A 1110099-nucleotide genomic window follows, 5' to 3' on the forward strand; every position below is an offset into this window, starting at 1 on the left:
TGATGCCATTGTCTCTCTCTCCAGGCCGATTTGGACTGACAATGAACGGTAGGGCACCCTCTCCCGCTCAAGGATACCTGGTGACATGTCTGTATTGTTGGTTTCAGCTGCCTGATAGCACTGGGGACTCCCTGTTTTGCCACCGGGCCATGGGCAGTTCGGGTTTTGGCTTCTTGGTCCGGGTGTTGTGGGCCGGTCTCCTGCATAGTCCTCCACGAAGGGGGGGTGCGGTGACTTTCGGTGTGGTCAGATGGGTGGTTCTTCATCCAGATCGCTCACATACATTGTGAAGGTGGCTCCTTCTAGGGGTGCAAGGTGGCCCCAGGCACCGCGAGTGGGCGACTCCAGTGTTTCTGGGTCTAGCTCCTCCGGCTCAGTCACGACTGGTAGGGTGGGCGGCATGCCATCAGCTTCGGGCTCAGATTCCTCTGCTGAGACATCTGTGATGCTGAATTGCCCCAGGTTTTCTTGTTGAGGCTGCGGTCGGCACGGGGTTTGTACGTCGGGTAGTTCGCTATTCCTCCCAGCGGAGGGTGTTTGCGGTTCATCCGGTTCCCCCTGTGACCTCGTGTCGATGGATGGGCAGTTGGGAGTCGGTGTCCCCGGGAGCCTGTCTCCTGGGAGTGGGGCGAGTCGTAGGTCATCCCGGTGTATTTTCTTCACTCGGCGCCCGCCTAGGCATACCTGGTATGTCGTCTGGCCGAGCCGTTTCTGAACGGTGTAGGGCCCGCCCCATCGCGGGGCTAACCCCGCGCAGTAATTGCGAGGGGCAGCTGACAACGGGTGGACCCGGACATAGACTTGATCCCCGGCCCGCACCCCAGGAGGGGGTTGATTTGCTATAGGTGTGATCTCCTGCGCGTATGCCCATTGCCTCTGGCGTGCGCCCTCGTGTGCGAGGTTGCGACGCTGGGCCCGTTCCTCCAAATCTTCCGCTGTGTGCGGAACCCCATGAGTGGTCCACTCCCCGGGTAGTGGCAGGTTGCGCCCCTGGACCATCTCGGCGGGTGTCATACCAGTGGCGGCATTCGTCCGGCGCCGGATACAAAAGAGTGCGTCTGTGAGGTGTTGGTCCCACTGGGCATGGTCCTGGCCCAACCGGATGCGGAGTTGCACTTTCAGCTCCTGGTTCCTGCGTTCTGTGGGGTTGGCCCACGGGTGGTAGGCAGGTGTAGTGTGGTGCCGGATTTGTTGCTCTCCACACCAGGCTTTCCAACACCGGCCCAGGAACTGACTGGCATTGTCCGTGAGAACCGACTGTGGGTAGCCCCAGCGTGGCAGGAACTCTGTGCTCAAGATCTTGGTGATCGTGGCCGCCCGCACGTTCCGACATGGGTAGGCCTCCGTCCAGCGTGTAAAGAGGTCGGTTACTACGAGGATGAAGCGGTGTCCTCTAGGAGTTCGTGGGTAGGGGCCCATCACGTCGAGCGCTAGTGTTTGGAAAGCCGTGGTGGGCTCACGGGGCTGCTGTTGTTCCTCCCCATCTCGTCTTCGAGCCTTCCGCGACTGGCATATCTCACACTCACGCACGTAATCTCGTACATCGCGGGTGACTCCGGGCCAGTGGTAGAACTGACCCACTGCCCGTCGTGTTTGGTCAGTACCTGGGTGGCCGGCCAAGTCATGGTCATGGTGGAAACGTAGCACAGCCTCCCGTGCCTCGGGTGGTACATATGTTTTCCACTCGACATGTTCCCCGGGTGCTCAGTTCATCAATGTCCCGTCCTGGGTACTCCAGGTCTCCTGATCTCCTTCGATCACCTGCTGGCGTCAACGGGCAGCTTCTGGTGAGAATTCTTGTGCCTCTAGTACCCGTCGGTGGACGTCGTTCGAGGTACACGGAGGATCGCCCTCTTCCAGTGTGTCGGCTGTGATCCGAGTGCAAGTCGCATCTGGGTGAGGTAGCCTGTCTCGGCTTTTGGGGGGCAACATGTCTTCCCACTCTTCTGGGTCGATCAGCTCATTGCGCTCGTCCGGCTCACGGGACAAAAGGTCGGGCAGCTGGTTGTCTGCTCCGGGGACGTGTTCGACGTTGAAGTCGAAGGATTGTAAGAACAACGCCCACCGAATCAGTTTGCCCTTCCTTCCCTGCATTGTATGCAACCAGGTTAGGCACTGGTTGTCTGTGCGAAGTGTGAAAGACTTCCCTTCCAAGTGTGGGCGGTACTTCTTCATCGCCCACACAACAGCCAGACACTCCTGCTCGTTACTATGATAACGACGTTCTGCCGAGCCGAACTTCGCGCTGGCATAATCTATAACTTGCCGACCCCCATGCTGGTCCAGGTGGAACAGCACGGCCCCTACCCCCAGGGTACTGGCGTCGGTCTGCAAGTACAAATGACGCTCTGGGTCGACCCGTGCCAGAGTATGGCATTGTGTGAACACCATTTTGACCTGGCTGAATGCTTTCTGAGCAATTGCATCCCACCGGTAGCGGTGTTGTGGGGACAGGAGGTCAGTCAGGGGGGCAATGACGTGAGAGAAGTTCGGTACATAACTCCTCAGCCAGTTGATGAGGCCAATGAACCGCTGCAATTGCTTGCGGGTCCGGGGAACCTCGGCCTCTGCGATTTTCTGCAGGTGGCTGGGCTGTGGGCGGTTACCCGCTGCGTCCACGACGTGTCCCAGGAACTCGACTTCTGAAGCGCCGATGTGGCATTTGAGCGGAGCTACCGTTAAGTGGTGAGTGGCCAGCCGCTCCAGGACGAGTGCTAGGTGTTGGACATGGTCTTCCCATGTCTCAGAAAACACAATGACATCGTCCAGGTAGGCCATGGCAAACTGCCCCAAATAGCCCTCCAGCACTCGTGTCATCATTTCCTGGAATGTTGCAGGCGCGCACTTAAGGCCGAAAGGCATGGCTCTAAACTGGAAGCACCGCCCATCCGGGATGGTGAAGGCTGTCTTTTCCCTGTCCCCGTGCTGTATGGGCACCTGCCAGTAGCCGGCCTTCAGGTCAAGGGTGCTGAACACCTGGGCCCGTCCTAGCCCAGCTAAGGCGGCCTCGACACTGATCTGAGGGGGGGGGAGCACTGACGGTGATGGCGTTCAGGGGCCGGAAGTCGACGCAAAACCGTAATGAGCCATCCTTCTTGGGGGCCAACACCACACAGGAATTGTAGTGACTACTGGATGGCTCGATGACGCCATCTTGCAGCATCTCTGACACCTGCTCCCGGATGGCACGCTGCTCCCTGAAGCCATACCCCCTAGGTGGCTGGTGAATAGGTCGATCATGGGTGGTGGGGATCTGGTGTTCCGCTACTGTGGTGCGTCGGAGTGGGCTGGCCGTGGCGAACACACCCTGCCTCTCGCAGAGTACTTGTTGGATGGCAGCTTGATACTGTAGGGGGACATCGTGGTGTAACTGTCTCAGAGTCAGTGGCTCACTAGGTGGTTCAGGTGTGAAGCCTATGCCATACACTGTGAACCGTTTCTGTATTCCCACGTGGACGCGGGCTGACTTTAGCTCCACTACAGCATCATGTGCTGCTAGCCATGGTTGTCCCAGGACAAGGGCCTCGTGTAAATCCTCCACAACAAGGGCAGTCACTGTGGTAGTAAGGTCCCGAAGGCTTACCTCAATCTCCGCCTGGCCCACCGTCACTCCTGGTCGTGTGGTGGTCGCTAGACGCAGCTCCGCATGGTGAGGCCGGAGTGCCCCTGGTGGTACGAGGCTTGGGGTGATGAACACATGGCTGGCGCCTGTGTCCACCAGCGCTGCGGCCGGCCGGCCATTCACCTCCACCGGTATGCGCAGCAGGTGGTCTTGCAGTTGGAACAGCTGGCCCAGGGTTGGCCTGGGGCCAGTTGTGCTCCCAGTAGCCAGTGGTTTACCCAGTGGTGGGGCAGTTGGTGCCCGGGAGAGTGTTGTGGCAGGTGGTGCCGATGATGTTAATGGTGCTGGGTCTGTGGTAGGTGGTGCCGGCATGGCTGGTGGTGCGGATGGTGGTCTTGTGGGGGGCGGGCTTCTTAGTTCCGCGCCCCCAGTGGCCCGTTTCCCGATGATGTTGTCGTCGGGTGCTGGCGTTGTGATGGAGGGAGGGGGCACTCATGATGCCAGTGGTATGTTACGCTGGGACAGCCTCGTTGGCACTGTGGTGGCCGGTCATATTCACGTGGCTGTGAGTGTTAACGGTAGCCCTGTGGGTTGAGTGCCATTGGTGGTGCTGTCGCACCCTCGATGGCCCACTGTCGTCTGGGCGGGGTTTGCCACTCGGTTGACCTGACTGATTGGTTTGTCGGCCGGCTGCACTGTGTTGTGAAGTGGCTGCTGTTTGCCCGCTCTGGGGCTGGTGCACCTCGCCGCCAGATTTTCTGCAAGTTCTTCTCCGTGGCCACTGCCTGCTGCACGTAGTCTTCTACTGAGAGGTGTTGGCTGTTGTGGAGAAAAGGCTGGAGCTCGTCACGTAGCAGTGTGGTGATGGTCGGGAGCGCAGATGTCAGATCCGTGTTTGGGGTGATCCGCCAAAACAACTGTACTTTGTGGGCGATGAACAGCTCCACTTGCTCCCCGTCCCGCTGCTGTTCCCCATAGAATTGGGACGTGCAGAGTACTATCGCTTGGCCGGTGTTAAACCGCCGTGTGAGCCGGTCCACGAACTCGGGCCATGGCATGTCGAACTGGCCCCAAAGGCTCCACCACTGCTGTGCAGCGCCTCATAGCTGTTCGCTCGTCCGTTGCGCCCACTCGTCAACCGGTACCCTCGCTCGCGCCAAGCGTACGTTGCACTGTCGCAGGAAGGCCCTTGTGTCTTCGTGTGATAGTCCGCTGAACTCCGGTAGCGTGGTCCTTCCGGCACTCATCTCCACATGTGGTGCGGCTACCCATGGTGGGCTCAGGTCGACCAGTGGTGAGTACTGTTGCACGGGCGTCTGTTTGGAGCCGCACTGAGCACAGTTTTTACATAGGGTTGGTTTTGTGTCGACGGGTGGTGTCTCGGTGGAGGGGTTACCAGTGTTTGGGTTTCCTTGGGTTGGTTGCCAAGCAAGTGGTGGCTTCACCTCTGTCTCCCCTCTCCAGATGGGGTTCCCTGGTATGTCCCATGCGTTGGCCACGGTCTCACATTTGGTTGGGACTTTTCCCATGTCCGGTGCACACAGGCACGTGTTGTGCCATGGTAATGTTCCCGTCAGTAGATCCATGTTTTTTGGCAAGGAGCATTTCGCACAGAAAATGGTCATTGTGTGGGGTAACATTGTGTTGGTGTTACTATCAGATCTGAGGTGATGGTCAGTCGAAAATGTTTAATAAAATGTTTAAATTACTTTTAACATTGGAATATTTAAGAATCAAAACTAATGGAGTGGTGTCTGGTGTTTGTTTTGATCGTAGTTGTTTGTTACATGGTCGTGCGCGCGCACTCTGAGACGAGGGGAGGCGTGGTGGCCCCTTGCCCGGACGACCGCACAAAGAGAAGAGTGATAACTCTTGGGGTGGGGGGGAGAAGTGGGAGGTTGGGTCGTGAAGTAGTTGTCTGCGCGCGCAGCGTCGAGGAAGGAGTGCGGGATGCTGCCCGGACAATCGCACAAAAGGGAGGGCGATAGCTGCCCGGACGACCGCACAAAAGGGAGGGCGATAGCTGCCCGGACGATCGCACAAAGAGAAGGGCGATAGCTCCGACAGGTGTTGGGTCGTGACGCAGGCCAGCTGCGTCGCTCGCTCCGCTGGAAAGATGCGAGGGTGGGGAGGGATGCTCTTTGTTCGCTGCGCTGGTCGCGCCGGCCTGTCTGACCTTAATCACGTCGCGCGCACGAAATGGCCGTTTCCCGCATACAACTCAGCTTGGATAATGAAAAGTTGCTGTAGAACACTGAAATTTTCTTGATTTTTGCCACACGCAGGGGCGCCAAATGCCGTCGTCCCGGTAACGGAGGCTGCGTTAGCGGGTGAGCCTAGTAGGGAAGTTGGCTGGTATACTGTTCGGTCCGGATGGGCGCCAGGCTAGCTTGCAGCTAGGCCACGATGGGTGTGGGTCGTCAGCCCCTGTGCAGCTCACTAGGCTCGCCGGCGGTGCGGAGTTCGCGTCCGGAAAACACTCACATATCTCACTATTCGCGTCTCACGTCTCGCGGTCTCGCGTCTCGCGGTCTCACGTCTCGCGGAGTCTCACAGGGTTACACTTCCGTCCTTGGTCGCGCGCGGGCGAAGACTGACTAGTGATGGTGACTGCGCGGAGGAGGGGTGTGAGGGTGCATTTCGCCAGCGGGGGCTGGTGCTGGCGGGGTGGGGACCGGTCTTTACTGCCCACGGAGGTACGATGTCATTACATACTTTCCTTTTTCAATACTTATAACAAATTACAGTCACAAATTAAAATTAAAGAATAAAATTTCCCATATTATAGATATATCAAAAGGCCTGTGTTTCATAATACACTTGGGGATATGGGCTTAGTCAAATTAATATAAGTATGCATATTTACAATATATACATAAATTCCTTTTTCAACACTCAATACAAATTACAATCACAGATTAAAATCAATGAATAAAGTTTCCTATATTATAAATATATCAAAAGGCCTGTATTACATAATAATAACATGTTAAAAATCATTGATATCTGATATTGAATAAAAAAAAATTTTAATTATAAAATTTCTAAGTTCTTTCTTAAATTCATTATGATTGTTTAGAAGTAATAATTTTTTAGGCAACTTATTAAAAAGCGTAATACCTTTATGTTGAACTCCCTTTGCATATAACGTAGTTTTAAAACACTTAGGTTTGAGTTTATATTGATACCTAGTTTCATAATAATCGATAAAATGAGTTTCTTTAAAATTTTCCACATTTTCTTTTGTAAATAACAGTAAACGATAAACATATTCGGAGTAATATGGTAAAATATTTAGTTCTCGAAAATATGGTTTACAGGAGGAATTTGGTTTCTTATTACAAATAATTCGAATAGCTCTTTTTTGTAATCTAAAAATGTTCACACTGAAACTACTATTTCCCCATATTTCAATTCCGTAAGTCATGTAAGAGTGAAATAAAGCAAAATAAGCAGTACGTAAGGATTCCTTATCTAATGTATCGCTTAAAATTCTGAGTGCATAACATGATTTGCTTAATTTTTTAACTGTTTGTTCAATATGTTCTTTCCATTTAAGACTTTTGTCTACTATTAAACCTAGAAATTTGGTTGTATCAGTCATATTTGTTTTTTGATTCAATATTTGTTCTAGAATACTTTTCTGATCAATGTCATAATTAGGCCTAATCCTATTTTGAAAATACATAAATCCGGTTTTATTAATGTTAATTTTCAAGTTATTAGCAATTATCCAGTCACACATGATTTTAAATTGTTGTTCTGTTTTAGTCTTAAGTTCAAATAATGTATCAGTTGATACAATTAAATTAGTATCATCAGCAAATGATATGAGGTTTCCATTTGTAATTTGATTGGGTAAATCATTAACATATAATAAGAACAATAGAGGACCCAAAACACTTCCCTGGGGTACACCTTTTTTTATATAACCCCAGTCGGAATAATTTATATCATTATTACTTTTTAAAAATACTCTTTGTTTTCGCATATGTAAATATGACTGAAACAACTTCAATTCTTTTTCTCTTATACCGTAAAAATCTAATTTATTTAGAAGTATTTCATGATTAACTAGATCAAAAGCCTTAGAAAGGTCACAGAAAACTCCAAGTACATGGCGGCCAGAATCCAAGCTATTCAGAATAGTTTTAACAAAGTGGTACATAGCCAAAGTAGTAGATTTGCCTTTTTGAAATCCAAATTGCTCAGGTCTAAGAATGTTATTATTTTCTAGAAAATTAATTAATTTAACATGAATGATTTTTTCATAAATTTTTGAGAAGATAGGAAGTAAACTTATAGGCCTATAGTTATCAGCAGATGTAAAAGTACCTTTCTTGTGTACAGGAATTAGTTTTGTAATTTTCATCCTATCAGGGAAAATACCTTCCCTAATAGAAGTATTAATAATATGAGTCAGTGGTTTAGAGATTTGTTTTGCACATTTTTTTATCAAAAAAGAAGAAAGATTGAAAAAGTCAGTTGACTTTTTATTACTAAGGGATGAAATAGTTTTAATAACTTCTCTTTCAGTAACTGGACACATATGGAAACAATTTACATTTCTAGTAAGTTTAGAAAGAAAATGTTGATAAGAATTTATATTAATTTTTTTTAATTCGTCCGATATATTCAAAAAGTAGTTATTAAAATAATTTGCGATATTAACCTGTGAAGTAATTAATCCTGATTCACTGTTTAATTCATTAATCATATTATTTTGAGATTTGAATTTAGTTTCATTGTTTATTATTTTCCATAGCATTTTAGTTTTATTATCGCTTTTACTTAATAACCTTTTTGCATGTAATTTTTTAGCTTCTTTTAATACTTTTTTATATATCAATTTATAACTTTTGTAATATTCCAATATTTCATCACTTGATTCATTTCTTTGTACTAAGGAGTAAAGCTCCTTTAGTCTTACACTCGAAGTTCTTATACCTTTTGTAACCAGGTGCTTATTATTTCCTGTATGCATCTTATAATTGTTTACTTTAAGTGGGAATACATTTTCAAAAAGTTTCAGAAAACTATCTAAGAATTTATTATACATAGTATTTATATCATCAGATTCATATACCTCTTCCCAAGTGTTATTAGTCAATTTTCCAATAAAATCTTTTATCTGGAAATCATACATAGGTCTATAAATTTTTTTATTTATTGTATTAGTTGAACTTGATATATGTACAGGAAAATTTATTAGTTGAGCACAATGATCAGACAATCCAAAATCAATATTATCTACATTGATAGATGAGATATTAGATATCACATAATCTAATGCGGTGCTGTTTTTATTTGTTAGACGAGTATAACCACTAATCTTGTTTTTTAAATTGTATGAATTCATTATTTCCATAAGTCTTTCCCTCTCCCTAGACTCTACCATAAAATCAATATTTATATCTCCACAAATTATAACATTTTTATTAAAATTATTTTGTTTAAATAATAGATACACTAGTATCTCAAACCTTTCAAAAAATATTTGTAATTTACTATTTGGAGGTCTATATATACAGACAAATGTAACAATTTTCCCACTACATTCTACTGTTATTGCTACACATTCAAATTCACTAGTGACACTGAGATCTTTTATATAATTCAATTCATTGCACATTGGTAAGTAATTATCACGAACCAATATGCAGCTACCTCCATACCCTTTTTCTCTACAATATATGGACTTGATGGAATAGTTATATAAACCTATTTTATTGGAGCCTGCTTCTTGTGGATTGAGCCAATGTTCAGTGAGACAAATTAAGTCAATTTCTGTCTCTAAAGATTCTAAATAAGCTGTTAATGCTAAGTATTTATTTCTGATTGATTGAATATTAATATGTAGTTCATTTAAAGGACCAACACATTATCTGATATTCCTACAAAATTGTTACACATACTAGTATTTTCTTTACCAACATTACATACATTTTTTCCACATTTCCCAGAAATTTCATTAAGATCAAATACCTTTCCAACAGGCCTACTTTCTAGTTTTTTTGATGGCTAAATGAGGGTAATTCAATTATTGGATGGTTTACAAGACCAGTACATACCACACCTGCAGCAATCATCTGTTTACCTCTCCCATTGAAATGAAGACCATGCCTTGTATAATATTCCCTTTCAAGACTGTGCACATTGATCATTCTTACGTGGTAATAACGTTTACAAAATTCCTCGATTCTAGTGTTGATTCTCCTAATCTCAACATTGACGCAAGAATTTTCAATGAGATCATATCTATGTGGTATGTTGCAGACTGCAACTTTAGTATGATTTAGACGAGGTACCACAGATTTTAAAGTGAAAATTACATTATTTGCTTCATTTTTTGAAACATCATTTCCACCCGCAAAAATCACCACTTCATCATTCCTATTAAGTGAGTTGCAATCGTCCTTTATATTCCTTGCCACTTCTGCAATCTTTGCTCCGGGCTTGACAAACCCTGACACATTTACATTATTGTCTTAACTACTAATTTTTCCGGCAAGACCCTTTCCTTGACTATCTGCATAAATCCTAACCACTTTATGTCTTCCCATCTTGCTACCATTGTCTTCAGCACCATCCTCTTGGTTAGTGTTTAGCTCCTGTCCAGTATTACACAATACCGTGTATCTATTACCAGTGGAGATTGTAACATTTCGTTTTTGAAGAACACCACCATTATCGACTTGCCGCCTACCTATTACTCGAGACCATGTCAACTCATTTGATTGAGAGTTTTGAATTTGTTCCCGTGCTTTCCTTTCGTTTTGTAGATCATCCCTAAGTATGTTTATGATTTCCTTAAGAGAATCAATTTCTTCATGCAGAACCTTCAATAAGTCCCGATGACCTGTGACTGTATAGGATTCTTGGTTTTCCTCATTATCTTCGTTATTAACACTATCATGAGGCAGAATGCCGTCTTTTTTATTAGAGCAGTGTTTACAATACCAGTCACCTTTCACTTGGTCGATTTCACCTTGATTTATTACGCTACACTTCCCAAAATGATACCATAAATCACAACCATCACATATTATCCCATTTTTAACTACTTTTTTACATACTCCACACTTAATATTTTGCAGAAATCGTTTTCTCTCGCGAGAATTTTCACGTAGCGCACCACTCGGCGCCATATCCACGTCTTGGATTCCATCACTTTTTTTTTTTTTGTTCCTAGAGAGCATCAGCATAACTCTGTCTTATGCACGTAAGATCGATGTTCCATTACTTGCCAATGTTATTGTAGTCCTTCTCGACATATTAAATTTAATTTTTACATGCTTTATATTAGCTTCACCTGTATGTTTGTCTGTCCGTCTGTAACTCTTTCGACTAAGTTTTCTTTTCTTGCAAAGCACATACTTTTACCAGTTTCAATTGTTCCTTCCTCTGTGCTAGCCTTTCAGCTTGCTTAACTATTTTTTTTAATTTTTTTTACATGCTTTATATTAGCTTCACCTGTATGTTTATTTGTCTGTCCGTCTGTAACTCTTTCGACTAAGAGTGAGTGGCTCATCACTGTAAAATGTCCCACCAATTTTATTACGTTCGTTAGCCGAGCGGTCTAAGGCGCGCGACTTCTGTGACGTCAGCTTTCGGATTCAGCGATCGTGGGTTCTACTCCCAGCCACGCCGGAAAAATAAATATGTTTTTTTTTCCGGTAAATTCTAAGATTATATCCATACATCTAACTGTAAATGATTCGGAGAGACTTTACCATTTCTTTGTGACGTTGCAACTCCAAATAGTTATCTCAGATGGTAATAGGTAGTGTCGGTAACTCATTTCCCTATGATAATTATACATAAATATAGTTTAAAAAACTAAAAAAAAACCATGCTTTTAAAGAATATCAAACTAAAAAGTTAAAAATAAATATAGTGTTAAAAACTAAAAAAACATGCTTTTAAAGAATATCAAACTAAAAAGTTAAAAATAAATATAGTTTAAAAAACTAAAGAAACATGCTTTTAAAGATTATCAAACTAAAAAGTAAAAAATAATTTTTAAATTTAATTTATGACAATAGTATATAAGCAATACTAGTATAAATGAGAAAAAAGCATGGGGCGCTTAATATACAAAAAATATGGCACAAAGCGCCTCAAGCTTTTTTCTCATTTATACTAGTATTGCTTATATACTATTGTCATAAATTAAATTTTAAAATTATTTTTTACTTTTTAGTTTGATAATCTTTAAAAGCATGTTTCTTTAGTTTTTTAAACTATATTTATTTAATACAAAATTCATTGGAAGTGCTGTGATTCCAACCATCACCTCTCTGACTTCCAGGTTGGAAAACGACTTTAACAGCACGGCCAACGATACATTTACCAGACTGAAAATTAAATAAATTAAATAAAAATATAACACACATATTAGGAATTGTATATATTTTTTTTAATTTGAAGAAATAATAAATATCACCACATGTTCGAGACAGAATCGCCATATTTATGTTTTCAATACGTGTTACCAGGAACATGAGTTAACACACATCCCCTGCTAGAGAGCGTCACAGCCATCTTGTTTTCAGTAATCTATACCAAGAGCTCTAGCGTACACGTCTGCCAGAGTGAGTTGCTGCCATATTAATTCAATTGTTCCCGATAGAGTGCAGTGTGCCATTGCAGCATTCAGCTGGGCGTACACTCGTTTTTGCTTAACTATTTGTGTGTTGTTTTTTTTTGTTTCGGCAAACTGAACGCTGGTTTATTTTTTTTTAAGAATTTCTGTTATGGGGGTAATTTATTTGTAATTTTGTCTTTAAGTGAAGGTATGTTTTGTTCTAACTATTTGTATTGTATTTTATTATCACATAATTATTATCCAATTTAAGTGCATCAAGAATCAAAGAAAAGAACTCTGAACAAATTTAACTATTTTAAAGTTTAATTAATTATATTTTCGTCAAGGCAGTGTGCTATTCAGTTTTCGGAACTATTCTTTAAATTGTGCATTTGTAACTATGTTTGGCTAACTGTGTTATGCCATCTATGGTCACTTCCTTCTTCTTGGTGACCATCATGTGAAAAACTGTATTAATTTCTGCTCTTTATTTATCCACCGCATCCATGCGGTAGTTTCAAGTTTGGGTAGCCGCCTATTGGATGAGTTTTCGCAGATTTCTCTGGAAATCATGCTGGACATTTATTTTTAAATATTTCACCATGTAATTAGTCTTTTGAAATGTTTTTATAGCGGCCCACGAGTCATGGATCTGGAGTCCTTCCCTATGCCGGCCATGCTATGAACTACTTGTAACCCTTTGTTTGGAGTAGAGGATGTTCTCCTCTCTTTTCTGACGGCTACGGGATTCACTCACTCATGAATTCAGGAAAGTGATTCTTCGTTTTCATACTTCGCATGAAGCATGTGTTAGGCAATAAATGTGGACAACCTACCTAAATTCATTTTATAAATTTTCATCGTTTGTTTTTATTTTGTTTTGCTAACATAAATTTATGAATTAAAGTAACGTTAATATTTATTTAATATTCTGGGGCCCCATATTTTTTCTTTTTTTCTTTTTTTAATTTAAGTAACAAATGTAACAAGTAACAAATGTAACAAGTGATATTCTATTTATTGTTTATGAAGATTTATAATTAACTAAGTAATACTGTAATACTCATAAAGTTTTTTTTAATATCAAATATAACTGATGGTCTGAAAATGAGTTAGTTTCTATTTTAAAATATTACCCCCAAGTTAACCTAACAGAAAAATTCTCTTATAATTTTGTGAGCTGGTTGTTCAGTCGGCCTACCTTTGTGCTTAACTACTTTTTCAACCTTGAGGTAAGACACCATTGAGCCTAAGGTTCAGGGCAACTTCCACTGCTAGCCTTTCTCAAAATGGTCAAACCTAACCAGGCTGGGAAAGGTTGGTAGAAAGTTTGGTAGCAGAGCATGGTTCTGGTGTTTTATCCTTGGGTGTTGTGTTGTGCATGCGTAGATTTTTTTTTAGCTTGCATGTGTTGCTCCCTTGGAACCTTGCATGGCTTGGGGGTGACAGCAGTTTGGTAGTTCTTTTGGTGTATTTTTGTATTAATTTTTTTTGTTTGTTCGTTATGGCTACTTTGATTCCCGAGTTTCTCCTTAAAGATGAATTTTATTGGCATTTGAATGTCAATTGCGTGGTGTTCCCTGTGAGGACACTACTGCTACCATTTTGCGCAAACGATTGCGCACGGCACTTCAGAGTAATTTGACTTGATTGTGACAAGTTGGTCAATTTGAATCCCAATGATGAATTTAATCTGTGTGCCAGTAAAATTTTGGTACTGCAGGAATTAGTGTTAAACTTGGATGATGAAAATTTCGTAAGCACCTTACCTCATGTCAAAAACCGTTTGGCCCACTTAAACAGACGTGTCCAGTGCCTTTTGGACATTCATTCCCCTAAGTTGTCAGAGGTGCAGATTGCATCATTAGAAACTATACTGATTGAGATTCAAAAGTTAGGTGATATCCTCAATAAATCTGAAACTGAGTTTTCGCTTTTGTGTGACCTAACCCCTGTGTCATCTATTGCACAAGTGTGTGACCAACTTGGTAGGTTGGCACTACCTACTTCCTTGCCTCAAATTCCAGATATTCCTCCTGTTCCAGGTCCTTCCAAACAGGATGTTGAACCTGTTTGTAGTATGACAGGTAACCTTGTCACGTTACCTAACCTAACCTATGTTTCTGCAAAACAGCCCGCTAGTGCTAACACACACGTTGTTTTCAGTGGTGTACCAAGTACACATCAAGCAACAGCGCTGAGTAATAAAGTTTCATTTTCCAATGTGTTTGGAAAGTTAACCCACCCTTTAGAAAAAATGTTAAAGGATTTCCCAGCTACCGATGGTCTGCATATACCTAAGTTTCTCCATTTTCTTCAGCTCATTGTGAAGCTACGTCAAAGCAACTCCTTACATGAAGCTCAGTTGCTAGAGATTATTTACCCTTTTACCTTAGGTCCTTTGGCAGAGCGAACAAATTTGGCCATTTCTCAAAATCTTACCTTTGACAAGTACCATGAAGATATCCTGAGTTTTTTTATTCCCTCTAGGTTATTAACTCAGCTTCAGCTGAGCCATTTCAGTCGATTACAAAAACCAGGTGAACCTCTTGCAGTTTATGTAAACGAAGTGAAGGAGGCAGCTGCCATTTTTCGTTTACAAGTCTCAGAGCAGGAAGTGATAAATACCATTTTAGATGGTTTGTCTCCTGAAGAGCGATCTAGACTTGTCTTTCTGTCTAAACCCTCTTCCTTTTCTGAACTTGATAGGATGTGCATCCATTCCCAGAATGTCAGATTTGCGGACTACCATCGCAATACACATTTTCCTCAGTCATCAAGTTTCAAGCAATCCAAGAACCTTGCTGGTTCATTTAGTCCTACACAATCTGATCGTGTTTATGTCAACAGTACTGCTAGTGGACAAAAGCAGTATAAAATGCCTGCAAATCAGGTGAACTCAGACCAGAAGCCGGTCTGTTATTTTTGCAAAAACCCTGGACATAAAATTAAAGAATGTAGGAAGTTGCAACAAAAAAAACGCTCAGAGCAGGGACGCGAGGTGAGCCGCTTACCCTGCAAACCTAGCCTAAATAATGCGCAATATAACGCTCACCTGTTTCGACAAACCAAATCAGCTCTTTCTTTTCAAAAATACTTTGGAAGTAAAAATAAGCCTTACCCTGTCTCTAACATAAATTCTCCTAATTTGGTGGGGATAAATCCAGTTCCAGTCCCTCGGATTGTAGTCACCTTTGGCACTTTTGAAGTGCAGGCTCTTGTAGATTCAGGTTCCACACGTTCTATTATTTCATATGGTTTGTTTTTAAGGTTGAAAGAGGCAAAACTAGTTAAATCTGTTGAGAAAGGTCACTTTAAATGTTATACCGCCTCAAATGATGTGTTACCGATAGTTTGTTGTGCTATCATTAAGCTGAAAATTGCAAATTTTACATGGAAGTTCCCTTGTTTAGTCTCTAAAGATATTGGTTTAGATTTTATCCTTGGAGCAGACTTCATGTCTAAGTCTGGGCTTATTCTCGACATGCAAGAAAAAAATATTTCCTTTAAATTTCAAAAAAAATCTCAAGATATGTTTTACAGATAGTAATCAGAGTCAGGATAATCTTGCCGAAATCAGTGTTGACCAAAACGGTAGTAATACTTGTGATCCTTTGAGCCATTTAAATGATGAACAGCGTCAAGCACTTAAAAGTTTATGTGAACAGTTTCCCAAAGTTTTAACTTCATATTTAGGCCTTACTAAACTTCTGGAATATGAAATAAAACTCCATGATAAAAGCTATGTTAAAAGTCATCCTTATCGTCTGGCACCTCCACAAATGGATATCTTAAGAAATGAGGTACAACAACTTTTAGACAAAGGTGTCATTGAGCAATCTACCTCACAATATGCTAGTCCTGCTTTCTTGGTCCCGAAACCCAATGGTAAACAAAGAATGGTTGTTGATTTTCGTCGTGTTAATCAGAATATTGAGATTGAGTCAGTGCCTTTGCCAGATTTACATTCAGCATTTCATTGGTTTTCTAAAGCAAAATATTTTACTACCATTGACTTAAATTCAGCGTATCATCAAATTCCTCTAAAAAATGAGTCTAAGCCAATCACAAGTTTCTGTGTACCATGGAACCTTTATCAGTTTACACGTGTACCTTTTGGTCTCGCCACGGGTGCACAAGTTCTCACACGTTTATTAGATCAAATTTTCCATGATGTAAAATTTAAGTTTGTGTACAACTATTTGGACGACCTGGTTGTGTATTCAGAAAATTTCGAAGAGCATCTTCAGCATCTCAAAGAAGTCTTGTCTCGCCTGGAAAAGGCTGGTTTAACAGTGAATCCGCAAAAGGTTAAATTTGCCGTTCATGAAATCTCATTTCTTGGCCACAATATTTCATCTAAAGGCATATCTATTGATCCAGAGCGCACTAGAGCTATCAGAGAATTTCCTCCACCACAGGATGTTAAGGGCATAGCCCGATTTATTGGCATGATTCAGTTTTTTGGCAAGTTCATTCCAAATTTAGCTGAAAAGGCAGTTCCCCTTAACAGTTTACGAAAGAAAAATGTTAAGTTCGAATGGGGAAAGGAACAGCAAAAGGCTTTTGAATCTTTAAAAAATGACATTATAAGTCCACCAATTCTTCGTATGGCAGATTTCTCAAAACCTTTCATCTTACAAACCGACGCTTCAGGTTCAGCAGTAGGAGCAGTCTTGGCGCAAGAATTTGATGGTTGTCGCCAACCTATTGCATTTGCATCCCGGACTCTCACTCAACAGGAAAAGAAGTCTACGATTTATGAACTTGAATGTTTAGCTGTTGTTTTTGGTATCGACAAATTTAGGCCTTATTTAGAGCATGCAGAGTTTTTGTTGGAAACTGATAATCAGGCTTTGTCTTGGCTTTTGGCTCATCCCCGACAGTTAGGAAAAATTGGTCGTTGGGTCATGAGAATATCATCTTTAAAATTCAAGGTGCAGCATATCCGAGGAACGCAAAATGTTGTGGCGGATGCCCTTTCACGTATGTTTGATACAAACCAATCTAACAAACCTTCAAGCGAAAACTTTTGTAAAGTCCTCGTGACTGATTTTCCATTGGCATTCAAAAACATTCAGTCTTACCAGGAAGAAGATGAGGAATTGAGTAATATTGTTAAAAAAATTAAATCTGGAATTCCACAGAAACCTTATTTTTTATCTAAAGACATCCTTTATTCTAAAATTCGCCATAATCAGAAATGTATTGTGCTACCTAAAGTCTTGAAACCTGTGGTGTTTGAATACTTTCATTCTTCACCTATTGGAGCCCACCTTGGTATTTACAAAACTATCGAATCTATAAGAAAGCATTTTGTCTGGAAAGGTATGCATGGTGAAATTTCCAACAGAGTTAAGCAATGTCGTCTTTGTGCCCTCAGCAAACCTGCTCAAAACACACAATTGGGATTCTTGTCGTCTGAAGTATCTGAGAAACCTATGGAAAAATTATTCATTGACTTTGTAGGTCCATTGCCCAGAAGTAAAAATGGAAACAATATGTTATTGGTCTGTGTTGATGCTTTTTCAAAATTTGTTTGGCTCATTCCCTTAAGAAAGGCAGATGCACCATCTACAATTCGAGCTCTTCAGACTCGTATTTTCCAAAACTTTGGCGTTCCGACATCTATCGTCTCTGATAATGGTAGCCAATTCACTTCTAAATTATTTAAGAGCATGTGTTTCACCCATGGCATACGCCATATTACCTTGTCACCCTACTACCCTCCACCTTCGCATGCGGAAAGGTTCAATCGTAACCTCCGATCAGCGTTAATCGCTTTCCATGCGCAAGATCAGTGTAGTTGGGACAAAAATTTAGTTTGGCTTCAAATGCCATTCAATTACTCCCGCCATGAATCTCACAAAACTACACCGTTCAATTTAATGTTCACTTTTGCTCCAAACAACCCATTATCTAATATTTGGTGTCTGAAAGAGTTATTGCCAGAAAACCCTAAAAATATTAAGGAAGTTTGGGCCTCTGCCCTTAAAAATCTCAAACGGTCTCACGAAAGGAGCCGCTTAAAATATAATAAGAATAGAATAGACAATCCTTTTCGACGAGGTGATCTAGTTCTTTGCAAGGCTCATCCCACAAGCAAAGCAGTGGATAAAAAAATGGCAAAATTGTCATTTCGTTGGTCAGGTCCTTTTCAAATCCAACTCTTTCTCACGCCAGTCACAGTAAGCCTAGTTAACCCTGACTCAGGAGCATATGTGACTAGAGCACACATTTCACATTTAAAGAGATGTTATTCTCCACCTCCAGTTTGAGTAGACATTGTTTAGGTGCTGCAGAACCTAACCTTGTGCTCACTGTTGGTTTGCATTTCATTCGGGTCTGTGACTCAGTTGATCGTGGTCTGATCACCCACCGATCCTAGTCTTGACAACCCAGGAAACTTTAATTTACATGTATAGGCCTATAATATTCACTTTGTTAGTTAATAAAGTAACAAGAAGAGATAAGTAAAAAAAAAACCATGGTACTAATTTTAAGTCGGTTGCAACCTTTGATATATTTGTTATGTAGTTTAAGGGAATAAAGTTTTTTTTGTTAGTTTTTTTTATGGTATAAGGGTAATGAATTTGGTTTGATAGTAGATGTTATGTTAAGTAATTTTTTGTGTCATCTATTTACCACCTTGGTCCCTTTTGGTTTCATGTTCCAGTGTCCCTGTGTTTCTTTCCCGTCTGACTCACAACGTTGTGCTTCTGCGCCATGATTGGGCGGTTGTGCATTCTCACATGCATCCACGCCTTGGTTGCCAACATCACGGTAAAACAATTACAATCTGGTGTTCTGTTTGAGAAAGGTCAAGAGCTACATTTTTCGGATAGTTACTATTCTGTTGTGCTGAGTTTTGATCTACTTAATTTACACGATGAAAGTGCACAGTTGGAAACAACATTGAATCAAGTTCTTCTACTTAATAACATACAGTCTTCCAAAAAATCTTCTATGAATCAAGATTTTGCTTTTGTCATTCCGCAGCTCAGGGAGAACTTTTTAGCATACAAAACAGAAATTTTAGCATTAACTTCACTTTTGCCCCGAAGGGACACACACGAAAGACGTGGTTTATTTAATTTTGGAGGTACAGTGCTCAAAACAGTTTTTGGAACTCTAGATAATGATGACCTAGTGAGGTTAGAAAAACGTTTAAAATCAGTAACAGCAAATCAAGAAGATATTGCTACCAGTGTTTTCCACCATATGATTGTTGTCAAGGATTTGGAAGATAGAGTGCTTAATAATACTAAACTCATTAAAAATTTAGCAGTGCATTATTTGGACAGCTACAATGAATTTTTTAAGTTGTTTAACAGCACCGTTCATGAAGTTTGGGATAAGATGATGATGATAAGTCTCAGAATTGATTTAAATACCCTTCTGTTTAGAGTCAGTGAAACCCTCTCGAGCGCACGACTTGAACTGTGTGACTTACGTCTAGCCATTGAAAATAGTGTGCATGGAAAGTTAAGCTCAACCTTAGTAGTACCCAATGTTTTCCTTCAGCTATTAAATAAGATTCAGCACTTGATTTCTTTGCCATTGTATATGTTGGCCCCAGTTTCTATTGAAAATCTTCACTTATTTTATGGTCTTTGTCATGTTCAAGCGGTGATCTATAATCATTCTTTGGAAGTTATTGTTAATGTACCCTTGGCTACTAAAGACAGCAGCTTTGAATTCTATAATGTTTTTAGTTTTCCCTTTTTCTTTTCTAAATTACATCATTATATACTTCTTAATGTTCATGATATTTTACTGGTTAGTCCTGATAGGAAACTTTTCGCACCAATTAACTCTAAGTTACTTGCTGACTGTAAGGAACATGGTATCATCCTGTGCCCTCCTACTTTTCCGTTTTTTGATTCCCACATGGATAACTGTGAATTTAATCTTTTCCTCGGCAGATCGTTTATGGAATTTTGTGATAAGTCCATTGTCCCGTTGGACCTTCCCTTTTTTCAAAAAACTAACTCCTTATGGATCTTCACTACCAACCACTCTATTGATGTTACGTTTCTGTGTAGAACTTCTACCATGTCTTTTGAGCCTTTCACCATGTCCATAATGGGCAGTGGTTATATTAGCAATGCTTCACACTGTGATATAGTAAGTCCGTTCTTTCGAACCTTTGGATCTGTTAGCTCATCCCTACAGTTGAATTTATCACTACCTTCTGTACACGTTCCAAAATTTAACTTTAATTTAAGTCACTTAAGTTTTCCCATTTTGCCTAACCTAACATTAAATACCTCCTTGGTTAAGGACATAAATAATTTGCTAATTTCTCAACCCAGTGGTGTTTCTTTTAAAGATGTTGCTAACCTATTGCGTCCTCACACGGTTGTTGAGTCATCGTCCTATATAAGTTCTATTGCTATAGCCTTTTCTTGCCTAGTTTTGGTAGGTTTTTTTATTCTCAGTTTGTTTATTTGGTGGAAATCGCGGACCAATGCGACTACCCCCCCTAATACTACTCCAACCATTCCTTCAGGTACTATCCTCATTCCCTCCTCGGTGGAATAAGTTTTTGCTGTGTGTATGTAATTTTGTTTTGTTTTAATTGTCAGGTACTTAGTAATGTTTTGGGGATTTTAGTGATTGTTGTCACCCACCTGCTATGTTGTGGTTTGAGGGAGGGAGTGTGTGCCATTGCAGCATTCAGCTGGGCGTACACTCGTTTTTGCTTAACTATTTGTGTGTTGTTTTTTTTTTGTTTCGGCAAACTGAACGCTGGTTTATTTTTTTTTTAAGAATTTCTGTTATGGGGGTAATTTATTTGTAATTTTGTCTTTAAGTGAAGGTATGTTTTGTTCTAACTATTTGTATTGTATTTTATTATCACATAATTATTATCCAATTTAAGTGCATCAAGAATCAAAGAAAAGAACTCTGAACAAATTTAATTATTTTAAAGTTTAATTAATTATATTTTCGTCAAGGCAGTGTGCTATTCAGTTTTCGGAACTATTCTTTAAATTGTGCATTTGTAACTATGTTTGGCTAACTGTGTTATGCCATCTATGGTCACTTCCTTCTTCTTGGTGACCATCATGTGAAAAACTGTATTAATTTCTGCTCTTTATTTATCCACCGCATCCATGCGGTAGTTTCAAGTTTGGGTAGCCGCCTATTGGGTGAGTTTTCGCAGATTTCTCTGGAAATCATGCTGGACATTTATTTTTAAATATTTCACCATGTAATTAGTCTTTTGAAATGTTTTTATAGCGGCCCACGAGTCATGGATCTGGAGTCCTTCCCTATGCCGGCCATGCTATGAACTACTTGTAACCCTTTGTTTGGAGTAGAGGATGTTCTCCTCTCTTTTCTGACGGCTACGGGATTCACTCACTCATGAATTCAGGAAAGTGATTCTTCGTTTTCATACTTCGCATGAAGCATGTGTTAGGCAATAAATGTGGACAACCTACCTAAATTCATTTTATAAATTTTCATCGTTTGTTTTTATTTTGTTTTGCTAACATAAATTTATGAATTAAAGTAACGTTAATATTTATTTAATATTCTGGGGCCCCATATTTTTTCTTTTTTTTCTTTTTTTAATTTAAGTAACAAATGTTACAAGTAACAAATGTAACAAGTGATATTCTATTTATTGTTTATGAAGATTTATAATTAACTAAGTAATACTGTAATACTCATAAAGTTTTTTTTAATATCAAATATAACTGATGGTCTGAAAATGAGTTAGTTTCTATTTTAAAATATTACCCCCAAGTTAACCTAACAGAAAAATTCTCTTATAATTTTGTGAGCTGGTTGTTCAGTCGGCCTACCTTTGTGCTTAACTACTTTTTCAACCTTGAGGTAAGACATCATTGAGCCTAAGGTTCAGGGCAACTTCCACTGCTAGCCTTTCTCAAAATGGTCAAACCTAACCAGGCTGGGAAAGGTTGGTAGAGCAGGAATCATTTATTACTGTGGTGTCCACCATCTTGACAGTCATTATAGCCACTATCTTGTAAATTCGTAACTATTAAGCTAGAAATTCAATAAAAATTAAAAAATTATCAAAAAGTTCAGCAATTAATTTACTGAGCGATTCGATCGCTTCCTGTACTTGGTTCGTTACCTGGATGTTGCAAAAAAGGTATTTTTTAAAAATAATATTTATTCATTAAAAGATGGCGAAAAACTCGAAAAGAAACTTAGTTTCCTAGTCTACCGGCCTCCAGTGGGCCAATTATGACATATTTGCCACCATCATGGAAATTCGTAAATCGTAATAATAAACCTAGAAATTTGGTATATATCTAAAAATCATTTAAATAAATCGCATATTAAATAATGATTTATTCGATCGACTTAGTTCTATTCTCGACCAGTGATAAGAGTAACTAAAGCATAAAAAAAAATTGGTTATCTGTAAAGTCGGTTTACAGATGATAGTTTAACATGACGTCATAATAAAACATTGATGAAATGATTGCATACTTTTATGAATAAAATTGAATAATTTTTATTGAATTATCACTAATTTGTATAGATACAAAGAAGGAGTGAAATGAAATCTTCAATTTAATTGATAAATTTACTTTTATTTGCACTCATTAATTCAAATATGTTTATTACTTTAACGAAGAGATTATTTTAACTATAACTTTTATACATGTTTGCTATTTAACTTTTTCCAATCTGTGTTATTCTGTTAAGGATAGGACGATGATAGGAAAAGTATAAAACGAATGGGAGTGTTTCAAGTTTAATGTGCCTCGAAGAAGTCAAATCGATTTGTTGTTCCAATCGAGTGGAAGAGAGATAGATGCGGCGCAAGCGTACAATGAGCGTAACGGGAGACAGCGTAACGGAACAATGTGCGTAACGGGACACTTTTTCGTGCGTGCAGCCGGCGATCATCGATTTATTAGACGTCACGTCACAAATTAATTTCTGTTTCTCATTACTCTTCGTGGAGTTTATTAATTATTGTCTCTACTAAAATCGACTCTATAAAGGATATCTATACGACGAAATAAATGTGCTGTCACTGTGTCTACCATGGAATACTAAATTTTCGATGCATGAAATACCATTCAACCAGGACTTTTACAACGTTAGGCGTATAGGCCAAGCGTCTCCGAACAAAGTGGTATTTTAGACGATACTCAGCGAACATTTTAACAGGTCATGTGTAATGTCGGACGTTTAGATCAGTCGTCTCCGAACCACAAGATCAATCATGGTAATAAAAATAAAGCGCATTCGTCGAAAAAGAAACACATTAAAAAAAAGGTAGCACATTAAAAAAGGAAGCACATTTAACAAAAATGACACACATTTATTCGGAAATTCAACTCAGTAGGATAAGATCTCATTGGAGGGATACGATAGATATCATCGCTGGGAAAAGATTTCGCCACAGGAATACGATCTCGTCACAATACTACGATCTCGCCACAGGGATAATATTTTATCAGTGGGTAGATATAATACGATAATACAGGCTTGACTAAATACATTTAACGAAAAGAACGTACATTTCTACAAACATGCCGTCGTTCGGGGTCTCGGGCTCGAGTCCCGGTGCGGTTCCTAGCGGGAGTGGCTGTTGTCCGGGTGGGCGCCAGACTAGCTCTGGTGCTAGTCGGTAGTTGGGTCGTGGGGTCGATTGCCCTGCGTGTCCCACTAGGACCGTCGGCGGTGTTGCGTGGGTTTAAGGAATTCCCTACTCGGCGGTGGTTGGGAGTCGTAGGGTTAAGTAATCATACGCTGAAGTGAGGCAATAAATGACGTGCGTCATTTATTCAGGCGACTGTGGTTTAGGTGTAACGCCGTTGGTTACACGCCACGTCGTACAACAGGTGACGTCACCAAATACAAAAACTACACAATTACACAAAAATGAGTCTGAAAGTTACTTAATAAAACGTTGCACAAGTTTACAAAAGAAATGTTACACGAGGGTGCGTGACACAAGTTTATGAATGTTACGTGGAGATGCGTTGCACAAGTTTACAAAAGAAAAACGCTCAGTTCCAAGGCGTCGTACAAAGTCACTAAATATTCCGTATTAGCGTGGCACTAGGCGTTTCTGAGCCTGATTACTCAAACGAGGGGTGAGGGTGATTGGAGGCGGCCAATCCCGTAAATCTACGTATCGAGGCAGTGCTCGCGTCCACGGTCGTGGAGCGCGGACCGCGGCTAAATTCGCTCTAAGTTCCCTTACGGGGTGGTGTCAGTGCCGGAGCGACTGATTTTAACTAAAGTTCTGTTCCTCGGGAGACGGCCCGTGCCGTATGCTGAACCTACCCCGCGGACCAAGTGTGGTGCAGGGGTTTTTAAAGTTATGCGGCCGGATTAAGTCCTGGACCGATAAATTGGACCGGGTACGCACGGAGAGATTATTAAAAAATAGGTTTTAAGAAGTGACTATATTTACCAGAAATGAACCCGGTGTGGACAAAGGATGATGTCTCTCCGTGGGACGTGCGTCCGCCCCGGTCCACGAGTCGCGCTGTACTGGCGTCATGTCATGGCGCCCGGCCGAGGCTCGGTGGCCCTCGCGCCAGGGTTGACCTCATTACGTTAGTTTATGATGTGACATGTTAATAATAGAATTTAAGGGCGTTAAATTCTTACGTTAATTATTAAAGCTGAATCAAGATCACTCGTCCCTTCTACAAATTGCAGTTAGTATGTTTAAGAATTATTATATTTAAATTTTACATCACACCAGCGACTGTTTGTCTCTTGCCGGATTGCTCTGGTGGGGGTAATAACGTAACACAAGGGGTGCATAATTATGTCACATGGTCTAATTGACTAATTCAGGCAGAAGGCCGCCAGGGGAACACTCACACACGTATCGCCGTATTACACACGTGAGTGCCCGGGCACTCCTACGTCGCACTTTCGTTAACCAACTTCAAATTAATACGCAATACTGTTCAATAATCTGTGTTTGTTTTTAAACGTGGTTGGTTGAAATGACGGTCTGTTTATTTGGGAGGGGGGGGGGGGGGCCGGGTTCTACCTTGTCTGCTGGTGGCTCGCCTGACTCGGGTGGGCCGTGGCTAGGGGTGCGTTTCGTTAGCGGGGTTGAGTACTGGCGGTTGCAGGTCGGGCTTTGGGGTGGCCTTCTGTCGGACGACGTCAAACATTCAATTCAATAATCGTCAACTTACGGTAGACTCCAAATGTGCTTCATTTTTAGTTGATTGTGCTACCAATTGTGCTTCCTTTTTGTTGAATGTGATTCCTTTTCGTTGATTGTGCTTCCAATTGTGCTTCTTTTTTCGTTAATTGTGCTACCAATTGTGCTTCATTTTCGTTTATTGTGCTTCCAAAAGTGTGCCCTTTTCGTTTAATGCTTAGCCTGCGTATACATTACATTTTCAGTGTGTAAATTGCGTGTTCATTGCGTGTTTGGTGTATACATTGCGTGTGCATTGCGTGCCCATTTATTTTCTCGAATTGCTTCCGATTGTACTTCCTTTTTTGACTCTTATATTATAGTAATTGGTTCTTGTTCTGACTAGCATATTATTCCATCCGGTGCATGTATATAAGCGAGTCCTAGACAGGCTGCTATGTGTCGTGCTGCGCCGCCCCCAGCTACTTGGCGCCCTAGGCGGTTACCTAGTTCGCCTATATGGACGCGCCAGCCCTGTGGAGACAACAATTACAATTAATAGGTTTTTATCCGCAACCCGGAATTTTATCGCAAATACAAAATGCCTATTTCAATCCTGGCGCACAGGCCGCCCTAGCTGCTCTGTGATTGGCCGTCCCGCTGGCCAATCACGTCGTGCACAGGTTCACGCGTGCGGAACCCAGCCCTGTCTACACGGAAAATTTCCTACGCGAGTAATACTTTCAACAATAATTATTTAACTTATATATACTAAATAAACAAGTAGGCTGTAATTATTCAGCAATGAAGAGCCTCATACGGCGGCGGGCCTGCTTTGCAGACGGCTTTAGTATACACCGGCTCCGTAGGGTGGCAAGCTGTCTGCATGAATGGGCATGGCCATGCCAAAGTGCGAGGTGAAGACCTAAATTCACAACTAACTGTAGATTGCGTGCCATGACTGGAGGCGCCTGCCTGGGCATTCAGTGCAAATAAACACCGATCGAGTTGGGGATACCGATACGAGTGGAATGCTGTATGCTAATGGGCGACGTCCTTCGAAAGTGGCACGCACATAAAACCTCACTTAATAAAAATAAAATACGAATGCTCTTTCACCATTCGCCTTAAACCCATACGCCGACAGTTCTTCCACTATAACTAGTGAATAGACGTTAGTATAATAATATTAGCACAGGGGCGGATACAGAGGGGGGGGGGGGGTCACAGGGGTCATGACCCCCCCCCCCCCCCCCGGCAGTGAACTGAAAATGAATTAAATGCTTAAGACCAAAAACTATCGCCGATTCAATGATCACTGATTATCAAGATGTATGAAAGCTACTTTCTGTTTGATACATGCTGGCGACTAGCATTGCCATTCTCTTGTTTATTTTCTCGTTATTTTCAGAAAGTCATTCAATATATATTATTCTTACAATTATTTAATACAACATACATTCAATCATGTTCAAAATTGCTTTTCGCTAGTTTTTTTTTCCCTTGTTCGCATATTTAAAAAAATTCTTTCACTCTACTTAGCAAGAAATGAGAAATGTTTCACTCTCATGCCGCTAGATAGTGCGCACATCTCGATAGCATGGAAAAATCAAGAAGCATTGTGCAGGCTCACACATGAAACATTATATCTTCTTTGTTTTGTGTACGTCAATCCAGTCAATATTACAACATTCAACATCGCAGTGTGAAGTGTGATGTGTTTTACAAGTAAACAAGTGCAAAACATATAATGGTAAGTTAGTTAGACTTTAATTGTGTAGCTAGCTTAATTAGTACCAATTATAGAAATAGAATACCTACTAACTGCTCAAAAATGTTTTGGTATGACAATCAATATTTTTTTTAGTGCTACATTTATTCCTTAAGCCAGTAAAAGTAAGAGAAAGTCGGATTCACAACCACATTTAACGTACGCATGAACACACGCAAGTATGTTAAGTTTTTGAGATTGAATTCGCAACCTTTTGCCTTTACAAGATGTCGGCAATACATAATTTTACATTACTCTTTTTAGTAGAAGTGATAAAAAAGATTACAACATAGAGCGAAATTATTTCGCAACAATAATTAATATTATCTTAAGTGTTAAGTCTTACGTTTGTACTTGCTGGATTCACAACCACCACTTAGCGCACGTAGGTACGAAGTAGAAAGTTGAGTTGATCAACTCTGTTATGTACGTACGAAAGCTATGCGACATTGTGAATGCTTGCATGCATTTTAAAATAAGTACTTAATTTTAGCAACCAAATAAATAAGTTAATGATTTATTGCTATTAATATTCTTATATGTTATTTTTGCCAACCATACAAGATTAAACTATTGTTTTAAAAAATCCATACAGACACAAAAATTTCAATTAATATTTTATCTCTCCTTGGTTTATTTTAGGGTGATTCCTTGAAGAATGTGACTGGAGCAAAACGTCGTGCATCTGGTAGAACTATTGACAAGTTTTTCAGTAAGAAGTCAAAATCTGAGACTGAGACAAGAGGTGCATCGTCGTCATTACTACCATCTACATCTGTGGATCAAATTTGCCATATCGTTCCAGCTCCTGAACCTGTTGCCTTAGTTGTTAATGAGCTCATATTGCCAGATAGAAACAAGCCACAGGCACAACTTCAGTTTTCGTCTGACTAGGCCAGACCAATTTAAATGATTTCACCAAGGCTATGCTATTAGAGCGACACTGGACACCACCATCAGATTATGTTTTCCCTCACTGTATTGTTACCAAGAAGGGGAAAGAGACAAAGAAGTATGCCCAGAGATCGCACTTGGAAAAATTTCTCTGGCTCGTGCTTTCGCACAAAGATCAGGGACTTTATTGCAAGTACTGTGTCCTTTTTGCTGCAGGCTCAGGGGGTGGCCTTCAAACCAATACCCCTCTTAGAAGGATGGTCAAGGAATCTCTGAAGTCCTTCGATGATCTGCTTGGAGGAAAAGGATCTCTTATGACGCACCAGTGGAACCAGTATCACCAGTGGGCTGTTGAAGCTGGAAAAAACTTTATTTTAACATATCACCAACCATCACTCGAAGTTGCAAATCAGGTTTGCTCACAAAGAGAAGCACAAGTTAAAGAAAATCGAGAACGTTTATGACCAATTGTCAGCACCATCATCTTTTGTGGTCGTCAAAATATTTCATTGCGTGGCCACAGGGACGATGGAGTCTTACATGAATACGGTGATGTTCCCAGTACTAATGTAAAGCTAAATGCGAATAATGAAGAGGCCAGTTCTGTGGTGAAAGATGATGGGAACTTTAGGGCTCTCTTGCGCTTCAGAGTTGACTCTGGTGACTCAAACCTACGCCGCCACTTGGAAACTACTTCAGCTAATGCCACATACATAAGAAAAACGACACAGAATCAACTTATTGATATATGCAAAGAAGAAATACAAGAGTCGATTTAGGCCAGAGTGAAAGAAGCGAAATTCTTTTCTGTTTTATTTGACGAAACAACTGATGAGTCACACATTGAACAGCTAAGTATCTCCTTTCGTTACCTTCACAATGGATCAGTTAGAGAGGACTTCATCATATTCTGTAATGCATATGATATGTCGCTCCGAAGATGGTGATGGGGAGACTCGTCTAACTGGCATCGCCCTAGCACACATAGTTCTTGATCTCTGCAAAAAGTTTAATGTAGATATGACAAACTGTGTTGGAATAGGCACCGATAGTTGCTCAGTTATGGTTTCTGGAATGAAGGGTGCAGTTCATGAACTTGCCAAGACAGCCATTCATGCCAAAAATTGTCCTTGTAATAACCATTTGTTGAACAATTCACTTGCACGATCGTCTAATGACGTACCTTGCCGCAACACATCAGCGACAATGAAGAAAATTGTGTTATTTGCTAATGCCTCAGCAAAGAGACATAAACTCTTTAAGAAAGTTCTAGGTGGGACCTCACTGCAGGGTATTTGCGAGACACGTTGGGTGGAGAGGCACGACGGCCACTTGCAGTTCCAGGGTGACACACTGGTAAAAATTTGTGATGCTCTGTACGAGATATCACAGTGGACAGACAGCAAAACTGAATCTGATGCCCAGTGCCTTCGACATGCTATAATCAGTCAAGAGTTCATTGTTTCTTCCATATGCCTGAGTGATGTATTAGGTAAGTTAAGAAACACTTCATTCCCCTCTTTCTGGTGCCATATTTTATTCGGGTGTGATTTCAATTTTGCGATATTTTTTCTTTGTCTTTGTACAGGAACAACTGTGTCACTAAGCCGTTTATTTCAAACACACACCTTGGATTTGAAGAGGGCTATGGATGCTGTAACATACACCATTAGTGTCCTGGAGAAGAAGAGACAGGAAGCCGATTTAGTTTTTCGGCAACTATTTGCTAAAGCAGAAGATCTTGCACGAGAGTTGGATATGGAACTGAAAACACCACGTATTGTTTCATGGCAGATATATCGTGAGAATTATTTTTCTCAACCAAATGTAGCTCAATGCCCTGAGGAATACTATCGAAGAGTAGTTTATATTCCCTTGTTGGATAATATCATAAGTGATTTGAAGAAGAGGCTCAGTCCTGATGTCATGGATATATTCAGTCTGAGAATACTCTTGCCTCGCACAACCTACACTGAAGAAGATCTGGAAGTTGTGCGGAAAGTAGCAGAGATTTATAAGCAGCTCCTAAATGTGCCGGTCTCCACAGTCCTGGAAGAGTTCAAACTTTGGGTCGCCAAATGGAAGCGCGAATCTGGGGGTGTTATTGAAATACCAAGTGCTCTGCTTCATATCATTGATTTGTGCGACACAGTAATGTACCCTTCTATCAACAAACTTCTTAAAATCCTAGCTACGCTACCTGTTTCTGTAGCAACAGCAGAGCGTTCATTCTCAACCCTTCGTCGCCTCAAAACATGGCTCAGATCAACAATGGGGGAAGAAAGACTTACTGGTCTCGCATTGCTGCACATCCACAAAGACATTCAGCTAGACATTGAAGCAATAATTACAAAATTTGCAAAGACCAGCAAAAGGCATCTTGAGTTTATCCTGCAAATATATGCATAACAAACCAACATGGCAATCATGGCATAATTATTTATGTAACCAAATGTTCCAAACTAATTCAGATTGACATCACAACACAACTGTAGTGCAGTGTGCTGTGTCCTATGTAGTTGGTTGAATTATGCATGCTGGGCAATTCGTTCTTTGGACATAATAAACCTTGATAGATATCATTGGTAGTGAATATTAACTTAAAGAATGTTAATATTTCTGCCAGCAGTTTATTCAATGTTAAGATACGAAAGCTTCTTAAATTGCACCATTTTGCTCCTTCAAATCCACATTTTTCCGGGGAAGGACCCCCGGACGTGCGATTCAGTTTTGGGGTTTCGTGATAAATTAGACGGTGGTGACCCCCCCCAAAACAAAAGTTTAGATCCGCCCCTGGATTGTGTCCGTAACGAAACGTGCAACGATTATGTCATACATGTCCAAGATGGTGGGCGTAACAAAATGTGCAACTATTCTAAAATCCCATATGGCGGCTGTAACAAAATGCGCAAAACTTTTTTTTAAATATTTTTAATTAAAATTTAATTAACTATTTTTATATATTTTCAATTTATTTCCATTAAAATATGATAATAATTACGGATTTTCAAGATGGCAGCCGTAAAGAAAAATGCAACAGTAACGTCTTAATACAATATGGCGGCCAAGGTATCCTAATGTACAAGGTGTGGCTTAGAGTGGCATGACGCTAAGGAATTTAAGCCGTTTTGAGGAATTTTCAAGCCGTTGTTGGCATTGTTAAGGATTAAACGAGAAATTTTCCTTCAAAACGAAAATGTTCTCTCGAAAATCGGACATTTTTAGAAATTTTGAGGAATTTTAAGGAAATTTGATAACAAAAAAAGGCCGCCTTGACGTCAAAATGTAAAACAATCTTTCAAACCACAGCCTGTAGCCTGTCCTCGGAGGACCATTTACATACTACTGCTCGTCTTATCAAAAATAGTTTCTGACAAAATTTTAGATAAAAATTATAATGGTTCAAAAAATTTTAACGGATTTGATCGCTTGATTACTAAGGTAGTAATTAATTTGTATATTTTAACACCTCTTTATCTACCCTTTGCAATTAAAAATTGTTTCCACAAAAGTTTTAGATAAAAATTACAAAATTAACTAACAATTTAAACGAATACAATGTTGTGCTTATGAAGGGAAGTGATATTTTTTTGTCCTCCATCCCTTGTTTTTTTGACGCCTTGCAGTTATGGTTGGTCATATCAAAAATTTATTCAGACAAAAGATTTTAAATTTGACCTACGAGTTCTAATACCATTAAACGAATGTGATAGTTTCTACATTATGAGAGTTACAGCGATTGTTCTGGTTTTTTTTTTTAAACCTTCCCTAATTCTTCTCCTTTGGTCGGATATTGCTTAAAAACGAACTCGACCACCGAGATTTTCCACTACTAGATTGTATGACTGTATGTATCTGTTTGGAAGTATTTAGACATGCGGCAGTTATCATGTCCACAAAATTGTGATATATATACACACACACATACACACACACACACATATATAAGTATATATATTTGAGGATTTGGGGTCTATGGAATATGAAATGAAAAAAATATATAAAATTTTTCGGAAGTCTTACGGATACAATAGGTAACGTCAACAATATGTAGCATTTCTTTGAAATCGACCTAAAAGTTTACGTTTTATCCATCTCACCTATTAATTTGGTACTATGTAAAAAAAAAATTCTCATATAAAAGTAAATAAATGTATAGTTGCAGATCAACTGGAAGGCTGTTTCCGCGATATGCAAATTGTTCTGGCCTCGCGCAGGCCAACGTTTATTATAACTGCTTCCAGTCTGTAGACATATTGAAGTTTGAAATGGCCACGTACTGGAATATGTCCCGCGAGTTAAGGTACAGCTAGGTCATAACGTGACAGTGGTTATTTGCTACTTTACTTGAAAGTATTAAAATACCACACAAGGTTACATTCACATATCAGAGCACTCTATAATCAAAATTTTTTGTCTCATTCAAAAATTTAAGTAACAATGCTTTTTTTGAATCATAAAATTAAACATTTAATATCATAGTTAGATTGACCCTAACTAAATTCCCAGAAAATACCAATCTCTCACTAACATGCGCAGTAAACACTGATAGGCCAGACAGTAAGAACTTGTTAGCAACATGCTCAGTCAAGTCGCTAACTGCTCTCAATGTCACCGCGCCTGGTCTGGCGAGCTAGTTCACACTTGAAGACGCCACTAACAGTCGCGCGCAGACGGACAGCTGGCGGCCGACAGATGAGGCTGATAAGTGGGGCGCAGAGGACGGGTCAGACACGATAACGGCGCGGCAGTGCGCGGCGTGACCGCGGCCTGGACGGATCAGCGACCATAAAGGACACTGCCTGCCACTCCGTCAGAGCTCAGCTAACACCGTGCTCTCTGCTACACTGTGCCTGCCACTCCGTCAGCGCTCAGGTAACACCGTGCTCTTTGCAGCACTGTGTCTGCCTCTCCGTCAGCGCTCAGGTGACACCGTGCTCTCTGCTACACTGTGCCTGCCTCTCCGTCAGCGCTCAGGTAACACCGTGCTCTCTGCGACACTGTGTCTGCCTCTCCGTCAGCGCTCAGGTAACACCGTGCTCTCTGCTACACTGTGCCTGCCACTCCGTCAGCGCTCAGGTGACACCGTGCTCTCTGCTACACTGTGCCTGCCACTCCGTCAGCGCTCAGGTGACACTGTGCTCTCTGCTACACTGTGCCTGCCACTCCGTCAGCGCTCAGGTAACACCGTGCTCTCTGCGACACTGTGTCTGCCTCTCCGTCAGCGCTCAGGTAACACCGTGCTCTCTGCTACACTGTGCCTGCCACTCTGTCAGCGCTCAGGTGACACCGTGCTCTCTGCTACACTGTGCCTGCCACTCCGTCAGCGCTCAGGTAACACCGTGCTCTCTGCGACACTGTGTCTGCCTCTCCGTCAGCGCTCAGGTAACACCGTGCTCTCTGCTACACTGTGTCTGCCTGTCCGTCAGCGCTCAGGTAATACCGTGCTCTCTGCTACACTGTGCCTGCCTCTCCGTCAGCGCTCAGGTGACACTGTGCTCTCTGCTACACTGTGCCTGCCACTCCGTCAGCGCTCAGGTAACACCGTGCTCTCTGCGACACTGTGTCTGCCTCTCCGTCAGCGCTCAGGTAACACCGTGCTCTCTGCTACACTGTGCCTGCCACTCCGTCAGCGCTCAGGTGACACTGTGCTCTCTGCTACACTGTGCCTGCCACTCCGTCAGCGCTCAGGTAACACCGTGCTCTCTGCGACACTGTGCCTGCCACTCCGTCAGCGCTCAGGTAACACCGTGCTCTCTGCTACACTGTGCCTGCCACTCTGTCAGCGCTCAGGTAACACCGTGCTCTCTGCTACACTGTGCCTGCCACTCCGTCAGCGCTCAGGTGACACTGTGCTCTCTGCTACACTGTGCCTGCCACTCCGTCAGCGCTCAGGTGACACTGTGCTCTCTGCTACACTGTGCCTGCCACTCCGTCAGCGCTCAGGTAACACCGTGCTCTCTGCTACACTGTGTCTGCCTCTCCGTCAGCGCTCAGGTAACACCGTGCTCTCTGCTACACTGTGCCTGCCACTCTGTCAGCGCTCAGGTGACACCGTGCTCTCTGCTACACTGTGCCTGCCACTCCGTCAGCGCTCAGGTAACACCGTGCTCTCTGCGACACTGTGTCTGCCTCTCCGTCAGCGCTCAGGTAACACCGTGCCCTCTGCTACACTGTGTCTGCCACTCCGTCAGCGCTCAGGTAACACCGTGCCCTCTGCTACACTGTGCCTGCCACTCTGTCAGCGCTCAGGTAACACCGTGCTCTCTGCTACACTGTGCCTGCCACTCCGTCAGCGCTCAGGTAACACCGTGCTCTCTGCGACACTGTGTCTGCCTCTCCGTCAGCGCTCAGGTAACACCGTGCTCTCTGCTACACTGTGCCTGCCACTCTGTCAGCGCTCAGGTGACACCGTGCTCTCTGCGACACTGTGTCTGCCTCTCCGTCAGCGCTCAGGTAACACCGTGCCCTCTGCTACACTGTGTCTGCCACTCCGTCAGCGCTCAGGTAACACCGTTCCCTCTGCTACACTGTGCCTGCCACTCTGTCAGCGCTCAGGTAACACCGTGCTCTCTGCGACACTGTGTCTGCCACTCCGTCAGCGCTCAGGTAACACCGTGCTCTCTGCTACACTGTGCCTGCCACTCTGTCAGCGCTCAGGTGACACCGTGCTCTCTGCTACACTGTGCCTGCCACTCCGTCAGCGCTCAGGTAACACCGTGCTCTCTGCGACACTGTGTCTGCCTCTCCGTCAGCGCTCAGGTAACACCGTGCTCTCTGCGACACTGTGTCTGCCTCTCCGTCAGCGCTCAGGTAACACCGTGCTCTCTGCTACACTGTGCCTGCCACTCTGTCAGCGCTCAGGTGACACCGTGCTCTCTGCTACACTGTGCCTGCCACTCCGTCAGCGCTCAGGTAACACCGTGCTCTCTGCGACACTGTGTCTGCCTCTCCGTCAGCGCTCAGGTAACACCGTGCCCTCTGCTACACTGTGCCTGCCTCTCCATCAGCGCTCAGGTAACACCGTGCTCTTTGCAGCACTGTGCCTGCCACTCCGTCAGCGCTGTGCCTGCCACTCCGTCAGCGCTCAGGTAACACCGTGCTCTCTGCAGCACTGTGCCTGCCACTCCGTCAGCGCTCAGGTGACACCGTGCTCTCTGCTACACTGTGCCTGCCACTCCGTCAGCGCTGTGCCTGCCACTCCATCAGCGCTCAGGTAACACCGTGCTCTCTGTAGCACTGTGCCTGCCACTCCGTCAGCGCTCAGGTAACACCGTGCTCTCTGCTACACTGTGCCTGCCACTCCGTCAGCGCTCAGGTAACACCGTGCTCTCTGTAGCACTGTGCCTGCCACTCCGTCAGCGCTCAGGTAACACCGTGCTCTCTGCTACACTGTGCCTGCCACTCCGTCAGCGCTGTGCCTGCCACTCCGTCAGCGCTCAGGTAACACCGTGCTCTCTGCTACACTGTGCCTGCCACTCCGTCAGCGCTCAGGTAACACCGTGCTCTCTGCAGCACTGTGCCTGCCACTCCGTCAGCGCTCAGGTGACACCGTGCTCTCTGCTACACTGTGCCTGCCACTCCGTCAGCGCTGTGCCTGCCACTCCGTCAGCGCTCAGGTAACACCGTGCTCTCTGTAGCACTGTGCCTGCCACTCCGTCAGCGCTCAGGTAACACCGTGCTTTCTGCGACACTGTGCCTGCCACTCCGTCAGCGCTGAGGTAAAACAATGCTCTCTGCTGCACTGTGCCTGCCACTCCGTCAGCGGTCAGGTAACATCCTGATTTCTACAGCCTGGGTTACGCTAGACATTCCAATCCGTCTGCAGCCAGGTAAAAAAATGTTTTTACAGTGTGGATTGCACTAGGCCTGTTAATCCATCTGCTTTATGTAACATATTGCTCTTAACAGCTTGCGTTATGGAGTGCCTGCCACTCATTCAACGCAAAGTCTATTCCTATTCTCTACAGCTTTATAAATTAACGACTCCGATAAAGGCGAAAAATATTTGAAAAATTCTGAACCCTGGCTTTTGACCTGGTTTTCGACAAGATTTTTATCTAAGTACTACTTATTTGGTTAAGAATCATTAAATAGTTAATAATCTAAAGATTTTTTTTTCTCCATGCGTACTTCTATTCTATAGCCATATACCATAGATAGCAGCACCATTAGTTACACATTTTCGTTCCGTTACTTATTTTTTCTTTTACGTAATTACTCCGACCAAATGACGTATACGGAGAGCGAACATGTTTCACATTAAAAGTTAACATAATTTATATTTTTAAATATATTATTTCCTAAATTTAATGTATATCTCATAATTTAATTTTTTATAAACATTCCCTATCCTTATCTATGCGTTCAGGTGATAATGTTACATCTTTATACTACTTTCTATACCCACGACCTTATCTCAGTTATACTCACTACACACTTAGGTTAAGAAGGTGCAAAATGTACGGAATACATGAACAAATTTTTCATATGTCGTTCACGTCAGTTGCTTTGTTGTTAATTCAACGACAGAACTGCAACCTAAAAATTCTTAACATAGGCACTACATCTGGTATAACTGCTCGGGAGTTGGGAGGAAATAACCTATGTGAACTTGGGCTTTCACATTGTAGAAATTAGCCTAATACAAAGCTAAATAAAAATTTGTGTTTGAAACGAATTACCTTATACTTTTATAATTGGGATAATAATATCTTACTGTAACAGACTGAAAAAAAATAGCATTGTTAAAATGAAGTTTCAACAGGGTGATTATGTGTTATGATTGGATTATTTCGTATACAAAAAAAAAGATTGTGTTTAGTTACACAAGAAACAATCTTATTGACTTTACTCAACATTTAAGATTAAAATATTTAAAAGTAAAAATTTCAATAAAAAATTATATTTGGTTCTTAAACCGCAGCTACAGATTTGGAATATTGTAAAATCACACGATGGGTTGGTTAGGTCAGAATAGCTACATCTTAAATTGGTAATTCCTAAGCAACTATAAGATATATTTTATAGTTTTTTATGATAGCTATAATAAACCAACCAACCGTCCACGATGTTATTTTTAGCGCAACTTCTGCTGCGGTTGCGTTAATACGTAATTACATTTTTTTTCTTCATGGCATCGGATATATGCAGGTTAACAATTTGTTGTGTATCTGCAGTATGATTAACGCTGCGCTGTCTCTTTATTTCAAAGTTAAGTAAGAATTGACACAATTGTAATGCCGGCATCATTGGGATTTTTTTAAGTTTTCATTATTTATTTGTAGGCCTATAAAATATAACATAAAATATTAAAGAATGGTGGTACTATTTGAAAGTTTTATTTTTTAAAACCTATGCGCATTGATAATTCTGAAATATTAACGAAATATATTTATACGGATGATACACGTGGTTCCGCCATATTTTCGACATTGCTGAATAAAAATAAAACTTGAAAAAATATGATGGGATATTTGACAGTGGATTCTACTAAAACACTACATATCTTGAAAAAACTTCAACAAACAGTTCATTATATAACGTTTTTCCTTGGCGTTGTGAACTTTGATTAGCACTATCCAATCACAGATAATTAAATACTTCTGTTTCATTCACGAAATACCTCCTATCAAATGCTGTATACCGAGAGCGAAGATTTTACACGACAAATTATCTAATGCTTTGTATATGTAATTATATGAATATTTTTAACAATAGTTAACACTGCGCCTGCTACTTCGCCTGCTGTAAGGTATCCTCCTGAACTCTACAGCTTAACTTGCAACTTAACCTGGCTTGTATAGCATTCTGGTTTAAGCCGGGACCACTGTAACTGCTACTAAACTTGTGCTTAAGAGTGAGCGCTAGTCAAAAAAAATTGGCGGAAGTTTATAAAAAATTTTTGCGGGGATTTATCAAGTCATTTTAGTTGTCTTTATGAAATTTTGTAATTTTTTGACGTGACAACGTCAAATAAATCGATGAACGCCGGCTGCACGCACGAAAAAGTGTCCTGTTACGCACACTGTCCCGTTTCGTTGTGTCCCGTTACGCTCATTTTATATTGCTCTTTGCTAACCTGAACCTCCTAGAATTGCGACCGAGTCCGTGGCGTAATTCTGTTTTCATGCATTTCAATGTAACATTTTCATTGCTCTTTGCTAACCCGTTCCTCCTAGCATTGCTGCAGAGTCCGTGGCGCAAATATATTATTTTTGACTGTATTTAGGTGTTGGGTAAGCCATTTTCCTTCACATCATCCTTGAAACACTCACATTCGTTTCTTCTTTTCCTATCATCGTCCTATCCTTAACAGAATAACACAGATTGGAAGAAGTTAAATAGCAAACATGTATAAAAGTTATAGTTAAAATAATCTCTTCGTTAAAGTAATAAACATATTTGAATTAATGAGTGCAAATAAACGTAAATTTATCAATTAAATTGTAGATTTCTTTCACTCCTTCATTGAATCCATACAAAATAGTGATAATTCAATAAAAATGATTCAATTTTATTCATAAAAGTATGCAATCATTTCATCAATGTTTTGTTTTGACGTCACTTTAAACTATCGTCCGTAAACCGACTTTACAGACAACCAATTTTTTATCCATTTAATTGATAATTTTTATTTGTAATAATAATAATAATGTAAGGCTTTATAATAAAAAAACTACAATAGACAAGTAATAATAATAATAATAAATATTATTTATTTCCTCCCTTTTTAAAACTGTATTCACTTAATTAACCAGGAAATTTAGCACCCACGAAAGCAAGCATGTATGTGAGTGCATCTAGTCACTTCAAATTACATGCGGTATTTTGACAAATATAAACATTTATAAATGTATAATAACTGAGAAATAAATGTATAAAATATAACATAAGAAAACCTTTACATTAGTTTTATTAGGATGAAAGTTAAAAAGGGCAATGTATTAAAATTCAATATAATGTATAAACAAAGACGTCTAAATTTTAACATTGTTACATGTGTCTGGGCTCAATCGACATAATGGCTGTATAATTACTAATAATCACAAACTTCTACTGCCGCGCACGGCCGACCTACCGAAGCGAAAACAAACGAGAACGAACTGGTCACAAGATGGCGTGGGAGCAGCAGCGTCACGATTCCAACACTGCGGGCGGGAAATTCAAATTCAACATTTACACCCGGCCTGAACATCCCGCCCACCTTGAAGTGTCCACAGTTCAAAACAAAGTTATTAATAACAAACACTAGTCACACTATGTACAGACCACCAACTCCATCCTCAAGAGTTACTGAATGGGGAGGGGACACAATTTCACTACCGGTCGAGTGAATGTGCCGTGAGGAGTGCGAACTTCTGCGACATGCACAACTCCATCCTTGCCAGGATACACCTTAACAATTCTGGCTACCCGCCAATGCGGTGGGGGCAGGTTTGAGTCCTTGATGAGCACTAGCTGTCCTTCGGTCACATTCTTATCTCCACTGATCCATTTTTTCTTCTGTTGGAGGTGATGCAGGTATTCCTGGTGCCATCGCTTCCAAAAGGATTGATGGATTTGCTGGACCAGGGGCCATCGCTGTAACCTGTTCACAGGAGTCGAAGTAGTGTCGTTATCTGGGAGCACTTGTGGAGGCCCAAAGGTTCGGAAATGATTTGCGGTCAATGCAGATGTGTCATTGGGATCAGTTGACAGTGTGCACAGAGGTCGGGAATTTAGGGATACTTCCACTTGAGCCAACATGGTGCATAGTTCTTCATAGGTGAGCAGTTGCAGTCCTACAGACTTCAGTAGTGTAACGAGTCCCACTGTAACGAGTAATTTGTTGAGAGTTGTTTATCTACATAACTATTTGAAAATTTTAAACTCAGTCGGTAAAATATTCCTCTAGATATAATTATATCTGCCATCGGCTAGTTAAAGAGCAGGGTATTCGTGGGCAAATTTTAGAAGCTAGGTTCTTTACTTTCACAAATTCTTAAATTATTAAAGTTCGAGAAGTTAGGCTAATTTATAATTTGAACTCAATATTAACAAGACTCTAGAATTAAAATTAATTACTTACGCAGTTCATATTTTTTCAATATTACTTCCGGATTACAAAAAAAAATCTCTTGTTCAAGGATGTCCAACGTTCGCACAATCGTTGACGTTATAGTCTCTGTATCGGTCGTAGTTACCTCTTGATATTCCCGGGGATAGAACCTCGAACCTGTTCCGTCTTCTGGTAGTTACATGTTGCAACAAGGTCATTAGATACCAGGTCATCTCATCCCGCTATTTTACTGTTATTGGTCAATCGCGTCTGACGTACATGCTAGACCATATTGCCGCGGGAATTCAAATTAATCACGTGTCTAAATGGCACTTTCTTAAATTTTCCGATTCACATAGACTGATGTAATTTATGTACAGGTTAAATGTATCACGTGTTTCCGCTAGTAATATATTTAATCTTTGTTATGTTGTCAGTTATTTAATCGTAAATTAGTCTCAAATGTGTATTTTAAAATCTAAACTGGTGTTGTTGGTAAACATTGTGATGCATGCTGTTCTTGCAATATTCACAACATTGTGTTATTTAATGCTAGTTTGTTTATGCTTGTTACCATTGATAAGTAATTATATTCAATATTACATTTAGCTTCCTTGCTAGATGTTTAACGTGTTACGTTCATTTGCAGTAGTAAACAAACTTTGTAAGTGTATTAAATATCATACAATATAACAAGTTTTATGGTAATGACTATCCTCCAAAAAATATTCTAAGAATATTTAATGGCCCTTTAACTACCAAATTTTATATTTGTGTGCAGTAATATGATTTTGTCTAATCCATTGCATTCTAACCTGTGGATCTTCCACATGTGATCCCTCTGCCCTTTACCTATCTCTGAGCTTTCCAAAATCCCCTCCCTTTAATTACCTTTACCTATTTCACCATTCTTTCTTTCTCCTCCTTTACAGTGTGTCCCACACAAGCTCCATCATCATCACTGATGGTCTATGCATCTTCCTTCTTCCGTCATCGTTTCTCCTCCGATATTTGTCACTTATCTCACTACATTGCATTGTACCTTTATAACTCTTAAATGTCCATCGCTAGGTACGAGTCCCAAATTCCTGTGGCGTATTCCATATCTGGTTATCACCAGCATGGAAGATGCCTTTTCATTGACTTTTATTTCTCTCCTTTAGTGTCATAGCAGTTAACCCCAGACCCCTACTCCCTTCTTCACCGTCCGCTATTTTTTTTTTTTTTTTTTTAATCTACTCATCATGCTTTCCCAGACATCTTTCATTATGAACAGCAAGGGCCCCATGGCACTCCCCTGTGGTACGTACTCCATGTCACCACTCCCTCTTCCTACAATTAATTTAATATTAAGTGAGCTAGTAATTTTGCATAGAAAATTTTATTACAGACCTGTCATTTATAATTATTAATTTAAGTAAAAAAAATTAAACTGCACTCTAAAGCTGTCTGGCCTACTATTAACCATGTCCCTTTCCATCAGCTGTAATTCTTAAGAATGGTAACTCCTGAGTAACATGGTAAATGATCACTATGTGAAAGGTTTGCTAGGTTAACTAGGATTTTTAATTCTGAAAATGGTAGCTCTAAGTGAAAGATTTATTAGTGTACAATAATAACACAATTATTTTTTTAAAGTAATTAATTCTTTAAAAGATATGTATTTCCCTGCTTAAATTCTTTCATTTTAATCCTTACTCAACTTATTTACCAAAAACTAATAGTCTCCAAAATTACCACATATACTATTAAATTTTGATATAAAATCTCAAATTAAAATTCCAAAACAAACTCCCAGATCATTTGCCATGATAAAAATATTTTGGTATTTTGGCATTCTTGGCAGGTACATGTTTCCAAGCTGGTATTCCTAAATATGCTCCTTTCCCACTACGGCCACTACTTACGCACCATAGTGCAGGCAGTAAGGCATACTCAGTTTCTGATTTACCTGAACACTTCTTCTGGAAGAAAACATGCCTAAAACACTGAAACACTTTATTCCTACCTTGTGATACTTTCCAACAAGTGGTCCGCAAATATGTGGCTTAAAACACAAATATCACAGACCATTGTTCAAAGTCTTTATTACATGATACATCGCTGGGTAATTTTATTTCATCTCTTAACATTGGAACGTAAAATTGTACTAAGCCGTCAATGAGAAACAGTATCACATAAACATCATTTGCAGTTAAGACAAACATAATTTTTTTTTGAACGAGAGTAACTAGAATAAAAAAATATATTTTTTTTTAATTTGTCAGAAAATTAAACTACTGGTAGAAGATGGAGCATGAGAATAGTTTTTTTTTATTTTGTGATCAGATGTTCACAGTAGTAATCATATTTTGAACTGTTAGTTACAAAAAATTTCACCACAAAATGCCAAACTTCTGCTGTAAGAGGTAGAAAAAGAGGCAGGTTTTTTAAATGTTTACAGTGACATTCCTCTAGTTTCAAAGGTTAAAAGTGCAAAACTTTATTCGTGTAGAATAAAATTGTACATTTGTATATAAAAAAAACAGCATGCAAACAAACATATACACTTAATTTGTATCAATATAAATGTTTATTTACATGTTCGTAATTAATCTCCTTGATTGTGTTTGTAAGATTAATTTTTTGTTACAAGTAAAAAATATATAAATGTGTAAGACCACCTAGTGAAAAATGACCAAGCTAATAGTAATTACAACAATTATGTGAACAAATAACCATCAATAATATAATCCACTATAACTCTAGTGTGTTAAAATGTAGTAAAAATGTATGTACCTACTTAAAATAATTCTTAAGTGACAGGATTTAAACCTGGAAACTTGTAATCCATAACTACGTACAAACCATTGAGCCAAATAAACATAATAATTTACTGTGAAAAATATTTCATTGTAGGTAAGTGTTTGTATCCTAGGAGTGTAACATCTTTTAAAACTTGCAATATTTATTTTTGTGACTATTAAATTTATTACTAAATGTACTCGTGATTATATTGATGATTTGCATTTCAAAGTCACCATTAATTTAACAGATTTTCATTATTTTTCATGCACATAACACATTTCTCCATATCTTAAATTGTTTTAATTTTATTAGATGCAGTCTGTATACTCTCATCATAATTATTTACTGCTAGAAACAGTAACAAGGTAATTTTTCTCAAATAATTCATCAGAAATATTTCAACACTCCAAATCTGATCCCAGAACATAATTCATTACATCAAAATTCAGTATTTAACAAAATATATTGGTAATCCATAATAATCTACATTTACTTATGCCTATTATAAATTGTGGTGAGTAAGAAGCTATAAAAGAAATACAATTAGTCACTATGTTCTGTCATACAAACTACATCAATTGACATGATTTTTCTTTCTAAATATTTCATCAACATAAATAGGCACTTTAAGTATGTTTTATAATGAACACATATTTGAAAGATAAATAAAAAGCTGACAAAAATACACAAAACTTTATTTTTTACTACAGGCATTATCTCATTACTATTTTGCTTTAATTGCTTTTTTCAATGCAAATGTGTAGGAATTGTTTTCCCAACTTGTAGCTGATCATTTATTACATTAATTTACATAAAAAGTAATTTAATATTTTTTCTGTAATTTTACATATTTGCGAAGTTTCAAATGGTTTAGCGTTAAGTCTCCTTAATGAAATATGTACATAAATAAATTTTGTTACCAAGATATTTATGTAAATGATATAACATTATTTACATGTTGGTTAATACCACCTCTATTAAATGTTAAATTTATTTATTATACTGTTGCCATTAGTTTTTTTTTTATAAAAGTCATTTCGCACAAAATCCTGGATAAAAAGAATTAGTGTGGCAGCTAGCCATGAAAATTAATACCATATTTTCTTTATCTCTGAAATTTATATGGCGTATGTATGTGTGTGTATATATATACATACACACACATACATTACTATATAATTGTACGAATAAAATATAAACTGCAAGGCTTTCAATATCATCACACTTTAATTTGATTGTTAAATGGACAAAGTCACAAGACCCACTTGGCTGACCCAGCCACAGGCTGGAAACAGTGGATGATGATGCTTAGTATAAATTTTGGTGTGTGGTAGACAAATACAGGTTATAAATTGAGGTAAAACTAAGCATGACTCCCTAAATACTTCATTTGGAGCTAACAAGACATATTTTACATCACTAGATTATTACTTGTTACCATGGGCACCCATACCTGCCCCCCCCCCCCCCCTTAATAGAGAAAGACAAAAATGTAGTTACGTATAAGTCATCCAACACTGAAATATTTTCACGTAGAAGATTTTAAATATATGTACTGACGACAGTCGTCGTACCCTCCCAGATACAGAGGCCGTACCTGGCCACCGACGCGGGCCTGAGGGGGCCTGTTTTCCCCCCCAGTGAACCCCAGTGTGTGCGACGGCCAGGGACGCACCCGCGTGCGCCCTAGCATGCCAACGAGTGTTTTTTCTATGTGACTTTATCTTTTATTTCAGTGTGTATATATTTGTAAACGATTAAGGGATTTGAATGTGTGTAATTAACTTATTTTATTTATTATTCATTGTGCAAGTTCGCTGTGTAATTAATGTCTCGTGTATGTCTTTGTAAATAATTCAATAACTTTTTCTGAAGTGTTTCGCCGTAGTATGTAATTGCAGCCTGGCGCGCCGCGGGACGGAGCTCTCTCCCACGCCGGCCGATTTTCCCCTCCCTCCCCGCCACCCGCGGGCGCCGGCCCGCGGGCGAGCGGGGAGAGGCAGTCGCGTCCTGGTCTCGAGCGGAGACAGACGTGTTCGTTGCTCCGCGAGCCGCGCACGTTGCGCTCGGGATTGAACGTTCGCTCAGTCCGCAGTCGGTCACGGCAGCTGAGCTGCCACCGCGAATCAGCTTAGCATTGTTAACTTACGAGTCATCGGGAGACGTGTCTAGCGGGCAGTTCCTACAACGCGAACGTGGTGCTACGAGTCTCTGAACTTTTCGCTGTCCACGGAACATTACGTAACGGGCCGCGTATGTACAGCGTTCCGTCTTCGGGCCCTTTCTCACTGGGTCAGCCTAGCATTAATAAACTTTACGATTCGCGCCGAAACGTATTTGAGAACCGCCCCGTCATCAGGGAGTCCGTGTCGCCGTGGTAGGGCACTTGTTCCGCGACGGTTCCGCCAGGCTGCGGCAGGACTTTATAAGCGTTAATAAAAGACGGCTCGTGAAATTCGTTAATGCCGTGTTCTGCTTGCGACAACCTACCAACATTCCTCGCAATCACTTCACTCTCCCTCCAGGTCCCGCCTTTCCCGGTCCCGGCCACGTTGGCCTGGACCCACACCTCTCCGACGAGGGCAGTACGGGCATAACAGGACATTTATTTCAACGGGAAAACGGGGACCTGAAGCCGAGGGACGTCATTTGGCGCCCAACTAGTGTGGCCGTAAGCATACGCAAGCGCACGCAAGCGCACGCAAGCGCACGCAAGCGCGCAGGTGCAGGACAGAACGGAAGCAGGTGCGGCTGCGCGGCGTGGGAGTGGCTCGAATTCGAGACGTCGCGCCGGCGCGCCGGCGGGAGATAACGCAGCGCGGGAACGGCGCGAACACGAGACGTTTCGGCGAGAGATAGCGCGTCGTGGGGGACAGAAATACAAGACGGCGGTGCAGCGGTATCCCGGACTGAAGATAACGCGCTGGGGAGGATCGTATTGTATTACTGGGGGAGATTGTGTTCACGATCCGCGGATCAGTAGCACAGGAGGACAGGATGGCGTGGAAACAGGCGGGACAAGAAAGATACGATCTAATCAGTTTCGAAACGGACTTGTGTGAGGAGGGAGACTCCGCGAAAATGGACGTAAAAAACGAGGTGTGCGGGTCCGGCGGCGCGGCCGAGAGCGCGAACAGCACGGACAGCACAGTTGAGGACAGTAATCGGGAACAGGGGGACAGGCACGCGGACGCAGATGGGCCGGTAGTGCGGTACGTGAGCGCGCAGTTTGAGTTGCCAGAGTTTGCGGGGAGAGACAACGAGGACCCGCGGGAGTTTTTGCGGGAGTGTGAACACCTCCTAAAACTGTACGAAGTGCGACGGGCGGAGTGGACGCCGCGAGTGGCGGGACAGCTCCGCGGTGAGGCAAGGAACTGGTGGTCAATGGCCGGGAGTTTTGATACCGAGTGGGGACATTTTGTACGCCAAGTCAAAACTAGGTTTGATAACGATCAGGCGCGGGCAATGTGTTTGCGGACATTTTATTGCCGAAACCAGGAGGAGGACGAGAGTGCAGAGCAGTTCATTTACGAGAAGTTACGCATGTTCCGCCGATTGGGGACAAGTGGGGACGTGAGTGCGGCGTTGCCAACCATTGTCGAACAATTGCTGCCAGAGTTTCGCCCCTTCATGAGGACGGCTGCTGGTCGTGACACGAAGGAGTTCGTGGCCCTCGCCCGCGTGATCGAACGTGACATGTCGCAGTGGAGGACGGCACTCAGGGGCGCGAGAGCTCCCCGTGCTCGCTCGGGGCCGCGGGGGGTCACCGTCACAGAGGTCACGGACAGTGACTTGGCCGTGGTGAGCTACGCCGGCGGCGCGGGACCGCGCAGGACAACAGACCGCGGTGGCACCAGGGAACGCCCGGAACCAGCTGCGACAGGAGGAGGACGTCACGAGCGGACAGATACGAGAGAGAGGGACGAACGTCCGCCGCGATGCCGTTTTTGCCCGGACGCGTACCATTGGCATCGCCTCTGCCCCACCAGAGCCGCGTGGGAGGAGGCGCGCGAAGGCAACACGTCGCAGGCGGGAAACGCAGGACCGGGGGCGGAGGGACAACTGGGTGCCGCTCCCCGGCCCGCCAGCCACCGGCAGTCCCAGTAACTGACAGAACACGTCGACCACCACCGGCGCCTACCGCACTAACGTCCTGTATGCCGCCGGGAAGCAGGGGACAACGGGACTACTCCTCATCAGCTGTCCCCACGCCGAGGCAACTGCGGGGACAGCTGACTGCCGGCGCCACCACCGCGGCCCTGAGGCCGGGTATACCAGGGCCGGACCAGCCGCCTCGTCGACACGCCGTCGACGGGGTGGACAACCAGAGCGTCAGCGCAGGCATCCCGCCGGCCATCTCCGTGCAGGGACAGCTGACTGCCGGCGCCACCACCGCGGCCCTGAGGCCGGTTATACCAGGGCCGGACCAGCCGCCTCGTCGACACGCCGTCGACGGGGTGGACAATCAGAGCATCAGCGCAGGCGTCCCGCCGGCCATCTCCGGGCAGGGACAGCTGACTGCCGGCGCCACCACCGCGGCCCTGAGGCCGGGTGTACCAGGGCCGGACCAGCCGCCTCGTCGACACGCCGTCGACGGGGTGGACAATCAGAGCATCAGCGCAGGCATCGTGCCGGCCATCTCCGGGCAGGGACAGCTGACTGCCGGCGCCACCACCGCGGCCCTGAGGCCGGGTATACCAGGGTCGGACCAGCTGCCTCGTCGACACGCCGTCGACGGGGTGGACAACCAGAGCATCAGCGCAGGCATCGTGCCGGCCATCTCCGGGCAGGGACAGCTGACTGCCGGCGCCACCACCGCGGCCCTGAGGCCGGTTATACCAGGGCCGGACCAGCCGCCTCGTCGACCTGTCGTCGACGAGGTGGACCACCGGAACGTCAACACGTCGGCGCCGGAGCGAGCCGCGGACCTCGCCGCGAGTTCCCCACGCCCGGACGGCCAGGTGGCCGGGGGCGGTGGGGGACAGACGACTGCACAGCTGGGGCAGGTCGGCCCCGAGGAGCCGGAGCTGCTGCGAATTCCTGTCCGCGCTAACGGGCGGGAGATGCTGGCCCTGGTGGACACCGCCGCCAGCCGAACCTACATCGCGGCCCACCTGGTGGGAGCGGAGGCAGTGACACCGCGGAGGGAGCTGGTGCAGCTGGCCACCAGGGACGCCGTCGTTGCAGCAGGGGGCATCACTCAGGTAACAATGAGCATCGTTGGTCACGTTAGCCACGTCGAGGCCTGGGTGGTCCCCGAGCTCCGCGAGGGGCTGATTCTGGGGGTCCCATGGCTGCACGAGGTCGACGCCACCGTGGAAGTACGAGCTGGCCGGATGCACTTCGGCACCCAGGGGCGCTGGACGGTGTACGGCGTGCACCAGGTTCCCCCCAGTCCCCCTCAGTCAGTCATTCGCCTAGAAGACCTTCAGCACGGTGTTCCAGAGGAGTACGTCGATGTCATCAACCATGTCCTCACCTCTCAGGCACAGGTATTTGCGGCCGCGGACCGGCTACGACGGACAAACGTGACGGAGCACCGGATACCGATGGTACCGCACCGCCCTCCCTTTGAGAAGGTATACGGATTTGGCATCCGGGAACGGGAGGCCATACAGACTCAAATTGACGAGATGTTACGTGACGGGGTAGTGGAACCCAGCACCTCCCCGTATAACTCACGGGTGGTGCTGGCCACCAAGAAAGACGGAAGTCTACGCTTTTGCGTAAACTTCAAGGCGATAAACAAACTGACCATTCCCGCCCCGCCCCCGCAGATCAATATCACAGACGCACTGGCAGGACTGGGGGACGCCACTATTTTCACGACACTAGACTTAAAATCAGGCTACTGGCAGGTGCCGGTATGTCTGGAGGACCGCCCTAAGACGGCATTTACGGCACCAGACGGTCGACGTTACCAGTTCTGCGCCATGCCGTTTGGTCTCATGGACGCCCCTGCCACGTTCCAGGCCCTGATGGTACGTGTTCTGGATGGGTACATTGGTGAGTTCGGCAGTGCCTATCTGGACGACGTTATCATCTGGTCCAGGACGTGGGAGGAACACGCGCACCATCTGGCATTGGTGCTAGAACGTATGGCCAGACACGGACTGACGTGCGCCCCAAAGAAATGCCACATTGGGGCCATGGAAATAGAGTTCCTAGGACACATAGTGACGGCGGAGGGGTGCCGCCCCCGACCTGAGCAGTTGGAGCTAATAGAGGGAAAGGGGGCACCGAAGACCAGGAAGCAGCTCCAGAAGCTGCTGGGGCTGCTCAACTGGCTGCGGTCCTTCGTCCCCGACTTCGCCACGGTGACGGCCCCGATGACGGACCTACTGTCGCCGAAGACTAAGTTCCGGTGGACCCCCGCCGCGGACGAGGCCTTGCGACAGGTGAAGCGCCGGTTCAGGAACTGTCACACGCTCTCACGCCTGGTGCCCAGCCGCCCCATCTTCATCCAGACGGATGCGAGTCAGGAGGGGATGGGGGCGGTGTTGTACCAGATGGATGACCGGGGCGAGAGGCGCGTGATCGAGTACGCCAGCGCCAAGTTTGGGCAGGCTGAGCGGAAGTATCACGTGAATGAGCAAGAGTGCCTTGCGGTGGTCTGGGCCCTACAGAGGTACCGTCACCACGTCGAGGGCCGCTCATTCACGCTGAGAACCGACAGCCAATGCCTCCGCTGGTTGGACTCCGCTCAGGGCCGGAAGTCTAAGTTCACTCGGTGGGCCATGCTGATCCAGGAATTCTCGTTCACGGTCGAGCACATTCCTGGACGTGAAAATCAGTTGGCCGACGAGTTGTCCCGGAATCCGGACCCTGAGAATGAGTTCCACGACGACCAGGGCTGGGAGGAAGTGCTCCTCCCTGAGCGTGAGCGCGGGGTAGAGGACTCGGTGCCGCGACCGTGCGCGTTGTACGCGCTGACAAGCCCCACTGCTCCTGCACCTGACGCGCGACCCGAGACTATGACTGACCTGCTGGCGTGGGTCCACGCGGCGCAACTCCGGGACCCCGACACCCGGACCCGACTGACAGAGTGTGGGGAGGGGGTGATACCGGGCTGCCGGAGCCTGAACGGGGTGCTCCAGACCAGGGGGGCTCACAGGTCGAGCGGGTGGCGGACCCACGTGCCGCCCGAGGCCAGGCGCTGGGTCCTGAGCTACCTGCATGACCACCCCCTGGCGGGACACCCGGGCGCGGAGCAGACGCTGCGTGAGGTCAGACGGACGTTCCGCTGGCCTGGCGACGCGGCAGAAGTAAGACGCTACGTGCGGGCCTGCCTGCATTGCCAGGAGCGGAAGTCCAGGCGACCCGACGGCAAGGAGCAGCAGGTCCCACGACGGCCCCGGAATCCCTTCCACACTGTGGCGGTGGATATTATGGGGCCGTATCCTCGCACGTCCCGTGGTCGGCGATTCATTGTTGTGGTCACGGATGTCTTCACCCGCTGGGCGGAGGCGTTCGCAGTACCAAACGTGAAGGCCGGCACCGTGATTGCCCTGCTCGAGCGCGAGTTCTTCCCGCGATACGGGTACCCCGCGGTCCTGCTGACGGACAACGGGGTGCAGTTCACGGGGAGAAGCTGGCGAGTGTCCTGCGCGGGTTGGGGGGTGGAGCATCACACGACGCCCACCTACCATCCGCGCGCGAATCCGACCGAAAGGCGGAATCAGGACATTAAAACTCAGCTGCGCATCCGGTTGGACGAGGACCACACCAAGTGGGACCTGCACCTGCCGACGCTGCTGTTTTGCCTGCGCCGTCGGACGAACGCGGTCACGGGCCATTCCCCCGCTGAACTGGTGCAGGGCCGGAACCTCGCCCTGCCCGGGGAAGCGCGCGCAACCCCCGACTTGCACAACATGACCACGGACGATCTGCGCGAAGACGCCCGACGTCGCCAAGCTGACTACCTGACTAGACGTACGCCGCAGACGCACCAGCCCCCAGCACGACTAGAGCCTGGCCAGCAGGTGTTTGTTAAGTGTCATCACCTGTCGGCTGGCGAGCGGGGCTTTTGCGCCAGTCTGGCTCCTAAGTGGGCGGGGCCACAGGAGATCGTAGACAGACTGGGCACCACCTCGTACCTCGTGCGTCGCGCCGACGGACGGACAACTAAGGTGCACAGGGACGACATTCGACTGATAGGCGACCCGCACGACGAGTACGACCACGACGACAGCGGACCAGTGGACGGTGACGAGGCCGAGGATGACGTCACCGAAGGTGTACTGGCCGACCTCGGCGCCCCTGTGGTGGTACCGCCGGAGCCGGACCTGGGACGTCGACGGGGACACGCCCACCCCAGGTCACTGCGGGGGGTTGGCAGGAACGTTGACAGGGACGACGACACACGGGACGGGACCGATGACAACGTCGCAGTAGGAGTCCTGGTCGACCTCGATGACCCCGTGGTGACGCCACCGGAGCCGGATCAGGGACGTCGACGGGGACACGCCCACCCCAGGTCACTGCGGGGGGTGGGCAGGAACGTTGACAGGGACGACGACACACGGGACAGGACCAATGACAACGTCGCAGTAGGGGTCCTGGTCGACCTCGGTGACCCCGTGGTGACGCCACCGGAGCCGGATCAGGGACGTCGACGGGGACACGCCCACCCCAGGTCACTGCGGGGGGTGGGCAGGAACGTTGACAGGGACGACGACACACGGGACAGGACCGATGACAACGTCGCAGTAGGAGTCCTGGTCGACCTCGGTGACCCCGTGGTGACGCCACCGGAGCCGGATCAGGGACGTCGACGAGGACACGCCCACCCCAGGTCACTGCGGGGGGTGGGCAGGAACGTTGACAGGGACGACGACACACGGGACAGGACCGATGACAACGTCGCAGTAGGAGTCCTGGTCGACCTCGGTGACCCCGTGGTGACGCCACCGGAGCCGGATCAGGGACGTCGACGAGGACACGCCCACCCCAAGTCACTGCGGGGGGTTGGCAGGAACGTTGACAGGGACGACGACACCTGGGGCACGACACATGGACGGGCCCCCACGACGACACCGACTCAGCCTCCTACGGGGGGACAGCAAAAGGGGAACGGTGGTTGGCAACTGGCAAGAGGGGGCGGGGAACGGACGCCCGTCAGAAGGGGCGGAAGGGGTCCGCGTGGCGCAAGCATGGCAGAGCTGGAGCGCTTTGTGGACCGGGTGCTCCCGCCTGATGACGTCAGCGCCTACGCCAACGACACTGATGGACCGCTCATCGAGGACGTAACACATGACAACACTGCTCAGGGCGACCTGGTCGACCTGAGTGAACCAGTGGTGACGTTGCCGGAGCCTACCCAGAGACGTGGACGGAGGTACGTCCACTCCTGGGAACGGCGGGTGACGGGGACGGACGTGAGCAAGGACGTGACAAACGGGGTAACGGTCCGGCTCCTCAGTGGGGAGGGCGATGTCGACAGGGCCCAGCAGGTGGTCCTGGACTTGCCTTCCGGGGAGCCGAGGATGACCGCTCACGCGGGGAGGGGACCGGCGTTGCGCCGGTCCACGCGTGAGAAGACGGCCCCCCACTACCTCCGGGACTACGAGTGGGGGAGTCAGCGCAAACCCCGCGACGTAAGACAAACGACCGACGGGGGGTTACGCTGCAGCGTGATGCAGCTCCTGCCCCAGTTTGCCCGACCCGGACGGAATGACGTGACGAGCTCCGACGACCAGACAAGTGGCCGGACGCGGACGCGGCTGCCGGTCTAGGTCGGCGTCGGGGGCCAGGACGGCCTCGGGAGAGGGGGGGCATATGACGACAGTCGTCGTACCCTCCCAGATACAGAGGCCGTACCTGGCCACCGACGCGGGCCTGAGGGGGCCTGTTTTCCCCCCCAGTGAACCCCAGTGTGTGCGACGGCCAGGGACGCACCCGCGTGCGCCCTAGCATGCCAACGAGTGTTTTTTCTATGTGACTTTATCTTTTATTTCAGTGTGTATATATTTGTAAACGATTAAGGGATTTGAATGTGTGTAATTAACTTATTTTATTTATTATTCATTGTGCAAGTTCGCTGTGTAATTAATGTCTCGTGTATGTCTTTGTAAATAATTCAATAACTTTTTCTGAAGTGTTTCGCCGTAGTATGTAATTGCAGCCTGGCGCGCCGCGGGACGGAGCTCTTTCCCACGCCGGCCGATTTTCCCCTCCCTCCCCGCCACCCGCGGGCGCCGGCCCGCGGGCGAGCGGGGAGAGGCAGTCGCGTCCTGGTCTCGAGCGGAGACAGACGTGTTCGTTGCTCCGCGAGCCGCGCACGTTGCGCTCGGGATTGAACGTTCGCTCAGTCCGCAGTCGGTCACGGCAGCTGAGCTGCCACCGCGAATCAGCTTAGCATTGTTAACTTACGAGTCATCGGGAGACGTGTCTAGCGGGCAGTTCCTACAACGCGAACGTGGTGCTACGAGTCTCTGAACTTTTCGCTGTCCACGGAACATTACGTAACGGGCCGCGTATGTACAGCGTTCCGTCTTCGGGCCCTTTCTCACTGGGTCAGCCTAGCATTAATAAACTTTACGATTCGCGCCGAAACGTATTTGAGAACCGCCCCGTCATCAGGGAGTCCGTGTCGCCGTGGTAGGGCACTTGTTCCGCGACGGTTCCGCCAGGCTGCGGCAGGACTTTATAAGCGTTAATAAAAGACGGCTCGTGAAATTCGTTAATGCCGTGTTCTGCTTGCGACAACCTACCAACATTCCTCGCAATCACTTCACTCTCCCTCCAGGTCCCGCCTTTCCCGGTCCCGGCCACGTTGGCCTGGACCCACACCTCTCCGACGAGGGCAGTACGGGCATAACAGGACATTTATTTCAACGGGAAAACGGGGACCTGAAGCCGAGGGACGTCAGTACCTACTTACAAATCACCATTTGTCTTCCAAAATATTTAAAACACCATATACCTCCAGATCTCACTTCCTCCCCCCCCCCCCCTCAAAATATCACATTGGTGCACTTGCTTGTTACTTAAGTATACAAACACATTTGTAACTTTTCCATGCATCCGAATTACTTAGTTTGATATGCTACATATTTTCTATTCATGTTGCAAACAACTGTGGTTAGGTTCAGGTTTTTTTTTTGTTAAACTGCATTAAATCATTGTGGCCCAATTATGACCACAAAACATATTAAAAATTATAAAATGCACAAATATGTAAATATAATAAGAACATAGACAATTACTTGTGAATGTAACAAGGGACAACTCTTTGCAATATGACCAGAGATATTTATTTAGTTTCAATTTAGTGAAAAACCAGAGAAAGAAAACAATACAATGAAAGAATGAGTGATCTGACAAGCTATGGAATGTTTGCTATTTAAAGATAAACAAAGCAATGACAAATTAATTAAACCAGAAAATGAAGTTCATTAGGTGTTGTTCACATCAAACATGCTTTTATTCAATGAACGCTGAGCAATATCAGGAGCCTTATTGTTTTCCTACAAACATAATACATCCAATAACATTTAGTCCTGTCAAACAGTTTTAGAAGTTCTATCTTGCGAAGTCATAAGTTTTTGTTAAACAATTCTGTAGCAAACACACATTCTGAAATTATCCATGACTGCAATTTACATGTAAATTATTTCATATGAAATACAAAAGATTACTATCACTCCAAACACACCCCACAATTTTTTTTGCTAAATCTAAATTAAATGACACTTCCTTCAAAAAATCTATAAGCCTACTATTTATGTTACAATTTTTTTCATTTTCTTGCACACTTTGTTGCTGCTTCTTCCAACACGTTTTTTACTTAGCTGTCGATTGAAATGATTCAATCTTAAAAAAGTCCTTATTCTTACAAATGAAGCAACCAATTTCTTCTCAACAGCAGGCATTTTTACATTACTAAACCACAGCACGAAAACAAAATCAAAACATGCACGCAATTTCACAGTTTTGTTTACTTTGAAGGTCTAGCGGATACGTCATTTCACGGAAACACCCGAACGACCAAACTCGTTTTTCTTCTGTTGAGACGACCTGGTATCTAATGACCTTGATGTTGCACTTACCGCCTATCCATACCGAAGTCTGTATATTCGTTTCGGACAATTCAATCGCCGACGTCACCAAAAGTCAACGAAATTCGCGTCGTCTATCACAGTTTGATGATCTTTAACACGGATGATGCTCGAATTCTGCTTCTATAGGTTGGTGGTCGTAGTTTTCGAAGGACTGGTGCTGGTTTCGGAGACTCTTCCTTTGACTCATAGAATGGTAAAGGTGCGGCTCTTGAAGTGATAACACGCACACCATCAGTTCTCAAAGATTCTCATGTTAAGGTAGATCAAATATTAATAGTGCGTCTCTTGGTATGTATAATCGCACGATTAATTCACTTGTAAAGTCGGTAGTTTCTTCTTTAGCGCGACAAATCAATCGTACCGACATGGATGAATCCATCCACGACAATAGTATATAGCAATCTTGAGAGTTCACTCAAAATACTGAAGTAATTTTATAGTATATTTCTATAATTCTAGTAAAATAATTTTATGATGTAACTTCAGTAACTTACGAACATTTAATATTGCTGATCTCAGACTTGACATTTATTCATGAAATACAATTCACAAGCTAATGGCTCTGCCAAAACATTCTTATTCGTTCTCCATTCTTTCTACAAAGATCAAATATCGTACTAGACAACAACATTGATTATAAATTTTAAACAACCATAGAGATCGATGATAATACACAAATTATAACTAACACATCAATGATATTAAACAATATTAAAATAAACATGACATACATATTCAATTAAGGTTGCCCTTTATAGAATTGCCCCACTTAAAATGTCCAATGGCTTCTTCAATGGGCATTTTACCGAAGAAATTTCTTTCCTTTAATGACATTCACAAATAATACAAAATACATGATATCCATAAACATATAACTTATTATACTTAAACAATACGAAAACAAAAAAAAAAAAACATGTGCTTAGAGTCTATCCAACATAAAATACAGACGAATATAGACATACCTATAAGTCAAAGAAAACCAACACAATTACCTATGTAATCACCTCTCAACAAATTATTCTTAAGATCAGAATATCTACTTTAACACTAATATTCACACAAAACAATAAACAAAAAATATAATCCTGCATCAAAACTAATTTTATACCAACATTCGATATTTGCGTAGTTGAGTTATATTAAAATTTCCTATAATTTTTCCATCGTCAATATTAGATAATTCATAACAATGTTCTCTAATAATTTTAGTTACTCTGTAAGGACCGTCGTATAATAAAAATATTTTTTTTGTGACTCGTCCCCAAAATTGGCTGATTGGATAAGTCCGTTTTAAAACCAAATCACCGCAATCAAACTTATCGGTAGCGCGTTTCTGTTGTTTGTTTCTTATTCGAGCTGATACAATCAATCTATTCCTAACCATGTTTTCTACCTCTTTTAAAATAGTGGATAACTCTTGTTGTTCTGCCTTGCTTATTTCCTCATTAGATTTTGGCACTAACGAGTCCGGTATTACCTTAGATCGATTACCCGTTAATATCTCATACGGTGTGAATCCTGATGAACTGTGGACAGTATGATTACATAAACACTCTATGAACGGAATTTTGTTGCGCCAACTTTGTTGTGAATTATGACACATAATACGTAAAGTACTCCCTAAAGTCCTCATTAACCGTTCTACCGGATTGCTTTGAGGGTGTTTTACTGCAGCGGTAGTAGGAATAATTTTAAGTTTTCGTAACCCTTCTTGCCAACTAATACACGTAAATTGTGTACCTTTGTCTGAAAGAATTTTTTTAATTTGACCTATTTCTTTAATAAATTCCCCTACCTTTCGAAGGACACATTTACCAGTCGCATTAACTATTGGGTATAGTTTTACAAATTTGGAAAATACATCCATCATAACGAAAATATACTTAACTCCTGCAGCAGAATTAGGTAGAGGCCCAAATAGATCAACTGATACTAATTGCAAAGGTCCATCCGGTATAATCGATTGAAATTCTCCTACTAAATGACGTTGTGCTGGCTTAGATTTTTGACATAAATCACAAGATGAAGTTATTCGAACGACCATTTTAGGTAGGTTTGGACAAAAAATTTGTCGACAAAGAGATTCTGACAGTTTCTTTGATCCTATATGACCCCAAATAGAATGTGCTTGAGATACTAATTCAATTGCAATGGATTTTGGTATCACAGGTTTCCATCTATCTTCAAACCTAGAACTTTTATTACCTTGAGCGAAAATTATACCATCCGATGATATACTATACTTCTGGTGTATTTCATGTGTCAATTGTGTACTGTTTAACTTATTCACAATTTTACGACATGATTCATCTTCTGATTGTATTTTGGCTAAATTTTTAAAAATTTTTTTGAGTACAACATTATTTCCAAATTGTTCTGACATCATGCTGGATAATAGGAATTCTTTAGTTCGTGACTCGTAAGCTAACATATCCGAAGACGAATCTGGAACTCGACTTAGAAAATCAGCTACTTTATTATACTTGCCCTTGATGTGACATATCTGTAAGTCGTATTCTTGCATTAATAAGCTCCAGCGGGTTAATCTACTTCCGAAAAATTTTCCAACTTTCAAACAAGTCAAAGCTTGATGATCCGTCATAAGTTCAACCTTTTCTTCTAGTAGTAAATCTCTAAATTTCTGCAACGACCATATAATAGCTAAAGTTTCCTTTTCTGTAACGGTATAATTTTTTTCTGCACTATTCAAGGTACGACTCGACATGGCTACAATTTTCTCGACTCCTGAGTCGTCTACCTATGATAACTTAGCTCCCAAGGCATAAGCCGATGCGTCAGTATATAATAAATATTCTCTGCCTTGAATAGGGTGGTGTATCACTTTCTCCTGGAAAAATAATTCTTTCAGTTTATCGAACGCCAGTTGTTCCTCATCGTCCCATTTCCAAACATGATCCTTTTTCAATAAACTAAACAAAGGTATAGCGAAGTGAGCGATTTCATTACTATAGTTTCGGTAATACCCGATAACTCCAAGAAAAGTTCTTAACTGCTTTACGTTCTTAGGCTTAGGAAAATTCGTAATAACCTGTAATTTATCCGGTGAAGTTTTTATACCTGTCGGTGTTAATATATGTCCTAGAAATGGCAACTCTTGTCTACAAAATACAGATTTCTTTAACTTCGCTGTCATGCCTGCTTGTCGTAGTTTATCTAAGTAGTACCGTATGTATGTGCTCGAGATGTTCTTCGAAGCTAGTAGACGTGATTAGTATGTCGTCTACATATGACCGAGCAAAACCTTTACATTCCGGACCCAATGTTTTATCTAAGCACCTAGTGAACTCGGCTACGGCATTGCAAAGGCCGAATGGCATAACCAGGAAAACGTATTGATAGTTTCGAAAAAGAAATGAAGTATACTGTCTCGATTGTTCATGCAAAGGAATTTGCCAATACCCAGCAGTTAGATCTAATGTTGACAAGAATTTAACACCTTGATATAAGCGAAGTGTGTCACTAGTGGTGTGAGGGCTTTCACGATCTTTTACAGTAATTTTATTCACTTCTCTCGCGTCCAAACATAACCTAACGGACCCGTCTTTCTTTTTTACGCATATAATCGGATTGGAATAAGGGCTAGGAGCTCGCTTAACCACTTTCCAATCTATCATCAGTTGTAAATAATCTTCAGCTTCTTTCAAATACTTATTTGGTACAGGATACGATTTTCGATGAAACGGCTCACCTTCCTTAGTTTTAATCGTTGCCTGGTATAAGTTACTTAGACCGGGTTTCTCTGAGAATGTTTCTCGATGAATTAGTAAAACATCTAACAGCCTAATTTTCGAAACTTCATCAAGAGTAGTAATTTCTGACACAATTTGTTTCAGATCTTCTACAGTGGCAAACATATCTTGTACATTACTATTATGTACATACACACTTAAATTCTCCTTTCGAATAAGTGCTACGGATTTATCGGAAAATCTCCAATTTTCTGCAGTAGTAGCTAAGTCATAATTATCCTTGGTGGTTACCATCCAACCACCGAAATCTAATACTACTTTAAAATTTGTTAAAAAATCCGTACCTAAAATTATCGGTTTAGATAATCCTTTAACTATCAAAACGGCCACATGTTTTGTCTCACCTAAGCCATTTATTTCCAATAACGTTTGTCGATTTATAATAGGACTAGTTCTAGACGTAGCACCTAATATTTTTATGCCTGGCACGGGCAATACGGGTAATTGTACACCAGTACTTTCGATCATCTCAATACAATCGGTACTGATACAGGAGACTTCCGCCCCACTGTCTAACAATACAGGAACCCTAACTCAATTTACGATTAAAGTTATTTCTGGGCATAATATTTCCTTCGCATTTATTATATAGTCACTATCTTCTTCAGCTAAAAATTCTCTTTCATTATCACCAATCGATAAAGTCCTCACATATTTGTTAACTGGTCTGTCTTCAGTCTTTTCTTCTTCCGCAGCAATAACTATAGCCCCACCAGACTGAGCTTGGGTTGAGAGTAGGAGCTTTTTCTCCTCAACCCTACCTAGTTTCCCTGGTTCTGAATATTACTGGATGTATCCGCTCCAAAACAAACTTTAGACACCTGGTTATCATGTAATGTCATTCCTAATGGTTGTTTATAGTTTTTAGTACTGTTACTCGTATTTTCGAAAATCCTATTATTACCAGGATTCCATACAGGCGCAGTAGCAACATTATACTCGAATTGACTAGGTTTGTTATTGGTAACATCATTTGCCAAATTAGCTGATTTGTTTATTGTCTGCTCACAAACTGCTAAATTCGGATTTACTATATGTTGATTTGCAGGTAAAGTTACAATAGGTAAAACATTCCTAGCTTCGTTAGACATAACCTGGCTTTCAAAATTCCTGCGATTTCGAGAATCGTTGCCATTTTTTGAATAGTTGTTATTATGTCTATGGAATTGTTGGTTTTGTCCATTACAAAAATTATTATTCCACCTAGTATTATTATTATTCCGGTAACTTTTGTTATAATTTACCCTCACATGGTCCTGTTGTGTTGACCTAACCCCGTTTTCCTGCGCTGGTTTCTGGTTTCGCCAGTTCTGATACATGGGTAGATTTTGATGATGGTTCTTGCGCTCATTGTTATCTCGGTTATGATAAGATGGCCTTTCTAATCTTTCCAACCTTTCGAAAGCTAACAAATGCTCTCGGAATTCAGCAATATTTGAGAACGTTCTTCCTGTCATTTGCATTTGATACCTTATCGGAAGTTGCGATAATAATAAGGCAATGAATTCCTGATCCTCCATACAATGACTTAAATATCTAGTTCTCTCGTACATTTCGCTAATGTGTGCCTCTAAACTTTTAAATTTATTATTTTCAAATTTCTCCGAATGTAATTGGACTCTTAGATTACTCTGAACACGTACATTCCAAAATTGACTAATAAACAGTTTTCTGAGCTCATCATAATCCTTTACACTATCCTGCAACAACTCCCACCAATAATATGCTGTGCTCTTCAAACTATAAGTTACACATTTTAATTTTTCTGATTCTGTTAATTTAAAATGTTTAAAGTAATCTTCCAACTGTCGTAAAAAAATCATGGGGTTTTCAGATGTTTTTCCCGCATAATTAGGCGCATTATCTAACAATTTCTTTACTGGATGATTGAGTGATAGCATCGTGTCGACTGTCATTAACGGAATGGTACTAGAACTTACCATTTGTGTCGGTTCATGAATAACTTCAACGCTATCAGTCTGTGCAGCTTTCTGAATGTTATTGCCCGAACTATTTGCATTAACATTTTCTGGCTCTACCTGTAACTGACTCGGAATTTCATGATTTCTCAGTGTGCACAAGTCTACGTGATGTCTAATTTCCTTTTCTACTTCTTCTATTCGAATTCATAAACTCGTACGTGTTTCTCGCTGTGGTTGTCTAACTTTAGGTACTATTTCCTCTAGATTATTGATTCTATCATTCATGAACACCAAAGTTTGCTCTGTTTCTCTTTGAGTTTTATCTAGAGCTTCGCGTATTTGTCCTGTTTCGTTCGAGAACTTTTGCAACGCTTTGTGTACTATCTCAGTGAATTTTTTAAAATTTCTCACTTTCCCTACGTTCACGTTCCTCACGCTCGCATTTTTCTTCCCTCTCGCGCTTTTCGCGTTCCTTACACTCGCGTTCCTTACGTTCGTGATTTTCTTCTTTCTCGCGCTTTTCGCGTTCCTCACGCTCGCGTTTTTCCTCTAAAAAAAAAAAATTCAGTATTGATCCTATATCATGTTCTCGTGCCGCAGTATTTTCATGTTCAACTAAATTTGACTCAGTTCTTGTCTTCTCCTGAGGAGCTAATCCTAGGTCATCTTCCCTCTCTGGATTACCTTCCTCTGACGCAGTTCTAGAACTAGGCCTACTCTTATTTCCCCTAAGGTAGTACGATACTCTGTTGTCGTCCTCCATAGCGATAAATAAACTATCTCAAACTTTACCACTGAATTAGAATGAATTAGTACTAATTCCTAGCTTAGCTATGCTTCGGGCCCCACGTTGGGCGCCACTGTAACGAGTCCCACTGTAACGAGTAATTTGTTGAGAGTTGTTTATTTACATAACTATTTGAAAATTTTAAACTCAGTCGGTAAAATATTCCTCTAGATATAATTCTATCTGCCATCGGCTAGGTAAAGAGCAGGGTATTCGTGGGCAAATTTTAGAAGCTAGGTTCTTTACTTTCACAAATTCTTAAAATATTAAAGTTCGAGAAGTTAGGCTAATTTATAATTTGAACTCAATATTAACAAGACTCTAGAATTAAAATTAATTACTTACTCAGTTCATATTTTTTCAATATTACTTCCGGATTACAAAAAAAAATAATCTCTTGTTCAAGGATGTCCAACGTTCGCACAATCGTTGACGTTATAGTCTCTGTATCGGTCGTAGTTTCCTCTTGATATTCCCGGGGATAGAACCTCGAACCTGTTCCGTCTTCTGGTAGTTACATGTTGCACTTACCGCCTATCCATACCGAAGTCTGTATATTCGTTTCGGACAATTCAATCGCCGACGTCACCAAAAGTCAACGAAATTCGCGTCGTCTATCACAGTTTGATGATCTTTAACACGGATAATGCTCGAATTCTGCTTCTATAGGTTGGTGTTCGTAGTTTTCGAAGGACTGGTGCTGGTTTCGGAGAATCTTCCTTTGACTTATAGAATGGTAAAAGTGCGGCTCTTGAAGTGATAACACGCACACCATCAGTTCTCAAAGATTCTCATATTAAGGTAGATCAAATATTAATAGTGCGTCTCTTGGTATGTATAATCGCACGATTAATTCACTTGTAAAGTAGGTAGTTTCTTCTTTAGCGCGACAAATCAATCGTACCGACATGGATGAATCCATCCACGACAATAGTATATAGCAATCTTGAGAGTTCACTCAAAATACTGAAGTAATTTTATAGTATATTTCTATAATTCTAGTAAAATAATTTTATGATGTAACTTCAGTAACTTACGAACATTTAATATTGCTGATCTCAGACTTGACATTTATTCATGAAATCCAATTCACAAGCTAATGGCTCTGCCAAACATTCTTATTCGTTTTCCATTCTTTCTACAAAGATCAAATATCGTACTAGACAACAACATTGATTATAAATTTTAAACAACCATAGAGATCGATGATAATACACAAATTATAACTAACACATCAATGATATTAAACAATATTAAAATAAACATGACATACATATTCAATTAAGGTTGCCCTTTATAGTAGAAGGGATTTCACACTCTTAATCCCTGCCTCCCATAATCCGCCAAAGTGTGGAGCAGCGGGTGGATTGAAATGCCAGGTTGTCCTTTTGGGAGGTGCAGTCTCAACAAAGAGTTTCTTCGTGGTGGCATCAGCCATAAATCTTCCAAGATCAATCAATTTACGATTTGCACCAAAAAAATTAGTGCCACAGTTAATATATGTGGGCACAGTGTCCTCGTCGCGCAATGAAGCGTCGAAAAGCAGCGAGGAAGGCATCTGTAGATAGGTCAGATGCAAGCTCAATATGTATGGCCTTAGTAGTAAAGCACACAAACAGGCAGATATATGCTGAGAGAATTCGAGGTTTTCTTACCTTGGCCATGGTAATGGACAAGGGGCCACCATAATTAACACCGGTGTGGAGAAAGGGTTTAGCCTGAGACACTCTAGATGCTGGCAAACTAGCCATGACAGGTGAAACACTCTTTGGACGAGTTATGAAGCATTTTAGGCACGCTTTCAAGTGCCGGCGAATTAAATTCCTGGCACCTATTATCCAAAATTCTTGCTGGAGCAGTGACTGTACTGTAAGGGCGCCTGGATGCAGGAATTCCTGATGGAGCTTGTCAATGAGGAGAACAGCTAGGCGACTGTTCTTAGGAAGTAGTATGGGATGTTTCTGATCCGACGGTAAGGCAGAATTCTGAAGCCGTCGCCCACTAATAGAATACCATCACCATCCACAAATGGTGTCAAACTCTGAATGGCGGGAGTGCATAACTGGTTGCGTGAGAGTCTGGCAAATTCCTCAGCGAAGTCAGTTTGTGTTTCCTTGAACAAGGTCTTAAATGCAGATTGCACTTCCTTAGCTTGTAGTGGACCTAGAATTCTTGTACGGTTCGGACGTGCATTATAGCTAAATCGAAGACACCAAGTCACTATTCTTTCTACTTTACGCAGGCAGGAGTATTTGTCCATTAACATAGCTAACGGAGATGACTCTATGACAGTGTGAAGAACCACAGACGAATGTTTATAAGAGTGGGCTTCCTCAGATGTCGTGATTGGGGAGACAGGCCAGTTTTCTTTGGGCTGACGAAGCCAAAGAGGGCCGGACCACCAAAGTGGATGCTGTACTAATTGTGCAGGAGTAAGGCCACGCAATGCACAGTCAGCAGGATTGTCTGCGCTAGAAACATGACGCCAGCAGTTTGAGGATGTATAATCCTGAATTTTGCTTACCCTATTGGCCACAAAGGTTTTCCATTGATGTGGGGATGCTTGGATCCAGGCCAAAACAACTGATGAGTCAGTCCAAGCGTATACTTCTTTCATTGGCAACTCAGGGGAGTACGCTTCGATCAGAGTATGTAGGCAACGAGCCAAGAGGAGAGCTGCACATAATTCAAGACGAGGGAGAGTCACTCGTTTCATAGGGGCAACCTTGGATTTTGCAAGTAACAACTGGGTTGAAATTACACCTGAGGTGGACACCAGGCGCAGGTACACAACTGCAGCATATCCCTTCTCAGAGCTATCAGCAAAGCCATGTAGCTCGATAAAGGACTGAGGATGATGCTTGTTGATGCAGCGAGGAATGGCAATGGCAGAACACGAAGACAGCTCACTTCTTATAATTTCCCATTTTGCTGCTATGTCGGATGGAACAGGAGTATCCCATCCAATGTTTACTGACCACAGGCATTGCATCAGGTGCTTGGCTAGAAGCATCAAAGGCGACAACCACCCCAACGGGTCGAAAATGCGAGCTATTTCGGACGAAATCCCCCGCTTCGTGAGTACAAGTGATCGAAATTGGAAGTCATATGAAAAGGTATCCTGAATCGGATTCCAGTGTAACCCCAAGACCTTTACAGAGGAGCTATCATCAAATGAATAAGTCTCAGAAGGGTGTAGTACAGCTTCTTGAGGTAGGTCATTGAGGAGTTCAGTGGAGTTGCTGGCGAACTTCCGCAGTTGAAAACCACCAAGCGAAAGTAACTGTTGGAGGTCTTTCCTCAGCCTTCGAGCTGACTGAAAATCATTGGTCCCTGTGACAATGTCATCAACGTAAGTGTTTTGTAACAGAGCTTTAGCAGCTAATGGGAGATCTTCCCCTTCATCCTCAGCCAGCTGATGTAGTGTGCGTAGAGCCAGGTAGGGAGCCGAACAAATGCCATAGGTAACAGTATTCAATTTGTATGTCTGTACTGGTTGATCCTCACTTGCTCGCGACAGGATACAATGATAATTTCTGTGGTCGGGATGTACCAAAATTTGACGGTACATCTGTTTTATGTCAGCGGTAAATACAATTGTGGGAATCCGAAACTGCAGCAATACATTCACAATGTCACATTGTAGCTTAGGTCCGGTTAACAATGTGTCTTTGAGCGAATATCCTGAGTTGGTCTTAGCAGACGCATCAAAGACTACCCTTAATTTAGTGGTAGGTTTCTGAACACAATGATGAGGGATGAAGTATGACTTGGCGGAACCTCATGAGAACCAATAGGACTCATGTGTCCACTGGCTAGGTAATCATCCATGAAATCCACATATTGTTTCTTCACTTCCGGTTGTCGATTCAAACGGCGCTCTAAGGACTGAAAGCGACGACGCGCTGAACTGTGCGTATCCCCTAGGTCTGGATCGGCGGTTTTGAAGGGCAATGTGACAACATATCTACCGGTTTCAAGTCGGGTGCATGTTTGGCTAAAAATGCTTTCACACTCCTTTTCGTCTGGCGTGGGAGTGAGCTTGACATCTGGCAGATCCTTCAGCTGCCACAAGTGTTCTACAGCAGCATCTAGGGTCGCATTACAAGAAGAAACAAACAGGGATGTAATTTCAGCAGTGGGCAAGAGAGTTTCAGTGGTGTTTGTTACTCTACCCATGAGTAACCATCCAAAGCTTGATTCTTAGGCAACAGGTGTGCCAGGAGGGCCCTCTAGTTTCTTCCATGTCAAGATATTTGGAAACAGTTCTGCGCCTATCAGCAAGTCAACAGAATCGGGAAAGGCATATGAAGGGTCTGCTAACCTCAAATGGTTTAGATGATGCCAATTGTTTGTTTTCAATGGTGATGATGGGATAAGAGCTGTTAATAGAGGAAGGACTAGCATTTCTGTTGAGAAGTTAGGCCCTTCCTGTCAATTAGGTCTGATCAAACATAAAACAACTCCACGTGCTATCGTGAGTGGTGTTTGGGAAATACCCTGAAGAGGCTGCGATGTCCTTCGTCGACGAAGCCCCAATTGATTAACGGCACTCTCAGAGATGAAGTTGGCTTGGCTTCCAGAGTCCAACAGTACTCTGAGTTGCTGAAATGCTCCCGACATGTCTTGAGCTTCCACCAATGCTGTGGAGAGCAACACTGTGGTGTAAGTAGATCCTCCGGAGAATGAGGACAGGACCGATGTAGGTGTGCCACTCATCAGGTGGCTCGTTGCTGACCTCTTTCTGCCGATGTTCAGTGCTTTCAAAATGCAGCAAGGAATGATGGCGATAAGGACAATGAATTCATGAAAGTGATGACGGGCATCTTTTCACAGTATGATGGGGCCTTAAACAGTTTATACACAATTTTTGATCCTTGACGAATGCGAATCCGTCCCTTGCGTTTCGTTTAGTGAAAACCGAACATTGGTACAGAGGGTGTTTTCCATTACACATACAGCAAGCTGAAGATGATGCAACAAAGTATGTGCCAGATTCATTGTGCCATTGACCTTGGGTTGTGCGGTTGGTGACTACCTTTGAAGGCCCGGGTTTGAGATCCTGGCCACGCCCACTGACACCCACTGCTTCTACTGATCTGCACTGTTTTCCCAGGAATACCACAATGTCTTGAAGTGATGGTGTTTCCAACTCTTGAACATGCAACTCCCACAACCTTCGTAAATCTCCACTAAGACGCTTCTCAAGCAGATGAAGCAATAATAGGTCCCACTGATCTATCGGTAGTCCTAGTGCTTGCAAAGCTGCCACATTCTCACCAATTTTAGATAGAAAACTACGCAGGGTAACCATTGAGGTCAAGGTGGCAACAGGAACCTGCAATATGGCATCTAGGTGATGTGATATTATCAACCGCCGGTTATCGTATCTTCTCCCCAATAATGTCCATGCCACCTCAAAATTGTCACCTGTCAATGGCAGTGAATGCACTAATGACATGGCCTCGCCCTCCAAGGATAGCCTTAAGTATGCGAACCGTTCCACATTTGACAGGTCACGATTATCGAGAATAAGTGTTTGAAACAAGTTAGCGAAGTTGGTCCAAGAGGCTATTTTACCTGCAAAACATGGTAGCTTAATTGAAGGTAGTGACACTCGCGGTGCAGGTGAAGAACCTTTGGAGACCTGAGTCTGTTTTGAATCACATACTGCAGTGTCAAGGATTGACATTATGACTTAGTAGCGGTCATAAAATTCATCTAACCTATTTGTGTGCTTGGCGAGGTCAAAATGTGGTTTGTCCTTGCACGTAAATTCGAGTGTCAGGTGATCCTGTTCAAAACCAAGTTTTAGGTCTGGTATATCTCGGCAGGTGTATATAAACAGTCCCCACTGTGTGTTGTCAGTCTTAAACTTGTTGGCTAAGGCTGCGGCTCGTTGAAATCTATTCTCAGCTCGCTCCAGTCGGCTAATGAGAACTTCTGCCTTTTCAGACATGACGTGCACGAGATAAGAACAAGTGCAAAAACGTAAACAAATGGACGTGAACGACCACACAATTACGATCGATTGGTCGCCATCTCGAACAATCGATATAACTCGTACTGCAAGTGTTGACGTCACAGCTTCATCACCACGTCAATACATGTACATATATTTTATTATAATAAAACAAAACACGTTTTCTTCTCCAAATCTATATATATATGTTTCGATGTCGATGTGCCTCCTTAAGTTATCCAGGTAATACAACCACAATTCCACGGCGTACAAAGCCGGCACAACGCACGCGACCGAAAGACGACACAAGACGAGACGAAAACACGTAAACGACTAAAAATTAATGTTGTAGGATCTTGGATCCAGCCCGGAGGACCAAATGTCTGGGCTCAATCGACATAATGGACTGTATAATTACTAATAATCACAAACTTCTACTGTCGCGCACGGCCGACCTACCGAAGCGAAAAACAAACGAGAACGAACTGGTCACAAGATGGCGTGGGAGCAGCAGCGTCACGATTCCAACGCTGCTGGCGGGAAATTCAAATTCAACATTTACACCCGGCTTGAACAACATGAATAAATGAAAATATGATTAAATAAAAATTAGTATTTAAAATAAAGTGAAGGTACAAAGTTATAACAATATATATATAACTTACTTAAATACTAAAGCCATTTATTCATCAGTTAAATTATATAGCCAAATATTAACATATTTATTGTTTTGAAAACAATTTTTAGTTTTTAGTTTTCCAAGAAGAATAACAATTTTAGAAGCAAAAATTCTAAATATCTCTGAGATATTGTTTTATGAAATAGAGGGATTGGTAAATTTATGTTCTGTATATGCTATGTAGGATAGATAATGATCTACATATGTAATTTAACTGATTTTCCCTTTGATACATATTGATTATTGCAGCTCTAATAAACAATATTCTAATATCAAATACATTTAATAGTTTAAAAAGTTATTTGAATGGGTACATGTGGTTTTTTTTGTAAATAACTGGTAAAATAAGTTTTTTGATTGTTATAAGTGGCTTAATTGACTTTTGTTCATCCCTCCCCAAGCCAGAATGCCATACTGCATAACAGACTGAAAAATAGCAAAGTAAACCATATTAATACCTTCAATAGATAATATTGATCTTAGTTCAACGAATTTATACAAATTTTTCGAATCTTGTTTGTAAGATAAGAAACATGTTTATCCCACTTTAGAAAAGAGTCGAGCACTAGGTATATATTTTATATCCTGTACTCTTCCTATGACACTACAATTTTCCCTGTTAACGTTTATTTCGTTACATACATTAATTTTTAGTTCATGTTCGATAGGTTGACCCAAAATGTTGGCAGAGAAAGTATTTATTTATTTTATTTGCACCCAATAGTTTCAATTTTTGAACAGTATGTTCACAGAATATAGGGCTTGTCAGTTTGATATACATTACAATAAGTAAATTACACTTAAAACATATACAATATATACATGACTTAGAGACAATATCATAAACATAGGTAGAAATACATATATAATGATATAAAAAATGAGATAAAATTACACAATTCAATATACATATTAAAAATCGATAAGTTAATCTTAAAAGCTCTGATTTACCATAAAGGATACATTGTTTCAGGCTTTACTTGGAACACACAAGACTATAATTCAAAATTATTTTTATAAAAAAAAGTTAATATATTTGGTTTTATTTATGTTTAGAGAAAGAAAACTAGCATCTAATATTTCTTTGATTTTTTTTAAGTTCGTTAATTACCGTTTAAAAAACCGAATTCCAATTGTCGTATGAATATAAAATTGCAGTATAATTTGCAAAAGAAACGATTCGCCCCGTTATGTCTAAGTTACACAAATCATTTATATATATTAGAAAAAAAAATTGCCGAACAACACTGCCTTGTGGGACTCCTATATTTATATATAGGGGGTATCCTAATTTATTATTTTCTTTGACTCTCTGAGATCTACCCCCAAATAACTTTTAAACCAAGACAAGTATTTGTCAGACCTCTTATTCCTACTTTATCCAATTTATCTAAAATTATTTTATGTAAGACTGTATAAAAAGCCTTAGCAAGATCCAACATTACACAAATACATTTTTTTCTTGTTCTGTGGCTTTGTGCACAAAGTTTGTTACTTTAATTAGAGCATCATTTGTACTTAAGCCTTTTCTAAACCCAAATTGGTTTACAGACAGTATTTTGTTGCTATCCAAAAATGACATTAATTTTTTTAACACATTTTTCTATAATTTTTGAAATGTTGCTTAATGTAGAGATTGGTCTAAAATTTGAGGATGCAAAGCTGCCCCCTTTATGCAATGGTATGACAATCGCTTCCTTGAGCCATCTAGGAAATTTCTCTAAACTTAAGCTTGAATTTGCTATATGAGCTAGAGGTTTGCACAATTTATATATGTGTTATTTTAATATGTTTACACTTATCTTATTAGAACCCAACGCATTGGAGTTTTTTATTAAAGAAATAATTTATTGTATATCATATTATGACACAGGAACTAAAAATAAAGACCCTTGAACAATTTTTGTAACAACTGAATAATTTCTGGACTTATTACTAGAATTACTTTTAATGATTTCTGAAGCCATAGCACTTCCAACATTTGTAAAAATATTTATTTAGTGTGTTTGCAGCTTGCTCAGGATTTGACATGCCATTTATTATGTTATTATCATTTAATACAGTTTTAATATCTACTATTTCATTTTTTGAGCCAGTAACCTCTTTAATAATATTCCAATTTTTTTTAGAATCATTGTGTGCTTCAGCAATTTTTCTTTAATAATAATTGTCTTTAGTTATTCGTATAAGAGACGTAAGCCTATTTCTGTAGTTACAAAATGTTTGTCTTAGCTGCGTATTAAATAGTTGTTTGTTTTATTGTTGTTTAATTTTGTTTCGTGTTCTAATAGATTTAATCAACCAGATTGTAATACATGAGTAGTATATAATAGCCGGAGCTGGCACAGGCTTTCGCAGGAGGTGCCAGAGGTACCGACCGCCATATTGGATTGTGACGTCACGGCGGCCATCTTGGATGGTTGTGACCTTGACCTTTGACCGTGACCTGGAATTTGACCTTCAAAATGTGCCAAGATTGTCCAAAATTGGGCTAAATTTTCCCAAAAATCCTCAAAAATCGCCATAATTTCCATTTTTTGGAAAATAATTCCGCCAAAAATCTCAAAAAATTCCACAATTCAAAAATTAGGATCTCGAAAATTCTCAAAAGTATTTTGCCTTAGAAAGAACACCTGTTCCATTTATAGGCTTAAGCATACATGTCTACAGCCTCCGATAAGCCTCTGACGTCATCATGGATTATGACCGCCATCTTGGATTATAAAGTCACCGTGGCAATTTTCGTTACGGCCGCCATTTTTGAAATCTTTATTTAATATCAGATTTTAATTTTTAAAAAATTAAAATTTATAAAAAAATTAACTAATAAAATTTTAATAAAAACTATTTTAAAAACATAAATTTACGACATGGAGCGTGGAGTCCTCGGTTCGAACCCGGTGTGGGCAAAAAAAAATGGCGACCGATCTTTCCCTCACAGTGGCTTCAGGCAGACTGACCCCCACCACTTTTTACCATGCATATATATCATCAGGTAGTATGACGTCATGTCCGCCATTTGCTGGAAGCCATCATCATTGTATCGATGACTAGAATGTGCTGACACCATGTTAGTTTAATTCTTACCCGCTAGAGTGCAGTAAGCATTTATTATTACTGTGACACCCGCCATCTTGAAATGTGGGCGCCATCTTGGAAATTCGTAATTTTAATGCTATAGATTCGGGAAAAAATTCCAAAATTCATTAAATAAATTTGTAATCTATATAATGATTGATTTGATCGACTTAGATCCTTGGTTTGATCCCCAGCCGATACAAAACAACTTTAATTTTAAAAAAGTACCACTTAAGTGGCAATTTTGAGAAAATAAAAACACCGCAAGTTCTTTTAAAAAAATTATTACATAAATTCTACACTACTACAAAGTACAAAAAAACACATGGCAAATTACTAAAGTCTTGTGGATTTCTCTATTTCTGCATCTGCCAGAATTAAAATGAGGTGAAAAGCCCCACCACTTGACGTAGGACAGTCCATTTCTTCGTTTTATAATCTTCTCCACCAAGTACATATCGGGATACAACATAGGCTGAATCTCTTCGGCATAGAAGCCGCCATGGATAGGCTTGTGGTCCAAATCTTCAAGGTAGTAGGTCCTAGGCTCTGATTCACGAACATGTGTCACACGGAAAAGTTCAGGACTCCAGTTCGCAGTGAAACCTTTCTCGAAGATACCTTTCTGCTTGGAGATTCGCACGATGTCACCGACGTTAGCTTTACGCTTTCGTGGATCTTTCATCTTCGTGTTGGAAAACACTGTTTGAAGCAGGCGATTGTCCGTTACGTCCTTTGGCTTCATTTTCGTGGTAGAATGCATCGTGGAATTATACTCGCTTATTAGTTTCGGCAAGATGTCAAGCCACTTGTAATTTCCATTAGCCGTGAACTGCCGCCACATCTTGGAATGCAAAGTTCTGTTAAACCTTTCGACAACGGAGGCTTTGACGTAACTAAATGTAGAGTATTGTTTGATGACATACTTCATCAAAGCCTTGAAGGTGGCATTATAGAATTCTTTCCCGAGGTCCGTTTGCAAGTGCGACGGTATACGTTCATCCCGAAAAATATTGTTCATGGCCTTGGCTACTTCAGTTGCAGTCTTTGATTTTACAGGCCTAGCACAAGCGATCTTGCTATAAACATCGATGACTGTCAACATGTACTTGAAACTTTTATTCAATCGGGAATACGGTATCATCTCAACAAGGTCAGCCTGGAATAAATCATCAATTCCACGAACTATGACTGTGACGAAGGTATTTCCGTCTAGCAGGAGCATGAAGTTCGCGAGCGATTCCGGTTCGACTCATTGTATGTAGCCGGCTTCCCTCAGTTCTTCAAGTATGGAGACTATTTCGTTGATGTGCGAATAGTTTCCTACACTAAGCGAAGCATGTAGAATTCTAAGACGATAAACTAATTCATTGGGGTCGCCCCAATATACATAGTCAAATATCTAATCAGTAGTATAGGATAGCATTTCCTGAAACAGGCTTCAGGCTGTGGTTGTGGTGTCGGTGTCCGCCATTTTGGATTGTGACGTCACGGCGGCCATCTTGGACTCAAATATTCCTCAAAATTCCTCAAAATTGACTCAGAATTACTCAAAATTTCCTGTTTTAAGAAAAAAGTTCCCGTTTTCGAGGTAAAAATTCCCGATCCGAGGGAAAATTTCCCGTTTTAGTCCTCAAAAATTCCAGCAGTTAGAAATGTCCATATGTAGGCTTAAGCATCCATGTCTACAGACTCAGATAAGCCTCTGACGTCATCTTGGATTATGACGTCACCGTTGCAGTTTCCGTTACGCCCGCCATCTTTAAATTTAGTATCCGATTTTAATGAAAAAATTTAAAATTAATAAAAAAATTCATTTAATAAAATTTTAATAAAAAAATTAAATAAAACATACATTTACGACACGGAGCTTGGAGTCCTCGGTTCGAACCCGACGAGGTCAAAAAAAAAATAAAAATGGCGACCGATCCTTCCTTTCTTGATGATATCAGAGAGGACATAATCAATCAGCTTACTGATGATGTAGCAACAAACGGTCCATCAAAATATAACTTGTGGCTGGACTGTATATATGGAAAGCCGTATCCATTTGAAGACGAAGTGAGGAAGTGTGTATTCAAGACATCGGCTGCAGTAATTTACAGTTCTGACGATGTGAAGCAAACTGTTAAAAACGGTATCCAGAAACTCTGTCAAGAAGAGGAGGACTATGTCTGTAAAGGTTCTGGTTGGTCTCTGTCTAGTATAAACCGATTGGAGCTTAGAATTAGTCATTTCACGCCTATGCAGGGCTTTCGCAAGTGATCCTGTAGTAAAATAATGATTTTGTAAGAAAATTTATTTTGTGAAAGAATTTGCGATGTTTTATTTACGAACCTGTCACTATTATGTTAAATTGTTGTTATATTTATTTTTTCTTCAGCATCCAGAATCGTACCAAGGACCTAAGTCGATCTAATTAATCATTTTATTGGTTGCAAAATTTATTTAATGAGTTTTGAACTTTTTCCTGAATTTCTAGCATTGAAATAACGAATTTCCAAGATGGCGGACATGATGGCTTATAAGATGATGGTAGTAGAGGATTTTAAGCCTCTTTAAGAATTTTGAACATGGTTTATTGAAATTATTATTTTTTTACATAAAATTAAACATTATTGCATCGATCAAGTATCGAACCAAGGACAGGAACTGATCGAATCAATATGTAAATTAATGAGTGATTATTTAATGAATTTTGGATTTTTTCCCGAATTTCTAGCTAAATAATTACACGATTCCAAGATGGCTGCTATAACGAAACATGCAACATTAATAGGATCCAATATGGTGGTCATAATGTAAAGTGTAACGATAACATCGTATTCAACCGAGATGGCGGGCATAACGAAACATGCAACAATTAAATATAATCCAAGATGGCGACCATAACGATATGTTCAACAGTTGTTTTAAGTAATAATTTATTTAATTTTTATTATTTTATTCGATTAGTTATTTTTTTTAATGGTTTTTAATTTTTTTCCCGTTTTTATAACATAAAAATTATTGATTTTCAAGATGGCGGACATGACATCATACTACCTGACGATAAATATACTATGAACAAAGTGTTGGAATTCTCTCTGCCAGCAGACACCAAGAGGGAAGGATCGGACGCCATTTTTATTTTTGCAGTCGTCGGGTTCTAACCGAGGACTCATATTTTTATTAAAATTTTATTAATTCAGTGGCTAGCTCTAAGGTTTATTAAGCCGCTGTTAGGATTTTGGGTTTTTTCTAAGGCAAAACGACTTTTGAGGTTTTTCGAAATCCTAATTTTCCCTCGAAACGGGAATTTTTCCCTCGAAAACGGGAAATTTTTCCTCAAAACGGGAATTTTTGAGTCATTTTTAATCATTTTGAAGGAATTTTAGGGAATTTTTGAGTCCAAGATGGCCGCCGATGACGTCATCCAAGATGGCCGCCGGATCCTGGATCTGCGCCTGTCCCAGAATCGGCTATATCCATCTACTTGCAAGGATGCCTAGTTGAAGACAAACCCGAACCAGATGACGTTGTAACTGTGGTTGTAACATTTCCAGGCATGCTCTTATGCACATCGATGCATCGTTGTTGCACCGATACCTTTACTTTCTGCCGCTCTGCAGGGCCTTTACATGTCTCCAAGTGATGCTTCAAATTAGCATTTCTTGTAAATTGCTTGCGACACTTAACACAGCCAAACATTTAACGATAAGGGTTCTTAGCACATTCTCTCTTCTCATGTCAACGAGCATTGCTGATTTTTGAGAAAATTTTGTCACAGTAACGACATCGATGCTCGTTAGCTGTTGAGGATTCGTCATCCATTGAAGTCTCCATCGAGGACGAAACAGCGTCCGTTGAGGCTTCCTGTACAGCCAACACTACCGACATTAAAGTCTCTTCTGCTGGTGGTATCATGTCTGTCGAAGTCTCCTCCAGTGTTGTCGTCGTTGCCAATGGGATCTCCTTCTCCGTCGTAGCTGTCGTCAAGGTTCCCGTAGTCGATGGTACGACCTCCATCGAGTTCGACGTTAAAGTCGGTAAAGATGCCATCGAGTTCGCAAGAACAGGTAATTACGCAACTTATGCACCAGAAGAAACAAATTAGGTGATCCATACACCGTCGACATCAGTAACAAACTGAGCGTCCTGCTGTCTAGTACTCGCTTATATACATGCACCGTATGGAATAATACGCTAGTCAAATCAAGAATCATTTAATATAATACTAGAGTCAAAACAACATTAAAAATAGAAGGACCATCAACGAAAAGGCAGCACATTTGGAATAACCGCCAACGAAAAGGCAGCACATTTGGAAGCACAAACAACGAAAAGGCAGCACATTTGGAAGCACCGACAACGAAAAGGCAGCACATTTGGAAGCACCGACAACGAAAAGACAGAACATTTGGAAGCACCGCCAACGAAAAAGCAGCACATTTTTGATGCACCATCATAAAGGAAGTACTTTTGGAAGCACCATAATCAAAAAGGAAGCACATTTTGGAAGCACCATCAACAAAAAGGCAAAAAGGAAGCACAAGTTACGAGAACTAAGTCTTAGTTAGAAATCAGAATACAAGAAATAAAAACATTAAATTATTTTATAATTAAAATTATTTATTTTATTTTTTTATATTATACAAATGCAAGTAAAACAAGCCATTATCGTATGTAGCCAGCTTCTCTGAGTTCTTTGAGTAAGAAGGATATTTCTTTGATGCACGTATAGTTTCCTGCACAAAGCGAACTATGTAGAAGTCTTAGCCGGTCAACCAATATGTTTGGATCTTTCCACGATGTGTAATCATTCTCTTTTACCACCATCTTCCTTGCACGTTTATAATAAATATTATGATCTCTGGTGTCTTCCGTTTTACCACCAACCTCAGGGTAACTTTCATTTTTGAGACAGTGATCATCACAAGCTTGATCAGATTTATTTAATATATCACTTCGTTTCCATCGTTTCGGTCTCAGGACACCGCCACATTCTTCGATCTTGTCAGCGTTAGGTGCTTCATCACAGTCTATGTCTTTGTCAACAGCCTCAGAGTCACTGTAACAATCAGCGTAGAAGGCATCGTCTTCACCCAGATTACTGTAAGAATTCGATGTTGATGATGTCGAAGTGACTTCATCGTCTTCATGCTTCCTTTTTAGGAGTCCATAATTTTTACAAATTAGGAAAGATCTACTTGAAATCGGCTGGAATATATTCTCACTTTTCACGTTAAGGATTCTTCCATTGTCTTCATTCTTCCGTAAATCACCAACCTCCTTCAATTTAAGTTCTTTGTCGAGATCGGAAGAGCCAGGAAAATTATTGACGTTATTCAGATCACTCTTCCTTAGTCTAGTAGATTCATCGTTGTCCTCTAGCTTGTACGCAGGCTTGGCGTTACAAGTTCTGCCATGTCTTTTTAAGCTCTCTCTCCGCGTAAACGACTTGCTACATCGAACACAACTTATCATATTTCGTAGTGGATTTTTAACAAAGTCATTCTTCTCGTGTTGTCTTTTATTCTTTCTCAAGATAAACTCTTTGCTGCAAAACTTACACCTATGTTCTTTCGATACAGCGTCAGATCCCAAATCGGAATTAATATTAGTTACTGAGACTAATGCCAGATACCAATTGAGTGTTTTGAATTAGATACATTACTTAAATAGAATTTTTTTTCATATTTCATCAGCGAGAATTAATATATCTCATGCAAAAGTTCTTGATGCATGTAGTTCTGCTTTCAACAACAGATGTCGCCACATGTTGCTTGCAGGTAAATAATAATATTTAGTTATTTTATGCGGGATGCGGGATGCTCACTAACGATCGCAAAAGAAGGATGGCTTCGCTAGACTCCAAGGAGAAGGAAGTCCGTCCTTCCTGTTAGTGCTTCTTAGATTTCTCAGAGATTATTATTATTTGACTGAGAAATGATTTTTGTTTTAATTTCCACCTGATAAAAATATTACAAGTGTTGTTAAGTAGCAGAAATTCACTAATTAAATGTAACCTTAAATAAATTAACATGACTCATTAAGTAAAAAAATCCTTCATGCAGATATCAATTGCTCATCTGTAACCAGAAGCACACGGAGAAAACCATCAAAATATTGACAAGAATATTCAGGAGCACACGGAGAATACCTCCATAATATTGTCAAGAATAATCGGAAGCACACGGAGAAAACCGCCACAAGTTTTCTTTAATATCATAAAATTACAGAAAAAAAATTTATAAAAAATTAATAAAAAAACAAAAAAAATAATTCAAAAACTGATTCTGCTAGCTTGTGAACCTCTCATTGTTAAGCAAAGATAGAGTTCTAGTCCAAGCCTTAATCAGTTTTTTAATTATTTTTATTTTTGTTTTTTTATTAATTTTTTATAAATTTTTTTTCTGTAATTTTATGATATTAAAGAACACTTGTGGCGGTTTTCTCCGTGTGCTTCCGATTATTCTTGACAATATTATGGAGGTTTTCTCCGTGTGCTCCTGAATATTCTTGTCAATATTTTGATGGTTTTCTCCGTGTGCATCTGGTTACAGATGAGCAATTGATATCTGCATGAAGGATTTTTTTACTTAATGAGTCATGTTAATTTATTTAAGGTTACATTTAATTAGTGAATTTCTGCTACTTAACAACACTTGTAATATTTTTATCAGGTGGAAATTAAAACAAAAATCATTTCTCAGTCAAATAATAATAATCTCTGAGAAATCTAAGAAGCACTAACAGGAAGGACGGACTTCCTTCTCCTTGGAGTCTAGCGAAGCCCTCCTTCTTTTGCGATCGTTAGTGAGCATCCCGCATCCCGCATAAAAGAACTAAATATTATTTACCTGCAAGCAACATGTGGCGACATCTGTTGTTGAAAAGCAGAACTACATGCATAAAGTACTTTTGCATGAGATATATTAATTCTCGCTGATGAAATATGAAAAGAATTCTATTTAAGTATTGGATCTAATTTAAAACACTCAATTGGTATCTGGCATTAGTCTTAGTAACTAATATAAATTCCGATTTGGGATCTGACGCTGTATCGAAAGAACATAGGTGTAAGTTTTGCAGCAAAGAGTTTATCTTGAGAAAGAATAAAAGACAACACGAGAAGAATGACTGTGTTAAAAATCCACTACGAAATATGATAAGTTGTGTTCGATGTAGCAAGTCATTTATGCTGAGAGAGAGCTTAAAAAGACATGGCAGAACTTGTAACGCCAAGCCTGCGTACAAGCTAGAGGACAACGATGAATCTACTTGACTAAGGAAGAGTGATCTGCATTACGTCAATAATTTTCCTGGCTCTTCCGATCTCGACAAAGAACTTAAATTGAAGGAGGTTGATGATTTACGGAAGAATGAAGACAATGGAAGAATCCTTAACATGAAAAGTGAGAATATATTCCAGCCGATTTCAAGTAGATCTTTCCTAATTTGTAAAAATGATGGACTCCTAAAAAGGAAGCATGAAGACGATGAAGTCACTTCGACATCATCAACATCGAATTCTTACAGTAATCTGGGTGAAGACGATGCCTTCTATGCTGATTGTTACAGTGACCTTTGAGGCTGTTGACAAAGACATAGACTGTGATGAAGCACCTAACGCTGACAAGATCGAAGAATGTGGCGGTGTCCTGAGACCGAAACGATGGAAACGAAGTGATATATTAAATAAATCTGATCAAGCTTGTGATGATCACTGTCTCAAAAATGAAAGTTACCCTGAGGTTGGTGGTAAAACGGAAGACACCAGAGATCATAATATTTATTATAAACGTGCAAAGAAGATGGTGGTAAAAGAGAATGATTACACATCGAGGAAAGATCCAAACATATTGGTTGACCGGCTAAGACTTCTACATGGTTCGCTTTGTGCAGGAAACTATACGTGCATCAAAGAAATATCCTTCTTACTCAAAGAACTCAGAGAAGCTGGCTACATACGATAATGGCTTGTTTTACTTGCATTTGTATAATGTAAAGTAATAAAATAAATAATTTTAATTATAAAAAAATTTAATGTTTTTATTTCTTGTATTCTGATTTCTAACTAAGACTTAGTTCTCGTAACTTGTGCTTGCTTATTGCCTTTTTGTTGATGGTGCTTCCAAAATGTGCTTCCTTTTTGATTATGGTGCTTCTAAAACTGCTTCCTTTATTATGGTGCATCCAAAATGTGCTGCTTTTTCGTTAGCGGTGCTTTCAAATGTGCTGCCTTTTCGTTGTCGGTGCTTCCAAATGTGCTGCCTTTTCGTTGTCGTTGCTTCCAAATGTGCTGCCTTTTCGTTGTTTGTGCTTCCAAATGTGCTGCCTTTTCGTTGTCGGTGCTTCCAAATGTGCTGCCTTTTCGTTGTCGGTGCTTCCAAATGTGCTGCCTTTTCGTTGTCGGTGCTCCCAAATGTGCTGCCTTTTCGTTGTCGGTGCTTCCAAATGTGCTGCCTTTTCGTTGTCGCTGCTTCCAAATGTGCTGCCTTTTCGTTGTCGGTGCTTCCAAATTTTCTGCCTTTTCGTTGTCGGTGCTTCCAAATGTGCTGCCTTTTTGTTGGCGGTTATTCCAAATGTGCTGCCTTTTCGTTGATGGTACTTCTATTTTTAATGTTGTTTTGACTCTAGTATTATAGTAAATGATTCTTGATTTGACTAGCGTATTATTCCATACGGTGCATTTATAAGCGAGTACTAGACAGCAGGACGCTCAGTTTGTTACTGACGTCGACGGTGTATGGATCACCTAGTTAGTTTCTTCTGGTGCATAAGTTGCGTAATTACCTGTTCTTGCGAACCCGATGGCATCTTTACCGACTTTAACGTCGAAAGCGATGGAGGTTGTACCATCGACTACGGGAACCTTGACGACAGCTACGACGGAGAAGGAGGAGATCCCGTTGGCAACGACGACGACAACACTGGAGGAGACTTCGACAGACATGATACCACTAGCAGAAGAGACTTTAATGCCGGTAGTGCTGGCTGTACAGGAAACTTCAACGGACGCTGTTTCGCCGTCGATGGAGACTTCAATGGATGACAAATCCTCAACAGCTAACGAACATCGATGTCGTTACTGTGACAAGATTTTCTCAAACATCAGCAATGCTCGTCGTTGTGAGAAGAGAGAATGTGCTAAAAACCCTTATCGGTAAATGTTTGGCTGTATTAAGTGTCGCAAGCAATTTACAAGAAATGCTAATTTGAAGCATCACTTGGAGACATGTAAAGGCCCTGCAGAGCGGCAGAAAGTAAAGGTATCGGTGCAACAACGATGCATCGATGTGCATAAGAGCATGCCTGGAAATGTTACAACCACAGTTACAACGTCATCTGGTTCGGGGTTGTCTTCAACTAGGCATCCTTGCAGCTACTGTGATACGTCGTTCGCATTTTTCCATGATTCACGAAGACATGAGCGGAGCAAATGCATGAAGAATCCTTCTCGCATGAAGTTTCGCTGTGATGAGTGCCTTAAATGGTTTACTCGAATCGATAATTTGCGCCTACATGCGATAAACTGTAAAGGTGAAGTCCGTGCGCCAACTGCTGAACTACCTGCAGCAATTACGACTCCTCGCTTTAGATTGGAGACTCGTGAGCGTACAAGCAAAAAAAAAACAGATGTGCAGAAACCGATTGCTATGACGTCTGAACATGAAATTATACCTAAGACTGTGTTCGGTGCATTACAAGTAAACGTTAATGGCTTCTACTTGGCGCAGTCTGCATTTCGTGGAACGTTGAAAGACTACTATTATCTAAATACGTTCGGTGAGTCGAAGGACATTTGTACTTTTCTTGATGATAAGACAGGACATAATCAATCAGCTTACTGATGACGTAGCAACAAACAGTCCATTAAAATATAACTTGTGGTTGGACTGTCTATATGGAAAGCCATATCCGTTAGATGACAAAGTGAAGAAGTGTGCATTCAAGACATCGGCTGCAGTAATTTACAGTTCTGACTATGTGAAGCAAACTGTTAAAAACGGTATCCAGAAACTTTGTCAAGAAGAGGAGAACTATGTCAGTTAAGGTTCTGGTTTGACTCTGTCTAGTATAAACCGATTGGAGCTAAGAATTAGTCATTTCACACCGATGCGGAACTAAATGATTGATTATAAATTTGATAGCTTTCGTAAGTGATTCTGTAGTAGAATAGAAATTATGTAATAAATATTATGTTTGTAAAAGAACTTGCGGTGTTTAATTCCTCGAACGTGTTACTATTATGTTAAATTGATGTTATATTTAATTTTTTTTGCATCATCCTAGATCGTACCAAGGACCTTATTCGATCTAATTAATCAGTATATTGATTGGAAATTTATTTAATGATTTCTGAATTTTTTCCCGAATCTCTAGCAATATAATTACGAATTTTCTAAGATGGTGGAGTTGATGGCTTATAGTATGACGGTAGTAGAGGTTTTAAAGTCTCTTTAAGAATGTTGAACATGGTATATTGAAATTAATTTTTTTTTACATAAAATTAAACATTATTGCATCGATCGGGTATCGAACCAAGGACTGAAACTGATCGAATCAATCCGTAAAATGATGAGTGATTTATTTAATGAATTTTGGAATTTTTCCCGAATTCCTAGCTAAATAATTACACGATTCCAAGATGGCGGCCAAATGACAATATGGCGGTTGACACATCAATAATAAATGATTACTGCACTCTAGCGGGTGAGAATTCAACTAACATGGCGTCAGCGTACTCTAGCAGACGATAACAAGATGATGGCTTCCAGCAGACGAAGACAAGATGGCGGACATGACATCATACTAGTTGACCTTGTAATTGGTGGTGGTAGGTTAGTCTGTAGGTGACTTCCGTGGAGGAAGGATTGGTCGCCATTTTTAATTTTTTTGACCTCGTCGCGTTCGAACCGAGGACTCCAAGCTCCGTGTCGTAAATGTATGTTTTATTTAATTTATTTTATTAAAATTTTATTAAATGAATTTTTTATAAATTTTAAATTTTTTCATTAAAATCGGATAATAAATTTAAAGATGGCGGGTGTAACGGAAACTGCAACGGTGACGTCATAATCCATGATGACGTCAGAGGCTTATCTGAGTCTGTAGACATGGATGCAACGCTACATATGGACATTTCTAACTGCTGGAATTTTTGAGGACTAAAACGGGAAATTTTTCCTCGGATCGGGAATTTTCCCCTCGAAAACGGGAATTTTTTTCTTAAAACGGGAAATTTTGAGTAATTTTGAGTCAATTTTGAGGATTTTGAGGAATTTTTGAGTCCATGATGTCACAATCCAAGACGGCGGACACCGACACAACAACCACAGCCTGAAACCTGTTTCAGGAAATACTATCCTATACTACTCTGTTCACTTTCTAGCTTTTTTAAACCTTCACCATGTATTGTTAGTTCACTGAAGAGATTAGCTAGAATGTCGATTTTTTCATGATCTTCGTCTTTATATACACCACTATCTGGATCGTTATCGCGAAAATGTGCATTGGTTAGCTCTAGCAGTTTTTTGTACTCTTGTAAGTCTTTATGAGAATATCCTTTAGGCTCCCTGCGAAACAGCAATTCGTACAGACCCGGAGTCCCGCGTGTTTTGAACTCTTCTACGCGCACGATATTTCCTGGTAGAAAGTCTATTTCTTTAGCACCGAGGAACCACTTATTATGTTTCCTGTACACTTCGTAGGTCGTGTCATTATTCCGACTCGTAAACGATATCAGGTATGGCCGGACCATTGCATTAACTTGGTGCCCCTTTTTCGGTATTTTTTTCTTGTGCATGGACTCTGTACTTGTTAAGTCCTCTTCTTCTCGTTCTGGTTCATACTTTCTTTTCTTTACAGTTGGCATTGCATCTTCAACCTCTGTCTTCACAATGATGGCTGGTTCTTCCTTGTTTTTAAGTTCGTCGAGGTGACTAGTGATTGGCTTAAATATCTCCTCATTTTCCATCTCACATGCAAGTCTGGTTCGTCTAGCAAGTAGATATTTTTCACGAACAGACTGTATAGCTCGATGAAGGTCACTGGCCAGGTCTGATATTGTACTGGCTGAGAACATATTGCAAGACCTCCTTTTATACTTTTTTATTCGTTCGCAGAAACTTCTTTCTTGTGTTTGGCTAAATCTGAATTTGTTGACAAGTGAGATAGTGATGCTTTCAGACTACTTTGAAAAGTCCTCAAATCGTCACGTCTTTGTGCATTCGATACTTCGATCATGTCGCGAATTCGAGAATCCGAAGCTTCCACGCGCTGGTCTATGGCAACGAGATACTCTAGTAATTAGTTTTTCACACTTTCTACTTATTGAGCCAGTAGCGAAATGTATTTTCGGATATTTTCGTCATGAGACTTGAGAGCAGTACGTAAGTCTTGACTGCTACGACCGAATTTCGAAATGCTATGACTCATGTTTGACGATAAATTGATCGAAACCTCGTTTGTACCTGCCCTTATATAGAGGCCAGTCTTTGACTATAACTAGGAATCCGTGTTCTTCTTTCCAACACAAGTAGCACATATCTTTGAATTCTTGGAATTTCATGTCGGTGTTTACGTGATCGTTATAAGCAAGTCGTAAATTAAGTTCGTCCATGCGAAAAAGCACTATGACATTCGCGTTTTCTTGTAGGAGATGTTTGGAATACGACTGTACGTCTGACACAGGTAAACGCAATCTACTTTAGCGTGTCTGCCCATGGAAAAGTACTCTTGTATTATGCCTTGCTTCTCGAACATTACATCGTCGAAAACAAACACGGAATTGGCTTTTGTTTCGCTAGGAGGTACCACATCCGCATTATCATTAAACGGGAAATACTGCAGACCATCCACCGATTGTAGAACCGTAGCTAGTCGCTGGTATTTTGGCTGTTGAAATGATTTGGAATAGAGGTACACGTTTTCGAACGTAAGACCGTTTGGTTCCTCTATTAAACTCAGTAGAACGCACGTTTTACCGCAATTGGACGGACCCACTATTATGCATCGTACGGTAGAAGGCAACAGTAAGCCATGTCGTGATTCACGCGCACTAAATACATCGTCTTGCGTAATGCGCACAGGCAAACACACTTCTTGCTTGACGACTTGCATTGTACTGAAGAAATTGTATAAAATCAAACACATTTATACTTTCTGGTCAGTTGTGTGCAATGACTCGAAGAGGTAAGAACGAAAAACACATAGGTGCAGGACTCGTAAACTCGCTGATAAACAATCTGCCATTCGAGCTACACATTCCCGGCTACAGATTCTGCGGCCCCGGCACCAAACTAGCGAAAAGGTTAGCTCGCGGTGACGTGGGCATTAATTCTCTCGACGAAAAGTGCAAGCAGCACGATATCGCCTACTCGCTCAGCAAGGACCTGGAATCCAGACACCGGGCAGACGAGATATTGGCACAGGAAGCCGAAGATATAAGTAAATCTCCGGACGCAGGACTAGGAGAGAAAATCGCGGCCTGGGGTGTTTCCAAAATCATGAAGGCAATAACCAAATTAGGACTGGGTGCTCGTCGAGCCAGCTCCATCAAGTCAAAGACTAACTCACGCAAGACCAAACGCAAGACTGGAGCAGGCGTACAAAAAGCCAAGCAAAAATTACAGATTCTCGACAAGAAGATTATAGGAGGATTTCTTCCTTTGCTTTTGCATGCATTGGGTGCTCTCGGCGGTCTCATCGGTGCAACGAGCGGTATAGTACGGGCAGTCAACACTTCGAAGAATGAGCGCAAGCAGTTAAAAGAAGCAAAGCGACACAATGCAAGCATGGAAGCCATTGCCATGGGTAAAAAAACGGCGCAGGACTGTACTTGGAACCTCAAAAAGCAGGTTGAGGCATGAGAAAGAAACAAATGAAAAAATCCTAAGTTCTTTGCCGAAACGTCCGCTCACCAATATAGATTTGATCAGGTACGCTCGAAAACTTAAAATACCAAATTTCCGAGGCGTGTTTATGCGAGACACTTTACCCAGCAAGCCAAAGACACGTGAGCGCGCCATAATTAATTTAGATGCATCGTCGGGTCGTGGCACGCACTGGGTGGTGTACATAAAGTCTGGAAAAATGGCCGAGTGCTACGATAGTTATGGAAATTTACGGCCTCCGCCAGAACTTAGGCGGTACCTGGGTCGAACCACTACATTGTTCTACAATTACGAAACGGAGCAGAAGCCTAATCAAACAAACTGCGGCACTTGTGTCTTCGCTTTTTAACAAACAAAAATTAGCTGACAAATAAAATCTGATACTTAAAGGCTGTGCAATGATGATAATTTATTAGTCATGTCGACAAAACTTTCCTTGACAGGTCACGCATCTAAGCTGCGGGCGGTTCATTTTCCGCCTCTGGATTTAGACGGAGAATGGTGTATCGGACTAGTAGATTTTCAAACGTATAATGCCATACCGAATATCGACGAAGAAAATTGCAAGATCTGCTTCCTGAAAAGCGATGGGACTGCTCATGAAATACAGTTACCTGTTGCCTCTTACGAAATTGACGACATTGCAAATTACATTATGGATATGTTACCACAGGATGTAGACTTTCAACTGCGTGGAAATCCAAACACTCAAAATATCATTCTAACATGCAGTGAAAATGTCGACTTTACGAAACCTGGGACCATGGGTACGATGCTCGGATTCGAATCAAAGGTGTATGATACAGGAAGAACGTACGAATCTACGCGCGCAGTAAACATTTTAGTAGTATAGGAATGGGGTTGCGAGATCTGGCGCTGGCGCGTGGAGCCGAGAGCCGGCTCCGCCATCTTGGATTTGTGACGTCACGGCGGCAAAAATTCCTCAAAATTCCTCAAAATTGACTCAAAATGACTCAAAATTTCCCGTTTTAAGAAAAAAATTCCCGTTTTCGAGGGAAAAATTCCCGTTTCGAGGGAAAATTTCCCGTTTTATTCCTAAAAAATCCCACCGGCTAGAAATGTCCTGATAGAGGCTTAAGCATCCTTAACTCAAGCCTCAGTTAAGCCTCTATCAGGATGTGACCTTGACCTTGGACCTTGACCCAGACGGCCATCTTGAATCCACCATCTTGGATGACATCATTTCGTTTTCTCGAACATTCCGGCATTGTGTTATCCGCCATTTTGAATTATGACGTCATCGTTGCAATTTCCATTACGGCCGCCATCTTTAAATTTATTATCCGATTTTAATGAAAAAAATTTAAAAATTATAAAAAAATTAAATAATAAAATTTTTAATAAAATATTTAAAAAACAAACATTTACGACACGGAGCTCGAAGTCCTCGGTTCAAACCCGACGAGTGCAAAAAAAAATAAAAATGGCGACCGATCCTTCCCCCCCCCCCCGCGGTGGCTGCAAGCATACTGACTCCCTCCACTTTTTTTTTCAAAGCATATATATATATCGTCAGGTAGTATGACGTCATGTCCGCCATCTTGTCCTCGTCTGCTGGAAGCCATCATCAGTGTATCGTCGGCGAGAGTGCGCTGACGCCATGTTAGTTTAATTCTTATCCGCTAGAGTGCAGTAATCATTTATTATTGCTGTGACACCCGACATATTGTCATTTGGCCGCCATCTTGAAAATCCGTAATTATTTAGCTAGAAATTCGGGAAAAATTCCAAAATTCATTAAATAAATTTGTAATCTATATACTGATTGATTAGGTCGACTAAGGTCCTTGGTACGATCTAGGACGATGCAAAAAAAAGGAAATATAACATCAATTTAACATAATAGTAACAGGTTGGAGGAATTAAACACCACAAGTTCTTTTACAAACATAATATTTATTACATAATTTCTATTCTACTACAGGATCATTTGCGAAAGCCAGCAATCTTATAATCATTTAGTTCCGCAGCGGTGTGAAATGACTAATTCTTAGCTCCAATCGGTTTATACTAGACAGAGTCCAGCCAGAACCTTTACAGACATAGTCCACCTCTTCTTGACAGAGTTTCTGGATACCGTTTTTAACAGTTTGCTTCACATCGTTAGAACTGTAAATTACTGCAGCCGATGTCTTGAATGCACACTTCTTCACTTTGTCATCGAACGGATATGGCTTTCCATATATACAGTCCAACCACAAGTTATATTTCAAAGGTCCGTTTGTTGCTACATCATCAGTAAGCTGATTGATTATCTTCTCTCTGATATCGTCAAGAAAATTACAAATGTCTTTCGACTCACCTAACGTATTTAAATAATAGTAGTCCTTCAATGTTCCACGAAATGCAGACTGCGCCAAGTAGAAACCATTATCGTTCACTTGTAATGCGCCGAACACAGTCTTAGGTTTATTTTCCTATTCAGACGTTATACCAATCGGTTGCTGCACATCGGTTTTCTTGCTTGTACGCTCACGAGCCTTCAACCTAAACCGAGGAGTCGAAATTTCTGCAGGTAGTTCAGCAGTAGGCACACGGACTTCACCTTTACAGTTTTTCGCATGTCGTCGCAAATTATCAATTCTAGTAAACCATTCATGACACTCATCACATCGAAACTTCATGCAAGATGGATTCTTCGTGCATTTGCTCCGCTCATGTCTTCGTGCATCATGAGCAAATGCGAACGACGTATCACAGTAGCTGCAAGGATACCGTGGTGATGAAGACGAACCTTTCAGACCCGATCCAGATACTGACGTTGCCGCAGTAGTACTATTTCCAGGCATTCTCTTATGCACATCGATGCATCGTTGTTGCGACGAAACCTTTACTTTCTGCCGCACAGCAGGACCTTTGCATGCCTTCATGTGCGTTTTCATATTATCTTTTCTGGCAAACTGCTTATGACATTTCTTACAAACAAACATTTTACGATATAGGTTCTTGACACATTCGCTCCTCTCGTGTCGCCGAGCATTGCTATTGTTTGAGAAAATCTTGTCGCAGTAACAGCACCGATGTTCGTTAGTTGTTGTCGATTCGGCATCCATTGAAGTCTCCATTGATGGCGAACCAGCGTTCGCCGAGTTTCCCTGTGCAGCCAGCACTAGAAGCATTAAAGTCTCTTCTGCTGGCGGTACCACGTCTGTTGAAGTCTCCTCCAGTGTTGACATCGACGTTGCCAACGGGATCTGCTCCACCATCGTCGACGCTGACGTCAAGGTTCCCGCAGTCGATGGTACAACCTCCATCGAGTTCGTCGTTAAAGTCGGTAAAGATGCCATCGAGTTCGCAAGAACAGGTAATTACGTGATTAATGCACCAGAAGAAACAAACTAGGTGATCCTTACACCGACGACGTCAGTAACAAACTGAGCGACCTGCTGTCTAGGACTCACTTATATACATGCACCGTATGGAATAATACGCTAGTCAAATCGAGAACCATTTACAATAATACTAGAGTCAAAACAACATTAAAAATAGAAGGACCATCAACGAAAAGGCAGCACATTTGGAAGCACCGACAACGAAAAGGCAGCACATTTGGAAGCACCGCCAACGAAAAGGCAGCACATTTTGGATGCACCATCGAATAAGGAAGCACCGACAACGAAAAGGCAGCACATTTGGAAGCACCGCCAACGAAAAGGCAGCACATTTTGGATGCACCATCGAATAAGGAAGCACCGACAACGTAAAGGCAGCACATTTGGAAGCACCGACAACGTAAAGGCAGCACATTTGGAAGCACCGACAACGAAAAGGCAGCACATTTTGAAGCACCGACAACGTAAAGGCAGCACATTTGGAAGCACCGACAACGAAAAGGCAGCACATTTGGAAGCACCGACAACGAAAAGGCAGCACATTTGGAAGCACCGACAACGAAAAGGCAGCACATTTGGAAGCACCGACAACGTAAAGGCAACACATTTGGAAGCACCGACAACGAAAAGGCAGCACATTTGGAAGCACCGACAACGAAAAGGCAGCACATTTGGAAACACCGACAACGAAAAGGCAGCACATTTGGAAGCACCGACAACGTAAAGGCAGCACATTTGGAAGCACCGACAACGTAAAGGCAGCACATTTGGAAGCACCGACAACGAAAAGGCAGCACATTTGGAAGCACCGACAACGAAAAGGCAGCACATTTGGAAGCACCGCCAACGAAAAGGCAGCACATTTTGGATGCATCATCGAATAAGGAAGCACATTTGGAAGCTCCATCAACTAAAAAAGGCAAAAAGGAAGCACAAGTTACGAGATCTAAGTCTTAGTAAGAAATCATAATACAAGAAATAAAAACATTACATTCTTATAATTTAAATTATTTATTTTATTGCTTTACATTATACAAATGCAAGTAAAACAAGTCATTATTGTATGTAGCCAGCATTCCTCAGTTCCTTGAGTATGAAGGATATTTCTTTGATGCACGAATAGTTTCCTGCACAAAGCGAACCATGTAGAAGTCTTAGCCGCTCAACCAATATGTTTGGATCTTTCCATGATGTGTAATCATTCTCTTCTACCACCATCTTCCTTGCACCTTTATAATAAATATTATGATCTCTGGTGTCTTCCGTTTTACCACCAACCTCAGGGTAACTTTCATGTTTGAGACGGTGATCATCACAAGCTTGATCAGATTTATTTAATATATCACGTCGTTTCCATCGTTTCGGTCTCAGGACACCGCTACATTCTTCGATCTTGGCAGCTTTAGGTGCTTCATCATAGTCTATGTCTTTGTCAACAGCCTCAGAGTCACTGTAACAATCACCGTAGAAGGAATCGTCTTCACCCAATTTACCGTAATAATTCGATGTTGATGATGTTGAAGTGTCTTCATCGTCTTCATGCTTCCTTTTTAGGAGTCCATCATTTTTACAAAGTAGGAAAGATCTACTTGAATTCGGCTGGAATATATTCTCACTTTTCACGTTAAGGATTCTTCCATTGTCTTCATTCTTCCGTAAATCATCAACCTTCTTCAATTTAAGTTCTTTGTCGAGATCGGAAGAGCCAAGAAAATTATTGTCGTAATGCAGATCACTCTTCCTTAGGCTAGTAGATTCATCGTTGTCCTCTAGCTTGTACACAGGCTTGGCGCTACAAGTTCTGCCATGTCTTTTTAGGCTCTCTCTCCGCGTAAACGACTTGCTACATCGAACACAACTTATCATATTGCGCAGTGGATTTTTAACACAGTCATTCTTCTCGTGTTGTCTTTTATTCTTTCTCAAGATAAACTCTTTACTGCAAAACTTACACCTATGTTCTTTCGATACAGCGTCAGATCCCAAATCGGAAAGCATATTAGTTACTGAGACTAATGCCAGATACCAATTGAGTGTTTTAAATTAGATTCAATACTTAAATAGAAATTTTTTAATATTTCATCAGCGAGAATTAATATATCTCATGCAAAAGTACTTTACGCATGTAGTTCTGCTTTTCAACAACAGATGTCGCCACATGTTGCTTGCAGGTAAATAATATTTAGTTCTTGTATGCGGGATGCGGGATGCTCACTAACGATCGCAAAAGAAGGATGGCTTCGCTAGACTCCAAGGAAAAGGAAGTTCGTCTTGCATGTTGGTGCTCCACAGATGTCTCATGGCGTAATATTAATTTGACTGAGTAATGATATTTGTTAACTCCACCTGATAAAAATATTGCAAGTTTTGATTTAGTAGCAGAAATTATCGAATTAAATGTAACTCCAAATAAAATGACATGTCTCATTAGACCAAAAAAATCCATGCAGAGAGCGGTTTCTCAGAATAGTCAGAAACACTTGAAGAAACCACAGGAATGATTGCAAGAACACGGGAAAAACCATCAAAATATTGTCAAGAATAATCAGGAGCACACAGAGAAAACCACCATAATTATAACAATAATAATCGGAAGCACACGGAGAAAACCATCATAATATTGACCAGATTAATCGGAAGCACACAGAGAAAACCACCACATGTTTTCTTTGATATCATAAAATTACAAGAAAAAATATTTAAAAATAAAAAACTAAAAAAAATAAAAAAATGCATAAACAGTTTCTGCTAGCTTGTAAACTTATCATTGTTGAGCAAAGATAGAGTTCTTGTACAAGCCAGAAATTTATGCATTTTTTTATTTTTTTAATTTTTTTATTAATTTATTTTTATTTTTAAATATTTTTTCTTGTAGTTTTATGATATCAAAGAAAACATGTGGTGGTTTTCTCTGTGTGCTTCCGATTAATCTGGTCAATATTATGATGGTTTTCTCCGTGTGCTTCCGATTATTATTGTTAATATTATGGTGGTTTTCTCTGTGTGCTCCTGATAATCCTTGACAATATTTTGATGGTTTTTCCCGTGTTCTTGCAATCATTCCTGTGTTTTCTTCAAGTGTTTCTGACTATTCTGAGAAACCGCTCTCTGCATGGATTTTTTTGGTCTAATGAGACATGTCATTTTATTTGGAGTTACATTTAATTCGATAATTTCTGCTACTAAATCAAAACTTGCAATATTTTTATCAGGTGGAATTAACAAATATCACTACTCAGTCAAATTAATATTACGCCATGAGACATCTGTGGAGCACCAACATGCAAGACGAACTTCCTTTTCCTTGGAGTCTAGCGAAGCCATCCTTCTTTTGCGATCGTTAGTGAGCATCCCGCATCCCGCATAAAAGAACTAAATATTATTTACCTGCAAGCAACATGTGGCGACATCTGTTGTTGAAAAGCAGAACTACATGCGTAAAGTACTTTTGCATGAGATATATTAATTCTCGCTGATGAAATATTAAAAAAATTCTATTTAAGTATTGAATCTAATTTAAAACACTCAATTGGTATCTGGCATTAGTCTCAGTAACTAATATGCTTTCCGATTTGGGATCTGACGCTGTATCGAAAGAACATAGGTGTAAGTTTTGCAGTAAAGAGTTTATCTTGAGAAAGAATAAAAGACAACACGAGAAGAATGACTGTGTTAAAAATCCACTGCGCAATATGATAAGTTGTGTTCGATGTAGCAAGTCGTTTACGCGGAGAGAGAGCCTAAAAAGACATGGCAGAACTTGTAGCGCCAAGCCTGTGTACAAGCTAGAGGACAACGATGAATCTACTAGCCTAAGGAAGAGTGATCTGCATTACGACAATAATTTTCTTGGCTCTTCCGATCTCGACAAAGAACTTAAATTGAAGAAGGTTGATGATTTACGGAAGAATGAAGACAATGGAAGAATCCTTAACGTGAAAAGTGAGAATATATTCCAGCCGAATTCAAGTAGATCTTTCCTACTTTGTAAAAATGATGGACTCCTAAAAAGGAAGCATGAAGACGATGAAGACACTTCAACATCATCAACATCGAATTATTACGGTAAATTGGGTGAAGACGATTCCTTCTACGGTGATTGTTACAGTGACTCTGAGGCTGTTGACAAAGACATAGACTATGATGAAGCACCTAAAGCTGCCAAGATCGAAGAATGTGGCGGTGTCCTGAGACCGAAACGATGGAAACGACGTGATATATTAAATAAATCTGATCAAGCTTGTGATGATCACCGTCTCAAACATGAAAGTTACCCTGAGGTTGGTGGTAAAACGGAAGACACCAGAGATCATAATATTTATTATAAAGGTGCAAGGAAGATGGTGGTAGAAGAGAATGATTACACATCATGGAAAGATCCAAACATATTGGTTGAGCGGCTAAGACTTCTACATGGTTCGCTTTGTGCAGGAAACTATACGTGCATCAAAGAAATATCCTTCATACTCAAGGAACTGAGGAATGCTGGCTACATACAATAATGACTTGTTTTACTTGCATTTGTATAATGTAAAGCAATAAAATAAATAATTTAAATTATAAGAATGTAATGTTTTTATTTCTTGTATTATGATTTCTTACTAAGACTTAGATCTCGTAACTTGTGCTTCCTTTTTGCCTTTTTTAGTTGATAGAGCTTCCAAATGTGCTTCCTTATTCGATGATGCATCCAAAATATGCTGCCTTTTCGTTGGCGGTGCTTCCAAATGTGCTGCCTTTTCGTTGTCGGTGCTTCCAAATGTGCTGCCTTTTCGTTGTCGGTGCTTCCAAATGTGCTGCCTTTTCGTTGTCGGTGCTTCCAAATGTGTTGCCTTTACGTTGTCAGTGCTTCCAAATGTGCTGCCTTTTCGTTGTCGGTGTTTCCAAATGTGCTGCCTTTTCGTTGTCGGTGCTTCCAAATGTGCTGCCTTTTCGTTGTCGGTGCTTCCAAATGTGCTGCCTTTACGTTGTCGGTGCTTCCAAATGTGCTGCCTTTACGTTGTCGGTGCTTCCAAATGTGCTGCCTTTTCGTTGTCGGTGCTTCCAAATGTGCTGCCTTTTCGTTGTCGGTGCTTCCAAATGTGCTGCCTTTTCGTTGTCGGTGCTTCCAAATGTGTTGCCTTTACGTTGTCGGTGCTTCCAAATGTGCTGCCTTTTCGTTGTCGGCCCTTCCAAATGTGCTGCCTTTTCGTTGTCGGTGCTTCCAAATGTGCTGCCTTTTCGTTGTCGGTGCTTCCAAATGTGCTGCCTTTACGTTGTCGGTGCTTCCAAATGTGCTGCCTTTTCGTTGTCGGTGCTTCCAAATGTGCTGCCTTTACGTTGTCGGTGCTTCCAAATGTGCTGCCTTTACGTTGTCGGTGCTTCCTTATTCGATGGTGCATCCAAAATGTGCTGCCTTTTCGTTGGCGGTGCTTCCAAATGTGCTGCCTTTTCGTTGTCGGTGCTTCCTTATTCGATGGTGCATCCAAAATGTGCTGCCTTTTCGTTGGCGGTGCTTCCAAATGTGCTGCCTTTTCGTTGTCGGTGCTTCCAAATGTGCTGCCTTTTCGTTGATGGTCCTTCTATTTTTAATGTTGTTTTGACTCTAGTATTATTGTAAATGGTTCTCGATTTGACTAGCGTATTATTCCATACGGTGCATGTATATAAGTGAGTCCTAGACAGCAGGTCGCTCAGTTTGTTACTGACGTCGTCGGTGTAAGGATCACCTAGTTTGTTTCTTCTGGTGCATTAATCACGTAATTACCTGTTCTTGCGAACCGATGGCATCTTTACCGACTTTAACGACGAACTCGATGGAGGTTGTACCATCGACTGCGGGAACCTTGACGTCAGCGTCGACGATGGTGGAGCAGATCCCGTTGGCAACGTCGATGTCAACACTGGAGGAGACTTCAACAGACGTGGTACCGCCAGCAGAAGAGACTTTAATGCTTCTAGTGCTGGCTGCACAGGGAAACTCGGCGAACGCTGGTTCGCCATCAATGGAGACTTCAATGGATGCCGAATCGACAACAACTAACGAACATCGGTGCTGTTACTGCGACAAGATTTTCTCAAACAATAGCAATGCTCGGCGACACGAGAGGAGCGAATGTGTCAAGAACCTATATCGTAAAATGTTTGTTTGTAAGAAATGTCATAAGCAGTTTGCCAGAAAAGATAATATGAAAACGCACATGAAGGCATGCAAAGGTCCTGCTGTGCGGCAGAAAGTAAAGGTTTCGTCGCAACAACGATGCATCGATGTGCATAAGAGATCGCCTGGAAATAGTACTACTGCGGCAACGTCAGTATCTGGATCGGGTCTGAAAGGTTCGTCTTCATCACCACGGTATCCTTGCAGCTACTGTGATACGTCGTTCGCATTTGCTCATGATGCACGAAGACATGAGCGGAGCAAATGCACGAAGAATCCATCTCGCATGAAGTTTCGATGTGATGAGTGTCATGAATGGTTTACTAGAATTGATAATTTGCGACGACATGCGAAAAACTGTAAAGGTGAAGTCCGTGTGCCTACTGCTGAACTACCTGCAGAAATTTCGACTCCTCGGTTTAGGTTGAAGGCTCGTGAGCGTACAAGCAAGAAAACCGATGTGCAGCAACCGATTGGTATAACGTCTGAATAGGAAAATAAACCTAAGACTGTGTTCGGCGCATTACAAGTGAACGATAATGGTTTCTACTTGGCGCAGTCTGCATTTCGTGGAACATTGAAGGACTACTATTATTTAAATACGTTAGGTGAGTCGAAAGACATTTGTAATTTTCTTGACGATATCAGACAGAAGATAATCAATCAGCTTACTGATGATGTAGCAACAAACGGACCTTTGAAATATAACTTGTGGTTGGACTGTATATATGGAAAGCCATATCCGTTCGATGACAAAGTGAAGAAGTGTGCATTCAAGACATCGGCTGCAGTAATTTACAGTTCTAACGATGTGAAGCAAACTGTTAAAAACGGTATCCAGAAACTCTGTCAAGAAGAGGTGGACTATGTCTGTAAAGGTTCTGGCTGGACTCTGTCTAGTATAAACCGATTGGAGCTAAGAATTAGTCATTTCACACCGCTGCGGAACTAAATGATTATAAGATTGCTGGCTTTCGCAAATGATCCTGTAGTAGAATAGAAATTATGTAATAAATATTATGTTTGTAAAAGAACTTGTGGTGTTTAATTCCTCCAACCTGTTACTATTATGTTAAATTGATGTTATATTTCCTTTTTTTTGCATCGTCCTAGATCGTACCAAGGACCTTAGTCGACCTAATCAATCAGTATATAGATTACAAATTTATTTAATGAATTTTGGAATTTTTCCCGAATTTCTAGCTAAATAATTACGGATTTTCAAGATGGCGGCCAAATGACAATATGTCGGGTGTCACAGCAATAATAAATGATTACTGCTTTCTAGCGGATAAGAATTAAACTAACATGGCGTCAGCGCACTCTCGCCGACGATACACTGATGATGGCTTCCAGCAGACGAGGACAAGATGGCGGACATGACGTCATACTACCTGACGATATATATATATGCTTTGAAAAAAAAAGTGGAGGGAGTCAGTATGCCTCAGCCACCGCGGGGGGGGGGGGGGGGGGAAGGATCGGTCGCCATTTTTTTTTTTTTGCACTCGTCGGGTTTGAACCGAGGACTTCGAGCTCCGTGTCGTAAATGTTTGTTTTTTAAAAATTTTATTAAAAATTTTATTATTTAATTTTTTTATAATTTTTAAATTTTTTTCATTAAAATCGGATAATAAATTTAAAGATGGCGGCCGTAATGTAAATTGCAACGATGACGCCATAATTCAAAATGGCGGATAACACAATGCCGGAATGTTCGAGAAAACGAAATGACGTCATCCAAGATGGTGGATTCAAGATGGCCGTCGGGGTCAAGGTCCAAGGTCCAGGTCACATCCTGATAGAGGCTTAACTGAGGCTTGAGTTAAGGATGCTTAAGCCTCTATCAGGACATTTCTAGCCGGTGGGATTTTTTAGGAATAAAACGGGAAATTTTCCCTCGAAACAGGAATTTTTCCCTCGAAAACGGGAATTTTTTTCTTAAAACGGGAAATTTTGAGTCATTTTGAGTCAATTTTGAGGAATTTTGAGGAATTTTTGCCGCCGTGACGTAACAAATCCAAGATGGCGGAGCCGGCTCTCGGCTCCACGCGCCAGCGCCAGATCTCGGAACCCCATTCCTATACTACTCATTTTGCCTGTGAATGTCATAAGAATAAACTGTAATTTAGCAATTAGAATGTATCTTAATGGAAGACTAAGAAACATGCTGCACGAGATTTCGCCGATGGTCCCGCCAGGATATAAACTGATCGAAGTACCGCAAAGTATCATTTACGTTCCAGTCGTCGTGAAGTCCGCACACGAAGTCGTCGTCAGAATCGTTGACCAGCGAGGACGATTGGTGAATTTTCAAGTCGAAGAAATTACATTACGTCTGCACTCTAAGCGATGGGCATAAAGTTCGTAACACCGAACAGTTATAAAAGAAACCGTATTGGTGCATTAACACCTGACAGCATAAAGTATCTTCTTAGTATTGGACAAGTGCCGGTTAAATATGGAAAACGAAATCCTCAACGTGGAAGATCCGGTCATTTTTGATGACAGCATTACGAAAATGGAATTGCACGAGTACCAGCCTTTCCTGCTCGGACCGTACGCACTACCATCATAAGTATGCATTGCTGTACAGCACCAAGATATCTGTACTCTACCTTCGCATTCATTACTGCGTATAAGAGGCACTCTGACAAAAGCGGATGGTACGCATCCGACAACGACATCAATATCCTGCAATGGTATACTTCACCTAATCGAACGCATTACATATGTACTCAATGGCGTTGAGGTAGACCAGACGAGAGATGTAGGCATAACATCTGCTATGAAAAATTACCTTTCGCTCACGCCAAATGAACTGTCTGCTGCAAAGTTGGCCGGTTGGGCTCTCGAGGATGAATATAAGCTTCCGGTTTATGCCGAAAGGAAGTTCGAAGTTTGTGTTTCTCTGTCCATGCTTCTTGGATTCGCTGAGGACTACAAGCATATAATCATTAATTCGAAACAAGAGCTCGTACTGCTTCTAGCCAACACGCACATTAATGCAATTGTCGCCACTGTAGAAAACCCTCAAGATGTCTCGCTAACACTACAGTCGATCGAGTGGATGCTGCCCCACATCCAAGTGAGCACCGTTGAACGAGTCAAGATGTTGAAGAACATAGAAAATTGCAAGAACTTCGATGTGCCATTCCGATCCTGGAGCCTGGAAACTTATCCTGGCTTGTCTCATAGTCAGCATATAAATTGGATAGTAAAGTCCAGCTTCGCTACGGAAAAACCGAGATACATCATCTTCGGGCTTCAGACCGGAAGACAGCTCAATGCAGGAGTAAGTCGCTCTGTATTCGAAAACTGTCAAATACGTAATGTAAAAATATTTTTAAACAGCGAAAGTTATCCGTACGTTGACATGAACATGGACTTTGAAAGTGGAAGATTTCTTCTCGCATATCAAATTTACGCCAAGTTTCAGCAAGCTTACTATGGGCGGGGACAGTCACCGATACTGAGTCCCGACAGCTTCAAGAACAAGGCTCCGTTAATGGTGTTTGACGTTTCCAAACAGAATGATCGAATAAATTCAAACATCATCGACTGTAGGATCGAGATAACGACTAGCGGAAATATTCCACCAAACCCCTATGCTTTTTGTCTGATACTTCATGATCGGCTTGCATCGTACAATTGTCGAGACAAACTTGTGAAAATTCTGACATAAATACTGTTTCGTTTTCGATGATAATTAAATTATTTAGTTACGACCGTGCATTTCTAACGACAAGATGTACTGCAACCTGCAAGGTTTCCAGAGTCAAAATGGATTCGTGCTCAAGAAAATTAGCGTCATCTCCGGAGACAAGACTCGAACTCGCACTTTCCGACCTCCGTATCCTTGGAAACTACTAGACGAAAAAAGTGAACGGTCGAATGAATGGCTATGTAAATACTACCATGGCCTGGATTGGGACCAAGGAAAAATTCCGTACCACCAAGTTAAAAACACTATTGAAGATTTATTAGTTCAAAACGAAATAATCTACGTTGCCGGACCTGAACAGAAGAAATGGCTGAGCAAGTTGTGTGATGCACCTGTTGAAATTGTAGACCTACAGACCGACTATGGCTGTCCTTCCCTGCGCAAGCTTAGTACAATATACGACGTGCAGCCACGTGATAAGTTTGAACGTGTCTGTGCCTGTAAAAACTCGCAGTTAATGCAGAAATAGCACACACAGTGTTAGTAGGAGCCTGCATATATAAATGGCGTACATCCGTACGTGCCTTCAGTTGTCGTTCGGCCTGCAAGAAGATGTTTGCGTTTCATCCTGCTAACGTGTACGTGAGCATAAGACCCAGCTTCAGCAGTGCCAAGTACAGCTACTGGGATTCCGGGTATCTACGTACATATACAGAAACCTGTGATGGAGGCGCTCAGCATTGGCGGTTTGCGCACTTTCCTGTGTCCTACGAACCGACTCAGCAGCTGTTAGATTGTTGCGAACCTGGAAACTGTGCCGTCTATCACATGAGACCACACACAATCCTTCCTGCTAGCATCGCTGAGGTAGTCGCCTCATCTGCACGTGCAACACCAAACATGAGCGTGTTGAAACCTGTATCTACCTGTGATGCTTTTATGCAGACGTCCAAACGGCGTGCGTCTCGTCGTCGCAGTTCAGGCAGTGAATCTGTCCCAACTAGCACTGAGCCAAAGCCCAGGTGCAGACGTGGTCACAGACGTCATCGACCATGTCTAGCCGGAGTTGTCGACGTCGCAGAAGATGACCAGCAGGAAACCTGTGTTCCTGATCCCGTGACCTGTGAACCAGTTGGAACCGTAGTCGACGAGGTAGTGCGTGCGACATTAAAGACTTTGCTTGCGAAAATGCTTAATTCCTTAACCTAATGTGTATTTGTGGAAATTTTTATAAATAAATGTGTAAAGTTGAACTTTGTGTTTTTATTGTTATAGTTTTAAGGTACCTAATAAAAATTAATTTTAAATACAGACAATATTTTGACTCATGTAGTACTTATTCCAGTAGGCCGCGGGTATATAAGCGAGGTTTAGACGAGTGGACCCTCCGTTCACCTCTGGCCGCGGTGCAGTATGGACTTGCTCCCTTCAGTAAGTTTCGCGAGATTTTGTTACTGCTTCAATGTCGACCGGGATAGACTGTTTACCGTCAGCAGCGGGGACCTCGATGGTAGAAACGATTATGAGGTCGGAGATCTCGATACCGACTGCAGAGGAGACCACGACAGTGGAGAGCTCAGTGGCTGCAGTGTCGACAGCTGTGGAGATCCCGATACCGACTGCAGAGGAGACGACGATACATGCTGTTCCATCATCAGCTGAAGTTTCATCATCTGCATTCCAGACTTCAATTAATGAAGAGCGTACATCGCATCAGTGCAAATACTGTGGCGCATCATTTACTAAACCTACAAATGCGCGCAGACATGAAAGAAGTTGTTGTCCGTATAATTTACTGAAAACAACAGAGTTTCAATGTAACAAGTGTGGCAAACAATTTGTACGACATGATAACCTGAAAAGCCATCTAATAACCTGCAGTAGTTCTCTGACAATCTCTCGAGAGACATATAAGTGCGACAAATGCGATAAGGTTTTTTCGCATTGTAACAGTCTGGATAGTCACAAGATTATGTGCATAGGAATAGAATCAAGTGCTAGTACGCTTCCATACCATCAGACATCCTCATTTATTGCTTTACCTGAGACAATAGTCAACAAAAGAGCAGTAGTCAATTGCCAAAACTTGAAGGATCAGTTTTGTTTTAAATGGAGTATTTTTGCAAAAGTTTTGTCGAGGGAAGTCATCAAAACAGTGTTGATAAGAGGTATTATGCTTTGGAGAATAAGTACAACTTTTATGGTCTGTACTATCCGCCACCATTAAATCAGATAAAAAATTTTGAGAAAAATAACCCTGAAGTTTCAGTTAATGTGTAAGGTAAAGGCACCTATTATGGGACCCCTTTTAAATAAAATTCATATATTTTTATTAAGTGAACATAAATTAACATTTCACGCATAATAAATCACTTGATATGTTTAACTATAAAATGCAATACATACATATTGTTTTAAAATAATAAATTTATGTCCTCTGCAAAAAACGGAAGACACTGCACTTTTCCAAAGGAAAAAAAAGGTTCCCTAATGTGGGACACATTATTTCTTTATCCTCTTTTGGCAATGAGGACACACAAAGTGACTGTCAGTGGCACCACAATGTTCATGAGCCCAACGACAGCAGACAGTACACTGTATCCACTGTTCGCCATGTATTTCATCTGAAAATATGCATCCACAGAAGAGGCATTCAGCATCGCTGTCTTCTTCACCAGAGCTATCTGATAAGATGTCGAAATCATCATCCGACTCGTCGTTGCTGGATTGTTCCATTAATTTTCTTGTACAACATCGTGATCTTGACTTTTGTGTGTTGGCAGAAGGTTTTTGTCAGGGTTTTATGACATTTCCCTGCAGCTTCTTTTTTTATTTTTTGCTGTTGTAGCTCTTTCCAAACTCTTCAGGAGATCGGATTTGTAAGGCGATGAGGTTATTACAGATGCTTTGCCACATCTTCGGCTTTATAAATTTGCTGAAAGACTAGGAAGTGGCTTAATGTCTTTAGGAGAGATAGGTGTGATGTACATAGTTTAAGCAGGACTAGCATCAGAAGGCCCTGTGCCAGAAAAATGTGGGCAATCCATAGGCAGAACAGGCTGAGAATTAGATGGTCCTGCACCAGTTGATGTGTCATTCGAAGTGGCGATGATAGTTGCACTGGTATGGACATCTCTATCAGGAATTTCGTGACAACTGTGAATTACAAAGTCACAATCACGAATCGCATCACTGTTGAATGGGTAAAATCCTGTTTAGCGGAATGCATTGACTGCTATTTCCATTGTTGCAGCTCGTTGATATGCTGAACTGAACAACTTTGCAACCAAGAGTGGTGTTACAATACGGTTAGGGTTGTTTCTTAAAGAAGCCTGTATTTCTGAGGCATAATAGGTTTTCAGTGGTTTCATGAAGCCTACATCCAGTGGCTGCATTTTGTGTGAACTGTGAGGAGGGATAAAAATGAATGATACGTGAGTAGGTGTATTTGGTTCATATGGGGACAGGGGAGGGGGGAGGGGGATTCGGGGATTCGAGGCGGCCATCTTGGGTTACATCACTTCCGGCCGCCATCTTGGATTTGACTTTAACCTTTGACCCCGACGACCATTTTGTTTTCTAGAACATTCCACCTTATTATGACGTCATGTCCGCCATCTTGAAAATCCTTATTTATTATCCGATTTTAATTAGAAAAAATAAAAATTAATAATTTAATTTTAATTAAATGTTACAATTATCTAGCACCACACTCCTATACATTACGTTTACATCATCGAGCGCCCCACTCTTCTACATTACGATTACATCATCGAACACCCCACTCATCCTTGTCGCAATTTTTCGTAACACCACCATCTTTAAAATAAATTTATTATAAAAACAATAATCTAAACCATTATCGTCTGCCGGAGGCAGCCATCTTATTTAGTGGAGACCGCCATCTTGATTTCATCTGATGGATGTTATCATCGGGTGTAGGTTTCTAAAGTACGTTAGTGTATGTAAGGTCGAGTTCCTATCCCTTACCAGCATTATTATGATCCTTATAGACAAAAAACCACAAAAATCCACAAAATCCACAAAAATCCACAAAATCCACAAGACCATAAAATCCAGTCATTTCGTTGTTTTAACCACCATTTTTCCTTAAAGTCCTACCATTTATAGGTTTTAACTAAAATATATGTTATCAATACTATCGTTGTGGATGTGATAGTTAAAGTAATGATAATTTAAAAAAAACATTTATTACTCCATCTTAGCGGACCAGAAATTTTCAGAGTCTTAACCCACAAGTAGATAAGTATCTCTTCTAAGTAGGAACATGTTTGCGTACACGTGTTTAAAGAGCTGCACGGAAGCAAATATTTTAAATGTTTGGGTATACATCCATCCCCCTCCCATAAAATTTTTAATGACAGAAAAAACACAAGCAGCTTTAATCGTTCACGAGAATATTATGCTACAAACAAAAATACCGAATCAAATTTGTACAGTATTAGATGTTCCCCTATCTTCACGAGAGAGGCCACATCCGACACATAACATTTTACGTTTCAACTTAATGTCTGATCGCTATAGTGTATATGATGCAGTTACAACACTCACCTCAGCCATTACCTACTGCTGCACGAGATGCACTTCATATCAAATGAAAATAGTATTTTTTTAAGTCGTGGCAAGAAGTCGAAGTAAATAAAATATTAAAAAAAATATTTAACATATTTAATAAAAAACACACAATCCTTCGCACCATCTTCTCCCCCTGTTAACAGAAGGCGTTACCGACCCTCTTCACAACACCCCGCTCCGCAGTACTTTCCATGCTAGCATCAAATACTTTGCCCACACAACTATACAAGCACCACACAGCTCCAAAGTCGATAAATGAGGAATAAGCGCCTAATATCCCCCCTTCACAGCAACAATATCCTCCACAGTCAGAGTGGAGGTGTTCACAGGTACATCTGAGATGTCTTCCCTGGACTCTTCGTCTTCATCCATCGCAAGAACTTCTTCCTGGCCGCTAGCCTCCTGACAGCACGCATAGAACTCATCCTCAACAATCTTCTCATAGGTGGCCCGACACATCTTACTAGCTCTGTTGATAACTACGAATGATACATCCTAAGGCTGCAATTGTTCAACTGTCCCCACCCCTCTACCCTTTCTATTGCAGTCCTGTTCGTGCGTGCCAAGCACACACGTCACTGACGCACGGCCTTTGACGTCAGCAGACCTACCCCCTCCCCCCTCACCCTGAACCATCCACACCCCAAATAGCTGCGTCATTTAGACCTGTCGCCACGCGTCCCCAGCCTCCTAATACCATTTTAAGCACCTTCGACGAACATCCCGACCTCTGGTAACTAGTGAAAAGTTTCAAACAGCACATGAATAAATACATTTTTTATTTATTTTAGACCTGCATTTATTAATATAAAAATTTACAACATTTCAAAACATTATAATTTATATGGCATCAGTAGATTTTATCCAACTGATTTTCACATTTATCGAATCCTAGCCACTTCACAAACAAGGCATCATCTTTCTAATCTATCAATTTTTCTACTTAATAATCGCTTGGGTACTTGGTAGGCTGAATTTGTTCCCCATAGAATCCGCCACGTATCACCAAACCTCGTAAATCTTCCAAGTAGTAACATCTCGGATGGTAATTATGTGTTTTAACAACACGGAATATTTATGTTAACCATTTATAAATACATACAAAATATTCAATTTTAGCTCTAAGTTTTATTACGCCTAGTTTATTTGCATCAAAATAAACAGTTTCCAGGAGTGAGTTATCTTTTACATTAACAGGCACCATGCCAGTTTTTCTGTATTTTCTGTAACATGTAAATCCACATAATATAATTCCCTTTTGCTGCGAACTCCCTTCACATGACTTCCTTTAGAGCAGGAATAAATCATTCATCCACCCATCCTTTATCTCGGTGAACATATAGTTTAATTATTTATTTCGAACAAGGCTACAAGACTTCTTGGCTACAAAGCTACAAGCTACAAGGTTCCAATCGGCTACGTGTCTACAATACTACCAGGCTACAAGACCACGAGGCTACAAGAATACATCAAACACATAGAAAAAATCTGGGTATAAAAATACCAACTCAGCAAATTTAAAGCTTACTGTAGAGCCGAAACATCCCTGAAATATGTATTTTATGCTTCCTACAAGACCAAGGGGTTTTGAACCATTAAATATTCAGCCCTGGCTACAGACTTGACAACAAACATTCAATGAAACGGACACACATTTGGGTAAAACATTGAACTCAGTAGGATATGATATCTAGGATACAGTAGTTAAAATACTAAAGGAAACGATAGAATCCAGCTCAAGCCGGCTACAATGCCTCCATCCACATTTGGCTCCAAATGATTTCAGTTACAATGTAGCACGTACCCGCCACAATTGCCAGAAATACGTTATTATGACTCTCCATTTTGTTAGTCATTTATTACGAATTTTACATCTTTAAGTCAGAAGTTGTACTACGAGAACCCAACCTCAGCTAGAAATTAGATTACAATAAATAAAACAAACTATTTATCCAAAGTATAATTTGGTTTTTAACTTTTATACACATGCAGACAAAACAAGTTGTTATTGTATGTAGCATACATTTCTTATTTCACGAAGTATAGAGCATAATTGTTTGGTATTGGGTAAATTTTCTTCATTTTTGCGAGACAAGTAGAAGTCTTAACCTATCTACCAATATGTTAGAATATTTCCATGTGGCATAATAAATATCTTCGGCTTCTAACATCTTACGCAAATTTTCATTACTAATACTTTTAAGACCTCTAAAGTTCCGTTTTTAATACCAGCCTTAAAGTCATTAAAATTGTAATCGCCCCACCGACCATCATAAGCCTAATCTGAATAATTTAGTTTAATAAGTCGTTTCCATCATTTTGGACTCAACACTTTATCACAGTATTCGATCTTGTGAGCTTCAAGTTCTTAATCATAGTCTTAGTTCTTGTAAGCTTCAGGTGAATAATCGCAGTCTTCGACATGTTCAGCCTTAGGCTGTTCTAATGTGCTCTCAATTTCATGGAGGCGACTAGAACTTGGTGTAAAAATTTTTTTAATTACCCATGAAAATGCTACTTTCTTCGTTAACTTTTAATTCCAAATAATTAACAAGACCTGGGATAGTACTATTAGAATCATCATCTTCACATTTCTCGTGATCATTATAGTCGTCTAATATTTCACTTCCTTGCTTTTATAGACACACAATTCTTAACATTAATCAGCCTTGTTTAACCAGACCTCAAGGGGGGAGAGAATCATGTTACAAACGAGTATTTCTCGGCTGTACTTAGCATATTTAACGAATGAGTAATGGATATTTTTATTCAAGTACCACCTGATTAAAATGCGGAAATTTCTTATTCGGTGTCAGGAATTCACAATACAAACGGATATCTCTCAATATATTCCAAGACCAATACAAAAAATAAAACTCAATAAAAGATATATGACTCAAGAAAATCTGGAAGCACATTCCTCTAAAAGAATACAGACGTGTCTATTACTAATGTGAACACACATTTAAACACTAATACTCCTATTTCAAACACAATTCATCATATTTCAAACACATCTCAGCATATTTCAAACAATTATCCACACAATTCACAAAAACTGCATATTTCAAGACCAAGAACAGAAGTTTGAAAGATGTTCTTTTCTCTTCTAGAGCGACTCATGATGTTACAATCATCTGGTTTTCGTCGATGCTATAGATGTTTATGCAGGCACGAGGATTCTGTTTCTCTAACAGAGGTATCTGGCGAAGTTAATTTGGAAACTCGTTGTTAGTGAAGTTGAACTTCCCCTCCAAGTCATTGTAGCACTGACTAACATGCTCAGATGCTCACCCGCATTTAACTTGACCAGAATTGCACACTAAAACATATGTGCTCATCTAAGTATTTACAGATTGACCACCGCATATTTTTCTTTGATGCAGGTAGGTATTTCGATGTAGGAGCTAGCTCGAAGTGGATCAAGCTTGTTAATGTGTAGTTGTAGTCGCCAGACAAAGACCATCCGGACCCCTTTCATAATTAGTATTCTTCCTCTTTACATATCTTAAATATGTATTCAGTAATGACATCCTCCACTTCACGAACTGCAAAGAGTGGAACATTCGTGGTTTTGAAGGCCTTCTTGTCTTCACACGTACCCATTGGCTTTTCACAATTGCACTCAAGCACGATGTAATACTTGAGTGGACCATCCTCTTCAATTTCCTCTAGAAGTTGGCTTATTAGTTTAACCTTGATAGAGTCCAGGTATGTACATGTGTCCTTGACAGAACTGGTATTATTTTCTACCACACAAGTCTTCAAGTTACCCCAGATTCCCACTTCTGCAATGATGAAGTCGTGGATGTTGGCCAAAACCCGCCTCTGTCACCAGCAATGTTCGGCTGGTGCTTGGCTTAGGTATGACTACAGGCTTAAGCGCGGCCATTCTCTGCTTCTTAGTTGATAGTGGATCAGGACCCTTGCACACTTTGGTATGTGCTTTCAACTTACCAGCCCTGGCGAACACTTTAGCATAGTTCCCACACAAATACATTTTATGGCTAGGTTTGAGACCGCAAGCCGTCTTCTCATGATGTGTGACATGGCTGGAGTTTTCGAAGGTTTTGAAGCAGAAGCTACACCAGGTGACTGAAGTCGTGAGGGCAGCACCAGTACATGTTGTAAGATATTACCGCAATTTATCACTGCGAGCAACCATCTTTCCACACAGATGACACTGCTTGAGGTCATGCTGCTGGTTGTCAGCACACTGACGTTCATAACGGTAGCAGTTATTAGCTGCCGTATAGGTAGTAGGGAATAAACGTCATTTCTGCATGGTTGATGTCATCACAACAATCGGTAGTCTGTGCTCAATGCACGGAACACACGAAGGAAGCCCGACGTACGGAGAACTATAACAGAAGTCTTAAGAAAACAATGTAGCTACCCATTACATGAAAATGTTTGCATTAATAACTTCAAACCTACAAACTACAGCTTCAACAAACCAATCCTTAAGTTAGCAATACCTGACCCCGAAAAAATCTAAAAATCACTAAAATGTTAAAGTACTGTAACTGACAAGTTACACAGAAGTAGTCAAAAAATATTCAAAGTCCTGGTAACTGGTAACATTTACAAATTTTTAAGTACAGAGAAGCATTTAGCTGAAAAATATTCAAAGTCCACACAACCCCCTCTCCACACAAATGTTTAAGTACAGTGAAGCATTACCTGAAAATATTCAAAGCCCTATATAGTTACATTTTCAAACAAAATATTAAGTACACAGCAGCATTTAGCTCGAAAATATTCAAAGTCCACACAACTCCCTCTCCACACAAATGTTTAAGTACAGAGAAGCATTAAACTGAAAAATATTCAAAAGCCCGCACAGCCACCCTTTCACACAATAGTTTTAAGTACACAGAAGAAGCTAGCAGAAAAAAAATTTCAAAGTTCTGATAGCTAACAAAATTATTTAAAAGATCATATAGATAGCTATCTAAAAAAGGAAATAAAATGAATACACATTCTCAAATACACTCATTTACACGAAATCCAAAAAATTAACCCACAAACTACAACTAATCATACTACCCCTCAATATAACAAAGAAGCCCCTTGCTTGAAACCAATCAAACATAAAAATTGTTACAATTTTAGCACAAAACGTAGCTCATGTGCAGGTTTTCATAACTCCTGAGTTTTGGTAGGTATGTGATGTGTGCAGGGGTATGGGGTAAAAACATGTAGCAACCATGCAACAAGTATGATTAACCTCTATAGCTTGGACCAAGTACAACCACTTTTGGCTTTGCCAATTAGAGATGAGGTCGCTAGGTACTTTCGCAATCATGTCTCATCTCTCAAAAATGTCTGAGAGCCTGAGCTATCCACAACAGTCTCAAGCAATTCACGGTATCGTGGACCCATGAATCCGTCAACACACAACCATTATCTACACACACAGTTAAACTTCTACATGGCAATACTTGACATGGTAAATGTTATAGTTGTGAAAGGAAATAGTTAGAAACATTGAAATCCAATACTTTTTTTTTGGATTCAGAACACACACATACATGTGTGAAACTAAGCATGGGACTTGAGCGAAAACACTAGTTGCTCACGAAACATTTTGTGTAAATAACTTCATACCTACAAACCCACATTAAATCCATAATTCATAGTGATAAATTATCAAACCAACCCACAACACCATCAAATTAATCCGCACATTAGCATATTGCAGCTACCCCCACCACCCTTTGAATTCAATCTAACATAAAAATCACTCAAATACCACCAATGTAAAAATTACAAGTCGAAAAATTATGCATGAGTTCAAGTATGGAGGTGATCTCATCCATATCAGTACAGGCTCCTACACAAAAAGAAACAATTAAATGTATCACCCCGGCCACCAAATCATTTAGACCATCCCAAGACACATATAATATCTCTTATGCTGCCATTATTCTGAAAATCACAAGATTCTTTGTTTTTAACACCAGCTACATGGTCATTATCCTCATCATCTTCTCTGATATCATCGACACAGTCATCATCATGATCAACATAATCATCCAGATTACTGTCATATTTCGTAATCTTAGGCGTCGAAGCTTCTTCTTTGTATTGAAACATTCTTTATAAGTGTCCATCAATTCTCCAAGTTCGAAGGCTCCGGAGAAATGGGCTGAAACATATTCTCACTATTCACAATAATGATACTTCCACCATCTTCGGTCTTCCTTAAACCTGCAACATCCTTAATTTCAAGTTCTTTGTCGAGATCAGAAGAGCTACAAACATTCATCCCAAGGAATAACATTCATCAGTGAGCATAACTTTACAAGTCTTACAATGTCTTTTTAAGCTCTCTTAGAACAAAATACCTGTCACACCGATCAAAACTTAACATTTTATATAGTTGGTTTTTGACATCATTCCTTCTCAGTGTAAAACCCCTGTCACAATAACAACACCAGTGACCTTTTCATGACGTTAATAGCACCGATCCAGAATCCATATTAGTTTCTACGACAAATGTCAGAAGCAACCTGAAAGTTAAACGCAAACACAAAACTTAAATAGAACATTAAAATAAACTATCAGCGAGAGTTAATTCCGAATTTTAAATAATACATGGTTAAGTAGTTCCGCTTGTCACCATCATATTTTGCAACATGCCGATTTAAAGTAACTAATTATTTATTTCTAATGAAGTAAACCTTATACAAAGTACATAATATAAGTTAAGTAAACATAAATGTTACCCACATATGACTACAAATGTAGTAATTCGGCAGAAAATGTAACCAATTTTCTCCATCTGTCTACAAATGTAACTCTGTAGCCTATGTATTCCGATCTTCAACCCACTTCGTTTCAGAGTATAATGGGTGCATTCATACTGTTTATAAAGCTATGTTATTATGTAGCATGCAGGATGTATACTTGGTGTTCTCAAGAGAAGTAAGGATTCGATAGGTCTCAAGGGAAAGAAAATCAAATTTGTGTTGTCCTCGTAACAAGCTACCTTTTGCTTATATGTAACAAAATAGTGAATTTTAATCAAGTGTCATCGTTATTTTCATTTGTTTAAACTAACTGAAATTCTCAGCACATAACCAGTCACATGTAGAAATAATCTGACTATGGTGGATTATTACCACAGAATTCGCTGAAAAATGCTATGTGAGAATCAATTTTATTTCTAAATAAGGTCACATTCGCCAGTTCTAAGAGTGAACATTATGGAGGATGTATACTTGGTGTTCGCAAGAGAAGTAAGGATTCGATAGGTATCAAGAGAAAATCATCAAATTCTTGTCAGGTAAAAAAGCATAAGCACACGAAAAAAAAATTCTGACACAGTAAAGTTGAAGCAAACTTATAAATCCATCGAAATTTCACGTGAAAAAATAGGAGCACTCAGAGAAAACCATCAGGGAGAAGATTTAATCCTGCTTAAGCAAAGAGTTCACAAGTTGACTTGTGAACTCTTTGCTTAAACAAAGAGTTCACAAGATGACTTGTGCCAGAACTCTCATGTTGCTTAAGCAAAGAGTTCACAAGTTGACTTGTGCTAGAACTCTCATGTTGCTTAAGCAAAGAGTTCACAAGTTGACTTGTGCTAGAACTCTCATGTTGCTTAAGCAAAGAGTTCACAAGTCAACTTGTGAACTCTTTGCTTAAGCAGGATTAAATCTTCTCCCTGATGGTTTTCTCTGAGTGCTCCTATTTTTTCACGTGAAATTTCGATGGATTTATAAGTTTGCTTCAACTTTACTGTGTCAGAATTTTTTTTTCGTGTGCTTATGCTTTTTTACCTGACAAGAATTTGATGATTTTCTCTTGATACCTATCGAATCCTTACTTCTCTTGCGAACACCAAGTATACATCCTCCATAATGTTCACTCTTAGAACTGGCGAATGTGACCTTATTTAGAAATAAAATTGATTCTCACATAGCATTTTTCAGCGAATTCTGTGGTAATAATCCACCATAGTCAGATTATTTCTACATGTGACTGGTTATGTGCTGAGAATTTCAGTTAGTTTAAACAAATGAAAATAACGATGACACTTGATTAAAATTCACTATTTTGTTACATATAAGCAAAAGGTAGCTTGTTACGAGGACAACACAAATTTGATTTTCTTTCCCTTGAGACCTATCGAATCCTTACTTCTCTTGAGAACACCAAGTATACATCCTGCATGCTACATAATAACATAGCTTTATAAACAGTATGAATGCACCCATTATACTCTGAAACGAAGTGGGTTGAAGATCGGAATACATAGGCTACAGAGTTACATTTGTAGACAGATGGAGAAAATTGGTTACATTTTCTGCCGAATTACTACATTTGTAGTCATATGTGGGTAACATTTATGTTTACTTAACTTATATTATGTACTTTGTATAAGGTTTACTTCATTAGAAATAAATAATTAGTTACTTTAAATCGGCATGTTGCAAAATATGATGGTGACAAGCGGAACTACTTAACCATGTATTATTTAAAATTCGGAATTAACTCTCGCTGATAGTTTATTTTAATGTTCTATTTAAGTTTTGTGTTTGCGTTTAACTTTCAGGTTGCTTCTGACATTTGTCGTAGAAACTAATATGGATTCTGGATCGGTGCTATTAACGTCATGAAAAGGTCACTGGTGTTGTTATTGTGACAGGGGTTTTACACTGAGAAGGAATGATGTCAAAAACCAACTATATAAAATGTTAAGTTTTGATCGGTGTGACAGGTATTTTGTTCTAAGAGAGCTTAAAAAGACATTGTAAGACTTGTAAAGTTATGCTCACTGATGAATGTTATTCCTTGGGATGAATGTTTGTAGCTCTTCTGATCTCGACAAAGAACTTGAAATTAAGGATGTTGCAGGTTTAAGGAAGACCGAAGATGGTGGAAGTATCATTATTGTGAATAGTGAGAATATGTTTCAGCCCATTTCTCCGGAGCCTTCGAACTTGGAGAATTGATGGACACTTATAAAGAATGTTTCAATACAAAGAAGAAGCTTCGACGCCTAAGATTACGAAATATGACAGTAATCTGGATGATTATGTTGATCATGATGATGACTGTGTCGATGATATCAGAGAAGATGATGAGGATAATGACCATGTAGCTGGTGTTAAAAACAAAGAATCTTGTGATTTTCAGAATAATGGCAGCATAAGAGATATTATATGTGTCTTGGGATGGTCTAAATGATTTGGTGGCCGGGGTGATACATTTAATTGTTTCTTTTTGTGTAGGAGCCTGTACTGATATGGATGAGATCACCTCCATACTTGAACTCATGCATAATTTTTCGACTTGTAATTTTTACATTGGTGGTATTTGAGTGATTTTTATGTTAGATTGAATTCAAAGGGTGGTGGGGGTAGCTGCAATATGCTAATGTGCGGATTAATTTGATGGTGTTGTGGGTTGGTTTGATAATTTATCACTATGAATTATGGATTTAATGTGGGTTTGTAGGTATGAAGTTATTTACACAAAATGTTTCGTGAGCAACTAGTGTTTTCGCTCAAGTCCCATGCTTAGTTTCACACATGTATGTGTGTGTTCTGAATCCAAAAAAAAAGTATTGGATTTCAATGTTTCTAACTATTTCCTTTCACAACTATAACATTTACCATGTCAAGTATTGCCATGTAGAAGTTTAACTGTGTGTGTAGATAATGGTTGTGTGTTGACGGATTCATGGGTCCACGATACCGTGAATTGCTTGAGACTGTTGTGGATAGCTCAGGCTCTCAGACATTTTTGAGAGATGAGACATGATTGCGAAAGTACCTAGCGACCTCATCTCTAATTGGCAAAGCCAAAAGTGGTTGTACTTGGTCCAAGCTATAGAGGTTAATCATACTTGTTGCATGGTTGCTACATGTTTTTACCCCATACCCCTGCACACATCACATACCTACCAAAACTCAGGAGTTATGAAAACCTGCACATGAGCTACGTTTTGTGCTAAAATTGTAACAATTTTTATGTTTGATTGGTTTCAAGCAAGGGGCTTCTTTGTTATATTGAGGGGTAGTATGATTAGTTGTAGTTTGTGGGTTAATTTTTTGGATTTCGTGTAAATGAGTGTATTTGAGAATGTGTATTCATTTTATTTCCTTTTTTAGATAGCTATCTATATGATCTTTTAAATAATTTTGTTAGCTATCAGAACTTTGAAATTTTTTTTCTGCTAGCTTCTTCTGTGTACTTAAAACTATTGTGTGAAAGGGTGGCTGTGCGGGCTTTTGAATATTTTTCAGTTTAATGCTTCTCTGTACTTAAACATTTGTGTGGAGAGGGAGTTGTGTGGACTTTGAATATTTTCGAGCTAAATGCTGCTGTGTACTTAATATTTTGTTTGAAAATGTAACTATATAGGGCTTTGAATATTTTCAGGTAATGCTTCACTGTACTTAAACATTTGTGTGGAGAGGGGGTTGTGTGGACTTTGAATATTTTTCAGCTAAATGCTTCTCTGTACTTAAAAATTTGTAAATGTTACCAGTTACCAGGACTTTGAATATTTTTTGACTACTTCTGTGTAACTTGTCAGTTACAGTACTTTAACATTTTAGTGATTTTTAGATTTTTTAGGGGTCAGGTATTGCTAACTTAAGGATTGGTTTGTTGAAGCTGTAGTTTGTAGGTTTGAAGTTATTAATGCAAACATTTTCATGTAATGGGTAGCTACATTGTTTTCTTAAGACTTCTGTTATAGTTCTCCGTACGTCGGGCTTCCTTCGTGTGTTCCGTGCATTGAGCACAGACTACCGATTGTTGTGATGACATCAACCATGCAGAAATGACGTTTATTCCCTACTACCTATACGGCAGCTAATAACTGCTACCGTTATGAACGTCAGTGTGCTGACAACCAGCAGCATGACCTCAAGCAGTGTCATCTGTGTGGAAAGATGGTTGCTCGCAGTGATAAATTGCGGTAATATCTTACAACATGTACTGGTGCTGCCCTCACGACTTCAGTCACCTGGTGTAGCTTCTGCTTCAAAACCTTCGAAAACTCCAGCCATGTCACACATCATGAGAAGACGGCTTGCGGTCTCAAACCTAGCCATAAAATGTATTTGTGTGGGAACTATGCTAAAGTGTTCGCCAGGGCTGGTAAGTTGAAAGCACATACCAAAGTGTGCAAGGGTCCTGATCCACTATCAACTAAGAAGCAGAGAATGGCCGCGCTTAAGCCTGTAGTCATACCTAAGCCAAGCACCAGCCGAACATTGCTGGTGACAGAGGCGGGTTTTGGCCAACATCCACGACTTCATCATTGCAGAAGTGGGAATCTGGGGTAACTTGAAGACTTGTGTGGTAGAAAATAATACCAGTTCTGTCAAGGACACATGTACATACCTGGACTCTATCAAGGTTAAACTAATAAGCCAACTTCTAGAGGAAATTGAAGAGGATGGTCCACTCAAGTATTACATCGTGCTTGAGTGCAATTGTGAAAAGCCAATGGGTACGTGTGAAGACAAGAAGGCCTTCAAAACCACGAATGTTCCACTCTTTGCAGTTCGTGAAGTGGAGGATGTCATTACTGAATACATATTTAAGATATGTAAAGAGGAAGAATACTAATTATGAAAGGGGTCCGGATGGTCTTTGTCTGGCGACTACAACTACACATTAACAAGCTTGATCCACTTCGAGCTAGCTCCTACATCGAAATACCTACCTGCATCAAAGAAAAATATGCGGTGGTCAATCTGTAAATACTTAGATGAGCACATATGTTTTAGTGTGCAATTCTGGTCAAGTTAAATGCGGGTGAGCATCTGAGCTACAATGACTTGGAGGGGAAGTTCAACTTCACTAACAACGAGTTTCCAAATTAACTTCGCCAGATACCTCTGTTAGAGAAACAGAATCCTCGTGCCTGCATAAACATCTATAGCATCGACGAAAACCAGATGATTGTAACATCATGAGTCGCTCTAGAAGAGAAAAGAACATCTTTCAAACTTCTGTTCTTGGTCTTGAAATATGCAGTTTTTGTGAATTGTGTGGATAATTGTTTGAAATATGCTGAGATGTGTTTGAAATATGATGAATTGTGTTTGAAATAGGAGTATTAGTGTTTAAATGTGTGTTCACATTAGTAATAGACACGTCTGTATTCTTTTAGAGGAATGTGCTTCCAGATTTTCTTGAGTCATATATCTTTTATTGAGTTTTATTTTTTGTATTGGTCTTGGAATATATTGAGAGATATCCGTTTGTATTGTGAATTCCTGACACCGAATAAGAAATTTCCGCATTTTAATCAGGTGGTACTTGAATAAAAATATCCATTACTCATTCGTTAAATATGCTAAGTACAGCCGAGAAATACTCGTTTGTAACATGATTCTCTCCCCCCTTGAGGTCTGGTTAAACAAGGCTGATTAATGTTAAGAATTGTGTGTCTATAAAAGCAAGGAAGTGAAATATTAGACGACTATAATGATCACGAGAAATGTGAAGATGATGATTCTAATAGTACTATCCCAGGTCTTGTTAATTATTTGGAATTAAAAGTTAACGAAGAAAGTAGCATTTTCATGGGTAATTAAAAAAATTTTTACACCAAGTTCTAGTCGCCTCCATGAAATTGAGAGCACATTAGAACAGCCTAAGGCTGAACATGTCGAAGACTGCGATTATTCACCTGAAGCTTACAAGAACTAAGACTATGATTAAGAACTTGAAGCTCACAAGATCGAATACTGTGATAAAGTGTTGAGTCCAAAATGATGGAAACGACTTATTAAACTAAATTATTCAGATTAGGCTTATGATGGTCGGTGGGGCGATTACAATTTTAATGACTTTAAGGCTGGTATTAAAAACGGAACTTTAGAGGTCTTAAAAGTATTAGTAATGAAAATTTGCGTAAGATGTTAGAAGCCGAAGATATTTATTATGCCACATGGAAATATTCTAACATATTGGTAGATAGGTTAAGACTTCTACTTGTCTCGCAAAAATGAAGAAAATTTACCCAATACCAAACAATTATGCTCTATACTTCGTGAAATAAGAAATGTATGCTACATACAATAACAACTTGTTTTGTCTGCATGTGTATAAAAGTTAAAAACCAAGTTATACTTTGGATAAATAGTTTGTTTTATTTATTGTAATCTAATTTCTAGCTGAGGTTGGGTTCTCGTAGTACAACTTCTGACTTAAAGATGTAAAATTCGTAATAAATGACTAACAAAATGGAGAGTCATAATAACGTATTTCTGGCAATTGTGGCGGGTACGTGCTACATTGTAACTGAAATCATTTGGAGCCAAATGTGGATGGAGGCATTGTAGCCGGCTTGAGCTGGATTCTATCGTTTCCTTTAGTATTTTAACTACTGTATCCTAGATATCATATCCTACTGAGTTCAATGTTTTACCCAAATGTGTGTCCGTTTCATTGAATGTTTGTTGTCAAGTCTGTAGCCAGGGCTGAATATTTAATGGTTCAAAACCCCTTGGTCTTGTAGGAAGCATAAAATACATATTTCAGGGATGTTTCGGCTCTACAGTAAGCTTTAAATTTGCTGAGTTGGTATTTTTATACCCAGATTTTTTCTATGTGTTTGATGTATTCTTGTAGCCTCGTGGTCTTGTAGCCTGGTAGTATTGTAGACACGTAGCCGATTGGAACCTTGTAGCTTGTAGCTTTGTAGCCAAGAAGTCTTGTAGCCTTGTTCGAAATAAATAATTAAACTATATGTTCACCGAGATAAAGGATGGGTGGATGAATGATTTATTCCTGCTCTAAAGGAAGTCATGTGAAGGGAGTTCGCAGCAAAAGGGAATTATATTATGTGGATTTACATGTTACAGAAAATACAGAAAAACTGGCATGGTGCCTGTTAATGTAAAAGATAACTCACTCCTGGAAACTGTTTATTTTGATGCAAATAAACTAGGCGTAATAAAACTTAGAGCTAAAATTGAATATTTTGTATGTATTTATAAATGGTTAACATAAATATTCCGTGTTGTTAAAACACATAATTACCATCCGAGATGTTACTACTTGGAAGATTTACGAGGTTTGGTGATACGTGGCGGATTCTATGGGGAACAAATTCAGCCTACCAAGTACCCAAGCGATTATTAAGTAGAAAAATTGATAGATTAGAAAGATGATGCCTTGTTTGTGAAGTGGCTAGGATTCGATAAATGTGAAAATCAGTTGGATAAAATCTACTGATGCCATATAAATTATAATGTTTTGAAATGTTGTAAATTTTTATATTAATAAATGCAGGTCTAAAATAAATAAAAAATGTATTTATTCATGTGCTGTTTGAAACTTTTCACTAGTTACCAGAGGTCGGGATGTTCGTCGAAGGTGCTTAAAATGGTATTAGGAGGCTGGGGACGCGTGGCGACAGGTCTAAATGACGCAGCTATTTGGGGTGTGGATGGTTCAGGGTGAGGGGGGAGGGGGTAGGTCTGCTGACGTCAAAGGCCGTGCGTCAGTGACGTGTGTGCTTGGCACGCACGAACAGGACTGCAATAGAAAGGGTAGAGGGGTGGGGACAGTTGAACAATTGCAGCCTTAGGATGTATCATTCGTAGTTATCAACAGAGCTAGTAAGATGTGTCGGGCCACCTATGAGAAGATTGTTGAGGATGAGTTCTATGCGTGCTGTCAGGAGGCTAGCGGCCAGGAAGAAGTTCTTGCGATGGATGAAGACGAAGAGTCCAGGGAAGACATCTCAGATGTACCTGTGAACACCTCCACTCTGACTGTGGAGGATATTGTTGCTGTGAAGGGGGGATATTAGGCGCTTATTCCTCATTTATCGACTTTGGAGCTGTGTGGTGCTTGTATAGTTGTGTGGGCAAAGTATTTGATGCTAGCATGGAAAGTACTGCGGAGCGGGGTGTTGTGAAGAGGGTCGGTAACGCCTTCTGTTAACAGGGGGAGAAGATGGTGCGAAGGATTGTGTGTTTTTTATTAAATATGTTAAATATTTTTTTTAATATTTTATTTACTTCGACTTCTTGCCACGACTTAAAAAAATACTATTTTCATTTGATATGAAGTGCATCTCGTGCAGCAGTAGGTAATGGCTGAGGTGAGTGTTGTAACTGCATCATATACACTATAGCGATCAGACATTAAGTTGAAACGTAAAATGTTATGTGTCGGATGTGGCCTCTCTCGTGAAGATAGGGGAACATCTAATACTGTACAAATTTGATTCGGTATTTTTGTTTGTAGCATAATATTCTCGTGAACGATTAAAGCTGCTTGTGTTTTTTCTGTCATTAAAAATTTTATGGGAGGGGGATGGATGTATACCCAAACATTTAAAATATTTGCTTCCGTGCAGCTCTTTAAACACGTGTACGCAAACATGTTCCTACTTAGAAGAGATACTTATCTACTTGTGGGTTAAGACTCTGAAAATTTCTGGTCCGCTAAGATGGAGTAATAAATGTTTTTTTTAAATTATCATTACTTTAACTATCACATCCACAACGATAGTATTGATAACATATATTTTAGTTAAAACCTATAAATGGTAGGACTTTAAGGAAAAATGGTGGTTAAAACAACGAAATGACTGGATTTTATGGTCTTGTGGATTTTGTGGATTTTTGTGGATTTTGTGGATTTTTGTGGTTTTTTGTCTATAAGGATCATAATAATGCTGGTAAGGGATAGGAACTCGACCTTACATACACTAACGTACTTTAGAAACCTACACCCGATGATAACATCCATCAGATGAAATCAAGATGGCGGTCTCCACTAAATAAGATGGCTGCCTCCGGCAGACGATAATGGTTTAGATTATTGTTTTTATAATAAATTTATTTTAAAGATGGTGGTGTTACGAAAAATTGCGACAAGGATGAGTGGGGTGTTCGATGATGTAATCGTAATGTAGAAGAGTGGGGCGCTCGATGATGTAAACGTAATGTATAGGAGTGTGGTGCTAGATAATTGTAACATTTAATTAAAATTAAATTATTAATTTTTATTTTTTCTAATTAAAATCGGATAATAAATAAGGATTTTCAAGATGGCGGACATGACGTCATAATAAGGTGGAATGTTCTAGAAAACAAAATGGTCGTCGGGGTCAAAGGTTAAAGTCAAATCCAAGATGGCGGCCGGAAGTGATGTAACCCAAGATGGCCGCCTCGAATCCCCGAATCCCCCTCCCCCCTCCCCTGTCCCCATATGAACCAAATACACCTACTTACGTGGTTCTCTCTAGCCAATCGTATCACATCAACATTTCTGGTGTGTGAGTAGTGGCCATCGAGAACAAGAAGAACAGGGTCTTCAAGTGATGGCTATGTATATTCAAAAAATGATCAAACCACTTTGTGAACAAATCCCCCTGAATCCATCCAGAAGGGTGGCACCCCCAAATAGAACCTGGTGCCCCATCCATGAGTTCTATTTTCATATTTTTCCTTGGCCACACTATCAATGGAGGGACAAAAGAACCAACTGCATTCATGCAAGTAACGACTGTTATGAGTGACCCTCTCTCAGCTGATGTCAGTGCAGCTACTTCTCGTTTTACTTTCAGGGATATTACCTTCTCAGCTCTGTGCTGTACCACAGTTACCCCAGTCGCGTCAACATTGTACAACCTGTGAGGACGGCCTTTAATTTTGTCAAATTCAGTTACATAGAGCCCAAAAAATGTTTTCACATTTTCAGAACTGAAACCTTTTACTCTGGCGTGAGAAATGCCTTGGGGAACTCTTAATGACAACTGTGGATGACGCTTTAAGAAAGACCCCATTCACTTCTTACCAGCTGATTTATTTTTTCTGAGAATGGGTGTTTGATACCATTAGCAATGGCTAGTTGGAAGGCCATCCTTTTAATATCACATTTCCTCAACCCATAAAACCTTTTATCCATCTCAATGAAGTACGGTACGAGTTCATTTTCTAGTTTACAGCTTAATGAAGGCCTTCTTCCTAATGGCACATTTACCAAATCATCAGTACGCAATTCAGTATTTTTCATATAACTTTCCACTGTGCTTTTTGATACACCAAAATGTTTCGCTGCTGACTTGTAACCCATAGTACCTGTTTGTACAGCTTTGACAGCTAGGATCATCTGCTCCTTGTCCATTTCTTCCTTTTCGGATTTCGGCTAGGATCCCTCTAAAAGCAAAACATTAATATGAAAGGTAAAAATAAAGTTCAAATCAATGTCATTTTAGGCAAAGAAAACTGTTAATCTATGCCTATGAATTAATATCCTAAGTCCAGCATTACTTATGAAATATGTCATTACAGTTTGTTAATAACGAGAATTATATTGCTATACATTAGATATGAAGCAATTTAAGTACATTATAACATAATAAATCATCATTGTGTTGTAACAAGGCGATAGTTAATTGATACTCTCATGTTTAAATGCATAAAACTTTATTTAGCAGGAAGCTCTTAATATGAGACCCGGTTCCTAATATGAGATAGTATCCCATAAAAGGGTACTCTGTAGGTCTCATAATAGGAGCCATCAATACGGAACAAAAGTGATTGTGTTGCAGATACAAAAAGTGCACGAAACACAATCTAACTAGCATGCACATAACCACTCATCTATATAGCAATCAGCATGTATGAATGTTATAACAAGTAACCTTACCTTGATTTATATGTAAGCCGTTTCTGTTATCTCGGTGGAAAACTCGATAGCTCGTAAAACACAAAATCGGTAACCACGCTTGTCTGCACATTCGCTCGCTAATGAAAACAATACACACGTAAGAAAACGTTCCCTACACCGAGTTAGTGTATTGTCCGCTAGAGTTGAGGAGCTCCCGGCTGAGAAAGTCTAGGGTCCCATATTAGGAAAGGTCTCATAATAGGTGCTTTTACCTTATGCGCTTAAGGGGCCCGCCTACCTGGGCACACGTACGGTGTGCAGAGCTTCAGGAAAAACAACGCGATTTCAAAACTACTCAAGATATCCGAGTGGGGCCTATTTACGAATAGCATTTAAGAGTTCGCTGAGGACCGAAAAGTACTTTTAATTTCGGATTAAGTTTTTAAACTGTATTTTTAGAAGCGTTAAAATGCCTAAAACACGTGTTTTCAGAGTAATTTTTAGGCATAACACAATCAGTACAGATTCTTGAAAGCACTTAAGGGGCTTGCGTAACACCTTTATCTTCATTTCTCCGCCATATAATGTTACGGTCACCGCTCAAATTTCACAGTTATCCTGTGACGACGAGACGAATGCGCGCCAGTTCAGAGACTTGCGCTTAGAGGCTATACCGCGCTGGAAGCACCAGCGAGCGTCGCGCTTATCATCCCGCCTCACTAACACACATACACCACTGACGAGGCGGGCCCCTTAATGCGGATAATTGGGTGTGTCCGATTCGGGTAACCAAACAAGAAAGAAAAAAATCATTTCGATTTGTTGCTTGTGACAAATGAAAGCGGTGCTGCACACTACTGCTACATCAAAAACTTCTCCCGACTTGTGAGACCCCAGATTACGAAACATCAACATAAGATTTATATGTGTAAGATGTGCTTTAAGTATTTCGCTAATCAACCTCACAAATCAGGGCTCACAGCTATACAGCATCTTGAACAGCACAAGATTAAATGCGGAAATAAATCTTGTACAGAGTTTATTTAGGTTGAACAAGACTTTAGTAATTTCCCATGTGTTTTTTTGTACTTGTAGTAGAGTAGAATTTATGTAATAAATTTTTTAAAAGTACTTGCGGTGTTTTTATTTTCTCAAAATTGCCACTTTAGTGGTACTTTTTTTAAATTAAAGTTGTTTTGTATCGGCTAGGGATCGAACCAAGGACCTTAGTCGATCAAATAAATCATTATATAGATTACAAATTTATTTAATGAATTTTGGAATTTTTTCCCGAATCTCTAGCATTAAAATTACGAATTTCCAAGATGGCGCCCACATTTCAAGATGGCGGGTGTCACAGTAATAATAAATGCTTACTGCACTCTAGCGGGTAAGAATTAAACTAACATGGTGTCAGCACACACTAGCCATCGATACAATGATGATGGCTTCCAGCAAACGAAGACAAGATGGTGTCATACTACCTGATGATATATATGCATGGTAAAAAGTGGTGGGGGTCAGTCTGCTTGAAGCCACTGTGAGGGAAGGATCGGTCGCCATTTTTTTTTGCCCTCACCGGGTTCGAACCGAGGACTCCACGCTCCGTGTCGTAAATTTATGTTTTTAAAATAGTTTTTATTAACATTTTATTAGTTAATTTTTTTATAAATTTTAATTTTTTTTAAATTAAAATCTGATATTAAATAAAGATTTTAAAGATGGCGGCCGTAACGAAAATTGCAACGGTGACGTTATAATCCAAGATGGCGGTCATAATCCATGATGACGTCAGAGGCTTATCGGAGGCTGTAGACATGTATACTTAAGCCTATATATGGAACAGGTGTTCTTTCTAAGGCAAAATGACTTTTGAGGATTTTCGAGATCCTAATTTTTGAATTGTGGAATTTTTGAGATTTTTTGGCGGAAGTCTTTTCCAAAAAAATGGAAATTATGGCGATTTTTGAGGATTTTTGGGAAAATTTAGCCCAATTTTGGACAATCTTGGCACATTTTGAAGGTCAAATTCAAGGTCACGGTCAAAGGTCAAGGTTACAACCATCCAAGATGGCCGCTGTGACGTCACAATCCAATATGGCGGTCGGCACCTCTGGCACCTCCTGCGAAAGCCTGTGCCAGCTCCGGCTATTATATACTACGTCCATGGTTTTTATCATTTTAAATGACACGTGTATTAACAGTAAGTGAACTAGCTTTATCTAATTTTCTATCAAATTTACAAAATTATCTGTTGCAATATCAACATTTTGTTAATTTTATACACAATTCCAAGACTCCGATTCAAGAAAATCGCAGATAAACTTTTTCCATAAAGATTTTTTACGTATATTGTTTTTCCTAAGAGACCTTTGACACACAATATTGTAGCTAATAACAGTAGCAAAATGGTCTGTAATATTAGTGTGTAACACAGCAGCATAAACATCATTTTTATTTTTTATTTTTGCGAACGCATGGCCTATACAAGTTTGTGTGAAAAGTGTTTTGCGTGTAAATTTGTTAATACAAGATGTCAAGCCATGTTTAGCAAGAATGTTTAAATATTTTTCTGCGTATTTATCATAAATAGTGGTTCATATATTTATATTAAAGTCACAAACAAGCATTATTTTTGTGGTATTATGAACAGTAAACGCATTGTCTAATGAATAAAGGAAGTCGTCAAGACACCCAGTAAACTGCTAAAAGCGAGGCATGACTTGAAACAGCGGTGCCGCTGTGACTGAGCGCGACAGTGACACGCGAGCAGACTGCTCCCGCGAGGACAATCTCCTCTACGTAATCAGCCAGCTCACTTCTGACAAACACTGCTACTCCATCACTTTTATGAAGCGTTGTGTTGCTAAAGTAAGCGCTGTAGTTTGCAATGGAGTACAACGAACTCTGCCCGCTTAGCCAGGTTTCAGTTAGAACTATAATATCAAATTTTACTCTAATATCTGATAACACCAATAACTGTTCAAAGTTTTTGCTTATACTTCTAATATTTAAATTCAGGACACTAAAACCATTACCTATAAAAGTTTTATCTAATTCAGAACAGTCAAGACAGTCCCATGTGAAAATATCTGCATCTAATGATTGTAAAAATTTATTCATAAAAAGATTTTTGGAAACTTACAGATTAACTATAAATTCTTGTAGGCACTTAGTTTTCAAGATCTGACGGACGTCTGATTCTTGTGGCAGGTTTCCCTTCCTCGTTTCTTACGAATAATTTGGCGTCGCGTACCCACACAAACTTGAAATTGTTCTCTCTTGCTAATTTATTTGTTTCCCAGAGAAGAGATTTATTGTAGTGCGTGAGATGTTCATTTATAAAAATCCTACTTGCAGGAAATCTAGCATTCACTTCTGAGGCCAACAGCATCTGGTTTTCTTTGTAACCATTGATCTCTAGTTTGTCGGGAGAGCAATTGAGCAAGTATTGGCCTAGGCTGGTCTCTTCTGCTGCTGGGTAATCTGTGAGCAACTTGGACATCCTAATCACCCACGTCAATGCCAACAGCCTTAGCGATTTCGCCTACTACAGCAATACAGTTTTTGCCTCTTGTCTCAGTCATTCCAACAATTTCATTGTTCATGTTTCTACCGTACTGTTACAAGTTCTTTAATTCTTTATTCTAACTCGTTGACCGAATTTTTAAAACCCCATTTTCTTTCTCTAGTTTATAATTTTTTTCTTGAATTATTTTTGTAGTAGCACGAAATTCCTCGAACTGTTCAGATATAAATTTGACACTGTTTTCCAAGGATTCTTTTTTTGGACAACTTTTTGGAGAGCCGGTAACTGGCGGTGAATTTCAGCCACTTGTTCCATTAAAAGCTTTATATCAACAACCGGATCAATATTACTCACCTTAAGAGCTTTGCACTTCTCACATTTCCAGGTGTCTTTCTTCAATCGAAGTTTTCTTAAGTTTTATGTCGTTTTCAAAGATGTGCACTGAACATGAAAGTAATTTTCACAAATCCCTGAGTTTTTAATAATGTCTATCACATTCGCCACCTTCAGGCACATGAGACATTAACCACATACTTCTTAATCATTTGGCATTGTTAAGTAATTATTTAACTGACGAAAATTTAAGAATAAACAGTTTAAATATTTTTTTTAACACTTTCACTAGGCACGATACTTCGCGTTTGAACGAAGCACGGGCCGACACGCCTGCTCTCTACCACGGTCTGTAATTCTAACCACAAATGTATACAAGTTGATTTTGTACAAAGGTAAAGTTTCATTGTTACAAGTAAAATAATTCTAATATAAAATTATTAAAATATAACTCCGTTTGTAATAACAATTCTAGGGAAACGCATCTCCATAAGTAGTGTTACGAGCGCACGGGAAGCAAGGCCGAGTGGCATGCCGTGTACCTCAGTGAGCCTTGCAGCGGTAGTCTGGCCACTGACGTCACGCGCGCATACCTTCGGGGATTATGGCGGCCTTAGTTCCCCCGTTCACTCTTCCCGCTATCCCTTAGCGGCCTGGGAATACTGCGGCTAACAGAGGCCGCCGCTCTTGGAGTGACGTGGCCCTTAAGTGTTTCTGGATGCTTCGAACACCGGGTCGGCCCCGGATGACGCGACACATCACAACCACTCCAGTCGGTTCCAGAAAGACGGCCATCTGGTATAAAAGCAGCGACGCCGACCTACGTGGAGTTCCGAAAGTGGAGAGAAGTGAAGTGCGAATTCAGCGAAGAGGGCGCGATACACCCCCCCTCCCCACCATCCACCGGCTGGCGAGCGGCGTGGACACGGAGCGACGGGATCGTGCGTGTGTGAGCGAGTGATGCGAGACTGTGTGTGGACAGGTGCGGGGTAAGGGGCGAACCACTGTTGAGCCTAGCTCCAGTGAGGAGTGTGAACTGTGGACGGAACAGATATGTAGTGATTTGTTAACAGATTTTAAGTGTGGTGATTTAATTAGTAATGCAAATATTATTGGCAAATAAAAATGTAGCCAAGTCATCTTGTAGCCAAATGTTTTATCAGTTAGGTCTAAGACAGCTGGAGCCGATGACTTTTGGAGACAAAGATAGTTGGATCAAATTTCATTTGGAGACAAAGACCGTTTGAGCCAAAGGTTTTTCGAGCCAGTGACGTTTGGACCCTGTTGGAGTCAATAACTTTTGGAGCCAAAGACAATTGGAAACAAAGACTGCTGGATCGAAAGACTGTTGTAGCCGATGAATTTTGGAGCCAGTGGCTGTTGAAACCAAAGACTTTTGGAGCCAAAAACTGTTGGAATGAAAGACAATTGGAGGTATTGTAGTCTACTTTAAATAAACGATTGCATTCTACTGAGTTGAATATTCTTGAAAATGTACATCGTTTTCGTTAAATTTACGTAGTCAAGCCTGTTTTATCGTATCCTACTGATGAGATCGTGTCCTGTGGCGATATGGTATCCCTGCAATGAGATTGTATCCCTGTGAAGAGATCGTATTCCTGTGACTAGTTCGTACCACACCAAGTTGAATTTTCGTCCAAATATGCTTCCTGTTTGTCAAATGTGTGTCTAGTGTGTATTGTGTGTTCATTGTGTGTCCTGTGTCTGTATTTCATTTTTGTTGCATGTTCATTGCATGTCCAGTGTGTACTGCATGTCCAGTGTGTGTACTGTGTGTCCAATGTGTACTCTGTGCCCATTCCATTTCCTATGTGTACTGTGTGTCTGGTGTGTACTGTGTATCCTGTGTGTTCATTTCATGTCCTGTGTGTGTACTGGATGTCCATTGCATGTACATTTGTGTACTGTGTGTCCAGTGTGTACTATGTGTACATTGGGTGTCCTATGTGTTCTGGGTGTCAATTTTGTGTGCTGTGTGTAAATTGTGTGCTGTGTTTCCTTCTCTTTTTCGATTATACTTTCATTTGTGCTTCCTTTTCGTTGAAGGTGCTTCCGATTTTGCTACCTTTTTGTTGATTGTGCTTACTTTTTTTGAATGTGCATCGATAAAACTGTAGTCGGGCCATTATTGACCTCTTGGTTCGGAGATGCCTTGACTATACGCCTGACTTTTAACATGACCAATTAAAAATGATGATCGAGTTTCGACAAACATTTTCTCTTGGCTACTTACTGGATGTGTTTGACCACTAATGGATACGCCTGGCTACCAGCTGGATGAGGCTGGCTACCTACTGAACATTTGTTCCTGTATACTACATAGATGTTACTGGCCACCGACTTGAGCTCCTTGCCACCAACTGGACGTGTTCATCTGACCAACACACTGAGTACGTGCCTGGCCAACCGACTGACAAGCATAGCTCACACCAAGACTTGACTGGGCACCGATTACGTGTCTGGCTACTGAATAAATGTGCCTGATCATCAACTGGATGTTCGTTCCTGGCCACTGAATAGACGTGCCTAATAAAACCTGGATAGGCCTGGCCATAAAGTTGTTGATTTGTTTCACATAGTATACCAGCAACCATAGGTATATAAGTTGAAGTCCGGACGGGATGACCCTTAGTCCACCTTCGGCCATGGTGCAGTACGAAAAAAGCTAGTTTGACTAGTCTGGTGCACAAGTAACCTAATGTCTGGAGTCGATTGTACCATTGCCATCATTAACATCGGCTTGGATAGAAGGCCAACCATCAGCATGGCAGACCCTGATGGCAGCGACGCCGGCAGACACAGAGATCCCAACTGCAGTGTTCCCGGTGGCAGCTGTGATACAGGCTACAGAGGAGACATCGACGGGCTCTGCTCCATCAGTTCAAGGTTTACTAGCAACCTTGGAGACTGCAATGAAGGAAGAACGTTGATCGCACCGGTGGAAATACTGTGGTACATTATTCACTACCCAAGCAAACGCTCGCAGCCACGGAAAAAGAGTATGTCCAAATAATGTACTGCAAGAATACTGTTCCAGTGCGACAAGTGTAACAAACAAATTTCACATCTATATATCCTATCACGGCATTACGAAACCTGCACTGGGTCAGTTTAGCGCAAGCCAGAACCTGTTTGCAAATTCTATGGTAAAACCTTCATGCTAGCTCAGCTTGCTAGATGTCAAAAACTGGAACTCCTACTAAACATATTGTTACGTTCGTCACAGTGCGAAAAGCCTGGTGTTTTATACGGATGCCCTGACTGTTTGACGGTCCGTATGAAATACTGTGAAGATAGAAACTGATTTTGTTCTTGTAGTAGAGTAGTAATTATGTAATAACTTTTTTATTTGTAATTTTGTTGTTTTATTTCTCGAACCTGGCACTTTTCTGGTAATTTTAAATAAATAAACTTTTTTTCGTATTTATCTAGGATATAATCTAGCACTGTATGTGATCGTACCAATCATTATTTTAGAAAGTAAATATTTCGACGAGTTTTTGTAATTTTTATAGAATTTCAGGATGGTGGTCAAATGTTAAGATGGTGGCAGTCCTGACAATAAATGGTTCCAGCACTCTAGTGGCTAAAAATGAGACCTGAAACTAATATGGTGACAATACCCTCTGGCAGATGTTTATCCTTTGTGACACTGGCATTCTGGTATCGATTACTGAAAACAAGATGTCAGCAGCACTCTCTAGTAAGTAATTGTGTGTTAACTAGCACTCCTGGTAAAATTTATTGAAAAAGATAATAATGGCGGTTCTGTCTCGAACAGGTGAAGGTATTTACTATACCTTCAAATTAAAAATATTACATGTCAGTTTATGTGTTATTTTTTATACCTTATTTAATCCTCGGATGGTATTTGTCTCGATGGCCATGCGGTTAAAGGTGTATGATTCCAACCCAGAGGTCAGAGCTGTGATGTTTCGAATCACAGTGCTGCCAGAGTATTTTGTATAAAACATTCAATTTAATATGTCGGTAAGGACCACAATAACATTGGCCAGTAATGGAACATTGACGTTATATGCATAAGACCGAGGGAAGTTGGCACTCTCTAGGATAAAACACCAAAAACAAAGATGACAGAATCCAAGATGTCGGCCTCCAGCAGACAAAAACAAGATGGCGGAATGTTATTAGAATTTAAGATGGCGACCATGACAAAAATTGAAATTTTCAGGGGTTGGGGAACTCGATGACAATATGGCGGAATCGTATATGGTGTCTGATGTTTAAGGCAATGGCAAGGCCTAATTTCAAGGCTAAGTTCATATGCCATGGTCAAGGTCAAGGTGTAAGTTTATGGTCTTTGTGAAAGGTCAAGTTCTCAGTTAAAGGTCAAGGTCAAAATTTAAGGTCAAGATCAAATGTCAATTTCAAAGTTCAAGGCCAAACATCAAGCTATAAGTTCAAGGTCAACATCAAAGTTAAATGTCAAGGTCCATGTTTAAGTTCATCCAAGATTGCTGCCATGATGGTCATTGACCGGCGCCAGAGCTTGTACCGGAACCATCGCCAGAACCTACCAAACTATACTACTACTAAATGAAATTTTATTTTCCTGTAAGGCTTTTTTGAAAATCTAATTACATAAAAAAAAGAATAAAAAGGGATTTGGGTTTTTCATTTAATTTATGTTTTTTGTTATAACCATAAAATTACATGCAATTGGTCACTAAATGGAAATATTTACAATAATTATTGTGCTCATTCATCATTAAGATTCCAAATGCTACAAAATTTAATATTTTTAAATTTTTTATTACTTATTTTTTATCGGGAGTTCTACCACCCGTTAATTGTACGCCGCGGGGCACGAGAAGAAGTTACGTCACATGCTTGGGCTGAGCTCACCATCTGGACCCGAACAACTCGCCGTCCTCAGGCGCTGCTCGTCGTTCCGTGACTCGCACAGCGCCGAGTTGTCTCGCGAACACCCGTCACCTGCACTTCCTCGGCTGCTCTTAATCATCAGTTGCTAGCCGAGAGAGTGTTACTAGCTGTTGCCGGACTGTAGCATGCAACCTCTGTCGTCCGGTCGCTCGAAATTCCTGTCCAAGTTGTCGAGTCATTCTAATCTGCCTTGTTTCACTTGTCCGATTACTCGCTGAGCGAGTGTTACTTGCTTGTTCGTGACTTGAACAAGCTATGTGTGTTGTGACATCTCCCGCCCACCTTCTCAGTGTTACTTGTGAGTAAAACTTTTCACAATCCTACTCGTCAGAAGAGTATTAACACACTGACACTGGACTCAAACCCATGCATGCTACGGAAGGCCGCGGGTTGCCAGCGTGGCAACACAACTGTTTTCCGACTCAAGGCCAGCACCTCCACCACTCCTCCCAAATATGCGCCCTTAAGGGCAGATTGGGAGTCGGCTTGCAGAACAGTTTAGAAAACTTACACAGCAAGTAAAATTGAGACTCATGGGTTTACTCCCCCTTTATCGGGAAGGTGTAAGAGCTTCAGCTATGACTAGTGGCTGAGGCTACCCATCCCAGCATAGTCATCACCTCAGCCCATGTTTCACTCAGCTAATCAGACAGTTGGCTGTGTCCTTAGCCCTTAGACCTTATCAGCATTACTGGCACCTACTCCGTTCTCCCACATCATGCTGGGACCCCTCAATCACCCAGTGAACCCATGGTCCGGTGGAGGCCTATCCAACCTCTGCTAGGTGTCCAGACTAGTACCGGAGCTGTGTCGTCGCTCACCACGTCGACTCCGCATCGGGCTAGAGAACCCTTGGAGTCTGCTTCAAGCGATAAGAGCACCACTACCAAGTACGAGTCCTACCCAATCAGAATCCAGGGCCTAGAGGATACCTCAACGGGGAACCTTTCACTTTCATGAATTTTTCCCGTACTACTACTAACTTGGTGTCTATACGGCATAAGACCGTTCGCCACCAAGCTAGCCCACCGCAACTCTTCAGAGTCACTCCACTGGATGACCTCGTCTCCTCGGACTACCCTCCGACCTGCCGTACCTGGGCCCGGAGGGCTTACAGCCGGTTAAGGCCCGGACGTGCCTGGACTCCTCCGGCGGTGACCGCAGAAGCCCTGGCTAGACATGACAGTCCAGTCGTGCGTGTGCTGGAGGGCCTCGGGGTTACCTCGGTACCTCCCCCGACCCTGGACTAGGGGAACCTATCACACCTAGGCGAGCAGGTTACAGGTCTTTGTTAAGCCCGGATGCTGCCGAACACGCCGGCGCCATTCTTGGTCCTTAGCATTACCATAGTCCTGATCCATTCACTATGGAGCCCTTGGGACCAGACACCGAGGGTCGGCAGTCGAACCCCCCGGAAAGGTTTCAAACGCATCTGCTGTTGCCCGCAGATTCAGCCAATCCACCATTTCTGGTCCCATACACGCAATTGAGAATGCACTGCGGCAGGGTTACGCGCGGCATTGTCTTCTTCAGTTAAGGCGATGCTATGACCAGAGGTTGAGGCTACCCATCCCAACATGGCCACCACGATTCGCCCCCAACAGCGGTGCCCACGTGGAGGCAGAGGATTGCCACTTGGTGCGGAGAGGCTATGTGTTGGATCATGTCTCGGATACTAGAGCCGGCAACAGCTCCGACTCCTCAGACGACAATCACCTTCCCCGCAGGATTCCGCCTTGGCCTTGAAATTATACCTTGACCTTAGACCTCAGTAATCATCTTGGATTCTGCCATATTGACATTGAGCGTCCCAATCCTCGAACATTGCACTTTTAGTTAGGTCGCCATCTTTAATCCTAATATCATGTTCGCAATTTTTATCTGACATTGCGACCACTTTTTTCCATTCTTATGTCATGTCAACCATCTTGTTCTCGTCACCTGGAGGCCGCTATCTGGTATTAGGTCACACTCACCATCTTGGTTTTTTCCTGTTTTGCTAATGGCAGCCATTTTGGATACCGACATCTTTGTTTCTGCTGTTTGTTCCTAGAGAGCATCAGCATCGCTATGTCTCATGCACATAAGGCCGATGTTCCTTCACCTACAGGCCCACTCCCGCCAGTTACGCCCCTGACAGGCGGGCCGCTTGAGGCCTCCGACCAGTGAGTCACCGGAGGTGCTGGCGCCCGCCTCATTGTTGCTGATGACCGGTCAGGGGTCAACTGCCGCTCAGTTGCCTGAGGCTGCGGGTTGCCAGCCACCAGCCTGTTCTTCTTCGGCGCTCTTTCACAATACTTGAATCTTATTTCATAACCGTAATGCTTTAAAGCTTTGCTCATAATTTTATTTTGATGCAGCTTTTTCGTGTCATATCTAAACTATTATTCCTACTGCAAAACGTTATTGAATGGACTCAGGATATTATAAAGATACAAAATATTTAACCAAAATACAAAATAAAACCTTGCAAATCAATTGCATCTGAAATGCTAAAACAAAAATTTGTACTATTATTGTCATAAACTAAAGTATTTAAAAGCCTTAATAAGTAAAGGAGATATTAAATAAAAGAAACGATAAGTGTCCAAACAAGCAATGACACCACTCCTCGAAGCATCTGGCGAGCTCTGCGGTACTCTGGGTCGAGCTGCTATAGTCGGGTCCGTGTACGAGCCACCGCGCTGCCTGTCGAGCTGGCGAGAATTGAGATAGTTTTGTTTTATGGTTTGTCTAAGAATAGGAAAAATTACATATTCAATTTTTTTTATTTCTTAACTGTTCGGTAAAGCTAACCTTTATTAGATATAAAAAATTGGTTGTCTGTAAAGTCGGTTTACGGACGATAGTTTAACGTGACGTCATAACAAAACATTGATGAAATGATTGCATACTTTTATGAATAAAATTGAATCATTTTTATTTTAATAATAAAAGAATAAATACTTGAAATTATACTAGTAATCAGATCTTTAAAATGCAAGAATAGTTAACCTTTATTGCCGAAGTTGTTGTTGTAATAAGCAATGAAACCACATTAACTTTTCACTTCACTTTATAAACAGTCGACGAAACAGTTCACGTGTAGATGACTTGTAATTAATTTTAAAAACTGGCGTTTAGCTATAAAGTTTAAATATAATTATGAACAAGTTTTCATATAAATAAACTGTAATCAAATATCTATAATCAATTATATGAATCACCATAATTTTTTAGTCAATTGTAACATAACCTATTATTACTGCACTCGCCGACAGCGTAACGGAATACAGCGTAACGGAACAATGAGCGCAACGGGACACAGCATAACGGAAAAATGCGCCGATCCCGTGCAAGCGTCGCTTCTCTGCCCGGCAACATCGCTCACACCTAGCCTGTGCTGTCTCGAGCTGACAGCTGTTCCGGCCAGGCATTCTTGCAGTCAGTACAATCATTGAGTTTTCATATAGAATACATTTGTATATAAAATTCCAGAGACATAATATTTATGATGGCAAAAGCTAAGAAAAACTACATGAGAATAAAAAGAAAAAAATTTCAATGATTGTATAATTGTTACAAACACACGTAGAGTTGGTGAATATATGTTTCTCCCAGTAACTACAGCTTATCCATACGAAGAACGTTTGAGGCAAACTAATAAACCTCAACCATGGGCGCAGCAAGAACTAATTTTTTGGGGGACGAGCATAAAATTATTTTTTCTCAATATTTGAGCTTTGTAACTATCCATAGATATTTTTGTCAAAGTATGACATATAGTCCATATATAGAGTTACTTTTAACATAATAAGATAGCACAATATTTTGGAAGTCGTTATGCTTCTGCTATATATTTAAGTGAGTAGGACATACAATAATTTACTGTAAATCTAAAAAAAAATTGAGCTTTTGCTTAAACAAATAAAAAGTAGAGTCAAATTTATAACTTTAATATAAAAAATTACAAAAGTTTTAAACTAGGTCATATAGCAAGCAATTTTACTCATACAAGTAAAAATTTTAAAATAATTATCTACACTTAATAGTTTTATTCACTAAAAGTATACTTACTTAAATGCACACGTTTTATAATATTTGGTGACTTGAGATGCACATCCTGCTCATTTCGCACTTATTTTATTTACCAGGATAAAAATTTTGTTTTGTGTTGTGGGAGTTTTAAAAACGTATGTAGTCCGCCATATTTATTTCTTATAGTGGTAGGCGGGAAATTAAAAATATATTGTCGGCTGCAAATCGGTGGACGATCGTTAAATTACATAATATTAATAATTCAAACGACGTAAATATGATTGAAAAGTCAAATCGATTGTTGTTCCAATCGAGTGGAAGAGAGATGCCACGCATGCGTACAATGAGCAAAACAGGACACATCCGTAGTGGGACATCCGTAGTGGGACAATTTTTCGTGCGTGCAACCAGCGTTCATCGATTTATTAGACGTTGTCACGTCAAAAATTATTATAGAATTTCTACAAGAACAAAAAAAAGCTAATTACTGCCGTTTCTCGATTTCTGCATTTTTCTTAGAGTAGGTACGAAGCAAGTCCTGTGCATGGCTTGGCATGTGATTATAGGGCAGATCTACATGATAGTCGATTAACCAGGCATGTCCAATCAGTGGCCAGGAACATCCAGTCGGTGGTCAGCCACATCCAGACATGTCCGGGCCCTGGGTTCGGGGTGTGAACGACCGCCATCTGACGTCACGGCGGCCATTTTGGACTCAAAAATGACTCAAAATTCCAAAACATTTCCTGTTTTAGTCCTCAAACATGCCAACGTCTTGAAAAGTCCATATTGAGGCTTAAGAATCATATCTACAGCCTCCTATAAGTCTCTGACAACATTTCGATTATGACGTCACCGTTGCTATTTTCGTTACGGCCGCCATCTTGAAAATACGTAATTTTTATGCTAGAAATTTGGATTTTTTTTTAAATTATAAAACAAATTTAATTAATCAAGTTTTAATAAAATATGATTTAAAATCACGCACATACGTCCTTGGTTCGAACCTGGTGAGGTCAAATATAAAAAATGAAGATAGATCCTTCCTCCACAGAAGCCACTGACAGACTGATCTCCCACCACTAATGCCAAGGTATATATCGCCAGCTAGTATGATTTCATGTCCAACATCTTGAAAATCTGTAATTATTATCTAATTTTAATGAAAAAATTCCAGAATTTATAAAAATAATTAATTAATCAAAATTTAATTAAATATTATTTAAAAACACTGTTGCATGTTTCGTTACAGTCGCTATCTTGTATTCTAGAAATCATGCAAATTTCGTTATGCCCACCATCTTGTACATGTATGACATAATCGTTACGCTTTCGTTACGAACATCTTGGATTCTAGATTGTTGTATCTGTCGTTACGCTCCGCCATCTTGAAAATCCGTAAGTTTTATGCTAAAAAATCGGGGGAAAAATTTATTTAAATTTAATTAATCAAGATTTAATTAAATATTATTTAAAACATGCACTTACGTCCTGGGTCTAACTCATTGAGGGCAAAAAATAAAAACTACATCAGATCCTACCTCCACAGAAGCCGCAGGCAGACTGACCTCCCACCACTAATGCCAGAGTATATATACATCGCCAGCTAGTATGAGGCCATGTCCGCCATCTTGATTTCGTCTGCTGGAGTCCACCATCTTGTTTTCGTATGATAGAGTATGCTGCCGACATGTTGATTTAATTTTTACCCGCTAGAGTGCAGTAATCATTTATTATTACTGTGGCGCCCCGCCATCTGGAAATTTGAACGCCATCTTGGAAATTCGTAATTATTTAGCTATAAATTCAGGAAAAATTCAAAAATTCACAAAAAACACTTATTAAAATAATGATTGATTTTATCGGTTCCTATCCTTGGTTCGATCCTTGACCAAGCAAATATTTTAATTTTATGTAAAAAAAAAATAATATCAATAAATCATATTCAAAATCCTAATAGCTGCATAGGCTCCTAGTCTACCAGTCTTCAGTAAGTCGTTATTTCCGCCATATTTAAAATTCATAATAATAAACCTAATATTTCTGGAAAAAGTTCAAAATTCATCAACAAATCACTCATTAATTCTGATTGAATTGATGGATTCCTGTCCTTGCTTCGATCCCTGACCGATGCAAATATTTTAATTGTATGTAAAAAAAAGTGACAGGTTTGAGAAATAAAACACAAGTTATTTTACAAACAGAAAATTTATTACATAACATCTAAAAATACAAACAAGCAAATTACTAGCATTTCTCGATTTCTACAGTCATTTCAGAAGGCGAAGCGAGTCCTTAGATTGCATTGACATGTGTTTACGAGTCAGTTATACATATTAGTTTATTAACCGGACATGTCTATTCAGTAGACAGGCACGCAATAGGTGGCCAGGCATGTCTATTCAGTGGCCAGAAAAGCACATCCAGTAGGTGACAAGAAGTATCCAGCTGCTAGTTAAGGCTTTCTATACAGTAGCCAGGCACGTAATCAACGTTCAGGGGCATTCAGTTTGTGACCGACATGTCCAGTCAGCATCATAACACTTTCAGTCCAGGAGGTGCCAAGGGCGTACAGTCGGCTCCCACAGCCGGCAACATTCTGGCTGTCGACCGGGTCTCGCGACGTAGCTCAGAATACAAAACTCATTAAATAATACAAAAATCTTTGTTTCCCGACCGTAAATCCTTTCCAAGTATCTTAGAATAAAAACGCAGATGAGTGATATTTAGCTATAGGTACTATTTTCTTGCTAAGATCTAAGACTACGTTTTTGTTAACCCTCTCTATAAATATAATATATAATACGTAATATCAGTAGTATACGAATGTATGTTCTGCGTCCGGCTTCTGGCTGTGGATTGATGATTGTCGGTCCGCCATCTTGGATTGTGACGTCACGGCGGCCATCTTTGACTCAAAATTCCTCAAAATTCCTAAAAAATGACTCAAAATGACTCAAAATTTCCCGTTTTCGAGGGAAAATTTCCCGTTTTCGAGGGAAAAATTCCCGATCCGAGGGAAAAATTCCCATTTTATTCCTCAAAAATCCCAGCGGCTGAAAATTCCTAAAACTGGCTTAAGCATCCTTAACTCAAGCCAGCGTTAAGCCAGTTTTAGGATTATGACGTCACCGTTGCAATTTCCGTTACGACCGCCATCTTGAAAATCCGCAATTTTTATGTTAGAAAATCGGGAAAAATTTTAAAAATCATTTAAAAAATTAAATAATCGTATTAAATAAAAATCTTAAAAACCACTGTTGCAGTTATCGTTACGGTCGCCATCTTGGATTATATAAATGTTGCATATTTCGTTACACACGCCATCTTGGTTGAGTACCATGTCATTCTTACACTTTACTTTACGACCACCATATTGGAACCTATAAATGTTGCAATTATCGTTATGGTCGCCATCTTGAAATTTAGACGCCATCTTGGAAATCAGTATTTTTTATGTTAGAAAATCGGGAAAAATTCCTAAATTCATCAAAAAAAACTTAATAGAATTCTGATTGATTATATCGATTCCCGTCCTTGGTTCGAAACCGGTGAGGGCAAAAAAAAAAAAACATCAGATCCTTCCTCCACAAAAGCCAAAACAGACTGACCTACAACCACCAATAACAAGGTATTTACCATCAGCTGGTATGACGTCATGTCAGCCATCTTGTCTTTGTCCGCTGGAGGCCACCATCTTGTTTTCGTCTGCTAGAGTGTGCTGGCGACATGTTAGTATAATGTTCTGTTCTTCATACCTTTACCCTCTACTGTTGGCATTAAACTTTGACCTTGACCTTGAACTTTGACCTTGACCTTGAACTTTGACCTTGACCTTGAAATTTGACCTTGACCTTAAAATTTGGCCTTGAACTTTGACCTTGAACTTGAACTTTGACCATGGCCTTGAAATTTGACCATGACCTTGATCTTTGACTTTGACCTTGACGTCATCATGGATCCGTCATTGCATGTTCAGTACATGCTACCAGGAGCTACCACATGCTAGCGGTCATTGCCACCATCATGTTTTCGTTTGCCGGAGGACAACATCTTGTGTGTACTTGTCTTTCCATTATGCTAGTTTTATTAGAACCTGCTACAGTGCAATAATCATTTATTATTACTGAGGTGCCCGCCATCTTAAAATTCGGTCGCCATCTTGTAATCTTGTAATTATTTAGCTATAAATGCGGGGTAAATTCCAAAAGTCTCCGAAAAAATCAATTATTAATTTACAAATTGAATCGATAGATTCCTGTCCACGGATCGATTCCTGACCAGTGAAAGTTTTAACTAATTATTAAATAAATTTTATATTCTGTTTTCCATTACCTTTCGTGGTGTTTATTAATCATTCATTCTACGAAAAACAACTCAAGTCAATATACCTGACCAACGAATTAATACAGTGCCGATTAGTCTATTATGAAAGTCTAATTTTTCAATAATCTGAATAACCTATAAGCCGTTCATGTACAAAGCCACACATATAGTCCATGAGACCGAGTCATGTCATTATCAGACGTATAGGCTAGTCATTTCAGGACCGCATGTCCTTCGTCGTTAGCTAATTATAGGCATTTAATCCATCGTGACATTTTTATACATTCTAAAGGACCAAGTATCCTTGAAAAATATTTTAGTAACACCAAGAGGTTTTAAACTAGTAAATATTTAATCACTACATTTTGTACTACGCGAAATCAACAAAAAGGAAGCACCGACAAAGAAAAGGCAGCACCATCAACGAAAAGGAAGCATCGTCAACGAAAAGGCAGCACATTAGGAAGCACCGACAAAGAAAAGGCAGCACCACCAACGAAAAGGAAGCACATTTGGAAGCACCGACAAAGAAAAGGCAGCACCTCCAACGAAAAGGAAGCACATTTGGAAGCACCGACAACGAAAAGGCAGCACCGGCATCGAATAGAAAGCACATTTGGAAGCACCGACAACGAAAAGGCAGCACCGCCAACGAAAAGGCAACACATTTGGAAGCACCGACAACGAAAAGGCAGCACCGCCAACGAAAAGGCAAGACATTTGGAAGCACCGACAACGAAAAGGCAGCACCGGCATCGAAAAAGGCACCACATTTGGAAGCACCGTCAACGAAAAGGCAGCACATTTGGAAGCACCGACAAAGAAAAGGCAGCACCGTCAACAAAAAGGCAGCACATTTGAAAGCACCGTCAACGAAAAGGCAGCACATTTGAAAGCACCGTCAACGAAAAGCAGCACATTTGGAAGCACCGACAACGAAAAGGTAGCACATTTTGGAAGCACCGTCATCGAAAAGGCAGCACCATCAATGAAAAGCCAGCACATTTGGTAGCACCGACAACGATAAGTCAGCACCGCCAAAGAAAAGGCAGCTCATTTGGAAGCACCGACAACGAAAAGGCAGCACCACCAACGAAAAGACAGCACATTTGGAAGCACCGACAATGAAAAGGAAGCACCATGAACGAAAAGGCCGCACCATCAACGAAAAGGAAGCACATTTGGAAGCACAAGTTACGAGAACTTAGTCTTAGTAAGAAATCTGAATACAAGAAAAATAAAACATTAAATTTTTATAATTGCAATTATTTATTTCTTTACATTATACAAATACAAGTAAAACAAGCCATTATTGTATGAAGCCAGCTTTCCTCAGTTCTTTGAGTATGAATGATATTTCTTTGATGCACGAAAAGTTTCCTGCACAAAGCGAGTCATGTAGAAGTCTTAGCCGGTCAACCAATATGTTTGGATCGTTCCATGAAGTGTAATCAGTCTCTTCTACCACCATCTTACTTGTTTGATTATTATAAATATTATTTTCTCTGGTGTCTTCCGTTTTAACTCCATCCTCAGGGTAACTATCATTATCGAGACAATGATCATCACAAGCTTGATACGATTTATTTAATATATCACGATGTTTCCATCGTTTCGGTCTCAGGACACCACCACAGTCTTCGATCTTGCCTGCTTTAGTTGCTTCATCACAGTCTATACTTTTGTCAACAGCCGCAGAGTCGCCGTAGCAATCACCGTAGAAGGCATCATCTTCACCAAGATTACCGTAAGAATTCGATGTCAATGATGTCGAAGCGTCTTCATCGTCTTCATGCTTCCTTTTTAGGAGTCCATCATTTTTACAAAGTAGGAAAGATCTACTTGAATACGGCTGGAATGTATTCTCACTTTTCACGTTAAAGATTCTTCCATTGTCTTCATTCTTCCATAAATCATAATCGTCCTTCAATTTAAGTTCTTTGTCGAGATCGGAAGAGCCACGATCATAATCTCTCCCAAGAAAAGGAAAATTATTGTCGTAATGCAGATCACTCTTCCTTAGTCTAGTAGAGCCATCGTTGTCCTCTAGCTTGTACACAGGCTTGGCGTTACAAGTTCTGTCATGTCTTTTTAAGCTCTCTCTCCGCGTAAACGACTTGCTACATCGAACACAACTTATCATATTACGTAGTGGATTTTTATCACAGTCATTCTTCTCGTGTTGTCTTCCATTCTTTCTCAAGATAAATTCTTAGTAGTTGGAAATAGGTGGTTCAAGAACATGCGGACGAGCCAGGAGCCGGCCGCCATCTTGGATGACGTCATTTTTGACCTAAAATTCCTCAAAATTCCTAAAAAATGACTCAAAATGACTCAAAATTTCCCGTTTTCGAGGGAAAAATTCCCGTTTCGAGGGAAAATTTCCCGTTTCGAGGGAAAATTTCCCGTTTTATTCCGTAAAAATTCCAGCGGATAGAAAAGTCCTAAAAGTGGCTTAAGCATCCTTAACTCAAGCCACTGTTAAGCCGCTATCAGGACTTGACCTTGAAACCGACCGCCATATTGGATCCGCCATCTTGGATCCACCATTTTGGATGACGTCATTGTGTTCTAGAAAATTCCGGCGATGTTTTTTCCGCCATTTTGTATGATGACGTCACCGTTGCACTTTTCGTCACGGCCGCCATCTTGGATTCGAATTTTTTTTTTTCGAACTTCAACTTTTCGAAATTCGATGTAATCATCAGCCGCCATCTTGTTTCGTCTGCTGGTGGCCGCCATCTTGTTTTCGTCTGCTGGAGACCACCATCTTGTTATCGTTGGCTAGAGTGCGCTCACGCCATGTTAGTTTAATTCTTACCCGCTAGAGTGCAGTAATCATTAATATTACTGTGACACCCACCATCTTGTCATTTGGCCACCATCTTGAAAATCCATAATTATTTAGCTAGGAATTCGGGAAAGATTCCAAAATTCATTAAATAAATCACCCATTAATTTATTTATTGAATCGCTGGATTCCCGTCCTTTGTTCGATACCTGATCGATGCAATAATGTTTAATTTTATGTAAAATAATAATAATTTCAATAAATCATCTTCAACATTCTTAAAGAGACTGTAAAACCTCTACTACCATCATCCTATAAGCCATCAACACCACCATCTTGGAAAATTCGTAATTATATTGCTAGAGATTCGGGAAAAAGTTACAAATTCATTAAATAAATTTGCAAACAATAAAATGATTAATTAGGTCGACTCAGGCCCTTGACACGATTCGGAATGAAGATGGAAAAAAATAAACATAATATAATAGTGGCAGGTTCGAGAAAGAAAACAACACAAGTTCTTTCACAAAATAAACTTTATTACATAATTTCTACTTTACTACACGAACACTTGCGAAAGCCAGCAATCTTATAATCATTTAGGTCCGCAGCGGCGTGAAATGACTAATTCTTAGCTCCAATCGGCTTATACTAGAAAGAGTCCAGCCAGAACCTTTACAGACATAGTCCTCCTCTTCTTGACAGAGTTTCTGGATACCGTTTTTAACAGTATGCTTCTCATCGTTAGAACTGTAAATTACTGCAGCCGATGTCTTGAATGCACACTTCTTCACTTCGTCTTCGAATGGATACGGCTTTCCATATATACAGTCCAACCACAAGTTGTATTTTAATGAACCGTTTGTTGCTACATCATCAGTAAGCTGATTGATTATGTTCTCTTTGATATCATCAAGAAAATTACAAATGTCTTTCGACTCACCTAACGTATTTGGATAATAGTAGTCTTTCAATGTCCCACGAAATGCAGACTGCGCCAAGTAGAACCCATTATCATTCACTTGTAATGCGCCGAACACAGTCTTAGGTTTATTTTCATGTTCAGACGTCATACCAATCGGTTGCTGCACATCGGTTTTCTTGCTTGTTCTCTTACGAGTCTCCAATCTAAAGCGAGGAGTCGACGTTTCTACAGGTAGTTCTTCAGTAGACACACGGACTTTACCGTTGCATTTTTTCACATGTCGTCGCAAACTGTCAATACGTGTAAACCATTCATGACACCCATCACAGCGAAACTTTATACGAGATGGATTCTTCTTGCATTTACTCCGCTCATGTCTTCGTGCATCATGAGAAAATGCGAACGACATATTACAGTAGCTGCAAGGATACCGTGGTGATGAAGACGATCCTTTCAGACCCGAACCAGATGATGTTGTTGCAGCAGTTACACCATCTCCAGGCATACTCTTATGAACATCAATACATCGTTGCTGCACCGAAACCTTTACTTTCTGCCGCACAGCAGGTCCTTTGCATGTCTTCATGTGCGTTTTCATATTATCTTGTCTTGCAAATTGCTTGTGACATTTCTCACAAACAAACATTTTACGATAAGGGTTCTTAGCGCATTCTCTCCTCTCGTGTCGTCGAGTATTGCTGCTGTTTGTGAAAATCTTGTCACAGTAACAGCACCGATGTTAGTTAGTCGGTGTTGAATCACCAGTCATTGAAGTTTCCATCGAGGGCGAAACGAAGTTCGACGAGTTTTCCTGCGTAGTCAGCACCACCGGCATTAATGTCTCTCCTGCTGACGGTATCGCGACTGTTGAAATCTCCTCTTTTGATGACGTCGTCTTTGCCGACGGGATCTGCACCTTCTCCACCGTAGCTGACGTCAGGGTTCCCGTAGACGATGGTGCGTCGTCCATCAAGTTCGGCGTTTTAGATGGTAAAGATGCCATCGAAGTCTCAAGAACAGGCAATTACACGACGTATGCACCAGTAGAATAAACTAGGTGATCCTTACACCGACGACGTCAGTAACAAACTGAGCGACCTGCTGTCCAGGACTCGCTTATATACACGCACCGGTTGGAATAATACTCTAGTCAAATCAAGAACCAATTACTATAATACTCGAGTCAAAACACCATTGAAAGAAGAAGCGCACCAAAATAAGGTAACGCATTTGGAAACAAATTCATCAAATGAAATGAACACGCAATGCACGCACTTGCAGCTTTCATCTCAAGGTATCATTTAAATTTCATTCAAGCGAAGTATCAAGCCAATGTCACATCATATTATCATCCTATTGGTCATACTATCCTCAAAATATAACAGTCTTATAAATCACACCAGTTATAGAAGGACTTATAGTTTATAACACACATCATTTCAGCCATTGTTCTTTAACAAATTCGAATTTAAAAATGTAAAATGTATGTACTTGTTAAGTTGAAGAACCAGGTACGTAAATATATTATATACTTTATGGACACTGTAGGCACAAAAACCCTGAAAGTACATATGTAAGAATGATATTTAATAAAACTAATATTAGCTCTATACCCACATGACTATGTGTTGACTGCTGTGTCTAGGGTGTTGACCTCAATTTATACCGCTAGGACCTCCCTTAAGTCCAGTCACGTGTACCATTGCTTCCGTTGTTGTCCCCCGCCTTGCTGGCGGCCTCCAACATTCGAACGAGGTGATCAACCATCCAAGCCCTAAGCATGTTCGCATTGTGTCTTGAGATCGGACCTGGACATCCAAGTTACATAGAGTATAATATACTCTGAAATACATAATAAAGAGAAAATTGATATAAATAACATTATACTTTGCTTAATAGTTCCAGAAGTAATGAACGCACTGCTTGACCAGTGACAGGTGTAACTAAATATTAAATATATTTTATTTTCCATTACCTTTCGTGGAATTTATTAATCATTCACTCTACGAAAAACAACTCAAGACAATATACCTGACCATCGAATTAAAATACAGTACCGCTATGCCTTACATGAAAGTCTAATTATTCGATAATCTGAATAACCTATAAATCGTTCATGTACAAAGCCACACATACAGGCCAATTGTCTATGGACCATCAGACCGAGTCATGACAATATCAGACGTATAGGTTAGAATTTTCAGAACCGCAGGACCTTCTTCGTCTTTAGATAATTACAGTCATTTAGACCATCATGAAATCTTAATACATACTAAAGGACCAAGCGACCTTGAAAAATATTTTAGTAACACCAAGAGGTTTTGAACTAGTAAATATTCAGTCACTACATATTTTACTATGCGCAATCAACAAAAAGGAAGCACCATCAACGAAAAGGCAGCACATTTGTAAACACCATCAACAAAAAGGAAGCACAATCGGAAGCACATTCATAGAAAAGGAAGCACAATCGGAAGCACAATCACAAAAAGGAAGCACATTTGGAAGCACAATCACAAAAAGGAAGCACATTTGGAAGCACAATCCACAAAAAGGAAGCACATTTGGAAGCACATTCAACGAAAAAGGAAGCACAATCATAGAAACAACGCACAATCGGAAGCACAATCAACAAAAAGGAAGCACATTTTGGAAGCACCATCAACAAAAAGGAAGCACATTTTGGAAGCACCATCAAAAAGGCAGCACATTTTGGAAGCACAATCAAAAAAGGCAGCACATTTGGAAGCACCATCAACAAAAGAAGGAAGCACATTTTGGAAGCACAATCAAAAAAGGCAGCACATTTGGAAGCACCATCAACAAAAAGAAGGAAGCACATTTTGGAAGCACCATCAAAAGGCAGCACATTTGGTAACACAAGTTACGAGAACTAAGTCTTAGTTAGAAATTAGAATGCAAGAAAAAAAAACATTAAATTTTTACTTTTAATATTTAATTTATTTCTTAAGATTATACAAATAGAAGTAAAATAATCTATTATTGTATGTAGCCAGCTTTCCTCAGTTCTTCGAGTATGAAGGATATTTCTTTTATGCACGAATAGTTTCCTGCACAAAGCGAGCCATGTAGAAGTCTTAGCCGGTCAACCAATAAGTTTGGATCTTTCCACGATGTGTAATCAATCTTTTCTACCACCATCTCACTTGCTTGTTTATTATAAATACTTTTAATATCACAATCATCCCAGTGATCATAATAAGCGTTATCAGATTTATTTATTATAACACATCGTTTCCATCGTTTCGGTCTCAGGACACCGTTACATTCTTCGATCTTGTCAGCTTTAGGTGCTTCATCACAGTCTATGCTTTTGTCAACAGCCTCAGAGTCACTGTTACAATCACTGTAGAAGACATCCTCTTCACCCAGATTACCATATGAATTCGATATCGATGATGTCGAAGTGCCATTATCGTCTTCATGCTTCCTTTTTAGGAGTCCATCATTTTTACAAAGTAAGAAAGATCTACTTGAATTCGGCTGGAATGTATTCTCACTTTTCACGTTAAGGATTCTTCCATTGTCTTCATTCTTCCATAAATCATCATCGTCCTTCAATTTAAGTTCTTCGTCGAGATCGGAAGAGCCACGAACATAATCTCTCTCAAGACAAGGAAAATTATTGTCGTAATGCAGGTCACTATTCCTTAGTCTAGTAGATCCATCGTTGTACTCTGGCTTGTACGCAGGCTTAACGTTACAAGTTCTGTCATGTCTTTTTAAGCTCTCTCTCCGCGTAAACGACTTGTTACATCGAACGCAACTTATCATATTGCGTAGTGGATTTTTAACACAGTCATTCTTCTGGTGTTGTCTTCCATTCTTTCTCAAGATAAATTCTTTGCTGCAAAACTTACACCTGTGTCCTTTCGATACAGCGACAGACACCGAATCAGGATTCATATTAGTTACTGTGACTAATGTTAGATACAAACAGACAGTTTTCCAATTGGAACCATTACTTAAATATAATTTTTTAAATATTTCTTAAGCGAGAGTTATCTCATGCAAAGGTACTTGTTGTAAGTAGTTCTGCTTTTCAACAACAGATGACACCACGTATTGCTTGCAGGTAAATATTATTTCTTTCTTTCATGCGGGATGCAGGATTCTCACTAACGATCACAATACAGGGATGGCATCGCTAGACTCCAAGGAGAAGGTAGTTTGTTCATCCAGTTAGTGTTTCTCAGATTTCTCAGGGCATATATTATTATTATTTGACTGAATAATGATTTTTTTTTAAATTCCACTAAATAAAAATAAAATAGAAGCACTCAGAGAAAACCATCAGGGATGATGTCGTTTATAAACATCATAAAATACCAATTTTTTTTAAAAAAGTCCAAACTTAATCTTGATTAAGCAAAGAGTTCTTACACAAGCCCGCTTGTGAACTCTTTGCTTAAGCAACATGAGAGTTCTAGCACAAGCGGGCTTGTGAACTCTTTGCTTAAGCAACATGAGAGTTCTAGCACAAGCCCGCTTGTGAACTCTTTGCTTAAGCAACATGAGAGTTCTAGCACAAGCAGAACTACTTACAACAAGTACCTTTGCATGAGATAACTCTCGCTTAAGAAATATTTAAAAAATTATATTTAAGTAATGGTTCCAATTGGAAAACTGTCTGTTTGTATCTAACATTAGTCACAGTAACTAATATGAATCCTGATTCGGTGTCTGTCGCTGTATCGAAAGGACACAGGTGTAAGTTTTGCAGCAAAGAATTTATCTTGAGAAAGAATGGAAGACAACACCAGAAGAATGACTGTGTTAAAAATCCACTACGCAATATGATAAGTTGCGTTCGATGTAACAAGTCGTTTACGCGGAGAGAGAGCTTAAAAAGACATGACAGAACTTGTAACGTTAAGCCTGCGTACAAGCCAGAGTACAACGATGGATCTACTAGACTAAGGAATAGTGACCTGCATTACGACAATAATTTTCCTTGTATTGAGAGAGATTATCTTCGTGGCTCTTCCGATCTCGACGAAGAACTTAAATTGAAGGACGATGATGATTTATGGAAGAATGAAGACAATGGAAGAATCCTTAACGTGAAAAGTGAGAATACATTCCAGCCGAATTCAAGTAGATCTTTCTTACTTTGTAAAAATGATGGACTCCTAAAAAGGAAGCATGAAGACGATAATGGCACTTCGACATCATCGATATCGAATTCATATGGTAATCTGGGTGAAGAGGATGTCTTCTACAGTGATTGTAACAGTGACTCTGAGGCTGTTGACAAAAGCATAGACTGTGATGAAGCACCTAAAGCTGACAAGATCGAAGAATGTAACGGTGTCCTGAGACCGGAACGATGGAAACGATGTGTTATAATAAATAAATCTGATAACGCTTTTTATGATCACTGGGATGATTGTGATATTAAAAGTATTTATAATAAACAAGCAAGTGAGATGGTGGTAGAAGAGATTGATTACACATCGTGGAAAGATCCAAACTTATTGGTTGACCGGCTAAGACTTCTACATGGCTCGCTTTGTGCAGGAAACTATTCGTGCATAAAAGAAATATCCTTCATACTCGAAGAACTGAGGAAAGCTGGCTACATACAATAATGGCTTATTTTACTTCTATTTGTATAATCTTAAGAAATAAATTAAATATTAAAAGTAAAAATTTAATGTTTTTATTTCTTGCATTCTGATTTCTAACTAAGACTTAGTTCTCGTAACTTGTGTTACCAAATGTGCTGCCTTTTGATGGTGCTTCCAAAATGTGCTTCCTTCTTTTTGTTGATGGTGCTTCCAAATGTGCTGCCTTTTTTGATTGTGCTTCCAAAATGTGCTTCCTTCTTTTGTTGATGGTGCTTCCAAATGTGCTGCCTTTTTTGATTGTGCTTCCAAAATGTGCTGTCTTTTTGATGGTGCTTCCAAAATGTGCTTCCTTTTTGTTGATGGTGCTTCCAAAATGTGCTTCCTTTATGTTGATTGTGCTTCCGATTGTGCGTTGTTTCTATGATTGTGCTTCCTTTTTCGTTGAATGTGCTTCCAAATGTGCTTCCTTTTTGTGGATTGTGCTTCCAAATGTGCTTCCTTTTTGTGATTGTGCTTCCAAATGTGCTTCCTTTTTGTGATTGTGCTTCCGATTGTGCTTCCTTTTCTATGAATGTGCTTCCGATTGTGCTTCCTTTTTGTTGATGGTGTTTACAAATGTGCTGCCTTTTCGTTGATGGTGCTTCCTTTTTGTTGATTGCGCATAGTAAAATATGTAGTGACTGAATATTTACTAGTTCAAAACCTCTTGGTGTTACTAAAATATTTTTCAAGGTCGCTTGGTCCTTTAGTATGTATTAAGATTTCATGATGGTCTAAATGACTGTAATTATCTAAAGACGAAGAAGGTCCTGCGGTTCTGAAAATTCTAACCTATACGTCTGATATTGTCATGACTCGGTCTGATGGTCCATAGACAATTGGCCTGTATGTGTGGCTTTGTACATGAACGATTTATAGGTTATTCAGATTATCGAATAATTAGACTTTCATGTAAGGCATAGCGGTACTGTATTTTAATTCGATGGTCAGGTATATTGTCTTGAGTTGTTTTTCGTAGAGTGAATGATTAATAAATTCCACGAAAGGTAATGGAAAATAAAATATATTTAATATTTAGTTACACCTGTCACTGGTCAAGCAGTGCGTTCATTACTTCTGGAACTATTAAGCAAAGTATAATGTTATTTATATCAATTTTCTCTTTATTATGTATTTCAGAGTATATTATACTCTATGTAACTTGGATGTCCAGGTCCGATCTCAAGACACAATGCGAACATGCTTAGGGCTTGGATGGTTGATCACCTCGTTTGAATGTTGGAGGCCGCCAGCAAGGCGGGGGACAACAACGGAAGCAACGGTACACGTGACTGGACTGGAGGGAGGTCCTAGCGGTATAAATTGAGGTCAACACCCTAGACACAGCAGTCAACACATAGTCGTGTGGGTATAGAGCTAATATTAGTTTTATTAAATATCATTCTTACATATGTACTTTCAGGGTTTTTGTGCCTACAGTGTCCATAAAGTATATAATATATTTACGTACCTGGTTCTTCAACTTAACAAGTACTTACATTTTACATTTTTAAATTCGAATTTGTTAAAGAACAATGGCTGAAATGATGTGTGTTATAAACTATAAGTCCTTCTATAACTGGTGTGATTTATAAGACTGTTATATTTTGAGGATAGTATGACCAATAGGATGATAATATGATGTGACATTGGCTTGATACTTCGCTTGAATGAAATTTAAATGATACCTTGAGATGAAAGCTGCAAGTGCGTGCATTGCGTGTTCATTTCATTTGATGAATTTGTTTCCAAATGCGTTACCTTATTTTGGTGCGCTTCTTCTTTCAATGGTGTTTTGACTCGAGTATTATAGTAATTGGTTCTTGATTTGACTAGAGTATTATTCCAACCGGTGCGTGTATATAAGCGAGTCCTGGACAGCAGGTCGCTCAGTTTGTTACTGACGTCGTCGGTGTAAGGATCACCTAGTTTATTCTACTGGTGCATACGTCGTGTAATTGCCTGTTCTTGAGACTTCGATGGCATCTTTACCATCTAAAACGCCGAACTTGATGGACGACGCACCATCGTCTACGGGAACCCTGACGTCAGCTACGGTGGAGAAGGTGCAGATCCCGTCGGCAAAGACGACGTCATCAAAAGAGGAGATTTCAACAGTCGCGATACCGTCAGCAGGAGAGACATTAATGCCGGTGGTGCTGACTACGCAGGAAAACTCGTCGAACTTCGTTTCGCCCTCGATGGAAACTTCAATGACTGGTGATTCAACACCGACTAACGAACATCGGTGCTGTTACTGTGACAAGATTTTCACAAACAGCAGCAATACTCGACGACACGAGAGGAGAGAATGCGCTAAGAACCCTTATCGTAAAATGTTTGTTTGTGAGAAATGTCACAAGCAATTTGCAAGACAAGATAATATGAAAACGCACATGAAGACATGCAAAGGACCTGCTGTGCGGCAGAAAGTAAAGGTTTCGGTGCAGCAACGATGTATTGATGTTCATAAGAGTATGCCTGGAGATGGTGTAACTGCTGCAACAACATCATCTGGTTCGGGTCTGAAAGGATCGTCTTCATCACCACGGTATCCTTGCAGCTACTGTAATATGTCGTTCGCATTTTCTCATGATGCACGAAGACATGAGCGGAGTAAATGCAAGAAGAATCCATCTCGTATAAAGTTTCGCTGTGATGGGTGTCATGAATGGTTTACACGTATTGACAGTTTGCGACGACATGTGAAAAAATGCAACGGTAAAGTCCGTGTGTCTACTGAAGAACTACCTGTAGAAACGTCGACTCCTCGCTTTAGATTGGAGACTCGTAAGAGAACAAGCAAGAAAACCGATGTGCAGCAACCGATTGGTATGACGTCTGAACATGAAAATAAACCTAAGACTGTGTTCGGCGCATTACAAGTGAATGATAATGGGTTCTACTTGGCGCAGTCTGCATTTCGTGGGACATTGAAAGACTACTATTATCCAAATACGTTAGGTGAGTCGAAAGACATTTGTAATTTTCTTGATGATATCAAAGAGAACATAATCAATCAGCTTACTGATGATGTAGCAACAAACGGTTCATTAAAATACAACTTGTGGTTGGACTGTATATATGGAAAGCCGTATCCATTCGAAGACGAAGTGAAGAAGTGTGCATTCAAGACATCGGCTGCAGTAATTTACAGTTCTAACGATGTGAAGCATACTGTTAAAAACGGTATCCAGAAACTCTGTCAAGAAGAGGAGGACTATGTCTGTAAAGGTTCTGGCTGGACTCTTTCTAGTATAAGCCGATTGGAGCTAAGAATTAGTCATTTCACGCCGCTGCGGACCTAAATGATTATAAGATTGCTGGCTTTCGCAAGTGTTCGTGTAGTAAAGTAGAAATTATGTAATAAAGTTTATTTTGTGAAAGAACTTGTGTTGTTTTCTTTCTCGAACCTGCCACTATTATATTATGTTTATTTTTTTCCATCTTCATTCCGAATCGTGTCAAGGGCCTGAGTCGACCTAATTAATCATTTTATTGTTTGCAAATTTATTTAATGAATTTGTAACTTTTTCCCGAATCTCTAGCAATATAATTACGAATTTTCCAAGATGGTGGTGTTGATGGCTTATAGGATGATGGTAGTAGAGGTTTTACAGTCTCTTTAAGAATGTTGAAGATGGTTTATTGAAATTATTATTATTTTACATAAAATTAAACATTATTGCATCGATCAGGTATCGAACAAAGGACGGGAATCCAGCGATTCAATAAATAAATTAATGGGTGATTTATTTAATGAATTTTGGAATCTTTCCCGAATTCCTAGCTAAATAATTATGGATTTTCAAGATGGTGGCCAAATGACAAGATGGTGGGTGTCACAGTAATATTAATGATTACTGCACTCTAGCGGGTAAGAATTAAACTAACATGGCGTGAGCGCACTCTAGCCAACGATAACAAGATGGTGGTCTCCAGCAGACGAAAACAATATGGCGGCCACCAGCAGACGAAACAAGATGGCGGCTGATGATTACATCGAATTTCAAAAAGTTGAAGTTCGAAAAAAAAAAATTCGAATCCAAGATGGCGGCCGTGACGAAAAGTGCAACGGTGACGTCATCATACAAAATGGCGGAAAAAACATCGCCGGAATTTTCTAGAACACAATGACGTCATCCAAAATGGTGGATCCAAGATGGCGGATCCAATATGGCGGTCGGTTTCAAGGTCAAGTCCTGATAGCGGCTTAACAGTGGCTTGAGTTAAGGATGCTTAAGCCACTTTTAGGACTTTTCTATCCGCTGGAATTTTTACGGAATAAAACGGGAAATTTTCCCTCGAAACGGGAAATTTTCCCTCGAAACGGGAATTTTTCCCTCGAAAACGGGAAATTTTGAGTCATTTTGAGTCATTTTTTAGGAATTTTGAGGAATTTTGGGTCAAAAATGACGTCATCCAAGATGGCGGCCGGCTCCTGGCTCCTCCGCCTGTTCTTGAACCCCCTATTTCCAACTACTAAGAATTTATCTTGAGAAAGAATGGAAGACAACACGAGAAGAATGACTGTGATAAAAATCCACTACGTAATATGATAAGTTGTGTTCGATGTAGCAAGTCGTTAACGCGGAGAGAGAGCTTAAAAAGACATGACAGAACTTGTAACGCCAAGCCTGTGTACAAGCTAGAGGACAACGATGGCTCTACTAGACTAAGGAAGAGTGATCTGCATTACGACAATAATTTTCCTTGTCTTGGGAGAGATTATGATCGTGGCTCTTCCGATCTCGACAAAGAACTTAAATTGAAGGACGATTATGATTTATGGAAGAATGAAGACAATGGAAGAATCTTTAACGTGAAAAGTGAGAATACATTCCAGCCGTATTCAAGTAGATCTTTCCTACTTTGTAAAAATGATGGACTCCTAAAAAGGAAGCATGAAGACGATGAAGACGCTTCGACATCATTGACATCGAATTCTTACGGTAATCTGGGTGAAGATGATGCCTTCTACGGTGATTGCTACAGCGACTCTGCGGCTGTTGACAAAGGTATAGACTGTGATGAAGCAACTAAAGCAGGCAAGATCGAAGACTGTGGTGGTGTCCTGAGACCGAAACGATGGAAACATCGTGATATATTAAATAAATCGTATCAAGCTTGTGATGATCATTGTCTCGATAATGATAGTTACCCTGAGGATGGAGTTAAAACGGAAGACACCAGAGAAAATAATATTTATAATAATCAAACATGACTCGCTTTGTGCAGGAAACTATTCGTGCATCAAAGAAATATCATTCATACTCAAAGAACTGAGGAAAGCTGGCTACATACAATAATGGCTTGTTTTACTTGTATTTGTATAATGTAAAGAAATAAATAATTGCAATTATAAAAATTTAATGATTTATTTTTCTTGTATTCAGATTTCTTACTAAGACTAAGTTCTCGTAACTTGTGCTTCCAAATGTGCTTCCTTTTCGTTGATGGTGCGGCCTTTTCGTTGATGGTGCTTCCTTTTCATTGTCGGTGCTTCCAAATGTGCTGTCTTTTCGTTGGTGGTGCTGCCTTTTCGTTGTCGGTGCTTCCAAATGAGCTGCCTTTTCTTTGGCGGTGCTGACTTATCGTTGTCGGTGCTACCAAATGTGCTGGCTTTTCATTGATGGTGCTGCCTTTTCGATGACGGTGCTTCCAAAATGTGCTACCTTTTCGTTGTCGGTGCTTCCAAATGTGCTGCTTTTCGTTGACGGTGCTTTCAAATGTGCTGCCTTTTCGTTGACGGTGCTTTCAAATGTGCTGCCTTTTTGTTGACGGTGCTGCCTTTTCTTTGTCGGTGCTTCCAAATGTGCTGCCTTTTCGTTGACGGTGCTTCCAAATGTGGTGCCTTTTTCGATGCCGGTGCTGCCTTTTCGTTGTCGGTGCTTCCAAATGTCTTGCCTTTTCGTTGGCGGTGCTGCCTTTTCGTTGTCGGTGCTTCCAAATGTGTTGCCTTTTCGTTGGCGGTGCTGCCTTTTCGTTGTCGGTGCTTCCAAATGTGCTTTCTATTCGATGCCGGTGCTGCCTTTTCGTTGTCGGTGCTTCCAAATGTGCTTCCTTTTCGTTGGAGGTGCTGCCTTTTCTTTGTCGGTGCTTCCAAATGTGCTTCCTTTTCGTTGGTGGTGCTGCCTTTTCTTTGTCGGTGCTTCCTAATGTGCTGCCTTTTCGTTGACGATGCTTCCTTTTCGTTGATGGTGCTGCCTTTTCTTTGTCGGTGCTTCCTTTTTGTTGATTTCGCGTAGTACAAAATGTAGTGATTAAATATTTACTAGTTTAAAACCTCTTGGTGTTACTAAAATATTTTTCAAGGATACTTGGTCCTTTAGAATGTATAAAAATGTCACGATGGATTAAATGCCTATAATTAGCTAACGACGAAGGACATGCGGTCCTGAAATGACTAGCCTATACGTCTGATAATGACATGACTCGGTCTCATGGACTATATGTGTGGCTTTGTACATGAACGGCTTATAGGTTATTCAGATTATTGAAAAATTAGACTTTCATAATAGACTAATCGGCACTGTATTAATTCGTTGGTCAGGTATATTGACTTGAGTTGTTTTTCGTAGAATGAATGATTAATAAACACCACGAAAGGTAATGGAAAACAGAATATAAAATTTATTTAATAATTAGTTAAAACTTTCACTGGTCAGGAATCGATCCGTGGACAGGAATCTATCGATTCAATTTGTAAATTAATAATTGATTTTTTCGGAGACTTTTGGAATTTACCCCGCATTTATAGCTAAATAATTACAAGATTACAAGATGGCGACCAAATTTCAAGATGGCGGGCACCTCAGTAATAATAAATGATTATTGCACTGTAGCAGGTTCTAATAAAACTAGCATGATGGAAAGACAAGTACACACAAGATGTTGTCCTCCGGCAAACGAAAACATGATGGTGGCAATGACCGCTAGCATGTGGTAGCTCCTGGTAGCATGTACTGAACATTCAATGACGGATCCATGATGATGTCAAGGTCAAAGTCAAAGATCAAGGTCATGGTCAAATTTCAAGGCCATGGTCAAAGTTCAAGTTCAAATTCAAAGTTCAAGGCCAAATTTTAAGGTCAAGGTCAAATTTCAAGGTCAAGGTCAAAGTTCAAGGTCAAGGTCAAAGTTCAAGGTCAAGGTCAAAGTTTAATGCCAACAGTAGAGGGTAAAGGTATGAAGAACAGAACATTATACTAACATGCCGCCAGCACACTCTAGCAGACGAAAACAAGATGGTGGCCTCCAGCGGACAAAGACAAGATGGCTGACATGACGTCATACCAGCTGATGGTAAATACCTTGTTATTGGTGGTTGTAGGTCAGTCTGTTTTGGCTTCTGTGGAGGAAGGATCTGATGTTTTTTTTTTTTTTTTTTGCCCTCACCGGTTTCGAACCAAGGACGGGAATCGATATAATCAATCAGAATTCTATTAAGTTTTTTTTGATGAATTTAGGAATTTTTCCCGATTTTCTAACATAAAAAATACTTATTTCCAAGATGGCGTCTAAATTTCAAGATGGCGACCATAACGATAATTGCAACATTTATAGGTTCCAATATGGTGGTCGTAAAGTAAAGTGTAAGAATGACATGGTACTCAACCAAGATGGCGTGTGTAACGAATATGCAACATTTATATAATCCAAGATGGCGACCGTAACGATAACTGCAACAGTGTTTTTTAAGATTTTTATTTAATACGATTATTTAATTTTTTAAATGATTTTTAAAATTTTTCCCGATTTTCTAACATAAAAATTGCGGATTTTCAAGATGGCGGTCGTAACGGAAATTGCAACGGTGACGTCATAATCCTAAAACTGGCTTAACGCTGGCTTGAGTTAAGGATGCTTAAGCCAGTTTTAGGAATTTTCAGCCGCTGGGATTTTTGAGGAATAAAATGGGAATTTTTCCTTCGGATCGGGAATTTTTCCCTCGAAATCGGGAAATTTTCCCTCGAAAACGGGAAATTTTGAGTCATTTTGAGTCATTTTTTAGGAATTTTGAGGAATTTTGAGTCAAAGATGGCCGCCGTGACGTCACAATCCAAGATGGCGGACCGACAATCATCAATCCACAGCCAGAAGCCGGACGCAGAACATACATTCGTATACTACTAATATCACCTTCAAATTTCTATGTTTATTTCGGTGAGCAATGTGTTTCATTGTACAAGTATAACTCACTCACATGAAACTGTCACGTGATGCCATGTTGCACTTGGCAGTCAGCACACCACATCGGAGACTTGCAGTACCTACTAAATAGGCACTATGAAGCCGCGTCGCATGGCCTGAGAATATATTACATCGGACAATGATACAGTTAATAAATTTGTAACTGTGGACAGGAATCGGTTATTAAATGCTCATTAATAACGAGCTTTACACCAAACAAAGGCAAATTGAGACTCGCCATGTGCCCATATGACAGACTGATTGCGAGGAAATGTCGAGAGACACGCACTTGTGTTGACACAGTAATGCACTGGGACTCCAGCAAAGAGCTACTAGGGGGCAAGGTCCAGAGACACTGGCCAGCTGGCCAGCAGCGGCGAGCTGTGATTGGCGGACAAAGCACGGCGGACGTGCTTGTGGTGACGAGGCCTCGGACGGCGCAGTGGCCACGGGCTGGTTGCTGCTTGTGCTTGCGAGATCGAGACTGCAAAACGGGCTTGGTAAACATTTAAATCAATACCATGCTTTATGGAAAACTTTCGGTATATTTTACATGTATTGTGCTTATTTCACGCAAAGATCACTATTGTGGCCATGCGGCATTGCTGGTTTTCACTGTATGTTAAAGAAAATTCAAAAGAACTGACAAGAAATAAATGAATATATAATCACAAAACAGACAAGCTACAAATAGTTGATGTCAAATGTATTAATGATTGAACAACAATGAAAATTATGTGGAAAAAATTAGTCATAAAAAAATCACACCACTCAAACCAATGGGCTGATAACGACGAGATACTTGTAACAATAACAGAAAATGCAGACAGACAAAACCATTTGGCAACACACTGGCAAAATAGATGGACCCAAGAGTTATTAAAAAACCAGACATTCTAGACAACATAACGGCAACACAGTCACGCACAAGCGAACGCAGCGATGAAACTAAACGGATATTCTGGACAGCCATCCAATATTTGAATTTTGAAAAATAATTTTGGCAGCTAAAACTTACTTTTTCCACCTCCTGTACACTCTCATTTAATCTTTGTCAGGCCAGTCTCCCCAATTCTGTTCACAGCGGTAAATCTGATTTTTGCCGAGCCAGTGCGAGTCAGACTGTGCGCTCATTTTATCCCCGCATTGAGGCACGGTCGTCGCCTCTAATTCTTCTCTGAGCCATGACTAGAACTGCTATGCCCTGCAAGCTATCAGAGCAGCTGAGTTCTCAGAGCCAGCCTTACGCTGGCGATTTCAGACATGATCACGAGTCGTTTGGCTCAACCGCCCGGCACATCTCCGGCCTCTGCCGAGAGAGCTTCACCCCCCCCCCCCCTCTCTATTGCCTTTCCAGGGAGCCATGCCCAGTTCACTGACCGGCCGCCCATCGGTCTTCGAATGTACCGTCTCTGCCCTCTCGTGGCGGATTTGCGAGTTATTTCCCCTGGGCGTTTGAACGCCCACAAAATGCCTGCCCCCTGGTACCTCACACAACAAGCAGTGCCCAATAATTCTTTTCCGAGCCACCAGAGTGCTGCACTAGTCCCCTCCATAAGCCCCCATGCTTCTGAAGTCGCCTCGTGCTAGTTGATCTCTCCTTGTTTCGGACACCCCTCAGTAGGTCGCGCTGACATCGGCCAGTACCACCAACTTCGAGATATCGAAGTCAGTATTTCTCGACCACCCCCTCAAAAATCTTCGCAACCATTCAGTCCGGAAGCCGAAGTCACCCCACTTTCTTTCGAAAGCCATTGGCTGTTTTTAATTACGAGTCGCTACCGCCACAAAAACATTCCGCGCCGCGAGAGCCGACTGACAATATCGTATCGTCGGCGAGCCGCACCACAAGACTTCAGTCTGGTCGTCGTTTCAAATACTTAGTCAGCTGGGCAAGGGATGTTGTCCCTGAAACCCATTTCTTAATCAGTAATTAGTCAGTCTGCGTGCCTCGTATAAATAGTCATACTTCGCTAATAATACTGTACTAATGATTATAAATTATGGAAACGTCAGCGACAACCACACGTGTTCGCGAACTTCGCACCCTGGCGGGCTACCTCGCTGAGAGCCAGAAGCCATCTCGCTGTCTGGTGAGTTTTGGTCAAACTTTTATTCCCCAGCCATCGCCGTTTTTAGTGGGCATTTTCTGCCATTTTACTGTCTGTCTGTGAACCACTTCTGACCATGTTCGATTTGGGGCTTGTTCGCATACAGGGTCCAAGGGCTGGATGTGGACATGACTATTCCACCCTCGACTCCTTCCATGTAACAGCTCACCTTCAGCCAGCGAACGTCAAATCTCCAGTCCTCCAGATTTTTTGGGTTGTTTACAGCATCCGAAAATATTTATTGGGGAACTTAAATAACTCTAAACACTGAAAATACTAAATACTAAACATGGGATTGTTAATTTTAACCGATTGTTTCTGATTCTGTTTTAATTATGTCCAATTAAACTTAATAGTAATTTTCTAATTAGGGACGGCCCATACTTTGAGTCTTGTAGTTTTGATATATATTTACCAACCCATTCATTAAATAACACAATTCTAATATATTTGTCAACCAATTCATTGAATGTTATAATTTTAATATTTTTGCCAATACGTATACATAAATTAAGTTACTTTTTTACCTGTTTGTGGAATCCATGTTTTGTTGACTGATGTTAAAGTAATTAAGAGTTAAATAAACATAGAGGCACTTATATCTAGACGAAATCACTTGGGTGATTATTTTGCCTTTGAAACTAGAAGACCCGCCAGTCTCCCAAAAGTCATTTAAAGGGACATTTAAGTTACAAAAGTGAAGAAAAGAGAGTAATGTGTAACAACTGCTCAATTTTGGTGCAGTGGGTCCCATTCTAGTCACCCAGTTGGCTACCTCCAGCACTACTGTGCTTCAGGTGTCCAATCAGTCCAGAGCTGTTCCTGCTGCCAGGAGATCACATACTTCAGCTGTCAGTGAAGCGATTCCCTCTTCACGGCATATAATATATGGCAGATGAGTCAATAAGGGAAGTAAGCCATCCCATATTGCCTTCCTTACAAGTTGATTTCAGCGCTATAACAACCAATTTCGGACCTACGAACCCACAAACATGTGAAAACAAAACTGTAATTGTAAGAACTATCAACGGAAAAAATATATATATTCAAAGTTTTTGGTACCATTGTTAACGAACTCAATATATAATATTCATGATTATTACATGTAAGTTGACAAATGTTTTCCAGTTGCATTGTTCGAATTAAATATCTTCGAATGTTCTCTATTTCTCTAATAATAAAAACAAAAAACCTAAGAAAAAATAAATCATCATTAAAGGTAATATTATTCTCTTTTATTTTATTACCTGATAGAAACAATATTATCCAATCTATACTGGCATTATTTTCAAGCCTGTGTACATAACTTAATGTCTGTCACAGTGGATTTGCTGACCCGGTCACAAGCTGGAAGCAGTTAATGATGATGATGATGATGATGATGATGATATAGATATAAATATAGATATAGATATAGATATAGATATAGATATAGTGGTTCCACGTCTGGTGATTTCTGGCGCCCTAGTTTATTACAAAACAATCCGCTTTCCTGAATAGTTACAAATAATTGTTTATTAATAATAATTGGGAACCATCTGGACAACAACGGCAGCAGTGCTTGGTTGTTACTAGTTCAGATGTTTTTAATAGTTTCAGAAATTAATGACTGTTAGCTCGGACACTCATGTGATATAGCTTGTCAGCACTTAATTATTGTTTGTGTTGTGTGTATGGATATATTATTTAATAGGCAGTTTGTATTTGTTTGTAAGCCGCGTGCCCACCAACTAACCGACTCATTCCCACGAATAGAAGTTATTTTCTCCTTTGTAATTGCCTCACGAAATTATTGAATTGGTGTTCTTCCTGACACATGATGTTCACAATCATAACAAGTATTTCCCTGAACAACAAAATTAATAAATAAAAGGTCTAGGTCCGTGACAAAGCACGTAGTATTTTCCCCTGATGTATAACGTCCTTTCAGCTGTAATCTCATTTCAAGGTGTACTTTTTGCCCGTGCATGACTGCGCGATATCTTCCTTCATCAGCCCCTCCCCCTCTGCCCGACAGTGTTACGTCACACAGCTTTGCTCTCCGGAAGGATTTCCCGTACGGCCAACCATACAACTATACCTTTCCCTGATCCTACATCATACTCACGGCTGTGGATAACAACAGGTTCTTCTCACTTGCGGACAGTGTACAGGATTCTTTCGGCATCATACTTCATTATAATGATGACGATGTGATGACAGTGCTGATGACAGAGATGATATATTTTTTTTTGAAATTATGAATAAAATATAAAATTGTGGTAATTGTTTTGTTCTATTATTTCAGTTGTTTTACAGCTATGATTTTTTTACGTTATGTAATAATCATAATAATAAAGAAATACTTAAAAATCATTTTGTTAAATTTTTTATTGGCCTACGATAGAATATTAAAAGATATGTTTTTTTTGAGAAACAGATCGAAATAATTTTTGAATTGATACTAGTATAGGAATGACGGTCCGGGCACTGGGTCCGGGGCGAGGAGCGAGGCGCCGGGTCAATGACCAGTTGCTCTGACGTCACGGCGGCCATCTTGGATGGTAGTGACGACCTTAAAATTTGACCCTCAAAAATTGCCAAAAGTTGTCAAAATTGGGCAAAAATTGCCCAAAATTCCTCAAAAATCGCCAAAATTTACATTTCTGTGGAAAAAAAATCCGCCAAAAAATCTCAAAAATATTGATAAATTGAAAATTTCTCTTTCCGAGGGAAAAATTCCCGTTTCGAGGGAAAATTTCCCGTTTTTAGTCCTTAGAAATCCCAGCAGCTAGAAATGTCCATATGTAGGTTAAGCATCCATGTCTACAGCCTACTATAAGCCTCTGACGTCATCATGGATTATGACGTCACCGTCGCAATTAACGTTACGGAGGCCATCTTTAAAATATTTATTTATTATCCGATTTTAATGAAATTTTTTTTGAAAATTATAAAAAAATTAAATAAAATTTTAATAAAAATATTGAACAAAATACTTTTATGACACGGAGCTCGGAGTCCTCGGTTCGAACCCGACGAGTGTAAAAAAATAAAAATGACGACCGATCGTTCCCCGTGGTGGGTGCAGTCAGACTGGCCCCCACCACTTTGTTAATAGCATATATATCGCCAGTGAGCATGACATAATGTCAGCCATCTTGAAAATCCGTAATTTTAATGCTACAGATTCGAGAAAAATTCCAAGATTCATCACAAAATATACTTATTAGAATACTGATTGATTAGTTCGATTCCTGTCCTTGGTTAGAAACCGCTAATAGCAAAAAAAAAAAAAATCAGATCCTTCCTCCACAGAAGCCACCTACAGATGAACCTACCACCACCAATAACAAGGTATATATCGTCAACTAGTATGACATCATGTCCGCCATCTTGTCTTCGTGTGCTGGAGACCACCATCTTGTTTACATCTGCTAGAGTGTGCTGATGACATGTTAGTATAATTGTCTGATCACCATACCTTTAACCTCGACTGTTGGCATTGACCTTTGACCTAGAACCTGGACTTTGACCTTGACATTGAAATTTGACCTTGACATTGAAATTTGACCTTGACCTTGAAAGTTGACCTTGACCTTGAAACTTGACCTTGAAATTTGACATTGACCTGACCTTGACGACCATCATGGATCCGACATTTTGCATTCAGTACATGCTACCAGGAGCTACCACATGCTAGTGGTCATTGCCACCATCTTGTTTTCGTCTGCTGGAGGACACCATCTTGTGTGTGTACACATCTTACCATCATGCTAGTTTTATTCTAACCCGCTAGAGTGCAGTAATCATTTATAATTTTTGCTGTGACACCCGCCATCTTGAAATTTGGACGCCATCTTGAAATCATGTAATTATTTAGCTAGAAATTCGGGAAAAATTCCAAAATTAGTTAAATAAATCACTCATTAATTTACATATTGATTCGATCAGCTTCTGTTCTTGGTTAGATACTCGATAGATGCAATATTGATTAATTTTATGTAAAAATAATAATAATTTCAATACACCATGTTCAACATTCTTAAAGAGACTTTAAATCCTCTACTACCATCATCCTATCAGACATCAAGAACAACATCTTGGAAAATTCGTAATAATGAACCTAGATATTCAGGAAAAGATCAAAATTCATTAAATAAATTTGCAAACAATATACTGATTAATTAGGTTGACTAAGGTCCTTGGCACGATCCTGGACGAAGCTAAAAGAAATTTAATTTAAATACCAGAAAAGTGAAAGATTCGAGAAATAAAACACCAAAGTTTTTAAAAAAAATAATATTTATTACACATTTTCTATCCTACTACAGGATCACTTGCGAAAGCCAGCAATCTTATAAACATTTAGCCCTGCATAGACGTGCAACGACTACTTCTTAGCTCCAAATGCTCCAAATGCTCCAAATACTCCAAATCCTCCAAATTCTCCAACAGCTCCAAATGCTCCAACTGCCTTTTCTTTCAACAGCTCCAATGATATTGGGCTACAATGCTACGATTCTAAGAGACTACGAGGCTACAAGGCTACGAGTCTAAAAGGATCTAGCTGGTTACGAGTTATACATGGCTGCGAGACTGCATGACTAAAAGACCGCATGGCTACTAAACTACATGTCTATGAAGCTACAAGGATACAAGTCTTCTCGGCTCCAAAAGCTCCAACAGCTCCAACACGCAATGTACGCAATGTACGCGCAATACATGCAATTTACACGCAATAAATGTAATGATTACACAGTACACACAGGAAATGGAACGTACACACACAGTACACACAGAAAACGGAATGTACACACAGAAAACGGAACGTACACACAGTACACACAGGAAACGGAACGTACACACAGGCAACGGAACGCACACGCAGGAAACGGAACGTACACACAGTACACACAGGAAACGGAACGTACATACACAGTACACACAGGAAACGGAAAATACACACAGAAAACGGAACGTACACACAGTACACACAGGAAACGGAACGTACACACAGTACACACAGGAAACGGAACGTATACACATACAGTAGCGGAAACACAGGCTTAGTTGGAAATAAAAACGAAAAAATACATAGAATTCTGGCTTGTACTAGAACTCTAACTTTGCACAACAATGAGAAGTTCACAAGCTAGCAGAATCCTTTATATTTTTTCGCTTTTCGTTTTTATTTTTTATTAATTTTTTCTGTATTTTCATGTAATTAAAGAAAACTTGAGGCGGTTTTCTCCGTGTGCTTCCGATTACTCTTGTCAATATTATGGTGGTTTTCTCCGTTTGCTCCTGATTTTTCTTGTCAATATTATGGTGGTTTTCTCCGAGTGCTTCTGGTTACAGATGAGAAATTGATCTCCGCATGAAGGACTTTTTGCCTAATGAGTTATGTCATTATATCCTGTGATGCAAATAAATTGTTAATATCTGGTACTAAATCAGAACTGATATTTTTTTTATATGGTTGATTTCAAAAAATAAAAAATAAAAACATTACTCAGTCCAACAATATCTGATTGGACGGAAGAGAAACACTATCACGAAGGACGAACTTCCTTCTCCTTGATGTCTATCGAAGCCTTCCTTCTTTTGCGATCATTATTGAGCATCCCGCATACCACATAAAATAAATAATATTTACCTGCAAGCAAAAATGTGTCGACATCTGTTGTTGACAAGCAGAACTACTTGCATCAATTTGCTTTGCATTAGATAACTTAACTCTCGCTAATGAAATGTTTAAAAAATTCTATTTAAAGAAATGGTTCCAATTGGAAAACTGTCAGTTTGTATCTAACATTAGTCACAGAAGCTACCATGGATCATGGTTTGTTATCTGCAGCTGAATCGGAAGGAATCCGCTGTAGATACTGTGGCAAGGATTTTGTCATGAGAAGGAATGCTAGACGTCATGAGAGGAATGATTGTGCTAAAAACCTACTACGCAAAATGTTAAGCTGTAATCGGTGTAGCAGGTTGTTAACACGAATTGACAGCTTAAACAAACATGATATAACATGTAAAGCCAAGCCTACTTACGGCATAGAGGACATCGATGGATCCACTAGACTAAAGAAGAGTGATCTGCATTACGACAATAATTTTCCTTGTCCTGAGCGTGATGGTATTAGCTCACCCGATCGTGACGAAGAACATAAATTGAAGGATGCTAATGGCTTCGGGAAGACTGAAACTAATGGAAGTATCAACACCGTGAAAAGTGAGAATACATTCAAGCCTATATTCAGTAGATCCTCCAATCTTTGTAAAAATTATGGACTCCTAAAAAGTAAGCAAGAAGACGATGAAGACACTTCGACATCATCGATATCGAATTCATACGGTAATCTGGGCGAAGAGGATGTCTTCTACAGTGATTGTTACAGTGACTCTGAGTCTGTTGACAAAGGTGATGAAGCACCTAAAGCTGACAAGATCGAAGAATGTGGCGATGTCCTAAGACCGAAACGATGGAAACGTCGTGTTATAATAAATAAATCTGATAATGCTTATTATGATCACTGGGACGATTTTGATATTAAAAGTATGTATAATAAACAAGCAAGTAAGATGGTGGTAGAAGAGATTGATTACATCATGGAAAGATCCAAACATATTGGTTGACCGGCTAAGACTTCTACATGGCTCGCTTTGTGCAGGAAACTATTCGTGCATCAAAGAAATATCCTTCATACTCAAAAAAATGAGGAAAGCTGGCTACATACAATAATGGCTTCTTTTACTTGTATTTGTGTAATGTTGAGAAATAAATTAAATATTGAAAGTAAAAATTTAATGTTTTTATTTCTTGTATTCTGATTTCCAACTAAGCCTGTGTTTCCGCTACTGTATGTGTATACGTTCCGTTTCCTGTGTGTACTGTGTGTACGTTCCGTTTTCTGTGTGTACGTTCCGTTTCCTGTGTGTACTGTGTGTACGTTCCGTTTTCTGTGTGTACGTTCCGTTTCCTGTGTGTACTGTGTGTTCGTTCTGTTTCCTGTGTGTGTGTACTGTGTGTACGTTGCGTTTCCTGTGTGTACTGTGTGTACGTTCCGTTTCCTGTGTGTATTGTGTGTACGTTCTGCTTCCTGTGTGTACTGTGTAATCATTACATTTATTGTGTGTAAATTGCATGTATTGCGCGTACATAGCGTGTTGGAGCTGTTGGAGCTTTTGGAGCCGAGTAGACTCGTATCCTTGTAGCTTCATAGACATGTGGTTTAGTAGCCATGCGGTCTTTTAGTCATGCAGTCTCGCAGCCATGTATAACTCGTAACCAGCTAGATCCTTTTAGACTCGTAGCCTTGTAGCCTCGTAGTCTCTTAGACTCGTAGCATTGTAGCCCAATATCATCGGAGCTGTTGAAAGAAAAGGCAGTTGCAGCATTTGGAGCGTTTGGAGCCTTTGGAGCATTTGGAGCTGTTGGAGAATTTGGATTATTTGGAGCATTTGGAGCTAAGAAGTAGTCGTTGCACGTCTATTCAGGGCTAAATGTTTATAAGATTGCTGGCATTCGTAAGTGATCCTGTAGTAGGATAGAAATTGTGTAATAAATATTATGTCTGTAAAAGACTTTGGTATTTTATTTCTCAAACCTTACACTTTTCTGGTATTTAAATTAAATTTATTTTAGCTTCTTCCAGGATCGTGCCAGTCAACCTAATTAATCAGTATATTGTTTGCAAATTTATTTAATGAATTTTGAACTTTTTCCTGAATTTCTGGGTTAATTATTACGAAATTTCCATGATGTTGGTCTTGATGTCTGATAGGATGATGGTAGTAGAGGATTTAAAGTCTCTTTAAGAATGTTGAACATGGGTATTGAAATTATTATTATTTTTACATAAAATTAAACATTATTGCATCGATCGAATATCGAACCAACGACAGGAACGTATCGAATCAATATGTAAATTAGTGAGTGATTTATTTAACTAATTTTGGAATTCTTCCCGAATTTCTAGCTAAACAATTACAGGATTTCAAGATGGCGTCCAAATTTTAAGATGGCGGGTGTCACAGCAAAAATAATAAATGATTACTGCACTCTAGCGGGTTAGAATAAAACTAGCATGATGGTACGACGTGTACACACACAAGATGGTTTCCTCCAGCAGACGAAAACAAGATGGTGGCAATGACCACTAGCATGTGGTAGCTCCTGGTAGCATGTACTGAATGCAAAATGTCGGATCCATGATGGTCGTCAAGGTCAAGGTCAATGTCAAATGTCAAGGTCAAAGTTCAAGGTCAAGGTCGAATTTCAAGTTCAAGGTCAACTTTTAAGGTGAAGGTCAAATTACAATGTCAAGGTCAATTTTCAATGTCAAGGTCAATTTTCAAGGTCAAGGTCAAAGGTCAATGACAACAGTCGAGGTTAAAGGTATGGTGACCAGAAAATTATACTATCATGTTATCAGCACACTCTAGCAGATGTAAACAAGATGGTGGTCTGCAGCACACGAGGACAAGATGGCGGACATGATGTCATACTAGTTGACGATATATACCTTGTTATTGGTGGTGGTAGGTTCGTCTGTAGGTGGCTTCTGTGGAGGAAGGATCTGATGTATTTTTTTGTTTTTTTTTTGCTATTAGCGGTTTCGAACCAAGGACAGGAATCGAACTAATCAATCAGTATTCTAATAAGTACATTTTTTGATACATTTTGGAATTTTTCTCAAATCTGTAGCATTAAAATTACGGATTTTCAAGATGGCGGACATTACGACATGCCCACTGGCGATATATATGCTATTAACAAAGTGGTGGGGGCCAGTCTGCCTGCACCCACCACGGGGAACAATCGGTCGTCATTTTTATTTTTTGCACTTGTCGGGTTCGAACCGAGGACTCCGAGCTCCGTGTTATAAAAGTAATTTCGTTTAATATATTTTATTAAAATCTTATTATTTAATTTTTTTATAATTTTTTTAAATTTTTTCATTTAAATAGGATAATATATAAAGATTTTAAAGATGGCCACCGTAACGTAAATTGCGACGGTGACGACATAATCCATGATGACGTCAGAGGCTTATAGTAGGCTGTAGACATGGATGCTTAACCTACATATGGACATTTCTAGCTGCTGGTTTTTTAAGGACTAAAAACGGGAAATTTTCCCTCGAAACGGGAATTTTTCCATCGGAAAGAGAAATTTTCAATTTATCAATATTTTTGAGATTTTTTGGCGGATTTTTTTCCACAGAAATGTAGATTTTGGCGATTTTTGAGGAATTTTGGGCAATTTTTGCCCAATTTTGACAACTTTTGGCAATTTTTGAGGGTCAAATTTTAAGGTCAAGGTCAATACCATCCAAGATGGCCGCCGTGACGTCAGAGCAACTGGTCATTGACCCGGCGCCTAGCTCCTCGCCCCGGACCCAGTGCCCGGACCGTCATTCTTATACTACTATTGATGCTTATCTTGAAGTTTTCTTGCTTCACTATGCTGTGCAATTAAACAAAATATATCAATTGCATACATTTAGTTTTCTCTACTCGCTCGAGTAAAAGCTACATATACGAAAAAAGCTGTAAAACAAATCTTAAAATAGTATTTTAGTTTCAATAGTATCGTGCAGTGTTTTTTGTTGGAACATTTAAATCATCTTTGAACAAATTTTTATCTCTGTGTAAACAATCATTTGTTATGTAATTATGTAAGACAGCATTTTATGAATTACTCTTCCGAATATTTGATTGAATAACAAACTGCAAAATTAACTTACCGGAATTGATCCCATTTAATGATTAAATTTGAAAGTATAAAAATTTTGCTGATGATTTTTAAGGCGAGGTTAAACTCCGCTACAGCTTTCTCTAGCAGTAGCTTTCTCTTATTGGATCAACTACTTTTTGCTGAGCGGCAGCCTTCGTAAGCCATTCCAGATGTAGTCCAGTATCGCTCCGTTAATCCGCCAGACAGTGCGACAGCTGCCAATCTGCCGGCAATAGCCTTATCAGCGAGGCGGAGCGGCTGTGATAACAGGCGCAGTGCCTTGCGCCAGGCTGCAGGCTTCAGGCTGTGTCGCCGCCTGGATATACAGTCCGACGACACGTGAGTCTCCAACACAGTGTTTCAGACTTGGCTCAGCCGACTCAGTACTAGCTTTGAATATATACAGGGTGTCCGTGAAAGACCGCACGTGTTTTTGGATCAGATAGAGAATACGTTTCTGAGACAGGAAGTCTTTGCCGATTTTTGATCTGACCCATAGGTAATTATTAATTAATTAAAATAGTTAACCAATGATGAGCGCGCTCTAAGAGAGATAGATAGACAGAGAGAGAGAGAGAGAGAGAGGTACTACTGCTTACAGTCTCTCACGGCGCGCCAAGAGTATAAGGGGGCAAGCAGCAGTAAGCGAGCATGTGCGCGCTCATTATTGGTTAACTAGTTTAATTTATTACTAATTACCTATGGGTCAGATCAAAAATCGGCAAAGACTTCCTGTCTCAGAAATTTATTCTCTATCTGATCCAAAAACAAGGTGCGGTCTTTCACAGACATCCTGTATACTGTATACTGTATACAAGTCGCGAGCCCAGGTTACATTATCTGGCCTGTTTCTCTGAAGAATTGCCGTCGCAGCGATCGCTTCAATCGCCGGGTATCGACAGTGTACGCCCCTGGTGGTCTTTGGCCGAACTAGGTTAACCAACCCAGTCATGCCACCCCCCTTCTCTTTCCCTCCCACCCCTCACTGGCCCAAATATCCCAACAGCGCTTATCAGCACCGTTAGGCGACCTTGAAGAGCAGCTTACCTTACCACTCACTGCCTTCAGAACGAAGCCAGCCACCGGGATCTTTGAGTGGAGGGATTTTGTACCCGATTAATGTGAAAATTAGCTCCTAAATTTTATGTATAGGGCCTACAGTCATTATTTCTAAAAGTTATGGTTTCACTATTAAAAGTTAAATGCCTACTTATTCAAACTTTATTTCGATTGATAATTTTATACATTATATAAGATAAGAAATGTGCATAAACGGGTTGTCCGAATGTGAGGAACAGTTTGAGAGTCACACATGAATGTTCAAGTTTTTTTGTAAGTTTTTTTTTTTTTTTTTTTTTTTTTTTTGCGAAAGACGAGGACAGTTAGATCGTGGATTATTAAATTCATATTTTCGTTTCACATTATTTATCGATTAGATGCCGTGTAACAAAAATTGACGCGAGCATGCGATGTAAGTCCTGAACTATTTAAATGTAAATATGAAAGTATGTATTAAAATATCCACATTTAAATTACATATAATTTAATGTATATTACAACAATATTATTATTTTCATTTCTACGTTTTGACTATAACCAAGTCAAAACCGAACCACTTTACTGCACGAACGCTAATTATTTTCAATGTAAATTTTAATAAAACGAAAGTATTCCCCACTTCGTCTGTTTCACATATGTTACATTTGTTTGGTGTTTCAACAAAAATCTAGAGTTTAACCACTAAATGTGCTTAAAAAATCAACTAAATAATGAATTATCTGTGATAAGCTAGAATGGAGCTACATGAGTATTTTTAAAATATTAAGATGTAAATAGCTTAATGGTCGCTGTCAAAAAACCTCATTTTGTGAAATTTTGCGTTTATTTACCAAAAAGATAAAATACTTTTAAAGTGGATCAGTGTACGAAAAACAAGTTCGAATTTTTGTCTTGTACAAATGTAAAAAATTAAAACCTAGTGGAAAAACTAGCCTAAACAACCTTCTAAGTAAGTAATAATTTAAAAAAAATTAAAGTAGATAAAACTGTTTAAAATACAATGAATACTGCCTTTATTTATATGCGTTCATAAAAATTTTTTCTTTATATTCAAAAATATTAATCTATGTTTCTAAAAAAAATTAAAATAGAAGAGACATGTTGAGATTCTAAAAAGCAGGTACTCATTTAAACACGAGGTATTAATGACTTCCTTCATTAAAATTATTGTAAGTTTGAAAGTTTTCTACAAATGTTTCTGGGAAATTAATTTAGTCCTAACATTTGACGGTTGATAATTCCTCTGCGTTTTACACGATCATATTCTTACATATTTCACACGTGTTAAAACAACACATTTTCGAACGAGTCACTGATTGTGAACCTCTCTCTACACGTGTAGGTGAGTGTGTGTGTGTGTGTATCAGTCGTTTAGTTGGTGATGGAATATTTTATAATTGTTAATGTTCAAACAAGAGTTTATAATAACGAAATGATTTTACTTTATGTATAAAATACCCCCGAATAAACAATTATGTTTGCAATGCAGAATTTTAAAATTGTTGGTAATAAAGTTTATATTTATTTATTATCAAAACATGTTACAAGGCAATAGAGTCCTTTGTGTTTAAAAGTGAAAATGGAAAATTTTATGTGGCACAAATAGAGTAAATTTTAAGGAAAATGTTATTAGATCTGAAATGTTTAAAATAGATTTTGTGTAGTGGAAGCTTTATGAACTTCAAAATAGTTCATTAATACATTATGTAATATGTGCTGACCATTTTGTACCAAACATTCTAACATGTACTGAAGAACTCTTTGAATTATTTTGCAGTTCCGAATATGAACAATCATAGTATAGTTCAAAGGAAAACTTTGAATATAGAGAAACAGCCAAGATTACTGAATGTGATGACGCCACACACAAACTTAGCTCTTCCAAAGATCATAAATCCGAAACTGTCTGAATGAATCCGAAATACGTCATACTTTTTTCAGTGACACGGAAGTAGCAAGATCACTTAGTAGTAATGGTAGGACTAATGTGCATACCACACTGCCAAATACTAATGATTCACTAAGGAAAATACGACTTAATCCAAAGCTTCGAAATAAAGTAATGTTCAAAAGTCGTATATAAATTTTCATCCGGAAACAGGGTCCAGGTTGCGGATGATGTGGATGGGTTCAATAACCGACCCCCCTGAAGTCACGGCGGCCATCTTGGATTAACTTTACCTTTACCTTTGATCTTAACCTTAGATATTGACCTCAGTCGCCTACTTGAAACCGAACATCCCACTTCCCGAACGTTGTAATTTTTGGTACGGCCGCCATATTGACATCGATTTCCCTAAGCCCCTAACGTTGCACTTTACGTTACGGCCAGCATATTTAATTCTAAAATCACGCCTGCCATCTTGGATATGATATTACAGCCGTTTTTTTTTCGATTCTGACGACACAGCCGCCATCTGTTGTCGGCTGGAGACAGCCATCTTGGATTTCACGACCACCATCTTTGTTTTTCTGTTCTGCTGGAAGCCGCCATCTTGGATACCGACATCTTTGTATCTGTATTTTTATATAATATCCCCCACATTTTTAAAATGTGAAAACTTATGATGCAATTTAATGCATTGTGTTGTATAATGCTCCTGATGAGAAAAATTTACAAGCCTCACAACCGCAAAGTACATGTAGAAAATATGTTTGAAATTTTCTATAAACATTTTATGGATCTAGCTGTGGTAGTAAAATATCAATTTATTACTGCAAAATAATATTCTCTGCAGGTATGCAAACTCAAATCATATGTAGGCTACATACATGTTTCCTGCTTTATTGTTTGTTTAACACACAAATTTTTCCCTCGGATGAAAACGAGTTTTTCTTAAGTTATAATTGTTTTGCTAAAATTATTTTGATTGTATTGCTTATCAAGATTGTGCACAGATATACACAGAACAGCAATATGTGTATCCATAGTTTGTATTTTATAGTTTCTTGCTTCGAATAACGTACATGTTGTTGAATACATTATAAAGTTAATTCTTTCAGAAACTTAAATTTACTGTATAAAAAATATTAATTTTCATTTTGTATTAGAAATATACAAATTTTTATTAAAATACTTAATATTATCTATCATACCAGCTGTAATCATGTACAAATGAATTACTTACTAATGTTGGCTATTTTTAAAGAATTTTGTAGTATTTCAATGAAGTAATTTTTACCTTTCGGTTCTTTATAAAAAAATCTGTTTGTTTTTTGAATGTTAGCGCATTGTTTTGACGAGAATATCTTGTGAACTAGCCGCCCGCCTATCAAGGAACTCTGCAATGGAAACAAAATCCAAACGAATGTTTTAGAGAAAGGAGGGGAGAGAGAATACAGAGTGTGACCTTGAGACAAGCGATGCTATAGCGCTCTTGCGTGGGAGCTTGGAACGACAAGTAAGGTACCTTTTTTTTGTAAGAAGAGCCGTCTAGCGGGGGAGCATGCAACTATCTCAGTTTTGGAGCCGATAATTGGCAGAATAAATCGTTTCCCCTCGCGACTTCTATACATTAGGTAGGTGGGCCGGAACTAGGAGATTTGTTAGGGGGGGCAAAGCTTAATTTGCCGCCCCCTCCTTACCAACATTATAAAATACATTTTTTCGTTAGAAGCGGTGGTTGAAATGATACCATTCACTTATAGATAATTGAGAACTTTTATTTATCAAGTACACTAATTGGAAAACGAATACAATTACATTTTTATTATAATGAAATAGACTGTTATCAAACTATTGTTTATTGTTTGCATAACAGTGAAAATTAATGTCTTACCAATAATGTTATAAGTACTAAAATTACATAAGGAACATGTGATTCTGAATTAAGTATAATATTGTATTGATAAACATACAAAGAAATTAAATTCAAAATTTAATTTTTCGAGCATGATTAGCTGCAAAAGTGTTAATAATATCATCAAAATTGATCAAAGCAGCTCGTTTGTGTTCAATAGATATAATACTTAGATTTGTTAATCTCTGCTGGCCCATCGTGCTTCTCAAATAGCTTTTAATAAGTTTAAGTTTACTAAAACTTCTTTCACCTGACGCAATTGTAACTGGAAGGGTGAGAAACATTCTCAGAGCAGTAATGTTAGGATATGCCTCCTCCAGTTTATTTTTGTAGATAAGGCTCAACATTGTTGATGTTGTAGCATCTTTTAATTCATAGTCTACTATTAATGCATGGTGCTTAAAACTTTCAATTTCAAATACGAATTCTTCTTTGTTAAGATCGGCACTGTAAGTGTTTCCTTTTACTTTTAAATCTTCTACTTCCATTTTATGAATTTGAACACCACTTAAAAATCCAAACTTATTGTTAATGTTCTCCAAAGCCTTAAACCTGTTACTCAGTTCCATAATTAATCTGTCAATGACTTCCAACATTGCTGCTTTATACAAATCTTCAGCACATTCAGAAACTTCATCTTCACATAACTCACCGGGTAAAGCTTTATTTTTTCTTTTCCTTTTTTCTGAGAACTCATTCTAGGAATTTAGCTTCAGTGATAGCTTCAGATGGAGTAAAGTCTCTACAAGATTTCAGGGATTTTAGAAGACCCTGAAGGTTTCAGGCAGCCAAATATACTGTAAGGTCTTCTATTTGCAAGAACTCATTGACATGATTGATCTTTTTCAAAATAGCATGCCAAAAACACAACATAGTTATGAATTCCAGTTTCTTAATAATTAGTAAAAGAGAGCTGGCCTCGCATTTAGTTTCAGGTGCCGACAGATTATAATTTTTATGCTCCTCTAGGGCCTGTAAAATGTTTCTGTAATGTTTGTAGACAGCTTCGACCGCTTCTAATCTTGCAGACCATATAGTCTTGCTCTCAGATTTTAATGTTAGTGGCACATGTTTCTTTAAAACTTCCCAACGTGAAGTTGAAGTCACAAAGAAAGAATAAGTACTATTTAGAGTTCCAAAAACGTTTTGTGCCTCAGTAGTAGCACTAGCCGCATTAGCTCCTACTAAATTGAGGGAGTGAGCAGCACATGGAACAAAATATGCTAGAAGATTGTTCTCTTGAAGAAATTTGAACTGGACACCTTTATACTTCCCTGCCATGTTTGCCCCGTTGTCGTAGGATTGCCCTCTACAGTTTTGTATGCTAAGTCCATCTTTTTCTATTTTTTTAAGAATATCTTGGCTGAGACCTTGACCTGTTTTGTCACTAACTACAAAAAAATCAATAAAACTTTATTCTACTTCTGATGAGTTTACTTTGACATAGCGAACTACTTGAGTCATTTGCTTATTGTGGCTGAATTCAGGGGTGCAGTCAAATATCAAGGAATAATATCTGGCATCAAAAATGTCTTGAATTATGTTTTGCCTTATGTTATTAGCAATAATTTCAAGGAACTCTTCTTGTATTTTATGTGAGAAATATGATATTTGCCCCTTTTTATGCCACTCAATATGCTGTTGGAGAGGGACACTATAATGTGATATTAGTTCAATTGTATTCAAGAACTTTCCACTGGCTGGGTCACTAAAGTCACAAACTTCTTTAGTGCCTCGGAATGGACTCCCTTGTTTTGCTAAGAATAGAACAGCATCAATAATGCAATGCAATACTGCATTCCAGTGAGATTGCTCTTGTTGAATCTGATTCTGAAGCTTTGCATCAATACCTCCCTTTCCTAAACAAGACTCCAAATTTTTCCACGAGCAAAAACATAGTTTGTGATTGGATGAATTTTCATGTTCAGGCAATTTTTCATTAAGTTTTTTCCAATTGACGAATCCCATTTCTTTGGCCAAGGAAGACATTTTATACTCAGAACCAGATACTAAGTGTGAAAACAACCTGCAAGGTACACAGTATAGAGCATTTTTGCTTTCACTATAACCTAGCCATGATCTCTTTACTTTTGTTCAATTTTTAAGAACCTTAAAAACCAATCTTTGGTTAAGTTGCGGCCATCTCTGCTGCTATTACTTATATTAAGTTCAATTTGATTTTCACACCTCATTCTTGTTATATAGCACCTTTCTGAATCAGAAACATTCTGTGGCCATGAACCAGGATCTCTAAAGTCAAAGGAAAACTCACATATTTTGGATGTTTGTTGAAGACCAGTTGAAGTTCCTGGAAGAGGTACAAATTCATCCTCATTCACTTTACCAGTAGCACTCATTTTCTTGTGAAGTGTGTCATGCTGGTTTTCTTCCTCTCCAACTTCAGTGACATCTGTAAATATTAAAAGATGCAATTTAAAATGTTCACTATTACATTTTAATAGGCCTATACAAACATTAATTTGAACCCTTTGAGTCACCTTGTCCTATATATAGGACGATACAAATTATATTTTTTTTGTTTGCATATTTTATTAGGTGATTTTTACATTGTTAGACTTATTTTATGAAACAATGGCCGGTTTCGAAACAGAAAAACGAAACGAAACGAAAAGATAATTGTCTATTTTATATAATTAAAGGTCTAAGTTAGGTTTTGAGTTTTAAATTATTACCTTTAACAATATTTTTTTAAAAACACATAGGCGATAGGCCTACAAACAGACGGAAACATGTGTTAATAGGGCTTTGTATCTTATCTAAATTCAAGCAGCATTTCCTCTGTTTCATTATTGTTGTAAGAAAAAATAGAGGCACAAGTGACTCTATACTATAATTGAGACAAGTATCAGTATTAGCTAACCTGATATTTCTCTTGATTGTTCATCTTCACTGATGTTAGTTTTTCTAAAAAAGGATTCTAATTTCGGTGTCGCCGACAGCACATCGCTTTCTTTTTTCCTTTTCTCTTTGGCAGATTTCCTGTACTCGGCTCCACTCAGCCGTTTTCTGCCGTCCATAATTTAGAGACTGATAAAAAAAATCGTAACCCAGCTTATAATGGACAAATGACTCAAAATAAATATATACCTATTTTCCTAATACCTATAAATGGTAAATACTGAAACAACTTAATGTCGCACTCGCAGGCACACACGCAAACAACATAATTGTAGCACTCGGCGAATTACGATGTCTGTTTAGTGGCAGCAGGAGCAGACAGCCCAAAAAGCCGCTAAACTGCGACAACAAACAAAATAGCCTGCTCCGACGTCCCTCTGCGCATCAACAGCCTTCCCCCCCAGCGCCGGGCAAGGAGGGGTGGTAAGCCATACCGTCGCGCGATAGTCCGTCTTACGCAAGAACCAACGGCGTAACTAATGCATTTTATTTCATCATTTCACCACACTCTCAGCCATTTAATGATGTCCCAGAATTTTTTAAAAAAAATTTCAACATCCATTTGTCCACAGAATAGCTCATCAGGGCGTATTTGTGTTAGTGAGGCGAGATGATAAGCAAGACTCTCACTGGTGTTACTAGCACGGTATCGACTCTAAGCGCAAGGCTCTGAACTGGCACGCAGACTTCTCGTCGTACACAGGATAATAATGAAAATTGAGCGGAAACCATTACATTAAAGGGCGGCTACATGTAGATAAAGGTGGAATGAAATATTTACCGGGCGTTTCATGTCTAAAAACTATACCGAAAACACGCGTTTTAGCTGTCATCCTTCTTATAAAAACACAGTTTTAAAATGAAATACAGAAACAGAACTACAGGAGAATCCTAAATCCTTCAAAAAGTTTCGCAAGTATTCCCTGCTACAGTAAAAACATCGTCTTCTTGCAAAGCCTTTTTCAACTTCTTTAACTTCAGAACGAATTTTCTTACACTATAAAACTCGTAAATTTTTCTCTGCACAGCACCACATGTGAAATCGTCTACTTAGATCATTTTCATGTGCTCTGTTTTCATACCCATTGGTGTCGAAAAGGTAAATCTTGTTTAGCTCTTTGCCTTACCATCTGCTAGAATTCGTTTTACAGTTAAAATTGAGACACCTGTTGCAGCACTTGCTGTATACAATTTTAACAACTTTTTGGTTCGCTGAAATGTTTTGCATTATTGTATTGTAGACTATCTCTCGAGCTTGTTCCTGCAGTGGCGAGCCAGATTTAATACACGATTTAAATCCTGATGGTTCGTGGTTCGTGTAACTAGGATTGCCAGACAGCCGAGCGCGATCGGTGTTATCAGCCAGGAAGCGATTAAGTTACTAACCCCCTCCACTACTCAACGCTCTCGTCAAGTGATCAGCCGCGCGACGGGTCCTTGAGATGCCAGCTCTCATCGCAGTGGTTTTACTCACTCCAGACCACGAATTATGGTAATACTTGTTTCTTAGAGTGAAGTAACGCATTTGAAGTACGTTTATATTTACAAATTATGCATAATCAAGTTAAATAGAATTTCTTAATTTCTTGGCTAACTTATTGGTTGCGATATGTACACTTTCAAAACTTTTTTAAATGACTAGTTTCATTTTGTTTTAGTGAACCACTTTTCATATTTTGCCGCCCCCTGATATTTGCCGCCCGGGGCACATGCCCCCCATGCCCCCCCTTAGTTCCGGCCCTGCGCATCCCCCTCTTGTTCCCTTAGGTACCCTAGAATTGTACTTTACAAAAAAAAACAGGAAACGGGCGAGGCAAGAAATGAGTAAGTTAAACGAGAGTAAGCACATAAAATTTTATTACTAACACACACACACAGCAGGGAAGGTGTGTTTATGTGGGCAATAAGTAAAACCAACCATTATAAATACTAAGTGAGCTGGTTACTGAGTTGCTATTTTGTTCTAGATATAATTTACGTGATATCTTTACATATTCCAATATTTTAATAATAATAGAAAAAAATTGTTAGGATTTAACGATGATTAGTGAAGCACAAATAAATGTGAGATTAATAAATAACAAACATTAATTAATAAAAAGTTAATAAATAACAAATGTTTACATATCCGGCTTTGATTATAATATTAGATAAATTAGAATAACATAGAATAACATTTAAAAATATTACATGTAGGGTTTCAGACAGTAAATTACACGGTGTCCATTGCATAGAGCTCATCTCTGGACAAGTGTTCGGCGTGGATCAAGTGCAGAACTGCCGACTGAATAACTGCGCACTGCAGTAGTCACCGCTCTGGGGACGTGGTCTGGGCCATGCCGCCGACATGGCACCCACGCGGCAACAGAGTAGTTCAGATGGCTAAGAAGAGGTAGTCGGTAGCTGACGACTGAATCCCAACTTGACAGAAGAGAGGAAGGACTTGACCGATGTAAAGTGGGACCCCACACACAGCGGGGAAGGCCCGCATATCAGCACATGGAGTTGTGCAATCGTGGTCGCAGAAGAAACACGTGTCTCGCAACCCGAACTGAAGTTTCTACCACACCACATGATTTCTGATAGCACTCCTCACGAAAAAAAGTAAAAAACTGGAATCGTGTCATGATGGTTTTGATTCGCGGCACATCACAAAATGAACTCTATAGCAGCATTATCTCATCTACACTTACGTATAACAATCCTATCGAGTTAACAAGTCTGTTATTTGTAAGAAAAAATAATAATGGCTTTTAACACTATCTAGAACTCAATATTACAATGTGTAAAATTTTTGTCTGTCCATTAATTTTTTTTTTTTAGTCCGATCATATTTTTGCCTGTTTGTTCCGCCATCAATCGAAAACCTTTTTTTTTTTTTTTTTTACGAATTTTGATGAAACTACTTTGTTAGTAAGGTCTTTGGCTTTCTTAAACACTAGACTATAAATAATTACTGAATTCCTTTCCTAAGGGTAAAAAAAAATTATGTTTTTAAAATAATTAATAATAAAACCAAACTAATAAATGATAGGAACATTTATTTGGTATCACTTATCAACATACAAATATTATTAAACTCTTTTACCATTTTGTGAAATTAAATGAGTAAGTTTAGTTTTGATTACGAGATGCATTCCTCTGAATGTACCAAGTCCCGTGTTCGACCAGCACCCACACCTCCCGGGCGAGCGGCTGGGCCGAGGGAGATGATGCTGTGGTCCAGCATCTGCTAGCGCTGCCCAGCCAACACGCGACCAGGGAGGGTCCTGTGTGCACTCATGTGGCCAGGGACAGTACAAGCAAGCATTCTGACTGACGATACAGCGACCAATTATATACCTACTTTTATACATCTATATTCTTTCCGCACTCTTCAAATATTATCATATCTAAATCGCACAAATAATTTATGTTCCCCTACATTTACTACCATTTTTACCAACTAGTGTACTTAATGTTCACTTACTAATAATATTTTGAAAGTCATTAAACCACGGTTATCAAAACAAAGAATAACAACTTCAGCCTCTTCATGGACATATGATACGCTTACAGACGACGTGTTCAGCTGATGTGAGTGGTGGTTGTTGCAGCGTGGCGATGGCAGAGCAGCAAGTGTCGCCGGAGGGAGTGCGGCTCAAGAGGGAGTTGGGGCTCTTCAGCGCAGTGAACCTCATCTTCGGCGTCATGATAGGTCAGTGCCCGCCTGCCGACCATCAGCCCTGCACGCAGTGCCTTCTTTCCTTAGTCCTCAAGTGCATGCACATTGAAAATAGCTTTTTGAAAGTGGTTTAGCCCATTAACCATTTAGTGATGAAAACCGTAGTGTGCTTTGAGATGCGCATTGTCAGTCGCACTAGTATAGCACGGCACGTGAATCGCATAATGTGCCAGTGAGAGGTGTGCAGTAGTGCGCCTCTCTACTAGAACATTCCAAGATCATTCCAGTTGACATCTGCCGGTGTACATCTTCGGTGTCAGTAGGGGGAGCACGCCGGTTCTGGGACACTGTAAACAAAGCGACAGGTGCACCTGCACCTGTCGTGCACCTGTCATGAACAGGTGCAGGTGTGACAGGTGTTTTTTCGACAGGTGTTTTTTCGACAGGTGTTTTTTGACAGGTGCATGTGTGACAGGTGTTTTTCTGACAGGTGTTTTTCCTGACAGGTGCTTGTCTGGGTTGGTGACATCACGTGGAGGGTGGTTGGATGTATTGATCGTGAGCCAACTTCGGTAGGATCGATATATCTCGTCGGGTAACTTCGGGTGTGTTCGTTGCGGAGGGGGAGGTGGAGGGTGAGGGGATGTGTGTGTGTATGTTTTTAAATGAGGAAGCTAGGTAGCGCTAGTGTCGCGTGCCGGAATTATTTTTTACAAGTATAAAAATGTGAGGGGTGGCGACGGTTGGATTCGAACCTTCGTTTCTGGATCGTTAGTCCGTCATGCTAACCACAGGACCACGAGACCATATTGGCGAAAATAATTTCAGATGTTGTATATATATGCTTATAAAATATTTATTTTTTTAAAGAGAAGGTATATATATTTTTTTATAGTGCTAGTTCTGCAAATTTAAAAACGGGCGGCCACCATGTTTATTTTTTTATAGTGTTAAGCGGTAAATTTAAACGAGGCGCATCGGCTGCTATGCGGCCCCCATGTTTATTTTTTTTATAGTGATAGTCGGCCAATTTAAATGGCAGGAAATTTAAAAAAAAAATGTATAGTGTCGGCTGCTAGTCGGCCGCCATGTTTTATTTTTTTATAGTGCTAAGCGGCAAATTTAAAAAAAAACGGTCCGGCCGCCATGTTTATTTCAACATTGGAAAAAAAAAATAATTTCGACTGCTAGGAAGTAACCAGAACAGACAACTTTGGAAAAAAAAAATTAAATAATATTATATATATGTATGACAATCGATTGCTGAAAGTCGCCATCTTGTAGTACAGCATACCAGGCCGCCGTCTTGTAGCATAGCACACCAGGCCGCCATCTTGTAGCACAGCATACCAGGCCGCCATCTTTTTTTTCTTCCCCATTTATAGTCATTGGTTTTTTGCATTTCTCTCAAGTTTGAAAATAAAAGAAAGTATTATTTCGTCAGCCACTACTCTATGACTATAGTAGTAGTAGTAGATGTCAAATTTTGAAGAAAAAAAACACACACTGAAGTGTAGCCATGTTTTCTTATAGTACTAGACCAGTATAGTTATAGTATGCTTAATTTGGTGTGTAGCATGTCTGTCTATAATAATAAATAAAAAAGCTATAGGCATTACTTTTGCTTATAGCGTGATGATAAAAAAAAATTATACTTTACGTATTTCAGCGAATTCAAACACATTTGTTGTGTTAAAGACATAATGTTCTCTCGTAGTGTGTGTATTGTGGAAATGAAACATATATACAGTAGTATTAATTACTTAAAAAAATAATATTATTTATAATATATATACATCACCAAATTTTATTTTAAAAAAAAGTATGCTTATTACGTCACTTGTCATTTAAAAGAAAAGGTATTGTGCATTTATAGGCATTATATATATATATAAAAATTAAAATATATGTTTTCCCAAGGGGTGTTGGAGCCGCGCAGACGACGATGGCGCGTACTCCCAACGGCCCTTTCGTTCGTCCCCCCCAGTGTAAATTAAATAATGACTCAGACAGCCAGGTGTCCGCATAGGGGACGCCGCTCGCAGAGGGGTGCCGGCTGCAACCGAAGACCGCTTCGAACCCTTCGTACCCCATTGTCAATTTTTTTATTTAAATAATGACTCATACACTGGCAGCTGTCCCCTCGCAGAGGGGTGGCGACCGCCGCAGCCGAAGAGAGTTTCAATGTAATTTCTTCCAAAGTTAAAATATATATATTTTTTTCCCCAACACTTAAAAAAAATATTACGTCTATCTGGTGTTGTAGTTACCTGTACCTGCCATTTGATTAATACCAGGTAAAAGTAACTTGTAATAATAATATTTTGCCATAGTCTCAGAAAATATTATGTCTGCCTGGTGTGTTAGTTACCTGTACCTGCCATTTGATTAATACCAGGTAAAAGTAACTTGTAATAATATTATTATTTTTGCCATAGTCTCGTTTACGTAAATGTTTCTGTTCAACTATAATGTATGTATGTATGTATGTAATATTTTTTCACACAGCAGTTTTTTTTTTACGAGTAGCGCATTGCTACAAAAATTATATTAAATAGTTACGTTTATTTTTCCAAACAAAAACAGAGTTTTAAAAATTAACAGCAGTCTACCATGACCGCATAGTTCTTTACACGTATTACCAATTTTCTGCATACTAAGTTCACTCTATCAGTCTTCCAGATCGCTTCTAGAAATCCATGTTTTTACTGATTCTGGGAATCCCTTCCAGCTGACTAGAAGACGTGTAGGAAGTCGCTTGTGGATTTTATTAATTAAATAAGTGTCTATATACTTCGTCACTTGAATTTCTTGAGAATAAAAACCGCCCTTGATTTCATTTCCATCTAGATCAGACAAGTAGTATGTTCTAGGATAACTGTTGCGTATTTTTATCACCTTAAAAATCTCGTGGGACCAATTTACGGAATAACCTTTTGCAAATAAATCCTTATTTCGTGAGATACGTACATGATCTCCGACACTAGCTTTAAGTCGCCTGTGATCTATTTTTTTCACAACATTGTAAACCGTTTTAAGAAGAGAATTATCTTTCACCTCGTTGGGGCTCATACCGATAGTCCTATGAAATCTGCCGTATATTTCCATAACTTTTGGTAAGAGCGGTAGCCATTTATAGTTTCCCTGAGCGCTCATTTCCATAAACAAACGCGATTTTAAACTTCTAATGAAGCGTTCAACTACCGAGGCCTTCAGCTTGCTGTTGGTTGAATAATGGTTGATTCCGTGTTCTTTCATCAATGTCTGAAATCTTCTGTTATAAAATTCGGTACCGCGGTCTGAGTGCACATGAGTGAAAACTTCAGAATCCTTTAGAATATGTTTCATAGCTAAAGCCACAAGCTCCGCAGTTTTTTTCAGTACCGGAACCGCGTAAGCCCGCTTGGAGTAAACATCAATCGCAACCAATATATATCTGAATCCTTTATTCGCACGGTGATAAAGTTGCATTTCCACCAAATCGATCTGTAAAAGATCGCCGAGACCATTAGTGATTACACGTCTCCGAGGAAAGACTTTGCGTGCACTTTTGTGAAGTTCAAACGCAATACCGCGTCTGGCAGTCATTTTTTTTTTTTACTTAATTTTTTTTAATGTAGCCTGATTCAATGAGTTCTTCTAGTATGGCCAACACTTCATTGGAATGGCTCGTGTTCCCGGATTGTTGCGATGCAAGTAATAATCTAAGCCGATCACATAATTCATTTACCGAGTTCCAGTAAACATATTCCTTTCGACGATTTAAATCTAGTTTTTCAACTAAACCACTGCCTTCATGGGAAGCAATGACAGGACAAAGATCCTTAATGAGCCCGAACTTTTCATGATCGGTGTTTTTATAACGTTTAGATGACGCATCATTCCTCTTATAACACGCACTAGTAGACCGCAGCAAGCGTGTGTATTGACGCAATGCAGCTTCTGAATACACCTTAGGTTCTTTCGAAAACAATAGCTCATATAATCCCGGCGAAGGTTGTATTATTTCATCATCTATGCGAAGTAAATTATTAGGTAGGAAAAAAACTTCCGTATTTCCCAAGAACCAGCGATTCTTGCGTTTGTAAATTCCGTAGGTCGTATCGTTTATTTTAGAATTGAATGCGGTTAGGTAGGACCGGGCTTCCTCACCCAACGGCTCACGTAACGCAGCCGAGCGTTTACCTGAATGAACAATCAGTGGTAAATCATCATCATCATCTTCTTCTTCACCTTCGCTGGAGAAAGTCCTAATCTCAGGTTTAGCGATAGGTGTAGCGGATTCTTTTTTAACCTCCGCCGATAAATTATCCGCGGCAGCAGAAGAACTCTCGAGACGCGAAGTGATCGGTTTGAATACCTGTTCATTAACTGCATCCCGCGCCAGGCGCGCGCGTTTGGCCAGCAAATATTTTTCACGAACGTTTTGTATGACGTGATGGAGCTTTCTTGCTTCTGAAGCCATGACTGACTCATGTCAGCGTAAATAGAGGCTTTTATACATTAATTATGCCTTTGAAGCTCAGTAGCTGTAGTGGGTATAATGGGAAGCTTAACCGGTAGGGTAATATGCGGAAGCGGATTTGAAGATGGTCTTAAACCAGACAAATTCACCGACGAACCTCTTAAAACCGGAAGCGATACAGATGGTACACCAGACAAATTCGGTGACTGACCTCTTAAAACCGGAAGCGATACAAATGGTGACTGTGCCGGCTGGTTTTCAGGTCTGTCCGCTAGCTTCCTTCCCAATAGTTTATACAATAGGTCTAGACGATTTCTCATTGCATTCAAGCTTTGATTAACGATATGTGGAAACTGAGAACATGAATTAGCTCCACTAACGAGACTATCAACTTTAGCCTCAAGACTCGATAGAGACTCCTTAATAAATTTAGCAGTACCTTCGCGTAGAGAACTCATCAAAGTATTAATTTGAAATTCCATACCGGACACTATTTCCTTACTTACAAGCTTCGGTTGCTCGCCCACGAGTGTTAAAATCTCTGTAAACGTCGCGCGATCCGTGGCATCAACCTGCCTTAGGTACGCAGTCGTATCAGATTGTTTTTCGTTTGTAGACACCAAAGCATTTTTGATTGCTTCAAAGTGTTGTTTGTGTATATATAAATCCTCGTTGTGTTTAGTCAGAAAAAGATTCTTTAGCTCGCTAAAGTTCCTATTGCAACCACCACTTGACAGAGCCTTCAACAGCTCTAGAATCTTGGCAAATGACTCGCGCGTATCGCTATCTGCCTGATGCAAGTAACTTCCCATTCCCCTCTGCAAGTCACATGACGAGCTAACGAGATACTTCACATCCGTAAAAATAACTTTCAGCTCATCACTACTTACAGATACCAGATTTTTCAACTCGTTTAAAACTTCCTTCTCGGGTAAATTTCCTCGAATTTTTTCTAAAACATCTGTACTCTTCTTTTCAAACTGATGTAGATACATTAGCAAATTGTTATTAAGATCCTGTGCGTATGAGAGACTGTTTTTTAGTAGACCAAAGTCTTTTTCTAAATTATTCGCCATCGTACTAATTGCATGTGCGGTGGCACCGGAAGCTACATCTACGTAATTCTTTGTGGCAGCATCTGCCACGTCACGTGGATCGCCTACACCGCGCAAACGTTTCCCGCCAACCTGACAGTGCCCATCTTCCGTAAGAGTCAGACATGACTGTCGCCGACGTTTATTCCCGCCGCTCCCAAATTTGGAGATGCCCAAGTTCATTCTTCACGAAGGTAACACTATGAAGTGATCGAAGCCACAGCAATAACGACCTTTTTGTAGAGGAAAATCCTTACCTATTACTAGGAAACCATAACCATCATTGCTATTCCAACAGCGAGCACAAACATCTTTAAATTTATCGAATGACATGTCGGTTGTGACGTGCTCGTGGTAAACATGTTGAAGATTTAGAAGATCCATTTTAAATAAAATTATCAAATTAGCATTATCCCGAACCAACTGTTTTCGGGTTTGGCTATACGTTTGAATTAAATAAAAACAATCGCACAATAAATGTTCCCCCCATGGAAAAATACTTTTGAACTATTGCCTGTTTTTCGCATCCGATGTCATCGAAAATTATAATCGAATTGGGTAGCACTTTGCTTGGCGGCACTACCTCTTCATTTTCACGAAATAGAAAAAATTTAATACCTTGAACATGAGACAATACCTGCGCCAAACGTTTATATTTTGGTTGTTCTATGCTCTTGCTATACAAATAAATATTCTCGAAACGCACTCCGTTAGGATGTTGTATAAGCGAAAGTAAAATACATGTTTTCCCGCTGTTTGAAGGTCCGGCAATTATACATCTTATGGTATTCGGCAACAGCGGTCCGTGGCGTTGTTCCCGTTTGCTTATAAAATCATCGTGAATAATTTCGATCGGAAGACTGTCATGTTGAGGGATTACTTCCATCGTTACAACTGAAGCGTAAAAAGTATAAAACCGTCTTATTTATACCCCCCAAAGTCATTAAGCTGATATGCGTCGTGCTGGAAGGAGGGTGAAGGGTAAAGGTCTTATTAACTCTGCCATAAATAAATTACCTTTCGAGCTACATTTGCCAACTTATCAGTACTGTGGGCCCGGTACAAAACTTGAAAAACGTTTAGCACGCGGAGACCCAGGCAAAAATAAATTAGAAAGAGCGTGCAAAGAACACGATATTTCATACGCAAATAGTAACGATTTGGAGAGCAGACATCAAGCGGACCGTATTTTAGCACTTAAAGCTAAACAAATTGCACAGAACCCTCAAACTAAGCTAGGTGAAAAGATCGCGGCTTGGAGCGTAAGTAAAATAATGAGTGTTAAGCGTAAACTAGGAGCCGGCATAAGAATCGCAAAGAAAAAAAATAAGAAAAATAAACGTGATAAAAAGGGCGGTGTTCTACCATTTCTATTTCCAGCTCTGGCAGAGCTCGGTTCTTTGATCGGAGGCGCAGCCGGAATCGCAAAGAGCGTGACAACCGCTAATAATCAGACTAAATTGTTGCAACAAAATGCACAACATCACAGACGTATTCAGGCCTTAACAAATCGAAGCAAAAATGGTGCGGGGCTTTTTTTACGACCATTCAAAGCCCGTGGGGGAGGCGTGGGAGGACGCAGCTGCCGCAACCGCCGCAGCCGCCGGAAGCGAAAAGGGGGAAAGGGAAGGGTGGGACGCTATTAACCCTCCTGCCACACGACCCCACGCGGGGAAGGGTCGCTCTCGCCGCAGCGACTAAAAAGCAGTAAAAAAAATGAGGAAAGGGTGATTTTAGCCTTGCCTCACAGACCGCTAACTACGACTGATTTAGAAAATGCGGTATTCAAGTTGAAAATCAAAAATTTCCGAGGTGTTTTCATGAGAGATAACTTACCTTTAAAACCAAAACAGTACGAGTGCGGGATAATTAATCTAGACATATCGACAGGAAAAGGAACTCACTGGGTTGCATATAAAAAGTCTGGCAGCACTGCGCTGTATTATGACAGCTATGGCGACCTCAGACCGCCTCTGGAAGTAAGAAAGTATCTGAAAGGCACGATGTTAAGTTACAATTACGATAGACAACAGACGATCAAATCGTGGAATTGCGGTCATTTATGTTTAAGATTTCTCGTGTCCGCGTATAAGAAGCAAAATAAATAATTTCAAACAGCATAGATACACCAGCCATTGACGCGTACAGTCTATACCAGAGTGCAACCTATCCTGGTGATCCATACTGTAGTGCAAGCTAACCTGAAATGTCAATTTCACTTATATTAACGGGAAAAAATTCTGAATTACGGTCCGTATATTTTCCACCCCTTGACCTTACGAATGGAGAGTGGCAGATTGGGCTAATCGACTTTCAAACATACCATTCCATTCCGAACGTTGACGAAAAAAACAACAAATTCCGTTTTTCGAAAAACAATGGTCATGTGTCTCAAATTATTCTTCCCGTCAGAAGTTATGAAATTTCAGATTTGGAAAGTTACATCGGAGATCTGTTACCACACAATGCGACATTTATTTTGAGAGGCAACCCTAATACAATGCAATGTAATATGCATAGTAATTACGATATCAATTTTACAGGAAGCGATACGATCGGAAAAATGCTCGGTTTTGAACCTAAAATTTACGTGGCAGGTCGAATGCATGAGTCAACACAACCAGTCAATATTTTCCCTGTATCGGTCATACGTATAGATACAAATACAGTGGGCTCCAGCTATTTAAACGGACAACCTAGCTTGAGCATACACAAGTTTTACCCCAGCGTCCCGCCTGGTTATAACGTCATCGAAGTACCTAAATCTGTCATATACGTTCCGGTGATCGTTAAACGAATACACGAGTTGTCTGTGAGGATAGTCGACTAAAACGGGAAGCTCATCGATTTTAGAGGCGAAGAAATAACGTTACGTCTGCATTTAAAAAAAATATGGGAGTGAATTACTTTGGCATTCATAAAGGCTCCGGCGGTTTCGAAGGCAGACCCAGTAGTCAGCGAGAGGCCAAGCGGTTAACACGTAAAAATATACGCTTTCTCAAGAAACTAGGATTCAAAGTATTCCAAAATGGATTCCAGCATTCTCCAAGTCGACCAGCCCATTCAATTTGAAAATGATATCACGAAAACGGAAATACATAGCTACCGGCCATTCATTTCGGGTCCTTATGATTTAAATTCCGAGATACGTATCGCAATCCAGAATTCTGATATTTATTGTCTGCCTTGCAAAAGCCTGTTAAGAATCCGCGGAAAATTCGTCAAACCGGATGGCCAGGCCGCTACATACGGAAAAATTGTCAGAAATTGAATTTTACACATGTTTAAGAGAATTGCGTACGAGGTAAATAATTTACAGATAGATGAATGTCGTGACGTTGGATTAGTCACTACGATTAAAAACTATCTTTCGCTAACGCCCAGTGAAAAAGCCGTTTCCAAGATGGCCGGCTGGGGCTTGACTGAAGACTATAGTGTACCCATTAATGCAAACGGCGATTTTGAAATATGCGTGCCTTTGAGTAGTCTCATGGGATTTTTCGAAGATTATAAACACGTTTTAGTTAACGTTCGACAAGAATTAGTGTTACTTGTTTCAAACTCTCAGAACAACGCGGTGTTAGACACGGCAGCGCAACCGTTGCCTGTGACACTTACACTCACGAGCATCGATTGGCTAATGCCTCATGTAACCGTTTCTACCGCACAGAGGATTCGTTTGCTTAAAATGGTTGAAAAAGGAAAAAACATAGACATTGCTTTCCGATCCTGGAGCCTCGAAACGTATCCGGCCCTGCCGCAATCTCAATCGGTACATTGGTCCGTGAAAACATCATTTAATACGGAAAAGCCTAGATATATAATAGTCGCATTTCAAACGGGTAGGCAAAACAACGTCGCCAGTGATAAATCAAAGTTTGATCATGTTGACATTAAGAATGTGAAAGTTTTTTTGAATTCGGAATCCTATCTGTACACAAACCTGGATAGTAATTTTCCTAATGATAGCTATCTGCTGATGTATAACATGTACGCGGAATTTCAAGACTCATATTACGGTCGTCAATCATCACCACTTCTCGATCCGGAGTAATTTAAAGATATGGCTCCTCTCTTTGTGTTTGATGTGTCTAAACAGAACGATAAGATGATTGGAGGAGTCGTGGATTGTAGAATAGAAATTACCACAACGAGAAATATTCCCGTCGGCACTCAAGCATTCGCACTAATTCTGCACGATCGATTGGTTTCGTATAACCCGAGAGACAAATCTATTAAAATTTTAATGTAATGTAAGTGATAACGCAGTCTTCCCTGGGACGTCATGCTGTATGCCAACCTCCAGGGATGCTACTCTCAGCACGGTTTCGTCTTAAAAGAGATAAGCCTGGCTAATGACGAAGGGGAGATAATTACGAGAACATTTCAGCCGCCATACTCGTGGAAATACCTCCACAGAAATTACCAGATAACAAATTCTTGGTTAACTAGACATTTCCACGGCATCCATTGGGATGACGGTCTGTTTCCGTATACTTCGTTGCAAAACATCCTGTCAGGACACATCAGCGGAACCGTAATGGTGGCAGGCGTAGAGCAAAAAAGGTGGCTTGCAAAGTTGTGTAAAAAACATGTTAATATTCAGGATGCTCAGACCGAGCTCGGATGTCCGTCACTGAAAGAACTGAATAAAATGTATACGCAAGATAATAGCCGTGCACGGCCCGTTACGTCACGACATAACGCCGCGCTGCTTAGGGCTTGGGCGTTGGGGAATTGCCAAGCGACGCCAGACCCTGCTTGCTTCCCCCCCGATACAATAAATTGAAAGCGTCGCTCGTGGGGAGGGGGAGCCCGGTGGGGTGGGCACCCTCGGTGTTATAGCGTCGCACGTAGGGATGGGGGAGCCCGGTGGGGTGACCACCCTCGGTGCTATAAATGTAACGCGTCGTTCGTAGGGGAGCCTAGTCACCCTCCAAGCCACTCTTCGTACTAATGCAGTTTAATCCGGAAACACTGTATCGGGATGTGTTGCTCGGCTGCGGTCGCGTGAACTTCGAGACGCCGGACGGTCGCCAGTGGTTGCACGTGTGCACAGCGTTGGGACACCTGGTTCGCGAGGACGCAGACAAGGAAGTGATAGAGCTGCCTTGCACTCAGCAAAACTGCAGCGTAAGACTCCTACGGCCGGACACACACCTCCCATGCTCTCCGGAAACTCTGCTCGTCGAGGCCGCAGATGAGGTGGTGCAGGTGTGGCCCGGCCAGGAGCAAGGTTTTGTTGAGTTCGAGGTGCTTCGTCCCAACGGCACGGTGGTTGCCTGGAGTTAATCGTGTGATTCGTTCACACACGCAACATTCCTCGACGGGGGCAACCACTCGTGGAGTGTGCCGTGCAACCCGGACATCTGCGACCTGCACACCGCGGACGGCTCCGACGACGAGGAGGACGGCCGCCGTCGCGGCTAGACATCTGCCGCCAGCCGCCAGCCGCCACCCGCCCGCCAGCTGCCACCCGCACGCCCGCCAGCTGCCACCCGCCCGTCTTCGCCAGTAACAGCTCCGGTGAGTGACGTCCACCATGTTCCCACCCATCTGGGGTCGAGACCCCATCAAGACCAAGAGGGAAAAGTCTAGACACATCCGCGGGCCGTATCCCGCAGGCTTAAGACTAGCTTCCGGTGAACATCTGGACGTTCCCATGCCGCTGTTCGAGGATGTTCGTTATTTAGATACGAACCCAGAACAATTGTCAGATGATTGTTTTAGTGATAATCAAAGTGACCGAAACTTCTATGACATTCCTATTTCTTTGGCTTCGAGCCGATGGCGAGAAAAAGCGAAGAAACACAGAATAGCGGATCCTAGGTTAACTGACACTTTACCTCAGCTAATGTACGACTGTCAAGAAACTAGATATATTTACGTGCATTCTAGCCTGCACTGTGTCGAATACCGTGTTAGATATTACGACATTGAGAAGGATTGTGAACGTCTGCCTGTATACTTTGAATCGTGTCGCGATAATATCCATTATCGCATGTGTTGGGATAAATCATTCCCATATACTACCATGAGACTGTTAACATCGTTTCACTGTGCAGATAAGAACTGTTACGTGCACTTATGCCATCCGCTGGCTAAACATCCAACAACCGTTGATGAACTCAGGACATCTAGAGTTAAAAATGATGAAACTTTCATAGAGCGCTGTACCGGAACCGATCATTGTCGGAAGAAAACGTACGATGTTTTGTTGGGAGACGATGACGACCTGAACACACCGTGTGTAGGACACCTATGTCCTATTTACCGTGCAAAAGTAATAAAAGAGTCAAACTTTTCAGTGTCTAAATCATTACCTCTTGCGCCATATGTCGGATTCAAGCTATCGACGAAACGTAAACTTTTTTAAAAAATAAAATAAATAAACCATGAACTGTTGTGAGTCAGCGTGTTGTAACACCCTCTGTGAATACATTGCAAGTTTATTTATGGAAGCCATACGTATAATTGCTAAAAGACAAACAGAGTCTCAGCTCAGTGTGGAGTGAGCCTCGGTCGAGTAAACATGTCGTTTAATCTGGGTAACCATTATGAAAACCTGTCTCGTGGTTTATCAGTGGTGGAGTACTCAATCTGGAATAATGGCATCCTGAAGAACTATGTGGAGAGTTGTGACGGTCACTTTCACACTGTTCAGATTATAAACCCGGACACTAACGATTTACCCCTGGAAGTTAATCAGTGCAATTCGTACGGATGTTGTGCAGTTAATTACATGTGAAAAGACACGCCATTGCCTTGCAGTGTCGACGAAGTCTACAATCACGCCTTGCAAATGCCAGAACTGCATTCACCCGACTGTGGATCAGCTATCATCGAGCCTGCGAAACCAGCGCGCAAGAAATGTCAGCGGAGAGCGCCCGCAACGTATGCACCGCGCAAGACTCGAACCCGAGACCTCAGCCATCTGGGACCCGTCAGTCAAGATGGTAATCACAACGTACAGCAGAACCAGCACGAAAGAGACCTAAGCAATGCCAAAATAGCCCTACGTACTGTACTCATAGAAATGTATAACAAACTGTAAGTTTTATGACTTGTGCTTTATTAATTTAATACGTGGTTTTTGTGTAAAAAACCTCTTCATATCAATTATTTGTTGTAATTTAAAACACACATAAGTGTGGTCTAATATGAACAGTATAATCTACGTGTGTTTGGACTCTGATTAAAGAGTCATAATATATTTTTTTAAATTTAATACATCGTTTTGTGAAAAAAAATGTTTCAATGTAATTTTATTGTTGTAATTTAAAACACACATAAGTGTGGTCTATTATGAACAGTTTTATAAGTAATTTTGGACTCTGATTAAAGAGTCATAAATTATTTTTTTAAATTTAATATGTCGTTTTGTGAAAAAACTCTTCATGTAATTTGTTATGTGTATAATTTATTTATTGTATGAGGAGTGGTTTGAAGAGTGACTTTTGAATAAAAACTGTAAATGTTATTATTTGTTATATTATTTGAATACTAGCCTGTTCATTGTGTTACTGGGGTGAGATCCGTCTGGAGGGAGGGGTAGTAAGTTGTAAAAAAAAATTACCAGACGCAACGCGCTGCGGCGAGAGGGGTTCCCAGAGTAAAAAAAAACGCTGGCAGCCATCTTGCCACATTAGTTAAATATATAAACGCCACAGACTGTGAGGGGCCACAGTCTCTGATCAGTCGCCGCACTGCTGCTGCCGCCGCACTGCTGCTACCTCGACGAGCAGAGCTGCGCCTCCTGTTTTTTCCAGCAAAGGTAAGATAGATAGATACAATTTACTGTAAATGTATTTACTAAGCTGTTTGAAATGTTAGGATGATATTATTATCATCTTGAATGGAAATATTCTTTTTTTCATTTAACATGAAAATAATATCTTACTAAGCTGTTTGAAATGTTAGGATGTTATTGTTATCATTTTGAATGGAAATATACTTTTTTTCATTTAACATGAAAATAATATATTACTAAGCTGTTTGTAATGTTAGGATGATATTATTATCATTTTGAATGTAAATATTCTTTTTTTTCATTTAACATGAAAATAATATTAAACTTCAACTTTCTTCACCTTTTACTACCACACAATGTTTTCGCATTTACCATCTATAATTTATTAACGTTTCCTACTTCATTAATACGTAAATGTTTTTTTTTTTTAGAAAATATTTCCATCTAGAGATATTCTCTAAAAAAAAATTTATTTTAAAATCTTGCAAACGGATTGGAGATTTCGTGTACAATCTATCATAGTTTTCTGAAGAAATAAAATTAATTTAAAATTATTATGTCAAACCCATACTCCATAACTACGTCTACTAAATTTTATTCTTTTCTTTTTGTTTTAGCTTTGTGCTCACTGTTGAACGTAATTTCCCTTCTCTCTCTCTCTTTCTTTATTTTCTATCTCTTTTCTCTTAATATGTCTTCCCTTTCTTCTTCCCCCGAGGCAAAGCGACTCCGTCTTAATGAAGCTGGGCCTTCTATCCCTGACTCTCGCGATGGTGGGCAGGGGTCAGGGGTGGAGTTGGCGCAGGGGCCCGACGTCTTGCCTCGCCTGGAGGGTGTTACCTTGAACACTGCATTTGCTAACAAGATAGTGGACTTTCGAATTGGAAATGATATTGAAAATGTCGATCCGGACTTGGACCGGTTTCTACAGAGATGTAGGGTTCCCTTTCTGGACTTAACTAACGAATTAATTCGCCCCTTTAAAGTTTACGTTTCACTCTCGGCTTCATTTGTTAAGGAATCTGCGGAGGGAAACGAGAGTGAAACTTTTCATTTCACAACTCACTCAACCGCGATACTGCACTCTGACGAGGCAGGGGAAATCTACGATTCAACATTCATTCCAGAAATCAATAAACACGTTAGTGATTTCGGTGCGCGTGGCAGTGGCTGGGCTCTAAAAAGATTGATTAACATGGATGTACATGTTTCAAACTATAGAGTTTTCACGGTTGGCGCAGCGCACACGAAATTGTCGGCGTTTTTGTACAATAGGAAAGCTTGTGTTAACATTGAGTCTCCCGAGCAGCACTGTTTCCTGTATGCCGTCATGGCAGGTGTGTCGACGGTGGAAGGCAATGTTTCTCGAGCCACTTCGTATCCAAATCCACTCGTGTATTTTAATACGAATGGCTTGACGTTTCCCTCCACTCTGCATCAGATTAAAACATTTGAGAGGAACAATGATATTTCCATTAATGTTTACGCTTGCGTAGATTCTAAGGGGAATATCGTTGACGAATGTTTTAGTGGCAAATCTGAATCCTCGATCCAGCCTCTTCGCGTATCCTCTGAGCGAAGAGAGAGACATGTAAATATATTGGCGATTCGTTCGAGTGGCGCGACAGAGCACCTACATTTTGTTTACATAAAATCAATGTCCAGATTATTGCATACACAATTGTCCAAGACACAACATAAGAAATGGATTTGCGAGCGCTGTCTTCAGTATTTTACAAGCGAAGACAGATTAAATTCACACAATGTTCTCTGCAGCCAGCATCAAGCAGTGCGGACCTGTTTCCCTACAGAAGAGAACAAGTATTTGCAATTTACAAACTTTGCAAAACAGGACCGCCTAGGCTTTATTGCGTACTGTGACACTGAGTGTTACCTGAAGCCTTTCTCCACCTGTTTGCCCGGTGACGAGTCTTCTAGCACTATGCGGGTAAACGAACACGTGCCTTATGCATGTAGCATTTTGTTAGTATGTGGGTACGATAGCTCTTTGACCAAGTATGTGCAATTCGAGGGTGATAATTGTATTGCTGAAATGATCGCAGAATTAGTTTCAATGACACAGTGGGTTTGCGATATTTATTCAAAGACCATTACTATTAAGACACCGACCCCGGCCGTCTCTGCAAGGCTTGCGAGTCAAACACATTGCCATATCTGTCAGAAGGTATTGGCTGGGCAGACGGTGCTCGATCACTGCCATTTTACTGGTGAAATACGTGGTTATGCCCATTCTAAATGCAACCTGGCTTTCAGGATGCAAAAGAATCAACTCGTCGCGGTTTTTCATAATTTGCAAAATTACGATGCCCACTTTTTAATGCAACATTTAGTTTCGCGGCGGATTGCACAGCCGGACGGTTCCTTCGTTGTGGAGAACCCCGGCAGTGTCAAAGTCCTTGGAGTTACAATGGAGAGCTACAAGTGCATTACAAAATACATACCCATTTCAGATAATGCGCAAGGAGGCATGCGCACTGTGCGTCTTAGATTCATAGATTCACTTAACTTTTTTAATTCATCTCTGGAAACTCTCGCTGGCAATCTCACGCCAGATAAATTGAAAGTCACCCGTTCAATGTTTCCAGATGACGCACAGTTTCAGTTAGCTACTCGTAAAGGTGTGTTTCCCTATGATTTTGTTAAATCTAGTGAACATTTGCAGACTGCCTCGCTACCATCAAAGGAAACGTTCCATAACGTAAAGAGTGGCACGGACGTGAGTGATCTGGACTATACTCACGCTCAAAATGCTTGGGACGTCTTCCATTGTGCCACATTGAAAGAGTACGCACTTAGTTATCTTAAGGTGGATACTTGTTTGCTGGCCGACATATTCGAGTCGTTTCGTTTAGTTTGCTTACAATATTATTCATTAGATCCTGCCCATTACATTACCGCTCCCTCGCTCGCATGGGATGCACTTTTATTTAAAACCGGTGCGCGTCTTGAGCTGATAACCGACCCAGATATATACCTCTTCCTAGAGTCAGCCGTTCGTGGAGGTATAACAAACGTTAGTCGACGTCACGCGAAAGCCAATAATGTTCACATGTCCACTCACGACCCGAGCCTTCCGTCTTCGTACATCTGCTATTTCGATGTAAACGCTTTGTATACTCACACAATGTTAGATAAACTTCCCGTGGGCAAATTTGAGTGGGTTCCCAGGGATGAGTATGCAAGTTGGGATTTCAACGCCATTGACATAGATGGCGATACGTCATATTTCGCGGAAGTGGATTTGACCTTTCCCGATGATTGTCACGACCGCCTATCAGATCTGCCTCTGGCCCCTGTGAATGGCGTACCGCCAAACGGGCGAATGAGTAAATTATTGTTAACTCTCGCGCCGCGTAATAATTATGTTGTTCATGCTAAAACACTGCGGCACTACGTTCGGTATGGGGCGGTCATCGGCCAGGTTCACCGCGTGCTGCGGTTTGAACAGGCGGCCTGGATGAAAGATTACATAACCTTTAATGCTGAGCATCGTGCCCAGGCTGCGAATCCCTTCGAAAAATCGTTTTTTAAGTTACTATCGAATGCTGTTTACGGGAAAAGTTTAGAGGATTCTAGAAAACACAGAGAAATTCGCATCGCTTCATGTTACGAAAGTATTTATGGGGCAGCCGAGCTGATTGGTCGTCCGACATTCAAGGGTCGGCAAATCGTCGATGAAAATCTAGTTCTCATAGAGTTGCAAAAAGGTTCGATACCCTTCGATAAACCTTTTTACACGGGTGTCGCCATTTTAGATTTGTCAAAATTGATTTTATACGACTTTCATTATAACTACATGCAAAAAAAATTCCCTCCACAGTCTCTGCATCTCTTGTACTCGGACACTGATTCGTTAATTTACCACGTTCAGTGTGATAACGTTTACAATTCCATTCGACCCGACTTAGCTTCACGTTTCGACACGTCAAATTATGCGCCAGGTAATGATCAACGCTTCCCCTTAGTCAACAAGGGTGTAACAGGGGTGATGAAAGATGAATCCGCTGGCAAGATCATTACGGAATACGTGGGTCTTCGCCCGAAACTCTACGCATACAAGATGGAGGATGGTTCTTGTATGCGTAAAGCAAAAGGAGTTAAGGCCAACGTAATCCGATCACTTCTGTTCCCTCATTACCTGGATTGCTTGCTTAAAAATTCACGGATTCTAGGCAGTCAATACCATTTCCGTTCGCGAGGCCACGCCGTGTTTACGGAGCGAGTGAACAAGGTAGCACTGTCTTCAGGAGACGATAAGCGTTGGCTTTCTGAAGACGGTGTCAGCACATTACCTTGGGGACATAAAAATCTGTGTCCTTTTAAAACTCGTGCCTCGCCCGATCCCTCCTAATCATTGTACATATTTACATTTTTTTTCCCTCTGATTACGTTCACCAGTGAGACGAACACTGCTGACGTAACCTCCGAACAGTGGTTGCAGGAACACAACAGCGCTCACCACTCCTCCCCTGCTCGGAGGGTTTTCAAGCGTGTATATATATATATGTGTGTGTGTGTGGGGGTTGAAGGCAAACAACAGTGCTTCTTCCGCCTCCCCCCACACACAAAAGAAAAAAAACTTATCCCGAGAGGGGTGTGTTCACCTCCCCCCACCGCGTCACGCCATGATCCTTTCCATTATGCGTGTGGAGAGAAAAACCGTCGGTATGTTAAAGAAAATGTGTAGAGATGTTTTTGAAAAAAAAATATATTCCCTATTACCATGTTAGCTTGCATATTATTCAATCTATCATGATTTAACGTAAAAATAAAAGTTTGTTTCAAGTTGCCTCTCAAAGTATATTCAATCTATCCTGATTTAACGTAAAAATAAAAGTTTGGTTCAAGTTGCCTCTCAAAGTATATTCAATCTATCATGATTTAACGTAAAAATAAAAGTTTGTTTCAAGTTGCCTCTCAAAGTATATGCAATCTATCCTGATTTAACGTAAAAATAAAAGTTTGTTTCAAGTTGCCTCTCAAAGTATATTCAATCTATCCTGATTTAACGTAAAAATAAAATATTCCCCTGTTTTTTTTTTTTAATTTATATAAATCATCCTCTTGATAGGATGCCTGAAATTTGTGTGACGTTCTACAGATCTCCCCAACCCCAAGACAAATGGAAAGGATACCATCAGCGTTGGCGGCCTCTTTCTTCGAGGAAGAGGTGGAGGAGGGTGTGGGGACCAGTATACCAGCCGACATTGCGGCGGCCTTCTTCGCAGAAGACCTGCTGGAAGGGCCGTCGTCTCCCCCTCCTCCTCCAACACCGCCGGCCAAGACTTCGCCGCTGCTGTTGGTGGCGGGCCCCTCTGGGACATGTCCCTGGGGTCGGCCGCTAACAGCCGACGAAAAAAGAGGGGTCCGGCTACCTGCTACGAAGCAGAAGGTGCCGGCTCTGCCTAGCGGCGAAGTCGTGGCCAAGCTGATGGCAATGGACGCCCAGCGGGGTAGGGGAGGGGTTAAAAAATAATTTTTTTTTTAAACTAAGTAATATCGTTGTGTTGACTACATTATTTCAATACCCATTATGTGTTACTTGTGGCTGGTAACTTAGTATGCAGAAAATTGGTAATACGTGTAAAGAACTATGCGGTCATGGTAGACTGCTGTTAATGTTTAAAACTCTGTTTTTGTTTGGAAAAATAAACGTACTATTTAATATAATTTTTGTAGGAATGCGCTACTCGTAAAAAAAAAAACTGCTGTGTGAAAAAATATTACATACATACATACATACATTATAGTTGAACAGAAACATTTACGTAAACGAGACTATGGCAAAAATAATAATATTATTACAAGTTACTTTTACCTGGTATTAATCAAATGGCAGGTACAGGTAACTAACACACCAGGCTGACGTAATATTTTCCGAGACTATGGCAAAATATTATTATTACAAGTTACTTTTACCTGGTATTAATCAAATGGCAGGTACAGGTAACTACAACACCAGATAGACGTAATCTTTTTTTTTAAGTGTTGGGGAAAAAATATATATATATTTTAACTTTGGAAGAAATTACATTTAAACTCTCTTCGGCTGCGGCGGTCGCCACCCCTCTGCGAGCGGACAGCTGCCAGTGTATGAGTCATTATTTAAATAAAAAAAATTGACAATGGGGTACGAAGGGTTCGAAGCGGTCTTCGGTTGCAGCCGGCACCCCTCTGCGAGCGGCGTCCCCTATGCGGACACCTGGCTGTCTGAGTCATTATTTAATTTACACTGGGGGGGACGAACGAAAGGGCCGTTGGGAGTACGCGCCATCGTCGTCTCCGCGGCTCCAACACCCCTTGGGAAAACATATATTTTAATTTTTATATATATATATATATATAATGCCTATAAATGCACAATACCTTTTCTTTTAAATGACAAGTGACGTAATAAGCATACTTTTTTTTTAAATGAAAATTTGGTGATATATATATATATATTATAAATAATATTATTTTTTTAAGTAATTAATACTACTGTATATATGTTTCATTTCCACAATACACACACTACGAGAGAACATTATGTCTTTAACACAACAAATGTGTTTGAATTCGCTGAAATACGTAAAGTATAATTTTTTTTTATCATCATGCTATAAGCATAAGTAATGCCTATAGCTTTTTTTATTTATTATTATAGACAGACATGCTACACACCAAATTAAGCATACTATAACTATACTGGTCTAGTACTATAAGAAAACATGGCTACACTTCAGTGTGTGTTTTTTTTCTTCAAAATTTGACATCTACTACTACTACTATAGTCATAGAGTAGTGGCTGACGAAATAATACTTTCTTTTATTTTCAAACTTGAGAGAAATGCAAAAAACCAATGACTATAAATGGGGAAGAAAAAAAAGATGGCGGCCTGGTATGCTGTGCTACAAGATGGCGGCCTGGTGTGCTATGCTACAAGACGGCGGCCTGGTATGCTGTACTACAAGATGGCGACTTTCAGCAATCGATTGTCATACATATATATAATATTATTTAATTTTTTTTTTCCAAAGTTGGCTGTTCTGGTTACTTCCTATTAGTCGAAATTATTATTTTTTTTTCCAATGTTGAAATAAACATGGCGGCCGGACCGTTTTTTTTTAAATTTGCCGCTTAGCACTATAAAAAAATAAAACATGGCGGCCGACTAGCAGCCGACACTATACATTTTTTTTTTAAATTTCCCGCCGTTTAAATTGGCCGACTAGCACTATAAAAAAAATAAACATGGCGGCCGCATAGCAGCCGATGCGCCTCGTTTAAATTTACCGCTTAACACTATAAATAAATAAACATGGCGGCCGCCCGTTTTTAAATTTGCAGAACTAGCACTATAAAAAAATATATATACCTTCTCTTTAAAAAAATAAATATTTTATAAGCATATATATACAACATCTGAAATTATTTTCTCCAATATGGTCTCGTGGTCCTGTGGTTAGCATGACGGACTAACGATCCAGAAACGAAGGTTCGAATCCAACCGTCGCCACCCCTCACATTTTTATACTTGTAAAAAATAATTCCGGCGCGCGACACTAGCGCTACCTAGCTCCCTCATTTAGAAACATACACACACACACACCCTCACCCTCCACCTCCCCCTCCGCAACGAACACGCCCGAAGTTACCCGACGAGATATATCGATCCTACCGAAGTTGGCTCACGATCAATACATCCAACCACCCTCCACGTGACGTCACCAACCCAGACAAGCACCTGTCAGGAAAAACACCTGTCAGAAAAACACCTGTCACACATGCACCTGTCAATAAACACCTGTCAAAAAACACCTGTCGAAAAAACACCTGTCGAAAAAACACCTGTCACACCTGCACCTGTTCATGACAGGTGCACGACAGGTGCAGGTGCACCTGTCGCTTTGTTTACAGTGTCCCAGAACCGGCGTGCTCCCTCTACTGGTGTCCACATCCTCATCTACCAGATGAGAACAACCAAAGAGGAAACCGCCGAAGCATGTAACTCGTGGATTGCTCAGGTGTGTTATTTATGGTTGTGAGTAGTAATAATCTGCAATCAGAATTTGTTTAACCGACCGACAAAACTAAAATTGCGAAGAGCCAGCATTTTTTTGGATGGTTCAGGTTGTGATGGTAAATAAAAAGTAGCGAACCTCAGGGTCCACAGACTCTGATCACTGGAGTCCGCTGGAGCACATGTCTCGTGGATCACTGAGATGTATGATTGAGAAGTGTGAAATACCGAGCATTCGGGGCCATGGGAAATTCTCGCTGAAGGCGTCGGCTTGAGCACATGTCTCGTGGTTCAATAAGGTGTTTTATTGAGAGGTATGCAGTAGCGATTTTTTGTGCCCACTGTGTTGCCACCTAGCCTAAGAATATTCTTCCATTTATCCGCCAAAGCACTTGTATGTGGATTGATTAGGTGTTCAAAGGTAATGGCCATGTGATGTCGCAATCCAAGTTTGTGGACTCCATTAATTTTTACCACAACCAGTACCCAGGAATAATAATGACTTAAAAGTGTTATTCTATTTTCCGTTGGTTATTTTTACTTGGGCAGAATTGTAAAGTTTTTATGAATTTTTCACAACTCCATATTTTTCTACCAACAGTAACTGGAACCTCTGGTTTAAGTGGGCGGTCACTAGTCTCCTATTAAGACAATCCGGTTTTCATTTATATTCGGATGTAAACAGTGTTTTTAGTAAGTGAAAAATTATGGCGATATTGCTGTGAGGTGGTGTGGTCTATTGGGACACTCCCGTTCTTCCAACGTATTCATTTCAGTTTCTACTCTTTCCCTATCACTTCTCACCCTATCATATCGAATGTCTTTGATTTCAACTAAAATTTAGCATTATTTTAATTATTTATATTTTCAGTAACAGTATTTTAATTATTATGCATGTCTGTCACCTCAGCCAGTACAAGGAGCGAAGAGCTGGTGAATAACTGATAGTCTGGTGACCTTGAAAAAAGTGATATCTGCTTTGTTAACTGTCCGTTGCATTTTACCTTTAGATAAGACCTTAATCCCGGCCGTTACCTTTGATCCGACATCCGAAGAGTGAAAAATTATTTATTTAAAAGTTTTGACAGATTTCATTTATACTATGTTAATGAAAAGTCTACTTCATGGAGTTAAAGGTCCTGAGTACGATTCCCTCCGAGAACACGTATAAAGGGAATTTACACAGGTATTTTGTTACCAGACAGCAAGTCAAATTCAAGCGTTCGGTAAGCTTGCAGAAAACAAGGCTCAGTGTAAATGGTCCACTCAAAGATTAGCTTAGTCTCGAATAAAGATTGATGTGTCAGACCCCCCATGGCATTCCTAGATAAAGAAAATGATTGACAAGCATGCTACAAGATTACATTATAAGTGGACGGGGATAAAAGTTCACTGTAGGTGCTTTAGAAATATTGATCTTTACACTCAAAATTACTTGTCTCGGGCTTCATAACATTTTAATTTACTTTAAACATTGACTTATTAAATTAACAGGGCCTTATCCTTCTTCAAAATGGATTAATCCTAGTCCATGAAATATATTGTTTCTCTTGAGTCACAAGAAAGGTATTGTAAACACTGAAGAGGTACAGGTATCCATTCCAGCATTGGAATACGAAGTCAGTATCTCTCGATTTTTAACCTAGCACGCAACCAGCAATGGCATTTTAATGCATTCGTAAGTAAACAGTAGTACTCCGAGAAAAATTATCAACTTATGGTAACGTGTACCAGTTTCCCACCTGTCAAAATCTCAGTTTTGAATCTGTAGTGTTGAGGTGTGAGTAAACTAGTCACCCAACTACCATGAATAACTGTACAACCAATGGACATAAAGTATTTTGCCTGAAAATAATATTTTCACCGATTGGATTAAATTCGAGTTCCAATAAATATAAATGAAAAAAAAAAAATTCCACGCAGTCCTGATAAATTACTAGCCAATGTAAAATTTAATTAATTTTTCCAAAATTATTTTATTTTTATATTGCGGAAAGTATTATTAATTTATAAACCGTCTTATTACATAAACTTTAAGTAGGTACGTTATGGACAATATTTAATCAGTTGAAATGGTATGTTCAATAAGATTTCTTTATAAAACATTTAGACAACGAGGTTAAGTATACCTCTGAATGTTACAGTGATGTAGGTCCATCCGCCTGATTTAAGAACAAATAAAATTTTGTTTTGGATTTAAGCACACATCAGATATATTATTACGATTTATCTGGGGAGATATACTGGGTTCGTAAGGTATAGTCCAATTAATTAGTACAGTTTTTATCACTAAAGTCTATACTATAAATTTAACAAATGCACACAATATTTATGTCCACAACAATTAGTCTTACGTTGCTCATTGACCCATTAACACATTCACTGGAGCTTGACTGGATAATGGCTGGCTCTTCTGTCCGCTTCCTTCGCACACTCACCCACACCGCGCCGCAGTACAGTCCAACTATCGCTCGACAGGCCTTCACTAGCAGGTATCGCCTCCTGATAGGTCCGGATCGCTCAGCAAGGGCCACTTGCCTCCTCACCCCTCGCTGGTCGCACGGGTAGGTATCGCCAGTATCACTCCCCGAGGGGGAGACTCTCTCCGCTGCTCCGCTCTTCGCTCGGAACACTCCGAACCCTCGCAACTCCAGAGGAGGCCGACATCGTCGCTTATATACCCGTGGCATCCTTATCGAAGGAACAAGAGCGGCTGTGACATGTCGCGTCATTCCGGGCCAACCCGACTCCCGAAACATCCAAAACAGTGACGCTTATTCACGCCACTCCTCACGGCGACCTCTGTAATCCTAGAATTCCCAGTCCGCTAAAAGTGACAATAGCTCGAGGCGGGATGGTGTTGTTGGTATTGGAGGGAGAGGGTAACGAGGACCTTTGTAATCTGGCCAGGCACACTTGGCATGCCTTAGGTAAATGGATGGCACGTGACGTCAGTGGCCGTGCGTGGCCGCCAGCCAGCTCCGGACCTGGCGCACATCGTGTAACACTGCCCCATCCTTAAACCTGTTCGTCTCGAACAGAAAACATTGTGCTGTTGTGGACCATGATGCGAAGCCATCCTACGCATCGGACAAGTGTACTGGATATGGCCCACTTCTTGGCAGATGTAACACCGCGGCCGTCCTCCGACTCTTCGGGACTATAGGTCCACTTTGCGATTACTATGGGTCTCCCTCTTCTGCACCTGCTGCTGTGGCGTTTCACTTTCCACCGGGCAACCCTGCTGAGCACATTCCCTTTCCGGGCGACTCCATTGAACATGCCATTGTCGGTACGCAGAACACCGTAGGCGACTTTCTGCTCCTTTAACCTGCGAGTTGTCACCCTCTTTTATTCCATCGTCGCATCGATGTCCTTCCTCCTTCGGTTTCCTCACACAATTCAGTTAGTCATGCTGGACATACCCTCTTTCTCGACATGCGAAACACTGTGGGCGACCTCTTCTACGTCGGACCAGTAGATTCTTCTCCGGTTCGATCGCTGTCTCATAGCATTATCCTTCTCTCTTGGGTTTCCTACCACGACTCGGGTACTCGCGCCGGATGTGTCCCAGTTCTTTGCAGATGGAGCACCGCTGTCTTCCCCTTGTTCACCGAAACTGGGATCCATTCAACAACTTCCTTAGTGTCCCGAGTATAATCTCTTCGTTAGTACTCGAGCGGCCATTCGCTTGGTGGTGAGGTTCTATCACGGCCTGTCTCACTCTGATACTCGTGTTTCTTGAGGCAATGAAGGCACCTTAAATTTCCAGGGCGTGAACAAGAGCATCGCGGATATTTTTGTGTCGGGCCAGACGACGAGTTTGCTGCACCTCCGCATCTCTGAGCCCGTCTATAAACACACTAGTGGCTAGCAGCTGGCGGAACACTGTTGGTGCTTCTGGGTAGGCGAGGTGCACGAGTCGCTTGATGTCGACTTCGAACTCTTGGAGGGTTTCCGAAGATCTCTGTTGACGTGTCTTCAGGGCTGTTCTGTACACCTCGCCCATGTGTCGGTCACCATACCTCAGCTCAAGGGTCTCTACTAATACCCCATATTCTTTCTGATCTGTAACTAATACGGTCTGCAGCAGCTCTAGTGGAGATCCTCGCAGGGCCAGGACAAGTGCCGTAGTATTTCCTTCCTTGCCCCAACCATTTACTTCTGTAGCTCTACACAGGGCCGCAACTAGTCTCTCTGGCACCCGGGGCATGAATGGATTCATGCGCCACCCCCCCCCCGCCCCACCCTCTTTTTTTGCACATACCACACCAATAAAGCGGGGGGTCCGGGGCCATCCCACGGAAAAATGGTGCTAATTAAGCATTTTTCATACCTACATGTAACAGTTTCTGTGCTACTGTAACTTCCATCCATGAACCCACTATGTCCATAAAGTAGTTCGTATAATCACTAGACTTGTTCATTAAATTGTCGTCATAAATGTATTGTAAAGATTCAAATTCAACTTGCGAGACCTTTTTGCAGCAAAGATTTTGATGATATCATCATAGCAAATAGAGGATGTCTCTTGTGTTCAATGGAAATAATGCTCAAATTCGACAGTCAGTATTGCCTCATACTATTTCTTACATAATTTTTTACATTTTTCAATTTGCTGAAACTTCTTTCGCCTGAAGAAACTGTTACATGAAGAGTAAGAAATATCTTAAGGGCTGCGGTCAGGTTTGGACATCCTTCTTCGATTCTGTGATCGTGAATGAGCTTCATAAGGGTCGCTGCAGATGCTGTTTTCATAGTGTCATCAACTGCCAAGGCGTGATGTTTAAAACTTTCCATTTATTGAACTATTTCTTCTCCATTGATGTCATCTTTGTATGTTTCAGACAACCAATTGGCTGCAGTCTTCAAATCTTTAACTTCCATTTTGTAGATGTTATTCCCATTTAAAAAGCTAAACTTGTCATTAATTGCTTGAAGGGCCTGAAACCGGGATTTTAAGGCATGCAAGTTAAAAATCTTTTTACCAGTTACCAGTTGTAGTAGAAATTACAATACAAGCGATTTCGGCGCACCCACAGCTTTGCGCCCGGGGCGTATGCCCCGCTTGCCCCCTCTTATTGCGGCCCTGGCTCTACAAATATGAATCGATGTAATATTTGTTTGTAGCATAATATCATCGTGCATGATTAAGGCTGCATGTGTTTTGAACGTTCATTAAAAATACATTACTGAAACGGATATTGTGGCCAACCCCCCTTATACCGGGGTAGTTGAACACGCCCGCACCCGCCACGCCAGTCCCGTATACGCGTCTCTACCGACATATTGATAATGAAAGTGTAGTAAAATTAACTTAAATAGACGCGCATGGACTGGCTTAAAATTTGACCAGTGCGCAAAAGCAATCATTAACGTACTAAATTGACCGACAGCCCTGCTAAACTTATTGTGATAGTTAACATATATATAATGAATTACCAGAAATAAAATGACCAGCATTAAGTACGGTAAAAAAGGAAAGCAACCTATAAATCCAATTCGTGATACCATTTCAATTGCTATAATTAAATTTAATGTACGTTGGTGACATTCGCATACAAACACTCTTACACTATACTTAAAATAAACCAAAGTCCCATAAAGTCTATTACGGAGGAGGGGAGGGTGGAAAAACAAAATAGTGACGTCTAGATAGTTCTGCCAGCAATTTCCATCGCCGCACTCTGTTTTTAAACACGTCGCCCGCAAGTCAAACCAGCCGAACCAAAAGTACAAATCCAGTTCTCGCACTTACTGGTTCTAGAGGCATACCTCTGTAGTCGGTGTGCGCCGGGGTCGGATGTAAACCCCGCTCACCTTGTAGCGCCTGTAGCATCGCGCTACATTGATGACCAGTGCACTAGGCCCACGATATCGCATTCTCATACACCACGACTGGTGTTACTTCGCCGAGGGTGTTGTGGCATTACCGTCATCTTCAATATTAATCACGTAATGTCACACTCGTAGCTCATCGCTGAAAAGCCAATTCTCGTCTCTGCCGGATAGTTCCGCGGCCCGCGGTCAACACACACTACACGTCCAAACAGCTGGCAGCCGCCTCCCCTCTCACGTCAGCTGACGTGACCCCCCTCCTCTACTGCCACCCCTCACTCCGCTCGATCGTTCTCGTTATTTCTAGCAGTTGCCACTACCGAATAAGAATAATAAGCATACAACAAAACAGCAAATAAATAATTTACATACACCATTAACTAGTATAATACTATAAATAATATTATAAAACAATTTACTCATCTTAAAACACACTTTACGCACCATAAAAGTTATAATAAAAATCAAGACGACTGAGGCCGCCACAAATGGCCTCAATATATATGCAAACATTTTAAATATAGATTGGTGCCATGCAGCTTTTCAGACACGAATATGCAAACATTGACTTGGAGAAGAGTAAAAAGTGAATATATACACAAACATTTAACATATCCTTTTCCATGCAGCTTTTGAATACGAATACGCAAACACGTTCATGCTTAGAAGAGATTCTTACTTGTGAGTGAGGACTCTTAAAAATTTCTGGTCCTGAACAGTGTAACATGGAGTAAATAATTAAATTAAATTTGATGGAAGAAAAGTTATTACTTTACTTTAACCTTTGAATCCGCAATGATGAGACGATTAATTAGATATATAATAACATATATCTCAGGCTACGCATATAAACATTCCATATTATGTCTTTAAGAAAAAATAGTGGTCACAAACACAATCATAAACAAAATTACTGTGGTTTATGTGTTTTTTTAGGTCTATGAGGTTCATAACATCACTGGTAGGAAATAGAGACTGGACCTAACTTACATTGGTGTACTTTAGGAACCGACATTCAATGGTGGTATCCATCAGATGAAATCAAGATGGTGGACTCTACTAAACAAGATGGCTGCTTCCAGTAGACGATTCCTGTATAATTGCATTATTTTTTGAATTATTTATTATGATAAAAAATATAATTTTAAGATGGAGGACATAACGAAATGTGTAATGTATAAGAGTTGGGTGTTCGATGATAACGCCATAACGAAAAATCCAATGCACAGGAGTACGGCACTCGATTGAAAGCTGTGTAATGTTATAGAAAAAAAATGATGGATGTACATCTTAACTCAAAAATGGTGGAAATTTATAGAAAACAAAATGGTGTATGTGATGTCATAATTCAAAAAGGTGGAAAGTTATAGAAAACAAAAAAACGAATCCAAGATGGCCACCAGTAGTAACCTAATACAAGATGACCATCTCCAGCAGAAGAAAACTGGATGGCTGCCTCCAGCAGACGGCACCTGTATATTTTTTTTACTATTATTTATTTTGGTAACAAATTTGTTTTAAGCTGATGGAAATAACGAAAAGTAAATGCTTATGAGTGAGGTGTTCGATGATGTCGTAAAGAAAAGTGAAACGCACACGAGTGGGGTGTTCGATTAAAATTTGCGGAAATATCTAGAAAAAAATGGCATACATGACATCATAATTCAAAAAGGACAATTTTAGTGCATAATGAGGTTTTTTGAGTTGTTTTTGCTGCCGGAATAAACATAATCCACAATGGTCGCCGGAAGTGATTTAATCCAAGATGGCTGCCGTGGCTACCCGGCTTCACCATCACCCACCGGTGTTCGGGACATAGTATATTAACCTACTTTACACAACTAAACCTGGAGTCAGTATCAACACTACAATGGTAGCGCCCCAGAAGAGATAGCGTAGGCGCTGGTTGCGCAGAGAGCAAGTGTGGTGACAGGCGTGTTTGTTGCAGGTTCCGGGATATTCGTGTCCCCGTCTGGTGCCCTGGCGCGCGCTGGCTCCGTGGCACTGTGTCTCATCGTGTGGCTCGTGTGTGGTCTCATCTCGCTGCTCGGTGAGTCATTCTTCCCTCTCCCCTTTAGGGCTGTATCTCCCTTCCCCCTTACATATCCGAGGTGGACGTGTCAGATTCTCTCGTGTCTGGCGCGCGCTGGCTCCGTGGCACTGTGTCTCATCGTGTGGCTCGTGTGTGGTCTCATCTCGCTGCTCGGTGAGTCATTCTGCCCTCTCCCCTTTAGGGCTGTATCTCCCATCCCCCTTACATACCCGGGGTGGTCGTGTCAGATTCTCTCGTGTCTGGCGCGCGCTGGCTCCGTGGCACTGTGTCTCATCGTGTGGCTCGTGTGTGGTCTCATCTCGCTGCTCGGTGAGTCATTCTGCCCTCTCCCCTTTAGGGCTGTATCTCCCTTCCCCCTTACATATCCGAGGTGGTCGTGTCAGATTCTCTCGTGTCTGGTGCGCGCTGGCTCCGTGGCACTGTGTCTCATCGTGTGGCTCGTGTGTGGTCTCATCTCGCTGCTCGGTGAGTCACTCTGCCCTCTCCCCTTTAGGGCTGTATATCCCTTCCCCCTTACATACCCGGGGTGGTCGTGTCAGATTCTCTCGTGTCTGGCGCGCGCTGGCTCCGTGGCACTGTGTCTCATCGTGTGGCTCGTGTGTGGTCTCATCTCGCTGCTCGGTGAGTCATTCTGCCCTCTCCCCTTTAGGGCTGTATCTCCCTTCCCCCTTACATATCCGAGGTGGTCGTGTCAGACTCTCTTTTGTCTGGCGCGCGCTGGCTCCGTGGCACTGTGTCTCATCGTGTGGCTCGTGTGTGGTCTCATCTCGCTGCTCGGTGAGTCACTCTGCCCTCTCCCCTTTAGGGCTGTATATCCCTTCCCCCTTACATACCCGGGGTGGTCGTGTCAGATTCTCTCGTGTCTGGCGCGCGCTGGCTCCGTGGCACTGTGTCTCATCGTGTAGCTCGTGTGTGGTCTCATCTCGCTGCTCGGTGAGTCCTTCTGCCCTCTCCCCTTTAGGGCTGTATCTCCCTTCCCCCTTACATATCCGAGGTGGTCGTGTCAGACTCTCTTTTGTCTGGCGCGCGCTGGCTCCGTGGCACTGTGTCTCATCGTGTGGCTCTTGTGTGGTCTCATCTCGCTGCTCGGTGAGTCACTCTGCCCTCTCCCCTTTAGGGCTGTATATCCCTTCCCCCTTACATACCCGGGGTGGTCGTGTCAGATTCTCTCGTGTCTGGCGCGCGCTGGCTCCGTGGCACTGTGTCTCATCGTGTGGCTCGTGTGTGGTCTCATCTCGCTGCTCGGTGAGTCACTCTGCCCTCTCCCCTTTAGGGCTGTATATCCCTTCCCCCTTACATACCCGGGGTGGTCGTGTCAGATTCTCTCGTGTCTGGCGCGCGCTGGCTCCGTGGCACTGTGTCTCATCGTGTGGCTCGTGTGTGGTCTCATCTCGCTGCTCGGTGAGTCATTCTTCCCTCTCCCCTTTAGGGCTGTATCTCCCTTCCCCCTTACATATCCGAGGTGGTCGTGTCAGATTCTCTCGTGTCTGGCGCGCGCTGGCTCCGTGGCACTGTGTCTCATCGTGTGGCTCTTGTGTGGTCTCATCTCGCTGCTCGGTGAGTCACTCTGCCCTCTCCCATTTAGGCCTGTATATCCCTTCCCCCTTACATACCCGGGGTGGTCATGTCAGATTCTCTCGTGTCTTGCGCGCGCTGGCTCCGTGGCACTGTGTCTCATCGTGTGGCTCGTGTGTGGTCTCATCTCGCTGCTCGGTGAGTCATTCTGCCCTCTCCCCTTTAGGGCTGTATCTCCCTTCCCCCTTACATATCCGAGGTGGTCGTGTCAGATTCTCTCGTGTCTGGCGCGCGCTGGCTCCGTGGCACTGTGTCTCATCGTGTGGCTCTTGTGTGGTCTCATCTCGCTGCTCGGTGAGACACTCTGCCCTCTCCCCTTTAGGGCTATATCTCCCTTACCCCTTACATACCCGGGGTGGTCGTGTCAGATTCTCTCGTGTCTGGCGCGCGCTGGTTCCGTGGCACTGTGTCTCATCGTGTGGCTCGTGTGCACACCTGTTCGCCTGGAGAGGTGTGGAAGAATCCCGAATTCCCATTCCTCTCTTCTTGCCCAGTCGCGTCGAGTGATGACCTGGCGTGACTGGTTCGATACAATTGAATGATCTCTTTGATTGAAGTGTGTTGTATTAAGCATTGGAAGTCAGTTTTGAGGACCACAAACATTCATTATCTCTGGATGGTGCGTTATGTGGCCAGCACACAGGTTTGACCTCAGTTAGTAAATAAGTGTGAATGTTTTGCATGGTGATGTGAGACATTTTTTTTTGACGTTATAACGTCTTATAAATCGATGAACACCGGCTGCACGCACGAAAAATTGTCACGTTCCGCCTGAGCCGAGCGTGCAAGAACCGGCCAACCACCGTGCGAGAAAATCTTCTATAATATCAAACAGGTTAAGGCGGGCTTTTTAAATAATTGTTCGTGGTTATATTTAAACACATTATTTAAATTAAATTTGCAAAAACTGTAAATAATATTTGAAAATTAAAAAGTATGCAATTGTTGATCGATGTTTTCTTATAACGTTATCACATAAAATTATCGTCCGTAAACTGACTTTACAGACAACCCTTTTTTTTTTTTTTTTTAACATTTCTGCCAAGAATTTTGTGAGTTCACGCGTATGCTATGTTTTATTTTCATTTTTTTTTTGAGAGAGACAAACGTTTAAAAAAAATTTAGGTGCTCCCTCACTGTAACATTATTTAAATTAAGCAGTCACTGACAAACAGTATCGTCCTAGGGGTCGGTATTTGGTTCATGGGGAGGGGGGGAGGAAAGGACAGAAATATGAAGATCAGAACTTTTTAAGTGGAAATTCTTGGCAGCCGGTAGGGTAAGTCGAGGCGATGACTCATAATGGAGTAATTAAAAGTTCAAAGCTCGATAGTGGGGAGGGGTGTTAACGCATAAAGTAGAGAGATTGACAGATTCTAAGATTGTAAGTAGTTGGTGTTCTGGTAGACAAAGTGCATGTCAGCAGGGGATATGTCTGTCGACAGGGGCCCTAGCATATGCCGAGCTGGGCACGGTGGTGCCGCGCTCTGGCGCCGAGTACGCCTACTTCCTGGAGGCCTTCAGCAGTCTCCATCGCTTCTGGGGCCCGCTCGTCAGCTTCACGTGCGTGTGGGTGTACGTGGTGATCCTGAGGCCGGCGGAGGTGGCCGTGATCATCCTCACCTTCAGCGAGTACGTCTGCCAGCCCTTCGCGCCGCTGACCAGTCACGTGCCGCCCGAGCGCTTGGCCGAGGTCAAGAAGATCATCGCCATCTTGGCTCTAGGTGAACCTCCACAGTAGTATATAATAGTTCCTCCTGGCACTGGCTTCTGGCTGTGGTTGGTGTGTCGGAGCCGCCATCTTGGATTGTGATGTCACGGTGGCCATCTTGGATGAGCGTAACAGGACACAGCGTAACGGGACAAGTAGATCACGGCAGCCATCTTGAATGACCTTGACCTTGACCCCGGCGGTCATTTTGAATCCAACATTTAGGATCCGCCATTTTGGATGACGTAATTTTCTTTTCTCGAACTTTCCGCCATTTTGTTTTCCGCCATCTTGTAAAATGACGTCACCGTTGCAATTTACCTTATGCACGCCATCTTGAAAATCTGTAATTTTTATGTTAAAAAATCGGGAAAAATTTAAAAAATCATAAAAAAAAATATTTAATAGAATTAAATAATAAAAATATTAAAAACCACTGTTGCACTTATCATTACGGTCGCCATCTTGGATAATATAAATGTTGCATATTTCGTTACTCCTGCCATCATGGTTGAGTACTATGTCATCGTTACACTTTATGTTACGACCGTAATATTGGATCCTATTAATGTTGCAATTACCATTATGGTCGCCATCTTGAAATTTAGATGCCATCTTGGAAATCCGTAATTTTTATGTTATAAAATCGGAAAAAATTCCAAAATTCATCAAAAAATTAACTTAATATAATTCTGATTGATTATATCGATTCCCGTCCTTAATTCGAAACCCTGGAAAGCAAAAAAATAAAAAAAACATCAGATCCTTCCTCCACAGAAGCCACCTACAGACTGACCTACCACCAATATCAAGGTATATATCGTCAGCTGGTATGACGTCATTTCCGCCATCTTGTCTTCGTCCGCTGGAGACCGTCAACGTGTTTTCGTCTGCTAGAGTGTGCTGGCGTCATGTTAATATAATGTTCTGTTCACCATACCTTTAACCTCGTCTATTGGCATTGGACCTTGCCCTTGACCTTGACCTAGAACTTTGACCTTGACCTTGAACTTTGACCTTGATATTTAACTTTGACCTTGACCTTGAACTTTGACCTTGACCTTTGATCTTGACCTTGAAATTTGTCCTTGAACTTAAGCCTTGTCCTTGACCTTGAAATTTGACCTTGAATTTTACCTTGACCTTTACCTTGAAATTTGAACTTGAATTTTGACCTTGACTTTGAAATATGACCTTGTCCTTGATCTTTGACTTTACCTTGACGTCCATCATGGATCCGTCATTTTATGTTCAGTACATGCTACCAGGAGCTAAAACATGCTAGTGATCATTGCCACCTTCATGTTTTCGTCTGCTGGAGGACACCATATTGTATGTTCTCGTCTTACCATCATGCTAGTTTTATTCTAACATGCTACAGTGCAGTAATCATTTATTACTGAGGTGCCTGCCATCTTGAAATCTGGGTGCCATCTTGAAAACATTTAATATTTAGCTAGAAATGCGGGAAAAATTCCAAAAGTCTCCGAAAAAATAATTATTAATTTACAAATTGAATCGATGGATTCATGTCCACGGTTCGATTCTTGACCAGTGACAGTTGTAATTAATTATTAAATAAATTTTAGGTTCTGTTTTGCATTAACTTTCGAGGAGTTGATTAATCATTCACTCTACGTAAAACAACCGAAGACAAAATACCTAAACAACGAATTAAATACAGTGCCGATTAGCCTAACATGAAAGTCTAATTTTTCAATAATCTAAATAACATATAAGCCGTTCATGTACAACCGAGTCATGAAATTATCAGTCGTATAGGCTAGTCATTGCAGGACCGCATGACCTTCGTCGTTAGCTAATTATATTCAATTAATCCATCGTGACATTTTTTATACATACTAAAGGACCAAGTGACCTTGAAAAATATTTTAATAACACCAAGAGGTTTTAAATTAGTAAATATTCAATAACTACATTTTGTACTACGTGCAATCAACAAAAAGGAAGCACTGACAACGAAAAGACAGCACCACCAACGAAAAGGCAGCTCATTTGGAAACGCCGACAACGAAAAGGCAGCACCGACAACGAAAAGACAGCACATTTGGAAGCACCGACAACGAAAAGGCAGCACATTTGGAAGCACCGACAACGAAAAGGCAGCACATTTGGAAGCACCGTCAACGAAAAGGCACAAACCGCAAGACCGGGTCATGTCAATATCAGACATATAGACCATGAACTCAGTACACACAGGAAAAAGGAATGTACACGCAGGAAAACGGAACGTACACGCAGGAAAACGGAATGTATATGCAGGAAAACGGAACGTACATACAGTAAAACGGAATGTACATAAAGGAAAACGGAATTTACAAGCAGGAAAACGGAATTTACACTCAATAAAAGAAATGTACACGCAGGAAAACGGAACGTATACTCAGGAATACGGAATGTATACGCAGGAAAACGGAACATACACGCAGGAAAACGGAACGTACACGATGTAAAACGAAACGTACATGCAGGAAAAACGTAATGTACACGCAGGAAAAACGTAATATACACGCAGGAAAATGGAACGTACACGCAGGAAAACGGAATGTACGCACAGGAAAACGGAACGTACACGCAGGAAAACGGAATGTTCACGCAGGAAAACGGAATTTCAAATAGGAAAACGGTATGTACACGCAGGAAAACGGAACGTAAACGCAGGAAAACGGAACGTACACACAGGAAATGGATAGTACACACAGGAAAGGGAACGTACACACAGGAAACGGAATGTACACACAGGAAACGGAACGTACACACAGGAAACGGAATGATCACAGGCTCCAATATTCATTGGCTCCAATATTCATTGGCTCCATTATTCATTAGCTTCAATATTCATTGGCTCCATGAGTCATTGACACCAACAATCTTTTGGTACCAAAAGTCTTTTGGCTCCAAATATATTTGGATAGAATTCTTCGAGTCTAAGAGACTATGAGGCCACATGGCTACGAGTCTAAAATGATCTAGCTGATTACGAGTTATACATGGCTTGCGAGGCTAGAGCTACGAAGCTTCTAGTACAAAAGTTTACGTTGACTGTGAGGATACAGGACTACAAGTCTGCATGAGTACATGACTACGAAGCTACTCGTCTACAAGGCTCCAGTTGCCGTATCTGTCTTCGACGGAATTTTCTCTTTTGTTCCAACTGCTTCATCAACATTATGTTATAAGATTACAAGTCTACTTGCTTACGTAGCTTCAAGTCTACGAGGCTCCAATACATCATGTCTACGAGACTACGAGCCATGAGGTTACGAGTCTATGCGATTGCGAGTCTTCAAGGTTACGTTATCGCGACGCTATAGGACTACGAAGCTTCCAGAACGCATGGTTACGAGACTGCGAGGCTACAATTCTACGAGGTCCCAAGATATCATGTCTACGCGACTACGAGCCATGAGATTACGAGACTACGTGACTACGAATCTTCAAGTTTTCGAGACTGCGAGGCTACAGAGCTACGAAGCCTATAGAAAAAGAGTTTACGTGACTGCGAGGATAAAGGTCATCAAGTCTACATGAGTACTTGTCTACGAAGCTACTCGTCTACAAGGCTACAATTGCAGCATCTGTCTTCGTCGGAATTTTCTCTTTTGCTCCAACTGCACCAACAGCATTATGTTATAAGATTACATGGCTACTTGCTTACGTAGCTTCAAGTCTACGAGGCTCCAATGCATCATGACTACACGACTTCGAGCAATGAGGTTACGAGATTACGTGACTACAAGGCTACAGAGCTACGAAGCCTATAGAAAACGAGTTTATGTGTCTGCATGGATACAGTAATACAAGTCTGCATGTGTTCTTGACTACGAAGCTACTCGTCTACAAGGCTCCAAATTGCCACATCTGTCTTCGACGGAATTTTCTCTTTTGCTACATCTGCACCATCAGCATTATGTTATAAGATTACAAGGCTACTTGCTTACGTAGCTTCAAGTCTACGAGGCTCCAATGCATCATGACTACGAGACTACGTGCCATGAGGTTACGAGTCTATGCGATTGCAAGTCTTCAAGGTTATGTGATCGCGAGGCTATAGGACTACGAAGCTTACAGAACGCATGGTTACGAGACTGCATGACTAATTGGTAGCGAGGCTACGAAACTTCATGTCTCTAACTGACTGCAATAGCACTATTCAGTGGTGACAGTTAATTTATCTCATGCAAAGATACTTGCTGCAAGTAGTTCCGCTTTTCAACATCAGATGACGTTACGTGTTGCTTGGAGTTAAATAATATTTATTTCTTTTATGCGGGATGCTCACTATCGATCCCATAAGAAGGATGGCTTCGTTAGTCTCCAAGGAGAAGGAAGTTCATCCTTTCTGCTAGTGCTTCTCAGATTTCTCACGGTCCGCCATCTTGGATTGCAACGTTACGGCAGCCATCTTTGATGGGTGTGACCTTAACCTCTGTCTGAAACCGCAGGAATGATCGCAAGCACAAGGATTAACCATGAAAATATTGATAAGAATAATCAGGAGCACACGGAGAAAACCATCATAATATTGGCAAGAATAATCAGGAGCACATGGAAAAAACTAATATAATATTGATAAGAATAATCAGAAGCACACGGAGAAAAACGACACATGTTTTCTTTGATATCATAAAATTACAGGGAAAAAAAATATTTAAAAAAAATAAATAAATTAATAAAAATTTTAAAAAAAGTTCAAAAAAAATAAAATTCTGGCTTGTACTAGAACTCTATCTTTGCACAGCAATGATAAGTTTACAAGCTAGCACAATCTGTTTATGTATTTTTTTAATTTTTTTTTTATTAATCTTTTTTTATTTTTAAATATTTTTTTCCCTGTAATTTTATGATATCAAAGAAAACATGTGTCGTTTTTCTCCGTGTGCTTCTGATTATTCTTATCAATATTATATTGGTTTTATCCGTGTGCTCCTGATTATTCTTGCCAATATTATGATGGTTTTCTCAGTGTGCTCCTGATTATTCTTATCAATATTTTGATGGTTAATCCGTGTGCTTGCGATCATTCCTGCGGTTTCGGTCAGAGATCAAGGTCACACCCATCAAAGATGGCTGCCGTAACGTCGCAATCCAAGATGGCGGACCGTGAGAAATCTGAGAAGCACTAGCAGGAAGGAGGAACTTTTTTCTCCTTGGAGACTATCGAAGCCATTCTTCTTATGCGTTCGATAGTGAGCATCCCGCATCCCGCATAAAAGAAATAAATATTATTTACCTGCAAGCAACACGTGACGTCATCTGATGTTGTAAAGCAGAACTACTTGCAGCAAGTACCTTTGCATGAGATAAATTAACTCTCACCACTGAATAGTGCTATTGTAGTCAGTTAGAGACATGAAGTTTCGTAGCCGCGCCGCCAATTAGTTATGCAGTCTCGTAACCATGCATTCTGGAAGCATCGTAGTCCTATAGCCTCGCGATCACATAACCTTGAAGACTTGCAATCGCATAGACTCGTAACCTCATGGCTCGTAGTCTCGTAGTCATGATGCATTGGAGCCTCGTAGACTTGAAGCTACGTAAGCAAGTAGCCTTGTAATCTTATACCATAATGCTGATGGTGCAGATGCAGCAAAAGAGAAAATTCCGTCGAAGACAGATGTGGCAATTGGAGCCTTGTAGACGAGTAGCTTCGTAGTCAAGAACTCATGCAGACTTGTATTCGTGTATCCATGCAGACACATAAACTCTTTTTCTATAGGCTTCGTAGCTCTGTAGCCTCGTAGTCACGTAATCTCGTAACCTCATCGCTCGTAGTCTCGTAGTCATGATGCATTCGAGCCTCGTAGACTTGAAGCTACGTAAGCAAGTAGCCTTGTAATCTTATAACATAATGCTGATGGTGCAGATGTAGCAAAAGAGAAAATTCCGTCGAAGACAGATGTTACAATTGGAGCCTTGTAGACGAGTAGCTTCGTAGTCAAAAACTCATGCAGACTCATATTCGTGTATCCATGCAGACACATAAACTCTTTTTCTATAGGCTTCGTAGCTCTGTAGCCTCGTAGTCACGTAATCTCGTAACCTGATTGGTCGAAGTCGCGTAGTCATGATGCATTGGAGCCTCGTAGACTTGAAGCTAAGTAAGCAAGTAGCCATGTAATCTTATAACATAATGCTGTTGGTGCAGTTGGAGCAAAAGAGAAAATTCCGTCGAAGACAGATGCTGCAATTGTAGCCTTGTAGACGAGTAGCTTCGTAGACAAGTACTCATGTAGACTTGATGACCTTTATCCTCGCAGTCACGTAAACTCGTTTTCTAGATGCTTCGTAGCTCTGTAGCCACGCAGTCTCGAAAACTTGAAGATTCGTAGTCACGTAGTCTCGAAACCTCTTGGCTCGTAGTCGCGTAGACATGATATCTTGGGACCTCGTAGAATTGTAGCCTAGCAGTCTCGTAACCATGCGTTCTGGAAGCTTCGTAGTCCTATAGCGTCGCGATAACGTAACCTTGAAGACTCGCAATCGCATAGACTCGTAACCTCATGGCTCGTAGTCTCGTAGACATGATGTATTGGAGCCTCGTAGACTTGAAGCTACGTAAGCAAGTAGACTTGTAATCTTATAACATAATGTTGATGAAGCAGTTGGAACAAAAGAGAAAATTCCGTCGAAGACAGATACGGCAACTGGAGCCTTGTAAACGCGTATCTTCGTAGTCAAGTACTCATGCAGACTTGTAGTTATGTATCCTCGCAGTCACGTAAACTTGTGTACTAGAAGCTTCGTAGCTCTAGCCTCACAAGCCATGTAGCCTATAACTCGTAATTTAGCTAGATCATTTTAGACTCGTAGCCATGTGGCCTCATAGTCTCTTAGACTCGAAGAATTCTATCCAAGTATATTTGGAGCCAAAAGACTTTTGGAACCAAAAGACTGTTGGTGTCAATGACTCGTGGAACCAATGAATATTGAAGCTAATGAATATTGGAGCCAATGAATATTGGAGCCAATGAATATTGGAGTCAATGAATATTGGAGCCTGTGATCATTCCGTTTCTTGCGTGTACGTTCCGTTTCCTGTGTGTACGTTCCGTTTCCTGTGTGTATGTTCCTTTTCCTGTGTGTACGTTCCGTTTTACTGCGTGTACGTTCCGTTTTCCTGCGTGTACATTCCGTTTTCCTATGTGTAAATTCCGTTTTCCTGCTTGTAAATTCCGTTTTCCTGCCTATATATTCCGTTTTCCTGCGTGTACGTTCCGTTTTTCTGCGTGTACATTCATTTTTCCTGAGTTTAAATTCCGTTTTCCTGTGTGTATATTCCGTTTTCCTGCGTGTACATTCCATTTTCCTTTATTTACATTCCGTTTTACTGTATGTACGTTCCGTTTTCCTGCGTGTACATTCCGTTTTCCTGCGTGTACATTGCGTTTTTCCTGCGTGTACGTTTCGTTTTACATCTTGTACTGAGTTCATGGTCTATATGTCTGATATTGACATGACCCAGTCTTGCGGTCCGTGCCTTTTCGTTGACGGTGCTTCCAAATGTGCTGCCTTTTCGATGGCGGTGATTCCAAATGAGCTGCCTTTTCGTTGGCGGTGTTGCCTTTTCTTTGTCGGTGCTTCCAAATGTGCTGCCTTTTCGTTGTCGGTGCTTCCAAATGTGCTGTCTTTTCGTTGTCGGCGTTTCCAAATGAGCTGCCTTTTAGTTGGTGGTGCTGTCTTTTCGTTGTCAGTGCTTCCTTTTTGTTGATTGCACGTAGTACAACATGTAGTTATTGAATATTTACTAATTTAAAACCTCTTGGTGTTATTAAAATATTTTTCAAGGTCACTTGGTCCTTTAGTATGTATAAAAAATGTCACGATGGATTAACTGAATATAATTAGCTAACGGCGAAGGTCATGCGGTCCTGCAATTACTAGCCTATACGACTGATAATTTCATGACTCGGTCTCATGGACTGAAGACAATTGATCTATATGTGTAGCTTTGTACAGGAACGGCTTATATGTTATTCAGATTATTGAAAAATTAGACTTTCATGTTAGGCTAATCGGCACTGTATTTAATTCGTTGTTTAGGTATTTTGTCTTGAGTTGTTTTACGTAGAGTGAATGATTAATCAACTCCTCGAAAGGTAATGGAAAACAGAACCTAAAATTTATTTAATAATTAATTACAACTGTCACTGGTCAAAAATCGAACCGTGGACATGATTCCATCGATTCAATTTGTAAATTAATAATTATTTTTTCGGAGACTTTTGGAATTTTTCCCGCATTTCTAGCTAAATAATTAAATGTTTTCAAGATGGCGCCCAGATTTCAAGATGGCAGGCACCTCAGTAATAAATGATTAATGCACTGTAGCATGTTAGAATAAAACTAGCATGATGGTAAGACGAGAACATACAATATGGTGTCCTCCAGCAGACGAAAACATGAAGGTGGCAATGATCACTAGCATGTTTTAGCTCCTGGTAGCATGTACTGAACATAAAATGACGGATCCATGATGGACGTCAAGGTAAAGTCAAAGATCAAGGACAAGGTCATATTTCAAAGTCAAGGTCAAAATTCAAGGTCAAATTTCAAGGTCAAGGTCAAAATTCAAGGTAAAATTTCAAGGTCAAGGCAAGGCCAAAGTTAAAGGACAAATTACAAGGTCAAGATAAAAGGTCAAGGTCAAGATAAAAGGTCATGGTCAAAGTTCTAGGTCAAGGTCAAGGGCAAGGTTCAATGCTAATAGACGAGGTTAAAGGAATGGTGAACAGAAAATTATATTAACACGACGCCAGCCCACTCTAGCAGACGAAAACACGATGACGGTCTCCAGCGGATGAAGACAAGATGGCGGACATGACGTTATACCAGCTGACGATATATACCTTGATATTGGTGGTAGGTCAGTCTGTAGGTGGCTTCTGTGGAGGAAGGATCTGATGTTTTTTTTATTTTTTTGCCTTCCAGGGTTTCGAATTAAGGACGGGAATCGATATAATCAATCAGAATTCTATTAAGTTAATTTTTGGATGAATTTTGGAATTTTTCCCGATTTTCTAACATAAAAACTACGGATTTCCAAGATGGCATCTAAATTTCAAGATGGCGACCATAACGGTAATTGCAACATTAATAGGATCCAATATTACGGTCGTAACATAAAGTGTAACGATGACATAGTACTCAACCAAGATGGCGGTTGTAACGAAATATGCAACATTTATATTATCCAAGATGGCGACCGTAACGATAAGTGCAACAGTGGGTTTTAATATTTTTATTATTTAATTCTATTAAATAATTTTTTTTATGATTTTTAAAATTTTTCCCGATTTTCTAACATAAAAATTACAGATTTTCAAGATGGCGTGCGTAACGTAAATTGCAACGGTGACGTCATTTTACAAGATGGCGGAAAACAAAATGGCGGAAAGTTCGAGAAAAGATAATGATGTCATCCAAAATGGCGGATCCAAGAGGTCGGATTCAAAATGACGGCCGGGGTCATGGTCAAGGGTCAAGGTCATTGAAGATGGCCGCCGTGATCTACTTGTCCCGTTACGCTGTGTCCCGTTACGCTGTGTCCCGTTACGCCGTGTCCCGTTACGCCCATCAGAGTTGGCCGCCGTTACGTCACAATCCAAGATGGCGGCTCCGATACACCATCCACAGCCAGAAGCCAGTGCCAGGAGGAACTATTATATACTACTCTCCACCTTTCACAGCAGGAGCAGTTTCTTTAACATGCATGAATATTACAAGTAATATAATTACTATTTCTTTTTTTGATGTGGCAACGTCTAATAAATCGATGAACGCCGGCTGCACGCACGAAAAACTGTTCCGTTACGCACATTGTCCCACTACGTTGTGTCCCGTTACGCTCATTGTCTTCCGCAGAAACCAGGCACTCGTTAATACATATTTTCCTTTGTTTATCGCGAGGGGCGTTAAAATTCGTGCCCGGGGACACAATTGCATATTATTTTGAGCACTGGAAGACATAAAAACGTAAAATATTCTCGACGTATTTTAATCTCGGCCTCAGCGCACCACGAGCGTCTGGGTTGGAGATTAAAGGCGAAATTCTTTCTTAAACTTACTAATACTTTTTTATTAACTGCAAGGGCATTTTTATTAAATTCTACGTTTAAATACACGTCGAACAAACTTCGTCGTTAAATGGGTAATTGCGAAAAAGCGTAAAACATTCTCGACGATCTTGAAGTTAGTAGGTATAAACATGGTGGCCGACTAGCAGCTGACAATATATTTTAAATTTCCCGCCACCACTATAAGAAATAAACATGGCGGACTACATACGTTTTTAAAACTTCCACAACACAAAACAATTTTTTTATAAATATACATACAACATCTGAAACTATCATTTTCAATATGGCCTCGTGCCCGTGCGATTAGCATCGCTGACTACCAATCCAAAGTTTGACGGATCGAATTCCCGCCGCCGCTATACTTTCATTTTTATACTTGTAAAAATAAATACGGCGCGCACGACACTACAAAAGTAATAAACATATTTGAATTAATGAGTGCAAATAAAAGTAAATTTATCAATAAAATTGTATATTTAATTTGACTCCTTCTTTGTATCCATACAAAATAGTGATGATTCAATAAAAATTATTCAATTTTATCCATAAAAGTATGCAGAGGTAGATTTTATCATACAAAAGATAGAAAAATTAAAAAAAAAAAATACTTTCTCAAAGAATAACATATTTTTAATGCTAAATGGTTTGGTTGCAAAAACCTATTACGGCTCAGTCTCAGGCCGAATTGGATATTTCATTTTCTTCTAGATAAATCATTTCATCAATGTTTTGTTATGACGTTGTCACGTTAAACTATCGTCCGTTAACTGACTTTACAGACAACCAATTTTTTTTTTATTTTCTGTAACAAATGAAATGGAGAAACTTTAAGGTTGAAGATTTTTTTTATCACAATTAAAATATATATAAATATATAAAGCCCCTTTTGCATCATGTCAGATTGTGTATTGTTGGCCGCTGTCTTAAATTTCGATAACTTTAGTATTGATATTCTTCAATTTTTGCGCTTAAGGACACACAATTATCGAATGTCCAAAAAACGTTTGCTCGAAATGTTTTTTTTTTTCTGCAAAACTATCAAAACTCGTAAGACATTCCAGGGGCCTATTCCACCAATAAACTTTGCAATTTTTCACTTTGCACTTTGCACTTTGCACTTTTCTTTCTTACTTGTGTTCCACGAAAATTATAATTCGCAAAGCAAAAATTGAAAAGTGCAAAGCGAAAAGTGCAAAGACTTTGCACTTTTGAACGTGTTTCTGTTCCACAATAATCTCTCTCTGCATAACTCATCTATAAATATTTGCAAAGTTTTCAGAGGTTATGCAAATATTATTTTGCTTTTGCAGTTTAACTTTTTATTGTGTGATCTTATTTAAATAATTTGTTTGAGGTGGTTAAAAGTGTTGTTTGTTATAAATTTAGCATCTAAGTAATTATTTTATTTAATTTAATGTGGTTGAGAGACATGAAAACATAGTAACATAAACACATAACCTACAAAAGTAAAAGAAGGAAAATGATGAGACGTATTTTATTGCATTCAAGTGATGAATCTGATGAAGATGACTGAGTTCCAGTAAGGAAAGTGTACAGATTAAGAATAAATTTCATGATTGACAATGATATTCATTCTGCTTTTAAAAGAATGTCAGTCAATTCCTTCTCCTTTTGTTTCTGTGTTACTGTACTCGAGAAACTTGCAAATAATATATCTTTTTTTCTTTTATAAGTTCTAATACTGCTAATTTTTAATGCACAACTTCTATGTTCTTACTCATCATGCACTCTATAACCTACAAACTAGGCAACAGTAATGTAAACAATGAATAAAATAATGCAAAGACTTTGCAGACTGGCTGTAGGAATGCAAAGAGGTTAAAAATTTTGGTGGAACACATTTACTTTGCACTTTTCAGTTATATGCAAAGTGCAAAGTGCAAATTGAAAAGTTGCAAAGTTTATTAGTGGAATAGGCCCCAGGATATGCGAAAGGCTACTTTCTATTTGTTCCCCTCTTTATAACCTCAATATAATTAGATTTAAATTGATGGTAGGTACTATTGATTTTTCGGGTCTGGATGAACTACTGAATTAAGTACCTAACGCGTCGCAAGTAAATGCCTCAACTCGGAACCTGACAATTATCATTGTCAATCACTGTCATCAATAAACGGAAATTTAACAAGTTGAAGATCCACGAGCCGAAATCTTCACTATGGCGGTCCCACGTGTGGTAACATGCACTCGCGCATTGGAGGATGAACATAGCGTATTGTTGTGCCAAAGTAAACTTTATTGAAGTTAAATTATCCCGGAATACATTTTACAAACTTGAATAATTATAACAAGATATAATTGCAAATATATAAATTCCTATATTTTTTCAACCTTAAAGTTGCAAACCTATTAAAACATTAAAACATAATAATTAACTTGAAACATTTTTAAACACACATTATTACACTAAGTCCTAAGTGTATGTATGTATATTTGTATTATCTTGAACGACAGAAATTAGTTTTTAAATAATTCACAAACAAACCTTAATCTTATTGAGCTGATTCAACATTTAAGTCTTAACAGTAAAAAATTTCATCTCGAAAGTATTTTATTCAAAATGGCGTCGAATATTTGTAGGCTAGCAATTTCTTGAATCTCCACAGTATGACAACGCTGCGCCATCTCTACAATTCAATGTTAACTAAGGGTTGTAAAATATTTCATACGTATTTTAAAGTGGCCTTTTTTTCTTTTTAAGACTATAATAATAATTATTATAAATAATTATTTTAGTGTTATAAAGTTATATTTCTTAATTACGTACGTGCGATGTAAAATCTGCGATGTTCACGAAAGCAATTTATACATGAATCACGCAGATCCGCCATCTTTTCGATACTTCTGGGACTTCCGCAGATGGCAGCACCATGTTTATACTTTAAGGTTCTATTCAACTTCCGTTCCATTAAAGAAATTACTCCTACCAAATGTCGTATACCGAGAGCTAAGATGTTTACACATTGACATCGTTTGTTATTGTTTTGTTTATAATTCGTTCTGAAACTAAAATTGCAATTTTTTACTCCTTAAATTATGTACTTTAAAAAAAGTTTCTAATTTGATCATGTTTAAATTCTTATCTCTTGCTTTAGTAAATGAATGGTGATTTTTCTTTATAAAACTAAACAAAGAAAATTGACAAAATGAAATACATGCATCAAACTTGCCGGATGTTCTGACACCGCCGATGTTACACTGGACCACAGGGGAGTTTCGATAATTGAGGCTGTTGTAACTGTCCCCGGGTGGGACAACATACAGTGATAGTCCCCACGTATTACCAGGAACAGTCTTATTTATCCGCGGAGGTTCAAACATCGTAAAAGAAATTCATTAAAAAATATTTTCAACTTAACTCCGCAAATACCTGGATCGTTACCCATATCTGAAGATCGTGAGCCTTAAACAACAGCAGCAGCAAATTTAAGAAGGACCTAGCAATAGTAATCGCTGAATTAACACAAATAAAAAGGGTTAAGAGTGTGGAACCGGAGCCGAACCGCCATCTTGAACTCAAAATTCCTAAAACTTTCCCGTTTTCGCGAGAAAAATTCCCGTTTTGAGAGAAATTTTCCTGTTTAGTCCTTAAAAATGCCAACGGTTTGAAATGACCATATTGAGGGTAATGAATCCTTATCTACAGACTCCGATAAGCCCCTGACGACATCATGGATTATGACATCACAGTTGCAATTTTCGTTACAGCTGACATCTTGAAAATAATTATTTATTATCCAATTTTGATGAAAAAATTTTTAAAATTTATAAAAAATTTAAGTAATCAAATTAATAAAAAATATTTTTAAAAGCGCACTTGCATCATGGAATCATCAGTTCGAACACAGTGAGGAAAAAAATTTAAAAAATGGCGACCGATCCTTCCTCCACGAAAGCCGCAGGGCAGACTGACCTCACACCACTTATGCCAAGGTATATATCACCAGTTGGTATGAAATCATGTCCGCCATCTTGAAAATCCGTAATTTTTATGCTAGAAATTTGGAAAATTTAATTAATCAAAATTTAATCAAATATTTAAAAAAAAAAACACTGTTGCCCTTTAGTAGTGTGTAATAGCCGGTCCTGCGCCTGGCTTCTGGCTGTGGTGTATGTGACGAAGCCGCCATCTTGGATTGTGACGGCATGGCGGCCCTCTTCGATGAGCGTAACGGAACACAGCGTAACGGGACATATCGTAACGGGACATATCGTAACGGGGCAAGTAGATCACGGCGGCCATCTTGGATGACCGTGACCTTGACCTTTTAACTGGTCCTTGACCCTGGCAGACATATTGGATCCTCCATATTGGATCAGACATCTTGGATACCATCGACTTTGTTTCTGTTGTTTGTTCCTAGATAGCGTCAGCGTCGCTCTTGATTTTTTTCTGTTCCACTGGAGGCTGCTATCTTGGATACTGTCGACTTTGTTTCTGTTGTTTGTTCCTAGATAGCGCCAGCGTCGCTCTGTCTCATCACATAAGGTCGATGTTCCATTACCTACCAGAGCTATTATGGTCCTTATCCACAAATTAAATTTATTTGTTTATGCAAAATACATTGGAAGCGCTGTGATTCGAACCAGCGCAGCTCTGATCTCTAGGTTGGAAAACATACGCCTTTAACTGCTCGGCTATCGAGTCATTTACCACACTGAGAATTAAATAAGTTATATAAAAAAATATCATGCATATCGGGACTTGAATTTTTTTTTTAATTTTAAGTAATAATAGCACTTCCTGTTCGAGACAGAACCACCATCTTGTATTAAGTCGTAACTGTTGGATTATCGTTACGCCCGCAATCATTCAAATCCGCAAATTTTATGTTAGCAAATCGGAACAAATTTTAAAAATCATAAAAAATTAATTAATCGAAATAAATAATAAAAATCTTAAAAACCACTGTTGTAGTTATCGTTACGGTTGCCATCTTGGATTATATAAATGTTGCATATTTCGTTACGCCCGCCATCTTGGTTGAGTACTATGCCATCGTTACACTTTATGTTACGACCGTCATATTGGATCCTATTAATGTTGCAATTACCGTTATAGTCACCATCTTAAAATTTAGACGCCATCTTGGAAATCGTAATTTTAATGCTAGAGATTCGGGAAAAATTCCAAAATTCATCAAAAAATTAACTCATTAAGGAAATTATTGATTCCTGTCCATGGTTCGATCCCTGGACGATACAAAACAACTTTAGTTTTAAAAAATACCACAAAAGTGACAGGTTGGAGAAAATAAAAAACACATCAAGTACTTTTATAAATCTTTATTACATAAATTATACACTACTACAAGTACAAAATAAAACACAAAGTACTAAAGTCTTGTGGATTTCTCGATTCAAACAGCCTTCTTATCGTACGAACAAAGTCCTTTACATGTTCGTAAATTTCTATTCAGTTTATCAGGTCGACATAATGGTACACCACAATTTTCCCACAAAGACGAATTATCGATTTCATTAAAAGGACAGTGATATATTTCATGTCGTTTAGCACTTTGAATATTTGTTAATGTTTTGTTACAAAATATACAGCTTGATTCTGAGGAATGTGCAGCCAGTCTATCGCAATTCCTGAGGTGTCGTTTTAATCTTCCATAGTGTATAAACTTGCTTAAACACCTGTCGCACTGATATTTGATGCGTTCAGAGTTATTACTACAATTGTGTATTACATAATCCCGTAATTTCCAGTTTTTGATCTTCTCACAGTACATACAGTTGGGCGACGGAACACCGTTGGTTGCTCCTTCCTTCATCAATGACACTGGACCTGTTGACAACCATTGTAACACTGCTGTCATGTTAACTTCTGAAGCCTTTGATGTCTGCTCTGCGGAAGATGTTGCACGCGTCGAAATCTCCTGCGGTGCTGAGAGAGTAGGTGCAGCTGTAGACGACGTTGTCATCGTGCTCTGCACGTATGATGGTAGACCTTCGATCCAGGTCGGTGTTGATACTGGTAATGATGCCATCGAGCTCTCAAGAATAGCTAGGTACTGGTCTATTACGTTAATCAAGTCTGACTATCCGATCCGTTCATCACCGCAGCCAGAGACAGACTGAAGTTCATATCACGAGGGTCTCACTTATATTTTTGTTATTTTTTTTCCTAACCTAAATTAAAACTAAGTGTGTTTGGGAGGGGTCTGGATTAGGGACAGACTCTAAGTGCGTCTCAGGCCGAAGCCTATACGCTCTAATCATGCAGGGGGAGCCATGCGGGAGAGGGTGCATGCATCGTGTGCTAGGAGGGGATTGGCCAGCCATGGCAGCGATTGGCGCCATGACTAACTCCCCTCACTGACTATTCTAGACTAAAACTAGATAAGTTGGGCCCAGGTAAAACCTGCATAGACACAGGGAAAACCCTGGGCACTTACATGCGGGATGCAAAAATTCATGCATTAATTACATGCGGGTTGGCTACGGGAGTAGAAGGATGGCTCAGGAAGAAGAGTTGGAAGAGTAGAAAATATTTACTAAGCAAGGGCGGGCGCTTGGACATTTCTGTCCGCATTTTGGTTTGGGCATGACTGGTTTTTAGGGGGCGACTTTCATCGTTTTCCGCCGGGCTGCCAGCCAGCCAGGTTAGCTGAAAGAGAGAAATGCAAATTACAACTATAATTATAATTATATGGCCGCAGCACCCAGGTTGCCCCAGCTACCACGGCCCTGTATGCCCGACACATTGTGCTGCCAGCCTGGGCATGTCAATCATTGGCTAGTCCAATGTTGCTTATTTGCGCCGCAGGACGTGGTCAGACACATGGTCCAACACCTATAAACCATTGGTGAGTCTGCTCACTTATAAAATTAAAAAATACGCATTTCTAAAAAATAATGGGTAAATTTGTAGCCGAAGCTACGCGGATACGCACTCCAATGTACTCGGCACAAAGCTGAAGGCATTATTGGCTTACCGTGTCGTGCGTCTGTGTCTGTCGGGCCTCGCTGCTGGGTTACAGCTCAGCTAGTGTACTGGGAGTGGTGGGATCCGACACATTATGCTGCCAGCCTGGGCATGTCAATCATTGGCTGGTCCAATGTTGCATATTTGCACCGCAGGACGTGGTCAGGCACATGGTCAGAATCCTATTAATTAATTCTTAATATTATACTTAAAAATAGTGTCGATCTGCGCGGAATTTTCTCGCCAGTCCGCAACCGCGGTGTTGGGGTCTGGCCTCGGCTGCGCGCAGATGCGCTGTGATTGGCCGGAGCTACCAGCCAATCACAGGCCGTTATGGGGGTCGGTGCGCCAGGATGGATTTCGGGCGTTTGTATTTTTGCGCAACGTCTGGATCGTAGTTTCCAAGTGAGGAAACATGTGGGTTTAAATTGTTTGCACATTTATCATAGAAAGTTTGTGTCGTGCGAATGTAAAAGTCTTGCAGAGTTTCCGACTCGGTTTCCCTATGCAATGCTTCTACTGGACAGTACCTCGGGGCATCGGTAGCAATTCGAATACACCTGTTCTGAATTCGCTGTAATTTAATTAAGTGTGTAGGGGCAGCTGTTGCCCAGACAGGGGCTGCATAAGTGATTATTGGGCGAATTAGAGCTTTGTACAGCAGTAGGCCGGTTTTGACCTTGCTGCCACATCGTCTGCTCATGACTGGATATAGTGCACTAATCCTAGCCTGTGCTTGCGCTCGCTTAGTGTCAATGTGGTGGCGCCAGAGTAGCTTCATATCCATGTATACGCCTACATATTTCACTACGTCCTTATGTGGTGTTAGTTCGTCAAACAAACGTATTTGCGGCCTATGTTGTGCTGGCGGGAGATTTATGCGGGTAAACACAATAGTCTCTGACTTGGTTGTGTTTACTTTGATGCGCCAAGTCGTGCACCATCGTTCAAACTCAGTGAGCGCGACTTGTAGTCTGTTTGTAGCTAGCTGGAGGTTGTGGGACCTGCTATACAGCACTGTGTCATCTGCATAGCAGCCCAGCTGTACTAGTCGGTGTGCGGGGCGTGGCATGTCACTGACATATACATTAAATAACACAGGGCCTAAGATGCTTCCCTGTGGAACACCTGCTCTTATTTGTTTTAGGTCAGATAGAGCTCCTTTGGTAAATACTCTAAAGGTTCTGCCTGCTAAGTATGACGCGACTAGCTTGATATAGCAGTCCGGGAATCCTGTTTGGTAAAGTTTGTAGATTAGCCCCGCATGGAATACTCTGTCGAAGGCTTTTTCTACATATATGAACGTAGCAACTACGTAGTCTTGTACGTTAAATGCGCTTGTGATTTCCTCAGTCAGGCGCACTAGCTGATGCACTGTCGAACGTGTACTGCGAAAGCCGAACTGTTCATTCGGCAGTATGTCATTCTCGTGAATGTGTACATTCAGTCTGTGTAGTATAATACTCTCCACGACTTTAGACACAGTGCTTAGCAGACTGATAGGTCTGTAATTCTGTGGCAGTGTTTTGTTTTTGCCTGGCTTGTGGAAGACTATAACTCTAGCCTCTTTCCACTGCGAGGGGAAAATATTTAACCTAAACATCGCATTTATGCATTCGGCTAGATATTCTAGTGTTTCGTTCGGGAGTTGTTTGAGAACAACAGCCTGAATGCCGTCATTCCCGGGAGCTTTTCGCGGCTTCATTTTCTTGATAGCACGCTTTATTTCTTGCGCCTGTGTGAGCAGAGGCGCAGAGATTGTGGTTTGTCGCAATTTAACACGGATTTCGCGGTAAATTTGCGCTGTGAATAGCCTGTCGCAAGGCTGCATGTTGGGCTGGAATGCTGTTTCCAGTGTGTCAGCGAAAGCTTGTGCCTTGTCACGTGGCTGGAAGACTACGCCATTGTTTGTTTGTAGGGGCGGGATTTTATACGATTTTTTTAAAATTCGCTTTGTCATTGTCCAGGCGCTTCCGTCCTGGGTGTCGAGTCTTGTGATTTTAGTTTCCCACTGGCTGCTTCGCCAGAGTGAAATTTCATCGGAAATGACTGTTTGTAATTCATTTATTCGGCGTTTCGTCTGCTGTGTGCGACGCCGTGTGTATTCACGCCGCAGTCGATTTTTTTTGTGAAATCAAGCTGCTGATGTATTCTGGCAGCTCATCGTGTGCTAACCTAACCTCCTTTTCCGGGATGCACTGGCTTATACCATCCTGGATTTTGTTTGTTAACTCTAGGATCGCGGAATTTAAATTATCGCCATTTTCAATGTTTATTTCGGTCGCATCAGGGAGATTTATTGTAAGGTAGTTTTTAAATCCTTGCCAGTCCGCATTTCTGTAATCCCTGATTTTTCGTGGTGGGTTGGAATTTACGTTGGCGCCATCGAATATCAAATGAACTGGAAAATGATCCGATGACATGTCGTGTACAACCTCGAGTTCGAATCCCGTGTTGACACGTTTGTTCAGGGCAATATCTAAAATATCAAGCATGCTATTCAGTCTGCCGGTGTCATGCGTGGGCTCGGAGGGAGCATGTACATGGTAATTTCTATTAAGTTGGTGGGTGTAGAGTAGTCTGCCGTTCGCTGTAGTGCTCCTGCAGTTCCACTCTATGTGTTTTGCGTTGATGTCACCTACAGCGAGGAGGCTCGGGGCCGCCCCATACAGAGCGTCCAGATCCGCCTCGCTGAGGGACCTACCTGGTGGAGCATACATGGAGATTAGTTTAATCGATTGTCTATTTATGTTTAGATTGATTCCTACTGCCTCGAGGTGTTGGAAGTCGGGGAGCTGGCAAACAGAGTGTTGTACACTTGTGTGGACAGCAAGAGCCACTCCGCCGCCTTATGCATCGCGGTCACGCCTGTATATTACATAGTTCAGTATAGTCAGCCTATCTGTCGGCGTTAGGTGCGTTTCATTTATCGCAGCTATTTTAATTTTATATTTATCCAGATGGTTTATTAGTTCCGGTATTTTATTTTTAATGCCGCGTGCATTCCAGAATAGGAGGGAATGTAACTTAAGACTATTGGCCAGAGTTGTGTGACAGCTCGGGTCCAGATTAGTTACTGCCATTGAGCTTGGCAGCAAGGGTTTGGACGAAGCCCATTGTGGCTTGTATTTTGTCTGCCAGAGGGACAGATTGGTCGCACCAGATCACCATGAGCTGACACATGGGTATTATGGTCGCTGCAAGGCTTGAGTCGGTGGTGAAAGTCTTGGATTGCTCCAGGACTTTCATGAAGTCCGCAAGACCTAATTGCGGGGCCAGCTGTTCGCGGCGCGCGGGCGGGGCAGTTGGCTGCACTGGGGCCTCTTCAACCGCCATGGTTTCCACAGGCGCAGGAGCTGCCTGTGGCTGTGCGGGCGCGGGCGTGTGCCTTGTCGGGGCTGCTGGGGCAGTCTTGGCTGCCAGCAGTTTGTCCTGGGCAGGCTGGTGGGGCCTGTCCTCCGCGGGCTGGGGGTATTTGCCCTTGCCATTCTTGTGGCCAGTGGCATTCTTTTTGAACGTCCTGGTCTGGGGCTGTCTCTTCCCGCGCTGCCACGGGTTGTTTGCGAGGACTGGGTAGTCCAGCTCATTGTAGCTGGGCTCCCAGTGGAGCTGCAGGGGTTCGAACCTGCTCCCACTGGCCTGAGCCAGATACTGGCCAAAGGTCGGGGGCTGAGGGCCCCAGGGGTTGGGTCTCGGGGGGCCACGGTGGCCCTGTGGTGCTCGCTGCTGAGGGGGGGGGGGCTGTTCGGTAGCCCTCTGGTTCTGTCGCAAGTCGCGGCGGGATTGTTTTTCTCGCTGCTGGCGGACCTTGGGCGGGAGGTGCCTACGACTCTCAGTTTTGTAGGCCCTGCAGCCCTTGTAGTTGCTGCAGTGTGGCTCCTTGCAGTTGGCGCACTTCTTGTGCTCCTGCTGCCCGCCAGTAGGGCAGTTGGTTGCGCTGTGTGGGCCACTGCACCACCTGCACACAACCTCTGCGCAGCAGCCTTTCCCCACATGGTTGAAGCGCTGGCACCTACTGCATTGGGCTGGTCCCTTTGGGCGGCGGTAGTCATCTACGCGGATTTGCATACTGGCAAATTCGCGCAGAGACTGAATCCTTTCGCTGTCGCACGATTGTGGCACCTCGATAACGAGTGCGTCGCACTTCTCACGTCTCTGCCTGTTTTCCAGGAACCAGTGGTTCTGGACTGGAAGGTTGAGGGCGGCGAACTCCTCTTGGAGGAAGTCCGAGGGCGTGTGGCGGTGCACGCCTCGCAACACGAATTTTTTCGGTACTTCGTGGTGCTGGAGAAGTACCGAGTGCTGCGCGCCTATGGCCTGAAGGGCCTTGATCGCTAGCGAGTACTCCGCGATGGTGGCTGTGTGGACCAGTATTTGGTCCTTCCCGCGGTTTGAGCAGGTGAAATGCTCAGTGAGGGCGTTCTTCAACGTGTGGTAGACTCGCGGGTATTGGTGTCCCTGGTCCAGGAACACGAACAGCGGTTTCACGCGTGGGGCCTTGGGTGCTGCCGTGGGTGGCTGTTGAGTGTTGGGGGGGGGGGGGGGGGCGCCTGCTCGGTCGCGGGAGAGGTCGCCATCTCGTGGTGCGACCTCTTCACCTTTTTTGTGGCGACTGTCTGCCAGTCGCCTTGTGTCTCGTCCTCCTGAGGGGAGGGCATTGCCGCTTCCATGTCCGTCATGTTGTTTTCGTTCGCGTCAGTTCCTCACACTCGTGAGCACCCACTGACCGTCCCCCGGGACTAAGTTAGCCGGGTTCAGGCTAGGCTGAAGGGGATCTAACTCCCCGGGTGTCTAAGAGCTCGTCGGTCGTAAATATTACCGTTACCTGGTACCGTTACACTCTGTACCTGCCTGCGCACTCTGGGTGCACAGACTACCTTTCAGGAAAAACACTGGGTAGCATTGAGAAGTGCTACACACAGCTTTAGGCGCGGAGCTCCTCTTCGCACGTCCGTCCTCGGCCAAGGCTCAAGGCAACCTCCTCTCAAGGCAAACTCCTCGGTCTCACTTATATATTCTCATTAGCTGGTACAACACATGAGTCAAAACAATAACCATTTTAATTATACTTGCACTTAACTTTCTCGAAGCATTTTTTATAATGAAGATGTAAGCTATCAAGACGTGAAATTAGTTTATTACACTTATTGCACTGAAATTGTATTCTTTTAACATTAATAGAACAACTGCTTCTTTCATGTCTGCGATCAATTGAGGTGATAGTAAATGATGCGTCACAATATTTGCACTGACGCAATGCATGCTCTTCATTAGTTGAAGTATCAATTGCTGATGATGAAACTTCGGCTGATGGTGGTATCATATCTGTTGAAATCTCATCCAATGTTGACGTCGTCATTTCCAACGGGATCTGCACCTTCTTCATCGTAGCTGTCGTCAAGGTTCCCGTAGACGATGGTACAACCTCAGAGTTCGACGTTAAAGTCGGTAAAGATGCCATCGAGTTCGCAAGAACAGGTAATTACGCGATTTATGCACCAGATTAAACAAACTAGATGATCCTTACTCCGTCGACGTCAGTAACAAAATGAGCGTCCTGCTGTTTAGGACTCGCTTATAAACATGCACTGGATGGAATAATACGCTAGTCAAATCAAGAACAATTTGCTATAATACTAGAGTCAAAACATCATTAAAAATAGAAGCACCATCAACAAAAAGGTAGCACAATTGGAAGCACCGACAACGAAAAGGCAGCACATTTGGAAGCACCGACAACGAAAAGGCAGCACATTTGGAAGCACCGACAACGAAAAGGCAGCACATTTGGAAGCACCGACAACAAAAAGGCAGCACATTTGGAAGCACCGACAACAAAAAGGCAGCACATTTGGAAGCACCGACAACGAAAAGGCAACACATTTGGAAGCACCGCCAACGAAAAGGCAGCACATTTGGAAGCACTGACATCGAAAAGGCAGCACATTTGGAAGCACCGACATCGAAAAGGCAGGACATTTGGAAACACCAACAACGAAAAGGCAGCACATTTGGAAGCACCGACAACGAAAAGGCAACACATTTGGAAGCACCGACAACGAAAAGGCAGCACATTTGGAAGCACCGACAACGAAAAGGCAACACATTTGGAAGCACCGCCAACGAAAAGGCAGCACATTTGGAAGCACTGACATCGAAAAGGCAGCACATTTGGAAGCACCGACATCGAAAAGGCAGGACATTTGGAAACACCAACAACGAAAAGGCAGCACATTTGGAAGCACCGACAATGAAAAGGCAGCACATTTGGAAGCACCGACAACGAAAAGACAGCACATTTGGAAGCACCGACAACGAAAAGGCAGCTCATTTGGAAAAACATACAACGAAAAGGCAGCACATTTGGAAGCACCGAAAACGAAAAGGCAGCACCATCATCGAAAAGGCAGCACATTTGGAAGCACCGACATCGAAAAGGCAGCACATTTGGAAGCACAAACATCGAAAAGGCAGCACATTTGGAAGCACCGACAACGAAAAGGTAGCACATTTGGAAGCACCGACAACGAAAACGCAGCACATTTGGAAGCACCGACAACAAAAAAGGCAGCACATTTGGAAGCACCGACAACGAAAAGGCAGCACATTTGGAAGCACCGACAACGAAAAGGCAGCACATTTGGAAGCACCGACAACGAAAAGGCAGCACCATCAACGAAAATGCAGGACATTTGTCATTGACTCCAATATTTATTGGCTCCAATATTCATTGACTCCATAAATTCGCCCACTACAATATTCATTGGCTCCAATATTCATCGGCTCCAATATTCATGTGCTACAATATTCATTGGCTCCATCATCCATTGGACCAACAGTCTTTTGGCTCAAAATATATTTGGCTAGAATTCTTCCAGTCTAAGAGACTATGAGGCCAAATGGCTACGAGTCTAAAATGATCTTGCTGGTTACGAGTTATACATGGCTTGCGACACCACAGAGCTACGAAGCTTCAAGTACACAAGTTTACGTGACTGCGAGGATACAGGAGTACAAGTCTGCATGAGTACTTGACTACGAAGCTACTCGTCTATAAGGCGCCAATTGCCGCATCTGTCTTCATCGGATTTTTCTCTTTTGCTCCAACTGCACCAACAGCATTATGTTATAAGATTACATGGCTACTTGCTTACGTAGCTTCAAGTCTACGAGGCTACTTGGATACGTAGCTACAATTCTACGAGGTCCCAAGACTTCATGACTACGCGACTTCGAGCCATGAGGTTACGAGCTTACATGACTACGAATCTTCAAGTTTACCAGACTGCGAGGCTACAGAGCTACGAAGCTTCTAGAACACAAGTTTACATGTCTGCGTGGATACAAGAATACAAGTCTGCATGAGTTCTTGACTACGAAGCTACTCGTCTACAAGGCGCCAATTGCCACATCTGCCTTCGACTTTTTTTTCTCTTTTGCTACATCTGCACCATCAGCATTATGTTATAAGATTACAAGACTACTTGCTTACGTAGCTTCAAGTCTACGAGGCTCCAATGCATCATGACTACAAGACTACGAGCCATGAGGTTACGATACTATGCGATTGCAAGTCTTCAAGGTTACGTGATCGCGAGGCTATAGGACTACGAAGCTTCCAGAACACATGGTTACGAGACTGCATGAATAATTGGCCGCATGGCTATGAATCTTCATGTCTCTAACTGACTACAATAGCATTATTCAGTAGTGAGAGTTAATTTATCTCATGCAAAGGTACTTGCTGCAAGTAGTTCCGCTTTTCAACATCAGATGACGTCACATGTTGCTTGCAGGTAAATAATATTCATTTCTTTTATGCGGGATGCGGGATGCTCACTATCGAACGCATAAGGATGGCTTCGATAGTCTCCAAGGAGAAAAAAGTTCCTCCTTCCTGCTAGTGCTTCTTCGATTTCTCACGGTCCGCCATCTTGGATTGTGACATCACGGCGGCCATCCTGGATAACCTTGACCTTGATCTTTGACCAAAACCGCAGGAATGATCGCAAGCACACGGATTTACCATCAAAATATTGATAAGAAATATCAGGAGCAAATGGAGAAAACCATCATAATATTGGCAAGAATAATCAGGAGCACACGGAGAAAACCACCATAATATTGACAAAAATAATCAGAAGCACACGGAGAAAAACGACTAACGTTTTCTTTGAAATAAAATTACAGGGAAAAAAATATTTAAAAATAAAAAAGATTAAAAAAAATTTAAAAAAAAATACATAAAATTCTGGCTTGTACTAAAATTCTATCTTTGCTCAACAATGATAAGTTTACAAGCTAGCAGAATCTGTTTATGTATTTTTTTATATATTTTTTAATTTTTTTATTATTTATTATTTTTTAATTTTTTAACCCTGTAATTTTATGATATCAAAGAAAACGTTAGTCCTTTTTCTCCGTGTGCTTCCGATTATTTATGTCAATATTATGGTGGTTTTCTCCGTGTGCTCCTGATTATTCTTGCCAATTTTATGATGGGTTTCTACGTGTGCTCCTGATTATTCTTATCAATATTTTGATGGTTAATCCGTGTGCTTGCGATCATTCCTGCGGTTTCGGTCAGAGATCAAGGTCACACCCATCAAAGATGGCTGCCGTAACGTCGCAATCCAAGATGGCGGACCGTGAGAAATCTGAGAAGCACTAGCAGGAAGGAGGAACTTTTTTCTCCTTGGAGACTATCGAAGCCATCCTTCTTATGCGTTCGATAGTGAGCATCCCGCATCCCGCATAAAAGAAATAAATATTATTTACCTGCAAGCAACACGTGACGTCATCTGATGTTGTAAAGCAGAACTACTTGCAGCAAGTACCTTTGCATGAGATAAATTAACTCTCACCACTGAATAGTGCTATTGTAGTCAGTTAGAGACATGAAGTTTCGTAGCCGCGCCGCCAATTAGTTATGCAGTCTCGTAACCATGCATTCTGGAAGCATCGTAGTCCTATAGCCTCGCGATCACATAACCTTGAAGACTTGCAATCGCATAGTCTCGTAACCTCATGTCTCGTAGTCTCGTAGTCAAGATGCATTGGAGCCTCGTAGACTTGAAGCTACGTAAGCAAGTAGTCTTGTAATCTTATAACATAATGCTGATGGTGCAGATGTAGCAAAAGAGAAAATTTGTCGAAAACAGATGTGGCAATTGGCGCCTTGTAGACGAGTAGGTTCGGTGTCTAGAACTCATGCAGACTTATATTCCTGTATCCATGCAGACAAGTAAACTTGTGTTCTAGAAGCGTCGTAGCTCTGTAGCCTCGCAGTCTGGCAAACTTGAAGATTCGTAGTCACGTAAGCTCGTAACCTCATGGCTCGAAGTCGCGTAGTCATGAAGTCTTGGGACCTCGTAGAATTGTAGCTACGTATCCAAGTAGCCTCGTAGACTTGAAGCTACGTAAGCAAGTAGCCATGTAATCATATAACATAATGCTGTTGGTGCATTTGGAGCAAAAAGAAAATTCCGATGAAGACAGATGCGGCAATTGGCGCCTTATAGACGAGTAGCTTCGTAGTCAAGTACTCATGCAGACTTGTAGTCCTGTATCCTCGCAGTCACGTAAACTTGTGTACTTGAAGCTTCGTAGCTCTAGCCTCACAAGCCATGTAGCCTATAACTCGTAATCAGCTAGATAATTTTAGACTCGTAGCCATGTGGCCTCATAGTCTCTTAACCTCGAAGAATTCTATCCAAATATATTTGGAGCCAAAAGACTGTTGGTGTCAATGGCTGATGGAGCCAATGAATATTGTAGCCCATGAATATTGGAGCCGATGAATATTGGAGCCAATGAATATTAGAGCAGGCGAATTAATGGAGCCAATGATTATTGGAGCCAATGAATATTGGAGTCAATGACAAATGTCCTGCTTTTTCGTTGATAGCGCTGCCTTTTCGTTGTCGGTGCTTCTAAATGTGCTGCCCTTTCGTTGTCGGTGCTTCCAAATGTGCTGACTTTCCGTTGTCGGTGCTTCCAAATGTGCTGCCTTTTCGATGTCGGTGTTTCCAAATGTGCTGCCTTTTCGTTGTCGGTGCTTCCAAATGTGCTACCTTTTCGTTGTCGGTGCTTCCAAATGTGCTGCCTTTTCGATGTCGGTGCTTCCAAATGTGCTGCCTTTTCGTGGTCGGTGCTTCCAAATGTGCTGCCTTTTCGATGATGGTGCTGCCTTTTCGTTGTCGGTGGTTCCAAATGTGCTGCCTTTTCGTTGTCGGTTTTTCCAAATGAGCTGCCTTTTCGTTGTCGATGCTTCCAAATGTGCTGTCTTTTCGTTGTCGGTGCTTCCAAATGTGCTGCCTTTTCGTTGTTGGTGCTTCCAAATATGCTGCATTTTCGTTGTCGGTGCTTCCAAATGTGCTGCCTTTTCGATGTCGGTGCTTCCAAATGTGCTGCCTTTTCGTTGGCGGTGCTTCCAAATATATTGCCTTTTTGTTGTCAGTGCTTCCGAATGTGCTGCCTTTTCGTTGTCGGTGCTTCCAAATGTGCTGCCTTTTCGATGTCGGTGCTTCCAAATGTGCTGACTTTTCGTTGTCGGTGCTTCCAATTGTGTTGCCTTTTTGTTGATGGTTCTTCTATTTTTAATGATGTTTTGACTCTAGTATTATAGGAAATTGTTCTTGATTTGACTAGCGTATTATTCCATCCAATGCATGTATATAAGCGAGTCCTAAACAGCAGGACGCTCAGTTTGTTACTGACGTCGACGGAGTAAGGATCATCTAGTTTGTTTGATCTGGTGCATAAATCGCTTGATTACCTGTTCTTGCGAACTCGATGGCATCTTTACCGACTTTAACGTCGAACTCGGAGGTTGTACCATCGTCTACGGGAACCTTGACTAAAGCTACGATGGAGAAGGTGCAGATCCCGTTGGAAACTACGACGTCAACATTGGAGGAGATTTCAACAGATGTGATACCACCATCAGCCGAAGTTTCATCATCAGCAATGGATACTTCAACTAATGAAGAGCATACATTGCGTCAGTGCAAATATTGTGACGCATTATTTACTATCACCTCAAATGCTCGCAGGCATGAAAGAAGCCGTTGTTCTAATAATGTTAAAAGAATACAATTTCAGTGCAATAAGTGTAATAAACTAATTTTCACGTCTTGATAGCTTACATCTTCATTATAAAAAATGCTCCGAGAAAGTTAAGTTTAAGTATAATTTAAATGGTTATTGTTTTGACTCATGTGTTGTCCCAGCTAATGAGAATATATAAGTGAGACCCTCGTGATATGAACTTCAGTCCGTCTCTGGCTGCGGTGATGAACGGATCGGATAGTCAGACTTGACTAACGTAATAGACCAGTACCTAGCTATTCTTGAGAGCTCGATGGCATCATTACCAGTATCAACACCGACCTGGATCGAAGGTCTACCATCATACGTGCAGAGCACGATGACAACGTCGTCTACAGCTGCACCTACTCTCTCAGCACCGCAGGAGATTTCGACGCGTGCAACATCTTCCGCAGAGCAGACATCAAAGGCTTCAGAAGTTAACATGACAGCAGTGTTACAATGGTTGTCAACAGTTCCAGTGTCATTGATGAAGGAAGGAGCAACCAACGGTGTTCCGTCGCCCAACTGTATGTACTGTGAGAAGATCAAAAACTGGAAATTACGGGATTATGTAATACACAATTGTAGTAATAACTCTGAACGCATCAAATATCAGTGCAACAGGTGTTTAAGCAAGTTTATACACTATGGAAGATTAAAACGACACCTCAGGAATTGCGATAGACTGGCTGCACATTCCTCAGAATCAAGCTGTATATTTTGTAACAAAACATTAACAAATATTCAAAGTGCTAAACGACATGAAATATATCACTGTCCTTTTAATGAAATCGATAATTCGTCTTTGTGGGAAAATTGTGGTGTACCATTATGTCTACCTAATAAACTGAATAGAAATTTACGAACATGTAAAGGACTTTGTCCGTACGATAAGAAGGCTGTTTGAATCGAGAAATCCACAAGACTTTAGTACTTTGTGTTTTTTTTTTTTTTGTATTTGTAGTAGTGTATAATTTATGTAATAAAGATTTATAAAAGTACTTGATGTGTTTTTTATTTTCTCCAACCTGTCACTTATGTGGTATTTTTTTAAATTAAATTTGGTTTGTATCGTCCAGGGATCGAACCAAGGACAGGAATCAATAATTTCCTTAATGAGTTAATTTTTTGATGAATTTTGGAATTTTTCCCGAATCTATCGCATTAAAATTACGATTTCCAAGATGGCGTCTAAATTTTAAGATGGTGACTATAATGGTAATTGCAACATTAATAGGATCCAATATGATGGTCGTAACATAAAGTGTAACGATGGCATAGTACTCAACCAAGATGGCGGGCGTAACGAAATATGCAACATTGATATAATCCAAGATGGCTATCGTAACGAAAACTACACCAGTGGTTTTTAAGATTTTTATTATTTTATTCGATTAATTAATTTTTTTATGATTTTTAAAATTTGTCCCGATTTTCTAACATAAAAATTGCGGATTTGAATGATTGCGGGCGTTACGATAATTGCAACAGTTACGACTTAATACAAGATGGTGGTTCTGTCTCGACTCGATAGCCGAGCGGTTAAAGGCGTATGTTTTCCAACCTAGAGATCAGAGCTGCGCTGGTTCGAATCACAGCGCTTCCAATGTATTTTGCATAAACAAATAAATTTAATATGTGGATAAGGACCATAATATCTCTGGTAGGTAATGGAACATCGACCTTATGTGATGAGACAGAGCGACGCTGGCACTATATAGGAACAAACAACAGAAACAAAGTCGACGGTATCCAAGATGGCGGCCTCCAGTGGAACAGAAAAAAATCAAGAGCGATGCTGGCGCAATCTAGGAACAAACAACAGAAACAAAGTCGACTGTATCCAAGATGTCTGATCCAATATGGCGGATCCCATATGTCTGCCAGGGTCAAGGACCAGTTAAAAGATCAAGGTCAAAGGTCAAAGTCACGGTCATCCAAGATGGCCGCCGTGATCTACTTGCCCCGTTACGATATGTCCCGTTATGCTGTGTCCCGTTACACTCATCTAAGATGGCCGCCGTGCCGTCACAATCCAAGATGGCGGCTTCGACACATACACCACAGCCAGAAGCCAGGCGCAGGACCGGCTATTACACACTACTTCCTTTCATTATGGTTGCCATCTTTGATTCTAGAAATGTTGCACATTTCGTTTTACGCCTGCCATCTTGGACATGTATGACATAATCGTAGCGCGCTTCGTTACGGACACCATCTTGGATTCTAGATCGTTGCACTTTTCGCTATGACAACCATCTTGAAAATCCATAAAATTCATAAAAAATTAGTTATTAAAATTAAAAAAAAAGACATCAAGGAGAAAGAAATTCGTCTTGCATGATAGCTATTCTTAGCTTTCCTAAGGCATATAATTTGACTGAGTAATGATTTTTTTGTTTGAATTCTACCTGATAAAAGTATTGTAAGTGCTTATTTATTAACTCTAAATAAAAGTGCATTTCTCATTAAGTAAAAAAAAATGGTCAAATTGATTTCTCAGAAATATCCGGTAGCACTAGGCGATCATCAGCAGAAGTCTCGCCAGGATTAACCAGGAGCTCACGGAGATAACCAACAGATGCGTAGCAATGAATGATCAGAAGAACTCGGAGAAACCAACACAGCATTGGCAGAAATAATTAGAAGCACACGGAGGAAACTAACGCACGATTTCATAAATCAAATCAGTGATAACACAAAATTAATAAAAACATAAATAAATAAAATAAGACAATGAAAAAAATTCCAAAAAATTCTGGCTTATGCTAGAACTCTATCCTTGCTGAACAAAGGAGAAATTCTTAAACTGGCAGAAGCAGTTTCAATAAATTTTTTAATATTTTAAATTTTTTTTTGTTATTCACTGATCTTGATGTTAGAAAAGTGCGTTAGTTTGTGCTCCTGATTATTCCTGCAAATATTTTGATGGTTTCTCCGTGGGGTCCTTATTATCTCTGCCAAAATTTTGTTGGTTTTTCCAAGTTATTCTGTTCATTCATGGCGATACTTCTGTTGACTTTCTCAATGTGCTCTTGGTTATTCCTGGTGATACTTCGGCTGATGTTCTCCGAATTCTTCTGTTAATTTATGAGGAATTAATCTCTGCATGAAAACATTTTTTTACCTAATGAGACATGAAATTTTATTCAGAGTTACTTTTAATTACTGAATTTTGTTACTAAATCAGCGCTTAGAATAATTTTGTCAGATGAAATTCAAAAAAAAAAAATAATTACTCATTCAAATAAAATGCTTTGAGATGGTTGAGAATTACTATCATGCAAGAAAATTCATTCTCCTTGGTGTCTACTGAAGCCCTCCTCTTGCGATCGTGAGTGAACATCCCGCATCCAAAATGAAAGACAGTTTGTCTGTACAACATGCCAAACAAAGAGATTCATTACTTACACGATTAGTTTGACTTGAGACAGCTGAGAAACATTGATATGCGAGACGAATTTCCTTCTCCTTGATTTCTTGCGAAACCCTCCTCATGCGATTGTGAATGAGAATCCCGCAAACCACATGAAAAAGCGACTGCCTGTAAATCACAACATGTGGTGCCAACTGTTGCAAGAACGGAGACTACTTGCAGCAAGTTATTTACATGAGATAAATTAACTCTCGCAGCTGAATGGAGCTGCTGTAGCAAGTTGCAGCCTGGTGGACTTGTAGCCTAGTAGTCTTGTAACCTCGTAGTCTTGTAACCTCGTAGCCATGTAGCCTCGCAGCCCGGTGGAGACTTGTAACTCTTAGTACTGTAGCTCCGTAGTCATAAAGCCTTATAGCCTCGTAACCTTGTAACCTCGTAGCTAGTTGGAACATTGTAGAAACATAGCCTTGTAGCCACGTAGCCTTTCAGCGTTGTAGTCTTGTTGCCTCGTAGTCTCGTAATTTCATAGACTAGTAGTCTTTTAGCTATTTGCAGCATCGTAGAATTGAAGTCTCATAGTCCTGTTGACTGGTATTCTTGTGGTCATGTATTCTCATAGCCTCGTAGTCTTGTAGTCTTGAAGTCCTGTAGTCTAGTAGCCTTTGTTGTCATGTAGCCTCTTAGCCTTGCAGCCTTTTAGTCTCATAGACTTGTAGCTTCATAGTCTTGTAGTTCTGTGCTCTAGTAGCCTCGAAGTATTGTAGTCTTGTTGTCCTGTAGCCTCGTAGTTTTGAGCCTCGTAGTCTTGTAGCTTTGTAGTCAAGTCGCCTTGGAGCCAAATGTTGCTGGAAGAGTTAGACCTTAGACTGTTGTAGTCAGGGGCGTAGCCAGGGGGTGTTTTAGGGGTTCAAACTCCCCCCCCCCTTTAGCACCAAATCTTTAATTAATTTCTTATTCATCACTCAAACAAATTTCATATTAAAATTAATAAAATTTTTACCATTACAATATTTAAATTTAAGTGCCGAAAACTGCTAAAAAAGCACTATTTTACACCTTAAAATCCAAATTTTCCCGGGGGAGGACCCCCGGACCCCCCCCCCCCCCACTTTTCTATTGGGGGGGGGGGCGAATGCTTCTTAACACCCCCTATACACAAATCCTGGCTACGCCACTGGTTGTAGTCAATGACTTTTGGAGCCAAATACTGTTGGAGACAAAGACCTATGGAAAGCCAATAACATTTAGAACCAAAGACTGTTGGAGCCAATGACATTTGGAGCTGATGACTTTTGGAGCCGGTGACTTTTGGAGTCAATGACTTTCATTAAATGCAAACAGTCAAGTCAGTAGTATCATATTCTACTGTTGAGATCGTATCCATCCAATGAGATCATACCCCTTTTCCCTATCCGTGCGACGAGAACATATCCCTGCGATGAGATCTTATCCCTGCAACGATGATATCCTGGTGACCAGTTCGTATTCCTCCGATCAGATCGTATCTCTGCGACGAGATCGTATCCATGTGCTGTATCTCTGTGACGAGAACATATCCTTGTGGTGAGATGGTATCCCTGCGATGAGATTGTATCCTACTGAGTTGAATTTTCGTCCAAAGCTGCATACTTTTCGTTAAAAAGAGCTTCCTTTTTGTCGAAGGTACTTCCAAATGTGATTCCTTTATGATGTATGTACTTTTTTTATTAAATGTGCTTCCGTTTTGACGAATGTGCTTCCATTTTAGAATGTGCTTCCTATTTGACGAAGAATGAGCATCGATAAGTCTGTACTCAGGGCATGATTGGTCTCGTGGTTTTGGAGACGTCTGGTCTATACGGATGGTATTGAACATGACCTGTTTAAAAATGTTAGTCGAGTATCGACGGAAAAATATATTTTGGTTACTGACTTGATGCGCCTGAACATCTACTGGATGCGCCTGGTTACCAGCTGGATGTGTCTGGCCACCGACTCGATCAAAAACCGGAGGAGTTGGTCTGATCAACCGACTGCATGTGCATTCCTGGCCCGCGGACATACTTGCATGGTCACCAGCTTGACATGAGTCGCTCACATCACGTGCCTGTCTGCAGACCTGACCCCAGACTGTAAGTGCCTAACCACCAACTGGCCGTGTCTGGTTGATCGACTATCATTTTGAAATGCCCTAAAACACATTTCAATACATGTAAAGGACTCGCTTTGCCTTCTAAACAGACTTAAGAAATTGAGATGCACTAGTAATTTCCTTGTTTTTGTTCTTGTGGTAGAGTAGAATTTACAAATTTTTTATTTGTAAAATTGTGATTTTTCTTTAACCTGTCATTTTTTGTAATTTTTAATTAAATTATATATTTACATTAGTCAAGGATCGAACGAAGGATGAAAATCGACCGAGCCATTCATTGTTTTAAGAAGTAATTTTTTTGTAAAATTTTGGATTTTTTCAGATTTTCTAAGTCAATAAATACTAATTTTGAAGATGGCGGCCAAACTGCAGACAAGATGGCGCATACTATGACAGTTGACTGTCTCTTAGTAAATAATTCTCCCTCTATCGGTTAAGAACTATAAACTAATGTGGGTGCAACAAACTTTAGCGGATGGACTGTGTACTAAGTGACACTAATTTGCCTTGTGTCGTTTACTGAAAAAAGATGGCTTCAGCGCTCTATAGAATGTGTTAACTAACGCTCCTGGTAGCATGTATTTAAAAAAAGTAATATGATGGCTTTGTCTCGAAAAGGTGATGATATTTACTATCCCTTTAATTAAAATAATTATATCATGTCTGAATATGTGTGTTATTTTTATATACCTTATTTAATTCTCAATCTATTAATTGACTGGATGGCCGTGTGGTTAAAGGTGTATGTTTTTCAACCCAAAGGCCATAGCTGTGATGGTTAGAATCATAGTGCTTCCAATGTGTTTTATATAAAACATATTTAATATGTCGATAAAGACTATAGCAGCTGTGGTAGGTCATTTAACATCGACCTCGTGTTCATGATACAGGGCGATACTGGCGCTCTCTAGGAACAAACACCAAAAACAAAGATAACAAAATCCAAGATGGCGGTCTCTTGCAGAACATAAAAAAACAAAATGGTGGCTGTGACATCAGGTCCAAAATGGCGGACATATTATTAGAATTCAAGGTGGCGACCATAACAAAAATTGCAAAATTCGGGATTGGGGCTCTCGAAGTCAAGATGGTGGAATCCACGATGGCGACTGAGGTCGTAGTTCAAGGTCAACGGTGAAGGGAAGGTCAAGGTAATATAAGATGGCTGCCATGGCATCATTTTTTAAGATTGCGGATTTCGGCTCAAGCTCCTGACTTTGGACCCTGTCCTAGTAGCCACCAAACTATACTACTGATGTTCAATTCAAGAGAAAATTAACTGTCTACATTCAATTAAAAATTTACCCACATTAATCTATCGATATAAGATTTCGAAAAACCATCCCCGCCTACCTTTCCCACCATTTAAAGTATAGTAATGGTACAAACTTGGTGATATCTTGTGCATCTGAATTTCAAAAGAGATGGAAATTCCTGTCTACATTTGATTAATATTAAAAAAAAGCTTATTTAAAAATGATATTTAACGAAAACTACCCCATCCCAAGTTCTACCCTTTCAAGAAAAATTTTTCAATCCTTCATTAAATTTTTCACACTTGATGTTCAATTAAAAATACCCTTCATTCTGTGCTTAGCCCGGGCAACGTAGGACACATCAGCTAGTCTTTTATAAACTAGTAACACTTTTACTTCAGCCATGTTATAGGTATTGCTTTGTCTTTAAGTTATTTTCTTGTTTGTCTGAAACTGGCAAATTGATATATGCAAAATTGGTTTTGAATATTTCTGTAAATGTAGCCAAATATTTAAAATTTTGCACATTAGAAAATGTTATAAAAATATTACAACTTAAATATTTTTTGTCACAAGAATACTTACTTTACATTTAAAAATAAACTTCAGAATTTACCGGATAAATTTTTACATAAGATTTAAAAATACACTTTCAAATAGCCATGGTTGATTATCCGTTTATTTTCTACCACATTTTCAAACAGAAACCATACTAGGACACTAATATTTATAACTTTATGTCCAAACCATTATAATTTTTTTGTAGCATAAAAAACACTATTTTTCTTTTATTACATTCTTGAGTAATTACTTTAATGCCTGTGCTCTCAACTAACTCCCAATTACTTTGTTTACTTAACTCACATTAAAAAATATTTATTATTATTCTGGTCATTTTTTCTTAGAGAGTGCTGTCACGACACGGGTTGTGGAACATCCCGCGCCAGATGCAATGTGCAGTAACTAGGCGAGCGAGGGAGTGGAAGTGTAGTCACCATGCTCTCTCGCAGGTCTCATCACCTACATCAACTTCGTGAGCGTGAAGCTGTACGTGCGCGTGCAGAATGTGTTCTCGGCCTGCAAGGTGCTGGCGTGCATCATCGTGATCCTGGGAGGCGTCTACGAGCTGTGCGTCGGTGAGTGCCTGCGAGGGTTTCTGGTGGCATGAGGCCTCTGCTGGTTGTTGCCTCCTCAGTCTCTCCTGGTGACTGGGGGCCACCAGTGGATCTGTTGGTTTCGTCCAGACATTAGTTGCTCCGTTTTTATTTTACTTTTGGTTATTTTCCATTATATAACATGAATATATAACATAAATTAATTAACATAAAACATATACAACATGGATTTAAGACCACATTAATAAAAGAATGGGCCGGCCCTTATTATACAATTAACACAATATAAATAAAGTTCTTGGCAATAAATATGTTAAAGAGTCTTATGAAGCTTCTGGATGTCTGATCTGAGAAAAGTCGTGGTTGGATGTTAGTCCGAAAAGGTTTTAAAAAATGAAAGGCTGGCGGTTTGAAGGATGCTGGGCGAAGTGGAAAGCTGACGGGACGTCAGGGGGCCTTAGTCATCCGGCCCGTGAAGACTGGTCTGGTCCTTGTCAAGTACCCAGTACTTGTACCTTGGTACTTGGTCCCTGTCTGTGAACAGATCCGAAACACATAGGTTCAGGACTGACTCACAGACAGTTGGTGAAATAGGCAGAAAATGCCTTCTAGTCAGGATGTTGGTCGGGGAGTGATGGTAGTAGAGACTCACCAAACAGGGTGATGTCTTCCAGGATCTGCCCGGTTGTTGAGAACATGAACGCGCCGCGGATGTTTCATGATTAAAAAAAAAATTAATTATTTACGATGACTTATACATGACTACTTGAGCTAGATTTACGTGGACTGACTAACGCCTAAACACTACCGTTGTGGAAATCATCCCTTCTCTAGTTGATCGCATCTTAAAGAAAAACGGAGAGTCGTCCTGATGATGAAGATCCCAAGCAGTCAGTCCCGAATCGCGGCGCGCAGCAAGTTAGGGGCGGCCGAGACTCGTAATTAAAAAGGCGATATTAAAGAAAGGGGGGAGGCTTCGGCTTTCGGACCGAAAGGTTCCGAAGATTACCGAGGTGCTTGTCGAGAAAGGCAGACTTCGATATCTCGAAGTTGGTGGTAATGCCCGATGTCAGCGCGATCTACTGAGGTGTGGCTGAACCGAGTAGAGGTCGACTCACACGAGGCCACTGCTAGCAGCATGTGGCTTATGGAGCGGACTAGGCCAGCGCTCTGGTGGCCTGGGAAGGAACTACTGGGTACTGGTTTCTGCGGCAGACGCCAGAGGGCAGGCGTTCCGCGGGCGTTCAAACTCCCAGGAAAAGTGATTCGCAAAAATACCGCTAGGTTGCATAAGCATGTACATTTGGGACTAGTGTGGTGGCCTTGGGGACAGGCCGACCCTGGCCGGGGTTAGTGGCTGGTCAAAGCCCTGGGCCAGTGTTCCCAGGAAAACTTTGAGGGGGGGGGGGCGAGGTATCTGCTGATGACAGTGGTTAAAGGTGGTCTACAGGACCCGGAGGCGTGACTGAAAGTTGGCGAAGATGATTCGCGATCATGTCAAGGAGTGCTCGCATCAGGCGAAGTCTTGGAAGTAGTCTGCTCTGAGAGCTTGCAGGACCTAGCAGTTCTCGTCACAGATCGGAGGCGAATTACAGGCGATGTCTGTGTGCCAAGGCGAAGATGAAACGATACTGAGTCTGACTGGCAAACGAATCGGCAAAAATCGGATCTAGCGCTGTGAAAAATTGGGAAGCCAAATCTGACAAAGTTTTAATGGGAGTGTACAGGAGGAGGAACAAGTTTAAGTTCATGCAGCAAAGGAATGACTGGTGGCATTATTTAATTTTAAAAAATTCAAATTTAAAATTGTGCCAAAAATAATAGTTGGTGGCACAATATAAAATAAATGTTATTCGGCATTTAAGTAACATCATACAATTGGTCCAAGTGCTTGCTTCAGGCAAGGGTAGTTATATTAGCCTCTATCTTGATTTTGTGATGTCAGTATCATACTGATATGTTGTTTTATTTATCTCCTCTCGCATGCTAATCAATATCAGACTGGAATGGTACAACAGATTGAAACAAAGTGGCGAAGACTTGTCATATTAAATTAGTCATTAAGGAGGCAGCAAAAGTCATACATTTAGGTGTCTCAGAAATTGAAAAAGGAACTAACATTCCGGAGGTCATAAACCCTGACAAGTGCTCTCTCTCTCTCTGTGTTCTAAATTTGCCCCAGAATTTTGCTGAATCGGATCGTTTTTGTATTCGTGCAACACATGTTGAGTTTGCCGATCACAAAGGAATATGCCATTATTTTGTACACCACAGTATGAAACAATATTAAAATATTACTGCCTCTCCCCTTTTATTCCTAAATTAAAATTCGAGTAATTATCAATCTAGGCATAATGAATAACATTATCAGACACATTTGTGTAGGTATTGTAAGAAATACAGCCATGTCATTGACGCATACTGTTAGTAGTATGTAAATGGGGCTCCGAGCACAGGGTTCCGGGTGTGGAGCCGAGAGCGGGTCAATGACCGACCTCTCTGACGTCACGGCGGCCATCTTGGATGACCTTGACCATGATATAGACCTTCAAAATTTGCCAAAATTTGCCCAAAATTCGCCAAAATCCGCCAAAATCCGCCAAAATTTCCATTTTTTTTTAGAAACAAATCAGCCAAAAAATATCAAAAAATTTAACAAATAAAAAATTCCCATCTTCGCGGGAAAAATTCTCGTTTTGAGGAAAAATTTCCCGTTTTTTTTGTTCTTAAAAATGCCAGCGGCTTGAAATGTCCACATTGAGGCTAAAGCATCCATATATAAAGCCTCCGATAAGCCTTCTGACGACATCTTGGATTATGACATCACCGTTGCAATTTCCGTTATGGCCGCCATCTTGAAAATCTTTATATATTATCCGATTTTAATGAATTTTTTTAAAATTAATTTAAAAATAATCAAATTTTTCAACAAAATATTATTTTAAAAAACGTACTTACATCATTGAGTCCTCGGTTCGAACACGGCGAGAGCCGTCTCGCGTCTATCGATATATCGTTGCGGCGCGGGCCGGTCGGCGCGCTGCACTGCACACGTCGACACCACGGCAATGGGCAGTAATGGCCTAAAGGACCGGAGGGAGCCCCAACAGGTGTCATCAGTATATTCTTAAATCTTCTGTAGAAGTTTCGTATCATGTAACCAAGTTTATCCATTGATGCTTATGGTATGATCCTGTTTATGTTGATCATGTAGTACTTGATGCTTGCTGTTTTAATTTATTAATGTTGAAAGATCCTGGACATGGCGAAAACTCATTACATAGCAATGTATTATGGTTGTAAGTAGAATACAAAATAAAATATTCCACAAGACTTGACATAATTAGTTTTTATTATGATAGTTAAGTCTTTGCTTGGTCAAGAACGTTTACTTTACTAAATTATGGTGTCCACACAAATCTGTAATAAAATTTTCCAGACTTTCCCTGACTAATTCCAGCTCCCCTCTCTTTCCAGAATGTGGACGTAGTGTAAATTAAAACAGCAAGAATAATGTACCGGAGGATCAATATTTACAATATCATGCCAGCAGGATCAAGGGATTAACTTGGATATGTGATACGAAACGTTTACATCACGCAGTTGCTAAAGAGAGGAACATAACAGATTATCAACTTAATCCACCTACCTTTCAACATTTTATGGTTCTTGTGTCCTTTTAGTTGGCGACTTTCTCTTTTCCTTGTTCGGAAGTAGATGCACAGGAAAATGTAAGACTGATGGTACAGGATCTGGAATCAGCTTCCTTCCCAAGCCAAATGCTTCATTGTCAAAGCAATTTGGAGAATAATGCTTTGAACACAGTTTAGAATATTTGTTGAGGACAAAATCAACCCTTTTCAGGGCCAATCTCCAAGTTTTTCTTCTCTCATTAGTTGGAAACCTAAAAGAATGGAAATTTTAAAAAATTATGTAGGTATGGTAACACAAAGTTTATTTCACACAAAACTTATACAGAAGTACATTAAAAATTAAAAGAGGGGCTCATCGCTGAAAAAAAATATAATTCCGAAAATGTATTTTGATTAGTTCTTGACATCTACTGTAAAGATTATTTAAAACTGCATTTCGATAATTCAAATAGTTTACCGTGATTTACCATTTTAATTATTGATCATGTGTGTGGTCGTTTAGGTTAGGTTTGTGACATTTAAATAACCTTGTACGGAACCACGCAGAAACATCAGCTCAAAATTAAAAAATTAAAAATAATATTTCACAAACTTACCTGTGAAACGAAACACTGCTTCCTTTTTCAAACTTTTGATTACATCCATACGCAACACAAGACGTCACCATACTTATTCAAATACATACGCTGACGTCGCTCAGCTGATAACTCGCTGAGTCGCGGCCTTGAGAGTGGGGAACTCGATGGGAAGGAGGGCGATGCGTGAAGGAGTGACCTTTAAATGGAGTAAGGGGTGTTCCGAAGCGGAGGAGAGAAAACGTGAGCAACCACAAGTGTAGAGGGGGGTTTCTTTGTCACCTCACTCCGTCGCCGCTTCGTCTGGCCTTGATTTCCTAGTGCGTCCAAAATGGCAATTTTTTTTTTAATTTTCTTGATATTGTTCTTGCATTTTTGCCACACGCAGGGCCGCCATTTGCCATTACCCGAGGTATCGGGTTAGGAACCCGGTATGAGCCCAGTAATTGATGGCGGGATTATTTAGTGCATTAAATTACGAGAGGGCGCCAGGCTAGCCGTTATGGTTGCGTGGGTCGTCAGCCCCAGAGTGGATCACTGGACTCGCGGCGATTATTATTTCTTATTAACTTCGGGCAGCGAAACAATTTTACGGGCTTACCAGAGATTCCAAATAAGCCTGTTCATGTGCACTGTTCTTACCCAGTAAGCATCATTCTTCTTTCTGAGAATTATCTGTTGCTTGTATTATTAGCTGAAACCTTGGGTTTATGCCACCACACACTTCACATAGTTATTCTCCACCCACACTATTGACGTCTGTCGCCATTAACATATGCCGTGGAGCACAACCGCAAATGTAGTTGTCATCCAAGTTACGACACACCATATTGTTTTTTTTTCCTCGTGGGACGAAGCGTCCGCCCTTGGCTACAGTCTGTTGTCTACTGCCTAGCGGAGGCATCGCAACTTCCTCTGTGCGGAACGCGCGAGGGGTGAGTACCACCAGCAGTATCCGGTGCTGACGGGTGGGGACCGGGCTTTACTGCCGCAGGAGGTGCGACGTCAACATTAATTGACTCAATTTTGTTTTGTGTGTGTGTGTAGCATTTAAGTAAACTTAACTGTGTCTTGATACTGTTTCCAGGGAGGACAGAGGTGCTGAGCACAGGCTTCCAGGGCTCGTCCACCTCTGCGTCTTCCATCGCGCTCGCCTTCTTCAGCGGTCTGTGGGCGTACGACGGCTGGTAAGCTCGGCGCTTGAGATCGCGCTTACCATCTTATGGTATGACATACCATCTAATAATATGTCATACCACTCTCTTTCTCCACTCTGTCACTCTCTCTATCTCTTATTTTTCTTAGCAGGTAAATAAAATCTGCTCTCCGCCTCATGTACAACAGGCCCGTCAAGATGTGACTTCAATATCTCATCTTGATGTGCCTTTGACTCTATTATCAGCGATGGCTCAATACAGTTTTACTCTCCCCCGAAACCTGCCCAACTCCCTCTCAGAGCTGTCACCTTGGCGACTGATTTTCAGGGATAGCTTGTTGAATACCACATAGAAAATGATAATTTGGGTTCTGACCCAAATGTTACCCTGTTTATTGCCAGGTACAGCGATCCGTTGTTTTATTTTAGTCGAAGGGTTTGCTCGCCCAGTCAAAATTCATGTCATGCTTACAGCCTCGTTTGATAAGGACACTGGCGCTGACGTGCCCACCAGTACCACCTTTCACTTTTGTTCAAAGGCCACTTCTCTGCTGCTCACGGATCTTCCGGCTCAGATGTACGACTTCATTGGTGACCTTACTTCACACGATCCTGGCTTAGTAGATACTGTACCAAGTATCGCAGCTTGATGTTCACATCTTACATCACTGCCCTTTTACCACGGGGCTATGCACACAAAGTTGTCCAAATTCCTAGCCAATTGCAAAGCTTGCATCAACATTTACAATGCAAAGATTAAGAGTATTTTCATGCTGTTAAGGTGAGAGTGGTGCCGGCTGATAAACATAGTGTATGTGCTAGTTCCTATCCAAACTTCACATTAGATTTTAATTTAATTGGATTGGCCTTTCCAATTTCTCTACGCCAAATTCTGGTATTTGAGGGGCATAATGGTATCACCGTAAACATGAAAGCTTGCGTCAGCAAAAACGGCGAGATCGTTGACGAACATTTCAACTGTCCTGATAAAGTGACTATGCAGCCTCTTCACATTTCCCCTCAGTAAAGTTGGTGGCATGCTAATGTTTTGTCCATTCACCCGAGAAATTGACACATCTCATTAGCATTTTGTGACGATTAAGAGTTTGTTTCGTCTCTTGTACACTCAACATTCTCGTCGTTCTAAGAAGTAGAAGTTTGAGCATTGCCTCCCGTATTTCCTTATGGGGGAAAAACTGAATGCCCAACTCACTGGCAATCTGAACCTGGTGCAACTGAGCTAAACCTGGTTATCTTTGCAGATGATGCGCAGTTAGATTTGGTTAGGAAGAGTGGAATTTTTCCTCACAATTTTGTAACATTGATGCTTTGCAATAGAACGCTCTGACACCTAGGGTGGCATTCCACAATGTCATGACTGGCAAACATGTGGGGGAAGAGGATGACCAACATTTACTGCATGTGAGACACTCCTTCCACTGTGCTACATTACATGATTACGCCCTGCAGTACCTTAAGGTAGACAGACACATGCTTCTTGCTGTGTTTTCCCAGTATTTTCGCGGCTTGTTAGGCGGCACACGAACTCGCTCCCCTACACTGCTACTTAAAGTTTGGCTTCTACCATGTGTTACATACAGTGTTCTGAAATGTTCTGTCCTGTGTGTTCCAGGTCGGCTTGCACCGTGGTTACTGAGGAACTAAAGAAACCGGAAGTGTAAGTCCAAGCATCAACGTGTTCTGTAGGTTTGTTCTTTACTACTTTTTTTTACCTAATCATGTCCCTTTTTTTGAATTTATTCTTTATATTATGTGTATATATTGTTCGGAAATTCCGGGATTTTAATTGAATGGCTGTCTGCCAACAAGCTATTTTTGTTCAGGAAAATATTTCCGGGAACACAACACAACCTTGTGTCGCAAAAAGGGGATACATTAGCGCAGATATGAGCACTACTTGACTGGCTGAGAAGGCACGCAGTCACGGAGCAGGTGGTGTAGTTGGCCACCCTGCAGACTGGTGTGCAGCGCAGTGGATGTTTGCTTGTGGTCAAATGTCAAACCAATTGCACATATTTACACGTTTGGTGTTTGTTGGTGTATTTTACAAATTTTCTCGCATGATTCGGAAACAAACCTACAGTTTGTAAAATTTCACAAATTCCTTCTTAATAAAAAAATTGGTTGTCTGTAAAGTCGGTTTACGGACGATAGTTTAACGTGACGTCATAACAAAAATTGATGAAATGATTGCATACTTTTATGAATAAAATTAAATCATTTTTATTTTAATAATAAAAGAATAAATACTTGAAATTATACTAGTAATCAGAACCACATTAACTTTTCACTTCACTTTATAAACAGTTGACGAAACAGTTCACGTGTAGATGACTTGTAATTAATTTTAAAAACTGGCGTTTAGCTATAAAGTTTAAATATAATTATGAACAAGTTTTCATATAAATAAACTGTATTCAAATATCTATCATCAATTATATGAATCACCATAATTTTTTAGTCAATTGTAACATAACCTTTTATTACTGCAATCGTCGACAGTTAATAAAAGAATAAATACTTGAAATTATACTAGAAATCATATTATTAAAATGCAAGAATAATTAACATTTATTGCCGAAATTGTTGTTGTAATAAGCAATGAAAACCACATTAACTTTTCGTTTGAATATAATTATGAACAAGTTTTCATATAAATAAACTGTAATCAAATATCTAACATAACCAATTATTACTGCACTCGCCGACAGATGCTAGTTTTGTAATAATAAAAGAATAAATACTTGAAATTATACTAGTAATAGGATTTTTCAAATCCTACTAATATTATAAACGCGAAAGTTTGTAAGTATGGATGGATGGATGGATGGATGTTTGTTACTCTTTCACGTAAAAACTACTGAATGTATATGAATGAAATTTGGCCTACAGCTAGCTTATAACCATATTAATATGAAATTCCATCCCTAAGGGAGTGAAAAAGTGATAATTTCATTTTATAACAGAAAAAATCATAGGTCATAGACATACAAATAGTGAGTGAGAGTCATTTCTCTATATCTGACACACGATAATACACATAGTAAGGTCTGGCAAATTAATATTTTTCTCCTTGGTGAGACCAGTCCGCTTAGTGGAGCTCGCAGCGGCTAGCAAAATAAAGGCGCCAATTAACAGTTTTGTTCTTAACTTCGTCAATAGATAGAGTTGCCTAGAATTTTAAACGCACCATCGTGTGATGCTTTTGTCATGTCTTTAATTTTCGTTTGTTTGTGCCGTATGCGTTCCTATACCACTCATCCGATTGCGATGAAATTTTGGTGATTTTTTATGCACATGACCATGAAGGTTACTGAGACGGTATAACTATTTTTCAATAGTTGGAGCACGAATCGTGTCAAAAAATGTGTTTATTTCATTTTATATAGCGGCACTTCGTCTGTTTTTGTTGTATAAGTGCGCCCGCATGACACAATTTATTCAAATATAAAAGAGAGACAGGGATAGAGTGATATATATATATAGAGTGAGATAGAGACGGAGATAGAGCGAGGTATAGAGAGTTGAGGTGTAGAGTTAGATAAAGAGATATACCTATAGATGTATAGAGCTATATAGAGACTTATATATAGAAGATATATAGTGGGAAGTATATATGTAGGTAGATATAAAGAGATAAATAGAGATAGAAAGATACATAGATGTAAATAGATGTAGATAGAGATAAATATGTATAGAGAGATGGATAGATGATTTGTATATGTGGAACTACTTCAAACATATTACAAAACAAAACTGAATGTGGCATTGCAAAGCAGGCTGAGCATTAGCTAGATAATGGAATCTTTTCAATATTAGTAATCTCTTATTTTTCAGCTTTTTTCTATATTGCTTATAAAGTCTAAATTACATACAGACCAGGTAGATAACTATAAACTGGCAGAACAACGTCTGTCGGGATCTGAAAGTGATATAAATTAATTTTTACACTTGACATTCAAATTAAGAAGACAATTACTAACTACATCTGATTTAGAAAAAGGTCCCCTTCATCCTGTGTTCAGCCCGGGCAACGCCGGGTATTACAGCTAGTGCAAGAATAATTAACCTTTATGGCCGAAATTGTTGTAATAAGCAGTCGAAATCACAGATTAAATTCGTCGAGAATATTGTGGCCCTGGGCACGAAATTTTATTTATAATTCATTAATAATAACGCCCATCGCGATAAACAAAGGAAAATATGTATTAACGAGTGTCTGGTTCCCGCGGCATCTGATAGAGAGCACGATTCGTTCGGTTCGCGTCCGTCACCGTAGAAAGCAGCACCGTAGGGGAATAATATTATTTCGTTTTTATAATACATTTTTATAACAAATAACGCATCCCAAATACACCAAACTTATATATAATGTGTTACAATATTTTTTAAAACCTAGTGCAAAACGATCCCGGGTGTAATTTGAATTATTATGTGTAACTGTAAAACACCATTGTTCGTTAAAAATGTATTTGAAAATTCAACATTACTTTTAAATAACCATACCGATTGTGTTGAAAATCGGCGGACGATCGTTAAATTATATAATATTAATAATTCAAACGACGAAAACATGATTGAAAAGTCAAATCGATTGTTGTTCCAATCGAGTGGAAGAGTGATACGGCGCATGCGTACATTGAGCGTAACGGGACACATCCGTAGTGGGACAATGTGCGTTACGGGACATTTTTCGTGCGTGCAGCCGGCGTTCATCGATTTATTAGAGGTTGTCACGTCAAAAATTACTATTCAATCGTAAAATTTAACACCAAATGTAGGTTGATATTCTAAAATGTTACTATTGATGTGTGTGTGTGCGTATGTGTATATATATATATATATATTTATTTATTATATATATAGTTGTACACCTTCAGCATCGTTGTAAAATTCCATTAACCTAAAGTAAAATAACATGTTATGTTTTGATAATAATGCACCAACTGAGTTCGTGAAACATTAACCAAATAGTAATAAATTTAAAAAACTCTTAGCAAGTGTAGATTTACTCACTTTTATCCTTTTGATCATATTTGGAAACATTAATTCTGCAAAATCACCAGAGCATCGTTTAGTTTTACTCAACATTGGTTTAGAAATAAGTTTCCATCTAAATAAATATTGTTTAGAAATTTTACACCCATGCTGTAAAAATATTTTGTCCAATCATACACAATACAAACCTTTAGTAGGTAATATTAAATTTTTGTATTGTAATTAAAAAAGTCAACTATATTTCACAGGCTATATATATTTTACAGGTTTATGTAAAAATACACAATGTAATTTTTTTTAAGTTAACTTATGTGTCAATTGCTACATTCGGATGTATCTGTGAAACTAAACTTACCACAGATGTGAAAATCAGGGGCGTAACAACTAAATTTCCAAAAGGGGGGGGGGGACAATATACCTTTTCATAAAGAATCATCGATCCCCCCTATTGAAGTGGGGGGGTCCGGGGGTCCTCCCCCGGTAAAAATTGTATTTCAAGGTGGAAGATGGTGCTATTTAAGCAGTTTTATTATCTAAAAACTGATTACACAGCACTTTCTTTGCCCCCGTTTGCCCCCACTTCAAGGTTTCAGAAGGGAGGGGGGCAAAATATCCTTCCCCCCCCCCTTTGTTGTTGCGGCCCTGGTGAAAATAATTAGTGTCCAATTATTTAGTCAGTACTATGTAGTTGTAAAAGTGCATAAAATTCATTTACAGTAAATTTACAACGACCAAAGAATTGCAAGAATAAATTTATTTTACTATTCATACTTACAAGAGTTACATTTAATGTAAATAAGGTTATGAAATTCGTATTGTTATTTGTTCAAAATAGTTATTGTGGGCGATGTTTGTGAGGTTATGACGCAAGTTTAATAAAAAGAAAGGTGTGGGTTCGACCCCACGCTAGGTTATTCAGCTTACAGGAAGTGTTTGTTCAGTAACAGGCATAAGATAGAAACAATAAAATATTTGTTGTAAGTTGTAGAATTGACCATCGTCATTGTTCTATGAATTTATTAAATGATGAAGTAAAATTAAATGGAAGTTTGTGGTAAAATTACAAATTAATGCAAATTTAAATATATATAACAAGTATAAAAATATATCAACAGCTATTGCATTTTGAACAAACCATACGTATTGTAGTTTTTTTCACTAAATGTATGTGGCAGCAGGGTCTGCACAGATGTTAGTGTAATTTGACACTCACATTCTTGTGTTTAAGTAGAAATACACCAACACACATAGGTGTAAGATTATCTTAATATCGGTGGAAACTCTGCTGCCACATACATTTTGTGTAAAATAACAAAACGTTTTCACAGTGTAGGTACATTGACATGTTTGGCTTTGGGCGATTAACACATTGTTAACTTTTAATGAGGAAAATAGGTACGGTTCTGTTATTACAGTTTTGACAAGCAGCAATAGCATAGCAGATTTTACATCAGCAGAAATGGTTAAAATGTCAATAGTGTTAAATGAAAGGGGAAGGAAATGTAACAGAATCGGTGTGCACCAGAAAACACCAACTTGTGTGTCAATTGACTATGTAACACCAAAAGAAATAATAATATTTATAGTTTTAGAAATAAAATTAATTCAAATAAATTTTTAATCAATCCATTAAATGATTAATTTTTTTAAATATTATGGATATTATTATTTTACTGCATATTTAGGAACAAATATTTAGATTATTGGACAATAATATTAATTATGTTCTACCATTTTGAATGCAATTCTTCTTCCCTCATTTTTACCAACAGTTTCTTATATCTATACCTACTTGGAACACAATTGGGCAATGCGAACACGATTAGACCTACTTATTTAAAGAAAACATCATCTAATCTCCCAGAATAGTATTAACACACAAATGTGGATGGAGTGGTCGATAGGGCCGCGCTACTTGCAGTTCTTAGCCTTACATTGCTGACAAGTAAGTGTACTCTTGTGTATTTCCCTAGTCATATCTGGTCAATTAAAATTGTTTTGTGTGCTATTCATGTTTGTTTTTTCCTGACCATAATGAAAGCTGAAATATGACCAATGGTAATATTAAAAATATCACGTCCTTTAATTTTTCGGGGGAAAAGGCCGCAAGTTTCCCTTTTCCGTTTATCTCACCTACCAGGTGGAAGACATGTCCACACATGTATCAGATCAACGTATCTATAGCAAAATTGTTTACGTTATCATGATACTGAAGTGTGTCGGGTTCAGTCCCGACCCAGCAACCTCCAACTGTGCGTTGTAGCAACGCAAACACAAAAAGGAATTATAAATAAAAAAGGCTCTATGCAGGAATAGAAACCAGAGAATGTGAGGTGTGTGTGTAACTGTCAGTTAAAAAAAAAACACTGATGGCAGAGTAAATTAACAGAACAAATGAGTAACAAATTAACCGAGTAAATGAACAGACTAAGAATTTAAACAAAGTACAGAACCGAAATGAGAAGGAGGCGATTTTTTTTCCTAATCTAAATTAAAACTAAGTGTATTTGGGAGGGGTCTGGCTTAGGGAAAGACTCTAAGTGCGTCTCAGGCCGATGCCTATACGCTCTAATCATGCAGGGTTTAAGCCATGCGGGAGAGGCAGCATGCATCATGTGCCAGGAGGGGGATTGGCCATTTAAATAACCACCGCCAAACAATGCAGTTGCAGCTGACGTCTACAGTAGCTGTGTCCTCTGTAGCACGGACTCAGGTCTGGTCACCTGTCACCGCACCTGGTCCTCATAGTCCACATTCTGTTTGAACTCCATTTGGAAGGAACAGGATGGGGAAGGAGTGGGTATTATATACGGTAGTGATATCATTCGTTGGTATTCTGAATTTTTGCAATTGTCGATTAGATATGGCCTTATTCCGGGAATCCACGAGGTGCACTTAAATACTACTCGATGTTTTTTCGGTTCATTAACCGCTCAATTTATTCCTTTTAACAAAGATCTGCACTTTACATATTTGGTCGCTGGGGGCTATGAACCGAAGAACACAACATTCCTGACCCCAGTGCAGTACATCCTCCTATTGCGTATGCAACCCATCCTACTCATTAATCTCTGCCAAAGTACTTTTCAAGTCTGTCTTAATCACATCTCTTTCCAACCATCTCCTAATGCCGATATAATTACTCTGATCTCGCTCTCACTAATGTTCTCTTTTTCCACTGCTGTAAATAACCTCCTAACTTCGCCGCCCCCTGTCCTGCCAGTCAGCATCCCCTGGACAATGGCCACAGACTGATACAATGACAAAACCCGCAGAGCGCAGCAATGGTCGGTCTTCGAAGCGGCAAACTCAGAGATGATAATGCTGATATGCAACCGCATATGAATATTTTATAATAAGTCAGATATTAAAGTACCCTACAGTACCTTACATAATGAATTTGGGAACAGCTAGCCATTAGACAGCCCAAGTGATAGGCAGCATATTTCTAAACAAATAAATTTATTTCTAAATTTTGCATTTCATTAAGTAAAACATTTCTTAATAATATATATTTTTAAAAACACAATGCTTATTTAAGCAAATTAAAAAATTACATTATGGTCTAATGAATAGGTATGTGTATATATTACTATGGTATATGCATGTAAACAGCTGTTGGCACAGGTTGAGCCTTCCAGTATGGACGATGTATGTTGCAGAAACATACCTCGCAGCATCCTCATAGCAGTGCCAGCAGTCACGGCGCTCTACTTCATGATGAATGTGGCATACCTCACTGTGCTCACTGTCCCCGAGATGGTCGGGGCGCAAGCTGTCGCGGTGGTTAGTATGTGCCGATAGGCACTTCGCACGGAGGGGCATGACAGCTGTCTGGGTCTCGTGGAGCGGCATCCCGCAAAAAGGTTAAAGTGAAATTTAGCTTTGGGATATTAAACTAGAAAAGTTACTTATAATCGAGTTGCCAAAACATATAGTGCCAGGTTAAATATTTGTATCAAAAAATATATATATCAAAAAAAAATTTTTGTTAGTTATTTTACTGGGATTGCTTATAGACGAAACCACATTCAACAAACACAATTGAAACCATGCTCTGCTACCACTTATCACACACTCTCCTCTTCACTGGTGTAACATAAATGACCCCTTAAAACAACTTAGGTAAACTGGTGGATCTTTTAGTTTCCAATACAAAAAAAAATGCTGTTTCATCGAAATCTGTGCCTCTATATTTATTTTACCAAAAAAACACGATATCAGCCAAAAGGTTAAAAAGTAACTTAACTTACATATATTCTTTGCCAAATATATTAAAATTATATTATTAGTTATTTGGATTGACAAATATATTAAAACTATAACATTTGAAGCATAGGCCAGCCCTAATTAGAATATTACTTTTAGGTTTCCTTTGACATAGTTAAACTGAATCAGAAACAATCAAAGATTAAAATAAACAATCCCAGAGTGTTAATTCTTAGTGCTTAGAGTTGTTAAAGTTCTGTAAGTAATAGTTTCGGATGTTCTATTCTCTTCAATGCAGTAATATAATTGTCACACTGTAGACACCACTGATAATTAGGAAGTATAGAGATTTGAAGTTAGCTGGCGGAAGGTGACGTATTACAGGATACCATGGTGCCTTAGCCGTCCTGGGTCCCCAAGGAAGGAAACGAGGTGCGGTCATCATGCCCGCTCTAGGCTCTTGAACCCTGTCTGTGAACAAGCCCGAATCTAACATGGCCAGAACTGGTTCACAGACAGTCAGTAAGTTGGCAAAAATGCCCACCAAAAAACAGTGATGGTCGGGGAATAAAATGTTGGCAAAAACTCACCAGACAGGGTGTGGCTCCTAGCACTCTGGAAGGTATCCTGCCAGGATGCGAGGCGAAGACAAGCGCCAAACACGCGCAGTTGCCACGGACACTTACATAAATAAAGATAATTAGGAAGTTAGCAAAGTATAACAAAATTCTACTAGGCACACAGACTGACTAATTACTGGTTAAGAAAGAGATAAGGGAAAACATCCCTTGACTAGCTGACTACATTTTCGTACGGCTGAAGTCTTGCTGTTTGCTGGCCGATGATCCGAGGTGGTCAGTCTGCTAGCGCGGCGCGGAGTCCCTGTGTGGCGGTAGCGACTCGTAATTAAAAAGGTGCTTTCGTTCGAAATGAAGAGGGGGACTTCGGCTTCTGGACCGAAAGGTTCCGAAGATTTCCGAGGGGTGGTCAAGAAATACAGACTTCGATATCTCGATGTTGGTGTTAGTGGCGTATCGCAGCGCGACCTACTGAGGAGAGTCCGAACCAAGAATGAATCATCTAGAGCATATCTTGCACGAGGCGAATTCGAAAGCAAAGGGCTAATGGAGGAGACTGGTGCAGCGCTCTGGTGGCTTGCAGGAGAATTACAGGGCACTGCTTGTGGTGTGAGTCGCCAGGGGGCAGGCGTTTAGTGGGTGTTCAAACACTCAGGGGAAATAACTCGCGAATCCTCCACGAGAGGGCAGAGGCAGTACTTTCTAAGACCGATGGCTGTTCCTTGGCTGAGGCCGGGGTTAGTGGCCGGTCATTGACCTGGGCAGGGATCCCTGGAAATGCTTAGAAGAGGTGGGGGGTGGAAACTGCACGACGCACAGTGGAGTATTTGTACCAAAATCCTGGCCAAAAAAGAAAAAAAAATATTTCGTTTAGTCACAGCAGAAATGGTATTTTCTTGTTGCCTAATCACATGCGCGTCGAGCAGGGTCTATTTTGGTACCATAAGTCATATCCGGTGACTGCTACTCTTAGTTGAAGAGTTGATGTCTATGTGTGCGGACGTGCTTGTGCTAGAGAGTTCACCGTTCGTGTTCTTCAACATACGTGTTTCTACTAGCTGTTAGGATTGACATATTGTCATGAAATTTCGTACAGCTGTTAAATAAGGTAACTGTTTCATTTCAATGTATATTTTATTGTGATTAATTATTTAAGTGCCGTAATAAAAAATAACAAACTTAGGACAAAATGTGTGTTCGAAAGGTTAGAAAAAATTTATGATTTCAAGAGACTTTTTGAATGTGTGTCGGGCCTTGTCGGGCTGTCGTTTTAACATATTCTTAATACGTTGCCCACTAAGTTTCAATACCAGAAGAGAAATTTCCTGCATGTAGTTGCCATTTTTATTTAACATTAATTTTAAACATTGGTGTGGATGTTTACAATAGTTTTCAGATTAACAAATTTGACTATTGCCTATCAAAGGATACCGGAAAAACTAATTTTACTTTGGTTTATTATAGCTCTTGTATTTGTAATACATTGCCAGCATTATTAAATAAGAAATAATAACATTACAGTCCCTACCAAACGTTTTGCACCGCTAGTAAATTCAAATAAAACTATTACAGAACTAGGTACAAGTTGCTATTCAATATTTGTGCTTAAATTAATATTATGAGCCAGTTGATTCATCAGTGCTGAGATATGCACGTGTTGGAGACTGGGAATTAGAAAATAAATTGAGGAAAATACCCTATGTGATGCTCCTCTCTTAATTTCGGAGTGGACATATTCCCATCAACATTCACTTTCAAAGTTCTGTGCGTTTACTATTTTCTTTGTCCCAATCATGCTTCTTATCCAGATATTAATGTGATAGGAAATGTGGTTTTGTTAACACAGATTTATTAAAAATCTTATACATTTATATTTATCGTGATATAGATAAGATTTAAGATATCGGTTTTTAAGTGATTGCCTACGTTATACTAATATAAACCATAAATAAGATTTAGAGATAACTTTTTAAAATAATATGTAAGTATAAACTTTATTTCATAATTAATTAGTCATAAAGATTAGTTTATTTTGTTTTAGGTTCCGAACATGGAAAAGGAATTTACAAGAATGTCATTATATGAACTACTCCGGGAATCTCCAAACAGGTCCATTGTTGAAAAGCTTCATTTTATGGAACACAGAGTAGCTGACATAACAAAGTGCCCAGAAGATGAGAGAAAGTCATTAAGTCGATTACTCAGGTATTTTAAAGCTGATTTTAAGAAAAATGGGTCTTTAGCTAATAACAAAGAGGAACGGTTTCTCCAGATCAATGTTACATGGATATCGCATACCATTAAGGTGCCCAACTTTTCATCAACTACCTCAGGTCGCGGTCGTCCTACGAAGGACTTCATTGAGTCAAGTGAGAGGACAAAACGCAGGAAAACAGAAGAACTCCAGACAACAGTTCACCCCTGAAGAACTAACATATGCTGCATCAATGAATCACAGAGTTTCAGGAAATTCTGATGCTGCTGATTTAATGAAAAAAATCACTGAGACTCCAACAAGGGCTAGTAAAATTAAAACAAATATATTGTCAAACAGAAATTCAGTAAAAAAACACAACCCTTCAGAAGCATTGTCTATTTTTGTTCAAGCGGAATTAACAAAACAGCAATATCAAGTAATTTATAGTGCAAACAAAAATGTTTACCCTCGCTATTCACTGCTCACAAAAGCAAAAAAAGAATGTTACCCAAGCGAAGACTCCATTGTCGTTTCTGAAACAAAAGCAGAAGTTAAGTTACAGTCTTTATTGGATCACACCTCTTCAAGGTTATGCAAATACTTAGAAGAAGTGTTACAGGTACTGTCGTCAGAAGAAAAACAAAATTTGGAATTAATCTCAATCTGGGGGTGCGATGGTTCTCAGCAAACACAGTTCAAACAAAAATTTGAAAACATAGCTGATAGTGATGCCAATATTTTTCAAAGCTCATGTGTGCCCATAAAATTAATTGCTAATAACCATACAGAGAAAAAAAATTATATGGCAGAACCCAACACCTTCCTCCACAAGATTATGTAGTAGGCCAATTCGCATCCGTTTTGTACATGAAACTGCAGATGTTACTCTTGATGAAATTAAGTACATTCAGGAACAAATAAAAACATTGAAAGAAACAGAAGTGCCAAGTTTTCATGGAGCTGTGAAAATTCTACACACTTTACTGTTAACAATGGTTGACGGAAAAGTCTGCAATGCTGCAACTGGTACGACATCGACAATGAGGTGTTACATCAGTGGATCTACATAAAAAGATTTTAATAAATTATGTAAGGATTTCACAGAAAACCCCAATACTTTAACGTTTGGACTGTCCCCTTTGCACACACGGATCAGGTTTTTGGAATCAATTTTGCGTTTGTCATACAGAATACCAATTAGCATTTGGCAAGCAAGAAGTAAAGAACAGAAGAGAATTGTTGCGGATACTAAAAAGAACATTCAAAAGATGCTTAAAGACGAACTTGGATTATTGGTTGATGTTCCAAAGCAAGGATTTGGAACTACGAATGATGGGAACACATCAAGATGCTTCTTTGCAGAACCAGTAACTGCATCACGAATTACTGGCGTGAATGTTGAACTTATTAAAAGATTAAAAGTAATATTGGAAGCTATTTCAAGTGGGCACCATATTGATGAGACGAAATTTCATAAGTATGCTTATGAAACAGCCAAGCTATATGTGAGCCTCTATAGTTGGCATCCCATGAGTCCAACAATGCACAAAGTATTGATGCACGGAGCTGCAGTTATTAAAGAAGCTATTCTGCCTATAGGCCAGCTATCAGAAGAAGCTGCTGAGGCTAGGAACAAACATTTCCGGATGTACAGGACGAAGTATTCCCGAAAATTTAACAGAGAAGTGTGCAACAGAGATGTCCTCAATAGGCTGCTGTTAACCAGTGATCCTTTTTTGAGCTGCTCTACACAGAGGCGAAGGAAAACAACTAAGCCATATAGCAGCGAGACTCTGGAGCTTCTTCTGCCAGAGATGGCTGAAATTCGTTCTACCAAAATAAGCGAAGATGGGTGCGATGAAGAAGCTGAATATAATTACGAGGAAGCAGAGGAGAACCGTAGCTGTAGCTCTGAAGACTCGGATTAACACAGTGCGCGTTCATCATAAAGACACAAGAAATTACAATGAAGGCTGAGAATAAACTGAACTCATTTTTGTAAATAACTTATCATCTATAAAGACTGGTATGAATACAGAAGTAAATGTAAAATGAATCAGCAATGTGAATAGCTTTCCACTTAATAGGCTTTGCTTTTATTTTATTGTTGAATTCAGTTGTTCTTTGGTGCACAAGAGCTTCATTTAAGTGTTTTATTGCAAAAATAGTTCACAAAAAGTCGTCTATACTGTTTGACTTCAAATAATCAAAAAAATATTTTTGGCCAGGATTTCGGTACAAATACTCCACTGTGCGACGGTGGGAAATTAAGCTCTACAAAGGCCAGAGACGTGCCGATACGTTGGGTTAAACGACTCGCGAGTGTGCCTCTAGGTGCTCGCTTCAGGACAGCTCCGAGAAAAACAGGCCCCTGGAAAAACGCAGGTATAAGCCGTCTTGATCATGGCTCGGATGATAATTACAGACGACGGGCGTTCCTCCAATCTGGGATAAGCCGAGATACAGGCTGACTCGCAAAGACTCGGCAAAATCAGAATTATTTATTCTGAACATGAGTAGTATACAAATGGGGCTCCGGGCTCACGGGTCCTGGGTGTGGTGCCGAGTGCCGAGCCACATCTCTGACGTCACGTCCATGTGTGACGTCACGGCGGCCATCTTGAATGAGCGTAACGGGACACAGCGTAACGGGACAAGTAGGAAATTGACCTTTGACCCTCAAAATCCGCCAAAATTGGGCAAAAATTGCCCAAAATTCCTCAAAACACGCCAAAATTTTCATTTTTTTGAAAAACAATTCCGCCAAAAAATCTCAAAACATTCCACAAACCAAAAATTAGAATTTCGAAAATCCTCAAAAGTCGTTTCGCCCTAGAAAGAACCCAAATTCCTAAAAATGCCTTTTAGCATCCATGTCTAAAGCCTCCGGTCAGCCATTTCTAGGAATAAGGATACCATGACCGCCATCTTGGATTATCACGTCACCGTTGCAATTTCCGTTACGGCCGCCATCTTAAAAAATCTTTATTTATTATCCGATTTTAATGAAAAAAATTTGAAAATTTATAAAAAAATTTAATAAATTTCTCATAAAAAACAAACATTTACGACACGGAGTTCGGAGTCCTCGGTTCGAAACCGGCGAAGGCAAAAAAATTAAAAATGGCGACCGATCCAACCCTCACAGTGGCTGCTGGCATACTGACTCCCACCACTTTTTTCAAAGCATATATATCGCTAGTGAGCATGACGTCATGTCCGTCATCTTGAAAATCCGTAATTCTAATGCTAGAGATTCGGGAAAAAATTTAAAAATCATTAAAAAAGTTAATCAACCTAATTAAATAATAAAAAATTCCTTAAAACCACCGTTGCACTTTTCGTGACGGCCGCCATCTTGAAATCACCCGCTGGAGGTCACCATCTTGTTTTCGTCCGCTAGAGTGTGCTGATACCATGTTAGTATAATTGTCTGGTCACCACACCTTCGACCTTGAACTTTGACCTTGGCCTTGAAATTAAACCTTGACATTGAGATTTTACCTTGGCCTTGAAATTTTACCTTGACCTTGAAATTTGACCTTGACCTTGAAATTTGACTTTGTCCTTGTCGACCATCATGGATCCAACATTTTATGTTCAGTTCATGCTACCAGGAGCTACCACCTGCTGGAGTACACCATATTGTGTGTGTACTCGTATTATAGAGTACATTTCCATCTGGATAAATTTATTCTAACCCGCTACAGTGCAGTAATCATTAATTACCGAGGTGCCCCCGCCATCTGGAAATTTGGGCGCCATCTTGAAATCGTGTAATAATGTAGCTAGAAAAGCGGGAAAAAATCCAAAATTCATCAAAAAAATCACTCTATAACTTACATATTGATTCGATCCACTCCAGTCCTAGGTTCGATATTTGATCGATGCAATAATGTTTAATTTTATGAAAAAAATAATAATTTCACTAAACCACGTTCAACATTCTTAAAGAGGCTTTAAAACCTCTGCTACCATCATCCTATCAGACATCATGACCAACACCTTGGAATATTCGTAATAATTAAACTAGAAATTCAGGAAAAAGTTAAAAATTCATTAAATAAATTTGCAAACAATATACTGATTAATTAGGTCGACTAAGGTGCTTGGCACGATCCTGGACGAAGCTAAAATAAATTTAATTTAAATACCAGAAAAGTGTATGGTTCAAGAAATAAAACACCACAAAGTCTTTTACAAACATAATATTTATTACACAATTTCTATCCTACTACTGGATCTCTTGCGAAAGCCAGCAATCTTATAAACATTTAGCCCTGCATAGACGTGCAACGACTACTTCTTAGCTCCAACAGCCTCCAAATGCTTAAGACAGCTCCAAATGCTCCAAATGCTACAACAGCTCCAAATGCTCCAACTTCCTTTTCTTTCAACAGCTCCAATGATATTGGGCTACAATGCTACGAGTCTAAGAGACTACGAGGCTACAAGGCTACGAGTCTAAAAGGATCTAGCTGGTTCCGAGTTATACATGGCTGCGAGACTGCATGACTAAAAGACCGCATGGCTACGAAACTACATGTCTATGAAGCTACAAGGATACAAGTCTACTCGGCTCCAACACGCAATGTACGCAATGTACGCGCAATACATATAATTTACACGCAATAAAGGTAATGATTACACAGTACACACAGGAAACGGAACGTACACACAGTACACACAGGAAACGGAACGTATACACACAGTACACACGGGAAACGAATCGTACACACAGTACACACAGGAAACGGAACGTACACACAGTACACACAGGAAACGGAACGTACACACAGTACACACAGGAAACGGAACGTACATACAGTACACACAGGAAACGGAACGTACACACAGTACACACAGGAAACGGAACGTACACACAGTACACACAGAAAACGGAACGTACACACAATACACACAGGAAACTGAATGTACACACAGTACACACAGGAAACGGAACGTACACACAGTACACACAGGAAACGGAACGTACACACAGTACACACAGGAAACGGAACGTACACACAGTACACACAGGAAACGGAACGTACACACAGTACACACAGGAAACGGAACGTACACACAGTACACACAGAAAACGGAACGTACACACAATACACACAGGAAACTGAACGTACACACAGTACACACAGGAAACGGAACGTACACACAGTACACACAGGAAACGGAATGATCACACATACAGTAGCGGAAACACACAGGCTTAGTTGGAAATCAGAATACAAGAAATAAAAACATTAAATTTTTACTTTCAATATTTAATTACTTCTCAACATTACACAAATACAAGTAAAAGAAGCCATTATTGTATGTAGCCAGCTTTCCTCAGTTCTTTGAGTATGAAGGATATTTCCTTGATGCTCAAATAGTTTCCTGCACAAAACGAGCCATGTAGAAGTCTTAGCCGGTCAACCAATATGTTTGGATCTTTCCATGATGTGTAATCAATCTCTTCTACCACCATCTTGATTGCTTGTTTATTATAAATACTTTTAATATCACAATAGTCCCAGTGATCATAATAAGCATTATCTGATTTATTTATTATAACACGACGTTTCCATCGTTTCGGTCTTAGGACATCGCCACATTCTTCGATCTTGTCACCTCTAGGTGCTTCATCACAGTCTATGCCTTTGTCAACAGCCTCAGAGTCACTGTAACAATCACTGTAGAAGACATCCTCTTCACCCAGATTACCGTATGAATTCGCTATCGATGATGTCGTAGTGTCTTCATCGTCTTCATGCTTACTTTTTAGGAGTCCATCATTTTTTTTTTAACAAAGAATGGAGGATCTACTGAATATAGGCTTGAATGTATTCTCACTTTTCACGGTGTTGATACTTCTATTAGTTTCAGTCTTCCCGAAGCCATTAGCATCCTTCAATTTATGTTCTTCCTCACGTACGGGTGAGCTAATACCATCACGCTCAGGACAAGGAAAATTATTGTCGTAATGCAGATCACTCTTCTTTAGTCTAGTGGATCCATCGGTGTCCTCTATGCCGTAAGTAGTCTTGACTTTACATGTTCTATCATGTCTTTTTAAGCTGTCAATTCGTGTTAACAACCTGCTACAACGATTACAGCTTAACATGTTGCGTAGTGGGTTTCTAGCACAATCATTCTTCTCATGACGTCTAGCATTCCTTCTCATGACAAAATCCTTGCCACAGTATCTACAGCGGCTTCCTTCCGATTCAGCTGCAGATAACAAACCATGATCCATGGTAGCTTCTGTGACTAATGTTAGATACAAACTGTCAGTTTTCTCCAATTGGAACCATTTCTTAAATAGAATTTTTTAAATATTTCATCAGCGAGAGTTTAGTTATCTAATGCAAAGAAAATTGATGCAAGTAGTTCTGGCTGTCATCAACAGATGTCGCCACGTGTTGCTTGCAGGTAAATAATATCTATTTCATTAATGCGGGATGCGGAATGCTCACTATCGATCGCAAAGGAAGGTTGGCTTCGCTAGACTCCAAGGAGAAGGAAGTTCGTCCTTCCTGTTAGTGCTTCTTAGATTTCTCAAAGATTATTATTATTAGACTGAGTAATGATTTTTTTTTTTTTAATTTCCACCTTATTAAAATATTACAAGTGATGATTAAGTAGCAGAAGTTCACTAATTAAATGCAACCTTAAATAAAAATGACATGCCTCATTAAGTAAAAATATCCTTCATGCAGAAATCAATTCCTCATCAGTAACCAGAAGCACTCGGAGAAAACCATCAGATGTCTAGTCAGGAATAATCAGAAGCACCCAGAGAAAACATCAAAATATTGTCAAAAATAATCAGGAGCACACGAAGAAAACCACCATAATATTGACAAGAATGATCAGGAGCACCGGGAGAAAACTACCATAATATTGACAAGAATAATCAGGAGCACACGGAGAAATCCGCCATAATATTGTCAAGAATAAACGGGAGCACACGGAGAAAACCACCATTATATTGACAAGAATAATCGGAAGCACACGGAGAAAACCGCCACAAGTTTTCTTTGATATCATAAAATTACAAAAAAATAATAATAAAAAATTAAAAATAAATAAGAAAAAAATACAAACATTCTGCTAGCTTGTGAACTTCTCTTTCATGTGCAAAGTTAGAGTTCTAGTCCAAGCCAGAATCAGTTCGTGAGGAAGAACATAAATTATAGGATGCTAATGGCTTCGGGAAGACTGAAACTAATGGAAGTATCAACACCGTGAAAAGTGAGAATACATTCAAGCCTATATTCAGTAGATCCTCCATTCTTTGTAAAAAAAAAAAAAAAAAAAAAAAAAAGATGGACTCCTAAAAAGGAAGCATGAAGACGATGAAGACACTTCGACATCATCGATAGCGAATTCTTACGGTAATCTGGGTGAAGAGGATGTCTTCTACAGTGATTGTTACAGTGACTCTGAGGCTGTTGACAAAGGCATAGACTGTGATGAAGCACCTAGAGCTGACAAGATCGAAGAATGTGGCGATGTCCTGAGACCGAAATGATGGAAACGTCGTGTTATAATAAATAAATCTGATAATGCTTATTATGATCACTGGGACTATTGTGATATTAAAATTATTTATAATAAACAAGCAATCAAGATGGTGTTAGAAGAGATTGATTACACATCATGGAAAGATCCAAACATATTGGTTGACCGGCTAAGACTTCTACATGGCTCGCTTTGTGCAGGAAACTATTCGTGCATCAAAGAAATATCCTTCATACTCAAAGAACTGAGGAAAGCTGACTACATACAATAATGGCTTCTTTTACTTGTATGTGTAATAGTAGTATATAATAGGGGCTACTGGATCAGGCGCCAGGCGGCGGTGCCTGTGGTGCCGACCCCCATATTGGATTGTGATGTCACGGCGGCCATTTTTGACCCAAAATTCCTCAAAATTCCTCAAAAATGACTCAAAATGACTCAAAATTTCCTGTTTTCGAGGGAAAAATACCCGTTTCGAGGGGAAATTTCCCGTTTTTAGTCCTTAAAAATCCCGGTGGCTAGAAATGTCCATATAGCGGCTTAAGCATCCATGTCTACAGCCGCAGATAAGCCTCTGACGCCATCATGGATGATGACGTCACCGTTGCAATTTCCGTTACACCAGCCATCTTTATCCGGGCCCAGGGTCCAGGGTGTGGAGCCGGGAGCCGGTCCGCCATCTTAGATTGTGTCGTCACGGCGGCTATCTTAGATGAGCGTAACTGGACACAGCGTAACGGGACAATTAGATCACGGCGGCCATTTTGGATCCGCCATTTTGGATGACGTCATTGTGTTCACGAACATTCCGGCGATGTGTTTTCCGCCATTTTGAATGATGACGTCACCGTAGCAATTTCCGTTACGGTCGCAATATTTAACGTTTATTTATTATCCGATTTTAATAAAAAAAAATTTCAAATTATAAAAAAAATCACTTAGTAACATTTAAATAAATTATTAATAAAAAAATTACTTTTTCGACACGGAGCTCAGAGTCCTCGGTTCGAACCCGACAAAGGCAAAAAATTAATAAAAAATGACGACCGATCCTTCCTCAATGGTGGATGCAGGCAGAATTACCCCCACCACTTATGTCAATGAACATATACCATCAGGTAGTATGACGTCATGTCCGCCATCTTGAAATTTGGACGCCATCTTGAAAACCTTTATTTATTATCCGATTTTAATGAAAAAAATTCCAAAATTCATCAAAAAATTAACGTATTTGAATTCTGTTTGATTATATCGATACCCGTCCTTGGTTCGATTCCCGGCGAGAGTAAACATCAGATCCTTCCTCCATGAAAGCTACCTAGACTGATCTACCACCACCAGTACCAAGGAATATATCATCAACTGGTATGACACCATGTCCGCCATCTTGTCTTCATCTGCTGGAGACCACCATCTTGTTTTCGTCTGCTAGAGTGTGCCGATAAAATGTAGTATAATTATCTGGTCACAATACTTTTGTCCTCAACTGTTGACATTGAACATTGACCTTGGCATTTGACCTTGACCTTGGCCTTTGACCTTGGCCTTGAAATTTGACATTGACCTTGAAATTTGACCTTGACCTTGAACTTTGACCTTGACATTGAAATTTGACCTTGACCTTGAAATTCGACCATGACCTTGAAATTTGACCTTGACCTTGAAAAGTGACCTTGACCTTGAAATTTGACCTTGACCTTTAACTTTGACCTTGACCTTGAAATTTGACTTTGTCCTTGAAATTTTACTTTGTCCTTGTCGACCATCATGGATCCGACATTTTATGTTCAGTACATGCTACCAGGAGCGACCACCTGCTGGAGTACACCATCTTGTGCGTGTACTCGTATTATAGAGTACATTTCCATCTGGTTAATTTTATTCTAACCCGCTACAGTGCAACAATCATTTATTACCGAGGTGCCCCCGCCATCTTGAAATTCGGACGCCATCTTGAAATCATGTAATAATGTAGCTAGAAAAGCGGAAAAAAATCCAAAATTCAAAAAAAAAATCACTCATTAACTTACATATCGATTTGATCCACTCCAGTCCTTAGTTCGACCCTCGAACGTTACAATAATGTTTAATTTTATGAAAAAAAATAATAACTTCAATAAACCATGTTCAACATTCTTAAAGAGACTTTAAATCCTCTACTACCATCATCCTATAAGCCATCAAGACCACCATATTGGAAATTCGTAATTGTAATGCTAGAGATTCGGGAAAAAGTTCAAAATTCATTAAATAAATTTGTAATCTATATACTGATTGATTAGATCTACTAAGGTCCTTGGTTCGATCCCTGGCCGATACAAAACAACTATAATTTAAAAAAGTACAAGAAAAGTGTAAGGTTCGAGAAATAAAACACCACAAAGTCTTTTACAAACATAATATTTATTACACAATTTCTATCCTACTACAGAATCACTTGCGAAAGCCAGCAATCTTATAAACATTTAGTCCTGCATAGACATGCAACGACTACTTCTTAGCTCCAACAGCTCCAAATGCTCCAAACGGCCTCAAAATGGCTCCAACAGCTCTAACAGCTCCCACTGCTCCAACTGCCTTTTTTTTCAACAGCTCCAATGATATTGGGCTACAATGATACGAGTCTAAGAGACTACGAGGCTACAAGGCTACGAATTTAAAAGGAACTAGCTGGTTCCGAGTTATACATGGCTGCGAGACTGCATGACTAAAAGACCGCATGGCTACGAAACTACATGTCTATGAAGCTACAAGGATACACATCTACTCGGCTCCAACACGCAATGTACACACAGTACACACAGGAAACGGAACGTACATACAGTACACACACAGGAAACAAAACGTAAACACAGGAAACGGAACGTACACACAGTATACACAGGAAACGTGACGTACACACAGGAAAACGGAATGTACACACAGTACACACAGGAAAACGGAATGTACACACAGGAAAACGGAATGTACACACAGGAAAACGGAATGTACACACAGTACACACAGGAAACGGAATGATCACACATACAGTGTGACGCCTGTGACGGCGTCACAAATAAATTTTTTTTTGTTTTGATCGTGTCCGCGCGTTGTCGGAAGGTGTGACTTATCGCGCCACCTATTAGTGTTTTGGGTCGAGAGTTTACGCTAGCTACAGGCTAATCCGTGTAGCGCTGCGGGCGGTGACTGTTGGAATTAGCTACTGCGCATGCGCGGTAAGCGAGGAGTCGAGCTCTGTGCTGGACAGAGGTGACTAGTGAGTTAGCTGTGGAAGCAGAAGGTCAGAGTGGGTCTATGATAGGTATCTCCGGTGAAAAATGCACTTCACGGCTTCAAGAAATGATTGTGACTTAACTTGATTTACGTGTCAATCGTGGACGACGGGAGAAGAGAGATTGCGGCGCTGTTATGCTGGACAACACGACGCGAGGCTCGTGCGGGGAAATGGAATGGAGTTAAACCCCAGTTGAGGCCTCGATCGCCGAGGAAAATATCACTATAGACCCGGGCTAGTTACGAGGAGAAGAAAAGAAGCTACGAATGAGCTGTGGTTAAATTTTTGTAACAAGATAATTGTGGTATTTTCTTTTCTAAAGACGAGTAAGCATCGGTGCGTGCGAGAAATTTATTATTTTAAGAAATTATGAAATTTTTTATGTAATTTTTTTTTTTTGGAGTTCGACACGACATAGTGGGTTGTGGAATGAGCGAGAAGGTGTGAGACTAGTTTTCCGAGTCAACTTGAGCAGCTGGCACAGGAGGAGGAAAACATGTTATGAACTTAAATTTGGTCTACGATTTGATTTTTCCTGTTTATTGCGGAGGAAAAGAACAGATCGTCTCGACGAATTAAATTTTTTTGGGATTGAAATTTGGGAAGAAATGAAGTTTCGTCAGTAGCTGAGCGAAGGAAATTCCACGAAGTTTAATGGTTCGTCGTATGGAATGCAGCTGGTTCGAGAGTCGGTGGTTGCAGTCGGCGTCCCAGCTGTCCAGTTAATGGTGGTGTAGTGATCTTTTCTTTTAAATGGCCTTTTTAAATTATTTATGCTGTGCGTCGTTCTGTTCCCGATGGCAACTGAAGGGGTGAGTCTTGGAAATTTTTTTTTGAGTTCCTGTGGTTGGTGAAGAGCCAGAAAGTATTTTCGAGATATTGAAAAGGGTTATGACTAAGGGTTGTGAAAAAGGGGAAACCGCGTGACTTTGTGATATAAATCGTGCATAATTCCTTAACTATTTTCTAGACCTTTTTTTGGTGATTTAAGTTTTGTGGGAAATATTTTAGGCATTTTATTGTTTGCATGCAGCCCGCCACCGTAGGTTGGAGAAAAACCTGCCATGCTTAATCAGTGATATTATATATAAATTTTTCATAGAACTATACATTAATTTTGTTGATATTTTGAGTGGTATGAAGCTTTATGAGTTGTAAGTGTAGATAAATTTTTGTGAAATATAAATTATTATTTAGATGTTTTAGTGAATTTTTATAATTTTTTTATTTAACTATATATTTATATTGTTGGTTCTGTTTTATATTAAATTTTATAGAACTATATAGGCATACTGTGGGTACATTTCTATATTTAAATTATATATTTTTTTTTGAATGTCGGGATTTGCTATAGGAGAGCTCTCGGGGTGGGATAAATGGAAATGAACAGTATTTTAAAATAAATTGTGATTGTATATAGGGTATGAAATAGGAGTAAGAGTTCACGCATTTGTGGTGAACTTGTGGTGAAGCCTGTGAACCCACACTATAAAAGAAAACTTTACCCCCCTCTACTAATGTCTTTGTCTTGTACCTGAATTTTGAGATTTTAAGTTCACTTTGATTGTTGTAGTAAAGTTTGTTTGTATTTGAGCGTTGTTGAGATGCGCATATTAGTAGTTGTTTGCAAAGAATTAAAATATATTTATACCACTGAGCTCTGCTCTTTGTTTTGTTTAACGTAACCTTTTCTTTCTCTTTGATTTAGTACCCTTGGGCCATCTGTTAGGCCAAGTTCTCCCTGCTGTAAGGGTAATAGGTAGAGAAGGGTTACAGGCTGCGCCACTCTGCTTAAGAGCAGTAGTCTTAGTGGTGAACGTTTTGCGTATTTCTGTGACCTACGGTTGTGGGTATTCATAGCTCTCGCCATGCCTACTGCGTGGATTCAGAAGTTAAGCAAGGCTGAGCTTAAGGTAAATTTGACAGCTGCGGGTTTTGATGTAGATGAGTCAGAAGATATGGATTCACTGAGGAAAAATTTTGTTAATTATTTAAAGGGAAATAAGGGGGAGCAGGATGAAGGAGACAGGGGTGGTAGGTCCATGAGGGGGGACGCAAATTTGGCGTTAGCATTATCATCCATGAAAAATATTCCTTCCTTGCATAGTTACGAGCCAACCACCATTTTGCAGTTCATCATAGAGGTCGATAAGGTGAAGCGCAGTCTATTATGGGAGTCGGACGTAGATCTGCTTCAAGGTCTATTATCCAAATGTTCCGGTTTAGTACTGGAGTTGATGCTAGAAGGGGTTGAGAAGAAAGAGTCTTGGAATGAGGTGAAGAGTAGGTTATGGAGGGTGATGTGTCCTGTAAGAGAAAAAGAAGATCTCATCAACCGTTGCATCCGTCGCTTTCAACGCAAGGGGGAGCGCATGGTTGAGTACATCCAATCTCTTAAAGAAAATGCTACAGCCTTGGGGGTGAGTAGGAGTACTGCGGATCTCATCGCGTGGGTTATAGATAATATGGATCCAGGGGTGCGGCCACAGTGTGCTTTCCTCAATCGCCCAAGAAATGATGAGGAATTGGGATCCTGGGCCATACAAGTCGACAATCTGGTGTATACGTGTAGGGTCTATGGTGAGCAAACTGGTGGAATGAATGAGGGAAGGGTTCCATCCACAAGAGATGTTAGGAGTGCTCAGGAAAGTGTTGCTGGGTATCCAAAAAGGGAAATTTGTAGTAATTGCTATAAACTGGGGCATTCTTCGAGGGACTGTTGGAATCGTAAATGTGAAACTAAGAGCTGTTTTCATTGTGGAAAAATGGGGCATCTGGTTAGGGATTGTCGGATTAAGTCTGCTGATGAGAGGATGAGAAGGGACGGAGAGGTGAAGAGAGACTTTCGGGGTGGACAAGAGGGGCAAGTAGTAAAGGGGTGGCAAAATCGAATTGTAAGGGAGCCAAGTAAAGCAGAGAAAACTTTGGAGAAGGAAAATGGAGGACAAGTCGCCGTAATTAAAGCCAAGTCTGGGGGGAAAAGGTATAGAAGTTTTTGGGTAGATATTCAAGTGGGTGAGAATAAGTTCCAAGCTATGGTAGACACAGGGGCTAGTGCCAGCTTTGTCAGCCAACATTTTGTCAGCAAACTTGTGGGGATGATGCCGGAATTGAAGACACGGGTGCAAGTGGGAAAGGGGTTCGAGTTGCAGGTTGCAAATGGGGAAAGTTATCAAGTCAAAGTTTTCTTTTTAATGCATTTTAAAATCGCGAAATTCTCTTGGACACGGAGGTTTTGGATTCTCCCTGAACTGATTAGTGAGGTGATCTTGGGACTAGATTTTCTTGAAGAGACTCGAGCGATTCTCAACTGCGGCAACCACCAGCTCACATTTGATTTTGATAAGGATTTCGTTATAGAGGTCGTGGAGAAGAGGTCCAAGAAAGAAAATTGTTCTCGAATACAGGTCGAGGAGGGAAGGTTGAGCCAGAAACAAGAACAGCAAATCCAGAGAGTTATTGAGGCTTTCCCTGATGTTCTAACTTCAAGGTTAGGAAAGTGTGAATTGCTACCATACCAAATTAAAGTCAGCGACGAAGAACCCGTGAAATGCAAACCATACCAGTGTTCTCCTCCAAAGTTGTTGGCTTTTAAAGAAATAATCCGTGATTTGGAAGAACAGAAAATCATCAAACGAACTTTATCTCCGTATGCATCGCTTGCCTTCTTGGTCAAGAAGAAAGAGCCTGGAAAGTACAGACTCGTCCTCGACTACCGGCTCCTGAATCGAAAGATTAAGGTAGACCCGTTCCCATTGCCCAACATCGAAGTTCTATTCCAGTATCTCAGTAAAGGGAGACACTTTACGGTTTTCGATTTAAACTCTGCCTTCCATCAATGTGTTTTGGATAAAGCAAGCTGTAAGTATACAGGATTCGTCACTCCATGGGGACTCTATGAATGGGAAAGGGTGCCTTTTGGCGTAAATTTCGGGGGACAGTGCCTCTCGAGAATTCTGCATTCCTTGCTAGAGGAGTACCAGTTTGACTTTCTTGTATCTTTTCTAGACGATATTTTGGTATTTTCGGAGACCTTTGAACAGCATTTGGTCCATGTAGAGAAGGTATTGAAGAAGTTACGGTTTGCCGGATTTACAGTCAACCCCGAGAAGGTGGTTTGGGCCAAACAACAGGTGAGGTTCCTGGGCTTTCTCGTGACAGGTGGTAACCTGGTGATGGATCCGGAAAAGATAGGGCCGATCATAAATTTTCCTGTTCCCAAGAATGTGAAAGGGGTGATGCATTTTGTGGGAATGCTAGGATATTTTTCGAAATTTATTTCAAACTATGCGGAACGATGTGCTCCCTTAAACTCATTAAAAAAAAAAGATGTTGATTTCATGTGGGTTAGTGAACAGCAAAAGGCTTTTGAGGATTTGAAGTACGCTATTTCGCATCCTCCTGTTCTCAGACTGCCTGATTTCGAGCAGACGTTCACGCTTCAAGTAGACGCTAGTAGCTTAGCATTAGGGGTGGTATTGTTGCAAGGAGAGAATGGAAATTTAAGACCAGTTGCCTATGCTGGAAGAGCGTTGAACAGGTGCGAACAGATGTATAGTAGCTATGAAAAAGAAGCTCTCGCGTGCATTTTCGGAATGGAACGTTTTTCAAACTATCTCGAACATACAGAGTTTCACTTGCTTACAGATAATCAAGCGCTTACCTGGTTATTCTCACACCCCAGACAGCTGGGTAAAGTTGGGCGCTGGATTATGCGGTTATCCAGGTTCCGGTTTAAGATCGCACACGTCAAGGGTAGTAACAACGGGGTAGCCGATGCAATTTCACGGATGTATGATCCAGGGGAGTTCAAAGTTGAGACAAAGGGGGAAGAGGAAGGAGAAGTAGAGAAAGCCTGTGCAGTCTGGGAAAAGGAACAGCAGAAGCAAGAAGAGGGTAGGTGCTTGGCAATTCATACTATTCCCCAGTCCTTTGTGGATATAGCTAGATGGCAACAGGAGGATGATGAAGGCCGAGAGTTGAGATCAAAAATAGAGAAGGGAGAAACAAATGATTACATTTTACAGAGAGACATCATCCACCATGTGAATAGGAAGGGGAAGAAGAGTGTATGGGCACCTAGGGCTATTAGGGAAATGCTTCTTCGTTATTTTCATGATTCCGTGGTGGGAGCGCACATGGGAATTAAAAAGACTGAGAGCAAGATTAGGCAAGAGTTTTTCTGGGACGATATGCACGAGGAGGTGAGGAAGTATGTGAAGGAATGTAAACACTGCCAGTTAGCTAAACAACCGCTAAATAGCAAGGTAGGGCAGTACTCCGTGCAAACCCCTCGAAGAGTTTGGGAACGGGTGTTTATCGACATATTTGGTCCCCTTCCTAGGTCTAGCAAAGGGATGAACTGCATACTTATTCTGGTGGATGCTTTTTCTCGGTTCGTGATCCTGTTAGCATTAAGAGACATGAAGGCCATTTCGGTCAGTACTAAGTTGGAAAATGAGGTATGGAAAATTTTTGGGAGTCCGGAGATCCTCGTTTCAGATAATGCTACATACTTCACCTCTTCAACTATGAGAAATATGTGTTTCCGATGGGGGATAAAGCAGGTGCACACAAGCCCCTACTATCCTTGTCCAAATCTGGTAGAGAGGGTGAACAATACGGTGAAAGTGGCGCTGACCATTTTCCACCATAGAAATCAAAGAGCCTGGGATTCAGAGTTGTCTTCTCTTAATGTTGCCCTGAACTCTGTAATACATGGTGCTACGAGTAAATCACCCAGTTTGGTGATGTTTGGGCGGCAGTTGCCACACCCCTTGTTGAGTATCTGGGGAATTCCCCCAGAGTGTTTGGAAAGTTCGGGAAAGGAGTTGGAAGAGATCTGGATGGAAACGGATCAGGCTCTAGAGAAGGCGCGCGCTGTGATGGCGAAGAAGTATAACAAAGAAAGGATAGAGTCAGAAATCAAGAAAGGCGATTTAGTGGTATGCAGGAAGGTCGTGTTAAGTAAAAAGGTTGATTTTATTAGCAGTAAGTTGAGCCCTGCATATGATGGTCCTTACCGCGTGCTTTCTTTCCTTACGCCAGTCACTGTGAGCTTGGGAGATCCTGATAAGGGGTTCGTTATTAAGAAGGCACATGTTTCTGCAGTGAAGAAGTTTGTCTCTTCTCAGTAACTGGTGTTTGTCAATGTTTTGGATTCTTGCTTTTGTGTTTGTTGTTAGGGTAGGGTTTTCCTTCTGATGTCCCAGCAGTTGTTCTCTCCTGGTGTTTGAGTTTTCTTCTGGTTGTTGAAGGTGATCATATGTTGTGTTTTCCTCCTCTTTTTGTCCCGCCGGGGGGGACGGTTTAGAAGGGGTGGCTGTGACGCCTGTGACGGCGTTACAAATAAATTTTTTTTTTGTTTTGATCGTGTCCGCGCGTTGTCGGAAGGTGTGACTTATCGCGCCACCTATTAGTGTTTTGGGTCGAGAGTTTACGCTAGCTACGGGCTAATCCGTGTAGCGCTGCGGGCGGTGACTGTTGGAATTAGCTACTGCGCATGCGCGGTAAGCGAGGAGTCAAGCTCTGTGCTGGACAGAGGTGACTAGTGAGTTAGCTGTGGAAGCAGAAGGTCAGAGTGGGTCTATGATAGGTATCTCCGGTGAAAAATGCACTTCACGGCTTCAAGAAATGATTGTGACTTAACTTGATTTACGTGTCAATCGTGGACGACGGGAGAAGAGAGATTGCGGCGCTGTTATGCTGGACAACACGACGCGAGGCTCGTGCGGGGAAATGGAATGGAGTTAACCCCCAGTTGAGGCCTTGATCGCCGAGGAAAATATCACTATAGACCCGGGCTAGTTACGAGGAGAAGAAAAGAAGCTACGAATGAGCTGTGGTTAAATTTTTGTAACAAGATAATTGTGGTATTTTCTTTTCTAAAGACGAGTAAGCATCGGTGCGTGCGAGAAATTTATTATTTTAAGAAATTATGAAATTTTTTATGTAATTTTTTTTTTGGAGTTCGACACGACATAGTGGGTTGTGGAATGAGCGAGAAAGTGTGAGACTAGTTTTCCGAGTCAACTTGAGCAGCTGGCACAGGAGGAGGACAACATGTTATGAACTTAAATTTGGTCTACGATTTGATTTTTCCTGTTTATTGCGGAGGAAAAGAACAGATCGTCTCGACGAATTAAATTTTTTTGGGATTGAAATTTGGGAAGAAATGAAGTTTCGTCAGTAGCTGAGCGAAGGAAATTCCACGAAGTTTAATGGTTCGTCGTATGGAATGCAGCTGGTTCGAGAGTCGGTGGTTGCAGTCGGCGTCCCAGCTGTCCAGTTAATGGTGGTGTAGTGATCTTTTCTTTTAAATGGCCTTTTTAAATTATTTATGCTGTGCGTCGTTCTGTTCCCGATGGCAACTGAAGGGGTGAGTCTTGGAAATTTTTTTTTTGAGTTCCTGTGGTTGGTGAAGAGCCAGAAAGTATTTTCGAGATATTGAAAAGGGTTATGACTAAGGGTTGTGAAAAAGGGGAAACCGCGTGACTTTGTGATATAAATCGTGCATAATTCCTTAACTATTTTCTAGACCTTTTTTTGGTGATTTAAGTTTTGTGGGAAATATTTTAGGCATTTTATTGTTTGCATGCAGCCCGCCACCGTAGGTTGGAGAAAAACCTGCCATGCTTAATCAGTGATATTATATATAAATTTTTCATAGAACTATACATTAATTTTGTTGATATTGTGAGTGGTATGAAGCTTTATGAGTTGTAAGTGTAGATAAATTTTTGTGAAATATAAATTATTATTTAGATGTTTTAGTGAATTTTTATAATTTTTTTATTTAACTATATATTTATATTGTTGGTTCTGTTTTATATTAAATTTTATAGAACTATATAGGCATACTGTGGGTACATTTCTATATTTAAATTATATATTTTTTTTTGAATGTCGGGATTTGCTATAGGAGAGCTCTCGGGGTGGGATAAATGGAAATGAACAGTATTTTAAAATAAATTGTGATTGTATATAGGGTATGAAATAGGAGTAAGAGTTCACGCATTTGTGGTGAACTTGTGGTGAAGCCTGTGAACCCACACTATAAAAGAAAACTTTACCCCCCTCTACTAATGTCTTTGTCTTGTACCTGAATTTTGAGATTTTAAGTTCACTTTGATTGTTGTAGTAAAGTTTGTTTGTATTTAAGCGTTGTTGAGATGCGCATATTAGTAGTTGTTTGCAAAGAATTAAAATATATTTATACCACTGAGCTCTGCTCTTTGTTTTGTTTAACGTAAGCTTTTCTTTCCCTTTGATTTAGTACCCTTGGGCCATCTGTTAGGCCAAGTTCTCCCTGCTGTAAGGGTAATAGGTAGAGAAGGGTTACAACAGTAGCGGAAACACAGGCCTATTTGGAAATCAGGATACAAGAAATAAATCATACTTTTTTAAAATATAAATAGTTCATTTATTTTTCAATAGTACACGCATGACAGTTAAACAAATGATTATTGTATGTAGCCAGCTTTCCGAAGTTCTTACAGTATGGACGATACATCCTCGATATGCGAGTAGTTTCCTCTACGAACAGATGCCACCATCAGTCTTAGCCGGTCAACCAATATGTTTGGATCTTTCCATGATGTGGAATCAATCTCTTCTGCCACCATCTTCCTTGCACGTTTATTATAAATATTATGATCTCTGCTGTCCTCCGTTTTAACACCAACCTCAGGGTAACTTTCATCATTGAGCCAGTGATCATCACAAGCTTGATCAGATTTATTTATTATATCACGACGTTTCCATCGCTTCGGTCTCAGGACACCACCACATTCTTCGGTCTTGTCAGCTTTAGGTTCTGCATCACAGTCTTCGATCACGTCGCCAGCTTCAGAGTCACTGTAGCAATCACCGTAGAAGGCATCGTCTTAACCCAGATTACCGTATAAGAACTCGTTATCGTCGATGTCGAAGTGTCTGCATCACCTTCATGCTTCCTTTTTAGGAGTCCATTATTTTTACAAAGTATGTAGGATCTGCTAAATATAGGCTTGAGTGTATTTTCACTTTTCAAGGTGTTGATACTCCCATTAGTTTCAGTCTTACCGAAACCATCAGCATCCTTCAATATTTGTTTCACGTCACGATTGGCGTGCTACGGCTTCCATCAGTAGTATAGGAATGTATTTCCTGGGACACGACTTCTGGCTGAGGATTGGGGATTGTCGGTCCGCCATCTTGGATTGTGACGTCACGGTGGCCATCTTGGATGGTTGTGACCTTGACCTTTGACCTTGACCTTGAATTTGATCCTCAAAACAGGTCAAAATTGCCAAAATTGGGCAAAAATTGCCCAAAATTCCTCAAAATTTCCATTTCTGTGAAAAAAAATTCCTCCAAAATTTTTTAAAAAATTCCAAAAATTAAAAATTTCTCTTTTCGAGGGAAAAATTCCCGTTTCGAGGGAAAATTTCCCGTTTTTTGTCCTTAAAAAACCCGGTGGCTAGAAATGTCCATATAGCGGCTTAAGCATCCATGTCTACAGCCGCAGATAAGCCTCTGACGTCATATTGGATGATGACACCACCGTTGCAGTTTCCGTTACGACCGCTATCTTTAACTTTTTTATATATTATCCGATTTTAATGAAAAAAAATTTTAAATTTATAAAAAAATTCACTTAATAAAAATTTTAATAAATTATTAATAAAAAATATACTTTTACGACATGGAGCTCGGAGTCCTCGGTTCGAACCCGACGAGTGCAAAAAAATAAAAATGGCAACCGTCCTTCCTCAATGGTGACTGCAGGCAGACTGACTCCCACCACTTTTTTTAAAGCATATATATCGTCACCTAGTATGATGTCATGTCCACCATCTTGAAATTTGGACGCCATCTTGAAAATCTTTATTTATTATCCGATTTTAATGAAAAAAATTCCAAAATTCATCAAAAAATTAACGTATTTGAATTCTGTTTGATTATATCGATACCCGACCTTGGTTCGATTCCCGGCGAGAGTAAACATCAGATCCTTCCTCCATGAAAGCTACCTAGACTGATCTACCACCACCAGTACCAAGGAATATATCATCAACTGGTATGACACCATGTCCGCCATCTTGTCTTCATCTGCTGGAGACCACCATCTTGTTTTCGTCTGCTAGAGTGTGCCGATACCATGTAGTATAATTATCTGGTCACAATACTTTTGTCCTCAACTGTTGACATTGAACATTGACCTTGGCATTTGACCTTGACCTTGGCCTTTGACCTTGGCCTTGAAATTTGACATTGACCTTGAAGTTTGACCTTGACCTTGAACTTTGACCTTGACATTGAAATTTGACCTTGACATTTGACCTTGACCTTGAAATTCGACCATGACCTTGAATTTGACCTTGACCTTGAAATTTGACCTTGACCTTGAAAAGTGACCTTGAACTTGAAATTTGACCTTGACCTTTAACTTTGACCTTGACTTTGAAATTTGACTTTGTCCTTGAAATTTGACTTTGTCCTTGTCGACCATCATGGATCCGACATTTTATGTTCAGTACATGCTACCAGGAGCGACCACCTGCTGGAGTACACCATCTTGTGCGTGTACTCGTATTATAGAGTACATTTCCATCTGGTTAATTTTATTCTAACCCGCTACAGTGCAACAATCATTTATTACCGAGGTGCCCCCGCCATCTTGAAATTCGAACGCCATCTTGAAATCATGTAATAATGTAGCTAGAAAAGCGGAAAAAAATCCAAAATTCATCAAAAAAATCACTCATTAACTTACATATCGATTTGATCCACTTCAGTCCTTGGTTCGACCCTCGAACGTTACAATAATGTTTAATTTTATGAAAAAAAATAATAACTTCAATAAACCATGTTCAACATTCTTAAAGAGACTTTAAATCCTCTACTACCATCATCCTATAAGCCATCAAGACCACCATATTGGAAATTCGTAATTGTAATGCTAGAGATTCGGGAAAAAGTTCAAAATTCATTAAATAAATTTGTAATCTATATACTGATTGATTAGATCGACTAAGGTCCTTGGTTCGATCCCTGGCCGATACAAAACAACTATAATTTTAAAAAGTACCAGAAAAGTGTAAGGTTCGAGAAATAAAACACCACAAAGTCTTTTACAAACATAATATTTATTACACAATTTCTATCCTACTACAGAATCACTTGCGAAAGCCAGAAATCTTATAAACATTTAGTCCTGCATAGACATGCAACGACTACTTCTTAGCTCCAACAGCTCCAAATGCTCCAAATGGCTCCAAATGCTCCAAACGGCCTCAAAATGGCTCCAACAGCTCTAACAGCTCCCACTGCTCCAACTGCCTTATTTTTCAACAGCTCCAATGATATTGGGCTACAATGATACGAGTCTAAGAGACTACGAGGCTACAAGGCTACGAATTTAAAAGGAACTAGCTGGTTCCGAGTTATACATAGCTGCGAGACTGCATGACTAAAAGACCGCATGGCTACGAAACTACATGTCTATGAAGCTACAAGGATACACATCTACTCGGCTCCAACACGCAATGTACACACAGTACACACAGGAAACGGAACGTACATACAGTACACACACAGGAAACAAAACGTAAACACAGGAAACGGAACGTACACACAGTATACACAGGAAACGTGACGTACACACAGGAAAACGGAATGTACACACAGGAAAACGGAATGTACACACAGTACACACAGGAAACGGAATGATCACACATACAGTAGCGGAAACACAGGCCTATTTGGAAATCAGGATACAAGAAATAAATCATACTTTTTTAAAATATAAATAGTTCATTTATTTTTCAATAGTACACGCATGACAGTTAAACAAATGATTATTGTATGTAGCCAGCTTTCCGAAGTTCTTACAGTATGGACGATACATCCTCGATATGCGAGTAGTTTCCTCTACGAACAGATGCCACCATCAGTCTTAGCCGGTCAACCAATATGTTTGGATCTTTCCATGATGTGGAATCAATCTCTTCTGCCACCATCTTCCTTGCACGTTTATTATAAATATTATGATCTCTGCTGTCCTCCGTTTTAACACCAACCTCATGGTTACTTTCATCATCGAGCCAGTGATCATCACAAGCTTGATCAGATTTATTTATTATATCACGACGTTTCCATCGCTTCGGTCTCAGGACACCACCACATTCTTCGGTCTTGTCAGCTTTAGGTTCTGCATCACAGTCTTCGATCACGTCGCCAGCTTCAGAGTCACTGTAGCAATCACCGTAGAAGGCATCGTCTTCACCCAGATTACCGTATAAGAACTCGTTATCGTCGATGTCGAAGTGTCTGCATCACCTTCATGCTTCCTTTTTAGGAGTCCATTATTTTTACAAAGTATGGTGGATCTGCTAAATATAGGCTTGAGTGTATTTTCACTTTTCAAGGTGTTGATACTCCCATTAGTTTCAGTCTTACCGAAACCATTAGCATCCTTCAATGTTTGTTTCTCGTCACGATTGGCGTGCTACGGCTTCCATCAGTAGTATAGGAATGTATTTCCTGGGACACGGCTTCTGGCTGATGATTGGGGATTGTCGGTCCGCCATCTTGGATTGTGACGTCACGGTGGCCATCTTGGATGGTTGTGACCTTGACCTTTGACCTTGACCTTGAATTTGATCCTCAAAACAGGTCAAAATTGCCAAAATTGGGCAAAAATTGCCCAAAATTCCTCAAAATTTCCATTTCTGTGAAAAAAAATTCCGCCAAAAATTTTTAAAAAATTCCTCAAATTAAAGATTTCTCTTTTCGAGGGAAAAATTCCCGTTTCGAGGGAAAATTTCCCGTTTTTAGTCCTTAAAAAACCCGGTGGCTAGAAATGTCCATATAGCGGCTTAAGCATCCATGTCTACAGCCGCAGATAAGCCTCTGACGACATATTGGATGATGACATCACAGTTGCAGTTTCCGTTACGACCGCTATCTTTAACTTTTTTATATATTATCCGATTTTAATGAAAAAAATTTTTAAATTTATAAAAAAATTCACTTAATAAAAATTTTAATAAATTATTAATAAAAAATATACTTTTACGAATTGGAGCTCGGAGTCCTCGGTTCGAACCCGACGAGTGCAAAAAAATAAAAATGGCGACCGATCCTTCCTCAATGGTGACTGCAGGCAGACTGACTCCCACCACTTTTTTTAAAGCATATATATCGTCACCTAGTATGACGTCATGACCACCATCTTGAAATTTGGACGCCATCTTGAAAATCTTTATTTATTATCCGATTTTAATGAAAAAAATTACAAATTACATCAAAAAATTAATGTATTTGAGTTCTTTTTGATTATATCGATGTGTGTCCTTGGTTCGATTCCCGGCGAGAGAAAACCTTCGATCCTTCCTCCACGAAAGCTACCTAGACTGATCTACCACCAACAATTCCAAGGTATATATCGTCAACTGGTATGACATCATGTCTGCCATTTAGTCTTCATCCGCTGGAGACCACCATCTTGTTTTCGTCTGCTAGAGTGTGCCGATACCATGTAGTATAATTATCTGGTCACAATACTTTTGTCCTCAACTGTTGACCTTGAACCTTGACCTTGAACTTTGACCTTGACCTTGAAATTTGACCTTGACCTTGAACTTTGACCTTGACCTTGAAATTTGACCTACACCTTGAAATTTGACCTTGACCTTGAAATTTGACTTTGTCCTTGAAATTTGACTTTGTCCTTGTCGTCCATCATGGATCCGACATTTTATGTTCAGTACATGCTACCAGGAGCTACCACCTGCTGGAGTACACCATATTGTGTGTGTACTTGTATTATAGAGTACATTTCCATCTTGATAATTTTATTCTAACCCGCTACAGTGCAGTAATCATTTATTATGGAGGTGCCCCCCGTCATCTTGAAATTCGGCCGCCATCTTGAAATGATGTAATAATGTAGCTAGAAAAGCGGGAAAAAAATCCAAAATTCATTAAATAAAATAGTAATCCATATAATGATTGATTGGATTGACTAAGGTCCTTGGTTCGATCCCCGGTCGATACAAAACAACTTTAATTTAAAAAAATACTAAAAAAGTGTTAGGTTTGAGAAAATAAAAACACCAAAAGTTCTTTTAAAAAAATTTTATTACATAAATTCAATACACTACTACAAGTACAAAAAAAACACTGACTAACTACCAAAGCTTTTGGATTCCTCGATTCAAACAGTCTTCTTATTGTACGGACTAAGCCTTTTACATGACTTTAAATGTCTATCCGATCTGTTCATCACCACAGCCAGAGACGGACTGAAGTTCATAGCACTTATATATAGTCTCATTAGCCGGGACAACACATGAGTCAAATAAATAACCATGTTCATTATACGTCTCGGAGCATTTTTTATAATGACGATGTAAGCTATCGAGACGTGAAATTAGTTTATTGCACATATTGCACTGAAATTGTATTCTTTGAACATTATTAGAACAACCGCTTCTTTCATGTCTGCGAGCATTTGAGGTGATAGTAAATGATGCACCACAGTATTTGCACTGATGCGAAGTACGCTCTTCATTAATTGAAGTATTCAATGCTGATGAAACTTCAGCTGATGGTGGAACAGCACATATCGAAGTCTCCTCCAGTGTTGTCAGAGGCGTTGCCAACGGGATCTGCTCCAACATCGTCGGCGCCGACGTCATGGTTCCCGTAGTCGATAGTACATCCTCCATCGAGTACGACGTTAAAGTCGGTAAAGATGCCATCGAAGTCTCAAGAACAGGCAATTACGTGACTTATGCACCAGAAGAAACAAACTAGGTGATCCGTACACCGTCGACGGCAGTAACAAACTGAGCGTCCTGCTGTCTAGGACTCGTTTATATACATTAACCGGTTTGAATAATACGCTAGTCAAATCAAGAACAATGTACTAAAATACTAGAGTCAAAACAACATTAAAAAAATAGAAGCACCATCAACAAAAAAGTAAGCACATTTGGAAGCACCGACTACGAAAAGGCAGCACATTTGGAAGCACCGACTACGAAAAGGCAGCACATTTGGCAGCACCGACAACGAAAAGGCAGCACATTTGGAAGCACCGACTACGAAAAGGGCAGCACATTTGACAGCACCGACAACGAAAAGGCAGCACATTTGGAAGCACCGACTACGAAAAGGCAGCACATTTGGAAGCACTGACAACGAAAAGGCAGCACATTTGTAAGCACCGGCAACGAAAAGGCAGCACATTTAGAAGCACCGACTACGAAAAGGCAGCACATTTGGAAGCACCGACAACGAAAAGGCAGCACATTTGGAAGCACCGACTACGAAAATGCAGCACATTTGGAAGCACCGAAAACGAAAAGGCAGCACATTTGGAAGCACCACCATCGAAAAGGCAGCACATTTAGAAGCACCGACAACGAAAAGGCAGCACATTTGACAGCACCGACAACGAAGAGGCAGCACATTTGGAAGCACCGACTACGAAAAGGCAGCACATTTGACAGCACCGACAACGAAGAGGCAGCACATTTGGAAGCACCGACTATGAAAAAGCAGCACATTTGGAAGCACTGACAACGAAAAGGCAGCACATTTGGAAGCACCGACAACGAAAAGGCAGCACCGCCATCGAAAAGGCAGCACATTTGGAAGCACCGGCAACGAAAAGGCAGCACATTTGGAAGCACCGACTACGAAAAGGCAGCACATTCGGAAGCACCGACAACGAAAAGGCAGCACATTTGGAAGCACCGACTACGATAAGGCAGCACATTTGGAAGCACTGACAACCAAAAGGCAGCACATTTGGAAGCACCGACAACGAAAAGGCAGCACCACCATCGAAAAGGCAGCACATTCGGAAGCACCGACAACGATAAGGCAGCACATTTGGAAGCACCGTCAACGAAAAGGCAGCACATTTGGAAGCACCGACAACGAAAAGGCAGCACATTTGGAAGCACCGACAACGAAAAGGCAGCACATTTGGAAGCACCATCATCGAAAAGGCAGCACATTTGGAAGCTCCATCAACAACAAAAAAAGGCAAAAAGGAAGCACAAGTTACGAGATCTAAGTCTTAGTTAGAAATCAGAATACAAGAAATAATAACATTAAATTCTTATAATTTAAATTATTTATTTTATTGCTTTACATTATACAAATGCAAGTAAAACAATCCATTATTGTATGTAGCCAGCATTCCTCAGTTCCTTGAGTAGGAAGGATATTTCTTTGATGCACGAATAGTTTCCTGCACAAAGCGAACCATGTAGAAGTCTTAGCCGGTCAACCAATATGTTTGGATCTTTCCATGATGTGTAATCATTCTCTTCTACCACCATCTTCATTGCACCTTTATAATAAATATTATGATCTCTGGTGTCTTCCGTTTTACCAACAACCTCATGGCAACTTTCATGTTTTAGACGGTGATCATCACAAGCTTGAACAGATCTATTTAATATATCACATCGTTTCCACCGTTTCGGTCTCAGGAACAGCCACATTCTTTGATCTTGGCAGCTTTAGGTGCTTCATCATAGTCTATGTCTTTGTCAACAGCCTCAGAGTCACTGTAACAATCACCGTAGAAGGAATCTTCTTCACCCAATTTACCGTAATAATTCGATGTTGATGATGTTGAAGTGTCTTCATCGTCTTCATGCTTCCTTTTTAGGAGTCCATCATTTTTACAAAGTAGGAAAGATCTACTTGAATTCGGCTGGAATATATTCTCACTTTTCACGTTAAGGATTCTTCCATTGTCTTCATTCTTCAGTAAATCATCAACCTCCTTCAATTTAAGTTCTTTGTCGAGATCGGAAGAGCCAAGAAAATTATTGTCGTAATGCAGATCACTCTTCCTTAGGCTAGTAGATTCATCGTTGTCCTCTAGCTTGTACGCAGGCTTGGCGCTACAAGTTCTGCCATGTCTTTTTAGGCTCTCTCTCCGCGTAAACGACTTGCTACATCGAACACAACTTATCATATTGCGCAGTGGATTTTTAACACAGTCATTCTTCTCGTGTTGTCTTTTATTCTTTCTCAAGATAAACTCTTTACTGCAAAACTTACATCTATGTTCTTTCGATACAGCGTCAGATCCCAAATCGGAATTCATATTAGTTACTGAGACTAATGCCAGATACCAATTGAGTGTTTTAAATTAGATCCAATACTTAAATAGAAATTTTTTCATATTTCATCAGCGAGAATTAATATATCTCATGCAAAAGTACTTTATGCATGTAGTTCTGCTTTTTAACAACAGATGTCGCCACATGTTGCTTGCAGATAAATAATATTTAGTTCCTTTATGAGGGATGCGGAATGCTCACTAACGATCGCAAAAGAAGGATGGCTTCGCTATACTCCAAGGAAAAGGAAGTTCGTCTGGCATGTTGGTGCTCCACAGATGTCTCATGGCGTAATATTAATTAGACTGAGTAATGATATTTGTTAATTCCACCTGATAAAAATATTGCAAGTTTTGATTTAGTAGCAGAAATTATCGAATTAAATGTAACTCCAAATAAAATTACATGTCTCAATAGACCAAAAAAAAATCCATGCAGAGAGCGGTTTCTCAGAATAGTCAGAAACACTTGAAGAAACCACAGGAATGATTGCAAGCACACGGAAAAAACCACCAAAATATTGACAAGATAATCAGGAGCACACGGAGAAAACCACCAAAATATTGACAAGAATAATCAGGAGCACACGGAGAGAACCATCATAATATTGACCAGATTAATCAGAAGTACTCGGAGAAAACCACCACATGTTTTCTTTGATATCATAAAATTACAGGTAAAATATTTTAAAATAAAAATAAATTAATAAAAAACTAAAAATAAATAAAAATAATTAATAAAAAAATTAAAAAAATTAAAAAAATGCATAAACAGTTTCTGCTAGCTTGTAAACTTATCATTGTTGAGCAAAGATAAGTTTACAAGCTAGCAGAAACTGTTTATGCATTTTTTTAATTTTTTAAATTTTTTTATTTATTTTTTTTATTTTTTTTATTTTTTTTTAATTTATTTTTATTTTAAAATATTTTTCCTGTAATTTTATGATATCAAAAAAAACATGTGGTGGTTTTCTCCGAGTACTTCTGATTAATCTGGTCAATATTATGATGGTTCTCTCCGTGTGCTCCTGATTATTCTTGTCAATATTTTGGTGGTTTTCTCCGTGTGCTCCTGATTATCTTGTCAATATTTTGGTGGTTTTTTCCGTGTGCTTGCAATCATTCCTGTGGTTTCTTCAAGTGTTTCTGACTATTCTGAGAAACCGCTCTCTGCATGGATTTTTTTTTTTTTGTCTATTGAGACATGTCATTTTATTTGGAGTTACATTTAATTCGATAATTTCTGCTACTAAATCAAAACTTGCAATATTTTTATCAGGTGGAATTAACAAATATCATTACTCAGTCAAATTAATATTACGCCATGAGACATCTGTGGAGCACCAACATGCAAGACGAACTTCCTTTTCCTTGGAGTCTAGCGAAGCCATCCTTCTTTTGCGATTGTTAGTGAGCATCCCGCATCCCGCATAAAAGAACTAAATATCATTTATCTGCAAGCAACATGTGGCTACATCTGTTGTTAAAAAGCAGAACTACATGCATAAAGTACTTTTGCATGAGATATATTAATTCTCGCTGATGAAATATGAAAAAATTTCTATTTAAGTATTGGATCTAATTTAAAACACTCAATTGGTATCTGGCATTAGTCTCACTAACTAATATGAATTCCGTTTTGGGCTCTGACGCTGTATCGTAGGAACATAGGTGTAAGTTTTGCAGTAAAGAGTTTATCTTGAGAAAGAATAAAAGACAACACGAGAAGAATGACTGTGTTAAAAATCCACTGCGCAATATGATAAGTTGTGTTCGATGTAGCAAGTCGTTTACGCGGAGAGAGAGCCTAAAAAGACATGGCAGAACTTGTAGCGCCAAGCCTGCGTACAAGCTAGAGGACAACGTTGAATCTACTAGCCTAAGGAAGAGTGATCTGCATTACGACAATAATTTTCTTGGCTCTTCCGATCTCGACAAAGAACTTAAATTGAAGGAGGTTGATGATTTACGGAAGAATGAAGACAATGGAAGAATCCTTAACGTGAAAAGTGAGAATATATTCCAGCCGAATTCAAGTAGATCTTTCCTACTTTGTAAAAATGATGGACTCCTAAAAAGGAAGCATGAAGACGATGAAGACACTTCAACATCATCAACATCGACTTATTACGGTAAATTGGGTGAAGACGATTCCTTCTACGGTGATTGTTACAGTGACTCTAAGGCTGTTGACAAAGACATAGACTATGATGAAGCACCTAAAGCTGCCAAGATCGAATAATGTGGAGGTGTTCTGAGACCGAAACGATGGAAACGATGAGATATATTAAATAGATCTGTTCAAGTTTGTGATGATCACCGTCTCAAACATGAAAGTTACCCTGAGGTTGGTGGTAAAACGGAAGACACCAGAGATCATAATATTTATTATAAAGGTGCAAGAAAGATGGTGGTAGAAGAGAATGATTACACATCATGGAAAGATCCAAACATATTGGTTGACCGGCTAAGACTTCTACATGGTTCGCTTTGTGCAGGAAACTATTCGTGCATCAAAGAAATATCCTTCCTACTCAAGGAACTGAGGAATGCTGGCTACATACAATAATGGATTGTTTTACTTGCATTTGTATAATGTAAAGCATTAAAATAAATAATTTAAATTATAAGAATTTAATGTTATTATTTCTTGTATTCTGATTTCTAACTAAGACTTAGATCTCGTAACTTGTGCTTCCTTTTTGCCTTTTTTTGTTGTTCATGGAGCTTCCAAATGTGCTGCCTTTTCGATGATGGTGCTACCAAATATGCTGCCTTTTCGTTGTCGGTGCTTTCAAATGTGCTGCCTTTTCGTTGTCGGTGCTTCCAAATGTGCTGCCTTTTCGTTGACGGTGCTTCCAAATGTGCTGCCTTATCGTTGTCGGTGCTTCCGAATGTGCTGCCTTTTCGATGGCGGTGCTGCCTTTTCGTTGTCGGTGCTTCCAAATGTGCTGCCTTTTCGTTGTCAGTGCTTCCAAATGTGCTGCCTTTTCGTAGTCTGTGCTTCCAAATGTGCTGCCTTTTCGTAGTCGGTGCTTCCAAATGTGCTGCCTTTTCGTTGTCGGTGCTTCCAAATGTGCTGCCTTTTCGATGGCGGTGCTGCCTTTTCGTTGTCGGTGCTTCCAAATGTGCTGCCTTTTCGTTGTCAGTGCTTCCAAATGTGCTGCCTTTTCGTAGTCGGTGCTTCCAAATGTGCTGCCTCTTCGTTGTCGGTGCTGTCAAATGTGCTGCCTTTTCGTAGTCGGTGCTTCTAAATGTGCTGCCTTTTCGATGGTGGTGCTTCCAAATGTGCTGCCTTTTCGTTGTCGGTGCTTCCAAATGTGCTGCCTTTTCGTAGTTGGTGCTTCCAAATGTGCTGCCTTTTCGTTGCCGGTGCTTCCAAATGTGCTGCCTTTTCGTTGTCGGTGCTTCCAATTGTGCTGCCTTTTCGTAGTCGGTGCTTCCAAATGTGCTGCCTTTTCGTTGTCGGTGCTGTCAAATGTGCTGCTTTTTCGTAGTCGGTGCTTCCAAATGTGCTGCCTTTTCGTTGTCGGTTCTGTCAAATGTGCTGCCTTTTCGTAGTCGGTGCTTCCAAATGTGCTGCCTTTTCGTTGTCGGTGCTTCCAAATGTGCTGCCTTTTCGTTGTCGGTGCTGCCAAATGTGCTGCCTTTTCGTAGTCGGTGCTTCCAAATGTGCTGCCTTTTCGTAGTCGGTGCTTCCAATTGTGCTTACTTTTTTGTTGATGGTGTTTCTATTTTTTTAATGTTGTTTTGACTCTAGTATTTTAGTACATTGTTCTTGATTTGACTAGCGTATTATTCAAACCGGTTAATGTATATAAACGAGTCCTAGACAGCAGGACGCTCAGTTTGTTACTGCCGTCGACGGTGTACGGATCACCTAGTTTGTTTCTTTTGGTGCATAAGTTACGTAATTGCCTGTTCTTGAGACTTCGATGGCATCTTTACCGACTTTAACGTCGTACTCGATGGAGGATGTACCATCGACTACGGGAACCATGACGTCGGCGCCGACGATGTTGGAGCAGATCCCGTTGGCAACGCCTCTGACAACACTGGAGGAGACTTCGATATGTGCTGTTCCACCATCAGCTGAAGTTTCATCAGCATTGAATACTTCAATTAATGAAGAGCGTACTTCGCATCAGTGCAAATACTGTGGTGCATCATTTACTATCACCTCAAATGCTTGCAGACATGAAAGAAGCGGTTGTTCTAATAATGTTCAAAGAATACAATTTCAGTGCAATAGGTGCAATAAACTAATTTCACGTCTCGATAGCTTACATCGTCATTATAAAAAATGCTCCGAGACGTATAATGAACATGGTTATTTATTTGACTCATGTGTTGTACCGGCTAATGAGACTATATATAAGTGCTATGAACTTCAGTCCGTCTCTGGCTGTGGTGATGAACGGATCGGATAGACATTTAAAGTCATGTAAAAGGCTTAGTCCGTACAATAAGAAGACTGTTTGAATCGAGGAATCCAAAAGGCTTAGGTAATTAGTCAGTGTTTTTTTTGTACTTGTAGTAGTGTATTGAATTTATGTAATAAAATTTTTTTAAAAGAACTTGTGGTGTTTTTATTTTTTCAAACCTAACACTTTTTTAGTATTTTTTTAAATTAAAGTTGTTTTGTATCGACCGGGGATCGAACCAAGGACCTTAGTTGATCGAATCAATCAATATATGGATTACTATTTTATTTAATGAATTTTGGATTTTTTCCCACTTTTCTAGCTACATTATTACATCATTTCAAGATGGCGGCCGAATTTCAAGATGGTGGGAGGCACCTCCATAATAAATGATTACTGCACTGTAGCGGGTTAGAATAAAATTATCAAGATGGAAATGTACTCTATAATACAAGTACACACACAATATGGCGTACTCCAGCAGGTGGTAGCTCCTGGTAGCATGTACTGAACATAAAATGTCGGATCCATGATGGACGACAAGGACAAAGTCAAATTTCAAGGACAAAATCAAATTTCAAGGTCAAGGTTAAATTTCAGGGTCAAGGTCAAATTTCAAGGTGTAAGTCAAATTTCAAGGTCAAGGTCAAAGTTCAAGGTCAAGGTCAAAGTTCATGGTCAAGGTCAAAGTTCAAGGTCAAGGTCAAAGTTCAAGGTCAACGTCAAATTTCAAGGTCAAGGTCAAAGTTCAAGGTCAAGGTCAAAGTTCAAGGTCAAGGTTCAAGGTCAAGGTCAATGTTCAATGTCAACAGTTGAGGACAAAAGTATGGTGACCAGATAATTATACTACATGGTATCGGCACACTCTAGCAGACGAAAACTAGATGGTGGTCTCCAGCGGATGAAGACACGATGGCGGACATGATGTCATACCAGTTGACGATATATACCTTGGTATTGTTGGTGGTAGATCAGTCTAGGTAGCTTTCGTGGAGGAAGGATCGAGTGTTTACTCTCGCCGGGAATCGAACCAAGGACGTACATCGATATAATCAAACAGAATTCAAATACGTTAATTTTTTGATGTGATTAGTAATTTTTTCATTAAAATCGGATAATAAATAAAGATTTTCAAGATGGCGTCCAAATTTCAAGATGGTGGACATGACGTCATACTAGGTGACGATATATATGCTTTAAATAAGTGGTGGGAGTCAGTCTGCCTGCAGTCACCATTGAGGAAGGATCGGACGCCATTTTTATTTTTTTGCACTCGTCGGGTTCGAACCGAGGACTCCGAGCTCCATGTCGTAAAAGTAAATTTTTTTTAATAATTTATTAAAATTTTTATTAAGGGAATTTTTTTATAAATTTAAAATTTTTTTTCATTAAAATCGGATAATATATAAAAAAGTTAAAGATGGCGGTCGTAAAGGAAACTGCAACGGTGACGTCATCATCCAATATGACGTCAGAGGCTTATCTGCGGCTGTAGACATGGATGCTTAAGCCGCTATATGGACATTTCTAGCCACCGGGATTTTTAAGGACTAAAAACGGGAAATTTTCCCTCGAAACGGGAATTTTTCCCTCGAAAAGAGAAATTTTTAATTTGTGGAATTTTTTAAAAATTTTTGGCGGAATTTTTTTTCACAGAAATGGAAATTTTGAGGAATTTTGGGCAATTTTTGCCCAATTTTGGCAAATTTTGACCTGTTTTGAGGATCAAATTCAAGGTCAAAGTCAAAGGTCAAGGTCACAACCATCCAAGATGGCCGCCGTGACGTCACAATCCAAGATGGCGGACCGACAATCTCCAATCCTCAGCCAGAAGCCATGTCCCAGGAAATACATTCCTATAATACTTCCATCTTTTCTATATTAATAATATTATTTGTCTTAATATCTTCGCGTCCGTGTCACTATCACAGACGTAAAGACATCAATACCGTAGCTACCAGTTATAATACCAGGAGCTGCATCAATATCACTCATTTTATGATATCGTTTCCACATTTCTGTTGTAAGAGACGTACCACAATCTATGATCTTGTGAGCTTTACAATAGTCTCTATTGTTTTCTAGACATGGTTAGCTCCATTCTCATTTTCTTTAAAAGCCTATGTGTCCAGTTTTATTATTTAATCCTTCAACCCATCATCCCAAACCCAATTAAATCATCTTAGTATATAGAAAAAAAATCATCAAAGTTCCTTTCATTTAATCATAGGAACCGCTTCATCCTTTCCACCTATAGTTTAGTTTCTTGAGCCCAAGAGTCTTTCATTATATATACCATGCAGTGTTCTTCAAGAGATGTGGTAAACTGCCAGTTCTACATACAAATCCATCCAATCAATGATTTGTTTACACATTAGAAAAACCTTCATGTTAATTTTTACATGTTTTATTAAATTATCACTTCGACTAAAATAATTACCACACATAGTAATTTCTACAAAGGACACTTTGCCTAAGACATTTTAACCATCATCTCTCTGAAAACAACCATGTTCCATCTATATCACAAAGTAAACGAGGGTTAGTGGAGATAGGTCAAACAAGTGCTAGTCACTCATAGGGTAAGAACCATGTGTTCGATACCTATCTCAGTCATTGTAGCATCTATGTATTTTTATTACCTCATGTAGAAAAATATGTTCCAATGCATACGAATTTAAACTTATTCACGTGCGACTAGTCAAAAGTACATAAATTCAAGCACGTCAACCGCAAAAAAAATTCTCAAGGATAGAGGCAGAGACTACACGATCGAGACACGCCTACCATCACCTGAAAATGAACATTGACCCCTCGCGCGGGAATTGCAAGCTTGCAGAATGCTGCGACACTCATATGTTTTGCTCAAGACATGCATACATCACATCGCTAGCCTTCCAACTCAGTACACGTAAAACTCCAGTGAAATCGTAATCCAGCATACGTAAAGTACTTGACGGAACCACTTCAAAGTATACATCACTGAACCAGAGCAGAAAATCAGCTTAAGAATGTATATCTTGCTACCTACAAAAATAAATGTATAGCACATATACGAGAGGAGTCGATTCCTACATACCATACTCAATACTCTGATAATAATTAGCGTCAAAATATTTTAAATCAACACCTTAGCCAGTATACATTTTTTTTTTTCATGTTGTAAAAATTCATGTTAGTAATCAGCAACGAAGGAGTGAGTAACTTGGACGAAGAACCGCTTTCCAAGTATCCGGAATCTTACTGATACAGCCCATCCAGTGCACCAGCATACCCCGAAGTGTGGTCAATTGATAAACATTCTTTAATTTTTTAATATCACCTCCGTAGTGTACGCCAATATATGACAGGTTACGATTTAAGACCAGAAATTTCCCACAAGTCTGTTAGTTTTATTTCGGGAAGTAATAAATTATTTCTCAAAAATAATAAATCAAGTTCCTATCAGATTTGCTCTAATGCTACGGCATTACCTGTACCTCCACTTTACCAAAACATCTCCCATAAAAATCTTAAGAATGCAGATGGCATACTCAGACAAAAATAATTTTAGCAAAAAAAAAAAAACAGTCTTCAGCATTATTGGTAAAAAAAAATTATACACACAAACAAAACAAAACGGACATTACAAACCCGACCTAAATACGTGTCACATGTAGTTTATTACATTAAGATGAATGAAGTAGGTTAGGGAAAAATAAATAAAAAATTCTTTAATTCTATAATTTATTTAAAATTGTACATTTATACACAATAAAATCTGACATGGTATAAATATCGTATACATTTCTCAGTTCATGCGACATTCATTTTTATTAAAATAAATTATTATAGTTCGTTTTAAGAGTGACAAAATACAAATAATTCATACAGATCACGATACATCAGATCAGGAGTGTAACACCTTAGAGGGCCATAAATTATGCTAGACACCTTCCTTTACAAAATTTATAATGTTTTTTCAAGTAAAATTTTCGAGTAACCTGTATTCCGCACTTCTCACAGAGAAATTTTACACGGTCAAGATTTCTTCTGCAGCCATGCTTTTCATGGATGCGTGTACTTCGTAGTCGTTCAAATCGTTTACCACAGTAGCAGCACTGATACAGATATTCATTGCAATTACCATCGCTTCCCCGCTGTACAACTTGCAAATGAACTTTGCTTTTACAAAGACTAATCAAATTACTTTTGTTTGTGAAATGTACACCACACGAGTCACACGGAAATGTCACACGATTAGCGTTTCTTCTACAGACATGATTTTCATGTCTTCTTGCATGTTGACGGTATTTAAAACTTTTGTCAGAGTACGTACACAGATGTCTCGTCGTTAGACCTTGAGTCACCGACGGCTCGGAAAGTATCTTACTTTCAATGTGCACTGCTGTTGTAGGCGACGAAGTCCCGTATGTTGCATGAGCTGGAGATTTCCCAGTCGACATTGACAGATCATCTGTACTGGATGCCAAAGAATCTTATGTATACACGACTGATGCAGAAGCTGGGAATTGCTCACAAAATGTTGTATTTACCAAATGCGATGTAGTTGCAGGTATCGGAGTCTCCTCTGCGTTCGATAATGCACACATTAAAGTCTCTTGGAGCGACGAGACAGTAGATACAGCCATCATCGAGATCTCTGGAGATGGTAGCCTCGTTACCATCAGAATTTCTGGAGCTGCTCTCATCGTTGTCATCGAGATCTGCTTCGTCATCATCACCTCCGTCGTCAGGGACCCCGGTGAAGACGCGAGACCCTCCGTCAAGATCTATGCAGTCGTTGACCCCGCCACCATTGGGATTTGTACCGATGTCGACGTTGCTACCATTGAGTTCGGATACACATCAATATTCATATACAAGACTTATATGCAGACAAGCCAAATCATCAGATCTGCACTGCACCACTACAAGAGGTGGACTGAGGGACCTGCTGTCTAAGTCTCGCTTAAATAACCATGTTCGCTTGTATAATACGCAAGTCAATACATCTTCCATTGTTATTACTTAAAAAAATTAGGAATTTCAAGGAATGTGAATTTAAATTATATATAGAATCAACTAATCACACATCCTACATACACGGTTAATTAAGACTTAATAGAGGAGCATGAGTCTGTAATCAATGGAACTTTCACAACCCAAACAAAATTTAAAGTAGGTACCCAAATTTAAATATTATGTAGAGCTACACATAACATCCAACTGACTCCAAATGACTACAACACATGACTAAAATAATTTATACGATACCAGGCTAAGTCCAAAGTCAATTTTTTTTGTACCTCTCATCTACAGTTCAGAGGACCTTCAGTGTTGATATAGCTACAGCCAAGACATGTCCAGTACCATACATCTTCAAAGCCTTCAAAGTCGATCCTTGTTAAGCCTTACGACAAAAGTCTCCGAAACAAGAGACCTATTCTACAAGTTTCCTGGACATTTTAAGCTTGTCATAGCACACATCGATAAAAATCTTCGTAAATAACCCAAAATATTATCAGACCACTAGCATTCGATTTATGCACATACAGTAGGTCACCAACATATTCGTCAACACATGACCATTCTACATTAAGCTCCTCACTTACTTATATCAGCCTAATCGACTACACTCAGCACACATAAACTAAAAGAAGTCAAATAACATCCTATTATTTATTTACATTCGATTATTTAACAGCATGCCGTCTGCTAATTAAATAAGCCTGACAGTGAACATGTTAGCAAAGTTTACTTTTATATAGGACCAGGAATCCATTGAACCTTCAGAACCTAGCTACACATACACAGTGCTGGATGCAAGGAATTCTACACTCATTAGCCATCACTGACACTCACATTCCATAATCTAATCTCAATTCGGCACTCATTTTCCATCATCGACACTCAATTCAACACTCACTTTCCATCATCGACACTCAATTCAACACTCACTTTCCATAATCGACACTCAATTCGTCACTCATTTTCCATAATCGACACTCAATTCGACACTCAATTTCCATCACCGACACCCAATTCGACACTCAATTTCCATCATCGACACTCATTTTCCATCGATAACACTCAATTCAACACTCATTTTCCGTCATCGATACTTAATTCTACATACTCCTTCCTTCTTCGACAGTCATTTTCCATCATCTACATACAGTAAAATGGAAACTTTCCACACACACACACACACAGATACATATATAAATATATTCATACTCAACTCAAGTCTTTAAAGTAGCAAACACATGAACTTTATTAGGGCATGAATAACGGCACATTTTAGAACAATTTTAAAAATTATATTTATATCAAAAATACTAAAGTATAAAATTTCATCAGTCAATACACATTACTAACTTATTATATATACCCTGAAATTCTAAGTTCATCAAGAAAAGTCCACGTTTCTTTGATAACTGATACAATTTCGTCATCTTGCGAAACAAGTAAAAGTCGCAACCTGTTCGTTAACACGTTCGGGTCTTTCCACGATATATAATCAATTTCACTTGATGCCACCATCTTCTTCGAATGTTTGCTGAACATATTCTGAAAATCGTTGTAATAATGCTTATGATAATTTGTATCATCATCATCGGTGCTGTCCACATATTTATCAAACACACTGACATCTTCATCTGGCATATCCCAGTATTTCGAATTTTTTTGACATTAGAGTACCATCATTGGCATCAAGCTTACTTGCTAATTTTCCAAAAAAATATTCCAAAGTCCGTAGAAGTCCACTATAAGACGACTTGTCACTTTTTCTGGAGATGTTACTTTCATTATCTTCTACCTTACTTATATCTTCAACACCAGTTAAGCTATTTCCTTCCTCAAGACCTGGAGATATTTTAACACAATCGCTTTTAAGGCTAGGTAGATCAATTTCATTGTAAGACATACTGTCCTCGAGCATAGCGTCTCCATCTACGTACTTTATCTCCTGCGCGAGCTTTTCTTTACAAGTTTAATCGTGTCTTTTTAAATTATCTCTTCGTGTCAACCGTCTACCACACTTGTCACAAATTAGTATTTGACGGAATGGGCTTTTAACACAATCGGTCTTTTCATGTCTACGAGCATTATAGCTGTTATCAAAGTATTTGCTACAGTATGTACAATGTCCACCAGATCGAGATCGATATTTGTGTATCATACCTTCACTAGACTGTACGTACTCCATAATGGTTGAATAGCAACTAAAAGTATTTTTTAGGTACTTCGTATTTTTATGTATGAACATTCATCAATTATTTACGAAAAAATATTTTTTTTCTCATTTTGAAAAAAAAAAATCATGTTCCACGTAGTTTTACTACCCTCCTTCATATTTCCTCATATGTTATGTTGTAAAAGCAACCAAAGTTGGTTGTAGGTAATGGAATGCTCACTCACGATCTCTTGAAAAAGGTGTGCCTCCCTAGATCTCAAAAGGAAGAACATTAACCTTATTTAAAAATTAGTGAATAATATCATGGCCTAGCAAGAATCACAAGATAATCTATTCTCATATTAGCAACCATCATGTATCAGTTGTCTGTATAAGCAGTCAATGTTCTGTGTGGGATGCAGGATGCTCCCTAACGATCGCAAAAGAAGGAGGGCTTCGCTAGAACTCAAGGGGAAGGGAAATCTTTGTGTGTGATAGCGTTTCTCAGTTGTTTCATGACGCATTAATCGTCTGATTAATGAACTTTCATTTTTGCCTGATTTCCACCTGTTAAAATTCTTTTTTAAGTGTTGATTTGATAATATGACTTCGGAAATTTATACGAAACTCTGAATAAAATTACCTGTCTTAGACACCAAGGACAATGCAGTTTGTCCTTCATGTTAATGCTTCTCAGCTGTCTCAAAGCATATTATTTGTCTGAGTAAGGTTATTATTTTTTAAATCCACCTGATAAATATATTGTAAGTGCTGATTTATTGACAGAATTTCACTAATTAAATGTAACTCTGAATAGAAATGACATGACTCATTAAGTAAAAAATTCTTCATGCAGAGCTAGATTTCTCACAAATAATCAGGAGCACACGGAGAAAACCACCATAATATTGTCAAGAATAATCAGAAGCACACGGAGAAAACCACCATAATATTAAAAATATTAATGGGAAGCACACGGAGAAAACCACCATAATATTGACAAGAATAATCAGAAGCACACGGAGAAAACCACCACAAGTTTTCTTTGATATAAAAATACAGAAAAAATATTTAATAAATAACAAATAAATTAATAAAATAATTTAAATGACAAAATAATATACAAAAAATACATAAACAGATTCTGCTAGCTTGTGAACTTCTCATTGTGAGCAAAGATATAGTTCTAGTACAAGCCAGAATTTTATGTATTTTTGTATTTAATTTTGTCATTTAAATTATTTTATTAATTTATTTGTTATTTAATAAATATTTTTTCTGTATTTTTATATCAAAGAAAACTTGTGGTGGTTTTCTCCGTGTGCTTCTGATTATTCTTGTCAATATTATGGTGGTTTTCTCCGTGTGCTTCCCATTAATATTTTTAATATTATGGTGGTTTTCTCCGTGTGCTTCTGATTATTCTTGACAATATTATGGTGGTTTTCTCCGTGTGCTCCTGATTATTTGTGAGAAATCTAGCTCTGCATGAAGAATTTTTTACTTAATGAGTCATGTCATTTCTATTCAGAGTTACATTTAATTAGTGAAATTCTGTCAATAAATCAGCACTTACAATATATTTATCAGGTGGATTTAAAAAATAATAACCTTACTCAGACAAATAATATGCTTTGAGACAGCTGAGAAGCATTAACATGAAGGACAAACTGCATTGTCCTTGGTGTCTAAGACAGGTAATTTTATTCAGAGTTTCGTATAAATTTCCGAAGTCATATTATCAAATCAACACTTAAAAAAGAATTTTAACAGGTGGAAATTAGGCAAAAACGAAAGTTCATTAATCAGACGATTACTGCGTCATGAAACAACTGAGAAACGCTATCACACACAAAGATTTCCCTTCCCCTTGAGTTCTAGCGAAGCCCTCCTTCTTTTGCGATCGTTAGGGAGCATCCTGCATCCCACACAGAACATTGACTGCTTATACAGACAACTGATACATGATGGTTGCTAATATGAGAATAGATTATCTTGTGATTCTTGCTAGGCCATGATATTATTCACTAATTTTTAAATAAGGTTAATGTTCTTCCTTTTGAGATCTAGGGAGGCACACCTTTTTCAAGAGATCGTGAGTGAGCATTCCATTACCTACAACCAACTTTGGTTGCTTTTACAACATAACATATGAGGAAATATGAAGGAGGGTAGTAAAACTACGTGGAACATGATTTTTTTTTTTTCAAAATGAGAAAAAAAATATTTTTTCGTAAATAATTGATGAATGTTCATACATAAAAATACGAAGTACCTAAAAAATACTTTTAGTTGCTATTCAACCATTATGGAGTACGTACAGTCTAGTAAAGGTATGATACACAAATATCGATCTCGATCTGGTGGACATTGTACATACTGTAGCAAATACTTTGATAACAGCTATAATGCTCGTAGACATGAAAAGACCGATTGTGTTAAAAGCCCATTCCGTCAAATACTAATTTGTGACAAGTGTGGTAGACGGTTGACACGAAGAGATAATTTAAAAAGACACGATTAAACTTGTAAAGCCAAGCTCGCGCAGGAGATAAAGTACGTAGATGGAGACGCTATGCTCGAGAATGTATGTCTTACAATGAAATTGATCTACCTAGCCTTAAAAGCGATTGTGTTAAAATATCTCCAGGTCTTGAGGAAGGAAATAGCTTAACTGGTGTTGAAGATATAAGTAAGGTAGAAGATAATGAAAGTAACATCTCCAGAAAAAGTGACAAGTCGTCTTATAGTGGACTTCTACGGACTTTGGAATATTTTTTTGGAAAATTAGCAAGTAAGCTTGATGCCAATGATGGTACTCTAATGTCAAAAAAATTCGAAATACTGGGATATGCCAGATGAAGATGTCAGTGTGTTTGATAAATATGTGGACAGCACCGATGATGATGATACAAATTATCATAAGCATTATTACAACGATTTTCAGAATATGTTCAGCAAACATTCGAAGAAGATGGTGGCATCAAGTTAAATTGATTATATATCGTGGAAAGACCCGAACGTGTTAACGAACAGGTTGCGACTTTTACATGTTTCGCAAGATGACGAAATTGTATCAGTTATCAAAGAAACGTGGACTTTTCTTGATGAACTTAGAATTTCAGGGTATATATAATAAGTTAGTAATGTGTATTGACTGATGAAATTTTATACTTTAGTATTTTTGATATAAATATAATTTTTAAAATTGTTCTAAAATGTGCCGTTATTCATGCCCTAATAAAATTCATGTGTTTGCTACTTTAAAGACTTGAGTTGAGTATGAATATATTTATATATGTATCTGTGTGTGTGTGTGTGTGGAAAGTTTCCATTTTACTGTATGTAGATGATGGAAAATGACTGTCGAAGAAGGAAGGAGTATGTAGAATTAAGTATCGATGACGGAAAATGAGTGTTGAATTGAGTGTTATCGATGGAAAATGAGTGTCGATGATGGAAATTGAGTGTCGAATTGGGTGTCGGTGATGGAAATTGAGTGTCGAATTGAGTGTCGATTATGGAAAATGAGTGACGAATTGAGTGTCGATTATGGAAAGTGAGTGTTGAATTGAGTGTCGATGATGGAAAGTGAGTGTTGAATTGAGTGTCGATGATGGAAAATGAGTGCCGAATTGAGATTAGATTATGGAATGTGAGTGTCAGTGATGGCTAATGAGTGTAGAATTCCTTGCATCCAGCACTGTGTATGTGTAGCTAGGTTCTGAAGGTTCAATGGATTCCTGGTCCTATATAAAAGTAAACTTTGCTAACATGTTCACTGTCAGGCTTATTTAATTAGCAGACGGCATGCTGTTAAATAATCGAATGTAAATAAATAATAGGATGTTATTTGACTTCTTTTAGTTTATGTGTGCTGAGTGTAGTCGATTAGGCTGATATAAGTAAGTGAGGAGCTTAATGTAGAATGGTCATGTGTTGACGAATATGTTGGTGACCTACTGTATGTGCATAAATCGAATGCTAGTGGTCTGATAATATTTTGGGTTATTTACGAAGATTTTTATCGATGTGTGCTATGACAAGCTTAAAATGTCCAGGAAACTTGTAGAATAGGTCTCTTGTTTCGGAGACTTTTGTCGTAAGGCTTAACAAGGATCGACTTTGAAGGCTTTGAAGATGTATGGTACTGGACATGTCTTGGCTGTAGCTATATCAACACTGAAGGTCCTCTGAACTGTAGATGAGAGGTACAAAAAAAATTGACTTTGGACTTAGCCTGGTATCGTATAAATTATTTTAGTCATGTGTTGTAGTCATTTGGAGTCAGTTGGATGTTATGTGTAGCTCTACATAATATTTAAATTTGGGTACCTACTTTAAATTTTGTTTGGGTTGTGAAAGTTCCATTGATTACAGACTCATGCTCCTCTATTAAGTCTTAATTAACCGTGTATGTAGGATGTGTGATTAGTTGATTCTATATATAATTTAAATTCACATTCCTTGAAATTCCTAATTTTTTTAAGTAATAACAATGGAAGATGTATTGACTTGCGTATTATACAAGCGAACATGGTTATTTAAGCGAGACTTAGACAGCAGGTCCCTCAGTCCACCTCTTGTAGTGGTGCAGTGCAGATCTGATGATTTGGCTTGTCTGCATATAAGTCTTGTATATGAATATTTATGTGTATCCGAACTCAATGGTAGCAACGTCGACATCGGTACAAATCCCAATGGTGGCGGGGTCAACGACTGCAGAGAATTTGACGGAGTGTCTCACGTCTTCACCGGGGTCCCTGACGACGGAGGTGATGATGACGAAGCAGATCTCGATGACAACGATGAGAGCAGCTCCAGAGATTCCGATGATGGCTGTATCTACTGTCTCTTCGCTCGAAGAGACTTTAATGTGTGCATTATCGAACGCAGAGGAGACTCCGATACCTGCAACTACATCGCATTTGGTAAATACAACATTTTGTGAGCAATTCCCAGCTTCTGCATCAGTCGTGTACACATCAGATTCTTTGGCATCCAGTACAGATGATCTGTCAATGTCGACTGGGAAATCTCAAGTTCATGCAACATACGGGACTTCGTCGCCTACAACAGCAGTGCACATTGAAAGTAAGATACTTTCCGAGCCGTCGGTGACTCAAGGTCTAACGACGAGACATCTGTGTACGTACTCTGACAAAAGTTTTAAATACCGTCAACATGCAAGAAGACATGAAAATCATGTCTGTAGAAGAAACGCTAATCGTGTGACATTTCCGTGTGACTCGTGTGGTGTACATTTCACAAACAAAAGTAATTTGATTAGGCATTGTAAAAGCAAAGTTCATTTGCAAGTTGTACAGCGGGGAAGCGATGGTAATTGCGATGAATATCTGTATCAGTGCTGCTACTGTGGTAAACGATTTGAACGACTACGAAGTACACGCATCCATGAAAAGCATGGCTGCAGAAGAAATCTTGACCGTGTAAAATTTCTCTGTGAGAAGTGCGGAATACAGGTTACACGAAAATTTTACTTGAAAAAAAATTATAAATTTTGTAAAGGAAGGTGTCTAGCATAATTTTTGGCCCACTAAGGTGTTACACTCCTGATCTTATGTATCGTGATCTGTATGAATTATTTGTATTTTGTCACTCTTAAAACGAACTATAATAATTTATTTTAATAAAAATGAATGTCGCACGAACTGAGAAATGTATACGATATTTATACCATGTCAGATTTTATTGTGTATAAATGTACAATTTTAAATAAATTATAGAATTAAAGAATTTTTTATTTATTTTTCCCTTACCTACTTCATTCATCTTAATGTAATAAACTACATGTGACACGTATTTAGGTCGGGTTTGTAATGTCCGTTTTGTTTTGTTTGTGTGTATAATTTTTTTTTACCAATAATGCTGAAGACTGTTTTTTTTTTTTGCTAAAATTATTTTTGTCTGAGTATGCCATCTGCATTCTTAAGATTTTTATGGGAGATGTTTTGGTAAAGTGGAGGTACAGGTAATGCCGTAGCATTAGAGCAAATCTGATAGGAACTTGATTTATTATTTTTGAGAAATAATTTATTACTTCCCGAAATAAAACTAACAGACTTGTGGGAAATTTCTGGTCTTAAATCGTAACCTGTCATATATTGGCGTACACTACGGAGGTGATATTAAAAAATTAAAGAATGTTTATCAATTGACCACTCTTCGGGGTATGCTGGTGCACTGGATGGGCTGTATCAGTAAGATTCCGGATACTTGGAAAGCGGTTCTTCGTCCAAGTTACTCACTCCTTCGTTGCTGATTACTAACATGAATTTTTACAACATGAAAAAAAAAATGTATACTGGCTAAGGTGTTGATTTAAAATATTTTGACGCTAATGATTATCAGAGTATTGAGTATGGTATGTAGGAATCGACTCCTCTCGTATATGTGCTATACATTTATTTTTGTAGGTAGCAAGATATACATTCTTAAGCTGATTTTCTGCTCTGGTTCAGTGATGTATACTTTGAAGTGGTTCCGTCAAGTACTTTACGTATGCTGGATTACGATTTCACTGGAGTTTTACGTGTACTGAGTTGGAAGGCTAGCGATGTGATGTATGCATGTCTTGAGCAAAACATATGAGTGTCGCAGCATTCTGCAAGCTTGCAATTCCCGCGCGAGGGGTCAATGTTCATTTTCAGGTGATGGTAGGCGTGTCTCGATCGTGTAGTCTCTGCCTCTATCCTTGAGAATTTTTTTTGCGGTTGACGTGCTTGAATTTATGTACTTTTGACTAGTCGCACGTGAATAAGTTTAAATTCGTATGCATTGGAACATATTTTTCTACATGAGGTAATAAAAATACATAGATGCTACAATGACTGAGATAGGTATCGAACACATGGTTCTTACCCTATGAGTGACTAGCACTTGTTTGACCTATCTCCACTAACCCTCGTTTACTTTGTGATATAGATGGAACATGGTTGTTTTCAGAGAGATGATGGTTAAAATGTCTTAGGCAAAGTGTCCTTTGTAGAAATTACTATGTGTGGTAATTATTTTAGTCGAAGTGATAATTTAATAAAACATGTAAAAATTAACATGAAGGTTTTTCTAATGTGTAAACAAATCATTGATTGGATGGATTTGTATGTAGAACTGGCAGTTTACCACATCTCTTGAAGAACACTGCATGGTATATATAATGAAAGACTCTTGGGCTCAAGAAACTAAACTATAGGTGGAAATGATGAAGCGGTTCCTATGATTAAATGAAAGGAACTTTGATGATTTTTTTTCTATATACTAAGATGATTTAATTGGGTTTGGGATGATGGGTTGAAGGATTAAATAATAAAACTGGACACATAGGCTTTTAAAGAAAATGAGAATGGAGCTAACCATGTCTAGAAAACAATAGAGACTATTGTAAAGCTCACAAGATCATAGATTGTGGTACGTCTCTTACAACAGAAATGTGGAAACGATATCATAAAATGAGTGATATTGATGCAGCTCCTGGTATTATAACTGGTAGCTACGGTGATGATGTCTTTACGTCTGTGATAGTGACACGGACGCGAAGATATTAAGACAATAATATTATTAATATAGAAAAGATGGAAGCCGTAGCACGCCGATCGTGACGAGAAACAAATATTGAAGGATGCTGATGGTTTCGGGAAGACTGAAACTAATGGGAGTATCAACACCTTGAAAAGTGAAAATACACTCAAGCCTATATTTAGCAGATCCTCCATACTTTGTAAAATTATGGGCTCTTAAAAAGGAAGCATGAAGGTGATGCAGACACTTCGACATCGACGATAACGAGTTTTTATACGGTAATCTGGGTGAAGACGATGCCTTCTACGGTGATTGCTACAGTGACTCTGAAGCTGGCGACGTGATCGAAGACTGTGATGCAGAACCTAAAGCTGACAAGACCTAAGAATGTGGTGGTGTCCTGAGACCGAAGCGATGGAAACGTCGTGATATAATAAATAAATCTGATCAAGCTTGTGATGATCACTGGCTCGATGATGAAAGTAACCCTGAGGTTGGTGTTAAAACGGACAGCAGAGATCATAATATTTATAATAAACGTGCAAGGAAGATGGTGGCAGAAGAGATTGATTCCACATCATGGAAAGATCCAAACATATTGGTTGACCGGCTAAGACTGATGGTGGCATCTGTTCGTAGAGGAAACTACTCGCATATCGAGGATGTATCGTCCATACTGTAAGAACTTCGGAAAGCTGGCTACATACAATAATCATTTGTTTAACTGTCATGCGTGTACTATTGAAAAATAAATGAACTATTTATATTTTAAAAAAGTATGATTTATTTCTTGTATCCTGATTTCCAAATAGGACTGTGTTTTCGCTACTGTATATGTGATCATTCCGTTTCCTGTGTGTACTGTGTGTACATTCCGTTTTCCTGTGTGTACATTCCGTTTTCCTGTGTGTACATTTCGTTTTCCTGTGTGTACATTCCGTTTTCCTGTGTGTACGTTCCGTTTCCTGTGTGTAAATTCCGTTTTCCTGTGTGTACTGTGTGTACATTCCGTTTTCCTGTGTGTACGTCACGTTTCCTGTGTATACTGTGTGTACGTTCCGTTTCCTGTGTGTACGTTTTGTTTCCTGTGTGTGTACTGTATGTACGTTCCGTTTCCTGTGTGTACTGTGTGTACATTGCGTGTTGGAGCCGAGTAGATGTGTATCCTTGTAGCTTCATAGACATGTAGTTTCGTAGCCATGCAGTCTTTTAGTCATGCAGTCTCGCAGCCATGTATAACTCGGAACCAGCTAGTTCCTTTTAAATTCGTAGCCTTGTAGCCTCGTAGTCTCTTAGACTCGTATCATTGTAGCCCAATATCATTGGAGCTGTTGAAAGAAAAGGCAGTTGCAGCAGTGGGAGCTGTTAGAGCTGTTGGAGCCATTTTGAGGCCGTTTGGAGCATTTGGAGCCATTTGGAGCTTTTGGAGCTGTTGGAGCTAAGAAGTAGTCGTTGCATGTCTATGCAGGACTAAATGTTTATAAGATTGCTGGCTTTCGCAAGTGATTCTGTAGTAGGATAGAAATTGTGTAATAAATATTATGTTTGTAAAAGACTTTGTGGTGATTTATTTCTCGAACCTTACACTTTTCTGGTACTTTTTTTAATTTAAAGTTGTTTTGTATCGGCCAGGGATCGAACCAAGGACCTTAGTCGATCTAATCAATCAGAGTATAGATTACAAATTTATTTAATGAATTTTGAACTTTTTCCCGAATCTCTAGCATTACAATTACGAATTTCCAATATGGTGGTCTTGATGGCTTATAGGATGATGGTAGTAGAGGATTTAAAGTCTCTTTAAGAATGTTGAACATGGTTTATTGAAGTTATTATTTTTTTTCATAAAATTAAACATTATTGTAACGATCGAGGGTCGAACCAAGGACTGGAGTGGATCAAATCGATATGTAAGTTAATGAGTGATTTGTTTTATGAATTTCGGATTTTTTTCCACTTTTCTAGCTACATTATTACATGATTTCAAGATGGCGTCCGAATTTCAAGATGGCGGGGGCACCTCGGTAATAAATGATTGTTGCACTGTAGCGGGTTAGAATAAAATTAACCAGATGGAAATGTACTCTATAATACGAGTACACGCACAAGATGGTGTACTCCAGCAGGTGGTCGCTCCTGGTAGCATGTACTGAACATAAAATGTCGGATCCATGATGGTCGACAAGGACAAAGTCAAATTTCAAGGACAAAGTCAAATTTCAAGGTCAAGGTCAAATTTCAAGGTCAAGGTCAAATTTCAAGGTCAGGATAAAATTTCAAGGCCAAGGTCAAAGTTCAAGGTCAAAGGTGTGGTGACCAGATAATTATACTAACATGGTATCAGCACACTCTAGCGGACGAAAACAAGATGGTGACCTCCAGCGGGTGATTTCAAGATGGCGTTGTCACTTAAAGTGCAACGGTGGTTTTAAGGATTTTTTTATTATTTAACTAGGTTGATTAATTTTTTTAATGATGTTTAAATTTTTTCCCGAATCTCTAGCATTAAAATTACGGACTTTCAAGATGACGGACATGACGTCATGCTCATTAGCGATATATATGCTTTGAAAAAAGTGGTGGGAGTCAGTATGCCAGCAGCCACTGTAAGGGTTAGATCGGTCGCCATTTTTAATTTTTTTGCCTTCGCCGGTTTCGAACCGAGGACTCCGAACTCCGTGTCGTAAATGTTTGTTTTTTATGAGAAATTTATTAAATTTTTTTATAAATTTTAAAAATTTTTTCATTAAAATCGGATAATAAATAAAGATTTTAAAGATAGCGGCCGTAACGGAAATTGCAACGGTGACGTCATAATCCAAGATGGCGGTCATGGTATCCTTATTCCTAGAAATGGCTTACCGGAGGCTTTAGACATGGATGCTAAAAGGCGTTTTTAGGAATTTGGGTTCTTTCTAGGGCAAACCGACTTTTGAGGATTTTCGAAATTCTAATTTTTGGTTTGTGGAATGTTTTGAGATTTTTTGGCGGAATTGTTTTTCAAAAAAATGAAAATTTTGGCGTGTTTTGAGGAATTTTGGCCAATTTTTGCCCAATTTTGGCGGATTTTGAGGGTCAAAGGTCAATGTCCTACTTTTCCCGTTACGCTGTGTCCCGTTACGCTCATCCAAAATGGCCGCCGTGACGTCAGAGATGTGGCTCGGCACTCGGCACCACACCCAGGACCCGTGCGCCCGGAGCCCCATTTGTATACTACTAACATGGCTACAAGGATACATAAACCACTTATAAAAAATCTCTTTATATAAAAATACCAACTAGAACTTTTTGTAAATATATTTTTTTTTAATTTCCAATGAAGATACTACTTTCTTCGTTGGCTTTCAATTCCAATTCGTTAACAAGACCTGGGATAGTACTGTTAGAATCAGCATTTTCACATTTCTCATGATCATTATAGTCATCTAATATTTTGCTATCATTTAACTTCCTTGTTGTTATTGACTCGCTCTTTTTATAATTAATCAGCCTGATTTTATATATATAGAAAGCTTTGCTAAATCTTGAGGGGGAGGAGAATCATTTTACAAGTACTAAGTGTTTCTCAGCTGTACTTAAATTTAGTTATCGAATGAGTAACGGATATTTTTATTAGAGTGTAACCTGATTAAAGTGTTGAAATTTCTGATTTGGTATCAGGAATTTAATATATATATATATATATATATATATATATATACACACACATACACATATATCACAAGTCCGACATAAGAAAACCAGGAGAATTAATGACTCAAGAATAACTGGAAGCAAATTACATTTTTTTTAAACTCAGAAACATACCACTATACAAATATCGATGATGATTTTACTAATGATCACACACTTTTCAAACATGAATCTACATAATCCACATATTTCAAACACTGACACACATTTCAAACACCAATCCACGCAATCGTCAAAATCCTCATATTTCAAACACTGTTACACATATTTCAGACAATAATCTACATGTTTCGAGACGAAGAGCAGTAGTTTGAAGTGAGTGATCTTCTAGAGCGACTCGTGCTGGAACAATCCTCTGGTTCTCGTCGATGCTCTAGATGATGGCAGACACACCAGGATTCTTTTTCTCGAATAGAGGGATCTGATGAAGTGGAGTAGGAAAATCGATGTTGGTGAATTTGAACTTCCCCTCCAAAGCACGGTAGTGTTAATTAACATGCTAACTTGACCAGGATAGCACACTTAAAACGTGTGTGCTCATTTAATTTTATACAGACTGATTATCGCATGTTTAGACACGATGCAGGCAGGTAATTCGATGTAAAAGCTAGCACAATGTGGATCAAGCTTGTTAATGTGTAGTTGTAGTCGCTTAATGGCAGACGAAGTCCACCCAGGCCCCTTTTCACATGTTGTCCTCCTCTTCCTTACAGATCTTAGAGATGGACTCTGTAACAGCATCCTTCACCCCGTGAACTACATAGAGGGAAACATTGAGGGATTAGAAGGCCCTCTTGTACTCACTTGCATCCATAAGCTTTTCGTAGTCACACTCAAGCACTATATTGTACTTGAGCGGACCATTCTCTTCAATTTCCTCCACAAGTTGGCTTATTAGATTAGCCTTTATCTAACCAACGTATGAGCATATATCTTTGGCATCTGGAGTTGTTTTCTGCGACATACATCTTCAGATTGCCTGGGAATCCCACTTCGGCAATGATGAAGTTGTGGGTGTTGACCAACACACCCTGGTCACTGCCTTAGTTCAGGTAGTTGAAGTGCCGGGCTTAGGGTTAGCTGCAGGTTTGAGCGCAGCTATCCTCTGCTTCATGATCGGTGGTGGAGCAGGTCTCTTGCACACTTTGGGATATTCTCTCAAATAGTCAGCTCTGGAGAACTCCTTGACACAGTTCTCACATGAGTGCAAGCAACCACTCTGCTACATAAGTGACACTGTTGGAGGTCGCGCCTCAAGTTGTCAGCACACAGATGCTCATGATGGTACATTAAATACTATCTAACGGCTTAAGGCGCAACTTCCCAAGTCTACTGACTATGGTATGCCCGCTTAAGGAATTTTTTATTTGATTGCATTAATGCTTTACCATCCGTATTTATAATATCACTTCACTCCTTATATTATTTTATTTCTATTAAATATTTGCATGCAAAATTATATTTTGTTTTTTAATACGCCAAGTAAGTATAACATATAACGAACGTACATACATACATGCACCCATTTAATTCGCCTTGAAGCTTCCTAAGAGAGGGATGCATGTCATGGCTGCAGAAGCATGCAAGGGCAGATAGTTGAGAGCGTTGAGAAGTATTGCGAGGAGAGTTGTGCAATGAAGGAAGGGGGGGGGGGTTGTTTCCCCGCGGCGAAGGCACTATGGTGGCCTGGTTAAGAATTTAAATTATTTTAATGCGTGAATTTACCCTAATTGTATTTTTTTAAAATACTCGTTTATTGCAAAAAGACAATTAATTCAATACACTTAGTTCAATTTTGCAGTTATTGCCATAATTTAAATTAATCTTTTTTTTAATTGTGGGACGTGCAAAGATGTGCACAAAGTGGTGGGGAAGCTACCTAACCACCTGCACAGACGGGCCTAGTGATGAGGCACATGTGAGATGAGTCCTGTCCGAGACAGCATGTCAGGCTCACGGAGCTCTGAGGGTGACAGGTGTGTGACGGGTTCCTTCAGGTGTTCTGTGTCAGAGACAGCATGTCAGGCTCACGGAGCTCTGAGGGTGACAGCTGTGTGACGGATTCCTTGCAGGTGTTCTGTGTCAGAGACAGCATGTCAGACTCACGGAGCTCTGAGGGTGACAGCTGTGTGACGGGTTCCTTGCAGGTGTTCTGTGTCAGAGACAGCATGTCAGACTCACGGAGCTCTGAGGGTGACAGCTGTGTGACGGGTTCCTTGCAGGTGTTCTGTGTCAGAGACAGCATGTCAGGCTCACGGAGCTCTGAGGGTGACAGCTGTGTGACGGGTTCCTTGCAGGTGTTCTGTGTCAGAGACAGCATGTCAGACTCACGGAGCTCTGAGGGTGACAGCTGTGTGACGGGTTCCTTGCAGGTGTTCTGTGTCAGAGACAGCATGTCAGGCTCACGGAGCTCTGAGGGTGACAGGCTGTGTGACGGGTTCCTTGCAGGTGTTCTGTGTCAGAGACAGCATGTCAGGCTCACGGAGCTCTGAGGGTGACAGGTGTCCGACGGGTTCCTTGCAGGTGTTCTGTGTCAGAGACAGCATGTCAGGCTCACGGAGCTCTGAGGGTGACAGCTGTGTGACGGGTTCCTTGCAGGTGTTCTGTGTCAGAGACAGCATGTCAGGCTCACGGAGCTCTGAGGGTGACAGCTGTGTGACGGGTTCCTTGCAGGTGTTCTGTGTCAGAGACAGCATGTCAGGCTCATGGAGCTCTGAGGGTGACAGGCTGTGTGACGGGTTCCTTGCAGGTGTTCTGTGTCAGAGACAGCATGTCAGGCTCACGGAGCTCTGAGGGTGACAGCTGTGTGACGGGTTTCTTGCAGGTGTTCTGTGTCAGAGACAGCATGTCAGGCTCACGGAGCTCTGAGGGTGACAGGCTGTGTGACGGGTTCCTTGCAGGTGTTCTGTGTCAGAGACAGCATGTCAGGCTCACGGAGCTCTGAGGGTGACAGGCTGTGTGACGGGTTCCTTGCAGGTGTTCTGTGTCAGAGACTGCATGTCAGGCTTACGGAGCTCTGAGGGTGACAGGCTGTGTGACGGGTTCCTTGCAGGTGTTCTGTGTCAGAGACAGCATGTCAGGCTCACGGAGCTCTGAGGGTGACAGGCTGTGTGACGGGTTCCTTGAAGGTGTTCTGTGTCAGAGACAGCATGTCAGGCTCACGGAGCTCTGAGGGTGACAGGCTGTGTGACGGGTTCCTTGCAGGTGTTCTGTGTCAGAGACAGCATGTCAGGCTCACGGAGCTCTGAGGGTGACAGGCTGTGTGACGGGTTCCTTGCAGGTGTTCTGTGTCAGAGACAGCATGTCAGGCTCACGGAGCTCTGAGGGTGACAGGCTGTGTGACGGGTTCCTTGCAGGTGTTCTGTGTCAGAGACAGCATGTCAGGCTCACGGAGCTCTGAGGGTGACAGGCTGTGTGACGGGTTCCTTGCAGGTGTTCTGTGTCAGAGACAGCATGTCAGGCTCACGGAGCTCTGAGGGTGACAGGCTGTGTGACGCGTTTCTTGCAGGTGTTCTGTGTCAGAGACAGCATGTCAGGCTCACGGAGCTCTGAGGGTGACAGCTGTGTGACGGGTTCCTTGCAGGTGTTCTGTGTCAGAGACAGCATGTCAGGCTCACGGAGCTCTGAGGGTGACAGGCTGTGTGACGGGTTCCTTGCAGGTGTTCTGTGTCAGAGACAGCATGTCAGGCTCAAGGAGCTCTGAGGGTGACAGGCTGTGTGACAGGTTCCTTGCAGGTGTTCTGTGTCAGAGACAGCATGTCAGGCTCACGGAGCTCTGAGGGTGACAGGCTGTGTGACGGGTTTCTTGCAGGTGTTCTGTGTCAGAGACAGCATGTCAGGCTCGCGGAGCTCTGAGGGTGACAGCTGTGTGACGGGTTCCTTGCAGGTGTTCTGTGTCAGAGACAGCATGTGAGGCTCGCGGAGCTCTGAGGGTGACAGGCTGTTGGACGGGTTCCTTGCAGGTGTTCTGTGTCATAGACAGCATGTCAGGCTCACGGAGCTCTGAGGGTGACAGCTGTGTGACGGGTTCCTTGCAGGTGTTCGGGGACAGAGTGCTGGGTGTGATGAGCTTCGTCATCCCTGTGGGCGTGGCTCTGTCAACCTTCGGCTGCGCGCTCAGCGTTCAGTTCGGCGTCACCAGGTGCTTTGTTCGTGTTCCTACCTCAACCTGCTGGGGAACAGGGCTGGTTTCTGCATTAATAACACTGTATACTTTGGCTTAATACAAAAACAATTACAATAGTTACAGTAAACAAGATAAAAATTATAAAATTAGTTTGATATTGAATATTATATATTAATGGTTATCGTGGTTTTATCTCATTATTTTTAATTTCTTTAAAAGTTCCTTTGTTATTTTTGGATTTGGAAATGTTCCAATTAATGACATTCAAAGTTACGTTCCAACATTTCCATATATGATATGGTTCGCATTTCTATCACAAAAATTCATTTCATGTTTCTTGGCTGTTAAAATCGTTACAAATTTGAGAATTTTGAAATGCCAGGTAAAATGAATTACCTAATACTTTCTGAAAGAAATTCAAACCATTTCTTGAAGTAACCAGTGGCATTGCAGTTGAACCTAAAAAGGTTCAGTTCTGCAATAAATTAAATTCTCCTTATTTGTAAAACCCAAAAACGTTAAAAATGTAACTTTGGCAACTAATTATGCAAAAAGTATGCGCATTATATATTTTTCATTTGGTATAAGTTAAACAATTGAAAAAATCTACAAGTTGATCTGTGATGAGTGTGGATATAAAGTGGGAGGCACCCTGTGGCAGCCTGTGCACGGGGCCATGTGAATGTGAGCGCGGTGCTTGCAGACTCTGCTTCGTGGCGGGCCGGGAGGGCCACATGCTGGAGATGTTCTCCTACATCCACGTGAGGCGCCTCACGCCAGCGCCGGCCGTCGCCACTCAGGTAGTGTCTCACATTATGGCTACCTGGATACTGCATAGTAGTACTTCAAGCTTAAAAACCTATTTGTAACAGTATAAATAACTTTATTTTTTGACGTGATAACGTATTATAAATCGATGAACGCTCGCTGCACGCACGAATAATGGTCACGTTCAGCCTGAGCCGAGCGTGCAAGAACCGGCCAACCACCGTGCGAGAAAATCTTATATAATATCAAACAGGTTAAGGCGGGCTTTTTAAGTAATTGTTCGTGATTATATTTAACCAAATTATTTAAATTAAATTTGCAAAAACTGTAAATTATATTTGAAAATTAAAAAGTATGCTATTTATCATCAATGTTTTCTTTAGTGATTCAGGAAGAAATAGTTTGTCTTACAGTATAACATAGAAAAATGTTTGCAAGAAGTATGTAGGTAATAGCCGGTCCGGCGTCTTGCCTTCTGGCTGTGGAGCCTGTGGAGCTTACCGCCATCTTGGATTGTGACGTCACGGCGGCCATCTTGTATTACCTTGCTCTTGAATTTTGACCTTGACCTTCAAAAATTTCCAAAAAAATTCATAAAAATCCACCCAAATTTCCAGGTTTTTTTGTAAGAACATTCCGCCAATAATTCTACAAAAATATATAAAATTAAAAAATTCCTTTTTCGAGGGAAAAAAAACCCTGCCTAACATTCAAAAATTTGAAATTCGAAAAACCTCAAAAGACTTTTGTCTTAGAAAAAAAAATAGATGTTCCCATTGAGGCTTAAATTCCCCATTTACAAGCTTCCAATAAACCTCTGGTGGGAAGCTTTGACATTGACCTTGACCTCAACAGCAATTTTAAATTATGACGAAACCGTTGCAATTATCGTTACGGCAGCTATCTTGAAATCCGTAAATATTAAGCTATAAATCCAGAAAATTTTTAAAATAATAAAAAAATTATTTAATAAAAATTTTTATAAAAACATTTGCCATGATAAAAACCGTCCGCCATATTAGTAGATGGATATAGCCGATTCTGGGACAGGCGCAGGATCCAGGATCCGGCGGCCATCTTGGGTGACGTCATCGGCGGCCATCTTGGACTCAAAAATTCCCTAAAATTCCTTAAAAATGACTCAAAATGACTCAAAAATTCCCGTTTTGAGGAGAAATTTCCTGTTTTCGAGGGAAAAATTCCTGTTTCGAGGGAAAATTAGGACTTCGAAAAACCTAAAAAGTCGTTTTGCCTTAGAAAAAACCCAAAATCCTAAAAGCGGCTTAATAATCCTTAGAGCTAGCCACTCAATTAATAAAATTTTAATAAAAATATGAGTCCTAGGTTCGAACCCGACGAGTGCAAAAATAAAAATGGCGTCCGATCCTTCCCTCTCGGTGGCTGCTGGCAGACTGACTCCCACCACTTTGTTCATAGTATATTTATCGTCAGGTAGTATGATGTCATGTCCGCCATCTTGAAAATCAATAATTTTTATGTTAGAAAAAAGGGAAAAAAATAAAAAATCATTAAAAAAATAACAAATCGAATTAAATAATAAAAATAAATAAATTATTACTTAAAACCACTATTGAACATATCGTTATGGTCGCCATCTTGGATTATTTTTAATTGTTGCATGTTTCGTTATGCCCGCCATCTCGGTTGAGTACGATGTTATCGTTACACTTTACATTATGACAGCCATATTGGATCCTATTAATGTTACATGTTTCGTTATGGCAGCCATCTTGGAATCGTGTAATTATTTAGCTAGAAATTCGGGAAAAAATTCATAATTCATTAAATAAATCACTCATTAATTTACATATTGATTCGATCAGTTCCTGTCCTTGGTTCGATACTCGATCGATGCAATAATGTTTAATTTTATTTAAAAAAATAATAATTTCAATAAACCATGTTCAAAATTCTTAAAGAGGTTTAAAATCCTCTACTACCATCATCTTATAAGCCATCATGTCCGCCATCTTGGAAATTCGTAATTTCAATGCTAGAAATTCAGGAAAAAGTTCAAAACTCATTAAATAAATTTTTCAACCAAAAAAATGATTAATTAGATCGACTTAGGTCCTTGGTACGATTCTGGATGCTGAAGAAAAAATAAATACAACAAAAATTTAACACAATAGTGACAGGTTCGTAAATAAAACATCGCAAATTCTTTCACAAAATAAATTTTATTACAAAATCTATATTTTACTACAGGATCACTTGCGAAAGCCTTGCATAGGCGTGAAATGACGAATTCTTAGCTCCAATCGGTTTATACTAGACAGAGACCAACCAGAACCTTTACAGACATAGTCCTCCTCTTCTTGACAGAGTTTCTGGATACCGTTTTTAACAGTTTGCTTCACATCGTCAGAACTGTAAATTACTGCAGCCGATGTCTTGAATGCACACTTCCTCACTTCGTCTTCGAATGGATACGGCTTTCCATATATACAGTCCAACCACAAGTTATATTTTGATGGACCGTTTGTTGCTACATCATCAGTAAGCTGATTGATTATGTCCTCTCTGATATCATCAAGAAAATTACAAATGTCTTTTGACTCACCTAACGTATTTAGATAATAGTAATATTTCAATTTTCCACGAAATGCAGACTGCGCAAGTAGAACCCATTATCATTCACTTGTAATGCACCAAACACAGTATTAGGTTTATTTTCATGTCCAGACGTTATAGCAATCGGTTGCTGCACATTGGTTTTCTTGCTTGTACGCTTACGAGTCTCCAATCTAAAGCGAGGAGTCGAAATTTCTACAGGTAGTTCTTCAGTAGACACACGGACTTTACCGTTGCATTTTGTCACATGCCGTCGCAAACTATCAATACGTGTAAACCATTCATGACACTCATCACAGCGGAACTTCATGCGAGATGGATTCTTCTTGCATTTACTCCTCTCATGTCTTCGTGCTACATGAGAAAAAGTGAACGACATATCGCAGTAGCTGCAAGGATACCTTGCTGATGAAGACGAGCCTTTCAGACCCGATCCAGATACTGACGTTGCCACAGTTGCGACATCTCCAGGCATACTCTTATGAACATCAATGCATCGTTGTTGAATAGAAACCTTTACTTTCTGCCGAACAGCAGGACCTTTGCATGTCTTCATGTGCGTTTTCATATTATCTTTTCTGGCAAACTGCTTATGGCATTTCTCACAAACAATCATTTTACGATAAAGGTTCTTGACACATTCTCTCTTTTCGTGTCGTCGAGCATTGTTGTTGTTTGTGAAAATCTTGTCACAGTAACAACACCGATGTCCGTTAGTTGTTGAATCACCAGCCATTGAAGTCTCCATTGAGGCTGAAACGAAGTTCGTCGTGTTTTCCTGTGTAGCCAGCACCACCGGCATTAAATTCTCTTCTGCTGGTGGTACCACGACTGTTGAAGTCTCCTCCAGTGTTGTCAGAGGCGTTGCCGTCGAGATCTGCTCCTTCCTCGTCGCCGTTGACGTTAGGGTTCCTGTAGACGATGGTACATCCTCCATCAAGTTCTATGTTAAAGTCGGTAAAGATGCCATCGAGTTCACAAGAACAAGTAATTACGCGACTTATGCACCAGAAGAAACAAACTAGGCGATCCTTACACCGATAACGTCAGTAACAAACTGAGCATCCTGCTGTCTAGGACTCGCTTATATACATGCACAGGATGGAATAATACGCTAGTCAAATCAAGAACCATCAACAATAATACTCGAGTCAAAACTACATTAAAAATAGAAGCCCACTCAACGAAAAAGGCAGCACATTTGGAAGCAAATTCGACATATGAAATGGACACGCAATGCACGCACTTGCAGATTTCATCTCAAAGTTAACATTTAAATTTCATTCAAGCGAAGTAGCAAGCCAATGTCACATTATCATATTAACATCCTATTGGTCATACTATCCTCAAAATTTCACAGTATTATAAATCACACCAGTTATAGACGGACTTATGGTTTCTAACACACAACATTTCAGTCATTTTTCTTTAATAAATTCATATTTTAAAATGCAAAATATACATGGTAAACGAAGAACCAGGTACGTAAATATTTTATATACTTTATGTACACTGTAGACGTCAAGAGCTTGAAAGTACATATGAAAGAAAGATTATTAATAAAACTCATATTAAATTGTATATTTATTCCCATTAATACACATCAGATCAAAAAAAGTAGGTTTTATTATATAAACCACGAATTTCTTAGTTCATGTTTCTTTGAGGACGTATAAATTTTCAGCATTTCGCGAACCAAGTAGAAGTTTTAGTCTATTCTTCAATCATTTGGATTGTCTCTCGATGAACAATTGGTCTCATGTGCTACGGCTTCCATCTTCTTTACATATTTGTTATTATTAGTCTTAAAATCCACGCATCCGTGTCACTATCACAGACGCAAAGTTATCATCATCATCATCGTAGCTGTCATCAATATTATCATGAGCTACATCAATATCACTCATTTTATGATATCGTTTCCGCATTTCAGTTGTCAGAGATTTACCACAATCTATGATCTTGTGAGCTTCACATTATTCTCTATTGTGTTGTAGACATGGTTAGTTCCATTCTCGTTTTCTTTAAAAGCCTGTGTGTCCAGTTTTATTATTTAATCCTTCAACCCATCATCCCACACACAATTAAATCATCGTAGTATACATAAAAAAATCAACTAAGTTCCTTTCATTTAATCTTAGGAACTGCATCATCCTTTCCACCTATAGTATAGTTTCTTGAGCCCAAGAGTCTTTCATTATATACCATGCAGTGTTCTTCAAGAGATGTGGTATACTTCTAGTTCTACATACAAATCCATCCTATCATTAATTTGTTGACACATTAGAAAAAAAAACCTTAAAGTTAATTTTTACGTGTTTTATTAAATTATCACTTCGGCTAAAAATAATTACCACACATAGTGTGTTATTACATTTCCTTCTTCATCTGCAATGCTAAGTTCCTTGATAATAAATCCATACTGACTAGAGAAGCCTTGGAGGTTTACACATTTCGTCATGGTGGTCGAGACGAGACTAAGCCGGTAATGTACTGTCAGGTCTTAGATAATAGACGACACAATCTACCATGTTGCAGGATGTCTCGATGATGTCCGGAGCCTCCTCGTCACAATCACTGGTGCAGTGATGACCGAAGTTGCAGACCTCTAGTTGGAAGTAACCATCCTCGGTGACGTAGTGCACACGGCGGAATCCGGGCGTTACTTCCGCGTTCTTTGCAGTTGGAACGAACAGCATTTGCTTGAATTTGTAGCAGCAGCTCTATACCCACACGACTATGTGTTGACTGCTGTGTCTAGGGTGTTGACCTCAATTTATTCCGCTAGGACCACCCTCCAGTCCAGTCACATGTACCGTTGCTTCCGTTGTTGTCCCCCGCCTTGCTGGCGACCTCCAACATTGCAACACGGTGATCAACCATCCAAGCCCTAAGCATGCTAGCATTGTGTCTTGAGATCGGACCTGGACATCCAAGTTACATAGAGTATAATATATATACTCTGAAATACATAATAACGAAAAAATTGATATAAATAACATTATACTTTGCTTAATAGTTCCAGAAGTAGTTAACGCATTGCTTGTTTAGTGACAGGTGTAACTAAATATTAAATATATTTAATATATTATTTTCCATTATCTTTTGTGGTATTTATTTATCATTCACTCTACGAAAAACAACTCAAGACAATAAACCTGCCCAACGAATTAAATACAGTACCGCTATGCCTTACATGAAAGTATAATTTTTCGATAATCTGAATAACCTATAAATCGTTCATGTACAAAGCCACACATAGAGGCCAATTGTCTATGGACCATGAGACCGAGTCATGACAATATCAGACGTATAGGCTAGTCATTTCAGGACCGCAGGACCTTCTTCGTCTTTAGATAATAATAGTAATTTATACCATCATGAAATTTTTATACATACTAAAGGTCCAAGTGACCTTGAAAAATATTTTAGTAACACCAAGATGTTTTGAACTAGTAAATATTCAGTCACTACGTATTTTACTACGCGCAATCAACAAAAAGGAAGCACCATCAACGAAAAGGCAGCACAATCAAAAAAGGCAGCACATTTGGAAACACCATCAACAAAATGGAAGCACATTTTGGAAGCACCATCAACGTAAAAGGCAGCACATTTTGGAAGCACAATAAATAAAGGCAGCACATTTGGAAGCACCATCAACAAAAAGGAAGCACATTTGGAAACACCATCAACAAAAAGGAAGCACATTTTGGAAGCACCATCAACATAAAGGCAGCACATTTTGGAAGCACAATCAATAAAGGCAGCACATTTGGAAGCACCATCAACAAAAAGGAAGCACATTTTGGAAGCACCATCAAACATGCAGCACATTTGGAAACACAAGTTACGAGAACTAAGTCTTAGTTAGAAATCAGAATGCAAGAAATAAAAAAAAATTAAATTTTTACTTTTAATATTTAATTTATTTCTTAATATTATACAAATAGAAGTAAAATAAGTCATTATTGTATGTAGCTAGCTTTCCTCAGTTCTTCGAGTATGAAGGATATTTCTTTTATGCACGAATAGTTTCCTGCACAAAGCGAGCCATGTAGAAGTCTTAGCCGGTCAACCAAAAGTTTGGATCTTTCCACGATGTGTAATCAATCTCTTCTACCACCATCTCACTTGCTTGTTTATTATAAATACTTTTAATATCACAATCGTCCCAGTGATCATAATAAGCGTTACCAGATTTATTTATTATAACACGTCGTTTCCATCGTTTCGGTCTCAGGACACCGTAACATTTTTAGATCTTGTCAGCTTTAGGTGCTTCATCACAGTCTATGCTTTTGTCAACAGCCTCAGAGTCACTATAACAATCACTGTAGAAGACATCCTCTTCACCCAGATTACCATATGAATTCGATATCGATGATGTCGAAGTGCCATTATCGTCTTCATGCTTCCTATTTAGGAATCCATCATTTTTACAAAGTAAGAAAGATCTACTTGAATTCGGCTGGAATGTATTCTCACTTTTCACGTTAAGGATTCTTCCATTGTCTTCATTCTCCCATAAATCATCATCGTCCTTCAATTTAAGTTCTTCGTCGAGATCGGAAGAGCCACGAACATAATCTCTCTCAAGACAAGGAAAATTATTGTCGTAATGCAGATCACTATTCCTTAGTCTAGTAGATCCATCGTTGTCCTCTGGCTTGTACGCAGGCTTAACGTTACAAGTTCTGGCATGTCTTTTTAAGCTCTCTCTCCGCGTAAACGTCTTGCTACATCGAACGCAACTTATCATATTGCGTAGTGGATTTTTAACACAGTCATTCTTCTGGTGTTGTCTTCCATTCTTTCTCAAGATAAATTCTTTGCTGCAAAACTTACACCTGTGTCCTTTCGATACAGCGACAGACACCGAATCAGGATTCATATTAGTTACTGTGACTTATGTTAGATACAAACAGACAGTTTTCCAATTGGAACCTTTAATTAAATATAATTTTTTAAATATTTCTTAAGCGAAAGTTAAGTTATCTCATGCAATGGTACTTGTTGTAAGTAGTTCTGCTTTTCAACAAGAGATGACACCACGTATTGCTTGCAGGTAAGTATTATTTCTTTCTTTCATGCGGGATGCAGGATTCTCACTAACGATCGCAATAGAGCGATGACATCGCTAGACTCCAAGGAGAAGGTAGTTTGTTCTTCCAGTTAGTGTTTCTCAGATTTCTCAGGGTATATATTATTATTTGACTGAATAATGCTTTTTTTTTAAATTCCACCTAATAAAAATAAAATAGAAGCACTCAGAGAAAACCATCAGGGATGATGTCGTTTATAAACTTCATAAATTACCAATTTTTTTAAAAAAAAGTCCAAATTTAATCCTGCTTAAGCAAAGAGTTCACAAGCCCGCTTGTGCTAGAACTCTCATGTTGCTTAAGCAAAGAGTTCACAAGCGGGCTTGTGCTAGAACTCGCATGTTGCTTAAGCAAAGAGTTCACAAGCGGGCTTGTGCTAGAATTCTCATGTTGCTTAAGCAAAAAGTTCACAAGCGGGCTTGTGCTAGAACTCTCATGTTGCTTAAGTATGATTAAATTTGAACTTTTTTAAAAAAAATTGGTAATTTATGATGTTTATAAGCGACATCATACCTGATGGTTTTCTCTGAGTGCTTCTATTTTATTTTTTTTAGGTGGAATTTAAAAAAAATCATTATTCAGTCAAATAATAATATATACCCTGAGAAACACTAACTGGAAGAACAAACTACCTTCTCCTTGGAGTCTAGCGATGCCATCCCTCTATTGCGATCGTTAGTGAGAATCCTGCATCCCGCATGAAAAAAAGAAATAATATTTAACTGCAAGCAATATGTGGTGTCATCTGTTGTTGAAAAGCAGAACTACTTACCTTTGCATGAGATAACTCTCGTTTAAGAACTATTTAAAAAAATTATATTTAAGTAATGGTTCCAATTGGAAAACTGTCTATTTGTATCTAACATTAGTCACAGTAACTAATATGAATCCTGATTCGGTGTCAGTTGCTGTATCGAAAGGACACAGGTGTAAGTTTTGCAGCAAAGAATTAATCTTGAGAAAGAATGGGAGACAACACCAGAAGAATGACTGTGTTAAAAATCCACTACGCAATATGATAATTTGCGTTCGATGTAGCAAGTCGTTTACGCGGAGAGAGAGCTTAAAAAGACATGACTGAACTTGTAACGTTAAGCCTGCGTACAAGCCAGAGGACAACGATGGATCTACTAGACTAAGGAATAGTGATCTGTATTACGACAATAATTTTCCTTGTCTTGAGAGAGGTTATGTTCGTGGCTCTTCCGATCTCGACGAAGAACTTAAATTGAAGGATGATGATTATTTATGGAAGAATGAAGACAATGGAAGAATCCTTAACGTGAAAAGTGAGAATACATTCCAGCCGAATTCAAGTAGATCTTTCTTACTTTGTAAAAATGATGGACTCCTAAATAGGAAGCATTAAGACGATAATGGCACTTCGACATCATCGATATCGAATTCATATGGTAATCTGAGTGAAGAGGATGTCTTCTACAGTGATTGTTACAGTGACTCTGAGGCTGTTGACAAAAAGACTGTGATGAAGCACCTAAAGCTGACAAGATCTAAGAATGTTACGGTGTCCTGAGACCGAAATGATGGAAACGACGTGTTATAATAAATAAATCTGGTAACGCTTATTATGATCACTGGGACGATTGTGATATTAAAAGTATTTATAATAAACAAGCAAGTGAGATGGTGGTAGAAGAGATTGATTACACATCGTGGAAAGATCCAAACTTTTGGTTGACCGGCTAAGACTTCTACATGGCTCGCTTTGTGCAGGAAACTATTCGTGCATAAAAGAAATATCCTTCATACTCGAAGAACTGAGGAAAGCTAGCTACATACAATAATGACTTATTTTACTTCTATTTGTATAATGTTAAGAAATAATTAAATATTAAAAGTAAAAATTTAATGTTTTTATTCCTTGCATTCTGATTTCTAACTAAGACTTAGTTCTCGTAACTTGTGTTTCCAAATGTGCTGCATGTTTGATGGTGCTTCCAAAATGTGCTTCCTTTTTGTTGATGGTGCTTCCAAATATGTTGCCTTTATTGATTGTGCTTCCAAAATGTGCTGCCTTTATGTTGATGGTGCTTCCAAAATGTGCTTCCTTTTTGTTGATGGTTTTCCAAATGTGCTTCCTTTTTGTTGATGGTGCTTCCAAATGTGCTGCCTTTATTGATTGTGCTTCCAAAATGTGCTGCCTTTTTGATGGTGCTTCCAAAATGTGCTTCCATTTTGTTGATGGTGTTTCCAAATGTGCTGCCTTTTTTTATTGTGCTGCCTTTTCGTTGATGGTGCTTCCTTTTTGTTGAATGCGCGTAGTAAAATATGTAGTGAATGAATATTTACTAGTTCAATACCTCTTGGTGTTTCTAATATTTTTCAAGGTCACTTGGTCCTTTAGTATGTATAAAAATTTCATGATGGTCTAAATGACTGTTATTATCTAAAGACGAAGAAGGTCCTGCGGTTCTGAAATGACTAGCCTATACGTCTGATATTGTCATGACTCGGTCTCATGGTCCATAGACAATTGGCCTCTATGTGTGGCTTTGTACATGAACGATTTATAGGTTATTCAGATTATCGAAAAATTATACTTTCATGTAAGGCATAGCGGTACTGTATTTAATTCGTTGGTCAGGTTTATTGTCTTGAGTTGTTTTTCGTAGAGTGAATGATAAATAAATACCACGAAAGGTAATGGAAAATAAAATATTAAATATATTTAATATTTAGTTACACCTGTCACTGGTCAAGCAGTGCGTTCATTACTTCTGGAACTATTAAGCAAAGTATAATGTTATTTATATCAATTTTCTCTTTATTATGTATTTCAGAGTATATATATTATACTCTATGTAACTTGGATGTCCAGGTCCGATCTCAAGACACAATGCTAGCATGCTTAGGACTTGGATGGTTGATCACCGTGTTAGAATGTTGGAGGTCGCCAGCAAGGCGGGGGACAACAACGGAAGCAACGGTACATGTGACTGGACTGGAGGGTGGTCCTAGCGGAATAAATTGTGGTCAACACCCTAGACACAGCAGTCAACACATAGTCGTGTGGGTGTAGAGCTGCTGCTACAAATTCAAGCAAATGCTGTTCGTTCCTACTGCAAAGTACGCGGAAGTAACGCCCGGATTCCGCCGTGTGCACTACGTCACCGAGGATGGTTACTTCCAACTAGAGGTCTGCAACTTCGGTCATCACTGCACCAGTGATTGTGACGAGGAGGCTCCGGACATCATCGAGACATCCTGCAACAAGGTAGATTGTGTCGTCTATTATCTAAGACCTGACAGTACATTACCGGCTTAGTCTCGTCTCGACCACCATGACGAAATGTGTAAACCTCCAAGGCTTCTCTAGTCAGTATGGATTTATTATCAAGGAACTTAGCATTGCAGATGCAGAAGGAAATGTAATAACACACTATGTGTGGTAATTATTTTTAGCCGAAGTGATAATTTAATAAAACACGTAAAAATTAACTTTAAGGTTTTTTTTCTAATGTGTCAACAAATCAATGATAGGATGGATTTGTATGTAGAACTAGAAGTATACCACATCTCTTGAAGAACACTGCATGGTATATAATGAAAGACTCTTGGGCTCAAGAAACTATACTATAGGTGGAAAGGATGATGCAGTTCCTAAGATTAAATGAAAGGAACTTTGTTGATTTTTTTTATGTATACTACGATGATTTAATTGTGTGTGGGATGATGGGTTGAAGGATTAAATAATAAAACTGGACACACAGGCTTTTAAAGAAAACGAGAATGGAACTAACCATGTCTACAAAACAATAGAGAATAATGTGAAGCTCACAAGATCATAGATTGTGGTAAATCTCTGACAACTGAAATGCGGAAACGATATCATAAAATGAGTGATATTGATGCAGCTCATGATAATATTGATGACAGCTACGATGATGATGATGATGATAACTTTGCGTCTGTGATAGTGACACGGATGCGTGGATTTTAAGACTAATAATAACAAATATGTAAAGAAGATGGAAGCCGTAGCAAATGAGACCAATTGTTCATCGAGAGACAATCCAAATGATTGAAGAATAGACTAAAACTTCTACTTGGTTCGCGAAATGCTGAAAATTTATACGTCCTCAAAGAAACATGAACTAAGAAATTCGAGGTTTATATAATAAAACCTACTTTTTTTGATCTGATGTGTATTAATGGGAATAAATATACAATTTAATATGAGTTTTATTAAATATCTTTCTTACATATGTTTTTTCAAGCTCTTGACGTCTACAGTGTACATAAAGTATATAAAATATTTACGTACCTGGTTCTTCGTTTACCATGTATATTTTGCATTTTAAAATATGAATTTATTAAAGAAAAATGACTGAAATGTTGTGTGTTATAAACCATAAGTCCGTCTATAACTGGTGTGATTTATAATACTGTGAAATTTTGAGGATAGTATGACCAATAGGATGTTAATATGATAATGTGACATTGGCTTGCTACTTCGCTTGAATGAAATTTAAATGTTAACTTTGAGATGAAATCTGCAAGTGCGTGCATTGCGTGTCCATTTCATATGTCGAATTTGCTTCCAAATGTGCTGCCTTTTTCGTTGAGTGGGTTCTATTTTTAATGTAGTTTTGGCTCGAGTATTATTGTTGATGGTTCTTGATTTGACTAGCGTATTATTCCATCCTGTTCATGTATATAAGCGAGTCCTAGACAGCAGGATGCTCAGTTTGTTACTGACGTTATCGGTGTAAGGATCGCCTAGTTTGTTTCTTCTGGTGCATAAGTCGCGTAATTACTTGTTCTTGTGAACTCGATGGCATCTTTACCGACTTTAACATAGAACTTGATGGAGGATGTACCATCGTCTACAGGAACCCTAACGTCAACGGCGACGAGGAAGGAGCAGATCTCGACGGCAACGCCTCTGACAACACTGGAGGAGACTTCAACAGTCGTGGTACCACCAGCAGAAGAGAATTTAATGCCGGTGGTGCTGGCTACACAGGAAAACACGACGAACTTCGTTTCAGCCTCAATGGAGACTTCAATGGCTGGTGATTCAACAACTAACGGACATCGGTGTTGTTACTGTGACAAGATTTTCACAAACAACAACAATGCTCGACGACACGAAAAGAGAGAATGTGTCAAGAACCTTTATCGTAAAATGATTGTTTGTGAGAAATGCCATAAGCAGTTTGCCAGAAAAGATAATATGAAAACGCACATGAAGACATGCAAAGGTCCTGCTGTTCGGCAGAAAGTAAAGGTTTCTATTCAACAACGATGCATTGATGTTCATAAGAGTATGCCTGGAGATGTCGCAACTGTGGCAACGTCAGTATCTGGATCGGGTCTGAAAGGCTCGTCTTCATCAGCAAGGTATCCTTGCAGCTACTGCGATATGTCGTTCACTTTTTCTCATGTAGCACGAAGACATGAGAGGAGTAAATGCAAGAAGAATCCATCTCGCATGAAGTTCCGCTGTGATGAGTGTCATGAATGGTTTACACGTATTGATAGTTTGCGACGGCATGTGACAAAATGCAACGGTAAAGTCCGTGTGTCTACTGAAGAACTACCTGTAGAAATTTCGACTCCTCGCTTTAGATTGGAGACTCGTAAGCGTACAAGCAAGAAAACCAATGTGCAGCAACCGATTGCTATAACGTCTGGACATGAAAATAAACCTAATACTGTGTTCGGTGCATTACAAGTGAATGATAATGGGTTCTACTTGTGCAGTCTGCATTTCGTGGAAAATTGAAATATTACTATTATCTAAATACGTTAGGTGAGTCAAAAGACATTTGTAATTTTCTTGATGATATCAGAGAGGACATAATCAATCAGCTTACTGATGATGTAGCAACAAACGGTCCATCAAAATATAACTTGTATTTGGACTGTATATATGGAAAGCCGTATCCATTCGAAGACGAAGTGAGGAAGTGTGCATTCAAGACATCGGCTGCAGTAATTTACAGTTCTGACGATGTGAAGCAAACTGTTAAAAACGGTATCCAGAAACTCTGTCAAGAAGAGGAGGACTATGTCTGTAAAGGTTCTGGTTGGTCTCTGTCTAGTATAAACCGATTGGAGCTAAGAATTAGTCATTTCACGCCTATGCAGGGCTTTCGCAAGTGATCCTGTAGTAAAATATAGATTTTGTAATAAAATTTATTTTGTGAATGGAATTTGCGATGTTTTATTTACGAACCTGTCACTATTATGTTAAATTTTTGTTATATTTATTTTTTCTTCAGCATCCAGAATCGTACCAAGGACCTAAGTCGATCTAATTAATCATTTTATTGGTTGAAAAATTTATTTAATGAGTTTTGAACTTTTTCCTGAATTTCTAGCATTGAAATTACGAATTTCCAAGATGGCGGACATGATGGCTTATAAGATGATGGTAGCAGAGGATTTTAAGCCTCTTTAAGAATTTTGAACATGGTTTATTGAAATTATTATTTTTTTACATAAAATTAAACATTATTGCATCGATCGAGTATCGAACCAAGGACAGGAACTGATCGAATCAATATGTAAATTAATGAGTGATTTATTTAATGAATTATGGATTTTTTCCCGAATTTCTAGCTAAATAATTACACGATTCCAAGATGGCTGCCATAACGAAAAATGTAACATTCATAGGATCCAATATGGCGGTCATAATGTAAAGTGTAACGATAACATCGTACTCAACCGAGATGGCGGGCATAACGAAACATGCAACAATTAAATATAATCCAAGATGGCGACCATAACGATATGTTCAACAGTGGTTTTAAGTAATAATTTATTTAATTTTTATTATTTAATTCGATTAGTTATATTTTTTAATGATTTTTAATTTTTTTCCCGTTTTTCTAACATAAAAATTATTGATTTTCAAGATGGTGGACATGACATCATACTACCTGACGATAAATATACTATGAACAAAGTGGTGGGAGTCAGTCTGCCAGCAGCCACCAAGAGGGAAGGATCGGACGCCATTTTTATTTTTGCACTCGTCGGGTTCGAACCTAGGACTCATATTTTTATTAAAATTTTATTAATTGAGTGGCTATCTCTGAGGATTATTAAGCCGCTTTTAGGATTTTGGGTTTTTTCTAAGGCAAAACGACTTTTTAGGTTTTTCGAAGTCCTAATTTTCCCTCGAAACGGGAATTTTTCCCTCGAAAACGGGAAATTTTTCCTCAAAACGGGTATTTTTGAGTCATTTTGAGTCATTTTTAAGGAATTTTAGGGAATTTTTGAGTCCAAGATGGCCGCCGATGACGTCACCCAAGATGGCCGCCGGATCCTGGATCCTGCGCCTATCCCAGAATCGGCTATATCCATCTACTCATATTGAAAATAGCCGTATCTTTTATGCTATAATGGTAAACATTTAAAATTAATAAAATAATTTATATGGTTTAAATTCCCCATTTACAAGCATCCAATAAACCTCTGGTGGGAAGCTTTGACATTGACCTTGACCTCAACCGCCATTTTAAATTATGACGAAACGGTTGCAATTATCGTTACGGCAGCTATCTTGAAATCCGTAAATATTAAGCTATAAATTCAGAATTTTTTTAAAATAATAAAATAATTATTTAATAAAAATTGTGATAAAAACATTTGCCATGTTGGAAACCGTCCGCCATATTGAAAATAGCCGTATGTTTTATGCTAGAATGGGAAACATTTAAAATTAATAAAATAATTTATACAATATAATTTTAATAACAAAAGTACCGCCATTGCGAAATTATGACGTCACATCCGTAATCTTGGAAATTCGTAATTATTGAGCTAGAAATTCGGGGGAAATTTCGAATTTAATAAATAATTTTAATTAATCAATTTTTAATTAAAAACTCACAGGTTCGAAGACTGTAATGAAGTGCCGAGATCAAAACGTTGGAAACGTGGTGTTAAAATAAATTATATTGACCAAACTTGTGATGATCACTGGGTTGTTGATGAAAGTGACCAAGTAGTCCAGTCAATGAAAAGTTGTAGAGGGAAATGGAAGGAACACAATTTTCGACTTTGGGACTTTGTTTGGAATAGTAAGGAGGTAAACATACTAAAAGTCCCCACTTCTAGGTGGTGAGCGGGAGGGAGGGGGGCATGTAGAAGGTCCCTTTTTTCGGTTTTTCTCTTATAAATCGGAAACTATACGCTCTAGTGAAAAGACCAATCTATACTTAAATAAAGCTGATAAAATTTTCCACAAAATTTATTCGTTTTAATTTTTCGCTATCTTGCATAGTTTATGAGATATTTGCGTTCAAATTCGCTAATTTTTAGGGGGGAAAGGTTTTTTCGTACGTTTTTTGCCCCATTTGACAAGATAACTTTTTATATGTTCGTCGTACGTAAAGGTCACGCGGAAAGAAAGCTGTAGAGAATAAAATTGTCTTTAATAAAAACCAAACATTTTAATTTTATCTTCAATCACTAAGAAGTTAGAGCAATTTTACCTTTTTGTGTAAATCGCGAGAATTTACAGCATAGTTTAAATTCCGTCTTTTTTGTTATTCCACTGATCTAACTCTAAATGTAAGCCAATAGATACGTTTTAATATGTGTAAACAGTATCAAGTATCAACTACATATAGGCTAAGTGGCGTATAAAGAAATAATATGAACATACATTATATATTTGCCTTAACTTATGTACCTAGTTCTTTAACAGTATAATTAATTTGGTGTCGTATAAAACTATTTTCGGCACCCTGAATGTAATGGAGCAACTTTGACAGCTCCATATCTTACCCCTTAAGAAATGCAGTTACTATATATGATGAAAACTTCCTAATAATACTCATAATTGGCACTTTATCAAGGATCACTGCATTTTTAATTAGGAGCAATAATAACCCTCTACACAAGCAATAACACTTGTATACAGTTAAATTTATAAAATATATAATGCACTTTTAATAATGTATAATATATGTATCTATTAACTGTACATTCATTCCGTAAAGGAATTGTGTTAGGGTGAGTATAGAGGCAACAACATTTGTACTTAACTATTTTACTGACACATGAACTTGTAAATGTTTTTGTAGAACTATGTTACTTTTCAGTTAATAATATATTATTACCTTATAGTACAATTGTGCAGTAATAGTTGTTATCAATTCCTGGCTCTTTTGGGGTGAGATGGTCCGGGCTCGTCATGGGAACTTAGCCATGGGGTGGGTTCTGCTTCGTTTTCCTCTTCATCTGTTGAGAAAGGAGATAGATCTTGGAGGATGACTGGCAGAGTATAGATGTCGAGTTCTTCATCTTCATTGTCCAAGAGGGGGCCCCCATTAAGACAGTTACCCTGGCAACTTTGGCAGGCAGGGGAACATTTGAGAGATGCCTTTCTGCATCCACATTTGGTGGTGGCACAATCCTTCGTGCACCGACAAAATATCATTTTTAATATTTCATCTGGTGCAGCCTGTTGCTCACTGTGCACCGGTGTTAGAAATTTATTGGTGGTTAGCTTCCACCCATACATCTGAGGAGGCAGCTCATGTCCCAACCACGTCTGGACTTGGTGATATGTCCTCAGTGAATGTTGTTTCGCTGCCCCCTCAGTGGGTGGAAGGCTTGAGATGTCCGGTTTTATATTGGCTACCGATTTAACAAAAGATTGGTAACGGTAAGCGTTTAAAGACCTCTCTTTAGGTTGGGCTCCATACCACCTCAAAATACACTTTTTTCCAGCTTCCTCTATATCATCCTTTGTTGAGGAAAGGTCTGAGAAAACTGCAGCAGCTCCCTGGACATCTGGAGACTTCAAATACATTTTGATAAATCCAAGCTTACTCTTTCGGAAGGCTGCTGAGGTGGTATCGCACCCAGTGAAGGCATGTAGAAAAAGTATATCCCGCAGCCCCTGGGTCTGAAGCTCCTGGGTAGAAAACAATGAACGATTTATGTTTCCACGTCCAGGCTTTACGAAAATTATATCCTGGTCACCAGGTGTTTTGGCCATCAACAGGACTATTAGGTCGACATCCTCACCTATAACAGCAACAGCAGTGGTATGTGATAACTCTACAGCTGTGTCTACAATGAGGACATCGGCATCGTTCTGTGCTTGAAGGGTACTGATTCCATGTGCCTGTAGTATGACCTTTAGTATGTTAATCAGTCGACTTTTGTTGTAGACATTTGAAAGGAAGTCTTCCTGCTTCACAGTTATGACTGTCTCCTGATTAAAATGTATGTCGGCTGACTTTCTGAGATGGTACCGCCTTTGCTGCTCAGCGACCTTGGTACTTGATGATGATCTCGTGTACCCATCAAACACTACAGTACAACTCCTTCCACGATAGTGGCTGTTCACGAAATTGGCATACCCATCACAAATTACAGATATCGTGGAACCTCTTGGCCATATAACTTTGTGGAGGAGAAGTCCTCCGTCCATAACAATGTCAAAGTGTGTCACATGTACTTCTTTGGTTGTTGCTTTGAGCTCTTTGTAGAGAACCGACTTCCTCGATTTCCTCATCCCACCCTCATTGAAGAAAGCCAAAGAGAAAGGAGCTAATTCATATTGCAAATAAGTTTTTAAATCTTGGTCAGTTTTCTTGCTTATGGCTATGCGTTGGAATAGCAAAAAAGGATCCACCGACTCTTTTTCGTCATTGATCTTGATTGACGAGCTTACAGTCGAAAGGGGGAGTGCTAGATTTTTTCGAGACAGTTTAATATCAGAAAATGGGCAACTCACCATTTTAGCTATTGCTTGTTTACCAACTGTAACAGCATTGTAGCATGTGATTGTTTTGTCACCAACCTCCCCAGTCGCAATGGATATTATGTCGCAGGTGGCCGGAGAGGGAAAATATTTCCCAAACCACTGAATTAGTTTGGTAACATCAGCTGCATCCCTAATTTGGCGGGCTTGTCCAAAATCTTTGTGCTGCTCACTTGATGTGAATAGAACCCCACAAAACTCTTCTATGGAGGTACAAATATCATGTGTCGCACTCATTCCAACTACCCATTTGCTGAGTGTACTATTTGTCACACCTCTACCACGAGTCATGCCACCTTGGCTAGAAAATGCTCGCATAAGGGTGGTCTCAATGGTCATATCGGACCACACCCCTGACCAAAAGCGATCAGATTGGCGCATTGTAAAGTAACTGCTATTTACAAATTTGTTGTACTGTTCGGCTGTCAGTTTTGAAGACAGAGTTTCCATATCTTGGATGTATAAATGGCATGACTTGGCATAGGGAAAGTGCCCTGAAGCATGAAAGTACGGGATCATTCGCTTCACACAAACAATGTGTCCTTTCCAATCCCCAGACCTCTCAGCATGAATGTACTCTTTCATCAGGCATACCATTTTGAAGTACTGCACCCAAAGTTTTGCTGTTGGTCCCTTATCACTGAGTTGATCCAGTGCAGCTCTGAATTTCATGGACACTTCTTTAAGGTGAGAGTTTTTATTTATTGAAAGCACAGAGGGAGGCTCGTTAAGAAAATTTGATGTAACTTCTTCAATACATGTCTGCTCTTCTTCTGTCAACAGAATGTTTTCTAATATTATGTTTGACAAAGCTGTGGTTGCGAGCAAATGTCCTCTCACTGCCCTGGCAAAAGCACGGCCTTGCAGCATTTTGTCTACTGACAGAGGAGCATAGACAACACTCAGAAGTTCCCTCAGACCACTTCCAGACATCAAATAGCCAATGGCTCCCAAAAAGGACATCAGGATGTGGAATCCCCCAAGACGCACCACACATGTTGAAAGTTTTGAGTCAGGTGGAGCAGCTGCCACAATCTCTCTGGCCTTCCAATAAAGAGGCTGGTCAAACGTAACGATCAAGCACTGTTGCTTAATAAGTTTTCCACATAAATTAGCTGCATATTGTAATGCTGTATAGATGGTATCGTAGCTGGAGGGAGGTGAATTTATGAAGGGAAGAGGTACAACTCTTGTCTTCTCGCTGAAGTGTCCTGTTGTAATGTACTGCATGTATCATTTCCACTCTGGTATTGAAATACCTTGATGTTTAGCAACAAACCACAAGGTTTCATGAGGATAAGGATGTTCTTGTTCATCTGGGATCACCAATTCTTGTACCATGATTTTTCGCAACCCCACTTCCTTGCCGTGAAATGTTTCGAGTGGAATAATCCCGAGTTTTCCTGTCTCCCGCGATGTTGGCATGTTGATCAGTCTAGGAATGTCGGATCCTTTCTCCACAGAACTGGACGGTGTAAAACATCTGATACCACCCATAGCATGAAAAGAATTGAGCCCGTCGATAGAGCACACATTAAAGTCAGCATTGTCAAATACGAATTGGCTGAATGAGTCTGACTTGAAAGTTGGTTGAGCATGCATGAGAGCAGAAAATTCCAATGTTTGGGCTTCATAATACGATGAACAAAAACCCAAATTCGCTAGAACATCAATTAGTCTTTTAGAGGCATATTTCCTGTGGAGAAAGAGGGAAAGACTGCTCATTACTGTGACGTCGTCTGGCCGACGACCACCCCAGAGCCCGACCTGCACCCGCCAGTATACGCTCCCGCTAACGGAACACACCCCTGGCCATGGCCCACCCGAGTCAGGCGACCCGAACAGCAATTAAAGACAAAGCCGCGGAAACCTGAGTAGACAAGAGAAGAACCGTACCCATTCCTCCTAAAACATTAAATTAGGATTTTAGCGACAATAAAATCTCTTCCAGACACACCCGTTTGGAGTCTAGCGTAATGAGGTCACGCCTGGCGCGAGAGAGGCCGAGCCTCCCTCGGACGCCATGCCAGTTCGGCAGTTCAGCGCAGCTCACGGGCCGGGGCGGACCTACGTCCCACGGAGAGGCAACATCCTTTGTCTACATCGAAAGTAACGTCCGGTAAATATAGTCACTAACTAACCAAACCCCTTTTATTGCTTAACCTCTCCGTGAGTACCCGGCCCCTTTTTTCGGTCCAGGACCTAATCCGGCCGCATCAACTTAAGGACACCCCGCACCACACTTGGTCAACGGGGCTGCTCTTCAGCATACGGCACGGGCCGTCTCCCGCAACGTACAGAACTTTATTTAAGGTCACGCGCACGGCGCTGACCACAAACCCGCAAGGGAACTTGGACAAACTTAATTGCGGTGCGTGTTTCACCACAGTGGGCACAACACCCGCGCCGAGACATTTGCATACGGGATTGGCCGTCCCCAATCGCGCACCCCCTTAATTCAGTGTATTTTTGTATCCCATATTGTGTATTTCTAACTTGCGTTACCCGAGTAACGAGTGCCACGGAACTTGTGCGCACCCCCTTAATTCAGTGTATTTTTGTATCCCGTATTGTGTATTTCTAACTTACGTTACCCGAGTAACGAGTGCCACGGAACTTGTGCGCACCCCCTTAATTCAGTGTATTTTTGTATCCCGTATTGTGTATTTCTAACTTACGTTACCCGAGTAACAAGTGCCACGTAACCTGCACGCACCCCTTAATTCAGTGTATTTTGTGTCCCGCCTTTGTGTTACGAACTTACGTTACCTGCGTACCCAGTGAGACGTCTGAGACATAACAGCATCCGAGGCCACGTAACGCGGAACACAGACAATACGGCGCCACGAAATAACAAGTAAAAACCCCCCCGGGGACCTCTGTAGAGTGTTGTATTGTGTACGACCCTCTGAATAAAAGGTACGACACCGCCACCTCAACTCCACGTCTCTTATTTAAAATCATCTCACGCAACACCGCCGCCGGCCCTAGTGGGCCACGCAGGGGCACATACATCCACGACCCCAAATTCACGACTAGAAACGAGCTAGTCTGGCGCCCACCCGGACAACACAGATCAAGAACCGCCTTTTCCCACTAGGAGCCACACCGGGACTCGAGCCCGAGACCCCGGACGACGGCAACTGAAGACGTGAATGTGCGTGGTCTGACAATCGAGACGATAGCATGCCCAATAGCAATACACTTTGTCTTTGTTTCTTTGACTCTTTTTGTTTTTTTCATCATCACATCCTCTAGAAAGGTTAGTAAGGTTCGAGGGAGAGCTTCTGCATCCTTAAGGAAATCATCACTAGGGGGATATTTTTCATAAGTGTACAATTCACACTGAATATCTTGCCGAATGATTTCAGCAGCTTTTTTGACAATCCTGAGTCGTTCATCACATGCATTGTCCTCCTTGTGTTCGTACCAAGCATCACGTATCAGTTGTTGCCCAGCATCTCTAAAACATAGCACTGGAACTTTGAATCTGTTCGAGCCTTCAGTCACTAGTATACGATCCCCATACTTTGCTTCAAGTTGTGCTTTTATTGTTTTCCATACAGGTTTGACACCAGTGACGACACCAAGTATTTCGGTCTGTGAAAATTGGCAGTCAGTTGTCTCTTCAATGTAGGCACAAATTTCATCCATTGCTCTTGTAACATTGGCAGACTGGGGCAAACGACTGTCTAATTGCGGTTGAGCATAATAATGCTTAACAAATTTCAAACGACAATCATTGTGATAAACACCCTCCTCAGCGACGAGGTCGTTAATACAGGATAAGCGACCTAATACTTCATTGCCCCAACTATCTTTTCTTAACGAGGCGGCTTCCAGACATGTTTTTTGTAACTCAATAGTGCGAACATTAAACACTTTCCTCCTTTTATTCAGAGGCTTCTTGTCTTCACTTTTTATAGGCTGTCCACAGAAGAAACAATTCTTCTTAAAATCGAATATTGGAATTTTAGATCTCACAACCGCCGGTTGTGAAGATGTTGATGCTTCATATTTTTTCAAAGCTACAATCGTATTGTTCCTTGTGTAATTTTTTCGACACAAAGTGTGGACAAGAAATGACTCCAAACCATCTAGTTGTCGTATTTTGCCATCACCCCTCTCTTTGCTGGCTTTTTTAAGGGAATGTATTCCCTTTTGACTCACCTTTGAAACACCGTCACTTGATTCACTTATCTCTTCATCATACACAAAACACCTACTACTCATTGTGACGCTAAAACACTCTTGATATTGAACAACTACTGTAATATGTGGCACATATAAAACGTTTCTCAACCGAACGCAACATTTCACAAGCGCAGTTGAGATACAACTGAATGGTAAGGAATCTGGTGTTGGGCCCCCAGCTTGCGAGCCCTTCGGAATTCCTGAGGGGGGTGAGGGGTGGGGATAACGGTCCCCATTGTATGCGAGGTTCGAGTGGACGGCCTTGGGGCGGACCCTGAGAATATCACGCTGTCTGAACTTACAAGGTCGAACAAAAATGACCTGAGATACAGTGAGTCACTGTATCTCTACAAAGGAGCCCTGAAAGATCTTCCATTCGATTCCCGGTGCCAAAAATAGTATGAAACGATACCAAACAATATTACAATTGGAGAACTATATATGTACCTGAAAAAACATTATATATACATGTATACAAATAATTTATTTATGTGCCATTTATATATACTATACATATAATACTATTTATACGCATAAATACGTATATATTAACTTATATATAGTTAGAGCAGTAGAATAGCGAAAAATACGGAAGTTAAACTATTCTGAAAAATCTCGCGATTTACACAAATAGGTAAAATTGCTCTAACTTTACAATGATTGAAGATAAAACTAAAATGTTTGGTTTTTCTTAAAGAAAATTTAATTCTCTACAACTTTCTTTCTGCATGACCATCACGTAACACGAACGGATAAAGAGTTATCTAGTCAAATAGGGAAAAAAAGTAAGAAAAAAACATTTCCCCCCTAAAAATTAGTGAATTTGAACGCCAATATCTCATAAACTATGCGAGATAGAGAAAAATTGAAACGAATACATTTTGTGGAAAATTTTATCAGCTTTATTTTAGTGCAGATTGGTCTTTTCACTAGAGCGTATAGTTTCCAAGATATAAGAGAAAAACCGAAAAAAGGGACCTTCAACATGCCCCCCTCCCTCCCGCTCACCACATAGAAGTGGGGACTTTTAGTATGTTTACCTCCTTACTAGTCCAAACAAAGTCCCAAAGTCAAAAATTGTGTTCCTTCCATTTCCCTCTACACCCCCCTTTTGAGCATTCATTGACTGGACTAAAGGGGATGGTGTTAAAACGGAAGACTCCAGAGATCTTAATAATTATTATTATAAAAATGCAAGGAAGATGACAGCAGAAGAGATTAATTATGCATCATGGGAAGATCCGATCATATTGGTTGACAAGTTAAGACTTCTACTTGCTTCGCTTTGTGCAGGAAACTATTCGAACATCAAAGAAGTTAGTATCCTTCATACTCAGAGAACTGAGGGAAGCTGGCTACATACAATAATGACTTGTGTTACCTGCAGTTGTATAAAATTTAAAAAATAATTTTTTGGGATTTCGAAAGCGGTTGTTTATTTTCTCGAAATCTGATTTCTATCTAATGCCGAATTATCGTATTACAATTTCTAACTTAAAGATGTTAAAATCGTCACCATTGACAGCCAAAAAGGAGAGAAATAATAGTCATACCAGCAATCAGGCCATGTTCGATCAAAAATTGCAATTGAAATTATTTGGAGCTCAATGTAGATGGAGTATTTGCAGCACTTTGAGCATTGGAGCTCTTGAAGAAATTGTAGATTTGGAGCTGATGGAACAATCGGAGCATTGGAGCTTTGGAGCTCTTGAAGAAATTGAAGCATTGTCTTTTGGAGCCAATGGCTGTTGGAGCCAAAGACATTTGAACTTTTCTTGAAGACATCAGGCAGAACATTATCAATAAGCTTTCTGATGAAGTAGCTACATACGGACCTTTGAAATATAACTTGTGGTTGGACTGTGTATAGGGAAATCCATATTTGTTTAAAGACGAAGTGAAGATGTGTGCATTAAGACAGCGAATAGTCCCATTTATAATTCCAACGATGTGAAGCAGTCTGTTAAACATAGTATCGAGAAACTCTGTCGGGAAGAAAAAGACTATGTAGGCAAAGATCTGGTTGGTCTCTGTCTTCTATAAACCGATTGGAGCTAAGAATTAGTTATTTCAAGCCAATGCAGAACTAAATGTTTAAAATATTGCTAACTTTTACAAGTTTTCCAGTAAAAGAATAGAAATTATGTAATCAAATTAATTTTTGTAAAAGAACTTGCGGTGTTTTATTTTCGAACCTCTCACTTTTGTGGTATTTTAAATTAAATTGCCTTTTTGCTTTGACGAACGATCTAATCATGGACAGGAATCCATCGATTCAATTTTTATATTAATGAGTGATTTTCTTTTGATGAATTTTGTTTTTTCCTGTATTTATAGGTTAATTATTATGAATTTCCAAGATGGCGGTCTTGTCGGCTTATAGGAGGCTGGTCTATGAGAAACTTAAGCTACTTTTAGAACTTTCCACCATATTTATTGAAATTATTATATTTTACATAAAATTCAAAATTATTGCATTGATCAAGTATTGAACCGAAGACAGGAACTGATCGAAACAATCAGTATATTAACTGCAGATTTTGGTAATGATTTTTGGAATTTTTCCCGAATTTCTAGATAAATAATTACAAATTTCCAAGATGGCACCCAAATTTCAAGATGATGGGCACCACAGTACTCTAGTGGTTAAAATTTTTACTACCATGGTGGTAGCACACTCTAGCAGATGGCATGTGTAATATATTTCAATAATGCTCCTTGTATCGATTACGGAAACAAGATAGCGACAGCACTCTCTAGCAAACAGTGGCGTCTCGTCAGGGCAAGCAAGGCAAGCAGTGCTTGCCCAGGCAGTTTCCAGACATTGTATTTTTTAAATAAATATTTTATTCAGAATAGTATTTTACTTTGGCTCGTGCAGTTAGGTGTATGTATTTTTTACACTATCTTCTTGGGACCCAATACTGTGCGCTGTGCGCTATAAAAAAAGAACTCGTTGACACAAAAACATGCTTTTTTAGAAGCGTTGCTAGGTTTAGAAGCGCTGGCAGGACCGCTTTCAGCAGGAAGGCTGCCGCAGTAGTTTCCTTTCGGGAGGGGGGGTGGCATGGTACAAAGGTTCAGGGAGGGGATTGGCTGGAAAAATACGCGGTAGAAGCTACGAAGGTAACGCTTTCTTGCCGAACTGGAGCGAACATGGCCGAAGCAGACTGTGGAATTTTTCCGCCGACTGCTTCGGCTATGTCCGCCACAGTTCGGCAGGGCAGGTGGCGATGTCGCGTTTCAGTCGGCGGTCGTCTCTCGGGGCGCGCGCATCTCTCCCGCGGGCTGTTGGCTGGCAGTGCGTGGGGGATTTGTGGGCGTACGATGATACTCCACTCCCACTTAGTATATAAGTAATGTAGAGTAGGTATTTTACTATCAGAATAATGTAAGTCAATCATTATTTTTCAAAAATAATGTATTTAAAAAAAATGTCAATTTTTCTACATGTGGAATAGTCAATGTTCAGTTAAGAAAACTACTTAAATAGCACCATTTTGTACCTTGAAATCCATATTTTCCCGGCGGAGGGCCCCCAGACCCCCCCCCCCCCCAACCTCATCATGTTTTGGTGTGAACGGAGTTATTGCTTCCCCTCATGTAAACCTCACGCCTCGCCACTGCTAGCAAAGTATTGAAAAATGAAAAATAGTGGTTCGGTCTCGAACAGGCGATTCTATTATTCCTTCAAATTAAAAATATTACAAATTTTAATATGTGTGTTATCTTTGTATAACCTTTTAATTATCTGCCTGGTAAATGTCGCAATGGCCGAGCGGTTAAAAGCAAATGTTTTCCAACCTGGGGGTAAGAGGTGCGATGGTTCGAATCACTGCACTTCCAATGTATTTTTCAATAAAAATTAAATTTATTATTTCGATAATGACCATAATAGCTCTTACAGGTAATGTACATTGACCTTATGTGATGAGAAAAAGAGACGCTGGTGCTCTCTAGGAGCAAACAGAGAAAACAAAGATGTCGGTATCCAAGATGGTGGCCTCCATCGGAAGAGAAAAACCAAGATGGTGGACATGTCATCCAAGATGGCGGCCTCCATCAGACGAAAACAAAATGGCGGACATGATATCAGAATAGAAAAAAATACTGTGAAATCAGATCCAAGATGGCGGACATGTTATTAGAATTCAATATGGCGACCATAACGAAAATTTCAACATTATATAAGCCAAGATGGCAGCCGTAACATAAAGTGCAACGGTGACATCATACACATCCAAGAAGGCATGTGTAACGAAAAGTGCAGCATTAGTGAGTAGGGCGCTCAATTTAAAGATTGCGGATCCAAAATGGCCGCTGATGTCAAGGTCAAGGTTAAAGGTCAGGTCATCCAATATGGCCACCGTGACGTCACAATTCAATATGGCGGTCGGCACTACCCCCACACCCAGAAACCAGGGCGAGGAGCCCCATTTATACACTACTTATAATGACTTTTTCCTTAGTTAAATTTTATTATATTTTACTCGATGGGTTCGAACTGGGGACTCCTAGTCAATTGACGTAAATCAGCCCGATGGCTGTAGGGGGATTGAAGCAGATTTGGGGGCATTTCAAACCACTATCATTTTTTCGAGGAAGATACTGTAAATTTCCCCATAAAACGGGAATCTTTCCCTTAAAAATGGGAAATTTTTAGTCATTTTGGGAATTTTAATTAAATTTTGGGGACTCTTGAAGGTCAGAGGTCACCAAGATGGCTGCTCCCAGACGGCTGACTCCAACGCCGACAACCCATGATTCCCCCAGCGAATACATACTGGAGACAAGTAATGGTATTTATTTATATATTCTCTACCAAAGAAGGTGGGATGGGAAGGGGGGTTCCTTGTTATTCCTCATCTCTTACGACCATCGAGAATAATTTGTTTTATAACTTCTGAAAACCTACATGATGTTTCTTATCAATATTGGAAGTTACTTCGGCCAATCAATTAGCCTAACCAAATATAAAGACCTGTTACAGAATATATTTATTTATATATATATATATATATATATATATATATATATATATATATACACACACCTATAACACAAGACAAATCTTAAAAAAAAATCTACTTTTAATTTTAATAAATATACAATTTTTCTCATTCTTTTATATTATAAACGATTAATTATTGTGGTGGAAACGATCAGAGAGTATAATTAACTAAGAATAACATCTCTATAACGTTAAGAACCATGCGAAATAAAGCCGCTTTCAATATGGAAACAAGAGCAATACGGAGTTGAGTGTATCAACGATACACACGTCTAACCTGCCATCCATGGATAATACAGCGAGTAAGATATTTTAAATATTGCAATATATAAACGATATAAATAATATTTAACATATGAATAGGTTGTAAGTATGTGTATGCAGCCCTATTTTTGTATACTGTACGTTTGGAGACCTTTGTTGATATTACAATGGTTAGACTTATACTTTAATGCTTCAATTTCTTAATAGTGTTTGACCAAACCATGATTATAGCCAATAACTGTTACAATTGAAGTAGCAGCAGCGTCCTTGGCGAATAATTCAGGTGAATTATTCCCCAAGGACGCGGCTACAACCCAGAAGCCAAGCTACTTTCGACAGTGGCCGTGAAAGCCTGCGGACTATATTAACTGTTACAATTGTTGTCAGTGGGCTACAATTCAAAGTGAAGCCGTAATTTTATGGTTGTTTCCTACTAGACTAAACTTTACTACACATGATATTTAAGCGATTAGCACAATTTGCAAGTACATAGTGGCCTACACGAGTTGAGAGAGATATGCTGTTTTCTCAGGGGCTGCTGACGCTGCTGTTTATTGTAGCTGGGGACATAACATCGCTGATTGACTTCGCCAGTTTCCTCGTGTGGATCTTCTACGGCCTGGCGATGGTCGCGCTCTTGATCTTGAGGAGGACCAAGAGGGATGTTCCCCGGCCATACAAGGTACAAGCCTCCACGGGCGGTCAGCAGTGTTGGAGCTGGCGAAGCCTGACTGGTGACAAACACTACACTGCTTGCGTTGTTCCGAGTATGCATCTTCCATTATTTTTAACTTATCACTTATTTTAGGAGTTTAATTAGTCATATTTTGAATTTAATTCATTTTACTAGCAAAATTATGTTCAATGTTTCTCTGGCAAAATGTTCCTTTAATTACTTTGATGTTTTAAAGTTTTTAAATGGCTTTTTCCTCTATTATTTTCAGTTCAGTTAAATTTTCATTGATTTTTTTCTCTTTTAATGCAACCAAATTAACTTATTGGAACTTAATGATATTAAGTTATTTACTACTGATCAGCATTTATAATGTTACTCTGAAGTATATGTAATATTATCAAAGTATTGCATGAAGGTGTTATTTAAAAATATATATGAACAAAACTTCCAGTACTTTCCAGTGATGTGTGAACATCTAACCTCGGTAACGAGCAGACTCGTGTGTTCTCGTGTTGTTCGTGCTGAGAATAAACTTTTAATGCGAAATTTAAAATATAATTCTTGAAAATAATGCTGAGCGTGATAAAAATATTGATCAACAAAATACTCGCTTTAAAAATAAATACCAACATTTCCAGACGCGAATCACACACGCCGCTGTAATTCACTGCCTGGATGGTCGTTGCTTGCTGCCTCATGCACAGATAGCAGCAAGACTCCAATAAAAAAAAAACTGAAAATATACTTAACCCCGACTTTGGGCCTGAATTCCGACAAGAAATTTTATTAAAATACAGGCCATCTTGTTAAAATTCACTAAACAGTTAACACCATAAAGTTTCTGCACACCTGAAACATTTTAAAACACATATCATAACACTAAGTATAAGTTTGTATATATTTTTTTAGCTTAAATGACTGAAAACTAGTCTATAAAAACTTCCTACAAACAAACCTTAACCCTCTTGAGCTGATTCAATATCATTAAATAATATTATTATATAAAATTTTTATTAAAAAGTAAAATACTACCAATGAGAATTGAACCACGTCTATTGATGTTTACAAGCGCGCGCTCTAACACTGCGTTAATTAGACTGTTGCATGTTATCAAAATTGCAATGACAGTTTACTTAGGTATTTTAAAACATCGGGATTATGTTTTACTGTGATTATTTAAGTTTACCAAAAATATTTCAGGACTGTTTCACCATCTTAAGTTTCATTTGGCTCACTTATATGTTTGGTATGTCCCATAATGTTTACGAAAGTGAATATATGCGGGTTTATGTTGCTACAAGTGGGTTGCCCATTTTTTCGACACCATTCCGTTCATGGACTTTCGTTCCTATTCACGGAACTGCTACCAACTGCCGTGTACCGAGAGCTTCTATGTTTACTCAGCAAACATTTATTTGTGTGCCTTTCATTCGAAATATATAAATAGTACAAAAAGCTTTATAGTTCATTGTATTCGCAAGGAGGATGCCCTACAGCTATTCTTGCAATAAGTAACAGAGGACTAAAAAAAAAATTATATCGGAAGAAGCCCTTAATCTCAGGAGCGTGTGCAGGATTTCATTTGGATGGGAACTAGAACCCCTTTGCCTGCTGTTTGCTTTCAAATAACTTCCTGTTGTAAGTGGGCATGCTCCACCCTCACTCCCCCTTCACCGTACATGCCATCTTCATCTCAATGGTTACCGGCTTCTCTATACAGTGCTACCTGTTCATGTGCTGTGACATAAAGTTATTTATTAATGAGTACAAAAACAATAAAACAAATTAAGTATTTGGTATCCAATGTCATTGACAATGTAATTTTATAACTCATGTCATAATACTGTATTCTACTACGCCTAATTTATTTACGTAGATTTAAAATAAATACTACCTATTATAACAGTTAACACGGTGGAACTCACAGAAAATTTTTTTATAGTTTTTCGTTTCAGGGTACATAGACCACAAAACCATCGTCAACTCAATATTTATGTGTTTATTTGTGTGTAAATGTGTATATACCTATATCACAATTTTGGGGAAACGATAACAGTAGATGTATTTGGTTCGTTCTGGGGCACCGGAGGACAGACGGGGATCCGGGGATCCGATCCAGCTACCTTAAGGCTTCGCTTCATCAGCCATGTTGGATTACGTCACTTCCGCCGGCCATGCACTCACGAAAAAGTGTCCCGTTACGTTCATTAGCCATGTACGCACGAAAAAGTGTCACGTTACGTTCATCAGCCATGTACACACGAAAAAATGTCCCGTTACAGTAGTAGGATATAGCCATTTCTGGGACTGGCGCAGGATCCAGGATCCGACCTTGACCTTTGACTTTGACCTAGAACCCTGAACTTTGACCTAGACCATGAACTGAGTCCTTGACCTTTGACCTTGACCTTTGACCTTGACCTTTGACCTTGAAACGTGACCTTTAACTTTGACCTTGACCTTAAAATTTGACCTTGACCTTGAAAGTTGACCCTGACATTGAAATTCCACCCTGACCTTTAGCCTTGCGACCATCAATGTTGCCAACCTGATGACGTCATCTAATTCGTATGCTAAACCATATGCTAACCTAACCTAACCTAACCTAATCCATATGCTAAACTATGCTAATCTATGCTAACCTAACCTAACCTAACCTAACCTAATCCATATGCTAATCTATGCTAACCTAACCTAACCTAACCTAACCTAATCCATATGCTAATCTATGCTAACCTAACCTAACCTAACCTAATCCATATGCTAATCTATGCTAACCTAACCGAACCTAACCTTACCTAACCTAACCTAACCTAACCTAATCCATATGCTAAACTATGCTAACCTAACCTAACCTAACCTAACCTAACGTAATCCATATGCTAATCTATTCTAATCTAACCTAACCTAACCTAACCTAACCTAACCTAATCCATATGCTAATCTATGCTAACCTAACCTAACCTAACCTAATCCATTTGCTAATCTATGCTAACCTAACCAAACCAAACCTAACCTAACCTAATCCATATGCTAATCTATGCTAACCTAACCTAACCTAACCTTACCTAACCTAACCTAACCTAATCCATATGCTAAACTATGCTAACCTAACCTAACCTAACCTAACCTAATCCATATGCTAATCTATGATAACCTAACCTAACCTAACCTAACATAACCTAATCCATATGCTAATCTATGCTAACCTAACCTAACCTAACGTAACCTAACCTAATCCATATGCTAATCTATGCTAACCTAACCTAACCTAACCTAACCTAACCTAATCCATATGCTAATCTATGCTAACCTAACCTAACCTAACCTAACCTAACCTAACCTAACCTAACCTAACCTAACCTAATCCATATGCTAATCTATGCTAACCTAACCTAACCTAACCTAACCCATATGCTAATCTATGCTAACCTAACCTAACCTAACCTAATCCATATGCTAATCTATGCTAACCTAACCTAACCTAACCTAACCTAGCCTAATCCATATGCTAATCTATGCTAACCTAACCTAACCTAACCTAATCCATATGCTAATCTATGCTAACTTAACCTAACCTAACCTAACCTAATCCATATGCTAACCTATGCTAACCTAACCTAACCCATGCCAATCTATGCTAATCCATGCCAATCTATGCTAATCAGTATGCCAATCTATGCTAATCTGTATGCTAATCTATGCTAATCTATGCTAATCCATGCCAATCAATGCTAATCTTTGCTAATCCAATTGTAATCCATGCTAATCCATCCGCCATTTTGTATTTCTAGAAATTTCCACCAACTTCGAATCGTGATGTCACCGTTGCACTTTTAGTCACGGCCGCCATCTTGGATTCGAATATTTTTTCGAACTTCAACTTTTCGAAATTTGATGTAAACATCAGCCGCCATCTTGTTTCGTCTGCCGGTGGCCACCATCTTGTTTTCGTCTGCTGGTGGCCGCCATCTTGTTTTCGTCTGCTGGAGGCAGCCATCTTGGTTCTCAAGTTGGCTGCTAGATGTCGCTAGTATCGCGCACCAAAATCAAAAAATTGTTGCCAGAGGCGCCGCCATCTTGGTTCTCAAGTTGGCTGGTAGATGGCACCACCGCCGCCATATTTTAGTTCATATAATCGATACCAGATGACGCCACCGTCGCCATCTTTAGTTCCTAGTGTGGCTACCAGAGTGTGCCACCGCCGCCATCTTTAATTCTTAAAGTTACCGCCGGAGTGCACCACCGACACCATCTTTAATTCTTAAAGTTACTGCCGGATGGCACCAAATGTTATGTAGTCAGTCGAGACAAGTCGGGAACGAGTCGAGACAAGTCTAGACAGTCGAGACAAGTCGAGATAAGTTTGGAACATGAAGCCATATTCTAAACTATGTTTATAATATATATGTATGCCTTTATATGTTTAGGTTTGATGATAGAGTAATGCAAGGGAATGGCTTTTCATTTATATTTGCGACAAACAAACCATCCATCCGATTACATTATTCCAAGTGACCATATTGGATGATGACATCACCGTTGCAATTTCCGTTACGACCGCCATCTTTAAATATATTATCAGAGTTTAATGAAAAAAATTTTAAAATTTATAAAAAAACAAACTTTTACGACACGGAGCTCGGAGTCCTCGTTTCGAACCTGGTGAGGGCAAAAAAAATGGCGACCGATCCTTCCCTCGTGGTGGCTGCAGGCAGACTGACTCCCACCACTTTTTTTTTTCAAAGTATATATAACATCATCTAGTATGACGCCATGTCCGCCATCTTGTCTTCGATGCTGGAAGCCATCATCATTGTATCGTCAGCGAGAGTACGCTGACGCCATGTAAGTTTAGTTCTTATCTGCTAGAGTGCAGTAATCATTTATTACTGTGACACCAACCATCTTGAAATTTGACCGCCATCTTGAAAATCCGTAATTATTTAGCTAGGAATTCAGGAAAAAGGTCAAAATTCATTAAATAAATCACTCATGAATTTACATATTGATTCGATCCGCTCCTGTCCTCGGTTCGATACCCGATCGATTTAATAATAATGTTTAATTTTATGTAAAAAATAATAATTTCAATAAACCATGTTCAACATTCGTAAAGAGACTCTAAATCCTCTACGACCATCATCCTATCAGACATTAAGACCACCATATTGGAAATGCGTAATTTTAATGCTAGAGATCCGGGAAAAAGTTCAAAATTCATTAAATAATTTTGTAATCTATATACTGATTGATTAGATCGACTTAGGTCCTTGGTTCGATCCCTGACCGATACAAAACAACTTTAATATTTTAATAAAGTACCACTAAAGTGTCAGGTTTGAGAAAATAAAAAAAACCACAAGTTCATTTAAAAAAACTTTTATTACATAAATTATACACTACCACAAGTACAAAAAACACAGACAAATTACCAAAGTTTCGTGGATCTCTCGATTCAAACAGTCTTCTTACTATACGGACTATGTCCTTTACATGACTTTAAATATCTATTCAGTTTATCAGCTCGACATATTGGTACACCACAATTTGCACACAAAGTCGAATTATCGACTTCATTAAAAGGACAGTGATATATTTCGTGTCGTTGTGCACTTCGAATATTTGCCAATGTTTTGTTACAAAATATACAGCTTGATTCCGATGAATGTACAGCCAGTCTATCTCAATTCCTGAGGTGCCGTTCTAATCTTCCATATTGAACAAACTTGCTTAAACACCTGTTGCACTGATATTTAATGCGTTCAGAGTTATTACTACAATTGTGTATTACATAATCCCATAATTCTAAGTTTTTGATCTTCTCACAGTACGTGCAGTCGGGTGATGGAACACCGCTGGTTGCTCCTTCCTTCATCAATGCCACTGGAACTGTTGACAACCATTGTAACACTGCTGACATGTTAACTTCTGAAGACGTTAAGGTCTGCTCTGCGGAAGATGTTGCACGCGTCGAAATCTCCTGCTGTGCTGAGAGAGCAGGTGTAGCTGTAGACGTCGTTGTCATCGTGCTCTGCACTGATGATGGTAGACCTTCGATCCAGGTTGGTGTAGATAGTGGTAATGATGCCATCGAGTTCTCAAGAATAGCTAGATACAGGTCTATTATGTTATACAAGTCTAACTATCCGATCAGTTCATCACAGCAGCTAGAGACGGACTTAAGTCCTTATCACCAGGGTCTCACTTATATAGTCTCATCAGCCGGTACAACACACGAGTCAAAACAATAACCAGGTTCATTATACTCGCAATTTACTTTCTCGGAGCATTTTTTATAATGAAGATGTAAGCTATCAAGACGTGAAATTAGTTTTTTGCACTTATTACACTGAAATTGTATTCTTTTAACATTATTAGAACAACTGCTTCTTTCATGTCTGCGAGCATTAAAGGTGATAGTAAATGATGCGTCACAGTATTTTCACTGACGCAATGTACGCTCTTCATTAGTTGAAGAATCCATTGCTGATGATGAAACTTTAGCTGATGGTGGAAAAGCACATATCGAAGTGTCCTCCAGCGTTGTCAGAGGCGTTGGCAACGGGATCTGCTCCAACAACGTCCGCGCTGAGGTCATGGTTCCCGTAGTCGATGGTACATCCTCCATCGAGTTCGACGTTAAAGTCGGTAAAGATGCCATCGAAATCTCAAGAACAGCTAATTGACACGACTCATGCACTAGAAAAAACAAACTAGGCGATCCTTACACCGCCGACGTCAGTAACAAACTGAACATCCTGCTGTCTAGGACTCGCTTATATACATGCACCGTATGGAATAATACGCTAGTCAAATCAAGAACCATCAACAATAATACTAGAGTCAAAACAACATTAAAAATAGAAGGACCATCAACGAAAAGGCAGCACAATAAAAAAAAGCGGCACATTTGTAAACACCATCAACAAAAAGGAAGCACATTTTGAAAGCACAATCAAAAAAGGCAGCACATTATGGAAGCACAATCAAAAAAGAGAGCACATTTGGAAGCACCATCAACAAAAAGGAAGCACTTTTGGAAACACCATCAACAAAAAGGAAGCACATTTTGGAAGCACCATCAACGTAAAGACAGCACATTTTGGAAGCACAATCAATAAAGAGAGCACATTTGGAAGCACCATCAACAAAAAGGAAAAACATTTTGGAAGCACCATCAACATAAAGGCAGCACATTTTGAAAGCACAATCAATAAAGAGAGCACATTCGGAAGCACCATCAACAAAAAGGAAGCACATTTTGGAAGCACCATCAACATAAAGGCAGCACATTTTGGAAGCACAATCAATAAAGGAAGCACATTTTGGAAGCACCATCAACATAAAGGCAGCACATTTTGGAAGCACAATCAATAAAGGCAGAACATTTGGAAGCACCATCAACAAAAAGGAAGCACATTTTGGAAACACAATCAAAAAAGGCAGCACATTTTGGAAGCACAATCAATAAAGAGAGCACATTTGGAAGCACCATCAACAAAAAGGAATCACATTTTGGAAGCACCATCAACATAAAGGCAGCACATTTTAGAAGTACAATCAATAAAGGCAGCACATTCGGAAGCACCATCAACAAAAAGGAAGCACATTTTGGAAGCACCTTCAAAAAGGCAGCACATTTTGGAATCACCATCAAAAAGGCAGCACATTTTGGAAGCACAATCAAAAAAGGCAGCACATTTGGAAGCACCATCAACAAAACAAGGAAGCACATTTTGGAAGCACCATCAAAAGGCAACACATTTGGTAACACAAGTTACGAGAACTAAGTCTTAGTTAGAAATCAGAATGCAAGAAATAAAAACATTAAATTTTTACTTTTAATATTTAATTTATTTCTTAACATTATACAAATAGAAGTAAAATAAGCCATTATTGTATGTAGCCAGCATTCCTCAGTTATTCGAGTATGAAGGATATTTCTTTTATGCACGAATAGTTTCCTGCACAAAGCGAGTCATGTAGAAGTCTTAGCCGGTCAACCAATAAGTTTGGATCTTTCCACGATGTGTAATCAATCTCTTCTACCAACATCTCACTTGCTTGTTTATTATAAATACTTTTAATATCACAATCGTCCCAGTGGTCATAATAAGCGTTATCAGATTTATTTATTAAAACACACCGTTTCCATCGTTTCGGTCTCAGGACACCGTTATATTCTTCGATCTTGTCAGCTTTAGGTGCTTCATCACAGTCAATGCTTTTGTCAACAGCCTCAGAGTCACTGTAACAATCACTGTAGAAGACATCCTCTTCACCCAGATTACCATATGAATCCGATATCGATGATGTCGAAGTGCCATTATCGTCTTCATGCTTCCTTTTTAGGAGTCCATCATTTTTACAAAGTAAGAAAGATCTACTTGAATTCGGCTGGAATGTATTCTCACTTTTCACGTTAAGGATTCTTCCATTGTCTTCATTCTCCCATAAAACATCATCATCCTTCAATTTAAGTTCTTCGTCGAGATCGGAAGAGCCACGAACATAATCTCTCTCAAGACAAGGAAAATTATTGGCGTAATGCAGATCACTATTCCTTAGTCTAGTAGATCCATCGTTGTACTCTGGCTTGTACGCAGGCTTAATGTTACAAGTTCTGTCATGTCTTTTTAAGCTCTCTCTCCGCGTAAACGACTTGTTACATCGAACGCAACTAATCATATTGCGTAGTGAATTTTTAACACAGTCATTCTTCTGGTGTTGTCTTCCATTCTTTCTCAAGATAAATTCTTTGCTGCAAAACTTACACCTGTGTCCTTTCGATACAGCGACAGACACCGAATCAAGAATCATATTAGTTACTGTGACCAATGTTAGATACAAACAGACAGTTTTCCAATTGGAACCATTACTTAAATATATATTTTTTTTTAAAATATTTCTTAAGCGAGAGTTAAGTTATCTCATGCAAAGGTACTTGTTGTAAGTAGTTCTGCTTTTCAACAAGAGATGACACCACGTATTGCTTGCAGGTAAATAATATTTCTTTCTTTCATGCGGGGATGCAGGATTCTCACTAACGATCGCAATAGAGGGATGGCATCGCTAGACTCCAAGGAGAAGGTAGTTTGTTCTTCCAGTTAGTGTTTCTCAGATTTCTCAGGGTATATATTATTATTTGTCTGAATAATGATTTTTTGAATTCCACCTAATAAAAATAAAATAGAAGCACTCAGAGAAAACCATCAGGGATGATGTCGTTTATAAACATCATAAATTACCATTTTTTTTTTAAAAAGTCCAAATTTAATCCTGATTAAGCAAAGAGTTCACAAGCGGGCTTGTGCTAGAACTCTCATGTTGCTTAAGCAAAGAGTTCACAAGCAAGTGAGATGTTGGTAGAAGAGATTGATTACACATCGTGGAAAGATCCAAACTTATTGGTTGACCGGCTAAGACTTCTACATGACTCGCTTTGTGCAGGAAACTATTCGTGCATAAAAGAAATATCCTTCATACTCGAATAACTGAGGAAAGCTGGCTACATACAATAATGGCTTATTTTACTTCTATTTGTATATTCTTAAGAAATAAATTAAATATTAAAAGTAAAAATTTATTGTTTTTATTTCTTGCATTCTGATTTCTAACTAAGCTTTAGGTCTCGTAACTTGTGTTACCAAATGTGTTGCCTTTTTGATGGTGCTTCCAAAATGTGCTTCCTTCTTTTGTTGATGGTGCTTCCAAATGTGCTGCCTTTTTTGATTGTGCTTCCAAAATGTGCTGCCTTTTTGATGGTGCTTCCAAAATGTGCTGCCTTTTTGAAGGTGCTTCCAAAAAGTGCTTCCTTTTTGTTGATGGTGCTTCCGAATGTGCTGCCTTTTTTGATTGTGCTTCCAAAATGTGCTGCCTTTTTAATGGTGCTTCCAAAATGTGCTTCCTTTTTGTTGATGGTGCTTCCAAATGTGTTAACTTTATTGATTGTGCTTCCAAAATGTGCTGTCTTTACGTTGATGGTGCTTCCAAAATGTGCTTCCTTTTTGTTGATGGTGTTTCCAAAAGTGCTTCCTTTTTGTTGATGGTGTTTCCAAATGTGCTCTCTTTTTTGATTGTGCTTCCATAATGTGCTGCCTTTTTTGATTGTGCTTCCAAAATGTGCTTCCTTTTTGTTGATGGTGTTTACAAATGTGCCGCTTTTTTTTTTTTGTGCTGCCTTTTCGTTGATGGTCCTTCTATTTTTAATGTTGTTTTGACTCTAGTATTATTGTTGATGGTTCTTGATTTGACTAGCGTATTATTCCATACGGTGCATGTATATAAGCGAGTCCTAGACAGCAGGATGTTCAGTTTGTTACTGACGTCGGCGGTGTAAGGATCGCCTAGTTTGTTTCTTCTGGTGCATGAGTCGTGTCAATTAGCTGTTCTTGAGATTTCGATGGCATCTTTACCGACTTTAACGTCGAACTCGATGGAGGATGTACCATCGACTACGGGAACCATGACCTCAGCGCGGACGATGTTGGAGCAGATCCCGTTGCCAACGCCTCTGACAACACTGGAGGAGACTTCGATATGTGCTGTTCCACCATCAGCTGAAGTTTCATCATCAGCAATGGATTTTTCAACTAATGAAGAGCGTACATTGCGTCAGTGCAAATACTGTGACGTTTCATTTACTATCACCTCAAATGCTCGCAGACATGAAAGAAGCAGTTGTTCTAATAATGTTAAAAGAATACAATTTCAGTGTAATAAGTGCAAAAAACTAATTTCACGTCTTGATAGCTTACATCTTCATTATAAGAAATGCTCCGAGAAAGTAAAGTGCGAGTATAATGAACCTGGTTATTGTTTTGACTCGTGTGTTGTACCGGCTGATGAGACTATATAAGTGAGACCCTGGTGATAAGGACTTAAGTCCGTCTCTGGCTGCTGTGATGAACTGATCGGATAGTTAGACTTGTATAACATAATAGACCTGTATCTAGCTATTCTTGAGAACTCGATGGCATCATTACCACTATCTACACCAACCTGGATCGAAGGTCTACCATCATCAGTGCAGAGCACGATGACAACGACGTCTACAGCTACACCTGCTCTCTCAGCACAGCAGGAGATTTCGACGCGTGCAACATCTTCCGCAGAGCAGACCTCAACGGCTTCAGAAGTTAACATGTCAGCAGTGTTACAATGGTTGTCAACAGTTCCAGTGGCATTGATGAAGGAAGGAGCAACCCGCGGTGTTCCATCACCCGACTGCACGTACTGTGAGAAGATCAAAAACTTGGAATTATGGGATTATGTAATACACAATTGTAGTAATAACTCTGAACGCATTAAATATCAGTGCAACAGGTGTTTAAGCAAGTTTGTTCAATATGGAAGATTAAAACGGCACCTCAAGGAATTGTGATAGACTGGCTGTACATTCATTAGAATCAAGCTGTATATTTTGAAACAAAACATTGGCAAATATTTGAAGTGCACAACGACACGAAATATATCACTTTCCTTTTAATGAAGTCGATAATTCGACTTTGTGTGCAAATTGTGGTGTACCAATATGTCGAGCTGATAAACTGAATAGACATTTAAAGTCATGTAATGGACATAGTCCGTATAGTAAGAAGACTGTTTGAATCGAGAGATCCACGAAACTTTGGTAATTTGTCTGTGTGTTTTTTGTACTTGTGGTAGTGTATAATTTATGTAATAAAAGTTTTTTTAAAAGAACTTGTGGTGTTTTTTATTTTCTCAAACCTGACACTTTAGTGGTACTTTATTAAAATATTAAAGTTGTTTTGTATCGGTCAGGGATCGAACCAAGGACCTAAGTCGATCTAATCAATCAGTATATAGATTACAAAATTATTTAATGAATTTTGAACTTTTTCCCGGATCTCTAGCATTAAAATTACGCCTTTCCAATATGGTGGTCTTAATGTCTGATAGGATGATGGTCGTAGAGGATTTAGAGTCTCTTTACGAATGTTGAACATGGTTTATTGAAATTATTATTTTTTACATAAAATTAAACATTATTATTAAATCGATCGGGTATCGAACCGAGGACAGGAGCGGATCGAATCAATATGTAAATTCATGCGTGATTTATTTAATGAATTTTGAACTTTTTCCTGGATTCCTAGCTAAATAATTATGGATTTTCAAGATGGCGGTCAAATTTCAAGATGGTTGGTGTCATAGTAATAAATGATTACTGCACTCTAGCAGATAAGAACTAAACTAACATGGCGTCAGCATACTCTCGCTGACGATACAAAGATGATGGCTTCCAGCATCGAAGACAAGATGGCGGACATTACGTCATACTAGATGACGTTATATATACTTTGAAAAAAAAAGCGGTGGGAGTCAGTCTGCCTGCAGCCACCACGAGGGAAGGATCGGTCGCCATTTTTTTGCCCTCACCAGGTTCGAACCGAGGACTCCGAGCTCTGTGTCGTAAAAGTTTGTTTTTTTATAAATTTTAAAATTTTTTTCATTAAATTCTGATAATATATTTAAAGATGGCGGTCGTAACGGAAATTGCAACGGTGATGTCATCATCCAATATGGTCACTTGGAATAATGTAATCGGATGGATGGTTTGTTTGTTGCAAATATAAATGAAAAGCCATTCCCTTGCATTACTCTATCATCAAACCTAAACATATAAAGGCATACATATATATAATAAACATAGTTTAAAATATGGCTTCATGTTCCAAACTTATCTCGACTTGTCTCGACTGTCTAGACTTGTCTCGACTCGTTCCCGACTTGTCTCGACTGACTACATAACACTTGGTGCCATCCGGCAGTAACTTTAAGAATTAAAGATGGTGTCGGTGGTGCACTCCGGCGGTAACTTTAAGAATTAAAGATGGCGGCGGTGGCACACTCTGGTAGCAACACTAGGAACTAAAGATGGCGACGGTGGCGTCATCTGGTATCGATTATAAGAACTAAAATATGGCGACAGTGGTGCCATCTACCAGCCAACTTGAGAACCAAGATGGCGGCGCCTCTGAAAACAATTTTTTGAATTTGGTGCGCGATACTAGCGACATCTAGCAGCCAACTTGAGAACCAAGATGGCTGCCTCCAGCAGACGAAAACAAGATGGCGGCCAATTGCAGACGAAAACAAGATGGCGGCCACCGGCAGACGAAACAAGATGGCGGCTGATGTTTACATCAAATTTCGAAAAGTTGAAGTTCGAAAAAAAAATTCGAATCCAAGATGGCGGCCGTGACGAAAAGTGCAACGGTGATATCACGATTCGAAGTTGGTGGAAATTTCTAGAAATACAAAATGGCGGATGGATAAGCATGGATTAACATATGGATTAGCAAAGATTAGCATATGGATTAGCATTGATTGGCATGGATTAGCATAGATTAGCATAGTTTATCATACAGATTAGCATAGATTGGCATACTGATTAGCATAGATTGGCATGGATTAGCATAGATTGGCATGGGTTAGGTTAGGTTAGGTTAGCATAGGTTAGCATATGGATTAGGTTAGGTTAGGTTAGGTTAGGTTAGCATAGATTAGCATATGGATTAGGTTAGGTTAGGTTAGGTTAGGTTAGGTTAGCATAGATTAGCATATGGATTAGGTTAGGTTAGGTTAGGTTAGCATAGATTAGCATATGGATTAGGCTAGGTTAGGTTAGGTTAGCATAGATTAGCATATGGATTAGGTTAGGTTAGGTTAGGTTAGCATAGATTAGCATATGGGTTAGGTTAGGTTAGGTTAGGTAAGGTTAGCATAGATTAGCATATTGATTAGGTTAGGTTAGGTTAGGTTAGGTTAGGTTAGCATAGATTAGCATATGGATTAGGTTAGGTTAGGTTAGGTTAGCATAGATTAGCTAATGGATTAGGTTAGGTTAGGTTAGGTTAGGGTAGCATAGATTAGCATATGGTTTAGGTTAGGTTAGGTTAGGTTAGGTTAGCATAGATTAGCATATGGATTAGGTTAGGTTAGGTTAGGTTAGGTTAGGTTAGCATAGTTTAGCATATGGATTAGGTTAGGTTAGGTAAGGTTAGGTTAGGTTAGGTTAGCATAGATTAGCATATGGATTAGGTTAGGTTAGGTTAGGTTATGTTAGGTTAGCATAGATTAGCATATGGATTAGGTTAGGTTAGGTTAGGTTAGGTTAGGTTAGCATAGATTAGCATATGGATTAGGTTAGGTTAGGTTAGGTTAGGTTATGTTTAGGTTAGCATAGATTAGCATATGGATTAGGTTATGTTAGGTTAGGTTAGGTTAGGTTAGCATAGGTTAGCATATGGATATGGTTAGGTTAGGTTAGGTTAGCATAGATTAGCATAGTTTAGCATATGGATTAGGTTAGGTTAGGTTAGGTTAGTATATGGATTAGCATACGAATTAGATGACGTCATCAGGTTGGCAACATCGATGGTCGCAAGGCTAAAGGTCAGGGTGGAATTTCAATGTCAGGGTCAAATTTCAAGGTCAAGGTCAAATTTTAAGGTCAAGGCCAAAGTTAAAGGTCAAGGTTCAAGGTCAAAGGTCAAGGTCAAAGGTCAAGGACTCGGTTCAAGGTCTAGGTCAATGTTCAGGGTGTAAGGTCAAAGTCAAAGGTCAAGGTCGGATCCTGGATCCTGCGCCTGTCCTAGAAACGGCTATATCCTACTACTGTAACGAGACATTTTTTCGTACGTACATGGCTTATGAACGTAACTTCTCACTTTTTCGTGCGTACATGGCTAATGAACGTAACGGGACACTTTTTCGTGAGTGCATGGCCGGCGGAAGTGACGTAATCCAACATGGCTTTTGAAACGAAGCCTTAAGGTAGCTGGATCGGATCCCCGGATCCCCCTCCGTCCTCCGGTTTCCCCATACGAACCAAATACATCTACTGATAACTGCCTCATATTTTTAAAAATAAATTTTAAACTCATACATAAAATCAAGTAGTGGAAAATCTCGGTCGTGTTTGTTAATGGGTAATATCTGACCAAAGGGATAGATATGGGGAAGATTTTTGAAAAACAGAAAAATCGCTATAACTCCCATTACATGGAAAATACCACGTCCGTTTGAAAGTATTATAACTCGTAGGAGTAATAATACCAAAATATTTTGTCTGAATAAGTTTTTGATATGACGAACCATAACTGCAAGAGGTTGAAAAAAGGATTGGAGGACAAAAAAAATCGTAACTCCCTTCGTAGGCACAACATCGAATCCGTACAAATTGTGTGTTAACTTTATAATTTTTATCTAAAACATTTGTTTGGAAAAATATTCTTATTAGACGAACCATTGCTGTAAGGGGTTGAAAAATGAGGTGTAGAATTTTAAAAAAAATCCTATCTCCCTTAGTATGCACACTATCAAAACAGTTTGAATTGTTTGTAAATCTTATCATTTTTACCTAAAACCTTTGTCTGAAACACTTTCTGATAAAACAAACATTTACTACAAGGGATCGAAAAAAACCTGGGGTTGAAATAAGAATATATAACTTCTCATAGGAAAGTATTTCCGAGCCCAGGCTTCCGGCTGTGGTGCGTGGTGCCGACAGATCTCTGACGTCACGGCGGCCATATTGTAAGACCTTGACCTTTTACAGACCTTTTGACCTTGACCCCGGCGGCCATCTTGGATCCATCATCTTTTGATTTCTATAACTTTCCACCAATTTGAATAACACTAATTTGTTTCCTACAACTTTCCTCCATCTAGAAATCTAATGCCACATTCCCCAATGTTACGAATTTCGTTACGGACTCCATTTAAAAAATAAGTTATTTTTATAATATAAATTCTGGATTTTTTTTAATTTATAAAAAGATTATGTTAGCACATTTTAATAAAATGTTATTTTAAAAACACCTTTCGAATTTTCGTTATGGTAGCCATCTTGAAAATCTGTCATTATTGTTAAATAAATGCGGAAAATGTTTTAACAACTATACAAAAATTATTTAATCAAATTTTAATAAAATATTATTCAAAAACGCACATCATGGAGTCCTCGGTTCGAACCCGGTGAGGGAAAAATAAAAAATGGTAACTGATACTTCTTCCAAGGAAGCCGCCGGCAAACTGACCTCCCACGACTAATGTCAAGGTATATATATCGCAAGATAGTATTATGTCACGCCCGCCATCTTGTTTTCATCTGCTGGAGACTGTCATCTTGTTTTTGTCTACTAGAGTGCACTGCCACCATGTTAGTTTAATTTTACCAGCTAGAGAGCAGTATTAATTTATTAGTATTGTAGAACCCGCCATCATGGGAATTCGTATAAATTCTGGAAATATTCCTAAATTCATCCAAAAATCACTTATTAATATACTGATTGATTCGATTGATTCCTGTCCTTTGTTCGATACTTGATCGATGCAAAAAATGTATTTTTATGTAAAAAAAAAAATTTAAATCTATCTACTACCAGCTTCTATTATGCTGAGGATGACATATTGACTGCCCTCTTGAAAATTCGTAATAATTAACCAAGAAATTCTGAAAAAAATTCATAATACCATAAAAAATCACTCATTGTTATTTGATTGAATTTATGGTTTCCTGTTTTTGCTTCGATCCTTGGTCAATACAAAAAAAAAATATATTTTATGTAAAAAATATTAATTTCAATAAATATGGTGGCAAGTCCTAAAAAGAAGCATACATTCTTCTACCACCAGCCTCTAATAAGTCGATGATGACATATTGACCGCCATCTTGGAAATTCGTCATTTTTTAACTAGAAATTTGGGAATAACTCCAAATATTCATAAAAAAATTACTAATAAATATAATTATTGATTCGATCGATATCCATCCTTGGTTCGATACTTGATCCATGCAAAAATTTATTTTAAAAAAAATACTTCTTTAATATGTAAATGATGTTTAGAATTGTAAAAGAGTGTAAGTTCCTCGTATACCTGCCTCCATTAGGCCGATATGACCTCCATCAGGCAGATATGACCTCCATCTTGGACATTTGTATTTATTAACCTAGAAATTCGGAAAAATTCCACAATTCATTTTATAAAATCCTTATTAAAGTAATGATTGGCGCGATAGATTTCCGTCATTCGGTTTGATTCTCGGCCAGTGATAAGGGCAACTAAAGCTTAAAATAAATTTTAAATTCTGTTTTCCATTCTCTTTCGTGGAGTTTTTTAATAATTCACTCTACAAAAAACAGCTCTGGATAAAATACTTGCCTGACGAATTAAATATGATGACGCGATACCTAACACAGAAGTTTAATTTTTCTATACTTTAATATGTTCCAACCAGTTGTTAATTATATTTTAATTTAATTTTAAGTGTATAGTTCAAGCATCTTCGAACCAAGAAATATTTTTCAATGTTACTAGAAAAACATTTCCAAACAAACAATGTCCATTAACAGGCGTTCAGACCAGACATCTCCGAACCAAGAAATAAATCATGTATTGAGTATAGATTTAGCAACCCACAATCAACAAAAATGGAGCACAATTGGAAGTATAATCAAAGAAAAGGAAAAGAAACACAATTATTGTAACTACAATAAACGAAAAGGAAGCACAATTTTAACAACAATAAACGAAACGGAAGCACGTTAAACGTAAAGGAATAACAATCAACGAAAAGGAAGCTTAGTCAGAAGCACATTCGACAAAGAGGAAGCACAATCAACGAAAAGGAAGCACAATTGAATGCATTCGAAAAAGTGTATGCACAGTCAACGAAAAGGAAGCAGAATCAACGAAAAGGAAGCACAATCAACCAAAGGAAGCTGAATCAACGAAAATGAAGCACAATCGGAAGCGCATTCGACAAAGTGGAAGCACAGTCAACGAAAAGTAAGCACAATTAGAAATACAGTCAACGAAAAGGAAGCACAATCGGAAGCGCATTCGACAAAGTGGAAACACAATCAACGAAAAGGAAGCACAATCAAAAAAAGGAAGTTGTATTACGAGAACTCAGTCTTAGTTATAAATCAGATTACAAGAAATAAAACATTAAATTATTGAAATCTAAATATATGATTTATTTTTCAAAATTACACACATGCAAGTTAGACTAGTGATTATTGTATGTAGTCAAATTCCCTCAGTTCTTTAAGTATAGAAGATACTTCAACAATGTGTGAGTAGTTTCCTTGTGCTGGGATCATCCCATGACATATAATCAATATCATCTGCTATTGTCACCTTCCTGGAATGCCTGTTATTAATATTTTTAAGATCACTATCGTCCCAGTGTTCATCTTAATCTTGATCAGAATATATTATTTTATCATGCTGTTTCCATCATTTCGGTCTCAGGGCTTCATCACAGCTTTCGATCTTGCCAGCTTTAGGTGCTTCATCACAGACTTCGGTTTTGTCACCAGCCTCAGAGTCACTGTTGCCATCATCGTAGAAGTCAGCATCTTCACCAAGATTACTTTAAGAATCCGAAATCGTTGACGTCGAAGCTTTTTCATTTTCTTCAAGCTTCCTTTTTAAGAGTCCATAATTATTTCCAAGTATGGAGTATCTTCATGAATTAGGCTTGAATGTATTCTCACTTTTCATGTTAAAGATACTTCCATAGTAGGTATATAAAGTATGTACGAGGACACCGGAGGACGGAGGGGGATCCGGGGATCCGATACAGCCACCTTAAGGCTTCGCTTCATCAGCCATGTTGGATTATGTCACTTCCTTCGACCATGCACACACGAAAAAGTGTCCCGTTACGTTCATAAGCCGTGTACGTACGAAAAAATGTCCCGTTACAGTAGTAGGATATAGCCGTTTCTGGGACAGGCGCAGGATCCATGATCCGACCTTGACCTTTGACTTTGACCTTGAACCCTGAACTTTGACCTAGACCTTGAACCGAGTCCTTGACCTTTGACCTTGACCTTTGACCTTGAACCTTTGACCTTTAACTTTGACCTTGACCTTAAAATTTGACCCTGACATTGAAATTCCACCCTGACCTTTAGCCTTGCGACCATCGATGTTGCCAACCTGATGACGTCATCTAATTCGTATGCTAATCCATATGCTAACCTAACCTAACCTAACCTAATCCATATGCTAATCTATGCTAACCTAACCTAACCTAAACTAACCTAATCCATATGCTAATCTATGCTAACCTAACCTAACCTAACCTAACCTAATCCATATGCTAATCTATGCTAACCTAACCTAACCTAACCTAACCTAACCTAATCCATATGCTAAACTATGCTAACCTAACCTAACCTAACCTAATCCCTATGCTAAACTATGCTAACCTAACCTAACCTAACCTAATCCATATGCTAATCTATGCTAACCTAACCTAACCTAAACTAACCTAATCCATATGCTAATCTATGCTAACCTAACCTAACCTAACCTAATCCATATGCTAATCTATGCTAACCTAACCTAACCTAACCTAACCTAACCTAACCTAATCCATATGCTTATCTATGCTAACCTAACCTAACCTAACCTAACCTTACCTAACCTAACCTAATCCATATGCTAAACTATGCTAACCTAACCTAACTTTACCTAACCTAACCTAATCCATATGCTAATCTATGCTAACCTAAACTAACCTAACCTAACCTAATCCATATGCTAATCTATGCTAACCTAACCTAACCTAACCTAACCTAATCCATATGCTAATCTATGCTAACCTAACCTAACCTAACCTAACATAAACCATATGCTAATCTATGCTAACCTAACCTAACCTAACCCATATGCTAATCTATGCTAACCTAACCTAACCTAACCTAACCTAACCTAGCCTAATCCATATGCTAATCTATGCTAACCTAACCTAACCTAACCTAACCTAATCCATATGCTAATCTATGCTAACCTAACCTAACCTAACCTAACCTAACCTAACCTAATCCATATGCTAATCTATGCTAACCTAACCTAACCTAACCTAATCCATATGCTAAACTATGCTAACCTAACCTTACCTAACCTAACCCATGCCAATCTATGCTAATCCATGCCAATATATGCTATTCAGTATGCCAATCTATGCTAATCTGTATGCCAATCTATGCTAATTCGTATGCCAATCTATGCTAATCTGTATGCCAATCAATGCTAATCCATATGCTAATCTTTGCTAATCCATATGTTAATCCATGCTAATAAATCCGCCATTTTGTATTTCTGGAAATTTCCACCAACTTCGAATCGTGATGTCACCGTTGCACTTTTCGTCACGGCCGCCATCTTGGATTCGAATTTTTTTTTCGAATTTCAACTTTTCGAAATTTGATGTAAACATCAGCCGCCATCTTGTTTCGTCTGCCGGTGGCCGCCATCTTGTTTTCGTCTGCTGGTGGCCGCCATCTTGTTTTTGTCTGCTGGAGGCAGCCATCTTGGTTCTCAAGTTGGCTGCTAGATGTCGCTAGTATCGCGCACCAAATTCAAAAAATTGTTGTCAGAGGCGCCGCCATCTTGGTTCTCAAGTTGGCTGGTAGATGGCACCACCGTCGCCATATTTTAGTTCATATAATCGATACCAGATGACGCCACCGTCGCCATCTTTAGTTCCTAGTGTTGCTACCAGAGTGTGCCACCGCCGCCATCTTTAATTCTTAAAGTTACCGCCGGAGTGCACCACCGACACCATCTTTAATTCTTAAAGTTACTGCCGGATGGCACCAAGTGTTATGTAGTCAGTCGAGACAAGTCGGGGACGAGTCGAGACAAGTCTAGACAGTCGAGACAAGTCGAGATAAGTTTGGAACATGAAGCCATATTCTAAACTACGTTTATTATATATATGTATGCCTTTATATGTTTAGGTTTGATGATAGAGTAATGCAAGGGAATGGCTTTTCATTTATATTTGCGACAAACAAACCATCCATCCGATTACATTATTCCAAGTGACCATATTGGATGATGACATCACCGTTGCAATTTCCGTTACGACCGCCATATTTAAATATATTATCCGAGTTTAATGAAAAAAATTTTAAAATTTATAAAAAAACAAACTTTTACGACACGGAGCTCGGAGTCCTCGTTTCGAACCTGGTGAGGGCAAAAAAAATGGCGACCGATCCTTCCCTCGTGGTGGCTGCAGGCAGACTGACTCCCACCAATTTTTTTTTTCAAAGTATATATAACATCATCTAGTATGACGCCATGTCCGCCATCTTGTCTTCGATGCTGGAAGCCATCATCATTGTATCGTCAGCGAGAGTACGCTGACGCCATGTTAGTTTAGTTCTTATCTGCTAGAGTGCAGTAATCATTTATTACTGTGACACCAACCATCTTGAAATTTGACCGCCATCTTGAAAATCCGTAATTATTTAGCTAGGAATTCAGGAAAAAGTTCAAAATTCATTAAATAAATCACTCATGAATTTACATATTGATTCGATGCGCTCCTGTCCTCGGTTCGATACACGATCGATGTAATAATGTTTAATTTTATGTAAAAAATAATAATTTCAATAAACCATGTTCAACATTCGTAAAGAGACTCTAAATCCTCTACGACCATCATCCTATCAGACATTAAGACCACCATATTGGAAATGCGTAATTTTAATGCTAGAGATCCGGGAAAAAGTTCAAAATTCATTAAATAATTTTGTAATCTATATACTGATTGATTAGATCGACTTAGGTCCTTGGTTCGATCCCTGACCGATACAAAACAACTTTAATATTTTAATAAAGTACCACTAAAGTGTCAGGTTTGAGAAAATAAAAAACACCACAAGTTCTTTTAAAAAAACTTTTATTACATAAATTATACACTACCACAAGTACAAAAAACACAGACAAATTACCAAAGTTTCGTGGATCTCTCGATTCAAACAGTCTTCTTACTATACGGACTATGTCCTTTACATGACTTTAAATGTCTATTCAGTTTATCAGCTCGACATATTGGTACACCACAATTTGCACACAAAGTCGAATTATCGACTTCATTAAAAGGACAGTGATATATTTCGTGTCGTTGTGCACTTCGAATATTTGCCAATGTTTTGTTACAAAATATACAGCTTGATTCCGATGAATGTACAGCCAGTCTATCACAATTCCTGAGGTGCCGTTTTAATCATCCATTTTGAACAAACTTGCTTAAACACCTGTTGCACTGATATTTAATGCGTTCAGAGTTATTACTACAATTGTGTATTACATAATCCCATAATTCCAAGTTTTTGATCTTCTCACAGTACGTGCAGTCGGGTGATGGAACACCACTGGTTGCTCCTTCCTTCATCAATGCCACTGGAACTGTTGACAACCATTGTAACACTGCTGACATGTTAACTTCTGAAGCCGTTGAGGTCTGCTCTGCGGAAGATGTTGCACGCGTCGAAATCTCCTGCTGTGCTGAGAGAGCAGGTGTAGCTGTAGACGTCGTTGTCATCGTGCTCTGCACTGATGATGGTAGACCTTCGATCCAGGTTGGTGTAGATAGTGGTAATGATGCCATCGAGTTCTCAAGAATAGCTAGATACAGGTCTATTATGTTATACAAGTCTAACTATCCGATCCGTTCATCACAGCAGCCAGAGACGGACTGAAGTCCTTATCACCAGGGTCTCACTTATATAGTCTCATCAGCCGGTACAACACACGAGTCAAAACAATAACCAGGTTCATTATACTCGCACTTTACTTTCTCGGAGCATTTTTTATAATGAACATGTAAGCTATCAAGACGTGAAATTAGTTTTTTGCACTTATTACACTGAAATTGTATTCTTTTAACATTATTAGAACAACTGCTTCTTTCATGTCTGCGAGCATTTGAGGTGATAGTAAATGATACGTCACAGTATTTGCACTGACGCAATGTACGCTCTTCATTAGTTGAAGAATCCATAGCTGATGATGAAACTTCAGCTGATGGTGGAACAGCACATATCGAAGTCTCCTCCAGTGTTGTCAGAGGCGTTGCCAACGGGATCTGCTCCAACATCGTCCGCGCTGAGGTCATGGTTCCCGTAGTCGATGGTACATCCTCCATCGAGTTCGACGTTAAAGTCGGTAAAGATGCCATCGAAATCTCAAGAACAGCTAATTGACACGACTCATGCACCAGAAGAAACAAACTAGGCGATTCTTACACCGCCGATGTCAGTAACAAACTGAGCATCCTGCTGTCTAGGACTTGCTTATATACATGCACCGTATGGAATAATACGCTAGTCAAATCAAGAACCATCAACAATAATACTAGAGTCAAAACAACATTAAAAATAGAAGGACCATCAACGAAAAGGCAGCACAATAAAAAAAGCGGCACATTTGTAAACACCATCAACAAAAAGGAAGCACATTTTGGAAGCACAATCAAAAAAGGCAGCACATTATGGAAGCACAATCAAAAAAGAAACCACATTTGGAAGCACCATCAACAAAAAGGAAGCACTTCTGGAAACACCATCAACAAAAAGGAAGCACATTTTGGAAGCACCATCAACGTAAAGACAGCACATTTTGGAAGCACAATCAATAAAGAGAGCACATTTGGAAGCACCATCAACAAAAAGGAAGCACATTTTAAAAGCACCATCAACATAAAGGCAGCACATTTTGGAAGCACAATCAATAAAGAGAGCACATTCAGAAGCACCATCAACAAAAAGGAAGCACATTTTGGAAGCACCATCAACATAAAGGAAAAACATTTTGGAAGCACAATCAATAAAGGAAGCACATTTTGGAAGCACCATCAACATAAAGGCAGCACATTTTGGAAGCACAATCAATAAAGGCAGAACATTTGGAAGCACCATCAACAAAAAGGAAGCACATTTTGGAAACACAATGAAAAAAGGCAGCACATTTTGGAAGTACAATCAATAAAGAGAGCACATTTGGAAGCACCATCAACAAAAAGGAAGCACATTTTGGAAGCACCATCAACATAAAGGCAGCTCATTTTGGAAGCACAATCAATAAAGGCAACACATTTGGAAGCACCATCAACAAAAAGGAAGCACATTTTGGAAGCACCTTCAAAAAGGCAGCACATTTTGGAAGCACAATCAATAAAGGCAACACATTTGGAAGCACCATCAACAAAAAGGAAGCACATTTTGGAAGCACCATCAAAAAGGCAGCACATTTTGGAAGCACAATCAAAAAAGGCAGCACATTTGGAAGCACCATCAACAAAAGAAGGAAGCACATTTTGGAAGCACCATCAAAAAGGCAACACATTTGGTAACAGAAGTTACGAGAACTAAGTCTTAGTAGGAATCAGAATGCAAGAAATAAAATATTAAATTTTTACTTTTAATATTTAATATATTTCTTAAGAATATACAAATAGAAGTAAAATAAGCCATAATTGTATGTAGCCAGCTTTCCTCAGTTATTCGAGTATGAAGGATATTTCTTTTATGCACGAATAGTTTCCTGCACAAAGCGAGCCATGTAGAAGTCTTAGCCGGTCAACCAATAAGTTTGTATCTTTCCACGATGTGTAATCAATCTCTTCTACCAACATCTCACTTGCTTGTTTATTATAAATACTTTAAATATCACAATCGTCCCAGTGGTCATAATAAGCGTTATCAGATTTATTAATTAAAACACACCGTTTCCATCGTTTCGGTCTCAGGACACCGTTACATTCTTCGATCTTGTCAGCTTTAGGTGCTTCATCACAGTCAATGCTTTTGTCAACAGCCTCAGAGTCACTGTAACAATCACCGTAGAAGACATCCTCTTCACCCAGATTACCATATGAATTCGATATCGATGATGTCGAAGTGCCATTATCGTCTTCATGCTTCCTTTTTAGGAGTCCATCATTTTTACAAAGTAAGAAAGATCTACTTGAATTCGGCTGGAATGTATTCTAACTTTTCACGTTAAGGATTCTTCCATTGTCTTCATTCTCCCATAAAACATCATCATCCTTCAATTTAAGTTCTTCGTCGAGATCGGAAGAGCCACGAACATAATCTCTCTCAAGACAAGGAAAATTATTGTCGTAATGCAGATCACTATTCCTTAGTCTAGTAGATCCATCGTTGTACTCTGGCTTGTACGCAGGCTTAATGTTACAAGTTCTGTCATGACTTTTTAAGCTCTCTCTCCGCGTAAACGACTTGTTACATCGAACGCAACTAATCATATTGCGTAGTGAATTTTTAACACAGTCATTCTTCTGGTGTTGTCTTCCATTCTTTCTCAAGATAAATTCTTTGCTGCAAATCTTACACCTGTGTCCTTTCGATACAGCGACAAACACCGAATCAAGATTCATATTAGTTACTGTGACCAATGTTAGATACAAACAGACAGTTTTCCAATTGTAACCATTACTTAAATATATATATATTTTTTTTAATTATTTCTTAAGTTAGAGTTAAGTTATCTCTAGCAAAGGTACTTGTTGTAAGTAGTTCTGCTTTTCAACAAGAGATGACACCACGTATTGCTTGCAGGTAAATAATATTTCTTTCTTTCATGCGGGGATGCAGGATTCTCACTAACGATCGCAATAGAGGGATGGCATCGCTAGACTCCAAGGAGAAGGTAGTTTGTTCTTCCAGTTAGTGTTTCTCAGATTTCTCAGGGTATATATTATTATTTGACTGAATAATGATTTTTTTGAATTCCACCTAATAAAAATAAAATAGAAGCACTCGGAGAAAACCATCAGGGATGATGTCGTTTATAAACATCATAAATTATCAATTTTTTTTTAAAAAGTCCAAATTTAATCCTGATTAAGCAAAGAGTTCAAGCAGAAGCCCGCTTGTGAACTCTTTGCTTAAGCAACATGAGAGTTCTAGCACAAGTCCGCTTGTGAACTCTTTGCTTAAGCAACATGAGAGTTCTAGCACAAGCCCGCTTGTGAACTCTTTGCTTAAGCAACATGAGAGTTCTAGCACAAGCCCGCTTGTGAACTCTTTGCTTAAGCAACATGAGAGTTCTAGCATAAGCGGGCTTGTGAACTCTTTGCTTAAGCAACATGAGAGTTCTAGCACAAGCGGGCTTGTGAACTCTTTGCTTAAGCAACATGAGAGTTCTAGCACAAGCCCGCCTGTGAACTCTTTGCTTAAGCAACATGAGAGTTCTAGCACAAGCCCGCTTGTGCTTGAACTCTTTGCTTAATCAGGTTTAAATTTGGACTTTTTAAAAAAAAATTGATAATTTATGATGTTTATAAACGACATCATCCCTGATGGTTTTCTCCGAGTGCTTCTATTTTATTTTTATTAGGTGGAATTCAAAAAAATCATTATTCAGTCAAATAATAATATATACCCTGAGAAATCTGAGAAACACTAACTGGAAGAACAAACTACCTTCTCCTTGGAGTCTGACGATGCCATCCCTCTATTGCGATCGTTAGTGAGAATCCTGCATCCCCGCATGAAAGAAAGAAATATTATTTACCTGCAAGCAATACGTGGTGTCATCTCTTTTTGAAAAGCAGAACTAATTACAACAAGTACCTTTGCATAAGATAACTTAACTCTCGCTTAAGAAATATTTAATAAATATATATATATTTAAGTAATGGTTCCAATTGGAAAACTGTCTGTTTGTATCTAACATTGGTCACAGTAACTAATTGAATCTTGATTCGGTGTCTGTCGCTGTATCGAAAGGACACAGGTGTAAGTTTTGCAGCAAAGAATTTATCTTGAGAAAGAATGGAAGACAACACCAGAAGAATAACTGTGTTAAAAATTCACTACGCAATATGATTAGTTGCGTTCGATGTAACAAGTCGTTTACGCGGAGAGAGAGCTTAAAAAGACATGACAGAACTTACAATTAAGCCTGCGTACAAGCCAGAGTACAACGATGGATCTACTAGACTAAGGAATAGTGATCTGCATTACGACAATAATTTTCCTTGTCTTGAGAGAGATTATGTTCGTGGCTCTTCCGATCTCGACGAAGAACTTAAATTGAAGGATGATGATGTTTTATGGGAGAATGAAGACAATGGAAGAATCCTTAACGTGAAAAGTGAGAATACATTCCAGCCGAATTCAAGTAGATCTTTCTTACTTTGTAAAAATGATGGACTCCTAAAAAGGAAGCATGAAGACGATAATGGCACTTCGACATCATCGATATCGAATTCATATGGTAATCTGGGTGAAGAGGATGTCTTCTACGGTGATTGTTACAGTGACTCTGAGGCTGTTGACAAAAGCATTGACTGTGATGAAGCACCTAATGCTGACAAGATCGAAGAATGTAACGGTGTCCTGAGACCGAAACGATGGAAACGGTGTGTTTTAATAAATAAATCTGATAACGCTTATTATGACCACTGGGACGATTGTGATATTAAAAGTATTTATAATAAACAAGCAAGTGAGATGTTGGTAGAAGAGATTGATTACACATCGTGGAAAGATCCAAACTTATTGGTTGACCGGCTAAGACTTCTACATGACTCGCTTTGTGCAGGAAACTATTCGTGCATAAAAGAAATATCCTTCATACTCGAATAACTGAGGAAAGCTGGCTACATACAATAATGGCTTATTTTACTTCTATTTGTATATTCTTAAGAAATAAATTAAATATTAAATGTAAAAATTTAATGTTTTTATTTCTTGCATTCTGATTTCTAACTAGGACTTAGTTCTCGTAACTTGTGTTACCAAATGTGTTGCCTTTTTGATGGTGCTTCCAAAATGTGCTGCCTTTTTGAAGGTGCTTCCAAAATGTGCTTCCTTTTTGTTGATGGTGCTTCCGAATGTGCTGCCTTTTTTGATTGTGCTTCCAAAATGTGCTGCCTTTTTGATGGTGCTTCCAAAATGTGCTTCCTTTTTGTTGATGGTGCTTCCAAATGTGTTGCCTTTATTGATTGTGCTTCCAAAATGTGCTGCCTTTTTGATGGTGCTTCCAAAATGTGCTGCCTTTTTGAAGGTGCTTCCAAAATGTGCTTCCTTTTTGTTGATGGTGCTTCCGAATGTGCTTCCTTTTTTGATTGTGCTTCCAAAATGTGCTGCCTTTTTGATGGTGCTTCCAAAATGTGCTTCCTTTTTGTTGATGGTGCTTCCAAATGTGTTGTCTTTATTGATAGTGCTTCCAAAATGTGCTGCCTTTATGTTGATGGTGCTTCCAAAATTTGCTTCCTTTTTGTTGATGGTGCTTCCAAATGTGCTCTCTTTATTGATTGTGCTTCCAAAATGTGCTGCCTTTTTTGATTGTGTTTCCAAAATGTGCTTCCTTTTTGTTGATGGTGCTTCCAAATGTTCTGCCTTTATTGATTGTTCTTCCAAAATGTGCTGCCTTTATGTTGATGGTGCTTCCAAAATGTGCGTGCTTTATTGATTGTGGTTCCTTTAAAATGTGCTGCCTTTATGTTGATGGTGCTTCCAAAATGTGCTTCCTTTTTGTTGATGGTGCTTCCGAATGTGCTCTCTTTATTAAATGTGCTTCCAAAATGTGATGCCTTTATGTTGATGGTGCTTTTAAAATGTGCTTCCTTTTTGTTGATGGTGCTTCCAAATGTGCTCTCTTTATTGATTGTGCTTCCAAAATGTGCTGTCTTTACGTTGATGGTGCTTCCAAAATGTGCTTCCTTTTTGTTGATGGTGTTTCCAAAAGTGCTTCCTTTTTGTTGATGGTGCTTCCAAATGTGCTTTCTTTTTTGATTGTGTTTCCATAATGTGCTGCCTTTTTTGATTGTGCTTCCAAAATGTACTTCCTTTTTGTTGATGGTGTTTACAAATGTGCCGCTTTTTTTATTGTGCTGCCTTTTCGTTGATGGTCCTCTATTTTTAATGTTGTTTTGACTCTAGTATTATTGTTGATGGTTCTTGATTTGACTAGCGTATTATTCCATATGGTGCATGTATATAAGCGAGTCCTAGACAGCAGGATGCTCAGTTTGTTACTGACGTCGGAGGTGTAAGGATCGCCTAGTTTGTTTCTTCTGGTGCATGAGTCGTGTCAATTAGCTGTTCTTGAGATTTCGATGGCATCTTTACCGACTTTAACGTCGAACTCGATGGAGGATGTACCATCGACTACGGGAACCATGACCTTAGCGCGGACGATGTTGGAGCAGATCCCGTTGGCAACGCCTCTGACAACACTGGAGGAGACTTCGATATGTGCTGTTCCACCATCAGCTGAAGTTTCATCATCATCAATGGATTCTTCAACTAATGAAGAGCGTACATTGCGTCAGTGCAAATACTGTGATGCATCATTTACTATCACCTTAAATGCTCGCAGACATGAAAGAAGCAGTTGTTCTAATAATGTTAAAAGAATACAATTTCAGTGTAATAAGTGCAAAAAACTAATTTCACGTCCTGATAGCTTACATCTTCATTATAAAAAATGCTCCGAGAAAGTAAAGTGCGAGTATAATGAACCTGGTTATTGTTTTGACTCGTGTTTTGTACCGGCTGATGAGACTATATAAGTGAGACCCTGGTGATAAGGACTTCAGTCCGTTTCTGGCTGCTGTGATGAACGGATCGGATAGTTTGACTTGTATAACATAATAGACCTGTATCTAGCTATTCTTGAGAACTCGATGGCATCATTACCACTATCTACACCAACCTGGATCGAAGGTCTACCATCATCAGTGCAGAGCACGATGACAACGACGTCTACAGCTACACCTGCTCTCTCAGCACAGCAGGAGATTTCGACGCGTGCAACATCTTCCGCAGAGCAGACCTTAACGTCTTCAGAAGTTAACATGTCAGCAGTGTTACAATGGTTGTCAACAGTTCCAGTGGCATTGATGAAGGAAGGAGCAACCAGCGGTGTTCCATCACCCGACTGCACGTACTGTGAGAAGATCAAAAACTTGGAATTATGGGATTATGTAAAACACAATTGTAGTAATAACTCTGAACGCATTAAATATCAGTGCAACAGGTGTTTAAGCAAGTTTGTTCAATATGGAAGATTAAAACGGCACTTCAGGAATTGTGATAGACTGGCTGTACATTCATCGGAATCAAGCTGTATATTTTGTAACAAAACATTGGCAAATATTCGAAGTGCACAACGACACGAAATATATCACTGTCCTTTTAATGAAGTCGATAATTCGACTTTGTGTGCAAATTGTGGTGTACCAATATGTCGAGCTGATAAACTGAATAGACATTTAAAGTCATGTAAAGGACATAGTCCGTATAGTAAGAAGACTGTTTGAATCGAGAGATCCACGAAACTTTGGTAATTTGTCTGTGTTTTTTGTACTTGTGGTAGTGTATAATTTATGTAATAAAAGTTTTTTTAAAAGAACTTGTGGTGTTTTTTATTTTCTCAAACCTGACACTTTAGTGGTACTTTATTAAAATATTAAAGTTGTTTTGTATCGGTCAGGGATCGAACCAAGGACCTAAGTCGATCTAATCAATCAGTATATAGATTACAAAATTATTTAATGAATTTTAAACTTTTTCCCGGATCTCTAGCATTAAAATTACGCATTTCCAATATGGTGGTCTTAATGTCTGATAGGATGATGGTCGTAGAGGATTTAGAAACTCTTTACGAATGTTGAACATGGTTTATTGAAATTATTATTTTTTACATAAAATTAAACATTATTACATCGATCGTGTATCGAACCGAGGACAGGAGCGCATCGAATCAATATGTAAATTCATGAGTGATTTATTTAATGACTTTTGAACTTTTTCCTGAATTCCTAGCTAAATAATTACGGATTTTCAAGATGGCGGTCAAATTTCAAGATGGTTGGTGTCACAGTAATAAATGATTACTGCACTCTAGCAGATAAGAACTAAACTAACATGGCGTCAGCGTACTCTCGCTGACGATACAATGATGATGGCTTCCAGCATCGAAGACAAAATAGCGGACATGGCGTCATACTAGATGATGTTATATATACTTTGAAAAAAAAAAATTGGTGGGAGTCAGTCTGCCTGCAGCCACCACGAGGGAAGTATCGGTCGCCATTTTTTTTGCCCTCACCAGGTTCGAAACGAGGACTCCGAGCTCCGTGTCGTAAAAGTTTGTTTTTTTATAAATTTTAAAATTTTTTTCATTTAACTCGGATAATATATTTAAAGATGGCGGTCGTAACGGAAATTGCAACGGTGATGTCATCATCCAATATGGTCACTTGGAATAATGTATCGGATGGATGGTTTGTTTGTCGCAAATATAAATGAAAAGCCATTCCCTTGCATTACTCTATCATCAAACCTAAACATATAAAGGCATACATATATATAATAAACATAGTTTAGAATATGGCTTCATGTTCCAAACTTATCTCGACTTGTCTCGACTGTCTAGACTTGTCTCGACTCGTTCCCGACTTGTCTCGACTGACTACATAACACTTGGTGCCATCCGGCAGTAACTTTAAGAATTAAAGATGGTGTCGGTGGTGCACTCCGGCGGTAACTTTAAGAATTAAAGATGGCGGCGGTGGCACACTCTGGTAGCAACACTAGGAACTAAAGATGGCGACGGTGGCGTCATCTGGTATCGATTATATGAACTAAAATATGGCGGCGGTGGTGCCATCTACCAGCCAACTTGAGAATCAAGATGGCGGCGCCTCTGACAACAATTTTTTGATTTTGGTGCGCGATACTAGCGACATCTAGCAGCCAACTTGAGAACCAAGATGGCTGCCTCCAGCAGACGAAAACAAGATGGCGGCCACCAGCAGACGAAAACAAGATCGTGGCCACCGGCAGACGAAACAAGATGGCGGCTGATGTTTACATCAAATTTCGAAAAGATGAAGTTAGAAAAAAAATTCGAATCCAAGATGGCGGCCGTGACTAAAAGTGCAACGGTGACATCACGATTCGAAGTTGGTGGAAATTTCTAGAAATACAAAATGGTGGATGTATTAGCATGGATTAACATATGGATTAGCAAAGATTAGCATATGGATTAGCATTGATTGGCATACAGATTAGCATAGATTGGCATACGAATTAGCATAGATTGGCATACAGATTAGCATAGATTGGCATACTGATTAGCATAGATTGGCATGGATTAGCATAGATTTTCATTGGTTAGGTTAGGTTAGCATAGTTTAGCATATGGATTAGGTTAGGTTAGGTTAGGTTAGGTTAGCATAGATTAGCATATGGATTAGGTTAGGTTAGGTTAGGTTAGGTTAGGTTAGCATAGATTAGCATATGGATTAGGCTAGGTTAGGTTAGGTTAGCATAGATTAGCATATGGGTTAGGTTAGGTTAGGTTAGGTTAGCATAGATTAGCATATGGATTAGGTTAGGTTAGGTTAGGTTAGGTTAGGTTAGCATAGATTAGCATATGGATTAGGTTAGGTTAGGTTAGGTTAGCATAGATTAGCATATGGATTAGGTTAGGTTAGGTTAGGTTAGGTTAGCATAGATTAGCATATGGATTAGGTTAGGTTAGGTTAGGTTAGGTTAGGTTAGCATAGATTAGCATATGGATTAGGTTAGGTTAGGTTAGGTTAGGTTAGCATAGTTTAGCATATGGATTAGGTTAGGTTAGGTTAGGTTAGGTTAGGTTAGGTTAGCATAGTTTAGCATATGGATTAGGTTAGGTTAGGTTAGGTTAGGTTAGCATAGATTAGCATATGGATTAGGTTAGGTTAGGTTAGGTTAGGTTAGCATAGATTAGCATATGGATTAGGTTAGTTTAGGTTAGGTTAGGTTAGCATAGATTAGCATATGGATTAGGTTAGGTTAGGTTAGGTTAGCATATGGATTAGCATACGAATTAGATGACGTCATCAGGTTGGCAACATTGATGGTCGCAAGGCTAAAGGTCAGGGTGGAATTTCAATGTCAGGGTCAAATTTTAAGGTCAAGGTCAAAGTTAAAGGTCAAAGGTTCAAGGTCAAAGGTCAAGGTCAAAGGTCAAGGACTCGGTTCAAGGTTTAGGTCAAAGTTCAGGGTTCAAGGTCAAAGTCAAAGTTCAAGGTCGGATCCTGGATCCTCCACCTGTCCCAGAAACGGTTATATCCTACTACTGTAACGGGACATTTTTTCGTACGTACATGGCTTATGAACGTAACGGGACACTTTTTCGTGTGTGCATGGTCGAAGGAAGTGACATAATCCAACATGGCTGATGAAGCGAAGCCTTAAGGTGGCTGGATCGGATCCCCGGATCCCCCTCCGTCCTCCGGTGTCCTCATACATACTTTATATACCTACTTTCCATTGTTTCATTCTTTCATAAATCATCAACAATCTGTGCCACCAATAGTGATATTTTGGCACAGTTTTTAAATTTATTTTAAATTATCATCTTAACAGTAATTTTATAGCTTAAATTTAAACTTGTCTTGCTCACTCTACCCTCCCACTTAATCTTTGTTCGGCTAGTTCCTCAAGTCGTTCCCAGTGCAGTATCTGAGACTTTGCCGATCCTTTGCGAGACCAGCATCCTGCCTCATCTTCTCCCCGCCTCTGTGCGTGACCGGCGCCTGAAACTCTCCCTGTCGTCGTGACCAGGACCACTTTTCCCTGCGGCTTCCCAGAGCACCTCGTTTCTCAGAGCTCGTCTGAGGTGAGCACTTACAGTCTTGCCCCATGCTCATGTTCCAAGGCTGTCGAGCACGTGTCGGCGCCCCGGGTAAGACATTTCTCATTAACTGGCAGACCCTCTATTCCACAGAGCATTGACTGGTGCTTAACCCCGGCGAGCGACGGCCTTTCTCAAGAACTGGCCACTGGTGTTCAAATTTACCGCCTTCAAACTCTAGTGGCGGAGTTGTCAACTACTTCCCCTGGATGTTCGAATTTTTGCTATACTCTACTGCCCTCTAGCAACCCACGCAACAAACGTTCTCCTGTCGTTCTCTTCAGAGCCACCAAGGCACTCCACCAGTCTCCTCCATAAGCCCCCTTGCCGGAGTAGGTAATCTTGTTCGAGATGCGCGAGTCGACTCCCTATTTGCTTCAGCCACTCCACAGTAGATCGCGCTGCGATCGGGTGCCGACAGCAGTGTCGAGCTCTTGAAGCATGTATTTCTTAAACTTCTCCCTCGAACATCTTCGGAACTTTTCGGCCCTGAAGCTGAAGTATCCCCTCCTTCTTTCAAGGCGAAGTGCCGAATTCAATTAAGCATCACAGGTGCCATACCGGGGACTTCTTGGCGTGACTTCCAACTGACTGCATCTTTCTCGGCCAGTGCTTAGCGAGATTTAACTTAACCACTTGAACTAAGATGTAGCCGCCTCGTCAAGGGATGTTTTCCTAAATATAGTTTTAAAAGTTACCTTTGTAATCAGTCAGTTTTTCTCCCAATCCTGGTTTTTTCAACCCCTTGCAGTTGTGGTTCGTCATATCAAAAACTTATTCAGACAAAAGATTTTGGTATAACTTCTAAGAGTTATAATACGTTCAAATGGATGTGATATTTCCCAATTTAGGGAAGCTCCAGCGGTTTTTCTGTTTTTCAAAAAACCTTTTCGTTTCTATGGACCATGAAATGAAAAACTATATAAAAATTAACTATATAAAAAATTACGGTATTTATGTTTCACCATGGTAACGGCGACAATAGGTAGTATTTCTTTGAAATGTACTTAGAAAGCTAGATCATAAAGAGCATAATCTCTTCATCATGTAAAGATATTGATATTGTCCGCTTTGTTGAAACTGATATGTAGAAGAAGAGGTTTGCATTTTTTGGTATGGAATTTTTAAAGAGGATGCATCAGATGAAAAATGGATTCGATGCACATCGTGAAAAAAATGTGCAAATGAACAAAGCTGATACAGGTAACTTTTGTTGGAAAATCTACCTTTTTTTTGAAAGAAAAATTAATTATTTTATTAATGAAAAAATTCTGTAGTACACATAATTTTAAAATCCAAACTAGATGTATGTAGCTTATTTATGCTATGAATGTATTGCAAAAACTATTTTAATCGTAATATTAGGTTTATAACTGATACCTGTATTTTTCATTTACTTCTGTAAGTTGTTTCACGGGTGTTCCAATGTACAAGAAGACGTGTTCCAAAATACAAGACCATGCTGTACGATTGAACATTTTTTTATAACATCATTAAGTATTGTTTTGTTTGTTTGCAGAGCTCTAAAACAAATAAATGCAAACATACATTCGTAAAAGGATCTTCGTTAATTTTAATTAAATTTTTCCTATTAAAAACATATAATAAAATTTTAAAAAATTCTCAATACCTACTGTTCCATAATGCAGTAGTCACCCTCATGAAGGTCACCACGAGTCTGTCCAAGGACAACAGGACAACCCCTGCCGGGCGACCACATGAGGCCGGCACGCAGTTGCCTCTTTGCGCTTCAAACAGGATATGAGGATATGCACAGATTTACAATTAAATACTATTGGAATTTTTTTTAATAATTTAATTAAAACAGCAATGTAAAGCCTTATTTTTCTGCCATTTTTAAAACCTTTAATTCATTGTTATCTTCAAAGAATTTCCTCAGTGATTCCATCTTAATAAATGTGTAAAATTTTGAAAACTAACATGAATTTAAACACATTGTGAGTTCTTCTGGATTATTCTAAGCACATAACTTTGCTGTGTGTTTAATTTTAAGTGGTATATGACTTAGTATCAATATTAATATAAATTAATCTTTGATACTTTTCTTCAGGCTGTTTTGTGGTGTCCGTAGGAACACAGCCGACCGAGAATTAAGTCAGACCACCATGATGCCAATTTCCGCACATCCATACACTTCATGCATTACTTTACTAGCTTTCAAGAGAGTGTTTTCAAGTGAAACTTCTTCGGGCGTGATGAGGGTCGAGTCATTGATGTGAAACGTTTTTGACGCGAGAAAGGACATAGAGCACTTTGCTATATATGTTGCTGGACTCGTTTTCGTTCTCCTCTTTGTGCGATGATTCGTCCCCCACCCAAAAAAAAAAAATGAACCGAGAGAGAAATAGTGGAATGAGAAAAAGTAAGACAGGGAGTGTGCGCGTGCGCTTGTTTCAGAAAATAGATATAGGTATCCTGTACAGTCAGCTGTGAATTCCTTGAATTTAGTTTTTGCTACCAGTAAGCTCGCATAGAGCACTGTTGAGACAGTTCCTACATTTCCCGCATAGATAGTGCAACCTGTTACGAATTTCATATTTCGTTCAGAGATTTGGCGTGTTCCAAATGGCAGAATTGTTTAAAGAAACAGTATCACGCACAATTTTTCTTTATGGTGTGAGTATTTCAACAGTGAGTAATGTTTATTGTTAAATTATCACTATTGGAAAATTTATCTTAAATTGTGTTTCTTTTCTCTTTCTGCCATTTTACCCCCTATGATGTATGTTTGAATTGCCAAAGAGGTTCCGCTCCTATCACATGTACTGAGTTACACGCAAGCAAGCGAGCAAGGGGGGGCATCAGCAGCTGGCCTCGTGTGCCCAGGTGCCCACATGGATCCCTGTGTTCATCATCTTCGTGGCGGGCTTCCTGGCCGTGGTCCCCATCGCCACGGACCCCAACCCCGGCTACTTCCTGGCCATCGTGTTCATCCTGGCGGGCGTGGCGGTCTACACCCCGCTCGTCTACTACAAGAAGAGGCCTGGCTGGATGCGTGCGTGTCTGCTCCCGTGCCCTGCCGACTGTTAACTAAAGGCGCCAGCAGTGCTGATAAAGTCTTGCCAACTGTCTGGTCAGCTGAGTGCGGTGGCTATGCTGGGTCGGTGGCCCCAGCCGCTGGTCGGTGCCGAAGCTCTAATGCCCTCCCGATCAACAACAGGGAGCGATCCCTACCAGTTCTGTATATAAAAAGCTCTGGAATGTTTTAAAATAGAACTGGAAGATACTCCCACACTACCCTTCAAGGGCGCATATTGGGAGGGGAACGTTGAGAAATGTATCTGCCAACTGCTAGCTGAAGTTGACACCCACCGGCCCGCGCTGAGGGGGGACAGTATCCGGAAAACCCACCAGTTCTCCTTTCCCGTTCTTTCAACCTCGAAGACAGCAACTCCAACACGATCGCAGTAAAAAGGCAACTGCGAACACTCGCAGAGTACACCATCCGCTGAGGGGTTTCAATCGGAGCAATAGTGAGCCCATTGGGAGATCCCCACAGAAATATAAAGGAATTATGGCCTTAAACCGAAATAAAATAAAATAGTTAAGAGAATGTAGTGACTAATAATGTTATGCAGAATCAAATTTAGAAAAGAAATTCATTCTTGCATACCCCTCGGGGTTTATATCAAGAAGATAAAAGTTTAATAAATGCCTATTAAGAATAGGATTAGTGTGTGTGTTAACTGAAGTATTCTTTCCACGGCAGTGGAATAACAGTACAGGTTTGTTTCAGTTACACTTGTGTTTACATTTTTTAAACTTAAGTATAACACATGCATTGTAAAAACCTTGGTAAATTGAAAGTACACAATACAATGTGGTAATGAGATTTGCCAAGTGTGCATAGTTCCAATGAAGTAGTGTGTGCATATGTGCAATTCATAGATATGCATGCTACAGCATGTAACGATTGGAGTTTTCATAATAACTAATTAACTTGTTTGGGGAGATTATTTTTTTTCTTTTTTTTTTTCTTTTATGAGCCTTGGTTAATGTTTTCTTATTTTAAAAATAGTTGCTCGTACATGTACCTATTTCAAACTAATAATTCTGTTTTGTTCACAGATAATGTTATTATTAAGTGGCAATGTAATATTTATCGAGAAAAAATTTAAAATATGATATTTAATTTTATAATAATATTTTTTAATTTTGTTGGTTGAAAATTCAAGTCAATCACGAGAGGGTAATATTTTTAAGACTTGATATATGATTGGGGTTATTCTTTAATGGTTTTAAAATAATAGTTTGTTCTAAAAGCTTTTGTACGCAATTTTGTATTCTGGATATATTGATGATTGTGTGATTATGTATGTCTCACTCAAAATGCTGTTAGAAATAATAGTTTTGACACTCAAACTTGTTTGTGTTGAAAGATTTATCTAATTTTTTGTAAGTATAAAATATAATTAAATATTTATAGGTACAAATACATAGTTTTATATTTTATAATGTGTGCAGTAAATGATTGATTGTGATAGTTAAGTCCAGAGATACTTGATAGTTTAATTATGTTTTTTTTTTAAAAGAGAGCAGACCTAAAAATATTAATTAATGTTTTGATGCAATTAATATTTTTGTAGCTATTTTGAAGCACAAGATTTTATTAAGAACAATATTTAAAGTTAACAATATATAAATTAAAATTAATCTGTTAATAATTAGTGATGAATATTATCATTAGTTTAATATAGACAAACAAACCTAAACATAAATTAAAATTTCATAAAATTCGAAAATACAAGAAGAATACACGGAATTTTTTTGTTGCAAAACTTTTTCTTTTGTGATGCATAGTTGGCTAATTATTTTTGATTTTGTAGTTTTGAAGTTAGATAAAGGAATATAGTTTGCAATACAATTTTGACTGAATAAGATCAAATCTAGTAGCTGATAAACGTAAAGTTTTGAATATTTTTCAAAATCGTTTAGATGGAGAAAGGTAAAAATGACACAAACACATACATAAACACAGACAGAAATGTAAACATTTAAGTCTGTATATTTTTGGGAAAATTTCTTGTTTATTGAAACCATTCAATTATAAAGAGTATTGTGGACATCATTCTGATATCTCTGCTATTTATTTTTAGGTGCTAGAATCATTTAAATATGGCCCATTAACATGTTTTCTATTTGCACCTAATTTGTGATGCGCTGCTACATGGTGACTGACCGCTGCTCCTGTCTGCAGGCTCTGTGTCCCGCTTCGTGCAGCTACTGATGCAGGTGGTGCCGGAGGACCAGCGACTGGACTGACTCGCTCACTCATGCCAACTCCGCAAACCGTCGCTTCCAACATGCACCAACTAAACTATTGTTATTGTGCATTTACTTTTTATACCAAAACTTCCAAAGATGATTTTGTTGAAAATAAACCTGTTAAAAATTATCTGCGTGTACAGTAATTACAAAACCATTTTTGATAACCATAACTCTTGTATTTATGTTTTCATGTACAGGTAAGCCTCTGTAATCCACATCAGAAGATTCCCCTTGCCCACCCCTCCCCGTGCGACTAGCACGCTAGTAGAGCCCGGGGCTCCACTCCGCCGGCTACAATCCAAGCCCTCGCACTCCTTTCTTCCCCTCGGAGGGGTCGGTAAACATGGGATTCAAGAGCTCGACGCTGCAGTTGGCGCCTGATCGCAGCGCTATCTACTGGGGAGTGGCCGAAACAGAGGCGAAGTCAACTTGCACATCTCGAACGAGACTACTTCAAAAGCAAGGGGCTTACGGAGGGGATTGGTGTAGCGCTCTGGTGGCTCGGAAGAGAAAGACAGGAGAACGTTTGTTGCGTGGGTCGCTAGAGGGCAGTAGCTTATAGCAAGAACATGGAACCCCCAGGGGAAGTATTAGACGACTCCGCCACTAGAGGTCAGTGGCGGTACGTTAAAACCAGTGGCCAGTCCTTGAGACAGTCCATAGCTCGCCGGGGTTAAGCACCAGTCCTGGTCACGACAGCAGGGGGGAATCTCAGGAGCCGGTCGTGCACCAAAGCAGGAAGAACATGAGGCAAGATGCTGGCCTCGCAAAGGGTCGGCAAAAACTCAGATACTGCGCTGGGAACGACTCGAGGAACTAGCCGAACAAAAATTGTGAGATTACAATGAGCTGAACAAGTTTAAATTCAAGCTGTAAAATTACTTTCAAGATGATAATTTAAAATTCGAATTTAAAAATTGTGCCGAAAATCACTATTGGCGACACAAACTGAAAAGCTGCTGACGTTGGCGCTGGAGTAATGAAAAGGGGAAGGGGGACTGCACATGTCGAAGCTAAAAAATAATTTATTCAAACCTTGCCACGTGGACTTCTCTCGGCGGCCTTGCCTCGCACGGGCGTCTCGGTGGGGTGGCTGCCTCGGCTCTTGTGTTTCTTCCCCCACGCGCCATGCTATCCGCACTTTCCTGCATACCACACTAGTCTCCACAAGTCACAGTGATGTCGCTGCCGTGCCACCTGGCCTGGTTGGTCAGGGGAGGGGAGGGGAGGGGAAACATTCTTTTGACACGAATGTCCCGTAGGTCTCTTTTGAATGTTGTTTCCAGAACACGCTATCTACCCCCTACTCATGAGTATTAATTGTCGCTATATTATAAATTTTAGAATGGCACACTAATAAGTTTAGTAGATCCCCAGAATTTCAAGGAATTTAATTGATAATGATTCACACAAGTTCGATATATGTATTTTCTGGGACTGGCTTCTGGCTGTGGATTGATGATTGTCGGTCCGCCATCTTGGATTGTGTCGTCACGGCGGCCATCTTGGATGACCTTGACCTTGACCTTGAATTTGATCCTCAAAAATCGCCAAAATCCGCCAAAATTGGGCAAAATTTGCCCAAAATTCCTCAAAATTCGCCAAAATTTCCATTTCTGTGGAAAAAAATTCCGCCAAAAAATCTCAAAAAATTCCACAATTCAAAAATTAGGATTTCGAAAATCCTCTAAAGTCGTTTTGCCCTAGAAAGAACCCAAATTCCTAAAAACGGCTTAAGCATCCTTAACTCAAGCTTCAGTTAAGCCATTTCTAGGAATAAGGATACCATGTCCGCCATATTGGATTGTGACGTCACGGCGGCGGCCATCTCGGACGGTTGTGACCTCGACCTTTGACCTTGACCTTGACCCCGACGCCCATTTTGGATCCGCCATCTTGGATGACGACATTTCGTTTTCTCGATCATTCCGGCATTGTGTTAAACCACCATTTTGAATTATGACGTCACCGTTCCAATTTTCGTTACGCCCGCCATCTTGAAAATCCGCAATTTTTATGTTAGAAAATCGGGAAAAATTTTAAAAATCATTAAAAAATTTAAATAATCGAATTAAAAAAAACACTGTTGCAGTTATCGTTACGGTCGCCATCTTGGATTATATAAATGTTGCATATTTCGTTACACCCACCATCTTGGTTGAGTACCATGTCATTCTTACACTTTTCGTTACGACCACCATATTGGATCCTATTAATGTTGCAATTATCGTTATGGTCGCCATCTTGAAATTTAGTCACCATCTTGAAATTTAGACGCCATCTTGGAAATCCGTAATTTGTATTTTAGAAAATCGGGAAAAATTCCAAAATTCATCAAAAAATTAACTTAATAGAATTCTGATTGATTATATCGATTCCCGTCCTTGGTTCGAAACCGGTGAGGGCAAAAAATAAAAAAATCAGATCCTTCTGCCACAGAAGCCACCTACAGACTGACCTACCTCCACCAATAACAAGGTATTTACCATCAGCTGGTATGACGTTATGTCCACCATCTTATCTTTGTCTGCTGGAGGCAACCATCTTGTTTTCGTCTGCTAGAGTGCGCTGACGTCATGTTAGTATAATGTTCTGTTCTCCATACCTTTAACCTTGTATATTAACATTAAACTTTGACCTTGACCTTGAACTTTAACCTTGAACTTTGACCTTGACCTTGAACTTTGACCTTTGACCTTGACCTTGAAATTTGACCTAGACCTTGAAATTTGACCTTGACCTTGAAATTTCCCTCGACCTTGAAATTTGACTTTGTCCTTGTCGGCCATCATAGATCCGACATTTTATGTTCAGTACATGCTACCAGGAGCCACCACCTGCCGGAGTACGCCATCTTGTGTGTGTACTTGTATTATAGAGGACATTCCCATCTGGATAATTTTATTCTAACCCGCTACAGTGCAGTAATCATTTATTATGGAGGTGCCCCCCGCCATCTTGAAATTCGACCACCATCTTAAAATCATGTAATAATGTAGCTAGAAAAGCGGGAAAAAATCCAAAATTAATTAATTAAATTTGTAATCCATATAATGATTGATTGGATCGACTAAGGTCCTAGGTTCGATCCCTGGCTGATACAAAACATCTTTAATTTAAAAAAAATACAAAAAAAGTGTTGGTTTAAGAAAATAAAAAAAAAATTCTTTTAAAAAAATTTCATTACATAAATTCAATAGGAAACGAAACGTATACACACATTACACACAGGAAACGGAACGTACACACAGTACACACAGGAAACGAAACGTACACACAGTACACACAGGAAACGAATCGTATACACACATTACACACAGGAAACGGAACGTACACACAGTACACACAGGAAACGGAACGTACACACATTACACACAGGAAACGGAACGTACACACAGTACACACAGGAAACGGAACGTACACACAGTACACACAGGAAACGGAACGTACACACAGTACACATAGGAAACGAAACGTATACACACAGGAAACGGAACGTACACACAGTACACACAGGAAACGAAACGTACACACAGTACACACAGGAAACGAAACGTACACACAGTACACACAGGAAACGAAACGTATACACGCAGTACACACAGGAAACGAAACGTATACACGCAGTACACACAGGAAACGGAATGATCACACATACAGTAGCGGAAACACACAGGCTTAGTTGGAAATCAGAATACAAGAAATAAAAACATAAAATTTTTACTTTCAATATTTAATTACTTCTCAACATTACACAAATACAAGTAAAAGAAGCCATTATTGTATGTAGCCAGCTTTCCTCAGTTCCTTGAGTATGAAGGATATTTCTTTGATGCACGAATAGTTTCCTGCACAAAGCGAGTAATGTAGAAGTCTTAGCCGGTCAACCAATATGTTTGGATCTTTCCATGATGTGTAATCAATCTCTTCTACCACCATCTTACTTGCTCGTTTATTATAAATACTGTTAATATCACAATCGTCCCAGTGATCATAATAAGCATTATCGGATTTATTTATTATAACACGACGTTTCCATCGTTTCGGTCTCAGGACATCGCCACATTCTTCGATCTTGTCAGCTCTAGGTGCTTCATCACAGTCTATGCCTTTGTCAACAGCCACAGAGTCACTATAACAATCACTGTAGAAGACATCCTCTTCACCCAGATTACCGTATGAATTCGCTATCGATGATGTCGAAGTGTCTTCATCGTCTTCATGCTTCCTTTTTAGGAGTCCATCATTTTTACAAAGAATGGAGGATCTACCGAATATAGGCTTGAATGTATTCTCACCTTTCACGGTGTTGATACTTCCATTAGTTTCAGTCTTCCCGAAGCCATTAGCAGCCTTCAATTTATGTTCTTCCTCACGATCGGGTGAGCTAATACATCACGTTCAGGACAAGGAAAATTATTGTCGTAATGCAGATCATTCTTCTTTAGTCTAGTGGATCCATCGGTGTCCTCTATGCCGTAAGTAGTCTTGACTTTACATGTTCTATCATGTCTTTTTAAGCTGTCAATTCGTGTTAACAACCTGCTACAACGATTACAGCTTAACATGTTGCGTAGTGGGTTTCTAGCACAATCATTCTTCTCATGACGTCTAGCATTCCTTCTCATGACAAAATCCTTACCACAGTATATACAGCGGCTTCCTTCCGATTCAGCTGCAGATAACAAACCACGATCCATTGTAGCTTCTGTGACTAATGCCAGATGCAAACTAAAAGTTTTAAATTAGATCCAATACTTAAATAGAAATTTTTTTCATATTTCATCAGCGAGAGTTAATTTATCTCATACAAAAGTACTTACTGCAACTAGTTCTGCTTTTCAACAACAGATGACGTCACGTATTGCTTGCAGGTAAATAATATTTAGTTCTTTAATGCAGGATGCGGGATGCTCACTAACGATCGTAAAAGAAAGATGGCTTCGCTAGACTCCAAGGAAAAGGAAGTTCGTCTTGCATGTTGGTGCTCCACAGATATCTCATGACGTAATATTAATTTGACTGAGTAATGATATTTTTTAATTCCACATGATAAAAATATTACAAGTTTTGATTTAGTAGCAGAAATTATCGAATTAAATGTAACTCCAAATAAAATGATATGTCTCATTAAGAGTAAAACTCCTTCATGGAGAGATCGGTTTCTCAGAATAGTCAGATACACTTAAAGAAACCACAGGAATGATTGCAAGAACACGGGAAAAACCATCAAAATATTGACAAAAATAATCAGGAGCACAGGAGAAAACCATCATTATTTTGATAAGAATAATCAGGAGCACACGGAGAAAAAACATCATAATATTGACAAGAATTATCGGGAGCACACGGAGAAAAACCATCATAATATTGACAAGTATAATTAGGAGCACACGGAGAAAACCGACATAAAATTGACAAGAATTATCGGGAGCACACGGAGAAAACCACCACACATTTTCTATGATATCATAAAAATTAAAAATAAAAATTGAAAATAAAAATAAATTAATAAAAAATTTAAAACAAAAAAAATCTACAAAAAATACATAAATAGATTCTGCTAGCTTGAAAAACTTATCATCGTTGAGCAAAGATACAGTTTTAGTACAAGCCAGAATTTTATGTGTTTGTTTTGTAGATTTTTTTTTGTTTTAAATTTTTTATTAATTTATTTTTATTTTCAATTTTATTTTTATTTTTATGATATCATAGAAAATGTGTGGTGGTTTTCTCCGTGTGCTCCCGATAATTCTTGTCAATTTTATGTCGGTTTTCTCCGTGTGCTCCTAATTATACTTGTCAATATTATGATGGTTTTTCTCCGTGTGCTCCCGATAATTCTTGTCAATATTATGATGTTTTTTCTCCGTGTGCTCCTGATTATTCTTATCAAAATAATGATGGTTTTCTCCTGTGCACCTGATTATTTTTGTCAATATTTTGATGGTTTTTCCCGTGTTCTTGCAATCATTCCTGTGGTTTCTTTAAGTGTATCTGACTATTCTGAGAAACCGATCTCTCCATGAAGGAGTTTTACTCTTAATGAGACATGTCATTTTATTTGGAGTTACATTTAATTCGATAATTTCTGCTACTAAATCAAAACTTGTAATATTTTTATCATGTGGAATTAAAAAATATCATTACTCAGTCAAATTAATATTACGTCATGAGATATCTGTGGAGCACCAACATGCAAGACGAACTTACTTTTCCTTGGAGTCTAGCGAAGCCATCTTTCTTTTACGATCGTTAGTGAGCATCCCGCATCCTGCATTAAAGAACTAAATATTATTTACCTGCAAGCAATACGTGACGTCATCTGTTGTTGAAAAGCAGAACTAGTTGCAGTAAGTACTTTTGTATGAGATAAATTAACTCTCGCTGATGAAATATGAAAAAAATTTCTATTTAAGTATTGGATCTAATTTAAAACTTTTAGTTTGCATCTGGCATTAGTCACAGAAGCTACAATGGATCGTGGTTTGTTATCTGCAGCTGAATCGGAAGGAAGCCGCTGTATATACTGTGGTAAGGATTTTGTCATGAGAAGGAATGCTAGACGTCATGAGAAGAATGATTGTGCTAGAAACCCACTACGCAACATGTTAAGCTGTAATCGTTGTAGCAGGTTGTTAACACGAATTGACAGCTTAAAAAGACATGATAGAACATGTAAAGTCAAGACTACTTACGGCATAGAGGACACCGATGGATCCACTAGACTAAAGAAGAGTGATCTGCATTACGACAATAATTTTCCTTGTCCTGAATGTGATGGTATTAGCTCACCCGATCGTGAGGAAGAACATAAATTGAAGGCTGCTAATGGCTTCGGGAAGACTGAAACTAATGGAAGTATCAACACCGTGAAAGGTGAGAATACATTCAAGCCTATATTCGGTAGATCCTCCATTCTTTGTAAAAATGATGGACTCCTAAAAAGGAAGCATGAAGACGATGAAGACACTTCGACATCATCGATAGCGAATTCATACGGTAATCTGGGTGAAGAGGATGTCTTCTACAGTGATTGTTATAGTGACTCTGTGGCTGTTGACAAAGGCATTGACTGTGATGAAGCACCTAGAGCTGACAAGATCGAAGAATGTGGCGATGTCCTGAGACCGAAACGATGGAAACGTCGTGTTATAATAAATAAATCCGATAATGCTTATTATGATCACTGGGACGATTGTGATATTAACAGTATTTATAATAAACAAGCAAGTAAGATGGTGGTAGAAGAGATTGATTACACATCATGGAAAGATCCAAACATATTGGTTGACCGGCTAAGACTTCTACATTACTCGCTTTGTGCAGGAAACTATTCGTGCATCAAAGAAATATCCTTCATACTCAAGGAACTGAGGAAAGCTGGCTACATACAATAATGGCTTCTTTTACTTGTATTTGTGTAATGTTGAGAAGTAATTAAAAATTGAAAGTAAAAATTTTATGTTTTTATTTCTTGTATTCTGATTTCCAACTAAGCCTGTGTGTTTCCGCTACTGTATGTGATCATTCCGTTTCCTGTGTGTACTGCGTGTATACGTTTCGTTTCCTGTGTGTACTGCGTGTATACATTTCGTTTCCTGTGTGTACTGTGTGTACGTTTCGTTTCCTGTGTGTACTGTGTGTACGTTTCGTTTCCTGTGTGTACTGTGTGTACATTCCGTTTCCTGTGTGTATACGTTTCGTTTCCTATGTGTACTGTGTGTACGTTCCGTTTCCTGTGTGTACTGTGTGTACGTTCCGTTTCCTGTGTGTACTGTGTGTATACGTTTCGTTTCCTGTGTGTACTGTGTGTACGTTCCGTTTCCTGTGTGTACTGTGTGTACGTTCCGTTTCCTGTGTGTAATGTGTGTATACGATTCGTTTCCTGTGTGTACTGTGTGTACGTTTCGTTTCCTGTGTGTACGTTCCGTTTCCTGTGTGTAATGTGTGTATACGTTTCGTTTCCTATTGAATTTATGTAATGAAATTTTTTTAAAAGAACTTGTGGTGTTTTTATTTTCTTAAACCAAGTCTTTTTTTGTATTTTTTTTAAATTAAAGATGTTTTGTATCAGCCAGGGATCGAACCAAGGACCTTAGTCGATCCAATCAATCATTATATGGATTACAAATTTAATTAATTAATTTTGGATTTTTTCCCGCTTTTCTAGCTACATTATTACATGATTTTAAGATGGTGGTCGAATTTCAAGATGGCGGGGGGCACCTCCATAATAAATGATTACTGCACTGTAGCGGGTTAGAATAAAATTATCCAGATGGGAATGTCCTCTATAATACAAGTACACACACAAGATGGCGTACTCCGGCAGGTGGTGGCTCCTGGTAGCATGTACTGAACATAAAATGTCGGATCCATGATGGCCGACAAGGACAAAGTCAAATTTCAAGGTCGAGGGAAATTTCAAGGTCAAGGTCAAATTTCAAGGTCAAGGGTCAAAGTTCAAGGTCAAAGTTCAAGGTCAAAGTTTAATGTTAATATACAAGGTTAAAGGTATGGAGAACAGAACATTATACTAACATGACGTCAGCGCACTCTAGCAGACGAAAACAAGATGGTTGCCTCCAGCAGACAAAGATAAGATGGTGGACATAACGTCATACCAGCTGATGGTAAATACCTTGTTATTGGTGGAGGTAGGTCAGTCTGTAGGTGGCTTCTGTGGCAGAAGGATCTGATTTTTTTATTTTTTGCCCTCACCGGTTTCGAACCAAGGACGGGAATCGATATAATCAATCAGAATTCTATTAAGTTAATTTTTTGATGAATTTTGGAATTTTTCCCGATTTTCTAAAATACAAATTACGGATTTCCAAGATGGCGTCTAAATTTCAAGATGGTGACTAAATTTCAAGATGGCGACCATAACGATAATTGCAACATTAATAGGATCCAATATGGTGGTCGTAACGAAAAGTGTAAGAATGACATGGTACTCAACCAAGATGGTGGGTGTAACGAAATATGCAACATTTATATAATCCAAGATGGCGACCGTAACGATAACTGCAACAGTGTTTTTTTTTAATTCGATTATTTAAATTTTTTAATGATTTTTAAAATTTTTCCCGATTTTCTAACATAAAAATTGCGGATTTTCAAGATGGCGGGCGTAACGAAAATTGGAACGGTGACGTCATAATTCAAAATGGTGGTTTAACACAATGCCGGAATGATCGAGAAAACGAAATGTCGTCATCCAAGATGGCGGATCCAAAATGGGCGTCGGGGTCAAGGTCAAGGTCAAAGGTCGAGGTCACAACCGTCCGAGATGGCCGCCGCCGTGACGTCACAATCCAATATGGCGGACATGGTATCCTTATTCCTAGAAATGGCTTAACTGAAGCTTGAGTTAAGGATGCTTAAGCCGTTTTTAGGAATTTGGGTTCTTTCTAGGGCAAAACGACTTTAGAGGATTTTCGAAATCCTAATTTTTGAATTGTGGAATTTTTTGAGATTTTTTGGCGGAATTTTTTTCCACAGAAATGGAAATTTTGGCGAATTTTGAGGAATTTTGGGCAAATTTTGCCCAATTTTGGCGGATTTTGAGGATCAAATTCAAGGTCAAAGTCAAGGTCATCCAAGATGGCCGCCGTGACGACACAATCCAAGATGGCGGACCGACAATCATCAATCCACAGCCAGAAGCCAGTCCCAGAAAATACTATCCTATACTACTATATATATATATATATATATATATATATATATATTGTAACCAGTACAACTGTTTACAGTTATATATTATTATTTTTATTATTCTTGTAACATTAATTGTATATTCCATGAGTGAATATTATGTATTTAATTGTTTTATTGTAAAGAGGACAACCAAGGTATAACAGGTATAACACATCTTATTGCCATAGACAACTCACTTTTAACTTCAGGGTCTTCTAAGAATTATTCTTTGGAAACTTTATTCATTTGGTCTTAGTTCGATTCTCTTACACTCTAACATCCAAGTTTTTATTTCACTATGCAGCTTATTCTGTTTGCTGATATCTATAGCTCCTTGGTTGCTAGGGACCGAAAGTAAAGAGTTATAAGGAGGAAGGGAGACGCCATCGCCATCTTGCAGCGGGAAGACGTTTCTCGGGCTGGGGCGAACCAAAGCCTTGGTTGCCGCCCGAGAAATAGAAGATTCGCGTCATCCGCGATCGTGTACTAACTTACTTAGAATTCTCCGCTCTACGAGTTGAGAGAATTGTATCTGGATTAAATAAGTCCTAGATAGGGAGTATCGGCGACATCGAGTGCCAACTTTCGCGTCGGTCCCGTTTTCGTCCCGTAGTGGTTCCAGACATCTGAGGGCAGCGCCAGCTGCGATCGGCCACGACGATTGGTGAGACCGATCCAGATTTGAACCAGACTTTCTAGGACGAGAGGGAAGTCGAGTCTTCAGCCAGATACCCGGCTACCTCAGACCTTCTGTAGTTCGCCAATTACAGCTTACAGCATCCAGTGTTCCAGTGTAGCAGCAGACCACCTGGAGGTCCTGTGAAGAGAGCCTCAAGCCTCCGACAACGTATAGCTAGACCCGGCATGGTATTCAATGTGTTCCAGTGACGTCATTTGCATCTAATTACCGACACCTAGGTTTGACACCTTGGTTGTTCTCGCTTAATCACATGTTAAACGTAACTTCACACCCATATTCAATAACCCATTAAAACCATATGTTTTTCAGTTATTATTATTTCATTTATATGCAAATTTCCACTATTCACGCAACACTACTAAATTTCCTTTTTATAATTACTCTCTGGACAGTAACACAGGGCAGTGACGTGCTAGCTGGACTATCAGTCTGGGCAGACTATCCAGTAGCAGCGTTCCTGGTATTTACTGCAAAGAGGGTAGGCGCCAAGAACCCCATGAGAACACATAATATTAATTAGAGAGTGGCCAACGTATAATACAATAGCAAGGAGATTTACTACAGTGGGTACCACAACTAGGGGCCAGCACAACGTTTTATTTCAATATATATATATATATATATATATATATATATATATATATACACACACAGTATTTACTCGTGTATAGCGCACCCTCGTGTATAGCACGCACCACGATTTTTGCAACAAATTCCAAAGAAAAAAAAATTAAAATTTTTTTTTACTCCATAAGTAAATTTTACTAACATTTTGTGGTACCTGTTAAGTAATTACTTATGAAACAAATGATTATTTAAATTGATGTGTGGTGATGTTTCAGGAAAATACTTAAATTAAATACTCTTCCACCTGAAAGTGAAACTTTTGTGGCATGCTGTACCATCTGAAACGACTGAGCAAGCTAAACTCTGCTGTGTAGACGGAAGATAATGAAGCGCTGTATCGTCACAACTGGTACAAGGACGGGAGGGAGGGAGGGAGGGAGGGAGGGAGGGAGTGAGGGAGGGAGGGAGGGAGGCAGGCAGGCAGGAATGGGACTATGAACATCAAGTAACTTGATAGTTGACAGGACTAAACACCACCACTCCCGTTGCTAAGCTGGCGCGGAGGACTGGATGACTCACAGGTAGCTGCTGGGACGATGGAGCGAAGTGGGCGGGGGACTGGTGACAACATGCTCTCTCTCTCTCTCTCTCTTTTTACTAGCTGCTGCGCTGGCTTTCCGTAGAGGGGGGAGGTCTAAAAATAAACAAGAGACCATGATGTGCGAGCTTGCCCGTGCGCGCGTCTGCCTGTGCGTGTGTGTGTGTGTGCGCGTGTGTGCGTGTGAAAGAGAGGCGTTGCTTGTGCGTATGTGTGGAGGCTGGCCAGAAACGTCAACAATCACCCGGCAGTTAACGACTACCACTCCTCCTTCCCCAAAATCCCCCCCCCCACTCGAACTTTTTTTTCCCCGTGTATAGCGCGCATCCTTGATTTTTATCCTTTCCTTGAGGGGAAAAAAGGGTGCACTATACACGAGTATATACGGTGTGTGTGTGTGTGTGTGTGTGTGTGTGTGTGTGTGTGTGTGTGTGTGTGTGTGTATATATATATAGAGAGAGAGAGAGAGGAAGGATTTGTAGCTAGAATAAAACCAAATTAAATCAAAATATTTTAATCCAATTTGATAAGAGAAAAATAAAAATTATTAACAATATAAGGGGCTGGCAACCAGCGTTTGCGATCAATGAGTGGCCCAATTGGAGGAGGGCAGACGCCCTGCACTGCCGCCTTGTGACGTGCTACAGGATCTGCAACAAACACACCACAGAACAATTACTACAGCACAGATATCTTTAACACATTTGGATAGTGGCACATTCACGTGGAAATGTTTTGGCTAGGAGTGGGATAGTATCTGTTCAGGAAAAGGTGGCACTTTCTGACAGCCGCTGCCTCTGCGACTTGTAGTGAGGCTTCGTTGTAGAGGACAGAACTAAAAAGTAAAATCCAAAATGTGTGGTTGGCTACAAAATAGAAAATAGTGCCAAGCAACCTACACATTTTTTTCTGAGGGAAAAACTTAAGTAATGTTAATATTACAGAAAAATTTTTAAAAAAATGTAAAAACTAGTGATACACCTTACTTCAAATATATTATGTGCATCAGATGAGCTAATGGGCGATATTGCCCAGTACAGCAATTTGCTTTCCTCATCTACCAGCTAAAATCAAAAATAAAATGTACATCACGCAGCAAACAATACTCCTGTTACATAGCAACTTAACATGAAATTTCCAAAGTGGAAAATGTTAAGCGATTAGGAGTTATTCTTTTTTTGGTAACAAGAATAACTTCTAACCATTTTCCACTGACAAACATCTTAGCAAAATGTATACCTGTTTTTTGCATCATTTGTATATTCCGTAAATAGGCCTATTATATTAACAAGTTTTTACAAACACAATTATATTGGTTTTCAGTTCATTACCTTTGTTCTTAACTTTTTAATTTATAATTTTACACCTTAAAACTTTCTATTCCCCAAGCTAATGCTTGCCGAATTCACTTGAACCCCGGAATAAATCTCGCAAGGAAGAGAGTAAACTAAATTATATTTATTATAGTAGCAGTAAATAGTAGCCAGGTTTTTTAAAGTAGTATTTAGTTCATTTGCACATGTAATGAGTTGCTAACGACCTTAAGTTACTACTTTACAGGTCAACAGTTCTAAGAAAAACAGGAATATGATACTACTAAATAAATGACATAAAAGAATAATACACAAGAGTTTCAAAAATTTCTGTTCCATATATTTAGGGCTTGTAGGGTGGACTGAGTAGAGAATATTTTGTAGAGCCCATGTCTGGAAATGTAATATGTCCCCACTACCCGCCAAACAGAACCATATACGAACATGTCCTGTATGTGTTGCGTCAAAAGATGCAGAATAATGCCATTCGCCGATATCACCTGATGTCACATGTGTGCCACTGTTTGCGTTGAAATGCCAGTCACATGGTAGGACCTTGGTGCTGCGTGGTTGTCTGCATGTTCTACGGCGAAGTGAATCTTAGAGTGATGTTTCAGGAGGATACTGGACACCGTCTGTGCTGGAGTCGACCGGTAGCTCTCACTGCCAGCAGAGGGATGTGCGCTCCACACGGATGAGAGGATCAGAGCAACAGCGTGTGTGAGCAGCAGCTACAGAAGGTCCAGACAGCATCACGACACTGGTTCTGCACATGGTTCCACAACTGTTGTAAGGCTCCGTTCCTGACACTGTTTCGCTTCACGGATTGAGCCAATTCCCTGAACAAGATGTGTTCAATTAGTGCAAAGCCACATGTTGGGCAAAGGAAACCTACTGGCTGTCAGGGAAAATTCAGCATCAATACGTGAGCATGGCCTGTAGTAGTTTGGAAATGCACTTTGCCCTCTGTGCTAACTGAGGTCATCTCGACGAATAATTCGGAAGATGGTGGACCGACCACGGTGGCCCAATTGCTTGGTTGGTAAACCCGCCACATTTAACACCACTGTGTGGTTTCCCGTGAAGCTGGTGTACGAGACACATGTGAGCTGCAGGAGGGTCTGCCAGCGTGTTGGCAGCGACGGACACTCCACTGCCCGGTGACTGTGGGCCAGTGTACCAGGATGTTGACACGGGCCTCCTTCTTTATCAGCACTCAGTCCGCCGCCCATCTGCTCCTGTGACGACAGCTTCCGAGTGTCGTGTGTTAGTTCAGGGTATATGTGTTACATTGAATTAGAGTAAGTTGTTACCCATATCCATATGTTACTAATCAATAACAGGAATTAAGTGCATTGCTGTGCTCTGTATTAATTTAAGTAGTACTGATGATAAATGTTCATAGATAATGGTAATTTAGCCGAGGGACAGAGCGGTCCAAGGATGATTGTAATGATAGTTGCCGGAAATTTTGAATTTCAAATGTATTACAATAAGTTAAATAAAGAGACATTAAGTCCTAATTTTAAATATTTTAAAAAATTTAAAAAGAGTAACATTGTTTGCATGTATTAACCATGTAAGAACTATTTAAATGTGAGTAGAGATGCTTCACTTCGAGAGGAGGGGATAACAGACAGTAGAGACAGGCGGAGACAAGCAGCTTACTCGACAGGGAGGATGCTTTCTATGCAACGGGAGACATTCATTATAGATATTTTTTGCTCTGGCTAGCTAAATAGCTAAAGTGTCTGTCTGTCTGTCTGTCTGTCTGTCTGTCTGTCTGTCTCTCTCTCTCTCTCTCTCTCTTATACACACACACACACACCTATACGTACTTAGGCCCCTATTCGAGGACCCCATTTGTTACCCCTAAATAGAGGACGGGAATACACAAACACTAACATAGCTTCCGAGGACTATTACTTTAGCAAGCATATCAGAGGACCTGTCAGACTGAGGACCTTCACACAAGGTGTGTCTGGTGCTTTATCCGAGGACTGTAAAGTTTTACAGTTAACTGCAGGACTAGCAAAATCAGTATAAATGTTTCAACAAGACAGGGTTCCTGGTAGTCGTGTAGTTGAACCAGTGGTCCTTGCTAAGGTGATACGGAGTCGATTCTCGGGGTTCTTCCGTTTTCTTCCCTCTATAATCCCGCTGCTGCTCCATTTACATTTGACTTCGCTTCATCGTTACTAAATAACTTACCTATATTTTATAATTTCCGTAAAAGTTTTTTTGTTGACAAAACCACTCATCCGAATTTGTGTAAACATACAACAACACATATATATTATAACTGAATTACAACATATATTTCGTTCCAAAAACTTCATTTATTTAAATGATATTCACGAAAAAGTTCTTATGGTAATTAATTTTTCTATTAATTGATTTTTTTAACTATGAATAAGAGAACCCGTAGAACACAGTTTTTCAGTTCTATATGTTCCAATTCCGATATAAAAAAAATTAATGTTTTATTGGAAGACATAAATTCTGCTGGTATTTAACGAAGGTTTCAATCAACCTAAATAATAAAACTAGATAAAACTAGTGATTTAAGAATAAAAAGTAAGAACTATATCCTACTTATCGTATTAAAAAAAAAATTTAATTTTCATACATATTAACATAGAAATCTCAACATATAAACTAATTTCAAAAAAAACAAATGAATTCTCAACAAAATGTTTAAACAACAGTGCTATCAATAATAAGAGTGATACAATTAGAAAAATGTATTCAGTTACATTTTATTACAATTTATAAAATTAAGATATAATAAGTTTTTGGTAAGAGAATAAATACTTTCCGAAATTCTTGTCCATTACGATTGTTACATCACGAAGAAACTGAATTACGAAATTAAATAAGAACTATATTCTACGAAAAACAATGGGCATTAAATTAATTAGAATGATGTTTCATGTTTAGTATGAGGACCGCATGGTTATATTTACACACCAGTTTAAAATCAATACCTAACCGAGGACTGTGTATTGTACCACTCAATCTAAGGACCTTTACACAGTTTTATATGTTTTCCATGTTAAATAAGAGGACATCATGGTTTTATTTACACACCAGTTTAAACTAAATACTTAACTGAGGACTGTGTATTGTACCACTCAATCTAAGGACCTTTACACTGTTTCCAGGGTGGATAATATACCACCCTGTTGTTGTTTTTGTGTTTCTGGCGCCACTTCCCCCCACCACCATCCACACCGCTCTGCCCGCTCCCCAACATGCTCCATCGCAACTTGCAATTCGTGGAAACGTGCGACTCTACACAAAAACAGCTCAACACGTGTGTCTTCTCCAGTGCTGACAACTTCTTCGTCGCTCAGTGGCGGATCCAGCTTCAAGTTTAGGGAGGGACCGATGACCCAATACCTCCTACTTTAATTGTGCATCCGAAAATTTCGAAAACTAACAGCTTCTCAAGAGGCTATTTGAACACATGTATGACGTCACGTAAACAAAACAAGTATCACAAAAAATTAAAAAGTATTAAATTAAAATATTGAACCAAATTCTAAAGGTCAGATGCGGCCTTTTATATTTTTTCACACTTCAGTTTTTCCACTGTTTTTTTTTTTTCTTTCAATGTGAAGTAGAGGAAAATCATAAAACGTTACCTGGTCCTAATCATCACAGTGAACCTATATTTATTTCCAAACCTGGCCTTCCAACGTGCGCCAACGTACCACAAAAACTCATACAGTCCCCTAACCTTTGTATTTTGAAATACCTAGATTCCTAATCTACCAATTTCTAAGAATACCAAATAAATATTGGAATAAAATGTACTTATAAACAAAGTCTTCATCATCAGCTTACATAAATTAATTTTTTACATGTGAGATTTTTATAATAATCACATACCAAATTGTATTTTTGTCGCCATAATTTTATTAGTTTAGAAATTTCTCTTGCTTCAAAAGGTTGAACCTTTTTTTTTTTTTAATTGAGAATGTTATGTTTTTTTGTGCATTTTCCATTTGCATCTCCTAAATGAAAAAAAAATATAGTTTCCTTTTTTTAAATTTACTCCATTGTATAATCTATTCTCCTACAAAATACTAACAAATCACAGACAATACTTTAAAGGTTCTGTCATCATGTAGATGAAAAGAGACATAGATAGATACGTCAATTTCTTCAATACCAACTGGAGACTGTTCAGTCTTGAAAAGAAAGACGTATGCTCATATGTTTAAAGACAGAGAACACTTATGAAACTGATTATACGGTAGAAAATTTTTGTATTTATACATATTTAATGCACGTATGTATATCTGTACAGTAAGTTTAGGCTAAGGTTATTCTTCGAATAACTTTTGTTTCTGCTTTGATCGAAAACTTTTGAGGATGAGATACATTCCGGTAAAGGTATTTATGTTTTTATAGTACTTCATGAAAGTTGTTTAATTCTATGTGAGTGAAATGTACAAATGAAATATACGAAACATATAAAGAATATCAACTTGAAAGTGTTAAAAATAATAATAAAGTTTTATAAAAAACTATGTGATTATCACCATTTGTGCCCTTATGTGTTCTTATTTTATTAGCATGCCACTGTTTTAAATAAGTAATGAAGATGGGGTCGGAGAACGTTAGTTTAAATGTTTTGCGTAGCATAGCAGGATATATGCAAGGAGGTTGGGCAAAGGGGCATTAGTTCAGGTGGCTTGTCAAATTGTGTGGGTTGGGGAGAAGTGGGTGGAACTTTGTGTATAAATGTTGTTTATTTATTTACACACAAATAAAAAAATATATTTTATCATATTGCATTACAACAAAAGGTAGGGTACAAATCGGGTAAACTTTCGGCACCGGAATAGTGAAATAAAAAACACATGCTGATCCTAAATACCGAAATATGATGTAAATATTGTTAAATTACGTATTTTGTGATGTCATTTCTGTAATAATATTTACATGAAGCGCTCAGTTTATCAGTGAAAACCACCTACCACAAACAAATTTTAAGTTCTTACTTCCAAGAACCGTTAATGAAAGTAGCATTTTTCGTGGCTAGTCAGGAAAAATGTATATCAGGTGAGACATAATATACCTAGTTTCCTTGAAACGTGTTTATGTCTACTCGAAGTGTTGAAACCGTAAACATTTCAAGCGTTGGAGTTGGACGAGGGAAGGGGGAAGGGGGAAGGGGGATGGGGGAAGGGGGAAGGTGGGGGGGGAAGGGGGAAGGTGGGGGGGAGGGAGGGAGGGTGGGAGGGAGGGAGGAAGGCAGGCAGGCAGGCAGGGAGGTAATTAGGTAATCTCAACCCATTCTTAACCAAGTGCAACGTTGCCAAATTAGCGCAGTAGCTGTGTGTGGGATAGCTCACTTGAATTTTTCCAACGTTGCCTGAAACTGGTATCAATATACACACCAACAAAAATAAGAGATATCTTGTATGTGAGCTTGGAAAGTAAGAGAAATTAGAAAGGGAAAAAAGATTAACTGTTACTAAAATACTGTGTACTCGCAATGATAATGAACTTTTTTTCCCCCTTGTTTTAATACATCTATAATGATGAGGTGGAAATAACATGACATACGACGTGTGAAAACATGATAGCGATAAATAAATAATATGTTTGTTCGTATTTATTTATTCATAAAGAAACACAAATCTACGCATTAAAATCAAAAATGTTTTTTTTTTCAAACACTTTTGTATTTATTTACTTACCCAGGTACCGAAATGGATGACTCTGAGTTAAGCTCAACAAATATAAAATAAACTACCTTGAAAACCCCAACTTGTAAAAGTGTTAATTCACAACTCAAATAGTTAGGGTTTCTATTTTCGCGACAGAATGGTCAGTTCTTAAAACCAGCATTTATTTATATTCACAGAAAAAAGCATCGAATAAAGAAAAACTGAAAGTAGAACTGTAATAGGATATTTTTCATAGTACAGGTAACTAGAGATGATATTTTATTATATTTTTGATATATGTTTACAGAAATGACTTAACAGCTGTCTGTAAAAGTGCATAAAATTTAATTGCGATACCCACCTTTTGTAATTATCGTTTTTTAAACAGCATGTTAAAGACTTAAGTAGATAATATAATGTACCAATGTAAGAACGCAATGAGAAATAGGTCACACAAAATTTATACCTACACGTGAGATAAAAATGTATAAGGCCGTAGTTTCATTTTTGACTGAAGTCAATCAATAGTTAACTTAACAAAACTAGCTTTCCGTCTGCTTTAAAATAAATGCGTTGTTTTCTTATTATGAGCTTATCTCATTCCTATTTTTTATGACCTGAAGATTGTACATGAAAAACATTTGTTTAGATAAAAGTCAACTTGTTACTGGTTGTAAGGTTCACACGCTGTGAAAAATTCTGTTTGACGTTTTGACCAAGTCATGAATAAAAATAATTTACTAATATACGTATCCAAAAATTTTCCAGTAACAATAACATAATAAGTCTAAATAATAAATAAATTCTGATCAGATAGTTTACTTAGATTTGAAACTAGGACTAAATTATCATATAATAATAAAAATATTTTAGTGACAGCTGCGGAATAACACTACCATTGTAGCATGAAAAAAATATGCTAAGCAATGGAGCCTTTTCATAGAATACATATTTCATAATTTTGTTAAGTATATTCTTAAACTTCAAATACTACGAAAGGTCTATTGCATGACTAATCATTTAGCTTTTTCCAACCGTGTGTACATACATAACACACTACATAACACACATACGCACACTTCGTCCACAGTAACATGAATGATATTGGAATTATTTCAATTTATTGTAACAGATTTTGAAAGTAATTTATAACACCAATAATATTTTGTTCATTTTAGTTCAACCATTTTAAACTGCACAGTATGAATAGTTTATAATTTTCATTTGTTTATTTATTTTATATTGTTACGTAAAATAAATCATAAATAATATTAATTTTATTTACAAATTTAACTAAATAGCTACATATAACGCGTGTGCTACGTAGTTTTGGTGACGGTTACTTACGAAGTTCATAAAAATCAGAGTCGCTAAAATTTTTAAATAGTTAAAAGTTCTTAAAATGTAACTTATATAATATTTTTTATTTCAAAGACTTTTTAGATGACTTGCAAACTTTCACATATATTACACTAAGATAAGAGCGTTTTCATGTGACACTGTAACAGCCTGGAGGGGAACCAAACGTGGAAAGGAAAATGTGATTTGTCGCCTGCTGTCAGACATGGCGTGAGTAAATTTGCGAATTATGGTTAGCTGGTAAAATGTGCTCTATACAAAACACTGACTGGCGAATGCGATTAAAATTGAGTACATGCACAAAAACCTATGCGAATACTTGCGCGTTTCACAGTCTTAGTGTTTAACGTCGTGAAATTTATGTGAAAAAATTGAAAAAGAAAGTTTTATTTTTGTGCTTCAAAGATTACACACAATCCCTTACAAATTAATAGCTATAATTCATCCCAACCTATTTAAACATAGGCATAATACAAAACCTCACTCTATTGACGAGAAATCCAACCCATGCCCAGGACGGATCTAGGGCCTGTCGCTCTCATCCCCACCCTGCTTTTCCTCCCGCGGATCAAAACAACTGCATTCCATGGTGAACACACCACAGATTGCACAAGTCACTGGTGATGTTCTGGCTTGCGATGCTCGAGCCGATCCCCCAAGAGAGACTTCACTCCTCACAGCACCGAGTCGGCACATAAGTCACACAAGTGATTCAAAGCCCACTATCGCCAGGTTCAGGCTTACACGCTATATTAATTCTTCTCCCCCCCCCCCCCTCCCCCGTAGCATTTTTCATTTTCTCTCAATAAGTATTGGTCAATAGGTAGTACTGCTAATTGAATATTATATTTATTTTGCGTGTGTTGTTCTGTCACAGATATGTCCAACTGATATTTATAAAGTGTAATATAACGGGCGTAAAATGTTGCGTAAGTGTTAATTATTAGCAGTTTCGCAACTGTCTACACTCATTTTGTTGTAGCAGAACTACAAATGCAAAAGAGTTCTAAAGATAAAATCTACAGAAATAGCCCTTATAGTAGAGAAATGTCGTAAAAATGAAGTCATCAACATATGCAGGCCGTGCTCGGCTTGGCTTCAAGGTCACAGGTTGTGGAGTTAAGACGGGTCCTGTTGTTTTTCTGTAATATAAGTTTATTGTGTTGGTTGGGGGAGGGGAGTGGAGAGGTTTGTAAGCTGTCACCAGCTTCCTACCGAGTAGCAAGATAGGCACACATAGTCTAGCCGTGGTTTTACTTCGCTCCTGACTGTGTGACCGGCCGAACCAACAGCAATTAGATACGGCACGCGGCAGAATCGCCACGAACTCTTCGGCTGTGCACTTGATTTGCGCTGTAGGACGCAGCAAGCCTTGATCTTTACATTTAATGACCAATCCCCAGGTGCTTAGTCGGAGGAATTAGATTAGTTTTTCTGCGAGTCCGCCGGGATTCTACTCTAAATTAAAAATGACAAAAATCTCTACAGAAATTTGTAACATAAATTAACCTGCCATCTGTAATAAGAGACCAGCATTTAGTTATGAAGAAACCTTTATGAATACGTCCTGTTGACAGCGATGAGTTTTGTTATGACTGCAGAATTTTTTAAATTAAACTTTATGCAGACAATAAACGCATTTATCCTTAATACTTGATCTATTATTTGCAATAAACGATTTGTTCATCTCCAACTTAAAGGCGTATATAATACTTGGAAAGCACTAATAACCATCAGTTGTATATTTTTGGGTTATATTTTCGTGATAAACCTTCAGCCGAAGTTTGTTGTTTGAATTCTTACTCATACTGGATAGCGTCAGTATTTCTTCATTGCACTAACGGCACAGATATCCATGAACTTAAATCCTCTCTCTATTAATAGACGTAATTTTGTCAATGAAGCAAAATTTCCTTGAATACACCAGCAATAGTCTCCAAAAATAAAACACTTACATAGGTTGGTTACTAAATGAGATTTTCTCCATGGTATCTCGGCTTCCTACATATAAAGAAGAATATTATAACAAAGTCATAAATTACAAATAAATAATAAAAGTAACTAATATGGCTTAGGAAAATATTACCTATTATAGATAATATCAACACATGTAATAAATATTTTCTTTCGTTTCACAATCATAATCCTTGATTTATCTTCTCTTTGAAAATTTTATTTTTTACTTCCAAAATTTTCCTTGGCCCTGTATATGATTTTACTTATCTTCGTAAATGATCAAATCTATAGGGAACAGTCGGTTAAATTACTCGTTTCCTTCGTTTATGCGAAGTGGAAATGAGCAGAAATACCGGCCTTCCTAATTAAAATCACTGTGGTTAAGTAACAAACTGTACATTGTGTGCACCTATTTTAGTTAGAATCTGCTTTTTTAACAGTTTAACTATAAAATGCGAGTAATTAAAAACACGTTTTTAAATATTACTATTAAAGTAAATCATTTTATGATAAGCGGGGATGAATATGTCAACAGCACTTAACAGATCAATATAGTTGCTAAGTTATTTAAATGCACTGTATTTATTTCAGTAACATACTTATTTTCTAGTACACGTTTTAGTCCAATTACTTATAGCGTGAGTGTAATAAATACTGTTCATTATTAAATTATTTGTTAGGGGCTAGTGTTAGAAACCAAAAGGTTATGCAAGTTTTGTTTCCAACAGTTAACCGTATTAACACGTCCGTGTACCACAACATTCTCTAGTGAGAAGTTAAAAACATAAATTTCAACAACAAATATGTTTATTGGTTTAAATTTTTTAATGGTTTTCAAGTAGATAAGTTTATTACATTCTTTACGATTGGTATATTTCGTGTCCATTTGCTGGCTATAAACAAGAGCGATTATAATAACAAATAAGTAATTTATAGACAATATTCCATTATGATTTTATAAATTATAATTTTTTTCTAAACAATTAGTATTTATAAATTAACTTAAAGAGAGGTAAATAATAATTTTAAAATACATTCCTAAGAACTACAGCAGAAAATTTAAATGTGTAAGTGAAACACATTTCTCAAACATGCATGTTATTCGGAAAGTCTTAAGTAGTATATGATAGCCGGTCCTGCGACCGGCTTCTGGCTGTGGTGCTTGGTGCCGAGCCACATCTCTGACGTCACGTCTATCTGTGACGTCACGGCGGCCATCTTGGATGAGTGTAACGGGACACAGCGTAACGGGACACAGCGTAACGGGACATAACGTAACGGGACAATTAGATCACAGCAGCCATCTTGGATCCGCCATCTTGGATGACATCATTTTGTTTTCTAGAAAATTCCGGCATTGTGTTGTCCGCCATATTGGATGATGACGTCACCGTTGCAATTTCCGTTACGGCCGCCATCTTTAACTTTTTTATTTATTATCCGGTTTTAATGAAATTTTTTTTTAAAAAATTATAAAAAAAGTTAAATAATATAAATTTAATAAAATATTTATAAAAAACATACTTTTTAGACACGGAGTTCGGAGTCCTCGGTTCGAACCCGACGAGTGCAAAAAAAAATTAAAAATGGCTACCGATCCTTCCCTCTCAGTGGACGCAGGCAGACTGACCCCCCACCACTTATGTCAAAGTATACATATCTTCACCTAGTATGACGTCATGTCCGCCATCTTGAAATTTGGACGCCATCTTGAAAATCTTTATTTATTATCCGATTTTAATGAAAAAAATTCCAAAATTCATCAAAAAATTAACGTATTTGAATTCTGTTTGATTATATCGATGTACGTCCTTGGTTCGATTCCCGGCGAGAGTAAACGGTTGATCCTTCCTCCATGAAAGCTACCTAGACTGATCTACCACCTCCAGTACCAAGGTATATATCATCAACTGGTATGACATCATGTCCGCCATCTTGTATTCATCCGCTGGAGACCGTCATCTTGTTTTCATCTGCTAGAGTGTGCCGATACCATGTAGTATAATTTTATGTTCACCATACCTTTGTCCTCAACTGTTGACATTGAACTTTGACCTTGACCTTGAACTTTGACCTTGAACTTTGACCTTGACCTTGAAATTTGACCTTGACCTTGAAATTTGACCTTGACCTTGAAATTTGACCTTGACCTTGAAATTTGACCTTGACCTTGAAATTTGACCTTGACCTTGAAATTTGACCGTGACATTGAAATTTGACTTTGTCCTTGAAATTTGACTTTGTCCTTGTCGACCATCATGGATCCGACATTTTATGTTCAGTACATGCTACCAGGAGCTACCATCTGCCAGAGTACTCCATCTTGTGTGTGTACTTGTATTATGGAGTACATTTCCATCTGGATAATTTTATTCTAACCCGCTACAGTGCAGTAATCATTTATTACCGAGGTGCCCCCGCCATCTTGAAATTCGACCGCCATCTTGAAATCATGTAATAATGTAGCTAGAAAAGCGGGAAAAAATCCAAAATTCATTAAATAAATCACTCATTAACTTACATATTGATTCGATTCGCTCCAGTCCTTGGTTCGATCCCTGAATGATGCAAAACATTTAATTTTATATAAAAAATAATAATTTCAATAAACCATGTTCAAAATTCTTAAAGAGACTTTAAATCCTCTACTACCATCATCCTATCAGACATCAAGACCACCATATTGGAAATTCATAATTGTAATGCTAGAGATTCGTGAAAAAGTTCAAAATTCATTAAATAAATTTGTAATCTATATACTGATTGATTAAATCGACTAAGGTCCTTGGTTCGATCCCTGGCCGATACAAATCAACTTTAATTTTAAAAAAGTACCAGAAAAGTGTAAGGTTCGAGAAATAAAACACCTCAAAGTCTTTTACAAACATAATATTTATTACACAATTTCTATCCTACTACAGAATCACTTGCGAAAGCCAGCAGCAATCTTATAAACATTTAGCCCTGCATAGACGTGCATCGACTACTTCTTAGCTCCAAATGGCTCCAAATGCTCCAAACGGCCTTCAAATGGCTCCAACAGCTCCAACAACCTACAAATGCTTGACAGCTCCAAATGGCTCCAAATGCTTCAAAAGGCTCCAAATGCTCCAACAGCTCCAACAAAAGGCTCCAAATGCTCCAATAACCACCAAATGCTTAACACAGCTCCAAATGGCTCCAAATGCTCCAAACGGCCTCCAAATGCTTGACAGCCTCCAAATGCTTGACAGCTCCAAATGGCTCCAAATGCTCCAAACGGCTCCAAATGCTCCTAATGTCTCCAAATTGCTCCAAATGCTCCAAACGGCTCCAAATGCTTCAAAAGGCTCCAATTTCTCCAAACGGCCTCCAAATGCTTGACAGCACCAAATGCTCCAAATGGCTCCAAATGCTCCAAATGGCTCCAACAGCTCCAAAAGGCTCCAAATGCTTCAAAAGGCTTCAATTGTTCCAAGAGCTCCATCTTCAATTGATTCCAACTGATTCCAATTGCTTTTCTTATCGAACTTGACATGGTTACTAACATGTCTTTATTAGTATACATTTTGACTGGCAGTGGTAACGTATTTTGCACCTTTAAGTTATAAGTTTTATTTAGAAATCATATTTCGATAAATGGTAGATACCATTTGGAAAGAAAATATATTAATTTATCTTCAAGTTTATACACATACATTTAATTTAAACCATTATTGTATGTAGCCAGCTTCCCTCAGTTCTTTGAGTATGAAGGATATTTCTTTAATGTTCGAATAGTTTCCTGCACAAAGCGATCCATGTAGTAGTCGTAGCCTGTCAACCAATATGTTAGGATCTTCCCATGAGGTATAATCAAACTCTTCTGCTGCGTTCATCATCCTTGCATGTTTATAATAAATATTATTATCTCTGGTGTCTATCGTTTTAACACCAACCTCAAGGCCATTTTCGTCATCGTGCCAGTGATTATCACAAGCTTGATCAGGATAATTTATTTTATTACGACGTTTCCATCGTTTTCGTCTCAAACCACCATCACAGTCTTCGCTCTTGCATGCTTTTGGTGCTTCAGCACAGTACTCAATCATGTCAGCCTTAGATGTGTCAGCACAGTCTTCGTTCACGCCAGCTTCTGATGTGTCACCACAGTCTTCAATGATGTCAGCACCACAAACTTGATCAGGAAAATTTATTTTATTACGTCGTTTCCATCGTTTTGGTCTCAGACCGCCATCACAGTCTTCGTTCTTGCCTGCTTTAGGTGCTTCAGTACAGTACTCAATCATGTCAGCCTTAGATGTGTCAGCACAGTCTTCGTTCACGCCAGCTTCTGATGTGTCACCACAGTCTTCAATCATGTCAGCACCACAAACTTTATCAGGATAATTTATTTTATTACGTCGTTTCCATCGTTTTGGTCTCAGACCGCCATCACAGTCTTCGATCTTGCCTGCTTTAGGTGCTTCAGTACAGTACTCAATCATGTCAGCCTCAGATGTGTCACCACAATCTTCAATCATGCACGCTTCAGATGATTCATCAAAGTCTTCGACCTTGTAAGCTTCAGATGGTTCTCCATCTTTCTCATTTTCATGGAGACGACTAGATATTGGAGTAAATATATTTTCATTTCTAATGTGGTTACAACTTCCTTCGTTTGTTTTAAATTTTAAATTATTATCTTGATCTAGATCAGTAATTTTAGCATTAGCTTTTTCGCCTTCGTTCCTCTTCCGCGATGTTGTAGCCCAGTCTTCGTTATCTTTATTCATCTTAATTGTACAGGTCTTGTAATGTCTATCCAAGTAATATCTTCTACCAAAGGATTTCTGACACTGACTGCAATGAAATGGTTTTTGACATGGACCCAAATTACACTCGCTTCTCTCATGTCGTTTAGCATTCTTTCTCAAGGTAAACACCTTGCTACAGTATCTACAGTGATGACGTTTCGATACAGCGTCAGATCCTAAATCGGAATTCATATTAGTTACCGAGACTAATGCCAGATGCAAACTAAGAGTTTTAAATTAGATATATTACTTAAATAGAATTTTTTAATTATTTCATCAGCGAGAATTAATTTATCTCATTCAAAGGTACTTTTTGCAAGTAGTTCTGCTTTTCAACAACAGATGTCGCCACATGTTACTTGCAGGTAAATAATATTTAGTTCTTTTATGCGGGATGCGGGATGCTCAATAACGATCGAAATAGAACGATGGCTTCGCTAGACTCCAAGGAGAAGGAAGTTCGTCCATCCTGTTAGTGCTTCTTAGATTTCTCAGAAATTATTTGACTGAGTAATGATTTTTTTTTTTGAATTTCCGGCTGATAAAAATATTACAAGTAATGATTGAGTAGCAGAAGTTCACTAATTATATGCAACCTTGAATAAAAAATGACATGCTTCATTAAGTAAAAAAATCCTTCATGCAGAGATAAATTCCTCATCAGTAACCAGAAGCACTCGGAGAAAACCATCAGATGTCTAGTCAGGAATAATCAGAAGCACCCAGTGAAAACCATCAAAATATTGTCAAGAATAATCAGGAGCACACGGAGAAATCCATCAAAATATTGTCAAGAATAATCAGGAGCACACGGAGAAATCCACCATAATACTGTCAAGAATAAACGGTAGCACACGGAGAAAACCGCCATAATATTGACAAGAATAATCGGAAGCACACGGAGAAAACCGCCACATGTTTTCTTTGATATCATAAAATTTCAGGAAAAATAATAATAAAAAATAAAAAAAATTAAAAAAATTAAAAAAATAAAATAAAAAATACATCAAATTCTGGCTTAAACTAGAACTATATCTTTGCTCAACAATGAGAAGTTCACAAGCTAGCAAAATCTGTTTATGTATTTTTTATTTTATTTTTTTAAATTTTTTATTAATTTTTTTTATTATTATTTTTTCCTGAAATTTTATGATATCAAAGAAAACTTGTGGCGGTTTTCTCCGTGTGCTTCCGATTATTCTTGTCAATATTATGGCGGTTTTCTCCGTGTGCTCCCGTTTATTCTTGACAGTATTATGGTGGATTTCTCCGTGTGCTCCTGATTATTCTTGACAATATTTTGATGGATTTCTCCGTGTGCTCCTGATTATTCTTGATAATATTTTGATGGTTTTCACTGGGTGCTTCTGATTATTCCTGACTAGACATCTGATGGTTTTCTCCGAGTGCTTCTGGTTACTGATGAGGAATTTATCTCTGCATGAAGGATTTTTTTACTTAATGAAGCATGTCATTTTTTATTCAAGGTTGCATATAATTAGTGAACTTCTGCTACTCAATCATTACTTGTAATATTTTTATCAGCCGGAAATTCAAAAAAAAATATCATTACTCAGTCAAATAATTTCTGAGAAATCTAAGAAGCACTAACAGGATGGACGAACTTCCTTCTCCTTGGAGTCTAGCGAAGCCATCGTTCTATTTCGATCGTTATTGAGCATCCCGCATCCCGCATAAAAGAACTAAATATTATTTACCTGCAAGTAACATGTGGCGACATCTGTTGTTGAAAAGCAGAACTACTTGCAAAAAGTACCTTTGAATGAGATAAATTAATTCTCGCTGATGAAATAATTAAAAAATTCTATTTAAGTAATATATCTAATTTAAAACTCTTAGTTTGCATCTGGCATTAGTCTCGGTAACTAATATGAATTCCGATTTAGGATCTGACGCTGTATCGAAACGTCATCACTGTAGATACTGTAGCAAGGTGTTTACCTTGAGAAAGAATGCTAAACGACATGAGAGAAGCGAGTGTAATTTGGGTCCTTGTCAAAAACCATTTCATTGCAGTCAGTGTCAGAAATCCTTTGGTAGAAGATATTACTTGGATAGACATTACAAGACCTGTACAATTAAGATGAATAAAGATAACGAAGACTGGGCTACAACATCGCGGAAGAGGAACGAAGGCGAAAAAGCTAATGCTAAAATTACTGATCTAGATCAAGATAATAATTTAAAATTTAAAACAAACGAAGGAAGTTGTAACCACATTAGAAATGAAAATATATTTACTCCAATATCTAGTCGTCTCCATGAAAATGAGAAAGATGGAGAACCATCTGAAGCTTACAAGGTCGAAGACTTTGATGAATCATCTGAAGCGTGCATGATTGAAGATTGTGGTGACACATCTGAGGCTGACATGATTGAGTACTGTACTGAAGCACCTAAAGCAGGCAAGATCGAAGACTGTGATGGCGGTCTGAGACCAAAACGATGGAAACGACGTAATAAAATAAATTATCCTGATAAAGTTTGTGGTGCTGACATGATTGAAGACTGTGGTGACACATCAGAAGCTGGCGTGAACGAAGACTGTGCTGACACATCTAAGGCTGACATGATTGAGTACTGTACTGAAGCACCTAAAGCAGGCAAGATCGAAGACTGTGATGGCGGTCTGAGACCAAAACGATGGAAACGACGTAATAAAATAAATTTTCCTGATCAAGTTTGTGGTGCTGACATGATTGAAGACTGTGGTGACACATCAGAAGCTGGCGTGAACGAAGACTGTGCTGACACATCTAAGGCTGACATGATTGAGTACTGTGCTGAAGCACCAAAAGCATGCAAGAGCAAAGACTGTGATGGTGGTTTGAGACGAAAACGATGGAAACGTCGTAATAAAATAAATTATCCTGATCAAGCTTGTGATAATCACTGGCACGATGACGAAAATGGCCTTGAGGTTGGTGTTAAAACGATAGACACCAGAGATAATAATATTTATTATAAACATGCAAGGATGATGAACGCAGCAGAAGAGTTTGATTATACCTCATGGGAAGATCCTAACATATTGGTTGACAGGCTACGACTACTACATGGATCGCTTTGTGCAGGAAACTATTCGAACATTAAAGAAATATCCTTCATACTCAAAGAACTGAGGGAAGCTGGCTACATACAATAATGGCTTAAATTAAATGTATGTGTATAAACTTGAAGATAAATTAATATATTTTCTTTCCAAATGGTATCTACCATTTATCGAAATATGATTTCTAAATAAAACTTATAACTTAAAGGTGCAAAATACGTTACCACTGCCAGTCAAAATGTATACTAATAAAGACATGTTAGTAACCATGACAATTTCGATAAGAAAAGTAATTGGAATCAGTTGGAATCAATTGAAGATGGAGCTCTTGGAACAATTGGAGCCTTTTGAAGCATTTGGAGCCTTTTGGAGCTGTTGGAGCCATTTGGAGCATTTGGAGCCATTTGGAGCATTTGGTGCTGTCAAGCATTTGGAGGCCGTTTGGAGCAATTGGAGCCTTTTGAAGCATTTGGAGCCGTTTGGAGCATTTGGAGCCATTTGGAGCTGTCAAGCATTTGGAGGCTGTCAAGCATTTGGAGGCCGTTTGGAGCATTTGGAGCCATTTGGAGCTGTGTTAAGCATTTGGTGGTTATTGGAGCATTTGGAGCCTTTTTTTGGAGCTGTTGGAGCATTTGGAGCCTTTTGAAGCATTTGGAGCCATTTGGAGCTGTCAAGCATTTGTAGGTTGTTGGAGCTGTTGGAGCCATTTGAAGGCCGTTTGGAGCATTTGGAGCCATTTGGAGCTAAGAAGTAGTCGATGCACGTCTATGCAGGGCTAAATGTTTATAAGATTGCTGCTGGCTTTCGCAAGTGATTCTGTAGTAGGATAGAAATTGTGTAATAAATATTATGTTTGTAAAAGACTTTGAGGTGTTTTATTTCTCGAACCTTACACTTTTCTGGTACTTTTTTAAAATTAAAGTTGATTTGTATCGGCCAGGGATCGAACCAAGGACCTTAGTCGATTTAATCAATCAGTATATAGATTACAAATTTATTTAATGAATTTTGAACTTTTTCACGAATCTCTAGCATTACAATTATGAATTTCCAATATGGTGGTCTTGATGTCTGATAGGATGATGGTAGTAGAGGATTTAAAGTCTCTTTAAGAATTTTGAACATGGTTTATTGAAATTATTATTTTTTATATAAAATTAAATGTTTTGCATCATTCAGGGATCGAACCAAGGACTGGAGCGAATCGAATCAATATGTAAGTTAATGAGTGATTTATTTAATGAATTTTGGATTTTTTCCCGCTTTTCTAGCTACATTATTACATGATTTCAAGATGGCGGTCGAATTTCAAGATGGCGGGGGCACCTCGGTAATAAATGATTACTGCACTGTAGCGGGTTAGAATAAAATTATCCAGATGGAAATGTACTCCATAATACAAGTACACACACAAGATGGAGTACTCTGGCAGATGGTAGCTCCTGGTAGCATGTACTGAACATAAAATGTCGGATCCATGATGGTCGACAAGGACAAAGTCAAATTTCAAGGACAAAGTCAAATTTCAATGTCACGGTCAAATTTCAAGGTCAAGGTCAAATTTCAAGGTCAAGGTCAAATTTCAAGGTCAAGGTCAAATTTCAAGGTCAAGGTCAAATTTCAAGGTCAAGGTCAAATTTCAAGGTCAAGGTCAAAGTTCAAGGTCAAAGTTCAAGGTCAAGGTCAAAGTTCAATGTCAACAGTTGAGGACAAAGGTATGGTGAACATAAAATTATACTACATGGTATCGGCACACTCTAGCAGATGAAAACAAGATGACGGTCTCCAGCGGATGAATACAAGATGGCGGACATGATGTCATACCAGTTGATGATATATACCTTGGTACTGGAGGTGGTAGATCAGTCTAGGTAGCTTTCATGGAGGAAGGATCAACCGTTTACTCTCGCCGGGAATCGAACCAAGGACGTACATCGATATAATCAAACAGAATTCAAATACGTTAATTTTTTGATGAATTTTGGAATTTTTTTCATTAAAATCGGATAATAAATAAAGATTTTCAAGATGGCGTCCAAATTTCAAGATGGCGGACATGACGTCATACTAGGTGAAGATATGTATACTTTGACATAAGTGGTGGGGGGTCAGTCTGCCTGCGTCCACTGAGAGGGAAGGATCGGTAGCCATTTTTAATTTTTTTTTGCACTCGTCGGGTTCGAACCGAGGACTCCGAACTCCGTGTCTAAAAAGTATGTTTTTTATAAATATTTTATTAAATTTATATTATTTAACTTTTTTTATAATTTTTTAAAAAAAAATTTCATTAAAACCGGATAATAAATAAAAAAGTTAAAGATGGCGGCCGTAACGGAAATTGCAACGGTGACGTCATCATCCAATATGGCGGACAACACAATGCCGGAATTTTCTAGAAAACAAAATGACGTCATCCAAGAAGGCGGATCCAAGATGGCTGCCGTGATCTAATTGTCCCGTTACGTTATGTCCCGTTACGCTGTGTCCCGTTACACTCATCCAAGATTGCCGCCGTGACGTCACAGATAGACGTGACGTCAGAGATGTGGCTCGGCACCAAGCACCACAGCCAGAAGCCGGTCGCAGGACCGGCTGTCATATACTACTGTCTTAGGTTTGCACCACGCGCGCAACGCGTTAGAAGACGACGTGAGAGGATGACCTTGCGAAAGGGTTGGTAACCTTCCAGGAAGGAGTTAGCAACGCAGCCTGCCTACGCCTCCTCTCCTCCTGCTGAGACTGCGCCCAGACGCGTGCTGGAGCCTCGGGCCCTCGCTGTGTTTATTCTGTGTTTTGAATGACTAGTCTGGAACCTATACTATTTTGAAATTCTTCATTTTTAAATATAAAATAAATATTTACGCCATTCCTCTACAAAGCTCTTGAAACTCTCAGTTTTTTTAATCACAATGGTGATAACGGTGCGAAGATTTATTTTGCATATGGATACCTGTCCGGCTGCCGGTCTGGATTCGAATGATTCAACCATGCGACTTCGAAATCTTCTTAAGAGGATAGGAAAAGTAGCAACGTGCATTACTGACGAAAATATAAATACAAAAATAGAATTTGAGCGACCTCAAAGAATACAACGGGGTTTGTTATGTCGTCTAAATATTTTCATTATGGTGACCTGAAGTACAGAAAAAGTAAAAAAAGACAATATTTACTTTTAAAATTTTTAACTTTCTTCATAAAAAATGGGCTTTAAAATAAAATTATATGGAAAGAAAAAATTCATTGTAAAGTTATAAAAATCACTTAAGTTAAACCTCTACAATAACCAAATAAAAGAAAGAAATTCATAACTATTTTCGTTTTCAATTTTTAAATTAATGTGAAAATAATTTAAAATTATTATTTTGTTAAAATATTTAGTAATTATATTGCTTTTTCTTTTATGATTTCAATAATTTTACAGTTATGTTTATTTCATAGATTGTATTTTTTGTAGGGTTTCACAAGCAATTGTTTTATTTTAAAAAAATTCGACTAAAAATAACAATACACTCTATTATTTCAGGAAATCCAGGTCTCCATAATGAAAAGATCTAGTCGCCCAGATTATATATATAGATAGATAAGTAGATATATAAGATGGATAGATAGATAGATAGATAGATAGATAGATAGATAGATAGATAGATAGATAGATAGATAGATAGTTTCTCAAAGATGTTTTTGGTCAGTTCGCCATATCTTCCTTACAACTTCAAAATTAATGATTTAATAACGTAAATAGACAATTTACATAAATTAATGTTTTGAATTAAATTATTATAAAAACATGTTTATAAAAGCCTTATTTCGGTCACAAGTCTACGCCATTTTTGAGATTGCCATAGCTATATAAATAATCTTACATGCATGACAGCTGTTGAAGCGAATTAACCGAAGTAAGTTCCACATACTTTTATAACTTAATTTGCAACATAACTTATTTAATTTTTTCATTACTTATTTATATAGAGTTTGCAATGTTACTTTATATTTATCTAAACCCCAATAACACTGATATTCTGTCTGCTGTTAGGCTATATATTATTTCTCTTAGGTGTTTCTTTGCCGTTACGCTAAATCTCCCATTGTACTTCATCAAAATGTATGATTTGCATTTACACAGCAACTTTGCTCATAGACTCCGCATTATATTCACAATTTATTATACAACTTTGTATTTCCAAATGATGAGGAAATAATTCCCAAGAAAAGTAGGCATAACAATGACCATTAATAAAGCACAAGGTCAGACGCTTTAAAGGGCAGGTTTATATTTCCCAGAACCTCTTTACCACATGGTTTTTTCACGAGTTCGTATATACAATGGTAGGCCTATTTATGTTTGTATCAGGCACATACAGCCAAAAAGTAAACGATTATCACATTATAACTTCTAACATTGTTATTGAAGAAGATTTTAACTGTAAGAAGTGTAAAAATAAATTTTCAATACGGCCAAAATCTGTTGGTACTATATTTTCAATACTTTGCATTAATAAATACTTGCATTTACATACTACCCCATTATTATATTACCATTCGATGTCTGATCAAGATAAAATGTTTTATTCGCACGGGTAAGTTATTTGTTTTTATATTCTCGTCATTCATCCTTACAGCTCCCGCACACTAGGCGACTAATCACACAAATGACATGGTCTGCATCCACCTTATAGTCGTAGCGACACGCCTGAGCCTGGCCGCCGCGGACAAGTGTGTGCTCTCTGAGTAGTTGCCACGCACTCTCAGGTCGCGGCGAACTGGCCACGGCAACTTGGCCGTCTAGTGCGGGAGCTGTTAAACTTTATATTTTAGGATTGGCATCCATGTTTTCTGGACCCGGCCACAGGCTGAAAGCAGTGATGTTGTTATCCATGCGGTGTCATTATTGACAGTTGAAATAACCATAAAGCCATTAATTATTATCTCCTTTAAACAGTTACTTTATGTGATTAAATACTACATATCTCAAAATAAATAAGCTACTTTAATACACGTGCTGTTCTGTTAAAACCAAAGTTAATACAATTGTTGATATCAATCACTTCACCACTTGATGCCGGGAACATAAAATGGGAACGTTTTAAAAACTGATCTCATCTAACTTACGTCAAGTACGTCACAAACCATCTCCCGAATGGTCTTTTGCTATAAAATACGTAAAGAAGCCGGCAAAAATGTGTTTAGTTCAAGTCCTACAAACGTTCATGGAAGTTACTTAGTTATATATTTGAGTTCATATTATTATGATACGCAAACACAAGTATCTATAGGTGTAATTTTGCAGAACTACACAGCGTTGTCTATGTCATTAACATTAAACTAGGTCAAAGTTATTCTGTTTATTTTACCAAGGCGTGAAAGTGAGAATTTCTCAAGAATATCTGAATAACTGTTTATTTATCCTTACATATACATTTATTATCTCAAAGGCGGCCATATTGTGTTTTCGCTACGTATGGCCACATGTGACACAACGCTAAGGCGGAAGAATACTTTGTGATCCTTACGGTGTTCCCGAGCCGTGATAAAACAGTCTGCGTTTGAACTTCACTGTGAGAAACGATAGCAACAATATTCACTGAAATACCATTTGCAAGTTTCATAAAAATTATAATTTGTCATCATTATAAAACTATTGCAAATATAGTGTTGTACGTTTTCTCGTAAAAATACATATTTATAATCAAATTCCCATGAACGTAATGAAACACGCAATAAAATATTTTCGGGGCGGTAAATTAATCTTAAGAAATATTTTGTTCAATAATAAACTTTTTCCCAAAAAATATATTTGTTTAATGAAACAACGTAGGTTACGTAAATTATTTTTATTTATGATCTAGGGATGAGCAGTATGATGGAGGAGGGGGGGGGGGGGAGGAAGCAAATTCCCAGAAGTATTAAAAAACATTGGTTAAGTCAAAGCGTTCAGAAGCATAAAAATTACTTTATTTGATGCCCCTGACTTTTTACTTACTGACATCGGCGATAAAGTAAACGTGTATAGACGGTTGCAGTGAATGTCCGAAAATATTCGTGTATGGACTGCACTACACGAATCTGAAATAACTAAGAAGGCAAAATTCGTTTGTTAAACAGCGTTTTATACATTCCAGGAAAACGCAGATTTCAGCTCTTGTATTCAAATGGTTGCAACTTTTATGTTTAACCGCATCCAGTAGGCTAAATTGAACAAGCTTAAAACGTCCACACACCATTTGGGTGTATATATACATATATATACATATGTATATATACATATGTATATATATATACATACATATGTATAACATATAAAACCACTGTTCGTACAACGTACAAGTCCTCGTTTACCACCAGAAAATGCAAGGCCCTCTGATAGCAGTGTAAATACCAACGTGTGTGTGAAGCTATAGGTCCGCACTTCACATGGGTATATTTATATCATATTAACACACTGTGCCTACAAATCCTCGTTTAACACCAGAATATTCAAGGTCCTCCGATTGCAGTGTAAATACCAACGTGTGTTTGAAGCCATAGGTCCGCACTTCATATGGGTATATTTATATCATATTAACACACTGTGCCTACAAGTCCTCGTTTAACACCAGAATATGCAAGGTCTTCTGATTGCAGTTTAAATACCAACGTGTGTTTGAAGCCATAGGTCCTCTTTTCATATGGGTATATTTATATCATCTAACACACTATACTTACAAGTTCTTCGTTTAACACCAGAAAATGCAATGTCTTCTGATTACAGTGTAAATGCCTTTGTGTGTTTGAAGCTATAGGTCCGCATTTCACATGGGTGTATATATATATATATATATATATATATATATATATGTATATATATATGTATATATATATATGTATGTGTGTATATATATATATATATATATATATATATATATATATATATATATATATATATATATATATATATGTATACATATTTGGTTTGGCACTGACTTTAAACCGATTAGTAGGTAGCACCTACCAATTATAATATTTTATTAAAATTATGGGTAATAATTATGTTTGGACAAGAACCGTCACATCGAAATTTATTGTATTGTTTATACAATTTTATTGTTTATACAATTACAATGTGAAAATTCATGTCAAAACATATTACCTATAATTTTAATAAAATATTATAATTGTAATTATTTATTTTTCTATTTCTAGTACCTATAGTATTTTGTTGTGTTTTTTTAGGTCCGTTTGGTTTTTTAAAAATATTATTTTTATGTTTTAATCTTCATGTTCGAAGGCTTAGGGTAATTATGACTTCCAAATAAAATTAAAAATACATATTTCTAATAATACATATTCCTACATATTCCTACTAAGAAGTTTATGAATTGAATGTAAGATAAAGGCTGTAAAGTAACGCGTAATAAAGAATTAATTGTTCATGTAGCACAGCTTACATGTATACGCCTGAAATGGCACCCAGTTAAGGTCCTCGGATCATGCGTCTGTGGCTTCGTAATGTGTGAAATGAGAGACGTCCACCACGTCCTCGCAACCAGCGTTAGACACTACGGAGATGTGTATTAGATGTGTGTAAACTCGAGCGAAATGTCCTCGTTTGGAGCGTTGAGAAACATGGGATACACACAGTGTGTAAAGGAGTGTAAGTGACAACGATACTAGCGCGACGTGGTGGTAACACACACACACTACATACTTCATTCTCTACGGTCTATCCGAGGACCTCAAAAAAAATTTAAAAATCATGTTTTCACACACTAGGTTGACAGAACAGCGTGAATCCGAGGTCTTTTAATCCGAGGACCTGGGGGAGGTCCTCGGATTGCCAAAGGTCCTCGGATCCACGCTGAAATATCATGCGCAAGTCCTCGGATGATATCCTAAGTCCACACACACACACACACACACACCCACACACACACCCACACACACACCCACCCCCCCCCCCCCACACACACACACACACACACACACACACACACACACACATATATGAAGGTAAGCATTACAACTGCATAGAAGTATAAATAACAAAAGCTAAATTCTTATTTTTTTTTCTTTTTGCTCTTTACAACTTGGCTAATTTAAATATGTTTACTCTCTGTGTGTGTTGTCTTAACATCCATATGAAATTTTGCTTGTTATTTTACCTGCGTTTAGTTTTTAAGATACATAAGTTTTAGACACCCAAAAAAAAATAACTTTTTAAACTTTATATCACATTATTGTGAAAGAGGACAAACTTGTAAGAAAAGTTAGGATTGGTTAATAGGCCGTGGATCTATAGATGGCTAGTTCATTTGGATTCAGTTTTGATTTGCCCATTACGACGGTAATTGCCGGCGGGACCATACTGGTCTCTCATAATTCTGTACTGCGTTAAAAAAAAGTTAACTGAAGGATTTAATTATATTTGTAATAAATATTTTGGAGGGACGAGCAACAGTGACGTAATGTAATAAATAATAAACAACTGGTCCTGGTATGTAAGTTGTGATCAACCATGTTTTGCTACGATCAATAAATCACAATTATGCTCAAAAATATTTTTTGTTTCAAAAACAAGTTACGGAAAAACTTTTAATAAATAATTATTCTTACTTCGAGTGAATAACCTCAAAAATTGTCTTCAGACTAATTGCAAAAAACATAAAATTTCTTCAAGTGTACCATGAACTGTAATCATTCTGGGCTGCCTAGATAGCCCGACTTGGAATGTAACAACCACTACTACATAAAAGTTACAGAAAACAATTTAAAACATTAGAAAATGAAACAGAAACCAACAAAATAAAACAAAAATCAATAGTAAACATTAGAAAACAATAGACCAAACAAAGAGCATTATAACAGATTCCAGCAAAAACTAACTAAATACAACTGATGACACTAGAAAACAACAAAAAAAAACCATATGCCTTACAACAATAACAAAAAAAATCAAAATCACTAGAACACTTAGAACCTAAAAAAACCTTGCAAAAAAAATACCATAAACCAATTGAAAAAATTAGAATACACAGTAACCAATAGAATGCCTTACAACAGAAACCAACATATAAAATAGAAAAAAAGAAAAAACCAGATCCTAACAGAGTGACTTACAACAGAAACCGACAAAAACTAACAGAATACATAGGAAAATACTACAAAACAACAAACCCCAAAAGAGTATTTTACAACAGAAGCCACAAAAAAACAACAGAATAGAAAAGATAACACTAGAAAACTACAGACCCCAACATGGCCCTAAAAACATAAACCTATAAAAAAAAAGAATACAATGAAAAACACTACAAAAAAACCAACCCCAAATGAACCAAAACAGTGAAAAACAAAAAAATTAAACAGTATACTGTGAAAACCATTAGAAAACTATATACCCCAAAAGAAAGCCTTTAAACAGAAAAAAATACAGAAAACAACAGAAAAACCCTGAAATATAACTTCAATAGAAGGCCTTGCAACATAAAAAAAATTGTGAAGTAATAGAAAATAGAAACATAAAAAATTGCCAGAATATAATGGAAAACACTAAATACAACATACCGCAACATAAGCAACAGAGGCAAACACACTGAACATGGCCGAATCCTCACCACTGGTAAGCCACCAAGCCACAGTCCCATAAGACACAACATTGTGCCATAACATACCAAGTAACACTACTAGAGTGTGACCTACCTTAGTCACCAGCCCCGCAGCAACAGTTACGCCCGCCACGCGCAGCATGAAGCGCCCCAGCTCCTTGATGTCACGGTACAGCTCCATGCAGATGGGACGTGACGTGGTCAGCTGCACAACCGCACTCGAGTTCCTGGTGAGACAGCGCGGGCGTCGCTTCACCACCTCCCCGCTGCTGCGGTGCAGCTGGGCCACCAGCTTCACTATCACCGCCGGCTCCACCAGAGACTGGTGGTGCAGCACAACCTGACAACAGACAACCCACCAGCTTCACTAACACCGCCGGCTACACCAGAGACTGGTGGTGCAGCACAACCTGACAACAGACAACCCACCAGCTTCACTATCACCGCCGGCTACACCAGAGAATGGTGGTGCAGCACAACCTGACAACAGACTACCCACCAGCTTCACTATCACCGCCGGCTACACCAGAGACTGGTGGTGCAGCACAACCTGACAACAGACAACCCACCAGCTTCACTATCACCGCCGGCTCCACCAGAGACTGGTGGTGCAGCACAACCTGACAACAGACAACCCACCAGCTTCACTATCACCGCCGGCTACACCAGAGACTGGTGGTGCAGCACAACCTGACAACAGACAACCCACCAGCTTCACTATCACCGCCGGCTACACCAGAGACTGGTGGTGCAGCACAACCTGACAACAGACAACCCACCAGCTTCACTATCACCGCCGGCTACACCAGAGACTGGTGGTGCAGCACAACCTGACAACAGACAACCCACCAGCTTCACTATCACCGCCGGCTCCACCAGAGACTGGTGGTGCAGCACAACCTGACAACAGACAACCCACCAGCTTCACTATCACCGCCGGCTACACCAGAGACTGGTGGTGCAGCACAACCTGACAACAGACAACCCACCAGCTTCACTATCACCGCCGGCTACACCAGAGACTGGTGGTGCAGCACAACCTGACAACAGACAACCCACCAGCTTCACTATCACCGCCGGCTACACCAGAGACTGGTGGTGCAGCACAACCTGACAACAGACAACCCACCAGATTCACTATCACCGCCGGCTACACCAGAGACTGGTGGTGCAGCACAACCTGACAACAGACAACCCACCAGCTTCACTATCACCGCCGGCTACACCAGAGAATGGTGGTGCAGCACAACCTGACAACAGACTACCCACCAGCTTCACTATCACCGCCGGCTACACCAGAGACTGGTGGTGCAGCACAACCTGACAACAGACAACCCACCAGCTTCACTATCACCGCCGGCTACACCAGAGACTGGTGGTGCAGCACAACCTGACAACAGACAACCCACCAGCTTCACTATCACCGCCGGCTCCACCAGAGACTGGTGGTGCAGCACAACCTGACAACAGACAACCCACCAGCTTCACTATCACCGCCGGCTACACCAGAGACTGGTGGTGCAGCACAACCTGACAACAGACTACCCACCAGCTTCACTATACCCGCCGGCTCCACCAGAGACTGGTGGTGCAGCACAACCTGACAACAGACAACCCACCAGCTTCACTATCACCGCCGGCTCCACCAGAGACTGGTGGTGCAGCACAACCTGACAACAGACAACCCACCAGCTTCACTATCACCGCCGGCTACACCAGAGACTGGTGGTGCAGCACAACCTGACAACAGACAACCCACCAGCTTCACTATCACCGCCGGCTACACCAGAGACTGGTGGTGCAGCACAACCTGACAACAGACAACCCACCAGCTTCACTATCACCGCCGGCTACACCAGAGACTGGTGGTCCAGCACAACCTGACAACAGACAACCCACCAGCTTCACTATCACCGCCGGCTACACCAGAGACTGGTGGTGCAGCACAACCTGACAACAGACAACCCACCAGCTTCACTATCACCGCCGGCTACACCAGAGACTGGTGGTGCAGCACAACCTGACAACAGACAACCCACCAGCTTCACTATCACCGCCGGCTACACCAGAGACTGGTGGTGCAGCACAACCTGACAACAGACAACCCACCAGCTTCACTATCACCGCCGGCTCCACCAGAGACTGGTGGTGCAGCACAACCTGACAACAGACTACCCACCAGGCTCTAGTTACTGGTAAGACAGTGAAGACTTAAACTGGCAGTTATAAACTAGCCCGCTTTAACTCTTTAAAAAAGCCTGATCTTGTTCTTCACCCCACACTAACTCTACTCCTTTTATTTTTTTAACATGTTAGGGGTGCATACAGATTCGTATAGTCTGGGATAAATCTACTAAAGTAGCCTAGCATGTCTAGTAAAAGCATTCTCCCTTTATATTTATGGGCTGGGGGAATTTATTTACTACAGGGTCTAATTTCTGCGGATCCATTTACATTTTTTCCTCCCCTATAGTGGAGCCTAAGAAATTTATTTGTCTACAGGCCGAGCACACTTTCTCCGGGTTAACGGTAAAACCTGCCTCCCTTAATGTTTGCAAAACCAAACGCAAATGTTGAAGATGCTCATCTAACAAGTCTGACACACGCTGGTGTCGCCTAGAAAACTTTAAACAAACTAGTACTGATACTCCCACAAAATGTTTCCCACAATTCTCCACGAACATTAGGCCTCAAAGTTTACCCCAAAGGGTACCCTTTGCCATTCATAACACTCCCAGGGGTGACAAAACCAGAGTAGTGTTGGGTATGCCTTTCCAAGGCACCATGATGAAATGCTGCATTCTAACCCAGCTACACTTAAATATGAAATGGAAATCCGATTTTTGGTAAAAATTAATCTATCCAAATATTATCTTTCAGCAAGTGATAATCCAATACGATTCTGTCTGAATTTACCTGGCTCATCATTTTTACCCAAATATACTAGAAAAGTATATACTGAATTGTAATGTCAAATAATTCCCTCTTCAACTAAACCCAGGTTAATATCTTTAAATGCCTGGATATTAAGGGAAGCACTCTGATATGGCACACATTTATCACGCCTATCGTCAAGAAGCTCAATCCTATAAGGAGCCAAGTCACACTTATCTACTCTAGTCATGATCACATCGTACTCATTAATTAATTCCTGAATTCTTTCGATTTCCAAATTGCTTAACCTTTTCCTACTACCCTCAATACCTCAATACCTGCACATATAACCTTCTTTTTCCATTTTTAGTTTTTCAGCCCCAACCAAACTTTCAGTTCAAATAAAATATTCAATCTCCTCTGTTTACAATTAATTACAGATTTCATATCGCCCAAAAAAATCAATTTCCAGGATAACTTTGCTGATTCAGTTAGGAACCATCCACAAAACTTTACCCCACAATAATTTATCAACTTTAAGATGTAACCGGATGGTCAAAATGGTTTATCTTATTTTACCACCAGAAAATTCTACTATTATCGGTTCCCCAATTTTTAAAACTTTTTTTATTAATCACTTATTTTTCTTGACTAATCCACACAAAAATTTTTACTTACAAATATTTTAGCTACACCAGTGTCAACTAATGCCTTAACCTACTCACTATACATATTCACGTTCATGTGTAAGTTGTTTACCTTATGCTAACTGATGCCGATGCATCCCTCATCCGTACACTAAATTGAGATTTCTAGGATGCAACACTTGCATCCACTGATGCGTCCCTACATCCATTAACTTCGGAATCGTGTTCTATTTTGTTTGTATGTAAGTTAATTTTTTTTTGGCATAAGATTTGTTTAAAATGTTATAGGCATGATAACTCAAATAGAGACAAATGAAAACGTTACTAAAAATTACCGAAAGGCGAGATTTAACCTATAGATGTATTTAATGCTCATTTTAAGTATTTTTAATATTTTGTAATTTGTAACAAACTTTTTATTTTGATTGCTCACATATATAACCACTATGCTACATTATTTTTTTTATTAATTTGTCATTTTTATTTACATTTGGCTGAATATTCGTAGATATCACTACTGAAAATGGCTACGTACACATGAGTATGACCAATTGTCAACAGGTGGTGCTAGCAGTACATAAAAGTATTTGGATACTGTTATATCTTTATTATATGACGTTGTAGTCACTGTTACAAAATACATCAATATGACACCATCTTACATCATGCACTTTCTAACTGTCATGGGTGCCAACTACCACACCCATAACACCTCCCCCTTTTTCATCACCTCAGGTTTCCTTATACATGTTACATGTTACCCTTCATACATTTGTTTCACTTTGACCCTCCTACCACTCCTGGTCACGTAATGGTCTTTGCTTCTGCTGTCTGGCAAGTCCCTACCGTTGTTTATTCCTGGATCATCACTTGTTACCCTCTCACTGTCATTATTAAATCCCTTAAAACCTTCTATGTCTGTATCAGTACTTCTTCTTCCACCCTGCACTGTAGGACTTGTTTGACCTCCTTCATCAATTTCTTGGTATGGCACCCAATCTATCTGTCTGTTTCCTCTGAACCGTGAAGGGCGCAAATGACACGTGTTTCTTCGGACCACTCTGCCACTCCTGTCTTTCCTGATGAGGTATGACCGTGGTTCACGGCTTCGTGAGATAACTACAGCTGGCTCCCAGACACTGTCACTTTCTATCTTCGTGACTACCCGCTCGCCTTCCTGAAATTTGACGTCTTTCTTCTGAGCTGACCTGTTGTAGTACTGCTTGAACTTAGCCTGCCTGGCTTGCAAGGCTTCATAGATCCCCTCTTGAACAACTGGTTGCAACATGGCTGTGGTTATGGGCATGGTGGTTCTAACACATCTACTGAATAAGATTTGTGCTGGAGATGCCTGCAGCCCAGTGATAGGGGTGTTATTATACTCACGCAGGAGGTCCCTGTGGTCAGTACCTTCTGATTTGCTCTTGCGTAGGATCTGTTTACTGATTCCCACAGCTTTTTCTGCCATCCCATTGCTTCGATGGTAGTGTGGACTACAAGTAGTTAGTGTGATGCCATATTTTTTGTAATACTGCTGGCACTCATAAGATTTGAAGGGTACATTATCTGAAATGAGGACTCTGGGAAACCCATGAACATTAAAGACATCTTGCATTGCATTTATGGTGCATGCAGAAGATTTTGCAGCCAATGGTCGAATATCAATCCAGTGGGAATAGTAATCAATCAGTATCAGGAAAGCCTTCCCGGCTACTTCAAGGATATCTGTACCGACTTGGAAATATGGCAGTTTAGGAACTTCATGTGGTATAAGAGGTTCCCTGCACTTAGCCCTCTTAAATTTTTCACATATCCCGCACCTTGACACATGTTCCTCTATATCTTTCGCCATTCGGGGCCAATAGAATAATTGCCGTGCTCTAGCCTTAGTTTTCTCAACTGCCGAATGCCCTTCATGCACCAGGTGCAGGACATATTGCCGCAATGTATGGGGTACCACAATTTTGTGTCCAAGGAATATTATTCCATCTTCTACGTGTAGGTTATCTTGAACCTTGTAGTATTCACCATATTTCCCTAGCATCTTACTGGTATGGGGCCAGCCCTCCTGGTGCATTTTGGCCACCTTACAAAGGATGGAATCCTGCTTAGTTTCTCTTTGAAACGTCACTTTCCTACTGTCACTCATTGGTAAATGTGCACTCAACGAATGTACCACCTCCAACATTTCAGGATCATGTTCAGTCTCCAGGAGTGGCATTCTCGACATTGTATCAGCCAAGTGCAGATCTTTTCCCGGTACATAGTACACCTTCAGTGAGTACTTAAGGAGTTTGAGCCTGAGGCGCTGTAGTCTAGGGGAACCTATCTTCCCTATGTTTTTGTTCATAACTGCCACCAATGGCTTGTGGTCTGTTTGAACATTTACCGTCCGACCATAAACAAAGTCATGAAACTTTGTTGCTGCAAAGTATATGGCTAGAAGTTCCTTTTCTGATTGAGAGTAGTTCTTTTCACTGTCTGATAGGCTTCTTGAAGCAGTTGTGACAAGCTGAAGGTTACCGGAACTGGATTGTTGCAACAAACAGCACCCTAGCCCATACTGTGATGCATCACACTGTAAGGTGATTTCTTTCTCTGGGTCAAATAATGCAAGGACAGGTGCATCAGCGACTTTCTGCTTTAGCTCATCAAATACTTTCTGATGTAAGGGTAGCCACTGCCAATCGACTCCCCCTTTCAGTAGTTCGTATAGGGGTGCTGTAAGTGTTGCCATTTGCGGTAAGAAACTACGAACGTAATTGAACATCCCCAGTATTTGTTGCAATTCCTTTTTGTTTGAGGGTGTTCTTAAATTAATTAGTGTCCTCGCTCTCTCTGGATCTACTTTCATACCTGCTGCAGAGAAAACATGGCCAATGTACTTAACTTCCATAGCTTTGTACTAAAGTTTATCCACATTAAATTTTATATTTCGAGCCCTAGCCCTTTCCACCACTCGTTGAACAGCTTCATCATGTTCTACCTCGGTGTTTCCCATACAGAGTAGATCATCAAAGTATATTACTGTGTTAGGTATGTCTGCAAAATTACTTTCAACCAGATGTTGAAAAAGTTCTGGTGCACTGGCTATTCCATAAGGTAGTCGCAGATATCGGTAGATCCCAAATGGGCTGGAAAAGCAACATTTCAGTGATGCCTCCTCCCCTAATTCAATTTGATGAAAACCTTCCCTTAGATCAAATACGGAGAAGTATTTTTTCCCTGCCAGCTGCTCACTGATGTCACTGAGTTTGGGAACCATGTGATAATGTCGTTTGATTTGTTTATTTAGGTCCGTTGGATCAAGGCACACTCTAAGCTTACCATTGGGTTTTTCAGTGACAACTAGGTTGCTTACCCATGCCCTGGCATCAACCTCATCAACCTTTTGAATAACCCCCTTTGTCTCTAGTCTATCAAGTTCAGCTTTGAGTGCCCCTCTCAAGGCCTGAGGTACTCGTCTAGGAGGGCAACATACAGGATCAGCTCCTACTTTAGTAATGATTTTACCTTCTTGAGGAAAGCAACCCAGGCCATGAAACACATCTTCATTTTGTCGCACAAAACTGTCTTTCGCCGTCCTGTTGTCAACAGAGTGCACCCGCTGCACTAAGTTCAGTTGTATGCATCCTGGTAACCCGAGCAATGGCACAACATCCAAGTCCACTACCATAAAGTCTATATAAGCTTCAGCTCTCGTAGCTTGGCAGTTCAAGGTTACTTTACCCACAGGTGTGATAACACCATCCAAAGTCTTTAATTTCACGTTCGTAGGCTCAACCCTAAACTGCTTGTCCACTTTTTTAAAAACCTGAAGTGGAAGTACACTAACCTGTGCGCCGGTGTCTAGCTTCACCATCATTTTTACGCCTTCAATGCTTACTTTTTCTTGCCACTCATTGGGGTAGGAAGCACTACTGCTGTCTCTGTGGCTTTTTATGCGACCCCTAATATCAACAGGACATACACTGACACTATCACAATAAAGACTCTCTTGCGAGCTGGATAATTCAATTCGCTCCACAACTTGTACCTTACGAACTCTACATGACCTTGCAAAGTGATTCAGGACTCCGCATTTAGCACATTTCTTTCCATATGCTGGGCATGCTTTGGGTCCGTGCACTGACTGGCATCGCCTGCACTGAAATTCTCCCTTTGTTTCCCCATCTTTCACCGGCCTCTGACGCTGTTCACTTGAGCTTTTACTAACCGCACTAATTAAAACAGTGTCAGACTCACTATCACCATTCTTGCTGTGTATTAGATGTGCTTGTTGCTTGCTCTGCTCACACGCTCTGCAATGTGCTGCCACTTTTTCCAATGTGAGGTTATCAACTCGTAGTAAAGCTTCTTGGACGGCCTTGTCTAGTACACCATGAACTATACGATCCCGCAGCATCTTGTTTTCCGCACTCTCACCGGTGGTGTTATTATAATTACAGTTCTTCACGAGATGTCGTAGGGCAGTGAACAAATGCTCAAAGCTTTCCCCTTCTTCTTGGCACCTCTGAGCAAACACATATCGTTCAAAGACCTCATTGATCCTGGGTCGGACGTACCTTTCTATGGCCTGCTTCCACTTAACATAACTTTTCTTATCCTCTTCCACCATGTCAACAGTTTGCAAAATGCGAGAGGAATCACTGCCCATGATGTTTCGCAAAAGTGAAATTTTAACCTTGTCTGGGGCATTGTCTTGTCCAGTACTCACAAGGTAGTCTTCAAATTCTGACTCCCAAAACTTCCAGTCCGCGTATGCATTTTTGCTATGTAAGTCCAAATCAGGTGGCAACTTAACTCCGCCACCCACGGCCATTGTTTACATACGAATATTTTACTTAGCACCTACTTTCACTGTGGTTACTGGCCCGGTCTTGTTACTTAGTATAATCATTTAAGGTAAACACAAAATCCTACCGACTGCGCCATGTTATATCTTTATTATATGACGTTGTAGTCACTGTTACAAAATACATCAATATGACACCATCTTACATCATGCACTTTCTAACTGTCATGGGTGCCAACTACCACACCCATAACAGATACCATCCATCCATTAGAAATGCGTTCTTTACATTGTAGATGCATTTGCTAAGGGATGTACCGATGTGTGTGCAATGGAGGCATCCCTACGCACTATTCGGATACAGCCCTTGTAAAATTGTTCTGAAAAATGGGAGATTGTTATTTAATATCTGATATACATGGAAATGATTATATGTTACGATGAACATAAAATTTATTTATAGAATAAATTGAGTTATGGTATTGAATGAGTCTGAATTTAAAGGTTTTTAGTCATTCTTTTTAAAAAAATGTTATTTATTTAAGCTAAAATGCTCTTCTAACCCACAACTATTATGTCAATTGATTTACATAGTTATTTATTTATATGAAGATCGGTTGTAAGTGTGATCAAATACTTTTTTGCTGTTAACACTAAGTTATAAATAAACTGTGTTCTGTGTGTTAAAGTGTTTTTATTTACGATAGTTGAAATAATGCTTCATGTATAGGATGCTGACTTCTTTACAGATTCCGAGTTACCAGCTCTAGCTAACCAACATGAACAGTTAAGCTTTAGATGATTTTTAATTGTGTAGTGTGATTTACCCATTACTTTTCAGCCTGTGTCAATGTACCTGGTTACAATAACATTAACAAAAACATTAAAGAGAAGTGGTGACAGTGTTTCTGCCTTGTGCAACACCAGAAAAACACTATATTTATTAGAAAACAGTTGCCAATTCTTACCTTGATAAATTTGCCAGAAAAGTAATTTGAAAACCATTTAATATAATTGTGGTCAAGACCAAAAGCTGAGAGCTTTTGTCGTTATCAATGAGTGTGGTCATGTGAATTCGAAATATATAATATTAGATTGTTTTCTGTTTGTAACAACATGATGAATTTTATTCATTAAATTGAACAGCCTTGTGCTAGTATTTCTGCTCATTAAAAACAAAGTTGCAGAGGTGTAAGAAGATTTTTAAAATAAAATAAGACAGCTTACATATAATTTTTCTCAAAAATGTTTTCTAAAGGAGCATAAGAGTGATATTGGTTTAAAATTGGAGGTGACAGACGTCTCTCCTTTTTTACGAATTGTGATGACAACAGCTGTTTTCCAAAGAACAAAATGTAATCCTGTAGAAAGGCTAGTGTTAAAAATAAGTAATAGCACAGGTGTCAATACATTAGCACGTCCTTTAGTAATAAAATTAGGCATATCCTCACAACCAGTTTATTTTAAAGATATGAATTTTATTATTGCCCACAGAACCAAACTACTTGTCTTTGTGGAAATAGATAAAAAAATGAGAGGTTCTTACTAACTTCAGGCTTAACAAACACATTTGAAAAGAAATTTACAAAATGATTAGCCAGTATTATAGGATAAGTAACCAATGCAATAGTGAATGAATGTGAGAGGATGACAGTATCATAATAAAAAATGTAATTATATTTTATATTTTAATATTTTAAACAATACTTAATATGCTTTAGGATATTTTTAATATATTTACATTTTAAAAATTATTTTATAAAGTTTATGTTAGTAGGTACTAAACTTGTTCAATATTCATCAGTAATTGCTGTAATTTATAATTTTTCAGTACCGTGTTTTCTCGCATAATCGTCGCACATTTTATACCAAAATTAAGTTTGAAAAGTAGGGGTGCGAAAATTATTCGGAAAGAAAATTTTTTTGTTACGTAAAGTTATACATAAAAACAAAACCCGTTCATGGAAAGTACATTTATTTAAAAAAAAAAAAAGAAAAGTAGACTATACAAGAGCACGCCAAACAATTTATATTAATAATTCATGCTAGGGGTGAGCCGATCACCACATTTGCCGATCATGCTGATGCCAGAAATGTGGTACCGATCATGCCGATTTTTTTTGACCGATTAGTGGTTTTTTAAGTTGGTTGTAAAATATGCTCCAAATTACTTGAAAAGTATTGCATAAAGATACAAACGTGATCACTGTTGGTAAAAAAAATATATGCACTGTGTGTATATATATATGCACAATATATTTCACGGCCATGAAATGACATTAAATGTCTCGACAAATTTGTGGTGTTGAAGCCATGGGCGTCGCAACCGGGGGGGACACGTCCCCCCCAATAATAAGTCTTCAATTTCTTCCACTCCATTAATATATTAGTTTTGTAGTTATATTAAAAAATATGATTTCTGTGATATAACCTATATATCGTGCATGGTGCATTTAGTCCAATCGTGGTAATGTGAGCACTGTGTTTTTACAAATTTGTTCTCTGGGAATTTGTTTTATAAAAAATAAATTAAATATTGCAACCAACTATAATTAGAATATCTAGGAAAGAAAAATGCCTAAAAACCACCTTTTTGCACCTTCAAACCCCAAATTTTCCCGGGGGAGGACACCCGGACCCCCCGCTATTTTCCAGGGGATGGATATTCCTCAATAACTAAATCAATTGCAGTCCCCCTCAAAAAATATATCCTTGCGACACCCATGTTGAAGCCACGTGTCAAATTTCCACCACGTGAAATTTTGGCTTTGCAAAGGTTGCATCTTGCTTTCCCCTCATCACCTACAAACAACGTAAAATGTTTCCAAACAAAGCTGCTATTCTTTGACATTTACAATCAAAATGCAATATTTAACTGGAAAATATAAACTCAATTTTTAACTCTGACTTTCAAAACATTAACAAAATGACTAAACGAAAAACGTGATGAAAATACTGTTGTAAACACGCCAGACAGTCGAGGTCAACTATCGTGAAAGTGGTAAATAACATTTTCAGATTTCGTCATTAAAAATTAGCAAAAGCGGTGTTAAAATTCACTTAAAAACACAAAAATGGTGCTAAAAACTTGAGGGGGAAAAAGTGTGTGTGTGTTACTGTAAATATATCTGAAATTATTTAAGTTAAATAATTTTACTTGAACCTACTCATTACTGAATACCCTAAACAAATAGGTTACATATATTTATATGATAAACTTTTGATTTAGACACTGATTATTAGTTTGTTCCCATAAACTAATCTGGAAAACTATTAATCCCTTTAACAAAATCGGGGACGCAACACAACGCCAAAATACCACAACGCCCAAATGCCAAATTGACTACAACACCGACAGCTATAAGACTGCTGTGTACGCCGAAAAATGTTATTGCAGGACTGCCACAAAGGTTAGGTTAGGTTAGACTAGGTTAGGTTAGACTAGGTTAGGTTAGACTAGGTTAGGTTAGGTTAGGTTAGGTTAGGCTAGGTTAAGTAAGGTTAGGTTATATTACGCTAGTTTAGGTTAGGTAAGGTTAGGTTTGATTCTGGTATTTCGGCGTTAAGGTACATTTAAGAAACACACACAAATTCATTCAGTTGTTATTTCGGCGTTGTGGTCAATTATGACAATCGGCGTTACGGCATTTCGGCGTTGTGGTAACGACCCAACAAAATCTATAAAACACTGTTGACCAACTAATCATCATCGTCACACCATTCGAAAATAAATGTTTGTTTACATTTTTCTGCTTTTTGGCGCGATTTAAAATGCTTGTGCTGCAGGGCCTGGTTCGCCCGATAATCTGCTTGATATTACGACGCTGTTCCAACTATATGCCAGCGCCCCTGGCTGACGTGGTATGGCCACTCACATAAGGCTGTTCACCGTTCGCCACCATTCGGCCAGTCATCTGCTTGCTTTTGTATTTATCCGGTGTTGCTGTTCCAAGCTGTCAGTGCCCCGAGCGGTGTGCGTAGGCTTTAAAACTTCGCCTGTTTGTCTTTTCCATCCAAACATTATGCCGGAAAGGCAAATAAACGCCGTAGTTTTTCGTATTTTTACAGTATATTTTTGGGTTTAACATTATAACGTGAGCGTGTGTAAGCTTTTGTTTGCTTTAGTGCATTTAAGACTAATGTTCAGTGGCGGCCATGTTGCGGTGTTTGTTTACCAGTGACGAGACAAGTCTTTTTTTTACCCAGTATTTAAATTTCGCGTAAAAACTGTATTTTACTGTGATTTCGCGTTTATCGTCGTTTAATCGCAATCGCGAAAATAACAGGCCCCTATAGCATGACTTATTAAATGGTTTGGTGTGCTTTTGTTTACTCTTTTTTAACAAACGTACTTTTCATGAATATGTTTATTTTTTAAGAATAACTTTACTTAATTTTTTCTGCAGATAAGATTAAAACACGTATGTAACGTAAATGTTACTTAAAAACGTCAAGCAACAGTTCTGAAGCAAAAATATGACGGCGCTTTTGTGTTACCTACGTAAAGAGATTTTTTTTTGTCTTCAGAAAGCGGTAATCGGCAAAAAGGATCGGCATGCATGAAGCCGATCATGCAAATGACAAAATGACCAAAATCGGCAGATCTTAATAATCTGCAATCGGCATCGGCATCGGCTCACCCCTAATTCATGCAACAAAAACCTTAATTAAACTTTAAATAGAAAAACAAAATCTGTGACCCGAACGCAAGCCACTTGAATATGTGACGTGAACTAACGCGTAACTATCGTCATAGTACCACGAAAGAGTGCAGGCCATCAAATGTAGTTAACTCAGCACTCAACAAAGAGCGCGCGTTGCATCCAATCGGCGAGATATCGATATTCGACTGCGTGTGTGCGCTCTATTGGGGAAGCAACATAACCAAACATGAATGAAGCCAACTAGCTATGGCTACAGTTTTATAAGCGGTCCACCGCGGCGACGCAGACGAACAGATAAAGGTTATTACGTTTAAAAACGTCTTTTAAAATAAAATTTACACATCAGACAGCTTCGTATTTCTGTTAATAATAAGTAAAATAGTTAATTTCCGAATAAATATTAAATTTCTACTTTAAAATACATTGTTTTATATGGAAAAGATACCTACACAAAGTGCTCTGAATCTAATAGCGGCACCAAAAACATCATGCGACGTTTACGCGAGAAATTTTTTTATCCCAATTTTGACGCCCTAAAATATGGGTGCGACGATTATGGGAGTGCGACGATTATGCTATAAAAGAGGGTATGTCTTTTTATGTTTGATTCATAGATATAACTTATTACACATTGTTCATGTCTTATGGATCAGTACATGCCTTAACTGCATCAAAACAAAATTTGAATAAATGAGGGATAAAAATTTTGATGTACGAAAATAATTCATTTCAATCTATTTTTTTTTATGTTACCATGGTTAACACATTTTATACTGTTGTATTTTGGTGGATTTAAGTAATATTTAATGATATTATTTTTATTAAATAATATTAAAAAAATCTTATTTATGGATTGATGGAGATCATGCTAATATTACTATGCTAACTGACAAAACCTATTAATCCATTATTAATAAATAACATTAACAAAAGTTTAAAACACAACCTTAGCATGTAAATAAAATTATCTACAAGTCACGATAATTGCAGCACTATTATTTAATTTGTAAATTTGTATGTGTCTTACATGGCTTCTATTGAAGATTAATTAAAGCTTTAGATATGAGCAGAACATCAGCTTGCAGCTGGGCAGTGGGTACTATGAAAAGGCAGCCGGACCCACCGAGTAGCCCCGGGTGATGGGGACGGTGATGTTGAAGATGACGATGCGGGCCTCGAAGTGGGCGGTGACCGGCACGGGGTGGGCCGGATCGCACAGCACGTCGCCCACCGAAGCAGTCTGCATGTCCACTCCCGCCAGCGTGGCGGTCACTTGGTCCCCCGCGAAGGCCACCTGTGTGGGCGTCTCGTCCAGCGTCAGCGCTGCAACACACCGTGCACACGCCAACACTACACTCTCATCACAAACCATAGTCATTTCAACCACGTAGTGTTGTTATATCTCCTCAGCACTGTTGCATATAGGTCCATCATTTTGTCACTGTAAGTAAAATCAATTACCACACTTAACTACTGCTTAGTTTTCTAATTGCTATCAAAAAGGAATTTTAAAAAAATTCCCTACAATGTGCATGATTTTTAGATGAATAAAATCAATATTTAAACAAAAAAAATGCTAAAAAAATTATGTCCTAGTTTCCTAATTTAAATCATAACAAAAATGTGAATAGCAGTGCCGTGCTTAGTGGGGGGGTTGGGGGGTGTTTTCTCCCCCCACACAAATCGACAGAGGGGGCAAAATTTTCTACAGGAGGCGAAAAATTAAGGAGGTATGTACATACGGCTATCATTTTTATTTCTTTTCATAATAAATTTGATAATTAATTAGTTTTGTAAAACTGTTTCATTTAATGTAATAACTGATAAAGTAATCATTGTAAGCACTAAAAGTCAACAACCACCTCATCTCAACAGAACAAATACTAATATTAATTACGTCTCTCTATGTCGTCACATACATAATTCACCATACTGACAACTCTCACTTCCAACAACAGAGCGCAAGTCTGCACCACACGTTGGGAAGGCCGACTTGCTCCAATTCGCAATCTCCGAAAATCCCTGCCGAAAATCATTGATGTTCTCAAGTGCATCAAGTCAGAAAGTAATGATGGTAGTAAGAAATGTGACTGTGGTCTTTTGAGTCATATATCAAAATTTGATTTCATTGTGATGCTTGTTATATGGGAAAATATCCTAACGTTGCTGAATATAACAAGCAAATACTTGCAAAAGGCAGATTGTGATATTTTGACTGCAGCTGATCCTGATCTTCTCCAGTCTTCGACCAAGAAATACAGAATATGAGAGCAAATGAGTTCAGCAGTTTCATGGCTAAAGCCATACAACTTGCAAGTAAATTGGGAGTATCCGTGCAACTCTCCGAAAAACGACAAAGTAGAAAGGTATCATTTTCGGATGAGTTAACTAAAGATGAGCCAATTACAGACAAGAATAAAGCTTTCGAAGTTAATATCTACAACAGAATGTTGGACAGGATCATTGCAAGCCTTTCCAAAAGATTTGAAGGCCTTAGAGACGTAGCAAACATGTTTTCATTCATGTATCCCTGCCGACTCATGAAACTAAACAACATGGTCAAATTACTGAAGTATTGATATTAAAAATAAAACTTTTTGTCTATTATTGATTTTTTTTCTTCAATCGCCTAATAATGACGTTGTTGAGGGGGGGGGGGGGCGAAATTTTATAACCTCACCCCCCACTTTTTAAGGCTGTGCACGGCACTGGTGAATAGTTACAAAACCAATTTTTATTTAATTTACGTAAAACTACCATAGGTACATTTCGCACATAGCAACTGTTTCTTGATGCTGCCAGCAAATATACATTTCACAACACCTCACTGAAAGTGTAACTTAATCATGAATATAATATTAAACATATGGTCTGCAATACCAATAAGATCATTAAATAAGAAGAGTACCTTGGGAAAACCCACTGCAACCCTTAGCAATGTCCACCAAGTTCAACTAACTACAACACTCCATGTATAATCTAAGGACAATATAGCCTGTGTTGGAGGAAATATATATTTACACTTGTTTACTTGTGGTTATGTAGTTTGTCTAGGGAGATAATAAATAGTGTTTAGAGGCGGCCATCTTGCTCTGAGAGTATGGATATTATCACGTACATATTACGTACAAATGTATCTGTAAGAATGCAGTGGTTGAAATGACCTATAGCCTATGTGGGAGGAGATATATACCTATTTACACTTGTTTACTGTGGGTTGTTTAGTTTTTCTAGGGAGATGATAAATTGGGATTATTGGAATCGTTTGGCTTGTGAGCCACCAGTAGATCGTGTCGGATTTGATGGCATTTACTCACCTTGCAGGCTGGAACTCACCGACACGAGCTCACAAGAGCCACAGGAAAATGGATACGCCAGTTCATCGCAGACTGCAGGTGTTTAGAGAGGTGCGGCGGTGAGAGGCTAAGGCTACCCATTGCAGCATCATCGCCAACTACTCCCCCCTTGACCTAATTCAGCAGATCTGTGGATGACTCGGAGTAATCCCCATCTCAAGTGTCACAAGCCGTGTAACCACATCCATCACATCTCTGGGACTCCTCAGAATACCAAGTGTGCCACAAATTTAAGATATTTGGCACCAATTTATTTTTTCACCTAAATTCCCTAATATAAACTTTGTAAGCCCATTGTTAGGGACAGGTACTTTTCGGTGAGTAAAATTAGTGAAAAGCGGTGAGCAAAAAAGATAAAAGTGGTGAGGAAAAATGCCAAAAGCGGTGAAGTGTATTAAAGCATACCGTTTTTTAAATAAAAAGTTTATTAACTCAATTATGAATGATCAAAATGTTTAAAACTAACATTTAGAAGTGAAAAACGCTTCAAACTCAAAAGCTTTAAAGTTTAAAATACAAACATTGCACTATCAATACCAAAATCACAAAAATTCTGCACTCAAGACTACGTAGTTGCCCAAGGAATGATAAAATGTTTAGTTTATTCACATTCTTCAAATGCGAAAGTGGTCATTATTTCCACATTTTCGTCCAACAAATTATGCCGTCTGTCCAAGACAACTGTATTATGGGAAGAGAAAAATCTCTCGCTGTCTACATTACAGCAAGGGATCCAAACACATTTCAGGGAAAGACACGCAAAGTCAGGAAATTCATTTTTCATGGAAAAAAGAATTTCTACTATTTCTGCCTTTGAGCATTGTGTTATCTCCTTGACGATTTCCTTCATTCGCGTATAGCCATGAGCAATGTCTGCAGAGGAGAGGTTGCCATTTTTCATGCCTGGTAGAGTCATAAACAACTTGATGAGTTCATTGTTTACTTAATTGAGTAGTACCTTTGAAGGGTCAAAAAATTTTCCCACAGTCTGAAAAAATGTTTTGGATGGATCAGTGGCCATGAGCAGCTGCAATTTGTCCATGGACAATGATGCAGCACTTTGAAGTGAGTTTTTTACTTCAGCTTGACAAATTTGGTTGTCAATGGACTTGAGTGCAGCATCTGTCTCACAGTTAAAGATTCCAGAAGCAGCCACAGACAAATCTTCCTTAACAATGGACAGCTTATTGACAAGTGTGTGGCTGGTTGCATATTTTGATGCCTCCAAGTGCTCTGTTCATTTCATCAGACTGTTAAGATGTTCTTTCACAAACGTGGCTTGTACTTCAATTTTTTTGGCATCCAGGTGCGACAAGGAATTGAAATATTCGATTCCTGCATTCGCCACATCTTGCATGTCTTCAGAAGCAAAAAACTCAAACAAACCTGAAATATACTGAGATATGTAGATCACAGACTGAAACCAATTATTCCAACGAGTCAGGACAGGGAGGGGAAATTGGCAAATGCTCTTCTCTCCACGTGGATATTTATCCGTCAAAAACTGGGTGTACAGATGTTTCCGCTTACGAGTGTTGAGTAATGCTGATTTGATCTTGCTTACTGCAGTGTTCAGTTCTTTGAGTTTTTTGGGACAGATGCTGCCAACAAGATTTAATTTATGTGGATATGAACATCTGGTCACCTAACACTACCTGTAAAGAAGCACTACACTTTGTCATATAGCGAGCGCTGTCACTAACAAATGCCACTACAGAATCATAATTGACATCATATTCCTTCATGGAGTTCAACACTGCCCTAGCACAAGTTGTCGCACTCGCTTGCTCCAGAAAATGCACTCCTGCAACAAAGATCTTCTGCGAGTCACTTGCCTCCAAGAGACGAAACAGCACAACAAACACACACTTGCCTCTTCGGTCTGTTGTTTCATCAGCTAGTATACAAACAGGTTTCCCACAAACTTCTTCTTTGATACTAGTAGCTCTGTCTTTTTTTAACAACGGAACATATTTGTCCCTCAAAACTTTCACTGTAGGTAGATCTCCAGAACCTAAGCCAAAGGAGAAAGTATTAAGACAACATAAAATTATTGCAGCAGAAACACTTATCAAAATACTTGGACAAGGAGATTAGCTACTCTGCCACAATTTCAACAATTTTGGGTTTAGAGGGAAGGTTTGTCAATAAAATATATTCCTAACTCAGGTGGTATGCTAGGCCAAAAAAGTTAGGTTTGTTTAGTTTTAGGTTTGGTTGGTTCAGGTAAGCTTATTTAATATTTGGTAAGTTTAGCTTAGGTTAGTTTTAAAATGCCCATTTCCAACTAGCTTAAGTTAGGTTTGGTTTTAAGTGCTTCTAAATTTAAGCCACTCCACGATTACAGATATTGATGTAGGCCTAAATACAAACCTTCAACGTATTTCTTCATCCAGCTTAAAATACTGGGGTCCTGAAGTTTATGAAGTGGGATGTTCGCTTTGAGGAACGCCTCAGTGGTCTCCATAGCAAAAAGATCCGCTTCAGTTTTCCTTTTTTTTGCTTGCTGCGCACAAGTACCAATAGTCTGCTGCAGTGCTACAGTAGCAGTGGAAGAAATGCGTGACTTTTTGTGCTTTTCACTGCTTATGTGCTTAACAATTGAGTCTCTACGGTCCAAACTGACTCTGCAATTACAGTATTTACAAAATAAAATTGCCTTATCTGTCGAATAGAGACCATCAGAAGAAAATTCCTTGGCTCTATCTAGTGCGTTTATGTAATGCTTCGGCATCGCGAAGCAGCGAGAAAACTGTCACGAGTCAACACAATATTCGTTCAGTTACCGCAACGAATAGCCACCGAACAATAATAAATGCACACATGTGCAGTAACCTAACACAACCGAAGAAAAAAATTACATACTTCCATCAATTTGTTCGTTGCAGTTTAACATTGCCTGAAGTATTTTATGGCTGAGTAAATTATGAAGATAAAACACAATTGTAATTTTTGTTGATATCAAAATTTACGCGTTCCGAACGCGGCATCGTTTTTATCTACCGAACACGATTGATGATTGAACAACAATCGATTGTTCGTAAGCGTTCGTGTTTTCTAGCATTCTCGTACTGCTACGTTGGTAAAACGTTTGTTGAGTAACGCGTTTTGTTTTGGTAAGTTCATGGCTCGAGAAACCAATGTTGAAGCTTGTAATGTTAAACTGCAAAATATAAACGGTCCTGGATTACCGTCTTCTCTGTGGTCGTTGACCTCGCCGTGATGATATTGCCACAGAATGTGGTTTTTGTGGTTATGGCTGGATAAAATAAATTGTTTACCTTGTTTTGCCTAGTAATGCTGTTGGTACGGTGAAATGTATTTTTATGTAGTGTTTTATTGTTTTCTTTTTTCCTGGTGAGCTGGTGTTACGAACGGAAGATGAATTATACAGAAATTATGTGTGTTTGTGGCAATTTAAGCTTCAAGTAACGAAATTGTGACCAAATTCGTGATGAAACAGTGGAAAATCGCAAAATTCACATTTTCGTAAAAAAAGGGCCAAATTCGCGAAATAACTACAGTGATTCGCGATCACGAAAAGTACCTGTCCTTACCCATTGTTAATACTGATCAAATTTTTCCTACTAGAGTCTCGCAACGTTTTCCGAGCGCCGCAACTGATAGCTTGATGTGATTTTGCCAGGCCTCATTTCTCTTCCTGCCTCGGGCCACGAACGCGACCAGTAACAGTGTCCGGCTTCGTGACCAGAGTGCTTTTCTCAGCATTCTCCCAGGGCAGCCCACTTCCCAGAGCTCGGCTGAGGTTGGCAGCTCCAGAGTTAGAGCAGTGGAGTAACAAAAATTACAGAAATTAAGTTTTTCTGCAAAATCTCAGAATTAACACAAAAAGTTAAATATTCCTCTAACATTTGAACTGTTAAAGATAGGATAGTAAAATGATATATTCTTAAAGGAAATTTTATGCTCTACAACTTCTTTTTTTTAATGACTTATTCATAGGGCAAAGGACAAAAAGGTTGGGTAGTCAAATACGGCAAAAAAAAGAGACAAAATAATTTTTATTTTATTTTTATAAATAAGTGACTTTTGAGTGCATATATCTTTAAACTACGGAGATAGCAATAAAATGAATAGAAAAAAATGTTGCGGAACTTTTTGTCAGCTTTAATTTTGAATAGAGTGGTCTTTTCACTAGGACTCATACATTTGAAAGTGAAAAAACAGAAAAAAAGGATCTTCTATATGCCCCCCCCCCCCCCCAACCCCCCTTCTCCACGGCCGGGCTCGCTACCTAGGAGTAGGGTATTTAGTATGTTTGGACTTGTTAGGAGGTAAACAAAGTCCCAAAGTCAAAAATCGTGTTCCTTCCATTTGCCTCATCACCCCCTTTTTGAGCATTCATTGACATGACTATTACATGTCATATTTTCTAACGGAAAAAGCAATTCACGTTTCACATATCACACTGGCTGCTGGCAAAGGCAACCCATGTGTCACATTTCACATCGGCTACCGAGATTCCCCACAGTGTTCAAAAATAGTGTAGGTGATGCAGTAATAAGCATTCAAAAATGTATAAATTAAGCAGTTAATAGCAGAGACAGTTTTCCTCATGCTATAAAAATTCCAGATTATTTTTAAAAAATTCCCGTGTATATGCCAGATATCCAGGCACTAAAAATATTCACAGCTGATTCAAGTTTTCCCTATATTCCCATTCAGGAGGCCACTCTGGCAAGAACGGCGCCTGTCTCCAGCCGCCCTGACACGCTGACATGAGGGTTGATCTGCCAGAAGAGTGGCTGAGTAGCTGAGTGGCTCGCAGGGGGAACAGAGAGGCACGCACCTTTGATGGTAGCAGTCTCGCCCTGGGGCTGCAGCAACACCCTCTCTCCGGCCTGCACGGCGCCTGTCTCCAGCCGCCCTGACACGCAGAACCCTTGCCCTTGGCCCTTGAAGATGTCGTGGACGGTCAGGCGTAGAGGCTTCTTGATTGGTCGCTCCGGGCTGCGGAACTGGTCTGCACAGCAACCACACACCACCACTGACCCTGCAACTCTGACCCTTACTCGTGCGTTCACAGCTGTTACATTATCACTTGCGGCCGGAAATGTTGGACTTGAGTACTACCACTAAGGTTTATGAAGCAGTTTAGGTGGTGCTTGTTTCAAATGTGTTCAAGTATAACAGTAGCATAGTTTGTACACTCAAAGGTTGCAAGCTGATCAAGTAACACAAACAAAATTTACAGCTCTCTGCTTTACACTACATACAGAAAATATAAATTGACCTGCACCAGGCAATGATAAGGAGTGTAGCTGGAAGAAAGAGCACACGAGGTCATCCCGCTCACCTATGACCTCCACCAGGCAGGGGCCCTGGTACCAGCGCAGCAGCCGGCTCTCGGAGGGGGCGGAGCCCAGATTCTCTCCGCTCAGGCCGCTGCACGGCACGAAGCTCACGTCGCACTCGCGGAACCCGGCCTGTCGAAGGAAGCTGCCCAGCTTCTGCACTATCTCCTGGAACCTCTCTTCAGCCCAGTCCACGGTGTCCAGCTTGTTGACCGCGACACACAGCTGGCTGACCCCTGAGGCACAGAGCAGCTCTCTCAACCTCACATCACACAGTTCACCCATGCTTATTCACAACACACACAGCTGGCTGACCCCTGAGGCACAGAGCAGCTCTCTCAACCTCACATCACACAGTTCACCCATGCTTATTCACAACACACACAGCTGGCTGACCCCTGAGGCACAGAGCAGCTCTCTCAACCTCACATCACACAGTTCACCCATGCTTATTCACAACACACACAGCTGGCTGACCCCTGAGGCACAGAGCAGCTCTCTCAACCTCACATCACACAGTTCACCCATGCTTATTCACAACACACACAGCTGGCTGACCCCTGAGGCACAGAGCAGCTCTCTCAACCTCACATCACACAGTTCACCCATGCTTATTCACAACACACACAGCTGGCTGACCCCTGAGGCACAGAGCAGCTCTCTCAACCTCACATCACACAGTTCACCCATGCTTATTCACAACACACACAGCTGGCTGACCCCTGAGGCACAGAGCAGCTCTCTCAACCTCACATCACACAGTTCACCCATGCTTATTCACAACACACACAGCTGGCTGACCCCTGAGGCACAGAGCAGCTCTCTCAACCTCACATCACACAGTTCACCCATGCTTATTCACAACACACACAGCTGGCTGACCCCTGAGGCACAGAGCAGCTCTCTCAACCTCACATCACACAGTTCACCCATGCTTATTCACAACACACACAGCTGGCTGACCCCTGAGGCACAGAGCAGCTCTCTCAACCTCACATCACACAGTTCACCCATGCTTATTCACAACACACACAGCTGGCTGACCCCTGAGGCACAGAGCAGCTCTCTCAACCTCACATCACACAGTTCACCCATGCTTATTCACAACACACACAGCTGGCTGACCCCTGAGGCACAGAGCAGCTCTCTCAACCTCACATCACACAGTTCACCCATGCTTATTCACAACACACACAGCTGGCTGACCCCTGAGGCACAGAGCAGCTCTCTCAACCTCACATCACACAGTTCACCCATGCTTATTCACAACACACACAGCTGGCTGACCCCTGAGGCACAGAGCAGCTCTCTCAACCTCACATCACACAGTTCACCCATGCTTATTCACAACACACACAGCTGGCTGACCCCTGAGGCACAGAGCAGCTCTCTCAACCTCACATCACACAGTTCACGCATGCTTATTCACAACACACACAGCTGGCTGACCCCTGAGGCACAGAGCAGCTCTCTCAACCTCACATCACACAGTTCACCCATGCTTATTCACAACACACACAGCTGGCTGACCCCTGAGGCACAGAGCAGCTCTCTCAACCTCACATCACACAGTTCACCCATGCTTATTCACAACACACACAGCTGGCTGACCCCTGAGGCACAGAGCAGCTCTCTCAACCTCACATCACACAGTTCACCCATGCTTATTCACAACACACACAGCTGGCTGACCCCTGAGGCACAGAGCAGCTCTCTCAACCTCACATCACACAGTTCACCCATGCTTATTCACAACACACACAGCTGGCTGACCCCTGAGGCACAGAGCAGCTCTCTCAACCTCACATCACACAGTTCACCCATGCTTATTCACAACACACACAGCTGGCTGACCCCTGAGGCACAGAGCAGCTCTCTCAACCTCACATCACACAGTTCACCCATGCTTATTCACAACACACACAGCTGGCTGACCCCTGAGGCACAGAGCAGCTCTCTCAACCTCACATCACACAGTTCACGCATGCTTATTCACAACACACACAGCTGGCTGACCCCTGAGGCACAGAGCAGCTCTCTCAACCTCACATCACACAGTTCACCCATGCTTATTCACAACACACACAGCTGGCTGACCCCTGAGGCACAGAGCAGCTCTCTCAACCTCACATCACACAGTTCACCCATGCTTATTCACAACACACACAGCTGGCTGACCCCTGAGGCACAGAGCAGCTCTCTCAACCTCACATCACACAGTTCACGCATGCTTATTCACAACACACACAGCTGGCTGACCCCTGAGGCACAGAGCAGCTCTCTCAACCTCACATCACACAGTTCACGCATGCTTATTCACAACACACACAGCTGGCTGACCCCTGAGGCACAGAGCAGCTCTCTCAACCTCACATCACACAGTTCACCCATGCTTATTCACAACACACACAGCTGGCTGACCCCTGAGGCACAGAGCAGCTCTCTCAACCTCACATCACACAGTTCACCCATGCTTATTCACAACACACACAGCTGGCTGACCCCTGAGGCACAGAGCAGCTCTCTCAACCTCACATCACACAGTTCACCCATGCTTATTCACAACACACACAGCTGGCTGACCCCTGAGGCACAGAGCAGCTCTCTCAACCTCACATCACACAGTTCACGCATGCTTATTCACAACACACACAGAAGATTGAAGAAATTGTTTGAAGTGTGACGTCTCGTAGACAAGGACTGAATGTGGATGGAGCAGGGACAGTGTGCAAGAGTGGGGGTAAACCTACTGGCTCGTGGCTACGTCCGTCACATTTACCACTTGCAGATAACAGCATTCGAACCCATCATTTCAAAAACGTATCCATTTTTTTTACAGTAAAAAGGCAAAGAATAATTATTTGATCGTTCATTAAAACATGCAAAAGGGGCAATGTTAAGCTCCGTTTGGCGACAAGAAATAGTTGTACATCAACTTGTACATAATTTTTCTTGCAAGACATCTACCTATTAAATAAAAATTTTTATTTGAAATAAAAATATAAATTATTATGCTAGAGAAGGTATAACAAGCATTCATACTAAAAATTTGGTTCCGGTTTGGGGATTCAGGTCTAAATACTAGCTCCAAATAGTCAACATGTCTCCTTACAAATAAAAACCCTCTTTCTGGGTTGCATGGAAAATCGTAAGATTGACAGATTAATTGAAACAGTGAATAAACTTCCTGTGGAGGAAGGAAAGGAGCAGCTAGGTGGCTGACGGAGCCTCACCCAGGGAGCGGACCAACAGAGCGTGCTCCCGCGTCTGGCCGCCGCTCTCGAAGCCGGTCTCGAACTCCCCGCGAGTGGCGTCCACCACCAGCAGCGCCACGTCGGCCTGCGTCGCGCCGGTGATCATGTTCGGGATGAAGTCCTTGTGTCCCGGAGCGTCCAGCAGCGTCACCAGCTTGGTCGCCGTCTCGAACCTGGATCGGCCCACGTCCATGGTGATGCCTCGGGACCTGCGACCAGCAGCAACCACTCTGCTCCTCTGTTCTCTCGGCATGCAAACCACACTTCAAATAGTACAGCTCTATTTGGGCTGTACAAAGAACGTTTTTTTGACGTGATAACGTCTTATAAATCGATGAACGCCGGCTGCACGCATGAAAAATTGTCCCGTTCCGCCTGAGCCGAGCGCGCAAGTACCGGCCAACCACCATGCGAGAAAATCTTCTATACTATAATATCAAACAGGTTAAGGCGGGCTTTTTAACTAATTGGTTGTGATTATATTTAAACAAATTATTTAAATTAAATATGGAAAAAATGTAAATTATATATGATAATTAAAAAGTATGCAATTTTTCATCAATGTTTTCTTATGACGTTATCACGTAAAATTATCGTTCGCAAACCGACTTTACAGACAACCCCCTTATTTTAAATTTGAACAGAACTAGAAGACAAAGATTTAAGTCTTCAACGAGTACGAATTCAAGGTTGAAGATCACTAAATATTTTGCTAAATGTAGAAAAATCCACAGATACAACTTGGAGTGCTTGTGTAAAGTATTTAATCAGCACATCCTGCATACCACACTCTGAATCAGAACAATGAAGTAAACATTTATCAAATTCAACTGCTGCCTCTGCTTGTAAATAAAAAGATAAATTGTAAAAGCAAAATTTTACATAAGCAATAGCAAGATTAAAACATGAACAACATTTGAAACGTGAACAAATTACAAATATTGCATGTAACTATAAATATTTTCAAATATTTTTAAAAAATAAAACTGTTGAGAAATTCTGAAATTAACCTGCTATACATTTAAATGAGAGAAGAAACAAAGGTGGAGAAGGAGAGAGATTTCTTTGTATGCCATCTTCAGCAAGGATTTTTAATGCAGCAACTTTGATTATTTTTTACTGTACAAAAAATGTACTTTGCTAGCTTGGCAAGTTATTTTAAAAGATGGCTTGGTTATGTAAGATTTCCAAAAACTGCAAACTACTACTTTTTTTAAAATAAATAATGATTTTTTTTTGCACAATGACCACAATTCAAAATAATTTCCTTACTGTAATTATAATATGTACATGGAATACTATTCACAACTTGAATTTAATTAGCCTGTTGAGACTGACAGTTCAGGAATATGATGTTAGTTGGCCAGATAGTGAAATTTGATATAAATCTAAGCATTTATTGAAATTATTTTATCCAATTTAAGTAAATGGCCTGTTATCCTCACTCCCTGTTTCACAAACATAAACTAAATTCCATCTCTAGACTTTTAAATATAAATTAGGTAATTATTTCAGTACAGAAATTAATATGAAATTAGGTAAGTATGTTAAAATATACAAATATTTCTTTTTAAAAGAAGGAGTCAATTTTGCACTATTTTTATTCTTGCAAAAAGAACCATCTTTTAAAAAATAATGCCAAGTTATAAAAGAAGTTTAATTTTTTTATTTTTTTGCAATATGAATAGTTGCAGTTACCCTATTAATTTTTTTTCAGCATACATTATGCAAAATATATATAGCGTTATTCAGGATTACATAAGAAAAATTAATAGAGTAATGAAGAAGTTTTAAGTCTAATAATTAGGTGCAGTGTGGGGATTTTATAAATGTTGAAAAAATTATTCCTGTAACTCAAAAAATTGACACTTTTTTAAATTCAGAGTCATCATTAATTAGCCAAACAATTGTTCACAGATTAATGCCAAAAACCACCGATCACAACACACAACACGAACTCTTCTCTGGAACGGCCCTTGAAAGAAATGAAAGTGATAGTTGCGACAGGATACACCTCGACAGTCACAATCGCTCCTACACCAATGACACAGTAGCAGCTTCAGTTGAGGTATCCGGCCCGCCTGGACTAACAATGCACTTCTCTGGTCGCCCGGCGCCAACTAGCGGCTGATACATGCGCCAGTACACAGTCTCTCAGGAGGGATCCTGGCCACGGGGTAAACAGGCCGAGTTGTCAGCCACCCAGGACACTTCTTAGGGAATACGAAAATAATTCCATGAATTAGGTTCAGTATGTGTCGGCTCTCTTGCAATCCTACTAATATTATAAACGTGAAAGTTTGTAAGTATGGATGGATGGATGTTTGTTACTCTTTCATGTAAAAACTACTGAATGGATTTGAATGAACTTTGGCCTACAGCTAGCTTATAACCTGGATTAACACATAGACCCCATAGTAATATGAAATTCCATCCCTAAGGGAGTGAAAAAGTGATAATTTCATTTTATAACAGAAAAAATCATCGGTCATAGACATACAAATAGTGAGTGTCATTTCTCTATGTCTGACACATGATCATACACATAGTAAGGTCTGGCAAATTAATAATTTTCTCCTTGGTGAGACCAGTCCGCTTAGTGGAGCTCGCAGCGGCTAGCAAAATAAAGGCGCTAATAACAGTTTTGTTCTTAACTTCGTCAATAGATAGAGTTGCCTTGAATTTTGTCATGTATTTAATTTTTGTTTGTTTGTGCCGTATGCGTTCCTATACCACTCATCTGATTGCGATGAAATTTTGGTGATTTGTTATGCGCATGCCCATGAAGGTTACTGAGATGGTATAAATATTTTTCAATAGTTTGAGCACGAATCGTGTCAAAAAACGTGTTTATTTCATTTTATATAACGGCAATTCGTAATTTTTTGTTGTATAAGTGCGCACGCATGACATAATTTATTTAAATATAAAAGAGAGACAGAGTTAGAGTGATAAATATAGAGTGAGATAGAGACGGAGAGATAAGTTGAGATAGAGCGAGGTATAGAGAATGAAATGGGTTAGATAAAGAGATATACCTATAGATGTATAGAGCTATATAGACTTATATGTATATAGAAGATATAGAGATAGTGGGAAGTATATATGTAGATATAAAGAGATAAATAGAGATAGAGAGATACATAGATTTTTTATAGATGTAAATAGAGATAAATATATATAGAGAGATGGATAGATGATTTGTATATGTAGAACTACTTCAAACATATTACAAAACAAAACTGAATGAGGCATTGCAATGCAGGCTGAGCATTAGCTAGATAATGGAATCTTTTCAATATTAGTAATCTCTTATTTTTCAGCTTTTTTCTATATTGCTTTAAAAAGTCTAAATTACATACAGACCAGGTAAATAATTATAAACTGGCAGAACAACGTCTGTCGGGATCTGAAAGTGATATGAATGAATTTTCACACTTGACATTCAAATTAAGAAGATAATTACTAACTACACCCTGTAATCAGCCCGGGCAACGCCGGGTATTGCAGCTAGTATGTAATAAATCTTATATCTTTAAACGAACAATTCTTGTATATATAAAATCTGAATCTCGGAAACGGCTCCAACGATTTTCATGAAATTTAGTATGCAGGGGGTTTCGGGGGCGATAAATCGATCTAGCTATGATTCTTTTTCAGAAAATGTTGTTTTATCCGTGTTTTAAATTTTATATATATATATATATAATCTGAATCTCGGAAACGGCTCCAACGATTTTCATGAAATTTAGTATGCAGGGGGTTTCGGGGGCAATAAATCGATCTAGCTAGGATTCATTTTTAGAAAGTGAGGACTCATTTCGAGTAAACCTTCATGAAAATAATCAGGTTACCGCTCGTCCCACACGTGCTGCTAAAGTATGATGCTTGCACAACTTGACTAACATTATACGAGCAGAAAGGTCTTGATTTAGATGTTTCACGAGAGCGTGCGTCACAACATGTGGCCCCTGAAAAAAATATCATCAGTATGTAATTGGTATTGAAAACACAAAGCTGGGTCATGCAGGTAGTGAACAGTGTAGAGAGGCACCTCTCCTCGCCGGTCTCGTCCAGGATCCAGGCGTAGAGGAAGGACTGCTTGCCCAGCTTGCGGCTCTCCTGCTCGTACTTGTGCAGGGTGCGGGAGTGCACCTGGCCCAGCGAGAACAGCAGGTGGCCCATGAGCGTGCTCTTGCCGGCGTCCACGTGGCCCACCACCACCATGTGCAGCTGCTGCTTGCTGCGGCCGCGCTCTTCCTGGTAGCGGGCCGCCACGTCCCGGCCGCCGCTCCAACCCCCTCTGCGCACACACGCTCGTCCCTCGGCAACTCTGCACAACACTGCACAACACTGCACAACACTGCCACGCAAATATCATCATTTTAAAACAAACAAAAAAAAATATACAGAATTAAATAAGAACACAAATAAAAACTAACTTATACTTTATAAAAAGTTAAACTAAAATAAGATTTAGTATCATGATTTTTTTAACACGATAAAAAATTACAACCTTTAATATTCTTAAAATAAAAATTATAAAAATTGTGAAAAGATTATTGTCATTTAATGTTTAAATTTTATACACAATATTAAGACTTCTGCACAAAATTCTAAAGATATATTTTATCAAATAAATAAATGTACCCCCTTTTATCTCCAAAAATACAAGGAAATTTTGTAAAGATGACAATTAATTTTATGGAAAATCAGAACAACCCACAAATTTAAATGTAAAGTCAAAATTCATATAGTTCCAGTAAAAAAAAAAAATTCAGAACCAGATAATTATAAAAGAAAATTAAAAACCAAACAAATAAAAATATTTCAAAAATAATATCAAAACTTTATCTTCAATAACATGTGTATTTCACATATTTGTTACCCTTAACTATTTAAATAAATAAACTAAATAGTAACAACAAGAAAGTGTAAAAAATGACAATATGAATGGCATACTTGAGAAAGAGCTAACTGTTACATAACATGCACCGATGCCACCACTCTAGAAAAATGAGCATTTAATTAAATAATGTCCAGCCCTTCTACCTACTCCAAAATTCTTTCTCCACTGGCTCTGTCTCTCTGTGCAACACAGAGCAGCACTCACCTGGGTGTGGACTTGCCCTCCTCTCTGGGAGCTGGGCTCTTCTTGCCCGGAGCCTCGCCCACTGGCTCTGTCTCCCTGTGCGACACAGAGAAGCACTCACCTGGGTGTGGACTTGCCCTCCTCTCTGGGAGCTGGGCTCTTCTTGCCCGGAGCCTCGCCCACTGGCTCTGTCTCCCTGTGCGACACAGAGCAGCACTCACCTGGGTGTGGACTTGCCCTCCTCTCTGGGAGCTGGGCTCTTCTTGCCCGGAGCCTCACCCACTGGCTCTGTCTCCCTGTGCGACACAGAGAAGCACTCACCTGGGTGTGGACTTGCCCTCCTCTCTGGGAGCTGGGCTCTTCTTGCCCGGAGCCTCGCCCACTGGCTCTGTCTCCCTGTGCGACACAGAGCAGCACTCACCTGGGTGTGGACTTGCCCTCCTCTCTGGGCGCTGGGCTCTTCTTGCCCGGAGCCTCGCCCACTGGCTCTGTCTGTCTGTGCGACACAGAGCAGCACTCACCTGGGTGTGGACTTGCCCTCCTCTCTGGGAGCTGGGCTCTTCTTGCCCGGAGCCTCGCCCACTGGATCTGTCTCCCTGTGCGACACAGAGAAGCACTCACCTGGGTGTGGACTTGCCCTCCTCTCTGGGAGCTGGGCTCTTCTTGCCCGGAGCCTCGCCCACTGGCTCTGTCTCCCTGTGCGACACAGAGAAGCACTCACCTGGGTGTGGACTTGCCCTCCTCTCTGGGAGCTGGGCTCTTCTTGCCCGGAGACTCGCTCACTGGCTCTGTATCTCTGTGCGACACAGAGCAGCACTCAACTGGGTGTGGACTTGCCCTCCTCTCTGGGAGATCGGCTCTTCTTGCCTGGAGCCTCGCCCACTGGCTCTGTCTGTCTGTGCGACACAGAGCAGCACTCACCTGGGTGTGGACTTGCCCTCCTCTCTGGGAGATGGGCTCTTCTTGCCTGGAGCCTCGCCCACTGGCTCTGTCTCTCTGTGCGACACAGAGCAGCACTCACCTGGGTGTGGACATGCCCTCCTCTCTGGGAGCTGGGCTCTTCTTGCCCGGAGCCTCGCCCACTGGCTCTGTCTCTCTGTGCGACACAGAGCAGCACTCACCTGGGTATGGACTTGCCCTCCTCTCTGGGAGCTGGGCTCTTCTTGCCCGGAGCCTCGCCCACTGGCTCTGTCTCCCTGTGCGACACAGAGCAGCACTCACCTGGGTGTGGACATGCCCTCCTCTCTGGGAGCTGGGCTCTTCTTGCCCGGAGCCTCGCCCACTGGCTCTGTCTCCCTGTGCGACACAGAGCAGCACTCACCTGGGTGTGGACTTGCCCTCCTCTCTGGGAGCTGGGCTCTTCTTGCCCGGAGCCTCGCCCACTGGCTCTGTCACCCTGTGCGACACAGAGCAGCACTCACCTGGGTGTGGACTTGCCCTCCTCTCTGGGAGCTGGGCTCTTCTTGCCCGGAGCCTCGCCCACTGGCTCTGTCTCCCTGTGCGACACAGAGCAGCACTCACCTGGGTGTGGACTTGCCCTCCTCTCTGGGAGCTGGGCTCTTCTTGCCCGGAGCCTCGCCCACTGGCTCTGTCTCCCTGTGCGACACAGAGCAGCACTCACCTGGGTGTGGACTTGCCCTCCTCTCTGGGAGCTGGGCTCTTCTTGCCCGGAGCCTCGCCCACTGGCTCTGTCTCCCTGTGCGACACAGAGCAGCACTCACCTGGGTGTGGACATGCCCTCCTCTCTGGGAGCTGGGCTCTTCTTGCCCGGAGCCTCGCCCACTGGCTCTGTCTCCCTGTGCGACACAGAGCAGCACTCACCTGGGTGTGGACTTGCCCTCCTCTCTGGGAGCTGGGCTCTTCTTGCCCGGAGCCTCGCCCACTGGCTCTGTCTCCCTGTGCGACACAGAGCAGCACTCACCTGGGTGTGGACATGCCCTCCTCTCTGGGAGCTGGGCTCTTCTTGCCCGGAGCCTCGCCCACTGGCTCTGTCTCCCTGTGCGACACAGAGCAGCACTCACCTGGGTGTGGACTTGCCCTCCTCTCTGGGAGCTGGGCTCTTCTTGCCCGGAGCCTCGCCCACTGGCTCTGTCTCCCTGTGCGACACAGAGCAGCACTCACCTGGGTGTGGACTTGCCCTCCTCTCTGGGAGCTGGGCTCTTCTTGCCCGGAGCCTCGCCCACTGGCTGTGTCTCCCTGTGCGACACATAGCAGCACTCACCTGGGTGTGGACATGCCCTCCTCTCTGGGAGCTGGGCTCTTCTTGCCCGGAGCCTCGCCCACTGGCTCTGTCTCCCTGTGCGACACAGAGCAGCACTCACCTGGGTGTGGACTTGCCCTCCTCTCTGGGAGCTGGGCTCTTCTTGCCCGGAGACTCGCTCACTGGCTCTGTATCTCTGTGCGACACAGAGCAGCACTCACCTGGGTGTGGACTTGCCCTCCTCTCTGGGTGCTGGGCTCTTCTTGCCCGGAGACTCGCTCACTGGCTCTGTATCTCTGTGCGACACAGAGCAGCACTCAACTGGGTGTGGACTTGCCCTCCTCTCTGGGAGATGGGCTCTTCTTGCCTGGAGCCTCGCCCACTGGCTCTGTCTGTCTGTGCGACACAGAGCAGCACTCACCTGGGTGTGGACTTGCCCTCCTCTCTGGGAGCTGGGCTCTTCTTGCCCGGAGCCTCGCCCACTGGCTCTGTCTCTCTGTGCGACACAGAGCAGCACTCACCTGGGTGTGGACTTGCCCTCCTCTCTGGGTGCTGTGCTCTTCTTGCCAGGAGACTCGCTCACTGGCTCTGTATCTCTGTGCGACACAGAGCAGCACTCAACTGGGTGTGGACTTGCCCTCCTCTCTGGGAGATGGGCTCTTCTTGCCTGGAGCCTCGCCCACTGGCTCTGTCTGTCTGTGCGACACAGAGCAGCACTCACCTGGGTGTGGACTTGCCCTCCTCTCTGGGAGATGGGCTCTTCTTGCCTGGAGCCTCGCCCACTGGCTCTGTCTCTCTGTGCGACACAGAGCAGCACTCACCTGGGTGTGGACTTGCCCTCCTCTCTGGGAGCTGGGCTCTTCTTGCCCGGAGCCTCGCCCACTGGCTCTGTCTGTCTGTGCGACACAGAGCAGCACTCACCTGGGTGTGGACTTGCCCTCCTCTCTGGGAGCTGGGCTCTTCTTGCCCGGAGCCTCGCCCACTGGCTCTGTCTCCCTGTGCGACACAGAGCAGCACTCACCTGGGTGTGGACTTGCCCTCCTCTCTGGGAGCTGGGCTCTTCTTGCCCGGAGCCTCGCCCACTGGCTCTGTCTCCCTGTGCGACACAGAGCAGCACTCACCTGGGTATGGACTTGCCCTCCTCTCTGGGAGCTGGGCTCTTCTTGCCCGGAGACTCGCTCACTGGCTCTGTATCTCTGTGCGACACAGAGCAGCACTCACCTGGGTGTGGACTTGCCCTCCTCTCTGGGAGCTGGGCTCTTCTTGCCCGGAGACTCGCTCACTGGCTCTGTATCTCTGTGCGACACAGAGCAGCACTCAACTGGGTGTGGACTTGCCCTCCTCTCTGGGAGATGGGCTCTTCTTGCTTGGAGCCTCGCCCACTGGCTCTGTCTGTCTGTGCGACACAGAGCAGCACTCACCTGGGTGTGGACTTGCCCTCCTCTCTGGGAGATGGGCTCTTCTTGCCTGGAGCCTCGCCCACTGGCTCTGTCTCTCTGTGCGACACAGAGCAGCACTCACCTGGGTGTGGACATGCCCTCCTCTCTGGGAGCTGGGCTCTTCTTGCCCGGAGCCTCGCCCACTGGCTCTGTCTCCCTGTGCGACACAGAGCAGCACTCACCTGGGTGTGGACTTGCCCTCCTCTCTGGAAGCTGGGCTCTTCTTGCCCGGAGACTCGCTCACTGGCTCTGTATCTCTGTGCGACACAGAGCAGCACTCAACTGGGTGTGGACTTGCCCTCCTCTCTGGGAGATGGGCTCTTCTTGCCTGGAGCCTCGCCCACTGGCTCTGTCTGTCTGTGCGACACAGAGCAGCACTCACCTGGGTGTGGACTTGCCCTCCTCTCTGGGAGATGGGCTCTTCTTGCCTGGAGCCTCGCCCAATGGCTCTGTCTCTCTGTGCGACACAGAGCAGCACTCACCTGGGTGTGGACATGCCCTCCTCTCTGGGAGCTGGGCTCTTCTTGCCCGGAGCCTCGCCCACTGGCTCTGTCTCCCTGTGCGACACAGAGCAGCACTCACCTGGGTGTGGACTTGCCCTCCTCTCTGGGAGCTGGGCTCTTCTTGCCCGGAGACTCGCTCACTGGCTCTGTATCTCTGTGCGACACAGAGCAGCACTCAACTGGGTGTGGACTTGCCCTCCTCTCTGGGAGATGGGCTCTTCTTGCCCGGAGACTCGCTCACTGGCTCTGTATCTCTGTGCGACACAGAGCAGCACTCACCTGGGTGTGGACTTGCCCTCCTCTCTGGGAGCTGGGCTCTTCTTGCCCGGAGCCTCGCTCACGTGTTCTGTCTGTCAGTCTGTGCGACACAGAGCAGCACTCACCTGGGTGTGGACTTGCCCTCCTCTCTGGGAGCTGGGCTCTTCTTGCCCGGAGATTCGCTCACTGGCTCTGTATCTCTGTGCGACACAGAGCAGCACTCAACTGGGTGTGGACTTGCCCTCCTCTCTGGGAGATGGGCTCTTCTTGCCTGGAGCCTCGCCCACTGGCTCTGTCTGTCTGTGCGACACAGAGCAGCACTCACCTGGGTGTGGACTTGCCCTCCTCTCTGGGAGATGGGCTCTTCTTGCCCGGAGCCTCGCCCACTGGCTCTGTCTCCCTGTGCGACACAGAGCAGCACTCACCTGGGTGTGGACTTGCCCTCCTCTCTGGGAGCTGGGCTCTTCTTGCCCGGAGCCTCGCCCACTGGCTCTGTCTCCCTGTGCGACACAAAGCAGCACTCACCTGGGTGTGGACTTGCCCTCCTCTCTGGGAGCTGGGCTCTTCTTGCCCGGAGCCTCGCCCACTGGCTCTGTCTCCCTGTGCAACACAGAGCAGCACTCACCTGGGTGTGGACTTGCCCTCCTCTCTGGGAGCTGGGCTCTTCTTGCCCGGAGACTCGCTCACTGGCTCTGTATCTCTGTGCGACACAGAGCAGCACTCAACTGGGTGTGGACTTGCCCTCCTCTCTGGGAGATGGGCTCTTGCCCGGAGCCTCGCCCACTGGCTCTGTCTCCCTGTGCGACACAGAGCAGCACTCACCTGGGTGTGGACTTGCCCTCCTCTCTGGGAGCTGGGCTCTTCTTGCCCGGAGACTCGCTCACTGGCTCTGTATCTCTGTGCGACACAGAGCAGCACTCAACTGGGTGTGGACTTGCCCTCCTCTCTGGGAGATGGGCTCTTCTTGCCTGGAGCCTCGCCCACTGGCTCTGTCTCTCTGTGCGACACAGAGCAGCACTCACCTGGGTGTGGACATGAACTCCTCTCTGGGAGCTGGGCTCTTCTTGCCCGGAGCCTCGCCCACTGGCTCTGTCATTCTGTGCGACACAGAGCAGCACTCAACTGGGTGTGGACTTGCCCTCCTCTCTAGGAGATGGGCTCTTTTTGCCTGGAGCCTCGCCCACTGGCTCTGTACGTCTGTGAGACACAGAGCAGCACTCACCTGGGTGTGGACTTGCCCTCCTCTCTGGGAGCTGGGCTCTTCTTGCCCGGAGCCTCGCTCACTGGCTCTGTCTGTCAGTCTGTGCGACACAGATAGCACTCACCTGGGTGTGGACTTGCCCTCCTCTCTGGGAGCTGGGCTATTCTTGCCCGGAGCCTCGCCCACTGACTCTGTCAGTCTATGGGACACAGAGCAGCACTCACCTGGGTGTGGACTTGCCCTCCTCTCTGGGAGATGGGCTCTTCTTGCCTGGAGCCTCGCCCACTGGCTCTGTCTCTCTGTGCGACACAGAGCAGCACTCACCTGGGTGTGGACATGCCCTCCTCTCTGGGAGCTGGGCTCTTCTTGCCCGGAGCCTCGCCCACTGGCTCTGTCTCTCTGTGCGACACAGAGCAGCACTCACCTGGGTGTGGACTTGCCCTCCTCTCTGGGAGCTGGGCTCTTCTTGCCCGGAGCCTCGCCCACTGGCTCTGTCTCCCTGTGCGACACAGAGCAGCACTCACCTGGTGTGGACATGCCCTCCTCTCTGGGAGCTGGGCTCTTCTTGCCCGGAGCCTCGCCCACTGGCTCTGTCTCCCTGTGCGACACAGAGCAGCACTCACCTGGGTGTGGACTTGCCCTCCTCTCTGGGAGCTGGGCTCTTCTTGCCCGGAGCCTCGCCCACTGGCTCTGTCTCCCTGTGCGACACAGAGCAGCACTCACCTGGGTGTGGACTTGCCCTCCTCTCTGGGAGCTGGGCTCTTCTTGCCCGGAGCCTCGCCCACTGGCTCTGTCTCCCTGTGCGACACAGAGCAGCACTCACCTGGGTGTGGACTTGCCCTCCTCTCTGGGAGCTGGGCTCTTCTTGCCCGGAGCCTCGCCCACTGGCTCTGTCTCCCTGTGCGACACAGAGCAGCACTCACCTGGGTGTGGACTTGCCCTCCTCTCTGGGAGCTGGGCTCTTCTTGCCCGGAGCCTCGCCCACTGGCTCTGTCTCCCTGTGCGACACAGAGCAGCACTCACCTGGGTGTGGACATGCCCTCCTCTCTGGGAGCTGGGCTCTTCTTGCCCGGAGCCTCGCCCACTGGCTCTGTCTCCCTGTGCGACACAGAGCAGCACTCACCTGGGTGTGGACTTGCCCTCCTCTCTGGGAGCTGGACTCTTCTTGCCCGGAGCCTCGCCCACTGGCTCTGTCTGTCTGTGCGACACAGAGCAGCACTCACCTGGGTGTGGACTTGCCCTCCTCTCTGGGAGATGGGCTCTTCTTGCCTGGAGCCTCGCCCACTGGCTCTGTCTCTCTGTGCGACACAGAGCAGCACTCACCTGGGTGTGGACTTGCCCTCCTCTCTGGGAGCTGGGCTCTTCTTGCCCGGAGCCTCGCCCACTGGCTCTGTCTCTCTGTGCGACAAAGAGCAGCACTCACCTGTGTGTGGACTTGCCCTCCTCTCTGGGAGCTGGGTTCTTCTTGCCCGGAGCCTCGCCCACTGGCTCTGTCAGTCTGTGGGACACAGAGCAGCACTCACCTGGGTGTGGACTTGCCCTCCTCTCTGGGAGCTGGGCTCTTCTTGCCCGGAGCCTCGCCCACTGGCTCTGTCTCCCTGTGCGACACAGAGCAGCACTCACCTGGGTATGGACTTGCCCTCCTCTCTGGGAGCTGGGCTCTTCTTGCCCGGAGACTCGCTCACTGGCTCTGTATCTCTGTGCGACACAGAGCAGCACTCACCTGGGTGTGGACATGCCCTCCTCTCTGGGAGCTGGGCTCTTCTTGCCCGGAGCCTCGCCCACTGGCTCTGTCTCTCTGTGCGACACAGAGCAGCACTCACCTGGGTATGGACTTGCCCTCCTCTCTGGGAGCTGGGCTCTTCTTGCCCGGAGCCTCGCCCACTGGCTCTGTCTCCCTGTGCGACACAGAGCAGCACTCACCTGGGTGTGGACTTGCCCTCCTCTCTGGGAGCTGGGCTCTTCTTGCCCGGAGATTCGCTCACTGGCTCTGTATCTCTGTGCGACACAGAGCAGCACTCAACTGGGTGTGGACTTGCCCTCCTCTCTGGGAGATGGGCTCTTCTTGCCTGGAGCCTCGCCCACTGGCTCTGTCTGTCTGTGCGACACAGAGCAGCACTCACCTGGGTGTGGACTTGCCCTCCTCTCTGGGAGATGGGCTCTTCTTGCCCGGAGCCTCGCTCACTGGCTCTGTATCTCTGTGCGACACAGAGCAGCACTCAACTGGGTGTGGACTTGCCCTCCTCTCTGGGAGATGGGCTCTTCTTGCCTGGAGCCTCGCCCACTGGCTCTGTCTGTCTGTGCGACACAGAGCAGCACTCACCTGGGTGTGGACTTGCCCTCCTCTCTGGGAGATGGGCTCTTCTTGCCTGGAGCCACGCCCAATGGCTCTGTCTCTCTGTGCGACACAGAGCAGCACTCACCTGGGTGTGGACATGCCCTCCTCTCTGGGAGCTGGGCTCTTCTTGCCAGGAGCCTCGCCCACTGGCTCTGTCTCCCTGTGCGACACAGAGCAGCACTCACCTGGGTGTGGACTTGCCCTCCTCTCTGGGAGCTGGGCTCTTCTTGCCCGGAGACTCGCTCACTGGCTCTGTATCTCTGTGCGACACAGAGCAGTACTCAACTGGGTGTGGACTTGCCCTCCTCTCTGGGAGATGGGCTCTTCTTGCCCGGAGACTCGCTCACTGGCTCTGTATCTCTGTGCGACACAGAGCAGCACTCACCTGGGTGTGGACTTGCCCTCCTCTCTGGGAGCTGGGCTCTTCTTGCCCGGAGCCTCGCTCACGTGTTCTGTCTGTCAGTCTGTGCGACACAGAGCAGCACTCACCTGGGTGTGGACTTGCCCTCCTCTCTGGGAGCTGGGCTCTTCTTGCCCGGAGATTCGCTCACTGGCTCTGTATCTCTGTGCGACACAGAGCAGCACTCAACTGGGTGTGGACTTGCCCTCCTCTCTGGGAGATGGGCTCTTCTTGCCTGGAGCCTCGCCCACTGGCTCTGTCTGTCTGTGCGACACAGAGCAGCACTCACCTGGGTGTGGACTTGCCCTCCTCTCTGGGAGATGGGCTCTTCTTGCCCGGAGCCTCGCCCACTGGCTCTGTCTCCCTGTGCGACACAGAGCAGCACTCACCTGGGTGTGGACTTGCCCTCCTCTCTGGGAGCTGGGCTCTTCTTGCCTGGAGCCTCGCCCACTGGCTCTGTCTCCCTGTGCGACACAAAGCAGCACTCACCTGGGTGTGGACATTAACTCCTCTCTGGGAGCTGGGCTCTTCTTGCCCGGAGCCTCGCCCACTGGCTCTGTCTCTCTGTGCGACACAGAGCAGCACTCAACTGGGTGTGGACTTGCCCTCCTCTCTAGGAGATGGGCTCTTTTTGCCTGGAGCCTCGCCCACTGGCTCTGTCTCTCTGTGCGACACAGAGCAGCACTCACCTGGGTGTGGACATGCCCTCCTCTCTGCGAGCTGGGCTCTTATTGCCTGGAGACTCGCTCACTGGCTCTGTATCTCTGTGCGACACAGAGCAGCACTCACCTGGGTTAGCACTTGCCCTCCTCTCTGGGAGCTGGGCTCTTCTTGCCTGGAGCCTCGCCCACTGGCTCTGTCTCTCTGTGCGACACAGAGCAGCACTCACCTGGGTGTGGACATGAACTCCTCTCTGGGAGCTGGGCTCTTCTTGCCCGGAGCCTCGCCCACTGGCTCTGTCTCTCTGTGCGACACAGAGCAGCACTCAACTGGGTGTGGACTTGCCCTCCTCTCTAGGAGATGGGCTCTTTTTGCCTGGAGCCTCGCCCACTGGCTCTGTCTCTCTGTGCGACACAGAGCAGCACTCACCTGGGTGTGGACATGCCCTCCTCTCTGGGAGCTGGGCTCTTCTTGCCCGGAGACTCGCTCACTGGCTCTGTATCTCTGTGCGACACAGAGCAGCACTCACCTGGGTTAGCACTTGCCCTCCTCTCTGGGAGCTGGGCTCTTCTTGCCCGGAGTCTCGCCCACTGGCTCTGTACGTCTGTGAGACACAGAGCAGCACTCACCTGGGTTAGCACTTGCCCTCCTCTCTGGGAGCTGGGCTCTTCTTGCCCAGAGCCTCGCCCACTGGCTCTGTCTGTCTGTGCGACACAGAGCAGCACTCACCTGGGTGTGGACTTGCCCTCCTCTCTGGGAGCTGGGCTCTTCTTGCCCGGAGCCTCGCCAACTGGCTCTGTCTGTCTGTGCGACACAAAGGAGCACTCACCTGGGTGTGGACTAACCTCCTCTCTGGGAGCTGGGCTCTTCTTGCCCGGAGCCTCGCCCACTGGCTCTGTCTGTCTGTGCGACACAGAGGAGCACTCACCTGGGTGTGGACTTGCCCTCCTCTCTGGGAGCTGGGCTCTTCTTGCCCGGAGCCTCGCTCACTGGCTCTGTCTGTCAGTCTGTGCGACACAGATAGCACTCACCTGGGTGTGGACTTGCCCTCCTCTCTGGGAGATGGGCTCTTCTTGCCTGGAGCCTCGCCCACTGGCTCTGTCTGTCTGTGCGACACAGAGCAGCACTCACCTGGGTGTGGACTTGCCCTCCTCTCTGGGAGCTGGGCTCTTCTTGCCCGGAGCCTCGCTCACAGGCTCTGACTCTCTGTGCGACACAAAGCAGCACTCACATGGGTGTGGACTTGCCCTCCTCTCTGGGAGCTGGGCTCTTCTTGCCCGGAGACTCGCTCACTGGCTCTGTATCTCTGTGCGACACAGAGCAGCACTCACCTGGGTGTGGACTTGCCCTCCTCTCTGGGTGCTGGGCTCTTCTTGCCCGGAGACTCGCTCACTGGCTCTGTATCTCTGTGCGACACAGAGCAGCACTCAACTGGGTGTGGACTTGCCCTCCTCTCTGGGAGATGGGCTCTTCTTGCCTGGAGCCTCGCCCACTGGCTCTGTCTGTCTGTGCGACACAGAGCAGCACTCACCTGGGTGTGGACTTGCCCTCCTCTCTGGGAGCTGGGCTCTTCTTGCCCGGAGCCTCGCCCACTGGCTCTGTCTCTCTGTGCGACACAGAGCAGCACTCACCTGGGTGTGGACTTGCCCTCCTCTCTGGGTGCTGTGCTCTTCTTGCCAGGAGACTCGCTCACTGGCTCTGTATCTCTGTGCGACACAGAGCAGCACTCAACTGGGTGTGGACTTGCCCTCCTCTCTGGGAGATGGGCTCTTCTTGCCTGGAGCCTCGCCCACTGGCTCTGTCTGTCTGTGCGACACAGAGCAGCACTCACCTGGGTGTGGACTTGCCCTCCTCTCTGGGAGATGGGCTCTTCTTGCCTGGAGCCTCGCCCACTGGCTCTGTCTCTCTGTGCGACACAGAGCAGCACTCACCTGGGTGTGGACTTGCCCTCCTCTCTGGGAGCTGGGCTCTTCTTGCCCGGAGCCTCGCCCACTGGCTCTGTCTGTCTGTGCGACACAGAGCAGCACTCACCTGGGTGTGGACTTGCCCTCCTCTCTGGGAGCTGGGCTCTTCTTGCCCGGAGCCTCGCCCACTGGCTCTGTCTCCCTGTGCGACACAGAGCAGCACTCACCTGGGTGTGGACTTGCCCTCCTCTCTGGGAGCTGGGCTCTTCTTGCCCGGAGCCTCGCCCACTGGCTCTGTCTCCCTGTGCGACACAGAGCAGCACTCACCTGGGTATGGACTTGCCCTCCTCTCTGGGAGCTGGGCTCTTCTTGCCCGGAGACTCGCTCACTGGCTCTGTATCTCTGTGCGACACAGAGCAGCACTCACCTGGGTGTGGACTTGCCCTCCTCTCTGGGAGCTGGGCTCTTCTTGCCCGGAGACTCGCTCACTGGCTCTGTATCTCTGTGCGACACAGAGCAGCACTCAACTGGGTGTGGACTTGCCCTCCTCTCTGGGAGATGGGCTCTTCTTGCTTGGAGCCTTGCCCACTGGCTCTGTCTGTCTGTGCGACACAGAGCAGCACTCACCTGGGTGTGGACTTGCCCTCCTCTCTGGGAGATGGGCTCTTCTTGCCTGGAGCCTCGCCCACTGGCTCTGTCTCTCTGTGCGACACAGAGCAGCACTCACCTGGGTGTGGACATGCCCTCCTCTCTGGGAGCTGGGCTCTTCTTGCCCGGAGCCTCGCCCACTGGCTCTGTCTCCCTGTGCGACACAGAGCAGCACTCACCTGGGTGTGGACTTGCCCTCCTCTCTGGAAGCTGGGCTCTTCTTGCCCGGAGACTCGCTCACTGGCTCTGTATCTCTGTGCGACACAGAGCAGCACTCAACTGGGTGTGGACTTGCCCTCCTCTCTGGGAGATGGGCTCTTCTTGCCTGGAGCCTCGCCCACTGGCTCTGTCTGTCTGTGCGACACAGAGCAGCACTCACCTGGGTGTGGACTTGCCCTCCTCTCTGGGAGATGGGCTCTTCTTGCCTGGAGCCTCGCCCAATGGCTCTGTCTCTCTGTGCGACACAGAGCAGCACTCACCTGGGTGTGGACATGCCCTCCTCTCTGGGAGCTGGGCTCTTCTTGCCCGGAGCCTCGCCCACTGGCTCTGTCTCCCTGTGCGACACAGAGCAGCACTCACCTGGGTGTGGACTTGCCCTCCTCTCTGGGAGCTGGGCTCTTCTTGCCCGGAGACTCGCTCACTGGCTCTGTATCTCTGTGCGACACAGAGCAGCACTCAACTGGGTGTGGACTTGCCCTCCTCTCTGGGAGATGGGCTCTTCTTGCCCGGAGACTCGCTCACTGGCTCTGTATCTCTGTGCGACACAGAGCAGCACTCACCTGGGTGTGGACTTGCCCTCCTCTCTGGGAGCTGGGCTCTTCTTGCCCGGAGCCTCGCTCACGTGTTCTGTCTGTCAGTCTGTGCGACACAGAGCAGCACTCACCTGGGTGTGGACTTGCCCTCCTCTCTGGGAGCTGGGCTCTTCTTGCCCGGAGATTCGCTCACTGGCTCTGTATCTCTGTGCGACACAGAGCAGCACTCAACTGGGTGTGGACTTGCCCTCCTCTCTGGGAGATGGGCTCTTCTTGCCTGGAGCCTCGCCCACTGGCTCTGTCTGTCTGTGCGACACAGAGCAGCACTCACCTGGGTGTGGACTTGCCCTCCTCTCTGGGAGATGGGCTCTTCTTGCCCGGAGCCTCGCCCACTGGCTCTGTCTCCCTGTGCGACACAGAGCAGCACTCACCTGGGTGTGGACTTGCCCTCCTCTCTGGGAGCTGGGCTCTTCTTGCCCGGAGCCTCGCCCACTGGCTCTGTCTCCCTGTGCGACACAAAGCAGCACTCACCTGGGTGTGGACTTGCCCTCCTCTCTGGGAGCTGGGCTCTTCTTGCCCGGAGCCTCGCCCACTGGCTCTGTCTCCCTGTGCAACACAGAGCAGCACTCACCTGGGTGTGGACTTGCCCTCCTCTCTGGGAGCTGGGCTCTTCTTGCCCGGAGACTCGCTCACTGGCTCTGTATCTCTGTGCGACACAGAGCAGCACTCAACTGGGTGTGGACTTGCCCTCCTCTCTGGGAGATGGGCTCTTGCCCGGAGCCTCGCCCACTGGCTCTGTCTCCCTGTGCGACACAGAGCAGCACTCACCTGGGTGTGGACTTGCCCTCCTCTCTGGGAGCTGGGCTCTTCTTGCCCGGAGACTCGCTCACTGGCTCTGTATCTCTGTGCGACACAGAGCAGCACTCAACTGGGTGTGGACTTGCCCTCCTCTCTGGGAGATGGGCTCTTCTTGCCTGGAGCCTCGCCCACTGGCTCTGTCTCTCTGTGCGACACAGAGCAGCACTCACCTGGGTGTGGACATGAACTCCTCTCTGGGAGCTGGGCTCTTCTTGCCCGGAGCCTCGCCCACTGGCTCTGTCATTCTGTGCGACACAGAGCAGCACTCAACTGGGTGTGGACTTGCCCTCCTCTCTAGGAGATGGGCTCTTTTTGCCTGGAGCCTCGCCCACTGGCTCTGTACGTCTGTGAGACACAGAGCAGCACTCACCTGGGTGTGGACTTGCCCTCCTCTCTGGGAGCTGGGCTCTTCTTGCCCGGAGCCTCGCTCACTGGCTCTGTCTGTCAGTCTGTGCGACACAGATAGCACTCACCTGGGTGTGGACTTGCCCTCCTCTCTGGGAGCTGGGCTATTCTTGCCCGGAGCCTCGCCCACTGACTCTGTCAGTCTATGGGACACAGAGCAGCACTCACCTGGGTGTGGACTTGCCCTCCTCTCTGGGAGATGGGCTCTTCTTGCCTGGAGCCTCGCCCACTGGCTCTGTCTCTCTGTGCGACACAGAGCAGCACTCACCTGGGTGTGGACATGCCCTCCTCTCTGGGAGCTGGGCTCTTCTTGCCCGGAGCCTCGCCCACTGGCTCTGTCTCTCTGTGCGACACAGAGCAGCACTCACCTGGGTGTGGACTTGCCCTCCTCTCTGGGAGCTGGGCTCTTCTTGCCCGGAGCCTCGCCCACTGGCTCTGTCTCCCTGTGCGACACAGAGCAGCACTCACCTGGTGTGGACATGCCCTCCTCTCTGGGAGCTGGGCTCTTCTTGCCCGGAGCCTCGCCCACTGGCTCTGTCTCCCTGTGCGACACAGAGCAGCACTCACCTGGGTGTGGACTTGCCCTCCTCTCTGGGAGCTGGGCTCTTCTTGCCCGGAGCCTCGCCCACTGGCTCTGTCTCCCTGTGCGACACAGAGCAGCACTCACCTGGGTGTGGACTTGCCCTCCTCTCTGGGAGCTGGGCTCTTCTTGCCCGGAGCCTCGCCCACTGGCTCTGTCTCCCTGTGCGACACAGAGCAGCACTCACCTGGGTGTGGACTTGCCCTCCTCTCTGGGAGCTGGGCTCTTCTTGCCCGGAGCCTCGCCCACTGGCTCTGTCTCCCTGTGCGACACAGAGCAGCACTCACCTGGGTGTGGACTTGCCCTCCTCTCTGGGAGCTGGGCTCTTCTTGCCCGGAGCCTCGCCCACTGGCTCTGTCTCCCTGTGCGACACAGAGCAGCACTCACCTGGGTGTGGACATGCCCTCCTCTCTGGGAGCTGGGCTCTTCTTGCCCGGAGCCTCGCCCACTGGCTCTGTCTCCCTGTGCGACACAGAGCAGCACTCACCTGGGTGTGGACTTGCCCTCCTCTCTGGGAGCTGGACTCTTCTTGCCCGGAGCCTCGCCCACTGGCTCTGTCTGTCTGTGCGACACAGAGCAGCACTCACCTGGGTGTGGACTTGCCCTCCTCTCTGGGAGATGGGCTCTTCTTGCCTGGAGCCTCGCCCACTGGCTCTGTCTCTCTGTGCGACACAGAGCAGCACTCACCTGGGTGTGGACTTGCCCTCCTCTCTGGGAGCTGGGCTCTTCTTGCCCGGAGCCTCGCCCACTGGCTCTGTCTCTCTGTGCGACAAAGAGCAGCACTCACCTGTGTGTGGACTTGCCCTCCTCTCTGGGAGCTGGGTTCTTCTTGCCCGGAGCCTCGCCCACTGGCTCTGTCAGTCTGTGGGACACAGAGCAGCACTCACCTGGGTGTGGACTTGCCCTCCTCTCTGGGAGCTGGGCTCTTCTTGCCCGGAGCCTCGCCCACTGGCTCTGTCTCCCTGTGCGACACAGAGCAGCACTCACCTGGGTATGGACTTGCCCTCCTCTCTGGGAGCTGGGCTCTTCTTGCCCGGAGACTCGCTCACTGGCTCTGTATCTCTGTGCGACACAGAGCAGCACTCACCTGGGTGTGGACATGCCCTCCTCTCTGGGAGCTGGGCTCTTCTTGCCCGGAGCCTCGCCCACTGGCTCTGTCTCTCTGTGCGACACAGAGCAGCACTCACCTGGGTATGGACTTGCCCTCCTCTCTGGGAGCTGGGCTCTTCTTGCCCGGAGCCTCGCCCACTGGCTCTGTCTCCCTGTGCGACACAGAGCAGCACTCACCTGGGTGTGGACTTGCCCTCCTCTCTGGGAGCTGGGCTCTTCTTGCCCGGAGATTCGCTCACTGGCTCTGTATCTCTGTGCGACACAGAGCAGCACTCAACTGGGTGTGGACTTGCCCTCCTCTCTGGGAGATGGGCTCTTCTTGCCTGGAGCCTCGCCCACTGGCTCTGTCTGTCTGTGCGACACAGAGCAGCACTCACCTGGGTGTGGACTTGCCCTCCTCTCTGGGAGATGGGCTCTTCTTGCCCGGAGCCTCGCTCACTGGCTCCGTATCTCTGTGCGACACAGAGCAGCACTCAACTGGGTGTGGACTTGCCCTCCTCTCTGGGAGATGGGCTCTTCTTGCCTGGAGCCTCGCCCACTGGCTCTGTCTGTCTGTGCGACACAGAGCAGCACTCACCTGGGTGTGGACTTGCCCTCCTCTCTGGGAGATGGGCTCTTCTTGCCTGGAGCCTCGCCCAATGGCTCTGTCTCTCTGTGCGACACAGAGCAGCACTCACCTGGGTGTGGACATGCCCTCCTCTCTGGGAGCTGGGCTCTTCTTGCCAGGAGCCTCGCCCACTGGCTCTGTCTCCCTGTGCGACACAGAGCAGCACTCACCTGGGTGTGGACTTGCCCTCCTCTCTGGGAGCTGGGCTCTTCTTGCCCGGAGACTCGCTCACTGGCTCTGTATCTCTGTGCGACACAGAGCAGCACTCAACTGGGTGTGGACTTGCCCTCCTCTCTGGGAGATGGGCTCTTCTTGCCCGGAGACTCGCTCACTGGCTCTGTATCTCTGTGCGACACAGAGCAGCACTCACCTGGGTGTGGACTTGCCCTCCTCTCTGGGAGCTGGGCTCTTCTTGCCCGGAGCCTCGCTCACGTGTTCTGTCTGTCAGTCTGTGCGACACAGAGCAGCACTCACCTGGGTGTGGACTTGCCCTCCTCTCTGGGAGCTGGGCTCTTCTTGCCCGGAGATTCGCTCACTGGCTCTGTATCTCTGTGCGACACAGAGCAGCACTCAACTGGGTGTGGACTTGCCCTCCTCTCTGGGAGATGGGCTCTTCTTGCCTGGAGCCTCGCCCACTGGCTCTGTCTGTCTGTGCGACACAGAGCAGCACTCACCTGGGTGTGGACTTGCCCTCCTCTCTGGGAGATGGGCTCTTCTTGCCCGGAGCCTCGCCCACTGGCTCTGTCTCCCTGTGCGACACAGAGCAGCACTCACCTGGGTGTGGACTTGCCCTCCTCTCTGGGAGCTGGGCTCTTCTTGCCTGGAGCCTCGCCCACTGGCTCTGTCTCCCTGTGCGACACAAAGCAGCACTCACCTGGGTGTGGACATGAACTCCTCTCTGGGAGCTGGGCTCTTCTTGCCCGGAGCCTCGCCCACTGGCTCTGTCTCTCTGTGCGACACAGAGCAGCACTCAACTGGGTGTGGACTTGCCCTCCTCTCTAGGAGATGGGCTCTTTTTGCCTGGAGCCTCGCCCACTGGCTCTGTCTCTCTGTGCGACACAGAGCAGCACTCACCTGGGTGTGGACATGCCCTCCTCTCTGCGAGCTGGGCTCTTATTGCCTGGAGACTCGCTCACTGGCTCTGTATCTCTGTGCGACACAGAGCAGCACTCACCTGGGTTAGCACTTGCCCTCCTCTCTGGGAGCTGGGCTCTTCTTGCCTGGAGCCTCGCCCACTGGCTCTGTCTCTCTGTGCGACACAGAGCAGCACTCACCTGGGTGTGGACATGAACTCCTCTCTGGGAGCTGGGCTCTTCTTGCCCGGAGCCTCGCCCACTGGCTCTGTCTCTCTGTGCGACACAGAGCAGCACTCAACTGGGTGTGGACTTGCCCTCCTCTCTAGGAGATGGGCTCTTTTTGCCTGGAGCCTCGCCCACTGGCTCTGTCTCTCTGTGCGACACAGAGCAGCACTCACCTGGGTGTGGACATGCCCTCCTCTCTGGGAGCTGGGCTCTTCTTGCCCGGAGACTCGCTCACTGGCTCTGTATCTCTGTGCGACACAGAGCAGCACTCACCTGGGTTAGCACTTGCCCTCCTCTCTGGGAGCTGGGCTCTTCTTGCCCGGAGTCTCGCCCACTGGCTCTGTACGTCTGTGAGACACAGAGCAGCACTCACCTGGGTTAGCACTTGCCCTCCTCTCTGGGAGCTGGGCTCTTCTTGCCCGGAGCCTCGCCCACTGGCTCTGTCTGTCTGTGCGACACAGAGCAGCACTCACCTGGGTGTGGACTTGCCCTCCTCTCTGGGAGCTGGGCTCTTCTTGCCCGGAGCCTCGCCAACTGGCTCTGTCTGTCTGTGCGACACAAAGGAGCACTCACCTGGGTGTGGACTAACCTCCTCTCTGGGAGCTGGGCTCTTCTTGCCCGGAGCCTCGCCCACTGGCTCTGTCTGTCTGTGCGACACAGAGGAGCACTCACCTGGGTGTGGACTTGCCCTCCTCTCTGGGAGCTGGGCTCTTCTTGCCCGGAGCCTCGCTCACTGGCTCTGTCTGTCAGTCTGTGCGACACAGATAGCACTCACCTGGGTGTGGACTTGCCCTCCTCTCTGGGAGATGGGCTCTTCTTGCCTGGAGCCTCGCCCACTGGCTCTGGCTCTTTGTGCGACACAGAGCAGCACTCACCTGGGTGTGGACATGCCCTCCTCTCTGGGAGCTGGGCTCTTCTTGCCCGGAGCCTCGCCCACTGGCTCTGTCTCTCTGTGCGACACAGAGCAGCACTCACCTGGGTGTGGACTTGCCCTCCTCTCTGGGAGCTGGGCTCTTCTTGCCCGGAGCCTCGCCCACTGGCTCTGTCTCCCTGTGCGACACAGAGCAGCACTCACCTGGGTGTGGACATGCCCTCCTCTCTGGGAGCTGGGCTCTTCTTGCCCGGAGCCTCGCCCACTGGCTCTGTCTCCCTGTGCGACACAGAGCAGCACTCACCTGGGTGTGGACTTGCCCTCCTCTCTGGGAGCTGGGCTCTTCTTGCCCGGAGCCTCGCCCACTGGCTCTGTCTCCCTGTGCGACACAGAGCAGCACTCACCTGGGTGTGGACTTGCCCTCCTCTCTGGGAGCTGGGCTCTTCTTGCCCGGAGCCTCGCCCACTGGCTCTGTCTCCCTGTGCGACACAGAGCAGCACTCACCTGGGTGTGGACTTGCCCTCCTCTCTGGGAGCTGGGCTCTTCTTGCCCGGAGCCTCGCCCAATGGCTCTGTCTGTCTGTCCGACACAGAGAAGCACTCACGGTGTGGACTTGCCCTCCTCTCTGGGAGCTGGGCTCATCTTGCCCGGAGCCTCGCCCACTGGCTCTGTCTGTCTGTGCGACACAGAGCAGCACTCACCTGGGTGTGGACTTGCCCTCCTCTCTGGGAGCTGGGCTCTTCTTGCCCGGAACCTCGCCCACTGGCTCTGTCTGTCTGTGCGACACAGAGCAGCACTCACCTGGGTGTGGACTTGCCCTCCTCTCTGGGAGCTGGGCTCTTCTTGCCCGGAGCCTCGCTCACAGGCTCTGACTCTCTGTGCGACACAAAGCAGCACTCACATGGGTGTGGACTTGCCCTCCTCTCTGGGAGCTGGGCTCTTCTTGCCCGGAGCCTCACCAACTGGCTCTGTCTGTCTGTGCGACACAGAGCAGCACTCACCTGGGTGTGGACTTGCCCTCCTCTCTGGGAGCTGGGCTCTTCTTGCCCGGAGCCTCGCCCACTGGCTCTGTCTGACTGTGCGACACAGAGCAGCACTCACCTGGGTGTGGACTTGCCCTCCTCTCTGGGAGCTGGGCTCTTCTTGCCCGGAGCCTCGCCCAATGGCTCTGTCTGACTGTGCGACACAGAGCAGCACTCACCTGGGTGTGGATTTGCCCTCCTCTCTGGGAGTTGGGCTCTTCTTGCCCGGAGCCTCGCTCAATGGCTCTGTCTGACTGTGCGACACAGAGCAGCACTCACCTGGGTGTGGATTTGCCCTCCTCTCTGGGAGCTGGGCTCTTCTTGCCCGGAGCCTCGCCCAATGGCTCTGTCTGACTGTGCGACACAGAGCAGCACTCACCTGGGTGTGGATTTGCCCTCCTCTCTGGGAGCTGGGCTCTTCTTGCCCGGAGACTCGCTCACTGGCTCTGTATCTCTGTGCGACACAGAGCAGCACTCACCTGGGTGTGGATTTGCCCTCCTCTCTGGGAGCTGGGTTTTCTTGCTCGGAGCCTCGCTCACTGGCTCTGTCTGTCTGTGCGACACAGAGCAGCACTCACCTGGGTGTGGTCTTGCCCTCTTCTCTGGGAGCTGGGCTCTTCTTGCCCGGAGCCTCGCCCACTGGCTCTGTCTGTCTGTGCGACAAAGAGCAGCACTCACCTGGGTGTGGACTTGCCCTCCTCTCTGGGAGCTGGGTTCTTCTTGCCCGGAGCCTCGCCCACTGGCTCTGTCAGTCTGTGGGACACAGAGCAGCACTCACCTGGGTGTGGACTTGCCCTCCTCTCTGGGAGCTGGGTTCTTCTTGCCCGGAGCCTCGCTCACTGGCTCTGTCTGTCTGTGGGACACAGAGCAGCTCTCACCTGGGTGTAGATTTGCTCTCCTCTCTGGGAGCTGGGCTCTTCTTGCCCGGAGACTCGCCCACTGGCTCTGTCTCTCTGTGCGACACAGAGCAACACTCACCTGAGTGTGGATTTGCCCTCCTCTCTGGGAGCTGGGTTCTTCTTGCCCGGAGCCTCGCCCACTAGCTCTGTCTGTCTGTGCGACACAGAGCAGCACTCACCTGGGTGTGGTCTTGCCCTCTTCTCTGGGAGCTGGGCTCTTCTTGCCCGGAGCCTCGCCCACTGGCTCTGTCTGTCTGTGCGACACAGAGCAGCACTCACCTGGGTGTGGATTTGCCCTCCTCTCTGGGAGCTGGGTTCTTCTTGACCGGAGCCTCGCCCACTGGTTATGTCTCTCTGTGCGACAAAGAGCAGCACTCACCTGGGTGTGGACTTGCCCTCCTCTCTGGGAGCTGGGCTCTTCTTGCCCGGAGCCTCGCCCAATGGCTCTGTCTCTCTGTGCGACACAGAGCAACACTCATCTGAGTGTGGATTTTCCCTCCTCTCTGGGAATTGGGTTCTTCTTGCCCGGAGCCTCGCCCACTAGCTCTGTCTGTCTGTGCGACACAGAGCAGCACTCACCTGGGTGTTTTCTTGCCCTCTTCTCTGGGAGCTGGGCTCTTCTTGCCCGGAGCCTCGCCCACTGGCTCTGTCTGTCTGTGCGACACAGAGCAGCACTCACCTGGGTGTGGTCTTGCCCTCTTCTCTGGGAGCTGGGCTCTTCTTGCCCGGAGCCTCGCCCACTGGCTCTGTCTGACTGTGCGACACAGAGCAGCACTCACCTGGGTGTGGATTTGCCCTCCTCTCTGGGAGCTGGGTTCTTCTTGCCCGGAGCCTTGCCCACTGGCTCTGTCAGTCTGTGGGACACAGAGCAGCACTCATTTGGGTGTGGACTTGCCCTCCTCTCTGGGAGCTGGGTTCTTCTTACCCGGAGCCTCGCTCACTGGCTCTGTCTGTCTGTGCGACACAGAGCAGCACTTACCTGGGTGTGGTCTTGCCCTCTTCTCTGGGAGCTGGGCTCTTCTTGCCCGGAGCCTCGCCCACTGGCTCTGTCTCTCTGTGCGACAAAGAGCAGCACTCACCTGTGTGTGGACTTGCCCTCCTCTCTGGGAGCTGGGTTCTTCTTGCCCGGAGCCTCGCCCACTGGCTCTGTCAGTCTGTGGGACACAGAGCAGCACTCACCTGGGTGTGGACTTGCCCTCCTCTCTGGGAGCTGGGTTCTTCTTGCCCGGAGCCTCGCTCACTGGCTCTGTCTGTCTGTGGGACACAGAGCAGCTCTCACCTGGGTGTGGACTTGCCCTCCTCTCTGGGAGCTGGGCTCTTCTTGCCCGGAGACTCGCCCACTGGCTCTGTCTCTCTGTGCGACACAGAGCAGCACTCACCTGGGTGTGGATTTGCCCTCCTCTCTGGGAGCTGGGTTCTTCTTGACCGGAGCCTCGCTCACTGGCTCTGTCTGTCTGTGCGACACAGAGCAGCACTCACCTGGGTGTGGTCTTGCCCTCTTCTCTGGGAGCTGGGCTCTTCTTGCCCGGAACCTCGCCCACTGGCTCTGTCTGTCTGTGCGACACAGAGCAGCACTCACCTGGGTGTGAACTTGCCCTCCTCTCTGGGAGCTGGGCACTTCTTGCCCGGAGCCTCGCCCACTGGCTCTGTCTGTCTGTGGGACACAAAGCAGCACTCACCTGGGTGTGGATTTGCCCTCCTCTCTGGGAGCTGGGTTCTTCTTGCCCGGAGCCTCGCCCACTGGCTCTGTCTGTCTGTGCGACACAGAGCAGCACTCACCTGGGTGTGGTCTTGCCCTCTTCTCTGGGAGCTGGGCTCTTCTTGCCCGGAACCTCGCCCACTGGCTCTGTCTGTCTGTGCGACACAAAGCAGCACTCACCTGGGTGTGGATTTGCCCTCCTCTCTGGGAGCTGGGTTCTTCTTGCCCGGAGCCTCGCTCACTGGCTCTGTCTGTCTGTGCGACACAGAGCAGCTCTCACCTGGGTGTGGACTTGCCCTCCTCTCTGGGAGCTGGGCTCTTCTTGCCCGGAGACTCGCCCACTGGCTCTGTCTCTCTGTGCGACACAGAGCAGCATTCACCTGGGTGTGGTCTTGCCCTCTTCTCTGGGAGCTGGGCTCTTCTTGCCCGGAACCTCGCCAATGGCTCTGTCTGTCTGTGCGACACAGAGCAGCACTCACCTGGGTGTGGTCTTGCCCTCTTCTCTGGGAGCTGGGCTCTTCCTGCCCGGAACCTCGCCCACTGGCTCTGTCTGTCTGTGCGACACAGAGCAGCACTCACCTGGGTGTGAACTTGCCCTCCTCTCTGGGAGCTGGGCACTTCTTGCCCGGAGACTCGCCCACTGGCTCTGTCTGTCTGTGGGACACAAAGCAGCACTCACCTGGGTGTGGATTTGCCCTCCTCTCTGGGAGCTGGGTTCTTCTTGCCCGGAGCCTCGCTCACTGGCTCTGTCTGTCTGTGCGACACAGAGCAGCACTCACCTGGGTGTGAATTTGCCCTCCTCTCTGGGAGCTGGGTTCTTCTTGACCGGAGCCTCGCCCACTGGCTCTGTCTCTCTGTGCGACAAAGAGCAGCACTCACCTGGGTGTGGACTTTCCCTCCTCTCTGGGAGCTGGGCTCTTCTTGCCCGGAGCCTCGCCCACTGGTTCTGTCTGTCTGTGCGACACAGAGCACCACTCACCTGGGTGTGGACTTGCCCTCCTCTCTGGGAGCTGGGCTCTTCTTGCCCGGAGCCTCGCCCAATGGCTCTGTTTGTCTGTGCGACACAAAGCAGCACTCACCTGGGTGTGGATTTGCCCTCCTCTCTGGGAGCTGGGTTCTTCTTGCCCGGAGCCTCGCTCACTGGCTCTGTCTGTCTGTGCGACACAGAGCAGCAATCACCTGGGTGTGGTCTTGCCCTCTTCTCTGGGAGCTGGGCTCTTCTTGCCCGGAGCCTCGCCCACTGGCTCTGTCTGTCTGTGCGACACAGAGCAGCACTCACCTGGGTGTGGACTTGCCCTCGTCTCTGGGAGCTGGGCACTTCTTGCACGGAGCGTCGCCCACTGGCTCTGTCTGTCTGTGGGACACAAAGCAGCACTCACCTGCGTGTCGACTGGCCTTCTCTCTGGGAGCTGGGTTCTTGCCCGGAGCCTCGCCCACTGGCTCTGTCAGTCTGTGGGACACAGAGCAGCTCTCACCTGGGTGTGGACTTGCCCTCCTCTCTGGGAGCTGGGCTCTTCTTGCCCGGAGACTCGCCCACTGGCTCTGTCTCTCTGTGCGAAACAGAGCAGCACTCACCTGGGTGTGGATTTGCCCTCCTCATCTCTGGGAGCTGGGTTCTTTTTGCCCGGAGCCTCGCTCACTGGCTCTGTCTGTCTGTGCGACACAGAGCAGCACTCACCTGGGTGTGGTCTTGCCCTCTTCTCTGGGAGCTGGGCTCTTCTTGCCCGGAGCCTCGCCCCGTGGCTCTGTCTGTCTGTGCGACACAGAGCAGCACTTACCTGGGTGTGGACTTGACCTCCTCTCTGGGAGCTGGGCACTTCTTGCCCGGAGACTCGCCCACTGGCTCTGTCTGTCTGTGGGACACAAAGCAGCACTCACCTGGGTGTGAATTTGCCCTCCTCTCTGGGAGCTGGGCTCTTGCCCGGAGCCTCGCCCACTGGCTCTGTCAGTCTGTGGGACACAGAGCAGCTCTCACCTGGGTGTGGACTTGCCCTCCTCTCTGGGAGCTGGGCTCTTGCCCGGAGCCTCGCCCACTAGCTCTGTCAGTCTGTGGGACACAGAGCAGCTCTCACCTGGGTGTGGACTTGCCCTCCTCTCTGGGAGCTGGGCTCTTGCCCGGAGCCTCGCCCACTGGCTCTGTAGGTCTGTGGGACACAGAGCAGCACTCACCTGGGTGTGGACTTGCCCTCCTCTCTGGGAGCTGGGTTCTTCTTGCCCGGAGCCTCGCTCACTGGCTCTGTCTGTCTGTGGGACACAAAGCAGCACTCACCTGGGTGTGGATTTGCCCTCCTCTCTGGGAGCTGGGCTCTTGCCCGGAGCCTCGCCCACTGGCTCTGTCAGTCTGTGGGACACAGAGCAGCTCTCACCTGGGTGTGGACTTGCCCTCCTCTCTGGGAGCTGGGCTCTTCTTGCCCGGAGCCTCGCCCACTGGCTCTGTCTGTCTGTGGGACACAAAGCAGCACTTACCTGGGTGTGGATTTGCCCTCCTCTCTGGGAGCTGGGCTCTTGCCCGGAGCCTCGCCCATTGGCTCTGTCAGTCTGTAGTACAAAGAGCAGCTCTCATCTGGGTGTGGACTTGCCCTCCTCTCTGGGAGCTGGGCTCTTCTTGCCCGGAGACTAGCTTACTGGCTCTGTCTCCCTGTGCGACACAGAGCAGCACTCACCTGGGTGTGGACTTGCCCTCCTCTCTGGGAGCTGGGCTCTTCTTGCCCGGAGCCTCGCCCACTGGCTCTGTCTGTCTGTGCGACACAGAGCAGCACTCACCTGGGTGTGGATTTGCCCTCCTCTCTGGGAGCTGGGCTCTTCTTGCCCGGAGTCTCGCCCACTGGCTTTGTCTCTCTGTGCGACACAGAGCAGCACTCACCTGGGTGTGGACTTGCCCTCCTCTCTGGGAGCTGGGCTCATCTTGCCCGGAGCCTCGCCCACTGGCTCTGTCTCTCTGTGCGACACAGAGCAGCACTCACCTGGGTGTGGACTTGCCCTCCTCTCTGGGAGCTGGGCACTTCTTGCCCGGAGCCTCGCCCACTGGCTCTGGATATCTGTGCGACACTGAGCAGCACTAACCTGGGTGTGGACTTGCCCTCCTCTCTGGGAGCTGGGCTCTTCTTGCCCGGAGGCTCGCCCACTGGCTCTGTCTCTCTGTGCGACACAGAGCAGCACTCACCTGGGTGTGGACTTGCCCTCCTCTCTGGAAGCTGGGCTCTTCTTGCCCGGAGCCTCGCCCACTGGCTCTTGATATCTGTGCGACACAGAGCAGCACTCACCTGGGTGTGGACATGCCCTCCTCTCTGGGAGCTGGGCTCTTCTTGCCCGGAGTTCGCCCACTGGCTCTGTCTGTCTGTGAGACACAGAGCAGCACTCACCTGGGTTTGGACTTGCCCTCCTCTCTGGGAGCTGGGCTCTTCTTGCCCGGAGCCTCGCCCACTGGCTCTGTCTGTCTGTGCGACACAGAGCAGCACTCACCTGGGTGTGGACTTGCCCTCCTCTCTGGGAGCTGGGCTCTTCTTGCCCGGAGCCTCGCCCACTGGCTCTGTCTGTCTGTGCGAAACAGAGCAGCACTCACCTGGGTGTGGACTTGCTCTCCTCTCTGGAAGCTGGGCTCTTCTTGCCCGGAGCCTCGCTCACTGGCTCTGTCTGTCTGTGCGACACAGAGCAGCACTCACCTGGGTGTAGACTTGCCCTCCTCTCTGGGAGCTGGGCTCTTCTTGCCCGGAGACTCGCTCACTGGCTCTGTCTCCCTGTGCAACACAGAGCAGCACTCACCTGGGTGTGGATTTGCCCTCCTCTCTGGGAGCTGGGCTCTTCTTGCCCGGAGACTCGCTCACTGGCTCTGTCTCCCTGTGCGACACAGAGCAGCACTCACCTGGGTGTGGATTTGCCCTCCTCTCTGGGAGCTGGGCTCTTCTTGCCCGGAGCCTCGCCCACTGGCTCTGTCTGTCTGTGCGACACAGAGCAGCACTCACCTGGGTGTGGACTTGCCCTCCTCTCTGGGAGCTGGGCTCTTCTTGCCCGCAGCCTCACCCACTGGCTCTGTCTGTCTGTGCGACACAGAGCAGCACTCACCTGGGTGTGGACTTGCCCTCCTCTCTGGGAGCTGGGCACTTCTTGCCCGGAGCCTCGCCCAATGGCTCTGTCTGTCTGTGCGAAACAGAGCAGCACTCACCTGGGTGTGGACTTGCTCTCCTCTCTGGGAGCTGGGCTCTTCTTGCCCGGAGCCTCGCTCACTGGCTCTGTCTGTCTGTGCGACACAGAGCAGCACTCACCTGGGTGTGGACTTGCCCTCCTCTCTGGGAGCTAGGCTCTTCTTGCCCGGAGCCTCGCTCACTGGCTCTGTCTGTCAGTCTGTGCGACACAGATAGCACTCACCTGGGTTTGGACTTGCCTTCCTCTCTGGGAGCTGGGCTCTTCTTGCCCGGAGCCTCGCTCACAGGCTCTGACTTTCTGTGCGACACAGAGCAGCACTCACCTGGGTGTAGACTTGCCCTCCTCTCAGGGAGCTGGGCTCTTCTTGCCCGGAGCCTCGCTCACTGGTTCTGTCTGTCAGTCTGTGCGACACAGAGCAACACTTACCTGGGTGTGGACTTGCCCTCCTCTCTGGGAGCTGGGCTCTTCTTGCCCGGAGCCTCGCCCACTGGCTCTGTCTGTCTGTGCGACACAGAGCAGCACTCACCTGGGTGTGGACTTGCCCTCCTCTCTGGGAGCTGGGTTTTTTTGCCCGGAGCCTCGCCTACAGGCTCTGACTCTCTGTGCGACACAGAGCAGCACTCACCTGGGTGTGGACTAACCTCCTCTCTGGGAGCTGGGCTCTTCTTGCCCGGAGCCTCGCCCACTGGCTCTGTCTGTCTGTGCGACACAGAGGAGCACTCACCTGGGTGTGGACTTGCCCTCCTCTCTGGGAGCTAGGCTCTTCTTGCCCGGAGCATCGCTCACTGGCTCTGTCTGTCAGTCTGTGCGACACAGATAGCACTCACCTGGGTGTGGACTTGCCCTCCTCTCTGGGAGCTGGGCTATTCTTGCCCGGAGCCTCGCCCACTGGCTCTGACTTTCTGTGCGACACAGAGCAGCACTCACCTGGGTGTAGACTTGCCCTCCTCTCAGGGAGCTGGGCTCTTCTTGCCCGGAGCCTCGCTCACTGGTTCTGTCTGTCAGTCTGTGCGACACAGAGCAGCACTTACCTGGGTGTGGACTTGCCCTCCTCTCTGGGAGCTGGGCTCTTCTTGCCCGGAGCCTCGCCCACTGGCTCTGTCTGTCTGTGCGACACAGAGCAGCACTCACCTGGGTGTGGACTTGCCCTCCTCTCTGGGAGCTGGGCTCTTCTTGCCCGGAGCCTCGCCCACTGGCTCTGTCTGTCTGTGGACACAGAGCAGCACTCACCTGGGTGTGGATTTGCCCACCTCTCTGGGAGCTGGGTTCTTCTTGCCCGGAGCCTCGCTCACTGGCTCTGTCCGTCCGTGAGACACAGAGCAGCACTCACCTGAGTTTGGACTTGCCCTCCTCTCTGGGAGCTGGGCACTTCTTGCCCGGAGCCTCGCCCACTGGCTCTGTCTGTCTGTGGGACACAAAGCAGCACTCACCTGGGTGTGGATTTGCCCTCCTCTCTGGAAGCTGGGTTCTTCTTGCCCGGAGCCTCGCTCAATGGCTCTGTCTGTCTGTGCGACACAGAGCAGCACTCACCTGGGTGTGGATTTGCCCTCCTCTCTGGGAGGTGGGTTCTTCTTGCCCGGAGCCTCGCCCACTGGCTCTGTCTCTCTGTGCGACAAAGAGCAGCACTCACCTGGGTGTGGACTTGCCCTCCTCTCTGGGAGCTGGGCTCTTCTTGCCTGGAGCCTCGCCCAATGGCTCTGTCTGTCTGTGCGACACAGAGCACCACTCACCTGGGTGTGGACTTGCCCTCCTCTCTGGGAGCTGGGCTCTTCTTGCCCGGAGCCTCGCCCACTGGCTCTGTCTGTCTGTGCGACACAAAGCAGCAATCACCTGGGTGTGGACTTGCCCTCCTCTCTGGGAGCTGGGCTCTTCTTGCCCGGAGCCTCGCTCACGTGTTCTGTCTGTCAGTCTGTGCGACACAGAGCAGCACTCACCTGGGTGTGGACTTGCCCTCCTCTCTGGGAGCTGGGCTCTTCTTGCCCGGAGCCTCGCCCACTGGCTCTGTCTCTCTGTGGGACACAGAGCAGCACTCACCTGGGTGTGGACTTGCCCTCCTCTCTAGGAGCTGGGTTCTTCTTGCCCGGAGCCTCGCCCACTGGCTCTGTCTGTCTGTGCGACACAGAGCAGCACTCACCTGGGTGTGGACTTGCCCTCCTCTCTAGGAGCTGGGTTCTTCTTGCCCGGAGCCTCGCCCACTGGCTCTGTCTGTCTGTGCGACACAAAGCAGCAATCACCTGGGTGTGGACTTGCCCTCCTCTCTGGGAGCTGGGCTCTTCTTGCCCGGAGCCTCGCTCACTGGTTCTGTCTGTCAGTCTGTGCGACACAGAGCAGCACTCACCTGGGTGTGGACTTGCCCTCCTCTCTGGGAGCTGGGCTCTTCTTGCTCGGACCCTCGCCCACTGGCTCTGTCTCTCTGTGGGACACAGAGCAGCACTCACCTGGGTGTGGACTTGCCCTCCTCTCTGGGAGCTGGGCTCTTCTTGCCCGGATCCTCGCTCACTGGCTCTGGATGTCTGTGCGACACAGAGCAGCACTCACCTGGGTGTGGACTTGCCCTCCTCTCTGGGAGCTGGGCACTTCTTGCCCGGAGTCTCGCCCACTGGCTCTGTCTGGCTGTGCGACACAGAGCAGCACTCACCTGGGTGTGGACTTGCCCTCCTCTCTGGGAGCTGGGCTCTTCTTGCCCGGATCCTCGCCCACTGGCTCTGTCTGTCTGTGCGACACAGAGCAGCACTCACCTGGGTGTGGACTTGCCCTCCTCTCTGGGAGCTGGGCTCTTCTTGCCCGGAGCCTCGCCCACTGGCTCTGTCTGGCTGTGCGACACAGAGCAGCACTCACCTGGGTGTGGACTTGCCCTCCTCTCTGGGAGCTGGGCTCGTCTTGCCCGGAGCCTCGCCCACTGGCTCTGTCTGGCTGTGCGACACAGAGCAGCACTCACCTGGGTGTGGACTTGCCCTCCTCTCTGGGAGCTGGGCTCTTCTTGCCCGGAGCCTCGCCCACTGGCTCTGTCTGGCTGTGCGACACAGAGCAGCACTCACCTGGGTGTGGACTTGCCCTCCTCTCTGGGAGCTGGGCTCTTCTTGCCCGGAGCCTCGCTAGCAGGCTCTGACTCTCTGTGCGACAGAGAGCAGCACTCTCCTGGGTGTGGACTTGCTCTCCTCTGTGGGAGCTGGGCTCTTCTTGCCCGGAGCCTCGCCCACTGGCTCTGTCTGGCTGTGCGACACAGAGCAGCACTCACCTGGGTGTGGACTTGCCCTCCTCTCAGGGAGCTGGGCTCTTCTTGCCCGGAGCCTCGCTCACTGGTTCTGTCTGTCAGTCTGTGCGACACAGAGCAGCACTCACCTGGGTGTGGACTTGCCCTCCTCTCTGGGAGCTGGGCTCTTCTTGCCCGGAGCCTCGCCCACTGGCTCTGTCTGGCTGTGCGACACAGAGCAGCACTCACCTGGGTGTGGACTTGCCCTCCTCTCTGGGAGCTGGGCTCTTCTTGCCCGGAGCCTCGCCCACTGGCTCTGTCTGGCTGTGCGACACAGAGCAGCACTCACCTGGGTGTGGACTTGCCCTCCTCTCAGGGAGCTGGGCTCTTCTTGCCCGGAGCCTCGCTCACTGGTTCTGTCTGTCAGTCTGTGCGACACAGAGCAGCACTCACCTGGGTGTAAACTTGCCCTCCTCTCTGGGAGCTGGGCTCTTCTGGCCCGGAGCCTCGCCAACTGGCTCTGTCTCTCTGTGCGACACAGAGCAGCACTCACCTGGGTGTGGACTTGCCCTCCTCTCTGGGAGCTGGGCTCTTCTTGCCCGGAGCCTCGCCCACTGGCTCTGTCAGTCTGTGCGACACAGAGCAGCACTCACCTGGGTGTGGACTTGCCCTCCTCTCTGGGAGCTGGGCTCTTCTTGCCCGGGGCCTCGCCCACTGTCTCTGTCTGTCTGTGCGACACAGAGCAGCACTCACCTGGGTGTGGACTTGCCCTCCTCTCTGGGAGCTGGGCTCTTCTTGCCCGGAGCCTCGCCCACTGGCTCTGTCAGTCTGTGCGACACAGAGCAGCACTCACCTGGGTGTGGATTTGCCCTCCTCTCTGGGAGCTGGGCTCTTCTTGCCCGGAGCCTCGCTCACTGGCTCCGTCTGTCAGTCTGTGCGACACAGAGCAGGACTCACCTGGGTGTGGACTTGCCCTCCTCTCTGGGAGCTGGGCTCTTCTTGCCCGGAGCCTCGCCCACTGGCTCTGTCAGTCTGTACGACACAGAGCAGCACTCACCTGGGTGTGGACTTGCCCTCCTCTCTGGGAGCTGGGCTCTTCTTGCCCGGAGCCTCGCCCACTGGCTCTGTCAGTCTGTGCGACACAGAGCAGCACTCACCTGGGTGTGGATTTGCCCTCCTCCCTGGGAGCTGGGCTCTTCTTGCCCGGAGCCTCGGCCACTGGCTCTGTCTGTCAGTCTGTGCGACACAGAGCAGCACTTACCTGGGTGTGGACTTGCCCTCCTCTCTGGGAGATGGGCTCTTCATTGCCTGTAGCCTCGCCCACTGGCTCTGTCAGTCTGTGCGACACAGAGCAGCACTCACCTGGGTGTGGATTTGCCCTCCTCTCTGGGAGCTGGGCTCTTCTTGCCCGGAGCCTCGCTCACTGGCTCCGTCTGTCAGTCTGTGCGACATAGAGCAGCACTCACCTGGGTGTGGATTTGCCCTCCTCTCTAGGAGCTGGGCTCTTCTTGCCCGGAGCCTCGCTCACTGACTCCGTCTGTCAGTCTGTGCGACACAGAGCAGCACTCACCTGGGTGTGGATTTGCCCTCCTCTCTGGGAGCTGGGCTCTTCTTGCCCGGAGCCTCGCCCACTGGCTCTGTCAGTCTGTGCGACACAGAGCAGCACTCACCTGGGTGTGGACTTGCCCTCCTCAAAGGGAGCTGGGCTCTTCCTGCCCGGAGCGTCGCCCACTGGCTCTGTCTCTCTGTGCGACACAGAGCAGCACTCACCTGGGTGTGGACTTGCCCTCCTCTCTGGGAGCTGGGCTCTTCTTGCCCGGAGCTTCGCTCACTGGCTCTGTCTGTCGGTCTGTGCGACACAGAGCAGCACTCACCTGGGTGTGGACTTGCCCTCCTCTCTGGGAGCTGGGCTCTTCTTGCCCGGAGCCTCGCCCACTAGCTCTGTCTGTCTGTGCGACACAGAACAGCACTCACCTGGGTGTGGACTTGCCCTCCTCTCTGGGAGCTGGGCTCTTCTTGCCCGGAGCCTCGCCCACTGGCTCTGTCTCTCTGTGCGACACAGAGCAGCACTCACCTGGGTGTGGACTTGCCCTCCTCTCTGGGAGCTGGGCTCTTCTTGCCCGGAGCCTCGGCCACTGGCTCTGTCTGTCAGTCTGTGCGACACAGAGCAGCACTTACCTGGGTGTGGAGTTGCCCACCTCTCTGGGAGCAGGGGCTCTTCTTGCCCGGAGCCTCGCCCGCTTGCTCTGTCAGTCTGTGCGACACAGAGCAGCACTCACCTGGGTGTGGACTTGCCCTCCTCTCTGGGAGCTGGGCTCTTCTTGCCCGGAGCCTCACCCACTGGCTCTGTCTGTCTGTGCGACACAGAGCAGCACTCACCTGGGTGTGGATTTGCCCTCCTCTCTGGGAGCTGGGCTCTTCTTGCCCGGAGCCTCGCTCACTGGCTCCGTCTGTCAGTCTGTGCGACACAGAGCAGTACTCACCTGGGTGTGGACTTCTTGCCCGGAGCCTCGCCCACTGGCTCTGTCTGTCTGTGCGACACAGAGCAGCACTCACCTGGGTGTGGACTTGCCCTCCTCTCTGGGAGCTGGGCTCTTCTTGCCCGGAGCCTCGCTCACTGGCTCTGTCTGTCAGTCTGTGCGACACAGAGCAGCACTCACCTGAGTGTGGACTTGCCCTCCTCTCTGGGAACTGGGCTCTTCTTGCCCGGAGCCTCGCCCACTGGCTCTGTCTGTCTGTGCGACACAGAGCAGCACTCATCTGGGTGTGGACTTGCCCTCCTCTCTAGGAGCTGGGCTCTTCTTGCCCGGAGCCTCGCTCACTGACTCTGTCTGTCAGTCTGTGCGACACAGAGCAGCACTCACCTGGGTGTGGACTTGCCCTCCTCTCTGGGAGCTGGGCTCTTCTTGTCCGGAGTCTCGCCCACTGGCTCTGTCTCTCTGTGCGACACAGAGCAGCACTCACCTGGGTGTGGACTTGCCCTCCTCTCTGGGAGCTGGGCTCTTCTTGCCCGGAGCCTCGCCCACTGGCTCTGTCTCTCTGTGCGACACAGAGCAGCACTCACCTGGGTGTGGACTTGCCCTCCTCTCTGGGAGCTGGGCTCTTCTTGCCCGGAGCCTCGCCCACTGGCTCTGTCTCTCTGTGCGACACAGAGCAGCACTCACCTGGGTGTGGACTTGCCCTCCTCTCTGGGAGCTGGGTTCTTCTTGCCCGGAGCCTCGCCCACTGGCTCTGTCTCTCTGTGCGACACAGAGCAGCACTCACCTGGGTGTGGACTTGCCCTCCTCTCTGGGAGCTGGGCTCTTCTTGCCCGGAGCCTCGCCCACTGGCTCTGTCTCTCTGTGCGACACAGAGCAGCACTCACCTGGGTGTGGACTTGCCCTCCTCTCTGGGAGCTGGGCTCTTCTTGCCCGGAGCCTCGCCCACTGGCTCTGTCTGTCTGTGCGACACAGAGCAGCACTCACCTGGGTGTGGACTTGCCCTCCTCTCTGGGAGCTGGGCTCTTCTTGCCCGGAGCCTCGCTCACTGGCTCTGTCTGTCAGTCTGTGCGACACAGAGCAGCACTCACCTGAGTGTGGACTTGCCCTCCTCTCTGGGAACTGGGCTCTTCTTGCCCGGAGCCTCACTCACTGGCTCTGTCTTTCTGTGCGACACAGAGCAGCACTCATCTGGGTGTGGACTTGCCCTCCTCTCTAGGAGCTGGGCTCTTCTTGCCCGGAGCCTCGCTCACTGACTCTGTCAGTCTGTGCGACACAGAGCAGCACTCACCTGGGTGTGGACTTGCCCTCCTCTCTGGGAGCTGGGCTCTTCTTGCCCGGAGCCTCGCCCACTGGCTCTGTCTCTCTGTGCGACACAGAGCAGCACTCACCTGGGTGTGGACTTGCCCTCCTCTCTGGGAGCTGGGCTCTTCTTGCCCGGAGCCTCGCCCACTGGCTCTGTCTCTCTGTGCGACACAGAGCAGCACTCACCTGGGTGTGGACTTGCCCTCCTCTCTGGGAGCTGGGCTCTTCTTGCCCGGAGCCTCGCCCACTGGCTCTGTCTCTCTGTGCGACACAGAGCAGCACTCACCTGGGTGTGGACTTGCCCTCCTCTCTGGGAGCTGGGCTCTTCTTGCCCGGAGCCTCGCCCACTGGCTCTGTCTCTCTGTGCGACACAGAGCAGCACTCACCTGGGTGTGGACTTGCCCTCCTCTCTGGGAGCTGGGCTCTTCTTGCCCGGAGCCTCGCCCACTGGCTCTGTCTCTCTGTGCGACACAGAGCAGCACTCACCTGGGTGTGGACTTGCCCTCCTCTCTGGGAGCTGGGCTCTTCTTGCCCGGAGCCTCGCCCACTGGCTCTGTCTATCTGTGCGACACAGAGCAGCACTCACCTGGGTGTGGACTTGCCCTCCTCTCTGGGAGCTGGGCTCTTCTTGCCCGGAGCCTCGCCCACTGGCTCTGTCTCTCTGTGCGACACAGAGCAGCACTTACCTGGGTGTGGACTTGCCCTCCTCTCTGGGAGCTGGGCTCTTCTTGCCCGGAGCCTCGCCCACTGGCTCTGTCTCTCTGTGCGACACAGAGCAGCACTCACCTGGGTGTGGACTTGCCCTCCTCTCTGGGAGCTGGGCTCTTCTTGCCCGGAGCCTCGCCCACAGACTCTGTCTCTCTGTCGGAGACTGGAGACTGGGAGCGGGGTGAGGGGGTGGTGGATATTTGCTGATGCTCATCTTGTACCTCTGTGAACCAATCATGTTAGTGTCATCTGAACTGTCCCTTTTCACTGCATTTGTGATGTCAGGCACTATATTGTTTATGACTGTGGTCACATCTACTTCACTTGTAATAACGTACGCTGGCTAAAAGTTTATCTCTTGCCATATTAACAAATGTATCGAAATAATATTTAATGATAACTCTTAAAATTTAATTTATTTTGTAGTTATTTCCTTTTTGATGAAGGTCTTTATTTACTGTAATTTCTATCACAAGATTGCAATACACCAAACAGCTGTGACATAATAATCTGGTTGTCTGCGCATAGCCATTGTGTGGGTGGATGTGCCTTTTCCCCCAGGATCACGGAGTATGGATGGTTTCCAGCCACCTCCTGATCCTGAGGACAAGGGCGTCGTGCACGCTACCTTCGTGCCTCGCACTCGCATTACGGGCCCGCAAACAATCATACACCTAGGCGAATGATTTCATCCTCTGTCTACAACGTATCGTTCATTTTCATGAGGTGAATCAATATTTATCAGCAATCAATCCATGACATCACACACATGAGGGAATCCAGCAACTTCAAGAATTTCTGTATTACTTTTATAATGATTTCTTGCCAATTTGTTTCCTGGTATAAGACTTTATTTACAGAATTACCAAAATTGCATATGCTGCAGCAGACAGATGCTTCGGAAATTCCATGCATGTCACTTACTACACTTCCCATCCAGTGTAATGCTGCACACAACTATAGTTTAGGTGTTAGAGCGCCACCTGTCTTATGATTCAATTTCTGGCCTATTCAGGTTCACTATACTGCTGCTGACCATGATTCATTCAACTACTGCGTTAGAACACAAAATTAGTAATTTTACAAATTTACCAAGGCACAGAGATTGGTAGAGATTGTATTTACTTTACATGCAAACATTATTATATTGAAAACATTAATTTTTATTTTGGAAAAAAAAAAAAAAAAACTTCTTCTAAACCCTTTAAAACTTACTTGCAAACTGTGATGTTTATGGAAATTTTAAGAATTGTAAAGTTATTGTGGAATGGATATTCACAAGTTATTATTAAAACTTTACAATTTATAAGTCTCGTAAACATTGTGAAACCGGCCCCGGAAGAAGTCCTCGTAGCTGGTCGTAGATGTAGCTTGCAGCCTCGGCATGTAAAATGGCCCTTGATGTTACACATTTTTATGCTGCACCAAATACAGCTTACAGATGTATTCATTTGTAGAAATAATATCCCATAAAATTAAGGACTGACGCGGCACACATGACAAAGCAAACATCTCCATGCATTCACTGATATGAAAATGTGCCACTGTTCCGCCAATAGTAATTTATCGGCACATTTTTTATATTTGAATTTTGAATTATCATTTTAACAGTAATTTTATAGCTAAAATTTAAACTTGTTTTACTCACTGTACCCTCCAACTTAATCTTTGTTCGGCTGTTCCCTCGAGTCATTCCCAGTACAGTATCTGGGATTTTGCTGATCCTTTGCGAGACCAGCATCCTGCCTCATCTTCTCCCCGCCTCTGTGCGTGACCGGCTCCTGTTGCCGTGACCAGGACCGCTTTTCTCTATAGTTTCCCAGGCCAGCTCGTTTCTCATGCCCTGGCATGTCTCCAGGCTTCGTAGAGCTCATTTCCCACTGCCCCTGCAAGTATACACCTCCCACCTTCTCCTTAAGACTTCAGTGCAATGACCAGCCTTTAACCTCAATCTTTCTCAAGGACTGGCCACTGGTTTTATAACGTACCGCCACTGACCTCTAGCGGCGGAGTTGTCACTTACTTCCCCTGGGGGTTCGAGTTCTTGCTCAACACGCCTGCCCTCTAGTGACCCACACAAAAAATGTTCTGTTTTTCTCTTCACTCCACCAGTCTCCTCCATAAGCCCCATGCTTTTGAAGTAGTCTCGTTCGAGATGTGCGAGTCGACTTCTCTCTGTTTCGGCCACTCCCCAGTAGATAGCGCTGCGATCAGGCGCCAACTGCAGCGTCGAGCTCTCGAAGGTCTTTCTCGACCCCTCCCTCGGATGTTTTCGGAACCTTTCGGCCCTGAAGCCGAAGTATCCCCCCCCCCCTTCTTTCAAGGCCTAATGCCTGATTTAATTAAACGTCACAGGTGCATGCCGGGGACTTCTTGGCGCGACTTCCGACTGACTGCATCGTTCTCGGCCGTTTCCTTCTTGATAGGCCAGCGCTCAGAGAGATTCATCTCCGACATTGGCATTAAGATGTAGTCGCCTCGAAAAGGGATGTTTTTCCAAGTATCGAATTAAGTTATTTTTTTAATCAGTCAGCCGGTGTTAATAGTTCATAGTTTTTTTTTTTAATTATGAATGCTTCCACGTCTACCGCGCTAGTTTCGCACCGAGTTTCGTGGGCACCTCGGTGAGACACCTCCTGATTCCAGAATTAACACTGATACGCCCCTCGTGCCCTAAAATTATATTATTTCAATTTAATAAAAAGCCTAGGAAACAGCTGAGCAAAATTATAGAGAAAAATACAAGCATTACCAGAGGGGGCACGAGGTGGTGAACAAGACAATTTTATACTCCCTGCACACAGGCAACTTGGGAGCTGGTTTATTTAAATAGGTTTTGTTTTGGCTTCCCAATAAAAGATATTAGCAAGTAATAAAAGGAGGGCCGGCCCGAAATTATTAAAACATGTTAAACTATACATTTAACAATAAAAAAATACATGTTATATTGGTTATGTTCGTTTACTCATTACTATTACAATTTCACATATTTGTATTTGATAAGTTCGCTATGGCACTGCTCGCTGGTCTTCGTTTAAATAATTTGTTTTGTTGCCGGTAGGGGGAAGTTATATCACCCGGGGCTTCAAGTTGTACATCTGGCCGGGAGGAAGCTCTTCTTAGAGAGAAATGAAGCAGGAGGTCCTGGACAACAGATGGGTGCAATTTCGGCGCCCAAATGTTGGACCCTGTCTGAAACACATGCCGAATTCCAAACGAATTAAACCTGCTTCCAGACAGTCAAACACAGTCGGCGCGAAAAGGCCAACAAACACGAATTCGGGGAGGAATAATAGACCGAAGTGACTCACCAAACAGGGTGTAGCTCCAGGGCTCAGGAGATGTCTCGCGCCGACATCAGAAAGGCGCGGAACGAGAAATGCGCGGATGACGCGGCAGAAATCAACATTTAGTAAAATAATAAAAAGTTAATAAAAATTGAACTAAGACATGACTTGTTTTCTAATCACTACTACTGACTGGCTACTACTGAAATTTTAAGCTGGGATCACATCCCTTAACACAGCTGACTACATTCCTTATTCCCACGAGTTCGCCGTTGCCGCGAAAAGCCTCTTAACCGAGGTGACGCCGAGAAGACGCGGTAAGTAGCCGAAGTCAGAGTACTAAGTGCCGCCGTGGCGGACAAAGCTCCTAATTAAAACGGGCAGTAGGCCCTAGGGAAAAGGAGGGGGAAGGTTCGGCTCTGGGCCGAAAACGTCCGAAGGTGACCGAGTGGTCGTAAGCACGACTTCAGTTGTTCACGCCGAAAGGCGACTGCTGCGGTCTCTACCGGCAAGCACAGAAAGCAACAAACAATCGACTTCTACAGGCCGCGAGGAGGAAGCATAGTCAGCCATGGTCAGACAGTGCTGTACTCTGGCGGCCTAAAGGGAAAGATGGAGAGGGGGGGGGGGGCTAGCAAGCTCGCCAATAGGTGTCATAAACTTAACTCTTTGTGATTATTATTATGAAGTTAAATGATGATTAATATTTTTACTTAGCTAACCACATCATTCAATTATTAAATTATCAAAATTATGTTTGTTTCCTTTTGTAACAATTCAGACCTATGTAGTAAAATTAATCGAAGCACGCCTATAGACGAAACTGCATTTTTATTTATTAATATAAAGTTACCGATCCACAGTCTCCACAGTGTTTTCAGGGAGGCGTTACCATTCTTTGCCTGGCCTTTAGTGTCGCCTCTGAGGTTCCATGTTTTATTAGTCTGTTTCTTTTTTAAATCCCAGTCATTTCCAAAGTAAATTATTATTTTATTTACTATATACATTACAGACACCAAAGGCCATAACACCACCGAGTGAGTTAGTATTGCAAGTGAAAGGGAAAGATAGAAGAGAAAGATAGAGGAAGAGATGAGAGAGAGAGAGAAAGAGACAGCGAAGACAGAGAGTGAGTGTGAGAGAGAGTAAGAGAGGCAGAGTAGAAGTGAATGTGAGAGAGTAAGAGAAAGATAAAAAATGAGAGTGAGTGTGAGAGAGTATGAGTTTGGGGCTGGGGGTTTACACACGTGTGTGTGTGTTTCTCTCTTGAGACAAGGAACTAATGTGGATGTCTGATTATTACGCAGCTCTTCAGCAATAGCGTGATGATCGATCGAGCGAGTTGCTTACACACAGGTTCACTAGATGCTGGGACATTTAGTTCTGTCCAGTCTCTTCCTAAGCATGTTCGCCGTTAGACCTCCAAGATCTCTTAGGGCTCTCAGCCACTGGGTGCTGCCCAGTGTTATAATCAATCCCTTGACCCTCGCCACACAAGCACGACACGTAAGAGAACATGGCCACTGACTGAGGCCCTCCTCCATAGAGATATAAATATGTAGCTACACTGTCATTGCGTAATAATACTTACATGTAAGCAACCCTGCCTATTCAACACAAAGGACATCTTCACATCTACAAAAGTGGAATTATGTACCTACAAGATAACGATAACCAAATTATAAAGCTGACATACCAAAACTAGCATTATATATTTTTTCCCAAGCTTATTTATTTATTTGTAAACAGAACCTGCCAAACTCGGGAATACTCGACTGTGTAGATTCTACAAACAGCCAATGGTTTGTTAGACATAGCTGTCCAGCCAAGGATGGGAACCTGCCTGCGTGGATGTGGAAGCCCTTGACGGTGGCGTCGGGGCCGGCAGCCACCACCTTGACCGGGGCAGGCCTCCTCTCGCCCGGGTCCAGTGTCTCCGCGGCTCCGGCCTGGCTCACACCTGCGGCACACAGTCGCCCACACTCCAGTGGCTGCGCCGCTGTCACACACCGACTCACCTGGCGCCAAGCAGCCGCGGTTACTGCACAAAGACACACATGAGGAAAGGTTTCCCATTAGTAGTGTACAAATGGGGTTCCGGGCACTGACGCTGGCGCGTGTGCCTGGTGCCGACCGCCATCTTGGATTGTGACGTCACGGCCGCCATTTTGCATGACCTTGACCTAGACCTTTGACCATAAACATTAGCCCAAATTTAACCCAAAAAATCGCTAAAATTTCCATATTTGTGGGGAAAAAATCCCGCCAAAAATTCTCAAAAAATTCCGGATTTCGAAAAACCTCAAAAGTCATTTTGCCTTAGAAAGAACACGTATTCCATATATAGGCCATTCCAGGTCTACAGCCTCCGATAAGCCTCTGACATCATGGATTATGACGTCACCGTTGCAATATCCGTTGAAGCTGCAATCTTAAAAATCTATATTTATTATCCAATTTTAATGAGAAAAAATTTCTAAAATTATAAAAAAAATTAACTAATAAAATTTTAATAAAAATATTTTAAAAACATACTTATGCCATGGAGCTCGGAGTCCTCGGTTCAAACCCAGCGAGGGCAAAAATAAAAATAAAATGTCGTCAGGTCCTTCCTCCATGTAAACCACCGGCAGACTGACCTCCCACCACTTATGCCAAGGTATATATATCGTCAACTAGTATGATGTCATGTCCGCCATCTATAATAATCAGTAATTATTTCTGATTTTAATAAAAAAGGTCTAAAATTTATTTTCAAAATAATTAAAATTTAATAAAACATTACTTAAAAACGGTTGTTCCACATGTCGTTACGCTCGCCATCTTGAATTATATAAATGTTGCATGTTTCGTTACGCCCACCATATTGGATTCTAGACCGTTGCATGTTTCGTTACGGCCGCCATCTTGAAAATCTGTAATTTTAATGCTATAAATTCCAAAAAAATTCTAAAATATAGTTTAAAAATTGCCTACTTCAAATGTTTGGTTACTTAAACCATTTGGTCCTCGGTTCGATTCCTGACGAGAGTAAACCAGTAATTTATTAATATATTAAAAAATTATCAATAAAAAGTAATAAAAATTTCTTATACCACACAATTTTGAATTACGTCACCACTGTATCAATTATCATTAGGGGCGCCATATTGAAAATATTTATTTATTATACAATTTTAATGAAATAAGTTCAAAATTCATTAAAAAATAACTTATTAATAAACTGATTGATTAGATCGATTCCCGTCCTTGGTTCGAAACTGGTAAGAGCAAAAAATATAAAACGACAGATCCTTCCTCCACAGAAGCCACCTACCGACTGACCTCCCACCACCAATACCAAGATATATATCATCAGCTAATATGACATCATGTCCTCCATCTTGTCTTCGTCCGCTGAAGGCCACCATCTTGTTTTCGTCTGCTAGAGAGAGAGCCATGTTAGTGTAATTTTCGGTTCACCATACCTTTGACCTCGACTGTTGGCATTGAACTTTGACCTTGACCTTTGACATTGACCTTGAACTTTGACCTTGACTTTGAACATTGACCTTAACCTTGAAATTTGACTTTGACCTTGCCGAACATCTTAGATCCGCCATTTTGTGTTCTGTACTCGCTACTAGGAGCGATAGTTAACATATATCACCTGCTAGAGGACATTGCCACCATCATGTTTACGTCTGCTGGAGGATGCCATATTGTGTGTGTGTATACTTGTCTGATAGAGTGCATTACCATCATATTTGTTTAAGTTTTACCCGCTAAAGTGCAGTAATCATTTATTATTACCGAGGTGCCACACCATCTTGAAATTTGGGCACCATCTTGGAATTGTGTAATTATTTAGCTAGAGATTCGGGGGAAAAAAAAAACAAAATTTATAAAAAAATCCACTCATTAAAGTAATTATTGATTCGATCGATTCCTGTCCTTGGTTCGATCCCTGGCCGATGCAGAAAAAAATATTTTATGTAAAAAATAGTTACTTCAATAAATCATGTTCAAAATCCTAACAGAGACTTAAAATCCTTTACTAAAAGCCTCCAGTAAGCAATTATGACCACCATCTTGGAAAATTGTATTTATTGACTTATAAATTCGGGAAAAATTCCAAAAGTCACCGAAAAAATCGCAAATTAATTTACATGTTGAATCGATGGATTTCTGTCCTCAGTTCGATTCTTGACCAGTGACAGGTGTAACTAAATATTAAATAAATTTAATATTCTGTTTTCCATTACCTTTTATAGATTTTATTAATCATTCACTCTACGAAAAACTTAAGACAATATACCTGTCCGATGAATTAAAAATGTCGCATTACCTATCATGTAAGTCTAGTTTATTGATACTTAGAATAACCTCTAAACCGTTCATGTACAAAGCCATCCATACATATAGACCAAGCATCTTCGGACCGCGAGACCAGGTCATAAACAATATCAGACATATAGACCAGTCTTATTCGAACCTCATGACCTTCCTCGATGTCAGCTAATTATATTCAATTAAACCAATGTAACATGTTTTATGCTTACAAGAAGACCAAGAATCCCTGAAAAATGATTTATCAAGACAAATAGGTTATGGACTAGTAAACATTCAGAGATACAACAGATTTGAATACGTGCATTTAACTAAACGTCACACATTCAACAAAAAGACACACTGAACATACAGTACACACAGTACACACAGGAAACGAAATGAACACAAAGTACACAAAGTACACACAGTACACACAGACAGCGGAATGAACACACAGTACACACAGGAAACGGAATGAACACAAAGTACACACAGTAAACGGAACGAACACGCAATGTTCACGCAATTGACGCGCAATACACGCAATGTACACGCAATGTGCACAATGAATACACAACGTTCACGCAGTTCAAGCATTTAATGAAAAGTGTTGGAAAGTGTACTTATATGAACAACCTCTTTGGATATATCGATTGTTGTCAATAACTTAATTCGCTCCAATAATTTTTCTCTCTTGTGTTTACGTATGTCGGCCAATGTTTGTGTTCTCATATTTCAGATTACATGCGTTTATCATTAGTATATTATGGCCTTTTTCTTTTTTTTTTCCACTGTTGCCCTAAATTCCCATCGAAAAGGAAGCACAATCGGAAGCACAATCATCGAAAAAGGAAGCACATTTAACGAAAAGAATGCTACATTTTCACAAACATTCAACTCAGCAGGATGCAATCACCAATTTTACGTAGAATATAATGTCTCCAAAGATGGCAGACATGACGTCATACTAGTTGACGATATATATCTTGGCATAAGTGGTGGGAGGTCAGTCTGCCGGTGGTTTACGTGGAGGAAGGACCTGGCGTCAATTTTTTTTCCTCGCTGGGTTTGAACCGAGGACTCCAAGCTCCATAGCGTAAGTATATGATTTTTTTAATATTTTTATCAAAATTATATTAATTAAATTTTTTTATAAATTTTAGAAATTTTTCATTAAAATCGGATAATACAATTCAAGATGGCGGCCATAATGGAAATTGCAACGGTGACGTCATAATAGAAGATGACGGTCGTAACGGAAATTGTAACGGTGATGTCATAATACATGATGATATCAGAGGCTTATCGGAGGCTGTAGATATGGATGCTTAAGCCTATATATGGAATAGGTGTTCTTTCTAAGGAAAAATGACTTTTGAGGTTTTTCGAAATCCTTATTTTCGAATTGTGAAATTTTTTGACGATTTTTGGCGGGATTTTTTCCAAAAAAAAGGGGGGGGGAATTTTGGCGAATTTTGGGTACATTTTGGTATATTTTGAAGGTCAAAGGTCAAGATGGCCGCTATGACGTTAAAATCCAATTTGGCGGTCGGCACCAGGCACCACGCGCCAGCACCAGTGCCCGGAACCCCATTTGTACACTACTCCCATTTTATGGCCAGACGCTGCCTTAACTGTCGTGTCTGATAATCTACTCTTCATCGATCTCTAGGCACAGCTATGGCGCCCGGTTTCACAGGCGCGGTTAGATAGCCGTCACCGTCTATGTCCATTTTGATACGATCATAGCACTTGGTTGCCCCGTGCGCAGCCTACCATTACTCTGTTTCCTCACTTAGTCCCCCCCCCCCCTTCGGTCCTTCCGTGGAGATGCCCTGCGTCCGGACCGTGATTCATCCGTGCGACCACCGTACATCCTCTATTGACCAAAGTTGGAACAACTTAGTTTTACCCTGCACCTACTTTCAAAGTCTGTATGTCCTATCTCGGCCCCTTTTGGCAAAAACTTCAGGTGCCCAATGTTTTTTTTCCTAACCTAAGTTAAAACTAAGTGTGTAAGGGAGGGGTCTAGGTAGGGAAGACTTTAAGTGCGTCTCAGGGCAAGCCCTATACGCTCTAAACATGCGGGTTTTTAACCATGCAGAAAAGGTCACGTGCATCATGTGCTAGGAGGGGATTGGCCAGCCATGGCAGACGTTTTCGCCATGACTAACTCCCCTCACTCTTAATTCTAGACTAAAACTAGATAAGTTGGGCCCAGGTAAAACCTCCATAGACAGAGGGAAAACCCTGGGCACATACATGCGGGATGCAAAGGTCATGCATTATTACAAGCAGGTGGATTACAGGAATAGAAGGATGGTCCTGGAAGAAGAGTGGGGCGTGGTAGAAGTTCTACTATGCAAGGGGTGGGGCACTTGGACTTTAAGTCCGCATTGGTTTGGTCAGGTCTGGTCTTTTGGGGGCGGCTTATGCCGTTTCCCGTCGTGCTTGCGGTGCTTGGCACACGCAAGACCGCGGTGAATTAAGGGAGGGGGAGGGGGGATTGTGGAGGGGAAGATGTTTAAAGGGGTGGTGTGTGAAGGGGAAAGGAGGGTGTGAAGGGGGGAGGAGGGGGTGAAGGGGTTGTGTGTGGATGTAATACCCCAAGTGTCTTAAAGAATAATTAAATAAGTAGGTAAAAAGATTTGGAAACTCTGAAAACTGGGGCCCTCAATTAATAACTATAAAAGTCAACAACAGAGGCGACACTAGGAGTAAACAAAGAAAATTTAGAGACTCCCTACGAACACTTGGGAGAAAAGGGATCGTTATTATAGATTAATTAAATAAAAACAACAGTTACGTCTATAGACTTCCTTATTTTATTAATCATTGTTCTTTCTTTTTTTATAGATTAAATTTTCCTTTGTAACATCTGTTTTTCATTGATAACTGATCTTACAAAAATTCCTCACAATTACACTTAGTATATTATATTCTTTAACTTTATTTACGAGAGGGCCGGCCCTAAATGTTTTACAAAAATTACAATATTTAAAGAAATGAATGAAATTAACATCGCTAATTTTAAAGGTTGTACATATAGTCCTTGCAAAACATCATATGAAGTTCCTCGATCTTTAACTGTCCGCTGTCTTAACTGGGTTAGACTATTTTTGAGTTCATAAAGAAAATGATTGAATGATACGGTTATCACCCGGGGCTGTAGGTTGACGGTGATCGAGGTAGTAGGCCTAAAGATGAAGGATTCTGTTCAGGATCCGACTCAAGAGGTTCTGGCAGAGGATTTTGGTTGCCCCAAACTTGGAACCCTGTCTGAAACAGAATTCCAAATACCAAAGAATCAGACCTGTTTCCAGACAGTATACTTAAATGGCGCAAAAGGCCAATAAAGGGAAATTAAAGGGGGGATGCCGTCAAGACTTACCAGAACAGGGTGTTGGTCCTGGCGCTCAGGAGAGGGCGTCTCGTTTCGGAAAACCCGAACCACGATGCGCGGTAGACGCGGAATTCTTCGTGATTTAAAGAAAAAATATAAATAAATATAAAAAAATTCTAAGTTTCTCTACTGTTTTACTAATCTACTGACTGGCTAATCTAAATTTTCAGATAGGGACTTCATCCCTATAGTCTGAGAAGACTACATAATACAAGATGCGATGCCGATAATTCGCCGAAGATCGCAGTTACAAAAGGTACCAGTCAGTCAGAAGGCGCGCACCGAAGTCCCTTCAGCGCGGGATATCGTCAGTATATCATAAGCGCGGGATCTCTAAAGAATGGGAGGGGGGTTAGGCTCTGAGCCGAAAATTACCGAGCCCACCCGAAGTTGTCCGGCATAAAAAATATTATTTCTTACTGGAGTGACTGCGCGACTGAGGCGCTATCTTTTGGTGGCGAGAAGTACTAATAAATCGACTTGTGGCCGACGAGTGTGTCACTGCTAGGGGCTTATGGAGCAACCAGTGTTGCCACCTAGCGGCCCGAGACATGAGGAGGAGAAAGGTTGTCGTTACCTCCGCGCGAACGCGCTGGTGTCGGCGCTGTCGACGCCCACGAGTGGCGTTAGTGACCACAGCCGTGGCTAGATGTCGTTAAAGACCAGAATCGTATCTGCGGCTGTCAAGCCTGATATGGCCTTGAATTCGGTTACCGCCCCCAGGAGTTCACAAGCAGTCATCGCTCCTGGCTTCAATTCTGAGAATAAAGGGTGGGGGAGCAGAGGGGGGGAATGGCTTCAAAACACGCATGGTCTGTGGGACGCAAGGCCCACGGGATCCTCCTGTCGTGTCTAGCTGCTAGTGAACCTTATACCGATTCGTGACAGAGTTAGCAGGGCTCAGCACTGCTCCACGAACCTGCTGTATGCAATTCTAGTCACGCAGAGAAATTAAGTTACTAGCCTCCGACGTGCTATAGGCGGGAGAAATATTAGCCAGACTGCTAACCTAGCATTAGGCTGGGGAAAAAAAATCAGCTCGCCTCTGAGAACAGAGGCTGAGGGCCTGGTCGTAAAGATATAAGATGAGTAAAAAAAAAAAAATTTCCAAAAATATTTGATAGCAAATTTTTAAATAAAACGTGCCTAAATCCCTAATACACGGCACATGGAGGGGTGTGTAGGGGTGTGAAGGGGAGGGGAGGGTGTGAAGGGGTGGGGAGGATGTGAAGGGGTGGGGAGGATGTGAAGGGGAGGTGTGTGGAGGGGTTTAGGAGGTGGGAGGGTGTGAATGGAGGGGTGGGATGAGAAGGGGAGAGGAGGGGTATGATTAGGAGGGGTGGTGCAGCGCTCAACTGACGGGCGTTTTCGAACCGACAACCTTACGATTCGCCGCTGACCGCTCAGCCACGAGGCCGTGACAATGACGAATGGGAGCACGGTGGGCACCCTGTTTAGGAGAGGGAAGGGAGGGAAATTGAACAAAGCCTCCGCACTGGAGCTGAACAAGGAAATTACAACAGGACGTAAATACAACCAAGATAATATGAGGAAAAAACGATAAAAATAAATCCATTTACTGTTCGGTTCTGGTGGGACAAGAGCTGTGTCACCAAGAAAACAGAACACCATTTAGTTTTCAAGCCAAGATAGCCGCGGACAAGACAACTTATATGCACCAAAAAGGTGCGAATAGTTTTGAGTGAATGCCATTAAAAGGTAAAAGTAGTGGTGAGTTTTAAGCACGATTATTAAGAAATTTATTCTTATTATATATTTAACTTTAACTCCTAAATGACCCATTTAATATATTATCAGAATGCATAGGGCTTATAAAGAGAATATAGTTTACTATGGAAACCACACTTTTTTCTCTGAGAACATTGGACGAGACAAAAATAATTATTTAAATAATAATACAAGTACTCATACTTAAAAAGTATTCACCTAAACTAAAAAAATAATGATAATATTGTTTAAACCACTGATGTGTGAACGACTTACATTTATGCAGACAATCCTGACAAGAAAAAACCAACCACAACCTTAATACCACTAAAACCATGTTATTCCAAAAAAAATATCAATTTTATTACAGTTTTACTTGGCGTGGAAATTAAGTTATTTCTGCTTGGCAAGCAGGCAGTGGAAGACAATGTTTTTTTTCTTCACATAATTAAAACAATGTATATAGATAACAGGCAGATTTCCAGGTTTGCAAAACACCTGGCAATTTGTTCCTGGGAATAAGCAAGTTAACAGGAAAAAATATTATTCTGAGATGAATTTATTTTCTGGTTTGTCCAGAGACCACGCCACAATATGTGAGCCTGGAAGTGAGTTCATACCGGAGGGTGGACTTAACCAAACTATGAAAAAATAATCAAACAGGAACCGAGATTTAAAAAAAAAACGAAAAGCCAAAAGAAAAAAACTTAATAGCATCAAATCAAATGAAAAAAAAATTAAAGAAAAAAAATTAGTTTTGGCACTCTCACTTACTACTATAAAGGAAAGAAGTTATTGTGACAAAGACATGAAAGCTTGATTATAAATAAAAGCATTGTAAAAACAACATGGAGACAAAACAGAGTCAGTGGCAAAGCCATTCCCTGTCAGTAGTGAGCTTTCTGTGCCATTACAAACTTAGAAGTTACTAGAGCCTGAACAAATAAGCCAAATATATTGAAGAATGGTAAAGTTAGGAAGGATTTTACATTACACACAGAAACTAGTTAGTGGCAATGACACACTCCCATCGTAGTACGATACCAACTTCACTTAACACCCACTTGTTACAAGAGCCAAGCACCAATAAGCAAGAATTCTTGAAGAATAGTAAAAGTAGGTAGAGTTTTATATTATGCACAAAGACTAGTGCCATGGTAAACTCCGATAATAGTTGGCTTCCTACAACTCTCGCAACTTGTTAGAACAGCCAAGAACAAGTGAGCCACAGTTATTTAAGAATGGTAAAAGTATGTAAATTTTATACTTTGCACATGGACAAGAGCCAATGCCACTCGCCGATAAAATAATGCTAGGTACTACTCTTATCAACTTACTTGTTACTAGATCCAAGCAGAGATAGGCCATGGTCGAGGTGGTAAGATTTTATACTATACACAAAGACTAGATGCAATGCCACTACCCGGTCGTAATGGGCTACCTAGTACTCTTACCAATCACCTTATTGCTAGAGCCAAATAAATGAACTATAGTTATTGAAGAATGGTAAAGATATATTGGGGTTATTTATGACAAACAAAAACAAGAGGTGTTGCCACTCCCCGATTATATTTGGCTTCCTACTGATTTTACCAGCCCACTTGTTACTAAAGCAGTAGATGTATTTGGTTCATTCTGGGACACCGGAGGACAGAGGGGGATTCGGGGATTTAGTAGATGGAAAATACCGATTCAAGGACAGGCGCAGGATCCAGGAGCCGACCTTGAACTTTGACCTTTAACCTTTAAGTTTGACCTTGACCTTTAACTTTGACCTTGACCTTGAAATTTGACCCTGACATTGAAATTCGACCCTGACCTTTAGCATTGCGACCCTCGATGTTGCCAACCTCTTGGATGACGTCATCTAATCCATGCTAATCCATATGCCAATCTATGCTAATCCGTATGCTAAACTATGCTAATCCGTATGTCAATCTATGCTAATCCGTATGGCAATCTATGCTAATCCATATGCTAATCCATGCTAATCCATCCGCCATTTGGTATTCTAGAAATTTCCACCAACTTCGAATCGTGACGTCACCGTTGCACTTTACGTCACGGCCGCCATCTTGGATACGAATTTTTTTCCAAACTTCAACTTTCGAAATTCGATGTAAACATCAGCCGCCATCTTGTTTCGTCTGCTGGTGGCCGCCATCTTGTTTCGTCTGCTGGTGGACGCCATCTTGTTTTCGTCTGCTGGAGGCAGCCATCTTGTGACGTCATATAGTTCTGTTGGTCGCCACCAGGTAGCAGCAGGGATTATTTTATTTTTTTCTTTAACTAAAATATTTTCAGTGCCGAGGCTGGGATTCGATCCATGGGACGTGAAAACGTCCAGGATGTCGAGGTTAGAAAGCAGGCACCTTACCAACCAGACCACGAGACCAATTGGGATATAGTGGAATAAATAATCTATATATGCTACATACTGACGGCAAGTTTATGATAAATGGGGGGAGGGGGGTTTTGCCTTCCTTAATGCATACCTAAGGCACCACATTTGAAAATAAAAAATTATTATACAGCCGCCATCTTTAATTCCAGCACAGACTACCAGATGGTGCCAAATTCAAATATTAGTTAGGGAGTCGGCAGACAGGTGTCGCACGCCGCCATCTTGGTTCTCAAGTTGGCTGGTATATGTGGGGGTGCGGCGGTTGTCCTAAAATCGTTTGTCCTAAAGCATTTATCCTAATTTCGTTTGTCCTAAAAATTAGGACAAACGACTTTAGGACAAACGACGTTAGGACAAACGACTTTAGGACAAACGACTTTAGGACAAACGAATTTTAGGACAAACGATGGAACAGCTTCAAAATATTTTTACTCTGAGTTTTAGGACAAACGACTTTAGGACAAACGTCTTTTAGGACAAACGACGGTTCCAGTATCGATAAATCCTTACTCTGAGTTTTAGGACAAACGACTTTAGGACAAACGACATTAGGACAAACGACTTTAGGACAAACGACATAAGGATAAACGACTTTAGGACAAACGACATTAGGACAAACGACTTTAGGACAAACGACATTAGGACAAACGACTTTAGGACAAACGACTTTAGGACAAACGACTTTTAGGACAAATGATTTTAGGACAAACGTCTTTTAGGACAAACGACGGTTCCAGTATCGATAAATCCTTACTCTGAGTTTTAGGACAAACGACTTTAGGACAAACGACATTAGGACAAACGACTTTAGGACAAACGACATAAGGATAAACGACTTTAGGACAAACGACATTAGGACAAACGACTTTAGGACAAACGACATTAGGACAAACGACTTTAGGACAAACGTCTTTAGGACAAACGACTTTTAGGACAAATGATTTTAGGACAAACGGCATTATGAAAAACCAAGTTAGGACAAATACCTTTAGGACAAAAAACTTTGAGTCAATCTATTTTATTTAAAAACCACAGAGCATGTGAGAACTTACAGTAAAAGAAAACGTTTGAAAAAATAGTGTTATATACTGGGGAAATACTTTACATTCTATGTAAAAAAAATTCAGCGTTTACGATCGTTACAATTTTTAGACATCTAGGAATAAACGACTACGGTTTCAACGACCTAAATCTGTTTTTTTTTTTTTGCCATCTTGGATTCGCCATATTTAAATAGAGCGCCCCACTCATTATGATGAAATTTTCGTCTTGACCGCCATATTGAATTTTTCTGTTCCACTGGAGGCCGCCATCTTGGATGCCATCGACTTTGTTTCTGTTCGTTGTTCCTAGATAGCGCCAGCAACGCTCTTGATTTTTTTTGTTCTTCTGGAGGCCGCCATCTTGGATACCGTTGACTTTGTTTCTTCTGTTTGTTCCTAGAGAGCACCAGCCTAGTTCTTTATTTTTTTTTTTTTGATCTTCTGGAGGTCACCATCTTGGATACCAAGGACTTTATTTCTGCTGTTTGTTCATAGAGAGCGCCAGCGTCGCTCTGATTCATCACATACATAAGGCCGATGTTCCATTACCTACCATAGCTATTATGGTCCTTATCGACATATTAAATTTAAATTTTTTAACAAAATACATTGGAAGCGCTGTGATTCGAACCATTGCAGCTCTGATCTCTAGGTTGGAAAACATAAGCCTCTAACCGCACGGCCATCGAGAAATTTACCAAACTGAGAATAAAATAAGGTATATATAAAAATAACATGCATATTCGGACTTGTAATTTTTTTGATTTGAAGTAATAATAGCACCACCTGTTCGAGAGAGAACCACCATCATGTATTAAGACGTAACTGTAACAACTATCGTTACGGTCACAATCTTGAGTATCCGTAATTGTTTTGTTAGAAAATCGGGAAAAAATTTAAAAATCATTAAAAAATTAATCAATCGAATTAAATAATAAAAATATTAAAAAACACCGTTGCACTTTTCGTTACGATCGCTATCTTGAAAATACATATTTTAATGCTAGAGATTCAAAAAAAAATTACTTATTAGAATAGGTACTGATTAATTAGTTCGATTCCTGTCATTGCTTCGAAACTATTAGAGCAAAAAAAAAACAGATCCTTCCTCCACGAAGCCACCTACAGACTGATCTCCGCCACCAATAGCAAGGTATATATATCGTCATCTGGTATGACGACATGTCCACCATCTTGTCTTCATCCGCTGGAGTCCACCATCTTGTTTTCGTCTGCTAGAGTGTGCTGATACCATTCTGTTCACCATAACATTGTCCTCAACTGTTGGCATTGTACTTTGACTTTGACCTTGAAATTTGACCTTGAAAGTGAAATTTTACTTTGACCTTGAAATATGATTTTACCTTGACGACCATCATGGATCCGCCATTTCTCGTTCAGTACATGCTACCAGGAGCTACAATATGCTAGAGGTCATTGCCACCATCTTGTTTTCGTCTGCTGGAGGACACCATCTTGTGTGTGTACTCGTCTTATAGAGTACATTACCATCATACTTGTCTAAGTTTTACCCGCTAGAGTGCAGTAATCATTTATTATTACTGAAGTGCCTGCCATCTTGATATTTGGGCGCCATCTTGGAATCGTGTAATTATTTAGCTAGAAATTCTGGATAAAATTACAAAATTCATCAAAAAATTCACTCATTATAGTAATGATTGATTATATCAATTCCTGTTCTTGGATTTGATCCTTGGATGATGCAAAAAATAATTTTATGGAAAAAATAATTATTATAATGAATTATTATCAAAGTCCTAAAAGAGACTTAAAATCATCTATTACCATCATCCTTTAAACCATTAAGACCGCCATTTTAGATATTTGTATTTATTGACTTATTAGTTCGGGAAAAATTCCAAAATTCACCGAAAAAATCACACATTATTTTACATATTGAATCGAAACTTTCTTCGATCTAGGAACGAAGCTGAAAAAAAATTTAATTTAAATACCAGAAAATTGTCAGCTTCGAGAAATAAAACACCGCCAAGTTCTTTTACAAACATAATATTTATTACATAATTTCTATCCTACTAAAGGATCACTTGCGAAAGCCAGCAATCTTATAAACATTTAGCCCTGCATAGACGTGAAACGACTAATTCTTAGCTCCAACAGCTCCAACTGCTCCAAAGGCTCTAACAGCTCCAACAGCTCCAGATGCTCCAAATGCTCCAAATGCTCCAAATGCTCCAACAGCTTCAAATGCTACAAAGGCTCCAAATGCACCAAATGCTCCAAATGCTCCACAGGTCCAAATGCTCCAACAGCTCCAAATGCTCCAAATTCTCCAAATTCTCCAAATGCTACAAATGCTCCAACTGCTCCAACAGCTCCAAATGCTCCCACTGATTTCAATTACTTTTTTTTTTATCGAACTTGACATGATTACATGCATAACTTCTATTAGTATACATTTTGGATGTCAGTGGTGACTTTTTTTACACCTTCTAGTTATAAATTTATTTAGATATGAGCTTTCGAGAAATGATAAAGTACATTTTTAAAAAATCTTAATTTTTCTTCAAGTTTATACACATGCAATTAATGGAAACCATTATTTTATGTAGCTAGCTTCCCTCAGTTCTTTAAGTATGAAGGATATTTCTTTGATGCTCGAATAGTTTCCTGCACAAAGCGAACCATGTAGAATTCTTAGCCTGTCAACCAATATGTTATGATCTTCCCATGAGGTATAATCAATCTCTCTGCTACGTTCATCTTCCGTGTATGTTTATAATAAAAATGATTATCCCTGGTGTCTTCTGTTTCAACACCAACCAAATGGTCACTTTCGTCATCGACCAGTGATTATCACAAGCTTGATTAGGATAATTTATTTTGTGCCGGAAATTAGGCATTTCGTCACCTTTTTTTATTTTTCTAAAATTTTAAATTTTTTCTGGAAATCTTATTTTTTTTTAAATTTATCTGGTTGTTAAGGGGGTGATTTACTCTTTGTTAGGCCGCTGTACGCCACGTGTTTAAACTTTGTGCCAGTGGACCGAAGACCCTTTTCCGATGGGGCCTATCTGATATTTTGCTGTCAAATGTGGACGTGGGCAGCCCAGTTGTAATTTCTCTCGCCTGCAGTCACGTCCCGAGTATGTAATTTTATTTCTCTTCATGACCAAAATTGCATAGAGTGGCTTCTGGGCTGCAAGCTGCTACTTCTTAAAGGCCTGCTGAGAATAGCAAGTCTCGTCACGAATGGGTCTCCAGTGGACCTGTGTTCCCACCTTGGTGGCTATTTCTGTCACCCCATCCTCTCACTCCACCTCACATTTGTTCTGAGAAATCAAGTCGGGAGCAGTGACCTGATGTGAACTTAGCCAAGACGATGGGCTAATTCAAGGACTTTCTCCCTGGTCTTACAGAGACTTCCACGACATCTAGCAGCAGAAAAAGTAACCGCGGGCCTGATCGCCAGCGTGTATAGCACACCCTCTTGACACCTGGTGGAAAGTCAGCACACCGCCTCAATTAGTTCCAGTTTACGCCGCTAGAAAGCAGCACCGCAGCGCTATAAGGCACTATGTTTCTTCTCGCGGCCAGTAGAAGTCGATTGTTTGTTGCCTTCTGTACTTGCCAGTAGAGAGTGCGCATGTCTGTGTTCTTGTCACGACCGCCTCGGACTCCTTCGCATGTTTGCGGCCATGAGCCGAACCTTCACCTTCTTTTTTCCTAAGGCCGACCACCCGATTTAATTAGTAGCTTTGACCGTCATCGCCAGGACACAGTACTCTGACCTCGGCTGCTGACCACGTCTTCTCGGCGTCCTCTGCGCTAAGAGGCTTTTCGCGGGAACGGCGATTTTCGGTTGCATAAAAGATGTAGTCAGTTGCTTAAGGGATGTGATCCCATTTGTACAGTAGCCAGGCAGATGTAATATTTAGAAAAAGTCATGTGTAGTGAAATTATTTTTTTTTATTCTTTAAAAATTAGTTTTCCTAACTCACATCCGCGATTTCTCGGTGCGCGTCATCCTGATGGCGCGAGACACCTCGGAGGCCCTGTTTCCACACCCTGTTTGGTTAGTAATACGTTTTTTCCCCCTCCCCATATTCCCATTTGTTGGCCTTTCGCGCCGAATGTGTATGACTGTCTGGAAGCAGGTCTAATTTATTTGAATTTGACTTGTGTTTCAGACAGGGTCCAAGTTTCTGGGGAGAGAAATTGCTCCCCGCATGATCTTCGGAACCTCCAGCCAATTTCCCCCTTTAGAAGAGTTTTCCTCTCGGTCCGACGTCATCCTGGGAAGACCCGGGTGATATGAGCTATATATATTTTTTGCTTGCATGGTAGGAACTAAATTCATTAAAAAGATACCAGCGAGCAGTGCTTTAAGAACGTAATCCTCAAGAACATGTAAAATCAAGGAAACTAATATATATGTAATCGTTGGGAGAATCAAATTTTGGTGCTATACTTGAAATTTTGTTAATGTAATAATTTGTTTGTTAAGGTGTAATATGTATTGTTTTAAATAATGTAGGGGCTCTCCCTTAACTTTGTTAATTACTAAGATCTTTATTATCATGTCGAAATAATGCTTAAACAAAACCTTTTAATGATAAACCAGGAAAACCTATAGACCAAATTATTTATATAGTGTATTAATTTATCATATACCTTCTTCTACCTAACGATCCACGAACTCCCAAGTAACTAGAGTGCAGGGACTGTAAATTTTGTCTTGTTCACTGGCTCGTGTCCCCTCTGGTAATTAACTTTAATTTTCTTAATATTTTGCCCAGCAGTTTTCAAGGTGTTTTTAATTAATTTAAATTAATATATTTTTTGGGCACGAGGGGCGTTACAATTTTATTACGTCATTTCCATCATTTTGATCTCAAGCCACCATCACTGTCTTCGCTCTTGACCGTTTTAGGTGCTTCAGCACAGTACTCAATTATGTCAGCATCACAAGCTTGAACAGGAAATTATTTTTATTACGTCGTTTCCATCGTTTAGGTCTCAAGACACCATCACAGTCTTCGCTCTTGCATGATTTAGGTGCTTCAGCACAGTACTCATTCATGTCAGCCTTAGATTTGTCAGCACAGTCATCGATCATGTCAGCCTCAGATGTGTCACCACAATCTTCAATAATGTCAGCTTCAGATGTTTCATCACAGTCTTCGGTCTTGTCAGCTTCAGGTGGTTCTCCATCTTTCACATTTTCATGGAGACGACTATATATTGATGTAAATATATTTTCATTTCTAATGAGGTTTCTACTTTCTTCGTTTGTTTTTTTTTGAAATTATTGTCTTGATATATATCAGTATTTTTAGCATTAGCTTTTTTACATTCTTCATAATCATTATTGTCGTCTAATATTCTGCCTTCGTTCCTCTTCCACGATGTTGAAGCACATTCTTCGTTATCTTTATTCATCTTAGTTATACAGTTCTTGCAATGTCTATCCAAGTAATATCTTCAACCAAAGGATTTATGACACTGACTGCAATTATATGGTTTTTGACAAGGACCCAAATTAAACTCCTTCTCTCATGTCGTTTAGCATTCTTTCTCAAGGTAAACACCTTGCTGCAGTATCTACAGTGATGTCGTTTTGATACAGCTACAGGCAACGAACCAGGGTACATGTTAGATTCTGCGACTAATGGCAGATGCAAACTAAGAGTTTTAAATTAAAACCATTACTTAAATAGAATTTTTTAAATATTTCGTCAGCGAGAGTTAAATTATCTCATGCAAAAGTACTGGTTGTAAGTAGTTATGCTTTTCAACAACAGATGATGCCACGTGTTGCTGCAGGTAGATAATATTTATTTCTTTTATGCGGGATGCGGATGTTCACTAACGATCGCAAAAGAAGGATGGCTTTGCTAGACTCAAAGGAGAAGGAAGTTTGTTCATCCAGTTAGTGTTTCTCAGATTTCTCAGGGCATATTATTATTTGACTGAATAATGATTTTTTTTTAAATTCTACCTGATAAAAATATTGCAAGTGGTGATTTAGTAGCAGAAATTCACTAATTAAATTTAACCTTGAATATAATGACATGTCTCATTAAGAGTAAAACTCCTTCATGGAGAGATCGGTTTCTCAGAAATAACCAGAAGCACTTGGAGAAACCATAGGAATGATCGCAAGCACACGGAAAAAACCATCACAATATTGACAAGAATAATTAGGAGCACACGGAGAACACCATCAAAATATTGACAACGATAATCGGGAGCACACAGAGAAAACCACCACACATTTTCTTTCATAAATTACAAAAAAAAAAATTAATAAAATTAAACAAAAATTACAAAACATACAAAAACTGATTCTGGCTTGGACTAGAACTCTATCTTTGCTCAATAATGAGAATTTCATAAGCTAGCAGAATCAGTTTTTTTATATTTTGTAATTTTTTTTTTAATTTTTTTTTGTAATTTATCAAAGAAAATGTGTGGTGGTTTTCTCCGTGTGCTCCCGATTATCCATGTCAATATTATGATGGTTTTCTCCATGTGCTCCTGTTTTTTTCCGTGTGCTTGCGATCATTCCTATGGTTTCTCCAAGTGCTTCTGGTTATTTCTGAGAAACCGATCTCTCCATGAAGGAGTTTTACTCTTAATGAGACATGTCATTATATTCAAGGTTAAATTTAATTAGTGAATTTCTGCTACAAAATCACCACTTGCAATATTTTTATCAGGTAGAATTTAAAAAAAAATCATTATTCAGTCAAATAATAATATGCCCTGAGAAATCTGAGAAACACTAACTGGATGAACAAACTTCCTTCTCCTTTGAGTCTAGCAAAGCCATCCTTCTTTTGCGATCGTTAGTGAACATCCGCATCCCGCATAAAAGAAATAAATATTATTTACCTGCAGCAACACGTGGCATCATCTGTTGTTGAAAAGCATAACTACTTACAACCAGTACTTTTGCATGAGATAATTTAACTCTCGCTGACGAAATATTTAAAAAATTCTATTTAAGTAATGGTTTTAATTTAAAACTCTTAGTTTGCATCTGCCATTAGTCGCAGAATCTAACATGTACCCTGGTTCGTTGCCTGTAGCTGTATCAAAACGACATCACTGTAGATACTGCAGCAAGGTGTTTACCTTGAGAAAGAATGCTAAACGACATGAGAGAAGGAGTTTAATTTGGGTCCTTGTCAAAAACCATATAATTGCAGTCAGTGTCATAAATCCTTTGGTTGAAGATATTACTTGGATATACATTGCAAGAACTGTATAACTAAGATGAATAAAGATAATGAAGACTGTGCTTCAACATCGTGGAAGAAGAACGAAGGCAGAATATTAGACGACAATAATGATTATGAATAATGTAAAAAAACTAATGCTAAAAACACTGATATAGATCAAGACAATAATTTCAAAAAAAAAGAAGAAGAAAGTAGAAACCTCATTAGAAATGAAAATGTATTTTCATCAATATATAGTCGTCTCCATGAAAATGTGAAAGATGGAGAACCACAGCTGACAAGACCGTAGACTGTGCTGAAACATCTGAAGCTGACATGATTGAAGATTGTGGTGACATATCTGAGGCTGACATGATCGATGACTGTGCTGACAAATCTAAGGCTGACATGATGAGTACTGTGCTGAAGCACCTAAAGCGGTCAAGATCGAAGACTGTGATGGTGGCCTGAGACAAAAACGATGGAAACGTAATAAAATAAATTATCCTAATCAAGCTTGTGATGGTGACATGAATGAGTACTGTGCTGAAGCACCTAAATCATGCAAGAGCGAAGACTGTGATGGTGGCTTGAGACCAAAACGATGGAAACGATGTAATAAAATTAATTTCTTGATCAAGCTTGTGATGCTGACATAATAGAGTACTGTGCTGAAGCACCTAAAGCGGTCAAGAGCGAAGACAGTGATGGTGGCTTGAGATCAAAACGATGGAAATTACGTAATAAAATTGTAACGCCCCTCGTGCCCAAAAAATATATTAATTTAAATTAATTAAAAACACCTTGGAAACTGCTGGGCAAAATATTAAGAAAATTAAAGTTAATTACCAGAGGGGACACGAGGCAGTGAACAAGACAAAATTTACACTCCCTGCACTCTAGTAACTTGGGAGTTCGTGGATCGTTATGTAGAAGAAGGTATATGATAAATAAATACACTATATAAATAATTTGGTCTATAGGTTTTCCTGGTTTATCATTAAAAGGTTTTGTTTTAGCATTATTTCGACATGATAATAAAGATCTTAGTAATTAACAAAGTTAAGGGGGAGCCCCTACATTATTTAAAACAATACATATTACACCTTAACAAACAAATTATTACATTAACAAAATTTCAAGTATAGCACCAAAATTTGATTCTCCCAACGATTACATATATATTAGTTTCCTTGATTTTACATGTTCTTGAGGATTACGTTCTTAAAGCACTGCTCGCTGGTATCTTTATAAAGAATTTAGTTCCTTCCATGCAAGCGGAAAATATATATAGCTCATATCACCCGGGTCTTCCCAGGATGACGTCGGACCGAGAGGAAAACTCTTCTAAAGGGGGAAATTGGCTGGAGGTCCCGAAGATCATGCGGGGAGCAATTTCTCTCCCCAGAAACTTGGACCCTGTCTGAAACACAAGTCAAATTCAAAACGAATTAGGCCTGCTTACAGACAGTCATACACAGTCGGCGCGAAAGGCCAACAAACGGGAATATGGGGAGGGAAAAAAAACGGATTACTCACCAAACAGGGTGTGGAAACAGGGCCTCCGAGGTGTCTCGCGCCGACATCAGGATGACGTGCACCGAGAAATCGCGGATGCGCGTTAGGAAAACTAATTTTTAAAGAATAAAAAAAAATAATTTCACTACACATGACTTTTTCTAAATATTACATCTGCCTGGCTACTGTACAAATGGGATCACATCCCTTAAGCAACTGACTACATCTTTTATGCAATCGAAAATCGCCGTTCCCGCGAAAAGCCTCTTAGCGCAGAGGACGCCGAGAAGATGTGGTCAGCAGCCGAGGTCACAGTACTGAGTCCTGGCGATGACGGTCAAAGCTACTAATTAAATCGAGTGGTCGGCCTTAGGAAAAAAGAAGGGGAAGGTTCGGCTCATGGCCGAAAACATGCGAAGGAGTCCGAGGCGGTCGTGACAAGAACACAGACATGCGCACTCTCTACCGGCAAGTACAGAAGGCAACAAACAATCGACTTCTACAGGCCGCGAGAAAAAACATAGTGCCTTATGGCGCCGAAGCGCTGCTTTCTAGCGGCGTAAAGGGGAACTAATTTAGGCGGTGAACTGACTTGCCACCAGGTGTCACGAGGGTGAGCTCTGTACGCTGGCGACCAGGCCCGCGGTTACTTTTTCTGCCGCTAGATGTCGAGAATGTCTTTGTAAGACCAGGGAGAAAGTCCTTTAATTAGCCCATCGTCTTGGCTAAGTTCACATCAGGTCACTGCTCCCGACTTGATTTCTCATAACAAATGTGAGGTGGAGTGAGAGGAAGGGGGGACAGAAATAGCCACTAAGGTGGGAACACAGGTCCACTGGAGACCCATTCGTGACGAGACTTGCTATTCTCAGCAGGCCTCTAAGAAGTAGCAGCTTGCAGCCCAGAAGTCACTCTATGCAATTTTGGTCATGAAGAGAAATAAAATTACAAACTCGGGACGTGACTGCAGGCGAGAGAAATTTCAACTGGGCTGCCCACGTCCACATTTGACAGCAAAATATCAGATAGGCCCCATCGGAAAAGGGTCTTCGGTCCACTGGCACAAAGTTTAAACACGTGGCGTACAGCGGCCTAACAAAGAGTAAATCACCCCCTTAACAACCAGATAAATTTAAAAAAAAATAAGATTTCCAGAAAAAATTTAAAATTTTAGAAAAATAAAAAAAGGTGACGAAATGCCTAATTTCCGGCACAAAATAAATTATCCTAATCAAGCTTGTGATAATCACTGGTCGATGACGAAAGTGACCATTTGGTTGGTGTTGAAACAGAAGACACCAGGGATAATCATTTTTATTATAAACATACACGGAAGATGAACGTAGCAGAGAGATTGATTATACCTCATGGGAAGATCATAACATATTGGTTGACAGGCTAAGAATTCTACATGGTTCGCTTTGTGCAGGAAACTATTCGAGCATCAAAGAAATATCCTTCATACTTAAAGAACTGAGGGAAGCTAGCTACATAAAATAATGGTTTCCATTAATTGCATGTGTATAAACTTGAAGAAAAATTAAGATTTTTTAAAAATGTACTTTATCATTTCTCGAAAGCTCATATCTAAATAAATTTATAACTAGAAGGTGTAAAAAAAAGTCACCACTGACATCCAAAATGTATACTAATAAAGTCATGCATGTAATCATGTCAAGTTCGATAAAAAAAAGTAATTGAAATCAGTTGGAGCATTTGGAGCATTTGGAGCTGTTGGTGTAATTGGAGCTGTTGGAGCATTTGAAGCATTTGGAGCTGTTGGAGCATTTGGAGCCTTTGGTGCTGTTGGAGCAGTTGGAGCATTTGTAGAATTTGGAGCATTTGGAGATGTTGGAGCATTTGGAGCTGTTGGAGCATTTGGAGAATTTGGTGCATTTGGAGCATTTGGAGCATTTGGTGCATTTGGAGCCTTTGTAACATTTGGAGCTGTTGGAGCATTTGGAGGAGTTGGAGCTGTTGGAGCTAAGAATTAGTCTTTTCACGTCTATGCAGGGCTAAATGTTTATAAGATTGCTGGCTTTCGCAAGTGATCCTTTAGTAGGATAGAAATTATGTAATAAATATTATGTTTGTAAAAGAACTTGCGGTGTTTTATTTCTCGAAGCTGACAATTTTCTGGTATTTAAATTAAATTTTTTTTCAGCTTCGTTCATATATAAAAGAAAGTTTCGATTCAATATGTAAAATAATGTGTGATTTTTTCGGTGAATTTTGGAATTTTTCCCGAACTAATAAGTCAATAAATACAAATATCTAAAATGGCGGTCTTAATGGTTTAAAGGATGATGGTAATAGATGATTTTAAGTCTCTTTTAGGACTTTGATAATAATTTATTATAATAATTATTTTTTCCATAAAATTATTTTTTTGCATCATCCATGGATCGAACCAAGAACAGGAATTGATATAATCAATCATTACTTTAATAAGTGAATTTTTTGTAGAATTTTGGAATTTTTTCCAGAATTTCTAGCTAAATAATTACACGATTCCAAGATGGCGCCCAAATGTCAAGATGGCAGGCACTTCAGTAATAATAAATGATTACTGCACTCTAGCGGGTAAAACTTAGACAAGTATGATGGTAATGTACTCTATAAAACGAGTACACGCACAAGATGGTGTCCTCCAGCAGACGAAAACAAGATGGTGGCAATGACCTCTAGCAGGTGGTAGCTCCTGGTAGCATGTACTGAACGCAAAATGGCGGATCCATGATGGTCGTTAAGGAAAAATCAAATTTCAAGGTTCAAGGTCAAATTTCAAGGTTCAAGGTCAAATTTCAAGGTCAAGGTCAAATTTCAAGGTCAAGGTCAAAGTTCAAAGTTAAGGTCAAATTTCAAGGTCAAGGTCAATGTTCAATGTCAACAGTTGAGGACAAATTTATGGTGAACATAATATTATACTATCATGGTATCAGCACACTCTAGCAGACGAAAACAAGATGGTTTTCTCCAGCAGATGAAGACAAGATGGCTGACATGACATCATACTTGCTGACGATATATATATATACCGTGCTATTGGTGGCGGAAATCAATTTGTAGGTGGTTTCGGTGGAGGAAGGATCTGTTTTTTTTTTCGCTCTAATAGTTCCGAATCAAGGACAGGAATCGAACTAATTAATCAGTATTCTAATAAGTAACTTTTTTTCTCGAATCTCTAGCATTAAAATTATGTATTTTTAAGATGGCGACCGTAACGAAAAGTGCAACGGTGTTTTTTAAGATTTTATTATTTAATTCGATTGATTAATTATTTAATGATTTTTAAATTTTTTCCCGATTTTCTAACAAAACAATTACGGATATTCAAGATTGTGATCGTAACGATAGTTGTTACAGTTACGTCTTAATACATGATGGTGGTTCTGTCTCGAACAGGTGGTGCTATTATTACTTCAAATCAAAAAAATTACAAGTCCGAATATGCATGTTATTTTTATATATACCTTATTTTATTCTCAGTTTGGTAAATGTCTCGATGGCCATGCGGTTAAAGGCGTATGTTTTCCAACCTAGAGATCAGAGCTGCAATGGTTCGAATCACAGCGCTTCCAATGTATTTTGTTAAAAAATTTAAATTTAATATGTCGATAAGGACCATAATAGCTATGGTAGGTAATAAAACATCGACCTTATGTGATGAATCAGAGCGACGCTGGCGCTCTCTATGAACAAACAGCAGAAATAAAGTCCTTGGTATCCAAGATGGTGACCTCCAGAAAAACAAAAAAAAAAATAAAGAGCGAAGCTGGCGCTCTCTATAGACAAACAGCAGAAATAAAGTCCTTGGTATCCAAGATGGTGACCTCCAGAAGAACAAAAAAAAAATAAAGAGCTAGGCTGGCGCTCTCTAGGAACAAACAGCAGAAACAAAGTCAACGGCATCCAAGATGGCGGCCTCCAGTGGAACAGAAAAATTCAATATGGCGGTCATGACGAAAATTTCATCATAATGAGTGGGGCGCTCTATTTAAATATGGCGGATCCAAGATGGCAAAAAAAAAAACAGATTTAGGTCGTTGAAACCGTAGTCGTTTATTCCTAGATGTCTAAAAATTGTAACGATCGCAAACGCTGAATTTTTTTTACATAGAATGTAAAGTATTTCCCCAGTATATAACATTATTTTTTCAAACGTTTTCTTTTACTGTAAGTTCTCACATGCTCTGTGGTTTTTAAATAAAATAGTTTGACTCAAAGTTTTTTGTCCTAAAGTCATTTGTCCTAACTTGGTTTTTCATAATGTCGTTTGTCCTAAAATCATTTGTCCTAAATGTCGTTTGTCCTAAAGACGTTTGTCCTAAAGTCGTTTGTCCTAATGTCGTTTGTCCTAAAGTCGTTTGTCCTAATGTCGTTTGTCCTAAAGTCGTTTATCCTAATGTCGTTTGTCCTAAAGTCGTTTGTCCTAATGTCGTTTGTCCTAAAGTCGTTTGTCCTAAAACTCAGAGTAAGGATTTATCGATACTGGAACCGTCGTTTGTCCTAAAAGTCGTTTGTCCTAAAGTCGTTTGTCCTAAAGTCGTTTGTCCTAAAGTCGTTTGTCCTAAAGTCGTTTGTCCTAAAGTCGTTTGTCCTAAAACTCAGAGTAAAAATATTTTGAAGCTGTTCCGTCGTTTGTCCTAAAATTCGTTTGTCCTAAAGTCGTTTGTCCTAAAGTCGTTTGTCCTTATTTTTAGGACAAACGAAATTAGGATAAACTCTTTAGGACAAACGATTTTAGGACAAACGACGTGTACCCGTAGATGTCGGTAGTATCGCGCGCCAAATTCAAATAATAGTTGTCAGAGGCACCACCATCTTGGTTCTCAAGTTGGCTGGTAGATGGCGCCACTGTCGCCATCTTTTAGTTCATATAATCGATACCAGATGATGCCACCGTCACCATCTTTAGTTCCTAGTGTTACTACCAGAGCGCGCCACCGTCGCCATCTTTAATTCTTAAAGTTACCACCGGAGCACGCCAAATTCAAATTCAAAAACCTAGTCGGTAGATAGCGTCACTAGCAACCATATTGGCCGGAGAGGTGTGGCATGATGCGTCAAAGTATACCTACCCTTATGTGCATCAGACTCACACACGAGAATTTTCATTGTCAAAATCCCTGAATGTATGCTTATAGGGGATTACTCGTTTAACTGTATATACCTATTAAGTAAATAACCTACAAGTGTTATGTAGTCAGTCGAGACAAGTCGGGAACGAGTCGAGACAAGTCTAGACGGAGTGAGTCTAGACAAGTCGGTAGCCTGTACTCACCAAGTTCACCATTGCCGTAACTGCCACCCCGGTATCTGACGAGTGCTAATTAATATACTCGTACACATCCTACCTCTATGACTTCTACAAACAGACTGACCGTACCTACACCAAAAGGACATATATATATATATATATATTACACCCACATGAAAACAGTTTATGTTCAATGTCAGGCATATAGGCCAATCGTCTCCGAGCCATGATGTCATTAAAGGCTAACTACACACACATGAAACGAAACAACACACACACCTACACGCATGACACTAGAAGAGTAATGTAAAGGAATGGCTTTTCATTTGTGTTTGCGACAAACAAACCATCCATCCGATTATGCAACCTCAAATCATAATCATCATCATCATTATCATCATCATCATCAACATCATCACCATCACTACCACTGCTGAGTAGGAGAATGGCAGTTCGAGCTGCATCATTTTCAGCCTCTCTGTCCAGGGAAGTAATTAGACTAGGTCCTGAAGAAGGAAGTGTCCTTCGATGCAGAGGGCTGCGGGATCGCTCCCTACTATCATCCATTTCGCTGTCGCCAGATGAAGTCATGGTGACAGGCGCGCGGGTAGAGACTAGTCGAACTAAACCATAATTCTGTGAAATACAGGCTGCCAGTCGCAACCTTGTAGCTGGTGCGGTGGTCATGGAAATAAATCCTAGGAACATCCCAAACAACGTTCCATTATCCCAGGAATGTCACAAACAACATTTACAAATACCCTGAGTGGCTTGGGAGACGTGAACCCCCCTCAACGACGATTACTCCTGCCCTAACACACACTGCAGTGAAAGCCTCTTCCAAAGCATAGAATATATTCTACAAAGAACATCGCAGTAAGAAAAAATATGAATTCATCAAGTACGATTCCTGCTTGAATAATATTAAATCCACTACATTAAACGCCTCGAAAAACAAGAACTAATGCTAGCTAACAGTATTGGTACGGTCAGGAGACAACTTATATATCTGCTGCGTCAGGCGCGTAGGAAGCAAATATTTAATGGGGGGGGGGGGGAGGCAAAGGAGAGTATCATTATAAGTGGTGGATTTAACAAAGGGGGTGTCTGGGGGGTCTCCCCCGGTAGAAAAAAAAATTGTATTCTAAGGAGCAAAATGGTACTACCTGGCATCTTTCGTACATAAAAATAGAATGCACTACTAGCATAAATTTTAACTTTTTTTTATAACAAATTTACTTATGGCTCGGCATCAAAAAACATTGTTCACTTTTCAGTTTTCACCTCGTAGAATTCATTTTAAAGGCAATTTGTTGAATTTTCCCACTGCACAGAGTACATAAATTACAAGCACCTTCAAATTTAGTCCCCATATATCATCAAGTTATCTAGAGCTGTAGAAAAGGCAAAGATTAAAATTAAAGATGGAAAAATGCTTTTCGCAATAACACTCATATCATTTTACTAGCTGCCCGAACCGGCTTCGCACGGCTATACTAATGGAAAAAGATTAAGCCACATCATCTCCCATTTACAGTAATGGTAAATTTAAAAAAATTCAGTGAAAATTTATTACAATGCTGTATAATGTATCGGAGAGAAAATGAATAGCACCGATGGTTTCCCGACTCGTGTACACAACGTACAACTGATGTACCCGTACTTCGCTACGGCAGTCTACAGGCAGATCACTCTTGTGCCGCTCATTATACATTCCCCTCCTTGTGGGTACGCCACTGCCGCGCGATGCCCGTTGCCATGGAGACGCAGAAGGCATGAACAATGCAAAATCCTGTTCTCATGCAGACACCCACTGTTGCCTGGTTTTAACCACCCATGGGATCTAATTTTCGGAAAATGTCATCCTGCGTAACATAAGGAACATTACTGTGAAGTTTAAAGTCTGTAAAATATATATACTTGAAAAAAAAAGGCAATAAAAAACAAATTAAACACATAGAGAGGAAAAAAACAATAGTTTAGGTTTGCGATTTAAAGTGATAAAAAGTATTTAAATACTAATTGAACTCTTATGATGGTACTGATTGCTTCGTTGTTAATATCACACGGGTGTTTTTTACTTGTATGGGAAAATTAAGAATGATAAGGCATCTAGTGCGTGGCAACAATGTTAATAGGCAATAGGAAATAAACTTCTAGCGCCTGCGGCATTGTCAACACACACTTCGTACGTGTACTGCATGTTGTATCTAACCCCCTCCAACGCATTTGATTTTAAATTGAACTTTTAGTAAGGATCCCTAATTTTATTGATAATATAATATAGCCTATAGCCTTCCTCGATAAATGTACTATCCAACACTGAAAGAAATTTTCAAATCGGACCAGTGGTTCCTGAGATTAGCGCGTTCAAACAAACAAACAAACAAACTCTTCAGCTTTATAATATTAGTATATATTCAGGAAAGTCAAAATTTTATTTTGGTATTAAAAATTATAAAAGTCAATATTTTAATTTTTTTTACTGTCAGACTCCCCTTAAGAATAAGTTTAAAATGCGAACCCCACAGAATAGGCGAGTGAAGATGCTTAAAAATAACTGCAAATCTGCTTGATAAATTCTTGTTCAATAATTTGTAGATTCATAGAATTTTTTTTATAACTAGAATAATTACGAGCGACGAGCGGAAAAAAATAATGTACCGACATACTAAACTTTAATGTTAAATAGGTATATTACATATGGTTTTCCGGATCATGTAAAAATTCGTCTCAGTCTAAACTGATCAAAAGTAATAAGAAGGAATCCAACTCTTCTTTAGGATCTTTGTCTTCACAGGCATTACAGCCTAATGTGCACTGCTTTTTAGGCGATGGTTGTGTTGAACTGCAGGACTGTGCAGAACGGTTGTTGAAGAAAAAGTTGATGCTTTTCTGAGTCATTGTACGCCGAAAAAATTAAAATACTGTTATAAATTTTCTCCTTAAACCCTAAATGTTTTTCATCACTGCCATTCCGCACTACTCACTCAAGATACTACAGATAAATAAGTTTATTTTAAACATTTCTGTTGTACGGCTCACAAAGTTTCTTGGACTTAAAAGCAAGACCTACCGCTGTTGAATGATGACTGATGTGGAAAGCGCTCTGCAAGTCAGGTCGTTACCGTTAGGTAGAAACGAGGCGGAGCGAATGCAAGGGTCTGAAGGTCAGGTAGACAAGGGTGGACAAAAACGGAGCGTAAGCTACTGCAATGAGCGGAAACATTTACTGCTCTTACATCCCACAATAATATTTCCGCTATCAGCACTGTGAAACGTGAATATTTAGAAGAAAACAAGAAAAGTTGCCGTTTTTATTGTGCCTGTACACTTATCGAAAAGTCTTAATTTATTTTAAGAATAAAGTAGCGCACAGACAAGAAAATCCCACAAAACCACTTAGCATTGCAATGAAGACAATGCCTCTTGTTCATCTGATGCAATGGCCGGGCAAAACCATCACTTTGCCCGGCCATGAAATGTTATGGCCGGGCAGTCGCCTGGGTCGCCCCCCCCCCCCCCCCCACCGCGGTTCCTACGCGCCTGTGCTGCGTTAATATCAGACTCTAGCTTATAAACCATATAGATACGCAAATGACACACAGGTTTAAAGTACACACACTGGATGCATAGTGCGCCATGGTCCAGGGTCGAGGTGCTGGTGCCCAACCACATCTTGTAATGTGATGTCACGGCGGCCATCTGCTTTACCTTAAAATTTGCAGAAATTAACCAAAAAAATTGAAAAAGTTGCCCAAAATTCGACCAAATTTCCAGTTTTTTTTTTTTTTTTTTTTGGAAAAAAATCCCGGCAAGAAATTTCAAAAAAATTTGAGGAATAAAAATTTTTCTCTTTTTGCGGGAAAAATTCCCGTTTTCTTCCTCTAAAATTCGAAAATTAGGATTTCGAAAAACCTCAAAAGACTTTTGCCTTAGAAAAAAAATATTCCATATTGAAGCTTAAGAATCCATGTCTACAGCCTCCGATAAGCCTCTGACATCAGGAAATATGAAGTCACCATTGCAATTTCTGTTAGTCACCATCTTCAAAATCTTTTTTTTATTATCCAATTTTAAGGAAAAAAATATAAATTATAAAATATTTAATTAAATTTTAATAAAAAATATAAAAAAACATTGTTGCACATATTGTTACGCCCACCATCTTGAATTCTTGAAAATTTTGCATGTTGTGTTACGCCATCTTGGATGAGTATGACGTCATCGTTACATTTTATGTTACGACCACCATATTAGATTCTAGAATGTTACACTTTTCGTTACAGTCTCCATCTTGAAAAAACGTAATTATTATGCTAGTAAATCGGGAAAAATTTTAAAATTCATAAAAAAAATAATTAATGAAATTTTAATGAAAAATAATTTCAAAAACTCACGACATGCAGTCCTCGGATCGAACCCAGTGAGAACAAAAAAAAATAATTGATAGATCCTTCCTCTATGGAAGATGCCGGCAGACTGACCTCCCACCACTAATGTTGAGGTATATATCGTCAGCTAGTATGATGTCACGTCCGCCATCTTGTTGTCGCCTGCTGGTGGCCACCATCTTGTTTTCCTGATGTTACCATTTTCAATAACTCATTTCAGCTTGTCTTTAGTAACAATTCGGTAGATAGTGTTGTAGAAAGCCCTTTACTATAAAGGAGTGGCATTGCCACTAATTTCTGTGCTTTATATAAATCCCTTCATACTTTTACCGTTCTTATAAAACTGTGGCTCATTTTACGAGTAGTAAGAAGCCCAATATTATTGTTGAAGGTAATGTCACTAGTCTGGATATAATACAAAACCGTTCGTACCTCTACCATTCTTCAATAATGCTAGCTCATTGGGCTGCGCACTGTTGTCGGGGAGTAGCATTGCCACTAGTTTTTGTGCGTATTTACCTCTAACTTTCTGTATTATTCTAAAATAACTCTGGCTCATTTTTGCTCTGATCTAGTAATGAGTTGGTTGTTAAGAGTAATAGGAAGCCTGCTATTATCGGGAAATGGAATTGCCGTATGTCTGTGTATAATATAAAACACACTCAAATTGACCATTCTGTAATAAGTCTGGCGTATTTGATATTGGCTCTTATAACAAGAGTATCAGTAGTCGGTAGTAGTTTTTTTTTTTGAGAGAGAGAAAGGTTTAAAAATCTTCAAAAGACACCAACAGTTGGGATTGTTGGTAGTGTCAGATTTTTACTGACTAAAAACAGTCCTCTCTTTCTGCCCTTCTTTTAGGAAGGGGGCCAGACCGGAAACCGCTTTCGCATTACTTCAGCCTGGCCCAGGTTACGCGACTAGGCGCTCTTCTTGGTCAGTTCTCAAGCTTCTTTGCTCTCAATACTGCTTCAGCGTAGCTCATTATTGTCTCCCAGTTCAGCGGAGAGCTGCTCATAAGGGGAATTATGTTTCCTGGGCTCAATTTGGCTCCGATTGTTTCTTCGGCCGCCATTCTTTCTGTCTCTCATCTGCCGCAGTGGAAGAAGGTGTGGCAGGCATCATCAGTGTTTGCTGGGCAGTATTTACACGAAGGGCTGTCTGCTAGCCCCATGCGGTGCAGGTACGCCTCGAACAGTCCGTGCCATGTGAGTAGTTGCGTTAGGTAGAAGTTAGTTTCCGCGTGTTTGCAGTCAGACCATGTTTAGAGTGCTGGGATAAGTTTAGCTGTCCATCTCCCTGTGTCCACATTTTCCCATCTAGTTTGCCATTCTCTTAGGGTCTTCTTCCTTTAGAGTTCATGGGAGTAGTCGTCAAGGGTGCCCTTTGTGTGTCGCTTGTGGAGTCTTTGTCTTTCGTTTGCCATGAGGTCTATCGGTATGGTTTTGGTTATGACGAGTGTCGCCGCTTCGGATACTGTGCGGTATGCGCAGGCTACTCGGAGGGCGGCTCGTCTTTGGATTGCGGCGAGCTTCCGTCTGTATTTTTCTTGGGCAAGCTGGCTTGCCCATATTTCAGCACCGTACAGTAGGATTGAGTGTACCGCACTGAGCAGCAGTCGCCGCTTGGCGTATCGAGGCCCAGACATGTTCAGCATGATCTTCGACAGGCTCGTTACTACCTTTTTGGTCGGTGGTAGTAGTAGTAGTAGTAGTAGTAGTAGTAGTAGTAGTAGTAGTAGTAGTAGTAGTAGTAGTAGTAGTAGTAGTAGTAGGTCGTCAACTGTTATCGGGAAGTATTTTGCCACAGGTCTGGGTGCACAGTATAAATCTCTACTTACATTTACCATTGTTCAATAACTCTTGGAACTACTTGCTGTGCTTTACCATTCTCCAGTAACTCCGCCTCATTTGTTCTAGGCTTTAGTAACAAATAGGTTAGTGTGAGTTATAGGAAGCCCCTTATAATCGACTCGTAGCAGTGGCAATAGTCTGTGTGTAATATAAAACTTTTTATATTTAACTACTCTTCAATAACTATGGCTTATTGTGCTAGTCTCTAGTAACAAGTCAGTTGGTAAGAGTGGTAGAGAGCTCATTATTATCGGGGAGTGGATTTGTTACTAGTCTGTGCATAATCTAAACTCTAACCATCTTCACCAAAATATTTATGGCTCGGTTGTGCTTCGTCGCTATAGAAAAAAGTGTGTTGGTAAGAGTAGAAGAAAGTCCACTATTATCAGGGAGTTACAGTGCCACTAGTTTATGTGCATAATAAAACTCTTATTTTCACCATTGTTTAATAACTCTTGATCATTTTTGGTTGGCACTATAAAAAGTGTCGCATTAAGAGTAATAGAAAGCCGACTATTATCGGGGAGTGTCATTGCAACTAGTCTCGATACGTAAATTAAAAATACTACCTATGTTTACCATTATTCGGTAATTTTGTCTCATTTTAGCTTGGCTTTAGTAAAAAGTGTGATGGTAAGATTAGTAGGTAGAGCACTTCGATCAGAAAGTAAGATCATCACTAGTCTCTGTGCTTAATATAATACACTGCTTACCCTTATATTCTTGAATAACTCTGGCTCATTTGAGCTAGCCTCTAGTAACAAAAGGATTGGTAAGAGCAGTAGGAAAGTTGTTAGAATCAGAGAATGCATAGCGAATATTTTCTGTGAAAATATAAAACTTAACAAATCCTTACCATGTCCGCCATCTTGAAAATCAGTTATTATTATCCTATTTTAATAGAAAAATTAAATTTATAAAAAAATAATTAAAATTTAATAAAATATAATTTAAAAACCACCGTTGCACATATCGTTATGGTCGCCATCTTGGATTATATAAATGTTACATGTTTCGATATGCCTTCCATCTTTGTTGAGTATGTTGTCATCGTTACACTTTTCGTTACGCCCACCATATTGTATTCTATAATTGTTGCATGTTTCGTTATAATTGTTGCATGTTTCGTTACGGCCGCCATCTTGAAAATCCGCAATTTTAATCCTAGAAATTCCGAAAAAATTCTAAAAAAAATATTTTAAAAATTGCCTACTTCAAATGTTTAGTTACTTTAACGATTTCGGTTTTCGGTTTGATTCCTGACGGGAGTAAACCAGTAATTTATTAATATATTTACAAAATTCTCAATAAAAAGTAATATAAATGTCTTACATCACACCTAACATTCTGAATTATGTCGCCACTGTATCAATTATCGTTACGGCCACCATCTTGAAAATCTTTATTTACTATCCAATTTTAATGAAAAAAGTTCAACAATCATCAAAAAAATAACTTATTATTATACTGATTGATTAGATCGATTCCCATCCTTGGTTCGAAACCGGTAAGAGTAAAAAATAAAAAACGACAGATCCTTCCTCCACGTAAGCCACCTGCAGACTGACTGACATCCCACCACCAATACCAAGGTATATATCATCAGCTGGTATGATGTCATGTCCGCCATCTTGTCTTCATCCGCTGGAGACCACCATCTTGTTTTCGTCTGCTAGTGTGCTGATGCCATGTTAGTGTAATTTTTTGTTCACTATACCTTTTACCACGACTGTTGGCATTGAACTTTGACCTTGACCTTGAACTTTTACATTGACAGAATAATACAGAAAGTTAGAAAAAAAATACGCACAAAGACTAGTGGCAATGCTACTCCCCGATAACAGTGCGCAGAGCATAGCCCAATGAGCTAGCATTATTGAAGAATGGTAGAGGTATGAAAGGTTTTGTATTATGTCCAGACTAGTGACATTACCTTCTACGATAATATTGGGCTCCTTACTACTCGTAAAATGAGCCACAGTTTTATAAGAATGGTAAAAGTATGAAGAGATTTATATAAAGCACAGAAAATAGTGGCAATGCCACTCCTTTATAGTAAAGGACTTTCTATAACACTATCTAACGAATTGTTACTAGAGACAAGCTTAAATGAGTTGTTGAAAATGGTAACATCAGGAAAAGCTTAATATTATATACAAAGACATGTGAAAATGCCACTCCCAGAAAACAATGTGCTTCCTAATACTCTTATCAAATCCAATTGTTACTACATCCTGGCACAAACTAGCCAGCAATGTTATAGGATGGTAAGAAGGTTTTAAAATTATACACAAAGACTAGTGCAGTGGCGAGATGTGGATTTAGTGTATGTGTAAGCAATGAATCAAAGTCCTTCTTGAATTACATTAAATTACAAACTTACTAAAATCATATATGTTAGCAAATTATTATAAATACAAGAATCGAGCTGCACACAACATTTATAAAACTAAATGAAATTTAATTTTTTTTTTAAACATTGCTCGAAATAATGCATAGTTGCACTTAAGGCAACCCTGCCTATCTAGCTTGTGAACAGCTTTGTAGAGTGTTTGAAACACACATTTTTATAGAAAACTACGAAAAATTTTCGATGTCTGTTTTCGTACGAAACGAACAAACGCTTCATGCAATGACCAAAATAGCTCTTCAAAATTAATCGCACACCAAAAACAATATTATAAAACTTATGAACACAGCTCAAAACAGGGTTTTCGTGTGTATCTTATGATATATTCATGGAATGTATGTAGCACCATCATTATAAGGTATGTGCTGTACCTTTCTGCACTCTTGACAATAATAAAATTATAGGGTCACCGAATTAAATTCCGAGAGGCACAAGTAAAATTTGTCATGTTTTGCACTTGCTGAATGCCCATCACATTGCGCGCTCTCGGCCTTCGACCCACCCTCGCCTTGTGTACGCGTGGCTCGGTTAAGCTGAGTCAGGGAGGCGGACCAAACCGATCAACAACAAAGTTTGCGATGATATTTGTCAGTGGTTTGTGTTCAGTTTGTGATAGTTGGATCCGAACTTATCTGAGTTTGTGCTAGGCTTGTTTATTAAGCTATTAATTAATTAAATTGAGGGGACGGCGAAATACTAGCCGACCCCCCCCCCCTCCTACCTCAACCGATTGCGATGACATTTTGTCAATGATTTGTGCTTAGTCTGTGCTAGTTTGTACCACAAATATCGGTGTTATTGCTATTCTGATTTATGAACTATTAATTAAAATGGAGGGCTAGCAACTCCCACAATTGATCGCGATATTTTGTCAGTGGCTTGTGCTCAATTTGTGATAGTTTGTGCCGCAAATATCACAGTTTGTATTAGTCTGGTTAATTAGCTATTACTTGATTAAAGTGGGGGGCTGGCGATATTATGGTACCCCCCCCCCCTTCACCCGCACCAATCAAAATGAAATTTTGTCAGTGGTTTGTGCTCAGTTTGTGCTAGTTTTTACCACAAAACATCAGAGTTTGTGCTAGTATGGTTAATAAGATATTAATTAATTAAAGTCGGAAGCTGGAGGGAGGGGAATCATTTTGCAAGATATTGGTTTTTACAAAGAATTTAAACCTTAGTAATCAACTGAGTATTGTATCTTTTTGTTAAAATTTCACATTATAAGATATATTATAAGTAGGCCTAGTATATAAATGTATTTCCCGCTAAAGGAGTAGGAGTGTAAATGTGGATCTGGGGTCAAAGACCAACCGACCTCTAATGTCAGGGTGGCCTTCTTGGATTACCTTGAACTTTGAAATTGACCCCGGCCGCCATTATGGTATCCGCCATCTTGAAATCAAACGCTCCACTCCTCGAACATTGCACTTTTCGTTATGCCCGCCATCTTGTATAAAGTCACGACGATAATCTTGTTTTTTTTTTTCTGTTCTGCTGAAGGCTGTCATTTTGGATTTCAACATCTTTGTTTCTGGGTTTGCTCCTAGAGTGTGCCAGCATCGCTCTGCCTCATGGTCATAAGGTTGATGTTCCATTACATGCCAATGTTATTATGGTCTTATCGAAATATTAAATATAAATTATATAAAATACATTGGAAAAGCTGTGATTAAAGCCATCACAGCTCGGACCTCTGTGTTGGAAAACATACACTTTTAACAGGATGGCCATCGAGACAGTCACCGGACTGAGAATTAAATAAGGTATATAAAAATTAACACATATTTGAAATTCATTTTTTTTATTTCAAGGAATAATAACTATCACCTGTTCGAGACCGAGACACCATAGTTATTTTTTCAATGCATGCTACCAGGAAAGCTAGTTAACACACATTACCTACTAAAGAGTGCTGCCGCCATCTTGTGTTCAGTGACTGATTAAAGGAGCGCTAGTATCATATAGTACACACACCATCTGCTAGAGTGTGTTGCCATCATATCAGTTTAATTTTTTACCTGCTAGAGTGCAGTAATTATTCATAACCTTGGCATCTGCCATCTTGTCAGCTGTCTAGGCCAGCATCTTGAAAATCTTTGATTTTTTTTAGCTATAAATTCGGGGAAATTTTTAAAATACATACAAAAAATTGGTTGTCTGTAAAGTTGGTTTACGGACGATAGTTTAACGTGACGTCATAACAAAACATTCATGAAATGATTGATCCAGAAGATAATGAAATATTAATTTCGGCCTGAGACTGAGCCGTAATAGGTTTTTGCAACCAAACCATTTAGGCATTTAAAATATTATATTCTTTTAGGAAGAATTTTTTTTTAAATTTTTCTATCTTTTGTATGATAAAATCTACCTCTGCATACTTTTATGAATAAAATTGAATAATTTTTATTGAATTATCACTATTTTGTATGGATACAAAGGAGTGAAATGAAATCTACAATTTAATTGATAAATTTACTTTTATTTGCATTCATTAATTCAAATATATTTATTACTTTTGTAGTGTCGCGCGCGCCGTATTTATTTTTACAAGTACAAAAATGCGGCCGGGATTCGATCCGTCAACCTTTGGATTGGTAGTCAGCGATGCTGATCGCACGGCCACGAGGCCATATTGGAAACAATTGTTTCAGATGATATATATATTTATAAAAATTTTGTTTTGTGTTGTGGAAGTTTTAAAAACGTATGTAGTCCGCCATGTTTATTTTTTATAGTGGTAGGCGGGAAATTAATAACCGTACCGATTGTGCTGAAAATCGGTAGACGATCGTTAAATTACATAATATTAATAATTCAAACGACGAAAATATGATTGAAAAGTCAAATCGATGGTTGTTCCAATCGAATGGAAGAAAGATGCCACGCATGCGTACAATGAGCATAACAGGACACATCCATAGTGGGACATCCGTAGTGCGACAATGTGCGTTACGGGACACTTTTTCGTGCGTGCAGCCGGCGTTCATCGATTTATTAAACGGCACGTCAAAAAATCATTTGTTAAAATATTGAGTGATTCTATCGATTCCTGCCCTCGCTTCTTTCCCACTCAATTCAAAAGAGATCATTTAATTCATATTACCAAAAAGTAACAGGTTCGAGAAATAAATAAACCAAATTACAAATAAAAAATTATAACATACATTCTACACTACTACAAAAAATAACACGTAAATTACTTTGACATTTCTCAGTGAAACCTTTCTTGAAGAAACCTTTCTGCTTGGAGATTCACACAATGTCACCGATGTTAGCTTTACGCTTTCGTGGACCTTTCGTCTTCATGATGGAAAACACTGTTCGAATCAAGTCATAATTCTTTACTTTATTAGAGTTCATTTCCGTTGTATAATGCACCCAGGAACTGTATTTGCTTATTAATTTCATCAAGATATCAAGCCACTTGTAATTTCCATAAGCAAAATTTTTGTGCGCAAAGTTCTGTTAAACCTATCGCCAACGGATGCTTTGACGTTACTAAATGTAGAGTAGTGTTTAATGCCAAACTTCTTCATCAAAGCCTTGAAGGTCGCATTGTATAATTCATTGCTAAGATCCAATTGCAGGTGCGATGATAGACACCCATTATGCAAAATGTCTTTCATGGCCTTGGTTACATCGATTGCATTCTTCGTTTCACAGGTCTCGTACAAGAAAAATTGCTATACACATCGATGACATGTACTTGAAACCTTTATTAATTCTGAAATATGGTATCATATCAACAAGCTCCGCCTGGAACACATCAAGTCCGCGCACTACAACTTTGCACCGAAGTTATTTTGTTGGGCATTTTGTACAGATCACATCAAATACAATTCTTTAGGGAAAAAATTGATAGTTTAATTTAAAAAAATGGTACACAAAAGCCATGAATTATCAACTTTGACGTGATATATTTTGAAAATTATGTTTCCTAATCAAAAAACAACTACACTTTTAAATTATCTATACACAACTCTTTTACATGGAAAAAAAATCTGATATAGGGTCTTAATGTATAATTATTTACAATAATGCTGAGCATGATAAATAAATTGATAAATAAATAAATTTCAAATACCTAAATGTCTGGATGCGAATCACCCACATAAAATTCTGCGACCGCTGCCATAATCCGCTTCTTAAATCGTAAACGTTGCTTGCATCACTTAAAGCACACAGCATCTAGGCATGAGCAATGTGTCTATTTTTATGGTTAACGTTATCAGTTATTGGGCTTGAGTGGTCAGTTTTCAATCATTCAATATTCCAATTGCAAAGAGCGACAAAAAATTATTATAGCCATCAAAATTATGACATCATTTTAATACTGGCATTGTAATTTTCCTCTTTTCATTCAAAAGAAAATAATATTTTGTCGCGGTTGCAGATGTAATTATATATAATTTGATCCAAGCACCTTTTTATTTGATAATTATGAAGAAATTTCTATTGGCTGAACGAGAGACATATTTTATATAATTGAGCTCATATTCCACTTAACTTTGACGTGCAGACGCTACAGCCTACTGACGCACACATGAAACAACCTTAAACTGTTAACCAGTTAAAACCAAACAATTACATAATAAAGAATAACTGCCACTTCCTAATAGTTGTCGATCGCGGCCACAGAACTCTACGTCGATCGCGAGCAGAAAACTGGTATAAAACACTACTTTGAAGATTTGCTATTACTTGAAGAACTTAAAAATGCTTAATTATTTCAAGAATTTAAAAAGGTCAACTGCTAACGATTATTTTATAAACGAGAACTGTGCAAAGGGAAAGCATGGTAAAGATAGTTTCGTTTAGAAAACAGTTGCTTGAAAATCGATACCTTCGATAACAAGAACTGATATTTCGCTAATGAAATGCACATATCGCGATACCAAGCGGCAGCACAAGAGTTGAAGTTATAATACTTTATTTTCTCACTAGATCGGGCGATGTGTGCTACAGTACAAAAGAGAATTACCTACCGTTGAGAATTAGTCTCTCTTTCTTCGATAACCGGTTATCAGAAACCAAGCAACATAACTAAATGGTTATTATTATCTGGATACAGCTCATCTCTAATAGCAGCAGGAAACAACTGGAAATTTTAAACTACTACAAACAGCGTCGATAAAACCCCGATTTTTTACATATTGTTACGATTTACCGCGGGTTCGTAAAGGATAGCCCAATTAAAGATTTTTATCGCACACACAGTTTTATTTATTACCACTACTTGTCACTTACAAATAATCTTCTAAGTCACTAAGTCACTCGTTCCACACACCTCGCTGGGCCGCACCCCTCGTGGGTCTCCGCCGCGGGACTCCGTCGCCGCACTCTGTCGTCGCCGTCACGCCCTTCGCCGAGATCCCACTCGACGCCTCGCTCGGAACTTCACTCGGGACTCCGACGCGCCCGCGACTCTATCGCCCGGAAACTCCGCCGCGGGAAAACTCCCGACTGAACGCTCCGTACTCAACTGACTCCTCCACTCCTGACGTCCTCGGACCTATATATAGGCCCCAGCGAAATTCGAGAACTCACGAGAGCGGCCGGGGCCTGTCGCGTCGCTCCGAGCCGTCCCGACGGCAGAAATCTCTCGAAAACACGTGTCGGCGGCTCGCGCAACTCCCAGCTGTCCGGTGTCAGTTACGTGTCAAGGCAGGGCGCCGCGCGGGGAGTGCGGAGGGCCGGAGGGAGATAAAGTGGCGACCCAGGTGCGCACGGCACATCTCAAGTTACGGCGTGCACCTGCGCGTGACGTGGCCTTACTAACGTTCGTAACTATATAATAATTTGTTTGCTTCGCCCAGGGGTCGGACCAAGGACGGAAACAAATCTAATCAATCGTTATATTAATTTCAAAAATATTTAATGCATTTTGGAAATTTTCCCGAATTTCTAGCTAATTATTACGAATTTCCAAGTTGGCGGACATATAGGCTTACTGGAGGCTGTTAAATGAGGAACTTAAGTCACTTTAAGAATTGTGAACATAATTTATTGATGTTATTTTTAGATAAAATGATTTTTTCGCTTCACCCAGGGATCGAACCAAGGATGGGAACTAATCGAATCAATCGGTATATTAATTGCAAATTTATTTAATAATTTTGATATTTTTTCCCGAATTTCTAGCTAATTAATTACACAATTCCAAGATGGCGTGCCCAAATTTCAAGATAGCGGGCGCCTCAGTAATAATAAATGGATACTTCACTCTAGTGTACAAAAATCAAACTAACATGATTGTAGCACACACTAGCAGATGAAAACAAGATAGCGGCCTCCAGCAGACGAAAACCAGATGGTGGACATGACTTCGTACTAGCTGGCGATATATATATATACACACACACACATACACACACACCTTGGCAATAGTGGTGCGAATTCAATCATCTGCGGGCGGCTTCCATGGAGGAAGGATCGGTCGCCATTTTTTTTTATTTTGCCCTCACCGGGTTGAAACCGAGTACTTCTAGCTCCCTGACGTGTTTTTTTATTAAAATTAAATTATTTTTTATGAAATTTTTTATTGAATTTGATTACTTAAATTTTTTTATGGATTTTAAATTTTTTCCAATTTTCTAGCATAAAAATTACGGATTTCCAAGGTGGCGGCCGTAAGAAAATTTGCAATCGTGATGTCATTATTAAATATGGCGGATTCAAGATGGCTGATTCAAGATGGCCACCATGGTAAAGGCCAAAAGGTCAAGGTCAAGGTCATCCAAGATGGCCACCATGACATCACAATCCAAGATGGCGATCGGCTCCTTTTCCTCAGCCAGAAGCAAGCGCTCGTACATACATTTACACACTACTGTTTTAAACTCTCCCTCAGTAGTGACTTAGGTACCTATAAACTGTCAGCAAGAATTCGCCGCCGTCACGCTCCAGACTTGTTTTAAAGTGGTTTTTATTTTTATTTTGTACACATAACATTTAATGCCTGGGTGAACTATTTTAGTATTTTGTATTTTTAAAATGTAGCCAAAATGTTTATAGTCATTAGGTTTATATTTGTTGTAATCTTTAAATTTTTATACATAATTTTATAATGTTTGTATGTTACGTTCTGCTAGTTTGGTAGGTGTAAGCCCTATTATAAAGTACCTTTTTCATAACAATTCCAGCCATGTATTTTGTAACAGTAAATAATGTTTGCTTTAGTAAATTGTTAAAAGCATAATTTCGAATTTTATTTTAAATACTGTCTCCTATCCGTACTTCCTAATTTTCTTTTTTTATATATATATAAATTTCATTGTTTTTATTTATGATGTTTCTGGCACCCTTTCTAGACGCGCGAGCTACTTGTGTTTTTGATGCGGCACTTAAATGTTTTGTTTATGGGTGCCCCGCTGTGGTTTAACGTAGCTGTACGCAGAGTGCCTAGGTTATCATCACTAGCCCTGGGCAAGGGTAGTGGTAACAACTAAACAGTTAATATAATAAAGTTTCCGCACACGTTAGAAGTTATATTTCTATTGAATTACTAAAATATTACCCTGAACCATTTTAAAAGACATGTTACAACATTTAGTATATGTTTGTATACTTGTTTATGCTTAAACGACTGAAACCAATATAAAAATGCTTCCCACAAACAAACCTTAAACGATTGAACTGATTCAACAAGATTGTTATATAATGGTATTATGTTATGTTATCAGTGACGATATTTCAACCACATCCCTTGAAATAAGCACACACGCGCTCTACCGCTTGAGATTACTTTTTACTATGACTATTTTAGTTTACCGAATATATTCCAGGGTAGTTTCACTATCATAGTGTTTGATTTGGCACACCAATACGTTTGGTATATACCCTAATGTTCACGAAAGTGACTATATATGGGTTTATGTTGCTACACTTGGGTCCGCCATCTTTGCGTCACATTTCCGTTCCATTTTCACGACATGACTCCTACCAAATGCCGTATACAGAGTTAAGATGTTTACACATTAAAAATACAGTTCATACATTTAGCAATATTTGAGCTTGTTATCGGCAATAAAGATATTTTGTGTCGTAGGTATAGTTGTAGCTACCGAGTTGGTAGCACTGCTTTAGTTTAGAGAGTTAGTAAATGGAGAAAAAGGACTGTGGAAGAAATGACTGTTATTATGTGAATAAAAGGATATGGTTAACAGCATCACGGCGTGTCGTTTTTTTGTGAAATACTGACAACAGGTTATGGGCCCAGAATGCTTATAACAGTCATGAGTGATCTTCGCACCAGAGATGTTTAAATTGTGTAGGCCGGCAACATGTTTCTCTGCAGAGTGGTAATGGCGGCGTGGGAAGCTTCTGTGGAGTAGCGGTACCGGGGTGTGGTACACATTCAGTCGCTTTCGTCGTCAACAATTTATCGTCGGTGCTTGTTGACGCCGGAAAAATGGAGCAGCTAGGGATGAATACCGTGGGAGCGATAAAGTTGGAGGGGCAGAAGAATTGGAACGTGTGGAAGTTCCAGGTGTCCGTGTTGTTGCGGGGAATGAATCTTTTTTTCAGTTGTGGATGGAACAGACATTAAACCGGAAAAAGATCAAGGTGAGTGGCAAAAAAAAGATGCAAAGGCTCAGAGTATTATTGTAATGCGTTTAAATGAGGATGCAATGATGCACATACTTACTTGCACCACTGCAAGCGAGATGTGGAGGAAGCTTCTTAGTGTGTATGAGCAGCAGTCGAGTATAAGTGTACACTTACTGCAACAACGATTTTTTCAGTTTAAGTACGAGCAGGGTTCTGACATGTCTAAATATTTGTCAAAAATACAAGAATTGTGTCACTTGCTTAAACAGGCAGGAGAAGAAGTGTCGGAACAGTTCACGATTACAAAAATATTAATGTCATTGCCAGAGAGATTTGGTCACTTTGTGACAGCATGGGAATCTGTAGAAACTAGTAAACAAAAACTTGATGACCTGGTGGCACGACTACTAGTGGAAGAAGAGAGGTTAAAGTCTAAAATCAAGGATGAGGATGTGGCTATGGTGGCAGGATCATATAAAGGGAACACTGTCAAGAAGACAGGGGGATTAAAGCGTTTCAAGTGTGGATTCCTGGGACATGTGGCAAACCAATGCAGAGAGGATAAAGACTTACGAAAGTGTTTTGAATGTGGCAAGAAAGGACATCTGAAGTTTCAGTGCAAGCAAAGGTATAGGCCTAAACATGAAAATGCCTTTGTAATGTCAGAAAGTGTATTGCGTAGTGTAAGTGATTTGGAGGACCATAAAAGATCCACCTCTTGGATCATGGACAGTGGAGCAAGTGAACATATGACATTCGAACATGGCCTCCTCATGAACTTTACACCAGTATCGAATAAATGTGTTCTCGTTGGTGATGGACGTCGTCTTCAGGTGCAAGGTATCGGACAAGTAAATGTGAAAGTCTACAATGGACAGAATTATGTGCAAAGTACCTTTAACCATGTATTGTGGGTCCCTGAGCTGAAAATGAACCTATTCTCAGTATCAAGTGCAATTGAAAAGGGTCATACTGTTAAAATGGCTGGCGATCATTGCTATGTATATAAAGACAGCCAGATTCGTGCGGTGGCAAATAAGGAGGGAAATTTGTATATTCTGGACGTAATCATGGAACAAGACTGCTTAGTGGTGGTACGCTCGTTGAGAGAGTGGCATGAAAGTTTATGTCATCAAAACCTGGACTATGTGAAAAGTGTCTTGGATCAAAACAATATTAAGTACTCAGACAACAGTGAGTCATGTGAAGCATGTCTGGAGGGAAAAATGAAGAAATTACCATTTGGTGAAAGCAAACAACACACTGATGCTCCATTGCAATTGGTACATACTGATGTGTGTGGACCAATGGAGGTAGAGTCTGTGGGAGTGTCTCGATACTTTCTGCTACTGAAAGATGACTACTCAAATTACCGGCAAGTGTACTTTCTCAAGAGTAAATCTGAGGTGTCCCAGAAGCTGAAATACTACATACAGTTTTCGGAAAAAGCTACAGGTCTGCCTGTGAAAGTGCTTAGAAGTGATAATGGGGGAGAATTTGTGAATCAGGAAGTGAAAGTGCTGCTTGTGGACCATGAAATACAACACCAGACAACAATACCTTATACACCAGAGCAAAATGGAAGAGCAGAACGGGACATTCGCACCTTAGTGGAAGCTGCTAGGTCAATGCTCAGTGGGAAAGGGCTTAACAAACAGCTATGGGCAGAGGCAGTAAATACAGCTGTGTATGTGTTAAATAGGACCTCAAAGGCTCGAGAAAATAATAAGACACCATATCAAGTCTAGGAAAGGAAAAATGTTGATTTGACAAAACTAATTCATGTGTTTGGAACAGAGGTATTTGTCCATATAACGAAAGAAAAGCGACTGAAGTGGGACCCAAAAGGAGAGAAAGGTGTTTTTGTTGGTTACGAAGATTCCAAAGGGTATCGAATTTACTTCAAAGACAAGAAGAAAGTTGAAATAAAAAGGGATGTGGTGTTTGTGAGACTAAAGGGATGTTAAACAAGGAATGAAACTGAAGTAGAAGAGATTGAAATGATTGGCTTAGACCTGACTCAAGAAGATCAACAAATAAAATCAAATTCCAGTACTGATGAGAAAGACGTACAAAGTGAAGGAATGTCTTCCCCCTTTAAAGGGTTTGAGGATGCAGTGACTGAAGGAGACCAAAGAAAGGGGAGACCAGTTGAAGTGTCAAGCAGAGAAACCTCCAAAGATAAGCCACCTAAAACAGCAAGTGGACGGAGTGTAAGAAAGCCAGCATGGTGCTCAGAGTACGATCTAGGACTCGTAGCAACTGATGCGGTACCAAAGAGTTACAAAGAGGCAATGAATAGGGAAGACTCACAATGTTGGAAGGAGGCAATTAAGGCCGAGCTTCAGCAGTTACATGAAAACAACACTTGGACGACCTTACCACAGGTGCCAGAAGGAAAAGAAGTAGTTAGTTCAAAATGGGTGTTCACAAAAAAGGGGACTGAAACTGGGGAAACTAAATACAAGGCAAGACTAGTGGCAAGAGGTTTCGAGCAAGAATGTGATGTGTATAACTTGTATGCTCCTGTGGCGAAACTTAAAACTTTCAGAGTGTTTATGAGTGTGGCCACCAAACTGAACTTACCAGTACAGCAAATGGATGTATGCAGTGCATTCCTGAACAGTGAAATTGATGAGGAACTCTATTTGAAATTACCAGAGGGTGTAAATTCAGAGTATCCTGTTGGTAAACTAAATAAGTCTATTTATGGCCTTAAAAATGCTCCCAAATTGTGGAACTCTAAATTTGATAAAGTAATGTCATCACTGGGTTTTGTACATTCTGACAAAGATGCATGTGTTTATTCTAAATGTAAAGGCAACACCAAAACGTTTTTGTTGGTGTATGTTGATGATATTCTATATTTTGGAAATTGTAAAAATGAGCTCAGTCATCTTAGAGATGCACTATGTAACACCTTCAAAATGAAAGAGCTGGGTTGTGTAAAAAGGTTTCTAGGTATTGATGTCGAGCAGGATTTAGCTAGTAATCGTACAACCATAAGTCAGAAGCAGTATCTGCAGAACTTACTTGAGTTGTATGGTATGTCAGAATGCAAACCTTTGTCCTTGCCCATCGACAGAAACTTCAAGTTTGAGTTATTGAAAAAGGAATGCTCAGAAAATGAGGAAATAGAGTCAAAGTGTAGAAAATTAGTTGGATCCGTAATGTATGCTGCAATGGGATCAAGACCTGATTTGTGTGCTGTTGTTACAATCTTAAGTAGATATCAGAACTGTGCAAGCACTTTACTTTACAAACTTCTGCAAAATGTTCTTAGATATATCAAGGGTACTTTAAATATGTGTTTAAATTACTATGGAAACAGGAATGATGATGTAGTAGGCTATGTGGACAGTGACTGGGGAGGCAGTGATGACTGTAAGTCTACAACTGGTTCTTGCTTTAAGGTTTTTGGCTGTACTGTTATCTGGTTTTCAAAAAAACAACAATCAGTGGCTCTGTCATCCACTGAAGCAGAATTTGTTGCTCTTAGTCAAGCTGCCAGTGAGGCTTGTTGGTTAAAAGACTTGTTGCATGATTTTAAAATAGAAGTTGGTCCCATCACTCTGTTAGAGGATAATCAGTCTACTATAAAGCTGGCACATATGGCCACTGACAACTCTAGAGTCAAACATCTAAAGATTAAGAAGTGTTTTGTAAAAGAGAAACTGTTTGAAAACATCATTAGGTTGGACTATGTTAATACCAGTGACCAACTAGGTGATATTTTTACTAAGCCTCTTGGTGGTGTACTGTTTGACAAATTTAGGAAAAGATTGTTTGTTTCTTAAAAATATTTTATTGAGGGGAGGTGTTATCGGCAATAAAGATATTTTGTGTCGTAGGTATAGTTGTAGCTACCGAGTTGGTAGCACTGCTTTAGTTTAGAGAGTTAGTAAATGGAGAAAAAGGAGTGTGGAAGAAATGACTGTTATTATGTGAATAAAAGGATATGGTTAACAGCATCACGGCGTGTCGTTTTTTTTGTGAAATACTGACAACAGAGCTGATGTTTAGATTGAAATATAAAAACCAGTCGCACGAGTGCTGCTGCCGAGCTACCAAAGCTATGTTGTAGTAAGGTACATCGGGCTCTCTTTTAATTAAATGATTGTAACGCATGTGGATGTGTATGTATTGAATTAGTTTATTTGAAATCGTGACATTTATCCTGTATGAAGGGTGATTGTGTGCATGTTAGATAAAGGTCTAACTGTATTCTACCACACATGTGCACGTACAGAACCTACATGATTATAGTGCCTGGCTTTTTAATGTTATTTACAGCTTCAATTAAAAATAATTTCAGTCTCCTACAGTATTCGCGTCAATCTAAGAGATTTCCATCGTAAATTGTCATGATTGCAATATTTTGAATCCTCGCTAAACGCCGCGTTTCATAAATTTGCGTAGATTGTTAAAAGGACTTATCGTTTTAACAATTGTTTGTTACAATTGTACAATATTCGTACTATTAATGTAAATAATTTTTCTAGGCCATTGCGGCTACAAAATTACATAAATATGAGTTTATGTCAGTTTATATTTGCACGATAACGAAAAAGATTGAGCCCTGATTTTTAAAATTTATCAGACATTTTAATGGAATCAAGATAAAAACTAAGATACTATCCCTATTATGTACTATGAGTACAATTAAAGTGAAGGCAAGTTTGACATTTTTTAGTTCAGTTTTAATAAAGTTTTGTTTTTATATTTAATTAATCCATATTTTATTAAAAATTTTGTGTCATAATTTATAATTGTATCCGTATTTTGTATGACTTTGTCTAAATTTGTCACAATAGAAATTGTGATAACATTAAAATATTGTGTATTTGTTGAATTTGGTACAGAAACATGACCCGCTGTTTGTATTTACAAAGCAACTAAATTTGTCTTTGTGTACTTATTTAGGATAAATAACACATGAATACACTTAATAAATGTCTTCAATTACCAAATAGATTACATTTTGTGTTATGAATACACAAAACTTACAAAATTGTTACAAAATATTTTTTAAATCATGGATGGATATAATGTAAAATACAGGGTTTGTCCACAAAGTAATGAGTCTGGCCGCTCCACATAGCTCCAGTCACCCAGAGGTTGAGGTATTTTAATTTTTTTTCTTAAGTAAGAAAATTGAGTACAGTATAGACTGTTATTTCTTTAAATATTGGATTTTTTTCCCCATAAACAGGTATTAAGTTGTTCATCAAGAATATTGACATTGTAAGTACTGCAAAACTCAGCCCCAACATGATTATTCAGCCGGGTATATAAACAAAGAAAGTAACCATATCTGTAATTGTGAAATACAGATCGTATAATTTATTGTAGCCGTAGACATAATCTAATGAGATATTGCTGTTCACAGCAGAATGGTATATATCTTTGTTACGTGTGCTCCCGCACTACGTACATGATGACGTCTATGCGGCGCCTAAGCGTGCGCCAGATGCTACCTGCTGAACAGGGATTGCCGCGTGCTGTGCGTCAAACATCGGAGCCGCTCGGAAGCGCTCGGCGGACTTCGTGTGGCGGGCTTTGAATCGGACATCGCCTGTGCGGCGTTTCCGGTCATGTAGGCCCAGAACAGTCTCCTATGTTTTATTCCTCAAGTTTCAGCGTATATAAGGTCCCCAATTTGCCGAGGGGAAGAGAGACAGCTCCGAGTCGACCACCGAGGCGGGGAGTTGCTGCCGCCCGCAGCTACACCGTCACGCTGCCCGGATACAGCTCGCCGCCTTCGTGAACGTTGTAGCGTAGTTAGGGAACTTGTGCGTCTAGCTGTCGTAGGGTGTCGCCGGGCGCTAACTCAAATCGCCGTCCCCGTCGCGCTCACGTCGTCTCCGCTGGGTGGCAGCGTCGGCCGCGCGCCGTGCTGCCGCCTATCGTGCTGCTCAACTACTTCACCCTCGCTGGCATCCTGGATCTACGACTGCTGTTTTGCTGTACCTATGCTGATCGTCTCTGCTTCTCGCTGTTTTCGCTGTTTGTATGTGTAGAATACCACTGCTTATGCTGTTTGCGATGTCACTTGCGCTTCGTCTTTTCGTTTTTGTTGGTTTTCCGCTTTGACTCCGATTTTTCGTCGCTGATGTCATTCTACTCCTGCTGCTACTTCTACATGCGAGTTTCAGTGTTATGTATGTTACTGCCTAGGTGCTGCTTACTTTCGCCTCACTTGTACAGTCCCTTGTTGCTTAGCGCCGTATGGTTACTTTTCTTATGCTGTGCATTGTGCTGCCTGTGCTTTTCTTATGTTGCCAGTTTGTATAATTTTTCTGTTCTGCTGTTCGCTGCTTTTGTTTCGTGCTCCTGTTTTTGCTGTCTGTTCTGCGCTGGGTCCTGTTGTGGTCTCTTGTTGTTTTTTGCTCTATTGTGTCTGTTGCTGATTGCGTTTTCTGTCACCTGCTGTCTGTGCCACCTATTGCTGGTCGCTATTTTCGGCTGTGTTTTGTGCTTCAACTATTGCTGATTGCCCATTCCGGAGGCAACCGCATGCTGCTCATCCGGCCGAGTCCATCCCGGACTCTGCACCGTCCTTTTTGCTGCCCACAAGCAATCAATTTGCGGCGCTTGCTGATGATGCTGCCAGTCAAGGCTCCGATGCTGGGTCTGCGAAGTCCGCCGCTGCGCGCCGCGGGAGAGGACACAGGCGTCCTCAGGTGCCCTCCACCTCCGACCAGTTCGATGTGGCTGGCTGTGGCCGCGTACCCACTCGCCCGATGACGCTGCAGCCGCCGTCGCGGTCTCAATCCAGCCGCACGTCGTGCAGCTCGCCTGAATTTTCCCGAGCAGCTTCCTCGTCGTCCCTGGATGAATCGGATGGTGCTGCCCTTTCCCAGGGGGCGAAGGGTGCTGCCCCTGGCCCGCATCACGTCTCCGTGTTGCCATATTCTGCAGCGGGGGACCTGCCAGTGCCGGCCTCATCGCCCACGACTACACTGACGAGCACTTACACGACCACTGTCTGCTCCACGCGCATGTCTGCTGCTGCATCTCTCTCTCAGCCGTCCACCAGGTCCTCTACTGTTTCCAATCAGTTTCCTTTCCTGTCGCAGATGTCTCTGTCGCTCTCGGTGACTGCTCCACACCCTTCTGCCAAGTCGCACGGCCTCCCTGACCCGAGTCTATCTTACCCATGCCAGTCGGCCGCCCCTTTCCTTCTGCCCTCGTCGCCATTAGAGGATTTTGTCTCTGCCTCGCCTGCTGGTCTTGCTGTTCCGACTGCTGCGCCGCTTAGTGTTGTGCTGCCCCGACCTGAGGCAGCTTCGACTACGATGTCTTCGCTGCCTGAACTCTCCTCTGCTGTGGCACTCTCTCCATTGCCACTGCCACCTATGCAACAGGCTGGCGCTGTTATGGGCCCACCCGCGCAACCTGCTTACCGCTACACCAACTCATTGGACCAGCTGCCTAATCCTGACCACATGGATGTGACCGAAGGGCAGCTTGGAAAACGCCCAGGCCCGACAGCTTGGTGTGACGACTCCGACGACTGGACTGCCTCTCAACCCAAGCACCAACGTGCCAAGTCTTCCAGCGCAGCTCGGGCGTCTGCTCGTTCGTCTGCTGGGGCCCCTGGGGCCGGAAGCTGTGACGTCACGCCGGCGCGTTCCGAATCTCCTGCTTCTCACCGACCGTCGGCCAGTCCTGCTGGGGCCCGTTCCACGTCTGCCCGTGCTCCTGACCCGCACGCAAGGGGTCGTGCTGTCTATTCTTCTGCCCCTGTTGGCTCGCGCCCTTCTCCCTCTGGTACTTTTCCTGGATGTTCTCCCGCCGTCCATGCGTCTGGTCCGTCCTCTTCTGACTCCCATCGGGTCGCTCCATCCCAACAGCCGCGCGCCCCGCCCGCGGACGAACGCTTGGCGCGGTCGCACTGGCCGCCTCTTATTGTCTGTCGTGGTGGCTTACCACCAACTGCCATCAAGGAAATGTCTGCCTTGCACACCGATATTGGTGCCGATTTCGTTGCTGCGCACTACGATTCCTTTACCTTCCAGATGGCCAACAAAGCCGACCATGTCAAGATGACGGACCTCCTCCGGCAGCGCGGCATTCCTTATCATACGTGGACTTGCCCCAAAGATAGGAATGCATGTGTAGTCATTCCGAAGCTACATATTGAAACGCCGACGGATGATATATCGGACAGTCTCCGCGAGGCAGGCATTCGGCACTCCCGAGTTCTGCGCCTTGAGAAGTTGGGGTCGTATCGCGATCCATATCCGCTGTTCCTGGTCATCTTGGAAGGCACCGACCAACTTCAGGAAGTGCTGAAATTGTCCCACCTCGGCCACATGGCGGTGAAGATAGAGCTGTTTCGGGGTGGTGGCCGGCTGGTCCAATGTTACCGTTGCCAGTTCTTGGGACATACATCCCACAACTGTAACGAGCTTGTTCAGTGTTTGCGTTGTGCAGGGGGCAACACAGCGAAGGAATGCCCTCGGCCTCTGACTGAGAAGTCCACCTGTTGTCTCTGCGGTGGTGACCACCCGGCCAATTATGCCGGCTGCCCCAAGCGTCATAAATTGACTCAGCGGAAAGCCTGCCGTCAGCAGGCCCAGGCAGTACGGGCTCCTGCGCATATTTCTGCTCCCGCTTGGCGTGACCCAACACCATCCTTTGCTGCGGCCGCTGCTGGTCTCCCACGGTCTTCTGGACTCCGGGGTCCTGCGGCATCTGCCTCGACCGAAGACGTGCCGATTATAGAATCGCTACGGGAGCTCTTCGCCTTCTTCCATCAGCTGGACCTTTGTGCGTGGCTCGGTCGTCTCCGACATCTGCTGGCTTCTTTTCGAGCGGCGCACTCTCTGGCGGACAAATGCGACATGGTCCTCATGGCCCTGTCCTCGCTGTTCGATGTGTGCGGCGATGCTCCTCCATCGTCAGATGATGTCGCCACTCGCACTGCCTGACAACCTCCTGTTGTGGAATGCCCGTTCGCTGGCCTGTCATCGCACAGAATTCTCGCTTTTGCTGGACACCTATCGCCCTCTGGTTGCTGGCATCACCGAGACCTGGTTCACACCCCGGATCAACTTCTCCCTGGCTGGCTATGTCATCCACCGTGCTGACCGCTTGGATGCGATGCGCGGCGGGGGTTGCGCTTTTCGTTCGCCGGGATGTGCACCATTATCGTCGTGTCCTAACTCACGACTTGCCTTTTGAGGCCGTTTCTGTTCGCATTACTGGCACGGCGCACCCTTTCACGTTTGTGGCGGCCTACCTACCGCCTCATAGGCAGTTTCCTTCTGCAGGCATCTTGCTGCTGGCTCAATTGGATGCAGCTGTCATCATCGCTGGTGATTTCAACATCCGGCATACCCGCTGGCACTGTGCCACCACGGACTGTCGGGGGCGAGGCCTCCTCTGTGTCGCTACAGCTGCTTGTCTCTGCATACTCGCACCGCTGTCTGCCACTTATGTGCCCGCGCGTCGCGACCAGCGGTCTTCCACGCTGGACTTGTTCTTGACCACGCCTGGCGTTGCCCTACATGCCATTCGCACTCATTTTGACCTTGCCTCTGACCACCTGCCTGTGTTGGCCGAGCTCCAGGCGGCGCTTGACCACTCGGACGCCACTCTCCATTGGGACTTCCACCGTGCCGACTGGCCTTCGTACAGGCGTTCTTTGGACAGGCAGCTCAATCTTGCCGCTTCGCCTCACTCGCCGGCCGCTATCGACGCCGCTGTCCAGGTGCTCTCAGCTGCTGTCTTCCGTGCTGCGGACCTGGCCATTCCTAAATGCAGGCCGCGGAACGCTGGGTTGCCTTTCCCGCGCGCCATCAAAGACCTGATTCGCCGCAGGGACCGTGCTCGCTCCCGCTGGCAGTTGTTGCGCACAGAGGCCAGACTGGACGATTACCGTAGGGCCCGCCACGCTTCCAACTTGGCGGTCTCTCAATGGCAGGCGGCTGTCCAACTCGCACGCCTCTGCTCGCTGTCCATCTCGTCGGGCTAGGTGTAGCGCCATGTCCGCAGCATGCACGCCCGCCCTCGAGGCATTCCCCCCCTGCACGGAGGCACGGCGGTCCTCGAGGATCCCCGCGACAAGGCCAAAGCTCTCGCTGCACGGTTCAAAACTACGTTCCACTCTGTCGTCTCTCCTGTTGACGCCGTGGGGCCGAGCTGGGTACCACGCCTCATTCGCTCTTTCTCGCGCAAGGCTGTGATTTTCCTGGCAAACATCATTAATGGCATGCTTCTCCAGTCGTACTTCCCGTCGGCCTGGAAGTTGGCCATCATTGTGCCAGTGCCCAAGCCCGGCGGCCCGCCACATCTGTTAACGTCATACCGACCCATCTACTTGATCAACATCTTGGTCAAAGTGTCAGAACGTATCATCTTGGGTCGCCTCGTCCTTGAGGCTGATGTCTTGGAACTCCTGCCCGACCACCAGTTCGGTTTTCACCGTCGACACTGCCATCCATGCCGTCGCGGCCCTTATCGACAAAGTGACGGTGGGGTTTTGCTTGCACCAGCACTCCTCGCTCATTTCACTCTATTTGTCCCGGGCATTCGATTCTGTACATCCTGATGGTCTTCTCTGCATGCTTCGGTCGCACCAATTTCCCGAATGTCTCTTGTCGCTGCTCTGTAGTTTCCTTTGTGGGCACCATTTCCAGGTTCGATTGGATGACGCCCTCTCCCAGCCGCTGTCTGTTGCCGCTGGCGTGCCACAGGGCTCGACCCTTAGCCCGTTGCTGTTTGCCCTCTACGTGGCCGATCTCCCATGTCTGCCGGGCACCACAGTGTACCAGTATGCTGACGACACTGCTGTCCACCTGGTCGGGGAGAATGCTCTGGAGCTTCAGGCCCATACGCAATGCTGCCTCCATTCTCTGAGCACATTCTTTCAGTAGTGGGGCGTCTTGCCCAATGCGGCCAAGACCTCTGTCATGTTCCTTACCAAACGTCGCCAGCGTCCCCCTGCACCGCCGACTCTGCTTGGTCACCCCCTGGCATGGCAGCCGTGCATCAAGTACCTGGTAGTCCACTTGGACTCCACGCTGTTGTGGACCCATCATCTTGCCACCATGGCTGCCGAGGCCCGTTCTGCTCTCCGTTCGGTGTGCCCTCTTCTTGTGCCCGCTTGCCCTCTGGACCAAGATACCCGTCTTCGGCTGTGGGAGTCGCTCATTTTGCCCATCTTGATGTACAGCGCCGTCGTTTGGGCGTACATGCCGGAGTACTGTAAGTGGCCCGTTTACTCCGGCTACAGCCATGGACTCCGCACCGTCCTCGGCTGGCCTCTAAATACTGCAGTCCGCCTTCTCTACCGACTGGGGAATGTGCCTTCCCCGCAGGTGCGGGTTCGACTGCTTGCTGCCTCTTTCTTCCGGAAGATCCGCCAGTATGCCAACCCGGTGATTGCGGCCATTGGCGATTATGATGTCGCGGCACCCATGCTCATCGCCGCATTCGTGATTGTCTGCTGCAAGATCGCCCTTGACCTTAGTGAAGAACCAAGACCTGTCCTCCCCACATTGGCATGACTTTGCCTGCTCCCTTCTAACGTGAAGATTCTTTCCCCTCGTGGCTTCTTGCTGACCGCCCTACCTGTTCATCAGCACCGGTTCTTCTTTTGCCCCGTGCCACTTTCTTTCTTTCTTTGTTAGCGAAACGTTATTTTGTTTGCTTTTGCTGCCCCTCCACCATGGCTGCGGGCTGGGTTTTCCCATTTTTCCCAGAATCTTGTACCTTTGCTGGTAATACCTTATTTTCATTCTTTGCTTTATTTTCCCCCGCTCATCACAGTGTTTACGAAAGAGCTCAGAGAGCTGGAGCGTTTGAACCCAACTGTTGGTGGTGGGATTGTGTAATTTACACCAGTGAGTATCTTGCTCAATAGGTGATACTTGACTTGTCAAAGCTATAAAAAAAAAGTCACCCGAAGCTGCACCGTCAGAACCTCGCCTGCCTGCCGTCACGCTGCCCGATGAAACTCCGACCAGCTTGGTAAGACGCTTCATCATAGAACTGTTTGCTCAGGGAACACGACACAGTTAAGGAAGCTTTACCAGTCGGAGTAAAACATAAAGAAGAGGGGCTAGCGGTGACGGGGGCAGGTTTGTAGCTGACGGTGTTTGAGCATTAAAAACCCACCGACAAGAGACGTATTTTTTTATATTGCTTCGATAGTAAATCTCGACAGCATTTCGAAGAAACATGTGCAGTTCAATATTGTCAATAAGTTCAATACTTGGTTAAGTCGTTCCTGTTATCAACCCAAGATTTATAGACACTCTTCCTAAAAGCTAAACAAAGACTTAACAGCAAAATTCACGTCACTACAGCATCGGAACTACGTGTTTTGAATTACATGTTAAGATGTAACTTGAACTGGAAACATAAAAGAAACATTTGCCAATTGAGGGCATTAACTGGTGGTTAACGTATATATCACTAGTTTTTTAATAATATGTAATAATGAAGTTGTTAAGAGTAAATGGATTAATGTAATTTTCATATGTGTGAGTATTAACCATATCTCAAGTCAGAAATATGTGAAATAGCATTACAGCTAATATCTTTGCAGTATATGTATTTTCTTAATATATTCAAAAGTGCTGATTGGATCAGTTCAGTATGATTTATTTTTGCTTTGAAAGTGTAACTCAACACTTGGCCGTCGTGGTAGTTGGCGAGCTGCAAGGCCAGTGCTTGTTGTTAAGGCGGTGTCACTAAACCAAAGGTATCTGCTAATAATTTGTTTTGTCTGTTCGCAGTTACTGTCCAATTCTGTTAAGAGCGAAGGCTCCGAAAACGAATGTACCTAGATATATTGTTCTATGTTGAATATTTGTATGCCATTTAGGGTACGTGTTTGTTATGAATAAAAGTGTAACACATTTCACCTCTTGTGTCCCTCGTGTTTAACACTAAAGGTTACATCTTCTTTAATAAGAATATCAGTTGCATGGGAAACTGTACATTGCGGTAAATTAGTGAAACATAAGTCCAGCAGGTTAACGTAAGGTAGGGTATTATTAGTCTGACTTAGACCCAAACTGGAAATAACGTTAACCAGGTACTGACCCTTATTTCTGATATACAAATTAAGAATACAAGAGGTCGTATGTTCTGACCAGTCAACGCCGGGTGCATTAAAAATTACCAATTAGCACAGTCATTAAGACAGGAACAGAGTTTTCCTTCTAAGGTTTCAAGGTAAGAAAGGTAAAGATTAGGCGATGTGTCAGGGGGAAGGTAAATATTGCCAAGACTCAAGAATTTTGTTGGAGTTAATTTGATTTTTACCCATATGGCTTCAATAGCTGGATAATCATATTTGGTTATTGGTTGGACTTGAATAAATTGACTTATATTACAGGCGATTACTACACCATCACATCTTTTTTTATGAGAGTAATTAATTTCTATAATTTCTGAAGATTGAACATTGGTCATAATTAAACCATGTTTCTGTAAGAAATATAATGTCATAATCTGAGTTTTTAAATTTTACAAATAATTAATTTGACTTGGTGCGCAGGCCTATAACATTCTGATAAGCAACTGAACAGTCGCTGGACCACTCCTCCGAGATGAAATGCACTGAAGAGTAATTACGATGCTTCTCTGAGCACCACAGAAGATAGCGATGAAGAGCTCGGACGAGTAAGGGGTGAAATAACAGTGCTACTTGGCTCAGGGAGCTCGTTTGTTGAACAAGCATTAGAAGCATTCGATTGTGTTGTTTGAGATACGTTCGTTACCTGCGATTTCACGAGGGTTTAACTTGCTGTAAAATGGGTTTATCTCACACCGCTGGGCCAGAACACAATGCTGTTTATTCTGATAAAGTCTTCTTCTTGAACCAAGACGTGAAAGGATGTGTATGAGTTGTATTCAATCCTTAGTTTTGTTACTTTGACATGTGTAAAATTTAGTTCCTTGGAGATATATTCTACAATTTCATGTTCCTGTACTACGGGATCGAGACGTGTGATGAACAATTATTTTGTTGTTTTTTTTTCGGTATTGGCTTCCCTACAGTTTTTAGGGTAAGAATGTTCCTAATGCCCATTTGCATGGGTTTTCTTTCCCGCTACTGTCCATGTTTTACGTCGGTGTTAGTTTTTGTCTTGGATATATGTCTGTGTTCACGACGGTAAAACCATCTGGATCTTGGTCAGCATACCTGATGTCTCTGCTGATGGTGCACTTCTCATGCTGAACGTAAGTAGGTCAGAGCTGTTGTAGTTTATTTTAAACTATCTTCATATTATCTTAAACCATGGTGCAAAGAAAATTTTTATACATCCACATTATTAGTTCAAGGGATGAAGAATAGTGTTTGGGGGTCAAAAAAAATTAAATAATTATCTTCGATGGCATGTAATATGAAATTCGTTCTAAGCTATTCAATGCTGGATACATTGTGTTAAAAATATTCGTAATATTTTCGCTGCATGGAAAATAAGTAAATATTTAATCGATCATTTTGTAATATTGGCGAACATAAGTATCTTACATACATTAAGTTCTTAAAAAGTTAAGGACCTAATAAAAGTTTCGAAAATATTTACAGAATACCGGTATAAAGGTACTTCTAAATCTACCTAAGCCTGTAGGTTGTGCCGAAAAGGATTTTTTTTTACCTTGACGAAATGGAAGGTCGTGGGTTCGAATCCACCTACGTGCACTAAATATATTATTTCTTTAAAAAAAATTAATAAACTACACATAAGGTCTAATATAAGGTGATTTATAGAATTCTAGTAGGCTATACTGAAAACATCGCTATATTAGTAGTGTAATTAACAAACAGTGAAACAGCATTTGGTATTGTGGTCGAAGTCAAAGATGGCTCATCAGAGCCGATGGACTTGTGCGGCGGACACGGCCGAACATATCCTGAAGGATCACGATGGTGGAGCCACATCATAGCTCTGTGAGAAATACCTAGGGCCAGGGCTCCCCTTTTTATACAGTGCTCATAAATATATTTTTGCAATACTTGGTTTGGTAAAAGCAATATTGAAAATTTTTAGTTTGGTATCCACAGGATAGTTAGTAGGGGGAACGAGGAGGTTCTGGACCAATGTAAACATTGCGCCATAACCCCCCCTGGGGGCCGCCATCTTGTTTCATGGGGGCCGCCATCTTGTTTCATGGGGGCCGCCATCTTGTTTCATGGGGGCCGCCATCGTTGTTGACATTGGTTGACATTGGTTACCAGGGTGTCACAGTCTACCACTGGGGGCCGCCATCTTGTTTACGTCTGCTGGAGGCCGCCATCTTAGTTCAACCTTTAGTTACCAGAGCGCGCCACCGTCGCTCCAAAGGCAGGAATTGTATACAAAAAAACCTGGGCGGTGTGTGGACACCTTAACCACTAGACCACGAGATCAGTTGGGAAGAGTAGAATTAAATAAGATATGCTTAAAAGGCAGCATGTTTTTAAATTTCCAACCACCATATTTAAATTTCGAAAAATATATGCTTAAAAATTGCAGCCATACTAGCTATGTCTATAAACCCCCACCACTCTACAATTGCCGCCATGTTTAAATTTCGAAAAAATATGCTTAAGCCGCCATATTTAAATTTCAAAAAAAAAATAAAATACTATCATAAGTAATTTCCAAAAACCAACGCCGCCATGTTGTATGCTTAAACAATTGATGCCATATTTAAATTTCGAAAAAAGAAACAAAATACAGACATGTTTAAATTTCGAAAAAAAAATAAAATGCAGCCATGTGTAATTTCCAAAAAGAAACAAAATACCGCCATGATGTATGCCTAAAGCAAACCCCCACCATTATGCTTAAGCCACCATGTTGTATGCTTAAAACAATTGACGCTATGTTTAAAAAAAACACCGCCATACTAGCTATGTCTAAAACATTTGCCGCTATGCTTAAAAGCCCCGCCATATTAGCTATGACTAAATACAAATACCTGGGAGCAACATAACCTCAAAACCCCACACACAGAGAGCGAGATGTCCGCTGGGGCGTCACGCACACAATGCGCAATAATAATTCCCAAATCATATTATGTATATTTAAAAGCATAATAATGTCTTTAAATATTTCAAATATAAATTTTACCAACACCGTGTAGGGAACAGAAGCCTGATCGTGTAACGTAAAATATGCTTTAGTGGTAGCACAAGAACAAATAGCACTGGCTCCCTCTGCCAGTGGCATAAGCATAGTTAAAATTTATAATAGTGTGAAGACAGAAAAATAAGCATAGTTAAAAAATGTATATCACGTTCAAATAGTAATAAGCATAGAATTGTATTACAAATAGTTAGGACAAAGACTAATATTTCTCTTCCACTACGTCAAATAAATAAATATTGTACAAATGCTTTGTAGTAAATGGCTCTCTACCAGTGGCATAAGTATAGAAATGTATTAAGCATAGTTAGGACCCCTATAGTTAACACGTAGCATTAAGTAATAAACATATTTAAAATAAATTGCAGGAACGCTCAGCTGCGGCACGATCGCCAGAAATAAATGTACGTATGTTACCTAGGTAATAAAAAATAAACCATGTATGCATATAGGCATAGTTAAAATAAAAACAGTACTAACCATTCAAATAGCGTTCTGCGACAAGTACCAATAAGCATACATAAAAAAAACTCACCGGAATGCACCCCACCCACCCCAGCGACATGTAATGGTAAATAAATAAAATAAGCATAAATATAATTTAAAATAAATTTTTAACAAATCCGTGTATGGGACCTGCAAGCATGCTTGCGCACTGCTAGCCGCGCCGGGTCTGCGGGACCTGTTGACAACCACCTGACGTCAGTGAAAGTGTTTACCACAGCGAACACAGGGCCGGAACAACGCCCGAGGGGGAAGGAGGAGAAAGTTGTTGTTGTCACCAGTCCAGTCCCGGATACCGACTCCGACGGTCGACACATCCTACCGTTGAATATCACCAGCATTAATCCACGTCTTTACGGACACGGGAAACTCCTTCCACGATACTAGGAAACGTTCGCCACACTTTATGTGGATTTTATTCACTAAATAAGTATCGGGGTAGGCAGTTACTTGAATCTCAGGACCACAAAAGCCTCCTTTAATTTCATTACCGTCCAAATCACTCAAATGAAACACACGTGGAAAACTATGTGTAACTTTGTCTACTCTAAAAACCTCATGCGACCACCTCGGTTTGAATCCCTTCTCAAACATCCTCTGGTGTTTTGATATACATACATAAGAACCCACGCAAGCCTTTAACTGTCTACGATCAATTTTCTTAACATATCTGTAAACTGTTTGTAGCAAAGAGTTATCCCGCACAGCATTCGGAGCTATGGCTATAGTGCGGTGGAACCTATTATTGTAGACAGAAAGTAATTTCGGTAAAAGTATAAGCCACTTATAGTTTCCTTGTGCCGAGAACTCACGGTAAAGCATATCCTTTAAGTTCTATTAAAACGTTCTACAACAGACGCCTTGACTTCGCTATGACTAGAGTAATGATTAATTGCATACTTTTGCATTAAGGCTTGAAAATGTTTATTGTAAAATTCTGCTCCAGCCTCGCTTTGAATACTTTTAAAACTTCCTGCCTCATTTAAAATACTTTTCATGGCCGCGGTGACTAATATTCCTGTCTTTCATTTAACTGGAACCGCATAAGCACGTTTGCTATAAACATCTATAGCAGTAAGGATGTACTTGAAACCGCTATTTATCCTGCTGTATGGAATCATCTCCACCAAATCAACCTGTAATAACTCGCGAAGCCCATAGGTCAACACAGGTCTACGAGGAAAAATTCTGCGAACTCCGCGATGCAGTTCATTAGCAATCCCACGTTGTGCGACAGTCATTTCGCAATATATCCCGCTTCCTTCAACTATTCAAGAATAGATATCACCTCGTTGCTATGTCCGGTATGGCCAGCAGCTTGCGAGGCCATTAGTTCTCTGAGGCGAGCAACAATCTGGTTTGGGTTGTCCCAATAAACAAATTGCTTTGTGCGTTGCAAATCCAATGTTTTCTGTAACAAACCACTTCCTCGCTGAGGTGAGTCGATATTCGGAAACAAACTTTTAATGATATCAAACTTTGCATGCGTTTTGCTTTTATAATGTTTTGTCATAGGATCATTTCTTTTATAATAAGCATTTGTAATATCTAGTAAATGCCCGTATTGTTTTAAGGCGGATTCTGAGTAGGTGTACGGCACTTGGCGGAACAATAATTCAAATAAGCCGGGAGCAGGCTGTATCAATTCTTCGTTGACGCGAATTAAATTATTATCGTGAAAAAATACTTCCGTATCCCCTAAGAACCAACGGTTGTTGTGTTTATAGAGACCGTAGGTCCCATCACCCGAGCGAAGGTTATAGCTCCGTAAGTAAAACTGTAATTCACCCAATGAATCATTCATAACATCGCGACGTATACTAGTGTCAGAATCATAACCATCACTCATTACCGGTTCTGGCTTCACCTCCGAAGACTCTTGTTTCGGAACAATATGATGTTTCGGGATAGACTGCACGAGCGATGAGACTTGTCCAAGCTTATCCAAACGTGAATTAACAGACTTAAACATTTCCTGATTAATCGCATCCCTCTCCATTCGCGCTCGCTTAGCCAAAATATATTTGGCATGTATGTTCCGTATGACATGATCTAAAGCATTTGCCTCGGCAGACATGACTGAAGATAACCATACAGCATAAAGCCTTTTTATATATCGAATGTCTAGAGCTATGTATTTTTAGGAGGCGGTCTCTTAGGTGTGGGTCGCTTAGCAACAGTCCTCGCAGTCGATGCAGAAACCAATCAATCAACACCATTCTTAACAATACCAATAGTACGAGCCAATTGAGAAACCCGTTGTGATATGTCAGCGCTACTAGCGGTAAGTTTCAATATCAGTTCCGCCAAGATATTGTTTATAACATCCTTTACCTTTTCTATAATCATATTCTCAAATAGATCGAGTTTATTCTCCAAAAAATCAACATACATATCACTCAACTTTGTTGGAAGTACCGACAGACGAGAATTGATTTGATCCACAGACCGCTGTTCCTTCACCTCCATATTCCGTAAAAACTCGATAATACCAACCTGCACATCCCGTACATTGATTAACGATGCATTGAGCTCAGTAAACCGATGCAACAGCTCCTCTGTCACCATGCGAGTGATTACACCCGCGACCGAGTCAATATAATGTTTACTCGCGCCATCCCCAGCATCCTTAGGAATACCCACATGCTTTATAAGTTTTCCGCCTAAATCGCAATTCCCATCAAGATCGCGAGATAAACACGAGTCAAGCTGACATTTCAGAGGACCACCTCCAAACTTGGATACGCTGTAGGACATCCTTCAATGACTCGCTACAATAAAATGATCAAAACCAACACAATACCTGCCATTAAGTAAAGGATAATCCTTTACGATAACAAGAAAACCATGTTCATTTTTCCAACACAAGAAGCACATATCCCTAAACGTGCGAAATTCCATATCACTGTTTACATGATCATCGTAGGCATGTCGAAAATTAAGCATATCCATGCAGAAAAGCACGATAACATTCGCATTATCCCGAAGCAAATGTTTAGGTATTCTGCCATAAGTTTGACCTAGGTAAAAACAATCAACATGTGTGTGTCTACCCATAGAAAAATACTGCTGTATAATTCCTTGTTTCTCACACGTTTTATCGTCAAACACAAACACTGAATTGGCCCTGGCCTTGCTAGGAGGTATCACATCAGCACTTTCTGTATACGGGAAAAATCCCAAACCATCCACCGCTCTATAAGAACCATAGCCAACCGTTTATACTTTGGTTGTTGCAGCGATTTTTAATATAGATACACATTCTCGAACCGAAGACCGTTCGGTTCCTCGAGTAAACTAAGTAGGACACACGTTTTTCCGCATTCGGACGGACAGACAATCAAACATCTTATTGTCGAAGGTAATAAAGAACCATGCTGCGACTCGCGAGCACTGGCTTCATGTCTGTGTAATCCGCACAGGCAGCGACTCGCGCTGTGGCACTACTTCCATCATGCGACTAAACAGAAAACTATAAAAACAGCATACTTATACCAACTCGAATCAGTATAGTGTTGTGTGTTGTACACGAAAGAAGGTACAAAGAGGTGGAGGAATATTAAACTCTGTTATTAACAAGCTGCCAGTAGAATTACATCTGCCAGGATATAATTTCTGCGGTCCGGGAACGAAACTCGCCAAGAGGTTAGCACGCGGTGATATAGGTGTCAACTCCCTTGACGAGGCGTGTCGTCTCCACGATATTAGCTATTCTAAAAGTAATAACCTAAGTGACAGACACATAGCCGACGGTATATTAGCGAACCAAGCCGCACAAATAGCAAAGAACCCCGCAACGAAATTCGGTGAAAAGATTGCAGCGTGGGGAGTCAATGAGATTGGCGGCGGTGTCTCAACAAAGAAAAACCGCGCTAAAATAGGTGGGCTATTACCTTTCATCTCTCCAGCGCTGGCAGCGCTTGGCATTTTGATAGGTGGAGCAGCGGGTATAGCCAAGACCGTGAACACGGCTAAACATCAAGCTAGAATGTTAAGCCAGAACGCACAGCAATATAGTAAATTGTGGGCGCTTGCAAAAAACGGTTCGGGTCTATACCTGCATCCCTACCCAAGTCAAGGGGAGGGGTCAAGCGGAGAAGGAAGAGGGGGGGGGGGGGGGAAAGGAAATGAGGATACTGAGTAACCTGCCAAAGCGAGCCTTTACCACCACAAATCTAAAGACAGAAATTAGGAAATTAAAAATTCCACATTTTAGAAATGTGTTCATGAAGGATAAATTATCCACAAAACCATATCACAATGAGAGCGGTATTATTAATTTAGATACGAGTAAGGGGCCCGGAACGCATTGGGTAGCATATGCCAAGACCGGTCGTACCGCTCGGTATTAAGTAGTTTTGGTACCTGCCGCCCCCTTTAGAAATGCAGCGATACCTGAGCGGCTGCAAAATAACATATAATTACGATAGACAGCAAAAGTTAAACTCATTCAACTGCGGTCACTTATGCATAAAGTTTCTCATCTCGGTATATAAGAAACACCAACCATAGCACACGCAGTCGAACCTGCTTCGAAAGAACATGTCCATCACGCTAATACTAAGTGGAAACACATCAGAACTGTGTTCAACACACTTCCCTCCGATCGACGTAAGTGATGGGTTATGGCAAATCGCTCTCGTGGATTTTACCGTATACAATTCTATCCCGAACGTGGACGAAAACAACCTGATATTCAGGTACAAGCTGAAGAATGAAGAGATGGCACGAGAGATTAAATTACTCATAGGTTCCTACAAAGTCTTGGATATTGAAACGTATATTAAACAACACCTACCCACAGACGTAATATTTTCGTTGAAAGGTAATCCAAACACTCTACAATGCGTATTGCACAGCAATGCACAAATCGACTGCACTGGCGACTGCTCCCTATTCCCGATGCTTGGTTTCGAACCGGAAGTCTACGAGGCGAATATAATTCACGAGTCAACCCAGCCTGTAAACGTGATGCTGGTAAATGTGATTAGAATCACGGCGAATATCATTGGCCAAAGCTTCCTTAATGGAAAACCAAACAGTACGATACACGAATTTTCCCCGAACGTTCCTCCAGGATATAAGCTTAGTTATATACGCCTCAAACACTCATTTACAGTCCGGTTACCATGCAACAAATACGAGAGTTGGTTATAAGAGTGGTAGACCAGAACGGTAAATTAATCAACTTTAGAAACGAGGTGATTACACTACGCTTACATTTGAAAAAGTATGGGGGTAAGATACTTTGGTTTGCATAAAGGGGCAGGGGTGAGAAAGCATAGAGCCAGTACGAAATCAAACATCAAGCGGTTAACACCTGTCAATGTAAGGTTCCTAGAAAAATTAGGTTTCAAGGTATTTCCAAATGGAATATAGTATACTCGATGTTCAACAGTCACCACAGTTTGAGGATGCAGTCTCAAAATGTGAAATGCACACGTACAAACCATACATTGCGGGACCGTACGAGCCAAGTTCCGAGATAGTTATAGAAATACAAAAATCTGACGTGTATACGCACATTGCTAAATCGTTTCTGCGAATTTGCAGTGCATTCACGAAACCAAACTGGCAAAAACCAGACAATGCAAAAATCGTAAACAATGGTATACTACATATGATAAACCGAATATCATTCGAACTTAATGGTGTGACAATCGATGAGGTACACGAAGTTGGAATTGTGACAATGGTGAAAAACTATTTATCGCGCACGCGTGATGAAAAATCCATAAGTAAGATGGCAGGATGGTGTCCGGACGGCGATGACAGTTTACCACTTACAGCGCAAGGCGAGTTTGAAATATGTGTCCCACAGAACCAGTTGCGAGGTTTTGCAGAAGACTACAAACAAATATTAATAAATTGTAAACAAACGCTCATTATAATCACGGCAAACAGTTATATTAACGCTATAATGGACACAAGCGATCAGCCACAGCAAGTGACATTAAGTTTGCAATCTATCGACTGGCTTGTTCTGCATGTAACGGTAAGCCCCGCCCAGCGCACACGACTGTTGAAAATGATTGAAAAAGGCTGCGACATATATATGGCTTTCAGATCATGGGGAGTAGAAGTTTACCCGAGTTTACCACCATCACAGTGTGTCAGTTGAGCTGTAAAATCTAGCTTCTCTAGCGAACGCCCTCGTTATATAATAGTGGCATTTCAAACTGGCAGGCATAATGTTCTAGCCGCAAACAAATCTAAATTCGATCATTGTAATTTACATAATATCAAGGTCTATCTTAATTCCGAGGCGTATCCATATTCGGACCTAGCAATTAACTTTACAATTGGTTACTACCTACTTGCATATAATATGTACTCAGACTTTTAAGCGAGCTACTACGGTAGACTAAATACACCTCTACTTGACCCGGAGGGATTTAAAGATAAAGCCCCTCTATTTGTATTCGATGTGTCACGTCAAAACGAAAAACTAACCTCAACCGTCATAGATTGTAAAATAGACATTACTGCAGCAAACAATATACCGCCGCTAACACAGGCATATGCCATTATTCTACACGATAGATTAGTATCGTACAACCCGAGGGATCAAAGTCTTAAAATAATGAGCTAAACGCGATGTATGTTCAGTTGTGTCTCAGCTACCATGGCGAAGTGTGTTAACCTTCAAGGCTTCTTCTCACAGCACGGGTTTATCGTTAAGGAAGTTAGCGTTGCAGACTCTGAAGGGAACGTGATTACGCGCTCGTTTAAACCACCATTTGCGTGGGAACATTTAATTAGAAAGCATCAAAGAACAAATACATGGCTCACCAACAACTTCCACAATCTGTAATGGGAAGACGGAATATTTCCCAACACAAGTCTGTCAAACATATTGGTGGCACACCTGAGTTGAACTATAATGGTCGCCGGGCCGAACAGAAACGTTGGCTAGCTAAACATTGTCGCAAACATGTTCGCATAGTGGCCGTTCAAAGTGAATATGGCTGCCCATCATTAAAGATATTAGATAAATCGTACAGCAACAACTGCAGAGGCGCAAGACCGGTATCGTCAAGCCAAAACGCAGCGCTACTCAGAGCCTGGATGATTGAAAACATTGCCGGGAACAATGAGAAAGCAGAAATGTCAGAGGAGGAGGAGGAGGGGTAGGCTCCAAGGTCGCAGCAAGCGGCGAGAGCGTAAAAAACAATACCAGGGGACAATGAGATGTTGGTATAAATATAGCTCGGTGGTCCAGAGCTAACCAGTAAACTGTAGCCCACACCCGTTGGGAATGATGTTCGACCCAACAGCACACTACCTGGAGGTAACGCCGGGCTTCCGCCGCGTGCAGTGTGTCACCCCGGATGGTCAGTTTCAGCTACATGTATGCAACTTTGATCATCATTGGGTGAGTGACTGCGACGAGGAGAACCCAGACATCCTCGAGACGCCCTGCAAGCTGTCAGACTGTGTCGTACACCATATACGGCCAGATACTACTTTCCCCACAACGCTACAAGAACCTAAGGCAGCAGCCGACACAGAAACTATAAGCTCAGTCCCCGATTATTCCTCGTAACGTGTGAACTGACACACATGACGAAGCCAGAGACTATCGTTCGTTGGGTAGAGAGGTGCGGTGTATTTATCCACTGTACCATATATGGTAATCATAGATGGTACACATCCTGCAGTTTCCTACAGTGTAGACTCAACCGCTTCAAACCCCTCGTGTAAAATGCTACTTAACCGCAAACCATGCCGGACTCTGAGCGAAGCGATCGCAGCAAGACTTAATGTTGGGCGCTGGGATGAAGACTATATATCTGACGCTATAGACATACACGATGATCCTGTATTCTACCCCCTGTGGAATCTGCCGCCAGACCCAACACATCGTGAAAGGCAGGAGCGCTATGTTTGACCCTACCGAAAAAAGATACATGCTTACCCATGCGGGTTTGCATTGTATAGAATACAGAATACGCTTCTTTGATACAAACAATCCAAACATTATCAAAGCCTTCACATACCTCGAGTACTGCAGATACAACACGCATTTCCGATTGAGGTGGGAACCGAAACGAACATATAATACTGTGCGACGTGTGAGCGTGTTTCAGTGTGAGTATAAAGACTGCATTGTCCATTTGAGCCATCCTCGTGCACGCTTCCCATGCACGCATCACGATCTCGAAGCATCCAGAATACCTCCTGAAGAATCTGGTTTTGTCGAGTCGTGTACCGGATCGTCACATTGTCGCTATGACCTGCAATTATCAACAAGATGGATACAAACCAGTGGGGCGAGCCTACATATCAAAATTAAACAAATTCTCAGTGCCTTCGTATCTAAATACCCAAGTAACAGGTCGTGCACCGACACGTTGCCGTTTTATGCCACTCCGCCTCATGCAGTGAACTGTTCAGAGTGCTGTGATTGCATAATACATTTAATTATTCATCTGGTAAATATTGTTTTAAATAGACACGCAGGTCCGTGTGTGAACAGTCGTGTGGAAACAGTGACGGTGTAAAGATGGCTAGCTTTAATCCCCGGAACAAACGTATCCAGATGTAACTCCAGACGTAGGCAGTGTAGAGTATAGCGAGTGGAGCCAAGGCGCGTTGAGATATGTTACGGAAGAATGTGACTCTACCGTCCACTCGAAACACATACACAACCCAAGACCGGAAGACCTGCCTCTAGAAGTGATTCCTTGCCCCGGCTTCGGCGAGTGCTGTGTTAGTATGCTACGCAACCATACAACTCTACCCGCAACAAGTGAAGAGGTCTACGCACACGCCTTCGATCTGCCAGCTACGCAGCCGCCATTGCCCGCCTGCAGCCAAACTTCACCGCCGCCGCCGTCGGTAGAGCCGAGGCGCCGATGCTGCCCTTCCTCCTGCAGAGCGCGGGGCCGTTATAAGGGCAACCTAGGTCCAGCGGTGAGCAATGACCACTACCAAGCATTTGACGAAAGAGTGTTAGACATTGCCAGAACCGCACTGCGCAAATTGCTTACAGACCTTATAAGGAAAATATAATGTATTTCAGTGTAATTTAACTTTTTTTTATACATAAAATTGTTTCAGTGTAATGGAACTTACATTATTTATACGTAAAAATTGATTTCAATTTTATGTAACTTTTATTTTATACGTAAAATTGTTTTCAGTGTAATTTAACATTTATTTCATACGTAAAATTGTTTTCAGTGTAATTTAACTTTTATTTTATACGTAAAATTAATTTCAATGTAATGTAACTTAATATCTTTTTTCACATTGCTTTATATGTAAATTGATTTCAGTGTAATGTAACATAATATCTTTATACGTAACTGTTGTTAGTGCCGTTTAAAAAAAAAAATCATTTAATACAATAATTGGTTTGTAACTCTAATCCAACGGGTGTGTGCTATCGTTGACTAATAAAAAAAAGCTTCGATGTATTTTTTTCTTTCTACTTGACCCTGAACACCGCATTAGGAACTAATGTGATCACACTTGACCCTGAAAACCAAATAAATATTTTTTAGCAACTAATGTGTTCACACTTAACACTGAAAACCACATAAATATTTTTTATGAACTAATGTGTTCACAGATAATTTTGTCTTAAGACGGAAAAACATCTGTGTGACGTACATGTTTACGGATGTGTGGTGAAAGTGTGGCCAACCCAGACTGACCTAGCTGGACATGCATAAATACCGCTGGCGGGAGGTGAATGCTTGCATTTGATGTCCGCGCATGCTACGGAGGTAAGTCTCTACTGCAACACGCTTGATTCAACTTACAATAGTTCTGTTACTTGTATTACACATTTTTCTATCACATCTCTACGCAGGGCGTAACCCCGTCCCCGACATGCGGGGCGGGGAGCGTTAATGGCAGGCTCCCCTCCCCGACTGCGGGGCGGGGAGCGTTAATGGCAGGCTCCCCTCCCCGACTGCGGGGCGGGGAGCGTTAATGGCAGGCTCCCCTCCCCGACTGCGGGGCGGGGAGCGTTTCCCCGACTGCGGGGCGGGGAGCGTTAATGGCAGGCTCCCCTCCCCGACTGCGGGGCGGGGAGCGTTAATGGCAGGCTCCCCTCCCCGACTGCGGGGCGGGGAGCGTTAATGGCAGGCTCCCCTCCCCGACTGCGGGGCGGGGAGCGTTAATGGCAGGCTCCCCTCCCCGACATGCGGGGCGGGGAGCGTTAATGGCAGGCTCCCCTCCCCGACATGCGGGGCGGGGAGCGTTAATGGCAGGCTCCCCTCCCCGACATGCGGGGCGGGGAGCGTTAATGGCAGGCTCCCCTCCCCGACTGCGGGGCGGGGAGCGTTAACGGCAGGCTCCCCTCCCCGACTGCGGGGCGGGGAGCGTTAACGGCAGGCTCCCCTCCCCGACTGCGGGGCGGGGAGCGTTAACGGCAGGCTCCCCTCCCCGACTGCGGGGCGGGGAGCGTTAATGGCAGGCTCCCCTCCCCGACTGCGGGGCGGGGAGCGTTAATGGCAGGCTCCCCTCCCCGACATGCGGGGCGGGGAGCGTTAATGGCAGGCTCCCCTCCCCGACTGCGGGGCGGGGAGCGTTAATGGCAGGCTCCCCTCCCCGACTGCGGGGCGGGGAGCGTTAATGGCAGGCTCCCCTCCCCGACTGCGGGGCGGGGAGCGTTAATGGCAGGCTCCCCTCCCCGACTGCGGGGCGGGGAGCGTTTCCCCGACATGCGGGGCGGGGAGCGTTAATGGCAGGCTCCCCTCCCCGACTGTGGGGCGGGGAGCGTTAATGGCAGGCTCCCCTCCCCGACTGCGGGGCGGGGAGCGTTAATGGCAGGCTCCCCTCCCCGACTGCGGGGCGGGGAGCGTTAATGGCAGGCTCCCCTCCCCGACTGCGGGGCGGGGAGCGTTAATGGCAGGCTCCCCTCCCCGACTGCGGGGCGGGGAGCGTTAATGGCAGGCTCCCCTCCCCGACTGCGGGGCGGGGAGCGTTAATGGCAGGCTCCCCTCCCCGACTGCGGGGCGGGGAGCGTTAATGGCAGGCTCCCCTCCCCGACTGCGGGGTGGGGAGCGTTAATGACAGGCTCCCCTCCCCGACTGTTGGAGGGGTAAGGTTCGCCCACGGAGCGGAGGGGAGCGCATTGACGAGGTGCGCAGACTAACATTTTCACATAGCTTGGGCCTCACTCAGTATACACAAGACCGTTTCCTTTACTATTTACAAATGATGTTTTTTTTTGTGTTTCCAGAACGTTATTTGTATCGCTGAATGTAACTTCCCGTCTATCACCTCCTCACCATGTCTATTCCCCCCGAGGCGAAGCGACCCCGTCCCAGTGAGGCTTTCACGTCGGACACTCGCGACAGCGCGCGGGCGTCCGGGGTGGAACCGCATGAAGCTGGCTACTTGCCTCCCCCTGCAGAGTGTTATCTTGGACTTCGCTTTTGCTAACTGGATAGTGAACTTTCGGATCGGTAATGATGTTGAGTCTATTGATCCCGATTTGGACCGGTTTCTACAGAGATGTAGGGTTCCCTTTCTGGCCTTAACTTCCGTCTTGATACGCCCCTTTAAAGTTTACATTTCACTCTCGGCTTCATTTGTTAAAGAATCTGTGGAGGGAGGCGAGAGTGAGACATACAAAATGTTTCGTTTTGTTATCAGGCGCAAGAACAAATAAAGCGGCTGGTTTGCCGACACGTGAACATGCCACGTACCATGAGAAAAACATGCATTTTCAAGATTCAGACCACAATAAACTTAATTATTGGCCTTGTAATTTGTTAATCCTCATGGTGAATGCAAGACGAATCGGAAATTGAATTTGTTTAAACTCAAAGGGCATATCGGTTGGGATCATCGGAATCCTCGGAATGAGAACTTCTACACATTAAAATTTTCCTTTGAGTATCATTGCGTGAATCACATTGATCATCAGTTTTATCACTAAACGCGTTCAATTGCATGGTTTTGGTTGGTTTATATTTCGAAGCATGATGACTACCGAGCCAACCTTCAGTTGTAAATTGTGTGGTAGTATGCCAGGCACATGCAAGAAGTTTAAAAAGTCAGTTGAATAGTTGGTGGCTTCGTCTTCGTTTGTTACACAGTCAATAGATTTGAATGAATGCCGAGTACCAACGATTTGATTCTGAATTACGAAGTTTAAATCATCCACATATTTGTTCTTAGCCACCAAAATAGCTCGCTCACTCAACCATTTGTTATTTTTGTGGTTAACAATGATGTTCGGGAACACTTTGTTGATGAGCTCATCTTTCGATGAGACGAAATTGCAAAAATTCGGAGAAAATGAAATCAATCCGCTCGATTCGTAGACAGGAACACTGCCATTATCGATAGTCAGCAATTGCTTGGATAAATCTTCAACAGATAGATCTTTCAGCAATGTAACTCTCATGCTTGCTGCCAGCTGAAGTTTCTTCACATAGCGGCACAGATTGGATGATTTGAGGCAAGCGTTTATTTCATCGGCAGATGTCGATCTTGGAATGATTGGCAGTGTTTGGCGGAAATCGCCAGACAGTAAAATCATTGCGCCTCCAAAACATTTCGAGTCATTCCGCAGATCTTTCAATGTTCGGTCAAGTGCTTCCAATGCGCGTTTGTGCGCCATTGTGCATTCGTTACAGATGATGATTTTAGATACTACTAAAACTTTGGTCATTGCGGAGTGTTTCGCAAAGTTACATGTCAGTTGTTCAGTAGTTTGAAGGTTTAACGACAATTTTAACGCTGAATGAGCCGTACGGCATCCTTCTAACAATGTGGCCGCTATTCCAGAAAAAGCAACTGTTACTGCAATGTCGGATCTCGCACAAACAATGGTCAAAATCAAGGTAATGAGGAATGTCTTCCCAGTTCCACCAGGGACATTCAGGAAAAATAAGCACCATTTCCGTCATAAATTGCCTTCATTAATGTATCATACACTTGCTTCGGTTAGGGGTTCAACAGGGGTACATTTGTTTGAACTGATTGGTCTAATTAATGTCGATCATGTTCACATTCACTTTCCAACTCTCAATTAAATTTGTCATTCATTCCACGATCTGGCGCTGGCATTCCGAACATGAATAACAAACTGCCGCACATGAGGTAACACATGTCTTTGATCAAGAGCAAAGCCTGGTTATGCAACTCCTCATTCGCCTCTTTTCTTGAACTTACACGAATTCGATGAAAAATATCATCTGACATATTATCCTTGTATTTGTTCCACAGGTCACGTGGATTCTATGTGAAGCATGTCAAAATGATGATAGCAAATAATGTGCGTATCTGACTTAGAGATGCTGTAATAATTGCTTTAGCGATTGTTGTGACCCAATGAGTATCGTTTTCAATCAAATTGAGCTCTTGACATGCAGCATGAAATGTTGTGCATACTATATTATTAACAGTTCGTAATGATTAAAATTATGTTGGCCTACGAACATTCACTAGCAACAACAGAAAATAGAAGCATTCATCATTCTTCGGATGAACTGTGTAAATACAACCATTGAATATATATAATGTATAGAAGTCGCGAGCCCAGGTTAAATGTTCTGTCCGGTTTCTCAGAAGAATTGTTGTAGTTCCAAGCTCCGCCGCTGCGATCGCTTTCATCGCTGTGTATCGGCCGTATACGCCCCTGGCGGTATTTGGCAGAACTAGGTTAACCAGCCCAGTCGTGACATCATTCTTCACCCCCCCCCCCCCCCCCCGCCCCACTTGCGTAAATCCCAGACCCACGATTCAAATTACCCGGCAGGTCTTATCAGCATCGTTAGGCAACCTTGAAGAGGAGCTTTCCTTACCGTCGTTTGAGAATGATGAAATCCCAAAAGAAGCTAGCCACGGAAATCACTGAATGATGGGATTCTGTACCCGAGTGAAGTGAAAATTAACTATTAAAACTTTGTATTGGGCCAATAGTCAGTGTTCCGTTCAAAATATGGTTTTATTTTAAAAGTAAAATACTTATTTAAACTATATTTCGTGTTTGTACAAATTTACTTTTAGATATTGGCAAGGAAAATCAACATACCTTAAACAACCTTCTCTTATTCAATGTTATCTATTAAGTAGTAAAAGGGGTAGATATTATTTTTTAAAATAAAAAAAATATGGAACCCACTAAATCAGAATTGGCAATATATATATATATATATATATAATATTAAAATACGCATATTAAACTTTTTTCGGTAATAAAAATTCAGGATGATTTTGGTTTAATTGGTTTACGTATATTGCTATATTTTCTAAATCACATAGAAAGGGGAAAAGAGTACAGCATTGAAAATTCATAGCCATACCAAAAAAATCAATATGCGAGATAAGAAATTTGGTAACTGCTCTACATTTCAAAAAAAATGCATTGGTTTCATGAATACTGAAATGTATGCGTAATAAGGCATATTATGTTATTATCCTAAGCATGACTATAACTAAAAAAATTACAGTAATTTAAAACGATGGCAGTCTTAACATACAATAAGTGCGCGAGTCTTAGTTTATTTTTTAATTGGCTTCTTCGTCAGATGGAAAAGAGTTAAGATTTCATCAAGGAAAAATATATTCTCAAAGTCACTAAACCGGGAGATAGAAAATAAGTAGGTTCTTAATTTTAAATAAAAGTTAAAATAGGCTTACGCTAAACCAATTAAAAATAAGTCGTAAAAATATTTTTATTTATTAAATATGTTCTTTACTTGACAGTTCTTTGTGTATAATACTTCAATAATCTTTGGAATTTAATACATACTTTACTTAAAATGGTAGAATATCAGCAATACCCGGAAATTACGTGAGCAAAGCCACGGGTTATTAGATACACTTTTACTATAAAATAAAAACAACTATACTTTTGTAGTTCACGAATGTGATATTTTGTTTATTGCTTCACAACATTCATTTGTCAGTCTCAAATTTCATCGTACCACTTGTCAGAAATGTCACCAAAAATGAGAGATAGATATTTTTTGACGAATTTCAATTACGAGGAAACCTTTCGCAAGACTTTTTTATTCGCAGTAGTCACTGGGACACCATTAATTTAAATCCACTAAGATAATAAAATTGTATGTATAATGATTTGTTTTTGTATATTTATATAACTTCCCAACCAATTTTTAATGATTTTCACGTGAATAAAAACTTGTAAAGCAATTTAATTAACTGTGTCATAATACTTCTGATTAGATGGAAATACAAACTTTTCATCCGTATTATACGATGATAAAATATATTTATTATTGCAAAATAATATTCACCGTTCAAATGCAAATTTAAATAGATTATTCATACATGTTTCCTTTTAATTAATGGTTTAACATAATAATTTTTAGTGTAAAATCCTTTTTATCTTGTGTTAAAATGGGTTGCTAAAATTAGGAATTATAAATATATCACTTACTAAGTCCGTGCACAGATTTACACAAAACAGCAACGTAGATAATCTTTTTTGGTAGTTTCTAATTTTCTGCCCTGAATAACATGAATTTGGTTGAATTCATACTAAAGTGAATTTTTTGAACAACTTAAATTGATGTCATAAATAAATATTTATTTTATATTAAAAATCCACAAACTGTTTTTAAAATATAATATTTATCACGCCAGATGAAATAATAAACAAAAAATAGCTCTTATATGTTGTCTGTGTTTAAAGAATTGTATTATATTTCATGGAAATAATATTTACCTTTCGGTTATTAAAATAAAATATATTTGTATTCAAAATACTTGCGCATCGTTTTTACGAGCATAACTTGTGTATCTAACCTCAAAGCAAGGAATATAAAGAGTGGCAACTCAATGCTATAACACAAACTCTTATTTTCTTTGGAGATCCGGGAAATGTGCGTTATTTATAAGCAACTTAACATAGTAAATCGTTAACTTTTCAGATCTATGTTGGCAAAATTGATTTTTTTTGTGGTCATTCGTTACTGGGAATATTCACCATATAACGTTTAAGATTATTTATTTTGAATTACGAAACAACCAAAACATTATGTAAAAATGCTTCATCTTATGTTAAAAAATTTATAAACTGCATAGCCACAAAGTATGACATCATACCATTAGTTTCAGTTACTAATAACAACACGTGCACGCGTTTGAACAGTCATCGCAGCCATAGTTGTTTCATAGCTACCAAAATCATTCAACGTTGTCAAGAATTATTCCAAATTATGTTTTGCCATTTTACTCAATGCGCCACTCCGTTAACACAACATTTTATAAATTCTGAACTACGAATGTCAGTATTTTTTTTTACGTTATTACGTTTAAGAAATTTCTGTAGTTTTCTTATAATTAAAACTTAATTTTTGATGTTGGCATCTTTTAACCGCAATTTTTTTTTCAGTGGCCGTACTCCTCCAATTCAGTTGCGCCCGCCCGTATCTAAGCGCTCGGATTTCCTCAAAAGGCACCGCCTCTCGATAGAGTGAGACAGAGAATTACGCGCACGACCTTGAAAAAAGCGATGCTACTGCGCTCTGTCGTGGAAGCTGGTAACTACGAGTACCCTCTTGTGGAAAGAAGAGCTGTCTAGCGGCGGAGCTAACAACTACCACAGTTTTGGATCCGAAAATTGGAATAATAAATCCTATCCCCTCGCGACTTCTATAAGTTATATATATTCAATGATACAACTAAGAGCATCAGTATAACGCACACCCGAATGAACATGAATCACATCGCCTTGCTTCCGACGTTGAAATTTCTTCGATGAAGCGTTCCAATTGTAAAAACAAGGCATCTTCGAGTAAAGCAACGTTCGTGCAAACGGATTGCTTTGGCAAATCGCAAAGAAACTGGTCAATGTTGTCGCTGGAGGTGATTCAGCATGTTGAGAAAAATTCTACGCGGTGAAATAAACTCGTTGACCATTCTCCAGATGCACCGCCAAATGTTCAACAGTGAGATGGCGTTTGTGAATAGAGAATGAAAATCTACACCAAATCGCCTCATTGCAGTTCACATATCGACCAACTTGATAGCGTGTAATTTCATCGTTGGTATTGGATGTTTGGTTGCCAAAAACCGCCATAACGCTGCCTTTCGTGATGCATTTGATGAACTTCTCCGAATTGAAATACTCAACGTTGCAATGTGTCTTGAATGTTTTGGAAAGAAGTGACGAATATGGAATAATCTAACTGTTGTCGACCATGAAATTATTTCCTTTAACTTTCATGAAATTTCAAGAAATTTAATTAATTTTAATGATAAAAGTAAACAATACACCAAAAATTGGTAAAAACAATTGTCCCAAACATGGCGACGACAAACGGTATAGAGCTTTAGTTTTTCTTACTGTCTCTACTTTATTCGTTAGAATAGCTTCGCGGCAATTGCTTAGAGGACATAGAGAAATAACACTCACAGTTTGTACATCTGTTACTTTGTATGTCTATGGCCAACCTGCGTGACATGAGCTGTCAATTGCGGAATATGGCGGAGTTCCAAACCTAATTTATTTAAAAATTATTTATTCTTTAATTCTTCTGCTATTCAGGGCGTAGACGAATTCAAAAAAATCATAAAACATTAAAATCGGTCCAGTTGTTCTCGAGTTATAAATGGTGTAACTAACCCGACTTTGTTTTATATATAAATTTTTTCCCCGGGAACAGGATAAAAAGTATCCTATGTCCGTCTCCTGGTTCTAAGCTACCTCCCTACCAATTTTCAGCCAAATCAGTTCATCCGTTCTTGAGTTATAAATGGTGTAACTAACACGACTTTCTTTTATATATATAGATAGTTACAATATTATTTTGATCTAATGACAAAACAGTACAGTGTGCTGGAAGTGTAAGCAGCAAGTTTGTGTGTGTTTTTTTTTCTGCTTCTCCAGTATTGCAGTTCTTGTCATGCTATTTCAGTTTCATTATACGGTGTTATTGTGCATTACTTGTTTAAACTGAGCTTTAATGGAAATATAACCTGGGTTTGTGATACCTCTGTTTCGAATACAATTTAATTCTAAAGTATTAATTTTACACAAATTAATATGGCTTTTTTAAATTGTTGTTGATACCTTTACATTACATAGGTCCAATTTAATTGATCATACTGGGACTGGTTTATTTTCACACAGATTTCACATGTGTTTGTGTCTGGTGTGAAGAATAGTGTTTACCCATAAGGGTTGTTTTTTAAGGGGTGAGTAACTTTTCAGATCTTTAATGTTCTGGAGGGGAGAAGGTTTGCGTCTTACAACACACAGAAGCTTGATGGATTATCAACGCATATATGTGGGTTCATTGCAAAGTATTTTATCTTGTATCCATGAGAGAATAGGGTTCATTATGTGCCCTGTTAAAGTTTCTTTCTTGCTTATCTCCTTGCATCTTTCCCTATTCATGTTTGTAATGGTAAGGAATTTTTTTTTTGGAGGACGGATTATTCCACAGAAAAGGTAATTGTGTTTTATTATTTTAATTACCTAGCTCGTGTTGGTATGGGGAGAGTTTGAACTTATCTTTTACTAACTGTTTGGGAACATTAATGTGTCGAAACACTCCAGAGACCCCAAGTACACCTAGGGGGAAAGTATTCAAGGCAATGCGTTTGTCTTGGGCAACCGATAGGTATGTTCTAAATATTTCATTGGGTGTACAGCATACTAGTCGTGAAAACTTTGTACCACACGTGTCACTATCTATATCTCCTCAAAAATTCATTCATTGGTATTTTACTACAGCTAATTTAATATCAAACATAGCAAACATAAATAACAAAATCTGATAAATCTCTTTTAATATTTTCAGACTAAATTTGTCATAATGCTGTTATGTCCTACCTGCGAATTTTGATCTTATTTGTCTTATTCTTGGTACGAAATTAATAACTGCTATAGCTACACTAAATAAACGTTTTCAAGTGATTACTGCATTTATAAAAATATTCCCATTATCGATGCATGAGATAACTGTAAAGTTAGTTCCAAATGTTGGTGGAAACACCTTGGAAATAGTGTGTTGCATGCTAACTCAATGTCGTTGTTTAGTTATATGGTTAAATCTGGTGTAGTTTCATTTTGGTTAAGACTTTGAGGTTGTTTTTTGGATTGGGTGTGAAGACTCTTAGCTAGTACACGTGTTCGTGTGTTTAGGTGCATGCATTTGTGTGTGGGTATGCATGTGTGTGTGCATGTGTGTCCAGTGTGTGTTCTGTTTGTCAAATGTGCTTCCAGTGTGTTTGTGTGTGTATGCGTGTGCATGTGTGCATATACGTGTGCGTTCGTGCGTTCATGTGTATAAATGTATGCTCAAACAGCCATGAAATTTCACATAAAATTTGGGTACTCGTTACAAGGCAATTAAACATTATCTATATCCAGTCATTTTCAGATACAAAATTAAATATTAAATTTATATTATTCCATTGAATTAAATAATACCCAAAAAAAATATTCCTCCTATGTTGAAAACCATAAAATACTAAAATTTATAATGATGAAACTCTAGACTTCCTATGTTATTATAACATCCCTTTTAAATAAACACATACAACTTTATACTACATATTTTCCTTTTTGCCATCAACAACTGTTTAATCCAAAGAACAAACAAGATGGTATTGCAAAAAAAAAAAATTTGTAACAGAGAAATGTTGACTTATTTTTTAAATATAAGATTATCTGTACATTTAAAATGTCACACTTACATGCTTCACTCTCGACTTTAACCAGAACCACCAGAATCCCTTGCACCAAAGTTAGTTTTTCAACCAAGTGCAGTGCAGAGGTCAGCAGGACAACAGTAAGACTAACCTAGAAACATTTTGTACTATAAACATAGCACAGGTCAGCGTTCTGTGAGGAAGGATTCATGCCTGAAATAGACTAGGGAGAATATCAAACCTTCAGAATCATAAAAGAGCTATTTTAGTGTATACACACGCAAAGGAACATAAAATGTTAAAATTTATAATAGATTTTCTGAATATCATATAGCACAATTTTTCTTGACGAAAGGAGTGAAATATCTCAGTCTCTGCATAATTTTTTTTCAACGTCACTGTAGTAAAGAGTAACATTAACCATGTATATGTATTTGACAGTAAAGCAGAACCTCACAATGAAACAAAAAGATTTCAAATGTGCACGCTTATCTGTACTTCAGGGAGTGATCATAAGACGCAAGAAAAAAATGCCTATCCTCAAACAATAGAAAGAAATATTTTAGGATCGAAAAAATTGTTTTTGTGCATCACGTCCCAAGATTTCAAAGCTCTCCATAACAAATATTCATCTGTTTGTAAACTGTAATATTAGTTTCCAGAAATGTTCTTATTTATTATTCTTCTGATGATTCAATTACACAATTTGAAGCAGTGTGGGCACTGCTTGGCATTCCTTCTCCTCCTTTCCCCTTCCTAACCCCCTCTTCATCCCTTCCCCGCCGCGCCACCAGCGCGCTCTGACGTGTGTTGTTCCCGGCCTATATACTCCCGGCACCCAGGCCGCTCCTCGCAGTCTCTCGGTCGTCTGACTGGAAGGCTATCACTTGGGCTGGCGTCGCGTTGTGGTATGTACTCGGCTGTGAAACTTAGCTTCTGTAATTAGTATGTTCTCTTATTCTTGCCTGCCCGTTGTGGTCGCGCTTTCACCTTTGCATTTTTGGCCATGATTTGTAATGTTTGTAAGCCATCGGACCCTTCAGGTCATTGCTTGATTTATTTCTTTGCTTTAGTTACCTTTGCTTATGCCAAGTACTAAGTACTGCCTGTAGCTTGAGTAATATTTCTTTTCTGCGGTTGTATATGAGCACGCCACGATGGCTTTGGACACTTCTTGTCAAGCCGCGTCGTAATGGTAATCGTAATTTATTTCTTCCTTAATGTTGCTTTCAGCCTAGCGGCCCATATTATTTGTGCTACGTCAAACGCGTCGCCAGTTGGCCCACTTAATCTCAACATTACTTTAACTCGTAATGATGATTCCCGCGGGAATACACGATGAATGCATAGTTATTGCTAGTAAACGACTTATATATATGTATGTTTTGCCTCTATATTTTTATAAATAAATTGTTGTTATTATGCATACGATTGACTTTATTTCTTGCAGCACCAGCATACCATTGCCGTGGGTCTTACTGTAAAGACCCCTTGTTGTTTTTCTTCGTTTTCAGTTGTGACCCCTCTGTCGCGGCTACAAATTTGCTGTAAAATATCTTCCTTGCTCAAATTTAATCCTTCTATCATTAAAATGTTTACAGTTGAAAAATAATGGTTAAGATTTTTTGTGAATGCTTACATTTCAAGTTGTTGGTTTTCTTAGCGCAGAATGCAAAAATTTAAATCTACTGCGTTAATACTTGTATCAAACCTCTTAAACACTCCTTATTTTGTCCTTTGATCGCACACTTAGTTTCTTACACTTGGGCTTTGATTTATGTTGTTTGCCAACAATTTGTCAACATGTATCTCTGCACTGGGTTGTGCTGATGCTCTTCGCTACTAGCCTGGCCACTATGGGTGAGTCACAAGGCATGCCTACTAACCAAGCAATCAGTGGTCAGGAATACCAAACAAGTTTTTAATGGGTTTATCACAGAAACTATTCACAACCAACTATTAATTATGTTCAAATAATATAATGCTAGCAAAAAATTAATGAGTCAGTGAAAAATTACATTATGATTATCAATCAGTAGGGAAGGGAATTTTTCGGTACTTTCAAGTGGCATAAAGCGGTATTTTCAAACCCAGAAAGCGGTACTTTCAGGAAGGGAAAATCGGTGTTTTCATATTAAGTGTTTTAATGATTCCGCAATAGTTTTCTCATGATGTATAAACAATTTTAACCTTCTGATGCTTCCAATTGTGAATTAATAAATGGGGAAGTGTTTTTTAACTGAGGAAACTCCATAATACATATGAAAACAAAGCAAATACGGTAACATTTAATTTATTGCAAATAATTACTAAAAAAAAAAGTTTAAAAAATACACAGACAACCCTTAGAAAATACTTGTAAAAACAATGTAATACACTGAAACACTTGGAGAATAATATTTTCTTTTTAACATAATGTCTATGTCTGAGGAAACAGCGAAGTTTAACTTTCAAAATAAATTGCAGTGAACATTTCAACATTTTCTTGTTTCAGACGATGACGCTTATCACTTAGAATGTTGTTGTAGTTAGAAAAAAACCTTTCACAGTCAACGTTAACACATGGTAACCACACAGACTGCAAAGCAGCACAAGCAAAGTCAGGATGGTTCACTGAAACTGCCATAAGGAGTGAAACAATGTCAACAGTTTGGTTTTCACTCAACTTTTTTTGCACAAGAAACTGCAGTTCCTTGTACCCTTGAAGTAAAATGTCTTCACAGAGCTTGGAGAGCAAGAAGAGCTTTTTTCAATTTTTTGCTGAGTTCAGGAGAGATGCTTTCGAGCACAATTTCTGAGGGATCAAATACAGCAACATGTTGATAAAATTTCTGAGAAGGATCACCTGCCTTTAATGACAGGAGTTTTGTTGATGCATGTGATGCTGCTGTCACCAAGGCAGATGTGATTTTCCCTTTGAAGACAGCTTTTTCACAAGCAATCAAGAGCTCATTTACTTTCTGCCCAAAGTTTCCGCTTGTAGCAAGCAGCAAAACCTGCTGTATTTTGCAGATTTCACCACTGAGTGTGTGACTGCAGGGATATGATGACCCTTCCAGTTTCTTGATAAAGTGTACAGTAGCCTCACACACTTCTTTTACAAAAACTGCCTGGATTTTCACACATTTAACATCATCCCTTGATGCCGTAGTGAAGTACTCTACTCCAGTGTTGTTGATACAGGAAATTTCATCACTGGTCAAAAATTCGATAATGGCATCAAGATTGTCGGCGAGGTAGGAAGCGGAGTCGTACCAGGAATACCACCTCGTCAACACTGGCATTGGAAACAGAGGAATGTCCTCACATGGGAACTTTTCATCCAGGAACTTCTTAAACAAATGTTTTCTCTTGTGTGTGTTTAAAAATGCTGACTTTACTTTGGCAAGAGCCTTCTGAAGCTCAGGGAGGTTTTTTCCAAGCTCATTTACAACTAAATTGAGCTTGTGAGCCCAGCATTGCACAATGAGCACATGGTCGGCCATGATGTCTTTTAGTGTGTCAAAACACTTTGCCATGTATCTGGCAGAGTCCGAAACAAGCGCTAACACGTTGTCAAAGTCAATGTTGTACTTCTTTAGGGAATCCAAAATAGCCCTGGAGCAGTTCTTTGCATTGGCTGTTTCCAGAGTATGGACATCACCAACAACAGTATCAATTTTGTCACTGCTATCAATGACTTTAAATAGCACAACAAATACACAGCTTCCTCTTGAGTCCGTAGTTTCATCACACAGAATTACTATAAGTTTGTATTTCACCTTTTGTCTTACTACATCCTCTCTCTCTTGCTGCATTGATGGAAGATGCTTTTCTTTTAGTACTCTTAGACAAGGAATATCACCAGCACCTTCAACAAACTTGTTCAGGAAATCTTTCAGATGCGGATTTTCAAGTTTTTTTAGCGGAATATTTGCTTTCAGAAAAGTTTCCGTCACTCGTTTGCTGAGGTATTCAGCAGTTTTTTTCTTCCTTTCCGCACTACTGAAGCATGTAGCGATTGAAGTCTGTAATTTTGATTCAGGGCAACCTTTTTCTGCATTGATGTGCTTGGCAGATTTTAGGTGTTTTTCTATAGAATCTTTACGCTCCCACGCAACCTGACACTTACAAAATTTGCACATTACAGTGCGACTATCTGAGCAATAGAATCCATTTTTCTGATATTGAAATGCCCTGTCGCGAGCACTTAATTTATTGTTCGGCATTTTCAGTACCTACTCTCACTTCAAATCACCTTTAGAATGTTTTTAATTCACCATGATCAAATTACCGATATTTGCCAGTAGTACAAGGCAATTTGTTTATTTACATTTACATATGTACGTGCGCTAGGCAGGTTTTACCGTGACTGCTGTCGGGCAGGTGCACTGCGCAGGTCGTTTTGTTTCCCGGTTGGGAAGGGAGGCAAAGCTATTTTTAGAGTAGAGCAGCCCGAAAGATAGTCGTCTAACAACAGTGACGTCTTCCTGCCTCTTTTTGTCACTATTGCCCTCTTCTCTAAGCCACGCGCCAAGCCAGTCTGCGTCATCCCCCCCTTTTCCACTTCCTTCTTCACCCACTCTTCGGCATGCTAGTCCCAGTCCGCCGACGCGACGTAGCGACTCACTATGCGCATTCCCCCCCACCCCCTTGCTGGTTGTTTACGTGAATTTTTTTTCTTTTTTTTGGAGATGCCATTCAAATCACGTACTTACGAGAGGACGGACAAAGAAGCACTCTTAATTACCAGTATGATTTACCTAGTCAAAACTGACGGTGTATCACAAAACTGTCGTAACTTCGAAGAGCTTGTAGTAGCGAGGTTCAACAGTAGATCATCCCGTTTTTCCACACCGTTTGCATTTTAGTTTTATTACCCTATTGCATTCGCCATCAAATACAGTGGAACCTCAAAACTACGAGTACGGAATACTACGAGACCCTCAAAGTTACGAGAGTTTAGTAATGCACCGTCAGTTTGACTATGTAAATAATACTAAACTAATCTGGTTATTACGAGTGCTTCCGTGTTGACCCTTTCGTAAGTACGAGAGATTTCAATGGCATCTTGAAACACGGAAAAACACCATTAGTTGGAAGAAAAAAGTTCATGCAGTAAACAAAGGCTGCTAAGCGGGAGAGGGCCGTTTTGCTGGCCGCTGGCGCCGGCGGACAATGACTCACAGTTAGCTGTCGAGAAAGAATGAAAGGGTGAGGGGGAGGGGGTCTGGTGGCCGACAATATGCTCCCTTTCTCTCTGTCTCTTTCTCGCTCCGCCGTTTCAAGAAGCCCTTCCCCTCCCGAAGAGGGGGGGGGAGGGGGGGGTTCGGGTGGCGGACAATATGCTCCCTTTCTCTCTCTCGCTCGGCCGTTTCATGAAGCCCTTTCCCTCCCCGGTTCATTTACTGCCGCTAGGCTAGCTTTCGGAAGAGGGGTAATTCTAAAAATAACCCAGCCCCTGTGTATAAGTGTACTAGAGCCGTGTCCCCTGTGTGCGTGTGTGCATGTGTGTATACGAGAGACCACGTTGCGTACGTTAGCGTGTTAATGGAGGCTCGGCAGCAAAAAAAAAGGCACTCTTCCTGTCTAGCTTTACAGGATTTAATGATGCAATATTACGATAGCGTCTGAGTTTTCCCACATAATTTCCTGTGTCTTGTTGTAGTGTGGTGGAACCAGGGGTACCGGCGCTATGTTAAAATGCGCCACACAAAGAATTCACTTTAATTAATAAACCCCTCACAATAACTTATATTCGGCATGCGACACCGGATATTTCCCATCAGAAACGCCAACAGCATTAGGAGGGAGGAGGGCAGATGTCCTTCCCCTCTTCCCTTCCTCCTACATTTTCCTTTCTCCACTCCACTTATCTCCTCTCCCCTCCCCTCCCCTCCACAAACCTTTCCTTCGTCTAGCAGGCGACTCGCCTGCGCGCAGCCGAAGGGAGCGGATGTGCCGAGGAGCAGCCCAGCCGGATTAGGAGAGCCTGACCTGCGCGAAGCTGCCGTGAAGAGAGGGAAGAGGACGCCAAGCCTGTGCTAGCACTTCTGTGCTACACAGCCCGACTACACGACTTCGGAGGGAGAAGCTGGAGTGACATACGGACAAAGACTACAGCGCCCAACAAGCACTGTCGACACCCAGGGTGCAGCACCCTTTGGCCTAGCCGCGACCCTGGCTAACTAGCCCCAGGGAAGCGGTCAGTGGGTGCTTCAGTGCATATAGGCTGTGACGCGACACAACGACTAGCGATGGACATTGAGGCTGCGATGAGCGCGTCCCTTCCGGGCTTCGAGAACGACGCAGATTTTGAGGCTCCGTCAGAGCCGACCACGTCAAGCGCCCTGTTTGAGCTCGTCACAAATAGGCAAGCGAAACGCCTGCATCGGGATGCAGACAACGACACCGGCCCAGGCGACCGCGCCAGGTACAGCAGCGCTTACAACACGCGCCCCACGCATCAAGCCTTTGTTCGTCTTCCTGGACAAGGGCCATCAATACCCGCAGGTATACAGCGTCCTAAAGGCAGCTCTGGCAGAGAAGTTTACCTGCCAGAACCGCGGCCGCGACCAAATCCAGGTCAACCCGGCATCGATAACGGACTACGTCCGCGCGACCAAGGCCCTTCAGGCAATAGGGGCCCAACACTCCGTCCTCCTTCAAAAGGACGAAGTGCCGAATAAATTTGTACTCCGGGGAGTTCATCACGATATTCCCAACGACTTCATCGTTGCGGAATTCGCCGCGCAAAACCTGCCAGTGCAGAACCACTGGTTTCTCTCCAGCCGACAGCGCAACACAAAGTGCGACGCCCTCGTCATCGAGGTGCCACAGGCTTTTGACAAGGCATGCATATACGGACTGACAGAGTTCGCCGGCCTACGTATAATAAAGGTAGACGACTTCAAGCGCCCTTCATGCCCGAGCCAGTGCAGCAAATGCCAGCGCTTCGGACATTCTGGCAGAGGCTGCCACGCCAACGTAGTGTGTAGGTGGTGCAGCGGCGACCACAGCGCAATTAACTGCCCCCATGCCGGTAAAGACACCGGCGAGAAGAAGTGCGCGCACTGCGGCGAGCCCCACTGCGCGAATTACCGCGGCTGCCGCGAATACAAGACGAGACCCGCCGCCACTTACCGCCCCAGGCTCGCAAGGAACGCGAGCAACAATCTCGCCGCGACATGCGCGCCAATCAGCGCGCAGCTGAGCAGCCCGCGCCCCAGCAGGCCGGCCCTTCAGGCCACCAGGGCCCGCCTAGGCCCAACCACTGGGACCAGCGGACACACCAGAACAACCTGGGCCAGTACATGCCTCAGGCGTACCACAACCGGTATGCACCCCTCCAACAACACTGCGAACCCAGCTACCAGGATGATTTGAATTTCCCGGCGCTGGCTAACAACCCGCGCCCCCACAACCAGAGGCAGCCGAAAAAGAATTGGACTGGCCACAAAAATGGCCAGGGCAAACCCCAGCAGCCAGCCCAGGACAAGCTGCTGGCAAGCAAGGCTGCCTCAACACCAGCGCCTATTGTAGCGCCGCGCCAGGTAACTGCGGCTCCAGTCGTGGAGACAATGGTAGTTGATGCAATGCCGATGCCGCCAACTGCCCCGCCCGCACCCACAGCACAAAGCCCCGCAGAGCCGGCTGTTTTCCAGAAAATCCTGGAAAGCAACCACACACTCATGACCGACCCGAAATTGGCAGCATCCATCGGCCCTCTATGCGAACTCCTCGCGATATGGTGCGACCCTAGCTTTGACCTACCCAAAAAAGTCCAAGCTACGCTGGGATTTGTTCAGGGATTGAATACCATACTCAATGGTAGCAACTAATCCGGTCCCGAGTTGCTTAACAACCTCGACCAATAGTATTAAGGTCCACTCCCTTCTTTTCTGGAATGCACGCTGAATTAAAAATAAATTACCGGAGTTTATAAACCACCTGGAAAAATACAAAATTAAAATTGCTGCTATAAACGAGACACACTTACAACCGATAGATTGACTAACAATACTAAATTACGTAATATATAGGCGCGATAGAAACAACAGAGGCGGCGGGGTAGCCCTAGCTGTTCATAACAGTATTAAGCACTCAGTATGTCAATTCTCCGACTTACATAACCTTGAAGCTGTTGGAATTAATATCTCAATAAACCAACAACAACTTAAAATCATTTCTATGTACGCCCCACCCGGTAGGTCCCTCTGCCAGGACGATCTCAACGCCCTGTACGGAGCAGCCCCGAGTTTCTTGGCAGTAGGCGATATAAATGCCAAACATACACAGTGGAACTGCAGACGCACCACAGCAAATGGTAGGCTACTGTTTGCCGACCAACAGAATAAAAACTACCACGTGCATGCTCCCTCAGAGCCCACTCACGATCCAAATAGCATTAATTGCTTGCCAGATATTCTAGATATCACCATAAACAAGCGTGTCAACACGGGATTCGAACTCGAGGTTGTCCGCGCCCTTTCCTCAGATCATTTCCCTGTTCACCTAATGTTCGATGACGCTAACACAGACTCAAACCCGCCACGGTAGTATAGAGATTATAAAAACGCGGATTGGCGCGGGTTTAAAAATTACTTGACCACAAACCTTCAGGATGTGGCCGAACTCACTATAGAAAATAGCATTAATCTTGAAACTGCGATAACTGAGTTCACAGTGAAAATCCAGGCCGGTATAGACGTGTGCATCCCAGAAAAGGAAGTTAAGTTAGCACATGACGAGCTGCCAGCTTACATCAGCGATCTTATATCGCAAAAAAACAGATTACGCCGTGAATACACTCGGCGGCACACACAAGCCACAAAACGCCGGATAAATGAAATACAAATAGTCATTTCCGACGAAATTTCCCTCTGGCGCAGCAGCCAATGGGAAACAAAGATCTCGCAACTCAAGATCCAGGACGGGAGTGCCTGGGCCATGATGAAGCGACTCTTAAATAAAACTGATAAAATCCCTCCCCTTCAAACAAACAACGGCATAGTTTTTCAGCCCCAAGACAAGGCACAAGCTTTCGCTAATGTCTTAGAAAACGCCTTCCAGCCCAACATGGAGCCCTGTGATAGGCCGTTCACAGCGCAGATTTACCGCGAACTACGCGCTAAACTGCACCAGCCCACAGTCTCCGAACCCCTATTAACACAGGCCCAGGAAATTAAGCGAGCTATCAAGCAAATGAAGCCGCGTAAAGCACCAGGCAACGACCGCATCCAGGCAGTTGTCCTAAAACAGCTCCCCGACGAAGCACTAGAATATTTAGCTGAATGCATAAACGCAATGCTCAGACTACATATTTTCCCTACCCAGTGGAAACAAGCACAAGTAATAGTTTTCCACAAGCCAGGGAAAGACAAAACCCTGCCTCAGAATTACAGGCCAATAAGCCTACTAAGCACTGTGTCGAAAGTCGCGGAAAAAATCCTATTATCCAGGCTTAACAAACACATACACGATCACAACTTACTGCCGGACGAGCAATTCGGTTCTTGACAGTACATCAATTAGTTCGTCTCACAGAAGAGATCACTAGCGCATTTAATGCTCAAGATTATGTAGTTGCGACGTTTTTAGACGTAGAAAAAGCCTTCGACAGGGTATTTCATGCGGGGCTGATCTACAAATTATTTCAAACTAATTTCCCCGACTGCTATATTAAGCTAGTCGCGTCCTACCTCGCAGACAGAACCTTCAGAGTGTCAACTGAAGGAGCTCTGTCTGATATTAAACAAATAAGAGCTGGCGTACCACAAGGCAGCATTCTTGGGCCTGTCCTATTCAACATATATACATTCGACTTACCACGCCCTGAACACCGCCTAGTAAAGATAGGTTGCTATGCAGATGATACTATACTCTACAGTAGATCACATAACCTCCAGCTGGCCACGACCAGACTCCAGGAGGCATTAGCTGTGTACCAGCAATGGTGCACATCCTGGCGAATAAAAGTAAACACAGCAAGTCAGAGGCTATTGTGTTTACCCGCAAAAACCTTCCGCCTGTAGAACGCAGGCCACCAATACATTTGTTCAACGAACAAATCCCTCACAAGGACATAGTAAAATACCTAGGCGTACACATGGACAGGAAACTGCTCTGGCGCCATCATATTGACGCCAAGCGGGCTCAAGCCCATGCTAGAATGAGCTCACTATATCCAGTCATGAGTAGGCGATGTGGAGGCACAGTAAAAAATGGTCTGCTGCTCTACAAAGCACTCATTCGCCCCATAATTACGTACGCAGCCCCAGTATGGGCAACTGCTGCGAAATCACACTTAATAAAGCTACACCGAGTACAAAACAAATGTATTCGGGCAGTTACAGACGCCCCAGTGTATTGTGCTGTAGCAGCCTTGCATCGTGAAACTTAGTCGGAAACCTTACAGGACTTCTGCATCAGAACTACACAAACTTTTTACGATAAATGCGCAAATAGTTTAAATCCACATATTTCTACATTAGGAAAATATTACCCAGACATCAATGAGAAATATAAACGCCCAAAATCTATCCTGTCACACCGCCCGCCGTAGACGCGGACGCGGCGGGACTGCTCTCTGATTGGCCGGCAGCCCGCGGACTAATCAGCGCCCCCCCCCCCCCCCCCCTGCTCCGAGCGCGAGAACACGCACACAAGCTGGCAGCTCACGTACATTAAGTTAATATTAAGTTAAGTTAATATTAGGCCCGAATTATATATAAGCACACATCATCCCAATACACACTGCACAACACAAACTATCAGGCAATTCAAATAGCAGTGCTTTGGCCCAGCGGGGCCCTAATGGAATAAATAAATTATCCTTCGAAGATTAACAGCGTAGATGCTAGGCTACAGTCTTTCAATGACAGAAGGTGGCAATTTCTCTAACTGACCGACTGCCTTTTGCTGGCAACAGGTCGACCTGAAGCTATGTCACCATTCTGGAGTCTGGCTCGATGCCCTGCTCGCGACCGCAGCTCACACAGCGTAGTACTGCAGCTAGGACTTTTCAATGACAGATGGTGGCAATTTCTCTAACTGACCGACAGCCTTTTACTGGCGACAGGTCGACCTGAAGCTCTGTCACCACTCTGGAGTCTAGTCCGACGCCACAGTTCGCGACCGCCCCACTTACACGATCATATCACACAGCCACAATAAGTGCTAACTGGCAGCACGACGGGAAACAGCATAAGCCACCCCCAAAAGACCAGACCTGACCAAACCAATGCGGACTAAAAGTCCAAGTGCCCCACCCCTTGCATAGTAGAACTTTTACCATGCCCCACTCTTCTTCCAGGACCATCCTTCTATTCCTGTAATCCACCTGCTTGTAATAATGCATGACCTTTGCATCCCGCATGTATGTGCCCAGGGTTTTCCCTCTGTCTATGGAGGTTTTACCTGGGCCCAACTTATCTAGTTTTAGTCTAGAATTAAGAGTGAGGGGAGTTAGTCATGGCGAAAACGTCTGCCATGGCTGGCCAATCCCCTCCTAGCACATGATGCACGTGACCTTTTCAGCATGGTTAAAAACCCGCATGTTTAGAGCGTATAGGGCTTGCCCTGAGACGCACTTAGAGTCTTCCCTACCTAGACCCCTCCCTTACACACTTAGTTTTAACTTAGGTTAGGAAAAAAAAAAAGTCCATCACGGCGCTGCGACGGTGCCAGCGGTTACTTTGCGTCGCGTAGCTCGGTCAGGAGTCAGACCATTTAATTCGCGATTAAAACAAAAACCGTTAAAGATACAAAAAAATTATACAGGCCTTTTCTATTCAAAATTTAATCTGCTTCAACTTTTATTCTATGTGTTTTTTCACTATAGTGCACCGTTTTGGAGTTATGGAGTGACTTTTAGACATTTTGGTAAGGTTCAGGATTTTAAACTAGACTTGAATTTTCTATGTTCGGTTATTACGAGTACTCGTTACGAGGATTTTTCTCGCCATTGTAAGCTCACGTAGTAGCGAGGTTCCACTATGTTTAAAACTTTTTTATTAACAATAATGTGCAAGTTTTGCTATATTTTGTGACTAAGCTATAATTCGCATTTTGCCTCGGAATTTGCGCGAATTCGCGAATAATTCGCAACCGTGAAAAATTCCCTTCCCTATCAATCAGTCATAAAACATTTAATACAAAGACAAAAAAAATGGAAAAAATTAATTTCAGGAGTCTATAACAGTTTGTACTACAACCGTTTTAGTACGGTATAGTGTGTCCAATTGAGATTTTTTTTTATGTTACCTGACTTTGGTTTTGAGTTTTCTTGAGTAAAAAATGCCTAAGCTACAAAAGAGCAGGCAATAATGTTACCTCAGTAACTTTGGACAGACTTGATCCCAATTTAGTTTGTGAATTGCTCAACCATTTTCTAGTGAGGATAATAAGTATTTTGTCAATCATATGAAAAGTCTTGCTCTCAACAAAGATGTTGTATTCAGAATAACATTGTGCAATATATGTACTAAGAAAGCATTAATTCCCAATCAAGACAGAAAATTGTTCATAAACTACAGCTCTCAACACAAATGTATTAAAGACAGATTGTTATTTGTGGAATCCTTGGAGTAACTGTGCCTCTCACATTAGAAAGGAAATCAGCACTGCTTACCATTCATAATGATGATCCAACATCTGCTCTTGACAATTTTTTCAGAGAGTTAGGAATTTAAAATAACGTCACTACATTTGAAAAAGTAATGGATCTAATTTAAAAAAAATTAAGTAAACCTTTAGTTAAATTTAAATTTGATAATGTTATGTTTCTGCATGGTAACGAAATATGTTTTTTTTTTGGAAGGTTAGATGCAACAGTCCATGAGCAGAACAAGGAGACACAGTCTTCAGGAACCTGGCCGCTTCATGTCTCAAAAGTCCTCTTGACTCCACCAATATCTGATCTCTGCACATCATTGAGAACTAAATTCAACCAATCCTATCCCTGGGCATCCATAGTCCTGATAAATTTTCCAAAGGTCCTCATTTTCCTTGAGTCTCATCAAATAGAACAATCCCCGTGGAACTTCTGACACTGACAGACTCTTCGATAACCACCAGCGATAAAACTGAACTAATGTTCAGAAGTAGCATGCTCAGCACATGGGCACAGCACGAATACTAATTACTTGTCCCCGTCAACGCAACGCCTTGCCACACCTTCGTATCCCAGCGCACGATCCATTTGTCTCTCATTACCAGCCAATTAATTTTATGCTCACATCCATACTCTTCACTCTAAACAGTCCAATAGCCATAACCACATTACATGAGAAAACAGAAGCTCAAATTTTACGCTTGAAACTCATGTTCAGATGTTTTCAACTAACTTTCAATAACTATGAACAACAGATTAACAAAAAGAATTTAACTTATTGGAACAAATAAAACTTTATTTAATTTAAATTTTAACAATGTATTTCCAGTCTACTATGCTAGAGCAAAAAATTTATTTACATTATTTAAAATTTAAATTTGGAACAAACACTAAACATTTATATTTCACAATGATCACAATGTACATTCTGAAATCAGTAAAAATTATTCCGTCGTAAACAACCATTGATAAACTTTAAGTTTAATACTGCAAATTTTTTTTAATAACTAAATTTAATAGTCTAATAAATAATAAAATCACACCACAACACAAATAAATACAAATTTAAAAAAATTCATACCACCAACACTAATTTATTAAAACAAATATTTAAGAAATCCCAAATAATACACCTATATGCAACCCTAAATATGTATTGAGCAATAGCAATGGTCCCATTAAAAAAAATCTCTGAGAAGTATTTTATAACATTCAAATATAAATGTAACAAAACGAGCATTTCAAAAACCTGATTAATACTCTACTAAAATGAGGTATTGTGAAATATGTTAAGTAGTCAATTGCTGGACTATTTAATAGTCTAATAAATAATAAAATCACACCACAACACAAATAACTACAAATTAAAAAAAAAATACATACTACCAACACAAATTTATCAAAACAAATATTTAAGAAATCCCAAATAATACACCTATTTGCATCCCTAAATATGTATTGAGCAATAGCAATGGTTCCATTAAAAAAAATCTCTGTGAAGTATTTTATAACATTCAAATATATATGTACCAAAACGAGCATTTCAAAACCTGATTAATACTCTACTAAAATGAGGTATTGTGAAATATGTTATGCAGTCAATTGCTGGACTATATATTGTTTCTTAAACTATATGAGAATTCAAGAAAAAAACTAAATTACAAAAATTTACACATCCACTCCATAAACAATGTCTGTTGTCCACAAATTAGACTGTAACATGATATATTTGTACACGTCATACAAAAATTATGTCTTGTCAAGTTCATAGCCACTCATGTACTCTGACTTAAAAGCGATTAAAAAATATTTGTACTCTGAAACCAATTCCACAGGGCATGTTTTCTGGAAACAAATAATAAAATATCAGTAACACCCATAAAATTCAACTCTCTCATAAATACACGCACACATTTCACTTCCTTCGTCTATTCTTCAGGTTCACATCGTCTGGAGAGAGACAGTCGAAAGCAAAATGCTTTACGGTGTGCTCGCTCATCTTCCTGTGGAGTATTTTCGGGACCGGCAGCAGTTTCCACTTTTTGCAAAGGATTTTACCGAACGAGGACGGCTCCTGCCGCCCGCACGTCAGCGTCCGGAGCGAGAGAGAGCCGGCACGCACGCGGCAGACTTCCGGCTCGACGCTCGCCGGCTGCTTCTCGCCAAAGTCCAAGAACATCTGGGCCGCCTCCCCCACCTGTCCACCCTCGCCCTCGACTCGGTCGTCCTGCGGGAGCCTCGTCGCACCGGCCCTGAGGGCCGCGGTCAGGTCCACCACCACGTCGTCCCCGTCCTGCGAGGAGCAGGGGAGGGAAGACGAGGGGCGCGGGCCCACGCTCGTGTTCAAGTGGCTGCTGATGAGGTCTGCCAGCGAGCTGAAGCACTTCTCCTCCGTCCCCACGCCAATGCCCTCGGGCTCGTCACACGTCCTCTCGTGCTGCTTCGCGAGGGCACTCAGCGACGACAGCCCGCCACAGTCCTCGTCCTCCGACGACGACGGCGACCACTCCTCTGCGTTGGTTTTCATATTTGGTGACGAACTAAGCAAATCCTGATCATTTTCTTTGTTGGACTCACTTCCGATTTTAATTTCAAACTTTGGAATACTTAACCCGGTATGTTCCCTGGTCTTTACGGTAGCCACAAAGTTATCGCAATTCATTCGACTTTCATCTGCCACGGTGTTGTCTCTATAACATTTAGAATTTCGTGATAGCTTATCACTACTACGTATTGCAATAGAATTCAATCTGCTCAAAATCTGTTTAATATGCCCTAGATTATTTATATCCAATGAAGACTCGATCAATTGATTGGGAAGTCTCTTAGGTGATGGACTCACTGAATTCCTAATTTTGCTAATTCTTATTGGTAAGGCTTCAAAACTCTGCATTGGGAACTTAGTGGTGGAGATCCTCTGTCTAGTATCACACAAGCAATCCTCATCATGATCATCTTACCTTGCGTACGGCCATAAAAGAGCAACAGCAATGCACATCGGACGAGGGGCAAAGGCAACACACATGAAACAAAGAACCAGAAGCCCTGTTGTTACACAATGTCACAAGAGCTGCAGACATGCTAAATACTTTACATTTAAAATATTTATCTACAACAATGAAGTAATAGAGAAAAACTGAATGTTATCGCTTTTGACTTGGGAAAATAATTCATGGCATAAGGTGTACAAACTACCAGCTAGAAAGAAAACTATGTATTTACATTCCTAAAATGACTGTATTTGATTAGCAAGGAGAAATAAAATACTTGAAATAATGTTCCAAATTCTTTACAGCTTGAGCTTATGTTGTGACTGGATTTGAGATGAAAACAACAATACGATTCAACTGTGAAGGAATGATAAACTTCTAAAACAATTATTCACAATGTTTGGGGGAAGGATGTATCCTGACAGCTAAATATGTCAAATAAATTAAACTTGAATAACTTTCAAAGAAAAATATGGTAAATCAAATCTGTACAACAGCAGGCTTTAAATAATAGCTGTCGCTGCGAAATCATTCATATGAAATCAAGTAATTCTGTATCAAAGATATAAGTGCAAAAAGTTAAGTGTAATTCCTGCAGGAACAAGAGTAGACCTATCTATAGAAAGTAAAAAAAAAAATATTATCGCAAACAATCAACAATAGAGAATTTAAAGCATTTGTCCAGTGTACAAATTTATTGTCAACACACTGTCTTTCCCTATGAATTTTCACATTGCCCAGTGATATAAAAAATATAGTTAAACTCGAATTGACTGTCCTAAAGTTGTTTGTCCTATGTCATTTGTCCTAATTAATTTGTCCAATGTTGTCTGTCCCAAAGCCGTCTGTTCTATTGCCCTATGTCCTGAAGTCGTATGTCCTGAAGTCGTTTGTCCTAATGTAGTTTCTCCTAATGTTGTTTGCCCTTATAATGTTTGTCGTAATGTAGTTTGTCCTTAAATTGTTTGTCCTAAAACTGAGTGTAAAAATGCTTGTCCTAATGTCATCTATCCTAATGTCATCTGTCAACATGTCATCTGTCCTAATTTAATCTGCCCTAAAGTAATTTGCCCAAATGTCATTTGTTAATGTCATTGTCAAACCAAATATCTTATCAAGCGTGATAAAATAAATTGGACCAGAACCACTAACAATAATATCAAGAACAACCCTAAGAAGTTTTGGCGCTATGTCAAATTAATAAAAAACGGTTATCATGAACAGCTTTCGTTAAAAGTTAATGATGTTGTATCTAGTGATCCAGTGGTGTTGACTAATGTATTTGCTGAATACTTTTCAAGTGTTTATGTGTTCTCTAATGTCAATTACCAAGTTCCCACCTTAAATTCATTCCTTGATACAATATCTGTTCCCTCTGTTTCTGACAGCCTTGTGCTTAGGGGCATAAGGGCTCTAAAACCCTCAATGTCTACAGGACCCGACGGGATTCCTAATTTTATTCAGAAAGGCTGTTCAAATATATTAGTACCCCTATTAAAACATTTATTTAATACTAGTTTAAGAACCCAAGTTTTTCCAAATAAATGGAAAATTGCAAAGGTCATTCCAATTCATAAAAACGGTAGCAAATTAAATGTGGTTAACTATAGACCAATATCACTATTAAATGGTCTCTCTAAAATTTTTGAAAAAATAGTTTTTAAAATCACTAATTTCCAACTAAAAAATCGTTTATCTAGTAATCAACATGGCTTTAGATCAGGAATGACCACAGCCACCAATCTAATTACTTTCCTCAATCCTATTTTTAATGAAGTCATTAGCAGGGGTCAGGTGGATGCCTGCTATTTTGATCTTGCTAAAGCTTTTGATACTGTAAACCATTCATTACTATTAGGCAAGTTACATAATTTCGGTCTTAGTGACAATTATGTTAATTGGTTTTCTAGCTACCTTAAAAATTGAACTTTTTTGTATCTATCAACAACTCCAATTCTTCAAATTTTATAGCTAGATCTGGAGTTCCTCAAGGTGGTACCTTGTCTCCTTTACTTTTTAACATTTTTATTGATGACATTACTCAAATTCTGAATCATTCTTCTGGCACTCTATTCGCAGATGATCTAAAAATAAGTAGAAAAATTTTCTCTTTTAATGACTGTTTATTATTACAAACTGACATTAATGAAATTAATAACTGGTGTAAAGCCAATCTTGTGACCCTCAACAAAGGCAAAACAAAAATAATATCCTTTACCAGAAAATACCTTCCCATCAAATATGATTATAAATTGGGCAACACCTTAATTCAGAAATCCTCTTCTCTCAAAGATTTAGGTATCATTCTAGATTCTAAATTGTTCTTTCACCAACATGTTCAACATTTAATTTCTAGTTCCCGAAGAACATTAGCTTTAATTAAATATGTCACATGTTATGCTACCAAAACTGATTCTATCCTCTCTCTTTATTTAGCATTAATTAGGTCAAAACTAGAATACTGCTCAGTAATTTGGAACATCAATATGTGCGATAATATGAAAATTGAAAATATACAGAATAAATTAATAAATATTATTATTCAAAAACAACTTCCTCTACCCAATCTGATATCCCTCTCAAGTCGAAGAGAATTACTTGACTTTATTTTTATTAAAAGATGTTATACTAACAAATTAAACTGTAAATATATACTTGACAACACCGGTTTAAGAGTACCTCCTTTTAACAGTCGTTTAACTTCCACTTTATGTACAGTTAACAGAAATAATGATATTATCTTTAGGCTAATAACCAATTTTAATAAATTTGATAAAGACTTTAATTATTTTCCTTAGTTCCTAATGATCATGTGTGTTTTAGTTCTGTTTTGTCTAAATTGTAATGTTTGATTTTTATTTTATTGTCTTTCGTTATGTGTGTTTTGTTTTTATATGTATTATATTGTATTGTTTTGTGTTTTTCATTTATGTTTATTATTGTGAGTGTATATGTATCTAATTGTGTGCCAACCATTAAAGGCTTTCTCCTGTTGGTTGGCATGTTACAATTACAAATAAATAAATAAATAAATAAATAAATAAAATAAAAAATTACTTCTAATGTCGTCTGTCCTAAAGTCATCTGTCCTAAATGACATCTGTCCCAATGTCATTTGTCAGAATTTTGTTTGTCCTAATGTAATTTGTACTAAAATTGTTTGTCCTAAAACTGAGTGTAAAAATTTATTGACCCTACCTGTACCGTCGTTTGTCCTAAAGTCATTTGTCTTAATGTAGTTTGTCCCTAATTCATGTATCTTAATTTTTGGACAAACAATTTTAGGAGAAATGATGGAAATGGACTTTTAGTACAAATGATTTTAGGACAAATGATGTGTACTCAAAATTTTATTTCTGGCTTCTGCTGCTTCTTCAGACAATTGTTCTATTGGCAAAAGGGCATTTTCTATTATTATAGAACCCTGTATTAAAATTTAAGAATGGGAGGCATCATTTTATGATGCCTACCATACAGTGAAACATAAAGTTCTGAAGTCTCTCTGGTAAATTTCTGAAATTTTTGTACATCTATTTTGTACCTTCTTGAAATGCATTCAAGTATCAAATTGATATTTTGGATGAAAGTAAATTCCAGGTCTGTTATTTTAACTGCCAACACAGGATGTTCAAAAAATCTTTGCCTTGTATTTCAGTCATTAGTTTTCCTGTTTGTAAGCAATATGCAGTAAGCTTTCAAATAACAGAATCCTGGTGTGTAAAATAAACAACCAAATTGTAATGAATCTGCATTAATCTCACTTGTTTTATTCAAATTGTTGAAAACTCTAGATGTAGCTTCACATATATAACATCACATTGTAGATTTTGTGCCTGTTGCCAGATTTGTACACATTTATGTCTATTATTGTCAGCACCATCTTGTTTTCTACAATATATGATCTTCCACCAATTGTTGATGTTGGTTTCAATTTACTTTCTGGACTTTCCACATACCTGATTTCTTCCTTTGTTATGTCAACCGTCTCCTTTACAAAGTTGCGTTCTGCCACAAAAAATTTATTTTCGGTTCCATATCATTTTCAAACCTTTCTTTGGACTGAACCTGTTATGAGCCATCACAGCCACATTCACAAATCTTTTAGTGATCATTTTCATAATGGTTAAGGGTGTTAAAAACTACTTCCAAATGTAAAATTAATCTTTCGGCTGTGTGGTCCACCACACCTGTATGTTCACTTCGACTCAGGTTTCAGTTATGTTGAGAGAATCATTGGGAGGATAACATTGTTTTTTATATCGCTGCCACAAAACTGAGTAGCAGGGAAGATTTCCTGTTGTTTTTCTGATTCTGTCATATTGCATTCTTGACAAATCTGCATCTACAAACATCACTAAAGCTTCTTCCGGACAAACTTGCTTGGCATGTACCTTGTCACATCCTGTACGCCTTAGTCCGATCCTTGTTTTCTGAAATCTTTCACTAATAGCTTGAAAAGATTTTGTTGGTATACCAGGTCTTGTCACTAATATGGGTAATTCAAACACTCCACTCAACTACTTGTCATTGTTTTTCACAAATAAAACACTTCTGTATTTTGCTGCTACCCAGCATTGTTTCATTTCATATCTCAATCATGAAAAATTACGCTTTATTTCTATTACTTGTTATTATGTATGAGGTTTATGTGAAATCAAGACATCTTCTATGTATTCTAATTGAACTTTAAAATTGAGAATATTTTTTGATCTCATCAGGTCAAATATTTTCTTACGAGTCATCATACTACTTCCAGAAAGTCCTGAAATAATAAAAATAAAATTTATAGAAATTAATGGTATTTTCACATTTTCATGTTAGAAAGTCCAAATTGCTCTGCATGCAGGTAAAGGAGTTATTCTTCGTTCACTCTTACCTGAGTTTTGGAATAAACAAAGCCTCTTGTAAACAAACATTTTCATTGGCTGCCGGCCGCCGCGCACATTATTCGTGCGCAAGAAATAGTCCCTTGTTTACGTACCACATGTAAGTATTTTTATACTGCCTTTTCATAACAATTGTTGTTATATAGCATTACAGCGTTTTACCATTAATATCCAATACAGTTTAATGTGTCAGCAAGTATTTACTTACAATTATGTTAGCAGACGCCGTGTATACAGTGTACAGTTGATGCCCAGCGCAACAGTTGCATTTCGGATTTGCGCGCGCAGTTTGTTATGGCTAACGCCGGACCGAGTTTTGTAAAGCACAGAACGGGAAAGCCTTTGAAAAGTGCACAGAAAATTATTGTGTTGAATGTTTTTAAAACATTTTCAGATAAATATCCAGATTGTCGTGTGAACAATATCCTGAGTTTAACTGCGGAATTTACGGTATCGGTTTTCAGTACGTAAAGAGAAGCAAAACAAATGTCATAATTGATAGGGACGACATTTCACTATGGCAAAGAAATTATTTAAGCAAAATCCGTGGTTACCGACAACAAGGACGCAAAATATACTATTTAGATGAAACGTGGGTGAATGAAGGGCATGCTACAAACAAGTCTTGGAAAGATTCTACAGTTAAGAAGAAGAGAGAAGCTTTTCTCTCAGGACTGTCTACAGGACTAAAAAATCCAATAGGTAAGGGGCAGCGCCTTATATTGCTTCATATTGGTAGTGACAGTGGTTTTGTGGAAAACGGTGAGTTAATTTTTCAGTCAAAGAAATCCGGCGATTATCATGAACAGATGAATGGTGACGTTTTCCGGGATTAGTTTGAAAAAACATTGCCAAAATTAGAACAGAACAGTGTTGTTGTTATGGACAATGTGTCCTATCACAGTGTAAAGTGTAATCGTGTGCCAAATCATTTGTGGAGAAAACAAAATATTATCAAGTGGTTACAGTCAAAAAATATATCTTTCAGGGCAACGTCTTTGAAAGTGGAGTTGCTGAATTTAGTTCATACAGTACGTTCATCTTTTACTGCATCGCCGAGAAAGCGGGGCACACTGTACTTAGGCTACCGCCGTATCATTGCAACTTGAATCCAATCTAACTCGTGTGGAGTCAGATTAAAGGTTACGTGGCACATAATAACAGAACATTCAAGCTAAGCGAGGTACGTGATTTGGTAGCCACAGCTTTGTCTCAGATTATTCCAGAGAAGTGGAACGACTGTATTCGGCACGTAATGAAAGAAGAGGAAAGAATGTGGGAATTGGATGGTATCAGTGATATTGTCGTTGACAGTGTTATAGTTCCTCTCGGTGACAGTGACGAAGATAGTGGTGGTAGGGTCTGGAAGGGATAGCACCACTGCCAGATAGTGATTAGGTGAGTACCAAATCGTAACACTATCATATTGTTGTCTTACGTTACGGTGCTATTATATCGATTATTCAAAAAATAAACATTGTTTACTTTTGTGTCCTGAACGGTAACGGCACCATTTTCCTGTTATATTATTTCTCTGTTATTTTATTAGCACCGAATGTACTGAAGTGTGTGTGTTGCAACTAGTGCTTGGTGCGCAAGATGAATTCAGCCTATCACTTGCTGACGTGGCGCAGTGATATGACGGTGTTTGTTTATTTCAAAATTCAGCTAAGAGTGAACGGAGAATAGTTGGAAACACTTGTGTCTATCATTGTTAGCACTAACTTGTCTTCCACAAAGTGCTGGACAATGGCTAGCACTAAAAAAGGCTCCCAAAACTATTATTTTCGATAAAAATAAAGGAATTTAAATGCATTTTATAGAAGTGGGGAAAAAATGTGTGTAAAATTGTAATATTTGGACTATAAAAAAAGCCACTTACCGCAGTTTCAGACTCCGTAACTAAAATTTATTTTTTCACAACAGAACGTAATTAATAAATATTTAAATATTGAGTTATAAAGCATAACTACTGAGAATCCACATCACCGCAAGCAATGCCTCAGTTCCGACTGACCCTATCCTCTGCAAGCTGGGGTGGGTGAAATGAAAAAAATGGGGTTGGGTCACCCAACTACCTGGCTTTTTAATAGGAACCAGTTTTTTTACTGAAGTGTAATTCTGAGATTTAGACTTTTGGCCAGCTAAATTTAACAAACACCTGTATGTGACCATACAGAAATAATAAAAACTTTGAATTCTACATACACTTGTAGGCCGAGAAAGAAGTGACATTATTTTATGTAACTAAAGACATTGAACAGCATTTTTACATATCCAATATTTACCTATAATAAAACTGTAACAGAGTTATGTCTGTAAATGGAATGTATTTTTAAAATATAAGTAATCTTAATAATAAGAAGTAATACAGATACTGAAACAAATTTTTTTACAATTCGATCTTTCTGTCTCTTAAATCATCCAACAGATTTGTATTATGTTTAGCACAATAATAACATATGTTGTGGCATAAGATTTAGGATACTTTTTATTCTAATAAGTTACATAGTTCTTGCGGGAATCACACTTTACTTTTTGCTTATATGTTTGAAACAGAATTGCTTAAATTCATACGAATGAGGTTGCAGTCACAGCAAGTTTTTTTTAAGCCTGCTGTTGTCCACATGTGATGTACCGTATTTTCCATTGATAGTACGTACTTCTTAAATTCTACCTTCATTTACTTGACATATGTAGCAGCCCGGACACAGCCTTCCCTCAAACATTGTGAATACTTGTTGGACACCGTCGAACCCCAGGCCATATTGACCTTTCTGATAGAGGCAAGTAGGGTTTTAAACTGAAATTAATTAAGGAACAGGATTTTCTAAAGTGTGCAAGTGTGTGTGCAGGAGCCTTGCATCCAAATGTTGACAGATGCCATTGTTAACAATTTGTCTTTTGTAGAATTCAAAAATCAGGTCTTAGGTTTCGCTTGCTCTGCATGCATATGCGAGCAGGTAAACCATTTCCAAAGGCCTAATGAATCAGTGACTGACTTTCTTAACTCTGTTTTTGCTCGTGCAGAAATTTTGAATTTGTACTTGACAAGCCGAGTTGGTTAACAAAATTCTTAGTAATCTGTTGCCTCTCTATTTACAATATTGTGCTATGCTGTCCTCCCCCACTAGGTTATGTGAAATATGTAAATGGGGCTGTGACATTGAGAATCACCTGTACGCCGCTAAAAAAAATACTATAAGTATTTTGCCCCGGTTCAGTCAAAGGAAACGCAGTCCTTTGCCACCTGTACAAACGTCTGACAGTGGCACACCCAACTCCAGTGGGCGATGAGCAAATTGTGGTGTCTTTGGACTGGTTGTGTCTGACTGTCCTAACCCCAGGGTTGACTTGTCACAGCGAGTATGTTTCCGTTGCAAAAAGGCAGGACATTACCACTACAAGTGCCCAGACAACAGGGTCAGACAGGCCGCAAAGCAGGATGGTTCCATCACAAAATAAAATAAATCTATCCCACTTCCCCCCCCCCCTTTTCCCTACCCCTTTAATTTTTTAATTTTTGTCCCATGAAGTTCTAAGGGAAATTTACTTCATCCCTGGTGGACACTGGCGCCTCATGCTTTTTGGTAAGTCAGACATTTTTCAGTAATTTGCATAAAGATGTTCTCGCCCTGAATCACAAACCTTCAGACTAAATTTTGCATGGCCAATGGTAAATTTTTACACTCTGAAATGGCCATCTTGCTTCATTTCAAAATTGGTTGATTTTAATGGGACAAATTTTTTTTTTGTAGTCCCCGATTTAGCCTTTCAGGTGATCCTTGGATTGGATTTCTTGGGCAGTACGCGTTGCGTCTTGAACATACAATGTCATGAGTTGTTTCAGTTTTTCCCCCCAGCACTAACATTCGGCTTACTCACAATTCAGCCATGCCTATAGTGCTGGCGCACCAAGAAACATCCACTGTGGACAGGGAAAAATTAATTTCTGTATTGGTAAGATAGTTTTCCAATGTCATGACCACCGAGATTGGAAGTGTGACGTCATGCCCTATAGGTTTTTGTAAAAGAAGAGTTACCAGTATGTTCTAAGTATCACAAGGTTTCCCCGCCCAAACTGAAAGTCATGCAATTTATTATTGATAGGCTATTAGACGGTGGCGTAATCACGACCTCCACATCTGACTACGGTACCCCTATGTTTTTAGTGGCTAAAAGGACTCAAATTAAATGCATTTAGTTCATAACTTCAAACCGCTAATGATAGGATTACTGCAGACATATTTCTATTACTGACCGTAGAAGGTGCTCTGCAACACCTTGGCAAATCGAAAAAAAATTTCTGTTAAAGATCTTGACCAGTGTTTACTCCACCCAGACTGGAGAAGTACACTTCTTTTTCTACTCCAAGGGGTACCCATTGGAGTTAGTTTTGGGAGCCAGGCCCTTAGCTGTATGTTGGAGCACGTTTTGAGTGATCTTAAATATCAATACGTCTTTAATTACATTGATGATATCATCATTAACAGTGAGTCAGTGGGGAGATCGTATTGAGCATCTGAGAGAGGTTATTTTTTGTCTTAGGCAGGCTCACTTAGCTGTGAATCCGAATAAAATCAAGCTGGGAAATGATCACTTTAAGATCCCTGGCTTCATTATTTCCCAGGGAAAACTCATCACGGTCCCCAACAAGATTGCACCCATCGTCAATTTGGGGTATTGCTCTCTGTTCATTCCTGATTTCGCTGCAGTCAGTGTGCCGCTTAATGGTTTATATAAAGAGCGCTGTATTTGTCTGGGAGTCAGATCAGATTAGAGACTTTGAATCATTGAAATCTTTGTTAGCCTCGCCCCCTGTATTAATTATTCCTGATTTTGGGAAAAAGTTTATCCTACAGGTTGATGCATCTTCAACCACCGTAGGCACAGTTTTAGGACCCTTACAGAATAACACCTTGTACCCTATTGTGTTTGCCAGTCGTATGCTTCTAAAATCAGAAAAGTACCTAAGTACTTATGAGGAGACACTGGCCTGCCTTTTCGGGATGGAAAACTTTACCTAGTACCTGGACTACGAGTTCAATCTGAACACCGACAACCAAGCATTAAGCTGGTTGTTTAATCACCCTCACCAACTAGGGAAATTAGGGTGCTGGGTCCTCTGTCTGTCTTGTTTTAAATTCAAGATTCATCATGTTAAGGGGCGTGATGATGTCGTAGCTGATACTCTACCGGGAATGTTAAATCCCGAAGAGTTCCGGGTCGGGATGTTCCGCCCTCTGATAAGGTATTTGTTATGTCTGCTAAGTTTTTGCCAGAATCTTACTGTAATATATCTGACGACCCTTGTGCGTTAGTGTGAAGCGCGACTTGTGTCATCATAAGCCTATTCCTGGCGTCAAGGAAAAGGGTTGATATTTCACACAGGGAAAACAGGACGTGGTTCAGAGGTCTTGCGACCCGTGATACTAGCCTACGACCATGTGTTATTGATCTGTGGCTACTTGGGAATTGATAAAACATGTAGGTGAACCTTTGTGTACTTAGCATGTCCTGGGTTGCATTAGGATTTTCGGTCGTTTGTTAGGTTGCCAAGTGAGTAAACCCCCGCATGACGCCAAGGTAGGTCTGCACTGTGCGAACGCTCATGTCGCCCCATGGCACGTGGTCCTCGACTCATTCTCATAAGGGAAATAATTGTACTCTGGTCATCCTTGACATTTAAACAAAATTTGTTGCATTGCTTCCACTCAGGAACATGAAGGCCGTAACTATTGTTAAGGCCTTGCGGGACAATGTATGGAAAATTGTAGGAGCCTCCATCATAATAGTTTCTGAAAATGCCCGTTATTTTCAATCTGACATGCATAAAAAAAAAACATGTTCGAGTGAGCCGTTTAGCCTGTAATCAGCACCCCTTATTAACCTCAGGGAAATTAATCAGAACTGGTCAATAAAGTTTTGAAAGGAATTATCACCTCCTTCTACAGGGAAAATCCAACATTGTGGGACGTGGATATGGAGTTTCCCTCCCACCAGGCCTCTGGATACCCACCATCAGTTACGTTCTTGGGGCTAGAACTTGCTGACCCCTACTCAAACCAGTGGGGCCTGCCGTCTACGTACTCGGCCCTGGATGAGTCCGAACTACCTGAAGTCTTGACCATGTCTCCTGTAACTTTAGTAAAGCCCGCAAAATGGTTGCTTGCACCTATGACGCAGCCAGGGCCGACCATGACATGGCACAGAACACGTAAACTTTTGGCGAATCTCGGACGTGTTCGAGAGTTGCATGTGGATTCTCTGTCCCCCATATGCGTGTGTTGTGTCGGTTGACTCTTCCTGAGAGATGAAAAGTGGCTTCGTCACTGAAGAGTAATTTTCTTGCAAAGTCATCGTCTTCAAGATGGTTCTGCATGGCAATGCAGAACTGCAGTTGGAGCAATTTGTTTTCGTGGCTGATGGCTTGCAGAAACTGCAATTTGTACGGCTTCACTCTTAATCGCTTACGAAGAATTTTCCACACTGTTGGGTGAGGGATGTTCAATTTTACACTAGCCCGATAAGTTGACTTCTTGGGACTCCGCACCATCACGTCCTGTACACAATCCACTGTCTGTTGTGACACGCCTGGCCGACTCGACCGTTTTGCGTCGCACAAACAGCCGTCTTCCTCGAAATTCTTGTACCACTTCATTATGCTATTGTAAACTGGTGGTGTTTTGTTAAACTTGCCACGGAAAGCTCTTTGGACACTCACTACCGATTCCCTAAGGGCTTATTCAAGCGCACAAAAGGTTTTCTCTGCCTGGTTCGCAACCATTTTCAGCAACTACATGCACTAGCGCCCCTGTCGGTTGTTTTTTAAAATAGCTTTTTGGCGCTACATTCAAAAAGACTTTGAGAATTGTTCTTCCACACAGTATATAATTTGTTACGTTATTCTTTTCCATTTAGCTGTACCGATTTTATGAAATGTTTCACAGACTTTATAATTACCCTGTACATACATAACATAAATTCCTCTGAGTGTCATTTATTGTCCAGCCATGTTATTTACCATTGCATTAACGTCTAGTGTTTGCCAGATTTGCCCGCCTACTATTTTTGTTTACAGTTGGGTGTTTGATGGACTTCCCCTCGCCACCACTCCTGAGGCGTCGCGTGTGGCAACAAATCTCCGCCTTCTCGACACTCTGAGATGTCATCACCCACAAGCTGGTCGCTGCTTCCTGTTTGCCACACTACCCCCCCCCCCCCCCCAATAATCTACGTGGGGCTGTCTGACTCCCCTGCTGATTTCATCCCCTGGCGCCATGAATACTCAGCTGACGTACATTTGGCTGGACTTGCCTTGGATTTCTGGATGAAACCTGGGTCTAACCTCCGCGCATCCCGCACCAGATGTAGTGCTGCTGTCAGAGACGTCGCCTGATTGAAGCCCTTGCTGGAGATGCGATATTTAACTGGGTACCTTCTCCACCGCACTGACAGGCTTCTGATGATCTTCCTACCAACGCCTGAATGACTCTGGAGTGCCCTGAGATTCTCGAGTTGGGAGGCGACATCCTCCTCCCCTGGCCTGCCGCTCGCTGCTAACCGCTTGACTGCCGACTGCCCTGTGCAAGTGGTATCCTCCCTCCAGTTGATGCTTGTCACCCGAGGCCATGCGAAAGCCCACTCCCAACGCTGCCCGTCTCGGACCAAGCTTGACCGACCCAGCTTGCTGATTCTTACTGGCTGATACGCGACTGCTCCTGCTTTTGAAAATAAAGACGTCCGTCCGAGTTCCTGTTCGACGTCACTCAGGAGTTCCTGCTTTTATAAACTGTCGCCCTCTGTTTCAAGACCATTTATCGCGTCAGGGCTGAAGATTCTAAGCCTGATCAACTGCCTGTAACCTTTCAAGTAATACTTCTGTATTTTGAGATAGGTTAAAGCACTGCTATCTGGTTGAGGGGGAAGTGGGGGTGGTTGAAGTGGTGTTTCCACTTCCTTTCCGTAACACGCGCGGCGCTCCGTCTCCCGTCATTTCCCTTGCCTTGTGTTTCTCGCTTCTGCCAATAGGAGTTCGACAACTATTTAGGTCCAGCTCACCGACCCTTGCCAGGGATTCGCTTCTGTTATTTTGTTCAATCAATTTCTCTTTTGTTTTGTCTTAACACAAATTCTCGCTGCCATGTTTGTTCAATTTTGATTGCGTTCATTACTTGTTTGATTTGAGTGCGATGAGAACACAAGGTCAGCATGGTGTCAGTTCAGTAACATTTTCTTTGTCGTGTTGTGTAAGGTGGCTTGGCTGCACAATAGTTCCTAACGTAAATGTCAGCACACCAGATTTTCTTGTTTGTTTCGGTTGCCACCTATGGTAATTATTAACTTTGATGCCGTGTGCCCAGGTCCCTGCGAGTGTGGTAAGTAGGGACTGAACATGTCGTGCTGAGGTGTATCTCGGGCGCCATTCCATTAGTATTTTCTTTCCTTCCGTGCTCGAATCTTGTGGGTGCCCCATCTGGGCCGTTGAATGTTTTGCCCATTAATTTCGCGACATAAATTGTTTGGGCGTCCTTAGTAGTGATTTTTGCATGGCTTTAGCATGACTATGGCATGACTATTCTGGGTAGTGTCCTAAGCAACATTTCGTCCCTGATTGTCTGTCCTTACCTGCATTCGGGAGCGTGTGTTTGCTTGACACTTATCACTTGTGGCATTGTTACTAATTTATGCCCCTTGTAAGATCTTGCATTAATTTATTTGCTCCTGTAAATTTTATTTGCATATAATCAAATTTCCTGTTATTCTGATGTACATACTTTTTTTGTCCACTGTTCAATTAAGTACAAACATGTTGTTGATATGTAATATGTTTGAAAATGGTCAGTCATACAATAACAATACTGGTTATGCATTGAGATGATTCCAGTATAATTTTTATTCATGTTTAGAGAGTTAACATTTTTGATATTTAATCATTTTCGATTTTCAGCTGCCTGTATCTAATAGTTTTTTTCTTGAGCTATATTAATATTCATTTTAAATATTTTAATAAGTCTCTACTTGTTAATTTATTCAATTTTCTTTTAAGTCAATTATGCACATGTAGACTGCTCCTGATGTAAAACCATAACCATAATGCTCGCTTGTAAGACATAATGTATATTTAATAATATAGTACAGTAGAACCCCGATTATCCGTGTTAATGAAGGGGACGAGTGAGTCGGATAATCGAAAATCGTGGTTAGCCGAGTCATGCTTGCCTCAAAGGTCATTAGCCCACAGACAGCCATCTGTGGACATTCGGAGATTACATATATACACATGCTTTGTGTGCGTGTGCGTTGTTGACATAGAAGCGGACTGCTTAGTGCTGGGCAGCAGTGGTTTTTAAGTCTTTCGTGTGCGGAGACGTGGGCACGCGAGTCGTTGTTGCACCGAGGTGTGTGACTAGCCGCCCGCCAGTCCGAGGGCCCAAGACAGCTGATAGCTGCCAAGGTCACGCATTCTTTTCATCGCCCGTAAGCGACGCTGCCACACTTCGCTCATTGCTCTGTTGTCAGTAACACCATCGGGCTGGTTATTGTTTTACAGAACGACTGCCTTCAAAATTCTTTTCGAGATAAGATTTTTCATACCAGTGCATTGAGACTTGATTTGATGGTTTTGAAACAGTGTCTCTGTCTCGTATGATTCACGGTGTTTTTATCCCCCTTTATTTATATGAATTTAAAATGTTAGATTTTTTTATTTTTAGTTTGCTGAACGTGGAATTAGTGCAAAAACGGCCTATTATGACTTAGTGTTGCAGATGGGTCGGAAATCTTATAACGACCACCTCTCTATAACGACCCTAATCTCGGGAACCGTGAGGGGTCGTTATATCTATTCTCCGTTCACTCTTAGCTGAGTTTTGAAATAAACAAACACTATCACTGCGCCGCGTCAGCAAGTGATAGGCTGAATTTATCTTGCGTGCCAAGCACTAGTTGCAACACACACACACACACTTCCGTACAGTCGGTGCTCATAAAATAACGGAGAAGTAATATAACAGGAAAATGGTTCTTCTGTCAAGCCTAGTTTTTTTAAAAAAATTACGTCTGCTGTGATAAAATTACGCCACTTAATGCTACACCCACCGACCTTTTCTGTTGAAACCATTCAAACAAACAAGTGTCCAAGCTGCTAAATGTGGATTCGTTCATCGTCTTGCGTTTATTTAATCCACTTGAAGTGTCAGCCTGTGAAGCAAACTGAAGGATTTTTTCGCGATTTTTTATGATGTCGCGCACTGTTGTGTTACCGACATTAAACTCAGTCGCAAGTTTGCAATCGTTTCTCCACTCTGAAATCTTTCTATAATTTTTGTTTTGCTGTCGATGGACAGTACCACTGGCTTTCTTTTCTGTTCATTTGATGACATGATGAAATGTTGCGCTCAACACTTCCGCACAACACAACGGTATAATCCGTCGGAATGCAGATCACTGTTACAATACATAAAATTATCACCACCTTGACGCTTCAACAACGTACACTAATGAAATGGACTGTCTCCATGCGCCGGGTAATCTCTGAGGCACGGCGCCGTGCTGCGCGCGGGAGTGTACAGTCCGGTCATGCGGACGTGGAATCGCGCACCAGTGTATAATCTATTCACGTAACATGGAACACAAAAATATTATGTACATACGTATGTATGTACTAGTATTTTTTTTTAAACTTTCTGTGTATATAAACATAACTGAGTCAAAGTACTTTGACCAACATACATTTTGCAAAGTATTTTAACATTTACATACATTTTGAATCATTGGTTATATGTAACTAAAAAATTGGACTTGATGGACATAATCGCGGTTAATCCGCGAATCGGATGATCGAGTCGCGGATAATCGGGGTTCTACTGTACCTAAATTGTCATGTTATGTAAATTATTTGAGATATCTAGTCATTTTTTGAGAGTCTATTTGATTGTGGTATTATAGAGCTCCTTAGGTTTAGAATGTTTATTAAAGTTGAAAGAATTTAACTCATTATGTTTGCTTTCTGTTGAGGGTTCATGTAAAGCCAAAGAACAAAACTTGTTTCCCTACGCTTGCCTGATTAGCACACCTGTTTGTAAACTGGGGTTCAGAATTTCAATTCAGGTCACTGCAGCTCCAAAGGAAAAAAATAAAATTGCATGGCAATACGTCAGGTAAATGTGGAGGCCAGTGAAAAAGAACTCCATCATTTCAAATTGCCAACATTATTGACTGGTGATTTTCCACATAGGGGATCACAATTAAACTTTAAATGAAACACACAAACTGAAATTACAAATTCACTCTTAGCAAATTGCAGAACACAAAACACTTTACGGTCAGGAGTCACCATTTTACGTAGGCAAACGAGAAAACAACAAAGTAGTGCTCACGCATGCTCTTATCTAAAACTGTTTGAGTTAATATTTTATTGTGATCTTGAACCAGCACACTACAATTCTTACAGTTAATACTAGAAAAAAAAAACTGGTACATTCTTTTATGGACATACCATATTTGAGGTATTTTCTGGGATAAGAATTAGAGATTAGGTTTAGGAAAATTCAAATTGGCCAATCACTAAAATATATATTTAAATACTCACGTGTATTGGACGCCTTTAAAAAAACATTAAAACTATAACAATTATTATGAACTCCATTTCTGATGTATTTTGAAACTTTTCAATCTAATAAAATAGTATGAAAATTGAACACAAAACCATTTACAATGCACAAAATAATCACACTTGTGGCACTACTCATAATTATGGCAATTAGTTGTTATGGTGTTAATTCTCGCCGAACTACTTATGCGCGGAGGCGTAACTTCACAACAGCGCAGATGAGTGTGAGCACCTGGTTCATGCATCCCTGGAGCATAGGTGACCCATGTGCTACCAACAGTCTTCAAGATAGTCACCGAACTATACATTATTGAGTGTAAATGTACCGCTTACGTAAGTATGGAATAGTACGCAAGGACAATAAGACATTTTCTCGTGTCACTACGAGTGAGTGATTGTCGCTGTCGATACGAGTGGGGAGGTGTTTGGGCTAAGTAGACAAGAAGCAGTTAATGAAATTAGCAGTGACAAAGGTATTTTGGATACAAACAGACCTTACAGGACTTAGACGTGTATCGATGCGGAAGGCCAACGAGGGAACGAGTAACAACCACCTGTGGAAAGTCGTTGTGAACACATATCATCACTAGTTACAGGCAAAGACTAGAGTCGCTGTGTAGAGGGAGGCGCTACCCAGCAGCGGGACAGTCAATGCAGTTGCCGAGGTGCCGTCTCGCTCCGAGTAGGGGGCAGCTCGTTCATCACGGACAACCATCAGCCTCAACAGCGAGGTGGTCCCAGGACACACCGACCCAAGCAACCAGCTGCTCAGCAGCCTCCAGTGAGTAGGAGCCAAGTCTTTCTTGCCAAACATTTGGATCCATCAACTCATCCAAATGTACGTCAGCGGAAGTGAAATCTTTCTTCTCTTTTTAGAACCCTATTGCCTACGTACTGTACATAGTTTATGCAGATTGATGCAAACGATTCATTGCGATTCAATTTGACACTATGTAGCAGATATCCACCATCTATGACATAAATGCTATTTTTGAATTCAGTATCGTCTGGAACAGGCTTAAAAGTTTTTGGTATGAAGATTTTGTGCCTTTGTGTATTCCCTCCTCGCTAAACAGAGCTATATTTTTTATCGAATTAAAGATATTCCTGCAGGTCTTCAAATGATTGCTTAGTAACACACATTCTTTGATATAATATAGCAAATCAATAGGAATGACGTCTTGAATTTTGATATTGCTTTTGATATTTTCAAAGAGGAATCACTTTATCTAAACGCTTGAACTTCAGGGCGTCAAAGTTTTTGACAATTATTTTGGAAATAGACTAAATACCAATTTCACAAGAATTGTGACAAATGATTCTTTCACATCAGACGATGCCAGTTATTATAGAAATTTTTATGAGCTTAACTTCGCTGTAACTCTGAACTTTTCGTATGATTAAAAAATGTTTCCTACAAAAGTTGCAAAAAAATCTTATGCTCTATAATTTTTGTAATAGCTATTTTTGACATAGTTGGTGCTGCAGAGAATATATTCTCAAATAACTGGTTTTCGGTGCCATTTTTCCAATATTGCGGAGCGAGCAGAGGTTGCAAACTCAGAATATTGTTACGATTTATAACGTGGGGAGAACTGGGTTCGTAAGGGATAGCCCAATTAAGTTTTATCATAGTTTTATTGATTACAAATTTTTACATTAATAATAAATAATTGTACTTAAAATTGTCCAAACACAAATCACTGGCACTTATAAATGTTTATTCTCAAGTCACTCAATGTATGTAAAGTTCCACAGTTCGCACTCCTCACTGGAGCCAGGCTCAACAGTGGTTCGCCCCTCACCTCACGCCTTTCCACACACACACACTGTCTCGCTCTATTCGGTCACACTCGCGCGATCCCGTCGTACTCCACGTCACGCCACTCTAAGGGGGGTGGAGGGAGTCACTCACCCTCTTCGCCGATGTCGCACTTCCCTTTGCTCGGAATACGGTCGGAACTGTCGCGGAGGCCGGCGTCACTGCTCAAGTACTCGTGGGTCATCTTTCCAGAACAGACGAGAGCGGCGACGATTCATGTCATCCCGGGCCGACCTGACGCCCGAACAGTCCAGAAGGGTGGACTCCGCGCGGCGGCCCATTGAATTCTTAAGATCCCTCAGCGATAGATAACAGTGCCAAGGCAGGATGATGCACGGGGTGAGGAGGAGGAGGGTGGAGGGGGTAGCGACGACCCTTGTAATCCGGCCAGGCGCGCGTGGCACGCCTCACGTCAGTGGACAGCACATGGCACAGTGGCCGTGCAGGGCCGCCAGCCAGCTGCGAACCTGGAGTGTGTCGCGGTCCTGTGTTCGTAACAATATTAATTAGAACACCAAACTGTACAAAAACCTACCAAATTAGAACTTTCCTTGACCTTTTGTAACAAAAGGCCTCTTTTATGTGTTCAGTGACTGGACTATATGCCACGACTAGAGATGTGGCAGGAATTTTTGTAGATGGTTCGACTCGTCAAAAATAATTGCCATGACACGCACAGCACAGAGCATGCTCTCTTTTTCCATCACGCCTCAACCGTCTTTGCAGCACAATACGTTATTTCAGTTTCCGCCGAGTGAAGCACATCACGCGAGTGCTCACAGGCCAGTACTCTCCTCCCCTCCACCCCACGTCTTCAACACTTCCCCTACTCCTACCATCTCACCGTCGAGGTGTCCACAAGCAAACGTCATTTGTTAAATGATCATCTCATTTCTTTTTAACGATTCACATAATTATTTATACTGCTTGCTTAAAATTATATTTCAAAATATTTATTTCAAATACTAAAATAATAACTTCTTAAATGTATTTGGCATTTTCCTTTAATAATAAATGCCAACTTAAACCTTACCTTTCCTGACTCGCATACCCTCGTAAGTATTTATTAATTTAATAAAAATTATAAAAATTTATACCTATTAACTTGTTAACTTACAAACTTTAAAAAAAAATTATTGGATATTTAAAATATTTTTAAAATCTCAAATTAAACTCTTTTAAAGTCTCGTCAAATTTGTATAGAGTTCTTAGAAATACTGTTTCCTGCAAGTAACTCCAGACTGTTGCGGGTTACAAGCTTGTAAAAAAAAAAGTGGCAAAGTCTCACACGCCAAATAATTTGTGTTTACACTACTATTACATAAGTACATTCTAAAATATTTTGAAGCCCAACACATACTGCCTTCATTCTGAAGGGAAAAAAATTATGAAAATGCAAATTTTTGCAATTGTGAGGCAGAAGTTCAACCTTCAAAGTTGGTAAGATTGGGTGATTTTATAAAAATGGTTTGTGATCAGAATTGTAGTATATTATGTGCTTAACACGTCAGATATGTTTCATCATGCTATGACCTACCAAAGCTAAGATACGGCAATGTAGGCAGACAGACCTGCCAACATTCAAATTTAAAAAATCATGAGGTCCTCGATAAAAATTTTCAGGCCCATAAATACAGGTTAGATATAAAAAACAAAAAAAGAGAATCTTTAAATTTAAGTGACATACCTGTACATATGTTACATGGTCTCTGCTTCAAAATTTATTTCAACAAATTATAGGTTGCAGATTTAATTTAGTTGAACATAATTTAGCGCTGTCATGTAGTGATCATGCAGGCCACAACTAAAAAAGATGTAAAATAACATTCTGCTCGTATAACACTATTATCACTGTTCACAGCATAATTAATTTTTTTATTGGAAGCAATACACTTCACGTGTTAGTTGTGTTTTTTTGTAGCTACATGTTTCACAATGAGAGATAGAAAAATCAGCACGGCACACACTACAAAACGCAAAATTGCTTCCTTTACGTGACTAGAGTATTGATGGAAACTCGTTACTGTAAGCTTTCGTTTGTAACTTTTACAAACAAAATCTTGGGGCCCTGAAAAATCGTGAGGAAACACTATTTTGGCGTGAGATGGACCTTAAAATCGTGAGCCTCACACCAAAATCGTGAGAGTTGGCAGGTCTGTGTAGGTAAACCCTTGTAAATGTAAAAAATTGTCGCACGCCATGGCAATAAAATGGCGCCATAATCAAACCAGTGAGGATAAAAATTTAATTGTGCCAGTTTTAAACTGTCAATACATAATGTTAACAGGGCACAAATTATCAAATTTTCTTAAAATGGTTGAGCAACCAGTGCTGGACCACTTGGTATGGATGGACCCTATTCAGAACGTATTCAGCTTTGTCAAAATTTACCAACGGTCATTTACCAAACATTCCCGGGGGGTGAAAATTCTTTTGAGTTGTTGCTATGGAAAATATTGTGAACATCATATCATGAAGGACCTAGTGTGCTAATTCAAGGGCAAAAATTGAATTCCATAAAATTAACTAAATCTTTTATTCATAGCTACAAATCATTCTAAAATTTCATGTTGAATGCTAACCTCAAAAATACATGATCTTCTCCGAACAGTTTTTCTAAAGTTATGGAGATAATTTGTAAGAGTGTTTTCACTTATGCAGATCAGTTTATCTTTTAGCCGGACACAAACTGAGATATAATAACCTGGTAAAGGAGTGTCATCATCCTTAATTTATTGTAAATTCTTTTTATAAATGTTCAGATTATATGAGCAAAAATTAATATGTATAAGCTTATAGCCCAATCAATTAATACACTCGACATCATAAGTAATGAAATTTTAGTATTTTTTTTATTTAGCTTTAACTGGAGTAAAAAAAAAACTGTAGGCCCAATAGTTTGATAAAAAAAAACAACTAAAGTAGATGGTAAAAACAAGAATTCAAATGTTCACATAATAACTGATAAATCCTTTGACAAGGTCGGGGGATTCGGTAGTATTTATAACGTACTTTTAGTGGGCGCCACCGTGTCTAGGGGGCACGGACCCGGCGAGAAGACTCTGTCTCAGGCGTGACGTAGCCCGTGTGGCGGCGTGACTCGTTTCCCCCTTTCGCAATTACCTTAACCACGCAGTGGGATCTCAGGGCGCCCCACACGCCGACAAACAACACTCGAAGCACGCAAACACAATGGCTCTATGAAAACGCCTTCCTCGGAGAGCCGGAACGGAGCGTCTCTCTTCAGCTGGCGACGGGAAGCGACTGCGCGAGCAATGGCCGCAGAGGTAGCGTGGTGAAGAGGGGGGGGGGTGTTTGGCGCCAAGCGCCCTGAACAGTTACCCTGTCTCCCGTCGTGCCGCGGACGTGGTTAAAATGCATAAAAATTACAATAAATTTTAATATAAAAACATATGGCACTTGGGGAACAAAACAAAAGATTGCACAGTATTATTATATCTTGGGGAGCGAAGCACTGATTCTACAGCGCCCTCTTGCGGCGGCGCGCTATTTAAAACACGTCAGCCGGGAGGATTAACAGGAAGGGAGGGAGGTGGTGGCACATCGGGCTCAGATGGGCGTAGCCCTGGACGACGTCAATTGCCCCCTCCTAAAGTAGGCCGATGTGATGACATCTCCCGACCTTGAGTGGGCGTGGCATTGTTTACCTTGCGCTCCCTGTGGCAATGTTTACATTTCGCCAGCTGAGCAGCAGCTCCGTGCCCTTGGATGTCTCCTGGGTCGTAGGTTGTACCTTGGAGCGGGCTCGGGTGCTTCTCTCTTTCCTTCACCTGCCTCGGATTCTGCGGGTTCTTCCACGAAGACCCGAAAGTCTGAGTCCTCTATGGAATAGTGGAATGGCCACATCATCTCATGGCTGTCCGGCGACTCTGGTCGTTCGTCCGCTTCGTCTGGCGTCCATATCAGAGGCAAGGGCATACCGTCTCCTCTCGTCGACAGTTCGTCTGTTTCCGCGAACCCGCGGAAGGGAGAGTCCTCTCCGTCTGTCTCTGTGAACAGCTGTCTTGTCAGGCCCGTTCTGCGTGGGGCTGGAACTGGCGACTCCACTTCCACTCCTGGAAACCCGTGGAATCCTGCGCCCTCGTTCTCCATAGGGGTTGATGTCGCAGCATTGGCATGATGTTGGTCCTCGGTAACTGTGGGGGTCACGGGTTCGCTTCCCTCTCCCTCAGGGCCTCCTTCCCTGCCTCCGTGCGCGATTCGTACATCTACCCGATGGTACTTCGCGGCACGACCACTCGGAAGTGTGACTACGACCGCGGTGGGACCTGGTATGCGCAACACTGCTATGGGGCCGATCCACTTGGGTGCAAGCCCCGCACAGAAGTTTTTGTTTCCAGCTGAGAGTGGATGTAGACGCGCGTACACCATCTGCCCAGGTGTCAGTGGCGGCGGTGGTCGTGTGGTGACGGGTGTGTGTTGCGCCTGGTAGGCCGCCTGCCTGCGACGAGCCTCTTCATGCGTCATAGCGATGTTCCGCCCGCGCTCCTCTGGGGATTCTTCCCTGTCCTCCGCGCATCTCTCTTGCACCCGGTACTGGCCGGGCAGGGGTAGGTTACGTCCTTGCACGAGTGTGGCTGGAGATTCGCCGGTAACTGTGTTCACACGGCGCCGCAGGCAATAAGTGATTTCCGGGATGTGCGTGTCCCACAGGGTGTGGTCTTCAGCCAGCCAGAGTCTCAGCTGCGCCTTTATCTCCTGGTTGCGCCTCTCGGTGGGGTTAGCGCGGGGGTGGTACAATGGCGTGGTATGCGTCGTGACTCGCCACGCCTCGCATAGCTCCCTCCACTTCCGTCCCGAGAACTGTGACGCGTTATCCGTCAACACAACGCGTGGGTAGCCCCAGCGCGGGAAAAATTCTGTGTCCATGGTGCGTGCAATGGTGCCAGCGCGGCAGTTTGACAGCGGAAAGGCCTCGACCCAGCGCGTGAAGCAATCCGTCACAACCAACAGGAATCTCTTCCCGCGTGCTGACCTTGGGTACGGCCCCATCAAATCCAGAGCGACCGTGTGAAATGGCTCGGATGGTCGCCGGGGTCTTTGTTGTTCTCGCCCATCGGCTCGCCGCACCTTTCGCCGTTGGCAGTGTCGGCATCCTCGCACGCCGTCCCTCACATACTTGTTAACCCCGGGCCAAAAGAAGAGGTCTCGTACTGCACGTACAGTCTGATCCGTACCCGGGTGTCCGGCTAGTCTGTTCACATGTAACATTGTGAATATTTCGCGTCGCGTCACTGCGGGTGCAAATGTCCGCCATGGTTGTTGAGTGCCTGCGGTGCGTGCCTGTAACAATCCCTCGAGCACACGGTACCCCTCGCACGCAGCCTCCCCGCACTGACGTATTAGCCCTTGCGTGTGTTCGTCTCTGCGTTGTGCCGCGCGCACGAATGCGTCTAGATCGTCTAGTTCCGCCCCTGGCGGTAGGGTGGGGGTATTGTTTACATCTGTGATCGCACACAGCGCCGCCGCCTGACTAAGTGTGTGTGGCCTAGGTGTCGGTGTGCCGCTCGTGGGTGGGAGGAGCTCGTCCCAGTCCGCGTCGTCCCGCGCCTCTACCGTGTCGTCTGGGTTACGCGACAGCTCGTCGGCCAGCTCGTTCTGTTTGCCAGCGACGTGTTCCACAGTAAAGTCGAGTGCTTGCAGGACCATAGCCCACCGCGTCAATTTTGACCGCCGCCCCTGCATAGTGGCAAGCCATTTCAGGCACTGGCTGTCTGTCCGCAGTATGAAATGCTGGCCCTCTAGGTGTGGCCTGTACCTCCTCAGGGCCCACACCACGCCCAAACACTCCCTCTCATTCACACTGTAGCGTTGCTCTACTGCCCCGAACTTGGCGCTCGCATACTCAATTATGCGAGGCTCGCCAGCATCTCCAAGCTGTAACAATATGGCTCCTATTCCCTGTTGGCTTGCGTCCGTTTGTACAATTATCTGCTTCCCTGGATCTAGTCGGGCCAGCAAGTGACATTGCCGGAAACGCTGTTTCAATTCCTCGAAAGCTGCTTGCATTTCCGTGGTCCACCGGTAGGACTTTTTTGGTGACAGCTGTTCCGTTAGTGGTGCGGCGATGACAGAGAACTCTGGTATGAACGCACGTAGCCAATTGGCCAGTCCGATGAACCGTTGCAGCTGCTTACGAGTGTTTGGGATAGGCTTGTTTACAATGACAGACAGTTGTTGTGACGTTGGCCGATTCCCCTCCGCATTCACGACCAGGCCCAAAAAATCTAGTTCCGTTGTACCTACGTGACATTTCTCGGGGTTACATGTAAGCCCGTGGGCGGCTAGTCGCTCTAGGATCAACGCGAGGTGGTGCGCGTGTTCGTTCCATGTCTGTGACCAAATGATAATGTCATCAAGATATGCGGCCGCGAACTTGCCCGCGTAGTCCCCTAATACACGCGTCATCATGTTCTGGAACGTGGCGGGTGCATCCTGCAATCCAAAGGGCATGGCGCAAAACTGAAACCGTCTGCCGTCCGGAGTCGTAAAAGCGGTTTTAGGGCGGTCCTCTGGGCGTATGGGTACTTGCCAGTAACCCGCTTTTAGATCTAACGTGGAAAAAATCTTTGCATTACCCAACCCCGCGATTGTATCTGCGATGTTCAACAGTGGAGGTGGTGCGTTTACTGTTACCTTGTTAATTGGTTTAAAATTAACGCAGAAACGTAAAGTGCCATCTTTTTTTTCCGCTAGCACGACCTGGAAGTTGTATGGGCTCTCGCTGGGCTCGATAATGCCATCTCGCAACATTTCCCTCACTTGATTCAGGATGGTCTGTTTCCCCGTGTGCCCGTAGCTGCCAGGAGGGATTAACATAGGGGTGTGGGGGTGAGTAGGAATAGAGTGCTCTGCGACCGTCGTACGTCTCAGCGGATCGGCAGTCGCGAACACGTCACTGCGGGGTACAATTACACTCTGGATAGCTGCCTGGTGCTCACGGGGCACCCCATGCTTGAAAGTAGCGAGACTGACCTGGTGTTTGGTTGGTGGCGGTGAGCGTCCGAGGCCATACACTGTACGGCGGCCCTGGTTGCCGACATGTACGCACCCATCGCGTACCTCGATCATGGCACCTTGGTCGTACAGCCACGGATGTCCCAGGATAACGTCGTCTCGGAGGTCGTCGACCACCAACGCCGTGGTGCTCGAACGTTGGTCGCGCACGTCCACGTGCAGCGTTACGACGCCCCTGGTGTGGCAGGCGTTCCCAGTGGTCGCCAGCTGGAGTTGGCCCGGCCAGGCCTCGAAGGGCGTCCCTTCGGCGAACTGCGATGACACACAGTTGTGGCTGGCGGCGGTGTCAATGAGGGCACTGACTGCCCGCCCGTTGACCACGACCGGGATGCGAAGTAGCACGCACTCCTCCACGCTCACGTGCCCCAGGCTTGGTCCAGCTGTTGTTGTTGTGATAGCCGGTTGCACGGGGGTGGCGGGCCGTGTTAGCGCGTCGCCCCCGGCTGCCCGTTTCCCGACGGATCGTTCCGTTGGGCTGCTGGTCGATATCGGTTGCGCACTGGGCAGTCCTCATGCCAGTGGAAGGTGCCACTCGGGCACGAGTGGCATTGCGGTGGCGGCCCCACGCCAATCTCGCGTCTACGCCACGCCGGTGGCGGGCGTTCTTGCCGACTGTTGTTGGCGGATGGGAAGTACGGCACCACAGCCGTTGCGTCAGCGGCTGTCACGGTCTCTGCTCGTACTGTCGATTTGGATGACCGTACCGACTTCAGGTCATACTCAACGGCGCGCGCGTGTTGCGTGAACTCCTCGGCCGTCTGGCGGGTTGCATGTCGTAGATGCGGGCGTAGCTCCGGACGCATCAGCTCGACGATGCGCTCCAACAATCCCTCCGGGCCGCTCGCCGGGAACAGCCGTCTATGTAGCCGGAGCTTCTTGACAATGAACGCCTCCGCCGATTCATTCAGACTCTGTTCCAGACAGTACAACTCCGTCCTGACCATCTCCGCTTTCACGTCCGCGAACCGCGCCTCGAATCGCCGTGTGAACTCCGACCAGGGCATGTCGAAATCACTGACGATGCTCCACCACGTCTTCGCCTCCCCTCTTAGCGCGCCTCCCACGCGCTCTGCCCACTCCACGTCCGGCACGCCGTACCGATTCAGTCTCTCATGACACACTCGCACGAACTTCCCCGGGTCGTCACACGTCCGTCCAGAAAATTCGGGCAGCTCGATGTGACCCACAGGCGTAGGTCGCACGCACGCATTTGTTGGCTCGACATAGACTCGCGTCCCCGTGGCGAACGCCGCCCCGCGTGTTGCGAACTTCACCTCCCGACATTCGGTGCAGTCGTACCAACTGTCGCGTGAAGAAGCCTGCTCGGTCTGGTCCATACACCGCACGTGTTTGAAGGCCCGGCAGTTTCGGCACCAAGCGTCCTTGCCCGCCTCTCCAGTACAGGTTGCCACAGTACACTTCAAACGTTCTATCCCGACTGAATTCATTCGCCCCGCAAAACCGTCCAGGCGTGGTTCGCAGCGTTCCAGACACACGCATGTGTCCATCCACAAGGCCCCCGTGACGCCCCCCACGTGCCTCGGACGTGCGCACGTGACGCAATACATACTGTTTATGTTAAACACGAGCTCTGGTTTAATTAAGCCCACTCCAGCTGCCGGTCGTCTATCGTCTGCCATGCTCGCATTAGTTCAACTCACATAAGCACTGCAACAAAATTACCGCTACCGGGATGCGGAATGCCTCTGCTACGCCTGGATTCCTGGAAGCGCGCTAGTGGTCACTGGATCGGTCGCGACGGAGTACCGTTAGGCGCGCTGCACGGACAATGGCTGCTCGGCTCCGACGGAGTACCGTTAGGCGCGCTGCACGGACAATGGCTGCTCGGCTCCGACGGAGTACCGTTAGGCGCGCTGCACGGACAATGGTTGCTCGGCTCCGCGCACTCCGGTTAACAATCGCACAACTCCCGCGCATCCGGTCTTGGTGGTTAAGGCAGCTTTTTGTCACGCCCCACGCTCTTGGGAGCCAATTGACAAGGTCGGGGGATTCGGTAGTATTTATAACGTACTTTTAGTGGGCGCCACCGTGTCTAGGGGGCACGGACCCGGCGAGAAGACTCTGTCTCAGGCGTGACGTAGCCCGTGTGGCGGCGTGACTCGTTTCCCCCTTTCGCAATTACCTTAACCACGCAGTGGGATCTCAGGGCGCCCCACACGCCGACAAACAACACTCGAAGCACGCAAACACAATGGCTCTATGAAAACGCCTTCCTCGGAGAGCCGGAACGGAGCGTCTCTCTTCAGCTGGCGACGGGAAGCGACTGCGCGAGCAATGGCCGCAGAGGTAGCGTGGTGAAGGGGGGGGGGGGGGGGGGGTGGTGTTTGGCGCCAAGCGCCCTGAACAGTTACCCTGTCTCCCGTCGTGCCGCGGACGTGGTTAAAATGCATAAAAATTACAATAAATTTTAATATAAAAACATATGGCACTTGGGGAACAAAACAAAAGATTGCACAGTATTATTATATCTTGGGGAGCGAAGCACTGATTCTACAGCGCCCTCTTGCGGCGGCGCGCTATTTAAAACACGTCAGCCGGGAGGATTAACAGGAAGGGAGGGAGGTGGTGGCACATCGGGCTCAGATGGGCGTAGCCCTGGACGACGTCACCTTGTTACTCTCTGAGCATGTCCAACAGATAGGGAAGGAGTCGTCTTCGTTGTCACAGTCCTCTAGAATATTCTTGCATGATTTTCCGCAGCGAAATGTACATAGTGCTAAGCATTTTAATCCTGCTTTGTGGCAGCTGCATCTTTTAAGCATTTACAATAATCAAATGCTGTAAATCCATAGGAGGCAGATCGATAGTGGTAATGACTGAGATAAGCCAAGCTGCTGGCTCTTATCAGCCCACAACCACTCCTGAGTTCTACAAGGATGGTCATGGACGTAGATCTGCCCCCCCCCCCCCCCCCAGAACTAAGAAGCCCCTCACTTTGCGGGCCTGCCTACATTTACAAAATGTAACTATGGAAAGGATTTAATCACATAATAATTTTAAAACTATATTTTAAGGAAAATTTCCTTTTATCGTAAATTTTTTGTGCATATTGCATGCTTATGGGTCAAAATAAGGGCAGCATACAACACAGAATCCAAAGATGATGTGTCGGTTAACCCCACACGCAAAACTCTTGGGCCCAGCAGACCCCCTTATGGGTGCACTGATTACTGCTCCTGAGATGATGGTTTCCATTGGGGGCAAACAGGCAAGGTTAACCTTCATACAACCGCATAAAGAGCAATGAGGCTCAAGAAACCACACAAACAGAATTTTTAGTTATTTTCTTTCAAGCAAAATTGTTTTTAAAAAATAAAATTCAAAAATATACATTGTCTTTTTATGTACTGTAGTTAAATATTGATACAATACTTAAATAAAGAAGCAATTAGCTTTCTTATAATAAACAAATAGTAGGCCACCTAAATTTTGTGTTTTGCTGTGTGAATAAGGTGCCTGATCAGTTATCTTGTGTTATAAGTATACTGTACTCAAAGTCGTACTGTATTCAAAGTCTTACTATATTCAAGTAGTTATTTTATTAAAGACCATCACCTGAATGAATCATCAAACATTTATCTTCAGTTCCAATTTATAATGAAAAAATTAATTATACTGAAGAATCAATCCAACACTATTACAGGAGTATGCTTTCTACACAAAAGCCTCCTTGAAATTGGACATTTGATTAATGACGATTGAATTTTTTGTAACCATACCTATTTTGCATTTCTCAGATGTGTTTTAGATGAAGTGTAACCACCATACACAAGGTAACAGCATGCACAGCAGCACGGTACAAGGGTTCACCTTTTTCCTTGTTCCTCTTGTGTGGCTGGCGCTGAGGCTTCGGATCATCTGAAACATCACAATCACAGGGACCGTCAATTCCTGCTCATTCCACACAAGAAGCACACCTTCTATTATAAATGCAGTGTATGTGTGCGTGTGTGAGTGTATATATTTTTGGTGGTGAATTTGAGGAGAAAAACATTAAGAGGCAAGCACTCCTCTCTCCTGATTGAAACATGCAGTAGTAAAATACATTTTTTTTTTTTTGGAAAAAACAGGGTAAGACATTAGTTTCTGTGTGTAAGAGTAGGTGTATGTGTTTGTATATATTGTAATAAATGGGAAAACAGGTTTGAAAAGAATAGCCCAATTTAATAAATACAGTCTTATTTACAGGGTGTCTACTGGTCTTCCTTTCCAAAAATCAGTGACTTTTGGTGACTTTTGGAGCCCACTTTCTGTCATTTTTGGTGACTTTTTTTTACTAAAAATTGTATTAAATTAAAACGGATATTGAATATAGGTCTAGTTTACTTATCAACGGTTAAGCTTATTGTTAAATAAATGGGATCACATGCAGTTTAAAATGCTAAACTTGACCTTAAAAAAGTTTTACTTTAAGCAGCTTTGGAGGGTAATGAAAAATAAATCCAAATAATCGATAATGACTTAATTTACAAATAAATAAATAGGCGAAACTAACAGGTATTTGAAATATAGTCTGTCATTTATAAACATATTTTGTTCCTAAGTTTTTTCAAATCCCTGTCTATTTCTAAGAGTTCTTCTTTCTTTTCTTCCAGCACTTTTTTCTTTTTCAATTCTAAGAGCGTAATTTCATGTGCTGCTCTTTTCCTTGCATTCACAGATTCATCCTCTTTAATCTTCTTCTTCATCAGGTCATCTCTTCTTTTTGATGCAGCATTTCTGAAGTTTAAAATCATCTGTTTAGATATAGTATGAGAAAAAGTTTCAATTCCACCTGTAACATAAAAAATTTGAGATTTAAAATTATTGATAAAGAAATATTTAAGTCTAACTTACATTCAGAAAGCATTTCTTTTTAAACCCACCTGGAAGAGAAGACACATGGTCATGAACAAGTCTTTGGGCAACCAAAGATTTCTCTTGAAGATTTTCCACTAAGAACTCCTTATTGAAAGAAAAACTTCTCTCAACTGCTGCATTACCATGAAAGCAAATCAAAAAACGCTGAATGAAAGAAACAAACAGGTTATGGGCATTCTCCATTGCCGAGCTTAGCAGTTGAAACAAAAACTTATCTAGGCTATCCTTTTTCCAGTTAAAGAACTTTGTTGCTTTCAGAACTTCAGGAAGTGCACAAAACTTAGCATATTCTCTTAACACAACATCCCCATCTGCTGGTGACAGGTGATTGAGAGAAATAAGTTCTTCAATGGCAATCTTGGCCCTCGAGGTTCTGACATCTTTGACAATCACTGAAGGAGATAAGCAAGTGGACCCAAGCACAATTCGCTTCCTTAAAGGGCTTTTCTCTTCAAGCTTGGAAAACAACTGTAACAAAAACTGTTTGCAATCTGCTTTAAATCTAAGAGAGTGTAGTTCTTTTACTTTCTTTAGGCAAAATGTTGCTCCAAAACCAATTTCAATAGAATCTGGCATTCTTAGGTCAGTCTCATTTTTGACATTCAAATGTTTTAACTGGGATGCACTAACAACCTTTTCCATTGCAGATTTTGTAAACACTCTACTCGCAATGTTCTTCATCAACTGGAAAACTTCTTGATAAAGAAAAGGCAGTAGGGGATCGTTTCTCTGAAAACATGTCAAAAATTCTTCCAGCTCTTCAGATATCATGGCAGAGAAATGTAGCTTAGCTTCTAGTACTGGGTCTACCAACAAGGCCTTCTTTACCACATGAAAGTTCTGGGAGTTTGGAGGATTCTTTTCAATCTCTTTTTCTGTAACGTATTTCTTCAGATGTGGAATAATTTCTGAGCACCTTTTCATCACAGATGAGTTTTCAGTCCATCGTATGGCACAGAACTTTTTCGGGAACATTCTGGAGCCAGTGATCTGTTGATAAACTGCACGACGAGATGGGTAGTTCTTGAAAAGACTGTAAAGTGCTCTAAGAAACTCATTAAGTTGCCAACCAACTTTTGCATGAGCTGTTTTGTATGCACCATTTACAATGTGCAATGAACAGGTGCCTAAGTCCAAGATTTCTTTTTCGCTGTCAAGAGTACATCTCATGTAACTTTTCAGGTCGGAAATCAGTTTCAAATTAACATTGGGTCCATCAGTTGCAATTTGCACCAAGCCTCCTAGAGACAGGTCAGCTTCTCCAATGCATACAATAAGATTATTGAGCAAATCTGCAGCTTTTGAATGCTCCAGGAAAGCAGATGTCAGATATTTTGTACAAACACAACTGTTTTCTGCATCCCAATACTTTACAACAATGTCCATTTGCCCCTTTTGGCAAACATCGTTTAAACTTTCGTCAATTGACAAAGCATAAAATGGGCTTTTCTGAACACTATGTGACACACATTTCGCAAAATGGGGTCCAAGTCCATATGTTATGCTGTATGCAATTTTATCCTTATGCATTTTCATTTTAGAGGCTAGAGAGCTATCTGGGAACATAATGGGAAACAGCTTCACTGCTAATTCTCCCGAGCGGGATGAAGCATGTGTGAAAACACAGTGAGTTGCCCACACAATCTCTGCTTTTGTCACACTGTCATTAACTAGGAAAGTTGACAGCCTTGATGGTTCAGCAGTATGTTCTTGGCTAGAAGCAGACGTGCTAGGCTTAGGTTCTGGCAAAGATGGACTGGGTGTATTAGCCTGAGGAACACTCATGGAAGGCCCGTCAGTATCCATGGGTATAGCTCTGAAGGAAGACAGAGTTTTTTGTTTTCCAGATTTCAGGCAACTGGAAAATTCACTATGCTTCTTGCCTTTCTCGTGGCTTTTTATTGCATTCACACCAGAGTGGGACACATCAATTTGTTTTTTACAAAGAGAACAAAAACCAAAAAATTTATCTTTGCCTTTTCTCAGCCAAGTTCTCCATCCTTCTTCTTCCAACCACATCTCTTGGAAGTGGCACTTACCCGGCATCTTGTAAAAAAACTGTTACACAAACACTTCATTCATTAAAAAAAACTGTCAACATAGTGAACCGTGGGGCAGTCTACAACTATTGAGCCTTGTGGGCGGTTAAAACAGATTGGCCTACATGAAAATATACACACTTAACCAACTCACTGTAATTTTAATAAAAAATAAATTACCGATTGTTAATTAGTGAGAATGGGGCCCATTTCTACTTCTTTCACAAAGAAATATCATTACAAAAAACGCCGGCCGTTTACTAATTGTAAATAATGCGTCATAAAACGTAGCGGCCACGAAATCAAAAAAAAATAAACTTAACCTCCCCAAACTGTTGTACGCCGGCATATTATTAATTATAAATTATGTTTGGCTGAAACATAATAAACTATAACTGCAAGGACACCAAAAAATACTGTCCGCGAATAATCAAACAAACGCAGTTATTTCATGTGAGAGCAAAGCATATAACATATTGCCAACATTGATCGAAGCGTAGGTGAAAGTGAGAACCAGTCTAGCAGTTACAGCGTCATTATTTAAAAAAAAAAACATATTCCTACATACAAAACCTTACATCCTCACTGAATAAAAAAGAGGGCGGAAACGATATATCTGTTCCTTAAATAAATAATTAACAACGCAACAGCTTTCGAAGTGTGCTTGTCAGCCCTGGGCGTCCCACGATACTCGCACGTGGTACAAACACGATTATTATCCTACACTTAATGTTTGGGTTTGCTCTTGTTGGTAAGATATATGGTCCCATTGTACTAGTACGTACACAATAGTTCTCGTACGTTTGTTACATCATGTAATTGATCGGTATTCTTTTCTCCTCGCTTGCACTTGACAAAGAAAAAACACTACGGACGGCGCAGTGAGATAGATAGCGAGAAAGATGGATATTTCAGCCGTTATCTCTATCGAAGGGAGGGCAAGTAAACAGGTGTTCCAGAGGTTTTTGCGAGTTACATCACATTTATGTTCTCCACAAAAAAAAATCTGTGCCCTCTTTCCAAACTTCGTGACTTTTCGGTGACTTCCGTGACCCTACCCCAAATTCCATGACTTTTCCATGACTTCCGTGACTTCCGTGACCAGTAGACACCCTGATTTAGTACCTAATATTCACACTATTAAGTTGTGTCGCGGTAGGACGCTTCCCTTTGACTGCTGTCCTGGAGCACCCTATGCCGGCAATCTGTTTGCTGCCTATGGAGGGGGAGGGGGGGAGAAATATGCTTAGCGGTGTCTCTCCTCTGTTTAATGTCCGCTCCTGGGTGGAGTGGGTGAAAATGGCCTGATGAGTTCCGGAGTCGGCTCCCAGCGAGGGACTCCTTGGAAGTGGGGGTCACTCTTCCTCTGGGCCTTCGACTGGTTGACTGGAGCTGGCTGGGGGTTTCTGACTGCAGGTGTCGGGGTTGGTGTGGGCCTGACGGGCCGGGGGAAGTACACGGCGGATGGGTCCGGGCCGCGAGCAGTTACCGTTTTCCTCCTCTCCGTGGCCGCCTTGTCTCTGGCTCTGGTATATACCCAAGGGGAGGGATATGGAGAATCCCCTTCCACAGGGATGGGCCGTGGCCAGACTGGGGGTGGCAAAGTTTTACCAGGTTGGGGCTGGCGGGGCTTCTTCGCCCCTCCCCGGTGCGAGAAAGGCATCAGCTGCAGATGTTGCTCCCCGGTCCGGTGGTGCGGTGGCTGGGTCTCCGGAGGTAGTGCTGGCAGCGTCCGGCTCCTTGATGGTGGGGGGTTCCCCTTTGAATCCCACGTCCCCGAAAGGATAGAAACTTGATGTTTTTAACTGGCTTTTATTCGGTACTACGGTTTAGCGGCAGTCCTTCCCGTACACACTAGTCCTTCGCTCGCACTACTCTCACTCGCGATCGCGTACACTGCCACACGCCTCTCTCCACGAACAGGGCTCCGGCACTCGGGCCTCGATGCGCGCGACAGGCGGTCCTCTCGTCGTCGGCACGCATACGCTGCTCACGGAGCTTGGAGAGAGGTCAGTGCGGTGAGCAGGGCTCGGCTACTGGAGGCGCGGTGAGACTGGCTCGGCTGCCCTTGGTGTCTCTCGACACCAACTGACCTCCTGGGCCAAGGGCCGGCCTTTTATACCCCTCCTGAGGGCCAGGGCGTGACGTAGGAAGGGCCGAGGGTTCCAGGAATTGCGGGCGCTTCCAGGAATTCCAGCCGGCCTACGTGACTTGGACGGCCTCGGCATGGTGGGAGGGGGGGAGGCGGCCGGGCAGGCGGTGGCGGGTGAGGAGGGGGAGGCTGCACGCGCACCCACTCGGCCTGGTGAGAGAGGGGTAGGCGAGGGGTGGCGGCCAGTAGGCGGTGCTGGGTGAGGAGGGGGAAGCTGCGCGCGCACTCGGCTGGCCTGGCGAGAGAGGGGTAGGCGAGGGGTGGCAGCCGGTAGGAGAGTGCGCACGCACCCAGCTGGTTGGCCTGGCAACCAAGGACGCGGCGTGGTTGTCTTGGCAACGGGCGACGCGGTAGTGGCCGGACGGTGACAGCTGTCGCGGCCGTCAGTGGCGGCGGCGCGCACACGTGTTTAGGAAGGAAGGGGCTGACGGCTTCGTGATTATAGACGTGCCTTGAAAAGGCGGCAGCCACTTTCCACGTGTGCGGCCTGATCTTCGGGGTGGTTCCTCCATCCTTCCTTCCGTCTTGGGGACGATGCCTACCCTCTGGCTCCGTTTTCAGGGAGATGAGGATAGGGATAAGGCAGGGAAGGCCCTCAGGTTGGGTCCTAATGTAGTGAAATGGTACACACCCTCCTACCTGATGGATGATTAGGGTGGAGGTATGCAATGTTAGTTTTCTCAACTGAAAGGGTCCAAATCTATGAGTGAGCTATTACACACCCTTATATACACTCACAAAATTTTCTTACTTCTAGATGCGGTGAGGTCCTGCCTGCGAAGCTAAGGGACCAGAGCCCCGGCTACACCAGTTTTAGGTTGGGAGGTCTATGACCCCTCATGGATTTAATGTCTCTCTAGGTCTGAAAGCTTGGTGTGCCCTAGCGATCTTACAATATATTGTTTTGGGTGGGTCTGTGCCTGCATACACATATCTATACACTTATTGATCTATTTTTCTTTGCGAGCTTACACTTATTTTTTCTTTTTTTGATCCCTGGGAAGGACTGCCAAAATATATATATATATATATATATTTTTTTTGTACAAATTTACAGAATTCTCTTTTGTACACCGGTTCTTTAAGGGAACCTTGTGCTTTGTTTTTACAATTACATATGCTAGTTTTCAGTGTTTGTTTGAGGGTCCTAGCTGGATCTAAGCATACCCTATTTTCGAGATCCTGCCCCCGAACACAGGTTTGTAGTGACTAACCTGGCTATTTGGGTGGCTTGTCGAAGCCCCCTAAGGTGGCCAGGGTCACGGCCCTGCACCCTTTCTCTAAAAATGGCCATTCGCGCACTGTCGCTTGCACTCACTGCTTGGGGCTGGGGTGACCCACCCGGTACCTCCCGGGCCGGCTCTCGACGGCTGCTCTGCATGACCGCCATGGCTGCTCTCGTCTTGGGGACATCGGCTGGGTTTTGGCGGGTTGGCGCCATGCTGGGATTGTGGCGCCAGCTTGCTGTGGGGTTGGGCTCGCCTCCTATGGGGCAGGCTGCTCTGGTGGTCTGCTCGGAGTGGCTGCCCCAGTGGTTCCACTGGCACAGCTGGCGAGTGCGTGCTGTTGCACGGGTTGCCAGCAGTCCTGACTGGTGAAGGTAACTGTTCCACAGTCGTTTCCTTGGCTGCTGGGCTGGATTGGGCTGGGAGATCCTTAGTCAAGTTGTTGACCGGGGATGAGATCTCCTCGGGTTCCAGCGATCTCGACTGCCTTTGTTGGGACCCTGGTGGCTGGCAAGTCGGAGTCGCTGGGTTGAACGGCATTAAGGTGGCCGTTTTATCCCTGAAAGTGTTGACCCGGAGGTCAAGGTCTGTGGCTGGGTCTTCCATTATGTCGAATTGGAGTTCCTGGGGCAGGGGTAACTCCTCTGGCTGGGTCGTCGCTTTTGGTCTCGCGTGCTGCGGTGGCTCGAAACCCCTGAAATCTCCATCGTCGTGTTCCTCTGCCGGTGAGATGGGGCCTTGGCTTCCGTCTGGGTTTGCAACTTTCTTGAGTTGGCACAAGGGTACCTTTCTCGTCTTACCCGTCTCATCTTTTACCCACCCAGTATTGTTCTGGATGCGGTGGAGGGTGGCTGGTCCCTCCCACCTGGGAGCAAATGAGGCACACACCTGCTTGCTCTTGTTGCTGAGGGGGTGGTTTCGCACCCAGACTTGGTCCCCCTCTTTCATGGAGAGACTCCTCCCTTTGTTTGACATGTGTTTTCTCTCTATGTATTCCCCTTGACTTTTGCGTGCCATCTCTCGTTGTTCCTGGGGGTTTCTTTGTTCCGGTTGGCCGTCAGGGGGTAGCTCAGTCCATCTCCAGTCCCCGGGGCGTTTAAGATTTTCTCCAAGGAGTAGCTCACTTGGGGACATCCCAATGGCCTCGTTTCTGCGTCTTCTTAGGGTGAATAGGATGGTGGGAATATGTGTGTCCCAGGAGGAGTGATCATCTTTGATCCTGACCCTGATCCCTTTTTTAATCTCCTGGTTTCGACATTTGGTTGGATTTGCTTGGGGGTGATAGGTGGGGGTGGTCCACCTCTCCACATCCCACCTGCGACATGTCCTCTCCCAGGCCTTTCCAGTGAATTGAGCGGCATTGTCGGTGAGGATTCTTCTAGGATACCCCCATCTTGTGACAACCTCGTTCTCCATTAGAGCGATGATGTGTTTGGTTTCTGCTCTGGCTATTGGGAATCCCTCAACCCATCGCGAGAAGAGGTCCGTGACCACCAGCAAGTATCGCTTCCCTCGTTTAGTCCGGGGATAGGGTCCTATTAAGTCTAGGGCAACTGTATTCCAGGCTATCCTGGGTCGTCTGGGGTATATGGATGGCTTGGAGGCGGGATTCGCTTTGGTTTGGTTGCATGTGGGGCACTTGCTGACATGATCCCTTACACTTTGGGTGATGCCATGCCACCAGTATTTCTCAGTGATCGCATCTAAGGTTCCCTGCATGCCTGGATGGCCTGCTTGGTCATGATCGTGCATGTACTGGAGTAGGGACTCCCGGTACGACGGTGGCACCCATAGTTTCCATGTCTGGCGTCGGGGGGAGGTGCGGGTCCAGATTATTCCGTCCTTCTCCTGATAGTGGTCTGGATACTGGTTGAGGAGGTTCCTTATGCTGGGATCTCCTTGTTGGGCCTTTAAGAACCGGTCCTTTTCCGTTTCTAACTTTATAGCTTGGAGTTGGATCTGGGTGTCAGCCTTAGAACGTGGTTTAAGGGCTGGTGGGAACATTTTCCCAGACTCTTCCTCAGTATGGTCTTCCCTGAGGGAGGGGCTGGGGAGCCTTGACAGTGCATCAGGGAGCTGGTTCTCCTTTCCGGGGCAGTGTTCCACAGTGAAGTTGAATTCACTGAGCAGAATTGCCCATCTAGCAAGCTTTGCTTTAGTGTCCTTCACCTGGTGGAGCCACGTGAGGGCTTTGTTGTCTGTTCTGACGGTGAAGGGTGCGTCCTCGAGGTACTATCTGTAGCGCTTGATGGCCCAGACAATGGCTAGGCACTCGAGCTCATTGCTATGATATCTGGTTTCTGCCTCGTTCAGGGTGGCTGAGGCATAACCAATGATCAGCTTCTGTCCGTCTTCTCTCTGCTGATATATTACTGCTCCCAACCCTTGGAGACTAGCATCCGTTTGAAGGATCATCCGTTTGTTGGGTGTGGGCCGGTGCAAGGTGGGCAAATTGGTGAACAGTTCTTTTGTCGCCTGAAATGCTTGCTCGTTCTCGGTGGTCCATATCCACTTCTGGCCCTTTCTCAAGAGGGGCAAGAGGGGAGCGGTGACTGCAGCCATTCGGGGTACATAGTCCCTTAGCCACCTGCAGGTGCCTAGGAAGCTTTTTAATTGTTTGGGAGTCGTGGGCGCCTCTGCCTCCAGTATGGCGCGGATCTTCTCTGGCTGTGGCTTGTTTCCTTCAGGGGTGACAAGATGCCCCAGGTACTGTACTTGTTGCATCCCGAATTCACATTTTTTTATGCGACAGGTGAGATTGTGAATCTCTAGTTTCTCGAGGACCCGCTTGAGGTGTTTCAGGTGTTCCTCCCATGTTTTTGAGAAGATGATTATGTCATCCATGTATGCGATGCAAAATTTGGTTATGTCTCCAGCTAGTACCTCTGTCGTCATCAGTCGCTGGAATGTGCATGGTGCGTTCTTCAACCCGAAAGGCATTACTCTAAATTGAAAGCTTTCTCCCTGAGGGCTGGTAAAAGCCGTGTACTTTCGGTGCTCCGGGGCCACAGGGATCTGCCAGTACCCTGCTCGGAGGTCGAGCCGTGAGAATATGCAGGCGTCTCCCAATTCCCGCATGGTGTGGCTTATGTCTACTGTGGGTGGGGCCGCACTGTAGGTTAATTTGTTTAGTGGTCTGTAGTCCACACAGAAACGTAATTCGCCGTTCTTCTTGGGAGCCAGTACTATGCGAGCATTGTACGGAGAATTGGCTGGTTCTACTATTCGTTGTTGTTTCATCTCCTCCAGTTGTTGGGCAATGATTCTCTGTTTTGCTGGGGATGGCATCCCTGGTCTCTCATACACTGGCTGCTCTGAGCTTAGGTAAATTTCATGGGCTATTGTCCTGGTCTGCTTGAGGGGACCACTGTCCTCGAAGACACTCTTATGTTGGTTTAGAGTATGCAGGAGTTGTGTTACTTGGGAGGGGTCTAGTTGGTGCTCGATATCCCCCTTACCTAGGTCTGGTAGGTTTTCGGGTGCCTGATATTCTAACCATTGCTCTGTGGCTCTAGTCTTAGAACCGTAATGAATGAGCCTGGTTCCGAAGTCTACGATACACTCCTGTTCCTGTAGCTAGGGTTGGCCCAGGATCATCCTCTCTTCTAGTTGCTCGGTTACTATAAAGTTTACTGGGTATGTACCTGTCCTGGTTCGGAGGGGCAGCTCGATTTTTCCCTTAACCTGTATCTCCTTAGTGGGATCGGCTAAGGAGACCTTGGCTGGGCTGAACTGAAGTCGGTCTATCAACTCCAGAGGAACTTGGTTGCTATGTACAAAGTTGGCTGAGGCAGCCGAATCTAGGAGAGCCTCTACCTCCTGTTCTCCTACGCCTACTATGAGTCTTGGAGCCGTGGGTTTGGTTTCTCCCTGATCTGTGCAGTGGAGAGTTGAGACCTTCATGATCTGGTCGGGTCGGCCGGTCTCTCGTTCCTTCCCGCCTTCTCGTTTCCCTGCCCTTGCGGATGCCCTCGAGGTTCCTGACTGGCTGTCCCCTCTTGGAGGTTTGGTCTTTGGTCGTTTCGCTTGGTAGGGCAGTCCTTGTTTAAGTGGAACCCAGGGCAGAACCAACATCTTGGTAGCCGTGTCTGGCTGGTAGGTTCGGTTGGTCGGAATTGGTTTGCCCCCTTTTTAGCTGGTCCTCCACTCGGGAGGATTGTTCGGGATAGTGGTTTGTTGGGTGGGTGCATCGCCACTTGGTCCCGTTCGAGTGCCCGGGCTCTGTCTACTAGTTCCTCAATTGTCTGTGCTGGAGGGGCTCGTAAAAATGAGCGGAGGTTGGGTAGCATAAGTTCGATTATAAAGGGGATCCCCGCCCCTTGGGGTTGATCGGGATGTAGTCTCCGGTATATTTGCATTTTCTTCCTAATGAAAATCTCTGTTTCTTCCTGTGGGGCTTGCTCTTGGCTGTAGAATTTTCGACTAAGGTCTGCCAGTAGCTCGGTCCCAGCGTAACGGGTTATCAGTCGGGCTCGTAGTTCCACCCACGTTGATAAAAAATCTCCGTACGTACTCCACCAGGTGGCTGCACTCCCCTTTAACTGGCGTCGGCCGTGTTGGAGCCAGTGACCAGGTGGGATTCCTTCTTCTAATAACTGGGCCTCACATTGATCGAGGAACTTGGTTGGGTCCTCGTGAGATTGCCCAGAAAATTCGGGGAGCATCAAGCTACTGAAGCCTGTGCTGGGAAGAAGGGGGCGAACCCTGAAGTCTGATCGTGGTTGGGCCCTGCAGGTGGCGCACTTGTATTCCAATCCTTCAATGGTTAGTGTTTCTTCTCTCCAGCCTAGGCAGATCAGGTGGTAGGGGCTGGAACAACTCTTGCACTCTACTTGTCCTTGACCGGTCCCATTGCAGGAGGGGTGAGCGCACTTCCTTGCCTGTAGTCTACAGTTCGCACACTTATACTCCATGCCCTCCAAGTCGCGAGCTTCGTCGGTCCATCCGAGGCACCTTCCATGGAACTGTGCATTGCAAGTGTTGCATTCTAGGTAATATAATCCCTCCCCGGTGCATGCCGGAATAGGGCATCTTTGGGCAGCTTCAAGGGCTTGGGGCAGCTCTGCGCGCCCCTCTTGTGCGTTGGCAGTAGCCATGATAAACTTCCCTTCTCCTGGGTTATTTTATTCTGGTGGGCGCCACTGAGTTTTGTGACAGTCTCAGAACTGGGTAAAAACAAGACGAATATCTTCGCTATTGATCTCAGGGGGCAGTTGTGGGTGGCCGTCTACTGACGTGTCCTCTAGTTGGCCCCACGTTGGGCGCCACTAATTGTCGCGGTAGGACGCTTCCCTTTGACTGCTGTCCTGGAGCACCCTATGCCGGCAATCTGTTTGCTGCCTATGGAGGGGGAGGGGGGGAGAAATATGCTTAGCGGTGTCTCTCCTCTGTTTAATGTCCGCTCCTGGGTGGAGTGGGTGGAAATGGCCTGATGAGTTCCGGAGTCGGCTCCCAGCGAGGGACTCCTTGGAAGTGGGGGTCACTCTTCCTCTGGGCCTTCGACTGGTTGACTGGAGCTGGCTGGGGGTTTCTGACTGCAGGTGTCGGGGTTGGTGTGGGCCTGACGGGCCGGGGGAAGTACACGGCGGATGGGTCCGGGCCGCGAGCAGTTACCGTTTTCCTCCTCTCCGTGGCCGCCTTGTCTCTGGCTCTGGTATATACCCAAGGGGAGGGATATGGAGAATCCCCTTCCACAGGGATGGGCCGTGGCCAGACTGGGGGTGGCAAAGTTTTACCTGGTTGGGGCTGGCGGGGCTTCTTCGCCCCTCCCCGGTGCGAGAAAGGCATCAGCTGCAGATGTTGCTCCCCGGTCCGGTGGTGCGGTGGCTGGGTCTCCGGAGGTAGTGCTGGCAGCGTCCGGCTCCTTGATGGTGGGGGGTTCCCCTTTGAATCCCACGTCCCCGAAAGGATAGAAACTTGATGTTTTTAACTGGCTTTTATTCGGTACTACGGTTTAGCGGCAGTCCTTCCCGTACACACTAGTCCTTCGCTCGCACTACTCTCACTCGCGATCGCGTACACTGCCACACGCCTCTCTCCACGAACAGGGCTCCGGCACTCGGGCCTCGATGCGCGCGACAGGCGGTCCTCTCGTCGTCGGCACGCATACGCTGCTCACGGAGCTTGGAGAGAGGTCAGTGCGGTGAGCAGGGCTCGGCTACTGGAGGCGCGGTGAGACTGGCTCGGCTGCCCTTGGTGTCTCTCGACACCAACTGACCTCCTGGGCCAAGGGCCGGCCTTTTATACCCCTCCTGAGGGCCAGGGCGTGACGTAGGAAGGGCCGAGGGTTCCAGGAATTGCGGGCGCTTCCAGGAATTCCAGCCGGCCTACGTGACTTGGACGGCCTCGGCATGGTGGGTGGGGGGGAGGCGGCCGGGCAGGCGGGTGGCGGGTGAGGAGGGGGAGGCTGCGCGCACACCCACTCGGCCTGGTGAGAGAGGGGTAGGCGAGGGGTGGCGGCCAGTAGGCGGTGCTGGGTGAGGAGGGGGAAGCTGCGCGCGCACTCGGCTGGCCTGGCGAGAGAGGGGTAGGCGAGGGGTGGCGGCCGGTAGGAGAGTGCGCACGCACCCAGCTGGTTGGCCTGGCAACCAAGGACGCGGCGTGGTTGTCTTGGCAACGGGCGACGCGGTAGTGGCCGGACGGTGACAGCTGTCGCGGCCGTCAGTGGCGGCGGCGCGCACACGTGTTTAGGAAGGAAGGGGCTGACGGCTTCGTGATTATAGACGTGCGCGGCACGTCGCACGTCAAACGTAACAATAAAACTGTCCATCAAAAAAATGTGTACTCTTCCACAAGGTCCACAATTTACTCTCACAACTGGAGTTTAGCTCAACAGTGGTTCTCGCGACTGCTCCTCTCTTACCACTCACTGCCTCGCACTACTCACTCGTCCACCGCAGTCCCGGATGCTTTGGTCTTTGCACGCGAAGCCCAACGCTCACCACGGGGCCACTCACCCTCTTCCCCCCCCTACCCCGGTGCCTGGCACTGCACCCCCTTCAGGAACTGTCTCGCACGCCTCATCAGGTTCCACCTCCCAGAACAACGGAGTCCTAGTTATGCCACTCCCTCCAGAGCCGCGGACAGTTCTCCCGGTCACAATGAGAAAGCGCTGAGGAAGAGTGGTAGTGTGGTGCTGTTGCTAATCGGGTTAGGCATGTAACAGTAATGGACTGCGCTCCATCCGCGGGCTGGCCAGCGAGCCTCTTGCCAGAGTCTCATAACAACCATGGGCCACCTCTTGTCCTTCGAACTGGTAGACTCTTTTGCTGTTTAATCTTGCTGTCACAGCATTGTCCTTCTTTCTTGGATTTCCTAAACAACGATTCAGGCAGTTATGCTGGACGTGCCTCCATTCCCAGCATGCAAAGCACAATTTAGCGACCTCCAGGCCCTGCGAAGCTGTGAACCATTCCATAGCTTTGTTAATGACCCTTGGATATTTCCTTTGTTAGTACTGGAACTGGCATTCTATCACAGTTCGCCTCACCCTGATGCTCATGTTGTAATGTTGCAGAACCCTACCCTCCTAATTAAATAATTTTTCTTTTAAACTATTTCCATGAATGTAAATATTTCTTAAAAAGTCTTTCTAATGATATTTTACCGTTTGTTATATATTTTAGGGTTGATATTTTTCACTTGCTATGTTTTTAAGAAGGTATTTATTATTTTATTAGACATTTTCAATCAGTACTATTTTTTATGTAATTATTCACAAAGACGTCGCTGTCCTAGAATTTTACCTGTTTAGGCCTACTTTTTCAGGTTTTTCTCAATAAGCTTAATTTTGGTAAAGTAATTTGTATTATGATTGCTGTTCTTAATTTTTATTAACGTATTGTAATATAATTATAAATCACGGGACTGTGTCTGGTGGTGTAATGGTTAGAAAGAGAGGCATGAGAGGCCTGTAAGTGTAAGTGAGAAAGGAACAGTGCTTCCCCGCCAACCGAGATAAAGACGGTAATTTCCCCACTGCGTGAGAACTGAGTGATAACTGCTGTCTCAAGGTGTGGGAGACAGAACGAAAATGGGAGTCCCCAATTTCGATGTGAAATTGAAAAGATATGGGAAAGCCCAGAGTTCTGTGTGTAAAAGGTTTTTTCATGTATTGTAACTTGTTCTGTGATTGGCTTGTATCTGTAGCATGAATGAAGAGTGCGTGTGATTGGTCGGTGAGGTCATGTGACGTCTACTCCCTGCGTGGAGAAGAGTGTGGCAGGACTTCACCAGTCGTCTGTCGATCGCTGCCCCAGTAGGTCGCGTTCGGTGGCTTCTCGCCAAATTGTAATGTAATTTGCCAATAGATAATTTAACGTTGGTGGTCAGAGCCATGCCGAGTATTAAAATAACCTAATTTTTTTTTTATATTTCTTTCGGACAATAATTATAAATTGCGGCCACCTTCGTCAGCATTTGGCTCGGGGCGAAATTCGGTTTCGCTGGGTGCGGCCACGTTTGAGGCCGCACTGACTTCATGTATTTGCAGCAAAACATTACTGAAGGACGCTATTTTTACCATTAATTCTCATCATGCGAAATACGAGCAATTTTCGACAGTCAGATATACATGTGGAACGAGTGAATGAACCATTGGAAGTGTTTGGATTCGTCGGGGCATTCTATTTGAAAAAATAAAAACAACTAAAATTGACGCAACATCTGTTTATTTTGTATATAAGGAACCGTTATAATGTTTCTTGAAGCAATGTAGGCAACCTTCAATTTCCAAAGCGTTGTCGTAGGGGGGGGGGGGGGGGGCGGGTTTCGGATGGACGAAAAAGGAGTAATTTGGGCGCCACCACGTGGAAGGGCACGTGGACCCGGCTACGAACTCTCGGCTCAGGGTCGTGACGTGACCCGTGTGGGGCTAGGCTAATCTCCCCCCTCGTGCGTCGTGTTCGTGGGCTCTTGAGGCGTCCCACACGCCTCGGAACTCAGAGAATTATACACGTGACCACTGAACCACACATTCTGAGCTAGTGATTTTATTACCAGCGATTTTATTACACGGCACGTTACAAAAATGTTAAAAGAGTTTTACGTTAAGTACTAAAAAAGACCGTTGCGGGTGATAACCAGTTTATAGGCTGACCAGGTCACCGCGTGGCCTGACCTCGAGAGTCAATCACGTATTACGCGTACGAAATATCCGTAAACGGAAAACAAATATTTATGCGAAAGAGTCTACCACCTGGAGCAGGCCTCGAAGAAGTTAAAAGGTTTTAGATTTATTTAAAGATTTGACGGAAACTAATGGTTCAGTGAACAAAAGAGATGAAGTCGACGAGGTGCGCGGGCCGCTCCTACTCCAGGCGGCGAACGGAAACAGACTGACGAGACCAGGGCATCATGGCCGCCGGGAAGCGTTTAGTTACCGTTATGTTAACAGGTAGCCGTCCGGTAACATACTTAATCAAACAAATATTATTTAAAAAACAAACATAATTTAAGTACACTTATTTAGGGGTCGTCGCACCGACTCTAGCACCGCCTCTTGCCGGGCGCCCAACACACACACACACATGCACAGGGCGGGAGGTTTTAAATAGAGGGTGGTGGTGGGAGGAGAGGGGTGGCGACGGCGTGAGGCACATTGGGCTTAGGGAGGGCGTAGGCCCGGTCGACGTCAGCGTGAACAAGAGCATCGCAGATGTCCTAGCAGTGGACCAAATGAACAGTTTTACTAAATCTCCACATCCCTGAGTCCATCTATATGTGCGCTAGTAGCTCGCTGCTGTCGGAACTGCAGGAGCCTCTGGGTAGGCGAGGTGCACGAATCTCTCTATGTCACCCTCGAACTTCTTGAGTGTTTCTGAGGATCACAGTCGGCAAGTCTTCAAAGCAGTCCTGTACGATACCTCGCCCATATCTTGGCTCAAGAGCTTCCACTAGTACTCCATAGTCCTTCTGGTCAGGAACTGGCATGGTCTGAAGCAGCTCTGACGGGGGTCCTTGCAGGGCCAGGACCGGTGCTGTAGCCTTATCTTCCTCGCTACAACCAGTCACCTCCGCAGCTGCCTCGAACTGTCACCTGTACACAGCCCACGAAGATTGGCCATCAAAAGTATGTGGCTTGAGTTTTGGGCGGATATTAGTAGGGCAATACACCTTAACATCCCCAGAGACGCTCTTTCGGCTTGCAGCAGCTGTACCTTCTTTAATCATCCGACAGCACTCCTCCGTCACACCGTCTACCACCATTCGGTGTCCTGTTCAAGCCGAAAGATGGTTTCGTCAAACTTCTTTCTTCAGTTCTTCTAGAGCAGCCTCTAGTTCACCTCGTATACTATCTTATTGTGAAACCACCAGCTCATTTTGCTTATCTTCTTGTGACTTTTTCATTTTACTGATTTGTTCCTTATTGTTCCTTTTTGTACTCTCTACAATCATAATGACATCATTTATAGACTCATCTCAAACCACAGTACACAAATCATGAAATATACAAGTTAATTTATTATACTTAATCTATACTAATATTATAAAGCTGAAGAGTTTGTTTGTTTGTTTGTTTCAACGCGCTAATCTCAGAAACCACTGGTCCGATTTTAAAAATTCTTTCAGTGTTGGATAGTACATTTATCGAGGAAGGCTATGGGCTATATTATATTATCAAAAACATTAGGGATCCTTACTAAAAGTCCAATTTAGAATCAAATGCATTGAAGGGGGTTAGATACAACATGCAGTACACGTACGAAGTGTGTGTTGACAATGCCGCAGGCGCTAGAAGTTTATTTCCTATTGCCTATTAACATTGTTGCCACGCACTAGATGCCTTATCATTCTTAATTTTCCCATACAAGTAAAAAACACCCGTGTGATATTAACAACGAAGCAATCAGTACCCTCATAAGAGTTCAATTAGTATTTAAATACTTTTTATCACTTTAAATCGCAAACCTAAAATATTGTTTTTTTTTTTCCTCTCTCTGTGTTATTTGTTTTTTTACAAGTTTTTTTTATTATTTTTAATTAATTTTAATTTTTCGGACCATCAATAATTTTCCTCTCCCGTTACAATTCTGAAAAGGACTTGTGTGTGTGTGTGTGTGTCTATATATATATATATATTGTTACGATTTACCGCGGGGGTTCGTAAAGGATAGCCCAATTAAAGATTTTTATCACACACAGTTTTATTATTACCACTACTTGTCACTTACAAATAATCTTCTAAATTGGCAGATAATTAATTACACATAAAGAAATGTCAATTCCCCAGTCACTCGTTTCACACACCTCGCTGGGCCGCACTTCCGGCGCAACTCTCGCAGCAGCACCCCTCGTGGGTCCCTGCCGGGACTCCGTCGCCGCACTCCGCCGCCGCCGCCACACCCTTCGCCGAGATCCCACACGACGACTCGCTCGCCACTTCACTCAGGACTCCGCCGCGCCCGCGACTCTATCGCCCGGAAACTCCCGACTCCACTGAACTCAACCACTCCCTACCCTGGAACCTTCGTCCAAGGACTTCGCCACTCTGCCGCACCCACGGCACGATCGCCCGGGAACTCCGCCGCGGGAGAACTCCCCACTGAACTCCTCTCGAAGGTCGGCCCAACCTCCTTATATAGCCCTTGGGTTCCCGTCCAGAACAATCGGGCATGTCTCCGAGATATCGCGCGACCTTCGCCGTCGAAATGCCCAGAAACACGTCGTGAGTCCTCGAAGGATGCGGCGGCTGCTCAAAGAACGCCGATAAACGCAACAAGCATCGGGTTCCAACAAAACGCGCCGATAAACATGTCTGAGTCCTTTTATTCCGCTGTGCGGCGTCTTTTAAGTAACTCGATCTGAGGCAGGTGCGTGCTGCGATGGTCAGGATGTCGCGAGATAGTATGACACGAGATACCAGGGAGAGGATGCGGGTGGAAGGGGGCGCAGACAGGCCGAACGAGCGCGGCGAACCCAAGCACTGCAGCAAAGCGCGATCGTAACAATATATATATATATGTGTGTGTATAAAAGCGAAATACCACTCACTGACTCACTCATCACGAGATCTCTAAAACTATACACGCGATTGACTTGAAATTTAGCATAGTTACTCATTTTGTGATGTAGACGCTCACTAAGAACGGATTCTGCGGAAATCCGATCCCAAGGAGAGTTTCGGGGGCATAATATATAACAATTTCCAGTTTTTGGTAGGAAATCACCATGGCAACGGCTGCTGCTTTGTTGATGCTTCATTCATCTCTATGGCAACGACTATTTCATTGTTAGTGCAGTCCTCATCACCGTTGAAATTTTGCAGGTACTTTAAAATAATATCAAAAATTGCCCTTTTTTTCAAGTATATATATTTTACAGGCTTGAAACTTCACAGTTATGTTCCTTATGTTACGCAGAATGACATATTCCGAAAATTAAATCCCATGGGTGGTTAAAACCAGGCAACAGTGGGTACTTTGTCTGCATGAGAACAGGATTTTGCATTGTTTATGCCTTCTGCGTCTCCATGGCAACGGGCATCGCGCGGCAGTGGCGTACCCACAAGGAGGGGCATGTATAATGAGCGGCGCAAGAGTGATCTGCCTGTAGACTGCCGTAGCGAAGTACGGGTACATCAGTTGTACGTTGCGTGCACGAGTCGGGAAACCATCGGTGCTATTCATTTTCTCTCCGGTACATTATACAGCATTGAAATAAATTTTCACTGAATTTGTTTTTATTTACCATTACTGTAAATGGGAGATCTGGCTTAATTTTTTTCCATTAGTATAGCCGTGCGAAGCCGGGTCGGGCAGCTAGTAGTCCAATAATTATTTGTAATATATATATATAAATTTAAATGTTATCTTTAAAATAATTTTAATTTTGTGTAAATTCCTCTTATTGCTCTAATATATCTGTCCTTAAATTTAGTATCTGTACAATCGTTCATTTATGTGTTATGGTAGTTTGGTCACTGTAAGTATGTGTTGGTCCACTGTGGTGTACCTACCTGTGTGGATTCCCCTCAGGTAGATCTACATGCTCTGGTGCCACCGAGGTGGAGTGTCCAAGTACTTGCAGTTTCCCTCATTTGTCTTTTGTCTTTGTACCACCTGTACATGTATGTATGTGTCGTGCCCACCGCTACAGCCCTAGGCTGTTGGTGGACATGTTACAAACAAAAATTATAAAATAAATTAAAATGTTAGTATTTGGACAAGTAACCAATAAATGACTAACAAATGATAGTAAGAATAGCAGAGTGCAGGCACAACAAGACAGTAACAAGGGCAAACTGCAAGCACACATACAAGGTGCTAAAACTGGCTGAGGCCTACCTGTATTGTAAATTTTAGTTAATTATGATGAATAACTATCTGCAACATCTACCTCTCTCATTCACTTTCAAGTAGCATTCATTGGTGCTGTTAGAAGATGTCTGCGTTTGTTTGAATGTATTTTCCAAAGTCAATGTAGGTTCTTAAAAATTATAACTTTGATTAACTTGTGTTTTCATATAAATTAGTAGATTACTAGTTAATTTAATGATAATGCATAATTTAAAACTAATACATAATTGTATCATTTAAAGGGCTAAAATATGTTATCAGCTGTAAATGTAAAATGTTATGCACAGAAAAAAAATTTCTGTTTTGCTAAACAAAAAACAGCTAGACCTACAAAAATAATGTTCAAATCAACATGAAAATCATACGAACCTGATAACAGATATTAGAATGTACAATCTTCAATAAGTACTGCATGCCAATATATTTGCATACTTATATACGAGGTGAAACTACTGCACCTAGTTGTGGCAGCACCCGGTCCAGGGCCCGGGCCACGTCGAAGCCGCAGCCCAGCGCGGCCTGCACCAGCGCGTGCTCGGGCACGCTGTCCCCCACCACGCCGCGCAGCTCCTCCAGGCACGCTCGCAGCCGTGCCTCGTCCTCCCCCCCCTCCTTCAAGAAGGCAGACATCTGCGGCCGCCTCGTCCGGTCGTACAGGAACTGGGCCTCTGGAAACACCGCACTCCTGCTGCAAACAAGTCACTGCTGCCACCAATTATAGCTAGATTTAAAGAATGATTCTGCACTGTTTTATAAATCATGCACACAATATTTTTCCTAGTAGTGCCAAACCATTCTTAAAAATGTAAAAAAAAAAAAAGGATTGGTGATGGTTTTCCAAAATCAGTTGAAGACTATTACTTTCTTATTGTTTTTAATGTTAAGGGTACTATATTCCTTCAGTTAGCAAAAAATGAACTCTGTGTGTCGAAATGTGGGATGGGAGTGGTGTTTCGAAATATCAATACTACACACGGAAAGATAGTTTTTATTAAATAAGATGTAAAAAATTTTTTTCGTATTTTATATTCAGTAGTGTAAAAGTTCAATAGGTGAAATTAAAGTTTTGATAAGGGGTAAAAAATTTTTTTCGTATTTTATATTCAGTAGTGTAAAAGTTCAATAGGTGAAATTAAAGTTTTGATAAGGGGTAAAAAAGAGGGATGAGTACACCTCATGAATAAAACCCATGGACTAGAATTAAGAACTTGAATTTAGCTTTAGTCTTCAAGATTGCTGAAGATATTTTTAATTTCTTTGACATTCAATATTTTTTTGCATGAATACCAACTGACAGTAAATTAAAAAAAATTTCATTCTAGTCAAAAGAATTCAGGAATAAGTGTTAATGTACTTTGTAACTGATGGTCCTTGGCATTCTCCTTTGCGATTACTGTACAGTAGCCCATCCTGATCTCCGATTCTAGATGCCTCGGCCCAAGATACAAGTCTACTATGTTAGGTTCTATGGGGCGGCCTGCTACAGAACTGTATGAAGAGGTGAGTTTAACGAATGATGAGCCCTGCGTTAGCTCACACACTACCAGTATAGTATAGACTAAAGTGACGCCAAGGATGCAAGTTTTAAAATACGTTAAGCACTGACGTAAACTGAACATCCGTCCTGGAGTTTGTTTTGGGAAAAAATGTAATATATATGCAGTAAAGGAACCTACCAGTTGAGATCGGTATCCAAAGGAATGATAAATTAATGTTATTTTCAGCACGATATTATTGATTGCTTTTTGTGGTTTGTCTACCTTATAAAAATGTATATTTTCCATGTGTTCCATGTGTTGGTGAGCAGCAGTAAGAGACAGCACCTGGGACTCCTGCAAGAAGCCATGCTAGGTGCTTATCAAGACTGGCTCTCAATATGGGTGTAATCTCACACACACAAACACACACACTAACACACACTTATACAACTAAGCTAGACACTGTTTGCATAAAATTTAGACAAAAGGTGCTACATGTTACCTACCCTTTTTATGTACTATTTATCCGAATAAAACTTGTGCTACTCTAAGTACATGTGATAATGATCACTCACAATTTTGTTCATGTTAGATCATGTTTCATGAAGAATTTTTGTACTTAATATACCAGACGTCAATAGGGAGTGTTAAACAACACATGATGAATATTTGACTGGTTTATGGCTAAAACTTACAAATTAGGCCTACTACTGTAGACCACAATATTTAATCAAATAAAAGGACAAGTTTTGTTTAGAAAAGATTTAGCTATCTATTATATGAAACTGTAAGAAAAAGGTTTAATAAATTATAAATAGCATACCTTAAGGTGTTCAATGTGCCTGGATTCTGTAATTGTGTACAATATTTATTGTAGTGGAATTTAAGAAATTCTGTAGTTCGGTGGGGGCAAGAATTGTAGGTAATGAATCATTCAGTGTTGTTTGTGTGTAAATGTAATATATTGTAATAACCATGTAATGGCTCTTCACATTGTAAGTTTATAATTTATGAGAAGTGCATTTGTCAGTAAACTGTTAATAATGAAAATAAAAGTATTGTCATTTAATCTGTATGATAATGCAGTTTGTATTTGTTTTTACTAATAAAAAATATTTATAATCTATATAAGGTTGTTTTTAATCAAATTACTATCTCAATAAAAAAAAACTTTGTATTTACTCACCCTTGTCTTGATTTTTTTTCAAAGACATTTTTGTTAATATCTTGGTATTGGCTTAGTATTTGCATTCCTCTATTGATATTTTTAAGGCCTAAGTATGTGAAATAGAGGTAACAATACTCCACAAAGAGAGAAGTCATTTAAAGGTAATGGCCTAATGGGTGATCCCACGTCAAATCAGCACACACATTTTACTGGACCCTCTTAGATATCAATGATTTTTGGTTTATAGCTAATGTACATGAAGTAAATGAAGAATTAATTTTTTTTAGATATTTTGAGTAAATGGTTTTTTTAAATTAATTTACAAAAGATACAAAATAAAACAAATTTTTCTTGTTTCCGATCTACAAAAATATTTGTCATTCGGTAACGGTTGATGTTAGAAAGCCCAAATTGGTCCCATTTTAAAGCTTTTTTAATGGGCTTTCATATGACATACAATTTGATAGGGGTTGCTGCATTAAAAAAATACCAAAAAATATGATTTGTCGTGGTTACGGAGGGTGTGAATCGTCAAAGGTCGTGAATTTGGGTGCCACCGTATGATAAGGGCACACAGACCCTGCAGAGACGTCGCCCGTGTGGGGAACGAGATTCTGTCCCTCCGGCCTGCTCTCAGCGTCGTGCGCGCATACACATGACGAAGATGGTTGCACACTCCAGTGGGCTCTTAAAGGCGACACACACGCCTGATACCTGGGAGAGCTCGCAAGTGGTCAGTTAATAACACTGGTTTTTATTATACTTCGATGTTAGGTTACACAGTACCCACGGCACGAACTGAGCTAGGCGAGAGCCGGACCACGCGGTGGTCGCACAAGATGTCGCTTAGCTGTCTGGCAAGGTCCCGCCAAGGGTTGAACAGTCTGCCGGCCGAGGCGAGCCCTGAGGATAATATAAAATTTATTGAGATTGAATTACGTTTGCATATCTAAGTTCAGTTTGGCAATGCATATGGATGAAGTCCCCGGGAAGCATGTGCGTCTCACCGCGACTGTTGCTAGTGGCAGACTGGGCCGGAAGGGAGCGCTCCCACCGGCGACATGGCGTCTTGCGCCGAACCACAGAACAGTTACACTAGTTTAGTTATGTGCCGCGGGTAAACAAAGAAAGCACTCTTAAGATACTAACATAAAAAATACATGCCCTCTCGTTACTTAGCTACATGCGAACATACAGTTATTACTAAACTAACATATAAACAGGATCCAGGTTAGTTCAGTTCTGGTCCGCTATGGCGCCGTAGTACCGAAGCACTGAGCTTAAAACGCCGTCTTCTGGTAGTTCGTGGTTCGCTGTTTGAAAACACACGACTACACACTTCTGTAATTCCATGCCGGGAAGGAACGGGTGAAGGTCAATGAAGGGAGTTAAGTCCAACCAGGCTTATGGGGCGAAGCTCCGGTCAACGTCAGATTGAAAACTCCAAATTTGGTTTACTCAAAAAGTGACAATTTTAAAATTTTAAAAAAATTCCCAAAAATTTGTTGTACTATTCTTATTTTATGTATTAAAAATAATTTTGAGATCACAATGGGTTCATGAGATATGAGGCATAAATCTATGGTATACATTAAAAACAGGCATTTAACAGTACCCATTTTTGTTCATTTATTTACTTTTGAAGTACGAATATTAATGTTTTAAGTATATCACATACAAATATTTATAAAATTTTAAATTTGAACTGTTAATTATGCTCCTAACCAAATCTAACATGCAGCATGTACTGCCGTTGGCAGGGGTCTCGGGTTCTAGTCCCGCGGCGAGTCTAAGGGGCTGGTGGTGCTTTATGGTGTGTTTTCCCGGGAGGGCACCAGGTTAGCTCGTACGTCTAACCAATGGGGTGGGTCGATCGGCCCTAGCGTGCTTCCCTAGACTCGGTGGCTGTATCTTAAGGGTGGTATTAACTGCTAGTAGACAATGGTGACACTCCCTGTTCACCATAAGGTGGCTGGTGCCTAACTACAGATGTAATACACGCACTGGAAATGAAAATGTGTGGTACACGTATTTATTAACAGACATATTTGGGTACATGATATTGCACGACACTACTCTTGGTTGATAATTTGGACATAATTGATACACGACATTACACGACACTACTCTTGATTAATTATGATTGTCTCTCCCTAAGGCAGTCCGTTAGAGGGGGGAGTTCGTCGGTTGTCCTGGAGTCGGCCAGGTCCGTAAAGTGACTGACCCTGTGGCCCGTGGCCGTAAGACAGGAATTACGACGACCGGGTTAAGCCCTGCACCGTAAAAACCGACCCGGGGTCGCGTGGGGAATTGACGATACAAAGGATGGTTCATGACTATATTTACCAGAGTGAAGAAATGGTGAGTTACTAAATTGAAGGTTCCCCACGGAACGAACACACGAACACATCCACCCTGGGCCGCGAGCTGATCTGGACTGCCGGAGGGGGCTGTCGCGCGAGGGGGAAACAGTTCCGCCGTGCGCCAAACCACGAGTGAAGAAAAGAAGTTACCGCTATTCTGTTATTAATTGAAAACTTACTTGTTAATTGTACATGACCCTTGTTTGAATATTAATGCTGACATTAGATGTATGTATTATGAAATATTGATTAAATCTTTAGTTTAAGAAATTGAACAAATATTATTTAAAAAGATGAGTCAACTTAAAGACTACTGACTAGTTGGTAAAAACCACTGGTTATGTTTATGTTTGTGGGTTTGTTCTGGATATAGCTTCAGCACCTTGTTTCTTACTTAAATTAAGGCTCTAGGCCGCGATGAGAATTAAGGGCATTCATTAAACACTGTGCCCGGAGGGAGTTAACACTCGTGCTCTACGACGCACATTTCTCGTCACGTGTTAATTTAAGGGGATGGCTTGATGAGCTTACTCCGTGAATTATTATCGGTTGTTTGCATCAGGTGCAGTTCCGTGACAAAATTTATACACTGGGAGTACCTTCGTATCTACTCCGCGTTTGACCCGGGTTGAGTTTGCGAGGGGTGCGTTGGGTCTGGTGCACAGTATAAAAACAAGAATTTTCTGAACTTGTGCTACCACAAGAAAGAGTCTCGTTGATGCAGAATGGCAATTTTCAGAAACAGCACATGGGAAAGGACCATGTGATGGTATTGGAGGCACCGTTAAGAGATTTACAGCACGTGAAAGTTTTCAAAAGCCATACGAAGACCAGATAACGACTCCAAAAAGACTCTATGATTGGGCAAAAGAAAACATTTTGGGTGTTAACTGTACCCTTGCTACATTGCAACAGAATAATTCTTGACAAATAGGGTCAGCTCTTCACACAACATTCCTGGTACCATGAAGCTACAAGCTTTTATACCAGTAACGGGTAAAATGCTGAAACCTCCGTTGAGTGTTTTGTGGTATTTAAAGACATACTGGTTCCAAGTGAGATATATGGTTACGTAGTAGCAGTTTACAGCGACAGATGGTAGCTGGCTTATGTTTTGGCAAAAGACTAAAAGGCACATGAAGTCAAACTGACATTTTTACACCCTGAAGGACCATCTCCATCGTTCTCTTATCCCACAGCATCTGACATTCTCTGGACTTCACCAGCAGACATCCTGTGCAAGGTTCACCCAGTCACTCCAACCGGGTGAACATACTATCTTTCTGACAATGAAGCACAGAAAACCGCTCAGATTTCTCAAAGATTCAAGGCACAATTAAAGCACTTCCATACAGAAACTTAGGTTAGCCTACTTTCATCAGTAATGTAAGTACTATTTGTTAGAATTGGTTAGCAGCAAACATTTGTACTATTAAATACCTGCTGTTAACGTATACCACAGATTTATGCCTCATATGTTATGAACCCTTAATGATTTCAAAATGATTTAAATACATAAAAATAACAATAGTTCAACCAATTTTTGGGAAATTTTTAAAATTTTTACTTTTTGAAAAAACCAAATTTGGAGTTATCAATCATACTTTTTTGGTATTATTTAATGAAGCAACTCTTATGAAGTTGTATGTTATATGAAAGCCCATTAGAAAAGCTTTCAAATAGGACCAATTTGAGCTTTATAACATCAACAGTAACTGAAAGATAAATACTTTTGATGATTAGAAACAGCAAAATGTGTTTTTTTTTGTATATATTGTAAATTAATTTTAAAAAAAAAACCTCACAAACTCTAAAAAAAAAAATTAATTCTTCATTTACTTCATATACATAAGCTATAAACCAAAAATAATTTAACTCTTGTAACGATGCAAGACCCCTGCCCTCCTAGCTAAATATTTTTCTCTTAACCCTTAATCAGTCGCGCTATGGTCAATATGATCGGGTATGATCAATTTTCACTGCTACGAGACTGTATACGCTGTCTTATCATCCACTCTTCTGAGTAGCTGCGTCATAGGGTTCTAGTATTACAAATCTGGCATTGTCTGCCAGTTGCGTTCTCGCTTTCATTCAAAGTGGATGCATGAAATGTTTCAGCTGGTCATTATGACCGTGCGCGACCTTTAAAGTTTCATTTTATTTATGTATCCCGGAAAATAACACCGTGTGCGACCTTCGATGGAACATTTTTATGCTGCCATAGATTGCAGTTCTCATCACTTTTAGTGAACTTTTCATAATGTTTAGTAATTTGAGTGATTACACTGTAAGTAATAGAGAACAAGAAAGAATTAGACAACTTTTAACACATGTTTTCAACGAAAGTGACGAAGACGATGTCGGTGGAAATGCCTCTGAAGATGAAGACTGCCTAACCTACAGTGAACACAATAGAGACACCGAAACTTCAGGCAGTGAAAGTGATAATGAACAAGAAATCCAACAGGATACCATTTACCTAGGTAAAGACAATTCTACAAAGTGGAATATACATCAACCAAAACAAAAAGTTCGGGCGAGGAAACAAAATATCATTACACATTTGCCAGGTGTGAAAGGATTAGCACGGAATACACAAACTGTTCTTGGGTGCTGGAGTCTGTTTTTTCCAGATTCTGTAATTGACGAAATAGTGAACTTTACTAACACTTGCATAGCAAAGTTTCGCCAAAACTATGAACGTGAAAGAGATGCATTGGACACAAACATAAATGAAATGAAGGCTCTTTTCGGGCTGCTTTATTTGGCAGGTGTACTAAGAGCAGCTCACTTGAATTTATCTGACTTATGGGCAAGTGATGGTACAGGTGTAGATAAGTTTGGCGCAACATTATCTATAAAGAGAGTGTATTTTTTATTGCGTGCTCTGCGTTTTGACGATCTGAATGACAGGGCAGAATGAAAAGCACGAGACAATTTGGCTACTGTTAGAAAGCTATTTGATGAATTTGTAAGTCAATGTGCGCAACACTACACCATTGGCGAGTACGCTACAGTGGATGAAATGTTGGAATCATTCCGAGGTCGTTGTAGTTTCCGGCAATATATAAAAAACAAGCCTGCAAAGTATGGGATTAAAATTTTTGCCCTTACAGAATCTAGAGTGCACTACACTCTCAACATGGAGATTTATGCGGGTGCTCAGCCGGATGGTCCATTCAAGGTAGAAAACAGTGCGCACAAGGTTGTGGAAAGGATGGTAGCCCCAATTTCCGGAAGTGGGCGGAATATTACTACAGACAATTGGTTCACTTCCGTTCCACTTGCTCTTAATCTCATCAAGAAACACAAGTTGTCTTTGGTTGGTACCATTCGTAAAAATAAAAGGAAGATACCACCCATCTTCTTGCAAACTAAATTGTGATTGGCTCCTAGCAACATGTTTGCTTTTGGGAAAGACTGCACTTTACTTTCTCATATGCCGAAGAAGAACACAAAGTTGTGCTTCTTCTATCTACAATGCACCATTCCGACACAATGGACGAAGAAACGGATAATGCATGCAAGCCTGAGATTCTCACCTTCTACAATGCCACGAAAGGAGGCGTGGACACTGTTGACGAGCTGAAAGCCACCTACTCTGTTGCAAGGAGAAGTTGCCGTTGGCCGCTAACTATTTTTTTCACTCTGTTGAACATTGTTGGCATCAATAGCTTCATCATATTCCAAGCCAACACCCAAAACAACATGAGCCGCCGAGAATATTTGAAAAACTGTCAAATGAGCTCTGTGTTGACCACTTGAAAGTACGTGCTGCAGTAAAAAGTCTTCCTCGACAGCTACAGATAAAGGTAAGGCAACTGGCAGGAATCCCTGAACCAACTGTGGCTGCTGCAAAAAATGCTCCCGGACAATTTGCTTTCTGTTCATGGAAGAAGAATCGAAAAACCAACACATACTGTGTGGAATGCCACAGCTATATCTGTAGAGAACACAGTGTTACAACCTGCACCAGCTGCTCAACAAAAGAGGTTCAGAGTGATGAGGACATGGACATGTAGGCAGGCAAGTGTTATGTTACACTGAATATTTTGCTTATGTTTTTTGACGTGACGTCTAATAAATTGATGAACGCTGGCTGCACGCACGAAAAATTGTCCCACTACGGATGTGTTTACGCATGCGTGGCATCTCTCTGGTATGTTGTGGACGGTACAGAGAACTCGGCCGGCACGTGGTGGCGTACTGGTTCGAGGTTATTGTTGTGCACCGCGCCACGGGAGAATATTCGCAAGGAAATGGTGTTCTTACAAGTACGTATTATTTTAATTACTAGTGTAAATCAGTATATTTAAACAGTGTTGTATGAGTATTGTTTTAGCTGTATAACTAAATATTTATTGCTGGTATGATACTTTTCACGCTTTAGTTTGACATTGGTAATAAATTATTTGTCATGAGTTATTATTTGATCAACTAAATCACACACCGTATTATAGTTATGAGCCCACGAGCGTGTAAATATTTTGAGTCCAACAGAGAATATGCTAGTTAAAATAAATTCAAACTAATATTTTGCGTGGAATATTATTAATTTATACCATCTGAAACAATTATTCTCAAAATGGTCTCGTGGTCGTGTGGTTAGCATGGATGACTTCCAATCCAAAAGTTATCGGTACGAATCTCGGCAGCTGCGAATTTTTTTTTTGTACTTGTAAAAATAAAAAAGGTGCACGCAACATTTCAAAACTAAAAAATATATTTGAATTAATGAATGCAAATAAAAGTAAATTTATTAATTAAATTGTACATTTCATTTCACTCCTTCTTTGTATCCATACAAAATATTGATAGTTCAATAAAATTGATTCAATTTTATTCATAAAAGTATGCAGAAGTAGATTTTATCATACAAAAGATAGAAAAATTTTAAAAAAATTTCTTCCTCAGAGAATATAATATTTTTAATGCCTAAAGGGTTTGGTTGCAAAAACCTATTACGGCTCAGTCTCAGGCCGAATATGATATTCACTTTTCTTCTGGATCAATCATTTCATCAATGTTTTGTTATGACGTCACATTAAACTATCGTCCGTAAACCGACTTTACAGACAACCAATTTTTTTTGTAATTATATGTGGAAAAAATTAGAATTTCTTATGTGTCAGAAAAAATATAAAATAATGTGACAATAATATTATATTATCAGCCAATTGTGTGTTATGCACGGTGCATGGAGGTTAATAGATACAAAGGAAAACTAACATTTTGAATTTGATGTTATCCAGTGTGAGATGAAAAACATGTTGACACTATTTTAATGTATTTACAATCATGTCATATATTTTTTACATTACAATTATATAAGAAACTAGATAATGCCCGGTATGCGTTGCAATGCCTAAATCAATTTTTTAATTTATTAATAATGTAATTTTTTAAACGTATACTAAGCATCTCTCTTTATCTCTCTAATTCTCTATCTCTCTATGTATATCTCTATAACTTTCTCAATCTTTCTATTTATATCTCTATCTCTCTATATATCTTTCTAGCGGACCCGACAGACATTGTCCTGCCCAAATGTACTTTTTGTGAGATATGGATATGGCGGTAAGTATTTCTACGCTGGACATTTTGTATCTTCTCATTATACATACCCCTCCTCTTGGGCACGCCACTGCCGTTACCAAAAACCTTTCCCATGGTTACGCAGAAGGCAACAACAATGCAAAAGCCCGTTGCCATGGAGGCTAATTATCAACAATGCTTAGTTTTTTTTGCTTTTAAAGCGTGTTTTTTTTTAGTTTTTTCTTAACTCAGAATCGAGATAAAATATCCAATTGAGAATCTAAACCATCCTCGAATCCCCGTGAACTCACACAAAAAATTTCATCAAAATCGGTCCAGCCGTCTAGGAGGAGTTCAGTGACATACACACGCACACAAGAAATATATATATAAAGATAATCACTATTATTACATTAAAAGAATGTTAAAACTATTGTTTCTTGTACTGAGTGTCTCAGAACAAGCTAATTAAAATGTTATAATTTTTTTTTAAATAGGTACCTGGTCATAATGACCGTGTGCGACTACACATGTCACAAAACATAGCGTGCCCTATTAAGGGTTAAACTGTTTTCATGAATGAAAATATTTCTTAATAAGTCTATGTTTTAAGCTGTGTTTACATTTTGAGAAAGTATAGTCAGTCGTTAATGTGTATTTATCATTATTAACATGTTTTTAAAACGATGTTTGGTGGGTGTTTACATTTCTTAAAAAAGTCTCGCTAAGAATATTTTACCATTTTTTTATGTATTTTAGGGTTGATATTTCCACTTGCTGTGTGTTTTAAGAATGTACTTTGTATTTTAACAGACATTTTAAATCATTACTATTTTTTATGTACATGTTCACAAAGAAGTCGTTGTACTGGATTTTTGCCTGTTTTGGCCTACTTTTTCAAGTTTTTTTTCTAAATAGGTTTTATTTTTAAGTAATTTGTATTAGGATTGCTGTTTTTAACTTTCATTAACGTGTTACATAATTGTCTGATAATCACTTATTTAGGGTTTTCAAGAAAGCTTTTAAACTTTGTTTACTAATTATATTGGTCTAACACTGTGTATGAATGTTTTCTACAATATTTATTTTGATTTTAATATGGTACTGACGTCCCTTCGCCCTAAGTCCCTTGGTCCCTGTCGAAGAATGCCCTGCGAACTCGTCCAATTGCCCGCGTAGCTCCAGTTGGAGAGAGATGTGTTCAGGCCTACGTGGCCGGGACCGGAATAAGTGGGACAGAGAAAGGATTTCGGGGAAATTGGAGGTACTGGCGAAGGTAGAAGGAAAAGTACGTCTTGTCCGTTTCCGTGAGCGGGTTTTATTTGCGGAAGCCCTGTCACAGCCTGGCCGACACGTTCCAAGACGAACGGTTCTCCCTCGCCGCGACCCGGACTCCCGAATTACTAAAATAGTGAGCACACAATCTGGTAAGGCTGCTGAAGGCAGCCCCGTGACGTATTCAGCTAGTCGCGAAACTCGACCGTACGTGACGTGTACTTCGAGCGGAGCGGAGCGAGAGCACGTCTGCTACGCGCGGCAGCTAGCAGGCGACTGACACTCCGCTGCGCGCGGGCCGCGGAGGAGAGGAAGGGGACACAGGCCGGCGTGGGAGAACACCAGCTCGCGGCGGACCAGGCTGCGGATCTACATACTAACACAGGTACTGAAAAAACATTAAATACATAAAATATAAATACAAATATAAATGAATTACAAATAGAATACAAACATGATACAAATACGTGGCCGTACGTGAGCGGTCCAGGGCGCACGCGGGTGTGTCCCTGATCAAAACACAACACTGAGCTGCACCACTAAAGCAAGAGAGGGCGCTGACGAGTCATAACGGCCTGAAGGAGCCGGGGAGACACTTGGGTCGACGTCAACACTAAAGTGATATGTTACGTTTTTATTCAGAACGGACTGTTACATAATGTTCTAGAACAATGGACTTGGTGTGGGATGTATTAGAAAGAGACAGGTATATGAGACCTATAAGTGCGAGTGAGATAGAAACGGTGATTCCCCACCAAGAGAGAGACAGAAACGATATCTCTTCGGAGGGTGGGAAACCAAGGTCAGACGTTTTTGATAAAATTAAGAAGGGACGGATAATGGGAAGTCGCTGTCTATATGTATGGAAAATGGTTTTCAGTGCTTATGTTATGTACTGTTATTGGTTTGTGATTTGAATTGTGTGTGAGAGAGTGTGTGATTGGTCGGTGAGGTCATGTGACTTCTCCTTCCTGCGTGAAGAAGAAGGTGCCATGACTTCACCAATCGTCTGTCGATCGCTGCACCAGGAGGGGGTGTTCGGTGGCTTCTCACCAAATATGTAGGAATTTTGAGAAGGATAAATTTAGCGTCGGTAGCTAGAGCCATGCCGAAGAGAGTAAATTAATCATTTGTTGTTTTGGAACTTTTTGGACACTTTTAACTAGAAATTACGGCTGCCGACGCGGCGTCTGGCTCAATGGCGAAATTCGTTTTCGCTGGGTGCGGTCATGTTTGAGGCCGCACTGATTTCGTGTACTTACAGTAAAATGTTACTGAAGGACTTAACCTACGTTATTTTTAGTTAAATCTCATCGCCCGAGCTGCAAGCAATTCTCGAAAGGCGGATGTACGAGTTGAATGATTGAGAAAAATTTTGAAAGTAATAATTGGATTCGTCTGTGCAGCATTCTATTTTGAAAAATAAATCAAAAACTACAATTGGCGCTTAACATCTTCTTTTTTAATTTTTTTTATATAACGAACCGTTATAATCTAAGAGGGTCATGTAGAATTTAAATTAAAACTGTGCTGATTTGACATGGAATGACCCTAATGTGTGATGTTATGTTAACTTTTTATTATTGTAACAAACAGAAATTAACACTTAACATTGATCTAGCCAATTAAGCACAGTAAAACTTTCTATTTACATCATTTTTCATTTACAAAAGAAGTAAATGAAAAGATAAAGAAATTTGTCTTTTGTAGACTTAGTCGTTCAAATCCCTGCAGTGAGACATCTCAAAAGATATACCTACTGCCATTGCAGTCACTGTTTAAAAAAAGAATAAAACTAAAATACACACAAAAGTTGAAAATGCCATTTACGGTGTTATCTAAAAAAAAAAATTCCAACACTATACAACTTAAACATAACCTCTACATTTTTTTAAATTCAAAGTACAATAATTTCACTTCATTTGAAAAAGAATTGTAAGTTGGTTTCTTATTAAATGATGCTCACAAATGAACCACACATTCCAGGCCCTCAGAGGCCCTGGTGCTAAATTAATGTTTCAATGATAGTAAACATATATAAGAAGGTACCTATGTATCAGCTCTATCGGTACCGGTTCGGGTTCTGAGGTATAAAAAATAAAGTTTGTGACAGTTAGCCTGAAAACCAAACATTCGAGGCCCTAAGAGACCCTGGTGCATTCCCTATGGTGGTTGCCCTCAAAATTCTATTTTTATTTATTGTAGATAGTTAAAGGAAGGTCCCAGAGTATCAGTTCTATTTGCGTCACTGCCTATTACCTGCGTGTAATTACTTAGGCCGTTGTTACCGAGCGATAACATACCCGGGCGGCTGTATAGAGCGTCCGGCGGACAGAGACAAGTTCAGCGCAGTCAAATATTTTATTTTATTTGCTGAAACTTATTTATTGTTAAGAGGCATTTGGGTATAATTGTATATGAACTTACATTATAAGGTACCTTGAAATTTTGAAAAATTTCTTATGTATATATTTGTTATAAGCAGTCCTATGATTTCCTCAGGGGTCTTGTCAATGAGATTATAATGGCATTCACACAGTGTCCCTGATATGCCTCTTGCCTGTCACATTATTACCCCATCCGGTGGGGTAATTGTGGAACATTTTTGTGTTTATAATACAGTACTCTCTGAAATTATATAAAAAATTGATATGTTACATTCTCAATGTAATTTTAAGTTGTTAGAAATAAAAAGATTTGCTTTTTGTCCCTTTTTTTACCCACTTTAATCAATTTATTTTGAACCTGCACAAACTTTCGGAATGAAACATTGTGAGTGTTAGGTTTGCCAATCTTGTGTTTCTCCAAATGTAAGAAAGTTTAACATGGTGATGGCTGCATCAATGCACAGGTAATGCAATGGAAGCTATAAATGGTTATTTCTCAGAAAAAAGTAGGAATATAAAGATGCTGTTTTCAGGGTTAATCCAGGAACTTCTCTAGTTTTCAGGGGAAAAAAAAAAGTTTTTTTCATAATTTTATTATTAATTTCCGGAAAAGCTGCGACATCAGAACATTACCTGGATTTAATCAGATCCTTATTATAATTTTTATAATATAGAGGCACATTCAGATATTTTCAATAACTTCACATGTAATTAACAATTTAACTTTTGCCTGTGTGGTATTACAGCCACTGCCATGGTTGAATCCTAGTAAACTGAATACTACTATTTCAGCCATATGAAAAAAAAAAAAAAAAAAAATTATATTCGGATTTAAGGATGGGGTAATTGTTCCATATCACGTATCCAAGTTTATCCCTTGATCCTGATGGCATTATCATGTCGATTTTGATCTTGTGGTACGTGATTCTTGCTGTTTTAATTTAGTGTATCGAAAGATCCTGCACATAACAAAAACTTGTGATATAACAATAATTTATGATCTTAAGTTGAATATAAAGGAAAATATATTTTGTATTCAACATACGATTATCATTCATTGTTATACCACAAGTTTTATGTGCAGGATCTTTTGACGTACTAAATTAAAACAGCTAGCATCATGTACCACGTACCACAGGATCAAAATGTACAGGATCATCAGGCTGAGGAATAAACTTGGATATGTGATACAGAACATTTACCAAAGATGGTGTAAAATAATTGTAAATATTACCTCCAATGTGAATATAGTGACATTAACTTGTTTCGTGCTTAAAAATAGTTTAGCTGAAGCTATTTTCAACAGGAGATAGCCCTGATACTGTTGTCTCCTTTCTGTTTACTTGATACTAGCTGCAACATGATCCTGTGGTTTTCCAGAGATCCTTAGGAATACAGTTTAGCATAGAATGTTTTCTAAATGACAGGGTTGTTTAATGTTACAGCTAGGACCAAAACTTGTTATCAGCCCTAATTGTGCCTTATTGGGGTGGAAAACCAATTAGGGTGGAAAACAGACTGGGCCCCAACCAAAATATACTTACACTAAACATCTCCGTCTTTTAGAAAACAACCTTAGCCACGCTGCATTTCTCAAGATCTTTAGATAACCACAGGAACATGTTGCAGCTAGTATCAATTAAACAGAAAGGAGGCAACAGTATCAGGGCTATCTCTCATTGAAAACAGTCCAGCCTATGCTATTAAAACACAAAACCAATTTACGTCACTATTTTACATTACAGGTGATATTTAAAATGATTTACACCATCCTTTAACCCAAAAATACCATTGAACGTTTAACTGGACTCGACATTATGTATGTAAAATGATAAATTAAAAGTGAAGTTCTTGAAAATACCACAATACACCTGGATATTACAATTATAAATAAAACAACGAATTGAATAAATCAATGTTTGCTTTTTTTTATTATATTCAGAGTGACGCCGCTATAGCAGACAATTACCAAAACTGGGTAAATATGTAGTGTACGGATTAGCGCCAAAAAAAATCGTACAAATATAAAATAACTTTTCTTTTACGTCCTCTTTCCATAACCGCCTGCGGAGATAAGAAATTCCAAATACTTTAGGAGATATCGAATTTCTTAATTTTCATATTTAGGCAGTATTTGTTAAAAAAAAATTTAAAATTCCAAAAATACCTTTATTCTATGCTCTTTAACATCCTCTTTTCATTAAACCCGGCGGCGATCAGAAATTCCAAATACTTTAGGAGATATGGAATTTTTTTAATTTTCATGCTGTGCACTGATGCGGCGTTAAGCGGGAAGCCTACGATTCACTCATCCTTCTGGACATACCCAAATACTCACGTTGGCAAGCCTTCTTTTCTTAAAATTAGCAAGAAGTAATTAAAAATACTTTAAAACATTGTGGATGGTTGGTTATATTAGGTAAGTATAGCTACATTAAAAAAACTGTAAAATCATTTTATGGTTGCTTAGCAAATAACTTTTTAATATGTAGCTATCCAGCGCTAGGAAACAGTTTACATGATTTCACAGTATTTTTAATGTAGCTATCCTAACCAAATCAACCATCCACAATGTTTTAAAGTATTTATAATGTAGCTAACATAACCTAATTAACCATTAGTTTTCATGAGTTGCATATTTATTTACAATAAACAAAAAAAAACCGAAGATGCACGATCGGGCGTTTGCCTCTCGTCTGTTGAAAGAAGGCTTGCCAACGTGAGTATTCGGGTATGTCCAGAAGGATGAGTGAATCGTAGGCTTCCCGCGTTCACCATTGTTGCTTGTTTACAAGTATTATTATGTTTGTTTTTTTTCGCGACGTAGTTGAACGACTACATCACGTAAAAAGAAAATTACATGAGTTCCTACTGTTCATCCTTTTTCCCGGTTTGTTAGGTCAGGTCAGTTACATTATAAATACTTTAAAACTAAACAACCATTAAAATCAATTTTTATTATTTTTAATGTCCGTTCAGTTTCAAAGTATTTATACTGTAGCTGACCTGACCTAATCTACCTTTGTCCCGTTTTGTTAGGTCAGGTCAGTTACAATATAAATACTTAAAACTATACAAGTAAAATTAATTGATATTATTTTTAATTTCCGTTTATTTCGAAGTATTTATAATGTAACTAACCTTACCTAATGGAAAATTTCTGTTATTTAGGCATTCAAGCACACACAGCAAAATATAAAATGGCGTCTGTTGAATGATTACATAGGACTCGTATTGCAAAATAAGAACGGCGATATCTGCAAAAGTAATTGGAATTTTTTATCTCCGCAGGCGGTTATGAAAAGAGGACGTAAAAGAGCATATAATGAAAGTTATTTTATATTTGTACGATTTTTTTTGGCGCTAATCCGTACACTACATATTTACCCAAAACTGTTACTCCCACCAAAAAAAATAATGCGAAAGCAAACAGTGGGCACAGAGATATTATTCACCCCCCTTCAACGAAATGAAAATCTGCACACGTTCCTGATTCTAGACTGTTTTGACAGGAGCTGAATCTTACCATCGCTTGGCGAAATTGAGTAGTCATCTTCCACAGAATGTCCATATATATCATCCAAACCGTCGTATTCTGAAACATTAAATTACACCATTTACCATCCTGCATTGCATTACATATTAACACTTGTTTGATTATTTATAAACAAAGTCAATATACCATCACTGTAGTTCATAGATCTGACATTTCTGTGCCGCGACATGCCTGATAACCAGTGTTCTAAATAACAAACATAATCAATGCTTAAATTTGTTACGATTCAAAACAATAACACAACACTTTAATCCAGTTTCGTTGTTTATAATAATAATAACTTAACACTATATACGTTGTGTTCCCAATACCAAATACAGTATTTGCCAATACAACAATAAACAGTATAAACATCTGCAACTTAAAATACATACCATAGAAAGTTGTCTAACACTATTACGCAATTGATAGCCCAAGGAAAAAAATAATAATTCGTGGCCAAACCGTGCAAAAAAAAACCTACAATCACAACTGCTAAGTACCCTTTTCTCTAAAAAAAACAATCAAGTATTTTGCCCGAAAAGCAGACTAAACACGATACTCTTAAAACAAATTTATAGTATTTTGAAATTTAATCAGTACTTTATATGAAATACTTTACATAAAATGTACCTATTCTATGTTTTTTGTGTAAAAATATGCATTTTGATACATTAAAAAATACATAAAATTATGAATATATTAATTTTTTTAATAACTCTGAAACACAGCCTTTTTTAATTCAAATAATTTTAAAAAATTATCTTAATTTAATCTTTAAAATTTTCAAAATATATTTTGAATAAGTTTAAAGTTTCAATTTCAAATTACATGTGATATCATAGTACCCTGTGCAGCAATCGAAATCTAAGTTCCAGTACCGTCTGCCGCTCGTTGTAGCCGTCAAAGCCACCTGGTGATGTCACTGCTTTGGTCAACTGCAGTTCCGTAGTGCAATGTTTGAATTTGTTTTGTCGGCCGGGAGTTCAAGCCGGACAGACGTGTCTTGTGCGCGTACTCGGTTGTTGTAATTATTGATGTTCAAAGTGTGATAACTATCAATATTGATTTGTCTCTACTAGATCAGCAAGAATTTAAGGGGTTTCCCTTACCCTTACAAGATGGTGTATTTGTGAACTGTATTAATAATACTAATTTAGCCATGCTCAGGTTGCCTACGAAAAAATCGTCAACTAATTCGGTCGATAGCCTGGATAAAAATTCAAATTCACCTTCATTTACTCTGAAACTTCAAGACACCAACATGGATGAACTAATTAATATGGTAAAATCTCTCTGTGTTAAGTTTTATGAACTAAATAGTGAAAATGCAGTGCTTCAAACCTTGTTAATGGACTCAAGAGAAGAATCTTCTTTAATCTGACGCCGTCCCCACTGCCTGTTTTGAAATTGCGTTAATTAAAAGGTTTTAAATAATTTTGATCTCAAGGGCGGTGTTCCTGGCCTCGTGGCTGCAGGCAGGGATGTGTCGGCAAAGGGCTCCCCGGGCTGTTATGGCCTCCCAGGACGCCATATTAGAGAAAACACACACGTACGTTTACTAGATTTATTACGTCGCACACGTTACACTTCTCTACATCACATATGGCACTCTCACGCGACTGGACGCATCATCGTCGACCTCCACTCAGCCTACACCACCCTCAATTGGCGGTACTCTTTACGGTCGCTCGGTAGCCCGGCGGCTAGTACTTTAAGAGGGGTAGGTAACACGGCGAGTTACGAGACGAATGCTCGGGAGAGCGGCAAGCCCGTTACTGCACACGTGGATGTTTGTGCGGGACGTAACACTGGTATATTAACGTCTGGTTATACAAGTTCACTTAACAAAGAAATATTACACTAGAGTCACTAAGGGCTAGTCCCGAGTTCGGGGTAAAGTTCACGTGTCCCACTCAGGTGGTCACACAAAGGCGGCTACTCCGCGTGGTGGCGAGGGCCACGTTATGCTGGGGACGGGCGTGGCGGAATCCGGCGGGATATCTCGTCTGCGACCGTTGCACGTCCCAGGTGATGAATCGTTATTAAGCTCTGTTTCGCATTCGGCACAGTGCCGCCCCGCGTGGGCTATGAACTAAGTCCCCGGGGTTTTTTTTAATAGCGTGAGGCGCAGGCGCCACGACAGGCCGCCTAAACAATTACACTTACGTAGCACTGGAAAAGACTCGATGGCGAGTCACACATTTTAACGAAAGACCATACGAAATATCGTATGGCCGGTTTGGGCCGACCGGGGAGCTGTTGAAAAGATTTAAAGATAGTTACCTATTGCTGTTAACGTGGAGATGGCGCGAAAGATGAAGGCTCCCCGTGCGCGGGGCTGCCGGCTCAGGTGAGAGCTAGATCGCAACTGACTAACCTCCCTGGCCACCGGGGCCAGGGAGGGGGAAAATTTCACGGGAAACTGCGGAGCGCGGGAAGATGATTCAGGCTAGTTTTGTAAACGATATTGGTTTACAAAATGATTATTTAATTAAATTAATTATTGGCTATTTTAAAAGTTTTAGTTTTTGATTGTTTTATCAAATGCATGTACAGACTACCTAGTTGCTCAGTGCCACTCCCGGCCGGGCGTGTAGGAGGCCGTGACTGACGTCACGCCGTTCGGGGCACTGCACTACATTGCACGCACAGGCGTGTTCATGGCACGGCACTGATCAGGTGTTGAGGACACATAACTGCCCGTGCTCTCAAAGGGAGCACTGACGGCTGCGTCAAATCAAACAAGAGTTAAAAGAGATCAAAAAAAGCTTATGCATTAAGCAAAACTCAGAATTATTTTACAGCCAAGTGACCAAAAGAGCACCCAATAATGTGATCGATGTTAATGGTGCAGTGAGTATGCCCAGCAAAAGCTCCACGCGCAGTGACCTACTTTCTGGTCAGCAAGAAACGCGCACGATTAGGAACTCTAACAATAACAACCAGCGAGTCGACTCTGAAGGTTTCATGTTGGTATAAAAACCGCATAAGTCAAGACATAATGAAAACCCAGTAGGTACCCATGATCAAGAACGGAAGAAATTTCCACCCCAAGTAGGAATACGTAATACATCCAATCTCAAAACTGTCTCCAAACCTACCTACAAAAAGACTAAATCTCTGTTTGCTACCCGTTTTGAAGCCTCAGTTAAAGAACAAGAAATTATGGATTATATCACAAATGAACTCAATTTATCTCAGGTCAAAATTACTAAACTCCGAACGAAGTATAATACTTATGCTTCATTTCATATATCAGTACTTGAAAATGACTTCAGCAGAATCAATAACATTGTGTTTTGGCCAAGTGACTGTTTAATTAGCCCGTTTTACGGTAAACTACATCCGGATAAAGTCTACACTAATGTTACCGATCAAGACAATACAGCAGTGACCATCATGCTGAATCCACTCCCGCTGCCTGTCGAAGTATATAATTGATTATTAATGTTGAAAGTTATCTCAGGGGTTTTAACGGGGGTTCGGCCTCGTAGCTGCAGGCAGGAGCGCGTCGCTGTTCGAAACCTACCCGGGCTGTTCAGGCCACCCAGGACGCCTTATAAATAACTGGTAAACGATTTGACACGACACTACACTTTATTCAGAACCGATACACTTATTGGTCCAGGTACTGGCCGCTTCTGTTGTCTAACTGCTGCGACACGCGTATCTTTCTACGTAAATGGTACGCGCGACCAGGATAGGTTGCCAAGTGGTGTACACGGACTTATACAGTGGCCGATTATAAATGTGAATGGCGCGGCGGATAGCCACAGATCTCATGTGCTGCAAGAACTTCTACAGGCAGTTACGTTAACATGAAAAACAGCACATACAAACGGACATTCCAAAGTTATTTGCAATCTTACCTATGGCGAAATATTAAGGTCCCGAAAAGTACGTAACCCGGTACACTGGAATCATACACGTTACAGTCACTTATTAATCAGAAAATACTCGGTTAGATTGCATGTTACAAGTTACACATTTACAGACGATGAAAGTTAAAAGGCGAAAGTTAGCGAGTAAGAACTCGACACACGTTGCTAAAAGTCTTCGATGATAACAATTAAGTGGCTGTGAAGCCGAAACTGCGTAACTCAATTACGCTGTCCATAAACTCTGGACACGAAATTAACTAGAAAATGTAAAGTTCCCTGTTGGGTTAAAATTAATTAGTTACGAGTCGCACGAAATATCGTGCGACTGGGTGGGGTCGGCGCAGGCTGGTACAAGGATTTTAAAACTTAAACTATTGCTGATATGTGGATATAGCGCAAAAGTTGATGGCTCTGCGTTCGCGGAGCGTCCGACCCCTGCGAGCTCCCGACGGTAACTGAACTCGAGACCGCCCTGCAGCCTCGCGCCTAAACGCATGGAGCGCGGGAAAACAGATCCGGCCAGTTTTGGGCTTAAAAGACATGTTACACAATAATTGATTATAAAACAATTAGACATGATTTCCCTTGAATTAATTATGTTTTAAATTGTTATTAAATTGGTTGTTTTTGATTTGAACAGATTAATTACGTATTTAATTCGGCGCATTGCCACACCCGGCCGGGCGCTGTCGTCGCTTTGGTGTTCGTCGCGGCGCACTTTTACACACTCGGCGGAAATCACGCTCGGGCGTGTTCGATGCACGTAAGAGATGTTTTTGTGACATAACGGCCTGTGTGAACCAAAGGGAGCACCGGTGGTCGGCGTCAAATGCACCCCCCCCCCCCCTCTAACGAGACCGTTATGCTCAACAACACTACTCCTCACACGCATGAAAGTGGTGCACTGGTTCGTCGCACTAAGGGGGTTAGAGCGTGGTGGGGCCCCTGGGTGTGGCATACTCAGTAAAGGTGTTTCTACAATTGAATTAATAGCGGTTCTGGCATGACCCATCTGGAGGGCGTAACTAGTGGGTGATGTATGATTTGATTTGTACTCGACTGTGAGCCTACGACTGGATTGAAGAATGGGTGTGGGTCAACCCTTGCCGTAGTCGGAGACAGCCCCCTCATCCCTTGGGACCCCGCCGTCTTGATTCGACCCAGGAAGTAGTCCCTTAAATGGGTTGGCACCTGTGGAACACGGTGTGATACTCTAATAGGCTGTAATATTGGTGTTGCCTGTTCATGTCGCCCTCCCTGGTGTGCACTGGTCACCCCCTGGACACTCGCATTTCCCTGATTCTGGATGTTTCCGGTGACGTATCCTGCAGATGGACCGGAGGGCGACGTGCCAACCTGGAAGGGATGGTGTTAGCGCAATATTGATATCTAGAATGGCTTGGTTCTCCCCCTCACCCTTGTCCCCGGTGTTATCAGCTGCACGCCCTTTCCCAGGGCCTGTCGAGCCGTCTGCTTGCGGCCGTGGCTGCGAGCAGCACGTGCGGGTCATCAGCCACCGCCGCCTCTGCGGATACCACCTCTGCGCTGTTTCCCCCTCCCCCTCTGACGTAGGCTCATAAATGGACATGGTGAAAGTGGACTCGCTCAAGCTGACATCTAGCGGCCACCAGGGCTCGTCGACAACGTCCTCTACATGGTTCGAGTCCCAATCGTCTCGCTGCCAGAGAAGGTGAGTCGTCTCCTCCTCAGCCAGAGAGGTCGGTGCTAGGTTGGTCATTGGCAAGATAGTGTCCGCTACAAGAGGAAGGATGTTGGGTGAGAGGCAGTCGGGAACTGGGGAGTCCATGATATTTGTGGACTCGGGTGGAGTCCCTGGTACGGAACAAACAGCATCTGACCTTTGTGTAGGTGATTGGGCAGTTGCGTGGCTGTCGTGGTGTCCGTGCAGGTCAGCCACATCCGGTTCGGGCGAGCCCGGAGTCGGGCTCGGAGGTGTGCCTGGTGGCCTATCAACCGGGGGTCCCGCCCCTGTTGGGGTCAGGTCGTTGACTGCGAGGTGCAAGTCATCTCGGTGCACCTTGGCCGGTCGCCCGCTGGGGGTGCGAACGGTGTACGTGGATGGACAAGTTCGCCACAGAATTTGGCGTGGCTCAGACCACTTTGGGGCCAGCCCCACGCAGAAGTTGGGTTTTCCAGAAGACAAGTGGTGCTGCCGCACATACACCCACTGAACAGGTTCAAGCTGTGCAGGAGGACGGGGGACTGTGGTGTTTTTTGAGCCAGGAACTGTTCCTGTTGAGTGCATGCCTGCTCCCTCATGGCTGCGATTTCCTCCCCCCATAGGTCCTCGGTAGCCGCCGCGGCTACCCGACAGTCCCCAGTTCGGCTGGGGATTGGCCCGTGACTGCATTGGTGCGTCGGCGCAGACAATACAATAATTTGGGCAGGTGTATGTCCCACTTCGAATGGTCCTCCTCGAGACGGTAGGCGGAGCTGAACCTTTATCTCCTGGTTCCTCCGTTCCGTGGGATTCACCCTAGGATGGTATGTGGGCATGGTGTGATGGGTAATTCCCCACTGGCGGCATCCGGCCCGCCAGCGCCCCCTGGTGAACTGGCATCCATAGTCTGTTAGCAGTATCTTCGGGAAGCCGAATCGTGGGTAGACCTTAGTTTCTAGGAGTGACAAGATGGTGCCTGACCTGACATTGGAGACTGGGAAGGCTTCGACCCAGCGGGTAAACAGATCTGTGATGACAACTAAAAACCTTTTCCCCGTGATGTGTGGGGGTATGGCCCCATGATGTCAAAAGCTAGTGTGTGTAAAGGTTCGCTCGGTCTGCGGAGCTGCTGCTGCTCTACTCCGTCGGCCCTCCGCGACTTGCGCTGTTGACACAGCTGGCACCTCCGCACATAGTCGCGGACATCCCTGGCAACACCGGGCCACTGGAACTCCCGACGCAGTACCCCTTGCGTCTGTTCCGCAACTAGGTGACCGGCCAGGTCGTGGTCGTGATAGAAAATTAGGACAGCTGAACGGGCAGCTGTGGGTACAAACATTCTCCAGGTCTCCATTTCCGCTGGTACCCGTGTCTGCAGTTTCCCGTCAACACATCTATGGTACGGCTGCACTTGCTCCCCGCACCTGGTCACCCATTCCCTCACTGACTCGTTGTCTTGTTGTGCCCCCAGCACAACACGGTGTAGGTCCGTGAGCGTGTCGGGGAGAGACATGTCTGGACTCGTGTTGGAAACAGTGGCGTATAGAACCGCGGGTTTGTTTGCCCCTGGAGTGTCCGAAGTGTGCCATACTGGTGGTAGCAGTTCCTCCCAGCTGCCCTCGTAATGGTACTCGATGTTAGGATCGGGGTGTCGTGATAGTTCGTCAGCCAGTTGGTTCTCGCGCCCTGGAACGTGTTCGATGGGGAAGTCAAAGCTTTGGAGTGTCAGAGCCCACTGCGTGAATTTCGACTTGCGGCCCTGTACCGAGTCGAGCCACTTGAGACACTGACTGTCGGTACGAAGGGTAAAGTGCCTACCCTCCAGGTGGTGTCGGTAGCACCCTACCGCCCACACAACCGCGAGACACTCTTGTTCATTGACATGATAGAGGCGCGCTGCTGGGCTGAACTTGGCGCTCGCGTACTCCACTATGTGCCGTTCCCCCTCTGGGCCTACCTGGTACAACACCGCCCCAATTCCTTCCAGGCTGGCGTCAGTTTGCAAAAACACATGCTCCACGGGGCGGAGGCAGGCGAGCGTGTGGCACTCCCGGAACAAGCGCTTCACGTCAGCCAGCGCGCGGTTCGCCTCATCTGTCCATTTGAACCTGTTCTTGGAGGAGAGAAGGGCTGTCATTGGTGCCGTGACTGTGGCGAAGTGGGGGATGAAGTCCCTCAGCCAATTGAGTAGGCCTATGAGCTGCTGTAGTTGTTTGCGGGTACGTGGTGCGATCTAGATTCAATCAGGTCAAGTTGCGCTGGCAGGGGACAACATCCATCCGCACTCAACATGTGGCCCAGGTATTCTAGCTCCGTGGCGCCGACGTGACATTTGTGGGGCGCGCAGGTCAGCCCATGTCTGGCCAGCCGCTCGAGGACCATGGCAAGGTGCTGTGCATGCTCCTCCCACGTCTGCGACCAGACGATCACGTCGTCCAGGTAGGCAGCGGCAAACTTGCCCACGAACCCATCCAGGACTCGGACCATCATGGTCTGGAAGGTCGCGGGGGCATCCATCAGCCCGAACAGGATGGCGCAGAACGGAAACCTGCGGCCATCAGGAGCTGTGAACGGGTTTTTTGCCTGTCCTCCGGGCATACTGGGACCTGCCAATATCCTGACTTAAGGTCTAATGATGTAAAGATGCGGGCGTCTCCTAGTCCTGTCAGGGCATCCGTGATGTTAATGAGAAGTAGTGGGGCCGGAATGGTGACGGAGTTGATAGGTTTAAAGTTGATGCAAAACCTGAGCGAGCAATCCTTCTTTTTCGCCAACACCACTAGGCAGTTGTAGGGCGACTCGCTCGGCTCAATCACCCCATCAAGTAACATTTCCGCTATTTGCACCTGGATGGCCTCGAATCTTTGGGTCCAAACCCAAAAGGTTTTACAAATTTAGGTTCATGAGGGCGGGTAGGGATCATGTGTTGAGTTACCGTTGTGCGACGTAGCATGTCCGCAGCCGCGAACACCTGGGGATGCTGTGCCAGAACCTCATTAAATCTGCCCACGTGTTCTGCCGGGACCTCATTTCGTAATTCACCCACATGGCCGGTGTGGTTATGAGTGGCCCGTCCCCACCGATTCTGTACACCGTCCTGCGACGCGCATGTCCTACATGCACCTTACCGTCTTTGACATCGATGGTCGCGTCCTCCTGGACAAGCCACGGGAGCCCCAGGATGAGGTCGTCCCTCAACTCCCGTAGCACCAGGGCGGTGGTCTGACTAACCATGTCTCTAATGGTGATTGTAACCTGAACGCGCCCAGACGTGAGTGCGCGGGTCCCACGAGTGGCCTGAAGGATGTCCTCCTCCCCCGGCTCCAGCTCTGCCTCAGGTACCAGGTGTGCAGCGATGTAGGAGTGGCTCGCCGCGGTGTCCACCAGGGCGTGGACGGGCCGCCCGTTGACCAGGACTGGCACACGGATCAGGCCCCCCGCATTGTCACCCGCTCGTCCCTGCCGGTTTGGTGCTGCCGTCCGCGCTGCCGGGGTCGCAGTGTGCGGCGGCGGCTCGGCGCGGTGCGGCGGCGACCCGGGGTGGGACGTCGACATGTGGTGCATGGCACCACCGCCTGACGTGACAGGTGGCGGCGGTGTGTGGTCGCGCCCCGCAGGTAGTGCCGGGGTTGCTGTGTGTGCCGCCGGATCGGCGCGGTGCGGCGGCGACCCGGGGTGGGACGTCGACACGTGGTGCGTGTCACCACCGCCTGACATGACAGGTGGCGGCGGTGCGTGGTCGCACCCCGCAGGTGGTGCCAGGGTCGCCGTGTGCGCCGGCGGCTCGGCGCGGTGCGGTGGCGACCTGGGGTGGGACATCGACACGTGGTGCGCGGCACCACCGCCTGACGTGGCAGTTGACGAGTCTATGCGGGCGGGCCTTGTTGTTGGTGACAGGGCCATGAGCTGGAAGCAGTAGCCCGCAGGTACGGCGCTCCCTAATTGGCGTTTCCCGCCGGGGAAGTTCCTTGACGTTGAACTCGCCCCAGCACAGCAAGGGTTGGGCAGAGTTCGTGCCAGTGGTATACCACCCCTTGGCAGTATCTGCACCTAGGTGGTCGTGTCCGCTGCTCATCTGCGTACCTGTTCTGAGGCGCCGCTTGTTCAGTCGGGCGTGTTGTTGCCATCGGGGGAGCGCAGCCTCGCCTCTCGCCTGCCGGCGTAGTGGTTTCAGATGCCGGGACTCGGTAGGGTACCACCCCCAGCCTATCCTCCGGTGCTACGGGCTGTGGCCTTGTCGTCCACTGGGGTTGGGTCCTCGGGGTGAGAGCCTGTATATCCCGTTCGATCTCCCTGGCCAGCTGTACAAAGTCCTCCAGGTCATGTCCGGTGGCTCCCCTCAGGTGCGGGCGCAACTCCTGCTTCATCAGCTCGACCACCAGTCCAAGGGCTTCACATAGGTAGCCTCCAGTGGCTAGACGGTGATGGAGGCGCACTTTGGCACGTATGAACACTTCGACGTCCTCGTCGTCCCCTTGCGGGGTGCAGAACAGAGAGCGCCGACACTGTGCTCGTGCCCGCGCATCGTTGAACCTGCTCTCCAGCCAGGAGATGAAGTCGTCCCATGTCATGTCGCCTTCTCCGACCATGGCCCACCAGTCACGGGCGGCCCCTCTGAGCTGGTCGCTCACTCGCTCCGTCCACTCGTCGAGTGGAATGCCGTTACGGGCCAGGCGGTCGCGGCAGGTACGGCCGAAGGCTCGTGGGTTCTCGTGGTCCTGGCCGACCAACTCCGGGAGCCTGACTCCGGCGCCAGCGCAGGCTGGGCCGGACATGACTGCGACTTGTGTCGGCGTGGTCGCCTGACTTTCACACGCCTGGCACATAAAGAGTCCGTCCCGGAAAACCAGAAATTCCCGTGCAACAGTACATGTTCGGTAGGGCAATGTGCCGCACTGATAACAGGTGGCCAACTCATCCGACTGCCCACGGCACTGCGCGGCCCCGCACTCGCCTACTCGTACGTTCGGTTTCTCCGGCTCCGGTTTTACGGCCTGGTCACTATTGTCCACAGAGCGCCCTGCGGCGTCTGTTTCCTCGGTATGCTTTACCGCCCGTAAGCACGTCTCCTATGGGTTGCCCCCGTCCATGCTGACGTGTGACCTGTCACGCGGTCGCGGCAAACTGATGCGAGCGACGGATCAGGACGTCGATGACAGGGCGCGAGCAGGTAGGGAGGACCGCCTCCCCTCACCCACGAGTCGGTGTCCCATGCTCGCACGCCTCCTGTCCCGTGGAACCCCGGTGACGCGTGCGCGGCTGTGCGCGGCTGTCTGTCTGTGACCCTGTGACGTCACTTTGCGCCGAGCAACTGTCCCGCGGTTGCTGCGCGCCGTTCTCGCGGTTCCGAGACGTAACTGATCGCGGTGAGACGTCGTGTAACTAATCCTGGCCGTATCTCGCGGTGCCGACGTTATCACGTCGCGGGGAAACCGATCCTCGTGTCTCCCGTCGCTATCTCGCCGCGTCGTCTCCCGTCGCATTCTCGCTGCGCCGTATCCCGTGACCTGGAGTGCCGGTTTCCGCTGCCGCCTTGGCGTGAGACTGTCGCATTGGAGTTATGAAAATAAAATTAAGATTTTTTGAAATACAAATGATCCTTAGTGAATAGACCCGAAATGTTATAAAAGTCACAAAAACTAAATGCCACTTGCCGGCCTTAGAACTCACTCGTGCTAAATTAATTTTGATGTACTTTGAAGTTTGAAAGATGTTCAAAAGTTCGTTTTTCAAAAGCCACACTAGTTGCGCGCCATATGACGCCACTCCCACTGCCTGTCTAAGTTTTTAATTGATTATTAATGTTGAAAGTGATCTCTGGGGTTTTAACGAGGGTTCGGCCTCGTGGTTGCAGGCAGGAGTGCGTCGCTGTTCGAAACCTACCCGGGCTGTTCAGGCCACCCAGGACGCCTTATAAATAACTGGTAAACCATTTGACACGACACTGTGCTTTATTTAGAACCGATACACTTATTGGTCCAGGTACTGGCCGCTTCTGTTGTCTAACCGCTGCGACAAGCGTATCTTTCTACGTAAACGGTACGCACGGCCAGGATAGGTTGCCAAGTGGTGTACACGGACTTATACAGTGGCCGATTATAAATGTGAATGGCGCGGCGGATAGCCACAGATCTCATGTGTTGCAAGAACTTCTACAGGCAGTTACGTTAACATGGAAAACAGCACATACAAACGGACATTCCAAAGTTATTTGCAATCTTACCTATGGCGAAATATTAAGGTCCCGAAAAGTACGTAACCCGGTACGCTGGAATCATACACGTTACAGTCACTTATTAATCAGAAAATACTCGGTTAGATTGCATGTTACAAGTTACACATTTACAGACGATGAAAGTTAAAAGGCGAAAGTTAGCGAGTAAGAACTCGACACACGTTGCTAAGAGTCTTCGATGATAACAATTAAGTGGCTGTGAAGCCGAAACTGCGTAACTCAATTACGCTGTCCATAAACTCTGGACACGAAATTAACTAGAAAATGTAAAGTTCCCTGTTGGGATAAAATTAATTAGTTACGAGTCGCACGAAATATCGTGCGACTGGGTGGGGTCGGCGCAGGCTGGTACAAGGATTTTAAAACTTACACTATTGCTGATATGTGAATGTAGCGCGAAAGTTGATGGCTCTGTGTTCGCGGAGCGTCCGACCCCTGCGAGCTCCCGACGGTAACTGAACTCGAGACCGCCCTGAGGCCTCGCGCCTAAACACGTGGAGCGCGGGAAAACAGATCCGGCCAGTTTTGGGCTTAAAAGACATGTTACACAATATATGATTATAAAACAATTAGACATGATTTCCCTTGAATTAATTATGTTTTAAATTGTTATTAAATTGTTTTTTTTTTATTTGAACAGAACATTGACCTAGAGATATATAGACTGCTTATCACCCTGCTTTCAGCGCCAATTGCTGCTGTCGACGGCATACTGGGGAACTACAATCCGAGCGAGAGAGACAGAGAGCTTATTTGACAGAATGGTGGGCAAAACATGGCTGTTAAAGCATTGGTTCTTATGGGAGAAAGATGCAAGTTGCTAGTAAATTCCCTACAATTGTAGTTTTTCCGCAATTTTACAGTTTTTGTGAGTAATACTTAAAGATGGAACGAGTGAAATATAATTTTAAATACAGTTTCATCGTAGGTCGATGTGTAAATACGACATTAAATGCACTAGAAAATAGCTAACCCTTATTCGACCCAATGTTTGTGACCAATATGTAGATCAGTTATTGAACCTATTATATATGTATTTCGTGTAGGTAATTGATACAGTACATGGAATTTATCTCATCACTAAGTACTGTTAATTTAAAATAATCGACTGCAATGGAATAATGACCACTTTTAAAGATTTGTGCGGGTTTGTTATTATTGTAGTCGTATTCGTTCATTACGAGTTTTAGTTGTGTCATGTAATTTTACATAATGAACATAATTCATTCCGTAATATTACATAATTAATTTAGTACACTGCTACTTTGATGCTGTCAACGTACGTCGTCTGCTAACAAAGCACTGTTTGCCCACCATTCTGTCAAATTCAATTGGAATCAAAGATGGCCTCCCACTAACAGTCTACATATATCTAGGTCGTTGGAACAGAATAATTACGTATTAAATTCGGCGCATTGCCACACCCGGCCGGGCGCTGTCGTCGCTTTGGTGTTCGTCGTGGCACACTTTTACACACTCGGCGGAAATCATGCTCGGGCGTGTTCGATGCACTTAAGAGGTGTTGTTGTGACATAACAGCCTTCCCGTGTGAACCAGAAGGAGCACCGGCGGTCGGCGTCAATGCCTCCTAATCCCATGGCGTCAACTTCCACATCTAATTTGATGCTGGAGGAGCATCCCACTTCTCACAGTGAAGCAGTTCCTTAGAAATTATGATATTGCATATCAAAACGTGAGAGGATTAAGAACTAAGTCTAACGAATTTATGGAAAACCTTTTAAACTCTCATTACGACATTATTTGTTTAACAGAAACCTGGCTCAACGATAACAAAATAAATTCTCACTATTTCACAGACCAGTATATAGTTTTTAGAAATGATAGAAATCCTCAACTTTCGTGAAAAATAGAGGGGGTGGTGTACTTTCAGCCTTTAAGAAAACCAAATTTTTATCAGTGCTACCTGTTTACATTTTCGACTTTCCCGGTATTAAAGCTATCTGGATCAAGGTAAAAACATCGCCTGCAACAACTTTTATCATCGGAACTATCTACCTAGCCCCGGACATCTCGCCGAATAAATATCTCGGGTACCTTGAACACCTGGAAGAAAAACTATCTACCTCTCAAGAAGATATTTTAATTCTTGGTGATTTTAATGTTCCAGGTATTGATTGGCTCACTCGGCACTCTTCAAACATTACTCATTCACATGTCAAATCCAAAGCCAATTACATACCTTCTCAATTTTGTGTCTACATTGGGTCTGACCCAATATAATCACACCCAACCTTACAAAAATCTTCTCGATTTATGCTTAACAAATCTACCTCAGTGTACAGTAACGCAAGCCTCTGATATACTTACCAAAGAAGATCTGTATCATCCAGCTCTAAACATTAACATTGAAATTTATTCTAGCTCAAGAAGTGTTAATCCTCCCTACAGAAATTACAAGGACGGTAATTTTTTAGGTCTTTATAACTCCATTAAAAATTATGACTGGTCTCATTTCTATGAATCAACCAATGTTAATCATCAGGTGGATGTTTTAACAAATTGTATAACTGACAATATGAACACATTTATACCACTAATTTCTAAAAAATTACCCAAATATCCGTTATGGTTTTCTAATGACTTAATTCAAGCATTAAAATAAAATAAAAACATTTTCACTAACTTTATAAACGATCTAACAATCATTGTTATTATTCACAGTTTTCACATTCTCGCCAAATGGCAAAATCTTATATAAAACGTGATAAAATTAATTGGATCCGCTCTACTAATAACAACATCAAGAACAATCCAAAGAAATTCTGGAAGTATGTTAAATTAATGAAAGATGGTTACTATGAACAATATTCTTTAAAAATCAATGATGATATTTGTGATGATCCAACTGTTTTATCTAATGTTTTTGCACAATATTTTTCCAGTGTCTACAAGACTTCAACCAATAATGTGACGTCTACAAATATGTCCTCGGATTCTGTTCCTATGTCCTACATTTCTGAATCCCTTATTCTATGGGGCATCAAGGCTCTCAAGTCACCCAAATCCACCGGCCCAGATGTCATCCCTAATTTTATCTTAAAAGGCTGTTCGTACTTATTAGTTCCTCTTCTTTATATCTTTAACACCAGTTTGCATTCTCAAGTTTTCCCTGACAAATGGAAAATAGCAAAGGTCATTCCGATACACAAAAATGGCTCTTAATTTATTGTGTCAAACTATAGACCAATATCTTTACTTAATGGCTTCGCAAAAATATTTGACAAAATTATACACAAACTTTTAAATTTTCAACTTCAAAATCAATTAGCCAGTCAGCACGGATTCAGATCTGGAATGTCCACCACTACTAACCTAATTACTTTTCTTAACCCAATCCATAATGTAGTTACTAACAGAGGTCAGGCAGATGCCTGTTATTTTTATCTAGCCAAAGCATTCGATACAGTAAACCATTCGCTACTTTAAAAAAAACTATCAGACTTTGGATTTTGTACCAACTACTTGAACTGGTTTTCTAGCTATCTCAATAAAAGATAGTTTTTTGTATCTGTCAATAACCATAAATCCTCTTTACACCATGCTAGTTCTGGAGTACCACAAGGTGCCACTCTCTCACCTCTCCTCTTCAATATATTTATAAATGACATTACCATGGTCCTTAATTACTCAATATTGCCGACGATCTGAAAATCTCTAGTGTAATATCTAAAGTCAATGATTGCGCTCTTCTACAAAGGGACATTAATGAAATCAATAATTGGTGTCTTCTAAACTTGGTCAATCTTAACGATAATAAAACTAAGGTAATATCCTTTACCAGGAAATATAACCCTATAGTTTATAATTACATTCTGAATAATAACCCAATCTCAAAAACTTTCATTATAAAAGACCTTGGTGTCTTTCTAGATTCAAAATTATTTTTTCATAAACAAATCGACTACTTATACTCCATTTCAAAAAGAACTTTTGCTATTATAAAATATATCACTCATTATGCTACCAATTCCGATTCAATTATTTCTCTTTACTTGGCATTAATTCGATCTAAATTAGAATACTGCTCAACTATCTGGAATGACATTGGGTCGACTGATATTGAGAAAATAGAAAATCTACAAAACAAATTGTCTCAACTAATAATTCATAGAGGTTTTCTGCATCCCAATCTTATTCCTCTAGCAGACCGTAGAGCCTATTTGAACTATCTTTTTGTACATAACATTTATAACTATAAAATTTAATGTAGCTATATTCTTGAGAACACCGGATTGAGAACCCCCGAATTCAATTCTCGCCTCTTTTCTAGTTTATGTACTATTTATAACAAGAATGATCTTATTTATAGACTCGTTACAAACTATAATAGACACAACACCAAGACAAATTAATTGTGAACAGAGCTATGTTTTTAAGTAGGTACCTATTTAATGTAATTTATATCCTCATACTAATTATAGTTAGTATTTTATCTCTTTCACATTTATATTATTGTACTCTATTATATTTTATGTCTTGCTGCTTACTACCTTACTACTTTGTACTAATTATTATTTTAAGTATTATATTTGTATTTGTCCTTGTGTCGCTGTTTGTATGGATGTCTTGTCCTTTGTTTCTTGTTTCTTTATGTATTTGTGTATATTTTGTATACGTCGTGCCCACCACTAAAGTCCCCGGACTGTTGGTGCGCATGTAACAAATTCAAATAAATACCTAAATAAAATAAATAAAACATAACGGGACTGAGCTCACAGTGGACCTGTCCATGCATAATACTATGCTGCCTGAGCCATAAAACCTATCTGGTGCTCATGCGAGTCTGCCAACTCAGAAAAATACATCGAGATAACAATCGAAAGACAGCCACACCTTAGGAGCAAGTGCCAGACGAAACAGAGATAGATGTGACCGATGACAGACCAATGCCTGATGAGGGAATGACTGTGACCCATCGTGTCAAGCAACAGATTTCCAAAGCCACACTTCACACAGACAAAATATTGCAACAACTGGATGCAGTGAACCTCCACAGATCTTCAGGAGGAGCACGAAGGGATTTCCCATGCTGATTTTGTTGAAGAGGAATCAATTACACAATTATTGGACCAACACATAAGGGTGCAGTAGCTGCAAGGTCTCAGACAGCCTGTCAATTGTTCCCCATGTTCTAGGAGCTAGAGGCTATCATGGTAGCAAACTTGCTGCTGTCCATCAGAGGCGACATGCGAGATGTGCATCCTGGATATTACAGGCTAGAGCTGTAGCAAACTTTTTTTTTTTTTTTTTTTTTTTGGATAGTGGCCTACAGCATGAAGCCCACGGCCATAGTTCAGAGTGTCGGGAGCATGTTAATCAGAAGAGGAGACTAGAGAATAAACTACATCTTCTTGGTAGAGGCCCGTCTACCGAGGGTGGAGTAGGCCGTGGAGCATGGAACAAGGAGTTGGGGAGGGCCGGCCACCAAGGAAGTTACAAGAGCAACCCCAGGGTTACAAAATGATGCCATTGGACAAAAAGTAAGCGATGATTGCCAAATATGCAGCGTGGGTGGAGGTGTATACCATATTAGGGTATGATAGTGGGGACGGCAAGTCCAGTTCCTGAAAAGTACGTAGGAGGTGCGTTCTCGCACTCAAACGGGGACATTCCAATAAAAGATGCTGAACATCTGCGACAGGAGCCCCACAAGGGCAGGTCGGATGGGGTGTCATGTTCAATCGACAGAGGTGCTCTGGAGTCAGAAGATGCTCGGACCGAAGACGGAAGGACATGACCGCCTGACGGCGAGAAGCATATGGGGGAAGCGTTTTGTAAACTGGAACCGTAGAGGGATGGAGAGAAGGGTAGAGTGATGAATGCGTGTGGGCATAAGCAATCCAATCCTGGAACATAATCTCCTTGAAGTATCTCTTCACGAGAGGGAGCAGAGGCTGGTACGAGGCGGGTTGTACTAGGTGACCGGTGGATATGGCTAAATTGGCCATCTTATCGACAGTTTCATTTCCCCCCAAGCCAACATGGCTGGGAACCCAAAGGAACGTAACAGGGCCCGAATGTGGTTCAATTTGAAGGCAGAGGTGTTTAATACGTAAGAGAAGCAAGTCGGAGGTCTGATGAGAAGAACAGAGGGACGTGAGAATGCTGGCAGAATCTGAAACAATCAAGGGAATGGGAACCACGTGCGACAGAATATATTGTAAGGCCATAAGTATTGCAAGCGCTTCGGCATAGTAGATGGAAGTGTAATCAGGAAGCCTGTAAAGTCCCGATCGACCGTGCGAGGAGTCAAACCATGCGGCACCCACACCATCCTGACGTTTAGAGCCGTCCGTATATATGCGAGAGGCAGAGGGGTATGATGCAAGAAGGTCCAAGTATATTTGCCGAAGCACCGCGGGGGGTTTGTCTTTATGACCCTCAATACGAACCAAGGGGACATAAGTAAGAACATCAAACGAGTAGCAGTATTTATAACAATACAGTCCGGGATCAATGGATCGAGCAGCTGTAAGAACTGGAGTGGGAATGTCATATAGGGCGTCCATAGCCCGTCGTAAACCTGGCATCTTTACGATACGAAGGTGAACCCAATGGCGGGCATATAGCATACGGCGAGATAAGGATAATGGAATAAGGCCTAGTTCAATGTACATATACATGATAGGTGTGGATTTAAATGCACCTAGGATGATTCGCATAGCATTATTCTGAAGTGTTTCCAACCTTTGCAACTGGGAAGTGGACGCGTGCATTAATACCTGGCTACCGTAGAGAAGGATCGGTCGGATAGTAGAAATGTAAAATGAGCGAAGACTACGGACATCAGCCCCCCAAGTTTTCCCCGCTAGAGCCTTAAGGAGGTGTAACCGACGAGAGCATTTATCAATGACATAATTAATGTGAGTGATACCGAGCATTCGTTGATCTAAGAAAACACCAAGGTATTTGATGCACGTGACTATAGGTAAGGGAACACCATCCAATGAAATAGCATGAGCAGGCGTCGTAACCCGTTTTCGTGTGAAGTGAATTATCTTCGTTTTCGATAGGGACAGACTGAATCCATGCGTTCCCAACCAATGTTGAGCCTTAGTGAGTGCAGCTGAAAGAGTAGTACTAGTGTCAAGAATAGTAGAACCACGATACCACAACACCACATCATCGGCGTACGCAGTTAATTTAGCCGAAGTTCCAATGTGAAACATAAGGTCTTGAGTATAGAGAAGGAAGAGAAGAGGGCTAAGAGAGCTTCCTTGCACTAATCCCTGGGACACCTGGCGGGTGTAAGGTGCAGGTCGTACCATCCGCGGTGTATAAGTACGAGAAGAGAGTAAGGCAGAAAGGATCCTGATAATCTGACTAGGAAGTCCTAATTTATATAGTTTCGAGTACAGGATGGGAAGTTGGACATTATCAAAAGCCGCAGATATGTCCATGAATATGGTAGAGAATATCTCTTTACGTTGAAAGGCTAAACGAATTTGAGAGTAAAGGGAGCAGATGGCATCTTCAGTGCCCATACCAGAACGAAAGCCAAATTGTTCTGGACGAAGGAGGTTATGATACTCAAACCACCACACCAACCTATTTTTGAGTAACTTCTCAAATAATTTAGCCAAGCACGAACGGAGAGCGATAGGTCTATAGGAGGTGGCCTCAAGAGGAGACTTGCCTGGTTTAAGTATCGGAAGGATGTAGAATTCGCGCCAGCTAGGTGGAATAATGCCAAGCCGTAGAATGAGGTTAAAAATGTGCAATAAGAAGGACTGCGCATTTACAGGAAGATGACGGATCATACTATAAGTAACCAAGTCCGGTCCGGGTGCAGAATCAGGCGTAGTCTGGACACATTGAGAGAGTTCTGAAAAAGAAAAGTCTTGTAGGAGCGAGGTACAGTCCTTATCCTTTGACGTGGGGTGAACCGGAGGAACGTCATCGATGAAAGGCGGAGGAGAAACTGTAGGAGGAGCGACCAGTGACATGAAGTCATGGAGTAAGTGGGGAGGCAGAGATGCCCAGGCCGTGGATGTGAGACTATGTCGAAAAGTATTGAATTGTCGCCATAACGTTTTCAGAGAGGTAGAACGTGAAAAAGATTCACAGTAAGATTGCCAGTGAGCTTGTTTACGTTTTTTCCAGGTTAACTTAGCAAATGCTTGGGATTTTTTAAGAAGTATAAAGTTGTCCAAAGTAGACCGTGTTTTGTACGTCCGTAAGGCGTTTAAGCGCTGCCGATTGGCACTGGCACAGTGTTCATCCCACCAGGGAGCCTTACTTTGTTTATGTACAGGACCCTTTAACCGGAATGGCATAGATGCGCAAGCTGCTTGGAAGAGGTTATTATAGAAGCTAGAGTATAAGTGAAGGAGGTCATCATTGGAAGAGCAGAACGTAGCAGCGGTCCGAGATTCCAGCCACGAAGAAAACAAAGTCCAATCGGCCCGTGATGAAAGAAAAGTATAATACCAGTGTGATTCTGAGTGCCATTGGGTAGTGGGGTGTGACGTGGTGATAAGAATAGGGAAGTGGTCACTGCCCCAGTTGTCCGAAAGAACCTCCCATTTAAAGTTGCCAGCCAGATTAGACGTTATGAAAGAGAGATCGATTGCAGTAGATGACGCAGTAGGAGGACCTATCCAGGTGTGTTGTGTACCATTTAATAGAATATAAGGAGACGTATGTAAATAGTCAAGAAGATTGATCCCAGCTGCATCATTAGATTTGTTGCCCCAGAAAACATGATGGGCATTAAAATCACCCCCAATGAACACAGCACCATCGAATTGTTGAAAAAAGTCTTCCCAATTTTGAGATGTATACGAAGATCGGGGGTGGACATAAATCGAGACAATGGTGAGGGGAACATCATCAAGGAGGAGCCTGATAGCGATAGCATCTACGCGTTGCATAGAGGGAGGGAAGGACACGTTAATTTCCGTGCTGGGATGTCTTCGAGAGACCAGAATGGCCGTACCCCTATCCAACTTTTTCGAGAGGTATAAGTTATAGCCGGGAAAAGTAACATGATGTCCTGAATTTAAAAGAGTTTCTGTAAGAAGAACTGCATCACATGAGACCGTAGAGAGAAAATGGAGCAGGGGGAACCTATTAGCCGAAAGAGATTGCGCATTCCACTGAAGAAGCAAGAAGGGGTGTTTGAGAAGCATTGTTAAACTAGCACCTGGACAAAAGCCGCGATGAGGCTTTCTTTGTCGAAGGCGTAATCAGTTTCCTTTTTAGCTGTAGCTATCATAATTTCAATGGTATCGACCAATGACTTAAGTTTTTCCATGTTAAGCCTTAATCGTGTGGAGTGTGGAGGTGGAGCTATGTCAGAAGAGGAAGTGTCCTGAAGGGCATCCTGTGAAGGATGACGCGTATGCATCATAGGGGGAGAAGAGGACGGTCCTCCGTCGGGAGGCCCCGGCAGTGCCACACCATTGGTGATGTCAGGCGTGTAGGGCCGAAACTGAGAATAATAATGTTGAAGATTGAAAGAATTCTGACTTGTTACATTCGTGATCGGTGGTACTGCTTTATAGCAAACCCTGTACCCATCCGGTCGAAGGGGTGGATTCGAGGAGTCGGAGTGAAGAGCCTGTGCGTAAGTGTGATCAAAAATGGGAATGTGTTGTGGACCGATAGGTGAAGGCTGCGTCAGAGGGGGGAAGCTGGTGAGTCTCGGCAAGTGGTGGGGATCCATACGATCTTTAGGGAATGGGTATATCCGACCAGTAGCGCGCTGTACCTGCTGTCTCGCATCCGAATATGAGAGATTATTGTAGGCCATTACCCGTTTTATTTCCCTCTCAAATTCCCAAGCAGGGCACTTAACCTTGTCCGTGGAGGGGTGGTTACCCCGGCAGTTGACACATAATGGAGAATCGTTATGGGGACATGTATCCAAGGAGTGCTCCTGAGAGCAAATTGCACATGATAAAGCCTTAGATCGACATAACTTGAGCGAGTGACCAAAGCGGTGACATCGATGGCATTGAAGGACTGACTGAACACGAGGTTTGACGATGAAACGCTCTTTAAAGATGGCAATATATTCGGGAAGGGTTTGTCCCTCAAACGTCACTTTAACCAGTTTAATGGGTACCCGGGTATCTGGAGCTATATATTTAGTCAACCGCTCAAGATGTATGACGCGTTGAGGGGACTCGATACCCTCTAGCAGATCGTCAATGGCCACGTCCAAAGGGATGCCATAGATCAATCCCTCCCGCTGGATTAGGCCTTGGGGAATAAGACATTTAACCTGAAGTGACTTGACTTGCTCTGAAGTAACGAATTGGTTCGCTGCCTGTAGGGTAGCGAAGGTAATCTTCAGCCTGTTAGGCCCCGAGCGCTGAATTTGGACAATATAAGGGTTAGGATGAAGTTTTTTGCCAATGGTCAAAGGGTGTAAGTTACCTATATTATGTTGCATTGATTCTATCAGGACAATATATGGGCCAGGATGGTTAATGGGGTAACGACACTCTGAACGATGAACATACCTGTTATTAGGAGAACTGTGTTGCTGTGGATCTGCAATCTTATGAGCCTTAGCTTGTCTATCAACTTCAGTAACTTCCTCAGTTAGCAATTTCCTCTTAGTTAGACTACTATTATCCACCTCCATAGTTAAATGTTCGGTAACCTGCAAATTTACATCATGCTGTAATTCACTATCCAGACTGACCACAGATTACAGTCTCTGTGAACTGTCGCACTCGATGGTCAAAACCGGTATCCTGTAGCAAACCGTATGTATTCGTTACTGAGTAACGGGTGCGGCATCTAGTAACGAGTAACGAAACGTTACACACGAATGCATTTCGTTACTCGCATCTTTCGTATGTTTCACGCATGCGCGCGCGTATTCGTTACAAAGAACGATGTTTGTTTATTAATAAAAGTATGATTTGGAAATTCGTCGTCCAAGTTCTTTACTGTTTATTAAAGGTATTGTGTGTGTAGACAAAGTTTTAGATTCGAACAGAAACAACATAAGAAAGTATTTTTTACAAATTATAAATATGTATGTTTTTGTTTTTTATAATCGCGTATTTTCACGTTTTATGTTCTTATCTTAAAAGATATATTATAATAAAGCCGCTCTAATGAGAGTTAATTGTTTCTTGGTTAATAAAAGCTGTTAATTATCAAATATTTTTAATTGTTTATATTCGATTTATTTTTATTTACGCGACGTCATACTGTACGCATACGAAATACGACTCGATTCGATGCTGTTACATAACATAGCATGTGCCATGTCATGCGGTATCAGAAGTAACGAGTAACGATACGAAAGTAACGAGTACTAATTGTTATAGTAACGAATACATACGGGTACACATTTTTTCGTTACTTTTACACCTCTATTACAGGCACACCGGAGACAGATACCAGCAGAGACAGCGTGCAACCACAGTTGCCCGAGCCGAACATAATGGGACAACAGAGCCACCTACCCACTCCCATGGCACACCCTGGTAGATGCAAAGTTCCGGGTGTGGGTGAAGGAAACAGACAAGACACCATGGTGCCGAAAGTGACAGCATCGAGATCTGCACTACCTGGCAGACTATGCCATGAGGATAGAGTGGGAGGAACTGGATCTGCCAGAGAAAAGACTGAAATATGATATATATTTGCTAAACCTGTTCTTGAACACTCCCTAGCAGATTTAAGTATCGGATTGATGTAATAAACTGTTGAATTAGCCCACCATCTCTTTGCTGGAAGAGTTCTTTGTAACTTCGATTTTATGATAATGGTGGCTCTTTTGTGGTTCAGAAATACTTTAAAATCGTGTGAATGGTTGGTTCAGTTAGGTTAGCTACACCTAAATTTTGTTAAAATAGTGTGGATGACTAAGTTGTATAAGGTTAGCTACATTTAAAACCAGCAATAGATTTTTCACCTCTTTATCATGTGTATTAGAGCTGTAGCAAACCGTATGTATTCGTTACTGAGTAACGGGTGCGGCATCTAGTAACGATGACGCCGACCGCCAATGCTCCTCTATGTCGCATAGACCGCTATGCCTCATCAACGTCTCCTAGAAGCGTGTGCACCGAACGCGCCCGTGCGCGCAGCTAAGTGTAGTGCGTGCGTCGAGGCGATCGCCGTGCAACGAGTGCTGCGCCGGCGGAAGGATCCGGCCGGGTGTGGCATATCCTTCCGCCGCACTACAACAAATTGTTATAATTATGTTTTTCCACAGGATTTTATTAAACATTATTTTTCATTAATTAATAATTCAGTCTTTGCAAAACCATGTTTCACCTTGCGATTTGTCCCGAACCTGGCCGGTTCAGTTTCCCGCGAAATTCACACGTTTCCGCGGGAGGGCTGGCGGGGGAGGGGGGTCGTGCGCGGCGACACCTGCAGTGTCCTTCCGGGAGCTCGAGAGGCCGGCAGCCTGCGCCCAACGCGGAACCTTCAACCTTTGCATTCACCGACATGTAGTTTTTTCCATAGTGTAATTTCTTTTCAACCTTTTGTACAGTTCCGCGGTCGGCCTAAATTTACCATGAGGTACTTAACTTAATTCAATCAGTGCTCCGAGATGAGTGTTTTACGTCATACGTAAGTACTGTGGGGAGAGTATGTGTTTTTACGTCGGCGCTTCACGCCCAACCTAGCCTACAGGCTACTTAGTTTTGGCCCGCACGGGGCAGCCAGCAGGCGACACGTGCCATCCAACTTAATAACGATTCAGTCCCTGGGACACACCTAGACACCACGTAGAGTCGCCGGAGACACGGGCCTACGTGTTGCTAGCCCAGTTTATCAAGTGTAATGTGTTAGTGGAATAGTTGTTCGCCTAAGTGTAATTCGTCATGTCAGGGCTTATGTATCACCGTCGTACGGCAGTGCGCCACCAAACTTAATAACGATTCAGTCCCTGGGACACACCTAGTCACCACGTAGAGTCGCCGGAGACACGGGCCTACGTGTTGCTAGCCCAGTTTATCCAGAGCTAGGTATTAGTGTAGTGTATTGTGCTTCAAAATATCGTGTGCCATGTCAGTGTCTTTTGTAACTTTCGCGTCACGTATACGAGTCTGCCCCTCACGCGCATAAGAATCGTGCGCCGCCACTGAGGAAGTGAGCTGCGCGTGTGACTAGTCGCGTCGGGCAAACCGTTACGGCCAGAACGGGCAGCACCATGTATTGGGCTGTGCTGTATTAAATTCACCAACTATCTGAAGAGGTTTTGTGTTATTATTCAGGCGTCCCGAGTGGCCTCAACAGCTCGGGGGGCCCTACTGCGTTGACCCCTACCTCTAGCCACAAGGCCGAACCCTCCCTGAGAACACGAACCGGACAAAAATCACGTCTATATAATCGGAGGTAGCGGGGACGGCGTCAAATTGGCGCCCGACTAGTGTGGCTTTCATTTTCTAAAAATTAACTTCCAAATTTTGTTTCAAATTTTTCAAATTTTTTCTCAAATTTTTCAAATTTTATACTTCAAATTAGTGTACCAGTAAGGGCTCGCGTAGGAAGTCGGGAATCGCGCGGAAACGGACGCGACGCGCAGACAGCCAAAGGAGCGGGCACCTGGCGATAGGCGCGCGTCAAGTTACACGCCAGACGCGCATCAAGTTACGCGCCAGGCGAGATAACGGCTGTGGGAGCGGAAGTCCGCGCGCCTCGCTCACGGATCAGGTGGCGCAGCTGCGCAGCTGCTACGCGCCGAACATGAGCACGAACATGAGTCGTGACGAAGCGGCGAGCATGCATAGTGGAGCAACGTCACAAGTCACCACGAGTCACTAGAAATGAACGACTTCCAGGAGGCCTACGAGGCATGGGCAAGCGAGGGCTACCCATGCCCAGGGGACAACTGGGAGTACGAAGAACAGGACGAATGGAAGGAGGACGACACCGCAGCGGACACCGAGGGGCCGGACGTAATCCGGACACCGCTACGACAGCACATAACGCAGCCCGCATCGCCGCTGCCACACTCGGCCAACCACCACGCCGCGGTAACAGCCATGATGCCGCCCGCGTCACTGACAACCCAGACGTCCGTCCTCAACAGGACGCCGCCTCCGACGCCGCCTCCGACGCCACCCCCGCCATATGGGGTGGTGACGACCTCACCGCAGATGGAAGACGTCACACCCGTCCAACCACTGTGGTACGATTGGCACGCGGAGACCGGGTGGACACGTCAGGCCGACTCAACCACGCCACCTCCAGCACCTCCGACGCCGCCCCCGCCATATGGGGTGGTGACGACCTCACCGCAGATGGAAGACGTCACACCCGTCCAACCACTGTGGTACGATTGGCACGCGGAGACCGGGTGGACACGTCAGGCCGACTCAACCACGCCACCTCCAGCACCACCGACGCCGCCCTCAGCCGCTGAGAAAGCGACAGGCGCGGCCGTGCACACCGACACAGCCACAGGGAGATGCAGCCTGGCAGGCAGCCAGGTCGCCGATCACACGCAGCGTCACTGCGGATCCACCACGCCACCTCCAGCACCACCGACGCCGCCCCAAGCCGCTGAGAAAGCGACAGGCGCGGCCGTGCACACCGACACAGCCACAGGGAGATGCAGCCTGGCAGGCAGCCAGGTCGCCGATCACACGCAGCGTCACTGCGGATCCACCACGCCACCTCCAGCACCACCGACGCCGCCCTCAGCCGCTGAGAAAGCGACAGGCGCGGCCGTGCACACCGACACAGCCACAGGGAGATGCAGCCTGGCAGGCAGCCAGGTCGCCGATCACACGCAGCGTCACTGCGGATCCACCACGCCACCTCCAGCACCACCGACGCCGCCCTCAGCCGCTGAGAAAGCGACAGGCGCGGCCGTGCACACAGACACAGCCACAGGGAGATGCAGCCTGGCAGGCAGCCAGGTCGCCGATCACACGCAGCGTCACTGCGGATCCACCACGCCACCTCCAGCACCACCGACGCCGCCCTCAGCCGCTGAGAAAGCGACAGGCGCGGCCGTGCACACAGACACAGCCACAGGGAGATGCAGCCTGGCAGGCAGCCAGGTCGCCGATCACACGCAGCGTCACTGTGGATCCACCACGCCACCTCCAGCACCACCGACGACGCCGCCTCCAGCCACTGGGAGAGTGACTGGCACGGCCGCACGTCTCAAAGCGGCCACATCGCGACCCAGTCCGGGAGACAACCAGGTTGCCGACGACATACCACAATGCACTGGGGGCATGTCACCTCCGCCCGCCGCGCACGTCAAAGTGGGCGTGTCACCTCCGCCCACCGCGCACGTCAAAGTGGGCGTGTCACCTCCGCCCACCATGCACGTCACAGAGGGCGTGTCACTTCCGCCCACCACACACGTCACAGAGGGCGTGTCACTTCCGCCCGCCGCGCACGTCAAAGTGGGCGTGTCACCTCCGCCCGCCACGCACGTCACAGAGGGCGTGTCACTTCCGCCCGCCGCGCACGTCACAGAGGGCGGGTCACTTCCGCCTGCCGCGCACGTCAAAGTGGTCGTGTCACTTCCGCCCGCCGCGCACGTCACAGAGGGCGGGTCACTTCCGCCTGCCGCGCACGTCAAAGTGGTCGTGTCACTTCCGCCCGCCGCGCACGTCACAGAGGGCGTGTCACTTCCGCCCGCCGCGCACGTCAAAGTGGGTGTGTCACTTCTGCCCGCCGCGCACGTCAAAGTGGGCGTGTCACTTCCGCCCGCCGCGCACGTCACAGTGGGCGTGTCACCTCCGCCCGCCGCGCACGTCACACTGAGCGTGTCACCTCCGCCCGCCGTGCACGTCAAAGTGGGCGTGTCTCCGCCCGCCGCGCACGTCACCGAGGGCGCGCTGCCGCCACGCACGCCACTGTGGGCGCGCCACCGGCGCATGCCATGCACGCCGCTGAAAGCACCGCGCCGCCTCCGCACGTCATGCGCGCCGCTGAAGGTGCCGCGCCGTCGTCGCCTGCCACGTGCGCCGCCATGGGAGCGCCGCCGCCTGCCACGTGCGCCGCCATGGGAGCGCCGCCGCCTGCCGCTGAAGGCGCCGCGACGCCGCCGCCTGCCACGTGCGCCGCCATGGGAGCGCCGCCGCCTGCCGCTGAAGGCGCCGCGACGCCGCCGCCTGCCACGTGCGCCGCCATGGGAGCGCCGCCGCCTGCCGCTGAAGGCGCCGCGCCGCCGCCGCCTGCCACGTGCGCCGCCATGGGAGCGCCGCCGCTTGCCGCTGAAGGCGCCGCGCCGCCGCCGCCTGCCACGTGCGCCGCCATGGGAGCGCCGCCGCCTGCCGCTGAAGGCGCCGCGACGCCGCCGCCTGCCACGTTCGCCGCCATGGGAGCGCCGCCGCCTGCCGCTGAAGGCGCCGCGACGCCGCCGCCGCCCACCTCGGCCGCCGATGACGCTGACCCACAGGTACCCGACGCCGCCCCGGGTGTACCAGGTCAGTGTGCCGGCGTATCTTTAAGTGTGTGTGTGTGTGTGTAGTGAGGCGTTGATGCACATAGCGGTCTCAGAGAAGGGGGGGCATTTGACGCCGACCGCCAATGCTCCTCTATGTCGCATAGACCGCTATGCCTCATCAACGTCTCCTAGAAGCGTGTGCACCGAACGCGCCCGTGCGCGCAGCTAAGTGTAGTGCGTGCGTCGAGGCGATCGCCGTGCAACGAGTGCTGCGCCGGCGGAGGGATCCGGCCGGGTGTAGCATATCCTTCCGCCGCACTACAACAAATTGTTATAATTATGTTTTTCCACAGGATTTTATTAAACATTATTTTTCATTAATTAATAATTCAGTCTTTGCAAAACCATGTTTCACCTTGCGATTTGTCCCGAACCTGGCCGGTTCAGTTTCCCGCGAAATTCACACGTTTCCGCGGGAGGGCTAGCGGGGGAGGGGGGTCGTGCGCGGCGACACCTGCAGTGTCCTTCCGGGAGCTCGAGAGGCCGGCAGCCTGCGCGCAACGCGGAACCTTCAACCTTTGCATTCACCGACATGTAGTTTTTTCCATAGTGTAATTTCTTTTCAACCTTTTGTACAGTTCCGCGGTCGGCCTAAATTTACCATGAGGTACTTAACTTAATTCAATCAGTGCTCGGAGATGAGTGTTTTACGTCATACGTAAGTACTGTGGGGAGAGTATGTGTTTTTACGTCGGCGCTTCACGCCCAACCTAGCCTACAGGCTACTTAGTTTTGGCCCGCACGGGGCAGCCAGCAGGCGACACGTGCCATCCAACTTAATAACGATTCAGTCCCTGGGACACACCTAGACACCACGTAGAGTCGCCGGAGACACGGGCCTACGTGTTGCTAGCCCAGTTTATCAAGTGTAATGTGTTAGTGGAATAGTTGTTCGCCTAAGTGTAATTCGTCATGTCAGGGCTTATGTATCACCGTCGTACGGCAGTGCGCCCCCAAACTTAATAACGATTCAGTCCCTGGGACACACCTAGTCACCACGTAGAGTCGCCGGAGACACGGGCCTACGTGTTGCTAGCCCAGTTTATCCAGAGCTAGGTATTAGTGTAGTGTATTGTGCTTCAAAATATCGTGTGCCATGTCAGTGTCTTTTGTAACTTTCGCGTCACGTATACGAGTCTGCCCCTCACGCGCATAAGAATCGTGCGCCGCCACTGAGGAAGTGAGCTGCGCGTGTGACTAGTCGCGTCGGGCAAACCGTTACGGCCAGAACGGGCAGCACCATGTATTGGGCTGTGCTGTATTAAATTCACCAACTATCTGAAGAGGTTTTGTGTTATTATTCAGGCGTCCCGAGTGGCCTCAACAGCTCGGGGGGCCCTACTGCGTTGACCCCTACCTCTAGCCACAAGGCCGAACCCTCCCTGAGAACACGAACCGGACAAAAATCACGTCTATATAATCGGAGGTAGCGGGGACGGCGTCAACGAGTCACGAAACGTTACACACGAATGCATTTCGTTACTCGCATCTTTCGTATGTTTCACGCATGCGCGCGCATTTCGTTACAAAGAACGATGTTTGTTTATTAATAAAAGTATGATTTGGAAATTCGTCGTCCAAGTTCTTTACTGTTTATTAAAGGTATTGTGTGTGTAGATAAAGTTTTAGATTCGAACAGAAACAACATAAGAAAGTATTTTTTACAAATTATAAATATGTATGTTTTTGTTTTTTATAATCGCGTATTTTCACGTTTTATGTTCTTATCTTAAAATATATATTATAATAAAGCCGCTCTAATGAGAGTTAATTTTTTCTTGGTTAATAAAAGCTGTTAATTATCAAATATTTTTAATTGTTTATATTCGATTTATTTTTATTTACGCGACGTCATACTGTACGCGTACGAAATACGACTCGATTCGATGCTGTTACATAACATAGCATGTGCCATGTCATGCGGTATCAGAAGTAACGAGTAACGATACGAAAGTAACGAGTACTAATTGTTATAGTAACGAATACATACGGGTACACATTTTTTCGTTACTTTTACACCTCTAATGTGTATTGTATATCCAGCTTAACATACCTATGCGACATGATATTGTAATTAGGCCTATCGCCAATTAGTTGGTTAAATTTGAATGTGATTTAATTTAATCATAAAAGGAGGAACATGTTGTATAATTATACTCAAATGCCATGGGTTTAAGGATATGTCCAATTTAACGGCATTTAAAAATTGTGACACTAGTGTCATTCCAACATTTAAAATTCATATATTCGTGAGAAATAGCATGTAAATGATCTACAATTAAAAATTAAATAATATTTAATTTGTTTCTGTGATTGACAATGTGAAAAGTTTCTTAAACATTAACGAAAATTATTTTTGCAATTTTTTGTTAGAAATTTTTGGTGTGTAGAAATTTGATATGCATTTGCTAATTGTGTTATGCGGTAAGTACTATTAAATGGTTTCCATGTAACTTAATTCGTTTTTGGTAGCCAGGTAGAGTTTTATTTATCCATTTATTTATTATTTTATTTCTCTTAGAGAATACAAGCATAAGAGGCATTAGATCAGATCTGGCGAAGCCACAGTAAACCTTAGCCAAAAAGGTAGTCAGATACATCACACCCATTCCTTTTGATAATACTTTTAAAAAAACATATCAATAGTAACACTTCAATAATAACGAACATATTTACAAATCCAATGTTTTTGGAGGTCTAATCACCCTTCCCGACTTCGTTGTCTTCATATCAGGTTTTGGAGAGCTAGAAGCCTTAGGTGACTGATCCTCAAGAGGATCTTCTGGAGTGTCTGGATTTTAGGAATGTTGCTTCCCTGGTGAGTCTGGAACAACCGCTGGAGCCTCTACATTCACACTGAATCGTTGTTTCCGTGCTCTTATGTGAATTGAGTTTCGCCGCAACTGTTGACCAGTAACACCACTCTCCACAATATATGATCTAGGCACATATAACACCTTAACCACTTTACCTTCTTTCCATCTATCATTATCTCTTATGTAGATTAGCTGATCCACACAGTACTTTTTCTCAGAACTGGCGGAGTTGCCGTAATGAGATTTTGCTTTAAACTTGAGCTCAGCCATTTTGTGAGAGATGTCTTCACTGATGGGTTCTGGCTTCAGAAGGTCTATATACTAGCTCGTGACTTTATTCTTAATACTCTTCCCATCAGCAATTGACTAGGCGAATATACGAGACTGGTGAGCAGGGTGGTTCTGTATTTTAAAAGATCCAACTGTAGGTCACCACACTTGAATGAATAGTCTTCTTTATGAGTTACTTGACTATTCCGACACCTTTTTTTCTAATAAGAGATTTATTTTAAGATATGTGGCGCTAGATGTTATAATTTTGATTCCCCATGAACTAGCGTATTTTCTCATTTCATCACTCTGGAAAGGACTATTGTCACATCTAATAGTTTCAGGGATACCAAAAGTACAAAACAACACTTTAAGTTTCTATATAATTTCAGTGGTCGTTTTGTTTTTCAGTGGAATAACTTCCAAACATCTAGACTAATAATCCTCCACGGCAAGAAAGATATTATTCTGTTGTTCCCCAATATCTGTTCCTATCGACTGCAAAAGGTACTCTGGGATTCTTGTAGAAATTAGTGGTTCCTTAACATTATTATTCTGGAAAGATTATTATGTCGAACAGGATCCCACTAAGTCAGCAATGTCCATCGACCTTCTGGATTTGTAGGAAACCAAATCCTCCTTAACAACACTAGGTCATCTCTTAAGTCTGACGTCGACCCAAGTGTCGACCCAGCTCTCACAGACCGTTATGCTACGCCAACACCTTCTCCTGCCCTGTGTTGCGTGTGCGCCGATTGTGCAGTGCGGCTTGGGCAGGGGGGAGAGGACAGATTCGCACGCCAGGGGTAATTTAATGTAAATACATAAGGACCAGACATGACTAATTATTGTAAATATTCTTTAACATTCTTTATTGTAAATAGTTTATTTTATTATTTTAAGTTTATGTAATATAAGTTTTTACTTGTTCACCGGGCGCCAAGGCCGTGGCTTCCACCTGTGACCAATGAGCGTGTTCCGCGGGCGCTCGGGCGCTCGGGCGCACCAGGTGGGGAAACAGTCAGTCGCGAGTCAGACGCGAGAGGCTTCGGTCGTGGAAGCGGGCCGCTCCGCGCTTGTGGCAAGGCAGTCGGCAGCTGGGCGCGGGAGACAGCGGTCGTGTCTGCGAGATCGCTCCAAGACGGTGAGAGTGGAACGGGCGCGGTGTCTTGCTGTAGTTCAGGCCTTGCCGAGGAGAAGGAATTTCAGGCGAGTGTGTCACCTCGTCATTCAGTCACGATTTGCATTTTGTCATTCTTCTCACGTGCATGTTTCTCTGGAGGTTTGCGAGTCGCAGAGTACTTTTGTGGACTGGATATTCACCATTGCGTGTACAGAGATTTACGGGCCCTCCCGGACGCTGTGTTGTCCGGTCAGACAGTCATCTTATTGCGCGAGTCATAGTGAGATCAAGTCTTAGCGGCGTGGGTAATGCTCGTCACGAGCGGGATGTCCCATATTTTTCCAGTACAGTATAAGTGCGCGGAACCGGTCTTCGCCCTACAGATACAGTCACAGGCGGAAACGCGGCAGCCCCCTGTAAAGGGTTCAATTTACCGTGTATAAAGAATCTGGAAACTGTCTTCGAGTGTGTTAATTGTTATTCTGGTGACTAAGTCCCTTGGCCACACGGCCCGAACCCCCCTCTACCGAACCCTGAGTAGCCGGCAAAATAATATCAGTTCAGGGGCTAGTCTACCAGGCGACGACAAGTCATAAAAATCTTCAGGTCTGGAAAAAATAATTTTCTATTGACTTCCATCCAAACTTGATCAACATGTTCTCTTAACGTTACAAATAGAGAGGCACTTTGATGTAGCATGCTTGAGCGCTTCTAACTCTTCTGTAGGTATAGGAAAATACTCAGCTGAAGAAATTGCATGAACAATTATTGTCATGCCTATGTATTCTGGTACAGTCTCCTTAAGGTGAGATCTTGAAAGCATATCAGCCATTACATCTGCGAACCAGGAATGAATTTCAAAGTAAAATCATATTTGAGAGTTTTTATTTGCATTCGTTGCAACCTAGCTGTATTTTTATGAATAACATTTTTAATGATTATCAGTAAGGGCTTATGATCTGTATGAATCGTCACATTAGGGTGTCTGTAAACGTAATTCTTGAACCGATTTATTGAAAATACTAATGCAAGCATCTCCTTCTCGATTGGCTGTATCTTACTTCAGCTTCATTTAAACTACGAGATGCGAAAGCAATAGGCTCTCCATTTTTAAGTAAACAGCCGCCAATGCCTTCTTTACTTGCATCACATTGTATTAAAACTTCCTCACGTACATCAAACAACCTCAAAGTTGGCGCATTAACAATTAGCTCCTAATTGAACGCTTAATATTGACGCGAAGTCCATTCCCAAGAGCGCTTTTTCTTAAGAAGTTCTCTCAATGGAGCTGTCATGATAGAATAATTTGGAATAAATTTATTTATAAAATTAAATGCAACCAAAAAACTTTGCAATTCCTTTTAACACAAGTGGGGCCTGGAATTTCATTTATTGTTATAATTCTAGCTTTAACTAGTATTATACCATCTGATGTAAAAACAAGACCAGCATATTTAACTAAATGTAATTTATATTGTAATTTTCGTTTGTTAAATTTTATATTAAATTTTTCTACCTCTCTTCAATACATAGTCTAAAATGAAGTTATGCTCCGCTTCTGTACGACCACTTACAATAATGTTGTCGAAAAGTATTTGGATACCTTCAATACCGTCAAAAAAAATTCACATTCTCTCTCTGTAAAATTTCAGGGAAATCCAAATTCCAAATGGCACTCCTAAATAAGCATAAAACCCAAACGGAGTATTCATAACACATAATTTGCTAGATTCTTCGTCTAAAGGAAAGTGATGGTAACCTTCCTTCATATCAAGGACCGTATAAAATTTTCTACTAATTAGATTAGCTTGACGCCGTCCCCGCTACCTCCTATGATTTTTACGTGATTTTGGTTTGGTTTCAAAATCTCAGGGAGTTAGAGGTAGGGGTTAACGCAGTAGGGCTCCCCGAGCTGTTATGGCCACTCGGGATGCCTGAAGAAGAACACGAAGTTTCTGGAGGATATTTGATGAATTTATTACAGCACAGCCCTATACATAGTGCTGCCCGTTCTGGCCGTAACGGTTGTCCCAGATCGACTAGTCACACGCGCAGCCCACTTCCTCAGTGTCGGCTCACGATTTTAATGCGCGTGAAGGGCGTACTTTTACACACGATGCGGCGGTTACCAAATAAACTCTAACATGACAAATTATACCTTGATGAGCAAAACAATTCACTATTACACGATGCTTATTATACTGGGCTAGTGGCACGTAGGCCCGTGTCTCCGGCGACTCTACGTGATTTATAAATGTGTCCCAGGGACTGATTCGTTAGTACGTTTGGTGGCTCGATACCGTGCGGCGGTTACACGCCTTTGCGAGACGTTGATAGGTATAGCGGTATATGCGACATAGAGGAGCATTGGCGGTCGGCGTCAAATACCCCCCCACCCTTCTCAGAGACCGCTATGTGCATCAACGCCTCGCTTCACACGCTGAGAACTTCACTGATGTTTGCCACACTGCGAGCCCTACACTACGCGGTGGAGTGGTGGTGTGTTGTGATGTAATGATTCTGCCCTGAATGCCTCTCCCACTCGATGAATGGCAAAGGGGTATGCCCTGACCCGTGTCCATTACCCCCCTGGGACTGGGAAGCGATGTGCACCTCTCCTAGCACAATATGGTGACAAGTGGGTGGGGGGGTCAGTGTGGTCGGGGTGTGGCGTGGTGGTGGAATGGGCGACGTGAATGGGGAAAATGATATGGGTCCGACCACGAGTGTTGGCACCACTGGAACACCCCCTACGGGCCAAGCCCGTGTGGAGTAGCTCGACGGGAACCTGGACCACTCGTACTCCGCCAGGTAGGGCGGGGGTCGGCTGGCCCTCTGTGGTCGTGTGGTGGGGACTGTGCTGGTGTGGGTCTCTACTGGGCAGAGTGCGGTAGGTTCACTCGTGTCCGGTTGGGTGGTCTGGCGACTCGCCTCCACTGCGGGGACAGGAGTGAACTCTACAGGCTCGCTGTCGTCCTCGCAGCATGTCCTGACCGGGGCCCGACGTCGGCGCGTGGGGCGCCTATCCTTACTGTCCGGTGCCACCTCCCCGTCCTCGGACTCGTCCATGGACACCCGGAACGTGGCGTCCACCAGGCTGAGTTTTAGCGGCCATAGTGGCTCGTCGTTCTCCTCCAAAGAAACCTCTCCCCCCTCCTCGTCAGGGAACCAGACCAACGGACTCCCCACCTCTGCGGGGACATGCCGAACTGTGGCCAGCAGCACCGGGGACCTGATGGGGGTGTCCCAGAGGTCGGGTTCGGTGCATTCAGGTGCCTGATCGTGGCTACCCCCGTCTGGGTCGCCCGTGTGCGTGTCCCCCCGGGTGGCGAGTCCTGTTCTGCTCCTTCCCGCAATGTCTATGTGGCCTCCTGGAGTGTGGGGGATTGTGAAGAGGGGGTCAATGGGCCAACCCCGTGCGCAACTAAGCGCAGGTCGTCCCGGTGCACTTTAGCGGGCCGCCCCCTTGGCGTCCGGACCGCAAAGGATGAGGGGCCCATCCTCCACAGGACCTCCGGCGGCTCCGACAATCGGGGTGCTAGCCCCGCACAAAAGTTACGCGCCCAGGACGACAAGTGGTGCTGCCTGACGTACACCAGCTGACCTGGCTGGATCGGAGGTGGAGGGTGACTATTCAGGGGCGTGTGGGCCACCAATAATTGGGCCTGTTGTTGTCTGGCGTGCTCCCTCCCCTCCTCACGATCGGGGCGCACCACCGTGCCCATGGCGATGTCGGCCACCCTGCTTTCCCCGGGCAACGCCAAGTTTTTCCCGTACAGGAGCTCGGCAGGGGAATGACCGGTGACAGCGTTGGTGCGGCGCCGGAGACAAAACAGCAGCTTCAGCAGGTGGATGTCCCACTTGAAGTGGTCGTCCCCCAACCTCAGCCGTAGCTGCGACTTGACCTCCTGGTTTCTCCTTTCAGTGGGGTTGGCCTGGGGATGGTAGATGCTGGTGGTGTTGTGGTCGAGGCCCCATCGGCGACAGTCAGCTCTCCAGAGCACACGCGTGAAACCATACCGCGGGAATATTTCGTGGTTCAGCAGGGCGGCTATGGTTACGGCACGCACGTTGGACACCGGGAAGGCCTCGACCCACCGGGTGAAAATGTCAGTGATGACGACCAAGAACCTCTTTCCCCGGGTGATCCGCGGGTAGGGCCCCATTATGTCCAGGGCCAGGGTGTGAAACGGGTCGCGGGGCAGGCGGGAACGCTGCTGTTCCACTCCATCAGACCGCCTCGTCTTCCTCTGCTGGCACTGCTGGCAGCGCCGCACCAGGTCCCGCACGTCCCACGTTACTCCCGGCCAATGGATGTCTTACGGACGTCTAGTTGTGTCTGGTGTGATCCCGGATGACCCGCCAGCTCCTGCGTGTGGTGGAAGCCCATGACCTGCTCACAGGCACCGAGCGGCACATGAAGGCGCCAGGCGTCCATGTCCCATGGTACCGGGTCTCCAACACCCCGTCTATGCATCTGTGGTAAGGGTAAGCCTGCTCCCCACATGACCGCACCTCGGCCTGTGTGGGGTCGTCTGTCCGCTGGGCCTGTTTCACGAACTCCACTTTGTCGCTCAGGGTCCCCACAGGCAAGACGGCGGGATGGTCGGGGGCCCTTGGGATGTGAAACAAGGTTGCGGGAACCTCCCCTGGAGTGACTGGCGGCACGACTCCCTCTGGCAGAAACATCCCCTCCCAGTCCTGGACATCCTGAAAGGTGTCGTGTGGGTCGGGATGGCGTGACAGCTCGTCGGCGAACTGGTTGTCCCATCCAGGGACGTGCTCGACCGCGAAGTCGACGTTCTGGAGCATCAACGCCCACCACATGAACTTCTACTTGCGGCCCTGGGCGGAGTCCAGCCAGCGGAGACACTGGCTGTCCGTCCGCAGTGTGAACCGGCAGCCCTCCAGGTGGTGGCGGTAGAGGTACATAGCCCAAACGATGGCCATGCACTCCTGCTCGTTCACATGGTACTGCCGTTCGGGCTGGCCGAACTTGGCACTGGTGTACTCCACCACCCGGCGCACGCCTTTGTCCCCCACCTGGTACAGGAAATCCCCCATCCCCTCCTGACTGGCATCTGTCTGAAGGAACAGGGCAAGGTCAGGCTCCATACGGGCGAGCTGGTGGCACTCGCGGAACTGCCATTTATCCGCGTCAGGTGCGGCGTCTGCCCCGCTGGTCCACTGAAACCGGAGCTTGGGTGACATCAAGTCCGTCATTAAGTCTGTGATGCTGGCGAAATTAAGAATGAATGAGCACAGCCAGTTGAGAAGGCCAATCAAATTCTGCAGCTGCTTGCGGGTTCGTGGGGCGGGTTTGGATTTAATAAGGTTCAGGTGCTTTGGCAGGGGCCAGAAACCCTTAGCGTCCACCATGTGCCCCAAAAACTCCAGCTCAGCCGCGCCCACGTGGCATTTCTGGGGGGCGCACCTGAGGCCGTGTCTGGCTAGCCGCTCAAGGACCAGGCCGAGGTTCCGGGCATGGTCTTCCCACGACCGTGACCAAATGATGACGACATCCAAGTCCACGGTGGCGAACTCGTCCGCGTACCCGTCTAACACACGTACCATCATGGCCTGGAAGGTCGTGGGGGCGTCCATCAGCCCGAACAGCATGGCACATAACTGGAAACGTCGGCTGTCAGGTGCAGTGAACGCGGTCTACGGGCGGTCCTCTGGACGTACAGGCACTTGCCAGTACCCGGACTTGAGGTCCAGGGACGTTAATATGCGGGCGTCGCCCAGCCCTGCCAAAGCGTCCGTTATGTTGATAAGCGGTGGTGGGGCGGGTATGGTTACGGAGTTGACTGGTTTGAAATTAACACAGAAACGCATGGAGCCATCTTTATTGTTTGCCATGACAATCTGGCAGTTGTATGGCGATTCACTGGGCTCGATGACTCCATTGTGTAGCATTTCTGTGATCTGGGTCTGGATCACGTGCCTCTCAGTGGGTCCGAACCTGTACGGCTTTACAAACTGTGGTTAGTGAGGTCGGGTGGGGATGGTGTGTTCTGTGGTTGTGGTACGGCGGAGCATGTTCGTGGCCGCAAACACCTGTGGTGGTTGGGACAGGACACGGTTTATGAGCTCTACAGGGGCCGCGGGCACACCATTTCTCAGGTCCGCGAGCGTGATGGGTGTCCCCTGTTCGGTAGGTGGCCGATAGCCCAGGGTGTAAACCGTGCGTCGATCGTGATGGCCAACGTGTAGTCTCCCCTCCCTGACCACCACAGTGGCATCCTCCTGTGCTAGCCAAGTCAGTCCTAGGATTAGCGTCTCCAGTAGCCCCTCTACTACTAGTGCTGTTGTGTGGCTGACATGATCCCTGATGGAGATGATGATGTTTGTGCGACCGACAATACGAGTTGTTGCCCCCTTCGTCGCTAAATGTACCTCCTCCACATATGAGTCAATGTCCCGTATGCTCGAGCACTGAGCTGACACATATGTGTGGCTGGCGGCCGTGTCGACAAGGTCATGCACTGGCTGTCCATCCATCCTGTCGGGAATCCTGAGTAAATGACCCGCCCCAGGTCCCATCTGCCCTAATTGTAACGACTCACCGCATTGCTCCAGGGGCGCTGCCGCTGCCGTCAGGCAGTCCGCAGGTGCTGCCGGTGTCGCCGGGGCCACTTGGTGTTTGGTGCGGCTCGCCGACGACCCGGTGCGGGCTGCTGACGGGTCGGGTGAGCGGCGTCCGTCCATCCTGACGAGGCGTGCCGGTGTGTCAGCGGACTCCGCAGGTGCTGCTGGTGTCGCCGGGGCCACCTGGTGTCCGGTGCGGCTCACCGACGACCCGTTGCGGGCCGCTGACGGGTCGGGTAAGCGGCGCCCATCCGTCCTTATGTAGCGTGCCGGTGTGTCAGTGGAGGCCGGGCTAGGGTTCCAGGGACAGAGGCCAGCCATGGCACTACCCCCTAGCGGGCGTTTCCCGACGTGTGACCGCCCGCCCTGCAGGCTTGCCAGATAGCTGCCCGCGTGGGACAGACGTCGTGCCAGTGGTACTGCTCCAAGCGGCAGTACTTACAGCGCAGGGCCCCCTGGTTTGGTGCCTTGGTGGTTTCCTTGGTTGTGGCACGTCGGAACAGCTTCTCCCGTTGTTGCCTTGGCACTGGCGCCACATACGGTACCAGAGCCCTGGAGTCCTCGGGTGCCTCTAACGTCGGTGGTGACGCTCCTGGCCATCGGGTAGACGGCTCGTGGCCGCGGCGAACGATTTGCACGTCGCGCTCCACATCGTTCGCCAACCGCATGAATGTCTCCAGGCCCCTGTCGGTGGCAGCCCTAAGGAATGGGTGCAGTTCGGGAAGTATCAGCTGGACGACCACCCCTTTCATGCTGCTGTTGTCCTCTCCTTTCGCCAGCTGTCGTTGGAGCCGTGCCTTGGACCTGACGAAGGCTTCCGCGCTCTCTCCCGCCTCCTGAGGCCAGCAGAACAGTGATTGTTGACACTGGGCCCGGGCACGGGCGTCATTGAATCATTCCTCCAGTCCGTTAGCAAAGTCGCACTACTCCATGCCGTATTCTCCGGCTGTGGCCCACCAGTCAAGGGCACACCCCCTTAGCTGATCGCACACCTTCTCCGTCCACTCGTCTGTAGGAACCGAGTATCGTGCCAGCCTGTCCCGGCATGTCCGTAGGAACTTTGCGGGGTGCTCGTGCTCCTGCCCTCCGAACTCCGGTAGTTTGAGAGTGCCGCTGGGGCGCGGTGCGATAGGAGGCGCCGGCATTACTAACGGTCTGTCCAGCGCGAGCTCGCACGCGCGGCACATGAACAGCCCATTCCTGAAATTGAGGAACTCCCAGGCCTCGGTGCACGAGCGGTGCCTCACAGTGCCGCACTGATGGCAGAATGCGACCTCATCGGGCCGCTGATGACACCCCCTCGCACTGCACTTAAATGTAGATGTCGGCCCGGGTTTTCCGTCGTCAATGTCAGTTTTGGGCTTCTTCTCCATGTCGAAGGTACAGATGGCGAATGTCCCCGCCGCGGCATGATTTACCGGCAAGCCTGGCAGAAGGCATGAATGGCATACCCCTTCCATGTCTATGCTCACGGCTCCATCACGGCTCATGTGGATGCGTGCAGCAGCGACACAGCTGCACCACCTGATCCCTGTGTGAGGCGCGCGGACTTCCGCTCCCACAGCCGTTATCGCACCTGGCGCGTATCTTGATGCATGCCTTTATCGCGCCTGGCGCGTAACTCGACGCGCGCCTATCGCCAGGTGCCTGCTCCTTTGGCCGTCTGCGCGTATCGTCTGTTTCCGCGCGATTCTTTTGTTCCTACACGAGCCCTTACTGGTACACTAAATTTGAAGCACTATAAATTTGAAAAATTTGAAAGTTATTTTTAATAAACAAGAAAGCCACACTAGTTTAGCACCATTTTGACGCCGTCCCCGCTACCTCCTATGATTTTTACGTGATTTTGTTTTGGGTTCGAGATCTCAGGGAGGGTTCGGCCTTGTGGCTAGAGGTAGGGGTTAACGCAGTAGGGCCCCCTGAGCTGTTATGGCCACTCGGGATGCCTGAAGAAGAACACAAAGTTTCTGGAGGATATTTGATGAATTTATTATGGCACAGCCCTATACATAGTGCTGCCCGTTCTGGCCGTAAGAACGCTGACCCGTCAGCGACCCGCACCGGGTCGTCGGTGAGCAGCACCGGACACCAGGTGATCCCGGCGACACCGGCAGCACCTGCGGTGTCCGCTGAACACCGGCACGCCCCGTCAGGACGGACGGGCGCCGCTCACCCGACTCGTCAGCGGCCTGTACCGGGTCGTCGGCGAGCCGCACCTGACACCAGGTGGCCCCGGCGACACCGGCAGCACCTGCAGGGTCTGCTGACACACCGGCACGCCCCGTCAGGACGGATGGGCGCCACTCACTCGACTCGTCAGCGGCCCGCACCGGGTCGTCGGCGAGCCGCACCTGACACCAGGTGGCCCCGGCGACACCGGCAGCACCTGCAGGGTCCGCTGACACACCGGCACGCCCCGTCAGGACGGACGGGCGCCGCTCACTCGACTCGTCAGCGGCCTACACCGGGTCGTCGGCGAGCCGCACCTGACACCAGGTGGCCCCGGCGACACCGGCAGCACCTGCAGGGTCCGCTGACACACCGGCACGCCCCGTCAGGACGGACGGGCGCCGCTCACTCGACTCGTCAGCGGCCCACACCGGGTCGTCGGCGAGCCGCACCTGACACCAGGTGGCCCCGGCGACACCGGCAGCACCTGCAGGGTCCGCTGACACACCGGCACGCCCCGTCAGGACGGACGGGCGCCGCTCACTCGACTCGTCAGCGGCCCGCACCGGGTCGTCGGCGAGCCGCACCGGATACCAGATGGCCCCGGCGACACCGGCAGCACCTGCAGGGTCCGCTGACACACCGGCACGCCCCATCAGGACGGACGGGCGCCGCTCACTCGACTCGTCAGCGGCCCGCACCAGGTCGTCGGCGAGCCGCACCGGACACCAGGTGGCCCCGGCGACACCGGCAGCACCTGCAGGGTCCGCTGACACACCGGCACGCCCCGTCAGGACGGACGGGCGCCGCTCACCCGACTCGTCAGCGGCCCGCACCGGGTCGTCGGTGAGCCGCACCGGACACCAGGTGGCCCCGGCGACACCGGCACCACCCGCTGTGTCCGCTGACACACCGGCACGCCCCATCAGGACGGACGGGCGCCGCTCACCCGACCCGTCAGCGGCCCGCACCGGGTCATCGGAGAGCCGCACCGGATACCAGATGGCCCCGGCGACACCGGCAGCACCTGCAGGGTCCGCTGACACACCGGCACGCCCCGTCAGGATGGATGGGCGCCGCTCACCCGACTTGTCAGTGGCCCGCACAGGGTCGTCGGTGAGCCGCACCGCACACCAGGTGGCCCCGGCGACACCGGCAGCACATGCGGACCGCCTGTGACAACTGGTTGTTTTTTATTATTATTATTTAGTTGATTTTGATTTGACTTGTTACTGCTACCAAATTATAATGAAATAAATATTGATATTATAAAATTATTTGTTTATGTAAGTAAAATGCTTGACTGGAAACGTGTCAGGATAAACCAGCCTCACAACAGAATACACCTCATCAATTATAATTATGTAAGTCCAGAGGAACTTAGTTTTGTAAATGACAACAACATACGTATCTTCATCTATTAGTGGTGATATATTTAGTTAGAAAATACATTTAAAGGTAAACAAAAAAACAATGACTCATCTGAAGAGGTAAACAAAAGTCATAAAATTATCTTTAAAATGGAATATTTGTTATCAATAGTAAACCTAGGGTGCACCCAAATTACAGGCTAATAATGTTAAAAATTACTTTATATTAGTTAAATAGTTTTTATAATAAATTTAAATATCATGTTATATCCATAACTAAGATTTTACTAATTGAGTCTATGACTTTAAATGTAGATTAAAAACTTCTTCAGGAACAAAACAAAACATTATACACAAATACTTCATTTAAGTAATTAAAGTCCTTTTTTTGGAAACATTAGGTAATTAAAATCTTTTGCCCAACATTAGGCGACGAAAGTTTTTTTCATTTGTAAGCATTAGGTGACGAAACGTTTGGACGACAAGCAATAATAAAAATTCATTAAAAAAAAGGAACGGACTTAGCTGAAGGTGAGAAATATCCGTGACATGTTCAAGACGAAAACTTGTACAGCAGCCGGCGCAGAACCGTGCTTCCCGGGCCGACAGGACGTAGATTCAATACATAATTTTAGAAGGTAGGTTAAAGAATAACCCAAAACATAAAGAACTTGAAGAGGATCCCAAACGTTAACCTCCTGCAACATAAGGTTGCAGAGAAACAAATATTAAATCAAAAAAGGCAACAGCAAAAAATACTCTCACCCTCTCTCATGCTTTCTCGTGACTTACCGAAATCGGAGGCTGAAGAAATTTACACTGAACTTCACGTCATCTTGTAGAACCAAATAAAAACACCACTTCTACGTGAGATGTCTACAAAAAAAACTATGGTGCGAAAAAATATATTAATCAACCACCATCACTGACTGGAACCATCTTGGCGAATGCCGAGAACAACGGACGAAGCGGGTAAGTAATTATAAAACAATGGAGCATCGGAAGCTTACAAAACTGCCACCAGGTTGCGTGGACGGTACTAAAAAAATGCTCCAGGAAAAAAAATGGTCTAGAGTACAGATTTTTTATATGAAATCACGTGAAGAAGCGAGGAGAAACTGCAAGCAACTGCTGACAATCACGTGGACAGCACGCCGGGACACGGCGGACAAGCGGGCGTTACTAAAAACTCTTAGGCTAGCACAGAACATCCGGCGAACAAATGGAAGGTTTGGACTGAAGCCAAACGAAAAATAGAATTGTGTCCTTAATGGAATATAATACAAAATTTAAAGTAAATATCATTAATAAAATAAAATTAAAAAAAGACTAAATTAAGTTTAAAATGTAATTACACACAAGTAAACATTATAAGACTCAATATAAAATAATTATTAGGTACAGAAAACAAAAATAATTTTACTATTTTACGAGTGCCGAAACATGAAACGGCACACGCCTCACGGCAGCGGCAGCGCCCTTGGAGCAGTGCAGTGAGTCGATCCAATTAGGGCAGTTGGGATCTGGGGCGGGTCATTTACTCAGGATTCCCATCAGGATGGATAGACATCCAGTGCATGCCCTTGTCGACACGGCCGCCAGCCACACGTATGTGTCAGCTCAGTGCTCGAGCGTACGGGACATTGTCTCATGTGCGGAGGAGGTACATTTAGCGACAAAGGGGGCAACAGCTCGTATTGTCGGTCGCACGAACAGCATCCTCTCCTCAGGGATCATGTCAGCCACACAACAGCACTAGTAGTAGAGGGGCTACTGGAGACGCTAATCCTAGGACTGACTTGGCTAGCGCAGGAGGATGCCACTGTGGTGGTCAGGGAGGGGAGACTACACGTTGGCCATCATGAACGACGCACGGTTTACAGCCTGGGCTATCGGCCACCTACCGAACAGGGGACACCCATCACGCTCGCGGACCTGAGAAATGGTGTGCCCGCGGCCCATGTAGAGCTCATAAACAGTGTCCTGTCCCAACCGCCACAGGTGTTTGCGGCCACGGACATGTTCCGCCGTACCACAATCACAGAACAAACCATCCCCACCCGACCTCACCAACCCCAGTTCGTAAAGCTGTACAGGTTCGGACCCACTGAGAGGCACGTGATCCAGACCCAGATCACAGAAATGCTACACGATGGAGTCATCGAGCCCAGTGAATCGCCATACAACTGCCAGATTGTCATGGCGAACAAATAAGATGGCTCCATGCATTTCTGTGTTAATTTCAAGCCAGTCAATTCAGTAACCATACCCGCCCCACCACCGCTTATCAACATAACGAACGCTTTGGCAGAGCTGGGCGACACCCGCATCTTCACGTCCCTGGACCTCAAGTCCGGGTACTGGCAGGTACCTGTACGTCCAGAGGACCCCCCGAAGACCGCGTTCACTGCCATTGACGGCCGACGTTTCCAGTTCTGTGTGATGCCGTTCGGGCTGATGGACGCCCCCGCGACCTTCCAGGCCATGATGGTACGTGTGTTAGACGGGTACGCGGGCGATTCACCACCGCATACTTGGATGACGTCATCATTTGTACACGGTCGTGGGAGGACCATGCCCGGCACTTCGGCCTGGTCCTTGAGCGGCTGGCCAGATACGTCCTCACGTGCGGCCCCCCAGAAATGCCACGTGAGTGCTGCTGAGCTTGGGGCACATAGAGGACGCGGAGGGTTGCCGCCCTATGCCAAATCATTGAACCTTATTGAGTCCAAACGCGCCCCACGAATCCGCAAGCAGCTGCAGAAGTTGATGGGCCTTCTCAACTGGCTGCGCTCATTTATTCTGCATTTCGCCAGCATCACAGCCCCGATGACGGACTTGCTGTCACCCAAGCTCTGGTTTCAGTGGACCAAGGGGCGGACGCTGCACTGGTCGCGGTAAAATGGCAGTTCCGCGAGTGCCACCAGCTCACCCGTCTGCAGCCTGACCTTTCCCTGTTCCTTCAGACAGATGCCCGTCAGGAGGGGAGGGGGGCCATCCTGTACCAGGTGGGGGGAAAAAGCCTGCGTCGGGTGGTAAAGTACGCCAGCGCCTAGTTCTTTCAGCACGAACGTCGGTACCATGTGAACGAGCAGGAGTGCATGGCCGTAGTTTGGGCTATGCGCCACTACTGCCACCACCTGGAGGGCCGCCGGTTCACGCTGCGGACGGACAGCCAGTGTCACCGCTGGCTGGACTCCGCCCAGGGCTGCAAGTCGAGGTTCACAAGGTGGGCGCTGATGCTCCAGAACTTCGACTTCGCGGTCGAGCACGTCCCTGGATGGGACAACCAGTTCGCCGACGAGCTGTCACGCCATCCCGACCCACATGACACCTTTCAGGATGTCCAGGACTGGGAGGGGCTGTTGCTGCCAGAGGTAGTAACGCCGCCAGTCACTCCGGGGGAGGCGTCCGCAACCTTGTTTCACATCCCAAGGGCCTCCGACCATCCCGACGTCTTGCCTGTGGAGACCCTGAGCGACTTAGTGGAATTCGTGAAACAGGCCCAGAGAACAGATGACCCCACACAGGCCGAGGTGCGGTGCTGCCAGCAGTGCCAGCAGAGGAAGACGAGGCGGTCTGATGGAGTGGAACAGCAGCGTCCCCGCCTGCCCAGTGACCCGTTTCACACCCTGGCCCTGGACATAATGGGGCCCTACCCGCGGACCACCCGGGGAAAGAGGTTCTTGGTCGTCATCACTGATATTTTCACCTGGTGGGTTGAGGCCTTCCCAGTGTTCAACGTGCACGCCGGAACCATAGCCGCCCTGCTGAACCACGAAATATTCCCGCGGTATGGTTTCGCGCGTGTGCTGTTGACGGACAACGGCTGTCAGTTCAGCGGGAGGCGCTGGAGAGCTGACTGTCGCCGATGGGGTCTCGACCACCACACCACCCCCATCTACCATCCCCAGGCCAACCCCACTGAGAGGAGAAACCAGGAGGTCAAGGCGCAGCTGCGGCTAAGGTTGGGGGACAACCACTCCAAGTGGGATGTCCACCTGCCGAAGCTGTTGTATTGTCTACGGCGCCACACCAACGCCGTCAACGGTCATTCCCCTGCCGAGCTCCTGTACGGGAAAAACTTGGCGTTGCCCAGGGAAAGCAGGGTGGCCGACGTCGCCATGGGCACGGTGGTGCGCCCCGATCGTGAGGAGGGGAGGGAGCTCACCAGACAACAGGCCCAATTCCTGGCGGCCCACACGCCCATGAGTAGTCACCCCTCACGCCCGATCCAGCCAGGTCAGCTGGTGTACATCAGGCAGCACCACTTTTCGTCCGGGGCACGTAACTTTTGTGTGGGGCTAGCGCCCCGATGGTCGGAGTCGCGGGAGGTCCTGTGGAGGACGGGCCCCTCATTATATGCAATCCGGACACCAAGGGGGCGGCCCGCTAAAGTGCACCGGGACGCCCTGCGCTTAGTCGCGCACGGGGTCAGAGTTGGCCCAACGACCCCCTCTTCATCATCCCCCACACTCCAGGAGGCCACAGAGACACCGCGGGAAGGAGCAGAACCCGAACTCGCCACCCGGGGGGACACGCACACGGGCGACCCGGACGGGGGTAACCACGATCAGGCACCTGAATGCACCGAACCCGACCTCTGGGACACCCCCATCAGGTCCCCGGTGCCACTGGCCACAGTTCCGCACATCCCCGCAGAGGTGGGGAGTCCATTGGTCTGGTTTCCAGACTAGGAGGGGGAAGAGGTATATGAGGAGGAGGACGACGAGCCACTGTGGCCGCCGGACCTGAGCCTGGCGGACGCCACGTTCCGGGTGTCCATGGATGAGCCCGAGGACGGGGAGGAGGCACCAGACAGTAGGGATAGGGGGATAGGCGCCCCACCCGCAGACGTTGGGCCCCGGTCAGGACGTGCTGCGCGGACGACGGCGAGCTGGAAGAGTTCTCTCCTGTCCCCGTAGTGGAGGCGAGTTGCCCGACCACCCAACCGGACACAAGGGAACCTACCACACTCTGCCCAGTAGAGACCCACACCAGCACAGTCCCCACCACACGACCACTGAGGGCCCGCCGCCCCCTGGCCTACCTGGCGGAGTATGAGTGGTCCAGGTCCCCGTCGAGCTACTCCACCCGGGCGTGGCCCGTAGAGGGCGTTCCAGTGGTGCCAACACTCGTGGCCGGACCCATATCATCCCCCCCATCCACGTCACCCATTCCACCACCACGCCACACCCCGACCACACTGACCCCCCCACCCACTTGTCACCATATTGTGCTAAGAGAGGCGCACGTCGCCGACCAGTCCCAGGGGGGTGACTGACATGGGTCAGGGCGTACCCCCTTGCCATTCACCGAGTGGGAGAGGCATTAAGGGCAGAATCATTACATCACAACACACCACCACTCCACAGTGTAGTGTAGGGCTCGCAGTGCAGCAAACGTCAGTGAAGTGCTGAGCGTGTGAAGCGAGGTGTTAATGCACATAGCGGTCTCTGAGAAGGGGGGGCATTTGACGCTGACCGCCAATGCCCCTCTATGTCGCATAGACCGCTATGCCTCATCAACATCTCGCAAAGGCGTGTGCACCGAACGCGCTCGTGCGCGCCCAAAATGTAGTTCGTGCGATGAGGCGAACGCCAGGCAACGAGTGCTACGCCGGTGGAAGGATCCGGCCGGGTGTGGCATATCCCTCCGCCGCACTACAACAAATTAATTTATGTATAATTTTCCACAGGTTTTTATTAAACATTATTTTTCATCAATTAATATTTTAGTCCTTTCAAAATCATGTTTCACTGTGCGTTTTGTCCCGAACCTGGTTGGTTCAGTTTCCCGCGAAATTCACACGTTTCCGCGGTAGTGCTGGCGGGGGAGGGGGTTCGCGCGAATGATACCGTCAGTGTCGTTCAGGAGCTCCGAGAGGCTGGCAGCCTGCACGCAACGCGGAACCATTAATCTTTGCTTTCACAGACATGTCGTTTCAATAGTATAATATCTTCTTAATCTTTTACGTACATTTCGACGGTCGGCCTCAATCTACCATGAGGTATTTCACCTAATAAATCAGTGCTCCAAGATGAGTGTTCTACATAATACGTGAGTACTGTGGGGAGTCTACGAGACTTTACGTCGGCGCTTCACGACCCAACTTAGCTTACCGGCTATTTAGTTTTGGCCCGTATGGGACAGCCAGATGGCGACACGTGCCACCGAACGTACTAACGAATCAGTCCCTGGGACACATCTAGGTATCACGTAGAGTTGCCGGAGACATGGACCTACATGCCACTAGCCCAGTATAAGAAGTGTTATGTAATAGTGAAATGTTTGCTCGTCAAAGTATAATTTGTCATGTTAGAGTTGAGGTATCACTGCTGCATGGTATCGTGCCACCAAATGTACTAACGAATCAGTCCCTGGGACACATCTAGGTTTCACGTAGAGTCGCCGGAGACACGGGCCTACGTGCCACTAGCCCAGTATATTAAGTGTTAGGTAATAGTGAAGTATGTTATTCGTCAAGATTTAATTCGTCATGTTAGAGTGTTTTTTGTAACTGCCGCATCATGTGTACAAGTCCGCCCCTCACGCGCATTTAAATCGTGAGCCGCCACTGAGGAAGTGAGCTGCGCGTGTGACAAGTAGCGTCGGGAAAACCGTTATGGCCAGAACGGGCAGCACTATGTATAGGGCTGTGCCGTAATAAATTCATCAAATATCCTCCAGAAACTTTGTGTTCTTCTTCAGGCGTCCCGAGTGGCTATAACAGCTCGGGGGGCCCTATTGCATTAACCCCTACCTCTAGCCACAAGGCCGAACCCTCCCTGAGATCTCGAACCCAAGCAAAAATCACATAAAAATCATAGGAGGTAGCGGGGACGGCGTCACAACAATGGTGTTTTACAGTTACACATAATAATTCAAATTACAACCGGGATCTTTTGCACAATGTTTTAAAAAATATTGTAACACCTTATAAATAAGTTTGGTGTATTTGGGATGCGTATTTGTTATAAAATCGAGTTATTAAAACGAAATAATATTATTCCCCTACCGTGAACAAAATTTTTATAAATGTATATATAACATCTGAAACTAGTTATTACCACTTATGGCCTCATGGCTGAGTGGTCAATGTCACTATTTTCTTATCGCAAGTATGTCGGTTCGAATCCCGGCAGGTACGAAATTTTTTTTGTACTTGTAATAATAAATATGGCGCATGTAACATTTCAAAAGTAATAAATATATTTGAATAATGAATGCAAATAAAAGTAAATTTATTAATTAAATTGTACATTTCATTTCACTCCTTTGTATCCATACAAAATAGTGATAATTCAATAATAATGATTCAATTTTATTCATAAAAGTATGTAGAGGTAGATTTTATCATACAAAAGATAGAAAAATTAAAAAAAAAATTCTTCCTCAAAAAATATAATATTTTTAATGCCTAAATGGTTTGGTTGCAAAAACCTATTACGGCTCAGTCTCAGGCCGAATATGATATTTCCTTTTCTTCTGGATCAATCATTTCATCAATGTTTTGTTATGACGTTGTCACGTTAAACTATCGTCCGTAAACCGACTTTACAGACTACCAATTTTTTTAATGTATTAATTTGTATTATTAATGATTATATGTTTTTCTAAAAACTATTTTATATAATTTTGTAACTTTGTTCACCGGGCGATGAAGCCGCGGCTAACTCACGGAATCTCTCCGAGCGCTGCACGTGTCTCGGAGTGGGGGTAGGATGGGCGCAGAGCGCTCGTTGGCGCAGAGGCGCGACGCTTGGCAGGAGGGGGTTGATTAGGAGTCTGGCGGCCGGACGAGGCAGACAAAGAGGTGGGTTGTTACAGCAATTTTCGGTATCTGTTCCAACCTGATACTGATACAGCATTGTACCATGTTACAAGTCTCTGATACTTCTGTATCAGACGGTCCCAGGAGGCAACAAAGCTCCGCGTACGCAGACCGTGCGACCGGAAGGAGAATCTGATACATTATTTATCACGACTGGTAATTCTCTACCTCTGATACTCTCATGCTTTATAGTTAGTATCTTTATAGTGAAATAAGAAATGGATAAGTGCACGAAAAAGACTTCATTTGTGTGGAATTTTTTCACGGAAAATAATGAGTTTGCTAATTGTAATTTGTGTAAACAAAAACTGAGTTATAAATCATCGACTAATCTGAAGAAACATTTGAAAAAACATTGATATAGTATGCTCACTAATGTACCTATCTGTTTTTTTTATTTTTTATTTTTGATAAAATCGTGAATTTTTAATGTATAAAAACACTAGTTACTAATTGTTTTCGAAAAAAGAAAGTCCATATGTTGATTACATCTGTTATTAGTGTCAACTGAGAATTTATTTGCATTTTCATAGCTGTTAGGTGCACAAATATAAATATTATATCTTGTATTAATGTACTTTTTAATATTAAAATTTCATTAGTTTTATTATTGAACGAGACGGTGCACGCACTGCGCACTGAGTGTACTTTGAAGTAGGACAATAAACAAAACGACTTGTAACCAGGGCTGCCACTCTGATATTCATGAAAAACCTAGATAACCTACAAAAAAACCCAGACACATGGGTAAAAAACCCAGATGCGTCTAAAATTGTATCGTTGAAAATGTTTGCGTACTAATTCAAAAATATAAACATAACTGGTTTTAATATAAAACAATTAATTACCTTACAAGACTGAAAACGGTTAAATACAACCAATACAAGAAAATTACACTGCAGCAAAATGGCTGTATAAGTAATTCTTGGACCAGCACATATCATAAAAAAACCTACAAATATATACATGACAAAACAAACACCATCACTGCATTCTTTAAACCGGTAATTGTTTTTATAAAACTGCATCATGTACGTTAGTCTTTATTCAGAGTCTGATTCTACAAGATTGGTTTGAAGGTTAATTGTTGCATTGGTTTTGTGTTCTGCAAGCCTCTTTGAAGAATGTGTCTAATTTAATATTCGACTTAGCTTCTTGAAAACTAGTTTTGTGTTTATATGTATTTTTGTGTGTGAAACACATAGACTTGTTTGCATTTATCAAACAGATATTGCAACAGATACAGTTGCTACTACCTTTATTATTGTTTTAGGTATAAAAATAATTAAAATTATAAAAAACCTAGAATTGTTGGAATTCATTATTTAAAAACCCAGAAACCCAAACACCATTGGAAAAACCCAGATCTGGGTGGAAAAACCCATGAGTGGCAGCCCTGCTTGTAACAATATCGCTTTGCGCCTCTTCAAGGCTTCAACGCCTTCCCCTGTGCTCCGTCCCTTACATTCTTTCCCTTCTTTATCCCTTATTCGTCGTTCCTGCTCCCTCCCCTTTCACAAGCTCCGCCCAAGTGACCGTCATCTGCGATCGGGTACTGCGCTCATTGGCCGTGGTGTTGTTCCAGGTGAATTCTGAACTGATACTAAAGTCTCTGATACTTTTCAAGTGTACTCGTTTGCCGTTCCTGATACAGGCGCGTATCAGTGTCAAAGTATCAGGATGATATTTTTCGACCCACCTCTAGGCAGACGTGTGCAGAGACGAGTGTCGCAGGGCAACGACGGGTGAGAGGAGTAGGCATCTGGTGGCCGGACGAGGCATGCGGAGACCAGTGTCGCAGAGCAACGACGGGTGAGATCGAGTCTGGGGAGTGGAGATTTCGCGACCACGTGTGTTATGCCGCTAGTCATCATTGTAAATAGTTTATCAATCAATACTAATATTATAAATGCGAAAGTAAATCTGTCTGTCTGTCTAAATTGCAGAAAAAAATCATTATTCATAGGTAGGTAATAAGTTTTTCTATTTGTCAATATTGTTATTATGGTAGATAGGAGTACAGTAAATGCCTACATTCTTATATTCCCTTATATCTCTTTTGATTTGGAGTGTTTCCGTGCCATTCGGGATCCCCACCCCCCCTCCCCCAGGTGGTTAAAGCCCCAAAATTTCGAAAGTTTAAAATTTTTTAAAAATCTTTCTCTTTCGATTTTAAGTGTTTTCGAACCATTCAGGGTCCCCTCTCTGGGAAAAAGACCCAAAATTTCGATAATTTTAGGAATTTCAAATATCATTTCTTTCGAGATGGAGTGTTCCGAAACATTCCAGGTCCTGAACCTCCCCAAAAGTTGAAAGCCACAAAATTTCGAAAAATTGGAGGAAATTGTATTAAAATTAAGTCATTACGAACTAAAGTGTCTGGGGCATGGAACTTTTACCCAAAGTCGACTTCCCAACCAATTTTTTGGGTTTTTTTTTGGGGGGGGGGGGGGAGTGCAAAACCCTAAAATTACGAAAAATTTCAAAAATTTCTTAAATTTAAGTATACTTTTTTTTTTTTTTTTACTATTTGGAGTGTTTCCGAGCCATTCGGGGTTCTCAAACTACCCTCCCCCCACAAGGAGTCAAGGACCCATTAATAAAAAAATTTCCTAAAATGTCAAAAACCTATTCTCTTTCGATTTGGAGTGTTTACGAGCAATTCGGGGTCCTCAACATAACCTCCTCCCCCCTTCTCAAGGGTCAAAGCCCCAAAATTTAGAAAATTTCAAAAATCATTCTCTTTCGATTTTTAGTGTTTCCCTGCCATTCAGGGTCCTCAAAATCACCCCTCCCCCTCTGGGGACAAAGCCCCAAAATCTCGAAAATTTCAGGAATTTCAAATATAATTTATTTCGAGATGGAGTGTTCCAAACCATTCGAGGTCCTGAACATCCACTTCCGCAAAAGTGAAAGCCCCAAAATTTCGAAATATAAGAATATTTATAATTGGATGTTGGCACGTATGATGTCGATAAACTCTAACACCGTTTGTCCGATCGCCATGAAAGTTGGCACATCGAAGTGTTTTTATCATGAAGAAGGTTTTTATGCTATCCATTTTTTTGTAACTCACCACTAGATGGCGCTGTAGCGCATCAACTTCTAAACCTTCAACCGATCGCCATGGGTAAACAGAAAATCATAGGTCACAGATACACAAACAGTAATTATGTGTCATTTCATAATGTCCAACACACTGGAAATATCGCTATCCATTTTGCTGTAACTCGCGGACAATATATCACCCGGTGTTCAGCCCGGGCAAAGCCGGGTACTGCAGCTAGTAATTATATATAAGGGTTTTCGCTTGTGACTAGACATTGCGCGTATCAGAGGACACGTTCTTACCATAGGGAGACAGACTCTATATCTCAGGCATCGGCATTCAAACTTACCCTTTTCACCGCCATCATTTAGAATGGCCATAGAGAGTTCTTTAACGTACGCACTACGAGACCACCGGGGGGGGGGGGGGGGGTGGCTGCCCGCACTTGGCGCCTGCCCACCGAAACACGTGCAGCCGAGCTTCACTCCGCGGAGGGACGGGTGTTGTGCCGTGGACAGCCCATGTAAAGAGACTGTGTGAAGGACTAATTAAATACTTGCATCCAAACTGACGATCTGTTATTGTAGTACGGATAGTGATAATTTTCCCCGCCACGAGGCTTGAACCCCGACCCGAGGCTTGAACCCCGACCCGAGAACAGAACGCAACCAGCATCACGGGGGGTGATATCCGTGACTACGACAATTTTTGTTATCGACTTCATAAGTTATCTTTATTAATCCAAATCTCAAGCACGAACTTCCTGAAAGTATGCATCAAAATTTACGATAACAAACTTAAGTATTTGATTGTCGCTTCTATAACTGCAACTTAAGTCTACTTAAAATATAGGTACTGAAGTTGCCGTCACCCACGGTTTCGGGATCAAGACCTGGGGCGGTCCTAGTGGTTCTCAGTGGCTCTAAAGGAAATCTCCGGTGGGCGCCAGGATAATTTGAGAATTAACCGAGGTAGTCGTGGGTTTTTCCCCCTGCGTGTTCCACTAGGATCGAAGGCTGTTGATGGTGGGAGGGAGTCCCTACTTCTATCAAGCACTGGCCCTAGACAGTATAGAGGACTGTTTCCTAATTGTTCAGGAGGCATTTGCGAAATAAAGACATGGTATTTAGGTGCTGGTTTTTTAATCTGGCATCTCACCTGGTGTGGATGGAGGCACAAGTTACACAATTACACTGGACAAAAAATATGTTGGCACTACATACACTCGCACTGATAATTAATTACGTATTACATGGGTGCTATGTTGCGGCACTTGCAAACAAGGTCCCTACATTGATCTGTGGGTCGACGAAGAGTTTGGGTGGATTAACGGCCACTCCTGGGATAATCTGAATAGAGATTCGTGCCCGGGCTCACCTGTGTGAGTCGCGGGGCCACGAAGATAATATTAATTACCAAAGTCTTTAGGATTGCAGTCGGCAGGCATATGGTCAACGAATTATGCGAAGTTCTGTTCGCGGGAATCGGCCCGTACCATAAGGTGACTGCGTCGCAAACCTTTGTTCCGCGACGAGAAAAAATTAAAGTGGCCGGGATAAGCCCTGCACCAGAAAAAGGCACGGGGGCACGCAGGGAGAGAAAAGAGGAAAAAGGTTTTAGCGAATTATAATAGTTACCAGAATGATAAATCTGAAGCACAAGTGTTGAAGTCTCCCCGCGGGATTACACGTCCGCCCGGCCCGTGAGTAAAACTCTACAGTAGACGCAACATAACTCCGAGCCTGGGTGATGGTTAGAAAATCGTTGTGTGTATGTGATTCCCGACATTGGAGAAGGCAGACGTGGCGCGGCAGTGAGAGATAATGCGTAACTTGATAACCGGGGCTACACGCTACTGCACAGAGTGAAAACTTAGTCCGGTGAAATCCGACGAATACGTTCGTTAACACATCCGTGGTACTTACTAAACGTTTTCGTTTGCAGTTTGGATCTGAGGTTTGTGTGCATGTAGTGTATCACTTTTGTTCAGAGCCAGTGTTGCATATGTAGTGCAGTACTTCAGTAAAGTACAACTTTATGCATAAAATGCCTCCAGTGTTGTCAAAAGTTAAGAGTAAAAAACTGCACTCGCAGGCGCGGGAAATCGTCTATAACGTTCTGCAGTTTATGGAAAATGAAGCGCGATTGCAGGAACCCTCCATTTCACTAGAGAAAGTACAGCTAAGGCGACGGGTGTGTCTCGCACGACTATACAAACAATTAAAAGGGAGGCTAAGAGGAATGAAGCTGGTGAAGGAACATCTTTCGAGACGCCCAACAAGAAGCGAAAGAAAACATGTAAACACGAACTTGACACCTTTGATGAAGCTGTAGTACGACGTACTGTGTACAGTTTTTACTTACTTGAAAAACGTGTGCCGACTGTCGAAACTGTATGACGTAAACTAAAGAATGACATAAATTACCAAGGTAGCAATACAACCTTATGGACGACTTTGAAGAAGCTAGGATTCAGGTGGCAAAAAACCAAATCGCAGCGCTTACTTTTAATAGAAAAATCAGATATTCGGCAAAAACGTATAGAATATCTCAAGAGTATGCGTCAATATAGAAACAATGAACGCAAAATTATATACATGGATGAGTCGTACATATTGTCGTCTCATGTAAAAAATAAAATGTGGACTGACATGTCCTCAAATGGTTTACTAGTGCCTGTCGCGAAGGGTCAAAGATTAATAATGATTCACGCAGGTGGCGAAAAGGGTTTTATCCCAAATGCTCTTGCAATGTGGAAGTCGCACCAGGCAACAGGAGATTATCACAAAAACATGAATAAAGATAATTATGAAAAATGACTCACCGAACAATTAATACCAAATATTCCACCAAACAGTGTTGTTGTGATAGATAATGCTCCCTATCACAATGTAAAAATAAATAAAACGCCTACCTCCAGCTCGAAAAAATCGGAAATGCAGAAGTGGTTAAGTAAAAAGAATATTTCCTTTACTAGCGACATGCTTAAACCAAACTTGTATAACCTCATAAAGAAGCACAAACCTTCGCAAGTGCAGTACTCGGCAGACAGACTATTGGTAAATAGTGGCCACACATTACTTCGTCTGCCCCCTTATCATCCGGATTTGAATCCGATAGAAAACATATGGGCTAAAGTTAAAGGAGAAGTCGCTTCAAGAAATGTTACTTGCAATTTAGGAAATGTAAAAAAACTTTGCGAGGAGATATTTAACCGAATGGGTCCAGAAGATTGGATACCGATTTGCAATCACGTCAAGACACTCGAGAACGAATACTGGGATAAGGATGTGCGTTTTGACATTGAAATTGATAAAGTGATTGTTCAGTTAGGTGATGTAAACAGTGACAGCAGTGACGTTTACACATCAGACTCTTCGGATGGAAAAGTCAGTGGCGTTGAAGAACTGAGGTAGTGCTTGGAACGTCAGTGGTAAGTAGTAAATGTTTTCTGCTTTTCTCTACCTGCTGTGCAAGGTCGCCGTATCTGCTCATACCCTCTCCTCATCCACCCGACCCCCACACGTGTTGCAGTCCCTACTCCTCATGTGTGACGTAGCTCAAGCTCGGAGTTATATTGCGCCTAGTGTACTGCCGCCTTGTGCCAGCTTGGGAGGGGAGGAAGCGTCATGTGCCGTTATTCCAATTTTATAATCATAATTAGTCATTATTACTTAGAGAACACTGGTATCTTAATGACATCTGTCTGAATTAGTTGGTGGAAGGCCTATAATAATAATACATAACAAAATTTAGATTAAGTATATTTGAAAATAAAAAGTCAAGCTGGAGACTAGACTGTCTGTCACTTGTTGACTACTCCAGTGGCTATTCGCAAGTAAAAACTGGGAGGTAAATTTGGTTGGTTAACACTGTGGTTAATTATTGGCGGAAGGCCACAAGGGGCATTCCGGACGTTTATTTATTGTGGTTTCCCACGTGGAAAACCGATGCACTCCTACGACGCACTTTTACTATTAATGGTTGTTCTGCTAATTAAATATCACTTAATTAATCACAGCAATTTATGATGGGTGAGAACTGTTTGGTGGTTTTGACACATGGACGTAATCTGGGAAGGCACTCACCGGCGTCGGCGGCTCGCTTGACTCATGTGAAATGTGCTAGGGGTGCATTCCGTTAGCGGGGTTTAATACAGCGGGTGGAGGCCAGGCTTTATGGCCTTCGGAGGGACGACGACAAAGTATAACCTCCATAGGACTTAATTCTCACATTAGTATTTTTTTAATTTTTATTTTTTTCTTGTCGTTATTAATTCGATTGAATACTTTTAATGGCAGAACATTCAAATCACTAGCAGTATTGAGTTTAAATTTAACAGGAATATTATTTATACTTAAGCAATCCTTTCACTAATTTTCTCCTAAGACAGAGTATTACAATCTTTGAACACCGATTCAACACTTTCACTGTTAAAGAGTGAGTCATCCAGATCAGAACTTTTATCACTTTTATTAACTTTACTTTGTCTTTTCTTATTTTTATCTTTTTGCTTTCTTACAAAACCACCAATCATAAAATGATTTGGTCTATTACAATAGGAACAAATTTTACCATGTGCTGGGCACGAACTTGGTCCATGTGAAGCTCTACATTTTTTGTAATCAAAGCATCATCTTTGACATTTGTGTCCTTTCTGCTAGGTTACACTTTTTGGTTTTATTTCTTATTAATGTAGTTTACTTCACCACTAACATTATTTAGTACTATAAATTTTTACTTATTTCTCTTCTATAGGTCTTACTCATTTAAGCAACTCGGCAGACTTGTGTAACTTCGTCAAGAACAAGGAAGGGGCTAAGTTGCTTTTAATAATCCCTGTTGTACCTCGGCATCAGTATAGTACAGAACAAACATCTGCTCTTGAAAGCCCTCATCCGACCTATAATCACTTACACTGTTCCTGTATTGTTAACTGCAGCCAAAACACACATTATTAAACAGCAGTTAATTCAAAATAAATGTATTAGAATTTCTACTGATGCCCCCAGATATTATCCAGCAGAGTCACCTCATTGCGAAATGAACACTGAAACTTGATTCTATTTTTATGTCTGAACCACAACAAAAATATTTTTGAAATGCGAAACTAATCACAACCTATTAATTTTGTCTCTCAGTAATATGAAACTGACGAGATACATAAATTCAAATGGCCCAAAATGGCACTAGCATACTGATTGCCATAAAGTACTTTACTTAGTCAAGCCCTCAGCCAATCACAGTGCAAAAGATCCCATGATCTGAGCCTGCCCATGATGTCGTAGATGGGAGAGTAGCACTGCCCTTTGCTTAATTAATTTTTGGGCAGTGCATGTAAATAATTGACCATAATTACCAATGCACAACTAATGCTGGCAGTTCACAAAATCAGTTTAAGCTATTATTAAGCTCGTCCAAAATCGTAACTTACAAATTAATAGAAGTTGAGTCTAGGGCCTCACGATGTTAGATCCGAATGTGTCCCGATACATCAACTCACGGTTTTTCATATTAATTGTCTCGTAGCAATTGAAGCTTAGGTGCTGGATCTAGGGTTTCGCAATGACATATTTGATAATTTCGCTACCTGCCGACAGCATTTTACTGGTAACAGGCGACTTGAAGCTCTATCCCTTCTGGAGTGAGACCAGATACACCAATGGCGATTAATGAATGTTATTTAAGTTACAAGTATTATTAATATGCGCTCAACACCACATATCTTTCTGTATTTTTAACCTCATGTGCTGACTGAGAGCCATAGGGTGTCGAATAAAGTCACCCATTTTGTCCTATATTGAGCCTGCTTTTTAATAATTGCGATAATTTTACCCCATTTGACTGTGTCCAGACTTCTCTTTGAGTTTATGCAGCATTTACCTGAGTCCTATTTAACTAGTAGTGGTCTAGATCTAAGATAGGGGTGCTAGTCATGTTATCAATCGCTGCCATGGCTGGCCAATCCCTAAACCAGCACATCATGCTGTCGTAGGCTGGTCGACTAGTCCCTGAAATGTTCCTATCTTGCCGGCTACTCAGGTTTCGGTAGAGGGGGGTTCGGGCTGCGTGGCCGAGGGACTTAGTCTCCAGAATTGAAATTAGAACAGCTCGAATAAAGTTTCCTGGTCCTTTATATTCAAGAAGATGAACACTTTACATGGGGCTGCCGCGTTTCCGCCTGTGACTATTTCTATAGGGCGAAGCCCGGATCCGCGCACTTATATGGTACTGAAAATATGGGACGTCCCGCCCGTGACGTGTATTACCCACACTGCAAAGAATTGGATTCGCTATGACTCGCGTGCAATAAGATGACTGTCTGACTGTACACCACAATGATCGGGAAGGAACATAAAAGCACAGTGCATGCGACTGCGAATGTCCAGTTTGCAAAAATAAACTGCGACTCGCAAAAATTAAGAGAAGAACACACGTGAGAAAAATTACAAGATGAGAGAACGCGACTGAATGACAAAGTAACAAACTCGACTGCAAAACTGAAATCACTTCTGCACGGCAAAGTCTAAAGCTACTGCAAATACCGCGCCCGCTCAATCTCACCATCCCGGAGCGACATCACAAACACGTTCGTTGCCTCTCGTGCCGGGTCCACGACTCCCTTCCCACTAGCGCGGAGCGGCCCGCTTCTGTGACCGCTGCCACTCGCGTCTGGCTGATGACTGACTCGCCCCCCCCCCCCCCCACTGACAAAGGTGGGCCCGAGCGCCCGCGTCTCTCCCCTCTCCACTAGCCCACCGAACGCGCTGATTGGTCACAGGCGGAAGCCACGGCCTTGGCGCCTAGTGAACAAATAAAACTTACACAAATACATAACCCTTCAATTCAAAATTAATTATAATAAAATATAAGCAAAATATATACAAAAAACGTAAAACAAAAATATATTTACAATAAAATAATATGTCAAATCCTGTACAGAAACAAAACGTCGCACATTACATACACTTGTGTCGCACTAAACACGCAAGAGATGGCGCTGGCGAGGCATAATGGCCTGAAGGAGCCGGGGAGACACTTGGGTCGACGTCAATGCATGCTATCTTTTCTGCATGGCTGAAACCCAGCTTAATTAGACATATAGGCTTTGGCCTGTGGTGCACTTAGAGTATCCCTTAACTAATACCCTTCCCAAACAAATACTCTTAGTTTATTTAGGTTAGAAAAAAAAAGTTTTTATCTCACTAAATAATGCAAAAAGTGTCATGTTGTGATTGAATCTGAAAAATAGTTTTAGAATTATGTAGGGTATGACTTTTTTTCCTCCATAAAAATACTTTTTCTAGGATTAAAATTCATTAGAAATGAATCCAGTTACATAAGAATTTTGCTCAATTACAATATATTATGAAAATAAATGTTATCCTTTTTACCCCTTGCTATATCACAAACCTAAACTACAGTTCTGTGTATCAGTTGGACACATATAGAAAATATCCTTGAAAAAACACACATGCATATAAAAAAACATAATATTATTAAATAAACAATAATGACAGAAAAGTATAGTTGCTGAAAAAATTGCAGCCCGGTGGACTCACGGGTTCGACCAGATTGCAAGCTATTAAGGTGAAAAAAAAAGAGTAGTTATTCAGAGAGGTAGGTATGTTGTTCTAGAACAGGACCAACCACATTCGTGACCTGGTTTTTTATTTTATTAATAAACATCATTAATTATAATAATTATATGTTTTTAACAATATAACGCGAACCGTTATGAAATGTATCTCAATAAACGCTGTACAGAAAAAAGGTTACAGTAAAATACAATATTATTAAAATACAGCAATATCAGCAATATCAAGAAGGCGGGCTGCGCAGGCCATAAAAACAATTATACAATTTAGACAGAATCAAGCAAATAAGCCCTAACGCGGAGGTTCGGTGCGGCCAGGGGAGAGGTTACACAAGCCCAGACACGATATTGGCTCGCGCAATAAGGTGCGAAAGGCGTTAAACAGCAGACAAAAGAAGTTAATTAAGGAAAAGATTAAAGCTCCTCAACAAAACTAGGCGGCCAATATCGGTGCGGCGTACACAAAAACATACAGCAGTCAATAGATTTATCATTACAAGTAACCGACGTTACATTCGTCAGTGGCAATGCAAACCACTTAACAAGACTGGCAGTACAGCGAGACAAAAAAAAAACATTAATGCCCATACTATAGCCCATACGGCTCAACAAACAACGTGGCTGAATAAAGTTAACTTACACGGGCGAGACAAATGTATGTGAAAAGTGCACAGCCACATCGTGCAAGAAGAGTGATGTTACCATATGCAAGTTACCGTCATCACTGATACTGACCAGTACGAACAGCTCCCCCGACCGCAACCGAACGACCCGAGACGAGAGCTCGCAGGCCCTTATAAGCACAATAGTAGAGGGCGCTGGAGCTGCGGCGGAATAAAATACTACAGGGGAAGGAGTGGGGATGTGGAGGGGGAAATCTAACTATCGAAAGAGGTAGCGGAGAGGGGGAAACTAGGAAGGGAGGGAAAGGAATCGCTTAGCTGTACGGCGACGCAAGAAGCATATGCTTCAAAATATTTTGAGAAATTCCAAAATTGTTTCCCAGGAACCTCTCCCCTAGAGAGTAAACAATATTCTCCAGGAATAATTGCCATTAAATTGTGATTAAAATATATCATTTTGTAATGGCATGCAGTGTTTATTAAAATCTCAGTATAAACATTCGTAAATGATTATTTGGAACCAAGAAACAATGCAAACTATTTATTTCTATTTCTTAGGGCAGTATTTCATGACAAAAAAAAAAGTGTTTGAGGGGTTGGGGGGTAGTTCAGGGTAGGTTGATGTTAGTTTGATTATCTACACCTGTATCTTAACCAATTTTCCTAGTCCCCATTATGAAACGACCAGTCCCTTATTTTTAGGAAACGAATTTTTCTTGTATCCTATTTGGTGCTGCTCTATATTTCAAATATTGCATATGGTAGAGCTAAAAAATGTTTCCCGTCCATATGGCTGAACCACATCTGGCCCCTTTAACTCAAATATAGTCAATTTTTGTAACCATCGAGGGATGTATCAAGAGTGTTGGTGTCCCAAATGAAACTTTATGATGACATCGTACGGCCGAAGGCCACCCCAAAGCCCGACCTGCACCCGCCAGTACTCGGCTCCGCTAACGGATAGCACCCCTAGCCATGGCCCACCCGAGTCAAGTGAGCGAACCGCAGCCCAAGGTAGAGAATAGCGAACCATTTTAATTACGCATGCAACACACTCCCCGTGCCTACAAAATTCCCCACACAATAATAAAGTAATCAAAAACAAACAAAAGCCCCTAATTAATAAAGTGCGACGTAGGAGTGCCCGAGTCACTCACGTGTAGTTTTCTACTAAAACAGCTGTGAGTGCAACCCTTGCGGCCTTCAGCCTAAATTCAGTATTGAAACGTGTGACGTAACGCAAACCGCCCCAAATTAGCATTATCATTCGCCACTGGAGTAGTTATCAAGAAACAGACAGTCTCCAGCTTGACTCTAATATTCAAACTTATTTTAGACAAACTTATTAAATGTCAATTCTAAAACATATATAGATATTAAGTTAATCATTAAGTTTTATTGTATGAATTTAGAGCCACTTGCTTTTTATTAATAATGTACTTTTTTACGAATAACGGAACTTAAGAAACTCTGGCGCGACAGGGAGCTCACCCCTCCCCTCGCGCCAGGGCCAGACGCCAGTACAGCGCGACTCGTGGACCGGGACGGACACACGTCCCACGGGGAGCCAGCATCTCTTTGTTTCACCGAACGTCCATCTGGTAATTATAGTCACAACCAAAACCTTTTTTAAATACTCCCCGTGTGCGCCCGGTCCTTTTCCGGTGTAGGGCCCAACCCAGCCGTGTCAAATTAACACGCCCCACACAAAGCATTACGTGGGGCCGTGCAGTATACGGTACGGGCCGTCTCCCGCCACCCCAGAACGTTAGTTTATCGCCCAGTGCACAGGCACAGGCTACATTCAAGCTTAAACGTGTTTTTTAATTTAGTAGCGAGCCGCGGTCCACACAGGTGAGCCCGCGCGTCGCAAGTTACAGATTACGAGATTAGCCGATGCTAATCGAACGCTCTCCCTCGACTGTGACTGGCGTGAGGACTTAATAAGTAAACACACGTAGAGGCACGTAGGTGTCCCTCTCAGATAACGTGTGCAGTGTAATCGTGTACGTAAAAGCACCACAGAGTGCCGTTTTATCAAGTGTAACTGTAATAATAGTGTAATCAAAACTTCTACGTGTTCCGACGCCTCATTGGCAGTCATGTACCGCCGAGTAAACCTCGCGCCCAATGTAATGAACCGGTGTCAATCGTGAACAATAAAAAGTCCACCCCGCACCTCCCGTGCGCGACGTGCGACCCGTAGAACAACCAGAACAGTGTATGTAAATTAACCTAAACAACCCAACCTAATCAGGAAACAAATTCCATCACCGCCGACGGTTCTAGCGGACCACGCTGGGGCAACGAACCCACGACCATCACACGGTTAGACACCGAGCTAGCCTGGCGCCCTCCCAGAACAGAAATCTCTAAGAAAGCCAGCCACCCCGCTAGGACCTGCGCCCGACCTCGAACACGAGACCGCGGCGGACGGCAATGATAGCGAAACTATTCTTGACATTTTTTACATTTTTGTTAATCAAATTGCCGCATCTCAAAATGTGTTTGGAAAAATTAAAATTAGACCATTTAATTCGCATGATGGTTTTGCTATTTATAAATATTTGGTATTGCAATTGTATCTATGTTTTATTAAGGTTCACTTGAATGCACTGAAATGAGTTTGTTGCTTTTGCCAAGGCATTTTTGTTTTATAAAAAATTATTTGTTTTCGTTGAGATGTACAAGTTCTGTCCCTGCCCGAACACGCCCGAATTTCACCTTCGGCCAACCTCGGGATTTGTTTTATTTTATATATATATATATATATATATATATATATATATATATATATATATATATATAAACCCAAGGTTGGCCTAAGGTGAATATTCGTGCGTGTTCGGGCAGTGACAGAACTTGATGAACATCTTAGGCTTCCCGTTTTCGTCATCTGGCTTTTTTTTTTGGGTTTGACTACATTCTATAATACGGTCTGTTAGGTAACCGTTGATTCTCAACAAGGTATTTGTTATTCGTATTTCCACCGTAGGTTTTGGAATATTTTTTTTCTAATATCTCTAATTATTGATAATGAAATGTGGTCATCTTTGTGAAATGAAATCTTTTCTCCTAAAATGTTATACTGATTTATGGCTGCATCACAACAAGGGATGCAACATCGCTCTTAAAAACATCGATATCACGAACATCGATGTTCAAACGAAAAAGCATCGATGTCAAAAAACATCGTTCTGACAACCGATACATCGATGTTTTAAACGATGTTTTTAAATATCAGGAAAAACATTAGAGGTGTAAAAGTAACGAAAAAATGTGTACCCGTATGTATTCGTTACTATAACAATTAGTACTCGTTACTTTCGTATCGTTACTCGTTACTTCTGATACCGCATGACATGGCACATGCTATGTTATGTAACAGCATCGAATCGAGTCGTATTTCGTACGCGTACAGTATGACGTCGCGTAAATAAAAATAAATCGAATATAAAAAATTAAAAATATTTGATAATTAACAGCTTTTATTAACCAAGAAAAAATTAACTCTCATTAGAGCGGCTTTATTATAATACATATTTTAAGATAAGAACATAAAACGTGAAAATACGCGATTATAAAAAACAAAAACATACATATTTATAATTTGTAAAAAATACTTTCTTATGTTGTTTCTGTTCGAATCTAAAACTTTGTCTACACACACAATACCTTTAATAAACAGTAAAGAACTTGGACGACGAATTTCCAAATCATACTTTTATAAATAAACAAACATCGTTCTTTGTAACGAATACGCGCGCGCATGCGTGAAACATACGAAAGATGCGAGTAACGAAATGCATTCGTGTGTAACGTTTCGTTACTCGTTACTAGATGCCGCACCCGTTACTCAGTAACGAATACATACGGTTTGCTACAGCTCTAAAAAACATGCCATAATGATTTAAATTGTAGTATGTAGCCAAAAACAATACCTACTACAGGTTCCTGACCACAATATCCACAAGATAGCTGTGAAAGTTGACGGTGACCGTAACATTATATAGCGGAGAAATGAAGATAAGGTTGTACTGAACTGCCCTTAAATGGTTTCAAGATTTTTGTATCGGTTGTTTTATGCCTAAAAATTACACTGAAAACACGCCTTTTATCCATTTTCACTCTACATACTATAAACACAATTTAAAAACTTAATCCGAATTTAAAAGTACCTACATTTCGGCATTCAGCGAACACTTAAAAGCTTTTCGTAAACAGACCCCACTCGGATATCTTGAGTAGTTTTCAAATCATGTTCTTTTCCTGAAGCTCTGTGCACAGTGTGTGCCCGGGCAGACTGCAGCCTTAAGACACAGGCTTATTTAAAATAAAATTACCCTTGTTTTTTTATGTTTTTAATCATTTCATGAATATATTGTAAATAGTACAGACCATGAGAGATCTATCTATCCAAATACCATTGTGATATTACATTTAGTTTTCAAGAAACATATTTTTTAAATTTTCTATACTTATAAAACTTACATTTTTAAGTATAAATAAATGTTGTAAATGCTAAGCCATTTTGGTTGGTATCCTTATCATTTATTTCCAGTATTTTAAGAAGTATAAAATCATTTTAAAAATAGCTATTTTTTTACACAATTTATTTTTAATTTAAAAAAAATTAGGGAAAAAGCATGAAGTGTAAGTGAAGGTTTAAAATGAAACATTAATTCTTTCGATAGAGCTAGCGAGACCGTATCGTTACCAATCAATAGCTTGTATGTACAAAAAGCTATGAAATTGTCTATAAAGTATCGCTGCTTTTTCCCTACATTTTTTCAAAATTTAAAAGAAAATTCTTATGTAAACAAATTTTTTTTTTACGATATTTATTTTTTCCAAATGATTTTACACACCTCAAAGTTCTGGAAAAAAATTTATACTGAAATTAACCAAATAGTTCAGTATTTACAACATTTTTTAAACCTACTTAAAAATGTAGGTTTTAAGTAAGTATAGACAGTTAAAAAAATGTATCTTAAAAACTAAATGTCGTATCGTAATTTTTATATATTCAATAAATATTCATGAAATGATAGCCAAAATATTGTAAAAAACTAGGGTAATTTTAATGATGAACGATGTCGATGTTTTTGGTCTTTTTCGTCGATGCATCGGCGATGTATCGCTCTTCAAAACATCGATGCTAACATCGATGTTTCATGAACGATACATCGATGTTTTGAAAACATCGATGTATCGGTTGCATCCCTAATCACAACATGGCCAATGCGTTTTTACTTAGACCATACATATCTATGGTCTAAGGTTTTTTATGTGTAGTCAAATGAAGTAGGTTTTTAAGAAATAAATTGTATAAACCTTTGGTGCAGAATTATTCTAAATATGTTTACTTAAATTCCCATAATTTTTACTGGTTTAGCTAGTATGCAGCAGTTTGTGTTGGAAATAATTGCCTTAGCGTATATTTGTCATAGTAAAATTTAAAATGTACATTCTTCATGTGTGACGACGAATATACATAATGATTTTGACGTCAAGAATACGTGCACATGTGGGCAGAGACGCGCAGCTAGCGAGATGTTCGTGGAGTTCGCTGACGGAAAGTTTGCCGCAGAAGACCAGAGTGGTGATATGCGGCGGTGGAGTGGTGGGGGCTTCGGTGGCTTACCATCTCGCCGAGATGGGCTGGGGCCCCCACACCGTCTTGCTGGAGCAGGGCAGGTAAGCCCCCGGCGCTGTCTAGTCTGTTTGTGTCTTTGGCAAATTTGGTACTGCGAAACACCTTTTTGGTGCTGTTGTATGATTGGATTGCGTACTGCAAAATCGGTAGCTTGTCCCCTTGCCACGCTTTCGCTTAACACTGATAACAATTGCGAATTGCTCACCCTTATATGCTGTTTGCTTCTTTTGATGTCATTGCCTCAGAATTGTGCGCTAAACGGCTGGAATGAACCAACTTTATTACTAAGCGTTGGGATTCAGAACGCACCTTTTAGAACAACTTGCTATTATTTTTGTTCTTTAAGTAGTGATACTTGTACATTTTCTACAACTAGGTACATATAACTATGCATTGTAAAACTTTTCGATGACCCCACATTTTTTAATTACAGAAACCTTCGCAAACAAACTTCATTGACATTGATGTAGTATATTTAACTCAATGATGTAATTATCAGCATAAACTAAAAACTTTGGTAAATATGTATTGTACGGATTAGCGCCAAAAAAAATCGTACAAATATGAAATAACTTTCATTATATGCTCTTTTACGCCCTCTTTTCAAAACCGCCTGCGGAGATTAAAAATTCCAATTACTTTTGGAGATATCGCCGTTCTTATTTTGCAATACAAGCCCTATGTAATCATTCAACAGACGCCATTTTATATTTTGCCGTGTGCGCGTGAATGCCTAAATAACAGAAATTTTCCATTAGGTAAGGTTAGTTACATAATAAATACTTCAAAATAAACGGAAATTAAAAATAATATCAATTAATTTTACTTGTATAGTTTTAAGTATTTATAATGTAACTGACCTGACATAACAAAACGGGACAAAGGTGGATTAGGTCAGGTCAGCTACAGTATAAATACTTTGAAACTGAATGGACATTAAAAATAATAAAAATTAATGTTAATGGTTGTTTAGTTTTAAAGTATTTATAATGTAGCTGACCTGACCTAACAAACCGGGAAAAAGGATGAACAGTAGGAACTCACGTAATTTTCTTTTTACGTGATGTAGTCGTTCAACTACGTCGCGAAAAAAAAAATACTTGTAAACAAGCAACAATGGAAAACGCGGGAAGCCTACGATTCACTCATCCTTCTGGACATACCCGAATACTCACGTTGGCAAGCCTTCTTTCAACAGACGAGAGGCAAACGCCCGATCGTACATCTTCGGTTTTTTTTTTGTTTATTATAAATAAATATGCAACTCATAAAAACTAATGGTCAATTAGGATATGTTAGCTACATTATAAATACTTCAAAACATTGTGGATGGTTGATTTGGTTAGGATAGCTACATTAAAAATACTGTGAAATCATGTAAACGGTTTCCTAGCACTGGATAGCTACATATTAAAATGTTATTTGCTAAGCAACCATAAAATGATTTTACAGTTTTTTAAATGTAGCTATACTTACCTAATATAACCAACCATCTACAATGTTTTAAAGTATTTTTAATTACTTCTTGATAATTTTAAGAAAAAAAAAAGGCTTGCCAACGTGAGTATTCGGGTATGTCCAGAAGGATGTGTGAATCGTAGGCTTCCCGCTAAGGGAACGTCAGTGCACAACATGAAAATTAAAAAATTCCATATCTCCTGAAGTATTTGAAATTTCTGATCTCCGCCGGGTTTAATGAAAAGAGGAAGTTAAAGAGCACAAAATAAAGGTATTTTCGGATTTTTAAAATTTTTTTTTAAAAAAATCGCCAAAAAATGAATATTAAAAAATTCGATATCTCCAAAAGTAATTGGAATTTTTTATCTCCGCAGGCGGTTCTGAAAAGAGGACGTAAGATAGCATATAATGAAAGTTAATTCATATTTGTACGATTTTTTTTGGCGCTAATCCGTACAATACATATTTACCAAAACTTTTATATGAATTGAATACACAACATGGAACTTTGACCCCTGTGTACAATTATTTTGTTTGACATATCCATGTCAACATTAAAAATCAGTATAAAGGAAGCAGATGAATGTGTGGGATAGAAGAATCATTCACCATTGTACTGAAAAGTTCAACAGAGTGAATTTTTTAATACATTTCAGAAAATCAAAAAGTACTCGTAATTTACAAATGATTTCTGGTTTTCAAGTAAAATTAATCTTGCCCGTCTGGAAAGACGACTCACTAGTATAAAAGGGCAACGCCAGTCTCCACAAGAGTTCCGCGAGTGTTCCGAACGAGTTCGGAGAGTTCTGCGAGTGAAGGGAAGTGCAATATTGGCGAAGAGGGTGAGAGACCCCGTCGACAGTGATGCCACATGGAGCGACGGGATTGAGAAGGTGTGATAGAGTGGCGTGAGACTCGTGTGTGGACAGGCGTGAGGTAAGAGGCTAACCACTGTTGAGCCTAGCTCCAGTGAGGTGTGCAAACTGCGGAACTTTACATATATTGAGTGACTTGAGGATAATCATTTTTAAGTGCAATTGATTGGTGATAAGACATTTTTAAGTACAATCATTTATTAGGGTAAATATTTACAATCGCGGTAGATGCCAAAAAAAATGCTAAAAATCCGAAAATACTTTTATTCTATGCTCTTTCACTTCCTCTTTTCAAATCAACCGGCGGAGATAAGAAATTCCAAATACTTTAGGAGATATGGAATTTTTAAATTTTGAACATGTAGAGTAGCGGTATTTGCGAAAAATAATTCTAAAAATCTGAAATTACTTTTATTATATGCTCTTTCACTTCCTCTTTACATTAAAACCGGCGGAGATAAGAAATTCCAAATACTTTAGGAGATATCGAATTTTTAGATTTTCATCACAATACCTGTGAATTCAGGCGGCCACCATTGTTTCTTGTTTACGAGATGAGTATGATTCTTTTCCGCGTAGGTGAACCGACCATTGTTGCTTGTTTACGTTTATGATTTTTTATTTTCGCGACGTAGGTAGAACGACTACATCATTTTCTACTAATGGCAAAGGAATGTACCTGCCTCGATTGTAAATATTTACCTTTATTAGTAATGTTAATATTAGTAATTAATAAAATGGTAATAAAACATAATAGGGCGATCCCTTACGAACCCAGTTCTCCACACATAGGTTGTAACTATATGAATGATATTCTGGTCTCTCGAAGATGGTAATATTGTTCGTGTTTAGCTTGTTTCTGAATAACTGTGTTGTTGAAAATATGTACGCACGTTTATTTTAAATGCAATATAGTTTTAAAAAAGTAACATAAACTAGCATATATTTTGTTTGATTTAGAAAACTTAGCATTTTTTGTGTCTGTAGTTTTGTAATAAAGAAGGTAATGTATTTTTCAGGGTAGAAGTCAGTTGTTAATTAGAGTTCAATAAGGTAAGTGGTGTTTAGCGAATGTTTGCTTGTGTTTGATAGCTGCTTGCAAGAGAACCTATAGGTTTATTTGTTTTGGAACATATAGTATGCCTTTGCTTCCACACTGGATTGTTTAGTTTTCAGGCTTTAGACCTGTAGCGAAAATATTTGTTGATGTTTGGAATATTTAAAACATCATGAATGCAGTATTGGGATTCAAAGTGAGATATTTTTGTATACCAAGCTCTGTATTTGACAAATGTGTCAGTTTGCTAGGCTTACTATGGTGAAATGCTCTTCTGAAATATTTCATGGAAAAATTTAATGTTACATATTTCTGTACTTGATTTTTTATGTGATGCATCTGTTGCATTGATGTTAGTGATCAAGTGAACAGTTGGGTACATTGCTAGTACATTGCTAGTACATTGCTAGTACATTGCTAGTACATTGCTAGTACATTGCTAGTACATTGCTAGTACATTGCTAGTACATTGCTAGTACATTGCTAGTACATTGCTAGTACATTGCTAGTACATTGTTAGTACATTGCTAGTACATTGCTAGTACATTGCTAGTACATTGCTAGTACATTGTTAGTACATTGTTAGTACATTGCTAGTACATTGTTAGTACATTGCTAGTACATTGCTAGTACATTGCTAGTACATTGTTAGTACCTAAGCTATATGTTGCCTTAAATTGAACTGTTTTAAAGAAGATCCTTATGTACGTGTAAAAAATCATTTTTTTTTCAACTAATACAAAAAAAAATCCCTTGATTCTTATATATTTCTATGGGATAGAAATTAAGAATTACTTTTAAAAGGAATACAAGTTTTATTTAACACAAATTTATTTTCTTGGTCATTACATTGGAATTTAAGTGTATGGCAAAGTCATTACGATAAATTAATATTTTAATGCTTGGTACAGGAGTTTGTGTGCTGAATATGAGAATCTGCAAGCCGTAGTGTATTCTTTGTATTATTCCTAAAAATTGTTGGTTCAGATAATTTGACTGGCATTTTGGTCTGCATTGCAGAGTGCACCTTCAGGAATGGTATATTGGGGCTTTGTTAAAAATTGAATAGCTTCATTTTCTTTCGTGTGGGATTGTCAGTCTTGAGACGCTTGAGTTCGATTTATGGGGGTATGTCTTACATTGGTATCTTATAAAAATTTGGTCATATTTGAAGGGGTTTGTAGGATGAAACTGGCTGTAGCAATCATGGTCCTTCTTTACATTAACAATAAATTTTACTAGATACATTAATATTTACAGTAAATTTTTAACCCTAATTTATAAATGGTAATATTTGTGTGAAAATCAGTATTTTTGTTCATGTATATAATTTTTTTGACATCATAGCTGGTTTTATGTTGTTTTGATTGCTAGAAATGTTTGTTTTTGTTATATTATCGTGTTTCCTTGCACTATGGGAAATGCTATTTTGCATTTATTTTACATTTATTTTGATGCGTGAGTGGTATAGTGTGCCGGAAATGAGGTATTTTGGCACTTTTTTTTAATTGTTATTATAATTTTAAATTATTTTTGGAAATTTTATTTTCTATATAATTTGGTTACAAAAGGGGAATTTACACTTTGTTAGGCTGGTGTACTCTACGTAGTTAAACTTTGCGCCAGTGGACCGAGGCACCTTTTCTCAGGGGCCAATCTGATCTTTTGCAAGTCTAAGACGTCGTTAGCGGCCCGTTTGACATTTCCCCCGCTTACAGTCACGTCCGGGGTTTGTAATATTATTTCCCTGCATGACTGAATCTGCACACAACAGCTCTGGACGAGTTGTTACCACTTCTCAGAGACGAGCTTACCATAGATTTTCTCGTCACGCATACGTCGTAGGTTCTCTCCTAGAAAGTCACATTAGGATGCTTGTTCCCAACCTCGTTGCATTTTTTTGTCCACCCTCACCCCCACCGGTTCTCAGAATTTAGGCCAGGATCATTGACCTGACATGAACCACACCAGGCGGTGGCCGACTTCAAGGAAGATTTGCCATAGAAAAAATATGTGCAAAGATGGACCACACACGACATCTAGCGGCAGAAATGGTAACTCTTCTCTTGTCGCCAGCTCGTGGAGCTGACGCCCGCGACATCTGGTGGCGACTTTGCTAACCTCCCAGCTACCTTCCCCTGTAGGCCGCCAGAGAGCAGCACTGACTGCGCCATTAGCCCCAGGCTGTAGTAAACGTCTCGGGCGAGTCAATTCCTTTTTGTTTCAGACACCCTTCAACAGGTAGTGCTAAAATCGACCAGTGCTACCAACTTTGAGATATCGAAGTCAGTGTTTTTTTGTGATTCCCACTCGGGGAACTTCGGAAACTTTGGGTCCGGACGCCCTAGTCTCCCGCCCCCCTCCCCTTCTTTGGATTGAGCATTTCCTTTTAATTACGAGACGCGGCCTCTTCCGCGGACACTTCGCGTCGCGATTCCAGACGGACTGTTTGAGATTATCGGCTGATCAACGAGACGCACTACAAGACTTCCATCCGGCCGCAACCGACGATGTAGTCGATTAGACAAGGTATGCTATCCCTGTAAATTTTTTTAAGTAGTTTAGTCCATCTGTACAGTACAAATAATAGTAGTTATTTATTTTAAATAATTTTTTGAAATGATGGAAACGTCCGCGCCTGCTGCGTATCCGCGAGCTCCAGATCCGGATTGGCGACGCATCAGAAACTAGAAGCCAACTTACCTGTCTGGTGAGTTGCTATCAGCGTTATTCCCCAACCTCCCCTTATCTTTTGCGGTCATTTTCTGCCCAGTTTGCTAACTGTCTGTACTAGTTCTGATCATGTTTGATTCAGACTGTTCACAGACAGGGTCCAAGAGCCGAATGTAGTCTTAGCATTTTCACGCTCTTCCTCTTCAACAAACAGGCGCCCTGGCACCATGTTGATTACTAATCTCCGGGCAGCGAACCACCGACCTCCGGTGCTACAGTATTTGTAATCCTTTTTTGGAACATTCTTTAAATTACTACGTTCGAAGAAATTAATCATATAAAACATCCGTTCTGGACTTTAAGAATATAAACTGGGATAGTTTGAACATATTTGTTTTTTTTATTGGTTTATTTATTTTTAATGAAACCTTTTATAATCTAATTTAAGGCCGGCCCTTATTTTTTTAAAATATATCTGAGAGCTCTTTAATTATGTAATTGAAATTGTATTTTAACACATTTTAATATCTGTTATAAGTTTCCTTAAATAAATATGGAGTAATTATATTCAGATAGGGAGTGTTGGGTATGTCAGTAAGTGGAAGCTGTATTTTGAATCAGTATATTAACTAAATAGTGTTACCATTTTTTATTTTAAAGAATTTTTTATTTAGAAAGCAAGTTTGGGGTGATGTATGCTGCATGGCTTCGAGCAGGTACACTCGCTGGCTTGTGAGTGAAGGACAGGTAAGGTTCATTTTGCGAGCAGGGAGGGCGGGTGATAGTCTATTCATCTAGCTTCTTTGTTACATAAATGAAAGGTCGGTCGAGTGGGATGGCTTTGTGAGCCCCGCAATTATTAACGAGCGTGCTTTTGCCGGTGAAATGTAAATGATGGCTCTTGTGTGAATTATGAGCAAAGTTTGTGAAGGACTCGTTTCTGGTGGTCCACTCCACCATCCATGAGAAAGATTTCGAGGGAGTTTGAATGTACAGAAGCCGGATGTTGACTTCTGTCTGAAATGGGGCGGGAGAAGGGTTGGGGAACATGCATCTAGGGTCAATCCATATGAAGTGGTCAAAAAAAAAATTTATTGGAAGCTTCATCAATTTTAAAAAAATTGATATTTTGAGCCTTGTTAACATTATGTATTGACAATTTAAAACTGACACAGTTAATTTTTTATTCTCATTAGTTTGATTATGGCAGCCATTTTTTTGTCATGGGGCGCGACAATTTTTACATTTACAAGGGTTCAGCTACATTGCTATATCTTGGCTCTGGTAGGCCATATCATGATGAAACAAAATCTGAGGGGTTAAGCACATTTTAAGCTACAATTCTGATGACAAACCATTTTTTTAAAATCAATCAATCTTGCCAACTTTAAAGGTTGAACTTGTGCCTTAGAATTGCAAAAATTTGCATTTTCATAAATTTTTTTAAGAGTGAAGGCAGTATCTGTTGGGCTTCAAAATATTTATGGATGTGCTTATGTAATAGTAGAGTAAATACAAATTATTTGGAGTGTGAGACTTCAATACTTTTTTTTTTACAATTTTGTAAAAACCAGTTTTTTCAGATTTTTGCTTACTTTACGGCTTAATATCTCTGGTGGGCAGTTATCTAAAAATCTTAAATTTACACACAATTAAGTACTCCATGGTAAATAACTCCTGAAAAATTTAGACTTTGAGATTCAACTGGTTCGGAAGTTACAGCCTTGCCAAACTCGTAATTTTTTTTATTTATTTGCGTAAATAAAAGCAACCCTAGTAATTTTATATACGTTCTTAATTATTTTATATATATGCTGTAAGTGCTGTACTAAGTCATAAAAAGTATTACACTAAAGTTTGTTGCCAAAACACATGTATACTATGCACAAAAATATTAATTATAACAGTCATTCTATATCACATTTTTAAACAGACAAATGATTTACGATTTTAATTTGTACCTTATTTCTTATGTTTGTTAAACAGCATTGAAATTTCTTCAGATAATGATGCTGAAATGTTGTGTGAACGTCCAGTTGCTGTGGATAGCTCTGATGGACTGAGCTTCCTCAACACATTCTTAAGCGGCACCCACACTCTGTCTGCACATGACATCTTAAATGATGTTCTAGGTCCAGCTGGGTTGTAAAATTTTACGTAAATATCATTGTTCACAAAATTAACTTCTTCAATGACTCCTAGCCACCACTGTTCGTCATACACACAGGCGATAATGTCATTGTTCCGAAGATTCATGGGGATGGACTTGGTTGAAACTGGAAGATCCTCATACTCTTCTGATTTGGACGTTGCATAGCATCTCATTATAATCTCGGTGAGAGGAACAAAGCGGTGAAATTTTCGTGTTCCAGGGAGCCGTTGGCAGTTGTCGAACCTAGGTTTCAACTCTTCTTGTCGAGCGGTAATTTCCTCTTCTTTAACATATATATATTTGATACCTTTAATAGTCTGTGTACAGTACATATACATATCTTCAGGGGAAAGAATGTGATCCTTGACTGTTCTTTGAAGACTTGCCTTTGTTACTTCCCTTTTTGTTGTTCCTCCAACACCATCACATGCATTTTTTCCATGTGATGTTGCGAAGAAATTCCACTCAGCACTAAGACCGAAATCATTCTTGTGGTGACAGACATTAATTAAATTTTTCTTATTTTTGTACTGACTTGATGATCCATCTGAGAAGTAAATTATATGTTGAACCGAAGGAACAGTGTCTTTTAAGTGTTTCATAAGATGAGATTCAAATGTATGCACTGTTGTTGTGTTATGGTCCAAATGATCACTGATTACACAAACACATTGGGTTAGAAGTTTATCGTTTTCTTTGTAATAATACACAAAAGGATGAACAGTTGCTTGGCGATTTACCCAGTGGTAGCTCTGAATCTCGTCTTGGATAACAAATGTAAAGTTTTCTGCGAAGTCTGCAAGAAAAATGCACTCTGTTTCGTTAAGTTTCTCCTTCTTCTCTCTCAAATGCTGACTTTGAATCTTTGATATAAAATGATGAGTTTTAAGTGAATCAAGTTTTTCAATAAGGGACAGAAAGAATTCTTCTTTTGGCTGAATAACAGTTATCATTTCAGCTCTATCTGTTGTGGTCCATTGTTGAAAAATTATGTTGTCTGGGATGGCATCACTTTCTTCAAATTCATCAAACAGAGATACTAGGGCTTCACTTCCTGGACATTTAACACATTTGCCCATCATACACTCGTAACTACTCATATCACAAACGAGTATAGCAAGTAGGTCTTTGTAATCTTTCATAAGCTTTGCACCGTCAACCATTAGCTTAACATTCTGATGATAAGTACAAACACAAACATTGTGTGTTCCCGATGATCCGGCTGTGACACACCACTTAGGTCTGAGTTCAATGAATTTTGATCTTCCAATTCTACAGTCTGGATGTTTAGATTTAAATTCCACAAACAATTCATTCAAATTGCAAAGCACCAGCCTCTTCTGCTTTTGACATTTCATGTTATTTATTTTTACAGATAAACAGTCTTTTTTTTCCGGGACAAAGACGACTGTATTCATCACTTTCATAGAATTCACGGACTGTAGTAACCACCTCTGATTGAATGCCAAAACCCTTTTTCTTTCCCAACTCTGGTAGAATGCCCTGATCTTTCACTAGGTCTCTTGTCAGTTTTACCAAACGATCAGATACATTGAACTCTTGAGCTATTCTTAGTCGACTCCATGAATTTGGAAGTAAACTAATTATTTTCACTTTCATTTCGTTTCCTGCAACAGCACATTTATCCTTCAGTTTCTTGATTAATTCGTCAAACTCTTCTACAGACTCTTCACTTGCTTCTCTGTTTTCCATCACTTTATCAAAAGATTCCTCAAGATTTCTTTTCAAAACATTTGAAACTTTACTGATCTTGTCAGCTATTGCTTGTGGTCTTTTATCTAAACCCAATTTCCTTATTTTAGATGCTGGCGAAACCCCTAATTGAGTACATACATTGTCTACTTTTCCCAACTTTTCAATCTCTGTAATAAAGTCTGAATCACATGTGTCCCCTGTTCCATCATTTGCTGTCACAAATATTTTTTTTGTAGCATGTAGGACACAAGGACTTACCAGGGACAAGCAGTAAATTGTAGTTTGTTTTTTTATACATGTGTTCAGGAAGTATTTCCCTAAGTCCTTTTGTGATTGCCTTTTTATGTATTTGTAAAGGATCACTGCAATACCGGCCAAATATATGGTGATATTTAATAAGATACTTAATCTCATGGTACTTACATACAGACTTAACATCACTAGAAACTCTGGTAAATATTAGCTGTTGCTGTTCTAAACTAAACACACAGATTTTCTTCAATTCCTGTTGCACTGAACCATAAACACATTTGTGGCATTGTTCATTTGTTAAATGTCCTATTGAACACTCTTTCTCCATACCGAAAAACAAAAAACCTTCATGGAAACACAAACCACCTTTCCTATACCAGAGCTGCTGGCAGACTAACAGGATGGAACAAATACCAGACCATACTAGAGCAAGTCCGTGCCTGTTAAGACCTGCACACTCCAAACAGTGGTAAACATCTCAGGCATATTTTTTTAATGTTCTTAGTCGGAGAACTCTTTTCAATTGCATAGTAAATGCCAATTTTAGGGTATTAAGATTTTTAAAAATATAATTAGAATTTATTATAGTTTCATTGTTGCAAAAAAAAAATGCAATTTTACACAAGTTTGGCAAGGCTGTAACTACCGAACCAGTTGAATCTCAAAGTCTAAATTTTTACAGGAGTTATGTACCATGGAGTACTTAATTGTGTGTAAATTTAAGATTTTTAGATAACTGCCCACCAGAGATATTAAGCCGTAAAGTAAGCAAAAATCTGAAAAAACTGGTTTTTACAAAACTGTAAAAAAAAAAAGTATTGAAGTCTCACACTCCAAATAATTTGTATTTACTCTACTATTACATAAGCACATCCATAAATATTTTGAAGCCCAACAGATACTGCCTTCACTCTTAAAAACATTTATGAAAATGCAAATTTTTGCAATTCTAAGGCACAAGTTCAACCTTTAAAGTTGGCAAGATTGAGTGATGTTAAAAAAATGGTTTGTCATCAGAATTGTAGCTTAAAATGTGCTTAACCCCTCAGATTTTGTTTCATCATGATATGGCCTACCAGAGCCAAGATATAGCAATGTAGCTGAACCCTTGTAAATGTAAAAATTGTCGCGCCCCATGACAAAAAAATGGCTGCCATAATCAAGCTAGTGAGAATAAAAATTTAACTGTGTCAGTTTTAAACTGTCAATACATAATGTTAACAAGGCTCAAATTATGAATTTTTTTAAAAATAGTTGAGCAACCAGAGCTGGACCACTTGATATGGACTGACCCTCTACAGAGGGAGCGAGTTGCGATGTCTGTAGTGGGTATCAGCTTGAAGTATGCTTAGGGGGGAAATGGTCGTGTAATGTTTTGGCTATTTGGAAACTGGTATTGAGCTGTAATGGTAGCGAGAGTGTTCCGTGAATTTTATAGTACTAGGAATAGGTAGATCGTGATTTTTATTTTTCAGAAATCTTTAATTATATTTTAAATTATTAATAATTATTTTATATTAATATTTTTAACTTTATGAATTTTCTGCATTAATTTTCATGTTGCGTGTCAGTTAATGTGGAGAAAAAAATAGTGTTGTATGGATGTTTCTACTACGCAGTGCGCTCGTTTTTGGTGCAAAGTATTGCGTTGAAGTATAGGGGTAGTACAATTTGTGAGGTAAGAATATCTTTATTTTGCTTTCCATGTTTTTGCCTGCATAGCTTCTGTTTTTTTATTCCATGTTGAACATGCAATGGATGTGCGTAGGCAGGGGCGTAGCCAGGGGGAGGGGGCGGTTTTAGGTGTTCTAAACCCCCCCCCCCCCCCTTAGCCACCATTTTTTTTTCTTATTTGAAAGCAGGTTAGCTAAAAGCCTGGGTGTCTTACTGCTATCACCGGCCACTGCACTGGAGGGGAAGAGTAAGCGAGCCCTACCGATTCTCCTTCCCTTCCCCTACCTCTGTCACGAGCAGAAGCTATAAGGTTGTGATGCCCTGACTGGTCCCAAGCTTTCAAATATCTTACACCTATTGTATTTAACCAGCACGGTAATTATAAGCAGGTGGTGACTAGGTAACTCTTCAAGCTAAAGCTAATTGTTTCCAGGAATAGGCCAGTTCTGCCGAAATACAACCATTTTTATTCCTTTTTTTTGTATTGTCGAGCTTCGAGCATGATTTATGATTTTGAGTGGACGTGGACAAGGCACTTGGATTGATTAAAATATCTTTAATTAATTTCTTACTTCATCACTCAAACAATTTTTTATTAAAAATTAATAATATTTTTACCATTATAATATTAAAGTTAAGTACCGAAAACTGCTCAAATAGCACTATTTCTACACCTTAAAATCCAAATTTTTCCGGGGGAGAACCCCCGGACCCACCGCTTTAATAGGGGAGGGGGAACCATGCTTCTTAACCCCCCCATAAACAATCCTGGCTACGCTACTGTGCGTAGCAAACACTTAGTGTCTAGTCGTGGAAATTCAAGGCAACTTGAATCTTTTAATTTTTGTTGAGTCGAAAACTAATACGTAATTTTGCTTATGCGTGGTTGTTTTTTCATTAAATACTCGTTGCAATTTATAAGATTTTGAGAGGTTCGGTAGGGAAACTATTTTTGGTTCTTTGTACAGCAAATTATTTTATTAAAAATATTTGTATGCATGTACATCTAATATTCAGTATGCGTCAATACACACACAGTTTTCAAACTAGTTTTTGGACACATATTTTATTTAGATTATTTTTCATTAAAAAATACCAACTTTTGCAAAATTATTTACTTATAACTAAGTAATTGTCTTCCGATTCTAATTAGAGCTAAATGAAAAAGGAAACACAATTAATATTTCTTGCTTATAATAAATTTTATATATTAAAAAAAAAAATTTTAGTTTTCAAGTGGCAGTTCTGGGGAAGAGAGAGTGTATGTTTGTGTGATGGAGAGAGTATGTTGGTAGAGAGTGTGAGAGGAGAAGGAAAGAGAGGAAGGAGAGGATGGAATAGGGAAGGAACAAAGGAGAGGAGAGTGTCTGTTGATAATGAGAGAGAGAGTGTGTGTAAATGTATATGTGTGTATATATGTGAGAGGGCGATATGGTATTTTCTATAAATATTCACAAGTTGTTAAGTGTGCATCATGTGCATGGAAGGGAACACTACTTGTGTGCCTATCTGTTTTGCCATTTTAAAAATTTAAAACGTGGCACTCTTTGTCATCCATTTTTGATACTATACCCTGGCGGAAAGTGATGCAACTAAAGCATTGAACAGTAGCGCACTCTGCCTTCCATTTTTGATATTAACGCCTAGCAGCAAGTAATGCAACTAAAGATGGCGATTGTGGTGTGATTTGACTGCAATTTCTGGTACTATACCCTAGCAGTTAGTAATGCAACTAAGGGAACACTAGGGATTCTGGTAGCCATTTCTGACACTACATCCTAGTGGTGATTTGAATATCATCTTTAATTGAAATATCATTAATTTAATACTTGTGCATTTAATATTCTCCTCCCCTCCGTCCACCAACTTCTTCCAGTTTCCTCCCTCACCTCCCCTCCACTTTCTTCACATTCCCCTCCTCATGATTAATTTGAATACCCTTATCATTAATTTCCCTCCAATTTATAAATTTCATCTTCCCTCCATTCCTATTTTTATATACCTTATTTACTTCATTACTCTTCAATTGATTCTGTGGTCAAGTGGATTGAGTGCTCGCTTCCCAACTTCGAGATCACTGGAGTGATCATGGATCGAATCCCAGCCACCACACCCAGATCTTTTATAAAATAAAATAGCTCCCAGTGGCTGTGGCATATACCTTCCAGCTTCTCGACTAACTGTGACGTCATTCAAGATGGCCAACATCCATGATGGACGGTAACGGCGACACCTACATCCCAAATTCTTAACTAAGTTCAGAAAGAATTTGAAAAAATAATTTGTAGAAAAGAAGGGTGCGAAGGAGGAAGATTGGGGAGGGGGAATACACCTGTCACGTACACTATAGGGTAAGGGGAGAGAACAATAGAACAAATGATTGATGACAGACATAGGGGAAGGGGGAAGGTGTGAAGGGGAAGTGGTAGTGAATACTTACCTAGTTCCCATGTCCTTTGCTGGTCCAGAACTCCCATGCACCCCCTGCCGGCCTCGTCTCTGACGCAGGAGGTGTGAGACTGTGGCAGGGTGGTACTTGTGCTCGCAGGTGTGGCGGAGGTACCTCGCAGCTGCTGCCCGGCCTCGTGGGCGTGTTCAAGCCCACTCTGACCCAGGTGAAGCTCGCGCAGGCCAGCGTGGAGTTGTACCAGCGCCTCGACGCGCAGGGCTTCGACACTGGCTGGAAGCAATGCGGCAGCTTGTGCGTCGCGCGCTCCCGCGACAGGATGACTGTCTACCGCAGGATGAAGGCCCAGTCTGTGTGAGTATCTGCCCTAACTTAACTCTACGTATTCACTCTGGTGTCTAAGAGTAAACTCTTAATTATCAGGGACCAGATTATCCGGTTTTCGGGTTATTCCATGTGTAAATTTAGTTTCATGATTAGTTTGTTTTATTCTGAAAATGTAAAAAAAAAAAAAAAAAAAAAAAGATGACTTCGCTATGGCACATTTCCTCACTCACCTCACAGCTGTCACATTTATAGAATGTTAAACCCGAGGGGGATGCCCTAAAATAGCTTCAAGTCCTCAGACTAAATCATGCCACTACTTTTCGCCCGCCCATCAGTCAAACAAGCGCCGCGAGTGACGTGTCTGGCTGGGATTCGGCAGGACTATTGTGCATGGGAGAGAACTAACCATAATTTGTATGCGCACGGTCTGCGCTCTCTCAACTTCAGCAGTGTTGATTTAACTCTCCCTCTTTGGCCATTGTAAATGACTATGTACTAGCAACGCACCTGAAGGCAATCTTCACGGGTGTCCACAACAGATTTTCATGTTGCCAGCAGTACCGTTTTCTGGTAATATTTACTTCCCTTGCTTGTAACTGAAATGTTTCATGACAAACACAGCCGTCACGGCTCCGCAAGATGGGTAAATATTGGTGCATCCATCTTTGAATCTTTGGTTTAGGAAAACTATCCTGTTTTCGGTCCGTGAAAGACATGCTTGGGAGAATTGGTGTGTTGAAGTGCTACTTATATATTCTTCCAGCCTGACAGATGTTTGGAGCATGCTAAATTTATGAAAGGACAAGGAACTTGACATGGCCGCGGCCTAACTGTCCTTATACTAAGCGGGGGTTCATGTCGATACATGTACTGAGATTAGTTTGTGGGCGCCTCCCGGGAGAGACTCTCTTCCAGGGCCGTGACGTCGCCCGTGTGAGGCGTGGTTTTAAGAGTGAGCGTTAGTTAAATTTTTTGCTGCAGATTGGAATGAAATTTTGTCAAAAGTTTTATTTAGCTACTGTTGTCTGTACGTAGTTTTGAAATTTTTCATAACATTTTAATTGAGATATTAAACCTTGTAAGTTTTAATAATTTAAAGCAGTTTTATACAGAATTTTAAAAAGTCTCGTGTCTGACGCGTTAACTATATGTGCATGTAACCTTCTTGTTTACTAAAATAAAATTTTGTTTTAATAGGTGCAATAATTCTATCATAAAATAATTAAATTATAAATCTCTGCATAATGTAGAAGTGCAGTCTTTTATGAAATCGCCTCTTACACGTTACTAACATATTGTAGAGAGATGGGATGAAGCCCTTATAGAGACAAAGCACCATGGGTATTTGTTAAGGCTAAAATATGTCAGAGCTATATCTGGGAAAGCCAAACGATGATCAGCTAATATTACCAATTTTTCACACGTAGCGAGTGCAGACGTCTGTGAAACTATTTCCACCTAAGTTCGTATTCGACGAATCAAAATGGAAGTTAAACTATTATACAGTAGAAAGAATACTGCATCGTTTGATACCTAACATATGTCTGTGCACTGCCTAGAAACTCTAATCGAATGTTTGTTGAAAGTCCAATTTCGCGTTGTTTTTGGAATTTTACACGCAGCCGTTTAAAAATAATACGCACTGAAGAGCGCTGAACAGTGCTGCTAAGGATTGAGCAGCGGGAACTTCCCTGAACCAGGTACTACCTGCTCGTGGTGGGGACTGGCGAGACCGCGCTAAGCCGCTTATCTCTCTTCAAGATCAGGAAAGGGGGCAGTGCATTGTTACCTGCCTTTTTCTGACCACTGAACCATGGAAGTGCAGAGTACATCAGTGCTGTCGTTCAATTTCCTTTTGCCAGCCGAAAGAAACTTGCATCAACAGCTTCTATGTTTAAAGATGTAATTAGTAATCATATTGAATTCTTTAACATTAATTTTTATTAACGTTACCGTATTTTTCAATGTTCACTTACAATTTGGTTTATCTCACACATCTGCCTCCCTATTGTCAGTACGCCTTCATTGCCAGTGACAGTAAACCTTGTTATCATTAAGGCCCGTTATGTAATGACACGGAAACGTAATCAAACGGAAATGCATCTCTGAAACGCAAGACGACCATTTACGGTACTCCGTCAGCTCGTTCTACAGTGTACGGATTTCACGGAAACATAACAAAACTTGCCCTAATAAACGTAAAAAATACTGACGTCATGCAACATCAATGTAAACAAGCTCAAACGTGAAATTTTATACATGCATCGGTTTTTATGTTTAGTTTACATTGAATTGTGCATAATGACTTCTGTTTGATGCATTTAACTAGTCAAACGGCTTATAATTAGAGACGCCTCAATTTCGCGAATAGATTTCGTGACTGATTGTATTGCATATCACTGCATCTCATATTCACGTAACTGATTGGGTGCTTGTTACTCTCGCGCGTCTGTGCACTTAAAAAAATATATGTCAAATATCGTACCACACGTACGCTAATGTATGATTAATCACTTACTGTAATTTTTACATCTCGGAATGCATTTATACACAACACATTCGGATTTGTTTTGATAAAACTTAAACAATTAGCTTGTTTGTATTTCACGGTAAATTTATCAATGTAGGCCTACTGAAATGTCACTTTTGGTTTTAAAGAAATAAATTTTATATATCACACTGCATAAAAACATAAAATTGTGTGAATTAGCACATAACAAATAAGGTAAACAACCTAGATTTCATAAAATCATTGCTACATCCACCGGTTTTAAAGTCACGATGTATGTATATTAACCGACATGCCGAAGGCATTACTTGTTGGAATTTTGCGCTTAATCTAGCTCTAAAACTAAATATTTCCATTCGTTAAAAGTGTGCCGCAAATATACTTCTGTTTGTTTATTGACATTTTTTTTTCACTTGAGCCATTGTCGTTACCCAGCCTTTTTTGGCCGTTCGAAACTGGTATTTCCAAAAGAGAGGTGTACACCAAACTAGACTTTTTTGATATTCCAGACAGAAGAAATGACTTCGTAAATAATAAAGCGGAAACAACTAGCAAATACATAAATATTGTATGGGGAAGGTACCTAAGGGTAGGGTATCGTACTCCGAGTGCAGACTTGTTATTGGGCGCCTGTAGACATCTGCGTGCCCTAAGGGATGAAAGCAATGAAGCCCTGCAATGGCGAAGCGCTTGAATGAGCGGGGTGGTGGAAACGATAGATCCCCGAGAAACCCTGCCAGCCACGAAATCGGAACGATTCCTACATGTGAAATTCCGGGCTTCTGCCCCGCTGGGATCGAACCCAGATCACTTTGGTGGGAGGCCAGGGGTGTGACCACCGCGGATCCTAACATGATATTCAAAAACAAGAATAAAATGGACATGTACATGGTATACGTAGTGATAAAATAGTGCATTGCTATTAGCTGCATTAAAGAACGCATGCACAAGAGTTCGGCATTGCCCATTTCTCCATCTCTCTTACGCTTGCGGATGCGAATATGTGTACACTTACGTGTGAATGTAGAACTAACTTAGAGGGTCTTACGTTTCCCTTTTCGTGATACGTATACGTTTGTGTGTCACGGTCAAACGGGCCTAATCATTACTTGCATAGCCATTTCATAAATAAGTAGGTACATACTTAAAATTAAATGTATAACTCCTCTGCCCAGAAAACTGCTCGTAACTAAATAGGCACTTCGATAACGATGCTAAGACACTTCGTTAATGATGCTAAGACTTTGCTGCAACTATTTTAGTTTACAACGTGTATTTTAGTTAAATTTATTAATATTTCTGAATGCGTAGTGCTGTATTTTCGTAAAATTAATACCACACACGTGATATTATTGTTATTGTTATTATGGCATAGTTGTAATGCATGTGTTAATGAAGTCTCTATTGTTTTATATAATCATCCTAACTACACTATTAATTTCAACGACAGTTTTTCATTTATTTGGAAAAAATTTTTATCTTGGTTTTCATCTGAAATAAGTGCATATGGCCTGAACACTGGCGAAGTACACTACTTTTAAATAACACTACAACAATTTAAATTACAAAAAATTACAATAAAAACTTTTTTATATATCTGGTTATTTACTAAAAATACGTTAATGGAATTTTAAAGAAAATAGACCCTAGTTAACTTTAAAGAAACCACGTCTCTATGAAGATTCGTACCACAAAACACTTTTCTTTATATTAATCTATACACTGCTAACTAAACATACCCCAGAACAAATGAACAGTAAGTACCAAAACGAAAATATTTAAAGAATTAGCATAAAATGTACAAAATAAATTTTTTTTTACAATAACATAAAAATTACAAATACAATAAGCACGGATGTGAGTGTCTTATAGTGCCTGGTTGTAATATGTACTACTATAACAGCCACGATTTTGTGAATTATTTTGGACATACGCCATTTATGTTTTGAACTGTTAGTCATGTAAAAACCTCTGAAAACCAAATAAATAAATAAAATATTAAAAACAGAAAAAATAATTTCCAAAGAAAAACAAGACAGAGTCAGATGTATTCGAACACAGTCTGAACCAACAAGGAAAATAAAAATAAATATGGACAATACAACGAAAACATCACAGACCAAATATTTAACCTCAAAAAAACTAGAGAGCACAAGAATTCCGTGAAACGAACTTAGTCAAAAAAAAAATATATTAAACACAGACGAACCCAGTGGACATACAGTGAGACAGATTGGATGCAAGCAGACAGAAAAACTTGACAACGCAGCAAACACATAAACACAACGATGAAAATAAAAAATTCTGTGAACAACACGACAACGACAGCACTAACGAACACAGAAGTTTTTCAATGACATCAGGCATAAACAGTCTGTTTGTGCCTGATGGCGGGAACAGATGTCAGTTCCCGAAACGTTGCAACTACTGTCATTGAACAACTTGTGTGTTTGTTAGTGCTGTCGTGGTGTTGTCCATGGTATTAGTCTGAATGCTCGGTTCGCCCACGCTTTGTTATAATAGGTCCTATAGCATCTATCATACAATTCCGTATTCCTGTAGCTGTCTCGCCAGATGCGCAAAACTGGCATGAGTTTTCAAGAAATGATATAACCACAGAACGTTTTTGAAAAGCAGCATAATTATAAATCGGCCCCTTTGCATTACAGTTATTATATTGAGGAAAATACATTTTGTGGGAACAGTTTTTTTTTTGCGGCAACCAATAAATAGTTTGTGACTAAACGAATGTAGCACTAATAAACAGTTCAGTGACTGAGTTAATATTATCAATGTTACATATGATCAACAGCGTACGAAGCTGCTAAGTTGGTCAATGTTGTACTATTAGCCCCGCCTCGAAGCTTAGTCTTGTCCCGATTAACCATTTTCTGTTATTATGATTGTGTTTTGATGCAGTGTTTACCATTTCCTTGCCTTGAAATTATACCTGCAACATTGCACTTATTCACTGTCACAATAAAATAATTCACCTCTCTTCAATAAGTTGACAAAATTAGATTTAAATACATATGCAGAACTCACAGTCTACTTGACCAATCACTTGCAGCACTGACTGCAAAGGATGCTTTCATAGTTCTGTCTGGCCGTTCATTAATATGATAACGGTAGTGTGCAAAGTAAAACAGACCGAGATGTCTGACTGAATTTAAGTCTGCACAGTACTGTATTGTAAATTAAAACTTTTCTGAAACAAGCATTTAAAATCATCATGGAGAATTACGTAACGGAAGTTAAAGACAAAAGTTCTTAAAATGCTTGCTTACCAATGTTATTTCTGTTCAAAAAATCTAGCGTTCCACTAGTCCTTATGTTTTTTAATCTTTGTGACATGATAAAGTTGTATTATTACAATGCTGTTTACGTAATGTATTGAAGTGACTCAACTTAAAGATTAAAGCAGTGTTAATGTTGTTTATCTTGCTACTCTTTCTCCAGAAATTGTAATCTCCATCATCAGGGTAACAGCCATGGTACAAAGAGTGGGTAGGTATACCGTGTAGGTCAGTGATGAGGGCATATAGTTGAATACGTAGCAATGTAGAGCCACTGCCCTGCCAGGAACATGGCAGATTAGATTTTGTCCGTTATCACTCCTCGTTAATATGCCGCACTGTGCATTCTATAATGGACGTAAAGTTTTTATCATTTCTGAAAGACGTTGGGTTTGCGAAGACAATATACAAATGTGTGTAAGAGAAGAGAGACTGTTAACGTGATCACAGGTTATCACATATTGTGATCGTTGGAACGTTATCAACATCACTCATAAAAATTAGAGTTGGACTTATTGTTTAATTAATTTGCGTAAGCGTTAGTATTTCTTTGGTTTATTTATGTTAGTTCTACCTTTCCATTACAATATCAACGGAATGTTCGTAATTATATATATACACACACACACACACGCAAACTCATGCCGTTACAAGCTTTTGGCTTCAAATGGTATATAGTCTATCCCATGAACGAGTGTAGGACTACTTCTTTACATCTCGTAAAAGTAATTTTAAAAACTAAACGTAGTACCTATTTTATATTCGCAAATCTATGATATAACTTGCCACAGGGACGATTAAAGGTGAAACGATGTAAACAGCAAAAGTACACAGCGTAGTTCACACAGGCATCTTTCTTGTATAATACCTGCTTATTCACTTGGGCTTGTAGGGAGCTTTTGTTGTGCAAGTGATCACAGAGCATATTAGTGTCTAACATACAAGGACTTGTTTACTAGCTAGTGCAGGACAGTGACAGTTATATTTTTTCTTATATTTCTTATACAAGTCGAATGTAAACAAACAGTTTACGAATACCGCAAATGTTGTTATACAAAATAACTTTAGGAGAACAAAGTAATTTAAAAATAATAATGTCTAAGTGGATGAATAAATAAAAATTTTATGAGTAGGGTACACAAGTCTCATACCCCGAGGGCAGACTTGTAACTGGGCGCCCGTTGTCATCTGCATGCCCTGAAGGATGCAGAAGCGACGGAATGAGAAGGGCGGGGGAAACGGGAGATCCCCGGCAACATCCAAATGCAAAAAATCTCGCATCGCCTTTCGAAGAAATATTGCCTGTTTTGCATCATGTCGCTAAAATAATGACGTAGTCCTCTTAACAACTATATTTCCATTTTTGCCTTCACTATTTTCCCTTATGCCTAAACAATTAATATTGAGCGAATAAACTCCAACTGGTTCAAACACAACTTCCAAATATGCATTCGAAATATTTAAGGGTACACATTTTCGTACAAGAAAGTTCGAAGTGTGTACTGACCACTATTTGGTTGGATGCTAGGTTCAACATAGGCTCATTCATGCAATTTAACTACCACATCATTAATTCTACGTTTTGTTACAAATTATTTGTATTATTTGTGTTAGTACAATATCATAATTTTACCACATATATTTACAATTGGGAGGTTTTTGCTAGCAGACTGACTATTGAAATAATGATGTTTTGTTTTCGATTTGCTCTGCAACTAAAACACTAGAAAAAATCAAATGGAATTGACAACAAAAATGCATTTATTTACACACCAAATTTTGGTATGTTACTTTACTACTTTAATTAAGGATGATAAGGTGAGGTCACAACAAGACCTTTGCATTTTTTTTATCTTTCTTTATCATGTGCTTATTATAACACAGAAATTGAATTACAGTTTATGAAATTTTATGCTCAGAAAATTTGTTTAACGTATTTCGTTTACAACAAGACTACAGAAAATGTCAAACTATGTCAATATATCACAATTGATAACTGGCATGATGGTGTACACTGAAAAATTATGATTTTAAATGAAAACAATGTCTAAACCTAACATGGTAATTTTTCATTTAAAACAATACAATGAGAACACTAAAATATTGTCAGCATACTTGTTATGTTACTTAACAAATACATCATATTTAATTTATGTAATTTTGTGTTTAATCCATGCAAAACTAATGATAACAATACATTTGGTTCTACAATATGTGATCCAACGAGTTACATCTTTGCTTAACATGTTTCTTCACCAATTTCAGGCCAACCACACATAAGGAAAATTCAGTTTGGTGTTTATAAACAGATTCAGTTAAAATGTTTTCCTTGCGTATTTACTTTTACAATACAAACTTACAACTATGTACTGAAAATACTTTCCTCCCCTTCTTTTTTCAAATGCACATTTGTTGATGTTTTAAGATTTCATGGAAAACGAAACAAACGTAAAATTTTAATAATATATTTTGAGTAATAATATTATTTATAATAGGATTTAAACAATGCTCCCCCAAAACTGTTTACACATAATTTACAGAGCAAGACGAATAAACAATTTTACCTTTAGAATGAATTTTTATATTTTATGTAGTACGCATTACTTGTAATCCTAATTCTATAAGCAACTTTTCACAAAATTTCTTTCACGGCATATTTATTACTACTGACACAATTTACATTGATAGTTATTAGGTAAATTTCAAGTAAATACTACCTTTTGTAGCCGAATCCACGGTGCGAATTATGGGAAATTTTTATATAGTTTTTCATTTCATGGTCCATAGACCTCAAATACAATTTGTGGACACGATAAAAAGCCGAAATTGTTTACCAATCACTTCTAAACTGATAAATAAATTCTGAAAGTGGAAAATCTCGATCAAGTTCGTTAATAGGCAATATCTGACCAAAGTGGTAGTATTGGGTCTAAAACATTTTTTGATTAGACAAACTGTTTTTAAAGGGGTTATATAAATAGGGGTTAGTTATAAAAAACCATTAGTCCCTTAGAAGAAACACTATCAAATCAGTTCAAATTTTTTGTAAAACTTATAATTTTTATCTAAAACTTTTGTCTAAAATTATTTTTTACGAGACGATCCAATATTGCAAGGGGTTAAAAAAACAAGAGTTGGAGAAGGAAAAATAAATCATAGCAAGGGCACAACTTCGGATCCGTACGATTTTTGTATTAATTTAATAATTATAATCTCAAACTTATGTGTAGAAAAATTTTTGATTACAAAAACAATTGCTGCAAGGGACTGAAAAAAGAGTGGTATAATTAAAAAAAAATTACAGTTCCCTTCTTAGGCGTAGCATTAAAATTCGTTCAAACTGTGCTTAAATCTTATAATATTCATCCAAAACATTTTGTCTAAGAACATTTTTGATAATACAAACCATTGCTGCAAGTGATTTTGAAAACTTTGGTATGGAATATGAGAATAATTAAATCTCATTATCATGTACTCTATGGAATTAATTTTTGTTTTTGTTTAAATTTTTAGTGTTGCAAATATTTTCCTAAGTAAATTTTTTGTTACAAACCATTACTGTGTGGGGTGGGAATAAACACGATAGAAATCTAAAAATGTTATTACTTCTTTAACAAATGTTTTTATGAAACTTTAGAAACTTTTCCTAAAACGTTTAGCTGAAATAATTGTTGATAAAAAGAACAATAAAAACCGAAGTTGGAAGTATAAAAAAACAATACCTAACCTTAATAAGTATCAATTTAATTGAATTTTATTTTTATTACATTTTTTTAATATTACCTTAAACCTTTGTCCAAAGGATATTTTTGTACGACCACGTATTAGTGGCAAGGATGAAAAGTAGTGTTTGAAGGTTGAAAACAATTACATACCTACTTAGTAGGTACAATATTAAATTTGTTTAGACAATAAATGCTGAATGCAATTGAGTTGAGAAAAAACATTAAAAATAGTTTCGCTGTCTGGAATGCAAGAAAATGTTTAGTCGGACATTTTTTAATATTGGGTAAAATATCTATAATAGGATGTTATGTACATTAAGTTTTTAAAATGTTCCAGGAGTTTGTAAAAATCTTCAAATCACTTCCACTTTGAAATCTACGTACACCTGTAGGCTTTGCTGAAATGGATTTTTTATATCTATTTACAGATGCACACGAGATAGTTACATAAATGAATCATCCAGTGTCAACAAGTTACCAATTCCAAATTAATATGTTTCAAAAGGTAATATCAATACAAACTTTAAATATATTACCTTCGAAATATATCTTTTGAATTTTTTTTAAATAGATGTTTCCTAATGCAAAATGATAAACACAATAAAAACAAATTTAATTGGAAAAATAGTAAATTCACTTTGAAAAAGTTAATGCATAAAGTGGCTTGCTTACATTCTGCACTTAACGATTCAAATGTTGTTAGGTGTTCTAAATTACCTGGAAGGCATATATTAATATTATAGAAATTGAAACCAAATTACAAAATTTGCATCTTCGTTTTGCAGATGACGTGCCATATAACATGTATATTTTCTTTGAAATTCTATCCAAATCGGCTGCAACAAAAGACCTAACTATAAAATGTGTTCAACAATATTTTTGTTTTAAATTACAGCATTTTGGAACAGAAGTTGAAACTTATACAATTTTTATTTCTATAAATTTAGCAATATTATGCATGCAGAAAAAAATTCTCTTTTCTTTGTTTAAAATACTTCTCAATGAAAAATCAGATACATCAAGTTACGGTTAGGTTTTTTAAGGCCTCCTAGGTTTATTATATATATTTAAATGAAATTATTTACATTAAGAAGATTAACGGATATTATTGTTGGCAAAACAGTTCACAATTATACTGACAAATTTGGACGTCGTTTGACTAAATGGTTTTTGATTTATGGCGAGTTGAGTTTGACAGATTTTTTGATGCGTGTGAGCATGTACTGCACGCGCTAGCAACTGACGATCAAAAATAGCGGACGTGCATACACACTCCTTGCGCCTTACACATCCCAGCTACGTCACAGCACGAGATCGCTCCCCCCTCCCCACCTTCCTGTTTTGCTCTTCATAACTGCCCAACCCAACCCCAACCGCTCTAGCCAGACACAGTGGCGACATCTACAGCAGCTACCCATCTACGACAGTGCGCTCTATGAGGATATACTGGAACTTTTTGCTAGGCTATTCCGTGACCTCCGTGGTTCCTCCTCGATTTTGTCATTTCCTCCTTCCGTCTCCGGCCTGTCGCTCACTCTTAACCCCCCTAAAGCCAATCCTAGTACTCGCCACTGGTCCGCTCTCAGCGTCGGGTACACTCTTCACCTACGCAGTGGGCTCTTACGGCGTCCCACACGCCGTCACACTCAGGGGGTGAGGGGAAAGGTGGCGGAGGCTGACCAGGCTTCTGGGGCACACGTCCGGTTAACATGAAACTGTTGGGGTAGGAAAATAAATTCTAGGGAGGGGAGGTGGAGGAGTGGAGTGGTGGAGCAGTGGATTGATGGAGGTGTGGAAAGGAGGAGTGGAGGAGGAGTGGGTGGTGGAGCAGTGGTGTGGTGGAGTGGAATGGTGGAGTGGAGGAGTGAGTGGTTGAGGAGTGGAATGTAGGTGTGGAGTGGAGGAGGGGTGGAGGAGTGGATTGGTGGAGGGGTAGTGGAGTGGTGGAGTGGAGTGGTGGATAGGGTGGCATGGTGGAGGAGTGAAGTGGTGGAGAATATGTTAAATGGTGGAGGAGGAGTGGTGGAGTGGAATGATGGAAAAGGTGTGGAATGGAGGAGGAGTGCAGTGAAGGATGAGAAGCAGAGTGGGTGGCGGAGGAGTGGAGTGAAGGATGAGAAGCGGAGAGGGTGGTGGAGTGGAGTGGAGAAGATGAATGGAGGTGTGGAGTGGGTGGGGGAGGTGTGGAGTGGGTGGAGGAGGTGTGGAGTGGGTGGAGGAGGTGTGGAGTGGGTGGTGGAGTGGAATGGAGGAGTGGTGGAGAAGTGAGTGGTGGAGGGGTGGAGGTAGATTGGAGGAGGAGTAGAGTGGTGAAGGAGTGGGGTGGAGGAGGAGTGGAGTGGTGGAGGATATGTTAAGTGGTGAAGGAGGAGTGGTGGAATGAAGTGGTGGAGGAGGTGTAGAGTGGAGGAGTGGAGTGGGTGGTGGAGTGGAGAAGTTCAGTGGTTGTGTGGATTGCTGAATGAGGTGTGGAGCAGGTAGTGGAGTAAAGTGGAGGAGGTGATGGAATGGAGGAGTGAGTGGTGGAGGAGGGGTTGAGGTAGAGTGTAGGAGTGGTGAAGGAGTGGGGTGGAGGAGTGGGGTGGAGGAGTGGAGTGGAGGTTTGGAGTGGTGGAGGAGTGGAGTGGATAAGTGGAGGCATATTTGTGTGGTGGAGGAGTGGGGTGGAGGAAGAGTGGAGTGGATGGGCTGAGCTGGGCTGGGCTGGGCTCGGCCGGCTGGCTGGCTGGGCTCGACCGACTGGTTGGGCTGGGCTTGGACGGCTGGCTGGGCTCGGCCGGCTGGCTGAGCTCGGCCGTCTGGCTGGGCTCGGCCGTCTGGCTGGGCTCGGCCGTCTGGCTGGGCTCGGCCGTCTGGCTGGGCTCGGCCGGCTGGCTGGGCTCGGCTGTCTGGCTGGGCTCGGCCGGCTGGCTGGGCTCGGCCGGCTGGCTGGGGTGGGCTCGGCCGGCTGGCTGTGCTCGGCTGGTTGGGCTGGGCTCGGACGACTGGCTGGGCTCGGCCGGCTGGCTGGGCTCAGCCGTCTGGCTTGGCTCGGCCGTCTGGCTGGGCTCGGCCGGCTGGCTGGGCTCGGCCGGCTGGCTGGGCTCGGCCGGCTGGTTGGGCTGGGTTCGGCCGGCTGGTTGGGCTGAGCTCGGACGGCTGGCTGGGCTGAGCTCGGACGGCTGGCTGGGCTAGGCCGGCTGGCTGGGCTCGGCCGTCTGGCTGGGCTCGGCCGTCTGGCTGGGCTCGGCCGGCTGGCTGGGCTCGGCCGGCTGGCTGGGCTCGGCTGGCTGTTGGACAGGGCTCGGCCTGCTGGTTGGGCTCGGCCGGCTGGCTGGGCTCGGCCGGCTGGCTGGGCTCGGCCGGCTGGTTGGGCTGGGCTCAGCCCGCTGGTTGGGCTGAGCTCGGACGGCTGGCTGGGCTAGGCCGGCTGGCTGAGCTCGGCCGGCTGGCTGGGCTCGGACGGCTGGCTGGGTTGGGCTCGGCCGGCTGGCTGGGCTGGGCTCGGCCGGCTGGCTGGGCTCGGCCGTCTGGCTGGGCTCGGCCAGCTGTGCACGGCCCCATGGCTGGGCTCGGCCGCCTGGCTGGGCTCGGCCGGCTGGCTGGGCTCGGCCGGCTGGCTGGGCTCGGCTGGCTGTTGGACAGGGCTCGGCCGGCTGGCTGGGCTCGGCCTGCTGGTTGGGCTGGGCTCGGCTGGCTGGGCTCGGCCGGCTGGCTGGGCTCGGCCGGCTGGCTGGGCTCGGCTGGTTGGGCTGGGCTCGGACGGCCGGCTGGGCACGGCCGGCTGGCTGGGCTGTGCTCGGCCGGCTGGCTGGGCTCGGCTGTCTGGCTGGGCTCGGCCGGCTGAATGTGCTGGGCTCGGCTGGTTGGGCTGGGCCCTGACGGCTGGCTGGGCTCGGCCGGCTGGCTGGGCTCGGCCGGCTGGCTGGGCTCGGCCGGCTGGCTGGGCTCGGCCGGCTGGCTGGGCTCGGCCGGCTGGCTGGGCTCGGCCGGCTGGCTGGGCTGGGCTCGGTCGGCCGGCTGGGCTCGGCCGGCTGGCTGGGCTGGGCTCGGACGGCTGGCTGGGCTCGGACGGCTGGCTGGGCTCGGACGGCTTGCTGGGCTAGGTCGGCTGGCTGGACTCGGCCGTCTGGCTGGGCTCGGCCGGCAAGCTGGGCTCGGCCGGCTGGCTGGGCTCGGCCGGCTGTTGGACTGGGCTCGGACGACTGGCTGGGCTCGGCCGGCTGGCTGGGCTCGGACGGCTGGCTGGGCTCGGCCGGCGTGCTGGGCTGGGCTCGGCCGGCGTGCTGGGCTGGGATCGGCAGGCTGGCTGGGCTCGGCCGGCTGGCTGGGCTCGGACGGCTGTCTGGGCTCGACCGGATGGCTGGGCTCGGACGGCCGGCTGGGCTCGGCCGTCTGGCTTGGCTCGGCCGGCTGGCTGGGCTCGGCCGGCTGGTTGGGCTGGGCTCGGCCGGCTGGTTGGGCTGAGCTCGGACGGCTGGCTGGGCTCGGCCGTCTGGCTGGGCTCGGCCCGGCTGGCTGGGCTCGGCAGGCTGGCTGTGCTCGGCCTGCTGGTTGGGCTCGGCCGGCTGGCTGGGCTCGGCAGGCTGGCTGGGCTCGGCCGGCTGGCTATGCTCGGCCGGCTGGTTGGGCTGGGCTCGGCCGGCTGGTTGGGCTGGGCTCGGCCGGCTGGTTGGGCTAGGCCGGCTGGCTGGGCTCGGCCGGCTGGCTGGGCTCGGACGGCTGGCTGGGCTCGGACGGCTGGCTGGGCTCGGACTGCTGGCTGGGTTGGGCTCGGCCGGCTGGCTGGGTTGGGCTCGGCCGGCTGGCTGGGCTGGGCTCGGCCGGCTGGCTGGGCTCGGCCGTCTGGCTGGGCTCGGCCGGCTGGCTGGGCTCGGCCGGCTGGCTGGGCTCGGCTGTCTGGCTGGGCTCGGCCAGCTGGCTGGGCTCGGCCGGCTGGCTGGGATCGGCTGGCTGTTGGACAGGGCTCGGCCGGCTGGCTGGGCTCGGCCTGCTGGTTGGGCTGGGCTCGGCTGGCTGGGCTCGGCCGGCTGGCTGGGCTGGGTTCGGCCGGCTGGCTGGGTTGTGCTGGGCTGGGCCGGCAGGGCTCGGCCGTCTGGCTGGGCTCGGCCGGCTGGCTGGGCTCGTCTGGTTGGGCTGGGCTCGGACGGCCAGCTGGGCACGGCCGGCTGGCTGGGCTGTGCTCGGCCGGCTAGCTGGGCTCGGCCGTCTGGCTGGGCTCGGCCGGCTGACTGTGCTGGGCTCGGCTGGTTGGGCTGGGCCCTGACGGCTGGCTGGGCTCGGCCGGCTGGCTGGGCTCGGCAGTCTGGCTGGGCTCTGCCGTCTGGCTGGGCTCGGCCGTCTGGCCGGGTTCAGCCGGCGGGCTGGGCTCGGCCGTCTGGCCGGGTTCAGCCGGCGGGCTGGGCTCGGCCGGCGGCTGGGCAAGGCCGGCTGGCTGGGCTCGGCCGTCTGGCTGGGCTCGGCAGGCTGGCTGGGCTGGGCTCGGCCGGCTGGCTGGGCTCGGCCTGCTGGCTGGGCTCGGCCGGCTGGCTGGGCTGGGCTCGGCCGGCTGGCTGGGCTCGGCCTGCTGGCTGGGCTCGGCCGGCTGGCTGGGCTGGGCTCGGCCGGCTGGCTGGGCTGGGCTCGGCCGGCTGGGCTGGGCTGGGCTGGGCTCGGCCGGCTGGGTTGGGCTGGGCTCTTCCGGCTGGCTGGGCTCGGCCGGCTGGCTGGGCTCGGCCGGCTGGCTGGGCTCGGCCGGCTGGCTGGGCTCGGCCGGCTGGGTTCGGCCGGCTGGCTGGGCTCGGCCGGCTGGCTGGGCTCGGCCGTCTGGCTGGGCTCGGCCGGCTGGCTGGGCTCGGACGGCTGGCTGGGCTCGGCCGGCTGGGCTGGGCTCGGACGGCTGGTTGGGCTGGGCTCGGACGGCTGGTTGGGCTGGGCTCGGACGGCTGGTTGGGCTGGGCTCGGACGGCTGGTTGGGCTGGGCTCGGCCGGCTGGCTGGGACGGCCGGCTGGCTGGGCTCGGCCGGCTGGCTGGGCTCGGCCGGCTGGGTTAGGCCGGCTGGTAGGGCTGGGCTCGGCCGGCTGGATGGGCTCGGCCAGCTGGCTGGGCTCGGCGGGCTGTTAGGGCTGGGCTCGGACGGCTGGCTGGGCTCGGACGGCTGGCTGGGCTCGGACGGCTCCTGGGATCGGACGGCTGGCTGGGCTAGGCCGGCTGGCTGGACTCGGCCGTCTGGCTGGGCTCGGCCGGCAAGCTGGGCTCGGCCGGCTGGCTGGGCTCGGCCGGCTGGCTGGGCTCGGCCGGCTGTTGGACTGGGCTCGGACGACTGGCTGGGCTCGGCCGGCTGGCTGGGCTCGGCCTGCTGGCTGGGCTCGGACGGCTGGCTGGGCTCGGCAGGCTGGCTGGGCTCGGCCGGTTGGCTGAGCTCGGCCGGTTGGCTGGGCTCGGCCGGTTGGCTGGGCTCGGCCGGCTGGCTGGGCTCGACCGTCTGGCTGGGCTCGGCCGGCTGGGCTCGGCTCGGACGGCTGGCTGGGCTCGGACGGCTGGCTGGGTTCGGCCGGCTGGCTGGGCTCGGCCGTCTGGCTTGGCTCGGCCGGCTGTTGGACTGGGCTCGGACGACTGGCTGGGCTCGGCCGGCTGGCTGGGCTCGGCCGGCTGGCTGGGCTCGGCCTGCTGGCTGGGCTCGGACGGCTGGCTGGGCTCGGCCGGCGTGCTGGGCTGGGATCGGCAGGCTGGCTGGGCTCGGCCGGTTGGCTGGGCTCGGCCGGCTGGCTGGGCTCGGCCGGCAGGCTGGGCTCGGCCTGCTGTTGGACTGGGCTCGGACGACTGGCTGGGCTCGGCCTGCTGGCTGGGCTCGGACGGCTGGCTGGGCTCGGCTGGCGTGCTGGGCTGGGATCGGCAGGCTGGCTGGGCTCCGGTGGTTGGCTGGGCTCGGCCGGTTGGCTGGGCACGGCCGGCTGGCTGGGCTCGGCCGGCTGGCTGGGCTGGGCTCGGCCGGCTGGAAGGGCTCGGCCGGCTGGCTGGGCTCGGCCGGCTGGCTGGGCTCGGCCGTCTGGCTGGGCTGGGCCGGCTGGCGGGGCTCGGGGCTGGCTGGGTTCGGTTAGCTGGACATAGCTGGCTGGGCTCGGCCGGCGTGCTGGGCTGGGCTCGGACGGCTGGTTGGGCTGGGCTCGGACGGCTGGTTGGGCTGGGCTCGGCCGGCTGGCTGGGACGGCCGGCTGGCTGGGCTCGGCCGGCTGGCTGGGCTCGGCCGGCTGGGTTAGGCCGGCTGGTAGGGCTGGGCTCGGCCGGCTGGATGGGCTCGGCCAGCTGGCTGGGCTCGGCGGGCTGTTAGGGCTGGGCTCGGACGGCTGGCTGGGCTCGGACGGCTGGCTGGGCTCGGACGGCTCCTGGGATCGGACGGCTGGCTGGGCTAGGCCGGCTGGCTGGACTCGGCCGTCTGGCTGGGCTCGGCCGGCAAGCTGGGCTCGGCCGGCTGGCTGGGCTCGGCCGGCTGGCTGGGCTCGGCCGGCTGTTGGACTGGGCTAGGACGACTGGCTGGGCTCGGCCGGCTGGCTGGGCTCGGCCTGCTGGCTGGGCTCGGACGGCTGGCTGGGCTCGGCAGGCTGGCTGGGCTCGGCCGGTTGGCTGAGCTCGGCCGGTTGGCTGGGCTCGGCCGGTTGGCTGGGCTCGGCCGGCTGGCTGGGCTCGACCGTCTGGCTGGGCTCGGCCGGCTGGGCTCGGCTCGGACGGCTGGCTGGGCTCGGACGGCTGGCTGGGTTCGGCCGGCTGGCTGGGCTCGGCCGTCTGGCTTGGCTCGGCCGGCTGTTGGACTGGGCTCGGACGACTGGCTGGGCTCGGCCGGCTGGCTGGGCTCGGCCGGCTGGCTGGGCTCGGCCTGCTGGCTGGGCTCGGACGGCTGGCTGGGCTCGGCCGGCGTGCTGGGCTGGGATCGGCAGGCTGGCTGGGCTCGGCCGGTTGGCTGGGCTCGGCCGGCTGGCTGGGCTCGGCCGGCAGGCTGGGCTCGGCCTGCTGTTGGACTGGGCTCGGACGACTGGCTGGGCTCGGCCTGCTGGCTGGGCTCGGACGGCTGGCTGGGCTCGGCCGGCGTGCTGGGCTGGGATCGGCAGGCTGGCTGGGCTCCGGTGGTTGGCTGGGCTCGGCCGGTTGGCTGGGCACAGCCGGTTGGCTGGGCACAGCCGGCTGGCTGGGCTCGACTGTCTGGCTGGGCTCGGCCGGCTGGGCTCGGCTCGGACGGCTGGCTGGGCTCGGCCGTCTGGCTTGGCTCGGCCGGCTGGCTGGGCTCTGCCGGCTGGCTGGGCTCTACCGGCTGGCTGGGCTCGGCTGGTTGGGCTCGGCCGGCTGGCTGGGCTCGGCCGGCAGGCTGGGCTCGGCCGGCTAGCTGGGCTCGGCCGGCTGGGCTCGGCTGGCTTGGCTCGGCCGGCTGGCTGCGAGCGGCCGGCTGGCTGAGCTCGGCTTGCTGGCTTGGCTCGGCCGACTGGCTGGGCTCGGCCGGCTGGCTGGGCTCTGCCGGCTGGCTGGGCTCGGCCGTCAGGCTGGGCTCGGCCGGCTGGCTGGGCTGGGCTCGGCCGGCTGGAAGGGCTCGGCCGGCTGGCTGGGCTCGGCCGGCTGGCTGGGCTCGGCCGTCTGGCTGGGCTGGGCCGGCTGGCGGGGCTCGGGGCTGGCTGGGTTTGGTTAGCTGGACATAGCTGGCTGGGCTCGGCCGGCGTGCTGGGCTGGGATCGGCAGGCTGGCTGGGCTCGGCAGGCTGGCTGGGCTCGGCAGGCTGGCTGGGCTCGGCCGTCTGGCTGGGCTTGGCTGGGTGGGCGTGGCTGGTTGGCTCGGCGTGGCTGAGCTCGGACGGCTGGGCTGGGCTCGGCCGGCGTGCTGGCCTGGGCTCAGCAGGCTGGCTGGGCTCGGCCGGCGTGCTAAGCTCGGCCGGCGTGCTGGGCTGGTCTCGGCAGGCTGGGCTGGGCTCGGCCGTCTGGCTGGGCTCGGACGGCTGGCTGGGCTGGTCTCGGCTGGCTGGGCTGGCCTGGCCTGGTCTCGGCTGGCTGGGCTGGGCTCGGCCGGCTGGCTGGGCTCGGCCGGCTGGCTGGGCTCGGCCGGCTGGCTGGGCTCGGGGCTGGCTGGGTTCGGTTAGCTGGACATAGCTGGCTGGGCTCGGCCGGCGTGCTGGCCTGGGCTCGGCAGGCTGGCTGGGCTCGGCCGTCTGGCTGGGCTCGGCCGGCGTGCTGGGCTCGGCCTGCGTGCTGGGCTGGGCTTGGCAGGCTGGGCTGGGCTGGTCTCGGCTGGCTGGGCTGGTCTCGGCTGGCTGGGCTGGGCTCGGCAGGCTGGCTAGGCCCGCGTGCTGGTCTGTGCTCGGCCGGCGTGCTGGGCTGGGCTTGGCCGGCGTGCTGGGCTGGGCTCGGCCGGCGTGCTGGGCTGGGCTCGGCAGGCTGGCTGGGCTTGCCGTCTGGCTGGGCTGGGCTCGGACGGCTGGCTGGGCTGGTCTCGGCTGGCTTGGCTGGGCTCGGCCCGCGTGCTGGTCTGTGCTCGGCCGGCGTGCTGGGCTGGGCTCGATCGGCGTGCTGGGCTGGGCTCGGCCGGCGTGCTGGGCTGGGCTCGGCAGGCTGGCTGGGCTTGCCGTCTGGCTGGGCTGGGCTCGGACGGCTGGCTGGGCTGGGCTCGGCCGGCTGGCTAGGCTCGGTTGGCTGGGCGTGGCTGGCTGCCTGGCTTCGGCTGGCTGGTTTCGGCTGGCTGGGCTTGCCTGAGCTCGGCTGGCTGGGTTGGGCTGGCTGGGTTGGGCTTGGCTGAGCTCGGCAGGCTGGGTTGGGCTGGCTGGGTTGGACTTGGCTGGGCTGGCTGGGCTCGGCTGGCAGGGCTCGGCTGGCTGGGCCAGGCTGGCTGGGCTCGGCTGGTCTTGGATGGATGGCTGGCTGACTGGCTGGGCTGGCTCGGCTGGCAGGCAGGCAATCTGCCTGGGCTTGGCTGGACTCGGAGGAGTATTGGAGTTGTATAGGAGTGGAGTGGTGGAGGAGTGGTGTGGTGGAGGAGTGGTGTGGTGGAGGAGTGGTGTGGTGGAGGAATGGTGTGGTGGAGGAGTGGTGTTGTGGAGGAGTTTTGTGGTGTTATATGAGTGCTGTGGTGGAGGAATGGTGTGTAGTATGAGGGGAGTGGTGGAGGAATGTTGTGGTGTAGTATGAGTGGAGTGGTGTAGGATGAGTGTTGTATTGGATTAATCCTGGAGTTGAGGGGGAGTATAGTGTTGAAGGATGAGTGGAGTGGTGGAGGAATTGTGGAGTGGTGGTGGTGTGGTAGAGGATTGGAAAGGTGGTGGAGGAGTGGAGTGATGGAGTGGAATGGTGAAGGAGTGGAGTGGTGAAGTAGTGGAGTGGTGAAGTAGTGGAGTGGTGGAGGAGAGGATTGTTGGAGGAGATGAGTGGTGGAAATGAAATTGTGGATGAGTGGTGTGGTGGAGGTTTTGAGAGTTTGAGAAGTTGAGTGGTGTTGTAGTGTAGTGGTGGAGGAGTTAGTGGTGTAGGAGTGGAGGTGGAGTGAAGGAGTGGAGTGGTGGTGAAGGGGTAGAGTGGTGGTTTAGAGTGGTGGATAAGGAGTGGTGGATAAGGAGTGGTGGATAATGAGTGGTTGATAAGGAGTGGAGTGGTAGATGAGGAGTGGAGTATTGGTGGAGTTGAGTGGTCAATATGAGTTGGGCTTGGAGTGGTGTGGAAGAGGTGTTGAGTGGTATAGAAGTGGTGTGGAAAGGTGGAGGAGTGAAGTGGTGGTGGATGAGTTGAGTGTTTTCAGGAGTAGAGTGGCAGAGGAGTGGATATGTGAAGGGATGATGTGGAGTAGGGGTGTTGTGGAGTAGGGGTGGAGTTGTGGAGGAGTGGAGTAGTAGAGGAGGATTGGAAAGTAGGTGGAGGTGTGGAGTAGTAGATAGATGAGGATTGGAAATTTATGGAGGAATGGAGTGGTGGAAGAGTGGATTGGTGGAGTAGAATGGTGGAGGTTAAGTGGAGTGTAGGTGTAATGGAGTGATGGAGGAGGAGTGGAGTGTTGGAGGAGTTGAGTGGTTGAAAAGTGGAGTGATAGAGTAGAGTTGTTGAGGAGGGCTGGAGTTATGGAGGAGTGGAGTTGAGGAGGGGTGGAATTTCGGAGGAGTGGTGTGGTGGAGGAGGTTGTGGAGTGGTGGAGGAGTGGAGTGATGGATAAGTGTATGGGTGTTGTGGAGTGGTGGAGGAAGAGTTGAGTTGTGGAGTGGTGGACGAGGAGTGGATTGTTGAGGTGTAGTGGTGGTTGAAGAGTGGAGAAGTTTATGAGGAGTGGAGTAGTCTTTGAGGAGTGGATTGGGGGAGGTGGTGTGAAGTGGTTTGAGGTGGATTTGTTGAGGAGTGGGGTGGTGGAGAAGGGTTAGGGTGGAGGTGGGGGTGGAGGATTGCAGTAGAGAAGGTTTGGAGTGGTGGAAAGGAGTGGTGGAGTTGTGGATGATTGAAGTGGTGGAGGATTGGAGTGGTATAGGATTGTAGTGGTGGAGGATATGAGTGGTGGAGTGGAGTTGTGGAAGAGTTGAGTTTTGAAGTGGTGGAGTGGAGTGGTTTGAGATGTGGAGGTGGAGTGCAATGATGGAGGAGGAATGGAGAAGTGGTGTGGTGGAGTGGAGTGGTGGAGGAGTGGTGGTGGAGGAGTGGCTGGGCCTGGGCTTGGACTCGGGCTCGGCTTGTGCTCGGCTGGCTGTTTGGCTGTCTGGCTTGTTGGAGGAGGAATTGAGTTTTGGAGTAGTGGTGTGGTGGACAATGAGTGGTGGAGGAGAGGTGTGGTTTAAAATGAATTGAGTGCTGGATGAGTGGTGTGGTGTAGTATGATTGGAGTGGTTGAGTGGAGGAATGGAGTGGTGGGGGTGTGGTGTGGTGTAGGATGAATGGAGTGGTGGAGTAGTGTGGTGAATTAGGTCTGGAGTTGTGGGGGAGTGGAGTGGTGTAGGATGAGTGGTGTGGCGTAGGATGGGTGGATTGGTGTGGTGGATTAGGTATGGAGTGGAGGGGAATTGTGTGTAGGATGAGTGGATTGGTTGAGTGGAGGAATGGAGTGGTGGAGGAGTGGAGTGGTGGATGTGAAATTGTAGTGGAGTGGTGGTTGAGTGGAGTGGTGGATGTTTTGAGAGTTTGAGTAATGGTGTAGTGTAGTTGTGTGGAGTGGAGTGGTGGTGGAGTTGAGTGGTGGAGGAGTGGAGTGGTGTAGGAGTGGAGGTGGTTTGGAGTGAAGGAGTGGAGTGGTGGATAAGAGTGGAGTGGAGGTGAAGGGGAGGGAGTGGTGGATTGGAGTGGTGGATGAGGAGTGATGTGGTGGAGTGGAGAGGTGGAGGAGTGGAGAGGTGAAGGTTCCCGATTGACCTCCGTGAATCGAAGCCCCGACCTCTGGTGATACTGTATGTTTGAACCTTTTTTGAACTTTCTTAAACTACGCCGTCAGACGAAGTTCATCAGATAAACATCATTTCTGGACTGTAAGAATATATACTGGGATGGTTTAAACATATTTGTATTTTTTATTGGTTTATGTATTTTTTTTAATGAAACCTTTTTATAATTTAATTCAGGGCCGGCCCATATTTTTTCTTCTTTCTGAATATACCTGAGATCTGTTAAAGTATGTAATTGATATTGTATGTTAAGTATTTGTGTTAATATCTGTTATAAGTTCCCTAAGTATGGAGTAATTATATTCAGACGGAATCACACCTTGTTTCTGTTCATTTCTAATATCATTGTGAAACCTTAAAGATCCACCCAGCACAGTGGCGAAGTGGAGTGTTGAAGGGTGGAGTGTTGAAGGGTGGAGTGGTGGAAATTTTAAGTGGTGGAGGATTGGAGAGGTGGAGGAGGTGAGTGGTGGGGGTTGAGGAGTGGTGGTGGAGTGGAGTGGTGGAGGAGTTGCATGGTGAAGGGGAAGGGCGGAGGTGTAGTTTAGTGGTGGTGGATTGGTGTGATGAAGGAGTGGTGGAATGGAGTGGTGGAGGAGTAGTGTTGGTGTTGAGGAATGGAGTGTTGGTAGGGTGGAGTGGTGTTGAGGGAGTGGAGTTGTGGAGGAGTAGAGTGGTAGAGGAGGATTGGAAAGGTGGTGGAGGAATGGAGTGGTAAGGAATGGTGTGGTGGAGGAGTGGAGTGGTAGAGGAGTGGAGTGGTAGAGGAGTGGAGTGGTAGAGGAGTTGAAAGGTGGAGGAGTTGAAAGGTGGAGGAGTTGAGTGGTGGAGGTTCAGATGAGTGGTGGTTGAGTGGAGTGGTGGAACAGTGTGGAGTGGTGGGGCGGTGTGGTATAGTAGTGGAGTGTTGGAGGGTGAATGGTGTGGTGTGGAATTGGAGTGGTGGATGAGTTGAGTGGTGGAGTGGATTTGTGGGGGTGGTGTTTAGAGTAGGAGTGTAGTGGTGGAGGATGAGTGGAGTGTTGGTGAAAGAGTGGAGTGGTGCAGTGGAGTGGAGTTATGGAGGAGGAATGGATGTGTGGAGTAGTAGTGGAGTGGAATGTAGGAAGAGTGGAGTGTAGGAAGAGTTGAGTGGAGGGGTGGAGGAGGTTGTGCAGTGGTGGAGTGAAGTGGTGGAGGAGTGGTGTAGTGGTGGTGGACGAATGAAATGGAGGCGTGGATTGTTGAGGAGTGGAGTGGTGGAGATGTAGTAGTGTGGTGGAGGTGTAGTGTTGTGGTGGAGGAGGTGTATAGTGGTGGAGGAGGTTGTGGAGGAGTGGAATGGTGGAGTGGAGCATTGGGGACAGGAGTGGTTTGAGTTGAGTGGTGGAGTGGAGTTGTAGTGAATTGGTGGAGGTGTGGAGTGGTGGAGTAGGAGTGGAATGGTGGATTGGTTTTGTGGATGATGAGAAAATTGGTTGAGGTGAGGAATGGAGTGGTGTAGGGGTGAAATGGTGGAGGAGTGGAGTGGTGGAGAAGGATTGGTGTGGTTTAGTGTAGTGGTGGATGAGGAGTGAAGTGGTTGAGAACGTTAGGAGTGGTGGAGGAGTTGAGTGGTGGAAGATATTTGGAGTGGTGGAGGAGTTGAGCGGATAAGTGGAGCAGAGAAGCTGAGGAGTGATGGAGGCTTTGGTTGGTGGAGGAGTGGAGTGATTGAGGAGGGGTGGAGTTTTGTAGGAGTGGAGTGATGGAGGAGGATTGGTAAGGTGGTGGAGTGGTGGAGTTGAATTTTGGAGTGGTGGACTGGAGTGGTGGTGGAAGGGAGATGGAGGAGTGGAGGAAGAGTGGTTTGGTGGAGTGGAGTTATGGAGGAGTGGAGAAAGATTGGAGTGATGGAGGCGTGATGGAGTTGTGGAGCATGAGTGAAGTGTTGGAGGAGGATAGGAGTGGTGGAGGTTGAGTGGAGTGGTGGATTGGTGAGGTGGAGTGGTGGATGAGTGGAGTGGTGGTGGAGTGGATTGGTGGCAGACTATTGGTGTGGTTGAGGAGTGAAGTAGTGGAGTGGTGGAGGGGTTGTGTGGTGGATTGGAGTGGTGGAGGGATTGTGTGGTGGATTGGAGTGGTTGAGGTGTTGGTGAGTGGTGGTAGATTGGTTTGGTGGAGGAATGGAGTGGTGGTATTTTGGTTTGGTGGAGGAATGGAGTGGTGGTATTTTGGTTTGGTGGAGGAATGGAGTGGTTGTAGATTGGTTTGGTGGAGGAATGGAGTGGTGGAGGAATGGTGTAGTTGTGGGAGCGTTCAAGTATTACGTAACGAATTTGGGGGGGAGGGGGGGTCTTGTAAAACGTTACGATGCGTTACAGGGGAGGGAGGGGGGTTTGACTTACACGTTACGTTTTTTTTTAACCCTTCAGAACGGTTGCGTAGAGACAGATTCTTTCACACATTTTTTTAAAAAAATTTTTCTCAAAATTTTAAATGTAATGATTTCTTAAATTTTTTTTTTTACCTTCACAAAATTGCTTCTGATTGTTGCTTTACAGGATTAGTGAATAATGTTTTTTTAACTCCAAACGTAAAGCCTATATATATATATATATATATATATATATATATATATATATTTATATTTATATTTATATATATAAACAGCTGTGATAGTTTTTCTCGTCACTCCAGTAAAGTAGTTAAAACAAAAAATACCGCTATTCGGATGGCTTCGTTATACTTCGGTTGTCAACGTAGACTCCAATCGCCATATTAGAAATTATATAGGTATTGATATTCAAAATACACTGTTTTCTATGTGTGACATTTTCTCTCATCACAACAGTAATGTTGTGATACGCAAGACGATTGGTCTGAAAGGTTAATAAAAAAACTAGTGAATTAAAATCTCCCAAATTGGCAACCCTTTTAGTTTATTTGTTACGGGGGATTCCCGATTGAATTGTTCGTATTTTGTTCTCCCAAGATGGCAACCCTTTTAGTTTATGTGCTCCAAGCACTCGACCGACTGTATGAAAATTGACAACTACGATGTTTCGGCGGAATATAGAAACCCTGAAGATAGCTTGCAGGATCCAGCAGAACCTAATATGGCGTGGTATAGCGCTCACGTCCGTGAATCGCAATATTTCTTGCAAGTTATTAAATGCGCGGATGAATCCTGCTGTTCCCGCTTGAGGAGTGCATTAAAATCTGTCTTTCCAGAAACTTTCCTGCTGCCACCCTGCCCAATCCTTCAAACCACAAACAAGCTCGTGGTACCTAGTCAGATAGACAAAGGATCATGCAAGTTTTCGCCACTTCTTGTGAGGTTGTCTGTTGAACTGTCGCCTCCTCTAGAAGGGTTTAAGCAGATGCCTTACGATTTATTTTGCCCATCAGTACAATCCGACCTAAAGAACCGAGTATGTTCAACCTGTGGGATTTATTTTACATCCCACAAGAGTGTGCAAATACACAATCGTTACATGCATGGCAGACTGCCCAATACCTTCGTGAAAGTCGAGTACGGCCACAGCGACTTGCTGCAAGAAGGGCAAATGAGCTTCTCTGCATTGTGCGTTGCTGTGAAACATCGTCTGAGGATGCCGATTGGCTCGACGAAGACGAAGTTGATGCAAGCGGGTTAACAATTCCGGAACCCTCTTCGTCTGCTCTCCGGATGCCAGTAATGAAAGAATCTGAGTGGCTGGTAAACCCATGGACAGAGGAGCAGTAAAACTCCAATTTAATTGTTTTTTTTACAATCTACTTATTTTAATTATGGCTAATTTTATTTGAAATGTTTTTCGTTTTTGTTCGATCGTATTCTTAAATACTATTATATTTTGACAAATATATTTTATTTCAGTTAGTTTTATGTTTGTAATTGCATTGCCAAAGGTAAAAATAATTATTAGAAATAAAATTTGTTATTTGATTTTAATAGCTTTATTAGTAAAACGCTAAAATAGGAGAATGAATGAGAAGAACAATGGCGGATAAAGCAAAAAGTGAGTAAGGACAGAGCCAAGTCAGGAAAACGACGTAATTAAATGTATGATTGCTAAATGTATGATTGAGTAGTAAAAATTTATTAGGACAAAAAAAAACATTAGAAAGCTCTTGCTTTTAAAAACAAGACATTTCAAATGTTAATAAATAACATTAACGCGATTAAAACAATAACAAAGGTATTTTAGTGACTTATTCCGGTACGTTACGCCACATAATTGTGACTTTTAGGTAAAAATGGTCACTTGGGGTTACGTAACTTTTACTAGTTGGGAGGGGGGGTACAGAAAAACGTTACGGCGCGTTACATTAGGGGGAGGGGGGGGGGTCAAAAATATCAAAACATTGCGTTACGTAATACTTGAACGCTCCCGGTGGTGGATGAGTGAAATGGTGATTGTGGTGTTGTGGAGGATTGGAGTGGTGGAGAATATATTTTTGGAGGACAGGAGTGGTGGAGTTGTGTGGTTGAATGGAGTGTTGAAGGTGTAGTGAATTGGTGGAGGTGTGGTGTGGTGGATGAGGTTGTGGAGAGAAGTGGAGTTCTGGAGGAGTGGAGTGTTGGAGGATTGGAGTGGTGGATGAGTGGAGTGGTGGGTGAGTGCAATGGTGGATGAGTGGAGTGGTGGAGTGGTGGAGGAGGTGTGGAGTGGTGGAGGAGGTGTGGAGTGGTGGAGGAGGTGTGGAGTGGTGGAGGAGGTTGTGGAGTGGTGGAGGAGGTTGTGGAGTGGTGGAGGAGGTTGTGGAGTGGTGGAGGAGGTTGTGGAGTGGTGGAGGAGGAGTGGAGTGGTGGAGGAGGTTGTGGAGTGGTGGAGGAGGAGTGGAGTGGTGGAGGAGGTTGTGGAGTGGTGGAGGAGGTTGTGGAGTGGTGGAGGAGGTTGTGGAGTGGTGGAGGAGGTTGTGGAGTGGTGGAGGAGGTTGTGTAGTGGTGGAGGAGGAGTGGAGTGGTGGAGGAGGTGTGGAGTGGTGGAGGAGGTTGTGGAGTGGTGGAGGAGTGGAGTGGTGGAGGAGTGGAGTGCGTGAGCGTGCAGTGGTCAAGGTGTTGATTCGTGGTGTGGAGGAGTTAGAGGTGGAGGAGTTAGAGGTGGAGAAGTGGAGTGGAGTGTTGGAGGATGAGGTATGCTGTGAGGCCAGCCGTAAAATGGGGGGGGGGGGGGGGGTGGGTGGTGGAGGAGGTCAGTAAGTTAGGGTCTGCTGCCTCTTTAGCAGTTTGAGAAAAGCCATATGGTGACATAGTGCTTTAATTTTTATGATCCAATTAGCTTAAACACAGTATACAATTATTCTACTGTAAGGGTGTATTAGGGTGTTGTGCAATTACTATGCAGTATCTATTTAAATTTACTATTGCATAATTATTATTTATTTATATAATATATGCATATATTGAGTTTGATTGCGGGTCTGTCAAATATGTAAATAGTAAAGGTGTATGGTATATATTACTGTTTTGGAATGCCCAATACACAAAACATATAGGTACCTAATATAATGAACCAAACACATGTTTTAAATTATATTTTGTAGGTATAATAGCAGGAAGTTATGTGGGGTCCAGCTTTTATCAAAAGTTCAAATCTAATCGAATATTATTGTTTATGATAATTATTAAGAAACCAAATTTGAACTAGAAATATTCTCGTATATCAATGTTGCCTCGACTTCAGTTCGGTAGATTCAGATACTCGTAAAGTCTACAAGACTCCTGGTTTTAACACAAGTTATGGTAAGGAAAAAATATTGAATATTGATGATTCTTGCCATAGCGTCAATTTCTGTGGCCATCCAATATATTCAGTCAAACCAATATTCGGAAATAGTGAAGATAATCAGCTCACCTCAGTTCTAGTTTTATGCACCTCAATTTACTCATAATAAGCATTATATTCTTCACAAATATTATTGCAATCATTTAATTACATTTTGATGTCTTAATTCAGTATTACATATTCTGATTGACATGATTTAAAAAAAAAAACTTTTTCAACAATCCAAATCATACTGGTCAAGAAAATTTTTCTATGGCCTGTGGTCATAGTTACCATCCAGCTTAAAATAATGAGAAACACTTATAACTAAATATATACTAAACACAATGGTAATAAAAAAAAAGTCAATGTGTGCATTGAGAAAAGAATATGAAATTGCATAGACAACTATGTGAATTAAAGTTAAAATAATAGTCTTTGCAGGCTGTTTGTATTACTGCTGCTATGAAATGGTCCCAAAGCTTTATAACTAGGTATCACAATGTCATTGAATTAACTTATTTTAGTCTTTAACACATGTTTACATAGTTTTATACATATAAAATTATTTGTATATTATTTTTGTTTATTCTGAGAGGTCATTACCCGCTCACTACTCTTGCTCAGAACTATACTGAAGACTAATATATGATGCGGACCAAAATTTGAGGGCGTCCTTTTCCGCAAAATGTTTTATCCTGGTTTTTGACGTGACAACGTCTAATAAATCTATGAACGCTGGCTGCACGCACAAAAATTGTCCCACTACGGATGTGTGTACGCATGCGTGGCATCTCTCTGGTATGTTGCGGACGGTACAGAGAACTCGGCCGGCACGTGGCGGCGTACTGCTCAGGTTTCACCCCGCCATGCTGCAGGGATAGGCGGGTCGCGCCGGTTTGATCACGCCTGCGCATGTTGCCACACACGGCTTGGGGCAGACGACAACATAGCGGGGTTCGAGATTATTGTGCACCGCGCCACGGGAGTATATTTGCAAGGAAATGGCGTTCCTACAAGTACGTATTATTTTAATTACTAGTATAAATCAGTATATTTTAACAGTGTTGTACGGGTATTGTTTTAGCTGTGTAACTAAATATTTATTGCTGGTATGTTACTTTTCATGCTTTAGTTTGACATTGGTAATTATTTGTCATGAGTTATTATTTGATCAACTAAATCACACACCGTATTATAGTTATGAGCCCACGAGCGTGTAAATATTTCGAGTCCAACAGAGAATATGCTAGTTAAAAGAAATTCAAACAAATATCGTGCATGAAATATTATTAGTTTATAACATCTGAAACATTAATTTCAATATGGCCTCGTGGCCGTTCGGTTAGCATTGCCGACTTCCAATCCAAAGGTTGTCGGTTCGAATCCCGGCAGCTGCAAATTTTTTTTTGTACTTGTAAAAATAAAAAGGGCGCATGCAACATTTCAGAAGTAATAAATATGTTTGAATTAATGAATGCAAATAAAAGTAAATTTATTAATTAAATTGTACATTTCATTTCACTCCTTTGTATCCATACAAAATAGTGATAATTCAATAAAAATGATTCAATTTTATTCATAAAAGTATGCAGAGGTAGATTTTATCATACAAAAGATAGAAAAATTAAAAAAAAAAATTTCTTCGTCAAAGAATATAATATTTTTAATGCCTAAATGGTTTGGTTGCAAAAACCTATTACGGCTCAGTCTCAGGCAGAATATATATTTCCTTTTCTTCTGGATCAATAATTTTATCAATGTTTTGTTATGACGTCTCGTTTAACTATCGTCCGTGAACCGACTTTACAGACAACCAATTTTTTTTTACAGGAATTAAATTATGGGGGCATTTATGATTCCCAGTTAACATTGATAATAGAGCGTTTTCTGTAGATTCACAATACCTTGAATATGGTTTTTACAGGTTGTTAAGGTAATGTTAATTTTGGATAGAATCCACAGTCATGATATAGGTATTTCTTAAAACCAAATTTTGTTTTAATTATTCTGAATTTTTATTTAGCCACTGTCCCTGGAACAAGTAGTACATATTTGCCACCTGAGTAAGTAATGTTTGCTTAAGTAGTGAGTATTATAAATTTTTGATTGCCATAACTGATGATGCTGTTCAAGAATTTATAATTGCATAATGGATATTACGTACATATTTTCAAAAATATAAGTCTAAATGCAGTGTTTTGATTTGGTTATATTGTATAACGGTTCGTTATATTCAAAATTAAACAGTTCAACGCCGATTGTAATTTTTGTTGTTTTTTTATTTTTTTCAAACAGAATGCCCCGACGAATCCAAACACTTACAATGGTTCATTCACTCGTTCCACATGTATATCTGACTGTCGAAAATTGCTCGTAGTTCGCGTGATGAGAATTAACGGAAAAAATAGCGTCCTTCAGTAATGTTTTTACTAGTACACGAAGATGGTGCGACCTCGAACAGGGCCGCACCCAGCGAAACCGAATTTCGCCCCGAGCCAAATGCCGACGAAGGTGGCCACAATTTCTAATTACTGTCCGAAAGAAAATAAAACAAATTAGGTTGACATAATATTCGGCCTGACTCTGACCACCGACGTGAAATTATCCATAAGTAAATTTCATTATAATTTAGCGAGAAGCCACCGACGCGACCTACTCGTCCAGCGTTCGACAGACGACTGGTGAAATCCTGCCACACTCTCCTCCACGCAGGGAGTAGACGTCACATGACCTCACCGACCAATCACACACACTCTTCATTCATGCTACAGATACAAGCCAATCACAGAACAAGTTACAATACATGAAAAAGCCTTTTACACACAGAACTCTGGGCTTCCCCTGATCTATCTCTTTTCAATTTCACATCGAAATCGGGGACTTCCATTCTCGTTCTCTCTCCCACACCGTGAGAGAGCAGTTATCACTCAGTTCCCATGCAGGGGGGGAATTACCGTCTTTATCTCGGTTGGCGGGGAAGCACTGTTCCTTTCTCACTCCCACTTACATGTCTCTCATGCCTCTCTTTCTAACCATTACACCAGACACAGTCCCGTGATTTATAATTATATTACAACACGTTAATAAAAATTTAGAACAGCAATCATAATACGAATTACTTTACAAAAATAAAATCATTTAGAAATAACCTGAAAAGTAGGCCTAAACATGCAAAAATCTAGAACAGCGGCTCATTTGTGAATAATTACATAAAAATTACTAATGATAGAAAATGTCTGTTAAAATACAATTTACATTCTTAAAACACATAGCAAGTGAAAATAACATATATTAATAGCCATAACGTCTGATTATACTGTCTCATAATATACACACCACTCTAAAAACATTGACTTATTTATATTTACCTATACAAAAAGAAGTTTAAAAGAAAATTATTTAATTAGGAGGGCAGGGTTCTGCAACATTACATTACCCCCCCCAACGTTTCAATTAAATTAACACTACATTTAATTGAAAAGTTACAAAATTGAAAAAACTAACTTGTACAAAATAAATACAAAACATCCTGAGAGATAAATGCATCCAGTAGTTTTTACCCTTGTTTATATAGAAATTCAAAAAACTGTTACTTAAAAACTGTAATAACATCAATTATTTGTTAAAAAGCCAAAAATTTTAAAACATCTCTCTTACTACAAAATGTCAACAACTCTCCACAAATGGTTATCTCCCTCTCATCAGTGCACGATACCAACATCAAAACTCCAAATTACTTTACAACAGTATGATCTTCAATTCTTCATTTTGCAATAATTTGAAATCTTTGATACAATCCAAACCAATTAGAAAATTATAATTAAAATTTTCACTATCTACTACAAACACATCCATCATGCTTTCAATATTGTAGATTTTTATTTTTAATGTTACTATGCCTTTTGTTGTCTTCTCACCATTAATAGTTTTCAAGTTAACCATTTGTGTACCACTTGTAATTTCTTTTTGCTGAATCTTCAATAATTTTGCATTAATTAATGACACCGTTGAACTTGAATCATAAATTCCAGAAACTTTTAAAGTATCATTTAATAGTAACTCTACTTGTATTAATGGTGGCACCACTAGTTTTTGGATTCTTCTGATTTAGTTCAATTTCCAGTTCTGAGTTATTTACAGTTTTCAAGACTGGTTTTTGATTTTTATCCTTAAACCAGCAATCTTCCTCAGGATGGTAACGTTTCCCTTTCTTCACGTTTACACAAATTTGGCATGGTTTCTTTTCTTCAATTTGTTTGGTTTTAGTGTCAGAATATATAATACTTTTTTTATCGTACTTATTCTTTCCAACAAGATATTCCAATTTTCCTATTTCATTGTAGAGATCTTCCATTCCTTGTAACGTTTCTCTGTCAACTTTATCAGCCACATAATTAGGTAAGCCAAATGCAATAAGGTATATAAGTGTCCCAGTATCAATTGTTTTTCTTTCTTCCAGTAACAACCTTTCTTTTTTTAAAGCACACTCAAGTAATGAACCTGCTTGATATTTAAAGGCAAGCGCATAGCTGATGGGTGACCATCCTTTGTTTGCAAATGTCTCACAAAAAATTTTCTCCCATTTGTTCCATTCTGATTCCACTGTAAGTTTCATTTGCATGCAGTTGTACCAATCTACACTGGAGTATTCTAAGAAATGTTTTAAAATTTCTATTTTCTTTTTGTCTTCTTTGATTAGGAAACGTTCACATTCTTTGTTGAAATATTTAATCCACTGGTAAGCATTTGAGTTTCTGCCCGTGAATTTCTCAATCATGAAATCTTTTGCAATTTTCTATAAATTTTATTGAGTTTCAGATACAGTTTTTTTTTCTTGAAATTTTTCTAACAGTTTTTCCAATTTTTGATTTGATCCACTAGGTATAGATTCAGCACTTTTTGTTTTTTCCTCAATTTATTCCAGGTAAAAATCCTTAAACTGTAAGTTTTGCTCTCTATCCAAATATGTTTTTGATATATCATCTGTCAATCTTATCCATATTTTCCGTGTTTGATGTCTTTTATTTAATGATTTACTGACCTTGGAATAGTTTGGAGTATTTGTAACTGCTTGGTGTAGATTTGCAGGTTGGTGTTCGGCTGGAATTTCAAAAATCTGCCCTTCAGGTGTAGCTATTGAGGTTATGCATATGGTATTTGATTTCCCATCTGCTGTTGGTTTCACAGCAAAATAAAACCTCAATTTTTCCATGTTTCGTGAAATATTTGCAGAAAATGTTGTTTTATAATAATATTTCACTCTTGGTTAATTTGTAAAATGAAACCAAGACATAATTGTGTTTCTCTATTTAACGAAAGTATATTGTTCACGATAATCATAACCCACTCTCACTTTTCATTTAATTAAATGTCACAATATTTAGTAGGTTTTGTTTATATCGTGCCAAAGACAAACAAGAAGAACAAAGAAACAACAACAAAGAAAAGAGTTCGCACATGAGAGAAATGGTTTTCTTTACATGTATATATAATATGGAATATGAAAAATACAAATGAAAATGAGAAGAAAATGTTTAAAGAAAAGTTAGGGTTCAATTAATGTTTGGTCACTCAATTAGTTTGCATAATATTGCTATGCAATATATTGCATCATCTAAATGTTTACAGTAGGGTGATCTCGTAGAAGATATTAGTCGGTCACAGGTTGTCTAGTGTGTGGGAGTCTTAGGAGCTGCTATTTTTCTGTGCACTTCAACAAGTTGTCAGGGATTGTTTATTCTATGACATGTAGCTGATTATATTTGTATTTTCTGACTGAAGTGGGTAAAGCCGACAGTTTTTTTTTATAATCTACAATGGCTACCAGTTTATATGAAAAGTGTAGTGTAGGTCTTTTTATTTATTCTGTGCCTCTTATAAATACATACACAGACAAGAAGATAATTCTTAATGTTGCTGAACTTTGTGATGAAGAAAAATTAATTCTGCTTTGAAGGATAGATGGATTTATACTTGTAGAAAGGTTCAAAACACGCTAACTGCTATTATTTTTGTAGCAGCAAACCACTGTCTGATTACCATCTTTGCCTTGCTGGGTGGATCTTTAGGTTTCACCAGTTTATTAGAAATGAACAAAAACAATGTGTGATTCCGTCTGAAATATAATTACTCCATACTGAGGAAATTTATAACAGATACAAGAAAATATTAACGTACAATATTAATTACATTCTTAAACTGCTCTCAGGTATATTCAGAAAGAGAGAAAAAAAAATTTGTGGGTCGACCCGTACATGGAATCATCAAAAGTTTAATTTACTAAAAAAAATATAAACCAATAAAAAAAATACAAATATGTTTAAACGATCCCATGATATATACTTAAAGTCCAGAAATTATGTTAATCTAATTAACTGCATCTGACGACGTAATTTAAAGAAAGTTCAGAAAAGGGTCAAAAGATACAGAAGCACCGGAGGTCGCGGCTTCGTTTCCTGGAGATCACGCGGGTACATGATGCCAGGGTGCATGTGTCCTGTTGTGGAAGGGAGATGAAAATGCCAATTCGGCGTCCGGCTCTCGGACCCTGTCTGGAACAGTCCGAATAAAAACTGATCAGAACTTATACACAGACAGTATACGGGGCAGAAAATGCCCGGAAAAGTTAAGGGGAGGTTGAGGAAAGTCGCGGATCGTCACTCACCAGACAGGGGAGTTGGCTTCTGTTTACAGATGCGTCGCCAGCCAGGAACTGGATCCCGTGAATACGCGGCTGGGTGCGATCGTTTTCATCATTTAAAAAAAAAAAAATTTAAAAGAAAAATAACTATTGCACTTTGTACTACGCAGACGGACTAAACTACTTAAAAAAGATTATAGGGATAGCATCCCTTATTTAGGCGACTACATAGTCGGTTGCGGCCGGACGGAAGTCTTGCAGTGTCTCGTCGACTCGCCGATAATCGCGAAATGGCCCGTCTGCAGTCGCTACGCGAAGTGTCCCGCGGAGAACCGCGTCTCGTGATTAAAAGTAAATCTTGAATCATTTTGGGGGGGAGGGGGCTGGGAGTCCGGACCGAAAGGTCCCGAAGTTCCCAGAGAGGGCGTCATAAAAAAACTCTGACTGATGTCTTGAAGTTGGTAGCACTGGCTGACTTTAGCGCTACCTGTTGAGGGCTGTCTGAAATAAAAAAAAGAATCGACTCGCCCAAGGCGTCTGCTTAAACCAAGGGTTAAAGGGCGCAGTCTAGTGCAGCGCTCTGGCGGCCTACAGGGTAAGTTGGCTGGGCGGTTAGCGAGTTTGCCGCTAGGTGTCGCGGGGTGGTCCATCTTGGCACACACATTTTTTATGCAAGGCGTCCTTGGAGACGGTCGCTGTCTGCTGGGGTTTCTGACCTGTCATTGGCCTTAGGCGAATTCTTAGAACTCAAGAGAGGGGGGAAACGCAACGACGCTGGGAACAAGCATCCATGACGTGCTTCCAGGGGAGTGAACCTAATACGTATTCGTGACAGTAAAGGCTATGGTCAGCTTGCCTCTGAGAAATGGTAACAGCTCGTCCAGAGCTGCTGTAGGCGGTTTTAGTCATGAAGTGAAGTAACGTTACAGGACTGGGACGTGCCTGGAAGCGAGGGAAATTTTAAGCGAGCTGCCAACAAAGTATTAGATCTGCAAAATATCAGATACGTCTCTGGGAAAGGTGCTTCAGACTACTGGCACAAAGATTAACTTAGGGGAGTACACCAGCCTAACAAAGTGTAAATCGCCCTTTAGTAACCAAATTATAAAGCAAATAAAATTTCCAAAAATAATTTAAAATTATAATAAAATTTAAAAAAAATCGTGTCGAAATGCCTAATTTCCGGCACATACTGCATTCAAATTCAAGTATATGTTCACACCACTATGCATCACTCATTAAATATTATGGGGATGCTTTTAAAAAATTTTATGACCCAGCAAAGAAACATAAAAGGTCCATAAAAAGTGGCATAAGAAGACCTATATCTCTTCAAATGGCTAAAGATGCGAAAAGGAAAGCTGTGTTCCAACTGTAGGATGAAGTTATTTCAAGAACAAGAGTTTGAATATTCATAATAATTTTAACGTACAGGAAGGAAAACCTTAGTGACACTACACCATATGAAAAGGAAGATTTTAATTTAAACATGAGTACTCTTGATGTATCACCCTTAAAACTTAAAGGACTTTCAAACATTCAAAATTAGTGTATGTTAAAAGAAAGATAGCTGAAGTCAAAAGTAAAGTGAAATTGAAAGTAATAGCAGTTTTGAAGCTACCAGAAGATGAACTGCAGTCTGAAGGAAGTACTGATGAAGACTTACCTGAAGAGTCAGTTATTAAAAGGAATGCAAGTGACATACATTTTCTAATCAGTCAGATGAAAGTAAAATTGAATTATGCAACATCCATAAGGAAGAAGTTACACATTTTATCAGTTGCACCTAATTCCTGGTCAAAAAAGAAAATTTCAACAGAATTCAAAGTTTCTGAGTACATAGCAAGAAAATCACGACAGTTGGTGAAAGAAAAAGGAATTATTTCATATCCTGAGTCTTTGCAAGGTTGAAAAACTTATATGTTGAAGTTGAAAAAGTCATCAATTTTTATCAAGCAGATGTCTAATGCCAGGTGTCAAAGATAAGGTTAGTGTACACAAAAATGTTTATGAACAAAAGTGCCTAATACTCTGCAATCTTAAGGAACTACACACACCATACATAGAGAAATTTTCTTGTGATAAAGTAAGATTTTCTAAATTTAGACAAATCAAAGCAAAGGACCTTATCAATTTAATGGTATGTTATAGTGAAAACTGTGATTTCATGTTAAGAATATGTCCTAACTGTCCAAATTATTAAAAGGTACAATAATACGTAAGAAACATTTTTACTGACTTTGATGATGAAGATGAAATTCAATTTTCACAGTGGGTAACTACTGATCGCAGCCATTTGCAAACGTTGGTCCTTCCTTTATGTGAGTTTATTGATCTGCTTTTGAAGAAACTCTTTAATACCACACTCACTTGTCTCTAAACAGCAGTCAAACTATGTGAAACAGAAGAAAGAAAACATTGAGTCAAATGAAATACTAGTTTTTATGGACTTTGCAGAAAACCATTCTATTGTTATCAGTCATATCATTGGGTACGTTCTACTCACACATTACATCCAGTAATTCTGTACTTCAGAAAGGATGGAGAAACATGTAATATGTCTTTGTGCTTTATCTCAGACTACCTAAACCATGATGTTCTCTTTGTATATGTGGTTCAGAGAAGATTGAGCTTACTAATTCATGTAGAATTCCTTAACATTAATCAAGTAGAGTAGTATATCACACACGGTAGTACAGCACAATACAAGAATTTTAAAAGTTGGGTCAACCTCTGCTATCACTTGGAAGATTTTGATTCAAAAGCTTCTTGGACCTTTCATGCAACAAGTCATGGTGAAACAGCTTATGATGGTGTTGGAGGCTGTGTTGAAAGGACAGTATTTAGAGTGAGCTTGCAAAGACAGTATAAAGATCAAATTTTGACAACTGAACAGATGTTTCAATTTTACAATGAATACTTGACTAAAATTAAGTTTCAGCTCATCAAAGAAGACGATGTTCAAGCAGTGGAAGAAAAGTGTTTCTCAGAGTTCGCAACTGTGTCTGGAACAAGGTCCTTGTACTATTTCATCCCACTATCTGAAACTACAGTAGCAGCTAAGTGAATTAGCTCTGGTGAGAATTTTTCTTTAGAATACTTTTTGACTGAAAAAATGGAGAGCTTCAAAATTAAAAACAATTTGTAAGTGTGTTCAGTTTATGATGATAAATGTTATATTGTGTGGGTTCCTGCTTGCAAAAAAAAGATGAAGATGCACAATGATTAACTTTATGCATCCTCACAAGCCAGCTAAGGTATTTTACTGGCCAGAACATAATTATGGCCAGCAAGATTCATGCTGGGTGCCATTAGTCAACATTCTTTGCACTGTTGATGTTCTGGAACTTGAGACTCAGGTTGGAAAGGTGCATTATAAACTGGCATCCATGAGTGAGAGAAAAATTACATCAAAATGGTCAAAATGGAATCAGCTTCTCCATAGATCACATTGATAAAGAACTTAGGCCTACTTCAGATATGTACATCATCAAGTGACACCGGTATTGCAAAAAAAATGCAATTTTCATGAGCACAGCTTGCAGGATGTAATTTTAGTTTATTTATAAAAACTTATGTACTGTATGTATGTATAATTAACAAAAATTCTATCAACTAAAACATTTCTTTAGGTGGGATGAGGGAGAGAAGGTAAATATCCACAAATTTTATTTCACCATTTTGTAACAAATTTTGTGCTCTTTCTAATGGTATAAAGCTCGAGATTTTAAAGATCAATAGAAAAAAGTGATAATAGGATTACAGAACTGATGTTTACAATTTTTGGTAATTCATTTTTTCAGCTTCTAATATAAATTGCACGTACTTCTGGGCATTTAATTACATTTTACGAGTGATTTTTGAAATGTATGTAAAATTCTGATGAGTATGGTGAGTTTCATGATTTTACATTAATAACTGTTATTACAAATGTAAGTTGAAGAAAGATGTGTCACTCGACTTTGGTACAGCATTACACAGCTAAAATGCTGGAAATGTGTGATGTGCCTGTAATGTGATCATCTTGGAACCACGTGGTTTTGTTTCAAAATGTAAGTCACAATTGAAATAAGTCAGAATTTCAAGTAAACAATCAAAACAAAGAAATGCTTTGATTAGATTAGTGTACTGTGACATCACCATTTCGTTCACTGCAATGCTTTATGATAAACAACATTTTTTGTTTTGTTGTCAGGCGCGTAAACAAACAAAGCTGATGGTTGTGGTGATATTGGTTTTAACCTCTTAGCAACCTCTTTGCATAAACATTGTTTAACCTTCAATATTACCACTTATTCAAATCTATGTATTAATTCATGTAACAATCTAAGTCATGTTTTGTGCTTAATAAAGCCTTAGTTTCTGATGATAAGGTTTATTATGTCAATTTATTAAGCACATTTTACCAAGAAACATTTAATACAAACAATGGACAAGTATTTCAAGCCCAAGAGATTTGAAGCAGATCACACAACTGGGAAAAGCTCCTCACAATGGAATCACTGGAAGAAAACATTCGAAGTCTTCACAGCTTCAATCAAGGCTTCTGAATCTGATAAGCTGTTACTACTCTACAATCACGTGAGTCACAGTATATACGAACTTATTAGCGAATGTACTTCTTATGCGTCTGCAATCGAAAAGCTAGATTCACTCTTTATTAAACCTAAGAATGAAATATTTTCAAGGCATAAACTAATGAGCCGACACCAGCAACCTGATGAAAGTGTAAATCAATTCTTACAATCTTTGCGTCTCCTTAGCTCTGACTGCGAGTTCAAAGATGTTAAAGCAGCAGCTTATAGGGATGAATACATTAGAGATGCATTTATAAAAGGTCTCTCATCGAACAGTATCCGACAACGTTTGTTAGAAAACGCAACTCTTAGCCTGGATGAAGCATTTGCAAAAGCACGATCATTAGAATCAGCTCATATAATTTCTGAATCCTATATTCCTAGCCAGACACCTTTAGCCTCAACTGAGCCGGTTCAGCAACCAAATTCTCCTGTAACCGCAGCCAGCAGTAGTCAGAAATGTTTCTTCTGTGGGTTCCCTCGTCATCCTCGTTCTTCCTGTCCAGCGCGAGAAGCTACATGCAAACTCTGTGGTAAGAAAGGCCATTATGCAAAAGTCTGTAGGTCAATTAAGCCCAAAGATCGTACTGCCGCCTTACCTGACTCTCCTCAAGACACAGATGACTTCTCAACTATTGCTTGCCTTCCTGCTAAGTCTCTGGTTTTCCCTACTAACCAATCTAATCGTAATCGTAAGACCAAACCAACATCTTCCAAAACATCAGCTGCTTCTCCAACTAGCCTTTCCAAAACCATTGTCAAACTGAAAGTAAATGGTTTTCCAGCTGAAGGGCTAATAGACACGGGGAGTTTGGAGAGTTACATAAATGATGGTTTTGTCTCCAAACATAAATTAAAACAATATCCTACGTCATCTGAAGTAGCTATGGCATCGTCCTCTTTGGCCATGCCTATAAAAGCTTATTGTTCCGTAGATTTACAAATCTCGGACAATATATACAGAAAAACAAAGCTTAACGTTCTAAACAACTGTTGCACAGATGTTATATTAGGGCACGATATATTTAAGCAGCATTCCACTCTGTCGATAGTTTTTGGTGGTAATAAACCTGAACTGCAAATCAGTAGCTTAGCATGTGCCAAAGTCGGTCCGGCCACCCTCTTCGAACACTTAACACCAAATTGTAGACCTATCGCGATCAAGTCCAGACGACACTCAAACGAAGACGAAAAATACATTCAATCCCACATAGAAAAACTTCTCTCTGACGGTGTCATTGAAGAAAGTAACTCACCCTGGAGGGCGCAGGTACTAGTCGTGAGTGGAACACATCGAAAACGTATGGTCGTCGACTATTCTCAGACTATAAACCGATACACGATGTTAGACGCTTACCCAATCCCTTCCATAGAGAAAATAGTTTCCGATGTAGCTAAATATAATATCCACAGCACAATATATCTCAAGAGCGCATATTATCAAATACCAATAAGGGTTGAAGACAGGCCGTACACCGCCTTCGAGGCAGCAGGAAAACTCTGGCAATTCAAACGTATACCAATGGGCGTCACCAATGGAGTGTCTGCGTTCCAGAGGAAGATGGACGAGATCAAGACCAAAGAAAGACTACAAGGAGTTGGCATCTACTTGGACGATGTGACGGTGAGCGGAAAAGACCAATCTGAACACGACTCCAATCTACGAAAATTTTTAGACGTCTGCAAGAAATATAATTTAACCATTAATCAAGAAAAATCCCATTTCAATTTGAAGTCTCTTAAGCTCCTCGGTTATCTCATCGAAAACAATATACTCAAACCAGATCCCGACAGACTTAAGCCACTGATTGATTTCCCTATCCCTAGAAACAAAGCATCCTTGCAACGAGCACTAGGGATGTTCGCTTATTATTCTAAATGGATTCCAAAATTTTCAGATAAAATACGTAGATTAGTGAACTGTAAAGTATTTCCTATGGCCCCTGAACTAATCCAAGACTTCAACAATTTACGGAACTGCATAGTTAAATCCTTCGTCGTTAACGTAGAGGAAGACATCCCATTCTGCGTCGAAACAGATGCCTCTGACGTCGCCATCGCCGCCACTCTGACTCAAAACAAGAGACCAGTAGCCTTCTTCTCGAGAACCCTCACTAAGAGCGAACAACACCATTCAGCTGTCGAGAAGGAAGCTTATGCGATCATTGAAGCCCTTCGGAAGTGGAGGCATTACTTGATAGGAAGAAAGTTTCAACTTATAACCGACCAGAAGTCTATTTCTTACATGTTTAACATTCGGCATCCTGGGAAAATCAAGAACGAAAAATTTACAAGATGGCGGTTAGAACTTGCTCCTTACAACTATGACATCATCTACAGACCGGGGAAGGAGAACGTGGCGGCTGACGCTCTCTCTAGGACTTGCGGCTCGCTCCATACCTTCGACAGACTTGTCCACTACCACAAGGCTTTGTGTCACCCAGGGATCACCCGGATGGCTCACTGGGTGAAGAATCAGAACCTTCCCTACTCCATCGACGAGATACGCCGAGTCACGTCTTCCTGCAGAACATGCTCCGAAATCAAACCTCGCTTTCACAACAAGCGGAGCACCCTCATCAAGGCCACCGCACCCTTCGAACGGCTCAGCGTTGATTTTAAGGGACCATTACCATCCAACACTCCTCGGAAATATCTGTTAACGGTAGTCGACGAGTACTCCAGGTTCCCTTTTGCCATCCCTTGCAACGACCTATCCTCCACAACCGTCATTCAAGCACTTAATCAGATCTTTACACTCTTCGGATATCCTTCATACTTTCACACAGACAGAGGCACATCCTTTATATCCAGAGAACTTCAATCATTCCTACATTCCAATGGAGATGCTACTAGTCGTACTACACCATACAATCCGTGTGGAAATGGCCAAGTAGAACGTTACAATGGGATAATATGGAGAACTGTATCGCTGGCGCTGAAAACGAAGGGACTCGTGATAACGCAGTGGGAGAAGGTGTTACCTGAAGCGTTGCACTCCATCCGCACACTGCTCTGTACTGCTACTAACGCTACACCCCACGAACGTATGTTCTACCATAAGAGAAGGGCCAGTTCTGGAGTTACTCTTCCTTCGTGGCTTACTACACCAGGGAAAATTCTAATGAAGAATCACGTCCGTCAGAGTAAATATGACCCCCTGGTGCAAGAAGTAACTCTGCTTGAGGCGAACCCTGACTATGCTCTGGTTCAACTTCCAGATGGTAAGGAGACAACAGTCAACCTCAGGCATCTCGCTCCTGCAGGGGATATTGTCAACAATGAATCTAACTTAGAAGACGTGAATTTTCCAAACCTCGCTGATGATCCTAATCAACACACTGAAGCATCTGAAGACACTCAGCTGAACCTCACTCCAGAAGATTCACCTGCGAAGAACATGAATGATCAAGACCTACCTCAAGTGAACCCAATTCGGACTCCACCCAGATCTCCTCCCAGACCTCAACCTCCACTCCGGAGATCTTCCCGCAACACTAGACCTTCTGAATATCTCAAGGACTATGTCCTTAAATGAAGAGGGGGCGAATGTGGTGATATTGGTTTTAACCTCGTAGCAACCTCTTAGCAACCTCTTTGCATGAACATTGTTTAACCTTCAATATTACCTCTTATTCAAATCTATGTATTAATTCATGTAACAATCTAAGTCATGTTTTGTGCTTAATAAAGCCTTAGTTTCTGATGATAAGGTTTATTATGTCAATGGTTTTACGACATGAACAGGCGACATTCACTTGATCGTGCAAGAAGCATGGGTTTTCAAGTTAAATGCCACAAACATTCAATTACTGGCCATGTGATTTGTTTATAGTTTTGAAAATGCAACCAAACTGGAAATTGCAAGCATTTAAAGTGGAATGGCATGTTGGTCAGAATTATTGGGATTCGTGGTATCAAAACGTCTTTTCCTTTGTGCTTTTCTTTAAGAATTGTTGCTTCGAAGATGTTGTTCATCAGGTTTATTTACGGCAAGCCGGATGCCATTAAAAATACGTTGTTGGTTGAAATTTCAATATTATGATTACTGATACGACTTTCAATTGGAGATTGTGAGGCGGCAATCTGGGCAATTCCAGCGAGTTTAAAAATACAGTTGGATAGTTTGCAACATCATCTTGGCTAGTAACAGAATCCACCAATTTGTACGTCATAAAATCTCCATTTTGAATCTTGAAATTCAGTTCAACATCAATGTTTTTTTGGAGGCAATATAGCACGTTCACTCAACCAATCATGATTTTTGTAATTTTGAGCAATGTTTGGGAATACCTTTCGGATGAGTTCGGTTTTTAATTGGGTGAATTGGAAAAAATTAGCGGGTAATGTAATGCAGCCAGTCGAAATGTCAATGGGGATTTTGCCACTACCAATGTCCAGCAATTGTATTTAAAATACTTTTCCAGTTTGGTCATTCTGCAACTCAACACTCATGTTCATATTTTTTTTTTTTGTTTTTATGTTTTTCCACAAACCAAGAGACTTTAAAAATACATTAAGTTCATCGACTGACGTTGACCGTGAAATTACTGGCAATGTTTGGCGAAAATCACTTACCAAAATAATTAATGCACCACCAAATTGGGTATGATTGTTTTATAGATCTTGCATCATTCAGTCTAATGCCTCCAAAGACTTTTTATGAACTTTTAGTACATTCATCCCAAACAATCAATTTGCATTGCTGTAAAAGTTTGGCCATCACACAGTTACTCGAAAGGTTGCCCGTTGAAGTTTGATTGATTTGCATATTCAATGGCAACTTGAGTGCTGAATGTGCCATTTGACCATCTTCCAATAATGCAGCTGCAATTCCTGATGAAGCAAGTGCAAGTGCAATTTCATTCTGCGAGCGAATTGTTGCCAAAATCAATGTGATCAAAAAAAGGTTTTTCCAGTTCCATCCGAGCGTCCAAGAAGAAAATCCCTCCAGTTCCTTGTTTGACAGATTTCATGGTAGTGTCGTACACATATTTTTTTGCTGATTCAACAGCGGAACAATTTCCCTGCCCAATAAATCATAAATATTTTTAATGTTACTGTTTTTTTTGTTATGACTATACAAGTTTACAAAATGTATTCCAGGATAGTGTCACTACCATAAAGTTTACTTTGGCACACCAATACGCTTCGTTCATCCCCCGATGTTTGCGAAACATGCATGTGTATTGGACTTTCAACCTATCAAATTTCCGTTGTGTAATGTGTGCTTATTTCATTGCATTTCTGGTGCATACTAAAATTTCACCCTCAACGTGCCTAAAGAAGTATAACCTCAAAAAGGCAGACAATAATTCCGGTGTAGGGGGAAATGTCACATTTTCAGCGGTGAGACATTTATATGCGACGTGTTCGGTACTTCTGTTGTTCGGTACTTCTGTTGTTCGGCTAGCCTTGAGAAATCAACAGTACCATTTTGTTAAACAGAATTATAGTTAGGTTTTAAAATTAGGAAAAACGTTTTACATTTTTAAGCTAAAATTAATATTTTTCATATACTAATAACACTAACTGATAACGTTTTATGTTGCTGATGGTTTCATGTTTTATAATTAATGTATACTCATGTTTCTTCTATTATGCATAGGCATTTAAGGTAATTTGTCGTGCTTAAATATTAAATTAAATCAGTCAATTTTGGCTAGGTTTCTTATAATTGAAGGTAGTTTGTTTTATTATTTTATTTTATCTATTTTGCTTAGTTAAAATTAATGTGTATTAATTACGTTTTTACAATTAGTGAGGCGATGACATTCAAGAAAGTTTAAAAAGAAAAGGAAGACACGGGCCAGTTTGTTTATTTTTAACGCCTCAAGTTAGTGCGTTGTTGGGAAAACCCAGCACGTAGGCTATCTCTGGGCACTACCTCGCCAGCCAATCAGAATGAACCTTGAGGTTGTGTGATGTGTCGTTCCAGTCTTTCAGAGAAAAATTCCGGCATCATCATTATTCCATATATGGTCATATTTCTGGTTTTTAATTGTGTTTGGTTAGTTGACATGGGGCTGCCTTCCCTTTGTTTCCACCTCTGTAAGGGAAGACAACGTTCTTGTTCAACAAGTTGTCGCTCTGTTGTCGCTGTGTACGGTCGCGTCGAAGGCAGAAATCGTGAAGAGATAATTTCACACCCGCTGGTCAGGGCCAGGGTTTGGACTTTTAATTATAAATTCGATCCCAGGCGTCAGTAAATGACTGTTGTCACCCTCCCAGGACGTATCCGCGGGATTTGTACCTTCGTTCAACAGAAAACAAAGGGACTTTAATTTTTTTTGTAATCGAGTAATGAGCTATAGTGAATATGCGATAGATCGTCTGGACCAGTTGTGTAAGCTATGATCTGCATTTTTTCCTTGACGTAATAATAAAACAAAAGATTGCCCTAAACAACTCTTTTATTGTAAAGACAGCTATACGAGGTGTGGTTATTAAATAACGAGACTGTCGCTGCTACAGAAGAAAGACGCATGCGCCAGATGCCAACAACCGACAGCGTGTAGCGTGAAGCTTTATTTATGGAATGCAGTGCCTCTAACTTCTGTAAAAAAATCACTATAGCCGTAGTCTTCATCTGCATCAGAGGTTGTTTTTGTGTTTCGCCGAAAAAATTTCAAGTGTGACATTAGAGCAATGTATTGTTGTGAAATTTAACATGAAACTTGGAAAAAACACTACTGAAACTTACAATTTATTGAAGGAAGTGTATGCAATGAATTTTTATCGCGTGGTTTAAGCATTTTCAAGATGGTTGTGAAGATGTTGAATATGATTAACGCCCGGGTCGCCCTTCCACGTCAAAAATAGATGACAATATTTAAATTAAAAAATTGGTAATCTGGTTCAATCTGAACATCGGTTCAGTATTCGTGAGATTGCTGTGACTGTAAGAAGTGACAAAGAATCCGTACGGAAAATTTTACATATCAGTTTCAACATGCAAAAAGTGTGTGATAAATTGGTGCCTAAATTTCTCATGTTTGAACAACAAGAAGCTCGCAAAAATGTTTTTCTGACACTTTGAATGCCATTGGAAATGACCCAAACTTATTGGAAAGGATAATAACATGTGACAAATCGTGGTTTTTTACTTACGACCCTGAAACGAATCGGCAATCCATGCACTGGAAGAGCCCAAGTTCACTGAGAGCCAAAAATTCTCGAATGAACCAATCAAAATTCAAAGCAATGATGATTTTTTTTGGTTCATATTCATGGATTATGTACCTTCACTCGGTTTCTATATTACTACTACACGTTCTTGCTGAACTCTGTGAAAGAATAAGGGAAGAAGACCTGAATTGTGGAAGGACAAGTAGTCATGGGTTCTCCACCAAGACAGTGCACTGGCAGTCAGGAGGTTTCTAGCCAGTCCAGCATCCCAGTGTTAGACTATCGGCCTTATTCGCCGGGATCTTGCACCGTGCGACTTCTATCTGTTTCCTCAGGTGACATCTGCATTAAAAGGAATAATATCTCAGTTTGTTGAAGCTGTGAAAGAAAAAACGGTACGTGTCGTGAAGGAGCTGACCGAAGAAGACTCCCAGCACTGTTTCCAACAAAGTAAGATAGGGATAGAGGAGGGGTGTATATTAAAGGTGACAATGAGTGAGTACATATAGATGAAATCAACATTAAATTTTTACAGTGTCAGTCTTGTTATTTAATAGCCACACTTTGTACATCAACTTTTCTCTTAATAGAATAATTCATCCTCAATTTTGGTAACAAGACGAACTTAAGAACAAAACTTCAAAGTCATCATATATAAACATTATAAACTTTCCAGTGATTTAATTTTTTTTACTATTTGTGTTTGTTTAGCTAGGCTAACCTGGAATTTAACAATTGGAAGCTAAAGTGTAGCTGGTACAGACTTCTACACACTCAGAGATCAAAAAACTCGTTGAATTCAAGAAATTAAGAAAATTGAACTGTTGGAGAAATGTTGCAACATCATCACAATCATTGTTTACTTCCTAGTTAAGTGAGGAAGTAGTCTGTTGGAACGTTCATCACGTGTCTGCAGGATGTCTGTGTTGGCGAGATCGACGAGACCCAGTTGATCCAGTTGTATGCAGTTCACCAGACTTTTACATTGTGTGATGGCGTGGGACGTCTGATAACATCACATCGCAGGACTTCCAGGGATCAGCAGTGTCCAGCAATGTAGAACGTCGTGGAGCATCGCTTCGGGGGACATCGTGGGATGTTTTGAACTTCAAACAATGACCAGAAGCAGAACTTCAGGAATGACCGCATCAAGGGATAAACAACAAAAAAAAAAAACCAAGTTAAAGGACAAAAAATAGTAATTGGTCTATATTTTGTATTAAAACTATTTTCTGGTATTTTGGAAAGTGTGGTTAGGTTATGGGGTTTTGGAAAAATAATTTGATTTTGGTTTTTTTTTTTCTTAAAAATTCAAAATGAGCACTACTACTGAAGGGGAGGATTTTATGGGTTTCACAGAAGGCTTGGAAAATTTATGAGACCAGGCTAACATGAATGTGGAGTTGTTGGAAGGTCAGGATATTTCATGTCATCAAGCAATATCTGGAAGCATGCAACATCCTGAGACAAGTAATAGATTTGAGTTAATTGGTGGAGGGGGGGGGGGGTGGGGTGTTTGTCAGACCAAATGATGCAAATACATATTTCAATATAAGAAATGATGAAATGATACAGGATCGAAAACAAAATATAGAGGGATTAGGAATAAAATTTAACAAAACAGACAGGAAATGTCATAGGGACAAACAGAATTAAGACAAGAGTTAGGAAACCAAATTGCACAAAGAACACATGTGCAAAAAGAAGTTAAACTAAGCCTTGGACAAAGCCAACATGTAATCAGACAGGAATTTGCTCAGGGGAGAACAGAAATAATCACACAGATACAGCAGGAACTGGTACGAGTAGAAAATAAAATTGATACTATGAAAACAGATGCAAACAAAAACATTTACACTTGTATACAAAAGGTAAAAAATGTGAATTGCAAATTACAAGGGTAAAATCTGGTTTACATACATGTTAAAGGGATTTGTGTATTCTGAAGGAAAACATTGAATATGTCAGGCAGGAGGTACAGGAAAATCAAAGAAAAATTTTTCATTCACTGGAAAATTTCGGACATAGAAAGACCGAAGTATCCAAGAAGCACAATGAAATTGAGGAAATTCATGTCAAGGTGAATAAAAACATTAGATGCATTGAGGTAAATGAAAGGGAAAATTAGCAAAATTAGATGTGATGCCAAAGGGGAAATGGAGTTCTGTACTGATGGTCGAAAATTTGAAGAAAAAAAACTGTACTAAAATTCTATGTTTACAATAGGGGTGATACCCCTATCCAGTATATTACAAAGTGTTATAATGTTTTTGGTTATTTGAAAGGATCTGATGATGTTTTTATACAGATTGGTCGTCTTTCTGGAACCAACTGGAGTGGTTGTGACGTGTCGTTTCATCCCGTGCCGACCCGACGCTCCAAGCATACAGAATAGCGGCACATTTTCCACGCGTCTCCTTGTGGCAGCCTCTCTCAGGCCACTCAGGGACAGGGGAAGGAGGACGGGGGGGGGGGGGTTGAGGGGGGCAGGGGGGGTGGTGGCACACACGCACGACGTCAGTGGCTACCGCTGCAAGGCTTCACAGTTCGTGTCAGTATTAAATATAGATATTTATATAGTTAATTATTAATTTATTAAAACATAAAAATATATATTATGAATAATAAAATAAGTTGAAATATAAAATAAAATTGAAATATATATTTATTATAAATGATATAATTCTTATTACATAATGTTATATTTTATACATATAAATTTAACTGATTTTTTGTAGCAAAACAAAATATGTATATGGGTTCTAAAAAAAAATTATAAAAATTTCATTTTATATTTATTATGAAAAAGACATTAAAGTCTTGTTTGAGCTAATAGATTTTTTAAAAAATCTTACCACAGTACCAACTTGGCTAAAATGTATTTACATGTATTTTATCTTTAATTTATTAAGGAATGTAACACATGTGTCTACATATTTTTACAATGGGTGCAACAGGGAAAATGTTATCACTTTTATTGGTTCAGAATGCAGGTTTTATCTCTTCTCCATAAAAGTTTGGAAAGGGTGTTGGTGATGGCAGGTAGTTGTGTGCAGATCGTGGGACATAGAGTGTGAACTGGTGAGCCCGGAGCAAGCCAGAGAGCGCTGCCCTCTCATCAGCATAGAGGACCTGCAGGGAGGTCTGTGGATCCCTGGAGACGGGGTTGGCGACCCAAGCAAGATATGTACAGCCCTGGTGTCTGCTGCGAGGAAGGCAGGTGAGTCATTGTCCCGTCAACGTGGAAGTGTTTATTCCAGGTCTCGGGCAAAAGACCCCAAAAGTATCTTTTTGTAAGGGAAGGGAATGTTTTGAGTCGGCGTACGTGTATACCTTGGGCGCCACCACCTGGACCCGGCTACCGACTCTGTCCCAGGGCCGTGACGTGGCCCATGAGGAGCTAGGCTCGACTTCCCCCTGCTAGCACTCACCGGCCCGCTCTCGGCGGCGGGCACGCTATGTGGGGTCTTGTCTCTGTACTGGGAAGCTTGTGGTCGAGAATTGAGTGCAACGATTCGGGTGAATATCGGTTTTATTGGTGCCGTCACGTCCATGGACAAGAGACTGAGTAATCACACAATGAAAGGTCATTTGGTCCTTTACACTCCATAGCCGTAATTTAACTTGCCATAGCTGATGTTTGTACAACAGCCGATAGCGTAGTCAGACCTGCGTGCTCATCTCTTCCCCCCTCGTATGGCTAACTGTATCCCACGGCACATCTGTTGTTTACAGCAGTTGAAGCAGACTTCGTGGTGTCATGCCCGAGGTTTTTTTTTTGCCTGTGGAGATTTCACTCTAACAGAAATTTACAGACGTGCTATTCAAGATTGGGGCAGGAGAATTAACATCGCGTTAAATGGATTCGCGCAATCTGAAGATGTGCTAAATGAGGGATAGGTGTATATACTTGGAGGCTTACTGGGAAAAAGTTCTCTATTTTTTTGATTTTACTCAGCTAGAATGTATTGGTTGAATCAACTTGCATTTTTCTTTAATTTGAATATTACTTAAGTAACATCGAGGTTTAGAACTATATGTTGTTTTGCTAAGTCTGAAAAAATTATATAATAGTGGTATATATTTATATTTTCTGAACTGAATATATTTTCATGATAAACAACCAATAAAGTTATATTTTGTGTATAAAGAATTATGAATATTTGTTTAACAGTTGATTAACTTTGTATCTCATGGGTATAGTTTTATCATCTGCGATTCGTGGTAATTTATATGCCCAGGCAGTTCAATGGTCCAATTAAACATTGGTGTCATTTAAGTCAAAACTTAGTAGTCCCAAGGAATCAAAGATTATTAATTTAATCTATTTTGTTAATAGCAATATGGATATTAATGAGAAATCAGGTTAGAATCAACTCTTTCAAGTTTGTCAGTTTTGTTATTGCATCATCACTAGTGAATTTATATAATATAATTTTGAAATAAAAAAAATCTTATATTTGTTAAGATAAAAGTAACATGATAAAAGTTAATGCTACACCAATCTTGGTTAAAAATTGAAGATGTCAAAAGGTACTATCCATGTCTGATGGGAAGATCCCTGGAAGGAATTCGGTTGCCGAGGCTAGCTCTGACAGACAAGGGAATATGCGCTACTACGTACAGCGAAAACATTTACTCGCCTTGTACATAACGTTAGATTTTCCAGTAACACGAATCACGAATGTTATAGAAGAAAACCTGAACAATTATTTACTACCAAAGTTACAAACTGTAATTTTTTGCTAAAAGATTAAAAAGAGCGCTGACAAAACCATGGAGCACTGCTATTTTCATGCTATTGAAACCAATTTCGTCAAAAAATCGTCATATTGTCTAAAAACTTAGCGCGTTCCAAAGAAGCTGTTCTTTTTATACGCTCGTTAAGTAGTTAATGAGGAAAAAAATAGTAAACATTTTTCCTTATTTTTTATAACAAACCAATATTTATACGTATTTTTTATAATGACATGACATTGTATGGCTTCACATTGATTTCTTTCCTAAATAATCTAAAGTTATTGTAAATAAATGATGTTGGCAAGTTGCTGACACACTCCTTTAGAAATATATAACGGACATTTCATTCACCATAAATCATCCATACTTAAAAAATCATTCATTGATTTAACTTACAATTAAAAATGACATAAGTGTATGTTAACTCACCATTTATACTTGACTCCAGTTGCATAGACAAATAGGCAGAGGCAAGCTGAGTCGCTGTGTAGGAGGCTGCGAATTTGTCTTGGTGGAATTTGCTTATGTACTCGTGTTTCTTGATAGTCACGCAAAATAAAAAACGATGTAACTTAAAATAGTAACTTAAAAATACATCTTCCCACTAATGTTAAATTTTTACAATGGCCTTGCCAGTTCAGAGTCAGATTCACTATCACTTGGCTCTTCATCGCATGATGACTCGTCACTTTCAGTATCAGTGCTATCGTCGGTGCCCAAATTAACAATGATACTGTCAATAACGTCCGGAATTATGCCATCCTTCTTCCAATATCCTTCTTCAATGTGTTGGACGTGCCTGCAAAATCCCTCCCAATCTTGTTTAGTCACTGACGAAATGGCAGCTTCTGTCAGATCATTTAGTTTCGTAAGTGACAAGTCACCAGTAACTTTATTTTCTCTGACTAGCCTCTTGATTTTCCCCCATGCCAGTGCAATTGGGTTAAGGTCACAAATGTAAGGAGGTAGCCTAAGTACAGTATGACCAAAATGCCTGAGTTTACCATCTATTTGGTATGTTTTTTCCTTGGGTTTATGAAGTTCTACGAGCTTATACAAATCAACTTTACGCATGCTCTCACAGAATCCAACACCGTTTTTCTCGAGCCACGTCATAACATCGGTTTTTGTAGCATACTTTGACAGCGGTTTGTTTATTTGCACTGTGTGGTACGGTGCATTATCCATCACAATGACAGAATTTGGCGGAAGATTAGGTAATACTTTTTCGTCCATTGTTCATTTGTCCGTGGTAGTCTCCGGTAACAGTTCCAGCTTCGTAAACAAGTGACGCATTAGGAATAAACCCATTCTGGCTACCTGCGTGCAACATAATAAGCCTCCTACCTGCGCTTGAATTTGCCTCAATTCCAAATTCATCGTCGTGCTGCCAACACTTGGAAAACGTTAAATTGTTGTCAATCCAACTTTCATCGAGATGAACAATCTGTGTACCAACTTCGCGGTAGTGCCGTATCTTGCGTAGGTAATCATTACGCCACGTAACAATATCTGCTCTCTCAACGAGAATTTTTCTCTTGGATCTGCATTTCCTCCACTTGAAACCCGTACTTTTAATTAGGCGATGCAGTGATCTTGCTCCCCATGGAAAATCTATTTTATTCTTAATTATTGGCAGCAATTTCGGGACTGTCGGAACTTTCTTCTCGCGTACGTAAAAGTCATGTATAGCATTTCTTATAACGCATCTGTCGAAATCATCTACAGTCATGGTAGTGTGTTTTCGCCAAGCAGAACAATCTTTTCCAGGTGTTGATAATTTATTCGTAGAATCTGTAGCATTTCTTACTTGGTTTTCCTTTCTGATTCGCTTCACCGTCGCTTCACTCACACCTGTATTAAAGGTTCACGACGTGTGGCTTGATTCACAGGAAAAGCTAATTTACCTTCTTTTGCTTCGTTGTCACACTTCTCTACAACAGTGTTTATAATTTCGCGTCCTTCACTATGTATAACTTTTCTCTTTTTCCCGGTAGAAGCCATTGCTTAAATGAGGTTTATTATTACTATTTAAATTTATCTATAGTTACGTAAATAGTAGAGTTTAATAATTACTTATTAAATAACTACCTATAAATTTCAAACATATTTTAGTAAAAATACTACCGGACCACGCGTTGCGCCTCAACTTGAAAACAAGAAACGATGTTTGCGTGCAGAACTGTACACTGCTCAGGCGACAAGCGATAACTGGCGCCCACCCCCTTTTTTTCCGGGTAGGGACCGGTTCCCCCCCAACTCCACCACACCCGTGTCTAGGGATCTTCCCATAAGTCACGTACAGTTAAGAAGAGTTGAGTCCGGTAAAGCAGCCTCAAAACAAGTGAGCCCTTATCCCCTGCCTTATTAAACCTGTACTAACCAGTATTTTTTATTGAACAAGATATAATCATTGAAAATAGTAAGGATGCGGATATGATCTCAAATGAAAAAATGCCTTTTTCTGCACTCTGTATTCTCGTATCCATTTACTGGCACTTTATGGTGCATCTTTTGGCTGTTTATTCCCACATTGCCCTTGATAATACTCTTTTCTGCTTCTGCCTTTTAAAAAATATTTTTTAAGCATGATGTTAACTCCCGATTTTCAATTGAATAAAATGAACGAACAAAAAAACACTCTAATTGAACATAAAATTAAACTTATAAAGTCTATCTCACAAGTCTATAAGTCATTTTGACATTTCAAATCACAGTGTTCAGATAGCAAAAATAAATTACACTTATAAAGCTAACCTCTTAAGTCTATAGGTCTTTTTACATTTTCAATCAGACTATTTACATAAAAATGAATGATATGTATAAAGTTGATGGCACAAATTGGTAACTTTTTTCCCACACGAATAAAAAAATTGTAGATTCTTTAAATAAAATAAAATAAATATGGTAGCTTCGATTGTCAGCTGTTACTAAAACTGAGGAGTAGAAAAACACAAGCACTGTTACAAGAATGCCGTATAGTCACTGTGGCGTCATTTATACTTCTCCCCTGCTGTCGCCCCTTCCGGCCATTACAACTAGCATGTAGCGTGATACGCTATCGTACCTATCCCCCCCCACCCCCCCCAACACACATTTGCCGTCTTCTCATTCGACCGCTGGTGCATGCGTGGGGGCGGCATCACCGCCGATGCACTCTTCTCTACCGGTTCCCCCGCCACGCACCTAACCATCCCCCTGATGCCGCAGGGGTGAGCGTGGTGGAGAACTGCGCCCTGCAGCAAGTGCACGCCCCGGCGGGCCGCGTCTCGGGGGTGGACACGTCCCGGGGCAGCGTCGAGTGCCAGTTCTTCGTGAACTGCGCTGGTCTGTGGGCCCGCCAGGTGGGCAAGATGAGCGAGCCGTACGTGAAGGTGCCCATCCACGCCGTCGAGCACTACTACCTGCACACCAAGTCCGTCCCGGGACTCGGCCCCTCCACTCCAGGTACGATGACATATCCGCCTGAGCCGAGCGTGCAACAACCGTGCCCGAATATCTTCTACAATATCAAACAGGTTAAGGCGGGCTTTTTAAAAGCACCAATTTAAAAAAAAATTTGATTTATTTGTCAGATTTAGTCATTTCAAATTAACAACTTATTGACATTGATTTGATTTCAGTTTATTTCTATAACTAATTGTTCATGATTATATTTAAACAAATTATTTAAATTAAATTTGCAAAAACTGTGAATAATATTTGAAAATTAAAAGTATGCAATTTTTCATCAATGTTTTCTTATGACATCACGTAAAATTATCGTCCGTTAACCGACTTTACAGACAACCCCCTTTCTTTTGTAATGATTGAAATTTAAAAACTAAGTCCAATACATTCAAAATAATTTTCTGTCTCGTTTACAACAAGGTAAAGATATGTTTACTCACAACAAAATAATGAAGAAAATTTTTTAAATTAATCAGCCTAGCTTACGTTAACCATCATTCAGTTTATTTGAAATGGTTTTAAGAAACATTGTAAAACTATCATGAGGAAGTTCCTACTAGGATACGAAACCAGGTTCTCTCGAAGGTAAGCCAAATATTTTACAACTGTGCCACTAATATTGTCTATATCTTAGGTCATACCAAAAATTGTTATAAGGCAGATAATGCGATAGTAGGTGCTGGAGGTCTATCTGATTTTAATGAAAAATAAGTAAGGTTATGTGATAAAGTTAATTAATAAAATCCAAAATGAATGAGAGTTCCTCAGTGAGAACTATACTATAAAATAACTGCATTAAAAATAGATACAATGCTTTTCTTCCACCCCAGTGTTTGTTTTCATATTTTATCAAACTGAAACTTGAGATAACTGTTATATAATAATTACAAATATCACAACACAGATGGTAGAGCAATAGCAGGTATTGGTTTGTATAGAAAAGTACCTGCAGGGATCATTCTTCAAAATTTTAATGTAGAATTACCATTAAAATATGCTAGAATTACTGAAATGAATATAAAGATTGTCTGTCCACAGATTAATCACACATTCGTAAATACCTTTTACGCTTCTCAATGGAGCTCAGGTCGACAGTGGCTTTCTCTCCTGTTTGTTTCTTACCGCACAACTCATTTCCAGCACTCTGATTTGCACATACACTCTTTCGTCGCGCCGTGCCACCGTCCTGCGATACTCCGCACAGTAAGTCCGTCGCCTGCTATCGCTCGCCAAGGGATCACTTCACTGCCTCGCAGGTCATCCTCCTCAGCTCCGCCCTGGGAAGGTCTCGTAGCCCTTCCAAGTGTCTTGTCATCTCAACACTTGAAGCCACACCACTTAAAACAGACGGGAACTGGGAACTTTCTTGAAACAGAGAGAGAGATAGAGAGATAGATAGATATAGAGGGAGATAGGGAGATAGCGAGCAATATGGAGAGAGAGATAAGAAGAGAGACACTGGGAGATAGAGAGATACGGGGAGATAGAGAGATACATAGAGATAGAGATGTTTGGAGAGATTGAGGTATTTTGAGAGATTTAAATATTTTGAGAGATTGAGATGTTTGGAGGGATTGAGATATTTGGAGATATTGAGATATTTGGAGAGATTGAGTTATTTGGAGAGATTGAGTTATTTGGAGAGATTGAGTTATTTGGAGATATTTAGATGTTTGAGATAGAGATATTTGTATATATATTGATATTTTGAGATATGGAGAGATAGAGAGATAGAGATAATGCTGGAAGTTGGTTAGCATGACACAAGGCTTAACTATTAACTAGTGAGGGGTTGAATCCCATTTTTCTCAATTATGAATCTCAGAGTGCTTTGAATCCACCCCTTGAATCGAATTCTAGGTCTCAAGGGTCAAAAATGAAATGTACAAGAAATAAAAAATTGTTAACTGGTATCAAATGTTTCTTCAAAACACTTTGTTGGTGAGGTTTTAGCTACATTTTTAATTGGTAATTCCTAACGAATTTACAGTATTTTAAATGTACCTAACCTATACCAACAAACATATTTTAAAATATGACATTATATTTATACCTAACGTAACCATTTGATAAAATGATGAAGTAAAGAATTACAATACCTTCTTACATTATAATTGGAAAACATGCCATAAAAATTAAAAAAAAAAACCTTATCAAAGTTTTCTTTGCCTAGAAACATAAATTTTATTCAGAATTACAGATAGTTTGTGAAACCAAAACCCGTTTTTAAAAATGAAAAACTATTTCAAAAAATATACTTAGAATCATCTCTATTACTTCCATAAATTCAACCAAAAACTAAAATAACAAACTGTTAAATCATTAAGCCACGTGGTAGGTACTAAATAAAGCATTACACCAATTCTCTTATCATTTGGCATAAAGGGCAGAATCTACACAATGTGTACATTTTTATAGGTTGAAATAACATCTAAAGAGGTTAAATGTATGTTAAACACATTAAAACATGTCTTCACAAACAATTAACAATTTTATATTGGCCTAACCTATAAAATTTTAAAATTTTAAATGTAAAAATAAACTAGAAGATTGGTTTTTGGGATGTTTACCGGGAAACAAAGTTTTTCTCCAATAAAAAAACTAAATTTTTGTGTCGCATAAAGTAGCATAAGAAAGTTATGTGAAGCAAGGTATAAATATAAAATGTTAAGCAGCTTCTCCTGTGAACAAAGGTATCTTGATTTTTCATCAAATAACAAAAGATATGAAGATAAAGATGTACAACTTTGTGTTTCACACAGCATAAAAAGCAACGAATCACGTTTGTGGCGTTCTGAATAAATCAAAGGGTGTTATAGTAGGAAAAATATACTACTTCGAGATATATCAGGATACTACTTGGTTATTGAGATTAGTAGAAAAAATACTACTTCGAGATATATCAATATACATGGTTATTGATATTTGTTTTCTGTGTTTATCTATGATCTTTCGCGTGAAGTTTTCAGAAATGGCGTCAATCAACTCTCAGAAACAGCGGTTTTTCCCACCAAACTTTGTGTTACCTCAAAAATGTTAAGAAATTTTGTGAAAAACTTTTAAAACCAATGAATTTAATTATTTTTCACAAATTTTGTGGTTCACCATGTTTTGAGGTCTCTGAATATGGCAACTATACATCAAAATTCATTTCATGAACTAAGTTTTCCAGATCAGTATATGATACGTATTGTAATTTTGTTTATATATTGAAATTAGAATTTCTGAGGAATGACAAGAGAATAAGTCCAAAGATAAACATAAATAGGGTAGAGCGGGGCTATTCTGATCACGGGGTAAATCAGATCATTATAAGAGAATTGGCAACACAGCAAGCCATGAGCCGAAAGGAAACAATATCATCCCATCAGTCGCAAGCTGGGAGTGTTGGTGTTCACGTGGTAAAAAATTTCCGTTGTTATTCTAAACTTTGCTGTGTGTAAGGAAGCGATTCAACACCAAGGTAAGTCACGCCATGCATTTTTATCACTCTATATAAAATCTCACGTTCCAAAATAAGAAGCTACAATTACAGAAATGAGATATCTTTTAGTACTTTGGTTTCTTCACGTAGCATATTTACTGGAAAACAATATCCTTGTATCAGTTCTGATAAAAACCAGTTTCCTCTTACAGTTTGGACGGCAAAGGTAAAAGTCGACAAAATGGGGCAATTCCGATCACGCTATTGGGGCTATTTCGATCACAGGAAATAATTTAGTGCTCTGGAGAATACAGCACAGAAAGGATTGTATTTATCAACTAATCTTAAATGCGATTACTCAACACTGCTCTATTGTCACGGTGCACGTAGCTGACAGAAAAAAGTATTATCTTAATGTTTCAAGGATAGCTGAGGGGACAGTTAGAGACCTAGCTGTCGCCAGTTTGTAGATACTGATGTTTATCTTTTCGACTACCGCACATTCCGTTGCGGTGATTGGTTTCACTGCCGATGCTTGGCGGGTCGCACCCTATATTACTCAAGAAAGAGTTGGCTGGTCGCACTCCGTGTTGGCCACACTTTAAATAACTCGCACACATTTTTTCATCTCGATGCCATAAAATAAAGGCATTACCAACTTGACATATATAAAACGAAAAAGTGTCAAGTTTGTACCTTGAAATATGACCATTGGTTAAATACTGTCAGAGTGTTTGCCATCCACAAATTTTACTGGTTCTTAGTACCAGCCGCTGTGTGCTGAAATCTAACAACTTTCGAAATGGGTCTTCGGGGACCATAGCAGCATAAGATTTCTCGCAACAAAGTTTAGTTAATTACGGATTTTCTTGAACATCTTGATACTGAAATCTAATATTGTTATTAATAATTTATTTAATCTCCAAATCCTTTCTGGAATACGAGACAATAACAGAATTCCACACTACCCAAGTTATAACCGAGATGAACATTTTGATGCATTTTACTGAAGTGTTGCATGCATTTAAAACATCTCAAATGTAAATCAACACTAATATGTACTATGGTTGTGAATTTCAGATGGTCAGAAACTACAAAAGAAAGAACACCACTCTTCAGTGGTCCGAGGAGTCTATGTCAAATGCTATCAGCAGTGTCCTCCATGGAGAAACAACCATCAGAGCAGCTGCTAACTTACATTAGGTGCCATTCACCACACTTCAGAACAGGATCCAAAAAGTAAAACTACAGCAGTTATTAGGAGACAAAGGGAAAGAGTGCAAACATAAAGTTGGTCACCCACCTGTACTAAATGCTGAGGAGGAAGATGAACTGTGTGACAGACTGCTCAACCTGTCGAAAAGAGGCTTTGGTTTGACCACAATTCAGGTAAGAAATGCAGCATACATGTATGCTGAAAAGAAGGGTCTAAAAATTCCATGGAGCAATACCGAAAAATTGGCTGGTAAAGATTGGCTTGGCAAGTTCATGGCCAGACATCAACTCTCTTTGAGGAAACCAGAAGGTTTGTCAAAAATGAGGGCAGCTGCCATGGATGAAAAAGAATTTAACGACTTTTATGACCTCTTTGGTGATTTGACGAATGAATTAGAACTCAGGGAGAAGCCAGAGAGAATTTATAATGTTGATGAGTCTGGATTTCCTTTAAACAATAAGCCATCAAAAATCATTTGTGAAAAAGGCCAAAGAGAAGTAATTAAATTGACAAGTGTAGAACGTGGGGAAAATGTGTCAGTAGTAGCTTGTTTCAGTGCTAGTGGGGTGTACATACCACCATTCGTGATTTTCAAGGGTGTGCGGTATCGAGAGTCATACTGTACTAATTTGCCATCTGGATCTGTAGCAGCAATGTCTGAATCTGGATATATAAATGAGGACCTATTTCTCAGATGGTTGCAACATTTTCAAAAGCACAGACTCCCAGGGAAATGCCTTCTTATTTTGGATGGACACGCATCACATTGTTCGCTTAAATGCCTGAACTACTGCAGAGAAAATGAAATTGAACTTCTCTGTTTACCACCTCATACCACTCATGTCCTTCAGCCTCTAGATCGCACACTATTCAAACCATTAAAAACTTTCTACCATCAAGAAGCAACCACATTCTTTCACAACAACCCAACACAATCAATCACCAAGTCTGACTTTGGAAAGATTTTCACAGCTGCGTGGAACAAAGCTGCATCCCATGGGAATGCTACTAATGGGTTTCAGTGTACTGGTCTCTACCCATTTAACCCTAAGGCTATCTCGATGGATAAATTTCTACCATCTGTAGCTTTCCGAGCTGAATCTCCTTCTACATCAACAAAATCATCCACCATGCAAACTTCAGGTCCTTCATCTGATGTTTCTCTTGATCATGTTCAAAATAAGTCACACAGCCAACATTCCCCGTCCAAACACACAGTTTGCTCCAGTTCCCAAGCTTCATCCACCATGTCCATATCAGCTTCTACGTCCAAGTCTCCCAGTGAACAGAAACTCATTGGATTTAATGACATCATTCCAACCCCAAACAAATCATCTACTAATAGGAATGCACCGAAACAAACCAGAAAGCAGAAATCTCGACATCTGACATCGGATGAAAACATCAAGGCAACAGCAGAAAAAGTTAAAATTGACACATTAAAAAAGAAACAGATAGATTGCATAGTGAAGAGACGAAGACTGTTTGCAGAAAATGAAATGGACTCAAGTGGAGAAGAAATCCTCATCATGAAAGATTCGAGTGACGTACCATGTGGATTTTGCAACAGAAGATGGAGCCAGTCTGCCAACAGAGGGGACTGGATCAAGTGCCAGAAATGTAGAAGCTGGTATCATGAAATCTGTGTGGGTGCCAAAGGAAAGAAACAATTCAGATGCGGTAAATGTGTGTGATATTGATTGCCCCACTATGATCGGATTTACCCCGTGTGTGATCGCAATTACCCCACTTGTTTTGTGAATCCTGTGATGATCACCTTTTAAAGAATAATTTTTTTGTAAATTTATATGTGCCATTAATTACATTTTTCATTCAAGGTATATTAAGTATACATATTGAAGTTTATGCTCATGTATTTTCATTAACCTAATCTTATTTTCAACAATTTATTTTCACAACACAATTTGAAGTGATCGGAATTGCCCCTCTCTACCCTAAGCCTAGTAAACTTAAGAGTAGCCATTGTTGAATTATGGAATTGACTACATTTACGCTAATATTTTTCTTCAAATCTTATTCCTCGAATCTCTAATTTTTCGAATACTAGAGATTCAGTGGGATTCGAAAATTTGACTAGTCTAGCCCTTCTACAGAAATAAAATTCATTAAGGTGTCCATATACTGTCTTTTATTGCAGCTTGACGTCATTTGAAAACCTTAAATTGTGAAGAGTTAAAACTATTTTTGTACGTTTCAGGACAACTGTACCTGCCACGCCGTAGCAACTTGTAAAATTTTGTTGTTAAAAGTATTGTTACGTGTTCGGATAGTTTCGAAATAATAGCCCAATTTATAGAATCTATATCTATTTATTCACTACTAATTATTACAACTTAAGTTCTAAGTTATAAACAGTTGAATATCCGTGTACCTATACACCAATCACAGGCCAACAATAGTTAAGGTGCCGGGGTATTTTTAGCTGATTTCATATGAATTTGGTGCCCTGAATTCCAATATGGCATTAGTTTTTGCCTAGGAGGTCAAATTTCTAAGATATAAAGTTTTAGTCAATGTACTTTTTACGATATTTTACGTTAATTCCATGTATCAAATCTAAAAAATTAAACATGAAATTCATAGTATTAAACTACACAAATATTATATTATACAAATTTCATTATATTATACAAATATTATTAGTATATAATAATATTTTTATACATACAGAGATAGTACCAAGTCATAGATGGAACCAACTAGTCACTCAACACTTCGGAAGCTTCTTTTTCGTGAACTTCTTGAACATATCTTGGAACAGTCCCTTTTTAAACTCTAGCAATAATCTGCCATCATGTGCGTATCCCATCTTCCTTGATAGCGGTCCTCCATAATTTTAATATCTTTATGAAATATTTCACCTTGCTCCTCACTGCTGTCTCCTAAATTTTCAGGAAAATGTTCCAGGTGGCTGTGTAAATAGTGCACCTTAATACTCATGTTACACCCAAGGGATTTGAAATTTTTAGCATATCGTTTACCAGTTCAACATGGTTTTCTGCTTTTCGTTGGCCCAGAAAATTTCCGACAACTGCAACAAATGAAGTCCAGAATTTTCGCTCAGCCTCATTCATGGAATATACGAAAGCTTGGTCCTTGATGAATTTTCTTATTTCTGGACTGTTAAATATTCCAGCTTTAATTTTTTCCTTACTCAAGTGAGGCATTTTTTCCTTTATAAATGCAAAGCATGATCCATCCTTACCAAGAGCCTTTACAAACTGCTTCATAAGGCCCAGCTTTATATGCAGTGGAGGAAAGATGATTTTCTCTCATTCAACTAAGGGTTCGTTAATTTTTTGCTCTCCAATGACCATGTCTTCTCTCTTAAGCCACTCTGGTCTAACCCAGTGGTGTGTTTTGTCTCTGCTATCCCAGAGGCACAAGAAACAAGGATATTTTTATGCCCACTTTACTGTCTGAGGAGTAAGTTTACCATTTGTAAGTCCACACAAATAACCCATTGATGTTCATGATACCTCATCTTCTCCAAGACTTAGCAAGGCTACGTAAGTTTATTGCTATCCCTAGGCCAAACATGCATACATGTGGGTGCTGTTGCCACAGAAAATATAGTGCATTACTCATTGTGAGTTATTCAAATATTAGTTTATATACTTTTATTTTTATTTGAGACACATCCATACCTGCCAACTTGTACTATTTTCCCGGAAAATGTACGAAAAATAGCTTCGTTGTACGATTTTACGGACAAGTGTTATTTTGTACGAATTTTCCACAACTTTGAATAAGTTCTGCGTAACAGAACGATTTATCTCGAGTATTGTAATCGATATATCGATGTGAACCTTAGGAAACGATATATTTACATTAGAGTATGTGTCGATACTGTTGTATCGTTTGTTTTATCCCGTTTGTTGATGCTGATGGTTTTCTGTTTTCATTAGTTGCAGTTGAGATGGTGGTGTTTTAGCGGAGTTAATTCATGCGTGATGTAATTTGATTTAAAGACTTTTTTAATGTAGCAGTATACCATTTGTGCAGTAATTTGGTATTGTTACGTTTAGTTTCTTTATTCATTATGGTTTCGGCCTTTGAGGCACAAGTTTTTTGTTAGGTAAGCCGTTAATCTGTTTCTCAGGTTATTGTTTGATTTAAGTTCTGTAAAAATGAGTACTACGAAAAAACAGAAAGTGTATAATCAAGTATTTAGAGAACAGTACAGTGTTGAATTCTCTTTTATTAAGAAGTCTGTAAAGGGTGACATATTTGCTTACTGTACAGTTTGTCATTCCGACATAAATATTGCACATGGTGGGAAAACGGACATAACGGTTCATTGTCGAAGCGCCAAACATGCCGCAAATGTAAAATGCCAGGAAGAAAGCCAGAAAATATCAACTTTTTTTGTCAAAACGGGAAATGCCGACTTAGACGTGATAAAAGCAGAGTGCCTGTTTACGGCCTTTTTGGTAGAGCATAATATACCTTTGACTGCTGCAGATCATGCAGGTGCATTGCTGCGGAAAATGTTTCCAAACTCAGAGATAGCCAAAAAGTACGGGTGTGCCAGAACTAAAACTGCAGCTATTGTAAGTGAAATGGCTTATGATAAAACAGAAGACCTGGTCCATTGTTTACAAAATGGATCATTTGCTGTTGCTACTGATGGTAGTAACGACTCAAATGCGAAACTTTACCCGATTGTTGTCACATTCTATGATGAAAAGCAGCAGAAAATTGTTAACACAGTTTTGTCCATTTCTGCATTGGAGGGTGATTCCACCGGACGTAATATAGGGAACTTAGTGCTTTCACAGTTTGAACTCAAGAAAGTACCTGTTAAGAATTGTATAGCATTGTGTTGTGATAATGCAGCTGTAATGGTAGGTCGCAAGAACGGCGTTGCAGCTGTATTAAAAGAAAAGCAAAATGATCTCATAGTTGTAGGATGCATTTGCCATCTAATTAATCTGGCTGCCGAAAAAGCTGTAGGGGGTTTACCCATAAAAATGGATGAAATACTTGTGGATATATTCTATTACTTAGAAAAAAGTGCGAAGAGAATAGACAGATTCCACAAATTCCAAGAGCTTCATAATAAGGAAGCAAAAAATATTTTGAAACACGTTAGTACAATGTGGCTCTCTCTTGGGCGTAGTTTGTGTAGGCTAGTTTAACAATGGGACCCATTGGTTAGTTTCTTCAGTGAAGAAGTTGCAAGTCAGAAATCATCATCATCTGGTAGCCTTAGCTCGTACAGAATTCTTAAGATGAGCCCCTCACAGAAAAAACAACCCATTCCAAACACTGTTGGAGTATGCCTAAATGCCAAAAATGAAAATGAATGCAAAAGGAAATCAGATTCCATTAGTGTCCCTAGTTCCAGTAGTAAGACAGTTGCTTTAGCAAGCTCTCGTGACAAACCTTGTTTAAAGAATCTAACTCCTGTCATTAATCGAGAAGAAAAGTTGTTTATGTTCCTGACATCTAAACTCAGCAAGGCTTTTTGTCTATTTCTTCTTAGTGTAATACCATCATTTGATAAGGTAAATACAACCCTCCAGTCGGCATCTCCACATATCCATGTCCTTAGGCAACTGTTGTTTGATTTTTTGAGAGACCTGTTATCAAACTTTGTCAAGCCGAAAGTAATTAAAGGCAGCTCCTTACTTGAACTCGACTACCACTCCATTGAGAATCAGAAAGAAGACGCTGATTTAGTTGTAGGGAATCGGGCTGTAAACATTGTGAAAACACTGGAAGACAAAGAAAAAATAGTTTTCTATTCTTCTGTTCGTAAGTACTTTGTCTTGCGATTACATTGTCAACAAGTTTCCTTTAAAAGATGAGGTATTGAAACATGCAGAAGTTGCTAGACTCAGTAACATTGAGAATGCCAGCTTTTCTTCTGTCCATTATTTTGTGGAATTATTTCCTATTATGCTTGCTATAAAGGAAGGGGAAACACAAGATGCTGCTATAGACGAAATACAAAAGCAGTTCACAACTCTTCAGGTCAACGACATTTCAGATATTTGTGCAACAGAAGTAAGTGAAGATATAAAATGGTCTCAGTTAGCCAGTATTTGAGGAGTAGATGGAGTGGCAAAGTATAATCGGATAGCTAGAGTAATGTTATCAATCTTATCCATCCAACACAGTAACGCAGAGTGTGAGCGTACTTTCAGCTTAATTAAGAAGAATCGAACACAGTTCAGGTCATCAATGTCAAATTAAATTCTGGAAGCAATTTCTATCCTCAAGTCAAGACAAACTGGTGTATGTTATGAACAGAATTATAGTGCAGAATTTTTGAAGAAAGCGAAGAAGGCGACAGCCTCCTCTTTGAAATCGCAATGCTCAACCTCAAATTAAGTTAAAAGACAATGAAACAACTGTTTATATACTTTTCTGTTAATTTACATCATATTTATGTGATAAATGGTTGGTTTAGGCTATTTAGCATTGCTTCTAGAATTATTTTTAATCACAGTAATTTTTGTGGCATGGAGTAAAAATTGCAGCGTGTCCTTTACGCGAAAAATTAACATTTTGAAATGTCTTCCTAATTTTCATCTTGGAAAGTTGGCAGGTATGCACATCACACCAAGCTCCAAACGGCAGCTGTGTTTCTGCAACTATAGAAAACCAGTTAAATTGGGAAAAGTGAGGATATTTATTAGTTCCATTAAATAATTTTAAATTTTCCCTTATGAAATATTATTTCTACATATAAATGTTAATGGATATTTCAATGCTATTGTTATAAAAGAGCTGTATTTGAAAGAGAAGAAAAATATTTTTTGTTAAGTAAAGGTAAGAGCGCCTAGGTTGTAAACAGCATTGACTGGGAATACATGAACACTTTGTTATAAAGAGAGAAAGTTATGTGTAGGGTTCAATATAGTCACTGTAATGTAGTAGGTGCATGGGATAACTTGTAAATATGCCTAAGGTATGACATGGGACTTACAGCCTCTGTACTCACGTACACTGGCTGCAGCAAGGTTATGTTCTATGTGTTTGCAGTCGTACGAGACCCAGATGGCCACATATATTTCAGGGAGAGTGATGGCTGCCTCTTGGCCGGAGGATTTGAGCCAGTTGCTAAACCAGCCTTCGAAGACGGTGTCATGCCAGGTAACGTTCATCCCATGCCGACTGCTGTCATGTGTAGTCGTAGCTGACGGTGTTGTGTTGTTACATCTCAGTCAAGAGCTAGACAGATTCCGCACAACTCTTGTGCGATCAAAGAAAATCTGTAGGCGAGGTGATGTGAGCTAGAACCATGATGCCAACAACATTTTTTTTTTACAAAATTATATTTCATAATTCATTTTACAATCACAGAAACATAAACAAATCCTCTCTAACAGAAGCTATTTCAGGACTAAAATGACTGTGTTTCATAATGTATTCTTTCAGGTTTTTAGTATGCTTCATACCACACAACCTACAAACTGGCAATAATTTGAAAAGAAAGAAAAAAAAAATTGATATTGTGTTTGTTTTCTTTTCTGATTTTGTGTTACCACAAGTGTGTAATGTTGACAGAGTAATAGTAAACAACACAAACTAACATACAGTAAAACCCTGTTAAGATGTTTTTCAAGGGACTGGATGATAATAACTTATTAACAGGGAAAACTTCTTAAAAGGGAAATAGTGCAGATCACTTGGTACATAAAAAAATATGACATATTACTTACGTTATGTGCTGTTTTTTCATATTTCTCTTTTAAAATTAGGCCATTTGTGGGGATTCCATTACCACAGATATTTGTTGTTGACTAAAAGCCTCACATTACTTTTAAACATTTATTATTGAATTAAGTAATTATTCAAAATATTGAATTACCTTTTAAGTTATAGTGAAAACCACACATTGGAGATCCTCAGAGGCCCTGATGCAACCCATACCATGTTTGACTCTCTAATTTTATTGAATTAGAATTAATTTTTGGTAATATTTTGTAAAATAGTTGATAATGTAATATTGGACCATCCTTGAAATGAAGCCTCCCCACTGGCCAGAAGGAAAGAAGGAGACAGGCCAGTCACCCTGGCTGCTGGCTCCAGCGAGGCTGGCCTACAGCCCCGAGTGCAGCCAGCAGGACTCTTCAGCTCGGCAGTCGCCGCCCACACGGAAAAACAATGCGATTTCAAAGCTACTCAAGATATCCGAGTGGGGTCTGTTTACGAAAAGCATTTAAGAGTTCGCTGAGGGCCGAAAAGTACTTTTGATTTTGGATTAAGTTTTTTAACTATATTTTTAGAAGTGTTAAAATGAATAAAAAGCATGTTTTCAGAGTAATTTTTAAGCGTTAAACAACCGGAACACATTCTTGAAAGCACTTTATCTTCCTTTCTCCACAATATAATTTTATGGTCACCACTTAAATCTCACAGTTGTCCTGTGACGATGAGAAGACTGCGCGCCAGTCCAGAGGCGACACCGCGCTAGAAGCACCAGCGAGCGTCGCCTCACTGACACACACACCCCTGACGAGGCGAGGTGATGAACTCACTGACACAGTGGGTGAGGACGCGAGGACGCGGTTGTTCCAGGTGGTCCCGGGGAGCGGCGCCTGCCCGAGGACTGGGACCACTTCCATGTGCTGCTGGAGCAGATGCTGGTGCGTGTGCCCTGCCTGGGCAGCGCCGTGCTGGACCGGCTGTGCAACTGGCCGGAGGCCTTCTCCCCCGACTGCAGGTGGATCGTCGGCCAGGCCCCCGAGGTATGGCCCCTTGCCTCGTCCTCCCCGTCCTCTCACTGTTATTCCATGTTCTTTCATTAATTATAAAACTCTTTACTGAGATTGCACTGAATTTTTTCAAAATGACTCGATTTTTTTTAGAATATTTTTCATCGCTTTTGTAACACATACTCTTGTCTTTTTTTTTAAAGAAATTTAGCATAAGGATGTTTTTAATAAATAATGATTGTAGTTAAAATATACTTGTAACCTTTGTTTTTAGAAGAATATGGAATATATTCAACCAAATCTATTTACATTAAGTCGTGCAAACCTCACGTCTCTACTTTTCACCATGGAAAAATCCCATGAGGGCTTCTATGCAACTCTGTGCAGTGTTTTCATTTTGAAATGTAGCCTGCTTCATAGTTCTTCCACAATGGAAAGTAACTTGTTAGTATGCAAAGAATTTCCTGCAGCTTGGGAAGCTATTAACAAATTCAGTCTGGCTACAAGTTCATTCGGGGAATCCCAGAAGACATAGTCTTTATTTCGCTCTAAGTTCTGTTTTTGTATTAAGACCGGCCAATGGCTAAAAATAATTCCCTTATTCCCCTGCCTTTTGAAGTAATCTTGTTCGAGATGTGTGAGTCTTCTTCACATCTGCTTCGGCCACTCTACAGTAGATAGCGCTACGATCGGGTGCCGGCAACAATGTCGAGCTATCAAAGCCTGTATTTCTTGACCTCTCCCTCGGACGTCTTTGGAACTTTTTAGGCCTGAAGCCGCAGTAACCCCTCTTCCTTGCAAGGCGAAGCACCAGAATTAATTAAGCACCACAGGTGCCATACCAGGGACTTTTTGGCACGACTTCCAACTGACTGCATCATTCTTGGCCAGCGCTTAGCGAAATTCAACTTAACCACTTGAACTAAGATGTAGCCACCTCGTCAAGGGACGTTTTCCCAAATCTCGTAGTAAGTTACCTTTTGTAATTCAGTGTTAATAGTTCATAGTTTGTTAATTATTTTTTTCTCATTGAGTGTCCACCGCGCTAATTTCGCACCGAGTTTCGTGGGTACCTCGGCAAGACACCTCCTGATTTCAAGGAGCAACACCCTGGTTTGACAGGGTCCAAGAACCGGAGCCGAGATTGCGGCCAAATGGTCTTCCTGGCACCATAAGAAATAACCACTCCAGATACACCGGTTACGGACTTTCTACTTGCAAATTCTCCAAGATGCCTTGGAACCTCTTTTTGTTCCATGACAACCACAGTGGGCCGTTTCTGCAAGAATTAGGATGTCAGCAAGTCGGTAAATATGTGAAATTTGAATACTGCCGCCTTTATATAATTACTTATGTAAGAAACAAAAACGCCAGTGTGTAAATTCTATATATATGTTAACATATTGTATTGTGCCGTGTATTAAGTATTTAGGCACGTTTTATTTAAAAATTTTGTAATCTTAAATATTTTGGAAATATTATTTTTTTTTCTCTCATCTTATTTTCTTTACGGCCAGGCCCTCAGCCTCTGTTCTCAGAGGCGAGCTGATTTTCTTTCCCAGCCTCATGCTAGGCTAGCATTCTGGCTAATTTTTCTCCCGCCTCCAGGCACGTCGGGGCCGGTAACGTTATTTCTTCGCGGGTCTCCTTTTGCTAAGAGCAGCTTGTGAAGCAGTGCTGAGCCCTGCTAACTCTGTCACGAATCGGTATAAGGTTCACTAGCAGCAAGACACGACAGGAGGATCCCGTGGGCCTTGTGTCCCACAGACCATGCGTTTTTTGAAGCCACCCCCCGCCTGCTCACCCACCCTCTCTTCTCAGAAGTGGCTAGGAGCGACGACCGCTCGAGTGCGTTAACCGAACTCAAGGCCATCTCAGGCTTCACAGCCGCAGTTACGATTCTGCACCTTAACGACACCTAGCGACGGCTGTGGTAACTAATGCCACTGGTGAGGCGTCGGCAGCGCCGACACTACCGCGCTCGCGCGGAGGTAACGACAACCTCTCCCCTCCTTATGTCTCAGGCCGCTAGGTGGCACCACTGGTTACTCCATTAACCCCCTAGCTTGACACTCTCGTCGGTCACTAGTCGATTTATTAGTACTTCCTCTCGCCACCAAAAGATAGCGCCTCAGTCGCGCAGTCACTCCAGTAAGATCTAATTTTTTTTGTGCCGGACACCTTCGGGTGGACTCGGTAATTTTCGGCTCAGAGCCTACCCCCCCTCCCATTCTCTAGAGACCCCGCGCTTATGATATCCTGGTGAGATACCGCTCTGAACTTACTTCGGTGCGCGCCTCCTGACTGACTGGTACCGTTTGTATCTGCGATCTTCGGCGAATCATCGACATCGTATATTATGTAGTCTTCTCAGACTAAAGGGATGGAGTCCCTAGCTAAAATTATTAACCAGTCAGTAGTTTAGTTGAAAGTAGAGAAACTTAGTATTTTTATATTAATAATTTTTTAAATTAATCATGATGACTTCCGTGGCTACCGCGAATCGTGGTTCGAGTTTGCGGAGACGAGACGCCCTCTCCTGAGCGCCAGGACCAACACCCTGTTTTGGTAAGTCTTGACGTCATCCCCCCCCCCCCCCCTTAATTTTCCTTCTATTGGCCTTTTGCGCCATTTAAGCATACTGTCTGGAAACAGGTCTAATTCTTTGGAATTTGGACTTTTGTTTCAGACAAGGTTCCAAGTTTGGGGCAACCAAAATCCTCTGCCAGAACCTCTGGAGTCGGTTCCTGCGCAGAATCCAACATCATTAGGCCTACTACCTTGATCACCGTCTACCTACAGCCCCGGGTGATACCCGCATAATTCTATCTTTTTATTCACGAACCCAAGATTAGTGTAACCCAGTTAAGACAGCGGACAGTAAAAGGCAGTTCGAGGAGAAGAAATTTATATTATGTTTTGGAAGGACTATATGTACAATCTTTAAAGTTACTAATGTTAATTTCATTCTTGTTTTTAAATATTTTAATTTTTGTTATACATTAAGGGCCGGTCCTATCGTAAATAACGTTAAGGAATATCATATAATAAATGTAATTGTGAGTTATGTAAATAAGATCACTTATCAATGAAAAACAGTCGTTACTAAGGAAAATTTAATCTATCAAAAAAAAAAAAGAACAATGATTAATAAAATAAGGAAGTCTATAGACGTAACAGTTGTTTTTATTTATTTAATATATAATAACGATCCTTTTACTCCCAAGTATTTGTAGGGAGTCCCTAAATTTTCTTTGTTTACTCCTAGTGTCGCCTCTGTTGTTGACTTTTATAGTTATTAATTGAGGGCTTCAGTAATCAAAGCTTCCAAATCTTTTAACCTTATTATTTAATTATTCTTTAAGACACTTGGGGTATTACAAAATGGTAGCAGAGCATGGTTACGTCTATAGGCATACCTAATTTGAAAGGTCATACCTAAAATTAAAATTAAAAAAAAAAATTAAAAAAAAAAAAAATTTATATTTTTTTTTGTCACTTAGAATCTTTTTGTAGTAAGTAATTTGTGAACTGTCCGCTGATACACGTAGTAGCTAAATTGACCCTTGAATTTTAAAATTATCATAAGTTTTGTGTGTTTACATTTGAGCGCGCACTGTGAGCAGCTGGCTGGCTGCCCGCCCACGCAACTCGGGCCGCGCGCGTGGCTTATCAACAGAGACGTGTCCGCTGGACAAGATACTCCCCCCCTCCCACACCCCTAGTTAAAGGCGCTGCGCGCCAAGGTCAGTCCTGCCGGCTGACCTGACGTTCCTTGTAGGTACCCGGTTGTGCAAGCTAACCTGACAGCTTGTTACCCCCGAGTACACTGTTCATTTCCCGACGCGCGTAGTAATAATAATAATAAATTATGAAGGCACATACTTCCCACGCAATAAAGCAATGGTTTTAATCATAAGCTAGATTTAAGTATATACCTAAGTTTAAAGTTTAAGAGATAATTTTAAGAGGGTATTGTTTTGTTTTGTGTAATACTATGAATCCGGACAGGATGATTACTCCGGAGCTATTACTAGTAGATGAACTAAGTTACGAGTTGCAGTTGCGTAATTTACCAACTACTGGAAATGCGCAAGAGCTGCGAAAGAGGCTTCGAGCCGCAGTACGTGATAATTTACCTACCTCAGTACATAATCTAAATTTAGAACTACTCGAGGAATTCAATATAGCTTGCTCCAAATTTTACGACATAGCTGCTTTCGTAAGTTATTCAGATGTGGAAGAGAATTTGCCCAATGTAAAGCGACACATTATGCGATTAGAGCATGTCACCAGACGACTGGAAAATCTTGTGGTACTTTCCGCAGATGTGCTCAATGGTGTTTATCGAACAGAGCTAAATCGTTGTCTGCAACAGACAAATGCCTTCCAAATTAAATTGAAAGCTAGGGCAGCCCAATTAGAAACGCAACCAGACCTCCGGGCCAACATTGCCCAGGCAGAAAACCTAGGAATGGAAACACTAGGAAAGGTAGTGAGTGAAAATCCGGAATTTCCTCAGGAAATAAGGCAACCCGACACACAAGTATCTTTGTGTCAAACAAGGCAGGTTCCGCCCATTTCATCAACATCAACATCTCAATCACTCATCACAGTTTCAACCCCTCCCATCCCAGCAGCCACCACTCAAATTCCCTCAGGCGTGCATGTTTCTACAGCTCCCATCACCAGTGTCACATTTTCCGGTAACTTGCCTGCAAACCCACATCCTTTAACACAACAAAATTTGTTTTTCCCATTCGCCACAAACCAGCCATATTTTAATCCATATTCCCAGTTTCATTCTTTATTGACATCTGGGCAAGGAACTCCAATCCCTACCATCCCCACCGCGCAAATTGCACATCCTTCACCCCCACCTCCGCCATCAACGCAGAATCAACCAGAAACAACATTACCAGTTACGCCAAGGGCGGCTGAGTATAGCTGTTATGGGAAAATTGCCCATCCAGTCGAGAGATTACTTGTTGGTTTTCCTGAAACAAGTGGTCTTGACCCAGATAAATTAATCGAATTCATAAGGCACTTACTTAAAATCAGACAGAAAGGGGGCATTCCTGACAAACAGTTGTTGGAGATAGTTTTTCCCTACACCCAACCACCACTGAGTGAAAGAACGAGTCAAGCAATAGAAAATAGTTACTCTTTTGACAAATACCACGAAGAAATTTTGAATTTTTTTATACCTGCCAGACTTTTGACAAATTACCGTTTGGAATGGTACAACAGGCTACAGCGAAGTAATGAAGCATTGCCACACTATGTAGCATCAATCAGAGAAGCCGCGGCGGTTCTCAGATTGGGCGTATCAGAGAGCGAAATAGTTAGTTGCATAGTAGACGGACTAAATCAGGCAGAGCGCTCACGCGCTGTTTTCCAGGCTAGGCCACGGAGTTTTGTAGAACTATATCAACTCTGTATACAGGCCATGAGTTACGAATATGCAGACACTCAGAGAAACAGGTCAGCGAAGTTCGTGGATAAGCATGATTCTCAGGCAGAAACTGCAAATAGTTTTCCATACACGAAACAACAAAATAGCCACCCACAACAGAAAACAAACTACTACAGAAATAATAAGTATGGTTCAAACAAGAACATACAACAACAAACACCTTTCTGTAATTATTGCAAGCAAACAGGACATTACATTGAGCAATGTAAACACAAAAATTTCAAACCAAATTTCAACAAGGCAAAAAACGCGTAAGGCGGTGGCCAGGCAAATTTCTACCTGGTCCACCTAAAACTTCATCCGAGAGGAATTTTTCAGTGCATAATGTGCATACTAACGAATCACAACAACAAAACAAAAATCAAAAAAGGCATAACGCAGGAAAACAAAAACACAAGAAAAATAAACGAAAGAAAGACACAGAAAAAGACAGAAAACACAAACAGAAGATTATAACACAGAAAATTAATCATAAAGGAAATTCTGAGAAATTCACAAGAATTTGCAAAACATGTGTTAGCCTGACTAACCAAGGAAAACGTAAGTGTCACAACATTTTCGGTCACATCCGAACTGTATTACCATACACTAAAGCAATGTTTGGCAAAAATCAAATTATTGGTCTGATAGATACAGGAGCTACTCGTAGTTTTATTTCAGGCGATTTGTTTAGGGAATTACAGAAGAACAAGCAGGTTCTGAAAACAGAAGTCACGGATGTGCGCTGTTTTACTGCAGCGGACGAACCAATTAGTATATCCAAAGTGGCTATAGTGAAAATCAGGATAGAATTATTCACTTGGAATTTCCCTTTTCTTGTGGCAGAAAACTTAGCCACGCAGCTTATTCTAGGCTCCGACTTCATCGCTAAAACAGGTATTTTGATTGATCTACAAGCAGGAAGTTTTGTATTTAAATTTAATAAAAATCTTGTCATATCATTCGTGGAACCTGAAAATAAAAGGTCAGGACAAATTACTAATGTGTCTACCAACACTGACGAGAGAAATTCTTTGTCCCTGGATCATCTCGAGCCCAGTAAACAAGTTGCTATTCGAGATTTGTGTAATGAATTTTCAGATGTGCTAACTAAGAAATTAGGTCGAACTAACCTAATTAAATATCAAATTGAATTGACTGATACCACGCCAGTCAAAAGTCACCCTTATCAACTTTTAGGTCCTAAAATGGAAATTATGAGAAAACACGTACAGAAAATGTTAGATAATAAGGTAATAGAACCTTCTAATTCTCCTTTCAGTTCACCTGCATTTCTAGTACCCAAGGGCACGGAACAACGTTTCGTCACTGATTATCGAAAACTGAACAAACAGATTAAAATACCGCAAACACCCCTCCCAGATTTGAACTCAGCCTTTCATTGGTTTAGTAAGGCCAGGTATTTCAGTGTGTTCGATCTCAATTCGGCGTACCATCAGATCCCACTCACGCAAGACTCAAAACCTATTACCGCATTTTGCGTACCTTGGAATCTTTACCAGTATAATGTGGTACCTTTTGGCTTGGCCACAGGTGCTCAAGTACTCACACGACTTCTTGAACAAGTAGTAGGGTATTTTAAATTTAAATTTGTTTACAATTATTTGGATGATCTTGTAATTTATTCAGAAAGTTTTGAGGAACACATCCAGCATCTGACTCTTGTCCTTGAAAGACTGCGCAAGGCAGGCCTCACTGTAAATACAAAAAAGGTAAAATTTGCTGCTTCCGAAATATCTTTTCTTGGACATTTGGTATCACACAAAGGTGTTACAATTGATCCAGAACGAACACAGGCGATCAGGGAATTCAAACCACCTAAAGACACAAAGGGCATAGCTCGTTTTATTGGCATGGCTAATTTTTATGCCAAATACATACCAAATTTCGCCGAGCATGCGGCACCTTTGAATGCATTACGTAAGAAAAATACACAATATATTTGGGGTCCTGAACAAGACAAGGCATTTAATTTCTTGAAAGAAGCTATAGCGAATCCACCTGTTCTGCGCATGGCAGATTTTAGTAAACCCTTTATTTTACAAACAGACGCCTCAAGTGTTGCCATAGGGGCGGTATTGTCTCAGGAAATAGATGGTGCCAGGCAACCCATTGCCTTTGCCTCACGTACATTAACTTTTCAGGAAAGGAAAGCATCTTCAGTGTATGAATTGGAATGTTTAGCAGTAGTTTTTGGTATTGATAAATTCCGACAGTTTCTGGAACATAGGGAATTTCTATTGGAAACTGATAATCAGGCGCTCGCTTGGCTGTTAGCTCACCCTAAACAATTAGGAAAACTTGGAAGGTGGATCACCAAAATTTCTTCTCTCAAATTTAATATTCAACATATTCGCGGTACTCAAAACATTGTGGCTGACACACTTTCTCGAATGTTCGAGAACCCCTCCGAAACAATATCTCAGGAGGAACCTCAGATTTCGTGTCAGGCACTCCTAACCGATTTCCCCTTAGCGTTTCAGGACATACAAACACATCAACAAGCCGACCCATATTTGGCAAAAATAATTGAACAAGTTAAAGCGGGTACAGCTCCGAAATTTTATAAGTTAGCTAAAGGTCTCCTACAAAAACGTACACAACAGTCAAGGCACTTTAAAATTGTTCTTCCACAAAATCTGCGTGATATGATTTTCACATATTACCATAGTTCACCTCTCGGTGCCCATTTAGGCATTTATAAAACCATTCAAGGTATCCGACGCCATTTTATTTGGGAAGGAATGCACCGGGACATTACACAGCGAGTTAAGTTATGTAAGCTATGTGCACTAAGTAAACCTGCACAAAATACGCAGTACGGTTTTCTTGCCTCAGAAGTAGCCGAAAGACCTATGCAAAAACTTTTTATTGATTTTGTAGGGCCATTTCCTAGATCCAAATCCGGACACTCTATGCTTCTTGTGGGCATAGATGCTTTTTCGAAATTTGTTTGGCTTATTCCACTCCGTAAGGCTACAGCTGACACCACTGTGCGTGCATTACAAAATCATATTTTTAAAACTTCAGGATTACCAAACATAATTGTATCCGACAACGGAACACAGTTTACATCCAGAACTTTCAAGAACATGTGTTTCTCGCATGGTATACAGCATGTGACAACATCGCCATACTACCCTAAACCCTCGCACGCGGAGAGATTTAATAGAAATCTTCGTTCGGCGCTCATAGCGTTCCACGCGAATGCGCAGGAAAAATGGGACAGTAATTTGGTGTGGTTACAGATGGCATTTAATTATGCCCGACATGAAGGACACAAATCCACCCCATTTGAGATTATGTTTACTTATAAGCCCAACACACCCCTTTCCAATCTTTGGTCTCTCGAAGACCTACTGCCGGATGATCCCAAGGACATCGCGGAGATTTGGAGAAAGGCGCGTAGGAATTTAAATTTGGCTCACCAAACAAGTCAGAGAAGGTACAATAAGTACCGCTCCCCTAACCCCTACAGGGTAGGTGACACGGTAATGTGCAAAGCACACCCGCAGAGTAAGGCCATCGATAAGCGATCGGCCAAGTTATCGTATCGCTGGACTGGACCATTACAGATCCAACGGTTTCTAACCCCAGTGACTGTGAGTCTAGCCGACCCCAGTTCCGGAGAGTATGTGACACGAGCGCACATCTCCCACCTTAAGAAAGCGCATCCGAATTTAAAATAGGAGCGATTACTTTCTCTAAGCCTTGGCATGCCAGATATAAATATATGTATGTAAGACTCAATAAGGAGTTTAACTGAAGAATAAAAAACCTAGGTAGTAACATTAGGTAACAATAAAAATCCATGGTACTAGTTTGTAAGAAAACTTAATATAAGGTGTTAGTTTAAGTGGCCACTTAAGTTAATAATTTTAATTAAGATAATGAATTTAATCATGTTAGTCATTAAGAATGTGCACATTAGTTCATAAGAGTGTTTAATATTTTTTTTGTGTTTTAGCATGTAAGTAGTAGGATACAGGCGAACCTGGTACCTCGTCCTACTGAAGTTTTTGGTTTTTGTTTTCCCCTAAGCTCCGCTTTAACGCGGGGCAGTATGTGCCGTGTATTAAGTATTTAGGCACGTTTTATTTAAAAATTTTGTAATCTTAAATATTTTGGAAATATTATTTTTTTTTCTCTCATCTTATTTTCTTTACGGCCAGGCCCTCAGCCTCTGTTCTCAGAGGCGAGCTGATTTTCTTTCCCAGCCTCATGCTAGGCTAGCATTCTGGCTAATTTTTCTCCCGCCTCCAGGCACGTCGGGGCCGGTAACGTTATTTCTTCGCGGGTCTCCTTTTGCTAAGAGCAGCTTGTGAAGCAGTGCTGAGCCCTGCTAACTCTGTCACGAATCGGTATAAGGTTCACTAGCAGCAAGACACGACAGGAGGATCCCGTGGGCCTTGTGTCCCACAGACCATGCGTTTTTTGAAGCCACCCCCCGCCTGCTCACCCACCCTCTCTTCTCAGAAGTGGCTAGGAGTGACGACCGCTCGAGTGCGTTAACCGAACTCAAGGCCATCTCAGGCTTGGCAGCCGCAGTTACGATTCTGCACCTTAACGACACCTAGCGACGGCTGTGGTAACTAATGCCACTGGTGAGGCGTCGGCAGCGCCGACACTACCGCGCTCGCGCGGAGGTAACGACAACCTCTCCCCTCCTTATGTCTCAGGCCGCTAGGTGGCACCACTGGTTACTCCATTAACCCCCTAGCTTGACACTCTCGTCGGTCACTAGTCGATTTATTAGTACTTCCTCTCGCCACCAAAAGATAGCGCCTCAGTCGCGCAGTCACTCCAGTAAGATCTAATTTTTTTTGTGCCGGACACCTTCGGGTGGACTCGGTAATTTTCGGCTCAGAGCCTACCCCCCCTCCCATTCTCTAGAGACCCCGCGCTTATGATATCCTGGTGAGATCCCGCTCTGAACTTACTTCGGTGCGCGCCTCCTGACTGACTGGTACCGTTTGTATCTGCGATCTTCGGCGAATCATCGACATCGTATATTATGTAGTCTTCTCAGACTAAAGGGATGGAGTCCCTAGCTAAAATTATTAACCAGTCAGTAGTTTAGTTGAAAGTAGAGAAACTTAGTATTTTTATATTAATAATTTTTTAAATTAATCATGATGACTTCCGTGGCTACCGCGAATCGTGGTTCGAGTTTGCGGAGACGAGACACCCTCTCCTGAGCGCCAGGACCAACACCCTGTTTTGGTAAGTCTTGACGTCATCCCCCCCCCCCCCTTAATTTTCCTTCTATTGGCCTTTTGCGCCATTTAAGCATACTGTCTGGAAACAGGTCTAATTCTTTGGAATTTGGACTTTTGTTTCAGACAAGGTTCCAAGTTTGGGGCAACCAAAATCCTCTGCCAGAACCTCTGGAGTCGGTTCCTGCGCAGAATCCAACATCATTAGGCCTACTACCTTGATCACCGTCTACCTACAGCCCCGGGTGATACCCGCATAATTCTATCTTTTTATTCACGAACCCAAGATTAGTGTAACCCAGTTAAGACAGCGGACAGTAAAAGGCAGTTCGAGGAGAAGAAATTTATATTATGTTTTGGAAGGACTATATGTACAATCTTTAAAGTTACTAATGTTAATTTCATTCTTGTTTTTAAATATTTTAATTTTTGTTATACATTAAGGGCCGGTCCTATCGTAAATAACGTTAAGGAATATCATATAATAAATGTAATTGTGAGTTATGTAAATAAGATCACTTATCAATGAAAAACAGTCGTTACTAAGGAAAATTTAATCTATCAAAAAAAAAAAGAACAATGATTAATAAAATAAGGAAGTCTATAGACGTAACAGTTGTTTTTATTTATTTAATATATAATAACGATCCTTTTACTCCCAAGTATTTGTAGGGAGTCCCTAAATTTTCTTTGTTTACTCCTAGTGTCGCCTCTGTTGTTGACTTTTATAGTTATTAATTGAGGGCTTCAGTAATAAAAGCTTCCAAATCTTTTAACCTTATTATTTAATTATTCTTTAAGACACTTGGGGTATTACAGTATTACCATTTATTTTTAATTATGCCTTAATGCATTTGTGTAATCATTTTCGGGTCGGCCCTATTATAATTTTAACTCTGTCATAAACTGAACTCATTGTGATTAGTATTATTATAAAGTTAACATCATCATCATCATTATTATTATTATTATTATTATTATTATTATTATTATTATTATTATTATTATTATTATTATTATTATTATTCAGCTGACCACATCATTCAATTATTCAATCATTCAAAAAGATGTTTGTTTCCTTTTGGAAACCATTCAGACCTATGAAGTAAAATAAATGTAAGCACGCCAATAGACAAAACTGCATTATTAATTTATTAATTTAAAGTTACAGATCCACAGTCTCCACAGTGTTTTCAGGGAGGCGTTACCCTTTCTTTGTCTGGCCTTTAGTGTCGCCTCTGAGGTTCCATGTTTTATTAGTCTGTTTCTTTTTTAAATCCCAGTCACTTCCAAGGTAAATTATTATTATTTTTTTGCTAAATATGTAATAGAAAGCAAAGGCCATAACAAATTACACCTTTCAGACTACTGTTGGTCAAGAGTATAAATAACTTCCACTCACTTGGATTGTAACATTGTAAGTGATGTTAAAGAAATTCAATAAACCCTCAAGATCGCAACAATAAACCAGAGAGTCTTCTTTAAAGAATTTTATTAATTCCTTCTTTTAAGTCCTATACCAAGAGAACGAAACTCCAGGTAGTAGGAGATTTTTTGCTTTCAATCTTGATCCAAGCAATTGAGTAGCATCCTTTGTCAGATTTAAGTCACGAGTTAAATCGTTAAGTTCATTTTGAGTGAATAATTTTGGCACAGAATCTTCTTCGGACTTGTAATCATCAGCATTATCACATTCATTTTCTGAACTGCTCTCTTGTAGCATATTTTCGAGAACGGGATGTGGAACTGAGATAGGAAGAGATTCACAATGTGTAACTGCTCGTATGGCCGAAGGAATGTTCGGATATTGTACGTACTTCTTAGTTTTTGCATTGTGACCTTGAACGTTAACCATACAGAAATAACAGTCATTAATATGATTTTAAGGCTCCGTCCAAACCATTGGAATTGCAAAGGGCATTGATGATATTGCACCATTTTTCCACAGTCTCAGTTCCTCGACACATGTACGGCATACGTTGTGCGGTGCCCAGTTTTTGGTCTTGATCAAGCTTTATGCCGAAGTAAGCATGATAGACATTTCTCGCAAAACTACAGTCGTCTTGTCTTTGGTTATCAGTTACATAACTACCACAAATATAACAGAACACGTTTGGGTTATTTAAACACTTACGGGAACTCATTTCTCAATTATAACCTCACACTACAGCATGTAAACAATGAATTACTGTTTCCCTCTTAAAGCCAGCTGGGTGTAACAAGTGTTGCCAACTATTCTCTCCTACCAAAATAATATTTGCCCTTCACAATGAAAATTCCCTTGTTAAATTTACATTTAAATAAAAAGTGAGTTACCTCAATTTGAAAAAAAAAAGTGATAGGAAAAAATGGATTGCAGATCTGGAATCAGCGTAAAAAAAATACTTTAGGAACACCTAAGATCAGAGAATAATAGAAAATCATGTTGCATAGTGTTACCATTTCCAGCAAAATAAAATAACACACAACACACTTTAATAGAGAGGTGGGAAGGCTAGGGGGAGGGAATGCGCGGAACATATCAGAATAGGCCTGTTGTCCAATTACGTTATATTAAATCCCCTTGTCTTTCAGTTGCCTTGAAAGTTACACGAAATACAAAAATGCTGAACTGTTGGATATAAAGATACCTTATTGGCCAACCACTCTTATACATTACATGTTTCCCTTGATTACTTGTCAATATTTCCTCATACTGTAAGCAATGACGACAAAAACTCTTCAGATGTGAGGGATAGTATCGATCAAGGAGAAGACTTTGTGCCCTTGAAAAACAAAATCACATCACAACTGATATCGACCGGGGCTACGCCCTCCGTTGGCCCGACGTGCCTTGCTCCCCTTCAGGCCCCTCTCCACCCACCAGCTCCCTCTATGGCCTCAGGTTTGAATCTCCCGCATCCACCACGAGGCTTATCTGGAGTCTGTGCTAAGGCCCCCTAACCTGGAGCAATTTAAATATAATTGTCATCTTTGTTCCTTTTTATGTAAACCTCAGAGTGTTTATGTTACCAGGTATTATTACGTACGGCACAGCGCCCTAAGTGAGCAAGTTCTGAACTACCCTCACACCAGCGATTCACATTTGACTTTTAATAACTAATGTTTAAATAATTAAAGTATGTTAATAGCTAATAATTATTGTTAAATTAATACTTAGTTTTTAAGAGGATTTTCTCAGCCAAATATGTTATCAGGTAACTAATAAGCAACGTAACGGTAGTTTAACTGTTCTTCCGGTCATGACACCCTGGCGTCTACCTGTCTTTTCCGATTGCCGCCCGGGGTAGAAAGATATCCACACACCTCGTCGACTGCAACGTTTGTACCGTAAAACCTTTTTGTTGCGACCCCATTTATTGCGACCACCTCTCTATTACAACCCGATTTCGAGGAACCGTTAAGAAATTGCCGAAAATCGGAGAGAAAATAAGTTTTTTGTGGTGAGTAGCGTGTTACTGCGTTTCTATTGCCGAGTGCTGCACTGTCGTAGGCAGCGCATATCTAAAAATAGATACCACTTCCTGTCGACCGCTGTCAGCGCTTAACAACCCCCATTCCACGTCCCTTTGCAGGCAGGGTGCAGATAAAGGTTTTTGTGGCAATGTGTTTACGTTAAGCTTTTTGCGAGTGTCTAGTGTGGTAAAAAGTTAAGGCAAAGCTACCTGCTGGACTTCTCTTGATTTTGATTGCTATCAGTTGACAATGTTTGCTTAGTTTTTGAAGTCCGATTTGGTATATTTTCTGGCTTGAATTTGTGAACTATTGTTGATGACTTATGCAGGTTTTTCTTCTTTTTTTCTTCCAATTTTGTGTATTATGACTTAATAAATAAAATACAATTAAATATTAATACAATGCAGGAAAAACCCTCCGGCTGCACCGTGTGAACATGGTAGTCGGCCGCTCGCTCGCCCTTGCTCACCCTCCCCCCGTACCGTGCGCTGCGGCCGACCTCGGATGCTGCTTGTACTTGTTAACAATCATGTTATCTGCTTCATTTTAACGAGAGTAAAAACATATTAAAACTGTCAGCAAATTGATAAAAGCTTTGTGTGTCCGCAAAACAGGGTACAACACTGGCCCGCCAGTTGTTTTCATTCAAAACGTGGCTAGAGAACTTGCATGGATCAGGCTGAAAACATCCGGCAAAACGTGTAGGTTATAAGGAATCTTGTTATGAATTGAGATGTTATGTTTTTTGAGTAGATATACACAGCGATCGACTGGATGCACGCCCGCCTCGACTTTTTTTAACTGCCGCAGCGATGTTTATTTTGACAGCTCAAGCAATTATCTTTTCCCGTGGGTTGACAGAAAAAGGTCACTTCACCCAGCATAAAAAAAGGCTACGCCACTTATTCCCCATGTAGGAGAAACACTGGCTGCCGTCTGTCTCCCCCACATTTATCTTTCTTCTAACATTCCACGTTTCGCCTCTCGCGTTAGCAATAACGTAGTGACCACGCATTGGGCCGTTTTATGCTTTGTTTGGTGACAGCAGCTTGATTTTATTCCTTTTCATAGGACCCTTGCTATTAAAATACATTTATATTTAAGTTTGCCAGAGATGACTAAACTCGAACTTGGTGTGAAAAGTGACATGTTTTGACATCCTTTTTTTTGGGCGTGTTTTGGTGGGGAGGGAGGGGAACAAAAATATTTACAACGATCTTACCCCTCCCTCACCGCTTTAGTATCCCATTCATAATAGCCCAATTTTACGGGGGAAGGGAGGGTGAAATGAGCATTTTCTCACTGAAGGTTTTTCAAAGGAGAGCGAAGTTGGGGTGTTATAAGAGAGGACACTAGATGGTTAGTGTATGTGGGAGGGATGAGCTAGCCTTGAAGAATGTTACCGAGAGAGGGAGGGGTGAGCTTATGCGTCATGAAGTAGCTGCCGCCAGCCAGCCGGGCGAGCTTCGTGTGCGCCCACTCGCGTTGCAGAACCTACCGCTGCCATATTTTTAAAGGAAATGTCCCTTTATTTTTTTGTTATTCTTACATGAACATTATTGGAAGTATTAAAGCCGACACAAAAATACGCTTTGTGTTAAATTTAACAGATTTTAATGATCTTTTATTTCTTTTTTTTTCTTTTTTTTTTCCTTTTCTGATTTTCACATTTTGGTCAAATGTCCAACTTTTTTACGGTTCCCGAGAATGTATTCGTAAAATCACTGCTTCGTTAAATCCGGGGTTCGTGACATCGGGGTTCTAGTGTTTTTAACTACGGCAAGCAGAAAACGTACATGTAAACTAACCAGTAAAAATAAACTGTCTTTTGACATATTTTCTTTAGAGGTGGCCTGTTGGGTGACGGACTTGTCATGAAAGTTGAAGTGGGTTTAAAGCAAAGCTATCTAGCATTGTGAGTGACAGCATCCTGCCATTGTACGGCTGGTTTCTTAGCGAGTAGCGGTTTTGGTGGGTGTGAAATCAACTGAAAATTTTTGGAAAACATCTATTACGACCCCCCTCTATTACGACCCTATTCCTGGGAACCGTGAGGGGTCGTTTCAGAGAAGTTTGACTGTATTAAACTGATCTCGTAGCATCTGTGTACTGTAAGCTTTCATTGAACCTTTTGCACCTTCCTCGGGGCCTTTTCCGTGTGGCAGAGTGCATAACGTAATTATGTAAGTTTCCTGTGAACATTTAATCGCTTATGACGATTCTTTCTCTCGAAGCCGGGTCTGGTGGTGCCCTGGTCAGCCCTTACACTAGTCGAGTTGCCGTTGGCGCATTTTCAGTATCTTACGTAATTGTTTTGTGGAGCTCGGATTTGGTCATTGTGTTGCGACATCAATATAGATGCTCTTACCAGATGTTAGTGTGTTTGTCATTCCACCACTTGCTGATGGAAACATGCTGAGAACTTAGTTCAAGTTTTACTACCACTTGCAGAGGCCACAGAAGAAATGAGTGAAAACACTTACCCAACATTGTCTATGATCATTCCAGCACTTCACTGTCTTCTTTGTAACCTCGAATCGCACATCGCTGCCAAAAAAATATGGAGTGACACTTGCAAGAGTGTTGCATAAAAACCTTAAGTCGAGGTTTCCAAACTATATGCAAGAGCCCCTACAACGTGCTGCAATGTTGGTAGATCCCAGATTTAAAGGTGTTGTTCTATCAACAATGGAATCTGAAGCCATTCTTTTTTTGGAAATTAAAAGTATGAAAATTGATTCCATTCATGTACAAAAAGTTAAATCTAGTATTCCCAGCTCTGCAAAAAGTCTTCATTATGGGCTTTCTTGGACAGTATCCCAACGCAAGACAATAAAGATTATGGTGAAGGAGAAGAAGAGGTACGGCGGTACTTAAAAGAACCCCGAATCAGCAGACATGAGAATTCAATAAATTGGTGGAAAAATGAAGGCATGAAGTACCAATACTTATCCAAAGTAGCTCTAAAGTATCTGGGGATTCCTGCCACACAAGTAAATTCAGAGCGCCTCTTTTCAGCAGCTGGGAATGTTGTTTCAGCACAAAGAGAAAACTTTGTTCCTCAACATGTAAAGAAATTGGTGTACAGTAAAACCTTTTTGTTGCGACCCCATTTATTGCGATTACCTCTCTATTACAACCCGATTTCGAGGAACCATGAAAATATTGCCGAAAATCCGAAGAAAATCGGACAGAAAATAAGTTTCTTGTGGTGAGTAGCGTGTTACTGCGTTTCTCTTGCCGAGTGCTTCCTGTCGACCGCTGTCAGCGCTTAACAACCCCCATTCCACGTCCCTTTGCCGGCAAGGTGCAGATAAAGGTTTTTGTGGCAACGTGCGAGTGTCTAGTGTGGTACGCAGTTAAGGCAAAGCTACCTGCTGGATTTCTCTTGATTTTGATTACTATCGGTTGACAATACACAGCGACCGACTGGATGCACGCCCGCCTCGACTTGTTTTAACTGCTGCAGCGATGTTTATTTTGACAGCTCAAGCAATTATCTTTTCCCGTGGGTTGATAGAAAAAGGTCGCGTCACCCAGCATAAAAAAAGGCTACGTCACTTATTCCCCGCGCAGGAAACACACTGGCTGCCGTATGTCTACCTCGCATTTATCTTTCTTCTAACATTCCACGTCTCGCCTCTCGCGCGAGCAATAACTAGGGCCACGATTATATGGTGAATCGCGAAATCGCGAAATTTTCCGCGAATTTATATGGTTATATGGTATTGTTGTGCTATTTTTAAGAAAAACCGCTAATTAAAACCAAAATTACACAATACAAGTCTCTTATATTTTAATGTGAAAAGCTTGATAGTCAAGACTTGCCCGGGTCCTGGTTGATAAGCTGGAAAAATTTCCTGCCTTGCATTTCTACATGCTTCCTCTAATCAGCTTTAGGGCGCCGTCTGGTCAGCGTGTGTGTTAGTGAAGCGGGATGATAAGAGCGACGCTCAATGGTAGTTCTAGCGCGGTAAAACCTCTAAGTGCAAGGCTCTGAACTGGCGCGCAGTCATCTCGTTCCTGTCAGATAACTGTGAAATTTGAGTGGTTACTGTAACATTATATGGCGGAAAAATAAAGATAAAGGTGTAACGCATTTCCCTATGATACTTTCAAGAAATTTGTAACGGGTTTTTTACACCTAAAAATTCGAAAACATGCCTTTTAGCCATTTTATCTCAATAGAACCAGTTGGGCATTAACAAATTCTTAAATGCTTTTCGTAAACAGACTCCAGTCGGATATCTAGTGTAGTTTGGAAATTGCGTAGGTTTTTCTTGGCTGTGCGCGGCACACGACTGTAGTTGCCATGCGTCACGCGCCGTGAATGTTGTCCGGGAGGAAGGGCGAGTATAGTTCATTTGCGGCAAAAATGAATACTTTTACGGCCCTGCTAAATTTTTCCATTAAAGAAATTTTGAAGTTTCAGTGATTTTCCAGCAGAAATAATGTTGTGTAATTAACAAACAAATTGTATCAAAACAATTAACGTTAAATGGCTGTCGCGGGGGCCCTTAAAAATTTTTCATTTTACCAGAAATGTTCTATACAAACCTTGCTTTCGTCGCACGCAGTTTGGAGAAGGGGAGGAAGGATGTTGACAGGTTCACATGCCAAAGGTCGTTGATGGAGGAGGGGGAGAGAGACACGATGGTTTGTATGCCTGGGAGGGATGAACCTTGAAGTTTGGACAAGGGAAGGAGAGGTAAGCCGTATGACGTCATGCATCCGCCGCCTGTGCTGCCGCCAGCCTGTCTAGACGATATTCCCGCGCTCCCACTTACGTTGCACAAGCTACTGCTGCCGTATTTTTAAGCAGAATGTCCCATTATTTTTTTTGTTATTCTTAAATGAACATTATTGGAAGTATTAAAGCCGACACAAAAATACGCTGTGTGTTAAAATTAACAGATTTTAATGATCTTTCATTTCATTTTTTAAATTTTTCTTCTTCTGATTTTCACATTTTGGTCAAAATGTCCAATTTTTTGACGGTTCCCGAGAATGTATTCGTAAAATCACTGCATCGTTAAATCCAGGGTTAGTGACATCGGGGTTCTAGTGTATTTAAGTACGGCAAGCATAAAACGTACATGTAAACTGACCAGTAATAATAAACTGTCTTTTGACATATTTTCTTTAGAGGTGGCCTGTAGGGCGACGGACTTGTCATGAAGGTTGAAGTGGGTTTAAAGCAAAGCCGTCTAGCATTGTGAGTGACAGCATCCTGCCATTGTACGGCTGGTTAGCGAGTAGTGGTTTGGAAGTGTGGGGTGGGAGGTTTGAAATCAACTGAAAATTTCGTAAAACATCTATTATCTATTAAGACCCTATTCCTGGGAACCGTGAGGGGTCGTTTCAGAGAGGTTTGACTGTATTTACATTCCAGCTGAATATAAAAGCTAAACTGCCTACAGGCTATAACTAGAGCCTAGTGTTTAAATGTTTTATGTGCTAATAGATTTAAATGTTGTTTTGTGTGTGTAAATTCTTAAATAGTTTTTGTGTTATCTCTTGCTCCAAATGTAGATTGAAGTTAAATAATTTTACCTAGTGTATTAAAGAGTTCATTATGGTGGCTATTTCCCATATTTTACATAATTATGATGCCCATTTCTTGTTATGACTATTAGTTGAACAGCCGGACGGTTCCTCTATTGTGGCGAATCCTGGCGAGGTTAAGGTTTTAGGCATGACTCTTGAAAGTTACAAGAGCATAACAAAGTGCATCACAAGGAAATATCATCCTGTAAAATATGATTATGTTCTTAACAATAAAATAATCCCAATCACTTCTTCTATAAAAGATTTAGGTATACTACTTGACTCAAAATTATATTTTCACTTGCATGTAAATTACTTAGTTACTAGTTCAAATAGAACATTAGCATTAATCAAATATTTACGTTCTATGCTACAAACAGTGACTCTCTTCTTTGTCTTTATTTATCACTTGTTAGATCTAAGTTAGAATATAGAATATTGTTCAGTTATTTGGAATTCAATTAATCCTTCCGATAGCAATAAATTAGAATCCATTCAGAATAAATTTGATAAAATAATTAAACTTAAAAACTTCTCTCAGCTTACTATAGATTCTCTTTCTGAACGCCGTATCTATCTGGATTATGTATTTATTAAAAACTGTTACTGTTCCAAATTAAATTGTAAGGCTATTCTTGATAATACTGGCATTAGAATTCCCCAATTTAACAGCCGTTTAACATCTACCTTATGTACATACCATAAAAAGAATGATATAATATTTCGACTCATTTCTAATTTCAATAAAATTGATCATCTTAATCCGTGAAAGTGTAGCTAGGTATATAATGTATTTTTTTTTTTTAAATTAATTTTTACATAAGCCTGCAATTAGTAATTTCATTATACTGTAATGTCTATGTTTTGTATTTCTTTTTATGCATTTTATATTTTTATTTTTATTTTTAATAGTTATACTTATTTTAACTTTACTTGTTTGTTTGTTTGTATTTTGTTTGTATTGTTTATATGTTGTCCTTGTATATATGTGTCGTGCCCACCGCTAAAGCCCTCAGCTGTTGGTGGGCATGTTACAATATTAAATAAATAAAAATAAAAATAAGTAACAGTGCGTGAGGAGGTACTCGCACAGTGCATCTTTGCTTCACTTCTCTGGAAACAGGCTCAGTTGAGCCTCACTCATGTCTTGTTTCTGGATGACGCACAGTTTGATCTAGCTCGTAGGAAGGGATTGTTCCCATTCGAGTTTTTGACAAGTATGGCAGAACTGCAGACTACGCCACTGGGGCTCCGACTGCGACTGATGTGAGTGATATGGACTATGCAATGCTCATGCCAACTCAGCGTGGAACATTTTCCACTCTGATACTTTGAAAGATTACACATTACAGTGTTTGAAGGTGGACACGTGTTGGTTGGCGGACGTGTTCGATGATTTCCGTTCAGTTTGCTGCCAGTCATATGGCTTATATCCAGCGCACTGTATCACGGCCCCATCACCTGCATAGGGTGGTTTCTTAAGCAAGTCTGAAATGTGTTGAAATCAGTCACAGATCCAGACATCTGTCTCTTGTTAGAGAATGCCATTCTCAATCGCCGCTTTGCGAAGGCTAACAACAGTTACATGAGCGATTACGACTCCAGCATGCAGTCGACATGAACTCCCTGTACGGACACACAATGCTTGGCAAGCTTCTCATTGCATTTTACAGTGGGTACAGGAAGCCAAGTATGTGAACTGGGAATTTGAAACCATGGACACAGGTGGTAACTGCTCCCATTTCATGGCGGTAGATCTGTTCTTTCTGCATGAATGTCATGACCGCCTATCAGACCTGCCTCTTGCACCTGTGAATGGCTACCGCCAAAAGGCACAATTTGGAAACTCCTATTGAGCTTAATCCGCCAAAACAATTATGATGTACTTGCCAAAACATTATAGCACTACCTTGCATATGAAGCCATTTTTGAAAATGTTCACTGTGTTCTGCATTTTGACCAGAAATCACAGATGAAATCATATGTGACGTATAATTTGAAATGCTGTGCTCAGGCTGCAAACCCCTTTCAGAAGTCCTTCTGTATGCTCATGAATAATTCGGTCTTTGGGAAATCAATGAGTCGCTGCATGGAGAGCATAACATCCGTGTGTTTCACAGTAAAATGCCATTTATGGTGTGGCCGAGTTGATTGGTCGTCCGACATTCAAGGCAAGGCAGATCAATTATGATAACCTCATCCTCATTGAGTTAGCTAAACGTTCGATAACCCCAAACAAGCCCTTGTACACTGTTGTGACCATTTTAGATTTATCTAAATTACATTTCTACGATTTCCACTATAATTACATACATATTAAATTCCCATTTTCTCTGCACCTGCTTTATTCAGACACTGATTCACTTCTTTACCACATAGTGTCACTATGTATATTCTCTCATTCTCCCCAATTTGGCCTCATGACTTGATACGTTGATACGTTGATTTATGTGCCATATAATGCTCCGTAATTTCCCTCTATTAATCACAGCGTGACTGGTGTTATGAAAGATGAAGCCACAGGGAACATCGCTACAGAGTACCGTATTTACTCGCATATTGGTCGCGGCAATTTTACCAGATTTGATGGGTAAAAGTGCAACCTATATGTGAAGAAATTTTTTTTTTAAATTTTTGAGGAATTTTTTTTGCAATATTTTGCTTTAAAATGCGAAAAAGAAGTTTATATAGGTATAGGCAAATTTATTTACAAAGTACACATAGTTAATTAACCAAGCGAATTTTCATAACAAGAAATCAAACACACAAAGAAAATTAAAGGCAACATTCCACAAAATCAATCAAAAATACACACAAAATCAATAAAAAATATGTCATTATTTACAGGATTATCACAGTATCACAGTAAAAATAATAGTCTGAATACTTACCAAGTGTTTACCTACTTGTTATCTGAGTCAGACTCAGGCGCACTAGACTCAGCTGGGTCATCAACGTCGTCGTTGGAGTTGCCGTCTTGTTCCCAGATCGCTTCGTCTTCAGTACCGTCTATCGCGCAGGAGATTCCAGTTTTCTTGAAACTCCTCACAATTATATCAGGCATGATGAGAGCCTAACTCCTCGTGATCCATTCACACACCATGGGCAACGAAGGTCTTTTCAGTTTCCCGCCTTTCGTCAACTCTTGCGTTCCGCTGGCCATCCACTCCCCATACAGGCGACGGAGCCGCCCCTTGAAAGGCTTGTTCACAGAGATGTCAAGTGGTTATAGCATCGACGTCATCAGGCCACCAGGGATAACTGCAATGTCTGTCCTTGACTCTTGCAGTTTCGCCTTAACGCCCTCAACCAAATGTGCGCGGAAGCTATCCCACACCAACAAGGCCTTTTGTTTTAGAAGACCCCCTGGCCGGCGCTCCCACACAGTTTTAAGCCAATCCTTTACGAGCTCAGCGTCCATCCAACCTTTCTCCTAAGCACGGACATGAATGCCCGGAGGAAACTCCTCTCCCTTAGGCAGAGTCTTGCGCTTAAAAATTACATAAGGCGGCAACTTTCGCCCGTCGGCTGTCACTGCCAGCATTACTGTACAGTGCATTCTTTCATTTCCTGTAGTGCGGATAGTCACACTTGACTGCCCCCTCTCGTTGACTATTGTGTTCTGTGGCATGTCTAAAAAAACTGGTGTTTGATCGGCATTTGCAATCTGCGAGAGGAGGTAGTCATTTGTTTGCCGCATCCGCAGAACGAAGTGGTGGAATTCTAACACTGTTTTCAAAGTCCTTCGGCAATTTTGGCAGAGTGATGTTCTCCTTCGAAGAGAAAAATTCTCACATCGCATGAATCTGGTTGCCCACCCACAGCTGGCTTTGAAATTGCAGTGCGGTATGCCCCGTGCACGTGCTCTCTCTCTCCCCTTGCACATTATTATTTCTAACGAAACGCTGCAGGCATTGTTCCGTAATTCGCGAATGTACCGAGTCACTTGCACGTCAACTTCAGGAAACTTGCCACGTTTCGGTCCTCTAAACGCACGCCTCATAGAATTAGTGTTTTTCAAGTCGTCCAGTTGTTTCCTACAGCCACGAATAAGTTTCTCACTAACAGAAAATGCCCGTTCCGCAGCTCAATTCCCATTTTCTTCTGCAAAAACAATTACTCGCAACTTGTACGCCGCTGAATATGAACTATGCTTTTCCATAATGCAAATCACTTAAAAAAAAATTACTCTGGTTATCACTCTACTACCTTAACACAATTGAACGAGATAAAGCAATGGCGTCGCAGCATCTTCAGGACTCTCAAATTCCTTCCTCCCACACGGCCAATTAGGACATTCCATTCAAGGTCGGACCAATGATAAGTGCCTATATGGTGAAACCTGGACCACACGCCACATGAAAGCAGGGTGTTCCAATTTGTTTACCGCTGTTCCATTTATTGTACGGTAACAACTCATTGCTGGTTGTTGCGAGACATTCGTAGTTATGAGTTTTGTAATGCACCTTCAGAGTGCCTACGTAAATTATACTACCTAAATTAAACTGGTAATTACGAGTGCTTCCTTGTTGGCCCTTCCTTAAGTACGAAAGATTTAAATGGCATCTTCGAAGGGGAAAAAAAACTGTTGAAAATGTTCACGCAGTAAACACAAAAAAAAATGGTAAACGAAGGGCGATGTTGCACCTGGATGGCAAACAAGTAGAAAAAAAGAAGGGGAGAAGCAATGGTTTCCCCAGCCACTATCTTATCTGTTTTGGGAACTTCCTCACGCGTCAGACCAATCACACGTTTAAAATGAAAACCGCTGTAGATATAAAAAATCATAACAGGCCTTTTTTATTCGTAATTAAATTTACTACAACTTTTATTCTGTGCATTTTTTCAATACAAAGCACTGTTTTCGAGTTGTAGTCTACAATTAAGACATTTTAAGAAGTCGGGAATCTAACTTGACTTCAAGTTTCTATATTCGGTTATTACGAGTACTTGTTGTTACAACAGTTTATCATGCCATTATCAGCTCTCGTAGTAGCGAAGTTTTACAGTACCCGTTAACTCTTTTGTGCCATTCATGTCATTAAATTACCGGTGCGACCTATATGGGGGGAATCTTAAATACCAAATTAAAGACCTCAAATTATGGGTGCGATCTATATGCGATGACGACCTATATGCGAGTAAATACGTATGTTGGTCTTCGCCCCAAACTTTGTGTTCAAGAAGGACGATGGTGCTTTTACACTTAGTCAAGGGTGTGAAGGCTAGCGTATTAAGATCACTACTTTTCTAGCAATTCTGGATTGCCTGTGCACAAATTCTTGAGTTTGGGGAAAACAATATCATTTTCGTTTTTTGAATCACGTCGTGTGTACAGAAAGAGTGACTAATATCTTTAGGAGATTGCAACAACCCAGATTACAGCCTTCCTCGTGCCATCCAGTAATAATCATTTGTTATAAATTTTTGTCATATTTCAGTTTGGATTATCAAATGATCTAAAGTTTTTTTTTTCATTTTAGACTTTATTGTGAAAATATTTCACAGGGTTTTTTGGTTTATTTTTAAAATTCATAAAAATTTTTTGCAAGTTTTTTTTTTTTTTTGCTGGCTTCTTTGTGTGGGAAGGCTTGCTGACATGATTTTCCTTTGTTATTTCCACGACTGAGGCTTTGTTTCACACGCTAGGCGTGTGAGTCACGGTCACGGGAGTGTGACAGAGAGAGATAATTGCTGCGTCTTGGGAACAGAAATAAGCATTTCGTGGATTGGCTGAAAATTACTTCAGCGAGCCCAGGTTACTGCCCGCACAAAGGGAAGGAAGGCTGTAAAGTTAGTCATTGTTCGAGCACCGAGACGAAAGGTCGTGGTTGGGCGATGGCTCTCATAATATAGTAATGTTCTATTAAATTACAACTTTGCGGCTACAGTCCGGGCGACGCCTAACAACCTTTTTTCTTTCGGGCGAGGCGACAAAGGGTTTTGTCCAGCCGTCGCTGCCCGGAACTTATCCGTGCAATATAATGCAATTCATAATAAGAGTCTACGTGTTATTCTCCTTTCTGGAGGTACAGTTTAATTTTTTTTGTGTGCTCTGTTGTACGGAATGTAGGGTGATTTTTACATGAATAAAAAAGACTGGTAATACATAGAACATTGAGTAAGAATTTCTTCGTGACCTGTTACTAACCTGTATGTTCCACTCATCACCTAATTTTGAGCTAGCCGGAGGTGGTGAGTGATGACAAGATGACAAACTGAGCATCTCGCATGATGGGATTAGTAAGCTTCCGTGGGGTAATGCCGTTTGGACCTGAAACCTTAACCTGCTTCCCCTCTATTTCGTATCCTGAATTTTGATATGGATTTTGACCATATGTTTGAATTATAATTTTCCACTTTGTTTTTTTTTTTTTTTTTTTTAATTTTTACCTTCACGCTACAAGTAAGACATCTTTGCTGCTGCCAGGGGAGTCCAACTCTGCTACACCTGTTACCTGGACTTGACACTGGGCCTGTGGAATAAGCACTTGCTGGTAAGATCTGTGTGTGAGGGAGAGAGAGACTGAGAGAATGAGTCAAAGGTGGATGAGAAAGAGAGGAGAAAGACATGGGAGAGATAGAGAGAGAAAGAGGGAGAGAATGAGAGTTTTTAAACTTTTTTTCAGCCTGTCTGCCTGTTCTCCTTCCTGCAGTGAAAGGATGTTACAGATTGGTTATTTATGTTACAGTTTCTCCAAGGGTTGAAGGTAACTACCAGCTCTCCACTGCTTCTCACCCTTCGTAGACTCCCAAAGGTTGAGTACCTGCATTTTCAAAAAGTTTTGAATAACCATGAACAATCTCGTCTCCACTGCGTACATAAGTCGTGTGCCTCATCATCATGATTCATGTGCGACAAATATACAGACCATTGAATTACAAACAACGAACATTGTCTTACAACAAATGAAATCTTACAATGAACACTGTACAAATTTGATGAAAGGTGAATATCATCTATAAGTACAAAGCTTTTTATGTTAAACGACAAGTATGGTCATTGTTTATATACAGCTATGAGTATTAAAAAAATTGTGCCTGCTTTGTAAATAAACAATACAAATATTAAGAATAAATTATATAGTGTGCTCCTGTGATATGAAAAAATAAATTTTTTATAAGGTATATTCTGTGATTTTTATTTCAAAGAAACCTTTATCTATACTAATATTATAAAGCTGAAGAGTTTTTTGTTTGTTTGTTTGTTTGAACGCGCTAATCTCAGGAACCACTGGTCCGATTTGAAAAATTCTTTCAGTGTTGGATAGTACATTTATCGAGGAAGGCTATAGGCTATATTATATTATCAATAACATTAGGGATCCTTACTAAAGGTCCAATTTAGAATCAAATGTGTTGGAGGGGGTTAGATAGAACATGCAGTACACGTACGAAGTGTGTGTTGACAATGCCGCAGGCGCTAGAAGTTTATTTCCTATTGCCTATTAACATTGTTGCCACACACTAGATGCCTTATCATACTTAATTTTCCCATAAAAGTAAAAAACACCCGTGTGATATTAACAACGAAGCAATCAGTACCCTCATAAGAGTTCAATTAGTATTTAAATACTTTTTATCACTTTAAATCGCAAACCTAAACTATTGTTTTTTTTTTCCTCTCTCTGTGTTCAATTTGTTTTTTTATTGCCCTTTTTTTCAAGTATATATATTTTACAGACTTGAAACTTCACATTAATTTTCCTTATGTTACACAGGATGACATTTTCCGAAAATTAGATCCCATGGGTGGTTAAAACCAGGCAAAAGTGGGTACTTTGTCTGCATGAGAACAGGATTTTGCATTGTTCATGCCTTCTGCGTCTCCATGGCAACGGGCATCGCGCGGCAGTGGCGTACCCACAAGGAGGGGCACGTATAATGAGCGGCGCAAGAGTGATCTGCCTGTAGACTGCCGTAGCGAAGTACGGGTACATCAGTTGTACGTTGCGTGCACGAGTCGGGAAACCATCGGTGCTATTAATTTTCTCTCCGGTACATTATACAGCATTGTAATAAATTTTCACTGAATTTTTTTTTATTTACCATTACTGTAAATGGGAGATGTGGCTTAATTTTTTTTCATTAGTATTGTCGCGGGTTGAAATTTTGCAGGGTTGTTGAAATCAAATTTAGGGACTTTACTGACGGGACTCTGGGCTGGCTGCTCTGTTCACTCGTCAGCGCAAGTGGCGTGACCATGTAATTGGGGCACGGGGCCGGCGCGGCGCGCTGCGGGCTTGCAGAATTTTGTTTGTTTGTTTGGCCGCGCGCTGGCGCAGCCACGGGCCGCAGTTACTGGGGCGCGCTGTCGTAACAAGCCGCGCGGTGTGGCCTGCACATTGGGGTAGAGGGGGGGTAGTCTTCCCAGATGTTCTAGTTAGTTGTTTAGTAAATTTGACTTCAATAACGAGCTTTTGTTATGCTAGGCGCGGCAGGGCGCGCGAATTTAAGCGCAAGTGATTGGTGACTCGGGGCTCACTCAGGCGGAGGCTATGCGTCTCACCTGTGGTCACGAGTTGTTAGTTCGTTCGTGATGTAGGAATTCAGGCTCACTCAGGCGGAGGCTATGCGTCTCACCTGTGGTCACGAGTTGTTAGTTCGTTCGTGATGTAGGAATTCAGGCTCACTCAGGCGGAGGCTATGCGTCTCACCTGTGGTCACGAGTTGTTAGTTCGTTCGTGATGTAGGAATTCAAGCTTTCGGGCGGAAGCTATGGCCGACGCCAGAGGCCACGAGTCGTTTAATTTAAGTTAGGTCATAATGTAGTCATCTTCAAGCTTTCGGGCGGAGGCTATGGCCCTCGTCAGGGGTCACGCGTCATAGTTTTTAAAATGTAATGTTCGTTCGGGATTTCAAGGGCAGGAGAGGCCCCTACGTTATTTTTTTAAAGTAATCGATCAAGAAAGGCTTTTCGGAAAATGTGAGTATGGACTTATCTTTGTTTTAATTTTAAGTATTAATTATGATTTGAGGTATTCGGAAGGACTAGGGAAGTGTTTAGTGAAGTTCTCTCATTCTCTCTCTTGTAAGGTCGTTCAATCGTTAAGGAAGTAAAGAGATTATTGTTTTAAATTGTAATCCCGCTATTTAAATGTTCTTTAAAATGATGTTGAGTATTTGACTTTAAGAATAAAATAATTTTAATTAAGTATTATGTTATTTTGCAAAATCTCCTTAGTTCAGCTCTCACCAGACATCCTGTACGGGATGACGAACCTATGATCCTAGGTACAGTAAAGTATTTTATGAAGTTAAGACTAGTTGATGCCAAGCGAGTTGTTTCTATGTAAAGAGCTACGATTCTCGCCCCCCCCCTCTGAAGGTGGATCGTGACAGAAATGGCGGTGGCACCGGCTAGGTGCACGTGAAAGAAATGGTAGAGTTCGCCGGATAGGTTCTATTTCTGGAGAGAGAGAGAGGTAGATTTTTATGTTTATTATTAAGTTAGTTTCAGCTTCTGATAGCAGGTTATTAAGAGTTTACTTGAGGAGAGGATTACGGAATTTTAGTCTATAGTGGAGGAAGTCTTTGAGATTTTTTTTTTGACGTAACAGATGTTTATTTGAGGATACTTGTAAGGATAAAGTTTATAGTGATAAGTTGTTTTAAGTCGTTGAATTTATTGTAGATTTATATCGGGGATTATTACGTGAGGAGAATACGTTATAAGTTAAATGCTTATTAGAGATAATGCAAGTGGTTTAATTTAATTTTAGTTCATTTTAAGATTGTAGGTTAAGAGAATTATAATTTAAAATAAAGTTTTTTGTCGTAAATAGGAATTATTTTCAAGTGAAGTTTGTTTTGTTTTCGTGCGCGTAGGAGACGAGACGTACGAATTAAATCAGTCGAGGGAAGGATAAACGTTAGAAAGGAATTAAAGAGAAAACGAGAGTTTATGTAAAAGAGAGTTATAGAATTTATAGTGATGTTTTGTTTTAATTAGAAAAATGTTGAGAGTTGTTTCAGAACGACACGTCAGTGGACGTGGCAGAATGAACACGTGATGGGGAGGTGCTGAGACCTAGCGGAGAACGGAGGAACCGCAAGCGAGGGTTGGCGCACCTGATGGAATTCGGTGACGTCACGAGCACGTACAGAGACGTGGACGGCCGTGACCTTGTTTTGATCAGCTGTACGGTAACTTAGCGATAAGAAAATAGACTATTGGTTAAATAAATTTAAATTTAAGTGTGTTTTAGGAGAAGAGGAACTTTCAGTATGTAAGTAATTTAATTTAAGAAGTGTATGATGTATAGGCTAGAAGTGTTTCGTTGTAAGTTGTTTATGTTTTTGTTAGTTAAATTCTACCTCGGTTTTAAAAATATTTTTTTGGGATTTGTAAACATTATTAAGGAGGTACATTATAAAATCGATAAGCATTGAGAAAAGTGGGAAGGATAGTTTTTGTGTGTAGAGGGAATTTACTCCAAGGGAACAGAGAGACAAAATTAATGTTTTCTTTAGGGCGAGGGACCCTAAGGTGAGGTGTTGTGTCCCTGGGAAGTAGGGATTGTAGAACAGACCCATAGGAGACGGGCTATCTACGTGAATTAAGGGTTAGGAGAATCCTGAGTGTTGTTAGTAGTTTGGGGCAGGAGTTCCCCATGGTAGTACCGAAGTGGCTATCCTGTATGGGATAGGGTACCATTTCAATGAAGTTTGTTGGTGGGGTTAGAATCCCTTGCTGTGTAGTGGGCCTATAGCAGATAGGCACTACAGTGAAATTTTTGGTTATTTTGTGAGGTAAATTCCCTGGAGGTTAAGTAAGATTGGATTCAGTTAGGAAGGAGGGAAATGAGAAACATTGCTGTAGAGAGTTAGTGTACTTGCCTAATGTGAAATTGAATTTTACTAAATTAATTTAGGAGAAAGTTTTGTTCGGTAAATAAATAATAATGGAAGATAGCTAGATAATTAATTAATTTTTTTGAGTAAGGTGTTTTAAGTAATGAAATAAAATAAGGTGAAGTAATTTATTTGAATAATTGGGGAGGAGTTTCTTTAAGAGTTTAGATAATTGTTTTTGAATTTATTGAGATATTCAGCCAGTGAAGTTTGAGTGTGAGAGATACAGTGAGATTTTAAGGAAATCGGTTGTTTTTAATTAGGACAAATGAGATTTTATGATTAAGAGTCAGTAAGCATAGTTAAAATTTACGACATGATATTTGTTGACAGTTTACAGTTATTAAGGAGAAAACAGAGTAATCTATTTATTTTTATTTTAATGGTTTGAAGATAAGATTATGAATTTTTTTTGGAAGTTTCTTTGGCATGTTGGAATAATTTTTTTTGATTTTTAGAATTTACAGAGAAAATTTAATTGATTTACATTAGTTTGGAAGTATGGAGGTTTAGTGTTCGATTAGCCCTAACTTGATGGTCGGATCCCAAAAGAATGCCGTAAAACCGATAGCCAATTGAGAGGAATGCGGTAGGCGCTTGTGTAGAGAGGGGTTGTGGGAAAACTCCTTGGGACTGATGGCAGATCAGGGGCCCTAAATAGTGTGTGATGCTGTAAAACCAGTGCAGAGAAAGCCTGGTATGCTTAAATTTTTGGGCACAGGTTATGTAAACCTGGGGTTCCATGGGATTTAGTCATGTTAGCTGCTGTGAGACATTAAGATTTCCAGGCTCCATAGTAAATTCAATGTAAATTTTTGTTTTCTTAAAATAATAAATTTGTTTTTAATTTTTTTTGAGATATTTGATTTGTAACAGTGAATACAGACCCCGAGGAATAAGAGTTATGCTGTGAGAGGAGAAGGTGGTAGGCCTAAAGGGTACAGGCACCACAGAGGTTATGTGCATTGCATAATTTAAATATAAGGAAACTTGAGAATTTGAAATTTTGTTGTTGGGTTGGACACCCATAAGAAGAGTATAGGCAGAATTTTTATTGTTATGAGATGTCTAATTTAATTGAAAAGAAGAAAGTTTAAAGATGCAAGGTAACATTATTATTGTAATAATTGAAAGAGATTAAGAGGTAGAGAGAAATAGGCAGTTTTTGTTTGTAAGTACTAAAGTTTACATATAGAAATTTAGTAACTAAGAATGAATAATAAGTTAAGTCTAGTGTAAAAGTTTTTTTTAAGTTTGTTAAGTTAAGAGTCACAAGTAAATTTTTTTTTTAGAGAGAATGTCTTTGATAGGAAGTATTAGAAACTTATGGGAATTTTAGGGTAACATAAATAATGTAGGTAATGAATAATAAATAGATGGTAGGTCTTAAGTTAGGATTAACATTTGAAGCAGAATTTAATTAAGAAGAAGGAAAATAAATAGGCCTAATGAAAAGAACAAAAAAGGATTTTATGGTAAAGCATTTTTTTAAGTAATAAACAATGAATAATAATGTTGTTTCAGGGTAATGTGTACTAATAATACAATTTTTTTTTAGGACCAAAGAACAGGAATTATGTAATTTAAATTAACATGTATTTTTGAAACTGTTACAGATTCCTTAAGATGAGCTGAGCAGCAGTCCAGTTTACAAGATGACAAGAGTTCGAGAGACAAGATACAAGATCACTGAAACAAGAGCCAAGACTGAAGATTCAAGAGAAGAGAAAGCTGGCAGCCATGGACTTACAAGTGGAGATTAATAAGGTCATGTAAAGTTTTATTTTTTTTTATGGAAGACAGTAACTGGAGTTTTTTTTTGTTATAAACATTATTTACAGAACTTTTTAGGTTATAGTAATGTAATGGAACTAGTGAGTTGTGGTAGCTGTCAAAAAGAACTAATACCTTAAGTTTAATTTTTAAAGTTAATTTTCTTAATTTACAGAGGGATTAGTAGTTTTTTTTAAACCTTATTTAGGTTGGAATTTAAATACAATAGCTTATTATAAATGTGTACGAACAGTTCAAGTTCACAGTACTGATAGGTAGGTCAGATGATCTTATTGATTTTGATGATTTGTTGTTTTGAGTTGATTTTTAAGTGTTGTGAATTAGACAATGAAATAGTTCTGAAAACTTAAATTATTTCAAGCTAAGAAATAGTAAAGTTAATTTTAACTCAAAGGACACCAGAATTTAATTTTTTTTTGAATTAGTAATGTTTGAAAATTTTATACTTTACAAGAAAGGTTATAAACAAACAGATCGGATGGAACAAGGATGCAGTAAATCACAATTTCATTTAGAATTATTGATTAGCTTTTGAGGTTATGAAGTAAAAGTAATTATAGTTTAAAAGTTTGAATAAAAAAAATGGTTTTTTTTTATTTGTTTGAAATAGAAAGTTTAAAAGTTAATTAGTCATGATCTAGGTGGGTGATGGGGTGGGAATTGGCCACTCTTTTTCCCTAACATGGCCTTCTATTACAACTAACAGAAATAAAGAAGAAGAAAAATGAAGAATTATTAGTTAGAATGTTTCTTTCATGAAGATACCTGATGAACTTTTACTGTTTGGAAGAATAGAAGCAAGGTTAGTCAGATATTTTTACTCAGAAGAAGAAGAAGATAAAGCAGTTTTATGACTCGACAAGCCAGAGATTGGTGTTTCCCCTCTGCGCTTCTATTGACTACGTTGTTTACTCTCATGGGATAGCTGGTTCGGCACCATGGAGAGAGATTGGTGGGCATTGTGGTTGCCCCCAGAAGAAAAGAAGAGTAGAAGAGGTTATGGGTGGGTCATGTGAACTGACCTTCAACCCAGTTACTTCGTGGGGACTATTTGCTGTATAGAGAAGATCAAGACTCAAGAGTTAGGGAAAATCATTGGAGGTCATGTTTCCCTTCCTTAAGTTTTTCCTATCAAATTATTTGCCTGATTAGATTATGCTAAGGGTGGGATACTTTATGTTAGCAGTTGAATTAATTAATTTTATTTTTTTGTGTGTTTGCATCCTTGCCCATCGATTGCAGTTTAGTAGTTAGTTTTGTATTTGTCAGGCGTGATGGTAATGCCTGTTGATGATGTTTCAGAATTGTAATCTGTTCGTGATGAGGATGGCACAACTCCGAAGCAGATGTGGGGAGAAGTTGTGAGCTGCCCTGGAAGCCAGTCCAGTAGCTGTTGGAGTTGAGTGGTGTTTGCTGATGGCCAGCCCAGGGAGCTACTCTTCTCGACAACACTGACTTCGAGGAGTTGCACCAACCTTCACGAGATAAGAGTTTAATTAATTGAAACACTGTAAGGACACTTAATTTTTTTTGAAGAACGAAAGAAGTATGGTAATAAACGGAAACCGAAAAAAAAATAATAATAATAATTATCAAGAATTTGCACATTGTTTAACGAATACTGAGAAACTAAGAACAGTAATTTAATTTGTAAAGAGAGCTTCACTAACAGAACAATTTTTTTAGAATTGAGAACTCGAGCCTCTGAAGGTTCCTGTGAGAACAAACCAGATAAAAGTTTTACATTTAATTTTATGAATACTTGTTGTTTTAAAATAAATCTTATGCAGAATCTAGATGTATGTTCAGACAGCAAGGAACTAAGAAAATTATTATTTTTGTGAAATGAGGAATTTATAGTTATGGTTTAATGGAAAAAGACAATTTGTAATTTTGAGGTAGCTCGATGGGGCTCGAGCTCTGTGAGGGGAGGGTTATGTCGCGGGTTGAAATTTTGCAGGGTTGTTGAAATCAAATTTAGGGACTTTACTGACGGGACTCTGGGCTGGCTGCTCTGTTCACTCGTCAGCGCAAGTGGCGTGACCATGTAATTGGGGCACGGGGCCGGCGCGGCGCGCTGCGGGCTTGCAGAATTTTGTTTGTTTGTTTGGCCGCGCGCTGGCGCAGCCACGGGCCGCAGTTACTGGGGCGCGCTGTCGTAACAAGCCGCGCGGTGTGGCCTGCACATTGGGGTAGAGGGGGGGTAGTCTTCCCAGATGTTCTAGTTAGTTGTTTAGTAAATTTGACTTCAATAACGAGCTTTTGTTATGCTAGGCGCGGCAGGGCGCGCGAATTTAAGCGCAAGTGATTGGTGACTCGGGGCTCACTCAGGCGGAGGCTATGCGTCTCACCTGTGGTCACGAGTTGTTAGTTCGTTCGTGATGTAGGAATTCAGGCTCACTCAGGCGGAGGCTATGCGTCTCACCTGTGGTCACGAGTTGTTAGTTCGTTCGTGATGTAGGAATTCAGGCTCACTCAGGCGGAGGCTATGCGTCTCACCTGTGGTCACGAGTTGTTAGTTCGTTCGTGATGTAGGAATTCAAGCTTTCGGGCGGAAGCTATGGCCGACGCCAGAGGCCACGAGTCGTTTAATTTAAGTTAGGTCATAATGTAGTCATCTTCAAGCTTTCGGGCGGAGGCTATGGCCCTCGTCAGGGGTCACGCGTCATAGTTTTTAAAATGTAATGTTCGTTCGGGATTTCAAGGGCAGGAGAGGCCCCTACGTTATTTTTTTAAAGTAATCGATCAAGAAAGGCTTTTCGGAAAATGTGAGTATGGACTTATCTTTGTTTTAATTTTAAGTATTAATTATGATTTGAGGTATTCGGAAGGACTAGGGAAGTGTTTAGTGAAGTTCTCTCATTCTCTCTCTTGTAAGGTCGTTCAATCGTTAAGGAAGTAAAGAGATTATTGTTTTAAATTGTAATCCCGCTATTTAAATGTTCTTTAAAATGATGTTGAGTATTTGACTTTAAGAATAAAATAATTTTAATTAAGTATTATGTTATTTTGCAAAATCTCCTTAGTTCAGCTCTCACCAGACATCCTGTACGGGATGACGAACCTATGATCCTAGGTACAGTAAAGTATTTTATGAAGTTAAGACTAGTTGATGCCAAGCGAGTTGTTTCTATGTAAAGAGCTACGATTCTCGCCCCCCCCCTCTGAAGGTGGATCGTGACAGAAATGGCGGTGGCACCGGCTAGGTGCACGTGACAGTATAGCCGTGCGAAGCCGGGTCGGGCAACTAGTTTTTTATAAAAGGCCTTGTGAATTAGTTAAATTATTTGGTTTGCAGATTGTAGGAGTGTTCTTAAACATTTTTACAAGTCATTATGCGTTCATCCGGTGCACGAAACAGAACACCACTTGTGGACGCCATTTTGAAATGTTTCTGCAATTTCCAGCTTTACATGTGGCACAATCTTCCCATAATTTTTTTTTTACTATACCCAAGCGGCGAGTAAAAACTAAATCTAAGGGACAGTGGTGTGCTCTATCTGCTTTTTTGAAAATTAAAGATGGTGGCATGCTCTTTCTGGCATTTCCAACATTAAATATGGTGGTGAACCTGGTAGCCATTTTTTTTACTATATCCTGTTGGTTATATCCACATCAATATCATTAATTACATACTTTAACATTTCATCTTCCCCTCCCTCCACCAACTTCTTCCAGCTTCCTCTTTCGTCTTCAATTCTCTTTCCTTCACATTCCCCTCCTCCTCATGATTAATTTGAATACCCACATCAACAATTTCCCTCCACTTTAAACTCTCAACTACCGCTCTATTCCTATTTTCATATAGCTTCTTCACTTGTCTACTCTTCAAATGACTCTGTGGTGAAGTGGGTAAAGTGCCTGCCTCCCAACCTTGAGTTACACGAGTGATGATGGATGGAGTCCCAGTCACTGCACTCAGATGTTTACAAAATAAAAATAACTCCCCGACTATGGCATTGCCTACCTTCCAACATCTCGACTAACTGTGATGTAATTCAATTTGGCTGACATCCATGATAAATAATTTGTTGGTAACAGGGGGGAGGGGAGACCTGTCATACCTATAAATAACTGAAAAAAATTCAATAAATAATTATTAAAGTGCTTAGCCTCCATGTTGGACTAGGGTAGTGGGAGGGGGGACCATCTGGGTAGAAGGGGGGGGGGGGGGGGGAGAACAAAAGAACAAATGATTGATGACTGACAGGTGGTTAGAGGAGGGAAAGTGGCAAGGGGGTGACAGTGATTAATCACCTAATTTGCATATCATTTGCATGGTCCAGTATGTGTATGCTCCCCCTACTATTTATTATTTTTTTTACTTTAGCATTCAAATCTTTGATTACGACACCTAATTTGAATTATCTCTATCACGAGAACATTTGAGGTTGTCAATTTTAAAATATAAAAAAATTGATTTTTTTAATATATATTTGTTGTCTTTACACATCATGCATGTTTTTTTAGGTGTAACTCTTGGGACTTGTGCAATTTTCAGATCCTTGTTAGTACTTGCAAAATCATGCAAGTTTTCACTTTCCATAGAGGGTTGGTACTGTTTGTCATGGAATGTTTTAGCGAATATTTTTGTATATCTGTGTGCTATAAAAACCACATGCAATTTCCTCTATTGAAAGTAATTGTTTATTTATATAGTTGAGGTATAATAGAGTCATTTTACAAATTTCTTAATTTTAAAGTACAATACAAACTAAATTCATTGTGGCTGTTTGGGGACACAACCACTCTGACCCCCCATTGTACAGAGGAACGTTTTTGCCCACTGCTGTTCCTTGGGGCCGAGCGACAGGAAGGAGCGTGGGAGGCGATGTCATTCGAGTATAACCTGGGGATTAATGTTTTGTATACCTTTTATAAGTAAGAGAGAACATAAGCTTAAATTTAGTATTTTTAATATAATTAGTGGAGTGTTTTACGGATTACAAATTTTAACGAAGTTTTTATGAGAAATTAATATGAGAAGTTTTGATATTCTTATTTCAAAAAATGGCGAAAAGAAGTTCCTTTACTAATATTTTTCTGACAGTAAGAATTAAATACATTGGTCCAACTAACAAAATAAATTTGAATTTAAATTACAAATGCAAAACTATAATTTAAAACTAAGAAAAGATTTTCTCCAGTAAGTTTTCAAATGTTTTTTTTTTAAAAAAGGAGAAATTTGATAGCTTCACACACACTGTGTTGGTTCTTGGCACTAAAACAGTAAATATTTTACATTTTGAATAAGATTATGAGAAAATGTTTGTATTCTGTCAGATAAAAGGTGGCTCCTGTGTTTAAAGTTTTTTTACGAGGCAGCTGAGTGTTAAGAGTTATAATACCATTTAATGTTTTGTTTGGCACAAGTCCAGTTTTCGTTTTCCTCTTTGGTGCTGTCCCTCCTCAGAAATGATGCAATGATGATGATATTGCTTGCAATAAAGAATGCAATGTTGACAAGTAGTCAAAGTAAACATGAATATATTTCAGTGTGTATCAGAGAAAGTTTTATCGATGCTAATAGTTGCTACGCAGATGATGTTAAATTATTATGTTGAATTATTAGCTATTAACATACTTTAATTATTTAAACATTAGTTATTAAAATTCAAATGAGAATCGCTTGTACTAGGGTAGTTCAGAGCTTGCCCGCATAGGGCGCTGTGCTGTCCTTGCATACTAATACCTGGAAACATAAACACTCTGGGGTTTATATAAAAAAGAAATGAAGATGATAATTACATTAAATTACTCAAGGTGAGGGGGCCGTAGCACAGACTCCAGACACGTCTCGGAGCGTTTATCGCACACACACCGCAGGAGATTCAAACACCGGGCCATAGATGGAGCTGGTGGGAGGAGAGAGGCCTGAAGGGGCGTGAGGCACATCGGGCTTAGGGAGGGCGCAGCTGCGGTCAACGTCATGTTATACATCGTAATAACAGAGTGAACAGTAAACCGAAGCTCTGCTATCATTTTGTCACACTTCACTCTCTTGATGACTTGTGTAACTAGTGGATCTTTTAGTTTCAAAAGACAAAATAATGATTTCGTCTAGATATAAGTACCTCTACGTTTATTTAACTTTTGATTACTTTCACATAGAATAATAAACTTGATAAATTGATTGACAAATATATTAAAATTATTAAATTACATTAACATGGATTTAAAGTTACATTATCTAAAAATGGGCCAGCCCAAATTAGAACATTACTATTAATCATTGGACCTAATTAAAATAGAATCAGAAACAATAAACAGGGTACTTTTTTTTACAATCCCAGTACCCTTAGTTTGATTAAAGTCCCGAAAGAAAAATTTCTGGTGTTCCTATCTTTTCAACGTCGTGATTTAGTGTTCATACAGGATACATAAAAAAAGCCGGAGGACTGGAGGTTTGACTTCGCTGGCCGAAGTTGAGCTGCTAACGAGGCGTCAGGGCGCCTTAGTCGTCCTGCTTGCTGGAGGGAGGACTCGAGGGTGGTGGTGTTAGGTCCGCATCCGGCCCTTGGACCCTGTCTGCGAACAAGCCCGAATCAAACATGACCAGAACATGATCACAGACAGTTAGCAAAATAGGCAGAAAATGTCTACTAACAAAGATGTTTGTGGTCGGGGAATAAGGTTTGTCAAAAACTCACCATACAGGGAGATGGCTTCTAGCGTCAGCCAGGGTGCGGAGCTCGCGAACATGCGGTTGTTGCGGATGTTTCCATGATTCAAAAGATAGAAAATATTATGAAGTATAATTAACGAAGCATGACTACTTCTATGAGGTATGAAGACGGACTATTTACTAATTACCAAAGTTGTAGGGATCACATCCCTTGCCTAGCTAATTACATCTTTAAACAACGACCGGAGTGAAGTCTTGATGTGTGGCTCGCCGACGATGCGGTGTGGTCCGTCTGCTGTCGCGGCGCGAAGTATTTTGGGGCGGCAGCGACTCGTAGTTAAAAGATGAAGTCAATCAAAAAAAGGGGGGAATCTTCGGCTTCAAGACCGAAAGGTTACGAAGATTTCCGAGGGAGTGGTCAAGAAGTACTACCTTCGATATCTCGAAGTTGGTGGTACTGGCCGATGTCAGCGCGACCTACTGAAGGGTGTCCGAAACAAGGAGAAATCGACTCACACGAGGCGACTGCTAAAGCATTGGGCTTATGGAGGAGGCTAGTGCAGCGCTCAGGTGGCTTGGAAATGAACTACCGGGCACTGTTTGTAGCGTGAGGCGCCAGGGGGCAGGAGTTCAGCAGGCGTTCAAACACCTAGGGGAAATAACCCAACACTTAGCCACTAGAGGGCAGAGGCAATACATTCGAAGATTGGTGTCGTGGCCTTGAGACTGGCTCGGGGTCGACGCCCGGCCATTACACTGGGCCTGGTTTCCTGGAAAAGATGTAAGGGGGGGGGGAATTTTGTTGATGAACGGAGTATGTGTTTGCAAAACCCAGACTACTATTGGTAGTGTGCATGGTGACTGAGGGAGATCTAATCTGTAGAGAAATCCCGGTAAGGTAGTGATGACAGCCACTGTGTGCGGAGTGTGTGGTGTCAGATGCTAACTGTGATGACAGCCACTGTGAGCGGAGTGTGTGATGTCAGATGCTAACTGTGATGACAGCCACTGTGAGCGGAGTGTGTGGTGTCAGATGCTAACTGTGATGAGAGCCACTGTGTGCGGAGTGTGTGGTGTCAGATGCTAACTGTGATGACAGCCACTGTGAGCGGAGTGTGTTATGTCAGATGCTAACTGTGATGACAGCCACTGTGTGCGGAGTGTGTGGTGTCAGATGCTAACTGTGATGAGAGCCACTGTGAGCGGAGTGTGTGGTGTCAGATGCTAACTGTGATGACAGCCACTGTGAGCGGAGTGTGTGATGTCAGATGCTAACTGTGATGACAGCCACTGTGAGCGGAGTGTGTGGTGTCAGATGCTAACTGTGATGACAGCCACTGTGTGCGGAGTGTGTGGTGTCAGATGCTAACTGTGATGACAGCCACTGTGAGCGGAGTGTGTGGTGTCAGATGCTAACTGTGATGACAGCCACTGTGAGCGGAGTGTGTGGTGTCAGATGCTAACTGTGATGACAGCCACTGTGAGCGGAGTGTGTGGTGTCAGATGCTAACTGTGATGAGAGCCACTGTGAGCGGAGTGTGTGATGTCAGATGCTAACTGTGATGACAGCCACTGTGAGCGGAGTGTGTGGTGTCAGATGCTAACTGTGATGACAGCCACTGTGTGCGGAGAGTGTGGTGTCAGATGCTAACTGTGATGACAGCCACTGTGAGCGGAGTGTGTGGTGTCAGATGCTAACTGTGATGACAGCCACTGTGAGCGGAGTGTGTGATGTCAGATGCTAACTGTGATGACAGCCACTGTGAGCGGAGTGTGTGGTGTCAGATGCTAACTGTGATGAGAGCCACTGTGTGCGGAGTGTGTGGTGTCAGATGCTAACTGTGATGACAGCCACTGTGAGCGGAGTGTGTTATGTCAGATGCTAACTGTGATGACAGCCACTGTGTGCGGAGTGTGTGGTGTCAGATGCTAACTGTGATGAGAGCCACTGTGAGCGGAGTGTGTGGTGTCAGATGCTAACTGTGATGACAGCCACTGTGAGCGGAGTGTGTGATGTCAGATGCTAACTGTGATGACAGCCACTGTGAGCGGAGTGTGTGGTGTCAGATGCTAACTGTGATGACAGCCACTGTGTGCGGAGTGTGTGGTGTCAGATGCTAACTGTGATGACAGCCACTGTGAGCGGAGTGTGTGGTGTCAGATGCTAACTGTGATGACAGCCACTGTGAGCGGAGTGTGTGGTGTCAGATGCTAACTGTGATGACAGCCACTGTGAGCGGAGTGTGTGGTGTCAGATGCTAACTGTGATGAGAGCCACTGTGAGCGGAGTGTGTGATGTCAGATGCTAACTGTGATGACAGCCACTGTGAGCGGAGTGTGTGGTGTCAGATGCTAACTGTGATGACAGCCACTGTGTGCGGAGAGTGTGGTGTCAGATGCTAACTGTGATGACAGCCACTGTGAGCGGAGTGTGTGGTGTCAGATGCTAACTGTGATGACAGCCACTGTGAGCGGAGTGTGTGGTGTCAGATGCTAACTGTGATGAGAGCCACTGTGAGCGGAGTGTGTGATGTCAGATGCTAACTGTGATGACAGCCACTGTGTGCGGAGTGTGTGGTGTCAGATGCTAACTGTGATGACAGCCACTGTGAGCGGAGTGTGTGGTGTCAGATGCTAACTGTGATGAGAGCCACTGTGAGCGGAGTGTGTGATGTCAGATGCTAACTGTGATGACAGCCACTGTGAGCGGAGTGTGTGGTGTCAGATGCTAACTGTGATGAGAGCCACTGTGAGCGGAGTGTGTGATGTCAGATGCTAACTGTGATGAGAGCCACTGTGAGCGGAGTGTGTGATGTCAGATGCTAACTGTGATGACAGCCACTGTGAGCGGAGTGTGTGATGTCAGATCCTGACTGCGATGACAGCCACTGTGAGCGGAGGGCGTGCCTGCAGATCCAGAACTACTACGTGGGTGCCGGCATGAAGACGGTGGGCTTGTCGGCGGCGGGGGGCGTGGGGAAGGCCATGGCGCAGCTGATAGTGGACGGCAGCTCTCCCTACGACATGTACGAGCTGGACGTGAGTCGCTTCCTGGGGCTGCACAACAACCGCAAGTTCCTGCGCGACCGCGTGCGCGAGATCCCAGGTGAGGCTGGCTGTTCCCTCTTGCAGTGGCCACGACTTCCACGTGTTTCTCCCACTGCGCATTGTTGTTCAGAGTTTGCAGTTTAATTGTGGATTTTTACCCCAACATAATATTTTCAGATGGTTTACCTGTAATTATAGTAAATTTGATATGTTGCTGTTTTTGTGACCGCAGATTTGCAAACCTTGTTGTAATTAGTCATGGCTGTTAATGTGCTTTATATAAAACTTCTTTTAGGAAATATGTTTGGGCTTCATAAAAGAGCGTAGTGTTTGCTGTACTTATTCACCTTAAATGTTAAATATCCAAAGTATATTCATGGTGCAGCTTAAAAATCTGAAATTGTTCTTAAATTCTGATATTTACAGCAGACTGTTGATGCATTAGTAGGGATTAGATGCAAACAAAAATTAGATTGTGATGTTTGTTAAGGACCCATTAATTTGCTATGCAAAGCAGGCTTTAGGGTCTCAACAATATTGTTTTTTTTTTTAATTAAAAATATTTATAGCCAGTTATTATGGTTTTGAATGATAAAATACAGTCAAACCTCTCTGAAACGACCCATCACGGTTCCCAGGAATAGGGTCTTAATAGAGGGGGGGGGGGGGGGGGGGGGGTCGTAATAGATGTTTTCCGAAATTTTAAGTTCATTTCAAACCCCCCCCCCCCCCTCCCCTCTCCCAAACCGCTACTCGCTAAGAAAACCAGCCGTACAATGGCAGGATGCTGTCACTCACAATGCTAGACGGCTTTGCTTTAAACCCACTTCAACCTTCATGACAAGTCCGTCGCCCTACAGGCCACCTCTAAAGAAAATATATCAAGAGACAGATTATTTTTACTGGTTAGTTTACATGTACAATTTCTTGCTTGCCGTAGAATACACTAGAACCCCGATGTCATGAACCCCAGATTAAACGAAGCAGTGATTTTACGAATACATTCTCGGGAACCGTCAAACAATTATTGGACATTTTGACCAAAATGTGAAAATCAGAAAAAAAAACTAAAAAAAAATAAAAACGAAATGAAAGATCATTAAAATCTATTAATTTTAACACACGGCGTATTTTGTGTCGGCTTTAATACTTCCAATAATATTCATGTAAGAATAACAAAAAAATAAAGGGACATTTCCTTTAAAAATATGGCAGCGGTAGGTTCTGCAACGCGAGTGGGCGCACACGAAGCTCGCTCGGCTGGCTGGCGGCAGCGGCTTCATGACGCATAAGCTCACCCCTCCCTCCCCTCGTTAACATTCTTCAAGGCTAGCTCAACCCTCCCAGACACACAAACCATCTAGAGTCCTCCCTTATAACCCCCCAACTAAGCTCCCCTTTGAAAAACTTTCAGTGAGAAAATGCTCTTTTCACCCTCCCTTCTCCCGTAAAATTTGGATTTTATGAATGGGGTACTAAAGCGGTGAAGAAGGGGTAAGAGCATTGTAAATATTTTCGGACTCCTCCCCCCTAACAAACACGCCCAAAAAAAAAGATGTATAAATATGTCACTTTTCACTCATCTCTGGCAACGCATTTACAAGCTTTCAAACTTATAAATGTATTTTAATAGCAAGGGTCCTATGAAAAGGAATATACCGAATAAAATCAAACTACTGTCACCAAACAAAACATAAAACGGCCCAATGCATGGTCGCTTCGTTATTGCTCGCGCGAGAGGCGAGACGTGGAATGTTAGAAGAAAGATAAATGTGGGGGAGACAGACGGCAGCCAGTGTTTCTCCTACATGGGGAATAAGTGGCGTAGCCTTTTTTTATGCTGGGTGAAGTGACCTTTTTCTGTCAACCCACGGGAAAAGATAATTGCTTGAGCTGTCAAAATAAACATCGCTGCGGCAGTTAAAAAAAGTCGAGGCGGGCGTGCATCCAGTCGATCGCTGTGTATATCTACTCAAAAAACATAACATCTCAATTCATAACAAGATTCCTTATAACCTACACGTATTGCCGGATGTTTTCTGCCTGATCCATACAAGTTCTTTAGCCACGTTTTGAATGAAAACAACTGGCGGGCCAGTGTTGTGCCCTGTTTTGGGTACATATAAAGGTTTTATCAATTTGCTGACAGTTTTAATAAATTTTTACTCTCCTCGTTAAAATGAAGCAGATAACGTGATTGTTAACAAGTACAAGCAGCATCCGAGATCGGCCGCAGCGCACGGTACGGGGGGAGGGTGAGCAAGGGCGAGCGAGCGGCCGACTACCATGTTCACACGGTGCAGCCGGAGGGTTTTTCCTGCATTGTATTAATAATAATTAATATTTAATGGTATTTTATTTATTAAGTCATAATACACAAAATTGGGGAAAAAAAGAAGAAAAAACCTGCATAAGTCATCAACAATAGTTCACAAATTCAAGCCAGAAAATATACCAAATCGGACTTCAAAAAGTAAGCAAACATTGTCAACTGATAGCAATCAAAATCAAGAGAAATCCAGCAGGTAGCTTTGAGCTTTGCCTTAACTGCGTGCCACACTAGACACTCGCAAAAAGCTAAACGATAACACATTGCCACAAAAACCTTTATCTGCACCCTGCCGGCAAAGGGACGTGGAATGGGGGTTGTCAAGCGCTGACAGCGGTCGACAGGAAGTGGTATCTATTTTTAGACATGCGCTGCCTACGGCAGTACAGCACTCGGCAAGAGAAACGCAGTAACACGCTACTCACCACAAAAAACTTATTTTCTGTCCGATTTTCTTCGGATTTTCGGTAATTTTTTGACGGTTCCTCGAAATCGGGTTGTAATAGAGAGGTGGTCGCAATAAATGGGGTCGCAACAAAAAGGTTTGACTGTATGTGCTTAATCTGGCTAAATAGCCTATTTTCGGGCTAATATTGCTCGAATTCATCAATAATACATAAAACCAAAGGGTCCTCCACTAGTCCTTTATTTTTCATTTCCATTAGCATTTGCACTATGTTGCACCTGAAGATGTGTAAGAAACTTGTGAGGTGTATTAAACGAATGCGCCATCTGACAAGTGGCGCTCTTATGGTCACGCAGCATTGCTAGAGAAGGAAGGCCTTCTTCTAAGTATCACTAGCCGCTGTTTGCCTCCGAGGGAGAGAGCTCACCTCCCCAGCCGGCATGCTGTACCGAGTGTTCCATCACATCTGGTTAGCACGAGAGTGCGCGTAGAACAGAGATGCAGAAATAACACAATGTTACGGCTAATACACTTAAGAAGAAAAATGTTATCAAACTGCAAAAATACTATACTGTTGACAATAAGCAAGTAGTATCTTATGTTATTGGTCTAAGAATTATTTTCATGTATGTGTGTGTGCACATGCGTGTGTTTGTGTTGTGTGTGCGCTCACATGCATGTCACTCATTAATTCACTCATCACAATTTCTTTGGAACTATAAGACCTACAGACCTGAAATGTGGCACGTATGTTCATTTTGCTACTTAGGCTACTACGGTTACGGGTCCGTTACAGATCATAATGTCCCTTTTTTTCAAATATATGTTCTACAGTGTAGAGTCAGCTAGTGTAAATATTGAAATTCTTTGATGTAGTTAATAATTTCAGTTTCTCTAGCCTACCTCTCTCAGTTTTAAGAATTGTATCTAGAAGTTTGTGTCTGAAAGTCAAATTACAGTGTGTCAAAAGTATGTTAAATACTAATCTCGTGACTAGACCTTGTAAATAACGTGTAAACAAATTCAAATGTAATATTTATATTTGCGTGTAATGTTTATGCAGACGGTGACAATACACTTCGACAGGCACTAATCACGCTTGATATAAATAAATTTAACTGAAATAATTTATTTTTAAAATACAGATGGAATTTGTTATTACTCTCGACTTCAAAGCATCTAACAATTCTTTCATTTGAGTAAGTTATCTTTAAGATAAATGTTAATTATTAGTATGTTATTTATTTTACTAACTTCAGTCCGGCAGAGCGTGGACTACTGGGTACGTAACTTGCAGTACCAGTCAAACAAAATAGCAACATGTTCTTTCAATATCAAGTTCCATCTATACTATCTAATATTATTTAGTTCGGGATCGCGATTCCGGGATTTGAATGGTAAATCTAAAGATGAACAAGTACACGGTTTTGCTGTACAAAGAATATGTTCGATAATATAAAAGATTCTAGTTCGGTGAAAAATGTTCATCTTGTTTAAATCGTAGTTCGTTAGGGTACTTCTTTAATCAGTGAGTCTTCGGGTGATGGGGTAAGGGACCAAACCTTGCTGCAGGATACCCACGAGACGTGTAGGTTCTCGGAGAATCCTTGGTTCGCCTCAATCAGGACTGCGAACTTGGTGTTGCTCCTCCGGTCTCTAGCGTGCGGCAGGAATACGCGCCGTCACGACTCCATCCTTCGGGCTGCGGGCGGCAACTGGGCTGGACTGCACGACGGTCATCCTTCCCGGGCTCGAACTGCGACTTTTCATTCTTCGACAGGATTCTTCTTTCTTCAGGATGATCAACGGCATTTATTCTTCGTAGTTTCCAAGCAATTTACAGTCATTGGACGATCTCTTGAATCTGGATATTCGTCGACTTCTCCTCTTAATAATTATTTAGATTATTGACGTCTGAGTCTTATCTTCGTTGATTAAATTTACTAGCTCCTCCAACATCTCAGTCAATATTGGCATTATTAATAACCATTTTCAATTCTTCTATAAATATTCAATTCTCAATTAATGTCTAAATCGTTGCGTTATTGATGTTGCCTTCATCAAGTCTCAATTCGTTCTAAAAGAATATTTTCCCCGTTACTAATAAACGATTTTCTTACGTTTGTTCATAAAACAAAAACTAGTAAAATTACTACCCATTACTGTCGTTCATCTTTAAATTAATAGTGGTTTCAAAAAATACTGCTATGCTAGCCTTGACAATAATTTAAAATAAAAATTAACATAGAGTAATACATAGACAAAACGATAACCAAAGAAATTTACAGTCTGAATTAACCATAGATTACAAATATAAACATGCGGAATAAAACGTAATTAAACAAAATAAATATTAAAGGAAATTAAATATTTACTTTCTATAAAGGGTAGGTAAATTTGCCTTTATAACAGGCTGGAAACTCGGCAGGTATATTTATTTTGCTACATAGGTTCCCATTTTAAACTTTAATTGTCTTGCATCATCTTTCTCTGGAATAAAACTTTTATACGTGTGATTGTGTGCGTGTGTGTGTGTGTGTATATATACATATATGTCTAGTGCTCTAAAATATGCATTGTCAATTTTTTAACATAATTATGTATGAATGCTTTGCATATCTATACACTTTATGCATATGCATATTTATAACATATTTATGTATGCTTAGCATATCTTTATAAGTTTCATGCATATGCATAGTATATAAATATTCTAACAGTAATATTGACAAAACATGATTTTGCAAGACTTCTGTTTTTTTTGTGTGTTCTCATGGTTATTCCCGGCAAGACTTCTGTCTGTTTTCCTGTATTCTCCTGGTTATTACTGCACCATCAATCACCCATGAATTTTTCTATAAAATACTTGAACTGTATTGATAGTTTTGTTTCATCTGTGAGTTCCTGTTTCCAAATTAACACTTATAATATTTCAATAAAATGGCAATGAAACACAATAAAATAGTATTTCCATATCTTAGCAAAGCTAGAAAATACTGTAATACTGACGTCAACTGCAGCTACCCTCTTCGTTGGCACTATGACCTTCAAAATTTGCCAAATATTAGTCAAAATTTCAATTTTTAAGAAAATAATTTTCGCCAAAAATTTCAAAAAATCTGTAAAATTAAAATTTTCCAGTCTTAAGAACGAAATTCCCGTTTTGATAAAAAATTTCCCATTTCATCTAAAAAAAAATGTCAGAGGCTTAAAATGTCTTCAAAGAGCCTTAAATTCCTCATCTACAAGCCTCCACTTAAAAGCCTCGGGATGAGAGCTTTCACCTCGGTCGCCATATTGGATGACGTCACGTCCGCAGTCTTGGATTATGACATCACGACCACCATCTTGAAAATCCATAATCATAATCAGAAAAAATTGGAAAATTTTTAAAACTTATAAAAACTTTATATAGTAAAATTGTAATAAAAACATATCACGGAGTCCTCGGAACGAACCCGGCGAGGTTATTCTATTAAAAATGAGGATAGATCCTTACTTCACGGAAGCCACCGGTAGACCGACCTCCCACTACTAATTCCAAGGAAGATATAATGTCACCCATTATAACATCATTGTTTTCATTTGCAAAATTTCCAGTTTCTTGGGAAAAAAATCCACCAAATAAATCTCAAAACATTTATCTATTTCGAGGGAATATTTCCTGTTTTCAGGGAAAATTTTCCGTTTTAGTCCTTAAAAATTGTAATGCCCCTCGTGCCTCAATATTAGATTATTTTAAATTAATAAATAAAACCTTGGAAACTGCTGGGTTCAAAAATATTAAGAAAATTAAAGTTATTTACCAGAGGGGGCACGAGGTGGTGAACAAGACAAATTTATACTCCCTGCACACAGTCAACTTGGGAGCTAGTGGATCATTTAAATAGATTAAAGTATATGATAAATAAATAAACACTACATAAGTAGCTTGGTCTATAGGTTTCCCTGGTTTATTTAAATAGGTTTTGTTTTGGCTTTGTTTTCGAATTCACAATAAGTAACAAAAAGGAGGGCCGGCCCGAAATTATATAAAAACAATTTATATTATATTAATTACACATCATCACAGAACAAAATAATTATAATACTCCACCATATTAGATTCTTTCACTGATTACATTGTTTATCGTTTCTGCTTATTTTACATATTCTCGGGGATTGAGTTATTAAGTCACTGTTCGCTGGTTTGTATTTTAATAAATTTAGTTCATTTTAAGGGGAGAGATATATTTCTAATATCACCCGGATCTTCAGAATATGACGTTGGGCCGGGAAAAATTCTCTTCTTAAGGGGACTCGGAGCTCGAGGTCCTGAATAACAAGCTGGGAGAAAATTCGTCCCTGTCTGAAACACAAGTCAAATTCCAAATGAATTAGACCTGCTTCCAGACAGTCAAACACAGTCGGCGCGAAAAGGCCAACAAACGGGAATTCGGGGAGAAAAAGAATACCAGAGTAACTCACCAAACAGGGTGTAGCTCCAGGGCTCAGGAGATGTATCGCGCCGACATCAGAATGGCGCGGACGGATAAATGCGTGGATGACGCGGCAGAAATCAAAATTTATTAAAATAAAAAAAAATTAATAAAATTTAACTAAAACATGACTTTTTTCTAATCACTACTACTGACTGGCTACTGTTCAACTGGGATCACATCCCCCAAGACAGCTGACTACATCCTTAATTGAAGGCGATTTCGTCGTAGCCGCGACAAGAGACGACGAGAAGTTCTGCCCGACCTGCAGCGCGGTTAGTAGCCAGTGGCAAAATCCTGAGTGCCGCGATGGCGGACAAAGCTCATAATTAAAACGCGCGGTAGGCCCTAGGGAAAAAGAGGGGGAAGGTTCGGCTCTGGACCGAACATATCCGGAGGTGCCCGAAGTGGTCGTAGCCACGTCTTCAGTTGTTTGCGCCAAAGGGCGACTGCCGCTCTCTCTACCGGCGGTTACAGAAAGCAACAAACAATCGACTTCTACGGGTCGCGATTTGAAAGCATAGGGGCATATGGCGCCGCAGAGCTGCTCTCTAGCGGCGTAAAGGGGAACTAACTGAGGAGGTGAGCTGAATCGCCACCAGGTGTCACGAGCGTGAGCTCTGCACGCTGGCACCCAGGGCTGAAGTTACTTTTTCTATCACTAGGTGTCGTGGAGGGCTCTGTAGGGCAAGGGAGAACGTCCTTGGAGTAGGCCACTGCCTTGGCAGGGTTCACCACAGGGTAATGATCTTGGGTAAAATTCTGCAAACCAGGGGGGTGGAGAGAGAGGGGAGGGTGAACAGAAAAGCGCAGAGATGGCTGGGAACGAGCGTCCACTGGATACTCAGTCGTGCCTGAGGCTCGCTGATCTAGGCGGTCCTCTAAGAACTACAGCTTGCACGCCAGAAGCTGCTCTCTGCAGATCTAGTCATGTAGCAAACTAAAGTTACGGACCCCGGGCGTGCCTGTAGGCGGGAGAAATTTCAACTGATAACGACTACATTAGACTAGCTAAAGCTCAGATAGAACCTTGAGAAAAGGTGCCTCAGTCCACTGGCACAAAGTTTAACTACGTAGAGTACACCAGCCTAACAAAATGTAAATCACCCCTTTAGTAACCAGATTATAATAAAAAATAAAATTTCCAAAAAGAATTTAAAATTATAATAACAAATTTTAAAAAAATTGTCGAAATTCCTAATTTCGGGCACAAAATGCTAATGGCTTCAAAAGTCCGTAATGAGGCTTAAATTCCGCATAAAAGCCTATCCTAAGCCTCCAAGGTCATGACTTTGACAATTGGGATGTCATGACCTCCATTTTGATTTAAGGCAAAACTGTTGCAATTTTCGTTACGTCAGCCATCTTGTAAACCTGTATTTTTTTTGCTAGAAACTCGGGAAATTTTTTTTGTATTTATAAAAAAATTAAGTTGTCAAATTATAATATAATATAATTTTAAAAACACTGTTGCATATTTCATTATGGTCGACATCTTGGATTCTAGAAACGTGCACATTTCGTTACGCCTGACATCTTGGACGTGTATGACATAATCGTTGCGCGTTTCATTATGGACACCATCTTGGATTTTAGATTGATGCACTTTTTGTTACAGCCACCATCTTGAAAATTTGTAATTATTATCAGATATTATTGAGAAAAATTTTAAATTTATAAACAAATTAACAAAAATTAATACAAAAACACTCTGACATCTTGGATTATGATATCACGACCACCATATTGAAAATATATAATTATTATCTGATTTTAATGGGGAAAAATTAAAATTAAAGAAAATAATCAGATAATAATAAAATATTATTTTAAAAACGCACTTTAGTCATGGAATCCTCGGTTTGAACCTGATGAGGGCAAAAATTAAAAAAAAAATGGCGACAGATCTTTCCTTCATGGAAGCAGCTGGCAGACTGACCTCCCACCACTTATGCCAAGGTATAAATATATAGCATTTCCCCTGAAAATAGGAATTTTTGCCTCGAAATAAATACATTTTTTATTTTCCAAAGTTTTTGTGATTTTTTGGTGAAAATTTTTTTTCTCCAAAAAACTATAAATTTCGGAAGATTTTAGCCAATTTCGGACAAATTTTTGGCAAATTTAAGCAAATATTGAAGGTCAGGGTCAACCAAAATGGCCGCAGTGATGTCTTATTACAAGATGGAGGAATCCGGATCTGCCACCACACCCTGAATCCTGGCGCAGTACTGGCTATTATTCTCTATTTACTAGAATTTCATAAACTGTATTCTTTTATTGTAACAATTAATTATCAGTATATATTTTTAAATACATAATTTTAAACTTTTAATGTTCTCATTTATTATCATTGCCATTAAATGCTTTTTCATGATATAGTACTTCCTCTGCTGCACAATTTCCCCCTATTTTAAATTATTTCTGCCTAGGTGCTCGGAACTACTTTTTAGGACAAGTGTGCAGAGAGGGTGCAGGAGAGGGTTGTGTGTGCAGGGCTGCACTATGGGCTCATCTACCCATTCCACGAGTTCCAGACGGGCCGCAACCTGCGCATGTCGCCCATCTACCCAAGACTGCGCGAGGCAGGGGCCGTATTCGGCCAGGTGATGGGCTACGAGCGTCCGTCCTGGTTCCAGAGTCCCTCCGGACCAGGTGAGTGCCGTCCTGGTTCCAGAGTCCCTCCGGAGCAGGTGAGTGCCGTCCTGGTTCCAGAGTCCCTCCGGAGCAGGTGAGTGCCGTCCTGGTTCCAGAGTCCCTCCGGAGCAGGTGAGTGCCGTCCTGGTTCCAGAGTCCCTCCGGAGCAGGTGAGTGCCGTCCTGGTTCCAGAGTCCCTCCGGAGCAGGTGAGTGCCGTCCTGGTTCCAGAGTCCCTCCGGAGCAGGTGAGTGCCGTCCTGGTTCCAGAGTCCCTACGGAGCAGGTGAGTGCCGTCCTGGTTCCAGAGTCCCTCCGGAGCAGGTGAGTGCCGTCCTGGTTCCAGAGTCCCTACGGAGCAGGTGAGTGCCGTCCTGGTTCCAGAGTCCCTCCGGAGCAGGTGAGTGCCGTGCTGGTTCCAGAGTCCCTCCGGAGCAGGTGAGTGCCGTCCTGGATCCAGAGTCCCTCCGGAGCAGGTGAGTGCCGTCCTGGTTCCAGAGTCCCTCCGGAGCAGGTGAGTGCCGTCCTGGCTCCAGAGTCCCTCCGGAGCAGGTGAGTGCCGTCCTGGTTCCAGAGTCCCTCCGGAGCAGGTGAGTGCCGTCCTGGTTCCAGAGTCCCTCCGGAGCAGGTGAGTGCCGTCCTGGTTCCAGAGTCCCTCCGGAGCAGGTGAGTCCCGTCCTGGTTCCAGAGTCCCTACGGAGCAGGTGAGTGCCGTCCTGGTTCCAGAGTCCCTCCGGAGCAGGTGAGTGCCGTCCTGGTTCCAAAGTCCCTCCGGAGCAGGTGAGTGCCGTCCTGGTTCCAGAGTCCCTCCGGAGCAGGTGAGTGCTGTCCTGGTTCCAGAGTCCCTCCGGAGCAGGTGAGTGCCGTCCTGGTTCCAGAGTCCCTCCGGAGCAGGTGAGTGCCGTCCTGGTTCCAGAGTCCCTCCGGAGCAGGTGAGTGCCGTCCTGGTTCCAGAGTCCCTCCGGAGCAGGTGAGTGCCGTCCTGGTTCCAGAGTCCCTACGGAGCAGGTGAGTGCCGTCCTGGTTCCAGAGTCCCTACGGAGCAGGTGAGTGCCGTCCTGGTTCCAGAGTCCCTCCGGAACAGGTGAGTCCCGTCCTGGTTCCAGAGTCCTTCCGGAACAGGTGAGTGCCGTCATGGTTCAATTGTCCTTCCGGAGCAGGTGAGTCCTATCCTGGTTCCAGAGTCCCTCCAGAGCAGGTGAGTGCCGTCCTGGTTCTATTGTCCCTACGGAACAGGTAAGTCCTATCCTGTTTCCAGAGTCCCTCCGGAGCAGGTGAGTGCCGTCCTGGTTCCAGAGTCCCTCCGGAGCAGGTGAGTGCCGTCCTGGTTCCAAAATCCCTCCAGAGCAGGTGAGTGCCGTCCTGGTTCCAGAGTCCCTCCGGAGCAGGTGAGTGCCATCCTGGTTCCAGAGTCCCTACGGAGCAGGTGAGTGCTGTCCTGGTTCCAGAGTCCCTACGGAGCAGGTGAGTGCCGTCCTGGTTCCAGAGTCCCTCCGGAGCAGGTGAGTGCCGTCCTGGTTCCAGAGTCCCTCCGGAGCAGGTGAGTGCCGTCCTGGTTCCAGAGTCCCTCCGGAACAGGTGAGTGCCGTCCTGGTTCCAGAGTCCTTCCGGAACAGGTGAGTGCCGTCCTGTTTCAATTGTCCCTCCGGAGCAGGTGAGTCCTATCCTGGTTCCAGAGTCCCTCCAGAGCAGGTGAGTGCCTTCCTGGTTCTATTGTCCCTACGGAGCAGGTGAGTCCTATCCTGTTTCCAGAGTCCCTCCGGAGCAGGTGAGTCCCGTCCTGGTTCCAGAGTCCCTCCGGAGCAGGTGAGTCCCGTCCTGGTTCCAGAGTCCCTCCGGAGTAGGTGAGTGCCGTCCTGGTTCCAGAGTCCCTCCGTAGCTGGTGAGTCCCGTCCTGGTTCCAGGGTCCCTCCGGAGCAGGTGAGTCCCGTCCTGGTTCCAGGGTCCCTCCGGAGCAGGTGAGTCCCGTCCTGGTTCCAGAGTCCCTCCGGAGCAGGTGAGTCCCGTCCTGGTTCCAGAGTCCCTCCGGAGCAGTTGAGTCCCGTCCTGGTTCCAGAGTCCCTCCGGAGCAGGTGAGTCCCGTCCTGGTTCGAGAGTCCCTCCGGAGCAGGTGAGTCCCGACCTGGTTCCAGAGTCCCTCCGGAGCAGGTGAGTCCCGTCCTGGTTCCAGAGTCCCTCCGGAGCAGGTGAGTCCCGTCCTGGTTCGAGAGTCCCTCCGGAGCAGGTGAGTCCCGACCTGGTTCCAGAGTCCCTCCGGAGCAGTTGAGTCCCGTCCTGGTTCCAGAGTCCCTCCGGAGCAGGTGAGTCCCGTCCTGGTTCCAGAGTCCCTCCGGAGCAGGTGTGTCCCGACCTGGTTCCAGAGTCCCTCCGGAGCAGGTGAGTCCCGTCCTGGTTCCAGAGTCCCTCCGGAGCAGGTGAGTCCCGACCTGGTTCCAGAGTCCCTCCGGAGCAGTTGAGTCCCGTCCTGGTTCCAGAGTCCCTCCGGAGCAGGTGAGTCCCGTCCTGGTTCCAGAGTCCCTCCGGAGCAGGTGAGTCCCGTCCTGGTTCCAGAGTCCCTCCGGAGCAGGTGAGTCCCGTCCTGGTTCCAGAGTCCCTCCGGAGCAGTTGAGTCCCGTCCTGGTTCCAGAGTCCCTCCGGAGCAGGTGAGTCCCGTCCTGGTTCCAGAGTCCCTCCGGAGCAGGTGAGTCCCGTCCTGGTTCCAGAGTCCCTCCGGAGCAGGTGAGTGCCGTCCTGGTTCCAGAGTCCTTCCGGAGCAGGTGAGTCCCGTCCTGGTTCCAGAGTCCCTCCGGAGCAGGTGAGTCCCGTCCTGGTTCCAGAGTCCTTCCGGAGCAGGTGAGTCCCGTCCTGGTTCCAGAGTCCCTCCGGAGCAGGTGAGTCCCGTCCTGGTTCCAGAGTCCCTCCGGAGCAGGTGAGTCCCGTCCTGGTTCCAGAGTCCCTCCGGAGCAGGTGAGTGCCGTCCTGGTTCCAGAGTCCTTCCGGAGCAGGTGAGTCCCGTCCTGGTTCCAGAGTCCCTCCGGAGCAGGTGAGTGCCGTCCTGGTTCCAGAGTCCCTCCGGAGCATGTGAGTCCCGTCCTGGTTCCAGAGTCCCTCCGGAGCAGGTGAGTGCCGTCCTGGTTCCAGAGTCCCTCCGGAGCATGTGAGTCCCGTCCTGGTTCCAGAGTCCCTCCGGAGCAGGTGAGTGTCGTCCTGGTTCCAGAGTCCCTCCGGAACAGGTGAGTGCCGTCCTGGTTCCAGAGTCCTTCCGGAGCAGGTGAGTGCCGTCCTGGTTCCAGAGTCCCTCCGGAGCAGGTGAGTCCTATCCTGGTTCCAGAGTCCCTCCGGAGCATGTGAGTGCCGTCCTGGTTCCAGAGTCCCTCCGGAGCAGGTGAGTGCCGTCCTGGTTCCAGAGTCCTTCCGGAGCAGGTGAGTCCCGTCCTGGTTCCAGAGTCCCTCCGGAGCAGGTGAGTGCCGTCCTGGTTCCAGAGTCCCTCCGGAGCAGGTGAGTCCCGTCCTGGTTCCAGAGTCCCTCCGGAGCAGGTGAGTGCCGTCCTGGTTCCAGAGTCCCTCCGGAGCATGTGAGTCCCGTCCTGGTTCCAGAGTCCCTCCGGAGCAGGTGAGTGTCGTCCTGGTTCCAGAGTCCCTCCGGAACAGGTGAGTGCCGTCCTGGTTCCAGAGTCCTTCCGGAGCAGGTGAGTGCCGTCCTGGTTCCAGAGTCCCTCCGGAGCAGGTGAGTCCTATCCTGGTTCCAGAGTCCCTCCGGAGCAGGTGAGTGCCGTCCTGGTTCAATTGTCCCTACGGAGCAGGTGAGTCCTATCCTGTTTCCAGAGTCCCTCCGGAGCAGGTAAGTCCCGTCCTGGTTCCAGAGTCCCTCCGGAGCTGTGAGTCCCGTCCTGGTTCCAGAGTCCCTCCGGAGCAGGTGAGTCCTGTCCTGGTTCCAGAGTCCCTCCGGAGCTGTGAGTCCCGTCCTGGTTCCAGAGTCCCTCCGGAGCAGGTGAGTCCCGTCCTGGTTCCAGAGTCCCTCCGAGCAGGTGAGTCCCGTCGTGGTTCCAGAGTCCCTCCGAGCAGGTTAGTCCCGTCGTGGTTCCAGAGTCCCTCCGGAGCAGGTGAGTCCCGTCCTGGTTCCAGAGTTTCTCCGCAGCAGGTGAGTCCCGTCCTGGTTCCAGAGTCCCTCCGGAGCAGGTGAGTCCCGTCGTGGTTCCAGAGTCCCTCCGGAGCAGGTGAGTCCCGTCCTGGTTCCAGAGTTTCTCCGCAGCAGGTGAGTCCCGTCCTGGTTCCAGAGTCCCTCCGAGCAGGTGAGTCCCGTCGTGGTTCCAGAGTCCCTCCGGAGCAGGTGATTCTCGTCCTGGTTCCAGAGTCCCTCCGGAGCAGGTGATTCCCGTCCTGGTTCCAGAGTCCCTCCGGAGCAGGTGAGTCCTGTCCTGGTTCCAGAGTCCCTCCGGAGCTGTGAGTCCCGTCCTGGTTCCAGAGTCCCTCCGGAGCAGGTGAGTCCCGTCCTGGTTCCAGAGTCCCTCCGAGCAGGTGAGTCCCGTCGTGGTTCCAGAGTCCCTCCGAGCAGGTGAGTCCCGTCGTGGTTCCAGAGTCCCTCCGGAGCAGGTGAGTCCCGTCCTGGTTCCAGAGTTTCTCCGCAGCAGGTGAGTCCCGTCCTGGTTCCAGAGTCCCTCCGGAGCAGGTGAGTCCCGTCCTGGTTCCAGAGTCCCTCCGGAGCAGGTGAGTCCCGTCCTGGTTGCAGAGTCCCTCAGGAGCAGGTGAGTCCCGTCCTCGTTCCAGAGTCCCTCCGGAGCAGGTGAATCCCGTCCTGGTTCCAGAGTCCCTCCGGAGTAGGTGAGTCCCGTCCTGGTTCCAGAGTCCCTCCGGAGCAGGTGAGTCCCGTCCTGGGTGCAGAGTCCCTCAGGAGCAGGTGAGTTCCGTCCTCGTTCCAGAGTCCCTCCGGAGCAGCTGAGTCCCGTCCTGGGTGCAGAGTCCCTCCGGAGCAGGTGAGTCCCGTCCTGGTTCCAGAGTCCCTCCGGAGCAGGTGAGTCCCGTCCTGGTTGCAGAGTCCCTCAGGAGCAGGTGAGTCCCGTCCTCGTTCCAGAGTCCCTCCGGAGCAGGTGAGTCCCGTCCTGGTTCCAGAGTCCCTCCGGAGCAGGTGAGTCCCGTCCTCGTTCCAGAGTCCCTCAGGAGCAGGTGAGTCCCGTCCTCGTTCCAGAGTCCCTCCGGAGCAGGTGAGTCCCGTCCTGGGTGCAGAGTCCCTCCGGAGCAGGTGAGTCCCGTCCTGGTTCCAGAGTCCCTCAGGAGCAGGTGAGTCCCGTCCTGGTTCCAGAGTCCCTCCGGAGCAGGTGAGTCCCGTCCTCGTTTAAGAGTCCCTCAGGAGCAGGTGATTCCCGTCCTCGTTCCAGAGTCCCTCCGGAGCAGGTGAGTCCCGTCCTGGGTGCAGAGTCCCTCCGGAGCAGGTGAGTCCCGTCCTGGTTGCAGAGTCCCTCAGGAGCAGGTGAGTCCCGTCCTCGTTCCGGAGTCCCTCCGGAGCAGGTAGGTCCCGTCCTGGTTCCGGAGTCCCTCCGGAGCAGGTGAGTCCCGTCCTCGTTCCAGAGTCCCTCAGGAGCAGGTGAGTCCCGTCCTGGTTCCAGAGTCCCTCCGGAGCAGGTGAGTCCCGTCCTCGTTCCAGAGTCCCTCAGGAGCAGGTGAGTCCCGTCCTCGTTCCAGAGTCCCTCAGGAGCAGGTGAGTCCCGTCCTGGTTCCAGAGTCCCTCCGGAGCAGGTGAGTCCCGTCCTGGTTCCAGAGTCCCTCCGCAGCAGGTGAGTCCCGTCCTGGTTGCAGAGTCCCTCCGGAGCAGGTGAGTCCCGTCCTGGTTGCAGAGTCCCTCAGGAGCAGGTGAGTCCCGTCCTCGTTCCAGAGTCCCTCAGGAGCAGGTGAGTCCCGTCCTCGTTCCAGAGTCCCTCCGGAGCAGGTGAGTCCCGTCCTGGTTGCAGAGTCCCTCCGGAGCAGGTGAGTTACGTCCTGGTTCCATAGTCCCTACGGAGCAGGTGAGTGCCGTCCTGGTTCCATAGTCCCTACGGAGCAGGTGAGTCCCGTCCTGGTTCCAGAGTCCCTCCGGAGCAGGTGAGTGCCGTCCTGGTTCCAGAGTCCCTCAGGAGCAGGTGAGTCCCGTCCTCGTTCCAGAGTCCCTCCGGAGCAGGTGAGTCCCGTCCTGGTTGCAGAGTCCCTCCGGAGCAGGTGAGTCCCGTCCTCGTTCCAGAGTCCCTCCGGAGCAGGTGAGTCCCGTCCTCGTTCCAGAGTCCCTCCGGAGCAGGTGAGTCCCGTCCTGGTTCGAGAGTCCCTCCGGAGCAGGTGAGTCCCGTCCTGGTTCCAGAGTCCCTCCGGAGCAGGTGAGTCCCGTCCTGGTTCCAGAGTCCCTCCGGAGCAGGTGAGTTACGTCCTGGTTCCAGAGTCCCTCCGGAGCAGGTGAGTCCCGTCCTGGTTGCAGAGTCCCTCCGGAGCAGGTGAGTTACGTCCTGGTTCCATAGTCCCTCCGGAGCAGGTGAGTCCCGTCCTTGTTCCAGAGTCCCTCCGGAGCAGGTGAGTTACGTCCTGGTTGCAGAGTCCCTCCGGAGCAGGTGAGTCCCGTCCTGGTTCCAGAGTCCCTCAGGAGCAGGTGAGTCCCGTCCTCGTTCCAGAGTCCCTCCGGAGCAGGTGAGTCCCGTCCTGGTTGCAGAGTCCCTCCGGAGCAGGTGAGTCCCGTCCTGGTTGCAGAGTCCCTCCGGAGCAGGTGAGTTACGTCCTGGTTCCATAGTCCCTCCGGAGCAGGTGAGTCCCGTCCTGGTTCCAGAGTCCCTCCGGAGCAGGTGAGTCCCGTCCTGGTTCCAGAGTCCCTCCGGAGCAGGTAAGTTCCGTCCTGGTTCGAGAGTCCCTCCGGAGCAGGTGAGTCCCGTCCTCGTTCCAGAGTCCCTCCGGAGCAGGTGAGTCCCGTCCTCGTTCCAGAGTCCCTCCGGAGCAGGTGAGTCCCGTCCTCGTTCTAGAGTCCCTCCGGAGCAGGTGAGTCCCGTCCTGGTTCCAGAGTCCCTCCGGAGCAGGTGAGTCCCGTCCTGGTTCCAGAGTCCCTCCGGAGCAGGTGAGTCCCGTCCTGGTTCGAGAGTACCTCCGGAGCAGGTGAGTCCCGTCCTCGTTCCAGAGTCCCTCCGGAGCAGGTGAGTCCCGTCCTCGTTCCAGAGTCCCTCCGGAGCAGGTGAGTCCCGTCCTGGTTCGAGAGTCCCTCCGGAGCAGGTGAGTCCCGACCTGGTTCCAGAGTCCCTCCGGAGCAGTTGAGTCCCGTCCTGGTTCCAGAGTCCCTCCTTAGCAGGTGAGTCCCGTCCTGGTTCCAGAGTCCCTCCGGAGCAGGTGAGTCCCGTCCTGGTTCCAGAGTCCCTCCGGAGCAGGTGAGTTACGTCCTGGTTCCAGAGTCCCTCCGGAGCAGGTGAGTCCCGTCCTGGTTGCAGAGTCCCTCCGGAGCAGGTGAGTTACGTCCTGGTTCCATAGTCCCTACGGAGCAGGTGAGTGCCGTCCTGGTTCCATAGTCCCTACGGAGCAGGTGAGTCCCGTCCTGGTTCCAGAGTCCCTCCGGAGCAGGTGAGTGCCGTCCTGGTTCCAGAGTCCCTACGGAGCAGGTGAGTCCCGTCCTGGTTCCAGAGTCCCTCAGGAGCAGGTGAGTCCCGTCCTCGTTCCAGAGTCCCTCAGGAGCAGGTGAGTCCCGTCCTGGTTCCAGAGTCCCTCCGGAGCAGGTGAGTCCCGTCCTGGTTCCAGAGTCCCTCCGCAGCAGGTGAGTCCCGTCCTGGTTGCAGAGTCCCTCCGGAGCAGGTGAGTCCCGTCCTGGTTGCAGAGTCCCTCAGGAGCAGGTGAGTCCCGTCCTCGTTCCAGAGTCCCTCAGGAGCAGGTGAGTCCCGTCCTCGTTCCAGAGTCCCTCCGGAGCAGGTGAGTCCCGTCCTGGTTGCAGAGTCCCTCCGGAGCAGGTGAGTTACGTCCTGGTTCCATAGTCCCTACGGAGCAGGTGAGTGCCGTCCTGGTTCCATAGTCCCTACGGAGCAGGTGAGTCCCGTCCTGGTTCCAGAGTCCCTCCGGAGCAGGTGAGTGCCGTCCTGGTTCCAGAGTCCCTCAGGAGCAGGTGAGTCCCGTCCTCGTTCCAGAGTCCCTCCGGAGCAGGTGAGTCCCGTCCTGGTTGCAGAGTCCCTCCGGAGCAGGTGAGTCCCGTCCTCGTTCCAGAGTCCCTCCGGAGCAGGTGAGTCCCGTCCTGGTTCGAGAGTCCCTCCGGAGCAGGTGAGTCCCGACCTGGTTCCAGAGTCCCTCCGGAGCAGTTGAGTCCCGTCCTGGTTCCAGAGTCCCTCCGGAGCAGGTGAGTCCCGACCTGGTTCCAGAGTCCCTCCGGAGCAGTTGAGTCCCGTCCTGGTTCCAGAGTCCCTCCGGAGCAGGTGAGTCCCGTCCTGGTTCCAGAGTCCCTCCGGAGCAGGTGAGTCCCGTCCTGGTTCCAGAGTCCCTCCGGAGCAGGTGAGTCCCGTCCTCGTTCCAGAGTCCCTCCGGAGCAGGTGAGTCCCGTCCTCGTTCCAGAGTCCCTCCGGAGCAGGTGAGTCCCGTCCTGGTTGCAGAGTCCCTCCGGAGCAGGTGAGTCCCGTCCTCGTTCCAGAGTCCCTCCGGAGCAGGTGAGTCCCGTCCTCGTTCCAGAGTCCCTCCGGAGCAGGTGAGTCCCGTCCTGGTTCGAGAGTCCCTCCGGAGCAGGTGAGTCCCGTCTTCGTTCCAGAGTCCCTCCGGAGCAGGTGAGTCCCGTCCTCGTTCCAGAGTCCCTCCGGAGCAGGTGAGTCCCGTCCTGGTTGCAGAGTCCCTCCGGAGCAGGTGAGTCCCGTCCTCGTTCCAGAGTCCCTCCGGAGCAGGTGAGTCCCGTCCTGGTTCGAGAGTCCCTCCGGAGCAGGTGAGTCCCGTCCTCGTTCCAGAGTCCCTCCGGAGCAGGTGAGTCCCGTCCTCGTTCCAGAGTCCCTCCGGAGCAGGTGAGTCCCGTCCTCGTTCCAGAGTCCCTCCGGAGCAGGTGAGTCCCGTCCTGGTTCGAGAGTCCCTCCGGAGCAGGTGAGTCCCGTCCTCGTTCCAGAGTCCCTCCGGAGCAGGTGAGTCCCGTCCTCGTTCCAGAGTCCCTCCGGAGCAGGTGAGTCCCGTCCTGGTTCGAGAGTCCCTCCGGAGCAGGTGAGTCCCGTCCTGGTTGCAGAGTCCCTCCGGAGCAGGTGAGTCCCGTCCTCGTTCCAGAGTCCCTCCGGAGCAGGTGAGTCTCGTCCTGGTTCGAGAGTCCCTCCGGAGCAGGTGAGTCCCGACCTGGTTCCAGAGTCCCTCCGGAGCAGTTGAGTCCCGTCCTGGTTCCAGAGTCCCTCCGGAGCAGGTGAGTCCCGTCCTGGTTCCAGAGTCCCTCCGGAGCAGGTGAGTCCCGTCCTGGTTCCAGAGTCCCTCCGGAGCAGGTGAGTCACGTCCTGGTTCCATAGTCCCTACGGAGCAGGTGAGTGCCGTCCTGGTTCCAGAGTCCCTCCGGAGCAGGTGAGTCCCGTCCTGGTTGCAGAGACCCTCCGGAGCAGGTGAGTCCCGTCCTCGTTCCAGAGTCCCTCCGGAGCAGGTGAGTCCCGTCCTGGTTCCAGAGTCCCTCCGGAGTAGGTGAGTCCCGTCCTGGTTCCAGATTCCCTCCGGAGCAGGTGAGTCCCGTCCTGGTTCCAGAGTCTCTCCGGAGCAGGTGAGTCCCTTCCTCGTTCCAGAGTCCCTCCGGAGCAGGTGAGTCCCGTCCTGGTTCCAGAGTCCCTCCGCAGCAGGTGAGTCCCGTCCTGGTTCCAGAGTCCCTCCGGAGCAGGTGAGTCCCGTCCTCGTTCCAGAGTCCCTCAGGAGCAGGTGAGTCCCGTCCTCGTTCCAGAGTCCCTCCGGAGCAGGTGAGTCCCGTCCTCGTTCCAGAGTCCCTCAGGAGCAGGTGAGTCCTGTCCTGGTTCCAGAGTCCGTCCGGAGTAGGTGAGTCCCTTCCTGGTTCCAGAGTCCCTCCGGAGCAGGTGAGTCCCGTCCTGGTACCAGAGACTGTCCGGAGTAGGTGAGTCCCGTCCTGGTTCCAGAGTCCCTCCGGAGCACGTGAGTCCCGTCCTGGTTCCAGAGTTCCTCCGGAGCAGGTGAGTGCCGTCCTGGTTCCAGAGTCCCTCCGGAGCAGGTGAGTGCCGTCCTGGTTCCAGAGTCCCTCCGGAGCACGTGAGTCCCGTCCTGGTTCCAGAGACTGTCCGGAGCAGGTGAGTGCCGTCCTGGTTCCTGAGTCCCTCCGGAGTAGGTGAGTTTCGTCCTGGTTCCAGAGTCCCTCCGGAGTAGGTGAGTTTCGTCCTGGTTCCAGAGTCCCTCCGGAGCAGGTGAGTCCCGTCCTTGTTCCAGAGTCCCTACGGAGCAGGTGAGTGCCGTCCTGGTTCCAGAGTCCCTCCGGAGCAGGTGAGTGCCGTCCTGGTTCCGGAGTCCCTACGGAGCAGGTGAGTGCCGTCCTGGTTCCAGAGTCCCTCCGGAGCAGGTGAGTGCCGTCCTGGTTCCATAGTCCCTACGGAGCAGGTGAGTGCCGTCCTGGTTCTAGAGTCCCTCCGGAGCAGGTGAGTGCCGTGATGGTTCCAGAGTCCCTACGGAGCAGGTGAGTGCTGTCCTGTTTCAATTGTCCCTCCGGAGCAGGTGAGTCCTATCCTGGTTCCAGAGTCCCTCCGCAGCAGGTGAGTGCCGTCCTGGTTCCAGAGTCCCTACGGAGCAGGTGAGTGCCGTCCTGGTTCCAGAGTCCCTCCGGAGCAGGTGAGTGCCGTCCTGGTTCCAGAGTCCCTACGGAGCAGGTGAGTGCCGTCCTGGTTCCAGAGTCCCTCCGGAGCAGGTGAGTCCCGTCCTGGTTCCAGAGTCCCTCCGGAGCAGGTGAGTGCCGTCCTGGTTCCAGAGTCCCTACGGAGCAGGTGAGTGCCGTCCTGCATCCAGAGTCCCTCCGGAGCAGGTGAGTGCCGTCCTGGTTCCAGAGTCCCTACGGAGCAGGTGAGTGCCGTCCTGGTTCCAGAGTCCCTACGGAGCAGGTGAGTGCCGTCCTGGTTCCAGAGTCCCTCCGGAGCAGGTGAGTCCCGTCCTGGTTCCAGATTCCCTCCGGAGCAGGTGAGTGCCGTCCTGGTTCCAGAGTCCCTACGGAGCAGGTGAGTGCCGTCCTGGTTCCAGAGTCCCTCCGGAGCAGGTGAGTCCCGTCCTGGTTCCAGATTCCCTCCGGAGCAGGTGAGTGCCGTCCTGGTTCCAGAGTCCCTCCGGAGCAGGTGAGTGCCGTCCTGGTTCCAGAGTCCCTCCGGAGCAGGTGTGTCCCGTCCTGGTTCCAGATTCCCTCCGGAGCAGGTGAGTGCCGTCCTGGTTCCAGAGTCCCTCCGGAGCATGTGAGTGACGTCCTGGTTCCAGAGTCCCTCCGGAGCAGGTGAGTGCCGTCCTGGTTCCAGAGTCCCTACGGAGCAGGTGAGTGCCGTCCTGGTTCCAGAGTCCCTCCGGAGCAGGTGAGTCCCGTCCTGGTTCCAGATTCCCTCCGGAGCAGGTGAGTGCCGTCCTGGTTCCAGAGTCCCTACGGAGCAGGTGAGTGCCGTCCTGGTTCCAGAGTCCCTCCGGAGCAGGTGAGTCCCGTCCTGGTTCCAGATTCCCTCCGGAGCAGGTGAGTGCCGTCCTGGTTCCAGAGTCCCTCCGGAGCAGGTGAGTCCCGTCCTGGTTCCAGATTCCCTCCGGAGCAGGTGAGTGCCGTCCTGGTTCCAGAGTCCCTCCGGAGCAGGTGAGTGCCGTCCTGGTTCCAGAGTCCCTCCGGAGCAGGTGAGGTCCGTCCTGGTTCCAGAGTCCCTCCGGAGTGGTGAGTCCCGTCCTGGTTCCAGAGTCCCTCCGGAGCAGGTGAGTGCCGTCCTGGTTCCAGAGTCCCTCCGGAGCAGGTGAGTGCCGTCCTGGTTCCAGAGTCCCTCCGGTGCAGGTGAGTGCCGTCCTGGTTCCAGAGTCCCTCCGGAGCAGGTGAGTGCCGTCCTGGTTCCAGAGTCCCTACGGAGCAGGTGAGTGCCGTCCTTGTTCCAGAGTCCCTCCGGAGCAGGTGAGTGCCGTCCTGGTTCCAGAGTCCCTCCATTACATATGTTATGCTATGAAAATATGTTACGGCTATGAATGAACCAAAGATATGATAACCACTGATAAAATACTGAAATATTCAATTTGGAATTTGATGAATTTTAATGTTGTGTTATGAAGACATGTGACTGTTTTGAATGCACCAAATATATGCTAACCCCTGTTAAAACACTGACATATCTAATGCGGAATTTTTGAAATGAAAACCTGTGACGGCAGAACTCACGAACTAAATGTAATTTTTCAGAATTTTCTGGTGAATTTTTAAAACAAAGAATTGTGGTTATGTTTTTTACAACACTTATTCAATTCCTTTAAAAAAAGAATATTTCTGTCAACATCAGCAATCTAAATTTTGAACCTGTATAGTATCCTACATATTAATGTTATTATTCATTATAACCCGAACTATAATTAATAATTTTTTTACTTTCATTATAACGCCCCCACAATCCCTTTTCGTGGGTGGAATTTCGTAAAATTCATTCTCATTTGAACTCAAGGTAACAAAAATAATAATTTCGCCAAATTTCAAACCTGTAGGAGCTATAGATTAAAAGTTGCAATTTTTTTGACATTCGCCGCACTGCTCTTTGTGGGTGGAATTTCATAAAATTCGTTCTTGGTAAATTTTATGCATGCCAAATAGAATATTCTGGCCAAGTTTTATACCTATAAGAGCTATATGAATATTCCTACCAAATTTCAAGTCTCTAGGCCTTATGGTTCCAGAGATATCGTGATGAGTCAGTACATAGGTGGAAATCTCTTTTATATATATGTGTATATATATATATGTATATGAGCTCTGAATAATTTAGATATAATTCTTCTATGTATTTTAATTTTTTTCTTACTCATTTTATATGTGTAGCAGTCCTTAATTAAAAAATAAATTATAATCATTCAAACCAATTATTTAGTGCAGTAAAACCCAATAGTATATCCATATATTGTGATTAAAACATTACTTTGTTATCATGAGTGTCAGAAAGAACAAGAACTAAAATTAGAGTATCTAGACCGTACTAAATTGTGTCTTGCTAAATAATCAGAAATGTTATGTAGAACACATAGAACAAATGACTTTACAAAATATAATTTTTTATTATTGATATGTATTAAAACAATGATAGTATGGAAAAGGAATCTACTATATATATATTTAAATCAAAATGCCCCTATTATTCAGTCAATCAAACTGTATGAGAATTCCTCACAAGCCTTCTGGTTTAAGAATTATACTTGAAATGTCTAACAGCAAACACCAATAGTTATAGATATTTTCATTTAAACTTAAATCAGGTCATGTCATTTTCTGTATTAAATTTGATATTCAAATAGTATCACTAGAAATAATGTATACAGAAAAACTATGACACACCTAAAAATCAACACACCTACCCATCCATAACCCAATTTTCCATCTACCTACTCATCCTTTCAGTTACACGTTTAAATATCTTCCCATCCACCCACCTTTTCATCCAAGTACTTATCCACCTACCTTCTCAACTAAGTACCGATTCACCCACCTATCCATTCACCCACCTACCCATCCACCTACTTATTCACCCACTTATCCATTCATCACTCAACCAACCACTTACCACCCATATAACCATCTACTTACCCATTTACCTACCTACATATCCGCCTACTCATCCATGTATTTACTCATTCACCTACCCAAACACTCACCTACCCATCCACTCACCTACCTTCACTCTCACCTACCCACCCACTCACCTACCAATTCACCTACCTACCCATTCAACTACTTAACTATTCACCTACTCATCTGCCCACCTACCCATCCTCCTACCTACCCAAACACCCTTAACTTCCCATCCATCCACCTTCCCTTCCATATACCCATCTACTCATCGATCCATCTACTTACATATCCATCCACCCACCTTCCTGTCCACCTAACCTATCCACCTACCTACACACCCACCTACCCATGCAACTTCACACACTTTGTTTCCCACTTACCTATCCATCCACTTACCCATCCTCTCACCTACCCACCTACCTACACATCCATCTACCTATCCACATACCTAACAATCCAACCAACTCATCCAACTACCTACCCATTAACCACCTATCCATCCACCCACTTTCTCTTCCTTTTAACCATCCTTCCTCCTTCCCATCTATCCATCTACTTACGTATCCATCCACCCACTCTCCTGTTCACCTACCCATCCATCCAGCTACTTATCCACCTACTCATCCACCCACCTACCAATATACCTACATATATAATCACCTACTTATTCTTCCACACACGTACCAATCCAGCCACCTACCCATCCATTTACCCATCCACCCACTTTCCTATCCACCTACCCACCCATACACTTACCCACCTATCATTCCACTTACCTTGTTCTGGAACCTTTTTGATTATTTATATAACACGTAACATAAGCAATCAAAATTATAGTTCCTAGCTTAAACTGGTTGTTGTGCTTTGAATAAATAACTATCCATAATTTTTTTTTGCTACTGCCTTAATCAGATATTCAACACAACAGTATTCATTTTTCGTAGATAAGACATTCATAGATAATAATTGTTCAGGAAACAAATATTTACTATTGTGTCAGTGTCACCCCTGTGTTGGTCCCGATCGGTGATGCAGCATTCAGAATCACCCAAGTGTAACAGGTGTAACAGGTGTTTGCGCGGGGCGGGCTCGGTGATGACGGCTGCTGTGCAACCGTGCCGCAGGTGAGCTGGTGCCGTACCGGGTGGCGTACACCAACACGTTCAGCAAGCCCCCGTGGTTCGACTGCGTCAGCGAGGAGTACGCAGCGGTGCGGGAGGGCGTGGCTCTCAGCGACTACTCCTCCTTCACCAAGATCGACCTCTGGGTCAGCTGCTTCATCACACTGTGTCTTTATTTCAGTTTTCATCCACTACACAGGACGTTTCACTGTAAAACATTGATGACTATTTTTTCTGACTTTTTTAGGATCTATCAATTCAAAGTAGGGATACTAGGACTTAACTCGAGACTTATTTTACAAATAGTCAGGTCTAAAGAATCAATAAACACCAGCGAACTACAATCATAAGAATCTGAGTGATTACAGATCAAAATCTAGTATTGATTCTATGACTGTTTACATTTCCAAGGAAGAGTTAGTTCTATTTCAAGGTCGTTATTGAAATTCGGATGAATTTTGACCCTTCCCCATATAAAGGCAATATTTACACTTTATAGAAAGTAAATATTTAATTTCTTTTAATATTTATTTTGTTTAGTTACATTTTATTCTGTATGTTTACATTTGTAATCTATGATTAATTCAGATTGTGAATTTCTTTGGTTATCGTTTTGTCTATGTATTATTCTGTGTTATTTTTATTTTAAAATATTGTCAAGGCTAGCATAGCAGTATTTTTTGAAACAACTATTAATTTAAAGATGAACACGTCAGTAATGGTTAGTAATTTTACTAGTTTTTGTTTTAACAACAAACTAAAGAAAATCGTTTACTAGTGACGGGGAAAATATTCTTTTAGAATGAATTGAGCCTTGATTAAGACAACAGCTAGAACGCAACATTTTGACATTGATTTATAATTGAATATTTTATAGAAGATTGGAAATGGTTATTAACGCCAATATTAACTGAGTTTGAAGAAAATAATAATTTTAATCGACGAAGATAATACTCAGACATCAAAATTTTAATTACTTACTTAAGAAGAGAATCAACAAAAAATCTGTGTCCAAGAGATAGCCGAATGACTAATTTGCTTTGAAAACTACGAAGATTAAATGCTGTTTATAATTCCGAAGAAAGAAGAATCCTGTTGAAGATTGAAAAGTCGCAGTTCGAGCCCGGGAAGGATGACCGTCGCGCAGTCCAGCCCAGTCGCCGCCCATAATCTGAAGGAGGGAGTCGTGACAGCGCGTATTCCTGCCGCACGCTAGATGACGGAGGAGCAACACCAATATTGCAGTCCTGGATGAGTCGAACCAAGGAGTCTCCGAGAACCTACACGTCTCGTGGGTATCCTGCAGCAAGGTTTGGTCCCTTACCCCATCACCCGAAGACTCGCTGAATATAGAAGTACCCGAGCGAATTACAATTTAAGAAAGACGAACATTTTTCCCAGAACTTTAGATTTACAAATCAAATCCCGGAATCGCGATCCCGAGCAAGATAGTATTAGCTAGTATAGATGGAATTTGATATTGGAATAACGTATAGCTATTTTGGTTGACTGGTACTGCAAGTTTCGTACCCAGTAGTCCAAGCTCTACCAGACTGAAGTTAGTTAAAATAAATAACATCCAAATAATTAATATTTGATAGTAAAGATAATTCACTCAAGTGAAAGAATTGTTAGATGCTTGAAGTTGAGAGTAATAACAAATTCCATCTGTAGTATAAAATAAATTAGTTTAAGTTAAGTTTTTTATATTAAGTGTGATTTTGTGCATGTCAAAGTGTATTGTCACCGTAGTAGCAAACATTACACACAAATATAAAACGTACATTGAATTTTTTTACACTTTATTACAAGGTCTAGTCACAATAGTATTTAACATACTTTTGATGCTTTTACCTTGAATTTCAGACACAAGCTTCTTGACACAATTCTTAAAACTGAGAGAGGTAGGCTAGAGAAACCGAAATTATTAAATACATTAAATAATTTCAATGTTAACACTAGCTGACTCCATAACCAATAAAAAAAACTGCAAAATAAAACTGTTTATTAAGGGGTTTCAGTTTGAAATTTTCTCATGTTAAAAAAGGTTGGTCTTTAATTATATTATTTAATTATTCAATAGGCAGACATTTAAGATAAAAAAAGAACCCTTAAAGAGCATATAGGCGTTAATCTTTACTGTATCACAGTAATGAAACTTAACGGGTGCCAAGGCATCCAACTGTGAAAAAACAATTTTATTTGTTCTAACAGTAAACAATAGAAGATTTATAATTAAAAATGTAATAATATTTTTTTTTCCATTCCATTGCTAAAACCACATGGTGTTTAATACATGTGAAATAATTACGAAGGAGGAGTGTGTAGTGATATGTACATCAAGCATATGATCCTGGAGTAGGGGTTTGTCGTGATGTATGAAGTAGGCACAATTCAGCACGCTAGAGGCTGGTAGTAGAGGAATTTAAGCTTCTTTTAGGATTTTCGTCTATATTTGTGGAAATTGTTAATTTTTACATAAAATTAAAAATAATTCCATTGATCAAGTATTGCATCAAGGACTGGAACTAATCAATTCTATCAGTATATTTATTGCAGATTTTTTTAATAAATTTTGTAATTTTTCCCGAATTTCTAGCTAAATATAATTACCATTTTCCTAGATATCTCCCAAAGTTCAAGATGTTGGGCACCTCAGTAATAATAAATTAATACTGCACTCTCGTGGACAAAAATTAAACTAACATGATTGTAGTGCACTCTAGCAGATGGCATGTGTACTACATGACACTAGTGCTCCTAGTAACAGGTATTGAAAACAAGATGGCGGCAGCACTCTCTAGCAGACACCATGTGTGTTAACTAGCGCTCCTGGTAGCAAGTACTGAAAACTAAATGGTGGTTCTGTCTTCTGAAGCGATGCTATTATTCCTTCAAAGTAAAAAAAATTACAAGTCTGAATATGTGTGTTATTTTTTACATACCGTATTTAATTCTGTTCGGGTAAATGTCTCGATGGCTGTGCAGTTAAAGGCATATGTTTTCCAACGTATGGGCCAGAGCTGCGATGGTTCGAATCACAGCGCTCCCAAAGTATTTTTTAAAAAAAAACTAGGGATGTGCGAAAGTGACTTTTTCCACACGAAATGAAAGTGAAAGAAAATTTATCAAGTTTCGCGAAAGTGAAACGAAAATGAATTTTTCTATGAGATAAATATATTCTTAACGAAAGTTAAAGCGAAATTTTTTAATTAACAAAGAAAAAAGTGCCCCAAAATTTGCTCTTCAGTAATAAATTCTATTACATAAATCATTTTGGTACCTTTTGATATATATATATAAATATTATTATTTAATATAATCAACATCCGCCCTAGACCACACAACACAGCCCCATGTCACTCGTAAATTTCAAGAATCAATCCAGATCTTTCAGCGCACAGACTATTTCCTTTACAGTCGTAATGTCGCAGTCTATGATAATATATTTATCATGTGCATGGTACTGATGAAAAAATACGTGAATACTGCGGAACGGCCGCCATCTTGCACCACTGTCACACATGGCTAGCTCAGGAAGCTGTAGACCAGGCAAGGGACATGGTCAAAACAAAACATAACAAATGGTTGCTGCCAAGTGGTCATTACACGCAGTGACTTGTTGACCTTTTTGTCTAATTGGCTGTATATTATGAGGATTTTATATGCCAGTCAGAGTATGTAAAATTTAAATAAAGCAGACGACAATGTTTTTGTTTGGCTGTGCGCGAATAAAAGTAGGTACGTTCTTTGTTTATGTGTATACGGTAAATACTAAATACTGTACTAACAGTTCTGGAATGTATGTTTTACGAATATAGTACCTACACTACTGTTTGAAAGCAAATGAATCAGGTAATTTTTCAAATATTGCATGATTTTGTTTTGATACCTAGGCCTACTGTAATCACGGTTGAATTTTGTTTACTTTATCTGCCATGTTTGTTCAAATTATGATTTTACCGTATTTTCATTAATGTGAGTTTTTTTCATCACCACGTAAATTAATCTTAATGGAAATCTTTTTTCTAATTAATGTCTTTATATGATTTGCATATGTTATTACATTATTAGTAATAACAAGCAAATCATATAAAGACATTACAGTAGAATCTCAGTGCTAAGTACTTACAGGTACCTCAAGTTTTTGTACTTAGTACTGAAACATGCATACATATCTTTACAAAAAGAAAAAAATATATAAAAAATTGCTACAGGAGAGCCGCAATGCCATATGTATTAGCAACTGCGACTTGCTTTTTTCCCCTTGTCTAGTTCTCTGAGTATATCCACTTTTTCCTTAAGCGTGAATTGCTTTCGTTTCTTTTTATCTCCAGGATCATTCATATTGTAGCACAAATACAATGCGGTGTCTAAATAACGTAACCTGAAAATAAACTCAACAATAACAATAAACAATCCCGGCACAGACATCAAACAGTATTTTTAGCGTAGCGTAACACTTTTGTCTAACTAATTAATACTTCTCTCAAACTTCCGTCTTTCGATGTATCGAATGGTGTTGTGTTGCTCACGTCGCATACTACGTACGGTATAATCTATGGTTGTGCGCGCAACTGTTTGTTAACTTTGTTTTGAGAATTTAGAGGTTAGAAAATACGTTGCGGTGGTATTTGTGTATCTTTGTTCTACTACATTAATCATTTAGCTGGAAATTTATTTACCAGTTTAAGTAAATTTTGGTGTAGTAATGCCACGCTACTAGTAGAATTTTTACGTTATAGTGAAAATATGATACTTTAAACTGAAACCGTTTTGCATGGCGAAGATACGATTTTTGGCGGGGACTTAAAAAAAATTCGTTAAGTGAAATATACTTTATAATAAGGTACGTTATTGTACCGGTATTCTACTGTACATTTTTATTAAATTACGAGTTCTTTTTCAACTAGAACAAACGGAACTTCGGTAAGCTATTGAACTTTCGTTTGGCTCGAAATATTTCGCTAAAAACGAACTTCGACAGATGAAATTCTTACCGAAATCGAAAATGAAAGTAGCAAAATTTCGATTTCGGTATCGGTATACCGAACATTCGCACAACCCTAAAAAAAACTTAATGTGGTGATAAGGACCATTACAGCTCTGGTAGGTAATGGAACATCGACCTTATGTGATAGGACAGAGCAACGCTGGTGCTCTCTAGGAGTAAACAGCAAAAACAAATAGGTCGGTATCCAAGATGGCGGCCTCCAGCAGAACAGAAAAACCAAGATGGCGGATGTGTCGTCATTTAATATGGCGGCCTCCAGCAGACCAAAACAAGATGGCGGACATGACGTCAAAACCGAGAAAATGGCTGTGAAATAAAATCCAAACTGGCGAACATGTTATTGGAATTCAAGATGGTGGCTGTTATGAAAATTGCAACAATCTATAATCCAAGATGGCGACCGTAACGAAAAGTGCATTGATAACATCATACACATCCAAGATGGCGTGCATAGCGAAAAGTGCAACATTAGTGAGTGGGGCGCTTGATTTAAAGATGGCGGATCCAAGATGGTCGCCGGGGTCAAGTTCAAGGTCATTCAAGATGGCCGCCGTGATGTCAGATGGCAATCGGTCATTGAACCCATCCACATCCACATATACAGCCTGAAGCGTGGGCCAGGATAATGATATTTGTTTTTATTGGAAATGTCAGACTTTTAATTTATATTTTATAAATATGAGCAACAGTTGTTTATGACCCTTAATTTTTAATCACATCCGTCCTTTCGTACAATGTTTTTAAAATAATGCCTAAAATAAAATTTAAATAAAAGGCTGTGAAGCTTTCCTACTACATTGAATTAATTTTTATGTTATTAAACATTTGTGACTTTACTAATTATTAATCATATTCAATATGTTTCCTTAATTCAATTTAAAGGCTTTCTAACAATTTTTTGTACTGCATCATATTGCCAGTACATCCACTGCAGTACTAATAGTAAAATCCGTACAATTTTTATATACAAGAATAATATTAAAATTTGAGTGTCCACGATGCAAATACATCTCAGCATGTTGTTATTTAACCAAATTGTAGGCTTGTATTTCATGGTGCGCCCTATTCCCTCTCTTTCCCCGACACAACAGCGTGAGACGAGATCCCAGCTGTATTGCTGGTTGCATCGCGCCTCTTCGCTTCCTGCCATTGTGTGCGCACCTTTAATAGCAAAACCTAATAGTCTCCTAAGCCTAAGTCCACTAATAGCCCCAAGATTTTTTGCGTGGGGCGGTCTTACAAATTGCACGATACGTAAAATGTTACGTTTACCTTACATCATGTCGACTTATGTTAACTATCCTCTTCATGACGCACTTCTCGCTGAACTCGGTCAAATGCTTTATTACGGTTTTATCTTGTCATACTCCAATGACGTACCAACAGCTAGCCAAAATACAGAAAAGTCATAAAATGGTTAAAGTGGTAAATTAATGCAATGTTCTGAACTTATCCATACGGGCATCAGATGATTCAGTCTTGTTTTCTGTGAATTTTTTCATCTTCATATTTTTATTTATTTTTTGACTTTCTAAATGCTTCCTTGTCAAAAAGTGAAAAACTGCATGGCGTATGTACAAATAACAGCATTTAATTATATTAATGCTGACAGCCTAGTGTTTATGTACATATATGTGTGTGTCTGTGTGTGTATGTATGTATAATATATATATATAATAAGAGAGAGAGAGAGAGAGAGAGAGAGAGAGAGAGAGAGAGAGAGAGAGAGAGAGAGAGAGAGAGAGCAAACTAACACAGAAAAACATTGTCTCTATACCTTTTCCATGCAAAACGTCTTGTCTGAGCCACTTTCTGTAGCCTTGTTGGTTGGTAATGTGTGTGGCAGTGACTCTTCCAACTGATAGTCTTCTGATATAGAAGGGAGCTCGGCACTTATAGGTGAATCCAATTCCAAAATCTGGAGGACCATTAAATCAATATCATTTGAACTTTCTTACGTTCTCTCCCCGTTCCAGTGGTTTTCGAAATATCTACTTTAGACTGTAAACATAAACCTTTCTCTGATATATGTTTTGAGGTTATGTCAAAATAATTACTTTATTGTATTATGGTGATATAAATGCACACATTAATTATATTATATTGTAAATTATGTGTAAATAAACATAACTCACCAAAGTTTGTTATCTTAGGTTTAGCTAGAATGTGTCTCTGGTAGATTACCAGTCGTTTTATTGCCAACAACCTCCCTTGCCTTTGTCAATTCAAAAGAAATACCAGGTTCTTATTTACATTTATTTGTAATAGTGAGCAAAAATGCATCAAATAAAATATCCATGTTATTTATTTCAGCAAAATGCTTTTCCCAGCCAATTCAAAAAGTATCACAACACAGTTCTTTGCTGACTTGTTGCTACGGCCTCCACATCTCTCTGCAAGTGTGTTGGAAACTCTTGGAAACAGCTGTGCAGGAACTTGTTGCTGGAGTGCAGGGGTTCAGGGGTGTGGGGGTGCTGGTTGCAGTCGAAGGGGCGGGAGGTGGTGGACTGCCTGCAGTTCCTGTGCTCCAACGACGTGGACATCCCGCTGGGCAGCGTAATCCACACCGGCATGCAGAACCCCCGCGGTGGCTACGAGAACGACTGCAGCCTCGTCAGGATAGCCCACAACCAGTGAGCTCACACTGACACCGCACACCACAACTGTTTTCATTGCAAGCATATTCAAAACTCCCACATTTAACTGAAAGTTATTGTGCCTTCAGTGAAATCTCCTTATTTACACTCTTCAAGACACCAGTAGACAAAGTGTAAACTGCTGTAAAGTATAAGTTGGCGATAGTCTGTGATACTGGCTAAATCCGGCAGTCGATGCGGCTTTAGTATTTTATGAATTTAAATTAAAAACCCTTTGATATTTAAATGAATATTTAATGTTTCTACTTTTTAAATAACCTACAGTAGAATCTCGTTATAGCGAGCACGGTAATAGCGAGAACACGGCTATAACGAGGTATTTTTGAGGAATTTACGGCGTGATCGCTTGAAGCGCGCTTTTTTTATTTGTCTGCTTTATCTCCACCCCTCTCGCCACTAGACATATTGCCGTTGACACCTGTCACATTCTTCAGCCTTGCAGTCGCCACCTAAGTGCGTGGCTTTAAAAATAGAATCCCGTCCTTTCTTTCTTTTATCAAACTTCTGTCGGCACTAGAGCTGTAGCTAGAGGTGGGTCGCAAAGTATCAACCTGCTACTTTGTAACTCATACACGCCTGTATCAGGTACTGCAAACGAGTACACTATCCTAGTATCAAGTACTTTAATATCAGTTTAGAATTCGCCTGGAACAACACCACGGCCAATGTGCGCGTGCGCAGAACACGATCGCAGATGACGGTCACTTGGGTGGAGCTTGTGAAAGGGGAGGGAGCGGCACAACGAATAAGGGATAAAGAAGGGAGGAATGTAGGGGAGGAAGCGCAGGGGAACGCGTTGAAGGAGAGGCGCAGAGCGAAATTGTTACGAGTCGTTTTGTTTATTGTCCCACATCAAAGTACGCTCAGTGCGCAGGGTGTGCACCATCTCGTTCAATAATAAAACTAATGAAATTTTAATATTAAAAAGTACATTAATACAAGATATAATATTTATATTTGTGCACCTAACAGCTATGAAAATGCAAATAAACTCTCAGTTGACACTAATAACAGATGTAATCAACATATGGACTTTCTTTTTTCGAAAACAATTAGTAACTAGTATTTTCATATATTAAAATATTACGATTTTATCAAAAATTAAAAATAAAAAAAACAGATAGGTATATTAGTGAGCATACTATATCAATAGACATTTGAGTTAGGTACATCAGGCAGATAGCAGTGCCAATATCGATAAAAAAACAAACGCTTTGCAAGTTCAGTCACTATTTAACAAATAGTATTGCATTATAACTCAGTTTTTGTTTACACAAATTACACTTAGCAAACTCATTATTTTCCGTGAAAAAATTCCACACAAATGAAGTCTTTTTCCTGCACTTATCCATTCCTTATTTCACTATAAAGATACTAACTACAAAGCATGACAGCCCGCAACAATGTACATGATAATACATGGCCAGGACGAACTGCAGTGAATGTTGAACTGATTGATACTGGCTGTATTAGGCGGGCATGAGAGTAACAGAGGTAGAGAATTACCGGGCGTGATAAATAATGTATCAGATTCTCCTTCCGGTCGCACGGTCCTGGGACCGCTACTGCTCTAACTGATACAGAAATATCAGCTATTTGTAACTAGTACATTACTGTATCAGTATCAGGTTGGAACAGATACCGAAAATTGCTGTAACAACCCACCTCTAGCTGTAGCAAACCGTATGTATTCGATACTGAGTAACGTGTGTGCCATCTAGTAACGAGTAACGAAACGTTACACACGGCTGCATCTCGTTACTCACATTTTTCGTATGTTTTACGTATGCGCGCGCATATTAGATGAATTTACGTTACAAAGAACGAGGTTTGTTTATTAAGTAATGTATAATTTGGAAATTCGTCGTCCTAGTTTTTTTTACTGTTTATTAAAGGTATTGTGTGTGTAGAAAAAGTTCGAGATTGGAACAGAAACAACGTAAGAAAGTATTTTTTACAAATTAGAAATATGTATGTTTTTGTTTTTATAATCGCATATTTTCACGTTTTTTTTTTTTTGGTTATCTTAAAAGATATAATATTAAAAAGCCGCTCTAATGAGATTTAATTGTTTCTTGGTTAACAAAAACTATTAATTATCAAATATTGTTAATTGTTTATATTCTACTTATTATTTACGCGACGCCATACTGTACGCGTACGCAATACGACTGGATTCATTGCTGCAACATAACATAGCATGTTATGCGGTATCAGAAGTAACAAGTAACGTAACGATAGTAACGAGTACTAATTGTTATAGTAACAAATACGTACGGGTACACATTTTTTCGTTACTTTTACACCTCTAGTAGGCACTACCGTATTTATTTCCGAATCGCTAGGACAGTTTTCTTGTAACTTTTGTTTCGGTCAGTTGTTGGGGTATCTGTCCGGGAAAGGGGTGGTGATGGTTTGAGTTTAATCCCAAATTTATTTTCTAAAAAAGTTGACAGGTTTCTTTAAATGAAAAAAGTATAGTTTTCCAGTGACTATTTCGTTTGAGGCGTACGTGCGTTGCAGCAATCCTGCTTTTTTTGTAAGGAATTAAATCGTCGCGCTACACTAGCACCACCTGTTAGCAACATCCCGAACCAACATGGCCGCCAGCAGACAGCCCGCGTCGCCAATAGATAGCAGGACAATGCTGCGTCGGCCGCGGGCTGATATGCTATACTTACGTGGCGTGCTAGGGTATTCTATTCTGGTTATTTTGACGCAATCGGTGATATCATCCGTACTTATGGGGTATCGTTTTAAAGAGAATTCACACATCTGCTCACAGAAATTAAGATATCATTAATATAACCTGCTATTTTCCAATTATACAGGTTTAAACACAATTTTTATGCTATTTTCGGTTAATTTTTATTTTTTGGGGGCCAAAATTTGTCCAATTCGGTTATAGCAAGGACATGGTTATAGCGAGGATCAAACCCGGAACTGTGACACCTCGCTATAACGGGACTCTAGTGTATTTGTTGTGGTCAGGGGGATTCGGCATTCTATTTTTAAGTGATTATGGAGTCACTGAGCTGGCAGGGCGTGTGAAAGCATGCAAGTACCAGTGATACCTGGACCTGGCCCGCCCTCAGCATCAGTTGCACTTCAGTTGCTATAGCGAGCTCTGGTGGCGTCCCACACGCCGGTGAACACGTGACTGCTTAATAAACAATCATTCACCCGCAAGCAGACCATTTGATCTTCCGTATGGCCATGACAGTGGCTTGTACAACACCCAATTCGATTCGTGAAATAGAGCTTTTGTATCAGTTTAGTTGCAACTTGTAAGAGGACGAGTTGTAACCATGTACGTGTTACTGCATTCCGTGTAACTGTCTGGCCAGGTGCTGACAATCTGCAGTTGTGACGCCTCGAGAACCACGGTGACACACGATAGTGAGAGCGGACCAGGTCTTGGTAATGTTGGGAAGTGCACAAGGTCTCGTTCCCCACACGTCTCGTCACGCCCTGAGAGGAGACGCCTCAGGGTCCGTTACATCCTCCCGTAGCAAAAATACCGTCCGAACCTAGCAGAAGTGGTTTTTGGATTCCACTTACTATCTCATTGGCGTTGTTTAACCTGCACTCACAACAGATGCTCATCACTCGGGAATCAGTGATGTTTGATATGATTGGTTTCAGGTAATGGCTTAGTTTTTACCAAACTATTTGCACACACAGCCACTGTACACATTGTAATTTTTTTAAATATAAATTTGAACAGCGTCTTAAAGTAATAAAAATATTCACTTCAAATTTGTGTTCTAAACATGTTGCCTGTTCTTATTTATTAAGCATTTGCAAACATACGATGCATGCAACAATAACATTTTACAACACTCATATTATTTTACAATAACATTGTTTTAGTCAAACTGCTCACAACAACAATAACTCGTCCCACATGACGCTGTTGTTAGACACATTGTTGCAAGCAGATGCACTCCTAAACTAAGTGACAAATAGGAGCAGCAAGTGATCCAGGCAACCTCTTTCCACTGACCTTGGGTTAGGTTAGGTTAGCTGCATAAAAACACAGCATTTATTTTTTTCAAAAACTGAAGTATTTTAGCAAACATTTTACACATAATTATTTTACGTGACTTAACCTATCTTTCATTTCAGTATTATTCGTCTAATCTTCTATAAGCCACTACACGACAGATTTATCTTTTTCTTTCCGTGTGTATTTGTAGAGTGATGTGAAAATTAAAATTTGTTGTGATTTCATTTTTTATTTTTAGTATTAAAATTCAATATTTAGTGTTTGAGAATGAATTGCCACCCACACTGGTGTTTGATCCGTGCAAGCAGGCAGGTAATGTGGTGGCTTGTCGCGCAGCTACCTGATGATCGCGCCCACCATCCAGCAGACGCGCTGCAAGATGTGGGTGCAGCGCCACCTGCCGCCCGACGGCTCCGTCACCATGGCAGACGTCACGTCCATGTACACTGCCATCTGCGTGATGGGGCCCTTCTCCCGGGAGCTGTTGGCGGGCCTGACGGACACCGACCTGTCCCCTCGGGCCTTCCCCTTCTTCACCTACAAGGTCACGCTCTCACACTCTGACAGTGTGTGTACATAATGTCTATCAAATATAGGCGGTCCAAAGAAAAGTTAGCTAAAACTTGTAATAGGTGGGGGCCTATTAGGGTTAGAGGGAGACCAGAACCTGGCATGGACTGGGGTTTACGTGACTGGAGCAGTTAGGTAAGCAAGGTAAATGGTTTCAGGTATACAGACATTTTATTCAAATTCAATATTAATTCAAGATTATTATTACGTTAACATTTCTGATAATGTAAAGTTTAAACAATGCAAGGTTGAATACATAAAGCATGAACAAATTCAATATTAATTCAAGATTAATATTACGTTAACATTTCTGATAAAACGAGTTGGTTGACAATTATAATTTGAATGGGTAAGCCGGCTACACAGTAAACGATCCAATCGACGATCGTCAAAAAGGAACATAATTTCCACGAATGAAGTTATATTACAAAAATTGAATTTACAAAACTACTGCAAAGTGCAGGTACAAGAAAGAAAGAAGTTACATTATTCTTTAAAAAGCTTTAACAAACAAATACGTGTGACGACGTCTCGGGGGGAGACAGTTACAAACAGAAAAACGGAAGCGAAGGTTAAGTTAAATTTAAATCAAATATCCAAACAATTTTTGATGGTGGCGGCCGAAAAGGAATTTAGACAGAACAAATTCAAACATAATTGATTCTACATTAGGGTGAGGGCCACCGCCTGACTGACGACTCGATCCAACTTACATTTCTCCCCTGAGGTCGCACACGCACGAAGACTAAGTAGAAGCTCTCGGACTACATGCTAGTGAAATAACAACAGGTCAGCTACTGCTGACAACCAAGCCTGACCAAGGCAACCAGTAGAAGAAGAAGCCCTCATCATGGCTGCAGCTGAATTTATAAACTCGCGCCGTAGCGTGCGCATGCGCATATTGAAAGGGTGGGGGAACGAGTAGAAATTGAACAAACACTAGGAGGGGGGGGGAAAGGAGGGAGAATGATGAGGGGAGCGGAGTGCCGGAGGCCTGCGATGACGCGCGCAGTTTTAACTTGGCGGGCCTAAACGCTACAAACTCAACAATAAAAACTTCAGGAAATATATTTAGGGTGCACGTGTGCATTGCATGTGTGTGTAATGTGTATGTGTGTTATGTGTGTGTTGGTGTGTTTGTATACATATATATAACATTTAACGTTTATATAAAAATTTAAATGTTCATGTCAATCATAATTTGATTTGTTCAGATTTAAGTGTTCCTCACCTATTTTTAATCCAGCCAAACATACGTAGTTGGACATACCTATCATTATTATCACAATTTCTTTTTAAGTAATTAAGTCTAATCATGTTTATAATTGTAAACATGTACTAATATTATACTTGTAGCACTGGGGGTACTTGGTGGCACTATCCACACAGCAGGACCTTCTTCTTGGAGATTCTTGATTTGCAGGTTACTTAGCAGATTTTAATTAAAATATTAAAGGTTTTGCAACTTATAGTGGTGGGCAGACCTTAAAGAGGGCCACAGAAATCATAAACATCATTTACCAGGAAGAACTATGGTCTATATCAGGGAGAAGAGTAGGCTTAGCTATGCTAGAGTATCAAAAAGTTCTGTTACCATAATCAATAAAATGGAGTTTGTCTCGAAATTGTACTAATTCTGTTTGTCATAAAGTTGTTCATCCTATGTTTATCCTATTTCCATTTGTTCTGAAGTATTTTTACTTAAGTTATTTTTCCTATAGTAGTATGTCCTAAAACGAAGAGTAAAAAATTTATCCACCCTATAATGTTGTTTTTACCTAGTTTAGACAAACTATGAAAATACATTTTTAGGACAAACAATGTGTATTCCATGTTCCTGGCTGAGCGCAGATGAGCAAGGGGTGTGGCAAGTGCGTCCACGAACTTGAAAATTAAGCTGTTGGTGGTCCAAGGATAAAGGAAAGTAAATTTTTGGGTGAATAAATGCAGTAGTTATTTATGACGTCCAAATAACAAAACAAGTGTTGTTTGTTGTTTTGCATTAGCTTTAAGACCGACCATAACTGAGGTAAAAAAGTAACTTTAGAACATAGTTTTTAAATGAGAAAATACTTAAACCACGCAAAACATTTTAATAATAACGGTGGTATAAATTACTATTTTTTTTAACACAATAATTTTGTTAAAACTGATGCTCATGCAGAACACAACACTCATATTTTTCCTTTAAATATGCAGGGTTGAGTCATGTCAGGAAAGTCATAGAAGACACAAACAAATGAAAATGTTTGCTAACTAGTTTATACTCGCATGTTAAAAAAAAAAAATACTTTGACCTGAAAAGGTTTTTGCTTTTGTAACATAAAAGTCTGCATGTTCTTGCCTATAGTAGGTCTGTTTTGTATTATGTTTATTTTGCTTAATATATATTTATATAACCATTTTATATTAAAAACAGGTGTTAGGAAATTTTATCAAAAGTTCCTAAAAAAGTCCTAAAATTGTATCTCTGTATTTACAGACACCTTGAATTATTGAAAAGTGTTTTCATAAATTTTGAGCCAAATTTATCATATTTTTATGATGCCAATTATAGCTTTATGCTGTTTCTTCCATTCACAATCATTTCAGTTTCTACCTATCTATAACAAGGATATAATTTATCTTGTGCCAGAACTATTCTGAATCAAATAATTAAAATTAAAAGAGTTTTTTTATACACTAATTTAATATCTATAAATGTTCCAAGTTTTCATCCTGCAGGTTCTGCAAAATATTATTATTTAGTAGTCAATAAGTTAGTATTTGTCATAAAGTATCGTTGTTCACCTCTTTAAACATCTCATTTTTAATTGTTTTATGTTGTCTTTTGTTTACAATGAGATCTCAACTTACAGGAACTAGATGTTGGCTTGGCCAATGGGGTGCGGGCTTTGAACCTGACCCACACCGGTGAGCTAGGATACGTCCTTTACATCCCCAATGAGGTGAGGTCCAGTTTACAAATGTAAATCATTATGTACAGAAAAATAAATTTCAGAACAGTGTTACCTTATGTTTTAGTGTTTGGTAAAGATTACGATGTTTGACCAATGACATAATAACAAAAACTTTCATGATATAAGTACACATCACCAGCATGAAATTAAAATTTAAAAAAAAAAAAAAAGCAGTCATAGGGATTGTCGACAGAATTGAAAACTTGAAACTTTGTTTTTAAATGTGTAATATGAAATTATTTCCACGTCCAATGTACGTAAGAAAATTATTTTTGTATTATGTATATCACTAGCATGTCGATGACACGAACCAATAAATTTTGCCCCTACCAATAATAACTTTAGAACTAGTAGAAATTAAGTTTTATCATTGAAAAAAGGAAAAAAAAAATTATGAATTTAAATCCAAAAATAATCAACATTCACTACGTAAATAAACAAAAGAAAAACGCTGAACGCGGTCAATTTAACTTCACGTACTGCTACTACAGCATGTCGGTGATGCGAACTACTCACAAGATTTTACCCACCCAAAAAGAGTCCAACACGCACAATATACAGTCGAGTACATATATACAAAGTATTAGTGTGTACATGCGTATACATGTACACAGGCCGCTGCGCGTCATCAGTCTGGCGCAACACGTCACTAGCATGACAGTGACGCGAACCCATAAGTTTTGCCCCTACCAAAAATCGCTCATCGCAGCTAAAGAAGGTTTCACTTTAAACCTTACAGTAAAACTTTTTTGTTGCGACCCCATTTATTGCGACCACCTCTCTATTACAACCCGATTTCGAAGAACCGTGAAAAAATTTCCGAAAATCCGAAGAAAATCGGACAGAAAATAAGTTTCTTGTGTTGAGTACAGTAGAATCCCGCTGATGCGACCCCTCACGGTTTCCGGAAAAACGGACTTATAAACGGAATGGTCGCAATAGAGAATTCGGGCCAATTTTTACCCCACCCCCAAATATATCCAAATACTGTACATAAAATACTCGCGCTAAATGAATTCGCGTCACGTGAGTTCGGCTATGCTAGCCGGCTGGTGGTTATTTTCGTTCAAAACTTGGCGAAGGAACTTGTGCGAATCAGGTAGAAAACATTCGGCTATAAACAAAAGATATAAGAACAATGCTATCCTGAAATGCTGTGACATGTTTTTGGAGTAGATAATCACAGCGACAGACTGACAGGATGCGCTCCTGCCCTTGCCGTCAGCGATGTTTATTTTGACAGCTAAAGCAATTATCTTTTCCACGTCCCTTCGCAGCGTAAAAAAAAAAAAGAAGAAGAAAACACGTTGGAGTGCAGACTGAAAAGTAACTACAGTATGCAGTAAAATAAATATATTTACGGCCCTGCTAAATTTTTATATTCAATAAAATTCGAGGTATTAGTGATTTTTCAGCAGAAACTGCTGTGTGACTAATAAACATCATCATAATGTATCATAATAACTTAAACTTATAAAGTATTTATTAACGGCGAAGGACAGTCGTATAAGCCCATAAAAATATTTATTTTACCGAGAATGGACTGTACAACCTGGCTTTTGTCGCACGCGGTGTGGGAGGGGGGGAGGATGCTGACAGTTTCTCACACAGAAGGTTGAAATAAGGGAGGGAATGTGTTGAAATGTTATTTGATAAAGGGGGCGGGGTGTTTTTACATGGTTTGTGGCTCTGGGACGGATGAGCCTTGAAGAATTAGCAGGGGATGGAGAGGTAAGCGTCACGTCACGTATGACGTCAAGCCGCCGCTACCGCCAGCCTGGCCGGACGAATTACTTAAGCTCTCGCAGAAGCTACCACAGCGCGGGTAAGATAACATGACAGCTGAGACGGCGTTTCGTGCGATAGTGGACGCGCCGATCTCGGCTAGACACTGCCGCGTGGATAGCCTAGAGGGGTGGTATCTAATTTTAGCCGTCTTTTGTATACCTGCCTGCTTACAGTACAGCTCCCGCCAAGATAAATGTGAACACATAGCGCCCAACAAAGTGTAACAGACTTGTTTTTCAGCCGATTTTACTCAAATTTTCGACTTTCTCTGCTTAAATTTTTCACGGTTTCTCAAAAAACGGTTGTATAAACGGAATGGACGCATCAGAAGGGGGTCGCATCGGCGGGATTCTACTGTAGCGTGTTACTGCGTTTCTCTTGCCCAGTCCTGTACTTCCGTAGCCAGCGCATATCTAAAAATAGATACCACTTCCTGTCGACCGCTGTCAGCGCTTGACAACCCTTATTCCACGTCCCTTTGCCGGCAGGGTGCAGATAAAGGTTTTTGTGGCAACGTGTTTACGTTTAACTTTTTGCGAGTGTCTAGTGTGGTACGCAGTTAAGGCAAAGCTACATGCTGGATTTCTCTTGATTTTGATTACTATCGGTTGACAATAAACAGCGACCGACTGGATGCACACCTGCCTCGACTCGTTTTAGCTGCCGCAGCGATGTTTATTTTGACAGCTCAAGCAATTATCTTTTCCCGTGGGTTGATAGAAAAAGGTCGCTTCACACAGCATAAAAAAAAGGCTACGCCACTTATTCCCCACGCAGGAAACACACTGGCTGCCGTCTGTCTCCCCCATATTTATCTTTCTTCTAACATTCCACGTCTCACCTCTCGCGCGAGCAATAACGAAGCGACCACGCATTGGACCGTTTTATGCTTTGTTTGGTGACAGCAGTTTGATTTTATTCTGTATATTCCTTTTCATAGGACCCTTGCTATTAAAATACATTTATATTTAAGTTTGAAAGCTTGTAAATTCCTTGCCAGAGATGACTGAACTCGAACTTAGTGTGAAAAGTGACATATTTTGACCCCTCCCTCACCCCTTTATACCCAATTTTACGGGAGAAGGGAGGGTGAAGTGAGCATTTTCTCACTGAAGGTTTTTTCAAAGGAAGCGAAGTTGGGGTGTTATAAGGGAGGACACTAGATGGTTTGTGTGTCTGGGAGGGATGAGCTAGCCTTGAAGAATGTTACCGAGGGGAAGGAGGGGTGAGCTTATGCGTCATGAAGCCGCTGCTGCCAGCCAGCCGGGCGAGCTTCGTGTGCGCCCACTCGCGTTGCAGAACCTACTGCTGCCATATTTTTAAAGGAAATGTCCCATTATTTTTTTGTTATTCTTACATGAACATTTTTGGAGGTATTAAATCCGACACAAAAATACGCTGTGTGTTAAAATTAACAGATTTAATGATCTTTCATTTCTTTTTTTTTTTTAATTTTTTTCTTCAGATTTTCACATTTTGTTCAAAATGTCCAATTATTTGACGGTTCCCGAGAATGTATTTGTAAAATCACTGCTTCGTTAAATCCGTGGTTCGTGACATCGGGGTTCTAGTGTTTTTAACTACGGCAAGCAGAAAACGTACATGTAAACTAACCACTAAATATAAACTGTGTTTTGACATATTTTCTTTAGAGTGGCCTGTAGGGCGACGAACTTGTCATGAAGGTTGAAGTGGGTTTAAGCAAAGCCGTCTAGCATTGTGAGTGACAGCATCCTGCCATTGTACGGCTGGTTTCTTAGCGAGTAGCGGTTTGGTTATGGTGGGGGGGGGTGACGGGGGGGGGGGGGGGTGTTCAAAAGAACTGAAAATTTCGGAAAACATCTATTATGACCCCCCCCCCCTCTATTACGACCCTATTCCTGGGAACCGTTAGGGGTCGTTTCAGAGAGGTTTGACTGTAGTAATAAATACACTGTTTGATGATGTAATGTTTGAAAAGAACTGTAACTGGGAACACGAGCCTGTGTCTGTGCAGTTGGCGCTGCACGTGCACACTCAGCTGGTGGAGGCGGGAGCGCAGTTCGGGCTGCGGCACGCCGGCTACTACGCCATGAGGGCGCTGCGAGTGGAGCGCTTCTACGCCTTCTGGGGCCAGGACCTGGACACCACCACCACGCCCCTGGAGTGCGGCCGCTCCTGGAGGGTCAAGTTCGAGGTCAGCCCCATTGTCACGTTCCGCCCGAGCCGAGCGTGCAAGAAAATCTTCTATAATATCAAACAGGTTAAGACGGGCTTTTTAAAAGCAGCAATTTAAAAAAATTTGATTTAATCGTCCAATTTTGTCATTTCATATTAACAATTTATTGACATTGATTTGATTTCTATAACTAATTGTTCGTGATTATATTCAAACAAATTATTTAAATTAAATTTGCAAAAATTGTAAATAATATTTGAAAATTGAAAAGTATATTTTTTATCAGTTATTTTTCTTATGACGTTATCACGTAAAATTATCGTCCGTAAACCGACTTTACAGACAACCCCCTTTTTTATTGTAACATTACTGAGTAATTTTATAATTGTCTATTGGTTTCCTCAGTTTGTCACACATTCCTAGTGAGACTTCAATCTTCACGCTACGGCAGAGGTTGGACCGGGGCCTGCTGGCAGCACTCAGGGGAGGCTGAGGGGTAGCACCGGGTAGCACCGGGTAGCGGACTGGGATCTCGAGCAGCATGCTGGTGCGCCCGAGCTGACGGCTACTGGTCATAATGCCTAACGAGCGGCTGGGTTCTTCTGTGGTCCGTGCATGAAGATGTGTCCGAGGAGAGTCGTGCGTGGTGCGTTCTCAAGCTGCGAGCGAGCACAACATGGTGCTGCACATCCTGGGGGTTCAAGGACAAGTGTCACCTGTACAGCTGACGGCATTATAGTTGATGCAACATAACTCCGAGCCTGGGTGACGGTTAGAAAATCGTTGTGTGTTTGTGAGTCCCGACATTGGAGAAGGCAGACGTGGCGTGGCAGTGAGAGATAATGCGTAACTTGATAACAGGAGCTACACACTACTGCACAGAGTGAAAACTTAGTCCTTCGGTGAAATCCGACGAATACGTTCGTTAACACATCCGTGGTACTTACTAAACGTTTTCGTTTACAGTTTGGATTTGAGGTTTGTGTGCATGTAGTGTATCACTTTTGTTCAGAGCCAGTGTTGCATACCTATGTAGTGCAGTACTTCAGTAAAGTACAACTTTATACATAAAATGCCTCCAGTGTTGTCAAAAGTTAAGAGTAAAAACTGCACTCGCAGGCGTGGGAAATCGTCTATAACGTTCTGCAGTTTATGGAAAATGAAGCGCGATTGCAGGAACCCTCCATTTCACTAGAGAAAGCACAGCTGAGAACAGCTAAGGCGACGGGTGTGTCTCGCATGACTGTACAAACAATTAAAAGGAAGGCTAAGAGGAATGAAGCTGGTGAAGGAACATCTTTCGAGACGCCCAACAAGAAGCGAAAGAAAACATGTAAACACGAACTTGACACCTTTGATGAAGCTGTGGTACGACGTACTGTGTACAATTGTTACTTACTTGAAAAACGTGTGCCGACTGTCGAAACTGTACGACGTAAACTAAAGAATGACATCAATTACCAAGGTAGCAATACAAGCTTAAGGACGACTTTGAAGAAGCTAGGATTCAGGTGGCAGAAAACCAAATCGCTGTGCTTACTTTTAATAGAAAAATCAGATATTCGGCAAAAACGTATAGAATATCTCAAGAGTATGCGTCAATATAGAAACGATGAACGCACAATTATATACATGGATGAGTCGTACATATTGTCGTCTCATGTAAAAAATAAAATGTGGAGTGACATGTCCTCAAATGGTTTACTAGTGCCTGTCGCGAAGGGTCAGAGATTAATAATGATTCATGCAGGAGGCGAAAAGGGTTTTATCCCAAATTCTCTTGCAATGTGGAAGTCGCACTAGGCAACAGGGGATTATCACAAAAACATGAATAAAGATAATTATGAAAAATGGCTCACCGAACAATTAATACCAAATCTTCCACCAAACAGTGTTGTTGTAATAAAACGCCTACCTCCAGCTCGACAAAATCGGAAATGCAGCAGTGGTTAAGTAAAGAGAATATTTCCTTTACTAGCGACATGCTCAAACCAAACTTGTATAACCTCATAAAGAAGCACAAACCTTCGCACGTGCAGTACTCGGCAGACAGACTATTGGTAAATAGTGGCCACACATTACTTCGTATGCCCCCTTATCATCCGGATTTGAATCCGATAGAAAGCATATTGGCTAAAGTTAAAGGAGAAGTCGCTTCAAGAAATGTTACTTGCAATCTGGCAAATGTAAAAAAACTTTGCGAGGAGATATTTACCCGAATGGGTCCAGAAGATTGGATACCGATTTGCAATTACGTCAAGACACTCGAGAACGAATACTGGGATAAGGATGTGCGTTTTGACATTGAAATTGATAAAGTGATTGTTCAGTTAGGTGATGCAAACAGTGACAGCAGTGACGTTTACACATCAAACTCTTCGGATGGAACAGTCAGTGGCGTTGAAGAACTGAGGTAGTGCTTGGAACGTCAGTGGTAAGTGGTCAATGTTTTCTGCTTTTCTCTACCTGATGTGCAAGGTCGCCGTATCTGCTTATACCCCCTCCTCATCCACCCGCCCCCCAACACGTGTTGCAGTCCCTACTCCTCATGGGTGACATAGCTCAAGCTCGGAGTTATATTGCGCCTAGTGTACTATACGGTTTTTCAAACAAGGCAGCATATTATATATGAGCTTGCAAGACAAGATGAGCTTCCTAACCGGGTACTTTGATTTTAACTTCTTTTGGTGAACTTATTTTCATGAACTACTAATTGCACTCACTGACTATTGCCTTGAACGGTATGCTAGCTTATCATTGGTCAGATGAGGTAACTGCCTTATACTCGTCCATTGTTCATGAGTGTCTCTGGTAAGTAGCAAGCAGGGTATCGTAGAATTTACCTTAGAGATTGAACTGACTTATTTTTGACTTACCTAGATGCATATTGGATATTCACAAAATAACTGACTTGTTCATTATTTCATAAATTTTTTTTTTCTATTTGTGCAAAAAAAGAAGACAGTACTGATCAGTATTTAAAGTTAAGCAAACTATTAACAATTTTTGTAGTACTCATTTAGTGTTTTTTTTTTATGTTTGCTGTGCTTGGTATTATTTGAATGAATTTGATGTGATCTCCTTGCTTGATGTGTATCTAAATGCAAAGGAAAGTAGGTAAGAGGTCTATCACAGTGTACCTGAACACATGAAGACTATCACACTATCGCCCACATGGCTTGCAGGTCAGAAGGGAGGTGTGACTGTGATGTGGTGAGAACCACAGGCAGGGGCCTCAAGCGAGGATCCTCGCCTTGACTTGCGGAAACATCCAGGTCTACAATAGTGAGTGGTTCACGCAAAGTGAATTATTGGCAGGAACATGACAAACAGTATGCAGGTAGTGCTAGTGGCAGGTAGTGACGGTGGCAGGTAGTGATAGTGGCCGCTGGCCACCAAGCTGTAAGCAATAACCAGTAAGTACATGCTCTAGAATGAGTACTTCCCGTGACACCACAATGTACGTCAAAATATAAGCAGTAACAATATCTGTGCATGTGTTTTTTGATTAGCATGCAATTAAAATTTTTCATTGTCTGACTGGATGCAAATTAAAATACTTGTTGAGTAGTTTCATCACTTTTTAAAACATTCTAAGCCAACAACAGAATATCTGGTCTTGCTAGTTGTAGATGGCCACTCTACCCACACTACAAATATTGAGTTAATTGACCTGGCTCGGCCAAATGACACGACGGCGACATTGAAGCCGCAGACTGCAGCTGCTAGACGTGACATTCACGAGGCCGTTGAATACTTTGTATGTTGAAGCAATTCAAAAATGGTTGAGGAACAGTCCAAGGTGGGTGGGTACTCAATTTCATGTTGACAGACTTTCCGGAGAAGCCTACTTGAAGGCTTCAACACCAGAAAATGCCATAAATGACTTTTCAAGAAATGTGGCATTGAACCACTTGAGGCAGACATCTTCAAAGAAAAAGATGTTCTTGCTGCTGAGTGGCCCTCGAGATGTTGCACCATCATAGCTATACCTGTGCAGCCGGCTCGTCCCGTGTCAGCTCTCCCCCGCAGTCTGTGCCGCGTGCAGGCCTGACAGCAACGGCCAAAAGAAAGACTCCACGGAGATTATGACAATAAGTCCATAAGTTGCAAAAGATGAAAGAGAAGCAAAAGAGAAAAAAGCTGACAAACATAAAGTGGCTGATGAGGAGAAGGGAAACAATGTCAGAAAGAAAGCCACTAAGCGCAGGAAAACTAACCCGAGAATATGGTAGTTTTAAGGTGGTGACGTTGATGAACAAGATGTAGAGTGCCTCTACTGAACAAAAGGGTTTCAGCTTCAATATCACAAGAACAGCATCATGATCGCAAGAACAAGAGATCCAGTGTCAAATGAGTTTCTTTTGGGCCATGAACTCTGTGCTGGAATTGAAGAAAACAGCCTTTCTTTTATTTGCGAAATTTGGAAGTAGGCTAATTTTTATTTAAAGAATAGGCCATTATTTAAAGTATTTGAACTTTTGCAACTTGTTTGTAATTTTGTAAAAGAGTATTATTTAGACTACCTTAATTAACATTTTGTACTTATCCAATTTCTTCCATGGTGTCTTTCTATGACTTCATTTATTTCCAAGCTATTTTGGCAAGTGTTAGAAATTTCTGTAACTTTTATATAAATTATATACATTATTTTTTTAATTTATCACTTATTTTTTGACTTTGAAGTTGTGGCCACTTTGCCTGAGCATGACGGGCAATACTGCCATTTAGGTAATTTTTGTAAAATGTATTTTATCAGGTACTTAATGTATTCTTAAGGTGACTGAAAAATTGTATTATGGTCTATGATAGTTGAAGTATAGTAACTACTAATTTTTATGTCTTTACGTTGATTGAGTCATTTTAAAAATTAGCAACAATTAGCGTGGCCACTTTGCCCATCTCTCCGATACAAGCAATGGATGCACTTATTGAATTTCTTCTCATAAACAAAAATTAATTCAACAGTTATGATCTCATAGTGTATTAATTTAAATAGGGCTGCATTATGACTATGAGTAATATTACACAGTAACTAATTTCAAGTAATTTTTGAATAGTCCAAAAAATTTGTTTTAGTTAAATCAATCATATTTAAGGAAAATTGTAATTTGAGTGAATTTAAATGAGTCCGTGTTTTGAATAATGTTGTATTAATATTTGATTAATAATATTTTTTATTAATTTTAAATTTTTTCCCATTAAAATCGGATAATAATTACCTTTTTTAAGATGGTGACCATAACGAAACGTGCAACTTTTTTTATATAGTATTTTATTAAATTGTGATTAATTAACTTTTTTCATTAATTTTAGAACTTTTTTAAAATCGGATAATAATTACAGATTTTCAATATGGCGGACATGATGTTATACTAACTGGTGATATATATACACACACACACTCCTTGACATAAGTGGTGGGAGGTCAGTCTGCCTGCGGCTTCCGTGGAGGAAGGATCGGGCGCCATTTTTTATTTTTGCCCTCACCAGGTTTGAACCGAGGACTCCATGACGTACGTGTGTTTTTTAAATATTTTTTTATTAAATTTGATTACTTAATTTTTTTAGAATTTTGTCATTAAAATAGGATAAGAACTGAAGATTTTCAAGATGGCGGGCGTAACGAAAAGTGCAACGATCTATAATCCAAGCTGGTGTCTGTAACAAAACAAGCCATGATTTTATCATACACGTCCAAGATGGCGGACATAACGAAAAATTCAACATTTCTAGAATCCAAGATGGCAACCGTAAAGAAATGTACATCACTGTTTTTAAATATTTTTATCAAAATGTTTTAATTACATTTTTTATGAATTTTATAAATTTTCCCAATTTTATAGCATAAAAATTACAGATTTTCAAGATGGCAGGCGTAACGGAAATTGCAACATTACCGTAATAATCCAAGATGGTGGCCATAACACCTTAAAAGTCAAGGGGCGCCTTAGAGCAGCTAGTCACTAAGGAATTAAAGCAATTTTTAGGAATTTTGAAGCCGATGGCATTTTTGAGGACTAAAATGGGAAATTTTCCCACAAAATGGTTTTTTTTACCCTCGAAAATAGGAAATTATTAGGAATTTTTAGTCATTTAGAGTCCAAAATGGCCGCAGCGATGTTGGATGGTGGTTAGGCTGCGGCTCCACAAGCCGAAGCAAGGGATCGGAGGAACATTTATAAACTACTACATATACATACAGCGAAACCCCTTATTTACGTTACCGTTATTTACGTTTTCCCGTTATTTGCACTATATTCTTCAGGTCCCGTTTGGTTCCCATATAGTCCAATACAATACTTTCCCGCGAATTACGTCTCAAAAATCGAATCAATCCCGCTATTTACGTCACGTAACAACCATAAACAACCAGAAAATACCGTGGAGCTAGTAGGCAATGAACATTTTAAATAGCAAAATATACATATTTTATAACATGAAAAGTTGCTTTTATTTCTAAACATGTAATAATTTAAGCCTAGGCGTGTAAAAGTACGAGTAATTATAGCAGGAGACAATCTAAAATGCACGAGGGGAAAACGTAAACTCATGAATGTACAAACATGGCTGCTTGTAAGTTCTGATACTGTATTTATGTCACAACTTAGCCGAAATACTGGTACGAGACATAAACTTCACAAGATAAAATGAGCGGTGTCTTGGTAACTGTTTTATACGTCTTTTATAATTTGGGAAGTATTGTACAGTTGACGCCATATTTTTTAAACTAACCATTTATTTCTGGGGATCGTAAATAATTAATTATTGGTATCAAGACATCATGATAAACGTAAACTTGAACATGTCACGGCAGCGAGAAAACTGGTGCGTATACCAATAAACTGGTATTAGAACTGGACAAAATTGGTACACGGGAGGTGGAGCTTATATTTTTTTCCGCTAAGCTCGCATCTATTGGTTGGCGGCTGATGGCGTCATGAGTCTGGGCGGAGCATAGAGTGCGCATGCACCGCCGCGTCGTTACAGCAGCTGACCGAGTACAATGACCTTTCTCCGCGTTTGGCGCGCTATTGACGGTAAATATTCATCAATTTGCGGCCTTTTCTTAAAAAATTTTTTACTGTGAGCAATGTGTATGTAGCCCGTATTTGTTATAAACCCTGCCGGTTGCAACTGTATTTATAATTTGGAGAGGCAAATAATCTCCTTGAACAGCCAAAAAAGCAAGCAGAAGAAAATTTCAAATTTATTTTTTAGGAAGTAATCAGAAAAACATTTTGGCTTTCATTCTTTTTTTATTTTTGTCAAATGTGGTAAATTAATAATTGATTAAATACTAAAGTAAAATTTGTTGTTAGTGTGTTTGTACCTGCATTGTAGTATGTGCTATTAAACAAAAGGAAAAAAATTCTAAATAAGGTAAACTGTACTCCTTTTTATACTTTTCCCTTTATTTACACTTTCCCGCTTTTTACACTTTTTTACTTTGTCCCCATGAAAAGTGCAAATAAGGGGTTTTGCTGTATATGTGTGTGTGTCTGTGTGTTAATTTAAATTCTTGTTATCCTAAATTACAGTTTTTATGGTTCATTTAAACCATTTGAATAGACATAGGTGAATTCTGTTACAATTTTACTGCTGGAAAATTGAAATTAATTGTTTTGGATAATCTTACGTTTTATTTAACTGGAAACTATGTAGTCCAATATCACATTTATGTATATTCACGTATATGTGAGAAAAAGTGGTACAATATTACATTTTAATAAAATTGGGCAATGCAAATGTAAAAATTACCATTTTTCAGTATATATAATTTAAAAATTTCCACTTAATAAATAAAGTGTTGAAGCAGCTAAGTTGAAGTTATTAATTACACCACACCCAGTAGACAGCAGGTGACCCAGATGTAATCTTAGCTGCAGCCTGATTGTGGGTGCACGACTGTTGGTGCAGAAAGGAGTTGACTTCATCGGGAAGGACGCGTTGCTGAGGCAGCGCGAACTGGGCGTCACGAGGATGTACGTGCAGCTGATCCTGAGTGACCACGACCACGAGGTGGACGTGTGGCCCTGGGGCGGGGAGCCCATATACCGCGACGGCCAGTACGTGGGGGCCACCACCACCACCGGCTATGGCTTCACCTTCAAGAAGCAGGTCAGTTGCACAGTTGCACTCCGTGCCACGAGGTGGACGTGTGGCCCCCGTTAAACAGCATCACAAACTAAGGCACGGGATACGCCCACACCTGGCATACCCATTTACCTCATCTGTCAATGAGCACTACAGAAAAAGTAAGAGCAGCAACTCACAAACACATTTAAAGAAACATACCGTATATACTCGTGTATAGCGCGCCTTTTTTTTCCCCTCAAGGAAAGGAAAAAAAATCAAGGATGCGCGCTATACACGGAAAAAAAGTTAATGGGTGGGGAGGCGGGGAGGAGTGGTAGTCGTTAACTGCCAGGTGATTGTTGACGTTTCTGGCCAGCCCCCACACATACGCACAAGCAACGCCTCTCTTTCACACGCACACACACGCACAGGCAGACGCGCGCGCGGGCAAGCTCGCACATCATGGTCTCTTGTTTATTTTTAGACCTCCCCCCCTTTACAGAAAGCCAGCTCAGCAGCTAGTAAAAAAAGAGAGAGAGAGAGCATGTTATCACCAGTCCCCCGCCCACTTCGCTCCATCGTCCCAGCAGCTTCCTGTGAGTCATCCAGTCCTCCGCGCCAGCTTAGCAACATAGCGTGACGGGAGTGGTGGTGTTTAGTCCTGTCAACTATCAAGTTACTTGATGTTCATAGTCCCATTCCTGCCTGCCTCCCTCCCTCCCGTCCTTGTACCAGTTGTGATGATACAGCGCTTCATTATCTTCCGTCTACACAGCACAGTTTAGCTTGCTCGGTCGTTTCAGATGGTACAGTATGCCACAAAAGTTTTGCTTTCAGGTGGAAGAGTATTTAAGTATTTTCCTGACACATCACCACACATCAATTTAAATAATCATTTGTTTCATAAGTAATTACTTAACAGGTACCACAAAATGTTAGTAAAATTTATTTATGGGAAGAAAATTTTTTTTTTTTGAATTTGTTGCAAAAATCGTGGTGCGCGCTATACACGAGTAAATACGGTAGTTTGTATGGCAGCGACTGAAGCATAAATTCATAATAGGGAAGATATACTACGGTGTCGAATCCAAGAAGTCACTGTCTAACCCAATTACACTTGTCACTGTCCATGCCAAGTGGGTCGCTTCCGTCGCTAAGGGTCATCATCCCAATTAGTCATGTCAAGAGCTGCCGGACGTCTAAGAGTGAGGCAATGCAAACACTCCCTTTTTCGCCCCGAGAAATCCCCACTGCACTTGCGCAGAAACAACGGAAGGGGAAGCCGCAGGTGCATAAAAAAAGTCAGATATCACCGTGATTTTGGGGGGAGAGGGGGAAAACAGGAGGAATAAGAAGGGAGATTAACATGCACTTGACGTCTTTAAACAGGCAGTGAAGCAACCGCTTCATGTTTTATTTCAAGAGTTATGTGTTATGTATATCTTTTATTTTACTGCTAACACATTATTTTCACCTGAACCATAACGTTAATAGTTAAACTCCATACTACTAATTTGAACTAATTGAAGTAGTTGTTGTTTTGACTTACATATTATATATACCCTTTCTGTGAGAGTATATTCATGAGGCCAAGCAATGTAACTCTAAATTTTGTCTTGTGGTCATCTCTGTTCGCAATATAATCTAGAATTTAGTAGGTTGTAGTAAAGCTGGACTTCCAATGTTGAACTTGTGCCGCCAATTATCATTTTTAGGCACAATTTTGAATTTGAATTTTGAAACATAAATTTTATCAGTCATTTTACAGCTAAAACTTAAACTTTTTCCGCTCTCTGTACACTCCCACTTAATCTTGTCAGGCCAGTCTCCCCAATCCATTCCCAGCCCTAGATCTGATTTTGCCGAGTATTTGCGAGCTAGCAGGTGCGCTCGTGTTATCCCCACTTGGATTCACGCCCATCGCCTGTAATTTTCCTCCGCGTTGTGACAAGAAGGGCTATGTCCTGCAAGCTATCAGAGAAGCTTGGTTCTGAGAGCCAGCCTTACGCTGGCGATTTCAGACACAATAACGAGTTGTTTTGCTCAACCGCCCGGCACATCTCCGGACTCTGCCGAGAGAGCTTCCCACTGCCCTAGCACCCCCCCCCCCCCCCCCCCTCCTCTGCATTCTTTCCTGGGAGCACTGCCCAGGGCACTGACCGGCCACCAACCCCAAGGACACCCATTGGTCTTCAAAAGTACCTCCTCTGCCCTCTCGTTGCGGATTTGCGAGTTATTTCCCCTGGATTTTGAATGCCCGCTAAACGCCTGCCCCCTGGCGCCTCATGCCACAAGCAGTGCCCCGTAATTCAAGTCGCCTCGTGCAGGAGATGCGTGAGTCGATCTCTCCTTGTTTCAGACATTCCTCAGTAGGTCGTGCTGCGATAGGCCACTAACACCAACTTCGAGATATCGAAGTTAGTATTTCTCGACCACCCCCTCGGAAATCTTCGGAACCTTTCGGTCCGGAAGCCGAAGTCCCCCCTTTTCTTTTGAAAGAAAGCGCCGTTTTAATTACGAGTCACTACCGCCACGCAGGTACTCCGCGCCGCGCTAGCAGACCACCTCGGATGATAGGCCAGCAAACAGCAAGACATCAGTCGGTCGTCGTAGGAAAATGTAGTCAGCAAGTCCAGGGATGTTGTCCCTAGTCTCTTTCTTCACCTGTAATTAGTGAGTGTTTGCCTAGTAGAAATAGTTATACTTCGCTCAATTTTACTAACTATATTAATTTATGGAAACGTCCGCTGCAACCGCGCGCGTTCGTGAGCTTCGCGTCCTGGCGGGCTACCTCCCTGAGCGCTAGTAGCCACTCCCTGTCTGACAGGGTTCAAGAGCCTGGTGTGGACATGACTATCGCATCCTCGCTTCCTTCCTCGGCGACTCAGGACGGCTAAGGCTCCCTGGTAGCCTGTAACACGTCACCTTCGGCCAGCTAACTTCAAATATCCATACCTCCATATTCTTAGTGAAGTCTACAGCGTGACAATTAGAATATTACGTTGAAGAGACTGGAACATCCTAAATTTTTCCTTACGGGACTTTAATAACTCTAAGCACAAAAAATTAATACCCTGGGATTGTTTATTTTAACCTTTTTATTGTTTCTGATTCTGTTTATCTATGCCAAATGAAACCTAATGTAGTAATATTCAAATTAGGGTCGGCCCATTCATTAAATATCGTTTTAATATATTTGTCAGCCCATTCATTAAATGTTTTAATTTTAATTTTAATATATTTGTCAATACGTATATATAAATTAAGTTACCTTTTAACCTGTTTGTTGAATTCATGTATTGTTTGTTCATGTTAAATTAATTAAAAGTAAAATAAATATAGACGAAATTACGTTTGTTATTATATTGCATTTGAAACAAAAAGATCCACCAGTCTCCCAAAGTTATTTACGTTACACCAGCGAAGGGCAGTGTGTGTGTACCCAACTGGATGGAGGGTGTACCATCTTAGGTGGATACGACCAGTGTCTCCCCAGTCTTCTACACTGCCATTGAGATCTCCAATCCACACCAAGAGGTCAAGTGGGCTTTTGTGCAAAAGAGATTCATAACATAATTGAACATTGTTATATGTACGTGTTTTAGTATCAGTAGTCTACTACATAAATGTTATTTTCTTGGTAAAAAGGAAATAGTAGGTCTCTTAGTTCAAAGGTTATGGTATATTATTGGCGTTGGCCCTGTAATACGTAGAAGTTTTCCTATTGCTTGTAGTTGGCACTATTTTTTTTAAGTAAATTTTTTAATGACTTTTTGATATTTTTCATAATGTTTGGTTTATAATTACAGATTTTTAATATAGCAGCCAATATTGCCTACAGGATGGTGGATGCTTTGATCTGGTGATTGATGGGTAAAAAGTATCATCACGACGACAGTGCACGCCAGCAGATAATGTGTGTAATATGCAACAATAGCGCTCTTAGTATCAAGCATTCAAAACACAGAAGGTGGTAGCGTACTCTAGCAGACGACTTTTACAAAATGTGTCACTGGTACTTCCACTAGCAAGTATTAAAAACAAAAATACTGTCTCGGCCTCCAAACAGGTACTGCTATAAATCCTCCATATGAAAAAAACTGTAAGTCCGAATATGTGTTATTTTTATATATGTATACCTTATTTAGTTATTAGTCGGGTATATGTCTTGATGGCAGTGTGGTCAAAGGAGTAAGTTATTTCATATTAAAGGTCCGACCTGTCATACTTCACTTCTGATGTATGTTAATTGTCTGTAAGGGTCATCAAAACAATGGTAGGTAATGGAACAACGACCTTACATAATTGAGACAAAGCAGTGCTGATGCTTTCTAGGAACAAACAGCATAAAGAGACTTTCTCTTTTGCTGGCAAGCAAGATGGTCGTTGGTTTAGGGGGTGGGGGTGTTGACCTACCGACAAGTCACTTTCAGTTTTGTTATGTCCGGCCAACAGGCCTGACGTGTGTGTTCTGCTCCAACAGTAAAGGAGAGTGGGGGAAGCTAGTGCTTGGATCCCACTGGTGCCATCCTAGTCATTTAAATATCTACATGTCAGCACCATCTATGACTATTGCATAAGTTGAATGAGGGGTAGGAGAAATTTGGGTGATGACCGTAACGAAAAGTGCAACGTTCAGGAGTGCTTGAATGTGTTGGCTGCAAGATTGCATTTGTCGAGACTCGGCGCGACCTACCGAAGAGCGCGTTGAGGCCGTCACGGCCGACAGCGAAACAAGAAGTCAGCACCACGTTAACAGTCTTACAGCCAGGACATAAGCAAGTAGCAGTTACAGTGACAGGGAGGAGAGCCGTGTGGCGTGCGTGCGCGCAGGTGTGCCTGGGCTTCGTGCAGCGCCTGGACGGGCGCGGCCGGCCGGGAGTCGTGACGGCGGAGTACGTGACCTCGGGCAGGTACGAGGTGGACGTGGCGGGGATCCGCTACGAGGCCAAGGTGAACCTGCACTCGCCCAACCTGCCCACCCAGTACCCCGACAAGGAGCGCGGCTCCTACAAGGCCACGCGCCACCACTAGCGCCGTGAGTACCCGCTTTCTAGCCGCTTTCTACCTCCTACATCTAGCTGCATGGAAACATACAAATTTAATTTAAAAAAAAAACAACATATTAATACAGGATATTTACAGGTTACTAAAGTCTTGAAAGTCACGAAAAAGGTACAAAACTGTAGGACTGTTCACAAAAGTCATGAAACAGTAACAAAACTGTACAACTATTCACAAAAGTCACAAAACTGTACGACTGTTCACAAAAGTCATGAAAAAGTAATGAAACTGTACAACTGTTCTCAAAAGTTATGAAAAAGTCCCAAAAATAAACAGAAACTATGCTAGAAGTCACATATTTTTAATACCAACACACACACACACATGTATACCAACATACTCACCAACATATACACATACATACCAACATACCACATACATCATATAACATTCTACATATTATATACAGCACACTCCATACATCATACAACTAGCAAGTCTAAGGAGAAAAAGAGAAGAGAAAAGTTACTTTAAATTAATATTATACATGTTAAAGGGTAGGTTAACAATTCATATGTCATAAGCTTGATGGCAACAAAATGGCATTGTAGTCACTTCTTAAAACTTATGGCGCCATTTAGGGATGGGGCGAATCCTGATTTCCTCGAATCCGAATCCTAACTCAAATCCTCGACTGGAATTGCCGAATCCCGAACCCAAACCCGAATCTTTTAACAGATGATGTCCACATATCTAATGTAAGTGAGATGTATTCTGCTTGCACTAAAAGTCCCTTGACTTTATCACATGTAGTTTGGTACATTTCTGGTATAAGTGTATATAAAGACAAAAATTTTTTCTTGAGAAATTTCAGTTTTAGTACAGATTAGCGGTTAGGATTTTTTCTATAAATAAGCTAGAGGTCTACGAGCCTAAGAATTTTACTTCGAGCCTAGCTCGAGCTTTTGTGTACAGTTACACTTTTGGGAAATTATTTTTATCTTAAACTTAGTATAATGTTTGAATAAAGTATTAAAATGAAGTGGGCTTATTAATTTTGGGTAACTATTTACAGAGTGTGTTTACATTTTGCACTGCTATAAAAAAAATAACATTTTTTTCCATTGAATCTTACCTGTTTCCATTGGTTCATTAGTAACTGATATCATCCAACTAACATAACCAAGTATACCGTATTTACTCGTGTATAGCGCGCCCTCGTGTATAGCGCGCACCACGATTTTTGCAACAAATTCCAAAGAAAAAATTTTTTTTTTCCATAAATAAATTTTACTAACATTTTATGGTACCTGTACGTGTGAAACAAATGATAATTTAAATTGGTGTGTGGTGATGCGTCAGGAAAATACTTAAACTCTGCTGTGTAGACGGAAGATAATGAAGCGCTGTATCGTCACAACTGGTACATAGAGGGAGGGAGGGAGGCAGGCAGGAACGTGACGCGGAGGACTAGATGACTCACCGGTAGCAGCTGCGATGAGGAAGTGAAGGAAGTGGGAGGGGGAATGGCGACAACATTCTTTCTCTCTCTTTTATTTTACTAGCTGCGCTGGCTTTCTGTAGAGGGGGAGGTCTAAAAATAAACAAGAGACGTGCGAGCTTGCGCGCGCACGTGTGTGTGCGAGAGACCAGGTTGTGTGCGTGCGTGCGTGCGTGCGTGCGCGCGGGTGTGGGTGTGTGAAAGAGAGGCCTTGTTGCCTGTGCATATGTGTGGGGGCTGGCCAGAAGCGTCACCCGTCACCCGGCAGTTAATGACTTCCACTCCTCCTCCCCGCCACACCCCCCTTTTTTTTCCCCGTGTATAGCGCGCATCCTTATTTTTTTCCTTTACTTGAGGGGAAAAAAGGGCGCGCTATACACGAGTATATACTGTATGTTTGTGTAAATGTAACATATCTTTGGAAAAATTTCATCTTTGTCAATTTTTCTTAAGTCCTTACTGAGCTTCAACAAACTTAGCACCAAAAATCATGTTTCAACATTTCCACTTTTCAGCACAATAATTCTGAGAGAGATTGTCACAGAGTATTAAATTCTGTTCTTTAATCTATCATGCAGAACAACAATTTGTTCTGCACGTTCAGGAGTTAAATTAGCTCTACGATTGGAGATAGTGTTACCAGCAGAAGAGAAGCGTCACTCGCTGGCAACCTGCTTGGCTGGAATGCTTTAGTAAAATTGCTTAACCTCAAAATTAGTGTCATAAATATCTGTAACTGGTCATTAAAGTTTAATCAATTGAAAGTAATAAAAATAAAAGCATTTTACTTCATTAAATTTACACTTGCAAAAAAAAATACACACAATAAACCTACATGGAAATTAAAGTCTTTTTCAATATCCTGAAGTCTGAAATATGTTTACTCATGTCATTAAATGTAGAGCTGTATTGAAGAAGCCGATTTTGCCAATATTTAGTTGAATCAGCATTTGTGCCGACTTCCGATACAGTACGCTTGTTAATTTTCGGTCAATATTACTGAAAAACGAAAGAGACTGCCATAACCTAAAAATCCATGAGTACCATTTTCACTTTTCGTAGTAGTACTGCATTCTTTCAGATCGCATTATTTCTTAGCAACATGTGCCAACCGTACATATCAAAGTTTAACATCCTTTTTTTTTTTCCAACAATGTTCTTTAATTTAATATGTCATAAATAAATAATACATTACTATCACGGTAAATATACATCTCAGTTGTTACGGTAACTATAGTGCAAATATGGTAGCTATCATGCTTTTGTAGTAATTATGGTATTCTACAAAGAATCTTTAGTTCTTTTTATGGTAATTATCTTAAAATAACTATTGGGTTTGTACTGTAGTTATGGTACATCATCCATATTACTTCGTATGTTGTTGTTCATTTGTCTTTTCTTCATATTTACGTGGGCCATTATTTGAGACAGGAAGTTTCAGAAAAAATTTTAACGGACATTATATCACACATTTAATGGCGTAAATGATGAGACCTCGGCCAATTTAAACGCTTTATACGGAAAAACCTACCATGCGGGACCTCGTAAGCGAGTTTTACTGTATTTTTTCCCCGTAAATAGTAAAAAACCGAATCCTTTGACGAATCCTATATCAGACCCGCCGAACCTTCGACTCCCTAGGATTCGGCGGATATTGGTTTCGGTCGCCCCATCCCTAGCCATTGTATAGTGAGCCATACATCTACAAATTCAAACTCCATGTATACAATGGAGGTCAGTAGATTACAACTGAAAAGAATAGAATGCTTTGCAATAGAAACCAACAAAACACAAAAGAAAACAAAGTTAGTCTTAAAATATAAAATGAAACAACAGAACTCCTTACAACAGCAAACAATGTAATACTGTACAATGAAAACAACAGATCCCAACAAAGTGACTTACAACAAAAAAAACTAACAGAATGCAATCAAAAACACTAAAAACAAAAGAAACTAATAGAATTCCCGTACAGAAAACATTATTAACCAACAGAATATAACTGAAAACACTACAAAACAACTCAATTCTTTTCAACAGAAACTAACAGTGACCAAGAAAATGCAATGAAAAACATTAGAAAACAACATACTGCAAAGAAGTGATTTCCAACAGAAACCAACAATAGAAGTTACTAAATAAAAACTGAAAACAAGAAAAAGCTATTCAATAGAAAACACTTAAACCCAAAGAAAACCATGTAAGTCACTAAAATACAATGTAAAATAAAAGAACTCCTTAAAACAGAAGCCAATGAAATACAACAGAATACGATTGAAAACAACAGACCCTAACAGGGTGACTTAACAACAAAAAAACCAACAGAATACAATCAAAAACACTATAAAATAACAGAAACCAATAGATTTCCTTGCTACAGAAAACATAACAAACCAACAGAATGCAATGAAAAATACTAGAAAATAACAGAATGCTTTACACCAGAAACTAACAGACTATAATGAATATTAATAGAAAACAGCAGATTCCAACAGAGTGAGTGTTTAACATCAGAAACCAACAAAATACAATGGAAGTCACTAAAATACAACAGGAAACTGCCACAGAACTCCTTACTATAGAAACCAATACAATTGAAAACACTCAAATACAACATTAATAGAATGTCTTACAGTAGAAATCACCATCAACCAACAAAATCCAACAGATACAATGGAAAACACCAAAACCCAATAGGGCAATAGAAACCAGTATACTGTTTCACAACAGAAAACAAAACCCAACAGATTCTGTTCAAAATTAGTTCACAACTGAATCCAATCAAAACCGGTGATTTTAGTGTGTTTTGACAATATAAACCGACAGAATACATTGACATTTTTTTCATTTGTGAACCAATTCCTCCCAATAGAAACCATTGAAACCCAATACAGCCCTATTGTATTTACAACAGGAAACATTGAGATATTTTGTAGGGTTTTGTTGGTTTCGATTGTAAATTTTTGGTAGGGTGGTCCTTCTTTAATTTTGGGTAAATTTGAAAGAAATAGTGCCTATTGTAGCCGTTACGATGGTCTGACTTCCCAAAAATTTTATATAGTTTTTTTGTTTCATTGTTTATAGATCTCAAACCATCATTATATATGTATACTAGCTGAATTACCTGGCGTTGCCCGGGCTAAATCACCCTTGGGATATGATTTTTGGAAAATCTCGCTTTTAGTTGATGGCTATGTAATTATAAGGAACATTACTGCATGGTTTCAAGTGTGTAGGAAATATACTTCTAAAAATATTGAAATATTGTTCTTCATGGCCCCGCAAAATTTTAACATACACGAAGAATGCATCAACAATGAAATAGCAGTTATGGAGATGAAGGAAGCATCAACAATGCAACATCCGTTGCCATGGAGATTTTCGAAAAAAATGGGAATATTGATCTTTAACGCCCCCGCAACCCTCCATGGGAACTGATTTTCGTAAAACATTTTCTTAGCGGACGTCTAAGTAGCTAAAGAAATAAACGTGGCTAATTTCAAGTCTGTATGTCTAATAGTTCCTGAGAATATCTCATATTTAATACAAACTCTACCACGCCTTTTAACCCCTTTAGGGATGGAATTTAAAAAAAAAACTCCTTAGTGCATTTCTAAGGGTACTCAAGAAATATTTCTTCCAAATTTCCAAACTCTTTAAGTCCTCCAGTTTAGGCTGTGCGTTGTCTGCCAGTAAGTCAGTTTTATTATGTAGACTTTACAAAGCTGACAAGGCTAACAGTCATCCAGGGAACTTTAAAATCACCGGATGTCTCAGTAAACTTAGCAGTTAACATACCTGCCCTGAAGGAAAGATTACTTGGATTGTCAGCAGGGAGTAATAGACTTTCCTTTGTATTTAACACTAGCTGCAGTACCCAGCGTTGCCCGCGCTGAACACAGGGTGAAGGGGAACTGTTTAGAGATCAGATGTAGTTAGTAATTGTCTTCTTAATTTGAATGTCAAGTGTGCAAAATAATTTATATTACTTTCAGATCCCAACAGACGTTGTTCTTCCAGTTTATAGTTATTTACCTGGTCTGTATGTAATCTAGACTCTATAAAGCAATATAGAAAAAAAAACTGAAAAATAAGGGATTACTAACATTGAAAAGATTCCATTATCTAGCTAATGCTCGGCATGCGTTGCAATGTCTCATTCAGTTTTGTTTTGTAATATGTTTGAAGTAGTTACACATATACAAATAATCTATCAATGTCTCTAAATATATATTTATCTCTATCTACATCTATAGTCCTATACATCTATGTATCTCTCTATCTGTATTTATCTCTTTATATCTACATATATACCTCACACTATCTCTATGTATTCTATATGAGGGTACTGATTGCTTCGTTGTTAATATCACACGGGTGTTTTTTACTTGTATGGGAAAATTAGGAATGATAAGGCATCTAGTGCGTGGCAACAATGTTAATAGGCAATAGGAAATAAACTTCTATGCGCCTGCGGCATTGTCAACACACACTTCGTACGTGTACTGCATGTTGTATCTAACCCCCTCCAACGCATTTGATTCTAAATTGGACTTTTAGTAAGGATCCCTAATGTTATTGATAATATAATATAGCCTATAGCCTTCCTCGATAAATGTACTATCCAACACTGAAAGAATTTTTCAAATCGGACCAGTGGTTCCTAAGATTAGCGCGTTCAAACAAACAAACAAACAAACAAACTCTTCAGCTTTATAATACAGTAAGTCCTCGGTTTACGTCGGGGTTACGTTCCTGAAAACCGCGACGTAAATAGAAACGACGCAAAATGAGCCATGTTTCATGCCACTGGCCGGCCACGGCCCAAGGTCGGTCGGAAGCGCTGGCATACAGACGTGACAACGGGCAATTTTATCAGCAAATGACAACCGACAGCGTGGGAAACAAGTCCAACTAGTACTTCTCAGCTTTATAGAATGGTTATTTAACCAGCTGCTTTATTACCTTTATTGATTGAAATATAAAAACAGATATATAGTACATACTGTACGTAATATAAACGCATAATGCATTCAAAGTGTAAGGATACAAAGTGGTTTAGCGCTACACAGATTTTACTTTGAGTCATTCGCGGGAGAAAACAACTCGTCTTTGTAGCACTGACAGATGACATATTCAGTAAACTACTCTTAATTTTGTCCGCGTTTGATCGAATTGTACGAACTGTGGTAGGTGGCAGACCTAACACATTACTAATCTCAACAGCCCTCTCGCCCGAATCGAAACGTCTCAAAACTTCCATTTTCGTGGCTAATGAAACATGTGTTCTGTTCTTATTTTTTGAAATTACGTTTGAAGATAAATTTAGTCGTTTGGAAGACATCTTATGAAGAAAAAAATCATAAATTGCAGTGAGCTGATACTGTAGGCCTACTACAAACGAATTAATCACGATAAAGTTAACAACGGCACGTTTAAAACTCCGGCCAACTCAATGATATCATAGCGACTGAAGTGCCAAGGAGTTGAACGAAAAGGGGTAGGAGAAAATGCTGTGTCGTTGCGGGAAGTAGATAACACTTCTACGTGCGAGATACGTGGGTGGCCGAGCGGGCGGGCTGGTAGTATTGCATCACCGCGCGGAGAGCAGCGGAGAGCAGGAAGCGTCCCTCATGATGTATGATAAGATAAGGCGGTGAACGTATAGCTTACGCTACATAGCATAAATTAACTACCGAAGGAAACAAAGAATTATATACGGTGTTTTGGTTAAAATAAAGATTTACGGTCATTGTAAACGACGTTATTGTGAATCGGCAACAACTTAAATTGAAACATGAGTACTCAAACATTAGCGACGTTAATCCGAAACGACGTAAATCGGTACGACGTAAATAGAGGACTTACTGTATTAGTATAGATATATGTACACATATATATACATACCTACACACACATACATACTGTAAAAATTGTGTGTGTTGCATCCCAGATAGAAATTTAAATGGTAATAATTAATTCTTACAGGCTTTTTATGGGACAAAACAACATACATAAATTGTATAGTTTAATGTCTTTAGTTTTCTGCAACTATATTTCATAGGGCTTTGTGATGTAATAATGATTATATTAATTTTTTACATTCTATTTGTTAGTTTAGTTGAAGCTTTAAATTTTCAAGGTTAGTTTGGCACTTTATGAGGTACTAAGTGAAAAGTAGGTTAGGTTAGGCCACGTGCAATGTTCTTAAAGATCTTATAATGTTTTTCACCAATAAAATAGCTTACATATTTGTTTTAAACATCTGAAACTCCAACAAAATAAATGCAGGATTACAGATAGTCATAGGATATAAAATTCTTCATTTAGATTAAGGGATTTTATTGTAAGCTGTAGTAAAATTGTTCTTCTGCCATTTGAGATTGATAAATAACAAGTATAAAAAAATAGTAACTTTTTTCTTGAACAATTCCCCATACAGAATAATAGATAACCGTTATTTACTATTCGAAAATAGGACGGAAGTAAAATTAAACCATCACTTAGTAAGAACTTAGTTAAAAAATTGGTTGTCTGTAAAGTCGGTTTACGGATGATAGTTTAACGTGACAACATCATACTCATAACAAAACATTGATGAAATGATTGATCCAGAAGAAAAGGAAATATCATTTTCGGCCTGAGACTGAGCCGTAATAGGTTTTTGCAACCAAACCATTTAAGCATTAAAAATATTATATTCTTTGAGGAAGAATTTTTTTTTTAATTTTTCTATCTTTTGTATGATAAAATCTACCTCTGCATACTTTTATGAATAAAATTGAATCAATTTATTGAATTATTACTATTTTGTATGGATACAAAGGAGTGAAATGAAATGTACAATTTAATTAATAAATTTACTTTTATTTGCATTCATCAATTCAAATATATTTATTACTTTTGAAATGTTGCGTGCGACATATTTATTTTTACAAGTACAAAAAAAAATTCCTAGCTGCAGAGGTTCGAACCGATAACCTTTGGATTAGAAGTCATCCACGCTGACCACACAACCACGAGTCCATTTTGAGAATAATTGTTTCAGATGGTCTAAATTATTAATATTCCACGCACAATATGTGTTTGAATTTCTTTTAACTAGCATATTCTCTGTTGGACTCGAAATATTTACATGCTCGTGGGCTCATAACTATAATACGGTGTGTGATTGATGTTATACTCCCGTGGCGCGGTGCACAACAATAAGAACCAGTTCGCCGCCACGTGCCGGCCGAGTTCTCTGTACCGTCCGCAACATACCAGAGAGATGCCACGCATGTAGTGGGACATCCGTAGTGGGACAATTTTGTGCGTGCAGCCAGCGTTCATCGATTTATTAGATGTTGTCACGTCAAAATATTTATTGTTTACGAAGTAATATTATTAATTTATTTATTTAATTTTGTAGCATGCCCACTGACAGTTGTAAGAGTATCACTTCCCCACTCGTTGGCAGCGTAGCAGCCAAGGCTACCGTGTATGGCCAACATACGAGTAGGGGAGTCACATACTTTCAGTCATAACAGATAAGGACAAATATATACAGACATATAGAACATCGAAAATACTAACAAAACTGCACAGTAATTACAAAAACAACTAAATTACATTAATTGCACAATTAAGATGATAACTGTATTAAGTCATAAAAGTAATAATTAGGGAACAAAATGTTCAAAAATATCCACAAATAAAAAGTGATAAGATATTGATTTAGGTATCAAAAAAAGAAATTGAATTAAGAAAATATAAATTAATTACCTAGCTCATTCAGGTTAAATTTATTGTAATTAGTGATGAGGTGGTAGATGAGATAATTATTTGTGTAAAGAATTAAGAGTTGAGGACTGTAAATTGTTGAATTTTAAGACTGATATTTTCTAGGAGATACTTACATTTGAATTTATATTTGTAGCAGTTAAGAACAAAGAGTGAATCTAAAATAACTCTACGATCTGCAGGGGAAGTTAAAGTTGGTTGAGAAAATTTATTTTGGGTAGTTAATTCTGTTATTTAAGTTTGTATACTTTCTCATTAGTGTGAGTCAATAAATTTATTATTTTACAAATAATTGTACATTATTCTAATTTCAATCTAATCAGGTACAAGTAAAGTGTTAAAATGGCGTCTGAATATGGAATAAGTTGTGATGTAATTGATAAGGGCTAGGGTCCTCCGAGAATCGGAGTATAGAAAATCCGACATGCTTATGAAAAAATAGTTTAGAAGCTAGTAAAACACCAAGATCTTTTATCAAAAAGGTTTTGGAAGTCGAGGTGTTTTCTAATTTGTAATTAAAACTTATTGGAAGGTATTTCCTTGTAAAGGAAATTAATTTGGTTTTATTCTTGTTAAGAGTTACTAAATTTGTTCGAGCACCAGTTAATTTATGTCATGTTTTAATAATAGAGGGGAAGATATAATTTATAAATTTTCAGATCTGCAAAGTGGTTCCTCTGATGTATTTAAGAATGTTAACAATATCATTGATAAAAATACTAAAGAGCAGACGAGATAAAGAAGCACCTTGAGAGACACCAAAGAATGCATGAAGCATAGAGGAATTGTGATTTTTTTATAGTGACAAAAAAAATTATTTTGGTCAGATAACTAGAGAACCAATTTACATAATAGGTGCAAAGACCAAAGTTAGATAATTTATTTAAAAGAAGAGAATGATTGACTGTGTCAAAGGTCTTAGCTGTATGAAAATTGAGCATTCAACTGTAATTGTAATTTTATTTCCATGCACGCACAATAGCAGCAGCACTTGTGTAGCGTTAAATGCAATGCGATGAAGTAATACTGTGACGAATCAACCAAACAATATTTTGCTTTTTTTCTTAAGAGCAATTTGCTTTCTTAATGGCTTATTTATTTCCTACATCCCCCGAGTGTTCAGCTTACGTTTATATTCCTCTATCCCTTATGTCAGCAGCAGCTCTGCAGAGTGACGCTAGTAGCTCTCAGGGCTAGTTTACCTCGTGCTACTAGGATGCGCTAGTGGCAGATCATGGCACACACGTCGTAAACAACAGTGTCGGGAATTACGTTTACAGGTTAAATAATCTTACTAATAACATTTATAATATGATTTTTAAAACTTATTAGAGTCAAATACATTTCCTATATTAATAACATTATTATTTAGTAACTCATAAATGTTTTTAGAGCCTTATACGAATGTTATGCCCAATCCTTATGTAAACAATGTGTTCTGTGAAATTTTTATATTTAATTTTAGTTTGTTTAGTCTTAAATTGTGTATCAATAGTTATTTCAGTGTACTTAAAATGTATTTAGATTTATATTAGTTCTGTATATTGAATTTAACAGGAGTCGTGCCTTGATTAAAATTGTCATAAGCACACTTAGCCTACATGATTGGAGGAAAACAAATTATTTTGATAACATACACTCTTATGGAAGAAACCTATTTGATTTAGCGATGTTTTGATTAGTGCTTTGTTCTCGTGGAACAAATTAGGGCAATGTTTCGAGGGGCTGGTGTACACAGGCTGCCCAAAACTCAAGCTGTGCTGGTATTCCACACCTGTGTGCCAAGTCTCATGTTTTTTTTACTAAAGTTTGTTAAGGCAGTCCTTGCATTTATTCTTCAGTTGAACGTGCATTTTGTTTCAGGTGAAGTTCCTTGCCGCTTCTGCAACACAAGCTTCGCCAGCATCTCCTGTCCGTCCAACTTCATCCACTTCTCCTGCTCAGTCCTTCAACCTTTGAATTGTGTTTTTATCTTGTTTGTCATGACCTACTGATTGGGAGCACGGGGACTAACCTCTGGGCGTGTGGAAGTACCAGCGCTCAGCGTCAGGCACGCTCTGGTGGCGTCACACACGCCGGTCTACAGTCACTCGTGCACAGGGAACACAACTACTGTATTTAAGTTTAATACACACCACAGCATAACAAGCCTCTTGTACTCAACTAACGGCACTAATAGTTTACGGCAGTCCAGCCACCTTGTGGGTGAACATTACGCTCTCATTCGTTTCTGAACTCCAATAAGCAGATTGCTATTTAACTGATAAAACACTGGAGCCCCCAAGGTAAGCTCCGAAAAGGGCGAAAGCGACTATGAAGTAACAAGCGACGGGATGAATAGTTCAGTTAATGTATCAGATGAAGTTCTCGACGCGTGGCAGTGAGAAGAGACTGGGATGAGAGATGGCCGCCGAGGTAGCTGATCAGCGCGTCTGACACCAATTTGAAAAATCTGTTAGGTCTTCCAAATTCGTGCCATTAACAGTTTTTATATTAAAACAGGATTTTAATTTTCAGATTATAACACAGTTATCCAGCCTCAAAATCATGCAGTAAATTACGTATTAAAGGTACAACTCCATAAATGTTCATGCCCGTTGCTGTAGAGTTGTAACTTCAATATAATAAAATTATAGAATGTTTTTGGAATCCTGAAATACATGTACTCTTAGGGAATAAAAGAAAAAGGTTTGCGGTATTATTTAGTGTTTATTAACATAATGGGGCACTGGTTCTACCTCGTCCTCTAGCGGGAGTTGGTGATGGTTGTGGCGTGCTGTTCAAACAGTTCACTCACACATGGCGTGAGGAGGGAGGGAGTCAGTATCTTCTAACTAGTCTGTGTGTTATTTATACAGGCCACTGGTTAGCAGGAGTGTTTGTGTGTTGTACTCTTGCCGAGTCTCCGAATGTCAGTTGCTTGGAACCAATGATTGGTTGCCGTAGGCTGGACAGGAAGAGGGTGGGGAAATGGCAGTGTTGTAAACATTGTTAGAAAGGTGATATTTGTGCAAATGCAGAGAGCATCTAACTCTTTAGAAGTTGAGAGCCAAGAACATGAAAAATATAGGTAATGTTTCTAAGATAGATACAACCAGTATTTATTAACTGGTTGAGGGTTGCAGTTCTACTATTTATTTTCGTCACAGTTTAATGGCCTTACATATTAGTATTATCTACATTTGTACAGTATTAACTTCATTTTGAAGAGTATTTGATTTGTTGTGATGATTTGTATTTGTTATATTTAATTTAATTACTGTGTCTTAATACATTTCTGATATATTAAAAAAAAATACACTGTTTGAGAAAACCTTACTTTTGTAAATAAAAGTTGGAAGAATTTTTTTTTTTTAAATATTGTTGTACTTAAGATATCCAACAGTATTTACAACTACTATATGAACTGATGTTATGGATTTATACATGCAGTACACTTCAACTATACGTATAATATTCATTTCTTTGTAATATTTATACTGTAAATAAAAATACCTTTTACTCTTATACATATCAGTGGTTGTTACTTTGTTTTGTTACTTTCACAACTTAAACACTTGTTTGTTTGATAAAGGTATTCAGCTTTACAAATAAAATAACTATTTTGTCTGAATGCATTGGTCAAAAAATATTTCTTAGCATTTGAAAAGTTTTGCATGTTTCATCTGTGTATTTTTACGACAAATATAGACAGCAGATATTGTGTGCTAGTCATTATTCAGAGTAAACGTGTTTTTCCAGCTGATCTCGTACTAATAGTGAAGCAGTGGTTGTGACAGAATGCCTGTGTCGACACGTGCGATGGCTGGCTGGTCTCACCGCATGTGAGGCAGGGTGCTCTCTCCAGCATTTACTTTTCAATGAAAGCACATGAACAGTTGAAATTTTTTTGACCTCTGTATTAAAATTCAAAATACTACAGCGTAATTTTTCAAATGCAATGCCCTCTTTATTAAAAAAAACAGTTTGAGCGATTAAAATTTTAAGCTGAGCTTAAGAAAACTTAAGCGAAATTTAATAACGAATAGCATTTCACCAACTAGTTACCTAAGTTCAAGATAATTACCCAGAGATTTACTTTAAACGCCCAATTTCGGGTGTTTGACTTCTTAACCCAAAACTTAGCAGACACCAAAATAGCCGCACATTTGGACAGCTGATATTGACAATGAAAACAGTATGCATAAATAATCTCAAAATTTTAGGAAAGATGACATTGAATAATTACGATTGAGATAATAAAGATTTAAATGCTTGTAAACACTACATGTCAGGAAATGTTTTTGACATCCAACCAGCCTGGTGCAACAATGAACTGAGAAAAGGGAGGGGGGGGGGGAGATAAAGGCTTCTCACACTTATTATGTAATCATGCAGACATGGCCAGCCCCTGAGTTTAGGCATACGAGGAATGTCTCATGAAATGAAAACCTTTAAGCTAAGCTTGAAATCATGGGGTAACTAAGGTTTAACCTAGCTATGGTGATATTGGTCCTCAGCAGAATATTTCCTTATTGTGTATCCTGTTTATATCAAAGTTTTAAAATTAAAATTTACAAAATGAAATTTATTTTGGTTATAGTACAGTTTTGCATCACAAACACATTTAACTACGTGCCTCATACAAAGACAAGTCCATGACAGGATCATATGCTCTAAGTAAAGTTACACCACAATAGCATAAATTTAGACATACAATTTCTTACTAACCATCACAGAAATTTAACCACTTTAACAGTTAGCTGTCCAAACAACTTTCTAACACTGTCGGCATTGTCGTTCTCCTTGCTGTCTTGTCTCCAAAACTACCACGACCCCGAGTATACATGCCCTTCCCTCCTATTGCCCCTCAATTACTCAATCTTCTAGGAATACAGAACATTACAGATGATTACATTATCCACCATAGTCCGAACCATCAATATACGGACGAGGCTTCCACTCATACTCTTCTCTTTTACTAAGCTTGACATGCCCGGTTGGTACCCCTGAGTTCATGTGGTTATGTTGACACTTGACAGGAAAACGTTTACTCAAACTTCTACTCATATTTATGGTGTTTGCTGAATGTGATGTGATTTCTGCAGCACACAGCACTACCCTATCTAGGACTCGAAGACATTTTGTTTTCCCTACACCGGTTACAGGTAAGGTTAATTATAATTTTATCACATCCTTAAATGTTTTCGGCATAAATACATTAAAACAAGGCATAACGTGACCTTACACAAGGTCACATGTGTATGAATGTCATATGCTCCTCAAGATGATTGTCATAGTCGGTGGAGCGAGAATGCCCTTACTTGATGTGACAGGGTAGCCTCTACTCCTGTCCAAACACATCACCAGCAGTCATGGATAGCGCTAGAATATAGTCAAATCAAAATAGTGGTTTTGGTCTAAGTGCAGCTTCATCGGTACTCTGAATCTGCAAATGAGGTTGACTTGTACGTACGCCACAGCAGTGGCTTCCTGGTTAGGAATACACAAGTCTCTGGCCACTTAGTGAAATAATCATTGGCCACCAGTCCTGGGAAATTGCCCAGCAGTGTCAGTAGCTACGCTCTCAAACGAGGCTCTAACATTATAGGGCCTCATTGTTCCTCGACTAAGATACTGTGGCCTTTATCGAGAGTATTCCAGAAATACTAGACATCAAAATACTAGAAGTATTGAGAAGAAGAAAAAAAAAACCCGCTCAAAACTTTAACTGCAGCGGATAGGAAAACATGTAGGGTGCTTTGAACATAAAGTTACCACAATGTCCAAGTAATTTCTAGAATTTTCCTAAAGTTCCAGAATGTTCCAAAATAAATATTAACTTTGAAATCTACTGCGTCTGTATGCCGAGCCAAAAAGGATTTTTTTATTTGCGAAACAAGGCCAAGGTTTGTACCGGCAGAGTTGATTGGAAGGGCGGATTAGAAGGGAGGTTGTGCTGGGTGTGATCACTGAAAACCAGCTTCCTCGCCAGTCTCCCTACAGCTGGGAGGCAGAGAGTGTGCCTGTAGCATCTCATCACTTTTATGCACATGATTATATCGCTAGTTTTTCCAAACAGAGACACACGAACGGTATTGGAACGCTACAGCGGGTAGTTGAGCAGCACATCCTGCCGCGCCAGCTCCAGCAACATGGGGTCGTCGAAGAACTTGTTGATGGACACGTCCTCGCTCAGGCCCTTGCGCCGACGCGTCTTGATCATGAACTCCCGCGCCAGGTGCGTGGCGGGCTGCGGCTCCAGGGGGCGGATCACTATGCTCTTGTCCAGGGGGTCTCCCGGCACGATCTGCGCACACGGCACAGCTTCATCCAGCAGCACGACATTGCTCACCTTCAGTTGCTTGGCTTCTGGGTTGTAGCCGTGTCCTTGGCGAATAATTCACAGACGTTTCGGTCGACATTGCAGTCACCATCATCAGGGAGCAGTTACCTACTGATGTTCTCACCAGTTATCCTGCCTTTATATGGCAACTGCAATGTCGACCGAAACATAGGTGAATTATTCGATTCGCCAAGGACACGGCTACAACCCAGAAGCCGAGCTACTTCAGACAATTCTTGTGCTAGGAAAAAAAAAGCGAAACTGAATAATTACCATTGACAGATCTTGAAAACATTGATGGCACAAAGTGGCCCCCCACTGTAGGTTTATCGAAGTTTCTCAATGTCATCTCACTAAATGTTCAGTGTAAATATTTACAAAGAAATAATGTATAATTTTTTTATATATATCCTTATAATAAAGATTTTTTTTGTCTGAAAAAATTACTCGTATTACATGGTCTCCTAAAACATGAAAACATCAGTAAAAAAATTAATTAGTGAAAGCCAAAGATACCTGTGGGTTTAATACTCACATAAATTAAAACTTTTTAATGAGGGAAGTTCATGGGTGTTACTCTTCTTCACTAAAGATGGTACCAGTGGTTGTTACAGTTCAGGCTTGCAAAATAAATTTAAACACTTCAATCCTAAAATCAGACACACTAAATGACGAAAATATGTTGCTGTTGACAAAACATTCTTCAACTTGTTGGATTTTATTATATTTTACATTTGTAGACATTCAAAAAAATTGCACATCAAATTTACTCTTTAACTGTACATTTTCCTAGTACGTAGCAAGGCCTCGGCCAGCTAGTGGCCAGGAACTGAACAAAGAACAAGTTAAATAATATAGACAAGAAGCCCTTCATGAACACAAACCGGAGACTTCCAGCCCACGGCTGGCTTCCATGGGGCACTGTCAGTCCTATGTGGAAACCAGTTCGCCATTAAAACAAAAAAAAAATAATAAGGTAAGTAAAGTTGAGCAAATGCCACAAAACAGTACAATGGCACACCTCTTAGGTCATGAATCGGACTTCCTGAAAAAAATTCCTTCTGATTGGCTACACAACTTCTCTCTCTCTAAATAATGAAAAGTGGCGCGGCAGTACCTGCCAGTGGTGGAAGACGGACAGGCAGAAGGCCTGGCCCTGCGTGTGGGTGCGCAGGTCCGTCTCGAAGCCGAACGAGTCGATGGCCGGGATGAAGGCCTTGATGGTGTACAGGGGGGAGCCAGGCACCGGTGCGTCCTGCGTCACGTGGCCCCTGCGACACATCGCTCGCTCCAACACACAGTTCCAGCGCTTCTTTCAGCCTGACAACAATTTAAGCTCATGGTCTATAACAAAAAATTTTTTAACTGTATCTTGTAATGAGGAAATGTTATGCCCAAGGCTTGTATGTAAAAACACTGCTGCCCGTTAATATTTCTAAATTGTAATTTCATTTTAGGTTTTTAAAGCATTTTTATAAAAGTACTTTCAGCTTCAGCAAGTCTCACCTGCCTGAAAGATCCCCCCCCCCCCAGACATTCGCTGTTATGTTGCTAGTAATGTCCTATACCCTATACCTATACCATCGGCACACACGTTATACCTGATTCATCTTGTTTGAAATCTGACAAGGAAGCATTGTAGTTTATTCATGAATCTGTGTGTTGGATTTGTTTGCTGCAGTGCAAAGGTGCGTGACTGTTAGAGTTAATATTGTCTGGTAACTTCTCCTTTCCAAAATTATGTTCCAACACAACTTTTGGTCATAATTATTGAGAGCCTAGTTTTGCGTGCACTTTGATTGTTGCAGTTTCTGTTCAGTTGGTAGCACACTCAGTGACTGTTTTACCCTATTTTGCATGAGTGAGTGATTGAGTTAAATCTTTGTCTCGTGTGCCATTGCACTTGTGCAGTTTTAAATTGTAACATATACCTACCATGCTTAATCTAGTACTTTGCCTTGCCACTGGGTTAATGTTCTAGTCTTTGGAAGTATGTACTGTTTGCTTTCTGTGTGCACTTTGCCAGTTTAGTTTCAGTACGTCCGGCGCTGCAGTGTTTCAGCTTCATAGTTTGCCCCAGCGTGAGAGCGTGAGAGTATGAGATAACTCATAACAGTAGTGCCTTGTGTAACTTACACAAGCCCTGCGTTGTTCAAACTTGTACGGTAACTTTTCTGCATGACTGAAGTGCATTATTACTAAGGTTTGTAATGTTGCAAGACCCCTGCCCTCTTAGCTAAATATTTTTTCTTTTAAACAATTTTCATGAATGTAAACATTTCTTAAAATGTCTTGCTAAGAATATTTTACCGTTTTTATGTATTTTAGGGTTGATATTTGCACTTGCTGTGTGTTTTAAGAATGTACTTTGTATTTTAACAGACATTTTAAATCATTACTATTTTTTATGTAATTATTTACAAATAAGTCGTACTGGATTTTTGCCTGTTTTGGCCTAATTTTTTTTCTAAATAAGTTTAATTTTGTCAAGTAATTTGTACTATTATGATTGCTGTTACCTAACGTTCTAGAACAATGGACTTGGTGTGGGATGTATTAGAGAGAGACAGGTATATGAGACCAATAAGTGCGAGTGAGATAGAAACGGTGATTCCCCACCAAGAGAGAGACTGTAACAATATCTCGTTACTGCGTGGGTACTGGAGGAGAACTACTCTCCCACGGTGTTGGAGAGAGAAGGAGAAAGTGAATCCCCTGTTTCTATGTGTGGAAATGGTTTTCAGTGTATATTTTCTGTGTTCTGATTGGCTTGTAATTGTTAGTGTGAATGAAGAGTGTATGTGATTGGTCGGTGAGGTCATGTGACTTCTCCTTCCTGCGTGAAGAAGAAGGTGCCATGACTTCACCAATCGTCTGTCGATCGCTGCACCAGGAGGGCGTGTTCGGTGGCTTCTCACCAAATATGTAGGAATTTTGAGGAGGATAAATTTAGCGTCGGTAGCTAGAGCCATGCCGAAGATAGTAATTTAATCATTTGTTGTTTTTGGAACTCTTTGGGCATTTTTAATTAGAAATTGCTGCTACCGACGTCGGCGTTTGGCTCATGGCGAAATTCATTTTCGCTGGGTGCGGCCATGTTTGAGACCGCACTGATTTCGTGTACTTACAGTAAGATGTTACTGAAGGACTTAACCTAAGTTATTTTTCGTTAATTCTCATCGCCCGAGCTGCGAGCAATTCTCGACAGGCGGATGTACGAGTGGAATGAGAGAGAAAAATTTTGAAAGTGATTGGATTCATCTGTGCAACATTATATTTTGAAAATTAAACAAAAACTACAATTGGCGCTTAACATCTTTATTTTTGTATATAACGAACCATTATAGGTTGTGTAAAGAATGAAAAACTCATTAAAGTTTCACAGTAATTCTCTCCACCTTAAGAAGCCTAAATATTTACCTGGGTGCTGTGTCTGCATACTTGCAAAACGAGCTGTAAGTTTGTAAGCGAATCTTTTGCGCAAGCAGCAATATATAAGTTCTCGTACTAAGGTGCAACTGTGCCTTGTCCTGTTTCTCAACTCATGCTTTTAAACTCATCCTCTAATCAAAAACCTTTCACTCACTCTTATGTAAAAAAGCCCAAATATTTTGTGTACCTTTCTTGTGATTATCAGTTCAAAATTATTGTGTTTTTCAAATTGTGAATTGTGAATTTCACAATGTAACTCACTTATGTACTTATGTATCTACTAGCTGCAGTACCCGGCTTTGCCCGGGCTGAACACCGGGTGATATATGTCCGCGAGTTACAGCAAAATGGATAGCGATATGTCCAGTGTGTTGGACATTAAGAAATGACACATAATTACTGTTTGTGTATCTGTAACCTATGATTTTCTGTTTACCCATGGCGATCGGTTGAAAGGTTTAGAAGTTGATGCGCTACAGCGCCATCTAGCGGCGAGTTACAAAAAAAATGGATAGCATAAAAACCTTCTTCATGATAAAAACACTTCGATGTGCCAACTTTCATGGCGATCGGTCAAATGGTGTAAGAGTCTATCGACGTCATACATGCCAACATCCAATTATATATATTCTTATATTTCGAAATTTTGGGGCATTCACTTTTGCGGAAAAATGATGTTCAGGACCTCGAATGGTTTGAAACACTCCATCTCGAAAGAAATGATATTTGAAATTCCTGAAATTTTCAAGATTTTGGGGCTTTGTCCCCAGAGGGGGAGGGGTGATTTTGAGGACCCTGAATGGCAGGGAACACTAAAAATCGAAAGAATGATTTTTGAAATTTTCTAAATTTTGGGGCTTGGACCCCTGGGAAGGGGGGAGGGGGTTATGTTGAGGACCCCGAATGGCTCGTAAACACTCCAAATCAAAAGAGAATAGGTTTTCGAAATTTTGGGAAATTTTTTTATTATTGGGTCATTGACTCCTTGTGGGGGGAGGGTAGTTTGAGGACCCCGAATGGCTCGGAAACACTCCAAATAGTAAAAAAGTATACTTAAATTTAAGAAATTTTTGAAATTTTTCGTAATTTTGGGGTTTTTCACTCCCCTCCTCCCACAAAATTGGGTGGGAAGTCGACTTTGGGTAAAAGTTCCACCATGCCCCAGACACTTTAGTTCGTAATGACTTAATTTTAATACAATTTCCTCCAATTTTTTGAAATTTTGTGGCTTTCACTTTTGTGGAAGGGGAGGGGGTGGAGGTTCAGGACCTGGAATGTTTCGGAACACTCCATCTCGAAAGAAATGATATTTGAAATTCCTAAAATTATCGAAATTTAGAGCTTTTTCCCAGAGGGGGGCGGGGGATTTGAGGATCCTGAATGGCTCGAAAACACTTAAAATCGAAAGAGAAAGATTTTAAAAAAATTTTTTAACTTTCAAAATTTTGCGGCTTTAACCACCTGGGGGGAAGGGGGGGGACCCCGAATGGCACGGAAACACTCCAAATCGAAAGAGATATAAAGTAATATAAGAATGTAGGCATTTACTTTACTCCTATCTACCATAATAACAATATTGACAAATAGAAAAACTTATTACCTACCTATGAATAATGATTTTTTTCTGCAATTTAAATTGTAATATACAAAAACGGAATTGAAAATTGAAACAAATATGGCGACACTACAAACTGTCAAGATCTTTATATTTTTCTTACTCTCTACTTAGTTCCTTACAATAGAAAAACGTAACGTAATGGATTGAAAGCTATTGCTCGGCAGGCATAGAAGAATGACACTAACAGTTTGTATATGTATGACACACATTACATAAAATTAAGATATATTTTTTAACCCGTTTAAAGATTATTTTTTAGACAAAAGATAGCCTATGTCCATCCCCAGGATATATTCTATCTCCTTGCCAAATTTCATTACGATCCGTTCAGCCGTTCAGCCGGGAAAAGGTAACAAACAAACAAACAAACAAACAGACATACATACAGACATACAGACAGACAGACAGACAGACAGACAGACAGAGTTACTTTCGCATTTATAATATTACTATTGATCTGATGTGGGTCAGGCCACAATAAAGAGGGACATAGTTGCATATTTAAATTTTTAATATTAGATAAAAAATACTAAAAACTGGTATATCATGCTTTAAATTTATTGCAGACAAATTGCATTAAGGGCTTAGCAAAACCGTTGGTTTCATACACAAGCTCTAACTTAAAAATTGTAAAATTTTTGGTCATGGAAGGACAACCATTGTTTATAATTTATTAAATTCTAATTCCCTTTTCATCAAATATTTCACTGTAGACCTATGTTACTTTGTATGAGTAAACAAGAGAAAAAATACGTTAAGTATAAATAAATAACAAGATTACATGGACCCCCCAAAAATTAAAATATCCTTCCGTGAGAATTTCAAGGCATTTTTTAAAAAGAAAATACCAATACTTATCAAGGTATGAAATTGTAAGTTAATGTTTTCCTAAGTGCAATCAAATATTATCTAATTAACCACTAACATATTTTGTAACTATTTATTGGGGGAAAAAAATGGAAGGAAACTTTTGTCACAAAAGGAAAAGTCCAACCAAATTTCTCAAAATTACTGTTTCCTGTTTGCTCCTATCTTTTATCACACAATAATTTCCCTCAATGTTCATTACTGAAAGTTGGAGTTTCAGAAGATACTTTTAACGAAGCCAATTTCTTAAATAAATTATGTTTTTTTAAAAATTCTTCCCCTTTGTTTATTTCAACCCCGCGCGTGGAGTCCGTGCACGACAGAAATGAAACTTCTTGCTTTTTAGGTATAGACAGAGATAAATTATTTTAATTTTGGATTAAACTATCCACATAAAAACGAATGATAATTATAAACTCAACTGCACAAATCAATAACTATTTTCCACAAGAATAAATAAACTTTAGATTATTTAAATAAAATAAAAGAAATATGGCAGCATCAATGGTCGGCCATTACGAAAAATAAGCAGTAGAAGAACACAAGCAGTGTTATGAGAATTCCACAGCATCAAAGCTGCGTCATTTCTACCTCTCCCCTGCCGTCTCCCCTTCCGACCTTTCCGACTAGCATGTAGCAGGCTTCGCTACGTACCTATCACCCCCTTCCCTTGCCATCTTCCCATTCGACCGCTAGCGCATGCGTTGGAGTGGCGTCACCACTGACGCACTCTCCTCCTCTACCGGTTCCCCCACCACGTTCCTAACCATTCCCCTCGTGCGATCGCAATTTTCATAACGCTCAAAAATTTTTGACCCCTCAGTAAAGAAGTTTCGCTTAAAAAATTGTTTCAGACCAAAGTTTTAACTATCTAAATAATTATACAATTTACAAATTATTTGAACGGATTTGATAGTGTTCCCACAAAAAGAGTTATGATTTCTGTTTTAATTTTACCCCTCTTATTCTACCCCTCGTAGCAATGGTTTGTCTAATCAAAAAAATTTTCAGACAAAAGATTTAAATAAAAATTAAATATTTATAAACTTATAAAATGAACAAACATTTTGTGTGAATTTGATGTTATGCCTACTAAAGAAGTTATGTTTTTTTGTCCTTCAACCCTTCTATTTTCAATCCCTTGCAGTTGAGACTGGTCGTATCAAAAATTTATTTAGACCAAAGATTTTGGTATTACTCCCGTAAGTTATAATACCTTCAAACAGATGTGATATTTTCCATATTATGAGAGTTACAGTGATTTTTCTGTTTTTCAAAAGGAACTTCCCCTTTGGTCAGATATTGAACATTAACGAACTCCACAGAGATTTTCTCCACTAATAGAATTTATGTATAAGTTAAAAGGGATTTGTGAAAAATTGTGGCAACTATCCTGTCCACAAAATTGCGATTTACAATTCAAATTCAAAATTCAAGAATAATTTCGTATTCATATTACATTCAAACTAGAAAAATTGTTTTTGCAAAGGCCTAGTTACTGGAAAACATTAACTGCTAAAATATACTCTAAAAGTGATTATTGTAAATGCAACTAATTTTTAAGTCTAGCCAGTTTTCAGTTTTCACCTTCACACTATCCCACCAAGATCAGCAAAGTCATCCAGTTTGGGTATAACGGACACCAATAATGAACTGCATTTCACCATGAAAACTTTACTATAACTCGTCAGACAGTTATAAACAGTTTTATAGTTTAAACGTTTAAGGCTACATGGAATTCACAAAACAAGTTGCAAAAAGCAGTGCTACTTGTAACACGCGGGAATGGTCAGTGACTTGCACTGCGTACCTGCATCACTAGTTCAATGGAAGCAGTGATGGGAGATGCTGGCAGGGGGGAGATGGCGGGACATGGCAGGTTGTGCACAGTGCACAAGAAAAATAATACAGCTAGGGAAGTCTCTCAGGCTGCAGTGCAATGTGGATTACCCTCTTTTATCGCATAATCGTCGCACCAATATTTTAGGGTGTGATCGTGGCATTATGTTTTTGGTCCCGCTATTAAATTCAGAGCGCTTAGTGTGGGTATTTTTGCCGTATAAAACAATGAATTTTAAAGTAGAACTCTAATATTTATTCGGACATTACCACTTACTACTTATTTAATTAACGGAAATACTATGTTGTCTGATGTGTAAATTTTCTTTTAAAGACTTGTTTAAACGTTATAAGGTTATAACCTATATCTATTCGTTTGCGTCGCCGCGGTGTACCACTTACAAAAATGTAGCCAGCGCTAGTTGGCATCATTCATGTTTGGTTATGTTGCTTCCCGTATAGAGCACGCACACGTAGCCGAATATTGATATCTCACCGATTGCATGCAAGGCGCGCTCTCTGTCGAGTGCCGAGATAACTACATTTGATGGCCCGCATTCTTTCGTGGTAAGTGTGTACTACAACGATAGTTACGCATTCGTTCAGGTTCGCATTTGGATTACAGATTTTGTTTTCTATTTAAAGTGTAAGAAAGGTTCTTGTTGCATGATTCATTAATTTAAAATTATTACACTTCACTTAAATGAAATAAAAAGATTTTCTTCTTTCATTTGAGAGTTTTTTTTATTGTCCGAAAGACGAAACAACCGAATCCAATCACTTCAATATTTCAATATTTTTCTCACACGTCCTGCTCATCCATCCAATTGTCAATAATTGATTTTTGCTTGGGCGGTAAAATTTAAGCAGAAAAAAAAACAAGCGTAGATTAAGTCCTTCAGTAAAAAGTTACTTGAAGTACACAACTAGTGAGGCACCAAACCTGGCCGCACCTGGCGAAACACAGTCGCCACGAGCCAAAATGCTGACGAAGATGGTCACAATTTCTAATTAAAAGGCCGTATGAAAATAAAAATGTTAGGTTAACTTAAAACTCCGCATGGCTCTGACCACCAACGTTAAATTTTCTATTCCACAATTCTCCTACATATTTGGCGAGAAGCCACCGAACGTGCCCTCGTTGTGCAGCGATCGACAGACGACTGTCGAGATCATGGCACTGGTTCCTCCACGCAGGAAGGGCAGTCACATGACCTCACCGACCAATCACATACACTCTTCATTCACACTAACAATTACAAGCCAATCAAAACACAGAACATAAACTACACTGAAAACCATTTTCACACATAGAAACAGGGGATTCAATTTCTCCTTCGCTCTCCAACACTGTGGGAGAGTAGTTCTCCTCCAGTTCCCACGCAGTGACGAGATATCATTACAGTCTCTCTCTTACTGGGGAATCACTGTTTCGTTCTCACTCGCACTTACAGGCCTCTTATGCCTCTATCTTTCTACAAATCACCCCAGACATATTCCCTTGTTCTAGAAGGATTATGCAACATCTGCATTCTAATAAAAACATAATATATAATTATAATACAATATTAAATTTAAATAAATACAGTAAAACCTGTGTATAACAAAACTGAGGGAACTTGATTTTGTTACATTTGTAATACATAGAGAGAGGTTTCTTTATAAAGAGGTGAAACCCAAAATTATAAAAAAAGCATGTCATAAAATAACAAATGCATATTTAACGTTGCACCGAATCAAGAGTCATGTTTTAACACTATTCGCATTACATTGCATATTAAGACATGTATTATTTAGGGAAAAAACAAATTGTATATAATGTACATACTACATACCTAGATGAAAATAACTGGGCAGAAAATCATACTCTATGTACAGATAGTCGTTGCAGCACTCAAGATAACTAGTTGCAGCCAATTGCACATTAACTTAAAAATACCTAAACTACAGCATGGACAGAATAAAAACATGTAAACAATTACAGTAAAACCTTTTTGTTGCGACCCCATTTATTGCGACCACCTCTATTACAACCCGATTTCGAGGAACCGTGAAAAATTGCCGAAAATCCGAAGAAAATAGGACAGAAAATAAGTTTCTTGTGGTGAGTAGCGTGTTACTGCGTTACTCTTGCCGAGGCTGTACTGCCGTAGGCAGCGCATATCTAAAAATAGATACCACTTCCTGTCGACCGCTGTCAGCGCTTGACAACCCCCATTCCACGTCCCTTTGAGGCAGGGTGCAGATAAAGGTTTTTGTGGCAACGTGTTTACGTTTAGCTTTTTGCGAGTGTCTACTGTGGTACGCAGTTAAAGCAAATAAAGGTTTTTCAAAGGGGAGCGAAGTCGGGGTGTTAAGGGAGGACACTAGATGGTTTGTGTGTCTGGGAGGGATGAGCTAGCCTTGAAGAATGTTAACGAGGGGAGGGAGGGGTGAGCTTATGCGTCATAAAGCCGCTGCCGCCAGCCAGTCGAGCGAGCTTAGTGTGCACCCACTCGCGTTGCAGAACCTACCGCTGCCATATTTTTAAAGGAAATGTCCCATTATTTTTTTGTTATTCTTACATGAACATTATTGGAAGTATAAAAGCCAACACAAAAATACGCTGTGTGTAAAAATTAACAGATTTTAATGATCTTTCATTTTTTTTTTTATAATTTTTTTTTTCTGATTTTCACATTTTGGTCAAAATGTCCAATTTTTTGACGGTTCCCGAGAATTTATTTGTAAAATCACTGCTTCGTTAAATCCGGGGTTCGTGACATCGGGGTTATAGTGTTTTTAACTACGGCAAGCAGAAAATGTACATGTAAACTAACAAGTAAAAATAAACAATCTTTTGACATATTTTCTTTAGAGGTGGCCTGTAGGGCGACGGACTTGTCATGAAGGTTGAAGTGGGTTTAAAGCAAAGCCGTCTAGCATTGTGAGTGACAGCATCCTGCCATTGTAAGCTGGTTAGCGAGTAGTGGTTTGGAAGTGGGGGGGGGGGGGGGGGTGTGGGGGGGGGGGGGTTTGAAACTAACTGAAAATTTCGGAAAACATTTATTACGACCCCCCTATATTACGACCCTATTCCTGGAAACAGTGAGGGGTCGTTTCAGAGAGGTTTGACTGTAATATTACTGCTTTGAAAAATAGTCTTTAATAGATGTTTGCTTGGTACGGTTGCTTAACTCATTAGTCACAGCACACTGAAGTTCTCGCAACATTTTAAGATTTGATTCAGAACTACTTGTATCAGACATCAGAAATAATCTCTCCAAAACATCCAAGACCAAATTCACGTCTTTCCTCGATGGCCTAAGAACCTCAGTGTCGACTTTTTCGGTGGTGTCATCAGTTAAACACACATCTTCTTGCTCTTCTGAACTACGGCCTTCATCCTGAGGGCATGTCTGAACAGCACTATCCACATTCACAAAATCATCAAATGTGGCCGGGACATCAATGTTCCTGGTTACTTCAAGCCACTCATTTTCGGTGCAACATGGCGGGTTACTTAGCTGTTGTTGCTCTTCATCGTGGAACCCTGCTTTGAGGAAGCAATTGGCAATAGCAGTGGATTCAATATTCTGCCAACTATGGCAGAGGTGCTGCATGGCATGCAGGAGATTCCATTTCAAAGAAGTGTTGCCATTCTCCATTTGCCTCAGCAGATACTGGACTATTTGGCGCCTGTAGAGCCTTTTCAACTGAGATATTACCTCTTGGTCCATGGGCTGCAGCTTAGATGTACAATTTGGTGGAAAGAAAGCCACTTTGATGTTGTGCAGTTTAGGTCCATCAATTTTGTGTGCTGTACAACAATCCAAGAAAAACACAATTTGCCTGTTTTGTGCCCCCATGCGAGCATCAAAACTACAAATCCACTCGCGGAACAAAGATGATGTCATCCATGCTTTGGAATTGTGTTTGTACGTACAAGGTAGATGTTTGGTATTTTTAAAACAGCGAGGCTTGGCAAATTTTCCTATGACAGTTGGTGTTAATTTCTCTGAACCATCAGAGTTTGCGCACAGCAGAACTGTGAACCGTTCTTTACTTTGCTTCCCCCCATGGCATGCTTCTCCTTTCAGAGCAAGAGTTTTGTCCTGGAGGAGGTTATAAAAAACACCCGCCTCATCCGCATTGAAAATGTCCCGCGATGCATATCCTTTCGTAAGTATTCGCAACTGTGGCTGCCATTCTTCTTGGACACAAGGATCAACAGCTGCCTCGACACAAGCAGCTTTCAGAGTACTCAGGTTCCAACGAAACTTGAAACTTTGCAGCCAACCATTCGATGCCTGGAAATTGTCTATCCCCATTCTTAATGCCTCATATTTGGCCTTCTCTTGAAGGATAGATCCTGAGATAGGTATGCTAGCTGCTCGACATTCCATTACAAAGTAAAATAATTTCCTATCAAGATTATCGTTTTTACAGAGTTTCTGTCTTTTTCTCTCGGCACCAAGTACAAGTCCATTACTTTCAAGATCACTTCGCTGCGAAAGTATTGTTGACAAGGTAGAGTTCGGAATTGAAAATCTTTTTGCAACATCTGTTTTTCTTTCGCCCAGATTTACTGCATGAAGAATTTCCAGCTTCGTTGAAAGAGAAATGGCTTTTCTCTTTTTCTTGACCAGTTTCTAAAAAATTCCGTGTATGTACTGATGATTGCACTTAACCCTTGTATGTGATTAGAACCTAACGCAATTGAATGTCCAATTGTTTCTTACAAACAATTGTGTACAATTGTATAGTAAAAAAATTGATTAGGATGCCTAAAACAATAAAATCTACCATACATATACTTATTGCTTGAGAACACGACGGAAATAAACTTGCAGCAATAAACTCAGAACACAAAGCCAAAAATTTCATGAAAGATTATTCATAAAAGCACGGACTAAACACATAGACTAAACCAACTGCCAACTGCACAACTTTCGTGCTTTCGAGAGATCGACACACAGCACTGGCGACTAATTTATCGCGAGCAGTCGACCAACTGTACCATGTCATCTTTGTTTCGGCTGCTTCTTTGGCGACGTACTGCTCTCTTCTGTGTAGTGTAGTGTGATGCAGAGCAAGATGGCAGTCCACAATTGTTTACGTTACGTTAATATTTGAGCAGAACTCAAGTATTTCACTGCAAAATTGTGTGTATTTTGTACAGTCCATTTATTTTGTTAATTCGTAATAGAGGAGTTCTGTAAAATCTAGGCCTGTGCGAAAATTCGAATTTTCGAATATCAAAACGAATAGTTTATTATTCGTATTCGATTTGATTTGATTTCGAATACTAACACTTCGAAAAAACGAATATTCAGTCATTTACGAAAAAGGCTGAGCGAGATCACTACATCTGGCCACGTAAAGCCCGTTTGAACACAGTAATTCGGAGCGATAACTAACGTATTTTATGTAGAAGAATGTTGTCAGGTCGTTTAAAATAGATTTGAACTGTCAGCATACTGATAAAGATAAATACGTGTCTGTAAAATCCATACAACCGGGACGTTATAGGTGACAGTTTTCAGATTAGAGGGTGAAACATGGTTTGTCGGCACTGTAATTTCGTTCCGAACGTGACGGCGAAGAGAAAGAAAATTGTACAGACCATGTGGAAAACATCTGGCCACATACTCACAGAAAAGACTCCAAAAGCCTAACATGCTACGTCAATGTTTTTCAATAGGATAATACACAGCAAACGACCAGATGCAGGCGGCAAACAACCCCCCCCCCCCCCCTCCACAATTTATACCCTTCCCAAATTCCTCGCGTAGTGACAGCTCAGGCAATTATCCTGTCCCGCGCGTCAAAAAAAAAACTCTTGCCAAGAACTTACTTAAAAGCTTGCGATCACGTTACATGGTGTACCAAGATTGTGAAGTAAATGTGTTTTCTATGGGTATGGGTTGGCAATCATGGAATTCTCAGATAACACATATTTTAACGTTGGTAGTCTACACAAACCAAACATGGTCCTAAAAAAAATTCATAAATAGAACGTGTATCAGAATATTTAAAATTGAATTGCGATTAAAATAATAATTGTATAATGAATTAATTTTTGTCATTCATTATTTCATTGTTATTACTACATGTGCGACCGTAACTTGTGATGAAAGTCGGCATTACTGTTGTATTACTAAGTAACAGATTTCTCTGTAAAGTTATTTAAAAAAACAAGATTCATATTTAGTCTAGATCCCAAAAATGCTTTATTTTATTTTTTAGCATATTCTGAGAATACATATGTGATTTATGCCTTATTTAATGCCGATGTAGCGACAATGCATCCATGTTCATGAATATAAAGTAAGTTTCCCAAATCAGTACATGCTTCATAATTTTTTTTTATATAATAACGAATTAAAAGTACAATAGAGTAGAACCTCGTTAATCCGTGATGCGCTAATTCGGGAATTGGATAATACGGGACGATTTAAAAGAGAAGGAAAAAAAAAGAAGTAAAAATTGTAGGCGCTTAAAATTAAAGTCACGCGGGCCGCCGGCAAACACTGCCAGCCATGGCGTGGGCCGCCAAACTCTGCAAAGCTGTTTGTACCGACCCTTTGTGTCACCCCCCTTTCAGCTGTCACATTTGTCACTCTTTAAACTTGAGGGGGATGTCCTGACATCTGCTTCCCGTCTCCCTTTGTTTGTTTCCACCCGCCAACGCACGGCAGACGCCTGGCGAGTGACATGTCTGGCTGGTATTCGGCTGTACGAAGTGGTCGAGGGGGGAGGGTGCAAGGTCAGCGCGTACTTATCTTTCTCTCTTCGTCTGTTGTAAATGACCGTGAACTAATGGCTAGGCAGTGCTGTATTTTTTTTAAGCCAAGACACTAATTTGAAGACGGCCAGCCCTTACCGTGAACGGCCTTAACCCAGCTGCACGCCAGTGTCTGAGTAGCTTGACAAGACCTTCCGGGCTTTTAATCGCTAGTCCGTGAAATTCGGTAATCCGTGATCATCTCGGTCCTGACCATCACGTATTAACGAGGTTCTACTGTACCTCAATAGGATGTGTTCCAAGGAAAACGTAAACAGGCCAAGTAAATTGCCCATCCCTAGATATAACATGTTTTATGGGATTTCAATTCTCATTCCAATTATTCGAACTCAATATTCGTATTCGAGAATAATTTGGTATTTGTATTCGAATTCGATTCGAACTAAAAAACTGATATTCACACAGGCTTAGTAAAATCACACGTTATAATTATTTTGTTACAAGAGGGTAAACCACATGTATTTGTATAGGATTTTGGCGGGACCAAGACGTGATTTCGTTGTAAACAGGATTTCGCTATACAGGTGTTCGTAAGGAACAGGTTTTACTGTCATAGAAACAACTCATTACACATAATATTAGGTAAATATAACTATCAAAACAAAGTTGAAAGGATGACAGAAGAAACATGATTATTAAATAATTATAAATTCAGAATAAAATTTACTGGCAACCTAACCCGTTCTTAGTAACAATTTTATTGGTAGAAAAGGCATGTATACTGCAATGCTACCAATTGTTTGGCATGCTCTTTTATACTTAACTTTTTAAATAAATGTACTTTCCATGAATGGGTTTTGTTTTTATGAATAATTTTACCTAACAAAAAAATTTTTATTCCCGCATAAACGTCGCACCCCTACTTTTCAAACTGGATTTTAGTACTGAATGTGCGAGGATAAAGCGATAAAACCAGGTAATGTAGTAGAACATCTGTGGTAACGCACCTGCGCTTGGCCAGCACGGTGTAGACGGCAGACACGCAGTCGGCCGGGGCCTGCACCTCCACGAACAAGTAGGGCTCCATGAGGCGTGGCGTGGCCATCAGGAAGGCAGAGTACGCCACGCGGCGCGACGTCGGGATGATCTGGCCTGCAAGCACCACGCACCGGCTTCCTTCCAGCGCTGCTCCGGGCAGGCGGTCAGCTGTCGCAAAAACTGTCTGTCCTGAGGTTGGTTTTTGGCATACGTTGGCAGCAGTGCGTGTACGGCTCACAGACCGGGCTGATGGCTACAAGTCTGGCTGTCATAAAGTCACGTCAAATGGTTTCCATGCTGAGAGATATAAAGTTTATCAGAAAAGTTAGTTCAAATTATCTATGTTAACTTATAGTGAATGTTTTACAGATGGGATGTAGTACAAAAAAAATTCAAAAATCATATTAGGTATTTCTTATGCAGGGAAGTTACAAAAAACTATCGCATACACTACAAATAACACAAAGAAGGAAGTAAACCAGAGCTGCTAAAAGCCTGATTATATAACTCCCTAGCTTTTGCAGATTTTCCAGAACTTCATTCGACAAGTTCTTCTGAACTTCCAGATAAAAATAGTCACACGGAGCCCCAAGCTGCTAACGATTTTCCTGGGGACCAAAGGATGTTGCAGGTATATGCCATTGATAGAGCCAAGATTATATGGTTTTATGCGAAATCGCGAATTTTCACGCGAAATTCATCCCAAACCGCGAAAAATGTGAAATGTTTTCTAACCACAAATAAACACCTCAATATTGATTTAAATCGTTAACTACCGACTATTGGTTGATTGACAAAAATTCCGTATCTGTTTGTAGAAGAAATGGCCGTCATCCAACTGCAGTGAGGTGGTTATTTAATGCGTTAATTATTCATCTTAAAAAATTACAAGATATCACAAAAATTGACGATTTCACGAACAAAAAAAAGATCGTTATCGGAGTTAGGTTAGGGTTTTTAAACGCATCTAGCCACTAGAGATCACGCAATATTAACAACTGACGATCGTAAACTAAAATTAACAAAGTTAACAAACACAACAACGTGAAAAATCTCAGCGCCTAGTTAGCTGTATCCTTTGAAAAATACACGTGAACAAAAACTGCATTCATTAAATAAATACGTATGAAAATAAAATAAAAGCGAACATTGATATTTAATGATCACTTGATATTTAATGAAATTTCACTGTAACGAAATTTTGTGTGCTTGTTGAATTAGCAGTTTACCATGAAGCCTTCATTTTCATTTCACACTTCACAGACGAGAGAGCCAAAATCGTAACATAATCGAAGTTTTCCGATCGCTAATGAAAAAGCACCATATTGCAAGGATTTCTTTATTTTACGGTCATTAAATATTTTAAATAACGCTTACCTACCCAACCCTCCCGGAAAATAAATAAAAACATTTATTTCACTGACCTGACATAACCTAACCTTTTACTTCGGGTGTTCGGGTTGAGTATATGGCTCTCTCGCCTGTAAAAAGTAGGCTTCCCGCGGTTTATTTTTTCGCTACAACTTCAGTAAATACTAGTTTTTGGTACCTCCGGGCTTTGTTTACAAATAACGTGCATAAATGAAAGCTAAATTTCTTAATCATGCCGAAAAATAAAGCTACTGCAGCATCATGTGCTGACGAGTTTAAGAATGAGGGATTATACGTCAGTGACGGAAAAATACTTTTCTGTAAATATTGTAATTGCCGTTTGGAGCATGAACGTAAGGACACGGTAAACAAGCACATTATTAGCGACAAACATGTAAAAGCTAAACAATCCCCATGCACTTTGAAACGACAGCTTTCTATCCCAGAAGCAGGAGTGGCGCAAATATGCACAAAAAAACAAAAGGAAGATTTTGTTCTCGAAACTGTTGAAGCCTTTGTAGCTGCAGGTATTCCTCTTGAGAAACTTGACAACAGCAAGCTGACTGCATGGATGCAGAAGCATGTAAGTGGTGCTGGTGATCTTCCAACAGCGGATTGGATGAGGAAAAAGTACATTCCCCTACTTAGAGAGAAAAAAGAAGTGGAAATCAAGCAGCAGCTCTTGGGGCAAGATGTGGTCATACTCGCAGATGAAACCACTGACAAGAGTAATAATTGTGTTTTCAACATCTTGTTTAAAATTCTGAAACCAGGTGCTGAACAAGATGTTATCTTAGGGGCTTCTTGTGTCCTTGATGCAGCAAATGCTGTTTGTTGTTCTCGGGCAGTGATTGATGTATGCTCCAAATATGAAGTCAAGGAAGAAAACATATTGCGTATGTTACAGATAGTGCCAGGTACATGACAAAATCTGCTGGCACCCTTGAAGGTGTATTTGGTGACCACATGTACCACATACAATGTTGGGCCCACAAAGTAAACATTGTTGGGCAGATCTGGCAAAACAACTTGGAAGAACTGAACCTCTTCGTTTGTAAGGTAAAGATGGCCTTTCTTAACACCAGAAAGAGGAGGCATGCATACCTTCAATTTCTTCTCCAGAAACATGGAGAAAACAAGGCTCTGGTCAAGTTATTCCCCATGCCAGTTGTTACACGTTGGAACACATAGTTTGAATCTGTATCATACCTCGCACTCCATCTGCACGACATTGTGGAATTCTTTGAGCAGCTTAGCGAAGATAACTCTGGTGTTAAATATATCAAGGGACTCCAGAAGGAAGAGTTACAATGTCTTGAGGCCACTCTTACATTTGTGGCTCAAAACTGTAACACCTTTGTAGAGCTAATTAATTTTCTTGAAGGAACAAAGTATCCTACTGCTCATCAGTTGTGCACAAAATTGATTAAACTGCAAACTACTCTTGATGTCTTGGCTAAGGGAATATTTCCTGAAAATGTTGCAAGACATTTTGGCTGAAATGAAAACTGTCAACTCTGCAGCCCTTAAAGAGCAGTTCAAGAACACAGCTAAACTCAGTCTTATAAAACTGATTGATCTGGTGAACACTGATCCATCTCGTCAACTATTTCTGGGAATCAGCGCTCTAATGAATCCTCAAAATGTAGGAAACATTCGTGTGGAGGAAAAAGAATTCCAGAAACATATTGGGAACCTACCTTTCCTTTGCAAGGTGCAGAAGACCTCTGTAGCGACAGGCTACATAACACTCCGAAACCTGGTTTCCCAAGAGCAGAAGAAACCGCATGTGAACTACATAGACATGGTGGACATACTATGTAAAATGAAAGCGGATTATCCTGAATTTGCAGCTGCTGCTTTAAAGTTAATATGGATACCTGCAACGAATGTGGACTCAGAAAGATCTTTTTCTAAGTATTCTGTAGTTGTAAGTGACAGAAGAAGATCTCTAAAACCAGAGAATGCTGAACTGCTGACAATGGTGGCTTTTTCCTGAGCTTAATTGTATTGCATTTATAGAACAAAAGTTAAACTGTAGTTTCTATTTTAATTAATTTAGACTCTCTCCTGAACTCAGGAACAGTACTTACCTGCATAAGAATACTGAATATTTTAGTTGTTAATTTTTTATGTACATTGTTTAATGTGCATATTTTAAGTCTCTAACCACGAATTATTGAAGCATTTGATCAAGGCAGCTCTGCTAGGTGTGTACATGTTATTACATGTGTTTTAATTTTTTATGACGATAAAGACGAAATCCACAATTCTTAATGACGAAAAGTCCTTTTTCATAACACCATAAAATCTTGGCTCTAGCCATTGAAGATGTATTTACATCATAAAATATATGAATACCAACATTATTTAATACTTACATGATAAAACCTATTTTTTCAGAAGAAAACACTGGAATGAATATCAACTGCAGTCGCAGTAATAATATCACAATTTTAGAGAAAAAATTGATGGCCGAGATACTCCCAAAAAATATAAAGGAGAAAACAAAACGAACTGGAAGGCTTTCCAGGATTCAGCTATCCAGAGACTGTTGAAAACTAAAAGTTAGCTCTGAAAGCTAGGGACAAAATTAGATCCACCGAGCGATATGAAGAATATATTTCATTTATTATGCTGGAGAACCTTGACACTCGAAAGACTTATCAGGAAACTGTAAGGTCAAAAGACTCCAAGAACTGGCAACAAGTCATGGATGTAGAAATGAAGGCAGTAACAGACCTAAAGATAACAAAGCACTGCCTGCAAATGGACATACAAGATCAAAGAAAACCCAGAAGGAACCATTGAAAGATACAAGGCAAGGTTAAATGTTAAAAGATTTTCACAAAAGAAAAGAGTAGATCACAATGAAACATTTAGTCCTGTTGCCAAGATGAGTACTATAAGAACCATATTAAGCATTGCAGCAAGCAAGATGATGAAACTTGCTTAATTTGATTTATCTACCGCCTTCCTCTACGGTGATCTGTATGAAAACGAAGAGATTTACATTCAACAACCCTAAGGATAAAATAATGATACAAATCAAGTTTGCAGACTCAAGAAGAGCTTGTACGGCCTGTAACAAGCAGCACAATGTTGGTACAAGCAATTCATTGATTTTCTGAGGTTGCTAGACTTCACGCTTGCAGTGCTGATCCCAGTTTATTCACAAGAAAAATAGTTGACGATCTACTAATCATAGCACTTTACATTGACAATGACCTCACCGCATCAACTAGCAAAAGGGAATTGGATAACTTTTTGGAAGCGCTAAAAACCTAGTTCAAAGTCAGTCATAAAAGTTATCCTACTTCCTTGGATCAAGATGATGGCATAATCAAAGTAGACCAAAGGAACTAACAACACTAGGAAGATTTTGAAGAGATTCTGCATGGAAAACTATAGGACCATGTCAACATCCACCATAAGTCCATAAGTAATCCACAAGGGAGTTATGAATCAGGGAGAGAAATTGAAAATTACCCAAATCGTCAAGCAGTAGGTGCATTGATGTATTTGATGGCGGCAAGGCTGGACATCACATTCGCTGTAGGGGTGCAATTGAAAAATCAACTGCTGAAGACATAGTTATCATCAAAAGAATATTCAGATAATTGAAAGGATCTGAGGAACTTTGAATCGTCTATCAATCAGGAAAAGACTCAAGTTTCCTCGGCGGCTAGTGATGCTATAGTGATGCTACAGTGATGCGGATCTTGGCAGGGACCCTAGTACCAGATGGTCCACATCAGGGATAATATCCAAACATGCCACAGGAACGATTTCATGGTCTCGTCAGAGACAGACCAATGTCGCAATCTCCGCTACTGAGGCCGCAAGGGAATAACTTTGGCTGAGAAGACTTTTAATAGAGCTTGGCAGCCTTCGTGAGACTCCGAATCTCTATGTTGATAGTGAAGCTACTATTAAACTAGCCATGAACCCAGAAATGCACAGATGGCAAAACACATACAGATCCAGCAGTTCTTCTTTAGAGAAGTTGTACAGGAAGGACTAATGACATTCAACCATTCACAGACAATCATTTAGTGGATATGCTAACCAAAAAAACTTCACAGACTGAAGCTATCAAACTAACCAGATGGAATTGGACTTCCGTGACTGTGATTCAAGTACATTCCTCAATGAGGACAAGTATTGAAGACACTGAATTTGTGTACTTCATATATAATTTGTTATTATTACATTTGTTAGTTATTTGTCTTCTATGTTCATCATACCGTACAAAGTATAATTAATAAGCCTGTGCGAATATCAGTTTTTTAGTTCGAATCGAATTTGAATACCAGATTATTCTCGAATACGAATATTGAGTTCGAATAATTGGAATGAGAATTGAAATCCCATAAAACATGTTATATCACATCACATTACAATATGATAACAGTTACATATTTACTGATACAATGTATGTAGAATCAAAAAACTGACAGTACTTAAAATTTTAAGGTTCTCCAATTTTATAATTATGTAGTTCGTATTAAAAAGAGTCTTGTCACATCACTACATATTAGCTAATTTAAATTTTTGTGGAGAAACACAAGCTGCTCTACATTTTCGGGGAGTAGACTCTCTCTTCTACACGTCACAATGTTGCCAGCTGTTGAGAAAAGTCTCTCACTGCACACTTGTGTGGCAGGTATAGGCAAGTACTTTCTTGCTACCACAGATATGTTTCGGAAACAAGTGCGCCCCTTCTCTGACCAGAAACTGAAAGGATTTTCATTCTTTGGGATTAAGGGTGCTGCCAGATATTCGTTTACTTCTCCTTGGATAGTTTCTTCGTAGCTTGCAAGAGTGGACTGAGCTGCTGTTGAAGGTTTCACGTAGGCCCACAGAGATGACTTCTTAATAGGCATTTCACTTGTAGCCTCACTTGTCTCAGTTATAGTTTCAGCTACTGTGTTCAGCTTACACAGCTTACATACCTCCCTGCACAAATTTTCAACCCATATTTTTTTTTAATTTTCATCCTCAATTAGTGAATCTTTGAACCGTGGATCTACCATCATAGAAAACACATTTACTTCACAATCTTGGTACACCATGTAACGTGATCGCAAGCTTTTAAGTAAGTTCTTGGCAAGAGTTTTTTTTTTGATGCGCGGGACAGGATAATTTGCCTGAGCTGTCACTACGCAAGGTATTTTGGGAAGGGTATGAAGAGGTTGGGGGGGGGGATGTTTGCCGCCTGCATCCGGTCGTTTACTGTGTATTATCCTATTGAAAAACATTGACATAGCATGTTAGGCTTTTGGAGTCTTTACTGTGAGTATGCGGCCAGATGTTTTCCACATGGTCTGTACAATTTTCTTTCTCTTCGCCGTCACATTCGGAACGAAATTACAGTGCCGACAAACCATTTTTCACCCTCTAATCTGAAAACTGTCACCTATAACGTCCCGGTTGTATGGATTTTACAGACAAGTATTTATCTTTATCAGTATGCTGACAGTTCAAACCTATTTTAAACGACCTGACGACATTCTTTTACATAAAATTATAAAATACTTTAGTTATCGCTTCGAAAGACTGTGTTCAAACGGGCTTTACGTGGCCAGATGTAGTGGAATAACTCCACATACATAACTCTAAAACATTACAAAAATCCCGCGGAACTTTTGCCCCCGCCCATTGAGAGAAACCTCCGTGATCCCGAAATGTTTCCCGGTTTCAGTGATCCCGCTCAGCCTTTTTCGTAAATGACTGAATATTCGTTTTTCGAAGTGTTAGTATTCGAAATCGAATCGAATACGAATAATAAACTATTCGTTTTGATATTCGAAAATTCGAATATTTGCACAGGCCTAATAATTAACCTCCTTCTTTTCTATATGTTTTGGCATAAACAGTATATGTGCCTTGTGGCAACAGTGTAAAAGCTGACCATTGTACGATGATTATTTTTTTGTTTACAATGTCACGGACTTATAATATTATCTATTAAAAATTATAAATGTTCATTATAAAGTGATAACTCAGTTCATTCCACAAACCTCAAAATCTAAATCATAGCTGTCCAGAGAGAAAGTGAAATTCCTCCATAGATAATGAAATAGAAAATGAAATAATTGGAGTAAATCACAACATAAATATACACCATGCATCACGATACACCAAAGCAAAATGAAAATCAAATTTGTATGATCCTCATCTAGCATTTGGTTATATACAGTGAAACCCCTTATTTACACTTTTCAGGGGAACAGAGACAAAAAGTGTAAATACCAGGAAAGTGTAAATTGAGGGAAACATATTTTTAAAATATAACATACCTGGTTTAATGCACTCCTTTTACTTCAGTAGTCAGAGACATCAAAAAAAGACACAGTGAACGAAATATCTTTAAAAAAAATCCTTCATTAGGCCTATGTAAACCAAAATAAATTTACAACATATAACTTATAAAATTGTGTGAATACAACACTGAAGCAATGTGTGCCATGATAAAATGTTACCATAAAAAAGTTTTGTAGGCTTATGTGCAAAAACTTTCGTGCCTAACTTAGGTCTATTTCTTTGTAAAATAATCAGAAATCTTGGTTTGCTTGCATCTTTAAGTGTTCATGCACATGATCTGCTTCTCTAAAGTATAAAAATTATCAAAAACACCATCACAGTTTTCACCAGCAGATACTCCAATGTAGTCTCGCAGAGTTTGAAGAGCAGCAAGAGCATCTTTACTCGTGGGTGTTGTCACTTCTTCATCATCATCATCATCATCATCATCATCTTCGTCAGTATCCTGTTGAGAAGTACTGACATGGCTTTCTACAATATCTTCTATACATTGCACTTCCGAAGTGATCACCTGACTGTCCAAATCCACGTAATCTTGAAATATTTTCTCCTGCAACACCCTCTCATGTCCTTCAACATCTTCAATGTCACTGTAATCTTCTTCACTGAGAGTGTAAGGCTTTTCTGGGAACACAAATCCAGCTTTTGCAAAGCAGTTTTGAATTGTTGATGTTTTTACTTCTTTCCAGGCTCTTGCACTAAAATGCAATGCAGTCAGCAGATTTATCTTCATCAAAGAAGGGTCTTTTCCAACATCAAGCATTTTTACTGCCCTTGAAACTAGGTATCTGCGGTACAAAAACTTGAATGCCTGAATGATACCCAAGTCAAGGGGCTGTAGCTCACTCGTGCAGTTTACTGGGAAGAAGACAATATCAGTGTTGCGAAGCTGGATGGTTGCTTTGTGAGCAGAGCACTGATCTATGAAAAGAAGAACTTTCCTATTTTGCAAAGCCATTTTTGAATCAAATGCATGCAACTGGCTCTGAAACAAAGCATTGGTCATCCAGGCTTTGGTGTTTGCTTCGTACTTTGTTGGGAGTGACTTGATGTCTTTAAAACATCGAGGTTTCCTCACTTTGCCAATGACATAAAGGGGGAATTTTTCACTTCCATCTGCATTGGTAAGCAATAACACAGTAATCCATTGCTTGCTGAGCTTACCTCCGTGACACGGTTCCCCTTTAAAACTAAAGGTTTTGTCTGGTAGAACATGAAAAACAACCCTGTTTCGTCGGCATTGAAAACATTTTTCGGGTCGAACCCAGCAATTTTTTCCTGTAGCTTTTCCTTCCAATGTTCCACAGTCTCCACATCCACACTTTTGCTTTCGCCACAAACCACCTTGTAAACAATATTGCGACGCTGCTTAAACCGATCAATCCATCCATTGGAAGCTGAGAATTCTTGAATTCCCAGCCTAGAGGCAATAACACGTGCTTTTTCTCTCAGTATTGTACCATTTATTGGTAAATTTGCGGCACGTGCACCAGAAAACCACTCAAGAAAAATATCTTCCAGCTGTTTGAATTTCGAGTCCTTCACATATTTACGTTTTTTAGCACTTGGCCCACATTGCGCGGCATTTGCAGTGATGGTTTCTCGGCTTTTGATGATGGTGTTAAGAGTACTCACAGGGATTGAAAGTTCTTTCGCAAGGTCCACACGTGATCCAACATATTCGTCGAATTTGGCAATTATTTTAATTTTATCGGCAACTGTAATAGTTTTTCGTTGTTTCACTTTCTCCATTTTCTCACAGATATTAATAACGACAAAGAGTTAAAGATGTGTCAAATACATTTACCGCTAAAGCCAATGATACTACCAGCGCTCGTAGCGGAAAGCTGTGGAAATATAAGTACTGTGAATAGTGCAAGGTTACTTGCACTGTTCACGACGCGAACGCATTCACATACGCAGCTTTTGATGTATCTTTCTTCTATGGCGGCCATGTTTCGGTGTTTGTAAACACTGAACGAGACGTTAATAACGGGAATGAAGCAACTTTTCCGACGTAACAAGAGTGAAAACGACATATACCGCCTTATGGAAAATAAATTGGGCCAAAAACAAAGGAGGTAAATAACGGGAAAACGTAAATACCGTTAAAGTAAATACGGGGTTTCACTGTACTGTGAATAAATGTTATTAAAGGTACATATGTAGTTGTTTTGACAGTTATTCTGAAACCATTATGGCAATCAGATGGTTAATTTTATAGGTTGAAATCGAGTTCCTCAAATATGATTATTTGTAAAACTTTAGCAAACCCATTTATAAGAAATAATGAAATAATAATGAAAAGAATGTATTTAGCTGGCACCCACCCCCACCACGATGCAGGGGCTCCTGGGCTATCACCGCGTCCAGGATCTTGAACTTGACGTTGCGGATAGGCTCCTCGCACAGGGGACCCTCGCGAGTGCCCCACTGGAAGCCCTGGACGATGGAGTCCTTCACGGAGCCCAGCAGGCCCTTGTCCACCTCCGACGGCAGCGTGTCGTCCACCAGGATGTTGGGGCCCGTGACGTCCGGCCCGAACGCCCAGATGGAGCGCGCCGCAAGCAAGTCCCAGTCGTACTTGGTCTGGAAGAACTCTCCCAGCCGCTTCCTGAGGGCAAGCACATCCGCACATCCGCACTTTACACCCTCCTCGCACTGGCCACTTTCCTGCAAGCAAACACACGTACTAAACCTTTTAAATATAGGTAAGCATGTTGATACGTCAATCGTGTTGCATCGATCACACTAATGTGAATCCAGCAAAAGACTTTCAGATATATTCAATTCCTCATATGTTATACTGCCATTTTTAATACAGAAACTGCCTACTGTATGTTTGTTAGATATCATTTCTGTAATACCACAGTCAAAACATCCTTGACATATCTATTTAAAATTAGTAATATATGGTTGATAGCCAAGTTCGATCTTTAAATTTCTGTCTTTGAATAGTGATAACAGCTTTAGAGTAGTGATGGGTCGATTCCGATTCCGGAATCGGTCGGTTCCACCGATTCCAATATAATCGTGGGATTCAGAATACGTACAATGGTTTTGTAATCGACCATGACCGATTCCTACTTTGTTTTTAAGTTTGCAAAATACATCTCCTACACAACGTAAGAAAATATTAAAATGCATGCAAATATAATTTTTAAACTACGTGATACAATCTTTTTTTACGGAACTGAATTACGAATTACGGTGATTAACGTATTTATTTACTTGCACCGCCATTTTCCCTACAGTACAAATGCAGTATCTACTTTCCCGCTTTAAGCGAAAGCATTTTTCGGAAATTACGTTGCAGCAGCACTGCATTTAATAGTAAACCTTCAAAAATAGACAAAACCATAAATGTTTGAAGACAATTATGTAAATGTAAACGGCAAGTAAAATAATGTAAACGCCAACTATTTGATCATGGCAGCTACATTTGCCATTGTAAACAACCTAATTTTTTTTGTGCTACCTGCCATGGTAAACCATACGGCCATGAACAAAATCTTTGGTGACGTGAACGTGAAAATTAAAATGTTTCACATCTCTGCACTTTAAACTTTTAATAATTAAAATGAAATAATTTTTGAATGAGATTTTACCCAAATTCACAGTGGATTACTGCGACCATATTAAAATAAGTTTAAAAGCAACATAACCAAATTGCTGTAAATCGGCGTTCTTGTGCGTGTTCAGCGATGCTCGTTTTACGTGAGATATATTTTGGAAAGGCAGTTGGCTAATCTGAATTTCCAAACATTGCTGCTGAAACGTTCGTAAATTTATTGTTCTCCTCTTCTCTCGCACCGAGCCCTCTTGGGTGAGAGCCAGGTATCCTGTTTCCGGAGGTAGACGGGTAGAGAAGGTCAAGCTGGTCTTGCGGCAGGATTCACATTCTGTTGACGGTGGATGCACGGATGCTCGAAAGTGCGGTCTGCTGGCGTAGGTGAATAGCTAGTGGGGTGAGGGATGGGACTAAACTATTCATTGAAAAATGTCGGTATTTTTAACAAGGAAAATTTTAATTGTCCTGAATGTCCAAACAGTTCAATTGGTCGCCTGCGTCGGCTTTCACTACTTACACTGAATTGATACACGGTACACCCTAGGCCGAGATAGGTCCTCGGATGCCCTGACTCGCGAAGGAGGGGTGCGATCTGCAGAAAACGGATAGCCAGTTGTCCTGCTGCTCCCCCTATGATCGTCCTATGGCCAGTGGGCGGATTCCAGCCTCACTGGCCGTCGGGCCGATCAACTCTTTCAGGTGGTGACCTCGCCTTTATATAGGGAGAAATGCGCTGGAACGAAGAAAAAGAAGGGAGGGGCGAACTATCTCCTCTTTGGAAGGGATGAGATGCGCGTGCTTAAATCTCGCCGAAATTTCCCTGCCCTGGTGGTGGAAGTATAAACTAGATATTAATAATTAGAAAGAAAAGATAAACGTGGCATAAATAATTATATGTACATATATATATATATATTCAATCCTATGTATTAAAAAGTATTTAAACTTGCTTTCACAACTTAATTATATACTTTTATAAAATATAAATACAGTAGAACCCTGTTATAATGTTTTTCAAGGGAGCACAAGAAAAAAACATTATAAGCAGGAAAACGTTATAAGCAGGAAATCTAAATTTAGCACTTAACAATGTTCGAGCTTTGTACCAATGGACTCACCAAGCTATGTAAACAACTTTAATGTTAAAAACAAAGTTAGTAGGTATACTTGATACATGAATTTTCTGAAACAAGCCAACAATTTTTCAACTTCGTCTTGTTCCCTGGTTAAATTTTGTTTGTCTTTAAAGATACACTGCCACATTTTTTGTAAAATTGTCTCACGATTCATGATGACAACATTAAGAGTGAGAACGTATACTCCTTCGCCACCTGAAAATGTTTAATTTTGGGATTCCTATGTATGAATGAAAAAAAAAAAAAATTATTTGTAAGCAATGGAAAACACTTTTAGTTATGCCCTCGCTCAATGGTTGGCAACTTAAATATCGTAGGACTATGCACGTGCATCTGAATACCCACTGGAATGGCAAGGAAGAGAAGAGTTGACTAAGGGTGCCAACTGACACGTAACTATGAACATTGTGTACCTTCAGTATGTTGCATAAAATTGTATTTTAACAAACTTCATGTATTGTATGGCAGTGATTGTAAACATAAACATACATAAAGGAAACTTTTTATCGTAAGTGTTGGAATAATTTGGTTTTAAAACATTTTTCCCCCCATTTATTGATTGTTAGAAAGCAAACATTATAAGCAGGAAATTACACTATTTATGAACGTTATATGCAGGAAATAAATACATTGTCCTTATGGGGGAAATATTGGGACTTTAATAATATGACATTATAAGCAGGAAAACATTATATGCAGGAATATTATAACAGGGTTCTACTGTATAGTTGGTAGATCGCCGTTCACTAGATGGCGTCCCAATGTACATGTTTAGCTGTGGCAAGAGAAAAATATACATTGTTTACATAACTCGTCCATATTTACTATTATATTCTGAAGTACGTTAATATGTGTGGTTATAACAACGTAAAAAATAAAGGACGAAGATGGTTGGTTGCTTTAATGAATTATTCTATTGTTCGTCGCTTTGTTTATAACCTACAGATTCGTCGCCGCATATTACGTGAGTAGGCCTACTGCCGAAATACCTTTTTCCCTGAATTGCTTCTGAGCTTATTAAAACTCGTTTTGGGTTTGATTATAACGTAAAGTAACGTGATATTTAATATAGGAAGGGCGGGCAAGCGTCAAATTTTTATTACCAAACATAAACAATCTTTTGAAAGTAGTTGTGTTAGTTTAACAGAATTGGTTCCGATAAATTTCTGAAATGAATTAAATGTTAACACGCGATTATTTCAAGAGTTTAAATATTTTGTGTAAGAAAATCTCACCATAAAATGTGGAAATTTTGAGATGCTAAAACATGCACAGAACTTTCTTATTCAAGAACCGAAAATTTATTTTCTCTTTACGGTTGTGAAGAACTGCAAGACTGGATGGATTTATTCTTTTCACCAAGTGAGATAATTAAGTTCTAGGTAATACAGTAAACTCCCGGTATATCGCGCCCCGATGGATCGCGGAATCGGGTATATCGCGGGTCAAACCATGTCCCCCAGTCAGAAATGAATAATAATAATGGAATAAATGGTTGACAGCCGATTAGGATAATTTTGCGGTGTAACTAACAAACTAAGCATCGGGCAGAAAAAAGCCTAGGCGTAGAAAATGTCCGCAGTAAAATTCTAAACAAGATATCTCCGTACATTATTCCTCTATCTTGTAGGGTTTTCAAATTATGGTCCAATCCAGCCCAGTGATATTTTCTGAAACACTAGTTCTTAACGTCGCTTTATCTCACAAATGAAGCATCGGACAGGGGACCTGATAAAGCCCACCATCCAGCGACATTATCCAGCGTGACTCGGCTGGGGATTGATGTTGGATAGACTTGGTTGTCGGCAAGCGCTGGGTAGGGAGAGACGAGCCGAGAACATGGAGAGAGGTAGAGATTAGAGCGGGCAGAAACACGAGGGGGAGTGGGGGAGGGAATGTGTTCACGCAGCACACAGGCAGAGCATGAGTCACTTGACTGAGCAGCGTCGCTGCGTACAAGGCAAAATCAGGTAGTCCGGTGTTTAAAATTCCACTCCAGAATCTTAATTGGTACTTTACTGGACATCTGTATATAAATGTTTTGTTACAACTTAAACCTACAGACGTAATATTATTGGGTAATTCATTGTATTATACAAGTTCATCTTTTTACTTTGGTATAATGTTTTAACATTAAATAGTAAAGTAAATCGGCTAGCGTATTTTTAATCTTTGCCCAGGAATTCCCAGTGGTTCAATATTTACGTGAACCATACTGTACCACTTTTGCCGTGAGGTAGTAAACAAGTCCCGGAAATGTTTATGTGTAGCGGTCTCCCGACCTTTAAACAGAGGCTGGGGAATATAACACTTGCCGATCCGAGCCACACACATTCAGCAACTCGACACAGCGTTTGGTGAAATAAGTAAAGACAAAGTTTAACACGGTTTTTAATACGGCGTCACTGATTGCGCTAAAATTAAATTGGCACAATTTTTGTTTCCCACATGTGACCATTTATAATTTACTGTAAGCATGGATAATAAAGTTTAACCACTTGACACGATAGACGATTCTTTATTTTTTATTGTAAGAATGCTAGAATCGTTTTTTTCCTGTATCTGCGGCCTGCTTCTACAAAAGACAAGCTATCTGTAAGTAAATCTAGAATTTTTATTTTGTCAATCAAACTCGGTACTTTGCGATTCATATTCGGTTTGAAGTATCACTACGGCCTTTCTTTTTAGAAGACTTTGACCACAGAATCGTGTGTAACCGCACACACTGCACTTCCTTTGTTACGGACACTGACGAAGCAGATACTGTGGCTGACACCACGAGACTGGCAGCAGCTCGTGTGCCGCACGTGTGTATGGCGGCGTGTGGCGCGCTCGTAGGCCGTGCGACAAACTGTGCGCGGCACACGGAAAAATAAAAACAATTCAACATTTAATATTTATCTTTAAAATTTATTATTTTTATTTTTTCACCCGTGTTTAGTGGAAACTGCGGATGCAAAGTCCGCACAAAGGCGGGCCGTCTATACTGTGCGTGCTTGCCGACCTATTAGAACACAGGCGGTGTTTTATGCCTTTTGACCTTGGTCACATCGAAACATCGCGGTTATGCAACAACGCGGGTAAAAGTTATGTCCCCCGACAACCGCGTTAAATAGGGAGTGTACTGTATATTAAAACGTAAGCATCTCTGACATTTTATTTTAGTGTGGATCATATTTGTTTCTTGTCATTTCCATCATAATGAGATAATAAAGTTTTATTTTTACATTTCCCTCTTTTTAATTTTTTGCCCTGGTCCCTTGAAATATGTATAAACGAGGTTATATTGTCATTTTATTTGGATCATTATTTAGTTGTGCTTGAAAATAAAATTCTTAACCTAACCGTACAAACCTCTTTTTTTACAATTAATTAATTGAGTTGATAGTGTAAGGTATCTAAAGTTGGTTAAGTTATAACATTATTTACAATTTACGTCATAAGACATCTTTGATTATTGGCAGTGATTGAACATGTGTTGTCTAACTATGTGCAAGGTTAAAAGGCCAAATTGTGCTAGAAATTCAAGGTAGCGTAACTTGATGGTAATGAACATACTTTTTAACATTATATAAGCTGTATATAATGTTAATTTCTGCACAGAAAATGAAACACAATGCAATTACATTTTTAAAATCATAAACAACCTTTTTTTTTTCTTAGTATATTACTCTGTTGAACATTTCAGATGAAAATTAAGGAATCGGATTCGAAGAATCGACCCTTTAATTTAAGAATCGAAAATGGAATCGGAATCGGTATATTTCAGGAATCGGCCCAACACTACTTTAGAGCAATAATTTTTTTTTTTAAATTTTTACTTCATTTTAGAGTAGGTTAATCTTCATAAACTCTTAATTTGGCTCTGTGTAAAATATCAGTAGAGAAATATATACTATGGTAAAAAGGACAGCATCAATGTGAACATTATAAGAGTGTAGTAAACGATGGGGATGACTCACTTGTTCCACGAGATCTGGACGACTTCATTCTCGATGTCCTCCGCGAGGCCCTTCTCCAACGGCTCGGCGATCATGGTGATCTTGTTCTTCTTGTTCGGCGTCTCGGCAAAGCACTTGAGGGAAGACGTCTCCACCACCGTCTCGCAGAAGGCCACCACCGGATCTGCTACTTTGATGTCTGCGCCCACACAGCAACTTACTCCAACCACTACACTAGCAGGGTTACACTTTCTACTTAACTATATTTTAACAGAGACTTAATCACTAACTTTTTAATTTAGTTGCTCACAGTACCATAACTAGGCAGACAATCAGTTCACACATGGAATAACATTTTTCTCACTTAGGAAATGACCATATTTACCCCTGCATGGGTCACATTTTTTATGTCAATTTTTAGTATAAAAAATGTACTGCTACACATACGCAAATTTTTGTACTTTGGGTTAAATAAAATATATTGTACTGTGTGATTGAATATGTGTGTAAATAACTAACCTATGTTGGTTTTTAATAAATATAACTCCTTGAGTAGGTATAAATTGTTTAATCAAAATATCTCAGCAGTCGCGTGAAGTTCTGTGAACAGCGCAGTTATTGTAGTGTCTGCCTCCCAACAGGCCGTGGCGCCGGCAAGTGACGCCTGTACTGCGCTGCGAGGGAGAGGAGCAGAGAGAGAGAATCTAAAAATAAACCTGCCAAGAGAGAGCAAGAGTGTGTGCGTGTACAGTGAGGGCATGTGGCAGTGCTGACAGTTCTCCCGCCCTCTCTTCTGTGTAACCGGCACCCACACAGTCAACGTGTGTATCTTGACACAGCTGTGCCCAGTCATTGTTGTTTTTGCATGAGATTTCTCATGCTTTAAAATGAACATTCCATGACTAAACTGCAGCCATCGCTGGTGTTTATATTCCTCCAACCGTGCTGTACCGGTAACCGTGCATGATAGTTTCTATAGAAGGAACTGGCAAAGAGTAGCTTGCCGCCCTTCTCTCTCCTCGACAAAGACATAGGTGGAAAAAAAAAAAAAAAAACAGAGGAAAGGGAAACAAGGATAAATGTCAGTCTTCTCCTTTGTTTAGTTAGGAAGTGCGGGAATTGGAGTTGTAATAACGGTTGGGGAGCTTTAGCCCTTCGGGGTTTCTGTAACCCTTTTGTTTCCAGATACTTCGGACTGACATTTTCAATACATGATATCCAAAGAGGGGGGGGGGAGAACTTATTTGGTAACTTGGCGCTCTTACAAGCCCCGGGGCCACACGGGCGCGGGTACGGATCACACCAGACAGTTGATCGAGTCCCTAGCCCTTGAACCAGTACTGCTGGTGTCGCATGCCGATCTCCCACATCACACTGGGACCCCTCAGTCACCCAGGACACCCGTGGTCCGGTCGAGGCCCATCCAACCTCTCCTAGCCAACCAGGCTAGTAACTGGAGCCATTTTGCCACTCACTGCGTCAGCTTTTCACAGGGCTACGGAACCCCGACTCCAAACCTGCCCCAAGCGATAAAAGCACCACTGCCAAGTATGAAGCAGACACCAGATGTGGTCCTGTGCCGTAGAGAAAACCACAATGGGAATCCATTGGTTGGGGAGAAGGGGGAAGTGGACTTTCTATCACCCTTCTGTAGTACACAGACAAAGAAGAGAAGAGGGTCAATGCTGAAGTAGTATTTCTTTCACGCCAATAAGCTGAGAAAAGAAAAACTTTACTTGTATACAAGGAACTCTAGTGAAGACATATATGGTGCTGCTACCCATATGCTGGTGCGACCCTTATAGTGAAAATATTTGATTTTTTGCCCCAATATACAGTAAAACCTTTTTGTTGCGACCACCTCTCTATTACAACCTGATTTCGAGGAACCGTGAAAAAATTGCCGAAAATCCGAAGAAAATCGGACAGAAAATAAGTTTTTTGTGGTGAGTAGAGTGTTACTGCGTTTCTCTTTCCGAGTGCTGTACTGCCGTAGCCAGCGCATATCTAAAAATAGATACCACTTCCTGTCACCGCTGTCAGCGCTTGACAACCCCCATTCCACGTCCCTGTGCCGGCAGGGTGCAGATAAAGGTTTTTGTAGCAACGTGTTTACGTTTAGCTTTTTGCGAGTGTCTATTGTGGTACGCAGTAAAGGCAAAGCTACCTGCTGGATTTCTCTTGATTTTGATTACTATCGGTTGACAATACACAGCGACCGACTGGATGGACGCCCGCCTCGACTTGTTTTAACTGCCGCAGCGATGTTTATTTTGACAGCTCAAGCAATTATCTTTTCCCGTGGGTTGATAGAAAAAGGTCGCTTCACCCAGCATAAAAAAAAAAAAGGCTAGGCCACTTATTCCCCACGCAGAAAACACACTGGCTGCCGTCTGTCTCTCTCGCATTTATCTTTCTTCTAACATTCCACGTCTCATCTCTCGCGCGAGCAATAACGAAGCGACCACGCATTGGGCCATTTTATGCTTTGTTTGGTGACAGCAGCTTTAATTTTATTCTGTATATTCCTTTTCATAGCACCTTTGCTATTAAAATACATTTATATTTTAGTTTGAAAGCATGTAAATTCCTTGCCAGAGATGACTGAACTCGAACTTGGTGTGAAAAGTGACATATTTTGACCCCTCCCTCACGGTTTTAGTACACCATTCATAATAGCCCTATTTTACGGGAGAAGGGAGGGTGAAATGAGCATTTTATCACTGAAGGTTTTTCAAAGGAAGCGAAGTTGGGGTGTTATAAGGGAGGACACTAGATGGTTTGTGTGTGTGGGAGGGATGAGCTAGCCTTGAATAATGTGAATGAGGGGAGGGAGGGGTGAGCTTATGCATCATGAAGCCTCTGCCGCCAGCCAGCCGGGCGAGCTTCGTATGCGCCCACTTGCGTTGCAGAACCTACCGCTGCCATATTTTTATAAAGGAAATGTCCCATTATTTTTTTGTTATTCTTACATGAACATTATTTGAAGTATTAAAGCTGACACAAAAATACGCTGTGTGTTAAAATTAACAGATTTTAATGATATTTCATTTCATTTTTTTATTTTTTTTTCTGATTTTCACATTTTGTTCAAAATGTCCAATTTTTTGACGGTTCCCGAGAATGTATTCGTAAAATCACTGCTTCGTTAAATCCGGGGTTCGTGACATCGGGGTTCTAGTGTATTTAACTACGGCAAGCAGAAAACGTACATGTAAACTAACCAGTAAAAATAATCTGTCTTTTGACATATTTTCTTTAGAGGTGGCCTGTAGGGCGACGGACTTGTCATGAAGGTTGAAGTGGGTTTAAAGCAAAGCCGTCTAGCATTGTGAGTGACAGCATCCTGCCATTGTACAGCTGGTTTCTTAGCGAGTAGTGGTTTGGGAAAAAAAAACCGGGGGAGGGGGGGGGGGGTGGAAGGAACTAAAAATTTTGGAAAACATTTATTACGACCCTATTCCTGGGAACCGTGAGGGGTTGTTTCAGAGAGGTTTGACTGTACTAAGGTGTTACCCTTCTGTGGGTAAATACAGTATTTAAATAACCTAAAAATCTACTTAGTCCATTTTGGACGATTACTTAACTCTTTCCAAAGCTATCTAAGTCAGTCTTACACCTTGATATTTAGTTAAATCTTAATTGGTCAGTAATCAGGAATGGCCAAGAATAAGACTTAAATGGCCAAATTCCAAGGAAGCGTATCCTCTTATTTATATTGTAAAAACTTTTTTTCAAAAATAACATAATTCCTAAATTCAAACTTTATCATCTCCGTGAAAACAAAATAATTCAAGCTTAGAGGTACTGAACGGGCCTAATGCAGGAAAACGACACAAAGAAATGTAACTAAACTTCATAAAATGTTTTCAGATTATTGTTGCTAAAGATTTAATTACTATAATTTCTAGATACATATTTGTGTGCGTCAGGTGTGATAAAATAAGTCAGCTTGGCATATTGAGCAGCCAAAACATTACCACTGTTTGCACTGCTCAGGAAATAAACTGTATGGTTGTGGAACAAATGGCATTTGAGGAACTCAGAAAGATATTCTAGCAACACACCTGATACAGCACCTGGGACCTGTACAATGACTAATGTGTTGGTGCAAAAGAGCTCACAAGAGAATGAAGGTTAGTAAGTTACACTCTTGAAGAGCAGAGCGAAACTACTGACTAATAGAGTAAACTACTGACAAATACAGCTTGCAGCAATAGTGTGATATTTCTTTGGGTGGAAATATCATTCTTCATACTGAAGAATATAAATAAAAATATACCTACTTTAAAGCAGGGAAGACTACATAGCAGCTGACAAACAAGTAAGTGCATGCATTGGCAAGACATTAAAAATATATATATGTACAGGATAATTATAAAGTCCGTGAAACATTTCATAAAATCAGTACAGCGAAATGGAAAAGAATAACGTAGGCCTAACCAGTTATATACCGCGTGAAAGAACAACTTTCAAAGTTTTTTGAATGTAGCGCCAAAAAGCTATTTTAAAAAACAACCAACAGGGGCTCTAGTGCATGTAGTTGCTGAAAATGGCTGCGAACCAGGCAGAGAAAGCCTTTTGTGTGCTTGAATACGCCCGTAGCAAATCGGTAGTGAGTGTCCAAAGAGCTTTCCGAGGCAAGTTTAACAAAACACCACCAGTTTACAATAGCATAATGAAGTGGTACAAGAAATTCGAGGAAGACGGCTGTTTGTGCAACGCAAAACGGTTGGGTCGGCCAGGCGTGTCACAACAGACAGTGGATTGTGTACGGGACGTGATGGTGCGGAGTCCCAAGAAGTCAACTTATCGGGATAGGGCAGAATTGAACATCCCTCAGCCAACAGTGTGGAAAATTCTTCGTAAGCAATTAAGAGTGAATCCGTACAAATTGTAGCTTCTGCAAGCCATCAGCCACGATGACAAATTGCTCCATCTGCAGTTCTGCATTGCCATGCAGAACCGTCTTGAAGACGATGACTTTGCAAGCAAATTAATCTTCAGTGACGAAGCCACTTTTCATCTCTCAGGAAGAGTCAACCGACACAACATACCCATATGGGGGACAGAGAATCCACATGCAACTCTCGAACACGTCCGAGATTCGCCAAAAGTTAACGTGTTCTGTGTCATGTCAAACAAGACAGTTTATGGCCCCTTCTTCTTCGCTGAGAGAACTGTCACTGGTATCACCTACCTCGTCATGCTGCAATTGTGGCTTATGCCACAACTTGAAGCTGATAGCAGGGACTTCATCTTCCAACAAGATGGTGCTCTACCTCATTACCACAATGTGGTACGAGATTATCTGAATGAGATGTTGCCACATCGCTGGATGGGCCGTGGGGCGGCCGCTGACCAAGTGCTACTCCCGTGGCCACCACAATCACCGGACTTGACACCTTGCGATTTTCTCTTGTGGGGATACATCAAGGATAGTGTTTATGTTCCACCTCTATCTACTACTCTACCTACTTATCTTCTATGATTTTACTATAAAAAGGGTCATTTCAAGTTTTTCAGTCCAAGGTTTATAAAAACATTCAATGCCGTCATAAATCGGGACCAACCTCACCACCACTGCTACCACCAACTGGATCAACAACCATCAATACCACCAACCTGCCTTCAAGGACTACCACCAGTCACCACCAGGACCATCAACTACGACTACCACAACCAAAACCACCAGAACCATCACTGCAATCAATAAGAAATTACAACAACCACCACCATTACTGAAACAACCATCAAAGCAGCACCAGGTCTTTCACCACCACGAGCACCAACAGGACAACCACACATTACTAAAACATTCACAATAAACCAGTAAACATTTATTCATATAAAAATTGTTAAATTATTAAGTGGATTTAAGAGAAAAAATAATTTAATTGTTTGAAATAAAAAACTGATAATGTTCATTTAACAAAAACATTGAAACAGAGTAATTATTGGTATGTGGGGGTAGTGAGAGGAGGAAAGCTCACCGATCTCGGAGTACATCCTGCGCAGGTCGTGCATGACACAGTCGAGGTACAGCTCTCCCGTGCCCAGCACCACGTGCTCCCCCGACTCCTCCACGCGCGTCGCGAGCAGCGGGTACGACTTGTTCACCTTGCGCAGCCCGTCCAGCATCTTGGGCAGCTCCGAGGGGTTCACCGGCTCCACTGCGCACACGGCCCTGCCCCTTCACTGCCCGGCCCTACCTCTGTGCAGCACGGCCTCACCCCCCTCTGCACAGCCCGGCCTCACCCCCCCCCCCCTGTGCAGCCCGGCCTCACCCCCCTCTGTGCAGCCCGCCCCCCCCTCTGCACAGACCACCGCTCCCCCCTCCTCCATGCTCGGCCCTTTTGCACAGCCACATATTTCTTCTTCCAACTGAATAGGCTGGTTATCCTTGACTGCCTTATGTTTTTAAACTACCCCATGGAACACAATAGGTTTTCATCCTTAGAGTACTTAAAATTTGCCAACTCCTTTTTTGTACATCCTGATTTACTATCGCAATATTTTCCTGACAAACCATAACTGCTGTTTTACCCGTTTCTACCTGGTGTACCTTTAGGATGGGTTTATAAACTACGCAAGAAATGCTAGAAAGAATGCAAGATGCAAAAAGTTAAACAACAATTTGGTTCAAATACAATTTTCTAAAGTACACAAGATGCTTAAGTGGAAAAAAAAAATTGTATAATGATCTCACTAATGATTTTTAAAAAATGGCATTAAATGTGCAAGCCATGTGCGAATAAATACGGTACATCATAAGCCAAAAACTCATACCATAGATATACAATCTGTCAGGCTGGCACCACACACCTGTCTGTTGTGTATTCACAACTATCTGCCGTGTTCTATAATTATAAAAACAGCTAACAAAAGAGCCTGAAAATAAAATTAATGAATTTACATATATTGAAAAATAAAATATTGATAAATACTTTTATTCCAACTACAATCTAGTCAATAGACTGGAATACAGTAATGAGAACATATATGACTTAATTAAAATTAAACAATTCATGGAATTTTTAATAATTTATAAAAATTAATAGAGCACACATTTATGTAACTTAACTACCATCACCTCAAAACACACAAATAGATAATTAGATGATACATTTTATAACTCTTATAAAATAATAGTTCACTAGCCATATTCACAATACATTTAAAAAAAATAGAAATGGAAAAAATAAAAAAAGTTGAAATTATTAGCTGGAAAACCAATGTATTACAAACAACATTGAAATTTGAGAAAAATTAAAAACGGGCAAGGAAACAATTTGAACTAACCTGCTATCTTGATGACGGACTGAGTGTTGAATTTAAGGGGTCGGAAGATGTACAAATCGTCGTAGATGTTGATGTCGGTGATGGTGGAAGTCTTGACGATCGGCTGATCGATGCCCTCAATCAGGACCCAGTTGCCGGCCGGCACGCGACTCACCTCCACTTTGTACCTGCCACAGAGGACACATCCAATGAGGCAGCTGCTCCGGCTCTTTGCAATGCTTTCGAGGCCGAGGCCAGGCGACGAGCAACCAGCAGACTGCTCACAGTTGTGTACCTGCCAAAGAGGTTGTGATTCTGAAGGCAACAAAGGAATTGTGCCGGTGGTCATGAATACCTTTGACTACGAAACCAAGACCTACAACCTTCTCACCGAACCTACACATACATCAGTAAAGAAAAATCCACTAAACAAAGAGAATCAGCCACAAAGAAATCAGTCACCGAGTCAGCCTTAGAAGAAGACACTAAAAATCATCTAGATCATCAAAGATGCCAGGATATGTGCCGGAAATGAGGTAATTCGGCACTTTTTTTTTAATTTTAATTATTATTTAAAATTATTTTTGGAAGTCATGTTTTTCACATTTATTAGTTACACAAGGGTGATTTACACTTTGTTAGGCTGGTGTACTCTACTTAGTTAAACTTTGCGGCAGTGGACAGAGGCACCTTTTCTCAGGGGCCAATCAGAGTTTTTACAAGCCTAAAGACGTCGAAACAGCCCTGTTGACATTTCTCCCGCTTGCAGTCACGTTCCCGGCTTGTAACATTATTTCCCTGCATGACTAAATTTGCGCACAACAGCTCTGGACGAGTTGTTACCACTTTTCAGAGACGAGCTTACAACAGCTCTTCCCATCACACATACGTCTTAGGTTCACTCATAGAAAGTCACGTTAGGACGCTCTTTCCCAGCCTCGTTGCGTTTTTTGTCCACCCTCACCACCAGCTTCCCCCCTTTCGTTCTCAGAATTTGGCCCAGGATCATTGCCCTGACGTGAACTCGTCAGGCAGTGGCCTACTTCAAAGACGATTTGCCACAGAATTAATATGTGCAGATATGGACCACCCACGACATCAAGTGGCAGAAACAGTTACTTCTGCTCTTGTCGCCAGCAAGTGGAGCTAATGCCCGCGACACCTAGTGGCGACTTTGCTAACCTCCTTCTTTCCTTCCCCTTTAGGCCGCCTGAGAGCAGCACCGGCTGCGCCATAAGGCCCTATGCTTTCTACTCGCGTCCTGTAAAAGTCGAGCCTATGTAGCTTTCTGTGCCCGCTGGTAGAGAGCGCAGTGGTCGTCCCTCGACGCAACAACTGAAGGTGTAGTTGCACTCACCTCGGTCACTTCCGGAAGTTTTCGGTCCAGAGCCGAACCTTCCTCCTCTTTTCCCTAGGGCCGAGCGCCCGTTTTAATTAGGAGCTTTGCACGCCATTGCGGCACTTTTTGACTTCGGCTACTTACCGCGTCATCTCGGCGTCTCCTCTGTTGAGAGGCTTTTTCGCGGCAACAACGAACTCTGCCTTCGAATTAGGAATGTAGTCATCGGTGTTAAGGGATGTGATCCCAGTTTCTAAATTTAGTAGTAGCCAGTCAGTCGTATTTAGGCAACAAATAATGTTTTAGTTTACATTTTATTAATTTTTTGTTTATCTTGCTAAATCATGGTTTCTTCTGCGTCATCCACGCTATTCTCGGTCCGTGCCTTTCGGATGTCGGCGCGAGACATTTCCTGAGTCCAGGAGCTACACCCTGTTTGACAGGGTCCAACATTTGGGCGGTGAAATTGCACCCATCATGTTGTCCCGGACCTCGAGCTTCGAGTCTCTTTAAGAAGAGCTTTATCCCGGCCAGACGTCCAACTTTGAAGCCCCGGGTGATATTTTAAAATTATAACTTCTCCCTACAACCAACGAAAGAAATTATTTAAATGAATACCAGCGAGCAGTGCCATAGAGAACTTAACAAATAGGAATATGTGAAATTGTTACAGTAATGAGTGGACGAACCTAACATGCTATAATATGTCAGGAAGGACATTTTTAAATTGTTTTTCTGTGCTTGATGTGTTGTTAAAAAGATGGTATGACGTGTGTTAATCATATAGGGCCGGCCCTCCTTTTAATAACTTGTTAATACCTTTCTTTGTGAAAATAAAACAAATGGTAAACAGATTTAGTTTAATGCCTTTTAAATAAACCAGGAAACCTATAGACCAATCTACTTATGTAGTGTTTATTTATTTCTTATTAACCTATATCTATTTAAACGATCCACTAGCTCCCAAGTTGCTTGTGTGCAGGGAGTATAAAATTGTCTTGTTCACCACCTTGTGCCACCTTTGGTAATACTTGTCTTTTTCTTTATATTTTTGCTCAGCTGTTTCCTAGGATTTTTTTTTATTAAATTAAAATAATATAATTTTGGGGCTTTACAGATAGCTACATTCTGTGGGCTGCCAAAGACATAAGGACTTTCTTCTTTGACCCACTGTTAGTGTATTTGGCTCTCCTGCCCACGCACTACCATCCGAAGATACATACAATTCACCATGGAGGTGGAAGTAGCAAGACTCTTTGCCTTTTCTGGATGTCTTCATCACAAGAGGAGAGGATGACCACATCGGCCACAGTGTTTACAGAAAGCCAACCCACAAGGCAGGTATCTACAGGCGAGTTCACACCACCCTACATCTAAGAAGAGAATTATTATGTCCACTTTGGTCAACAGAGCTAGAGCCATTTGCGAAGAAGACAATATTAGGGAATATCTGAAACACAAAAACAATTGCTCTTCAAGCAAATGGCTACTCAAAATCAGAAAATAATAAATAATAAATGACAATCAAGATACACTTAAATACTGCATGCTCCTGAGGGGAAGGGGAGCACTCACCGCGCCTCGTAGACCCAGAGACGTCCCACGGTGAGGATGCGAGAGTCCTCCTCGTCCGACAGAGAGTAGTTCTCCCCCAGCACACGCACCTCCTGACCCGCGCTGAGCGTGCCGCTCATGACACGCGCTAGCACCTGGAAGAAGGTGCACTCCTCCGTGGGGTACATCTTGGTGCTGTGCACCATCAGCCGGCCCTGCGCACCGACACAGCCCCGTCACTCGCCGGCCGTGCTGCTGTCCCTCACACGACAACGTTCCCATTGTCACAAGCATGACCATCACGTACCACGCTTGGCTCGTAATTATTACTGTACCATTTACTGCTAACGAGCATCGCTATCTAGATACATAACTCTACTGCAGCACTCTTCTAACATCGGAAATTTTTCTAGTTTTGTGGATGTTATGAAAAAATTATTTTAATTTAAAAATTTTGGAATAGTCCATTGACCTTGAAAAGAGATGATGAGGTTATGAGTGGCTACTGAGAAAGTTCATAATTATTTTTTAAATGTTAAATGTATCAATAAATTATTAGTTAAAAAATATTACCTGACTAAAAGTAATTTTCTTTCTTTCTTTTTTTAAATTTGGTATTTGAAGAATGTCAACCAAAAAAAATATTGAAAAAAAATATAATTTTTTCACCATAAAGGAATGGTTATTTCCTCAGCTGGAAGGATATGAAGCCCCACTCACGTCGGGCGAGCAGGCACACATGTCCTCGGCCAGCTTGGAGTCCAGGGGCCCGGTGTAGATGTGCTGCACCTTGAGACGGGCGCTGTCTGCCGGCGAGGGAATGTGCTCCACGCACATCTCCACGAAGCCTGTCAACACTCCATACTCTCATTCTATCTACCTAAACATTACAACACAGATACAAGCAAGTATGTTCTGCTTGACTTGGCTCAAAAGTTAAGTTCATCGTACTAAAAAGGACAAGTCTCAACTGTTGTACATAATACAGCTTAATACATATTTAACATAAGGCAACGAGCATAAAAAATGTACCACTATTTTGCAAACACTACACAGTGAAACCTCGTGTTTACAGTTTTCTTAAACAGAGTACGTTTTACATTAATACAATCCCTGGATAATTTATATTCTGCTACTTGTGTTTTAAAACACTAAAAAAGTTATTTTGGAATGAATGGCCAGCAATACATCATAAATTTGTCAAACAGTAAACAAAATTTTAAAAAAATTTCTTTAATGGTCGACAGGAAGTGGTATCTATTTTTAGATATGCGCTGCCTACGGCAGTACAGTACCATGGAGCTAATATACAGTAATACATCTGGAGAAGACAAGGGAAGGCTAGCAGAGGATACGAGGTGAAGCCGGGTATCGGCGTTTGTTCCCTGCTTCCTACGCTGGAAGAAAACGAAAACGAGCCAAACTTGTCTCGCGCGGCCGAAAAATCTTCCAAACTAAACTCGCAACAGCTCCGAAACTATCAAAACAATCAAACTGAAAATTTTACTGGATTATCTGTAAACATTCTTCCCCACACCGCTTTAATATTTTTTTCGAAACATGAATACTTTCATTTTTAAAAATTAAATACCTATTTACTGCCAAATTTTTTTGTGAATACGCAGAGTAAATTTCAACATCGAGGAAAAATTTTTGTTTGCAACTATAGGTGGGGGACACCTGCGTATGAAATTAGGAAGAAGCTTCAAATTTTATTTATATACCACTCTTGACGCATTCAACCCCATACTCTTATTTTTACAGAGAGTTTAAGTGGGAATAATGTTTCAGTGGGTAACACTACCGACATATGTCTTCGTAACGCACTTCTTTTTGTTATTATACTTCTCAAATTTTATAATTTCATACACAACGTTTATAAAAAACGAATTTTTACTTACTTCATTTAATCTATTACAAATCTCTTGTAATATACGTGTATTAGTAGAAGTTAGAAGTCTTTTCAATATCATGTTAATGTTCCAGTCTACTTACTCAACCAACGTAACATGCAAACCTTAGCTAAACGCTGGTAGAGAATTGTTTGTAATAACTGAAATGCTATGCATATACTGACAATGTAAGAAACTTTCAATTTTATTAATTGTTTGCATAAGAATTAATAATTTTAAAAAATCATAGAATAGGCCTTTATAGACTGAAAACCTTTCACGTAGTTTCAAGTAGCGTACATAAAAGTTTTTAAATATATACATATATATATAATTACCAAATATTGTTGAATATATTTAACATTTTTATACATGTTACAACACACATATAATAACAAGCCTATATCTATATATATAAAAGAAAGAAGTGTTAGTTACACTATTTATAACTCAAGAACGGCTGAACCGATTTGGCTGAAAATTGGTAGGAAGGTAGCTTAGAACCAGGAAACAGACATAAGATACTTTTTATCCTGTTCCCGGGGGGGGGGAATAATAGTTAAAAAAAAACTAACAAACACGCTTTATATAGAAAACCAAACTAAAAAATAGAAAATCAAGAAAGTAGGTATATTGTTCACAATAATTAGGGGTAGTCAAATTTCGTTAATGACGAAATCGCGAAATTTTAAAAAAATCACTTGCACATGATGTGTAATACAAATAACCTTACTTGGTAGTGATAAGACGTTAATATACTGCATTTCGTTTTAACGAAATTTGCTGTGATGCGCGAAATCCGTAGTTTTTCACGAAATATGACGAAATAGCGATATTTGCGCGAAATTAACCTTTTTTATCGCGAAAAATCACGTTGAATCATTCTGGAACCGCACAAAACGTATATTATTCTAAGAGGTTATATGTGAGACGCCATCTTTGCTTTTGTTTTTCTCTAGCACCCATAGGTAATTCGTGGGGGGGAGGGGGGCTGGGGAAAGCTGGGAGCTAGGTTGCACAGAGGGCTGTATCGAGGAAGGAGGGATCATGAGTGGAAGATTCAGAGAGAATGGAGATGGACAGAGAGAGGAAGACAGGTATTCCTTGTGAGGACAGGGCGAGAGTGGAATGAACTTGAGGGGAGGACACTGGATCTGGGAGGAGGGAAGGACTTACGAAGGAGGCTCCAGAGGGGGGAGGAGTGATGGTAGTTGGGGGGTGGGAACTCCTTGCCACCGGGCGGAAGCCCAATTGCAGGTGTAAATTGTTATTATTATTATTATTAGAGTAGAGAGTGGCAATAAACATCATCACTTTAGCTACTGGTGGACAAATCACAGATGGCGTTGGTAGTTACGAGTGTCAAAATGTTCTATGATTTTATTTTCACGAGTGCGTGTCTGTCGAGTTTAAGTTCTTTATTTCCGAGTGGATGCAATATGTATGTATCTCTTCCGCATTCTATGATCGTTTTCCGTTAAAGTTTTTGTGGCATGTTGATGTTAGTCATATTACCGTGGTCACTGTGGATAAACGTATAAAATGCCGAAAGTAGTGAGTGTTTTCAAAAGAGCTTAAGAATATGACGACGAAGGATTTTACGTGTTCAGTAAAGAAAAAGGCATCATGATGTGCAAGTCGACTGGAAAAGAAAAGACACGTGTGAAAAACACTGTAAATTTTGAGCATCGCACAAGGTGAACAAAGAGAGGTGTCAAGCATCGGGTTCTGGAACTAAGCGTCAATTTACTCTAGAACCATATATTTCACGAATGAAAATTATTACATCCAGACGTACGTGTACTCAGTCTCCGTCGTCGCACACGTTCCTAAGTGACGTAGAAATCCATTAAAACGACAAAAATCACATTATTTTGCCGACAACAAATGCGTCTCGTGACGCCATCGTCGATAGGCCTTAACTCACTCTTTGTTCCTTTCTCTGAATCGGCCAAACGCAGTCCAGAAAAATAGCGTCACTTCCATATTAGCCAATCAAATCATAACTTTCAAAATGCTAATTGTTGTATCTGGACGTCCTAGCCTAGGCTACTGTTTATTTTCGTAGTTGTCACAGCAACGCACGTAAAATGCCGGCCAAGAGTGCCAACATATACATGAACAAATACCGCACACGCTGTTGAGGCGGTGAAAAACTTAACCAAATAAAAAAAAAACAATATTCTGTATTGTTGAATAAGTACAGTGTTTTGGTGGGGACTAGTTTGCAGGAAATATATAATAGCTGATTTTCAGAGATAGTCGAAATGGACTTGAGCCACTAACGTTTCTAATCAGTTTTCGATTTTTGTTGTATGTAATCTTGAGAATTTTAATTACAAATGCAGCGTGCTAAATTTTTAGATGTACATGTTGTACTTAAAAATATTGTTTTTGATAAATTTTGACCAAAGAAAACAATAATTCCATCATATATATATATATATATATATATATATATATATATATATATATATATATATATATATATATATATATATATATATATATATAAAATTATAATGGCAAAATAGTTATTTCTTCTAACTAAACAATTTTTTTTTCACCGAATTTTTGCACCGAAATAACTCTTTTTATTCACCGAAATGGGCCTTTTTTATTTACCATTTTTCATTGGCCCTAACAATAATCATAACCCACTCTCACTTTTCATTTAATTAAATGTCACTTTTCATTTAATTAAATGTCACTTTTCATTTAATTAAATGTCACAATATTTAGTAGGCTTTGTTTATATCGCACCAAAGACAAACTGAAAGAAAAGAGTTCGCACATGGGCGAAATGGTTTTCTTTACAATGTGCTAACTCTTTTCTTTCAGTTTGTCTTCGGCGCGATATCTTAAACAAAGCCTACTTAATATTGTGAAATTATATAAATTGACGAAAATCTTATTTTGCAAATTTAATAATGGAATAATCTTATCAAATTAGTGTATTGTCATCGGTCCTCGATAAATCTACAAAGTTTGAATGAAACCTGGCCGTTTAAAGTGGGTCAAAATCGCACCCAAAGTAATCGGTTACAAACATACAAACAAATAAACATTCAGGTGAAGCTAATATAAAGCGTGTAAAAAAAAAGTGGTATAACAAAACGCAACTGAAAGCAAAGAGAAAAATTTATCAGTCAAAACATCAGTCTAGCCGTTCATTTGTTAAAAATGGTATAGCAAAACGCAACTGACATGGAATAACAAAACACAACTGACAGCTAAACGTAATGTTGTCTATGGTTGAGTATGGTTGAAAATTTGACAATGTAAAATTTTTATGTTGACCGGTTGATGTGCACTTAACTGAACATGGAAAGATATACGCAATGACTCGAGATGTTTTGGAGGCGCAATGATTTTACTGTCTGGCGATTTCCGTCAAACACTACCAGTAATTCAAAGATAAACTGCTGCCGACGAAATAAACGTTTGCCTCAAATCATCGAATCTATGGCGCTATGTGAAGAAACTTCAGCTGACAATAAACATGAGAGTTGCATTGCTGAACGATACATCTGCTGAAGATTTCTCTGAGCAGTTGCTAACTATCGGTAATGGTCGAGTACCTATCGATGAATCGAGCGGATTGATTTCATTTCCACCGAATTTCTGTAACTTTGTCTCATCGAAAGACGAACCCATCATCAAAGTATTCCCAAACATCATTACCAACCACAAAAAAAAATTATTGGTTGAGTGAGTGAGCAATTTTGGCGGCTAATAATAAAGATGTAGATGACTTAAACTACATAATTCAGAATGAGATCATTGGTACACTGCATTCATTCAAATATATTGACTGTGTAACAAATGAAGATGATGCCATCAAATATACAATTGAATTTTTAAACTCCTTGGATGTGCCTGGCTTACCACCGCAAAATTTACGACTAAAGGTTGGCTCCGTATTAATCATGCTTCGAAACATAAACCAACCAGAACTGTGCAACGGAACGCGTTTGGTGGTAAGTAAATTGATGAAAAATGTGATTTACGCGACGATACTGAAAGGAAAATTTGAATGTGAGGAAGTTCTCATTCCGAGGATTCCGATGATCCCAACCGATATGCCGTTTGAGTTTAAACGACTTCAATTTCCGATCCGTCTTGCATTCGCCATGACCATTAACAAATCACAAGGCCAATCCTTGAAAGTTTGTGGTCTGAATCTATAAAACCCATGTTTTTCCCATGGTCAATTATATGTGGCATGTTAACGGTTCGGAAGACTATCTGCGTTATTTGTTCTTGCGCCTGATAATAAAACAAAAAATGTCGTTATCATAAGGTGCTTCAATGAAGAGTGCAACCCATGCACCAAAATACATGGCCAATAAAGAATCATTAAAATACTTGATTTTTTTATTTATATTTATTATATTAATAAAAAATTTAATTTAATAAAATCCAAAATCTGCTCATTTATTGCCTCTAAGGCGGAACAAAGTTCGTCGGGTCAGCTAGTAAGTAGGCTATAAAAAGACAGACGCCAAATTTTAGCATTTTGTATTTCTTTTCTCTGTGTGAATAAAATAACAGTTCTTAACGTAGTTGCTAAAACATACTGTACTATATTTCTAAAAAAAATACGAAAACCCCTGACATCGTCACCATAACAATGATAAATTTGCAAAATAATTAAGGCACGTCTTTTAATGCTACGAAGCACACTCTTAAGAGAAATGTTTTAAACTAATGTTGGGATTTATCTAATATCTTAAAAGCATTGTGAAACCGTTCCTTTGAGGGAAACCTTAATATACCGAACACCATATCATCCTTTAATCGAGTTAGATTTTCGCTTCTTAAGACCCATTTGTCTTCAAAATGCACTGTACACAATGCATGGTTCGGAGACGCAGTCCAATTTTTCCGCTTTGTCGCTTTTTCCCAGATCTGTCGTTGATCGTCACGTTTTGGAAATCTATGAAAAAAGTAAAGAATTATACTAACACCTGAAACAACTTCTCCTTGTTAAATAGTTTTCTTAGGTTTTTCGAAAAGTTCGAAGATTAGTTACTTCTGTTTAAAACATTTGCCACTTTTTTCTGATGCTTCAAAAGTTTTGGGAATTAATTTAGTTAACAAATGAAAAAAAAAAATCTTTAATACATGTGAAAAGCAACGCCATCCGGCTTGGAATTCCATCGATTTGTACAGCCATATGCGCTACAGGAAATCACCATTGTAGCCGCACACCAGTGCCACTCTAACCTCAAGGACAAGTGGGCTGGGGCCGCGTTTGCAGTAGAAATACGCTCTCTTCCTCTTTCTTTTCAACCCTTCTTCGCAACCGGCTGGCTTCGCTCTCGCCCTACACATGTCCACTCCAGATCTTCTTACATGCTCCTTGTACAGTACTCGGCAAGAGAAACGCAATAACACGCTACTCACCACAAGAAACTTATTTTCTGTCCGATTTTCTTCGGATTTTCGGTAATTTTTTCACGGTTCCTCGAAATCAGGTTGTAATAGAGAGGTGGTCGCAATAAATGGGGTCGCAACAAAAAGGTTTTACTGTACATATTATATGATTTATTTATATATGTTTATATGATTTATTTATACATTAAGTAAAAACTAAGTGCCATAGGCATATTTTATTTGAAATAACCAAACAAATGGACTGAGATATGTATTAGAAGTTACTATAGCAATTACTTAAACAATTATGTTTAATTTATTTTACACAATACAATATACTTTATAAAAAGTTAAAAATAATTTTTTTCACTGTTGGGTTCTGAACTTGCTTTGCTACTAACCTTACTCTTTCTTCTGTGTACCATGCACTTAACCACTCTCCTACTGAGACATGACAAAAATGTATAAGAAACTATGGTATTCAAGGCTGCAATTCTAATTTTCTCAGGTAGTTTTTAAGTTACAGTTATTTCTTATTATGACCATTAAAGCGTACAAATATATTCTAAGATAGTTTTGCTATCATAAAGTTTTAATTGCCACACCAATACAATTGGTATGTCCCCCGATATTCATTAAAGTGAATACATACGTGTTCATGGTGCCAGATGTGGGTTTGCAATCTGGACAAAATCATCGCAAAAGTGAGCAACAGACATGTCATGGTTCCCTAAAAATAAGAAACTGAATGTGTTCTAACTAAGGGTTTTACATAATAAATTCAAGAATTGAAATATAATATATTTAAATAATTAAATATTAACTTGTAAATTATAATTACCTCTCTACCAATCACAATTGTTAGAGGTACGTTAAAAGAGCATTTACAAACATCTTTCATAGCATTTATTTGGTGGGTGTAGCATTTTGTAGCATTTATAAAATTAGAAAAATAGCATTTTGTAGCATTTATAAAATTAGGAAAATAGCATTTTATAACACATATACATTGAGAAAATTTGCATTTTGCAGCATCTATAAAATTAAGATATAAACATGTTATACTATTTGTAGCTTGAAAAAAATAGTTTTTAAAATATAAATTTTTTCCTGTGTACTGTCAGTCAACAGTTTACCCATACCTATATGTCCACTCACTTTCATTACAGTACTACACCCATAATGTAAATATTATTAATCCTACTGGTTGAACTTTAACATAGCTAAAGTCTCCAAGTTATTTTCTGTCAGTTTCCTCCTCCTGTCTGTAAGCACAAGATTGTAGCTACTGAAAAACCTTTCAGCATTTTCATTTATTTCAAACAAACTGGTTTGCCGCTTGCTGGACTGAGGGTCACTTTCAATTTTTTTTTTTTTTGTTGCTTTTATGCCCACCTGACTGACAGTGCTTATCCAAGTTATCTTTCTTCTCCCATTCCAACCTTATATTACATATCCCACAAATTAAAATTCCTGATTCACTTACATAAAATTTTTCTTCTTTGTAGTCTCTCGCATGGTCTTTAATAGTTATTTTGAGTCGCCCCATATCTAGAGAAAATTATACCTACTTCCGCCGACGCACAAAAAAAATGCAATAAAATGAACACAATGCACCGACTGGACAAATGTCACAACATTTGTACATACAAAACTATGGTGATCTGATCAGAACGCAGCCAAAACAGTGCGTGCGCAGCGAAATTAAAAATGCATGCGATAATAAACGCCTCGAAACGGACAGTGTGAGCGTGTCGACGGTAAACTGAGGTTCGCGCACTTCCAACGCCAGATCAACGCGGCAGCACTTCAGATGTGCTGCGATCGATATTGGAACTACATCTACGTAGGAAGTCGATAAGTCGAATCACAGCTTTTGTTCGCGGAGAGCAGCGAGTTTGTGACGTGACGTGTTTATTGTGTTGTAATTTCTTGTTATAAACAACCCTTGGAAGCAAAAAATAGCAAAATCGAAAGATGTTTCGTATTGATTACAGCTGATTAGATAATGTTGCAAGATAAATAGTTTTCAAAAAAATAATATTGATATATTGTGTTCGCACTGTTAGCGGGCTTGGACGGGATTTTTTTTACTATACATTCGACAGTAAACGCGAATGCGTGACCAAAATTATACGACTGTGTTTGCCGAACCCTGAATAACTTATGTATTTGCCGTTAAAACATTAATGGTATATTTAATTTGTTATGTCTTATTCTGAACATAATATTTTGTGCTGAAGTGAATATTCTCAAAGGTAGTTATTTGTTGTGTAGGGCCAACCAGCACTTCTTTTAATGATCTTCCAAGTTTTGTAAAACGTCGCATATATTTCGCAAAAACCCGGAAATTTTGCATCTATTTCGCAATTGCGATTTTAAAGTACCATTAACAATTGTCTTAGTTGATGCCTCTAATTCTTCTAGTAATTCTTTCTTTCTCTTCGAACTTTTGAGGTGTTGATCTTTTGGGTTTCTAACCCAATCTAGCTTTGGGTATGTCCCTCGTAGGCATCACTGTTCCAGCCTGTTAGACTGATCACCTTTCAGAGCATGGACAACCTGATCCTATGTTAAGCTAATAAAGTAATAAATGTAGATTCCGGGTCTGAGGTTTCGCTTTGCTTTTTGAGATTGATAATTGCATAGTTCTGATTACTAGCTAATCTTTCAGCATGACTTGCGCGTGGCTACCGCAAGCACTAGTACATCTTCAGAGGGAGTGATTTTCATCTTTCCATCCCCAGAATGGTAAGTGGGAAATTCTACGCTTTTTTGCCTATAGTTGACTTTTCACCCTGACTTCTCGATTTGCTTGCCACCTTAATTTCTATTCTTGACCACTGGACCTCCTTTTGGTTTGGTTCCAGTGGGGTCCAAGAGATGGTCCAAGAGTTCTGTGATTTTTTTTTTTGGCTTATGTCCATTGCCAAATTGCGGTAAATTTACATGTTTCCTTCTTGAACGCACGTGAATTCCACACGTCTCTCCAGCTGGCTAACCTTTAGCCGTCACCTCTTCTCGCTTCTAGTCACTGCCAGTGAACAGTCAACAATATCAGATATTGTTAAATCAGGAATAGTTACCTAAATTATACTTACACAGTCCCGCACTGGTTGGGCTAACAAACGTTTCAACTTACTAGTTAAATTATTTATGCTAGTTTTTTGTGCAAATTTTATTATATGTCTAAGTTGGTCAAAGGAAAATGTTAAATTTGTATTTCAGGTAAAATTATAATCTACTAGTAATACATGAGTTTTGACAGCCGGGGCCCCAGTAACTTTGTTCTGTGTAATTTTTTAATTCTTGAAACTGTAAAAAGAAAATAATGAAAACCATAACTAACAATAAAAATGGTAAGCTTTAAGCAAATCTTTTTTTTTTTATTTGTTTAAATACAATCCATTTTCTACTTCCTATTGTGTGAAATAAGTTCCCTTTTTTTTAATATTTCTCCCTTGTGTACCTCTGAGTATACTGTAGTGTAATTCACCCCTCAAAGCAGCTTCCAGGGTTTTTATATCAAAATTAATATAAAGCTCTCTAACTACACAAGGGCAGCAACAATACTAACCACTAACCGTTTCCTCAACCCCTTGCCTGGCCATCGCCAGAGTATATGTTTTCCTCCCTAACATTTCTCTTCTGAGGGGCTTGGGTTCCACAACTCACATCCAATCACATCACAGCTACAACCTGACACAGGCCAAAGGGTGGAGGGGTGGGGTCTTCAACCAATCTGGTGAGGAAGTGGTCCTACTCCTTGAAACCTTGGGTAGTTGAGTGGGGAAAGAGGAGAGGCAGAGAAAGGCTGCAGCATCTCATACTTGTCGGTAGGTTGACCTTAACTTGGTGGCCATTGTCAGGCACCGAAGGACACGAGATGATACTTCGTCGGCAGACCTTACTTGTTTAATAGGACAACTCAGCCCCTGTGCTGCACCGTGAGTTATCTTGGTCACAATGTCTTCTTTAACTAGAAGAGGCAGGTTCGGACCAGATTTTGCCAGACACAATAAGGGTCTTGCTGCTAGCTCTTAAACCTTTTAGCATTGCACTTCTTGCTTTGCTATCATGTAGCTAGATCAAACACCATCTGACGTGCCGTTCACATGGTTGAACTTGCACGCACTGCGATCATGCCATTTAGTCCAGTGGCCCAGGTATTACTGACTGCACCAACGTCAAGTTCCATCACTAGGCGATGAAAATGGTTTTTCAATGATGTTGCTGCTAAAGCTGACATTATTATCCAACAAAAATGATAACAAAATGTATATACATAATAAAATGTGCATCACTGATTGAAAATATAATAAAAAGACAATGCAAATAGTTTATATAGGAATAAGGAATGTAGCAAATTCAAAATAATTTAAATGCCTGAAATTTTTAAATATTAATTGAAGACCATTTTTCTGCATGCTTTCAATTCTTTTCTAATTAAAATTAGTTGATGCAGAGAAAGTTATATATTTAATAAGACCTAAAGATCTTCATGTGTTGCTATTAGCTTAAAACTTATTTAAATAAATCCTTATATTTACTATGACAGCACATAACTACAGCTCCGAGGCAGAGGACAGCCCTCACCGGTGAAGTCTCCCAGGAACTTGGTGCAGACCAGACGCAGCAGCGGGCGTATGTTCAGTTTCATCTCCTCCTTCGTCAGCTTCACGCCCAGTTCCTCCAGCACGGCCGGCAGTGTGGAGTCCACATCGCCCACCACCTGCACACCACACCAGCACTTTTATTGGTGCAGTGCTAGATCACCCTTGGCCCCCTCCCCCCTCCGTTCCTCCAGCACGGCCGGCAGTGTGGAGTCCACGTCCCCCACCACCTGCACACCACACCAGCACTCTTATTGGTGCAGTGCTAGATCACCCTTGGCCCCCTCCCCCCTCCGTTCCTCCAGCACGGCCGGCAGTGTGGAGTCCACGTCCCCCACCACCTGCACACCACACCAGCACTCTTATTGGTGCAGTGCTAGATCACACTTGGCCACCTCCCCCCTCCGTTCCTCCAGCACGGCCGGCAGTGTGGAGTCCACGTCCCCCACCACCTGCACACCACACCAGCACTCTTATTGGTGCAGTGCTAGGTCACCCTTGGCCCCCTCCCCGCTCCGTTCCTCCAGCACGGCCGGCAGTGTGGAGTCCACGTCCCCCACCACCTGCACACCGCACCATACCTCTTATTGGTGCAGTGCTAGGTCACCCTCGGCCCCCTCCCCCCTCCGTTCCTCCAGCACGGCCGGCAGTGTGGAGTCCACGTCCCCCACCACCTGCACACCACACCAGCACTCTTATTGGTGCAGTGCTAGGTCACCCTCGGCCCCCTCCCCCCTCCGTTCCTCCAGCACGGCCGGCAGTGTGGAGTCCACGTCCCCCACCACCTGCACACCACACCAGCACTCTTATTGGTGCAGTGCTAGGTCACCCTCGGCCCCCTCCCCCCTCCGTTCCTCCAGCACGGCCGGCAGTGTGGAGTCCACGTCCCCCACCACCTGCACACCACACCAGCACTCTTATTGGTGCAGTGCTAGGTCACCCTCGGCCCCCTCCCCCCTCCGTTCCTTCAGCACGGCCGGCAGTGTGGAGTCCACGTCCCCCACCACCTGCACACCACACCAGCACTCTTATTGGTGCAGTGCTAGGTCACCCTCGGCCCCCTCCCCCCTCCGTTCCTCCAGCACGGCCGGCAGTGTGGAGTCCACGTCCCCCACCACCTGCACACCACACCAGCACTCTTATTGGTGCAGTGCTAGGTCACCCTCGGCCCCCTCCCCCCTCCGTTCCTCCAGCACGGCCGGCAGTGTGGAGTCCACGTCCCCCACCACCTGCACACCACACCAGCACTCTTATTGGTGCAGTGTAGGTCACCCTCGGCCCCCACCCCCCTCCGTTCCTCCAGCACGGCCGGCAGTGTGGAGTCCACGTCCCCCACCACCTGCACACCGCACCAGCACTCTTATTGGTGCAGTGCTAGGTCACCCTCGGCCCCCTCCCCCCTCCGTTCCTCCAGCACGGCCGGCAGTGTGGAGTCCACATCCCCCACCACCTGCACACCCCACCAGCACTCTTATTGGTGCAGTGCTAGGTCACCCTCGGCCCCCTCCCCCCTCCGTTCCTCCAGCACGGCCGGCAGTGTGGAGTCCACGTCCCCCACCACCTGCACACCGCACCAGCACTCTTATTGGTGCAGTGCTAGGTCACCCTCGGCCCCCTCCCCCCTCCGTTCCTCCAGCACGGCCGGCAGTGTGGAGTCCACGTCCCCCACCACCTGCACACCACACCAGCACTCTTATTGGTGCAGTGCTAGGTCACCCTTGGCCCCCTCCCCCCTCCGTTCCTCCAGCAAGGCCGGCAGTGTGGAGTCCACGTCCCCCACCACCTGCACACCACACCAGCACTCTTATTGGTGCAGTGCTAGGTCACCCTTGGCCCCCTCCCCCCTCCGTTCCTCCAGCACGGCCGGCAGTGTGGAGTCCACGTCCCCCACCACCTGCACACCACACCAGCACTCTTATTGGTGCAGTGCTAGGTCACCCTCGGCCCCCTCCCCCCTCCGTTCCTCCAGCACGGCCGGCAGTGTGGAGTCCACGTCCCCCACCACCTGCACACCACACCAGCACTCTTATTGGTGCAGTGCTAGGTCACCCTCGGCCCCCTCCCCCCTCCGTTCCTCCAGCACGGCCGGCAGTGTGGAGTCCACGTCCCCCACCACCTGCACACCGCACCAGCACTCTTATTGGTGCAGTGCTAGGTCACCCTCGGCCCCCTCCCCCCTCCGTTCCTCCAGCACGGCCGGCAGTGTGCAGTCCACGTCCCCCACCACCTGCACACCACACCAGCACTCTTATTGGTGCAGTGCTAGGTCACCCTCGGCCCCCTCCCCCCTTCGTTCTTCCAGCACGGCCGGCAGTGTGGAGTCCACGTCCCCCACCACCTGCACACCACACCAGCACTCTTATTGGTGCAGTGCTAGGTCACCCTCGGCCCCCTCCCCCCTCCGTTCCTCCAGCACGGCCGGCAGTGTGGAGTCCACGTCCCCCACCACCTGCACACCACACCAGCACTCTTATTGGTGCAGTGCTAGGTCACCCTTGGCCCCCTCCCCCCTCCGTTCCTCCAGCACGGCCGGCAGTGTGGAGTCCACGTCCCCCACCACCTGCACACCGCACCAGCACTCTTATTGGTGCAGTGCTAGGTCACCCTCGGCCCCCTCCCCCCTCCGTTCCTCCAGCACGGCCGGCAGTGTGGAGTCCACGTCCCCCACCACCTGCACACCACACCAGCACTCTTATTGGTGCAGTGCTAGGTCACCCTCGGCCCCCTCCCCATCCCCCCCCGTTCCTCCAGCACGACCGGCAGTGTGGAGTCCACGTCCCCCACCACCTGCACACCACACCAGCACTCTTATTGGTGCAGTGCTAGATCACCCTCGGCCCCCTCCTCCCTCCGTTCCTCCAGCACGGCCGGCAGTGTGGAGTCCACGTCCCCCACCACCTGCACACCACACCAACACTCTTATTGGTGCAGTGCTAGGCACGGCCAGCAGTGTGGAGTCCACGTCCCCCACCAACTGCACACCACACCAGCACTCTTATTGGTGCAGTGCTAGGTCACCCTCGGCCCCCTCCCCCCTTCGTTCCTCCAGCACGGCCAGCAGTGTGGAGTCCACGTCCCCCACCACCTGCACACCGCACCAGCACTCTTATTGGTGCAGTGCTAGATCACCCTTGGCCCCCTCCCCCCTCCGTTCCTCCAGCACGGCCGGCAGTGTGGAGTCCACGTCCCCCACCACCTGCACACCACACCAGCACTCTTATTGGTGCAGTGCTAGGTCACCCTTGGCCCCCTCCCCCCTCCGTTCCTCCAGCACGGCCGGCAGTGTGGAGTCCACGTCCCCCACCACCTGCACACCACACCAACACTCTTATTGGTGCAGTGCTAGGTCACCCTCGGCCCCCTCCCCCCTCCGTTCCTCCAGCACGGCCAGCAGTGTGGAGTCCACGTCCCCCACCACCTGCACACCACACCAGCACTCTTATTGGTGCAGTGCTAGGTCACCCTCGGCCCCCTCCCCCCTCCGTTCCTCCAGCACGGCCAGCAGTGTGGAGTCCACGTCCCCCACCACCTGCACACCGCACCAGCACTCTTATTGGTGCAGTGCTAGATCACCCTTGGCCCCCTCCCCCCTCCGTTCCTCCAGCACGGCCGGCAGTGTGGAGTCCACGTCCCCCACCACCTGCACACCACACCAGCACTCTTATTGGTGCAGTGCTAGGTCACCCTTGGCCCCCTCCCCCCTCCGTTCCTCCAGCAAGGCCGGCAGTGTGGAGTCCACGTCCCCCACCACCTGCACACCACACCAGCACTCTTATTGGTGCAGTGCTAGGTCACCCTCGGCCCCCTCCCCCCTCCGTTCCTCCAGCAAGGCCGGCAGTGTGGAGTCCACGTCCCCCACCACCTGCACACCACACCAGCACTCTTATTGGTGCAGTGCTAGGTCACCCTTGGCCCCCTCCCCCCTCCGTTCCTCCAGCACGGCCGGCAGTGTGGAGTCCACGTCCCCCACCACCTGCACACCACACCAGCACTCTTATTGGTGCAGTGCTAGGTCACCCTCGACCCCCTCCCCCCTCCGTTCCTCCAGCACGGCCGGCAGTGTGGAGTCCACGTCCCCCACCACCTGCACACCACACCAGCACTCTTATTGGTGCAGTGCTAGGTAACTTTCGGCCCCCTCCCCCCCCCCCCCGGTTCCTCCAGCACGGCCGGCAGTGTGGAGTCCACGTCCCCCACCACCTGCACACCACACCAGCACTCTTATTGGTGCAGTGCTAGGTCACCCTTGGCCCCCTCCCCCCTCCGTTCCTCCAGCACGGCCGGCAGTGTGGAGTCCACGTCCCCCACCACCTGCACACCACACCAGCACTCTTATTGGTGCAGTGCTAGGTCACCCTCGGCCCCCTCCCCCCACCGTTCCTCCAGCAAGGCCAGCAGTGTGGAGTCCACGTCCCCCACCACCTGCACACCACACCAGCACTCTTATTGGTGCAGTGCTAGGTCACCCTTGGCCCCCTCCCCCCTCCGTTCCTCCAGCACGGCCGGCAGTGTGGAGTCCACGTCCCCCACCACCTGCACACCACACCAGCACTCTTATTGGTGCAGTGCTAGGTCACCCTCGGCCCCCTCCCCCCTCCGTTCCTCCAGCACGGCCGGCAGTGTGGAGTCCACGTCCCCCACCACCTGCACACCACACCAGCACTCTTATTGGTGCAGTGCTAGGTCACCCTCGGCCCCCTCCCCCCTCCGTTCATCCAGCACGGCCGGCAGTGTGGAGTCCACGTCTCCCACCACCTGCACACCACACCAGCACTCTTATTGGTGCAGTGCTAGGTCACCCTCGGCCCCCTCCCCCCTCCGTTCCTCCAGCACGGCCGGCAGTGTGGAGTCCACGTCCCCCACCACCTGTTCACCACACCAGCACTCTATTGGTGCAGTGCTAGGTCACCCTCGGCCCCCCCCCCCCCTCCGTTCTTCCATTTCGGCCGGCAGTGTCTGGTTCACATAACCCACCAGCAGATTATCCCTTAGTAATGCAACGAATTAATGTGACGATACATCTAACAATATTTTGCTCTTTCCTTATTAGATATTTGATTCCTTCATTTTACTTTTTTCCCGATTCTGCCCAAATTTCAGCCAGTGTTTATATTATGCCATTCCGCATGTCAGGCGTGTCAGCAGCAGCTTTGGAGAGAAAAGCCAGTAGCTTTCAGAGGTAGTTTACCTCGCACATACTAGGATGCACTAGTTTCAAATTATGGCAGAATCGCATCTAGTAAATAACAGCATCAGAAATTACATAACCAGGTTAAATAATCCTTCTAATAATACACAACGCAAAATTATGCTTTTTTAAATCTTTTTTAACTTAAATATAACTCGTAAATCAAAAACACTATTTTGCAACTTAGAAATGTTGATAGCACCTTTATAGGAATGTTATGCCCAAGCCTTACTATGTAAACAATGCAATCTTTTACAGAGATTGAAATTATTTAATGTTTTTCTCAAAATAAACCACTAATCCTGTAGCCTAATTCAGCTCAAATAATGATGATTATAGGGTAGGTACATACATAGTTCCATTTTATTTTGCCATTCCATCTAAAGTATTGGAATAGTATATGTAAGTTGGGATATTTCAGTTTAAAGAAATTTCAGTATAAAGAACAAAATTTCTTGCTTTATAAGACTTTGTTATAACGAGATTTTACTGTATATATTTTGTGCATCTTTGAATTACATTTTTTTTTTATATTCAACCTAGCTTATAGGTTTTAAGATTTGTACATTTATTATAAATAAGATAGTTGCATTGTTTGGTGTTTGCATTTAAGAAATTCTTTGATTTGGCCTAGTATTCGATATTCGATTCGAATTCGAGAATATTTATAAAAATTTGCTTTGAATTCGCTTCGAAACGAAAATATCTATATTCCCCCACCCCTACTAAATTTTGTGTAAAAACGCTGTGTTATGGCGATATCGCTTAAAAACTGTATTTTACTGTGATTTCGCGTTTATCGTCGTCTAATCGCAATCGCGAAAAGAACAGGCCCCTACTAATAAACAATAATAATAAACAAGTATTATAGCAATACAAGTACATATGACCACTTTTTGTAGCTAAAAGAGAGCATAAATAATACCGCCTAGCTTTTATCAAGCTGCTGCCAGCTTGAATAAGACCTCTAGTAAAATTGAGCTAGGCGGTTACATGTGTCTTGTAATGCTAAATGAAATGAAGAAATGCTGGAATACTTGCGCTAACAAACTGCGATTAAACTGTAACCAACGAGCAAACGACAATAGAAAACTAATATTGTTTCTCATTACATGTATTCCTCCAGTAACAAATAGGTATTTACTTTGGAGTGCAATGGCGGAGACAAAACATTGCCTGCTTTAAACATGAGAGCTGTTCCTCGTAGTATACATGTTTTTATGTGGAGCGCAACACACTCTAGGACCGTATTTATGGCAAAAACACAAAGACATACAGTGAAAGTCCATTGTAGCGAATACGGTCTATAACGTAAAGTCCGCTATAACGATAATTGCCATCGGCACCGTCAGTTTTGCATATGCTGCGTAGGATAAAAATTTCGGAAATAACGAATGCAGCGTGGGCTCATTTTCGCTATAGCGATAGATTACACACCTGTAATTTTGCTCTAAAACAATGAGAAAACATCTACAATTTCCTCCTTAATATATGAGAAACAGCTTCGCACAAATCTACACGTCCGGCAAATGAAACAACGCGCATTATGTGGCCATCTTGGCAACACCGCACAAGGTGGGGCCCCACAGCGAGCATAGCTTGCCTCGCGGCGACGACAGCAAGTGTCGTTAACCCACTGCGACAGGGCCCCGCTGCGAGCATTACTTATTTAGAATCACACAGACTGTAGCCCGTAAATGAGCATAACTCGTCTCACACTTGCATCGTAAGCGTTGCGTACGGTGTAGTTTCAGTGTACGGCACTACGCGCATCGTTGTTTACGTCTAGTTATAAGCGACACATGTAACTACGTATTTAGCTTCAGACATGGATAAAAAAAAAGAAATCTCTCGAACAATGTATCTACTAAATTGAAAATTTTACAAGAGTGTGAAAATCCATCCGTCAGCAGAAGTGAAATTGGTAGACGTTACGGTTTGACTCCATCTACTTTATTCACTATTTTGAAAAATAAAGAAAAAATCCAGGAACAGCTTTAAAAGATTGCGCACCAGGTAAAACAAAAAAATTACGTGCTGCAAAACATATTGATCTTGAGGAAGCCTTGTTTACATGGTTTTCCCAAATTCGCGCACGAGGTATTCCAGTTGCCGGTGCTATGTTAAAGGCTAGAAGACTTCAAATGCAGTGATGGTTGGCTGAACAGAGTTAAGGCAAGAAGAGGAATAACACTGCACAAAATTTCCGGGGAGTCGGAAAGTGTCAACAAAGAAGCAGTCAACAACTGGCAACCTATTCTTGCATCGATACTGGATAGGTACAAACCCTCCGAGGTTTATAACGCCGACGAGTCTGGGAATTTTTATAATTTACTGCCTGACAAGACTTTGGCAGTAAGGAATGATCTTTGCAAAGGGGGAAAACGAAGCAAGGAACGACTGACAATACTTTTGTGCGCAAACATGGACGGAACTGACAAGTTTGTTATTGGAAAGTCAAAGAATCCCAGGGCTTTTAAAGGTGCACGCAACATTCCATGTGTTTACACAGCAAACAAAAAAGCATGGATAACGTCGCAGCTCTTCACAGCTTTGACGCCAGAATGGGGATGAAAAATCATAAAGTTGTTTTGTTAATCAATCGTTGTCTGGCACATCCAGACATTCAGCTGAAAAATGTGGAGTTGGTGTTCTTGCCAGCTAACTTACAACCCCTGGTTCAGGGTGTGTTTAAATTATTGAAACGGGAATTTTGCAAGATGCTTGTGAACGCGTTGATGAGGAAACTTGCTGCTGGGAAAACTGTCTTCAAGTGGAACGTATTGGAAGCTATTCAGGCTATGGCAGTTTTGTGGGAGATCACGCCGGCAGTGATAGCTGCGTGTTTCAGGCATGCAGGTTTCCGTGAATGTGAAATTGATGCTTCTACATCTGACGATGCATTGCCGGATGGTTCAGCAGATGAGCCCGGTACAGTAAATTCTCTTTAGTACATACCCCTCCTTTACGTACTATTCTGTATAAAGTATTAACACGTCGGTCCCTTGAAAGGCAATGATAATTCATAGGGATTATTATCATATAACGTACAATTTTCCTTGGCGCGAATCATTATTACTAGGTAATACGTACAATTTTTATTAGTGTGAACAAAAAAAGTTTATGTAATATTTCTCTATGTAGTATTTCTACGTAGAATAATTGCATTCACTCGTTTTACTTCGCTATACACCATATTACGTTGCTTACGTTGCTTTACAAGCGTGTTTATTGATGAACATGGCTAAAAAAAAATTATAGGTTCAGTGCAGGAAACAGCGTGCGGCTAAATTTCATTTTAGCGCGAAACATTACTCAACTTACGTATTTACGTGTTAACTGACTGCCAAATCAAATTTATCAACATCAAACGAAGACACGGGGCCAAATTTTAAATATTGTTGAATGTACTTAATTATGCATATTATCGTTGTTGAATAAACAAATGGTTACGGCAGCGATGACGTGTTTTATTACTCGTACCTACTGGCTACACTGCAGCCTGTGACCGAGCGTCTCGAGGTTGGCTATGCTGCATCTTGTAGCTAATCTAAACAGTGTTTTGTTCGCGATGTAACGTAACCTATACGGTAATAACGTATAAACTGAATATACCCTGAAATTGTAATTCAATTCCACTTACACATTGAAAGAACTCGCGCTTTCTATTACATAGATTGTTAGTTTTGTTAAATGTATACTAGATAAAATGGCAAGTGAAACTTTCCGCCGCAACTAAACATTTGTAGGTCACACTATGAGTACCGGTACTAAAAAACGTGTCAGTAACTTATGCCAGTCCCCAAATTTTTGTAATTAATGTTTTCAAAGTGGAGAAAATATGGAAATATGGAAGATATGGAAATAATACTGTATTGTTAGGCCTATGAAATGAACATTTAAAAACATCTCTGATGCACTGTATGAATGGCTATTACTTCCACTGCAAAAAGAGGTAAGCCTACTATGTATGTATATTTGAGGTTACCTATGTAATTAAACTATATTAACTATGTTTTACTAATATTTTGCATTACTTTACTTTTTTAAGTAAGTAAATCACATCATTGATAAAAACAAGGCGTGTTAGACCACATACATACGTTTTAATTCGAAAATGAAAAAAAAATTGTAAACATGTGCGGGAAGCGACATTTTTTTGGTTTAGGGTAACTCCTCTATAAAGTAGTATCATATTTTTGGTCCCCTAAAGTACTTTATAAAGGGAATTTACTGTATTTGACCTACCGTTGCTGAACAACTGCATGTGCCATGCACGTTCCACGAATTTGCCACGGCTGATGATAATGTTGACGTGTGTGGGGAGTTGACGAACACAGAACTTGTCGAGCTTGTCTCTTCTAATCAAAACGAAGCAGCGTCTGAAGATGATGACAATAATGACGACGAACCAAGTGACGTATCTGTTCCGTCGAAAACGCCAATGATGGAGGCACTTGAAACAATCAGTTGTTTTTATCAGCATACAAATGCTTCGACGAAAGATTTGATAAACTTCCAAGAGGTCCAGTTGTTTATTTTGTCTGAAAGTCTAGTGAAATCAAGGCAAACAAAAATTGATTTGTTTTTTAAAAAGTGATTTTTAATTTTGTGTTATTTTGCAAGGGTCTGTACGAGTGATTATTTTTGTGTTACTGACCAATTGTCGGAAAAATTATTTTATATAATTTGTATGGTTGTCCAACATAATTAGTAGAGACATGTAAAAGGTGTGTTTATTTTGTGATGAAAAGTGGTGTTATTTTCCCTTAAAATCGGTGTTATTTTTACCTAAAAGTGGGTTTATTTTTTTTTAATTTTTGTGATTTCAAGTGTAAGAAATATGAAGAGAACATTGTAATATAATTGCACCATCAGTTGAAACATTATAAATTAAAATTACACAAATATAGGTTAAAAAGACGCAAGTTTAAGAACTCAGATTCTAAATTAAGTCAACCCAATAATTTCAGAAGCAAAGTACTTTGACACAACGTTTAAATTTCAAATGAAATAATAGCCATTGTAGCTAAATTTTCTTATTTCAAATTAGTTCTCTTGTCAGTGAGAACATTATTGTATTGTAACAAGAAGCGTTCCGAATCAGCGTTTGCACACAACATCCACACTGCTTCCAGGCACCTGTCAGAAAATTCATGTTGTGAAAGTTTTACAACTTGAAGTGCCTTCACTACATCCACACTACTTTCCTTCATTTGTTTCTTAACTATCTGTTTCAACTCTCCAAAACCGGTGATCAGCTCCTGGCGGTCCATTTCGTTCAGAGTAGAAACGTTACACAACTTAGCAAGCAAAATAGGGATCATGACTGTAATCAAAATATCTTTTTTGGATCAAAGGCAGTTAAGGGTTTTCAAAGTCAAGTCTGCTTGGATCTGTAGCCATCAAGCTGGTAAGCTTCACCAGAGATTTTGTAGACACTTGCACTACACTTATTTTCACTGGAGCTGCTTTCGTGGTGTTCATGTGGTCCAAAACTGGTTTTGTTTTGTCAAAAAAATGCACTGCTTCATGTTTTCAAAGTTGCATTGCATCTTGGTAAGCTCGCCATGCAAAATACGTATTAGCATTTGGGTATCTCCAGCCTTCTAGCCTCGTTATTAAAATATTTTCGGATTTAAAAAAAGTTTTTTTAACACATATCGCCCAACTACATATTAACCCTCGCATATAACCCAACATCACGAAATTCGTGCTCACGAAGTTTGGTGATTGCTTGAGGTTTCGGCATATTTTACACTTTCGAACTTCTGCTGAGAAATATGAAGACGTTTTCTATCACAAACTACAGTTTTTATAAAATAGTTGCACTGTATACAACATTTTTAAACGAAAATTATCATTCTTAAAAATAAAACGTAATTGTTAAGTCTGTTTACAGTGAGAACAAATTAAAACAGTTTGCATAGTCCATAGTAGATGCAAGATGAACAGTTGAGCGTAATTTATAATTTGCTTCGCGACACAAGCGCTGTAATGCACAAAATATCCAACAAAATGGCCGTACATTACTCTTTGACTCTGTAAACGTGCCTTCGAGAGAACGTGAGCGTATTAGTGCAGGAGTGCAGTTCGCCAAGAACGCGTCGTAACAAATAAATAATAAAACGTAAACATTGGCAAGTGTACTCTTTACGGTGATGGTGTTATCAGTGGTGACAACGGCTGTTTATTTACTTTTTTTTAAGTTACCAAACAGCGGGAAAGTGTGGTTATTCATGGTAAACAGACGTATTTCGCCCAAAAATTCGCGGTATCAGAAAATATGTAAAAGTGAGGTTATTCGTGTTAAACTTACAAATTTCGCGTAAAAATTCGTTTTATCGTAAATGCGAAATTTGCATGTCCCTACTGATGACCCATCAATGTGGAGTGGAAAACAGTAAATCCTAATTCCAATACATTTAACACAATAACGTGGGGTCCGAAATCTAGCCTAAATTTGATAATTGCTACAATAATAAGATTTTTTTTAATTTTGGCTATAACAAAAATTCGCTATAACATAAACTTTAGGCGCCGTTATAAATTTACGTTATAACGGACTTTTACTGTACTTATTATCGCCAATGCTCCTATCAAGTCTCCTGTTTCATACATGATGCCTTTATCAGGAGTATTAGGATCTAAAAACATTGAAGAATGCTTTAAAAAAGTAAAATTTATTCTAAACTGTATCTAAAAATACTTATTTTTAAAACCTGATGTTGAAAAACAGAAAGCTGACATATGAAGAGACAATATAAAAAATAAATAATAATTTTGCTAAATAAGTCGCTTTGTCTTGGCATAGTTCATGGTCCATTCACACTGTTAAGGAAGTTTTTATGAAATGCAATTGATATCTGTGTGAAATCATTCCAGAAATATGCAAAATAAACTCCATTTAAATACCTAAAAATTATTTTTATTAATTTTGTATGTATCCCATGACATCATCAACAAAGTTGTAGAAAGAAATAAGCGCATCTATCTCGCCCCTGTAACTCATGTCAGTAAGTGAAGATAATGTTCAAACCACCACGTTTACAAAACAGACTGCAAAACTACTGACCTGAGCAAATATCTTGTAGAGGGGTTCGAGAATGAACTCGACGAAGCTGCGCTGTGCAGACCCGTGAGGCGGCTTCTTGGAGAAGCGTCTCCTGGAAGCACACGACAGGCTGCGGTGCTGCCCTCTCCAGACACGCCCCAACTCCCTGCCAGCACCAGCTACTCACGTCTTGCTGTTGAAGTAGATGTCGCCCCAGAGGCGGCGGGCAAACTCCCGCACGTTGACCCCGGGGTAGGACTGCGCGTAGATGTTGGCGAACGAGCGCAGGGTGAAGCAGACTGCATACTGAGAGCTTGCGAAGCACACGTTGCCCAGGATGGGAGACACCAGCGGCACGTTCTCCTCGTCTGCGTACAAGCTGCACACACACACATCGCTGTGGCAACACTGGCTCACATGTATGCCCTACCCGAACCACGAGAACTCTCAGATATGGGCACGGTCTGAACCTTCGCAATGCACAACATGATCTGGAACTATCGGAACACGCAGCAAATGCAAAGCAGGAAACTAGCAGATCTCTGTGTTTTTCGATGTCATTCTGTAGCTCAGTTAATAATTATGCAGGCTGGTCCTGAATGTTATGTTTTACTCATCTTTTTGGTAAACAGTAGTGATGCACCGATTATGCAGCCGGTTAATCGGCAACTGCGATTATTGACCCAATGCCGATTAATCGTAATCGGCGATTACCAGGTTAGGTTATAACCGATTGCTGATTATTGTAAAATTTGTTGCTGAAACCCATACGACTTGAAAGAAAAGAAAATACATTTAAAGTTTAAACCTTAATAAGTTCTTGAATTGAAACTACAAACGGCTGAAATCTCTTAAAGAATATGACCGTGGAAGGTAGGGAATGTCAACGTCTCGGAGTGTACATAGATACACTTGCCTAATAATATTTGCTTGTTTCGTGAATTGTGCTCGTACATACATAACTGCCCCGTTTACTATTTACAGTATTTACCCCTTTCAATTCATTTACTTACTGTACAATCCTGTTAAGTTAATGTCATGAATGGTACATATTATTATCACAATATTTACCATGGCCACAGCCAAATCACACACGTGATTTCTTCGCACAAAATATTTAGTTAAGAAAATAAATGCATTTTTAAAGCTGTCACAATTCACAATATGGCATATGTTACTTATATTAGTAAATGTAATGAAAAAAAATTGGACATGGTATTGTAGAAACGATGCGTCTAACTAATTTTCACTGCGTACCGTAGTCGGCCATGTTTGTTATTGTTATGTATGATGTGAGGTTGGAACGGACAACACGCACAAATACACAATAGCGCCATCGGTTCACATTCCACTGCCGCTACATAGTTCCCATTCTCAAAGGATTGAGAAAAGTAGGCTCACGTGATGCTAATTAGTAATTAATAAACTGAAATGGTGATTATATGGCATTTTTTTAAATTAAGTTCTTTTTAGTCATTAACGGGAGTTACTAAAATAAAATACCAAATTGCAACCATAATGTTTGCACAAGTGACGATCAGAATTGAAGTTGGCAACACTGTAATAGTAATTCATGAACATTGAATACTGCAGTTTTTTATTTTCGTAGACAATGGCCATTAACGTAAACACATTGTAGTTTAGCTTAGTATTTTGATTGTTGATCAACATAATGACGTCTGCAAGATCGAAAAGTGACATATGGAAATTTTTCTCGGTGGATTTAATATGTGAATCTAAAGCTAAATGGTTAATACGTATGTGGAACACTCATCTCACGAGGCAGTTGCGGGAACCGGAAGTCGTACACACCTACAAACATGTGGAACCATGCAAAAAAATTTCATTCCAGTGAAGTGATTTCAGAAAAAATAAATAAAAGTTGGGAAAGTGAAGTAGATGATCCTGATGTCACTCCTAGACCACCTGAAAAACGTGCACTGTCACAAACAACACTACCAGCCATGGTATCAAAAAAAATTAAGTACTTGCCCACTGATCCAAGAGCAAAAGAAATGACTCAAGCTGTTGCAGAAATGATCTGTGTTGACATGCAGCCAGTCGATATTGTCATCAACAAAGGGTTTAAGCTACTAATGGAGAAAGCAGTACCAAAGTATGAACTTCCTTCCAGGAAACATTTGAGTACTGTAGTTATACCATCTATGTTTGAGGATGTTAAACGACGAGTAAAAACAGAATGGCGTTCAAGTAGGAATATTTAGTAAAAGACTTTGTTTTTTATTTCAACTTTACGCAAAAACTGATAATCGTTAATTGCAATTATTAGTGTAATAATCTGTAATCGGTAATCGTAATTGGCAAAGTATAATCGGTGCATCACTAGTAAACAGACTTACACAATGCAAAATTATTTTTAAGCGATGAAGGCCATCTTGGGTCCTAGTTCATAAAACTTCAAATCTACAAGTCACAAGAAATTCCCTTGTAGCTAAAGGAAAAAATGAAGAAAGTTGTTTCATAAAACTACAAATTGACTCACACAATTACAAGTGCAAGTTTACAAGTCACAAGCTGTTTCTACAACATTACCCTCGTGTTTCGTGAATTTCCTCGAAACCTTGGTGCTACAGAGACCGCCAACAGGACAATGTGGAGGTCTCTCACCAACCACTTCAGGCCCACTGTCTCGTCTCTCGCTCTACCGTGAGCAAGCGCTCGGTCACTCTGTTCTCCCCCCGACTGGCACTCCACCAACATCGCATCGCGGCCCTGCTGCTACCGCTAGAAATCCAGCGAGGTTCAAGTGAACATAAACTATTGCACGGAATGGAATACTGAAGTAGTAATGAAGTAGTATGCTCACGTGGGTAGTTTGCAAGCCAAATAGCCACAACCTCTCTGAAGCCAGCTTGTACGATCCAAAGCCGACTAACCCCAAGCATGTGGTTACTAAGTTTGACGTCTTATTTACACCGCACACATACATCAATCAAATTTCAATAAAAGTCTATATGCAGTAAAACCTCCATTAACGAATATTCTATTTAACGAAAAACCCAATGCAACGAAATAAAATTTTGGTCCCACTGAACCTCCATAAGATCAATGCTGTTTTAACCTCTAAATACCGAATTTTATTTGTTCCGAAATAGTGAAATGCCCTTTACAACGAACAAGCGCTATTGAAAAACACGCAAAAATAAACATCTCCTACAAGACATCCACTAATTTTCTTACATTCACTGCTTAAAAATATGTGCGTATAACATTAAAATAATATGCACCATCACGGAAGACAATAAATAAACAAAGCATCATGGATAACACACGTCGTATACACATGCCACACTATGTTCAAAATGGCGGGTACATTTAGCGCTTGTGGCGGAAACCTCCCGTACCATCGCTGTGGCAAGACGAACAACTAGTATATATTGCGTTTCTATAGTTAAAGATGTGCACATGCAAATATTTTTAACTATGGTGTAGTACAACTTCAAATTTTTTTTCAGTTTTCACTGTTGTTTATTTATTTCCACACGTAGTTACGGAACTAAACACGGTACTACTGTAAAATTAATTCTAATCCTAAAAAGCGGCGACAGATTGACATAAAAATAAAATTAGAAATTTTAAATGCAGTTGAAGTTGGAAAAAAAAAAAGTGATATAGCTAAACGTTACGACATCCCGCGTCTACACTTTCAACCATATTATCCAACCGGGAACAGATCGAAAACAACGCTTCTCTGGTAGGAACAAATCGAAAATGTGTGAAAGTATGTAAAAATGATGATTTGGACACGATAGTTATTTATTTCTACCTTATTAAACATGCCATTAAACGAGTGTAATCTATGTACTTTTTCATGTTTAATTCCTCATATTGTATTAAACAGTCAGAAAGACAGTTCTAGCCATTTATGTGAAGCTTTATGATGACTAGAAATATATCGTGCGAAACCTCCATTTAACAAACCCCTTTACAACAAACACAACAAATTTTGGTCCCTTGAGATTTGTTAAATAGAGGTTTCACTGTACTAGTTACAATATTGAACTACCATGTATTTTCGCATAATCGTCGCAAATTTTGTACTAAAATCTAGTTTTAAAAGTAGGGGTGCAATTTTTATGGGCAAAAAAAATTTTTGTTAGGTAATGATATTCATAAAAACCAAACCCATTCATGGAAAGTACATTTATTTAAAAAGTGGAGTATACAAGAGTACACCAAACAATTTACATTAATAAGTCATGCAACAAAATCCTTTCTTCAACTGTAAATAGAAAAACAAAATCTGTGACCCGAATGTGAGCCTGAACTAATGCCTAACTCTCATCGTAATACACACGTACCACGAAAGAGTGCGGGCCATAATCTGTAGTTAACTCGGCACTCGACAGTGAGCGCGCATTCAATGAATCGGCGAGATATTGATATTCGACTACGTGTGCGCGCTCTATACGGGAAGCAACATAACCAAACATGAATGATGCCAACTAGCGCTTGCTACATTTTTATAAGTGGTACACCGCGGCGACGCAGATGAACAGATAAAGGTTATAATGTTTAAAAACATCTTTAAAAGAAAATTTACACATCAGACAACTTCATATTTTCTTTTATCAAATAAGTAAGTGGTAAAGTCAAAATAAATATTAGATTTATACTTTAAAATACATCGTTTTATATGGAAAAAATACCTACACAAAGCACTTGGATTCTAATAGCAGGACCAAAAACATCATGCAACGTTTACGCGAGAGATTTTTTTATCCAAATTTTGACGGTCCAAAAAATCGGTGCGACGATTATGCACGTGCGACGATTATGCAAGTGCGATGATTATGCGATAAAAGAGGGTATTCCAATTCTAAGTTAGTGTTTGATACATTTCATAAGTTACAAGAGCATGCTAAGAAAGCTAGAAAAAACTACCTGAGGAGGCCGTTTATTTCTTCAACGATATGCCGTAGCTTGTAGTAGGCGTCTTGTGGAGGCAACTTCAGCTCCACCATCAACCGGTCAATTTTATTAATGCAGATAGTAACTGCCAACTTTTCCTAAAAACATCAAAACATATTTACAAACACAACACAAACAGGAAACACCTAAAACAAGCACAGTTTCCACCATATGTTTACTAGAAGGAAAAAAAAAAATTATATAATATAAAATACATAAAAAAATAAAGGAATAAAAATTGTCAGGCATGACAAACAACTGAATTCTATGTTAAACTGATGAAATATAAATACAACTTTATACGCTAAGTACCATTTTCGGCTTAAAAGAAATTTAATTAATTTTATTTATTATTAGAAAGTGCAGATGAAACTTACACGAGATACTGTTAAGCACAATAAACCTAACTTCATTAAGTATGACGTCGTCCAGGGCTACGCCCCTCCTAAGCCCGATGTGACCCGTCCACGGCAGCACCCCTCTCCCCCCACCAGCACCCTCTATTTCAAACGTCCCGCCGACGGCGAGCGTGTGTAGGTGAGTGTGTGTGTTGCGGCCATACAAGAGGCCAGTAATTAGAGTCGGTGCGGCTTCCCCGTAAATCCTAATTATTAAATAAGAATTGTCAACCTTTATTTTATCTTTTAATTCCCAAGGGTCGTATGTTTGCAGGTCCATTTTTCTAAACAGACGTTACAGCGCCACAAGCGACCGCTAAGAGAACTACCAAATTAACTTTTCATTATTGTAATTCTTTTATTTAGCTTTGTTAATTAGGTGGAAGGAGCAGAGGCAGTAACTTAATTAATACTGGTTTACTAAATGTTTATTCATATTTCATTGTAAGAAAAACGTAAATTGAACAGCTAACGGTAACGGGAGCGGAAGGAGGCGCCATGACATCCCCTAGCCAGGCAGTCTAATCTTGGAACCGCCCGGAGTAGGACGCGTGCTGTACCTCGTCGCCTTCAATACTTGGTAAGAACTGATCATTTAGCATCCGGCCGTGTAATAATTTTTCTGAATCGCTTTTAACCGCTTCGAGGCCTACTCCGGGTGGAAGACTCTTTAACATAAATATTTTTTCCGCTCAGACGGACTTTTGAAATCGACTGCGTTGCGAATCGTAGGTCAGGCCACGAGGTGACCTGGCCCTCCTCTAAGCTGATTCATGCCGTTGGCTTTTTAACCGCTTAATAAGTAAATATGTAAGAGGAAGGAGTGAATAAAACTCGGGCGCATTGAAGTCTCCATCTTTTCATTCTAACCACGTGTGTCCTTAAGGAGTGTATGGCGTGTGGGACGCCTAGAGCCCACTTGGGATAATTGTTTCACGGTGATAGCGTACACGACGCTGAGAGCGGGTGTTAGGGCCACCGTAGGTGAATAGGGTTGCGTGTCTCGCCCCACACGGGCGACGTCACGACCAGGAGAAAGAGTCTCGCCGGGTCCACGTGCCCACGAACCACGTGGTGGCGCCCACAACATAACATCTTTATAATTCAGCAACCCAGTGCGATAGCAATTGGCGCCCCAGAGCGTGGGGCGAGACACAACGCGCGCCAGAACAAAAATCCGGGACGTGTGAGTTGGACGGTTTGGCAGCGGGAAGCGTGAGTTGTGCGGTTTTGCGCCGGAGCGCAGCGGAGTGGCCGGCCGGCCGATAACGGGAATTCCGCCGGGTCACGTGACCTTGGAATGCGCGCGCCGCACGGACAATAACAGCAGGCAGCCAGGGGTGGACAACAGACAATGCGAAGCGAGAGCGCTTACCGGGTCGCGTGACAAGCAACAAGTGAACTTTGCAGTGCGTGTAATAACATCTTAAAGCATGGCGTCGGTCAAGACCGAAGACGTTTTCAATCTGAGTGACTTGTATTGTATGAAGTGCGCACGCCCGAGACACGTTGGTGGGGTGACGGGGGCCACGTGGTCCGACACGTGCGTGTGTTTGGAACCGCGAGAAGCGAAGGAGAGTGGGGGAGAGCGCAAAACAGGCACGACCACGGTAGAGTTCCTCAAGTGTACCGCCAAAGGATGTGTCGGGCGGCCACGTGAGGGCGGCTGGTGCCGGAACTGCCGGGCGTTTAAGCACTTGCAGTGCGCGGACGAGGCGGAAGCAGAATCCTACAAGGACGGGTGGTTCACGTGCAAGCTATGCCGCGGAATAAGGAAGTCGCCCCAGAAGGACATGGCTCACGAGCGGGACGGCGCGGAGACCGGCCACACAACCTTCACACCACGTGGGAGAGCGATCCCGGTCGGGCCGGTGGAACTGCCGGAGTTCGCGGGAAAGAACTGCGACGACCCGGGAAAGTTCGTGCGGGTGTGCGAGGACCGGCTGGGGCGCTACGGGGTCCCGGAGGCGGAGTGGGCGGAGCGCGTGGGGCGTGCCCTGAAAGGAGAGGCCAAGACTTGGTGGGCGCTCGTCGGCGAGTTCGACATGGAGTGGGCGGAGTTCGTGCGGAGGTTCCGGGCACGCTTCGCCGACGTCCGCGCCGAGATGAAAGTGCGTGCTGAGCTGTACTGCTCCGAGCAAGGCCTCACGGAGTCCGCAGAGGCGTTCGTGATCCGCAAGGTACGCCTCCACCGGCGCCTGCATCCGGCGGGCGACCCTGACGAGATCCTGGAGCACGTGGTCGAGGCCATGCGGCCGCACTTGCGCCAGTCTTCCCAAGGACCCCTGGAGGAGTTTATCCGACACGCGGCCGCGGTGGAGCAGGACCTGAAGGCGGCAAAAACCTCTCGCACGAGCCCGACGAGCAGACGCCGACAACCAGAGAGCGAGGGCCCCAACCCAGCCGGCGCGCTGGTGCCATACCGACAACCGAGCAGCAACGCCAGGAACCCCGACCACGCCCAGACGGAGACCAGGGCCACGCCAGCCTGGCGGGACCGGGCCATCGGGGAGGGAGCCCCACCCAGATGTCATACGTGTCCCGGGCCGGTGTACCACTGGCACAGGGAATGCCCAGTGCGGAACCAGTTCCGACCTGGGGGAGCCCGGGACGAGCCATCGGGAAACGGCCCGACGGGGGCGGCCAGGTAAACCGAGTCACCCCCGTGCAAAACTCCGACCACGCCGACCAACCGACACCGACTGTCGCGCTCTTGGGACACGTGAGCGCCGCCGAAGGAGACCTTATCAGGGTGCCAGTGGTAGTCAACGGGCGCGCCGTCAACGCCCTGGTCGACACGGCCGCCAGCCACAACTGTGTCGCGGCCAGGATCCTCGAGACGGACCACTTCGTGGCCCAGGCGGGCCGACTTCAGCTGGCCACCGCGGGGGACGCCTGCAACACGCGAGGCATCGCGACTCTGCGCGTGCGAGTCCGCGACCAGGAGTCAACCGCAACCGCCCTGGTAGTCCCGGGGCTGCGGGACGACGTGATCCTCGGGCTGCCCTGGCTGAGCGACCAGGACGCGCACATCGAGGTGCGGACGGGGTGCCTACACGTCGGGACCCAGGGACGGCGGACCCTGCACGGCGTCGGACGACCAGCACCGCCACCGCAAATTAAGGTCAGTCTCAACCAGTTCCGTCATGGTGTTCCTCCCGAGCATCATGCCGCGATACAGAGTGTGTTGGATGAACAGTGTCATGTATTCGCCTCAGCCGACCCCTTAAAACGCACAACAGTAGCGGAACACGCCATACCAACCTACCCGCATGAACCCATATTCATACCACCAGGGAGCTACAGACACGTGGGAAGACAGACGATATTGACACAGGTTCGTGAAATGCTGCGTGACGGGATCATAGAACCCACAGAGAGCCCCTACAATTTCCAAATTGTTCTCGCTGAGAAAAAAGACGGTAGTCTGCGCTTCTGCGTGAATTTTAAACCCATAAATAAAGTAACCGTAAATGCACCGCCACCCTTGTTGAACATGGCCACCACTGTTGCCGGGCTGGGGAATGCTAAGATTTTCACGTCTCTCGACCTCAAGTCAGGGTACTGGCAAGTGCCAATCCGCCTGGAAGATAGGCCTAAGACTGCCTTCACCATACCCGACGGCCACCGTTTTCAGTTTTGCGCAATGCCCTTCGGCTTGCAGGACGCCCCAGCCACGTTCCAAAACATGATGACGAGGGTGCTAGGGGACTACTCGGGGGACTTCGCCGCAGCTTACCTCGACGATGTCATAATATGGTCACAGACGTGGGAGGACCACGCCCACCACCTCGCGTTGGTACTCGAGAGGCTTGCCACTCATGGGTTGACGTGCAACCGGGAGAAATGCCACATCGGCACCACGGAGTTAGACTTCCTCGGGCTGGTGGTAAATGAGGAAGGGAACCGGCCGACAAAACAACAGCTTGACACCATCCTAGATAAAACCCCACCCCGGACTCGTAAACAACTACAGCGTTTCCTAGGGCTGGCTAATTGGCTGCGCGCATTTATACCGGGATTCTCCACGGTCGCGGCGCCGATGACGCAACTATTGTCCCCGAAAAAACCTTTTAAGTGGACCCAAGCCGCGCAGGGGGCGTTCCACGAGTTGAAGAACCGATTCCGCCAATGTCACCTGCTAGCCCGACTCGACCCGAACCGCCCGATAATAGTACAGACGGATGCCAGCCAAGAGGGGATCGGCGCCATCCTGTTGCAGGAGGGCGACGACGGAGAACCGAGAATCATTGAATACGCTAGTGCTAAGTTCGGCGAGGTCGAGCGACGTTATAGTGTAAACGAACGCGAATGTCTGGGCGTGGTCTGGGCGCTGAGGAGGTACCGGGCGCACTTGGAGGGGCAACATTTCACGCTACGCACGGACAGCCAGTGCCTGAAATGGCTGGCGACGATGCAAGGGCGCCGGTCGAAGCTTACCCGCTGGGCGATGCTACTATAGGCCCTCGATTTCACCGTGGAGCACGTCCCCGGCAAAAACAACGAACTAGCCGACGAATTGTCGCGGAACCCCGACCGGACGGTAGTGGCCTGGGACGATGCCGAGTGGGACGAACTGTTGCCCCCCGCAAGCAGGACCAGGGACACGAGCACGAGGGACGAAGCCCCGCCCGCCGTGCTGTACCACATCAATGGGGAAAACTTCCCCACGCTACCCCCTGGGGCAGAGCTAGACGACCTGGAGGAGTTCGTGCGCGCCATACAGCAGGAAGACGAGGGCACGAGGAACATTACACAGAGGTGCGCAGAGGCTGAGTGCGAAGGGTACCGGGTGGTCGACGGGCACCTGCAGGCCCGCCCGGCAGGAAGCCAGTCGGAGTGGCGGACGTTCGCCCCCCCGCAGTCACGTAGGCAGGTTTTTCAGTTTTTTCACGACAACAAACTCGCCGGCCACCCAGGCACGGATGAAACCGCACGGGCTGTGAGGGAAATGTTCTATTGGCCAGGGATAGGCAGGTTCGTGCGCAACGCCGTGCGGAACTGCCGACGCTGCCAGAGATGTAAGGCGCGGCGATTGGACGGAAGGGAGCAACAGATCCCGCGCTTACCATCGGAACCATTTCACACGGTCGCCCTCGACCTAATGGGGCCGTACCCACGTACGCCCCGGGGCAAACGGTTCCTGTTGGTCGTGACGGATTGTTTCACGAGGTGGGTAGAGGCCTACCCCCTGCCAAACTGCAGGGCGGGGACGATCGCGAAAGCCCTGGAAACAGAGTTCTTTCCCAGGTGGGGATATCCGCGAGTACTACTCACGGATAATGCAACCCAGTTCTCCGGACGCAAGTGGGCAGAGCTATGTACGAAGTGGAGGGTTCGGCCGCATACCACCCCGTTATACCACCCCCGCGCAAACCCCACGGAGAGGCGGAACCAAGACCTTAAAACCCAAATGAGGCTACGAGTAGGGGACGACCATACCCAGTGGGACCAGCTACTTCCGGAAATGCTCTACTGCCTAAGGCGCAGGGTGAACGGGGTGACCGGTGAGTCCCCAGCCACACTGGTGCAGGGGCGAAATCTCCCCTTGCCAGGGCAATACCATGTTGAGGAGCGGGACCCGGCCTACGAGGCGGGCAGCCCCGAAAGGCGGACCAGGGTTCTAGAAGAATCCCGCGAAGCCGCGCGACGTAACCAGGCAGAACATGTAGAGAGCAGAACCCCGCGCACGACGAGGGCCCCCGTCAGTGTCGAACCGGGCCAGATGGTGTACGTCCGACATCACCCCCTGTCAGCAAGCAGGAAAAACTTCTGCGCCGGACTGGCACCGAAGTGGATCGGCCCCGTACCGGTCGTGGACGTGATTGGCCCCGCCACGGTAATGGTCAAGCTACCGGCGGGCCGCAGGGCAAAATACCACCGCGACGCGGTGCGGATGGCGGCCGAGGGAGGAGACAGCGAACGACCAGACGACGGGGTCGAAGCCATGGATCCGGACGGCGGGGACCTAAGAGTCGCAGGGGGCCCAAGTTCCTCCACCCCCTCCAGGCATGACGACACCAAAGTCCGGGGGTTCCCGGAAGAGGGAGGCATGTCACCGGTCCGGGCGACCAGGGACGCCACGCCGCCGGGGGGCGAGGACACTAGCGGGGAGGAGCAGCTCACGCCTTTCCACGGATTACCGCGGGACGAGGGGACGGAAGAGATGGGGGAAGAATACGAGGCCCACCCAATCATCGAGGAACCGGAGGACGGAGGAGAGGAGCCGGGGGAGGCAGGATACGAGGGGTCGAGATGGCCCCTGCACATGTCCCTAGCAAACGCGACGTTCCGAGTGGTGATTGAGGAGCCTGAAGAGCCGGAACCAGGGCCAAACCCTAGGACCACAGGGGAGGACGCCACGGGGGTAATCGCAGTAGGGCACCACTACAACCTACGATCACGCCGGCCGGCACCAGCAGTCCAGTGTTGCGGGCTGTACACGGCGGGGGGGGCGAGGAGCCAGGGCACGCTTCCAGCAACACCACCCACGTCACCAGGGTCAGCACGCGCCGTGGTTACGACGACCCCAGACGCAACGCGCAGCGGTCACATCGGGCTCCTTCAGGGGGGGGCAATTGACGTCGTCCAGGGCTACGCCCCTCCTAAGCCCGATGTGACCCGTCCACGGCAGCACCCCTCTCCCCCCACCAGCACCCTCTATTTCAAACGTCCCGCCGACGGCGAGCGTGTGTAGGTGAGTGTGTGTGTTGCGGCCATACAAGAGGCCAGTAATTAGAGTCGGTGCGGCTTCCCCGTAAATCCTAATTATTAAATAAGAATTGTCAACCTTTATTTTATCTTTTAATTCCCAAGGGTCGTATGTTTGCAGGTCCATTTTTCTAAACAGACGTTACAGCGCCACAAGCGACCGCTAAGAGAACTACCAAATTAACTTTTCATTATTGTAATTCTTTTATTTAGCTTTGTTAATTAGGTGGAAGGAGCAGAGGCAGTAACTTAATTAATACTGGTTTACTAAATGTTTATTCATATTTCATTGTAAGTAAAAACGTAAATTGAACAGCTAACGGTAACGGGAGCGGAAGGAGGCGCCATGACATCCCCTAGCCAGGCAGTCTAATCTTGGAACCGCCCGGAGTAGGACGCGTGCTGTACCTCGTCGCCTTCAATACTTGGTAAGAACTGATCATTTAGCATCCGGCCGTGTAATAATTTTTCTGAATCGCTTTTAACCGCTTCGAGGCCTACTCCGGGTGGAAGACTCTTTAACATAAATATTTTTTCCGCTCAGACGGACTTTTGAAATCGACTGCGTTGCGAATCGTAGGTCAGGCCACGAGGTGACCTGGCCCTCCTCTAAGCTGATTCATGCCGTTGGCTTTTTAACCGCTTAATAAGTAAATATGTAAGAGGAAGGAGTGAATAAAACTCGGGCGCATTGAAGTCTCCATCTTTTCATTCTAACCACGTGTGTCCTTAAGGAGTGTATGGCGTGTGGGACGCCTAGAGCCCACTTGGGATAATTGTTTCACGGTGATAGCGTACACGACGCTGAGAGCGGGTGTTAGGGCCACCGTAGGTAAATAGGGTTGCGTGTCTCGCCCCACACGGGCGACGTCACGACCAGGAGAAAGAGTCTCGCCGGGTCCACGTGCCCACGAACCACGTGGTGGCGCCCACAACATAACATCTTTATAATTCAGCAACCCAGTGCGATAGCAAGTACTAGCTAAAAATCTGCTGCTACCACTGAAAGAAAAGTATGCAATTACAGTAAAACCTCCATTAACGAATATTCTATTTTACGGAAAACCCCATGCAACGAAATAAAATTTCGGTCCTGCCGAACCGCCATATGATCAATGCTGTTTTAACCTCTAAATACCGAATTTTATTTGTTCCGAAATAGTGACATTCCCTTTACAACGAACTGCCGCTTTTGAAAAACACGCAAAAATAAACATCTCCTACAAGACATCCACTAATTTTTTTGCATTCACTGCTTAAAAATACGTGCGTATAACCTTAAAATAATATGCACCATCACGGAAGACAATAAATAAACAAAGCATCATGGATAACACTCGTCGTGTATACATGCCACACTTTGATCAAAATGGCAGGTACATTTAGCGCTAGTGGCGGAAACCTCTCGTACCATCGCTCTGGCAAAACGAACAACTAATATATTTTGTGTTTCTATAGTTAAAGATGCGCACACGCAAATATTTTTAACTATGGTGTAGTTATATTTCCGTTTTTTTCAGCTTTCACTGTTGTTTATTTATTTCCACACGTAGTTACGTAAATCAACACGTTACTACTGTAAAATGAATTCTAATCCTAAAAAGTGGCGACAGATTGACGTTAAAATAAAATTAGAAATTTTAAATGCAGTTGATGAATGTGGAAAAAAAAGTGGTATATCTAAACGTTTCGACATCCCGCGTCTACACTTTCGACCATATTATCCAACCGGGAACATATCGAAAACAACGCTTCTAGGTAGGGAGAAATCGAAAACGTGTGAAAGTATGTAAAAATGATGATCTGGACAAGATACTTTTTGACTGGTTAATGGAGGCTAGGGCATCTAACATCAACGTCTCTGGGCCGATTTTACAAGAAAAGGCATGCCAGGAAGCACTGGGGATTAGGGGTGAGCCGATGCCGATTGCCGATTATTAAGATCGGCCGATTTTTGTCATTTGCATGATCGGCTTCATGCATGCCGATCCTTTTTGCCGATTACCGCTTTCTGAACACAAAAAAAAATCTCTACGTAACACAAAAGCGCCACATATATTTTGCTTCAGAACTGTTGCTTGACGTTTTTAAGTAACATTTACGTTACTTACGTGTTTTAATCTTTTCTGCAGAAAAATATTAAGTAAAGTTATTCTTAAAAAATAAATATATTCATGAAAAGTATGTTTGTTAAAAGAGTAAACAAAAGCACACCAAACCATTTATTAAGTCATGCATAGGGGCCTGTTCTTTTCGCGATCGCGATTAAACGACGATAAACGCGAAATCACCGTAAAATACATTTTTTACGCGAGATCGCCATAACACAGGGTTTAAACATGAAATTTAGTATTAAAACACGAAATCACAGTGTTTTTACTCGTTACTGGTAAACAAACACCGCAACATGGCCGCCACTGAACATTAGTCATAAATGCACTAAAGCAAATATTGTAATAGGATATGGGAAACTCAGGCCAATTAGCATTGGCGAAGTGCGAGACACCAGACTGCAGCGCATTCTAGCGGCGTGGACTGAAGAAAGCCCCGCGTAATTCAATTTTACGTGCATATTAAAGGCAACATGTTTACAGAATTAAGTGCTGTTTTTACCAAAACTAGAAATTCAAACAAATTTAAAGGCTATTATTCATACAGAACTGTTCTCAGGCTTTATTTAAAGGTATGTGTCAAAGATAGATATGTAATTATGTGCAAAATATAATCTATCAAAATAACTGAACAAGTAGTAGGTAGTATCTAATTGGTTTTCCAGCTGTTTTATTTTTAAGGAAACAAGAACAACTAGTTTTAGTAACGGAAGTAAATTGTATGTATGAAATTAACTTCTCACCTGAAAATGTGACTGCATTTTAAATAAAAATCCTTAATTAAACCGAAAACATACACATATATATATTTATTTATTTATTAGGTTTAGAAGACTTGATGATAGTGTGATATTGAAATTGGGAGAATTATTAGAAGGAAACAGCGGGAGGCTATAGAAGTGCATAGAAACTAAAATCATTAAAAGTTCTTATGTTGTCACCACCGAGTTAGGTTATGTTTTTTGGGCTGGGGTTATAAGTGTAGCATTGCATGTTTGTTTAAGAAAGATCTAGACATTAATAAAGAATATTAGTTTTGATAACTATTATAGTTTTGTATACATAATTGTATAGTTAAATATGAAGTGACTTTTGAGCATCAATAGTCATTGGCAAAAACTGTTGACACCCTATTTAACAAAACAGACTTAAGGTATAGGATAAGTGTAATTATGACAAAACCTAGCTGCAAGTGTTAACATATTGTTATTATTAACATTAAAAAAATGGTCTAGCAATAGATAAATTACTACCAGTAGTATATTAGCAAGAACCTTCTTAATTCCAGAGTAGTCTAAGGCATGCCACATTTTTGTTCACTATGGATGCTGTAGCGGATAAGTTTTATTCTCCATCAAAGCAGTGTGATTCTGGAACTGCTGTTTTTAATATTGTTAGGTTAGGTTGAGTTCAGTTAATCTGAAGGTGATCTCTGCATAGCTTGCCAGTATACAAGGGAAATGGCTCACTTTACAATAATTACAAAATTTTATACCTAATTATAAGCATATATTAATTTGACGGCAGTACTTTTCATGTTAGGAAATGAAAATGTAAATCGATATTAGTTTCCATGCAAGAGACAAGGTGTAAGTACCCAAATGATAGACCTGTTGTTCCCACCAGCCTGAAGAATGGTGAATAAAATGGGAGTGTCCCGATAAAACCCCCAGGCAATGCAAACGTCCACCATGTTTCCAATTAGTTAAATATCTGTGCTGGGAATCAATTCCCAGTCACCTTGGGAAGCGAGTGTTATCACTCAACCAGTGCATCTCCGTTGGAAGTATTTCTATTTAGACACACTACATAATATAGTAAAGTTGATATACAGGAAATAAATTCTTGGTGGACATGTAAATACTAGACTTTGTCTAGTATATAAATATGTATGTCATGTTGGGTCTGCTGGAAATCTGAAAAATGACTTTGAGCAGTTAGTAACGTTGTAATTTTTGCAGCCAAACACCGCACAAATATTTCCGGCCATTCTGAATTACTGTTCACATAATAATGTGTTTATTTATTCGCAAATAGAACCATAATCTTATCACACCAAACACACTTCAATGCCTTTTACCGCCGTTTCCAAAGCGTAGGTTCAGTCCACGCCACCAGGTTCGCTGAAAAACATGTCTCGCATTTCTTTTGTCTGTTTCCCATATTATCCTATTACAATATTTGACTAAAGCAAACAAAAGCTTACACACGCTCACGTTATAATGTTAAACTCAAAAATTTACTGTAAAAATACATAAAACTACGGCGTTTATTTTCCTTTCCGGCATAATGTTTGGATAGATAAGACAAACAGGCGAAGTTTTAAAGCTTACAGACACCGCTCGGGGCACTGACGCCAGCTTGGAACAGCGACATCCGATAAATACAAAAGCAAGCAGATGATTGGGCGAACGGTGGCGGTGTTTGGAACAGCCTTACGTGAGTGGCCATACCACGTCAGCCTGGGACGCTGGCATATAGTTCGAACTGCGTCTTAATATCAAGCAGAAAGCATTTTAAATCGCGCCAAAAAGCGGAAAAATGTAAATATACATTCATTTTCAAATTGTGTGACGATGATTAGTTGGTCAACAGTGTGTTATAGATTTTGCTAAAGGGATTAATAGACAAACATTCATTTCCGAATTGTGTGACGATGATGATTAGTTGGTCAACAGTGTGTTATATTTATTTTATTTATTTATAGTTACATTCCGTCGACCATGAATGAGCAATTGCTCAATGGTGTAGAACATGTCAGTATATACAATACAATACAAAATAAAAAATAAATCCATAACATAGTAAGATAAAAGTTATAAACAATATCATGATTATATACACATATCACAATTAAAGGGGTATAGGATACATGTATTGTACACATATAATATTAAGGTGTCCGTACACAAAGATATTTTATACATAAACACACAAATATACACATAACATAACTATTATTTATTTTTATATATATATATATATATATATATATATATATATATATATATATATATATATATATATATATATATATATACACACACACACACACACACACACACACACAATTCAGATGTTAACACACAAGTTATGATTATCAATACAATTTAAAAATTCATCAACAGAATAAAATGTTTTTGAGATGAGATATTCTTTTAATTTATATTTAAAATTTTTACTTTTACTTTTACATAGTTGTTTTAAAGTAAATGGAAGATTATTAAATAACTTCAAAGCAGTATTATATATGCCTTTCTGCTGTAAAGTAGTTCTTGCCCGAGTTATATGCAAGTCATCACATTTTTTAGTTTCGTATGGATGTATTGCTGAATTTGGCTTAAAAATATTCAGATTTTTATTTAAAAACACTAAAACTGAAAAGATATATTGACTTGGCAATGGGAGAATACATAGTTTATTAAAAAGTGGTTTGCATGAATCTCTTTGCTTGCTATTACAAATAATCCTTATGGCTTTTTTTTTGTATTATAAAGACTTTAATAGCTTCCGAGCTATTTCCCCATGAAATTTTGTTAAAGGGATTAATGGATTTCCAGATTAGTTTATGGGAAAAACAACTAATAATCAGTGTCTAAATCAAAAGTTTGTCACATAAATATATGTAACCTATTTGTTTAGGGTATTCAGTAATGAGTAGTTTCAAGTAAAATTATTTAACTTTAGTAATTTGGAGCATATTTTTCAACCAACTTAAAATAGCACTAATCGGTCAAAAAAATTGGCATGATCGGTACCACATTTCTGGCATCGGCATGATCGGCAAATGTGGTGATCGGCTCACCCCTACTGGGGATGGTAATTGATAATTTCCAAGCATCAAATGGTTGGCCATTAAACAAGTGTATTTTATGTACTTTTTCATGTTTAATTCCTCATATCGTATTAAACAGTCAGAAAGACAGTTCTAGCCATTTATGTGAAGCTTTATGATGACTAGAAATATATTGTGCGAAACCTCCATTTAACAAACCCCTTTACAACAAACACAACAAATTTTTGTCCCTTGAGATTTGTTAAATAGAGGTTTCACTGTAATTCCAAACGTTTTTACTACAGAAATAAACACAATAAAATTTCAGGTGCATAAAAATTATTATTCATGGCAAAAATGTTTAATAACAATATTGTATAAATGAAATAAGCTGTGAAATGCTGCAAAATAACTGTACGCGATTTTATGCTCATTGCACATGTAAAATATGTATAGCATTATAAAAAAAAGATTGTAGAGTCTCATCCTGTTGAGTACAATAAACTTTACCTTCGAGTCACGTCGAGCTTTAGCTACTCGCTCGACTAGGCTATAAAGTTTTTAAGTCTCAGCCCATTAGCAAGAAGAAACCAATAAGTAGAATAAAGAACCTCACACTCCGAGTAGAGATGATGGTGTTAGCATGGCACAGTATTGGCTTTGGTGGTATTGTTAAGCAACACACAAAATATTTCAAACAAACAATCTAGATGTAAATGAAAGATGTTTAGTAAAAAAAAAAAGCAAATAAGTATATATTTTTTTTAATTCTTCTAATTTGCATGATATTTGTTTATAATATCCCTCATCCTAATCACTTAGAATCATTTTTATTTGGTTACTTCACCATGGTAGAAACTAACGTGGTCGCATTGACTTCTGTTGATAATGTATATCCAGCTTATTCATATTGCTCTCCTGATAACAGAGTTTTTTTTATATTTCTACCAACACGTACATGACTTAATAAGTTTGATAGGAATAATTATTGTGTTGGTCAGGTGTGAAGCTGTGGAGGTCACCTGCACTGCGTGCTTCAGCAGTCTCTCCGTGTTGAGCATCACGCCTTCCGCCGCGTCCACGAACAGCACGACTCCGTCACAGATCCTCTGCGCGGCCGTCACCTCGTCCGAGAAGTTCACGTGACCTGCGCACCAGACACGCTGCTCATCCCAGCCTGACCACCACCTTCAACCCCACATGTAACACATGGGGACTGTCAACAGAAGTGGAAACTTAAAAATTTGTCTTTAAATGTGCAACATAACATCACTTCTAAGTCAAATGTACGTAAAAAATGATTTTTGTATTATATCAGTATGATTTTTTTACTTGCATCGTTATTTCCCCTATAGTACTAATGCCTTCCTTTCCCAATTAAAAAAAAAGCCTTTACAGCAATTTACGTTACAACAGTGACGTGCCGCGCACGTCTGTAATCACGAAGTCGTCAGCCCCTCTCTTCATAAACACGTGTGCGAGCTGACACCGCCCAGCCACAGCCATCGCCGGTTGCCAGGGCGACCACTGCCGCGCCCTTGGTTGCCAAGACCGACAACCACCCGAATGCGCGCGCACACTTCTACCGGCCGCCACCCCTCGCCTACCCCTCTCTCGCCAGGCCAGCCGAGTGCGCGCGCAGCCTCCCCCTCCTCCTCCCTCCTACCCCTCTCCCTCTAGGCCGAGGTCCGTCCAAGTCACGTAGGCCGGCTGGAATTCCTGGAACCCCCTCCCTTCAGACGTCACACCCAGCCCCTCAGGGCCTTGGCCGAGGGAAGCAAGTGGGGTCCTAGAGGCACCGCCCGCAGCAGAGCTTGCTCCCCGTGACACAACCTGCTTACCGCGCTTTCACTGGCAGCCCAGCCTGCCTGCCGCGCCTTGTCAGCAGCAGCAATCCAGAGTACGACAACCAAGTCCGTGGAGTAGTTTAGAGTGTATAGGGAGACTGTCTGCATAAAAGTTAAGTGTTAGAATAAAGCTCGTACCACGTCTCTGAGTGTCCTTTCGGGGTGAGGGAGCGAGCCAGCCAGCCAGCCAGCCAGTCAGCCAGCCAGCCAGCCAGCCAGCCAGCCAGCCAGTCAGCCAGCCAGCCAGCCAGCCAGCCAGCCAGCCAGCCAGCCAGCGAGCGAGCAAGTAAGTCAGCCCTACTACTGCAGGGAGAGGAATACCACAGCAAGTAAGTACCTAGGCATCAGACGAGGGACACTGGGAGCCACTTACAGGGCATCCCACGGTAGGGCAAGACCTCACCTACCCCTCTCAGGAACCTCCATTCTGAGCGTACTCGCGCCAGTCTTACCCAGGCAGGAACTGAGGATTGATGCTTAAGGCCACTCTGGAAGAGCCAGGTGCCACGCGACAGCAGTAAGTACTGCATTTCACAGAAAACCATCAGAAAAGTTAGACTGAACAATAAAAGTTGAAAGTGAATAGTGTGAAGTTTGTTTAGTATACGTTACTGTGTGTGGTCAAGGCAGCTTCCTTTGCCATTGTAAACAACCCACTGTTTTGTGCCACGTGCCACAGTAAACCATCTGGCTATGAACTACAGATTTAGTAAGGTAAATGCCAAAATTAAATTCAGTTTCATATCCCTTTCCTTTAAACCTTAATCCAGGGATGCCACCAAGAATGGTTATAAAATCCTGTATTAGACCATAAAAAATCCTGTAAAATCCTGTAAAAAGAAAATTTATGTAAACAGGTTTTTCATTTGCGCCAACATTTTTTTGCAGCTAAGAGACAGGAGAAAACAAAGTATTATAAGCATATTTCTTCAAAAATCAGCTTTTCCTTCATTCCAGTTGCATAGGCCTACTTTAAAATAATAATATAAAAAACTGATAAGTTTACATGTAAACAGTTAAGTACCAGTATGAGGTTCTCACAAAAATCACTTTAAAAATATACACACAGACTATGATGTATTTGCAGGAATTTCTTGCCTGAACACTCCAACTGCTTCACTTCTTCAGGTTCCTAGCTTTTTTTCTCAGCTCATCAGTGGGTTTGAATTCTAGCCCCAAATGTTCGGTCCTGTTGTGGCAGTGCAACAATGCATTCAACATTGGCATTTCTAAACAACAGCGACTGTTTTACCGGGTTTCAGACACTTTAATTCTACTTCCCATTCACGTTTATATCGTTGTTTATACAGCGTTCGATCTGGAGATGCCTTGCGTTTTATTTCCATTTCTTTCAATAATTACAATCTCCACAAAGATGCAAGCCAAATTTTTTGTACGTAACAATTACTTTAAAAATAACAACAAACTGTAAACACTCCGTCAATCCATCATAGAAATCGTGATTGCATGGTATAACAACACAGACTGTAAAAACACCCGTCACAGATATCACTACGTACAAATATTACTGGGCGTAACACCCGTCACAGATATCACTACGCACAAATATTACTGGGCGTGTTCCGTTACACGCACGAACTCACCATCGCGCAGAAGAGAGAAACAGAACACGGTGTCTAAAACAACTGTCATAGATATTACAATGCACGGTATACTTTCATCCGTGGAATAAAAAAAAAACTTCCAAACATAAAAGGTAGAGCGTGAATTGTTATCATCTTAAAAAAACTGAAACAACGTAGCAAAGTGAAATGTCTCTTGATGACATGTTATCTATGAAGTGGAGCAGTAAGTAAATATTTATGTTTGTGCGTTCGTCAATTAAAATATTCGTGATTCGAAGTGCATATCCGTTAATCCGGTGTAACTCCAAAATATCCGTGAAAACAGATAAAATCCGTAAAAACGGGAACTCTGCCTTAATCTATTATGAATGCTGTTTTTACATAAATAACCAGTGGATTACTGGGTCTTAAACCAATGTACCAGATTGCTTTTAAAGCAACGGACTAAATTCCTGTAAATATGGCATCTTTATTTTAGCACATCAGAAATGTTTTGGAAAAGAAGTTGACAACAGTGAATTTTTAAACATTGTAAAGTGAACCGGAAACTTTTATTAACTTTTTCAATTCCTTAACATAAAAATCGTTTTGATAGAAGTTGAAGAACGTTTTGAAAGAACTTTGGGAAAGTTTGTTTGGAATATCTCTACAATGACTACCAGATTGATATATATATATATATATATATATATATATATATATATATATACCAACAATTGGATACTGATATCTATCGGAATTAGTGCGTTATGTGGTGCAATTATCCTGAATTTTATTTCGTTCAGCATTCGTAAGGTTGTAACGAATTTTGCAGAATTCAGGTTTCACGATGCGAAAGAAAAACATTTTCAGTGTGAGATGGATATCACATCATCTCAGTCTTCGCAGTTTTCAGAAAAGATTGTAATTTGGAAATTTTACAATACACATGGCAGTTGTGATTCATTGAATTATTTTGGTATACAGTGAAACCTCTTTAATACAAACCTGAAGGGACCTAAAATTTTGCAGTTTGTATTAACGAGGTTTGTATTAACAGGTGCATATGCTCACATTAATAATAATCGACAAAATCAAGTATTGATTTTTTACTTGAAAATTAGTCAAATAGAGAATTAAAGAGGCTTGAAAAATTCATTGATTTTTTTCTGCACTTTTTTAGTTGCATAAATGTTCTTTACTGCACTCCAAAGTTTGTCGAAGGAAGACAAGACATCAGTGTCTACATCACTAGCAGCCAGAACATTTTCCAAGACAATTAATGCTGAAGAAGCTTCATTTCTGCTTGGAAGTTCGTGAACGTCGTCATCCACATCATCACTCTCTTCTTCTTCTCCATCCTCACATACAACTGGAACAACTTTGTCCAGCTCACTTTCACATTCATTCAGTGGTGCAGCTTTTGTATACACATTATCATCAACATGAACATAATCTTTGAAGTTGCCAGAAGCACCATGTTGCCGAAGTTCTTCCCAGCCTTCCACTAGGTCTGAACTATCATCTTCGGGACTTTCATCTGTTTTGCCAAACCCACTTTTGGCAAAACAGTTTTGGATTGTTGCTGTTGATACACTGTCCCAAGCCATTGAAATGTTCCTCATCGCATCCAACACATTCCACCTTGGCTGAGAAGACTTCTGTAGCTCAAGCTGCCTAATGAGGTACTTCACTAGACGTGTCCTGTAGAACCTCTTGACTGTGGCAATGATGCCCTGGTCCAGTGGTTGCATGAAGCTGGTTGTATTTGCTGGCAGGAACATCAGTGTGACATTATTCAGCTGTAGCCCATGAGCTGTATGTGCTGCACAACGATCTAACAATAGAAGAACATTTCTGTTCAGAGTTGCCATCTTCCTGTCAAACTGGATTAGCCACGACTGGAACAATTTACTCGTTACCCATCCATTTTCATTTGCTTCATAATCACAGGGCAGTCGAGCAGTATCAATACCCTTGAAACATCTAGGTTTCATTGACTTTGAAATTACTAAAGGTTTCAGCTTTGTGCTACCATCCTGGTTGCAGCACAACAAAACAGTGATTCGTGCCTTGCTATGTCTGCCACCATGACAAGATTCTCCTCTGAAGGCCCATGTCTTGTTTGGAAGCAAGTTATAAAAAATTCCGGTTTCGTCCATGTTAAATATGTCGCGTGGCGCATATTTATTCAAAACTGGCTGCACAGAACCTAGCCAATCAAGTGCAGCATCTTTGTCCACAGCTGCACTCTCTCCACAAACAGCTTTATAAACCAAATTATTTCGCTCCTTGAATCGCTGCAACCATCCATTACTGCACTTAAAGTCATCAATTTTCAGTGTCAGTGCAAAATAATCTGCCTTTTGTTGGATCATTGGCCCGGACATGGGTATGTTACCATCCCGCATCTGTTGAAACCATTCCAGTAGCTTATCTTCCAGTTCCTTGTGTTGAGGACCACGCATACTTTTTTTTCCCTTTGTACAACTACCACTCGCGCACGCTGCTTCTAATTTTTCACTCTTGCTCACTATCATCGAGAGAGTCGACAACGGTATGTTGAAGGCTTTCGCGATTTCCGTTTTAGACTTACCGCTATTGTCGATGCTACTTAAAATTTCCATTTTTGCTGACAAAGATAACTCGTTCCGTTTACGCTTCGCCATTTTACAGCACGCTGGTTAGTTCAACAAAAGTAAACAGATAAAAAAAAGTGTCAAGAGTGACCAACCCAACATTATGCACCATGAGTCCCGTATGACAGCATGTTCACCTTGGAGGACGCGGTATTCAGTTGGAACATCAGCAGCTAACGAGAGCAGTTCATGTTCTTGGAACAGCCCATGCGGCGTGTGGTTACGGTTTTGTATTGTAACTCTCAGGTAATTGTGGGCTTCTACTTGTTTGTATTCTGTTTTTAAAATGTGTAAAATTCTTTAAATGGGAAATTTATCTTGCAAATAAATATTTTTCTAATCAAGGTATTAATTTCAATAAAAGCAATTTCCTTTAAATAGCCGCGTTCATTCTAGTGTGTTTTCTACAGTTTGTAGCACTGCACTATTTTCCGTTGTCTATGAAAAATATGGTTGTTAACAAAACAAGACGTGGTCGTAAAATGTTTGCTGTTCGAAGTACAGTCAAACCTCTATCTATCGTTTTTCAGGGGACCAACAAAAAAATTCAGTAGATGCGGACATTCAATAGATGTGGACTTCACTCTAAGAATTTTTAAAAAATATTTCAACCTCAAAATTAGTGTCAGAAATATATCAGTTACTTGTCATTAAAGTTAAATCAGATGAAAAATAAATAAAAATGGTAGTATTTTACTTAATTCAATTTACACTTGCAAAAAAAAAAAAAACATACGCACAATAAATCTACATGGAAATTAAAGTCTTTTTCAATATCCTGAAGTCTGAAATATGTTTACTCATGTCATCAAATGTAGAGCTGTACTGAAGAAGCCGATTTTGCCAATATTTAGTTGAATCGGCATTTCTGCCGACTTCCGATACGCTTGTTAATTTTCGGGCGATATTACTGAAAAACGAGAGAGACTGCCATAACCTAAAAATCCACGATTACCCTTTTCGCTTTTCGTAGTAGTACTGCATTTTTTCAGATTGCATTATTTCTTTGCAACATGTGCCAAACGTACATATAAAAATTTAACATCCTATTTTTCAATAATGTTCTTTATTTTTAATATGTCATAAATAAATACATTACCGTCACGGTAAATATACATCTCGGTTGTTACGGTAACTGTAGTGCAAATGTGGTAGCTATCGTGCTTCTGTAGTAATTATGGTATCGACAAAGAATCTTTAGTTCTTTTTATGGTAATTATCTTAGGATAACAATTGGGTTTGTACTGTAGTTATGGTACATCATCCATTTTTCTTCATAAGTTGTTGTTCATTTGTCTTTTTTTCATATTTACGTGCTCCATTACTTGGCTGCAGATTTAAGTTGATTTTTACTACTGTATACTATCGTTATTGTTTTTATGATGGTTTCTTTCTAAGAAATGGTTATTTCTGCAAAATCTTTATGGTTAAACGATCATCTATTATCATTTATAGTGACGGGACCACATATTTTGTACGATCAATGCGGACAAAACGATAATTCAAACATCGGTACAAGCGGACTTTTTTAACCTTAGTTGTATGGCAATTTTGCCGGGACCGTACAAAGTATACGATAAACACGGACAATCGATACATGCGAGTTTGATAGATAGAGGTTTGACTGTAGACCATTTACCGTACAAATTATTTGCCGTTAACAGAATTATAGTGAAGCTGTGTGCACGTGATTAAAGTGTGCGATTCTTGTTCTAAAATTTCATTCGGTTTATCCGATAATAAAACAATAGTACACTACGTGAGCGGACGTGAGGTTACTTCGTAATACATAATAACGAATATTTCGTATTAACCGTATTGATTGACATTAAATATGCTATCCCAGTCTGAAGGGGAATTAAAAGTGTTCGAATAAACGCGAACTTTGAAATAACCGGTATTTTATTAACGAGGTTTCACTGTATTAAATTTTAATGACTATATGAAAAATGCAACTCTCTCAACTCAACTCGAGAGTTTTTTGCTGGAACTCAACTCGAACTCGATTTGACTTGAAAAACCTCTGCTCGCAGATGTCCAGATTCTGCATTTTAAAAAATTTTTGATAATTATTGTTCCAATATGACGTACATATGTAAGTATTACCAAGATAATACCAGTATTGACAACAAAATCCCTACATCCTAACGATTTTATATATTATACTGAATTGTACCTTTATTAGGGTGACAAAGAGTGAATTCTATGTTTTTAAACTTTCGTAACTATAAAAATATTCCTGTCAAGAGACTCAAAAATTAATTTTCTGCCGATTGATAAAGAGTAAAATGCAGGCCTCATCTTTCATTCGAGATGCTTTACTCTGAGAAATGTGGTGATTGATTAGAAAATAACTTCACTTTTGTTGCTTTAATCACACTGTATCTGTCGTGTCAATCAGGCTATTGTAATTTTAGTGTTAACACTTTTTTGCTAATTGTTGGTAGAATGGGACGACATAACATAAAAGTATTTAGAGCAATTACACATCTGAACAGTAGAGGCCCGAGGCACACACCTGGAGTGTCGAACACGTTGAGCAGGTAGCTCTTGTTGCGCACGTCCTGCAGCACCAGCGTGACCGGGATGGCCTTGATGGACACCCCTCGCTCCTGCTCCGTGAACAAGGTGTCGGTGTACCGGAGCGGGCGCTCGTCGGGGGCGCGAAGGCCCGGGTGAGTCTGGCGCACCAGGCAATCCACGAACGTCGTCTTCCCGTGGTGCAGATGTCCGACGAGAGCTACGCTGCGGATCAGGTGATGGTTGTCCATCATGTCCGCCAGGAACCTGCGTCATACCACCCACCCCCTCGCTCACTCCACCAGCCTCTGTCAAACAGACCATCATCACACATACCAACCAATATTTATGAGATGTGCCACATAAGGAACACAAATGGAATATAAAGTGTATTAGCATGTTTATTATACATAGAACTTTTGGCAGCAACCCCCTTAATTTACTGTTCTGGTACAATTGTAACAGAGTACTGAAATAAAAACAAAACATGTTTCACTTTTTATTGTGTTACTTCACACACAACAGTTGTAGAAATAAGTAGAGATAAGCGGAATCCCGGTTTTTCCCGAATAACTCAAAATGATTATTTCCCTAAACATGCCCAGGAAATTACTTCTTCCCGTTTACCAGGAGGCGATTTGGTGTGGCTGTAAAAATCAGCAACGAGGGAAAGGCAGATGCCATTAGCTTCAAGCAGCGTGGGAAGACCCATATGAAGTGCTGAAACTACTAAATATGAACCAATTTAAGGAAATTTCAATTTGATACGAACAGGTTTAAGGTAGGGGCAATGCCACTAAATAAGGCCAGCTGCTTGCTTGTTAGCCTGTAGATGCGGTGCAGTCCATTACTGCTATACACCTAATCTGACAAGCAACGGCGCCTCGCCAGTCCTCTCCATCCCCATTTCCGCTGAGCCCCGTCAGCGTGAAGTGACAGCCTCTGGTGTCAAGATGACCCTGATGATGAGACACTTCGAAGGAGTGTGAAACCATCCCAGAAGGAGGCTGAGAGGTACCTCCGAGGCGAGTGACCCCAAAGGTGAGCGAAGGTGGATGACAAATGACGGGCTTTATGTGCAAGTTGAATTTGGGAACGAAGCATCCGGGACTGGTGGATGTGCGGAGGACGAGTGAGTAGTGCGAGGCAGTGAGTTGGAACAGAGGTGAGCGGTAAGAGAGAAACAGTCGCGAGAACCACTGTCGAGCCCAGCTCCAGTGGAGAGAGTGAATAGTGTGGACCTTATGAAAGAGCAATAAATTTGTGTGGACAATTTATTTGTTATAAATTAATAGTGCAAATATTAAGTAAAAAGTAAACAGATAGCAGCCAGGAAGACATAGGCAGCCTTATTAAACAAAAAAGGTTATGTGTGATGCAGATGGGAAGTAGGAGGCAGCCGCATATAACGAGCCATGTGAAGGATGGAACAGTTGGAGAGACAAGAGGTCGCATCTAATGAGCCAAGTGAAAGGTGAAACAGATGGGAAGACAGATGCAGCTGCATGTAACGAGCAATGTAAAGGATGGAACAGTTTGAGAGACAAGAGGCAATCAAATCTAAAGAAGGGTGTAGCAGATAGGAAGAAAAAGGCAGCTGCATGAAACAAGCCATGTGATAGATGGAAGAAATGTAGACAAGAGGCAGTCGCATATAAAGAGACATGTAAAGGGGAAACAGATAGAGAGACAAGTTGCGGTCGAATCTAAACAGCCAAGTGAAGGGTAAAGCAGATGGAAAGATAGAGGCAGCTGCAAGTAACGAGCCATGTTAAGGATCGAACAGATAGAGAGACAAGAGGCGGTCGCATATTAAGAGCCGCTTCATGGGTGGAACAGATGAAGAGGAATGAGACGGTCGCATCGAAAGATCCAAGTGAGGGGTTGAGAAGATGAAGAGAATAATGGCTTTCGCATCTAGAGAGTCAAGTAAAGGGTGGAACAAATGGGAAGACGGAGGCAACTACATGTAACGAGCATTGTGAAGGGTGTAGCAGATGTTGAGACAAGAGGCGGTCGCAACTAAAGCACTAAGTGAATAGTGTAGCAGATGGAAAGATTGAGGCAGCTGCATGTAACGAGCCATGTTAAGGGTCGAACAGATGGAAAGACAAAAGGCGGTCGCATTTGAAGAGACAAGGATGGGTGTAGTAAATGGGATAACGGAGGCAGCTGTATGTAACGAGCCATGTGAAGGGTGGAACAGATGGAGAGACAAGAAGCGGTCGCATCTAAAGAGCCAAGTGAAGTGTGTAGGTGATGGTAAGTAAAAGGCAGCTGCATGTAAGGAAACATGTAGGGAATCTAAAAGATGAAGCGAAAAGAGACGGACGCATATAAAGAGCCAAGTAAAGGGTGGAGCAGATGGAGAGACAAGAGGCGGTCGCATCTAAAGAGCCAAGTGAAGTGTGTAATGAGTGTGTAATGAGTCGAGTGAATAACGCTCACTCCATGCTGTAGGTGGTGGCCGGTAGCTGCTGCTCTCGCAGCTGGAACTTGGTTTTCTTGACGGGCGCCACCAGCGGCACCGCTAGCGCCTGGTTGTCCTCCTCTTGCACGATGGTCTCCACTTCCGGGCCGTACACCTCCAGCGCGGCCGGGTAGTAACGCTTGTCCTCATGCAGCACCACGGCCATAGGCGCTGCCTCCTCCTCCTCCTGCTCCTCGTCCTGCAACACACCCCCCCCACCCCTCTGTCATCGCCTCCTCAACCACCAACCACGGCCATGGGCGCTGCCTCCTCCTCCTCCTGCCCCTCGTCCTGCAACACACACCCCTCCACTCTGTCACCGCCTCCTCAACCACCAACCACGGCCATGGGCGCTGCCTCTTCCTCCTCCTGCCCCTCGTCCTGCAACACCCCCCCCCCCCTCTGTCAACGCCTCCTCAACCACCAACCACGGCCATGGGCGCTGCCTCCTCCTCCTCCTGCCCCTCGTCCTGCAACACCCCCCCCCCCCCCCTCTGTCATCTCCTCCTCAACCACCAACCACGGCCATGGGCGCTGCCTCCTCCTCCTCCTGCCCCTCGTCCTGCAACACACACCCCTCCACTCTGTCACCGCCTCCTCAACCACCAACCACGGCCATGGGCGCTGCCTCTTCCTCCTCCTGCCCCTCGTCCTGCAACACCCCCCCCCCCCCTCTGTCAACGCCTCCTCAACCACCAACCACGGCCATGGGCGCTGCCTCCTCCTCCTCCTCCTGCCCCTCGTCCTGCAACACCCCCCCCCCCCCTCTGTCAACGCCTCCTCAACCACCAACCACGGCCATGGGCGCTGCCTCCTCCTCCTCCTGCCCCTCGTCCTGCAACACACACCCCCCCCCCCCCTCTGTCATCACCTCCTCAACCACCAACCACGGCCATGGGCGCTGCCTCCTCCTCCTCCTGCCCCTCGTCCTGCAACACACCCCCCTCCCCTCTGTCACCGCCTCCTCAACCACCAACCACGGCCATGGGCGCTGCCTCTTCCTCGTCCTGCAACACACACACACCCCCCCCCCCCTCTGTCATCACCTCCTCAACCACCAACCACGGCCATGGGCGCTGCCTCTTCCTCCTCCTGCCCCTCGACTTGCAACACACACCCCTCCACTCTGTCACCGCCTCCTCAACCACCAACCACGGCCATGGGCGCTGCCTCTTCCTCCTCCTGCCCCTCGTCCTGCAACACACCCCCCCCCCCCCTCTGTCAACGCCTCCTCAACCACCAACCACGGCCATGGGCGCTGCCTCCTCCTCCTCCTGCCCCTCGTCCTGCAACACACACCCCTCCACTCTGTCATCGCCTCCTCAACCACCAACCACGGCCATGGGCGCTGCCTCCTCCTCCTCCTGCCCCTCGTCCTGCAACACCCCCCCCCCCCCCCCTCTGTCATCGCCTCCTCAACCACCAACCACGGCCATGGGCGCTGCCTCCTCCTCCTCCTGCCCCTCGACTTGCAACACACACCCCTCCCCTCTGTCACCGCCTCCTCAACCACCAACCACGGCCATGGGCGCTGCCTCTTCCTCCTCCTGCCCCTCGTCCTGCAACACACCCCCCCCCCCCCTCTGTCACCGCCTCCTCAACCACCAACCACGGCCATGGGCGCTGCCTCCTCCTCCTCCTGCCCCTCGTCCTGCAACACACCCCCCCCCCTCTGTCACCGCCTTCTCAACCACCAACCACGGCCATGGGCGCTGCCTCCTCCTCCTCCTGCCCCTCGTCCTGCAACACACCCCCCCCCTCTGTCATCGCCTCCTCAACCACCAACCACGGCCATGGGCGCTGCCTCCTCCTCCTCCTCCTGCCCCTCGACTTGCAACACACACCCCTCCCCTCTGTCACCGCCTCCTCAACCACCAACCACGGCCATGGGCGCTGCCTCCTCCTCCTCCTGCCCCTCGTCCTGCAACACACCCCCCTCCCCTCTTTCACCGCTTCCTCAACCACGTTCGTTGCCTTACAGTTACTTTACAAGTACAGCGATGCCACAGAGTATATAAGTGAACCAGAGACGAAATAGAGGCGCGGTCTCTTTGATCTTGGCGAACTCGACAGCAGACAGTCGAAAAGTTGGCCGCCATGTTTGTGGCGTGTGCGCTGCTCATAAACACATGTTGGTTGCTACGTTTTCGTGAAGTATGGATCATTATTCCGTAAAATTTCTACTCGACACACAATTATATTCAATTTTCCATTAAGGTTTAATGCGTGGACCATACATAACGAATGAATTCAGTTACGATTCATGCGTAGATTGGCTAGTGGTGAAGTATTATGAGACGGTGATTTTTTGTTATGTTAGAGCGTGTTTAATTAAGTGACGAGCCTACTTGTCCGTGTGTGACGGCGTGTTTGCATAGGCAACTTACGAAATATTTTATTTGCGTGAAATCAGAGGTTATACAGCACAAAATCCATGACCATATCTGCATACAAGAAAAAAAATAGTGGGAAGACCTATATCAAATTTGTTGCATTTGATCCTCCAGAAATATTAAAATATAAAAAAAAAAAAATACACAAATGACGTGCACACTATAATTCCTTTCTTTTGGTATGTACCTAAGTTAGTAAAGCATGAAAAGTATTAGGCCTAGTTCTAGGACAGTAGGTAGTCAACCTGTTGCAATAAATTCAAATTATATAAGTAGTAAATATCAGGAATAGCTTCTCGTGCAAAAGTCTTGAAAAAAAAATCCCTGTTTTTACTAAAGAACTAACTTAACCTGATGTAATTTACCTTACAAATAATTTATTTTTTTATATCAGCTTTCTCACTGTAAAATGCGTTGGCGCTACGCTCATCCCCACTGCTAAAAAAAACATAATGTACCACAGGTTCAGTTGTACAGGATCATGCCATCAGGATCAAAGGTATATCTAGATACACCTGGATACGCAATACGGAACATTTACCCTCATTTGTTAAGTATGATAAGGTTAGATTACATTGGGATAATGTTTATTGCGTTAAAATTATGTTTGGTTAGGTTTGCCTCAGGTTAGGTAACCGAACTGATTACGTTTCATGTTAATGAAATCATTACTCAACCTATGTACCCACATGAAAAAAGTACATATAAATGAAAATTTTAGCCAATCACTTATGTTTTAAAGCACTCTAATGGTTTTACTCGAACACTTATAGGTCTATAAGCAACTATTTTATTTTAACACGCCAGGCCAATTTTAATTGCGATTATTCCTATATTCGTTTACTGCATAAGTTAACAAACCCACATTACACTCTAAAATATTACTGATAATTAAGATAACAAATGGATGGAAAGTAACAGCCACATTTTGAAAGTTGTGGAATCAACATTGCAGAACTTACAGGTACTAGGTTGACACGTTATTTTTACTTACAGTATTTCATCTCTAGGAAATCTGAAGAAGCTTCTTTTTTCAGGTTGGCCACTGTTGTTTGAACAGTTTGGTGCCGAGCACCAAGTGGCTCCAAAACGTTTACGAACCTCATTCATTTTCATAAAACTGATCTCTGCAGCATCCCAAAGTTTAAAACGCTATACCAACGCCACAATTATACTTGCCACAAAAATGGCGGCTAGCCTACGATGTGTCAACACGGCGAGTTCAGGTGTGCACAGCTGATTTCGCCTCTGGTTCTTATCTCCTCTGTGGCGATGCTGCTCAAACCAGGAATATATACATGCGGGATTTTGCTTTATTTATTTATATAATTATTATGCAGTGTTGAATACTAAATATTAAGTTATTTTTTATTTAGATATTCTTTATAACATTGTATATGTTTGTGTCAGCATACGCAGTTATACAATAGATGTTAATTATAAATTTTGGTTATTTGAGTTAAGATTTATATTTGTTTATTGCTATTTTTATTTTTAGGTGAAATTAAAATATTTACTAAGCTTCTTTTTTGATTCTTTGATATTTATAATTTTAATTAGGATTAGATACCATATTATTTATATTTTACTAAGCAAGCAATTAACACATTGGTACATAACTTGCATACATGTATGAAATAGATATTAAAAATTCCTCTAATGTGACATCGTCCGGGCCTGCGGCCCCTTATAAGTCCAATATGCCACCGCCCAAACACCACCCACCCTCCATTCAAACCTCCCGCCTACGCGTGCGTACGTGTGCGTGCGTGTGTGTTCGCCCAGCGAGAGGGCGCTGTCCAGCCAGTGCGCCGCACCCCTAAAACATAAGTAAATATAATTGTGTTATTTGTTTTTATATTCCCTAAGTGCAACGTGACTGCAGATCGGCCGGGAGGGTTTTATGCACTTTTATTTAAAATAAGGTATCAAAATATAATAGCGTTTCCGGACATTCCCGAGGAAACCCGAAGCCAGACAATAATTAAATTTAAATCTTAATAATTATAATCTGTACAATCCTTTCTCTTTATTCAAAAAATGTCACGTAATTTTTAAATCATTATTGTCATGTTACTTTAGTTTCCCGTGGCACGAATTCATAAATATCTTGTAACAGCAATTGTTTCGGCGGGAGGACGCCATGTTAGTCGAGCCGAGCCATGATCTCAGCCCAGTCCACCGCCATCAACGACCGAGAGTAGACGCGCCAGCACATCGGGGACCTCACCGCTTGTTTTCACCGCTAAGTAATTCTGTGTAAATGTAATTCCTTCTAAATTGTTTTCTTTTCGTTCTCGGAGCTCCTCTCGGACGGGGGACTGCATAATTAATCGTATTACGACCAGTCACGGTCTTTTCTTCTATTTACTACGTAATTTGAGATGTGACCACGTGGCCCCTAAACCGATTCGTGCCGCCAGCATTTTAAACAGTTTCAACCATGTATGTGTGTAAGTTGCAGTAACCAAATAAATCAGGTGTGTAAATTCTACGTATTATTTTGTTATTAAAATCTGTTTGACCACGTGGAGTGTGACGGTGTGTGGGATGCCTGAGAGCCCACTGCGTAGGTAATAGCGTGCCCGACGCTGAGAGCGGGCAGGGATCCGTGCTAGGTGTATTCAGGGGGAAATTAAAATCACGCCTCACATGGGCGACGTCACGACCCTGGGAAAGAGTCTCACATCGGTCCGTGCACGTGGCACGGTGGCGCCCATAAAACCCAAGCACGCAGTAAAATTCAGTCATTAAATATCAGAGACTACGGCCCCAGTATCAAATGATTGCACAACATTGCACCTACACATATTAACACATAAATAATTCTTATTATTAAGCTATGGTCTAGACTGCTCATACAACATAACATTTAAAGAAAATTTTGCTGGGCGCTGAAAAAATGTTTAAATCCCAAAAAAAGTTACTCTCGATGTTAAGACTATCTGAAGTTTTCCTGTCATAAATAATTAATTTCTGAATTAGGTTTGTAGATTTTTTTTAATAACCTTCATCAAACGCTGAACGTTGCTGCTATTTCACGATGCAATGAATGTTATGCATATAACTCACAGAAACAAACAACATAACTTGCTCAACCTAATTAGTTTACCTAAAGCAACCATCAGATCAGTATTATTAACGTAAGGCATTAAGCTTTGTACCCCACTCAGAACTCTCTTTATCTGTCAGGTGGGTGAGGTCATGTCCTCAGAAAATAGTAGAGCAGGATCTCTAAGCCCGTTCAATTAGAGTGGCACCTTTAACATATTGCATCAATAATCACCAGAAAGACACATATTGACGTACCAACGGGTGTGTGAAGCTAAAAAAAATTGATTATGTTTCTTTAACAAATTTTCACAACCGTCGAGTTCCGTCAGTTTAACCCTTTCCTGCCTAGAAATGTAAAAAAATTGAATTTTGTAATTTTTATTTCATTTTTATATTTAAGTAGGCATAAAAGGAGGCCATAATTTTTTTTCAAATTTTTTTATTTATATTTAATATTTTTTTTAATGATGGGACTTTTAAGTCCTGACAGGCATTTATCATATGTCCAGCTCAACAAACAAAAAAAAGGGCGCTCCAGACTGGTGCAGTGCTGCCGTTTTAGTGCTGCAACCTCTTGGCTGTCAATCGAACTTCTTCGACAACTGGCAGAGCGGAGCTATACAGGGACCCAGAGGTCCCGACAGTCAGCATGTGGTTTCAAACATGCACACACTATTTCTATGGGGCTTCAAACATTGTGGGACTCACAAGTACCGCCAGGCAGGAAAGGGTTAAAAAAAAAAATGAATTATATGTTCTTGGTTCAAACAGCTAAAATTATCAAGGTAAATCAATGTAACTATATATGTGTCGTAAATAAAAGTAAAATTGCGTCTGTAACTAAAGTAGGTGTATTTTAGACCTAATGTGAGTGCGGCAGAGCCGTTGCAGGGTACAATTATTATTATACATACATTGATCACATTTTTATCCTACTAGACTATTAACTTATTCTAGAATGCTTGGAATTCTTTGTGTATGTATGTAACAAGTTTATCCAATTCAAAACAAAACAAAAAAAAACTCATTCAAAGTTAGTGTAGTGTAAATATATCAACAATTTGTTTTATATCATGTAAACGATTCAATAATTCTATATGTTTCTGTTGAAAGTTAAGTTGTGGTAAGTTCAAATTAAGTAAAATTATGTATTAAGCCAGGATTGAAAGCACTCGGTGAGCGTGGACCACTGAGTGTTGGTGAAACATTACTACATCAGAGACTAACGTTTATATCAAATTTAATGCCCTGAAAGAATTCCAAACAGATATTTACTATTCAATAGTCTTGGGATCCCGAGAGTTAATTTAAATTAATTAGTTTAGTTATTCTAATAATTATAGAACAAGAGATTCAGACTTGGATTTAAATTATGACGCTGGTAAGTCTTTCAGGCGAAAATCAATGTTTTTATAAAAAAAATAATGTTCGTGAAATTCAACAAACGGGAAACGTTCCAAATCGACGACTGGACGGGGACTGAAAAAAAAAACCGACCTCAGTGACAGTTATAGCCTCTACAGACGTATTGACTTCCTCGATGACCAGGACTCTGCGACGATCCGCGTGTAGCTGGCTCTCCTGCTCTGGATAGCGGGTAGGTCGTTGACTCAGTCCTCCTCTCGTACCAAACTGCTGGGCTGTTCTACTGCTCGACTCGTGGGCCGCCTCCTTCTTAATTTGCGCCGTCGAGTCGGTCCTTCTCGCGGACCGGGCTGCTGGGTTGTCCTCCTGCTAGGCTCCCGAGACGTCTTCTTATTAGCTAGTGTCGTCAAAACTGCAGCGCCTTTCCTATTTTAACGTGGTTCAGTCGTCGTCGATTGAATAATTGAATTGTCTCTCTCTCAAATCCTCAGGATATTTTAACCGTTCTTCTTTGCGTCGATTAAGGTAGCATAATTAGGCAGATCTTCGTTCTAGTATAAAAGTTTCGTTGCATGTTCTTCCGTGAATTTTAGTGTTGAAATCTTCGACGATAATTAACAATTCTTATCAAAACACAATATTTTCAATAAAGTTACTTAATTCTTGGTATATATCGATAAATAAATCTTACCGTTACTAAAACAGCTCGTCGATATCTCTTTTAAGTATTAATTCAAATCATACGAAGTTTCCAGTTTGCTGCTAAAATTACGGACGCATATTATCAATGACCGAAAAATGGAACAAAACCGAATATTCTAAAAGAATATTTTCACTTGTCCTTGTTTGTAACACGCGATTCTACAATTTTTCTTTAAACAAAAAAAAAAAATCAATGCTTTAACGCAAGAAAAATATAATCAAAATGAATCTCCTATTCTTTACAAATATAGTAATAAACAACAAATTTATTATTTTTTTTAAAAAAAAACCAAAGATAAGCATACTTCCAGAGACAAAATAAAGTTTTAGATTATTTAAAATTTGTAAAGATTTGCATATCATAAATCAAACAATTTTTTTGTTTCGACTTCTGCAACCACCAAAATTGATCAATATAAATATTTCTATAAAGTACAAACGTTGACTTTATAGATTGCCCCTTCTTAGAAATGTCTATTATGTGCAGTTTAAACATACATAGAACAAACAGAATGACATTTCTAATACACATAGATAACAGAATCTACATCTTCATTATTATTTATCGTCCACCAGACGAGGTTGTCATATTCCTACATTTACTAAGACTAATGACTAAACTCATAATATCCTAACAAGAATATATTACATACATGTTGCAATAAATAAAAAAAACATACAAAGAATGTTAGGTCAACGTAAGGATATTTTAAACATATGTATAAATCATTCAATATTTTCGGTCACAACAGGTTTGTGATATTCTTTCAGTTGGGTAATGTTGTAATGTCCTATAATCTGCCTGGTGTTAAGGTCTGAGAGTTCATAACAATTATTCCGAATGACTTTAGTTATGAGGTATGGTCCGTCGAATAGTAGAAATAACTTCCGGGTAACGTATTGCCAGAACTGGCTGGTTGGATTGGTTCTTTTTAGTACCAGGTCTCCGCAATCGAAAGTAGTTTTTCCGGATAATTTCTGATGCTTCTTTCTCATGTCAGCAGCGGAGGTTAGTTTCGCCCTAACTAACTCCTCGGTTTCCCGTCGTATTTCGTTCAGTTCGTCTTGCTCTTCCTCAGCGACATCATGTTGTAATTTTGGTACCATTGTTTCTGGAATGATATTGGACGGTTTTCCGGTAAGCACTTCGTATGGCGTGGTGTTGGTAGAACTATGGATGGTATGATTAATAACACATTCAATAAATGGTAATTTAGTCATCCAACTTTGTTGTGCATCATAACAAAACGTACGTAGCATGTTGCCTAGCGTGCGCATTAGTCGTTCTACCGGGTTACTTTGGGGATGTCTAACCGAAGACATGGTGGGTGTAATATGCATCTCCTTTAATCCTTCTTGCCATATCAAACTGGTAAATTGTGTACCGTGATCTGAAATAACCGCTTCGGGGTGACCCACTTCAGCCTCGAATCTCTTCATTTTCTGAAGGACGACCTTGCCGGAAGCATGTACTATTGGGTAGAGCTTGGCGTACCTCGAATCGGGAACATAGTTTCTTTTGGTAAAATAAAATACCTTCGTTAGAAATGCAATATTTAGTATTTAGTTTATGTTCTGGTACTATGTTTTGAAGTTTTCCCTTAATATTTTGGCAAAATTCATCCCCATTTTGAAGTTGAGCTAAATTTAGGAAAGCATTCCTGATAACATCGTTGTTGGCCATTTGTTCCGCCACTAGATGAGCAACTAAGAATTCTTTCGGGTTACGATGATTCGGTTTTTCGTTTTCCACGACATCCGGTACCCGGCTAAGGTAATCCGCTGCCACATTTTCTTTGCCTTTAATATGGCAAATCTCAATGTCATATTCTTGTATAAGTAGACACCATCGAGTTAGCCTACTACCGAAAATTTTGCCAGTTTTAAGAAATAATAATGATTGATGATCAGTAAGCAGTTTTACATGTTCACCCAACAATAAGTCCCTAAATTTTTGTAAGGCCCATACAATTGCTAAAGTTTCTCGTTCTGTGACTGTATAATTTTTTTCGGCACTATTTAGTGTTTGGCTTGCCATTGCGACTGTTCGTTCTATATCTTCGTCATCGATTTGCGCTAATTTTGCACCTAGCGCATAAGCGGAAGCATCTGTATACAACAAAAAAACTCTACCTAGAATAGGGTGATGCAATACTTGTTCTTCAATGAAAATTTTCTTCAAGTCCTCGAATGCTTTCTTTTCTTCATCGCACCACTTCCATGTTTGTCCCTTCTTTAATAAACCGAAAAGTGGTACAGCTCTTTAGCTATCTTATGACTTTAATTACGATAAAATCCGATCACGCCAAGAAAAGTTCTCAATTGTTTGACGTTCTTTGGTGTTGGAAAGTTAGTAATACTTTGTAATTTTTCGGGTGATGTTTTAATGCCGGTTGGTGTCAAAATATGACCTAAGAAAGGTAATTCTTGGCGACAAAACACAGATTTCTTCAATTTTGCCATCATGCCAGCGTCACGTAGCTTGGTCAAAACAATGCCGATATGGATAAAGTGTTCTTCCAGGGATGTCGAAGTTATAAGTATGTCATCGACATAAGCACGAGCGAAGTTTTTGCATTCCGGTCCTAATGTTTGGTCTAGACATCTCGTGAATTCAGCCACGGCATTGCATAACCCAAAAGGCATGACTCGAAATATGTACTGGAAATTTTTAAATAAAAAGGACGTGTATTTCCGTGATTCCTTCTTCAATGGAATTTGCCAATACCCGGCTGACAAATCTAAAGTTGTTAGAAATTTTATTCCTTGATATAAGCGTAGAATGTCATTTGTCGGCCGTGGGCTTTCTCTGTCTCGTATGGTAATCTTGTTAATTTCCCGCGCATCCAGACATAGGTGTACGGAACCGTCCTTCTTTCTGACGCACAGGATAGCATTGGTGTATGGGCTAGGAGCTCGTTCAACTACCTTCCAGTCTAACATCAATTGTAAGTATTCTTCAGCTTCACTCAAAAATTAGGCTGGAATCGGGTAGGATTTTCTATGAAATGACTCGCCTGGTTTCACCTCTATGCTAGCTTGGTATAATTTGTTTAGTCCAGGTTTGTCGGAAAATACGTCTTGGAAATGCTTTAAAACTTGAAATAGTTCCGTTTTCTCCTTGTCGCTAATCAGAGTAATTTCACTCATGGCATTACGCAAATCGTCATCGGTCGCATTTAAATTACTTGCCATGGTAGAGCATATCATAGCATACGAATTTACATCACGAAGTAGTGATACGCAGTTGTCCGTCACTTCCCATTTTTCCGTGGTGGTCGGGTTCTCTAAGCTATCCATAGCCGTAATCATCCATCCTCCTAAATCCATGATAATTTTGTATTTGGTCAAAAAATCGATTCCAAGTATAATTGGTTTTGCCAAACCTTTCACTATCAAAAAAGGTACGCGCTTTACGCTACCTAATCCTTCAATTTCTAGCAAAGTCTGTTTATTAATAATGGGACTAGCCCTTGACGTTACTCCTAAAATTTTAATGGTCGGGACAGGCATACGTGGTAATTTGATTCCTGTACTTTCTATCATTTCTATACAATCTTCGCTAATACATGAAACTTCTGCTCCGCTGTCTAGTAGAACCGGTGATTTGACCCCATTTATGCTAAGTGTTATTTCAGGACACAAGGCTTCTTTTGCATTCCCGGCTTCGATGCACGGTTCGCTTAACAGAAAGTCGCGTTCGTTTTCTCTGAATATTACGGTATTTATTCTTTTCGTGATGACTGTGTTCGATCGGTTTTCTAGACAAGGTTCACGGTGATGTTTAGCCCCTTCCAAATTCGTATTAGGGAGTGGTGATAGGAGCTGTGATACGCCCTCCCTGCTTAGTTTTCCCTGCGGTTAACAAGTCCAGGTATCTGGTCAGGTTGCCATGTTGGTGTAATTTGACCAGACCTCTCTGAAGTAGTATGATTTGAGTCCACTCTTTGACTAAAATTAACACCATCATTATTTCGGTTACACTGCCATTTCGTGTCATTATCACAGTTACTTGGAGAAATAAATTGTCGATTATTTTCAACTCGCGATGTTCCTTGCTCGGTGTGGTTTGCAGTCGTTATTGCTTTCTCTGTCGGCTGAAAAATCTGTGCTTCTACTCGATATTGTCCGTGTGATGCATTTCGGTCACATGCGAATCCTTCTTCTATCGGATACGTATTAGTTTTTGTACCTGAACTCCAAACGGCCCCTTCCCGTCGTTGGTTAGGGTATTGTTCCCGGTTGTAATTACCCTGTTGTCTTTGGTTCCCATTAGTATGGTTCGGTTGATTCCAATAATTAAAGTTTCTGTATCGTCCCCTGTATCCTTTATGATACCATTGCTGTCTAGGTTGTTCTACGTTAAAAGCGTTTATGCGAGGTGATCTCTGTTCGTTATTCGTGGCTGTAGGTTTATTTCGCCAATTTTGGTACAATGGTGCGGGTGGATTATTGTTCTTCCGCTCGAACGTCTCCTTATTCACGCTAGTTTGGTCTAGTTTTTCTAGCCTGTCGTAGTTCAGTAACTGTTCCTTAAAATCTACTATTCCGTTGTAATTTCGTCCGCTTAACTGTAACTGATATCTAACGGGTAGCTGTGATAGTATCATCGCTATAAATTCCTCGTCTTCCATGTTGCAGTTCAAATAGCGAGTTCTCTCATACATGTTGTTAATGTGTGCTTCTAGATTCTGGCTTCTTTTAGGGTCAAACTTATCAGAATGCAACTGAATACGTAAATTGCTTTGTATTCTGGTGCTTCAGAATTGTTGTATAAATGCCTTACGGAATGTACTATATTCAGTGATAGAATCTTTCAGTAATTCCCACCAATAGAATGCGGTGTCTTTTAGACAATGGCCAATGCTTTTCATCTTGTCTGTCTCGGATAGGTTAAACGTATTACAATACTCTTCGAACTGGTTAATAAATTTTCTGGGATTTTCTGTGCTTTTTCCGGCAAAACTAGGTACGTTATCTAGCCATTTTCGAGCAGGATGATGCAGGGTCAACATGGAATCAGTAACTAACGGAACATTATTTCTAACTATAGTGACTGGTTCTACACTTATCCCAGTTGAACTAGCTACACTAATGTTTTCGCTTCTGTTGTTATTATTTTCATTGGGGACAGTTGATGTACACAAACGTGTACGTGATGAAACTAAGATTTTCCATTTTTAATTACTCAGAACGTTATTCCAGGACTTAATACAAGGGCGCCAGAGGTCATCAATAATTAAAAACAAAATAACACAAAAAAACTTATTTTATTGTTTTAATCATAATGAGAAACCTTGAGTCATGGAAATAATAACCAAACAAACAAATATTAAATAAAGTCTATGGGATGTCGTAGATAACCTGACTCTTGAATAAAATACAAAATAAATAAATTTCCTGAAATTGTTCACTGAGTAAAATTTTTGGGGTTTTGCTCCGGCTTGCTCGAGCATGAAACGCCTAACCAAAAGACTTCTGGACTTGTGTACATATAGTTTGTGCCAATGTGAGTTAATTTGCTGTTAATCGCCGAAAGTCAATGTTCTACTAATTTTATAATAATCCAAAGTTTATATAATTATAGTTCGCGTATGTTGACGGTAAAATTTACGCCAATTTTAATATATAGCGATGATGCAGACCATACCTTAACTATAGATGCTTAATGTCGTTCGTAAAATACTTCGTCGCTCACGTGAATTGAATGCGATTATTCTGCATTCAATTACAGGGCGTCAATTAACATTGCCCAGTATTTTGACGTAATTTCCAGATCAATAACGCCGAAATTAGCATCGCCACGAACGAAATATTCCCAGAGGGAATACACTACCACACGCACTAAACGGCGTCATTTTCCACTCTTTTTCTTCTCTCTTGCCGAAATTAAATTGTTAATTGAAAAGGGCCAATCGCGGCCGCGACACGTTAGCGTCCTTTTTAATGAAGCCAATGAAATGTCAATATCAATCAAGCATAGGCTCGTTAAAGCTGTTCCGAACGCCGCGCGATTATTTATTTTAGCAGTTGTCATGACGACACAGCACGAGATGCGCGCGCCGCCATGCGTGGAACAAAACAAAACACTGCCGAAAGTATCGGGAAGCGGTATTAACCTCGAACGTAAAACAATAATAAACAGTTTCAGTTAGTCTGATAATACCGTAGTATTACAGTGCCGCTCCCGATATAAATTTATATTTCACTGTCCAAAAAGTTAAATTCAATTTAGATCGTTTAAACAAATAACTGGAACTGGTTACTTCACAAGTTGGCAACATTGCGATGAAAGTTGAAAAACGTTATTCTCTTGCCAAACGACACTACTCTTCGTAGGCTGGACAGTCGCACTGTTGTTTGTAAACATGATCTGTCTAAATGTTGTGGAGTATCAGTTACCTGATTAGGCGAAGCAAGGATGTAGAAGAAGGCTCACCAATCTCCATACATGGTAAGTGACAGCTGAGCAGAGAGGTCGACTGCGGTGTAAACCACAGTGCTGGGATGGCGGTTCAGCCAACAATACCCTGTTGTAGGCGATCGACGTCGTGAAGACTGCTGGACCAGTGTGCTGTTCATCGATGATCGCATCACCTGATGTCACCAATGACATCACGATGGATGCCGTGGTGTCGTGCTGATGCGGACCCACCGGGTCTGCGGCGTGTTCGCTGGGGTCGTACCAACTGGTACGAGCTGCTGAGTCAAATGTCCAACACATGACTCTACATGTGCCTTGGACTACTGCTGCTGCTGCTGCTGCTGCTGCTGCTGCAGCTGCATCTACTGCTGCAGACGGTGTCGAAGGGGACCGCAACAAAACTCGTTCAATTCGTCGGCAATCAGAAGACACACACACGTTAATCACACGTCCTATAACAGTTCTTATCACTTGCGCGATATGAATATACAGCGTCCTGTGATCGTGCCTCATGCTATCACTAACCCCTCTTCTTCTCTTGCTCCCCTACTCTAACATAAATTAAATGACTCGAGATTCCTCAAACTCATAAAATTAATAATTCATAACAACTTAATAATAAATATAAACATTAATTGAACACATAATAACTCTGTTAAATAATAAGGTAATGCATAAATAAACAGTATTTGCAACAATAACATTGCATAGTGTTTTTCAATAACAACAACAGGTTATTGTTTACCTTTATTGTAGGTGATGAATAAATAAAATATATTTTATGGATGTTATCAACATAATATCTTCACCTAGTAAATAATTACATTCAATTTCTTAATTGAGATTTGTCAATAATATTGGGCTTTCAATAACATATTAGCATATTTAATATGCTTCTCACATATCATATGTGAATATTTTCCTTCATCACATGTTATACAATAGCTACACTTATTTACAAGAAGAGACATTATTTGCTTCTCAGCTATGAAATAATGACAATAACCTCAAGATAAATATTATTGATTGAGTGCTAGTGTATAGTGTTTATGTTTTTAAAGCTGTTCATTAAAGACAATCTTTAAAATTCTTTATCTTTCATTTCTTCTTTTCTCAATATAAAGTGGAGTGTTTTTACATCCTATTCATAAGAGTGTGGATGAAGTTGATATCCACTTATAGTTTCGGGTGTCCTGTGGGAACCCAATTAAAGTGCATTATTAACTACTAGACGATGAAGAAGCATAGGTAGGGGCAAGGCAGTAGCCTGGATCAAACTGTAAGTACTCATACCAACAAGTGTGTTCATTTAGTAGGATATTAGTCAACTAATCTTTAGGCCATTAATTATATGTAGTATTTAGTTGTGTGTTGCATTTGTTATACATTGTAATATGTCACATAATGTTTGTACACATCTTATGCCAAATTTTATTTAAACCTCACGTGTATATCCATTGCTAATACGGTCGAACTCGACTAATAGGGTGATAATAACTGTGTCTCAACACAGTAACTGTACACACAGTACATAATATTTGGTATGTCCCTCTAGGACAATGTACCAAACCAACGCTCAGGCAACACATATGCTCCAAGCACAAATATCAGTTGGAATAAAATCATCAACTGACAAACACCCTAATTCTTCGAATATAAATTACCATATCGAAGCAATGAGGTACCTATACACCTGGATTACCTCTATCAACTCATGAGGATATATATATATTTAAATTTCCTTAGCAACATAAACAACACAATGGTTTTTTTAGCATAACACAAGTAATAATGGTACATATTTGGTGTTCTAATTCACCACAGGTGTTTTGTAAGGCCTAAGCTGACTCAAATTGTAATTTCCTACAATTTTTCCTGTATCAGGGTCCTGTAGAGTGTAGCAGTTACATTTCTCCACAGCTACTACTTTGTAGGGACCTGAGTACAATAAAAATAGCTTCTTCGCTAGATGTGCCCACTTGTTACTAGTTGGTGCTGTACGGCGTAGAACTAAGTCTCCTACAGTGAATTTACTGATCCTGGATGCTGGCTTCCTTTTCTTCCTAAGGTCGGCTTCTCTTGTTAATTTATCTCGTACCAGTTCTTCAATTTCTTCCTGAGTTGGCCTCTCCATGTCTTGTTCTGGTTTGTCGCATTCCGGTATTAATTTCGGTGGTAACACCTCCGATCTTACAGAGCATAGGGCTTCATGGGGGGTTATGCCAATAGACGAGTGAATTGTGTGATTCAGTACACACTCAATAAATTTAATTTGATCTCGCCATGACTGTTGCTTGTCGTGGCAATATATACGTAGCATATTGCCAATTGATCTCATCTGACGTTCCACGGGGTTTGACTGAGGGTGTCTAATGGAAGATGTTGTTGGTACAATGTTCAACTTCCTAATCCCTTCTCGCCAGATATCACTGGAGAATTGTGTACCCCTGTCAGATAGCACCACAGTAGGTTTTCCTACAGTTTCCACAAAATCCTTCATCTTTGCGAGTACGGTCTTAGCATTAGCATTTACAATAGGGTACAATTTGGTGTATTTACTGTAAATGTCTAGGATTACAAACACATATTGTACTCCTGCCTTGGATTTAGGTAAAGGACCAAACAAATCTACTGATAGCTGTGCTAGCGGTCTGCTAGGTAGTATGGCTTGTAACTCGCCATGTAGTTTCTCGGGTGCATGCTTTGCTTGTTGACATAGCAAGCACGAAGCAGTCACCTTGGCTATGCTTCTTGACATGTTGTTCCAATACAGCTGCCGACGGATAGCTCCATATACTTTACTGGATCCTGCATGTCCCAGACTTAGGTGTAGTTGCCATGTAATTTTATTCTGCAGCGACACTGGCACTATAGGCTTCCAGTGGTCTTCGAAAGTGTCTGCTTTCTCCCTATGATGGAACAGGGTACCATCAGATGATGTACAGAAGTATCTGTGTATCTTGTGCGTAAGATCACTGGATGCTAACTTCTTCCTAAGTTCTTCACAGATAGGATCTGTCTCTTGCAGTGTTTTTATGTCTTGCAGCATCTTCTTCAGTTGTTTGTTGTTTTTCCAGAGGGACTCTACACTCACAGCTGTTACCAGAAATTCCTTGTTTCTGTTGGATGTTGACACATCTGCCGCTCCATCTGGTGTAATTCTGCTAAGGTAGTCTGCTACAACATTATTAGAGCCTTTAATATGACTGATCTCAATGTCATATTCCTGCATCAGCAGGTACCATCTTGTTAATCTTTGGCCAAACATTTTTCCAGCCTTGAGGCATGTTAACGCCTGATGGTCTGTCAGGAGTTTGATTTTCTCTCCTAGCAGTAAGTCTCTAAACTTTTGTAGGGACCAAACAATTGCAAGTGCCTCCTTTTCTGTTACTGTGTAATTTTGTTCAGCAGAATTTAATGTTCGACTGGCCATGGATACTGTCTTCTCAATGCCGTCGTTGTCTAGTTGTGCCAATTTGCAGCCTAATGCTCGGTTGGATGCATCAGTGTATAACAAAAATTCACGTCCTTGAACTGGATGTGATATGACATGTTCTTTTAGAAATATTTATAGCATCTGTATCTGCCTTGGCTGTACTGTCAAAATACCTTGAACTGCTTTAGTGAGTTCTTCGACAGATGCGATTAGGTCTTCCTTGATGTCAACATTGAAAACATGCTGGTAAAATGATTCTCTGGGCACTCGACTAGCGTAATTACACTGCAACTTCCATTGTCCAATAGTTACAGTTGTAGGTAACTTATTTTCATTGGACGAGACTGTTAGGTTATCAAAGTCCAGTGTCACACCATAGCGTGTAAGGAAATCAGTTCCTAGGATGAGTGTTTTGGCTAATCCTCTCACTATCAATGCAGTGATGTGTTTAACCTCACCTACACCCTTGATCTGCAGTAGAATCTGTCTGTTGACAACAGGACTGGAACGAGATGTGGCACCTATTATCTTAATAGCAGGAACTGGCATAATGTAAGTTTTCTGCCCTATTTGTTCTAGGTGTTTGACAAACTCTTCATTCACGCAGGATATTTCTGCTCCACTATCGAGGAGAACAGTAACTGTTTGATCATTAATGATTAGTTGTACCTCAGGACACACGGTAGAGAACTGTGTTATGGTGTCCTCACTGTACTCTTGGCTAAGGAATTCCCGTTCGCTTTCTTTCAGTAAGACTGTGGCTAACATAGATCGGTATGGCAAACAATTGTAACTTGGCATAACAATATTACCCCCTTTGCTCTGTATAGGGTCTGGTGATCGGGGTGTTACGTCACCAACCCTCTCTAGTTTGACGAGTTCGTATTGTTTTCAGTTACAGCTTGTGTGTAGCTGCAACTCGCAGTCGGCTGAGGCTGCGTTCCTGTGCAGTTGGGTGGGATCGGCTGCTGCCGAGCAAAATATCCTCGCTGCATGGGATACGATGTGGTTGGAGGATGGTTGAGTGTAGAGAAACTCGCTGGTGATTGATTCACAGGAGCGGTGTCTGCTACAGGGGGATGCAACATATGCTGTTGCATATTGTTGGGCGGCTGACGGTTAGAGTAACTCCTGTACTCCCACCTGGGTGGCCTTCCATTTGGATCTTCAGGACGGTAATGCTTTCCCCACCACTGGTTTTGGTTGTGGGTGTAGGGTTTCTTCGGCTGGCGGTTTCCTTGATGTTGAGGTTGGAATTCCCTCCTGGTCTTCCACTTCCCTGTCCGGTACTGTTTCGCAGGCTGCCATGACGTGCAGTGGACGTTGGCCTTGCCGCCGTCGTTACCCCCGCTGCCAGGGTGTGTAGAGTGGTGCTGCCTTCTGATGTGCTGGCTTGAGGTCTTTCTCCACCTCACTATTGTTGTTCCTGGACAGCCGCTCCAGCCGGTCGAAAGCGAGGACCTGTTCGCGGAACTCTGTGATATTGTTGAAGCTACGCCCTGTCAAATGTACTTGGTACTTGATGGGTAGCTGGGAGGTCGCCATCGCCATGAACTCAATATCACCCATCTCTGGTTCGAGGTAGCGCGTCCTCTCGAACATTTGAGACAAGTGTGTCTCCAGAGTTCTGTTCTTCTTGCTATCATACCGCTCGGTATGCAGACGTGCCCTCAGTGTTCCCTGTATTTTCACATTCCAAAACTGCTGTTTGAAATGGCTTTTGAATTCTTGGTAGGAAGTGATGGTACTTTGTAATACCTCCCACCAGTAATACGCATGGTCTCTCAGTGCAGTTGCCATGCATTTCAGGCGTTCAGTATCACTTAGCCTGAACATGTCAGCGTATTCCTCGAAACGTCGAAGGAATCTCATTGGATTCTCTCCTTCATGAGCAGAGAACCTAGGCATCGCCTCTGACCATTGGCGTGCCGGGTGGTGCATCACTGCAACTGGATCCAATGTGGTGTGTGTGTTAGCTGGGTTGGAGTGTGTGATTGGGAGCTCAGGTTGCTCAACCTGCGGTGAATCACAGCTACTGAGGATTTCATTGGCATTGGTGTTCAGGGCTGGGGCCAATGCTACATGGTGACTGGAGGTTCGAGTAAGATTGTCTACCCTCAACTGCAATACCTTCTCTTGTAGCTTGCCTACCTGCTGCTCTATGTCCATCGAAAACTCTGTCTGCCTTTTTACTAATGTGTCCACCTGCTCCCTCATGTCTGTGGTATGATTGATTACTACATTTTCAATCATGGTCTGGCATGTAGATTGTATATTTTCCAGACTACAGCTGTTCTGAGCAGCTTGCTCAGCTAATTGATTTAACCTGTCATTCAGCTGGCTAGTCTGGGTAGTTAACTCTGCTGCTAACCTAGTTGTTGTACTGCTACATTGTTGTTGTATTAGCTGCAACTGTGTCTCCGTGTAGTTCTCGTGTTCTGCCAACCGTACAGAAATAGCAGACACACTACTCTTAACTTCACTCATTTCCTTTTGAAGAGTGTTATTAATAGACTCCTTAGTGTCCCTGAGACCTTCCTCCAGCCTAGCATTCTGTTCTTGTTGTTGTTTGTCTAATTGCTGTCGAAGATTCTCCTCCAACCTATCACTAGTGCCCTGGAGACTCTCCTCTAACTTAGCACTAGTGCCCTGGAGACTCTCCTCTAACTTAGCACTCCTGGCACTTTGTTCCTGAAAACTAGCTTGCTGTTGTTGGTGGTTAGCTTTCACCTCCTGCCACATGCTTTGCAGCATGATGAGCAAGCTAGCACTTGTTTCATTACTTATTGCAGCTGGCAATAAAGGCAAAGGTGTGTGTGGTGTGGTGGTAGCTTGGGGTTGTGTCACATCTACTCTAGCCGCTCCAGCATGTGTTACTGGGGTAACAAAATCTGTGTTAGGTACTTGGCTAGGTGATGTGGGAACAGACACATCTACAGAGTGTGTAGACTCCACACTGCTGTCCCTGGAGCTGTCCTGACTGACACGTCTACTCCTTCCCCTAGTTTCCATATTTACTGTTTTAATTTACCACACAAAACACAATACAAATATGCACACTATCGGCCCCACAGTTCGTGCGCCAGAAAAATGTGTTTCTAATCTTATTCCCTTCTGTACACAAACGTGTACGTGATGAAACTAAGATTTTCCATTTTTAATTACTCAGAACGTTATTCCAGGACTTAATACAAGGGCGCCAGAGGTCATCAATAATTAAAAACAAAATAACACAAAAAAACTTATTTTATTGTTTTAATCATAATGAGAAACCTTGAGTCATGGAAATAATAACCAAACAAACAAATATTAAATAAAGTCTATGGGATGTCGTAGATAACCTGACTCTTGAATAAAATACAAAATAAATAAATTTCCTGAAATTGTTCACTGAGTAAAAGTTTTGGGGTTTTGCTCCGGCTTGCTCGAGCATGAAACGCCTAACCAAAAGACTTCTGGACTTGTGTACATATAGTTTGTGCCAATGTGAGTTAATTTGCTGTTAATCGCCGAAAGTCAATGTTCTACTAATTTTATAATAATCCAAAGTTTATATAATTATAGTTCGCGTATGTTGACGGTAAAATTTACGCCAATTTTAATATATAGCGATGATGCAGACCATACCTTAACTATAGATGCTTAATGTCGTTCGTAAAATACTTCGTCGCTCACGTGAATTGAATGCGATTATTCTGCATTCAATTACAGGGCGTCAATTAACATTGCCCAGTATTTTGACGTAATTTCCAGATCAATAACGCCGAAATTAGCATCGCCACGAACGAAATATTCCCAGAGGGAATACACTACCACACGCACTAAACGGCGTCATTTTCCACTCTTTTTCTTCTCTCTTGCCGAAATTAAATTGTTAATTGAAAAGGGCCAATCGCGGCCGCGACACGTTAGCGTCCTTTTTAATGAAGCCAATGAAATGTCAATATCAATCAAGCATAGGCTCGTTAAAGCTGTTCCGAACGCCGCGCGATTATTTATTTTAGCAGTTGTCATGACGACACAGCACGAGATGCGCGCGCCGCCATGCGTGGAACAAAACAAAACACTGCCGAAAGTATCGGGAAGCGGTATTAACCTCGAACGTAAAACAATAATAAACAGTTTCAGTTAGTCTGATAATACCGTAGTATTACATTGATTTAGTAATATTCAACGCAGTGTTTTGTGTAAATTTCCTCTCGATTTCTTCTACTCGTATTTCTACTCGGTTTACTTTACTTTCTAAATCCTTCTGTACTTGACTGACATTTTCTTTTAACAGCGGTACCGTATTCTCTAGGGTTTCAATCCGCTCGTGTACAACAAAAAAGTTTTGTTCCATTGTCCGTTGTGTTTGTGTAACCTCCGTCCTAATTTGTTCCGTTTCTGCAGTCAAATTATTTAACGTCGTATTCAAGATTCGTACAATAGTGTCTAGTCTATTGGCATTCTCCTGTTTTTCGCGTTCCCGTTCCTGTCTTTCGCGTTCACGTTCCTGTTTTTCCTCTTGTAGCACTCGAAACATTTGTTCCAGTGTCACGGTTAGGTGTTCATTTTCTGTTCGAGTCGTTTCCTCACCTCGTTGTAACTGTTGGTTATTCGGGACGTTCGTATTGTCATGGAGTTCCGACATCGTCTCTGCTCCTATTTCTCCCGTTTCTAGCCTTTCTTCAGCATTCGTTTCTGAATGTGTGCTACTGTTCTCTTCTAGCGCATTTCCTCTGAGGAAGTATGGTTCTCTATTTTCTCCAAATGGCATATTTTTCGATTTCCAGACTAAATGTGTCCTAACGTTCGTATTCTCCACGTCTCAGTGTAGTAGTCAGTGTGTTTCACCTAAATTCGAGCCCCACGTTGGGCGCCAGAACTGACGTACCAATGGGTGTGTGAAGCTAAAAAAAATTGATTATGTTTCTTTAACAAATTTTCACAACCGTCGAGTTCCGTCAGTTTAAAAAAAAATGAATTATATGTTCTTGGTTCAAACAGCTAAAATTATCAAGGTAAATCAATGTAACTAGTTTATGTGTCGTAAATAAAAGTAAAATTGCGTCTGTAACTAAAGTAGGTGTATTTTAGACCTAATGTGAGTGCGGCAGAGCCGTTGCAGGGTACAATTATTATTATACATACATTGATCACATTTTTATCCTACTAGACTATTAACTTATTCTAGAATGCTTGGAATTCTTTGTGTATGTATGTAACAAGTTTATCCAATTCAAAACAAAACAAAAAAAAAACTCATTCAAAGTTAGTGTAGTGTAAATATATCAACAATTTGTTTTATATCATGTAAACGATTCAATAATTCTATATGTTTCTGTTGAAAGTTAAGTTGTGGTAAGTTCAAATTAAGTAAAATTATGTATTAAGCCAGGATTGAAAGCACTCGGTGAGCGTGGACCACTGAGTGTTGGTGAAACATTACTACATCAGAGACTAACGTTTATATCAAATTTAATGCCCTGAAAGAATTCCAAACAGATATTTACTATTCAATAGTCTTGGGATCCCGAGAGTTAATTTAAATTAATTAGTTTAGTTATTCTAATAATTATAGAACAAGAGATTCAGACTTGGATTTAAATTATGACGCTGGTAAGTCTTTCAGGCGAAAATCAATGTTTTTATAAAAAAAATAATGTTCGTGAAATTCAACAAACGGGAAACGTTCCAAATCGACGACTGGACGGGGACTGAAAAAAAAAAACCGACCTCAGTGACAGTTATAGCCTCTACAGACGTATTGACTTCCTCGATGACCAGGACTCTGCGACGATCCGCGTGTAGCTGGCTCTCCTGCTCTGGATAGCGGGTAGGTCGTTGACTCAGTCCTCCTCTCGTACTGGACTGCTGGGCTGTTCTACTGCTCGGCTCGTGAGCCGCCTCCTTCTTAGTTTGCGCCGTCGAGTCGGTCCTTCTCGCGGACCGGGCTGCTGGGTTGTCCTCCTGCTAGGCTCCCGAGACGTCTTCTTATTAGCTAGTGTCGTCAAAACTGCAGCGCCTTTCCTATTTTAACGTGGTTCAGTCGTCGTCGATTGAATAATTGAATTGTCTCTCTCTCAAATCCTCAGGATATTTTAACCGTTCTTCTTTGCGTCGATTAAGGTAGCATAATTAGGCAGATCTTCGTTCTAGTATAAAAGTTTCGTTGCATGTTCTTCCGTGAATTTTAGTGTTGAAATCTTCGACGATAATTAACAATTCTTATCAAAACACAATATTTTCAATAAAGTTACTTAATTCTTGGTATATATCAATAAATAAATCTTACCGTTACTAAAACAGCTCGTCGATATCTCTTTTAAGTATTAATTCAAATCATACGAAGTTTCCAGTTTGCTGCTAAAATTACGGACGCATATTATCAATGACCGAAAAATGGAACAAAACCGAATATTCTAAAAGAATATTTTCACTTGTCCTTGTTTGTAACACGCGATTCTACAATTTTTCTTTAAACAAAAAAAAAATCAATGCTTTAACGCAAGAAAAATATAATCAAAATGAATCTCCTATTCTTTACAAATATAGTAATAAACAACAAATTTATTATTTTTTTTAAAAAAAAAACCAAAGATAAGCATACTTCCAGAGACAAAATAAAGTTTTAGATTATTTAAAATTTGTAAAGATTTGCATATCATAAATCAAACAATTTTTTTGTTTCGACTTCTGCAACCACCAAAATTGATCAATATAAATATTTCTATAAAGTACAAACGTTGACTTTATAATATCAACAGAAAACAGCCCTAAGTATCCTGTATACAGATGTTTGGTGGTTTTATCAAGTTCAGCATAAGATATGGAGTAGTTAAGTTAGCCAGTTTTTACATATGGACAACAATCAAGGTTCAATACAGTATTATGAGCATAATGTATTTCTGTCACATGTTTATCAGATACTTCTCATATGAAAAAGACAAATATCTCTCAAATTTCACTATTCAACGCTGGGTACATGTCTTATAACTTGACGGATTAAGATTACTGCATATAAAAGAAAACAATAATGCAAAACTGACTACAGCATCAACATAATGTTATCTCTAACCAGGAGGAAGTTAATATGATTTTGTCAGTCACACAAGAAGTTGTGCATACAGGACAGAACCAGAACGAGTGGTGTGCTGCATGGGACGGACGACCGTGAACTCACATCGTACTCGTGCGTGTCTGGCTCGTGAACCTCGTAGGAGTCTTCTTCCTCGTCGTCGGACTCGAGCTCGGGACCGATGTAGTTCCCGAACTCGTCGTAGAGGTCGGCGTCCATCGCTGCGGCCCTTCACTCACGCTGCCGGGGTCGCCTGCACCACTCGCTCCTTGCCGGACGTGATCCCACCTTCACCAGTTCAGGTCCATCTCGGAGCCTTGCACCAGAACAAAAGTGAGCGGAAACTCAAAGATACTGAAAATATAAAATGGAAACAGGAATTACAAGGAAAGCTGGAAAAATGACTATTTAATTACAAATAACATTGGGAAGCTTCAGTATGGTACGCATGCATATTGTTTCTGTACCGAAAGAGCATAATGCTGAACGACATAGCTCAACAATGCTCAAGAACAAGTATGCAATGTATAGGAAGTTTGACCAATGGTTGGCTCTTTAGTGATTAGTATTATCAACAAGCAAATAATTCCCAAATTAAAAAAAGCAATTGTATTTTAGTAAGACCAGTCATCTTCTCTGTACACATTCTACAAAGTGTCGATATAGCTTGCAAAGGCCAAATAAAAACCTTCACTGAAGGTAGTTTGGCTAAAAAGTGAGCTATTTAAAATGCGAAGGCTTTTAGAGATGCTAAAATGACCGAGAAATTTGAATCAGTGCCACTTTCCAATCAAACTGTACAGAGAAGGATCACTGATATTGGGGAACACTTGCTAATTAGAGTGGTTAACGAAAACCCACATGTCTCGCTAAGCCTTGATAAAAGCACTGACCAATCAGATGTCAGTCAGCTCTGAATATTTGTACACACCACCTTCGAAGCCTTCAGTAGCTCTCTTCAAGGAACAATGACAGTAGGGACATTCACGATACTATTAAACTATCAACAGAGTTGGAGACTTCAATACATGTTCAGCCATTGTGACCGACAGAGCGCCAGCAATGACAGGAGAAAAGCATTGGGCGTAGCCATGATTTGTGGAAGGGGGGGCCAACGCAAGCTAGGCTCGGTGCCAGGGGAGGGGAAGAGTGGTATGATAGCCCCCAGACAAGCCAGGGATCCTCCCATTGAAAAATTAAAAAGCTGATTCTTTAAAACACAAATTATTTGGCTATCTGAGAGCCCTGAAATACTCTTTTAAAACCTGAAAATCTTAAATCAAAAGTGCCTCTTACGAAAGGTAGATCCTTACAAATGCCACTGCTTAAAACTTCATCCTTATATATAATTAAAGAGAAGGCTATGAATTTGGACATTAATTAGTTATTTTAAGCTGGCTCCTGAGTTACTTTGGAGTAGGCTGCTCCCTGACATCGCTGAAAGAAAATGGTGTAATGTGTCCTCACAAAAACCCAGTTATTTTAGTTACACCCAATCAGTTAAAAGAAAAATTAAAAATGTCAGAGTTAATCCTTAATAATGATGGTTATGCATTAGCTATAAGTGTGTCCGATGTTCAAAGATATATTCACCTACCCATCTGTAGATGTCACGTACACAAGGAAAATTTGTATGTCCAAATTAAGGTACCTATTGATCGGCATAACTCTGGCTGGCAATTGTTTCAGTTTGTAGCAGTACCTCTTAGATGGAAGAGCTACACCTGTCATTCTGAACACGAACCAAGTTTTCCGGCAGTAGATGGGGGCATTGTAGGCGAGACCAGAGACTAAGTATGGTGATCAGGGGAAAAGAACTGTGTTTAACCACCCCTGCTGGTAGCTGCCGGCTGGCCCGGAGAAGCAAGACGACCCCTGGTGTTTGCAGCTTAGGCGTGCAAGTTGGACAAGGACAGTTGTCGCTTGCAGCTGTGGGGTTTTGCCTCCATGATCACGAACTTGCCCAGAAGATGGGGAGATTGTAGTCTGGAGCTACAGAGGGGACCCGAGAAGAAGTGTAGCTCGAGTGAGTACTAGTTAATTTAAGAACCTTTAAAACTGTCTATGACTACGTGAATTGTGCATCACTTCTCCATTTATCATTTTCCAACCTCTTTCCTACCTCATTTTCCTACCTCTTCCGTACCTTATCCTTCTCTGAGAAATGTGGTTTGCACGATAAATGTTTTAACATTGCAGATGAGTCGTTTTTATTTTAAGTATCAACAACTTGCTTTTAAGTGTCATGTGGTCATTTAACTATTATTTTTTTGAAAACTATGGTAACTGGTTTCCCCCTTGGTTGGTTGTTTTGGTTTTATGTACATTTGACAATGAGCAGATAACAAGACATCATTATTTAAAAACGGTTTATTTATTTGTGAATACTTGTTTTAAATAACTGGTAAAAAGTTGTCCACTTCTAAGTTAAGAGTATGGTGTTTCCTAGGGTTATAATTTGCTTGTACTTGTATGAATCCTGATGGTGGTATTGGGACGAGCGACATCGAGATGGGCGAGACCGGGGCTGTTCGTGTGTCAACCCTGAGTGGAGGCATCTCTTCACCGTCTCCCTCCTGGCTGCTTGCTGCCCAAGAGGTGATAGCATGTGAGGTTATGTACGCTACACTTATTATACAAGGGTGTAGTAATGAAGTTCTCGGAAAGTTTGAATACTGTATTTAGAAGGAAAAAACCAAACACTTTGTTGTTTGGAAATTATGAAAGAGTTATCTGACTAAATTTTATAAATAGACAAATTAACCATAATCTATCACTTTCAAGTTATGCTCTATCCTTAAAAACATTCTAGTCTTAACAGAAACCTAGTTAAAGAGCTCGATTATTTATAATGTTGTTAAAACTTCACTCAACAGTCTTATGTGTCAATACATATATTTTAATTTAGTTAATAAGATTTTACTGTGATATTATTTACTGTGTTCCCTTGGGGAAAACTATTGTAATGTTTGTACATGCTGTTTGAAATGTGGAGATGAATTGTTCAAAGTAAACTAATAGTTAAGTTGTGACGATTCATTATTTGTTTATTTATTTATTTGTTCATGAAAGTTGGAGGTTAAGAAATTGCTGTTTCATGGCTTGTTATGGTTATAATTTATTTTATTTTTTTAATAAAACCCCATGTTGAATTCTTCAAATGAAATGTTTATTTTCAGTATCCTGAACTTCACTTAAGTTCCTGGTACTAAGATCGTAAGATCCTAAGATACTAAGATTATAGTCTGAATACCACAAGGAGTCTCTACCCCCCCCCCCCCCCACACACACCCTTTTTAAAAGCAACATGACAATATTGAGAAGCCAAAATTTTTTATCTCAAGCAATTAGTAACTTAAGTCTTTTCGATAGTAAGAAAACAAAGAATAATAAAATAATTGGTGAATGTTGCACTTATAAAATGTATGGTAGGTAATATTTCTTTTTTATTTCAATGCCTGAATATGTTGTTTAGAGAATCAGTCCCTAGGATTTTGGAACTGATTTTAGCTATATTTGGGGTGCTGAATCTAAATATGAAATTGGTCTTTTTTATATCAGCTCAACTTTTTGAGATAAGTGTGAAAAAAGAAGTAATACCGCCTGCTTGACTCAAGCCACTTCGTCACAGGGACACCCCAGGATGCGAATCCCCTCCTTCATTTCAACACTTCAACTAAATCTGAGGTCAGTTTGTGAGGTTTAGCCGTGCAGAATAGATTGTTGAAGTTGATAAAAATGAGTTCCAGTAGAAGAAGTTGTGTAAATCAGCCTGATGTGTTTTGTTACATATGCAGAGAATACACATTAAAAGATAACAGGAAGACTGTTAGTGACCTTGTAAAGAGAGCTTTGTTGTTAAGCTCGGTGATCAGGATACATCCTGGGAACCGCATCAGGTTTGTAAAACTTGTACAGAACATTTACGCCAGTGGACTAGCGGGAAAAGAAAAAGTTTGAAATTTGGCGTACCGATGGTTTGGAGAGCACCCAAAAACCAAAATGATGACTGTTATTCTGTCTAGCAACAATTAATGGAATCAATCGAAACAACCGTAGCAAGTGGACTTATCCTGATTTATTCTCTGCAAGACGCCTGGTCCCTCACTCAGAGGAAGAACCGATCCCAGCATTTCACCTGCTTCCAGAGCTTTCTGAGGGCGAGTGTTGTCCCTATAACCACCCTTCTGATACTAATGAAGGTGGCTAAATATGAGGGGATGTCAACAATTCCTCAACGTTTCAACCAGGATTGAGTTAAATAATCTCGTCAGAGATTTTAACCTGTCAAAAGAAGATTCTGAATTGCTGGCTTCCAGGTTGAAGGGAAAAAACTTTACTGGAACAAGGAACCAAAATTACTTTTTACTGTATAAGAGAAAAGGGACTGCTACCATTCTTCTCTCAAGAAGAAAATTTTGTATTTTGTCATGATATTAGAGGACTACTAGAAAAAATGAGTCTTCCTGAATATTTTCCAGATGATTGGCCCCTATTTATTGATAGCTCAAAGCGAAGCTTGAAATGTGTTCTTCTACACAATAGGAACAAATATGGTACAATACCAATTGCTCACTCAACGATAATGAAAGAAACATATTGCACCATAGCTTTGGTCTTGGAGAAGATAAGGTATCGTGAACATCAATGGGTGATTTGTGTAGACTTAAAAATGGTAAACTTTCTCCTCGGACAGCAAAGTGGCCACACTAAATATCCTTGTTTCTTGTGCCTCTGGGATAGCAGAGACAAAACACACCACTGGGTTAGACAAGAGTGGCCTAAGAGAGAAGACATGGTCGTTGGAGAATAAAAACATTACTAGCAAACCCTTAGTTGAACGAGAGAAAATAATCTTTCCTCCACTGCATATCAAGCTGGGCCTTAGGAAGCAGTTGGTAAAGGCTCTTGATAAGGACAAATCATGCTTTTGCATTTATAGGAGAAACAATGCCTCACTTGAGTAAGAAAAAAAAAAAGCAGGAATATTTAACGGCCCAGAAATAAGAAATTTCATCAAGGACCAAGCCTTCATGAATTCCATGAATGAGGCTAAGTGAAAATCTTGGACTTCATTTGATGCAATTGTTGGAAATTATCTGGGCCAATGAAAAGCAGAAAACCATGTTGAACTGGTAAACGATAGACTAAAAATTTCAAATCCCTTGGGTGCAACATGAGTATTAAGGTGCACTATTTACAGTCACCTGGAACATTTTCCTGAAAATTTAGGAGACAGCAGTGAAATGCAAGGTGAAAGATTTCATAAAGATATTAAAATTATGGAGGACCGCCATCAAGGAAGATGGGATATGCACTTGATGGCAGATTATTGCTGGAGTTTAAAAAAGGACTGTTCCAAGATATGTTCAAGAAGTTCACGAAAAAGAAGCTTCCGAAGTGTTGAGTGACTAGTTGGTTCCATCTATGACTTGGTACTATCTTTGTATCTATAATAATATTATTATATAGGTACTAATAATATTTGTATAATATTATGATATTTGTATAATATAATATTTGTGTAATTTAATAATAATAAGTTCATGTTTAATTTTTAGATTTGATACATGGATTTAACATAAAATATCGTAAAAAGTACATTGACTACAATGTTATATCTTAGAAATTTGACCTCCTAGGCAAAAACTAAAGCCATATTTCAATACAGGCCAAAACAAATTCATATGATATCAGCTCCAAATACCCCTGCAACAATTTTTTTCACCTTTTTTTTTCCCGGTAGGATAAATATTTTCATTGATTGTCTGCATTTTGTTTCTGTTACAAAATATAATTTGTCACATAAACAAGGAAAGGTGAAAAATATTGAACAGAACTAAATTGAGTTGAAACAAACGAAGGGAAATTTATTCAGATGACATATAGTTCCATGGAGGAAATGGTGGCATTTACTGTTGAGTTGTGTTGTTCTGTGTGTGTTCAGAAGTTTAATGCTTGTGTACGAAGATATTTAGTTTGTGCTGACATAATGTTCCCCAAAAAATAAAAAGAAGTGTGGACATATGTTTAGGTTGGCGTATTCATAACTATTCCAGTTTTTATTCCTTGCAGGCATTTCTGAAGAACTTCTTCAGAGTAGCCTTTGTAGCATCAATTCCCCGGCTTTTGGACATATTTTTACGCAATTTCCCACTTGCCAGCTTGTACCTAAATCAAAATTTAAAAAAATTATGACTAGAAAAATATATTTTAGATTTACAAGTCAAAAATGAAGAATTAAAAATAATTTAAAACCAAAAAAAAAATTATTGTGCCTGACTTTGATCCAAAACATGTTTAGGGCACAGTCAACCGTAAATAAAAAAAAAAAGTTCCATAGAAACGTAGAAATATAATTATGGATAAACAAGGGCAAAAAACTATAGAACTTAATATGAGTAAATACAAAAATTAACTGAAACTGACCAGAAAGGAATCCAGCTATTGGGAACTTTTTACAGATGAAAACAAAAATATTTATCAACAGAAACCTAATCCCACAAAAATAAACCTATTAAGCACGGGCTACATTCGCAATAGCACGCAAACAGCACAGACGCACAGAAGTTCAACATACACTATTAGGTATGAGCTGCCACATTGGCAAATAGCAGGCGCACAGAAAAATAGCACAGGATCGGCGCACAGAAAGTTTATTAACTTTTAACTTTTAGGTTATTTTCTGTGCGCGAACCTGGTGGTAGCCAATCAGCAAACAGTTTAAGTACTACTCTAGTGGGCTTATAAAAAAAAAAATTGTCACGAAAGTATTGGTGCTGTTGACTTGAGTGGTTTGTTATTGTTTTCAAACACACGATAACATAAAAATGGAAGGCACATTTGATAGCTATTTGATAGCTGTAATAGAAAGTAAAAATATTTTGTATGACAGGGGATCCGCAGGATACAAAAATGAAGAAGCTAAATTTAATGCTTGGAAGTCCGTGTATGACTGTGTTAAAGAAGCCGGATTTTATAATTGATAATATTTATTTTCATTAGACACAGGATGCAATAGACATTTTCATTGAAAATACATAATAATAATATATAAATACACATTTTTAAGTTTAAAGAAAAACATCTTCACAAAATATATAACTTTACACAAATTTAAGATCATTAAAATTTAAATTGTTCCATTCGTCTAGTGAGTATAAAGGATTGTATATGAGCCATTGTTCTAAGATTTGTTTATACTTATCAAAAGATACTGTCCTTGCACACAAGGGTAATCTATTAAAAAAACTTACACTTACATTTTCAAAACTCATATTTATGATTTACATAGTCGTTTATAATTGACATCAATTTAATATCTATTTCTGGTTTTATTTCTAAAGATTAAGTTTTTTTGAATGCTTCCGGTATTCTTTTGTGTTGTGTTGTGCGTGAATGTAGCATCAAGCTCTGTGCTATCTCTGTGCGTGTGTGCTATCTGTGTGCTGTTTGCGTGCTATTGCGAATGTAGTAGTGATGGGTCGTTCGTGAACGATTCATTCAAAAAGAACGAATCTTTGAGAGAACGAAATCTTGCGATTCGTTCGTGATGTAAAGAACCAGCTCTTTGAGAGCTGGTACCTTGAAAGATTCGGAAGAACGAAAACGCGGAGAGAACGAGATGAGAGAACCGGCCACGCGCCCGGTCTGATTCGTTCGTGAAATGATTCATGACGTCAGGAGTTTGAAGAATTAGTAATCACAGCGTGCGCATGTTCACAAGAGAAAACGATAACTGATCAAATAAAATAGGGTAACATGAAAAGTATCTATAGGTACCTGAAGATGTCAACTGTTAAGTAGTGGTTTAAATTTGCTTTTTCACATTCACATACACAAATTTGGAAATAAAAAACAAAAAAAACCGTATGAATTAAAAATAACAGGGAAAGTAACTACAAATGTTCACACTTACCATTTTTGGGTTAATTAATGTACATCATTTGTTTCTCTTCATACTGAATCGCAGTAGTAGTATTAAATTTTTGTCTTTTTTTCTCTAAATGTGTTGGTCTACATGTAAACATTTTACTGTCACTAGAGTGTAAATAGCCTATATATTAATATTTGTAACTTAAAAAGTAATAAAATATAAATAATCTTGTTTCATACCGTTCTGCCCATCATTAGAATGTAGCCCGGCCTTTATAAAGTGTTATCCAATATAGGAGAAAAAAAGAACAAAAAATATATACCGTTTGGATTCAATAACACACATTGCCGGCTCTTGAAACTTTTTGCAAAATTTCTAGCAAAGTCAGTACTATAGGAACAAGTCAATCCGTTTGACGGTATCTCAAGAACTAAACAGACTTCAAAACATCTAATATAATAAAATTTGACAAGCAAAACACATGCAGCCATTTGAAGGTTATGTCATCCAACCGTACGTAAAGTTAAAAAGCTTTTGCACAGGACGAAATATTTCGGGCCATATTGCTGGCTGAAGTTTACGTTATCAATAAACTATTATAAATCTAGACTAACAGGAAAATACGCGGCGAAATTATTGCAGGTTAAATTACGAAAAAAATACACAACCAAAATGATAGTTCATATTTCGTAAATAAAACCATAATGGTCACATAAATGCTAACTCAAATAATACTATGTAGTATATTACCTGTTAGAAACGTAAGTTAACACAGGTGTTGTTATTAGATGAGAAAAAATTAAACACTTCAAACATTAACATATATGCCGCCTATCACATAGAAATCAAACATTGTTGTTGGAAAATATATGAAACTCAGGCCTTCTAACATGGGGAACACTTGTAACACCCGACTGCAACGATCCTAGCGGCTTAACCTGAAGAACACCCGCGATATTCAAATTCCCTTGTATTATAATGGGCAATATCGGCACAGATTTTCTCTCACCATATAAAATTTTACTGTCGTAGATAAATGAGATTTATTTCATATATCTACAAAATATAAAGATTTAATGATCATGGAAAATTAACCTAATTTTGAACATGAGACAGATCATACAACTATTAACAATGAAACTGACATCCCTCGGCTTTAGGTCCCTGATTCCCCGTTTACGTAATTGTCCTGTTGGGCCCGTACTGCTCTCGTCGGTGAGGTGTGGGTCCAGGCCAACATGGACGGGACCGGGAAATACGGGACCTGGAGGGAGATGACGTGAGGAGGAAGAATGGTAGGCGGTTCCAAGGATAACTCGGTGATAACAGTTCCACAAGCCCCTTTTATTGTCGTTTTGAGAGCCTGCCGCTGCCTGGCGGACCCGTCGCGGAACGAGCGCCCTTCCCGCGGCGACCCGGACTCCCGGGAGACAGTCCCGTCCGTTAACACGTCCTGACACAAACTGGAAATTTTCCCACGTAACAATGTCCCCGACTCAGGTTGCTCCGCAAAGATGCGCAACACGGGCGCGGTCCGTTGCGTAAAAAGTCTCGTACTGACGGCGAAGGTTCGGCGGTTCGTGACTGCGCTTACGCATTCTAGGACGTTCGACTGGTGACGTAACTCGAGTCTCGTACTGACGGCGAAGGTTCGGTGGTTCGTGACTGCGCTTACGCGTTCTAGGACGTTCGACTGGTGACGTAAATCGTAAGACACGTAAAACTCAACAGGGTGAGCGACTCGGCGGATGCAGCTCAGCTGCCGCGACAACCCGTAAAGTTACACTGTCGTCGGACCACGAGCTCAGAAGACGCGCCTCGCGAGCAGTGCGGAGCGGCGTGCACGTCTGTCTACGATCGCGTCCTGAACAACACTGCCCTTCCCCGCCCGCCAGCGGGCTGCAGAGTAGGGGAGGAGAAATCGGCCGGTGTGGGAGAGGCCCCATCCCGCGACGCGCCAGGCTGCGGCTACATTACTAACACTGCGAAACATTTGAGAAAAGTTACAAAATTATTTACACAACTTAGCGAGACATTAATCAAACAGCGAATTTACACATCAGTTAATTAGTTATGGTTACAAATATATACACAATTATCGAGGCTCGTGACCATTTATAAAAATATATAAAACACAGAATTATTTACACACACAAAGAAGCTCACTGGCATGCTAGGGCGCACGCGGGTGCATCCCTGGCCGTCGCACTACACAGAAGGTGCACTCGTATCGCAAGGGAGGACGTTGACGAGGCATAACGGCCTCAAGGAGCCAAGGAGACACTTGGGTCGACGTCAAAACATTCTTAACTTTAAACCTGACTTGTTGTACAACAAATATTATGTTAACAATAATTTTGTGAAAAATGATGAACACATGTGAGAAGGCACCGCGATGACACACACCCCAACAACTGCTCATTACCGACCTGGCATCGGCATGCCATCAGGGAAAGACTACCACAGCAGTGCCAAATGTGTCGAGTCGTCACATATAATATGCCTTACAACGGCCCAGAATGCAACTAATATTATCCTGGCAATGAGGCACCACAACAGTCACAAAACTTCCAGGTTTGAGGGTAGCACACTAGATATGCTGCCCTTACCCCCCTCAACAACAGTTACAGGATCCAAGGGAGCACAGGAGGTTCCTCCTGGGTCATGTCAACACCACAGAGGACGAGTTTTTATTCATTCCTGACTTGGTAATTGGGCATGCCATGAACACCCTGGTTGACACAGCCACCATCCACAACTATGTCGCCACCCGCCTAGTCGAGGGGACACAGTACGAGTCCTGACTCGGCCAACTTCAGCTGGCCGCTGCTGGAGACGCCTTCTGGATGCAGGAAGTCGCGATGATACACATAAATTTGTGTGACCAAAGGGCGACCATGACTGCCATGGTGATCGCTAGGCTGCACGGTGACATCATCTTGGCCAGCACTGGCTCTACCAGCAGAACACACATAACGGTCTACATACAGGTTGGATGCACTGCTGCACTGTCTACAGGCTTGGGAAAACACTGCCAACATCGGATGAAAATGCCAGTCTCAACGAATTCAAGCACAGAGTTCCCCCCGGGCATCTTTCCACGATCCAAAGTGTACTTGACAAACAATTCTCCATGTTCACGATTGCAGACCCCTTTAAATTTACTAAACTGAGCATGCCATTCCTACCCATTCCTATGAGCCCATGTTTATCAACACACAGGTAAACTATCTTGACACAAGATGAGGAGATGCTGAGGAAAGGAATTATAAAAATCAAGCAAGCGTCTTTATAACTTCCAGCTAGTGCTACCAGAGAAAAAAAGGTACATTACGATTCTGTGTAAATTTCAAGCCAATCAATAAAGTGACAGTTAACCACCAACCACCCCCCCCCCACCCCCCCTCGGCCACCACAAACGTGGTGGGCATTGCCACAATTCCAGACAGGCACTCCTTGCTAATTTAAGCTATACCCTTCAGCCTACAAAGACGACCCCTAGAATTTTAAAAACATGATGACACAAACACTTGGTAAGTTAGCGACAGCATACCTACATACCAAATCATATGGTCACAAGCCTGGGAAACACCAGGTGCTAGTACTGGAATGATTAGCATCACTCGGCCTGACCTGTATTAGGGATAAATGTTACCTGGGAATGGCTGAACTAGAATTCCTGGGCCTAGTGGTAAATGCTGATGAAAACAAACCGACACTGAAGCAGCTAGACTTAATCCTGAACCAGCCCATCCCAAGCACACAAAAACAGCTTCAGCGGTTCGTAGTGCTGGGCAACTGGCTGCAAACATTCGTCTCTGAGTTTTCAGTAGTGACAGCCTCATTGAAATATCAACTGTCACCCAAGAAGTCGTACAGGTGGAATGATTTCATGCAAGCCTTGTTGACGAACTCAAGTGCAGATTTCGTCGATATCATCTACTGGTCATACTCGATCAACAAAAACCATTATTGAACAGATGCTAGACAAGAGGGTATAGGTGCCATCGTACTTCAACTTAGAGCAAAGGGGAACCAATAATTATAAAGTACACTTGCACCAAGTTTTGCGATGTTGAATGCCAAATAATAGTCAATGAGCGCGAATGTCTTGGAGTGGTGTGGGCCCTGAGGCACTACCGACCGCAAGGAAAACAGTTTATTTTGCGGACAGATAGACAACCCCTCTGGTGGTTGGCACCAATGCAGGGCCGCAGATCTAAACACACACGGTGAACGATGCTACTCAGGCACTAGATTTCACATTAGAGCACATGTCAGGTAAGCATAATGAGCTGGCTGATGAACAGTCGCAGAACTGGGACAGTCCAATAAAAGTGCAGGATGACTCGGATGGGACGAACTGTTTCCACCGACATGTAGTCAGGCACAGAACAGACCCAGGAAACTTCCGAAGATACTGCCCTCTGTATGATCAATCAGAACACTTCCCCTGACCTTCCCCCAGGCACCAAGGTGGATGACCTGGATGCCTTTGTGCATGCAGTCTAACTGACTGATGCAAGCACACAGAAGCTCATACACTGCTGTGGCAAGGTGACACTCGAGGGGTACCACACAGTGGATGGATGCCTACAGAAGCGACCTGCAAAATGACAACTTTCACAATGGCGATGTTCACACCGACCAAGACATGTCAAGACATTTTTTACATGCTACATGTCAAAAGACTAGTAGGACACCCAGACACTAATCAGTCCACCTGGGTGATACACGAGCACTTCAATTGGTCAGACATGAATAAACACATAAGGCATGGCGTCCATAGCTGCCGGCACTGTCAGAGACACAAAAGACGAAGACCCGATTGGTGGAAACAACAGGTGTCTAGGAAACCCACTGAGCCCTTCACTACTGTACCCCTCGACCTCATGGGCCCGTAACCTCATACCATGCAGGGAAAAATATTATTGCTCATGGTGACTGAATGTATTACCCAGTGGTTGGTTGCCTAGCCACTGTCGAAGTGCCATGTCTATACCATTGTTAGAGCTCTCAAACCGGAATTTTTTTCCCATTGGGGCTACCCGCAGGTACTCTTGTTGGATAATATTACTCATTTTCGCGGGGCGGAAAAGCCACATCTGTGCGAGAAGTGGCAGGTTGTGATGCTCACCACACCAATCTATGCCAGATGAGCATCTAAGAGGACGAAAGGAGAAGAGGGAGGTATTTAGTCTTAACCTAGAATTGGGTTGTTAAAACAACTTGTATGAAGACTACAGGCACTGTGTGACGGGTGCTGCGCTCAATGGACACTCAGTACCATATTGTTGATGCATGCTCGGAAACCTCATGAGCGATAGTGGAGGATGAGAAGTGGGGTGGAGTAGAGGGCAGATCAAAGAAGAGTATGTGTCTGATATGGACAGTGGAGTTTGGGGCAGCAAGAAAACAGATACATGATTTTTAGATTTTTTTTTTGGATAGGCTAACTTTTGTTTATTTGGGTGAAATTACTTGTATCTGGCTTGTGAAAATTTGTCAGGTAGGTACAGAAATTTTAATTATTTATTATAGTCAAATTAGGTAAGGGGTTAACCATTCAGGGTGAGATGTTTTTATCAGTAAAAAATTATATAAATAATTTCTTATTGTCAAAAGATAAGCATTCTGCTCTGTCTCAAGTCTTGAGTAAAAAACTTGCACAGACGATTGTTGTTACATGTATAAATATGCTACTTGTGGCAAAAATGTGTATAGGTATGAAAGGCCTATTTGAAATTTACTTTTAGATGGTTCATGAAAACTGTCAGACACAAGTAATTTTAATAACTAGCCTGGAAGAATTTATATTTCAAATCTACAAGGCTACCTCTCCGGCACAGGCTTGAGGGCTGTTGAAACCAGTTTGCCAGACATGTGAGTGTGCTGCTTGGGAAAGTTTATCACTGGCACTTTACTAACAAAAAAAATATGTACGACTATAGCTAAAGAGGCCATAGTTTAATATTGTAGAGATTTCATGAGGATGAATATGTACAGTTAATATAATTTAACAGATGTTATACATAATTAGCAAAAACATATTACGATAGCATTTTATTACTTAAAAATATTGTCGTCGTCCGACCGAAGGCCACCCTAAAGCCCCACCTGCAACCGCCAGTATCCGACCCCGCTAACGGAACACACCCCTAGCCAAGGCTCACCCGAGTCAGGCGAGCAACGCGGAGCAAAGGTAGAATTAAAACCCATGCCTTAATCAACCAGACACCACAGTAGGGGGAGGGTGCCGCTCTGATACACAGTAAACATAGAACAGGTAGTTGTCTGAGCACGTGGCCGGGGCAGGAGGTGGGCGTGGCACCATGTGGCTGGGTGGGCGTTGCCGGAAGCCACGTGGAGGGAATCCGCAGGTGGTTGTTGACGTCACGTGGAGGCAGTGTGGATGTTTCTAAATTAGGAAGCTAGGTAGCGCTGGTGTCGCGTGCGCCGGAATTATTTTTACAAGTACAAAATGTGATGGCCGCCGGCAGGGATTCGAAACTTCATCTCTGGATTGATAGTCCACGACGCTAACCACAGGACCACGAGACCATCTTGGAAAAAATAATTTCAGATGTTGTATATATGTTTATAAAAAATTTTAAAAAAAGGAATGTAGTCCGCTATGATTATAGTGGTAGGCGGTAAATTTAAAATATATTGCCGGCCGCTATGTTTATATTCTTTATAGTGCTAGGCGGGAAATTTAAACTAGTCGGCCGCCATGTTAATATTCTTTATAGTGCTAGGCGGGAAATTTAAACTAGTCGGCCGCCATGTTTATATTTTATAGTGGTAGGCGGTAAATTTAAACGAGCCGCATCGGTTGCTAGTCGGCCGCCATGTTTATATTCTTTATAGTGCTAGGCGGGAAATTTAAACATGTCGGCCGCCATGCTTATTTTTTAACGTGGTAAGCGGGAAATTTAAAATATATAGTGTCGGCTGCTATGCGGCCGCCATGTTTATTATTTCCGTCAACATTGGAAAAAAAAAATTTCGGCTGCTAGGAAGTATCCAGAACTGCCAACTTTGAAAATAAAATAATTATATATGTATGACAATCGATTGCTGTAAGTCGCCATCTTGTAGTACAGAATACCAGGCCGCCGTCTTGTAGCATAGCATACGAGGCCACCATCTTGTAGCACAGCATACCAGGCAGCCATCTTTTTTTGTTCCCCATTATAGTCATTGTTTTTTTTCTCAAGTTTAAATTTTTTTAAAAATAAAAGTATTATTTCGGCAGCCACTACTCTATGACTATAGTAGTAGTAGTACTAAATGCCAAATTCAAAACACACACTGGAGTGTAGCCATGTTTTCTTAGAGTACTAGACCAGTATAGTCTGCCATCACCCGGGGTGAGCCTAGTAGTTGCTGGTGTTTCTGTTGAGGTGTTTGTTCTCCGGGAGGGCGCCAGGCTAGTCTTAAGCGTCTAGCCATTGTTGTGGTGGGTCGTCGGCCCCAGCGTGCACTACTAAGCTCCTAGGCTATATGGTGGCTGAACACAATGAACACACGCACGTTTTTGAACAGATGGGAAACGCGGGGAACGGCACATCCGTCCTAGTTGATGACCCGTTGTCGACTGCCGTTGACCGTGGCCGGCCTAGGAGGGGGGGGGGGGCGGCAGCGTCAGCCTGCATAGGCTAGGCTAGGGGTGCGGTATCACAGCGGGGTAAGGTACTGGCGGGGTGGAGACCGGGCTTCACTGTCACAGGCGGTACGACGTCAAACGCCCCCCCCCCCCCCTGGAGAAGCCCGGTCTTTCCCTGCAATCGGTACCCCGCAGCATGGTTGCACCCCTAGCATTGGCAGCAGGTCCAGGCTGGAGGCACTTGGAGAGGCAGCAGCTGGTAGGGCCCGCGCTCTGCTCACAGGTCATCCCGCTGTGTGAACACGGGGGCTTCTTCAGCATACCGGGCGCCCCGGATTGTTCCCAGGTGATAGTCTGCGAGGTATCTCGGTGGCCGTCTGACCCGTTGGGGCCGTCCGGTCAGGTTGTCATGTTGGCGGAGGTCAGTTTGGTTAGCCGACATGGTCTCTTCACTTTCTGGAATCCCGGGTGCTGCAAGACCACTCGAGTTCTGGTTGGTTCGGTCCTCCTCTGGTTACATTGCGGGTGGTGATAGTGCGAGGTCACTGCTCCTATCAGGTGTGGTGTCTGCGCCTGTGAACAGACTTGTTCGCATTTTTCGATGCATTTGTCGCTGTGGGGTCATTGGCTCATTGAGGCCATTATCATCCAGGTGACACGGGTGCTGGGATGGCCGGCGGGGCTGTTCGTTAGCCTCGTCGTTCGGCTCGATCACATGGACAGTGAAGTGGGCATCCTCCAGGGATGCCAGGTGGCCCCAGGCGCCCGGGTCAGTGACACAGGTGCATCGGGGTCAGTCTCGTACGGTTCGGTCACGACCGGTGGTGTACTTGGTGCCTCGTCTGCATCGAATGTCGTTTCATCCGCCGAGACATCAGTGATAATTACTCGTGGTAATCGTTTGCGTCTGAACCGTCGGCGTGAGACTTGCCCACCGTTCTGGTCCTCGTCCCCCTCATCCTCAGGGGTGGTCGGATCGTCCAGTTCTCTCCTGGGTGCTGGGTGTTCTGGTAGAGTCAGTGTTACAGGCGATTCTGGGAGCCTGTCTCCCGGGAGTTTGGCAAGGCGCAGGTCATCACGATGAATCTTCTTCACCCGCCGTCCACCTAGGCGCACGAGGTATGTGGTCTGGCCCAGGCGTCTCTGTACTGTGTAGGGGCCTCCCCAGCGGGGGGCCAATCCTGCGCAGTAATTACGTGGTGTGGCTGAAAGGGGATGGACATGCACAAACACTTGGTCTCCTGCTTGTACGGTGGGTGCCATGTGGTTCATCGTTGGTGTTATTTCCATCGCGTAGACTTTTTGCCGTTGGCGTGCTTCTTCGTGTGTGGCTGTGCGGCGGCAGTCTCGCTCTTCCGGTCCTTCGGTCGGGTGTGGTACTCCATGCATGGCCCATTCACCGGGCAGGGGTAGATTGTGTCCCTGAACCATCTCGGCGGGTGTTCTACCAGTTGCTGCATTCACCCGACGGCGCGTGCAGAACAGGGCATCTGAAATGTGCCTGTCCCACTGCGCATGGTATGAGCTGAGGCGTATGCGCATCTGTGCCTTCAGCTCCTGGTTGCAGCGTTCGGTGGGGTTTGCCCGCGGGTGGTATGCGGGTGTGGTGTGGTGCTGTATTTGGTGGTCGTCGCACCAGGTCCTCCACTGTCGGCCCAAGAACTGGCTCCCATTGTCGGAGAGGGCTGACTGCGGGTAGCCCCAGCGCGGCAAGAACTCATGTGCCAGGATCTTGGTGATGGTGGCGGCTCGCACATTTCGACAGGGATAGGCCTCCGTCCACCGGGTGAACAGGTCAGTTACTACAAGCAAGAACCTGTTCCCCCTCGGTGTTCATGGGTATGGGCCCATCACATCCAGTGCTATTGTCTGGAAGGCTGTGGTGGGTTCCCGTGGCCGCTGCTGCTCCTCCCCATCTCGCCGTCTTGCCTTCCGTGATTGACAGACTTGAAATTCGCGCACGTACTCGCGTATATCGCTGGCGACTCCGGGCCAGTGGTAATATTGGTAAACAGCCCGCTTTGTCTGGTCGGTGCCGGGATGGCGGGCTAGGTCGTGGTCATGGTAGAACCGTAGTACAGCCTCCCGGGATTCAGGTGGTACGTATGTCTTCCAGTCCTCTTGGTGTCCAGGTGTACGGCACAACACTGTCCCGTCTCGTACACACCAGGTGTCATGTTCCCCCATCGTCGCTGTTGGCGCCATCGATTGGCCTCTGGTGACGTCCCTTGGGCTTCCAAAACTCGGTGGTGGACGTCGGCTGCTGTACTCGGTGGTCCGTTGTCTTCCTGGGCATCGGCTGTAATCCGCATGCATGTTGCATCTGGTTGGGCTTGCCTGTTTTGGTGGCTGGGTGGCAGCATATACTCCCAGTCTTCATGGTCGACTAGCTCGCTGTTCTCATCTGGCTCGCGAGACAGAAGGTCGGGCAGCTGGTTGTCTGTTCCAGGGACATGTTCGACTTCAAAGTCAAAAGATTGCAGGAACAATGCCCACCGGATCAGCTTGCCCTTCCTTCCCTGCATGGTGTGCAGCCAGGTCAGGCACCTGTTGTCGGTGCGAAGCGTGAATGGTTTTCCTTCCAGGTGCGGGCGGTACTTCTTCACGGCCCACACGACAGCCAGGCACTCCTGCTCGTTACTGTGGTAACGACACTCTGCCGAGCCGAACTTCGCACTCGCATAGTCGATGACTTGTCGGTCTCCATTTTGGTCCAGATGGAACAGCACAGCTCCCACTCCTAGGGCACTGGCATCGGTTTGCAGGTACAGGCGGCGCTATGGGTCCACCCGTGCCAATGTGTGGCAGCTCGTGAATGCGGCCTTGATGTGGTCAAAGGCATTTTGTGCGATCGCATCCCACCTGTAGCGCAACTGTGGTGATAAAAGGTCTGTGAGTGGAACAATGATACTTGAAAAGTTGGGTATATAGCTCCTTAACCAGTTAACGAGTCCCACGAAACGTGGTAGCTGTTTGCGGGTCTTCGGCACCTCAGCCTCCGCGATTTTCTGCAGGTGGACTGGTTGTGGGCTGTTGCCTGCCACATCCACCAAGTGCCCTAAGAACTCGACTTTGAGCGCCCCGACATGACACTTGGCTGGGGCTGCTGTTAGGTGATGTGTCGCGAGCCGCTCTAGGACGATGGCAAGGTGGCGGATGTGGTCCTCCCATGTCTCGGAAAACACAATGACATCATCGAGGTAGGCTATGGCAATCTGTCCCACATACCCCTCTAGCACCCGCGTCATCATCTCCTGGAAGGTGGCTGGTGCGCACTTTAAGCCGAATGGCATGGCCCTGAATTGGAAGCGCCGCCCATCTGGTGTTGTAAAAGCAGTTTTACCTCGGTCCCCTGGCCGTATGGGCACCTGCCAATAGCCAGCCTTGAGGTCAAGCGTGCTGGACACTTTGGCTCGTCCTAAGCCTGCGATGGCGGCCTCGACACTGATCTGGGGCGGAGGTGAGCTGATGGTGATGGTATTCAGGGGCCGGAAGTCCACACAAAAACGCAGCGAGCCGTCCTTTTTCGGGGCCAACACCACACATGAATTATAATGGCTATTGGAGGGCTCGATGACGCCATCCCGTAACATTTCTGATACCTGCTCTCTGATTGCGCTCTGCTCTTGGAAGCCATATCCCCTGGGTGGTTCATGAATGGGTTGATCATGCATGGTTGGGATCCGATGCTCTGCCACTGTGGTGCGTTGCAGGGGGTTGGCAAGTGCAAACACATCCTGCCTCTCTTGCAGCACCTTTTCCACAGCTGCCTGATATTGCGGGGGTACATCCTGACGCAGTTGCGCCAGTGTAAGCAGTTCGCCAGGTGGTTCGGGTGCGAGCCCCGTGGCATACACTGTGTATCGCTCCCGGGTTCCCACGTGGACTCGTGCAGCCTTCAGCTCCACCACAGCATCATGCTCTGCCAGCCAGGGCTGTCCTAATACGAGGTCTTCATGCAGGTCCTCCACAACAAGGGCAGGAACTGTGGTCGACATTTCCCGAAGGTTTACCTGGAGTTCGGCTTGGCCCACTGTCATCCCTGGCCGTGTAGTGGTCGCGAGGCGCAGCTCGGCACGGTAGGGTTGGAGTGCTCCCGGGGGTACCAGGCTTGGGGCGACAAACACATGGCTCGCACCTGTGTCGACCAGTGCCACCGTCGGCTGGCCATTCACCTCCACCGGGATGCGCAGCAGGTGGTCGTGTGGCCGGAACAGTTGGCCCAGCGTTGGTGTGGTACCTGGCATCATCCTGATAGGTGGTGGTGCAGGTGGCATTGAGGGCATTGGTCCTGTGGCCAGTGATGCCATTGGTAAGGATGGTGCCAGTAGCACTGCTGGTGGTGTGGCTGGTGGCGCCAAGAGTGAGGTTGCAGCAGGTGGTGCCCTGGCTGAGGTCATGGCAGGTGGTGCCGAGAAGGGAGTTGTGGGAGGTGGTGCCGAGGAGGGAGTTGTGGCAGGTGGTGCCGAGGAGGGAGTTGCGGCAGGTGGTGCCGAGAAGGGAGTTGCGGCAGGTGGTGCCGAGAAGAAAGTTGCGGCAGGTGGTGCCGAGAAGGTTGCGGCAGGTGGTGCCGAGGAGGGAGTTGCGGAAGGTGGTGCCGAGAAGGTTGTGGCAGATGGCGCCATTCTCGCGGGGGGTGGGCCCCTCAGTCCCGCACCCCTGGTGGTCCATTTCCCGACTGCGGCACTGTCTGCTGCTGGCGTAGTGGTGGGGGAAGTGGGCATTCACTGTGCCAGTTATATGCCCCAGTGGCGCTACCCCGTTGACACTGAGGTGGCCGCTCATGGTTGCGTTGCGACTGGTTGTCCCGGCGGCCTGGCTGCGTGGTGATCTGGCATGACGCCAGTGCATCCTCAATGGCCCGCTGCCGCCTAGGTGATGATTGAGGCTCACTCGGCCTGGCTTGGTGGTTGGTCACTGGTGCGCCTGGTAACGCTAGGCTGTGGTACCCCCGGTCTGTCATTGATGGGTTTCGGCGCCACACTATCTGGAGGTTTCTTTCAATGGCCACTGCCTGTTGCACATAGTCTTCTACCGAGGTGTGTCGGTAGCAGCGGAGAAAGGGCTGAAGCTCATCACGCAGCAGGGTGGTGACAGTCGGCAGTGCTGCCATTGGTTCTGTGTTCGGCATGATCCGCTGAAACAGCTGCAGTTTGTGGGCGACAAACTGCTCCACTGGTTCCCCGTCTCGCTGCTGTCTCCCGTAGAATTGGGAGGTACACTGTACCACCGCCTCTCCTGTGTCAAAACGCTGCATGAACTTGGTGGTGAACTCCGGCCACAGCATTCCGAACTGGCCCCAGAGGCTCCACCAGTGACGTGCCACGCCCCGCAGCTGCTCACTCGCACGTTCTGCCCATTCGTCAGATGGTATTCCAGCCCTCGCTAGGCGCACCTCGCATTGCCGTAGAAACTCGCCCGGGTTCTCCTGCGGCAGTCCACTGAACTCCGGTAGTGTTGCTCTACCCGTGTTCGTCACCATTCGCGGTGCCCCCCATGTGGCGCTCAGGTCAGTCAGTGATGTGTGTTCCCGTGCCTGCCTTGGTTTCTGCTCGCGCTGTGCGCAGTTTGCGCACTCTGTTGTCTCTAATTTATCTGATGGGTTTCCCGTGGCAGTGTGCGTGATTGGTGCTGTGGTCACTAGGGCAGGCGGTGCAGTTGGTGGTAGCCCCGCTTCGTCCTTCCCTGGCCACACAGGATTCCATTGCATTTCCCATGTGGACTTTATTGTTTCCCGCTTGATCGGGAATTTTAAGGTGTCGGGCGCGCATCGGCATGAGTTATGCCACGGTAGTGTCCCTGTTAATAGGTCCATGCCCTTAGGTAGGTAGCAGTTTGCACAGACTGTGGTTGAAATGTCTGGTAACATTTTACCGGTGAGCAATTGTGTTGTTGATGTCACTGGTAGGTGTCAGTTGATTTGGTGTAGCTAATATAATTTAGAAGGATTCGGTCGCGTAACAATTTTTACCAATATAAAAGAAATTCACACATAATGTCCGGTGCTGTTTGGTGTAGTCGGGGTGTGGACTCGTGCGCGCGCACTGGAGGGAGGGGTGGCGCGGTAGGCCGCTGCCCGGACGACCGCACAAAGAGTAGAGCGATAACTTCGGCTGGTGGGAGAAGCAGGGTGGGCCGTAACGGAGTTCTCAGGGTGCGGGGGGAGGGGTGTGGGCCGCTGCCCGGACGGTCGCACAAAGAGAAGAGCGTTAGCTCCGGTTGGTGGAAGGGGGAGGTCGGCCTCTCTCCTTTGGAATGTCCAGAAGTGAAAGGGAAGGGGGCCCTTTGTCCGCTGTCCTGGTCGCGCCTGTCTGTCTAACCCCAATTCCTTCACACGCACGAGATGGCCGTTTCACGCGCACTGGTTTCCTTGGTGTTGGTGGATCGCGGAAAAACACTGGAATTATTAATTTTTGTCACACGCATGGGCGCCAAATGCCATCACCCGGGGTCTTGAACTCGATACCCGGGGTGAGCCTAGTAGTTGCTGGTGTTTCTGTTGAGGTGTTTGTTCTCCGGGAAGGCGCCAGGCTAGTCTTAAGCATCTAGCCATTGTTGTGGTGGGTCGTCGGCCCCAGCGTGCACTACTAAGCTCCTAGGCTATATGGTGGCTGAACACAATGAACACACGCACGTTTTTGAACGGATGGGAAACGCGGGGAACGGCACATCCGTCCTAGTTGATGACCCGTTGTCGACTGCCGTTGACCGCGGCCGGCCTAGGAGGGGGGGGGCGGCAGCGTCAGCCTGCATAGGCTAGGCTAGGGGTGCGGTATCACAGCGGGGTAAGGTACTGGCGGGGTGGAGACCAGGCTTCACTGTCACAGGCGGTACGACGTCAAGTCATATTATGCTTAATTTGTTGTGTAGCATGTCTGTCATCTGTCTATAATAAAAAAAGCTATAGGCATTACTTATGCTTATAGCATGTTAATAAAAAAATATACTTTACGTATTTCGGTGAATTCAAACACTGTTTTTTTTTTTGTGTTAAAGACATAATGTTATCTTGTAGTGTGTATTGTTTTTTTCCCGGTAATTAAATATACTGTGGCAATTACTTAAAAAAAGTAATATTATTTATAATATATCACCAATTTTATTAAAAAGAATTCTTATTACATCACACACACACACACTTGTCATTTAAAAGAATGTATTGTGCATTTATAGATAGTCTTATAGTCATAATATTAAATTTTTTAAATATGTTTTCCAATGGCTGGAGTCGCGAGAGAGAGCATCGCAGATGTGTCAGCGACGGCCGTTCCCCCTTGTTATTTTTAATAATAACCCAGACACTGCCTCCCGCGTAGGGAAGCGCTCGCAGAGGGGGATGCAGCCGCAGAGAACTGAAAACAAATGTAATTTCTTTCCAAGTTAAAATTTATAAATTTCCCCAACACTTAAAAAAATATTACGTGTACCTGGTGTGTTAGTTACCTGTACCTGCCATTTGATTAATACCAGGTAAAAGTAACTTGTAATAATATTCTCTTACGAGTCTCGTTTACGTAATGTTTTTGTTAAAAAAATAATGCATGTATATATATTTTTTAAGAGTCTCGTTTACGTAATGTTTCTGTTAAAAAATAATGTATGTATATTTTTTTTCTCACAGCAGTTTTTTAAAATATCTTTTTACAAGTAGCGCATTGCTACAAAATTAGATTAAATATTACGTGTGTTTTCCAGACAAAACGAGTTTTAAACCAGATACCAGTCTACAGCAGCCCAGCTACCATGACCACATAGTTCTTTGCACGTATTAAAAAAATTATTTCTGCCTAGTAAGTTACCAGCCACAAGTAACGTAAATAGCATAATGGATATTGAAATAATGTAGTCAACACATCGATATTACTTAGTTATGATTTGTTATTGTAAGATCCCCCCTACCCCGCTGGGCATCCATCGCCATCAGCTGGGCCACGACTTTGCCGCTAGGCAGAGCTGGCACCTGCTGCTGCTGTGTAGCAGGTAGCCGGTATCCTCTTTTTTCGTCGGCTGTTAGCGGCTGACCCCAGGGACATGTCCCAGAGGGGCCGGCAACCAACAGCAGCGGCGAAGTCTTGGCCAGCGGTGGAGGAGGAGGGGGAGTCGACTGCCCTTCCTGAAGGTCTTCGGCGAAGAAGGCCACCGCAATGTCGGGTGGAATACCCGCCCCCTCCTCTACCTCTTCCTCGAAGAAAGAGGCCGCCAATGCTGACGGGATCCTCTCCATGATGGGTGGGGAGATCTGTAGAACGTCACACAAATTTCAGGCATCCTATCAAGAGGACGATTTTTGTATATTAAAAAAAAGAAACAGGGAAATTTATTTTTTTTTTAACTTCAAATCAGGATAGAATGTATATAATTCGAGAGGCAACTTGAAACAAGCTAATATTTTTTTAATTTAAATCAGTACAGAATGAGGATACAAACTATCATGGTAACAGGGGAATTTTTTTTTACGTTAAATCAGGATAGATTGAATATGCGTGAGGCTGCAACTTGAAACAAGCTAGTATTTTTTTACTTTAAATCAGGATAGAATGAGGATACAAACTATCATGGTAACAGGGAAATATTTTTTACGTTAAATCAGGATAGATTGAATATGCAAGCTATCATGGTAACAGGGGAATATTTTTTTACTTAAATCAGGATAGAATGTATATGCAAGCTATCATGGTAACAGGGGAATATTTTTTTTACGTTAAATCAGGATAGAATGAATATGCAAGCTATCATGGTATTAGGGGAATATTTTTCAAACATCTCTACACATTTTCTTTAACATACCGATGGTTTTTCTCTCCACATGCATAATGGAAGGGTCAGTTGGCATGATGTGGTGCGGCGCGGTGGGGGGAGGTGAACACACCCCTCTCGAGATAATTTTTTTTCTTTTGTGTGTGGGGGGAGGCGGAAGAAGCGCTGTTGTGTGCCTTCAACCCCCACACACACATATACACTTGAAGCCCCCTCCGAGCAGGGGAGGAGTGGTGGTTTTAGAAGGACACAGATCTTTATGCCCCCAAGGTAATGTGCTGACACCGTCTTCAGAAAGCCAACGCTTATCGTCTCCTGAAGACAGTGCTACCTTGTTCACTCGCTCCGTAAACACGGCGTGGCCTCGCGAACGGAAATGGTATTGACTGCCTAGAATCCGGGAATTTTTAAACAAGCAATCCAGGTATTGAGGGAACAGAAGTGATTGGATTATAATGGCCTTAACTCCTTTTGCTTTACGCATACAAGAATCATCCTCCATCTTGTATGCATAGAGTTTCGGGCGAAGACCCACGTATTCTGTAATGATCTTGCCAGCGGCCTCATCTTTCATCACCCCTGTTACACTTTTGTTGACTAAGGGGAAGCGTTGATCATTACCTGGCGCATAATTTGATGTGTCGAAACGTGAAGCTAAGACGGGTCGAATTGAAGCATAAATGTTATCACACTGAACGTGGTAAATCAACGAATCAGTGTCCGAGAACAAGAGATGCAGAGACTGGGGAGGGAATTTTTTTGCATATAGTTATAATGAAAATCGTATAAAACCAATTTTGATAACTCTAAAATGGCGACACCCGTGTACAAAGGTTTATCGAAGGTTATCGAACCTTTCTGCAATTATATGAGAACTAAATTTTCATCGACGATTTGCCGAGCCTTGAATGTCGGACGACCAATCAGCTCGGCTGCCCCATAAATAGAATCGTAACACGAAGCGATGCGAATGTCTATATGCTTTCTAGAATCTTCTAAACTTTTCCCGTACATAGAGTTAAAAAGTAACTTAAAAAACGATTTTTCGAAGGGATTCGCAGCCTGGGCACGGCGCTCAGCATTAAAGGTTATGTTTTCATTCATCCAGGCTGCCTGCTCAAACCGCAGCACGCGGTGAACCTGGCCGATGACCGCCCCATACTGAACGTAGTGCCGCAGTGTTTTAGCATGGACAACATAATTATTACGCAGCGCGAGAGTTAACAATAATTTACTCATTCGCCCGTTTGGCAGTACGCCATTCACAAGGGCCAGAGGCAGATCTGATAGGCGGTCGTGACAATCATCGGGAAAGGTCAAATCCACTTCCACGAAATATGACGTATCGCCATCTATGTCAATGGCGTTGAAAACCCAAATCGCATACTCATCCCTGGGAACCCACTCAAATTTGCCCACAGGAAGTTTATCTAACATTGTGTGAGCATACAAAGCATTTATATCGAAATAGCAGATGTAAGAAGACGGAAGGTTCGGGTCGTGAGTGGACATGAAAACATTATTGGCTTTCGCGTGACGTCGACTTACGTTGGTTATACCTCCACGAACGGCTGACTCTAGGAAGAGGTATATATCCGGCTCGGTTATCAGCTCAAGACGCGCACCGGTTTTTAATAAAAGTGCATCCCATGCGAGCGAGTGAGCAGTAATGTAATGGGCAGGATCTAATGAATAATACTGTAAGCAAACGAAACGAAATGACTCGAATATTTCGGCCAGCAAACAAGTATCCACCTTAAATAACTAAGTGCGTACTCTTGCAATGTGGCACAATGGAAGACGTCCCAAGCATTTTGAGCGTGAGTATAGTCCAGATCACTCACGTCCGTGCCACTCATTACGTTATGGAATGCTTCCTTAGGGGGTAGCGAGGCAGTCTGCAACTGTTCACTAGATTTTACAAAATCATAGGGAAACACACCTTTACGTGTAGCTAACTGAAACTGTGCGTCATCTGGAAACATTGAACGGGTGACTTTCAATTTATCTGGCGTGAGATTGTCAGCGAGAGTTTCCAGAGATGAATTTTAAAATTAAGTGAATCTATGAACCTAAGACGCACAGTGCGCATGCCTCCTTGCGCATTATTTGAAATGGGTATGTTTTTTGTAATGCACTTGTAGCTCTCCATTGTAACTCCAAGGACTTTGACCCTGCCGGGGTTCTCCACAACGAAGGAGCCGTCCGGCTGTGCAATCCGCCGCGAAACTAAATGTTGCATTAAAAAGTGGGCATCGTAATTTTGCAAATTATGAAAAACCGCGACGAGTTGATTCTTTTGCAACCTGAAAGCCAGGTTGCATTTAGAATGGGCATAACCACGTATTTCACCAGTCAAATGGCAGTGATCGAGCACCGTCTGCCCAGCCATTACCTTCTGACAAATATGGCAATGTGTATGACTCGCAAGCCTTGCCTTGGGTCGGTGTCTTAATAGTAATGGTCTTTGAATAAATATAGCAAACCCACTTTGTCGTTGAAACTAATTCTGCGACCATTTCAGCAATACAATTATCACCCTCGAATTGCACATACTTGGTCAAAGAGCTATCGCAACCACATTCTAACAAAATGCTACATGCATAAGGCACGTGTTCGTTTACCCATGTAGTGCTAGAAGACTCGTCACCGGGCAAACAGGTGGAGAAAGGCTTAAGGTAACACTCAGTGTCACAGTACACAATAAAGCCTAGGCGGTCCTGTTTTGCAATGTTTGTAAATTGCAAACACTTGTTCTCTTCTGTATGGAAGCAGGTCCGCTGCTGGCTGCAGAGAACAGTGTGTGAATTTAATCTGTCTTCGCTTCTAAAATACTGAAGACAGCACTCGCAAATCCATTTCTTATGTTGTGTCTTGGACAATTGTGAATGCAATAATCTGGACATTGATTTAATGTAAACAAAATGTAGGTGCTCTGTCGCGGCACTCGAACGAATCACCAAGATATTTACATGTCTCTCTCTTCGCTCAGAGGATACGCGAAGAGGCTGGATCGAGGATTCAGATTTGCCACTAAAACATTCCTCAACGATATTCCCCTTAGAATCTACGCAAGCGTAAACATTAATGGAAATATCATTGTTCCTCTCAAATGTTTTAATCTGATGCAGAGTGGAGGGAAACGTCAAGCCATTCGTATTAAAATACACGAGTGGATTTGGATACGAAATGGCTCGAGTAACATTGCCTTCCACCGTCGACACACCTGCCATGACGGCATACAGGAAACAGTGCTGCTCGGTACACTCAATGTTAACACAAGCTCTCCTTTTGTACAAAAACGCCGGCAATTTTGTGTGCGCTGTGCCAACCGTGAAAACTCTATAGCTTGAAATATGTACATCCATGTTAATCAATCTTTTTAGAGCCCAGCCACTGCCACGCGCAGCGAAATCACTAACGTGTTTATTGATTTCCGGAATGAATGTTGAATTATAGATTTCCCCTACCTCATCAGAGTGCAGTATCGCGGTTGAGTGAGTTGTGAAATGAAAAGTTTCACTCTCGTTTCCCTCCGCAGATTCCTTAACAAATGAAGCCGAGAGTGAAACGTAAACTTTAAAGGGGCGAATTAATTTGTTAGTTAAGTCCAGAAAGTGAACCCTACATAGCTGTAGAAACCAGTCCAAGTCCGGATCGGCATTTTCAATATCATTTCCAATTCGAAAGTCCACTATCTTGTTAGCAAATGCAGTGTTCAAGGTAACACCCTCCAGGCGAGGCAAGACGTCAGGCCCCTGCGCCAACTCCACCCCTGACCCCCACCCACCATCGCGAGAGGCAGAGATAGAAGGTTCATCTTCATTAAGACGGAGTCACTTTGCCTCGGGGGAAGAAGAACGGGAAGACATAGTAAGAGAGAAGAGAGAGAAGATAAATAAAGAGAGACTGGAAATTATGTTCAACAGTGAGCACAAAGCTAAAACAAAAAGAAAAGAATAAATTTTAGTAGGTGTATGTATGGAGTATGGGTTTTTGACATCATTTTAAAATTAAATTTTTTTTGCTTCAAAAACAAAGTTAGATTATACACGAAATCTCCCATCCGTTTGCAAGATATGAAAAAATTCTTTTTTAGAGAATATCTCTAGATGGAAATATTTTCTAAAAAACATTTATGTAATGAATAGGAAATGTTAATAAATTATAGACGATAAATGCGAAAAAGTGTGGTAATGAAATGTGAAGAAAATTTAAGTTTAGTATTATTTTCATGTTAAATGAAAAAAAATAATATTTCCATTCAAAATGATAATAATATCATCCTAACATTACAAACAGCTGAGTAAAATAAATTTACAGTAAAATTATCCTACCTTAGCTGGAAAACACGGGAGGCGCAGTCTGCTACGGCGGACGCAGCAGTGAGGCAGCAGTGTGGCGACTGATCAGAGACTGTGTTGCCTCACAGTCTGTGCCATGTATATATTAAACGAATGTTTCAACATGGCTGCCAGTGTATTTATTTTATTTTTTTACTCTGCGAGTGCTCACGCCGCAGCGCGTCGTGTCTGGTTATTTTTACAACTTACCACCCCTCCCTCCAGATGGATGTCACCCCAGAAACACAATGAACAGGCTAGTATTCAAATAATCTAACAAGTAATAAGATATACAGTTTTTATTCAAAAGTCACTCTTCAAACCTTTCCTCATACAATAATTAGTAAATAAATTACACACACAAAAAATTATAACTCTTTACTCAGAGTCCAAACATATATAATTACGTAGCAGGGGCGAATATTCCATGGAACCAAGGGAACAATTGGTTCCCTACTGCTGACAAATAAATAAAATAAATATATTACTACTTGTCTACTATCGTAAATAATTCAACTTGTATTTTTTGAACAGCTCGCCGTAACAATTTGTGTAGGCGCGTTCGCGCGTTGAACCTCTTCAGCTATAGCTTTATCTCTCTCACGCCTCTCTATCTTCTCTGCCATCCACGCTCCAACATCCTCCACCTCCCCCCCCCCTCCCTTCCACGGGAGCTTACATTACCTTCTGCACCTTCATTGGTCTCTCCGCCTTCGCCTTCGGGTGTTTCCGTGAGCACTCGGCTTCGGCCGCCGACCTGGGGAACCAAGCCAGACGGCTGGTTCCATCGCGTGCCGCGTGGCGTATTCTCTAAAGAAATTGTGTGCTTCGCGTTGCGTAAAATAACTCGCCTGACAGCCTGAAAGTAGATTTACTGCGGTAAGAATGCGTACTTTATAATACTTCATTACGTCCCAAGTTTTTGGTAAAGAGTTTCGTCAAATTCAAAAGTGGCCACATAGCTACAGCATTGCGGTAGGCTTGGCCAAGGGAACCAACAGTCTATTCTGCGGGCCCTGTCCATGGAGGGGACTTCATGGGGAGTGCGGAGGGACGAAGCTGGCGCAGGGTGCTGTTCAGGAGGGGATGGAGCGGCAGGAAACAGACGCGCTTGTGACTGCGTGCTAGAAAATTTACTTGTTTCATCTTTTGGTGCTAAAAGTTTCGAACAAAAACGAGTTTTAATTTTGCAAGGTAGACCCACGCCAGACATGTCGTGTATGGTAACAAATGCTAAATCAAGCGGTGTGCAGTGCAAAAGACACTTCAAATATAATTTTTTACAGTTAACACAAATGGCTTACTGCTTGTAAACAAACTTTAAAACTGTACTGTTGGCCTTGTTTAATGTTTACTAATGAGAAAGGAGTTTGGAATAAGAACGGTTTTAGTGACATGAACAATTTTCATAAAGCAGCTCACAGACATGAACTCTCGCAGACACATTTATCAGCCGTCTGTAAGCTAAAGATGTTTGGATTCAGTCGTGTTGATCTGGATCTAAACGAACAACTCCGCGCTGATGTCAAAAAACACAATGAGGCTGTGGTCCGAAACAGAGAAGTTTTGAAACGTTTGATTGATGTCACTATGTTTCTCGGGCGACAAGAGCTTGCGTTCCGAGGTCACGATGAAAAAAATGTTCCTCAAACCGTGGTAATTACATAGAATTAGTGAAATTGTTAAGCAGTTACGACTCAGTATTAGCCTCACATTTGGAAACTTCTAAGGTTTTCACAGGTTTGTCTAGTAACATACAAAATGATATAATAGAAAGTATTGCCGAAGCGATTGTAACGGAAATTAAAACACAAGTTAGTCAGACTCCTTTTGTAGCACTAATCCTTTACGAAACGACTGATGTTGCCAACATGTCGCAGCTTTCATCTGTACTGCGGTATGTAACGAACGAGGGTAACATCGAAGAGAGATTCCTCGGTTTTACAAACGTTAGTTCTAACAGATCAGCAAAAGCACTGGCAGAGCACGTTTTTAAGTTAGTAGATGACTATAACTGTGGCGAAAAATTGGTATCTCAAACATACGACGGAGCTGCTGTTATGGCTGGTCATCTGAATGGGCTACAAAAATTAGTGAGAGAAAAATATGATAATGCTATATTCATACAATGTGCTTTCGCAATCACTCAACAACATTACTGATTGTAAGATATTTTTCAAAACATTAAGTGGGTTTGCCTCATTCTTCTCTCATTCTACCAAACGAACACAGGCATTAGACACATTTGTGAGCAAACGATTTCCCAAAGTATGTCCTACAAGGTGGAATTATAATTCCCGCTTAGTTCATACGATTTTTGAAAACAAATCAGATCTGATAAGCCTTTTCGATAACATAACCGAAATTCCTGATGAATGGGATAATGAAACTTACATTGCTGTGCGTGGCTTCCTAGCTGCATTAAAAGAATTCAATTTTAATTTTATGTTACATGTGTTTTCTGATTTATTTTCCATCACAGATGCATTGTTTCAGATTATTCAAGCAAAAACTTTCGACATTAGCTATTGCCTTCAAAAACTGAAAGAAACAGAAAAATTAATTTCTGAGAAGAGAAACACATTCAGTTCAACAATTTGGTCCGTCTTCAAAGATGACCCTCCCACTAAGAAACGGCGTACATCTGAGGAAAATGATCCAGAAGCTAGCTACAGAAAACTTTATTTTGAAATTATTGATAATATTCTAGTGCAGCTTGTTACACGGTTCAGCTCACTCAAAAATTTGAAGTTCCTGGGTCTAATGGATCCAAATAAAAACGAGGAAAATGCAAAAATATTTCCCGAGGAAGCATTCGCCTCTTTAAAATCTTCTTATGGCAACTACTTCGATTTACCTCGTTTAAGGAGTGAATTAATTGCAAAATTCAGTTTAGCAGAGTTTAAATTTAAATCAATTTATGAGATACTGCAGGTATTGAAACAGTCGGGTTTAAGTGTTGACGGTTTTCCTGAGCTGTATAAGTTGTGTTCGTTAGTAGCTACAATTCCAGCAACAAGTGCATCTGTCAAGCGCTCGTTTTCCTCACTGAAACGAAGTAAGACCTACATCAGAAACGCCCAGAAACAAGAAAGACTGTCAAATCTTGGACTCATTTCAATCGAACATACATTATTGCTTTCCCTGAAACAAAGTAAAACTTTCTACAGTGATGTAATTGACAATTTTGTTCACAAGACACGACGACTAGACTTGGTTTACAAATAACTAAGTAGCAGTCCACCTCAGAAATTCCCCGGATGTGGATATTACCGGACAATGTTGTTGGTCAGCAAGTTTACTCAAGATCTCCTGTATTCCCCGCTCTTGCATTCCAGTGCTGCTCCACCCCACCTCATTCACCTGTATCAGTTCTCAAGACCACAAATGTTAAGCGCCGCCCAAATCTCTCCACTCCACCAATAATGTCTACAAGCTGACAGGATGGTGAGTAGGAAATTTCCTAAATTACAGAGCTTTCTTCAATATTTTAGTTTCAAAATTGTTATGTACGCACAGATTTGTTAACATTTTGGCAGTATATATATTGAGATTTTTTAAGACTGACTTGTATGTATTCATTGCTTAAGCGAAATAGCTAACAAAACGACCATACATGCTCAATCTTGAAAGTGAGAGTTAAGATTATTAAATTCTGTGTGACTTTAACATCTATTGCATTGACTACCAAAATCATAATTTCGTGAATTTTGATATATGCTGGTGATGTGTTTCCGAGCGTATCTTTCACTGTTTCACTGATTACAAAATCTTGCTTCGTGTAACGAGGATTGCTCAAGTTTTAGTCATACCAGCTTTTTAATTTTCTTATAATATAGGAAATTTTGACTTAACATTTTGTAGAGAAACTCTTAGGCCTGGCTTTCATCGACACTTAAAATGGTTTTGCTGCGGAAGCCGCCTTATTAGTCGCGGCAACAAAAGAAAAATTAATGAAAAACATACTAATAGAACCATTGGTGGTGAACGGGAGGTGGGAGGGCTGTTTAAAGGTACAATTCATCGCTTTTGCTTAAGTTTTTTTCCAAACTATGAGTTTTAGCAAATAAAAAAAATTTTTTAAACAATATTAAAGAGCATAAAATTTACTACAAAAGAGATCCGTTAAACCGCTTAAATAGCACCAATTTGCACCTTAAAATCAAATTTTTTTCGGGGGACCCCCCACCTTAATAGGGGGTGACAGTGAACATACTTGGTTCCCCCACTTTGAAATTCACCCTTCGCCACTGTTACGTAGAATACTGTTTTACGAAAACCACACTTATGTGTGTTTTAAATTTAAAATACAATACCTTTACATGAAGACGTTTTTTTCACAAAACGACGTATTAAATGATACACACAAGTCATAAAACAGTTTAAAAAAAATTATGACTCTTTAATCAGAGTCCAAACATACATAATTACGTAGAAAACTGTTTTACGAAAACCACACTTATGTGTGTTTTAAATTTAAAAAATAATACCTTTACATGAAGACGTTTTTTTCAAAAACTGACGTATTAAATGAAAAACACAAGTCATAAAACAGTTAAAAAAATTTATAACTCTTTACTCAGAGTCCAAACATACATAATTACGTAGAATACTGTTTTACGAAAACCACACTTATGTTAGAGGTGGGTCGAAAAGTATCAACTTGATACTTTGGCACTGATACGCGCCTGTATCAGGAACGGCAAACGAGGACACTTGAAAAGTATCAGAGACTTTAGTATCAGTTCAGAATTCAGCTGGAACAACACCACGGCCAATGAATACAGTACCCGATCGCAGATGACGGTCACTTGGGCGGAGCTTGTGAAAGGGGAGGGAGCAGGAACGACGAATAAGGGATAAAGAAGGTAAAGAATGTAGGGGAGGAAGCGCAGGGGAAGGCGTTGAAGCCTTGAAGGAGAGGCGCAAAGCGATATTGTTACAAGCAGGGCTGCCACTCATGGGTTTTTCCACCCAGATCTGGGTTTTTCCAATGGTGTTTGGGTTTCTGGGTTTTTAAATAATGAATTCCAACAATTCTAGGGTTTTTATAATTTTAATTATTTTTATACCTAAAACAATAATAAAGGTAGTAGCTACTGTATCTGTTGCAATATCTGTTTGATAAATGCAAACAAGTCTATGTGTTTCACACACAAAAATACATATAAACACAAAACTAGTTTTCAAGAAGCTAAGTCGAATATTAAATTAGACACGTTCTTCAAAGAGGCTTGCAGAACACAAAACCAATGCAACAATTAACCTTCAAACCAATCTTGTAGAATCAGACTCTGAATAAAGACTAACGTACATGATGCAGTTTTATAAAAACAATTACCGGTTTAAAGGATGCAGTGATGGTGTTTGTTTTGTCATGTATATATTTGTAGGTTTTTTTTATGATATGTACTGGTCCAAGAATTACTTATACAGCCATTTTTCTGCAGTGTAATTTTCTTGTATTGGTTGTATTTAACCGTTTTCAGTCTTGTAAGGTAATTAATTGTTTTATATTAAAACCAGTTATTTTTATATTTTTGAATTAGTACGCAAACATTTTCAACGATAGCATTTTAGACGCATCTGGGTTTTTTACCCATGTGTCTGGGTTTTTTTGTAGGTTATCTAGGTTTTTCATGAATATCAGAGTGGCAGCCCTGGTTACAAGTCGTTTTGTTTATTCTCCTACTTCAAAGTACGCTCAGTGCGCAGTGCGTGCACCGTCTCGTTCAATAATAAAACTAATGAAAATTTAATATTAAAAAGTACATTAATACAAGATATAATATTTATATTTGTGCACCTAACAGCTATGAAAATGCAAATAAATTCTCAGTTGACACTAATAACAGATGTAATCAACATATGGACTTTCTTTTTTCGAAAACAATTAGTAACTAGTGTTTTTATACATTAAAAATGCACGATTTTATCAAAAATAAAAAATAAAAAACAGATAGGTACATTAGTGAGCATACTATATCAATGTTTACGTTTCAAATGTTTCTTCAGATTAGTCGATGATTTATAACTCAGTTTTTGTTTACACAAATTACAATTAGCAAACTCATTATTTTCCGTGAAAAAATTCCACACAAATGAAGTCTTTTTCGTGCACTTATCCATTCCTTATTTCACTATAAAGATACTAACTACAAAGCATGACAGCCCGCAACAATGTACATGGTGATACACGGCCAGGACGAACTGCAGTGAATGTTGAACTGATTGATACTGGCTGTATCAGGCGGGCATGAGAGTAACAGAGGTAGAGAATTACCGGGCGTGATAAATAATGTATCAGATTCTCCTTCCGGTCGCAAGGTCTGCGTACGCGGAGCTTTGTTGCCTCCTGGGACCGTCTGATACAGAAGTATCAGAGACTTGTACCTAGGTACATTACTGTATCAGTATCAGGTTGGGACTGATACCGAAAATTGCTGTCCCAATCCACCTCTAACTTATGTATGTTTTAAATTAAAAGCAAATAATATACATGAAGATGTTTTTTTCACAAAACGACGTATTAAATGAAAAACACAAGTCATAAAACAGTTTAAAAAAATTATGACTCTTTACTCAGAGTCCAAACAGACATAATTACGTAGAATACTGTGTTATTAGACCACACCTATGTGTGTTTTAAATTAAAACCAAAAAAATATACATGAAGACATTTTTTCACAAAACGACGTATTAAATGAAAAACACAAGTCATAAAACTTACAGTTTGTTAAACATTACTATGAGTACAGTACATAGGGCTATTTTGGCATTGCTTAAGTCTCTTTCGTGTTGGTTCTGCTGAATGTTGTGATCACCATCTTGACTGACGGGTCCCAGATGGCTGAGGTCTCGGGTTCGAGTCTTGCGCGGTGCATACGTTGCGGGGACTCTCCGCTGACATTTCTTGAGCGCTGGTTTCGCAGGCTCGATGATTGCTGATGCACAGTCGGGTGAATGCAGTTCTGGCATTTGCAAGGCATGATTGTAGACTTCGTCGAAACTGCAAGGTAATGGAGTGTCTTTTCGCATGTAATTAACTGCACAACGTCCGTACGAATTGCACTGATTAACTTCCAGGGGTAGATCGTTAGTGTGCGGGTTTATAATCTGAACAGTGTGAAAGTGACCATCACAACTCTCCACATAGTTCTTCAGGATGCCATTATTCCAGATTGAGTACTCCACCATAGATAAACCACGAGACAGGTTATCATACTGGTTACCTGGATTAAACGACATGTTTACTCGACCGAGGCTCAGTCCACACTGAGCTGAGACTCTGATTGTCTTTTAGCAATTATATGTATGAATTCCATAAATAAACTTGCAATGTATTCACAGAGGGTGTTACAACACGCTGACTCACAACAGTTCATGATTTATTTTGTTTTTAGAAATGTTTACGTTTCGTCGATAGCTTGAAGCCGACATATGGCACAAGAGGTAATGATTTAGACACTGAAAAGTTTGACTATTTTTTTTACTTTTTCACGGTAAATAGGACATAGGTGACCTACACATGGAGTGTTCAGGTCGTAATCGTCTCCCAACAAAACATACGTTTTCTTCCGACAATGATCGGTTCCGGTACAGCGCTCTATGAAAGTTTCATCATTTTTAACTCTAGATGTCCTGAGTTCATCAACGGTTGTTGGATGTTTAGCCAGCGGATGGCATAAGTGCACGTAACAGTTCTTATCTTCACAGTGAAACGATGTTAACAGTCTCATGGTAGTATATGAGAATGATTTATCCCAGCACATGCGATAATGGATATTATCGCGACACGATTCAAAATATACAGGCAGATGTTCACAATCCTTCTCAATCTCATAATATCTAACACGGTATTCGACACAGTGCAGGCTAGAATGCACGTAAAGGTATCTAGTTTCTTGACAGTCGTACATTATCTGCGGTAAAGTGTCAGTTAACCTAGGATCCACTATTCTGTGTTTCTTCGCTTTTTCTCGCCATCGGCGCGAAGCCAAAGAAATAGTGTAAAGACTCTTATATAGCATATAGTCTCTATGGACTATCAGAATTATTATCTGAACTAAACTGTCAGAAATAATAATATTAAATAGAAATATTAAGAGTAGTTCTCTCTGGATATTAATTACTATGATTATTAATACACTGTCGAGTATAAACTCTTTGGTTATTTTACATTTATATCTGGGCGCCACCCTTATGTATAACTTAACTTCCTTACTAAGATAGGACTAATGTAGTGTGGTACATAAGAGAAAAATGGAATAATTTCACACTTTAAATCTATAATGGGCATGAGACTGGCAACATGTAATTTAAGGTCGTTAAGAAAACAAACATATACACAAAGAAATAATAACAGGGTAACATAGGATTAAACAAATAATCTTTAATCAAATAAAATATAGTTAATTAATGGTTGGACCAGTGGGAGGGCCGCAACTAAGGGGGGGCAAGCGGGGCATACGCCCCGGGCGCTAAGCTGTGGGGGCGCCGAAATCGCTTGCATTGTAATTCCTACTACAACTGGTAACTAGTAAAAAGTTTTTTAACTTGCATGCCAGGAATGTCTTATCTGATTTACAATATAACATCTCTACATATTTAATGAACAAGTCTAGTGATTATAGGGACTACTTTATGGACATAGTGGGTCCATGCATGGAAGTTACAGTCAGGGCCCCTACATGGCTGGTGCTACCGTTGCTATGGCAATGGAGCCCATGGGTCTAGGGGGCCTGCGAAGGAAAGAAAAAAAAAACTTAAAACAAAAAAGTAGATAATTTTAAATAAATCATAGAAAACAATTAAACAGTAAGGCCTAAATTTAGTTACCCATGAAATATTACACCATAGTAATATTATTCGGAATATGCTGTGCGTACAGAACGTGTCTGAATCTACAACTGTAACAAAACCACCACCAATTGACGTGACACCATGTTGACAGTGTAGAACACTTACACTCAATTGTTTGCCATTATTCAAAATAAATTTACGTTGACAATCGAAACACTGACTTAAATTTAGTTTTAATGTGTTCTAAAAATAATTGTGAAAAGGTTTAAAAAATATAACTAAAACAATGTACATAAAGGAAATTTTTTTTAAATCTCTGTTAGAAACAAAAAAAGGGGGGGGGGGGGCATCATGACTTCTAGCAACGGGGCCCACAGAATGATGTGGGGAGCCTGGTTACAGTAGCACACAAACTGTTACATGTAGGTATGGAAAATGCTTAAATAGCACCATTTTTCCGTGGGAGGGCCCCCGGAGCCCCCGCTTTATTGGTGTGGTATGTGCAAAAAAAAAAGGGGGGGGCATGAATCCATTCATACCCCGGGTGCCAGAGACTCTAGTTGCGGCCCTGACCAGTGGTATACTATTATGTTTTCTTAAATAACAGGAGGGTATGTTGCACACATGATAAAACACAACAAAAGTTCTTACAGTCCAAATTAATTATGTCTGTTGCTCTCAATCCAGAATCGAATTATCGTGTGAGAAAAAAAATGTTTATTATCTTCGTAATTTAAGTTAATTTTAGTGTACCGCAGCTGAATTCAGTGTATAGTTGCGGTAGAGCATCATGAGGGCTCCGTCTCATTTCATCTCTGGGTGTAAGAACTAATTAAAGTGTAGATCGGGATACGTAATTGGCTTTAACAAATGTTTATCTCAATAGGTCTTTAATGCAGGGGCGTAGCCAGGGGGGGGTTTTAGGGGTTCAAACCCCCCCCCTTAGCACCAAATCTTTAATTAATTTCTTATTCATCACTCAAACAAATTTCATATTAAAATTAATAAAATTTTTACCATTACAATATTTAAATTTAAGTACCGAAAACTGCTAAAATAGCACTATTTTACACCTTAAAATCCAAATTTTCCCGGGGGAGGACCCCCGGACCCCCCCCCCCCCTCTAATACGGGGGGGGGGGGGGCATGCTTCTTAACACCCCCCATACACAAATCCTGGCTACGCCACTGCTTTAATGTGTTCAGCACAAAACTCAATATTTATATGTCCGTCGGCAATGTTAAAATACGTTAATGCAGAAAACAGTTAATTCAGGATAGCATCATGAGTCAGTATTTTACTCACGGTATTTCACTCTTAATTACACGTCATATAGGATGTGCCCTATTTAAATAACATGTTATTTATATTCAGATGACGATTTAAAACATCCTAGTAATAGGATGATCTAATTAGCTCGTAGATATTTCTGATTTTAAAGGGGATTGAAACCCGGGCTATCTAGCCAACGCCGTCGTTATTCCAAGACTCTTTCGTTAATTTCAGTAATGACGCTTATCTTAAGTAAAATGGCCTCTCATTGGCCGAGACACAAAGATCGTTGACTTAATTACCAATTCAAAACCAAATACAGACACTTAACAATACAACTTAATATGCTAAAATGTCTTAAATTTAAAACTTGATTTTTCAACAATGAAAGTTCTGTTATGCAAATTACGTATAAAAAGTTCAATTTGCCGTTTCAGTCAATTGCTCCCTAGAGGGGTATGCTAATTGAGCTCCAAAGTCACTTGGGCTACGCCATAGAGTATGGTAGTCGTAGATATGTCCAAATACACAACAATAGAGCAAATCCGCAAAACTTAAAAATGTCAACAAATAATAATAATAATTAAAAAATGTTATTTATAATAAAACAAAACACTTTCTGTGCGTGGGACAATCATGTAACAGCACAATAGGAATGTCATAGAAGTTTCGGACACTTTGATTATAACTAAAACCATCATCTGACAATTGTTCTGGGTTCGTATCTAAATAACGAACATCCTCTAACAGCGGCATGGGAACGTCCAGATGTTCACCGGAAGCTAGTCTTAAGCCTGCGGGATACGGCCCGCGGATGTGTCTAGCCTTTTCCCTTTTGGTCTTGATGGGGTCCCTACCCCAGACGGGTGGAAACATGGCGGACGTCACTCACCGGAGCTGTTACTGGCGAAGACTGGCGGGTGGCAGCTGCCGGCTGGCGGCTGATGTCTAGCCGCGACGGCGGCGGCACCACAGGTGGGCAACCTGGTCGGCGTCCTCAGCGTCCTCTGCATCCTCTGCATCCTCTGCCTCCTCGGCGTCCTCTGCGTCCTCTGCGTCCTCTGCGTCCTCTGCGTCCTCTGTGTCCTCTGCGTCCTCTGCGTCCTCTGCGTCCTCTGCGTCCTCTGCGTCCTCAGCGTCCTCAGCGTCCTCTGCGTCCTCTGCGTCCTCTGCGTCCTCTGCGTCCTCTGCGTCTTCTGCGTCCTCGGCCTCCTCTGCGTCCTCGGCCTCCTCTGCGTCCTCTGCGTCCTCTGCGTCCTCTGCGTCCTCTGCGTCCTCTGCGTCCTCGGCCTCCTCTGCGTCCTCTGCGTCCTCTGCGTCCTCTGCATCCTCTGCGTCCTCTGCGTCCTCTGCGTCCTCTGCGTCCTCTGCGTCCTCGGCCTCCTCGGCGTCCTCAGCGTCCTCTGCGTCCTCTGCGTCCTCTGCGTCCTCTGCGTCCTCTGCGTCCTCTGCGTCTTCTGCGTCCTCGGCCTCCTCTGCGTCCTCTGCGTCCTCTGCATCCTCTGCCTCCTCGGCGTCCTCTGCGTCCTCTGCGTCCTCTGCGTCCTCTGCGTCCTCTGCGTCCTCTGCGTCCTCTGCGTCCTCTGCATCCTCTGCGTCCTCTGCGTCCTCTGCATCCTCTGCGTCCTCTGCGTCCTCTGCGTCCTCTGCGTCCTCTGCGTCCTCTGCGTCCTCTGCGTCCTCGGCCTCCTCTGCGTCCTCTGCGTCCTCTGCGTCCTCTGCGTCCTCTGCGTCCTCGGCCTCCTCGGCGTCCTCTGCGTCCTCTGCGTCCTCTGCGTCCTCTGCATCCTCTGCGTCCTCTGCATCCTCTGCGTCCTCTGCGTCCTCTGCGTCCTCTGCGTCCTCTGCGTCCTCTGCGTCCTCGGCGTCCTCCTCCTCCTCGTCGGAGCCGACCGCGGTGTGCAGGTCGCAGATGTCCGGGTTGCTTGGCACCCTCCACGAGTGGTTGCCCCCGTCGAGGAACGTTGAATGTGTGAACGAATCACATGATTCACTCCAGGCAACCACCGTGCCATTGGGATGATGCAGCTTGTACTCAACAAAACCTTGCTCCTGGCCGGGCCACACCTGCACCACCTCATCTGCGGCCTCGACGAGCAGAGCTGCCGGAGAGTATGGGAGGTGTGTGTCCGGCCGTAGGAGGCTTACGCTACAGTTTTGCTGAGTGCAAGGCAGCTCTATCAGATCGTCGTTGTAGAGTCAGCTAGTGTAATTATGTAAATTATTAAATGTACTTAATAATTCCAGTTTCTGTAGCCTACCTCTATCAGTTTTAAGAATTGTTTCTAGAAGTTTGTGTCTGAAAGTCAAAATTACAGTGTGTCAAAAGTATGTTAAATACTAATTTCGTGACTAGACCTGGTAATGACGTGTAAACAAATTCAAATGTAATATTTATATTTGCGTTAAGGTTTTGTGCAGACGGTGACAATATACTTCGACTGGCACAATATCACACTTTATATAAATATTTTAACTAAAATAGTTTATGTTAAAATACAGATGGAATTTGTTATTATTCTCGACTTCAAAGATTCTACCAATTCTTTCATTAGAGTAAGTTATCTTTAGGTTAAGATGTTAATCGTTTGTGTGTTATTTATTTTAAACTAGCTTCAGTCTGCAGAGCGTGGACTACTGGGCACGTAACTTGCAGTACCCGTCAAACAAAATAGCAACATGTTCTTTCAATATCAAGTTCCATTTATAATATCTAATATTATTAGGTTCGGGATCGCGATTCCGTAATTTAAATGATAAATCTAAAGATGAACAAGTACACGGTCTTTCTATACAAAGAATACGTTTGATAACAAAAAAATTCTAGTTCGGTGAAAAATGTTCGTCTTGTTTTAGTCGTCATTCGTGAGGATACTTGTTTAATCAGCGAGTCTTCGGGTGATGGGGTAAGGGACCAAACCTTGCTGCAGAATACCCACGAGACGTGTAGGTTCTCGGAGGATCCTTGGTTCGCCTCAGTCAGGACTGCGAACTTGGTGTTGCTCCTCCGGTCTCTAGCGGGCGGCAGGAATACGCGCCGTCACGACTCCATCCTTCGGGCTGTGGTCGGGAACTGGGCTGGACTGCACGACGGTCATCCTTCCCGGGCTCGAACTGCGACTTTTCATTATTCGACTGAATTCTTCTTTCTTCAGGATGATCAACGGCATCTATTCTTCGTAGTTTCAAACAATTTATATTCATTAGACGCTCTCTTGAAATCTGGATATTCGTCGCCCTCTCTTCTTAAATAATCGTTTGAATTCTTGACGTTTGAGTTTTATCTTCGTTGATTCAAATTAGTAATTCCTTCGAAATCTGATTCAACATTAGCATTAATAAACATTTTCAATTCTTCTAGGAATAGTCAATTATCAATTAAGGTCGAAATCGTTGCGTTTTTAGATGTTGCCTTCATCGAGTCTCAATTTGTTCTAAAGAATCTTTTTCCCGTTACTAATAAACGACTCTCTTAGAGTTGTTGATAAAACAAAACTATTAAAATTACTACCAATTACTGTCGTTGTTCATCTTTAAATTAATATTAGTTTCAAAAAAATACTGCTATACTAACTTTGACAATTATTTAAAATAAAATTTAACATAGAGTAATACATAGACAAAAACGCTAACCAAAGAAATTTAAATCTGAATTAATCATAGATTACAAATGTAAACATACGGAATAAGGTGAAATTAAACAAAATAAATACTAAGGAAATTAAATATTTACTTTCTATAAAGGGTAAATATTGCCTTTATATCGTCTGCGTCGTCGCGAACCAGGTGTCCCAACGTTGTGCACACGTGCAACCACTGCAGACCGTCCGCCGTTTCGAAGATCACCCTACCGTAGCCGAGCGACACATCCCGATACAAAGTTGCCGGATTAAACTGCATCGGGACGTGAACACTGGCGCGAAGAGTGGCTTGGAGAGTGACTAGGCTCCCTACGAGCGACGCGTTCCATTTATAAAACCGGAGGACCCACCAGGGTCTGGCGTCGCTTGGCAATGCTCCAACGCCCAAGCCCTAAGCAGCGCGGCGTTATGTCGTGAAGTAACGGGCCATGCACGGCTATTATCTGGCGTATACATTTTATTCAATTCTTTCAGTGACGGACATCCGAGCTCGGTCTGAGCATCCTTAATATTAACATGTTTTTTGCACAACTTTGCAATCCACCTTTTTCGCTATACGCCTGCCACCATTACGGTTCCGCTAATATGACCTGACAGGATGTTTTGCAACGAAGTATACAGAAACAGACCGTCATCCCAATGGATGCCGTGGAAATGTCTAGTTAACCAAGAATTTGTTCTCTGGTAATTTCTGTGGAGGTATTTCCACGAGTATGGCGGCTGAAATGTTCTCGTAATTATCTCCCCTTCGTCATTAGTCAGGCTTATCTCTTTCAAGCCGAAACCGTGCTGAGAATACCATCCCTGGAGGTTGGCATACAGCATGACGTCCCAGGGAAGACTGCGTTATCACTTACATTACATTAGAATTTTAATAGATTTCTCTCTCGGGTTATAAGAAACCAATCGATCGTGCAGAATTAGTGCGAATGCTTGAGTGCCAACGGGAATATTTCTCGTTGTGGTAATTTCTATTCTACAATCCAAGACTCCTCCAATCATCTTATCGTTATGTTTAGACACTTCAAACACAAAGAGAGGAGCCATATCTTTAAATTTCTCCTGGTCGAGAAGTGGTGATGATTGACGGCCGTAATATGAGTCTTGAAATTCCGCGTACATGTTATACACTAGCAGATAGCTATCATTAGGAAAATTACTATCCAGGTTTGTGTACAGATAGGATTCCGAATTCAAAAAAACTTTCACATTCTTAATGTTAACTGATCAAACTTTGATTTATCACCGGCGACGTTGTTTTGCCTACCCGTTTGAAATGCGACTATTATATATCTAGGCTTTTCCGTATTAAAGGATGTTTTCACGGACCAATGTACCGATTGAGATAGCGGCAGGGCCGGATATGTTTCGAGGCTCCAGGATCGGAAAGCAATGTCTATGTTTTTTCTTTTTCAACCATTTTAAGCAAACGAATCCTCTGTGAGGTCGAAACGGTTACATGAGGCATTAGCCAATCGATGCTAATGAGTGTTAGTTTCACAGGCAACGGTTGCGCTGACGTGTCTAACACCGCGTTGTTCTGAGAGTTTGACACCAGTAACACTAATTCTTGTCGAATGTTAACTAAAACGTGTTTATAATCTTCAAAAAATCCCATGATGGGTATACTATAGTCGTCAGACAAGACCCAGCCGGCCATCTTGAAAACAGCTTTTTCACTGGGTATTAGTGAAAGATAGTTTTTAATCGTAGTCACTAATCCAACGTCGCGACATTCATCTATCTGTAAATTGTTTACCTCGTACACAATTGTGTTAAACATGTGTAAAATTTCATTTCTGACAATTTTTGCATATGTAGCGGCCTGGCCATCCGGTTTGACGAATTTTCCGCGTATTCTTAACAGACTTTTACACGGCAGACAATAAATATCAGAATTCTGGATTGCAATACATATCTCGGAATTTTTATCATAAGGACCCGAAATGAATGGCCGGTAGCTATGTATTTCCGTTTTCGTGATATCATTTTCAAATTGAATTGGCTGGTCGACTTGGAGAATGCTGGAATCCATTTTGGAATACTTTGAATCCTATTTTCTTGAGAAAACATATATTTTTACGTGTTAACCGCTTGGCATCTCACTGACTACTGGGTCTGCCTTCGACACCGCCGGAGCCTTTATGAATGCCAAAGTATTTCACTCCCATATTTTTTTTAAATGCAGACGTAACATTATTTCTTCGCCTCTAAAATCTATGAGCTTCCCGTTTTGGTTGACTATCCTTACAGACAACTCGTGTATTCGTTTAACGATCACCGGAACGTATATGACAGATTTGGGTACTTCAATCATCTTATAACCCGGCGGGACGCTGGGATAAAACTCGTGTCTGCTTAAGCTAGGTTGTCCATTTAAATAGCTGGAGCCCACGATATTTGTATCTATTCATATGACCAATACAGGAAAAATATTGACCAGTTGTGTTGACTCATGCATTTGACCTGCCACGTAAATTTTAGGTTCAAAACCGAGCATTTTTCCGATCGTATCGCTTTCTGTAAAATGGATATCGTACATTGCAATGTATTAGAGTTGCCTCTCAAAATAAATGTCACATCGTGTGGTAACAGTTCTCCGATGTAACTTTCCAAATCTGAAATTTCATAACTTCCGACGGGAAGAATAATTTGATACACAGGACCATTGTTTTTCGAAAAACGGAATTTATTGTTTTTTTCGTCAACGTTCGGAATGTAATTGTATGTTTGAAAGTCGATTAGCCCTATCTGCCACTCTCCATTCGCAAGGTAAAGGGGTGGAAAATATGCGGACCACAATTCTGAATTTTTTCCCGTTAATATAAGTGAAATTGACATTTCAGATTAGCTTGCACTACACTATGGATCACCAGGATAGGTTGCACTCTGGTATAGACTAGACGCATCAATGGCTGGTGTATATGTGCTGTTTGAAATTATTTCTTTTGCTTCTTAAACGCGGACACGAGAAATATTAAACATAAATGACAGCAATTCCGCGATTTGATCGTCTGTTGTCTATCGTAATTGTAGCTTAAAATTGTGCCTTTCAGGTATTTTCTTACTTCCGGAGGCGGTCTGAGGTTGCCATAGCTGTCATAATACAGCGCAGTGCTGCCAGACTTTTTATATACAACCCAGTGCATTCCTTTTCCTGTAGATACGTCTAGATTAATTATCCCACACTCGTACTGTTTCGGTTTTAAAGGTAAGATATCTCTCATGAAAACGCCTAGGAAAATTTTGATTTTCAACTTGAATACCGCATTTTCTAAGTCCGTGGTCGTTAGCGCTCTGTGAGGAAAGGCTAAAATCACCCTTTCCTCATTTTTTTTTTTTTACTGTTTTCCTAGTCGCTGTGGCGAGAGCATCCTATCGCTGCGTGAGGCCATCTGGCAGGGTTAAAAGCGTCCCACCCTTCCCTGCCCCCCTTCCTTTACCGGCGGCGGCGGCGGCGTCGGAGGACGCCACCTCCCACGACACCTCCCAAGGCTTTGAAGGGTCTTAAAAAAAGCCCCGCACCATTTTTGGTTCTATTTGTTAAGGCCTGAATACATCTCTGTGATGCTGTGCATTTTCTTGCAAAAATTTTGTCTGATTATTAGCGGTTGTCACACTCTTTGCGATTCCGGCTGCGGCTCCGATCAAAGAACCGAGTGCTGCCAGAGCTGGAAATAGAAATGGTAGAACCCCGCCCTTTTTATCACGTTTATTTTTCTTATTTTTTTTCTTTGTGACTCTTATTCCGGCTCCTAGTTTACGCTTAACACTCATTATTTTACTTACACTCCAAGCCGCGATCTTTTCACGTAGCTTAGTTTGAGGGTTCTGTGCTATTTGTTTAGCTTTAAGTGCTAAAATGCGGTCCGCTTGATGTCTGTTCTCCAAATCGTTACTCTTTGCGTATGAAATATTGTGTTCTTTGCACGCTCTATCTAATTGATTTTTGCCTGGGTCTCCACGTGCTAAAAGTTTTTCAAGTTTTGTACCGGGCCCACAGTACTGATAAGTTGGCAAATATAGCTCGAAAGGTAATTTATTTATGGCAGAGTTAATAAGTCCTTTACCCTTCACCCTCCTTCCAGCACGACGCATATCAGCGTAATGACTTTGGGGGGTATAAATAAGACGGTTTTATACTTTTTACACTTCAGTTGTAATGATGGAAGTAATCCCTTAACATGACAGTCTTCCGATCGAAATTATTCACGATGATTTGATAAGCAAACGAGAACAACGCCACGGACCGCTGTTGCCGAATACCATAAGATATATGATTGCCGGACCTTCAAACAGCGGGAAAACATGTATTTTACTTTCGCTTATACAACATCCTAACGGAGTGCATTTCGAGAATATTTATTTGTATAGCAAGAGCATAGAACAAACAAAATATAAACGTTTGGCGCAGGTGTTGTCTCATGTTCAAGGTATTAATTTTTTTCAATTTCGTGAAAATGAAGAGGTAGTGCCGCGAAGCAAAGTGCTACCAAATTCTATTATAATTTTCGATGACATCGGGTGTGAAAAACAGGCAATAGTTCAACAGTATTTTTCCATGGGGCGAAATTTCTTGTGTGATTGTTTTTATTTAATTCAAACATATAGTCAAACCAGAAAACAGTTGGTTCGGGATGATGCTAATTTGATAATTTTATTTAAAATGGATCTTCTAAATCTTCAACATGTTTACCACGAGCACGTCACAACCGACATGTCATTCGATAAATTTAAAGATGTTTGCGCTCGCTGTTGGAATAGCAACGATGGTTATGGTTTCCTAGTAATAGGTAAGGATTTTCCTCTACAAAAAGGTTGTTATCGCTGTGGCTTCGATCACTTCATAGTGTTTTCTTCGTGAAGAATGAACTTGGGCATCTCCAAATTTGGAAGCGGCAGGAATAAACGGCAGCAACAGTCATGTCTGACTCTTACGGAAGATGGGCACTGTCAGGTTGGCGGGAAACGTTTGCGTTGTAGGCGATCCACGTGACGCGGCGGATGCTGCCACAAAGAATTACGTAGATGTAGCTTCCGGTGCCACCGCACATGCAATTATTACAATGGCGAATAATTTAGAAAAAGACTTTGGTCTACTAAAAAACAGCCTCTCCTACGCAGAGGATCTTAATAACAATTTGCTAACGTATCTACATCAGTTTAAAAAGAAGAGTACAGATGTTTTCGATAAAATTCGGGAAAATTTACCCGAGAAGGAAGTTTTACATGAGTGGAAAAATCTAGTATCTGTCAGTAGTGATGAGCTGAAAGTGATTTTTACGGATGTGAAGAATCTCGTTAGCTCGTCACGTGACTTGCAACGGGGTTTGGGAAGTTACTTGCGTCAGGCAGATAGCGATACGTGTGAGTCATTTGCCAAGATTCTAGAGCTGTTGAAGGCTCTGTAAAGTGGCGGTTACAATAGGAACTTTAGCGAGCAAAAGAATATTTTTCTGACTAAACACAACGAGGCTTTATATATACACAAACAACATTTTGAAGCACCAAAAATGATTTTGTCTCTACAAACGAAAAACAATCTGATACAACTATGTACCTAAAGCAGATTGATGCCATGGATCGCGCGACATTTACAGAGCTTTTAACACTCGTGGGCGAGCAAGCGAAGCTTGTAAGTAAGGAAATAGTGTCCGGTATGGAATTTCAGTTTAATACTTTGATGAGTTCTCTACGCGAAGATAATACTAAATTTATTAAGGAGTCTCTATCGAGTATTGAGGATAAAGTTGATAGTCTCATTAGTGGAGCTACTTCATGTTCTCAGTTTCCACACATCGTTAATCAAAGCTTGAATGCAATGAGAAAACGTCTAGACCTATTGTATAACCTATTGGGAACGAAGCTAGCGGCTAGACCTGAAAACCAGCCAGCATGGTCACCATCTGTATCGCTTCCGGTTTTAAGAGGTCCGTCGGTGAATTTGTCTGGTGTAAGGCCATCTTCTACTCCGCTTCCGAGTATTACCGTACTGGTTCAGCTTCCCATTATACCCACTACAACTACTGCACTTAAATGGCACCCTTAATGAATAAGAGCTTCTATTTACACTCACATGAGTCAGTCATGACTTCAGAAGCAATAAAGCTCCATCACGTCATACAAAACATCCATGAAAAATATTTGCTAGCCAAACGTGCGCGCCTGGCGCGGAATGCAGTTAATGAACAGGTATTCAAACCGATCACATCGCGTCTCGAGAGTTCTTCTGCTGCCGCAGATAATTTATCGGCTGAGGTGAAAAAAGAATCCGCTACACCTATCGCTAAACCTCAGATTAAGACTTTCTCTAGCGAAGTTGAAGACGAAGATGATTTACCTCTGATTGCTCATTCCGGTAAACGCTCGGCTGCGTCACGTGAGCCATTGGGTGAGGAAGCCAGGTCATACCTAACCGGATTCAATTCTAAAATATATGATACGACCTACGGAATTTACAAACGCAACAATCGCTGGTTCTTGGGAAATAAGGAAGTTGTTTTCCTACCTAATAATTTACTTTGCATAGATGATGAACTAATACAACCTTCGCCGGGATTATATGAGCTATTGTTTTCGAAAGAACTTAAGGTGTATTCAGAAGCTGCATTGCGTCAATACACACGCTTGCTGCAGTCTACTAGCGCGTGTTATAAAAGAAATGATGCGTCATCCAAACGTTATAAAAACACCGATCATGAAAAGTTTGGGCTCATTAAGGATCTTTGTCCTGTCATTGCTTCCCATGAAGGCAGTGGTTTAGTTGAAAAACTAGATTTAAATCGTCGAAAGGAATATGTTTACTGGAACTTGGTAAATGAATTATGTGATCGGCTTAGATTATTACTTGCATTGCAACAATCCGGGAACACGAGCCATTCAAATGAAGTGTTGGACATACTAGAAGAACTCATAGAATCTGGCTACATTAAAAAAAATAAGTAAAAAAAAATTACTGCCAGATGTGGTATTGCGCTTGAACTTCACAAAAGCGCACGCAAAGTCATTCCTCGGAGACGTGTAATCACTCATGGTCTCGGCGATCTTTTACAAATTGATTTGGTGGAAATGCAATCTTATCACCGTTCGAATAAAGGATTCAGATATATATTGGTTGCGATTGATGTTTACTCCAAGCGGGCTTACGCGGTTCCGGTACTGAAAAAAACTGCGGAGCTTGTGGCTTTAGCTATGAAACATATTCTAAAGGATTCTGGAGGTTTCATTCACGTGCACTCAGACCACGGTACCGAATTTTATAACAGAAGATTTCAGATATTGATGAAAGAACACGGAATTAACCATTATTCAACCAACATCGAGCTGAAGGCCTCGGTCGTTGAACGCTTCATTAGAAGTTTAAAATCGCTTTTGTTTACGGAAATGACCGCTCAGGGAAACTATAAATGGCTACTGTTCTTACCAAAAGTTATGGAAATATACAATGGCAGATTTCATAGGACTATCGGTATGAGCCCCAACAAGGTGAAAGATAATTCTCTTCTTAAAACAGTTTACAATGTTGTGAAAAAAATAGACCACAGGCGACTTAAAGCTAGTGTCGGAGATCATGTATGTATCTCAAGAAATAGGGATTTATTTGCAAAAGGTTATTCCGTAAATTGGTCCCACAAGATTTTTAAGGTGATAAAAATACGCAACACTTACCCTAGAACATACTACTTGTCTGATATAGATGGAAATGAAATCAAGGGCGGTTTTTATTCTCAAGAAATTCAAGTGACGAAGTATATAGACACTTATTTAATTAATAAAATACACAAGCGACTTTCTACACATCTTCTAGTCAGCTGGAAGGGATTACCAGAACCAGTAAAAACATGTATTTCTAGAACCGATGTGGAAGACTGATGGAGTGAACCGGCCTTAACAGACTATAACCGAGGCTCTCTGGAGACCCTTGGAAGGGCGGGTGTGACACGTGGTGTGTGGTGTAGACTCCTGCAGCACGGTCGCAGCCGTGTGAAAGTGTCGCAGCAGTTGCCTAAGGGGTTTTATACTTTTATTTTTGGAAGCTGGTCTTCTGTTGTCTGCATCCCCCTCTGCGGCTGCATCCCCCTCTGCGAGTGCTTCCCTACGCGGGAGGCAGTGTCTGGGTTATCATTAAAATAACAAGGGGGAACGCGCCGTCGCCGACACGTATGCGATGCTCTCTCTCGCGACTCCAGCCCTTGGAAAAAATATTTTAAAAAATTTATTATTATCACTATAAGAGTATCTATAAATGCACAATACATTCTTTTAAATGACAAGTGTGTGTGTGACGTAATAAAGAACTTTTTAATAAAATTGGTGATATATTATAAATAATATTACTTTTTTTAAGTAATTGCCACTGTATATATAATTACCGGAAATAAAACGATACACACTACAAGAGAACATCATGTCTTTAACACATAAAAAAAAATAAAACGGTGTTTGAATTGGCCGAAATACGTAAAGTATATTTTTTTATTAACACGCTATAAGCATAAGTAATGCCTATAGCTTTTTTATTATAGACAGATGACAGACATGCTACACAACAAATTAAGCATAATATGACTATACTGGTCTTGTACTATAAGAAAACATGGCTACACTCCAGTGTGTGTTTTGAATTTGGCATCTAGAACTACTACTACTATAGTCATAGAGTAGTGGCTGCCGAAATAATACTTTTATTTAAAAAAAAAAATTCAAACTTGAGAAAAGAAAAAACAATGACTATAATGGGGAACAAAAAAAGATGGCTGCCTGGTATGCTGTGCTACACGATGGCGGCCTGGTGTGCTATGCTACAAGATGGTGGCCTCGTATGCTGTACTACAAGATGGCGACTTACAGCAATCGATTGTCATACATATATAATTATTTCATTTTCAAAGTTGGCTGTTCTGGATACTCTAGCAGCTGAAAGGATTTTTTTTCCAATGTTGATGGAAAAAAAAACATGGCGGCCGCATAGCAGCCGACACAATATATTTTAAATTTCCTGCTTATCACTATAAAAAATAAACATGGTGGCCGACATGTTTAAATTTCCCGCCTAGCACTATAAAGAATATAAACATGGCGGCCAACTAGCATCCGATGCAGCTTGTTTAAATTTACTGCTACCACTATAAAAAATAAACATGGCGGCCGACTTGTTTAAATTTCCCGCCTAGCACAATAAAGAATATAAACATGGCGGCCGACTAGTTTAAATTTCCCGCCTAGCACTATGAAGAATATAAACATGGCGGCCGGCAATATATTTTAAATTTACCGCCTACCACTATAAACATGGTGGACTACATCCCTTTTTTTTAAAAAAATTGTATAAGCATATATACAACATCTCAAATTATTTTTTCCAAGATGATCTCGTGGTCCTGTGTACGCCCACCTCCTGCCCCGGCCACATTCTTAGACAACCACCTGTTCTTTGTTTACAGTGTAACCAGAGTGGCCTTCTCCCCCTACTCACCACGTTTCCAGTACATTGTAAATTCAATGTAAATTAATGATAACACCACTTTTAATTAAAAACCCCGTGCAAAGGAAGTGCGACGTTGGGGTTACCAACTATTTCACCCTGACCATAAGGGACACTGAACCCCACCTGATAGATCGGGGGGTCCGGGGGCTCTCTCCCGGAAAATTTTGAATTTCTAGATGCAAATTGGTGCTATTTTAGCAGTTTTTGTATCTGAAAATGAATTATGCACCTGGTTGAAACATTAAAATTTTTTGTATTGGCCTAATAATTTTTTTGAGTGATGAATTTAATACATAAAGAGTATAAACATTCCAGACAACTCATATGTGATTGAACATTGGTAAACTAACTTATACTCTCTCCAATGCAAAATGTGAACCGGAAAAAAGTGGGGGAAGGGGAGTTTGATAAAGCCACTTAGCCCTCCCCCCCCCCCCCCCCATTAGATTAGAGTGATGCCACCTGTCGGCGTCAACATGAACTATTTGGTGGCCAGTGAACTTTGGAGTAAACGGAGCCTTGCAATATCGCAATACATATAACAGGTGGTGCGGCGCAGGTGGGAAAATACTTCTTCCATTTTATGCAGGTGTGTGAATTGTACTTTAAACAAGATACGGGAAATATCACGTCCCGTCCTGCCTACGTACGGGATAATTCTTTTAGTCACAGAATACGGGAAATCCTGTACAATACGGGACGGTTGGCAAACCTATGCGACGTAGGAATGCCTGGGTCACTAACGTGTGGATTTTTATTAATACATTTGTGAGTGCTCTCCTTGCGTTGCGGCCTTCAGCCTAATTTAAATAAAGTAGTGTATGACTTAATTAAAACCACCCCAAATTTTTATGTATCATTCGCCACTGGAGCAGTCATCAAGCGACGAACAGTCTCCAGTGTGACTCACATTATTCAAACTTAATTAATGTAATCTTGTTAAATCCAATTTCCAAAATGTATCTATGTATTAGGGTAGTTGTTATTATTTAATGTGTGAATTTAGAGCCACTTACAATCTTTTATTAATATAATAATTTACGAATAACGGAACTTTAGAAACCTTGGCGCGAGAGGACTCTGAGCCCTCCCCTCGCGCCAGGGCCAGATGCCAGTACCAAGCGACTCGCGGACCAGGACGGACGTCCATCCCACAGGGAGCCTTCAACCATTGTCTGCACCGACTTCATTCCTGGTAATTATAATCACTCTCCAAAACTTTTTTGTAATTAACTCCCCATGTGCGCCCAGTCCTTTTATGGTGTAGGGCCTATCCCACCCGCTTAAACGTAAACTCCCCGCACAACGCATTACGCAGGGCAGTGCAGCATACGGCGAGGGCTGACTCCCGCAGTCACAGACATTTGGTTAATTGCCGAAGTGCACAGGCACCGGCCACATCGAGTTAAAGACCCGAGCGTCGCCGTTCGCAATTTACGGGATTGACCGACACCAATCGAACTTCCCCCCTCATCCTCGACTGGCGTGAGGGCTTAATATTAGTGATGGCGCGTCAGAGCGCCCAGTGTCAACATAGTGTAATTTGTGAAGGAAAAATAGTGTAACTGTAACTGCAAGTGTAACTGCCAATTTCAATTAAACGTCCACTCTGCACACTCTGTGCGCGACGTGTATACAACCGTGCAAACCAGACTCGTGTATGTTATTTGTGAATTTCCCCAATCCAGTTAGGGATCAGCGTGCTACGCTGTGTAGGGCCAGTAGTGTATCAGTAACTAGGGGTCCCTAACATCACGACCACTGCCGCCATTCCTAGTGGGCCACGCAGGGGCATTCGTACCCAACGACCCACCTCGTGGTTAACCGCCGAGTTAGCCTGGCACCCTCCTGCACACGTTTTCCGTAAAAAAACCAGCCTTCCCGCTAGGAACTACACCGGATCTCGAACACGAGAACCCAGGCGATGGCAGTACAACAGGAATGTATGTACAAGCTAAGAAATTGTCCATAAAGTCTCGCTCCTTTTTCCCTATATTTTTCAAAATTTAAAAAAAAAAAATCTTATGTAAACAATTTTTTTTAACAGTATTTATTTTTTCCCAATGATTTTACACATCGGAAAGTACCGGAAAAAAATTGATACAGAAATCAACCAAATAGTACAGTATTTACAACATTTTTGACACCTACCTACTTAAAAATGTAAGTTTTTATAGTAATAATTATAGACAGTTAAAAAAATTGTATCTTAATAACTGTTGTATCGTATTTTTTTTCTATATATTCAATAAATATTCATGAAATGATAACCAAAATATTATAAAAAACCCTAGGGTAATTTTAATGATGAACGATGTCGATGTTTTGGGACTTTTTCGTCGATGCATCGGCGATGTATCGCTCTTCTAAACATTGATGCTAATATCGATGTTTCGTGAGCGATACATCGATGTTTTGAAAACATCGCTGTATCGTTTGCATCCCTAGTGGCAATCGATCATCTATTTTAGTTGTTAAGAGTGGTATGGTAATTGAACTAGTAATAATAGAGCAAGTTGTATCACCATAACGCCAACCGCCGGTGCTCCCTCTGGTTCGCACAGGCCGTTATGTCACAACAACACTTACTCTTAAGTGCATTGAACACGCCCGAGCGTGATGTCCGCCGAGTGAGTGAAAGTGCACCACAACGAACACCAAGACGATTACAGCGCCCGGCCGGGTGTGGTAATGCGCTAAATTAAATCAGTAATTATTCTTTTAAAATAAAAACAACCAAATTAATAACAATTAAAAGATAATTAATTCAAGGGAAATTATGTACAATTGTTCAATAATCATGTATTGTCAAATATGTCATTTAAGTTCAAAACTGGTCGGAGCTGTTTTCCCGCGCTTCACCTGTCTTGGCGCGAGGTCGCGCGGCGCCCTAGCGCCAGTTGCCGTCGGGACCTGGGGCCCTAGCGCCAGTTGCCGTCGGGAGCTCATAGGGGTCGGTCGCTTCGCGAACGCAGAGCCTACAGATTTCGCGCCACGTTTAAGTCATCACCATAGTGTAAGTTTATTAAATCCTTTTTTCAGCTCTGCGCCCGACCCCACTCAGTTGTACATCATTTCGTGCGACTTGTAACTTAATGTATTATTCCCAACAGGGCGACTTCAATTTACTACGTAATTTGTATGTCCTGAGCAGACGGACAGCGTGACTGAGTCTTACGCAGTTTTCAGGCTTCGAAGGCAGTTAATCAGCATTTGTCATAGGCTCCTAGTCAGCCTCGTGTGTCGAGTTCTAACTCGTTAATCTACGTATTTACGATTTATCTTGCCGTCGTCCGGGGTCTCGGGCTCGAGTCCCGGTGTGGCTCCTAGTGGGAAAAGGCGGTTCTTGATCTGTGTTGTCCGGGTGGGCGCCAGACTAGCTCGTTTCTAGTCGTGAATTTGGGGTCGTGGATGTATGTGCCCCTGCGTGGCCCACTAGGGCCGGCGGCGGTGTTGCGTGAGATGATTTTAAATAAGAGACGTGGAGTTGAGGTGGTGGTGTCGTACCTTTTATTCAGAGGAGCGAGTCGTACACAATACAACACCCTACAGAGGTCCCCGGGGGGTTTTTACTTGTTATTCCGTGGCGCCTTATTGTTTGTGTTCCGCGTTACGTGGCCTCGGATGCTGTTATGTCTCAGACGTCTCACTGGGTACGTAGGTAACGTAATTTCGTAACACAAAGGCGGGACACAAAATACACTGAATTAAGGGGGCGCGTACAGGTTACGTGGCACTCGTTACTCGGGTAACGTAAGTTAGCAATACAAAATACGGGATACAAAAATACACTGAATTAAGGTGGTGCGCACAAGTTACGTGGCACTCGTTATTCGGGTAACGTACGTTAGCAATACAAAACACGGGATACCAAAATACACTGGATTAAGGGGGCGCGCACAAGTTACGTGGCACTCGTTACTCGGGTAACGTAAGTTAGCAGTACAAAATACGGGATACAAAAATACACTGAATTAAGGGGCGGGCGATTGGAGACGGCCAATCCCGTATGCAAATGTCTCGGCGCGGGTGTTGTGCCCACTGTGGTGAAACACGCACCGCAATTAAGTTTGTCCAAGTTCCCTTGCGGGTTTGTGGTCAGCGCCGTGCGCGTGACCTTAAACAAAGTTCTGTACGTTGCGGGAGACGGCCCGTGCCGTATGCTGAAGAGCAGCCCCGTTGACCAAGTGTGGTGCGGGGTGTCCTTAAGTTGATGCGGCCGGATTAGGTCCGGGACCGAAAAAGGGACCGGGTACTCACGGAGAGGTTAAGTAATAAAAGGGGTTTGGTTAATTAATGGCTATAGTTACCGGACGTTACTTTCAATGTAGACAAAGGATGTTGCCTCTCCGTGGGACGTAGGTCCGCCCCGGTCCATGAGCTGCGCTGAACTGCCGAACTGGCATGGCGTCTGAGGGAGGCTCGGCCTCTCTCGCGCCAGGCGTGACCTCATTACGCTAGACTCCAAACGGGTGTGTCTGGAAGAGATTTTATTGTCGCTAAAATCCTAATTTAATGTTTTAGGAGGAATGGGTACGGTTCTTCTCTTGTCTATTCAGGTTTCCGCGGCTTTGTCTTTGATTGCTGTTCGGGTCGCCTGACTCGGGTGGGCCATGGCCAGGGGTGTGTTCCGTTAGCGGGAGCGTATACTGGCGGGTGCAGGTCGGGCTCTGGGGTGGTCGTCGGCCAGACGACGTCAAACGCCCCCCCCCCCCCTGTGAAGCCCGACCTTGCGCCGCTTATGGTCCAGCTAACATGGGGCCACCCCTAGCTCCGGCCGCTCCATCCCGGCGTGGTTCGCGGCTCAGCAGCTGGTTGGCTCCGCGTACTGGACCTGGTGATCAAGGCCGACTGGGCCAACGTGCGCGCCACCCCGGTTGCCGTCGTGGCAGGCGTGCCGGGGGCGGCGTCGTGGCGTCTGGGTGGGGTCAGCGGCTGATAGGGTCAGCGCACTGGACCTGGTGAACGTGGCCGACTGGGCCAACGTGCGCGCCGCCCCGGTTGCCGTCGTGGCAGGCGTGCCGGGGGCGGCGTCGTGGCGCCTGGGTGGGGTCAGCGGCTGATAGGGTCAGCGCACTGGACCTGGTGAACGTGGCCGACTGGGCCAACGTGCGCGCCGCCCCGGTTGCCGTCGTGGCAGGCGTGCCGGGGGCGGCGTCGTGGCGCCTGGGTGGGGTCAGCGGCTGATAGGGTCAGCGCACTGGACCTGGTGAACGTGGCCGACTGGGCCAACGTGCGCGCCGCCCCGGTTGCCGTCGTGGCAGGCGTGCCGGGGGCGGCGTCGTGGCGTCTGGGTGGGGTCAGCGGCTGATAGGGTCAGCGCACTGGACCTGGTGAACGTGGCCGACTGGGCCAACGTGCGCGCCGCCCCGGTTGCCGTCGTGGCAGGCGTGCCGGGGGCGGCGTCGTGGCGCCTGGGCGGGGTCAGCGGCTGATAGGGTCAGCGCACTGGACCTGGTGACACGTGGCCGACTGGGCCAACGTGCGCGCCGCCCCGGTTGCCGTCGTGGCAGGCGTGCCGGGGGCGGCGTCGTGGCGCCTCCTAGCTCCGGCAACAGCTCCACCCGGGTGGTGCTCGCGGTGGCCGCAGTTGGTAGGGCCCGAGCACCTGTCCCGGGTCGTCCCACGCCGAACATCCGGGGGTTGACTCGTCGAGGTAGCCTTGTGGCTGACAGGCCCTGCGCCCTGTTCCCAGGTCGAAGTCGGCCAGGCGAACTGGAGGTCTGTGGGCCCGTCGGGGTCGTTCTGCGGGCTCGCTGGCGGGTTCGCTTGTCCCCAGTCGATGTCCCGGTCCGCGGAGGTCCTCCTTCGGCGGCGGTTGACAGTTCGTGGACTGGTACGGAGTCCGTTCCCGTTCGGGTATGGCGGCTGATGCTGAGGCGGCGATCTCCGGGTCGGTCTCTCCGGGTTGCGTGACGATCGGCGTTGGCCCGTCGTCGTTGCCCGCATCGGATTGACCTATGCTGTGCGACAGCTCGGCGATCTCCACGGCCTCTGCTTCATCGCCCCGTGGGTAGCATTGCGGTGGGGGGCTCTCGTACACCCCGCTTCCCTCCCAGGGTACCACTGCCGTCTCCGGTGCGTTCTCGTGGACCTCTTCTGGTTCGTCTGGCACGTCGTGGGCGGGGTCGCCCCCGGTGTCTCCCGTGGCCATGCTAAGGGCATAATCGTCGAGGTACGTGGGCGGGCGCCGCCACCGCCGTGGTCGTGGCCTCGCCTCGTCGTCTGACGCGGCCTCTGCGGGTGATGTCCCGGGCGTGTATGCAAGTTCGTCGCGGGGCCTGTTGGACGTGGTGTTCGTGAACACTAGGGTGCGGTATGGGCGCGGTTCGGGTCGGCTCCTAGCGGGGGTCGCTTCTGGCGAGTTGTCCTCTTCCTGGACGGCGTCGCTCTCCGGCGTACGGCGTCCGTTGTCGTCCGGAGTGGGGGGTCCTGCGTCCCTGTCTGGGTTCCTCTCCCCAGGCAGGGCAGTGAGCCGGATGTCGTCCCTGTGCACCTTTTTCAGGCGCCGTCCCTCCGTGCGGACTAAGTACGTCGTCCTGCCTAGTCGTCGCCGTACCGTGTATGGCCCGCCCCAGCGCGGGGCCAGGCCCACGCAATAGTTGCGGGGTGCGGCTGAAAGTGGGTGTAGTCGCGCGAACACCTGATCGCCGACCTGCACGGCGGGTGGAGGATGATCTGTGATTGGGGTGATCCGGTTGGCGTACCTCTCCTGCCTACGTCTTGCCTCGTCGTGCAGAGTCACCCGTCGTTGGTCGCGTTCCTCCGTCGTCTCGTCGGGGTGTGGAGTGCCGTGTGTGGCCCATTCTCCCGGTAAGGGCAGGTTGTGGCCCTGTATCATTTCGGCCGGTGTGCGGCCGGTTGCGGCATTGGTGCGGCGTCGTACACAGAAGAGGGCGTCAGCCACGTGCAGGTCCCACTGCGTGTGGTCTGCCCCCAGCCGGATCCGGAGCTGTGCCTTCAGTTCCTGGTTCCGGCGCTCTGTCGGGTTCGCTCTCGGGTGGTAGGCGGGCGTCGTGTGGTGCTCGATCTGGTGTTCGTCGCACCAGCCCTTCCAATGTCGCCCCAGGAACTGACTGGCGTTGTCCGTCAACACCGACTGGGGGTATCCCCAACAGGACAGGAATTCCCTGGTCAGCAGGCTGATGATGGTAGGTGTGCGCACGTTCCCGAATGGATACGCCTCCGTCCACCGCGTGAAGAGGTCCGTCACGACGAGGAGGAAGCATTTGCCGCGCGGCGTGCGGGGGTAGGGGCCCATTACGTCTAAGGCTATCGTTTGGAAGGCGGTGGTGGGTTCCCTGGGTCGCTGTTGCTCCTCGCCGTCACGCCGCCTCGCTTTCCTCGCCTGACAGACCTCGCATTCGCGCACGTACGTACGTACGTCGTACGTGACGCGGGGCCAGTGGTAGTGCCGGGTGACTTCTCGTCGTGTCTGATCGGTCTCCGGGTGTCCAGCGAGGTCGTGGTCGTGGAAGAACCGAAGGACCGCTTCTCGGGCTTCCGTCGGGACGTAGGTCCTCCAGTCTTCCTGGTGTCCGGGTGTGTGAGTCTGAATCAGGCCGTCTTGCACGCGCCACGCCTCGTGTCCGGCGGTCGCTTGCTGGCGGCGTCTTGCCGCGTCTATTGACGTTTCCTGTGCTCGACGTACCCGGTCCTGGACGTCGGCCACGGTGTTGGGTGGGTCTTCGTCCCCGTCCACGTCGGCCGTGATTCGCGCGCATGCCGAGTCGTGCGATGCGTGTCCGTGTGGTGTGTCCGGGGGTAGAATCTCCTCCCAGTCGTCCTCGTCCGTCAGCTCTGTTCGGTCGTCGGGTTCCCGCGACAGTAAGTCGGGGAGCTGGTTCTCCGTGCCGGGAACGTGCTCGACGTCGAAGTCGAACGACTGGAGGAATAGCGCCCATCGTATGAGTTTGCCTTTCCGCCCCTGCATCGTACGCAGCCAGGTGAGGCAGCTGTTGTCCGTCCTCAGTGTGAAGCACTTCCCCTCCAGGTGGGGCCGGTACTTTTTCATGGCCCAGACTACGGCTAGGCACTCTTGCTCGTTGCTGTGATACCGGCGTTCGGCCGGTCCGAGCTTCGCGCTAGCGTAGTCGATGACCTCGCGGACCCCGTTCGGGTCCGTGTGAAAAAGCACCGCGCCCACACCGAGTGCGCTGGCGTCGGTCTGAAGGTAGAGGCGGCGTCCGGGGTCTACTCGTGTGAGGGTGTGACAGCGAGTGAAGGCGGCTTTTATTTCTTCGAAGGCGCGTTGCGCGGGTTCGCCCCAATGGTACCGTGCCCGTGGTGACAGGAGGTCGGTCAGTGGTGCGATGGTACGGGAGAAGTCGGGGATGTACCCCCTGAGCCAGTTCACCAGGCCGATAAACCGTTGGAGTTGCTTCCTCGTCCGCGGTGGTGCCGCTTCAGCGATCTTGCGCAAGTGAACGGGTTGGGGTCGGTTGCCAGCCGCGCTTACTAGGTGGCCCAGGAATTCGACCTCCTGGGTCCCGATATGACACTTGTGGTGTGCGGCCGTGAGATGGTGTGTGGCCAAGCGTTCTAGGACCAGCGCCAGGTGTCTGGCGTGGTCCTCCCACGTCTCGGAGAAGACGATCACGTCGTCGAGGTACGCGATCGCAAACCGGCCCAGGTACCCCTCCAACACTCGGGTCATCATTCCCTGGAACGTGGCCGGTGCGCACTTTAGCCCAAAAGGCATGGCGCGAAATTGAAACTTCCGCCCGTCTGGTATCGTGAACGCGGTTTTCCCCCTGTCTTCCGCCCGTATGGGCACTTGCCAGTACCCAGCCTTCAGGTCGAGCGTACTGAAGACTTTCGCGCGGCCGAGTCCGGCTACGGCGGCGTCGACGCTGATTTGAGGTGGGGGTGAGCTAATCGTGATCGCGTTTAGCGGCCGAAAATCGACGCAGAAGCGTAGCGAACCGTCTTTCTTTGGGGCTAATACGACGCAAGCATTGTAATGACTGTTGGACGGCTCGACTACCCCGTCGCGAAGCATGTCCGCCACTTGCTCCCGGATGGCCCTCTGCTCCCGGAACCCGTAGCCTCTCGGGGCCTCGTGTACTGGGCTGTCGTGGGTGGTCGGGATGTGGTGTTCGGTGATGGTGGTGCGTTTCAGTGGGTCGGCTACCGCGAAGACGTCCTGCCTTTCTGCCAACACGCGTTCCACTGCTGCTCGGTACTCGTGGGGGACGTTGTGGCGGAACTGGTCTAAGGTTACTTTCTCCCCCTGACTCTCGGGGGTAGTGCCTATGGCGTACACCGTGAGCCGCTCGCGGGTGCCAATGTAAACTCGTCTGGGTTTCATTTCGATCACCGCATCTTGTCTCGCTAACCATGGTTGGCCTAGTACTATCCCTTCGTGTAAGTCCTCTACCACTAGGGCGGTTACCGTGGTGACGTCGTCCCGAATGCGTACCTCGAGTTCGGCTTGCCCCACTGTCCTTCCCGGTTGCGTGCTGGTTGCTAACCGTAACTCGGCTTGGTGGGGCTGCAGCGCGCCGGGGGGTACCAGGTGGGGGCCACGAACACGTGGCTCGCGCCCGTGTCTACCAGGGCCGCCGTGGGTTGCCCGTTGACTTCCACTGGGATACGGAGTAGGCCGTCGCGAGGGCGGACTAGCTGGTTTATCTGCGGTGTGGCTGCTTCCGCGGCGGGTGTGGGTTGGCTCGGGTTACTCGGAGGCGCGGGTTTTACCGCCGTGCCCCCGGGTGGGCGTTTCCCGACGTGTTGGTGAAGGGTGGTGTTTGCCGGCGTGGGCAGTCGACATGCCAGTGGCGGGTACCTGCGGGGCAGCCCAACTGGCATCGCGGTAGTGGGGGTTCCTGCTGTGTCGATGACCCATCGGGCCTACCAGGTGGTGGTGCGTCCTCGATGGCTCGTCGCGGGCGGTCGGGTGGGTAGCCCCCTGCTTCCCGGTTCTGGACGCTGGCTATTCTCTGACCCATTGGGCGTCTGGCCAGGTCCCGGTCGGTGTTCGGGGGGTCGTAGTGTCGCAGTCCCCGGATGTTCCGTTCCGTGTCTATGGCTTGTCGGACGTAATCCTCGACTTCCTCTGCGCGGTAACACCGCATGAACGGTTGCAGTTCATTGTGTAGGAGGGTGGTAATGGTTGCGAGCGCGGTGGCTGGCGCGGCGCCGGGTGCTACTCGATTGAACAGTTGCATTTTCTTGACCAGAAACTGCTCGACGGGTTCGCCGTCGCGTTGGCGTTCGCCATAGAACTGTGTCGTGCATTGGACCAGTGCGTGTTCCGTGTCAAATCGGCGGTTGAATGACGTGGCAAACTCCTCCCAGGGCATGCCGAAGCGTCCCCAGATGTTCCACCATTGGCGGGCGGTCCCCTTCAGCTGTTCGCTCGCTCGCCCCGACCATTCATCGGTCGGTATTCCGGACCGTGCCAGTCTAACCTCGCAGTGTGTTAGGAAGTCTCTGGGTACTTCGTGCCCTATTCCGCTGAACTCGGGTAGTGCTAACTTCCCTGTGTAGCACGGGTTGCGTGTATGCATCCCCGTGTTTGGTCCGGTGATTGCGCTTGGTGGTGGGATGTATTTGGGTGCCAGATTGGTCCGGGCACTCGTGAGGCCCATAGTCGGTAGTATGCCTCCCAGTGTGACGTTAGCTTGTGCCTCCGTCTTAAGCGGTGCCCATGACCACGGTAATTGGGTGTGCGGCTCGCCGAGTAACGTCTCGCTCCAGGGCTTGCCCCAGGTCTGTTCGGTGACGTTGTCCCGGGTGTTCGCGCATTGGCATGTCCTGTACCACGGCAGTGATCCCGTCAATAGGTCTATTTCCCTTGGTAATAGGCAACGCGTGCACACGAGGTCTGTAGGTGGTGCCTGCATGTTGAGCTGTATGTTGTACGTTCAAGTTCGCCGTCTGTGACGGGCAGTTCGTAGTCTGGGCGCGTGTTGTAGCGCGCGGGTTTGATATCGGCGGCGGGCAGGTGCCCGGACAGCCGCACAAAGAGGAGGCGAAAACGGTCCGCGCGGAGTGGGGGTGGTGACGTCGCTCCGTTGCTCGCCTCGCCGTGATGACGTGCGGGGGTGGGGGTGGTTGGAGTGTCCTTTGTCCGCTCGCCTCGTCGCGCCGGTCTGTCTGGCCTTCGACCCTTCCTGTGTCCAAAATGGCCGTTTCGTGTCTCCGCTGTCGCCTGTTGGTGAATTTATTTCGAAAATGTCCAGAAGTGAAAAAAAAAAATTTTTCACGTTATTTTCTGCCCCACGCAGCGGGCGCCAAATGCCGTCGTCCGGGGTCTCGGGCTCGAGTCCCGGTGTGGCTCCTAGTGGGAAAAGGCGGTTCTTGATCTGTGTTGTCCGGGTGGGCGCCAGACTAGCTCGTTTCTAGTCGTGAATTTGGGGTCGTGGATGTATGTGCCCCTGCGTGGCCCACTAGGGCCGGCGGCGGTGTTGCGTGAGATTATTTTAAATAAGAGACGTGGAGTTGAGGTGGTGGTGTCGTACCTTTTATTCAGAGGAGCGAGTCGTACACAATACAAACCCTACAGAGGTCCCCGGGGGGTTTTTACTTGTTATTCCGTGGCGCCTTATTGTTTGTGTTCCGCGTTACGTGGCCTCGGATGCTGTTATGTCTCAGACGTCTCACTGGGTACGTAGGTAACGTAATTTCGTAACACAAAGGCGGGACACAAAATACACTGAATTAAGGGGGCGCGTACAGGTTACGTGGCACTCGTTACTCGGGTAACGTAAGTTAGCAATACAAAATACGGGATACAAAAATACACTGAATTAAGGTGGTGCGCACAAGTTACGTGGCACTCGTTATTCGGGTAACGTACGTTAGCAATACAAAACACGGGATACCAAAATACACTGGATTAAGGGGGCGCGCACAAGTTACGTGGCACTCGTTACTCGGGTAACGTAAGTTAGCAGTACAAAATACGGGATACAAAAATACACTGAATTAAGGGGCGGGCGATTGGAGACGGCCAATCCCGTATGCAAATGTCTCGGCGCGGGTGTTGTGCCCACTGTGGTGAAACACGCACCGCAATTAAGTTTGTCCAAGTTCCCTTGCGGGTTTGTGGTCAGCGCCGTGCGCGTGACCTTAAACAAAGTTCTGTACGTTGCGGGAGACGGCCCGTGCCGTATGCTGAAGAGCAGCCCCGTTGACCAAGTGTGGTGCGGGGTGTCCTTAAGTTGATGCGGCCGGATTAGGTCCGGGACCGAAAAAGGGACCGGGTACTCACGGAGAGGTTAAGTAATAAAAGGGGTTTGGTTAATTAATGGCTATAGTTACCGGACGTTACTTTCAATGTAGACAAAGGATGTTGCCTCTCCGTGGGACGTAGGTCCGCCCCGGTCCATGAGCTGCGCTGAACTGCCGAACTGGCATGGCGTCTGAGGGAGGCTCGGCCTCTCTCGCGCCAGGCGTGACCTCATTACGCTAGACTCCAAACGGGTGTGTCTGGAAGAGATTTTATTGTCGCTAAAATCCTAATTTAATGTTTTAGGAGGAATGGGTACGGTTCTTCTCTTGTCTTTTCAGGTTTCCGCGGCTTTGTCTTTGATTGCTGTTCGGGTCGCCTGACTCGGGTGGGCCATGGCCAGGGGTGTGTTCCGTTAGCGGGAGCGTATACTGGCGGGTGCAGGTCGGGCTCTGGGGTGGTCGTCGGCCAGACGACGTCAATCTTATTTAACTGTGTAACATCTATCTTGCAATCTAACCATGTAATAACTGTTTCAAGCAGTAATATGTGACTGTGACATTTATGTTCTCATCTAGCCGGACCTACGTACATTTCGGGACATTAACGTTTTGTAACAGGTTAGATTGCAAATAACTTTAGAACATTCAATTGTATTTGCTGTTTTACATTTTAACGTCATTGACTGCATAAGCCGTTGCAGAAAAGTAGCTCCGCGATTATTCGCCACATCCTTCACGTCGATAACGGCCACAGTATAAGTCCGCACATACCCTTTTGCCATCTATCCTGGTCACGCGCATCGTCTACGTATAGAGAATTGCGTGCAGCGACGGTCAGACAACAGACGCGGCCAGTCCTTGGACAAGCGTGTGTAACGGTTTTTAATAAAGTGCAGTGTCGTGTCATGTACATTAGGTTCACACCTCAAAATTTGCATCAATTCCCCCCTCAGGCAGGTAATCCCGTTAGGGCATAGTCCTGGTTAGGTGAAAGATGGGTCTTTTACATGCCAGACACTGTTACCAGAGTCTAACATGGGTCGATGTAGTGTTTCCGGGTGGGCGCCAGACTAGCTCTGTTTCTAGTCGATAGGTGGGTCGTGGGGTCAGTTGCCCCTGCGTGGACCACTAGGATCGTCGGCGGTGTTGCGTGAGATATGAGGGCTTACCTACTTGGTGGTGGTTGGGAGTTGTATGGTTAATTGATTAGGCGTTGAATTAATGCGACAAATGACGTGCTTCGTTTATTCATGCGACTGTGGGCTTGGTGTAATACCGTGGATTACACAGCATGTCATACAGAGGGTGACGTCACACAATACATAAGTTACACAATTACACAAAGTTATTCTGAAAAGTTACGTAATGAAGGCGTGGCACAAGTTTACAAATATGTTACGTAGTGGCACGTTGCACAAGTTTATTCAAGGATGTCCCAGGTTCAAGGCGTCGCACAAAATTAATAAAATGTTACGTATTAGCTTGGCACTAGGCGGTTCTGAGCCTGGTTACACAAAAGGGGGTTGAGGACGATTGGAGGCGGCCAATCCCGTATATCTACGTCTAGAGGCGGTGTTCGTGTCCACTGTAGTGGAGCGCGGACCACAGCTAAATTCGTCCAAGTTCCCTTACGGGTGTTGTCAGCGCCGGGGCGACTGGCTTTAATTCAAGTTCTGTGGTTCGGGAGGTGGCCCGTGCCGTATACTGAAAACTACCCCGCAGACCAAGTGTGGTGCAAGGGGTTTTAAAATTTACGCGGCCGGATTAAGTCCTGGACCGAAAATTTGGACCGGGTACGCACGGAGAGATTAATGAAAAGAGGTTTCGAGGAAGTGACTATAATTACCAGAAGTGAGTTCAAAGCAGACAATGGATGAGGTATCTCCGTGGGACGTGCGTCCGCCCTGGTCCACGAGTCGCGCTGTACTGCCGTTGTGTCATGGCGTCCGGCCGAGGCTCGGTGTCCCTCGCGCCAGGGTTGACCTCATTACGTTATTTTCCAATTTAACATGTTAACAAGAGATTTTAAGGGCACTAAATTCCTACATTAATTATTAAGGCTAAATTAACATTACTCACCCCTTCTACAATTTAGAGTTAGTATGTTTACGAATTATGTTTTTTAAACTATACGTCACACCAGAGACTGTTCGTCTCTTGCCGGACTGCTCCGGTGAGGGGTAATAACGAAACACAGGGGGGGTAATAATTATGTCATATGAAATACTTATCTAATCTAGGTAGAAGGCCGCCAGGGGAACACTCACACACGTATCGACACATTTTCACACGTGAGTACCCGGGCACTCCTACGTCGCACTTTCATTAAGCGAACGTTTAACTTGACGCCGTCCCCGTTGCCTGATCTGAATTCTACATGAATTTAAACTGTTTGATTAATTTTGGGTCTCAAGGGCGGGGTTCCTGGCCTCGTGGCTGCAGGCAGGGACGCATCGACAAAGGACTCCCCGGGCTGTTATGGCCTCCCAGGACGCCTTATTAATGAAACACACACGTACTTTTAGCTGTTTTATTACGTCGCACAATCTACACGTCACACTCTCACGTAACTGGCCGCTTCATCGTCGACCTAAGCTCCGCGCACGATGAACCTGTTCTGGCTTATGCGAAAGTACGTGGACGCAACGTGAAGTGCGTGGGCGATAGGTCCCGCAAAATTACTTAAGATAACACATTACACTATAATCACTGTGGAAAGTTCCGCACAGGTGGATAAATAACGGCGGCTACTCCGCGTGGTGGCGAGGGTCACGTTACGCTGGGTGCGGGCACGGTGGAATCTTGCAGGATATCACACGCGTGGCCGTGGCATGTCCCAGTTAATGACTCGTCTGAAAGTTTGGTATCGCGTTTGGCGCAGTGCCGCCCTGCGTGGGCGAAGAACTATGTCCCGGTGTGGGACTTTACAGCGTGAGGCGCAGGTGCCACGATGGGCCACCTAGTTAATTACGTATTATATTAAAAGTCCGCAGTTGGACTGCACATATTATTAATGGACCGCGCGGGGTCGCGAACGGTCGATTCGGGCCGACCAGGGAGCTGAATTAAAATGATATGGCTATAATTACCTATTGTAGTTACTGGATGTTGGCGCGAAAGTTGAGAGCTCCCCGTGCATGAGCTGCCGGCCTGGGCGAGTGCTGGATGGCGACTGACTAACCTCCCTGGCCGCCGTGGCCAGGGAGGGGGGAAATTCCGCGGGAAAACTGCGGAGCGCGGGAAGATGACTTCGGCCAGTTTTGTGAATGATAACCCCTTATAAAATGATTATTAACTTAACATTAATTATTGATGGTTTAAGATTTATTAGTTTCTGTTTATATTATCAAATGCATGAATAAATAATACCCTTACGCAGTGCCACACCCGGCCGGGCGCTTTGCACTCGTAGGGGGCCGTGACTGACGTCACGCCGTTCGGGGCACTGCACTATGTTGCGCGCGCGGGCGCGTTCGGGGCGCGGCACTGATCAGGTGTTGAGGACACATAACGGCCTGTGCTCTCAGAGGGAGCACCGACGACGGCGTCAAACTTATATGTAATGTTGTTTATATTCTGTGTGTTTTTTATCAAAGTGATCGACTGTAATGTCGGTCTGTTTATTATGGGGCTGGGTTCTACCTTGTCTGCTGGTGGCTCGCCTGACTCGGGTGGGCCGTGGCTAGGGGTGCGTTTCGTTAGCGGGAACGTATACTGGCGGTTGCAGGTCGGGCTTTGGGGTGGCCTTCGGTCGGCCGACGTCAGTATACTTAACTTTATCCAGTAGAATAGAAGTGAAGTCTTTATGGTTCGTGTCTCAGCTTATTGCCACGTAAGAAATGGCACTGATATCCTTTATCTTTCCCCTCTTAATCCTTTATGGCCCTTCCTCCCCTACCCCCTCCATCATAGCACTACCTATATAACAAAAGGTACAAAGTAAAAAAAAAAATGCTATTTTTGATACTCATGTTTCCCTGCCTGTATCCCCCAAGAGAGAAAAGACTGCAGGCTATTTCCTTGTCAATTTTTTTGTCAGTTTCTTCAATAAAAACAAGTATGCCCTTTACAGCAGTTTAGTTGTGAATGAAATGTTGCATAAAAAGCATACAAAATCTCCCTTACAAACAATGTTTGAACACAGCTGTGTCAAAAAACCCTGATAATTGTGTATGGTGCCAGTTCACAAAGAGAGAGGAGGGAGAATCATAAACACTGTGCCGAAAATGAGGTATTACGGCACGTTTTGTTTTAAATTTTTATTAAAATTTTAAATAATTTTTGAAAATTTTATTTTTCTTTATAATTTGGTTACAATTGGGTGATTTACACTTTGTTAGGCTGGTGTACTCTACGTAGTTAAACTTTGTGCCGGTAGCCTGAGGAACCTTTTCTCAGGGACCTATCTGATTTTCTGCAGTCTAATGAAGTCGTTGACAGCCCGGTTGACATTTCTCCCGCCTGCAGTCACATCCCCTGTTTGTTATATTAATTCACTACATGACTAAAACTGCATGCAGCAGCTCTGGACGAGTTGTTACCATTTCTCAGAGACGAGCTTACCATAGCTTTTACCGTCACGCATACGTCTTAGGTTCTCTCCTCGAAAGTCACGGCTAGGACGCTCGTTCCCAGCGTCGTTGCGTTTTTGTCCCCCCTTCCTCGTTCCAGCTCCCTCTCGGTTCTAAGAATTTAGCCCAGGATCATTGTCCTGCCGTGATCCCCGCGAAGCGTTGGCCGTTTTCAAGGCTGACTTACCATAGGAAAAATATGTGCAAGTATGGACCACACACGACATCTAGCAGCAGGCATAGTAACTTCTCTTGTCGCCAGCACGTGGAGCTGACCCCCGCGACATCTGGTCACAAACTTACTAACCTCCCAGCTACCTTCCCCTGTAGGCCGTCAGAGTGCAGCACCAGACTGCGCCATTATCCCCAGGCTTTAGCAAAAGTCTTGGGTGAGTCGATTCTTTTTTATTTCAGACACCCCTCAACAGGTAGCGCTAAAATCCGCCAGTGCTACCAACTTCGAGACATTGAAGTCAGAGGTTTTTTTTTATTCCCACTTGGGGAACTTCAGAACCTTTCGGTCCGGACGCACCAGTCTCCCCCTCCACTTTTGATTGAACATTTACTTTTAATTACGAGACGCCGCTCTTCCAGCGACACTTCGCGTCGCGATTCCAGACGGACTGTTTGTGATTACCAGCGGATCGACGAGACGCACTACAAGACTTCCATCCGGTTGCAACCGACGATGTAGTCGATTAGACAAGGGATGCTATCCCTGTAAATTTCTTTAAGTAGTTTAGTCCGCCTGTATAGTACAATGAATAATAGTTTTTTTTTAAATAATTTTTTTTTTTAAATAATTGAAACGTCCATGTCTACCGCATATCCACGAGCTGCAGATCCGGTCTTGCTACAGTTCAGAAAATAGCAGCCAACTTCCATCTGGTGAGTTAATATCCGCGACATTCCCCAACCTCTCCTTACCTTTTGCGGGCATTTTCTGCCCACTTTGTTAACTGTCTGTGTACTAGTTCTTATCAGGTTTGATTCGGACTGTTCGCAGACAGGGTCCAAGAGCCGGACGCCGAATTGACATTTTCACCACCCTTCCTCATTAACAAACAGGCACCCTGGCATCATGTTCACTACTGATCTCCGGGAAGCGAACCACCGACCTCCGGTGCTACAGTATTTATAAACTTTTTTTTTGAACTTTCTTAAATTACGCCGTCAGACGAAGCTCATCATATAAACATCATTTCTGGACTTTAAGAATATATACTGGGATGGTTTTAACATATTTGTATTTTTTTATTGGTTTATGTATTTTTTTTAATGAAACCTTTTTATAATCTAATTTAGGGCCGGCCCATATTTTTTTTCTTTCTGAATATACCTGAGAGCTCTAAGTATGTAATTGATATTGTATGTTAATATTTTTTAATATTTGTCATAAGTTTCCTAAGTATGGAGTAATTACATTCAGACAGAATCACACCTTGTTTCTGTTCATTTCTCATATCCTTGTGAAACCTTAAAGATCCCCAGCACAACACTCACTCACACATGCGTGCACTCCGTTCCCCTCTTTATTACTCTCTATCTTGCCGAGCGCCACAGCCCGGCAGCAGACAGGCACATCGGCCGGGATAGCCGCACGACAGGCGGCAGACGTAGCTTTGACGGCGCAGTTCATGATGCTTTACACTCACTGCTGAGATACTTTAAATAAACAATTTATATTTACTTGTGACATATTTATTAAAATCCAACAAAGGCTAGTTATTTAAGCACATTGTCAAATTAAATACAACAGTGAAATGTTAATCTTTTTTTCAACCCAAAATGTAAAGTTTTGCATATGGATCGCAGTACATTTCATTAAACAAAAAATAGGCATAAAATCGGCGACCCACATGCGCATAAATACGGTATATTTATCTTTGAACAAATAAAAATAACATTTCTCATAACATTCATGCAAAGAAAATAGTTCCAAGAAGGGGAAGGAGGGAGGGTCACCAGAAAGTGGAGAGGGGAGGGGGTAGGAGGACGACACTAACGCCGATGAAGGCCGAAGACAGCCGAAGACAGCCGAAGACAGCCGAAGGCTCACTGTGGCGAACACAAGTTCGGCGCAGGTTTTGGTTGCATGAATTATTAATATAAATTGTTTGGCGTGCTCTTGTATACTCCACCTTTTTTTTAAATAAACGTACTTTCCATGAACGGGTTTTGTTTTTATGAATAACTTTACCTAACAAAAAATATTTTTTTCCGCATATCGTCGCACCCCTACTTTTCAAACTTAATTTTGGCATAAAATGTGCAACGATTATGCGAGAAAAAACGGTATAACCGAGTTACTGATGATCCAGTGTTTATGAA

The 1110099-nt window shown here is 42.1% G+C and overlaps 5 protein-coding genes and 1 long non-coding RNA gene across 12 annotated transcripts; 3 read left to right on the forward strand and 3 right to left on the reverse strand.

The window, feature by feature from the left end:
- The first annotated feature begins 32512 nt into the window (after positions 1 to 32512).
- On the forward strand, positions 32513 to 387281 carry LOC134533650 (b(0,+)-type amino acid transporter 1-like). Of its 4 annotated transcripts, none has more exons than XM_063371184.1 (13): positions 32513 to 32800; positions 178134 to 178234; positions 207321 to 207422; positions 210446 to 210724; positions 246631 to 246756; positions 252051 to 252150; positions 253753 to 253797; positions 260801 to 260924; positions 318907 to 319010; positions 319699 to 319795; positions 348221 to 348370; positions 384716 to 384884; positions 387087 to 387281. In XM_063371184.1, exons 2-13 carry the CDS (start codon positions 178141 to 178143, stop codon positions 387149 to 387151), a joined length of 1455 nt encoding a protein of 484 aa, XP_063227254.1. In that variant the 5' UTR covers positions 32513 to 32800; positions 178134 to 178140; the 3' UTR covers positions 387152 to 387281. The 4 variants fall into 4 exon arrangements, with proteins under 4 accessions (XP_063227254.1, XP_063227255.1, XP_063227256.1 ...); XM_063371185.1 differs by lacking the exon at positions 32513 to 32800 and adding an exon at positions 35344 to 35419; XM_063371186.1 differs by lacking the exon at positions 32513 to 32800 and adding an exon at positions 38882 to 39572.
- Positions 387282 to 399225: 11944 nt separating this feature from the next.
- LOC134533652 (protein HBS1) lies at positions 399226 to 656274 on the reverse strand. 2 transcript variants are annotated; one of them, XM_063371189.1, is made up of 13 exons: positions 656187 to 656274; positions 655783 to 655851; positions 638509 to 638716; positions 618289 to 618336; positions 495074 to 495190; positions 490022 to 490166; positions 455425 to 455673; positions 451350 to 451579; positions 448119 to 448352; positions 447612 to 447785; positions 440569 to 440768; positions 426560 to 426805; positions 399226 to 399377 (listed from the first exon to the last, which is right to left on the reverse strand). In XM_063371189.1, exons 1-13 carry the CDS (start codon positions 656187 to 656189, stop codon positions 399369 to 399371), a joined length of 1932 nt encoding a protein of 643 aa, XP_063227259.1. In that variant the 5' UTR covers positions 656190 to 656274; the 3' UTR covers positions 399226 to 399368. The 2 variants fall into 2 exon arrangements, with proteins under 2 accessions (XP_063227259.1, XP_063227258.1); XM_063371188.1 differs by having other exon boundaries at positions 638509 to 638718; positions 655939 to 656189.
- Positions 656275 to 722672: 66398 nt separating this feature from the next.
- LOC134533654 (pyruvate dehydrogenase phosphatase regulatory subunit, mitochondrial) lies at positions 722673 to 916845 on the forward strand. 2 transcript variants are annotated; one of them, XM_063371192.1, is made up of 16 exons: positions 722673 to 723144; positions 737509 to 737721; positions 786696 to 786859; positions 791590 to 791826; positions 803484 to 803594; positions 805023 to 805192; positions 847041 to 847233; positions 856885 to 857043; positions 871820 to 871962; positions 879315 to 879463; positions 883833 to 884040; positions 886925 to 887014; positions 890811 to 891056; positions 898893 to 899093; positions 903885 to 904089; positions 915202 to 916845. In XM_063371192.1, the coding sequence occupies exons 1-15, from the start codon at positions 722945 to 722947 to the stop codon at positions 904083 to 904085; spliced, it is 2685 nt and encodes an 894-aa protein (XP_063227262.1). In that variant the 5' UTR covers positions 722673 to 722944; the 3' UTR covers positions 904086 to 904089; positions 915202 to 916845. The 2 variants fall into 2 exon arrangements, with proteins under 2 accessions (XP_063227262.1, XP_063227263.1); XM_063371193.1 differs by having other exon boundaries at positions 890811 to 890990.
- Positions 916846 to 917884: 1039 nt separating this feature from the next.
- LOC134533653 (116 kDa U5 small nuclear ribonucleoprotein component) lies at positions 917885 to 1047974 on the reverse strand. Its single transcript, XM_063371190.1, has 18 exons — positions 1047859 to 1047974; positions 1039338 to 1039548; positions 1014777 to 1014997; positions 1012327 to 1012595; positions 1004780 to 1004904; positions 990736 to 990860; positions 986018 to 986209; positions 985852 to 985942; positions 973572 to 973707; positions 962425 to 962552; positions 961726 to 961919; positions 958833 to 958999; positions 957524 to 957703; positions 951552 to 951729; positions 945213 to 945496; positions 935154 to 935298; positions 920781 to 920934; positions 917885 to 919627 (listed from the first exon to the last, which is right to left on the reverse strand). Exons 2-18 carry the CDS (start codon positions 1039449 to 1039451, stop codon positions 919424 to 919426), a joined length of 2907 nt encoding a protein of 968 aa, XP_063227260.1. The 5' UTR covers positions 1039452 to 1039548; positions 1047859 to 1047974; the 3' UTR covers positions 917885 to 919423.
- On the forward strand, positions 1007420 to 1042393 carry LOC134533655 (uncharacterized). Its single transcript, XR_010075354.1, has 2 exons — positions 1007420 to 1012564; positions 1040922 to 1042393. It is a non-coding gene; the product is annotated as an uncharacterized LOC134533655 (long non-coding RNA).
- A 13822-nt stretch (positions 1047975 to 1061796) lies between the features above and the next one.
- Positions 1061797 to 1081495, reverse strand: LOC134534417 (uncharacterized protein DDB_G0284459-like). 2 transcript variants are annotated; one of them, XM_063372881.1, is made up of 3 exons: positions 1078785 to 1081495; positions 1062617 to 1062956; positions 1061797 to 1062069 (listed from the first exon to the last, which is right to left on the reverse strand). In XM_063372881.1, exons 1-2 carry the CDS (start codon positions 1079971 to 1079973, stop codon positions 1062661 to 1062663), a joined length of 1485 nt encoding a protein of 494 aa, XP_063228951.1. In that variant the 5' UTR covers positions 1079974 to 1081495; the 3' UTR covers positions 1061797 to 1062069; positions 1062617 to 1062660. The 2 variants fall into 2 exon arrangements, with proteins under 2 accessions (XP_063228951.1, XP_063228952.1); XM_063372882.1 differs by lacking the exons at positions 1061797 to 1062069; positions 1062617 to 1062956 and adding an exon at positions 1074372 to 1074826.
- Between the last annotated feature and the right edge of the window lie 28604 nt (positions 1081496 to 1110099).

This window comes from Bacillus rossius, chromosome 7 (assembly GCF_032445375.1).
Source record: "Bacillus rossius redtenbacheri isolate Brsri chromosome 7, Brsri_v3, whole genome shotgun sequence".
NCBI classification, from domain to species: domain Eukaryota; kingdom Metazoa; phylum Arthropoda; class Insecta; order Phasmatodea; family Bacillidae; genus Bacillus; species Bacillus rossius.

Coding starts and splice junctions, on each gene's coding strand:
- LOC134533650 (XM_063371184.1), top strand. CDS start 178,141: ATGGCAGAGCAGCAAGTGTCGCCGGAGGGAGTGCGGCTCAAGAGGGAG. Junction 246,757..252,050: donor CGTCTACGAGCTGTGCGTCG/GTGAGTGCCTGC, acceptor TACTGTTTCCAG/GGAGGACAGAGGTGCTGAGC. Junction 319,011..319,698: donor GTTCAGTTCGGCGTCACCAG/GTGCTTTGTTCG, acceptor CGGTGCTTGCAG/ACTCTGCTTCGTGGCGGGCC.
- LOC134533652 (XM_063371188.1), bottom strand. CDS start 655,981: ATGTCGCGGCACAGAAATGTCAGATCTATGAACTACAGTGATG. Junction 638,719..655,782: donor CTCAATTTCGCCAAGCGATG/GTAAGATTCAGC, acceptor CGGTGTTTCCAG/AGGCCCAGTTCCTGTACGAC. Junction 618,337..638,508: donor CCGGGTGCTGCCACAACTAG/GTGCAGTAGTTT, acceptor GTGATGTTTCAG/ATGATCCGAAGCCTCAGCGC.
- LOC134533654 (XM_063371192.1), top strand. CDS start 722,945: ATGATTTTGACGTCAAGAATACGTGCACATGTGGGCAGAGACGCGCAG. Junction 803,595..805,022: donor CGAAGACGGTGTCATGCCAG/GTAACGTTCATC, acceptor CGGTTGTTCCAG/GTGGTCCCGGGGAGCGGCGC. Junction 879,464..883,832: donor GTCAGGATAGCCCACAACCA/GTGAGCTCACAC, acceptor CTTGTCGCGCAG/CTACCTGATGATCGCGCCCA.
- LOC134533653 (XM_063371190.1), bottom strand. CDS start 1,039,451: ATGGACGCCGACCTCTACGACGAGTTCGGGAACTACATCGGTCCCGAG. Junction 961,920..962,424: donor TGTGTGCCTGCTCGCCCGAC/GTGAGTGGGGCT, acceptor GTCGGTGCGCAG/GGCCGGCTGATGGTGCACAG. Junction 959,000..961,725: donor CTCTGGGTCTACGAGGCGCG/GTGAGTGCTCCC, acceptor CCTCTGTGGCAG/GTACAAAGTGGAGGTGAGTC.
- LOC134534417 (XM_063372881.1), bottom strand. CDS start 1,079,973: ATGAGGTGGTGCAGGTGTGGCCCGGCCAGGAGCAAGGTTTTGTTGAGT. Junction 1,062,957..1,078,784: donor CTTCGCCAGTAACAGCTCCG/GTGAGTGACGTC, acceptor GACGTTCTACAG/ATCTCCCCACCCATCATGGA.